The sequence below is a fragment of the Aquila chrysaetos genome, chromosome 4 (genome assembly GCF_900496995.4).
Source record: "Aquila chrysaetos chrysaetos chromosome 4, bAquChr1.4, whole genome shotgun sequence".
NCBI classification, from domain to species: Eukaryota; Metazoa; Chordata; class Aves; order Accipitriformes; family Accipitridae; genus Aquila; species Aquila chrysaetos.
In genome coordinates this window covers 46,052,947-47,206,379 of record NC_044007.1, presented here as the reverse complement: position 1 = coordinate 47,206,379, position 1,153,433 = coordinate 46,052,947, and the positions used below count along the sequence as shown (strand labels likewise).

Genomic DNA, 1,153,433 nt, shown 5'->3' with positions numbered 1-1,153,433 from the left:
AATTCGTTAAATGATCTATTAGATGTAAAATACGAGGTCAAAGATGTGCATTTTTAGTCAGTTCTCAGTCAGGCAAATCTCCAAATACTTCTAGGATGAGCATTTGCTGGAGAAGTTATTTCAGAGCAAAGCAGGAGCAAGCAGACCGAAATATCCCACAACTAGCAGAAAGATATTTATTTCAGGAAGGTTTCCCATGAGCGTTGGTGGGAAGAGCATGGGGACAGCTGCTCAGGCTTCCCCCTGGTCCTTGCCCCGACAGGGGTCACAGCAGGTACTCGGGGAGGGACACCAGCAAGGGGCAAACACAGCGGGAGCCTGTCTGCTCCCTTAGGGACTGGCTATCTGAGGCCTCCAGAAAAAAGGCATCTGTAGGCAACCTATATGTGACTGTTAGTCTTACTGGTGCTACAGGAAAACGGCTTGGGGTTTTTTGCCCACACCTAATTCGGTATAATGACTACTCTCGTTGAGGCGCTGGCCGCCTGCTTGTGCCAGCCCGTGCCGTAGCCCAGCTCCTCGGGGCTTTGTCCCAACAACAGGCTTGAGCACATGCTTTGCTAGTCACGGTGGTGATGGTAGATAAATGCTGAGGGCCTGAAAACTTGGGTCTTAAGGCATTGCCCACCAGCCAAGCCAGTCACAGGGGAAGTGGGAGAATTGTGTGTTTCCCATCTGGGTAAGGCTATTTGTAAGAATGAGCAGAAATGGTGTTTTGAATATTTTACGGCCTGGGTATTTCACGCTTGGGAATCAACCCGCCTTCTTAAACTAGGGTAGTTTTTTAGCTCCTAGCTCCAAGATGTATTCCTTTTTGCTAGACACTCTTCGGGGAGGGTTAGCTGCTGGGTGCCCTGGCTGTGCGCCCCGGTGTGCAGGAGTGGGGCAGGAGCCCGCCTCGCCCAGGGAGGGTGCCCACGGTGTGAAGTAAAGCTGGCAGGGAGGCTGGGGGGTGCAGGGCCTGGAGCACCCAAAATGCGGTGCAGCAGGGCCAGGCAGCCACAGGCACGGCGAAAGCATGGAGAAGGCAGGGGAAACAGCGTCGGAGCAAGCATTCCCTTGGGACCCAGCTGCTTCCCCTCCTCCCCAACCAGCTGATTTTACAAATAATGTGGGAATGAGGATAATGGGGAGCTACAGATGCTGCCCAGCCTCAAACATCTCCTTTTCAGCCTGAGCAGCCTGCCATAATTCCACCGTGCATCCGGTCCCGTCTGTACCCACTGCCTCACCCATAGGCATGCACAAGAGATATGACATTGCACATATATTACGTGGGAGTACCTATTTTATATCTGCGTGCAAAATAGTTACGCCAATTCACAAGTAGGTGTGCTTGCTCCAAAATAAGAGCATCTACTCAGGAAATTAATTGAAGGTAGTTAATTGGGGATAACTCCCAGTGCAGCGAAGCGCATAGCATAGAAGTGGGAATGAAGCTAACTAACTGCTGTGTTACTGCTTCTGTCTCCTCTGCGGAGAGCATGAAAGAATTTGTCCTCGGGCTCCCAGGGAAGAGAAGATGCCAGCACATCACCGTAGCACATCTTGGGTTCGGCTACTTCTACAGAATTTAAGCTGTTGTTTAATCAAGGTGCTTAAAAAAATGGATATAGTTTGATAAAATGATGATTAATCTTCATTATATTCCTCTGTGATTATCACAGCAAAGAGCTGCACTTATGTGTCTGCTTATCATCTTCTCTGAAAATTTTACTGGTAAAGAAAGACTTGATTGGGGATTAGATTTTCATCATCAAATCCCATTTTTGTTCACATGCAGCAAAAAGGAAAGACTTGCTTTTGAGGGAAAAGGGAAGTAAAAGGAAAGCACATTTGCTGGGCAGTTATCTCTGACATTCATATAATGTAGTGTATGTCCTTACGTGACTTTTATGCGAGAGGAAAAGAAAGGCGTTGATGGAAAAAGGTTACAGGAGTTCTTCAGGCATGAAGTCATCTCCAGGCAGCAGTGTTGCTGCAGTTTATAAACAGGTTCTGCTCTCACCCATCTGTGTTCATGGACTTAGGGCACCATTTAACCCGTTTGCTTGCTGACACTTCTTTAATACCCAACTTTGATTTTCCTTTCTAACAATCGCATGAAACAAGAAAATTAGGCCAACTGCCGGGTTTAGGAAAGATGTTTGCAGCCACTGCTCTTGCCATCCTGTCTTCCATGGAGGAGAAGGGCACTGCACTGAGGAGGTGGGCACTGGCGTGGGGAAATTTGTCTCCTGTTCACTGGGAAAGCACGGCTGGCCCTCACGAGGTGCTGCCTTCTCTCATCCCTGGGCATGACTTTCTGCGAAACTGGGAAGTCAGACAGATGGGACGCAGGATGCAGACGCAGGCAGACATGGCAGGGTGAGGTCCACCACTTGAAGTCTGTTCCAGTTTTAACTCCATGAAGAAGAAAATCCAAAGCCTTCCTTTAAACAACCATTACATCATCTATTTCAGTAGCAGTCATTTTGCTTTCTGATTGTCTCTGGTTTCTAAGCACTGGGATTGACTCAGGGCATGTCTTCAGGTTCCTTTTATTTCTACAGGCATGGTACCTACAATATTATTTCCATTCAGCTCAGAGCACATCATCCTGCAAAAAGATGTGCAGACATCTTCACAATCCCTAGGTCTGGCAGATCTTGCACAGCCAAGGTTCCTGAGGATGGAAGTCCAGATACAGAAATATAACCAAAAAGCTGTGGAAGAACTGGCATTATATTGATAGGAAATTGCAGCAGATAGTTGGAGGCCTCTCTGGTTCCCTACCCTTGCAGTGCTGTCTAACTTGCCTGAGGTGGCCTGGGGCATCAGGCGGTCCCACTTCATGGCTTGCTGTGGAAAACAGCTATTTTTTAAAGAATGCAACACTCCTGAGCAAGGGTCGCCATGTAGCAGTGCTGGAGCTGCTCCTGCAGTTTCTGGGTGTTGACATGAACTTGCCAAGAGCACAAAAGGTCTGGGAGCAGAGCTGCCTCCTCTATTTACAGCCATAGTCTGCCCTGTAATACTTGCAGATGAAATTGTCTCTGTCAAAAGATATAAAAGATGCATGATAACACTAGCATCTTCCAGCATATTGAACTGATTATGAATCTAAAAGAAATGGTAACTGTGTAGACACAGACTGGATGCTTTTACATGGCACGTAGGCAATATAGAGACAACTTACTCCCCAGGGCAGGTAACAATGAAATGCAGTTGCTGTGGGTCCATGAAGTTGTCTAAGTTCAAACGATCATTAGCGTCTTTCACAATATTACTTTGCAGTGTGTGACGAGGCATTACTTGACCAGAGTGACCACTGTCCTGCCTGCATGCGTGGGAGCACTGCCAGCCATAACAGCTTCCCGTTCAGAGATAGTGTCTTCTGTGCAATTTTATTTTACTTACAATTTAGAACAAGAAGATCTTTATATCCCTCGCAGCTGAAAGGAAAATACTATGCCATGCATTGTGTAAAGCTGTGTTTAATTGGACTCACACAATATAGCATTTGCTACTGCAGACAGTAAGCACAGGTATTTGTTGCTGCATTGCTATTTGAACCCAGCCGTCCTCACATTTTTTATTGAAAAAATCTGCTTTCCTCTTGCAGGTGCTGTTTTCCCATGACCTTTCAAATGCATTCCTATTTCTCTTTTTGTCTTTCATTCCTGAATCGAGCGCATTACCTTCCGCTTGCTGAAACTAAAGATGTGTAACACTTCTCCTTCGCATACTCTGGACAGCCTACTCCTGTCATCTTTAATTCCAGGAATTCTTGGTTTTTAAAACGAAAACCCCCAGGTTCCAGGGAAATTCTTTGTGAAACTCGGGATTATGAGTAAGGGTGGCAGGACTGTGTCTAATGACTCACAGGTGCAAAAATGTACAGCCATTTAAGAGCTGCTTAAAAGCCACTTGTGCGTGTGTGAGAAAGTCTTTAAGCTAAACACGCGCCTGCCTCTGCAGTTAGGAAAACGCGGAGCTTTGCGAGTCTGCGGAGAGGTTGAACAAAACCTCCGGGGGATGTGGAGATACCTGCTCCCTCTCCTGGTAAAAAGGGCAAAGCACGGGCGGAGGGAATCCCTTCCCCTGCCCCCCCACGCTCCTCCCGCCGCGGTGCGGGGCTGGGGGGGGCCGCTTCTGCTCTCCTTCGTCCTCGTACGGGGCTTCGTGGTGAAAGCACGGTGAAAGAGAGGACTCGGGCGACGGCTCGACGGGCACCTCTCTGCAACGCTGCGGCGCTGAGCTGCCTTGGGCGGCGGGAGCGATGGCGATGAGGCAGCCCGGCGGCAGAAAGGGGTTTGCACCGTTGCTGTGATTCCACACTGAGGTAGTGGGGACCAAGGATTAACAGTTGGGATAGTCTCAGTGGTCTGATAAAGGACATTAATCAGAGTTAGTGGCGGAATGATATTTTCACCCTTAACATGCATAGATGGGTTTGCTGCCGGTGTCTCCCTCTTTATAAAGCTTCTGCCGGTTCCTCCCTCTTGATAAAGCTTTCTCCTTACGGGACTTTTGGAGGCTTGCCAGTCTGGGAACCCTTGCCGGTCTAGGTGTCTGCATACAGGCTCTCAGGTGTCTCAGGAGCTGACTGAAAGAATGTAATCGTCCTACATGCTATAAGCTCATGCTGCTGATCGCCGGGAGAACAATTCCATATATACGTAACCATCGCAAGTGTTAGATTCACAGTCATTTCTAGAACACCTACTGCTTTAGTATCTGAATTTGAGGAGGGAAACTAGCAACTAGGCAATGATTTATTACCACAAACACTCTAAGGAATAATTTAGATAAATTCCAAAAATTAATCAAAGCTGGGAAGACAGAAGTAACTGCAGGAACAGCAAGGAAGTGTTCAGTACTGTAGCTGTAACGCTGGAACAAAGATTCAAGTTAAATGAAAGAGAAACCATACACTAAACATAATAATTAAAACCAAACATTAAAAGGATGTATTTGGGGGAAGATATGTGGCTGTATAAAATGTCTGGTCAATGCCACAGCGGTCTTCAGGAGGTCTTGTGGTGCATAAGTGGGCCCCTGTGCTCCTCAGGCATGCTCGCGCCCTTGGGCATCCCACGTGTGACATTGCCTTCTCCACACATGGGCAAAACATCTGTCTGGAAGTCTGTGCACCCCATCTCTTCACTGGCTGCCTAACTCCTAGTTTGAGCTTCCTTGGAGATACAGAAGTGAAAGAGTTCTCAGGAAATAGGGGCATCGCACTTTTAATATAAAAATGGGTGTAGCTGATTTTCAGCTACAGATGACTCTTATTCATGAATTTCAGTACAGCAGGCTGACTTCTCTCTTGGTTGTAATGTGTTAAAGATTATATGACTGACTTGGTACCATAACAGTGTGTCAAAATACGTTATCATGACAAGAAATAGAAAACAGTTTCTTGTTGAGACCTATGTTCAGCAGTCTAGCTGCATTTGGCAAAGTACTTAAATGTTTGTTTAAAATTATATTTATGCCCCACTGATTTCAGTGGGACTGAAATAAACCCCAAATGCTTCACTTAGCTGAGAATTCAGGCTCAGTCTCATAAGCATCCCCCATCGCTACTGAATTCAGTGGAAGCTGAGGGAACTTGTCATCCAGTAGGAAAAACAGCATGTTACGAGGTATGATCTTAATGAAGCAAATGATGTATCTTTTCTGGCATGAGTGAAAGGGAGAAGCACAAGGCCATAATATGTTTAGTTGAATAAAAAAACAGCACACTGGAACACAGGAGTTATATTAGGAAAGCCTCCGAATTTTCTGTGTATCACCAGTATACAATGTTACTGTAAGATGCAGTTTCTGGAGGGTGGGAGCTGATCTAAGTTAAAAGAGGAAAATGAATAAATAGAGCAAAGAAAGCATGAATGTTGGTTTGGTATAATATATTTAGTACTAGTTGCATGTTACGCAGTACGTAAATTCAGAAACAATTCAGGAACAGTTATGTTTCTGAGAGCTAAGGGACTGGAAGTCCAATGCTCCTATTTGGTCACTGGCTTAGCAGGCTGCAGACAGCTGTTTAATGTGTATTTGCCTTACAGGTGACCTTCTTTTTTGAATGGGGTTAACCATCATGCTTGTTCAGCCCTGGTCATTTCCTCCACAGACCATGGTTCTGCTGGGTAGTTTTTGCACTCTGAACTAATGTCTGGAAGGAACTCGGCTGAAACCACAGCTTTTATTATACTGATGGCATCAGGCTGGACAGGAACTGTGACACCAGTGTTAGCCCTACAGCCATCCTGAGGCACTTACTTTCTATTTTGGACTGACCTGTTATGACTGTGCCTGTGCCCTTCCCAGTTTGGAAAGGAGAATTCATTGTGACAAGACATCAGGAAGATATTCTGGGTGTGATCCCACTGCTAAGCATTTCTTTTGCCTCGATTTGTATAATTTGTACTGTGGAGCTATGAGAAAGTGTGGACCGGAGACTTAAGTCACGTGTGAAAGATACATTATGAAACTGAGTAAATGATTGATTTGAGGAATAGTAACTGCTCACCTCTACAGATCACTAGGTAAAGGTAACCAACAGAAAAGCAAACAGCAAGAGTCTATTCAGTATTTTTCTGTTTTTTTACAATTTTCATGCATGGAAGTTATATGCCGGTGTATAGTTGGGGTACTGTCTTGTTTCTGTTCCTGTCTCTCTATAAAATTAATTAAAAACATCACCTGGATTGAGCATACCAGGTGAGCCTCAGACCACAAAATGAGTCTATGTTATGAGAAAGGGGAGTGAGGTTCAAGTGGTTGTGAGTTTATGGGAAAGGGGCTATCACCTACTCAGGTCCCTAGGACTGTAGATTTATATAGTGTAAAACTACCACTGAGAGTGGCCCTTAATGGCTAGCCTGATTTTGATAGTCAGATGAACTGGTGGAGATGTAAAGAAGGGAGTGTCATGAGTTACATTTCACATGGTGCTTTTACCTTAAACAATGGCAGAAAACCTTGGGATTGGCTCTGGTTTCGTGTATGAGTGCTTTGGGCAGGATGAGCTTCCCTGCAGTCACCCAGGACTCACCAGCCTAAAACCTGCAATGGGTCTGCTGATCCAGAGGAGGAGGGTGACCAAAGGGGGCTTTAGCCCATACATTAGCACCACCTGATACAGTATATCTCCTCTGGGGCAGGATGAGGAAGATGCCACAGACCGTGACCATCACAGCTGTATCCAGCTGTATCCAGCTGTATCCATCCAACAAACCCCAGTGAAGAGCAGGGCCACAGGGAAACACAAATCCTTCAACAACCTGAGCCACATGTTCTCTGTGTGCAGTCACTGAGCACTTCATTTCCCAATGCTATCGGTCACAAAAATTGCCATCCTGATTTCAAAAGCTGCTATCTATTGCTATATATAGGCTGTTCTGCATGCGGTTCAACACTGAGCTCTTCATACACATTAATATCTCATTGTGTCATGCAGGGAAGTGTTAGCATTACCCGCTGGTTACAGAATACAGCACACAACTTAGGGCCACAGCCCTGCAAACGGTGCTACACCCGCTTCGCTGTCTTAGAAAAACAGTCTCGCAAAATCAGTAGGACTTGTCGTGGTTATTACATCTCTGGGTGCTGCCGCGTCTGCAGGACTGCAGCGTGTGTGCTTTGCCAGGAGAGGAGCCGTCATCCTGCATGCAGGTAAAAACTGCAGTCGCCGACAGAGAGGAATTGCGTGAAGCTCAGATGTGGGTTTTGCGAATGAAGCTTACGTCCTGGTGACCCACCTCAAGCAGAGGGGTAAGAGAGGGAATGTTACTAAACATGCATTCCCAGAGGCAAACAGAGTGCAAACTCATCTTTCCCTACAGAACACACATGCGTAGAGTGGCCCGGAAAGCACCAGACGCTGCTTGTTAAAAATTGGCATCTCTTCAACACAGCTACCAGTGATTTTTCCATAAAACACATTAAGATTCAGTATAAATGCCTTTATGGATTTCACACCACATTAAAAGGAGTGAGTGATTGACTACATTCCCAGTAGCTTATTTTTCATCCTTTGACAGCTGTTAACCAGACAGAAGCATTATTAGTTCAATTTCTCATGCTGTAAAAATATTTGGATATAGGAATTCAGCCAAATTTTTCCTTCTTGCTTCTGGTTTCCTATCAGAGTTGGTTAGATTGTTTTGACAAGTCTAGAGTGTAACTAGCACAGCATCTTATCACGAATGCTGGTTTTAGAGCCAAGCCTCCAGGTTTCCTAAGCAGATCCAAAGCTTGAAGTAAAGAGACACAAGCTCTAATTACAGCACTCTAAGCAAAGTTTCAGGGTCGTCAGGGCTTGAATATGCTTTTGCTCTTCACAAAAATAAGAACTGCTTGTGGGTTGTGGGGTATCTGGTTCAAAGGTAGGGTCTCCCTGCCACGGACAATAGATGGCATATGAAAAATAGGTATTGAATGCTAATGCTGAGTCGAATCTGTTTTTTCCTTGTGTAGACTACAGACAGGAGAATACGCTTCCTGTTCCTCAGACTCTTCAGTCATTATTACTAATTGTCTGAGAAAATTTCAGCGCTATCTGTGTGTCTTCTGGAATTTGCAGTCTCTTAAAGCAAACTCCTTTGCAATCAAGTGTCCAAGTTCTTAAAGCGTAAAGTGTGGAAATAAAAGAATTTCCCAGATGCCTCGATACCACTGGCAGAGTTGATAGCGTCTGCTATGGCCCTTGGGGAATTTACACTATCCAGGCATTATTCATCGTTTCAAGCAAAACGATTGTGCAAAATCAGCAAGGTGACAGTTACACAGAACCAAGTTGTGCTCTCAGTCTGTCAGGGGCAATGCAAGGCAGCAGCACTGAAGTCAGTGAGTTGCTCTGCATTTAATTCAGAGGAGCCAACAGCAGGGCCTGAGCATTTCTGAGACGTTCAGGTGTTACAAACAGTGCCGCTTCCCTCCCGCGGGCTCTGGGCTCCGCCAACCCTGCAATGGGAAACTGAGGGACCTGGTAAATCCCAACTATGTCTGAAAGAATTTCTCCTGTTGTGGGAAGCAAACACCTGAACCCTTCTCAGTGTATTCAGCTGAATATGAATTATACAAGCTTGCAGAGCATACAGAGAGAGAAAGTTTTGGACCGAACATAGAAGCAATTTTAACACCTACTTTCCTGGAATATGGTTATTTTCAAATCAAGTCTGAGTTTTGAAATGTAAATGTTTCCGGTCATAGCTAAATTACAAAGTAAGTTCTGTTTTTCAAATGTTTAAATGCTTTTTTTTTTTTTTTTTTTTTTTTTAATAAGCACACTGGAAGTAGGCATATTGCAGGAGCACAAAGTGTTCACTGGTGAGCAGCATAAAATAGCCATTGTAACTATTAAGTTTGCAATATTAGCGTTCCTAAACAATACTAAGTACTCGTTTCTTGTTCCAACTAAATATTTATGATTTTATATGCAGATATATATAATGTTCTAAGCAAGCTACTGGCAGAGAAAATGTACATTTACCTTCCCCTCAGCTTAGAGCCAAGGTAAGCTTGTATGATTCAGGTGTTTGCTTTCCACACCATGGGAAGAATAGGAGTGTCAATAAGGAAGTTCTTCCTGTAGCTAAAAATCCTGGAGAGGCCTTGTAAAATGAGCAAACAAACAAAGAGAAAACAAAGCTGCCATGTCCATCTCAATCATAAAGAATATGTCAGCACTGCAGAGCTCTCACATTTCCATTTGCTGGATCAGAAAAGGGGTCCTGCTTGTCCAGGAGTTTCAAAAAAGCAACGTCTTGGACTCTGAGGCTCCCTGCTCATCCAAAGGCTTTCTGCCAGGCTCCAGCATGTGCGGGATATAGCTACGTCAGGCAGGGCAGGGCAGACGTCCCAAACAAACGATCACCTAATGAGCGAGCCCTGAGCAGAAAGCGAGGTACCAGCATTAGTGCACTAAGCCCAGCCTAGCCGACTTTTGCAAAACCAGTCTGAATCAACCCCAGAGCGGCACCGCACGAAGGGGACGACCCTGCGGCCAGGACCCGAGAGGGTACCTGCGCCCACCGCAGCACCGGTCGCTGTACGGCGCTTGCCGGGAGCCGGCTGCGGTGCCCCGCGCCACGCACGTGTCTCTGCTCCCTGCGTGACTTGGTTTCTTCTTTGCATCTGCCCTGACCAGCTAGGGCATGACGGAGTAGTGGACCAGGTCACACAGCAAAGTGACCACTGGCAAGCTCCGCGTGTGAGGCATTAGCCCCCATTACTCACATGAATTAAGACAGAAACCTACTTTTATTTTCCTAGGCTTATTCATATAATTAATTAATATCTCAATCAGCCAAGAACAGGCAAAGACATAACAGTATTTCAGTCCATTCCTTGGGGAAACACTACACGGAGACAGCACAATTAATTTAGACAAGATCCACTTAGATAGCAAGTTAATTTTAATGGATAGAAGCAGACAGGAGAACCATTTTTTCGGAAAACTATGATAAAGCCAAATTTCGTTTTCCCTTACCTGTTGTCTGCCTCCCTCGAACACACTTTTGTTTGAAGGCAAAGACGTGCAGAAAGCACAGTAAAACCTCTGCTGAATTTCTGCAGACTTCTGGGGCATTCAGGCCAGGTAACAGTGATGACTGAGCAACTCACTGGTGCTTTACTGGGTAAGGAAATTTGTCCCCCAGCTCATCTACACATTGAAACTGTATCAAAGCCTGAAATAACACAACAATGTCTGGCTTAACGACATTAAAATCAGTTTTCTTATGTCTCATCAGCATTAGAAATACAGCTTCCTAGAGCTAAGTCACTTAATTAATTAAATTTTTTTAGCATGCCTTGAAATGATCTGACTGAAGATGGAGGGAAAAAAAAGTGGCAAATAATCTTCATCCAATTTATAAGCAAACTAGGTTACTGTAAAGTTGTCCTTGTCACCGAGTGCCAAAGTGCAGTATGCAGTTCTCGCCTCCTTGTGGGTTGCCATCTGCCATTACATCTCCTTCTCCTTCCTCTGTCTCCCTGTTGGGGTAAAGTTGGAACATCAGGGGCTTTGGCAGGCAGCTGAAAAAAAAAAAAAACCAAACCCACTAAACCAACACTGTGAGCTTCCTACAGGCCAGTGCAGTCTGCTTCTAATATTGCTTCAGTCTCTGCCTGCAGGAAATTAAGTTAAACAGACCTTGTGCTGCCCTCGGGCTCAGTCCCCAAATCGCTGTAAAACAAGTGCACTGGAGAGCCTCTGTTCAGCCCACGAGATCACATTTTTGCAGTGAAATGTTCTGCGTTCTCACACAGCACTGCAACAGTCAGTGGCTATCCCACATTGTACTGAAGCAGGGCCTTTAAAGTTTGAATAATGCATCTTCAGGTGTTTAAAAATTGTTTCCAGTGTTTGTTTTCAACAACTCTGTCTCTTAACAGCTTGTGGGAGGCTTTTGTACAGTGTGAAATTCTGCCTCTGTTTGCACAGGTCATTGTACCCAAGCACCGATTAGGCTCCACTCAAGGAGAATTTCACTTGGAAATCATAAGGCAAAATGGGATCCTCTAATTACCATGCAACACCCAATGAATCAGATACGGAGAAAATATCTGCTTTCTGCCTCAACAGTCCGCTTGCATCCCAGGCTGCTTTTGCAGCACACAATAAAAGAAAGTCCCAAGTGTTACTGACCAAGATCATGCATTCTCTGAAATACAAAGCAGATTTTAATAACTGTTTTCTGCTATAGCTGGCCCCAGCTATGGGGTTTATACGAGAGGAAAATTCACCGACCACGAATAAAGAGCATGCCTCTGTTTGCCCAGGAAATCTCTCCTGTAGCTATTTCAAACCCTCTTTACATCCAGATGGGTATTTGCATTCCTGGCTTTTTAGGAAAAAGCAGCAGCACACAGTGTAAGCTTACTAGTTTATGAAGTGTTAGTTATGATTTATTTTTATGCTTATGCAAGACAGAGCTTGAACCTTTTGGGCAAGATCTGTTCTGTGAAGACCATGACATTCATGTCAAATGTAAGTAAGGCCTGAATGTTGGTCAAAGGGAATGTTCAAGAGAGGCTTTTTTATACACGTGGCTCCATGTCTGCCATCATTTCATTCTCACATCACATTACAAGACAGGGAAATGAAGTCTAACAATTTTTTAGGCAACTCTTGCTATAACCTATATTTTATTCTATTTTAAGTTTGTAAAAATGTAAGTTTAAATGAAATAGCCATGTCTGGCTCTTTGGAGTTAAGTAGGCAATTAATAGAAACCGGTGCGATCTAAGCACCCTGACTCACGTTCCCTGAGGCGAAGAGCTGCTGTGGCTTAGGATGCTCTATTTTGCAGATTAGTTCTCTCACAGCAGTGTCAGCAATAAAATGTTTGCACTTCAGCCACTGCAATGCCAGAGCAGACGTATCACTGTAAATTCATCTTTGTCAGAGGTTTAAACCAGTATGCCCACACCCAACCGTGAACAAATGTTTTCTTCTTCCAGCTCCTCTACAGAAGTGTTATTTCTAGGCACTGGGACAAGGTTGACATCTGGGGACGACAGGACTGGATTTGCCAAAGCTTCTCTGTAGGTGCTGTGCAGCCGGTGGGTGCAGGACTGGGTGTCATCCTCCGTGGCAGCTCGTTTCTCCAGGTACGTGCTCAGTATTTCTGCCAGAGCAGGGATTAGCAAAGGAAAAGCAGGTTTTTCTTTGAAGTCCACTGAATCACTGTCCATTTTTTCCACACAAAAGGCAGCACTTAACCCCATCAGTGCAGTGAAAGGGAATATTCTTGCATCAACCCTCCCACAAAAGTGGCTTATTTTATGTGAGATGTAGAAAGATTTCACACTAAGATGAATTAACAATTATTTGCCATGATGTGATGCAGCAGCATCTCCTTTCAGAGTCATTCATGCAGTTTTACACTAGGCAACATAGATAGATCTATCTGTCCTGTGGCCATAAGACTTCACACAAATCTGCTAGGCATTCAGCAATAATACCCTTCACATGAGGTTACTGGTTCAGCTTGTATCTATTGCTTAATCAATGAGAAATAAAACTCCAGTCGCTGCCAAACTGCTGCTTCAGCTAATAAAGGCTTGGTCTGCTTTGCCTGAGTATCCTTATTAATAATAATGAAATAATGTAAGCAGATCTGATACATTTGGAAGTTTGGGATTTTTTTTCTTTCACCAAAATGGGAACTCACTAATGCCTGGAGTTTTATTTGTCACTGAATTACTCTTTAATTGGAACTGATTGCCTGAGCTGCTATTTATAACTGCAGCTCTCCCTCTCCTCTGTTTAGGAGGAAACCTTTACCATCACCACCAACAGGGCTGCAATGTTTGCTGTGACAGACTGTGAGATGCTGAAATCCATCCCTGGGCAGAAACAGATTTAATATGCATGCTTTTGCCCTAGTGGCTTAGAAAAACTGACTGGTGGTGTCGCACCTTCTCTAGACTGAGAAAGATAATAGCGGCAGGCTTGGTTTGGGCCAGTAGCAGGCTGTAAAGGGACAGGTAGCAGCCTTATAAAATATCAGTAATTTGCCATGTATTTCTGTTCCCTGTACCTCTGCCCCACAGAGGGCACTGAGCTAAGCTGCTGCACACTACAGAAACCTCTGCCTGGGCTGTAGAAGATCCTTGGACCTTAGCACGCAATAATAAGATTAACAGAGACAATTTGGGGAATCTGCTCTGAAACAGCTAGATTCCTGTCTCCTGAGGGCCCAAAGATTAAACAGCTACTGAAGAGCCAGAAATGCTGGAGGTCTGTTGAGATAAGTAAGCATACTTCTGCCTGCCCTGCAAGTAGTGGTTTCTAAATGAGCTTCCAGAAGGGGTTAAATAGAAAGAGCTGTAGTGACACAGGTGTAAGGGCTCTTACAGAAACTGCTCAGTGGCCGAGGGGAACAGACTGATCTTCTGATGAACCAGTGGTGAAAGATCTTGCAATGCTTTATGTTTCTATGGTTTGAAAACATGCAAGAAGCTATAATGCCTTATGACAAAAACCAATTACCCAGAGTAACACCTTTGATGGTTATAGTGTAGGAAAGATGTTTGTGAGAATTTTCCTGCATTGGTACCTAGAGCATTTTTTCCTCCTGTCTTTTGGGGAAGAAATGTCTCTGCGGTGTGTAAAACATGCATCTCTTTTAAAAAGCCTGATAAGATCCTTTTTAATTGGTGGCTGAATTGTATCATTTGTAATGTGGTGTGCAAACGTTAGGACGCTTCTCATGTGATTTCCAGTCATGCTCGTTAGAAATACATCATTCAGGAATGCCTGTTTTGTCCTTTGCAGAGGTCTGCTGTTCTGTTGCCAACAGGGTAAACGGAGAAGTAGCTGCTGCTCTCTGGTTTGGGTGAGGCCAGGATCTCAGTGCAAGGTTTGCAGGAAATACCAAAGATGGAGTAGTTAGAAAAAGTGCACACATTGCATATACGCAGGTCAAAGATTATCTTTGTCCTGATTGTGTTATTCACAGAATCATAGAATAGTTTGATTTAGAAGGGACCTTTAAAGGTCATCTAGTCCAACCCTTCTGCAATGAGCAGGGACATCTTCAACTAGATCAGGTTGCTCAAAGCCCCATCCAACCTGACCTTGAATGTTACCAGGGATGGGGCATCTACCACCTCTCTGGGCAACCTGTTCCAGTGTTTCACTGCCCTCATCATAAAAATTTTCCTCCTTGTATCTCATCAGAATCTACCCTCTTTTCGTTTAAAACCATTACCCCTTCTCCTATCGCAACAGGCCCTGCTAAAAAATTTGTCCTCATCTTTCTCATAAGCCCTGTTTAGGTACTGGAAGGCTGCTATAAGGTCTCCCCGGAGCCCTCTCTTCTCCAGGCTGAACAACCCCAACTCTGTCAGCCTGCCTTCACAGGAGAGGTGCTCCAGCCCTCTGATAATTTTTGTGACTCTCCTCTGGACCTGTTCCAACAAGTCCATGTCTCTCCTGTGCTGAGGACTTCAGACTTGGTACTCCAGGTGGGGTGTCATGGTTTAACCCCAGCCAGCAACTAAGCACCACGCAGCCGCTCACTCACTTTCCCCCCACCTAGTGGGATGGGGGAGATAATAAAAAAAAAAAACCAGGTAAAACTCATGGGTTGAGACAAGAAGAGTTTAATAGGACAGAAAGGAAGAAAATAATAATGATAATAATGAAATGGCAATACTAATAAAAGGATTAGAATATACAAAACAAGTGATACACAATGCAATTGCTCACCACTCACTGACTGATGCCCAGTTAGTTCCCAAGCAGCAATCCACCCCACAGTGGCCAACTCCCCCAGTTTATATACTGGGCATGACGTCACATGGTATGGAATACCCCTTTGGCCACTTTGGGTCAGCTGCCCTGGCTGTGTCCCCTCCCAACTTCTTGTGCCCCTCCAGCTTTCTTGCTAGCTGGGCATGAGAAGCTGAAAAATCCTTGACTTAGTCTAAACACTACTTAGCAACAACTGAAAACATCAGTGTGTTATCAACATTCTTCTCATACTGAACCCAAAACATAACACTGTACCGGCTACTAGGAAGAAAATTAACTTCATCCCAGCTGAAACCAGAATATGGGGTCTAACCAGAGCAGAGCAGAGGGGCAGAAGCACCTCCCTTGACCTGCTGGCTTTTGATGCAGCTCAGTATATGGTTGGCTTTCTGAGCTGCAAGCACACATTGCAGGTTCACGTCCAGCTTTTCATCCACCAGTATCCCCAATTCCTTCTCCGCAGGGATGCTCTCAATTCCTTCATCCCCCAGCCTATATTGATACTGGGGGTTGTCCCGAACCAGCTGCAGGACCCTGCACTTGGACTGTTGAACCCCATGAGGTTCACATGGGCCCACTTCTCCAGCTTGTCCAGGTCCATCTGGATGGCATCCTGTCCCTCAGGGTGTGTCAGCTGTACCACTCAGCTTGATGTCATCTGCAAATTTTCTGAGGGTGCACTTGATCCCACTGTCTATGTCATTGATGAAGATATTAAACAGTACCGGTGCCAATACAGACCCCTGAGGGACACCACTTGTCACCGATCTCCATCTGGATATTGAGCCGTTGACCACTACCCTCTGGATGCAACCATCCAACCAATTCCTCATCCACTGAATAGTCCAGCCATCAGATCCCTATCTCTCCAATTTAGAGAGAAGGATATTGTAGGGGACTGTGTCAAAGGCCTTACAGAAGTCCAGATAGATGACATCCATAGCTCTTCCCTTGTCTGCTGATGTATTCACTCCATCATAGAAGGCTCCTAGGTTGGTCAGGCAGGACTTGCCCAAGGTGAAGCCATGCTGGCTGTCTCGAATCACCTCCCTGTCTTCCATGTGCCTTAGCATAGCTGCTAGGAGGATCTGTTCCATGATCTTCCAAGGCACAGAGGTGAGACTGACGGGTCGGTAGCTCCCAGGGTCCTCCTTTCTACCCTTTTTAAAAATGGGTGCAATGTTTCCCTTTTTCCAGTCTCTGGGGACTTCACCTGACAGCCATGACTTTTCAAATATCATGGAGAGTGGCCTGGCAACTACACCAGCCAATTCCCTCAGGACTCTGGGATGCGTCTCATCAGGTCCCTTAGACTTATGTATGTTCAGGTTCCTCAGGTGGTCACGAACCTGATCTTCTCTTGCAGTGGCAGGGACTTTGCTCCCTGGTCCTTGTCTTGTGGTCCATCCACTTGAGAGGTGTGGGAAGAGAGATTGCCCATGAAGACTGAGGCAAAAAAGTTGTTGACTACCTCAGCCTTCTCCTCATCTGTTGTTACCAGTTTGCCAGTCTTGTTCATCGGGGGAGGTACACTTTCTTTGACCTTCCTTTTCTGGCTGACATACCTATAGAAGCTCTTATTATTCTTTGCACCCCTTGCCACATTCAGCTCCATCCATGCCTTGGCCTTCCTGACTCCATCCCTACACAATCAGGCAGCGTCCTTATACTCTACTTGGGATACCTGTCCCTGATTCCACTGCCTGTGCATTTCCTTCTTGCCCTTTAGTTTGACCAGCAGGTCTTGACTCATCCGTGCCAGTGTCTTGCCTTCCTTGCCTGATTTCTTACACCTGGGGATGGAGAGCTCTTGCACTCTATGGAAAGCATCCTTAAAGATCTGCCAGCTCTGTTCTGCTCCCTTGTCCCTGAGGGCAGTTTCTCAGGGTGTCCTATTGACTAATTCCTTCAACAGCTGCAAGTTTGCTTTCCTAAAAGACTTTACTCTTTGCTTGTCCCACATCCCTCAGGCCTGCAAACTCCACCAGTGTGTGGAGCCCAGGCTGCCTCCAATCTCAATGTCACCCATTAGCTCACTTGTGTTGGTGACCAAGAGGTCCAGTATCGCATCCCCTTTGGTAGGGGTATCTATTACCTAACTTAAGAAGTTGTCCTCAACGCATGCCAGGAGTCTCCTGGATTGCCTACAGCTTGCCGTGCTACTTTTCCAGCAGATGCCAGGGTGGTTGAAGTCCCCCAGCGTGACGAGAGCCTGTGAGTGCAATGCCTCCTGTAGCTGGAGTAAAGGTTGCTTCACCAATAGGCTCCCCTTGATCGGGTGGCCTGTAGTAGACACGAACGACAAGGTTCCCTTTGTTGCCTTGGTCTCTAATTCTTACCCATAAGCTTTCAACCTGCTTGTGGCTATTCTTCAGAGATGGCTCTTCACAATCTATCCATTTCTTGATGTGGAGGGCAACCCCTTCACCTCTCCTTCCTCCCCTGTCCCTTCTGAACACCCTGTAGCCATTGATAGCTGCACTGCAGTCATGGGATTCGTCCCACCAAGTTTCACCAATGGCAACTAGGTTGTAGCTTTCTAGCAGCATGGTGGCCTCCAACTCCTCCTGTTTGTTGCCTATGCTGCGTGCATTGGTGTAGGGGCACTTCAGCTGGGCTGTTGGCCGTGTCGCCTTCCTAGAGGAACACCCCTTAATTCCTTTGAGGTATTTCACTGGTGTTTCCTTGTTGGCTTGTACTACCTCAGGAGCCCCTGACTCATCTCCGTAAGGCTTCAGGTGTGCTCTAGTGTAGCCAGTATACAGAATACAGTAGCAGAAAGAGTCTCAGCCATGCAGTCAAGCTCCCTCTCTATTTATTTCTTCTGCATATGAAACTCCGCTGAGTTATAGAAACTGCTGACAGTACTTTATTTGCTATTATTTTAGATTTTATTTTCCTCTCTCTGTTCTGCTAAAGGTTATGTAAGCTGCACAAACCAAACCAGCCTGATGTGTAGAAAGGGCTTTTGGCTGGAGGTTCACTGCTTGGGTATGGCCTGCTCAAACCAATGTTTCAAGCCTAAGTAGAGGAAGCAGGCACATAAAGAGCAGCCTGGAAAATCTCCCCAATATATGTTCCTGAGGGCTCAAACACGAATGAGTTCATATTGCCATTCTGAGCTCTCATGCATGACAAAACATGGCCAGCTCTAGTCAAAGGGAACTGTTGTTAGTAAACTAGTGATGGTAAAATACCTGCAAACCACAGGCTTTGGACCTGGTGTAGGTGCTACCAGGGGAGGTAGAAGGATGCTTGAGGCAGTAGCTACTGCCTGAGGAATAAAGGAAGAAGAGAGTATGGACCCAGAAGCTGCTCTGTCTTTCCCCCTACCCCATACACTGCATTTTGATTACAATCCTCCCTCCTTTTCTCTTTGAGGACGGTGCTAGCCAAGGCAGACTTGCCTCCCAGCCCTGAGGTGGTAAATTCAGCTTGGCCTGTTCTGCTGGGAAACCTTGAGTTTGCTCTGTAAGGAAGGATCCCATTCACCTGGTAACATTTGATGGAATCACCCCAAATTCCTCTAACTTTGCTTCTACATACTTTCCCTGCATTTTGTTTCCCTTCTTTTTTGTCTCTTCTGGCCACAGCACAGTTCAGTTCCCCTTTTTCCTCCTAATCAGCTAAGTAGCTTTAATATCAAGTCTTCTTTGGGGCTGGATTAGGACTTTCCTGAACAGTAAGAAACCAAATAAAATTTGCAGTGCAGCTCCATTACCACAAAGTTCAAAGGTATTCATGGTTATATATCAAAGGAGAGGATTATATGTAAATCTTGAGTTAAGATGATTATGCATGACTCAGGTAGCAGCCACACCTGGAATTATGAGCAGCTCCAATTCACACAGTGTAAAAATCTGTGCACCCACAAAAAGAACCAAAAAATATGGTCCGGGGCAACAAAAGTTATTTTAGGCCCGTGTGCTGGTTTTGGCTGGGATAGAGTTAATTTTCTTCATGGTAGCTAGCATGGGGCTATGTTTTGGATTTGTGCTGGAAACAGTGTTGATAACACAGGGATGTTTTCCTTCCTGCTGAGCAGTGCTGACACAGCGTCAAGGCCTTTTCTGCTTCTCACCCCACCCCACCAGCGAGGAGGCTGGGGGGGCACAAGGGGTTGGGAGGGGACACAGCTGGGACAGCTGACCCCAACTGACCAAAGGGGTATTCCAGACCGTATGACGTCATGCTCAGCATACAAAGCTGGGGGAAGAAGAAGGAAGGGGGGGACATTTGGAGTGATGGCGTTTGTCTTCCCAAGTCACCGTTAGGTGTGATGGAGCCCTGCTTTCCTGGAGATGGCTGAACACCTGCCTGCCCATGGGAAGTGGTGAATGAATTCCTTGGTTTGCTTTGCTTGTGTGCACGGCTTTTTCTTTAGTTATTAAACTGTCTTTATCTCAGCCCACGAGTTTTCTCACTTTTACCCTTCCGACTCTCTCCCCCATCCGTCTGCGGGGGAAGTGAGCAAGCGGCTGCGTGAGGCTTGGTTGCCAGCTGGGGTTAAAGCACGACAACCTGGAAAATAAGTTGTACTACATGGAGACAGTATAAGGCAAATTCTGTATTGTCTACTACAGTGCAAACTCAAGGGAGAAAAGAGCAGGGTTTATAAATACTATCGAGCCAACAGCATAAATGAAAGAAGGGAATTACTTAGTTCTCAGAAAATAGCAGGTCAAGAAGAAAGGCCCTCAAGCTAAGAACAAGAAAGCTTAGATTACAAAAAGCTCTTCATGGAGCCATTAGACCGTCATATATGTACCTAAAAAAAGTTGGGAAAGATGTGTTTCGATTTTTAAGAAGTTCCCACTAGAGTAACTGTGTCAGAGCAAAGCCCTATTGAAAATCAGCTGCACTAGCACAGAATAGGACTTGGTCTTGGTTCATTGAATTAATGAAGGCAGCTAATTGGGAAATATCTCTGGTGCCCACGTCACCCTGTACCGGCTATATTACATCTTTTGCAAAGTAGGCATAAAAATACTAATACACCATCAGAATAAAATGCCATTTTTCTGGCTGCACTGAGCTTCACACTTATTTTACTATGTTGTCAATTTCTGCATATGGCAATATCAAATCCAATTCTCTTGCTGTAGATATTTAAGTACAGTTTAAATAAATCAGAAAAATGATGTCTTTGTCAGAAGGCAAGACTGTCCTTTAAACGTGTGGGCAAGGACTGAGTGACCTCAGTTCTGACACTGTTATCTATTCTTTCAAGTACCTAATTGCTCTTCCCAGTAAAGTCAATAGGAATAAAGTTTTCCCCCTTCTATACTTTTTATGGATCATATGTCAAAAGCATGTGATGTGGTTTACTTTGAGTTTTTTCATGAATCTCTGCAATGTAATTAGTAAAGTCTACAGTACTCTGGAAATGGGGTATACAGTCTCATCTAAATATCTTTACTCATCATCGGAATAAAGAATTGGACTGGATTCCCATTTGTTAATTTGATTTCTACACATGGACAGTTCTTCTCTTTGCAACAGCACTTCAAATATCATGCATATAAATTGTTACTTTGTTAGAGCTTATTCTATTTTTCCGAGAAAAAGTAGTGGATGTTCTTTTTTTTAAAAAAAGAAAAAAGTTAAAATGTGATTTTATGATGAAAAACACATTTCTTGTCATAGCAAAAATGATTTAAGGCAGGTCAAGCTTTGAGTTCAAACTAATTGGTAATATTCCTTCAAATTAGTTATGGATTGTCACAGTCAAAATTTGTTTCTTTACATTAGCATGACATTTTCCATCCCTTAAGTTCTCATGGGAACATATGTAAATTTTGATGACAGAGTTTTTCAGAAAACCTGTAAAATACACATCTGAAATGTGGATATAGTCTTAAACTATTTTTCAGAACTGGAAAATAAAAAATGCAACATTAGGCCATTTCAAGTTAGCAATGCCAACTGCTCTAACTTGTCCCTTAAAATTCTCAGAACTGGGAGTGATAAGGATTGATGAACTTAATTGGCTCCAGAAAACTCCCAAAGGCTTTCACATGTTTCTCATGTGAAAGAAATAAAACTCACAACTATTCCTACTGTGCTACACTCGTGAAAGATATCTAGAGTTCCTTCTGCTCTGGAAATGTTTCTGGAGAGTGTATTCTACAGATGGAAACATAAAGTACCTGACTCTGCACTATACTCCAAGTTTATGCTGATGTAATTAAAATATGGATAATCTCCTCAGCATAAAGCCTGTCTAAATGAAACCCGGAGTAGAGCCTTAAGAAAGTCCTTCCTCCCATTTAACTTACTAGGACAATTTTCTATCAACTTTCAGTTTAGATTAGTCAGTGTATTGTTCTAATAAATAATTTCTTAATTGCACTCATTAAAAATTATCATGCCTTTCCAACATTATATGAAAGACTGAAAGTTGGTACATATTTCAGTCACATGGAGTTCAAAAGTAAGAACATCCTAGGGACAGCGTGGGCATCCATCAGATGAACGAAGAAAGATCAACAATGGCATGTAACATTATCCACTTAAGTGTCACGACCCCATCTGTAAACTAATGAGAATTCATTACAAAGATACTGGAGAAAAGCAGATTACCTTGGATTTATGGCAAGGTAAATCTGGTTTTGCTTATTGTCTGTTTGTTTGTTTTCAAAGTCCTTACAAATGAACAGCCGTTATCTTCTTTATTGTGCTTTTATAGTTTCCCCCTCTCTGTGAAGCTGAAAAGATTAGTATTAGAAACCTGATTCAGATCCAATCTAGTCTATCGATCTACTTTTTGAAACACCTGAGCTTGAAGCAGCAATGCTTCTTCATCTGCATCTTCACACAACCTTTAGCAAGCATCAACTGGTGACGTAGGAGAAGATTTTCAAGTGACCACTGATTATATATTTCCTTTAACATGGATGATTTTTCTGGAAGTGTTTAGGACTGACCTTCTAAAAATTATGGAGAAGGCCTGGAAGAGACTGTGGTAGGGGTCATGTACAACTGGGACAACCAGCAACAATAGTCTAGAGAAGGAGAGGAGGAGGAAAATGTATAGCATCTAGAGAAGAGGAGCAAACAGAGATGAGTTAAGAGTCCAGTGTGAGATGACATGCAGTACCAGCACTTCTCAGAGCATCCAATCCATGCACCAGCATTTCTCAGACCAGATGAAATAACAAGTAAGTGGTTTCACAGTGAAAATTCTAACTCTCCATTTGATCAGATATTGGAAAGTGCAAATAAACGTATAATTGAAGGATACAGGACAAAGTGTGGGAGTGAAGAGAGGAGGTGTAGGGAAAGGTATTCCCATCTTCTTCCTGCCCCATCTGGACTCACATCTTTACATTAATCATTATCATAAAATATGAGTTTCTTTTGAGAGAGACTTGCTGAACTTTGTGGATTGTTTTGGTGGCACAGGCCAGGAAGAGGAGTGTGATGCCCTCTGAGGCAGGTCACTGAATGTGTTTCTGTGGGAAACTGGGAGCCTACAAATGACTTCTGAAGTCAGAAAGCCTGACCGCTGCGCTGGTAAGGCATACGTAGGTCGTGTGTTCATACAAGAGCTCCCTGTTGGACAGGAGCTCCTTACTATTGTTAGCATTCTACCACCCAGATGCTGTAAGGTGTCCATCAAGGTCTATCAGAGTAAACCTCATTTCAGTAATCCCTGCTGATGCACAGTTAAGAACTTTAAAGCAATGCTGTAAGTTGCAGCAGTCTCGCAGCTGCTGTAAATTGTATCTAAGTTGGGCTCAATCTGTAAGATCCAAAGTCTCCTCATATTCTGGTCTTTCACACACCAGGAAAAGGCCCTACTACTTGTTATTATTCTCTGTCTTAAATAAAGATATCACGGCACAGAGAAATAGGACATTATCCCTTCCACGTAAAGCATGGAAACCCTTGCCTGCAGCATATTTATCCAGTCAGGTCTAAGCCTGTACACGTTTCCTGCTAGGTTATGACTGCAGTCAGTCCCCTCATCTCCACCCCATACTGAGGTGTCCTGTTAAGAAAGAGGACAGCTCAGCAGTTTAAGTCCTCACTGGTGAATAGAAATTTTGCTGTTCCCTGTTAAGGTTTGTTGTACATGAGGAATAAATTCTCTTGCCTGTAATATTCTGGCAATGAGTAGTTTTTGGAGATTGATTAAATGCTTCAGCTTTGCTCAGTCTATTAATCTCAGCAGCCATTTATTGCTTCATATACTACAGTGCATTGGGGATTATCCCTTAAGCACTGTGTGTAGAAAGCATGTAGCAGCGAGATACAAATCTTGTGTCTTGGAAATGCTTCTCTGGAAATGAAGAAAAGGAGCTGTCAGTAAAAGCCAAGATAGTTTATATTGGCACTGGATGCCTCAACCTTTTGTCATCAGTACTGCGAGCTCCTATTTCCTACATCAAATAAGTGATACTAACTCAGAATCTGTGGTGTAACCTAGTGTACCACTGCTGCTACACCCTTACTTGTCTGTTAATTCGTGGTGATACCTGAGCCAGTGGAAAGGGGACTTAAACCACTGCAAACTTCTTGGAACAGTATAAGCAATTGCTTTTGTATATTGGCTGGAACATTCAGCCTCTTACTCCAGTGAACTGTTACCGCTGCCTACAAACATTGCAGGTATTATTATTCTGCATATTCTGCATATACTTAAAGGTAATAGGTGCATCCTAGTGGACTCAGCAAACATGTATCAACTATGCTAGCACCGAGGCTACCAACATGAATAAACCATACCCTAAAAGGTCTCTTACTTTATCCTGAGTCTTTGACTACTTTTTTTTCTTTTGTCTTGCAAAAATTGATGCTTAGCTAACAACATTAGCTTCAGTGGAGCTATGCCAGTCTACAGCAGCAGAGGGATGGGCTCTTCGCTGCTCAGCCACTGTTACTGACTTTGAGAAATCGTCTCAGGACTGTCACTGTCTAAATCCTTTACTTGGTTGGTTGCTTAATACTGGATTGTCTTTCATTTCAATAATGTAAAAACAAATAGGCACATGCATCAGGATGAATTCCCTCTGCACTGAATTTACAGTATAGTTAACCAGGTTGTGTTTACCTTTCAAGTTATTTGAATGGGTTTGTATAGCACTTATTTTAGAGAGCTTGGTAGCCAATGAGCAATGAGATACATGCACAGAGAGAGAAAAGACAATGTGATCAGAGTGGTTTGATGCTCCTTGCTTTCTGGTTTCTCTGTTTATCCTGCTCTAACATGTTGTCATGGTTCAACCCCAGCCAGTAACTAAGCACCACGCAGCTGCTTGCTCATATCCCCCCACCCAGTGGGATGGGGGAGAGAATCAGAAAAAAAAAAGTTAAAACTCATGGGTTGAGATAAGAACAGTTGAATAGGACAGAAAGGAAAAAGCTAGTAATGATAATAATAACAATAATAAAATGACAATAATAATAATAATAATAAAAAAAGGATTGGAGTATACAAAACAAGTAATGCACAATGCCATTGCTCACCACTTGCCAACCGATGCCCAGTTAGTTCCCGAGCAGCGATCCCTCCAGGCCAACTCCCCCCAGTTTATATACTGGGCATGACATCACATGGTATGGAATATCCCTTTGGCCACTTTGGGTCAGCTGCCCTGGCTGTGCCCCCTCCCAACTTCTTGTGCCCCTCCAGCCTTCTTGCTGGCTGGGCATGAGAAGCTGAAAAATCCTTGACTTAGTCTAAACGCTACTTAGCAACAACTGAAAACATCAGTGTGTTATCAACATTCTTCTCATACTGAATCCAAAACATAACACTATACCAGCTACTAGGAAGAAAATTAACTCTATCCCAGCCAAACCAAGGACACATGTCAGCATTTAGATGTGTCTTTCTATTTATGCTCATCTGTTCTGTTCTCCCTTTGTGCACTCCTAAGTCCTTGAATCGTTGCCTTGCTAGCCCACTAGACTGTTTTGCCTACTCTACCTCTAGACCATGTTTCTGACAGGACTCGTGTTCCAGACTTGAATCCCTTGACTTACGGGAAAAGGTGCTGTAGAAGACTGAGAATAGTTTTGAAGCTAAACATTGCATGAGAACAATGATTTACAGGGCCATATGAAGCCATGGGACTTGAAGTCCTCTGGAAACAACACAGGCAAGACCAGCAATTCTCAGGGCACCTGGCCAGGCTACAGAGATAGTTTCCTGACACGCTACTCTGGCAGTGACATGGCAAGAGTTTAGGACATCAAGGAGACTGTGATGCCTTCCAAGAGCACATACAGGAATTCTGTGTCTCCCAGAATGGTGACCCGCTTTCCTCTCACACCAGCCTGGGCACTCAGCCCTGCACCTCTGCTGCCTGAGCATTCAGGTCACAACAGCCCAGCTGAGACGTTTGTTCGTCCCTGGCTCCTTTCCATCCTCATGTTACTGCTTCCCTCCGAGTCTTCAAAATGCGTCTTGACCACAGTCAAGAAAATCCCCTGCTTGCTCCTATTTCCCTGACCAAATAAGCCCCAAATCCATATCCCATCACGTATGTATTTACCACTTAGCTGGCTTTTCTTTTTCAACAGTGGAAGCTGTCCTTGACCTCAGTCCTCCATGCCACTTATTCTGGTCCTCATCATATCAAATTATTTTCTAGGTTCCTTAACTAAGATTTAAGTTTATCGAGAACAACCCATGTATGATTATCCCATGTGTGATTTGATGAAGTTGGTATTAATACCAAAAATTAGTGCTGGCTTCTTAAATCTTCATGTTAATTTTGAGTAATATTTTGCAAGCAATTTTACAGAAACAGAAATCAGTCTTACATTTTAGCATCATTCATTTTCTTTCTTTTGCACGCACTAGTTCAGTGATGACAAAGGGTCCAAGTTAAATGTTTTTTAGCAGCTTTCTTCCTTATACCAAATTTATTATTTTATTCGTTTTAAAATTCTTTCAATTGAGAACAGCCAAAATGGATTTTGCTTCCTTTTCCCTTCTTAGATGAGCAGGAGTCTTAAGTGGCTACTAGTGGTTTCTGCCTTCACCAGCGCATTTTAGAGTTTTGTGTGGTGGTCACATCCGAAATAGAAGCAAGCAATGCACTGCACAAGTGCAAAGCACAAACCTCCCATGATCATTCCCAAGTGCAAAACAGCCAGAGTGGCACACTGTCACGGTTTAACCCCAGCTGGCAACCAAGCACCATGCAGCTTCTCACTCACTCACCTCCCTCGCAGAGGGATGGGGGAGAAAATCAGAAGGGTAAAAGTGAGAAAACTCGTGGGTTGAGATGAAGACAGTTTAACAGGTAAAGCAAACCTCACGCACACAAGCAAAGCAAACCAAGGAATTCATTCACCACTTCCCATGGGCAGGCAGGTGTTCAGCCATCTCCAGGAAAGCAGGGCTCCATCACGTCTAACGGTGACTTGGGAAGACAAATGCCATCACTCCAAATGTCCCCCCCTTCCTTCTTCTTCCCCCAGCTTTATATGCTGAGCATGACGCCATATGGTCTGGAATATCCCTTTGGTCAGTTGGGGTCAGCTGTCCCAGCTGCGTCCCCTCCCAACCCCTTGTGCCCCCCCCAGCCTCCTCGCTGGTGGGGTGGGGTGAGAAGCAGAAAAGGCCTTGACCCTGTGTCAGCACTGCTCAGCAGGAACGAAAACATCCCTGAGTGATCAACACTGTTTTCAGCACAAATCCAAAACATAGCCCCATGCTAGCTACCATGAAGAAAATTAACTCTATCCCAGTCAAAACCAGCACACACACCAAAGAGCAGGTGCTGCAGTGAAGTTCCTCATGGTAAGGTAGGGTCATCTTTTCTCTGTTCCCATGCCAGTGACCCAGCATGAACCTCAGTAGTTTCATGGGTCAGAGAAGAGGATCTGTGTTAAGAAACCTCAGAGAGAATCTGGAGAAAGACATATCTCCAAAATTTTCCAAGATTTTGAGCAGCACCATAGGTCATTGAAAACTGTGGGATGGAAAAGCAAAAACAAAACCAAAAAAACCTAAACCAACAAAAAACCCCAAATCCAAAATCCATGAACCAACCTTTTTAGTTTTGCCAATTCAGCACCTGTAACATCCCTTAGAAGCATCAGGCTTAACCATGACGTCATTTTAAGTGAACTTAAAACTAAAAAGTGAAACAAAGTTCACGGATCTCATGGGAGTCTCCAGCTCTCTGATACACAGAGAGTTTCTCACACTAAAGAAAGTGAAGGACAAGTGGAAGTAAAAGGGGTAAGACCAAAGAAAGAAATGTATAGAAGTGCCAGAGAAATAAAGAGGGTTTCAATCTGACCTGGTAGCTGCCAGAAAACAGCCTCAAGGTAACAGAGCACAGTCTGGCCATAACAGGGAGGGCAACTAGTGGCTATGGAGATAGTGTGGCAGCACAGGGGCGTTATCAATAGGTCGTTATTACTACTGTAAAGAATAGTCACTCAAAGCTGCCATCCCTTTGCCTCCTCTTACCTGTGGCATCTCGAAACTGAGATATATCACAAAACTTTGCAAGCCCAGATCCTACCTGTCCCTAGTACTTATTCTACCAGGAAAAGGCATTCAGCACTTGGCTTACCCCGGCCACAACATAGGTCAGTCTGACAGAGACCAAACTGCTCCCAAAGATGCTATGAATCTGATACAGACCCTCAACATGTGGGTGATCCCCAGTAAGAAAGACTGTTCACCAAGACCATAAGCCTTCCCACAAAAAGTTCTTATATTAAATTTAACTCATCCTTAAATACAACACTGTATTCCTACCACTTAGCCCTTCATTTTCCTCTTTGCACAGTTCAAAATGGTCTCAAAAATCTGTGTACGCACCTTTGGTGATATTTGTTTTGATGCATGTCAAGGACAACAGAGTCTTATTTTATTTACTTAGTGAAGCCACACCTTGTTTACTGATTAAGCATCTTCTACTTTTTTCTCATCAGATGTTTCTAAAATTCACAACAAATCCATATAGATAATGAAGCTGCTAATTCTGAAAGGCAAAGCATTCATACCAAGTATGCAGCTTGAAATAAAAGAGTAAAATCTTACTGAGGGAAAAAATCTGGACGATGCACAGAAAACCTTTCTGGGCCTGTCAGTGAAGGCTTTCACGTAGATCATCCACTCTGTGTTACAGGTAAACAACGATCAACATTCATGAAAGCACACGCAGGCTGCAAAATGGTCCCTCCAATCCATGACGTTGAGCCCCTCCCACCTGGTGGGTTGGCGTGCATTCTTCCATTTTAACACTCACGTGGACATGCAGGGCTCACTAAAGGAATGCTTCACAACTTAAAATTTCCAAGCAGTATTTCAAAACCAATGTGTTCCCTCTTTGGAGCAGGTGCGCCAGGCATTTCAGATTGCGTGCTGCTGGCGGCTGTTGCTCAGGAGGGCATTCTGTGGGCTGTTCAACCTGTCCTGAAAGTCTTCCAACCTCTGTCAAGCAACCTTGAGCTCTAACCTTTGGTCTTAGTGTTATGCAGGGCATAGCACTTGATTATAATTCCTAAAGAGAAAACCTACCGTCATGCTGCAGATGCTTCATAAAGGTGACATAGGGTTATTTTTTTTTCTGTCCAAGGAAAGGTTTCCTTAGCCATGACTGTAGAGGGATAAGAAGACAAATGCTAAGTGTTCATCTTCAGACTAATAACCATGCTGGAAAAGTTTTTGAGTATGGGATTTTTTTTTTTATAGTTTTCATTAGGGATAATAGGTAACAGTTTATGAATATTCACTCACAGTCTTTCCCAAACAGATCCACATTGCTGTTGCTATCAGGCATAAGAGTTAGCAGGGAAATATTCCTTTTGTTTCTAAACTCAGTGGGCTGATATGGAGACGAACAGTATGTGCTGAAAACAGGGAACAGCATTTTTGCAGAGCTCTCTCTAACTTCGCGTGGCTGGACAACCCTTATGATAGGCAGAGAAGATACCTCTTCATGGCAGCATGCAATACAGCCATAGTGGTCCATTCAGTGTCAATCTCCTTGTAATTAATTAGAAGCAACTAGACATTGTGAGTTTCCCATGTGCTTATTTCCAGGAAAATATCCTTTGACAGTCTGAAATCATTCAGCCATCACTGGTCATCCCAATTCTGTTGCAAAATACCCTGCAACCGGTCTCCACTTCTGCCTGTACAAGGTAAGTTAGTAGAAAATAAGATAATGAATACATTTAACAGACATAAAGACAAAGTATGACACACTGGGAAGAGGTTGAGATGCTTATTATAAATGGAATTTTTGAGTTACCTGTTTATTAGGGTCTTTTTAAAAGTCAATGAGCATATAAATAAGAGTAATTTATTTGATATAGTATACTTTGATTGCCAAAGTTTCAACAAGCTTCTCAAAGAAGCTAAGCCTTTTGAGGAGAGAAGGTGTCCTAATAAACTGTCACACACACACCCCACTCCCCTAGTTAAAAGGTGGTAAATAAAAGACAGAAATAAATGGCCAGGTTTTGCAGCAAGGTTGGTTCCCAGATACTACTATGGAAATCTATGCTAGGGCTTGTGCTGTACCAGATGTTTACAAGTTACATAGCAAAAGGGTAGAGAGTGAAGTTGCAATGTCTGCAGATGGCACAGATGTTCAGAGTAAAGCTGACTGCAAAGATGTGCGAAAAGGATTCTTGCTGTATTTTATTGATTGGTGACAAAATAGCAGATGAAACTCAGTGCGAATACATACAATGTAATACACATGGGAAAAATAATATGAACTATACATACATAGTGATGGGACATAAATTAGCTATTACCACTCAGGAGAGTGGACTTGGAGCAATTTTTGGTGGTCAAAAAAAAAGTGAATTGCATATTAAGCATTGTTAGAAAAGGAGCAGGGGAAAATTACAGTAAAAATGATCATACTGCTGTAAAAAACTATCATGCATTCCCATCTTGAATACAGCAGATTGTGGTGGGTTGACCCTGGCTGGATGCCAGGTGCCCACCAAAAGCTGCTGTATCACTCCCCCTCCTCAAATGGAGAGGGAAGACAAAATACAACCAAAGGCTTGTGGGTTAAGATAAGGGCAGGGAGAGATGACTCAGCAATTACCATCATGGGCAAAACAGGCTCGACTTGGGGAAAATTAATTTAGTATATTACCAATCAAACCAGAGTAGGGTCATGAGAAATAAAAGTAATTCTTAAAACACTTTCTCCCCACCCCTCCCTCCTTCCTGGGCTCAACTCCACTCATGATTTTCTTCTACCTACTCCATCCCAGCAGCACAGGGCAACAGGGAATGGGTGTCGTGGTCAGTTCATCACACGTTGTCTCTGCCGCTCCTTCCTCCTCAGGGGCAGGACTCCTCACACTCTTCCCCTGCTCCACCATGGGGTCCCTCCCACGGGAGACAGTCCTCCACGAACTTCTCCAACTTGGGTCCTTCCCACAGGCTGCAGTTATTCATGAACTGCTCCAGTGTGGGTCCACTCCACAGGCTGCAGTCCTTCAAGCACAGACTGCTCCAGCGTGGGTCCCCCGTGGGGTCACAAGTCCTGCCAGAAGACCTGCTCCAGCGTGGGCTCCTCTCTCCACGGGTCCGCAGGTCCTGCCAGGAGCCTGCTCCAGCGTGGGCTTCCCACAGGGTCACAGCCTCCTTGGGGCATCCCCCTGCTCCAGCATGGGGTGCTCCCCAGGCTGCAGGTGGATATCTGCTCCACCGTGGACCTCCCTGGGCTGCAGGGGGACAGCCTGCCTCACCATGGTCTTCCCCATGGGCTGCAGGGGAATCTCTGCTCCGGCGCCTGGAGCACCTCCTCCCCCTCCTTCTTCACTGACCTTGGTGTCTGCAGGGCTGTTGCTCTCACATGTTCTCACTCCTTTCTCCAGCTGCAGTTTCTGTTGCACAGCAACTTTTTTTTCCTTCTTAAATCTGTTATCTCAGGGGCAATACTTACCACTATTGCTGATGGACTCGGCCTTGGCCAGCGGCAGGTCCGTCTTGGAGCCGGCTGGCATTGGCTCTGTCAGACACAGGGGAATTTTCCAGCAGCTTCTCACAGAAGCCATCCCTGTCGCCCCTGCTGCCCCCCCCCCCCCCCAAACGTTGCCACACGAACCCAATACAAGATACTTCTGATCACCCGCTTTCACAAAGAGCATGGGTAAGGAAGAAGAAAGATGTCAGAACAAGAAATGCATAGAGTGGCTCCCATATGATGGCAGACTAAATACTGTGGGAATCTTCAGCTTCCAAATGGTTTGTGAAAGGTGAGCAGGGAACAGTCTTTCAGTATTTTTCACAATTCAATAGTCAAAGGGCTTCAGGGATCTAATTTCAAATAAAGAAAATGAAAGGTTTTTTTCTGTTCAGAATTGAATGATGAACCTTAATGGCACAGGATATTGTGCAGGTTAAAAGCATAAACAGATTTAAAAAGGAATTACAAAGTTAATGCAAACTAGACCTATTGATGTTATTAAGCAAGACTGTCTGAATACAGTCTTCATCAGAGGAGAAATTCCTTATAAGGAATTTTTCAACATGTGTGTCCTATTTCAACATTTTAGATACACAGTATTGAGCTAGCCAGACCTTTGACCTGATCTGCCACAGAAGTGCTTCTCTTCTTGCATTCCCTGATCCTGGAAAAAGCCATACCCAATGTGAAGTTTTTCAGAGATAAGTGACACTTCTTAAGCTTTCTTACTCTGCTGCTATGGAGTTTTCCCCAGCGCAGGTCTCTAGAAGGCTTGAGTCAAGACTGAAATAGGACTGTTGAACCTGGGGTTAGGGGGATAGCTCGGACAAAATTTGAGGTCCCTTCCAGACCTTTGGTTTGGTAAGCTCCGCTGCATATAAGCTAGGAGATGCTGCTGCTGCATTCTGACTGCTCAGGAACAGGGTACCTTGGAGAAGTATGTCCTGTATCTACCCACATCAACCACTATTTTATCCTGAGCCACAAATGTGCAGTCAGACAGCAATGAACTCTTGTGGCAAAAGACAAATCATAGTATCTTTATACTTATGTAAGAGGATATGGAAAATGCAGATTTACAGTGACCAACAACAAAATATGCTGCTAATTCCAGTGGTACAGTTGCAAAATGCACTGTGTCCCCCATCAGCCCCAAGGAGCACGAAATTCTAGTTCACAGCACTGAGGGAATACTTTGAAGGAAATCACCACCACAAGGAAACAATGACTTACAGCAAGATAAAAGCCCACTGCTTCTTTATCTCTACTTATTCCAGAGCAGATAATGTGATAATGTGAAGCAGTTAAAGAGAAGCATCTCATTTCAGTGGAAATCCTCTCATGTGGAGAAGTTCTGAGCATGAAATTAACCTGTGGGGGTTTTTTAATTCCAAAATTTTCCCTTGTCAGATAGTCCCCCATGAAGCTTAAGGCCATCTAATTGCTTTTATTATCATCACACAGTTAGTATAATATTGTAGACGCAACTAGAGATCCCCATTAGAAAAGATATCCCCTATGTAGGTGCCAGGACTGTACAAAGCCAAGGTCTGTAGGTAGTAAACTTGTATGTTAGGAAGACATGAGGCAGAGGGTTTTATCCAGGATGGCAAATCTAGTTCAGTCTTCAGACAGATCATACTGCGGAAAAAGGGGACAGGCTACAAAACAGGCATAAAATTACTTTGGGGGAGTTTCTAAATATTCTTCTGTGTGAATGAAGTGATTAACGGTCTTGCTATTTCTCCTCCTATCTCAGTAGATCTTGTGGTTGATAATTACATTTTGTTCTTCATTAAAATGGCACCCCTTTGCTAAAATCTATGCTGGGCTAATGGGTCAGTCAACATTTGGTGGGATTAATCACTCCAGAATATTCAAAAGCATCTTCAGTATTGCCCAAGGAGGCTGTGTGGGGACAGAAAAGCAGGATACATGGAGGAAGAATTTGTGGAATTCAAGCTGGAGTTCATCCCTCTGCTGGCATTATCTGAACTGCTTTGTTATAAACCCAAAGTACATGGCTAAAGGTGCTTACCTCCATACTGTTGTGTTCACATCCCTCAGGTGACATGATCATATATACTTAGGCCAATAATGCCAGATCAGCAAACAAGCAGATGTTGCTGCCTGTAACTGAAAGCCCTAAACACCCTTTGTTTAGCCATGGGCTCAATTTTGCTGCCTTACATCCACAAGGCAATATAATAGCCTCTGCTTTACTGTAAACAAAACAGTTTAAAAGTGGTTAATCTGATGAATGTGGTACGAACCCAAATAACCTTTTGCCAGCTGTTTACTGCACTTACAGTTGTTTAAGGTAATAGCTGATAGGAAGGCTTGGATAGCTGAAGAACAGGAAACCAAAATTGATTTAAGTATGTATCTTTACACAGTAGATGAGTGCATACACACAGTGTCACTACCCTTAGGCTGAGAGCACTGACAGTAGCACTCTTCTGGCCCCAGCTTTGTCACCTGAAGATGTTACTGTGGCTCCCTACATGTAACTACCCACTGGCACGAAGGTCCCATCCAGCTCGTCACCAGGTGCAGTCAAATATGTGAGCGCTTCTCAATCTGCTTTGGTGTAAAATCACCAAGGTTAGCACAGTCCAGCCTCAAACCAGCTGCACGCAGACACCTTTGCATGGGTGAGTCTGAGGAGCCCCTCTGCTAGCTGCTAGCTTTGTTGTTAGGTAGAAACCTCCAGCACAGGAGTAGTGGTGTCTTGGTGAAGAGAGTCATCTGCAAAAAGTGTGGCTCAGCTCTGCCTCCAAATCCTGTGGCCTCCGAAAGACGCAGCAGTAGCGCACCATCTTCATTTAGGGAAGAAGGTGCACGCATGACCAAAGTGATGCATTGCCTTAATCGACAAATTGGACAAATCCCTGAAAAATTGTGTGTGCACAAGAAGAAGATTCTCACAGCTTTCTGTGAGGTCTGCCTTTTCTGTCAAGTCTGTTGCTCTTGGTCATTCATGATTTAAGTCAGCAGTGTTTATTCAATTATAAAAGCACTGGAGGGGGTGAGGAAGGGTATGCTTTGCATGAATGCTAAATGCAATCTACCTGTACTCAAGAATTAACATTCATATTTAAGCAGATCAGTCTTTAAATCAGTTTTATTAGTCTGTTTGAGTTCTGATGCTTTAAAAAGTGCCTTACTTGTGTTAGCATGCTGAAGACTCTGATAGTTATATTTTTTATAGAGACATCACTGAGCGATGTGACTTATACAATGTTCTGAAGTCTATGTTCCCACGTAGCTCAACTTAAGTAAGCCATGCTAAGGTTTTATCTTTGTGCTAATATGATTCTAATAAGTGGACTAATACTAGCTTAGGCCTAACATTATTAAAGCCTGTTATTTCTTTGCTTTTCCTATTACTTAATTTGTAACTCACACAGGGTAGTAACCAAAGTGCCTGCTGGGAGACTTTTTAAGTAGGTTTTCTTTGCAGCTCATTTGCTTTCTTATAATTGAACAAGGTGGGGTTGAATCTGCCAGTCAATTTTAAAAGGCTTTTTGTAAGAATGTTATGAGCCGACACCTCATGTTTAGAGCTGCGATTGCTTTTGAAAAGGACTCTTTTTTCAAAAGAGATCCCACTTTGTCAAACATTGGAAAAGTTTACTTGTTTTCTTGAAATACAATTATCCCTGGGGTTCTAAAAGTGGTAATGATGAAAAGGCTAAATGAAGCTGAAATCATTCATATCATTTATGTCAACTGATCAGCTGACACAAACAGTCACAGCCTTATTTTACCACATCAGAGTATTGAAACTACTGTGCCCAAATTCTGTTGTGATTTCTGGTGGGTTGTTATGCACTCATTTGTTAAGGTTACTCAATTTGTTTGCTGTCTGTAAGGCTCTGATTCTGTGTTATTAACATTGGACCACTAGAGCACTTGGGAAAAGAAAGCTGATCGGGATCAGGGAGGAAATTACACTTCTGCGCAGTTAGCTGGAGCACCCAAAACATGATTCACACTGACAACGCTTTATACTGCCTCTCTGAGTTATTCCTCATCCAGTACCAGTGCTAAGAGGACAGTAAATACCTGATCTGGCATACAGTCTGCGAAAACAAAGTTATCCCTTCAAAATGTCTATAATAAATCTGAAGCAGTCAGGTGAGTTGTACTACTTCAGTGCCTTTCATCATCCAGCTGCAGCACTTCAATTCCCCATTGCTAGGTACCTAAAGCCTTGCGTGATTTCTCTTGGAACCACAACTTAAGACAATTAGTCCCCAATTCTTTAAAATCCGTCTGCTTTACTATTAAATTGATAAACTGTGAAGTCTTGTCCTGTTGCGTATAATCTGTCTCCTTCAGAGCAGTTCAGCTGATGCACCAGGGAGGCTGCCCAGCAGCAGGTTGTCCACGCTCCGGCTATGAAATACAAGATGTGTGTCCTCCCTGACTCACTGCTGCCAGACCTGACCCTGACTGCCGTGGATGTGTGATTAACACAGGAGTTTGCAGATAAGCAGGGCTTTGTAAATAACATAAGGCCACTGCTGGTGGTGATAATGTTCTCCCAGTAGAAGCAAAACTGTGTACCACAGGTCTGGTATCTCAAGCACTATGTCTCTGTGAGACGTCAAAATATCAGGGGTTGTTTTGTAAGTTTTAGCAAACAGGTTTAAACATTAGCTAAAAAAAAATGGGTTTTACTTTCACATCATGACTGGGACTGGTAACAGCAGTTATCTCATTGGTGACATTGTTTTCTAGCTGACACACCAGACATCACAGCGTTGCTACAAAACTCCTTACCAGTCATGTTTGAACTGATGGCTTGGGGAACCAACATATCTGGAGATTGGGAACACATCTTGTATTAATATCTGAAGATATCTTTCTCCTGTTGCATGGTCTAAAGTGTCCATGGTGTCTTCTCCACACAAGAGGCAGTAGGCCCCATACAGCACAGCCTCACCTGTTTAATCTGTCCCAAAACTGATTAGGAAAATGAACCCCGATCCAGCTGGAAGGATGTCAGCACAGTTTACTCACAGCTACTTGCTCCCTTATCACTAAATGGGGTTCTCTCTTTACTTTTCTCCACTGTAAACAACGCACAGAATAACTATAGTTCTAATTTAGTGTCCTGTGAACACCTGAGGGCTGAAATTAAATGTATTCATTATTGTCTTAGAAATATGCACAGATTGGTGGACAATTTTTCATGTATATGTGTTTTTTCTTTCTACTGTTGCTATTTCCCGAGTTTTCTGTTGACATTTGCTGATTGTACTTTGGGGCCTGTTTTTAACACCATTATGTGGCCAGGACAGGTGCTAGGACAAGTCCAGGGAAGATTTTCCTGTAAGTGTTCTCACTGCTGCCCAAACACCCAGATGATATCATCTCAGCAGCACAGATGCCACAGTGTAAGACCTTTAACAATCTAGACACTATCGATGCTACACATAAATCTCTGACATCTACACATATGCTGCCAACTCTTCATCACCCAGGTACTGTGGGGTTAGGAAACTCCAGAAAATGGAAGAATCCAACCCCTATGTCTTTGGCTGATAACACTAGAGACAATACTGCTGCTTCCAAATCTAACCTTCACTATAGCAGGTCCAGCTCAGCTGTCTAGGCAACATCTCTCCGATTCCTCCTTTTCCTAGAGTAACATATTAGCTTCCATAGCAGGGCAAATGAATGAAGCCAACTCAGCTCTAGAACAAGGATAACCATCCTTGCACAGGCCTCCAGCAGAGCCAATGAGCCCCACAGCGGCCAGCAGTGCAAGGCACGAACACTTAAGTGGCTGCAGAAGATGCAGCTAGATTCTAGCAAAGTTTGTTGGCTTGGCCGCAGCACTGCATAAACATGGCTATTGTCATTCGAGAGAGAAGCTGGCTCTGGATGCAATCTAGTCGTGTGTATATTTATCCCTACTTTTCCACTAATGAACTCCACAAGAATAGCAAAGAAACAATAGAGGGGTCTTGGAACACAGGACTTGGAAAATTGGGTAGTCTAGCAAGGGAGTGTTGAGAGTTGGCAGTAAATGAAGAGCTTCAAGGTGCAACATTTCAAGGGGGGTTCACAGGGTGATAGTGAAAGTCCAAAATTTCAGGTGTGATTTCAGTGAGGAGAAAAATATCATTTGAAAGGAAAAGAAAGAAAAAAAAGTAATGGAAGTAGATATGTTGACCTGTAAAAAATACAAAGGGGAGAGTGTGAGAAGAGTACACACAGGCCTCTCTTCTCGTATCAGTCTTAGATCTTCTCTCTGCCTGTCAGAAGATATGAAAAGGTTAAAGTGCTGCTATCAAGGAAGAAACATTTTGTGCATTTCCTTCTCATCCTGCTCCCCTGCTATCAAATATCCTATTTGATTTGTTGTCACTAATTCCTTAAAGTGTAATTATTATTTTGTACTTTATTTTGTACTTTGTCATTTCAGTTCAATTCTCAGAAAAGTAGTCTATGATTGGCAGTTGAATGTTACACAGCTTTCTGGCCTAAATTATAATTTGACCAAAATCTGCCTTTGGGGAAAATTGTCCCCCATAGAATGAAAGAAAAAGAATGATATTCACCATAATTTGTCACTGGACTGATACAGAGTTCAACAAAAGAAATGCACTATATACTAAGTATTCGACCTAGTCGCTGGGTAATTCAAAACATGAGGATATTATAGGCATTTTTAAACAGAAGTCAAACATTCTTCAATTTAGTCAGCTTTCCAAATGTTTCTGTTCCACAAACTGAATAGCTGAACAGGAAAGAGAGTCTTGCAGATGGAAGGCATGGATACAGCTACAGAAGAGATCTAAAAAATTATTTATTTGATTCATAGTCTCTTCCTACTTCTTTGTCTTCTTGTAGCTTGAGAAATGCTTGGCTGAGTGAAGTTCTAGGATTCTTTATTTTGGTGAAATACTTATTTTGTTTTAATAAATCAGGGCTTTCCCATTTCCTCCATAAATCACGGAAGTGAAGCAATCCTATTACTTTTCTTCCATGTACAGCCAGATAATGGAGTCTCTACTTGTCTGAGTGTTACTACTAAAGTCAACAGTATTATCCATGAAAAAGTTGCTCTTTGAGATGAGCCCAAAGATGATTCTCTTCTGTAGCCAAGTAGGTGTGCGCCCAGTGTCACACAGCATAAAACAGGAGAGGCTGGGATCGCTGCTCTCAGCCAAAGCTGTAGAGGCCAGGGGGAGATACTCATTGGGTTAATAACAGTAACCAGCTCCTGTGTGATTAGGGGTTAACCTCTGTGCTTGTTGCTTCTGCTGCCAGATCTTAATGATACCTAGCCCCTGGAGCTCCATTTTTCTGTTTCTGTCTCTGTTTTCACAAGAGGAAATATAAAATGCTGTGCACTTCAGCTGACCTTAACTTTGCAAGATATTGAATGTATCCTTGTGCCGATGACCCTGTACTGTTGTAATCTTAATGCAATTTGTTAGAGAAAATAGAGCCTTCTTTCCACTACCTACCTGTACCGCGCACCTGGCACTGGCATTGGATGGGGAATACTCTAACCACGTCTCAGAGCAGATAAAACTATCCAGTTGTCCTGGTTCCAGATGGGATAGAGTTAATTTTCTTTCTGGTAGCTGGTATAGTGCTGTGTTTGGGATTTAGGATAACACACTGATGTTTTAGTTGTTGCTAAGCAGTGTTTACACTCAGTCAAGGCCTTTTCTGCTTCTCAGACCACCCCACCAGTGAGTAGGCTCAGGGGCACAAGAAGCTGGGAGGGGACACAGCCAAGACAGCAACCCCAACTGACCAAAGGGATATTCCAGACCATGTGATGTTATGCTCAGTATGGAAAGAAAAGCAGTGGGGGAAAGCTGGCCAGGGGCTGCTGCTCGGGAACTGGCTGGGCATCATTTTATGGGTGGTGAGCAATTGCATTGTGCATCACGTTTTATATATTCTATTATTGTTGTTGTTGTTGTTGTTATTATTTTCCTTTCCTTTTCTGTCCTATTAAACTGTCTTTATCTCAACCCACGAATTTTACATTTTTTTTTCTGATTCTCTCCCCAACTCACTGCAGGGGGGGGGGGGGGGAGTAAGCAAGTGGCTGTGCGGTGTTTAGCTGCCTGCCAGCTTAAACCACAACACCAGTCTTTCCCCCTGTGAACAGTTCTGTGTCTCCATCAAAAGCAATCTCTTCATAAAATTAAATCCACTTTGTTCAGTCACCGAGCCAACTCCTCTCCAAAGCCAAATAGATGTTGATACTAGACTCTGATGCCTTACTACTGTTCTCTTTCTTTTACAGTTTCAGAGTCGAAGTTGAGATGATGTTTCTCTTAAATACTATCTGATTGTAATAGACCTAAGGGTTAGTCAGAAGATTAGGTAAGTAGATCTACAGCAGCACTTACCACCTGCACTTAGCCAGACTTGGCTTTCAAGACTACAGGAAGCAAGAAGGTCAGGATGAAGGCAGGGAGGCAGAAGACTGAAGAGGCAGAGGCAGGGTTGAAGGCAGCCCCAAGGTACCACCTCCAGGCTGCAGAATGGGGTGGGGTGGAGGTTTGCTGTGGGGATATGAGAAGAGACATAAGAAGAAGAAGCTAAGATGAGATCTGGGCTCCAAAAGGGCCAGCATCTTGTCTGTCCTTTTCACTCATGTCCGCACAGCTCTCTGCCAGCCTCTGTTGTCAGGGTTAGAGAAAGGGTGCGGGGCAGAGCCCAGGCTTGGGCAGGACTTTGAGTAACCTGTGGAGCGAATGGCAGGCTTCTGCTCAGAAAGGACTGGTTGCTCCTCCTTTGCAGAGCCCCTGTGGCCACGTTACCCCAACCTCAACCCCCACTCTATGAGGCTAGGAGAAACTCAAGCCCAAGCTCTGGGCCCTTTCCAGCCACCCTGATATTACTACTTCTTCCCAGTCAGCTTTGTCCCAAGAAGCTGGGTTCATCCTCTCCTGAAGGCCAGCCCCAGCCCTCCCAGAGCACTCTAGGGTTAGGATTAGCCGTGCCCCAGGCAATACATTCCTCAGCAGAGAACTCTTTTTGCAGCCCTCAGCTTCCTTTGGTAGCTGCCTGCTGGCCCCACCTCAACTATCAGTCTGCTCCTCCTCTTCTTCTCTTACCCTAACCCAAACTCTAATCCTAACTGTCACAGCCCCTGCCCAGCTCCCCCCACAGCAGTAGGTAGCTCTGTGCTTTTCTATACCTGAACCTGGAACCTAAACCCCTAACCCTAGAGTGACACTTCAGCCAGGTGCCCAGCCATGGCCCAGACTACCTCAAAGGAGAATTGATTTTGCAGCTCTCAGTTTCTGTTCCTAAATTAAAGCCTTTCTCATTCCCTATACTTATCCTCAGGGAAACTTCCCAGCTCTTTCCCACCTGAAACTTCCTCAGGAGAGAAGAAAGGGTAAAAATTAAATTTAGGGTAAGAACACAGCTTCATATTGACCCAACAGTGCAGATCCTCTGGACTTCTCCCTAGCCCAGTACTCTGCATAATCGTCTGGAAATCTCAAATCTCTGCAGAGGTCTCCGGAGACCTCAAACGTCTCTTGGTACACTTACGTGGTCTCCAAAACAAAACAGCTGGTAACAGAAGAACAGTGAATGAAAAAGCAGCATCTCATTGCAGCTTGCTTGATATTACAGCATTTCTTTGTCATGGTTTAACTCCAGCCAGCAACTAAGCACCACGCAGCCGCTCGCTCACTTCCCCCGCACCCAGTGGGATGCGGAGAGAATCGGAAAAAAAGTAAAACTCATGGGTTGAGATAAAGACAGTTTAATAAGTAAAGAAAGGAAGAAAATAATAACAACAACAACAACAACAATAATAAAATAATTGGAATATACAAAACGAGTGATGCACAATGCAATTGCTTACCACCTGCCGACCGATGACCAGTTAGATCCCCAGCAGCGATCCCCCCCCCCCCACTCCCCCCAGTTTATACACTAGATGTGACGACACATGGTATAGAATATCCCTTTGGCCAGTTTTGGTCAGTTTTTCCCTGGCTGTGTCCCCTCCCAACTTCTTGCGCCCCTCCAGCCTTCTTGCTGGCTGGGCATCAGAAGCTGAAAAATCCTTGACTTTAGACTAAACACTACTTAGCAACAACTGAAAACATCAGTGTTATCAACATTCTTCTCATACCAAACTCAAAAACATAGCACTATATCAGCTACTAGGAATACAATTAACTCTATCCCAGCTGAAACCAGGACAGCTTCTACCCTAAAGTCAAGGATTCTGGGAATAGAAAGGAAGGAGGCAAAATGCTAGAACAGAGCGTACATGGCAAAAATAAATTGTGTCCTTTCATGATGCTATTATCAGAGCTGCAAAACAGTACTCTAGAGATGCTGCAGGCCAGACCCTCTGCTGCAACCTGAGCAAGTGCTGTACCCAGCAGAGCTGTGCAGACCGGGGTGAGCTGCCCACCCAGCCTGCCCTTCTCGCACGCAGTCGGCACAGTGCCGTTCTGCAAGGCAGCAGCCAGCGTGAATTACACAAGTGCAAAAGCAAGTGTTCGTAGTATTTCTTTTCACACATGGAATTGGATCAAGATTTAGTTTTAGACGGACTCAGTCCACAAATACCAGTGAAAAAAAGCCAATGACATATATCACCAGGTTGATAAATGTTTTTGCGCTGTGCACACCAGTAATACATAAAGAAGCCCAATCCTTCAATTTTATACAGACCTCAGTAGCTTTTTTTTTGCCTGAGTGAAGGTAACATAATTGTACAAAGGCATTTGTGAAGATTCTTAGGACTGAGCCCTTTAGTAGAAGAAACTGTGCCATAACAAAGTATTATGGTATATTAGCTTTTTGGTTCTGTACACCACTATCTCGGAAGAGCTCAGAATTAACTGACTGGTATTGACTACACACTTTAATACTGAAGTGCAGAATTAGATTATTAAGAACATTGTTATCTCTTGTGATTTAAGCTGTCAGACAAAAATCACGGATACATAAGGTTGGAAGAAACATAAAGCTCCTATCCCCTTTGAGAAAGAATCAACTCTGTGTACTTCCTGAAAGAAGTTTGTCTGTCTGCTAAAACTTTGATGATGGGAATTCTTTAAGAAACCTCTTCAAACGCTGAGATATACTGAGAAAATTATGTTCTAACATAAATCTCTCTTCCTGCAAATCAATTCTCATCTTACTTTTTGTTGGCATGGAGAAGACTTGATTTTCCCTGCAAGTCTTTTACACAGGTGAAGAATGCTACCAGGTCATCACTCAGTTTCCTTTTTTCCTACATTAAATAAATTTCATCACTCGTTTTCCTCTTCTCTAGTCATTCTTGCTTTATTATTTTCTTATAGTATTCCAAACTGAGCACACAACCCTAGTAATTAGTGCTGAGTAGCGCAGAGTAATTACCCTTATATTCACCAGAAATACATTTGTTCAGCTTATGGGGCAGTAAAGTCATTGCAGGTGTGAATGTTTTTTCAGCACCATTATACCGTTGACTCATCCTCAGTTCATGATTGACTGTAGGACCCAGAGCCTTGCCTCCAGTACCAGAATAGCCTAGCCAGCTATTCTCCACTTTGCACCTCTGCATTTGACTTCTCCCCCCTAAGAGGAGTCTTTTGCATTCTTTATTGAATTTGATCTTATTGATTTCAGAGCATTTCACTGGCATAGCAAGATTATTTTAAATTCTAATCCTGTTCACCAAAGTGCTCACAAACCCTTCCATCTTGACGTCATCCACAAATTTTACTCTCTATACAAATCATTACTCTCGTCCAAGTCATTAATGAAAGCATTGAGTAAAATTGATCCCAGACAGACCCTTGTCGGAGCTCACTTACAACGTTCCCCTGGTTTGACAGTGAATCATTGATAATTACTCCGGACAAGTGGTATTTCAACCACTTGTGCACCTACCAGACTGCAGAGTGATTTTAGCCTGGCCTCACTTTTTTTTAGTTCAGCATGTAACAACATCATGTGGGACTACATCAAATGCTTTTAAAAAGCCTTACTCGCATCTGATGCTTACCATATACCAGCTAGGTCAGGGATGCCCAATGTACGCAGCTTATGGACTGTATCCTCCAAGTTAGTTCATGTAGCCCACACCCAACTGCCAGGCACCTGCCTTACCTACACAGGCAGCAAATTACCTCGTTCTAACAACAGAGCAGCAGGGCTTCAGCTGACCACCTTTTCCCACAGACACAGTCGGAGGGTAGGGAGGGATTCACCTGTATGCAGGATCTTTGTAGCACTTGCCCAGTAAATCCAGCACCCACAGAAAGGGATGGACTCCTGCAGACATGAAGTGTTTCGTGGGTACAAGGTTTCTGTAACAGAAGGGGAAAGCAAGGCACCTCCTGCATGCCTCCCAGAGACACCATGTCACCAGCAGCAATAGGGGTAGGTGCCTATGGGACCACGCTGTTTGTCCTAAAGAAGAGATTAGATCCATTTAACAGGATTTGTTCTTCAAAGGTCTTTGTTGCCTGACTGTATTCTACAAGTTTAGGAACAATTCTATTTGTTTTAAAATGTTTCTCAGTGACAGTCCTAGCCTGACTCCCCTGAAAGTCCCTATTTTCTTCATTTTCTCCTTTTTAATGACAGGTACTATGTTTATCCACTGGGATTTTTCTTCTAGCAGCTGTCCAAGATTATTGTTAGCGCTTCTAAGACTGCTCCAGCGCTTTAAATTTGCCAGTGTAGGGCTCACCAGGCCTGGCTGATTTCAATGTATCTATATTTCTTAAATGTTTAAAATGTATTCTGTCCTTGATTTTGGACTTTTCTACACACCTGCTAAAATGAAACATGCTAAGTTTCTCGATACCAGCACCTTGTTTGTGACTAAAAACCATTGAATGTGTCAATCTTGGTGTCACCTGCTTTTATTCTCGTTCCCTGCTAAGCAGCAGGCCTTCCTTCAGCCTTCCCCCATTTCTAACATCCTTTCAAACTTGTCATTACAATTTTTCCCTTGTGACTCATTTTGCACCTTTCCGCATCCTTCCTATTCAACACCCTTTGTCCCTGTATCCCTTTCTATACAGTTGCTTTTGTGTGATCCCAGTGTTGTTTACTTTACAAGGTGAACCTGGCAGTGCAGTCGGGTATTTCTGTGGTGCCAGGGCTCATTGCAGTCACAAGGACAGAAGGGAGGCTGTGCAGTTACACAGTAGCTCCCCGTCACGCAAGGTGGTGTGTACACAACTGACAAAGCAGCTTTGGCTTCTTTAGTGCCAACAGTAGATTAATTCATGGACACGTTATCCTCTCAAGATCATACAGCTTCATATTCACGTCCTGCACGTGCCCATGTTTGAAGTGCTGGCCACTATTGTTTCAAGTGTCTGCTCCCATACGGAACTTCCCTTGTACCTATTTTAGATGGTGGGTATGGATACACCTAGTTACCATAAGGATAGCTCCCATTTTTCCTTTGCAGATCTTAAAGCACTGAGAAGGGACCCCACCCTCTCCTTGTGCAGGTGGAGGAACAGAAAGGAAAGGGCTGTGCCAAGGGCAACGCTCAGCTCAGGCTGGGTTAAGAAGTGAAACTGGGATGCCAAATCCTCATCCCACATTCTTGTACCAGCATCACACCATCTCCACAGATGAACCACGGACTTCCCTCAGTATGCGTAGAGGTCTTGGTGATACACGTTTAACTTCACTTTCCATTTTAAAATGCTGCATATTATCTAGCTGTTTGGTACAGACAGCAGCAATGTGCTAATGAATTAAAGTCTCTGCAAAGCCCTATATTGCTCTAAAGTATCATTACAATATCCAGCTTCCAAACGCTTTAAAGTTAAAGCTTTTGCATTTGCAAAATGTAGAGCACAACAGAACACTAATACACCATACACTACATTAACACAAATAACAGTCATAAATTTGCATATATCGTGTCGTGGTTTTGGCTGGGATAGAGTTAATTTTATTCCTAGTAGCTGATATAGTGCTATGTTTTGGGTTCAGTATGAGAAGAATGTTGATAACACACTGATGTTTTCAGTTGTTGCTAAGTAGTGTTTAGACTCAGTCAAGGATTTTTCAGCTTCTCATGCCCAGCCAGCGAGAAGGCTGGAGGGGCACAAGGAGTTGGGAGGGGACACAGCCAGGACAGCTGACCCAAAGTGGCCAAAGGGATATTCCATACCGTGTGATGTCATGCCCAGTATATCAACTCGGGGGAGTGAGGCTGAGGGTGCAGATAGCTGCTCGGGAACTAACTGGACATCGGTCAGCAAGTGGCGAGCATAGGCATTGTGCATCACTTGTTTTGTATATTCCAATTCTTTTATTATTATGTCATTTTAGTATTGTTATTACTATCATTATTATTTTCTTCCTTTCTGTCCTATTCAACTGTTCTTATCTCAACCCATGAGTTTTACCTTTTTTTTTCAATTCTCTCCCCCATCCCACTGGGTGGGGGGGAGTGACCGAGCAGCTGCGTGGTGCTTAGTTGCTGGCTGGGGTTAAACCATGACAGTTAAAGCTTTTGCATTTGCAAGATGTAGAGCACAACAGCACAGTAATACACCATACACTACATTAATGCAAATAACAGTCATAAACTTGCATACATCGGCTGACAATAACTATTTAGCACAATGTTTTTGCTCTCTCAAAAGATGACTGCCACTGCTAGAGTGTATTATTTATTGAAGATAAAAACTAAAATGGAATTAAATCTTTTACTGTTTTAACTGGTGACCTTTACAGTTTCATCCTCAGACAACGCAAAATCCGATTGTTTGAAAGAATATCATTTGGTGAAAAATCACTCTGCTTCATCACAGCCTCCCGCGGTATACATTTGTCCATCTTTCTCTCTAAAACAGTTGTGCTCCTCTCACATTCCCTTCAAGCCCATTATTTTCTCTGGTAGACACGCTGGACTTGGACAGCGAGGGTGGGAGGCCATTGGAGCTCGGCTGAGAAGCAGTCACACAATGGCAGCATTAAACCAAGGGAAGGCAGATGTCTCCTGGTTTCACCAGTTACGAGTAATGGCTAGTAACACTCACTGCTAAAAAGGTTTTAAACTCTTGGAGTAGAGTAAGCAATACTCTCAGAAGGTGCTTTAGAAGTGTTAGATGTGAAGAGTTCCCTCATTTTGCAAGGAAATAAACGTCTGTTGCAATGTATTTCTGGTATAGGGTGACCTCTCTGGGACTGTTATCATATTCTGAATAAAACTCATGCAGCTACCACAAAGGTACTAATTTAGTAACAGACTTAATCACAATTCTAACTTCCAGGTTGTTAAAAAAGCCCAGAGTTACACATCTAATCTGGTGCTAAACAGTTGACACTGTTTCCTTCTTCTGAGAAGTGAATAAATAAAATTATTAATGAAAAAATTACAGTAACACAGTGTACTAAGTCTTTTGTAGTTCTCTGCCAGCACACTACCCACTAAAATCTTTTACGTCTGTACAGCAGAAATCCTGTTTCTTTCTGTGACATCTCAGTGTTAAGTGCTGCATTTTTCCAGAGTGAAGTATGGACTTTATTCTCTGTCCTGTAATGAGTCAAGGAAACCACTAACATACAGTGTCAGTATTTTTACTATTATCTGTATTCTGGCATTTCCGACAAGTTAAAGATCATAGTAATGATCATGTACCCAGAAGTCCAGTTTGGATAATGTACCCAAATGGAACAAATTCAGTTTATTATTTGATTTCACAGGCACTTAATCATACAAAACGATGCCTAGTTGGCACAGTGATAGATGAACTAGGGAAAGATTAGATTTGTTAACGGTGACATTAAGATCAGCACTGTCTAGTGTGATTCCTGCTCTCCTCACACTCTCTTAGGAGGCGTGATCTTCTCTCATTCTTCAGCAACGGCGGGGATGTCAAATTAGGAACCCCAGAAACTGACACCAAATGGTGGGAGGGCTGCTTGGTCAAAATGTGTCATTATCATGTCTGTCATCTTCATTGTTAGAGAGCCATTTATGTTACCCAAGTGGAAATCGGCTATGCATGGAAAACTTGAGAGGACTGTTACAGGGCTCATAGTTTTTAATGTTATTAAATGTAAAGTATAGGAAAGCCAGTAAAGGGTTTGTCAACTGCTGGCTGGAAAGAAGAGCTGGTCAATGTGCTATAGGACAGCTTGCTTAGAAGGTGCGACAGAAAGAAGGGTCAGGAGTGCAGGAACTACCTTGAACTTCAAACAAAACCACAGCTGGCCACACCTGAGACACGTCCCTTGTGCTGGAAGGGAAGAAGCCAAGCCACACAGTATAGGTGCAAATTAGCCTCCTGGTTTTTTATGGATGAGACATCTTAAAAACTCAAGGTGAAAGATAATAGGGCAGCTAAGGAAGAAACTGTTGTTAAGTTTGCCCTAGAATTACATTTTAAGTTTAAATGACTCCCCATCATTCTCGTTTTCCAGCCTTGTAATTAGGAGCTTGACCTTACGCCTGGCTGGAATGAACCTTTAATTTGATTAATGTTTGCACTTGAGTAGTGTTGATGACGAGCCCAGGTGAAGCTAACAAACTTCAGAGTATTTTCTATCTTGTGAGATAATCCAAATGCATCTACATAAAGGGGCATGAAGAGGCAGCTTCTGGAGGAACTGCTCCCCAAGATATGTATAAAGGATCAGCCAATGGAGTGTGTTGCTTTGCAGGTACACGAATTAATGAGGGGACAAGAGTTTTCAGGTCTTTGATTGCAGAAAGAAGCCTGCTCTGGTAGACACAGGCCAATGCCCCTCCTGCAAGCTACAGATGTCTGAAATAAATCTCACAGTCACAGGCAACACTCAGACTGCCCCGTAACAATTCTGCAATTCTGCACTTGAATTTGTACCATCAGCATCTCCATGAGACTCACTGAAAAGCAGGATTTTCACTTAGCAGAGGCTTCCACTTTTGGTTTGGTTTTCATTTAGTTTTCATCCATTTTAAGCAAACCCAACACAGACATTGTTTTCCTGCAAACTGGACATTTGAGGAAAACTTCACTTAGAATACGCTGATGTATGCTGCACCCTAAACAAAATAACCTTCCTGATGTGGCAGCAGCTCTGTCAGGTGGGCACACTTGTCTGTCCCAAGACTGCTAACAACACCTAGAGCAGCATAAAGCCCTGACATCCTGTTCCTGCGGTGCTCTGGCAGGAATCAAAGCACTTTTCTATGGGAATTCTGCCTTCTATGTGACGACAGTTTGTTGAAAAGCAGCCTGCTAACTCTGGTCTCAGTCCCCCTTGAAAACATTACCTCTCCTGCCATGCAAAGACCATCACAGCCAGGTCTGTGACCCATAGACTGGGGAGTCCCTTGGCCACTTAGCCTTGGAAGGGCATGTTCTAGAGAATAAAAGATTAGGGTTTATCATGTCGAAACTGCCTATAAGTGCAAATAATTTAGTGCCGTGTTAAAACAGTGATGAATTTAGGCCATAATGTCAAGAAAGGAAGCAACACTCCCTGTCAAAGCCTCAGAAGCTATAATTTATAGCAGCCGTCCCCGTTAGCAGCCCAGAGAGCTATGAACATTCTCGGCCCCATTAACGTCCTAACTGGATCCCTACTTACCATCATCTCTTGGCATATTCTCTTGCAAGCTGGAAACAGATTTTAAGGACAGGTTCTGCTGTGGTCTGATGTCCTTTATGTTACTCTTCCCTTTCAGTACTGTTACTATCACTTAAATGTCCCTCTTTAAACGCAATCTTCCCTTACTTCATCATTGCAGTGACAGAATCCCTTGTTGCATGCTCACACATTTCCTCTGTGACGCTGCCTTTCCCCCATGTTTTTCTACTATACTCTGGTGATCATAATCAACTTCCATAACTGGTATCATCTGCAGACACACAGACTTCCCTGTCGGCTTCCCATCACCCACCTCACCTAATTTCAAGCTCCCATTTCAACCTCCCTGTCCCCCACAACTTCACACCTTACTTCAGGTGTTTTGTCACCTCTTACGCGCTCCATCCCTCCCCCGTTTCTGGTCCATCTTACCAAGCCAGAGGGTACCATCAGGCCACTCTCTGTGGTACCTACTATGCCTGAATCGCATTCTCATTCTCTTCTCACCTCTGTTTCCCACTGCTTCAGCAGGGCGAGGAGGCCAGTAACTGCAAAGTGGTGTAACAGGTCATCGGTGTGAGAATCCAGCCTTGTCTGTGCAATGCCTTTCTCCTGTGCTCAACCCCTCAGACTGCTTTTTCGATGAGGATTATTAGATTCAAAAATATTTGCATGCAGTTGGATAGTGTAATGCCCTAGCCATCTAACAAGGCACACTTGAGCCTCCAGCACGATCAAACCTCCCCGCTTTTCACTTTTCTGCTTCTTTTTCCCCAGTCGGAGCTGGGGTCTCCTCACGTTATTTTCAGATTAGTCAAAGCATCAGTCACGACACAGGACCGATGCAGCAGGACCCCAAAAGCCTTCAGCCCTCCTGACACCATGTGATGAGCAGGATCCGGACCCTTAAGTGTTATCCGAGCTCAAGGTTAAGTATTGTAGCTGAATGGTTACGCATACTGTTAACTGTTTTCATAAGTGGACGGGAAAATTCACGAAAGCTGAAGAGAAAAAAACCCACCCAACTTCCAAATTGTGTTGTTTGAAAGACTGTGCATTGCATTTCCAATGCAAAAAAAGGGTCTCCTTATTTTCAGGTAATACGTGATGGATGAAACAAAACATGAGGCTGCTTCTCCGAAACGTGCTGAATTTTCTTCTCGGGTACCTGCGCGTTAAGCCTACGTGGTTAATCCCCATGGTTTATCTGACCAGAGCTGGGAAAAAAGCGGGTCACAGAACTTTGGCACTAGAGACAATTCAATTCCTTCACCAGACCTAAACGTGCTAATTTTGAGAGCCGCAGGATCAGCAGAAGCTTTTGTTGTTCGTCCCTTTCCATAGCCGGGCTACCTCTTGCGCACGGAAGGCTGCCCCCCCCCCCCCCCCCCCGCTCACCTCTGCTCTTCAGCAGCGAGCCGTGTTACAGCCCAGCACGTACACAGCCCCTCACGCCCGCAGAATCCAAACCCCGAGGAAAGGCTTTAACGGTGGCATAAATAAAAACGTTCTTTCCCCAATACGTCACCGCGCCCTATGTGACGGTGCGAAAGTTGCGGTCACCTCTGCGCCCCGCCGCTTAGGCGCCGGGCTGGCGAGGACCGACCGTGGCGGGGGGGCTTCCTGCGCGTGCGGAACGCGGCTCGCCGGACCACCGCCCGCCTTTAGGACGCTTTCTCCCAGCCCGAGCGCACCCGCCGCGCCCCGCGGCTGCGGCACGGACGGAGCGATCGCCCCCCGCACCGGCCGCGGCACTCTCCCCCCCCTCCCCGTCCTCCCCCGGGAGAACCGCGTTTCCCAGCGTGCGCGTTTCTCAGCGCCAGAGCTTTCACACGTGTCGGTGCCCCCCGCCCGCCCCCGGGGAGACCCGCCGCCGCCCCGCCCCACTCCGGCAGAAGAGGATGACATCATCCCTCCCGCCCGCCGCTCCTCTGGCTCGCCCGCCACCCCGGGAGGGCGGGGGGGGGGGGGGGTCGCGCCCGCATCCCCCCCCCCCGGAGCCGCGCCCCACCGGGGGGCTCGGGGCGGGGCGGAGGGGGCTGCCGCCCCGCGGCCCCCGCCCGCCGCCTGGCCTCGCCCCTGCCTCACACCCCACTACGTCATCCCTCCCGCCGCCCCCCCGCCCCCGCGCGCGCGGCGGTGCTGGCGGGGAAGCGCCCCCCGAGGGGAGCGCCGGAGCCGGGCAACGGCTTCGCGGCGGCTTCAGCCACGGCAGGGCGCCGGCGCAGAAGCTTCGCGCCGGCGCGGTGGGGCGGACGCGCATGCGCAGCGAGGGGGGGGGGGGCGGGCGCGGCGGGCGGGCGGCGGGGCAGCTCCTGCGCTGACACCTGCAGCATGTGCCAGGAGCTGCAGCGGCAGCGGCCGCCTCTGCCTCTGCGCGGCGCGGCCGCCCCGCTCCGGCGCCGTGCGCGGCGGCGGCGGCGGTGGTGGCGGCGCCGGCGGAGGAGGAGGAGGAGGAGGAGGAACAACGACTCCCGCTCCCGGCGTCCCTCCTGCCTGGCACCGTGTGCCGGCGGGTGCACGGTGACCTTACGGAGCGTGCATTACCTCACAGGTAAATATCAGCTGATCCGCCCCGGCGGCGGGAGCAGGCGGCGGCGGCGGCGGGAGCTCACAGAGCCTTCCTGAGGTAGCGATCCCGGCCGGGGCAGCGGGTGCGTGGTGCCGGGCGGGGGGCGCCGCCTGTTGCCCTTTACCTGTGTGGGGCAGCGGGCGGGGGGCACCCGGGGTTCCCCCCCCCTTCAGCGCCGCGGGGGGAGCCTGTGTCTGGGGGGGTGGGGGGTCGGGGGGAAGGCGGGGGGGGGGGGAGCCGGGCCGGCGGCCGCCGGCCCGGCTCCCCCCCCCCCCCGCCTTCCCCCCGACCCCCCACCCGCCGTGGCCGCCCCCAGTGGGGTCGTACCGCGCTGCCGCTTGTCCTCAGGGCGGGTTCGCGCCGCCTGCTGAGGCACTCCGTGTCCTGGCAGGTGTGGGTGAGCGTGCACAGGCGTGTGACAGGGGCGGGCTATCTCCCAGCGACCCACCCAGCCGCTCCGTGCAGCAGGTCCGTGGGTCCCTCGGCACAAAGAAGGGGACTCGGTGGGTTCCCGGCCGTCCCTGCTCGGCTGCTGTCACGTCTTACAGGCGGCTGAGGGAAAAGGGACGAAAGGACGGCGCCCCGTAACGCAGCAGCGCCGCCTTTACCTGTGCGTTCGCCGACTCGTTGGCAAAGTTTGGTAATTGGCGGTGAAAATCTTAGTCATCGCAGCCAAACTAGCTTGTACTACACTCCCATGCTGAAGAGTAGCTACCACCTAAAATTAAATATTGCTGGCGACTGCGGTGGTCAGCTGAATCTGGTACTGATTCACTGGATCCGCTTCTTCCCAGCATGGGCGATGTTTTAGGTAGTACTTTAAACGTTGGTGGAAATCAGTGTTGTCTGATAATCCTCGACAGTAACTGGTAACCCAGAAGATGTCAAAATGAGAGGTTCCCCAAGGAAGAAGCAGTATTGCAAACTTGGTGCTTGTAGACACTCAATATATTGTGTCATGTTCAAAGTTTTGTAACTTAGTGTTCACTTCTGAACATTGTACCGCTGCTCTTCCCCTTGTTGTTGGGCTATAGAAGTAGTTTAATAACAATGGGGGGTAAAGGCACAGATTCTGTGGTTTAACCCTATCACAGCTATGGAGCTGTTTCCGTAAATTTTACCTGAACGTCAGGTTGTCTCTCACACCTGTGAATGCGCACACGACCGGACATCTATTGGCTAATAAAATGATGGCAACTAGAGAGTAGCGAGTGCTAGATTTTTAAGTCGTGCTGGTTTCTGATTGTCAAAGGGTAAGTGAGCATGAGAGATAAAAGCCAATGCCATGTCTATTTTAAGTTCATGTCTTTATATTGCTCCTCAAAAGAGAACGATCCTACTGACACATTTTTGGGTTTCACTCTCCTGTTGCAGTCACCAGTCAAATTCCTGTATTTATTCAAAGTCGGTATGTAATGCACTAGATGTCTTTGTGGTTTTATGTGGATTTTTTTTTCTTTATCACAAGACAAAGTTAAAATTCAAAGAACTGCATGCCTAAAAATAAATCTTTCCTTCCTATAAAAAGTCACACATAAAATATCAGCTTCTGACTTGACCTCTCCATGAGATATAACTGTAATCAGAATGACGTGCTGTAGTCTTGCAGTGGTAGTACTAATACAAAATTATATATGTGTGCACACTGTGATCGCAGGCAGGTGGATAATTAATGCATGTAATACTCAGTATACGTGGCTCCTCAATGGTGTGTAATCATTTCCACAAGCAGTTTTCAGTGTGTTACTGGTTGTGTGCACTGATGCCCAGGATGGCTAAACTGTGCAGGCTCAACCATGGCAGATTCAGCTCTCTCTGGGAAGTACCTCAGGACCCAACCCTGAAAACAAATGTGTGGTTGTGATCTCTGCATGCTAGGGTAACCTACTGATCCAACAATGAAAAACCAGAAAAAAACCCTGCAAAGTACATTATGGTAAGCTGCTGGATGGCAATCTATTAAGGTTTAGAGGAAGGTGAAGGATGGATTTTTTTTTTTTGTTTGGCTTTTGAAGATTTAGTCCTTTATTAATGATTTCCTTGATTTCTACAGTTGTATGCTGTCAGAGACTGTAGAATAGATTATCTCCTCCTATCCATTTTGCCCAGCGTAAGTCTATTCAGAATTGCCTATAAGGGTCAGCACTGATCTGTCTAACTTCCATGCCAGGCAAATCAGATGTAATTGCACTGAAATCAATGAATATGTACTGACATGAAACTGTGAGAAGAAAATCGGCCTCATGGTGTTTTATATTTATATAGCTGAAAGCCAAAAATAGCTGTCATAAACACAGCGTGTCCTTTGAGAAGGAATAGTCAATGCCTATCTTACAGTTGTCCAAAAAGTTTCTTTCTTCTCTTTCGGCAGCTTTGGGTTAGGAAAGTGAAGGCAGCAATCCTGGAATGAGAACTATTCTGGAGAAACTTTTTGTTCCAGTGACTAATCTCCTTCTCCTTAATTCTGTGCTGTTGATCTTAGCTTGCACGTATTCACACTGTTAACATTTGTCAAGGACTGTTTTCTTAAACAGGGCTCCTTAAGTGTGTTGCCAGGTGTCACAGGGTTAATTCTAATGACTGTGTTTTAAACTGCTGCTCTTTACATTAATTATATATGTTCCTATCTCTAGGCATAACAGCAAAATCCAAGTGGTATGGAATGTTACATTCCAATTAGTTTTGCCCTGCAAATGGGGATTATAGTTGATGGGTAAGTCTGATATGTACTGCATGACTTGTCATGTTTTTCCTGGAGAGAGGGGAGTCTTGGGACTGAGTCACCATGGAAGAACATGGAGCCCCGTAGGCACAAAACTGGTGCAATGGAGTGATGAGTCAGACCTCTTATCTTTAAATTTTGTATTATGTGGTATTCACCCACGGGGTGCATTGCACTCATTGTGCACCTAGGCAAGTAACTAGCAGGCAGAAAACTCACGTAATCAGTCCTCTGACTCTGGGATGTCTTTTCTTTGCAGAGTTGGTCCTGCTTCTATTGAAATGAAAGGCTGGTGGTTAGGATCACATGGCAAATCACAGTGTATTAACTTGCCGAGCAAATTGGGTCTGCCTGGCCATGCACGTTCATTTCTTGCATTGTTTCAAATCCAGTAGTAATATGACCTAATACTTACATTTTCACTTTCTGCGTTGTAGATTTGTACCAGCTTTTTCAGACTTCTGAAACTGGATAATGAGTAGAGTTGTAAAAGCAGCTTTGCATCTTCACAGGCCCCAATATTTGTCTACGCCAAATGACTTTTATGAGAGTTGCTGTGGAATGACAGTGTTGTTTCTGATTCCAGAGGAAGCTGATGTTACTGCTAAGCTAAGGAAAATAATTGAAATTTCTCAGAGGTGGTAGCCTCAGAAATATGTTAAACAGTGAGAATGAAGATGGCTCACTCAGCTGTTTTCAGAAACAAAACAAAGCCTTACATCAGAGATGTCTTCACTTAGACACTTAGGCTGAACTTCCTTGAATAGTGATCATTAATAACACCATCTTCTCAAGCTAACAGAGCATGAAAGTTCCTTGATTTATAATAATTTGGGAGCAGATGCTCGCAATTCTGTCCACTTACACAAACAGCACAAGAATGACACTTTTGCTGAAAACAAGGAGGGGTGCTGGGGGGCCAAATGTGTAGGGGGGCAATCGGAATAGCCTGGAAGAGTGTAATGCAATGGCTGTCTCTCCTACTGTATTACAAAATCTACCAGAGAGACTGTGTTTGGAAAAAAATGCATGAGGTTTTTATTTGAAATTTGTAGCAGAACATTATTGATCTGTATATTTTTACATCTCATGAACATATCCAGTCACCATTTTGTGATCACCACAGATGTTAGCACTGGTTTTGGGGTGTGGTGTGTGTGTGTTAGTGGTCTTGCAAAAAAAGCTTCTGTCTTCTCACGTAGCCTTAAGTTGGGAAACTGTTGCAATAAAGACATATCGGAAAACATGCAGGAAAGATGTGCCAATTTAGATCTAAATCATACCAATTCCAATTAAAGTGTAAATGCTTTATTTGTCTTTAAGATATCAGATATACCTATTGTACTCTTTAGCTGTATAGATATCTAGAATGTCACGTGCAGAAATCAACGCAGGGAGCAGAGGGTTTGGTAGTCTCAGCAACTGAGATGAAATGCAAAGCCACTTGCACAAACTTGGAAACTTCTGTGGCCTTTGTGTCCTGATGTGGAGATCAAAAAACGTGAGACTAGTTGCGCTGATGAAGAAAGTGATACCAGAACTGGAAATCTCCAGAGAAACCCATCTCAACTCTAGAGAGATAGAGATCTAAGAAAAGCTTTCAAATACCTCTTGTTTGGGTTTAGTTAGTGTAGAATTGGAACATCATGAAGTCTCAAGGTGCTATCATGCCCCCTGGAAATCAATAGCATTTTGCTGTTGACTTCAGCAGAGCCAGGGTTTTGCCCCACTACTTAAGATAGCCAGGACTGAAATGTATGGGTTAAATCCTTCTCTCATTTATAATGACATAAATCCAGCCCTGGTGTATTTTCTTCCTCACAGTGAAGAGAAAAAGATATTGCAACAGTACTGCCTATCCACGGCATAGCTACAACTCCTGCTAGGGAATATAATTATTTTATGTTGTTCCTGCGTGCTATTCAAAACTTTACCATTAACTGTGTGATGTCATCGTCTCCTCCTGTATCCACTATATTTATACTGATTATATGAGAAGTACCACTGACAGTTCACATACCTGTGTGTATGCCACAAGGACCCAGAGGGAAATCCTGTATCTTTTATTGTGCAGAGGCTGCATTTGTATAAGGATGCTCTGTGTAGCCAGAATAGCCTGTAAAGGGAAATACAGAGATTTTTATAATTGTTCAAAAGAGATTACAACTTAACAGAATTCCATCCTATAATGTACAAAGTGCAAAAATAAAGGCTCTTTTCAGTTAAATCCTCTACCAGATTGATGCCAAGAACCAATGCAGTATCTCAAATGATTTGGACTTTTTTAATCTTCTTAGCTAGAAGAGATGTCAGAAGAGCCAGGGGTGGAGAGCTACAAAAATGAAGTAGAAGATTCATGTGGAATTTCCTCATGTAGTGGTCTGGATGCCTCTGCTTATTTTGCTTAAAATGAAATTCAGACTTCAGAAGCATACTTCATTTTCTTTTCTCTTGGTGCTGACAAGCTCTGCCTGGGCTTTGTTGTCTAAAGAGGTAACAGCAATTAAAATGTGATGTGACAGCGACTTCTATAAACTGTTTTGTGATGTAAGAATCATAACGTAAGATTTTTCTGACACGATGAAAATTAACAGGGAACGGAAATCTTTCAGTGCTGTCAACGGCTTTTCAAAAGTTCAGCCGGAACTTATTCCTGGTCGCAGACTCCTCACAGGGCGGGTGTGAGCTGAGGCCTGTTTAACTGGTAAAACTCCTCCACAATGAAGTTTGACCACGTTGGTTTAAATAAAAGCCTGATATATTTTTGCCCTTTGGCTTTCCTGGGGAAGAGAGGAGCTGCTGATTTAGTGCCAAAATTTGCTTGTCATTCTTATGGGTGAATGGATCCATTGAACAGTGAGACCACGTTGAACTGTTCATCTTGGTTTGTGCAGGAAGGTGGGACTATGTTTGCACCACACTTGACACCAGGCAGGATGGGTGAGCTGGCTCCATGCAGGAGGAAGAGCCACATGAGTGGTCCCAAAGCAGCCTCCTAGTGGCTGGGTCCACAGGGGACTGGAGAAAAAGAAAAGTAGAAGATGACACAATGTTTTCTGAAATGTGACTATTACCTTTAAAAGATTAAAACTCAAAAGTAAACCACAACCCACCTCTGTCTTCAAGTGATGAAGGTGAAAGAGTGCAAGGAGAAGAGGACAGATCAGCTTTAATCAGAAATGTAAGAGAGAACAGTGTGAGCAACATGGTAGGACAATCTTTCTGGAAGGATCTGAGCTGAATTGACGACCTGATGCATGTTGTTCTGATCTTCACCCTGGTTCGTGGGCAAATACAGTTCCTCACCAAGTCTGTACATGAGTGAAAGGAGCTGCCTTTTGCAGGCCATTTGTATATGCCCTTATGCCTTGCAGCGTTGCCCTGTGTAGTGGCTATTTACATCTATTGAGTTTTCGCACAATTGTGCTGTTGTACTTGGTTGGTGCCAGAGTTAAAGTTAAATGATGGTTTGGCCTGTGCTTAGCCACAGAAGCATTGTCCACGGTAATCACCGCCACAAAGTAGGTCTTGATCACAGGCTGAAGTACCAGTCAGCTTTCCTCTTTTCTTTCCTCTTTGAAATCTTCTTTGCTTTGGCATGCCTGTCAATGAGCGTGGTCATGTGGTGTGCAACACAAACTTGAGTTGTGCTGGGAGGCTTGCCTCCCTGGAGAAAGAAGGGCTCTTGGCTGCCCACCAAAGCCCATCACGGCTTGACAGTTATGCTTTAGTGAAATGGACCGACCAACTTCTTGGTGGGCAGAGTGCCAGCCTAACAGATGGCCCTGAATGTGGGCAGCCAGCAAAGCATATACATACGTGTAGATGTAGATAATTGTATGTATGGGCATAATAAATAGGGATCTTTGCAATTTGAAAAAAGTTGCCAAAGCAAAAGGCTGAGTACTAAAGTGATGAGCCTGAAGAGAGACTTCTTTTGGGGAGGGGGCACGTCAGAGTGCTCAGAGGAAGGATCTGTTCTTTCCTTGTTGCTCTCTGCTTGCATTTTTGCAGATTATATAATAAACAAAGGAGGCTATTTAGTCTTTTGAATCCAGGCACTCTTGTTACTACAACTGGGAATGTGGAAAATGACACTTTACTGCAGTGAATACCCTTACAAACCGCTTGAAGCTTGCTACCAGCTCATATTCTACCAACACATTTACTAGTACAGCTTGAGATCAGTGGAAATCTGTGCATGCCACGCTTTTTGTTTTGAATTATGTTTTGAAGTATGAAATACTTCACTGAGCAAGAGTTGCATGGAAATCAGTTACCAGTACAGAACATAACAAAACTTTCTCTACGGGTTGTAACTTCCAAAATCTTTGTGTGTAGTTAGCTAGTGAGTAAACGCTAAACCCCTTCCATGGATGGCAGTCAGGTAGCATGCATGCAGGCCATATGATAATTGATAATTAAACTCTCGTAAGTCTTTTGAAGACCCAACATTAGTTGCATCTCTACAGAAGGAACATAGAAAAGCTAGGTGACTTGAACTTGTCTACAGAGGGATTTGATTGCAGAAGCCTATTTCCTTTGAGCCCATTTCCCTAATTTTATCAATATGGTGCTGGAGAATTGCCTGGCCTTGCTGTCTCAGGGCACACAGCTATCTTCATTGAAGGTCCAGCTCTCCTTACTAGGACAGAGTACTAGTAGATTGCAGGATGAATAGCATCGCATACCCAGCTGGAAATTGCCTCAGGCTCTTCTTAAAATTCTGGAAGGTCTGTGGTCACAGTTTTCCTTTACCTGATAGGGCAAACCAGGGATCTATGATTTTTGGAAAAATCTGTAATGAGCTCTGGGTACCCTCAGTATAAAAGTAGAGATTCAGCTTTGTGTCTCTAGGATCCTTAAGTTAGATTAGCAGGAATTATTGGGATAAGAAAAATCTTTTCTCAAATCCTGGACATAAATTATATTTACCAGATCTAATGTAATCCCTTTACGCTTTACCTGAAGATATGGCAGCTGTCTGTGTGACTCCCAAATCAAGTACTGCGGTTGCTGGCTTCTAAGTGCACACAGTGCACAAAGAAATTTTGCAGGCCAGCATGTTAAATGTGCTAGAAGGCCTAGGGAGTGTGTTTTGACTTAAAGGATGGGACCAGGCTTTTGGTGGGGGCTGACCTACCTGGCTAGGCATTCAAAATGAGTACGATGAAAGGACTGTTTTGAAGAGGGGGAATAATGAGGTAATTTCTTAGGACCCAGATTTCAAAAGATGATTAAAAACTCCTGTAGGTTTCAGAAGCAAGTATTTGCTCTCGTTATGGAAATGATAACGGTATTTCTGGTGCATTCCGAATGTCAAATGGAAGGATGTGTTTTGGTCTGAGTATAATGTCTGACGTGCACACACTTTCATTAACTTTTTATTCTTCTTTTAGTCTTTCAGATGTGTTTACCATGTGACTCTGCTCATTTTTTCCCTTCTTAAATAATAACCAGAACAAGCAGTTTAATGGTTGTGTGCACTAGTTAATGGGAACTACAGAAATTCAAATCCCCTGTGTGGGAATTGTGCAAGTTTTGACTCATTTAATCCCTGTTTCCTTAGCCCACATCTACCATTCCCCTTTGTGCAGGCTAGGGGGAACATAGCCCTTAAGTTTCAAGTGGTTTTTATCAGTTTTCTTATCATCTGCATTCAGCTGCTTCTGGCGGGACTATTAGAAAAACACAGGTGCAGTCCTCCAAAGGACTGGGAGAGGGCAAAGGGAAAGAAAACAGGATGGAGGAGGAGGGTTGTTAAAAGGGGAAAGTGGGATGGAGAAAAATGGTACGTGAAGGGAGAATGAAAACAATGCAAAAGGGAAGGGTAGAAAGAAAGAAGAAAGAAAAAAAGAACAGAAACCAGTAGAAAGGAAGGAGAGCAAGGAAAAGAGAAAAAACGATCCAGAGCATCAGGTGAAAAGGACTGTACTGTGTTAATGAAAATTAGTACATGCTCCAGCTAAGCTCCTTTTCTCTTAATATGACAGAGCAGGACTCCTCTTGCACTGGCTTCTTTGGGAAAAGGGTCTCATTTGACCTTATGGGACTACTTATGTGAGGAACTCACATGAGATGATCTTTACAGGGTGAAGACCAATGTTAGCAGTAGCAGGGTCAAGCTGTATCTGTTTATGCCAATGGACAGGACACTGATTTCCTTTTTATTACTGAGTCTGCTGAGGTTGGAATATGTTTGTCCTCAGTTAAGTCCTGGCACTGAAAAGAGGGAAGTAAGTCGCAGTATGTTTTAAGCCTGCAGACAGGCACATTGGAAGTTGAACTGCATCACGCCATGCTCTGTATAACCTTCTGCAGAGAAAGGTGATACATACTGTCAAATACTGTAATATTAGAGGTATTACTTTTGTAGTCCCTGTTCCTCTAGACAGACACAGAAGATTTAAAAGCAATCAGTGTTTGTGAACACTGTATCAGTCTACCCTAAGAGGCACTTAGCTAATTTTTCCTTCCTGACCCCTATTTAATCTAGTCATATTAAGACCGAAATTGTTATAGACAACTGCATGAAACTTTTTTGCACAGAAAAGATACACAATAACTGTTGTACAAGATTAGTAACTTAAAATGCACCTACTTAGTACATTTCTCTGCACCAAGGATTAGCCAGTCATCCTACTTAGGTAAAAGAATAGGTAGAATACCTTCATGTTTTGCTGAAGGGTATATTTCATTTGTCCCATTGCAATGCTCTTCTATATTTCCACAGGGAATGCTACATTTCTGATATGCTAGGAGCCTCATATTGTCATTACTATTTGCATTTACACTTAAATGTTACCTATCTTACTTTTAAAAACAAGCTAGCAGAAAGATAATTATTCCTGCACAATTTGTGGCTTTTATTTTTTTTTTCTTTCAACACATGAAAGTGTGTAGTAAGGCATTATAAAACTCTCTTGATTTGTTGTAGGCAGTCAGACTTTTGATGGTGTGCTTGACTATCAGAACAAACGACCACGACTTCTTTACCATAAGCTCTGTTCCAAATAATTAATGTAATGTTAGTGGGCTTAGTGAAGCAGCGGGCTATATTACAGTGACTGCAAAGCATGGAAACCTACTGTGTCTTTCTGTCATAAAAAGGCGCTGCCTATGCTGTAGATCCTATGAAGAATTTGTAGAGATACTTGAAAGGATAAAACACCGTATAAATTCCTAAAGTTCAAAGAGAAAATACCACTCAGGATAAAAAAGGGAGCTTAGCCCAGCAGCAGCTTAACCATATATGACAGATCTAGTGCTAAGTCCTGCACCATCAATGCAAATGCCTCTGGAGTTCACCAAGTAGCCAGATGGAAGGACTAGAAGAAAGGCTTTGAGGATACTGACCTTGGGGGGGCAGAGAGAAAAGGCACACAATTCCCTATAAATGACTCTGATTCTCTGGGCAGGATATGAACAGGGAAGGTTTAAGACGTGTACAGCTAGATCTGTCTTGCATTTCCTGTGAAAACTACTTTTAAAGGCATTAATATGTATTTGTCTGTATTTCTGTGCAAGTATTATGCCATAAATAAAATTGGGAACTATGCAAGTTGGCAACCGTGTTATTCTAACATAGGGATAGATTACACTAGGCCTGAACGATGCTTTTGAGAGCTGAGGCTTAGAAAAATCATTAGCTGTGTCCTCCTTCCTGTGCCGTATAATGGCATGAACATTGCATCAAAGTTGGTCACCTTCAGGCCATGAGGGTAATCAAAACTTCAGCAAAAAGGCTGGTTTAGAGGTGATACTTCCTTCTAGGTAGTTCTCTGTGACCTTCAGTCATGTCTATGTGTGTCCTGGACCCAACTGGTTTCTTGTCTTTTCAGCTTTTTATCCCATAGAATAGTCAGCCCAGCCCGTATGCTGGCCTCCCTCCCTCCCTCCCTCCCTCCCCAGCATGGGGCTGCTCTTGTGTGTGCTCTCCTCTACAAGCCCAAGCATCTCCTCTCCCCTTCTGCCAGTGGCACTTGGATTTAAGCAGCTCTGTCTTATCTCAGCCACTGCTGCACATTGACCATGGGTGGCATATGAGCATGCAAATTATCTCAGTAAATAATTTGCACTAGTTGTCACACAGAACAACACAAACCTTGGTGGCTGTGGCAGGCTGCTGTTGCCCTAGGAGATGTGCAGGGACAGCTTGTATGAGCGCCTGAGGAAAGGAATGACACAACAGCACTTTAGCAGCTGTATTGATACCGGATGCTGTTTCAGGCTTCTTACCCAGTGCTCACAGTCTTCATTTCAAGTACTGCGAATGTTTGGAAGGTAGGAAGTTATGCTGTATCTGGAAGACCTTAATGTTAAATAAAATTAATATGGACACATAGCAGTAAGTGCAGTCCAAGGAAAGTATGTCTGAGATTGCGGTCACTGCTAAGAGAGGTATACTTGCGGGAGGCCATATTGTGGCTTTTTGGCCCTTGCTGATCACCACAGGCATAGAAATGGTTCATATTGCTTTTGTTTATTTGTAGGAAAAGGAAGAAACATGGAGCTGCATCTCTGTTCTGAAGCTAAAGTATAGATTAAAGGTACTCTTTTCTTCCCCATGGTTTTGTTTTTTAGGAGACTGTAGCAATGTATTCTAAGCAGTCACAGGAGCTTTAACAACAGCTGTTTTGCTTGAAAGCCTGTATCTGTCAGTGTCTGTAACATGATTTGATGTAATCCTTTGGATTTCCTTGTGTTTAAAAAAGCTGCAGAGTCTTCTTTGCCTACCAAAACACATTTAACAGTTGAAATTTTAGCAGGGAATATTTCTAAAATCTGCCATTTTGCATATACTGTGTTTGATGATCCTACTGTTTATATATTTTTAATACATCTCTCACATTAGTCTGAACATCCAATTAAAGACATGGCTTAGGAAAATATGGGAGTTTGGGAAGAAAAAAAGAAACAGAAATAATATAACACTAGCTGAAACTTTAGTAGTCCCATATCCCTATGCCATTTGCTGCTCAAAACCGAGGAAAAATGTTTAAAAATTAAGTTGTCTTTCATGGCAGACTTTATGCCTATGAGTCAATCTCATCTTACTACTCAGCTGTTGAGAAGATTTGACCTTGAAACCCAAATTTCCCTTACATACACTGACATGTGTTTTGCAAGACCTTGAAATTACACAATGGAAGGAGAGCTGAAAACTGCTGCCAAATCTACTAGATGGTCACAGTTATCCGGAGCTGACCAGAAGCTTTAATTTCATGCACTATGGTACTGCAGATTGAAACCGCGGAGCCGTGGTGTGCAGGCAGGTAGTCAGCACCGCGCAGGTGGCTGCCCCTTTGGCCAGGTGGGGCAATGCATATTTACCACAGAGGGCAGGATGTGGGTGTATTGTTCCTTTGACATAAGCAGGTGGGCTGTTGGTTTCCTCCTGTTTTATTTGCCCCAAACACTTCACTTTTTCTCAAGCAATGATACTTGAGAGGTGTAAGTGTTGACTGGCGCAGTGGGTCCTGTGGCACACTGCCTCGTTCAGAATGCAAAGGAGGAGAGTGGGGATATAGGACCTGATTTTAGCACTCCTGAGTTAGCTATTCTGAAACCAACCAAGTCCAGGGCACTTGTATTTGATGCTGGTTTTTTCAGAGGACTCTATGGCCCTGCCTAACAGAGAGAAAAAAGTGACAGTCATTCCATTGGTATTACTATTTACATCCCAGTTTGTTGATACCAACACGCTTGTCTTTGCTAAGCTACAGACAGACAAACTTGTTTCATCAGATCCGGTTATCCAAAATTACTGGCATCCAGTTGGATGGCTCTCACAGGGCTTTGGGAGGTGGGGGAAAGGGTGTTTGGTTTTTCTTGGTGGTATTTTTCCTTCCCTTGCTTTTCTTTTTATCAACTTCTTTCCACTGAAATGACAGCAAAGCTTGCATGTTGTAGTTAGCTCTTCATGCATCTATTTTCACTTGAGGACTAGAAGATACTGGGCCAATCTACATTTTTCTGGTAGTCTTGAAATGCAGTAATTAAGAACAATTTATTGCTTTGTTCACAAAGCCCCAAACCAAAAGGAGAGGCGTTTCTTTTATTACTTCCTTCCTTGTCTTTGGCAGCCTCACAGCAGTGAAACTTCCTGGGCCTCTTGCTGTCTGCTTGGCCAAGTCTAATGAATCTTTTGTTAACAAGGGGTTAAAAATTCATTAAGAATATTTTTACTCTTTATGCTTTACCTTGTACTTCTGCTTGTGTTTTGGTAGAACATACCAGCGATTGGAACATAATTTATGAAATGTTATTAAATGTTGTTAACGCGTTTAAATTGAAGCTCCAGCATGCACTCATACACAGTCCTTGAGTATCAAAACATTTGTTAGCATATGTTTCGTGAGCAGTGAGGCTGGAAGCTCAGACTTTGAGAGGGCTTTTACTATTTTTTTCACAGCTTATTTTTCACAGTTTATTCCTTTTTTCCTTTTTTTTCGTTTTTAAATAAGCCAATCCTCACCTACCTTGCAGTAAGTGAGTGTTTAATGTGACTTTGTTTTGGAAAGTGGTAGCACCCACTTTCATACTATTTGAGAATCATCAATGTCATTATATATTAAGGTGTTTAGCTGGATTTTGGTATATAAGGCTCTGCTCCATGCTGTCTGTGCATCTGTATTAACTAGCTTCTTAACTGTTGTGTTTTTCTATTTGGCATATATTCTCAGCAGAAGCACATACAACAGTTGCTTCTAAAACTGCAGCATTTGTAACTTGTAACTGTACTGTTACCATTATTTTTTTTAAAATTCTATTTTTAAATCTCCCTTTTAAAAAGAAAATACATGGAACGGTTATCAAAAAATGCAACAAAAAACTACCCCAGTCCAGAAGGCTTTACAGCAAAATGGAAGGCAGTACAGCTAGCCTGTGCCTTCTCATACGAAAGGAATATGTAACACACAATTTAGGCAGTAGATTTTCAGCTCCACAAATTCACATAGCTCCACTGAACTCTCTTCTGAGAGGATCTGCTCTGACTCTGAGTGTGTTCCCTAAGAAGCTATTAAAGGTGAAGCACCCAGGACATGCACTGGGGCAGGATCAAACTGCACATACATCAGAGAAGGGAAATAAATGCCTGAATATATACATACATGCATGTCTGCAAAGGTGGGGTGACTGGATTTCTTAGCATATTGGGGTAGTGGAGACAATGATAACACAGAAAAAAAAAAAAGATACGGAATCAGCATCCTGGAGCCTTTTTTGAATTATTTATACAGTGTATCACAAAAACACAACAAAGAGAAGGTCAAAGTCCTAAGAACATGGATTGCAATGGTCAGAGGCCCTTTCAAATGGCATGGAGTCCATGTCTGCACTAATCCCAAAGTGACTTGTTTCGGTAAGAGGGAATATTTTGAACATCAAGAATTGTTCTTTTCTTCTCAGCGAGCTGACTGAGGATAAACGCGTTTCCCACTTGTAATTGGAGTAATAATAAGTCAGCCCATTTCTCACTGCAGGGCTTCAAATCCCAAACAGGTGGGAGTCTATCCATTATTTTATTTACCAGCGAAATGGATTTGTCTCCTTTGGTATTTAACTACTGCATCCCTGATTAACACTGGCCACTGCTAAAAGTAATGATTTGGTTTTGTCAGATTTAGATCTATGCTTCTTTTTTTGTCAATACACCTCCTTTGTAACTTCTTCAACATAAGTAGGAAAAAATGACATCATGAAAACTTTCAGAGCTGATACTAGAGCTGACTTGCCATGGCAATCTCTTGTGGGCAATTACAGGTGGTTTAGCATGATCCAAGTGCCAAGTTAGCCCCTCGTTGCAGAGGGAAGGCTTCTCAAGGCTGAATAAGAAGTTATGACCTTCCATGTTTTGTACACTTATTTCCTAGTTTATTTTCCTATCTGAGCATTTCAGATTATGAAAAATAACTGGCAAACATTTTTACTTGTTTGTTTTTAAGTAGTCTTTTGGACTGACAAGACGTGAAATCCTTAGACCAAAGGACAGTATTTTTCAGAAGGTTACAAATGTCTGAAAGTGGAGACGCTGAATATATTTACCTCAGCCATGATTTTACTGCCATAATAAGATTTTTTTGCTTTGCTGCATACACCAGGACTTTAAGATTATGTTAGCTTATGCTGAGCTAAATCCAGATACGGGATTTGGTTGTAAAATATACAAGGAGAGGTTTGTGGCTGCAGAAAGCCTCTACAATCCCCTTTCCATGAGAAGATATAGCAGGGTTGAAAGGAATCCGTTACTTTCATGCAATCCTAGCTAAAGTAATGGTGACCTTGCTGTTCACACCCCTGCAAGGCTCCTGAGGAGCCAGGGTGTAACTTCACCGGGCCTTTTCCAGATGGCAGTATCCTTCCCCTCTGGTTATTTTGGTTTTGATTGCTCTGCAGAAGCTTGTGTTGACCAAAAGTATATGAACTCCATGAGGGATGCTCACCTGTGCTTTGCACTCGTCCGCACAACGCTCTTAATGTGCAGTAACTGTAGAAGAGGCACCTCCTGAGTATGTAAAGCCCGTTCCAAATGTCACTCACCCATACAGTATGAGTGCCTAAGTAAACCCTTGTGCTCCCCCTTAGTAGGAGCATCCACAATGGCTGGAGCTTAACTACTATCATTTGATGATTCATTTGCAGTGCTTATTTTCTAAAAATTGCATAGCCTGTTCTCAAAAGCAAGGCAAAGAAAAAAGCAGCTGTTATGAAAAGAGAGGAAGAAAAACTCAAACATACAAAACACAGAGCTTTAAAGAACCAAACCCACATTGTCAGGGTAGGAAAAAAACAACAATTTGCCGTGTCTTATCTTTGAAAAAGATCAGAAATAGAGTTATATTTTTGAGGTACTATTCATATTTTAGACAATTAACAGTGACACTTGTGAGTCTAAGAACATACGGATTTGAATTCAGTCCTGACTTGCATTTCTTACTTTTGTGGGGTTTCACAGAGAATAAACCAGGGAATTTTTCCCTGTTTTAAAAAGACATGCTTTTATATTCAGTACTAGTGAATTTTAGGCATGTAATATTGATAGTGAAATAAACACATTGCTTTTTAAGTGTAAGAAGCATCAGAACTGACCAGTCCAATTTTTATTTACTCTGTCATATCATTGAACTTGAACATGGACTTCATTGTGCTTCTCTATTCTAGCATAGCTTATATAGAATTTGATTCAAAAAGCAGAAAATTGGCATGACTGAAAAAATGAAAAAATTAATTTTCAGTGCTGTGTAATGTTTTGCAAAAAGTATTTGTTTTCTGTGGAAACAACTGATCAACAAAAAACTGTAGCTGAAACTGAAAATTCCCATTCAGAAACTTCATAACATTTCATTGAAAAATTGATGATTGAAATGAAACATTTTGACATTTCCAAATTCATTGTTTTTCTTTCACCTCAGTCTGAATTCTAATTTTTTCTTCTTGAGCTACTGCAGCACTTCATCCCTTCCCTCATGTCTCCCAGTAAGTCAGGCTGTCCAGCCCAGAGATACATCTTTCATGGTCTGTCACCACTATGCAGCTTCTGTGCCCAGTGGGGAGGTTGTATTTACTGCTGAGATGATACTTTGTCCAAAAGCAGCCCCATAGTCCAGTCTACAAGGCACCCAATGTAGAAGTCCAGTGAGGTACTCCAGCAGCCCAGAGGCATGTAGCTTATCCCCAAACAAAAACACTCAGTCTGCTTTGAAAGTGATACTTTTTTTCTGTGTGAATTCAACTTGGCTTTTGATGAAGTACTTCATTTGGATTTTGCTGATGGAAGATTTCTGTTTTCAGCTCAAGTTAAAGCACTTCCCTGCTAAAACTCCCGCTGTTCGGTTTTGTTCTGCTGACCAGCTCTCTTCTGAGCTTCTCTTCTTTGTTTGCATGGGTTGTAACTGGGAAATATCCTTCTTGTGAAGGCTTTTCTTCTTCTGAGATGCATTCCCTGTTCCCACAAGTAGGTAACTATGGAACCAGTACTTTTTCTCGATGTGGAAGAAACATGTTAAGGTCAGATGATAAATCTTCTTGCAGACTGATACACACATTTATGTTGAAGGTCCTGACCAACTTGGAGCCCAGAGAAACAAAAATTCCTGTTTCTGTGTGTGTATTTAAGGGAATAACCCACAAATGAGTCACAAATGCAGCATTACTAATGACCCTACCCACACCACAGCTGCTGAACCTTTCTGCAAGGCAGAATGAGCTACAGACCTCCCCCAGATGCCAAGAACATCTCATTAGTACTCCCTGGAGCTGATGGTCTCTGACAGGCTTTCAAACCTGGCACCCACCTTCTAACTGAGGAGCCTATGCAGGCAGTCCCAGAAAAAATCTGTTCCCTGCCCCATGCGTGACGTGACCCACCCACATCCTTTCCATGGCGTCATGTCCTGTGTGATGAAATCTCCCAACCCCCAGTAATTGTTGTAGCACTGAATTTACCTTTAAGTCATGAAGCTGCAGCAAAGAATCATGCTGAATGAGTGAATGCATGCAAAGAAATGTAAACCATAGAGAACGTGGTAATTTCTGCAGTCTTAATATTCTGGCTATATGCCTATTAGCATTTTCTTTGATGGACTAGCTTTCCTTTGACGTAGGACATTGTATATATATTTTTAATGACCTTTGTAAAGGCAATTAATGAAAAAAAGGTAGAAATAGTGCAGTGTTGTTTTAGAATAGGCTAAAAATCCTTTTGTGGCTCTTCTTGTTAAGCAAGCACTGTTTCTTCCAGGGCAACACAAAATGTGAGTTGAAAGTGGGATGAGAGCAATTAAGATCCAAGAAAGGGCATGTAGAAAGCTAGGATTAAAGAAAGCTGAAAAGCAAAATTTCAGCTGAAGAAGAAAAGACTGATAAATATATTGAAAGCTTCTGATGGCTGCAAAATATATAGAAGGGCAGCTGATTTCATTTTGGCTTTTGCTTTTAACTGTCAGTTTACTACAACTGAGTTTTTGTTTTCATTCTAAAGAACATTTTGGGGAATGGCATTTCTTCTGCTCCTGACTGATCTGCAAAATAAATTTGAAAGATTTGTCACATGAATGTGAGTTGTCAGTGTTTTCATTAAATCTAGATTTAATGGATTTTTCTTTTTGAATTGAGATCTGTCATTCTTTTTTCTCCTTTGTATTTTGCTTTTCTGGTTTGCTACTGTTCTGTCTTCTGGGCCAGTGCAAGCCCATGTATTAAAAATAAGTGTTTTCATAAGAATACTTGCACTTCTCATTTGGAAACCTATTCATGAGTGCTGCTGTCTTTTTAAGCCCTGTGCTGTCTTGCAGTAGAGCCAGGGTAAGAGCTTGCCGTTTGATTGCTCCTACTCTCCCACTGCTACAAGCTACTCATCTTTCTGAATGGGAGGTATGTGAACCTTTCTGACAGTTGCCTTTCCACGGTTCTTCTTGTGGATTCTTGACCTGACAGATGCTTCTCAGAGTTGCTCATTCTGCTACTGCACATTCAGAAACGTGTTTGTTTTTTGACAAAACTCATTTGTTGTGTTTGCAGGCTTTAGCAAGCCTTTGTTACTTACAGTCATTCCTACCATCTTATGGTTTCTGTGAACCCAGGTGCTGTTGCTGGTCTTAAGCTGTAAGAAGAACGGTGATCCTGATTCCAACACAAGCGTTGCCAAGCAGTTGGGCTGCTTCTGTGCATGGCTGTGTTCCCCTTTTCATTCTCAGTGTCAACTGTAAGAAAACATACTGTTTTGTGTGCTTTGAAGAAGGACATTCAGTGGCTCTTGCTCCTAGAGTATCACCTCAGAGGAATGTTCAGAATGAGAGAGCAACCACACACCTCACTTGGTGTTCCTGGTGCCGGAGGCATATGAGTTGATGGTGAAGACTCTGTTCTCTTGAGTGGCCAGATCCAAAAGCCTTTGACCTTAAAATCAAGTAAAGAAAAAAGTGCTGGTATCAGTTCCCAGCCTGCTGAGATGTGGTTTGGGAGTGATTCTGGGGCTTTTCAGGGTCTAGGAAGACCAGCTGGGGTAAAATGGTCCTTCATTGTATTGCTGCCATGTAAATAAACAGTTTCTGTGAAAGTTTTAGTGGTGAATTGGGGGTATGAATTCAGAAACTTCAGGCTTTAGTCTCTTGCTGGCTTCTCCACAAGGGAGATGGAGTTCTCAGGCCCCATTGCAACACTACCAACCCTCAGAATACTGGACTTTTTTTTAACATACAGCTTCTAGATGGTACAAGATTTTCAACTAAAACAATGTTATCTTTTATAGTATTACAGAAAACCTTGGAAATAAAATGTATTTTAAAAAACATAAAAATTGAAAAACATAATTTTTGAGTCAGTACTATGATTTCAGGGTGATTTGTGTTGATATTCTCCATTTTGGTTTGAAAATAAAGTTCATATCGAACACATTTTTTATCTGGAATTAGATCAGGTGCCAAACAAGTATCTCATCTGGAGCATTTCAGTATTGCTATACCACAGACCTATTTGAAGTCTAGGGCTTAATAAAGTAACTTTTACCAGTTAGGAATAGCAGTTTGGATTAGAGTTGCATATGTAGCAGTATCCCTTAATCTGAATTAATGGATTCTAAGAAGTGAAAGTCAAGTGCACGCATCTACTTTATGAGTAAAGATAACGGATTTTCAGTTGGGGTGTAGGAGATATGAGCCAATTTACATCAGCATATGTGTATTGGTATTTTTCATACTTTTGAGGAAATTATTGCATGATTTTATTCCTTCCTCTTCTTCTAGTTTGTGTATCTGAAAATGGGAATCACATTGGTTTTCAAGGATCATTGGATGCTTACAAGCATCTAAACCCAAAAAGTAGTAATTATATTTTAGAAGGCAAGTGAAAATCACTGCTAAATCTTCCTTGTCAGTTGTGTTGTGAATAGGATGGTTTGCATTGCAGCGAATTATGATATAAGTAGCCTGTATGTTAGGGAGTGTTTTGATTGTCTAGAGCTTAATGATAGTGACGATAGGGTTGAGTGTTTATGGGTAGGAATCAGGGGGAAGGCCAACAAGGCAGATATCATGGTGGGAGTCTGGTACAGACCACCCAACCAGGATGAAGAGGCAGACAAAATATTCTATAAGCAGCTGGGAGAAGTCTCACAATCGCTAGCCCTTTTTCTCATGGGGGACTTACCAGATGTCTGCTGGAAATACAACACAGAGAAGAAGAAGCAGTGTAGGAGGTTCCTGGAGCGTGTGGAAGATAACTTCCTGACACAGTTGGTGAGTGAGCCAACTAGGGAAGGCACCCTGCTGGACATGTTTGCAAACACAGAAGGACTTGTGGGTGTTGTGATGGTTGGAGGATGTCTTGGGCATAGTGATCATGAAATGATAGAGTTTTTGATTCTTCAAGAAGTAAGGTCAGCAGAACCTTGGACTTCTGCAGGGCAGACTTTGGCCTGTTTAGGGGCCTGGTTGACAGAGTCCCTTGGGAGGCAGTCCTGAAGGTCAAAGGAGTCCAGGAAGGCTGGACATTCTTCAAGAAGGAAAGCTGAAAGGTGCAGGAGCAGGCTGTCCTCATGTGCCAAAAGACGAGCCAGCGGGGAAGAAGACCGGCCTGTCTGAACAGAGAGCTTTGTCTGGAACTCAGGGAAAAAAAGGAGAGTTTATGACCTTTGGAGAAAGGGCAGGCAACTCAGGACTACAAGGATGTCATGAGGTTACACAGGGAGAAAATTAGAAGGGCCAAAGCCTAGCTAGAACTTAATCTGGCTACTGCCGTAAAAGACAATAAAAAATGTTTCTATAAAAACATTAGCAACAAAAGGAGGGCTAAGGAGAATCACCATTCTTTATTGGATGTGGAGGGAAAAACAGTGGCAAAGGATGAGGAAAAGGCTGAGGTACTTAATGCCTTCTTTGCCTCAGTCTTTAATAGTAAGACCAGCTGTTCTCTGGGTACCCAGCCCCCTGAGCTGGAAGGCAGGGAAGGGGAGCAGAATGAAGTCCCTATAATCCAACGGGAAATGGTTAGCGACCTGCTACACCACGTAGTCACACGCAAGTCTATGGGGCTGGACGGGGTGCACCCAAGGGTACTGAAGGAGCTGGAGAAGTGCTCACCAAGCCACTTTCAATCATTTATCAGCAGTCCTGGCTAACCGGAGAGGTCCCAGTCAACTGCAAGTTAGCAAATGGATGCCCATCTACAAGAAGGGCTGGAACGAGGATCCAGGGAACTACAGGCCTGTCAGTCTGACCTCGGTGACGGGGAAGGTTATGGAGCAGAGCATCTTGAGTGCCATGACATAGCACGTACAGGACAACCAGGTGATCGGGCCTAGTCAGCATGGGTTTATGACAGGCAGGTCCTGCTTGACTAACCTGATCTCCTTCTAGGACAAGGTGACCTGCTTAGTGGATGAGGGAAAGGCTGTGGATGTTGCCTACCTAGACTTTAGTAAAGCCTTTGACACCGTTTCCCACAGCATTCTCCTGGAGAAAGTGGCTGCTCATGGCTTGGATGGGTGTACTCTTCAGTGGGTAAAAAACTGGCTGGATGGCCAGGCCGAAAGAGTTGTGGTGAATGGAGTTAAATCCAGTTGGCAGCCGGTCACAAGTGGTGTTCCCCAGGGCTCAGTACTGGGGCCAGTTCTGCTTAATATCTTTATCAATGATCTGGACAAGAGGATCAAGTGCACCCTCAGTAAGTCTGCAGATGACACCAAGATGGGTGGGAGTGTTGACCTGCTTGAGGGTAGGGAGGCTCTACAGAGGGATCTGGACAGGCTGGATCGATGGGCTGAGCCCAATTGTATGAGGTTCAACAAGGCCAAGTGCCGGGTCCTGCACTTGGGTCACAACAACCCCATGCAGCGCTACAGGCTTGGGGAAGAGTGGCTGGAAAGCTGCTGCCCGGTGGAAAAGGACCTTGGGGTGCTGGTCGACAGCCGGCTGAGTAGGAGCCAGCCGTGTGCCCAGGTGGCCAAGAAGGCCAACGGCATCCTGGCCTGTATCAGAAATAGTGTGGCCAGCAGGAGCAGGGGAGTGATCGTCCCCCTGTACTGGGCACTGGTGAGGCTGCACCTCGAGTACTGTGTTCAGTTTTGGGCCCCTCACTGCAGGAAAGACATTGAGGTGCTGGAGCGTGTCCAACGAATAGCAATGAAGCTGGTGAAGGGTCTAGAGAGCAAGTCTCGTGAGGAGTGGCTGAGGCAACTGGTGTTGTTTAGTCTGGAGAAAAGGAGGCTGAAGGGAGACCTTATCGCTCTCTACAGCTACCTGAAAGGAGGTTGGAGTGAGGTGGGTGCTGGTCTCTGTTCCCAGGTAACAAGAGATAGGACAAGAGGAAATGGCCTCAAGCTGTGCCGGGGGAGGTTTAGATTGGATACTAGGAAAAACTTCTTCACTGAAAGAGTTATCAAGCATTAGAGCAGGCTGCCCTTGGAAGTGGTTGAGTCCCCATCCCTGGAGGTATTTAAAAGCCGTGTGGATGTGGTACTTGGGGACATGGTTTAGTGGTGGACTTGGCAGTGCTAGGTTTATGGTTGGACTTGATGATCTTAAGGGTCATTTCCAACCTAAACAATTCTATGATTCTAAGTGTGTTTGGCAAATTTATTCAAGAAAGAAAAGCTGAAAACAGGCTCAGTCAACTGATGTCTGGGTTTCATTCTGCCTTTATCTTTAGCTCCCACAGCAGGAGGAAGAATATTTCTAATTAATTACATTCTTTCATATTTGAGAAAATATGAAACTACTATGGCTTCCAGACTTTGCTGAGGATTGATTAGGAGTCAGGGAACAGGGAGAGCTGCTGTGCATGGTCAGAGCGGTGTGGAAAAGTTTGCACTAAACTCGACCCATATCACTGCTACCAATCTGTCATTATTCACAAATGTGAGTTAAAAATATAACAGATAGATTGACAGGTATCCTAGCAGAGGCTTTCAATTTTTAAGAAAGTGTTTTTTAATTCCTTTTGGGAATACTTTTAAGAATTGGTAGTTATCATTGTCCTTTCAACTACAATTAATTATAAGAATTAGAATAGTAGAAATATATACTTGAAGAATAGATGCGAGTAGGACAAACAATCTATGGCAGCAATAACTTTATGCAAAGAGCCGTGCTATGCAAGCCAGTGGAGTTTCTTGCTGTGGGGAGGAGTTCAGTGCATGTGTGTATCCTCCCTGGCTCAGAGCCTGGGATAAACACCTTGATCTTCTTTTGGGGCAGATAAAGTGGAGCTGAGAAATTGTTTTTCTGAGACCTTTTAGGTGAACATCTAATACCAAATTGTTTCTGCTGTGCTTCATTAGAGGTGCTTGCAACTGGATTGCTATTGATTGCCTTTTAAATCTGATTCTGCATTTTAAAAAGTTGTAACAGAAAAATGACAGTGATATATGTGTACCTTAGTAGCCCTCTGTCAGACGTGAAGGAAACTGCAGTTTATCAATGACCTGTTAATGGCAGAGAAGCCATTGACTATTCACAACCCGAAGGCCCTTATCCTACAATCATTTAAGAGTTGTGTGTCCTTATTAATGTAAGTAACTGCACTGAACATCATGGGATTACTCATGTCAATAAAACGAAGTGAGTTTGAGTGATCCTGGAATCAGTACTTTGAAAGCTGTTCATGTAGGAAAAAGCTATGATCAGATAAAATCAGAAATGCAAGTATGAGAAAGGTACCAGTGCTCCTGACACTAGAAGTTTTCCTGTGCTTTCCAGCTCACAATAGCAAGATATGCAAGGTTAATAATGTAGAAGTAATACAATTTCTGGTGTTAATGATGAAAAATTGTTTTGCCCCTTTTGTGACCAGCTTATGTGGCTGGCTGAAGTCAGTGGGTTATGCCACTTAGGTCAGGCTGAGATTTCACTCATTTTCACCCATTCTGTACTTTCTCTTCGCTTTGCGCAGGCCCGATTTTTTTAAGCAGCATTGGTGATACATGTGTCATTTCCTTGTCATCTTTAGCATGGTAATGACATTAGACGCAGTACTAGGAAATGCTGAGGCATCTTTAGGTCCTGCTATGGCAAAGGAATTAATGGGGTGTTTAGATCTCGTAGAGGTACTCAGCATCTTGCATGGGTAAAGTTGTCCTGATATGCTTGTGTGTACAGCAGAAGTCCACCGCTCAACTGACGGTGGGCCTTTAAGGACTCCACCGGCTGGTGTGAGAGCCTCTAATGATCACACCTTCTCATCCTCACCCTCCTTTCACCCATCGTGCCTTCCTCCTCATTTCCCCTTCAGGACTACCCTAACAATTTGGTCACCAGCCCAGCGTCCCAAGGCCCCAGCTCCCTGTGCTGCAGGAAAACAACAAAACACTCTCTTCAGCAGTTACTGGCAGTCAGCCATAGTTTTTCTTCAGTGATGAAGGTTATTCGGAGAGTTTAGCAGTCCCTGCTTTGGGGGGATAGGACATTAAGAAATGAGTTTGGTTTTTTCAGTTTGTGTCTTTCCAGATTTTTTCCCTTTTGTTTTGCCTTCCATCTTCCTTTATTTTAACACTACCCCTTCTTCAGTCACAGTAGTTAAAAAGAGAAAGAACACAAATTGTGTTTTGAAGGCAAGTATTTTGAAAACTGGAAAAGATGGAACAATTCATACAGTTTCTGCTGCAAATAAAGTATTTTCAGACAGTAGTAATATTTATAGTTTCATTGACTGTGCTATGCACACACATTAAAAATGGTCCTTCAGCTGACTATCTCTGAAGGTAGGTAGTTGCATCAAACCTAAATTCTCTATGCCATGACTTTTTGTTGTAATTAAATGAAAGAACCAGATCCACTTTGGCCAGCGCCCTAATGTAAGTCATTGTGTTCTGGGACTGGAAGTGTTTGAATTATGAATCTAGGTCCATTGACCAAAATGGTTTGAAGGTCCTCTAATGGATTTTATTTCTAAATGTTAATAAACGTAAATTTTTTGAGACATATAAATACAGTCCCAAGACAGTGCTGTCCTAACTCTAATGATGTGTCTGTTCGCTGTTAATCTCAAATCAATAGCCATTCTATTTTCTTTTTGCTTTCCTGGTGGCAGTATGAATTGATTAAAAAAAAAAAGTATATAAAAAAAAGAGCCAGATGGGAGATCCAGATCAAGGTGAATTACTTTTTCAGACCTACCTGGCTGAACTACTATCCCCATTTGCATTGAGGTAGATTTCCACCAAAGTCTTAAGGAAAAAAATGTGGGTAAATACCCTTGGCGTAGTAGTGATGTTCGTGTTATTTCAGTTTTCTTGTGCTACTGTGGGAACATAAGAAGGAAAAGACTATTATTTATTTACTATATGCTGGTATGTGTTTTCCTGTGACAAAGAAAACCAAAATGTTGTGGTTTATCCTATATTGCATCCACAGCAATGTCTGTGTGTCACTATCTAGCTGAATTCAGTACCAGACTTGTATCATTTTCTGATCATGAAATTGTTTGAACAGTGACACCCAGATATAGCCAGTCAAGGTGGTTGAAAAATAATATCCCATAGAAAGCTTACACTCTGCGGGCAGAGACTTGAAAGACAAAACAACCTGCCTGCAAAGGAAACAGATTGTTTCTGAAGTGCAACAAGCAGCACTTGTTGCTCCTCTTCTCCTGAGTGTTAAGCTACTTTCTGTCAAGATACCATGTGTAATGGACCATCCTCAGCCTGCTCCAATGACAATATCTTTGAAGAAGAATGGAAATTTTTTTTTCATGAGCATACTTTTTCCAAAATTGGTGAAATGCAAGATTTAAAAGTATTTGAACAAATTGTTCTACTCTCCCTAATTCCTAGACAGTTTGAGGAAAATTACTACCTTTGTTCGTTGATATGTTGTTTGCAAATTTGTAGCTGGAGGTGATGATTTTATAAAAATGTAAAATATACACCACAGTAAGGTTCACTTTCTATGGTCCTTGACAAAAAGTTTTGGCCAATCTTGCTTTTCAACAAAATTAAGCCACATCATGTTCAGATTTATCCGAGATACCATCCTGTATATAGTTTAAACTATTACTTCTCCCCTCTTTTGATTTGCAAAGTACTGCTGTAGTGGTCAATGTTTAACCCCTGGTCTGTACTCTGAGCAGCATGTCGCTGGTAGGGCACAACTGTTGTAATGGCTGAATGTCACGTAGCTGCAAGGAAGTTCTTGGGTCAAACAGTTTGGCTTGGACAGATTAGTTCAAATAACACTTGCCTATCAACAGTATTAGAGAAAATACTGGAAAACAGAAGAATCAAATAAAAAGTCTGTGTTTCTTTCTTTCCCTCAACTCCTATGTGAAAATATTGAACTCCTACTCAAAAGATCAAATGTTTGTCTTAAATATGCCTTTGAATAGAGAATGAATTAAACTCAAGTAAAACATGGTGTAACCTGTGACCAAAAATTCTTACCTCTGGTTACACATAAAACACTCAGTTCATAAATTAGCTCCAATATATTCTCTCAGCTGAGGAAGTTCTGTCCCAACAAAACGAGTGTACATTCAGTAATGAAACCAGCATTGCTTTTATTGTTTGGGGGAGAGGGGATTGTAAATAAAGCATTGTTACTTGAAGTCTCTATAGAGTTTAGGCAGACTCTCTAATAATGTGTATTTATGGTTTACTGCATATGAAGAATTGCTTCTTCCAACAATTACTAGCTAGTACCATGTGAGAGCCCATGTGTCTGCATTACCATCCATGCATAGAAACCCCAGTGTCAAGCCACAACTGTGCCTGTATGATTCATAGCTATTAGCAAGAAAGACTTATTAGTCATCTACTTCATTGCCCTTCCTATATAGAATTATTCTATATTGTGCTGTACATTTACTACTTTTTTGTCAGTCTAATTTTAAATTATTGAAGTTATGGAGCTACCGCCACTTCCCTCGGGAAAATGTTCCAGAGCATAATAGATCTACTGTCAAGAAATATACTAATTTCCTGATATTCATTTTTCCTTTATTAACTTCATTTCATTGTGCCAACTACTGTCTTCTGTGCATTTTTCCATGATCTCACTTTGAAACTTAGGCTTTGCACCCTGCAAATGTGTCTTGTTTATTTTCAGCTACTATATGTATATATGAAGGGGTAAAAATTAGCCTCTACAGGTTGTAAATTTGGCCTGTGTTTAGTAGGAGTAAGGCAATAAAACTGCTAAAATTAATTGGTTCATTGTACAGCAACATGTCTTTGCAAGAGCTCCAGAAGTAATTACAAACAACAGCTAAAAACTTCATGTGAGCTGAAAGTTCATTTCCTAGGCCACTTTTTACAAAGGATGGTTGCGCTATCTGAATGTAAGCAGGCACTGTTAAGATAACCTTGTGTAGACACGGATTTTGATTTGAGTTTTCCAGTTTATCTAGAGGATTGGTAGGATACTTCAGACAGTTGAAGACCTTAGTTTCCTAATGGAGGTACACTCCTGCGTGAACTTCCCTAGGCTGTTTCAATGCAAACTTTACTTTAAGCCAAAGTCAGTGTTGGCTTGTGCTACCTGTTATTTCTGCCCTGAAATGGATGAAGAGCACTCACTTCTCATCGCAAATGCATGGTACAAGATGGAGGTTTAAGATATGCCTTTCTGCTTTGCTTTCAGATGATCTTTGTTACCTCCGATAACAGACAGTAGCTTAGCACAAGATATGTCAGAATTCATCAGACACTCACCTGACACACTTTAAACCTATTTTTAATGGGTATCAGTTGAATGGAAAAAAACCAATCCTTAAGTGGAAATAACTTGCATCAGGTTTGCCATAGCTGGATTCTGTGTGCAGGAATAAAATCTGACTTAAACTTCGCAACTTTACAATGTCTTGTTGTAAATAAGTATGTACTTAAGTGGCTCTACTCAACAGAACTCTGAGCAAGTCTCATTTCCCTCCTGCTTTGAAATTCGCCATCATGAATTTCCTTGCAAACTTTAGATCACGTGAACAACTTTCAGGTGGCTTGCATGCTTCTAGGATCCATCTGTTTTCTTTCTCTCCTGGTCTTAGACAAATCTGTCTTGTACTGACCTTGTCCTAACTGCCAGCCCTCTTTCTGCTGAATTTCCTTTATAATTCCAGCTCACAACACTCCACCTTCTGCTTTGGACAAAGATACAGCCATGATGTCTTACCCTGGATGCGGGTTAGAATAGAGACCTTGTTCTAAAAACTTCAGAGTTCATCGGTTTTATTAAGGATCTATCATTCTTTTCCCAGAAAGTGACTATGTTTTATATGATAGTATTTCCCTAGGAAATGCTTACAGTAGAACTCAAGGATTTTGAAAAGGAAATGTTTTCTAACTGAGGCTAAATGTGGGCAAGAGCATAAATAGAACTTGATTTTACAGAATACATTCTGTAGTTGTAGCATCTGCTTTGTGGAGAATGAAATAAATACCTGCAATGCAGAGAATAAGACAGCAAACATGACTTTGCCCTTTGCTCAACAGTATCTCTCACTTCTTGAAATATTTGAATCTTAAATGTCCAGCTTATCAGTCCTTGGAAGTCAATGACAAGACTGGTCCACTCTTGTTGACATCTCCTGTTGTTTCAGTGTATTCACTGTTCCTGTCTAATATCCAGGGAAGCCGTATGAGGGCAACAAGTCAAAAGAAGATCATAGGGATCATACAGTTAAGAAAAACTGGGCATCGTAACTTCTTTAGTCTTTGCCAGGTTACTTGCAAAAGCTGGGTAATAGGGAGACGCTGTCTTCTGACCTAAACAAATCTTAATGTACTTTCTTAGCTCTTTTTCAAAAGCCAGTGTGCCATTTTATTCTGTAAAATGGAATAAAATGAAAGTCAAAACTGAATCTGTCTTTTGGGGTTTGTACCAATATTTGCTCTAATTGGCATTGCTAAGGTTACTGTGAATATATTACAAGAACTACAATCAAATGTTGAGTGTTTGAACAGGCTTTTCCATAGCTTAGCTGCTCAGATTGTCTTTACCTAGAATATGATCTTATTGTCACTGAATGATCAGACTGTCACTTTTGTTAACTTGAACTGTTTTTTAAAAGGTAATTGTTCTTTTTAAATTTTAATTGGATTGTCAGACTTTATCTGATAAAGCTGACAGTGCAAAATGCATGGAACAGCATTAGGGTTATTTTATGTAGTATAACTGGCCATGCATAAAATTCATGTAGTAAATTAAACCCTGACAAATTAGTCTTTTGTCCCCTTTATTCTCATTGAAGTCTGGGTGTGCGGAACGTATGGAAATTCCATATATTTAACAGTCTTAAAAGATCCATGCCGAAACGGTAAAAATACTCATTGGGTGTTTCGTGAGTATTTAGTCCTACCTTGACATTGTCTCACTCAGATCTGTAGACTTGCCAAGAGATAGGTCCAGGTTAAATGCCTTTGAAAATACCAGATATGAAGTAGCTGCTCTGCATGGAAAGCAAAGATTAGTACAGAGAAAGTAAGTTTTCTAAGGCACTATAATAGATAGATTTGTTGAGATGAACCTCACTTTTGAAATTGTATCAACTGAGGCAAGAAGCAGGAATTGACTTTGCAAATCAAAAAGGAAGCCTTACAGTAAAAAGTAACCTAGCAGAGAGTTGGCTGGAATACTGCACTACTCAGTGTTTACATTCAACGTAAGTCCTACCATATACTACCACCTTTGTGGTATATTATGTATTTTGCTGTGCAGGTTTAATTTTTCTATATGAAGCCTTTATATGAATTTGTCTTTGAATGTATGCTCTGAAAATGGAGCCTTTTTTAGCAAAGGGAGAAATTAATTCTGTCACATAATAATGAAGTGTCACATTTTCAGATAGAAAAAACAATTTTGTTACCTACTCATCTGCCTTTTCTAAACTTCTATGAGTTTAAAAACTATTCTGAACTCTTACTAGCAAGTTAACATGAAAGTTCGTGATAGTTGTGTGGCAGTGTATAGACTACAGATACAGAGTTTGACAAGCTATTTTAGTTTGACCATTTGATTATTTTACGTGCAAATAGCCTATACAATTAAGAGTATGTGACTCCTTCTGCTGGTACTTCTGTCATGTCATAAATGCAGTGACCCTCATCAAAAGAGGTTAATGGCTTCCGTGTCCTGATGCCGTTTGTCCAACCAAGATGTAAAACAGGGCACTAAAGGGCTGGATTTGCAGTGTTCTTTGGCTTGTTCAAAATGTTTTTTTAATAAATGGCAGCTAAGAAGGTTTTAGGATGTAGGATACAGATAAATCTCTAATTGCCATCTTCATTATCTTTTGAGTGAAAAATTTGTGTGTTCTAGTGAAAAGGACCTGGTTTAATCATATAAAAAGTATTTTCAGAGTAATTTAAGGGTAAGTAAATATTTATTACTGGTGCAGAATTGTAGTAAGCCACAGCAGAATTTTATTAAGAAATGACCTTATACTTAATGATTATGTTATAAACTTAAACTGCAATAATCTACCTTCAAAATACAGGTCAGTGACTCTCATCACACTGTAGTAAAGGCTGTCATATAGGAAGATGCGGAGTAGGCTAAAGGGAATGTTCCTGGGACCTGGCAATTAACACATCCTGAGCACACAGCTTTCACAACAGTGCTTGCTCTGCATGTGACAGAAGCATTAGGAAAACTTTTATTGCTTCATGTTTTTTTCCATTAACAAAATTCACAGTTACTGAAGTTTAATTTATGTATGTATGAGGTGGAAAAGCTCTAGGCATTTGTGCATGTAACTATAGGAAGTATGTTAACTGCTTTTCCTAGCCTTAGCATGAAATTTTCAGAGAGGGTCACCACTCCTGTGTGACAAATGTGTGCATAATGAGACTGAGCAGATCACTGACCAAGGGCTAGAAGAGATTTAACACTTCAGGTTGGCTCTCCCACCACTGCTTTTCATGGTTGGGGTTGGCCGCTGTTGTGTGCATGCTGTGTGCTCAGGATCTGTGAACTGCTGGGTCCCATGGTCCTTTCCCCTAGCCTGCTCCTAAATCCTCCTACATGACAGCCTCTTTGCAGCTGGCAAACATCTCCTGAGTGCTGTGTGAAAGACTGCAGAGAAGTCCCCCTGGGTAGCTCCCCTGCCCTTGATCTTCCTTCACACATTCATTGTCTTCCAGGAAGCAAAGGGCCTTTGTGCCAAGCTTGTGAACCAAGGGTGAATCTCTCACTTCACCTATAAATCCAGTAACATTGATGGAAATAGCACACATACATTTCATGTAGGATTTACTGCCAGTCATATGAGTGTTCTGTAGAGAAACCCCTTAAATACCAGGGGCCAAGTATAATATTAAGTATAAAGTGTTCAAATTAAATAAGCCAAAACACCAAGTTCCTGTCCAGATTGTCACTGTCCCTTTTTTTTATCCCCAGTTGCCTGCACCTTAGATCTGACAGCAATATAACATATGCAGATAAGTATTTTTGTGCATTTTGAAAATCCAACAGTGAGCACAGGTTCATGCATCTTAGGGATCAACTGAGGAGTCTTATTAGCTGGGTATTACTTGCATACTGCAGACAAAATTTTTCCTTCTGCTAGTATTACTGCAATATTTGCTTAAAAGGAATTGTTGCACAGAGATGGTCGTATGTCATCTTTAGTCCCTGGGTTTTTTTAAGCTTGGATTAATGTTTGCAGTTTTGCAGGGACCTGATTCATGCCCATTGGTTTTGAAAAAATTTAGTTGTGTCAAATGGATGTCAGGAGTGCAAGTCATCTCCTGCGATTTTGCTAGTCCCTCAGTGTCCTGAGGTGCTGACTTGCAACGTCTTGTATGGTAGGAAAGGAGTGGGCAAACTGTGGATATTGGTACCACTGTCCACCCATGGGAGAGCCAAATTTAAAAAAAAGCCAACCTGTATTAGGTTTATGGTAAAGCTCCTATACATTGGAGAGCCTTCTTGAGAAAAGGGACCCTCATGATGCTTGGCTGGTAAGTGTTTCTAGAAGAGCATTACCATGGAAAAGGGCTGCCAGCAAGATGGAACAGCAAAGCAGATTATCAGCTCCTTCAACCAAATGGCCTGAGGACTGAGAGGACAGGCATGGGTTTTGGCACTTACCCCACAGTGACTTCCCTCTCAATAAACCTTTTCTTAGGGCAAAATTTGGTGGAAGGATCCCAAGCAGAGCTGCAGCCTGCCTCCCATTGCAGGATTTGCTATAGGAAGGAAGGAGCGAGCCTGCGGTCATTACAGTTCTGTTTTACTGCCCTGTTAAATGTGATGCCTTATTGCTATTTTTAATTTAATTCTTTTGTGAGAGTGGAGGTGGTAAAACAAATTGTTTCTATGCTTCATTCACATACCTAATGGGAGAACAGTGCAAGAGAGCTGCAAACTGTAATTTGCATGAGGTACAGCAACAAGAATTTCCAAATGTACATGCTTGGAGTATGCTGAAAAGCTGACATTTGCTAATGAACCCACCTTCATCCCCATTTCTGGTTGTATCTAATTATAATTTATAACAACAGTGCCTTACATTATGAACCTTAGGTTCATTTGTGCTATCCCGTGGTTTTCATTGTAAGTCAAAGAACACCTGACTCGGTATATATGTGACCTTGTAAAAGGCTTTTTGCTGTTTCAGCAGAGGTAGGAGAGACCACAGGTGAGAGCAAAGATTCTTATCATGGAGTACAAAAAGACACCAGGGGTTGGGCAAATTGTGGTGGGGATCTGCCCATAGTCATCTAGATAGAAATCTAAAAAGAGCGCTGCAAGTAGTGAACTAAGAGCTGGAGTTGCAGGGCCATGGGGAATGATGAACAGTGTGAGAGAGATTTAATAAGCCAAGTAGAGGATTTATGGATTTTATTTCCCTTCTGATTCTTGCATTGAGAGTAGGAGAAGGCAGCATGGGTAATGTGAGACTCTACTCCAAGAGAAGAAGGAGAATGCAAACTACCAAAAGGCATAAAGAGTGGACTATTGATGAACCTCCTGGTAAGCAGTGAAAGAAATTACGTGTGCTTGCTGTGGATGCCTAATACTCCAGATAGATTGTGTGCAAGTGATACCAGTGAGCCATGTGGGTGCATCCACCACTGTTCCAAGAGGGGAAACTAAGGCAAGAGATAGGTGATCTCTTGATGTAAATTGACCTTTCTACATATCATGTTTATGTTTGTTCATATAGCTTTGTAATTAGTTCTACGAGCTCTTGGTTTCCATATGTCTTAAGGAATGACAGTATATTCTCAGATTTACTTCTATTTATACTAATTAAATACTAGTAAACCTGTCCACCTAAAGGGCAAATTATAAATCATCTTTTACTCAGCTGTAAGTTGGACTTTTCTATATTCCTAACTATTAAAGCTGCTTTATTTTTCATGTTCTTCTGTCTTACAAACAGTAATGTAAGTTTATAGTCCTGCATAATTTAGCTGTGCACTTCTTACTTTGAACTCATCTAGAGGAAATCATTACAAATTATGTAGGAGGATTTCCAGTTATTCAAGGCCTGAAGTGATGAGATTATATAGAGATTTATATTTTTATTAAGCAAAATCATGGTGTCTCCAGAACATCTCCATTGCATATGAGCTTGAATATACATGAGAAAAATCATTATGAAGGTTATGTACCTGAATTTCTTTTAAAGAAAATGGTTGTACACTGTTGGAAAATAACATTTAGCATCATAGCTCTTAGGAGGGAGAAACGTACAGTAGCAAGGTAATTCCTGACAACGCGGAAGGTCCTCAAAGCAGACTCTATGTTGTCCACTGCCAGTGTAAAGAGAAAAGAAAAACATTTTTCAATGAAAGAAAACACCTGGGATATTATCCTTAACAATTTGGAGCAAGAGAATTTCTAGTTCTGAGGGATGGTTGTTATTTGTAAATGTGCTTAATGGCTGCAGGCTAGGCCTGGACCAGCTTCACCCCTTGTTCTTGCTGTACCACCCCTGTTCACCAGTTGACTTGTTTTATGATCGTCGTGGTTTAACCCCAGCCGGCAACTAAGCCCCACACAGCCGCTCACTCACTCACCTCCCTCACAGTGAGATGGGGGAGAGAATCGGAAGGGTAAAAGTGAGAAAACTCGTGGGCTGAGATAAAGACAGTTTAATAAGTAAAGCAAAAGCCGCACATGCAAGCAAAGCAAACCAAGGAATTCATTCACCACTTCCCATGGGCAGGCAGGTGTTCAGCCATCTCCAGGAAAGCAGGGCTCCATCACACCTAACGGTGACTTGGGAAGACAAACGCCATCACTCCAAATGTCCCCCCCTTCCTTCTTCTTCCCCCAGCTTTACATGCTGAGCATGACGTCCTATGGTCTGGAATACCCCTTTGGTCAGTTGGGGTCAGCTGTCCCAGCTGCGTCCCCTCCCAACCCCTTGTGCCCCCCCAGCCTCCTCGCTGGTGGGGTGGGGTGAGAAGCAGAAAAGGCCTTGACCCTGTGTCAGCACTGCTCAGCAGGAACGAAAACATCCCTGTGTTATCCACACCATTTTCAGCACAAATCCAAAGCCTAGCCCCATACTAGCTACCATGAAGAAAATTAACTCTATCCCAGCCAAAACCAGCACAATGATGAAGGCAAAAAGTGTATCAGGCCATGGATGGTGTCCAGATTTTGCAGTCAGCAGTGGTGTACATTGAACGACTGTCTTCCTCTCCCTTCCACACCTATGTACTGAATCAATTTTATAGTGTCCTGCCATTTCCACTGAGCAGGGAGAAGACTCCTTCCAGGGCTCCGTGGGCAAAGAGCTTGTGCAATGGAGCAGGGGTCTATCTATTACCTAGCTAGTGCAACTACAAATAGAGTTGTTTTTCTCATAAGTATACATATTAATCTAGGGAGGGCTCCTGCATGGTCAGCCATGCCACAGAAAGTCAGGGATAACACTAACAGAGAAAGGAGCCATCAGGTGCTGAGGTGATACAGGATTATGTGCCCATTTACCTTGTGCTCCAGTTTCCAGCTGGCTCTGGCAAGGAGAAAGTAGATTCATGCTCAGAAACATGTCTGAAGGAGGAACACAGAGCACGTTTTGTAGGTCTGGCCTGGTATGGTAGGTAGAATGTAAGAAGCAGTATTACCTGCTCAGTTATATCTCTGAAGCAATGATACAGTCATGGAAATTTGGCAGAGGGGATTGCCATGCCAAGTACCCTATGTCCTCATTGTCCTTCATGCTGAGGAATCCTCAGTCTCTTAGAAGAGAGTTATATCTTACCCTACAAAATTGTGTGAATGGTGCTGTAGAAATTAAGTATTTTTAACATACTGTAGCCACAAAGGGCTTGGCATTGTCACCAGTTAGTTTCAGTTACCTCACTATGCAAGGCAAGATGTCCCTACATGCCTTGGGGGCAGGGGGGGAGGGGGTGTGGAACAGGGGACTGGTTTTGCCCTGGATAGGCAAAAATCCAAAACAGAAATCTGAGTGAATGTCTTTCAACACAGGGTACATTTTTATACCCCCTGTTATCTTTAAAAGATCTTCACTTTTGCCTCCCTTATGCCTTTGTAGTCTTACTTCAGTCTCTCCTAGTAGCTCAGTTCCATTCCCAGAGGCCTGAAATTAATAAATCCAAACATGCTGTATTTAGACTTCTACCCCATGGCCAACACACCCGATACGGCATTTCAGAGACTGAGGGAAGTGAGCCACATTTGCTCATGGAAAAAAGAAAGAACTGCAGCAATACAATGACGTAAGGTTTATCCTGCAGGTTCACCTCAGGTTACAACCGGATCTAATTCAGCATGCTCTTGTCAGTACAGCTTAGTTCAGCTAAACCAAGAAAATACAGTTCAATTCTGCATACAGCTAACTCCCACATAAAGCATCAAAACCTTTCCAATCTAATTTTTTATTGCAGGCTATTTTTTTTATTTGAAGAGCTGTTGGGCCTGAATAATGTGGGCTTATATATCTGTCTGGTACCAACTGAAAGTAATTTTATGAATTTGATTACAAAAACATCTCAAAGTAAACAGGAGAATCACACATTTAAAGAAGATGTTGCCACACATCAGATGCTAATGAGGTCACCCAGGAGAACATTGCTGTTTGGGGCCTCTACTTGTCCCCAGGGTGCATTTTCTCACTGGGAAAAGGTCCTGCTATGCAGTCTTAATCTAGAGCATGTTTTGAAATAGCTCTTTCAGCTAGTGATGTGCTAAACTGCTTCTTTGTTTTCATCTTGGTAGGCTCCAAGAAATGAATTGCATAAATTTCACAGCAGTGAGATTTTTTTGATATCTGTAATAATTATACAATTTGACTCATATCACAGTGTAGCGCCAAGTTTCATCAGCCAGAAGACCCTGCAAATCCTAGAACTGCAAATACTCTTAATGCAGCAGCAGACTGGAAGTCAAATTTGCACTGAACATGTCAAGCGCCTCAAAGAAGTCAAATAATGTGTCTTGACCCAAATCTAGGCCAAAGTGTTTTTACACACCAAAGCAAGTAGAGCTGATATATGCTTGCTGCCTTCATCTTCAAGTGCTGCTAGCTACTGGCAGTTAGAGCAAAAAAGGGTTTAGAAAGCAAAGTTTTGTGGTACACTTCCAAGGCTGTAATCTTTTTTCTTAAACAAAAGTTTTAGAGATCTCTTGATTGCACTGTAGTGTTATCCAAACATTGGTGTGTTGGATCTGACCCAGTACATTGTTCCTGACAGTGCTCAGGAACTGGCCAGTGGACAGTTGCGGAATAATGTGACAAAAGGAATTTTCTTAATCCTTGGGGATTCCGCTTAAGGGGGATGTCTTAATCCTTGACATTTAATCATTGCTTGTGTCAGGAAGTATAAATGTTTGTCTTCTATTGCTTAAAAAAAGCAAGATTCATTAAGGATTATGCTCTTTTTTAAAACAAATGATTTTCTAATGGGAACATGCAGGAATTCATTAACAATCTAATGAATATTTTTTTTATAGTCCTTTTTGGTCCCAATTATATTATGCTGCAGACAGCTCCACAGGGTAAACTATGCTTTAAGTTTAAAAAGGTAGAACAGAATTTTCCTTAATCTCTTTTAAATTTGCTTGTCAGTTTTAAACTCCCTGTTTAACTTTTTTCCATATCTCCTTAATTTGTCTTTTGGCTGCAACGTATTCTTTTTCTTCCATTATGAGAAAATAAATAAGAATTTAATTTCCCTTCTTTTTACTATTTATAATTTTTATACAGCTATCCTACATTAATAATTTCTGTCCCCATTTGCCTCCTTTCCAAACAAAAATCGGTCTTACTTCATATCGCTATTTCCTGAGACTCCTGGTTTATGTTCCTGGGGTCTGAACCCTTTCTGTGGCTGCTCTTTTTGCAACCCTGTCTGCCTGTAGCATTCCTGATGCCAGATTTACAGTTCTTTCATTTTGTTTGCTTAGGTGGAGAGAGTTTGCGCACACCCCCTTGAATTCCGAGCTGTATGCTTGACATTGCCAGTGTCATCAGAAGTGGTACGAGCTGGAGTTCTAACAGGTGGTACCGTCGGGCTGCTGTCACAGGGGATGAGATCATACATTCATTCTGCCTCTGTGATGGATTTGTCTAACTCTCTCCAACTCGAGCTGACTTTGATCCCATATAATGAAAAGCCTTAAAATAGAAAGTGGAAGGGAACAGAGAGGAGCTTTAATTATTTACTGGCTGGGTCGAATCCATACCTTTTGTAAAGAGACTTCTTTTGTTGTTTTTTGGTCTATTCAGTTTTCATTAAGCCAAATTTAAATCTTTGTGCTCAGCATTGATTCAGATTCTGGGGCTGATTAAAGAGGCTTTTGAAGGAAGATGGTTTTTTCTTCTTTGACTTAGTTATTTTTGTCATTTACTAAATGGAATAAAAATGCTCCCTAAACAATTTTCGGTATTTTAGTCACAGTAGTGCTAGGAAGTCCCAGCTCAAAGTTTTAGTTGCTCTAAGCACCTAGAAACATGACACCCATCATAAAACCACTGAAGGCTAGGTAGACAAAACAGATAAAAAGTGGGAGGGAGGAAGTAAATTTGTAAATTCCCAAATTCACAAAACAAATCTGTGGCAGAGATGAGACCTGATCAGGTCTCCTACCACTGCTAGCGTGGTGTTTAACCGCGAGCCCACACTGCCCCTGCCGCATTCAGCCCTCTGGTAACACCTGAGCAGCATGGGCACGGTGTGGTGGTCTCCATGACACGAGTACCCCATGACTGCTTGCATTTCGGAGCAGTATTCTCAGTTACAAAAGTGGTCCCCGTCATCCTGAACATTTTGATAATGTGCCTTTGCCCTCCTCTGGAAACAGTAGAGATGTCATCTCCCCCGTTGTGCAGGAGGAGTTAATGCAGGGGGTGAGTACAGCTCCTTTGTGAGCATCTTGCCCTGGGAGGTTGTGCAGAAGGAGGCTGGGTGCCATCCCAAGCCCTTCCCCTTCTCTGGAGGCTGGATGGTGCCTCCCAAGTGCATGAGCTCCACGCAGGGGGAGAGAGGGCAGGGGAGACAGGCTTTTGGTGCACCGCTTCCTTGCATCATTATGCTTACAACCAGAAACAACCTTGCAGTTACCTCTGTAGTCTTAAGCAAAAAGCTTGCTTGATTTATTTTGGAAGCTAGTGTCTTCATCATGTGCATGGCTGTAAAATCTGCATGCTTGAGTTGAGGCTTGAGGAACCCCAGTGCCTATCAATATCACTACGTCCACAGCTCTTTCACAAAAATAGACAGTAATGTGAAAGATAGTGATGGTTCAGAGAAATGTCCTTGCTTTATCCTTACCCTCTTGTTGCCTGTGGATACGTTAACAGACTACTGTACATAGGGGAAAACATGCCTTTAGTAGTTCTGTCTCAGTTGCTGTTAATTTGATTTCCCTCAGGTAGTCAGTGTTCAGTCACAAAGTCCTGGAGCAGGGCTTTCTGTAGCAAGAAGTACAAATAATTTACACTGTAATGTCTGAGGCTCTTAGATAAAGCATATGCTACTCTGAACAAAGCAAAAAGATAATTTCTTTTATTTGGGGATAAACATGATGAATTCAGAGAGATGGGAGGAGGTGCTATAATAAGGAGCATGTTTATTCAAAGCATCTTTGTGGTATCTGACAGTGAGTAGATTATGTCCAGACCTGTGCTTGGTCTCTGTGCCATACACATTGTATATTTGCGGGCTGTTTGTCATGACACTTCGCAGGACAATGTCAAAATAATTTGTAATTATTACTGAATTACTACAGATAAAATATTTTTCAATCTCTCAGTTTTCCTGTGGAAGTTGTTAGTTTAGTTTATATTTTCAGCTCCATTCCAGCTTCTTCCCTGTAAACTGGGCAAGTGTGAATTAGGTACATTGTGTCAGTTCTGAGGTTAAACTGCATTTGTTTGCATTTATGTAAATCTGGAGTACTGCCTTTGAAAAGAATGGGCTGGATTCTGCCCCAAATTGCGATGTCTCATTCCTTTGCTGGAGCCACTCGTTTAGGGGTGGGATTTTTCAGCAGGACTCAATATTGCTGCAGCACTCATTCTAATACTACTGTAGTATTGCATGGCTCTTATAGCTTTGCAGAAACTAAAATTGAAGAATTTAGAGCAGAATTAGGTCATGACCAAGTGCATTTGAAAATGCCATGCTAATTATTCACAACTTTAAAATTACTGAATGAGTTTCTTCCAAATTTGCTCTGTTCCATAGATCCCATTGACATTTAAATGTAATTCACTTTATCACCATGTTATATCATAAAGTCTGGTTTCCAGTATTTTCATTAGCTGGTAGATGTTCTATAATATAAAAGGAAATAATACATGGGGCATGGAGAAAAAAGGGAACGCAGTTAATCTGTTAACATTGCCTCTCTGGAATTCACTGATTAGTTTTTTTAATCTCATATTGGTATTAGGAAGGTTTTTTTGTTTTGTTTCTTGTAAAAGTTGTGTAAAGTAAGTTCCTGAAATTCTCCAGAAGGTTTAAGAAGAATGTATGACTGGTCTTTCAAAAACCTAATGTTGCATTCCAGCCTCTCCGACTTTCATCACCTCTTTTATTATGGAAATTGTCCACTTTTCCTGAAGGTGCTGATTCTTCTCATCATTCCTCCCTATTCTGATGAGCGTGGACCTTCTCAGGGAAAAGTGCTTGAGAGGGATTTCTTCCTTTGAGATGGTTTCTACTCAGGTTTGGATTTCCATAAATCAGTCCTAAAAGGAAAGTGTGGAGTAACTGAAATACTGCTCTGAAGATAGCAAAGAGCACATTGTAATGTTTGAGCATTTGAAAATATGTATTTTTCTTGGGGTAGAAATTTTCCCTATGTTCAAATAAATGCTTTCATGGCAGCTGCAAATGTCTTTTATAGGTAGTATCCAGTGCTGCCAATTTTTCAGCCCTCAGAAATATGTGTACACGGTGGGATTATTGACAGGAGTTGTGTTCAGGTGGTTGCAGGTTAAAAAAACCCATTCTCTACAGCAATCAGATTGGTAATTCCCACATGATTAATTGACTCCATTTCCACAAGCCGTTTTTCCCCTTTCTGCTTTTTTTGCCTGTGCTTCACATTGTTTAAATTTGGTGTGGTACTGATGTGACTCCCAGGTGGGGTGTTTTCCCCCCTTTGCTGCCTGCGGTGCGCCAGGGCGCGGGAGGCATTTGCTGCCTGTGTTCCCGAACGGGGTGCTCGGCTGCTGCCGGCAGCCCTGCTAGGGGAGCTCCGTTGGCCTTCCTCTGTGGCTGACCCTGACACCCATCCGTCTCATAAGATGGGATCATTATCTAAATACGTGTAATAAAGTGAGAGGATTGTAGCCAAGGAGAGGCATTATTTTCCTGCGCTCTTCTAGAAGTGTAAGGATAACACCGGCAGGTAAAGAGCAAAAAAGATTTGATACGTTAAATGCGCAAAGGCATGTGTTGTGCCATCTCCTGAGTGTGGTGGTGGTTTCTTCCTCATCAGCCGTGACTTATCCCTTTCCCAAGTCTGTCTGGGTCTGTGCTACCTGCAGATCGCTCGCTGAAAGCTGCCATCCCTTATCCCAGCTTGTCGCTGAGACATTTGGGATTTCTCCACAGGATGGGTACAGCAGAGGGAGCAGTAGGACAAGCTTCTCCCAAGCTGTCTCACCCTGTGTGCTCCCGCCCCAGTCCAGACCCTCTGGCTGATCTAACCTCCCCTTCTGTCCGTATCCTCCCAGCAGCACTGAGACCCCCCAAGCCTGAGGGGTCTGTGCATGCCTTGGGACCAGGACAGAGAGGGAAAGAGAGGGCTGTGTGGCAGAGACGCCTCCCCCAGCCCCTGCAGAGCACTGATGCATTTGAGAGAGCAAGTCAGACGCTGCTTGCTTTTACATAACTGATCTGATGGGATTCGTGGTGTTGGCCTATATATTAATGCTCCAGCTCTCATTAGCAGTTTGAGACTTCCAGGCCTCCTCCTGTGTTCTTGCTATGTATTTTTTTCTTAAAGAAAAAAAAGTAATTTCCCCTTTTTCCCAAGCTTTTCGTCTGTAGGGTTGAATAAAGTGAGTTTTATTTTGGAGCAGGAGGGGTTTTTGGTGGTATGTGGTATGAATGAAAGGGGATTGTTCCTACCTTTGGCTCAGCTGAACAGAGAATCTGTTTCCCAGATTATCCTTTTCCAGTTCTGAAAAAAGTGTGTGTGTTACTCCATCCACATGCATGTCTGCCTGCACGCACACTTTAGGCACTGGCCAAATCTCCACGAAAGGCCTGTGGTTGTCTGTCTAGGCAAATATAAATACATAATGTTTGTGGCATTTTTATGAAATAACTTACTGGAAACCTTTTTCGGTGCAGAATATAGCGCTGCAATGAAACCAAGGTGCTGGAGTGAGATGAGATAACAGCCATTTCCGTGACAAAAATATTACATTTGTTTCATAATTTCAGGAATAAGGACATTAATTTCAGGAGAAAGTTAAGACAAATTTTGGTGTTGCAATCTTTACTTTCACAAACATTTCACTTACTCTTTTCAGGAACAGGCTGCAATGAGCTCTCTTAATTAGCAGTCTTTGCTACCTTTTGTATACTTGGTTGGAGCAGACCTGAAGCCTTCAAAGCAGTAGAGGGTTATTACCATCGAGGACAAAGAGCATCTTGTGCTGGAGCAAAGGCTGTGTCATGAGTCTTTGTAGCTGGCATGTGGGGTGTTTGTTTATTTTATCTTCCTTCTGAGTTTGGCTTTGTAAGGAACAATCATGCTATGTTTGTTTGTCTCACACTTCTGGCCACAGCCAGTAGTTTTGAACTCATTAGACATCTTCTGCTAAATTTAACACAGGGGAAGAAATCTCAGCTATACTGATTCTCCTTGACACTCGTGAAGTGGGGTTCAAGACAGCACCCCAGTAAGGACAGGACAGGCAACATTCGACTCTTGAAGCAGCTCCCCCATGTGCTGGCTGGTCAGTCTGAGCACACAGAGCTCTGAACCAGCTGCATGACCTGCTTGCTGCTTTTTCCCCAGGTAGGGAGAAGGTACACAAGGGCACGTGGAAGGGAGCGGGAGTACTGATTAGGGCAGCACCTGAAAGAAGGACAACCGTGGAGGCCTGGGGGAAATTAAAAGGATTATTGTGGAGATGGCAGCGCAGGTTAGTTGCATGGTACATTAAAAGAAGCTGAAAGTGCAGGTGAGCAACACTCATGTCCTGAGGGGTAGGAGTGGTCATGAGAGTTTAGAGGAGACAGGGATTGCTGTTGTTGGGAGCAGTGAATAACAAAGGATCATAAATCCTTAGGAAAACAATCTTCATTAGATGCACTGCTCACCAGGCAACTTTAATGAACTATAGCTGTCACTTCAAACCTTTCAAGTTCAGCCTATTTTCAGGTAGGGAACCAACAGTGGATGATACAGCCTTTTTATTTATCCATGAGCGCCATCAGGCCAGGAAAAACTTTTCTCCAGGGCTCAGCACTGTGTGGGATTAGGTTTACCTGTCTTTTTTTAAAATTAGTTTTAGAAAACTATTTTTCCTTTCAGTGTGGTAAAATTAAACCATTTACCTACAAACCTAATTTTTTTTAAGTTTTCTTTATTTTATTATACCTCAGATCTTAATTTGCTGATGAATTTGGGCATCTAACAAAGAGAGTAGTCTTTTTCCTGTATTTAGTGTTTGGATTAAAGATAAATGGAAGCAGAATTGTTCTAGTTCTCATCTTAGGTATTTTTCAAGTAAACTTGAAAATGCATCTGGTAAATAATGGTTTGATTTTGCAGAGAACAAGGCCAGTGCACAGAGTTTTTCATAAGTTGCTTAATTGTTCATAGTTAATGTTCATACTTTGTTTGCATGTAGAAAAATAAAGCCAGAGCCTTTACATCTTGGTTCTTGTAGATGTGCTTATATATGATGATAAAGACTGGTTTAAACTATGGGTTTGTCCAAAAAACTCTAGCAAACTATAAATACAAGACATAGGAAAAAGGAAAGAAATGTTTAAAAGTAAATCATGGGTTTTTTTCTTTATTCAGTAAAATAGATTGACTGAAAATATGATTTGTTTCTGAAGTTTAGATTTATGACCATGGACATTCTCCCTTCTTCCCACATAGCTTGAATCACAGAAACATGGAAGATAAAAGCAGCAAATCCAGCACAGAAAATCCTCTGTTGCTGCAAAACTGCTAACGGAGTATGTACCAAGTACATTCCCCACTGACTTTATTAATGCTTACCGAGAATTCAAGCAATTTGAATATGTTTTGCAAATAGTGGAGCCAACCCATCTGAACATTTTTAGTGACTGAGCTTCCTCCCATTATCTGGTGAGCCTCCCAAAAATGGCAGGAGGATTAGACTCGGTGAGGAGGGTGTTGGAATAAATTTCTTTGGAGCAGTCAGACTCGGTGTTGGGGGGCCAGGGCAGTGTTTTGCCCCCCGTGAGCCCATCTCAGTCCCCTGGCTTGCCTTCCAGAGCAAAGGTACCCCGCAGTGCCGGACACCACATCATGGGGATGGCAGGGCAGTGGGTGCTGGGGGGTGCTACCAAGAGCCCCCTGACCCCACCACCTTCAATAGCTGTTCCCCATCTGTCCCAGTAAAAAAGTGGTAAGTGGGAGAGAAGCAACTCATGGGTGAATGCTTGGCCAAACCCTGTGTGTTGCACCATGTTGGAGAGGGCTCACAGTGTAACCACATGGCTGAGTAGCCAAGGCTGAGGTAGACTGGGGGAGGACAGGTGTGTAGATTGAGTAATACAGAATAAAATCAGTGTGCTGGATCCACTGTGACAGGCGGGAACTGTGTTCCTGTCAGTGCAATGGTAGTCTCCCACTCAAAGATCTTACTCTCAAACCAACCCGTGCAGAAATCATCTGCAGAGGTTAATGAGATCATGCCTAAGAGCAGGAAGTACTCTGAGTAAGACCTAGAAGGACTAAGCCTGTAGGGTAGAAGACGTTCCTTGTCCCAGTAAGCCCAAATCTTAAGACTGTCAAGACAAATGAATTCAAGACACTGACAGACAAGGGAAGACAAAGAACAAATTCTGTGCGCATTAAAAATAGCTAAACGTGAAGGGACAGACCGTGCCTCTTGGGCACTGGGCTAAATTGGGAATGGGTAGGAAGTCACATGGCTCCAAACATGTTACCTATTTACACTTGTCACTGGTACCAAATTACTCTCAGCTGCCTGCCGCTCCCTTCTCCTCTCTACTCCCACGCCAGCTCCTGCTCCAGCTCCTGCTCCTCCACAAGAGCTTGCTATTGATATGTATTCATGTATCTCAGATCTAACACCACAGAGGTCCCTGATCTATTGCATTTGGTGATGGTTTTAAGCAACAGACCCTGCTGAGGGAGAAAGAATAGTATTCCCTCTCACAGCTTTGGTAAATCTCTCCCAGCTGTACACTTTGCATTGCACGTAAGACACTGGTATTATAGCACATCTCTTCACCTGAGGAAACTGGACACTTGTCTTCTCTTTTGGCTTATGTGATACAGTTTTTGCACGTATGACCTCTCACTGTCCCATTCATGGGAATGGGATCATGCTGCCCATGTTGACATCCAAAGTTCCCCAGTAATTTCCAGCATCCCATTTCCCAGAGCTCCACCCCCACATACTCTTAAGTTTATAAATAACCTCTTAAGAGACATGGAAAGCAAACACTTTTAAGTGTTCTTTTAGAGGATTCAAAACCCAATCTCTTTTTTCCCATATCTAGTAAGGGAAGTACAGAAGTTTAGATAAAAGTGTGGACATGCTTCTGTGGATTTCCCTGCATTTGTGTTTCCACACCATAGCACTCTCTAGAGGTACATTGGAGTCCTAGGCTTCACTTCTGAATCGCCACATTTGTCCATCACACCTTCTTCCACGGGAGCTTCTTTCTTCCTTCCTTGTTGCCCTAATTAAAAAGGAGCCCTCAGCCACAAAAGCATGACTTGTCTTTGTTCTTTCTCTTTTGTGCCTCTGAGCATCTGAAGCACTGCACTTTTTAAGACCTAAAGTTAACTAACACTTAGTCTCTGCTTCTAGTGATCATCTGCCCTTCCAGTCTGACATCCTTACAATTGAAAAAAAACCTGATTTGAGGTATGATATTCTCATTGCATTATATGAAGTTGCTCCATTTGAATGGGAGACACTGTGGCTCAGTGACTTTCTGTGCTCCGACAGATTTGTAAGCCGGCGGTGTTCGAGGTGGCTTCATTGGAAAGTGGTGCCAGGCAGCCTTCCCGAAATTCACTGCAGCTCCTAAAACTGAGTAATAGACACATTCCCTGAACCGTTGTATCAGCAATACAGAGTTTTAGGACCTGAGGCAAAGAAGTGAAGTGACTTCTTCCCTGTCTGGCAGGAAGTCCATGGCATGTTTTTCTCTTGCTGGAGTTTTTAAAGTGCTCTGCAAGGCAGGCATTAAACATACTGAGGTCTGGCATTGCTAATAGTAACAAAGGTTAGTGATTCCAAATAAATCTTTCAACTTTTCAGGAGTTGTCTTGTCAGGTAGTTTATTCTTTACTGTTTGTATGTTGCTGGCAACTTTTCCAGGCCCATGAACCCAAGCTGACTCCAGGTTAAGAGGAGCCCTCGCCTTCCTGCCTGTGGGACTGACCATGAAAACAGCTGTGGAGTTACTGTTTTATCAAACTATATAATGTTATATATATGTTATCAAACATACATATAAGTTATCAAACAGCATAATGAAGAGTAGCTGGCAGGAGATGAAGTGCAGGCTTACTTCATGCACACTAAGATACAGCCCTTTGGATAATTCTTTTACCCCCCTTTAGGCCTTTCCAATTTTGAGCCATTTCCTTTGTTAGCCTGAAGTAAGCGCATGATTACTTTTACTACTAAATCAGTCCAGCCTCTGAACACTGGTGCTCTGAAAAGTGTAATGCCTCATCAAATAGGGCATTGGCAAGGCATTTATAAACCATGTTTTTAGCTAAGTGATTCTGGACACAGCTTGACCTTGTCCCCTCCCGCCCCGGCCTGTGCTTGCTGCTTGCTTGGCTGCATCCTTGGGTACAAACCCGTCTTGGCAGCAGCTGAGACAAAGGCCAAAGACTGTAGACCAGAGACATTTACCATGTTAATCTGTTTGAATTGGTGTGACTGTCAATTGATATTTTCCAGTTTCAACTGAAAGTGTTCAATAATTCATATGTTTTACATGGAGTCTTGTGGCGTGTTCCATTGCCACCCGTGTCTGAGATGAGGCAGTCTTGATGGCAAGCAGTATTCAACTGAATGCACACTTACATATTAAAAATGGGCTGCTTCAGAAGACTGATATTAAGAGTCAGGGGGTTGTGTCAACACTAATGACTCCTGAAGTCTCTGGTAGAGAAACTGAGTTTCTGGGTTACGTGGAAGGGCTTTTTCCCCCCCACTTCAATCTCCTCAGATGCTGCCATTAATCAGTACCCTAGTTATTTCAGAGTCTGACTTCTGACCAACATTGCAATGCATAGTTACTGTAAGGAGCCACAGATTTACCACGAGTAGACGTTTAGAAGCCTTGTGTTTAAGATCTGGTAAAATCTTTTTTGGTGGTTTTTTGGTTGTTTTTTTTTTTTTAATACACCATTCCTCAGTAAAGCTCTCTGCTCAGACAGAAGTGCTGTAAACATCGAAATACGAGTCTCTGCAGAAGCTTCATACAACGGGGGGGTGAAACGCTTCCTTCCCCCAGCCCTCGCTCCCCTCAGGCTGGTTGGAGCCCCCTGCAGAACTCGAAAGGGCTTTCTCGCCACCCCGTTTCTGACTGCGATTCGGTCGGCGACTCCGGGATTCCAACCCAGAGACTTTGCCTAATTGGGCACAAGCCGTAATTTCAGGTACCGCCGCACCGAACGTCAGCAGGCCGTGCCGCAGCAGTTTTTGGAAAGCACCGTGCCGGGCTGCCGGCGGGGAGCGGAGGGCTCCCGGCAAGGCGGCGTGCAGCCTCTGCTGCCCGGCGGCGGGCTGGCGGGCCGGCTGCGGGCGGACGGGGTTGGAAGTCGGTGAAATCCCGGCTGCCAAACCCGCTGTGTGCGTGTGCGTCTGTGGCAGAGAGGAGAGGTGGGGATGGGGGAGATGGGGGTGGAGTGGCAGGCTTGGGGGAGAGGGAGGGAGGGAGGGAGGGAGGAAGGGATTGGGGGGGGGAGAGGAGGGGAGGGGGCCCGGGCGCCTGCGATTGGTAAAGCTCCGCAAAGGCATCTGCCAGCAGGACTTCAGAGGAATGTGAAACCAAATCATTTACAAGTTAAAGATAGACGCGGAATACACAGCATCTTGAGCCAGGGTTTAAATTCGCCACTCTCCGCCTGGCTTCTCGCAAAGCTCTGCTTGTCAGCTTGCCTCTGTCTCCTCTAACGACTCGAATATTCCCTTAAAAATAACGTCATTCTGGATTCTTTGGAATTACTAAGGTGGCAAAAGAGATCATGGTGCATACCGTAGGGTAAGTAGGAAGCTTGCCTTTGCATAGATTTGCTAGGGTGGTTCTGGGCTTTGCTTCTGCTTTCAGAGCACTCGGCAGTTCCTGTAGGATGAGGTAGATGTTTAAGTAATGCTTTCCCCGTGCGATTTATTCCCCCTTGTTTTCCCCATACAGATTATTTGAACTTTATTCCTCAGTGAAGTGTTAACTCACAAGGTTACTTGTCTTGGCGTACCTAGGGAGCCTTGGGCTTTAATAATCTTACCATTACAGTTGTGAGTGCTGTTTTCCTGTCAGCTGAATTTTGTTACATACCTTTGCTCTTCATTAGTGGGATATGCTGTTTGAAATGCTGCTTATTATTACAAAGTTGAAAAGTGAGTTGTTTTCCACTTGAGAGAGGGTGTAATCAATGTTTGCTTGCTTGTTTGGCCGTGGTTTCACTTACCTACTATTTCCTCATGCATGAATTTGATCACAACACAGCTTTAATTAAATTCAACCTTTTTGTTTGTTTGTTCCCAAATACTGCTTTTATTTGGTGTTTGGTTTTGTTTGTTGGGTTTTTTTTAACATTTTGGCCCTCTTGTGTTCTCTGAACAAAGTCCTTCTAGCAGTAATTAAAAAACGTGCACATTCCCCTGATAGTCCTTACTTAAATAGTGAGTTTGTGAGTAAAAAGAAGATTCAGGCTATCATGTTCTTTCTATAATTTATCAGAAGTAATTTCAGTATCTAGCAGATACATCACTTCACTGATCAATGTTTTTTTTCAGGCTATTTCTCAAATATTTCTGGTGAAGTTGTGGTGTTCCTGTGGCCAAAATGATTTTGAAATATCAGAAACTCAGTGAGAAGTTAGATGTAATATTTGTTATATAGGAAGAACTTGTATTCTGCGAGTTTCATCTGAATCTGTGCTTTGAATGAGAATCGCCTAAATGCCAGCATCATTTTTACCATTTATGCTGGGCACGCGTGTTTTACACTCGTAGTAGTGGAGCTCCTAACTTTGGATTTGGTGGCAGTTCACCCAAACATACTCGGAATTCCTGACATGTTAGTGCTGCCCGTAATAACTGTAGGAAGTAGGTGCTGTCTGCAGATAACTGAAACGCCTAACATTTTTGGTTAGAGATATCAGTGCCGAAGAAACTCACATAATGTCAGTCTGTGCCTTGTAAAATATGTGGAACTGGGTGAACTAAAATAGAAATGTTTCTTCTGTTTGAAGGAAAGATGATGCAGCTGGTATGTTTTATTACCTTTCTTCCCTTTGATCGAGTTCATCCCTATTGAACAGCTTACCTGAATTTTGCAAAACATCTAGTGAGCAAATCTGCTGTGAAGTGTTTTCTGCATGGTTAAATGTAGGGGATGGAGAAGAAGGAAATGTATAACCTTTAAGATAAATCTGGAAAAAAACAACTGCAGGGGTGAGAAATTACATTCAAGCCAATTCTCTTACAGTTTGTACTACTTGGGTGTTCTTTCAACTAGCTGAGACTAGCTCAAGACTTCAGTCCCATGCTGAATTTCCAGGCTAACCGTTACTTACATTAAGGTATCACTGTAATATTTGTTTGGTACTGAAGTGAAAGAGCTTTCAGACAAAATGTGTCAAGATGAGTAAAAACTTGCAGTGGGGCTTAGTAAAGCTGTGGTTAGTTTCTGGCTCTTGCGCAGGATCCTGTGCAGCTTTGTGCAAGTCGTGTAAGCTCCCAGACCCCCTGCAAACCTGAAGGCGATGGAAATACCTTTATTACTTTTCTGTATTAGGTATCTAGATAGCAGTTCCTCAGGCTAGGCATCACCTCTGATAAGGCTTGGCACAATAGGCTTCTGTTTTCAGATGCACCCTCCCCAGGGCTATGGCAAGAGGTGGGAGGGAAGAGGAATCCACAGATTTGGAAGTAGAGGTTCGCTGCACCTTTTATAAGCTTCCTAAACTGAAAGAGAAAAATAGACTGACATTCAGAGGTGAGCAGAAAATAGAATTAATGTTCCATGGGAAATTCCTGAGTCAGTTGAAAATTAAATTGCATTTCCCTACCACAGTGTATTGCTTTTCAGAAGTTATAGTTCAGGAGCATGATGTCCCCATTTCATTATCTGAGACCCTTCTCCCATAATTAAATGTCCAAGAGGCGCTGGAGAGCTTCATCACAAGGAAACCTGCTTTGTATTCTGGGAAGTCAAGCTGCCTAAAAAACCTCGTTCCTGGAGGGGAATGAGTATCTGACCCAGGAACAGGGAGTTCCCGGGGTAAAGAACTACAGTGGGCTATTGGATTGACTTTAAAAAATATATTCTGGTATATCTATTCCACCTGAAATAACATCTTCCAATTGTCCCAGCAGTAAATGAAAAATCTTCAATAAACTGATATTTTCCCATAGAAAATGTTGCTGTATTTGGTATAGTTTATATATTATTATAATGTTGGCTTATTTTCTGGAACAGAAAATCCTTGACTAGCTGTTCGGGTGAATTTTGCATAGTTAGGGTGAATATGGTACCGCATGTGCTCAGTGGTGATGGTACCACGCAGCCTGCTGAGGCTTTTGGGTAAGGGTGTGGTAGCTTTATCAGGGCAGGATGGAGGGGCTGGGACCTCTCTCCCCCCTCTCTCTCCTTCTCTTCTGTCCCCTTCTCCCCCACTAGCCCTATGCTCCTCAGGTGACTCAGATTTGCTGGGAAGCGGAGAGGGAGGAAGGAGAGGGAGGGAGGCATCTTTTTCTTAAAGGCTTTTGTACCAAGGTGTTGCTGGGGCTGGTGACACGCTCTTCTCCTTGATCTCCTGGACTTCTTGCCTCACTGCAGCCTTCCCTTCCCTCCCTCCCCTTTCCCAGGACCCCCACTAACCCCACACAGGGGGAGACGGAGAAATGCTGCTGGGACAGAGGGGATGGAAGGGTGAGAGGGCGCCTGCCCCCAGCCCCTGCCTCTTGTTACTGCAGAGAGAGGAGAGATCATGGAGACCCCGGTCTGCAGGGAGATCAAGCAAGGGACAGAGCATTGATGACAGGAGCACAGGCCTCCAGCTGAAGCATTGGTGCCTCCTGGTTTTGGGTACTGTGTGAGTGGTTGAGGTGCTACTCTGATGCTGGTACAGCGCTCATCACTAGCATGTGCCACGCTTTCTGGCTCCGAGGAGCTGACTGTTAGGTGTCACTTAGGGACAAGCCTTGCTTCATCACGGCTAGTAACATGTCTGTTTCTGGAGCAGGCAGGTCACGGTCCCTCCCTTCCCATTACCGTTAAATTGTAAGTGACTTTGTCATGAGAGTTCAGAAAAATCATGCTTTCTGAGGTGAAAATGGGTTTGCAACATTTTTTCCTTTAATAAAGCCTATGCTTCTTTCTTTGTAAACCCTGCTAAAACCAGTGGCAGGGATATGCTTATGGGTGTTAAAATCCTTCCTTGCTAGACTTTACAGTTATGTGTATGGTGCCCATTTTCTTTCTGTCATGATCTTTTTTGTCCTGTGTAAATATTTGTTTGTAGCCTCATCTTCAAGCTTTTTGCAGTGATCATTCTGCCATAAATAAGAAAATAGGAGTGTCATCAGGAACCGGTTGGTAAAGAGTTTAAGGACTGTTTCCCCAAGGTTGCCTGACAATGCGCTGGCATTTTTCCGAGCTCAAAAGTACCTAGAAGCAGCTCACAGTGATACAATTTCCTCTGGCTCCTAATGAATCTGCTCCCAGCAACAGCAGCTAATTTGTTTTGGCAGAGTATGACAGTCAGTGCTTTATACAATCCAGCGTGCTGTAGAAAGCCTCAATTCTGTAATTTTGTAATTCTGTAAAAAAAGAACTCCAAAAACTCCCACAACCAAAACTAATGCAATTATGATGTCCTGTGCAGCCACGTTATCACCTCTGAGTCTACAAGTGGAAACCCAGGGAAGTCTCCAGTCTGAGCAGTGTCAGACCTCCTGCATTTACTATTGATTCTGGCTCCTGGTGTATCAGGGAGTAGAGTACTTCCTGAGCTAATTATTACTGTATGAAGTGACTTTACCTGAAAACACAGCGATACTTCCCACTAATAGGATGCTTAAAAATGCATCTAATTGCAGCTGTGGTAGTTGAGAGACTGCCTAATACCTAATAGTCTCGAGAAAATCATCCTCCCTGGGAGGGGGGTATTAGAGAAAGCCAAGTTTTACTGTATCTTTCCTGTGTCTGAACCAATTGCATGGCCTCTTGCTGCATTTGACTGTAAAATCTGAATTGAGGGTTATACTCTGAGTAATAAAGAAGAGATAGGAAAGCAGTGGAAATATTTATTTATTAATTTATTTGTTGGCATGGTGGTAACTGTTTGCTGAACATAACCTTCCCTATGGCAATGGAGGGAACAAGTCGGCTTCTGTGCCTGTGATCTTTGACAAGTCATGTAGGGGGCTTGGCGTATCCTTTTCTGAGAGCGGTGATAGTAATACTTGCCCAGTTCTGTGAAGTGCTCTGAGATCAAGAGATGAAAAGTGGTACCTAAGTGCTGCATTCTTATTTTCTTTTATATCTTTTATAAGGATAAGACTACTCTGGTATGAAATACCTCCTTGTAAATTTGTAAGAACATTTGCACTCAGTGGAACCTAAAAGGAAAAAAAAGAGAGAAAAAAGAAGCAGACACAAAAGTCTGTGAGCAAGTAGACAATTTGTGACTAGTTCTTTTAAACACAGTGAAAGTAAGCACAGGCAAAGCACAGAAGAACATGCTTGGAGTTAAATTGTCCTGGAATACTCATTACCAAGTAGGAGCTGCAGATAGAATTAGTTAGTAATCTTAGGCTTTCCTGCTTCATTTTTTAAATGTACCGTTTAATGAGAGTATATGCTTTCTAGTAATTACTACCTTTTCAGTCCGTGTTCATTCTTCATAGGACATTGTCCTTGGAACAAGATCAGGAAAGGCTTTTGATTCTTTCCAGATTTATAAAGCAATGATAGTTTGGCTATCATGTGTTTCTGTCCCCCCCCCTTTTTTTTATACACAACTCATTTATATTGCATTAAGAGAACTACGGTATCATTTGTGTGATTAGGAAATATAATCCATTCCCTGGTTTTAGATCATTCTTTTTTTCCTATAAATTTACTTCAGAATGACTAACTTTACATCTAAAAAAAATGCATTAAATTACAAAGGCAACACATTGATTTAAACATTTTCTAACTTTTGAGTTGATAATTCTGAAATCTTATCACTCTTTTAACATGGAGTCCTAACTAATTTGTGTAACTGAAAGCTTCCTCGCCTACTTTAGAAATTAAATTCAATCTAGGAGAGCTGGCCAGTCTTTTGCAGACTAGAACCCATGAAAAAGGCCCATCATAGATCCAAGTTTGAAAGCATTTATCTTGGTATTTGATGTGTATTTTTAATTGCTATTACAATTATTCACTTTTCTTTGAATATACACAAACAAAATGTGTTTCCAAACAGATCAAACAAAATGCAAAGTTTTATGGTTTTATTTTTGTCCTTAGAAGTTTGATCAATTTGCATGTCTTGTTAAGGAAAATAAATCACATCGGTTTAATGCAGGTACAAATTGTATTATGCTGGTACAGGAATGCAAGGAGAACTTAACGGAGCTGAGAGTCAAGCCATGTACTCTGCCAGGCTATTCTGTAAACATGTCATGTTTTTCTTTAAAGAGAAACCACTTCCGATAATGCCATCTATCACGTTACATCCCTTACACCCTATTCTGTGTCCTGGCTTCCCACCTCTCTCTGCCACCTGCCAGGCCTTTGGGCCTTTGGTAATGCTCTTCATCCCAACCTCCGAAGTGGTCTTCCCTCTATTTCCAGCCATAGAGTTGGATGCATTTTTGACTGACCCATCAAACACAGTCACAGCAACCAGGGCAGGCCGGCAGCACATCCAGAAGTGGTAATTCAGCACGAGTCCTTGCTCCATCTCCTCCACTTGCCTACAGAGTCTCTCAGTTAGGAAGGAAGTTTCTGGAGGAGACACATTTTCCAATACAAGAAGTTGTGCGTGGCTTGCAAGAAGCCCCCTGAGCACTTGAACTGACCCATGTCAGTTCAAACAGAAGTCATCAGCAAGGTTCATACCTTCAGCTGGTAGAGCAATCTCTTGCACTCGTAAGCTCTAACACTCCCTGTGAACCATCACTGGAGGGGAATGAAATATGCCTTTTGTTAATAAGTTCAATGGCTGTTTGCTGATAGCAGCAGAAAGATAACAGTTGTACCTGCCTGCCAGATTTCAAGTTTTTGTGTGAAAGCGTGGACGAATGAATGCTTCTCAGCAAAAGAATGATAAAAGTTTTCTTTCTAGGTAAAACTATTTCTTTTCCATAACTTTAGCTTTGAAAACTGCTGAAAATGTATAAATAATACATTCAGCTTGACTCTAATATCTGGTATGTGAAATTTCAGGACAAGCATGAAATTTAGCAGAGCAACTGAAAAAAGTTTTATAGTAGGAAGTGGGTGTAAGCAGAGGAAACTTGCTAAAATGATGATGGCAAGAAGCAATTACGTGAGTCTAGGAGATAGTAAATACAATTTTCCGAAATCATAGAGCTAAATAAATAAAGCAGGTAGTAGATGGTTGAAAAGAATCCAAGCAAATGTAAGTTCTTCATCTACATTAAATCTGGTGATGTATTCCTAAACAGAATTCAAAGTGCTAGAGTTTAAAGCCTTTTTTTAAAAGTAGTTTCCAGGCTTAGGTGAACTCTTTGCAGGACGGTGCATTTTCACTGCAAGGTGAATATGTGTCTGCTGAGTCACACACAGTTACTCATAACTCGGTGGTAACTTGGGCTGAATGGGCCTAATCTTTGCAGTTACACCGTTTAATATCCACCCACATTGAAACAGTGTATTCTATTAAAAAAGCATAAAGTAAGTAGATAGACCGATAATTTTTCAGGCCACTCACTTTTCCTGAAAGTGGAAATAAATTCCTTGTGCACAAAGCCTCAGCTTTTGTAACTGTGCATGTAAAGTACTAAATAAGTCATCCATTGTGTTATGTCCAAGAGAAACCAAGCTTTGCCAGAAAGCAACCTCAGCCTAGCCATGTCTGGCCATACCTCTTTCACAGGTCATTAGTCCTATCCTTTTTCTGTTGTACACTATCGTAGATGCCTGCTTGGGCTTGTGTTAGTCATGACTACATGTACTGACAGATTCAATATAGAGCAAGGAAATAAAACTGGGTATCTCAGCCTTGGAAGAAATAGTCCTAATTGTTTTTCCACCCTGCCCCTGGTGGATAGAGCAGGCAAATAAAAAGAGGAGAAGGTTATGCAAATATTGGTCCAGTCCTTGCTGCATTTGCAGTATTTTTCACTGTGTGCTAATTAAGAACTATACACAACTCGGTGCATTTTGTGAGGCAGCATCGCAAGGGTGCACTTGGCTCACCAGGAGCACAGAGGCTGACAGTGGTGGTACGTAGCTCCAGAGGGTTCACTGAGCTGTATGCTGGTAGCTCTTGACACCAGTACAGACTGGGGAACAGCTGGTGAGACAGCAGCTCTTCAGGAAAGGATAGGGGTTACTGTGGATCTCCAGTTGAACGTGAATTGGCAATGTTGAGCTGTTGCATGATAGAAAGGAAAAAAAGAAAAGCACAATATTGGGATGCATATGGGAGTACAGCCTGCAGGGAGTAATCTCCATGTTGGTGAGTGCTCAGCTGGAGTCCCATGTTCAGTTTGGAGCACTGCTCTTCAGGAAAATGCCAGCCACTTTGGAAGTGGAGAGGAGGGCAGTAAAAATGACCAGAGATCCAGAGAACATTCTCCGGGGGAAAAACCTGAAACATTTATGTTTTCCATGCCTAAGGAAAAGCAGCCTGCCTGGGAGCAGGTAGGAGACAGGCAGTTTTTCAAGCATAGGTAGCCCAGAACAGGCTGTTGTAAAGAGGAGGCCAGTAGTCTCATTTCTGTGCCCATAGACAAAGAGAAATGGGTCTAAAGTGAAGTAAGAAAGAAGTATACCCTAGGAAAGTGTTATCCCTGAAATACACTGTCAGTGGAGGTTGTGGAGTCTCCCATCACTGGAGGTGTTAGGAATGGCTTTAATAAACATGAGTGAAGTGTATCTTTATCTCACAGTGGGAGGTGGATTACTTATCTTTTCTACCATCCTTATGATTTGGTGATACTGGTGATAATACTGCACATGGCATTATTTTCTTAATGAAAGACATGCTTTGTAAATTCTGGTTGGAAAGATGTCTCTGCAGAGTGGAATGTGTTTTGCTGAGATGCAGAGGCACTTAATCATCATATAATTTCCTCATTTTGAAATGTTCCTTAGGTAAGTGGTTAAGGCACAAACAGCTGGCTTTGCATCTCAGCTCAAATGTCGTTGTCCTGAAATACTTGGGGACATCACTCTGTCAGCTGGCACTTGACAATCCATCCTAAATTTGAAACACGTAATTGGATTCTTAGGATGAAATGCGAGTCCCCCTTTGAAGTCATGGGTTTTTATAGGGTAAAAATTTGATGCTGAGGACAGAGTGGTGTCCACTTGTATGTGCTTAGCTTTACTGTCCTAGGCAGGCCTGTTGTTTTCAGGATGAGGATGTAAGGAGTGGGTTGTAAGAGCGTGTAACCTTTGCTATGGCAAACATTTGGTTGCAGAAGGGGGCCTTCAGAGTGCTTGTGTGGGTGAGTGAGAGTTTACAACAGGCATTATGTGTGGTGAATTAATTACTTTTTCCTTCTTCCAGATAACTTCAACAAAACTAATTTACACCATCTGTTCTAAAATAGAGAGAGGCAGTCAGTAAAAAAGCAACACCTATTTTGGTTTTTAAAATTTCATTTGATAAGACTTTAGGCATTCTATGTTCTCTGTAGTGTAATGTGATTTTTTTCCTTTTTCTGTTTTTGGGGGGGAGGTTCTCCCCTAAAATGTATTTTTTATTGCCAGTGGCCTTTAATTTGCGTTTAGTATTCAGATAGCTATAAATGCAAGTTAAATATTTCTCCAGCTACTGGTTAATCACAACTGATGAAATGCATGTAGAGAAGTTTTGAGGTGCTATGAATTGCAGTAGTTCTACTGAAAATACTCTGGCTTTGTTTATGCCAGTATTAATTCAGAGCAAGTTCACTGTTCACAGTGTAGCTACTTTAGATATAGCGTAGATGATAGTCAGAATTTCATCCTCAAAAAGAGATCACATTGATGTAAAAGCTCAATGTGAATCTCAGAGCTGAGAGTTAAAATTTTGTGCCTCATAATGTATTGTTGCATTTCACATCCAGATTTCTTTGCAGGCTTTTCGTAACTGTGCAATGACGTGCCCTGTGTAGGAATTGCCTGCATATACCTCAGGCTAGAATAAGCCTGCAAGGAAGCACAAACCCCAGAGTTTAGGACCACCAATATATCAGTTGTTAATAACCTTGCAATGTTACTACAGCTAACACTAGAAACATAATTAAATCGGAATGATTTGAAACTGCCATTAGGGGGAAGAGGATGGAGGAAAACAGTTTCATCCTCACAACATCATGTTTTCATTGACCTACTTACAGTAGGGAGGAAAATGTGTCCCTTCCCGTTACAGCAGAACAGGTTTGTTCAGCAATTTTATAATGCAACTGCGCAAGAGAAGACTGTCTTTCCTAACCACTCTAGGAGGATTTGGAAAGGAGAGTAATGTTAATTCACACATTTAGTACTAAAACGTGTAAGTTCCTGTCCAAGCTATAATGTTATTAATCTAATCAATTTGGCAGAATGTGCTTTGACTGAAAAAAAAGGGGAAAAAAAAAAAAGACTTGTATTCAGAGGTCAGAGGGGAAGGGCTGTGCCTGGGCTGCAGCTGTGCAGAGGAACCTTTTATGGGCAATCATATTTTCTTCATCTTCCCCCATGTAAAGTCCCTGCCATCCCTGAGACCCCCCAGACCCCCTGCCTGGTGTCCCTTGGAGCCGAGCAGCCCTGCCTGTCGCACGCTGAAGGGAATGGCTGCAGCCTGCTTTCACTTCAGCAGGAGTTGCCTTGCGTGCCTCAGGTCAGGGAATTGCTGAAATGCATAAAGGCATAGGGCCTGGCCCTTTTTGGGCATGCAAACTTGCACTGACACTGAGCCTCTGAAACGGGGCGAGTGTGGGCATGTGGGACTGCGGGCTGGAAGTGGAGGAGTCCTGAACATCAGTGCATGGTACGGCACCGCCTCTGTACGTCCAGCACCCCTACCGAAGTCACCGAGCAGGGGTCCACGGCTGCAGAGCCCACAGCATCTAAAACAGCACTGGAGAGAAATCCCGGGTACTCTTGCTTCTCCATATCTGTCCCATGAGCAAACGGCGTGAGACACAAGTGTCCGTGTTACTCCGGCCACGGGGCATGGCAGTGCCCAAGGGGTAGGCAGCATGCGGAGCTTGGGATGCAGCCCTCCTCCTCAGGACTTGTTTGTGTGGTATTTAATGTTTGTTGTCTTATGCCTGGGTTAATAAACTACCCTTATCTGAAAATAAACACCTGCAGCTAGTCCTTTCCAGGCTGCTCAGGTCACATTCCTCCACAAGGTGTTCTTGGTAATTTAGTATTGTCAGAGGCATTAGTCACTGCCATAGTAGCTTAATAATGCGCGGTAGGAGCCAGCTGGTAATTAACAAATTAAGGATATCGTATACATTTTCCTCAAATATTTCATATGTAGCAAAAAATAATTAGAAGCAGAGCACTTTGAGTGCTTAAAGTTGTTAGGTATATTTAAAACATCTTGCTGTGTTAGGAAATTATTCATTCTTTTAAAGGTCATCTAGGCATAATTTTGCCGCTGTCCCAGGATTCATATATGTGTATGTAAGAGTTGTGAAGTAGGGAGAGAGCCACAGTCCTGTCTTTTTTTAACCCTTTAATTCTGCCTTGTTTAACACACTCATCCCAATGGCTGTCTTCTGTGCCTGTTTTTAGGAGTGGCACAACTTTGTATGTCTCAGCTGCTCTCTTTTGCACTTAACTTCCTTTCATGTTAGAAGTGTCTTGAATTGGAAGGTTATGTGCACGTGTGTGTGCAATGCAGTCTGTTGGAAAGATGAAATCAGCTTGTAATTGAAGCGAAGGAGAGACAAAGCTAACACAAATTGTATTAAACTGCTAAACTGGGAAAGACAGGACAGTATGAATGGAGGTGACGATGGGTTTCGTTATGTAGTGCAAGTAAAATATCCCAGTATGCGTAAGCTTTCTTTAACTCACTTGGTGTCTCCTTATTTTATCACCAGATGGTGACCAACAGTTTCGAATTAAGATGCTCTCAATTACCTGCACGTGATTGTTGAGCGATAATGCACTTTGATATGTCTCCCTTCCATGCTGCTTCAGCCCGGTACTCCTTGATCCTCCTGCAGCCTGACTCCAGGACTCGGCTCTGAGTATCCCAAGCCTTTGACTCTGCTTTTTCTCTGGGGCAGGATCTGATCTGAGCACTCTGAGGCAGAAGAAGCAGGGAACAGAGCAAGCAATCGGAGGAGCATCATTTCTACGGGTAGGGTGTGGTTAACTGTCTTTGTGGGGTGTGCTTGGGTACTGGCAGTGGCTTTGAGAAATAGGATTTATGTTTGAAAACTTTCTTCTTGGAGAGAAAAAAATACTGTTGAAAATGTGAATGGGTGCTTTTTGATACAGAGTGTAAAGTCTTTCTCAGACAGTGACAGAGTTTCTATTCAAGCTTTGAACTTGGTACAGATGTGAGCGGCTGTACAATGCAATGAAAGGCAGAGAAGAATCTGCCCCATAATGCCTTTGCTCTTTGCTACGTTTATTCACCTCCACATTGTTTGATGGAAGAGCACTGGGGATTTCAAAGAATGTATTTCTGAAGCTTATGAAAAAAAAAAAGGAATTCCATGTGCAATTTCTGTTAAGATTTTTAGCCTCTTAAGAGTCGGGCTCAGGCTTTCGGAGTGCTTCTTAAAAACCTTTTGGTACTACCAGAGGGTAAAGGTAGAAAAGGGCTGTTAAGGTATTCACACAATGCTGTTAACAGTGTAGATTTGTTTTGTGCACCCTGAATTCTCTTTGTTGTTGGGGATGGCTTTTGCTTGGGTTTTCTGGTAGTGCTTTTTACTGACTGTTGTCTCAGCAGAAAACCTTCACTGTTTTTACTGTATAACAGTAGAGCATGAAAGCCGAGGCAACACTGGAGTCACATAGCATGCAGACATGGTGAGAGTGATCCTGCTGACCACACTCGGGATGGGTGAGAGCAGACATCCGAGAGGGCAGGCAGAAATACAGGAACATTCTGCCCTTTATCTGCGATCCCACAGCAGTGGTGAGAACAGGACCCGCATCTCCCAGTCTGGGTGCAAGCAGCATGGCAGGTACTTTTTGCAGTGCTGCCAACAATCCTGGGCCCTCCACTGTCCAGACCGAGGAGCCTGTTGAATGCACCATGCTTCTTATCTTTTTGCTGGTGTTTCTGGATTTTCCCCCAGTGCAGCCCAAGGACAAGGTGTGGGGATGGTCCCACCAGGTTCTGCCCCCAGCACGCCATTGGGTGGCAGCTCGGCACACACACATAGGGACCTGGCAGGGCTCCCGGCATCCACAGCTGAGACGTAGCTGAAAGCCTCACCTGTGTATCTCTCCCAGTGTGAGAATACCATTTCCTAGCGTGGGAGCTGGTCCTGCAGGCAGGACCTTGCAGGACATCCAAGGGTTACAAGGCACATCGAATTTTACTACAGTCAGCATCAAAGAAAATCTTCCACATTTTCCATCCTCCTGAAGCCCTTCATATACACAAACAATTACACAGACTTCATAATGATTATGTCGTTTTAAACTGCTGTATTCAATATTGGTACTAGATTTTTTAAAATTATTTTTTAGCCTTTGAGTTAATTTAGTTCATGGCCTTCACACTATAGGTTTTAAAGTGCCATTACATCCCATAGAAGACTAGATTGCTGTTGAGGGGGATGAAAATAAATGCCATAGCAGGGGGAAAAGAAGAAGTTTTCTTTCTTCAATCTGATAGTTCATGTAATTGGGGAAGGTAGGGGATGTCTTTAATACCTGTCACTCCCTTGTACTGACGCTTTCGAAATATTTGGACACAAGTCATGGAGCTTTCTGTTCACCTGGGAATGAAGACAGACATTCAGGCTGAATCTCCTTAGTTGCTACTTTTATCACATTACATTGCAGGTTACTATTTCTGCAAAAAGGCTATACAGAAATCTCAGAGCAATTTAAGCCACAAAGATTTCTCTGTTCTCTAGTTTAGTTTGGCAAAATAAGATCCATATAGCTCTGTATTAAAGGAGCATTGTGATACTTGTATATTGCCTTCAAAGCATTGCATTTCAATACAATTACTCAAAAATAAACTTTGTATAGGTAAAATATGTTATTTTCTGCATTTCTTTTTTTCTGAACAAATTTATAATTTTTATTCTAGCTGTATAATTTTCTGGGAAAAAACCCTTTACTTCTGACATGTTTTGTTCTGTGCTCATTGCCTCAGTTGTTTAAGTCAGACTTAGGCTGTCCTCTTCAGTTTTTATTTTTATTTGATATTTTGGAAGCAGTAAGCTAACCTGTGTGTTCTGTAATCAGTCTCGATGACCGAGTAATTCCACAAAGACTGCTGCTCACTGGTTGATCACTGCACTTGCAATTTACTTTTACTAAGATAAATGCCAAAGCCCTGCAGCTGAACAATTTGGTTCCGAATGCAGATGGCTAAGCTGGAAACCCATTTATTTTGCAGTTTTTAGCTCTGACAGGTGAGATTCAGCATCCCTACCAGGGCTGCATGGGCAGTAGTAGAAGTGCTGCAGTCGCTATGAGGAATTTTGCATGAACTTGTGGGTGATCTGCTGTTAGAATTGTTCAGCGCTCTGCTTACCACATGTCTACAGAAGGTATTTCCTTTTAGTTCAAACAGCCAAGCAAAATTCATTCCCAGCCACTGCCTCAATGCCTTCCCTCACTAAAGTGAAACAACAGGTGGCCAGATCCTGATGTGCCATATCTGGCACATTTTGCATTGTTTCCTGCTTCTTGATAATGCTGGGATATGAACTTGAGGTCATTCCAGTTGCTCTGGCTGCCTCTCTGCTCACTGAAATAAAGACTGCCTGGTTAAGTCATTACTATTTGCTGAGGCAGCTTTTACATGTGCATTTACTCCGTTTATAGGATCCCAAACCCTATGTGTTAAGATCTGTGTTGGCATCTTGCAGTGAGAGTCTCCCTGCCAATGAGAACCCAGGCACGTATATGTATATATTTTTGAAACAAATGGTTGTGGTGATACGTGCGATCTTATCTGCACAGCCTGTTCAGTTGAATGTAGCCTTCCGCGATTAATTGCTAGGGTGAAAAATTCAGTCCATCCTGTTTAGAATTACATGTGTTTATTCAGTCCATTGTTAAAGTTGGTGCCGTTATTCATGCGCAATTTTTGCTTCCATGTAAATTTTATTATACTTTGATCTTCTCCTGTAGCACCCGACATACTTTTAAAACCCACTTCCCCAGAAACTGTTATTTCACTGTAATTATAAAAGAACATGCATATGAATCACAAATGAGAATATTACCCAACTAGATGTTCCTAGAAACAGGAGAGCACTTACGTGCAATACAATACATTAATCATTTATAAGGACTCAGCTATTAAAATGATTTTTTTAATACTGTACATTTCAGTACAAAGATGATGTGAAAAGCCTTTTCACTGAAGATGCTTGTGGGCTTTTGAAACTTTCTTAAGTTTCCATCATCACAGTCTTGTCACAGATTTGAAAAGGAAAAGCTGAAATATGCTAGTTTGGGTGACTCCAGGTGAAGGTACCTCTAGAGTGTGAGGGTATATGTATGCATGTGTATATACATATATGTACATGTATGTACAGATGCATATATGTGTATGTATCTGTACACATAGAGTGTATATTTTGGGCCCATTTCTACAAGCTTTTGTCTTTAAGGGAAGCCCAGAGTGAGCTTGGTGCTGCTTCATTTCAACGGGACTCCTCATGGGCAAGGACTTTGCCTGCTTAGACACTTTCCCAGTCAGGATCTGTGGTCACTGTAAGCAGATTTCTCAAATGAACAAAACTCTTGATAAATCTAGCTGTGCTATCATTTCTTCACAAGTCTTTATCCCCTGGGTTGGCTTCAGACTTACGTATTTCTAAATGTCACCAATAACGGAAAAAACAAAGGAGAGGGAAGAAAGGAATGAAGAAAGCTTCAAGCAATCTTGTTTTGATTTGCCTGCATGAAGGCATAGTATCCCTACTCCCCATTCGGATATAGGACATGTCTGTGCAGACGGCAACACGAGCTCCCGTCTGCCCCTTCCCCAGGCTAGTAGGATGTGCTCCAATGCCAGTCATGAGCTGCAGAGTTCACTTAGCACCCCACTGTGCCCAGTGATGATGCACAGCATTTTAGCAACTGCTGAAGCTGAAACCAACTTAGAGCTGCCTTGTACCTGGGCAGCTCAGGGAGGAAACAGAGAAGTTGGCGTCTGTCCATCATGGCCCATGGAGACATTCCCTGGGTGGTGCATGCTCATGGTGGAGGTGGTGGGGCAGGAGACCTTTCCAGCACAGGGTCTGGTCTGACTCCTGCTTTTGGAGCAGGATTATTATTATTATTATTATCATTAAGAGACCCGTCACCACTGGGCGGTGATGCAGAGCACTGTTCTGCTTCCTTGGGCACCTCTCCCTCAGCTCCCTTGCTTTGGAGTGAAAGCTGGGCAAGGGAGAGGACCAGCTGCAGAAGTGCAGTTGTTTTGAAGCACCTTTGGCCTGGGTCACTTTAAATTCCCTTGTTGATGTAGGCAACAAATCAGAAAGGTGAGATGGTTTGGGGAATTAATAGCCACACCTGATAACTTAGCTTTTAAATAAAGAGCAGGATTTTCCAAATATTGCAGGAAGTGGCAAAAGCAGCAGGAGAGAACAGATTTAGCACTTGTAAATTATCTTCTTTTTTAAGTGCTAAAGTTTGGGCAAAAGAGATTGCAGTTCTCCTAGGAAGAAAAGTCTGTGTCATGAGTAGTTGGTTCCCACCTAAATCCCCTCCACTCTTCATACTGGAAAACACAGCAGTTGTGATTCCTGTAGCAGTATTTAAAATGACAGGTATATTTAAATTTTAGTTTGTCTAGTGAAACTTTGCTAAAACTATCACACCAGCATGATGATACCATGAGAGCTTTACAATGTAAACCAAATCTTTTTTGGCTCTGATGCCATCCTGAGCCCCATCGTGGTGAAAAACCCAGGTGGTTCATGCTCTGTGCTTCCAGATCAATCTGTAGTGATTCTTCCGTTTCTCCCTTTCCTGTGACCCCTCTGTAGACCAAGGTGTTGCACATATATGCCCTTCACAGCCTCTCTGATTGTGAGGAGTGATGAGAGGAATGGCATTCCCTCTGTTTTCACCTGGCCAGTGGCAATCTTGAATAAACTGGATGCATGTGGTTGTGGGGCAGGGAGGGGAGATGGTCTGTGATGGAGACCAAAGTGAAGGTATCCCAAGAACACTTTGTGCTTTAGCCTTCCTTGTGGGGTCAAACCCCGAAGGAGACCAGACTGTCTGAGGGTTAGGAAAAGAAACCCCCACCTTTCTGACACCCTGCTGCCCTCTGCCCTAATGGCTTGTTGGAAAAGGGCATCCATTCATTCATAAATTCTTTCATTTTTCATTCATAAAATAACCCTGTTTCATGGTCTAGAAATATTGGTGGTGGAGGACAGTGCATTGTACACATACATTTTCCATAGCTTTAAATGCAATATTACCCTTTGTGTCTGATTTTCAGAGATGCTGAGCAGCTGTAAATCTGAATGAAGTCCATAGAAAGCGTGCATGGCAATCACACCATTAAAGTGTAGCTCTCTTTACCAAGTTTCTCCTGTTCTGCCTTCAACACCAGACCTTAGTACTCACAATTCAACTGTTTATTAAAGGTGAAATCCTGATCTTTTGTCTCCTATTTATCAAATGTTGTACTTGTAATTTATCCTTGTTTTATGCTGTCATATGCAATTCATGATCCAGAACAACAGTTCTTCTGACCCTATAGAAAATTGATGGGTAGAACTGCTTCGAAAATAATCTCCACTGGAAATCTTATTAAAAGTAAAATTCAACTAGTTACTACAAAATTGACAGTCTGATTCATTCACCTGTCCAGGGCAGAATGGAAGGTCAACTAAAATTTGAACACTTGGTAAAGAAGTGTCACTTCATATTAGTGTAACAGGCAGTCCAAAGATAGGATCACACATTACTAAAGGTGAGAGGTGCAAAAACCCACTTACAAATTTAAAAGCAACATCCTGTACGATTATTGAGTAGGACATTGGTATTATAATCTTCCAAATGACAGCTCTATCTGACTGTAATTCATCGTGAAGTGAAGAGTTTCTGGTGTGCCAGGAGTTTTCTTGACGTGATGCGAGAACTTTATAGCTTAACTTTATGACCCCAGGAAATTAAATACATTATTGCAATTCTAGATCTAGTCTTTCCCTGCCTGAAGATACTAAAATTTGTGTAATACCCACTGTTTATTACACAATGGACACTTAAAAATTCTAAAACTTTGCCTTTTCTTTATAGCTCACACACATACAACCGCACTGAAGTGGCTAAGAGCATGTTGCAGGCTACTTGTTTGTTGTTTTTAATTTTGGAGTTAGCAGAAAATAAAAAGTCAAGCTGTTAAACCTCCACCAGTTTTCACTTCATTGGAGTTGTTCTGAGAACTGCAAACCATATGTTCGGAGATTGGCTCCTAGGCATGATCTTTTGTGCCCTATGTGTGCCTTTGCAGAAACATCTTACATTTGTCCGGTGAATTAGGAAAGGAGACTTCAGCACTGAGAGTTTCTTGTAGATAGATCTGAGGTATGGTCCTGACCACACTGTTGTCACGTGGCTCTGGAAGTGCTCGTTTACTGGCTCGGAAGAAGGAATTGTTTTGCTCCTCTTTCTCTGAAGGTCGGTTTGTCTGAAACCTGCTCCAGCTTTCCTTTTGGCACACAAATAGAATTGCCTGTTGATTGTCGAGGTATCCCCTTTCTTCCACTAATCAGAGCACACATCTCAGGTTTCTTTTTCATCTGCTGAAATATGACTGTGATAATTTTATCTCGACAGCCTGCATGGCTCCACTCGCATTTAAGCAGCAGTCTGACTGGCTGTGGGTTTCAGGCACATGACCTTGGGAGAGGTACAGACTATTCATGTTGTGAAAGCCTTCTGTATCGGAGTGATGTGCATGTGTCTGATACAGCTTTGTAAGGCCATGGCAGACACAAGAAACTGTCCTTCGGTGTCTCTCACTGCCCAGACTGGCCACAGAACAGTTTTTCTGGGCTCGTCCAAGTTCAGCCAGCAGCTCTGCCTCCTTTCTGCTTCCCTCCTGTCTATTTTTCTGCTTATTTTCAGCTCACTGGAGCATAGTTGATAATGTAGACTGCGATAAACAAAACACATGAAGTCCTGACTATGTAATAGGTTGGTAGCACCGTCAATTAGGAAAGTTGCCCAGAAGTTCCCATTACAGTACCCTGGTTTTCAGGGTATTTGTGAAACTTCTAATGTTTGATCTGAAATTTTTCAGGCCAGCTATTTTCCTCAGCCTGAGTATTTTTTTAATATTGCAGCTGAAGAGATTCAATAAGACTGAGAACAAGGCTAGCATAAAAATAAGTTGTTTTCTTCACCTTCAAAGAAAACCTCAGTTATTTTCCTTGGTGTGCTTTAGTATTCTCATACTTTGGAGCAAGGATATTAAACTTCAGCAGAGCACATGACCTTTGTGTGAGGAGTACTTCTGTTATTTGTCCCTGTGCAAATGTGCCCACATTTGGCCTATACAATAGCACCTCTGCAGGTGCTGGAGAACCTCCATGCCTGCTCATGGCACCTGAGTTGTTCCTTAGTCCTTGAGCACCTGGCAAGCTTTCTGCTGGATTTGTCTTCACATGGCTTTGGAAGACACAGAGCTCTGGTGTCTGGTTTACAACAGAGTGGTGTGCTGAGTGAGGAAGTGGTTGTGAAAAGAAGTGTGTACTGAGGAGTGAGAGACTGTACCTGTAAGTCTTACACACAGTGAGGGCAATGCTGCAGTTTCATGGGCAGCCTGAACTTTGGCATCTCCTGTCTCTTAAATGGTGAGGCTGCTAAAGCAAACGAACACATAACATCCTTGTTTCCTAATTCCTCTGGAATAATTTTGCATATAACATGGCATTGCTTCTTGTTTTGTTGAATAAAGGTGACAGAATGTCCAGTGCTTTGTAGTAGTTACACTGCTTAGCATTCAAAACAACCTGGATCGAGGATCTAAAGTACTTTTAGGCTTCCACATATTACTCATGTGCGGTACCTGTAGGATACACACACACATACAAGCTCCTGGAGAGCAAGAGCCACTTCTGGCAGCTCTCTGGCAGGACAGGTGGGGAGGGGCAGAGGGACCCTTCTTGGGCAGCATGGTCTCAGGGGAAAGAAAATGGCTTACAATCAAAGCTCCTTTTCATTTGGTTTATGAAGAAGTGTTTTCCAAAACTTCTAGGTTTCTACCGTACCTCCAACCTCTAGCTAAACACATCTCAGAGGGAAAAAAAACAAACAGAAGGAAAATAAATACAGGAACATTTTGAAACCTTGGTTATGGAGCATTGGCCAGTATTGAGTAGAAAATAATCCTCCTGTCATCAGTGTGTCTGATGTTAGGATTACATCTTTGCTCTTGTCTGCTTTTTTTTGTTGCTGTTCTTCTTTAGCAGTCTCCCTTTTCTTCAGGAAGAGCCTTTTGATTTAATTTCTGTTTTGTTCATTGTGGGTAGATGAATGTTATTTCCCGCTTATTAAATGGCCCATGTTTACTGTATTTTATCTACATGAATAGTTTTGCTTGAGAACAATGTGAAAGTTGCATGATGGGGGGAGCAAAGAGTTAGTTTTTCTTCTGGGCTAGATAATACTTTTGGATAAATTTCTCTATTGATCCCACAATCCTTTTACACCTGCCTAAATAAATTCTTTATCATGGAAAATAACTTTGCAGTTTATAACGCTGTGAGATCACTTGCCCCTTAGATCTTATTTATATAGTCCTTTCTTGCTTTCAGACTCACTGCTACTGTTGCAGTTTCTTCTCTGTTAGTAACTGTTTAAGAATATATAATAGGCAAAGTTTGCAAGAAACTTGTACCTGTTGAAAACACTAACAAACTTCTGGCAAATGGGAGTCATGGTGCCTTAAAAGAGATACACAAATCAAAGAGCCCCCCCCCCCCCCAGTCATCTGTAGTAAAAAGGCTTGGGAATTTTCTCTGATCTCTTTCACAAGATTTTCTGTGCTTGCTTCTCCTGCCTTTCACCTCATGTTTCTTGACTGCTCAATGGGGAATATTCTGGCCCAGGCATAAAGAACATGGAGAGGGTATGACTGTGTCTCCATGAATCCACCTCTACAAACAGTTTCCAAAATTATAAAATAATCCATCAGCTGGACAACTGAAAAAAAAATCCATAGTTAAGTGGTTTATTAAAGGCATGGCCTTTTATTAATCCAAGGCAGATTTTCCCACTGTGGGGAAATACATATTTGGAAACAAATAAAAGAAGAAATCCCACGTCCCAGCAATTTACTCCAGACAAAGGTTGCCTTCCTGACTTCTTCAGGGAAACAGTCCATTTCATATACTGTAATTTGTGTGTTAAACCACAGGCCTTGGTATAGCAATGTATTAAGGGGTTCAGAAAGCTATACTGAACTTAGTCATTATTTAGATACACTCTGGGCTTTCCCACCTGAATAAATGGATTACCAGCTGCTCAGACAAAACTACTTTAATTAAGACAGGAGAGCAACTGGTAGGTTCCATGGACAAACGTATTTCCCAGGTTTTAGATAATGCAGGAAAATTGTGAACTTCATGTTACAAAAAGGAAGGATGCTGAACTGAACGAGCTGATGTGCAGATACAAGCAACTGTGAGTTTATATTGCTGTTGCAAGTGGTTTCGTGTGTACAGAAATAACTGCTGTGCAGGCCAGGCTGGGTGCCAAAGTCATCTTCTCTACGTGTATGGTTCTGAGGTTGCCAGTGCTTACTCCAAAACTGATGTAGCTGTTGGCATAAGCCTAGACTAGCAGTGATCACTTTAATGTCTGAAATATAATACAACATATAGGCAACTTCTTTACAGAAAGAGCAGCAGATATACAAATCCCTCTGTGTTCGTGATGAGAAGTAACAAATGGGCTAGGAAAGTGCCATGGTTGCTGGAGGCCGGTGAGGGGAGTGGGAGGGCACAGCGCAAGCGCAATTTTGCTGTTGCTGTCCTGCCACTTACCAGGTACTCTGACCAGAGCCCTACCACAGCATTTTGTTTGCAAACAAAATTCAGGTTTCTGTGGACAAATGGGGTTAGAAACAAAGGCTTAAAAGAAAGAAAAAAAAAAGTCCTAGATTCCAAAAAAGATTTAAAATCTTGGCTGCATAATTGCAAGTAAAAATCTGTGACAGTTACTCTCCAATCGTATGAATCAAGTGGCCTTTAAAAAACAAAACTGTTCGGATGATCCGCTGGGAAGTGGATTTAGGATGTCAGCTCAAGTGGGCTCACTCTACTGACGTTAAACATAGCTTTGGAGATGAAACTTTGCCTCCGGCTGTGTGCTAAAGGAAGTAAAACTCCCGCTCTCAGATAAAATATGTAGTTCACAGGATACGTGATACCATGAGATGTGCTGCTCATCCCAGGAATTCGCACCTTACACAGCAGAACAGAAAAAACATCGTAGGCACTGCACAAAGAAATAGATACGGCTCATTCACAAAAAGTGCCATTGCTAATGTCATTGGTTAATAGGCAGCACAACATATACCAAAACTACTACTTTGAAAAATACTGTGTTCTTTGAGGTTTTTCCTTCTAGCTAGAAGTGGTACTGTCAGTTCTTATACACTCAGGAACAGAAGCTAATATTTTTGAGCATCTTTGTTTTCATACTCTCCTAGGATTTTTCCTACCTTAGTACCACCTCCATTCATTTAATAACCTCTATCTGGAATTAAGGATCCTTGAACGTAAAATATTGGTTCTTAGAGAAACTATTAAAACTGAAGTACCTTTTATGAGGCACAGCAGCTTTTTATGGGTTCTGTTTATGCATTGTCTAGGCTTGCCTAAGAGTTTTGTTTGTACATATCCTAGAGCATGGCAATTTCTTGGGCAGGGATGGTTTCTGTCTTTATTTGTTTCTCCAAGCACATGGTCATTGCTAGACAAGAAGGCCAGAGTTTGCCCTGATCTGGTCAGATTCTGGCTGCTGAGAGCACCTTAGTGTACATCTCTTTTTAAAAAAAAATTAGCACAGAAACAGTGAGTACAAAGGATATGATCTTTATCAAAGTAGCTTTAGGTCTGAGCAACCTCTGTCCGGAATCTTGCTTATGGCTATGGAGGGCATGTACTTAAGACTGCAAGGAAAGTTGCAGTTCTTTCAGATAAATCAGCTGGTCTTACTACCATTATTATTATTATTATTATTATTATTTTAGAGGGAAAAGGCTGATTTTGAAACATGAGCTTCTCTAAGTAATGTGCCAGTTTTACATCATTTTGGAAAGAGCTCTGGCATCCAGATTCATGTATCTAGCCGAAGAGGTAGAGACCTCAACTTAATAAATAGCTAACTGACTGAGACACTGAGGCTACATCTATTCTAGTAAACATGCCACAGAGATGCCTCTGGCACTGAGACAAACTAGCATGGCACAGCACATGTCTGTACCATTGAACTCAGCCTCCAGAGTGGGGTGGCCACAAGCAGACAGCCTGCTGGAAATGTCTCTGGCCCCTGCAAACTCCCAAACTGTGCCCAGGAGCCCTTTGGAGGAAGGAGGGCTGTTTAGGGCCGAAAGTATGCCAGGGTCCGCTGTAATGCTGTAGCAGTGTAGGCAACAGCTCCAGCTCCCAGGAGCGTTCTCTTGCCCACTTTCACTTACTAATATAGACATACTCTTATCAGGGAGATGGAACCAAATAAAGAAGCAGTGGTTTGGTTGCCATCACTCGCCATCGTGTTGCAAGACATCGGTTATGAACCCCGTTGCACACTGTAATAGATTATTCAGTAACTCTGGGCAAGCTGCCTCCCTAACAGCTCCTGAGTTAAGTTGGAACAAATCTGCCCTGGGAAATGCCAGAGCCCAGCTTGACTGCTTGTCTTTTGCTGGGCAGGATCTTGCTATCAGCAGGGTTTTTCAAGAGACATTACATGTTTGCCTTCAAAAGCAATGAAAATATTTGTGGGGAAATCTTGCCATTGGATACAAAAAAGTTTCTCCCCTAGGCCCAGCACTATAGTCAGTGTGCTGCAGTACATCACTGATGGCCTAATTTCTAGCGTTAATTTTTTTCCAAATTCCTCTATATCTGACATTCTGTTTTCTCACTTTGCAAAGAAGTATTTGTATTGCTACCTTTTATTGGTACCTCAATGCACATAACGTGGTGATGTTACTATGGTTTAAATAGCAACATGTAGCTCTGCTGTCCTGGAGATGCCAGATATTACTGGTGTATGCGTGCAAATGGCTAAACAATCGGCATGGGAAAATTTGGTTTCAGAATGATACTGAGCTTCCAGGGGTTGTGAGCATCAGGCCAAATTGATCCAGATTGTGTTGGGTTGTGCTTGTATGTAGGTGTGAGAGGAATCACAGTCAGGTGAACTAAAGGGCTGGTACTGCACAGCTCCGATTCTTTTTCGGAGGAAAGTTTTCCTGAGTTATGGCTATAAGGGAAACATTTGTTCATGTGCACAATACTAAACAGACAATTCATTCCACACAAACTCTTAAAATTAAGTGCATAAAGTTTGTATTCATTTCTAACTGCTATGTGAAGATCTGTTTGCTGGTTGCCCAACTTGTTAAAGTAGCTGTATTCAAATACCATAATAATGGGCATCATGGGAAAGCTTAAATGTAGTAGAACTGCCCATTGTTCTGTTTCTACCTGATTCCCTGACGTTATCCACAATATCCAAAGGCATGAGGGAAAAAAAACCACTTCTGCGTAGGCCAGCTGAAACCGCCGAGCACTCTGCAGTTTAATAATAACAATAAACATAGTGACATTTTTAGGGAGGCAGATTTATTTCTTTTCTTAGAAATAAATTCTGTGCTAAGTAAGCAGGCTAGTTCTGTAGTTTCCTTAGTATAAATCAAAAATTTGATTTGACATATGTATTAGATTCATGCTTTAGGCTAAAGATTTTACTTTAATTTGCAATTTTTTTCATTTTCCTTAGGGACAAGAGTCCTTCCACTCATCCTCCTTGAGTCTTCTAATACTGGAGCTTTGTTTTCCAGTTCAGTGTTTGTAGTTTCATGCTTCTATAGCTAGTACTCCCATAGTGTGATCAAATGCATTTTAAGATAGAGGCAATTCTGCATGTAAATTGAAGTCTCAGGCAAAGCAGAACTGTTGAATCCAACTCTGGACTTGATCCACAGCCTAATATGGATGTAGAATGTCTCTGGCCTCAGCCTCTCCGAGCACGTTCGGAGCCTGCCAGGATCTCACTTTGGACCGTTTGCATGATGAATTCATCCTAAGCAGTAAACAAAATGTGGTTAATGCTCTAAATAGACTGCCTCGTTTCCTGGGTTCTCCATGGTTCAACTGTTATTTAACTTCCATAACAAGATTTTTTTCAAAACAAAGAACTCACATTTCAGCTTTTTTGTTGTGTCCATGTAGAGCCGTATAGCAGAACTGTGGCACTGTGAAATGGCTGGTTTACCTAAAAACTGAACTTTGAAGATCAGTTTAACCCTTTTTTAATGTTGCTATTTGTCCTAGCATTTACAAATTCCCTGCTTTTAAAGTTTACCCTGAGAATGATTTTGTAAATGTAGTACTATCATGCTAGAAAGAGCTGAGCAATTGCTGGGTAGGATATGTGTAGTCCTGGGCAAGCAGCTCTGGGTGGCCCTGCTTGAGCAGGGGGTTGGAGCAGATGATCTCCAGAGGTCCCTTCCCAACCCCAACCACTCTGTGAGTCTGTGGCACAGTTCGGTTGCTGTCTCAGTGAGGCAGCTCCCGTTCCTGGGAGAGCAGCCACCTGAACACGGAGGTTAACCACCAGAATTGGACTACTTCGTTTTTCCCTTGTTTATGGTTGCCAAGAAAGTTGATGAAAAACCAAAATCTCTCTTCAGTGCCACTCCAGACATGCATGGTGGCGTTGCCTCCTTAGGAAGCCTTAGATGTGCATTCTCTGACCATGGTGTGGGGCCATATGGCTTAGCTGGTAGTGGGAGATCTGGACATCACACAACAGCCCACCTCAGTGGTTTTAACAAGTAATACTATCTGTAGGAAAAGTCCTGTGGGTCCTAGGAAATAAAGCAGTGCTTTCTACTTTCTATAAAAATACAGTTCAGAAAGACAAAAAAAAGGCATTCCCTCTGGAATGTTATTTCTGGCCCTTGTTTGTTTGTTTTAAATGGAAGGTCTGGAGGGAAGAGTCTGGTTTCTCCGTTTCACCCGATGCCCTTTGATAGGAAGGATTCTCTTGCTAGGTTTTGTCTCTGACGAGCACAGCTAGTAACCAGCTCACCAGGTCTCCCCTGTTCTGCTTTAGCATATTGAACCTGAGAGTTACCAGGGAATTACACAAGCTGCTTTTTTCTGGAGGGCTGAATTACCTCCAGGGAATTGCCAGACCTTCCCAGATAGTAGGAAACTCTTCCATAGTTTCATGTGGGTGATCTCTGACCACCGTTAATCATGTGTTTAACCGCTGTAGTTGCTTTCCACTGTTATCCCATGTCATGGAATTATTGACCACCAAGCCCTGTTGGAGTCCTCAGCATTTTATTTGTAAGGGCATTGGGGTCATTGCCCAATCTGCCTAATTCCTAGTAAGGCCAAATGTGGGGGGACACACCCACCCCCTCACCCCCTCAGAGAGTAAGAGCTCAGACTGGAAAAATGTATGTACATTGTTATGATTGAGATAGAAATTGTGTTATTTCTGCTGCTATCCCCAACAGAATTAGCCAAGTTAATTGTTTTGGAGATGTGGGAATGTAGGGTTTTTTATATGAAACTTCATCTTCTTAAGAAAGTAGTTAATTAACTCTTGAAGACTAAATTATTTGTGGGAATGCACTGCATTTAGGATTTTTGTGAAACTTAATCGACCTTAGATAGAGCTAACTTAATCTTTGACTATTTCTCCCATCATTTCATTCCTTTCCTGGTGTACCTTTAGCCCCAGACTAGACACCACTGAACGTACTACTACATTGCTAGCAGATAAATACTTCGGAGAGGGAGCTAGTTTACAGTGAAGACTGTGAGACGCCCCTGAAAACTAGCAGAAAAAAACCCCCTAGGGGAACAAAAAAAAGTGGTGAAATGTGTTTGTCTATGTAGTCCGTGAAAATGGCAAGTTCTTCTGTAATGCCAGGGGTACCCATAGTGTTGTAGGTTAGTTTTTCATTTTTCTCTTGTTCTCACCAAGGGTCTTGTAAACACATAGGTGTGTGCTTTACTCTGTCCAGGTAATTAACTCTGCCTAGTAAAGAAGTGTTCAAATGCATTTCCTAAACATCATGTTTCCTCCTCAGATTCCTTGAGCTAGAGGATATTTGTTAGGTACCCTCATTCACTAATACCGTAGCGCATGATCCTTTATACATCTTGCAAGTTAACAAAGCAATTGATAAAAATACTCATCCATGGATCTCATTCTTCACTATGTTGCAACAGAAAGAATTGATGCACAAGGACTAAATATAAAAAAAAAAATGTTAGAACTATCATTCTCATTTAAGGGAAGTTATTAATGAGGAAATTTGGTAGAAAACTACTTTTATAGGTGATGAAATTCGTAGTTGTTCTGATGTACCAGAAAAAAAGCCAAAGGTTGGCTACAAAGTAATTACTGAGAAGACAGGAGAGGTGGATGTTCCCTACCTCCTGTTACAATTTTGACTCTTGGTACAGTTGTTTTCCACAATATTTGCAAGTAGCTTTCAAGATATGGCCAGTAAGCCCAAAGGTTTATTGTTGTGATTATGATTATGAATATTATTGTTGTTACTGTTAGGTGGTAAATCTTAGAATCAAGGTGTGTCCTCCCCCCCATTCTTAACCAATTGGAAGTGAAAATAATTTATTTGCTCATTTTTAACATCAACTTAAAGGATATTTTATAGGCTAGGGTTTGGGGCTCTAGCAGAGCCTTGGACACTCTTAAGTGGTCTTCGAGGTTAAACGGGCCAGGTTAGTTGCATATGCAGAGTGAAAAGCTGAATTAACCAGTCCCTCAAGTAATCTGACATCTTTGAAAAACACAGACAATGGGGTTTTGTAATTCGGCCTTTTCTCTTGCCAGCGTACTTTAAAAAGACAAAACCGGCGGTTAAGGAAAATCATCTCTGGCCGGTGTTCAGCCCCGGAAAGCTTCTTGCCGCCTTGCCCGAGCAGCCGGAGGGTACCGGGGCGCATCTCCTGGGAGCACAGGTCGGGCACCTCCGCCTCCTCGTAGCCCCGCTGCCCGGCGGGTCGGAGCCCCGGGCGGCCCCGGGAGCCGGACCCGCCCCGCGGGGGCTGGCGGGGCCGCGGGCGGCGCGGCCCTTCCTCCCTCACGCTGCCGGGCCTGGGCGCCGTCCTCCCCTCCCGCTCCGAGCGGCGGAGATCCCCTAGCCGAGATGTCGAAACGCTTCGACCACGGCCTGGTTCGTTCGGTTCCTTTCGGGCCGGATCCCGCTCGTTCGGCAGCAGTAAGCCAGGGCAACCCCGCAGCTGTCTCCAGCGCCCCGGGCCCGGCAGGCAGGCAGGCAGATGCTCCTTGAATCGACGCAAGCGACCGGGAGACTCCCGTGCAGCATGTCAGCACAAAGAATCCACCCTCGGCTACATCGCCGTGCTGGAAACAGCTTTAAAACACCATTTTGCATACAAAACACAAGAGTTCACCTGTACTGCGGTGCTGAGTAGCTGGGGCTGGCCGCGCTGGGCAGTGCCCAGCTCTGGCCACTGCAGAATGTATCGCGGGGACCTGCCCCCCCGCCTTTTGGGATGAGGGATGTGTTGGATCACGTAGCAAATCCTGTCCTGCATGTGCATGGAGAGCAGGGTGGGCACGGTGTGGAGGGAGGGAAGCCTTGCCTGTGTAAGAAGCTGGGGCGCCGGCAAAGTGTGCACCTGAGATTGGAAGGTAGGCATCCTTTCTGTGTCCAGTAATACAAGTGTAGCAAGAGTTATTTGTTGAGTTGAGAGGGATCGTATTTTCCATAGGGGACCAATAACTCAGGCCAGTCTTCTTCTGAACTTTCTGTAACAATTGCCAAGGACAGACAGAAAATAAATTGGAGGGAAGGATGGGTTGCAGCACGAACACTGTTTAAAGTAACTGTTTGAAGGCTTGTTTTAGCATCTTGAAAGGAAGCAGGAATTCAGGTGTTTTATTTTTAGCTTGCAAGGGAAGAGTTATTTCTTGTTGCTTTATATCTCATCTCTGAAAATGTTCTCACTGAGGCAAGATCTGCAGTCTTGGAGCTAGTTAACCCAAGACTTGCCTGCCTGTGAAAACTTATTTTTACAAAGGGGAATTACTGAAACTCGTTTTCCCCTATAAAATTTTAAGTAGAACTGATTCCAAACTCCAAAATCAGTAGAGTGTTAAAATACTTTCTGCTGCTGGCAGTGATTTGTGATTCACAGTATATAGTCGGGTACGTTTTGCTTTCAGGAAGTCATAAGCATTTTCAGATTTTTATTGTGGAGTTGCTTTTGTTGCCATTTGCTTTGATTTTGGCTCCCGTTAAATTATATGCAGTTCATTTACTTAAATTTTTCGGAAGGAATATTTTCATCCAGGATTTTAATAATATTGCTGTGGCTGGGCCTTAAATCTCTAAGCAGAGATGGGATGAGCTACTCATTTATAGTTAAAAAACCTCTTTCGCATTTCCGTCTCCCCTCCTCCCTGGTCTCTGAACTTCAGTACCATGGCTCGTGCTTTAGGTTCCTGAAAATCAATGAAATATTTATGATACTTCATTTTCCAGCAGTTGGGTAATGAATGGGGTTGCAAAATGTTGCTGGTCAATACTCGCACCTCTTGTCCAGCACTCTTGGGTCAACAAACATGTCCGATGCATCTTAACCTCCTTGTGAGACTGCTCTTATTTTCCTTGCTTTTCTTTCCTGTGAGGTAGCAGAACAGTGTCAGCAGCAATGAGATGAGAGCTATCATCTTCCCGAATGGGTAAGACAATCTACAAAGCATGTATTAAAAATGAAACAGGAAGTCAGTGATTATCAATTTTTAGCAAACACATTTCTACCGATCTTCAGACTGATGCCTAATGGTAACAAAAGGAGAAGCTCTGCATCTGGGCAATGTAATTTCTAGTCATTTGTAGTATCTTTTCCCCTCATTAAGGCATGGGCTGTTTTTATTTTAAGGCCTAAGACCTGTAAGAATAACAACAGAGGCCTAATGTTGCTTGTAAACAGTGCGTGTTGAACAGCGTGGCTGGAATAAATAGGTATCGGGTTAAAAAAAAAAGGAACGTCCTTCTTTTGTGCATTTACGGTTTGCTGAAGTAAAAGGCAGCATATGGCAACTCTAGCAAGGAAGAAGTCACGCCTCTCAGAGACTCTTCCCTAGCTTAAGCAGTTAGTAATTGCTTCCCACCCTCATAAAAGAAAATTACTGGCATCCCTGTGCAGAGTGGCGTGAGTGTGGGTGACGGGAAATAAGGCTTCCTCCAGACCTGGCCACCTGCTTGAGGAGCAGTGATGGCGGTGGGAGGGAAATCCACCCGCCAGCAAGCCGAGAGTGTTGATTGATGTCTGTTTTCACTGCCAGAGGGGAACCAACACTGCTCTGCTGCACGGCAAGCTTCTCCTTTGTGCATCTCTTTTCCCCTTGAGAAGAACCAGCAGTGTTTATTTGGACCCCGCTGTGGGGGAGAGGGAACAGCCTACACACCTGCCAGGAAAGGGAATCCTAAACAACTGCTCCTGCTCAGAAGAGATTGGGAGCTGGGCCAAACATTTCATACGTGGATGATTAAAATTAGACTCCTGCATCCATATGTACGTTCTCATTTTGAAAACACTGCCAGGCTTACTTCTTTTCTCTTCTGCCTTTTATGTAGTCCCCTAATGGGCGAATGCTCCCCCCTTTCCTGTAGCTCTGACAGTGGCTCTTGTACTCACTGAAAGTACATTTATCTTTCCTCTCTGTAATCATACCTGATCACAGGCACAGGAACACAGCTTCTGTCTTTTATTTTCCACTAATATTCCCTTGACAAGTATCTTTTTAAAAGGGAAAAAAAAGTGTTAATCTCTCCTTTGGAAAAACAGCCAAGTGTGGAAGCAGACTTGGCTTTCTGCCTCTCCTGTGCTTCTTCTGCCTAGGCAAACTGAGACCTTCCTGCAACCTGCACTCGCTGATCTGAAGAGGTCCAGGTCTCGCTGGAAAGGCATCCCGAGAAGGAAGGGGAGATGGTAGGCAGACTGGCACCGCACTCGGCTGTGATGTGCTTGTCTGCAACCTGTTCTGTTCGCAAGCACCAAAACCACCAAAGGATAAAGAATCAATAAGGCAGTGAGGGGCATGGCTGCATGACCTCCGGTTGTGAAGGATGGAGACTTGCAGTGAGCCACGCAAAACTGTTGGTGCAGGAGGACTTTGTGCCAAATTTCAGCTTTCCGGTGTCCTGTCAGTTGGATAAGCACACGGAGGTGCTTATCATCATTAGATAGTGATTTGTTCCCAAGAGCTCTGAAGCATTCAAAGACCCCAGTACTTCCAGAAAGAATTCCTTATGCTTCAAAAGACTTCGAGTATTTTTTGATATTCCCCTCTGAACAGCTCCTCTTAGGAAAACGAGGAGACTTCCTGGAATTAGCGGCTGCTAGGAAAGCCCTATTTATGCTGCTGTTTTATAAGCAGCCAGGTGTCTGCATCCTCCTGCTTCACACTGTGTACCCGCTGCAGAGTCTTAAGGGCCACAGTGGGGAGAGAGGAGGGGGGACCTGTGCTTCCCTGGGGGCTGATCATTTGGGTCACAATTCTGCTTCAAAGAGAGAAATCCTTCCTTGGGTAGACTCCTCTGGGCAAGGAGGCAGCACAGCCTCCACTGCGCCCTGTGTGCTTGGCTGGAGTGAGCTTGCTAGTTGCAGGGCTGTCCTGGTCCTGGCCCTTGCACGTGCACCACCGTACAGTGAGCAGCCACCCCTGTACCTTCCCTGGGGAAAAACCTGCTCACACAGAAATGCTGAATTACTTTCCCTGCAGGAGCACATCTTGGATGGTAAATCGAGGCTTGAGTCCTCCCCGCCTGGTCCCACCTGGGGCCTTGTGAGTGTGCATGGGAGCTCCCCGCGCTGGGTTTCCTTTCCTCTGGAAAAGCTACAAGCTACTGGGTACAGTCCAAGGCAGAGAGAGGAGGCAGCTGATGCACACCCTGTTCTTGCCCTAACATGGAGTGAAGACGCGGCTACAGGGCATACACAGACAGAAAAGCTTTTTTTTTTAATATCAAAACTAAGAACAAAGTACCTTGTATAGCAAAGCGAAGTTTATAGCTTGCTTCAGCCGGCAAAAAGGCTTTTCAGAGCAAATAGTGCTGGCATTGTCTCCTAACAACCCTGCAGTGTTTACTGGAGGTAGTTTATCTCAAGCTGCCTTTTCATTCCTGCGTATTTTAAATTGTCCTCTCAGACCCGCAAAATTAAACAAAAGCAGTGACTTCATAATGAAACATCCCAGTAAAAAAACTCCAGTGAAATTCATACATTTTTACAGAGCAGCTCCCAAAAGCCTGCAGTCATTGTAGTTTTAAGAGGACTTGCAATATATGCATAGTCTTTAAGCATCTTCCCCCATCAGTAAGAGTTTTCTGATGTTGTATGGAGTATAGGGATATATCCAAGGTATAGTAAATGACATTGTTAACATTACAGATGCAAATGTTCATTGTATACAAGCAAGAGGACAAGGTACGTGTAAAAGAGATTTCCAGAATTACTGAACTCCTATTACTGTCATAAAAACATTGGCAGCTGAGCAGAGGGGAGAAGCCAAAATATGTGCCCCAGAGAGCAAAGGGGAGCAGGACCGAGCAGTTACATGTTGTTGGCTGTGGGAGCTGAACCATCCGCACGTGCGTAGCCCCTGACAAGGCCCCGCACGTGCTGGCTCTTGCCTGGGAAGGCTGTTGCAGCCTGTCTCCCCGCAGCCGAGGGTGCAAGAGTCATTACATTAACAAGAGAGGAAGCTGGAAATGATATACAAAGGAAGGAAGTCTTTTGAGAATCAGGTTTCACTGTTTCAACTACTAAAGGAGAAACTTGTTTATAATAATATACTCTCTATAGGAGGTGTGTGTCTGTATAGGTGTGTGTATGTATGCAAGCGATGTGTATGAGGAGAAGGAATTTTCACTGTGGTCTGTCAGCCTTAAGCACATTGCTTCTATTTCTTCTTAAACGCCGTGACTTCATTTAAAAAAAAAAAAAGACATTAAGAAACTCCCAAGGTAGAGTGTGTGCGAGTGTGTGTGTGTGTGTGTGCGCGCGCGAGGCAGTATGAGTAACTTATCTTCACATTTAGCTGGAGCCTTGGTATTGTCAAAGCAGCTGAATCACTGCCTGTGAGCTGCCATCTTTGCCATGGTGATAATTTGACAGCGTGCCAACATTGCTGCCTACTGTCTCTGAAGAGCTGACCTTGTAACAACATCAATGCTCTTTCTTTGGCTTTTGCTGACATACTCTAGGCTCTGGAAACTGTTTTCAAAACAAATATATAATGAAGTATTGTGCTTGTAAAAGCAATTGTGTTTCCGTCTGTCAGATTATTTTAGGGTGTCTCGCCTGCCAAAGGGCAAAGCAAAGGAACAGGCAGGGAGTATGCAGCTCTTCAGATAAAGTGAGAGGCTCTCCATATACAGGAACGATGGGAATCAAAGTAACCTTCACAAAATCAGAAGTTAACGGTAAAGTGGCAACTTACTGACTCCTCGCACTGTTCCATTGTAACCACGTTGTTTCTCAAGGTCACAAACAAAGCAAGGACAAGCGAGCAGAGCTCTGCAAACAACACGAAGAATACACAAGGGCCAAAAGCAGGGAGCCTCTTCATGCTTGCTGCATACTGTTGTATGACTTTCTTCATGCAGACAGGAAAGAATCACCATCTAAAATACTGATTGAGACTTTCCATCTAGATATTTGTTAGGCAGAAATGATAGAGGCTTGGCTTAGCAGGTGGGGTAAAAGCACCTGAAATATACCAATCTTCTTCTTGGCCCTAGGTTTAGGCTACTCTGTACTGGGTGACCTGACACCTTCAGGCATTCCCCAGTCGTGGGGGATTACCTGAGCACTTTGTATTCCCACTGCCCACATATTTGTACCAAACTTCACATGCCCTCTGTGTGTCCAGTATGTTTGCCAGGGCCCAGCTTGCAAAGGAAGCAGAGCAAACCAGACACGGGACTCACCCCACAGTTGCTACTGCTTTGATCATGGGGACCAGTGGTAGTGAAATGCTGTTACTGATTTTTTTCTTCTTGCTGTCCTTACTAAACTAAATGAATATAGCAATTACTGGTGTCCTAAATGACATTTCATGAGAAGTTTTTACGATATCAGAGACCATAAAGTGGATGCATGACAGGCTTTCCTTAAAAACTGCCATGCAGTGCACAAAAACCATACATAAGGTTAGGTAACAGCAGTTTTAATTTTAGATATGGGATTGGAAAATGCAGTTAGATTAAACCTAGGACTCTGTAGGTTAAGACCAGAATGAAAGATGTAGCTAACAAAATTCTGGAGGCAACATCTTCATGAGACACCCCAGTTTTCACTCCCCCTCAGAGATCTATTTTCAGGTGTTGTCAGAAAGGAGAACACTATCATTTATAACAAGATGTTTCTCCTGGATCCTTCTTGAAGTGCAATCATTTAGATTTGTTGAAGTCAGGTGAATATTTTATATAGCTGAAGTTACACTTTTACTTCTGCATGTAGAAGTAAAAGTTACTCTTGATTTTGCATAGTCAAGGATAAAAATTGTACTGTTTGCCCACTTTCTAACTTATCTACTTAGAAAGCCTCCGACAGATAAAGCACTCTGACTTCAGCTCTGTCTGACACTTGGAGGAGCTTTAAGCATATATGGGATTTGGCTAGCAAGTATCAATGTATTACTCTGCCTTTATGTGTGGTTTATGTATGGCCAGCGAAACTTCAGCTACTGCAGAAAATCATATTTGAGAGAAACAGCAAGAAAATTATACTTGACTTTTCGTTGTTCCAGCTTGTTTCTTTTTGCAGTTCAGTGATGGATTTTAACCTGCCAAGTTTCTGTTTGGGCTGCATTTTCGGGGGGCGTCACCTTTCTCCCTGTGTTGCTAGCACTTGAATCATTGGGCCAAACCAATAAACAGGAAAAGACTGAAAATGGGATTTTCGATGTGAAATAACTTGCCACGGGACCTATTTTCAAACCTGTAGGCCCTTTGTAATGAGGAAGGCTGAGTCTGTTACTCTTCAGGACATCTGAATAATGTAGCATCTCAAACTGCAAAGAGGGGTGCTTGAAGTTGCTGGGCCTGTTGTATGTTGTCTAGATGGGATGTTCAAGTTGAGCTTTGAAAGGAGCATTTGTGCCTGAAAAAAAAGAGATTTGTTGCCTTAACCAGTGGCATAGCTAGGAATGGAAATCTAGATGGTCTCCAAGCTATGGTGGACAGGCAGTGACCAAATCTTTTTAAACGTGGTCACCGTACAGATTCAGATTTGGGAAGGCTTACAAGCTACTTGGGTGGGCCACGTCTAAAATGTTTGCCCAAACAACCAAGCTTATAACAGAATTTTGGTGCAAATTAGCCTCCTGAGATACTCCTGAAAGCTCAGTTGTCAGTGCAATGGAAATACGCATTTTTTCCTGACAGTGAGAAAATTCAGTCTTTTAGTGCCTGAAATCAGTTCACAAGCCACACAGTTCATAGTTCTCAGCTTTATACTAAAAGCAGGGACTAGGTTTTGGTGCATTATTTTCAAGTTAAATGTTAATCCCCTGTACAGCAGAAGCCTGCTTCTTACAGACTTGGCTGCTTCTGGGTGGATGGCAAGAAGGACTTTCAGAATGACATTCCAGGGGACTGTGAGCTTTTACTGGTAGTGTGTGATTTTGGCTAATGGATTTATTACCTTATGCTAGTTTTTTCCTGTTTGTGTGAGTGGCATCTCACAGCAGAGACCCTTCAGTGTGCAACTCTTAGTAATAGGTAAGGAAGATTTTTCTATCAATGGACAAATGAGAAATTGTTCCTTGTGAGAATGCTAATTTGAGACTATCCAAGGCAGACCTGCTAGGATGTCCACCAACTAGTGCCTAAAAAATGCAAATTACTTTTAAAAATTAATATTGCTTGAGAGTTTGAAACTAAGGGAGCTGTGCATTAGCTGCTCACTGAACAGAGTATGAAACTGGACCATAGAAGGAGGAGAATGCCATGGAAAATAAGGCTGTAGGCTGAGCCAGATTTTCTCCTGGTTTTGTGCATAAAAAGGTCTTGTTACAGCCATATCCTTTAGGCCCTGAGGAGACAAGATCCATTGCCAAGAAAGGCTTTTGCATCTCTGATCGCATGCTGCCTCCTCCACCAGCCTGTATTTTTCTAAAAATAATCCTGATTTCATACCTTAGCTGATGGACCTCCTAGCAGCCACAATAGACACAGCCTCCCTGGAAAACACGCAGTAATATGTAAAAGCATGGGCTCCACTCTCTAAGAGAGGTTGTACACAGCTTTTGAAGAGGCATCCTTTGTATTTTGAATTGTGCTAAAGCGTAGTAAGCTTATCCTGAGCCCTTTCTGCTTCCCCAGAACAAACAAGTCGCTGCTGAATACTAGGTATCTTATTCAGCAGAAGAACAAGAATTCCTTTTTTTCTTTAAAACAAAGAAGACAAGAAGTCACTTGGCAGGGGGGAAAGAAGGGATTTGTTTTTCTAGTCCATAGGGAAATTTGTCAGACTGCGCAGCCTGAAACGTCTGCTTGGGATGTGTGACGGTCGCTAACAGTCAAGGGAGCGTCCTGAGACTGGTGTCATATTCTCCTTTTGATAAGCAGGGAGAAAAGCTGCCCTGCACTGGCAGCACAGCTTTGGAGGCTGTGGGTCTGTGTTACTGCGCTGTCAGTGGCAGATCCCTTCTCCACCCCATGCTCCTCATCCCTCCTCTTCATGCTGGGGTCACCATCCTCACAGCTGTGTCAGCTCCTTTATCTGTTTGGCTGCTGTGAAGCTCCTACACCAGATCTGCTGCTGGAGGAGCAGTAATGTACAGCTGCGCCCTTTTTGGATGCAAGAGCTTGCAAACACCCCTGGGGTGTCGTATGTATATCCATCAGGGGCACCAGAGGTAGGGAAAATACACTGATGGTCATCCAAAATATTTTCCCAACACAGAGATGTCTGTGGCTTGAGGACTTCCTGAGCTAGAGGTGAGGTCTCTACGCTTAACAGCATTAGGGTATGGTCAGATGGTGGTATGAATGTCCCCAGGCTTTGTGCCCTGAGCCAGGTCTGCTGGTCTGTGTTGTAAGTGGCACTTTTGCTCTCCATTTTCTCTCCCCGGCAAAATGCAAAGACACTGCTGGAGTTTGATATCTACCTTGTACTTATGCTGCACCTAGGACTACCTAGGCCTGGCTGAGCAAAGTTGGACCTTAAAATGCATGTTGGATGTATCTGTACCCATAACGTTGCCCAGGCTATAGCCAGATGGCACCAGAGCAGGCTGCAGCCCTGCAAACATTGACATAGGAGGGAGCACCTCCATCACGGAGACTTGGCCTCTGCCATTTCCAGCGGTCGGGAAACAAGTAACCGAAAAGCCTCCTCCCATTACTGGCCACAGAACACATATCGGATCAAAAGTAAAAAGCAAGAAGCCACAGCTGTAAAGAAAGCAAGCAGCGTCAGCAGCATCCTTCTGCAGGTCGGCTGCCATCTCCTCAGCTGCTGTTTGACAGTACAGCACATCAGGCTCTCAGCTCCCAGAGCCAGCCTTGGGGCACCTAACACCTAGCACCAGGGAAGGAGATGACAAAACACCGATCCCTGCTCTGCAGGCTCAGAGCTGCTCAAAGAGCACTGACGGGGTAACCTCCTATGCACGGTGTCAAGCCAACATAAGCTGCGCGTTGTATGCTGAGGTGGATTTGACACCAATGTGCTTGTGTGACAGTCTTGGCTGTAGGTCAGGTTGTGCTTCTGAGTGACCTGTCAGTCACAGGCTGCTTTAATGGCATCCTATCTTCCACTCAGGAGTGGAGGGAGTGGTTTGATCACTGTGTGTACGCACAATGGGAGTATCAAATGGACTTCAGGGAAAAAAAAACACACCACGTGAAAGGCTTTCCCTTCATCTTGTGCTGGGTCTTACAACCAGCACAGAAATGCATGACCTCCATTTAAAGATTTTCTTGCTCTGATGTAAGAATCCTAATCTTCCGGATTACGCATAATTTCAGTGCATCTCAGTGCTGCCATCCTGATGGTACACCACTTTACAGTGTATCGGTGGTTTGTTCTTTCTCTCTCTCTCTCCATCCCTTTTATAAGGGGTTTCCCTCCAAAAGTTAATTGTCCGTTCTAATAAGCATAGACATTTTAAATCTGACTTTATCTTGAGAAAAAATTCACTTTGGAAGTTAGCAGCCAGTTGGCTCAGTTGTGCTGGTCCAGAAACACCCAGAAGCAAAATCAGTAAAATCACTGTGTTTACACTGCTGTGAGTAAAGAGCCAGGTTCACTTGCCTCTGGGTGTGCATTGGCTCAGTAGGTCCTGCAGCCAAGTGCCGTTTGAATTTTGGAGAAGAATCATAGTTTTGCTTTCACTCTGTGGCCAGAGATTAGTGTAATTTTAAAACCTTAGTGGAAATAACAAGAACATAATAATAGGTCTCTGAACAGTGTTTCTTTGAAACTCTGAGGGTTGGGGCAAGGGGAAGCCTGGTCTATAAAAACATCATTGAGTGCTATTTGCTGTACATTTGAAGTACTGAGGTATTCAGGAGCTAGTGAAAAATACAGCATCCACAAAGAACGAAATAAAACTATTGACAGTAAGCAAAGATTTTCCCAAGGGCTTTTGCAGCTGGTCAGTTTAGAAATTTAATCTGAAGGGCTCTGACGGTGAAACGGGCTGTCGATTCTTGTCTTACCATTTTGTTCTTGAGGTGGGTGAACTGGAAATTGTGATAAGGTGCTGGAAATTACTACAAAATCCTGTACTGTTTAGAGGTCCTATACAACAACGTCAGAGCTGTATTTATTGTTCTAGTAAGTAAATTTTTCAAGCTGTCAAAATAAACAAGAAAGAGGTTTCACACACACACACATTGTATCTGTAACTAGTGGTCGTAGCGCATACCTGGGTGAATTCCTTGGGAAATCCTTGCCTTTCTCAGAAGATGATACCTTTCATGTCACTTGGGTGAGGGTTAAGTGCTATTAACCAGAAGGATGAAAGCTGGTGCGGCTGCTTTAGGGAGCTGGAGGGATGTTTAGGCTTTTGGCTCACTTGATTTATTGCTCAATTATTAGACTGCACCCTAACAATGGTGTGTGAGAGGCAGGGAGAGCTATACATTTCTGCCTGATTTCTATTAACAGCCTCCCGAATAACAGCCTTTGTTAGCAGCTGCTTTTTCCTTTCATGTCTGGGGAAGAAATGTTTGAAAGCTTTTATACTGTCTGAGTGAGTTAGGGAGAGAAAGGAGGTGCCCTCGTCTCCAGCTCAGCCTTTATGTGCGGTCATTTATGTTTTCACAAAGAGCAGTGAAATCCAAGGCATGTTGTAATACTAGTTGCTATTTTCTTATCTCCTTTTTTATGTGGCAGTTTAGAGAGAGGCTAACAGAAATAGTAAGGGCTGAGTGTTCAGGACATCTGGTACCACATGAGTGATGGGTGAAAATCAACTGATCAATCAGTTTTCCTCACTTAATGCTCTTCACAGCTAATCTTTATGTTGATCCTGGTGGAGGACGTGATACCTTTGGTTAAGAAGGAAAGGTATTTGACACTGTGCAGCTACACTGCAGGGAGAGGTAGTGTGTGTGTTATGTGGGATAAGTTAATTGTCCTTTTGCATGTTTGCATGGAGTGAGAAATGTGAAGTACTCAGGCTGCTTGGAGCTGACGCTGCAGATGTTAAAAGACACAAGGAACATATGAACTGAAACTTCTGAGAAAACCTGCATTAAAACCTGAACCGACTCCAGCTGGGTTTCCTGAGCAGCTCCAGAAACTACTGATAGGTTCGTATAAGCATCAATTAATGATTGTTAATATGGTTACAATTCATAGGCAAGGCACCCACGCCTTGAGCAAAGAAGTTTCCTTTATAGCTGCTTACACCTTCCCCTCTCTATTTTCACTATCATCTGCCTCTGCTTTGTCCCCTCTCTCCTGCTCTGTTCCTGTCTTTCACCATGTCTTTACCTGTTACTCTGCCCTCTTCTTCCCTCCTCCTCCCCAGTGTCTTCTGTCTTCCCATGCCACCCTCCTCCCCAGGAGCCCCTCTTTCTCCTGACTGCCACTGTCTGCTCTGGCTCACTCTCCTCGCTGGTGTAACGAACACTGACCCAGGGCTCAGAGGGACGGACGGGTAGGTAGTCCTTCTCTTAATATCAGGCTGGTGCTGTGCCTGTTTGGTTATAGTCCAGAGAGTGCTAGCAGGAGTGGTCTGGCAAAGGTCTGTCTTGGATATTTCTAAGCTCCTTGTCTATGTGATCGTCTTATCACATCAGGCTCATAAATGTCTGTATCCCCAGAAAAATGCTGTGAGATAGGATGTGCTATTAATCCTCTTTTATACATGAGGGACTGAGATCAGACCGAATAGGGAATTAAGCCAGGGTCTTCTAAATTACAAATTGGTACGATATGCCATTTTTATGAATATGCTTTTTGTTTCAGTTTGCCTGGACATTTTTTTAGGCACAATGGCAAAAAAATGTGAAAAGTGGAGGGAACCAGAATAGTTATAAGTTATAGGTTTAGAGAGGGTGACTATAGCAGGAGAGAGGAAGGAGTTAGGGAATTACGTTGTTTTTAGAAGTGTACACAGTCTTGTCCTCTTCATGTTGAAATCTGTCAGTGTTGATAGTGGGTCTTCTTTTACATAGAATCATAGAATCATTTAGGTTGGAAAAGACCCTTAAGATCATCAAGTCCAACCGTAAACCTAACACTGCCAAGTCCACCATGAAACCATGTCCCTAAGCACCACGTCTACGTGGCTTTTAAATACCTCCAGGGATGGTGACTCAACCACTTCCTCCAAGGGCAGCCTGTTCCAGTGCTCAACAACCCTTTTGGTGAAGAAATTTTTCCTAATATCCAATCTAAGCCTCCCCCAGCGCAACTTGAGGTTGTGTCCTCTCGGCCTATCACTTGATACTTGCGAGAAGAGACCGACACCCACTTTGCTTCAACCTCCTTTCAGGTAGCTGTAGAGAGCGATAAGGTCTCCTCTCAGCCTCCTTTTCTCCAGACTAAACAACCCCAGTTCCCTCAGCTGCTCCTCATTAGACTTGCTCTCTAGACCCTTCACCAGCTTCGTTGCTCTTCTCTGGACACACTCCAGCACCTCAACGTCTTTCCTGTAGTGAGGGGCCCAAAACTGAACATAGTACTTGAGGTGCGGCCTCACCAGTGCCCAGTACAGGGGAACAATCACTTCCCTAGTCCTGCTGACCATGCTCTTTCTGGTACAAGCCAGGATGCTATTGGCCTTCTTGGCCACCTAGGCACACTGCTGCCTCATATTTTCATTAACCTTTGGTTTAAAGCTAAGTTATTTTCAAAATATCATACAGAGATGGGTTCCTAGACACATATATCGAAATAGCCCAGAAGTTAGGAGAATGGCTTTTCCTGGTGGTATGCCAGTTTCAAGCCTCCTGAGCTAAGGTGACAGAGCTAGGGACCCAAGCATCTGTCTTCTCAGTCATCACTGGATTGCTAACTACAGGATATGCATGGGCCTTTTTTGGCCTTGAATAATATTTCTACCTTAGACCTGAGAAACCTTTCCAATAAAACTTGTTAGCAAAACTAGAATATGCAGATGATGGGTGTTGTGTCTGATAAATCAGCATTTTCTTATTACAAATTCCTGTTGGAAAAAGTCCCAGGCAGCCTGGCTTTTCACACTGTATTATAAGAAATGTTCTCGTCTTTCATGTGCAAGTTTTGAACTTTGTTAGTAATGCTTGCTGCAGTGTCTGAGCAGATAAGCTGATTTCAATTATCTTTCATTTGATTGCTTTCTATTTGTTTTCAGCTCAGTGTCATTAAAAAAAAAAAAGACCAACAATTATTTAAGGTACCAGTACTGGATTTAGCTGTAGCAAAAGTAAGTGAAGTTAATCACTGCTGGGGAGAATAGAGCTCTAAACTCTGACCTCACAGGAAAATAAATCGGGAACTGAACAAAGATTTTGTGATGCTCTCAAGGGAAACAGAGGTTACAGTACTGAGCTCCAAATAGTGCCAGGAGTGGGCTGACTGCGCAATGGGGAGAGTAGTCCTAATTCCCCTTCCATCATTTGATTAATTCTTCCTCCCAACTATACTAAGCAAGAAACATGGACCAAACAGAAGAACTCCGTGGGCTTTGTGATGCACTATCTGTGAGGCATTTAATCTCTGCAGACTAAGTAAGGTATCCAGGTCCCTAGCATATTCTCTGAAACTTGCCCTTATTTTGTGTCTATGTGGTGAGAATCAGGAGGCTGGAAAGAAGTCTTAGGTGTACCTCCCCACTCATTCCTCCAGGCTCAAGAGAATTTGAGCCCAGGATCCCCCTGTTTATCTCACAAAATTGTAGGCCAGCACAAATAAAGAATGAAACCAGAACTGTAAAGTTCCCTCCACACTCAGTTACTAGTTTTAAGTATTTATTGCAAATACTGTTGAATACAAGTGATTTCTAATGTAAGTATCCTCTTGCAATTTTTTTTTCTAAAACAAATTTCCTGCTATAAGCCAAAAGTAATGTACCCAGTTATGAATTATGTTGCTTTTATTGTATTCCTTAAGACTTTACAGCTTGCCTCTCATCCCTCTCTGGAACAGTTTTTAAAATAAAATGTTTTCAGTGATATTAAAGTATAAATAGTAATTGGCTTTAATGTAAAAGCCACATTTCATTTTGAAGTATTTATGCAAAGGGTCCAGTATGTTTTACTATTAAAATAACTTCCTTACTGAGACCAACCTCATTGCTACTAAATTGAACATGAACAACAGGCTTGTGTCAGGTGGGGCAAGTTCAGGAAGAGAGTGTTCAAAAGAGAAAGTAAAAAAGAGAAATCCACAGCTTTTCCTGAACATCAGTAGCTTTGGTTTTTAACTAATTAGGTGAATATGGTATTTTCAAGATAAACGTGGACCCTGCTCACACACAGATCCTTTGAAAACTAATTTTAGATTATTGCATCTCTGAAAAGTTTGTCATAGTTTGTCATAGTAAGAACCCATCGTAGGCAAAGTAAACAGGTCTGTTGGACTGATGCTGCCTGAGGACAACCAGGATGGACATAGGTTGACATTACTTACACTGTGGGGTAAGAGCAACTTGGTGCCCTTTATATTTGTCCCTTCCTCTACAGTATAATGAGATAAATATATTGCTCTATGTGTCTGCATTTTGGGCATTGCTTCCCCCACCCCAGAAAGCTTTCGTTTTAAAATGCAGGAGTCTCAATCTGTTTCATTATGCATCATTTTACCACAGTTGAATGACCTGTCACACTCATGTTAGCTGTGGTTGCTTTATGATCTGCACACATTTCAGCAGGGCTGCCGCTTTTGTAGTCACTGCTGCCCTGGCTGCACAGGTAGGATGCCCAGGTGTGGTGGGTTGACCCTGGCTGGATGCCAGGTGCCCACCAAAGCCGCTCCATCACTGCCCTCAGCTGGACAGGGGAGAGAAAATATAATTAAAAGCTCATGGGTTGAGATAAGGGCAGAGAGAGATCACTCAGCTTACTGTCATGGGCAAAACAGGCTCAACTTGGGGAAAATTAATTTAATTTATTACGAATCAAATCAGAGTAGGGTCATGAGAAATAAAAACAATTCTTAAAACACCTTCCCCCCACCCCTCCATTCTTCCCAGGCACAATTCCACTCCCGATTTCTCTACCTCCCCCCCGCCCAGCAGCGCAGGGCAACAGGGAATGGGGGTTGGGGTCACTTCATCACACGTTGTCTCTGCCGCTCCTTCCTCCTCAGGGGCAGGACTCCTCACACTCTTCCCCTGCTCCACCATGGGGTCCCTCCCACGGGAGACAGTCCTCCACGAACTTCTCCAACTTGGGTCCTTCCCACGGGCTGCAGTTATTCATGAACTGCTCCCGTGTGGGTCCACTCCACAGGCTGCAGTCCTTCAAGCACAGACTGCTCCAGTGTGGGTCCCCTGCGGGGTCACAAGTCCTGCCAGAAGACCTGCTCCAGCGTGGGCTCCTCTCTCTACAGGTTCGCAGGTCCTGCCAGGAGCCTGCTCCAGCTTGGGCTTCCCACGGGGTCACAGCCTCCTTGGGGCACCCACCTGTTCTGGCGTGGGGTCCTCCCCGGGCTGCAGGTGGATATCTGCTCCACCGTGGACCTCCCTGGGCTGCAGGGGGACAGCCTGCCTCACCATGGTCTTCCCCACAGGCTGCAGGGGAATCTCTGCTCCGGCGCCTGGAGCACCTCCTCCCCCTCCTTCTTCACTGACCTTGGGGTCTGCAGGGCTGTTTCTCTCACATGTTCTCGCTCCTCTCTCCGGCTGCGGTTTCTGTGCCCCAGCAACTTTTTTTTCCCTTCTTAAATCTGTTATCCCAGAGGTGCTACCACCATCGCTGATAGGCTCGGCCTTGGCGAGCAGTGGGTCTGTCTTGGAGCCGGCCGGCATTGGCTCTGTTGGACATGGGGGAAGCTTCTAGCAGCTTCTCACAAGAGCTACCCCTGTAGCCCCCGGCCCGTTACCAAAACCTTGCCACGCAAACCCAATACACCAGGAGACCCAGGATGCCCAGGAGTCCCAGCTCTCAGTCTTACAGGCAAAGCAAATACTTCATTTGCATTCTTGTTCCCAAGTGCTGACTGACTCTCTTAGTACTAGTTAAATTAAAACTGTTTTAATCAGCTGCAGCTGTATTCAACTTGATTGCTTTGAATACAGATTCCTAGCTATCTTCCCTCAGCATTTATCGGTAGATATATTAATAATATCTGTAAAGATAGACAAGTATAATGTCCACATTATCCTTATTTACACAAGTGCTTCATTTGGAGGTCCACAGTGTAATTCATCAGTTATTTCTAATGTGCTTGAATTCCAAGAGGGCAGAGTCACCTCCATCTCCTGGGCCACAGTGCACTTAACTCATCAGATCTTAGAGGGTTTTCTACTTCAGTGCTCTTCGTGGAGAATCATCCCCGAGAATGGGTAGCTGCTAGTCACCTAAAGGCTTTGTCCTTTCCAGTTGCAGGTCAAAATACAACGGGATTCTTGTGCTTCATAAACATCCTCTCCCTGTTACACAAACATCCAGTGACGCAGGTTTTCTTTTGTCCAAAATTGCTGAAGAGGTGCTTTAGGGAGAAGAACGAGGTGCAGTTCCACAGTAGGATGAGGACAGACGCTGCTTTTAAGATGTTCAAAGCTGGCTAAGGAGAAGTGGATCCCGCAAAGCTTGGGATAAGTATGGGATTTAGAGGGTATTTTAGGGACACTTTAGAGCTTCCATTGCAGATGAGTAGTAGCAGAGAGAAATCCTTCCTGTCATGCTTGATGTTTTGTTGGTTTACATCTAGAAGAAAGGCGAGACTAGGGGTTCTTGCACAAACATGGGGAGGAATTTCAGAATGCAGCAATGCCCCATGGGCAGAAATGTCACCATGCCTTGTACATCTGCGTGCCAGGGAAGCAGGAGTCAAGCTGCTGGCTTTTATGGCACTAGGCTGGGGAGTGGAAGCTCCCCTGTCTTCAGAAAGGGCTGGATCTGGAAGGAAATAGTTCAACATGTCTTCAAGCTCCCATCCACATTCCGGGACTTTCAGTGTCTCTCAGGTGTGAGGAAGTGAGTACCAAGGTGCTGGCCTCTCTTCCCACACACAAGGTGCACATGAAATAAAGGATGGTTTCTCAGAGCAGAGGCAGAAGAGGAGAAGTTGCACGGGTTTTGGTAATGCATGCAATGTTGTGGAGTTTTTGTCTTTTCCGCAGGTTCACACTGGCATGCATCTTTTGGTAGAACTGGAGTGGGAAATTTGAGAATGCAGATGAAGTGAGACATGATTAGATACAGCTCATTTACTAGAGGATTGACAGTCAGTGAAAGAAAGCATAGTAGCATACAGTGATATGTTTTAGGACAGCTATAGGTGAAACGTGTCATGGCACCAGGAGATCTGACTTTCCAGATGTCTCTGCTCATCTCTCATAAGCAGTCAAATCAAACTATTTTATCATTTTTGTCCTGTTTCACCTTTGTACTATGAATGGTAGTCCTGTATATGGTTCTCAGCTCAAAATTTGAAGGCTGAGCTGACTCCCATTTGAATGCTGAGTTTTATCTTGGTTGGGCGGTCTTGGGGGAAGGGGTGAGGGGGATTGGTCAGTTATGTTTTGAACCTTATCCATAACTTAAGCCAGAAATTAATTTTCTATTCTTTTTGTTTTCAGGGAAAAGTATGGGCCTGAGTATTGCCATACGTGGCATTTTATAAATTGTCAAACGTTGTTTCTAGAACTATTTTGATAATATGCAGTTTCATTGGGTTCACAGTTACAGATAACTCCTTGTGGTGATTGTCTGGTACAAATACCAAGTATTGTTATTGAAAAGAAAACAGCTGTAGTTAAATTTAGGTAAAAATGAAAGAAAGAAAACATTGCCAAAGCAAAGATGATAAACTGATTTTAAGACAATACTTTTCAACTTTCCAGCTGATATTAAAAGTAGAGCTTAAATTAACAGCAGTGAAATAGCTAAAAATTATTTGAGCACATCCTTTAGAATTTAATGAAGGAATGTCCTTGTTCAGTGAAAATCAGTTAAAGCTACTGTTTCACTTAGCATGAATGCAGTTTGGGTTGATGCTATAGTTTTTAAATGACCAGGAACACAATCCAAAGGACTGTCAACTAAGAGTCACTTCTATCTGAACCACCAGGCAGTCTCAATATGGTGGTTGTAAGAATTGTGCAGGTCTCCTCAGGAAGGCAAAGACTGTTTTCCTTCTTTTCTAATCAACATCACTCCTTCCCTTTCCCTCATTGGCCTCTCCAGAGCAAAAGGCTGTTTATCTACTCAAATGGAGTGGGAACTTCTTTTTTGTGGAAAAGTACAGTGAGAAGATTGAATTTATTTTCATTTCCAATGTAAGTAGGAAATGAATCCAGCCTGCCAGAACTGGAAACCAATGTATTAACTCTTTACAGACTTTCCTGCCAGAACCCCTTATGCCAAAACTGCGTATGGGATGTTTTTAAGGGAAATCAGTTGGATAGATGTCAGGAGAAGGCAAACCAGACAGCTGGCTTCAGCACTACTTGTGTTCCCCACAGCCTTGGCTCCATCTGACAACCCCAAACGGATTCCCCAGTGACCCAGTTCAGGGGTGATACGTCTCCTGGATACTTCAGTTCCTACTCCCTCTCGTCCTCTTGCCCCTCTGTTTTGAAGCTGCTGTTATCTGGGGTTGACAGTCTTTCCATGCACTGACGAGGGGCAGCTGTGGGCATTGCCTCTTGCAGCCTTTCTGGGGACCTGCCTCCCCCGCGGAGCCACGCGCAGGGACAGAGGGTGGGCGCAGGAAAGGGTCTTCCAGGTATGCCCACTGCATACTGGTTGAAGAGACACATGTGAAACCACTTGCCCGTTTTAGATTTGGAAATAGGGTTGCTGCAGTAATTCTGAAGTCTGTTTCGGGCTTCGTGTCTGAAGATTGCAACAAACTGGTTGCCGAGGAAGCCGGGAGCCCATTCAACCATCTGAGCTAATTTTAGCCAGGATGCACTTCCATTTCCTGTGCAACATTTCACACATAAATGAGTCTAAGTGAGAGAAGGTGTGGATATTATGAATGAGGTCCCAACTCGCAAACTTGGAGCTCTTTGGACATTGGTATGTGTAGTAATTAAGAAGGGATTGAGATGTCCTGTTTCAGTGCCCTCAGTTGGAAACTGGAAAGGGCTTCCTCTTCTGTACCATGACGAAGTTCACCAAAACAAGATCGTTACTTTACAACAGTTAATGATTTCCGATCACCTGTGTCATTCTGTCTTCTTCCATCTTTCCTTTTGTTCCCTATATATATGTATTTTACTATACTCCCCAACAGGAAAGTCAGGCTTGGTTTGGTTAAAGTCATGTAAAAACCAGCACTGTGGTTTATCTACTGTTTGTAATCATGTTTTCCTTAAAGGTTTCTCTGGAAACGCTTTTACATCTATCACAGTGCTATTCCTCATACTTATCTTTCATGCTGATAGCAGAGAGATGCAGTTATACTTACACGTTATTGTAATTGTTGCTGATGGTGCCCTGTTTAGTTAATGTCACTTCTTTCTGAGTGGTGTTAGATTTGCTGAATCTGTCCATTTTTACTTTTGTTAAATTAAAAAAAAAAAAGACACATTAACATGCTTTCAGAGAGATTTAGGGAGAGGGAGACCTCTACATCCCAGTGCATGAATTAAAAAGAAAATGCAAATAGGCCCATAAATGAAAACCAAGAGTTGTTTTTATTTAATAGTTGCATCTCTGTCGATGCAAGATTTATTGGTTTCCAGTCCTCCCAAGGCTTATGAATGTACTTAATTGGACTAATTGGATTCAAAAGCAGGGTTTCTTCCACTCTGCAGAGCAAGGGTCCAGAAGCTGGCTAAGTTTCAGCATACCCTGTGAGTCTCACTTGTGTTACACATCACCAGCTTTGGTCTCCCCTGCATGGGGGCATGGTGACCTTCGGCAGTGTGTCTGTTCAGTGATACTCGCTTTGCTAGATGTGATGCAGGGCCTTTTAAAGAGGGAATTTGCATCTGATTTGCCTGCTTGAAGTCAACCAGGTGATAGAGGTGTACTCTACAAAATACAGTGGGTTAAATGGCAGAAGATTTAGGCTCGTACATGTGGCCTTACATGCACTTGGCTTGTCCGTGATGCAGGTGGAGACTGCCTTGGGCCAACATGAGCAGCAGGGTGGTGGACCGGGTAAGGCAAGGTCCAATTTGTGTTTCTCTAAAGTCCATGCCTGAGTGTGGGTCTGGATCCACTCCATAATGCTGTATCCTGTGAGCCCCACAGTCAGTGGGGCTCCTCTCCCTGTGTTAGGGCAAACATATAGGGAAACTGTTGGCTCTGCGAAAGCAGTGAGGAGATGGAAGTATCTCAGACATGTTACTGCCTCCTACTGATCTTCCAAACTTAGTAAGGCAACTAAGTTGCTAAAAAGGACAGAAGATGGCTGTTGGGAAAGCACTATAAGTAAAAGCATTTGGGGCAAGATAATAAAGCAATATGTAAAATTGCAGAAAAATCTTGCTCTTTTTCTCCCTTCAAAAATGTAGATGGGCCATGAAGTGTAATCAAATATTAAAGTAAGAGTTAAAAATAGTTTCACTTAGTGCACTTCCCTTAATCTCTTGGCCATGTTTTTATTTCAAGATTACTTTTATTCTGTTACTACTTTCCCTCTCCGCTATTATATTGAAAACTGCACAAACAGAAGTACAAAGTGCTGTTCAAACCATAAAGCAAAAAAAAGAAATGAAAAATAATTTATTTATAGAATTGTTTTATTTGAAATAATTTTAAGTATCACATAATAATAGCATATTTGAAAGTCAGAGAAGTTATTTTTTTAAAAAAAATTGATTGTATCTTTTAAGGACTGTTCATATAAATACTGTGGTTCTTTACAGTGAGAAGCGTAGTCAAACAAAACCCTGTGCAGATTACTGTTGCTTGAGGGCAAAATAACTTTCATAGCATTCAGGGAGGCATGCTGTCACAGCCCCATAGGAAAATACACATGGTGCCTGGCAGCATGGTAACACGGCAGTAAGCTTGAGAGGACATGTATAAAAGCAGATAGGTGGGAATTTGTTCTCGTTGCCATGGTGTTTGGACACTGTTTACTTCACTTATCAGCCAAGTCTGGTTCTTTCCCTCTCTTCTGGAAACTTGCAGCCCTAACCTGTAGCCAGGTTCCGGCCCAGATAGACAGTCAGGTCCCAGTAGCGTATTGACAAAAATTTTATTGTTTTTTTTTGTTTGGGGTTTTTTTTTTTTGTTTTTTTTAAATAAGGTTTCTGGCATTTGTGGCTGAGCAGGAAAACTCCAGACAGTGAAGTGTGCTTTATCTGTTCAGTGGTGCTCCAGGTAGCCCAAACCCCTCCTAAGCATACTGTCAGCTGGCCGCTGGGGCTTGCAGCCCCGCGTTAGCAGCAGGAGCCCCACAGAGATGGGTGCTGCTCCCTGCTCAGTGCTGAGCCACCAGGGAGGGTGGTGCCACTGCTGCTTCCTCTGTCCCCAGGGCTGGGGAGAGGCGGCGGAGCTGCTCCACCCCATAATGAGATTCTCAGCTCCTGCAGGTCGGTGGGAAGAGGGTTTGAGGGAGATCAGGGGTGGTCCTGGGCTTTCACCTAGCTGGTGGCCTCTTTGCCCCAGTCCCACTCTACCTGCCAGACCGCAGAATTGCTCTCAAATAGAGGTGCTTAACTGTTCTAAAATTTGTGGCAGCTTAATGATTATCTCAGATAAGGGGTGGGATGAGCTCTCCACATCAGTTTCCCTTGTAGTTTGTGCCAAGCTGTGAATATAAAATGCAGGTTCTGGTTATAAAAGCACTCTGTCTGATACATACAGCACACTTCCTTTGATATCCTTAAACTAACTGCAACAAAACGGACCAGACATGCATATCAATTTTAGCTTTTCAACCACTAATGTCATGGTACTATTTTCAGTGACTTTGGTTTTATAATGGTGCCATTACTGCCAGTGAACTCCTGTAGCTGAAAGGTTGTTGGCATATCCTTTGTAATTTTGAAAATAAAATATCCTTGTCTCCCTCTGACTGAGTGATTAAATCACACTACAGTGGCCCTACTTGATCATTTTCTCATGAAAGACTCAAATCCTAGGGTTAATTAAAGCATGGAATAAGTATCTAGGGAGGCATACATAAATGCTAACAGGATTCCTACCACATATGTACAGAGGCAAACATCACCATGTATAGTTTATGCTAAGCTGAGGACAGAAAATCCTTAGATCTCTTAAAAGGCAGAATTTTTATATTTTGTGACAGATGTAGCCAAAAAAACCCCAAACGATAACAAAACCACACAAAATTTGATAATGACGATACATAAATATAACCCTAATAATCACAGGGATTAAACATTCTGGGAGATTGTATAAAGCTTTGTATTTACAGGAATCTTAATATCCGTTCCTATCAGAGGAGCCTGGATCTAGGGTCAGAAAGCGAGGAAGACTGCTGTGTCCAACTGAAACTGCCAGGGAAACTGTAGCAACCACAATTACCTACTGATAGCATAATCTGGCCAGTGCTGCAGGCCAGGATGTTATGGAGAAGAACTGCATGATCCATAATGATAGGTGATCAGAAATACTGTTCGGCTTCTTGCCTAAAAGCCCCGGTTTTGAGAACATCCGCTGGGACTCACCATCCGCCCCTGGCGCCACTGCGGGCACTGACTCAGAGGGAAGGGTGCCACCTCCTGACTTCTGCCCTCCTCCTCGGGTGGCCCCCGTTTTCCGCCAAGGTTTATTTTTCTGTACTGGTTTTAACCTCTTTAGTTTATGCTGGTTAGCTGAGGTAAGGGGAAATAAATGGATGAAGTAACTTAGAGCTTTTGGCAGAAGCCCTCATCTGCCAGCAGCTGTTTGGACCACTCTGGAATAAGGGGATTCTGCAGAGGGTCTCTCCAGCCCCCAGATCGCCTGGATTTAGGTCTGCAGTCCTGTAACTGATTTTGTTAATTTTGAAAGAGGTTAGGGTTTGTCTTCTTGAAGCAGAGCCTTAGGAGATGTACTAGTACCATCTGCTTTAAGCATCCAACTTGGATGCAATTCAAAGGACAGCGTTAGGAGCAGCAATTCCCTGTAACTTCATTGTAGAGAGGCAGGTGTCTGTACGCAGGCAATTCAGGTCATTCATGTTAGATGCTTAAAATAGAAGATATGCAAATTCACATCATCTGCTCTCTTCACCTAGTCCATTGCTTACATCTATTTAAGTCTTAAATGTGATTTATCATCGAGTCGCTGAGAGAAACCTTGCACTCTTTCAAAATTGCCTGTCCCGTGTAAAAAAAAAAATGCATCTACATTAGATCATGACTGCATGCCCATTACAACATGTGTGCCCCCAGCACACGCACACACTTCATGCCTAAGTTGCCTGGGAGGTGGTACAGTAGGATTGCCGGGTAGCCGGTGGGGGGGGAGTGAGAGAGCAGGAGGCTGCTGGGCAGGACCGGCAGCAGCCACATTGCTTTCAGCCGAGTTGTGAGGGGCCGGTGGTTGGGCTGATTTAGCCCAGATGGTTTTTGAGGCGGTTTGAGCTATTGCCTTTGTAGAAACATGTTAAAATATAAATGAAGAAATGTGTTTCAAATAAAACTGTCTCTGCAGGAGTGTAGAAGTGACCGTAGTGATAGGGAACCTAATTGCTAATTTATTTGCAGATTGTTTTTAAATGTGTCCTTTTGAGAACCGTTAGAAAAAGGCCATTTCATCAAACCACTCCCTGGCCCTTTGTGCTTGCATGTTTGTTCCCTTGCTTTGGAAGTGCTCAAGCTGTCACTCTGCTGCATTGTCATGGTCTGGTCTTCAAACATTTGTTCTCCCCAGTGTTGTAGTGCTGCTTCACATGGCGATTGCTGGCCTTGTGTTCAGTGCCATAGTAACCATTCCCTGGAAGGGCAGCAGGACAAGGCGAAGAACATGTCGAGCACCCGAGAGAGAGAAAATGTGAAGCAAGACCTGACAAAGTCTTGGTATGGATGGCAACTACTTGACAACACTTTGTGGCAGCCGGTGGGTTGTCCTTAATGAAAGGAGAAGTAAATAAGCAATTCAGAATAGTAAGCAAAAAATTATGAGTGGCTCACCGGTATTTAAAAAGGGATTGCACAGATTGGTGCCAAGTGAGCGGTCCTGTGTGGAAAAGGATGCTTGTGGCAGCATGGGGAATACAGGTCAAACTTCCCAGCTCCTAGGTCATTCACAGCCAGCACATTCTCCTTGGGAAGAGGTAGGAATGATGGGAAAGAGACTGGAAGTGATATATATCTGTCTTGCTTGCTTTCTTCCTCTCTTTTTCTCTTCCCCTGCCCGCATATCTGGTTTCCCCCAGTCACTTAGCAAGCCTGTGCCAGCTGAGAAGCCGGCAGGCTTCCCACGGGCAGCTGTGGAGGTGTGTGCAGGCAGGGTCAATGTACTTGCTTTCTGCTACGGTACGGTTCCTCATTTGGCTTGGTGTGAGGGCGTACCTGGGTGGCACACCTGTCCTCCCGGCCACCCTGTGGGCTCATCGCTGGTAGGTGAAAAGCGAGGCTGAGCCTAGTCTTCAGACTGAAGAGTTTTTTCTTCATTCTGACCTGTTTCAGTTAGCGCTTTATTTTGCATTCAGAGTTTAATCGCAACCAGAGACACGCACCGAGCAAGAAATCCTGCTCATCAAATAATGGAAATCATTTTGGGGGGCACTGTGAGTTCTTGCACCTTAGGGCTTGCATGGGCTTTTGGCTGCCAGCAGTGTGCACTGCCAGCTATTGGATACTTAGATCCTCAGGGAGGACGGAGTAGGGGGAAGGAGGAGCTGGAAGGACTTCGGTTGTCACAACCCTTTTTCGGCTATTAGGAGATTAAGGCCACAGTTTTGTAACACAAACTCTCTGCCTGCCTGCCTCAGTGCAAGGTCTTCCCCTATGCCAAATGACAGCTGCTCGGTCCTGTCTCTGCACGCCGCCTCCCCAGCAGTGCTGGAACAAAATAGTTGCGGTGCTGTGAAGCAGCTCGGCCACGGAGATGTCTCTGCGTTGTCTTTCCACCTCTCTGGCCTGAAGCATTATTAATTTGAGAAGGGCACCTGAGTCAGCTTGAGTCCAGACGGGCTTGTTAGTGCCGGTGCAGGCGCAGCCGTGCCAGGCAGAGGCTGGGCTCTGCAGAGCCCTCTGGCTGTCTCTGCCCTCCTGTGCTGTGGCTTGCAGGGGGCTCACAGGCTCTCCGAAGCCATGCTGGACCCATGCTGTTGGGGCTTGCAGGACCCAGATCTCTGAGGAGCACCTGGTGGTGACGTCCAGGCGGCTGTATGAGGACTTGCCTGGGTCCAGCACGGCAGGCCAGGAGCCAGAGCTGGCACGGCATCTTGCCAACCCCCTCAGGAGCCAGCTGGGTGCCCCTGTGCCGTGCCCACCACCCCTGCCGAGACCCAGAGGCTGGTTCAGCCAGGATGCAGCTTGGGTCAATGGAGCTTAATAGTTCTGGCTCCTTGTGAAAGCAATTAAATGAGGAAAAAAGAGTGAATGCTGGCCTCTATATAAAGGAAAGCCTGAAACTGTGATCACCTGTGGCTCACAAATCTGACAGTGAACAGACCCAAGCACAGGTATTTGCTTTTAATATCTTGCAATCTCCTGGGGTCTGCAGCCCAGCCTTCAGCCGTTTGGGCAGCACTAGGGAGGCCTTTCCCACCCATCGACCCAAGCAGCTGCCTAGCGCACAGGGCAGGGGTGCTGCGAAGGCAGTGGGAAGGATGTCACACTGTCTGTCAGGCAGGTGGGGTCAGCGAGAGGAGATGTGATTCCCTGTGCTGGCTCCTGCTCAGCTTCGGAAGTGCCGGAGCAGTGCTGGAGCAGTGCTGGTACTCCAGTCCTTGTGCTCACACCATGTTTTAAAGGGAGAGTCAAGTCTTGATGGCTGCTGCAGGCCGAGTTCCTCCAGAGGGAGTCAGTTCTCATAGGAGCCAGGCTTTACCTTTGTTTTGTGTGGCTTGAGTATTTTGTGAGAGGATCGGTTATCCCACAGCAGTAGGAAGAGAGCCCTCTAGGAGGCTCAGTAGCATTTCTGATGAGAAAATACTTCGATGGAAGAGTGGCCATTTGTCTTGCAAGTCCAAATGTGCTTGATGCCATCTGGGTAAGGCAGCCCCTGGCCAACAGGTGTTTAAAGAAAGGCAGAGTAACCTTCCTTTGGGTACATTTGACATTGGCTCAATGTCCTGTTGCATTTCGCAGGTAGTGTATTAACTGACTCTGTTCCAGACCAGTAAGCACGTGACGATGCTTCAAGCCATGCCTGACCCTTTCCATACAAAAGTAAGTGCCACCTGCAAGCTGATTCTCACCTTCCTTAGGAGAAAGTTCCAGGTGCCTACTTGCATTAAAAAACCCTGAAGAGTTCAGGGCTATCCCCCATTACTGACGAGCACAATTTCTAAAACTGGCTTGCTTTTCCTGCAGGTCCCCTGAAGTTTGCTACAAACCCGTAGGAGTGAAGGAGAACTGGGTTTGGGGGGCGATACAGCAGAAGAGAGAAGGTCACTGAAAGCGTGAAATCATGAGTGACACAGGAGGCTGCTTTTAGCCTTGGGACACCAGAGCAGACATGAATTATTGAAATTATGGCTCTGTTAATCTTTGTGTTGTCAGCCCTTCTATAAACAGTGAGCAGGTGCTGTACTTCCACAAGTCCCTTTTAGTGGGAAAGCAGGAGTCAGGGAGCAGGGACGCTTTTGCTGGGTCTCCAGCCTGCAGCTTCAGCTTCAGCTGCATGACCTGGATCATTTGTTGGTTCAGACAGAGGGATATTGCTCTTCAAAAGCCTGTGTTCATTTCTTTTAAAACAGAGATGTCCTTTAATAGTCCATTAGGCTCCCTCAATAGGTTTTCTTTTTTCTTGTTTACTCTATATGCAATTAGAGTGAAGTCACTAAAAGTATACAAGACAGACAGTAACATTAATAGACGTGCATGGAAGGTTTGCTTGCTGTTCAGCTTTTGGGGTGTTTTGCAATTGTTTGCGTGTAAAGTACTTATGACAGAGTTTGCAAATGACTGTGTAACAACTGAAACTCAATCACATTTTACAACTTCAGGATGTGCTTTATGGCCTATCTGTTCTCCTGATAGTATTTGGAGAAGAAAATTCATTGTGTGGTAACAATTAAGAGGATACGCATTGAGTAATTGTAGAAATTGTTCTGAGGACAATCCTCTTGCACCGTGTTTTGTCCCAGTATCCAGAATGCCAGACAGAATTTTAAAAGTTAATACAAACAAATAAATAAATAAATAATGAAAAAATAAATAAATACCTACTTCAAGGCAAAGTAAGGTGACTCTTCCAGGAGCCTGCATTGCTGTTTTCCATCTTCAGAGGTCTCTTAGAACAGCTGCAGCTCTGAACATCTACAAAACTGGAGATCTGTGAACTCCAAAGCCAGCCTTTGCTGGCAGTTACAGCAAGATACAGATTCCACAAACAGCTTTGGCAGGACCTGTATGAAAATAGGGTAAAAATATTATGAATTAACTTGGACAGAAGTTGACTCTACTCATAAAGCAGTAAGAGAGAATGAATTAGTAGTTAACGATTTTCTTTTTATTTTTATTTTGGACTCTAACAGGGTGGGTTGAGATCCATGATAGTAGTGGCTGGTTTTTTTGCATCTTCCATCACACTCAGACAAATGGAGAACTGAACAGAAAAGTTGACCTTTTGATTATATAGTTGCAGGACTGAATTCTTACTTAAGATGCTCCTGGAGCAATAGTATCCTTCACACCTTGAGCAGACTTTTTATCTTGGAAACTAGAAGCAGTTGTTCAGACTCAAAATGCCTAGCAGGTTTTGGGGAAGGGTGGTTGCTGGGAAAACCCCATTAGGACCACTTCAGAAAAGCCTGGCACAGTTTATATGGCACATGTCAGGTTGCTGCTAGTTCAGTCCCTGCTCCTGTAGAAACTTCCTACAGGTGAAAGGCCTGGCTCCGTTGCACGTTCAGTCCTTTTATGTCTGCTGAAACTGCTGGAGGAAGACTATGGCCCTGCTTCACAGGAAAAATTTGTTCTCAAAGATGCAGTTGCAAGACTGGGACCTTAGAGGTGGTAATTCACATATTCTAGTACACTTCCCAGTGCAGACTTTGAATGGTATTACTAAGATGTCCCAGCAGTGCAAAAACTCATTTGAAGCTGTAAAGCATCAGTGTTTAACTCAAAAGGCTCTGCCTATGGTTAGTACTCATGTTTAATGCAGTAGGGCAGTGTTAATAATGATTATGTAGCATCTTCCAGAAAAATACAATTCTGTTCCACAAGCAAACAATTTTGTAAAAGTTTTTTTTCCAGGTCAAGAGAGTGGAAGTGCATAGCTGTTTTGTTTCTGAAGGTGTAAATCTGGTGTTTGTCACCTGTACTGGCTCTGCAGCTATACCATTGCATTTCTGTCTGCTGAGCATAATTATGTGATTACAATTCCTATGGAGATAGGGACCTAAATTTTGAAACCAGTGAATGGCTGAAACAGAAAAATAATGATCAGCTGTTTAAGGGATCAGTGATGATTTCATACTGTTAACTCATTTGTTTTCTTAAAAATAAACCGAAATCCCCCAAAGCAAAAGGTGTAGTTTATTTGTGTCTTCCTTCTTAGACTTTGCCACAACTTAGCTCTCACAGGTGGCATGAGTCTATCTGCATTAGATTTGCTGCACAAGAAAACAATCCTGACTTTTATCAGGTGGGTGGACAGGGAAAAAAAAAACCAACTTTTTGTCAGTCTTTTGTGTTGCAGCAGCTGGATTCATTGCTGCTATGGCAACACACCACATGATGAGGTGTATTAGATTGCTCTGCTCAGAGCACGAGGGGGAGAATGAACACAGCTCCTTGCTGAAGGTAAAGGTTACGCTGGAGTTTCTGCCGGAGAGCTGGGGAAGGTCAAATGCTCTAGTTCCCAGCACATGTTGTGCTCAGCAGAAAGGAGTAGGGGCACGTGGCGGTATTAAACTGCAGAACCAGGTAAGGTACAACTGCATCAATTAACCTAAGATCTTACCCTTCTCGGTGTGGCAGCACAACTTCCCAGAGAGTTTTCTCTTAATTTTTCCAAGTGTTTTTCTTTAAAGTTACTTTGCTAATGTGACAATGTGAATACATTGACAGTCGTTTAAACTGTTAGAGAGACTCTTTTACTGCAGAGAGACCAGTTTTACAGATTAGGAGGTGATTGCCCTCAAATAAATGCAAAAGTGTATGTAGATTTTTGCTGTTGTTTCAGCTTTACTTCAAGGTGTTGAGCAAGTTTTGGTTTTGTTACTATCTGCACAGTGGTTCAGAACATCTCTCTTGTCAGTCAGAATCCAGGGCTTTACCTACTTAGTGATTTTTATTATCAGTACTTTTTAATGATCTGCTGTCTTTAGCATTTATTAACATTTCTTCCTCCCTCCCTCCGGATCAGCTGCATCAGGGTGCCTGAGTCTTCTTGGAAATGAATTTTCATGTCATTTCCTCCTTCAGATTTTATGCTGCCTCCTTAAGTCTGACAGTTTCCTTAAAGCAGTTAACCAAACTTCAATGCACTTGTAAAGACATGGAAGTGGAGACAGTGTCACAGGGTATTATGGTTTTTACCCTGTTAACCATTCATCCACATACAGGTAAATAGAAATAATCAATGTCAGCATTGAATTTATGTTTATTCAGAACCACATCAAACTCAAAAAAACTATTTACTCTCCCATGTTCTCTATGCACCTTTTCTTTGCTTTTACACATCACTAGGTTAAATGTGATAGGCTTTCAGGTAGCATCCAGTAGGTGGAGGAAGACAACAGTACTTTAGAAAGGGAAAAACAGGGACCAAAACGGTAGTGGAGAGGGTGGAAAGCATGCCTGAAATTGAAGTTAGATGGTTCAGTACTTTTCCTGCTTCCCATGAGGCGTTTCCAACATTTTTAATACTTTCTATTATCTGCAACTTAGAACATAATTCTTCCTTACCACTGGGCTCCTGTTTATTTCACCAAATAGTTTCTTTTCTCTCCTGACAGTATAAGAGGTGGTTAAGAGCCTCAAACTTTTGCTCCACAGATGATTCTGCTTACACATATAACAAGAATCAGAGGCAGAAATCCAAGTGCTTTTCATGCCCGTTTAAGAACTTTGGTGAGGCTAAAGACTCACCCACTCCCTGGTTCTGTCAGAAAGCACAAGACGCACGGTATGGATGTGTGTGCGAAGCCAGTCCATGGAAAAGGCTCCAGTGTGTTTCATGGCAGACAGATAAAAAATATAAAGAAAAAGTGGCCTGGCCTACTGTGTTGACATAGGGCATAACAAGGGTGTGCAAATGTGCAGTCTTTCTCCATTGCTCTAAGTAAAAGATTTCAAGTGACCTTTCTGTTTCTCCAGATACGTTTATATCCCTAGTGATCCAGTGTTTAAAAGCTCTCATTGCTACTTTAGGCAAATTGGAAGCATTCCTGTAGAAACTGAGGACTGGTGTGAAGGTCAGGCTTCCCCTCACTCACCACTTCTAGTGGCAAGAAGCAACAGCTGGAGTTATGGTATAACTAAAACAAGTCTGAGTGGTAGGCAGTTTTGCCAAAAGCAGAGAGCAAGCTTGCTTTATGCGACGCTCTAGGGACTGCATGGTCAGAGCTCAGATTTCAACGAAGCTCCTCCAGCTGTAATAAGGCAACTTTAAGAGAGGTGAAAAAAGAAGCAGCCATCCCTTTCGTCAGCTCCCAGGAGAGAATTTGTGAAATAAAGAAGTATATAAACAAGCAGCCCTTTGATGATCCCAGAACAAGACAGGTTTGCAAAGAGTTGAGTCGGTATTCTTGAAAATGAGGATTCAGAAAGGGTAGAAATCTTTGAAGGTGAAGATTAGCTGTACAAGGAAAAACTCAAGCAAAATAGGACCGTGATTTAGCTCTGATTCCACCCATTCAAGCAGAGAAGGAAAATCCAGATCAAATTATCTAAGTAATCAAAGAAGCTTAATCTGTCTAGATTTAGGGACCTTGTTCAATTGGGTGAATGAGGAATCGAATTCAAACACCCAAGAGCTCTTTATCACTAATACAGCACATCCATTGTGGCCCAAAGTATAAGGCACTGGGGATGCAAGTGATTCATAGCATAGTATCACTAAAACACTATCTAACTGACTGTCACTGAGATGCACTAGGGGTGAATTTGTCCAGGGAATTAAAAAATTAAGGAATCTAGATAAAAGGAGACAAAGCACCCTCTAAGAAGTGCTTCCCTCTCCATGAGTTTCATTTGTCTTTGGAATCACAGCTGTGATAGTTTATCACAGGCAAGGGAGAAAAGGAAGTGAGAGCCTTAGTTAGGGGCTTCATTATTAAGCACCAACAGCAAAACAAGATAGACAAGAGTGTCTAGCTAGTCATCTTCGCTAGAGTAGCAACAAGGTGAGAGATAATGGAAATACGGGTATGGAGAATCATATTCTCAGTGAAGCCTGGTGAACAGAAGGAACATGAGCATTGTTGGCAAAAGGTAGTTTCCTTCACCAAAGGGTCTTCCTTTGCATGGTTTTTTCTAGGATCATATTGGATTCTACAAATGTTCTTAAAGATTACAATCCTGGTCATAATTTGATGAAGAATACTGTCTTTTCAAGTATCACATACTGTCCATTTTTATGATCTTCCCCTTTTGACTTTTGTTCCATTTACTTTCTACTGTCTCATTAATCCCCTTGAATCTTTTATAAAACCTTCAAAACAAGGGATAGTGTCTTTTATGTCTATAGACTGCACAATGTATTAATACCCAGTGCTAACTGAAACCTCTGAAAGGTACAGTAAAACAAATAATAATTCTTTATAACATATGGGTGCCTCTTGTACATGAACCAGCTGAGAAAGTCATGGAAGACTGCTAAAAGGTACTACTGTACCATCAGAATAATTTCACTGCATGATTTTCCTATTTAGATTTTACCCAGGATTAAAACTATAACTCACTAATAATGTCAACAAATCTATAAGAGAGATCTCATCTGCCCACTCCTGCAGATTAAAATCACACAATTTATTAATATAATATTCTTTTTACTAGTTTTGGATTCATGGAAAACAGTGGAAAAATGAAACTGACTGCACTGGAAAGACAAAAATTAATCCATTGGACTGACATGACTGTGTCAGCCTCTGAGAAGAAAGAAATCTGGGATCTTGATTACCAGGAATAAAAACAGACACAAAATTTTAAGGCTATGTAATATGATGTGTATATGCCTTGTATGCAAATAATAACGTAGGCAAATTTCCAATACAGAACAACTTGCAGTGACTAATTGATGTAGGGATATGTGCACCAGTAGGAGCAGGCTAGTCCCTCACTCAGCCGTCAGATGGCTGAGATACTTGTCTAGGGATAAATATGTACAAGGATGATTACAGTAGCAGATGCTAACTCTAGGAGCTTGGGCTCCACATCCAAATATTCATCTGGCTCAAATCAAAATGGGCAAAAGCATTTCCAAAGGGAGAGCTAACATCTCCAGAGCCACATCTCAGATCAAGAGTGGGTGTATTGACAGCAGTCCAGGGTGTCTTCTTCACATGCAGGAACTGTGCTCTCAGGGCCAGTTATTTCCAAAAGGTCCAGCCACTTAAAGCATTCAACATGGAGAATTAAAGAAATCTGTTCTCTTTGGAAGGAAGTCCGCTATGAAGTCATCCTGGCAGAAGTTGATTTGGTTCTTCATAGAGCACAAGAGCTTGTGGCATCAGGATGTTTATCTTGGATGTCTGTAGGGCTAGCTCCAATACCCATTTCAGCTTTAAGGGTGTGCTGAAACAGGAAATAGGAGCTTTAGTCTTTGATGTTCAGAGCCAGAGACTATCTCAGCACAGGTTTATTGGGGGACAAATCTGTAGGAAGAAGCTATGCTCCCTTTCCACTCAAAGACCTCAAACACACACAACATGCACAACAGCGCACTCAAATGCACATAGCAGCTTGTGGAAAATGAGGGTCTGGCTTCCGGACTGCTGTGGCCACTGAGCAAGGAAGGCAGGCTTGTATATGAATGCCTCAGGGAGAGATGTAAAGCGGCCACCTGGCCACATTTGCCTGTGGTCAAACTTCCTGTAATTCTTCCTCTGAGGAACTTGCCTTCAATATTGCCAAGTTCTGAGTGCTCACAGATCACGAGTCTGTGCTATAGAACAGTCACGAGATGTTAGAGCTACCCTACTTTCTGGCTCGTTGCATGTTCTTTTCTGCAGCCGTGAACCGTGGAGAACTTCTAAATTCACTGCAGAATAAGAGTCTGTTCAGCCTCCTGCTTCCAGTAGTATCATCTCTTAGGGAAAAAAAGCCAAATGCTGTGACACCCTGAGAAAAGATCCTCTTTTCCTGATGGAGCAGTAGAGGTAGAGCCAAAAGAAAAGCTCTCTGAGGTGGGGCAAGGTGGGCATATAGTGCAGAGACCCTAAAACTTAGACTCATTTGGGAATATGTGCAGATGATTACTTTCAGTGAGGAATTAACTTCCTGTGAAAGAAGGAGAAAACAGCTGCTTTAACCAACAGCTCAGGGCATCTGGTGGCTCTTGGAGATGTTAAGTCTTTGAGTGGAAAGGGAGCATAGCTTCTTCCTACAGATTTGTCCCCCAATAAACCTGTGCTGAGATAGTCTCTGGCTCTGAACATTAAAGACTAAAGCTCCTATCCAGATCCTGTGCTAAGGAAAAGCTTCTCTCTGTGATTCTACTACCTCCTCTGTCAGCTTCAGGCTATACTAATTAACTGATCTACAAGACTCCTCCCTCCCTGCCTGTCCCATGTAACCTAACCCTCATATACCTACATGCTTTTGTGTGTGCATATACACACAGACATGCATGCAGACACACTTAAAGTGAGTCTTGTATGTCATTAGATACAAATTATTGAGTTTGGGTTGAATTACTTTGGTTTTCATGATTTCCAAAAAGAAAAATGACCGAATAAAAGATTAAATGCCACAAGCTCTTTTATTAAAGGTCAGTGACCTAAGAAGTGCTATCACATTGGGTAAAGGAGAGTGAACAGGCACAAACTGCAAGTCTCCCCTTCCTTTTACTGAGCAGGTAGCCTGTTAGTTGTGCCCAGCTTTGTGCTCATCTTCTGCAGTGCTGAAGTAACTGGCTGCCTCTGAGGCCGACCATCCCACATGCATTGCGAGCTGCAGCCACACAGTGGACTGAAAGCAACTGAATTTGCAGGGCTGAGAGGCACAGTGCCACCTACCTACTAACTGTAATAAAGAATGTTATTTCTCACACGTTTATGTCACGAGGTGAAGACTAAAAGCCTGTTAGCTGTCTTCAGTTATGGGTATTTTTGTGTGGAGTGCTGCTTAGAATGAAAAGTGGCAGATTAGACTTTCAAGCACCCTTTGACAACGTCAGCGAAGCTGAGGGTGCACTGACGAATGCTAATACTGGAAAACTAAGAACATCTCGATTGTTAATTCTGCTGAAGTTAGCAGAGCAAAGCAGAAAAAAAGGGGTTTTTTTCCTTTTCATAACCCCTAGGCTTCATAAATGCATCACACTTCCTTATTGTCACTTTGCTTGGGAAATCACTGCTGACATCTCACCTGACAATTTATTATCATTCCAGTCAGGCTATATTTCACTTATATTGAAGATTTCTTGGATTTTTACCAGCTTTAAATTATATTGAAAGTAGGCAGATGAACATTTAAATTAAAAGGTTAATTGAAACTGAAATAGTGCACTGGCACAATTAATTTGTTTCAGTTAAAAAGTTTATTAGCTTAAATGAGTATTTGCAGAACCAAGGCAAAAAAAGTTGTGCATTTGTTTCCACACACATAAAAGTAAATGTAGTTGTATTCAAAAGGTGAATAGCCACTAATAACCCTTAAAACCAATAGTCTGTAAGAGTATATCTCCAAAACAAGGAACATTTTTCTGTAGCCAAAGGCCAATTTTTTTATGGTTTCCTATTAGTCACCAGTTTCTTTCATGATTCTTTAGGATTTATGAGCACACTGACGTCTTCAAAGGTGTCAAGAGGAAGAGCTTACGTTGTACAAATGCTTGGGCCAGCAAACACTAGTAAGGTCTTCTGCCTGGCAGAAGATGACCAAATATATGATTCTCTTGTCTTCTTTGTGGCCTTTTTGAGACTAACCAGCAAGATCCTTGTGAGGGCGAATTGTTAGAGAAATCTGTCTGCTTTTCCTTTTTCCTAATTGGAGAGGGGTCAGGCTCTGCTGGTGGCAGGAAAAGGAAACAGTGATTCATTCTGGCTTTCCTGAAAGAAACCAGATTTCAGTTAGTTGGCTTTTCTAGGGTGCCTAATTTAAGAGCACAGCCAAATGAAGATTTTTTTTCCTTTGAAAGAACTGTATTCCCAATCTAGGGGGCAAATTCAACAGCAATAGTAACACCAAAATTAAACTAATCAGATTAAGTCTGTATGAACACAAATGGTTTTTTAGACAGAGCAAGTGCTTGCAGTATGTTCCAAAATAAGGAGTAACACATGTTATTTGGAATATGTTTAAACATGAAAAATGTGCTTTAATTGGGTTATTTTAAAGAAGTTTATGTTTGAAAACATCTAAGCTTAATAAATATTATATTGTGTAATTTTCTATTCAAAGAAATGTTATGGCCCTAAATAGCAACACAAATGGATTTTTTTTTTCAATATCTAATAGATGGACTATTTTAAATTCTACTTCATCCCCTGTATTAGTTTTCTGACAGGGTTTCCATCATCAGGCTTTAGGGAATACACTTAAGCACTGAGGTCTTGAAACTATGGTAATTTTTAATCTTTAGCAAGTGACCAGTTAGACCTCATTGGCTTTATGGCATTCAAACCTCTCTTCAGATTTTACTAGGTATTTTGTCCATTATAGCATCTGCCTCAGTTATACAGATGGGTATGCTGGGACAGTATCATACCAAAACCACCAGTTTGTGAGAAGTGGGAAGGGCGCTTTTATCCCCCAGCATGATTTTTGTGAGTTTATGCATCTTCGTGGCACTGCAGGAGAGGAGACAGTAGGTGGTCTTGGGCAATGAGGTGGATGCAAAGGTCAGGATGCCTCCTGTTTCACTGGAAGTGTGGCCATAGCTCTCTTCGAAGAATATTATCCCACCCTATAACTAACTGTGTCAGTTCTGAGCAACTCAAATGTGCTACCTCGTGTGACTTGAGAAACAAAGCCTAGTCCTTTGGCCTCTAATCAAAAGCATTACTGTTTGATTTTGGTCATCTTTGACAGCCGTTCATTGTTTTCCTCACGCAGTGCACACACAGCTCACACATCAGCAGTCACCCAGCAGGTGCGAGGTGCCCAAATGCTTCTCTGGTGCACTGCTTCAAACTGACGTGCTGTTCATGAGTAGGCTGACCAAAAAGACCTGTTGTTTGGGTTTTATTCTGGTCTTTGTTCCATGTTAGAAACGTAACTGTCGACCTCTGAAAACTCTGTATGCAAAGGTACAATTCAGTGTCTTCAGCAGGCTTTGAAAATACTTCACCGTCTTAGTGTGAAGGGCACTGATAGGTACCCCTTAGCTTCCAGGCTGTACGTTCATTGTATTCCCTTCTCTGGTATTCTTACTGTCTTCCCTTGACTGCATTGCCGCTCCCTTCTCTCCCATCTGTCCTATTCCTCCTCCATCCTCACTGCATATATGCACTTTTTTGCCTCTGTTGTGCTATTCCTTGGAGCAGACTCGCATTTTCTAACGGCCAGATGCTCTGCCTTCAGATCCATCCTTTAACGTTTATGCAAGGAATCTCTTTTTCTAGCTCTCATCAACAATAATCCTTGCTCCTTTTCGTTGCCTTTAATTGTTTCCGTATGTCTTGTGTTCTGTTCGTCCTGTCTTTGGTGGCAAGTTTTTCCTGTGTTCATGAAGCACAAGTACGATTCTTGGTGAATGTTGTTATCAGCATTGTGGCTGCAATTAAGTTTACACTTCGTATAGGGCCAATTGCTGGTGTTATTCAGAGATATTAATTGGACTTAACCCACCCTCTTTCATATTGTTGCTTTATGCTCAATAAAACAACCTATTTGGTGTCCTATGTATCTGATTGAAATAAGGCATTGCCAGAGCCCAGCACTTGCTTGGTGTCTGTTAAAGTACTGAAACCGAGGAGCTTTCCTCTGGTAGACCTTTCCCATAATGAAGCCCATGTCACTCCTGAAGAGAAGCTGTTCTCAGGAGAGGCTGTGAGCCAAGCGTGCGCCTTGATCCACCTGCCTCTAGTTTACATGCTTGCCTAGTGTGCACCGCTGGGCTGCCTAGGGGTAACAGCTTCTCCAGGCGGCCACCAGGCACCAAGCGAGATTTGAGCTGTCGGCATCATTGGCCTTCCATCCTGATCTGGAAGGTGACCTTTGGAGGTGCTGGGCGCTGTGGCACCAGCTCTGGGCTCTTGTCTATAGCGCGGCCTCAGGAAGGCTGTCGAAGGGTGGTAGAGGCATACCCTAAAAATGCATAATACTTGTTTCTGAAGTACCCCTATGTGCTCGTGTACTCGAGACTTGGAAGGTCCTTCCCTAACTACTGAGATAATGTGAAATAGGGAAACAAGTGCGCTTTCTGCACGTTGAACGCTGAACAATGATCTTTGGAAAGGCAAATCTGTGGAAGAATGAGGGAAAGTGATTGGGGGGGATCATGAGCACAGAGACAGGGGACTACCTCCTTGTGAAAGAAGAAACCTCTTACAGCCACACTATGTGTAAGGGTATGAAACCAGCTTCTGCCATGTGTTCTTTTTCATGTTGTTGCTGCATCTCACTGCTGAGTCTCCTTTTCAGAGTGATTTTGTTAACAGTGATATATTAAATGCAGGAAAATAGAGTAATCCTGAGCCATGATTAGAAGCTGAAGAAGGAGGATGTTTTAAGCTAGCCATCAGGGTTTTTTTCTCCCAGTTGGCAATGTAAAAATCTGTAAATCACATAAATAACCTAAAAGACTAAAAGCAGAATGAAATAATTATTCATTTGGGGTCAGGTTTTGATTTTTGAGAGCCTAAGTGTAATTATTCTGGCACAAGGGACCTTCTAATGGTTTTAAAGCAAACAGAGCTGGCTGCAATGGGAAACCTGTGCCTTCAAACCAGCGAGCACGCTGGGCTGGGCAAAGCAGTGAGGCAGAGTCCCATGAGGCGGAGCATCACTAGCTTAGACTTGCGCTGAGTTTGGGTGGTTGCAGGCTTGGGGAAGTTTAACAGCCTTCCAGCTGTCAGGGGACAAAAAGATTATTCACCTCCATTTTCTTTAAGCACCTGGCTTTATGATAAATATACACTAAACCACCATGTTTTACAACAGAAATAAGAGTTCTAAGTCAAAAGCTTGAGGAGGGGGATCTTCCTTGCAGAAGTTGTGACTCAACACACTTGGACTGTGTATGGCCAACACTGAAGTATGTTCTTTACAGGACTTTTTTCCCAGCCTGCTCTCTGCTCCCTCTCAGTTAAACAAGGGCCATATTTCAGCACATTTAACTGAGCTGCATGGAGAGAGAGAAGTGATTTAAAAGTACTGAAATTGTAGGAGTCTTTTTTTGTAAGGCAGGGAATGTATCAGGTAGGTGCAGAAATAGATCTTGCAGTTCAGAAATAGGTTTTGAATAGCAGAACATCCCAGGCCTTTAAGTTTTGGGTGAAGTTCAAAGAAATCCTTCCAGAAAGCCAATGCAGAATTTAGCCAGGCCATTCTGTTCCCATTTGTCTCTCTAAAGCCTAGGAAATAAGAAGTTTAATCAGCAGTCCACCAGTGCAATTAGTATTAGCTTAGAAAATTTTCCTCCGTTTGGGGTGTGAGTTGGCAATGTAGAGAACAGCTACGGATCTGAAAATACTGAGACAAGGAGCAGAGAGTGCTTTTGCTCCCTTTTACTAAGCTCACACCTCTATATTTTGAATTCTGACTAAAACCCAGGATAATACAAAGTTGTAAATAGAATAAGGACAACATTGCAATGACCTCAACAGTTTGTAAAAAAAAAATAATTAAATTTTCTGTTTACCTGAAGTGTCCTGCCCTTGTCCATAAAACCAAAATTTCATGTGTAAATTGTAATTTCTAACAGAAATAAAATACTCTAAACCGTGTATTTTAAATCTAAGTGCTACCACATAAGAGAATATGTCTTCATAATGATAGTTCTGATCTTGAGTTAACTGTCAACCCAGGACATTAATATTGTGCAATTGTAACTGTTGGAAGGGGATAGTAAAAATCTGAAGCCCCATTCCAGTTTGTGAAACTGATGTTTTAGGGAAGTAATACCAGGGCTGTAAGCGCATTCTACCTGGGAAGATGCTAATCCATCTTCCCTTCTACTACAGCTGGTCAGATGTGAACAGAAAGGTCCTGCTAGTGTGCTGGAGGCAGAACAGACTGTGACTCTGCCATCTTCAACATATTCCATCTGGCTTTTGCAGCTCTTTGCAAAGGACAGGACCTCATGAGCTGCTGCTAATTAGCATCCTGTGCCTTTAAATTCCTATTGTATCAGATGAAAAATTGGTATGTGAAAACACCTGCAGGCCAGGAAGAAGAGTTTAAGTGGTTATGCCTGCATTTTAAAATAACTCCTCTCCCCCCCCCCCCCATGACTTATTGCATAAAAATAGCCAATATTTTAAACTTCTATCTTCGGGGAGTGTCCCATGCAATCTCTGTGCCTTTTCACGCTCTCTTTCCTATATTCACTGTTTGGTAGTTACACTTTTCCTATAAAAATTCTGGACAGCTAAGGGATAGATTACTTTCATTGGAATCAGTGACTGAAATTATTACATCAAGGTCATCAGGTTAACTTCCTATCTTTGTAAAACAGCATACAATTTTAAATCCAAAATTATCTAAAGTGGATAAAGATGTGGAAAAAATGAGCTGATATAATGATGCATAAAATCTCCCATCAGTGAATATTTCACATCTGCCACTTAAGGATGAACAAGATTGTGTCGTTTGTAACAAATGCCACCTTTTTCATTGAGAATCTTACAGTAATTAAAGAACAGAAGTGACTTGATCCACACGTTGTCGTCATTCATTGCTTATCAACTGTTATTTCTGATGTTGCTGTTCTGTTGTCTTGGCTCCCCCTTGATTGTGAATCTGTTCACATTGCAATTCAACCTTGCAGCATTCTAATTTTAACACTGCAACAGTACAAAATAGACAAACATACAGACTAGACTCTGTTTTGAAAAGATAATGTTTATTTTCATTGCCTAGCTTGATTTTTGGGGGGAGAATGAGAACTCTTCCTTTGTGAAAGGCAGATAGCTAATGGACATCTTACAATATATCCAGAAATAGAGGTATCCTAAATCACAGGTTATTTTTGAAAACACAAGCCATTATGGCTAAAATTAAACATAGGTAAAATCCTGGCAAAATTGACTTCATTGTCATTGAAGTCGATGAAAGCCTTTCCATTGGTTTAAGTGGAACTGTGATTAAACTCTGTATTTTATGTAGAAGATTAAGAGCTTTTACCTTTTTCACATGCAGACATATGCATCCTTTCTACTCCCTTTTCTGCTCTAAATGTACTGTGCGGGAAAAGAGCTACTTAAAAGTTCACAACCTTTAGGAAAGATGGCATGCCAGCAGTGGAGAAGCATTAATCGGTGCAGGACAAGCATGGCTGCGTATGTCAGTCAGTGCCTTTAGTTCCCAAACGAAAGGGTATTTCACTTGACAGGGCTGCAGCAAAAAACTCCAGGTAGATTTCAACGGGCTTCAACTCCCAGTGTTAAAAGGAGAAATTTTAGACATATTTACTGAGGCTTTCGAGTTCAGTGCAAGACATTTTCCATAAGGCAGTGTGCAGGCTGCATTTGTGAAAGTATATTGTTATAGCAACTTAAAACAATGTTCAGGATATCAACTCAAGGGAGTCAGTCTGCAGCAAGCTAAGCCATAGCAATACTCAGAGTAAATGGCTTCTGACTTTTAAAAGTGTTTATTTCCACGGACAGATGTTAGTTTTGCCCTTTCTTTGTGTGGCAAAAATCTGAGGAGCAGGGACCAGTGTCAGGTCTGTCTTGTTCCAGGTGCTGATCCTGAGGGAGATTGCCTGGGGGCCTGCAAGCAATGGGGCAAGTACTATTGCATTTTACAGTGGATGTCCTTAAGGAAGAAGTCAGGGTTGTACCAAGGTGCCATGTTTTCAAAATAAAATTTGCAGCATTTGTTCCAGCCAAGAGAAATTTGCCACAATATTTTGCTCCAGTACTCACGGTAACTCTGGCCAGGAGCCCTCAAACGCAAATCTCCCTAAGCATCTGCTCTTCATCACTCAGGCAAAAACTTTGGCCCAGCCCCTGAAAAAACCTAAATCCTTTATTTTAAAGGGCAAACATTTACTTTCCCACACAATTACCTGCCTGGAATACAAGAGAACTGTTTACTGAGAAAAAAGAAATAAATGACATTTTTCTTTTTTAAAGTCATCCTGTAAAAAGGATGAGAAGTGTAAGCTAAAGTGCCATTCTTTCCAAATCTGTATTTTTTCCCCATAAATACCAGCATAAACTGATGCATATACTGAAGTTTGCATTTGTTGCAGATAGATCCATGACTTCAAGAACAAGTAAAACACCTTTGTACCAGGACAGAGATGGTCCAGATGCTGTACCTTGCCTGGGAGGACAGGAAGTCTGCATATAAATCTTTTTTGTGGATATAGATATAGCAGAAAATATTCTGAGTAGCTGTTGCCCACAGCAAGCTTAAAAGGTTTAATCTTAGAAGGTTTTCTATCCCATATACATTCAGCTGTTACCTGTTTTACAGTCAGTGTTTGCAATACTGGGGAAACAAATATAAACAAACTCACTTTTATCCTGATGTAATCAAATGTGTGCAGATGTGATTTCTGTTTGTTTGGTGTTCATGAGGAGAATGGGAACACCTTTTCTTTGGACATTTGAGAGAGTACTGTATTTGTCTTTTTCCTAATCTTTTGCCATATCAAAAACTGAGCAGTCAAGACAAAGATTATGTGATGTGTCTTTTTGATCCTAGCAAATATATTATTCAAGTCTGGTAAGGTGTGCTTTTTTGAAAATGTTCGTACCTAGCTTTTCTGTTGAAATTTTAGAGATGAACTGAAATCATTCACATACAAAGCGTTGGATTTGGTGCTCAGTATTCTTTCCCTTCAGAGAAGCTCACATAAAACTGTTCTAGAATATGAGTTTTCAGCATTGTTCAAGAGTTCGGCTGATGCCATGAACTGTTGCTGGCAGATGCAGCAACTTCCAGGGGCTTTAAAATGTTGATTCTCCAACTTCGTCTTTTTTAAGTGTATTAATAATTTTTATGTGCATGTAGTTTCACAGTTTCATAAATTCACAATCTTACAAATTTTTAAAGCTTTTTAATGATTTCTAGTCTCCCCCTCAAGATAGTGACACTATTTCAGTCAGTACAATTTCAACAGATTATTCAGAAGAAAATTTAGCTATTTGTGTCTCAAGCTGGAGTATTTTCCTTATATAGCTAACATGATTTTCAAAAATACGTATTGGTTTTCTTCGTAATGTGAGATCTTAGATGAAAATAAAGTTTGAAGGGTTCCTGTTACAGTTTTTTTGCCCTCATTATTTTGACCTTATTAATGCTGCAGGTTATTTATAGCTCCATGACTGCTATGTTAAAACCTTTGCAGACTGACTCTATCAGAAACTGTGTATTTGGAAGACTTCCAAGGTTGCTGCTACTTCGGAGTAGGATCTGCTCCACACTGGCTTCTCATGGACCCTCTGGGGCTTCTGCTCTGGGAAGCCCTGCTGATGTAGCCAGCTCATACCACTGACATACAATTGCTTATCTTGAGAGGTGCTACTTCATAGTATCTTTCTACCTCACCCAAATCTCTGTGATGTTACACATTAGATGGTACAACCTTAAATAGCCTGTTGCTGATACAGTGAGGAATGACTGGCTCTTGATAGAAACAAATCTCCTGGCATTGGAGATGACTGCCTGCGGAAATCCTTTCAGTGCTTCTCCTCGGCTGCAGAAAAATGAGGTGTATGCAAGGAACACCACCAAAAGGCCTTTCTTTGCCAAATATTTCAACACTTTACAGCATGTAAGTCTGTTCCAAGCAAAGGTATTTGTCCTCCCTGGCTGCTATACAAATAGAATTGAGTGGCAAAATTGTAAATAAAATAAAATAAGTAAGTAAAATAAAATTGTAAGCAACTGGAGAAAAAGCCTTTCTGGCTCTTTCAAGTCCCCATTTCAACTAATTTGTGTTGTAAAACCACACTTCCACAGGCTTGCTTAGAACCAGGCCTGCAGCTAAATATTTACCCAATATATTTTGTTAAATCTGTTTTCACTGCCTCCGGAAATGAATTCACACCTCTAATTCCTAAGTACCCTTTGCCTCTGGGCATCTGTAGTGAAATGCAGGTATGAGAAGAGCTGAAATAGAGTTGAGAAACTGATAACCTGAGTCAATAAGCAATGGATTGAGAAGACAGAATGGTCCTTTGTCTCTCCAGGGTTTGGAAATGGAAATTTTTGAGCTGGAAAGCGGAGCTGGACTGGGGTATTTCAGGTCCTTCAGATGATGCTTGAGAAGGATTTTTAGTTGTGTTGTCAGGCTTCCTGTGCCCTCCACGTCAGCTCCGGCCCTTCCCAAGTTTGATCTCCTGGAGAGAAAGCAATGTGCATGGGGAGGTGCCGCCACCCCGTGCAACAGTGGGAGAGGTGAAGAGGAAAGGCAAGCTCTTCTGTGGGAAATCAGCAGCAGCACACGGTGGCAGCCCACACGGCTGGGCCTACAACTGGAGCATGAAGGACACTGTCTTCCTGGAAGTGCCTTGGTCAGGGGACAAGGAAAAGCCCTGGTCAGCTCAGATAGCCTCTCCAAGACCCGCAGCCCTGCAATGGGTTGTATTCAGTGTCCTTGGCAGAACAGTCCCCTGCAGGCCAGACGCAGGTCAGGAGGAGCTAAAGGTTGGCCACTCACCCCACCAGAAGGTATATCAGATAATCCCACCAGTTTTCTTGGCTGCTCAGTGTGTTATACTATGTTAATTCATCTCACCTCTTAGTCCTGCCCCTTAGAAAAGGGGCATAGTCCTGGTTCTCCTCTGCCAAAAAGTTTTTGCTCCTCTTGCTGACTTTGCTGCAGCTGTGTCTTGTTCTTGCCCTCTGCTACACAGGACGCACCTGGTTTTGTGGTGCAGAGCCCCACCTCTGTCCCTGTCTGCCCCTAGACCTGGGCTTGTTATAATCTTGCTTCTCATGAAGCTGAATGAGTGACTTGGCTACCTGGCTCTAATTTGGTCCCTAGCTCTTTGAAGCCAATACCTCATAGCAATGCCTTGTGACAGCAGAGCAAGGCTGACTGTTGTTTCTCCTTCCGTCACGTAGGTTTGCCTTTCCCCTTTGCACGTGGCAAAGGCCTTCATCAAAGGCCAAGGTGGGAGGGTGGGTGGCATTCTCTTGCAGACCACTGGGCAAATGTACCTCTGTCCAAGGGCAGGTTTATAATTTGAGAGGTGGAAGAATTTGTTCCAGGAAGTTCTGCTATGTTGTGGTACTGCATGTAGCTTGAGCACCTTGTAAAAAGTACCAGTTAATTTAGCCCAATCCAAAAAAATGACCTGCCAGAACTTCTTCTCGTAGAAGGTGAAGAACATCTGAGGAGGCACTTGTGCCAAAAGGCTTTATCTGCTCCCTTTTCTAAGGGAGGGGCAGCTTCTTCACAACACTAGCACTGCTCCTAGTCACCTTGTGTCTTTAATACACTTCACTGATTTTTAGGGTCCTGTGTTACTGTCATCTTTTTCACAGGTAAAAGAGGAGTCTTGCAATTCTTCCATCTTTTTTATGTTTCAGCTTTTGGCATCTGTTCAACACAAGGGAGAGATCTGAGCCCAGTGCCCAAAATCTAGCTGTGTGGTTTGCTCCCGTCCTTTGCTCTCTGATTACACTGGAGGCTAAGGCAAGAAAAAAAGTGGTTAGCTGTCACTGAGCAGTCAGCTGTAGGACATCACAACTCTATGATATAACACAGGGGAACTCTGAGAAACCAGAAGTTAGTAGAGGCAAATGGATGGTTTGGGAGAGAAGGGACAAAAGAAAGGTAATAGTGAAGGCAGAAAGAGCAACGGGGGAATAGGATGTGGCTTCTGAGCTAGTCTGTTTTGAAGTCTGTATGTTTAAGAAACTAAATTATGAAATATGTAAGAGGAGAAAAACATATATACAACTGGGGAATGAAAGATGAGCCTCTGCTGATAAAACTCTACTACATGCTATTTTATACCATAGAGAGTCTTGTCCAGAAACATTTCTGGAGTCTCCATTTCACCTCATTGAAAATACAGTGTTGGGCCTACAATATGTATTTCAAAGATTTATTGGGATAGTTTTAAAAGCCACAGACTGTAGGGCATTCACCACATCTCTTGAGAGACTGTCCACAGCCTCATATATCTTTCACTTCAGAGTTCTGTCAAAATCAGACATTTTCTGTGTGTATCATTCCTTTTATTCCTAATTAAATGCTGTGTATCACACCTAATAATTCTCTCCTCAACATGAACAGCAGATAGCTATTTTATTCCCAGCTCATCAGCATTTAACAAAACTGTATAGATTTGATGTTATTCTCTTCCCAGAAATCAGACCCTCTGGTCTCCACCCTCTGAGTATTTCCCCATCTTTCCTCCTGGCTCCTTCCACTCTATCAATGGCTTCCAGACAACTTGGTGCCTAAACCAGAATGTAATAGTTGAGTGTGGTTGAACTAGAGCCAAATGAAGGGAGAAGGTCTCTTGCTTCCTGCTCTGATGTGGTGCATTTGATAAGGCAGACCAAAAATACACCACTGCTTTTTTGCCAGAATACTCAGAATAATATTTGACATGGTCTCAGAATTAAGCAAATGACGCCTGAGGTGCGAATGCACTTATTCTTGTTTGCAAATATCTTTAAGCAGTTTAGCTCTAATCTGCTTATTACCAACTTAAACAACTTCAATTTAGATGCCTCTGGACCAATTTAAGGATCGACTCCATTTACCGGCAGGGTTCAAATTGGACATGGTTTTGTCAAGGCAGTGGTGTGGCACTTCTAACTAACAGAGACTTCTCCTCAGTTTCAGTACTGGTCACTGCTTTGAAAGCTGTCTTGTTCGGTGTGCGGCTGGAGCATCACGCTGGCGAGCTGGCTGCTGCTGGCTCAGCAGAGGGCTGGTTATACACGGTGCCTCTGAGGGTGGAAGTGGTCTGTAGCTACCTGCTGGTCATAATTACCCGGGTAAATGTGCTTCTCACCTGTGACAGTCAATTCAAGTACATTTTCTTGTCAAAATCCAAGCCTAGCAAGGTGCCTGCTCTCTGAGAGGATTTGTATAATTGTCTCGCTCTTGTGGCCCAATTTGCAGTGCCCCTGCGGTAGCCACGAATGCCATGGCAGCTCTGGCTGGGGTGCAGCCGCTGGGCTGCTGTGGTACATGGTTACAGGTGGTCAGTACCTGATACTGAAAGTATCCGTGCAGTGTTTTATCTGCTCAGAACCAAAGCATTTCACATAAAAATTAGCTTGTAACAGTTTGCATTGGTACTCTTTTCTCCCTCTGCTCTTTTCTGCATATCATGCCTTGCAAGCTGCTGGAGGCCTTAATGCTTTTCTGTAGGGTGTCTCTTTGTTTTCACACTGACCATCAGTTCCTCTTCTTCTGCCAGCTGTAAGGCTTTCTCGTTGATGGACGCTGACTTTTGGTGACCAGTCTCTGTGTAAGTGTGGTGGATCTTGGAAATGGCACCTTCACAGCTGGGAGTTCGGTGACTGGGTTGCTCCATGGGATGGTTTCTGAGGTGCTTCTCCTAGAACCTCTGTGGTGCGTGGGAAAAAACTCCTACTGAATGCAACCGTGACATAAGGACAGGAAAGTCCTTATTCATTCATTGAATAGCCTCACTGAAGTCCATAGCAGTTCTCCCAGGGTAAAAAACTACCCTGCACAGGTGAAAATGGTGGCTTGAAACTGTTAATTCTTCCCAGCAATGGGAGACATACAGCATGTAAAGCATTCATCTTCTGTTATGGCTTTATGTTTGCATTTAAATGTAAGTGGTTGTTTTGTACTAACTGTATGTAGAATAGTAGAAGGAAAATGAGATCTTTGCAAAGGAAGGAGATATTGAAAAATTAGTTTGGGAAATTTTAGTCTTTTGTGGAACATGACAGACACGTACAGACTTATAGTGCTATGTGACTGTGTCTTGATTGTTTTGGCACCTCTTGTAACCTGTCGTTAATTTTACAAAAGTCATTTTTCCACGAAAGTTGATGTGTTCCATGCATCCTAGAGCAATGCTTGAGTAGGAGCATGTCTTCTGACTTGATTACCCTTAGATGAGTGTTTCTAAGAAGCTATCTACTTCATTTTACATGAACAAAAATCTCTTTTAACAACCATTTGGGGATTTCAAAGTACATCAGGAATCTTTGCAACCCTAGCTGCCAGTTTGATTAGCTGTGCTGCTTCTGGGCTTTCCTGTGCTCCCCTTGGCTTTATTCACATTCCCTCCTCGCCATGGGAAAGGTAGGTTCAGGACACTGAAATTTCTCCAGATGAAAGTCTGCTTACAAGCATATTTCTACCAGCTGAAATGTTTATGCTGCATTGGAGGGATTTTTATAACCTAAATGTTCTTTTACAATATAATTAATACTGTTTTATTAAAAATGTTCCTCTCCAAGTATATTTTGCATATGAAACAGTAATTCTAGTTTAGCAGGGTCCAAACAGTGTTAGAGGTAATGTGCATATCTGAGAGGAAAGAACAGGATCAGTGAATCATATGTAGCAGCCTGTTTCTGCTGTGTCCATTTACAAGCATCACTAGCCATTATCTTTGCATTCAATGTTTCAAGCATTAGCTTTCTGTTCTGGCTTAGTGTATGAGACTATTTGGTACATAATTATATTGTATTTCATTTTCTTCTGTACGCTATTGTAATAATGATATTGCCTAATAAAATAATGTCAGATTTTAATTAGGTTAAAAGTAATTTGGTATATTAGGATTTTTATTTGAGAAAATAAACTAGCCGATAGTGCATATCAAGCTGTCCATTTTTTTTTGTTTGCATTTGCTTCATTTCCTGTCGTCCTTTACCTGTTGAAATAAGGATGTGTTTTTTCTTGAATTGTTTTAAGTTATTACAGCACTTCACAGCCTTCATCTAACATAGTGATGTTGTAGTGAAGACATAAGATGCCTGACTTACTATTTATTAAATTGTTAGTTTTGCAAAAATGCCTGCTCCTAATAAATAGCTGCACCTTATTAATCACTGAAATGAATTAACTAGACTAATGTGAAGGGGTATGGTAATATTGTATGAGGGTAGTCCAGCAACAGGAGGCCTAAATTTGCTGGGAGGCAAAGACAGAATACATTTGCATCAAAGACAGTTTTGTAACAGAAAAGCTTATGCTAACCTTCTGTGGTGGGATACTTTAGGAATAACCAGAGATGTATGAACTGATATAAAATGTAGTTCTCTTCGCAGTTCACTTTTATAAGAGTGTCCTGAATAGTACCTCAACATACATCCAAATAATGAAGAGGAGAAGAATGAAAGGGGGAAAGATTCTTGTGTTTCTTACACCCTTCTCTTTAATTCTTCAATTCCTTTTGCTTTCCAAGTGACCTCAGTACTCTGTAAACTTCCACAACACATGCAGAGGAGGTATGTTCTCTGTTAGATACATCTCTGCATGTGACTAAAGCTTATCTTGTGTTGGGAGATAGTCTGACTCCTCCTTGAAGTGCCATTTCCAAGTACATTCCCTTTTATATACACTGTTTGTAGGCTGTCCTTTTTGTTAGACATTTATTAAGGACTAAATAGAAAAACCTTTGAGCCTGGTTCAGCAGTCCATTCCTCTTCAGCTAAATACTTGGTCAGCACAATGGAATTCAAGCATATGCTTTGAGTTCAGTGTGTGTGTAAAGGCTTTGCAGAATAAGGAGAGATTAAAGAAAGCTTTTGTTGAACTGGAGCCCATCTGAGTTTGCCTCTCCTATGCATTCACCACTAGGAGACTCAGAAACGTTTGTATTGGCCTGTAATTTCTTGTAACTTAAATTTTTACAAATGTAGACATCTCATTGCTTAGATTTTTTCCTGCTGTTTCTTCTGTTATCACATGGTACTGCCAGCCTATCTGTTCTGTTTCTGTTGGATATAATGACTGTATTGCTGTACTGCTTGTGTGGTTATTCACGGGCATACAGGCAGGCAGTTATGGAATGAGAATATATAGACACTGATTTTAATCATTCTGACTTTGGGATGGTTGGTATCTTAATATCTTGAGGACTGAATTATTATAGCTAAAGCTGTCAAGTGAAATCATTTAAATGATGCACGTGGAACTTGTTTTCCCACCACGAACCTAGAGACTTAGAAGTGTGTCCTTCAATGTGATCTGGTACTTGAAAACAGAATTAAATGGAACAAGTTGGTGTCTGCTTTAAAAGAATTGTCAGCTGAATGCAGCCACCAAAATGATCGAGTTGTATCACTTTTACCCAAGTCAGCAGGCCACTCACAGAAGGGATACGGCCAGGTAAAAAAGAGAAAATCTCCCATTTCCTTATTCCCTGACAACAGCTAATTGCTAAAAATGCCTTCTTCAGATATTAATTAGATCAGCCTGTAGGCTGCTCTTACTTGCATTAAGGATCTGATTTCTCTCTGCATGAGATTCACACAGTCTCAGTAATCAAAGCTTCTTTTGTCTCAGAAGGTATACTTAACCCAAATATGCTCATAAATTCGTTAATTCCTATCCTAGTGCCATTATTCTGTCCTAGTGCCTGCTCTCACTGAACTTCAAGACAAATTAATAGCTACCACTATGAAAGAATATATGTGAACAATTTCATCAGTGCCTCATCATTCTTTCGTTTGTGATTTTTTTTCCACCTTTCCCCCAATTATATCTGGAGAGACTTGGATTTCCATGGGAATGTTTGTAAAGATTCTTTTTTTTAGCTGTGTTGTTTAGATATAATTCAGACTACTTTTTCATTAATCTATTTGTTATAATATTTCAGAAAATTAAAAAGTGAAAAAAGGCCAAAGGGGTCTATTTCAGGCATAAAGATGAAAAAGTTTAAATTCTTCTTGGTTGTCAGTTGAATAATGGAAAACTCTTCTTAGCTGATGAGGTTTTTTCAACTTCCCTGAATCAATGGCTGTTCGATTAATTGTGTGGATGCCAAAACTTTTGATCAGCTAAGGTGACAAAAGCCAGCAGCCTCTCTATTAACTAATTTGTTTGACTACCCAACAATACTTAATTTTAGTGAAAGATTTTCACAGTACACACAAAGGAGCTCAGTAATTTCAACTGCCTAGGAATGTATCTTCTCCCACAGCTACCATTTGGTTTATTTAGATGTTTTTATAATTCTAAGGAGATGAAAGTACCTACTGTCCTACAGCAAATAATCATCAAATCCCTATTTACAAAAACTGACAACTTGTATTATTAAAATTGGCAGAAGCCAGGAAATGCTTCCCAACACAATTCTATCACTGACAGCTTACTCAGATGAATTTGGGTTTAATTATGGCAGTACAAGAAGAACTGAAAGATCCCTTTGACTAAGTAGGAGTTTAATTATATGTGAAATCCTGCAACCTGCTTTGTGCCTCTACAGTGGCAAATAAAAAGACCTGAGAGAAGACCAGAGTATCAAAGTATCAAAGTATCAATTACATGCTTCCTGTGATAAAGTCTTTATAACTTTTTATCCCTTGAGTTTTATTACGGTTTTCCCTATGAATTATTCCTTGCTTAACCAACTGAAAGTAGTAGAATTGCAAATTTCAGTGTTTAAAGGTGATCAATACTTTATTGAACTTGGTTTTTAGAAAAAATAGTTTTAAAAAAAACATGTTGAAGGAAGAACTACAGTTTGGTGAAATCCAGCTCCATGATGAGGGCATGGCAAAACTCCATTAAAAGATTAACACATCAGACAAGCAGATTTGGCATTGTGTATCGTCAGCTTTTGTGTCTGAGTTTTGGGGTTTTCTTCTTTTTCTGGAATGTGTTTTGAGTGTAACAAAAAAGAAATTACTGTTAGCGGAGGTTATTTCTAACTACTCCTCAGGTGAACTAAGGCTCTGAAACATCATGCATGAGTGTAAAGGAAATCAGTATCTGCGTTATTTTTTTTTAAATATTTAATAAACTTAGATGAAATACAGTTTTAAAGTAGCATTTGAATAGAACTTTGAAGAGCTGTATTTAAATATATACCAGTTAGCTAAAATCAATCCCTACTGTTTATCAGAACTGTTTATCAGAAGTGATGGCAATGAAGCACTGGATAAAAGTTTTTTGGAGCTGACCAAAATTATTTTATTGGATAATTTTATACTCTCAAAGGGTGAAAACATATTTGAAGCACTGAACGTTAATTTTCTTTCCATGTTTCACCCAACAGAGTAGTTTCTTGTAGTGCCAGGAAGGCTGACTCTAAAAGACCATGCTTAGAAAAAGTCTATTTTGACTCTCATGTTTTCTGTCTTCAAACTGCCTTTTTTTCATTAGTGATGAACCTCTTCACAATTTCTTTTTTAGACCTCACAGATAAGATTTGCATAGCATTCAGACTTCTTGAAGGCTGAGTGTTACAAAAATGAGTTGCAGTGGGTGCCTTATTAGGCATTTCTGACAGTTTCCTACGAAGGATACAAAGCTCCTGAAAGGGGAACTGCTGAAAAATCTGTTGGAAAATTCTTTCTTAAAAACAAAAGACACATTTTGCTAAAGGAATAAATCAAGAGAGAATTACTTTTTTTTTTTAAATATTAAAATTGCAAAATATGACAAAAACAAGAAAAGGCAGACTTGCTGAGGCTGATGTTGGAGATGAACTTAGCAACAGCTTTTGTTTTCCTTCTTCACTGTAAAATGCTCATCTAGATAAAACACAAACAAGCATTGTAAGTGCAATGCAATTATACCTAGCCTCAGGAAAGAGCATTGACCAACTTTACTATAGTGCCAAAAATTAGTCCTGGAATGTAAAGCTCAGAGAGACCTATTAGGGACCTGCTTCATTAAAAGATGTGGAACAAGACATTCATACGGCACCAATAAATCCATTAAGGGGAAGAGGGCTCTGAAAAGGCCCTTCACAATTCTCATTATTAACTTCAAGGATTGCTGAGGTTGGTGACTTTACAAATATGGTTTTAGCTAGCACCCACTGTCCCTTTTAACCCTTTATTCTCCAATCCAAATTAACTTCAAAATAAGCAGCCATAATTCTGCTCTAGTTAGCTGAGCAGCATTCACCTACCAGGGCTGAATTTGGAGAAAATAGGAGAAGAGGAAAAAATCTATGGAAAATCTTCTCTCTCATATTGCTATGAATCCTGCATGAACAGCACTCCAAACCTAGCTGTTGACTACAGCTTTTAAGTTTCTCATAAAGTAACTGTAAGCTAGACCCTAGCAGGCTCTTTCATTTTCATAAATCTGGTGCTGGTAAATTCTGAAAAGGAATAGCAGTTTGTTTTGTATGGAGGGCATTTTGATAAAACTGTCCCAAGCAATGTCAGGCAAGAAGCCTGTGCTGCTGAAAAATGTTACTGTTGTCTGCTCAAAGCTGGGTTTAAATATTGACCAGCTGCATAGAAAATAGCGTCTGATTTGTCAACAGCATGAAAAATAGCCACTGAGAAACCAGCACATTTCTCTGCATCCTAATGCTTCCAATTCCCAGCGATACCAAAGCAAATATCTAACATTTGACATTTCATGGAAGAAAAAAAATAGCTGTTTATATCAGGAGTTGAAGATTTCCTCACTAGGGAAATACAGACTGCTCAGAATAAAGGATGCTTGAGCCTGGTTGATACTTTCTACCAAATGATGGGACTCTTTCCAAAAGTGATCTTGAGATACTCACTGTTGGTTTTACCAGTCTTCTGGAGCAAAACCTCCAGCTAGAAGTTGCATCCCAGAATGCTCCCAAGTGCTTCCAAGCCACAGCAAGCACGACTGGACAAGACTCAGGGAGAGACAAGTGTTCTTCTTTTTCCTCTGTGCCTGCTGTGACGGAAAAACCAACTTTTATCCAGCCTGAAAGACCATCAAGAATGTCACTGGTCAGGATTCGGAGCCTCTTTTGTCAAATACATGGCTGCGTCACAGCCATCACATGGTACTTGATAAATTTTTCATGCCACAATTAATCAATTTCAGCAGACGATTTTCCTCACTGGCGTGCTTCCCACCTCCCTGGAGCACTTCATCCGTCACGGATGAACAGGATGGAGATTTGTGGAAGTGTTAATGGGGTTGCTTTTCTCAGAGCCATCAAACTGTGTGTGCATGTGTGTGTCAGGTTGGGAATTTTTGACAGTCTCCTGGGAAGTGTATAGAACTCTTGAGAGGGGAGCTCCTTCTCCAGGTATACAGGCAATTACTTCTGTGGATGGTTTTTTGGACCTAATGATTTAATTGTGGCAGGCATTGCTTTTACCATGCATAGAGATAGCTCAGGAAATGGAAATACACTAATTACAAGAAGGATGACATAAAACGGGGGGGTAGAGATAGCGTGGAAATACACTAATTACAAGAAGGATGACATAAAACGGGGGTTAGTAAAATATGCTATTTACCTTATAAATACTAAAACAAGAAAAACACTTATGTGTGAGAGGGATTATTACAGTACTCATAAATCAAAGCAGCACAACAGCAAAGGAAAGAAAAATGGGGCATTTAGTTCTCACCTTACGTATATTATGTTATTCCCTCTCAGATTTTATAAACAAATAAAGTATATTAAAAACCAGACCAACTATGCTTCTGATACATGGTAAGCATGAAAGTGAAATTGTAATCAAAAATGTTCAAATCATACTAAGTTATTTCTTTATTTATTCTTTTCCTTCAAGCGCTACTAATGTCATAAGTTTTCAGCCTGAAATGCTGATAGAAATGTTACATTCATGGCATCTTTTTCAGAGGCTGGAAACCTTATGCTTGGAATGATTTCTGTTCTGGAATGTCTGTAATATATTGAAGCCTTAATACTTTGCTAATTGGTACCTTACTAATTAGCCTGTGACAAGAATTTTAATTAGATGCACAGGAGGTGTTCTCCCTACCTGCAGTGGAGGAGCTATTTCCTGGGGAGAAAAGTGAAGGGAAAAAGATAGTGGAAGGAATCAATAGAAGACAAATATAATCTAATCCCTACTATGGGAAGAGTGTACATTAATTAATATTTTTCAAAATTATGTCTCTGATAATTTATTCTGTTTTGTAAAGTACATTAAAGTTCACTTTGTGATTTGCTCTTTTCCCCTGTAGAACAAATTGTACTTTTTTCCTGTGACTTGACAAGTGTTATAAGTAAAGTGAGAAATATTGGAACATGACTGTAGTCAATTATGCTCACAGCCAGCCCCAGGGACTGAGCTGAGCGCATCACAGGCTCAAAGCATGAGTCTCTGTAATCTGAGTTAAAGAGCTGAGCTGTGTACGTGTGAGCTGGATCAAGGTGAACAAGACCGAAAAGGGAGATGCCCAACACCCATGACCAATGGCATTAGTTGAGCCTGGGCTGTAGCACATTCTGGAGTTAAAAATGCATACAAAAAGCTTCAAAGACACAGTTGAGTGAATTCCTATCAATGGTGACTCAAAAATAACAATATTGATGAGCATCATCTATAATTTTTTCTTCTATCAGGAAAAGATGCAAAGGAGGGATAGAAGATATCTATCTGAAAATACTGCCACTGCTGATGTTCTCATTAGCTTAATGGCATATATCCCATTGCAGAGGATTTTAGGATTGTCATTTGGGATGAAAGCTATTTTAAAATCTGCAACATATCTAGTGCAGTGAGAGTCTTAAAAATACAAATACAAAATTTCTTCTCTCTCCAAGGAAGCTTGAGTTGTGTGTGTATAAATATAAAGTTATTTGTTAGGCCTGGTAATCCCCATAAGCCCCAGCAGTGAAAAGGGTGATTCAGTTTCACTAGGTAATGGGACATTCTGAAAAATGATGATTAGGTCCAGGGAACATTTTATATAAGGAGATATAAACATCAATAAAAGTAAGGGGAGGATGAATTGCACAAAAGGGAAAATCAGTTAATGATTTTTACCCCACTGAAAGGGCACTTTAGGAGTGGGCTCTCTGAAGGAAGTGGAGAACTTGGTGTACAATTTGCATTATTTGAAAAATACTTTTTTTTACTTACTTTTGACTGGGAAAATTCTTCTGCGTGGTGAATAAGGTCACAGGTGAGCCACGTTCCAGTGGGTGCTCTGTAGATGTTTGAAAGTGATAGCTAAGGAATATTTTTATCCAAGAGGCAGTATGAGGGAAGGAAGAATAAAGTTGCACCCCTTTTGTTTTCAATAAAGTTTGCGGCAATCAACATGAGACCAGTGATTATTTCATGAATGTTAGAGAACGTTGGTGGAATGAAAACAGCAAATTAATAAATGGAAAAAATCTGTAAGATTTAAGTGTAAATTGTATCAAAACTGAAAGAAGATGATGTAATCCTTGTGCCAAAATCAAAAGAACCCAATCTCAGTCAATTAATATGAACAGTATATAGTCTAAAAACCAGTGGCACATTGTTTGTAGAGTAATTCTGAATATAGGAGAAGTCAGAGAAAATTATGATGGCCTGTGACTCACTCTACAAATAATAAAAGTTAATCTGAAATTGTATTTGCTCTGAAGTATTCACTCAACCGCCCTGCCTGCTGAAAGATGCTATCTTTTCCAAGAGCTTTATTAACCCACCTGTCCTACGAGATCTGGTCATTTATGGCAAATTTGTCTTCTACTGTAAGTTCAATTAGAAACAGAAAGGAGTGGGGAACTCAAGCTGGGGTTAGTGGGATTACATCATTTTTCATCTTTTACGGGCAGAGATTTAAAGCTGATCCACGTACAAAAGATATTACTACTTGCTGTCTAATTATGATGCAGGTTGGGTCTGGCGTATCTTGAGGCATATCTCGTTTTGCAGGTAGGTGTGAGTCTTCCCTGACCCCTCTAAGCTAGCAAGACACCAGCTACCTCCAGATCAGAGGCTGTGTGGCCACTTCTGTAAAGCAGTATACTGAAAGCTATTATCTCTGCAGAAAGGCAGGATATATTAGTTCAGACTTAATGCTATGCTGCACACATCTGTATCACTCCCGGCCAAATTAGAGCATAAGGGTGAACTTGAATATCCCTGCAAACAGGCTGCAGCCATACCCTTTGTCCACTTCTTAGTGGGACTGCTGCTCACATCACAAAATGTCCACCATAGATAGGACTTTAGCAGAGCCTTTATCAGCACTCTGAGAATTTAACAGGCTATTTGGAAAAGGCAGTTATAATGTACCACCACTTCATTTGAACAGTACATTTTGGAACGAAAAAAAACCCCACACAACAAAACACTTCTTATGTGATTGCCCTGCTTTTTCCAAGAAATAGAAGAAAACTGGTTTTCCCTCCTGAGTCCTTTGGTGATGGTAGACTTCAGCATCCAGTACTTTTATCCTTCCTGTTATATACATATGTGGGTTTGCTATGGGTTACGGTGGAATATTTTGGATTGCAGGCCTCTACAGAGCCTCTCCTTTACATCCCAGGTGGCCCAATGTTATTTTACACAGTCTAGTTGAGACAAGGATGTAGATTAAAATGCAGGTCAGAAGCCCTAACCAGGCTTGGCAGGGAGGAAACGATATTGGTTTGCTCGAGTAATTACCCATAGGAAGTGGTGATGCTGACACTGGTTTCATTTTTTGAGTGCTGCTAAAGATGTTTATCTTTACTCTGAAGGCTTTAGTCTTTTATGGTTTGGATTCTGGCTGTGAAGTAAGCTGCCTCTTTTCTCTGTGCTCTATCCAGCAGTAGCGCTCTTCAAAATATTCTGAAGATTTTTATATCTGAAAACTGAAGGAAAATATATTCTTGCTTCTGAGCCTTTTATTGGAACTCATTTAATCAGAGACGTACTGTCTTGAATTTGAATGAATATTTGGAGTGTATTTGCTTGAGTAAATAGAGGGTATTATGTTGTGGAGTAGAGATTTAGTTGTTGTTGTGTTATTTTTTTGTCTCCTCCACCCAGAATTGACTAGAAAGGCATTTTCTATACTATAAAGTAATATTCAAATCTTTTATGATTTCTTCTCTCTTACATAATTTAAACTGAAGATTCCTTATTTAAGAAAACCTAAAATGAATTTCAGAGCTTGTGTTATGTAAGTCAGTTAGTTACATCAAGCAGAAAAACTGAACATTGCCTTTGGGAGAGAGAGAAGAGAAAAACAAATGCTTGAAAGCAGAATCTAGGGAATGGAGGACAATTTGGGGACCAGCTTCTCCTCAAACTGTGCCACAGAGAGGCTGGCAAAAGGCATTGGGTACACGTGGAGCACCGGTCAACCTCAAAGGTTCTCCGGGATCAATTATGGATGCTTATGTACATATGTTCAGTCTGGGATAATGCTCAGTATTTTCACATGATTTTGTCTTCCAGAATGATTGAAGATTGTGGGAAAAGAGGAAATACCATGGCAGAAAGAAGGCAGCTGTTTGCAGAAATGCGTAAGTACTTCCAAGAAATGTTTCGCTGTGATAGACCAAGCCAGTTGTAATGCAGTGTCAGTAAAATCTATGCAAGCATTCCACCTCAGGTAACTTATATCTCCATTTCACAAATGGCTTAATGTCATGAGACCAAAACTACAGGAAAATGAGCTGATTTGACCAAATAGCAGGAGAGAAGGATTTTCTACATCAGATTTTGTGATTGTATTATTTTAATCAGTAGCTTCTTGAGACAAAAATACTGCAATACGCAGGTAGCAATGAAGAGAGATAAAGGTCCCCAAAAGACTACATCTTTTAGTGGGGCTATCTGTAGTGGGTTGACCCCAGCCAGCTGCTAAACACCCACACAACCACTTGCTTAATCCCCAACCAGCCCCCAGGGGGATGGGAGAGAATATAGGGAGAGCAAAGGCAAGAAAACTCATGGCTTGGGATGCAGTTAAGAGCTTGAAAGAGAGAAAAAAAAAGACAACAAAAAACCACAAGTGATGCAAAGGTGGTCACTCACCACCTCCCAAAAGAGACTGATGCCCAGCCAGTCTCCAAGCAATGTCTACCTTGGAAGACAAAATTCCCCACCCCCTTCATTCCCTACCCCAGTTTTATTGCTGAGCATGACATTTTAAGGTATGGAGTATCCTTTTGGCCAGGTGGTGTCATCTGTCCTGGCTGTGTCTCCTCTCAACCTCTTGCCCACCCCCAGCCGACTCTGGGAGGGGACAAAGTAGGAAACAAAAAGGCCTGGATGCTGTGCAAGCACTGTTCAGCAATAGCTGAACATTGGTGTGTTATCAACACTTTTTTAGCCACAAATCTAAAACACAGCACCATGCAGGCTGCTATAAAGAAAGTTAACTCCATCCCAGCCAGACACAGTACAGGGACTCATATACTACACACCCCGCTTCAGCACATTTTTTATAGTTTCTAGTGAAGCTTTGTGCTCCCTGCAGAATAGTGTGTCAGGGATGTACTATACTAACAATGTTCCTGCAGTTCCCTCAACAGTCGTCTATTTCTTTTACAAACAATCCACCATTTCTCAAGGAAATTCTATTACAGATGAAGTTGGAGACTGTCACCCTGTTACTAGATTTACCTAAGTTCTGTCTGTAATTACTAAGCTTCCTATTATTTGTCCCCTGCAACATACTGAAAAATGACAGAGCATCTCCCCCATCTTCTGGGGGAGACTAAGATGAGCATTGCTGGGACTTAAGCAGCTGTGCGCACTGAAAGGCTAGGTCTGTGCTGGTGAATTAAACGTGCTCGGGACTGTTCTCTGGGGGTGAGCCGAGGGGTGACCGAATGCCCTACATCTACGCTCCTGAGCTCTCCAAATTAAGGACTTCTCATTCACATGGCCTGCTGAGATCAGTCTTGGCCCGCTCCGCTGTGTCCACTAGCTCCATTGTGCCCTGTAATTATTTCAGTATCACACAAGGCTTGCTGTTGCAACTCGGATGGATATTTCTCTTGTCCCTTGTGTACAGCATCTTGGACCAGTGGAGGGAGGGGTTGTTCTTTGGCCAGAAGGAAAAAAAAAAAAAAAAAGAAAAAAAGAAAAACAAGAAAAAAGGATGATGCATTTGGATGATGCATTTTTCCATTATCAGAACATACTATACTCTAAATTAGAATTATAGAGAGGACTTGAGCTTGTATCAGCTAAAGTCAATAGCACAACTTCCATTAACTTCAGTTAGTTTGAAATATTCCTAAAATGGAAGATAATTGCTTAAGACTTTGCTGTGAGGATTTATGGTTTGTTCCCACAGTTTTGAAGGCTGTATTGCTATTGGGTTGTTTTGGAGGAGTTAAGGAGGTGTTGGGAAAGCTTACAATCAGCAGTTAGAGGTAGAGAAGAGACTATTTTCCCATACTGTACACAAATTGTTATTGTTTACTACTTTTTCTTTCACATTTTAGTATTTTGATGTATTTACTTGAGTCTGGTTTATCTCATGTGTGCTTCCCTTTTCTATTTGCCTGCCTCCCTTCCTCCTCTTGTTACGCATGCACACAGAGAACTGGGTTCCAACTAGGTAAAAAGAGGGGGAAATACTAAGTCTGTGTGAAAAACTAAATATGTTTTAGGCGAAGAAATGTCCATACTCATACAACACTGAATTATGCATTTTGAGAGTCCCTTTGATTCCTGTGTCTTTAAAGGGTGTGCTTCCCTGAAACAGAAGCTCATCCTGGCATTGCATTCAGGTGCCCTCAGCTGTGTGCAAGCCCACATGATCCACATTTAACAAAACCCATGTGCTCGACACACCCTACGTACTGTTGGCCATGCGAAGCTTCTTGACATTATAACAGATATAAGCTTATGGTAAAAAGTTAAACTCCACAACCTGCCGATGTTAGAGGAAGAAAATTCATAATACAGAGGACTTTTTGACAGTGGTTTAGGTTCTTGCAGTCATATCTGCATGTCAGTGATTAAAACCCCACAATACTTTTAGAGAGTGGGTCATGTTCCAGACTACACAAGACAGAAAAAAAATGCAACTTTTCCTGCCTTTTAAAGTAGGAAATTTGATCTGAATGAGGAATAGATGGATTTGACTCTTACTTTAGGTTTGGGCCACTATGTGATATTCCCTGTATTTAAAGAAGTTTAGTTTGACTTTTTTGTTTCCTTTCCTTCAGAAGAGGCGTCTTTCTAGTTCCGGATTACAAACCTTTGTGAATTAGTATCATAATCAAGATCATATTCTGTAGAATCCTGTGGTTAAAACTTAAATTGTGTCTTATATCTCAAAATGCACCATTGGATGTCAAATCACTAGGCTACCCTTAGTCTTACCTGACATGCTTAGGTATATCCAGACTGATGAAGGAAGTTCAAAATGTACATCACTGTTGTGCTGCCAGCAGGTATTATCCAGCAAGAAATCAGCAGCAAAAGCTTGCAACGTATCACTTCTTTGTTATTTTTGCAAACTGCAAACAGTGTTACATGAGATGAGCATATTCAAAGGAAACAGTGAAACACTGCCAGTGGGCAAAAGGAAGGAGCGGCCACTGGCAGTCCTGTAGGCAAGTTACAAATTCACAGTCTCTTTTGCCGTGCTCAGTCCCGCACATCTTTCCACTTGTTTTTCAGGACTCTCCATGTAAGTGAAGTCACTTTTCTACAGAAGTTATTTGAAAAATAGATCTCTGACTGCGGCAAAATGTGAATCATGGTAAAATTTAATTGTCTGTTCCAGGGATTTAACAGCAAAAACACCTACTCCCAAAATAATATTAAAATAATACCATCCACTGTGTGTGTAAATAGTAAAGAAAAAAAGCAACATTATTGCTTGCAAACTTGTTTATTTAGGATTAATACTGCAACCTAGGAAGCTCAATGAACCAGAGTCTCATTTTGCTTTGAATCTTTACATCTTGTTAAAAGGCTGAAGTTTTATAAAGGAGCACTGGAAGCTTTTATTAGTAGCTTTGACTAAAGTTAAGAGGGAAAAAGTTAAATTCATTTTACTCATTGGTCCTATTAAAAAAGGAAAGACTTAGGTGTTACAAGCATTATCCTCCCCTTTACCAGTTAAGAAGTTTTCCAAAAGCTGTCAGTGAGATACTAATGGAGAAGAGAAAAACCTGTGTAATTTAACAGTAAAGCATATGATGAAAAAAATAAAAAAGCTTTCCAGACCTGAAGGTAAGTAGTTAAAGGTAGGTTCTCCCAGGAGCAGATGGTGTTAAGACAGCCAGTGGGCAAAAGGGAGTAGCTGGGAGCCCTGGGAAGATTGTGTGGGAGAATTTGGTCAGGAAAAGAGCCGAGTCTGGGGAGAGGGGAGAGTATCATTCTCATTTTCATCTCGCAGGTCAGGGCACATTTGAAAAATTTGGGTCCAAAGGATGGCAGATTGTTTAAGAAAGTGTGGGTGAACTATGCCAACATGGCCGGCCGCATGTACAACAGGGCAACTGAGTGGCCAATCTAATAATGTCAAGAGGAATCTTAGAGAAAGCGTTCAGGAAGCATGTGTAAAAGCAGAATAGGGCCATATTCCACTCCACTTCTCTTGCAGCCTGACTGTACCTTGTTTGGATGTGTTTCATGCGGACAGTTCCTTAAGAAACTCTGTTTTTTGTAACTTGGTACCTTGCTCAACTGAATAGAACAGGTTTTACTCCTGTTACAGGGCCAACCACAGTGAAAAAGCAAATACCCAAAAATTTAATTGAATGTGTTTCCATTAAATGTGTGGTAAAATTAATAAGCAGTCTTGTATTTCATAGGCCTTATTGTAGCTGTGAGGCAACACTTCTTTATGTAAGACATACCAGCCACAAAGGAGAAAGGTTTAAATCACAATCTCCTCATCTACTTTTGGGGGGTTTGGGAAGTGTTATGAGTGGTACAAAGCAGCAGGAGGCCTAAAGACACTGTGCCAGGTTCTGCCCCCATCCTGGTCCCGCTCTGCTGCACTTGTATGTGAAGTAGCTACCAGTCAGTTTACACCCATCTCCTGGACAGCTGCTTTGGAAATGTTGCCAGATCTTTAAGTTGGAACAGCCAGGGTCAAGCTATGTGTGAAACAGAGAGCTGACCCTTTGAGGTCTCCATTGCAGAGAACATACCTCTGCAAAATGGAGAAAGGCCTCACACCCTTTGCATTATTTTTGCCCCCTTCTGCAGATTGCTATCAGTCTTTTTGTCATGGTATGGTATTTTTTCTTATTTGGTTTACTGGCAATACCTTGTTCTGACCGGACATGTCAGCCAAAGATATTTGTTATGAGCTTTATTGTTAAATATTAAAATTAAATGGAGGTTTTCCCTGCTGTTGGAGCCTGGCCAGTGTGTCTTTTAGCCTGCAGCTTGACCAGATTGTTCTTCAAAGTGACAGAGGCAGTGGGCTGACTGTTCCTTGCCTTTCTTTATAAAAGTCTTTTAATACCGTAGCTTCTGCCATTCCCCTTCTTTCTCCTCACCCCTCTCTACTCTCCCTGCAAAGGGGAGAGCCTTGAAAATTATTAAACAGAGTCAGCTCATGTGTCCTTTTTGTTCTCAGGCTTCCCTGCTAGCAAAGATACGCACAGGTCATATTCCATACAAATGTCGCTGTTACTCTCTTCCACTAGGGGCTCAAGATCTGGATCGCATTCGTTTGTCCACCTACAGAACAGCATGCAAGCTTAGATTTGTTCAGAAGAAATGCAACTGTAAGTATGTCAGCGCTTCCTTCATACACCATTGTTATTAGCTTTCCATTGCGCTCCCCAATCTGTCCTTCACATGAGTCACAAACGGGACTGTTTGATCTGGCATTGCAAAGGACACTAATCAGAGTGCCTGGGCAGATTTTAAATATTAACCTGTTTATATAAGGAATTTGTCTCAAACATGCCAGTGATTCAGGCATAGAAGGGTGGGTCATGATGCAGGCCACAGCTTTAATTAATAAGCATGTTAACTACATTCACCAGTTTTCTTGTAAAATAACACTTGTGGGTTCCAGCAAGATCCTGCAAATCAAATGCTTTTATAGCAACTCCATGAGAAGAAGTGGTGGTTCCAGTCCTCGTCTATTTGGGGTGCAGCAAAGTAAGTGCAATGTCAGTCAGCCCCCTTATTTCCAGAAGGACAGCTAGAGACATCTCTTCTAAGAGGGTGAACCTGCTTGTAATCTCTGCATGTCTGTCTTCCTTCGTCTAGGCTTTATTCTTGAGAAGTTTCTCACTTGATTAGTGACTTTTTAAATGTTTCTTCTGAGATTCAGTCTTTCTTCCTTTACAGCTGCAGTTGCTATTACTACAGTCATGTGCTGTGAACTTTAAAGGAGAAATACATATAAAATAATTTCTTCTCCATCCAAAAAAGTATGCCAATACTTACAATGGCGGCTTTTGGTTTATGCGTTTTACCAGACCTTTCCACACCGAATCAAAAAAAAAAATCCTAAGCAGGGTAACTCTTGTCAGCAGTAGCAGGAGGGAGAGGACTAATGCAGAGAAAACAAGTTTTTTCAGTCTTCATATCTAAACTAGAATGACAGCCTGGCTACACTTGTGCTACACACAGCGGTAAGTATGTTAAGAAATGCTCACTGCAAGTAAAGATTAACCGCCCTGGAGAGAGTTCCTAGTTTTGGGGTTACATCTACCTGTGTTACGGAAATGTTTAGCTTATGCTGTCCAAACATACTGGAGAGGCCAAATTGTGGTGGAAAAGACTTTGGAGAGTATTTATTGGGTTATTAGCTATGGAGCTGGTCATTCAATCACTTCTGTAGCACATTTCTCATGTTTTTAATATGTGTTTAGCTGAAGTATGAATTGAAGGATTAGTATCACATTATAAGCAGGCTACCAGACACAAAACCCAGGAGGGGTTTAGTACTTGCCCAGCGGCTGGCTTCTCCCATTCAGGAGGAAATGTGTTGAAAGACACTATGATGTTGCATTCAATTGTTTATTTTATTTTTTTAAATTTTATGTTTAAAAGGATGAATTTTTCACTTCATTTTTATGATAACAGAATACAATAGTCTGAGGTGACAAAAGTATCCAATTAAGTTGACAGTGATAGGAAAGTTGTGACAGTAATTGCTTTGATAACTGTATACAAAGCAAATGAAAACAACTAAGGGTGCAGTAGCCTTATTGTTGGGAGTGGCTGGCTGGCTAAAAATACTGGTTGTTAATCTTAACTTTGTCCCTCTTATTTATCAACTGTGATCTGCTTTTTTGGAACTATTGCTTCTCTTCATAGAGAACGGATACACATGCCCTTCAGTTTGCCAGCTTGTGCCAAGTCGCTCATGGACAGTGCTTGCCTTCTGGTTGCTGTTGATAACCTAGGAGAAGTGATTTGCTGGTCTTATATCAAGACTTATGCTGTATCAACCTCTGCTGAAGAGAAAAAAAAAAAAGGAAGAACTTAAAATGTCATCCTAAGAATTAGGTTCTGTGCAACTTAAGAAATAATGCCTGTTGCTCTGGAATGGGCTGGATTGCGTGCGTCTGTTCACCATCAAGTACAGTTTTCTTCTAGTTGTTTCTAGTAGACTGCTGCTCTCCCAAATGGCTTTCTCTTATTAGTGGGAAAAGAAGTCATTCATTCACCTGATGTGATTTCAAGCAATGGCTGTCCAAGACAGAGCTTCTAAACATAGAGCCACTGAACTGAGCACTGCCCTGAAATGGTTAATATCAGACCTCCAGCTCATGTCAGCTACTCTTTTGGGTTTTTTACCCTACAGAAATTGCCTTTATGCACCACCCAATAGTAAGCTCGGGGAAAAAAAAAAAGGGACATAGAAGAAAACCCATTTCTGCTGCATCTGAGCTGTTTCATTTAGGGAAGAATATAAAAAGAAAAAGCTCAAAGGCAGTTCTGCTCTGCTCCCAGTGCATAGCACCTCCTGTCACTCAAGCCATCCTTGTCTTCTTTCAGCTGTGCTCTCCTGCCCTGCCCTGGCACACTGGCCCAGACTTACTAGGAAAAAATTGCTTGGAAAGAGTGTATTTAAGGGATTCCTTTAAAGAGCTAATTTAATAAATTGCAGGGAGCTGCTCTTGGCTACAAGCTGAAGGTGTATGAGGATGGAAGCAGAGAGCTGCTTTGAGTGCCAGAAGTGGCTGTTCCAAGGAAAGCAGAGCAGAGGTTTTATTAACACCATCTTTTTTACCCGAAGGTGCCCATTAGCATAGACAGTCACAGAGTATCATTTAAGAGGCAGCTATGCTTATCACAAACAATACACTGTTTGTTTCTGCTGTCTTTAATGCAGACACAGCCACAGGTTCATCTCCTGCCCTCCTTTGTGAATTCTCTCAGTACAAAAGGGTGTTTTGCTGAAACCTTCAGCAGCAGGCTGGGTTTTACTGGTGAAGTAGGCAGTGTGCAATGAGAGCCATTCTCTCTTGCATTTCTCCTGAAACTAGTTAAACTATCTGGCCAAAGATTATAGAGGAGGTGAGAGTTTACCACCATTTACCAGAATACCGCTCACTACGTGTGTTGCACTTTGAGTACTAACACTGTTGATCAAATTAATTGCTCCATGGAATTATTTCATTTTCAGAAGAGGAAGACTACTTTAAAAATATTTAGCCAACAGTCTCGAAATTGCAAATATATGTCTTTCTGATAATTCTATAAAACTTTTGGAAAACTACTATGCATGTGAAAAGTATTTCTTTTATAAAAATCTCACTGAGCATTTAAACCAACAGGCAGTTTAAATAAAATCAGCAAAGTGAGAAAAATCGGTATCAGTCATTGCAACTATTTGTCAAACAGGATAGAACTGAATCCAGTCCAGCCTTATTCTTCAGAAAAGCGAGAAATTCTTCTTAAGAACTCAGAAAATGCTAAGTAGATAAATTTGAAAAGGCTCTGATGTTATCTTTCAAAGAAAAATTCCTGCAAACTTAAGCATTCCCCTGTGCCTATGTTAACGTTACAAATAACTAACAGTAACATTTTCAAATTATTGTTGACACACCTCTGAATCTGCTAAGTGCCCAAATGTGGGATGCAATATGTGACAAAAACCCCAAAAGTAAGAGACGCGCAAAATTCTACATGCAGAAATCCTAAAAGTTGGGAAGCTTTGTTAGTGCACCATGAATATAAACTCATTTTATGCTTCGCTATTTCTGCTGACAATTTCTAAAATTGGAATTAATTAAAAGAGGAACTGTAGGTATTGTAGGTACTTTTGAGGATGTGGTAGGTACAGAAAGAGATGGTTGCAGGCTACGTGCTTATTACTTTGCAGAACTCCAGTAGCAATAGACCTGTTGCAATAGCAATAGTCTTCTCTTAGTTATAAATACTAACACAAGATGTAGGTACGTCTTCCATAAAAAAAGAAAAAAATAAAAGAAATACTAAAGCAGTCTTGAGAAGATCTTGAGATTTGGGCATGAATAATCCTAAATGAATGCCAAGAGTCTTGGACAGACGGACCCCAGAGAAAACACTGCTGGTGGTTACGTCATCTTCAGATCTCAGAATGTAAAGCAGGAGTGTGTGAGCTGACTGTTGCTGCTCTGCTGGATCATAGTGTTGGATATAGTCTCGGAAATAGCAGCACCCTAACCATTTGAGGTTAAATTTCATTATTTGGGATAATAAAAGCAGATAGGAAGCAGGTGCAGAAACCTGATCAGACATGCTACATGTTTATTCCGGTCTGTACAAAATGAACAAAATGCGAATAGCTGACTTCATCATCAACTAAATTTTCTAAATGTGCTTTAAAGCTGGCCCTAAGTAGTGCATGCTGCAAGACTCAAGGAGGGAGATGGAAAAACTACAGGTGAGCACCATTAGGTCTGCAACAGTCGCAGAACTTGAAAACCCTGCGAACCAGTGTTGCTCTAACAAAGTCAAACATCAGGGTATTGTCCTTCACTTCACCTCCAGTGCATCGGAGCAGTTTTTGGAGCACACGATATACATTCTCACCATACAGACTCCTGCTCAGCTCCCCTTACTGCCAGGAAAATGGCATCTTAACAAGGTTGATATACAGCTCTTTATCCATAGCATTCAGACACAGAAGCATAATAGGCTTTTCTGAAAAAAGGCACAAAGGACCAATGACAGCAGTCGCAGGTATCTTTCAACATTCACCAGTATTCAGGAACCACCAAAAAGCACAATTTATAGTTATCCCCAGTGATCATTGTGCGGTTAGTTTATTTTAATATTTGGTTTTCAGTGAATTTATTAAACCCCAATTGTTTATACAGAAAAGCATGATGAAATATCGTGTTCACGTGCAAATTCCCTCTGGGCTATGGTGGCAGCAGGAGTAGAACATAGCAACATATCATAATCAAAACCATCATACAATTAAACATCACTCACTAATACAGAAATGCACAGCTGGAAAACTACTGCTGTCCTTGATGAACTTTCCTGAATGTGTTGTAACATTATTCTATGACTCTGGCTGCAAAAAGCAGATTTTGCTGATTTCCCTAGATTGGAATAAATCATTGGCAGTTGAAAGCTTGAATCTAAAGCCGTGCTGGTGATTGATAGTTATATGAGACTTAATTAATGCAGACAAAAAGGGAGCTTGTTTCTCTGGCAGTTTAATCCTAACACCTTAGGGTTTCCATGTCTTTGTTTCTCCCTTCAATATTCTTCTGCGTGAGTAATTTTTTTTTCATTGTTTTGTTGTATCCAAGTTGTAGTACAGCTGTTTCCACATAGGCAGTGCAGCTGCCATGACTGTGATGGAGACCTTGTGAATGTCCAAGACAGTGTCCTCCACCTCCACCCTGCTCTTCCTCCTGCCTCCTCTGAGCTTAAGTAGTCACAGCTAAGGCATGTAGGCATGTCAGCTTAATTTCCATACATGCACTTGGGTGCCTCTCTGATCTGATCTGCCTGCCTTTTTACATTTGTTTTAAGTTAGAATAATTTCTCACCCTCCTGAAATATAATAATTTCCCACTGAAAATGAATGACAGTTACTGTAAACACACTATTTTTAGATGCTTTTCTTAAAGCTTTTTTTCTGTCTGTACTCTTATACCTCTTGTAACGCTACAGGAAGCTGCTGAAACTGGTTTTGTCCTAGAAACTGACAATTTGGGTATCAAATGATACCAGCCTGTGTGAGCTACTGGCCCCCGTCAGGATGGCAAGCACTTTTTAAAAATTATTTGATTAAACCTAAATAAAATTACTAGAGTTTGGGTGGGTTTTTTTCTATACTGGGCTGACACTTAAAATATTTTATCCCATCCCATTCAACACGCCATTTACCACAAGATGAAAAGTCACAGTATCTGGTACTTGTAGTAAAAGGAAAGGATATGAAAGTCTTGATTCCACACTGGAAATGGTGCTGTGACCTCTGCGTTACCCAGTGGCTGAGGAAGTCAACAGGACATCCAGGTTCAACTTTCTCTTCTGCATGACAAAATATGCGCTGATCTTGCATATCCAAAAAAGTTCTCTAAACACAAAGCTAGAGGATATTCACAAGTGTGCCAGTCTGTTCTGTTGATATTTAACCACCAAATCTTTCATGTTTATGTGTTAATTGATTTAGGAACTGACAACTGCTCCTCTTTACTTAAACAAGACCTCTTACCACCATAGTATAAAGCCATTCTTTGACTCAGCGAGTATTTATTTTCTTTAAAATGAAACGGAGTGCACCAGAAATGCTCGATGGTGGTATCCTCGGTGTGCAAGAATCCCGTGAAGATCCCTGCCATGGCAGGAGGCATTCATTCTCAATATCCTGCCTTTTACTTCTCAAGAACTGTATAGCCCATGCAATTTTGTGATTGCCCCTCATTCTTTTTTTCTCAGGATCACCATCAGAAACAGAGCCACCAAATTACCATGATTACAGAATTGTTTAGATTAAATATCTTAATCCTTCATCACCATAGGTTTCCATGGTTAGTGCTCTGTTCTCATTGTTGGTTTTTATCATGTTTTTCATTCGATCTTGGAAGCAATAAAGCGCAAGATAGATTCAGGCTGGGCCACAGAGCAATCAAACTGAATGACAAGCAATGTTGCCTACTTGAGAAGTGCAAAAGGTCTGCTTGGCTGCAATTTGAAACAATCTGCCTCTTGAATTTGTGATCATGGCAGTCTCATATTCTTCTAAACCGTCAGTGATCAGTCTTCTATGAGATTAGCTTAAAAATCCTATAATCTGGAAAAAAACCCCACCATTTTGAGTTCTTATTTTTATTCTTCTCTGTTGACCATCTTGGATACTCTATGATCTGCTTATTATTATTACATAAAAATAGAGGCTGGAAATATTAGTTGTGTTTTTTGTTTTCTATTTTTACGGAAGCTGAGTCTTATAGTTCAGTTATATAGTGAATGATATTATTCACATGGCTCCAAGCGATATAGCTTTAAAAAAAGAAAAAGCACTCTATATTACAAAAGTCATGATACCATTGTGTAAGTTACTAATTCTGGTATCCTGCAGTATTTGAATAATGGAAAGAAAGATGAGTTAATGATTTTAAAAACTTTTTTATTCCTTTGTCTTTACCAGCGACTTAGAGACTAAATGCTCCTGGAACTGCTAGTACAGTTCCATATGGGTTTCCAGGCAACTATGGGGAAAGGATGCATATATTATACATTCTGCATTATGCATCAATTATTTAATCAAAAGTTCAAAAGGGCTTGATTTAGCATATTCCCTGCAGACAAATCCTTCATAAGGATTTTCGTCTGTAAGTGTTCACTCACAGCACAATATCCTGAAAATGGGTTCAGATTTTCTCTTCTTTTTCTTTTAACTGTGAAGTTTATTAATATGCTTGACAGATCATAATAGCTGTTAGAGAGCTGACATATAACCTGTATATTTGGCATATTCATTGAGGGACTACTATTCAGCCTTTTCTTCAATGTTAGCACGAAATGTACTGTTACTACATAAAGGGGTTGTGGTATCTCAAATGTCCCTGAGTATTTGCTCTTAAAGGCTACCACTGCAAGTGTGTCTCATACACGGTCAATACAAGAACTATCAGTGGATATTTGGAATTCATTTTAATGTCAAAAAGAGTGAACCAAACAAGGATATGTATCTTAAACTCTCACATTTCCATTTGCTTAGAGATTGATTTTTCAAACATACCCATGATGCCAGGCGGCTCCTGTTAAAAAATGAGTTGTAGAAGATTGTCAGATAATATTATTTTGTCCTTTACAGAGGAAAATGACTGAATTGGCTTCCTTTGAGTCAGAAGCCGACAGACACGTAGACTAGGCCACGTCCCAAGTATACCTACAGGCTGCCCCCTGCTACACAGGTTGCTCAGCCCTGCCTCGATGCAGACAGCTTTTGTAATTGGATCATAGCTGAAAATCTCTTCTTACTGACTTCCTGAACTCTGTGAAAACTGCTGTTCACTGTGCTATTTCTGATGGCTTTCCTGATGTAGGTGTAAGGTTGGACAGTCTGTTCAGTTCCCCACTGATGTCTCTGAACATCTGCTACGCGTAACAGGCATCAGTCACCTTTGTCTGGCAGGCTTTGGATTAGTTACCCAAAACGAGAAAGTTTCTGCATCTTATTTCACATTGATCCTCCTAATGAACAGTTCAAACAAAAGAAAAAAATTATTATTAGCTTAGTACTCTACTAGACAGTCTAAAAATCGCAAAATATATGCAGATACACAATCTCACAAACAAACATACCTTGGCGATCACTGTATCTTCTGAGGGATGCTGCTTCTTCACATGAGAGTTTTTTCTTCTTTCACCCTCTTGTTTTTCCCCTTAAAGTGTAACTGTGTTTTTAAGTCTCCTTCATCATTTCTCTGTCCCTTCTTCAGCTTCATGTCATTATCTGTGGCATTTGCTTGATCTCTGACTTCTCTGCAACCCTTATTCTCTTGGCTGTTCTCTCCTTTCCTGTTATCCTCTTGGCTTCAAGCACTTTCTTCAGGCAAACCTTCTCTTACTCTTGAGGCTTTGTTCCCTTTCCCTGGGCTGTTCTGGTCTGTCCTGTTTGGGAATTTGGCTGGGCCTGTCCTGATGTCAAGTGAGCACCTCCATAATGTGCTAAAGTGCATTAAGCAGTGTGACTTAGTGCCTGTCGTGTGTTGGTCATTCTCATATTTTTTTGCCATATGACAACATATGTATGTGAAAAAGGGGAAAAAAAGTAAGAAGTCATCCTTGGAGTAGATCTCAGTGAGTTTGGTGATCATGGTTCTTTGTTCCTAGGGAGCTTCAGTCCCTCATCTTGAACCAGCTCTGCCTCTCTATTCTGGACTTAAAGCAGTAAGTCTTGAGGAGTCATACACGAGCTCAGTCCATACATGTTTTCTGTAGAGAGTAAAGGACAGTTTTTATGTCCTTGCAGAAAATTGTTTTCCTGAGAAGATAAGCTGCAGCATTTTGCCCTATCTGTGTGTTGTAGCATTGCATTCTCCACTGCATCTGCTGAGTTTGGATTTTTGCTGACTTTTTTTTGCCCTGTCCTGGTTTTCACATTGTCACTCAGCTCTGGAGAATGAGTAGGCACTACACAGCTTTCCTCCACCTTAACCACACAGTCTGCACCATCTTCCTGCCTAAACAGTGATCTCCATCACAGCCTCACATAGACAGTCGTCTGATCTGTCTCTAGCCCTTCCTTGTTCCCTTTCAGCCTCCGTCTCCAGTAACTTTTACAAATAAACCGGCTGTGGAGCCAGCAGGGACACTGGCTGTCTGTGGTGAATGTTCTCGGCAATTATGGGCTTCTTCAGGTTGAAGACAGCAAATAGTCCACAGAAGGAAAATCAAGAGTGTGGGACCTGACATAATTTTTACTATAATTCTCTCCTTCTGTAATTCCCAAGGAGTCTTTTTTTCCATGTTCATTTGTTTTCAGAGTTACATCAAAAGTTAGTTTGTGCACCTCTAACAATATAAATCAACTTCATAACACCCAGAATATTCAAAGAGAAACTTTTGCTTAACCATTATCATATTTTTACCCACCAGCTGCACCTAGTATTATTTTCTGTAAGTCTTAGTGGAAGATTTCATACAACATATATCTGGTGTGCTAGGACAAATTGTGAGAACAGAAGATGTTGGCCATAAAAATAATTTCCTGCTTTTGTAAGTGTGAAGAGACTGCACAATATAATGTCCTCAGTGTGCGTTCTTATTAATACAGTCCTGGGACTCTACACAATGAACATTCAGCTTCCTGGCATTAATGTTTGTGATATACAATGGCTTTACAGAGGCAGTTTTCCTTGTGCTGAATTAAGGCATTCCTAGGCTGAATCCAGACTGAATTATACCTGTGATATTGTTGTTGGCCTCAATGTCTTTGGCCCTTTACTGAGCAAAGTGTGGGCTAATTCCAGAAGTTCTGTGTGTGCTCAGCCTTCTTTTCGGTCCATGTGGATGGATAGATGGATGTCTCCTTTCCTGACAGAAAGTAAATTGAAAGTAACTCTGTTGAACTCACTGACAGTACTATGGCACAAAGGAAGGAATGAATCAGTCTCTCGAAGTATATTGTTTGAGGAGGTTGAACTCAATTTCTGATAAATGAAGCCAACACTAGTATCATACTGCATCTCTTGTAAAGGTGCTGATCTTCCCCAAGTTTAATTTTCCACATTTCATTCATCTATATTTTGCCTTGAAACTCTTATTTTGTCTTGGATTTGTAGGATATCTTTAAAGACTGCATGTGTAAAATAAAGTATGACAGATAAGTGGCCATGTACATCGAGACTCTTACTCCATCTAGGGGCCCTGACAACATCATTAAAGAACTTCTGTCACACAGAGGAGGAAGGATAGATGTGTGGGACTTCACCCAAGTCCCATTTATCTGTCATTTCACATTCTGCAGTCTTATTTCCTTTCTCATTGTTGCTGATTGTCGAGCTATGTTTGTATCAACTGGAGCTTTTCTCTTTTTCTTGACCTGTTTTTCATACCTGTTTCCTTAAGAGATGTGAAGTTTTAGTGTGTGATATTACAAATTGCTGCAATGGGAGCCACTGCAGTTGCCTCCTGGTATGGGCATCGTGGTTACTGAGCAAATGAGCTGGGGAACTGGAGCACTGAGTGGTTCTTGCAGAAGACATTGCTTTGAATATGAATAATGGCAGGAGGGCAAATATGGAATGATTGTGTGAACACAAAGCCAGAGTTTAGTCAAATATTCTCTACAGTTTCTCTGAATGAGATATTGTCTACTCAAATGAATGTGATACCAAAAAAAAGGATCTCCCAGATACCAGGATCCATCTCTCCCTATCTCAAAGCTGATTATAGCTCAAATCCCAAAAGATTTTGGGGCAAATAAATCCTGTTGTTTTCAAATGTAATAGGTGTTTAAATACCTGTCAAAGCTTGAACCTATGGCAGTAATTAGCACCTCCATTATCAATCTCAGCAAAAAGTTAAATAATATTAGAGTCTGAACTGTCCTTATGACTTCAGGCATAAGATGCTTTTTCACCAGTCCTGCGTGTCACATGAATGCTGTACTTCATAGCAATGCTCTTGCTTTTAACAGCTGAGGTTGATATTGGGATTTTGTCCCAGAAACCCTCTGGATTGACCCACACTTTTCAGAAGAGATAAGTATATGCCATCACTCTTTAGTATGTTTCTTCTGTTTAGGGGGTGAAAAATGCAATTCTGGTATCAGGCAGTTTACCCAAGCATTAAGTTCAGCTTCAGTATTTCTCTAATTATTTTTAATAGATGAAAACATTATGGGCCAAATTCAGTCCACTTTACAGAAGAAATTATTTAAATTATAGAAGAAGGATTAGCTTAAGAATATGCATATCTGTAAAATATCACATCTTTTATATTCAAGGAAATGCACAATTCATGTTTCATCAGTATTCTGTACCTTGTGTTGCTGTTTACAGTCTTGCCAACCCTAAATGATTAAAAAAAAAATTAAAGAACACAAAATAACCATGGATCAAACTCTGAAAAACAGGAGATGGGCCAAGGAGGGGTTTTGTCTTCAAGCAGTTCTAAATGTATAATAGGTGCTCATTCTTTTTCACTGACCTTTGTGATATGACTGAACCTTAAAGGTTGACAATGTAATCTCAACTTGTTTTCTATAGCCATGAGGGAAGAAATTGTTATAAAGAAGTGTTAAATCGTGTATTCTCTTGTCATCACAAGCTATTTTTTAAAGAAAACAGCAGTTAATATGAGATTGGGATTAATACCCTGTATCCTTAGAGCTGGTAAGATATACTGCTTCAAAATTAATGAAAACTGTAAATAACCCAATTTGTTAACATTTACATTCACTTTACACTTGCTTTTTGCTGGTAACAGTGCCAAAGCAAGCTGTAGTCCTCTTGTGGCATGGGGAGTTTTTTAGGGGGGATAGAGGGAGCTGGCAGTGGTTGTATCAAAGGAAAAAAAATGAAGTTATTTAAGAGAGAAAGATGTAGTATTAGTCAGACTTGGCATTTGAAGAAACATACTTCTGGAAGAGATTTTATCACTGTAATGAGGACATTCAACATGAAGACATTCTGCCCTTTCCACCTCAGAGGTTTGGCATAGTTTGCCATGTGATCACCTGTATAGGACATCCACACTGCCAAATCTCCAAGCACATGTCTTGATTCAACTAAATACATAGACGAGGGCATTTTCTGGAGGCAGCGGTGGGGATGCACACAGCCTTTGATTTGTGTTAGCTCACTTGTCATTGTGCCAGTAGAGAGTTAAAATGTTACATAGCAAATGTGTGCTGCATTTACTAAAATATACCCAGTAGTGCCATCCTGTGGTCAGGACTGCAGCTACCAGAAGGCTGGTGCACCGTGTCCCGCTGGTTTTCTAAAAGCTGGTTTGTCTTGCGTTGTTACACACAATCTGAGTCGTGCCAGGCTCTAAAATGACGGTTTTCTTCTCATATGCACAGTCATTTCTGAACTTCTAGTTCCCGGGAGGGTTGGGATATGGCTTTTTCTTCTCTCTGGAAACATTTTTTGAAACTCTCCATAATTCAGTTTCTGTCACCAGATCTATAACAGAGAAAACTCTGAAAATCAACTCCAGATACAGTATCATCCAGCCCTGGAGATGTTTTTAGCCACCTTTTGGGAGCGCAGAACTTCTTCCTAATATATGGATTGCTGTAATATAGTGCAGAAGAGTTATATTTCATTAAAAATTTGAAATGCTGTAATTTTACTAATTGAAATACGAACTCAGATGTGAGGCAAATTGACCTTATTTTAAGACAGATGAGAAAGCTGTTGTGTATCATACTTATTTAGTAACCAAGTTTTGTTACCTCATATCCCCGTGAATTCTTTGGCTAATTTAAAGCTGACACTTGCAAAACCCATTTGAAGGAACTATTTCAGTCAGACTGAGGCCTGATCACACAATGCCTCAAATAAAGCCTTTCTCATTAAAATAGTATTATGCTGGGATAGCAAGAATAATAGAGGTGCATAATCTAGGATTACCATTGTCTGTTGTGGGGGAGGGATTTATAAAGTTTCTGGCTATGGAATACATGTAGCAACAGGTCTGTTATTTACACATTGGTCTTTAATTCATAAATATGATTAAGTCTTAAAACAAGAAAATTATGTATAATCAATGGATTTAAGCTATGTGACTTACTAGCAACAGTGCAGACTTTTGACTGAGTGGTCTTTCCTGGTTGTCATCAAAATATTAAGAAGCTTAGAGTTAGATTTTTTAAATTATTTTATTTTATAATGTCATACTTCATTTTCAGCATTTTGAATAAATGATTTCAAAGCATGTTTAAAAAAAAGGAAACACTTTCCCAGCATCTGGATGACAAGTAGATGACAACAGTTTCCTAGCCCAACACTCAGGGTGCCTCGCCCACTGTTCCCTTTTGCAGAATCGACTGTCATCAGTGCTGCTGCTTGGGGAGACTGATGGCCTCTTCTGCCACCCACAGAGAGCCCTTCAGGCTTCAATTAAATATAGGTGAGACAAAATAGGCAGGAACTGACAGCAGGGGGAGAAGGAACTTTTATTGTAAATTAAATTAATGTAAGAGAAGCATTTTACTGGAGATCTTTACATACTCTTACACCTTGGTGGATTTGTCAGGTACCATACTAAATGGAAAAAGACCGCATTTCAGTGTATTGTTGGCCTAATGGTTATTCCTCATTAGTGGCACTTGGCCAAGTTGACAGACACTTCCAACAGGCCATGTTTGTTTAATATGCTGTAGTGATCAGGATCTCAGAAAGTTTTAGAATAGCTCATTTTTCCTTCTGGGCAGAACAGTAGGTGAGGATACAACAATGCAAGCCCAGGTATGTGGACAGGAGAACCTTTAAAACTTTTCCCCAAAATTTTCAGTGTCTTGCTTGTACACATCATGTCCTGCAGATTTCCAGACACCCAGCAGCCACGTTTGGCAGCCACTCAGAAATGTCTCCTGTGCGTGCAGTGTGCAACTTGCTGGCATGTACACTGAGAAGCCAGCTCCTGGTGGTTGGGACATCACTTGTCCCATGTGGTATCACATGGACCGGTGATCTGCATGAATTCAGTGAGTCCAAACGCAGCTGACTTACTCCACGTGCACAGTAGTTCAGAAGAAAGAAGTTTCTGTTGGCTGGTCTGAATGTTTAGTTCCTTATCCAGGCACTCCTCCTCACTCTGGGTGTCCACCATTGGGGTGGGCAGGTAGAAGTGGGTAGCCTTAGTCCAGCTTGCCGCTGAGCCAGTGCGTACCGCACACCTGCGCACTATCACAGCAAAGGCAAAGAGGTAAGGAGGAGGAGGAATGCCTGCAGCTGACGGGACTAAATGAAACCGTTACCTCCCTCTGAGATCCCTTGGCATTCCAGGGAAAGCTTGAGGGACTGCCTGAGTATGCAGAGTGCCATGACGGCCCTCTGTACGCCTCACACAAAACCTCTTGAGGATGTGGAGGCCTCTTTCCCAAGCATTCAAGGGACCTCAAGGCAGGCTCTGTGTTTTTTTGTTTATTGCGTGTGTCAGAAAAGGGACTTGGAGCACAGCACACTTGAACAACAGCTTTAGAGAAAAATCAGTAAGGCAACACTGATTCCTCTCCAGTAAGAGTTATTATATGTTTTTGCAGTATAAGTTCATGATTAGACAAGGACATCACAGAACCACAGAATCGCTGAGGCTGGCAAGGACCTCTGGAGAGAGCAGGGTCAGCTAGAGCAGATTGCTTAGGGCTGTGTCCAGTTCAGGTTTGAATATCTTCAAGGATGGAGACTCCACAGCCTCTCTAGGCAACCTGTCACAGTGTTTGACACACCCTCACAGGGAAAATTTATTTCTTATGTTTAAATGCTTTCCTGTATTTTGATTTGTGTCCATTTCCTCCTGTCCTTTCACTATCCTTTCCCTGAGAACAGTCTGTCTCCATCTTCTTTACTCCCTTGCATCAGATGTTTATACACATTTATAAAGTCCCCCTGAACCTTCCCCCATGTAGGCTGAATAGTCCTAGCTCTCTCAGCCTCTCCCCATATGGCAGTTGCTTCAGTCCCTTCATCATCTTCATGGCCGCTTGCTGGACTTTGGACCCAGCACTCCAGCTGTGCCACCAGTGCTGAGTAGAGGAGAAGGATCACCTCCCTTGACCTGCTGGCAGCACGCTGCCTTTGCTGAAAAGGCGTATTGCTGGTCAGCAGCCAGCCTGTACTGGTACATGGGGTTATTCCTTTTCACGTTCAGGACTTTATATTTCCATTTGTTGCACTTCATGAAGCTCGTGTTTGCATATTTCTCCAGCCTGTTGAGGTGCCTCTGAGTGGTAGCCCAGCCCTCTGGTGTATCAGTCACTCTTCCCAGTTTTGTATCAGCTGCAAACTTGCTGAGAGTACACTCTGTCCCATCATCCAGGTCATTAATGAAGGTGTTAAACAGTTTTGGCCCCAGTATCAAGTCTGGGGGTATGCCACTAGTGACTGACCTCCAGCTAGATTTGGTGCCACTGATCACAAGATTTTCAGCTAACCTGTTCAACCAGTTTTCAGTCCACCTCACTGTCCACTTATGCAGCCCACACTAACTAGTTTGCCAGTAAGGATATCATGGGACACAGTGTTGAAAGCCTTGCTAAAGTCAGAATAAATAACATCCACTACTCTCCCTTGTTCCTTGAGCTAGTCATTTCATTGTGGAAGGCAAAGAGTTTGGTCAAGCATGTTTTTTCAGTCATAAATCCGTTCTGACTGTTTCCAATCACCTTCTTGTACTTAACATGCTTGGAAATAGCTTCCAGGAGGATTTGCTCTATCCCCTTTCCAGGGACTGAGGTGAGGGTTTAGTTCACTGGATCCTTCTTCTTGCTCTTCGTGGAAATAGGAGTGACAGTGGCTTTCTCACAGCCTTTTTTGCCACAACCTTTCAAAGACAATCGAGTGGCCTCACACTGACATCGGCCAGCTGCCTCAGCACTTGTGGATACATTCCCCATCAGGTCCTATGGACTTGATTATGTCAGTCTGTTTAAACATCCCCTGACTGGATCCTCCTCCACTGAGGTTGTGTTCCTTGCTCCAGACTGTCCCACTTGTTGCAGGGGCCTTCGTCTTGAAGATGAAGCTTACCAGTAAGCCTTGCCAAGTTCAATTCCAGGCAGGCAGTCTTTGAGAAGACTTTGATTTTTGCAAAGAAGTAAATGTTTTTAGTGGTTACTCTTGGTTATCAATAAATCATCCTCTTACAACTTTTCATACTATTGTATGGGTCTAATACACACATTCCTAAAAATTAAAGCATTTGGGGATCAGAATAACATGGCAGTAAATATTCTGAATATTTCATTAATTTCTTCTTTAAGCTTGCAGTATTTACTCACCAGTCACTGTATCTACAAAACCTAGAAATCAAATGAAATAGCAAGAAGATGCAGTGAAATACATTTTGACATTAACAAATTCAAATATGTGCTGACAACCTAGAAGTCCACCAGTCTTGCTTTCGGAAAACAGTGGTGACCAGCCCAAAACCTGCAGAGCATTCGGAAGTGGCCAAATGGACGCGAAGCTCGATGGATCGTCTGCCTAGCGGGTGCCCAGCTATGCTAGAAATCACTAGGCTGTATGAGCTGCGTCTGGCAAGGGAGGTAGACAAGGAGCCCAAGAGACATGGGAGCAGGAATAGGAAAGTACAGGACATTTCCAGCTACAGACTGAGCGCATGTTCAGATATTTGGGCAGCGAGTAACCTGGGTGTGCCAGGCCATGTAGGGTGACAGCTGTCACCAGACGTACCCAGCCAAAGAGTTGAGTACCTCATTTTAGCCCTGAGCAGAGGCAACACCCTGGTACATTTTCTTTTTCATGTAATTTGGCAGCCACAGAGCGTGAAAGACTGCAAGCCATCGTAGCTGGCACGTCGATCTGCGTAGCGGTGGGATGTGCAGATAAAGCTTTTGGTGATCATGCTACAGCCGACTGATTTGAGGGGCAGCTTGGCCACAAACGGGTGTAGTTTAGAGGGAAAACGTACCTCGCTCAGTCCTCCGTTACCCACCTGGCAGCAGGAGAGAGGGAGCCAAACAGAAAGCGTGAGTAACTTCCCAGGGCTTCATAGCAATGACAATGACAAATGGCTCCAATACCCTGATTTGTGATGGGTTCATAGATTCTAATCAAAAAAAGAAGAATTGTCTAACGTATTTTATAATATTTTTAGGATTGTTAGACAAGGAAGCATAAATCTGTCCCTTTTAATGAAATCCACCTGAAATACCTGACATACATTCAAGTGCCATTGATTTCAAATGACAGTACTAGTATGTTTAAACTCAAGCATGTCTGTAAGAGCTTTGCTGGACTAAAATCTTAATGAAATGTATACTAAAATTTTGGAAATAATATAAATTAATACTTCTTTAAATTTTTTTTGTGTATTCACCAACAAAGGAAAATCTATCAAGGAGGAATTCTGTATCAGTTGGGCATGTTTAACCTAGATTTAGTTAGACCTACTGTATGTTAAGTAAATTTGAATTGATTATGAAAGCCCTAATTTAGTCGCTTCCCTTGTTTGATTAAATGTAATCTCTTCTTCCTCGTCCATTTAGTAATAAATGGAAAGATAACATTGTAGAGTTCATGGTTCAGGTGGAATACAAAAAATGCAGTAGAACAGATGAGGATTTTTGTATAAGTAGATCCATTTAATGGTAAGAAAGCTTAAGCACACAGGCTGTTTTTAATATTTTTTTTTTTCACTACCTAGAAGATAAACTTCCACTACAGTTTTCTTTTTTATGTTTGCTTAGGGCAACATCATTTCTTGACAACTGATGTTTGAAGTAATCTGCCTCCTTTGAGATTAGTGATATATCCAAGATTATCTATATCTCACAGCCTTTCCATTCTAAATCAGCTGCGTGATAGAAAGAAGACTTCATTTTTTACTGCATAAATAAATTTTAATTTCTTTGCTTTGAGTTGAAAAAAAAATAGGTATAGTCCATCTCTTCTCTCACACTTTGACTATTAAGAGAGTTACCTACCAAACAGAAAATTACTAGTTGCAAGTAAATTAAAGTTACTAGTTACAATAAATTAAAAATACATTGGTTTCCTGCTAATGAAGAGACTAAAAAACACTTGAAGAAAAGAGGGAGGGTCAAGATCAATAAAATTGACATATGGATTTATAGTAAACAACAAAATTTTGTCCTAAATTCTCCTTTCTCCAAATGTATCCAGAATACACCTCTTCCACAAATTAACCTGTTGACAGAGTTGTAGGTGATGGAATTCTGCACTGTAACTACTAATTACTCTTTTTCATCATCAAAGTAGTAAAAGGCAATAGGAAAAGAGGTTCTGAACACAGGTAGAGACAGAAGGGCAGGATGTAAGACTTGAAGGGTGTCTGAAAACTTTTTAGTTTGAGGAAAATGTAAAAATCCTTTCAAACTGAACCAGCCATCTTTCATTCCCCCTTACATTCTGCAGAGAGGGTAACTGAGTTACAATGCGCTGGCAACAGGCAGTCTCCAAATGTTGTTTTAACAGCTGAAGGAGTCCACTGAAGGAAATAACATTTGTTATTTGGAGTGTATTTTCGTGCATTAATCTTAATTCTCTGCCGTTCAGCCGGGGTCTCCTCCAAGTATGCATTTTTTGGTAACAATTGCTATGGAGTGAGTGGCAGCCATCTGTAATGCTGCTCATCTGCGTTGTCCCACTTCTGTCCAGATACTGAACTTTATTTGCATTTGCTAATCACTATCTGTCACAGAATGTGCTCAAATATGAAACACTCTATGACAGTGTTTAAATATTACTTAATCTCATGAAAGTTAGATTAGCAGACAGTGTTTGCCGTAGAAGATCCAATAATGCAGATGTTTTTAGCTTAGCTGTGACTTTAGAAATCACTTAACAGAAAATCTAAAGGGAAATGTATAGTTTAGCAATTGCTTGTAGAAATAATTTACATTTTTTTCAGACATCAGGCAAATGAGGGAGATCTTCTACACCTGGATAGCTGTGCTGTTTACAGAGTGCGAGGCCTGTCTGAAGGGTCCACGAAGACTGGCTGGGCTGCATGATTTTGGATTGCCTTATACCACCCAGGTGCTAGATACAAGCAGCTTTTACTCCTACTGCCTAGTGATCATCTGCTGACACTGAAGAAACAACTGACAGATTTCTATAGTTTTACAGATCCATTTCAGAAAGGGCATCTTTCTCATGCTAAGGGATAGTTCCCTTTTCAGAGGGAAATGTGAGTAAGGCAACAAAATTAGCAACAGCAATGAGAAGTTAAAACCAAACTTGTGGTGTTTTACTTTGTTGAGGGAATTTAAGGCAGGTTTTAGGAGAGCGAAAGCTCTCCTGCATCTGTAAGCTAGTTTGTTACACTGCAAACTCTTCTTAGCATCACAGTAGTATGTAGAAGTCAGATTCAGGTTTTATTGGACTACATGTTGTGCAAACAAAGTAAGGAGATACTCCTTCTTCAGTGAGATTAAAACAATCATCTCAGGGATGGATAAATAAATAAATGGGCATAGCAGGTATTATAGAAAATGTGTAGCAGAGAGGATGAAAATTAAAATGAGAGGAATGTAAGGTTATGCAAAGTTTACAAGGTTGATATTCTGTTACTACATTGAAAAGACTACAGGTATCATATTAGCTGTAGGCATAAATTTCTAATAGTACAAATGAATAGCGTGGAGCTTGCAGAGGCCTATGTTTTACTCTGCCTTTTCCAGTGTTGATAGTTTGATTTGGCAGCATGATATAATAGATGACTCTGCTTACTAGGTGAGTAAATGTAAAAAGAACAGGATTTGAAGTGATCAGTGGGGCATTATACCCAGATGTAATCTGCGCGAGGTTAAGCGATGCAGTGTGAGAGGCTGTGACTATGACAGGATCTGGTAGTAGCTGATACAGATTAAAGTATTTATTATTCATATTTTATATAAAACCTGAATTATTCTATGCCATGTAGTAGTCAGAACAGAAAAGACATCTTTTCTTAATGTTTAAGGAGCAAGGTGCGGGATTCATCTCAGTTAACTTTACCAGCTCTGAGGTTACATGTCTCATGTAAACTTGTCGCTTTAGGCTTTGTCTGTAGTCAGTGAAGAACTATGGGCACCTTCAAAGCACTGTTCATCCCACCTGTCTCCAAACAGCTGCTTTAAGGTGCCTTTTTCTTTCCCTGACATTAGAGGGAGCCTTGATCACCAGCTGACAGTAGACATCTGATTTTTGACATTTAAATTTAGGTGGGTGAATTCTTGTCCATGACAAGTGGCTTGAGTAAAGGCCAGAGACTTCAGTCTTTTGTACAGCAGTCTAACAAACTCTCCTTGTGATTTTGAGTTAGATATTTCAGCAGATATTTTCAAAATTAGTAGATGTTGTTAAATGTCTGGCTCTTGTCCATCTTCTATTTCCTCCTCCACTTTCCAGACTCTGTAGAGAGATTTGAAATTCATGAATAAAATGCAAAATAAAATAGTGTGGTAGAATTGTTGTTTATTCAGCTTCAAGTGGAACAAAAGTGTTTCTGAAAAAAAAAAAAAGCCCAAGTAGAATTATTTATAGTACAAATGCACAGCAGTTCCTTGAGACTAATATTTTATGGTGGGTGGGGGGCTGTGTAATTTCCAATAAGTCATTTTCTCAGTCTTCTGCCCTACCTTTCTGGCATACCAGTGAATATCAGGGTAGCTTATGAGGCTTTCAGGTTAGAGTTAACACTGAAACCAATATCTTTTCTCTCAGATGTGTTAGTGTACTGATATTATTAGTCCCACGTCTGCTAGCCTCTGGATATTTCCCTTCCCAGGACCATCATCAAAACTAACTCTGGATATGACTATGTTATGAAAAATACAATATCGGTGGGAAAAGAAAAAAAACATGAAAATCTGACAGCCACATAGTATCAGTACTGGATCATGTGAAAAAAAAAGACACCAACCCCCATTGCAGCCTCATTCATTGGGCCAGCTGTTTTCCTCCATGCTCTCTCATTCAAGAGTTTTCCACTACTAGGCTATAGCAATTAAAGTTAAATTGCTGCATGGAATTCAGTTCTCACCGTTAGGGAGTCCGGATGTCTGGTTCATCCTCCGGGGATGTCCTTTTGTCAGTGCTGGGGAGACCATCGCAGTTCCCTGCGACTGTGGAAGTAAACTAGATACACTCATGGTCAAATTGCTGTGTTTGTTCCTCCGCTCTCATCAGGTGCAGGACTACTTGAGAGGTACCCCCAAGTAGCTCTGATGACATGATTTGTTACCCTTTATATTCCCCTTTTCCACCACCACGCTCATGCACTCCCAGATAAACAGCCTGTCCCTGTTTATTCTTTACCCACTAGCTCCAGTGTTGCTGATTTGACATCCTTATTCATATTTATGGTAGGGTTGCCCTAGTAATTTCTGCCTTGGTCAGCAGTGCTGTTAAGCTAGTAACCCTGTTTGTGCTGTTTCTTGGGTTGCTATCTTGTTAGTGTAGCTGCAAGTCAAGGTTAGCCATCCGCATATGCATTACTCCCTTTTTGCTGTTTGTTACGGCCTGGTAATTTCTCACGTTGTTACAGTTCAGGTTCGACAGTGTGCACACATACCCTCGCACCCAGAAGCCAGCCTGGTGCAACTGCTGGTGGAAACACCTTGTCCATCATTTACTTGGTCTGAATTACCAGAGACAGCCCTCATGGCCAGGAACAGCTAGACCTTGAGAGAAACATCACACTTAACCTTCTGCTTTCTGCCTGCCCTTCCCCTCTTAATAAGGCCACAAAATACTTGCACGTGTTGCTGCATCTTCTGGCATGTTGCTCTGTATTTCTTCCTTGGCTGCCTTACCGTGGTGACCCAAATGCTCATTAATCCTTCCGTCCTGGACCAGACGGTGCCCTGCTTTCTGGTGACTTCTTCCATTCTCTGCCTTGCCTGGCCTCTGAGCCATGTGGAGAAGCTGCCCAGAAAGGGTCAGGCCATCTTCCTGGAGATCATTCATCTCCCCTTTACCCAGATTACCTCTGTAGCAACTTGACAGTGAAAACTGGTTGAATAGGAATGGGAATGGCTGCATTAAAAGGATCAGAGACCTATGCCAGATTTTTTACGGGCAAGCTTCCCCCAGCTAGAAGACAAAAAGGAAGAGTTCAGAGAGGTTGTATGCTCCACCTACCTGGCTTAATTCAGAACGACACTCTGAAGACAACCTGCCAGCATACAAGGTCACCTGTAGAAGTTTCCTTTTAATACAACGGTCAAATACATATTTAGGTGTCAGGATGGAACTGCGTCTTTCAGTTTTTGCCAATTATTTGCTAGGGAACAGCAAGAAGAAGTGGAAAAGTGCCTTATTTAGTGCCTGAAATAGTTGCTGCTGCTGTTCCCGCTCACCTGTATGGTGTATCTTCCTCCTTGGGCTTTCACATGTGGTAGCAGGGCACTGGAGATTATTTTTTCCTGAGGTAGAAGAAAAGAAACCCAATCTTAGGGAAAAATTCTAGACTAAGTACAATGACAGCATATCTGGTTTCATTTATCTATCTAGTATCAGCTTACATTTCCCTGCCATCAGACCATCATGTCACACTGCAGTCTGAGACAACACCTGCAAACCAAGCAAGTAAAAATAAAATTTTGAGGATTAGAATTAAATTTCTCTATCCACAAAAAAATGCATGACCTTCCACATACAGATGGCTCTTGATATGTCATAAGACATATTGTCATGCTAAGTAATAAGAACTATGCATTTGTTTCCCTGGTAAAAAAAGAGAATTTGCACCCTGAACCTCATGATTTGTTCCTTATTGACAGTTTAGTAGGACAGTAGGTAATACTTAAGATAAAAAAAGGGATGATTCTTTGAGTTCAGGTTTGAACTAAATCCAAATTTTGAATGAGTGTAGGGTATTTTTATTTTTGGCATGGTCCACCGCTTCTGGAAATGCCAGTCCGCAGCAAGCCGATCATACTGCCACAGTAACAGGGGCAAACAAGATTTCTGTTTGGGTACGATATGAAGGGTGAGCAGTGATTGTCCTTTAAGCTGTCCTTGTAGGTAAAAACAACCCCCATGAAATTCAGCTTCGACGGGACTTTATCAAAGAGAGAGATTTAACAAATCGTTTGGCAAATATATTTAGAAGATACAAAATACGACTTTGGGATCACTTTATTAAGTGTTCTTTGTTTAAATGTAGCTCGTCTACCCTGACTCAATTACAATTCTGTAAAATATTTTGCTTTCCATACAAAATGCTGAAAAGGATTTTCAAAATGTCAGTACGTGTGAAGCACTTAATATTCGTAGGATCTTCTGAAAAGCCCATCTGCTATGCAAATTAATATCTAAGAGTAATTTCTGAATGGGGATTCTTAGAGGCATGGTTCAGAAAAACAATTAGCATATGTTTACCTTCCAGTGATTTCCGTATAGATTTTTACTTGAATACTTTATGCAATGAGGAATGATTTCCCAAGCTGAAGCTGTACACGTTACAACTAATAATATCGATATATTGTTTGCTTATTAATGTTCCTCCACCAAGTTCAATTCTCAGTGGTGGAAAATAGATTCATTCGTTTAATTATTCATGAAGCGTGTCCTATGTGATTGTGTTATCCCCCACCCTGTGGGATGAGGTGACTTTTTTTCTCAGTTGCTTTCAAGAGCACGTGTCCCCACTGACTCTTTCTGTCCTGTCCCCTAGTGCACCTTGTGGACATCTGGAATGTGATAGAAGCCTTGCGGGAAAACGCACTGAACAACCTGGATCCCAACATCGAACTGAATGTGGCTCGCCTGGAGGCTGTGATCTCAACTATCTTCTACCAGCTCAACAAACGGATGCCAACAACCCACCAGATCAACGTGGAGCAATCCATCAGCTTACTGCTCAACTTCTTGCTAGCAGCCTTTGATCCGTAAGTTTGCCTGCCTTAGCCATGTGTGGTTCCCTCCTCTCCTGACTGGTGAAAGGATTTTGCTTGCTCCAGAAATATCTTTGGAAAACAATTGAACAAGCTAAATTGTGACCCAAATAATGAGCATGTGAATAGTGCTAACTAGGGAGAGAACCTAAATTAAGGACCTCTGCTTTCCTTTCTGTCAAGCCAAATTCAGCACAACTGTGTTTTCATCCAGTTACTCAGACTTGTTCCAGTTTACATCAAAGAAGAATTATCTACAGAAACAAATTTACATCCACTTCTAATTTGCCTTGTTATTTATTGACACACCAGTGGCTGACACCACTGCAATGCCTCTGCAGCAGTGCCATGGGTTAATAGCTCATTATTTTGAAAGAGCTCATTTTCCTGCAAGTTCTTGCAGCTGTAAGCAATTTTTTTTTCTGGCTCATGCCAGTGCAGCATGATTTTGAGACCATGACAGAAATAGGATAAAGACCTGGAGGTGATGAAATTCCTGTTATTACTGCATAGGACCCATATTACAAAAAGGACAAGTTTGAGACAGAGTGAGCCACTTACCTTAACGAGTATACTGCGTATATGTGTTACAGTTTCTGAATACAGAAGTCATCAACCTGTACTGCAATATTTGCAATCCTCATAACCGAGTTTTTGGAGAACAGTGGTTAAGTCTGACAGATGTAGATGACCTATTGCCTCTTTATGGCTTATACTTTGAAAATTCAGCAGCTGAAAACACTGGCCATGACGCATTAAAATAAGGATGCTGCCGTTCTCCCCCTCCCTCTTTCCCGTCCTCTCGCTTGAGGGCCCCGGTGCCGGTGCTGGGTGTCATCGAGCACCTTGCAGAGCCAGACCAGCCGGTGGCTCAGTTGCCGTGGCAACGGGGAGAAAAAAGTAGATGTTCCACACGACGAGGCTGCACTCAGCTTCCCCTCCGGCCCCTCCAAGGGGAAGAAAAAGAAGCCAATCTGTTGTGAAACCATAGCCTTCAGGAATACTTTTTTCCCCTCAAGGGCAATAAAAGAAGGAACAGGCATTTTAATTTATACCATTGTGGCTGTGACAAGAACATTAAAGGACGATGAAAATGGCCAAACACATGCATTGCTGCATGCCACAAGCAAACTGCTTCCTGGCTGGTAAACACAGGGAAAGACCCAGGACTGCGTAAGCAAGATCTGCAATAATGTGCTTGTTTTGTAGCTCACTGTAAAGGGGTAAAGATCTCAGCTAGACGTCAAGGCAGCAAAGTGGAGGAGAGGAATTAACTCCCCTGTAGGGAAACAGAATGTCCTTAAAGGGGTAAGGTTTTGCTTTCCCTGAAAACATCCCATGCGCTGTGGGTCCTGACCTGTTTCTGGGCTCCCACCAGGCCGTCCCCGGGGTGAGGAGGCTGGGAGCCTCGCTCCATTCGCCACTCAGCAAGTCAGTCTGTCGTGCTGCCTCCGAGCAGGGGGTGCACAGGATGCGCTTCCCAGAAGGACGGAGACACCCAGGAAGAGGCTCCCGGCTCTGGGGTCTGAGATAGGAACTGGCTGCCTATCACCCCATTTTAAATGCACCAAACGTCTGGGATGAGGTTCAGGTGCAATATGAGATATCTAAGTTCAGGCTTCATGGAGATGTGTGTCAACTAGATCTCTCTTTACTGTAATGGGAGTTTGGACACCTATCACAGATAGAGACATCCAAGTTAAGCATCTGATTCTCAAGATGTATGTAGGTAGTGCAGATTATTGAAGTTTTGGGTCGGGTGTTGATTTAGCAACCACTGGTGGTCCAGATTTCCCTGTTTCTGGGAAATAGAGGGAGGGAGGTGGCTCTACATGTTACAGGGACGGTGTGAGAGCTGCTGGGGTCTAACCAGAGCTGATGTCTCTGCTTCCCCTGTTGCTCCCTTCCCTCCTGTCCCCTGCAGTGCAGCAGAAAGGTCCTTCTCTGCTGAAGGCTACAAGTTGGTAGAAGGAGGGGCAAGGTCTTTTCTTGTGGTCCCATGCTCAGAGGGAAGCAATGCATTGCATATAGGGGGAACAGGGGTGGAACTGTGAGACAGGATGAAGTCTTTTTCTCACTCTCCCCCAATTTATAGAAACTGGACAGTTAAACTAAATTGACTGCAGTCTTCTCTGACGGAAAAAAGGGGGGTTACTAGGTGCGTGAATCATACTGACATCATGACAGTCACCCCTTAAATAATCCTGTTATCTTTGATCTGGGTTCACTCCTCTATTTCTTAGCCTTGTGTTTTAGGAAACAGTTGGCCTGCAGAAACGCTATCCAAGTTTCTAGGTGGCTACTGAGGAATTATTTTTCATGTTTATTAATGACTATCAATATGATCACATTTGATTCTATGAATGCAGACAACAACGAAAAAAACCAAAACCCTAAAAAGCCCAGAACAGCTTTATGAGACCAAAACAGTAGTCCAAGACCAAATGGCTCTTCCGTATAAATGAGAAGGCTGTTCTAAGTGATCATGGATGTTTTTGGTGTTTGCAGCTATGCAGAGCGGTGTCTGCTCCTGCTGTACTGGGAACAGGTCCAGAAAAGCTTGTGCGATTTCTCATGTCCCGTTTGAAATGCAAAGAATGAGAGTGGAGAAATGGAGTCCACGGCTTAACATATATGAAAGGACCACAAGGGACAAGTTAATGTGTAATTTAAAATCTAATATGCCTACCACTGTCTCGTTTATTTCGTTCTAGTTAATATATACTGCCCCACGTGTACTGTGCTGGCTGAAGATCCTCCTCCAAGCTTTAAACAGAGCCGCTTCCTTCATTTATAGCCCACTGAAAACCTGGCAGGTTTCTCTGCCCTCTGGCAGGGAGTATTTCCGTAGGCCTGCAATACAGATGTCTTCTCAGGAGCTAGAACCTGACTAGCAAAACTTAAGAGGAACCACGGTGCACTGCTGTGGCGTGTGGGCCAGCTTGCCCACTGCCTGTGCTGAACTTTCATCCCAGTTTTTTTGTGATTTTTTCATGGCCTTGGGGATTCATTAGGCCTACAGATAATTGTATTTCCCTGCTGCTCAATCCTGAAGGGAGGAAAAAGTGGAGAAAAATTATAGTGTATAAGATTTCACGTGATGCTGAGTGTGATGCTCCGTCATGCTAAGCCAAAACTAAACTGCAACCTTATAAAACTGCAAATCAACAAAATCAAAATTCACAAACAGAAATGCTGCTCCAATTAATTTGCCATTAGACTGTGAAAGTCAGCATCTTGTGGTAGAAGACCCCAACAGACCAAAATCAGTGAGCAGAATGAGGCGGTCAGACTCTAAAAAATATGGACAAAAACATGCCTGATTTGTGTTTTTAACTGCACGTTAAAATTGGGCAATAGCTTTTGCTTCAAGGTCTAAGGTGATTAACTGGCTTTATGAAATAATAGCATACTTCCTTCGCTGGCACGCAAGTACTATATAAAAAGATGACAAGTTCAAACCCCTCTGAAAAATTCATCCCAGTCTGGCGTCAAAGCCTAGGCAGCTAGGTGGAATGTTAGCCTCATTCAATCGAGCTGTTCCCAAAAAGACTCTTTTTAAACAGACTGTAAAATATTCTGTGCTAATCATCTTCAGCACTGACTCAGTATTGCAATACAGCTACTCCTGCTGCAAAGTTTAAGTGACAAGAAAATAGCTGATTTTTCTCTGTCCCTTGACATACCTGTACTGTGAATGGAGCTGTGAGCTCTGGGCTATGAAACAGACCCAATCTGGCTGGAGGGGCTTGACTTCTACGAAGAAAAGAGGACATATTCGTGCCCTTGTTTAATAAAATGCAATTTGAATCATACTGAGTTTGATACATAAAGGTGTTCAGTGTCTGTTTTGGAAGTATCACTTCTTGCTCATCCATCTATTCAGAGCTGTAAAGTGTTTAATTCCCTCTCTTCTCCACCTTTGCTAATCACTGAAAACCATACAGGCCAGCTAGGTTTTATGAAGGAAGTCCAGCAAAAGAATGCATTTCAGAGATTTGGCCATTATGCATTTTGATCTCCTAAATGAAAGAATTTTGCTTGATTCCAATAAAATTTCCTCTCTGAAACCTGTTTGTGAAAATGGGAATTTGTAATTACAGCCTCTGACATTTCGGAATTGGCTGCCCTGTGGGCAGTAGGAGGCCCACAAGTAACTGAAGAAATTTCATTACTTTTGGAAAAGATAACTTATAGCATTGGGGGAGCACCACTTCATACCTAGTTAATGAGAAAAATTGTATTTTCTCGATGTCCATTTCATGGGACACATTTGCTGTTTCTAAAGATGTGATGTTATTTCTTTATAGCTTTCCCCACCATATGGCTGTCTCAGTAGGAGTATTGCTAGAGATCCTGACAAACATCAGTGTCATCCATTTGGTACCGCTCTCCTTGCTGACCTGAAAGGCAAATTCAGGCCCTGGAGCTAGACTTAGCCTTGCATGGTCTGTGGATTTTATCAGGCAGTCCGTGGGGCTTCCTTGCTCTGCGGAGATGCTGTCTCTCTCTGCAGCCACACATTTGAAGAGGAAACCTTCCGCTCTGCTCTGGTGTCTAAAAGCATGTATTATTTTTCACCCTTTTTTCTCCAAGCAACAGAAGATAACCTTAAGCCCTGGCCATCATTCTCTTCCCTAAGTACTCCATTCTGTGTTGTTGCTAAGTGCATATCAGCTTCAAGGTTTGCTGTTGCCACCATTTATGCATCTAGTGCTTTTCTATAGGGATCTGAAGAGTAACCTCAATAAGAGAGGTGCTATACAAAATCAAAATATTTTCTGTCCTCTCCTATTTCCACTAGTAAAATTTATATCTCTTTGCATTAACCAGCCTAAAGCTTCTTTCAGGGAGCACTGACTTCAACAGAGATCTTCAGGCTGCTGTGAGCTACTGCTTCAGCATTTGCTTTTACGCAGCAAACGCTGTGAGGCCCTAGTGCTGCCAGTCAAGGGCATCTGTAGTGCTTAGACATAGCTTAGGGCACTTCTGGATCCAAATGATATTGGCAAGTCTTAGGCCCCATTATCCTGTCGGTTCATCAGTTATATATATTTATATATGCATGTGTGTATATGTATGCACACACACACACATATATATTTGGGAGGCGAATTGAATTTACACTGGCTCTAGTGATGCTTTTATGAATACAAATGACTGATAGAAAATACAGCGTCAAAACTAATCAACTCAAATGGAGAGATTGAAGAGATAAATGAAATCTTTTCTTTTTCTGTTCCTCTGTTCCATAACCATTTGAGTATGGGAAAAGCTGATGGCTCTGGGGTGGAAAGCTGAAGGCGAGTTGATATGTGTCTGCCATTCAAGAATATAATCCTATTAATAAATGTAACTAAACCTACTGGGAATAATAATCTAAATCTGAAGCACTTCCACATAGGCTTTATTTTTTCCTCTAATTCTTCCACTGCTTCTTAATAACGCCATTGCTTCCACTTAGCATTTATTTTTCTTAACAACACGTTTAAAGGCAGGTGAAAACCTCATGATGAAACAGTGCAGAAAAACTCCCAAAGGTCTAAAGGGTAGCACGCACAAGAAGAATACAAAATGACCAAATCCTCAGCCATAGCAGTTAGGTGGTGGTTTACACAAATTAGAATCCAGTCAACAAAGGATTGGAATACAGAAGACTGGAAATTCCTATACTGTGATTTTAATCTTATGAAACCAGTCAAAGAGGACACAATGTAATGAAAAAAAAAAAAGTACACGAAAGCTAGCATTAAAGAACATAGTAAAGATTAATTTCTTAAATATTGAAGTAGCGAACTTATTTTTGTCTGTATCTCCAGTTGATTTTCTGCCAAAAAGCATAATTTTAAATGAGTGTAAAGAATATTTAGAATTAATATTTAGAATCATGTGTTATACTGATGTAGAACTAAATCCAATTCACTGAACTTTAAAGATTATTAGCTAGCCAAACTTAGGGAACTGACTCATTTTCTAAAGTCTGAGTGACTTAATAAACATAGCAGTGAAGCATGTAGCGTGCTTTAATGTACTGATACGAGTATACCATTCATGTCTACTATATATGTATACGTTATTGTATTAGTCTGGTTTGGGGTTAGCAGAGAGAGAGAGACAGTCACAGGCTCTGTGTCTTTCCAGAATCAGTTTATCTTTTAGTTCCGATCAGACACAATTTTCTTCATTACAATTATGAGTGACTATCAACAGAGTAATTTCAGAAATATTGATGAAGAGCTAAATTTCTATATATTGCTATTGCCAATGCAGTTTGACTATCTTATGTAAGACATAATTATATATATTTTAACAGGAAATCTCTTAAAACCTAATGTTCCATGATAGAGTAAAGAGTGAAGGTCACAGAAACTCCACTTCCAAAAAATGATACAAAACTTTATTATCTGGTCCCATCATTAGCCCTATCAGTAGAATTTAGAAGGAGACATGGGTGCCATTTTGCTAAGGTCACAAATATTGGCTGACTGTCTCTTTTTTAAAGCATGATGACAATGTGTTCTCACTGATGTCATTAAACAGGCATATGGGAAGCTATTAAGTAATGCTGAGGAGTTTGGATGACAGATAAAAGTTGCTCCAGTGCAGCTGTGGACTCACTGCCTTATAGTAAGACTCTGAGAATTCCAAGAAAAAACAAATTTCACCGTTTGGATGCCAAAAAAATGAACACTAAAAAGCAGATGAACTTATGAGAGCATGTTCACCTTCATCTTTGGAAAGCGACTGGACGTTACAGCATTTTTGTTCTGCCATTCCTGTCAACACTGGACTTAGTTTTGCCTAAACTGGGGGGATAGGTCTTTTAGGAGCTGAGTGCCTTGCAGTGTGTGAAGTCATGTATTACTCATGCAGCTCAAATATACAAGGTTTCTATAATGGCAGGTAATCACTGGGGACCACCACGACTAGAGGGAGAATGAGGATAGCAAGAGGAGCAATAAAGTTAAGCCGTTGCATGCTTCAAGGCGGTTGAAGGAAGAATTGGCAATGTGTTAAAGGTGAACACAGCATCCTGAGAGTGCAGTATATGATCTGATCCTTCCAGGGAGAAAAAAGAGTCTTTTATTTTTACCTGAAAGTGACTGGGTTTACAGAAAACACTGTCTTTTTGCCCCAAGGCATACTCCTATATGCATTTGGGGTTTAACAGCATTATGCATTTTAAGTTGAAAATAGAGAGCCAGGCATAGCCTCAACTTGAACAAACCAGGGACAAGACTCTTCTACATATCACAACAAATGTCCTTTGCTCATTCTGGATGCAGGTATATTCCCCACTTTTCAGCAAAGTCCCTCTTAATGGTTCATGGGTGTCAGGTGTATAATTTAAAAGGCAATTGTCAGGACTTGTTAACAGATACAATAGGCAGCTTGTGGAATCATGCAAGCCCTTTCTGCTTTTTCACTTTTGTTCCCAGTGTTGATTTTTGCACTTATTTGCAATCTTCTAGGGATGGAAGATACACAGTGCACTTAGGATAGGGAGACCATGAGTGTGGTAGGTGCCTTCCAGTGCTACTGTAGCATAAATAGCAGTCATAATCATCACCTTAGTGTATAATGAGATAAACAGTTTAACACTGAGCTTCATATACATAATAAATCTGTTCTGAGATCTTTACACAACAGTGTACTGATGTGTGTTCCCACAAAACAAACTTCAATTTTAAAGGTCTTATTTTTTGTATGTCAATCCACATATAGTGTGCATTACAGTATGTCATGTCAATGATACACGTTTTAAGTGGAAAGAGGTCCGTATTATAAAATGGACATATAAAATATGTCTTCTTTCTACTTTTGAACAGGGAAGGACATGGTAAAATTTCCGTTTTTGCTGTCAAAATGGCCTTGGCAACTCTTTGTGGAGGAAAGATCATGGACAAATTAAGATGTAAGTCTTTTGGGTGACATTTTTTTACCTGTTAATCATTGTTGTACTTGGAGAAATAACAGTACAGGTAGGAAAAGAGGGAATTAGGATAAGTTACAGTTTCATGGCTGGGTTTGGGCTTTGCACTATATATATCTCCAAGTAAATCCTGCTAAATGTTTGGCTGAACTTCGCACCGGACTTTATATTTTTGAAGCCAAATTGTATGTATTGAAGTTCTGATTGGTGGATTTTATTTTTTTTCTTTGGGATGACTGAATTCAAAGTACAGTTAAGTGCCTCAACTGTTCAACACCATGAAGCGTCATTTAACATTTTCTTCAGACTTTTTTTTTAATAACAGCTCTCTCATTTTACACTTAGAAGTACAATATATTTATGCACTATTTATATTTCTTCCATAGGGCACATACTAATTCCATCTGTTTTGGAGAACAGATTCTCATTTCACAGGATTTATTCCCAGTTCCCCAATAGCCAAGGCATAGTTTACTTGCAGCTGCAATGAAAGACTTCCTGGTTAGTGCTATGATGTCCATAGCTCAGATCCAGAACACCATTTTCCAGACTTTTTGACCAAAGGATTAATGTCAACCTTCAGTTTCCTCTGAGCCTTTTACCACAGCCAAAGAAAATTGAGTTTACAAATTGTTGTTGTTTAGAGTAGAGAGGTAGAAATCCCAGGTGCTAATTTAGTCTTCCAGATTTGATGCCATTTTTTAATATATTATTTCTATGTAGAAACTCAAATACAGACTGAACTTAGATTATAAATTGAACACTGTTTGTTCCTGAGGCTGCTTTAAGAATAGGAGCAGGGTCCATACAGCGGAAGGCTGGAGTATGATGCTGATTTTCCGGGTCAGTAGTCCCAGGGTCCTGTTGTCAAAATTTCCCTTCCAGGTTCCTGGAAATGAAGCAGCTGACATGACAGCCTGAAAAATTATAAATGTTCCTTAGTCTCTGATCCCATGCTAGCTTACGATAATTTTAAACAAGGGGAAAAGTAAAGGCTGAGAAATATGAATCTCTGCAGTAATAAAACTGCTGTATTTTTATACACGAACAAAAAAGAAAAAAAAATGGAGAAGAGTGAAAAGTAATGCATTTGAAAGACCTTCAGTGCTTTGTATGTCCAAAACAATAGTAACTGACTTAATGAACTCATTGTCAAGATTTAGATTTGACATGGTAAGCTGGCAGTAGGCAAAAAGCTGATGTTGCATATATTGTCAAATTAGATCCTTCTTATCTGATTAAATTACTGCCTCATGCCATGCATCAGACTTTGCTTTAAAAAATGACCACAAACAATAAAAAAAAGCAGGAATATTTTAATATCAAAATCAGCTACTTTTTAATACGTAAATCATTCACTGTGTTTTCTATTGAGAGGGGTTATAATTAAAGATGCAGTAACAGTGGAGGTTTCCATAAGCAGAACATGTATTTAGCACTTCTGTTTCAAATCAGATGATACTGAATTCAGAGCAAATCCACAGCTCTCACTGAAGTTGCTGTGTCCTTTTCTTGTCTTTTCCCCCTCAGATATTTTCTCAATGATTTCCGACTCCAGTGGAGTGATGGTTTATGGCAGATATGACATGTTTCTGCGGGAGGTTCTCAAGCTACCCACGGCTGTCTTCGAAGGGCCTTCATTTGGTTATACTGAGCAGTCAGCAAAATCCTGTTTCTCACAACAGGTAAATGAAGAGTGAGCATCCTGGACACAGGATCTCAATCATGCCTCTGAGCAGGGCAAGACTTTCTTCCTTTCTTACACATAAGTGCATATTCACCCAGGAAATGCATGGCTGGGTGGAAGGGAGGTCCACTTTGCTAATTTCTGGCATGTGGGTTAGGTGCCTTCAATAGGAAGCTAGTCTCTATAGGTTCCCCACATAACCACGGAGCAGGGAGGGGCTTAGTGAAAAAGTGATTCAGAGCAGGATCTTAACTTACATGTTCCTAAATTAGGGAGCCTGAGGAGACTAACTTCCTAATTTAAGCACCTAAGTTAGATACTTACATTTAGGTGATACAAATACCCCAAGACATGCAATCCTCCACTCCAGTTAGTTGTTGTTGCTATAAGCATATGAGAGACTTTAACATCTCCATACGAAGCTCAACTCCCACTGGAAAATCAAACTACGTGTTTTCCAAGGGGTGGTGTACATACATGAGAAGTTTATGAGTGAGAAGAAAATTGCCTTAAACCTTTATTGAAAATGGAAGTCAGTAGGTATTAGAAAATCCGTATTCTCTTACAGATGTCATGAAGGAAAGCAATGAATTTATCCTGGAGAAAATATGAGATTTTTCCACAGCTCACCAGACTATAGGTGCCCTGAGTACAGTACGTTGGCTGCAGCTAATACCTAGGACTTCAAAAGATCCCATAATTGGGGCTGGTTGTCCACTTCTCCAATGGAGAAAGAGAGGATTCCTCTGGCTCTTGCCACACATCACACTGTATAATTCCATAAATATAAAGTAAAAGAAGATGCTGAAACTGGGAAAATGTTAGAAATAAAGTGGTATTTTCCTTCTCTTTATCCTTCCATTCACTAACTGAATACTGTTGAACAAATAAGTTGAATGGAGCAGGAATAGTGTCATTTTCATGCAAAATAGAGTCTCATTTTTTGTTTTCCCTCAGTTTCATCACTAATCAATAGGCACTCCAGTCAACTGAAAAGCATTGTTGAAATTCATTTATTGAGTCATCTCGCAAATAATCTTAAATGGTTATGTTTGCATATGTGAAACTAGTCTTGTTTCACAGAGGAAGACTTAAGACAGCACTTCATCTTATGTTGAAGAATTTACATAGTGAAGTGACTTTTGGTAGTTTTGTGTTAAAATAATAAAAGAGTGCTCTTGCATGGCAACAGAGCATTCAAGCTGTGGATGTTGGACATGCTATTATTAAAGATGAAAAAAGCAATTTCTTTTCTTGAAAAAATGTCATTCAGGCCTCATTTTCTATCAAAGCAGCCATCAGAAATGGCACTTCCATTGACATTGCATCCAAATGAGTGGACCAGATATACCAAGGTACCTTAAGAAACAAAGTCTCCAAACAGGCATTAGATGGTTTAGTTCACAATCTCCACTGAAAGCTAACGAGAGTTAGGTCTCTGACTGATGTAGGTACACAGCAGATTTACAAAGCTGCTGTTTTAAATCTGTAGGCAGCCAAGTACTCTTGTAAACCTAGTCTAATATGTCACTTAAATTCACTTTATGTAATTCTCATTACATCCTCACTAGGGATGAACCAGAGTTTTGAAATGAGACTCAAAACAACTTATCCCTATGACACTATGATAAATTATATTTACAGTCTTAGTCACACCATAGGTCATTGTTTCACTCTCTCAAATTGCTCTTAGCATTATCAAAAGTTGATACCGTGGGATAAGTTTGGCACTCTGTTGTTCTCAGTATGGATCACTTTTGCTTACCAGAAGCCTTTCAGCCCCCTGATAAATAGATACCTCAATTTCAGGGAAAGAAAAAATTCTGGGAATGGTCTTCTGCTCACGGTGTCAAATCCATTTCAGTTTGCATTTGAAAGGATCTTTCCTGTTGCAGAAATGTTTTATTATTCCCCATTGTACTTGTTTACTTGATCAAACCGTGTATTTTCCTCCATCTGTGAACCACTGCTAGATTGAATGTCTATTGAAAATAGAAACAAGTGTTTCCTCATCAGCAAATTTATGGAACAGAAGTGCCAGAGCAAGTGACTTAATGTTTCAGAATACAAATCTCTGGCTCAAAAAGGAGTTTTATCGGCACCACTTTCCCCCTTAAGTAGAATTAATGTGATGTTACAGTGTATTTGTATTAAAAAGTGTTGTTATTATTATAAAACACACTTTTTATTTCTCTTTTTTTATCGCAAACTAAAAAGATAGACACTAACTTCATTTTCTTAGCACTTGGCTAAGTGTTATTCCACAAACCTAGACTCCATCTGCACGTAGCGTATATTTAGAAAACAGCTTTCAGTTTCAACTTTCCCAGCAGCTGAAAAAAAACTGCAGGAGAAAAATATGCCTTTTAAAATGTATGGAAATTGCTTTGTTGGTGTCCTTTTAAGGGACATTGCTCTCTCTAATCCATAAAATCAGTGACCACCAGAGGAGTTCGGCCGTAAAGCTGTCAGTGAAGCTAAGTTGCTTTATTTGGTGCAAATCGGCTTTTAAATTATAGCTGCATTCAAAGCCCACTGCATTGTGGAAGAGCTGTTCTTGTCTCCCCATCGACTTGCTTGTTTAGACCGGTTGCATGTTTGCTGCCAACTTACCTGCCTTCAGGAGCAGAGGGAAGTCTTAAGGCTACTCAGCTCCGCAGTATGGGGCACTGGAGGACCCTTCTTCTCCCAGACTTTGCTCTGCCTTTTCTTCCTCTGTTCTCAGTTCTGCTGCAGACAGCACAGACATTTGCTGACGGCATTGGTCAGCAAAGCCATGCCAAATATCCACAGCAGATCTCCAAAAGAAAGATCCTTTTCTGTGAGCTGATGCTGATAGCATAGGATGCTTATTTGGGAAGTGGCTATCCACTCTCCATGGGTGGGAAAGTCATTCATACAACAAGCAGGTGGTAGCTGTTTGATTGGACTTTCATACTGCAGGTATTGTGGGAAAAGATAGTATTTCAGGGAGATTTAGAGCTCATATTCTGGCTATTTCTGTTCATTAAAAATCAAGACCATTTTCATGACTAGCCTGAAGTATTTTCTCTTCTAGGAACAAATATCTTTATATATTTCCCAATATCTTTCAATATTTCAGCCCTGAGACTGTTACAGAGTGAGGTGATTTCCATCGATCACTCAGTGTAAAAGAGAAATAATGATTTTCTTTACATCTGGTGGCAATTGTATATAAATGCAGCACAGACACTCCATCTGGAAATCTCAGCTCTTAAAGCATTCCGTAACACACAGAGATGATACATGTCACTGCATAGCTGCTGTTTTGCTTCCTCATGGGGTAACCACAGTTCTTTAGCAAGTTAAAGCAGGAGCTTATGCTATCAGATATGAAAATTTAGCAATCCCTTTGGATATGGGGATGCTACTTAAATATGTATGCCTATAAATTATATCTGCACATTCTCAACAGGGCTCAATATTTTTGCATCTTAATTTTATTTTAAAGGAAGGCTCAGTTGCTGATTTCTTAAGGTTTCTCTCTCCTTGAGCACCCAGTAGTTGTGCACTTTAGTACACACTATGTGTAGCCAGTATACAATGTAGGAAAGAGCAAGTATTTATGGTGGAGATATCTCAGGTTGAAATATCACCTATATGTCTGAAAAAACAAATGAACTAAGATTTGTGGTGACTCTTTCCTGACACCTAAGAAACTTAAGGCCCTAGATTACGTTTTTAAAATCAACAGGTATATTTTAGAGTTTAAATCTCTTTGAAAGATAAAGGAGCATAGATCTTTAAGTGCTTACAGCTGTGGAGAGTTTAGGAACAGTTGCAGTCCCTGAGTGTATGCAAACACAACATCCCACACTCAGAGCTTACCCATAACTAGTCGCCATCACTCAACAGACAAGCATAGTTTCTTAAATTACAGTAACACAATTGCCTGTGATGGTCTGTCCTTACCTATATTTGTCTTGAAATTATACTCCCTTGTCATTATTTTCTTTCATTTTCTTTGTTGGAGTACCATCAGTCATTCTCTGCAGTGACTTTTCATGTGAAAATTGGTAATACATAGTGGTACCCTACATGCACTTGTACTCATTATGGGGTACTCAGAACACATGAAAACATGAAGTGTTGAATGCCAACCATATTCACAGAGCATCTTCAGGCAATGACTTTAGAAGAGAGTCTTGAAGTGAGTGGGAGCTATGTGTCTCCAACCCAGCCTTGTGAAAAGGACTGCTAGTCATCAGTAGTACACATTGTAACTACTAAAAATAGTCCAGAAAAGCTTTGCTAGTATCACTTGTTCTTTTCAGTAAACCAGGGCTACAAGCAAACAGTGTCTGAAACTTGTTCCCAAGTGTTTCTGTAAGGACAAGATAAAATTATTTTGATATGTCTAATTACTGATTCTTTGTGCATGTTTGTTTGCTTGTTTGAGCAGAAAAAAGTCACATTAAACACTTTCTTGGATACTCTCATGTCTGATCCCCCACCACAGTGTCTAGTGTGGTTACCACTTCTGCATCGACTGGCAAATGTTGAAAATGGTAAGTAAGAGCTGCTGCCAAAAAAACAGTTACAAGAGTAAACTTCTGTGTGATGATTTTCTCACTCTGTAGATGGTTTTGTAGGAGATACTGTACTGGGTTCATTGACTCCACGTGCTATTTTTACAGTCACTGGTAAAACATTTAGAGAATTCTGTTGGTCATTCAGCCAGGAACGTGGCTTAATTTTTGCTGTCCTCTCGTCCTGTGCTCTGGATAAGCAAAGAGCGATAGGACTTGATCCATTCACACACTTACATTTGGTAAACTATCAAGACCACAACTTTTATTAGCTATGACATACGGCAGTAGAGAAGGAACAGCTTGGCAGTTTCTGTTCATGCAATATTCTTGGCAGGGCATGTCCAGTGCAGTGCATAGTACCAGCCAAAAGGCCCTCTTACGAAGGATCTCCTCCGAAGCCTACACTGCCAGACAATATACTCCGAAAAGGAAGTTCCAGATTCATCCTTACCCTTTGCTTGTGTGAAAGATGACGATTTAACCGTGAGATGCCTCTTTCTTCTCAAGGGTTGTCTTTCCCCAAAATGAGTAGATCACAGATTTTAAGACAGAAAGGGACCGTGAAGATCAACTCATTAGATGCACAGTGCATGTCGCATGTCCCTGGACAGTAACATCTTCCTCAACCTTCCAACTTCTTGAGCACCTGGGGAAAAGTTCACAGACTCACAGATGTAGTCCTCCAGCCAAACTCTTCATATGTTGTTTCTGTAGAAGGTGCTGCCACGCTGAAAGTGCAGGGGCAGAGCTACAAGGCTTGTGCATCTCATCTCACTGTGTGCACCACCAAATTGCAGACCACAAACTCTGTACACTTCCTCGTGTAGTTCTGGAGGTGTTCCCCAGCTCCAATGCAGCCAACTTCTGCTGTTCAGAAGGACCAGTACTGACAATATTAAATAGAAAAAAAACCAAGAGACAAGAATTGCCTTTTTACTGTCTTATTTATCTTGGTGTACTTGTTCCTACTGTGGCATTTCTTGCTCATGATTATCAGGAGGCAATGATCCTGACAGTCATTATTCCAACACTTTAAATCTAGAAAAAGGAAGATTTAAAAATGGAGGAAGTTTATACAAAAAAATTAAAATATTAATTTAGCAAGATAAATAGATTTTTTGTAAACAATTTTCCAGCCCAATATTTTGCCTCAGAGTTTGTTGTGTAAGGGGCTTGTTGAATATTCCTGTGTTGTTGCTACCTTGAAAGTTTATCTCTAGCATAATGGAAGCTTTGGGATGCTGCAGGGAAAAAGAAGTGGCAGGGACAGGAGGAAGAAAACATCATATATACTCATCCTGTTAGGCAATAAAAGTATTTATACTGTTTTTCCAACAAGAAAGTGGGTCTGGTGGAAGGGGAGGTGTGCAGCCATTTTTTGCTGATGAAAGAAGGAGGAGGAGGAGGAGGTTGTACATGTTCTTGTACTAAATAAATCTCTCTTCCACTGAAAAGCACCGAGGTAGGTAAGGTGATGTTCCCAAGTCCTTCCTGGCTACAGAGCCACCCCACCTTCCTCAAACTCTTGTCATCCATCCCTGTCCCTCACCAGCTTCACACTGTTTCCCAGCCTAGAGAACTAACCCTTCCTGCTGCGAAATTCTGGCAAGGAATTCAAGCCCTGACACACTCAGCACTGATCTGAATCGTCCCAGACTGAACCTTATGACAGAAGAGCAGAAGGTGCCTGGGAACAAGGAGATGTTCAGTACCCCGTGGTAAATTGGGTACATGCTGTAGTGAGGAGAGAGAGGAACAGAAATAGCACTGTTGCCAGGAAGGGGCTTCAGAATGTCTTGATTGGTGCCTTAGTGTGCTCAGTGACTTGCATCCTCATTACTGTCTGCTTCTGAGTGGAATAGAGAACAGGACCACATGGGTCCCTTCAATAGCCGGCTTTCCAAATCTGGGCATCCAAAGCTAAGTGTTCAACTCCATATATAGGTACCTAAATGACACCAGTTGTACAGATGAGACAGCAGTAATTAAGAGACAATGACATGCCTAAGTACACTTTTGTGCTTCCAGTAATCAGACAGCTGAGTTTGACTTTTCCTCCGAGGCACATCACTTTAGCTCCTCACAGCACAGCAAAACATTCAGCTTCCCTGAGTAACGCAGCTGAAGGGTGCAGTGGATTTTCCCACATACGAATTTCCTCTATCATGTATTCTGTTAGACAGTGAACACATTTTTCGCTGCTGTGAGCAGGAGGTGCAGGCATCAGCTCAGAAGTGATGAAGGGTTTGGTGCCCAGCATAGGAAGCGTTGCCTGTGGCTCAGCACAGGTTGGTGGGCGGCTGCTCGAGTTTTCACGGGTCAAAGCTGTAGGCAGCATCCAACGCTGCAGATCACTAGAAACAAAGAAGGGACTCGCCCTTCAGCTCGGGGCTTTGTCTATAAACTTTTGCAGGGGGTGTTCTCTGCTTTGGTTTATGGCTCGGTGTTTCTCTCTCCTGCACAGTCTTCCACCCTGTTGAGTGTTCCTACTGCCACAGCGAGAGCATGATGGGGTTTCGCTACCGCTGCCAGCAGTGTCACAATTACCAGCTCTGTCAGGACTGCTTCTGGAGGGGCCATGCCAGCGGTTCCCACAGCAACCAGCACCAAATGAAAGAGTACACGTCATGGGTAAGGGAAGGCTCGCGCCTCGCTGCAGACTGCGTTGCCCTCCAGCCGGCGGAGAAACCCCTGGCCGCAGCTCCAGGCAGCCGTCCGGCACAGGGAGGCTGGGAGCCGGGCAGCCGGTTTGGATCGGTGACCCCATCAGGGAGGCTCCGGCCTTGGGAGCCCTCGGGAGAACGTGGAGGTGGGAATGGTCTTTTCTGGGTGAGGATCTGGGGCGCCTGTGACGGTGCGTGCCGCAGGGAGGGCAGCGCAGGAGGGGCTGGCAGCAGGGCACCAGGCTCACGGCAGCTTCTCCCATTCCCACAGGACTCACGGTAAAATCATCATTGGCTTGCTCTGTTTGGCTACGTGTAAATGAAATGATGAATACTTAACGCTCATTCATCAATATTTTCAGTCGAGTGGCTGCAGCATATGCGTAGCATTTGGGATGGTCCTGGCACTGTAGATTTGAGCGTGGTCACAGGCTTAGATCCACAGTAGTGTTTACTGTAGAGAAAAGCACACTTCAGTCTTTTTGTTGTTAAACAAAATAATTCAATGCTTTTTCTCAGCTGAAAGAGAAGTATCAACAGCTACGTTAACCTTCTCTGAAGGGCATCAGACCTGGGGGCTAAGCTCTCCATGGACTGGAGCAAAGTTCCAACAAGCCCGTGGTCATGGAGCATCCCAATCCTTCAGGGCTCAAATCCAGAGACCAGCAGAAAAATCCTAACTAATCTCAAATATTACAAAAGTATATTGTTACCAAAAAAAAGAAAATTATGCATGTAGCAACAACTCATGTTTTTATAGTACTTTGTATTTTGGGCAAAGTTCTGAAGCTTAACACTTTTTAAATGTCTGTTTTTCTGTTGATGGAGCCAGCAAGGGTTAAATTTGATGTGGTTTGCTCTGTATGCCAGTCACACGGGCCCTACGCTGCATCCCAGCAGATCTGGGTCTGTAATTGTTTTTGTGGATCCAATTGCTGCTTGTTGCATAGACACAAATGGCTTGAGTTCAGTCTCTGAATAGGAGAGTGCCCACTACGTAGCTGTGACTCCATTCCTAACAGCAATTTGCACTATAAAATCATTTTTTGCTGTAGCCAGGGAGCTGTAATTATAGGTACGAAGTAATTGGAAAACTTAAGATTTCTGCTCAGCAGAAGACAAAAACGTGATTACATGCCTAGTGGTTTCAAATGTTTCGTTGTCAGAAACAAATGTTTTGCTTCAAGTTTGAAATTGCCTTTCTGTAGCGTTCATTAGCATTTGTTCAAACCTGGTTAGCATTCTCCATAATGCATCCATATTGAGCTCCACATGCGGATTAAAGGTGTTCATGGGTGCAGTGGAACTCAACTGTTCTCAATTCAGAGTGAAATCACATTTATAATGAAAGAGAAAAAGCCTGAACTTTACATATTTAGGTTGGATTTCTGTAATAGAAATATTTCATTATTGTCTTGATTACAGTCATAAGTCGATGCAGGATGTGTGTGCACAAATACAACACCACTTCCATTAAGTTCCAAAAATATTTTAAAATTTCAGCCTGTAGAGCTGTGTTTTGGGGGGAGGAGACAGTGTAAGGATCACTACCCCTGTTTTACTGGCAGAGAAACTGAATCACAGAGAGGTGGGTTGGATTCCCTGAGAATCTCTCACACAGCCTAAAAGACACCCTAGATCTCCGAGCCCTTCCTTAGAAAAGTGTTCAACTGCAAAGAGCATCCAAACAAAACTAGAAAGCAGAAAATACTGGGGTTTTTTAGACTCACTGATGGGATTTCAGGGTGAAAAGCATGCTTCTGGTGCAGAGCCTCCCCATCTTTTGGTGACAGTGACAGTACATCTGCCTTTTCTGGCGTGCTGTCGCCATGGTGGGGCAAGTCCCACCATGCACATCTCAAATTTCCCGGTCCCCGGTGTGGCAGGGGCTGCGGTGGCCACGGGAGGTGGAAAAGGAGCTTTATAACAGTAGCGAAATAGTACAAGGTGCTGGAGCTGAGGAGGGAAATACTAGCAAGGGGAAAGAATATGGCAGCCTTGTGCCTGGCCCACAACTAGGAAGGAAAGGGTGTCCCGTACAGTGTATCTGTATGGACAGGCAGACACAGATGTGTTCTGCTTGCACGCCCAAGACGGTGAGGTACAAGCCGGCTCCAGTCTAGGCGACACTAACTTTGTGCTGTCCTTCATTCAATACTACCCGAGTGCAGCATTGCAAAGAAGCCATGGCAACTGCATCTGTCCACATAGATATACCCCCCAGCCTACTCTTAAAGGCCCCTGAAGGTAAGAGTAATCTTTCCTCCAAACTGAGCAGTCTTTGCCTTACCAGACTTTTGGGGTGGGAGGGGGGCAAGGGAGGTGTCAGTCGATAGGTATGTAAGCTGTAGAGCTGCCTGTTGTTTTGTGCTTCCTATAGCAGAAAGAGTATGCACCTTACTTGTCCAGATTACCTCTACCTTCCTTGTTCCTCCCAGAAATCACCTGCTAAGAAGCTAACTAATGCACTTAGCAAGTCTTTAAGCTGTGCTTCCAGCCGTGAACCTTTGCACCCAATGTTCCCTGACCAGCCTGAAAAACCTCTAAACCTGGCTCATATTGTGTAAGTATCGGTGTGCTGTAGAGAAAGTAAGCTTTGTTGTAGCAGTTGCTTACACTGAGTGTAGATACTATGGCTCTGAACAAAACGAGAGGCAGCTGTGGCGTATCAAGCTCAATGCATCACAAGTGCAAATTTGCTGATAGGGTTATTTAGTATAAAAAAGTTCTGGTGTGAGTTCCCTTGAAAAGTCAGTGGGATATGTACATGTAACCAAATATTGGGATGTGATGTTGGTATGTCCCCATTCTCCTCAAGAGCTATCTGTGCGATTCATTAGAGTTTCAGCACTTTGGGATGTATTAATGTTGAGAACGTTAGTTTTGTCATCTAGAGGCTCAACTTCAGTGTCTCACGGGTATGTCTTGACACAAGGCACCAGAGAAAAATGAAGTCTGACCAATTTTGTTGAAATCAGCATCAGACTTCTCGCTGGCTTTAGTGGAGCTGTGGCTTCACCCAGCCCTGAAGAGTTACATGAGTCTGCATGAGAAGTGTGTCTTTAATTGCCAAGTCAATTGGAAAGAGTCTATTATCTTTACATTTTTGTATTTTATATATAAAAATTATTACTTGGTGTAGAAGTTTGTGTCACTACTTTTTTTCTACAGGAGTCAAGAAACTCAAAGCAGGGAGAAAATGTATTTGTGCAGGGTGGGGAAATTATCACTTTGGATTTTTTTTTTCTAAAGTGTCTCCACCATGCATAGTGGCAGTTGCTCAGATTTTCTCATTTATCAGTTTGTTTTACCTTTGCTTCCTGGGTCCTTAAAAAAAAAAAGTTAAATTTTCCATAGAATTCAGGAAAAATCAAGACATTGGTTGGAAGAAAGTTACAAAGAAATTAACTTGGAAAAATTATTCCAAAAATACTGTCTTTAAAGTATTTCTCTTATTCTGATATATTTCTTAAGAAAATATCTTAACCATTTTCCCAGGGGCCCTGACTGAAGTATTTCAGGCAGCAGCCATTGAAATTGTATTTGCATGCTGCATATCTGTATTACTGGCTGCTGGAACTATTCTGGTCTGTAATTATTATACAGACTTATTTTTGTCAGTACTGAATGTTTGTGTGTAGCATCTTTAAGGGTGAGTGCATGCTGGCCAATGTGGGCCGTGTGACACCTGGAAAGTGTGTCTGACCTACCTGACATTTTAAGGGTAAATCATGCTGATGGTCCTCCTCATGTGGTTACAGCAGAACTTTTTCAAGGTGTAAAAGAGTGCTCTGCTCTTCAGACACAAGCTGTCTCTGACAGATACGTGTGCCAAATCCCTATTACACTTGACTATCAGTTAAAACCCCTGCACCTCTTTATGGAGGTGTGACAGGAGGATGTTGTTCTTTGGAAAAAATCATCCAGAATTGGATCTGCTGAGCTACCCCACTGCCATGCCTGGTATAAAAGCCTGGCTCTGCTGGCAAGTCAGTGATAATTTCACAGGGCAGATTTTGGCCATTCTTAAGAGAAATGGAAAGAGGCAAGGAGCATGAAACTGAAAGAGAAGCCTCTGTTCCCTGTTGGCTGGAGGCGCTTGAAGGCCTGGGGCTATGTCAGGAGATAACGGGTAGTGAAAACTGGGGTACTGCGAATGGAGTAAATGCATTTAGGCAAGGCAAGGGGAAGGTACCTTAATTGAGTAGGATCTGTTCCAAATCTTTGCTGTGAACTTAACACCTTCCCTTCTTCCTAACTATATAGACATAATTTAGAGTGATTGGATGTGAGAACAAACCACCATCTATTTTGTTTTATGATAGAGTTTCTCTTTATTCATAGATTGAAGGCAATATAACTTGGCAATATAATATTAGCTATAATGATACATGAGTGAAAAACCTGTAAGTTGTGGAGGTAGCATGATCTATAGCATAGTTCACATAAATTAACTGAGGGGAGAGATATGCTACAGTACCTCATTGAGAATATCTTCTCGCTGATGTGATTTTTATTTTTAAACATAATGGAAGTTGAGAGAAACAGCTCTGGGCAGGAATCCAGGCAAAAAGGGTTTTATATGTGCATTAAATGGAAGAATTTTGGCAACAAAACAATATCCTTTTCTTAGCTTCTAGCTTAAATGGGGACAAGTACTCTCTGCATTACTGTACAGCCTTTCCTTTTCATCAGTCTTGCACCTTTGAGTGGTACCAGACAGAAAGACTGCATGAAGTTTTTTGTTTTACTGGTGCCACACAAAATTTTCAGTTAAGCAAGAAACATATCTAAAGCTCATCTAGAGCAGTAGTTATCAAGGTGTCATTAACCTGATGGAGGAACTCCCCCCACCGACGGAGGGGTCATTTTTCCTTTCTGTACATAAGATTGGCAACAAAAAACAAACACCAGACTGCAGAGATGACAAATGGCATGGACAGTGCATCATGGAGGTATTTTTCAAATGCATTCTGCACTGGTCTGACTTCGTTTCCATCTAAGCCTGTGGGAGCATTGTTTTTTAGATCAGTGTGAAGAGGTTAGACCAGCATGGAGCACTTTTTGGAAAATTCCTCTTATTTAATTTGGTTTATTACTGTGGGTATGTGTTATGCCATAATGTGCATTTATTACGTAGCATATTTCAATAGTATTAAGAGTTTTCTGCCTCCTTGAGGAAAGTTGATTGAGTATCATCAGCTCACTTTTATCAGAAAGCTTAATCACGCACTTCCAGAAGTTTAGAAATAACCTCAGGAAGATATACATTTATAGTCAATAGCTGAGTTTTCCTTTGCTTTACCATAAGTCAGCTGTTCTTGTCTTACCACATCACACAACTGTATATGTATGTTTGAACATCCATTTGATATTCAAGCTGAACCAAAGGAATATGACAATGGGCTTCAGCCTTTAAGAAACTCGCCTTGGAAAAGCTCAGATTAGTTTAATATAGTTTCCTTCATAGGAGAATTGACAAACTAATGCTAGTCACAAAACTTAAGCAAAGCCTTGGAGTTTATAGACATTTGTACACAATAGTAACTCTGCGTATGTAAACAGATCAATGACCTTTCATGCATAGAGGCTGTCATGCTTTTTGCAGAATCAGGGTCGTAAGAAATGGAGTATGTCCAATGCACTACTTAGACCACATACCTATTAAACTGACAAGTTAATTAATGATCTCTTTTCCATTTCATTTTGGCTGCAAAAGAGATACTTGGTGAGTATTTTTCTTCTTTAGTACACTTATTGGAGGAAGAAGTTTGGGAAAAAATGCGATAATCTCATTATTATCAATCCTTAACTTTTTATCAGAGTCCAGAGCCAAATAAATAATTGTCTTTGAATACAGAGACAGTGAAAGGAAAGAGCTCTTTTGGGGCTTAGAAGCTTTCTCTTCCACCCCTATTTTGAGATAAAGCTTAGGCAAGACGTTAACCTGAAGTGTGTATGTGGTGAACTGCTGAAGTAAGAGGCTGCCACATACCCGCTTCCTACGGCGTCAGCAGAGGTAGACTGGGTGCAAGGCAAAAGCAGAGCCCAAACTCTGCCAAGGGAGTACTCCTCCTGCCTCCTCCTCTAGGACAGTGTTGAGAACCAGCCTCTCCTCTCTTCTCCTCCGCTGTTTAGGATTCCACAGCCCAGGGTTGGACCCATCTTTCAGAAACCCCAGCCTGTGCCCAATTAGTTTCGGAATGTGTTCGCTGCCCAGTGATTGCATTGAGAAAAGGAAAAATGCAGTAGTCACATGTAGTTGGTGTGAACTATTTCTTTTGTGTCAATTACCAGTTTACAACTCCCAGGCAACAAAATACCAGCTGCTTACCCATTAAATAAAATTAGTTTCTAAGTATTCTCTTGAAGTTTATTTTCAAATCTCTGTATTTCAAGACTCATAGCACAATCACCTTTCCAGTGGATTGGCTCTGATCATGGCCTCATCCAGGCTTTTCCTAGCTTTGATGGAGTCCATGAAAAATAATATTAAACACTTCTCCATAAGTACATATAGCACAAAGTGCTGCTTTTCAAATTCATGACTGACCAGAACTGGAGTTTTTCCCGTGGGTCTGAAGATGCAGGGTGAGGCTAAAACTGTATTTTCATATAAATAAATAACATGACAAATCCTACTCCTCTCTACTCCCAGTTTTAAACTACTTAAAATCGATGTGGTATTGTCAGGCTGAGAAATCCATTTGGACTTGTCAAAGACCACACATTTATGCTTGTCTTCTAACAGTTACAAAATAAGGAAGAAAACATATAGTAATAGTTCACTTCTGTGCAGAACCAGCTTTCTTAATTTCTTACAAATGGTTTGGATGATCAGTTGTCTTGCACAATTGGAGACCAGTGAATATTTTGCAGATGGCTACTATATTTTGATTTGCACATCTGCAGAATTCAGAAGGCAAGACAGATCTTTCACAGAGCTCAAAGGGGATATTAACCAACTTGAAATCTAGGCAATTTGAAGTGTTAATTATATGGCTTCAGGTTCTGCTCATATCTGATTGAAAACCCTGTGATTTTAATAACATTTTTTAGTTTTTCTAGAGTGTCTATGTCTTGTGCCCAATATTGCATAAGAAGTCCATTAAGAAGGGGAAATTTCTCCTTAATGGATACAGTAGAAAAAATTATACACAAAATATTTTTTAAGAGTAGACAATAAAAGAAAGCAGAGGAAATACTCCTTTTCATTTCATTTTTAGTAAGAGCAGGAAATAAAGAATGTAATAATAAAGCCATCATTATCAATGGGTCCTCTTAAACTAGATACTTATTTTAAATTTTGATTTGGGGGGTTGATACACCGGTTGAAAAGCTTTGCAGTTAAACCAGTTTAGTACTACATGTGGTTTATGGCATGCTGAGCGGTATGGGTACACTGCGGTCACTATGTGGATATGGTAGCATGGAGCGTAGGGCCAGGGATAACCTCATGAAAAGATGTGTAATTCATTGGCAATTACCCGCTGCAGACCTCCATGCTGCCACAGCAAACCTGCTACCAGTGCTCAGCCTATCTGGTTGAAAGCAGTGACTGCACTGTGGACTGCAGGCTCTGGAAAGAAAAAATGGCATAGCGGTTGTTTTGCCAAAGGAGGGAAAAAAATCAAGCAAGTTGCTTAAAACTCACCTCAGCCCACACAAAAGCATTATTTCTTTCCAGGCCTAAGTAACAGTGTGTTTTTATCAACTCCTGGTTAAAAACACAGCATCTTTAATTTGGAACTATTGCTACTTAAAGCAAAAGGTGCTAGTAGTCATGTTACTTTAACAAGAAGCTCGTTTAATTCTCTGTAAATACTGTTGCTGATGAGTTTTCTTTTGTGCAAAATTAACGCAACTGGGTATTTTGCCGCCTTCTAGGCCCCCCCGACCAGTAACCAGCATGAACGACACACTCTTCTCCCACTCTGTTCCCTCAGGAAGTCCTTTTGCAAACAGAAGGTGAGTTCTTATCCTAATTTCTGTTAAACCGTATGTGAGAGTGGTGGAGGTTTCAATTTTCAATTCCCCCCAGAAAAAAACAAACCCAAAATAAAATTAACACATGTGAGCAGAGAAATGTCTTGGTTATTTTGGACTGATACTGAGACATCTGGATGGAGAGCTGGAGTTAGGGCACCCCAAGCGCCTCACAACAGAGCACAGAACTTTGGTTCTCATTTGAACCATTACGTCCCGCTAAATGTGCTCACATGCAACCTAGGCATCCTCCCATGGGGGCTGAAAATGGGGTGTTGGTGAGAAGCCATTTCATAGCAGCGCTGTGGGAACAGGAACTGGGACATGCCATTGCCTACTGGGAATGCCTGCATCGTACTGCAAGATATGATACAAACAAAATGTTTTCATACTTGCAAGATATAGCAAGACATCCTTACTCCTGTTAAACCACTCAGACTTTCATTAAAGGCTACAAGAGAGAAAGAGTAGTCTTGGAATATGGTGACCCTTCAGCAAACAAACCAGAGAAGAGGTGTCAGAAACATTAATCCCAAAGAAAGGTGCTTGCAGCTGACTATATACAGTTTGGCTCAGTATTTTGGCTCATACAGGCAAAATATGCGTGTAGCATTTGCTAGCTGTCTCACCCAATCTATGTAAGCCTACCAATGCACATAGATGAGAAGGTGGCAGAAAAATAACTTCCTGCTGTACTGGGGAAGATGAGCAATATGTCTTTCTTGAGTGCATTTTATTGCTTGGTTCCTGCTGTATGTGTCAGTGCTTCAGCGTTCCCAAATAACCAAACGCAATCTCGGGGTTTGCATGGCTACACATTTTAACACCAAAACCAAACCCACAGTGTACCACACTGCAATCTCACAGTAAAGATGGTTTACTACTGCTTTGATTTATGAACTTGGTTACCAGGAGCTATGAACTGTAAACTCTCAGTGTTACCTTAGTGCAAGTAGCTGCTGTGATGGAGATGCTTTTTGCAAGCCAGTCCCAAAGCAGCCCCCAAGACCAGATCCGCTGCCTATGCAGACAGTGAGACTGCAACTGGAAATTCATTTCTGTTGTTGGAAAATATGGGATTTTATGTGCAAGGCAGGATAATCTATTTGTGGCCTCTCCAGGACGGGTCATTAAGAGCAATGCTCTTTAAGAGTGTAGCTGTTGCTTCTGTTTATCCCCAGGCAGTCCCTGTGCTCATTCAACAGCAGTATGCCTTGCCATTTAGGCCAGGAACCTGCAGTAATAATCACAGCACTATCTATTGTGCTGCTTGTTTTTCTTTACATATGAAAAATTCCTGATTATTTTACTTTTGTGTTCTTTAGTAATGCAACTGACTGTCTTTAACTATCAGGATTAAATGTACGTGATTCCTGAGCCATTAGAATTCCTTTTCTCCTAGAGGAAAAACTACTTGATGGAGAATCCCCTGAAGGCAGGAGACAATAAACCCACCCTAACCATAGGTACCCAGACTTCCTTATAAGTGGATAGTACAACATCCTTATACAGCAAAAAGTTTCCATGATGCAGCAGTCAGTTCTGGCTTTTTTTACAGTTAACAGTACCCTGATATGTAAAGCAATTACATTGCTTGTATATTAAAAGTTTTGTAAATTTTGTTTCATTGACGTAGCAGGATTTTAAGTGATTGACAGCTTATTCTCATTATTTTTATTTTCATCTCTTATAAATTTAATTTGCTTTTTTTTATTAGAAAGAAGAAACACCCTACAAACTGTTAAGTCAGTATCCTTGCTAAATGGTTGCAAATTGCATTTACTGTAATGAACCGACTCTGAACACACTGCTCTCTGTGTATACTTTTTGGGCTATTAACAAAGTTTCATTGTTTGAATCATTCAGGTTACTTGGGGGTATACATGCAGCCAGTCCTGTGGCTGATGAGCATTCTCTTATAAAGCTGTATGTAAATCAGCTTCACAACAATTCACGGTCAGTATGAGAGCACTAACCCACTAATCACCGTAGTTCTGTAGCTCATGCACTAAATCATTAGAGATTCTGCTAAACTACTAAAGATATTCTTTAAGGAAAGCTCTGGTGGGCTAGAGGGTTTCTGCGGCTCTAATTAGTCTTTTGAGTAGACTTCCTGCTGGCTGTGGGCTTTGCCAACTTCTCTTGCTTCTGCACAGCACAAATTCACCCTTTCACGTAGGATTAATATTAATGCATCCAGTGGAAGTTGGAAACATTGTTTTGGAAAACCAAAAAACCTACACCTTTATGGTTTCATCATCAGTGTATGACTTGCCTGTTGTGTTCTTGACCAAGGAACGAAAGAGGCTTGTACGAGAGCCTGGAAATGACTCCAGGTCTCACAGCCAGCCTCCTCTTCCTCTTCTGCGGCTCTCGCTGCTGGTGGTTACTGTTCTGCAGTAACAATTGCTGCTTGCCAATAACCTTCCCCAGACCCCTTTGCTTTCCTTTTCAAAATGGCCACAGAAAAGGCAGATCTAAATCCTACAAAAGCTAATGAAGACTTCCCATTTATGTAGCAAGCATTGGATTTGGACCGATGCCTCTGGCTGCTGCACCCTTTTCCAGCATTCCCTCTCATCTTAGTGACCTAAAGGAAGAGCCTATTTCATTCTGCATAAAAGAAATATGCAATTGGATAAAAATAGTTGCCTCTTTTTTTTTTTTTTTTACTGTGGAGTGTAATGACCTTTCTTGTTTTCTATTATGATTAATCCATGAGCATTAGCTATAATTCAGTAAGAAAGTACTGAGACCAAGGTACTTTTCTGCTAAATGCCAAGTTCTTCAATCACTATTAGACTAATAACAGTATCTTCATTCATTCTTTTAGGTTTTACTATTATTATTGCCCTGGGAAAATCAGGCCTCATTAGTGGAAGCTCATCCTCTCATACATCAGAGAAACAGACTGACAGCTCTGTTTGCAATTGTGCTGATTTTATATTAAATGCTCCGTGATTCATATTATAATAAAAATTGTACAAACTCAGGGTAAAATTTCTAGCTGAACGTAATCAATGCTAAAAGCTCTGCTGGCTGTGTTTTTATTGCAGATAACTTATGGTTACTTTAATTTGTGTCGCAATCTAGTCCAGAGGTTTCAGATTGTTTTAAAGAAAGTTTTTATATAATTGGAATGTTTGTGCAAGGGAGAATTGGCACAGACAGTCATTTGTAGCATTCCCATGGTATTTTTTTCAGTTAGTTGTGTCGACATAAGAACAGTACCATTTGCAACCAGTTTCTCCCTGTAGCAGGAAATGCTGAATTCAGCACACCGAGTCATTCTGCTGCTGGAAATGGATACAGTCTCATAAGTTCAGCACAATATCATCTTCATTTCTGGATTCATGGGTGAAAAGGGGAAATTAACTGGGAAGAAGAACGTTATTAGAGGAAAGATCTTCGATAACTAGTAAATAAAATGACAAATTATGGGGAACAGCTGAAAGGAGATTGAACATTATATGTTCTTTGCAGTTTAATTGCGTCTGAAGCACTGGTTGTGGATGGGTACACAATTATTCCAAAGCTCAAAGGAGGTCAGATTCAGGCTTTCCTTGAGGAGCTGCTTAGTTTCTTCAAGCCACTTCAGAATCAAAATCCCTTAAAATTTCCCTACTTGCTTTGCTTAGTTTGAGCCACCATGTCCGTAAGAGAGCTTTCATGAGGAGGTTGGCATAAAAATTACAAGCACCTTTTGTCTAAATATGTACAGCATGTTATCAACAATATGCTCTGTACAGCTCAAGAACAACTTTAAAGCACTTACATTAGAAAAGAAGAAACAAAAAAATCTGTGATCTTCTCCCAAATACCAAATCACAGTCATTTGCTGTCTTGACAGTTAATATGTGATTAAAACCACAAGTCCTGTAACTTTTTACTGTAGCTAATATTCTGGCTTTAATCTCTTTTTTTTTTTTTTTGTGATCTCAGATTACCTAGAGGGCAGCAGAATGAGGGAATATTGCTACAGAGTAGGTAATGCCCTTGCAAACCCAATGAATTGGCTATATTATGTCAAAACAGGTAAATTGAGCATTATAGAAACTTCTGTCCAGTCAAGAGGAATAATTCCATACCCTGAATTAATGTTTTCTGCCTTATTTGGGTTCTTTTGTTCCCCAGCTTCAGTCTGTTAGTGCTGCCTTAAAGTACATAGCTACCATAGTAATGGATACAATCTCCTTCTCTTTCTTAATAAATGTCTTCTTTAAGCTATCAAATTATAGGGCTAAGGTAGGATAAGATGAAACAGAATATTTTTCTTGCATTTTTCTCAGCCCCCCCCCTCATAGCTAATACATTTAGTTCTTCTAAAGGAGTAATAAACTGGAATAAATGGGGTGATGCAGCACAGTCTGCTGATCTTGAAATTACTTGGCAATTCTGCAGTAGATAGAAAGAATGCACTATGGTATCAATGCCCATAGCCAAAGAGAAATTGAGCCTTAATGCTGAGTCAGAGTAGCTAGTGCCTTTTTTGAACTCCACATAAAAGCTAAAAAGAATTGGATATTCTACCTGGGCATAGCACCAGATTAGGCCAAATTTCTGGACAACAGCTAACTTTGGAGCAAAACATACTGGTTGCTGCTGTTGTCCATGTTTCTATCTCTAAGGAGCATGGTAGGCTTGAACTGCATGTTGCCTTCGTATGTTGTTTTCAGAACAAGATGAGAATCTTCCTTATTTCATCAGCAATATTCTACCTGTTAAAGGAAAGGTTTATATATCTGATTGTTTAGTAGCCAGGTAGACACTAAAGAGGGTATAACATTTACACCAATATTATTAGGTCTACATCTTTGTAGACATCTGCTCAGAGTTGGAGGTTTTGTCTCTTAATTTGGATGGGGAAGCATTCCTTGGTGTCTTACTAAGTGTTCCATTTTAACAGGAATATATCTTTAAAATATATGTTCCAGTTGCTAGGACCCAGAGAAACTCACTGTGGCCAAAACCATCTCTGAAGTATTAGCTGTATTTTGGTGAATATGTGGAGGATGCAGGAAGATGTGGAAGAACAAGAAGGACAAATGTCAGCTCTTCCAAATGAAGGAAGGTTGAAGGCAGAAAAAGGGACAAAGATCAAAGCGATTATACAAGAGACAGCCTAACCTTGGTATCCAAAGATACTGAAATTATGAAAGAATTAGTAAGCACCTGGAGGATAATAAACCAATGAGAAATAACCAGCATGGATTTGTCAAGAGCAAATTATGTCAAACCAAACTAATTTATTTCATTGACAGGATAACTGGTCCAGTGGGTAAAAAAGAAGTAGCAGATATGATACAGGTTGACCTTAAAAGGACTTTTGACATAGTCCCAGATGACATGGAAGTACCCAGAGCAAGTATGGACTAGGGGAAATTAGTATAAGAGCAACACTGAAAATCAGTAATTACATTTTCAAAAGTTTGCTGTCATTCTAAGAGGAGGACTTACCACCTGGGATTCTTGAAGGCTATCCGAAGTCAGACACTATGCACTATTTCTTGTAATGACCTAGTGGGAGCAATAGAGTGAGTGTATGCAATTTGTAGGTGGTACAAAGGTTGAAATAGTTATGGGAAGGAGTGCTTGGAGAGCAATTTCTAAATTAAAAAACGAGCTCAGTTTCAATGGTAGTAATTGATGTCCAAATGATCTGAAATCAGTTAGAGGAAACTCAGTAATTATAAGTGAAAAGTGCTGTAGCAAGGAAGCAAATAATCAAATAAAAGATGGAGCATAATTGGATGGACAGAAATATTTTAACAGCAGACCTAGCAGTTGCAGCGAACCACAAACTAATTGAAGTCAGCAATACCATTATTAGATTGCATCTGACCCCGGGGCATCATGTGGAAAGCCATTAAAACTCATTCCCTAGAGGAGGAGACATCTGCCTGGAGGTTTGCACCCAGTGTAGGGCAACAACATGGGGACAAATATGCTACTCAGCATGAGAGAGTCCAGAGGAGACACCCAAACATCAGAAAAGCTTAGAAAATGTGACTCATAAGAAGAGGTTGGAAGATACAAGTTTGCTTAATCAACTAAGAAGGAAACAGACATTGATAGACATGATATCAATTGCTCAATGAGTAACATTTGCTTGCCTGTCCCTCCACCCCAACTATGTTGCTTCTTGAGCATAGGTGAGGAGAACTTACGGTTGGTAGAGGAGGCATCACACTGCACTGTTATAAAGCAAAGCACAAAATCTGGGGTCTTTGGTCTCCTGTTGCGGCAACATATTTATCTTTACTTTAAGAACCAAAAGCTGCATTTTTGGCTGAAATGGCACACCCTCTACCCCTTGAATGCATTTTCCTTCTGTAACTGGGAAGAAAACATGGTTGGAAAACATTTCCTTCTAGGTGGCATGGAGCATGTTAATCTACGTGGATATCACTTCAGTGGAAGTGCAACACACATAAGTAGCATGCTGATGGGCATAGAAATGTGAAGCAAGTATTTTTTCTTGCTGTGCAGTACAGCATTTCATTCAGCTATCTTCCAGATTTATTATAAATCAATAGGACGTAGGTTCTTAGGACACCCTTCAGTACCATCCTTTTGAAAACCCTGCTGCCAACCTTGACCTCCTGGAAGGAGTGGAATGGCACACACCTCATATTACTGAATTCCTTCTTTGTCCTAATATTAAAGGTTTTGATCTTCAGTCCATCAGAGCCACATCTGCTCAGATTTATCATGAATCACTTTTGTGCAACATCATCTGCCTATACACACATGCACCTGGATGCACAGGTGCATACATGCTCACACACCCATTTTTGATCAGACATTTACACTATCAGTAGCTAAACCAAAAAATAAAGGTGAATAATTTTTAAAAAGAAAGTAAAATATATTTTTGTTTTGCTTTGTTGTCTTTTAAACCAAAAATGCTGCAGCGCAAAAGAAAAACTAATGTGTCAATCTCTTCTGTTGTTAGCCAGTATTAGCTTAATAACATGGATATTTTAGCATTGGGAAAGATGCAGTTACTGCAATCTATTAAATACTGTAATTAGGGAAAAAAAGTGGGTTTGATGAACTGTGTATTTTTTTGAAACAACAGGAGAACAGTACTTCTGAAAATTAAACTGGTGTATCCCATCACTGGATCTAAATAAGCATATTTCCATAGATTATTGAAACAATCTTATGGCAAATGTGGAGAAAAGCAATTTAGCTATTATGGTGAAGCTTTCCCAGCTTGAAAGCTGTGTTTAAGATGATGTTTATCTTGGACTCCACCTGGAAACTACACAAGCCTTCAGCTCTCCATTTGTCAGAGAAGCGCATTCTGTTCCTCTTTTCTGTAGTGAAGGCTTTATAGTTTGCTTTTGGAGAACAGAGGGAAAACTCTAATTCATGACTTCGCATTTCTGAAGTTTTCTAAAAATTCTTTAAAGCTTCTACTGTTATTTTTATTCAGTCCAGGGCGCTTGAATGAGTTTCTCCGAACTCTGTTCTGTAATTCATTTCAGACATCACTGTTTACCCTCTTCTTAGTTTTCCTGTCTTATTAACTAGCTCTCCTTCCAAGAGTACTGAAGTAGAGCAGAGCAAACTGCTGGCTAGGGCTGCTCCAGCTTTTTTGAAAGGCAAAGGGTAAGTTAAAGAGAGATTATGTTTGTAGCTTCACTAACACAGCTAAACCAAAACCTTTTCCTCTATTCCTCCGACTTTTAATGTATTCTATAAACATCTTTCCTGAGAAAACTGTGATAACCAATTAACCCAGTGAGCTAAGTAGGGCATGTTTAAATATTTTTATGTACACCTGGATGTGTGAGGTCTTGATCAGACACTTCCAAGCAAATCCAACTTGTGATTTTAGTACGTTAATCATGTCTGTAACATATGTATATTTAATGTATATATGTAATACATAGTATATTAAAGCAAAGAGTGCCAACCTCACAATCTGCTGTATTTTCAAATTAAATGGTACTGTACGGCTCCAGTCCCTGGCCCGATCTGGCATCTCACTGATTTCTGAGGCTGGCACTGTAATCGAGTGGGATTCTACCCTCCTAAGCCATTAAATACTTAACATAGAAATTACAATAATAACAAAATAATTTCTGCGCTTGAGGTTTTTTTGTTTTGGTTTGGTTTTTTCCTAAGAACGCTTAAGTTTTCGTTCCTAAATTCCCATTTCACAATCTCACTTGCTCCTGCTTTCTCTGTTTATTTCCCTCTGTCTGTCCGGACTGCACCCTCTCTCCCCCCGACCCCGTTCCAGGTTACAGTACAGCCTCGATGTTGCAGACAGGCTGGCCGATGAACATGTACTCATCGGGTTGTATGTCAACATGCTGCAGAGCAACCCCGCACGGTTAGTGCAGGTTTGGCACCTTTGGGGAACCCAGGAAAGGGACGTTGGTCGGCCAAATGCTCTCACTGTTTCCTCCTGGCTACGAGCTGAAGCAGCTCTTTATGAGCACTAACCTAAAGGGAATGCATATGAATACGGGGTATGTCCTCCCAAAGTTGGTGGATTGTGGCAATTGCTGTTATTCTTTCTAGTGATGTTAAGTAGCAAGGCATTGCGAATAATTGCTTAGTTAAGAATGGCTACACAAATTGATTTGGGATAGCGTGCTCTAGTCAGTGCAGGACTTAGTGGTGGTACAGAAAGCTGCGTACAGTGATGACTAACAAGTCCACATTTTCAAGGTAGTAATTTCTGAGGTGATACATAATTTGTAGCTTCACCTTACCTTGAAAGTAAGAAATGGTAATAGTACGTAAATAATGATAATAGTAATAATAGGAATTTGTTATTAACCTAGTGAAGGAAGGAGTTCATTTCAATTTTTACACGTCAGGCATTGTTTTTAAATCTGCCTTATTTCTGCATTGTTTGAATCTTGTATATAAATTTGCCCTTATCTCATTCAGAGATATGACAGGTTTCTAAATGGCTCTCTTGATCATAGTTCATTGTTTCTGCTGGAGTGAATATGGAGCTTTGTCTACTAAACCCACCTGCTTTCCTAGCACTTACGGATGGTGGCATTGCAGCAGACCACCCCGGGAAGGGGAAACGCTGGCTTGCCTCTCCAAGTGCAACAAAACTCTAGACTTTGCAGCCCTGTACCAGCAAGGTGGTGAGCAGTGTAGTATATGGCCCTAGAAAGTGTCATGCTGAACAGAAGACTGTACAGTGTTTCTAACAAAACTATGCTCACAAGGTTTCTTTTGCTCATAACAAACCCTTTGGTTTCCTCTACTGCTGCTGCAGAATATTTCCCAGGTTAGGAGAACTCTCCATTTACTCTTATATGTAGAAGGCAACAGGCAACTTCATTTGGGAGGGTCAATGCAATGGTTCTTTGCAGTTTTACAAAATTCACTTCTGTGTGTAGCTCCAGCTGAAAATGGGGGTAATTTGCCATGCCCAGTGGAAAAAAAAGTCTGTCTTTGTTGTTCTGGATTGGCTTCTCCACTCTGTAGCCCACTGGAATGTGCCAGTGGGGAAAAAAAAAGGCAAACTAGTTTTCAGTAAGAAAAATGAAAACCATTTCTTCAAACCAAAAATATTTTGAAGGGGAATTTCATTCCTAGAGAAGCACTTCCAGAAGGGAGACTTATTGAGTAATATTTACACCGTGGCTGTGAGAACAAGCTTTTGGAGCATGTGTGTGGACCAGTCATTGCCCATCCGTGATCGAGGACAGGAGTACGCTACCACTCAGTCTGGTTTGACAGGGAGAAGGAAATGTGGCCCTGCCTACCACAAGTGACTCACTTGATATGGTTGTTCAAGAGGCAAGCAAAGAATGGACGTGGTTTAGAGTAATTTTTGGTGCTAGGCTGGTTTGCCAGGCATGGCATTTTGGATGCCATGTCTGCAATTGATTTAGCTTCAGTGAGGACCACCAGTTAGCTCCCCTTGTGAGTGCCTAGCTTCATCTTTACCATCTTCATCCTCTAAATTTTATCCGATATATTCCAACTCATTCCTTCAAGGTTTTGAGCCAACCTCACCAAGTCATCGTGCATTTGTGTCTAAATACACACGTACAAATTATGTGCCATAACATCCTTCAAATGTAATGTTTTTGAGGGATGAATGGAGAGTGACTGATAATGGCCTTAATTGTTTAAATAACCAATGCAAAGCATAGTACATAACATTTGATTACTGACATTAAATCACTGCAGTCACAACATCCTCAATGAGAAACAATCTCAGTTATTTATATAAGATACCAATTAAATTTTAACAGAAGCGTAACCGAGATGGACAGCGGTCTTAGTCATGCATCAAACCGAGCTGCATTGCCACTTTCTGCTTTGTTGCAAAGAGACTGCTAGTAGAGAAAGGGAAAAGTTAGATTTTGGCAAAGACAAGAACAAACAAGGTGTTGCCTTCCTGAAGCTCCTTCGTGAAGCCACTTTCCAGGAGAGGCAGATGAGGCTTCTGCAGGAGGCTCAGCTGCTGCATCTCATGCAGCCTGGGCTGGTATCTTCAGGCAAAGCTGAACTCCTCCTGCCCGTGCCCTGAAGTGGCTGGATACAGTTTGCTCAAAACCCACACAGCTGTGTTAGGATGGTGCTGAGTTCAAGTTATTTCAGCCTGCAGCTTAACGAGATTTGGTAACCTGAGTAAAGCATGTAGTTAACCATAATCAGGTAGCTTCTGATTTAGGGGAGGCTGCAGCTAGCCAGCTCAGCTGTTTTATCTGCCTGCAAAATACCACATGTACATATGCATCTGTGCCATCACAAATTTTCAAGTGCTACTGGCAGCCAAAGGTGAAAAGAGGAATGATTGTAGCTGGACCTTCATCTCCAAGAAAAGCCTACAGAAATACTTTATGAGCATAATACATAAAATTACGTTAAGAGCTATATGGAAGCATTTCAAAACAAAATGAGGTTGGTATTTTTAGATACTGAGTCGGGCTAATTTATAGCAGCTAATGATCGGTCTGGTGTAGCCCAGTGTACCTTTTTTCTGTTTTAAGTGTAGCTAGTATTTATATTTTGGGGTTTTTTTAATTCATTTAATTAATTTTCACTGCTTATCTTTATTTTTCATCTGCAGTTATTTGATACCACAACTAGAAGTACAAGTTTTCCTTTCCATCCCTCACAGGCTAATAAGCTGCTTGAGGGTTTTTTAGAAGCCAGCCCTCTAGGGCAAATTAAGATACAAGAGAAAGACTTAATTCATTATTTATAGTATCTGTATGGGGAGAAAAAGTATCCCTGAGCCACATGTTTTGATTAGATTAATGGTATAGTGTGTTTTAGGATGTAAAAACAATACTCAGTACTTAATTTAGTTCATCTTCAGTGTCTGATTCTAAAAAATAACTTTTAACAGCAAACAGTTTTCCTTTTTGTTCATATAAGTTAGAGAATTTACCTAGTTTTGAATGTTAATTCCACATATTTCAGTCTTTTTCTTTTCAGGTACAGAAGAAAATATGATAAAATATATTATAAGTAGGAGGTTATTTTTGTTCCATTGAAAGTTATTTTCTGATTTATGTTATACTCTGTAGTACTGTGATGAGTCATATGTCTGTACTGTAAAAGTGCCATGCTATTCTATGGTGGTTTTAAAATTGTTTATTAAGGAGGTGTGCACAACAACTAACTCTGGCTAGGAAGGCTGGTCTAATCTTCCGTTGAAAGAGGAAAAACATTCAGAGACCCACTGATTACAGAGGAAATGTATAGACATTTGGCTCCCTTGAACGGAGTTAGTTTGTATGATTATACCCACATACCTGAGTGTTACTAACATTTTGATGGTAAAATCTTGGTGATTGTAAAGCAAATGGCAAATTAACAATAGCAGAGGGCTCAGATGATGTGTCTCAGTTTAAAGTGCCTTAAAACCAGGAGAATTTTGAATTGCCACAGATAAACGATCCTCAGGATATATTTGGTGGGTTGCTGTTAAGACATTGTTCTTATAGCCCTGATGCTTAGAAACCTACCCTTTAATTTGTTGGTATTTTACTATAGTAAATTATTTATTAAGTGAAGGTTTGTAGAATAAGAGCATGTCATGAAGACCACGCTGATATCTCTATGGCAAAAATTTCACAAGACTGACATTTCTGAGACTTTTCTAACCAGTGGTTACATAATTTTAAGACCGTCAGGGGACATCCATATCCCCTATTGCAGGGTGCCTACTGCAGAACAGGCTGGTGTGACACATCTAAAGCCTGAGAAATAGCAAAGATCCTCCAACGTCACTCCTTTGTTCACAAGCTATCATATTTTTCATCCTTTGCCTGCAGTTTTGAGATGCCTTTTTTATGGATCTCCCTTAGACCATAGAATATTACACAGATCAACTAAAGCCTGAAAAAGAAGTCCTATTGTACAGGTGATAATGTTGGATATTCACTGTACATCCGAATGGTGATAATTCTGCCAAACCAATTATTGCTAATAATAATAAAGTCTTTAAAGAAATGGTCACTAATGGAGAAGCAGTGTTAAAAGTGTTGCTTAACTTTTTTAAAAGAAAAGGATCAGCAGCAAGATATTTGTATGCAAAATCTTCAGTTTCTTTCAAAAGGATGCTGGAATCATTCTCTTGAGGGTCCCAAATTCTGCACACATATTCATAATATTTTAAAGCTTGTATTTCACTGTATCATAGTCCATGAAGTTGCTGAAGTAAGACAGAAGTAAATTATGGCAAATCAGAACTCTTGAGACATAAAAGTCTTGGCAGTCAAGGCTGATGCTGCTGTGCGTACCTCTGTGCTTAATGGTCACATAGAATAGGTACATTCCAGAACTAAATATATCTCAGACATTGAAATTTAATTTACAAAGCTTTGTGGCCAGTGATTTGTGGCATTCATAGACCAAATTTGACATGCTGTTACATCTATTTTATGACATCCATCTACATATAAATATATATCAAAGACATTATATAGCAAGTAAGAATCAAAAAGCTGTGGTGGCTTGGTTCATTCAGTAAAGTTGTTGTCTCAGGGGTTAACTCGCATCTCAGCACTATGTTGCAGATTGTGTTATGCCAACAAGTGGAACCATAATCCATTATTTTTCCAGGATGGATAAGATGGTTGCACATTGCTCTAAAAAGGAGAATTGATGCTGAATGCTTGCATGGCCATCTGTTAGGATGTGATGTTTTAGTCCTTATGGAAAAATTAAAAATTAATTATACTGTCATGAAAGTAACCCTTATTACCTGGTTTGCATAATTTTATGTGTCTGCAAGAGTTTCTTGCCCCTTTTGTTCTCTGGATGACATATCAGGACAGTAAGCATGAGTATGTAAGAAGCAGAACTGTATAAATTTAGAAAAATACCTTTAGCTTGGGTCTTTTCAGAAAGTAAATCAGTTATCCCACAAAAATAGCATAGAAATAAGCTATATACGTAACAAAATAAATTAAACATAACCAAACCCAAAAAGTCAGTGTTCATCTACCACCAGAAGTCTTCTGTGCAGTCTGCAGCACAAGCTTAGCTTACACGGAACCCCTCTGGGTCTGACTTTTCATAGCTTTACTGTTTTTCTGAACTTCATGTTTGTGGTCTCACAGGTTATTGTCAGAATGAGAAAAAGATTATGTTTGTCTCTTTTCCCTTACCTCAGCAAGCCGTAACAAATCCACGTGACTTCCAGCTTCAGTTTAATGATCAATGAATATCAACCACTATTCATCTTTCGAACATAACTTCTAAATCCCAGTGGACTTAATCAAGCCAATGAAAAGATGCACATTGTAGTTCCCTGAGGTACCTGGGGATATGAACTCACTGAGAAATTTTGGAGAAATATTTCCTTTTCCTTTTAAAGATGCCGATCCTTCAAAAGCAGAACTTTTTGCACAAGTGCCGTTTTTATCTGGAAGGCTTTTAAAGTTCAAGACACAATTTCTGGCAAAAGTCAGAATCAGATGCCCATGCCCAAAATAACCCTTGTTTTGCACACTCTTTTGAAACATGAAGCTCATTCACCAGCAACTGGTTGCATGCCCTGAAGAGTCCATGGGTAGGGAGGTGTGTGCCTGTCTCCCTTCAGCCAAAACATCAGACAGTTGCCAAGGGCTAAGAAAAGAAGTCAGACTTACCTCTGTCTGGGATAGTCTGCAGGCTGTCTTTTATTCCACACAGCAAAGCATTCTTCTCACCGCTTCTTAGGGGCTTGATTTTTTTTCCTTTGTATATACTAAAAAAGTAATACAATATAGGATTCTAAATACCAGGATTATCCAGGGTCAGCTAAGTCATCTTCAGATTTCATTTTTTGTCAGTTTATTAGTTTTGATGGTTCTCTGCAAACTTCTAAATGTTTGGTTCTCACTATATTACCTTTTTCCTGCTCATCTGACTAAATAAGAGCCTCCATTTAAAATAGAAACAGCTGGCAAGGGATTAACCTGAGAGAAATATTTGCCTTTGATATTTTTTGGGGGGGGGGGAAGTAATAAGATGCAATATTTTAAAGGAATTCAGCATATTTGCTGTTTAGTTCTTACACTTTCTGAGTAATTTTTATGGAGATTCTGCGTACGTGACCAAAGCTCTTCATAGTTGGTGCTAGTAGACTCCTGCATCCTGGCAGCAGGAGTTGGCTCCTGTCGTGGTTTGACCCCAGCCAGCAACTAAGCACCACGCAGACACTCGCTCGCTTCCCCTCCACCCAGTGGGATGGGGAGAGAATCGGGAAAAAAAAGTAAAATTCGTGGGTTGAGATAAGAACAGTTTAATAGGACAGAAATGAAGAAAATAGTAATGATAATAATAACAATAAAAGAATTGGAATATACAGAACAAGTGATGCGCAATGCAATTGCTCACCACTCGCAGACCAATGCCCAGTTAGTTCCCGAGCAGCGATCCACTCCACTGCGGCCAACTCCCCCCCAGTTTATATACTAGACGTGATGTCACATGGTATGGAGTACTCCTTTGGCCAGTTTGGGTCAGCTGTCCTGGCTGTGCCCCTCCAGCCTTCTTGCTGGCTGGGCATGAGAAGCTGAAAAATCCTTGACTAAGTATAAACACTGCTTAGCAACAATGGAAAACATCAGTGTGTTATCAACATTCTTCTCATACTAAATCCAAAACATAGCACTATACCAGCTACTAGAAAGAAAATTAACTCTATCCCAGCCAAAACCAGGACAGCTCCAAGTTAAAGTGAGTCCAAGTCTGGGATCAGTGGTGATACACAAGTAATAAGTTGCAATATTTTAAAGGAATTCAGCATGTTTGCTGTTTAGTTCTTGCACTTTCTGATCACCATTATGTGATTCTCTGAAATCTTACTCCCAAATATCAAGAAGCCAAGAATAAACGAGAAAGTCTGATTATAAACTCCTGGATCAGTGGTTCCAAACTGTGGTCTGTGATGAGTGCCCTGCAAAACTTTCCTAAATATTGTTTTCTGTTGCAAATCTGACAAAGCTTCTAAAGTTTTTCTCAACAAACACTGAGGTTCCTGCTAATCCACTGTCCAAAAAGTAATCACTCTTTTAGGTGATATGACAAAGCTGAGAAGAAAAACAAATGCTGACTGGTGGTCCTAACCACCTCCCACCCCTCTTTGGACACAGCAGTCTACAAGTTGCATCTTGCACATCGCAGGGGTTCCAGACTGCTGCTGTTTCCCCCTAAGGGAAGGTGCTGCCTGGCCCCTACAGCTGATCCTTCCAGGGAAATTATGCTCCCACTTCTCCCCTTTGCTCAATTAACATCTGCTGTTGTTAATTTGGCAACATTTTGCTTCTAAATTCTGTAATGAGGGTGTGTGAGTGGACAGTGTGACAGAGCAATGGTCATTTTTACCATGTATTAACATGTCTTCCCTCCTTCCTCTCCAACCCTAAGCAGCGTGCTCGACAGCGCAAGTCGCCTGGATGAAGAACACAAGCTGATCGCCAGGTATGCAGCAAGGCTGGCAGCAGAAACTTCTTCATCAGTAAGTGTTTTAATTAAAGAAAGGTACTTTCCTTCTCTCATGTTCCAGGGGCTTGGCAAGATCAGGGAAATTACATCTGACAGTCTTAATGATTAATGGATTATTTTTCCCTATCCTTCTCATCAGACATTGTTATGCTTCAGTAATAACACTTTTATGCAGTCCATTTAAAACTAAGAGTCCACATACTAATGCATATAATCTATATACTAATGCAATGGTATTTAAACAATTACAGCAAAGGGAATCTGACATCTTGAACTCAGGAAAGACTAGAAAATCTTGTCTGGACTAGCTTTGGTTAAAGGTTAATGATTTACTGCAGTGGGAAAATGGGGTGGTGAATCCATTTTACTCTTTAGTTCAAATATCAAGGCCACTAGGGCCCTAAGTGCTGAGGATTTTAAAGAATGATCTTCAGCAGAGTGACTGTAATGACCCCCTGCATTAGCCCTGGCTCCCATTTTCATTTCAGAGCAATGATTATTCTGCTCTATGTATCCCAAGCTAGAAGGTGATGACAGGCTAAAACCTCACTAACTATATTCAGGAATAAGAGAGAATGAAGCAGGAACCTAATCGAAGTATATAAAATCTTAAGTGGTACAAATAAGGTCAGCCTAGTTACTTTTTTTCCATCTCAGCACATTTGATAGAACAAGGGACCATAAATGATCGTTAAGTGAAAATCATGTGTCATGGAAGATTTCACACTACCCGCAGCTGCGGGGGAAGAAAAGGGTGCAGGGGTGCTCCTGGTGTGCCAGCCCAGCCCAAATCAATCCCTTCCAGAGGCGTGACGCACAGTGTTTCAAATTTAAGGCAACCTGTAGGTGATGGTCCTGTTTCTGAAGGACGGTAATTCTTTATGGGAACAAGATTTCCCATTAATAATGTCTCTGGGTAGAAACTGGTAGAAATCAGTTGCATATAACATGTGCCCCTGATATGGGGGAAAGCTTAGGAAACAGTATTTAAGTAGCTTTTAAATAGAGCTGGTTTGAAGGAAAATGCTGAATTTCTCGTTGCCATCTATCTGTGCTCTTTGAACAAAAGAGACGGAAGGAAAAGAAAAGGTTTCTGTATACAGAGATCTCTCCGAGCACAGGAGTGGTACCACATTAGGAGCACAGTGGAAATTTTTAAAGCTTTGCTGACGGTCATTCTGTTTTTTAAGGAATGAAAGATATTAATAACACTGGGCATTCAGGATAAAGATCTTGGTTCCCCCTGTATCAGTCATGACATCCACCAGTGTGCATCAGTTCTTCTTTATGCACTGCTCTGCTTCCCTGTGGTTGGAGTGTTAATGGGAAAATGTACCCATAGCAGAAAAAATGGTTACAGGCATAACGTACTGTCCTTTCCTCACAGACAGTGCTAACAAAGGTTAGCACTGAGATTATCTTCGTCCTTTTTGAGGGTCTACCTCCTGGAGGAGAAGGTGCCTGGCATCACATAAAATTGGGCTCCAGACTTACACTTCACAGGGCTTTTACGGTGAGAAACACTCAGATCACAGCAGTAACTCAGCAGAGTATTTTTTAATGTCTGATCCTTTCAGGTTGGAGTTAGAAATAAATGGATATCTTTGATAGCTGTGAAACTTTAAATGTCTTGCTCTGCATTGTCATTGATACAAAACTGAAATACAGGAGTGTGAACAAGGAAAACAGTATTTGGTTATTGCTGATGAACATGAAAAAAGCATAGTCCAATGAAGCTGTAGTGAGCACTGCCTAGTTTGGTAAGAAATAGTGTAATTCCCACTTCATTTTATTGGGAAAAAAAGGTTCTGCTGTACCTGAAGGACTGGGGAAAGAGGTTTTCTTAAGTACCATCAGAGTTTATAGGAAAACTTGGCCAAATGGGCCACGCAGCCAGACTGAAAACTGAATACAGCTTTCAAACTGAAAGTAAAACCCTACTTTCAAGAGAACAAAGCATCACTGCACTGGAAACACATCCCCTTCTTTTTGGAGAGAGACACTGGTTTTTGCTTCAGTGTATTCCTCTTGTCTGTAGTATCAAAATTAAGAGCCATATTACAGCAACTGCCTGCAGCAGTGCCGTTGCCTTTTACAATCGGTTCAGAGGAAGCTCCTTGAAGAAGCAATGAATGACAGGATGGTAAACACTGAGTCTTATTTACTTTAGCACTTACCCTGCTTTTACTAGCAATGGCGCCATACTGGAATGAGCACAATATGAATGCTCTTTTTTTAGTGTAGGCAAGCTTGCTACTGCACTTTCTGTAAGCAGATTTCACAGAACAGATATGTGTTGAACTCATGGGTGCATGCTGGCTATTCCTCCTTCAATGCAGCCTTCTCTTTTTTACAACAGCAGCAGGGTCAGCAGAGAGGGGCATCAGATATCTCCTTCACCATTGATGCAAACAAGCAACAAAGGCAGCTGATTGCAGAGCTTGAAAATAAAAACCGGTAAGCATCCACAAAGTACCTGGTTTTGTTCAGTCCCATATATTGTGTATGTTTGTTTGTTTCCTGACATTTTTTACCACCTACTGCTGTGCAATGTGCTTATACATGCACATACACCTCCCCCTAGGAAAAGCACAGGGCACAAAAAGGTCCACAGAATACAACAAAGGCTTTGAAATCCATAGCTACCCTGTGTTTTAATGAGTGGACTGTTCAATGACGTGATACAATCATCGATACTTTACTGTTTGCAGCTGCTGTTTGTTAAGAGTTAAAAAAAAAAAAAAAAAGCCTGTCCTGTTTCAAACCCAGATTAACTTTGAGTTGGATCCTCTGGAGCACTATAACATGAAACGATAAAAGGATCAGTCACGCTGGTAATGTTATGCTCCCCTGCTTTTATTTGTGAAAAAGATGATTAAAGCTCTCCAGAACACAGTCTGCCTGGGAAAGGTTTGCAGAAAGGTTAGAAGCAAGTTAGGCTGCTGATCAAATGAGACACTAGGTACAGATGTGACCGAGACTGAGAGAGAGTGTCCAGGAGAAAAAGGCTAGCCGGCCCCAAAAAGGAGTGATGCCCGTTTGTTAGCAGCAGAGGATCTGGCCCTGGGTATCAGACTGCCTGGTGCCATGAAATATGGCAGCAGAGCTCTGCTTTTACTGCTGGACTGTAAAATAGAGGCCAGCCCAGACCAGATGGTTTCCTATTCCAAACTCTGCACTACCTTCTGTCACTGTGTGATGAGCCACCAGCTCCAGTCTTGATTTGTCTTTCATAGTTCGAGGCTGCCTCCTGACCGTCTGCTATCCAGCACGTTGTGAAGAAGAGACAAAATGCACGAAGGTTTCAACCTTCTGCTGCAAAGCTTTGTATTAGCCTTTTGACAGCGCTCCAGGGCTGGCAAGCCAGTCGTAACAAGTCCTATTAAAGTGCTTCTCCATGAATTGTTGACCGCTCTTACATCTCTACTTACACTAAAAGTATTTTTTTAAGTGCTAAATATTTTCTCTGATACTCAAGAAGGGCCAGATAGGTTATTTTAATTTTTGTTAAGCTCATGTGGTGCTTGAAATGTTCATGGGGAAGAATTAAAAGGGAGCAATTTAATTAAGCATAGAGCTATTTCATGTCTACCTCTGATTTTTGGGGGTCTTGAAGAAATATTTCCCTTTATGGTAAAATCCTAAAAGTTTGTTCAAAAGATATATCCAGAGGCCTCTCCCATTGCTGAGGGCTTCTTTTGTTGCTTGGAGCCCAGTCATTATATCTACGTTGATGAAGAGCTACGTACAATCATACTTTTTCTCCTCTTGCGACGTTCAGTGAGCTGGTTTTGTGGAAAATTACTGACTTGTACTCTTCTGCTTATTCTCCTCCCCAAGAGAAATCCTACAGGAGATCCAGAGGCTGCGACTTGAACATGAGCAGGCGTCTCAGCCCACACCGGAGAAGGCACAACAAAATCCCACTCTCCTTGCAGAGCTCCGGCTCCTGAGGTAAGTCCGCAGCAGTAAAACCTCTGGCCATGACTGGGGCCAGCCAGTCGTTCTCAATAAGAGAAGAAGTAAGAGATAAGCCCGGCTTATGGTTTGGGGGGCTTTTTAAAGTAAATAACACAATGTGTATTTTTTTTGTCCATTTTTGGTGCAGGCTGTAGTCCTAGAAGTAATTAAGCTTATGCTTTAAACAGCATGCATGAGGAATCTCACATATTACTCATTTACATTAAGTTAAGCATGTGCATTACTGTTTGCAGAGTTAGGCCCTTAGGTCATTTGGAATAGGTCCCCACAGCCCTGTCCAAATGCCATTAATTATATGGGGAAAAATGTTGTTCTGTCAGAACAACTGCTTCTACAAAGACTTCTTTTTTATGCTAAAGTAAATAGAGAACTACATGAAAATAAAGCCAGAATTAGACATTCATTTTTGGAAATTTCCCCCATGTGTTGGACTCTAAGGAGAGGACAGTTCTCTTCATGGTGCAAAACCAGGCTGCAGAATGATCCTCCTTTCACGTGGAAAGGGAGGAGTAATGTCATCTGCAGCAGCTGAAGATTTGGAGGATCGTTTCTCCAATTATCCCACCAAGCTAAAAACATTGATATGGATGTGTCTGAATGTTAATTAGGATGCTCTACATGGATTTACTAATTGCCATGTGTATCATATTGAAGAAGTACAATAGTCATTGGCCCAGATCTGTAGGCTCCCTGCAAGTCCTGACATGCATGTTGTGAGAGCCAGACAGAATCCAGTAAGAAGTATTCAAAACACTTCATGTGAATACAGAATAGAGTGTAAACACTTTCTTTCTAGTGAAACAATGCTAGATTAAATTTTATCCCCCTGCATAGAGCAGTTCTCTCATGAGAAGACTAAGGAACACTTAGCGCTCCTCACACAAGTAATATTTTAGTGGTCTGATTCATAACCAAGGGAAGTCACTGTAAGTAATTGCGCTAAATTTTTTTCTTTACAAATACTGTATAGTTTTATTATTGAGTTTTTCACACTAAAATATTCTTCTGTTTCACAAATCATTTCCTTTCCAATCTGAAGACAAATTAGCTTCTTCATTTCTACGAGTGATTTTAGTACGTAATTACTTCTAGATATCTACAGGCAAGTGACATTCTGTGAGACATATAAAACTGACTGTGAAGAAAGTGAGTACACCACATAAAATATACCAATAATGTAGCTCCTGTGCATCAAGCTTAAAGTCTATTTTAAGCAGGTTTAGGAGATCAGCTTTCTATGATGTAGTTGACAAATAACATTCATTATCCTTAAAAAAAAAATCAAATGATTGTGCAGTGTTAGCAGACTGACTACTTAATTTTTCCCTCTTTTCAATTTTGCTACACATATTAAAAGCATAATATCCTTATTTGAATTTCCTGACATGGGATGTCCCTAGGGCAGTGATGCTGAGTTCCTCAATTATGATATCTTTTCTGATTTAACATGCAGCGTCGGAGTCAGAAAATAACTTTTAATCTGTGGGTCTGTGCTGCTTTGCATACCTTCTAAAATGTTGACCATTTGAAAGGCAACAGATTGGCTTTTGATTTTCTGTGGAATTTCAACACCGCCTCAAATTCCTAGACACTTAAGATGTCATGAGGCTGTTCTTATCATGTGTAAAACAGAAGGACTCAGAACAGCAGCACTGATTTATGTCTGTTACCCCACAGATTTTGGGGGCTTGAAGCAACTAGGAGAGTAGGGCAGTTTAGTTCATATAATATTAAGAAATGCTGGAATCTGTAAATTATGTTGTGGGTACCTGTCCCAGCATCTTTCACTAGCTGCTGTAGTGTTGCACATTTGCCGAAATGAGATTCTGAACACAGCATTCCTTCGTATTACCAGGGCGGTCTTGGAGACAGGTTGGAAAGCCCATTGCTTCCGAGAACTTGCTCTGGAGTACAGCAGGAGAAAAAAGTCAGAGAAGCGGTCTGTACATTGCACGCTGCTTAGATCCTCTCTCCCCGTAGAATGAATCTAAAACCCAGCAGAGGTCTGTGCTAGGACCTGCCACTTCGAATTACATGGATAGGGTATCTTATTTTTATTAGCAGTTTCTTAAACTTAGTTGCCTTTGTACAGTTCATAGCATTTCCAACCATTACATGCCTGGAAAAGAAAAGCCAGCACAGGCAATTTGTAGCAGAAAATAGATTAATCCTCCAGAAGAGTAAATACAACCTGGCAGTTTTACTATACGATCCCATTATATAGGTGAGAGAGAGCACACATGAGCAATCCTGTAGAAATCAGTGTTGCTTATATCAGTAACTTCTCACTTACAGAGAAGGCTCAAAACCGGGGTTTCATATTTCCCAAAATATAGGAAATGTACTTAGTCTTGTAGGCTGTGGTGCTTTTCCATCTAGGATTAAATTGTCATATTTTGTAGGTAGTACAAGGCTAACGACATAGTGTTTTTATGTTATTAGCAACATAGTAGTGGATAAAATGCACCTAATATGTATATTTTTCAACAGTAATGTTGTTAATTATGTCATCGCTTCCAGGAGGCAACAATTTTATTTTGTATTTATGTGGGGAACTCTCATACAATTTAGTGATTGAACATGTGCAAGTGCTGAACCCCTATCCTATGCAGTGGAGCTGTGCAGAATCAGAGCTGCTCCCATTTATGGGGGCACAAACTGGCTGTCACTCGGAGTGGCTCAGTATTCACACTGTCACAGGAGCAGCACTGGACTCCGAGTCCAAAGAGCTGTTTTCAAGCAGTTATATCTCCACTATGTGATAGTCTTACTCCTGCTTTCAGAAAAAAAAACCCCAGAAACAAAAGCAGATCGCTGTGGTTTTCTGGCTGAATTTCTGAACTCTCTTAGCTTCTCTCATATCTCGATTTGTTCAGTGCCCCTGCTGTAATTTCGTGTCCTTCAGGGCATGGCTTTAATTTCTCGTGACAGCTAGTGAGGTTATTGACTAGAGAGATCCAAAGACAAAAATTGCAAGGCGTTCCCACAAGGGAATATAACACAAATTTGTTTGAACCTCTTTGGTACTTTGGAGAAAGGTCTGTGTCAGTGTCTGTCTTTTTCCTAATCACTAGATTCAGTCCCATGAATATTCTCAGTATGAGGGAACCTCCCTAGCTTTCATGTAGCCCCATTTCTAAGCACTATGCTGAATTCGTACAGTGTGTTGGCTTTCCTGCGATCTATAGGCATATACCTCATAGTCAGGCTGGGGAAACAATGCAGTTAAAAGCTGCTGATGCTGTGATGGGTAAGCTCTGATCAGATCTGCTTGTTTCTCAGGCAGCGGAAGGATGAGCTGGAACAGAGGATGTCTGCTCTCCAGGAAAGCCGGAGGGAGCTTATGGTTCAGTTAGAAGGCCTCATGAAACTGCTGAAGGTAAGGAGCTCCACCTAATACTACCAAGGAGAACAGGCAGAGTGAGGCAAGAGAGGAGAGGGAGGAGATATGACGACAGAACTCTGCAGAACTTGACTATTTTCACCCATAAAATTTGGCTTTGTTTCCTTCCTTTTCTATATTTTGCCTTGGTCTTTCAATTCAGGGGTTTCAAATGATGCTCAGATGATGTTGTTCCTGTAGTAAAACTACATCACCATTGTCACCTACTGCTACGTGGATGGAGCATCAGAGACAGGCTCTGAACTATTGAATAATTAATACAATCCTTTAAATAATACTGCAGCATGATGCAATACAGTCCTGTTTTGCTCTTTTGTAGAAGGATTTGGCTGCATCTCTAGATTTCAGGCTAGCAATCTCTGGATCGACCATTCGACATGTCCAAACACAAAATATTTTGTGGTCTGGTTTCAGGTGTTTTTAGAGTTTTCTCTGTTGAGGACATCAAATTAAAAAAATAAGAAAAGAAACAAACCGACACGTAAACCGAGTTAACTAGTAACTGTGAGAAAAACAACTCAGCGCTGTACACTATCACCTAGTCCAGCTGACAGTGCAGAATCGCTTTTGCTAGTTCCTTTAACTTTGCCCATTCAGTTGCTCATTCTGTCAGACATGCCATTTAACAGCCACATCTAACTCTCTGATCTTAGAGATGCTTCCCCAACAACACTTGGTCATTTTCATAAATAAAGAAACAAGCCCTTGTTAAACAAATGAAACATGCCTCAACAAAGGATCTCAGTTAAAAATGAAGATACCAAAAAGCATGTGCATTTTTAAGACAGACTAGGGTAAGATGGAAAATGTGTCTTTATTTGCAGAGGCCAGCCCTATTTTACCTGGTGTGCCTCAGGACAGATGATGCCAGAAATTCACATTGGAAGAAAGTGCTCTGAATGGCATAAAAGTCTGTTTCATTGTTGGCCATGCCAGATAAAATGAGTGCAGGAAAATTCAGTGCAACTTGGGTCAAATACGGCTCTGATAACAGCAGAAAGAATTTCACTGAAATCCATTTAGCAACGTGTATTTGCATCAAAGGATGAGTTTGACCCCTTATGTCGTTTGCACCTCCTCAAGCACAGGCTCCTGCAGCCACAATGCAGGAATTGGTGGCACCCGAGCAGCAGAGCCCACCAAGTAGCCAGCAGATTATTGGGAGCTGGAAGTAGACAGGATACTTTTCACTCTACCTATGAAATGCTGCAGTGCTACAACTAGCAGTCAGGGCTGCCTGCTGTCATTGCACTGCCTGGACAAAGAGAATCTGGGGTAGGAAATGGTAGTAGCTTTCTGCACACTTTGCACTGTTCTGGTGTTTCAAAGTGTGCAGAGGTGGGACCATGACCTGGTCACATACCTCGACTGTACCTTTAACCCTGTACTCCAAATTTGGCCTTGGTTTCTGTTCTTCACTTACATCCTGGCTAATCTCATGTGCTGATCCTCTTTTTCTTTAGGAAGAAGAATTGAAACAGGTAGTAAGTTACCTCCTTACTGGAGGCCTCACTAACTCCTAAATGTGATTGTTTTCCTGTGATTTATTTTACTTCCTTTGCTTGAAATGTGTGTGTGTTCTTTTGACCAAAATTAACACTTTGCAATTCTTTCACACGTTATTTTCAAGTATCCTGGAGCAATTTTCACAATTAAACATCTTAGCCCTCCAGAAAGTGAGTCATGGCTACAAGGAGTCTCGATCTTTTTCTCACTCCTCTAAATAAGAACATGTAAGATATGGAAACCACCACCCAAATGTAGTGAAACCAACCTAGAATATGAATTAAAGAACACTTCTACTATAGATAACATTTTGAAAAGGTAATGAGAATTTGGAACTTTAAGAAAAACATAACTAAGTTTAAATTAGACCAGGGCAATGAGTTTGAGGCCCCACTTTATCCAGAAAAAGTCAGGGCATTGTGTGCACATCTTTTAACATCGGTCCTGATGTTAACAGTCCTGTGAGTCTTCAGGAACATAATGTAGTTTCTAAATGGCTTCTGCAACCTGGACCAAAAAGGGCAAGTATTTATATTACTAATGGTAAATTTTAGAAGATTTAATTGTTTTGGAGCTTTTTATTATCAAAATGGATCTTGGAAAGATATTAGGCTAAAAAAAGCCTAACTTTTCAGACAGCAGTCTGATTTATGAGTCTGATAAAAATGTTTCATTTTAACAAAACACATTTCCTCTTGCGTTCATCAGCAGAACTACAGTCACAAGGCTGATGTGTTCTGTCTATGGTAGAGCATGCAGACTTTGTAGGTAATGCTCACCTTCATATAACTAATATTTTGGCTAATTTTTGTAGAGCATCAATCTGTTGCACACAAAAAAATAAATCTGACCAAACATCACCTCCTTGTAAGAGCTGTCTTTTTCGATTCTGCAGTATTGAAAGATCTTCCATTCACAAAAGAGAAGTTTCCAACGTGACGAGAGTTTCCCTATCATATAAAATGTTCACTGGACAGTACAAGTGAAAGCACATTTTCAGGCTGTTATGAGATATTATTTTTTTCTTCCAAGAGTAATAGCCTTGCTGAATACCAGGTGATGGTGCTAAGGAATCACTCTCACAATTTTCCATTAAATGATCCCCATTACGCTATGCCATTTCATGATCTGTTGAGAGAAACAGGATTAAATTAATTTCTGGAGGAATTCAGTTGGAATGAGCAGCCTGGCAATTCATCTAATGCTTATGAACTTTCTATTTCTCTCCTGCCCTTCCTTGAGAAAGGATAATGAGTTCTTCACATCCATGTCGTTTGATGAGGCTGTGTGACAGGCTTTCCCCATATGTCATCCCAGTTCAGTTCCGGCAGAGGGAGCAATGGGCTAAAGCTCCTGTAAAGCCAGTTTTTATTTCAGGCATTTTATCCTAAGCATGCATGACAGTTGATAGTGGGAAATCTTTTCCTGTCTAGCAAGGGTTAACTTAAAATCCATAGCAGGTTGACTAGAGATGGTGAATTAAATAAAATACATGGAAGCTTTCCTAAAAGGCATGAGAACATTGATAGATGCAACCAAGTACAACATAAAAGCTGAAGCCATTCACATATCCGTGGTAGCTCCCCTTTCAGCATGCCTTAGTCCTCAGCTGGTGGGGCTGCCGAGGTTTAGGAGCAATTCGGTGCTCAATTTCTCCGCTGAGATTACCAAGAAGTCACTACTGATTATTATAGCAGGTTTCAGGCCATTAGCTCTAGCCTGTGAAAAACACGTTTCACCTGATAACCACTAAGCAGGAATTCAATCCCATCCCGATAGCATTCCATTCCCACAAACTTGGGCTGAGGTGGATCTAGATGAGTAAAATATAACTGAAGTGTTCACTTCTCTGAAATTAGGCATTCCCTAATAACCTCCTGTTTCAACTTGCTGTTCATCAGTTCTGTCTGATACTGCCCAAATAGTATAAAAAGAGAGCAGTTTTTTACTGGACAGGGGACTCCAAATGCTTCATTTCCCTGTGCTTCCCAAACAGTTTGTTCCAACAAAAAAGCTACAGATAAGAGAGCACTGTTTATCATAAACACAAGATCTCAGTCATAGCTGCAAAGCAGACACAAGGGTAAGCACTGGTGTACAACAGCTTTTACATTTCTCTTGTGGGAAAATTCCAGTGAAGAAGTACTGGCAGGCATCTGTTATTTTTAGTAAATAAAATGCCTGTTCTGAAGTTCATTCCTTCAGTGTGACCTGACTATAGGAAGCAAATTTTGTCCATTTTTTTCTCATCTTCTCTGAAAGTTCCCACTGTTGTTGGTGTCCCCTAGAACCAAGACCAAAGGCAAAGGGGAGCTGAGGAAAAAGGGCAAGCAAAAGAGGTAGCTGGGAACCAGAAATTCTTTTGCAAATTTGTTTCACAGAGAATGAAACATGCCCTGTCAGGACATCAAAGGAGATAGCTGTAGATCCCAGATCCTCTCCCTGATGGGGACCTCCAAGGACCTTGGAACGTCTCCAGGTTGCTCAGTGCCCTGCCTCTGGAGGACTAGAGATCTGCATTTCTGCTGGAGTGGGTACAGATGATTCCAGAAACAGGAGAGCATCTGGCCTTTATGTATTCGACTTCCCTTTCATCCATCATTTAAATGTTTTAAAACCAATCATTAAAGAAATTTTAAGTGTTAAATCCTCCATTCTCCCATCAGTAATGTGCTTATTCCTCATAAACCTAATTTGCCCTTGATGTCTTTCTGGTGATAATGTCTCTTAGAAAGGGGTGATAGGAGAAAAGAACAAATAGCTTAGTATTCTGATGCATTATTTATGGTCCAGGGCAGGAATTTATAAAAATCTCAAGGGCAATGCTGCACTCCTCCTGCAATGGGCTGCTATTGTCTTTTTTAGAACATATTTGCCAAACCATATCAGGGCTGCAGTGGCAGTCACTACCAGAGTCAAAATAAATGCCATAGGAAGAGTTAAGAAATTCTCCTGAATTCTCAAAATAGAGCCAGGGTGAGGGAAACACCAGCCCTCAGGTTACTTTTCACTGTAAACAACCATGGGCATGTGTTGCACTCAAGCCAACTCCATCCTTGGCATCTACCAAACACAGGTTTTCAGTCAAAAGCCGTGTGCAGTTTGGTGTGGGCTCCAGCATTTGTTTTTCCTTATGTGGATACACGTTCCCAGGGGTTTTGAAACAGTGGATGAAAAGGGCACTGTGTCTCTTGGTATCCCTCACCCAGCTGCGTTTGTAAAAATGACTATTTTGTCAAGTCTGCTTGAATTTCAGCTAAGTGATACTAACTGTAAGGTGCTAACAGCATGACATTTTATATGACGGGTATTAAAACATTTTCACTTCCAGCAGCTAAACCCATAGCAGGAATTTATATTGCCCTATCCCCACAGTGTTTTGGGAGTGCCTGAGTATATCCTGTTGAGCGAACAATTTAATAGTATGATTTAATAGCGGCTTAAAATAGTTCTCTAGCTCCGAATAAAAAGCAGAAAGCTATATTATTTATTGCAACTGTCAGACTTTATGTGACTGAGAGGTTGCACATACTGTGAACTTCTCCTGCAGGGAGGCAGAGGGCATGGCTGTGATCAGCTCTCAAGGCAGCGCTCTGATGAAAGGGGCTGTTTCAGTCCCTTGACCAGGCTGAAAGCCACATCGGTGCCAGCATCTTTCCCCTTCTCACAGCCTGAAGGTGTTATGTTTTATCAAACATGCATGCCAACTAGGGGAGTGAGAGAGGGAAGAGGGCAGAGAGAAGGTCTATACTTCAGTGCATATGAACTTGGAATTTTTTTTAATTTAGCTGCCTGACATTTTCCCATGCTTAAAGGAAGTCACATCTTGACTCATATTTTCCTACTTAGTATTTTTCTACACGGAAGCCTTGCTGTCTGCTAAGAGCTGACTTCAGTATATTTCTTATAGCAAAATTAACATTACCCAACTGATTTACAAACAGCATGATGCCTTTTGGTAAGCTGAGGGATGGGTGACAAGGACAGCAGGCGAGGGCTCTTGCAAAGACCTGTTTAACCCCTTGTGATTGTTTTGCAGACCCAAGGGGCAGGCTCCCCACGTTCCTCACCCAGCCACACTATCAGTCGGCCAATTCCAATGCCCATCAGGTCTGCTTCTGCCTGCTCCACTCCAACCCACGCACCTCAGGACTCTCTGACTGGGGTGGGAGGAGATGTGCAGGAAGCCTTTGCACAAAGTAAGTCTCATTAATAGCTTGTCTGAGGTACTCAGAGACTGTTTGAAGAATCGTTATTTCTTGTGGCTAATGACTAAATGAACGTGAGCTTCTGAGTTGCATGCAATGAAACAAAACAAAACAGAACAATCTGCAACAACTGTGTTTTGCCATTGAAATCAACTTTGTCAGCCATCAGACTTTGCTGTCAAAGCAAGCAGGTAAGCAGAAACTGGATGATGATGACAAATAATGGATTTTGTGGTAAGAGGGAATTTTAATGCAAGATGGTCAGACCATTATCAGTGCTCTGTTAACCATAAGAAGAAAAATTGCCATTGAGTTCAGCAACACGTTGTCAGTGTGTTTGGTTTTAAATAAAGACTTTGCTAGGAATAGATGATACAATCATAGAATTAGTTCAGGTAGAAAGGGCTCTTGTAAGTCACCATGTCCTCCTGCTCCAAGAAAGAGGGCTTCAAAGTGAGATCAGACCGTTCAGGACCTTAACCATTTGAGTTCCCACTTGAGTTCTGGATGGCTCCTGGTATGCATTTTCCACAGCCTCTGTTTCCAGTGTTTGACCATGCTTACTGTGTAAATTTTTTGTCCTTGTATCTGACTGGAACATCCCTTGATGCAACTTGTGACTGTTGTCCCTTGTCCTTTTGCTTTGGGCCTCTGAGAAGGGTCCAGCTAGACTAGACAGGAATCAAGTCTGGAAGTCTAGATGAATGCGTTTCCAGAAAACTGCCATAGGCTGCACCATGTTTCTCACTCCTCTTTCCACATCTTTGTCAAGTAACAATAAATTTTAAACTGATTAAATTATTATGTTGACTACTAACGAAAATAGTCTATGTGATCTAAATGAAGAAATATTCCTTCTTTTTCTAATCTGCTCTGTCCTAAAATATTTACATCACTGCAATTCTTTTATTTGAATAAATTTTTTCCCCATTTCCCTAGTACAAAACAAATGTAAGTGGAGCTCTGGAGTTCCTCTGCTACAGTGGAAGCGTGTTTGTTCCCAGGAGCCCAGTTCAGCCCTCTCATGCACCCTTCCCCTTGGTTTTCATGGGAGTTGTGTCTGTGTGTATATCTTAGGACAAGGTTGAATCTGTAATGCAATCAAGAACTTTCTGCTAAAGTGCTTGTCAATTCATGTATTGAACATAGGCGTAATTCCCAGTCCCAACATAACAGGTTGCTGGATATCTCATTTTCTGTGGCAAAAGAAACAGGCAAGAAAAATTTTTCTTCTTTCTGCTGTGAAAAAAATCGAGACAAGCAAAAATATGGACCACTAACCCCTATGCTGTTATAGGACAGTTTCTTCCAGAGCTAAGAGTAAGAGAAATAATGTAGTGGCCACAATAAAATATCCATAAATAATACTAAGGCTGCCTCAGGCAAATGCTTTTTAAGTATATAAATGTGTTCTGTTCAAGATAAAAAGCAATATAAAAAGATTAGCGATCACATTTTAAAACTGCTGCATTTGATAAATATCTAGCTTTATGTCATTATTTACTATATTCTTTAGATGGGAAGGTCAAACCCAAAGAACTTGAAGCCGGCCGTTCTGTCACATCTTGACATATGACTTGGCGGGGGCGGGGCTGAGATTTTACAGCTCCGTTCTGTGCTGCACCAACAGAGATCTGCCAACATATACATAATGCAGACAAGCCACGGTTAAAGCATGGTTTGTCTTGGGGGGGGGGGGGGTTCTCTTTCATGATGTTTGCAATAGTTCAGAGATAGATACAAAGTTGAGGAGACTTTAGAGAGAGAGTGACTGTCTGAGTGTTTGTGTGTGTCTAAGAGAGAGATTAACTACTTTAATTTACATTCCAGTAACCATTTGCTAATTGATATATTTAAAAAACCTCTTTAAGATTTGGGGAACTTTTTAAAATGTATTGTTTTACATTCAGCCAGTTTTAAAGAATCTACAGCAGTCAAATCCTGCCAATTCCTGTTAATAATCCATTCGGTGAGATTAGAGATTCTGTGGGATATATTGATCATTCAGCTACAATAGGAGCTATGTTTGGGATTTGGGGGAGTTAAGCACGCGTTACCCATGGCCTGCTCCTAGGGAAGGAGTATTTCATGCAGCTCACAAGGATCTTTCTTGATTGATGATTAAGGGAATATTGCCAGGTTCAGCAGGGAAGCACTTCTAGATCCATTATTAGAAAGAGTTTAAAAGCAGCTTGGGGCTGTTTAGAGAGGCAATAGTGCTTCCTTTATTAAAAAAAGAGAGAGAGAGAAAGTAAATTATGGAATATACAAGAAAGTCCTTGAGCTACAGGAGAGGCTGAGAGGGAGCGGAGAAGAAAAATCCGTATCAGTCTTGATGAGGTCAAGTATGTTTCTTCAACATTTGCCATAATTATGTGGCAAATACCTGGCAATAATGGTGTCATTAAACAGAGCTGTGGGAACTTAGAGAAAACACTTCATTTCTTCCCTCCTCCCCCACAGACATTGTAAATGAGTTCACGCTGGATTTAATCTTCCAGGCCTGGTCCGCTGGTGTCACCACACAAATGCAAGCTTGATGGCAATGAATAATCTCCGCATATCTGGCATTGTGATTAAATGAAGCATGAGGGTAGGCTTCTGCTCTTGCATACAGCATAAGTAAATGAGGCCATTCTGCAGAGAACTCTTCTGCACGTGTCCCTCGTAAGGACTTTGATACCCTGAATTATCACAATGGCAGCTTTCAGCACGGTTAAAACTGCTTTCAACATGTCTTGTGAAGAATATTAACACTGTGTTTTGTCTGTCTCTTGCTTCAGGTGCAAGACGGAACTTAAGAAACGATTTGTTGGTGGCAGCAGATTCAATCACCAACACGATGTCGTCTTTGGTAAAAGAACTAAATTCTGGTGAGCGAGGCTAACGAGGGTGGATAGTCACCTCATTAATATTTCACACATATTTGAAAAAATGGGAGGTAGGAAAATATAAACCAACAAAAAAGCAGTGTAATGTAGCTTCAAAGCTTTTTATGCTGTTAGAAAAAAGTCCCTAAATAACAGCTTTGGGAGTACAGCAGTTCTGAAAGCCATGGCCGTAGAGGTGCAGCTGTGAAAACTTTGAGAAGTTTGTATGTGATTCCATGTGGAGTGGGAATTCACTCTTCAGAAATTTCATTCAGTATAGAACATATAGGACCTGTTATAAAATGCAGTCTGTGGTATTCTCATTAAAATATCCTACCTAATAAGCGAGATAAGCAAAAGCTTCACTATTCTGTCCCACCACAAGAAGAAAACTATTAGCTCTGCAGATATATGTAGAATAATACACTGTTATTTGCTATAAGGAGGTGGCATTCTAAGTCGGAAAGTCTGAGAAAGGCTTAGAGAAATAGGCAAGTATGCTTTCTCTTGTGAAAGTTAAATGGAACCATGTGTCGCCTTTCGTTTCACAGAAGTGGGCAGCGAGACAGAAAGCAATGTGGATTCTGAATTTGGACGGACTCATTTTGATGACCTTGTGCCATCCCCAACGTCTGAGAAGGCTTTCCTCGCGCAGATCCATGCCCGGAAGCCAGGGTACATCCACAGCGCTGCTGCCACCGGCTCCATCCGCAGTGACATGTGGGTACCTGCTCGATTCGCCGCCTTCATCTCATTCTTCTTCTGTTGAAAACAATATGCAGCATGTAATATTTTCTCTCCCTCTCAACTATTTGATTACCAAAAAAATGCCTAAATCCTGGTGAGGACAGCTTCATGGTTAGATAGTAGCGAGCTCTGTAAACAGTAAAGGCCAGAACTTAGGATGCCCTCAGGAGTGAGCTGTCCCGCATCCAGTCTGGTACACTCGGGCAGTGTGGAGACTGTGGGACAGCTGTGCTCCCTAGTATGTATGTCCTGCAGTTCTATTCCCTGCTTATCCAGGCTGAGGGGCCTGTTGGAGCCCACTGGAAAAAGAGAAGCTTGTAACTGGAAAAGACAGAATGCTTTTTATTGACCAACTCAATTGATCAACAAACTGATTTATTTTTAGAACCTCAATTTTCCTATCAAAGACAATAGGCATCTTTCCAGTTATTTTTAGTTCAACCTCTTTGTATCAAGTTATTGAGAAATTTTGTTACTCATTTCCCTAGGGCTGTATCCCCAAAATGCCTTCAGCAGAATATGGCCTTTGGTCTACTTCGTCAATACCAGACCACTGGAGGGGGGAAATAGCAGAAGTGTTTTCCACTGCCAGGAAAATGCTAACCAATGGCGCATGTGGTTAGACTAAAAGTATCCCGCTCTCCTCATAGCTTACAATAAAGGGAAGTTTTATTGACTCTGAATGTCATTCATCTCAGGAGGCTATTTATTAATAATTGTCTTTAGGGTTACAGAAGATGGAGACCCCTATGTCAGAGCAGATGATGAAAATTATGAGAATGACTCTGTCCGCCAGCTGGAGAACGAACTGAAGATGGAGGAGTACCTGAAGCAGAAGCTGCAGGATGAGGCATACCAGGTGGGAGAAGGACACCGTCTGCCCATATATCTCCATAAGTGAGAAAGAGTAATGCACCTTAGCTGCCCAGTGCCCTTCTTAACCTGTCCTGGGCCCTGAGGCATGATCTCTTCTCAGTTACTAGAGCAGCCACATTCCAAAAACTGCTGTTGTTCTCTTCCACAGACACACACGCATCTAGGCTTTGTGCATATCCAGGAAGACCACACTGCCTGAGGCACACAAGAGTAATCCTTAAGCTTACCAGGGTATCAGGTGGGACAGAATTGCCTCTGAGCTTGTTCTCTGCCAGTGCCTACCAAGTCACTTAGACCTCATTCCCCCCTACCACAGAGGCTGGTTGGTGGTGTCAAGCTGAGTTCTTGCTATATTTAGGTTATTTTTTTTCTCCAGTAGCAAAAAACATCCATAATGGTTTCTCCAGTGTGAACTGAAGCTCAAGTGCAGTCTGTATGTTATTGTCATTGTCAGAATCTGGAAGAAGAGGAAAGGGTATGAAATGAACTGTATCCCAGAGGACCAGGTATTCAACAAGCATCTAGTATAGAGAAGCCTGAGGATTTGGCATTAAACACTCCCTGAGGAAGTTTTCAAAGGTCGTTTGTTTAAGAGTCTGAGTAAAGCAAATTTGCCAGGGGGAGCTGGAATTCTGTAGGTATCCTGTCCTTTCTGCATAATGGTCTCCACTTCTACCTGGAGTAATGGACTATCACCAGTTTTTAAATTATTCTGACTTGGATCATCCTAATATAAAATTCATTACTTCTTATGATGTTGGTAGTAATGTCAGTAGGAGGGCACACCCAGTTCAGTTATTTGGGAGCAGAGCTAAAGCAAGCAAAAATAACTATATTCCCACATGGTGATCAATTAAAATGTGGAACTCAGCACTACAGAGTATAACAGAGACCAAAAGTATAAATGGGCAAAAAAAAGGATTAAGCAGGTACTGAGAGATCAGGTGTATGGAAATGAGGTTCAAAAGCACCTTCTGGGCAGGAATTCTTTTAAACTGCTGATTGCTGGGAGCTAACAAAATCTAGCCTTTTTTTCTGGTAGTTTTTCTCTAGTGTCCACTGCCAGGCACTTTGGAGACAAGAATCTGGGACTGACAGGCTCGTGATCTAATGAAGAATGGCGGCTCCTTTGGTCTTCTTTTCTGTAAAGCTGCTAGGATAAGTTAGTCTTGTAAAAGTTCATTGACTCATATCAAAATTGTAGGTAGTTCTGAGGTTGATGTGAGCATCTTGTTGTTGTTGTTGTTTACCTAGGTCTGCTACATGCCCATGGTAGCCTGCCAAAAGTAATTTTGTTGCAAAGGTCTTTAAGGACATGACGACAGCAGCAGAATTGTTATAGACTATCTACTAAGGAAACAGTGGGTGACATGGGGGTTTTTGTCACAATTTTTTAGCCAAGATAGGAAATGGCAAAAATGACAGCCTTTTAACTTCTGAACAGGATGAGCAGCTACTGCTGATGCAATGGAAAGTAATTGTCAGTTATAAAGAAGGAGTACCTCAGTGGTGACAGCTGTCAAGCATCAAATAATAAATGTTATTATTGCTGGTAAAAATTCCATTTTCTCCAGAAAGAACGGTAGACCGATTTGACTCTGATTACAGTATGGAAGTGCAATATATGGCAACAGCGTTACACGAGTTTCACAAGTTACAATGGAATTTTGTACACGCACAAAATTGAGTAAGCATGTGCACTGCAAAATAAGGGCATTCATTGTGCAGAAGAAGTTACACATGTCACTCAACAGAACTGGGTGTTACTCTTGCTTCAGTCAAAATAGAGTTTTTCTACTGTCTTCCAACAACACTCCCAGAAGAAGAGGAAGAAATCTTCTCCCTGTCGATGTCAGAATAAAACTCCTTTTGAATTTAGGTCAGCCAAAACTACATCCAGGTGAACTTTCTTCCCCATTGTTTTACATGATTTATTTCCACTGAGGGGAAAAAAAAGCAGAAAAAGAGAAAGGCTTTTTTCTTTCAAAAATCTGTTCACTGAGGGAACAGAAAGTCCTCATTCTAGACAAGTTCTGTTTAATAGCATTTTTCCAAAAGGAATTATTTCATGATGTACTTCACTGTCTTTGAGATTGTCAGCTCCTATCAGCCAATGATTTGACAGTAGTGACTTGTAAGTAGAAACTATTTTTAGTTGATAACCACAGACCCAAGGCATGCAACGCTTGAGAAGTCCTTCCCAGTATGGTTGATGCCCTTTCGATTAGGGAACAGGTTTAAAGGAAGCAAGAAAAAGTATTAAGTTAGTAGGGACCAGTAGGATAATTAGGAGTTGTTTGAATAGTGTCATGTGTGGATCCTGAGACGTGTGCTCGTTCTCTGCGCTTGGCAGTTAATTTGTGGTATTTTTCTATTCTATTCCTTTTTCTACCAGTATCACTGAGTAGTCTCTAAAGACGCAACTTTCTGCTTGCAAAAACAAAGGAAAATTGGGAAATTTCTGTTTAGGGTATCCTTTTGAACAGTGGCCAGGTCAACTATTCTCATTTTGCATCAAACCATTGGAATTTATTACAGACTATTTTACTATTTGTACTCACATGTACACTGCATTCATCTGGATAGCTAAAAAAAGGTGGTGGCTGTAGTTATCATAATGCAATTGTCAGCTGAAAAAATCTGTGAGGGGGAACTCCTACTAAGATTACAGATTGATAACCTCAGTAACAATATGGTAACCATTTTTATGTTATTAAATGTCTCACTTCGTGTAAAAGCAGCACCTTTAGAAAAACATGTAGATGTAGTGTAGCATGGAAGATGTTTGGTCAAAACCCACTCTTGTTATTTCGTGTCACCTTGTCTCCAAGCAAGATTTTCAAGCTAAACTCTAAATTAGTATTAAAGTACAAGCAAAAAACTCAAGACGCTTGAGGAAATCTGGGACAGGGAAACTCAAAGGAGGCTTCTTTCTTTCTCTTTTTTTTTGAAGCATGTTGTAAATAACAAGTATCTGTACCAGAAAAAAACACGTTTAGTGCACAAGTGTAAATGCTAACAGTGCTTACTCTCCCACATCTGCTACCAGTTGTGTTCTTGTCACAGTCTTGTGCTGAATGTGTTGTGCAAAACACTTTTCATTGGGTTTATCTTCTGGGTCCATAATTGCTCCCTTTATTTCTAGGCTTGTGCATGGCTTTCTTCAGAATAATACACTGCTTGGCTGCTCACTGGCTTAATTTGTCATCTTCTTGTTTTCTGTCCTTTGTTATCTACAGGTCAGTTTGCAAAGTTGAGTGCAATATCCTTCTCTCTCTCCTCTCAAGTAAGTATCATTATAATTTAGAAGAATGTTTGGAATTAATCCTCGTAATGTGTATTTCAGTTGCAACGCACCTTGTGCTGCCTGAGTGTATGTGACTATGGTGTTTCTTTCTTCTTTCAACCTGTGTTAGGATGCCTAGGAATCTCTCTAAATAATTTCTAATTTTTTTGAAATGTGGTCCTAGTCCTGCGGATTCGCGTTAAGCCACCACCCTTTATCTTCTTCCTTTGTTGACCATAAGAGTAAGAACATGGGCTTTTCATCCCTGGGGATGATGACAGATATATTAGCCAGTACGGAGAAACCTTATCCAGAAGATAAGGAATCAGATTAAATTTCAGGAGACCTGAGTTTAATTCCTTACAATGCTTTAGTCTTCCTAGGATAACTGAAATAAATAATTTCTGGTGAGACTGGAACATCACAAACGTTAAAGAAAGCAATCCACCAGCCACTTAATCATAGAAGTGTCCTCCAATGTTTTCTGGAAGTTTAAAATGCCCCGATCCAAAGTGCAAGGTACTCAGCTACTAGCTAGAGTCTGGCAATTTAGAGATAAGGCAAGAAGGTCTACAAATTCCCTGCTGGCCTATATTCAGGTCATGTTCTTTACACATGCCAACCTCACAGTTGCAGCACTGAGTTTAATGCCAAGTTCAGCAATTCTCTTTTTCTTCAGGAACACAAACAATGGCTATTTTTATGAAGTAGCCTGTTATTCTGAACATTTGCCCAGGAAATGGGAGACCACACATTTCCTTCTTGCTTCATCTGAATCTGCGGACTCTGCATTTCTGACTTGCTAGGAGAGTACAGTGCCCTGCTGCAAAAATGGCAGTGAGACGATGCTGTCCCTCCTACTGCGACACTGAACCATGGGGTAACAGGGCCAGAAAGGGAGGAGAAATCAAAATAGGGGTCTGACTCTGGTTTGAAAACTGAGTCTCTTCCTCAAAGTCAGAACTAAAGGCAACCAAAGGTCTACTATCAAAGGGACACTTCACATTGGGAGCAGGGTCATGTTCAGATAAGCAAAAACAGTGAACAGCCTGTGCCAACTTTAGCAGGAATTAGCGTTGCTAGATTTTGCATGCCATGTTTTATGCTAGACCTTATTTATATGGCAATTTTGACGGCAAAATTTGACCCTGATTCAAGGGGTTTGCAACTTCTGATGACAGTAGAATTTGGATGTCAAAGTGTGGACCTTGTGAAAGCAGTTGCCAGTCTTCAGTGTTAAAAGCTGTTAGGTATTTCTGAAGCATCTGTCTCAGTGTCTCTGGCAGCTAAAGCAGAATAAATGGATGTGAAAAGCAAATAAATGGCGATACCCAGAGTACTATAAACACCAAATAACTGCTCATAAAAATTCTCCTTACATTGCCCCTCGGGTTACATTCATTTTCTCAGTAGCCTTGTTAAAAGCATGAGACATGTAGAGTTTCCTAAACATTGACAGCCAGAAAAATAAGTTTTCTTCTTCTATTTTGTTGCAGTTGTCAGTTATAGATCAGGTCACATGAAAAGGAAAATAGATCTTTCAACAACAATGTATGTGTTTAACTATGTATATAGTGGAAATGGTATATATAACTGAATTTAATTACAATTATGAATAACTGACTTTAAAGGGTAGTAGCATTCAGACAAACTATTTGCAATATTAAATAGAAAAAAATCCTTTTCATTAGAATTATAAAGCTCGGGCAATCCCATTTAAGGTTTCCTTTTTTGTTAGGAAACAGGGTTAACATAGTGATGTGGGGAAACGCTTACTGCTGTACAGCCTAGCTTTCTTGAAAATATGTATCCTGTCTCAAATTAGCAGAGATCTGAGACTCAGCTACTATCTTATCTCCTGGATACTAATGAAACCTTTTGAAAGCCCGTCAAAAAGAAATTTTTTAAAGCACTGTGCTCTGGTTAATTCCATAGTGAAACTCTTTTTAGCTCCCCAGGGAGCCCTTCAGGCAGTATCGAGGACTGAAACATTCCCACCAGCTGTAAAATCCTGGCCCTATAGAAATTAGCAACAAAAACTGGTGAACTTGACAATTCACCTATAACCACAAGAACAAACTGTGTACATTGTGATAAATACATCTACACATGATAAGCGTGCCTTAGTCTTCTCAAGATTGACTCTCTTGTGAATGCGGAAGACTATCATATCTGGTCTATTTTATTTGGTACCAATATTTCAGAGCCTTGGAAAATTAAATCCAAAATAGTTCATACCAGTCTCAATGTCTAAAGTGCTTTTGCTGTTTATGTTGGGTTCTTGCTTGGAGCTTAGCAATTGCATCAAGGCTTTTACTTCTCAGATAATATTACTCAATCAATGATGATACAAATACAGTCAGTTGCCTATATGGCCATATGAGGTAGAAAGCCAACAGACTTTCTTGTCTTGCAACAGTATTACATTTGTGTTTATTTAAAAAAAGTTGGGAAAAATGAGATCAGTTTATTGTAGCTTCATATGATATTGCTGTTGATCGGCAGCCACAGAGTTATGTTCATTTCCTCATTCATCAGTCATGGACAAGTGGTGTTGATGTTATTTGATTAAGGCTTTTTGCATTCTATTTGCATTTGCATTTTTAAAAGAGCTATGTACAATTCTCTAGAATTGATTTTGAAATAACATCTACTATAACAAATTCCCAAGACAGCAAGTGGTTCCAGTAATATATAAAATATAATTTAATCATGTTTTCAGCTTACTTTTTACATTAAATGTACTTTAATACCACTTGTTTAATTTTTAATAGAGTAACAGAATGAATTTGAGCTTGTTTTCAGCAGGCTCTAGGCAGATCTTGAAATCAGGTGAACATGCAACTTTGACGTTATTTTGCCTTTATCCCCTGATAGCAGTTGGGCTTTTGCCCAGGATAGCCAATGGGAGCAGAAAGCCTCCATCTCTGTAAGTGGTTAAAAAGTTGTCATTTTCAATGAAGAGCTGTCGACTTGTGCAGTGGACATGTTCCCACGATACCTACAATTTCCTAGATTTTCTAAAGCAATGCTTTCTTTGTGCTGGCATAGCAACATTTTAGTTGGCCATGCCTAATTCATGTATATGCATTATTATAACAGAAAAGGAAGTGTGAAAATCTTATAAAAATCGGACTTAAAGCATCCACTGAGAGGGAGTACGGGGAAGAGTCTTTATTAGAGGTTTCATTCTCAATTTTTTACTGTGATCACATTTTCCGTATCTTGACAAAAACATGTAATAATTTCAATTAAAGACTCAGTTCCATTCCCACTCCAAAGCCTTTCACTCACTCGAAACCTTATCACATAAATAGTTGTGGGGTCTGGGGCTTTGAGTGGCTATGGGTGACATTTTCCATTGCAAAAGTGACTGAGTGGTTTGTATTGAAACAGGTGGTAATTTTTCAAACACAAAAACCCCAAATCACCTCAACTTCTTGATATGAATGCTCTGTTAAAAAAAATATTATTTATTCAACTTGACTGTTTTTCCAGGACAGAAGTCTTACTGAGTAACACTTTCATGTTTCTCTCACCTTTTCCCTTTTTCTCCAAACTCTGTTTTCATGTTTACCAGCAGAGATTAGGAATATTGCCAAATGTCAGGTGATAAAACCCATGGGCCAAGGGAGATGGTGCAGTCAGTCCAGTCTGCCCGGTGTGCCGCTGTCAGAAGGACTGTTCTTTAAGCCGAAGGGCACAGGTGATTCATTTAAGTGCTGCGAAGACAAAACTGCCCTGCATCTGTTTTTTCCTGGGAAGGAAATAAGATTTTAGAGCTAGTGTGCACTTCGCTGGCCATTGACTTTTTCAGCCCTTTGCTACACGGACCTGGCCGTTTACTGTTTGGGAAAGATGAGACACAGGATCCGTAGCCCAGGGTCCAAGTCAGGTTACTAGCCCACCGTTAATGGATGTGTAGGTTTCAGATTTGCTGTGCCCACTGCCTGAGGTCACATTTCCCAGCTGTGCCCTGGCCTCCCTTCGGCTGTAGAGCCCCAAACGCAGCTAGTCAGAGCTGACTGGCTGCATTTAAAGCTCATGCGCTGCGGTTCATTCCTCACACAGGCTTCATGCCAGGAGCTCAGGAAATCACAGAGGAGTAGGTGCAGTGGTTGGTTGGACCCTCGGGGGGATCGTTCGGTCCAGTGTCCTACCTGAGACAGGTCTAGCTCCAACACAAGACTGTGTCAGCCATGGCTTTCTCTAGCAAAGACTTTAAAACCTCCACAGATGGAAATTTCACCATCTCTCTGGGCATCCCCCTGCCCAGCACAGTGCCACCCTCCTCATGGTTTTTATTTTTTCCTAATGTCCAACCTGAACCTCCCAATGTGTGATTTGTCCTTTTTGTGTGCTTCAGCACTGCCAAGAAGATTTTGGCTTTGTTATCCTTGTAACTACCCCTCAAATAGCTGCTAACTGATCCTCCCTTGCCACCTCTGCCCCAGCCTCAGCAAGTCCAGTTTCTTCAGCCTCTTCCTCCTAAGTCAGTGATGCAGGGGTGAAGAAGCAGGATACAGGCACTAGATGAACTGCTCACATCCCTAAGTCATACCCTACTAGCACAGCCAAATGATTCAGCGTCTCTTTTCATTTTTTTCTGAACAAATACATAAAAAACAGCATTATGTGGACCATTCCATTTGAAAATAACAGCAGGCTGATAGCACAGTAATTTTCAAAAATGTCTGCTACATTCACTCAGCTATATTTTGGTTTTCCTCTTTATTTTTCTCCCTAAGTCCTCCTCCTCTTAGCATGTAGGCGTAAAAAAGCTGTAAAAGAACTGTGACTGAGTTAACTGGGAAGAAGCAGCTTTCGTTTTGCGAATTTATTTCTAAAATTACACAAGTGATAGGAATGGTTTTTGAAAATTGCTGAATGATAAGTAACAGAAAAGAACCTGTGGATTAAGTTACAAAAAAGGTCAAGAAACAGTTTTATAACATGCCAAATCATATGAGTCTTAACTTGGAATTAATTCTGGCATCTCCAAAACACTGCAATGAATTTAGAGCTCTGAGGTTCATTAGTACTCGCTATTTCTTGTATGAAAAACTCTCTATCCCAATGCTAGCTGTGGAACAGAGAGGAGCCTTGAGAGAATTTAGAATAACCCTCTCCACATTCCACCAAAGAGCAGTAATTTATCCAGAAAATTCGAAGCAAACCTATATACTTAGCAGTACTATCAATGCATCTTAATGCATCCAGTGTTTCACAAGCCACTCTTTATTTTGCTCTTGTGGTTTATAATGATACCATCAAGAAATATGAGATGTACCTGTATTTACATAACCCTGAAATTGATTCAATAAAAATCAGTCCCGGGCAGCTGAGAACTGACCTCTTCCATGCCTTTCATTTGCATTTTTTGGCTGACTTGTGAAGAGCAAGATTTTCTTTTTCTAAGATTTCCAAATTAATTTGCAGACTTAAGCAGTACAGATGCATGTCTGATTTTTAAAAAATACTCATTTAAAATGTACCACAGAAATATTTTATAAACCTCTCACTTGACTTGCAGTGCATTCTTTCCATTCATCAACAAAATATTAATGCTATGTCTTTTGTAACTGCCTGACACAAGGAGATACTAAATTAAGATCATCATACCATTTGGGATGCTTAGGTATTAAGGAATCAGATGGAAGCGTTTGTGCTTGAATAATTAATACAATCAAATGGTGTCAGGAAGGAGAATCAGCAAGCTTAACTACCTGACCTTTCTTCATTCATCAGCTTTAATTTAACTCTTTTTTGCTGAAGTAATTTGCATTTCATCTCTCATGTTGTAGACCAGCTTTATGCCTGAAATGAGTAGAAAAGATTTCGTGTCAGTAGGGTTTGGTCTTTTATGCTGTTATTTATCAGACCTCGGGCAATGCGAATTGGTTTTCTGTCTGAGGTAGTTCAAGAGAAAAAGGATGAGCTCCTTAACTCTGAAAGGTCAAGTGTGTAAACAGTGCCTTTACGATAAATATGCCAAAAGCAGAAGTTTGCAATATTACCTGACTGTAGATCCTGACGTAGTTACGAGGAAGAGCAGCAGTCGTCTGTCAAGCATTTCCCATTACCAGCTAAAACTTTGATGCCTCCAATATAGGAATTTAAGATACTTATTGATGCTTCAGGATGTGGAGGAGCACCAGGGAGAAATTGGTGCACCAGCAGATCGGGCTCTTTATGAGCTATAGCACCCAGAATCATCCTTTTAAGTAACTGTGTTTCTTTTTAGACATAGGGAAATACACCTGAGCATGTAAATTAAGGGTAAGACATTTACACATGGCGGGGAGCTCCTGATGGTGAAGGTGGCTGAGTGCTGTTGCACAAAGGGAATAATCTGTAGTTTCGTTACCAATAATCTATTTATAGAGAAACCTGGAAGGGTAAAACGGAAGGGAAAGTGGGAACATCCACAAATCTGTGTCAGTGTAGACCCCATTACCCCAGGGTGCCACAGCAGAGCAGGCAGCAGTCTTCTCACCCGTGGTAAGAAGAGTTTCCGACTTCCCAAGTGCCCTGTAAGTTTCTGTTTACAGCTGAAATACCTATGGTAGAATGGCTTTTTCGGTTTTTTAACTTTTTTGGGGATAAGCACAGGAATTGGCCAGCTGCTCCTTTTTTCTCTCGTTAAAGCAGCAGGCAAAGGCTTTACTTGCTCTGCCTGTGTGGGTGCAGCATCTTAAACCAGCACTCCTTTTAAAAGCCTTCCCTAAACATTTCTCAACAGGCAAGCTGCAGTCAGACAGACAACGAAAGCTATGTAAGAACTGATGATGAGGAGAGCTGCTTTCGGACAGACGATGAAGAAAACTCAGCTGCAAACTTCACAGAAGAGTGGAACCAAGAGGTGCAGCGTCTCTTGACAAAAAAATCACATAACTAAGTTCTGAGGACTGTAGCACAGTACTTTTGTTCTAAGAGTTGTAGTTTGTAGATGTGTGTTTTTGACAACAAGACTTTTGTTTAAAGCTAACTTATATTAGCTACATCTTCTGTAACATGGCTCATTACCGGTGAAGAAAACAGACTGATGTACGTACTGCTGTTACAAAGGATGGCGGTATTAATAACTCACGTAAACCCTTTGCACATGATATTGAACCTGTTCAGTTTACAATGACAATACTGTTTATAGATAGAAATTTGATTTCTGAATACTTTGAGATTTTAGTAGATTGGTTTACTATACACTGTACATTTTTTCCACAGAAGAAATAAAAAGCTACAATTATGCATTTAACACTGAATGATTATACTCCTGAGTGTATATATCTAGTAGCCCAAAAAGCAAAGTACCAGACTATATTTGCAATTTGTTTGCAAGTCTTTAAATTAAGACTTATACAAAATGTACTAAAATAATAATAGTAATATAATTAATAATATTAATAAAAAACCTCTCTAATTTAGGGCTAATGTGTAACTTAGGAATGTTTCTTTCAAAGTAATCTAACAAATCAGCCATAGAAGTTAGTGTAAATATTTTTTTTCCAAATAGATATCATATACAAAAGGTGACATTCAAATGATATAGAATCTAGTTTTTAAATCAGCACAGATCTTCTTAAAACTGTGAACTATGTTTTGAAATACTCGTTGCTAAAGCTGTTTATAAACCACAGGTGCCATAAGATCCCTGAACTGACTGATGTTACGTATAATCCTCCATGGTATTGTTTCATTGATGTTTTAGCTTTAGTAAGCATGTGTTCAACAAACCGGCTCTTTCCATCTCTCTGCCCCTCCTCCTTCCCTCCCCCCCAATTATGTTATTTTCGAGGCCTTCAGCTTTAAATGTACAGGCTTAAAGTGCGCTTGCAACTGTTTTCTTTTTATTTCCGAATGTGTATTGCCTTAGCCAGCCACCAGATGTTCTGCATGCACTCTTGGAAATGTGTAGTGAGACTCTTTCGGAGCTGGATGGAGAAATAGCTATCAGTGAAAAGCACAAGAAAAGCGATGGATTTTTTCGAAAGGACGGGCATACAGTTACAGAATTGGAGTTTTGTCCGGTTTAGTATGTTTCAAGTATAAAGGCATTTCAGGAGAAAGGGGGCTTACCTGGCCATTTGGGGTTAGGCAGTGAGATTGCTAACTAAAAAGTGTTGGCTCTGCTGTGACTAAAAACCTGCAGGTACTCCTGAGCAGGGATTGACACAAGCTAGCTGTAATGCCCTCCCCACAACATACTACTGCTTGGAAATAAAGATGACACCGGTATGGCACATAGGCACTGCCGTGCAGAGACATCGGAGCCAGGCCAGGAACAGCTAGACCAGCAGCCGGGCAGTAGCACAGTGCAGTGTTACGTGCTGGCCGCACAGCCCTCCTGAGAAGCGCACTGTGTTAGCTCGGGATGACCTCTGCGCTAATGTAATTTTACTGCCCTAATACAATATTACGGCTTCCAGTATCTGGCTGACCTGAAGTGACACTAACAGCCCTGAAAACAGTGGCGTTTCATACAGATATTTCACGCCAGCACAGTTTGCCTACAGCAAGTGATGAGATACTCATCTAAAGCAGGTTAACGTGGTTTGTCTGTCCTCGCTTTCATGGTGACGTGGATGTACGCTGCCATATTTACGTGAGATTGCTATGTAGCTCGACCCAGTAAGTCCACTTGTTTGCAGCACTCTCTAGGCTCGTGGCTGTTTCCCTGGGCACTGTGTGTTAGGGAATGAGTATCTGTATGAAAGAGCTGCTGCCATTTTTCACTTTCATATTGTATTATTGCGTATGCAGATCTCTTGTCCGCATCTTCTTGCGTATCTGGGCTTGGTCTCAGACATCCAAATGCATACTAAGGCATCCAGATATCTTCATGTAAGCTTTTCATTTTTGCAATCGCTGGTCTTTGCTCCTGGGGTATGTGCCGTCCTGGCAAGGCTGGCACCATATCCTCCGATGCCCCCTCCTCCAACCTCCTCTCAGGAATGGGTGAGCCTCCACTAGTGCCTAGCACTCCACATTTAAAGCTACTCCAGTGAAGCTGTAGATGTTGCTGTCAGCTCAGGATTCCAGGCAAGCATTTCCTGAACAGAGATAAAACAAGCTAGAACACAGCTACATGCAATGGCTGACTAATTCAACCCATGTCATGTTTAACTGTACCCAGAGTAATAGATCCCTCCCATCATCTTAATGTCTGCGTGCTCATTATCGCTATGCTTAAAATAGATGCAATAGAATAAATCCATTGCAAGGGCTTCCGGACTAGGAGTAAGGAAAAAAGTTGACGGATCAAGCGCCTTTCTCTCAGGCTGGTGTCAACAAGGTGGTCCCCAGCAGAGCTATGGGTCCCTTACGCCCTGGAGTTCTGAGATGAAGCACCTCTTACTTAGCTCTCCAAATATCTATTTTAAGCATTTTCCAACTGTTAAGCTGGCTGCGTTTTCGCCCAGCTGGTCTTTGTCTGCTTGCTGAATATTATTTTGGTTGTGGTTTGCGGTCATTAAAACAAACAGAGTTACAGAAGAGGTCCCTGGCGTGGGCCTTTTCTTAACTACCAATGGCCCACCACAGCAGTCAAAACTCCGGGTGGTTTTACTGTCACTGGAGGGAAACCAGTGGTTTGGAATCAGGAGACAGGGATGTGAAGATGTATAGGGTCCTTGAATGTCCAAAGCGAAGGTGGAGAATGGGTTGTCTGTAAGTAGTAATGTTAACTAAACTGCATAAAAAGGTGTGTGGCCTTTGTTGTGATATAATATGTATTTTCTTATATGCATGAGCCAAATTGTTGCATCATAATTTATCATAAGTGTGTCCGCCTTTACTTTCAGTCATCTTCTCCCATCCTTATTGGTTCTTGGCAATTACTGTAGATAGACCTTGTAAATATTGCAACCTCGGGTTGCTGTAATCACGTTGGTTCAATTCAGCAGACGGAGCTGTGAACAACAAGCACTCCACTGTGTCCTGAAGGCAAAAGGGCATTTTTACTTTTGAACCAAAAAAAAAAAAGTGTGAAGAGTTACATCTTGAGGCTACTAACTGTAAGACATTTTTAAAACTACTGTACTTGACACCACTTGAGACAGATACAGAGACACTAAAGATGTCACGATATTCATTGGTATTGTAACAGAACTGCTATTGTATGGGTTTTTTGTATTGCTGTTAAGTATTGTTTTGTGTGTGTGTGTTGGAACCTAATGGGGACATGTTATATTTTGAAGTGATTAAACTATTTAATTGTGTGTCTATATTTTGGAATGGAATTATTTCTTCATTAAAAAGATTTTTAAAAGTAATTTATGGACCATCACGTTTGTGGCTTATTTTGGTTTTGGAAGTCCTGTTCCATGGTGCCCAAGCAGCGGGTTTTTTTCAGTAGGGAAGGAAAACGTGTCCCCTTGGCACAGCAAGCAGTCTTTGCTTCACCCACACCATCTCCTCCACCTCGTGCAAGAGAACTCCTTCCACCACTTCCCCCAGGACTTTGAGCATGGTACCGAGCAGCGCCTGCTGTCAGTGGTCCAGGCAGTTTCTTCTTTCTTCCTTTCTTGATTCTCTATATCTTTAGCAGTTTCACAACCTGAAAACGCAGTTTTCCTGTCTGTAAAACATCTTCCCCTGCTTCCACTTAACAGCAACGAAAATCACTGTAAGCAGAGACATCAGGGGGCTGATGAGGTGCCTGGCACAGACCTATGAGGGGACCGTGGTCCTCAGCAACCTAAACTATCTGCAGTAGTGTAATTTTTCTTACCCACTGTGTTTCTCTCTCTCTCTGTCCTTAGAAGGACCAAAACCTTGGAAGAGGTGCATTTTAATGGCATTACCATACACAGTCACATGTTATCTTTAATTGCAGAAAGACATGAAGTCTTTGTTTTTCCAATTACGCTTTTAAGATGTCTTTCCATATCAGGTGTTGGTAATTACAACTAGTTGCTGACCTAAAAGAGCACAGACTTGCAAAGCAAGAGCTGTTACTTAAAGCAACAAGTTTGTGTCGTGATGAAGTATCTCCAAGCATGGCAAAGGCAGTCGGGAGGTGTCGTGGTTTAACCCCAGCCGGCAGCTAAGCCCCACGCAGCCGCTCACTCACCTCCCTCACAGTGGGATGGGGGAGAGAATCAGAAGGCAAAAAGTGAGAAAACTCGTGGGCTGATATAAAGACAGTTTAATAGGTAAATCAAAAGCCGCACACACAAGCAAAGCAAAGCAAGGATTTCGTTCACCACTTCCCATGGGCAGGCAGGTGTTCAGCCATCTCCAGGAAAGCAGGGCTCCATCACGCATAACAGTTACTTGGGAATTCAAAATGCCATCACTCTGAATGTCCCCCCTTCCTCCTTCTTCCCCCAGCTTTACATGCTGAGCATGACGTCCTATGGTCTGGAATACCCCTTTGGCCAGTTGGGGTCAGCTGTCCCAGCTGCGTCCCCTCCCAACCCCTTGTGCCCCCCCAGCCTCCTCGCTGGTGGGGTGGGGTGAGAAGCAGAAAAGGCCTTGATGCTGTGTCAGCACTGCTCAGCAGGAACGAAAACATCCCTGTGTTATCCACACCGTTTTCAACACAAATCCAAAACACAGCCCCATGCTAGCTACCGTGAAGAAAATTAACTCTATCCCAGCCAAAACAAGCACGAGAGGCAATGCCCAGCTGTGCTTTTTGTGCCCATGGTGCTGGCGGTCCTCCACAGGGCAGCTTGCTGAGGGTGTGCTGCTGACCCGCGTTGGCAGCCCCCTGCAGCAGATGCACCGCAGCCGCCATCGCAGAGCGTGTCCCTGGCAGCTCAGTGCAGCCGAAACGTCCCCGGCTGTACACATGACGTTGCTAACTGGCAGATTAATTACACCAGGTTGGGGTCTATTAGAAGGAAAGTGGTAGCAGCACACCAAAAATACCCTCTATCTACTTACCACATATCCCAGTATCTCGGGAAGCAGATAAAACCCAGTCTGCTGCCTCCTCCTTCAACATTGACTGCTGTGGTAACCTATAAATCACCAGGGGGGGTTTTGCCCTAATTCCCCTGTCTACGTGGTGACGTTCTTCAATAAAGACGATCATTTTACACTGTAAATTATTTGCCAGATCTGCTGAACTTTGCCTCCACAATCCCAGTCCAAATTCATATCCACGGGATTGTAATATATGATGACATGTCATCAGGTCATGATGATAACTCTGTTTTATCCATGCATAATCCCAAATTGCTGTATTTCTTCCTAACCCACAATCAGCCTATGGCCTTTGGGGAAAAAGGAGCCAGTGAAAACTAATTTATAGGCAAAGGCTGTTTTCCTCTTTGCCTCTTGGTTACTCTAGCTACTTTCTGCTCCCCACAAGGAAAACAGACTCGTATGGGAAGAAATACATTAATTTGCAAAAGGAAATAAAATTAAAACACTAAAATAAAAATAATAAGATTTTTTAAATAAAATAAAATAATAAAATAAAATAAATAAAAATAAGTGGTCTTTAGATCGGGGAAGTTGGCACCTTGGCTGCATCAGCGCTGAACTAGGTGACTGAAAGCATCTGGAACTTTCTAAAAGCACCTGGGAGTTTCATTCAGCAGCACATGGATCTGTGGCCACTCTTCCAAAGTTTGCTTGGGAGGCCTGTTGCTCAGCAGTTGCTTATTGCCTTGTGTATTCCCCGTATTCACAAACAGCCCTTAGTTCTGGGTGAAACCTTTTAAGAGAATATCACAGGAATACAAAGCTGAGCCTATCACAGAAATAGGTTAAGTGGGGTGGGAGAAGAAATCTCCTCTATTGTTCCACAATGAAAAAATGCATTGAAGAATTTCATATGCTTCAGGATCATCCTGTCTAATACCCCAGATAATCCGCAGATTAAGGATTCCCCTTCGCTTTCTCTTGAGTGATTGCCACCGGTTGAGTTGTCTGTGGATTAGGACAGCTATCCCACACTGCCAGCACAGCACCAACATGCCTTTGGCTGCAAAACACAAAGCAGCAGAATTAGGCTGCGCCTCTCACTGGCTTCCCGTTCCCCTGAGAGGGGTACCAACCAATGATGAACAGGTCCCAGACTGGAATAAGCCTTTCTGAGGGCCCACAAGTCTGGACCTTTCTAGAAAAAAGCTGTTTGGGGGACATCCACAGGGGAGCAGGGGAATCGTGCAGCTACATCATGCAAACTCTGAAATAAGATGGTTAATTCAGCTTGGAGATATAAAGACTAAAAAGATAAGAAATGTGAAAGAGTAGTTGCTTTTCTGTGTCTTGGAAGGAAATGGAGGAAGCCACAGCACATTTTGTCATTGGTATGCGACGCTGCAGAATGTAGTTTGCTATTTAATACAACATAATTTACCACTAGCAAATTAATTTCCTCGTGAATTACGTTTTTTACATAACACTCAGCAGTGGCCAGATGGCAGATGTGTTAGGCCTGCTGCTTGTTATGCTAATTGCCAGCCGTAAAGGCCTCCCGGTTAACATTTCTTCTACTCTGCTTGTTATAGCCCAGTGTTGTGTGCAGGACGTGCATGTTTTGAGTGGTTTTCTTATTACTGCCCGATACAGTTTTGGCCCCTCTTGGTACATTCCTGTCTAAAAAAATATGGGTCAAAGTGGTTTCCAGTCTGGGGATGTGAGCATGGGTACCTACATTTCTCAGTCTTTGGTCTTTGCATCCCCCAGGTCTCTGAAAGCCTCCCCTCACCCCAGCCTGGGGTGCAAAACCTCCCTGATCCTCCTCCCTCCACCACGTGCACCTCAGTATGATTGCAAGACAGGAGGCTGCTCCTCGCCTGCATGAACCTTTGTCCTTATATTTTTGCTGGCGTCCCAGTCTCACACCAGGGTGAAACAGGATTTGCCTGAAACCTCCCCAAAAGCTGTTGGGCACCGTGTCACAGAGGGACGGCTACTGCTTGCCTGGAAAGCACATTTCTCACCCTTGGTGAGCACCTCTCTGAGCCCTCCTGTCCCACTTCCCACAGGAGCTGCCGTGGGGCCCAGACTTGAGTTTCCCCTGGGTGAAATCCCTCACTCACATCAAAGAGTTTCTTTTGGACATCCAAAACTCTTCCGTGGTTTCAACAAAAATGTTTGTACCCCCCTGTCCCACAGACTTACCACTCCTGCACCCCTCACTGTTCCCTAGTCCAATTACACTCCATTTTTTTTCACTTTTGCTTTGTTGGTTTTTAAGGCCACTGACAGTAGCCTTAAATTGCCAGCGATCTTATGCATGTAACACTGCTACTATCAATAGGAACCAGGTGCTTAGCAAGCCTTGAAGATCTACACTTTTGTCTCTGCACTTCTTTTACGTCTGCCTTCATGTGAAAAAGCAAGAGCTTACAGGCTCTGTAAGAAGCAGCTTTCATCACCATGTCTATTACGTAGGTGCAACTAAACTCAGAAACCCCCCAACAGACCCCAGCTCTGAAAAGCCACCCTATTGTCCTCTCTACAAAGTAGTATTTTAGTATTTTTGAATGGCACTGCATGCTCTCCAGAGCTCGTTTTACATTTGCTACCTATAACTGCGCACTCGCTCTCAGTTCGTTTGCCCAGAGCCCCTCGCAGTCCTGAGTCCCCTGGCAGACCGAAGGGCTTGAGCCCTGTTTGTTTCGGCTGAAAGGCTGATATTGGAGCTGTTGCAGATGGTAATTAGTACTTGAGGGAGCGCTGCTTCCAGGAAATCCTCTCATCGCTCTCTCTGAGTCACACACTTATTGGAGGACACTTCACCAGAAACACATTTTCTGTTACGTTTTGGATCTAAGCTTTCACAAATTAATTGAGTTCATGTATAAACGCAAGAAGGAGGAATGCAGAACACTCTCCTAAGGTCGTGACTTGTGAGAAATGTATGCAGAAAGACATCTGTTCACCAATTAAAAACTGGGTTTATAGAGGTTACACAAAGTCTGCACACCTCTAGCTTTGGCTGTTTGTCTGGCAGAGTGATAATCAACAGAAAAACTAACTGGCTTTGGCTGCAAGTTGGGGTTGCCGAGGCTGATGCTGCTCGGCTAACGCTGCCGAGTGGCAGGTGGTTTTCCTGCCGCGAGGACGCAGCGGGCTCGCTCCTGCCATGGATGGGCCATTAGGTACAGCTGAGGTACAGCAGGCAGAAATTCACCCTAATAGCTCTCTCAAGTTGATAGCAGGACTGCATCTGGTCAACCCTTTAATAAAATGTGATGAAGAACCATGGATGTTTTCCCTGGAAGCTGAAACCTTTTCTAAGATGGGAATAATGTTCATGTCTTCAGCTGCCTAACAGATGAGACAGAAAAGCTAGTGGCCTTGTCCAGAAAGCATGAGCCAGCCTAATTCCCGGGTGAGGTTTCACACCAAGCTACGTGATAATTCAAAGAGCAAGAACCCTCGCATCAGGTCCTCCCCCTATCCTCTGCCATAGACAGTCTGTACAGTAATAATATTTATTGTCTCACCTCTTAATATAGAACTTGGCCAACACAAGTGAACACATTAAAAAAAAAACTGGGAAAGGCAAAGCTTGAGTTTTGTTGAGTATCTGCTTCATGCCCTGTTGCCTAGGTATCTACATTTAAAATTCAGGGGCTTGTTTCTAGGAGTTATGAGCCAGAGAAATAAACAAGCTCTTTTAAGGATGCAGAAGAGAAGAGGACTCAAATTTGGTTTGCTATATTCACTTTGTTCTGCTGATTTGGACATTCATTGTCTAACAATGGCCTAGAAATGTTGATATCCTGCAGAAGCATTTCCCTTACTCGCTTCAGCCAGCTTTATATGCTTAGTTCTGTATAATCCCTGGCATGGACAGACATATGCACACATACACCGATGAGTTTGTTCTTGTTATGTTAAATGAGAAGCGACATTCCAGACTCCACGAGGTGAGTCAGATGCGGTAAGAGGTTATTCTAGCCAGTTTGCATGGATCAGGTCCTCATTTTCACTGTACAAGAGGATGAACAGACCCCCACCAGGTAAAGGCGAGAGCTGCGCTACACATGCCAGCCCCCCAAGGCAATGCTGGCCGTACCCTGCCAGAGGCGGTACCCATCCATGCCTCAGGAATTGCCTTTCCTTGGCTCACAGCTCAGGCACCAGCTTTGCTTTTGTGAGATCCCATCGGTGCAAGGGCTCTGATTTTACTGCACGGCAGCCACCAGACCCTCTGGCCTTGGTTTTGTATCTTCAGAGCGTGCAGATGCTGCGGTGGAGGTCAGGAACCCACCACACCAAACACGGGCAGGTGTCTCCCCTCCTCCAGAGGTGGGATGCTCCAGACTAAGAGGAAAAACACGCAAAGAAAGTAAAAAAAGATGAGGTGACAGGGATGTTCACCTGCTAAAATGAAATATCAGTAGACATAACTGGTGGGCCTCAGGCCAATTTAATCTAAGATGTGAATAGACAGTAGCTATTTGGAGAGTCAGCAAGATGTGCTTGCCCATTAGCCTCATCTTATTGAAGCAGCACTAGTGCAGGTCCCCTGATCAGGAAAGAAATTTTCTTGAACGGCACAGTAGTAATGAAAATATTTGTTCTTTATGGCCTATGAATACATTTCATTATCATTTAGCAATACCAGAGCTGTAACTCCAGGAAAACCTATTTTCAATATACTGTATATCTACAGAGATATTCAAGCTTGCTCCAGAATTTCTGGGCTGAATTCTGGCAAGTTTAGCCTAACCCAGCACTTCCCTTCATCTAATTACCCACAGAAGCATGTGGACATGTCTTTAGCTGCATAAACCTAATTATGCTCCTGCAGCCCAAAACCTGACAACTAAATTACTGTTCCAGAATACTTGCAGAACAAAGCTTAACCAGAAGTGTTGCAGCTTGATTTGTTGGACCAGCAGTCTGAAAAGAAAGATTGTTATGTAAATTTAATTTGGAAATTATTAGCAAGAGCAATGCCGTAGAACAAAATCCTTTTATTTTTTAAAGGGAACCCACTTTATTATAACCACATTCTGTTTCTGGTTACATTACGTAAATAAATTGCAGGTATATGAAGTATTTTTGGTAGACAGGTTTTTGAAGATGAAGTCTTTCTCATACAATGCAGTCCTAAAAGAGGTCTTAAGTATTCTTAAAAATCCAGCATTGATTGAAAGAGTGATTTCTTTCCCCTGCAAAGCTGCAAAGTTGTTGTTCTGGAAGCACTTGTTTTCAGCAGAAAGTTGGCAGTGTTCATAAATGAAGTCACACTGTGAAAATTAAACATACCCATCCCAGACAGTCCTAGTCCATACCTTGCTCCCTCCAGTGCCTTTCCTTTTGTATTTGCTGCCTGAAGTCAAAGTCAGGCGAGGTCTGAAACCTCATAAAACCTACAATCAATGAAGATCTATTGCTGAATAGGGGTGATGATATAAAACAATCATGCAAGAAGTAATATCTGTCATAGCTGAGACTTCATTTGTATGCCTATCTTTCACAGATACAAGAACTGATATACCTTCAAACTATAGAAGGATAGATAAGTGTCTTGGAAACCAGGGCAAGGACCTGTTGGAGATGTAAGCCTTCTTTACATTAGTTGTTTTATCTATCAATAGGGGTTAAAGTTTCTATCTTAGTTGAAATTAAGACTATTTATACTCTACTGACATTATTTATACTTGTTTACATGTGACATATTAAGGCTTGGAAAAATAATACAAGTCCAGTCCTCGTAGAAGAATATTGGCCTGATCCATTATCCACTGATCTAAAAGATAAAGCTCTTATTTTTGGAAGCATGGGATCAAGGCCAGTATGATACTCTGTTGGGTCATAGGATATGGAGAAATTTTCAGCTTTTCGTTACATTTCTAAAGAATCTAAAAAGTAACATCCAACAGACATGAAACAGGAAAAAAAATAGTTGATATTTAAAAAGTACAAACCTGCAGCCATGGACGTTAGAGAGAGCAAATGCAAAACCCATTCAAATAGCTATAAAAAATGCAGAAAGATGGGAACATGTATGTATTTCTTTAGGGTAGTCATTGGCACATCTGTCTTCTAAAAAAAGTCTGCTGCGTTTCCACTAACAGCTATATCCTGGCTTTTTTCTTGTATTAAAGCAGAAATTAAGTAGCAAAGCTGTAAAACTAGAAGAGTTCAAGAAAAATAAATATGCAGTGAAGTAAACTCAAAAGGCTGGGGGTTATTTATTGCAGGTAAGGACTTCCCCATAGAAAATAATTATAGGAATGGAAAAGTTGTGTCACATTTTTCGTGACAAACAAAAAAACCAACAAGCACAGATTTTTGGCATGACATTAGGCTTGAGATTTTGAACAGCCCTTTTCACTGCATATAGAGATAATAATCCTGGTGTGATGTGAGCCAAGCCACTGGCATGCAGCACGATTTTCAGCCATCCTTTCCTTCCACCCTGCAGCCCCAGCTACTGTACGGCTTGGTGTGAAGTCTTGGTCCCATGATTTGCTCTGTGTCGCTTCAGGTCTTCGGTGGAAACAGGGGAACTAATGAGCAATGGTGAATGAGACCATGAAAGAATAAAAATCACTTTGGAATCGTTTTGAAATATTTCCCTGAGATTTTGTGGGCAGTGAAATAAGACATCAAGGATATTTAAAACATTGTCCTTAAGCATAAAGTCATACCTAAAACCCCACTGTTGGCTTACATTTTCAATTTATGGCCAAAAAGTATCACTCTTGCTGCCATTGCCACATCTCCTCTCCTTCATTCTCCTAACCTAATGACTTTTTCTTTTCCAAGGTCTCTAAGCGCAGGCCCAACCCTGCTCCATGGTGTCCTACTCCAGGCCCCAGTCAATCCACACAACCTGCATTTTGGCCTGGCTAGTCTCACTGGTGGGACGTGGTAGGATCAGAGCTGCCCCCTCACGCCCCAGAGACAGCAACCCCAGTCCTGTGTGGCCGATCCCATTTCTTCCCAGTAACCAGAAGGCTTGATGTGCTCATGTCCATGTGCTGCCTTCGGCTTGAGGCTAAATATCTGCCTGAAGCTCACCCGAATGAGCTCTCCAGGAGGACATTCTCCACCCTGGCTCTAGGAAACCCGGTCCTGAGTCACAACTTTGCTCCCTACAGGAGGGTCTACTGCCTTCTCCATCCCGCAGTTTAACTTAACGTTGGAGTTCAGCAAGACTCACAAGACATGGACTGTGACCCCTGAAAGAGAAAAGATGAATTGTTTTTTCCCATGCCTTTTGCTGTTTCTATGGTTCAGCGAAGGCCCTGGCTTCCATGGCTTTGAAGTTTTTCTTCCTCAAGAGTGTCTTTGTTTTCTGCATGAGACATTTACCTCTTGTCCAGCCTCGAAAATTTGGGTATCTGGAAAGCTGGAGAAATTACAACTTCAGAGGAGCCTCAAGACTAAACAATGAAGAAGGAGAGGAGCTTCCAGGCAGCCTGTAAATAATTGGGGCTCAGAATGTAAATTTGTCCAAGCTTACAGTCCCTTCCAGCACAAAACTGGTGAAAAAGAGCATAGGTGCAAATCTGAAAAAGCCCTTTGTTCATTTGTTTATTTTCTCAAACACCTGCTTTAATGCAGTGATAAATTAACGTTTTATGGTGCCTCTGTGTAAGTTTATAGACCACAGCACTTATTATCACCTGTGACAGCTGAGGTTCCCAGATGATCAGCACCTGCAAAAGCAGAGGAGAACAGATCTGGCTTCACCACTGTTCTGAGGTCACAGGGGAAAAAATTTGGAGTCAGTTTTTTCTTTTTCAAAAAATTCCATTTGAGCTTTTAAAATGCAGCAGAAGGAATGATTACAAAGAGCCACAACACCACTTTAAAATATTTGTCATGGATGGTCACCATTAAAATCCATTTGAATGACACATATACTAACTCTGTCCAATTTTGTACACAGTTTTAGTATGAAAAAATCATGGATTTTTAAAAAATTATTTATTTTACTTAATTATTGTATAGATTAAAAATGGATTCAGATGAAAAACAGTTGTAATAGAAGATTTCCTTTTCAGAGAGACATTGGCATAGTTAAAAGGGAAAAAACACACACAATGTTGAAGGAAGTAGCATTAACTCATTCTAAAGTGAGAGCTTTACAGTTGTTATATATTACATTTTTTTAATAAACTGTATTTGAATACATGCAATCAGTCCAAAACTCCACAGACATCAGACTCAGGCAGGGAAGGGGGAGAGGGTGCACGTGCACATGCGCACATGGCTGGGGGAACAACGGGGGGACACTCGTGCCTTCTGCGTTCCAGATTTATTTCAGCTTTAAAGAGAAAACTCTAATTAACTAAAATGAGTTGCTGTCAAATGTGTTCTTTTCTGCCGGTTTCTATTTATAATTACCACAGGACAAAAATGAAGCTGAAACACAAATTGCAGTATAGAACAGTCAGAATACATTAGTTCTAGCAGCTCTGGCTGCTCCACTGAAGAACCCGTGTGAGAAGGCAGGGCAGGTGCCTTCTCCCTCTGCACTTACATCCATCCTTCTCTTGGCTTTTGATTGCTTGGAAAGCAGGGTGTGGAGCTGTACATATGCTGTGCACCGCAACCTGGAGCAATGCTGTTGCAAAGATTTTCTAATTCCTGCGGGACTGTCAAAGTCAAGCAAATGCCAAACTGTTCAGTGTTGTTCTATGAATACGTTGCTGCTGGAGAGGGGGATTTCAGGAGACTGGGCAGTGCTGGAGGATGTTAACAGACATGAGGTAACATGCTGACAGCGTTATTCCAGTCTGTTAATAGCTGTATTAGCCCTGGTGAAGCTGTTGCAGTACACTTCCTAAACCTGCTTATTTTGTTTGGGCATCCATCAGGCCTTTCAAAGTTACTTTATCCACTGTTTTGGAATAACATGCCAATTGGTGAGTAAGCGAGTAAAATTTTAAGTTATGCATAAGTAAATGGTTTCATTTCTGTCACGGCTCCTCTACGCAGGAGGTAATGTGCTGCCGTCACACTTTGCAAAGCTCAGCCAAAGATCACAGTGCAACTCCCCAGCCAGCTATGCCATCCTCTGACTTACTCGGCAAAATTGCTTTCATACATCTGCTCTGGTCACATTTCTCCTCGCTTAGCTCATAAAGAAACCCCAATAAATCTCCCCTGAATCCAAATTCACAGTTTCCAGAAATTGGTTCAGTCAGCAATGCCTGTACTCTTCTCTGCTGAGGAGAACATGCCCAAATTATCCATGTGCCTCCTGCCTCTGCCTGTACAGTCAGAAGCCAGGATACTTCATAGCCCCAAACAGCTAAATCCCATTGCACTCTTCACTTAGTCCTTTGCCACAGACATTTCTCATCCCTTCCCCTGTGCAACATCCTTGCGCGATGTTTCCTAGCAGAAATAGCTGTAAAACGTGTTGATGATTAAGGACTGTGGCCCCAATACTTCCAGAAGGCAATAAAGAAGATTTTTAATAACAACAATTAATAACAACAAGCAAAACTTGATTAATGAGATGGGAAAGCAGTATTACGGAAATTTCTTGTTCATTAGTTCCAGGAACCATAGATCATACTGCTCTCACTGAGGCTTAGCCAAAGAATGAGACAAAGATGGTGACATCTCTACTACAAATAATTGATTTCTTTAGTAGTTAGATCATGCTTTGTACCAGTGATGGAAAATAATAAAATTGCTTAGTAATAGGTGTAAATGCATGGGGTATCCAGTGATACCAAAATTAGTAAGTGTTATCACCATACCATGAAACCAGACTTGTGCCCCACTTTGCATGGTCCTTTCCTGGTCGTGTCATGATTAAGTCTTTCATAATACACAAAATAAAGTAAGTTCATCCTTATTCTTTATCACAAAGATTAAGAGATTTTTCATTCATCTGTGGGGTCGAATGTTGCTGCCTTAATGTACCCGTAGCCAGGCATGAACCAGCCCTGCTGTGAGACCCCTCCCTTTGCCCCCACAGACCTGGGGCTCTCGGTGGATAAGGCAAGCAGAAAAGACTTCAGGTCTCACATAAAATTGAATTTAGCCAAACAGCCCCAAAGCCTGATGTTTCTGTCTTCTCTACAGTCTCTTGAGACATGCTCCCAGTGTATTCTTAGCAAGGGTAATGTGGTTGCCCTGCACCTACTAATAATTTGTCACCACCTCAGATCCTGTTTCCCCAGAATAAGGAGTAACAGGTGAAGCCGTTGCAGCAAAGGGCAGCTGATTGCTTTTGACTATTTTAAGGGTTAGACATTTTCTCAGCCAGCCTACAATTTTAACTATTCAAAGCAGCAATTTCTGTATTTCTTGCACAATTACAGTAGAAATGCTTTAGCCACTTGTATGCTTTGAACAGTGATTTTTGTTGGATGAGAGTACCGTGCCACACCATGCTGTATCAGCTGCTGCTACAACTATTTTAAGGCTTCATTCCCCCGAGTGCTCATGAGGGAGGCTGGTTGCCACCTGCACCCCATCATTACAGGTCCTAGGAGATGCCCTCGGCCCAAATCCCAGGCTCAGTGTGTACTCCAGCTTTGCTCTCTTGACACAGCTCCATTTATTTCGCCCTTTGCACTCAGTTGTCTCTCCACTGTGGTGACTTGAAGGCAGAAGGGTCAGGTTTGTATAACCAAAAGTAATTAATTAGATCAATCTCTTGAGGCCTATTTGTAAGGGGAAAACACCTCCTGGTATTAATTTGCTTCAGCAATGTAAATGATGTATTTCTGGCTCGTCTTCTCAGACACTGTTTCCACTATTTTCACACTTCTAAAAAGGGAGCCTACAGTGCAGCAAATGGTCCGGGTTTAGCCTATGAGCTCCTGCTACATCATTAACCTCGGGGCTACAGCTCAGATTTAAATTCCTATCCTTTCCTATCTGCACTAAATATCACTTCAATTTTTATATAGAAGTCCACTAATGCCAGGCAAAATTCCACATCATGGAGCCATTCAGGCTAATCTATCATAAAAATCCTGCCGTATCCACGCGTCTTTTTAGATCCTCCTTTTCTGTGGATCTTCTTTCTATAGCTGTTTGCGCTGCAGTGGGATAACCAGAGCAGCAACCGCAGCCCTGTTGCACGTCCTCCTCCAGGACACTTCTTCTGCCTTCAAAGCCATTGCACAGCTCCTGGCCCTGCCCCGTGCCAGCGTCCCAGAGAGCACGGGAGCTCCACTGTGCCCCCACCAGTGGGAAGGACCTCCCAGATGGGGGGGGCACCAGTGGGGAGCTTTGCAGAGGCTCTGGGTGAAGGCATTTTTGGAGGGATCACCCAGACACTCAGCTGCTGCCCCGTGCACCCTGCTGCAGCGAGCGCCAGCCCGGGCACCTCTCAGAGGAAGAACCGACGGACGCGGTTCCCTGCAACAGCACCTTATCGCGGCTCCACCACCTACCAGGCAAACTGAGTTTAAGGCCACAGGTATTTCACCTTGTGCAAACTTATTTCAGGACAAGACTCTTGTAGTAAAACCGAACTGGCAGGGAGAGAAAAAGGCAAGGTATGATTCCTGTAGAATACAGCCAGCGTTTAGACATCTGCCCGTTTCTGACATGAAGCAAATGGTGCCTTTTACATTCTGGGCATTCCCCTTCTTCTGCTTTCTGTCTTTTGGTCAGAAAATATGCTTAGCTTTGAACAGTCAATTTTCAAGCTAAACATGGTATAGAATAGTGCAAGAGCCAAGAGGTACTTTTTCTAGCTACTGATTCGCACCTAGCACATGCTCTAGGTTGTTTTTAATAACATTAGTACCTAAATGTAAAGACTAATGTAGTTTTAACTATAGGGAATAATTTCACTTAAAGGGAACACTTGGATTCTGGGAAAATGTTGGCTTTTTGCTGCTTGTTAGCTGCTCTGATCTATCAGTTCCATGTCTGCTGAGAGTATTGAATGGTAAACCCTTGCCTGTGATCTACTGTTCATCAAGTCCAAAGTCCTACAGAAGGTGTGATGTGCAATACTACATGGGAATTCTGCCATGCAGAGCTTTGGTGTCTGCCAATTACCAACGCACCAAAAAAACTCAAATGCAGTTTTATATCTAGGAGACAATTGTCAAAAAGCTACACTGCCACATAAACCCTGGTCTCTGGCTGACTGAGCCCCACAAAAAGTCTGTCTCCTGCATCAGCGAGAACAGAAGAGGTCAATATCGATACCTCAAGCAACTGTCAATTTATGGTAGGTGACATCCATCAGATAAAATGATTAAGAGATCAGCTTTCCAAACCATGACCCCAATTGGCCAACAAAGATGCAGAGTGCAAGCACTAGTATGACTGCATCTGTCAGGACGCATTAGCTCTGAGAAATCATTACCCACCCTAGGGAGGAAAATTAGCAAAGAAAACCATCCTCCCCCAGCATTAGTCTGAACTGTGTGTAAATGGGACTTTCAACAAGCAGGAGAGGGAACAGAGCAGAGCTTTTTCTTATTGCTGGGCAACCATTAACTTTCCACATCTATTCCTGTAGAAAAAAAGAGATCTGGGAGAATAAAGTTTGGGAATAGTGATTTTTTTAAGAGAGCTCCTTCTGGCCTTCCTAGCCTGCCTTTTGTGAAAGTGAGTTTGGCAAGACCTGGGAGTTACTTCTTCCTTTTGGTTTTGAGGTCAGGTTCCCTGTGCGCTAACAGCTTTACGTTCAAATGATACAACAAAACACTATTCATTCATAAACTAAGGGTTTTCCCTTTTTGGGGGTGGTATTTGTTGTTCTCATTGTTGTTTTCATTACTAGCTTAGTTTCCTAGTAAAAGCAATTCTCCCACCAGAGGCTGCCTCTGGGAAAGCTAGCATGTCTTTAAATGAAGGTTAGTCTTTAGGAATTTTTATATCTGAGCTAATCCTTGGCACTTGTTACTGCACAGTGTGCTCTACAGAGGTGGACCAGCAGCATTAGCTCTGTTTCACAGGTAAAGAAGCAGGGGTGCAAAACTTTCACTGATTCTAGACATCCAATTCAAGGAAATTGTGGCCCCAATTTTCAGAGAAGATATTATCTCACTGAACCTCAACTTCTCATTTTTACCCATTTCAGCTTAAATTACTTTTTGTTCACATTACTGTACCAGTTTTTAATATACAGTCCTAACTGTTGCATATGATGCACAGAACGAAGTCGCCTGTGGCAGGGAGGATGGCTTCATTGTGCATTTCTAGGTCTGGTAACAATCTGAGCTCGTAGGAGGTGTAAAGTTTTTGGTAAAAAAGATGGAATTTTTGGCACATGAAGTTGACAGACAAATATATATCTTCTTTTGAAAGATCTTGTTAATGTCATTCTCTTTTCCTGTATTTTTTTAAAAACAGTGTGCTGGTTTTGGAATGCTTCTTTTTTTTCAACTACATTAGAATATAAGCAGTAAGGAAAAATCTATCCAGGTCATACAGTACAAAGGAGTATTCCTTCTACTTGGTGACAGACAGCCACTGGTGTTGGAGATGATAGGTAAGGAGCGAAAAGTCTTTGAAGCTAAAACTTTACTTTTCTACCCTAGTTGTGTACCAGACTGAAGGCAGAAGAAACATATACCTGTGAAAGCAAAGCACTCAAGAAAAACCTTGAAAAAACATCCTGGGAAAAATCTTAGCTCTGCTAAAAGAGTTTTGCTATCGACTTGTACAAGATGAGGCGTTTGCCAGCTTGCCCCAAGCTTCACTACTGGTCCTGCTGCTGATTACAGGGTACCTGGGGACCTAACTGGTCAGGAGCAATGGCCCAGGACATAAAGGGCTGCATAAGTATTTATCTCTGCCTTGTCAAACATCTGCAAGTACATCTAGGCTCAAATGCTCAACACAAATATTAGCATAGGTAGTCTTCTGCTTACTCTCCCTTCTGCTACTAACTTAGACAAGATGCTCAAAGATATTTACACTTTTTAATAGTTTTCAGAATCTCAGCCATACTGATGGACTCTACAGCCCTGGCAGGGCCACTCCTGACCCACAGTCATATCCCCAGAGGACTGAAAAGATGTATTAAGCAAGTTAAAAGCATTTGAACAGTCAGGGTATTCACAGACAAGGGCTATTGCTACATTTGCTGCAGGTTTCCTGGGTGGCTACAGGTATGTCACAAAATCTCCATGTGCATCAACTGCCCATCACTGGGATGGAGCATTTCACTTTGTTTTCTCTTTCTACAATGTAATTCAAGTATAATTAATGCAATGTAGTATCTAAAGGGTCTCTGTTATCTTTCTTTTCCTCCTTTCTTCTTTTAATCTTGTTCCTTGTGCTTTTGTCAACTGCCCTACACTTTAGTCTTCGTGTCATGGTGCTCAAACTAGGTTTTAAAAACAAACTCAGAACCTACATGGTTTTTGCACATTACCACTGTGACCTCTGTTAGCACACTTTTAGGAGTGGTTCTGGGTTCTGCAACATAAACACAGCCACACAGGTCCAGCAGGGATTATCAGAGAAGACACTGAGATCAAAAACGGTGGGTAATACAGAAGATCCCCACATGCATACTTGCAAGGTAGACAGGTTCATCTAAGATTGAATGAAAATTGGGGTTAAGTCACAAGTGAATTTGGGGGATTTTGATGAGAAAGCCAGACTGTGCCCAGTTGCCCTCCACACCCCATTGGTGACAAAGGAGAGCATATCACTCTACTTTGAAAACAGCCATGTGCTAGGGTCTAACCTAGAGCATCTTTCCTTCAGAAACTGGGGATGGTTCTGCTCCTTTTATTTTTAGTTCATGTGAAATTCCCAGACACCAATAGTTCTGTAAGTGGAAGAGAATCAATGGCAGTGCTTTGAATAAAAGCAAATCAGAAAATAGGCCTGGCATCGCTTCCTTTGGCCTCGGAGCACTCTTCTAGTCATTCTTCCGAGAATGAGTAATGCTGGGCGTGGAAGATCCCATTTGTCAATGAGGCTGCATTGACTGTGAAAAATCAGAAGTGTAGGTTAATGTGAGGCATACAGCAAACTGAATAAACACAGCAGTGGCAGTAGATATCGTGAGAACATAAAGTGAAATTTCAAAGCAAGAGGGAAAAGTTCAAATTGAGGTGACTCAGTTGCTGAGTGTTTACCTTGGCCCAGCAAGCAAGTCTGTAAATAATACAGTATATTAATATACTGGCATACTTTCAGCCATTGCTGTTTCAGAAAAAAGCAATTACAACCTGCCAGACATCCATGTGTTTCCGAAGGCAAGATGCCGTGAGGTAATCTCAGCCCCGGTGTCTCTCTGGACATGGTTCATGGATGACTGAAGACAGAGGAGGGTCCTCCACTGGCTTCCACAAATGTTAGCTCAAGATCTATGGGCACATGAAACAGAAAACAACAAGCATCTGTCACTTCAAAAGCAGGGAGCGAACAGAAGCGTCAACCAGATTTCATTAGCTGTGTACAGGCAGGTGCTGCATTAACGCAAGTCTGTGCTTTGGATTAAAAATTACGCCTTTGGATGCTCCTGCAGCATCCTGGGACTGAAAATGTGCACAATTTTACACCTGGTTTTCAGTGGATTTCTTCCATTGCAGCATTTTTAGCTCTTTACTCTCTCCCACCAAATTGCATCTCAAGAGGAACTGCCATCTCACAGCCCAAAAGTGTAAATCACGGGGCGTCTAGTCTTCTTGCTGCAGAGTGTCTGCGAGATCACGCACGGGGCCATCCTAGCACAGGCACAGCTACGAGCAAGTTGTTGGCAGCCTTTTCTGTTCTTTAGAGAGAGGGAGGGACAAACACAACATGAAAATGAGGAGGCTAAGGCTGCCTTTTAGTCCTTTGGCTGCTAGCTGATTTTCGTTGGACGGGAACATGAAAACAAAGGGAAGGATCAGCCCAAGGCTGAGCTCTTTGGACCAAATTCACCCTGACACGAAGCGGGAGCAGCTCCCTCCTGGAGTTGTACCTGCCTACTCGTTGTGTGGAGCCTTCCCGTCCTGGAGGATTCGTTCACGTGTTTTGCCGTGTGCTGCTTTTCTGCTCTTCTGGCATCACTTTTGGGATCAGGGAACATGGAATCTTCTGACCTTCAGTACAAAGGAGCAAAATGAGCAAATGTATGCCTGCAAGTCACGGAAAGGGGTGAAAAGGGTATCGCCCCCCCCCCCGTTGCTGCATCTCCCCTGGCCAGCGTCTCTCACGCTCAGCAGCCTCCCGCGCCGAGGCTGGTGGGGCTGTGCGGCGGGCAGGGCCGCCGAGGAGCGCCCACGGCGCCAAGGGTGCACGGCCCCCGGCCGCAGCGGTGCAGCCGTGCCGCCGAGTCGACCGTGGCCGTGGCACAGAAAACCCCCGGCTGCTTCTCGGCGGCCTTAGCGTCTGATTTACGACTCTGCGGGGCACAGTTGCGGCTCAGGGACAACACAAAAATAGGCCGCGCAGACAGACTGGTTTTCTGCAGCAGCGGTAGCAGGTCTGTGGAGACGGGGCTTCCTACAGTTTATCATGCTGCTTTCAATTAGAAGTCTGTCAGAAAAATACAGTCATAGAAACCAATCGTAGCAAAAATCTGTAAGCATATGTAGGTGCTGATATAGGGAGCAGCATGGAAAATGGAAATCCCTGGAGATGGCTTAGCAGACCCAAAGGGAACAACAAATATTTTCCTTGTGAAATAATGAATACCTTGAGATATTTGCAATGAAAATTTTATTCTAAACCTTTAACCCCTTTTCTCTCCATGATTTCTCTGCAACTACTCAATTGTTTATGACTTCGCTTCTTAAAGTGGTCCATGAATGTTTTATATGAACACGTTTCAGTCTATGCATGCTCTTGAATAGTATATGGCTTTAGCCTTGAGTGTTTGCTTATCCTGATTTGCTCCATGTTCTCTCATTGCTCATCTAAACAACAGAAGTTATTTTTCTTCCGTACTATATGAGTGAGCCTGCACAGATGGAAAGATCATTTGTTATTACTTTGCTGAGAACATAGAAATGACCACGTAAGAGATCCATGTTTCAGATAAGAGGCAATGCATTTATTTCCCCAACATATTTTTATGCTGCTATAAACCTGTTGCCCAAGGAAATGAAAGCACTCCCTGTATTAAATTAATTCTCACAGAATTCTGGTGATTACTATCCACATTTTACAACTACAAAACATGGAAGAAAGAGGACCTCAGTGATGTGCCTTGGCTTAAACAGACAGAAGTTGAAGGAAAAACAAAGAACTGAAGATGTATTTTGCTGCAACAAGGTCTTCTTTAGCAGTGAAGCCACTCTTCATTTTTCCAAAATGCCATTTTCTGAAGCACAGTCATAAATTGGAGATTTAAATTTTTGCTTTTCTATTTCTATAGTTCAGTCTCTGTAGTGAGATTTAGAGGTAGGTGAAGCAACGAACTCTTTGTTTGGTGAATCCATCCAGTGCTTACCCCATCTGCTTTTCTGGAAGAAAAAATTATGCCTGTCTGTCTAACTGTCTGCTTGTGCTGGTATATGCTCTTAATTTTCACTTTCTTCAGAAGTAATTTCTTTGCTCATATTTCGCTAATCAAATATGTTCTATAGATCAATTTTCATTACATTGCATTTCTGCCTCACTGGTTATGAGGAATGAGCCATGAACTGTAGACCATATCTCATCCTGGCCAGGGGAGATAATCAAAGAGATGGTTAAATCTGCTTCCTATACAGTCTGATAATTTTGAGCAATAATCTCTTTTTTTTTTTCTGTCTCCCTTCTGACCCCTGTGAGTATGACTTATTAATCGGAGCTTCAAATGAAAGAGGAGGGGAAAAATAAAACTACATACAGTAGCATACTGGGGCTCAAATTAACAACTTCATTCAGTGATTCTCTCTTGGCTTCAGAACTGCAGTAGAACAAATCACATTCTTAATCTTTTAATTAGAATTTTTTCATTTGAGTCATGTGAAGTGACACTTGATAATATATAAACAAATGTGACACTTAGCAGAGGGAGGTCCTGTAAAAAACTGCCAAGGAGTTTCAGTTGATTCTTGGTATTTTTTAAGAAAAATATGTGTGGAGAAAGAACTACTGTTTTATAATGCTGCCAGAATCTTATCTGAAAATCAGAGATTGCACCAAAACAATGGTGCAGTCTATTGTACTTCAAGATTATCAGAAAACAGCTGTGAATATGTTTATTATCTATGCTCTGTTTTGGACTCTTTTGGCATATCAAAGTTCTGATTTACTATGCAATATAGCCCAGGTATTTGTGAATTCCAGATCACTCAAAAATCATTATATTGATTTGATACCTGTAAGATTTAAGTTCTTTTTACTGAACTCTGGGAACTGAACATAGAGGATTCAAAGTTTAGAAGTCCTGAGTACTAAAATGTCCCCCCTTTTTTCTCTTACTGGAAATTAATATGAGATCACAAGAACAGATACATTGGATCAGATTCAAGGTCCAGCTAGCTGAGGATCCTGTCTCTGGCAGTAACAAATATTCCCTACTATGGGAAGAATATAAAAATAGGCAGTAATGTAGTGACATTCTCTTAATATAGTTACCAGCCTTCTGTGACTGCAGCTCAGGGAATGCCTGCACCAGAGATGGCATCTTGGTGTTCAACAGCCCCTGAGGATTTTTTCTTCCGTTAATGTATTCAATCAATTTTAACCATTTTAGATCCGTAACATCCTGTGGCAATGAGATCCACAACTTAGATACCTGTTGTGCAAAGAACACATTTGGTTTTGCATTTCTTCTCAATCTGCCAGCTAGAACCTGTAAGTTTTCTCCCAAATTCCTTTGTTCTGGGAAAGAGCAAACGATTACTCCCAAATTACTTTTTCAGGTCCACTCAGGACTTAATAGAGGTCTCTGTCATACCCCCTCATTTGCCCTTTCTCCTGGCTGTAGAGTGTCTGTTTGTCACTCCTTGAATAGAAGTGGTGCCACATCTTTGGTCTGGCTGGTTGCTTTTCTATGTAGCTCTTCCTCTGCTATTATATTCTTTTAGAAGCAAGTGGGGGAGAAAAACCAGATGCAGATGCACCATGGATTTATATATATTATGGCATAATGAAAAATAGCATAATAATGTGAAACACAGTAAAATAGCAAGAGTTATCAACACGCATAGTGAAAGCAGCACTGCTGACCCATTAGCAATAGAGGACAACACACAAAATCTAGTTTAGATGGTGCTGTACCAGCATTATAATCACATTTGCAACTTCACTTCCATGAATTAAAAAAGATGCTGTTATTGAATCATTACATCTGTTTTAGAAATTTCAAGTCTTATGGAAATTATGAAAGTATTATAAACTCCACGCTGACATGTCAATCTTAGGTCAACCTGTACTCCTCGCCCAGCTAGGGTTTCAGGCTTAATTTTTGCTTTCAACTCCTCAAATTTTGGTAATATTTTCGAGCCTCTAAATGAAATATTTCTGGTTTTACCTTGGCATAGATCATTTCAATTAAAATGTAAGAACTAGGAAAAATGGAAAAATACAGATTCTTCTTTCTGTTTTTAATAACTTTTCAGCATATCTGTACAGTTGAAGTTCTTCCATGCGAAAAGCTAAAATTTATTGTGGAATAGCTCCAGTTACTGAAAAGGGCTTTGAATGTTTTGGTAGAACTGATTGGGTGATGATTTAAATCAACCTAGAGACCTATCACTGCACAGGAGTGTTCATTCTGTACAGGCGGTGGCAAAGTCAGGGCTAATTTAGCACCACGGAGAGGAACGCCTTGAAGCTACACAGAAGAGAGCCTTGCAGAAATCTTTGGTTGGGTGTCCACAGGTCAAATGCACGCAGGTGTTATCCAGAGCTGCTACCTGCTTTGTAACTCATGGCTGATGTGGGACACACGCTCCATGAGTTATGCTTCACATATCCAGGAGTAGCGATCGGTCCTCAGCTCACTATGCCAGAGGTGTTCCCCATGGAAAGCAAGCCCCAAACCCCTGAAATTGCACAGAAGGTTTCCTTCTTCTTCCTCATCACCTCATGATGGCATAGGTGCCAACTTCCCTTCGGCTGGTTTCCAGTTCTCCTGGGCATTGGTGGGACGGGTGGGAGAATGGCGTTGCACGCACCGAAAGAGAGAGACCCAGAGTTCGGTGTTGTGGAGAGTGATGTGCTGCAAGCTCACATTGCTCCCATATGTCCCCACTGGACCACAGAAGCAGCAAGCCGGGGCTCTGGCAGGGCTCGCAAGTGACCGTCCTTGGGACATGGGGCCATCTGAGCTGCAGAGGGGAGGACCCCAGCCCTGCAGTGAAATAGCAGCCCACTTTTGCCTTGGGGGTCTTGCTGCTGTGTCAGCGACACCTAATCACAAGGCGCACAGAGCAGCCCGATGATGACGGACATGTATGTGAGCTATACTTCTCTCTTGATTGTTGTTTATTTGAAAGACATAGAGGGCTGGAGGGCAAAGGGAGCATGACTGTGTGTGTGCAAAGGACAGATAGTCTGCTCCAGCCCAAACGCAGCGATTCGGGCCATGACAAATCTTATCTTCCTTGCAATATTTACTCTGCAACTCATGAAGCTGAAAGAAGCTTACTTTTGTGGACAGCTAATTTTTAAAACGTAACAGTGTTGGATGGGGAGGAGTATTTGGGAGGGTTTTATTTTGTCTTTTTGATATTTACTTCCTCCAAAGCACATGGAGCAGTAAAAAGCTATAGCTATCGTTATTGTGTATTTTTCCATGGACTCTTATTAGTATCAGGGCATCTGCAGTGCAAAGAATTGTGAGTACTGTTTGTTTAACTAAACCATTACAAGCAACCGCTTTCTGGACAATCTGTAACAAAAATATCTCAGTAGTTCTCTTCTTTCTTCCTCCTCACTGCTACTCCTGGCTTTGCTCCCAGACAACTCCCCTCTTCAATGCAGAAAATGTCCTTTATTACAAGTCAAAAGCAACGCATCCCAATAATTAAAAAAATTTTTGCTATGGTAATTTTTATTTGCTCCTGCCTAGTTTGAGTCTATGATGTATATTCTGTGTCTACTACAGCAATGCTTGCTCTTAAACTTCCAGCCCAACAAGCAATACCACAAAAGAGTTATATTTCTTTGCCTGCAAATAAGTAATTAAAACCAGAATGATGGTTCTAAGAGACAAGACTAATCTGACTTTCCTTATTATCATCATCAGAAATTGGAGGCTGTTTGAGAATACAGGCCAATGTATTTATGTGTGCCAAATATTAACAAAATTCTGGAGCTATTTAGGTGTCTCCTTTGATTTCAGGATGTTGGACAACTCATTATTTTTGAAGTAAGCTTAAGCAAGACTTTGGGAATTAAGTTCTTAGCTTGGAGGACTTAGTTCTTGTTGAAAGTCTGCAGGTGTGGGGCACGATGATTCTCCCCAGCTCATTTGAGAAGCACTGCTCATCTTTTGCTGTCAATAGCAGTTGGGAACTCCAGCCCCAGGCAGTAAAAGATGTGTTGACATGAAGGTTTTAGTTCACATCAGAAGTGTTTTTTTACAGGGACTCACCTGATTGTCCCCACTGGGCTTTGTTTCACACTGTGCGGCAGGTGCAGAAGCCACAAAATGGATTCATTTTGGAAGAAACCAAACCAGATGATGCAATGCATTTACAAATACAAATGCATTTAATGAACGTCAGGTGCTAAAGCCCTTCAGGCCCCAGGACCAGTCCGGGGCTTATCCACCGTAACCCCTCCCTAGCACACACGTAATGTGGCCCTCAGGTTCACCAGCACCTCCCTCTGCAAAGCCACTGCCTGCTCCTGTAAGCAGAGGCAAACCCATGCCAAGGCTAGTGCCCTTTGCTAAACTGCTGCCAAACTATTCAGCTCATTGCAAACTACAGTCCATGACAATTTAAATATGTTGTTGCCAGAGTTACTGAAGTGCTGTGCTACCCACAGCACTTACTCGTAGGGGAGTGCACGTGGTGTGCAGAAGAGAAAGGAGGCAACAGGGCAGGGCAAGGATACAGGATATGTTTTCTTATCATCACTCATGGGGAAGCTGCTCTTTTAGCATCAATGGGGTACTGCAAGGCCAGAACCGCTGAATTCTGCCCTTTGTAACTCTCCAGACTTGTGCTTTTCTGCATTTGTGACAGCATTTCAAAATAACTCCTTTACATCCCTTACATCCCTTATAAACCAAACTGCATTTACCATCTCATACTACTCCATCTTTATTCAGAAATCTTTACTACCTGTTTAAAAATTATCACTTCCTCACTGAAAATCACTTTAACTGCACTGGCATGTGTGTTGTCAGTACTTCTACACAAGTTTACATGCTATATAAACAGCATGCCTGGGTCTTCAATCAAACTCTGAAGCTGTAACTCTGATCAGCAGTCATGATACAGACCTCTATTTCACTTCTTTCTGGTGCTATTAGGATGATATGAATATTTATATTTTTATGTAAATGACAACCAGGGAGCTTTTTAAGTTCAACAACGACTGACTTTGCTCAGGAGTCTGGTATTTCTTCCTTATTTTCTATGAGTGTTCCTCACATGACATTTAACTTAAAAATTTACTGTCTTTGTGGGAGAGAAAGTGGCTTGTGGAGGTAGGCATTGCTTATGCAAATTGTTCAGTCCTCTGGGAAAAGGTTTAGTCACTTGTCATTAGTTTCCTTATTACCCACTGTAATAGATGAACAGTTACTGGTTTGAATATACATTTTCAAAAGTAATATTTAATAAAAACTCACCTTTTATACAGTGAAATCGTTTGTGAACCACTCATAGAAAATCTACAGCCTGACAGCAAAAATGTGTTAATTTCTGTTCTCTTACTGTTAGTCACTACTACGAGACAAAGCCAAATGTGCATACACGCGTAGTGCGCAGAATTAATTTCATCGAGAACAAAGAAACACATGGTGGCAGAGTGAACAATGTTAGGGGTTTTCAATGCTCTGCTGACTGGGATATTCAGTCCCCTAGACTCTTCCACCATTGTTAGTTTTATTCCTACAGATTCAATAAGACCTGATCCAGCTCTGTACACACAGTTCATTTACTTACATGGCTTGTTTCTATGGTAATACTAAAACAGGAGATTTCTGATTACTCATGCTTCCTTATTTAGAAAAAAACAATGTCAGATGCCATAAACTGAATCATGTTAACCCATGAAACCAGGTAAGTGAGTTACTTTGCATCAGGGTGTGGCAATACATCCTGCTGCTATGATTACCCAAAGTGACCTCGGCTTTACAGGAAGAAAAAAAATGGGTTTTTTTTCAGATGAGATCGTTCATCACTTTACCCCTCATTTCATTGCTTCCATTCCTGTCAGTCACAGGAAGAACGGCTTGGGTCTCTTCAGCATCTGTTACAGTGGGATGTGCACAATGTTTTCAAAGAAGAATTACCCTCCAAGTTGCAAAGGAAAACCACTGTAAAGGGAAAGTGTGTTCAACACGAGTTTCAGCTCAGCTTCCTAATTATTCCCTCAGGGAGCAGAATTTCTTCCAGTTGTAATCAGGATAAGTCTGGCCCTTCAAAGCTGTAGATTTCCTGAATTTTACATGGTTTGGGGGCCACCTGTAGAGGGTGAGGAGACTTTGTATAATGGCACAATGCCATTAGCAATCGTTTTGTCAGACCTTTGCTGCTTTCCCTGAGGCTATTCAGGAATGGCACTTCCCACGGTGCCACAGGGGTACGGGGACAAGCTTCACACTCGGTTACGTACTATCTGTCTCCTCTGCTAGGTGCCACAGACAGTGTCTGCTCAGCCATCTGCTTCTGTCCCACAGACATCACTACGATCCCACCTCCGAGGAGGTGAAATTTCCAGGGAAAGGAGATCTTCAGCCTCACTGCTCCTCACTTTCTCAGTGTATTTCCCCTGATTATCACCTGGCAGGTCCCAGCAGCTGCGGATTGTCCCCAGCCTCAGTGGGGCTACAGTCTCCTTTCACTAAAAAAGGAGACCTACCTCCCTTTTACACTATAACCACCTTCTAAACAACCGTCTGTTGCCAACCCATTTGGACTGCTGGCTAATATTTCTCTGCTGTTGGTGACAAAGATTAAATTAATCTTGAGGGGTTTGCGTCTTTCCCAACTTGTGCAATGACAACCCAATCCAGAAATCCCCTTGGCATCGCGAAAGCAGCCACAGGCCTCGCAAAGGGCTTTCACACTTCACAGACCCTGAAAGATTTAACATCACAATTTCAGCAGAAAAGCAACTTAATTGGCCAGGCTTTCACTGATGAAAACTTCTTCCATCTAATGAAAGAGAATATTCCCAAATCCTGAAACTTGAAGGTCAAAGGTGAATCAGAAGAGATTGCCTGAGATGGACTTGGGCATCCGTTTGGAAATTAGGGATTTGGCATACATTCAAGAAAGCATCCTAGTCAGGAAAGCATTTAGATGTGGGCCTGTTATGAGGCGCATGAATACTCACGAGCTTTCCTGAAAAGGACCTCAGTTAACTGGTACCTTTGCATAACCCCTGGTAAAGAACTTGAGAGTGGCATCTATCTTTTCAAATGTTGCCAATTCCCTTTAAATGAATACATTTCTCACCACTGTCTGAATATTTCAGAGTTAGAAAAACTCTCCCCCTGGAGAGAACCATTTTAAAAGGCCATACTTGGGTCTAACCTCATGATAGTACCCCTTAAATTAAATGCACTCTTAAAATTCATTCATTCATTCCAGTGATAGTGTATATCAGGGCCACAGCGAGGTTAGAGAAGAAGGATTGCTCTCCCGGGATGCTGGTAGAGTGGGCAAATATGTAAATACAGCTAAGAACCTAATTTTTAGTGCTGGGACTGGGCTGAGGCAATTACCACTTAACACAGTCCTTCCCTGAGGCAAGCAAGTTAGGTAAAATGAGTGAGGGGAGGACTGTGCCAAAAAATCTTTCTTTGGTTCTGCTAGAAATAATGTATTAGAACAACAACAGAAGCAAATTATCGTATCTTATATGAGTCCAGAACTGCTCTATTCAAGCCTGCCTTCGAGCAACAGAACATAGAAGGTGATGCCCTTGAGTAAGACTTTCCAGACTTACCCCCTGATGATTTATATACTTCATTATAAAATATTAAGAATGACAGTTGATATATCACTTCTGTTCCACACAGCATGTAAAATAGGCTGCGTGTATCCAACCGAACAATTTAATAACCCACTAATGAATTTGGGGTTTGTTTTCTCAAGGCTTCAGCAGGGAGAAAAACCTTCCATAAAAATACTGTACAACGTACCTATCAGATTGCTGTGTCGACACAACACAACCTACATCTTTCTCAAGCCTCCTTCCCTCCCCATGCTCTGCTGTGCTCACTGCAGCTACTGTAAGAGAGAGGTAGCAGAGGCACTGTGTACAAAAATGAGACCCCATGGTCTTCAATGTGCTGTGCCTTGTGGGACGCAGCGGTGTCTAAGGCTGCACGCTCGCAGAATGATGGTGGTGTATGTTAAGCTGGAGTTGGTAATTTACCTTATTACTGGGTTTCAGATTAATTTTTGTGGGTGCTGGGCATAGTCACCTCCTGTTGACTGCATAGTGCCTCCTGGGTAGGAAGGGGTCTGAGGCCAGAGCTCCAGGCACATTGGGGGCACTTGGGTTAAAAGTAAAAAATAAATAAACATACCAACAAATCAAGTAGAGAAATGAGTTATAGCAAGAGATGACAGTTTTCTGAGGATTTCCTCAGATGTTTCTGGATATCAAATTGTAAGGTTTGACCAAATGCAGTATTTTGTGGGAAGCTTCTGGTTTGGGAGGACAGTTGGTCAGGGAAGGAAAAAAAAAAGACTGAAAAGCTCTATTTCAGCTAAGATGGAAATTTTGCACAAGGGAAAAAAAACCTACTTTCTTCCAACAGGTTCTACAAAACAACAATTTAACCTGTCTGATTGTGACATTTAGGAAGTGCTATTACTTATTCTGAGACAAATTTCATTTTTATGTGTTCTGTAAACAAAGGTTGCTGCTATATATTATAATAGGGTCTGCTAATTTGAACTCTTCCCATTTGTTTAAATGGGAAATATATCGCACATTTTTGGCTACTGTAAAAAGAAGTCACTATTCAGGAATCCCTTCCTGTATAATTAATGAAGTAGTAAATGAAGAAATAGAGAGGCGTATGCAAGCAGGAATGCTAAGTTTTATGTTCAGATAGATGTATTTACACGGATGCTTTCCTGTATGTCATTTTGCTAGAAGACTCAGACACACACTTTGTTTTCACTGTGGGTTTGTGTAATGGCTAAGATCCAAATGCTGACAGACGAGCATCTAAACCAGTTCTGCATTAGAGAGATTGATGTCCCTTTTGTTCCTCCTTTAACTGCACTCACTGATGATGATGCAGATAATTAATTACAGCTATGAAGACTGAAAGTGAAGGGGCCATATTCCCTCCTCAGCCATGACTCTGCACTGGATTAACATCAGGGAGGTTGCAGGGTCAAAGGAGTTCAGGAAAAAGCCTTCGGTAATAAATTATACTGAGATTATGTCCTGTAACCTAACTGCAACTCTTCCATCAGGGACTAAGGATCAAGTGTAAAGAGCTCTTAAAAAACTAAAAGTCATCATTTGTCCCTGCAAGGAAAGTGTGGCTGAAGATGGACGCGTTTCCCTACAGCTCGCAGGGCAGATTATTCGGCAGCCTTTTCTGTACCAGGGCAGCCCTCACCCGGTCACAGCTGCATCTGTAGGTGCTTCTCTTACTGTGTTTGAAGGAGAGCTAGGACCCAAGTGTGTTGCTTTGCCCTTTCCTTTGTTAACTTGGAGTCATTTTCTGGGTTTTCACTTGCTGAACAGGAACCTATATGTGAGCTGCAGAGCCAGTATTGTTAAGAAATAACCAGCAAGCATCCAGTTTTAGAGATGAGACAAAAGTTCATTTTTAAAACAGCTGTGGTAGGTAAAGCCAGTTTGCCAGCCCACCCCACCGCCAGCTGCTACCTCCAGCACCATTGGTGGAACAGGGCAAATGAATTACACAAAACCAAACTGGCCACAAACATATTGTGAGCATAATCCAGGCATCCCGTGATGCTAGGGGAACGTGCATAAGCCCAACTCCTCTCCGCCAGGGGAAATAAAATCCGCTGCAGAGAGACTGTAGCAAAAAATGGCTGTTTCTGCAGCAATGGTCCTTACGCTGGTGCTGGTGTTGGTGTAGAACGGAAACACGGGAAGTGTCTGAGGGAAGGAAACACGTCAGGATGTCTATAGAGAAGACAGCCTCCCTGTTACTGTAGATGACTGATAAATCCCCAGCCCAGACCTTCCATGGACCTCAGCATGAGTGTGTCTAGTTTTAAAAGTTCTCATTTCTGGGCTTTCGGTACCTGAAGGGTCTGGGAGATGATATCAATCAGATTGGGCTGTTTTGGCTTAGGAAATCACAGGTGTGGAGGGCGCAAGGTGAGCCATGCTGCCCACCGTGACTGGCGGTCACAGACGTGGAAGCACCTGGCCATGACTGAGACGAAATACACCTCTCACCTATGATGCTGGGAGCCTCAAGCAGGAGAGAGGGACCCGCCAGCAGCGACCTGCAGCTAAATCTCCAGACCACAGGTCTCCTGAGTCAGCAGGTCTCCTTGTGGGCGTTTAGACTGGACGTGCTTGAAGATGAGGGGATGTTTTTTAACTCGACTGTCTCCCTGCTCTGTAGCCTCCCTTCTGCACAATGAAGATAACGATTCCTGTGTCACTCAGGCACACACTGATGACAAAATCATCCACCAAGACCACAAACACTGCTGTGCGGACTTCCAGAGAAGACCATACAAAAATAGCATATCTCTTGATCTCGGTTAAACGCAGCCTGCAGATGCAGTAAAATCCTCGAATTGTTCTCTGGGCACAAAAATAGGTTTCTTGTCACTATGACACAAAGCAACAGGATTAGGATGAAATTCAGGAGTTTTCAGACACTACCAAAAAAGCCAGAAAATACCTTTGGCTTTGAGTGGCAGGTTTTTGAAGGGTTGGCCTCTCTGCGTTACCTGAGAACGCTTATATTGGGGATTTTTCCTCCCTCGAAAGGTGTCTGTGACCTGTGGAAAGCAGCAGGGCTCATGAGCGTACTCGACCTCCAGGCCCAGTTTCACGGTTTCACAGTTTCAGCACCATCCCACCGGCGGTGCGGAGCTGTGCCAGCGGCGTGGCACTGTCATCTCTCTTCTACCATGAAACATCCAGCTGCCATGGGCCCTACCCTGCACCCTTCGGAGCAGATGGCCCCAACCCACTCGGTGGTGGTGAACCCCTCTGCGCCTCAGCTTTGGCCCTGACCTGCTCCTGAGGCAGGGGGTGGTCTCTTCCTAGCAATGGGAAGCGTTGGAGACCCTGTGGGTACCCTGTGGGTTGGAGACCCCATTGCCACTTCCAGGCCGCCCTTTCTGTCAGTTAATTGGGAGAGCAGTGCTGCTGTACTGGGTCTGTATGGGGTCTGTGCATCCCTAGGGACATGGGATCTCATAATCTACACAGCAGGAGACGTCCCTTAAACATTGGAGAAGAAGCTGGGCCTCGGCCCTGCTCCTCCACACAGAGCTTCTCAGAAGGGAACGGCACTATTTCCTCTAACATGCATCATGCTTTCCCATCTCTAAAATAAGGGGGTTAAAGCAAATTCAAGTTATTTATTTCATAGCTTTGGGGCTTCCCCCCCTTTTTAATTTTGTCTTCATTTAAACACGCCCTAACATAACACCCGGGGGAAATATCAGGTTGCATTAAAAGGGAGGGAAGGCTCTGCACCGCTTCTCTTTTTCTCCCAGCCCTAGCTGACAGTTACCATTACAAAAATAGGAAAAAACATCCTACACAGAGATCACCTCCCCCCAGCATTTATGGCTGCATGACACAGAGCTTAAAAACATAAAACACTAGACTCCACGTGGGCAGGACTTGACTAACAGTCCATCTGTGGAGCAAAGAACTAAAGATAGGACCCTGACAGCTTCCTCGGCTAGCTCAGTTTTCGAGAGCAGGTGGGACGATTTTGATGCCTGGGGCGATTTCTGAGAGCTTGTGGAAATCAGCATCTCCTTCTGCAGAGTGGGCTCATGCTCTGTGTCCCTCAGGCGGCTCCAGCAGGGCTGCGGAGCCGCAGCGCGGGGATTCAGGGAGGGAGCTGGCCAAGGGGGGCGATGCCGGAGCCCCTTCCCAGCCCCAGCGCCGTCCGACCGCCCGCGGGCGCCCGGGGACCGGCGGCTCGGGGGAAGCCCCGCGGGGGCTGTGTGCCCGCTGGGGACCGGGCCACCTGCGTTCCCTCGGGGTACGCCTGGGCCCGGGGCGGGGAAGGCAGGCGCGGAGCTTAACTTTACGCCAAAGGCGAAGGGAGAAAAAAGAAGGAGAAAAGGAAAAAGAAGGAGAAAGAGAAAAAGAAAAAGGAGAGAGAAAAAGAAGGAGAGAAAGAAAAATAAGGAGAAAAAGAAAGAGAAAAAGGAGGAGAAAAGAAAAAAGAAAAGAAAAGAAAAGAAAAGAAAAAAGAAAAAAGAAAAGAAAAGAAAAGAAAAGAAAAGAAAAGAAAAGAAAAGAAAAGAAAAGAAAAAGGAAAAGAAAGGAAAAGAAAGGAAAAGAAAAGAAAAAATAATAACAGAAAGAAAAATATAAAAAATAAAATAGAAAAATTTTTAAAATAACAACAATAATAATAATAATAATAAAAATAATAATAATGCAGTCAGGCGCGGGTTGGTGCACCGACTGCCCCGTGCGTGTGAAACCCGCCGGGCGGGATGCTCTCAGCGGGGCGGGGAAGGACGCTCGGGGGCGGGGGGGCCGGGCCGGTGCCGGTACCGGTGCCCGGAGCGGTTCACGTGGCGCCTCCCGCGTGGGGCGGAGCGGAGCGGGGCGGGCGGACAAAGCCGGGCTGTCAGCGGGGCGGGCGGGAGAAAGGAAAAGCGGCGGCGGCGGCGGGAGTCCCAGCAGGTGAGGAGAGCACCGCGGGGGGGTGGGGGAGAAATGTGCCACGCTGGCACCGGGAGTGACCGGGAGGTGGGGGGGAGGACCGGTCGTGCCACGCGTGGGTGGCCCTGCGGGGCGTGGACGGCTTTGTGCGCCTTGGGCGAACGGATCGGCCCGCGGGGGGGGGACGACGCACGACCCGTGTCGCCCCCCCGCGGGCCGATCCGTTCACCCGTGGGCAGCTCGGGGGGGTCGCAGCCGTGGGTCCGAAAGGACTTTGGGAAGGGAGCGAAGCAGTTAGTCAGTCACTCTTCGTAAAAAAAAAAAAAAAAGGAAGTGAAATTTTAGCGCTGTGACGGTGCTAAAACAATCTCGACTCCAGCTGAGTCCGCTATCCTGTGGCAATTAAGCCAGAAAAATCTCAGGAGCGTTACGATGAGTAGCATCGCTACAGAGTCATTAGTTTTTAGGGGGCTTCAGGACTGAGAAGCGTGTTTATGTGTTTGTTTTGTCAACGTGAATAGTTGAGAAACCAAAGAGTTGTTGGCTGGCTCTGCAATGCGTTGTGTCAAGAGCAAGAAGACGCTTACAACCGAACAAATTTCAAATCCTTCGATATATAACTGGTTTGCACCTCGCTGCTGAGTTGTGAGCATCCAAAACAGCTTGTGGTAACAGAGGTTTGAAAGGAGCTTTCCTTTGGCATGCTGTGTGGTAGGGAAGCTCCGTGGTGAATAAATCCCATTCCAGAGAATGCACCTAAAAGCCTGATGATTCAGCATGCTGCATTCACTGACCAAGAGTGGCAGCTCCTGCGAGGAAGTATGCAGCACTACGGGCAGATATTAATGCTACCTGAAGCTGCAAGCTTCCTATGCAGCAGTGGCACATGTGAGGTTGTAGGAGGAAAAAAAAAAAAATTACCGCCAGTTTTTCTTTTTAAACAGCTTCTTCTGATAATTCAAACAAACAACCCTCTGGTGCTTTCTACAGTGAGTGAGTTACGGTCCTTTTTGTACTTTCCTTGCTTCCCAAAGGGCTATTTGCTTTTTATCAGTGGCTCCAAACTGTGTAGCAAATGAATTGAGGCTAGTAATATAAGCTCATAATTTAACATAGCAAGAAATCTGAAGAGGTAAAGAAGGTGAAAACTTTTTACAAGAAATACTGTAGCAATTTTGCTATGTTTTAAGAGAAGATAAACACTGAGATAGAGATAACATTTTAGAAGTGGAAGAGCCGAACAATATTTCAAACAAAGCATCGTACAGCTTAAAGGTTATTTTGTAAGATGCACTTCCTCTTTCAAAAGATACTGTCTTTTGAAGTCAAATGAACTGTGTGAAAACTTCTACAGGAACACTATTGCAGGGTAAATCTTTTAGTCAGGGTTCTGATGGCTCCAGTGAAGAGCTAAGTATTTAGAAGTACCATCTCAAGGTCATGTTGAGATATTTATTATCCAACAGCTGTATGAGCAATTGTACACACTGTCACATCAGGCTGCCCAGGTCAGGGGCCGAATGCTCTCCAAATCCTTGGTGTATACACGCTTGCTCCATCTCCTTTGCCTGACATACAGGCACTTCACCCAAAGAGAGAGAGAAGATACAAAGAGCACAAAATGTCTTTGTCTCACACAGGGGTTGTCCGCAACCACTGCTGAGATTCAATGGCTGCTTGTTAGTAAAGTCCTTGCAGTGAAAATCACCCCCAAAGTGGAGGACAGGAGGGTTATGACCCCTTAACTCACCCACTGCCATATCCTGTGGGTGCGGTGTTTGAGTTACAGGAAGCTGTCTTCCTAAAACACTCAAGATTTATGGTATTGCTGCTGCAATAGCGAAGTTTCATACGATGCCTAGCAGAGAAAGCTGACTAAGGTGCTACATAATCTATTTAAATACAACCAAGGGCTTCAGAAATGACTAGCAGTTGGTAAATTTGGCTTTTCCTGAGGGCAAGTGTGGTTTCCTTCAGTGTGCCTCAAATTCAGCCTACAGAATCCATGAGCTACTTCAGCTTCATGAGGAGAAAAGGATCATCTTAGTAAGAGAGGGAAGGAGTCAGGGACAGCAGCATACGGGGCAGTTAACATCTTGGGGACTTGGTGTCTATGAGGTACTTACGCCTTCTGGAGATGGTTCAGAGACAGGAAAATATGGATATTTTTCTATGACCTCCCTTTGTGGGGTGTGCCATGGCAGGTTGGTATAATTTGGCCAATTGGCCTATCAGACTGTATCGGAACGCCTGGTGCTGAGTATGGTTTGGTCATTTGGGGTGTCTTCTGCTTATTTAAAACTTTTGGCAATTGGCCACTTACCAGGTACCTGTTTTCCAGGTTAAGTCTTCCTGTAGCGTGCTGCTTCCTCCGAGCAGCAACAGGGACTCTTGTGCCATCGCTTTTGCTCCTCAGGCAGGAAAGGTTCCTCTCCACAAAGGCAGTGGGGACAGCTTACTCAGGAGGACACAGAGTCTGTCTAAAATGCGTTGGAAATAACCTAGGCATTGACAATGCTGACTGGTAGTCTGGGGCTGGAATAGTTATTTCAGCCCTATGATTTCATTTGTCATCGCCTGATTTAGTTTTAGTCTGATATTCTAAATCCAAGGCCCCTCTCTGACAATAGAACTCTCAAATCAAGTTTCTTTCAGCTCTTCGAGTCCAAGCGTTCTCAACTGTTTATCACTGTCTCTTCTGGCTAATTGGCATTTTTCTATGTTATTTTTGACCATTCCTCCAAATGCCAGTGAAATATTTGGAGGAGTTAAAAAACAAATGACACCCCCTCCACGCACTCCAGCACACACACTCCCAAATGTATAATCACAAGATTTCATCCACAGTTAATCTTTGAAAAAAAAAAAATTGGGGGACCTTCAAAATTACTAAAACTTGCTAAAACATGTCATTCAAATTTACCTTAAAATAGCTTTTTATCCTGGCCCGTCTTCTCTTAAGCCTTGCAACATTGAAACCTTAATACAGTCAAATTTTTTTAAAAAATAGCTTAATTCCAGAAGAGGGAGAAACATTAGACTAACACAATTAGGTGAGTGGAATGCATTTTCCCCTCGGGCACCTCTGGAGAGTGATACAGTACCCTGTTAAACAGCGTAAGCTGTTGTCTCGGGCAGAGTTGGGCTGGGCCGGCGTTTGCAGGAGACGCGGGAGGGAGAACTGCAGCGGGTGCAGAAAGCCCAATGTCGATAGCATTGCTCTGACTCACTGGGGGCCCAAAGACCTACCGTTGCATGATGGCACACGTGGTGGTGTTGGGCGAGGTTTAAATGAGATCCTGAGCCTTTCAGCGCCCTTATATACATTATTTATTTATTTGTCTGCGTGTATATGTGTGTGTCTGTATGTATATAAAAGTCAGTGTTTTGGCTTAGCTCCTTTGAGGTTAGCTACAACTGCCAATGTGAAATTCTTGCAGCTTCAGTGGGGCTTGATTTCTCACTGACGAAAAAGTGAGGTGATTTGGGGAAATCCATGTACGGCTTTTGCGCCCTTTTTTTCATGGGGTGGCTGTGGATCCTCCCTGCTGACAGTCTGTACACTGCCCATCTCTAGAAGCAGTGACCTTAGAGACTGAATTCTGACAGAGCAATGGGTGCTCTAAGGGCAGCAAGAGAAACTACAGGGTTTAATCTGTCAGCAGGAAAGGCGGGTGGGGAAAGAGCCTCAAACAAGGTGTGTTTTTCAAGGGGTTTGAAAAGACACTTCATGGACTGTAAGGAAGAAGCAGTGACTCATCTTCTGCATTTGGGAAAGTCAGGTGAGGAAAAAGGGGACAGGCAGCAGGAGTCAAGAGAGGGGACAAGGGAACGCAAAATCTGAACTGCAGGGAAAGGATCCCAAAAGCAAAAATGCTCTAGGAAAGCTGTCAGGGCAAGCACTTATATTATTATTATTTTCTAATTGGATCTCAGAACAGTTTCATGTTGCAGTTGTCCCCGATGAGCTGGAGAGTAGCCACAGTGCGCAGTCGCAGGGCAGGCAGGATTAAGGTGCAAGCCTCTTCTGGGAGCGCTGCCCAGCGTCAGCAGCCAGCAGTGGGGCTGCCCTGCGCTATTTTTATTATGGCCATGTCCAAAAAGTGTTTTACAAAGGCTGAAGGAAAGTAACCCTCCTGTCTAACAGAGTCCCTATAGCAAGAGCAGGACTTCAGGTGGGGAAGTACACTCAAATCTGATCAGCAACTGCTGCCCTAAGGTGGGGACAATTCTTCACAGTGGTCTGGTAAAGATGCCTGATGGTGGTGAAGAGGAGGAGGAGGGGTGGTAGAAGATGAAAACATGGCAAAGTTTGTGGGGAGAGCCTTGATGATCCTGGTCAAACACCTCCTCCGTCCCAGAAACTCCTGCGTCTTGTACTGCAGAGTTTTGCAATCATCCAGCTTCACTCCACTGAACTTTGCATCACCCTAGATTTTAAATTTGTCCTATTTAAAGTTTAGGAACAGTTCTAATGCTTTACAGGAGCCTAATCTTTAACCTGGTCTCTTCTGAGAATGGCTCAGCATGTTACTTTCCCACCTTCTAGGAAGAAGCCAGTAGTATTTCTTCAGTACAACATTTACTCAAGTTTACTCTTTTTTCCTTAAGGGATAAAAATAGTAGGGTCCTAACAGTGGATAATCTGCCATACACATAAATGGCAAGCTTTCAGGTTGATCTAATTACCCATGCCAAACCACATAACAATAAGAAGTTGCCAGAAAATACAAATCCTGCATAGATTTGACAGGTGAGAAGGGAAGAAGGATGTAATGTGCAGGTCTATCTGCTATAAGCTTCAGAGACCTAAGTTGTTTTAATCTAGTAAATCTTGATAGAATTGTTAAAGTCAGTAGGGAAAAATCTGTCTCTCATTTCACCGCATGGTTTGGTTGTGCAATATCTAATGTGAAATGGCTGAATATCTTCTCAGGCTACTCCTTCCAGAGGAATTTTATTAAAATAAGCTTTGATCTGGTAACCATTTTATGTCTCAATTAATACTGGGTTGAATATGTAGTAGTAACAATCTCTTCAGACAGTTTGAATCACAGTGCAAGCGAAGCATGTCAAGTTTTATCAAAGGAAAACAATATGTTTTGCTTGGCTTTACAATATTCAGACTAAGTAGAAACGCTGTGAGTAAACTCAGTCTTGAAGCTTCATTGCAATATGGCACTTGAAACTAACCTTGGAACTCATGACTCATCTCTGCTGGGAACACAGCATCCCTTGACGAGCTAAGGATTCTGAATCCAAGAATATTTGCAAGCCAAAGGCAAAGATCTAGGCTAAGAAGCAAAACTGAAGCAATAGATGACTACCTTTCTTGATTTCCATCAGAGCCTTGAGTTCTTCATGTCTGATATTAGTTCAGAAGACATTGTCTTGCAGGAGTACCTGCAAATGCAAATATTGTTTGGCAACATTTTAGATCTTGTGGATTTAATGGCCAAATAAATACATTTCCAAACACCTGCAAATATTGTCTGTTTTGCTTTGTAAAATTGGAAATAGCTCATTGACAGATGGCATGAGCACATCATTAGTATTAATAGACCTGTACACACAAAAGGAGAACAGGTGACTTCTGTTTGTAATTAAGCTAATCACAGAGGCAGCAGGGAGCTCCTGTCTTATCAGGATTGCTGCTTAAACTCCAACTGGCAGACTGCACCAACAGAGCAAATACTTGCCTTGGCACCTGATGCTCCATTCAGCATCGTGTGCTTTGGGGTTTCCCTGGAGTGGTTAGTGGCCAGGGCAGGATGTCCCACTCATGCAGCTCTGTTCCACTTCAACAGATTAGTCTGCAAGTCTGCTGTAAAGCTAAATAATTTAGTTATTAGCAAACAATCAGATATTTAAAAACCCTCACATAAATAATCTGTGCAACATATACAGACTAAGCCTTAAGCTATTTTTTTTTTCTGCTAACTTTTACATCTTTTTCTTGCAGCTGAAGTTCTCAGCCATTAGTAATTGCACTGACTTTTTATGGTCAGTTCTATTCTACTTCTTTCAACTCCGTTAACCCTTTAACTCCCTCATTAGCTTTGGTGTCAATCATAATAATGAGAAATATTTACCAAAAAAGCAGGAAATTTAGAGGTACAAGAGAGTAGACATTGGCAATTGGTTGTGAACAACTTTACGCCTCGTTAGCAAGCCACAGGAAATTTGCTAGGAATATACGTTTCTGTAGGGGAAGCTCAGGTTGCAACGTGCAGCTGAAAAGAGTCTGGGCAATGTCAGGGAAAACTGCATTTGCTGACGTTTTGAACAGGAGCTGTAGGTTGACTGTCTCTTGGAAGACTTTTGAAGTGCAGATTAAATAATTCCAGATGATGGGAAAAAAACTCTGTTAAGAAAACAAAAGGTCTGGACTTTCAGCCACTTCAGGGTTGTTGTTTTTGTGCCTGGAAAGAATCCCGCACCCATTCACTACTGCAGCAACTGCTCCTCCCCTGTCTTTCTCCTACAATCCCTCTTACTGCATCCTGACTTCACCACAAAATTGGCAATAATTCTGTCACTTTTTTTTTCTCCTCCCGCCTTTGCCTCGGGGGTTGTCTAGCGTTCTCTTTTTACAGAGCCGTAGGACGGTTGGAGTTGGAAAGAAGGGTCACCTCGTTCCAATCCCCCCCACCGCAGGCGGGCAAAGGGGGGGGACACGTCCCTGGGTGGGCTCGAACCACCAACCTTTCGGTTAACAGCCGAACGCGCTAACCGATTGCGCCACAGAGACTGCCTGCGCGGCTGCCCGCGTCCCTCGCTGAGGTGGGGTCCCGCGCGTGGCCGGCCGCGGTGCTGTAACGCCGGGTCTTCAAACCCCTCCTTCACCAGGCAGAGCCTCGGCCCCTGTTTGACAACTGACTCGTGTTTTCCAGACTGGCCTTGGGTTCAGCAGGAAAGGCAAGGCACCGGGAAAGGGGTACAGCAGAGACTTTCAGGTTAGCCTTCTGCCAGCCATGCAGCGGAGCCAGAAAATGCTGTGCCTTACCCAGGGGAGCGAGAAGCAGTCTCTGCGTTCAGGGGTTGAACACGCTGCTTTATCGAACCAAGAGCTTTTGATCCAGGCGGCTGTGAAGAGGGAGGCGACTGTGGAGCAAAACGGGACTAAAACTCAGTCTAAGTTTTCCCCCGAACCTGAAGTGTCAGCAGGCAGGTTAATTCTGTACTTTAAACATCGATGCCTTGCTAAGCATGAGCAGATTACGAGGAGCTCTTGCCACCGCCCTTGCTCAGGAAAGCAAATTTTTTTTTAAGGCTTGCCTTTGCATGGTAGCAGCTGGCAAAAGCAAGATGACATCAATAGAGGTGGGTATGACTGAAGTGTGTCCTCAGTGAGGACTAACCTACCAGCCCCTTGCTTGCAGCTGTGTACTCACCTCTCCCAGTTTTGGCTGCTAAAATGCGATCTGGTCAACTAAGCTTTAGCAATTTCCTCTGGTTGTAATGGCAAAAAGCGTGATTGCTCTTACAGCTGCATACCGCTGTGTTTGCCATTAGGACAGTAATAAAGTAGTTCTGGCAGGCAGTGCAGGTGTGCCCTCATAGTTGTAAGAGGTGTTGCTGATATTCAGAAAATAAGACTTTTTTTTTTTCCCATGTGCGGGGCTTAATAGGAGCGAATTCCAGGCACTGAGCATTTTCTCTCCTGATTTTATTTGCTAGCTCCTACAGATAAGACTATACTCACTTTCACCTTTTCATGCTTTAGTATTGGGGTGTAGTTACTACTGGCTAAAACAGCAGATGCTTTAAAAGTTAAAGCATCATCTCTGGTATCTTCCCAGTCCTGTACTTCTAAACAGAGCATGGTTTCAAGCCCCAGCCTAGGAAAAGCATCAGTACAGAGCGCAACACACCAGCACTCATATCCTGATTTCTGGTCTTACCCATCTCCTGTGATATTCCTCCTCCTTTCACCCACACCTGTGGAATCCCCCACTATGCCTGGGGAGCATCAAATCAAAAGAAGTGAGAACTGAACCAAGGTTGTCAGAGCTGACTTGTTTTGTCGATCGTCACTGAAGCGGATAGAGAGGAAGCCTGGCCACAGTGTGCACCTCTGCTAAAGGACCTCACAGTGGTAGGAAAGAAAATGAGCTCGTCTCCATTTCTCCCAACTCTTCATTTACATAGAACTGCTTTCTTTACTCTGGCATGCTATGTTTAATTTGTGAACTCGCCAAGATGTTATCTTTTCCCCAGAATCATCGGACTTTCTTTAAAGGGTGAAATGGTTTTATTGCCCTTAGAGAACACTGCAGAATTTTTGCATTCACGTACGGTAGAGCATGAGATTACAGACTTTCAGCCACAGAAAGGGACATGGGTATCTGTCCTTTAAACATGGTTTTTAAAGTAGTAGATGCTTTATCTTGCCTGCAGAGGTACAGAAGCAACGAAAAATGAATGCTGTTTATTAAGCAAAATTTCTTGTTGCAATGAAGGTGGCTTTTTTCCTCCATCTGACACTCTGGGAGGTGGGGGAAGAAGAGCACAGGCAGTATTAAGCTTATATTCTGATTTTATAGTAAAAGTTCCACATGGATACATATATTTTAAAGACCAGTTAGCATTTTCAGACACTAATGGCCTGGTACTGTGCAAAGGGATGAATGTTCTTGTAATACTTTTTAAAGTTGAGATTTGGCCCTAATCACTAATTCTCAAGAAAATACCTCGGCTCTTCATATCAAGATGGAACAATCACTTCAGCTTAAATACAGGAAATGTTGGGCATAATAGCCATTACTTGCACAGATCTTGTTAACAAGAACATAATTTCCTAATCACTCCCTTGAAAGCAAACCCAGATGATAGAAGCATAGTTGAGCTCCTGCCAAACACCTCAAGAACTCCGATTTCACACCCAAGCTCCTGCAGGAGTGCCAGGATAACCTCAGCTATTCAGTGAAAAAAAAAAAAAAACATTAAGCACTATGCTTATAGTTACTTATACTTGTATTCTTAAATACAAAACTGTCAGTTGGGATAGTACAAAAACTTGAGTAAGAAACAAGAGTGCAGACATCTAGATGGGTTTGTATTACACATCAAGGCAATATATAACTCTGCAGGCAATATTACTTTAGTGGCAACATCCTAGTCCCTCTCCCCGTCCTCTTGAATTAGGCCTGGAGAAAAAAGAAAGTTGACTCTTTTTTTTAAGATGTAGAGTAGGTAGAAGACAAAAGAACAGATTCTGGATTTTATTGGTGGTGGTCCCTCCACAGCGAGGGCATGTGTGTGGTTTAATGAGGCATGCAAAGGGCTTTGATCTTGCATCATCTTCATGATGTAAGTAATGAAAACAGGAGCCTTCACTGGCGGTGGAGTCTCATCAAGAGGTGATGCAAGTGACAAGTGCTGCAAGTCCATAGATGTGTCAGGTTTCAATATAATGCATCTCTAATACAAATAAATACTAAAAGCTGTTAGATTTCCCTCAGGTTGTTACAGCAGTGCTTTTAAAAAGCAAACAACTGAGCAAGCTCACCCACTAACATGTAGACCATGTTGCAGGAACTGCAAATATTAGAGACAACTTTAATTTTATTTATCTACATTTTTACCATTAGCTTGTGAAACCAGCAACTAGTTATCTGCTTTTTTTTTTTTTAAACAGAGCACCTGACAAGTTGACAAAATTATTATCTTGCACGAGAGAAGTTTTTTATAGGCTCTCTGGGTTTCTAAATGGGATGAAGGGTGGAGCTAGTCATTTAGCCACACCCATGGTGAGGTTTATAAAAGGAAGTTTTCTTGGGGGGAAGCCCTTTTCTACCAGTCTATGATAACTGGCAGTTTTATTTAACAGGCTTTTGTCTTTAAAAAAAATTTTTTAAAACTTCTGCTATGTCAAGGCCTCATAAAGATTCCCATAGTGGGGATGCTCCTCTAAATGAATCTTTGAAACAGCAAGGTAAGGTAAGTCATGGAGTCTGCTTTACTACTTTAGTTCATTTTTACACATGATATTTCTGTGGCAGAGAGCTGAGTATTATTGTAATTTCAAAGGTCTGTATTTTCTCTGCCATTTGTAATTGGAGTGTTGCTCTCTATAGTTTTGTATTCCTGTAACACTAACTCAAATGGAGAAAAAACAACCTTAAAAAAACATCCCCAAACTTATTAGAGTTTGGAGAGGTTGCTATTTGTCATAGGATGGTCAGGCTTTCAAGACTGATGACTTTGAGGGCTAATTTGCACCACCTGTCCACAACACTAAGGTCAATGTGGCTGTTGTAATTGTGCTGCTGTTTGTAAGTCACACCAATATTAATTTCTCAAGCATAGAAATAAAAGATATGCTATGCTTTATTGCACAATTGCTGTGACTTAGTCATGACTTTCTGATACACCCAGGAATCCTGCCATAATTTTTTGTTTGTACTGTATCACAATTTCCTTATGTATACATGCACATGATTGCTTTTAAGTTATTCTGTTCAGCAGAGGTCTCGTGAGTTACTGTGGATGTTCCTCAGTGAGATTAGGTGCTATAGAGGTTTGTTTGCTATTGAACACAGATGTTCATGTTGGTACAAGAATTGTGTAGACAGGTCTGTATCAGTTTACAAGATGACTGGGTGAAATCTTTCAACTGAAGTCAAATGCATTGTATCAAAAAGTGATCACAACAATGTAGGGTGTGTAGCACAGATGCGTCAAGAATGCTGGTCAGCATTAAAAAAATGCCTATCTCATTAAACAAGTTACCTAGCTCTGGGCTTATTCTGGTGTGATAGTAAAGCAGAATTGTAAGGAATTGGAGAGAGGGGAATGAACCTTGAAAAAAACCTTTTAGGAGCTCCTTTCAGGCCTCTGGGAAAATGGAAGAAAGTCACGACTCCTTTGAAAACTTAATAAGCAACCAGAGACAAGTGTCTTAAAAGTTAACTTCTTCCTCCAATTGCTTTATCTGTACATAACTAGATCAGAGCAGAGTAATAAGTTTTCTCTTGTGAGCCTTCAATTTAGAAGAAGTCACTAATATTGTTGTTATTCATTGTGCCCAAAACAGGGGAAGTATTTGAGGGTCACTAGTTTTTCTCCAGAATATACTAGTATAACTACCACGTGCTACAAAAATAACCAAAGTAATGGTTTCCACAAGACTGGTGGTGTTGATGGGTTCTCTTTTTTAAGCTGTAAGCAAAACTGTGAATTAATGTAGCTGGCAAAAAGCTGACTGATGGCCTCTTGGGCAAAATAGTATGACGTAAGTTGGAGAGGCTGTCAGAGTATTTTGACTCTGTGTGATTAGTAGACATGAGAAAATAAATGCATCTTGCTTTTGAATAGACATGTTTTCCACCTTGATAATGCTGTGGGGTTTTTTGGAGCTTTTGCTGTCAATATTAAACTTGTAGGATGCTTAACTTGAGCAGTGTGGTCATTTCTGCTTTTTACCATGTGTTTTTACTGATATGTAACAAATTGTGTCTGTGCTGGATTGTGGTGAGAGGAGTCTTGTTTGACAGCATAGCCGCCTCCTGCAAGGGAGTTCCCTTGGCTTTATCCGCTGCCATTCTTCCGGGAGGTTGACGTGCTGCAGTTAGATTGCTCGTAGGTATTTTTAAATGCATTGTATTTATTTTAAGTGCCTGATGTAGACCAAACTGTTAAAAAATATTTGCTGTTATCTTTTGTTGTATTAGTACAGTGAATGGGTGAGATGAAAGAAGAGGAAGTACTGTCAAGACTGGCAGAGAATCTTGGATGTCTCTGCTCTTGGATACTTTTGGGTGGGTTTTCTGAATGGGGAAGAAAGCTTGAGTTTTTCAAGTGGGTAATGTAGAGTTACTTACTTTTTGACATTGCTGCATAGCTTAACGTGTGTTTGTAAATTTGGTCACTCCTCCAGCAGGGATTAAAGTGACTTCTGTCATTTTGTGACTTGAAAAGCAATATTTATGGAATAAAATACTTATCCAGGGTAATTCTGACACTAACCTGCTATGCAACACAAATGAGTCAAGGGACACTGACTGTCCTATGGCCGATTACTTATTATATTTGATAAATCTTCAAAAGGCTACTTTTGAGTAGCCAAACAACAAGTCTTAGGGTGCCATCCTCCTCTCCTGATTTGAATTTTGGAGCCAGGTATGTACTAAATACAGAAAGTCCACAAAGGTGACTTCTTGGTGGTGAGCTGAGTAAGAGGCAGATGGCCAATGACAACCTCTTAGTAACTTATTTTTCTGAGGTGGTGTATAAAGACTGACACTTACTCTGATGTGGTATTCTGTTAGTCCCTTCACATTTCAATACTTTTGCTATCAGAACATTCAAGCACAAAACTTCAGTTTATTTGGGTGGATGCTAACATTACGTCTTGCTCTGGGTTCTCCCTCCTTAATTCATGCATAGCAACACAAGTGTGTTCAGAGCCGAGCTGGGGGAGGGATGTGGGGCAGCTTGCAGGTTCGGCTGGGGTGGGTGCAGGGGTGGTCATGGAGAAGGGGCTGGTGTGGGTGGCCAGAGAGGGTCCAAGGGGAGGAGGTAGGTTCACAGGAGGATGGGGAGGGCAGAGTGGAAGGAGAGAGGCCCCATCACGACAGCAGCTTCTGAGTCTTGGCCCAGCCTTTAAACCTTGCTGGCCCTGCACAGTCTTCAGTGTCTCTCCTTGTTTCCCATCATCTCTTCCGCTACCATCAAGAAAGTGAGTTTTCTGACTGCTGGATGAGACAGAAATGCCTTTTTCTCTACATTCCCGGGTCTGCCAAAGTCAGTTTTACCTGTACTGCTGAGAAGACCCAAGCTGACCCTGCTTAGCTGGGTGCCTTACTGGTTTATGAATCAACACACCACTATGGATTCCCCTGTTCAGCTGTTGTTTATTTAGACAGTGGAATCCTGAAATCAGAAGGGTTTTACAGATCCTAAAATCACTGCAGTTTCTTTAACATGATGGGATTTCCTTAAATAATATTTCTTTCTCAGGGCAGTGCTGTCAGAGGAAAGAGTCAGCTGGCTTTTGCTGCCCTAGTTTAGTTCAAGTCTGGTAGACTTGAGTTTGTTCAATTTTTGTCCACCTGACAATCATGCATATAGGCAACACTTTCCATCACAAGAAAGAAGCCTGAAGTTCAGCTCTTTTGTGCAAGCTGGAAGGGGAGTAGCAAAGGATGTGGTATACAATGAAAACTTTCCTTAGATAAGAGATCTAAATAACAAACTGAGAAAGAAATATAACTGCCAGTCAGATGTCACTTGGCCTGATGCAACATTTTTGAGGTGCGTTTGTATGGTGCTTGAAGGCCACATCAGGTAAAGGACGCAATTGGCATCCTGCGTATGACTTTAGGATGATGTTTCATCTCTGCTGCAGCAATAATCCTTCATTGGGATGCAGGGACTACAGGCAACATGTGATCATGTTAGAAAACCAGATAGAGAAATCCTGCGATGGGCTTCTCAAATGACAGGGAACTTATTATGTAGCTGTGGAATGGACCAACAAGAAACGTTTGTCTGACTGATGGCAGTGATATCTCTTGTCTTCCTCTGAAAGGAACGCGTAGCTACTGGTACAGTTCTGTCCATTAAAACAATGTGGCACAGAGGAGTTGATGCTGCTTTGTTACAGAATTCACTGCAAGAAATTCAAAGTGTTGCCTTCTGCTCTTTGACCATGAAGATCTTATTCTGGGTTTTAGTGAATTCAGTGATATACCATAAGACATAAATACAATGTGTATGTTATGCAATAGCCTAAATGCATCCATTTAAATGCACTAAGATTGGTGGTACAGGGTATAGGGCCTCTGAGTTATTTCCTGTATATGTCCCACTGTGTGGTATGGTGTTTATCTATGTATTTTTTTCATCATGACCTGTTTACATTCGATAACTCACTTCTAAAACTTGAAATTGCCAGAAAAGGTTTGCTCAGAGTGATGTCTGAGGTAAAACTGAATGGTATTTCTGCCTTTCTCATAGCCCTAAGTGTACAGGCTGGTCCTAGAAGGTGCTGGTGAGCCTGCTCAGAAGTGATCGATGAGAGCTGGGTATCAGCCTGTGTGCTTGCAGAGTGCTGCAGTGGGGCCTGGAGCTGGCCTGAGCTTTAGGGGGGAACCACTCACTCTTTTCTATTATATGAGCATAAGTGAGTTGTTAGAGGCTTCCAACCCACAAAGCTGATTTTATTAGAACATAAAAATACATCTTAGAAGAAAAAGCACTTACCAGCAGGAGAGAGATCTGGTAGGTGAGGTTAAAGCTCTTCAATAATATATACCTTCCATGCCAATGTATCCTGTGCAGTAGGGTCCTTCCCTCCTATCTTTTCTAGCTCTCTAATTTTTTTGCTTCTGAAGTTGAAGAAATTCTGCACTGTCCCCAGGAAAGTTTATTTTCACTTCTTGCCAGGCTTGCCTTTTGGTTCAAGTCCCTGGCACCAGCCCAGTACTTTTCTTGGGCATCTCCTGTTGTCCGCTTGTGTGTCATGTTGACCACAGAGGGGTTTCACTCCCAACTCACCCTGTGGCATGCACCCACAGCTAAGCCCCACAACAGTCAAATAAACAGCTTTCTGTGTGTGTATAAACATAAAAACTCCCTTTGAGTTGGATTATCTTGCCGTGCTACCGGATGCCTTTCCATTGGTATCAAGCAGAGACAGGCCCATCTCTTCTGGATGTGGACTGCCAAAATGTGTGGCTTTATTCCAAATTAACAAATCGACTCTAAAAGAAGCAGCAACTTGTGTTTCTGAATTTATTGAGTTCTTAGTGTCAGAAAACTGTTACGCTGGCTTGCATGTCCTGTTTTCCTGTGTGGAACAGTAGAGGAAAGAACACAGCACTTCAAAGAAAAAAAGGTTGTAGGCATCTGTACTAAGGAGAGCAGTGTTTCTGGGATTAAAAATAGTGCACTTCCCAGTGTAACATCGTGTTACTTGGTTAAAGTTGAGACAGCTTCAGGTGTATTATTCTTTACACATCTTGTATGCCAAAATATATTATCTCGATCATTTTCCTATTCTGGAAATTAAACTTCAACACCAATCCGTCTTCGAAAAGGCGTAGGAAAGCTGAACCCTGACAGTCTTCTCTGGGATACAGCAGTTTTTCACAACTGACACATTACAGTGAGGGAGAACAGAAGTAAAATGATGTGCTTGTGCTCTCGACAGGCAAAAGGCATTTAGTTTGATAAGGTGCCAGTGTCATTTGAGAGCATTGCAAAGACTTCCAGCTGTCTTGTGTATGCTAACTAAATATCTAGGTGAATTAGAATTTGTCCCTGTGAATATTTGACCAGAAGTGACCTTGCCTGATCTGGTTAATTTAAGCTCAAGTGCAGCTTGTTGCAATCTCCTGATAATATTTTTGACCAAGACTGCATTTCTCTGAGCACCCTAGCCAATGCCGAAGTGAAGGACTGTGTTTGCAGAAGCATAGCAGGGCTCTCCTCTCGGCTGCTTCCCAGCTTGGTGCGAGAGATGCTGCCCTGCTCTGTTGACTCATGTGGAAGGTGTGGCGTGTTTTGACCAGGAATGGAAAGGCGTAAGAGAGCTGCGGCTGAGTGCAGGAGAGTCTGAGACAGGCCCTGCAGGGAAATCAATCTTATGGGAAAGCGTAGGTTGAATCTTGTATTTTTGCTATGTGAATTAACAAGCAAGCTGACTACCAAAAAGGGAGAAAAATTGGACTTATACCACGAGCATACATAAACTGCTCATTGGCTTGTGAGACAGGGACCTGCTTTCGGCTGATGCTGGATGCTTCAGCTGCGGATGCTATCCGGCTGCTCATTTGTTCCACAAGTTACTACCTTGATTCACCTTGGGCATGTTCAGTTCGGTAATATCTTGTTACAGGGACTTCCAACAGCTGACTAATCTTGCTGAAAGGAGAAGGGCTTTGTTAAATGAGTGCATGCTTAGGAAATAAGGATTTCATTCGCAGAAGTTTTATTTAGAGCTCCAAAATGCATGCTCAACTTTTGCACGTGTATTTTATATCTAGCACTGTTTACTAAAGTAGTTGTGCATGAAAATATCTGATAGTTGCCATCTTGGGAGCCCTGGATGCAAAGAGAGTGAGTTTATGCAAGATGGGAGATGTGCTGAGCACTCTTTCAGGCTCAGCTGAAGGACATGCTGGTCACACCAAAGAAAAACAGTTACTAGGAGGCTGCTGCTACAGAAAGTGCCACAGTTTCAAGAAAGCTCATCTAGCAACATTAATGGGGGCTAGGTTCTCTAGGGCAGACTGCGTGTGCCTGAGAAGAAATAGTAAGGCTTGTTCTTCTGCACAGGATTTGCTGTACTGGCAGGTTTATGAAAGAGGGCAACAAAACACACACACACACAAAAAAACCCAACAAAACAAAACACAAACAAAAAACCCACACACGAAAAACCAGACACCAAAACTGCCAGAGTTTTGCGTCCCAATCTAAGCTAAAAGGCTTTGTCTTCTAGATGTGAAAAATTGGCCAGTATAGAAGTTCAATCTATATGGGGAAATAGTGTGTAGGTAAATGGCAAATCAATCCAAAGAATCTGTTTCTCCAGTTAAGTGGTGACTTTTCTTGCTTAGTTTGGACAGCAAACAGAAAACATAAGTGTCTGGGAAAGGCAATGAGGGAAGTATCTACACTTAAATTGTGTATACTACTGAAATTAGTTTAGTGCTCCTCCAAATCAGTTCTTACAGGCAGTGTGCTGAAGGAAAAACTTTCTAGAGCAGAATGTGGAAGTTTAAATTCAATCTGATACTGTAGAATAACTTGGAAACTTCCCAATTAGCTTTTTTCCTAAAGAGCAGAAGTGATGCACGTGCCTTCAAGTTAGTGGACTTGTCCACTGTGTTCTGTGGCTCTTCTCTGCAGAAAAATGTAAAGAAACAGTAATTCCTGTGAGCTTTGCACTGCAGCCTCCTGGAGGAAATACTGTAGCTCAAAAATGCAGCCCAGAAACTTCCGATTTGGTAGACTTCAAATACAAACTATCCTTTCAGAACAAAGCAGCATTAATTTGAGGGGTTGAAGTTTGACAGCCAACCTTTTGACCCCCCTCCCATATGACTTGCTTTAATTGTGTAGTATCATGGAGTAGCTAAAAGAGATAACAAACTGTCACTCTTATCTCACAGACTGGAATGTTTTCCTTCAACTTGAAGTTCACAAGCTGTGATCAAGTGGCAATGTTATTGTAACTGAAGGAGTAAAAGGTATTTACGCAGCTTTCAAATACAGTCCAGCTCTGAAGAACCCCTCAGTGATACTCTTTGTTTCCCTTAATGTAAAGTAGAGACCCATTTCTTGTTTCCAGATCTATTAAACACTCAAGAGCCAAAAAGCTCAGCTGGCTCTGTGCTCCCTTTGTCAAATATACAGATTTTGCAATTTTAGCTCTAATTACTTGTGTGGGGTCATTACCACAATGCAAGTGTCCTCAAGGTTCAGTGCCTTTTTGCTTTCCCATTTTGCAGGCAGGATGCAAGGTTGCCCCCAGTTTCCAATAGACCTTTTATAAGTGCAGGCTTCTGATCCTTGTGGAGAATATAGGTAGCTATTATACTTGTCAATGAAGTTCTGTTTCTCTTAGTGATCTGAGCTACTGTTACTGGGTAGGGTAAACAAATCAGCACTCACTGTTTTGAAACATGATTAAATAACAAATAGCATTTCTCTGCCTACTACCCCAAGGGATCCAATCCTGTCGACATACCCAGATCAAGTTACCTGTGCCAAACACAGCAATTGCTGACTGCTTTCAGTCAAAATATATGCAGAAGAGTGTGAAGTGATGGTGTGCCATTCCTCCACCTTGTAGATGAGGGTGGTTGAAGGACTGACTCAAAACATGAGATACTAAAAGGGATCTGCCCCTCAGCAGCTTGGAGAAGGTTTAAAACATGCTTCTCCAGAGAGTTTCATGACCACCTGGCTGTGACTGTCATTGGGACCACCTGACTGCTTTTCTCCACTGATTAAGTAATGTAAAAGATTAACATAGTCCTTTCAGCAGAGATTGGCACCATGGGATGATTGTTGCACTGTGGATCTATGGAGAAGTGAGTCTTACATGTCACCTAGGAAAACTGGATGGTTGGGGTTGATAAAGTGAAAATGAGACAGGAAAACACTCAAACTTTTTTGGCTTTTGCTTTATGACTCGGAGCACGTGGTGATCTGTGCAGCACAAATGAGGTGATGCTACATCCTTCAGTGTGTCTTCAGCTGTCATGTGAGCACCTTATCTAATCAGAGGCTCACAGGACATTTCCACAAACTGTGGCCTTACAGCCTTCATAGGTTTGTATGTCTGTAATTGACTACAAGTAATCCATTCTGCTCGCACAAGAGAGGAGTCCAAGTACTCTTTATCAGCTTCACCAGTGCTGTAAAGAGCAAAACTTTGGGTTTTAGATTTAGATATTGGATATTATGTATTATATATTTAGATTCTTAAGGACCAAAATAAAAATCAAGATACAAGACTTTAGCTGTTTTTACCATTGCCACAGGTACTGGAATCTATCTTTACACCCTTGAGTTAATCCCATTTTCCTGTTCAGGAACTTGAGGCAGAGAAAGACGTGCCAGAACTGTTAAAAGGGCTGAGATGGAAGTCCAATACCCTAACTAGGGCTCTCTTTCCTGGGTAAGGCAAGCAGGCAAGGAGAAGTCTGCAGTTATGATACTTTTACATGGAATCATTGGATGATACAGGTTGAAAGAGATAATCTTTTCCAACCCCTGTTCAAAGCCATCCCAAACAGATCAGGTTGCTCAGGAACTTGTTGAGCTCTTAAAGACATTCAGACTTCCCAGCCTTACTGGACTCAATGTTCAACCAATCTTATGATGAAAACACTCTTCCTAACATGTAATCAGGATTTGCCCTGTTGAAACTTGCCTGTTGCCTCTTGCAATGTCAATGTGTGCATTTGAGAAGATCCTGGCTCCATCTTCTTTACACCCTCCCCTTAGGTAGCTGTGGGCTGTAATGATACATCCCCACACACCCTAAATCTTCTCTTCAGGCTGGACAAACTCAACTGTCTCAGCCTCTCCTGTAACATGTGCTCCAGCTCCTTACCATTACCATCCTGGTATAGTAGACTGGGCTCCAGTAAGTCTGTCACTGGTTTGTGGCATCCCAGTACACAGGCACTTCACTTTTGCAAGCCCTGAACACAGGGGAATAATTGCTGCCCTGGATCTGCAAACCCAGTGCAGTGTAGGGTTGTCCTTCTCTACTGGAAGGGCACACTGCTGAGTCTTTTCCAACTTGTTGTCCACCAAGACCCCCAGGTCTTTCTTCTCTGAAGTTGGTCTCCAGCTAGCTGGCACCCAGCAAGGTCATTCCCTCCCAGGGACAAGAATTTGCATACTTGCTTTCCAGGCCTGTCCTTGCCTCTTTCCTGGTCTTAAACAGGCATCAGTAGTGAATGTTGCACTGGTTTAGAGATTATTTTTACTTTTTAAAGAATGCTACTGAATTCTGTAGCTTAGCAAAAATCACCGGTCGAGAAGCTAGACAACTTGCAGGCATGGCCGTGTGCTCATAGCAGAGCAGTGTGTTAGAACAGGGGGTTGGTAGGAACACTTATCCCCCTCTATGTGGCTACCTAACTGATTTTTGCTGAATATTCTCTGATATGCTTAATTTTCTTCACTCACTGTAAAGAGAGATCTAAAAAACTAATCCCACAATAGAGGGGGATTCAGCCCATCTAATCTCAGGCACCGAACTGAGCTACCTGCATTTTTCTCAGGCATATCTAGAAGCATAAGGGTTACAGTGAAGGGTGCCATTTAAATTTAAGTTACTTCTTGAGTTTAAACAACTGTCTTTTAAAGCTCTTAAACCAACTCATTCTTCTAAATATTTTGCTGGTCCTGAAGCTGGTACGTTTTAGGTCCCTGAAGCAGTTCTGAGAGTCCTGCAGTTTGCTGTAGCTGCCTGTATAACACTTCTATGGAAGTTACCATTGGGCTCTTCTTACCATGCTTCTTGAGCAGGCTTGTTTTCAAAGAATGTCACCTGTGTAATACAATATACTATTATGCCATCAGGACTCCCTGTGTTAAACTTCAGGTTTTGCCATCTTAAAAGAACTTCAGAAAATATGTCTCAGGTCAAAACACAGAGACAGGTTTTTGGGTTTTAACATCTGAATGTATACCTTCATGATTTTTCCTTGAACCTTCTTTGTAATTATAAGTTGCTGATTAGCCTGTAAAAATTCAGCCACAAAATAAAGCCTGAAGCTGGGCACAGGAAATGACAAACATACTGGAAACTTGTGGTGGGTTGACCTGGACCAAAGCAGTTGCTGGTAGCTGGCCTCCACGTGTCTGTTATTCCTTTCATAATGAAGAGGGAAAAGCTGATATGTGTTCTCCCACAGCTCTGTGTACCCACCAATCAATCTCCAGGCCATATTTGAAAAGGAATTCATGTCTGCTTTTAAAGCTTAATATTTCAGCCCACTCAGTGGAGCTGTTCCCTGTACCTGTTTCTGGTCAGCCATACCAGCCAGCGAGTTCCTGCTCCCCCCCAGTTGTGCAAACCCAGTTGTTGACAGGGCCGTGATGTGTACTAAAACAGGGAAATGCCCCAGATTTAGTTGTTTTAATCTGAAAAAAAAAAAAAAGGTACCTTTCAAATTAGATCCCTTTCTGCATCTGTTTCAGAGTGGATTGGATTCAAAGTTGTTCAGAAAAACTGAGGGGCAGCCCGGAGATATAAATAGGGAGCAAACAGTTAAGGCTGGAATACCTTAAGGCAATATTATTGCCAAATTCTTCATAATGTGAAACCTTAGTCAGTGCTGGCTTTTCTTGCCTCACTATAAAATATATGCATCACTGCAGCATACCTTTATGTTTATAAAGAGGAAAGTATTAAAAAGAAATGTGTTAAGTTATTCTAGTGTATGAAACAAAGCAGACACCTGATCAACTCTAGTTATTCTTAAACCAAGTGCGTTCTGTAAGATGGTATAATGCCTACCAGAAAAACACATCAAAATGCATAACACATGAGTATGTACAGAAGTGTATCAGTAGTAAACTGCAGTCAAATGTGCAAACCACAGACAGGTGCCGAACAAAATTGGTGATTGTATTAGATATAGAAGCCAACAGCTGTAGGCACTGACAATACAAGTAGAACAGATTTTTAATGTGATAGAAATTGAAATGCGGACATCAACGACTCTGACCTAAAGTTTAAACAAAAGGATGCCTCAAATGATTGAAGGAAGATTGTTTTCTCAAAAAGGAGCAAAGAGAGAAATTTTTTTGGTTGAAATGGACCTAAGTGTAATGTGGCAGCCTGCTGCTAAATACAAAGAATGATAAATACACATTCTCATCTGTTCGTCCTATTAGGTCTGCCACCTACTGCTTGATATACTGGTTTGGCATTGCTTGTTATGCCAAAAAAAAAAAAAAGTTTGCCAAATCTGTCACACTAACTAAAATCACATGAACTAAGCTCTGTTACACCCTTTTCAAGTTGGAAGGTAATTACCGCATCTCAAAGTTACTGGGCAGGAAGGCAGGGAAGGTATTTGTTAATAGGAGGAGGGCAGGTAGGCTGCTGCAAAAAGGTAGGTGTCCCACTGCCATTGGCTGGAGCCTTGAACCCAGCATTGTCTCCAAGGTACTTGGATCTTGGAAACTCCAGTTTACAAAAGGTTGAGGAGGGACAGGAGAGGACAACAGAAATGGCAGAAGCTGGGTTACTGCTCTATGGGGAGAAAAGTCTAGTGGCTTCCCAAGCAGGTTTAGAAGAAGTCTTCCTGAGAAAGGATGCATGTTCTTTCCTACTAAGTTAAGTAGGACATGCTTGGATTTACTTTAAATGTAAATGACCAAAAAAGATTGGTTGCTTTGTAAATGAGAGGGAGGAACAGAGTTTTATAAGAAGTCTCTAGGATCTTTTTCATGCCAATAGATGACTTGAAATCAGAGCCCTGGCAGAGAAGCAGAACCACTGGGACAAAGCTGTGTTTGAAATGGCAAGAGCAAAAGAGGTGCGAAGCTCTGTTGTGTGCTCGGTAGCAACACCTCCCATCTTCTGGGACTGCCTTCCTTGTGAAGCACTCTGGGTCAAACTAGGGCATTTCTTATGGGTTTGGAGTTGGAGATAGTACTAAACTCAGCTCTGTTACTTGATTTCTTTGCTTTGAGTCTTCGTCTTTGTGCCTTCCGTATACTGCTGCAGAGCCCGGTCCTGAGTAGGTGAAGAGGACTTATCTAGGAACAGTGAGACAGCATAGGGTTGCGCTGTCAGTTAACAGCAAGTTGAGAAATCTGCCCAACTGTTAAGTGTATGGGGGTTTTTGTTTTGGTTTTTGTGATTCATGCACAGCTTATAAAAACAGCAGTTCTTTCCTTTGACGCTGGAAGCCTTAATCTTCCAGTACATCTTTTCAGCAAGAAAGCATATGTAAATAGTGATATACGCTGTTTTCTGATTTACGCTCCAATTTTGCCCATTTCTGTAATTTGTCAAGCTATTCTCCACTCAGTAAATGCCTGGATAGCAGCCACAAGGGGTTTGCTTGAATTCTTTCAGTTGCTAAAAATAAGTTGGTTTTGAAGTTGTTTTCTGTAACCGCTGAGGATATTTGAGGCAATAATAGGTGACTGTCAGCCTATATTATAAATTGTTTTCATTCAACATCACATTCCTAGCCCTTGGCAGAGTTGGGGTGGGGGGAGATCTGTGCAGTATGGAAGAAAGCATCCAGTGCACTGAGACACAGTAGCAGAAGACAGGGCTCTGTGTCCACGTGGGAAATACAGTTCCTGGAGACAAAGTTTTGAAATACATCATCAAATGTGCTAGAAGGCATTTGATTTAAGTCACCTTAATAACAGTCTGTCCTAACTTTTCCTCCTTGGTCCTTCAAACTAACAGCTATGGGTACTACTTTACATAGTATGCCTATATGATGTGCTTCTAGGTGCTGTTGTACCTTGTTTTCTGCAGATTGCCTCTGCTGCACTTTTTTGATTTAGTTGCTTTGCTTTCGGCTTGCTTTCTCATATCCCTCTTGCCGAATTCTTGTTTTGTTTGTTTATTTGTTTTTTCAGTCAGTATTCATTCAAAATTCAATTAATGTCTTATAGCATTTCAAGGGATATTGTCATAGAAGCCCCTTCTGTGTCAGTTTGTGTGAATGGGTTCAACAGGTAACTGAGTTTGTGGATGTAGCAATAGCTACCAGAAAACAAGTTCACAGGGAGGAAAAGTATGCACTGAGAGGGAGCAGGTGAAAACCTTCTGAGACCAGATAAGCAGTAGTCCTGTTGAATCCACTGGATATCCCAAGATCCCATAAACTCTGAACAGCAAGAGTCTGCCAAACCTGTCCGAGGCCGCCTCCAGCACAAACTAGTATCAACAGCAGGTTGTGTAACCCAACTGCATCTGAGAAAGTGGCAAACATAGGCTACAGGTCTGTACATACACCTGGTGAAACAAGGGACCCCCTGAGGGACTTTCTGAATGCCTCCCTGGAAGCCAGTGGCCCACCAGTCCGACCCCCCTGGCTGGGCTTGGCCTCCCAAATGTCACTGCAGCAGGATGACACGAGGGGTTGCAGGAGTGGCCTGTGGGAGGGAGAGAACTGGATGCACTATGTGAATAGTCATCGGCTATTAACAAAATCTGCTAAATTCTGTTCATAACAGCTTAACTCAAAACATTTTCTAATAAACATTGGTCTGTTTCCCCCAACATAATTGCCCCATCAGGGAAACGGATAGTGTAATACAGGGAACTTCCAGCTATGTGTAACTTTAAAACATGGAACGAATTATAAGTTTCTGTCCTGAAAAAATGCATAATCCTTTTTTCTTATCTGTTTCACTACATAGGATTTTCTGAGATTCCTCTTTAAATTGTTGTTAAAGAAATATTTTTTTTTCCTGTGTTCTAAAGTCTTTTCCTTTTTCCAGATCCTCTAGATCTTTATCCTCTTGTTTTTTACCTGTTGCCCTTTTTCCTATGTTTACCAGTGTGGAAGGAGTAATTTCTTTAGAAGTCTTGGTAATTGACTCTTTAGGAGATGGGAACCTATTTTAAAATCAGTGCAGCCTGTGTGTGTTGGAGTTTTGAGGAACTGAATTGTGCTTGCTGGTTTATGTAGAGCGGTGATACGATGCCAGTGTCTGCAGCTGAGAGCTGTGTATGGCCTGGCATGTAGTGGGAGGAAATGTGGCATCCTTTCCTCTCCCTTGTTTTCATTGCACACCTTTATCCCTCCACCCTTCCAAAGAAGACTCCAGCTCCCCATCGTTACCTTCCTCACACCCACTAACTAGGACCTCTACTGCATTCCTTTGTCCACCTAAATTAAATTCCACCTTAATGATCCGGTGTTTCCTACCACTCCCTTGCCTGGGTGCTGCTCCGGCATCTCAAGCTAGAAGTACAGGTCGAGGTGTTGGCATGGCTTACGGAGCAGGTGGAGACCTGGCAGTGCTACTGCGCACAGCAGCAAGCAAGTGCCAATTATCTCATCTGGCCATAGCCTTAGCACTGCTCCCTGTACCTCTGGTAAGGACCTGTATGCGGGCAAAAAGTCAGGAGCTGTTGCTGAGATGTACCTCTTTGGTTTGACCTGTACACCTGTCATCATCATCATCAGTTTCCAAGCTTTAGGAACCTCTGCTGTGAGGACTTCTCTTTTTTTTCTTTCAGACTGTATAAATGAAGTTCAGTGTGGCGGTGTTATTCAAATCCCTCTCAAACCAAGATCTACATACTGAAGACAAATAGTTATCTCTGTCTTCAGTATGCCATAAATATCACTCTCTTCAGAAAGTACAGTGTGGAAAATATTCCATGAGCAAATTAAGTCTCCCATTTCTAAGGGAATCACCATGTGTCTCCACTGCTGTTGCCTGTTAGAAGTTCTGATCAATGCCTTCTGATGCGAAATTACTTCTTCTAACCTTCATCTTAAGAGTGTCCCATGCTTACAAGTTATTGGAGTAGTGCTGTTAGATCCCAGCTTAAGTTCAGGGGGGGTCTGCTTGAGCAAAAGCCAACATACCATGATGGATTTGCTGTTCCTTTGCCAATAGGATGCCTGAGGTTTGTCAGCTGTGCTGGAATCACTTTCCACATTAAACAAATGGAGGAAAAAAAGAGTACATTGAAAAGCAAAGCTTAAGAGGCTTGGAGAGCTTCAAAGAAATGAAACAATAACACGTTTAATAGCTAATTCCCTTTCTGGTTTGGCTTTAAGGTAGCTTCAGCCTTCCAGTCTGCTAGCAGCCTTCCTAAGTTCTCTGCCAGGATGAGTCACAGCTCCTGGAGCTGGGATCCAGTCCTTTAGACAAGCCATCTTTAAAGGTCTGTTTACCTTTCCCAGATGATAATGAATTGTAGTGAGAATTGCTTTATGTTTTCCTCTTCTTAAAACAGGATTTATGATGAATATAAATTCACCTGTGGGACCTTCTTGCAACCCTCAGTCCTGATTCAATCCGAGCACCCCTGGGATCCTGTTTGCTGTAGTTTCATGCTGTTATGCAGAGATAGATGCCTTTGGAATACCCCTCCCTGCTGGGCTGTCTCAACTAGTTGACTAGGAATGCAAAACAAGCAATAACCAGAGCCCTGGTCTGACTGTAAACCATTATTTACCTGCTAGGAATGAAATTTCCTGCTGACTGAGAAGGCGAATTAAGAAACTTAGCCACGTAACCCCAGTATGTAATTCATGGCACAAAATGAAACCCATATATGGTTGCTCCTACTTATGTTTCTGTAGCCTGTAATGTAGCACTTGAGAGAAGGGATGCGAGGACAAATCTAGCAATTGTAGGCAATCACATCTAGGAGCACAGAAGGGAATGGGCCTTAATGTGGCTGCTACAAGTGGGCAGCATCATGACTTCATTGCTAAGTGAGACACTTCAAAGGATTGCCAGTGTTTTTGTGTTGCATTGGCAAAAACACAGGCTTTCCTGCGTATCAGTTCATGTGTTTCTCAATGGTAGATTTTTTTTTTTTCCTCTGAAAAGCTGTTCAGGCAAGTGCAGCAAGGCCCCAGTTGCATGACACAATGGTCATAACTGATTGCCTGTGCTCAGAAGAAGCCTGGTCAGATGAAGAAACAGCAATGTGCCTGGCAGTTATGAATAAACTCTGAATGTAGCACTGCATAAGGGAGCTCATAGATTTGCTACTATATTAGAGGGACATCTGATTGTTGTGCAGATGTGTTAGACACTGAACCATTGTGAACGCAGCTGAATTAGGGTATTGTAATGAAGGGCTTCTCCTCTTGTTTTATTTTTAGCATACAGCTATTGCATCACTGCCCAACCGATACAAAGACCATTCAGTGAGTCTTTTTTTTTTTTTTTTTCCTGTTTGCTTGTTGAACTAAAGGTTATCGTGTTTTCTTTCCAGTACCAAATTGCTGCAAGGAATAGTTCAAGCCGGCAACCAGGGAAAGTGTTTGGATGCTCAAAGTAAGTATGTTTGTGTGTTTGTATGTGTTTGTTACAGTGCTAGTGACTGAGAAAGTATCCAAGAACTTGTGTTTGATGCCTGTAAGGTGGTAGCTAGATAAGTCTGATATCAATAATAGAGTGATGTTCCTTTGCAACATCTTTGTGTAATTAATAGATTCAAGTAATCGGGAGTTATTCACTCATGAAACAGAACTGATAAAAGTTAAACTAGATGCCACAGACTTTTCGGAAATAATTTGGGTATTTGACTGGAGTTAAGAAGGAAATGCTGGCAGAAAGGAATAAAAAAAAAAAAACCAAAACAAATAAAAAAAAAAAAAAACCTGAAGATGGACAATGATTCTCCCTTTCTGTTTGGGAGTTTTGAGAAATTGTATTCTTGCTTTTGTTTTGTTAAATGTTGGCTTTTCTGCACATTACTAGTGCTGCCTTCATAATATTAGGTGGAAAAAGAGCAAACTACGTGAAACGCTGCTGTACAGGGTTAGTAATTATTGTCCAATAGAATTTGTAAGGTGCTGTCCCTTTTTTAATCCCCATCTATGGGAGTTTAAATTGCATCCCACCCGAGCTGGATGTTAACTTAAACTGTCCAGCCTCCAGCCTGGCACCTGTGAAATCTGCACAGGGAGTCAGTCACCTGCGGAGAGTGGAGAGATCAGTGATACCAGGAGATAGGAGGCCCACAAGGTGGCAATGTTTAGAAGGCCTTCGGAAGGGATGCGCCTGGAACAGATCTGGGCTTCCTGCCGTTGCCATCCCTTGCTGCCCTTGTGTCATTGCTGCTGCACCTGTGCTCTTGAACAAGAAGTTTTCACTGTTGCCAAAATGGGGCATAGGATACCCGGAAAACAAACAAACAAACAAAAAACCAAACACACACCCAAACCCTTTATTTGCACAGATTCACTATTGACAGTGCTCACCATACTGTGCTGGATACCATACGTGCCTTTTCCCTTGGCAAGGAACATGCTGCAGCATTAGTGGTTTGCAATACAGTGTGGGGTTTCTTTACTCATAGCGAGCGCTGAAAATATGCGTAGCACTGAAATGATTGTAGGGGTGTATAATGACGAACTTTCATTTTAAAACACACCACTGCATTTCTGGTAATTCTTGAAAAGCTGTTACAGTATATAAATGCTAACTTTGGATGTAGGGGGCATTTCAGTTTGCGGTGATACTTTCTGTTTTGTAGTTAAAAGTAAAAAGGTTTGAGCTATTTTAAAGACTTGTTTCACAGTGAAACTAGGGATTTGCTCCAAGTTATTTAATGCCCTGAAAAAAACCTTAAATATGTTTGCAAAAAATGTCTCCAGATACATGATAGACATGATGCAGGGTAAGTTCTATGGGAAATACAAGAATTGCCTGTGTTCACTGGCACAGGCACAGGTAAGGAAAAGAGACTGACACTGGGAGAGGGAGAGTTAAACAAGGAACCACAGAGTTCACATTCTTCAGGCTGTGAGAGAAGAGTTACTTTCACAGCAATTAGAAGATATGCAGGGCTCAAGTGTACCTGGAGATTCTCAGGAGGAGAACTGCCTATAATTTAGAGCTGAAAGAGGCTTGTATACCTCAAGGATGAAGCAATAGCTCTAGACTACAGGAGGCATCTGAGAGCACGAACTAGGAAAAAGTAACGTTCACAGGGTCCACGCTCCTTCGCAAAGGTGTTGCAGATGGAAGTGCGGCAGGGCAATGCCCTGTGCTGAGCCACGGTGGGTTTCATCTATTGCTTTCTACTTTTGCATGGAGTAGGTGCTGCTGCTTAAAGTCAAGCTTCATCACTGTGGTTATACTGGTGTTGTCACAAGTACTTTGAAACCACAGGAAATCTAAAGAAAACTGTGAGCTTTGAGATAGTGTGCAGCCACCAAATAGACATTTATAAAAGCAGACTGCATCCTACCTGTCTAATAGAAACTTTTCTGACATGTGCAGATTTCCTGCAATGAGTAACCCTCTCCATGAAGCAACAGGCAGCTTTCTAGTGTATTCCCCGCAGGTTGCTGCTTACTGTGTAGCCTTTCCTTTCCAAATCCCTTAGTCCTTATGGCCTATTATACGTCAAAATAAAGATCTAACTATCAGCCTTCTAATACTAGAGATTCATTATATTGCTGTAGAATTAGCTAAGCCATTACAATCGCAAAAGCCAAATCCATGAAACGTGCTATTATATACTAGCCTTCGCTCAGGAAACCTTCCAGTCGGGTTTCAGTGCCTTTGAGCCTGACAAATGGGTGTATTTTTTCATGGAGTTCGGTTATATGGACAACAACATGAGGGATAGATGTTGGAACATCCAAGGAATTTTACAGTTCTCACATCAGGCGCTCTCGTGTACGAGATGCAGATAAGGGGGCTTTTGGCAGTTATAATTCCTTGCCTGATGTATCCTTGCTTGATGTATTATCACTAAACCAATTACAATACACCCTAACATTAGAAAGCAAGTCTGGTTTCTACTGGAACATTAGCTTAGGAATTATCTGTTATATTTCAGTAATTTTGAGATGGGGGAAGAGAAAGCAAGTGTGTTAAAAATATGTATATATACATGTATATAAAGTGTGTTTGTATGATGAACTATTAACTCCTGAAGTGTTCAGGGGAGATCTGAACAAAAAGGCCTGTATGAGCTTTTCTCTCCCCTGCACAGAAACAAATGTTCCCTGGTCATTCATGCTAAAGGTGCGTTTCCTCTCACTTCTTTCTTCCTATCTCCCAGCACTGGTGCAGAATAAAATGCTACTTCTAGATAAGTGCACTTTGTTTCCTACTCAGTTCCCCACTGCTTGTTTCCCCAAACCAGTCCCCTTAATGTCCACCAAAGAAGACTTGACTTCCCTAAGGGCTGCATTATGCCTTCAGCCAAATGACTTAAATATGAAATAGGTGAACTTCTGGGCTGAGTGGTACTGCTTCGAAAGTATTTTCATTCCATGGAAACAACACAAGTTCGCCCAAAATGTAGTGGAGGACATCTGTTTCAGAGTCAGTCCTGCACAGGACACAGCTGCTTTATAGCTGGTTTTGATCCAACATGAGAAAACCGGAGACCTAAATCTTGAACCTAAGAGAGCAAAGTTAACTGAAGTGGAATGTTTGTTTATGGCTGCGTGCTCACCAGCCCCGTTCCTTTCTTAACTTAGGAATTGGGTAGCTTGAATAGCCTTTTATGGTGCTGTCTGAAAATATTCTGAACTTTGGGGTGATATTTATTTTTTCAGTGCCCAATACCAAAAATTATCCCACAGGAGCTCAGCAAAGTGGCTGACTCATCAGGAACGTAACTTTCCTTTTTAAAAAAGATAACGTGTGGTTTTGTTCAGAGTTAATAATGAGATCCTTTCCAATGCAGAAGCTGTCAACAGCACTGACATACATTCACAGTTACAAAAACACATAGCCTTGTGGTTGGGGGTTTTATTAAATAGAAACCTCATTTTCTACTGTAATAAGGAAAAGGCACTGTTTTCATACCACTAGTACCTTTTGTGCTCAAAATGCTACAGAAGCCTTTTTTCATTTTATACACAATACGATTGTTCAGAGGTTACAAAATGTTGCTACTTTGTGCCATGACTGTTGAAGCCATGACAATATACAATAATATAAAAAAAAGAATAATACCCTTATTTCTAGTCATCTTTTGTTGCCTTCTGCATTTTGCCTATCAGTGGTGCTTCGTTTAAAAGTTGGAGAATGTTTATTAAAGGATTATTCAAGTAATGATTTGAGTTCTGCTCCAGCAGCAAAAAAAATCTTTTTTTTTTTTAAGGACCTTAAAAAATATTAATCCTTGTTAGATATGTCAAGTATTTGTAGTGCATCCAGATGCTGTAAAAATAACTGTGTCATTTTTCAAAGCAGTTTCTAGATTTTATAAATATGATCTTGCAAATGTGAGCAGGACCTACCCTGATTCTATGCAGTCATCCTGAGTCTGCCGTCAGCCTGGAACCGTTAGGAAAACAGAGGATCTTTTTCTAGTAGTCTGTATCTTGCTAGTCTGTTTGCAATACTGACTGCAGGTGTGATCACTTGCTGATCACTTTAATGTCCAGAAGGTGCTAACAGCAAAGTGATAAGTAGCCCTAGACTTCATCTAAAGAAGGAAAAGCAAAGGCAGGAGAGATGGAGAAAGGAAGGCCGATGGAGGAGTGTAGAAGGAAGATGGGAAGAGAAGGCTGGGCTGGCACAGTGGTGACTGCACACAGTGGTGACCCCCAAGTGCTGCTGAGGAATATGACAAAGAACTGAGCTGAAACCAAAATGCTGTTGCGGATGAGGTGGGAGGCGTGTGGAGCTCAGAGTGCCATGGCTTCCATTCCCACCTGTACCTTCTTTTCTATGAAGTACACGTGTCCCTGTCCTGTGGCGTGGTAGGCGCTGCATAGCTTACCTGTCCTCCTCTCCGATGCTGCTGCTAAGGTCTGTACCTGCACATCAGGCGCTGGGATGCTGAGCTGCAATGCTTAGGGTCTCCAGCAGCAGAGTAAAATCCAGCGGGTGGACAGGCTCCCAGAAACCCACCGTGCCTGCTAAGAGCCCAAGAGTAAAGAAAGGCTTGATAGAGCTCATTCAAATATTGCACTTTATTTTAAGCAGGGGGGTGTGTTTGGTTGTTGCTGGCTTTTCTGAGTTTTACTCTTTGGGTTTTTTTTCTTAATCCAAGTATCAGCATTTTCCAATATTTCTCTGCAATCACTGGGGCTGGAAACTTTGGTTTTCATTAGCTGACTGCTGGGATTCTTATACAATTAAGTTGGTCCGTGATCTGCAGCTTCCAGAAAATCACCCTATATAATACTGAGTCACAGTAAAGCGTGAGTCGCTGGCAACACACAGCACGCTAGTGAGGTCAGGTGGAAGCAACACGCATTTAATTTTATAAATTGTCCTTACAGTAAAAATGTTGCTTGTAATAATGGCTTCTTCAGCCTTCTTAGAGACTTGTTTAGCCTTAGGTAGAGTGTGGGAAGGCCACTGTTGTGTGCACTGCTGTTGCATTACAATACAAGGTAGCAAAATTAGAGGTTTTCAGTGTCTTGGGACCTAGTAATTTGTTGTCCTTGATACGTTTCCTCTGTTGTTAATTTAGGGCTTGCACTCAAGCCCCAATGTTGTCATCATCTGTATCGTCTTGCATGTTTGCTCCTCCCTGAGCCCGGAGCAGGCACAGAAGCAGCCATGTGGTGGGAGGCGCTTGCACGTGGGCAAAGTGGACGGCAGCTGGCTGGAGCTTTAAACGCCTCAGCTGGAGATCTGCCACCAAAGTGTGCGCAGCTGCAGCCCCTGTTAAAAATCCTCTCTGAGTGGTGAGATAGGCCAGGTACGTGTCAGGGTTACCATTTAGCATGGGGAGTGCCAGTTTTACTTCACGAATACCCCCGCTCCTCATGGAAGGAAGCTGGCAGTGCCCCCACATTAAGATTTATGCAGTGGCTTCCATTAGAGCTTCATCCTCTTACACAAGGCCTGGATTTGGCTCGCCACTAATGACCTGAGCGGGCTGCACGGGATAAACGCCTTCTGAACGGCACTGTAGGAAACACCCTTACATTAAATTGTAGGTTTTAAAAAGAATAACTAGTTCTCATCTTGTGTTTGTATAAAAGAACAATACCGACTGCGCTCAAGTATGTTCAGCCTTGGTCTGATTTCATAGCTGGGATCTTTTTTTGTCTAATATAAGAGGCTTCGTGTAATCACTCTTTTAAATCTACGGCTTATGTTTGACAAGTGGGTCATTGGTTAATGGAAGCAAGTAAATCCAGCTGTTTATCTTTTCAGTAAGATCATGCACTTTCTGTATGTTCTTGTCTGCTGGGAATGGAGAGGGGTACATTTTTAATGGCCCTCCCTCTATTTCAGAGTAGGGGTGTGAGCTTTATATTACATTTCATCTGTTCCCTACATTTAAATAAAATAAAGTCACAGTAGTACTTCAGCTGGTATCACATTTGATCCACAAATTTATGTCAGCAGTTGTGGTACTATTAATTTCATTACTAGGTGTGATTTTTAAAAAGTTGTTAACTTGACTTTATAAGGAAAATTTACTGTTGTACATTTGCTTGCAAGTTTTGTTGCTTCCTCATTTCTTCTCCCTGAGCCCCAGTATTTGTGTGTGTTGCTGTTAGCAGATGCACCTTCCACTAAAGCAGGCCAGTAGTACCTTTCTCGCAACTAGCTTTGCCTCTTAACAACCAGGCAAGGACTTTTTTTTTACTAATTTGAAATTTCAGGATTTCAGAAAGTGCTTGATAAGCTTTCCATAGGGTGCTAGTATCTAAATAAAGCACTAGCTTAATAAAGGTCTCAAAGTATTCATGGAAACTTGGTCTAATATGTGAAGTTCCAAAAGTCCTCTTAGAGAATGCCTGTCAGCAAGAGAAGTTTCTTGACACAGTTTGCAATTTCTTTTTTTTTTTTTTTAATTCAGGGTACTAATATAAGTGTAACATTGTTGAAGCTGTCTCTGAAAATTATTTTTCGTCTTCATTTGAAGGCTGTTTTATTAATAAAGACTTAGGATAAACACTAAGATGATAATGAACCTTGATTTGCCATCGGAAAAAGTCTGTTTTCCATCAATAAATGAGGAAACTAAAACTTTAAGATTAGTGAGAGTATTGTGTAATGTAGCAATTAGATTGTACTTAAAAGAACAGTTTCTTGCTCCCAAATGCTCTAGCATTTGCAAATAGTAACTCTTACTTATAAGTGTGTTACAGGTCTAAATACTTAAGAGCAAGTTAAAAAGCATGTGTGTAAGAAATCATCAGAAAGTAAAAACCAGAATGCCCCAGATGGGTGCATTTGGCCTGTAAGGAGCCTGAAATAACTAAGAGCAAGTCTATTTGAATGGTAAGACAAGTTTCTGTTAAAAAATTGTGTGTGCAATATGTATGTTTGTTCTAGCCCAAAGAGGAAGCACTCCTTGATTTCTCTGTGAGCTAGTGATCACAAGCAAATCCTTGCAACCTAGTTTTTCAGAGGTGCTGAGGTGGCTCAGGGATTTCAGCTCTTTAGTATGCTAATGGCAGCAATGTGTCACAGGACGTGTGCGAATCGTGGGTGTTATGCAGCCCTTAAATACAGATGTCGCTTCTTGGGATGGCTGCGTGTGAATGTGCATGCACCTTAGCAGGCAAGTACTGTAGCACATTCCTCTCAGCCTGGATGAAATGAGGCATAATTAGCTAATGACAATATGTTAGCTGGACAATAGGTATGCTGGGGACTTTGTCCAAGGGAAGGGAACCGATTTGACCCAGGTTCTCAGCAGGTGGCCGATGAAGGAAAGTGGAAATTGCCCAAGTCCACAAGGATTACACCTGACAAAGGAAGGGTGGGAAAGAATGGGAGAAAGAACGATGGGGAAACCTCAGGTGTGGAAGAAATCCTGAGACAAAAGGGAGGAGAAGCTTGTCTAGTTGTACCAATGGAGAAAGGGGATAAGATTTGCTTAGCTGCAGAGGTGGAAGCACTGCATGGATCAGAAAGCAAACTGTGGAAGAAAGGATGGAGACCCACCATAGTGGTGCTGAGGATGAAGCTTGCACAGACATGGGACAGTAAGTGTTTTGAGGAAGCTGGTCATAGCAGCAGGGCCTGTTTCTGTGCTTGTAAAATGAGGAAAGCTGACAGAAATTAGTTTTTGTAAAATGCTATGAATGTCCCAGATGAAAAGCAGTTATCAAGAGAAGGGGCAGGTGGCATACAAACAAACAAAAAAGCACACCTTTTTCTGTGTAACTTCTTGGCATTTGCTAATTTGATGGGCATGTGACACATTCGCTTTGTAAGAGAATGATTTGTAGCACACTGTAAGGACCTGAGGAAACTGTGTAGAGTGTTTTGCAGCAAGGCACCGGATTCTTGGGTCAGGGTTTGCAATTGCAGAAAAACTCACACAAAACTGAATGACTTGGCAGTGCGATTTTGATCCCGGTCAGGCATGAATATGCTCTGTATTTCTTTCACATTAGCTAGAGTATGTAATAATGTTTATGTTGGCTTTTTGCTGGGTGTGGGAGGACAGACACTTAATTGACAGTTTCCTGGGACAAAGTAACCCCTTCAAATGTTGGTTTGTAATGATCTAGCCCTTTCTGTCAGCTGATTGAAGCATTTTTGATCCAGTAATAGGTATCCAAAAACTTGATTGACCATCTGCTGGCACCATTACTTTCTGGTGCCAGCCTTCTCCCTTCCTTTTTAGCAGTGGTGAGTGTCTTTGACAGGTTGGTAAATGTTGACAAATGTAATGTTCCTTATGATGGGTTATAAACCCTGTGCAAGCTTCACGTGTTCAGTATCTGTAATGCTGATATTAGACAAGGTGCAACACTGTATGCTGAACAGATCTTAGCCAATAATCATTCCAAACCATTTAAACTTCTCCTCCTTGTGTTACACGCAGGTATCAGATAGTCATATGGAGCATTAAGTTACTTGGATAACATGTGCAAATCAAATGGCTATCAGCTTCACAATGCTTCTTGTGCAATAGGAATGGAGAATCATTGATCCCAAGAACCATTAATAACTATTCTTGAATTCTTAGTACGTAATATCAATGCCAAGTCAAGTTTTCAGCAGAGTAATGTAACAAGTTATGTTGAAAGTCGTCATCTACCAATAAAGGTATCACTCTAGTGTGGGATACAGCCGTATCAGATTTTCACATTAGAAACTTCTGCCCTTGACAAAGTTTCTCCTTTGTCCTCCCCTATACCCCAGTGTTGCTTTTATGAAATATATCATTAGACTGAAATGCCTTCAAAGTATATTGCTGATATTTTCATTGTAGAAGAACAGTAAGAAGGAACATCAGAGAGGTAGATTGTCTACTCCTACATGACACTGTCATTTTTCTGCATTTTTCCAGGCACCCCTTTTTAGCCCCAAGCAAGCCAAAGATGCCTCAACAGCTGAAAATATATAGAGAAATGCTAGACTTTTCTTCTACTCTCTCACATTTCCAAACCCTTAAAGGCTTTTACCATTTATAACTTGTTTCATTGGTTTTGTTTAGGACATGAATGTCTGAAGCTCTGACTTTTTCCAATGGTAACATTCATAAACTGTACTGTATTGAAACTTGAAAATCCTAAATCCCTCTCTTCTAGAAGACTAATATCACCTTCATTTAATTAAAGTTTTGTCATTTTCTGAAAAAGTCTAGGAATCCAGATTACCTGAACATTTTGAATGTTTTTATCTTGGGTTTTCATAGTCTTTACATCCGAACTCTGACAAAACAAGCCTGGAAAACTAGTTAACACCTCGGTGCAAATGGAAGTGGTGATGGTAAATGTGGAACAGCTCTAGCCAAATAATTCCGTTTAAATGCACGTGAGTGAGCCATGAGTCAGCTTCCTGCCTCAATTCCTTTCAAGCAGTATTAAAGGCAGAGTGAGACAGAGGAGTCCAAGCACTTATTGATCACAGCTTCCATTTACAGGTTTTCAGATGAAAGCAGCCTCCCAAGGTGTGCCTGAAACTCTGCTATTGCCTGGTGGATGTCACCGAACACGAATGTAACAGACACTAAAGAATTCAAAATTTTGGTTTGGTCTGGAGTTAGTGGAAGTAAAAAACTTCTCTTTGGAGCCATCCTTCATGGAGTGTTTCCTGCTCTCACTGGAGCTTTTTGTTAAGTAGGAAGTGTTGACAAAAATGCTTTGGATATTCAGTGTGAACTTCTTATGTTTTAAGTACAGAATCCTTTGATGTATACTGAAGAGTGCTTCTTTCTAAATAGGAATTTGGGTTTTTTCTTTAAAGCAGCTGGATTTAGCTAAACCCTGAAAGGGTTGGATTTAATAAATGTCCACTAAACCTATTTATTAATTTTAATCTAACAATTAATATTAAAAGTATATAACAGTCTTAAAATATCTCTTTTATTCAAGGCTTTCTGAAATCCTGTTTCTGAACAAAAAAATCCTGGTTTTGTAGACAGTGTTTGAATCTTGAAATAATCCTCTGATTTCTATTTGATTTCTACAGTAAGTATAAAAGGTAACTGCTGCCTTTTTAAAGAAAAGTACCCACAGGCTGTGGCTCTTCAAGACCTCTCTCTTTAGTGAGGAATTCATACACTAATGGTCAGATTGGATTTGCAGCTTGTTAGGCCAAATTTTCAAGAATGCTTAGCTGACAAAGACCCCAAGTTTTATTTTATTCTTCTTCACAGGCACAGAACACTTCTTAAAATATTAAATGTGACCTCTGAAGTATAAATATGTCCGTATATTTAAAAATAGACTTGAATTACCTCATAGGGATGTGGTCCATGCACATTGTGTAATTGGGACAGCCCTCTCTTTCTTTCTCTTTATCTGTCTCTCTCCAGGGAAGGCAAATAATCAAGACTTTGCTTAAAGTGGCAACACTATAATCCCCAAGGGTGGGAAGCTCATTCTTTACCTACAGGATGTCTGGAGTGATAAGTAGCCATTTTATTAAAACTCATGCAGTGTTTCTTTGTCCTGACAAAATTATCATTTGCTGTTTGGTATAGTGAGTTTAAATGCAATGCGCCCTGAAAGTTAGGGCATAGAATGAAGTAACAGGATGGAGGTGGGACAATTTATTCAATGTTGTATAAACAAAGAAAGCCTATAAAATTATAGTTTTGAATTTTCACTTGAAGTGATTTTACGCCACAGTGGGAGCTTTCCTTTGGCCTGATTGGTGAGGTTGACAGTGTGTCAGTGAAACGGGAAATGTGAGTTGTTCTGCATAATCCAGATCAGCCTGAAACTTATCATACACCACATCATATCTGATATACATTCACCATGTTAGTAACATTGCTGTTGCTAATTCTTTTATGGATGTTTCTGTGTAACAATTTATCATTACAGGTTAGAACTGTGGGCTAATTTAGGCGGGCACAAGCCAGTACTCTCTAATAGACATGCAGATACCTCATTTGTACTTCCTGTAGATAACATGCAAATCTGGATCTCCTAAGTCTTCTGTTCTTAATTTACTAAATGAAATTTTTATTCATGGTGTATACTGTCAGAAATTAGGCTGATTCTGATGCAGCCTAATTAAGTACGCTCATGGTTATATCCATCTTACTGAATCTACTCGTGCTGGGAATAAAGTATGTCTATGTAGCTTAATGAACTGGGGCTTCCTTGAACAAGCAAGATGTGCCCAAGACCTAACAGAGTAACTTTTTTTTTAGCTCTTCCTGATTCCCTTTATTCACTCATTTGAAAATCTAAACACTGTTGGCCAGCTCCTTCAGGGAGAGCCTGTTTCTGCACAGGTTTCTGATAAACATGCACACTTGAGTGCTAGAAATAGCTTTGATTTTGCTTTACAGTGTGTAAATATGTTGCTTTGCAGAATTTTGTTAATCTTCCTCCTGATAAAGGAAGCAGACTACATTGATCAGACTGCTGCTTTACAAAAGCTGTTTCTACCTTGTAACTGTTTGTTTGCCTGAAATCTGGTTTTCTCATTCTCTTTCCCAGTGGAAAAACTGCATTTGTGACAAGAGTGTTCATGAAACCCATCTGAAGAGTGAAGTACATGGGCCAAAATTATTATACTTGCATGGTGTTTGCTACAGTGTGAAGTTGTAGCTGAGGTGTATTCTGAGAGCAGTGCAAGGAATATCACACAGATTCCTTTACAAACTTGAACAGAGATGTCAGAGATGAGGGATGCTCATTGGCCACTCTAGGGTTAAATGCATTTTTCTTGATCTCACTCCCTATCCCCCCTGCAAAGTTATCCAAGCACTGGGGACTTTCTGCAATCATTAATTGTATTTATGCTTTGGCTATGTCACATACAAAGCTCCCCAAAACTGTGTTTCTTTTTTTAATCTTCTGACAAATGCATCAGCAGAAGTCTCTAGTGTGGCCATCACCTCTGTTTTCAGAGGCTGTGCATTGGGTACTTCATATCAGCGTTAAAATACTCATAATTTATTTCCACATTAGCTGCCTAATATAAAATTCTGGCTCGAGCATGCCTGAGGTGTTTCTAACAACATATTTTGGGCTTTTAGGGGATTTCACTCTCGGGTGTTATAAATTATGCTGCATGGCCTTTTTACTGCAATAAGTGAGGCCTAGAGCAAGTAAGGAGAGAGGAACTGAAAACAAAAGCTCTGAAGAGGGAGGAGCAACCAGATTTTGGAGAACGACGTTTAGGCCTGTTGGAGTGCTCACTGGTGTTCGCTCTACCCGGTTCACCACAGCAGAAATCAAAGGACTGGAATGCATGTGCTGGGGTAGGGTGATGCCTTTTTCATCTTCGGCACATCTGGGACTTGCTGTATTCTCCAGGGGAGGCGTGGGATCACCTTGTAGCCAAAGTTGGGTGGCAGGCTAACGTGGCACGGGAGCGGGTTGCCCTGAGAGGATGTGACATCTCCATCCTTGGAGATATTTAAGATTTGGCTAGACTGTGATCATGTCACCAAACATGACCTGATCTTGTGCTGGTCATGATCCTGCTCCGAGCGAGAGATTGGACTGGACAACCTCCATAGGTCCCTTCCAGTCATAGCTTCTGGGGTTCTCAGTGCTTGAAGATCTATTACATCAGGTTTTGTAATTCAATCCTTCAGCATTAATTGCTTTCCTGGCTCTTTGCTTTGCTTAGTCTGCATATCACTTGTGAGTACTAGATTTCAGTACTTTCAATGTACCATAGGTGGGGCTTTTATATCAGCACCAGGCTGACCTTTTATTCTTCAAGCTGCTTTTCTATTTGTATGCGTACTGCGTGTAAAATCTATAAAGGCAGCACAAATACACAGGCAATAACAGCAACAGGTTCCTCTTGTTCTGTGTCCCTGGATCCACATCCAAGACCTCTTTGCTCAGAACGATGGAAGTGGGAAGAAGATGCTGGTGGCTTCCTGCACGTAAAGATAGAGTCATGTTTGTGGGCCATGCAGTGCTCAGAAACAGAGATGTAAGTGGAGGGAGTGCCATGCATGTGGAATCCGTATTGTGCACTGTGCCCCCCAGGCTGTGCTAGATCAATCGAAGAAGCGTGTGCTTTTTGAAAACCAGCACCAAGCTTCTCTTGCTGAGGCCTGGCTCAGCCTCTGTAAAGGTAAGGTACTGCGTTGAGGCAGCGTGTGTCTTCCGAACTTGAATCCTAATGCAGAGGCAAGAAGGGGTCTGAAGCGAGGCTGCTGTGCTGTCCTCACCTGCACTTCTCTCCCTGTAGCTTTGCCAGTACATGTTTCAAACAGTTTTGGAGACTTCAATAAAGAAGCTTCTGTTCTTTGCCACTGGTGAAGAAATAAAAATATTTTTACAAGTTAAGGTAGCAGAGTGTTTTACTGCTAGCTGCCTAGCAGAGCAGGTAGGGTTATGTCTGGCAGCTAAAGACCTGCTATAGATTATTTTTATATTCTGTCACCATGCAGTGTTTCTGGCTTCCCCATGCTCTTGAGCGTTACTAAGGCACTTACTGGCTTTTTTAGCAGAATGTATTTTGTTGCTTGTTTTGAAAAAGACAAAGGCAACTTTCTCCAGTGGGTTTACTGTTGCCAGATGACTGGAACATTTTTCAATAAAGCATGTCAACTGCAAATGTCCATAGGTTGCTTACTGCAAGCGAAACTTGAATATATTTGAAAACCTGGCAGAAAGAATAAATAAAATCTCCTGTCTTGGTGTTCAGAGGACCGTGGCAAATTGGCAGGCTAATTCGAGTTTTGTTAGAGATTGCTCTGTGTGTGTGTTGGTTTTAAATCGGATGTATACATTAAGTAGTGTCTCAGTGGTCCAAGTGCTCTGCAGTTGGTGTTTAGTTATTCACCTTACAAGTTCTCTGTGAATCCAGAGTCTGTATCATGAGCATAATCATGTAAACTAAGCTTTCAGGAAAGTGTCATTTCAGTCTGAAAGGTTAGATAAAGATTAGTTAAAAATTTGTAAAATCACTTTCTTCATGCAGAAAAAAATCTGAGGTATAAACCTGATCAAACTCATACTTCAGAACTTTTGAGTTTTAATAAAATATCAGCATGTGCCTCTGAGAACATATTGGAAATACTCATATTGCTTCCATTTGACCTGCCACCTTAAAACTCTTTTAAAAAAGGAGTTGGATTTGGGGGTGCTTTTTTTTAAGACAACAGTAGCCCAAAGATTTTTGCTCTTTTGCATCTAACAGCCTTGAGGTCATACAGAGCTGTTTAGAGACTGTGCCCATAGTCGCTCTTGCTGGTTTCTGTTTAGAGAAAACAGTTTGTGAACAATTGGATGGTTTGTTTTTCTAATGTGGTAAATGTGTGAGTTTTGATCCACTGTTGGGACATGAGGGTAGGTTTTACTGCGGTGAAATTCAGATCTGCTTCTGAGGATGACTGGCGTTGTTCTGTGGTTAATGTGAAGCTTTGAAGGATGTTGCTGTTTAGGCAAGGGGAGATACGCAGGGGGAAATGGACTGGGGGCAATAAGAAACCCTTTTAAATGAAGGGGAGGAAGAGATGGGTCGTGTGAATGGTGGTGCTAACAGACCTCACCGTGCCAGCAGTTCAGTGCTACTGCCTTGGCAGGGTTTTTCCCTTCTTGTTTCTGATCCAAGCAAGATTTTAAAGGACATGCCATTGAATGGTTCCTCTGCATAAGCCTGAGAGCAGGAGAAAGCTGGAAACGTGCAAGGCAGCTTGGCAGGTGTTTTACTGTGCTCTCCAGTGAAGCTGTAAGCAGGGATACAGAGCCCGGTAACTTGGACATCCTGGTGCTTGGGGATGGGAGGGGAGGAAATCCAGGTGGAGTAGTGGACACAGGAAAAAAAGAATAGCATCAATCAACTTAGACCTTCTTATGCTTTTTTACGATTAGGAGTCCATGATTTCTTGCATCCTGGTATTCTCATACCATTTAATATTTATGCACATTCTTGTTAGCACCGTGACTACCGTATTAAACACGAAACCCATTCTTGTGAGCTGCGGCCGGTGGAGCTGGCAGGCGAGGGCAAGCTTTGTGTGTGCAGTGGAGGTGGCCATTAATTACTCCAGGCACACCAAAAAGGAGGGAAGACGTTAAGGGGAGCCGGGCGGCGTTTCCCCGTTCGGGTTACCCCGCTGCCGTCTGGGCAGTGTAGCAGCGCAGCGTGCTGGGGGGGGTGTCGTTTATTGCTAATTGCAAAAGCTGGAGCCCGAAATATCTCCCTGGCGTCAGGGGGGAAAGGAGGGCGACGCTGAGGCGTCGGGCTTCGAGGTCTCGGTTGTTCTCCTGGAACCAGGGCGAAAGCGTTGCCGCCACCGGCAGAGGTGGGCAGAGGCGCGGCACGGCTTCCCCCCCCCCCCCCCGCCGCTGTTGGAGGGGAGAAGAAGGACGTCTTCCTGTGCCTCCCACGAGTGTGCAGGGACACGCGCGGAGGCGGCGGGACAGCGGCGGGGGGGGGGGGGGGGGGCTGCCCCTAGCGCTTTGTCTGCCGGCACCGAGAAGGGCCGCCTAACAGCTCGGGCCGTCCCCGCAGCCCCGGCACCCGCGGGGAACGGCGGATCCCCCCGCACCCACGGGGCGAGCGGCTCTTTGTGTGGGGGCGCGGGGCGGGGCGGGCTGGTCGCGGCCCGCCTACCCCCTCCCCTCCCCGGGCGCGGCGGGGCGGCCGCGGCGCGGAGGAAGGCGAGGCGCGGAGTCGGCCGGTTGCCATGGCGAGGGGCGGTCACGTGGGGCGGCGGCGGCCGCGGCGGCCGCGGCGGCGGGGCTGACGTGCGCGGCGGGGCGGAGCGGCGCGGGGCGGCGCGGGCGGGCGGGCGGCGAGAGCTGGGCTGCCGCCACCTTCCGCACACCAGCAGCGCGGGGCTCTGCGGAGCCGCGGGAGCGCCAATGCCCGGACCGACCCAAGCCCTGTCCCCAAATGGCGAGAACAATAACGACATCATCCAGGATAACGGGACCATCATCCCCTTCAGGAAGCACACGGTGCGGGGGGAGCGCTCCTACAGGTACTGCGGCGGCTAGCGGGGCGGCGGCGGCGGCCGCGGAGGAGGAGGAGGAGGGGGGGCGGCTGCAGAGCGGGGGGCGGTTGCATAAGGCGGGCGGGCTGCAGCACCCCCCGGTCCTCATCCCCCCCTCCCCGCCCCGGCGGGGGCGGACGGGGGCTGCGGCGTGCGGCGGAGCTCGCATTGTCCGGCTGGAAAGCGTTCGGGGAATAGGCGGGATGTCTGCAGGGGCTCGCCGCTCCCGGGCGGAAGAAAGGCGGTTAAAAAAAAAAAAATAATAATAGTAATAAACGCCCAACAAAAGGAAAAAAGGGGGGGGGGGGGGGGAAGGAACGAGCGAGCCCCGCGCAGGCGGCCAGCTCCCCCTGGAAAGAGCCGCAGCACCTCGCTGCGGATCTCGGAGGCGGCGCCGTGCGGGAGGCGGCGGCCGGGGATGGCGGGCGCGGGCAGCCCCTGCCCGGCCGCGGGACCGCACCGGGCGGGCGGCGGGCACCGCTCTGCCGGGGGGGGCCGGGCCACCCCCTCCCCCAGCACACCGGTCCGGGGGTGACAGCGACCCCCCGCTCGCCGGGCGGGGGTGACAGCCCCCCCCCCCCCCCGGTGCTTGCGGCGGGGGGTAGGGGGCGGCTCCATCCGCCCCAGCCCTCCCGCCGGCCGCAGCCCCATTTTGTATTTATTTATCGTTTTTCATCTGGGGGGGGGGGGGGGCGCGTCCTTTGTCGCAGTTGTAGGCATTTTTGATGAATCGTTTGGCATGCGTCGCTGGCAGCGCTTCTGCATTAACATCTCTGACAATATGTTCCGGCAGATAAGCTCATTAAAATTGTTTGCATTGTTTGATAAGGGTCGCGGCGCAGCCCGGAACGCAACTGGTTTTATGTGCTCCTTGCTGCCGACTTGAAGGGTGATAATACGGCCAGTAGCTCCCCTTATGTTAATATACAGTTATTTTAAATACTGCCTGCATGACAGCAAGCAATGCCTCTGCAGAGAACACGCCCCTTAAAGCTGGTTTTCAAACAGCAGGAAATGATGCTGCTTTCAAATATCTGACTAAAGTGGCGAGTTGTGCGCTCGATGAGATGAAAACAAATGTGGATGGCTTGGCTTGTTTGTCTAAAGAAAATCACAACATTTTTTCTTCTGCTGAGGAGTAACAGAGATGCTGCCGGCGCAGCTGACCATTAATAACCTTAACAGTGAATCTCATTGTTGATCACGCACTGATGGGTGATCGTGAAATGCGTCTGAGATCCAAGTATGTGGTTTGTTTGAATACCACAAAGTTTAGTCTGTTCCCCTCTCTGAATCCATTGATACTTTGTGTAATGAAGCCCCAATACGCACATTTAGTGCAAAGTAGCAAATTTGCTTTTGTAAAGACCTATTTCTACTTGCAGAAAGATTGGAGCTCTCACTTCCTGTATCTGAATTTCAGCTGAGCAGTACAAGATTCTGTTTTAAGAGGAAAGCCATATTTCCATCATGCATCTAAGCAGAAATATAAAATAGATTTGAAATGAATTATCATGCCGTCTATCTTTAGTTATTCTGACATGTGTCACAGGTGCTACTGATTGCTATCTCACTGCTTTCCTTCAGAAGGGTTCTTTGGAGAACCTCTGTTCAATGGGGTTCTCCAGTATCCTTTTGTAATAGGTTTGTATGTAATTTTCTGCAGCCATCAACAAGTCAGTTTTCTTGTCCTTCTGCCTGTCATATCATGGATTGAACTATATCTAGAAAAGACATTTTGCAAGGCTGCTGTGTTAAGCACATGGTGACAGAAATATCACTTGCCTGGTTTTCCAGAAACTGCGAAGTTATTCTGCATCTGAATAGCCTTTCATCCAGAGGAGTACTCCTTAGTCTTGTAGAGCTTTGCATCCATTTGTATCCCTATCTAGAGCAATATAAAGGAGCGTGGAACCACTGCTGCTAACATTTCATGTTATTTTGGGGCAGTAAATAAATAAACCAATTCAATATATTAAAAAATACACCTTTAATGCACAAATGAAAATTTCCACTGGGGAATCCTATTTAGGTTCTCCTTGCCTTGTGGAAATCTACCCTGATCTTACAGAGTCATGGCACCCCTATCTGTTGATTTCCTCTTTTCTCCGGGGGGAGAATGATACTTAATTTGTTTTCATCTGTAGCTCCAAGTACTTTATGAAGTAAACGTCAACCATAACAGAAAGGAAACCTTAAAGAAAATGTGTGAAAACTGTGGTGAAGCTGCTTCTTGATACCAGAAGAGAATGGGCTTTTAACTTCCATGAAAACCTTCAGGAGCTAGACTAGTTTGGTCCTTGCTAAGTTTGAGTTGCAGCAGAAGATCACTAAATAGAACAGATTAATACCATCAGTATTGTGCCGACTGCCACGCTGGACTGTTGGTGCCATGCTGACTTTGAAGCAGAGTTACGGAGCAGCCTGCACAACTTCACCATATGACACATCAGGTTGCTATGCCTCTGATTGTCGGGCTGGTTTGTTCCATCTGTACCTAGAAATATGGAATAAATATGTCATTAAACACAGCCTGGAGCATGACATCAGATCAGCAGTTGTACAGGTCTAGAAGTACGTACTTTGCTCGCAATACGCTTCTGCGTACTACAGCTTTGCTCTTAAGTTAAACTGCATCTGCTATATGCATAGAGGTTCAGTATTTGCCTTTTGCATTTCTGATGTTACAGGAGAGAGGCTTTCTCATTTTACTTCTTTTAACATGCTCTGTTACATAAATATTTTAAATCAGAAGTAGTGTTTGTTGATCAGAATAAATTTGTGTTTACCAGTTTAGATATTCTCAAACCTAAAAAAAAAAAAGAAGCTTTACTGTTTCAAATACCAGCTCCTACCAAAGATTTGATATCCAGCTTCTGAAGCAGATTTTAAGAGCTGAAGTTTATACAGTTTTACAGACTAGGAAGCTGACGTGGAAGGAGTTGCCCTAAGTTACCCACTGAGTTGAGGATGCAGAAGGGAATTGAACCTGTACCACATGAGTCCCAACCATGTGCTCTGTATGCAAAGCCACAAATAGTTTTCTGAAGTCTTCCAAAGGACATATTAAATTTTGCAGACTGGGACATACAGGCCCGCGGTGTTAAGTTTCTCATCCAGCCTTACTTAGCTGGTAAATGGAAACCAGGCACTTTGGTATAAAATTTAGTCACAGGGAGATGTTACCTTTCAGAGTAAATAACTGTAATCAGTCTGTATTTCTCTAGTGAAATGCTGTTTCAGGTGCTCCGGATCAGGAGACTGACTTTAAAATTTGGTTGGAACTGAGGTGTCATTTTGTTGGGCCAAAATAGATTTGGGCTCATTTCTGAGAACGGTGTTACATTTAATTATAGTTTTACTTGCATGTTCAAAGACGACTGAAAAAAATTCAATGAGAAACCAAATCAACAGCTGTGCAGAGAATTTTTTTTAAATGGGGCATGTCTGCAGTGCTTTTTTGCCAGACTCCAGGCATCTTATGTGGTTGATCAGCTCATATTTTTAAAAGCTAGCTAGCTGTACAAAGAGTTTGAATATTTCCAGGTTCGAATGGCATACCTAGCCTAAACCACTCCGGTCTAGAAGGGACAAACTGTTGTACCCTCCTTTGCAGGATACCACGCCTAACTTTTGGTTTATCTACGTGCTGCTGGAAAAATGGTTTTCTGGTCCTGCGTACACTGGCTATATTTAGTTTTACACCCAGAACTTCCACGAGGCTGGGGGAAGGAGACTGACCTCCTGATTATTTTTCTTCAAATCACTAAGCTAAAAGAAACTAAAACAAAAAACCTCTTTCCTATCTATGAGTATATACATTTCTAATGGTATCTCTTTTAAATATTTGGTTTTCCTGAGTGTCGTCTTCCTTTTAGAAATCATTGTTCAAGCCACTGCTGTGTGATGGTGCTGTGCATAATAATGAAAGCTGGAGGGAGGCGGTGATTTCCTCACCCACCGCTGAAATAAACTGTGGGGTGTTACTGTATCTGGCCGTCTTTTACTGCACCATGAGCTGATAACTTCCACGATGAAAGTCGAGATTTACGTTCTAGCAAAATCTGTTTTGGTCTTTGCCTTCCCAACTCGCGATGAATTGCCGGACGCAGGCTGGCCCCACGCAGCAGAGAGCATCCGTCCTTCTGCAGGACGCGTCCCTGCCACTGTCCCTGGCAACTCTGTGCCTTCCACACGTGTGCAGCTTTACTCAGGGTACGAAGGGAGACTTACCACTTCGCCCTGCTCTGGGCAGAAGGCATTTCTTGCTCTAAAATTAGATTGCATTGAATGTGGTAAGCAGGTAATTCCACTGAAGTACAAAAAAAAGACCATTTGTGTTGATAACATTAATATATGAAGGCGCAAGCTTGCTGAGAACTGGGAAGACGATACAGAGTAAAAACAGTGAGTTGTCTTCTCACTTCATAGAATAGACAGGCATGACTGTTTTCACCATCTGGAACAGTAAATGCTAGTGGAGGCAAATGCTACTAAATATATTAGTAACTGAAACATTATTTTCAGAGGCATTTGCTCTTGGCCTAACTGCTCCTATTGCAGATTATGAGAATTTTGTCCTAGATTTCACTGGAAGCAGGAGAAAGGCAATAATAAATGTTTGTTTAAAAAAACCCCATAAATCACACCCCATAAATTTGGCTTGAGCTTTTCTAAAAGTGGTATTTGTGATAACCCCCTTGTCTGTCAGGCATCTGGATTGCAACAAGGTAGTTACTAGCTATCCAAGAGAAGACCATCCTGATGACTTACAGCCAGCAGCTACTAGCCAGCGTAAGAGATACCACACAGAAATCTTTCCTTGGTTCCTCTGATCTTAGGTACACTCTATTTTCTCTTCTTTCACTTTCATAAAGCTGGCTTCCTGTCACTGCCACTGCTGCTGCTCTTTAATCTTGTTTTCTGATTAGGGAGTACTCTGCCTAGGGAGAGCTGTTTTGGTGAGTATCTTCTGCTGGGCAGGTCTAGCTCTCAAAAAGTACAGGGTGAAACTGTCTGAAGATAACTGGGAATCACATGTGAGTGCACGTAAATGGCTTGGAGGGTTACGAGGATGACTCTGCTCAATAGTGCATCAGTACTTTGAAGCCTAGATGGTCCGTGCCTGCATTATTGGGCTACCTCTCTTGACCTGGATTTAGATCTTCCTTGAAGGAAGTACCTTCACAATGTTTTGGGAGTTGAGGATATTTGTTAAAATCAGGGGCTGAGAGAGAGGTAGCTTGGGGGGAGGGCGGAGAGGGGGAAGGAAGAAAACAACACTTCACAGACAAACCAGTTTGTGTAAGGAAATGAAAGTAACGTAAGTAACATTCAGACAGCACCATCTTCTCAGCTTGCACCCAAGCGCTCTCACCAAAAAGGTCTGAGTACACCTAATTTGCACCCTGCCTCCGTGGGTTTTGGAAACATCCTGTAGGTGGGAGGCTGCGTTTTAGTTTTTGTCGCACGGTGTGTTTTTTTTAAACTACCTTGTTGAGCTGCATAGCAACAGCAGTGTGTTTCTGGCATATTAACAACAAAAGGAGCGAGTTTAGGATATGTGAGAACTGAACCTGATGCTGTCACTTTTAGAAATAGACATTTGGCTTCTGCCTAGTTTCTTCAATCTAGCCTCCCTGGAAAACAGGCAGTGAAAAATATGCTGGATTGTGAACGAAAGGTGATTTGGAGGTGGGGCTGTGGACCAAGAGAGCCTGATTAAAGCTATTTCTTTGAGTTTTTCCTTTGCTGCATGAATGGCTAGTTTGAGGGAGATGCAGCTACCTAATGACAAGCAGGCTGGACCACCAGAATGTTCTCCCAGGTGGCGTACCTGGACTAACCTTTTGAGATATAAAACTTGTTTTGGGACCCAGTAGCAAAAACTAAGTGTAGTAGGTCTACATTTCAAGCCTTGGCATTTGAACGAGCGACTTTTCAAAAATATCTTCAGAGGTTCTGTTTTGGGGGCTTGGGGGGAGGGGGTTAGTTTAATTTGACAGTCTTTTCTCCTTCCTCATGCCCAAAGCTAATTATAGCAAAGGCTCGGTAAGGAAGAAGATAAATCGTGTGCCAGCTTTTCATTTTGGAGATGCAACTTTCAGCCTTTGTTTGATAATTGAAAACGAGTGGTCTCACCACATCTGTTCTCAATCACGCAAACCACTGAGCGGGATGGCACGAAGGCTGCAGTGCGGAGTAAGCGCGATGGCGGTGGCAGGGAGACTCGCGCTGCACCGGGACAGCGTTCAGATACTTGCGTCCTCCTTGCTCCCTGAATCCTGACCTCCGGCTAGCAGCACTGATCGCTCACTTCCAGTATCCGTGCTAGGGAACGTAAATGGAAAACATCCGTGTTTCTTCTGTGAATGGTGTTAGCTGAGCACTGCGTAGCTGTTTGGATCTTGCTCAGATCTCTGCTGCCTGACTCACCGATAAAGCATCTTCTTCATATTGTTTCATTGTCATTAGGTGGGAGGGGAAGGGGGATATCAGCTGTAAAAGTTTACTGAGCATGCATTTAATTGTTGGGGTTTTAAAAGCAGCGGCTTTTTTATTTTTGACACAATTCTGTTGTCTTCATGCTATCCCATATTTAATTGAGAATGAAAGCCTTGCCTGTGATATTTTGACAGAAGCTTGTCTGGTTTTCTGGTGGTATACGAAGTTATTAAATATTTGATAGAGAAGGCTCTGTATACTGAAAGCACACCCATTAAATGGCTCAGCTTAACCACTCCAAAATAATTTCTTGTTTCCCATAGAGCCCACTGTTTAGTGAAGGGGTGCTTTTGTGTTAAATCTGTTTTTTTGCTATGCTATCCAAACAGGAAATGTAAACATTCATCAATGAGCTGAGACTTAAGGATGTAGCTTCCGTAGGAAATCCTACAACTGTGCCAAATTGTTCTGCCTGGAGAGGAGTATGCCGTGCAGGTCGTGGTCTTGATCTTCTGGCGTACGGCTGCCTTGCGTTGCTTACTCGTGTTGGCTGGGGGAGGGAACGGGTTTGAAATATGGGTGAGGTGATGGAAGATGGAGGCTGTGAATCTAGGTCCTGCATGGGTGGAGGGGCAAGGACAGAAACATTGGTGTGAGCTCGTGTGAATTTAAACAGAAACTTGGAGTGGTCCGGAACAATATTTAAACAAGCTATGCAAAATTCTCGGCTTGGAGTTTGGGATTTCTTCTGTGTAAAATGGGCCCTTCTCCAATGTGGCAGTTGACAGAGTAAAGGAATAGCTTATTTTGCTCTAATGGTATAGTGTAAAGCAATGCTGTATGTCCTGTTTTTCCATATGGTTGTGTGTATTGTTTCAGAGGTTTAATTTTCAATATTATGTTTCTTGGCAATTTGGAACCCTGAGAGCTAGTTAGCGAGATCCGTGGGCTTGAGTTTTATCTTTTAGGAGTCACTCAAGTGAATATCCCCCCTACAGCAGGGTTCCTTAGTACCGTACAGATTTCCTACCCAAGCAGCTGTAATTATTCAGAGATGCACATGAATGCAAATTCTTGCCTGTCACTCTGGAATGCAGTGTTGATGCTCAGAAGGGCTTGCTGGCAATAGGTATTAAACAATTTGGGGGGAATGATAATTCATTTTAGGCAAATTTTACATGGTTGTTATGCTTTGCTTCTTAAGGTTAATCTCTGTGGAGCTAGTCCAGTAATATCATGAGTAGGAAGCACTGAAATATTTGAAGTAGAGTATGCATTTGCTTTACTTATGGATTCAGTGGTATACAAATCACAGCTTATTAAAATAACTATAGAATCTGTGAGTAATTGTTTGTATGGAAGTGGAGTACGTAACCCAGTGATATGGAAGTCCCATGGGAGCTTTTGTATACAGAAAGACTATGGTGTGTAGGAATGCTGAGAACATGGAGGGAGCGAAATGATAATTGGTTGAGCAGAAGGTATACATTTTTCTAAAAGGACAGCATTCACATGTTAATAGCTGTTCTGCTGGAAACCTTGTTATGCAGAATGGCGTTAATTATATTTTACTGAATTATTGTTTGGGGTCCATATCCCTCCTTGCCTGTATTAATGTTTCAAAGTTATGCAAGATGTAGATCCTGAATCGGGATCTGAAAACACTGTTTTCAGTCAACACGTTCATGTTGTGCCAGTTGTCAGACTCAAGTAGGCCTAAGGAGTATTTTCTTTCTTTTCCTTTAATATATATTTCTGCCTGCAGAAGTTTGGCTCTCCAATGTACATTTTTAACCTGTGGTCCCCAAGCATGAAATGAGTTTCACAGCAACGGGGATGCTGTAGAACTGCCTTGTCTCTTAAGCAGCTCTATTTTTAATATGGTGAGGTGGCTTTTTCCACTACCACCTTAAGCAACCCCCCCCCCAAATTGTTCCTGAAGTGCTACACAATATGGACCTGGTGGTGCTGGTGAACAAGACGAACATGAGTCAGCAGTGCGCTCTTGCAGGGAAGGCGGCCAAGCCCATGCTGGGCTGTGTTAGCAGGCATGTAGCCAGCAGCTCCGGGGAAGTGATTATTCCCCTCTGGTGCTTCTGAGACCACATCTCGCATACTGTGTCTGAATTTGGCCTCTCCGATTTGAGAAAGACAGTGACATACTGAAGTGAGCGGGGCGGAGGGCCACCAGGATGGTCAGGGGGCCGGAGCATGTAAGCTGGGTTTGGTCAGCCTGCAGAAGAGATTGCTCGGGACAGGGGAAGATCTCATTGCAGTCTTTAGCTGTCTAATGGGGGGGTTGTAGAGGAGATGGAGCCAGGTTCTTCTCTGAGGTGCACAGGGAGAGGATGAGAGGCAATGGCAGTCAGCAGCTGAAATGGGAGAAATGTCTTTAGATACTGGGAGAAAAAAATATCACAGTGGGGACGGTCAAACACTGGAAGAGGTTACCCAGAGAGGCTGTGGAATATGTGTCCTTGGAGGGACTCGAAACTCAGCTAGATGGGACCATTGGCAGCCTTCTCTTGCTGGCTGCTGTGAAAGGGAGGTTGGAGCAGGTATCTCTGGAGTTCCCCGCCTACCTGAGTCGCTTTATGATCCTATTCTGTCACTCTAACAGGCATAAACAGCTCTTGAGTTCAAAATGCAGCACACAAAACAAAGTAATGAAATCAGGTGCTTTAAAAGTGAAAGGAATATCATACGGCAACAAATTTAGTACTGCCACCAAGGTGAAATCATCCTATCATCAAAGGTTTCAAATGGAAAAGAAAAATGGGTGTATGCAGTCTCAGTTTGACTGCATCATTTCAACTGTCTTCTAGCTTAATTCTTGCAAAAGCTATACTTCTGCTGCTGCAGTGTATGAATTACTTCATATTGCATTCTCTAAATCACAGGGAACAACTTCTGCAATTTAGTACCCAGGAATGACCAAAAGTTCGTAGACACACACTAGAGTAAAGGGATAGTTTTGCTATGTCATAAAATTAATTATGTACATTGCAATTAGATTATGTCTTGAAGTTAAAAGCTGAGAAATGACTCCTTCTGCTTTTAAGGAATTGTGTATTTTTTCATACAGAAAATATTAACATTATTGATAAGTTTAATCTGCAGAAAATGTTTAACTATGAGCACAGCTCAAACTGTGTCAGATGTGTGCTTAGTTTGACGTGCTTTTACAGGGAGTGGTGCAGAACTGTCTTGTCGCATGACCTACAGCAACACTGAGACGGTTGAGGAAACTAAATATTCACATTGCAACACAGGTTATTACCTTCTTAACTGCACTTATATGTAGTTGAAGGTAATTCAAGCAATAAACTTTTTTTTTTTTTTTTTTGCCTTGTTTATTGTGGGAGTTGAACTTGGTAATGTCATCGTTTGCCAGCTGGAAGCAATACGCTTTAGGAATTGACCTCAAGATATTCCACGAAAGGAGGCCAAATCCTATTAAACAGTACATCTATGCTTCTCTTAGCTTAAGGTACAAGGCTTTACTGGGACTCGTAGATAAAGACTGTTGTAACTGCCAGTAATTCTGTTCTTACAATCACAGTTGCATCAAAGCAGTAAGCACCATCTAAAGAACATAATTTGGGAAAACAAGGCTTTAGGCATTTCCCCCTTTAGATATGCAGGAGATGTTAAAAGCTAAAGTCTAAAAGAAAACACTGACTTCACAGACCTTCAAAGACCAACATGGTTGAAAAAATCAGTTTGGGGGAAGCTTTACTTGATGCTGGTAGTCTCAGCAATTGCGTTGGTAGTTCAACAATGGTAAAATAAGTTTGTGGTTACTGGCACACAGCAAGAATAATACATTACATAAATCACAGATGGTTGAGCTAGCGTGTTCCTAAAGGGCATTTTACTCCGTGAAGGATTAGTGAATTCTAGTCTTAGTTGCTCCAAAATTAATTTAGTAGTTAAGCAATTGCACTTAGTTCAGCCCTGTTCTAGATAGTCCTTGGTAGGATTAATTCTTAAGTGCAAGTAATTTACTGGTAATATCTTGCACCAGAATAATTTCAGAGTGTTTCCTTGTCTGTTATAGTATTAACTCATGAGAATGAGGGAAGAGGTCAAGTTACCTTGGTATCGAAACCCAAAATTAAGTGTCGTGGCTGGTAGTGTTAACACTTGAAATCTTTATAATATTAATAATGATTTGTAGGGAGTTTATACAAGCCAAAGAGAGGAGTATTTATTTGGGCCTATTTCGACAACACCGGAGATGTCAGAACTCTGAGATCTTTTTATTATTATTAGTCTAGCTTTCACCAGTGGTGCAGGGAGAAGTGGGGGAGAAGTTGAACAGAGAGCCTAGTAAAAAGCTATATAGCGTGTTGGCCCAGTGGTCTGCAGAGGCAGTGCTGGCAGGGGATTTACATGTGGTTCAGGCCACAGATGTCTGCTGGAGCTTGGTCCTAGACACCTGCCTGTCGAGTGCCCCGCATATCCAGCAGAAAGCCTGGCACTTCTCCTTTGAACCTCGAATGGCAGCAGAGCTGTGGGAGCAGTGGCAGCCCTGCACAACCATACTAGAGCTTAATATTTTATGTTACAAAAATACACAACCATGTCTTAGAGTGATGCACCAGTGAAAGCAGCCAGCACGGTTGCCTGTTGCTTCATCTGTTGTCACATGCTTGTTTACAACTGCAGGGTAAAGGTGGCTTAAAATAAATGTTGTCTTATACCACTGCTCAGTGTCATCACCTTCCTGCCACCATGACTCGTTCAGGGATGGAGCGAGGCTGGCTGGCTGCCTGGCAGCTCGGGGGCTCTGTTGTGCAGGCTGTGCTCCAGCACGTTTCCCCACAGGTCCTGGGATGGTTGCACTGGTTACATGGGTGGTCGCTCTGCTATTTCTTGTCCTTTCCTGGGTGTCACTCCAGGCGCCTTCGAAGTGCCTACTTAGAAGGCCACTTTCAAAGAGCCTTGTTCCCTGCGGAAACAGGGAGTTGGACTCAATGAACCTTGGTGGGTTTTTTCCAACTCAGGATATTCTGTGATTCTAACATACATGTATATTAAGGTTAGAATAAATGTTGCAGTGCATAAATTGGTGTGTATCTACGTTTGTTTTTAATGTAAAGGAGAGAAAAGTTGATGCATGGAAGTCCTTGTTCTCTGTATCATATTACATCATTTGTGAGTAGAAAAGGTGTATTGTAGTCCCTCTTCAGCTAGCACGAGACCTTTCCCATGAGAGTGCTCTCCGGGTTAACTTCGCATGCCTTGGACAACCAGGCTTTATTAAGTGTACTGCAGTCTCCCTTTAGGAAATGGCAGCTACGTGTTAGGAGAAAGGCATTGCGTTTCCCCTTGTTTAATCCTCCTGTTTTCCCTTCTTCGCAGACTTGTCCTCTTCTGAAACCTGTGGATGCTCAGTGCCCGTCTCCTGCTGAGTCACTGCCTCGCTCGCCTGGCCCTGTGCGGGGGCGTGAGGCGCTTGGAGGCTGCTCAGGCCGCCCATCAGGAGGGCTGTATAGTATTACAAAATCTCATTTGCCATTACGTTATGCTTGGAGTAAATCGGCGTGTTACTTTAGCCTTTCACCTCCGAATGTATACATGTCGGGGAGGAGGAGGAGGGTGGCAAAACCCCGGATAGGTCAAAACTAAATTCATTTGGTGACTTCATCTGACTCTAGTTGGATCTCATCCCTGCTGAAACTCCCAAGCCTGCCCACAGCGTTTTCTGGACTTAAAAGGCGGAACTGGCAGGAGTCAGGAGCAGTGGGCTGCCTGCCCTGCCAGAGCTGCTGCCGGGCTGCTGTGCCGGTGGTTTATGTCTCTGACATAGTGCCTCGGGTGCCCAGCAATTTGGGTGCCTGGCAGTGTTGGTCTTTCTTAATCAAGGTTTCTGATTATTTTTATCCCTTCCTAATCCAGGGCAGATGTTTCCCTGGTGTAGGTGCAGGTGGCTGCTCAGGTGCGTGGCTGTATCCGCATTGTTTTGCCTGGGAGTTCATGCGCTGCACTCATGTGGGGCACTGGGTTTGGAGATGAGCTCTCCTGAGCTGCTGTCTTCATTTTCCAGTAAATCTGCATTTGCTAAAGCACTTGTATTTCTTCAGACAGTAGCTCCTCAACTACTCATCCATCATCTAGTGGGAGCAAAATGTAGGAGGTTCCCCTGTTCCTTGCAGAACCCAGGCTAGGAACTGAAGCTTGCTAAACAAGTGCTGCTTCTCAAGGCATCCTTTCTCCACCATGATAAGTGTACTTAGCACTGGTCTTACCCTGCTTTAAGGCATGTTTTTAACCTCTTAGAAATCCTTTAGCGATGTCTGCATGTATGCTTAGTAATCTGTTAGTTTCCATAAGAGAAAAAAAATGAATAAAAGGAGATTAAAGCTCCCATGCGTGTCTTGGTGAATTGAGACTTCGTTTCACAGAAGATTAAATTTTGGTTTATTCATCAGCTTTTTCAAGGTTTTTCTAGTTGCAAAATGGTCATAGATCCTCTTCTGTTTTCTAAAATGTAGGTGTTTCTAATTGACTTGAGTTTACTCTATAACGTAAGTCTGAGAATTCTTTTTCTATTTTTCTCTGAATCAACCTTTTTTTTTTTTCCACAATCCCCTTGTCTCTTGTGAAGGGTAGACTAGTTGCCAGTGTCTATTGTGAAAATTTTACAGGTTGATTGTCTTCCTTCAGGGCATCAGAGCAGCAATTCAAGCTTAAGATCTTGGAGTTGAAAGCCTTTGGGGGGGGGAGTGGGTAATAACTGTAAGTAAAAGCAGTTTATTTTTTAGCATTGCAGCCTTGTCACGCTTACATTCCTCTCATTCAGCCCACTTCAAAGGTATTTGTGGTTCTTCATTAATAAAATGCCTTCTTAATTTGTAGTAACATTCATTTTATACTGAAATTTGTGCATCCTTTCTCCATGTTAACCAGTACCTGTCTATTCAGTGCCGAGCGTTGCTATTGCTTTGTTCGACTATTCTAAGGTGCAGTTTGAGGGTGCTGTGCATCGCTGTGGTTCATTTCTAACCAGTCAGAGTGAGTATACCTACCTGGAAATGGTGGTGGCCAAAGACTCTAAATTGCTTCCATTTTGTGTAAGCTATTGATGTCTGCCTTTCTTGAACCTCTACCCTTTGTCAAGAATGTATTTTTTAGTTAAGATTTGTTTACTCATAGAAATTGATAGTGAACCTTTCAGAGTATGCAAATACTTTCAGCCACAATTAAGATATCGTGTAGTTAAGTGTTAATATTGCATTGTACTTTTGGAGGCAAAGGTGAAGCCTGGAAAAAATAAAAGTGTTAGTATTGTAGAGACATGACATTATGTATTACATTGCTATGCAGTTTCAGTGGCAGCAGGAGTGAGAAGGTAGTAGGAGAAATAAAGAAATCTTACTTAAGCTATGCAAATATGACTGGCAGATAAAAAAAATTAACTTCAAGTGAGTCAGTGAATGTGGCTTGTCCTCCTCAGGTGCCCTAAAATCTTCCAAGCACTAAATAATTTTCTTGGAATTTGTAACTGTTTATTTTGGTGAGCTACCCCAATTTCATAACTGGTTAGTGAATAAACTTAAAACTATTTTGTAAAAACTATGCAGTAGACAGTGTAATGCATTGCTAGTTATTGGGCCATCTCAGAGGTTTTGGCTCAAATTGTGTATATTGTTTGAATACTTTTGATTGTGTTTTTCAGATTTGGGGGAACTGAATGTCTGAAAAAGAACCAGTATTTTTCTGCTTCTCAGATAAAATGTTTTGGGTTTTTTTTTTTTTTTTTTACTTCTAAAGCCATATGTACCACAAAACAGAATTACCACCAGTCTTTTATAAGAGTTACTCAGATTTGGGTCTAAACCAGTCCTTGAGACCTGTCATAAACATTTATGTAGGTCAGAACATCCCAGCATTGGCAGGCAGCCTTTAATTTAAAAGAAAAAAAACTTGAAAATGCCCTAATCCAATGAAAGTAAATCTCTCTTAGTCTAATCTCACTTGCATTTAAACAGGGAACTGTGATGAAAACAATAGAAAATATGCTGTTTGTTGTGTTAAATGGTAATCCTGCAACATTCAAGCAATCAAAATGTAGATGGATTGCCTCAGTCTTGTCTAGACTCTGTAGTATGCTTCACAAATCATTTTAGGTCTTCAAGTCAGATCCATGTTGTAAAGGTAAAATGGCATTCAGAAGTGAATGAGAAAAATGATTTTTAACATTTTAATGCTATTTAGTAACATGAGAACAGTGCATAAGAGATTTGACATTCAGCATTTTAAAAGGTGTGACTTTCTCCCAATATTACAACCACAGGATTATTTTCTCCTTTTCTTCTTTTTTTCCATGGCAATACCTCATTGTGATTAATCTTAACTGAGTTTCTGACTAGATGGAGCCTTTATGTTGCTTGTTACAAATACCACTTCAGTTGCAGCGCTCTGACGTGAGGGCTGTGGCCATGGCCATTGCATTTGCTGCAGGAGCACAGCATAAGTCAAAAGGGAGAGTAAGAACAGTGTTGTCAGCATTGCGCAGGAGCTTTTTGTGTTGTTTTTCTGTCCTCAGGACTCCTTTCAGTAAAGACAACCTCAAGCATAACTGGCCTCTAATGACTATGGCTAAGGCTGTATGCAGCGAATGTTAAAGCAGCAGGCAAGGTCCAGCTGCAAATGAGCTGCCATTTCAGGATGATATGAAAGGATGAATTTTCCTTCTACAGGGATGCAGCCATGGAGGCTGGCAGTTTTCTTCCTTCAGGAATTTTTGTTTTGCAGCAGCTTTAATCTAGAAAGCCTTTCCAACAGGAGCTACAGCAGTCTTACTCAGCTACATCTTAGCCTTTCTGCTGTATCTTCTGCTTCAGTAATCTTTGGTGTGAGATCTTTTGTTTTACTGGCAGTATCAATCCTGATGCTATCAGGTGCCGGCTTCCAGAACGCTCCTCTTTGTATTGTCACACAGGCTTTCTGCTGCGTTTTAAAACTTAACATCATACCGTGCCTAATAGTACGAAACAGGAAGGCTTTGCAGGTTCATGCATCATCAAGAGGTGATGGCGTGTGTGATGAGTTTTTGCGCTGCAGATAGCTTCATTGCTGTAATCCTTCCAGTCTTTTCGTTATTAGTGGTTTGTTGTAATACAGCTGCTGCTGGCAAAAACTGTTAGTTTCTCCCCAGAAAAATAAAGTAAATATGCCTCTTGCAAAACTGTCCTTAAACACAGCTGGATAGCACCTTGTAACAGCTGCAGTTATCTGTAGCAAAAGCAGTGGAAAATGCCCAATAGCTTGATGTTAAGTGCTGCATGTAATGCCTTAAAAAATTAATACTCCTTTGGGTGTAATGTTTACCATCGAACATGCTGAGCCAGTATATTTCTGACTGGGGAAACTGCTTAAGCATATGCCTGATTTTCAGCACCTAACTAATCCTCTGAACTCAGGTCTGTGGTGCTTAGTTGTGCGTGTGTGAAGTGTTTTTCTGAAATGGCCTGGACTAATATGTGAACAGTCTCCTATGGCTTGTTAGTATTTATTGGGGTTTTTAATTTCAGTTTCTTATGAGTAAAATAAGGGAGAGTCCTTTGCGGTTAGGCAGCACTGTAACAGCCAGAGGTTTTTAATCTCCACCTGTGTGCTCTGAAGTGGGGGATATGATGTGCTATCTTCAGTCTGCTTTTAGTTACTGTAGAATTGCCAGGGATCTCTATGAAAGTTGGAAGATCTCAGGTAGATTCTGGTTTTCAGACTTGTAATAACCCTCATACCAATCTTATGCTTGATAGCCTTCAGCCTAAACAAGGGAAAGCCTAACCAGTTGAAAATATAAATAATGTTATTGGGAAGAAATAGTGTATTAGGACATAGAATCAAGTTATTAGCTACTTGGCTGTTCACAGAGTACAGCCTGTGCATTTCCACCTGTCCAGCTGTTCTCTTGCATCACCTTACAGATGTTTATTAATATGTGTTTTGAATCTGGATCACATTTTTCGAAGCAGTTCAGCACATGGGGAACTGAGTCCTGGAGAAAACCTAGGCCCAGCTGTGGATGTCGTGCACAGGGGTTCTTGTTTGTCATCAAGCATGGCAGCTCTGCTACCTATGCCTGGTTGTTCTTTTTTTTCCTTCTCTTTTTTTTTTTCTTTTGTTGTTGTTGTTAGTTTTGGTTTTTTTTCTTTTTTTCCCCCCAAGGTCTGTCCGTGTGGCAAACAGGATATGTGTGTGTCTGAACACTGAATTAGAACATGCTTACAGTAAAGGAAACCTTTCCCAGCTGAGTTTATTTAAAACATAACCATTAGGAGGGTGGGGGACAGAAGAAGCAAAGACATGGTGAACTCTTCCAAGAGAAGAGACCATGGAAGGTTCAGACATATGTTAACAAGTCACTGACAATAAATGGCAATGGCATGTTACTGTATTTTTTAACAGAAATTCTGATTTGTTTTGCATAAGTTTGTTTAAAATTGTATTGATGCACCCTCGCACATACCTGCGTGTACAAAGGTGAAGCTATACTCTCTAACAAATAGCCTGAACTTTCGTTTGACCCATAGACCATAATAATTCATTTGCAGACACAGTGTAAGTTATATTACAGATATCCTTCAGGGTATCATTGTAAAACTCAAGGTTATTAATTTACTCACTGTTTCCTGAAGTAGAGTTCTCCATCCCATGCACTGCAGCAAAGGAGGTTGGTTGCTCTCCTGTCACTTGCAGGATAGGTATTTCTCTTTGCTGTTGCTTTTGGAAAAGGATGATGAGGAAATTTCTGCTTCCTTCCTGTGTGTAGATTTTCTTGATCTTTTTAACAGAGTAGACTTGCTGCTTTCACTACTGGTAGCTGATCATTGTTCTGAGTTCTGCCTGGCCTGGAGAGGACAATTAAACTTTGAAGTAGTGGCAATTACAAATCAGATTAGCTTTATTTCAGATGTTAGCATCTAAGTATCTTTAGCTTCTTTAGAAGCGAGTGGACTATTCCATACTGATCTCTTGGTTTAATATTAAAACTCACTATTCTGAATATTCAGTGAATATTAAAGTCATTATTAAGCTGTTTACTTGAGCTGATCTTACAAACAATACTGAACATGTTAGTTTAATAGTGACAGTGGTAGTATCTTTCTGTTAGTTTCTTATCTATATAAAAAGGCTAAAAATACTGAAGTAAAACCCATGCTAACAGCGGTGTTTTAAACCGCAGATGCCATTAGTAACAAAGGTGCTGTTTGCTTCCTCAGTCCCTTCCGTTCTGATGTTGAAGCTAACCTTCCATAGTTAGCCATTATGGTGTAGTTTTAAGAGTAAAAGGTCACTCCCTATTTCTTAAACTTTGTTCCTAGCACTCGGTTCAATCCAAGCACTTAGTGTGTGCCAAGAAAACGACCTTTGCTAACTGTTACAGTGAATACAGTGCTATGTTTGTACAATTAGCTGCACTGTCTGGGAGCCTGCAGGAAGAACTGAACAAGCTGAGGACAGGCTGATTTCTTCTGTGCTTCGGAGGTGTCCATAGAGAAGCAGGTAGAGGGGTGGGCAGCCTGGTTTTGCATGAATTGCTGGCAGTAGTAGCCTGACTACAAGAGCATGAATTTTTTTAAGCCTATTTTCCCTTTCTGGCCTGTCTTTTCTTTTTTAATTTTTTTCCTTCTCATCAGGCAAGTTTGGAGATTTTATGTTTTGGATCTTAATATCAGTAGATGGAGACAATTTGAACGATCTTCTGTGTTTGTGAAATTTGTTTTGTAGAAGGTGACCTATATTACGAACTTTTTCATCTTGTATTTTAAATACATTCCCTGCTGTACCTACTTACATACGTACATGTTACTCTGTCAACTTCCATGCTGGTGGGTTTTTTATACTTTTTATCTGGATTGCTCCAGCACCCCTAAGAAATGGATGGAGTTAACCTGCAGTCTTTGTGTTCTCTGCAGAATTGTCTGTCAAGCTTCAAACAGTTATATCTTGCAAATTGGCAATGGAAATAGTCCATGGAAACCTTGGATCCCACAGAGGAGATCCTGTCCTCTTTCACTGAGGGAGAAGGTTGAGGTCCAAGGCTGAGGTAGCAGGACTGGCACCACAGCTACCCAGTTAAGTGTTAGCTACAAGGTGTCACTAGAAACAAAGATGCGCAGTCCCCACGAAACCCTTTCTTTCCAACAACAATAGGGCAACTTTGTTGACTATTTGATAATTTCTGAGACACCTCCTACTCAGATTGTTACTAGTGGACTTCCTGAAGTCCACTAGTCTTGGGAACATTGCTGTCTTCATGAATGATCTTGGCTCTGCTCTTTGAAACTGTTGATGAGAGAAACTTGAATGTGCTCATTTTTTCTCTTAGCAATCTTGCAACAAAAAGATGTTACTAGTGTTGAATAACAGGGAATAAAATCCAATAGTATGCGTTTCCAGTCTATGTACTTGGGGACTGATGATAAAAGCTACTATGAACTACCTACTTGCAGGAAAGGACCTTAGCCAGCTAGAAGGATCTATTTAAGATATGTGGCTATGCAAATTTTCAGCACAAAGTACCATTTTCCAAGGTCTTGGTGAAACCTTATCTGAACACAGTCTGAAACTGTTTGGCTGTGTTCAAGGAGGACTGCTGGCATGACCAGTAACTGAAGGTTTGACTTGATAAGAGATTTGGAGGATTGATTGGTTTAATCTAGACTACCTGGGCGTTGGGACAGACTCTGAGTGCTGTCCCTAATGCAGTGTGAAATCAGCTCTGGGGAAGAAAAAGCCATTAGAGCTGGAGGATAATGTTTGCAGAAGAACAAATGGGTTTAAGCTGAGAGGAAATGTTCCTGACAATTTAGAGGAATCGGGCTCCGCAGCAGCTTTCCAACCAGACGGTTGGGGTGCAAGTCTCGGTTACTTTCAGGATAGAGGTTGGTAAATTGATAAAAAAGATTATCTGGTATTCACTCTGTGAGTGTTAGGAACTGAATCAATGATCCAAAAGGCCCCTGTTGCAGTAAAAAAAAATCAGTATTTGAGTAAGCAGAACAGCTACATCTTTAAGAAGTTATCTGAAAATTAAATACTGGTTTAGGCAGTCTGATCATCATGCAGTGGCAAAAAGCTGTCAGACAGATGTCAGATCACTATATTTGTGCAGCATTATGTGACGAAATCCCAGGTCTCTGATCCTGTCTGTGTATCTTTAGGCTATGTCTAATTCTTGTTTTCCTACCTTATTAGCATTAAGCAGAATACTGTAGGTTTGTATGTTCTTTAAGTTCACAATGACAGCCAGAGAAATGTTCATAGATTCCAAGAGGATGTTGAGGAGGTTATGTATTATCAAAGAATAAAAATTAAGCCTCCTTTCTCAATAAATAAGGGAAGGTTGCGCAGTGATGCAGCTTTTCCTTCTTTTTTTGAACAAGAAGTGTAAATTCACTGTATCCAGAAAAAAATTATCAAAATGTCAAAACAGTTTTTTGTCCTTTTTTTTCCTAGTTGGGGAATGGCGGTCAACGTGTACTCTACCTCTATAACCCAAGAGACTATGAGCAGACATGACATCATCGCATGGGTTAATGATATATTAGCTTTAAACTACACAAAAGTCGAACAACTCTGTTCAGGTAAGAAAGTATGGTATGCTCTACAAATGTTTATTTTAAAACCACTTTAAAAGTCTGATTTGTTGAAAATAGATAACTTTGACGTAAAGCAGTTACTCTGACAAAAGAGACTAATGTATGTGCAAAGGAAGCATTTTTTCATTCATGTTAATCATGGAAAGATAAGGTGCATTGAGAAAGTATAACAAATACAGAGGTGAATGGGATGAATGTAGCAGAAGGTACACAGAAGTAATAAAAAGGTTGACTAAGCAAGAAAAGAATACAGTGATAAAGTTTTGTGTTTTAAAGCTACTGGGGTGGTATCTTTTCAAATGGAGAGCAGACATAGCTGAAAAAGAGACAAATAGAGAACCGACACCCCAGATGAACAAAATTCTCCAGCACCTTTTCCTTCCTGGTGAGGGTCCTCAAATCCCTGCTGACGTTTGCAGGAAAAGACCACAAGTGTGACTGTGAAAAAAACCACGGATTTGAGGAAATGAGCCTTTAGCTGCTGTGAGGGCTTGAGAAGTTTGTCAAGAAAATCTGCCTGTTTCTCTTTAAATGTTAACTGAACTCTTGTTGTAGGTAAATTTGGTAATGAGCCCTGAAAAAAAGGGTAATGGTTTGAATACTTTGGACAGTTTGGTTAATCAGAGTGGCAGCTACAAGATAAGTGTTAAACAACAGGGTCTGTAACTAGATGATGCCTAGAAATGACACAGACAAAGGCTGATGTTTCACTGAGAATACAGATGCCCCTGGGGAGTGATTCTTTCTGATTTCCTACTGTGATTTTTAATTTTGAAGATGTTTGTGTTAGAGGAGATCTAACTTAAATCACTACTTCCAGACAACTGACATGCTGAGAATATCTTGCTTATGAAGACAATGCTCTAAGTACATAGAACTGAAACCACATTACCACATTTCAGCTATTTACTGGTCCAGCTGAAATGCATAAATGGGTCTTATATTCATATATTTGAATTTACCTACCATTCTGGGTAAATTCTCTGTTTCAGAGATGTTCCCTGAAAGGTACAGAAAATCTTCTGAGGATGATAGCTTCATAGCCTACTCTCCAAAATTTCAAAAACAAATCTCAGCTGCAGAAGCAGGCTTGCATGCTTGCAGGCTTGCACTATGACTATAAAGTTGAGATTGAAAAAGTGCAGATTAAAGTGCATGTAAGTAACTGATATAAACTAAATAACTGAAGACATAGAACATGGGAAATAACCTTTTTAACCATTATTAAACTTGAAATCGAAATGTTATGTTTATAACAACACCAAGCTGTTGTTATATTTACATGTCCGGAAGTTAGCCTAAGTATTTTCTTTTGGTGAATTATATATAAAGGAAGTATTTGCGTGGGGATGTGTGTGCATGTGTGTGTAAATATGGGTGTACCTATATATAGATAGGTACAGATATACACATGCACACACACTTATAAGGAGATAGAAAGATACAAGAAGATGGACATTTTCATCCCAAAATACCCAAGGTTTGCCATTGTTTGAAACAGGAAGCATCCTAGACAAGTTATTGACTTGTTCCTGCGTAGCTATTTATATGCTCATAAACAGTTGAAAGGAAGCTTTTGAAGTGAATTCTCCATCGAGTTAAATGTGTGTGGGCTTACCAAAAAAAAAAAAAAAAAAAAAAGACAAAAAAATCCCTCCAAAACCCTTTCCCGAAGTAGGGGAGAGGTGATCTAAGAAAATTTTGATTATCCAGAATACAATGAGTTAAAGGTATTTAAGATGACCAGATCGAGAGACTTCAGCTGGGTGGGGCAGGCAGGAGAAAAGCATGGAAATTGTCACAAACCCACTTTCCCATTTCATTACACAGCTGCTTATACAACTTTTTCTGTGACCTCCAGTGAGGATTTTGGGACGCACCACAAGGGAAAAACTGAAAAAAGGCTGTCTCATTTAGAGCTCTTACTCCATCCTGTATAAAATTAAATCTTTTCTTCCTTTAGAACTTCTTGGATTGTATTAATTGCTGTTGTTACCTGATGCTTTTACATTCATATATTAACGGGTCAAAGCTGTAAACTTGAATTTCCCCATTTGGTTTGATAGTCACATTCTTTCTTTTACATTAATGTTGATTACAATCCCAGAAGGGGCTTTAATAGTTCCTTATCTGAAGAAGCATTCTAGCGCAGTCCTTCCTGTGGTCTGGAGGACTTTACTCTCTCAACTGGTGAATCTAAACTCTGGTAGATTATTGCAGACACTAGAGCACAGTAGTCTTACGGACTAGGTCCCTTCCATTTGAGACTGCATAGTCTGTTTCTCATGTGCAAGACATGCACATGTAGTGATTGAAGTTAGATGGACAAGAAGCTTTGGGCATCTTTCTGTATTTAATATAGTTCACCATGTAAACTCCAAGTAGTTTATTTAGTGTACTTATAGTGTAGTTTACAGGATGGAAACTGGGGAACAGTAGCACAAATGACCAGCTAAGTAACAGGCAGAGCACCAGCAAGCATGGTATGGACCGTAGTTTGAGAACGGCCGATCTAACTCACTCATTCTGGTGTTCCTTTGGCTGATGTTCCTTGAAGCATTGGCCGCTTTCATGCAGCTTAACGTTAGTTTCCATAAAATATGAGCATTTCTCCAGGCCTTCAAAGAGAAGGAATACAGGGGAAACTCTTTACAACTATGAAGCATTTCACAGCATTAACAAGGAGCTGCAGAGCCACTGTAGCTGAATTTTTTATAACCTACTGTAAAATTGTATGGACATTTTCTTCTTTTTTAGAAAAAAGCATTAGGACTTGTCATGCTGTTATATGATTATTCAGTTCTTGTTCATTTTTGCTAATAAGGAGCAATCAAAAGGCCAGAAAAAGCTAAATACAAGGCCAAAAAAAGCCGAGGGGGGAAAGGGGCCGGGGGGGGGGGGGGGGGGGATATGCTAAGTCTGAATGAAAAGCTCAAAGGCGTTACTTTTAGGAGGCATGAGCTACCTAGATGTGGCATACACTCGTGTTCAGCACCTGGCCGTGAGACCTCACGGGTGCCCACGTTTTGCAGCCAACCTAGCAATAATTTTGGACATTCTGAGCTTAAGCGAGAAGGAATAATGTGACATTCTGCCTTTACTAAAGGCTTTATTCAGAGCATACCTAAAGCTTAACGTGACAGTTCATAATAAAGACAGAAAAGCAATCAAACCTTCTTTTTCTCATTGCTGTGGAGAAGCAGCTTTGATAATACACATGCTGTAGCAATACCAGCCTATTTCCCAATTGCCAGTTACAGGAAGAAAGCTGCTAGGATGAGGAGCAGCAAAGGAAGAGGCTGGCTTAGTCATAAAGCATTTGTATTCTTTGGGAGTCTTAGATGTGTTTTTGTCTCTGCTAAGTAGGCCGAGCAAAGTGCAATGTCCCCTGAGCTTTCTGAATGCCTTCTGTAGTAGTGATGTGCCAAAAAGGCCAGGTTATGGATGGATGCAGCGCTGGAGAGTCTAAATTTAGTCTGCAGCTCCTCTGGTAATTTAGTTTTGACAACTCAAGAGAGAAAATCTCCCTGAGCATCTCAAAGCAATACGATTCTCTTTGCTTTAGGTGAGTGTCATTTTGTCAGTTTGGGTCTCTGGGTTTGACTTCCTGCAAGGTTGTTAACCTGAATGTGAAATTTATAACCCATGGTTGTAACTGAAGGCATAGTGCATTGCCTTTGGATGGGCATTAGACTGGAGAGCATTTAATTTGATATGTGAATGAAAAATAATAGAGAACAACTGAGTGGATTTAACGTGGTAGGATCCCACATGCAAGACCCATAGGCTTGGGGAATAAGAGTTTCAAATGAATTACGACACTAGTTGTTTCTTAGGAGTCATGATAGTTTTGTAATGAATATACAGTGGCTTCTTAAAAAGAATTCTGACTAAACAGCTTATAGCTGAATTTTCTTTACTGAGGCTGTTTTTCATCTACAGGGAGTACCAAGTGAACGTGTTACAGGGCTTTTCATGAGTGTTTGGCTGCTACATGAGAGTATATTCAAAATAAGAGTCAGGCAGGAGACTACAGAGGGCTTGCATATGAATTAAAAAGAAAAAACACGAAGTGTACAAGCTACGTAAATTATGAGCAAGGAAGCTAGAAATGGTAAATGTATATAGAAAGGAAAATGCAGCCTGAAGTGAGGTCTAATTTCTGGCTTAGCTATACTTGTGTGATCCTTTGAGGTTAAGGAGGTACAGAATCTTTACCCCCCCCCCCCCGTTCCAGCATCTGAAAATTCTCAGTAGAATTACAAACTTGCAAATTGTCTGGCCTCCAGTGCGTAGAGACATTCTGTCTTTCAGGATTTATATGCAAGGATCAAGGATTAAATGCGGGGTGTTTTTTTTTTTTCCCTTGCTTTCAATAAATGACCATATTATAAAGAGGGCATGTGGTTTGGCATTTTCAAATTTTAGACCGTGATGCTTTCTCTGCAGATGCCCTGGGTGTTGCCACGGGGGATTTTTTCACGTGATGACTGCTGTAGCTAGTACCGTACCTCAGTTGGCGTTCCTCCTGCGAAAATACGTAGTCCCTTAATACACACGCTTTGTTGGTACTCCACCCCCCGACCTCCGAGGAAGGCAGGCAGCGCTGGCGATGGGGCAGATGTCGTTCTTTCTTTGACTTCGCGTTGCCTCTCCGCCTTGGGCTTTGGGGGAGAGCTCCGCCAGGGCCCACAGAGGCTGTGGCCCCTCGCGACCCGCGGCGTGCGGCGAGAGGAGGGTTGTTCCTGGCTTGCGGGGGGTGTCCGAGGTGTCCGGCCGGGGCTCTCCGCCGTGGGGCCGGGCACCAGCCCCTAGGCCTGGCAGCGTTTGTTTGGGAGGCGGCCGTCGTGCCCCCGTCACCACCCGGCCCCCGGCCCCTCGGTGGCGGCCGTGAGCGGCGTGCCAGGCACGCGGGCTCACGAGGAGCTGCTCCCCCAGAGCGGGCTCCTCGCTCCGGCTCGCGGCAAAGATCGTCCTGAGCAGGCCTGAGGTGACTGGAGAGGAAGGGTGCTGGCCAGACAGAGGGATGGTGAGAAGCGCTTTTTCTGCTGCGTGTCGTTTGTGTATATATACGTGCGAACAGGGTGTGTGTTCTGTGGCTTAGCTGCGTAGGGTCTGGCTTTTCACGTCTCGGAAGGTGTATTGTGCTCAGTGCCCATGTTAACCCGTAACGTCCTACGTGCGTACGATTAAAATCGTCGTTATAGGACCCTGTTGGAGCATTCTGTGTCGGCATGATTTCTGTGCAGCCCGGTGTGCTAGTGCCTGTGAAGCTGAAGCATGTTTCAACATCAGTGGTTTTGGTTTTTTTCCAGTTTGCAGCCTTGCAAAGGCTGGGTCTCTAGAGCAACTTGGAAACATGATTAAAACATGGCTTGATCCCATTTGCACTCTGTAACCACGCCGTGTTTCAGGGAACTGGCATGTTGTCCTGAGGTCGTGCAACACAGAGGATTCCTAGTGTCGATGACTCTCTAATGTTTTCCATATGATGTTTAGGATTAGAGGGATACAATGGATGTTAATGATTGGATTTAAGATAATTTCCAAAACTTTCTGAGGAAGCTTGCGAAGCGCTATTGTGAGGTTTTCAGCCAATTTTTTTTTTTTAAATGTCATTCATTAAGAATTCAGGAGGAACAGGACTTAAACAAGGTTTTTACTTTTTAAAATTATTCTTTAATTACTCATAGCACTCACTTGCAGTCAGTTGCTTGATCTCCCCCCCTTTGAAAGAGCCTGTTAGATTTTGCATGGTACTTTTTCTTTAGGCATGATGAGTTACGCAGCTATTTTAAGTTAAATGGGAACTGTGTTTTCTGAAATTGTTCTGATCTTCCCATTTAAAATTAATGAATTCCAAAATAAATTATTGCTAAAAATTAAGTATTAAAAACTATGCTGTGTATAATTTATGAGCAGCTTAACCATTTACATATTTAAGAAAAAGAGAATACAAGTTAACACAGGGGAAACCTCCCTCCCACATGCATTATTTAAAATGATCAGTGGATATTCTGGATTATGTCATACAAATGCCCCACCTGTGTGGAATAGGACTTTCTGAAGCAGATGTCAATTAGACGCATGTATCAATGACCACCTTACAATCTTAAGGTTGTAAGAGGTACACAGTTCTGTAGGCTGTTTTCTGGGGTGGGAGCATTGCTTTCAGGAGCTCCCACCTGTATGCAGGCAATCTCTCTGCCCTCGCTGAGGCAGCTGTGCTTATGGAACTATGTATGTGCAGGAGTGCAGGGCTGCACTCTAATCTGCATCAATTTTTTTTTTTTTTTTTTAAAGTCGCCTCCCAAGACTGTTGCTGGGAAGGGTGAAGCTCAGGCCAGAATGGCTTCATTGATGCACAGCCTCATGAATGCTTGCTTCTCTACAACTAAGCAGGCAGTAGATTGATGTGGGCTTGAATGTTCACCAGGAAATGGGCTGAAACCTCTTAAATCAGGTTGGTTTTTATTTTAGTTGGAGAAATAGAATTGTATTGACCTATATCCTAGGTCATATAGGTGCTGCTGGAAATGCAAATAGGAATTTGAAGACCGTGGTCTCCAATGGAGTGCTCAACATGAATCGTGCTGTTTCTTAAACATGTGGCTGTATGTAACGCAACTTTATGCTCACAGACATGCCCCATTTTTAAAAAAAAACCTAGGTGCATAACAGAACACCCGTATTTGAAATCTAAACGAAAATCTATACTCTGATATGCAAGTCAAAAACTACTGCTGTGTACTTACCTTAACATCACTCCCAAGGAAGCAATTCTAGGAAGCCCGAGGTAAAAGGCAAGCCCCAAGTGCTGCTGTACTGTAAACAACGATTGCTGGCATTTGTGTGTTTTTCCTCTTTCTTATCAAAACTATTAGGTCACACGTGCTTCTTGCAAGTTACTGCCTTTTTGTTGTTGTTGTCCCAGCAACAGAAATACCGGGTGTGTGCAGTTTCCCATCCATGTTAGCAACAACTGCTCTAGTGAAGTACTGATGACTAATACGCATACAAATCATCCCGTATTTTCCAAATGCATGGTCAGGTTCTTGCAGCTTTGGAGGGAATGAATAATTTGAAGGAATTTGTATCTAATGTGACTAGATATATGTTCTTAGATTATCTGAAAGATCTTTCCTTAAAGCAAACATACACACACAAAATTCTAATTACAGAAAAAGGTACGGTCAGACTTTTTCCCAAATGGGATTTTTAAAAAAACTGAGTCTGTGAAAATCAAACTGAGGCCTGGTTAAAAGGTTTAAGCCTGAATTGCATGCCATTTTAGAACAAAATTCTTACGAAGCATTTATAGCAAATTTCTAGTGTAGCCCTGAGCTCCTTTTGCTGTGGCTTGGATGTCAGAGTGAAAATAAAGCAGCCCTCCACACAGATAGTCCCTGTCTTTTCATGGGCCTTTTGTGTTCCCATGTTGGCTGGTGTGGTTTTATGTGACTTTCTGGGATCTTGCTCCCACGCATTGCAGGGATGAGCAGGGAGGGGCAGAGTCTTCTGACACTTGATGTAAAGGATTGACCTGACTTCTCTTATAGGGGACAAATATTAACTTCACAATACCTGAGCTTATATTACAGTATTTCTACTAAATATTTTATTAGTATACTAACTGTAGTATAGTTAAAGAAGTTAGTTTGCAAATAATATTTTCCTTTTCCTTTATAAATATATTAACATAAGTGCTAAAAAAAACAATTATCTAATCTTGCTCTCCAGCTGAAATCTAAGAGGTTTACTGAGCAGTAGAAACTTGTAGCAAACAGGATTCTCTTGTCTTTGTTATCTCCTTTAAATTCTTGTGCTTTAAATAATTGGAAGCAGAAGTATTTTTGATTACCAAGAAAATACTTGTTTGCATTTGTGGATTCATCAACCTCCAGATGGAAGAGGAGAAAGGAGAAAAACTGAAAATCTGTAATGATGCAGAGTGCATATGCTTCAGAGCAAACTAAGTCAGTATGGACAGTCTGGGAAGGTAACAGAAGCAGTGAAAGAAAAGTATAGGACAAAAACTAGAACAAGTTCAGCATTGTTTACTGCAAGGGGGACTAGTGAAAGATTATCTACAACTCTGAACATGCTGTAAAAGTATTCTGATTTTATAGATGTGGTAGAAATTTTCACCTTTACCACTGCGTGTGGCAAAACTCTTCAATTGTAATAGCTTTGAACAACCACCTTTTCAATTCTCAGTTTGTTCTTTTGTATCTTAATTCTGCCCTAGCATCCCTTCCCTGTTTCTGGCAGCTGCCTGCCTGCCCAGCCCCGTGGGTGCAGTCCCTTCACTGGTGTTTGCTGCCTGCTCTGCCCTGACCCTGGTGTGGGAGGCCCAGCAAACACCTGCAAACTCTGTGATGCTGCTGGGCTCTTTCCGCTCACTGATTAGGCCAAAAGTAGCAGCTGCTGGGGGTGTAATCAGGACAGCGTGTTTGCAGGTTGGTTTTGGAGTCTGGCCTGTGAATATCTTCTGTAACTAATGGCTGCATCAATATTCTAGATCAAAACACAAAAGGACTTTTAGCCAGTGATTCTGAATTGCTTGTTAGCTAATACAGGATAAGAGGTTTTTAACATTGATCCCTCTTCTGCAGTGCTACCAGCTATAGTTTTCATCTTTCATTTGAATGGATTTCAAATTATTTCTGTTTGTGTGTGTGTATGTGCATGTTTATGCATATAAAAGATCTTCGGTCATAGAGGGACCAATTTATTGTGAGAGCCATTCTAGACAGGTAGCATGTTTTCAACTCCTCTGTATAGATTTGTTAAGGTTTTGGTTTGGTTTGGTTTGGTTTTGGTTTTATTTTTTTTTTAATTCAGGTTTGGGTTTTTTTGTTTTTTGGTTTTTTTTCAGAAAATGTAGGGAAGTTTTTAAATCTTGAATAAAAAATAAGTGGCATAAAAATCCTTTTGTTCATGTAAATTATGCAAGAGGTATGTCACAAGCCATGATGTCATTATCTCTACTGCCATTTTCTTTATATTCTGTTAAAAATATTGCTTTCCCATGCACGTGCATTGAAGCATCAGTTGTATAGTAAATTGAATAGGCCTAAAGTGATGTCCGGTACGCAAAGGACCACATGTCTATATGCTATGGCTGTGAGATAAAGGCATCGCAATCTTGCATCACTTAAGTAGGGCTGCTCTTTCTGCTGCCTCCAGGAAATCTCAGCCATGGGCCGGGTAGAAAGTAGTGTCCCCATTCTGCTGCGCTGATGTTTAGCATTCGAATGCAATGTGACAGCTACAAACTTTAGGGATTAAAATTTTAAATTATAAATAAATACCTATATAATATTAAATGCTTACATAACTTCCATGTCCAAAATTGGGTAGTCCCAGTTGACTGTAATGATATTTTTACTTTCTCCTGTTGCTGTGGCAGGCAGGTCTCTGCCTTTTGGGAGTTGGGAAGAGTTTCCTCTCTTTGTTGTTTACAGCGTTTAGTTCACTCCATGTTTGTATGTTGCCTCTGTACTTCAGGAAGGAGCATTTTAATGAATTGGGTTTGCCAACATAATAAAATCCTCCTGTTGGGGAAACGGCCCGGCAGCCAGCTTTCAGCGTTGTATCAGAGACCAGGTTCATGCTGTCATGTGGATGTAGTCCAGTGTTTTCTGCCCTTGAGTGTTGTGCAGACCCAGGACCACCTCCTGGCTGGCAAATGCACAGAAACAACTGCCAGCATGATGGGAAGAAAACACAAGGAACTATCGTAGCTAGAGTCTTAAACCTAGTACGACTCTATCTAAAGGCATGCAGAAGGAATTTGCATTACCAGCAGAAGGAGAAAATCTCATGTGAACACTTTGGGCTTCTGGTTTTCTAAAAGGATCTAGATGAAAGGTTGCGCAGTGCATTTTCAAGGCCTTCAGGCAATTACTTAGATATCAGAGTAAAGCTTATAATTGGGGTATGGGGAGGATGAAAGGACAGAGTTAGGAACAAATTCAATTTATAACATGAAATGATTGCATAATAATCCTTTTGCATGAAACTAAATAGTAATAAATGTAGTCAAGCCATGCATTAGCTGTATATCCATGCTTTTAATTGTAATGTCATTTTTCTGTTGCCACATATTTACCAGTTCTCTTGCTAAGGATGAGTTTTGAATAACTAATTGTGTTTATATAGCTTTCTATACGAAGATGCAAATTTGTCATCTGATGTTTGTAACTTGCCAGAAGGCTCCTTCTCCTTTAGGGAATATTTTACTTTGATTCTTAATCATATCAAAACCATTGCAAAAAGCTAAGCACAAGGTGTCCTTGGAAAATCAGATTTTTCTTATAACAGTTGCCCCCTGCCCCCCAAAACTATGCAACGTAAAGAGAATTTTTTTTTAAATGGCAGTGGTTTTCAGCACTAAAGCTTGATCTTGCTAAGTCCATAGCAAAACTCATATCAGTATGTTGGGAAACTTTTTTTGGACTCCACTCTTCAACTCTGCTTCTCTTTTGGGGACAAGCTCTGTAACCCTTTGTATGATGGTTGAGTGGATACAGAGAATGAGAAGTACCTCATGCATAAAGTTGTTCCTGTCAAAACACATGCCTACCAATGGAGAAAAATGTCTTAAAGTTATTGTTGCCTCTCCTGTAAAACTGGGCAAGCCAGGTGTCTGCTTTGTTAATTTGGTTTCTGTATGAGCACTCAGCAGAATTATTTTTTGATAAAAATCATTGTCATTGATACTGGGCTGAAGCTGTTACATGAGATCTGGACACTTGTTTGTCAAAACTGATCTGCACTAAATGCACAAAACTCCTTTTTGTGGAAGTGAAATTGAACTTGTCAGGAGTAATTGGGCGATCACTTCCCTGCCCTGTATGCTGAAGCGCAGGGGCTGCACATTCTACAGCCCTCTGCTCCAGAAATGGACTTCACTGAATCTTTGCTAAATATAAAGCATTTTGTAGAAAACTCTCTTCTGAAGAACTGAAATTGGTTTTCCTCTGATTTCCTCAAACTTTTTCATCCTTAATTTCCAAACACTTCAGTGTGTCAACAGTAAAGACTTATTTTGCAAATGGCAGTGGCATGATGATGTTGTAGGAGGAAGCTCCCTGCATACAAGAAAAGGCTATCTCTATTAGCTGTACTCAGTACACCGTTTAGAAATTTTTCCATATACTTGCCGCTCTGTGCTGGATTAGTCACACACACACACGCACGCACGCACGCACGCACGCACGCACCCCACACACACCTAGTACTGCGTAAGTTCAGATAGCCCTCAAAGTTGAACTTAGAAAACTTACTGTTTTGAGTGAGAACTAAAGCTGGCAGCCTAGCTTCTGAAATCTATGGGTGGACTATGCTTAAATCTGCTTATTTAATGCTTTTCTCAGGAGATGAAAATCAGTAAGGATGTTTGTTTTAGAGGGGTGGGAACTGGCTAGTATGTTTCAACAAGCTGGAGATTTACAATCTTTTTTTTTTTTTAAGTCATGGTTTGATATAATCTTAAATTATTGCCTTGGACATGATTGGCATTTGGTTACAAGTGCCGGAAGAAAGATGATCTTGGCTTGGTTGAATTCAGGGGCTGTGAGGATTGAGGGAGCTTATAAAGAGATTTCCATTTTGACTGTGATCTTCTCACAGTATGGACAGTCCTAGTGTGTATAGGGACTCCAAGAACATCCTTTTTATATAGAAGTAAGATTTACTTTGCAGTAGTCATGGTGGTTCTTCAGATGGTACACAACAGTGCATCGTGCATCCAGACTGAATGGAAAAAAACCACATTTAATACGTCGCACTGCTCAATGTACGTAAGACCAGTAGATCTTGGGTGCGTAGTGTGAGGTTAAATTACAGCAGAGACGTATTCAGCATGGTTGCTTCTTCCTCATGCTTTCTGCTAATGACATTAAATGCCATTTGGTCTTATCTGGGTGCATCTGAATTAACATCAATGCATTCTTTTGTTATAGGAGCAGCTTACTGCCAGTTCATGGACATGTTGTTCCCAGGGTGCATTAGCTTGAAGAAAGTAAAGTTTCAAGCAAAGCTGGAGCATGAATACATTCACAACTTCAAACTTCTGCAGGCATCATTTAAAAGAATGAATGTGGATAAGGTAGGTACTCTGTATTTGTTTTTCAATCACTACAAGTTTCAAAAGTTGTATAAACTGGATAAAATGAATAAATAGGGGAAACAAACCTCAAAATACTTTAAGTCCACTTTTTCAACTCTTGGACTTGGAACTGGAGTTACAAGTTGTATGTGAAGCTGTTGTTCTTGACCTTTCATCATCTGAAAAGGGTATTTAGGCACGAAGGAAGAAATTTGGCATGCTTCGTTTAGGTACAAACTGAAAATTGAGTCCATGTGTCTGCTGTGGAGTTGTGCAGCATAACTTGTTATATCTTAATACCAGAGACCCTTTTGATAAAATACCATGTGTTGGAAATTCCTTACCATCAGTGAACCTTAATTTTAGATACAGTAAAATTACTGATAACCTGAATTTCCAACAAAGTAACTTGGAAATATGCTGTTCTTCTAAGTATTCCATGTTTCCTGTCCAAAACAGGGTTTAAGGAATTTAAATTATTCAAGAACTGAAATAATTTACCCAGTGATTCAATAGGTTGGACAGCACATGTGATCTTGTGAAGTTAAGAATGGAAATCTCTTAGAAAATGGCTTGTTCAACCATAAGGTATCAGTTTATACTTAAATGTGAGAGTTTGACGGACTCACCAATATAATAACTGTGTTGATAAAAATGAACAATGAAAGTTATGTTGTCATACTTTTAGTTCTACACAGATGAATTACCTGTATACCCTTCAAAGGTTCTGCTCTGGCTTTTAGTGTTGCCTTATTCTGAAATTTAAACAGTCTTACTAGAGTCCCATAAGACTTTCATAAAGCACTTGAAAACCTTCATTGTTTCCTGAGATGTTGCAGATGCTTCTATTTACAGTCTGATTTGCTAGTGAAACACTGGAAAGCCTAATAAAGTTGACATTGTCAATTTTTCTGTAGCAAGCAAACTTGCTATACCATCTCAGTGTAGAATTAAGATACAAATAGAACAACCTGAAAGGACATGCAAAATGCTACGTTAATCCTTGTAGGAGTATCATAGACTTATAAAATGCTGTACAGTTGGCTTAACCTTGAAGAAGAAATGAAAATTGCAGTGGTTTTAGGTACCCTTTTCCCAGCTGAAAATTAAATGCATTCAGGAGGCATTAAGATCCATCTAACTTGGCTCTTTAATCAGCTGTATGAATTAAGCAAGGCAGGGCAACCCTCCTTCTGCAGCTGTAGTCCCTGTCTACCCACAGTGTCTGGGAAGCTTGAGCACTGTAATATCAGCCCAGGACACCTTTTGGAGGTTTCATTTCTGTGAAAAATTTGCAGGATATGGATATGGAGACATCCTCATAGCCTTTCTTTTGTTTTGCTAAAACTTGATAGGCATTTTAGTCAACTTCTGCATGTCCACAAACTGTTCTATGTATAGCTATATATGGAATGGAAAAAAATTACAAGGTTAAAACCTCAGGGTTAGTTTGTATGATGAAAATGTACTACCAAAATGTAGGTTGGTTTGAACTTCAGCATGTCTTGGAAAAGCTGCTGGGTTTTTTGTAGTTCAAACAGTAGGACAGAGAGCAAGAAACTCCCATCTGGACCTTTTGAAGAATTGTTCGTTTTTAGTATGCCCAACTGTAGCATGTCCATTAAAAACAAAAATCCCTAGTTAGCTGAATATAGTGTTCCTCCCAGAACAGCTTCATTCATCATGGCTGTCACTGCAATAAGAAAGGAGTAACTCTGTGGAAGAGCAGTTACAAAGGCTGACATACACCCACTGTATAGCCACTTCAAAGGCTGGGTCTTTGTTTTGGTTTGGTTTTATTTCTTATTAAGAGCACTTGCAAATCCACCATTCTTTTAGAAAGGAAACAATGGCAGAAGAATATATGCTGATATAGTTGCTAGATTCTTTCAAATAAGTATGTATATGTAATTTTTATATTTAAAAATGGCAGTGGTATATTATTGGAACCTTTATTCTACCTTTCAGGTAATTCCCGTGGAAAAACTGGTCAAAGGGCGCTTCCAAGACAACTTAGATTTCATTCAATGGTTTAAGAAGTTCTTCGATGCTAACTATGATGGGAAGGAGTATGATCCTGTGGAAGCTCGACAAGGCCAAGATGCTCTTCCCCCACCGGATCCTGGTGAACAGATCTTCAACCTGCCCAAAAAGTCTCACCATGCAAACTCTCCAACTGCAGGTATTTTGCGTCTTAAAGAATTCCATTTCTGTCTCTGAAGACAACTATAAACTGTGATTGATTTTACATAAATACTATTTAAAAATTATTTCCTCATGTGGGTGGGCCATTCTTTTTGCCTTGTCTCATAGACTTAGCATCTGAGACGGCAGAAGTTAACTTCTTCTGGTGGGTTCTAGTTTGGCCCAGCCCTGTTGAGCATAGGGTCTCCTCCACTGAACCCTTGATGTAAATGATGTGGATTCTAGTGATGTCTGATGGTGGAGACAAAGGCATTTAACCTTCTTCTTGCTGAAAGTGGTATGTGTAAGTGTATTCAAGAACATTAAATGGAATGTGTTCCTTTCTCACACCTCCACCCTTATAGGAAATTGCTAGCACAGGCTGATTTCTTTTTTTATTTTTTATGGTGAGTGAAATGCTTCCAAATATTAAGGGCTGACCGGAAGGAAAAAATTAAATTATTTGTGTTTTTTGTATGTGCTTATTGTTCAGGTACGCTAGTCCTCTTAGGTGAACAACATACAAGTATTACTCTTTCTCAAAGAGCTCTGTCTTCTAACTTTTTATTTTGTGTTTGTACTTGGTTTTGCTAGGATAGAGTTAACTTTCTTCATAGGAGATTGTATGGGGCTACGTTTTGGATTTGTTACCAAAACAGTGTTGATAAGATGGGGATGTTTTAGTTATTGCTAATCAGTGCTTACACAGTGTCAAGGCCTTTTCTGTTAATCACATTGCCTTGCCAGCGAGGAGGCTGGGGGTGCACAAGAAATTTGGAGGGGACACAGCTGGGACAGCTGACCTCAACTGACCAAAGGGATATCCCAGACCATATGAAGTCATGCTCAGCAGTAAAAGCTAGGGAAAGAAGGAGAAGCGGGGGGACACGTTTGGAGTGATGGCGTTTGCCTTCCCAAGTCACCGTTATGCGTGATGGAGCCCTGCTTTCCTGGAGATGGCTGAACACCTGCCTGCCGATGGGAAGTGGTGAATGAATTCCTTGCTTTGCTTTGCTTGCGTGCGTGGCTTTTGCTTTACCTATTAAACTGTCTTTATCTTAACACACAAGTCTTCTCACTTTCACCCTTCCGATTCTCTCCCCCATCCTGCCATGGGGACAGTGAGTGAGCAGCTGTGGGGGGCTCAGCTGTCTACTGGGATTAAATCACAGCAGTGTTTCTGGAACAGGCCAAAGAACTAAGCCTGATCTTTGGTGTTTATCTAATATGGGCATGATGGGTCACTAAGCAGATGCCATTTTTTGATAACTGAAAGTCAAGTGAACAGGAGAACAGCTACCATTTAAAAAAAAAATGATCGCTAAACAAGTGTTACTGGGGTTGATTGCCTGTACGCATATAGGTCTGTGCATACAGAAACACACAGGCACACACACTTAATTCCTTTATTGGTTTGTCCTGGGTTTACCTTATTCATGCTAACCTATTCCTTAAATAAGGATTAATTTTCAGTTGGCTTAAATCTGTGACCTGTCTTCTCATGGGCTCAGATACACACTAATGCTGGCAAAGGGAAGGGGCAGGTATGAGACACACTCGGTTTTAGGCTGGCTTATGCTCTGGAATCATACCCAGATTTCAGTGTTCTGCTCTGATCACTTCTGACGTCAAAGTGGGGCATACTTGGCCAGCTGCCTTCAGCTCATTAGTGCTTCCAGGAAATTGAGCACCTAATAGCAGGCCAGTGCTACTCTGGGCTTCTAAAGCTTGTTTACATCTTTGTTTTGCACCGTCTTGTGTCTGAACTTCTGAATTTCAGGGCCTGGTACACTATAATTTCCCATGTGATGTCTTGCACTCCCTTTGAAAACAAAAAAACCCCGAGTGCTAATGTCACAATGTTGTCCAGTTGAGAAATTGGAGAAGACACTTTTATTAAATACAGACTTTACCATGCTTGTTAATTCTTCTTGCAGATGGTCTGTTTTTACCAAAGTCACAAATGTGTCATCCAAATTAAAGCAGTGAAGGTGACAATTCTAGAGAAATAGAATAGCTACTGGAGTGAAACCAGCCAGCTGATATGGAGGATAATGCAGTGATCTCATGTTGTGTTGCTGGTTGTGTGAAGAGCATGTCCGGTAGCTTCCCAGCCCTTGTATGGAATAGGACAACTGAGACACAGTGTGATGGGTTTTGGTAAGATCCTGTGGCTGAAAGAGTTAGCTTTTTTGTGGAAAGCTTCCTTCATTATTAATTCAAGTATTGTCCAGAAGTATGACAGGCAGGATGCTAGTTTAATTTCTGTTGAGCTGAGGAGGGGGCGTGTAGACATTACATGATGCTAGGTGAATTGAGAGTTCTAGCTTTTATTTCTGCTTGCATTTTAGAATAGGACTATTTCAATTAGGTGTCAGTCATTCATAGGTTTATTCAATTTCTGAGCGAGCACATTTTCATTTCACTGATGTATTGTACCTTTGTGCCTCGCCTCACCACATCATGTAGCCTGGTTGCTTGAAAGGATTTGAGCTCTTACTGGGTGCCTGTTGGTAGAGGACACTCTGGGAGGACTGTTGCATGCATCTGCAAGCTTGTGTGTGCCTCATCTGCTGTTCGGGAGTAAACCGGGATGATGTGGAAGCAAGTCCTGGGTAGTTGGGAAATTGCCATGAAAGATGTGCTTCTGTACCTCTGTCTTGTGCATACGCACACTTAGCTGCAAATGAAAGAGTATTCATAACGGTTGTTACAGCAGCCATAATATGCCCATGTGAACAAAACATGTTTAGCCATTTATATGAAAAGGGCAAAACAGAAGGTCTCATGAGTTCTTCTGAAGCAGGTTAAGAATTCCCCACCCCATCTGGAGCTTCATCTTCCTTGATGATATAAGCCCAAAGAGGGAATATACGCCCATGAGTAAATACAACATCAGGTGGCATAGTTTAAACTGCTATCTATGACTTTTATGTTGATTATTTTGTTATGCTGCTTTCCTGCATCTTCGGTGAAATGGCTGAGTTTTGAGCACAGCCGTACTTCCACTGACTTTGTTGTGGGAGCAGTAAACATTGTGGGCTGCTTGATGCCATAACCTCGTACACCAATGCAGCAAGCATTTGCCAGCGTCTGTAGCAGTTTGCCACAGTAGTTTGTCTCTTTTTTGTACATTTTTTTAATGTCATTTTTAATTTGTGTGATTTGCTCTACATTAACACTTAAGCTTTGAAATATTAGTACTGCCTTGTTTCAGTTCATTAACAAAACAGAAAGAAGCAATAGTGAGAGAAAATAACCAAGAAGATCATTCAACATAATCCAAAAGGTTTTAAACAGCATGCAGTGGACATACCTAAATGTATGCATCTATTGTTTAGTGTCAGGAGCAAGCAGATATATGGGTAGTCATTCATACTATATTTTTGGTTTTGAAAGACTTTTAAATCTGCCTAAATTGATCAAATATATACATTTCTAAATGAATAATTTATTTAGCTAATAGTAGTTTCATATGCATTTCAGATGATTCCTGTTGTTCTACAGAATAACTTTTCCAGTGCCCTTTGCCAGAGTTTTGAGTGATTTAGGAGGTGCTGATCTCTTTAATTATTCATAATTGCTTTATAACACTCTGTTAAAAACTGTATTTTCAGAGGTAGACTAAGGTATGTCTTTTCAGTTAACAAGAAAGTGGTCAAATCCTTAAGGACTGCTCTGAAAGCTACCCAAAAAGGTACTGGCATGAGTTAAGAATTATTTTTGGTATTTTAATCTGACGCTAAAGCTTGACAAGACCCATAGTATCAGGTAGTTCCTTTCTGTACCTATACGTGGGTATTTACCTATATCTCTGCAAATGCAGAGTTTGGTCTTTATTTCATTTTTTAAAAATGCTTTTAAAACTACCCAAAACTCAAGAAATCTGAAAATGCACTGGGTTTTGTGTTAATTGGGGAGCAGGCCAGCAGCCATGGCCCTACCCCTTCCAAAGGCAATCCAACTGAGGAGTCAGTGCAGGTCAAGGATAATGCAGCTCGGAAGTGGAAGCGTAAATAGGTCCCTACAACTAATCTGCTGTGCCACCCTCGCGTTGCCTTGCCCCTTCCTTGAGAGACAGATCCGATTTGTTGCCGAGCTGACTGCGGTACGGCAGGTTGATGGCTTTGGTAACACATGTAAAAGGCTGCTTCTAGAAAGAGAAGGAGCAGCAAGGATTTGCCAGGTAAATGCAGCTCCCTGCTGGGGGATCGAGTATGTTTTCATCCTTCGAGGAGTGGAGCCAGCAGCACAGACCACCACTGCAGGCTCCCTGCCAGCAGCACCACAGCTGCTTTTAGATATAATGCCATCTGCCAGCCCTGAGCTGGCTTTCGATCTCCTACAGCCTCTGCTCTTCTCTAATGCAGTGGTAAACAGACTACAGATGTAGAGTCAAAATCATGGTAAGGGATTAAAATATTAGGGCATTGTTGTTTGTGCCAGTTCTAATGCTCCCTGTGGAAAATAGCAGAAAAAGCTTCATCTGATCAAATTGAAAATGATGATCAGGTTGTCAGGATTTTAGCTTAGTGTCTTACGTAAGTATTCCTGTATGTCAGAACAAATCCATGGAGCGCTGCTTTGTGTATGGGTGTGGGGTGTCAAAAATACACGGGTAAAAGACAGCTTAATAAAATTAATTATTAACATGTAAGCTAAAAATGCAAGGGGTTCGTAGATCCGAAGGCTGTTATACATTTTAGTTTGAAATATTCAGTGAGAGCAGGATGACTAAAGCAGAGCTGGAAAATACTGGAGGATCACATGAGGGCTAAAAATACTCATGCTATGACAGGGAAAATAACCAGGGCAGAATGAACTGTTTGTGCACGAATGCTTTATATATAATGTGCATGGCATCGAAGAGCCAATTATGCAAGAAAAATACCTATTTTCTTTAGGGAAATGGTATATCCTACTGTGGCAGATATGCTGTAAATTAATTTTGAGGGATAAAAATACTCAACAAAACCAGTCTTTATTTTAGCAGCTAGTGATACGATTAGGACTCCTGGGGGACTAGAGAACTCCTTCTAATGCTTTTTTTTTTTTTGCTTTCCACCAAAACATGCCACCTTTTTCCCCAGGTGGCAGGCAGGTGGTATTGGTGATGGCAACCTCTGCTCGTGGTGGCACAGTGCTCCAGGACAATGTGGCAGAGCTGGACATGGGAAGAGCTGCGGGGCAACAAACTGAAAATGCTTTTGTGCCTAGTTCATACGAGGCCAAGGAATTGTACTAGCCGATGAGAACAGCATGTGCAGTGACAGTGCTGGCCTGGGAGGTAGAGAAGAAAGTGGCTCAGCCTTAATACAGACACATACCTCCTCTGCCAGCATGAGGAGAGTTTTAATTTTTAAACCCACTGAGCCCGAGAATTTAGACCACAAAGCAATGCTGCTTGTAGTGTGGGAGCCAGGGCCTTTTTTCTAGAAAGAAGATTGTGATTGAAAAACAGTGGTGAAAATTGCTGTCTTAATTTTCAGTGTACTGTGGGTGTGGTTTGAATGTCTGTGTTGCTCAAATTTTTGCATGATCTTTTGTATTTCAATATGAATTTCTTCGCATATTTTCTTTCAGATTTTCCTTTTGAGGCTGCTTTCTCCTTATAGCTAAGCAGACAGTTGAATTTTAGAAAATGCAGGTTTTTAAGAGCATTTCAAATTGTATTCTTCTGTTAAGCCTATGTGGAATGGTCTCATCCATTGAAGATGAATGCTTACAGGCTTGAAGATGTTTCTAGAGAAAATAGGGGTTTCAGTTGAGAACAATTACTAGTTGCCATTAAAATGTTGGTTGTTTTAAATCTAAAGAAGAGTCTTCATTTATGATGGAGAAGAGGCTGTGGTTAGTTCCCATTTATCAAATCTCCTTCTATTAAAAATAAACTGAGGGAGTCATACCATCAACAAAACTTTTTCATCTGACAAGTAGACTCCATTGTATGTTCTTGCTTGTATTGCTCTGTTGAAATTTGTAAAAGGTGTTTCAGTTTCAAGTATTTGTACACACTCCTCTTTGCCAGCTGTCCGGCAGTGATGATCAGAGTAGAGCGCATCAGACTGTACTGTAGCCAGCAGCAGTGGAGGTATGGAGAGCTGAGGGGACAGAGGAGTCCTGCCACCCAGGGGAAGTTAGTACCACAAAATAATTAGGCAGCTGCACCGCAGCATGTTGGGATGCTGAAAGTCAAGTCAGATTTTGTCTGAGGTCATTTCATTCCCACTAAGCATCATTTGTCATCACTTACGCCATTAAGCATCCCTAAATTGAGCAGTTTCTTGCATCCCAGTGTAGCTGCAACAATAAACGTGTGTGAATATTAATTCATCTACTGTGCTCACTCATTTGTTTTAAGTGGGTGGGGAATTTTTTCTTTAGCTCATGAAGAAATTGCTAGCTCTGGCCTCTTGGTTTGGTTTTTTTGTTTGTTTGGTTGGTTTTTTTTCCTGTGGTATGAGCCAGGAACATTCATTTTATGAAATCCTTTAATTTGACTGAAGATGGACTGCGAGTGATTCCCAAATTCCACTGAAGCAGTGGTTGTGAGGGCTCAGCCAAGTCTCATGCTTGCTCAGGGCTTCCATTGCTGTCATGCCATCCTCATGCATGTCCACACTGTATTCATGCACGTGTTTTCTTGGAATTTTACATTAATATTTAATGGCGTACTAATTACTCATATAGCTTCAAGGAAGATTTCTCTCTAAACATTAAATACGTCTCTTGTCTGCAAGACTGTGCTTGTGTTGTAGTGTGACCTGGAATTTGTAGCCTAGCTTTGTTGTACCCAAAACCTGCATAGTGCCAACATCCACTGTTTTAAATTGCAGAAGGGTACATCTGTTTGTAAAACTTACATCTTTAGCAAAAAGAACAGTGAAGCTGAAATTGGTCGGGACATATTTAATTATGATGGACTGACTAGTTATTGTTTCTGGAGCACCACAGACAGAAACCTGTAATGCATTTCAAAGCTGGTTCATCCAACTTATTTCGGTACAAGAACAAAATAATTTGTCTTTCAACTGTGAATTTATTTTTCCCATCTCTCCTAGTGTTATATGGGCAGGTACAAAAAGTTATCCAGGTGCTAACTGAAGCAGCTGCAATACTGTTCACAAAAAATTTTAATTGAACTCTGCACTGACCTAAAATCAGAGCTTGCTGTAACAGAAGTTCTCACAGAACAGTGGAGGTGGGAAGGCACTTCTGAGATCATCTAGTCCAAACCCTTTGCTCAAAGCAGGGTCACCTAGAGCCAGTTGCCCAGGACTATGTGCAGTTGAGGTTTAAGTGTCTCCAAGGATGGACACCCGCCCCCCCCCAACCTGTCTGGACAGCTCGTTCCAGTATTTCATCACCCTCAGAATGAAGAATTTTTTTCTTATGTTTAAATGTAATTTCTTGTATTCCAATTTGTGCCCTCTGCATCTTGTCCTTTGACTGGGGACCACTGAAAGGTGTATGGATAAGATCCCCCTGAAGCTTCTCTTCTCCGGGCTGAACAGTCCCAGATCTCTCAGCCTTTCCTCCTGTGTGAGGTGCTCCAGTCCCTTCGTCATCTTCATGGCCCTTTGTTGGACTCTTTCCAGTATGTCCATGTCTGTCTCATACTGGGGAGCCCTGAACTGGACCCAGCACTCCAGATGTGCCTCATCAGTGCCACGTAGAGGGGTAGAATCACCTCCCTCAGCCTGCTGGCAGTGTTCTTCCCAATGCAGCCCAGGAGGCTGTTTGGCCTTCCTTGCTGCAAGGGTGCACTGCTGGCTCAGGACCCCCAAGTCCTTTTGTGCCACACTCCTTTCCAGACTGTTGGCTGCCAGCATGTTCTGGGGCATGGGGCTGTTCCTCTCCAGGGACAGGGCTCTGCACTTCTTTTTGAACGTCAACAGTAAGCTTGAAAGGGAATGGGGAATGGGTAAGAATAGGTAACATTTATGGTGCTGATTACAATGCAGTGTTCTCAGTGGTCAATGAGAAGAGCTGGTTATCGGGTATTTTTTTTAATATAAAATACTTGTATAAAATTTTGTGCTTTCTCAGAATATGTAAATGGGTTATATATAAATATTTTCATAGAAGATATGATGTTGGACAGAATTTAAACTGCTTGGATTATATAGCCCCTCTGAGCAATGCATTAGGAGTTATTCCACACTTGCACTAATTGACTGCAAAGCCATTGTGGTGCTCAATAGCAAAGTCATTAAGTCTACCAAGATCTTTTGTCTCTGTTTAAATATCTGGCTGTCTCAAGTACTTTGTACTACTCTACCAGCCAGCATCCTTTAATTCTTTTATGAAATTAAGCTTCTGTTAGAATGGGGGGCTTACCTCTGAGCCGATTCTAAAACTGATGCTTGAGAATAAATGTGCAGTAAAGTTGTTTTTTTTTTCCCTGCAGGAAATTTTAAATTAGAAATCCCTAGGCATTCTCTGTTGCAATTAAGTTCTATCCAGCTGTTGCTGATACAGTCTGAAATGCTCAGGTTATTTAGCTGGTTTTTATCTGTGTTATTGAAATTGGAATATCTTGTTCATTTAAGAGCTGATCCTGAGCAGCAGAGCAAAAGTCGATTTCTTTTGATTTGTCTGGACATTTTATAAAGCTTAGTAACACTTTGCTGTAGAAATTCAAAAGGCTTCATTGTTTTCAAAGGAGGGCAGAATATAATGCAGTGTATTCGTGCTATCCAGCCCTCTCTGCAGACAGTGGTGATGTGGGCTTGCTCAGCGTGCTCTGGGAGGGTGCCTCAGCTGCAAATTGGAGAGAATACCTGGGGATTAAATGTTTGTGCCTGCTCTGTCCTTACCTCTCTCTGCAGGTTAAAAAGAGGTGTGTACTTAACGATTTGGCTTTCTGTGATCAGGACCCCAATCTACAGAGAAGTAGCTCACTTTGCAGGGCTACTGAGTGTGAAAGGGAGCAATATGCCGTGGCTGCACACCGTGCCTGGCTTAGGTCTTGTACCATGACCCCCGAGGAGAAATGGCAAAGAACTAATAGGCCGGGGATGCTGTCCTAGAAAAGCTGAGCAGCTTCTTGTACACTTGTGTGCAGGTGTTTGCTGCCTAGGTAAAGTCCAGTGCTGCCTTCAAGTAGAAGAAGGGTAATTGGTAGAGGGGGGAGATGCATTGACCAGTCAAGGATTCACATTTGAAGGTCCATACCTTGTTTTATAGCACTTAATTGTCAGTTGATATCCTGAACTGCTTCTTGCAGGTGTAGAATACAATAAGAAATAAACATTGATACCTTGGTTTAGTATACATCTCTATTATTTTCAATTTTGTATGGGTAACTTTTGCAGTTCCATGTGATACAAGTATTCATTAAATAACTTCAGGCCCAACTAGAATGCTATAGTCAAAGCAATTATTTCACGTGTGTTTATCTTGCGTATTTCAACACCAGTTTTCTTCTATTTATCTGCTAATCCAAATGAAAATTATTTTCCAGGCTTTGAGAGCACCTTAACAATCCTCCTCTTAAGCAGCTGATTTTTAGTCAGTCAAAATGTGGACTGAACCTGGAAAATGTGTAATGAAGGCAGGGTGCTAAAGTTTATGAAACTGCCTTAACAAAGAAATACCAGCAAAAGATCTTGGCATTTTTAATGTGTTTCCACAACTGATTTATTCTTTGCTGATCAAAGTATGGTGTGAAAAGAAGTTTAATTTCAGGGATGTATACACCATTGAATTTTCCCGACTTTAGCAAGTCTGTGTCCTGTATCTGAAATCTGCTAGAGGTGAGTTTGTGTATGTAATTGTAAGGATTTAGGCATGGAAGTTATTGGACTGGAGTGACCAATTTAAAAAAAAGTATTTTATTTTTTTCCTTATTTGTCTCATTTTCAGGAGCATAGAAAAGGAGAGTGGGTGTCTTGTACAGAAATGCTTACACAAGTCAACTGAATTATCAAGTTGTTTGTTTATGTTCTGTTGGCATTAGGTGACCCAGTTAACACAGAGTTATCCGTAGAGGCGGGAAGCTTCAGATGCTTGTTACAGAGGGGCCTGTGACTAAATCAGAAAAGCCTAAGCTAGCTTGATTAAATAACCCATTGCTGATCTCCTTTCCCATTGTTTTTTGGCTCCTCCAAGGGACCACTATACACAGTTCGAGGTCAGTGAGACTGTCGGAGCTCCAGGGTTTGGTCATATGGGCAGCCTCACAAGTCATCTTTCTCCCCCTCCTGCCCTTCTCTGCCTCCTTGTGATTTCTTCCTAGTAACGCCTTTGTAAAACACTGGTTTTACAATGAATTGCTTTAATAAAGTGTTGTCTGACATTGGGGATAAGTTGTGGAAATGACAACTTAGAACAATATGTAGTGTGCCATAAATCAAATCACCTTCTGGGAAGAGCAGCTGGCGAGGTGTGGGCTGGAAGGTGGTTGCTGAGAAAGCTGGGGCAAATCCTTCCGGGAGTGGTCACTGCAAGCTCGGAGCTCAGCTGGGTGCTTGCTGGATTCGGGCTTTCTCCCTCACGCTGCGTGGCCCAGGCTTCAGAGCCAACAGCATTTGGTGGAGGAGTGTGGCCATGGAGCCCATCAGCAGGTCCAGGCAACTGTGTTTTGCTCTTTGTAAGAAACAGCGATAAATGTGGGTGCTGCAAAGCAGGACTTCTGATTCACATGCCTGCTTAATAAATCCAATAAAATAGGTTGGAGAGAGGGCCGAGTTTCTGTCTTAACCCAAGCGATTTCTGTACCAGATGTGTGTCCACTGCATCTGAGGCTTAGTCCTAGCTGGTGGGAATAAGGAAAAGGCTGTAAGTCAGAGTACAGTGCCTGTGGCAGCCCAGGCAAGGTGGATGGCTGTGAGCGGGGCACTCATTCACGTACCAGGGCTGAGCGACTAAATCAAACCGCTGACAAGGAGAGGAAAGATGGAGAGGCAGAGCAAGGTGTGAGGAGCTGGCTGTGAGGTTCGTGTGAAGGCACCATGAACCCTTTCACATAAACATTCCTCTGCTCAGGCATTTACGTGCCACAGGCATTGTGAAAAAGAGTACCTGCGCGCACTTGTTACTTGCCTTTTTTGCCGGTAAAGACGTTGTTCCGTGTTCTGGCAGATTTGCAGTGCAAGTCATTAAAAACAAATAGCAAAACTGAAGCAGATCAAAACTCATCTCTTGGTCACTATGGCAACTGCGAGTTCACTGATGGATTTAATTCTGCGTGCTCTGTCTAAACTATCAATGCCCTTGTCTCAAGGATGGCTTACATTTGAAAACAAAGAAAGCACAGTTTAGCTGAGTTTTTCAAGTCTGTCTTTCTCCAGGGGAATTGAAGATAGATCTGTACACTAAATATTGGGCTGGGGGAATGGTCTGTTAATGGCATATTTTTTACAGCTGAAAGCTGCTGACAGCTAAGGGAACTTTATATTCTTAGTTCAATGTTTATTTATTTTAGTTTGAGTTACATCACTCTCAGTAGCAAACTCAAAGTAAAACTGCTAGGAAATGTGTTTTTTTCCTTTCCCAAGGTATAGCAGCACTGGAACTTCCTCCACTGTCACCCTGAAGTAACAGAGAGAACGGCTGGCTGTAAAATGAATACTTTTGTTTCAGTACCAGGTTAATAGGAATGTATTTATCATGGGGATACATCTTGATTGTTATTTATTGTACTTTTTCAGGTGCTGCTAAATCCAGTCCAGCTTCTAAACCAGGATCAACACCGTCTCGCCCATCTTCAGCAAAAAAAGCTGCACCAAGCAGCTCAGCATCCAAATCAGATAAAGATTTGGAAACTCAAGTCATACAGCTCAGTGAACAGGTAAATTTGCTTTAGGCATAAAATTAGATGCATTCATTGTCACAGGCAGGCATGAAATCTAATATTGCCCTCTGTTGAATAATGCTCTCCAGAATTACAAAGGGACAAAAGATTGAAATAGCTCAGCTGGGAAGAAAAAAAGTGATTTATTGTTAAAAATAACATCTGACAGAGATGACTGGTGTTTGCCAGTATTTTTAAAAGGTGATCTTAGGAATGACAGGTAAGTCTTGCTGAAGTATAATTTTATTAGATTTTGAAATGTATCTTTTATTTCACTTGGATAGGAAAAATCCCAATAGTGTCTTTGCTTTTGTGTATTACAAATTTGAAATAAATCATTTTAATGTGTCGTTGTGGAGAAAACAAGCCTGTTTGTAACACCAAGGTGTTAGAGATTTGCAGCTGAATCGAGAGTAGCTCATTGCACTCTGCTTTCTGGAAGGAAGGCATTAAGACAGTAATATGCCTTTTTCATTTAAAAATGTGATCTAGCTTTGTGACAATACTTAGTTATATTATAAATAATGTTGGGCAATATAATTAATAAAGTTTCAGAATTTCTTTAATGTTAGGAATATAAGGGCTTAATTTGCATTTATGCTATGGAGCTTTATGCCACTCTGTCATTCCTGGACATGCAAGAGTGTCTGCACTGGACATGAATAAATAGCTGCATCTGGCTCAAGACTGTGCTGTCAGAATGGTGTAAATGCCATGAGTATAAATGAGGCCTAATCCTTGTATTTGTCCTGGACAAGGGAAAACGGAAAGGAAAAACCTCGTATTTTAGAGCCTGAGCTGCCTGGCAGCTGCATTCAGGAAGAAGTCATTATTCTGGATCAAGTATAATTTTCCACAATTATGGGCATTTCGGTTTCAGACTTTCATTGACCTGAACAACAAAGATTTCAGTTTGTTGGGGCACTGTTTGTAAATTCTTGGTTATTGTTATGTACTTAAGGTGGTGGATGGATAGCCACATCTCAAACACAATGTCCTGCAGATTCAGTGTAGAATTCTGAGCAGCAGAGAGCGAAACAGGGTCCACCAGCCTTCCAAATGGGCTTTTGATTGTTGCTGTAACAGCAAAGTTTTTAAATGTTGCACAAGGAATGGATATTTTATTATTATTGTTATTTTTTATTTTTTAATCAGTGTAAGAGTGGAGTTCAAATGTCAGCTTAATGCAAGTTAAACCATGACATTTGTACTCAGAAGTCAGAATGTGTTTGCTTCAGCAGAAGAGTTGGTTGGGATCTGAGCAACATAAAAATGTTTGATCTTTAGTAAAATAGGCAGTCACTATCACATCCACCGCTAATGTATTCCTAGCACGTTCCATGTGTGAAAACCTTAAGCTTTATATACAAATAACCCTGAGGGAAAACTGATGATTTCCCTCATCACCAAAGAGGAGAAGAAATTTTGAGATTTGGAAAGTTGGTGTATTAATAGCTAGTTTTTAAGAGACCTCTTTTAGCTAGAACTGTCTGGAAGGCTTTTTTTTAATGCTGGCAGCATTTGGTATCTCATTTCCCACTAATGGTTACTTGTGGACCCTGGGCATATAACACAAGCCAAAAAAACTATGCTGCAAGCAGCTCTGAGCCAGGTTTTTCTGACCCCCAGTCTGAACATGCTGGAAGAGCCAAATTGCCTGTTTTTTTACCACTCTGCAGCAACCAGGGAGGTGAGGGAAGCAGCCACTTTTACCCCTTTGCTGTCTTGATTATGAGTAAGAAAAGTTGAATGGTGTCTGTGGATATCAAATTCCTATGTGGATGTAACAGATTTTTGGTTTTTTCCAGCCCTTTCATGAATGGCAGCTAAGGGAGATTGAAACATCTGAACTTCCGTGCAATTTGTAGTGGAAAAATTTAAGTAGTGGGGCTGTCCATACACTATATTTTACCACAGGGTTGCTTAATGAGCTATTTGCAATAATCGTAAGCCATCCATAACATTTGCTACTTTAATGGCTCCCAACAATCTTAAAGTTTCTCTTAAAATGGTCTTAGCTATTGCCTTGGTCTGTGCTAGTGTAAATTAAACACTTCCAAGGAATGTCACTATGCACTGGAACTTGATTACCCATAGCATTAAAATGCTAAAGTGGTCCCTGCTGTGTTTTTGGTCTGTGCCAGCTAGTACTCTCCCAAAGAGTTTGAGTGCAGTTGAGGAGACAACACAGACCAGGGACCATTACATATGGAGAAGGGACCCTTACATATGGTGAATGGTCCCAGGAACAGTTAACTGTATGCTAGTATACACACAGTTTCTGAAAACAGCACCATCTTGGCTGCATGTCTACAATATGTACTCAATCTTCAACCTGGCTCTGTAGTCCTGTGGGTATTCATGCTACCAGTAAGTGCCATCAGAGAAGAGACCAGTTAGTAAGAACTGCTGCCTTTGCACCCATTTAACTGGATTGCAGAGGGGTACTTCTGGTCCAGAAACAGAGCACAGGAGTTAACGTGCACTGTTCCTCATGCAGGATCAGCCTTTTGGCATGTTCATAGAAGGAAAATGTAGGATGTGGATGTGCTAAGTACCTGAAGAAAAACAAATTAGCGTGTCATGGACACATAGTTGATATGTAACTGAAGAAAAGCATATTTGGTTTGGTTACACCGTTTACTGTACACTGTAGTTAATTAACTATGTGCATATATGCATAGTTTAATGATTCTGTTTCTTGAAACGGAGTGAATGTGATAGAATGAACACAGGAGAATGCCTTCATAGTAAATCGGTCAGAAGGGGAGACTGTCTGAGCTATTAGCTGCCAATGTTTCAGCAGAAGTTCATTGTTTTCCCAAACTCTAGCAAGCACAGAGCAAGAGATCTAGAAGCAGTTATGTTCTTGTTCTGTCTGGATCCAGGTGTTCCTCTCAAGGAATATGCTGCTACAGATCCAGAAGACATGTCTTAAATGTGAGGTCTTCATCTATAGACCAAAATATTGTAAACTCTTGTTCCATTTTGCTATTCCTACTTTCATGAATAAATAGTTAATTTTAAGGTGACCAGTCATTGTATCAATCATAGATTCAAACTGTCAAGGGAAGACTTGAGTGTCACACTGGGGCTGCTGGTCAGGAATGGGTTAGCATGTGAATGAGATGCTCTGAGATCCTGCCCTGATAACAGGTCAGTTCTGCTGTCTGACACCTCTGAGAGTGCAATCAAAGGTCAGAAAAAGGCATCACTAGCTCAGCAGTTACAGAAAAATGAACTGATAGGATTTAGTAGGCTGTCAAAGCATTGTTTGAACTCTGGTATTTTTACTAGTAGAAGGAATAAATCAGCTTGCAGTAGAACTGGCAACATATAACTTTCTATTAAATTGTATCAGTTAACTGCAATGTATTCTGATGGGATTTAATTTATTTAGAAAACTCATTTGTATAATTGCAGGCCTTAAAATGTGGATGCTAATTTGGCTGTAATTTGGACGTGATTGGGGTCAGTGTGTTTACTGTAGGCAGTTTCATCCATGATTATTTCTATTGCTTGTTACACTGCTGTCCTCCGAATTTGAGAGTCTGATTGTGTATACCCTATTGGACAGTATTTTATCTGTTATGCTCCCACAAAATTGTTCTTTTTTAAATATATATTTATGTGTGTGTATATATATGTATGTATAAAAGTATATTGCAACATCTGTCATGATTTATCTGAAGCCTAATCATTAACAGCTATGTTGCCTGTAAATGATTTGCAGCAGTCCTGGTGGTGAAATTGAGACTGACAGTATAGCTTGAAGACTTGTGAACGAGGTTGCAAAGAGAAAGATGCTTGGCATTTGAGAGAATTTGTTGATAGAAACAGCACATTAATCAGAGCAGAAAGTCCATGGTGCAGCCGGTCACGGCATCAGAGTGCTGAAACATGGGTCTATAACAGTATGGTAAGTGGGGAGGCAGAAAAGGAGAGGTGAAAAAACAACACAGCAGTACTCACATTTGCAAGTGGAGGACGTTTTCATTTCCTGACTAGACTGTTTCCCTTTGTGAGCTTTTCTGCTAGATCTACGTATTTTTAGGCAAGGAGATACTGTAGGTTTCCCAACAACTACACATTAATCCAGGCAAAATAATGCAAGTACTGAGCTGAAAGTTTTATTAATTACCATTACATGATGCTTCTGGCAGCTTTGTTAGGAGTCAGATCTTAAGTAGCCCTGATTCCTGAACTGCTGCTTTGGGTTTCACTATAAAAGAGCACTGAGAAGATTGACCTTTAAGGATCAAGGTTAAGATGTATCCAAGAGGCATAAGGGGGGAGCCTGATTTACTATTCTCTCTTGTGTAAGGTCCAATCTAGCACTTCAGGAAAAAAAAAAGTGGACTTCATTTTAAGCTATAAAATTGAATATATGTTTAAGATTGTTTAGCATGCATAATTTTAGACTGAATTGTTTTGTCTGTAGTGCACCTCACAGCTGATGCATCACACCTTGGTTTATATGCAGGTACATTCATTAAAACTTGCACTTGAAGGCGTGGAGAAGGAAAGGGATTTCTACTTTGGCAAATTAAGGGAGATTGAACTTCTCTGCCAAGAACACGGGGGAGAGAATAATGACCTTGTCAATCGGCTAATGGAAGTCCTTTATGCTTCAGAAGAACATGTAAGTTCAAGTTTAATGTCTTTTATTTAGACAAAACAGCTTAATTTGGTAACAAATTTATTGGCACAGTATTGGGTCATGTCCTATATTTAGGTCAGCAGAACTGTAGCAGCTAGGATTTCCATGCCTCCTCCCCCGAAAAGGAAGTTTGCATTTGCAAACAGACTTCAGCTTGGGGAAGGGATTCAGGAGGCTGGTTGCTTTTCACTGCTTCAGTGTACGTTTTATATTCTAGGTTTGCTGAAGTTGATCTGAAAGGGGAGAGTGTGTGTCACAATATTAAATTGATTTCATATGGTTCTGAGCCTTAGTTTTGTTTTTTCGTCTTCTGCCCTTCTGCATAAAGCCTTTTGCTCATGTTCTTTAATGTGTTGAAAATCACAGAAATTCTGACAGAGGTGCTGTTCAATGTCTACAGCTGTGAACCTTCTCTAGCCCATGTGGTAGTGTTGTAATATGCGTGGTGCAGGTTGCCAAATACATAATTATATCTGCAGAGATAATGCTCTTTAGCATTTTTTTTATCCTGTAGCTATAGGCAAAATTCTTCCTTGTGCAAACCCAATAATCCTCTATTACCAAAGTTTCAGAAATGTATTGTCTGCAAGATTAAGCAAGAATCTCATTGCATCTTAGACTTAGTGCTGTAGACACTGAACAAAGCAAGAAGCTGCAAAGGGTGCTGGTTAAATTCCTCAGATACATTCAGGGATAATGATTCAGTGGAGATTTAGCTGAACTACTCCCATTCATGTTAGCTAAATCCCTGTATGCACTGTACTGACGACTGACCCTTCAGTCTCCAGCGGATGATGGCTTTGGCTCCAGAGTATATAAGCATCAACTTAATCTCTCGGCAGCACTGTGGTACCATAGACTGTTTTATATCTGTTCCCAGAAAGCTGTTCGAGCAGTAGTCAGCTGACTTAAAATTTTATATCAAAAGTAGTGCCGAAGGAACTACTAACTCACGTGCTTTTCTAAAAAACACTAGTAAAGCATAAATGAAAGTTAGGTGCAAGAGGGACATGAGCTTGCCGCTGACAGGGGCCACTGCTTAGATGAGAAGTGACAGGGGAAAAGAGGATTTGTTCAACAGTGCAGGGTGAGTGCTAGAGAGGAAAAGGAGGAGGAAACCATTATTTTCACAGGAATAAACAATAAGACAAATTTGCCAGGCACGTGATAACAGGCTAAAAGAGTTACATATATATAGCGGTCAGAGAAAATGTCTTCTGGATTCAAGAACAGTGATTTATTTATAAAGCAAAGCCAGAAAAATCCCTCTTCTCCCCATACCCCTACCACATCTGTCTGTCTGTTGGCTTAAATAGCAAGTGATTCTGTGCCAAGGAATGCATTTGTTGCTTTTCTTCCTGCACTTTTCCTTACTGGCAGAGCACATTACAAAATGTTCTACTTCAGTCCACATCCCAGTGTTTTATCTGCTTCCTCCCTCCAAGCCTTTCTCTGATGAAAGCATCATCCATGCCTGCGCATGCACTACATATGACGACCATGCCTTTATCTAAAATGTGTTTGCAGTTGGAGGCCGAGGATGTCACTTCAGCAGGAGAGCGCTACTCCCCCAGAGAAGAATACAGCGGCCATTCCCCATACAATTTTTTTTGTACCTTTTAGTGGGAGACTTGATCTCCTCATCATCTGGGGTGCATTTCTTCCTCAGCTTAGCAAATGGAATGTAAGTTGCTGAGGAAAGACCCCAACGCATTAGCATTAAACCAAAGACTGTAGTCCCCTTGCTGATGCAGATCCTGCCTACTTTTTGTTTTCAGACTTTGCTGTCTCATTGCCCTGCTTTGCCCTTCAGTTCTGTGTTTTCTCCCTCTGTACTGAATTTGTCCCAAGTTAAATTCTGTATTGCAGCATTTTGCAGGTTAATCCCTCAATAACAGCAGTTCAGCTTTCCCAATCCCCAGATGGGAAATAGCCACAATTCCCAAACCACAGGCAACTCCAGCATTCCAGGTTTCTTGCTAGTGAGTTCATCGGAAATCCAGCTTAGATTTTTTTAATCTCTGTTTCAGAGTGTCTCAAGTATCCAGAGACAAAGTGGAAAAAAAGGATTACATAATTTTCAGGATTTGTGACATTTACAAATGATACTGCGGCCATGAGGCTTTTCTTCAGGAAGGGGATGCACAGGAGTGCAGCTCACACATACTACTCAAGTGATCCCTGACCAAAGCCTTGTGCTTGAATATTGTGACTAACATAAATTTGTTTTCAGTTCATACTTCCAATAACTGCTTGACAGCAATTTCGAACTCTTCCTTCCTAGCTGTAATTTGACAGGCATCTACTGTATTCGACATGGCACAGAGATCATGTCCTATTTTTCATACCAACTGTTCTTACTCAGAAGGGACAAGTCTCCCTTTATACCTAATTTTCTGTTAAGCTCAATTTAATCCTCCTACAAGAAAAAAATAAGAAAAAAAATCTGGACAGCACTTTAAGTGGTCACATCTCCCAGTAGCTCGTAGGTCCCCTGTGAGCATTGTAGGCTGTCAGGTGAATTCTGTGTAGAATGATTCGGAATGCAAGTATAGCGTTTAGTCCCTATAAAAAGCATTCTCCAGAGGTTTGATTATTGTAGTATTGCACTGAAGAGATTTTTATCAGGTTCATGTCATGGGGCAGTGGCGGGGGGTGTATGTAATTATTTTTTCAGAATTCCAAGTCATAGTGTAGTTTCAGTCATGTCACTTCATAAGCTTCTGTTTTGTTTAATTCAATAAAGGCTAAATTTTTAACACTGATTAATTTTTTTATTACTATTTTTTTGGTCTTGATTTTGGTGAGTTTGAGTCTTACAGCACAAATATCAATCCATTTGGGTTCGTTGTCTTTAGAGGCTCCCTTTTCTTTTCGCTGTTATGGTTCTGTTTTAAACTTCATCATTATGTCTCTGCTTATGCAAAAGGGATGTTGTATCTGCTAGTGTCATTTAACATCTGGCTGATCAGTCTGTAATCCTTTGTAATTTTTAATTACAAATCGCTCATTTGTAATCCTACTTCTTCATCAAAAACATCAAAGTTGACAGAGAACGGTGTTAAAAAAGGATACACTTGGGCGGCGGGGAGATGTGGTCCCTACCACTCATGCTATGACTGCTATAGACTGCACTGGGAGCTCAGATAGTATGTAAAGTATTTGGTCATATGGTTTTACAGTAGGAGAGCTTTAGACTGAGGAACCAGAAGAGGCCATGTGTCTAGCTGTGAAACCCAGAGGCATGTAGGTCTTGGCATAAAGCAAAGATGTAGGAGAGCTTTTGCTTTCCTACATAGGCTGTTCTCGTTCAGTTCACGGAGAAGTTGGGTGAATTGCTGACCTTTCATCTATCAGTTGCTCAGCTCAAGTTTCCAAAGCAATTGCTCGAAATGCCATTGGTTTTGTATCTTTCTGCTCTAGCAGCTACTACATCTACTGCTGCTTTTGGAACAGGCACCCACCCCCCCAGCACCTGGTTTTTGTAAAGTCTAGCTCTTCAGTCTGCAGGCATACCTGAATAGTTTGAGGCAGATGGATTGAAGAGTCAAAGGAGAGGCCCTCTCGTCATGGGAGACGGAGATGACCATGGTCATGTGATCCAAGCCACAAATAAATGCTCTAAATAGATCTTCTACTACTTTCCTTATTAGGGGATGCTATTCAAGGAGATTCCACAGTCCCAAGGTAATTGGGCATAGTGACTCTTGTCTTTCCCATTTCATGTGTCTATACAAGCTGTACATACTGAGAAGCACGTGTCCAAGTCTCAGAACAACTTCTGAGGTAGTCACATAAGATTTACCATTTCCATCAAAGGTAAGCCTGGCAAGAGAGGAGCCACCACTCTTCTTCAAAGCTGCAGAGTAGGTTCCCAAGCCACTCCCTGTGGTTAGACGCTTTTCCTATTATATGCATGAAAAGATAGCATGTACATGACCTATAAAGTCTGCATGAGTGGGCTTTCTAATAGGTGTTCCCCATAAACTCTGCACAGAGAGAGCCTATGGAACAGGTGCATCCCAGAGCAGGTCACCTCAACACATGAGGAAAGTCAGGATAGATGGGGTTAAGGGAACATAGCTCACTGCAGCTAAACAAGCTTCAGTTTTCTCACCCTGTAAGGCAGGGTCACATTCTCACAGCTGTCAGATTCTCCTTGTGAAACCTGTTCTCTGCAAGTCTTGAACCCTTGCAGGCCATCACAGAAGTTGTGATTTTTAGATACTAGGCAAAAAGCTGTTTTGATATGAGGTACCTACTGTATGTAATAAGGGCATCGTTCCCCCCCAAGGGGCCATAAGGTGCTAAACAGCAGTTGTCCTGACTGACATGCGTGGCTTCTACCTGAGAATAGCATCTGAGTGATAGAAAGCTTACTTTCAATTGAAATTTGGCCGTTTCTGTATGTGGTAAACAGCTGAATATTTCCATTGTATCAGCAAATGTTAGGAAACTTATTCTCCTGTTCTTGCCCTTTAGAAATATGAATATTTTATTGCCAGAAGGGAATTTTCTCATTGCATAAGCTGCTCTGAACTATTCTGGGAAAACTCAAATTATGGCCTTCCTTTTCTTTTAATTTTTGCCTCAAATTTGAAAACTTGGCAGTATCAATTTGGTGAAGTTTGTTGTTCAAGCTGCTCGCTTCCAACAAAAGTTGCTGGGAGCCAGGTGAGTTCTGCAGAGGTACCGCATCAAGGATGCTACGTTTTGAATGGCAGCTCAGTGTCTTGGAAAAGTGTTTTCCTTCGGAGCTGCCTATAGCGGAGCGCTACTAATGCAGGGCAGAGAGTAGATGTGGGGGATCTTTTCAGTGAACCACACTCCGGAAAGATGGAAGCCACTTGAGAAGAAAGCTGTAAATGCAGCTGCGCTTAATGGCAATACAGAAGTAATGCTCTAAGAGTCAGCCAGGCGTTTTGAGCTCTGATAACATCCAGGTCAACTCAAGATACCAGGTCTGTTGTCTCTAAATTGGAAATTGTTTGAAACTGATGTCACCTGCAGTGAGGATCCAGCCTTCCCTTCAGTCAGGGATTCTTCTCCCAAGAGGGACGTATATTCAAAGAGACAGCTCTGGAAAATACTGTGCGTAATAACTGTGTGCAAAAGGGAAGTGTTTATTAACGATTAGTGCTTTTAACAGTAGCTCTATCAATCAGTGAATACTGAAATTTTTTTCAAAGCAAATGTGTTTGCAAGTCTTTAGTTGTTATTTCTGGATACTGCTAAAAATCACTGTTTTGGTAACCTTTGAACTCAGGTCTATGTTAGCATGGGTGTATTATTTTAGGAAAGTAGTATGTCTGACCTCAAAAAGGAGGCTGAGGTTAATTTTTAACACAGGTGATAGCAGAAGTGTCTTGTCCATTTAGCAATATAAACCTAGAGTGAAGATTGTGCGAAAACTGCAGCAGACAGGTTCAGAAATCCTTGGACAAACTGAAAATGGGAGGACATCAGGATGCTATGATACAGCATCTACCTGTTGAGCATCTCACTGTCTAGCTATTCAAAATGTTCCCTTACCGGAACAGTATACACTCAGTGATCTTGAAAACTGACGCTTTTTCTGGGGAAGAAGTACTGCATATGCATTGATTAAAAGCAAAGTAAATGCATTTTATTGTAATACTACAAGATGCTGCTTTTCTCAGGTAACAGCTCATTTTGTACTTATGTGCATGAAAATTAGAAGTTAAGCTTTAGGCTATGACAGGCGCTGTGGGGCAAGATTACATGAGGAATGCTTTCTGCTGAAAAATGTTTTGGGGCCTTTTTCTCCCTGCAGGAGAGCCACACAGAAGAGCATGAAGGTGAAGAGCAAGTCCATGAACAGCCCCAGCAGCAGGAGGAGTACTGACTCACCCAGCGTCTCTGACAATTTTCATTTTGTGTGAGAACTTTCTTCTGGAGAATGGAACATGTGCGGCCTCAAACTTGAAATCAGTTCACTCCCAGTCTGCCATTAACATTTATGTACCATAGTGAGTGCCAGCCAACCACTGCATTCTGTACCCATACTTTGCCAAGATGCATTTGCAGACGTCTTCTTTCAGTGTATCTTCCCAAGAGGTTGTAGGGCTACATCACCTACTGTACATCACTGCAACTTCACCACTTGGCTGCTTGAGATTTGTTCTGCTCTTTAAAAAAATATATATATTTATTTTTTTTTCCTTTTTCGTCTTAAGTATGATACACTTGTAACTTGTTCTAACATATTTATATTGGCATTTTGTGTGGCAAGAAGTACCGTACCACTAGCTGTGTCTCTCACTTTGTGGTGCTTTCGCGTTTTCTAGTACATCTGCCTTGGGGCATCAATTCGGTTGAACAATTGGAAGAAAGGGGTACAGTGGAAGTCATACTCAAGCCATAACGATGAGGTGTGTTGTGGAGGAAAATGCTCGTGTTGCTCACATTTATTCCTTTCCTGCCTTCACAAAATGGAAGGCAGAGCATCTGTTTCACTAGGAGAGATTTAAACCCCTGTTAGAAAGCTTGTTAGAAAGCTGCATGGTATGTTTTTTGGCTTATTTCTGGAGGAACAGACATCCACTTAAGTTTTTTGAAAACCCTCCCAGTTTCCTGGCTAGTCAATAGACATTTCCCAGCTTCTCTTCCTTCCTGAGGAATCCAGTCCCAGCCTCCAGCTGCAGCTCTGCCTCCGCAGAGCTCAGTGCTGATGGAGGAGAGAAATCTCTTTGACACAAGTGTAGCTGCAGGACACAATCTCTGCTGTCTTACTTGGTTTCCCACCCCTCAGAAGAGGACAAAGTAGGCCAGCCATTTCTTTTTGCTGTCCTTCCCCCCTCTGCTGCCCTGGCCATGCAAGTATGGAAGATGGAAAATTTCCACAGTAGTGCAAGGCATGGGAAAAAAACAGCAACAGCACTAGCCCTGAACCTCCCCGAACTCCCTTTCAGTGGGTGGTGGACACCTCACGGGTGTTGAGGCTGCTTCTGAAGCACGGAGAGGCAGTGAGGAGTCCTTCTGGAAAGGGAGCACATATCAGAGGGGGACCAGCTGACCGAGGGGCACAGAGCCGGTTCTGCACTTGGCTGACCTTCCTTTGGTGAGGCTGGTGTGGTGCAGAACCATGTCTGCCCTGGAGAAGTCTGCAGTGAGAGCGTTCCCTTCCCGTGTGGTCCCATTCCCCTGTTCTAAATGATGGTATTTTATAAACAGAGGTATCTTGAAGTATATAAAGCATTCCTTATTTTTCTTGTAAAACTGCGCATTGTAGTCTCTGAATATTTAATGCTTGGTATTCCTGGTCTCTCACTTGATTTTCTTAATTCTGGATTGTTACACTGATTAGCAGGTACGTGGAAGTCCCACCCCAATCGGCAGTCACTGAAAAACTCCAAAGCCTGTTGAACAGCTAAATCATCTTAGACCTTCGTAGGCTCCTAAAGCATAAATTCCCAGCTTATGCTTCCATAGAAAGGTTTTTTCAATTAATCAACCCCCAGCACACACACACATTCATGCGCAGTTTTCTGTTCCTAATCAATCTTTTGCAGCTAAGTGGCTCTTAGTTAAATGTGAGATCCCTGCTGTTGTGTTGCACCACAGACAATATATAAAATACTGTTAAGCACTAGAACAGGTATTTCCAGTTCCTTCATCGCTCCTGCTGCTCAGCAGAAGAGTTTCTGGACCCTGCGGGCTGAAGGTTTCCCAGCCCTGCCTCCAGCATTGACCTCACGTCCTACCTGGTGATGAAGTGAAAGTACTGCAACCTGCGGGCCAGCGCTTTCCCATTTTGATTGGTTATGAATAAGGTCTGGTTTATAAAAATGTGTATAGTCCAAAATGAGTATTTCCAAGAATCACCACAAATGGGGGAATTGTCACTTTCGTTGTATTTGTGTTTATTAGAACATATGTACTTATTACAATTGTCATTGTAATAAACGGTAGTTCTTCATAATACTGTTGAACCGAAGAGCAGTTACTAATTTTTTCCAGTCTCCAGAATGTCCTTTACGCCTGTATGGGATTTCTGATGGGGCAAGGAGTTTTGGGATCCAAGCTATAAACTTAATGTCATCAGCACCAGTCTCTGCTTACTGCAGTTCATCCTTCTGCCCATACTCGAGCAGATGCATGGAGAGCACTTCAAGAGAAAATGTTTTTCTAAAGGTGCAAGTGGTCGGGTTGCTGAGCTCCCCGGAGGGTTCATAGCCAGGCTGTTGTGCCTCTCTCCTTTCCTCTCTTTGAAGCACATTTAAAAAAAATTTTAAAAAGCTGAATTTCATTTCCTGAAAATTCCTTATATCCTATTTCTGGTCTGAGGACTGTAACCCTCTCACGGCTTGTATCAAGGGGGGGGTGACTGACCGAGGGAGCTGGGGCGGTAAAGTACCTTGTGGGCACTAGAAATTGGCTGTGCTGAGGGGAGAGCGATGCTCTGAAAGGGGAACGAGTTGTCCTTCTCCCCTTACCCCCTGTGAGTAACCCATTCTTCCGTTATGGTTTTAATATGCATTTGTAATTACCTTTACTAAATAGCACACCATAAAGCTTTGGTTATATATTAAATGTAAACTGAAAGGAATGTAAACATATGTATTGTTAATTATAAATAGATAAGTAATGACATAATAGATACAAAAAGTCTTATTCAGATGTATCAGTCATTTCACATTATCCACAGATTGTCGCATGGTAGAGTAGCTTTTTGTCTGAATATGTGAATAACTTGACTTGCGTTTATCTTTTTACATATTTAATAAAAAAATATATGTTAAAATCTGTCTAGCTCTAGAGACTATTCAAAGCATTCTAAAATAATACTTTTCTGGTTTAAATACATATTTTTGTTTCATTAGTGACTGCATATGGGAGCAGGAAGAAAAAGACAGCTGCTTTTAAAAAAAAAAAAAAAATTCACTGATTCTGTGTGTGCACGTAGTATCTGTTTCCCCAAGAGCTCAGCAACAGTACCCCCTTCTACAAATCAAAAACAAAAATGCATGTATGTATGTGCACGTAAACAGAACATTCTTCTTTATGGTAAATGCCTTCCAGTTTCAGAGTACTAAATCTCTTCTTGTATCTCAGTTTTGATGCAGCAAAAGCAAAACTCGCAGCAGCCAGGAGGTGAAGAGAGTATTATAGCAAGGACACTGAAGCTCCCAGTGGACTTTTCTTGCAATGGCCAAGTATGCAGGGATGAATCTTTAGTGCAGTGCTTAAAAGCCACCTACATTTTAGATTAAAATATTAATTTTTTTGAAGAAAAGGGGGAGACTTCATTGTAATTCTCACAGCTCTGATCTTTTGCAGCATTGAGCAATGTTGCTGCTAAATCTCCAGGGATTTGAGCCTTGGGTCAGGACCTCTTTCTGCCATGGGTTGAAGCTACCTGGTTGCGTGCCACCACCAGGAGGCCAGCCTGGGCCCCCCTGCTGCTTACAGATGACCCTGGGGCTGAGCCACTGCCCAGCCCCACTTAGGGAAGGTTTGTGGTAGAGGGGAGAAGGGTGAAGCAGGGACCGGAGGAGCCCATTTCCTACCCAGGCACTCAAACCTGGGAGAGCAGCGCTAGTTTAGTTCTTTTCATAAGACTAGGGGGGAGGCATGTCTTTGGGCTAGTGTTAATCGTCAACAGCATAAAAAAAAGACATTGTATCCTATGCAGTTCAAATAGTTGAAAACTTCCTGCCATAATGTTGTGACCAAAAAAAATTGTTGTTAGACTGTTAGGTCATCTACATACCGTTATCTGACTTCACAAAATAAATCTGTGACCATGCAGCCCTATGAACAAAGCATTTTTATTCTTGTTCATTGAACCAGTTACCATCTAAGATGGCTAACAATTCAATATATACACTGTGCAATACATGATCTGGTTTTATACTTGTCTTTATAGAGATTGTAGTGACAAGTTGCTTTAAAAAGGAAGAAGAAAGTTATTTGCCGTGTCTTCATAGAGAACGTGAAAAAGCTGGCTGGAGCTTAATTTCCTTTAAAAGTGATAGCGTATTTCTCCTTAGAAAGGTACAAGTGCAGGCAGGTTGTGGCAGTTCAAGTTTTAGAATTCATTTAATGAAATATTTCAAAATACTCCATTACAGTGCATCAAATTGTGCCGCTTCTGTGACCCTTATTTCCAACTGTTTCGTAAATAAGTGCAAGGTAGAGGGAAAAGGGAAGCCTGTCCACAGAGTTCCAGTACAACCACATTCAATCCAGGGGTATTTTTGTATATTGTATTCTAATTGTTATCTCGTCAGGACTTCAGATACTTTTGATGAACAGGTTAAATATAAGCTGCTGAAATAGGTGAGACTTTTGTGGCAGCGTATCTGGTATTGGATGCAGTATTTAACTTCATCAAACAGTGAGATTGCTGGGTGGATGCCTACATCAGAGTTGTCGTTCCCCTTCAAGCACAGTCAGAACTGCCTTTTTTAGCAACCCTCATTAAATAAGCAGCCGTCAGCCTTACTCTAAGAAAGAGAGTCCTCAGGCAGTTAGGGAGCACCTCTGTGGAGACCCTGTGTTCCCTGGGCATCATGCAGAGCAGGGGGACGGCCACCCTGCTGGTGGGGAGGAAGGCTGGAGAGATGCCTCTTGTTGCTCCAGCTGCAGCCTTGGAGCTGGACCGCAGCGGTGCCGGAGGGCGCAGGAGCCCTCCCTTCCCTCCCCGAGTCTGCAGGGCTCAGCAAAATCTCCAAACCAGCATTAACAGGGTGACCTGGGTCCTCTGCCTAACTCAAGCCTTAAGCTGCCTGAACTGTGATTGTAGTATGATGTTCATTTGGGGGGTGGGACCCCCAAAAATCAGCCTTACTGACGTTGTGGTAGGTCAACTATTGTAACAGGCAGTGCAAACTTAAATTGAAGCTGTTCACAAAGATATGACTAGTCGGTGCTCAGCTGAAAATAGAAGTTACTGATGTAAGGGTGTGTTAACTGGGGAAAAAATGATCAAGCCAGTGATAAAGCTGGAGAAATGGTCTAAGAACTGAAAAAAAGTGAACTGAAGGCTCAGCAGCTCAACAACTATGCTTCTGCTCTGCTTCTGGCAAGCAAGATAGTTCACTAGTTAATAAACATGCCAGTCCGTCAATCGCATCCCTCTGTGCAAGAAATGTAATCTAATGCTTACCTTGGGGAAAGTGGACAGATTGTTTCATTAGTGCTTCAAGGCCACAAAGTCCCTCTGGCTAGGGCAGTGTATGAAAAGAGATGAAACTCAAATTCCTACTCCTTCCTCCAAGGCATGCAGAAAACCTACATATATTATAGATGAAGTGAGCCGTTTACATCTGCATGCAAATGTGTAATGTTTTAAAAAAAAGCTTTTCTTGTCTCTTTTTCTTTTGTTTTGTCATTATCTAAAACCACGAGAATTTGTTTCAAGCACACAGGCAAACAATGATTTGCTTAGCATTCTGCACTTAGAGATGAGGTTTGACTAACTGGTTCGCAGTGAAATATGAGAATCCTCAAAGGTTTGTTGGCCAAATTTATTCTCAGCTGGTTACCTTTGTAGGGTTGTTTTGGGTTTGTGTGGTGGGGTTTTGGTAGCAGGGGAGGGGCTGCAGGGGTGGCTCCTGTGAGAAGCTGCTAGAACTTCCCCCGGCTCCAAGTCGGACCTGCCTCTGGCCAAGGCCGAGCCCATCAGTGACAGTGGTAGTGCCTCTGGGATAACAGATTTAAGAGGGGAAACCTGCAGTGAGTAGGGCGATTGGAATGTGAGAGCAACCCCTCTGCAGACACCGCGGTCAGTGAGGAAGGAGGGGGAGGAGGTGCGCCGGAGGAGGGGATGCCCCCGAAGATGGCCGTGACTCCATGGGAAAGCCCGCACTGGAGCAGTTCATGAAGGACTGTCTCCCGTGGGAGGGACCCCACGGTGGAGCAGGGGAAGAGTGAGGAGTCCTCGCCCTGAGGAGGAAGGAGCAGCAGAGACAATGTGTCATGAACTGACCGCAACCCCCATCCCGTCCCCCCGCACCACTGCGGGGCAGGGGGTAGAGAATTTGGGAGTGAAGTTGAGCCTGGGAAGGAGGGAGGGGTTGGGGGTAGGAGTTCTAAGGTTTGGTTTTACTTCTCAGTATCCTGTTTTGATTTGATTTGTAGTAAATGAAATTGATTTTGTTTCTTCCCCAAGTTGAGCCTGTCTTTTGCCGGTGACCATAAGTGGTGAGTGATCCCTCCCTGTCCTTGTCTCGACCCACAAGCTTTTCTTTATATTTTCTCCTCATCCCAACCGGGGCCGGGGGAGTGAGCGAGCGGCTTCGTGGCACTTTGTTACCAGCTGGGCTTAAATCACAAGGGTATATTGCTTGTTGCTACCAAAACATCAACGATGTGCTAGAAAATAAATATGAAGGCCAGCTACTGCTGTACAGAGCCTGCATTTCTGACAGATACAGGTCAGCTGAGACTCATCTTAATGCTGGGGAAAAAAAATCAGAAGTTTCAAAAACACTTTACCCATAGCTTTCTGAGCTCATTCTCTTTTCTTCACACATTCATTTGAGGTGAGGAAAACACTGAATGTGCATAAGCCCTTCAGGAGGTTGTGTGGAAGAAATGAGTTGTAAGAAAATTAAATATGGAAAATGAAGCAGGCACAGATGTCAGAGTGGGAAGGACATACAGGGAGGGTTTTCATTGCTGGGGTCCCACTGGTGACTAGGCTGGGCAAAACCAGTGCTGGTTATAAACCCTCAAGGATCTCATGTAACCTGGCATGGTGTATTGGGTCTGGCTGAGATGGAGTTAATAGTCCCCATAGCAGCCCTCATAGAACTGTGCTCTGCATTAGTAGCTAGAGAGGTGTTGATAACACACCAGTGTTTTGGCTACTGCTGAGCAGCACTGGCACAGCATCAAGGCTGGCTCCCCAACATTTTTGCCCCCTCCCTCAATGGCAGGCTGGGGCAGGGCAAGATCTTGGGAGGGGACATAACCAGGACAGCTGACCTAAACTAACCAAACAGATATTCCATACCATATGACGTCAGCCCAGATATAAAAGCTAAGTAAAGGGAGGCGGAAGGGAAGGCATTTTTTGTCTTCCGGAGCAACCACCACGCGTACTGAAGCCCTGCTTCCCAGGAAGTGGCCAGACATCGCCTGCTGATGGGAAGTAGAGAATAATATCATTTGTTTTCTTTGCTTTCGCGCGCGACCTTTGCTTTCATTTTATTAAACTGTCCTTATCTTGACCCACGAGCCTTTTGTTATATTTTCTCCCCCCTGTCCAGCTAAGAAGGGGGAGTGATAGAGCGGCTTTGGTGGACACCTGGCACCCAGCCAGGGTCAACCCACCACACATGGATTTATCCAGGACTTCGGACACAGTGAGTGAGGAGGAGGAAGACAAAAGCTTCAGATAGGGTAGTAACACAGCATTAGTGAAGAGAATAAATACTAGCAGCAGAACAACTTGGTAAACACTTCTCTGCTGGACGGGAATCTTCCTCTGAGATGAAGCATCTTGCTGCATAGCTCATTGTTGCAGTGGTTTGGATATCTGCACTATTCTATTCTTTGGTTACTTCAATCAGATTAATTCCAACTGTTTATTACACCAGAAGAGCTGTGAATCTCCACGTCAAGTGTTACAGTCTGATCATAGTGCAGGTGTTCACTCTTGGACACGTTTCTTCAGGGAAAAGATGTAAATGTTCAAGTGCTCACTCAGCTGTCTCCCCTAAAGAGAAATCATGGAGAGTAGCAACCAGTTTTGTACGTGCTTCACAATTCACCATCTCTCTTCTCCCGGTCAGAGAAAGGAGGACCCAGCCACAGTTCTTGTGTACTTGGGGACCTACGAGTACATCGGGACCTACAAGTATTCAAGCAAAAGAGCTGTGGTCTTTACATTCCTCTTGCAGCACAGTGATGGGAAGTTAAATCACTACAGACCAGATTCACAGATGACAACTGTGATAGAGCTGGGACCCCTCAGTCAATAGCGAATTTTGACCATTCTGACCTCCCCTGACTGGCCCGTATCAGTGCTGGGGTAAAATCTACTATGATGCCAATGTCTGCTGACAAAAGGCTTCTTTCAAAGAAAAATCCTTACGTCCCAATGGTGTATCTTAAATAAAAAAATGCTGACCAGTTCCCTGTGAAATGAGATCTTTGCCATGCAATGTGTTTTATCTAAAAGCAAACCCCCATTAAGACACTTTCCTAAGGATTATTTGACAATACTCTTTAGAAAACAGGGCATTAACTGAGGAAAAATTAATTTAAGCAGTAATTCAGATGACAATAAATGACAAAACAGATACCTAGCAGACACAAAAATGTGCTGATAAGACTGAATGAACTGGAAAACAATTCATGTCTCCAGCTTGGGATATGCTAATAGAGGGCCAAGAAAAGATTAGAAATTGGGATGCCTATTTTGCTTGTAGATTCAAAGCAAAGTTAACATTATCTTATGAATTCTATTTATTTCACTTTGCATTTTACCTTCTTATTTTTTTCAGTCAAGTAACCTTAGCAAGAAGAAAGGGGAAAGGGGTAGGAGGATTCATGCCGTGTGGGTCAACTGGTACATAAAACCAGTCCATAAATATTCTGATTGTGATGGGTTTAAAGCTGAAACCAGTCAGCTACATCAGAATAATTCAAGCCACTGAAGTTGCTGCATGTGCGAAAAGGCACTGCCTGCAGTAAACTGACTTTTTTTTTCTTTTTTTTTTTTTTTAATTTATACTGAATAAAACAATACACAGAAAGCAAGCCATAACTGAACATTCAGACTCCTGGACACTGCCCCAACTAGACAGCATAGAAACCATTCCCAGACCCTATCTTCCCCCCGCCCCAGTGCAGCTCTCCCGTGGCCCCTTTGAAGGCGCCCACTCACCACGCAGACCCCGTAGTGCACGTGGGCGGCCGTGACCAGCGCAGTGAACACAGCGAGCACTGCTTCTTCCATCCAGCCCAGCAGCCCGGAGATGGCTGCGTAGACCACCAGCGCCAGCGGGAAGAGGAACCAGTGGAAAAGCTCTGGCCGGGTGCTGCTCATCTGGCAGATGATCATCTTGCACTGTCGGAGCAAAAGGCGTCAGGTGAGAAGCGCTGGGTCAGCCCAGGGGTCTAAGCAAAAGTAAGTCCATTTTCTCTCCAGGTTGCTTTTGATGAGGGGAAAGCAAGGCTGGAGTTCAAAATGGAGCTTGTTTCTGATGAGAAAACTACTATAGATACACCTGTATGCCTCACTCTCTGTGAGTCTTAAAGGACTTTATTACAAGTAATTTAAAATACGCACTTCTTTTCTGGGGACAGTGTTTTGACACACTTCGCTTTATAAGCTGAAGCACATCTTCACAAAGGGGGAGTTTGTCTGACACCTCATGCTTTCACATGGGCTCATAAAGTTGTGATCCCAAATCAAATGTGCCACCACTTAATCACTGGGAGAGGAGCATAGTGGTATTTTAATCACATGGTGTGACAGAAATATATTCTGGTTCATTGTATAGAAGGGAGGGGAGGTAATATATGCCACTTTTAAATCCTGTTTTTCTTTTCTAGCACTGCTTCGTGTACTAAAACACTATTTTCTTGGCTTCATCATGGCAGTGGACTCCCTGGAGGTGTAGCTGGGGGCCCAGTGAAGGGGATCCCACTCAGAATGGCAGAAAAAAAATGAATATATGATGCATGGTTTAACTGAAAGCAATTAGCTTAATTTTACTGAGTTCTTGAAACATAATAAGATGAACTCACTTGAAGTTCAGATTTTTAAAACCAGTTAAGCACACCTAAGTGTTTTACCTGGTTTAGACTCCTTAAGAAATGTTTTTTATATACACCATGTCCTTTACAAAAAAAAGGGGCGTTAGGCACATCTGAAATATTTTATCAATTTAAGTTTCACTCAAAATCTAAATGTGGTTAAAAATAGATTTTATGTATCCTGAAAACAGTAGAAGAATGAAAAATTCATTCCCTGTGCAGTGCCTGAAATCCGATGACAGTAGCAGTAGGAGTCTGACCATAGGGAAAAAAATACCGGCTTTATTGTCTCTGCTGTGGAAACTGAAGAATGCAAAAATAAACCATGAAAAAATAATTAACTTTCAATAATGCAAGAAGTAAGCATTTGTACCTAATGTAAATATTTTTACTTAGAATACATTATCAGTATTGATTATGAATTTTTGAATAACACCAGTTTTATGAGTGCTTTGGGAATCATTCCAGAGGGTATCAGAAATTGCTAAAGCAACCTATATGCTATAATTTTTCTGGCTGAATAATTGCACCTGTCCAGACGTTGGATTTCACATAGTTTTAAACCATTATTACACCATGGTAAGTACGGTACTTGATTATTCATAGATTGCTTATAAATATTTGGAGCAATTCACCTTCAGCGTATCACAGGACTGCAAAACGGACTATGCTCTGCACTCCTCCCTCAATTCCTTATTCCCCCTGGTCCTGAAGCACTGACTCATGCTACAAGTGAGGCAAAAACAGCATTAGGAGGTGAAAGAGCTGGAGTCTGGAGAGGCAGACTGGAAAGAAAAGGTAAGGCTATGGGACTATGCCCTGTGCTTTTCCATCCCCCTCGCCTACACCTTGCAATGCTACCCTGGCCCTGCTGAATTTAAACCTCCAGCAGCTCTGGCTTGTGCCCGAGGGTAGGTCCTTAGCATCTTCTCTCTTACCGTCTCCCCTGGGAGGTTCCTCATGAAGCATCTCCTGAGTCTGAGCTGCCCCTGCTCATCAGCCGGCCGCTATATCAGCCACTGCGGTTGTGCTACGGTGATGGCTGAAGGTCCCCTCCAAGAGACTTACCCACTCCGTCCCTTCCTCCTGGACTCAAAACCCGTGCCTCTGAGGGCTTCCCAAGTGGGAGCTGTGACAGTTGTGCTCTGTGGTGATTTGCTCAGACCTGGATATTTCTGAGACTTGCCCTACAAGCAGATCTCAAAGCAAGGCCTGAGCTTCTCGGCAAGAGTGGTTGCCAACCCATAGGCAGTCCCGCTGCTGGCCGTGGGGACTGGGAAAAGAAGTCCTCCTCTCATGGATAAACAGCTTTCCTTTCTTAGGCCTCAGAGGCCTTTTTGCCTTAGTTTAGCCAAAAACGCTGGAAATGGCCTGTCTTTCTGCCCACTCCCAGGAGGCCGTCGCCTTCCCTACTTGTCCTGACATTGCACGGCTACGAGGCCAGGTCTGAGACCGAGCATTTAGCCCAGAGGATCTGCTGGGCAGCTAAATATGTTGTCAAAGGCGTAAGAAGTTAAGATACTGGCAGGTAGAGAGACATGGGCTGCAGTTTGTGGTCTACAGAACAGATAATGGAAACCCAATGTGTCAGACTATCATGGAGAAGAAAAGCATTGCCATGACAAGCCTTACTCTGATGCTGGAGGAAATGTGTGTTCAAGGGACTAGAGGAGGTGAAAGGAAATACAGGCTTGTTTTTCTTTTTTAAAATGTTATAAATTCCAACTAACACCCATACATTTTTAATGCTTGCTTTTAAAATGTTAAAAATTTCAACTAACACACATACATTTTTAATTCACGCGAGCCTCTAACACTGCAGTAGATATTTTAGTAAAAGAAAAAGCAAGGCCTGAACAAATGCATTGCACTCAATGTCTAATAAACTGCAGTCTACAAAGAAACTTCTGGTTTGCCTTACTATTTTTCTTCTGCAAGCATCCTGCCACAATTGCTCTCAGTTGGTTAAGATGTATGTGCAGAACCTGCCAGCTGCCGAACTCTGAAAGCACTTTCCCCACTGGTATGAAATAATTGTATTTCTCATTACGGAATCTACACTGTTCTCTTAAGAAAAAGGGGTAGATTAGGTAATGAAAAATGCATACAATAAAATTTATACATCTGAAAATAACCGAACTTTTGTGAGATTAAGCCCCTAAGATGGAACTGTTTGTGACCCTCAGAAACATACATTTATAGGATACATCTAACAAACATCACAATTATGATTTCTTTTCCATCCCTGAATACAAACTTCTAAAGGGGTTATGGTTTCTCTTTCAAAATCCCACATTTCTAAAGATATCTCTCATAATGCAAGGCATTTCAAGCCTTTCACTTTTTAAGTTGGATGTAGCATTGCTCAGTGACACAATTTTAGATGGCATTGGAGACTATTTTCCTCAAATGACACGAGTCACTATCCCTTAGGGTATCTTAGCATTAAATGGAGGAACACCTTTCTACTTGGCTGCAGCTCCCTTGCCTCTCTCCTGGCAAGAAGAGAGACAAAGGGCCTCCTCCAGAGAGGAAAGCCCTGGGTTAACTGCAGTGCTCAGCATTACTGTCTGGCTGCCCATGTTGTTACTTCAGCGAAGTTTATGTTGCCTCATAGGCATTAAAGGGGGGAAATCGGTCACAATGATATGGTATACGAGAACTGATCTGTGGGCAGAGAGCCATCGCAAGGCCCCTGCATCTCTTCACATCTTTCCCTAAAAAATGCTGTCAGTGGTTCAGCCTTATTCTGAACGGTGAAGGGAAAATGTGGGATCAACTGAACTGCAGGATACAGGAATACACGTACCACACTAATGGGCACAGCAGCAGGGCAAGACTACAACCCCCCTACTCGTGCTGGTAAATCTGTGCCTGTGTTGAGCTGTCTTTGCCTTAGACAAGTCTGCATTTCTGCCTATATGTGGGGGAATATCTGTTATATTTCTGGAAGTAAGGCCTCCCTAGGGTTTTTGTAAACCCTCAGAAAAAAAAGAACCCTCATAAAAATGTTATGCTGTGGTAGGGTAAGTATTGCAGTACCGTAAGTGTCCCTAGTCCAGACAACCGCTGTGGTGTATTTTTATAAGACAGAGCGTAACATAGAGGTAGAAGAGCTGTGTAATACTGCAGAGTTTTAGCTACAGTTTCTGTTCCCTTCTGTTTATTCACATAAAAATAGACAGCTATCTCTAAATAGTACCACCACCACAAACATACTTACAATAACATTTGAGAAAGCAACCCCAACCATCCATAAAAACAATCTTGGTTGCTTTGCTAGTATGTTGCCTGGAGATAAAACCACCCAGACTGTAAGAAGAATGAACAGCAACAGAGGTGACACAAGAGGTAGGAGTCCTTCATACAAAGAATCGTTCTTCAGTGTTTTCTTTAAATGTGCTCTGTAAATAAATACAATGATTTTATGGAGTAAGAAAATTTATCCATTCTATTTCTGCACAGTAACTTCATACTCTAGCCTAAACTCAGCCCAAGAATTCATCTTGCAACACAACTACCTGTGCAAATGCGCTAGATACCCAGACATTTTACGAGAAATTGTAGGATACCCAAGTAACATTTATTTCTCGGGTAAAATTATACTGGCTTATTCACATAGCTTCTGGTCAGCTTCACCCACTCATCATTGCCTGGCAATGGACCACTAAGCTTACACAAAGTGAGCTGCAGTACTCTGTTGTAGTTGTCATCCAAATGCACAGCATGCAGGCTTGCTGTGAACTCAAAATATATATTTTTTAGAGGACAAAACCTCTGACACGAGACATGAAATTACTTTAGCCAATATGCCCCATGTTTTCAGTGGCAACAGAGTCAAGCACATGGCTGGTAAGTGTTGCTATTGTTTAGGTCTAGAGGTGATGCTGCTAGAAAATTCTATACTATTGCCAAAGTACAGCCTAAAAGGGAGGCTTTCTTTGCTAATTAGAGTACAGGAAAATTAATGATGCATTGTGTTTTCTTGGATATTTTAAGCTGTCTTTTAAAGGTAGTACTATTAAAGGTAGTAAATGACTATTTTCTGTCAGCTAGGAAAAAGGTAACTGGAAGATCAATAGCTTGTGCATATATCTTGCATCTTTCTCATTCAGGCAAAACTCATTGAGAGGTTATAAAAGGAGTAGGAGGATTAATTTACTGAAGTTCACTATCATTAAACCATTCTTCATACCAATAGTTCAGAAGACCAGTTCTGTGTTTGATGTGTACTGGGAAATGTCCTGTTTAAAGTATCTGAACATCTGTATTTATAGAAACAGCTAGACAAAAATCCAATAAATATCTTTCTCATTCCAAAAAAGAATATTCTTCTGATAAAATAACAACTGAGAACAGGCAGCAGGATGAAGAAAGAGAGGAGATGATCGGAAAACTCAAATCCCTCATCACCAAATAGCTTGTGTATGCATCCTTCAAGCAAACCTGACTGGATGTTTAAAATTACTGTGCTCTCCTGTTCAGAGGAATGATAAACCCACCGGAAGACTTCAGAGGAACTATGCTGAATGATGACTTGAAAAGGAAAACACTAAACAAAAGTCCTGACATCAGAGGAAAGAAAGCAAAAACTAAAAGTTCATCAGCGTAAATGCTGCTACTGCCAGGGGCTGACATGCCCAAGCTGCTGTCCTCCCTCTCCCAGTCTTCCCTGAACCAAAGTCCCTTGCACCACTGGTCCCCAGCCCTCTCCCACTGCTGCTCCCAGCACCCTGCCCCAAAGCCCAGCCTTTCTGCAGGTTCTCAGCCTTTCCTGCCCCACATCTCCTGACCCTCCACTCCTCCTGCCCCAAACTCGGGGCTATTCATGCTTTTATTAAGTACACTGAGTACTGCAACATGAAAAGGGCTGTGTAGGAGTGAGGTGTTATTGTCTTATAGTCTCTCCAAAATCTGAATGTTAATATTAATTTCCACTAATTCCTCAAGACAGGCAGTGACAGTCCCTCCTCCAGGACACTTAGGACCTGAGAGACCTGATATGACAGATGAGTGAAATAAGCTAGCAAATACTAGTGGAAGGCAGGCAGCATTAATCAAAATAGGCCATCAGAGTATAAACTGGCCATGTATAAAATTCCTAGGTGCAGCAAGCCAGCTCTTAGATGTAATCACAGCTTGCCACCTGCCTAGCTTGTATCTGACAGCAATTATCTGCAGACTTCATACAGAGAAGAGTTTTACAGAAGAATCTGGAAGACAATAAAGTACTTCATGGAGTGCAGGCTGATAAGCTACAGAATTTTACCTAGGGCAGGTAGAACTTACAAATCACATTTGACTGCAAACAAAATGCAGTGTTTTTAACTACAGAGCCTTCATCAGTTTACTGTGCAGGACCAGTAAGTGCAGTGTGAGACTGTCTGGAGAATGGCAAGTGAAAGGAAAAGGAGAGGAGTTAGAAACATGGAAAAGAAACCAGTCAGATTCTAAAAACTGACCAGAAAAAAATTTTACTACATTGTCAGGTGGCTGAAAAAAGCTAGGCTACTTCAAGCATTACATTTATTTCTCAAGTGAGGAAACCACTAAATATGCAGAATTAAATGGGAAGGGATAGAACTTATTTAATTAATTAACTTACCTGTGAATGTTGTATAGTGTTTGTGGAAATGAAAGAAATAAACTGAAGCCTGGAAGAGAAAAAGATTAATATGTAATGATTTATGGTCCTGCTACACTGATGACCTCAGAGTTTTCTCATATGATAACAGAGCTAGAGTGCTATTTTAAGAATGACTCAGTATTACAGATACTCATTACAGGATACGAACTGAGTTTGGAGGCTTTAGGCAATAATAAAACCTTTCTCATTTTTCCAAAAGTTAGCTCCTAGAAATAGTTGCTGATACAGATTTTCTTGGGTAATGAGTGAGAAGACCGGGAAGATTTTTAAAAAGGATGATGTAGTCAGTAGGTAGGATCAGTTATTTGTCATACAGGTTCCTCTGCTGGATCCAAGAAAGATCACGGCCCCATTTTGCATGAGCTGCTCTCTGTTTATGTAGAAAAAACCCAAGTCTGACACCAAAAGTTTTGCAATGGAATATATAAAGACAATTAACCTCAAACAGTGCTACCAGGGAAATAACAGGGTTATAGTTCAATATACTAAGGTCCAGTTAATGATCTGCTTTGCTGATACAATGGCTGAAATGAATTCACTTTCATGATATGGCCATCATTTGAATGAGTGAGGTTTTTTTACTGTTTTTTTAATATAGCTGTGACCTTTCTGGAGCTCAGCTTTAACTCACAAAGGACAAGGAATTCACCTTTGGTGTGTCTGTCTGCACTGCTGCTGGTATTACCAACAGAGCAGCCAGCAGCCCTAGAGCTGCCTGAAGTCCCAGTTGTACCCCATCTAACACCCACACCCAAAATACGTTGGTCCACCCAAGGGTCAAAGACCTCCAGCAAGAAGTGGAAGTTCAAGGTTTAAACAAAAAAGCCACAGTATCAGTCAGCCTAACTGAGTGGAAATATATATAAGACTTTTTTAATGTCTTTGTTTCCCTGCAGAGCTTTTTGGTTTGGGTTTGGGTTTTTCCCCGCTTTCTGTCTATTGAGGGCTTTTCCCTGGTCTGTTTGTTGCTTGGAGATTGCTCTGCGTGGCTTTTATATTATAAGGCATGACAATTGGTTTTGGTGCACTAAATTAATACATAATTCCTATTTTGTTATGGGCAAGAAAAGCACTCTGATGTTGTAAACCTTCTGATTTTACCTTAAAAAAAATCTCATTTAAGAAACACAGTGTACTGTTTGTACTAGAAAAGTAGCAAACTTTAACCTCATTATTAGAAATAAGGAAAAAGAATGAATAGAGGAAAGAACTGATTTCAGATGACTTTGTACTGGGGCTAACATGGCATAGCAGAGTCTTGAGAAATGTCAGTGTTTACCATTCAGTCCTCATCAAAGACATACCCAAGTGTTTAGCATGCTCTGGCCACAGTGGCAACTCAAGAGAAGGAAAACTAAAAAAAGCAAGAATTGTGGAGATCAGGATTGTTGGAAAACAGAAGAAATAAAAAGGGATGCAATAGGTAATCTATTTCTCCAGTCTTTCTGGTTATCTTTTAAAGAGGAGGAAACAAAGAATTGGAAAAAAAGAATATCCAGCCTGTAAATAATTTCAGGTATTGCATTTTAACGTGTTTACTTCTTGGTTTTGCTTTTTAAAACAAGTAAGATAAAGAGCTCTGCTTCTTTACCATGGCAGAAACTCCATATCAAACAGCTGAAGGATGTGCAATTGAAGTAATATCGCAAGTATTTTGTAAATCTATTTCTAAAATTCACAAGCTTAGTGCCTTCAGAGTGATCTGTGTTTAATGTGCACTCCCGTTTTAGCTATGTTTTCTATTAGGCAGGGAGGGCTAGTTCAATAAAATCTTGAGTTACGTACAGCAGTTCCAACATCTGTATCACATTAGAGCAGACATGAGACAAAACATTGACTCTTGAGGTTAAATCTAAATTTCCTGCTGCAATCCTGAAGTTTGATTTGTTAGCAGCAAAGCAACCAAGAGGAACAGAAATAGAGACTAGAACTAGAAATAGAATTCAAAGAGCAATGGTTGCCAACAATTTGTTATTTTTATGAAGTGCCATTTTAGTTAGAAATAACACACTGACCACAAACAATCCCCCAGCTAGCTAAAAGCCACTTTCCGAATGGGGCAGTTACACCACTTACTCCTCTGTATTTTTATACGGCTTCACTTTTAGCAGAGCAAGAGCTGAGGATGCAGTATGGAAAGCAAAGGGTGTTCCCCTGTTTCTTATGGGATTTTCAAAATTCCATCATTTCCTACAACATGTTGCTTTCCCATCTTTTTTTAGCTAAGGAGGCCTGGCTTGGGGGCTGCTTTTGGTACTCATTAAGTCTGCTTTTTAATTGGCATTAAGGATCCCTTTGTGCCCAGGAGCTAAACTGCTGCTTCCGCATTGCTGCCATTCCCTGCTGGTCTGGAGAACAAAAGGTGCAGCCTGGAAAGCAAACCCACTGCTGTCTCTCTGGCGCTCAGCCACCCAGGCACTGCCCAAGTGATGATGATGGAGCTTTTTTTTTTTTTTTTTAAATGTCCTAAAAGCACATATTTTATTTTACAATTATTAAAAAAACAAGTTTAGTGCATTAGACATTTTTAACACATTACAGAAAATAGAACTACTCAAGTGTTATTAGAAGTATTACTGCTCTTCCAGTACTTTTTTTCTCCTTTAATGTTTCCCCCCATTTTCCAGCTGATTTAAATTCTGACCCAACTGTAAGCACACAGGCCTGTATTAAAGGCAGAAATACTGAAGCACAGATGGGTGGCACAGATACACACAGGGAATTCTTGTGTCACGCTAGGCTGAAGGTATCAAGCCCAAATCCTTGGATTTAGGTACAATCCTATGGTCAGTCCTCTGCTTTGCACTATCTTGGCTCCCTTTTCAGAGAAATAAGCATTTGCAAAGCTCTTTATCAGGAATTATTTTGTCCATATAAAAAAAGAAACAAAACCTAAAAACCAATGCATTCAGAAATTCAGGATTAGAGACATGTCAGAAATAAAGGCATTATTATCTTGTTTTCCAAATATATATATACATAAACACACAGATACATACACACACATGCACATATAGATATATATATATACACCTATGTAAAAGCATCAAAAAGATAATTCCCCTCAATTTTAGTGAGAACTTTAGATTTCATTTGGTACTTTCAAATTCAATTCCAAAACAGTAAGATGTTGTGTGATATTGCTGAGTGAATTAAAAAAAAAAAAAAAAAAAAAGCTAGCTTCTAATGGATAGCATGGTACATTTGTCCCCTATGTTAGTCTAGACTAACAGTGTTGTATTTATGCTTAGTTATATGAGGGCATCTTAAACCCTCACATAACTAAAGACTACTGAAGACCTGCAGACAGGTTGTTCCCGCGACACACTGCAGTTACTTTGTGTGGCTGCCATACCTGAGTTAATTTAGGCATTTCTGCAAAATACAGACTTGCTTGTTGCAGAGAAAGAGAGGGTACAGCCAGAAACAAACTGCTGATACTACTGTCGTTCTAGAAAACGCTATTTCAGTAGCCAACAGAAGAGCCCCACACTGGCGGTCTGACAAAGGTAGAAACCCTACCACAGGTAGCCAGCTTCCTGAATACAGCAAACTTCACAGACTGTAAACACCACTAAATAAAGAAGCAACTCCAAGTAGGTAGCCAAGACACCTAAACCACTATTTTTAAACAAATCATACTGCTTCAAAGGAAGGACGTTTATCTTAGCCGTTTATCTCCTCCACACCTTTGCGATTGTAAATCGCATTTGTTGGTAAGTTCCTGAGAAGTGAACCATCTTTACACTGTCCTAATAAAAGTACTGAAATATTATCTGTTAAGAATTGGCTTTTCCTGACAGTTAAAAGTTAAAAAAATGAGACAGTACAATACAGGGATGTAATTTTAGGTGAACACTGCACTGGAAACTGCGGGAATTCATTCAGGAAAGTACCCTTCCATCCCTTCTGTGCTCCCCCAAAAAAAGACTCCCCATAGCATTTCTCCCATTTGGGAGCAGTGAAGAGGTCTGTGCAGACCTTCTCCTGGGTGTATTGCAGAAGTTGAGCTCCATAAAAATCAACTCTTAAAGAGTAGACAGTTGTGGTTACCTTTCAGCCTACAAATGAAATACTATCACCCGCCTCTATTGTTCTTCAGTTGCCCACACCTGCACATGGCCTTCCTCAGTATACTGCTTGGCCTTTCTTTTCCCACACCTCATCATAGTCAATGCTTGCCTTAAAGAAATGGAATGTTATCATTTACCTTTTTTAGCCACCAGACAAAAAATAAAGATTAAAAATATTTAGGCCTCAATATTAGCTTGGAAAAATCTTTAAATACTTTTTCCATGTTTTTTCCAAATTTCATCCACATTTAGAGCAGCTAGACACATGAAAATATCTTAACACACTGAATGTTTAGCACACTGATCAGTGCCTGGAAGCAAGCTTCATCAAAAGTTGAACATTTAGAAGCACTTGTAACTAGAACAGCAGCTTTTTATGGAACAGTGTGATTTTCTCAGGCATGTCTTCAGAAGACAACTCTTTTAATTGTTTGTGCAAACAAATAATTGCATATTGAGCTGTCCCCTAACTATAAAATTATGTTTTATTATTATATAAAATGGCAAACTTAGAACCACTTAGTAAATGGGGGGGGGGGAAGCTTAGAAAATGAGTATATAATTTTCAGACTTAATTGAGCCTGTAAAGTCTGAAAACATTAAGCAATTTAAGGACAGATGAAAAATACACCCAAACAGATCTACACAGTATGAAATGATTTTACAGGGATTAAGAGCACAGTGTAAGCATGAGCACTGTCTTCAGGCACAAAGTTGATGTATGTTTAGCATCTAAGATACTTCTTGAGTACAAAGGTTGTAAAGAGATGCATTTATCATGCTTGTTGATTTTCTACTTATTTTCAGTGTCTAAGGAAGCACACAATGCATGTATCTCTCTTGAACTGAGCTGTAAGCTAACAATTAGTGTTTGGAGGGATTTAGTACAGACTGAGAAATTAGTTTATGGATGTAGACCCTTCTTTGATGTAGTTCTGTTCACACGTCATGTACACATCATTCTCTTTTTCTGGGCACAGCAAGAATCGAGCTCCAGAGAAACAGTGCCCTTATTTGAAAAGCCCAGGCTGGCTTCCAGAAGGACTGTGCCAGGTGAGCTCCCTTGATTGACTTTCTTCTGGAGCTCCCACCACCCATGAAATGACTCCTCACAGCTAACATCACTGAACCCACTCCCATTTGTAATTAGCATCCTGTGACACTGCTCTGCCTCCGGCCTTCAGCGCTCTGGTTTTCTGGGTTATTGTTCTGACTGGTTCGGATGAGTTATTCCAAACATGAACTCAACTGCTTTTTATATATATCTCAAGTGATAGGTGAGTATTTCACACCCTTTACTTCAACGAATTCTTATACAATCTGTCACAGCAATGCTTTAATAAATGTTAAATTGGTGACAGACACGTAGAAGCCAACTCATGTTAACCACGCATTTCAAGCAAGGCTAGTCAAAGCCTGTCGGAGCGATAACATTTTGAAAACATATCACTTAACATTTAATCATTCAACTATCCATCAGTAAGGCAGAACCATCAGCCACTTTGCAAAGGGAACTATAGGAAATCACTACAGAATGACTTATCCGTACGAGGCAGAAACAATTTATGATTTGACCGTGGACTCCTAAACATATCTGACACTGAAAAAAGGACAGGCTGCTGTATGATTACCCACTACACGGACTTCTGTGCCCTCCTTTGATACCTAGGATACAGGACACAGTGTAAGGACAAGGCACTGTTTTAGATGGATAACTGTGCTTTCCCGTTATGACAGAATACAAATATTTGGCATGTTTCAAATGTTGTGGCTTGGTCTCTTAATTAGTTTTTTGCTGCTATTATGTTTTGATTAATGTATTTACTCCTCATTTTATATACTTAAGTAGCTCAGAGAAGGAATGAACATCAAGGAACACACACTCTGCAAATCAGCACAGAACCCAATCCAATACAAATCATAGGAAAAAATTCTGAATGCTTTGGCCCCATCTCTAAAAGAAAGTTCAAGTTTCAGATCTCTGACAGATGTTAGCACTCCATTCACATTTCATGTTCAAACCTGTACTTTGAAAATTTGTCTCAGCTTTGCCACAGGCTTCAATAGCCAGATCTGGGCACTATTGACCACATAGCGTGGACTCAAATGTGCCACCATGTCTGGATTACAGAACTGTTTGCCCCATGTGCCACACACTGATGAAGTACAACATATCCACTCCATGCTTCAGTGGTCCTTTAACCACAAAGCCTATTCTTGTGGTTGCAATTAATATAGAGGAGGAGCAGGAATCTTTCTGTGCATCCAGGAGTCATTTTTCCAACCTGGCTTCCTAAGGCATAAAGCTGACGTGATAACACTTTGCTTGTTTGTGTGCATTCCACCATAACTTCTGAGAATTCTGGTCAATTCTGAACAAATTTAATAGATTGAAAGAGACTTCCAGTAAGTTGCATGGAAATGAACAGGCAAGTAGAGGACAACAGACCTATATATGTCTCCAGTGAGGAGAGGATTGCAGCCTGAACTCAAATTTTATTAGACATTATAAAATCTATCTCATAGAGAGCAAGTATGAATGTCCCAAGAATGGGAAATGCTTCAATCAGAACATGCACCTATTACAGGTCATTTAATTGTAATGTGAGACAGAAAGTATCATTAGTTAGTAACTCCGCTCCCTGAACTACTGATGTTTACTTGTCAGTGAAAATCTTCTTATGAAGTCTATATCATCATTTGTGGTACTAGACTTTATGTGGGGAATTGACTGTTTTAAAATGCTTATTGTAAATATCTTATATTGCTCTCAACCTGATAGCACAGTGACAGGGAAGGCTAGGCATTCGTGATACCCTGGAGGGGTGAAAATAAATGATAGCTCTCACCCCAGTGCTGCCCTTTGAAGGGACCTTAGTTAGCCAGATAATGCTATGGGACAATTGTGGTTAAATCCCAAGAGAGCTTTTGGAGTGTCATCCACAGGAGCCTTCCTGAGAGCAGAAGTAATTAGTTCCAGCTGAGCACACAGGCACATAACTTTAGAAAGGTCTGGCTGCTTTCATGCTAGGAAAGAAAAGGCATTTCTGTCTAGCAGTCAGGACAACACACTCTGGAAACAGGAGAACGGCCGCCTTCGTTTGTTTGGTATCCAGCTAGGTGTGTGTTTTGAGGCTTCGGGGTGGAATTGTGCTCACTGCCTGTGAAAATTACGGGTTTCTGTTTGCTGGGTAGCTGAAAAATTCCCATAAAATACTACGCAGAAGTTTCTGTGCTTCACAGAGGAGTCCTCCAAGGTCACTGTTCAGCAGCCCAAGACTTGGCCTTCCTACAGGTGTTCACAGCGTGCTAGACAGTTCCCAGGGACATATGTAAAGCTCTGTCTTGGGAGGCCTTCCTAAAACATCTAATCTAAACACCGGTATTGCTGCACTTTTATGTATATCTTTGTGTGTTCTGGCACTTGATAAAAATTCCATTATTTTCAGCGAGTGAGTGTCACCTGGAGATACCACAGATTCCTCTGAGGAGGTGCTTTTGCAGAGTTCATCCTTAGGTTATATGTGGCCTATTCTTTTTGTTTTTTTCCCCCAGAAACTCCAGGAAAGACATCTGAAAATCTCCACTCTTGTGCATCTCATCTGGATATCTTCCCACTACAGAAGGTACTAGCTAAAGCCCAGCTGTTCTCAGAGAAGTGATGGCTCAGCAGCTGAACTCCTGCTGTGTACAGAACAGTAAAAGCACGAAACAAATGCCAAGTATTGATGGAGCAGCTACAGGTTCATTGTTAGAAGGACCACTAGTGACTACTAAATGCCATCAGATGGTTAAGGACAGCCAGTTACAGTTTAATAGCTCCTCTCGGGGTCCTGGGAAACTAACTCGTAAAAAGCATCAGAGGCTCACTACATTGCTTCGGTTTTTAACTAGCCACAAAGGCATGTAACTGAGCATGCCAGAGAGTGGGCTCTGGCATGGATCTGGCTGAGCAAGACACACTTGCTGCAGCCTCTGTAAGGAAGAGAATAATTTCATCTTCTTGGCTGCTCAGCCCTTGGTGTAGGGTAGACCGATATTTTTGCTGCAGTCACAGTGGGGTCCTGCAATTTACTGCAAGCTTCTAAAAACTTCATATATCCAAATTCACTGCACACAGATTATCCAATGACAACCACCTTAATCACTACTGCTGAGCTGAGAGTCAAACCTGTGGTGAAATGGCAGTGCTTTCTGGATCAGCGTGATCCTCAGTGGAAGGATTCTACTTTTTTAATATTTAAATGTAGTGTCTGTTTTTAAGAGGTTGACTAAGCACTGTGCCAATTTTGTAACATGGAGTCAACCAAGATAATTTCTTGCACACTTTAAACCCATATTTAACTATATGCAAAAGTTGCCTTATTAATGGCATTGTGGATAGTGTGCGAAAGACAATGTTTTTAAAGAAATCTTTTGGCTCTTACTTATGCCTACTCTGCTTGGGACAATGATGGAAGAAATACTCGATTCTCTGCTCACGGATCCATTCTTCCAAGTGTACCACATGAGACAGAAGCAGTACTTCTTTCTAATGCTAATGGCATAGTCCATCAAACCTAGCTTTGCAAATGTTTTTGATAGACTATGAAAAAGGATGCTCGCTTCTGCAGATCTGATGACATTGACATGCTTCCCTACCACAAACCTTCCTAATATGTTGAACAGTTTGAATTAAACCTTCATCCATGGCTTCCCAAGCGCAAGGGAAGCCATCAATGTACTCACTGAACGGGCTGTCGTGTGCCTTAGTGACAGGAACAAAAGCAGCGATGTGCGCAGCACAGAACGAGCCTCTTCAATGCACCAGCCCGTGCTAGCACCTAATGCCAACGCAGGCCTAAGCTGCTGCTTCTGGGCGAGCCAGCACCCATCCCTTCTGGACCGGTGGTGCTCCTTCGAGAGCACAAATCAGACCCCACCCCTCAGTGCCCTGCCAGCCACCAGAGGGCATGTTATAGCTACATCTCTGGCAAGCTGAATAATTCGTTGACTACTGAAGAGGCAACCACTGTCTTTTTCTCCTTCCTTCCTTTCTTTTCCTCTGAGTGCCTAAAACAGGTCTGACAAGAAAAAGACTGTACAGTCTTGGTCACACACGGTCGGTTTTATACTCTGGGTAAAGCACAAAGGACTGTCAAAACCATGTCCTTGTACACGCTGCTCATTAGAAAGCACAGCCTGAACGCAGGGTCCTTTCCGATCTGGGAATTCAGGGAAGCACTGCTGAGGCTGGAGGCGGTACCTGCTGAAGACCTCACCATGGGGAAAGGGTGGTGAGAGCACATGTCAATGCAGTGGATTCAAAAGTCCCCCCTGAAATCCTCAGACGGCTCCTAGTTAGAATTGGTGCTGGGTAAGCACCTATATCCAAGTCCTCCGTTTGGCTCAAGGACTGAAGATGTTTCTAGACATAAGTCTAGACTGTCTGTGTCAAACAGGTTTTTTGGTGTCCTCTTCTCAGCACTTGTATGCTCATATAAAAATCCCTAAAATTTATATGCTAATTCCTTCACCTTCCAAGCAACACATCAAAGCCGTTTTGCATACACACATTTTTAGCTAAGACTACCATGTCTTTAACTCATTAAAATGTAACTGCTCTTGTTCTCAGTCTAGCTATAGCAGTTGAAAAATGTTCGATGCTTATTTCAAACTACACTGACAGTGTCAAATAATGAGCAAATAGGCTATTGCTGTGTATGAAAAATGCATCACTTCTGTTCGGAAAGTAATTCTAAAGAAGAGCTTAGAAACCACTTGGCTTTTTTTCAGATTTACAGTTGTGCCTCCTAAGATTATTTAAATAATACCTTTATTCCTTCTACCCATAATGTTTTGGAGCATGGTGTGCTGCAGGCCAAAACATTAAACTTTTATTACCTGTAAATGTGAGCAACATTTTACCCGAGTGATATGAGGAGTTCCTGAGACTTTGAGAGCCAGCCAGCCAGCCAGCACACAGCACTGAACTGCACGCGCAGATAAGGAACATTTTCTGTATTATTTGTGTACAACAGATAGCAATTTGGTAAGGAAAAATTTTTCCAAAATTAGCTACTTTTTAAAAGTTTTCCAGTATTAGGCCTTTTAAGCAGCTATTCATGTGGTTTTTTGGACTACCCAACACTTACAAAAGGAAAAAATATATGAAGGAAATATAAGAAATATCTAATCAAAATAATTAAAAAGCAGTGCAGTTTTGCATGGATCTGGACACTTACCTATAAGCAAGATTACTAATGCATCGGTAATGTAATAACCAAACAGGAAAGGCTTCTGCCAGACTTCCACACCAACAGCACCAGTAAGCAGATATGCTGCTATTAATACCTACAGAAAAAGGATAACATATTTTCAATCCTTTACTTCTAAAGGCACAGAATTTCACTTATCATCTTAATACAAATGCAAAAGTAAAAAACCCCTGTTATTTTCCTCCTCTCTCCACTTTACAGGACCTTATGCTGTCATCCCAAAACAATTACTTCTAAGCAGTGAAGCAATTTCCAGGGTCACCAACAAAATTATTTAAAACGTATTTCATACAATAAGCAAGTAACTTCCCTGCTAATGTGTGCACCTGTTTGAATGTGGTAAGTCTTACTGACTTACCTTTTCAAACCACCCAATTTCTAAATCCCTTCTTAATTGCAGGTCTCCCCACTGCACATGCACTTTCTTGTATTTGCATACAGACTACAGAATTAGCAATATGTGGTTAGTTTTGTAGCTCAGCCTCCTGAACTGATCATATCAGAACAACTGAGAGGGGGAAAAAAAAATCTAAGCTCACCTGAAATAATAAAAAATTCAATTGAATGTGACGAAATAAAAAGAAGGGGTGGGAGCTGAAGTCTTCCCCAATTTTTAATTTGTTTGACAGGTAACATTGTTACAGGACACAGAAAGAAACAAGCAGTCAAATGTCATTACCAGCAAAGGACTCAAACACAACACTCGTGAGTCATTTAACATGCCACCAGTTTCAGTAGTGATGTAGATGTAGTTTCTACTGTCTCGTCAGAGTTAATTTTGTGATGCAGCAGAGGTCAGAAATCTTAATGCAGGCAAAACCGTATAGCTCCTATTGCTGTAACCTTCACACCCATCATATTGCTTGCAGCAGCACTGCCTACTGACAGTTTATGGCACAAACTGTTGAAGCTTTACCATGTTAGGTGTGCAACGTGCAAGTGCAGTACTGAACGTGATACAGCGATTCCCAAACCCTTGCGCCCTTGACCCCACCTCCTCAAGGGACCCCCTCTCCTTTGAAACCCATTCCCCGGCTTAGCCCAGGCCACCCACTCCCTGCAGCCCCTTCCGCTGCTGGCACCCAGCTAGCAGGACTGCTGCCCTGCTCTTTCTCTAGGCTATTTTGTTTTCAGCGGTTTAGTTTTGCTATAGGACTCATAAGGAGCTGTGTGTTTCATTTTACATGTCTCAACCTCCTGAACTATTCTAGACTTGAATTAACAATGAATTGCAAACATTTACTTCAGCTCTAAATTATTAACTATGTTAATTATAATGCCATTTAGAAGACTGCATATTCATATATCTATTCCCAGGTAACATTCAGTAACTTTTATTTTTTCTGTTCAATACAGCTTCTCACTCTGGGATGACAGATATTTTACAGTTTTAATCGTACAATAGATCTTAATTTTTTTTTTTTCAGTTTTTTTAAATACTAATTTTTTACTATATTATAGTTTTTCTTCATTTTTAACTTTAACAAACACATTTCCAGTCTTCTAAATTAAATTAATTGCTTTAATTTAAAGGTACACTGAAGATCTTTTTTCTAGATAGCAGGTTGCTTAACATCACAGGTTAGTAGCAGAACACTGATGTCCATTAAACTCCCTATTACACTTAAATATTGCTATGTTTGACTTCACTTACTTCTCTGTATCTAAAGTCAAGATTCTTGCCCTATCAGTACATAACTTTTAAAAAGTTTTGCTTGAATGGGGCACTGCAGAACTGGATGGTTGAATTGCCTCTGCAAGAACAAGCAGCACAACAGATCTGCAATGGAGAAGAGCAGGTACTAGCATGAGAGTTACATCTTGGGCCATTGAAGACAGTGAGTCAAATTTTGGTCTAAATGAAGGACGTGTATAATGGGTTTTACAACTGACTACAACAGAGCTAACATTTGGCTTTCCGAAGAAGTTGCATTATGTTATCCGTAAGACATGACGGATGGACTCCTGGCCCCATCAAAGTTGATGGCAAAACTCCAACTGGCTTTGATGGAGGCTGAGTTTACCCTCACACGTTGAATTCTGAACAGACTTTTTTTGTCAAGTGATAAAAGAGGAACTTCAGTATCATCCGTTAATACAGTCAGTACTTTTGGCAGTGCAGTCATGAGTATCGCTGCCAGATGTCAGCACACCTCTAGGAAGAGGAGCGTCTGTGCAACGGGCTCTGTCAGGGGAATGCCCTGCCCTGGGATTTGGTGATGCAGCACTCAGAGGTTGAGATCGCCTCTTATTTAACAGATGTTATGTATGGAAAACACTCTTTGGCTTCAAATTTTTGGTGTGTTGTTTTTTAAGGACTCGTAACTGAGATCCTGCTATCACTGAAATCAATAAGAATAACCACTTCGACTTCACTGAGGCAGTCTCAAAGGCTTCCTTTAGAAAGCTGGAAGGACGAGAAAATGGCTGGGTCCCTTGGTCTAAGGTATATTAGCAAAAATTGAAGATTGCCAAAATCATTAGACAAAAGCTAAGTATGTTAATCAGCTGTATAAAATTGTGACTGTTTTTAAAGGCATTGCTGGTAAAAAAAAAAAAGAATTAAAATGTACAGCAGTCTTCCTAAGTGCAACTGAATAATTCTGCTTAAGAAAAGCCAGCTAAGTTTTTTATTCATCTCTCTGGCATCAATCAGTATTTTTCAGATATAAATCTAGTCTTTAGCAAGTAAAAATAATTACAACCTTCTGTAAAATGAGAAGTCCAAATTAAGTAACACAAGTAAGGATTGTATAGTAAGTTAGTGTCAGATATATACAATCTTGGATTCCAGCTCACTGCAGCATCTGACCAGGCAAATTTTTGGCTTGTCAAGGCCTTATCTATGAGGAGGCAATATTACTTAATGCAGACAAAAATCCAGCATGGTGTTAATTTGTAGGCGCTTTGATATGGCAGCCTATGGCTGAACAGCAGGACAGCTGGCTTCTGAGCAGTGGCTCCCTGTATTGTCACGGCTTTGTAAATCACAACAGTCACTCTTCTCACCCTGTGAAATCAGAATATTACTTCTTTAACATGGCATTGGGAGAATTCTATATAACCATAAGGCAGTACAACTCCTCAAAATCTCCTAGCTTCTAGTCTTTTAACTGTTCTCCAAAATACTTGACTTTTTAAAATCACCATCTCTTTCATCTCTTTCCACTACTGCAGGTATAAGTTTTGTGACTAAAATGTTCTAGACTGTGTGTGTATGTACATACATTTTTTTCCTCCCTAATGATTTACCCTTTCTGTTTTACAAATAGGCACATTGAGTATGCTGCATGATGTACTACACGGGTTCTCATCTTTTGTTAAAATATACTGGCTATGCTTTTAAATTCTTTATGATTCTATAAAAAATGGCATTCATTTTACTGTAATATTCAATTTCACTAGCATATTCCAATAGCATTAATTGTTCATGTGTTGAAATACTTTCCATTAACACAGTGCTCAAACTGAACATCTAGAAAGCAAAGTAATTTAAAATACAAGGTTACTTTTTTCCTCTGAAAATAAATACAATGCTTGCCTAAAAAAAGTAAAACCTGACAATTTCCTACAAGTCATTTCAATAGGAGTTAACTTTAGCATGATGTGTAATTTTTCCATTTTAATTTTTTCTTAGTATTTTTTCTTTCAATTAATAGTTAAAGGTGGCAAATTTAGCCTATAAAAATAGGGGGTTTATATGTTTTAGAAAGGTCATTTTGCATTTAGACATGTAGTATGTGATAGGTAAACAGCTAAAGCACCTGGAAGATTAATTAACCAAGAAAGGTTTGAGTAGAATCATAATTGAGTGGTTAAGAATGAAGCAATCTGATGCAGAAAGAGCCTGTACACCGCAGGTTCTTCTGTTTAAATTTCATATGGATACACTATGGGGTTTCCCTCCGATAACTGAGTACTGAGTTCGGTTTCCAGCTGTGTCAGGAGGCAGCTGGAAGCAGACACCATGGCCTGGCCAGCACTGCTTCCACACCACTATCGGTTCTTTTACTTCAACAATTCCAGTGTGCTCCTAGCTTTTGCACTGGATAATAGTCAATATTATTTCTTCACAAGAAAGGCTATGCTTTCCACAGACATTTCAAATTTTCTCAGAAAAACTCTGAAATTGAGTATTTTTTAACTAAAATAAAAATATTCTGAATCCTGATAATGTGACCAAAGAATGACACATTTGCATCTTCATTTTTCTTCTTAATAGAGACTTTTTTTTTTTTTCCTTCAGAGGAGCTAGAAGTTTTTTAAAGACATGATATGCACTTGCATTGCTTGGGATTTCTTTGCTGGTTCCTGAAAGACTGGCTGCCGCAGTACTTCCCAGGAAAAGGCCATACAAAACATATTTCAGCATAAGCTTTGTACACTGTTTCTCAAAAGAAAACCTGGTATATGACATCCAAAAAAACCTCTTCCCCTGTTTTGACTGAAAGGAAGGAGAAAAGTAAGTTCTACAATGTTTAAGTTGCTACCTGCATCATATACTTCATTTATTTGGAGTTTCAAGGCAAGCAGAGCGTTCTCCCCGAGAGCCTAGATGGGACCATCCAAAGCCATCAGGCAGAACAGGCTGGGAAAGCATCTCAGACCGAAAACCTGGGGCTTATGGTCCAAGCATCCATGCCTTCAGGCATGACTGTATATAGCATTTCTGATCCTCTTCTCCTTAAAGGGCTAGGGTAGGGCCAGAGAGAGCTGCCTGCTGCCTTTCACATTTGAAGCTTGTGCTTTTGTGCCTTTTTCGAGCTTGCCCTCTTGGCTGTGGAGAGTGAGAGGAAGGAGTGTGGAATCATCTGGGTCACTCCAGCTCTCACACAGCTCTTATTTTCACTTTTAAACTTTTATTTAAGAATACAAAGGGTACCTCCCTGTTACGCTTAAGGCAGCACCAATGTAAGCAGAGGTATCACTACATCACATTAAGGAAAAATTAGTATTTTGTTCCCTTACTATGAACTCAACTGCAGTGGCTTATGAAAAGCAACAGAAGGATTAGAGGAGTATTTCATTAGGAGAATATTACATTTTTCAGGAGGAAAATAGATTTTTTTAAAAAAATCAAGAGGATGTCTGTGAAAATTAACATATGGCAGGAAGTCTGAAGTTTTAATTTCTCAGGAAAGCTTTGTCTTTTTTTCTCCAAGAAACTTAATTTGCAGATACTAGCTTTCTTTAGTTGGGCTTGTAACAAAAAGAAAAGTGTTTGTTTTCACAAGATCTATCCAACTGAATTTCTCACAGAACATTGCAAAGGTTTCTTTTTTAGCCTTCTCTTCAGCCCATGACTTTTGGGGTTTCTAATAGGTGTGCTTACTCAAAAGTGTATGACAATTGTCTAGATGCTATGGTGTAAAGAGGCTCCTCTCCCTGCATCTTTTTCTGCCCACAGAGGAGTCAGCAGGAGATAGAGCCTTGTGCTGGAGGGAGGAGAGAGAGGAAGAATTTTCACTGCTGCAGACGCCTCCTCCTTGATTCTGGACCCACAGACATAACAGTCCTCTGACCAAGCATCTCTCAGACACATTACAGCCATTTTTCAAGTTTACAAACTACAGCTTCCTATAAATGGCTGTCTGCTGTAATCAAAACTAATTGGAGTGCCAATTACAGCCCAGCTAGTATAATTAGGTTACCAATTCTGACGAGCCATCAAGTCGCAGAAAAATGTGATCTGCATAAGTCCCACAAATTTCTCTATTTATAATGAGGTATTTTTTCACGAGGAACAGCAACTCTTTTTATACCATAATTAACACAGAGCCAGGGCTGTCTGTGTTTATATACAGCAGAGCTGACTCAGCAGCGGTGTCCTGGGAGCTACATACCAGTTAAGCTTTCATTAAGGTCAACAGTTATCTGTTTGCACACTTACATCAGTTACTGTATTTCCTGAGCTTTGTGGGGATAATGAAGTCCAAAGTTCCTGGCTACCATCTATTTTAAAAGCAGAAGCAGGGGACTAGACTACCTGAATGTCTGACATGCCAATGCAATAGCATCATGTTATCGGTGAAATTATTTAAGACAGAGCAAAGAGGTACATTCGTGTGGCAATCCAGCTAGGAACACCACAGAGGAAATAGTGAACTAAATGCCAGGAATCAGTCTGAAAGCAGCCTGCGAGTGCTTCCGCCCTCTCTGCCTCTGAATGTGACTGGGAATATCTGGCAGAGAACTGGTGGGAAAAAAACAGCAAGAACATCATCTTTCTTACTCATCATCAGCCATTTGTTAATGTCCTCAGTATCCTCTCCTCCAAGTAGCTGGAGATGAAGAGCTACCTTTAATAGTGCACACATCATACAAGTTTTGCTGAATGGGTTTACAAAACAAGAGCAAGGCAATGTTTGTAGGGGCATCAAGAGCTTTTACTAGACTAGTTAGTACAGCTGGAAAAAGTACGTTATGTACTTTCTGGTGTGTGTGAAATGTAGTTTGAACTAACGGAAAAATATTACCTTGATCTACAAATCCTGTCTTGTCTTTGTTCATAGGCAATCACAACTACAAAAGCTAATTTTTACAGATGGAAAAACTGACATACAGACATTTCAATAGTACAGTCTTCCACCACTGTTGATGATTGCACTATATAGCATCAAAAAATCCTTACATTTATATGCTTATCATTTTGAGTGTGGGCGAATCATCACAGAAGTTACTAGAAAGCAAGCATGCAGGACAGCAATTCAGCATCAGAGGGGAACAGGAAATAGCACTCATTAGCACCTTGCATCCAAGTTAATCAAAGCAGTTTACAAACTTTACTGAAATTCAGCCTCACCACAGATCTGTCAGGCAGGGAAATGTTATGACCATTATTTCCCAGATGGGAAAGCAGTGACAGAGGCATAGGTCACTGATAGGCACTGACAGAGTTAACAGTACTGCTCTGTTAGTTGATAACCACTCCCATATTTAACCACTACTACAGTTTGAGTGTTGTAGCAATCCAAAGGAGCTTTCTAAACATTCACATGTAGATCTACAGTGATCATCTGAGCAACAAGTGAAATTGGTTTGAACATAGCTATTCCTCTCCTGCTGGAAGAACATCACTAAGAAGCCTTGCACAGACATGGCTGAAACTTGCAGACCAGCTGGCTGCCTAATGTCTTAGTCCTGAGCCAACTCCTTCTCCCAGAACCTATTTTCTAAGGGATGAAACAGATGCACCACAGCTGGACCACCACCTCTGAGTTGTTCTCAAACCACTGGATTCTGATTATGTTTACAGCAACACATCTGCAGTCATTAATCCAAATACTATATTTCCATTAAAACACATATTTGAATATTTGTCAAACTTCTTTTCAATTATGTATATTTGGCTGTACCTTTCCTCTCATGCCTGTGACAGGAAGCTCAGAAGGACTGGGACTGTGCTCTTCAGGCTGCAAGAGCCTGGCTATCTAAGAAATAGATAAGCTAGCCCAGAAATCCCAGCGCTGGTCCCTTGGCAGTGCAATGAGCTTGTTACTGCTGCTACACATTTGTGCACTGAGGCCACCACTCACTGTGGTGCCTTGGGCGTGTTTCTGACAAGGTCCACCTCAAGGTAGGGCTGTAAGTCAGTCAAGAACTCAGCTGGGGACTGGCTGTGGGCTGATACATAATTCACGTTACTGAACGCCATTCCTGGAGAGGAAACCTCTAATGGTACGACTTTGACTTTTTTCCAAGGGTAAAACTCACTTGACAACAGTCAGTGCTCACTGTATAGGTACAATGCTATTTCCACTACCACATTTGATGTAAGAGGTGGTAGAATTGAGAAGGTCTCGTATTGTATAACTGTATAACTGTTAATAAATACTACTTGGACTAATTCACATCGTGCCTCAGAACCTAGTGTTGGTGGGAAAATTGCTTATGGCTTCAGATAGCATAATAATTTTTGTTAACACCACAAATCAAATGCAGCTAAATGACATTCTCATGGGCACTATCTGACTGCTAGGCTTGCTGCAAGCCTTTTTTTTCCTGCAAGGCAATGAATCTCTGATGCTGACAATTTGCTCGAAAGCGTCCCTTCTTTGCAAATGCAGGAAATATTTCTGAATTACTTTTAGGGTTATGCTATTTCACATTCAAAATCTGGGCCAAATATATTTGCTTTGAGCTCTATTTTTCTATTTCTGTAATATTATGAAAACACTAACATAGTTAAAAAATAAAACCAAAACAGGAATGATAAATACTTACCACTTGGCTTATATCATATCCCCAAGGAAGAAAAAGAACTCCTGTGTTATATTTCTCCCAGTGTGAACACATAAAGTTAAACAAGACAATGCTTAAATATATATACATTGTATATACAGAAACTCCAGTCTTCCCATTGTCACAGGAACAGACAGAAAAAAAAGAAAGTACAAAAATGGAGGTAGCCCAGCTATCCAGCCCATGGTCAAATAATTCTCCCAGAGGAGTACTGGACTGAGTCCTTCGAGCATGTTTCCCATCTATGGAGTCTAGAAGGATTGGGAAATGAAAAGAAATAAAGAATTAGAGCACAACAAAAGGAGTAACTTTCTTCACATACACTTCTCTACTGCCATATGTAACATATGGAAAAATACACTGACATGACAGCAAACTGAAGCACAACAGTCCCTTCAATACCAACATGTTAGGATTGCTTATACAATATTTGATTCAGTTATCAAGTAATTCTTCTGTCGTTACCTCAGCTCTTAAACTAAATGCCACCTTCCTTACAAGCTTTAAAAAGACATTAATAATTACCTGTCCCCAGTGGTCTTTAAACACTTTTATGTCAGTCCCTGCAATCACTTTCTCAAAGAAAGTGCTGAAAAATGTCCATAGGGCTTCTCACCCGTCCATTGGTGTTGTGGACCCTCTGACACTTCAGACCGCTTATGGGGTAGATTCACTAAGGCATTTAGGTTGCCTGATGTTAAATGCCTCAATGACTAACAGTTACATGGCAGACCCAAGGAGCAAATTTCACAAAATTTATTTGTGTGTATGCCTACATGAGGTATTTTAAAGAGTCTTTCAGCTGAAATCTTAGGATACAAGAGCCAGCAGTGTGCCCAGGTGGCCAAGAAGGCCAATGGCATCCTGGCCTGCATCAGAAATAGCATGGCCAGCAGGAGCAGGGAAGTGATTGTTCCCCTGTACTGGGCACTGGTGAGGCTGCACCTCGAATACTGTGTTCAGTTTTGGGCCCCTCACTGCAGGAAAGACATTGAGGTGCTGGAGCGTGTCCAACAAATAGCAATGAAGCTGGTGAAGGGTCTAGAGAGCAAGTCTCATGAGGAGTGGCTGAGGCAACGGGGGTTGTTTAGTCTGGAGAAAAGGAGGCTGAGGGGAGACCTTATCGCTCTCTACAACTACCTGAAAGGAGGCTGGAGTGAGGTGGGTGCTGGTCTCTTCTCCCAAGTAACAAGAGATAGTACGAGAGGAAATAGCCTCAAGTTGCAGCAGGGGAGGTTTAGATTGGATGTTAGAAAAAATTTCTTTACTGCAAGGGTTGTCAGGCATTAGAGCAGGCTGCCCAGGGAAGTGGTTGAGTCACCATCCCTGGAGGTATTTAAAAGACGTGTAGACTTGGTGCTTAGGGACATGGTTTAGTGGTGGACTTGGCAGTGTTAGGCTTATGGTTGGACTCGATGATCTTAAGGGTCTTTTCTAACTTAAATGATTCTATGATTCTACGATTCTAAGAATACCTTACTGTTAAGGTGAGGTATGTGTTGATCACTTTTAATACTTAAGTGCTTGAAAGATGCCCAAATACTGTACTGGATCTCACTCTGAGGATGCCTTTGGACAATATGGTTTGAGTCGAGCTGAGAGTTCACTGCTATTGAACAGGGGAGGACCTGCAGCCTGCTCAGCTGGTGGAAAGACAGTGAACATTAGGTTTTCTTCTGGGTAACTGAACAGAATTGGCACTGTGAATGGTACAAAAAGCAAAGGAGATGGCACAAGGGAGGGACAGTGAATGCAGGGAGAATGAGGAGGAAGGGAGTCTAGCAGCTAACCTTTCTTAGTTGTATTGTCAAACCATACCCTTAGTCTCTTCTCTGAGACTGTGCTGGTGCGAAATGGAAATATTTCCTTCTTAAAGTTAAGTGTAAATCCCCAGGACGAACCTCTTAGGAAAAAGTACACAGAACAAACCTTACAGATTACTTATTGTTGTCCTGAATCTCAAAATAACATGGAGAATTTTCTTCTTTTTAATGTTACCTGGAAGGTACTATAGCTAACAATTATTAGCTATTGATAGCATTAGTAACCCAAAACTGACTAGAGATACAACTCAGCAGAGTGAGACCAAAGACTCCACAGCTGCTATACATCATATGCTACTTACTTCTCCAGATTATTTGGCAGTACTCTGAGTTTTGTTTAATGTAAATATACTTCAGGGATCTAAACCAGGAAAACATGGGATTTCATTTTGTACAGATTTTAGACTATCTCCCTATTGTAATACCTAAACAGCTGTGAGATATCCTCTGCCCAAATACAAATCACTTGAGACATTTCTCACAACTCTAAAAATTAAAGATCTCATAGAGGATTTCAAATATGGCTTGCCCCCTTCTAGAGCCACATTTTCTCTCTGTTAAAATTACCATTGAATTGTCCACATCTTACTGAAATGTGCAGAAAGAAAACTGTATAAGCTTGAGGTTAGTTGAATACTGTTGCTATAAATTTAGAAATTCTTTAGTCTGTTAAAGGATGCTCCTGAAACATAACTAGCAAATAGGTATGCAAACATTCCTTAACAGTTTATGGTCTTTTATATTTCAAGAACATCTATCCAAAATCAGAGAGAATTCTGTCGTAGGGGTAATACCTTTTAAAAATGAGAATGATGGAAGATTTGTCTGTTCATAAATTATTTTAGGGTGTCACAAAAAAATATTCACATTAGATACTAAAATATGTACACCACAGTGAAAGAGTGGTTTTCATTTTGCAGGAACCTTCAGTTTTACTAAAAAGAGTTAGGCTTATAATGGTGTCATGAAATACAGTATGTCTAATTTTAATGGGCATGGAGAAAAATACAGGAATTGTATAACACATATGTAAAATTCAATTTTCACAAAACTTTCCCCACATTTTCCATGTGGTTTCACTAGCTTTTTAAGAGAGTGAAAGTATTTTCTGTTTTAGGTTTCAGTTTTAAATTATTCATGCCAACAAAGGTGTATGTTCAATAGTGGACATACACTGTCCCACACTTCATTGCTTTAGAATGCTTATGCTATGATTTTGTCTCATAAAGGTTCATAAATCTTCAGGTTTTTTAAAGTTTAGATAATTTTTAAATAGTGGAATATTGTGGTGGAATAAATAGTGCAAAATAACAGCAAAGAGCACTCCATTTTATGGAAAGGGAAAAGATACCAAACCACCTTAACAAAGGGAAAAAAAAAAAAGAGCAGCATGCTAGGGAATTTGGAGAGAGTAACTGTGTCATTAAAAAGAAGCTGAGAGAGATTAAAGCTGCATATTTGGTTAGTTATTATGGCTCTTTGCAGTCTTCCAAAGGGAAAACTTTGGCCATGCAGAATTAAATCTGAGACTAAATATTTCATGAAGTGGCTTGGACAGCAGACATAAAAATCTACATATACATCAGTTCATTATAGCTTTGACTGTCAACATCATATTCCTTGTCTTCCAAGTATTAGGAACTATAGGCCTCACTGGCAAATAACATCTACATTAAGAATCTCAGAAGCTGAATTTCCAATGAGCTTTCTAGGGTGTCATACACTAACAGCTCCAATATGTAATTCCTGTTTATGAAACAATAGCCACTTCATTAAATTCCATACAATTACATAAAGAATGGTTTTCACAAAAGAAACTGTTGCTTCTGCTAATGATTATAGAGAACTGTTAGGGAAATCTGACTGGTAGTCAGCTTCAAGGGACGGTTGTCCCAGTAATTTTTATGGTACAAACACAAAGAAATTCTGGACAAAATAATTTTGGCACAAATTCGCCACTTGAATAGAAATGTCAAGGCATTTATAATGCAGAGGGAGATGTCTGCACAAGAGGATATCCTCAGGTTAATCAAGATGGCTCTACATGCATAGGTCTGATACTAAAAGTGGCCAGCATCTCTGTACGACACCGCAGTGTACATCTAGAACACATTTATATCTAGCCGGGTATCTTAAGTATGGCACACAAATGTATGGCTACACTCTGCAGTGCAAGGCCTTATAAGAACTGGCTCCAAAGAGAGGGTACATTTACACAGCACAGTGCAGTCCATATAAATATACTACTGTGAGTCCCCCCCCAAATTAACTCTGTTGCACCACGTTGTGGAAAGATTAGTTTGGAATGAGTTAGCTTTGGAAGAGCAAGCAAAAAAGCCATGCTAGTGTGGATCTCACTCCCAGATATGCATCAGTTCAGGTCTATGTTTTCACACCACTGCACAGCAAGGTGCAATGTACCTAAAAATACAGTCATGGTATGATATAAAAAGTAAAAATAGAATACAAAACTGAAACTGAAGTACAGGTGTTATGGGAGAAAAACAGCAACAGGAAAGAAAAAGATAATACTTCATAAGAAGCTCAGGCCTGTCACCACATTCATACCATCTCTCCTGGCACATGCCATAAGCACTGAAGTGCCTAAGAGTTTAAAACACAATGCTACACTCATTTTCCTTTTTCTCGGCTTTGCCCTTTATTCTCCCTGTCTTTGAAAGCACCCTCTGCTAATGCTGGTGTCAGGGAGCTTCTCAGAATGTCATCATTGGGGGCCAAAGATTTTTACGAAACCCACCAGCACTGACTGCTGCTACGTAACGATTTCCATTGTTCCTCTAAAACAATTTGAACTTTCAATTGGGATAGAGCTACAGTCACAGAACCTCTAATTTATAATAAAAATGCTGTTATTTGGGTTTTTTTAAGTCTTATGAATGTTTTTGGTGTTTTTTTTTAATCTCAGAGAACTGTTTTAGAGAGAGATCAATAATTTGTCCATGATGCCTCTTCATCTCAGTATCAGCACTAGAGAACTAGTAGATAAAACTATATGAAGACATTAGACATGTAAATAATTTCATTGTACTTTACCTAAAGCATAAGCACAGAAGGTGGTAAAAGCACTGAACAGCCACACCCAGGTGGGAACAAGTCCAGGACTGGTACCTAAAATAAATCGGGTAGTGAGTCAGTGTAACAGTGGTTAACATCAAAGAAATCCACCGAGATATGCATATACGTTTGAACAAGCTGCCACTGATTAGCCCACTACACCAAACAGATTGAAATAGTTGTTTTTGATCTTAAGTCATCAGCGAGCTCTATCAAAGAAGCAGTGAGCAGGCTTGAATGCGCTTACACCATCAAGGAGAGAAGACAAAGTAGAGGTTTTTTGGTCTTGAAATGACTCTAGTATTGCACAAAACAATGACAGTAACTAGGCAAAAATTTTCGTAGGTCATAGGGAGACTATCCATCTACAAATCAGTTAATGTTTGTGTAATACCTAAAGACAAAAAAATGTAGTTTTCAAGCATGATCATTATTATTAGTGCCAACATGGGGTTAGTGTAGCACTTTTACCATACAGATCTGAACAGGAAATTTTTGTCTTTAGGCTAGGACAGATATTAGCACCCTTTTTTTTTTTTCCTTGAAAAAAAGGAGTAGAAAGCTGAATTGGACAGAACCCAGAATTCTGTTATTGCTCTACTGATAGCAATAACAGACAGTTATTGTTGCTCTTTTAAAGCAATTAAGCCTTTTTCCAAAGAGCGTTCTATTTAACTTAAACATAATCCAATAAGGACTACACGAGCACTAAACAACTGTATATGCAAAGCCCTCTCGGGTTTCTGGCACTCGGCACTGAACACAAGGAATACTTGGACTCAGAGGTGTGTCCTTGCTGAACGGGGAGATGCCAGTACCTCAAGCAGTGCCCTGACCACCTTTCTCTCAATGCCTCATCTTGCCACTCTGAAAGAAAAGATGGCAACTCCTGACTCCTAGCTGCAAATTTTCAAACTGTAGAATGAAAACCAGCTGTCCAGGAAATTAAGTCTTTTATTTCTGATCCTAGGTATGGGATTGATATATGATACTCAAAAGGCTCATTAGGTTGCATGAACGTTTTCAATCAATTGAGACATGATGGGCACTGTTCTCATGTGAAATCGAGAAGAGGCTTGCAAACTACACATCGAGGTTTCAACTTTAACAGACTTAATCAGCATTTCAAATGTCTTCGAGTTCAATGTGTATCTACTGGGAATGTGTCAAGATAAAATTATCCCATTGAAAGATCTGTGCTGGATGCTCTTTTATTACAGAACTTAGTAAATATCAGCTGCTTTGATAGAAAACCAAGTGTTTAAGGATGAGGCCAGATAACTACATAATATGCTGGTCCTGAAAACTTAATGCTCATACAGGATTATTTTTTAACCAAAACTGCTAACAAGTATCCCTGCCTCTAGAATTGTTGTGATAAATGTACAAACAGCTCACGCCAAAGGGTACCTCCTGAACCTAGCCACAGGCATAAGAAATTACAGGCAGCAAAAAAACTCAAACGTAATTGTTTCAGGAAATAAAAGTGTTAAGTCTTCACCAAATTGTCTAGTTTAAAGAAAAACAAAGATTTTTTTTTTTATGTTAATCACCTGGGAGATGCTTACTACTTTCTCTAGGCTCCAACGGCTGGTCTGAGAAGCCCAGAACTGAAGCTGCCCTGCGCTCAGGCACAATCACCTCCAAAAAGGTTTTGACTTGCTCTGCCATGAGGAGCAAATATGGACTTGGACTTTGAAAGTCATAATTTCAAGAGACATTTATTTAGAAACTATTTCTTCTTTGTCTACAAGCAGTCTTGAATGGGGGGAGGAGTAATGAAAGGGAAATTAACTTATTCAGGCATCGATTTAGGTATTAGGAAATGTGAAACCAATGAAAATTGTATGAAGAACATTAGGGTGGGTTTTGGCTGTGTATTTAAACACTGGAATACACTTTAAATAAAATGAGATATTATCAGAGACTTCAAGCAGCACATGCTGAAACCCATATTTAGGGATGAAATTAAATAAGATTTAAGATAAAATGATCTAAATTTATAAAGCCATGTGTGAGGTCAGATCCTCCTATATGCACATGGAACCTCATCAAGGGAATTAGTGCAAGATTCGAGTATCTCATACCTCCCTGTATCATTCAGAGTTATGACATAAGCAGTTCACTAATTCTGAAAAATTACAGCATGAGGATATTTACCTGAGGCAGTGTAGTCCCAGTCATAAAAAGATATTAAAAAATAATTAACTAAAATCATGACAAATCCAGAGAATGTTAACAGGTTGGGAGCAATCCACAAAGGCACTATCTGTTAAAAAAGAAAGGAAAAAATCTCAGAAAAATTATACTTCAAATTGTAAGTCCTATTTTAATTAAATACTTTGTATTTTTTATCAGGAAAGGAGAAGGCTGTATATGACATCAGCAACATCCAGATTTGTGCATATTTTCCCATTTTCAAAATAAAATACAACTTTCATTTCTGAAATTTATTTTCAAATGTAATACTTTTGCCTGATCTTTGTGACTGCAGTAAAAATGTCATTTTAAAATGTTGTATTTCCTGTGTTATACATTATCCTTATTTTCCCAGCCACCAAGGAAAGCTTCTCGCAATTGTGTGTATCAACTGAAAGAAGACTGCAGCACCCCAGTGTGGTAATTCAGCATCCATATGGCAGGTTTTTTTAAGCATTCTATTCCCATGCTATAACAAGGAACTTTCCTCTTCTAAAACATGTCAATAAGTTCCAACTCAAAATGTCAACGAAATCAGACACTGAGTGCATTACACTTTTAGATTCAGAAGATCTCCCTGTTACAAGCAACTCCCTACTTCTCTAGATAGTAACTTTCTGCAGGGTCTCCCTCTTTAGTCATAAATTATAAACACTCCATTAATTCATTTTACTTTGTAGAGTGCTGAAAAGGACCCTCTGTCTTCACCTAAGCCTTTAATTCTTTGTCCCATTAACTGTTCTCAGCTATTCATTCCCTGCGGCTTTAAGGTATTCCTTACACTGCGACAGGGATCCTTTTTGGTAACACTCTTTCCAAGTAACACGGTTTCTCCACAATATTTTCAGAAATAGCGTACACAGCTTTCTACATGATTTTTAGACAGAACATATTTGCAGAAATACTAAGTATCAACCACTAGCATCACTCAAACACAGTATCAATATATTCAAAATATAAAAATATTGGAGGCTTATAATCAAATTCTTTGGAGTGTCTAAGGACTGAAAATGTACATAAAGTACTTTGACACTATAAAATATTACGAAACAATATTAAAGAAAAAGAAGTTAAATAGTTTCAGATACTAATAATAGTTTTGAAATAAAATGTTTTGTTAATTTCTTTGGACTAGCTAGATGGACAGATTAATACATATTAATTTATATACATCTTTAAATTTCCTCTATCCTATTACTACATGAAAAATTTGCATATGAAATTTGAATGCTTGGACTGATTAATTATCCTGACTAGATCCTCTTTTTCTACTATAGAACAATTAATAATATTCAGGAGAAATTGTGCAACTGATGTTGTACAGTGTAAACATTCAAAAATCAGATGAAAATTCCTGAATATTTTTCAGTTATATTTCTTAGATGTTTTCTTTAATAACAATGGGAAAAAAATTAAATCTGATAGTTGCTTTCCTTATGACCAGGATTTTAACACTAATTTTTAAATACTATATGTCAGCTCTTACAGTATTTAAAATACATCACAGAATGCATACAGCTACAATAACATTTTTTAACGTATCTACCATTCTGAGTCTTCAAAAGCCCAATTCTAAATCCCTAAGAACAAGTGACAGCAAATGCTCCCTGAAGCTCCTTTAGAAGAACATCTAAGGAGGAACTCCTCACTGCATGGTCCCCTCTTCTTACATTGACAGCATGCTCAGCATGCAGCAACAGTGGCACATGTCCTAATTTTGCTACTTGGGGATGCAGAAACCTTGTAAGACAGAGGCTTGGTATGAATTGCCTGCTGTGGAATTCATCTGATGTCTATGACCTTACATGAAATAAGAACAGACGCTGAAGAAATTCTAGATTGGTCTCTTTTAATCTAAAACATAGATCAAAATAGTGCGTTAAGACAACTTGTGGATGAACAATTTACATGGATACACAGATGCCATCCAATGTATTGTTTTAAAATGACTGATTTCTCCCGTATGATTCATAGTAATTGTTGACTATTAAATAGTGGGGCGCCGTAAATGTCTGCTTTCTAATTAGGCTCATCATTCTAAATAGTCACAATGTCATTATTAAGTTATTACAGGAAATAATTTATGCTTACACAGTGCAAACATGAAGACATTATTTTTACCCACTTTCTTGCTAACATCATGTATTTTAAGAAGAAAACCATCAAAGGATGTTGTTAAACTTGCAATCCCTTTGGCTAGTAGACACACCCTGAAAAACAGTTACAGGAGATCTATCCTCAGGAAAACAGCCTCTCCTGCAGTTAAACCCCTAAGCATAGTCCTTTGATCCTTACGGAACCTAATCTCTCTAGGTATTTGGAAAGTATTCCACCTGAAAAGTCCCTTTTATTATATTTAATGCCCCTTATTCTTTTGGTTGGCATTACACTACCATCATCCTATTTCACAATTCAAAAAATACAGGGTGTTAAAGATTAACTGCTTACACATATTGGAAAAATACAGCCTGAATTTACTAGTATCCTATAGAAGGATACATTGCAATGTTTATTATCTCATTAACAGACAGTAGAAGTCTAATACATCAATGCGCTATGTGATTAATACAACTGGAGGTGCCACTGGGGAGAATCATGTCTGCTCTCTGGCAAAACCATTGCATGCTTGAACCTCTTAAAAAACTTTCAGTTCCACAAAATACTAAGAGATTTCTCTTATAATGGGTCTACAGCCATTCATGCTAAAAGCCTTAACAAAAACAGCAAATGTTTTAATATATCAACTGTCTATTTGGATAATAAATGGTAGAGTACACATATTTATGTAAAGCTTACACGTATTTACATAAAGCTCTGCTCAAACTCGAAATATGCCTTAACTAAGTCACTTGAGACCACTAAAATTCTACTCATACCCAATTCTAGTGATAAAATCAAAGTTCATAAGGCAACAGAGGGGAGGTTAATTGACTTCAGTGAACCTGGCGCACACCTGTGTATCCCAGTGGGACTTCCTCCTTTTCCTGTCATTGTCCTGCACAAATGTGATTTCTCATGAATAAAAATAGAGCAGGAATGTTCAGTTTGTGTAGTAGCTAAGTAATACTATCCGTTATCTGTCAGAGAGCACATGATTGTGCTTTATTATTACATACAAATCTTAATTAAAGGCAAAAAGATGGAGCACTGAATTAATTAAAGACAAAATACCTATAGTTGCATATTCAGAATAGTTTTAAATAACATGGAGAGAAAGTTAATCGTTACTCTGTAGTTTCATATAGGTGTTACTACAGTTTCATACAACATGGAAAAGCTGCCACAGACAGGAGTATCTCAGAGTACTTCAAGCCCAGTATGGAATCCAGGCATGAAATATTACCCTTCACTTTCTGCTTTAGCACCAGATTCAACACATTTCTGAAGCACATAAGCCAAAAATCACACTCAAACTGACACAGGCACATGATACAGTACAGAAGAAAGATGTCCTTGGAAGAGGAAAGATAGGAAGGTAATGCTCAGGATTTCCAGGTGAATTTCTAACTTAAATGCACGAATTCTTTCTTTCCTAGCATCCCCACCACAGGTAAATGAGCTGGGTTATGACAAAATGTTTTCAGTTCTTACGTATGTCAACCCAGCTCATAAATTCCCATATCTTCTCTAATGTCAGGGTCTTCTTAATTTCTCGTAACATAGGAAATACATCTTACAATGAATGATAATATCTCATAACATAGGAAACACATCTTCCAAAGAATTCTGTGTTACGGAATACAGAGAAACTTGTGTTGCAATTAGAACTAAATTGACATATGAAAGGCCAGACCCAAATCCCAAGCCTCTGTTCGCATAGATTTTTTTTTTTTTTTTCTTTTTGCTTGGCTCTGCTTGACTTCTCTAGAATCTGGTAAAAATAGTCCCTGCAGAATATTTATTTTCACCAGATTAGAAACTAAAAGATAATTGATTCATATCTGCAAATGGATGTATTAGGATGTCTGAACGAGGAGAAATTACTTCTCCCACTCATTAAAAAGCACACTTGTACTGCCCAATTTTGAATTAACATATTAGATGCAATGTTTCTTCTGCTTAAAAAATCATCCCAGCTTTACTATATCTCCATATTGCAATGCACTGTTTTATTTAAATAGAAATAAGATGATATATCGTAAAATGTAAATTCAATATTATATTCTATATCACAGAATATTATAGTCTAGACATGCTCATAGCCCAGTTGTAATATGCTCACACCAGGTACAAGCTACAAAAAATCAATCACAAGTAAATGCATTCAAAGCTTCTCCTTCTAAAAATAAAACTTGATCACATTTATTATGATACCACTGTTTTACTTACACTTCAAGAGAAAAAAAGTATTTTTTGGTGAACAGATGAGCAGAATTTTCTTGGACTGAGTTTGGGACAACAGTTATTGCCACACCTGGTTTCAGTATCAAGCCAGGAACAAAACCATTCTAGCAACTTCCGTTCCTACTAATATTTTACAAACAGTTAAATATTGGCCAAGAAGTTTGGTGCTCCCCTAGTTCTCACTTTTATCTCTAGGAGCAACCAAGATGACTCTACTGCAACCTGCATTACATACTGCTTTCCCCTCTGCAGCTGTGCATTCCCAGCTCCTCTGCAGGACTCTGATTTGACCTGGCAGTATCTTTTAACGTTAGAATGACTATTTCTACAAAACCTGAGAGCAATATAATTTCCCTTTAAATCCTTGTGATACACCACTGAGAATTATCCTGCAACGTGCTTGCAGCAGAAGGCAAAGCAGAACATTCATTGCTGTATCTATCTTCAGTGTTCAAACCAAACCAAATGCCAAAGTACAGACAGCACCCACTCTGGTCTTTGGTTCTGTACTCAGATCTCCCAGTTTTTGAAACAGGTTTTCAGTCCTGTGCTCTGGTTTGGGTTCTCCTCCAGCAAGAAGTGAACAAAATCATGCTCACCTAAAATTTGAGGTTTAAAAAAATCTAAAGAGGTCACATTTTTTATAGGATCTATCACCCTACGCTACATGGGGACAGTCAAGAATGTTCCTTTTCTTCTGGGAAAACCCTGCAACCATTAGAAGAACGTATCTCCAAAGGAAGTTTTTCGCTGATGATACACTCCCTTCAATCTGATAGCAGATGAATACCCATGGATCTCCTAAACCAAAGTGCAAGTGCACAGTAAAGCTTCTGCTCATCGACCATGCCGGACTCCAGAGCACTGGGGGGGCTTTTCTACCTCATTGTTTTCCTCAATATTATGATGGGAATGAAAACAGAGTCTCTGAACTGAATTATTGAATTCAGTTTGACATCTTTGAATTGCTTTTCTTAAGTTAGGTCATATAAACACTTCCATGAAATTACACTGAGGTTATGAATGAGAGATTATGATTTTCCTGCTATATCAAGCATAAGCAATACCTGAATTACAGAACCCCAAGATGGCAAATCCAACAGCACCCTAACCACATACACCCTTTTCTGTTTGTATAAAGGTTTGTTTTCAAGTCTGCTCCAATCTAAAGATTTCCTCTAAAGAGGCAGATGCAGAAGTCATTGCTTGCTTGCAGATCAATAAAGTTCATGTGTATTTGAGATACAGCCTTTTTTTTGCCAACAACAGCAAAACTAATTGTGAGCAGCTTTATTTTAAAAAACTGCAGATCATAATGCATTTAAGAGATGCCATCTTCCAATTGTTACGGTGATCATGGTAACCGCTCTCATTTTCAGCTTCTTAGAGAAATGCCTAGCTCCGTTGAGCAAGTACCCTTGGGAGAAAATGAGACAGCACTTGCATAAAATCATGTGCACAGCACAGAGATAAAGCCATGCTGCTGTTAGGCAGCATATGCTGCACAAAAATAATTTGTACTAAGTAAACCCTTCAATGTCAGCAAAGCAGTTTAATGAAAGATGTAATAATGGAAGATGTAAAAAAGAAACAGATGCTTTTTGTATAGCAATCAGAAAAAAAATACCACCTTGTTTTTCTAAAAAAAACCACCTCAAAATCCAAACATACTCATCTTAAATATAGCTATATATCCTGTAATGTTTGTTTTCTCTTATACAGATGTCTTAATTTCAGCTTTATTAATCAATATGTATTTTTAAATGAAAATACATGCTGTATTTAAAACAAAATCTTACATTATCATGTGATATCTCTATTAGTAAAATGCTTACCTTAATAATTTTGTTCCAGATGGGCTGCATAATATACACAGATAAAGGATTTGTATCCACAGCACTGTACTGTGAGGAAAAAAGCAAACATGTTAAACAAAGCACTGACAAAGCCTATTTTTCCATCACTGTATATCCTTCAGCATCTAAGAACAATCACTCTGAGTGTGACTGGTGTAAATTTATTTTATTCTGATGACCATTCATGCAGTTTAATTTAAAAGCACTGGCCTGGTTTACAATTACCTTGTTAGCAGCTCTATGTACTAACACAAAGGTTTAGGCTGGTGAAATGGCAAACAGTTCTGTAGTCACATTTTACTTTTAAATTCTTATTACTTTTACAAGTTATCCTGTAAGACTCTGCATTTCTACCATATTTTGGATTTAATACCTTTTTTTTGCACTACCAGTAATGCATAGTCTGAGCAGCAGTCCATTGCTAGTATGTGGAATAGATAGTGCCTATGGAATATGGTCATAAGTGGAATATTATCTCGCAGAGATACACAGCTTTTGATATAGTAACACAGTTGCATTTGCACTATGCTAATTAATGTAAGGCAATGTTATTATAAAAATAAGCTAAAAATAAGCTCTAAAATAGCACAGTTCACTACCACAATGAAATTTCCCTATTGGACAGACTTATAAAAATATCATATGTGTTTTAGAAATTCCAATAAGTACATATCTGTATCTTTTGCAAACAAAATATTTCAGAAATCTGAGCCTACCCTGAACTGCTATTGTCAACTTTCTCCTCAGAGGACAGCATCAACTTTTATCCTGCCTTTAGACTGCAGAACAGAGAACAATCTGCAGAAGAACGATCTTAACTGATAATACCACTCACAACCATGTTCTTGAGCCCTGGCGGGTCCACGGTGGAAGAAGAAGTCAGTCATCATTGGGATGGTACACATAATTCTTCCAGAAATATTTGGGCTTTGAAGGTGCATATATAGCTTATGTTGTTAGCATGATGCATATGAGTGACACAAAGATTCAGATATATCTATATACAGCATTGTCCAAACATCATGTCCGGGCAATGGGAATAAGATAGGGATGTGTGAGACCACAATTTGTCGAAGATGTTCACATGCAGAAGAGGTCATGACAGAGAGGCTTTCATTTCACCTAACTTCAGCTAACAGCTAGTTGTTCTCTCTATAGTTAATTTATCGACCTCTCTTAGCCATCTGAGATTCCACTCTGGAAGTACCTGTTTCAAGACATTAACTATCCAAGGAGCCTAGATACTTGTCTTAAACTTAGGCACCTTTTAGGTGACTGAAGTCTGGCAAGATTAATCTCAGTTTCAGTATCCCCATTCACCAAGCTTTTACGCACACGCTTAACCTGCACACATCTGAGCTAAGAGCTTTCTACTGGACAAGTGCAAGCAGGACAAAAGATTAATGCAGCATGCCTCAGGTTTTGAATGCACAGTCTATGACTTTTCATCTAATCTTTCTGAGGATATCAGGCTACAGAGAGCTTAAGAACTCTTCCACACATTTCCTTTCTCTATCTGCCTACAAAGGATATGTTTTAATTACTTTCTGGACAAAACAAAGCATTTGCTTAGTTATTTTGTAGTTTGTGGTTAAGTTTTAATCACAGATAATAAATGTAGTATACTTATAAAATTATTATAACACAACTACATGTTGTGAATACATATTGGCAAATATCCAAGAAAATACCTATCAGCTACTGGTCAGACCGGGCAGACTAACTTTCCACAGGGAATAAAATGTACAGTTTAGTGAAGTCTACATCACTGATTTTTTTTCTAAATATATTGGAAGTGTCACTTAAGTGTATCATTTTTCTCTGCTTCTGCCACCCATATTATTTAAAACATGAGACAATTCTGCCATCAACAGCTTTTCTGCCAGAATATTTATTAGAATTCTTAAATACATTACCTCAGAAAAAAATGAATTTGCAGGTAAAACTAAAGTTTTCACTATTCTGAACGTATCTGCAGCTCCAGATACTTTATTTTATACTGTATCTTTCAAACATTGATTATTACAACTGATTGATCTTTTGATGGTCAAGCTTGCGTGCAAATTAACCCAGTCTGAACAGTCCGTGGGCTTTGCTTATATTTATGCCAAAAATAACAATAATACCAAGCCATACAATACCTCTGCCAATCGAATGGTCAGCTAGTACTTAATTCTCATGAGAACTATGGAAATCCTCTGAAAATGAAGAAAATTCAAAGTATCCATTAGCACTATTGAGGTTCCAGGTAATCAGGAATCTGCCCAAAGGTTCTCTGTAGCTATTGTCCATTTCCTTACCCCAACTGGTATTCAAAGACTATGTGAGGTACATAATAATTTGCTGACCAGCAAATTCAGTGAATTCAGCCATACCTGGATAACAATGCGCAAAGCTCAAAAATATGTGACCTTCACTCCTGCTCCTGCTTTGGCTTTCTCCTTCTCCCCTCTACCCCAAGCCTTCAAAGTCATGAATAAAATAAAAAAATCCTAGTTAAATAACAACAGTAAAATGAGGCTTCCTACCCAAAGTACTCACTGGCTGTCCAGCACTATTACTTGCTCCCAGGAGAAAAAAAGTTAAAACAATCTCATTTCTTTAAAATTATTTTCTTATATAGAAAATATAAGAGATTATATAGGAATTATATCATTTCTGTATTTTCTTAAATGGAAAATATAAGAGATTAGGTAGTTTTCCAACATAGCTCTGCGTAATACACACGAATATAAGACACAGTCAGCTTTTTGTTTGCTTGACAGTTTCCAAAGTCAAGCACCAAAAATCAACAATCCTTATTAAAAAGAAGTAGAATTACAGCCAGTTTCTGTCACCTAAAGGCGTTTCAAGACCCATCACACTCCATCCTGTTCATTCCTATGTCTGTGGCTGAACCACAGTCCTCTGGACGGGGAAGGAACATTCAGCAGATGTGCAGAAGAATGGAAATTTGCTCTTCCCTCGTCAGTAATCTGTTTTAGCCAGACCAAAGGAAACACCCATGGAAAAAGCATTCTGCTAGTTTTCTGCCATGGCAAAAATGAAACTTGACAAATAAAATCTGCTATACAGTTTAACACCCTGCTCCCAAGAAGCTACTAACCTCAAGGCCGTGAAATCCTCAGGAGTTTAATGTTGATGGCTGCTCAGAAAAGCATATTACTGAGTAACATGCTCACATTATGATCAGTGAACATGAATGCAAGAGTGCACTGAACCTGATGTAAAAAAAGTACTGCCACTTTCTATTGCATAATTCTTTCCTTTTTAGGGCACTTTTACATTAAAAGACAGAAGTGGAGGATAAGCCTGTTAGAGGTTTTTAAGTGCAAGACGAGTGCTAATCAAACACTTTCAGCAGTAGAAAAGGGATCTTGGTTGTCTTTATGCAAAGAAGAAGGGCTTGGATTAATCAGAAAGCTTCAGTTAATTATTTTTAAAAGAAGTTTTAATAGTTGGGAGGGAACAGCACTAGTGAGGGAATAGGAAAAAATGGCATTAATTGACTCCATCTTACTTCCAAGCTCAAAAATCCTTCTGCTGTTCTTTTTAAATAGCTGATATCTCCTTGAAAGCCATCTGCTTTCCCCCTCTGTGTTAATAATGGCTTCTAGCAGAGCTAGAAACGAGAATACAGATAGCAGACACACGCGCACACATGGATGTTGACTCAGGTGGCACATGGAAGATGTGGTTTTACTCTGTGTTCCTGTGTCACAGAATAGAATCGTAGAATCATAGAATCGTTTAGGTTGGAAAAGACCTTTAAGATCATCAAGTCCAACCGTCAACGCAACACCACCATGCCCACTAAACCGTGTCCTGAAGTGCCACATCTATGTGTTTTTTGAACACCTCCAGGGATGAGGACTCAACCACTTCCCTGGGCACCCTGTGCCAATCAATGCCTGACAACCCTTGCAGTAAAAAAATTTTTTCTAACATCCAATCTAAACCTCCCCTACTGCAACTTGAGGCCATTTCCTCTCGTCCTATCCCTTGTTACTTGGGAGAAGAGACCAGCACCCACCTCACTCCAACCTCCTTTCAGGTAGTTGTAGAGAGCGATAAGGTCTCCCTTCAGCCTCCTTTTCTCCAGACTAAACAACACCAGTTGCCTCAGCCGCTCCTCATGAGACTTGCTCTCTAGACCCTTCACCAGCTTCATTGCTATTTGTTGGACACGCTCCAGCACCTCAATGTTTTTCCTGCAGTGAGGAGCCCAAAACTGAACACAGTACTCGAGGTGCAGCCTCACCAGTGCCAAGTACAGGGGAACAATCACTCCCCTGCTCCTGCTGGCCACGCTATTTCTGATGCAGGCCAGGATGCCGTTGGCCTTCTTGGCCACCTGGGCACACGGCTGGCTCCTACTCAGCCGGCTGTCGACCAGCACCCCCAGGTCCTTTTCCACCGGGCAGCTTTCCAGCCACTCTTCCCCAAGCCTGTAGCGCTGCATGGGGTTGTTGTGACCCAAGTGCAGGACCCAGCACTTGGCCTTGTTGAACCTCATACAATTGGGCTCGGCCCATCGATCAGCCTGTCCAGATCTCTCTGTAGAGCCTCTCTACCCTCAAGCAGATCAACCCTCTCTCCCAACTTGGTGTTGTCGGCAAACTTACTGAGGGTGCACTCACTCCCCTCATCCACATCACTGATAAAGATATTAAAGAGAACTGGCCCCAAAACTGAGCCCTCGGGAACACCACTTGTGACCAGCCGCCAACTGGATTTAACTCCATCCAGGGGATCCAGCACAGCATCAAGTCTGTACTGGTCAGCTGTGTTAGAGGGAAGAGGAAAGATGAGAGAATTAAAGTGGAGGGGGACAAAAGGTTAAACAGTAAGAAAAGTAAGAGTAACAAAAGAAAAGTAATTGAGAAAACAAAAGAGAGAAAAACGAGCCAAAGCAAAGGTTTGGCTACACAGAAGAAAGACAACTGTTCTGGAGTGGCAGAGCAGAGCCAACCCACTCATGGGTCAAAAGCTCATTCACAGTGACCAATGTCTGCACTGCTAAATACAAGACAAATGGTACCTTCTGGCTCACATCCACACAGCTTAGAAATACCTCCCCTTATTGCAAACTGGTCACATTCCCACTTCACAGCATCTGCTGGAGGGGTTTTTGGCCTCATTATCTGGCCTTTCACACCTAACACATTATTAGCATTGAGTATGTTTCAGTTCAAAGTATCTGAAGCAATCTGGAGACTACGTTGTAACCCAGTAACATGGCATTTTCAGAGCATGGAAGTGAGCATTGCGTGCTGTGCATGTTCAAAAATCCAAATGCCCTTGTTGGGAGAGTGCTGAAGGATGGCAAAAGCCAAAAAATGGTGTGTACTGCCTTCAGAGTGGTCTATTCCCAAAACAAAGCCTAGCTATTGTCTTAGAGAGACCTTCTCTGAAAGAAAAAAGAATGAGGAGTGAGCTAACTATCAACCAGAGGAAACAGCTGGATCTTCACTGGGCTCCCTGGCCCTCTCCAGCCTTGCACTGTGGAGGTATCCCAATTATAAAATTTTTGAATGACTACAATGAAGAGAAGAATACAAAGCATGTCTGCACAAATTCAGAGTCAGGAGAGAAAGCAAGTGGCAAGAAATGTAGTTGCATTAACTGCTGGGAGATAGTTCTTTCAACTCAAGCTGCTCCTTATGCTAACAGACTATTCCTTTCCTGTACTTAAATTATCTTATTCCAGGTAGCACCATACTGTGCCATACAGTCATATACATTCAGAGATACAGAGTAAAACTGTTGTGAATTATTTACATTTGAATTGTTGGCATCAAAATGCCTCCATAGGTTTTAATTTCATATTAGTAGCAACAAATTTGCAACACTTCACATTCCTGCCCAGAAATCAGGAAATTTTAATTTTTCATTAACTTCATGAATCAGCACATGATTTATTATCTCCATTGTACACACTGGAAGACTGAGGCACAGATGAGCTGTGATTCACCCTAAGAGTATATAGCAAAGGATACTGCCACAATATTGATAGTCATATTTATATACATAATTTAAGTATAAGCAATACCAGCGTATTCAAATAAAGTCTGCCCATATTAGCTCAACTTTATACTTGAGTGCACTTTTACAAAAGGAAATAAAGAAGTCTGTTAAAAATGTAAAGGCTGAAAAGCTTCTTTCCCAGACAAATGAATGATTAAAACAGCTATATATCAGATAGTAATCATGGTTTAGGTTGCAGTATATTGAGTATACGGTTCTACGATCCCTCGAATATTTCATGTGAAGTTAGATGCCTGTTATGGAAGAAGACACTAGCTGTTCCCACATGGAAAATATGAGAACCATCTAATGATATAAGGACTTGGTTGAAGAACATAAATATTGTGATACCTGCCCTTTTCCCGCAAGCAAACTCAGCCAGGTTGGGCATAGGTATGGAAGAGCCACAGGTGTACCTATGTGCTGATGTTCTAACAACTCAATGGTCCTGCAGGCTTGGGGAACTTCCTCTTAAGTCAAGCGTTCGTTGTATTTATGTTACCCATGCGAAAAAAATCTCCATCTTTTAGTAAGCAATACCTGGCAAAAGAGCAAATGATGGAAAAGGGTGAGAACATGTAAAGAAGTTACTACGAGATAACCAAGTGTTTGCCTCACAATGCACCACAGCAGATATACGTGTGCATGTTGTTACCTCATGATGAGTATCTGATGAACTGAGGTAACCTCTGCCTAAATGTAAAAGGATAAGGTACTTCATATTTTCTGTGGGGGAAGCACCAAAATGAGAGCAGCTGAAATCCAGTAAGTTTCCCCACACCTTATTCCACATAAATTATCATTCTGGAATTAGTTCAAACTGTTATCAAACTTTTAAAGTGCTATCAAAGTTTTAAATTACCTTTGAACCTGTAGTCATTTACATCTGTTCAAAATGAATGAAAAAGGGAGGGGGAAACAAATCATTTTCTCCTCCTCCTCCTAAATTAACTTTTCGTTAAGGTAATTGAAGACAGCCTAAACCAGCTGAGAATCAATACATCAAATTCAAAACAGGCAAAATTATGATCTTCAGACAAGTGATCTATTGAAAATAATAATTCTGCAAAGTGGTTTTCCACAATATTTGCATGATGGCATATTTCCACAATGCCACCTGGACATCTACTGATTGCTTCTCCAGCACATATAAATGTGAGCTTGTTGTCATTTGGCCTGTACTTATACACAGGGACCTACATCACAGACGGAAAATTTTGAGGGATCTGCTGATGGAAAAGGTTTGAAAAATTGATCTTCCACAGCGTATATTTGAAATAAAATAAGATTTAAGCAAGTGATGAGGTTTTACCGTCTACCACGTATGTCCCAGCTATCCCTCCCAGGGCCAGCACAGCACGGGTGGCCCCTTCCTTGGGCGCCCATGGGCAGAGGCTCCCAGGTGCTGAGGGCAGCAGCTGGGTCCCAGCCATGGTCCCTGGGAGCTTTCGGCCGAGCCTCTGCTGGTGGGACAGGACGGGCTGCCAGGCCCTGCCCTGCTGCCCCCAGCCGTCGTGGAACCCTGACAGCTACCAATACCTTCCTACGGCTTCTTTTACCACATTTCCTCTCCAATTATGCAATTTCACAGTACCTGTGTTTCGTAACTGACAGACAAGGGGCTAGGAGGAATGACGATGGATTGGGCAAGGGATATTCTCTTTTGCATTAGATGAGTTTTTTTGTTGTTTTGAAGGCTGCAGAATGACCCTCCCAATCCAGGGCATAAACAAGTCGCTATTCAAGAGAGCCCAGTGGGAACTCTCCCTTCTGGGCAAGTTACTTCATACTTATGCAACATGTACTTGCCTTCTGTGGTACCTTACACTTCTGGAACCACACAAAAATTAAAGAAAATACTGAAATACTGACAAATCTGGTAACAACTTTCCATTCACCTTTCAGATTCCTAAATACGTTAAATAAGTCGGGTTTAATTCTACTTTATATACTTTTTTACAGATTTGTAGATGTTATGGGACACAGTTTTGGGTTTTAACAAAAGCTTCACAAAGGGAAAGAAGAGAAGTACGCTATAAACAATAACAGACCTATACAACGTTGTGCATGCCAAATGAATTCCAAATGTTCAGCAGTTTGAAAGTGCTGATGTATTCCAAAACACAGTCCTGTTACTTCTAATAAAAAAATTACTTTACATTGTATCATCATTTAGTTAATTATTCATAATAATGGCTTGGATTTTCTATCTCCTATTGCTTAAATAGTTTGGACTACCCTGCCTTTCCCCCCATCCATATATATGTATATATATAATTTTTTATTAGGTCACCAATACCTAAGTCCAGGAGTTATAAGCGCCTAAGACACCCAAGGCTGAAGCATATAATGTATGAGTAGAAACTAAAGAACACGGTTTGTAATTTAGCCTGGAAAAGAGTAGGTGGTAGTGGGCATGTAACTGCATCCTCAGGTGCAAATGCTTGTCTCTTTGGGGGTCTGAGGCTGTGGACTCTATTACTCAACAACTGCGCTGTCTGTACTAGGGCTGGATGTAGCTGCACTGTGAGGGAAGAGGCTGCCTGAGTTGGGCTCCTGAGTGGTTCTCTCCCACCTGACTTTGCCCCCTTCAGTTCCATTAGCCTGTGCATACCTATAGCTAGGAAATATGGTTAAATTTTCCTTTCATCTTAAAGTATTCTTAGTAAAATATTCAAAACCCAATGTCATGGTTTGGGCAACTCAACCATTCTGGTTGGTATTACTAACTCATCGGGAAATTATCGTTACATAAACTGCTGTCCTGGGGATGCTTCTTTGTAAATGTATACTTACCACTCAGACCTCCCCATTTTCAGGAATCCTGACACACGCACTGGGCCACACACCACGTCCTGTCACTTAACGGAGTTATATACGAACCTAAGTCCATGAGGTCATGGGGCACATGGAGTTGTGGGTCAGGATAGGCTGCTCTTAGGGAGTCATGCCTGCTAGTGGAACATCCCCTTGCTTGCAGAGCAATGTCATCGCCTCAAGATCACAGAATCATGGGTTAGGATCACAGGGTAATTCAGGTCAGAAGGGACCTCAGCAGGTCTCTAGTCCTACCTCCTTCTCAAAGTAGGCTCAGCCAGGAGCTCAAACTAGGTACTTGGTGCTTTATCCAGCTGGGCCTTGAAAAGCTCCAAGGATGGTGACTGCACAACCTCCCTGGGCAGCCTGTGCCACTGTCTCACTGTGTTCTTGAGGAAAATTTTCTCCTTATATCCTTATAGCGTGAAGATGTCTTGTTTCAGCTTATGCCTGTGTCTGTTGTCTTCCCGCCATGCACCATTATAAAGAGCCTGGCTCCATCTTCTCAAGAACTTCCCCATAGGTGCTGGGGGGCTGCTGCTAGATGCCCCTGAAGATGTCTCATCTCCAGGCCTGTATTGGCTTTGTGTGGCAAGGTTTTGGTAGCAGGGGGGCTGCAGGGGTGGCTTCTGTGAGAAGCTGCTAGAAGCTTCCCCTGTGTCCGACAGAGCCAATGCCAGCTGGCTCCAAGACGGACCCGCTGCCAGCCAAGGCCGAGCCCATCAGTGATAGTGGTAGCGCCTCTATGATAACAGATTTAAGAAGGAAAAAAGTTGCTGGGACAAACAGAAACAGCAGCTGGAGAGAGGAGTGAGAACATGTGAGAGCAACCACCCTGCAGACACCCAGGTCAGTGAAGAAGGAGGGGGAGGAGGTGCTCCAGGCACTGGGGCAGATTCCCCTGCAGCCTGTGGGGAAGACCATGGTGAGGCAGTCTGTCCCCCTGCAGCCCAGGGAGGTCCACGGTGGAGCAGATATCCACCTGCAGCCCGTGGAGGACCCCACGCCGGAGCAGGTGGGTGCCCAAAGGAGGCTGTGACCCCGTGTGAAGCCCAAACTGGAGCAGGGCCCTGGCAGGACCTGCGGACCCATGGAGAGAGGAGCCCACGCTGGAGCAGGTCTTCTGGCAGGACTTGTGACTCTGTGGGGGACCCACGCTGGAGCAGTCTGTGCCTGAAGGACTCCACGCTGTGGAAGGGACCCACGTTGGAGAAGTTCATGCAGAACTGTCCCCCATTGAAGGGACCCCACGCTGGAGCAGGGGAAGAGTGTGAGGAGTCCTGCCCCTGAGGAGGATGAAGCAGCAGAAATAACATCTGATGAACTGACCGTAAACCCCATTCTCCATCCCCCTGCGCCACTGCGGGGGGGGGCAGGTAGAGAATCTGGGATTGAAGTTGTGCCCGGGAAGAAGGGAGGGGTGGAGGGAACGTGTTTTGAGATTTGGTTTTATTTCTCATTACCCTATTCTGGTTGATTGGTAATAAATTGAGTTAATTTTCCCCAAGTCAAGTCTGTTCTGCCCATGATGGTAATTGATGAGTGATCTCCTGTCCTTATCTCGACCCGTGAGCCCTTTGTTACATTTTCTCTCCCCTGTCCAGCTGAGGAGGGGCAGTGATAGAACGGCTTTGGTGGGCACCTGGCATCCAGCCAGGGTCAACCCACCACAAGGCCAAACAAGCCTCAGTCCCTCAGCCTCTCCTCACAGGAGAAGTGCTCCAGCCCCAACTACCCTGGTGGGCTCCACTGAACTTGCTCCAGTTTGTCAACGTCTTTCTTTTATTGGGGACCCAAAACTGGACACAGTATTCTAGATGTGGCCTAGTAAAGGGGGGATAATTACTCCACCCTTACTTAATGGGCTGTGCTACTGTTAGTACAACCCAGGATGCTGTTAACCTTCTTTGCTGCCAGGGCACACTGAGGGCCTGTGTTCAGCTTCCTGCCTACCTGTGCTGGTTTTGGCTGGGATAGAGTTAATTTTCTTCATAGTAGCTGGTGTGGGGCCGTGTTTTGGATTTGTGCTGAAAACAGTGTTGACTGATAAGATGGGGATGTTTTCATTCCTGCTGATAAGTGCTGACACAGGGTCAAGGCCTTTTCTGCTTCTCACCCCAACCCACCAGTGAGGAGGCACAAGGAGTTGGGAGGGGACGCAGCTGGGACAGCTGACCCCAACTGACCAAAGGGGTATTCCAGACCATAGGACGTCATGCTCAGCATATAAAGCTGGGGGAAGAAGAAGGAAGGGGGGGCATTCGGAGTGATGGCGTTTGTCTTCCCAAGTCACCGTTAGACGTGATGGAGCCCTGCTTTCCTGGAGATGGCTGAACACCTGCCTGCCCATGGGAAGTGGTGAATGAATTCCTTGTTTTGCTTTGCTTGCGTGTGTGACTTATGCTTTACTATTAAACTGTCTGTATCTCAGCCCATGAGTTTTCTCACTTTTACCCTTCCGATTCTCTCCCCCATCACACCATGGGGGAAGTGAGCGAGCGGCTGCGTGGGGCTTAGTTGCCAGCTGGGGTTAAACCACGACACTACCACAATCCCATTTGCCAGGAGTAAAGGGCTGATGGATCGCAGATCTGCTGACTAGCTATGCTTGTAATGTGGGATCTATGAGAGGTATCAGAGCAACAATACAACTGAGAGAGAAGCACATTTTGGGGCAAGAAGTCGTAATGCGCTGGCCCCAACAGTGACATTCTTGCTCACTATATGAGACTAGATAGATCTTACTCTTTACTGACAGGACTGTAAGAACCCAGACCAGGGAGAGGTGGAAAAGGGTTATCCACTGGAAGTCAGCAACCATTTTTCAATCAATGGTAGTTATATTAGGGATGCTGCCTAACTTGTCCTCAGGAAAAGGCTTTGTTTAGTGGGACACGTTCAAACACTTAACAACAAAGCCAAAATGATGGAAAAGAACACAGAAATACAATTAAATATCAAGCAAGGGATAACAGAAGGCAGATGCACATTTGCTGCTGTAAAGGGACAAAGGTAGAGAGGCTGGCCCAGATTGGCAAAAGTACAAATCCTGCTAAAAAACAAAACCTGCATACTCTCAAGGAACTGCACAAAGAGATCCTTAACCATCTCTATTCAAAGAAGCTCTAACATGGCAAGGAAGTTGATTTCTATGTATTTTTTGTTCATACTGCTCTTCTACAGTTGGTAAAAGGAAACAACAGCAGGATTCTGTGCTACAACTATTTGTGTGTGTGTACAAATGTGTTTTCAGAGGTGCCAGCAGCCCTTTAAAGATCAAACAGTAGACCAAATTCCCACGCAGCTGGAGCTCTGCCAGGGCGTGTACCTAAATATCTAGGGAAACCAAAGGAACCGCTCTAGGCCCAAAAGGGCAGACAGATTAAAAGTGGGTTGCAGTTTTCATGAGGGATGCTAAACAGGGGTTCTGTACCACATACACTAAACAGCTGTGTTATCTAGTATCCCAACGCACAAGAGATGAGCTATTTCTCAGAAAGATGCAAAAACCCAGCTCCTGCCTCTACAAAACAACCCTCATAAGAATGGTTCCCCTAGATTTATAACAAATAATCCACATTCAAATCACAGATACATCTTTGCAATTAGTCTTCTATTAAAACATAGATTAATAAACAAAAATAAATACATATGAATACATAAATGTGTATACATGCATATCCTACACATAAAAATCCAATAAGCATTTCAGAACACTAACATCTCTTGATAAAGCAATAAAATGAAATTGTGGTTGTTATTTGCACTTTTACGAGACTCAACAAGGCATACAACTACTTATATCCAGCGTATTTGTCCCTAAAGTGGTCTAATGAACCTTGGTAAATCCATGGGCGTAATGCTGCACATCATTGGGAAAAAAGTCCTTCAGCAATATCAAATGCAGCATCTCTGTGATGTGATTTCATTCTGTTGTTGGATCATTAGCATATGATATGTCGAAGGAAAATAATGATTACAGAGCTCTTGAAACGCTGTATTATGTCAGCTACCATTACAACAGGATGAGGAATAAGAAATGGTGTGTGCACGAAGGCTGTCTTTCAGAATTACGTAATTCAGTTGGCCCACAACCCTTCTACACATGAATACGCTGACAGAAAATGTAAGGGTAATAAATGATTTGTTTTATTTCACAGCTTTTAATTACAACACCAGTCTTCCAAGTACTATGAAGAAGACTGCAAGATTTTATTTGTAGAACAGTGGGCTGTTGTGTCACCAGTTTTAGGGAAGGTAGAAAATGTTAGTTTCCATTGCCTCAAATATTCAAGGGTTTTATTAAACTGAGGTGGTTTGAAAAAAACTAATTACAGCAGATAAAACTGATGATAACTGCTTTTAAGTAATACTTGGAATTAAAAATTAGGAAAAAAACCTAAAAATACTGTCTGCAAAAATACTATATAAGAAACATGTAATGTATGTACTCAACATATATAAAATTGTCCATGTGCAATCATGAACAGTATTAACTGTCTCCTAAGAAGTTCCAGATAAATATGTAAATGAAAGTCTCATCCTAAATTTTCAAAATCATGCAAAATCCTTGTGTTGCCAGAGTCAAAAGCAAAACTCACGTTCAGTCAATGTGAGCAGAACCCTTTATGTTTCTCAATCTCATAGTTACACAGGTAGCCTTGGAAACACATAAAGAGTTAACAGAAATCCAGTCTTCTATCTGGAATGCTCCTGAACTTCCAGAAAGTTATTCGCTAGATTATACTCAACACACTTTGCTCTTCTGGTATAAGTCCGTATGAGACAAACAATCAAGCCTTGAAACGTGATCATCATACATCTGATCTTGTTTCTCTAACGTACCAAAATGAGGGCTGGGATGTAACCTGAGAGGTCTTCTAGTCCAGCATGCTCACCTAATGGAGGATCACGTTTAGCAGACATTCAGGAAGCAGATCAAGTTACCGCGAGGTAATGAGCCAACTGCTTGCGATAAATGACGATGTCGGCAGATTAAAATAGAACACATTATCCAAAACTTTGCTAAAAAAGGTGTAAGCAACTGTTTATTAACACTCAACACTAGATTGTAGATCCTCCTTCAGAGAAATCGAATCATTTCTTAAGACTGGTAAAATGATTGCACAATCCCCCTTAGTACCTGTTCCACTGACCCTTCTCGATACAAGACTGACATAGCACCTGCCTTAAATTTCTCTTCGAGCAGGCGAAACTTACGTATTGTCTTTCTTTAAAAGGGCATGCATGAAGACTAACTGGCTGTTAGGTTCTTAATCCCACAGTACTCAGACTGTTTCTCACAGTTCATCTTTTCTAAGCCTTAATATTCCTAATGCCGTTCTGTGGATTGTAAACTGTGTGCCAAAGCAAGCACAACACGTTATTATACCTGATCAAGTACATCAGCTACAGGAGTATATGTAACCCTTTGACATATCTATGGCACTTCACACTTAAGAGCTTTTTTTATTACAAGAGCTACAACACTGCTGACACTCTGATCCCCAGGTATCTTTTTTGCAGTTTGTTGTCTCTTACTTTATGTTCAAAATGTTGATTTTCTTTCCCCTAAGCATTGTACTTTGTTTACTGAATTTCTTTGTATTGATTTCTGGCCACTATATCCCTTTTTCAAGAACATTTTAAATCATAAGCCTATTCTTCAAAGTGCTTTAGTATCACATGAAAATTTCACAAGACTAATCTCCCTTCTGTTAATCAATGAAAGTATTGAGCAGCAGCAGAGCTGGGACAAAGAGACAGCTCTGTTAGGTAGAATCCCATTTGATAGAACCTCCTACTAGGACAGAGAAATTAAAATTACTCTTTAGGGTAATGTGTTTCCATTTTACACCAATTTTGTCTTACTTACCTCTACCTACTTTACTTACGAGAATGTAGGACAATAGCAGAAGTCTCACTGAAATGAAACCACATATACCTCATTTACTGGCCTCCCTTCTCTGCACAAGGAGTTAGTTACCCTCTAAAAATGGCTGAGAGGATAGAAACAGTGTGGACATACCAAGATGAAAATGTGGAACCTTAGACCTTACTTTTTAATGTTATCTCTGATTTTTTAAATCATATTTTCCAAGGCCTATTCTTTGAGTCAAGCCTCTACAGTTTGTCCTTAGATCTCTTTTGTTCTGAGAGAGGACAAGCTGTCAGAGTTTTCTGGCTTCAAAAACCTCCATGCATATGTGCTGTAGAAAAGCTGATTCAAGGCAGATTTGCAAAGGAAATCCTAAGATCGCAGTGATGAGAAGAGGCAATGGCAACAAGAGCTCATCATTAACATTATTGCATTCTGGTGAGGAGGATAAAAATAAAGAACTGAATTCTGCTTTCATTTGTAGTCATCACCTAGCTGTCTCAGAACTGCTTGTTTCCAACAGAAACCCAAATAGGCGGAAAAAAGGCAGCTATGTAATTCCACGGGTGCTCCCCTAGAACTGCAAAAAGCTGATAACAGAAATATAAAAGTAGGAACGACAAGACCCAAGCCCTACAATTGCAGTCGGTTGCAGCTTTTCGGCTGTGTCACTCCAGATCCTAGGGAACAGCACAAAATCCAACTATCAGCTGCTTCTGCTCTACAGTTGCAGCAAATCAGCCAACCATACAACTGTCCTGAAATTAGCACCTGCCCACCTGCCCCACAGGCAAAAAGACAGCAGAATTACCACAGCAGCAATACCCAGGGTTGCGTCTGAACTGTCTCATTGTCGCATGTCCACCTGTTCTCAGTGCACTTTTGAGCAGAAAAAGGAAAACTGAATCTGAATCTCCATTAACATGCAGAACAAACGGGAATAGATTGGTAAAGTGCAATAGCTAAGCCCTAAGGATCCGATGTCCATGCTATAAGGATTTCAGAAGGTTTTGCACTGAACTGGTTCCAGTATGATACCATGGACTGAATGTATTGGGTGTTCTTGTGTGTTCCTAGTACATCTGGTTTAGGTTCATTCAAAGGGAATGCATTTTGTGTGCTCTGGAGCCACTCTGTGATGTAAATCAAAGTTTGGTAATTGGGGAAAACTTGCTTCAAAAGCATAATACACATGGACCTGACGATGCTAAAGGGTGCTGAAGTCTTTGCATTCATCAGGTCTGCCATTCCCTTTGCAAAGAACTGCACGGGTTTTGTTGCCAAGGCCCTCCTCCAACTGCGAACAGGAGACAGACAGTGCCTGAGACATACAATTGGGGCATTCATGGCAGAGAAATGAGTTCAGCTGTGTGAAAATTTTGAAAATTGAACAGTATTTTTTTCAGGCCAAACTTACCTTTATGAAAGGAGTTGATCACACAAATTATTCTTTTAAGCTGCATTATGATCAGCTCCAGATCAGCTCAGTGGATAAAGTGTGCAAAGTGTGGAGCATATTAAGCCACTGATACTAGCGCAAATATAATCCTGCAATGTCATGCACAATGGAGAGATGGATGCCCCTACCTAGTTTCCTTGGCACACTTCAGGTCTGGAAGCAATACATTGTTTTAGCTCAATATTGAACATGTGCTAATAAATCCTTTATGAGATTATCTAGCTCTTCACCCATGTATCCCTCCACTGTACTCTAGAGCTGGGTCCACCAGGAAACACACTACAGAGATAGATAGCCAGGTGGTTGTAAAAAGAGGTAACCTGTGTCTGCTGGGCACAGGAATCTGAATTTAGTGCCAGTCCTGTTGAGTAGGCAGCAAAGGCAGCAGCAACCTCCTCAGTGGGGCTGGGAAGCTGGAGAGGCAGGATGAGGTGAGGCCCTAGGCTGAAGGGGTGAATGGAGGAGATGGCAGCCAGAGGGCAATAAGAGGTTGAAGAGCATGTCTCAGGCCTGGGAGGTGGTGAGAACAAAGCTGTGGTTGTGGTAGCAGCCCTGGGCATGGGAGGGTGAGGCAGGTGAGGAGGCAGGGAGTCGATTATGGCAGCAATTAGCGTCTCCTTGCCCCTCCTTGCAGCACAACTTTTGCATTTTTGGAGGACTTTAACCCATTGTGAGCAGCACTTCAGGAATGGGCAGAGCTTCCATCACCTGCCACGTCCTCCAGCAACCTGGAGCACTGTGAAAATGGTGCAGACACCGCACCAGCTCCGCAGCACTGACCTCACGCAGCTGAATTTCTTTGGGTGTAACCCGAGTCATTTGGATTTATTTATTTATTTATTTCCAAGATGTCCCTGTCCCGAGTCACCTCGGATAATAAAGAACTGAAGATTTGATTTCACCTTTCTAAAACCTGTACTTACCATAGTTTTCCAGAACATAGCTGAACGGATACTTCTTAAGTGTATTGGCTGATTCCTGTAGTTAAGAAAACTATCCAACATATTTTCCGGCCTTTGCAATGCTCCCAAGAAACCAAAGTAATTTTAATACACTCATCTAAAATGTTTTAATGTGTGATTCTGCCTTTTGGTAATCATTTGCCATTCGTAAGTACTACACAATGATTACAAGTTTTAAAAAAAAAGTTATCTTGATTCTTCCCCATCCGCACTTGTTCGCAGCTACTTTCATTCAAGTGATAAGGAAGAATGTAATACAAGTGTTCCTTATATTTGTATGTCCTAGTTTCAGCTGGAATAGAGTTAACTGTCTTCCTAGTAGCTGGTACGGTGCTATGTTTTGAGTTCAGTATGAGAAGAATGTTGATAACACCGATGTTTTCAGTTGCTGCTAGTAGTGTTTAGACTAATGTCAAGGATTTTTCAGCTTTTCATGCCCAGCCAGCGAGAAAGCTGGAGGGGCACAAGAAGTTGGCACAGGACACAGCCAGAGCACCTGACCCAAACTGGCCAACAGGGTATTCCATACCATGTGACGTCCCATCCAGTATAGGAACTGGGAAGTGGGGGCGGGGAATCGCCGCTCGGGGACTAGCTGGGTGCCGGTCGGTGGGTGGTGAGCAATTACACTGCGCATCATTTGTACATTCCAATCCTTTCATTATTGCTGTTGTCATTTTATTAGTGTTATCATTATCATTATTCGTTTCTTCTTTTCTGTTCTATTAAACTGTTCTTATCTCAACCCGTGGATTTGCTTCTTTTCCCAATTTTCTCCCCCATCCCACTGGGGGGGGGGGAGTGAGTGAGCGGCTGCGTGGTGCTTAGTTGCTGGCTGGGGTTAAACCACGACATTGTACTACAAACTCAAATCTTTTAGAAAAGTTACTTAAATAATAATGTCTGTTTATGCTAAAAATAGCTTTTTATTTTCCTCTGGTGATCTCAGTCAAGGCTGTGGCTCCTCCGCTCAAGCACAGACCTGTGCAACTTTCGCCCAGTGGCCAGATGCAGCTTGCAACATGTTTTATCCCACTCAGGCTGGAGACACACAAACAGGTTGGTACATTTTAACAAGCTGCTGTGCATAGCAAGCTCCTAGCAACTGACCTGGAGAAGGCTCTTGAAACCACAGTTACTCCATCATCATTCACCCTGCAGTGAGCAGGCAGAACTGCCGGCCTGGGCAAGGGAAGGGCTGGGTAGGAGCCCAGAGAAACCGAGTCCCATGGTTGGAGGCCAGGGTGGGAGGGCACGTGGTAAAAGCAGTAAGGCAAGAAGCATGGGGAGCATGGGGTAGGGGCTGCTTTAGGAAACTGAACATCAAATAAAAGGTTGGGCGTTGTGCTGGTGGAAGCTGGCGTGCCTCCCATGCTTTCACCAGGGAGCAGGGTGAGGGGGTGTGAAGAGGGTGGCATGGCCCGATTCAGACACCTGCACCTCAACCAAAGCAAGTCTGGATAATCCCCTGCAACACATCTGCAACGTCCTGGGAACAAAACCCAGGTATCTCGTAAGTCTGCAACATACCATTGGTAAATCAAAATATCTAATGATCCACCCATTCATTTGAATTCTGCAGGCCTGTTATTTGCAAGCATGAGGTTTAGTTCAAATTACTTAAAGTAAGCTTTTTTCCCTGGCTTTCTTATTTATTCCTCAAAGCCAAAGCGTTCCTGTGTACGACGAATTTGCATAGAGCCAGACAAGCACCATCAGTGCCCACTTTCTTACAGAAATACTGAATTACTCCTAACCCGTGTTCCTTTAAAACGTGCAGGGTTTTTAAAAGTGTTGCTACTCACTTAAAACCCAGTCAACTTTGTTCCCACCGAGACCTGCCACTTCGTAAACACCCCGTTCCCATCCTCATGCTCACTTGATCTTGAGCAAGACCCCGGCCAGGCACAGGGCACCCTCCCTGCGGCTGGCCGCTGACCGAGCGGCCACAGGTGGGAGCCCGGCAGCCCCTCCAGCGGCGCAGGGATGGGATGGGATGGGACGGGATGGGATGGGATGGGATGGGACGGGACGGGATGGGATGGGATGGGCCGGCCGGGGCCGCACGCAGAGCGGGGCAGGGCGCTCAGCCGCCCCGGAGCGGAGCCAACTGCGCCCGCAAGCCCGGAGCCCTCCGGAGCCCCGACACGCCAAACCGGGAGGACCAGCCGCAGCAGGGGCGGCCGCACGCCGCTGCCCCCCGCACCGCCCCCCGGCCGTTACCTTGTACCGGCGGAAGCCGTCCAGCTGCCGGCCGCTGACATACCGCCACCGCCACATCGCCCCGCCGTGCTCCGCGCCGCGCCGGCAGGGGAGGGGAAGGGAGGGGAGGGGAGGGGAGGGAGGGGAGGGAGGCGGCGGGGCCGGGGCCGGGGCCGGGGGCGGGCGGAGGGCGGCTCCCCGGCCGCGCCCCTCGGGCTGGGGCCTGCCGCCCGCTGCCGGGCGTCCGCGGGGCCACCCGCGTCCCGGCGCGGCGGGGGTGCGCGGGGCCGGGGTGCCCCGCGGGGCCGGGTGCCCGCCGGCGGTGGCCTCTCCCCGGGCGGCTCCCGCCCCGCCGCGCCCGTGCGATCAGGCGTTTCCCCGCGGCCCCGGTACGCTCCTCTCCGGCCTCGGTGCCAGCCCGCCATTATCGTCTTTTATAAACCTTTCGTTTGCTCACGGTACCCGGTACCGGGGATAGTCTGCAGCAGCCTCCCGTGGTCACAGCGAGCCGTAACCCAAGTAACGTCGCAGCATCAGGCCCCGAAACTATTTTTCTGGCTAAAGGCGTATTAAAGATGCCCTGTTTATAGTACGCGCGAAGGTGTGCCTGTGGAGACAGTATACAAAACAATGTTATTTAAGTAATGTGTTCTAGAAACAGGTGACACTGAGGATCAAAGATTTTACTGGCATTCCTTTCCAGCAATCACCTGCCTCTTGCATCTCTTTATTAAAACACCTGCACCGGAGCCCTTATACCACATCAGTTTGCAGTACGTTCTGCACCTTCTGATTTCCAGGGAAGCGAGGCACTGGTGTAGGCAAAAGACTGGAAGACATCAAGAGTAATGTTTCAGCTGCAAATGCATTTAAGCATACGGCATGACAGCTTGTGTTACCTTCGCTGTACACTATTAGAGTTGAAATCAGATGCATCAGGGTCTGAGACCTTATTGACCAAATGGCATCTATCCAGAAAGGAAATCGATTAAAATCCACTAATCGCAACCCACGAGCTCTTCCAGGCACCTAATGCATTGTGAGAGCCAGTGTTATTTTACAAACTGTGCAGGTTTGATAGGAATTATATACAAGTTAAAATCGCTAAGTGCAAACTGTATACAATGGTTCTTGTTCTGTATTATTAGCTACACATTAATCACTTGAGATGTGCTTACACCTACATTCTGCTTCCAGCAGCAGCATCTAAACTTCTGCTCTTGAAAACAACCCAGAACTGTAGCACTCGGCTTCAGGTTACTGAGTTAAAGCTTGATTCCAGTTAGGAAAGCTAAAGTGTTTGGAGCTCATATTTTTCAGGAGCCAACTCTAATCTTAATTAGTGTTCATACCCTGGATTTTTATTTGGGATCCCCTTCACCTCTCATTGTTACTATCGTGTTTTTAAGTTGTATTATGCTATTGAATTAATCTACAAGGGAATCTAAGAAAAGACGCATGACTACTACTGTACTTACCGCAATTTTTTTATGCAAGTAAGTTACTAAAACTGACCAAACTATTCTATAGTTATCACTTTCATTTCTTAACTCCAACACTCATAAGCCTCAAACACAAAAGCAGAAATTTGGGTGAACAACTATTAGCAGTGTGATGGACAGTGGTAGAAAAGGTGCTTGCTTTTCTGAAAGCTAGAAGGTCGCAAAGTATTTTTTCTCTTTGCAGGCCTCTAAATTTTTGTTAAAAGAAGATGTGCTGTCACTAAGATATAGAATATATAGAGATATAGCAGATACAGAGCACAATTTTTATTTCCTGTTCTTCTCTCAAAACTGTATTGGTGATAAATGAAACACTTTTTGAAAAAACTGTCATAAATACTCCACTAAACAGAGAATGTAAAAGCCTGCATATATGTAAAAATGCAATTTCATGATTCATACCTCAGCATGTTCTGTGTCTGCTAAGGAGCATGTCAAAGGAGGCAGTGTTAGATAAGCCATACTGAAGAGAGGGAAACAGAGTGGTGACTGGGTATGGAACATCACAGAGCAAGCTATGACACAAGTAACGCAATGCTTGAGAATACTGTGGAAATTATATTGACATGTGTTAGCCTTTGAATTAAGAACCTTCCTTGATTTAGGCATCACGATTCATATGAATGGTTGGCCCTTAAGACCAAGCACGCAGGCTAGCGAAGCCCAGGTGCAAGCAAAACCCACAGCCACGTGGTTTACCGCTACACCCAATGTTCTCACTGTTTCCATGCGTACCCATGTATATGTTTAGAGGTTATTCTATGGTTATATTTTTCAATCTGAGATGTTTTAGAGTTCTTTTCCGGACAATTGTTTGAGCTGTGATCCAAGCTGTTCTACATGCAGGATTGTGGGAAGAGCAGTGAAAGCAGCCTTAGTGCTGTAGCACATTCTCTTGTGTCTTTTCTGAGTTGTAGCCTGAGTAAAGAGGAGCTCTAACTGGCACCAGCACATGAATATTATAACCTGAACAGACTGCCATTTCATGAGCTTGAATGTGGATGAGATGAGCATTAAGACAAAAGCCCAAATCAGAGAACAGTTAACTTTCATTATAGAAAAAGCTTAAGTTTTTTAACAACTGTGGCTGGGACATTTGTGACAGTTCAGACCTTACTAAGTAAACGTCCTGAACACAGCTTTCTGTAGCTCAGGGGGAAATAGCTCAAGGCCAGATTTTAATCCAGTGACATCAGCCAGGGAATTCTCAGGTCTTCAGTGCTGTTTACTAATTACGTGTAGTACTGAGAGGAAAGCAGTGATTTATTATTTTGAAAGAGCAGGCATATTCTACCACTGGTACATGCAAGAAAAAGTTAAAAAGAGCTGTTCCACAGATACAAATGGTATTTAAAAAAGAAAAAAAAGAAACCAAACATCAAGACAAGTTATATTTTCAATCCATCAAAATGGTAGGCAAAAAGATGAGGGCTTAGGATGGCTTAGAATAAATGCTTGGCTTTCAGTTTTCACTCTCTCTGTTACACGTTATATTAATAAAGTAATAATGACGGAGCTTCTTGCATAGGGGAAACTGCCTAGTATGGCAACTTTGGCTTTTAATAATTTATGACAGTGTCTTGTTTATTCCTCAACTTAAAGCTGCCTGCTATGCAATAGCCTTTATCTGGAAGGCATCTATTAGTACATTCCTGCCTACTTCAAGAAGTAAGAAAAAGCAGAGAAAAATCATGCAGAGAGCAAACCCAAAATGATCAGCTGCCAAAGCAGCCGAAGAAGGGACTAATGTACTGGGAGGAACAGGTAAAGAGGGAGCAGTGTGGGTCACCGCAGATTCCCCTCATGTGCGTTAACACATAGGACTCAGGCAGTGCTTCCCTCCCCATCACTGCATGGGCTAGCATAAATCTGTTAAAATCCAGGATGTCTATTCTGTAAAAGAAGAAAGTTTTTCTAAGGTGGCTAGAATCAGTTTAGAGGCTCAATTTAAGTTTCAGGCTCTCTGTAAGTTTATCTTGGTCTGTTAACCTGGTTTATAACTCATGGCTATTTAACCTAGTATTAGTACTGAATGCTGGAAAATGATCACGTCTATCCTCAAAAAATTGCTGTATCAGTTCCAAAGCCAGTTGTCCATTTGCAGTTTCAGTTTGCCAGTGGACAGGTAAGCTCCGTGAAGGTAGACTTCTACTGGGAGTTCACTAAAGGACCTTACAGATGACCTCCAATTTTGTTTGAATGAGAGCTACTTCTACTACATCAACAACAGTATTCAAAAACCAGTTTGTGAATTTCAGAATACGGCTAGAATATGGCTAATGGTTAGAAAACAAATGAAGCAACTTAAGTAGTGTAACCAGATTACGGCTTGTTAGCTATTACAGGGCTTGCAAGCAATGCAAATGCAGTGAGCCACTGCTGCATCCCACAGTCCTACCTCTGCCTTCGTTCTAGAGCACGCCTGGTGCGCTGGGCCTCGTGCAGGGGAAACGGCCACCACGTCAGTGGGCACTTGGCAGTGAGACATGTAGGATTCTGCAGATATGTGACATATGGCCTGGCCATAGTGGCAGGTCTGGTCCCCACGGCCTGTATTTAAGATACTCTTAAATATCTGTGATGCTGGAGTTAGATAAAAGCGATGGATATTACGGTGTGGAGGATCACACAGCTCAGGGACAAGGCGTGCCGAGTATCGTAGGGTACTCCTTGTGCTGGATGCATCTGGGTGCCACCCTACAGCAAGGGGACAGGTGATTCTGGGCAGGTACAGGCTCCTGTGTTCCCAGCAGATGCAGTCTGTATGGGGATTCTCACGATGACTTTCCTACCTGGAAAGGAAAAGTCATTTGTTCTGAAAAGTTATGTGTCAAAATAGAGTGAGCAGATGCTGTTGCCTTGTGCAACAGCAGTGTTTCTGCACTGATGCGTGGTAACTTGCTCCTTAGCAAGTCAGCTCTTCCCAGTTCTGGCCTGTTCATCGCACTGAACAGACTGTACAACCTTACTCTCAGAGCAAAGCAGGCACATAAAGGGAAAGGAAATTTTTAAAGATGGAAGGAGTAACAGGAAAAAAGTACGGTCTTGGTTTGGGGAAATGTAGGTAGTGGCAGGACTGTACTTCTTGGTTCTTAGCTGCTTTATGGCAAATTTTGGAATTTGGAGGTAGCCACTCCTGAGATTAACCCGTGGGACTCATCATCACAGAGGACCCTTTAAACAGACAGCTTAAGCCCTGTTTCCTGTGCTGCAGATCACAGCTCCTTAGAGGTTTGCTCTGTATTGTCACAGTGATGAAAGAAAAAGTCAAACAAAATATCACATAAGTGTCACTAGTCAATATACTATACTAATAAATAAAACAGGCTTGAATCCATTGTCGGGCTCTGAGGGCAAGTGGCATGGTACATCTTGTGACCATGTAATTAAACTCTTTTCCAAGTCAGGGCAGCCTTGTTCATACCACCTATGGAAAACAAGTCCTGGCTTGTCCTATCATCTCCTAAACAGTGCCAGGGGCTCTGCTTGGGAATACGCCAGCTGGGAGGACCTGATCGAGGCCAGGGAGCCTGCTGGCAACTCAGCAAGGGCAATCACAGGGCAGCACTCCAGCCTGTGCTCTGGCTCCCTCCAGTCTGCTAATGGGAAAGCCTGCTGAGCACTGGACCCAGCTCTCCACACCGCTTACATGTTTACCTTCTTCCCAGCTCTGCTTTGGATTATGCCAGCTCCCTTCAGGCTGCTGTGGAGCAGCTAGCCTCAAACAGTATGGATGCACACGAATCCATGCCAATCATCAGCCTTCTTCCCCTCACCAGTATAGATATGCTGGGCTTAAGTGATGCTTAAGATGAACTTTTCAAACTGAAAAGATCTTGACTGTAGACAGTCAGCAGACCCCATCCACTTTTCAACATACTCTTCCTTCTTGGGCATGGCATTGCTTCAGGTTTTTCAAGAACAGTCTTTGTCAAGTCTTCAACACAAGGGTACACCATAGTCATGATAAAACCAATTATGCTAAAGTAGTATTAATACTGGACCTAAAAGAGGAAATTCAGTTCCTGAAGTTACTAAAATGTATTAAGTGCAGTGTTATCAGTACCTCAGTAATCTCAAAATCTTGTTGAATTAAACTAACAGGAAGAACTTGGGTGGGAATAAACTGGTCTAATGACTGAAGTTTAAAAAGTGCCATTTTTTCCAGCTCTGAATATGTGCCTGCATTTTTTTTTTCACCAGTTAGAGCCAAAACAGAGTACAGTGATAATAGATATTCAGTTTCAGCTTGGAAAATCTTATTTTATTTGCGTTTATCTCATTAAACTAGAGAGACATATTATAAAAAGCAGGCAAATACGTTTCCCAAATGTTACTGTCTGCCAGAAAGTTACGTACTCCTATTTCTTTTATAGCATTGAACACAAAGACATAGCAGGAGAAGACATAAAAATGTCAGCGATCATAAGATGCCATAGGCAGCAGCTTGGTGGTGGGATGCTGAGACGACCGGGCTTGTGCTGAGCACACAGCCACCTTGTGTTGGTCGGCAGCCGGGAAGCCCCTGAGGCTCGAGCCCCTCGTGGCTTTATGGGCCAGGGGCAAGGGCTGGTAAAAAGATGCTTCCCAGGTATGTTGATTCATTTAAAACCTATTTTTGCTTTTGATTCTTAAATGATCTGCTATTAATTTTTAATTTGCATGAATGTAAGAACTTGACTCTGTTTACTTCACTAAAATCTGGCATCCCCTGAGGGTTTTGGTTTTTTTAAAATTTTTTTCCGCAAGTTTACAGCTTGCCTTGGCATAGCCATGCATTGTACCGTGAAATGGTACAATTTAATTTATAGTGGAACTGACACTGCAGCTTTGGGATTAAGAAGTCTGAAGTGTTTCATGTTGTTTCCTAGGAAACCTTAGAGAGCCTGGAATCATCAAACTGTAACACAGTCTGCAAAAGAAAATGTTATTTTGGATCTAGGCTGGGGATCTGCCTGTGATCTAGCCTAGGCCTTGGGATCACCTCTTGCCTGATAGATTCATAAAAATCCAGCTGACCCTGAAAGACAAACTCTAAAATACTTAACGAGTTTTTCCTCATCTGTCTCATCCCAGTTAAGTGGCTGGGATGTTTGTGACTTTTAAAACTTTACTACGGAAATGACTCAAACCAAAAACCTTTCTCTATGTTTGAATTTGACATTGTCCGTACCAGGCTTTATACACTGGAAAGCTTTTAAAGCTGTAACTGTAACTTAATGCTCGGCAAGAGGAAATGAGTCCATAAACCCATGTTAGAATGAAGGACAGGCACATTCAATGAAGATGAACAAGTTCTCCAAACTTTTTCAGTAATTTAAGCCTCCTTGTCTTTTGATTCATTTGCATAAAATACATTTTGTTTCTTTGAGGGAGAAGTTCCTTCTACACATGGATTGAGAAACATCGATGCGATCAACAGCACCCCCTACAAATAAATGCTCTTTTTTCCGGACTTCACTAAAGAAATCCAGTTTTATTGTTAACAGGAATTTTATATTTTTCAGTGATTTTCATGCAACAAAAATACAAGAAGTATAAAATTTCTTAATGTTCCCTGAGCAGCAGTAAATTTGATCTTGAGCACCCACATGGTCAATCAGTGTATCAGATAAAACAGTGAACTGAAACTACTATTTAAGCCTGTGAGAACACAGAGATGCTTGTGTTATGTAGATGAAAAAACAGTTCTTCAAAAATTAGAGAGCCAATTGCGTTAATTCTGACTTCCAAAAGTATAATGCACAGAAATTTTTAACAGACTTGAAGAATAATGTACTGGCATTATGAAACTTAAGCTTTTGTCAAGAAGCTCAGCATCTATTCTTTCTCCACAGAAACATTATTTTAAAAAACAATCACAGCTTTATTTTAATTCCTAATATACGGGGTGGTTTTCTGACCCATTTCCTCTATTTCCATGTCATTTCAGTACTTCTTTGTGAAGAACATGAGAACAAATAAAGGAAATCTATCGATTGGGTCACCTTCTTGGGATTCTACACAAGTAAGTTCCTCCCAGGTCTGAGCACCCTGGAGTCCTCAGAAGGAGATTATGTACAGAAAAAAATAATACAGACTCACTAAGCAGACCAGACTTCTGTGGTCCATGTACTTCTCTGTGGTTTAGCTCTAACACAGACTGTTTAACTGAATAGTGCAATAACATACTTATTCAAATACTAAAGAAAACCACTTTGACGATACATAATAGAATTCATTTGTCAGTCTGGTAATTTCGGAAGAAATGCTGCAAATTTTTGGAAGGATGAGAACACGGTGCTTTTAATTCTGTTTTGAACATAACAATCAAAGGCAGTATGGGGTTTGGATTATGATGTTTCTGGCTCTCCTCTCCTTGCAAAATCCACTTTAATTAGTGGCAGTTTCATAAAGGGAATGTGAGATTGGTATTGGCCACAGGGTGCCTTGGAAAAAATACAAACCATAAACTATAGACATAGATACATGTAATTAGGGTTTAATAATAAAAATGCAGTCCTACAGTACCTTCTATCAAAATATAAGTGCTTTATAAATTCTAATTAAGCTATGAGATACAATTATCTCATTTTACAAAGATTTATTATTCTTAACAGTTTAACAGCAGCACTGACAGCCTAAGTGACCTTCTTGAGAACACACAAAAAGCAGCAAAAAATAACCTGTCTATCCCTTTTCTGTTTCCACTGGTATCAGAAAAACATTTTCAAAGGTCATCAGCCTTTTCTTCCCTCAGTTAGCTGCAATTACCATTTTATGGAAGAGAAGCTCTATTCAACGCAGTTTCAATTCCAAGTCCCTACATCCTGGCACTGACATTACCCTTTTTTGCCTGTAAATTTATCAGCGAAGTGTCTTGTGTTCAGACATTACTTGGTCAGCTATCTCAGTACTTTATTTCCTTGTGGTGTTAAACAGCACCACTCTTCTGAGATTTATTTCTGAGTGAACTTGGCTATCATGAAGGATGCGGAGGCAGAACGCAGGTTGGAGAACTCCTTCCACCACAAATACAGGCCAGTCACCACTCTCCACACCGGCCCCTTGGAAGCCAGGGCTGCCAACTCAGCCAGCGCCCAGGGCAAAGGAACGGGCGACCTACGCCGCTGCCCCCCCAGCTCCGCGTTGAGGCCGCGGGGGCAGCTCGGCGGGGGAAGGGGCCGCAGGCCAAACCCGCCCAGCCCGGAGGGACGCGGTGCCAGCGATGGCGTTTCCCGCCGAGAAAGCCCCGAGGGCTCCCGCCGCCTGCCCGCCACTCCGCCGAGCCGAGCAGCGACCACCCCCCGCCGCCGCCGCCGCCGCCGGGGCTTCCGCGCCACGGCAGGGCCGGTGGGCGGGCGCGCGCGGAGCCCCTTAACGCCTCCCTCACAACCGCCGCGCCGTGAGGAGGGCCTGCCCGGCGCCGGCACCCCGCCCTCGGCACAGCCTGCGCCTCGGAGCCCCGCAGGGAAGGAGGGAGGGGAGCGGCCGAGACCCCGCACCACCGTGGCGGCGGCGGCAGCGGGGAAATGCGAGAGAAGTGGGCGGTAGCGCCCACTGCCTCACGGCCGCCAGCCTCGCCCCGCCCCCGACCGCCCTCGCCCCACACAGCGCATGCGCACACTGCACCCATCACCTCCTCGGGAAGCCTCTGCCTTCCCCGCGACGTCACCCGCGGTGCGCCACGTCCGCCCAATCAGGAGCCGCGGCTTCCGCGGCGCCAAAGCTGGAAAGGGCGGGGGAGTAGCCGCCGGCTCGGGGAGGGGAGCGTTCCGCCTTCCCGCGCGGGGAGCGGGCTGGGGGTTCCCCTTTGCCCCGCCCCGCCGGGGGCTCCCCCGCCACGTGACAGGGGACGTGGCTGCCTTGTCAGGGGCGATGCCCAGTAGGAAGGTACCTGCCTGCGCGCGGGAGGGGAGGGGGCTGCGGCGGGTCGGGCGCGGGCGGGCGCCCGCGGCGGGTCCCGGCCGCCCTGGCCTTCCCTCAGGGCCGAGCCGCGGCTCCCGCCGCCGGCTCCCCGGGAGGCGGCGTAGGAAGGAAAGGCAGCCGGCTCCCCGGGGGAGGGCGGTCCCGGCGGCGGGTGGCGGTGCGGCCGCGCGCGCCCCGAGCAGGCGGGCGGCGGCTGGGGCCGCCGAGCCCAGGCTGCCAGCCAGCGGCTGGCGGGGAGCGGGGCCGGCGCCTCGGGCCCCGCCGGCTGCCGGAGAGGGAGAGCTCGCTCCGGCTCGTTCCGAGGCAAGGCTTGCGTACTGGCAGCCCGCCGCGCTGGAGCGGGGGAGGGAAAAGGGGTCCTTCACCGCCTTCGTGGCGTTCTCGATGGCGCAACGTTGACCTTTAAGTCATCGTTGCACAGCGGAGGCGCAGCTGCGCTGAGGGGAAAGTGTAATTCAGCCTTTTTACGAGGTGATAGCCGGGGAAAAAGTGCAGGGCAAGTAAAAGCATGAGAGGAAAAGAGACTTGTCAAGATTGCCGGGCTTAATATTCTTTCAAGTCGCTTGGCTTCTTGGGGCAGCAGTGGGAGTAGAGGGAGGAGAAGCGCGCCGTGCGGGTTCTTTGTTTTTGGGGTTTTTTTTTGTCTCCTTACTTTGGTAGTTTGCTCGGTGCATTTGATGGTACCTGCAGCGTAGTAATTAGGATGCCGTCTCTGATAGGCGGTGCTTATGCTAATACTGAGGTACTGCTGAAAGGCAGGCTACAAGGGTCGTTGTTTGCTGTGTAAGTACAAATAGAGTTCCAATGGCAGATCTGGATTCTAAAGCGTTTCGTTTTCCATTTAGCGTATGGATAAAATGGTGTGAAATTTTAAATATAACCACACTTAAAATCAGTTTTTATGGAAGTAAATGTCAACAACAAGCTTAAAGCAACCTACTATGCTTCGTTTAAGTTACCTTCTAATACTGACACTACACATATTTTCTTCTAAAAAGTTTTGAAGTTCTTGACTAGTGAAAAGCTGCACACTTCAGCTGCCAAGGTTTAACCAACTCTTGTTGCAATGTGACAACAGCTTTTGATAATAGTCGTTTCTTTTGCAGACAAAGATAATGTTCCTCATTTTTACATCAATGAAAACTATACTGGCCAAGTGAAGAGAGAGCAGTCCTCTCCACTTGCTGACTATTAATTAAACTATTTAAAAAAACAAACCAACCTGATACAATAACAGCATCATACCTTTTTGTTATGTATCCTAAACATTTTGGATAATTTAATCTTGTGAAAGTTTTTCTAAACTAATTCTGTTTTAACCATTTTGATAGAGTGCAGATTTCTGTCTAACTGCTTGGCATCAGTTATTAATACAAAGTACATTTCAATAGTATTCTTATTCCATGAGGGTTTTTTTCCCTCAATGTAAGCACATAGTAATTTATATTCTTGCTTAAATAAGCATGTGTAGGTTAAAAAAATCCTGATGTTCAAATGGTAATTTTATGTTCATCTCTCTCTCTCTCAGTCAATAAGAATAGCCTTTCATCAAGAGTAGTAAAAATCATGAACACAAAGAAAGGTTTTAAATCAGTGTTTTAAAAATATCGGTCTCACACATCAATATCAACAGGAAAAGTATTTTGAGATTTTTTTTTTAATTTTTTTTTTTTCTTTCCCACATGCATGCTGACAGTGTGGAAGGAAGTATGTCAGGTCATTGTCATTGTGATCATACAGTTTAGATTTTTTCACAAATGATTATAACTTGATGAGGTCCTTTCTCAGGATCATATGTATTCTTGCGAATCGTCTTTGGAAAATATGCAAACTGGTTTTCATAGGAATAAAAAAAATAATCTTGCCTTGAAAAAAAAATGCAGACTATGGTTTTAATTCTGCAGCCTTTACTTAAATCCTCACTTGAGGGTTTAAAATGCAAGGATGTTTTAATATTAAATTAAAACTTCACTTTCTGTCTAGGCACTAAAAACAGTAATTGCGCTTTCAGGAGCTCAGTAGCACGAATACTGAGTTTTGCTGAAAATCAGATGCCCGTTGTCAAATTCAGTTTTATGCTGTCTTGAAATTGGGCTTTTGAAGCCCAAGACTCCTTTCCCTTAGTTTATGAGTACTTTTATGTGAAGCCTATGAGGACAAAGGTGAACGATGAGGATGGCTGTTGGTCAGTATTTGATATTTCTGTGTACTTTTATGTGATTGTTCCCTTCAAAAGTTTTTGGGTTTTTTAAACACAAAAAGTATCTGGAAACTAGAGCTGTGATTTTCAGCACTTTATTGTTTGTTCTGCTCTGTTAGGGAAGAATGCAATAATTGTATTTGAATACTTTTGAGTGATGCTGAAGTGACATAACTAGCTTCTGGATTTGCATGTCAGTAGCAGGAGGAGTTCATGTAGTAAAACATTTTATTGTTATTTTTTGTCCTTCAGCTTATGTTGCTTTTCGTGTTAGAGAAGGTGAAGTGTCAAAGGAATGCCACTTGCATGTGAGGTAGATAATATATTGGGTCATGTTTTTCTGGGGGTTCATTCTGTGGTTTTTGGAGCAGCCCCAAAAGAGTGGGATTGTCTGGAGTGTAAAGGGCTGTGTAGTGAGTAGTCTTCGAACATACGGTCCCAGTGACTTCATATAGGGTACTTCTGGGTAACAGGTATTTGGCATAAGTAACAATATAGATTGATTGAGTGGAAATGTTCTAGATAGGACCATCTATTTAAAAATCAAATCCAACCCCCTGGCCCCATACTTTTAGTAGTCTGTTGCATAATTGCTATGTATGTTTATTGAATTTTCAGAGTGTGTCTCCCTTTTCCTCACACCCGCACCCACGTAGGCTGATGTACCCTTATCTCACTGGAAATAACTAAAGAAGTAATGGGGGCGGCGGGGGGGTGGGCGTATTTGCTTGCTGTGCCTTTTATGTGGAGGGCTTTATCCTAATTCCACTGACACCAGCAAGAGTAATTTAATTCTTTTTTCACTCCTTTAGAAGGAACTGCTCCAGAGACAAAATGCAATGCTTTCGTGAACAGCAGTCAAGAGACAATTTCTACATGAGGTAGCCGTCCTAACCTCCCCTTTTTTAACTCAAAATTTCAGAGGTCATACTTTGTCTTCAGACACTCTACACAATTTACAAGATTCTTTGCCTGACTCTTGGTTTTGTAGGAAGTCTTGATTTTTGTGAGGTGCGCCAGGTCTACATGCTCTAGCTCTTTTGAGCCTTATTCAGTGATCTTTTTTTTTAATACCAATATCTTGTTTCTGTGCCCTTAATGCATAACATTAATAAATTACACAAGATATTTTTTGTGTGCCCCGTTCTTACACCAGAGGAAAAAGATGATGATTAACCTTGTGACTCAAGATTAAGAGAACTCGCTGTTGTCACTGCATTTCTTTGGGAATAGCATGGCCTTCAGATTAGCTTCATTATAAATATTTATTCCTGAGAAACAAGTTTCTTAAAATACTAGCTTCTCTGTTGCCTTGAAGCAGGCTGGAGCAGAAGCAAAGAGCCTTTAAAACTTTCCATTTCTGCATGCCAGCCAACATATTCCTGCGGCAAAGGTTCCTGGACACCAGAACTCTGTGCCAGGGTGTCGGGGAGCCGCAGCCCCGAAGGCTCTGCAGGGGAAGGGTGGTGGAGCCCTCCCCGGCACAGGCGCCGTCCCACTTCGCGCAAAGGTGGAGAGCTGAACAGAGGCCCTGCAAGGCCGCTCCCAGCTCGCTTGCACCCACTCCTGGCCCTGTGGCCGGCTGCCTCGCAGCTGGCCTCCCTGCTACGGTAGTGCATTTGTAATTTGAAGCGTAGCGACGCTAGCTGCATGTGAAAAGTGTGGTCACTGTGTATCCCTTCTATGGGTGGTAGTCTTCATCCAGAGGGAACCCTCTGGTGTTGTTTGTGTCCTTGAGAATTTTTCTTCTGAATAGCATGTCTCATAACTTCGTATCTACGTATATCTTTAACTCTTTTCTATTGCACACAGTGTTCATATTGCAAATTTTTAATAAAAATACAGTTGTGTGCTTTACATTTATATTTGCACATAAACATTACTTTATGCATGTTGAAATGATACAGTTTTTACATGGCATATTTTTCTTTAAAAAAAAAAAAGTTTGGGATGTGTATGTATGTGTATACATGCACCCATACATGCATACAAGCAGTGCTATGACAAACTCCCCCCTCAGTAACTGTGCACTGAAGCTGTAGGTCCAATTTCCAGAGTTCACATCAGGTATTTATATGTAGAGGTTTATATTGTCAAGGAGTTTGGGATGAGGGGAGTTGTCTTTAGTGTTGGTTCTTTCAATTATTTTTTTTAAGGTTGTGTAGGATGTGGGAAATGGTGGAAGGGTATCTGCATTAAAGGCATGGAGCTGTAAGTCATTGTTGTCAGTATCAACAATCATGAAGTCCTTTTCTTTCTCTTCCCTCCAAATGGTGTCTGCCAGAAGTTTGTAGTAGCTAAAGAACATCTTGTCTAGAGGGTGTATTTCTTTACTTTCTTGTTCTGGGACCTCAGGAACTGCTTTCAGTTTTTCTCAGTGACTGTAGTGGCTATACTTTTCTGTGTGGTGCTAGCAGAAACTCTCAGATTTTCCTGTATCTGGGGAGCAGGATGCGTGGTGAGACAAAGAGGTAATTAACCAGAGCTGTCAGCAGTACTGACAGTTCTTCAGGTTGTAATTAAGCTGACATGGTGTCAAGCAGCTGCTGGAGTGGTCCCACTGGTCCTTGCATACTTTCTTCCACCGCTGTGCCAGCTGTAGATAGCTAGTGCTTCTTCCCAAAGAAGTTTTCTGCTGGTTTGGTTCCTCATCACTGTGTCTGCACAGAGTCTGGTGAGTACCAAGTGCTCGGGAATAAGGGGGAGAGGGGACTCCAGTTGTTTCTGGTTTGTCATGAGACCACCTGCGCTGAGACATCCCTGTAGTGCTGCTCTAAAAACCTGAGCAGCCCTGCTTTTATCCAGGCTAGCGAAGTGGAGGATTAAATAACACTCTTCTGTCGTTAACACTCATTAACTATTAAAACTATCTTTTTGCCTGTCACAGCCATGCTTGTATAGTGCGTCTGAAGGAATATTCCCAGCTGTTTAAAAGCCATTCCCAGAGCCACTTCACATTGCACTCTCAATTTAAATACAAGCATAACCATCTATGCCATCTAAGCATAAACCCAGCTATATGTTCTACTCATATTAGCATTTTTTTAAATCTTGTCAACTGTAAGGATACCTTTTCTATATGCACCCTAACTCTTCTTACCTAGGGAGAGGGAGCTAACATGTAGCTTTTATCCTGCCCATTATTATATGGCATTCCCTTCCCAAATCTTGACAGATGGGCACCACTGGCTGTACCTCAGCTGCCACGTTCTGCTGTTCGTCCCCTGCATCTTATGCTGTGCTCTTTCTTTGCTCTGTTGGTATTGCACGGCATAGAGAAATAGAGGGATTCTGTCTCCAGGGTATAATGGTTTTAAGAATAACATGGATGAGAAATTTAACAGAGAGTAATTCTCTAGTTCTTTGTTTACTGGGCTTCCTAACAACAGAAATATGTTACGAAGCCTGTTTTATGTAACTCTTTGTGGATGCATTTATGTGGCTTTTTCACTTGTTTGCAACTGTTTCTACTTTTAATTGACCGTCAAAGCAGTGTATTGTAAACCTATGTACAAGTTGTAATGCTGTTATTGGCACAGATACACATTCTTCAAACTGGAGTGTCCCATTTAAGAAATAAGCTTAGATTAACTGCATCTTACACTGTAAGTTTTTGTCTGCAAAAATGTGTCTTGCAAAATCATCTTGAAGCTATGAAAACATTTGTATAAACAAGGCTTCCAGCACTGGCTAAGGTTTAAAAAAAACCAAACAAACCCCAAACCAAACCAAAAAAATCCCAAAATTGAAAAAGCCAACTAGAGCCATGGCATGATTTTGAGCCTTGGTGCACTACTGGTTATACTGTTAACTCTGAGCCTGGCAGAAGTCATCCATTCTGGGGGACATGGAGGTGAAGCGAACATCTCCAACTGGAGTGAGGCCTTGCTGTGACATTTTGCCACAGAACCAAAAAATGAGTCTTGACATGTTTCAGTTATTAGTATTTTCCCTGTCCATACTTTCCTCTGTGCAGAGGTAGGAGTACTTACCAAGAGGATAGCACAATCTGGAGGTTCGTGCCTAAGCTCTCTGGAAATGGAAGCTTGGGCCAGCATCTTCACTGGGAGGAAAGCAGGATTTAAATTCTCTTTGTGTAATAATGTTAACCCTTCTTGTTTAAACTGGCATAGCCTCCTTACTTGACATCATGTTCTTATTAAAGTACTTTTGATTCCTTATTTAATACCACATCAGATTCAAGGTTGTGTTTGTTTATATATCAGTGGGAGTAGTTATGGGGACAGTTTGACTTTGGTGATAATGACCTCTTGTAGTAGCTGCTTTGTGCTGTAAATACCCCCAGTGATTTTTAGAAGAGGCTCTTGGCAAGGTCAGCTGCCATCAGAGGGAACTGCAAAGCTCACTTGTTTTACTCTGCCTTCTCACCATGCAACAATGGGACCAGCTGACCAGAGGGAATGCTGCTCACTGTATGCTTTTGGAAGGTACTAGAACCAGTACTTGCGAGCACTCAAAAGATGTAGAGGAAACAAATACACATTATCAGTTACAAAATGGACAAAAGTTGCCAAAGACTTTTTTTTTTTTTTGCATATGTTTCTTCTTCTTTTAAAGCATATGTCACAGTCCTGATGGACCAGCCTGGCTGAAGATGTACATGCTGATTAACATAACTTTGGAGTAATTCTTAAATATAGGTAGGAACTGCAGTTGATTGAGAGAAAGTGTATCAAAAGAAGAAAGACTTATTCAGGCAGTATAGTCAACATTTTGTAAGATAAGTTTCAGTAGCAGAGTGTGCTAAGATGTTTATCGTGCTTAAGATCAATTTATATGTATAAACTGGTGCAGAATCTTAAAGATAACTTTGGATGTGATAGCAGGCAATTCTCTCAGCTTCAGCTGTTCTCGGATGTTAAAATCTGTTGCATGAAATTAGCACTGTATGCTAATCAGCATCCTGTTTCGTGACTTATCTAATAGTCCAAATGACTTCCAGCATCCCATGCAAGGGAATGCAACACTTTGTCTACCATTTTTGGGGAAATGGTTGTGAAAACAAATGTAATTCTTAAAGCTGAAAGAGTCTGGAGTTTTCTGGGTGGTTGGTTTTTAATGAAGAGCTGGATAATGATTATCTAGTTTGACCTCCTCTATAACACAGAATTCAATCAGATTAAATGCTAGTTTGAAGGAATTATTTAGTTAAAATGTATTTTATTGAGCTGTTCCTGTTCAGGATAATATTTTCAGCTTCACTGGGCAGCTAACAGTTACTACAAATGTAACTTAGATCAACAAAAAGTGGTGTACTTATTAGAAATTAAGTTTACCCATGACATTAGGGTTGTTGTTATATGGTGTTGCATAAAAAATGGTTGCAAATGTTCAAGACTTTTTTCCCCCAGCTCATTTAAAATTGGAATTTATATTTGTATTCAGAGTATTCAGAAAAAGGGGCGGTCTAGATTAAGTAAAGTTCCCTTGAAAAGAATTATGTGTACACAATGTTTTTAATGGGTTTGTTTTTCCTCGTAGCGGAAGCGATTTTGGAATGCAGAATGCACACCCTTCCCAGATGAGACAACCCTACAGCTGAAAAAATCAAATGTCAGGACATCAGTAGCTGCTACTTCGATTTCCGATGCGTGGCTTAGGTGTGGGGATGGTTTTCAGAGCACTTCAGTGCTGGAGGTAAAATGCTGGTTTACTTAACGGTGTAAGAAAGAGATGCAAACTGACAGTTAAACCAATTTCCATGCTTGACTGATTTATAAGATGTTGCCCTTTTTTGTGTTGTTTCCCGATTAACAGCATATTGTTGTAACTGTCACAGTAGACAAAAATGGAAAGCAAGGTTACATAAGGACATTGTCTGAACTTGTTAGTGTAATTTTCTGAGCATAATTTAATATGTTTTAGATAGTACTTATCACTTGGAAAATTTCAGTAATACACTGAGGGATACAAAAGTAATTTGACATTTGGGATAGAGTATTCCATTTCCTAAAAAATATGGAACAAAAAGACTCTAGTTTGCATCTGAAGATTTTTTGCTAGATCTAAAGAGTATGTTTGCAATAATGAATTCACTGTAGAAAATCCTGCTTTTTGATTACCCTGCAGATGTGGATCTTGGTGCAGATGCTCTTTTGGATGATACATGGAATTGTGCTTAATTTTCTTTGTGTTTGTTGGTCTTGCTGGTCATGAACAGAGATGTTCAGCCTGCTCTGAGTGAGAAGTGCTTTGTGCTGAAAATCATTTTCAGCCAAGTTGCTTTTCTGTTTCTTCTGGTACTGAGCAGTCACACTGTCGCATAGCTTGTGGGATTTAATAAAATCAGAGACAGGGCCACTGAGTGCCTCTTTCTGTAACCTTTGAATAGGGCACATGCTTTATCAAGCATGCTTTTCCTGCCCACTTTTGACATTTTAATGCTGAAAATACTGGCTCTTGTTCTTTGCAAGGTCGGATGTGATTCCTTTCATAGTCACAGTAAGTTTTTATTTTCCAAAACAATGAAAATTCAGCTTTTATGTTACTGTTCTCATGCTTTATTACCTCACTCACTATATCACAGTCTAGTAGAAGATAGAAAAACTGATTTGAAATTGCGCTGCTAAGTTGTGGTGGGTGAATAACAGTTTTGAGTGTATTACTACATGTTAAAATTGCCTTTAATGTCTTGGTGATTAAATCTCTCTGCCTCTTTTTAATATAGTCCCTGAGAGCTACTGATAAGAAGTCCAGGATTAAGAAGCATCTTGGACCACTGTTAACATCTGCTGAAAGTGCAGCAGGTATGTTATAACTATTTCATGTTAGTGTTGTCAGAAGATTGTCACTTTGCTTTGCCCTTTATCAAGGTAGAAGTTGGCTCAAAATACTGGTTGCTTTCTTCTTCTGTTACTGTAATCAGAAGCTAATCTTGATAAGAGACACAGTCGTGATGTTATTGTGATTGGGCTCCTCTATTCATCTAGAGTGCCAGAAATATATTCTGCAAAGCTGCAGGCACTTCAGCTATTGCTCTTGAACAAATGAAAGAAGCATCACTAATGGTGTATATAGTGCGTGTTCTAGCAGGGACAGTATATTGAAATTCTTCACATTTTTAAGAGGAGGGAATGAAAAACAACCCTTAGCTGTCTAGATAGAGGGTGAAATTATTCTCTCTTCTGCTAGGGACAGACAAGCAGGCATGAGAGAAAACATGTAAGTATGAGCAATAGATACAAAACCAGACCTTTGTCAACCTCCTGCTTTCAGAGTCTTCTATATGCATCTGAGTCTGTTTAATATTGTGATTAAAAAAAGAACTCTAGGCATAATAAAGAGGAGGAGGAGGACTTACTGACTCCTGCCAGTTCTTTCCCTTTTTGAGTCCAGAGGAAGGGAAGGGAAGGGAAGGAAAGAGGGGGTGGTGGCTTCTTCAGTCTTTGTATTTCTACTTGCTCCAGCAGCTGGGCTGCTTCTGTTGGAGTTAATTAGGTGACCTGCTAGACACCTTTTGTCTACCTTTTGGGTTTCAAAATCATGCTTCTCTAGATTTCTAAAAAGAACCTCTGTGTGTTGCAGGAGGCGGGAGATGTGGTTGTGTTTCTCTCCTCTGGGCCCTCCTGCCTAATTCTAAATCCCCAGTAATTGTCTAACTTCCCATTTACCTAAAAAGCTTTAGTAGTGGTAGAAAGTGGAAAGTTCTGCCTTCCTATGATTGCTAATTCTGTATGTTCTTTGCTAAGCATTAGCAAAGCATTTTCTCCTTGCTTTTGTTATTAAAAATGATGAAGAAATTTATTTTGAATTTAAATGTCTCACTTCAAAAACACAACAGCTATTCTTTGTTAGTCCTGAAAAGTTTAAAATTTTTTAATCTCAGGACAAAACTGGAGAGTAATCTCTACTGATGGAATACTTTTATTCATTTGTTATTCATTGTATAAAGTCAGAGAAATCCCAAACCCAGAATTCTAAGGACAGTCTTTATTTAAACCACTTATGATTTTAAAAGGTCACATGTGGAAGCATTCGGACTGTGTGTAGAGGACTATATGTCAGACAGTCATTACTTGTCCTCACTCTGCTGAAGGACAGAATGATAGCCTTGTATAAAATGAAGTGTTAGCATTCATTGTGGAGAACCAAAATGAAAATAATGCATACATGTATAAGAAATACATGTGAGTTAATGCTCCAGTATTAATCTCTGATACCTCATGACAGAATTGATAATTTTTTCCAGTTCAAAAATATTATATTTTAAATTTTAAGAATTTTAAATTAAACAAAATTACATTTCTGTAACAATCTAACACTTTACAATTCTTTTCATTAGGATTTGCTGCAGCTGAAAGCTCTAAGGAAGCTGAGGGCATAATATGGACCTCTAGTGGTAGTGATTTTTCAGATGATGAAAATAAGACATTGATTCCAAGGTTACACAGCAAAAGTCACGCTTCCAAAACAGAGGAATCACCTAGCAGACATGATTTATTGTTAGAGGACAGTAGTAGTGAAGGTAAGTTCAAACGCAAGCAGATTTGTCAAGAAACCTTCTGTCAACTTTGAGTGCTGTAATGAAAATCCTTTGAGGTCATTCTGACAAAACGACATGATCTAATCCTGTTTCAGTTAAATCAGCTGGTGTTTTTTTTCATCAATTTCATCCAAGTATGGAATAAGCTCTTAGTATAAATCAATGTACAAAAATTTTAAACCTTGGAGTAAAGGAGCATAGTTAGGCAGGTAAAGCATGTCAGTTCATTTCAGTATATTATAATTTATTTGTACCATTTCCTTCTCTGCGCTGTGGTACCGATACTGGGGTTGTGAACAGCTTTCTCTGCCCACTGTGTTCTACTGGTGATACTGTTGTCTGCATCTACTGACTAGATGTGGCAGACTTTGCAGCTTCAGGTAGCATCATGTTCTGTGGCGTGAGTTTTCATTTCAGTACACAGTATTCCTTCTTTCCCCTGTTAGCTGTATTGTGCGAACAACCATGAGTTTTGTTCTTAGGAATTGCTTTCTAATTCATGGAGCAGGGGATGACAGAGGGGAGAGAAACTGATTAAAAAGTGCGGCTGAAGACAAAAAAATCTTTACTTGTGTGCTCTACTATATAAGCGTTAATTAGGATAATGTATAATTTGCATTAGAACTTGTTAGAAAGTATTTTCAATGTGAAAAATAAATCAGGTTAGGTTTGTAATACATCAGCGAGATCTGAAGCATTACAGCTAGACTTCACATCCTAGATGTCTGGCAAAGTGTTCAAACACCACTGTGAGTTGAGCAAATGGATTGACTGATTTACTTTTTTTGTGTGTGACTCTGGTTAAACATGCTCCCTAGGTTTAAATAAAAAATTCAAAATCTTCCTCCTTTCATCCATACTTTTGTCATTGATTTAACAGTGTCATTGACATATCTGATGGTCATCTTTTGTAACTTCTAGTAATTTTCTTTCCTTCTTTTTGAAATGGAAGGACTGTCCATTTTCTAGACTGCAGTCTAATGCTCACTAGGAATCTTTCTAACCTGCCATTAATATCATTCTATTGCACTTGTCTCCTGCAAGTATATCCTGCAGGGTTTAATCTTTAATTATCTTTTTTTTTTTTTAAGAGACAATACACAGACTTGTTTTTACTCTTGTAAGATAGCAAAACTTGGTTTCTCTGTGTAAATGAAGAAACCCTGATGCATTATGTATCTGCCTGAAGGTACTGAGGAAATCCAATAATTTCCTGTTTTTCTTCTAAACCCCCAAATACACTGAAAGCAGTTATTGAAAGAAGCAGGGAGGGAAAGAACTGTAATTTCCATGCTTTTTCATGTAACCATCATATACACTAATTACAGTATTTTACACATGTATCTGTGTGTGTGCATATATAGGTACAGTTGTAAGTATGGTGACAATACCTGAAAAAGTATTTTTGAAAGTGACATGTCCTTTCATGTGAAGTTCACCTTCAGAGGCAAGAGTGTTAGTACTTGAGTGTGACAAGACAAAACTGATTGTCTTGTATTTTATTAAGGAATTTACACTGCTGTCACAAGTTGCATGCAGCTTGCGACGCAGCTTCAAGAGAGACCTTTTTGTGCTACCTGGTCACCAATGTCTGTGTTTAAAATTTCTGATGAAGCTTTCTCAGTTAGAAACAGAAATGCATTCATGTGTGTGAAAAAGCAGGCAACACTGGAGCTGTGTGTTTATTTGTCTGGGTGACTTAAAAGCTTGGAAGTTCCACGAAGAAACTAGTGATTTAGACGATAGTAGTACTGCCAATTCCAGAAGGTACTGTCACAGCTCCATGGATCTGTACAGATGCCTGGAGTGTTCTGCGGGTGCCTCCTTTCTCTGCTGCCTCTCCCTTATACATGATTCTTTTGGTGTTAGAAATGTGACATTTACAAAAGCAAAAAATGAAACCCCAAAAAGCCTTCATCCCTCCTCCGAATATGCTCATTTATACAAATACAATGAGATTCTTCCTCTCAGTACCTTGGGGCATTTGGACCTGAAGGGTGGTGAGGCTGCTACGGCAGCTCAGGCTTCCACTGGCTTCAGGAGATCCTCGGAGGTATGAGTGGACTTCTGGCGTTGCATTAAATACCACCTGGTCACGAGGATGGTGGAAGAACAGTTCTGCATCTCTATCTGCATGTCTTTGTTTATTGCCATTTTGTTGTGGTTTTTTTGACCAAAAAAAAAAAAAAAATTTTTTTTCTTGTGCCTGTTTCTATTAATTTATCCTAAACAAGCCTCTATTTCATGTGCTTAGAGGTTTGCTTGCAAACCTGTGTATTTAGCCATGGTCTTTTAGGACGTGACCATTTCAAGTAGCTTTTTCATTTCTCTGTGAGGGTTACCACTAATAGCAGATGTTAACCTACACCAAATTTTCAGCTGTTCCAGGTCACTGTCTGAGGTATTTGCTTAGAACAGTTTTTTCTGAACAAGCGCACTTGAAAATACAACATAACTGGGCAAAAAAAACCCCTAATTAAACCCTAGGAAAACTATCAATAACTAAACTAAAAAAACCCCTACCTACCTAAGCAGTTAAATATACTGCCTCTTTGCATTTGAAATGTTTTTGTTTTTTTTTTTTAATGTAATTTTTATACCTTTCTTTGCAGAAGATTGTCTGCTAGTAGGATTAACTTTTATGAGAGACAGGATTACAAAATAGTTAAACATAAAGATCAGTTGAACATGCATAAAAAATAATGTTGCATTTTTTTTTCCCAAGTTCAGGATAACTGTAGTATTACTCTGACTTCATGCTTATGAATAATATATGGCGATTAAGAAAAACTCTTTACAAATGTTTTATTTTAGATGAATCGGAGCTTATTGATTGGGAGAAGGGTAGCGATTCCACCGATAGGTGTGATGAATCAGAAAAAGATGACAGCTCACTGGAGATATCAGACTCAGACTCTTGCACAAATCTTAATTCTCTGCCTGTCAAAGAGGAGAATGATGAACTTTGTAAGGTAAGAAACTGTTTCAAGTTTAAGAAAAAAAAAGCTTTACTATAATTATGGAGTGTATTGATATTTGATTGCATTTAATTTGGAGGAATGTGAGGCTTTTGCTTACCTTATCTCTCCAGAAGAAATTCTGTACACAAGAATTTCAAGGCATTTTCTCTGATTGCCAAACTTCAAAACCAAGCAGTGCCCCACACGTAGAGCTTAGTAGCGTGGTCACTGAATCATGGGATGACTGAGGCAGGAAGGCACCTCTGGAGGTGGTCTTAGTCAAACCCCTCTGCTCAAAGCAGGGTCAGCTGGAGCTGGTTGCTCAGGGCTGTGTCCAGTTGGGGTTTGAGTATCTCCAAGGATGGAAACTCCACAACCTCTCTGGGCAACCTGTGCCAGTGCTTGGTCACCCTAGCATAAAGAAGCTTGTTCTTATGTTTAAGTGGAATTTCTTGTATTTCAACGCGTGTGCAGAAAGTGACCAAGTGGGTAGGTTTCTCACCAGAGATGGGATGATCTGGATTCTCTACAGCCCGGGGCTGCCTGTAGCCAGTTGATGTCTGAGTTTCCTGTAATGTGGTGGGTGAGACGGGTACCTATTTCTCTTAAGTACTTTGAGACCTTGACTATATAAAATGCAGGTATTGTGAATAGAGTGTGTTCTCAGAGCGATGATGAGGTAAGGGATAACTACAGGACTCCCTTTTCAGTGATGAGGGTTGCAGGGCTCAGCAAAGGGACAGCAGTAAATATTGAATCTTATCAGCTAAGATTTGGTGGTTGGGTTTGGTGTTTTGTTTTGGTTTGGTTTTTTTACTGTAGCAAATATAACTTTATTTATAAAGGAGGCATGCTGTATCAACTATAGAATAAATAGCAGAAATCTTTTAGTGTCTTACAGTGAAATGACTTGTATTAAAAGACTCCAGATTTGACACTATCCTAGGCGAAGTTAACGTTTAACCCATGGTGCTGGAGGCTGGCTGCATCTGCAAGCACCTCACCAGCGAGCCCCTGCGCCTGCAGTGCTCCCCAGGATGCGAAGGAGAGGCGACCAGCCGGGCTGCCCAGCCAGCCGGGGCTGGCACAGGCGGGCAGAGCGGAGGGACTGGGTTTGCCCGGCCTGAGGCGGGCTCTGACCCTTCTGAGAGGAGCCCAGCGAGGGGGCAAGGGGCAGCGGTCATCTGGCAGAGCTGGGGAAACTCGGCTGGTCGAGGGGAGGCTCCGGGGAGCCTCGCTCGAGCAGCCCCGGCGCAACGAGCCTGGCCTGCCGCCGCCCCCGCCGCCCGGGGCGCTGAGCCCGCGGAGGGCACACGCTCCCGCCCGCCTGCGGGCCGCCCCGCCCCGAGCCCGCTCCCTCGGGCGGCGCCGGCCTGCCGGGGCCGCGGCCAGGCGCTCCCGGCGAGGCTCCGGCAGAGGGCGCCGCAGGCCCGGGCTGCGCGGCGGCCCGGGCCCCGGCCGCCGATCCGGCCGCCGCCGCCCGCGGGCGCCCCCCTCCGGCGGCTGCTCTGTCGGCGGCGGGGAGAGCGCCGGGGCCGGCCCTGGCACGGAGGCTGAAGCCGTGCCACCGCCTGCCGACGAGGGAGGGAAGCGGGCCGGACTTCGGCCGGCGGTAGAGAGCGGGACGGGGAAGGCTGTTACCGAAGCGGATTAAAGCCTTACTAAACCCATTTAAGTTTGTGTATGGATTCTTTACCAAAATCACCGGGAGAGAATATGGGAGGGGTGCGACAGTGAGTTCCGCTGCCGGAGGAAGAGCTGTTCCCGGTCTCCCCGTGTATCAGTCCCGTGGCAGGGTCCTGCTGCCTTTCCGGGGACGCTGTCGTGGTGCGGCCGGAGGGTGAATAGAGCGGGTCTGGACGTAGCGCATGGCAGCGTGCCGGCTGCTGTGGTGACACATGTGAACCGGCTTTCGGCTCGCTCGCATGGGTGTCAGTGGCAGTTCAGCGTCTGTAGCTCGGAGTTCAGCAAGGGTTAGTCAAGTGCTTTTCAGGTTCGTGAAGAATTGATTTAAAATAGCTAGAGTCCTGGGCAGCGGTGTCAGAAGAGACTGCACGGTCCACATAAACCTGGGAAAACAGAACTGGGATTTATGCAAGCAGTAAAAGTTGTTCTGTTTTTATTATACCAGTGTGACTTAGCCCAATGTAGAAGGAGAGTTGGATAAATGTTGTGAGGCGTGTTCATATCAGTAAGTGGTGCTCACAAGAGGGCTTTTTTGGATGCAACCATACTGTAATAAAAAGTTTTTAACCCTAAGCAGAGTAGTTATGCTACTACAAAGGATGTGGGTACACTGGGAATCTGAGGATGCCTCTGCAGATTTCCCCTTCCCCCCTCCCAGTTGGAGTGCCATGCTGTGGGAATTTTCGTGGGTGGTCAGCCTCACCAGTAAACTTTCTTCTGGGAATTTGGTGTATGCAGGAGGGTAAATCCCCAGCAATCGCTGTGCCTGTTGCAGTCTTTGTTTTGCTTTACTTGGGATATGCTGTTTTCCTAGAAAAATTGCAGGCAAGCTGTTTGAGAGGTTTCCAAGAGAGAAGAGAAAAGCAGTGTTCACTATAGGAGGTCATTTGCTGTATGAGTATTCTTTAAAAAGGCCTGTTAATTTTGTGGCCTACTTCATGGTAGGGGAAGGAAAAAAAGCCAAATGTTGATATATCATCATTTTTTGCGGTATTTACTAAATCTCTGGAACCTAATGGAGTGTGTGGATAATCAAAAGACCATGAAATTTATTTTACCCCACTTCAAAATATGCCAAATACCAAGAGGTTCTGGAGGTTTAGGATTGCTGCCAAAATATCTTTATGGTAGTATTTACCCATGGTAGGAGTGTAGTAGGTTTCTAATGGGAAATCTCAAAAGATGAATAACTTAACGGCTTTTTTTCCCCCCCTTATTTAACAACAGATCTAACTTGAAAATTACTTTTATTCAGTGATAATTAACTATGTAGAAAGACTTCATGTATTGTTTTGGTATGAAGATAAAACTCTTGCTAATCTGTAGAGTGTAGAGCTACAGTCGGGATTCAGTTTATGTTCAAAGTCCCTGTGCTGTGTCTTTCCTATCAACTAGCCACCTCTGACGTGTAAAGCTGCTTGGTAGAGAATAATGAGGAAGGCAAGTTGAAGCTGGTCTTGTGGTGAGCAGCTGCTAGCTAATTTTTGGGTTCGGTTCAGTTCAGAATTTTTGAAGAAAACATGTGCAAGATATGACATGGTCATGCTTTACTTTGTATATTTTTAGGGGATGGGAGAGTTATTTTTTAATTGTTAACTTTCCTTTGACCTGTAACTGGTTGAATTTTTGCTTAAGGTGATGCAGGACAAAGATCTGGCAAGGCCTGATCCCAGGTGGTTTTATTCTGAGAGTTCCTCTGCTTTCAGTTGCCTGTGGTGGATGCCTAGTTGACCTTTTTCTTGCAGACTGTGGTGCTAAAATAAAGATTAACCATTAATGTCAATTTTGTAGCGTACGTGTTTTCCAGATAGAGCACCACGTAATCACCTCAAAATTGATCTAACATATTTTTATGCATTGGTAATGACTACTTTTTGCCTGACTTGTGCAGAGACCTTGTCTCATGAGCTGAAGTTCCATTGTTCATCTCCGAATTATTTTCAACTTCTAAATATTTTAATGCTAGCGATTAAATGAAATCTAGTGCTCTTGTAGGCGAATTCATGTCTCCTGCTACATTATCTCCTAAACTGGGAACTTTCTCTGGCCCTGTGCGCTGTGTGGCATCATCTTCCATACTAAGATCCCTCCTTAAAACACTTTCTGTAACTTAATCCCTTAAAGTAGGCCAGTGTTTTTATGGAGTACATAATTTTGGTATCTCAGAGTATGGTCTTTTCTTTTTGTCTTGTGTGTTAAATCTGCTTACCAGTTTCTGTTGAGTAGCCAGATTTGCTTGCTTTATAGGCAAGGCAAGTGAGACTTATCACAGAATGGTGTGAGGATAATTTTTTGCCCTTTATATTGCTAATGTGTAGGAATTAGATAGTCATCTGTACTTGCTATGCAGCATTAATAAAGCTTAACTTGTTATAGCAGACCCTCTTTATTGCAGAGCACACTAATAAGCTTGTCTGCTGATCTTAACTTCTAATTTGGCTGAAAATTCATCAAAAAGCCACCTGGTTAACAGCTTGTTTCCTTTAAATACATATAGAATGGTAATATCCCCAAAGTATCTTGCTGTATGATGATAGGCAACTGAAAAAGAGAATAGCCATATTTTATATGTTTCAAAACTCAGTTAAATGGATCACCACCGTGTTCTCAGCTCTCTGTTGTGCTGCAGTCTGTGTGCCCTGTCAGTGAGCGATCTGATGTGATGTTGTTGCATCTTGTGCAAAAATCATTGTAATATTGTGCAAAAGGTTAATTTGGGGGTTTTCTCTGAGTGAAGAACACATTATTTGAGAAGTCTTTCCTGCACAAGGATGTATGTAGGTGTATGTCTTTTACCTGAGGCCTTCTCATCTATCAAAATAAGGTTCACTCAGTTGCTTAGTTCATGGATTTATTACTGTCTTGTCTTTGCTTTTAAAAAAAACCCCAACTGAGTCCTTCTGTGGTACTCCATTGAGGGGGATTCAACATACCAAATGAAGTTCTGAAGAGATCACTTAAAAGATGAGTAGGCCAAGTTTTTGCTGTTATTTCTGGGTCTGCTTTTATGTTCTTGCTCTCTTGATCCATTATAATGGTAATTATAGCTATCATTGGCTTGGTAATTAGAATTGAATCTAGAACTATTGTTGTGTAACAGAATTTAAAATAGGTTATCTCAAGGTAGGGAATCACTATTATGGCAAATGGAATTTGTGTCATCCTGTCAGACTGATGACTTAACACTGATAAAGGGTGATGATACCACAATGTTATTGCAAGCACTTGTCGGTCCATTACCAAAGGAAGCTTATTAGAATATATACAAGAATATCCACAAGCTTACTTGTTTTCTAAATTCTATTTATTTCTAAATTGTGTAAAATTTTCTAAATGTGTACTTCATGCAATAGTTCAGGTTGGAAGAGACTTCAAAATGTCTCCAGTTCAACCTGCAGAAAGCAGGCTCAGGTGCAAGGTCAGACAAGGTTGCTGAGGGCTTTATCCAGTTGGATCTTGGAAAACTCTAAGGATGGAGACAGCATAACCAGTCTGGGCAACATCCTTCTTCCTTCCCTGCCTCTCTCCTCTCTGTCTCCCCAAAAACTGGAACCTTACTTTTCTGGGTAGAACTGGTCTCTTCTAGCAGGGCACTTCAGGTGGGCTTTTTAGGCAAGACCTATTAATCAAAAGACTGCAAGTCAATAGTGGTACAGAAACAGATGACTTTTGCGTTCATATCAGCAAGGTGGAATGATTTATACCTGAACTACTAGACAAAACTGAACTTGTGCACCAGCTGCTTTCTGCTGCATCCCATCTGCAGGGATGTCTCTGCATCTTCTGATCCAGAAATGAAGAGTTGAAGCTTTTTTACTTAATCACAGACAATAGTTCCCCTCTCAACTTTCTGTTTCCATGATTTGCTCAGATTATCAGAATAGGAAACAGCATGTTTCTGGGTGAACTGTGGCTGTCTGTATTAAAACTAGCTTCTCTTAAGTCTCCAGTTAAACAATGACCCCATAAAGTTTTAAATCAGGATCGAAGATACTAGTTCAGCTAATACCTAACTGGCTCAGATGTTCCTTGCTTTGATGGTTTAAAGTATCTTGGGAAGACTTTTCTTTATAATTCTGAGAGATAGGAGTTGAAATCTCAGTGTAGCTGAATTGGCTCATTATCCTCCTGAAGAATGATGCAGTCAGTCACATGAGTGTCTTGACACTCATTAGGTGTCTTTTCAGTGGTGTAAAAATGTTGAAAGTCCATGGTGGCTATTTTGAAGGAAGTTTCTTTGATCCCAGTAGTCATACTTCCAGGTGCTTGCATGTATGTGTGTATGCTCTTGTAGGTGATCCAGAGTGTCACAGCCGTAGCTGTACTTCTTTGTGCCTAGTTTGTGAAATTTGCTGGATGTCTTATTAGCTAAGTATAACAGAGACTCCTGCGTACCACTTTCTGGGTGTACAAAATCTGATGGATCACAGGAGCTACCACAGTGACATAAACAGACATTAGACCTTGCTGCCTTGTGCTGTCATTCCCAGACTGTATTTTTATATTGTTTGAAGCACGGGGCTGTTTGTGCACGCTAATCCAGCCCCTCTGCTTTGTTTAATTTAAGGCTTCAGCTGAGCCCCGTATTCTTTCTTGCACAGCTCTGGAGAGCAACAACTTTAAGTGCAGCTGACAGCATTGCTATCTCGGCATCTGCATATTGAATGCCCCCTCTTTGCTGTCTTCCCCCCCTTCTCCCCATGTTTGCCTGCTGTTTTTAACAAGATTCAAGTGGCCTGTGTTAGTTTTCTTGCGGCTGCATGCCGCAGGAGGCATCTGCATTTCCTCAGGCCTGGCACCTCTCGGCAGCATGGTTCTCTTCACAGCACTGCCGAGAGTCTTCAGGAGTACTAGGGAGAAGAAAAGTGATACATGTTTTCCCTGTCAGGGCCCTGACCTCCATCTCGAGAGGTGAAGCAAAGAAAGAGGGTCTTGTCTTGTCTCCTGTTGGTAGCCTGCCTGGTGCTACAGCAGAAGAGGCTCCAGGAAAGAGCAGAGCATGCACGTCTGGGAGTGCAGTGCTTTCCTCTGAGAGGAGAGAAATGATAAAGTCAGAGGAGTTAACAACATTAATAGGAAGTTGAAGGCTTTTGTCTTTCTTGTTTCCCTACCTCTGGTGAGGTGCTCTGTTGTTTGCCATTATGGATAATTTGCTAATAGTTTTGTACTCTGCAAAGAGCCGTGAGGACAGTGAGAAAGCTGCTGGGTTTTGATTTGTCTAACTTTGTCTTCCAAACTGTCTCGGGACTCCTCAGGCCAAATTGGAGGAGAGATTGGTTTGAATTTGTTTTAAATCCTTTTTGAAGAAAATGGTGGAGAAGTTTTAGTGGAATACATAGGACAAGTCTTAATCATTTCTTGTTCTGATAAATGTGCTTTCTAAATACTGTGTTCTGGAAGGAGATCTGAACAGAGTTAGATTGGCTAATGACTTGAATTCTCTAAAAGCCTTTGGTTCAATCTTTCTTGTGGGTTGTCACTTTGTTTTAAAAATAATTTTATGATCTTTTAGTGGCTGGTTCTGTCACCCATCATGCCAGTTTCTTGCGTCAGGTGAAGGACTGAACTTATCAGGGAAAGTAAAATGGTTTTTTACTACCAGGCATGTTTGTTGCATCCAGTGGTGAAGAAAACATTTCTTGTCCTTTTAAGGTACCTACTGCAGTTGCAGCTTGCATCTTTTCACAAGTGAACCTTACTAGTCTAGGGGTTTGTGGCAGCAATACAAGACAGAAATACACATGGCTCTCTGGAAAAAAACACATGTGTAATACTGCTTATAGAATGGCTATTAAGTGAAAGTAAGTTATTTGCATGTCCAAGGTCATCCAATTCCTGGTAGAACAAGTGAAGCATGAGGTGTACCAGAATCATCCAACTACCCATGTACTTAGGCTTCATCTTCTTAAGAGTTCATTGTTACTTTTCACTGAAACAGAACTGTTCCTTTGGTGGTAAGGTGTAGTGTATACCGGCTCTTTGTAGAATCTACTGAATTGTGAAGATCTGGAAATAAGTTTAGAATACCTTAGAAAACACAGGAAGACCAAAGTTTAGAAACTATTCTATACTAACCTCGAGGTTATTAAAAAACCCCAAGGTATTTCTAGTGTGCTTCTCCCTCTCTTTAATGGATGAAGCTCTTGCATATCTGTGCTTGTTTTTGTCTCGCGTGGAAGAAGGCAGCTATGTGGGGTTTTTTTTATTTTATTTTATTTTGTGGGGTTTTTTTAAAGTCATGCCACTGTATCTTTTGCTTGGAATGAATGCAGTTTGGTGGTATGGTATGGGGAGCAGGACATTAGTTCCTGGCTTCCATCAGAATGTGGAAGTGTGTTGGATAGATAAGAGAGGAGTAAATGGGGGTAGAACAAATGGAATAAAACTGAGAATGTTTATAATAAAACTTAAGAAATTTGGAGGTGGGAACTTTTTTGTTGGGCGGGGGGTTGGCTTTCCTGGGGACAATGAGATGGGACTGGGGTGGGGTGAAATCCCAATGTCTCTCATATCCAGTTTGGCAGGGTCTGTGTCATGTTCTGTTGGTCTTGCTTTGTGATAAACAGTTTCTATACAAATGTCTGAATCATCTGTAGATGACAATTCAGATTTACAGTTCTTTTGTTATTAGGACACTTACATTCCAGACTAATAACCCTGGTGACTCATTAACCCTTTCTGTGGAGATTGTCTGTAGTGATGGGCTAGAACTCCGTAACTGTAACATGATAAAGAGGATTTTGCCTGCTCTGCAGGAATCTGTTAGCACACTCTCATTGTATATGCCAGCTGCATACAACCCTGCTCCTGTGCCTTTTTTTTTTTTTTCTCTTTAGCATATTGCTCTTTGCCTTCAGACCAGGGCAGCAGCCTTGACTACTTGATGGTTTTGTCTTTGTCTGTCCTCGTTCTTTCTGGAAATATGCTCATAAATTGTTACTTCATATGATATCTCTCCCACTACTCACAACTTCAGCCCGGCTTTGCTATTCCCACTTCCTGGACACATGAAGAAGCTCTTGCACCTGGCTGTTGATTCACCGCTCAGTCCCAGCACAGTGGCATACTTTTTGACTCAGTCCCAGTCATTCTCCTCCCACTCTGTCTCCTCTTGCCAGCATGGTCGCTATTTCACTCAGTTGTCCCTGTTCACCCTCACCTGGTCGTTGCTCGGTCTCAGTTTACCAGTTCTCTCTTGCCTAATAAATTTAGTTCTGTGCCACCAAATAACTCTTATCTGGTTGCAACTCTTCAGAAATGGTGGCTGCGGCAGCTCCTCATATTAGGTGTCTCACCAGCGCAGTGCTGTTGTGGCAGCGTCCAGTGTTCTGCACACAACAGCTCTTGTTTCTCTATGTGTATTTTTCTTGTTGTTACACCAGTAGAGGAAAGCCTGCTTCTCCCTTTGTAGGAATCCCAGTGGGGCTGCTGGGAAGTTTGATGTTTCTGAGAGGAAATGACTTGTTAGTATTTTGTGGACACCTTGATACCTTCCTGTGCATGGGAAAAGGACCATTGAAGCTAAGTGAGAAAAGCAGACTGGAACTGTCTGCTTGCGAAGGCAAACACGATGGGCAGAGCAGCTTCATCCTGACATAAAGTAGTCGTGGACGAGAAGGGTTAGGTTTTTGTTGGTGTTTAAATACCCTGAAAAGCTGCTAAAAACACTGCAACTTTAAAAATCCATTAAGTTTTCACATCAACTGTACTTGTGGATAGTAGTTTTGGTCCTCCCATTCACAAAAAAAAGGTGCAGTGGAACTAGAAAAGCTTCAGAACAAGTTGGTAAGAGTGATCAGATGTATGGGATGTTTTCTGCATGAGAAAAATTCTGTAGAATAGAAGCCTTCAACCTCAAAAAGAGATTGCTTTGGGGAGGACGGGAAAGAAACCCATGAATCGCAAATAGGAAGAAGTAAATGAAATTACTAGGTACTGTACAGAGCTAGGAGACATCAAGTGAAACTAGCAGGTTGATTCAACATTAAAAAGGAGTTTATTCATCCCACCATATGAGCTGCAGAGCTCCTTGCCACAGGATGATATGGATGCTGAAAGGTTACATGGATTCAAAACTAATTGGACAAACTCATGGAAGACAAATCTGTTATGGATTAAATACAAAGATCTTGCCTCTAGTTGAAGCCACAAACTGAAATCAGGGAGACTGTTCTGTGGCAGCATTGTCACATGCTTGTCCTGTTTTAAACTCTTCCCTAAACATCTGACATTAATCATTGTTAGAGACAAAAGTAAGGGGCTAGAATTATTCTTGGTAGATTCCCCTACAGCTATTCCCATGTTTGTATGCTGTGGGCTTTTTCAGCGTGTATGAATTTTGTCCTCTTTCTGTTGCCACCCTCGGTGCTTTCTCTGCAGAGCAATTGAGAAGTCACATACCAAAAGCTGATGTTGCAAATGGCTCTCTACTTGGTGCAGTGCAGTGGATACCCTTTGTAGCTGTAGTTCTCTACCACCTGCTGCTCTCTCTGGCTTCTGCAGGGTTTTTTTTTCATGTAGTCTAGTTTATGCTTACCTCATGTTTTTAATAAAGCTTTCTGAACAGACATAGGGATGGAGAGGAGCCTTTGAGACAACATAGATTTTGTAGAGGGTGATGGCTGTAGCCAGACTTGCCTAGAGAAGCATTTAGCTTCCCTGGAGTGAGTTGGTGACAGGCTTCACAGACTAAGTTTCTTTAACTTGCTTGATTGGGTGAGGGAGAAGTACAAAGGTAAGATTGGTTTTTGTTTGGTTTTTTTTTTTAATTGAAATCTTTCATTTTTATGACTAATTGGTAAAGCTATATGGTTTTCTTTTTTTAAACATACGCATTTGTTGAAGTACATTTAAGCATCATGACATTAAAAAAAAAAAATTGGTGTTGCTGAGTTTCATTGTTAATCTGGTTTGTTCCAGTAATAAAGTGAGTTGTCTAGGATGTGAAGCATTTCAGGATCTTTTGGAATGGGAGAACAGTATAACTAGCAGTATAAAAAGAATAAATAGTATAAATCCACCATACTAAGCGGGGTAATTGCAGCTCCCTTTTGGAGCATGTATGTGAATGCATGAGTGTATAATGGTGTGGGCTGAAGTTGGAAATAGGTGCATAATGCTAAAGTAATAAATAATGTGTTATTCATAAACTGATGATACAGGATTATTATATTGAAGGTTCATCTAGCTCAGGTCCTAAATTATAATAGCATTGGGAGAAAAGTGTAAGACTACATTAAATGTTGTGCAGTGGAATATGGAGGATCTCTATTGCAGTTTAGGTGCTTTCTGAGCCAGAAGTTGCATTGAGATTATTAAGTGAGAGACATTTTGAGTTTTATCCTTCAGTAGGCAGCACGGCCGCTTTCTGAACCAATTTAAGTTCATGGTCTCCAGACATTTGGTGGGGGTAGATACCCCAGTCTAATAATGCATTATGTGTTTAAGACAGAATTAGAAAAAAGACCTTTTAGTTGTGGCAATTGTAGATAAAGCATCATATTTCCTTTCACTTTCATCTTTGCAGACAATGTACAGAGAAAAGAATTAACAATATTACAGACAGTAATGTAACAGTTTTACAGAGGTGCTTGTAAAACTAGATTATATAGCTGTATACCAGGAAACTTCATGAACAGTGAGTTTTGGCTAATGTGTTCCTACTTTACACGACTCAGCAGGATCATCCTTATAATGTAAGACACTTGTGTGTTGGGAGGATATAGGAGTTTTTGTATGGTGTTTACTTACTGATTTAGAAAGGAAGGGTCAAGGCAGCTCTTCGCACTAAGGAACTTTGTCATTAGCCTCAGCTTGTAGTTATTGGAGGAGGAGGTAAGGAGAGAAAGAGATGTATTGTTCTCTTACATAGTTTGTGGGGGAAGGTTGGATTAAAAAATACCAGGTTATGCAGACTTTTCAAAGAGTACAAATTTAGGATGAGGAAATAAAATGGGACATAATTTCCATGCTCATATACCTAAAAAACAATGAGCTGGGCAGCAGATAAGATCACCAGTTTAAACAAGAACAAAATCAATGTTTTTACAAGTCTGAAAAAAATACAGGAGGTTGATTTATTTCCATCTACTTTTTAACCTTTAGGTGCACTTCAGTCTCATTTTCCACATTTTTTTTTTGCCATGCAAACAGTAGAGCTAGATTTCTTGCATTATTTTTGACTTGTGACTTATATTACTTATAATTTAAAGATTCTGTGATTGCTTTTCTTTTCTGTAAGACCATTTCATTGTTAAAAACTTAGCACTAAGGGGGGGGGGAGTTCTGGGCATCAGAACAGGGCAGAGAATTCTTCTCTTACATGACTTTACAATTTTAGATAAATGGTTCCCATACATATGAATGGCTTAAATCTCATGAGCTCAGAGGAGAAACTAGGTCTGGGAAAATAACTGTTTTGGTTTCTTCAGTGTTTAAAAAAAAAAACAAACCCAACAAAACAAACAAAAAAAAGTGAATGCATCACTTTTGTTGATAATGAAGATGCTGAGTTGATTCATCACTTTCATATATGAGTCTAAGTGAAAAATATTCCACTTACCTCCTCGGTTACCGTAGTGGATGCTGAGTAAAAATATTTAAGTTAGTTAACATCATCATAGTTCATTGTGTTGGGAGATAAGTGGAAGAAATAATTGGGGAAGTGATGGAAAGGAAAATTAGAACATGATTTTATATAGTACTGGAAGGCAACATAACTTCTATGCCACACTTACAAGGTGCAAGTCATTTTTTGAAGACAAATTTAGGAGGGAGCGGGAAGTTGTACTATATTATTATAAAGTACTTCACATAATTTTTTGTTTTATGTATAACTTCATAACTACCTTTAGTGTTCTCAGGTTGGCATTTCTGCACATTTAATGCAGCAGTTGGTTGTGGATCATGGCTTTAAAAATTTGGTTGTGAAGAAGCAAAACTTTAAATTCTTTGCATGTGAATTGCATGGGTTTTTTTTAATGTTACTCAGCTGTTACTTAATTGCCATCAATTAATCTGTAAGCATTTTGGAAAGTGGTGGTGGAAGTTTTCTCTCTGCCTTGCATGCTCCAGACATGCTGAACAGTCAGAAGTAATAATGTAGACAATAATCATTTGGCTTTGACACAGTCATGATCCTTGTCGTCATCACAGAGCCGAAAAAGTAAGACTACTGGTGATATAATGTGTGGTGGTTTATTTTCACATTTTGAGCAGGGAGGGTTGATTTAAGAGACCACTGAATGCTAATTTCTGTTGCTTTGTTACCGTGCATATTTTAAATGGAAGAACAGCAAATGGGTTTAATTTATATGAGATTTGCAGCCAGTAGATCGTAAAAATTCTCCATCTGCTTGTTAGCAGCACTCTATGCTCCGCTTTTAAAAAGAAGAAAGAAGATGATAATGTAGATTATGTGTTTTCCTGAACTGGAATGAATGAATGAAATGTCCTGAAGGAGATCCCCAAGTGTTGGTAGTATTGTAGGATTTAATTGCAAGAAAAGTGTGTTTCAATGTATTTTTTTCCTCCAGCACTATGGCTTTTTTAAAATGCACTTCATTGCTCAGGCTTTTTAGCTGGCACAAAGTCATTGAACAGAGGTTGCCACTTTTTGCATTTTTTGGTACAGGTCTTAGCATAACACTCCTTAACTTTTCTGAGGCTTCTTTAGGTGTTGTAGCAATAATACACCACAAGGACTGGATCGGAAACCTATGCCTGGTGACCCACCTGTGGTCCCTTCCAATTACTTTCTTTGCTGACATTAAAAATATTAAGAAGTTGTACAATATTACCAGACTTCTGCAGAGTTTGGTTTAAAAGTGTTTGGACATTTTTTTTCTGGAGAAAATCCATTAAGCTAATAAGTCAAATGATGCTCCCTTGTGAAGTTCTGGAGTTGCAAATCACTTTACTGTGGAGGAGTATATCAGGGAAGAAGTATTCACTTGCTTTGTACTTCTTCTTTGCTTTATGCATCTCATATAGGCCACTGTCCCAGATAGGCCAGAGACCTGTTGAACTTGGCATCCTGACTTGTTCTTGCTGTTCTTACTTTATTTCCTTGATCTCCACAATTTCTTAATTGCTGCTTTATTGTGCATTTAAGTCCTTGGCTTCCAGAGTCTGGTTAACATGTTATCTTATGTGGCATTATGCCAATGTTTATGGGATTAAAGCAAAAGGAAGTTCTGGTTTGCTGTTTACATCTAAAATGCAGAATGAATCTGATAGGTTACTGCTGTTTAGCAAAACTGAAACTTCATACCTGGTGCTTCAATCTCTCTGGCAGGCATTAGTCCCACTACGTTCAGTTTCTAAAAAGAGTAATGCTTTAATTTTTGCTAGATAAAACCAGACTAATTGCATGCGTAGAAATATAAACAAACAATGCTGGAAAAAGTTAGAAAGGAATTCTTTTGTTTGATTTTATGACCTTAACTGTGTAGTGTTGTAAAGAGAATAAATTGTACTGTGCAAAATCAATACATGCTAAAACTCTTAAAAATCACACAGAGGTCAAACTAAGGCAAACTAGTGCATAATGAAACGGAAGCATAAAACTAAAGTGAAGGAAGTGATAGTTACAGATATAAAGGAATTAACAAAAAGAGAGAATAAAATTAAGACTGAAGAAACAGACTTGAAATTTTATTTAAATAAGATGTGAGTACAAATCTGTTTTAACATTGTGAAACTCTGTAGAATCCAGAAGCCTGATGGCTTGTATGACATTGTTACTGTGGTTAAAATGTGGTCAGTACTACAAGTTTGTGTGTTTGTTTTTAGAAAATACGTCAACCTGCACTAGCTTTTGAAAAAGAAAACACACGCACACACCCCCCAACCCTAAGCTGGCATTGGTAAAAATAAAAACAAGTATCTAGAAATATGTTCCCATATGTAGCTGGCAATAAACATCATCTCTTTCACTGCAAACAGTAATAACTGATATTTAATAAATTGAAAGGTCTTGAGTTTTGTATGCATAGTCAGATAGGTGCAATTTGTCTGCCTCTGTCTGCATTTATTGTAACCACAGATCACGTAAATCCGGTTGTGTTGCCCTATAGGTACCTAGACATTTTTTCCTTTCACCTATTTTCTGTGCTTTTCATCTGGTAATAAGTCATTTCCAGACCAAAGTGTTATGACGACTGACAGATCAGGTGTTATAAAACAGCAATAGAATTAAAATGCTTCACATTTGAATATTCCAGAAGCTCAAATGCAACCCTAACCTGATTCTGTCATTATCCTGGTTTTACTCACCTATGGATGTGATTGTCTCATGCACAATTGCACTTCCTGCTCCTCTGAAATCATGTTTTTATGTTGCTTCTGTGCTTACGACTCACTCTTGTTTTGGATCTGTCCTAGATTCTTTTCTCTGACCCTCTAAATGGATATTTTAACTATGTTTAAAAATGGGGGAGGAGAAAGTAGGCAAACCTGTTGGATTGTCAGGTTCTGCAACATTACTGACAGTAAGAGCTCTTTGCTTTATTAGCAAATGACCCAACTCTCAAATGAATAACTCAACATGTTAACAGAGCTACGAGGTATTGCTGTTCTTCAGTATCTGAGTCGTGGTTACTCTTGTTCTTAAGGAAGGTGACCCATCTGGTATAATCTTCCTTCTTTTAAATTGACAAACGGTGTTGTATTTAAGAAAATAAAAATATTCCTCTCACCTAGATCCCCCCCCCCCCCCCCCCCCCCCCCCCCCCATGTGGCATGTATGTAACTAGCTGTAGTTGTGTGCTGTTCTGGCTGCTTTCATACGTATGTAGTTGAAGATTGTTAGAGATGCATTCATGGCTCAGGATTCAAAAGTGCTTTGAAAATGGGGCTTTACCATTAAAATTGTTGGTGGGTTGGTGGGGTTTTCTTTTGTATGTTAAAGAAAAACATAACATGCTGCAATTGAAAGTTTTAATTCAAACAGTATGTAGTAAAGTCAGGGAATGTGTTACTCTGGTTTTGGTTCTGGTGCAGCTAATTGCATCCAATCACTTGAGATTCCCTAAACCACAGATGAAAATATTCCAGAAGTTAACAAACTGAAATACTTCCTGTTCCAGAGTGATGAGGTGGTTTAGGAGAAGGGCAATGCAGCACAGGCCTTGCTGGCTTTTGTGTTCGGCTACAAAATATGACGACTCGTTGCTTTATCTTTTAATTGTAAGATATCCTAACTCGTTTGTTTTTTTTTTTTTTTTTTTAAAGTCCCATTCACAGTCTTAAAGGTTGTAAGAACAAATGATCTTATTGAATACATACTTTTAACAATACAATAAAAAAATTAATCTCACCCTGTTTGAGCTAATAGTCCTGTGCATTTGCGTAGAGGCTGTAAGCCACGCTGTGTGTTAGGAAGACAAGTAGCTTGCATGATTGTGGTAAGTGTGTCACATCCAGCCCTCAACTTTGCCCTCCTTGGAGGCTCTGGCAGTCTCTCTGTGGTTTGCCTACTAGCCAGCTGGGAGTGGCTCGAGAAAACTTCTCTAACCTGTGGATCTGGTTCTCGAGCAAACTTTCAGACTTAACAGTATCTTGGTGCTCCTTGCCAAAGCCAATTAGCAGAGAGGCGAGGGTACTGGGGCAGGCTTTCAAAGTTTGGCAGAGAACTCATCTGTAATTTTGTGACAAATTTAATTGTGTGTGTTCAAAACATGTTGTATGGGGATCACTGTGGTTTTTTTTTTTTTTTTTCCTTGACAACCCAGTAAACTCCATTGTAAACATGAGACTACTGAAGAGCTTCCCTCTTCTGTGAAAATCTTCCCCCCATCTCTGCTGCAGGAGTAGTGTTTCTGGCTATGCTTGGAAGGGAACCTTGGCAGGAGTTACCTTGGCAGGTAACTGCTTTGACGTTAGATGCGTATGGTGTGAATGCCAGTGCATCTTTGTTAAATAAATATGAACTGCTCCTTCTATAGGGATTTTTAAAGATAACCTATCAAGTCAAGGCATGTTGTTGGAAATTTACGTGTCTTGATATGAATTCCCTGTCATCTGTGTCATCAGCAACCTGTGTATTTCTTATTTGAATGCCTTTTCTTCCTGTAACTCACCTAACTCTGAATTTGCTTTATGTCTGCTACTTATTTACGTGCCCTCTTTGATCTGGAGCCTGACCATAGAAAGACAAGATTAGAAATTATTATCTCCACTGTTATTTCTCTTGCTCTGTGAAAATTTTCACTTATACATGGTTGTGTCAAATGATCGTTAATTGTTTACAGAGAGCTTTTAAATTATTCATTCTTCAAGTAGTCCCGTTCTCTACTTTGTCCTGATCAACGTTTGTGGAGTTTTTTCCATATGTGAATGTGTCCTTGGTGTATCCTACAGAGAGGCAAAAGAAAATGGTGTAAGAATTGTATTTTTTGTTTATCCCTAGATTTTTTTTTTACCTTAGGATGCAGTTAATCAGAAAATGGCATTTTAAGCATCAAAAAAATATATCCACATATCATCAAACACGTGACTTCTTTCTCGTTATTTTTTTTTCATCCTTGGGGCATTGAAGCAGACTTATTTTCCCCACTGTTACAGTACTGGAGCTAATACTATTTTAATTTGAAAGGCATAAGCAGGGTTCTGGTTGGAAGAAAAGGACTTTTGGAAAGATTTTCTGTGATATTAAACAGGGACTACTAAATGGGCCTAATCGCTTCCTTTACAAGTTTTATTGTCTCTTTGGTTAGCAGATAGTTTATTTCTATAGTCATAATAGTAGCTTGCAGTGTGTAATAGTGAAAAATAATCAGTGCAACTTTCACATATAATACAGGCTCCTGATGTTGGAAGAACTGGCCAGAGATCATGGATCATCTCCCAGATGCATGTGTTCTGTGTCTCATTGGAGAATCTGTAACTAGGCAGAAATATTGTCATCTTTCGGCTGATGGATGAAGGGTGGTGGAACGCTGGATCAGCTGTTAACTGATGTAGCTTTTCAGGTGTGCACTGAAATGGTGGAAGCAGCTTCAGTGGGCTGTTCGGGTAGGGAGCACGTTTGCCTTACTGTCTCTTGTATATCCCTCTAACCGCATGGCCTGAGTGCTAGGCTGAGGATGTGTGTGCAGAAGGTAATGAGGATGAAACTGGATCCATCTTCCTGTTGTCGTGGCTGATGGCCTGGCTGGAAGGCGTTGCTGGAGGCTTGCACCGTCAGGACACTGGTGGGGTTGCAGGTGGCAGGTATGGGCCCTGAATAGGTGGCTGGGGAAAGCCCTCTCGGGAGGTACCTGTGAGGCGGTTTTGATCCTGCACCTACGGGTGTCAAATGTCTTGATCAGTCACTGAAGAAGAGGATAGGACATCAGAGAGAGAAGAGGTAACAGACGAGAGGAGGAAAAGGGACTTGACGCTAGGCTTTGGAGAGAAAGAGGGGGAGTCCTGGAGGGAGGAATTGCAGAAAGGGGAGATAATAGCCATATGGTATATGGAGGAAGTACAGCAAGTTCATGGTTCATTAAGTTTATTTTGCCTGTCCTCCTACTTGTTTGCTTTTCATCTCATGACAGAGCATTAGCATAATCCATTTGTGAATGACATAACTGTATAACCGATCATCCCCTATAGAAGTATTGCATGAGATGCCTGCCGTGTCGCCTCTGCGCGAGGGCTGGGCGAGGAAGTGAGTCAGGGGCAGCCCTGGTGCAGCAGCCGGTGTCTGCCCTTGCTGCCTGGCTGAGTGCTGCACTGGAATTTTCCAGGTAGGGCACGGATAGAGGTGAGAGGGAGAGCGCGTGGGATGGGATTTGGACAGGGAAGGGCTTGTCCTGGGGAGAACTGCCTATGCACCAAGCTTCTGGTACACAAGGGAGCACCAAATGGTATGAATAAATCGGGGAAAATGCAGCGGATGCATTTAAAAATATCTAATGCTGCCTTTGTGTTTTATTACCTTTTCATTACCATTTTCTTTTATTAATTTGAAACATACACTGACTTTTTTTTTTCTCTCTCTCTCTCCAGCATGGATTTCAACACATTTTTGTGTGGGTGCCAAGAACACTGTGTTCTGTTAAGTCACGGGGTGACGTAGGGTGCTGGCCGGCTGCCAACCTGGGTCAAGTTCATTCAAATAAGTTTCAGTGGCAGCTCTTGCTGCCTGAGCCCTGTCAGTCCTGCCTTCACATGGTAGGTGGCTCTGTTGCGTTAGTTTTCCAAAGAGCTTGGGATTTCAGGGCTTTAAATTTTACAGGCTTTTGAATTTTTTTTAATGTTTGCGAAGGGATTGAAAAAAAAAAAAAAAAAAGCCCGACCTCACATGAATCTGTGAGGAGAGAAAAGGAGATGTCCATGGATTTACTGAGCAGAACAAGGTCCACAAGTTGTAGTGTGTTTAAGTGCTTTCCTTTCTCTGCCCACTGATTTTTTTTTTTAAATATATATTTTTTTTGACCCCTCTCCTTGTGATGGCCTTTAATCACAGTGTATGCTTTGAGTCTTTAAAGCAGGAGCTACTTCTGAGGCTCCAGTGACAAAATCCCGCTCGTGACAAAAATAGATGAAATGGCACATAGTCTGTGAAAGCGGCAATGGCTGTGCTAGGTTAATCACTTCCTTTTCCTACAGGATTTTGTGTTTTGCTCTCTTAGTCCTGGAGCTTTGGACTGGTCTTAAAAATGTGTTAAGTAAAGAAATCTCTTCAGGGTGAGCTTCCCGCATACAGGATTATCCCGTGTCATGGTGTTGAAAAGTCAAACCAGTTTTCTTGGTCTCTTTATTTCAGCTTCCCTTTCAGGGGGACTGTGTTGTTGCTACTTTGCATAGTAGCATACTTTTCCTTCCTGTAACCCTACCAGAAATCACACTAGATCCCCTCCCCTTCAATTCCAGTAACTGCTCTGTGAGCAATAATTTTGGAACTACTGGCAAAATAAAAGTCTTTGACAAGCTCATAAAATCCTTACAACAGGATAGCAGTTATAATGCCAGAGACATCACTAAGTGGTCTCTAAGACAACTGTTGATATTTTAGTATTTGATGAGAAACCCATTCTTCCCGTTTGCTTCTGGGATATATATTTTTAATTAAGAATGAGATCTCTGGGAAAACTTGGTGTTTCTAGAGAGAGGTGATTAGTTTTAAAGAGAATGGAGAAGTGAATTTACAGGTCATGATTCAGATCTGTGTTAACCGTCTCTTGTTTGGACAGATTAGGCATTTTATTTTTATTCTTTTTAGCTGTGCACCAAGTTTCTAGGTCTTGGCTCACTTGATGTTTGGCTTTTAAGGGAGAGAAACATAGTAGTGTCAGGTTCCCATGATTCAACACCCACTCCTGAGTTACCTGTCAGTGCTTGCTGGCTTATCTTCTCTGTGTGGGAGAGTGGAGGATGATCAGATTTGTGTTCATCACTAGGTGTCACTCACTTGCAATTACTTAAAGTATGTTTCAGGGCAAAATTAAAAGAAACAAAAAACTCTCTTGCTTCCTACCTCACCCAAATTGGGTGTGTGTGGGGGGAGGAAATGGTATGAAATCTGGAAAAGAATTTTTTCCCATCCTTCTTTCCAATAAAACTATTGTATGTGGTGTTTTGTAGTTTTATTGCTTTATAGTGTATCTTGATCTGTATTTTTGTTATTCTTGTATAGTTCTGTTGATGCAAGATAAAATTTTCTTGTATATTTTCAATGATGTTTTCTTCACTCTGTTACCAACTGTGTAAAACCTTAAAGAATAGCAGATAGCATTGTAAAAGATATGGAAATTTAGCTCAAGGGAAGTGCAGCGATGGAACTACGGGATCACTTGAGAGAATGCTTGGAAAAAAAGGAGATGACAGGACTGATAAAGTTGTTCTTGGGACTTGACCACTGAGCTATGTTGGGCAAAGGATGGTGATTAAAAACTGTGCACGTATAAAGATGATTTATACTTCTGTTATCTAACAAATTACATGGAATATGTGGTGCCTCGGCTGGGTCCTGGTCGGCCTTCTTCCTCGTCAAGTGATTAGTATGGGGAATGTATGTTCAGTTGTTGAACTATAGAATTTTTCAAAATTCTAACACCAATGCTGAAAAAATAAAAGGGGGAGAGGAATAAGGTTAAGCAGTAAAACTCAGAGCTGTTGAATGCATACCAAATGCTCTAAATATTTAATTCCAGAAGGAGAGTTTCCAGAGAGTGTACAAGTGTCCATGCGGATAACTGGAAACTGTATTGGCAAGGATGACGATTTCCTTCTGCTGTATCTCCTGCCCTTCCCCTTTCTTTTTCCTTTGAAATGTGATGTGTCTTTTATCCAGCCTGGTTCTGTCATTACATTTGGGGGCTGGGACTGCTGTGGATCAAGATGTTGCGTAGACCCTGCCTCCCCTCCTTCAGGTTCAAATGAGCTAGGTCTGTGTAGTGTCTGAGTTTGTCTCTTCAGAAAACTGAACCTTCTGGAGGGCCGCTGGGAAAGATTCTCTGAATGGCTTCAGTGGTGTTAAACATGGACTTTGAGTGTCAGTAAAAAATTGGTGAAAAACTAAAGCTTGTCTATTGTGCATTTTCTTTTTCACCCGCTCTCCTGTGTAACCAGAAGCGTTAGTTTAAAAGGTATAGCTATATACAGAAATTACCTTCCCTCATCTTCTCTGTGGCTATTTGAGATCAACTACTTTTCTGTGAAAGGTGACCTAAGCCAAGGAAACCCCTCCTAGACAAAAATCATTATTCCTGTGGACCAGGAGTGATGATTTGCTGAAGGTAACAATAATGGAGCAAATCTGTTGCAGGGTTGAAAATACAATGAGAAGCAAAGGAAAAGATTTCTGTTTTGTGTGTGCTGAATAAGATTGTTAGCTCCAGCCTACCCCTCTGTGCAACATATATGTGGTTATCCATAGAAGTTATGCACTAACCTATAAACAAGTACGTCTCTTAAGCTCTGTGTCAGACCCTGTGTTTGCAGTGTCTTTGTTCATATTTAGGCCCTCATACCAGCATGAATTTCTTATGACAGCTGAGAAGAAAACATACAGCCTCCACTGATACCTGCACAGATATGACAGAACTCTTAATCATAAGATTTAGTTTCCCTTTGCAAAGATTATAGGTTGAAAGATTCATCTCCTTGTTCTATCTTGGATTACTAAGTGTTTGTGGCTGTGTGTCACTGTATTTATCTAGTCCACATGTTGTATTTGACTTTAACTGAGAGTGTGTTTGGATGAATAAAGTAGCTTAATTTCCTTCCCTTCCCTTCCCCTGAAGGAGAGGTGGGTTTCTTTTAAAGTATGGCAGCTATTATGACTAACTATATAATTACACCTTTAATCAGAGTAAAATATTTTAGATACACGGTAGCCCCATTTGGCCCCTCGGTGTTGAATTGAAAACCCTCTAAAGATGCATAGTATGGCCTGTAGTCATCATTGTCACCTTTAATCACTCAGCATATTAAAGCCACTGTGCAGGAGTGTACATGGTTGCATGATTTACTTTTGGGGGTGGTGGTGGTGTGAGGGCAGGGAAGACACATGTTACTGTAAATTCCGTTTTCTGCCTCTAAAGCTGCAAGGGCGCTATTGTGTGTCTCTTCTGACTGTCTCTGATCATCATTTTGCCAACAGTCAATGGCTTTCTTCTACTGTTGTCTTGTGTTTGAAGGTGGATGTGGCTCTGAAGATGTGGGGAGCAGTTTTTAGTTCATTCAGGCTACTGAAGGTATTGAGATGCTGATGGGTGTGGAAAGCAACTTGTTCAATGCATGGTTCAGAGGCACGGCCTCCAGAAAGCCTCTCTTCCTCTAAAAAATGAGCTAGGTGAACTTCTCACAGCTCCTCAAAGACCCAGTTCAGCTACTGTCTGTCCCATTTTATGCAAGCTAAATGCGGGTCTCTGATTTCTGGCATATTGGGATTCATCTTCAAAATAAGAAGAATGTACTGCTACAACAAACATATCAGTTCTGTAATTTACACACTCCACCCCGGTGTTAATCTTATAATTTTAATAAAGACTAGTAAGTGCTGTTTCTTGCAGACCTTAATTATGCTAGCAGCTATTTTTGAAAGAAATCTTTTGCTCTAGTTGAAATACAGTTACTTCCAATATTTACTTCTGCTCTGTTTCATGTTTTGCTTGATATGTTTATATTGCATCTTTTTTTGTGCAAGGAGGATGAATAGAGGAGGAAAGGAAGGGGCAGATGTCACATAGTGAGGAAGAAGGGACACCACCAGAATGGCAGCCCTGTCAAATAGACCCAGATGCATGGATTTCACAAGGTGGCACACAGGGTTCATTTTTGTTGTCATCTCTGAAACTAATGTAGGCTAGATTTGGGCTAAAAGGTTAAATGTTGTTGGGAGAAGAATTGAAAATGGCTGAGAATACTATTTGAGAAGGTTAGAAAGAGCTTAGGGTTGTGCCGTAGCAACTGATCTCACACTGAGAGGCCCAGAGTTCAGATGAGCAGATATGTGGTTCCAAGACACATGTGCCTGACAGAGTTTTCAGGCTCAGTTATGCATGGTCTATTTTACTCCATCAGGAGCAAAAAATTTTGAGCATCATATTTGCAAAACGATCATGACAAGGCTAGAGTTTGTTGCCTGTTACTGCATGTTTTTTTACAACTTACTGGGTATACAAACATGGCATAGGGATGTTGGTACAGCACTAAGATAAGGTCAGTAAATTAAAACAAACATAACAAATGGGAAAGCCTTTGTAAAAATGTGCAGACAACTGCATTCAGCACAACTGTTGATGGCTTGGCCTTGAGCTCAGTTGGTGGAGCTGCTGCTCCCTGACTGCTAAGATAATGTGTATGATGTAATCATGCCAAGCCCACACTATCATGGTATTATTACAGCAAAAGCTGTGTCTGTGAACTGGGTCCATTCCCATTTACATTCAGGTACAATAACAAGGTAATTGGGAAAGGTTTTGCCAATACTGTATATGTAGAGTTACAACTTGAAGTGAGTGTTCTGGGGCGTGAAAGGCAAAGTAAGTCTCTTTTGCTGGCCAGGTACTAGAGAGCATTGTATTAAATGACCGTACAAGCATGCACCTCTTCACCAGCTGCAGAAGAACATTTTCTGATGCGATGTAAGAATGGCTATATATGATAGACCAAAGATCTGTCTAGCCCATTGCCATTCTGTGCTTGTGGCCAGACACCCACAATTTGGACATTGGATATAAATGTAGGTTAAACTAAATGGATTCATTAGCCAGATCATAATACCAGTTGCTTTGCTGCTGGCTGAACATGCATTAAAATAATCCCTGATCTTCAGAGAAGATTAGATATTTGGATGCTAGAAAGTTGTGAGGGATAGGGGAAACTTCAGCAAAATATAGCAAGCGTTCTGGTTTTAAATACATTTGTTATGTATTACATAACTGAGAAGGTGCATAATATAAATGTCTTTGTATTAGCCAGTTTTAAGCATCTGCATCTAGCCAGTCCAATGGGTAAATAAATAGGTCTGAATGTGACAACTGCAAGGATATCTGTTATGTCCTTTCAGAAATATGTGCAACTTGATGGGAGATTTTTGTTTGCTTGTTTTGTTGTTCTTTGGTTGTGTGTTTGTGTTTTGTTTTGTTTTTTTTTTTAATCAGAGACATATTCTCTAGGACTATGTAAATATCTTAACTGAGCTTGTTTATGTGGTTGCATGCAGTTTCTTCATGCAACCTTCACAAACCCTTCCTGCTTTCTGAAGTTTTTGGAACAGTTAGTTAATTCTAACTCTCCATCTTCCTCTTTGACTGAAATTTGCAATTTCCTTTCAAGAAACAACTTCCTATTGAGTACTAACTTATCTGACTGCTTTGATGTATTTGAAATTTTCTTTTTTTTAAGTCCTGAATGCATTGCAAAATCCAGTGCTGTCTTCATAGCTTGAATTTCTGCACTGCCTGAATTGAGGAAGTATAGAAGTGGACAGGAACTCATCTAACTAACAAATGAAAATCCAATTAAATTGTGCTTGGTCATGCAGTGTCATTGTAAAATTCCAAACTGCAGTAATTGAAATCTGGTTAGGCAGCTAAAGAGGACTGAATTGTTGCATATTTGCTGTGATCAGTATTGACTTTGGGAGATCTGCCTTCTGGGAGTTGTGTGGATTTCCAAAAAATGCTGCAGCATATTTGGAGGCAGATACAGAAATGGGCTGATTTCTGCAGTGCAGCCGATCGTCATGCCAGAACTACAGGAATCTAAGTCCTGGCCTGCAAAATAGCCATTAAACTTATTTAGATGCCTGTGTTCTGTATACAATGAACAGATGAGCTTAAGTGCTAAACACCCAGATTCCCAGCTACTGTCTTTCTGACCAAGGAACGCTTAAGCTCCCTGGTGTTCCTGGATTTTATCTAATGCCTGTTTGATGTGGAGCAGGGACTGGAGCTCTTAAAGATCCTTTGAATCTTGTGGGTTTTATTCCCTGCAGTGGCCCAGCCTTTGAGGGAGAGGTAGAAATGACCTCCTCATTGCTTTGTTTGGCGAGTTGAGTGCTTTCCTGAGAGGGAAGGATTTAAAGTCTCTTAAGCCAATGATTGTCTTAGTAGAATTTGGGTTTCTTGCTGCTTAGGCTGAAATGTCTGGAGTGTTACAGAAGACTTATGTGTTTACTGTGGTGGATGTGCTTTTCAATGCAAGCAATGTGTACAGCATGCTGTGACTGGAAACCTCTGCAGAGCATAAACCCACACCTACCGAATCAAGGCTTAGGTACCAACTTTGTGCTCACAGGCTTAAATGCGACATAAACCACCAGCCTGCAGAATTGCATTGCATCTGAGTATGTCAAGAAGGAGTGCTTTAAGAAACTCTTGAAATACTAGGTACTCAAAAAGCTGGGTTGGTCAGGAGGCTTTGGGGACAGGAGTGGAAGATTTTGTGACTGACCTCTTGGACTTTGACATCTAAATGCCATCAAAGTGCCTCCCGGAGTCTGAATCTTAGCTTTTATAGCTGAAGATGACCTTATGTATTTACATGCATAGAACATTTTTAACAGTTTTTTCTTTTGCAGTCTCCCTGAAGTTATCAGTGATCAATAGTCTCGTGTTTTGAAGAGTTTAACAATTAAGTGCAGACTTTCAAAAGTCTTTTAAATTTGAGTGTCTGCTTATGCTGAATTCAAATGTAGATGCTTTGCAGTTCTGCTTTCCTCGCGTCTGGACGCTAAGCCTTAGTGGTGCTTAATGCTTTTACATGGGACGCTGTGTCTAGCACCTGTGCAAAATAAGCTTGAGAGCCAAGCTGCCAGATACAGTTGAGAGTCACTTAGGAAATTTTGTCTTAAACAGCATCTCCCCAGACCACAGACACTGCTGTTAGATCCAGTCTTAAATGTCAGGCTTTCTGACTCAGTCCTGTGCTTACACCATTAGATGACATTTTATTGTGAAGGTTCACGTGTTCAGGCAGTACTTCATAAACATCATGTGCTTTTTAAAGTAGATCCTTGGGTTCCTGTTACAGCTATGGTTTCCTCTTCTGTACCTGAAACAGGGAATTCCCCAGATTTCTCCCAAGAGCATTTTTTTGTTTTGTTTTGGTAAGTTCTGGGTTGTGCTCTGTCCCTAGAAATCTTCTAGTTCAATTTTACTTCATCAGTCACGAGCAAACTCTTGGTGGTGGTTGTCATCTACAGCAAATACTGTTCCTCTGCTTCCACTGAAGTGGTTTTATATATTGTCTGTCAAACTACTTTAGACATCTTCTGTGCTTCTTTCTGCCAGGGTTGTATTGCATAGAGAGGCTGCATTTGTGCACCCAGTCTTCACAGTCTTGGCCATGATATGTGGCAATATTATAATATCTAGAAAACCCATGCACATAAATCCAGTGGTATTGCTTTCATAGAAAATCTGATTTATATGCTTTCTGGATCCCTCCCTACACTGTGCTTTTTAAACGGTTGTCAAATGAAATAGAGGGGCTTTTCTGATTTGCCTCTGTTTTTTCCTGGACTTCCATACTTGCTGTTCAGGACACGAATAAGGCATTGATTTAATGTCGTCAAAGTCCTAGTTTGTCAGTATAGCATCACTTGAAACTATAGAACACCTTGGGATATTGGCCTTAAGTTTTGAGGTTTTAAGTATAAGAAAGCATTGCTGCTTTTGCTCCCTATTTTTGTGCAGTATGTTTCTGTAATCCTTCAGATGTAAAGTTAGCTGCCATGAAAGTCCTGCAAATATTTTTCTATTTGAAGCCAATTTGTAGAGTATGTATGCATGTGTAGTGGGTTGTGGAATGATGTGGGGTTCAGTTTTGGGGTAAGGAGGAGTGAATGTGGAGGTGCTTGCATCTGCTTTCTTTGTATGCTGTTCTTCCTTTTCTGTTCAGTAAAATTTATGTTGAATTATTAAAGCCTTACATAGAAGAAGTTAGTAGAGATAACTTCAGTTGCTATTCTGCAAAAAGCAGAGTGAATTCAAGAACTCCTTTAGAGCCAGAGTCCTCATAGTTTAGGCAGAACAAGCTAACAGGTTAACATTAGGTGTATAAAAATGCACAAAGACAAACCTAAAACTGGGGAGAAGGGCATGTGACGTTTCCTAAATAGAAAATGACAGGTTTGTTTAAATATAAACAAATAAATGTAAATGCTTGTGCCTAGGATATAGTGGGGTGTGTGCATATACACGTGCATTTTTTCACTGAGGTGTTTGAGAGTGTGGCTGACTTGTTAAACTGAATTTTCAATTTCTTGAGCGCTTTTTCCTGAAGAAGTGGTTGTCTCATCAGGTAGTCTGAATGTAATTGTACACTTCTGCTATTTTGCATAGGGTAGGCTTTGCATTCTTTCTATAAGTGCGTTCCAGGAACAGTAATACTTATATTTGGCTGTAGTGATGCAATTTTCCAGGAATTCTGTTAACATCAAAATGGGAAAAAAAAAAAAAAAAAAAAAAAATCACTTGTTTGATGGTACTTTTGCAGATTGACACAAATGGTCAACTTTTGATCTAGAAACTCAGCTCTTCTTCCTTCCTAAGTGATTAGTACATAACGGAATCTTTTTGCTTTTGGCAATTTGGGGGGAAAATGCATTTAAAATGTCTAAGATTTCCAAGTGTAAATTTGGCTGTAGTAGATGTCAATAAACATGTCAAAAGGATTTTTATCCTGAAATTTTGGTATGTGTTATATTAATGCTCTGAATCGCAGTAGCTCCAGTGGAAATCTTAAGTCAGCGTTTTGGAAACCAAGGGTTTAAATTATGCACTTGTGAGTGTATTTTTACATTATTTTGACAGAAGAGTTTAAAACTGAGAAACAATCTTTTCTACAAGAATTCAAGTTTTTGTCTGAATCCTGAAGTTATATTCTCCTTTATGCCTAGACTAAATCATCTTGCACCATTATATGACACAGCAGCATTTGTATTTATTCTGAATTTTCTTAACTGACTGAATTTTTTGCTTTATTTTAATAACATTTATAATTAGTGTGTAGTTTGCTTTTAATGAATTCATAACTCTAGGAAAAAACATGGTACCTACCATTCTGCCATTGTCTAAAAACTTCCTTTAACTTTGGCTCTCCTTATTTGAGAAGAGTTATCATACATTGATAGATCAGTGTAGTTACTGTCCTACGCACTGAACGGAAAATACTGTCTGAGTTGGAGTTTAAATCTGTAAAATAGCAATATAGATAAACTGATTGGCGTTTTGGCAAGTAGAAAGCAAGATCTTGCTCCACTGCACTCTGCCTTACATTGTATCCTGAAAAACGACCCTTGAAACATGTGAAATTCTTTGGATTTTAAAAAACTGGTTTTGAGGGTGTGTGTGTGTGTTTTTGGTGGTTGGGGGGGGGTGTATTTTTTTAAAAAAACAACTCTGCTGCAATGTTTTGCCTGTCTTTCTGACAAAAATGAAATTACTGTTGTTGTGAGCTGGAGAATGCAGATTATGCAGACAGCAGTTTAGGTTACTATATGCACAAGTATCTTTGGTGATTTGAAGCAGGGAATAGAAAATGTTGCAGTGTTTTAGATAGTTATAATAGACTCTGGGGTCCGTTCATTGCTACTGAAGTAATATGACTGCGTGCCACATTGCTGTCTAACCACTAAGAAAAAAAATTCTGATTAAAATAGTTGCTAGTAAGACAAGCACAAAATTGGTAAAGTGGATGCCAACATTCGCACTTCTACATTTAGGCAATAAAGCTGCCTGTATGAGACACTTCCTAAACCTGGTGCAGCCGGACGCCCAGAACTGGTTGAGCACTTTCTTCAAAGCCGCTGTTACAGTCCCTCTCCTTTCTCAATTTGGCTTTTTTCCTCTTCCCCCACCCCGACTTCTCAGTGCTGAGTTGAGAGTTAACTGCTGTTTAACAAAAAATATTTTTATTCCATTTAGTTTTAGAACAGGACCCAGGTTTGTGGCCCCAAACATTTCAGGAAATTGCAACTTGCACAGTATTTTTAGTTGCTTCATACATAACATGTAAGTTTTTTATCAGAATGCTAATAGGTCACTTACAAGTTCAAGAAAAAAAGATTTGCAACACTTTTTTAAAATCCTGCTAGCTGTAGAGTTCAGTGTGAAGGACAAATATCACATAACTATTTTTACTTTGGGAAGCGGAAAATAAGGAGAGAATGTTTAACAGTATCTTGAAGGATGCTTTATTTTTAAATGCTCTTCCTAGAAGCTGAATTAACTTGTATTATTTTAGCATTATCTTGTCAGCTTTGAGCTTCTCTTATTTTTTAAAAAAAGAAAAGGGGGGGACGGGACACCACCCTCTGAATCTTGCAGGGGTTGCATTTTCCATGTGTAAGTATACACTGACGTGTGCTAACCTAATAGAAAAGAAAATGACAGTTCTCCATTATTTTTCTCCCCCCCCTTCCTGAAGTAAAGCAAGCATTGATTTGAGAATGGAAGTGAAATTGAGCCATCACAATCTCTTGATCTGGTTTGAGATAGTGGAGGCATGAAGCCAAAAGATACTGGTGACTGCTGTGGAAACCAACTATTGCTTTTTAAAGTGTGTTAAAGTATTCAGTCATGCACTGAGGCTCTCTTTTTCTCTTTGCCTGTAATTGAGAAGCATTACCTTAATTCTTTTTAATCTTCCTACTTTATGCAAGCTTTATAATCCTTATAAGGAATTGCTTAGTACAAATTACTGATGTTTGTATTTCAGGTCTCTTTTCTTTGCAAGTTCTCTGTGCCAGTTGCTAACCAGTTCTTAAGAGACTTGCAGTCCATTGAGTTTAATTGTTTAAGGATTGTATTTGATTACTGCCTTACTGGGACATTTCAAGTGTGTTTTTCCTGGTATGTTTATGTGGTATGCTTATTTACTAATAAAAGTTTTAAATATCTGTGATTGTCTACATGTGTCCTGTAATGTATGTTATACCCATATTACGGCAATCATGTCACTGTATGTAATGTAACACACATGTATTAAACACATGTGTTTTTATTCTAATCTAGATCTCAAAGGAGCTTTAACTGGCTTTCACTTTGAAATCTTTTCATATACTGTGAACAATCAGCACAACTAAATGTGTCAAACTTAAGACAGTATTGCAGCAGTTAGCACCTCTGAATCTCTCTATAAAATGTGTATTTATAACAACATTACAATTTTCAATTACAGTGCCTTACCCAATTGATGGTTACTTTATTTTCCTTCTGCTCCTCCAAAGTTTAGGCACATGATCTAAAAGAAAATCTGTAAACTTAGTGTTAGGCTCCTTTTTCTTTGTTCTTTCTCCAAACAGAATTAATTTTAGCAGAGTACATTTAATGTATTTTTTTAAACTAGTTTTCTTGTTTGGTGTTCTTTGGCTTGCTTGGAAAAGCAATTAAATGAATCTTCTGTTTCTTCAGTCTGCATATAGGCACTCTCATCATCGTTAAAAATCAGCTTAGGTGAAGGTGGTGCTTTTGTATGCGTACACATGCTGTCATCACTAGGACAGTATTTCAGACATGGTAAGACATTTCCTGCCCTGAAATGTTTGCTGTTTAAAATAGTTTTAACAGTGCAAAAATGTGAAACAATGGTCTAGAAAAGGTAGGCTGTGGAAGGACTTCTGGAGAGGAGGGAAGGGGTCGGAAGAAGTTAGAAATGAAGAGGAGGGAAGAAACAAATAAAGTGACTATTTTAGGCTTTGGGGGCAGTACTGCAGGCGCTGTGAAGCAATAAATGGGGCAAAGGGGAGAACAGTCAAGTGAGAAGAATGTGGAGTGAGTGGGAGTAGAAGAAAATGAATGTAATGCGCTGCACTGCCCAGCAGCCTGGCGTCTCCTTAAGCTGCCAGTGCTGTAGCTGTGAACGCCAGCACTGCTGGAGCTGGAAGCACGGAGTCTGAATTTCAAGACAGGTCTGTGTACCTCTGTGGAAATTATGAAGAAAAAAATTTTCACTAAATGCTGAGCATCGTTGTAGAAATTATGCCTGTATTGCATTCGTGTGTTATATAACACTGTGCCAAGTTGTGTTTCCTCTCTCTCATTTTCTTTTTTTTTCCCCCCATTTTTGATAAGTGCTTTTCTGAGAGGTTTCACAGGAAACTGCAGGCAGATCAACCAAAGATGAGAAGTCAGTGTGCATAATTTGTACTTCACTGAATATCTGTGTGCAATCTCTCATTTAGTTAGTTATTCCGGCATTACTTCCTTTCATCTCAAAAATAACATGCTTGCAGTTATCACCTGCTTTTTCAAAGAGAATACGTAATATGACAATCTTTGACTGTTTCCTGTTCAGTCTAAACAGTGACATTATTGTGAGAGGTATTTTGTCATGGTTTCTTTTTTGGAAAGAATTTTTTAAAAAGCTTGCAGGATTGTTATTCATAACTGTATAGGCTAAAGATATGAGAAAAGCAATTTTATAAGGAAGGATTTTATTTAGTTAGACCAAATGACCTATTTGGAGTAAAAAAATTGGACAAACTCTTGGGACCTATAGAAGGGCTTAGTGCTGAAAGCTTGTCTCTTTTCCCACAGTTATATCTGTTTGTCTAGTAAAAGATACTACCTCTCATTACAAGTATTTGTTCTCTCTGAAGGCTTGGAACAAAACAAAAGAGTTGCTTGAAGATGGAAATGTATTTCCTCCCTTAACAGTTTCTACTGAATCCTGCAGGTGTTTAGTCTATGTGCTTTAGGATTTAGGCCATAAATAATAATTTGGCTTTTAATCATGCCTTTCAGTTGAGTCCTCTTGTTACATCTAAGCTGGATGATTACCATAGCATCACCTAAAATAGAGACAATAAAACTGAGGTTTCATGGCCTGAATCCACTAACTTTCATAAATGAAACTAAGTGGATAACTATAAACAAAGAATGTGAAAGTAGGTTATCAAACCATGTGATAACATCTGTTCCTTGGAAATATGAAAGTAACTATTTCTGTGTCAGGAACTAAACCCTGTTTAAGTGGTATTGCAGGCTGACTACAATTGTCTCGTGTGCCCAAACTTCAGTGCATAATGTTGAGGCTTCTGTGCGAAATGATGTAATTATCTGCGTGCCCTATCAGAGTCAGGTATTTATATTTGAAAACCTGTGTCTCTATCATCTGGTGGATTCTTATCAAGATGAGAGCTCAGCTGCGTGGGATAATATGCAGTTGCATGAGAGGAGACCTGGTTCTGTCCCTGAATAGTTTGCAAGATGCAACACGTGAAGTGGCGTCTCCCCCCTCCCCTCTCTTTTTAAGGAAGGAATGGAGAGCAAGGGTTACGGTAATTCACTTGAATGTAACGCTGGCTAACAGTATGCATAAATTGGTCCAAGTTGTCTTTAACAGCCAGTCATTTTCCCTGGGAGAAACTGAAGATGTTCTTGTATGATGGAAAAAAAAGATTAGACAAAGCAGAAAAAGCACTTGCAGGTTTTCTGTATTGACATTTTTCAGCATTGTTGGGTCTGTTAGAAGTTGGTTATTACTCCAGTCACAGACTGATAGAGAGATCAGTGGTAATGAAGAATATTAGGAAGTAGTAGATTGACTTCTTAATGCTAACGCTTCATTAAACTACTAAAATGATGCTTTTAAGAGGTGCAGTTGCAGTACAAATGCTACAGATGCCAAGATTGCAGCAAGGTTTTCCTTACACTCCATAAGGTACAAATCTGTATCCCTTAACTGCTGTTGGTTAAACTTCTGCTTTGTGCCCATTTTATACCTTAATAGCACACTGTCCCCTACTATTCTTCCCTGCCCTTGTGCGTAGCAGACAGCCATTTTGTTCCATCTTACCTTCAGAATGGCTATTTAATTCTACATATAAAGAGTACACTTAGAAATAAAGGCAGTGCTTCTTGCTTTACTGACTTATTTTGTATAAAAATGCACTTGGGCTGAGAAGAGAGCCTCACCTGTTTCGGTCGGCTGATCCATGCCTTAGAACAACCTGTTCTGGGAGAGGCAGGCTGGAACAGCTTGTGGATGTATCTCCAGAGGTATAGCCTGCTAAACCTGTTTGCCTTGTAAAAGCTGAGGTTTCTGCTCAGGATTAGAAGTTATGGCTTCGATTTCATCTTCCTTACCACTTGTGTATTCTTTACCTGGCTTTAAAAAACAAAACCAAAACAACAAAAACCAGTCGGTAAAATACCATCTTTTCATCGTGTCTATAAAAAGTCCATTTTGTTGTGATTTAAATCGCTCCTCTCCCAAAGTTTTTCTTTCAAAGATCAGATCTTCACGTTGGGTTTTTTTGTGTGTGTGTGCAAAATCTTATTCTAGTGTTATTTTTTTCAATTCTTGTTTTCTAAAACGATTAGTGCTGCGTGCAGGATACTGCCTGCCAATGATGTATGTGTACAGGATTATGTGTGAGACAGCTCAAACCAAACAAAAACATGCACCTCTCCCTTTACAGAAGAGAATGCACAGCCAAACATTCTGCATGTAATCCTAATCATCACCTCATTTTCCACTTCAAGGCAGAATGATCTTCATAAGATATGGGAGCTGATAAATGATGATACAAGTTATTTATTTCGTTAATTGTTATTTCATGTGTGATATAAAACACCATTTTGTGGGCTTGGGTACTGTACTTCAACTTCCTCACTCTCTGAAGTGTAAGAGGGAGTCTTCCTGTCCGTGTCGCCCTCCACACCTTTTCTTGGCTTCAGAAATCGTGCAGGAAGCCCAGCGTCAGAGAATAACTGGCAGTTGGACTCGACAGCAGCTGTATCATTCCATTAATTTCTACAGAGTTACATCAAAGCCCTTTCAAGTCCTTCAGTCCATGAAAGCATCTCTGAAACTGTCCCATTTGCTTTTTTCTTTTGATAACAGCTATTGGTATTTTTCCTTTGAATTGAATCATACTTGGGGTAACCTTTTAAGACAGTAGCTAATGCAGCTGTAATTTTTGACTGAGCTTGCAGAATAAATGGGGTCAAACATGGGTAAGACTTCCCCAGGAGCTCTCCAAAGGGAAGCCCAACAGTGTAAGTAAGCAGTGATGCTTAAGGTTTAGTAGCTGGCCTCCTTCCTCCAGAGATAATCATGAATCAATTTCCTTTACGATAGGCAGCACTGGGCTGCTGGATGCAATGAATCCTTTTAATTAGTCATAGAAGAGAAGTCCTAACCAGTTGTTTAAAGGTCTCAAAACACCATTAAGAGGAGATGAGGGTGTAGTCTGTGACCAAATTCTGCTTTGAATAATTACAGTGTTGCTGCCTACACTTCTCCATGTTCAAGTAGATATAGCATTCTTCCTTGCTACTTGGCATAAATGATTTTGTATGCTAATAACTACTGCATTCCAGCCTAGAGGTGGTGGCATGTAGGAGATGGCAAAAATTCATTTCCATGTCTGTGTGAAGGGGGATGTTGCTGGCGTTTAGCGATGGCCGAGCAGGGAGAAAGAAGCAAACCCTTTGTCAGCTCAGTGGTAATCGCTTTTGCAGAGTCCCAGAGAGATGCTCAAGGTGACCGTTCTCATGCCCTTGAAGAGTGTATGGCTCTGTTTCCTGTAATGGCAGCCACAAAATGCTAATGTGTGTGCAGCAGGACAAGTAATTTCCTAGTGTGCTGAACCAACGCCACTGGTAAATATTTAGGACAGATCAGATGGTCTGAGCGTATGTGCTGAGGAGGAATGCTGTACTTAGCTAGGTATTATCTGAGATCCATTTTAAATATATGCTGTCTCTGTGGTAACACTGGGTGGTTGTTCCAGATACAAAATTTCAGTTAATCTGCTGTGTCAGTTTGGGCTTGTAAGTTTAAAAATATCTTATTAGTGATTTATGTCTTTCATTGTTGTTCTTTTTTGTCATACGGTTATCTCTGCCCACGCACTGCTACCTAATCTTGTAAGTTTTGCGTTCTGTTCCTGTGGTTATTCCGTGAGCAGAAAGCTTGGTGTCGCCCACAGAGCGGCACACGCCTAGCTCTGCACTTGAACATTAAGTTTCTTGTGTGAAGGTATATCTGAATTTTATCTCTCTAGAGTGAAAGTAGCTTATATCTTTAATTATCTTTATAGAGCTGAATAATACCCTGTACTCTCTGTGCGCACAATGTTTGACTTAATTTTGTGTTGATTAATTAAGGAGAAACTTCTTTTCTTTTACCTTTACCCTATTCCCTATAATCCTGCAAGCCAGCTTCTGGTGGAGTTAGCTTCAAGCACTCATTAGCATAGCCTGGGCCTTTGACATACTGCAGTGGTGATTTATGCTTGTGAATATTCATTGTAGCAAATCCAGTGGCTTTTCTGCTCACTCTGTTTTTTGGAGAGTACCATGCAAGATACAGAATCTCCTTGCAACTTGCAACTAACTCCCTGGGGTAGGAGTTTGCTGTGTTTGAATCCCTTTGCGTTCGTGACAGCAGGGAGTACCAGTACTGCAAATGTAGCATTGCCTATCAGAAAGGAAGACTGTATAAAAGGAGAGGTGGTAGGATAGTCGCCTAAGTTCACTGTGTGTGTTTGTTAATACCAGTCAGCTTCCACCCATCTTGAGAGCTGTCATGAGAGGGCAGTTAGGAGAAATGCAAATTAATTCTGAAAAGAGTAAGGGAATCAGAAAAGAGAAAACGATAGTCCATGAGAGAACAGGCACGGGATAATGGAAAATGCTTCCAGAGTTAGAGGCAAAGATATGTGAAAGAACAAGTAGGAAAGGAGATGCCACGAGATTAATTTTCCTCTCTATGTACAGTGATCAAAGTCTGAAACTCTCAACTACTATTTCAATTTCTGACATAACTTGGCTCCGTGACCTTGAGAAAGCCTGCTTCCCTAGGGGTACCATCTGAGAAACCCTGTTAGTTCTTCTGCCATTTGAGCTAAGCTGTAGTAAGATAATAGGAGGGAAGAAATTTATTATTTTTAGGGAAGGAAATGACAGACTAATTGACCTCCATCTGCAAAAAGTTATTTCAGTGTCTATGTAAAATTTGGTGCCATTTTTTGTCCGTAAGAGGAGATCTGGACATACTGCAGCGTGCTGAAGCATCTTAGTTACAGCTGATGAACTTGTTCAGAATATCTGTGAGCTTTTATTGAGCATTGTATCTGCAAAGTATCTTCATATCAACTGGAAAAGATTTACAACATTTTCTGAATGTACAATGACTGAACAAGTGAAAGTGTTTGACCAATACAAAAGTAGGGTGTATATATTGACATTTTTCTGCAGAAAAGTTTCAGAGTGATGTGTCTTAGGAGGAGAGCCAAGGGGGATGAGAAACTCCCCCAACTGCTCATCTCCCTGCCTCTAATTAGCAATCACTGTATGAGAGCGCCTTTTTTAAAAAATACAGATTTATTATTTTTTTAATAGGATTGATATGTTAGCTTTCTTTTTGTACAGAAAGTTTTGTACAGTTCTGCTTTCTGTGCTGAAGCTGGAAACTTCAAATGGAATTTCAGCACTTCTCATATTAACTTACTGCTGTTTTATTGATAAGAAATATTGAGTTCTTATTAAAGCGATCAAATACAGATATTTCTTGCTTCCATTATTATTGAAGTGAAAAAGTAATTTATTCAGACCTTTTAGAGGCAAATGCTATGCAGATTGCAAAGGTACTCCCAAAGAACTCAAAAGGTGTTCTTCAAAGCGAAGCAACAGGCAGCTGAAGCAAATCTCTTGAGGGGGAGGGAGGGAGTACTTTGTCACAGAAGTAACAGCATGGTATCTTCTATGCTGCCTGCATGCAAAATCGACATGCTTATGGAATGCTGTCTTCATTTCACTGAATTCAAGAGTTTTGTCTTTGAACAATTTGGGCCAGGATTTTTCCATTTCTGTGGTTGCTTTTTGGTAATTTTTTTTTTTTTTTAATGAATTTAAATTGACACAGGTAATCATGTATTCTTTAGCAATCTTAACTGTTTAGCCAGGGGCAGATATTTGCTGTTCCTCATTCTGCTTTCTGTTTTTACATTTGTACCATCCTCTACATTAGCTAGTACTGGTGAGTGCTGTCAAAAATACATTATAAATTAATTTATCTTGAGAACTCTCTTTTGATACATTTTGGTTTAAAGATGCTTATCTTTAAAATACATGCTCAGCTACAGTACTCACTGACTTCTTTGTTCTCCTGTAGCCAAATCTTATCAGAAAAAATGGCAGTATTCTGTGCATTTATACTAAAGTCATTTTTCCTTAAAAGAAGGAGCCATAAAAGGGGAGCATTTAGAACCTTTCAAATGAAACCAATCACAGAGCAAATAAATTTATTCTACAAGTGAACAAAATGAGACATGTTTGTCGTTTTAGTGAGAGCGAGATTGATTGCATTTTTTTTCCACTCAGCCCTTGGACATGGAAAAATGATTGGCATGATATAAAAGAGGGTGTTGTGGCAAGGCCATTATTGGAAACGATAGGTAAATCTTAGTGAACAGTCTACTACCAAGTATTTGGAGTGATTGGGATGTATAGGAGACAGTCATGGAAAAACCCCAGGATGGAGATGATTAAATTGGGCTCAGGGGTTGGAGGAAGGGATTGAGGTGGGGAAACTGAGCCTGTGTGTGTTGGGGAGCATTGTACCTTCAGCCACCATAACCAAAAATGACTATATTTTGAAATAATAAGCAATGTGGAAAAGTCAACTACTTTTAACTTGACGCTTTTCTGTGCTTAGCAATGATGCTCTTCAGAAAATCTTAGTGATATTACTGGGGATATTTTTCTAAAAAAACCCTCCACCTCTTGAAAATTCAGCTTCATGATGTTTAAGATATTGATAGTCGATATACAATTTCTTCACTATTTATCAATGATTGTTTTAAAGTGAACCTAAGAAATTAAATGATTTTTTTTTTCCAGCTGTCTACCACCATATTGTTGGTGGACATGCCAGTTCATTTACTGGATACTTGAAAAATTATGCTTGTATGTTTTGAAAATATTTTTCTTTTCAGACTGTATTTCTGATGGTGGCTACGGTTAAATAATGTATGGCATTGGAAGGTTGAGGGTTTGTTCTTTGTTTTTCTTCTCCATTTTTATAGCTTCCTCTTTTAAGAAAAATTTCCAACTGACCAATTTAAAAAAAAAAGCAAACACAAAACAACAAACTTCTAACAAGCAAACAAACCAAAAACAAAAACCCCAAAGTATGGTTTCCTTGGGGACGTTAAGTCTAAACAAGTATACAATAATACAATAATAAATATTAGCAGAAGAATTAATCTTTTATTAGACAATCTTTACTTAGGAAAGCTTCTTAACACTTACAACAGTCAGTGGGATTAAAACATGTGCTTAACTTGAAGCACATCCCAAGGGCTTTCCTCATTTGCATTTTACTTGCTCAAAGAACTTCAGGTTTGCATTTTTTTTTTAGGTGCAGTGCATATTGTAGCAATTTGAGCGAAATTAAAGCATTCCTAAAGCAAAAGAGTGCATTGGAATGGTGTTTTAAGAATGAAGTGCTTGCTTACTGCTTTCGTACTGTTTGAAACCTTTTATTTCTGGCTCTTTCCCAATGTGGAAGGAGTTTGTTTTCAGAGAAATATTGTTGCCAAGGGACGAATGTTGACTGTGTTGTGTTTAAAAGAGGCTGATATTAATTACATTCTTTTAGCTATTCTCCTTCTCTGGATAACTTTAAAAGGTCCTGCCAATTTCCAGAATGCTTAGGTAAGCTCTTAGAACATGAACGCTGTGTCTCATCATTTACGTGAAGAATGTATTAAAGAACTGGCAAGAGCTGAACTCATTTTTGTGCACAGTCAAGAAATGTTGGTTTCAGATGATTACACTAATTAATAACATACAATGGCATTAGTGAATGCAGTGATTTCCCTCCCTTTCCTCTTTTATCTTTAAAGTCCTTATCTGAGCCAGTTGTCAGCCAACCTGTGTGGAGAGCTGCTTACTGCATTAGACCAGAACAGACTAATTTTTTTCAGGACCTATTCTGTGATCGGGGCAGCATGATCTCGAGCAAAGTCAGTCTTTGGGGTATTTCAGTTCCCCGTTGATAACGTGAACCTAATGTTTTGCATTGGATTTTGGTTCTTTCAAGGATCAGGCTGAGTTACTTAACTTGCCTCTTCTTACAGAACAGTTTTGTGCAAGCCTCCTTGAACTGGTGGTCCCAGTGATGGGACTGTTACAATGCTCATCCCACCAGAACTTGCACAGTGTGTTGGTTTTTTTTCCAACTAGCTCATGAAGACTGAGCCCAGCTCATGTTTCTTAGTCTTCTGCCTATTTCAGAGTTTTAGATCATTTTGTTCTGTACTAGGTAAGATGCCACTTTCCAAGTATTTTTGCTTAATACTCAGTACCTTAAGAAATACTGGGTTAAGAGAGCATAATGTACATTAACTGCAGAGCTTGCCTTAGGGTGCCAACCCAGCTGCCTTGCCGTGCTTGTGTGGGAGCCCTAGAGGAGAGTAAAACAAGCTGAGCCAAAGCAGGTGAATTTTCCCTGCCAGCCCTCTCCTCAGCCTTCCGTGTCTCTTGGCAGACTTGTTTTTGGGCCTTCTCATCCTCTCCTCTCATCCATCCTTCAGTGGGATGAGTTCAGCGTGTCCTGTGAATTTCTGGGAGAAGGGCTCCAACGAGGTTTTGTAAGTCTGAACTCCTTGTCCTCCTTGTCCGCCTCCAAGTCCTGCTTGCTCGCAGCCCTGGCTGCTGACCAGTGGTCAGTCCTCCCTGGAGCTACCCGGATGTAACCCGGCAGCTTATGCTCAACTTCTGAAATCTGCCTGGGAAGCTATAGGCCTGCTGGACATAAGTGAAGGCCAGCTTTAGTGGTCAAAATCTTGTTTTAACAAAAGGTTACATACTTTTTCCCAGCTATGAGTTCTCAACAGAGGCATGTGTTTCTTCCCTTCATTCAGACGACGGAAGCCAGCTTTCCTACTTACTTGAATCCCAACATGAAAGCTCCCTTTCTCTCAGCTTTTCTGCCAGTCACGATCCCTGTCACTCATTAGCCTCTTTCTACTTTCCTGAAAACTTGCTTTAATCCTGACACCTGTCTAGAAACTTCTTCTGATAGAGATAAGCATTGGCTTATTGTTTTGATAAATTCTTCAGATCTAGTTGTTTGAAAAAATAAATGTTACGCATCCCAGTTGTCCCTCAAGAGATGGTCCTTATATTCAGGAGTTCATGTTGACTTACAAAAGATTAATGTGCATTTACAGTGAAGTTGTCCAGGTTATATTAATCAATAAATTGGCAATCAATTAATGGATTACTAGCGAACATTTATGACTGCCTACATAAATCTATACTATCTCATTAGCATTCTGTTTAAATAACTCTATATTTTTATTTCTTTAGACAACTTCGACAGAAATTTCTGAGTATTCATCTGATAATGACAGTGTGGGAGAAGGAGCCATGGGCCTGGCGACCACTACTCCAGGATTCACTAAGAGATTACGGCCGAGGTCAGGAGTGGACACGGGGGAAGTTACAGTACGACCGGCCAGCGAGTGGCTGAGGTCTGCGCAGGCCCTTCTCCGCACCCCCGGGAAGCAGGCGGGCAAGGCCCCCCGAGCCCCCACTGAGTCCACAAAGAAGAGGAAGCTACTGAGGTAAATGCACTTTCCACCTTAAGGAAATTTTTTTTTTTTTTAAATTGTAAGTAAAAGAATACTTACAGAAGAGTAGGAACGCATTTCAAGGATAAACATTTTAGAGATGCAAATTCAAAAAAACTTAGAAGAATGTCATTTATCTGTAAACAAGCAAACAAGGCAAGAAAGAACTCAGTTCAGTTTTAAAATCTGTGGTGAAAGCTCTCGATCTTGAACTCCTGCGTACAAATCAGTATGGTTTTTGCACTTCTAATAACGCTTCTAACAACAGTGCCTTAGATGTGTGAGTGGATATACTTCTGTTTTAGCTTGTAATCATTTCATTGCTTTGTGCCTCTCCAGATAGTCTGCAAAAATGCTGTACCTCTGATTTTTTTTTTTTTTTTTTTTTTTTTTTTTTTTTTTTTTGGTCCTCTCCAGATTTGTCAGGGCAAAATTATCCAAAATACTGTAGGAAAGGGGTGGATGAGCAATTGTGCTGAATAGTGCAGGACAGAGTGATATTTAGGCAAAGGTGGGATGTATTTGTTAATCTGAAATTTAAAGCTCTGTAACTAAATTAAATACATTAGAAAGCTATCTAACTGCTGAAAGAAAACAGCCTGAGCAGTGGAAACCTGCTGTTCATGATTTGCTGCTTCTAGCTAATTACAGTGCAGAAATGGTCACTTCCTATATTGAATTAAGGTTTGCCTCAAGCTATGGAGACTACAATGACAATCTTCACTTTGGTTAAATAGTCATACCTTATTTTTCTCTTAAAATGTTCTTGGCTATTTGAAAATGCTTACAGATTTGAAAGTCCTACTTACGGAGGATCTTGTGCAAACAAGCTTTATTTCTTGTTAATTTAAAAACATAAAGACACAAGTGTACTAGGTCAAACCAAAGCTGTAACCCCCAAAAATGCCTGTTAGTGGACAAAACCAAGTATCTGTGAAGGTAACAAGAACAGGACAGCTTCATATGATGACCTCTACTATCAATAATCTTAGTGCAAAAATTTTATTTTACAGCAAAGATACTCTGAAACAAGCGTATAACAGAATAAATAGCTTTAAAAACAAACAAAACCAAGCCAACCACAACAATACAGAAAGTAATCTGTCCAGAGTGGCCAGAGGAGCAGAGCTTGCAGGGTTTTTCACTCCTCCATCCTGTGGTTCCACCTTGGGTTGCTTTGGGAACAGGGAAGCAGGCAGGAAATTCCTCAGTTATGAGTTTTGTTCATCTAGTTATTTTGCTTGTCCAGGTAATTGTCATCTTTTCACTCTTCCTGTTCAGGGCATTAATTCCATGTGTCTCTCTTTCCCATTCTTCCTTTTACTGTTGATGGAGAACATTTTCATTGGTGTGCTAACAGTGGATATAAGAGCCTGCATCCTCGATAGCAAAGCTCCAGTTTTCAGTGCTGTGGATTGAAGGCCAGTTTGGGGAAAGGTTTGTCACCTTCTCGACTGATGAAGTGACAACCCCGTCTTTCTGGTTATATAGCTAAAAGTTACATGGCAGTCGTTGGCTTGTCCTTTCTCCTTCCTTCCCACCTCTGCTGCAGATCGAGGTCAAGCAGAAAAAGCAGTGAGCAGGGGAAATCATCCTGCAATCTGGATCTGGCCCGCAGGCTCCCACTCGGACCATTTGGAACTTCGCAGTAGGTGGAAGAGAGCCGAAAGCCTCTGCTTAGCCGGGCTTTCTTTTTCCAGGCTGATGCCTAGGGAAGCATGGGTTCAGCAGAGATGGGGCAGGTGGTAGAGCTGCCATCTTCCTATGTGAATTCCTGTGAGAGAGGTTCTACTCCAAATCCAGACCGTATTAAGTATGGTTACTTCATGGAAGAGTGCTGATGTAGAATAGACCTCTTATGGGTTTTTTTCCACTTTTAAGAAAATAGAAATTATTTCTGTTTTCATCTCTCTTTGCTGTTTGAGATGAATAAAGTCCTCAAAAGTAGAGAGAATTTTTTACAAAAAATTTTAGCTTATATTTTCTGAAAAAATCTTATACCAGGTGTAACAGTCTCTTCCAAATTCTTTAAGCACGCTGCAATCTGCATTTATATTTGCATTACCTGATTGCAGCTATGCTTCTATTACCTCAGTGGCTACATTTTTCTATGCAACCTCACAGAAAACCTCCTATCATCCCCCCCAAACCCCAACCAAACCCAAACAAAAAACCAAAGAAAAGAGTTGTAACAGTCTGTGGAAAAATTCAAATAAGTTACTTTCTACTGTCCTCTCCTTCTGGAATCCTCCTGGGGCTAAAATAGAAGTGAGTAGTTGCCTGGATGGGAGGAAAGAGTATTGTTTGTTTGATCCTATTACAGATGTAGTTGTCATGCACTACAAAAATTAAGATGTAACCAGACCAACAGAAATCTTCAGAAGTAAGCTGATTATGGATGACTAAAATAAATTCTGCTGATCCTAGTGTTAGAAATTTCAGTGTCAATTCAACGCCTGTGAGTGGAAGTAAAATGAGAAATCTATCTATGTCCCCAGAAGAACATGCACAATATACAATGTTGCTTATGGTGAGTGAAATTTGAAGGGGCATCTTGCAATCCTTCTGTTAGGAGTTAAGTGGGGTTTTGGGAAGTGATTAGCATCTGCAGACAAGAAAGGGGTGGCAGAAGCAGTTCCTCCCCCACCATGCCTACTGACTGGTTATTCTGTGCCCTTTTGCCAAATTCTCATATGTCTTCATGTATCCCCTGTAATGTTAGGTTTTGTTTTCAAAATTGTTCTAAGATTGTTCTTTCTACCACAGTCCACAGGGGAGAGCAGGTAGTCTGTATGGTGCTGTTTGTCCTTCAGGGGTGTAGGTAGCCCTGGGCAGGTTCTGAAGCAACCTGAAGAGCAGTGCTGTAGGAGGTGCCAGTCTGTCATGCTAGTGGCAAAGTATCATCTCTTCATTTACAGCCATCAATACCACTGTTTCTGGACATCCTCACCTCAAACATCGGTTTTATATGCCACCTTGTGTAGCTGCCTTCCTTTATTTAAATAAAATTGTTGATGGTTGAAGTGGGAGTAGTATAATTTTCTCAGTTACGCTGAGAGATACATGTCATTGTACTGCACGCATGAGCTACTAAGAGAGTTGATAAGGAAGTGCTACTGGTGGTACTTGATACTGAGGTGAATTGCCTTGGTGATCAGGTCAAGAGGTGTTGGGTTAGATGTTCCTGCCCTTTAATTCCACCACAAAGTTTCAGTTTCCCAGCTTGAGTCAACACTGCATGGGAAAATAATGCAAGTGATTTGCAAACCTGAGGGAAGAGACTATATACTGCACTTAAGTTTTCAGGAAGCTCTTCTTTTTAGATTTGGAATTCATGTTAATGGTACAGGGTGAAATGTCTAAACTGCACTACTTCCAAGTCTCTCAAGGTTCCCTTGTGAAAGAAGGGAGAAATTAAGAGTATTTAAAGTCTCAGAGTTTGTTACATAGGTTAAACAGCTAACTGGGTTCATTCAGTATTTATAAAGAAGAAAACTCAAAATGCACGCACTCAGCTTTTCTTGTCTACAAGTAAACCTTTCTTAAAGGTTTTACAAATTGTTTGCTTTTTGTAGTAAGATTTTATTTCCATCAGGAAAAAAAAAAGTCTGGGTTTCAGTGCAGGAAATAGATAAGTTATATAATGTTAAACCTACTTTTAAATCTGTCACGTTGCAAGATATTTGAGTTGTGAAGAATAGCTGCTTTAGCTTTTTGTTTGTTTTTTTTAATATGAGTGGCTGGTTTTAGTTTAATAGTAAAAGAAAATTGTGGGAAACTGTTTAATTATCTTATATCTACTTGTATGCAGACCACTTACAGATCTGATCTGCTAAAATTAACTTTTGTTATCAAAAGAGGAGAAAACTACAGAATGTCCTGGTGCTATGTGCGGTAAAATGAAACCCAGTTGTCACATGAGGCCAACTGAGGTCCTGAAAATAAAGGAAATTGCCAAGGGAGGAAGGAGCTGGCACAAATGAAGCAGGCTTTTAATCTAAAATTGGGTCTGTTCTTTCTTACATCCATCCACAAGTAACATGAGGGTGTAACAGCAACAGACTAGCCCTTTTGACCGTCATGTTCTTATGGTGATTTAAACTATTGATTAAGTTTTCCTTGCTAGTGAATTTCTTGTTGGATTAGGAGAATATAACCGAAGAATATCATGGCTGCACTACAGATGTACCACTTGCAATCACTGGCAATGTACACGGGCAAATTATTTTGCGCTTATTGAAAGTTAAAATGTCTTTCTTTTTTTAGAAAGTGTGGATGGTTTCACTGGGTCAGATGTTTGGTGTTAAGAGGAAAAAAACAAAACACATTCAGTAAAAAAACGCCCACTTTCCTTAAAATGACAGATTTCTCCAATTTCATGTGTAATGTATTTTACTGATTGGAATGGTTTAGCAGGGTACAGTTGTTCCCCATCAGAGAGAAGTCATTTTGGTGCCACATTTAACCATGGATCTTGCTTTTCTATGCAAGATCTCTGCTCAGGCAAGCCAAAACCTTCAGAACTGAGGGGAAGGCTCTTCCCTTATCTTGTGGGGCATGGCTGTTCCCCCATCAAAACTGGTTCCTGCAGAGTCTTGCTCTTAACTTTGTTACTCTGCTCTATGACAAATTGTGCATGTGAGTCTGGCACTTGATTTTTCTAATTATTTTTTTTTTATATATATATATACTGGCCAAAACCCGGATAACTTATTTCTGGGAAGGCTTTCCATATTAAATCATCTAACTTCTGCTGAGAGTCTCTGCTGTAAGAGAGGTAGGACAATCTGAAATAATTTTTTTCTATTAAGGAGTCTGAAGAGCCAGAGAGCTGTGGTAAACTTTTGGGGTTTTTTTTCAGTGGCTGGTCAGAAGGGGTGATCAGTGTTTTGAAAACTGTGAAAGGAGCAGGCCCCAAAAGCTTACCTATTTCCAAAGATGTTCCTAAATTATATCAAATATTTTCTGTGAGATAACTTGGCTAAGCAGAGGCATGGGAAAATCAATCACCTATAAAGTTTTACTTAAAATCTTTCACTGGAGTGCACCCTCCGTAAGCTTGCAAATGGCACCAAGATGGGCGGGAGGGTTGATCTGCTTGAGGGTAGGGAGGCTCTACAGAGGGATCTGGACAGGCTGATCGATGGGCCGAGCCCAATTGTATGAGGTTCAACAAGGCCAAGTGCTGGGTCCTGCACTTGGGTCACAACAACCCCATGCAGTGCTACAGGCTTGGGGAAGAGTGGCTGGAAAGCTGCTGCCTGGTGGAAAAGGACCTTGGGGTGTTGGTCGACAGCCGGCTGAGTAGGAGCCAGCCGTGTGCCCAGGTGGCCAAGAAGGCCAACGGCATCCTGGCCTGCATCAGAAATAGCATGGCCAGCAGGAGCAGGGGAGTGATCGTCCCCCTGTACTGGGCACTGGTGAGGCTGCACCTCGAATACTGTGTTCAGTTTTGGGCCCCTCACTGCAGGAAAGACATTGAGGTGCTGGAGCGTGTCCAACGAATAGCAATGAAGCTGGTGAAGGGTCTAGAGAGCAAGTCTCATGAGGAGCGGCTGAGGCAACTGGGGTTGTTTAGTCTGGAGAAAAGGAGGCTGAGGGGAGACCTTATCGCTCTCTACAGCTACCTGAAAGGAGGTTGGAGTGAGGTGGGTGCTGGTCTCTGTTCCCAGGTAACAAGGGATAGGACAAGAGAAAATGGCCTCAAGCTGTGCCGGGGGAGGTTTAGATTGGATACTAGGAAAAACTTCTTCACTGAAAGAGTTATCAAGCATTGGAACAGGCTGCCCAGGGAAGTGGTTGAGTCCCCATCCCTGGAGGTATTTAAAAGACATGTAGATGTGGCACTTAGGGATATGGTTTAGTGGTGGACTTGGCAGTGCTAGGTTTATGGTTGGACTCAATCTTAAAGGTTTTTTCCTACCTGAATGATTCTATGATTCTGTATGGGATGTAGAAAGTGCTCACCCACCCTGTTGTCAGCAGTTACAACTATAATCTCTCTTACATCTCTTCCTCTGCACTGTCCGAGGCAACTAGGACCTGGAAACCAAATCTCACTACACAAGAATGATGAAGCTTTGGTGTCTGTGACAAAGAGCTATTTCTGATTTGCAGGAGTAGTTGTGGTATAGTGTCCAGACGCTACTTGGAAGTTTAATTGTTAAAGGTGGTATTGGGGATGTCTCTAGTACATGCTGGTTGGAATTTACAGCTGAATACTGTGAGTTCTCTAGATAGTCACTTCTGTCTAATGTGGTTGCTGAAATATACCTCTGGCTCTCGCTGTGCTATGGGGTCTCACAAAAATCATATCTTTGTTCCACATATGTTTTATGGAGATGACCTCCTTTGTGGAACGATTTAAAAAAGAGTGGTGAGAGACTACACAGACTCGAAAAGACTTTGGGCTTATTGAATTCTTTTAAGAGAGGCTCCAAATCCTTGAATCCTTAAGACTTTAGAACAGGCTTTCAGTATGTCTGCCTTGTTGATTTGGCTAGTGTAAAAGAAACCTCTCTGGATAGGTACAACAGCTTAGAGCGTTGAACTGTGAGCAACTGGTGTGCAAGAAAATCCAGCATCCCATGCAGTTTACTAAATCACTGCATTGCCTGTCTACTCGGTATTTTTTTCAAATAACTGTGGAAGGTCTTTTCTCTCTATTTTTTGTGTTGGCAGATGCAAATGGCCCTTGATAGCTGTGTGTTAGAAATTATCATTTGTGTTACAGTACAGATCTTCCGTTTTCCTTTCATTTTAGGTGTGTACCTCGGATGCCGTTGATTTGACATGGAAATTGTGGGTTGGGAGAAACACTGATTCCTTTCCAAGGGAAAGACCCCAGAACTTGTAGCAGAGTATAACTACTTGACTTAACATTATTGCTGTCTACTTTGGTCTGTGCTTGTTCTGTCACATAGGAAAAGAAATTGTGTTATGCTTTGACTCCAGAAAAGTAGCCCACATTTAACAAACAGAATAATGCCAGCTATCATGGTAGTGGTGGTTCATCCAAGGTAAAAGTTTATAAATCTAGTTGTTGAGTCAGAGCTTGAGTGGGACTGATCTGTAAAGCTAAAATTACTCTTTCTGATCCCTTCTTATTGCATGAAGTCAACAGCTTCTCTTCCGCGCTGGAGAGGAGGTAGGCCTCTGTAGAGGAGACTTTTGCTTGTGTGGCCAACGTTCTTCAATCACATCTTTCATATGTACCCATGCTATTTTGTACACTAAAGGAGTACTTGGTAGTGACTGTCATCATTCAGTGTTGTGTATTATTTTAGAAGTTGTAAACTAGCTGATAATAGCTGATGGGTTTGCAGTGTTGACAAATTAAATGCCAGCATACTTAGGGATTCTTTTTTCTTCTTTAGCAAGCACCCCATGGAGTGGAAATGGACAGCTGAGTGTTGCAGAAGTCAGTTTCTTTACCAGTTAATTTGGAAATATGAGAGGAGTTCTGTCCTTGCTTTGAAAAGAGAGAAGGAGAGAAATTGCCCAGTCCTGAGATGGGGGTATATATTTGTGTAACCTATAGTGTTTTGAAATACATGGAGACCTGAATATAGTGTATGTGAGGAAACAACTCAATAATGAGATGCTTATGTGTTCACTGTTCTTAAATTCAAATGAATTCTGGAAAGGAATAAAGTTGCATGAATGTTTGTTGCACTTACTTTTGGTAAGTGCCCTGCTGAATGAAAACCTTAATAAATAAACACAGATCTCCAGCACTTCAGAAAGAATGAAAATTACTTTTCAAAACACAAAAATTACTTTTCAAAACACAGCCTACTCACTAATGCTCTTTCTTTTTTCCCTTTTTTTTTTTTCTTTTTCCTATTAGCCTCATTAGAGTTGCAAGCTAGGGACCAGCAGCCTGAGAGTCACAGATCAGGCTCAGTGTTACCTTTTGGTGATACTTGTCACATGGTGGCACAAAACTCTTCAGTCTTGCTGTTGAAGTTTGTGGAAGGGGGGGGGAAGGGGGCAACCACCAGAAACTGAGCTTTTGTACTAGATGCTGAGCTTTCTTATGGTCATAAAAGCTGTCTTTCATGTGGATGTTGTTGGACATGGACAGTAATAGCAATGTATTGTTTTAAATACAGTATTTCAACAAGCTCAGATTTATTACGGAAATAGGACGTGGATTTTGTGCTTGTTAAATCTATCTGCCTTCAGGGATTTAAAGGAACAAAATGGTTGTACTGAAAGTTTTGTGATTAAAAATAAAAAGGTTGTGGGCAGTGGAGATTGTATCTGAGCAGTTTGGCTTCACTGAACAGTTTTTGCATTAACAACTTGCCAAATGTGTTCAATTTCCTCATATTAAAACATTTTGGGGGCAAGTTTGAAGTGCTGGTCAGTAAAGTATGCATCTCAAATTACAGTTTTTGTTATTTAAATACAGTTTGTCAGTTCCCTTGATTACAGAAATCGTACATTAGTAATCAAAATATATTTGCCAATTATATACACACACACACACACCAGATGTTGGGTTCATCACGGAGGACAATTAAATGCATCATAAGGGCTAGATCTGTGCAAAAGAGGGAACTGAATATCTTTTTCTAAACTTTTTGAAGCGGCTAGATGCATAAATAAATACAGACTGCAGATTAACCAAGACCTGGTACTGTAGAATCCAGTCTCCACCCTTGATGCCAACAAACCTCTCATACCTGGCAAAATTAAGCCAAACAGTTTCTGCAGCCTGTAAAGCTGAAAAGCCAGGAAAGCTAGGGTTTTTTTCAGAGGGATAATGTGTAGACAGTGAAAAGTGAATATTATTCATCTCTACCTTGTATTACCAAAATAAGCAAAAAGTTACTTCCATATGATAGAATCTATGCCAAAAAAATGACTGTTAGTCCCAGTAAACCCCGTTAACTACCAAAGACTGAATATAAAAGCTCATTAGGTATTTAACAAGACACAGATGTGCAATTGGGAATAAAATAATAGTAATTTTAACCATTTAGTTTTTTTCAGAACATGGAGTTGGTTCTTACACTGAAGCCAGCACCTGCTTAACACCATGCTCTGCTTTGTGTAAGCTTTGTGTAACTCTGTCTTAGTGCTCTCTGCACAGCCAGGAGTGACTCTGGCTGTATAGTTGACAGTATATCACAGCACATACACAAGTGTTTTCAGCAGTGTGGGCACCTGTACTGTATGAGGAGACATTAGTAGTTTTCAAATACCATTGTCATCAGATGTTAGAATATGTAACAGAAAGCAACTTTTTCTGTTTGTTTTATGTGTTTGAGCCTAAAAGGGAGTTGATCCTCCTGGATTTGGGGTTGTGTTTAAATTTTTTGTTTCTACTTTTTAAAAGAAACAAACCATAAACTACCAACTCTCTCTCTTGCCAAAGAAATTCCTTTTGTGCATGGCATGTCCTTGAATTGTATTTACAATTTCAAAATGTATGAAACAGACATTATAAAAAAAACCCCAACATTTCCAATGACCGGCTGAGAACCTCTCATAAATGCATTCTTGGTTATATTTTATATTCTGCAACCAAGCAGATGCAAAATGCTTTATGATGTTTTCTGTTTAAACTATTTTTAACTGCATTTGGAAAGTGAATGGAAAGATGATGATTAATAAATATCAGTGAATTTTATTAGCACAAAGGGCTGCTAAGGAAAGGCACAGTTTTACTTTTCATGGACCTTTGTGATAACTATTATCCTAATACAGACATGGTTAGTAAATTAGTAATGAAGTTGTGTCAGTGAGACCCTCCCTGGTAGGCATATCAGGCCTGAAACAGGAATGGGGTATTACTGTTGTGTGCAATAGCCACAAAACCAGGAACTTGCTTTCCTTCATGCTACAGGGTGTTTCTGCCATAGGTGAAACAGCAGTGGGCTGACAGAAGAGTAGAAACTGATTGACTGGACACAACCATAGCCTGTTCAGGGAAAGGGGGGGAAATCAGGCTGTGAGCCAGTAATAGCTGCTCTCTTGTGCAGGTACCTTAAGGCTTTCTAGCATTATTTGAACAAAGAAAATTTTGTTGTCTGTGGAGGGAATGGAGTACGGTTTTAGAACACTCCTGTTGAACAGTTTTCTTTCAGCAAAGCAAGTTTTTGAGCTACTAGCTGTGTTGTGTATGGCTATAGTCCAACCACGGAGTTCAGTTGCAGACTCATGCATGCAAGACTTAAGCAAGTGAACTGAAAATGCATTTAACTGCTGCTTTTCTAAGCCTAGCTGAGCTGGCATCTACCCGTTCCACCACGGCTTGTGTAGACCAGGCAGCCAAGCTGAATTACAACTGCATCTGAGAACGATTCCCTGGCAAGAAGAGAAACTGGGCAGACAGTATGTTGGAGTTTGTAGAACTGTCTTGCCCGCAAGTGTTGCAGGGCAGTAATGCTTGAGTACTCAAGTTTTGGGGGAAATGTGGCTGAGCAGAGTGTGATCAGCAAAATAACTTATCCTGTATGAAGTTCTGTGCTTGACCATGCTGCTTTTGGTACCAAAGTTTCCATTGCACTTCTCTGTATTAGTTGCCCTTGTGTCTTAAAGTTCATGTTGAAAGCAAGATTAAACAAGGTTGTTAAGCTTACCTGGAAGCTCACTGGAGCCCAAGATTTCCTAAATATTTCTGTTTGTTTTCCTCCTTAATATAGCGGTTTTTATAGCTTGTTAAGTATGGGTCCTTTATTCTGGGGGTTTGGGGATTTTTTCCTCCTCTGAAAGAGTCTGAGTTTCTTTCTTCCCTGCCTGAACCACACCAGCCGTACAAGAGATGCAGTAATGTAAACTACAAAACTTTTATAGATCATTCTAGGTCAAATGTGGCTCTTGTATTTCAGAGTGTTCATTCTGTGATCTTTACTACCAAGATGTTTAGCCATGCCATCTAATAATTCTTGTGATAGTTATGATTTTGCAAAGTATATAGTTGTTCATTAGAACTTCAGCTGAGACTGCCAACTGCTTTTCATATAACCTGTTGACTTGTCTGCAGGTGAAATTGCTTAGTAACTGCTAACCAAAGAGAGATTTTTACAGCCTACCTGAAGTGCTGCTTAGTCTTTTTAGCTCCTTCTTGGTTTCCACAGGTGTGAGTCTTCTCAGTTTCACATTTGCAGTGTGAGCTTTACCAAGCTATTTGGCTTTTTTTTCTAAACCAAAAAATTCTATTCATGTGCACAAATAACCATAAAGGTGGTTGTATATGCTGATTCCTAAACCAGTTTAACCCAAGAACACATTTCACCTTAGTAGAAATCTTTATTGATATACTTGATAGTACTTGTTGTGGAAAAACTTACGCTATAAGGAAAGAATGAAGTAGGTTTTTATGCATATAACTTCTTTGAAGCCAAGGAAAAATGCTGAAATACTCCCATAGTAGTCCAAAGCTCTTTGTAGTAGCCCAAAGACAGCTTCCAACACATTTGTCTTTTTGTTCTTGAAGTGAGAAATTATGTCTTCTTGCTTTGAATCCAGGGGTAGGAATTGCTTTAGTGTTACCTTAAATGTATTTGTGCTAGATGCCACTCCTCTGCTCCTCACCTTGGGAATGCTAAATTAATTTCATCTTGGAGAGTGTTCAGACCACTGAAACTGCACACTTGACCCAGCTTGTGAAATGAATCATAGGGTCAAGTATGGGTAAAAGAATATTTTTGTGATCACTCCTTGCCAACAGACAAACAAATCTGTGAGGAAAAAAAACCCCAACCTGTTATAACTGGTGGTTACACTGGTTTGTTTTGAATTCGCAATTGTCTGTAGTGTCTGTCAGGATACATGCATAAGTGCAAAGAAAAGTTGGGAACTTTTCGTTAAAATCCTTGTGTTGGAGACAGGACTGAAAACATGAAGGTTTTGGACATCCAGATAGTGAAAATGTTTTATTGTGTGTATTGACCCTAAGTGTATGTTTTATTGGGAGTATATCCATTGGAAAATCAAAATTAGGATAACTAATCAAAATGTAATTTTACTGTATGTTTCTGTCTCTAAGGGTCAAAGCATACATATTCCATCTGTCCTATGGCTTGTCACTTGGCAAAACTGAATGCTAATTCCTGGCAAAATTGAGCATTCTTTTATTCTCTGCAGGGGCGGGCTAGCTGAGAGGTTATATCGACTGCAGAACAGAGAAAGATCTGCCATTAGCTTTTGGAGGCATCAGTGTATTTCAGATGCTAAAACTGCATCAGGTAAGAAGCATTATATGTGTACTACTGTGTGAAAGTATACACTTACATGTGTGTATATATGGCCCACATAGGGGTACAACTGAAGTTTATATTCTTTGTGGGTTTTTTGCCTGACTTGGTTTTAATGCTCTCTTGATTGTCTGCTGAGCTAATATTGCATTTCAGCTGAATATGATGGTTTATAACTTCTCAGTCATCGAAGTGTTTAAATGTAAGGGGTAAAGACCTTGTTTTAAATAGCCTCCATCTAGACTCTTCACAACTTGATTTCCAGCATCACCTGGGGAATGGTGTTTCCAGCAGGTTGTAGGACAATTCAAGGTTTAATTTATGGGTGTGCAGATGGGTTTTTGGTTCTTGTTGTTTCTTTTTAACCACCTTTTCCTCTTTCCTTGTTCATTTTTCTTTGGTTTGAAGTCAGCCGTATTCATGGATAAGTGCTGAAATTGTGAATGACAGCAAATATGGACATATGGAACACAACCATGAAATGAGTGTGAAGCATAACTACAGTGGGCACTTCACTTAAAAAGGAACAGTGGGGGTTACGCAAATTAGTTAGAAGTGACTGATAGCACCACCTTTTAGCAGTATTTCTTGAGAGATAATGGATTCATAGAGTTTAAGTGTAAAGAAATGGTTAGGTTTTTTTATCAACTTGTGTGTGTGTGACTCTAGGCTACAAAATTTCAAGTATTTATTCTGTACTAAGCTGACTACTTGTTTCTGAGCACATATTAACTTCCATTTATTTTTCAGAAAGTCCTCTGGTCTTAATTTGAAAACATGCCCATGAGGGAATCTATCACTTGCCTTGAGAGTTTGTCCTTAATTCCACTCCCAAATTTCTAAAAGTGGGTTTTCTTCCAAATCTGAGTTTGTCTGGCTTCAGTTCCCCTCTTTTGTTTCTTGTAAAGCTTTTCTCCATTAGATTAAAGAGCTCTTCAGTATGTGGTGTTTTCCCTCTCTGGCACTTGCATAGCAAAATCATGCTGCGTCACAATTTTCATAAACTAAACAGACTGAGCTCTTTAAGGTTCTCTAAAGCATTTTTACCAGTCTTCAAGTGATTTGCGTGGCTTTTTACTGCACCCTCTCAAACTTTTCAGCATGGTCTTAAGGACAAGGACAGCTACTCTGTATGCATTCTTCTAGTTTTAGTATCATCAAAACCATTGGCCAGGTCCAGTTCATTACTCAGCTTCCTGTATGTTCAAGGCCTGTAATAAGTGTTTGAATCTGGTTTGGCTTTGGTCACAGCATGATGCTGGGAGTTCACGTTGAATTGATTGTCCAATATGATTTCATAACTTCTGTAGCTGTTGTTTTCTGAGATCCAGTTTCCCACTCTCCAGCTACCATTTGTGTTTCTTCTATCTAAACACAGGGAAGTATTTGTGCTCTATCCAGGTCTGCTTCATTTGAGTATGCCCAGCTAACCATGCAGTTCAGATCATTGTGTATGTCAAGCCTGTCCTCTTTTAGTCGCAAATTTGCCTGAATTTGTGGTATCCACACAGTTTCTTATATTATTTTTTTAACTTGTTTTTGTGTCATTGATGAAACCATTTAATAGCATGAGTGTTTACTTTCAAATCCTGCTGGAACTGCTCTTACTTAGTTTTTCTCCACTGATAAAAAGCTTTAACTGTAATTCACAAAGTTAGTTATCTGAAATACTTTTTTTTGCATTCCACTTAAAGGGTACACTACTGATAGTGAAAATGGTTGTTTTTTCATAAGAAGGTTGTATGATTTTAAGTTATACCCAAACTGTTGGCTAAAGCTAGTCTCACAGTTTCTCACTGGAGCTTTAGAGGGCTTATATCCCGTGGCCACTTGCATGCTATGTGTTCAATATGCCATCCATGTGGAATGGCACATTATATTTCTGACCTTAATTCCTTACTTATTTTTCCAGTCACTTTGCCTAGATCTGATGTCAAGCTAGCTGGTCTCCAGTTATTGTAGGTCACTTTGTTTGCCCTTTCTGAATACTAGCAAAATATCATCATCCTTTCAGACTTCTGGAATTTCCCCAGTATTTGAAGACTGACCAGAAAGTAACATCAGGGAACCAGAAATGTCTTCAGCCAACTCTTTTCAGAACTGCTGTGTTGAAAATTATACAGGCATGCTGACATAAAACCACTCAAGCCTTCTCCATGTTGTTGATCCTCCACCTGAGTTACTAATGGATAGGAGGTTACTTTGTCATTCTTATGGGTTACAAGGACATCCTCTTGTTTCTTCTGAAATATGGAACAGAAATGGATATTGAATAGGTCTGTCTTTTTAATAAAATGAAAATTTTTTAGTGTTCTCTATAGTAATGGATCTGCAACATTGCTAATACGCTAATATTCTTTTTGTCCTAGCTTCACATGTGTCATTACAAAAACCTTGTGTTTGCATGGTCACCATTTTGTTAGACTTTAACTCCTAGGCTGAAATATTCCATGCTAAACATCTGCCTCTGGCTGAATTCCTTTCTTTGATGATGCTTCTTTCTTTCAGAAAATGAGTCAGAATTCATTAGCATTTTATGAGAAAAAGGCAATGGGAAAATACCTTGCTCTATTCTGAAGTACATATAAAAAATTCTGATGAGTGTCTTCAAGACAATTTAGTTTTGGCAGAAGATGAGCCATTTCTGGGATATGCCTTTTGTCATCATGGTGGAAATCTACAAGAACTTGGGCAAGTTAGAAGTCTTTAGGACAAGCTACTGTTTCACTTACCCTGTGAGCATTTGCTAAAATTTCTGAAAGATGCTGAACATGCCATAATTTAGGAATACACTTCAACTTCACAGCCTGAATTTAATTTCCAATTCCCAATCCTTATTCCAAAGGATGAGGATGATAAAATAATCATTAAAATAGCTGTGATAATATTTGGAGGATATTTTTTCATTTAGGGCAAAATTTCTTTTTGATACTTTTGTTCTTAGAATGGCCATACTGTTTCATGTCACCAAAATAAAATTGGTGTTTGATTTGGAAAATGTTAGTCGGAATGGCTGAAATTTTAGTAATGTAACTAGATAACCTCGTAATTGCTTCCAGTGTGGAAATGTGAAGTGTCAGCACAGCAAATGCATACCACGTTCAGCTTTCATCTTTTTAGGTTCACACTAAGGGTGTCTCACTAATCTGAGATTCTTCTTGGATTTTGTTTCCCCTCTGTTTTGCCCAGTAATATTTCTAAACCACATTGTTTCCAGGACTGTTTCTGACTGCGGCAGCAGCGGTAGAAGAAAGAACTTCTCAAATGACAAACTCAAATGAGTTATCAAAGGAGCCTGAAGATTAATGCCGAGGATTGAAGTAACTTGCTGGGAGAGCTGTCATGTCATTTTGGACATCCCATAGACATGCAGACCAGAAGTTCATTGCTAAGGCAAAGGGGAGCAATTTCAAATGAGATCAGTTTGAAGTCCTCCTTCTATTTGAGATTTAAGGAAAAACATTTCCAGAAGTGTGGGCTGTTCCCCCCATTAGGCATTTCATGTTACAGAATTTTATGCCTTCGTTTTGCAGTTGTTTACTTTTATGTTGTATCAACGTCCACGTTATCCAAAAACCCTTTGTTTTGGCTTCATTTTTTAAAAATTCCTTTCTGTTTGCTCCCCTGACCCCTTTCTGTAAGTAACCATTGTGGTTTGGCTGCCTCTGGGTCACTGGGATGAATCACTACTCCAGAAAAGAGCGCCTCCTTTCAGCACGCACTTTCTGGTTTTTATACAGTGCGTGGGGGGTCTCACTTTTGGCTGACTCACTCTGCAGGGTAGAAGGTATCTTTGTGCTTTCTCCATTTTGACAATTTTGGGTCAAAATTGCGTTCGGTAGCTTGTCCCTGTGTTGGGATAGGCACTCACTAAGGATGTGCGTTTTTGCAAGGTGATTGGTATTTCCACTTCTGTAATCAAGCTAACCATATCAGACAGAGGCCTGAAAGGAGAGAAGACCAAAGCTTGCCCATGCTACACAGTGTTGGTTGGATGCTTGCTGTGGTTTAGTTCTAATGGAGACAGATGCCAGGCTCACTGCCACAAATCCAGGGGTTTTTTTTCTTCACAAGATGTAAAAGGGAGGCTGAGAGGTGTGCAGTCCCCACAACAGCAAGTCTCTGCTCAGTCAGGCTGATGGTTTGAGAGTACTATGTGCAAGGGCTTTTAGACCGCTTGCAAGCTTTTTCGTGTATGCAGTGCTGCAACTTCCCCGTGAAGTTTCCTGTTTGGGCAAAGAGGAGATGTGGACAGTTGAGAGAGAGAAAAAAAAAAAGAACAACCAAAAAAAAACCCAACAGAAAACCAAACCTTTTCCTGTCAACATCTGCTGGTTATATGGGGATTGCATGATGCAGAAAAAAATGTAGTGCTTTTCTGAGTTACATTCGGACAACTTTCCTGTCTATAGGAGAGGATGCTAAAAATATTTGAAGCAAACTCATGTAGATTCCTTCTGTAACTTCTGAAGTTTTACTTTCTATACATTTTATTTTCTGTTGTTTTTCTTTTCCTTGCAGTTATCATCAAAGCAGTTCTTTACCTGAAATGCAGAAGCATGTTATTCTTTAGCATTTGTAATCTGATACAAGATATTTGGTATTTGTTGGCCTGAGATTAAGATTTGGGATTGGATTACAATTGAGTTGGAGTAATAAACTGATAATAAACCCGAACCATTGATGTTTCCTTCCAAACTGCTCCTTCCTGTCAGAGGGAAGTGACCTTCAAGGGGCAGTAATTCTTCAGTTTGCTGAGGCAAGTGGAACACACACATGAGGGGAGGAGGGTGAAGCCCTGGAGATGAGGACAGGGTTTCACATGTAACACCACATTTTCAGGAAGGCTGAAAGGCTTACAGAAGAGGACATAAAGAATCGCTCCCTCCTTCCAGTTCAGTGACTAGTTAAGGTGATGGGAAGAAAGGATTTTAGCAGCTTGAATGCCATGAGACTTGCACAAAAGTTTCTCTCTGTGAATGAAGAAAACAAGGGTAGTACTTAACAGGGTTTCCTTTCACCATGCAAAATTCTTCTAAAAACACGAAAGTCTGAGCTTTGCTAGTTGTTGCTTATTTTCTTAGTTCTTGATAGTTTGTTTTATTACTTAAGAGTTAATACTATAAATTAGAGACATGGCAAGTGGCCAGATTTATGTTTGGTGTTTTTTTGGTTTTGTTTTTACTTTTGTTTTTTTTTGCTAGCCAACTGTCTGAAATTGTTACAGCATTGGGAAGGAAAAAATCAAATGTAAATTTGTCTTTTTCAAACAAGAATTCTTTGTATTGTTTTTGTTTTCTTATGAGAATCAATAATGGCATCCACAGTCAAGTAGTTTACATATGTTCCTACAAAGAATGTATAATGTTTAAAGCACAAATTCAGCAACCTTTTAAAAATGAATATAGATGTGGCAAGAAGCCATCATGCCTGCAAGACTTCGTGTGTTTTTGAGAAAAATCCTTTTGAATGACTTCAGAAGTTATCAGCCCAGGAAGAATAACAACATGTATAGATCAGAATAGCAACCAGATGGTTTTGTACAGGTTGTGAAAACATTGGAATCTTCACCTGGTTTTCAACATTGACTTTGGATTGCAAGGGTCTGCTTGGTATCTACCTGCTTCCCGAGTTTGTTATGCTGCACCTGCAATCTTTTACATGAGGGAGGAAGAAGAACAATAATGGGATGCCAAGCAAAAGCATGTTCTTCTTTTGATTTATGCCTGTAATTTGACATTTTATACCTTTTATACTTGAGAATGAAGGTAAAACTTTGTGGCCTGAACCAGAAAATGTAGGCTTGGCTATTCTTCCACTGCAGATAGTAAGTGCTGTCCCAGGAGGGTGTCTAGCAACTGCAGTTTTGGAATCCACATTAGACAATTAAAAGTTAAATGATGTTAGGATGAAATAATGCCTTTGAAAAAAATAACTGATGGAGGCTAACTTGGAAATGTGTTGCTAGTTTGCTTTATTAAACGAGGTGTAAAGTGGGGTTTTCTTTGTTTACTTTGTACTTCCATAATGTGTATCTGATCCATTCATCGGAACCAAATGCAGAAATTGACTTTCATTCTTAGTGCAGTAAGTACTATTCCTAACGTCAATTGCTCAAGATTCTTTGTACTTTCAGTGGGAAATGTTATTTTATAAAAGCTTTTAGCTAGGATTAGTAGAAGTTTGACTTGAGTGTAACACCTGTATTTCTTGTAGTTCATATTTGTAAAGAATTTGCCAGTTAAGTAAAAGTATAATTTAACTTTTCAGCCATGTTCTTTAGAAATGTCAACTAATTATGTCAGGTACAGTGCAAATTTGCTTCTAAACTGCAGTTCATATATATGATTTGTTCGATAGCTCTTTGAGCAAAAGTAACAATAATTTGTTTTTCTTAAAAGCATCTGTCCTTCTCCTGTATCATTCAGATATCATTAAGATCAAGAATTGTGCATTGTGACTGTTTAGCTGGTAAGAACAAATACAGGTTGTCCTGACTGCCTTTGCACAAAACAAATATTTGTTAGCAGTTTTGCAAAGATTAACGTGACTTCAAGCAATCTCATCTTCCTCCCAGTCCCTTGGGTTTTCTTATGAGTTTGTCTTGTTTTTTTCAGAAGGATTTACTTGCATGAGTATCATTTTTTTTTTTATTGATATAAAAGGAAGGTATTGAAGTACTCTTCCTTTTGCCTCTTGCCTTGCTTGTTTGGTTTCTTTCATCCATGTGACTTATGGGGTAAGTCTTGTGCCTGAGGAGTTTCTCTGTTATTTTGTCATTCTTGCTTTGCATGATAGTCCACATGTATATTTACTGGTAGATGTGTGTGTTCTCTATTACTAGAGACTTTTTACTATCACAATAATAATAATTTCCACTCTGCTCTTCTTCATGCTTGCATGTGAGTAGATTTTTTTTTTTTTCCCAGAATGCTCAGTGGAGCAGAGCTGTGCACTGCTTGGCATTTTATTAAACTCCAGTTTTCTTCTGTGTTTGTAAGATCTGTTCTGTGTGCTTGTAGTTCACTGTTTTCTGCATTGGTACTGTGGCCTTTATGAAAATTTATTTCTACCTTGTGTCATGTATGATTGTTACATTCAGATGGACATATCATGTCCTTCAGCCCTGTGGGTGAGATGCGTTCCTTCAACATTGCAAGATTTTTAAATTCTCATGAAAGAATAGAAAATTGAAGAATTCAGGAGTACCCACTGTCATAGTGTCAGCCTGCCTTTGGTTTGCTCTTGTTGATGTGGTGGTGGTGGTGTTACTGTTGTTACTTATGCTGAGCTGATCTGCATGGAGGTGCACTGGCTATCCCAGCTAACACATTCAAATCATGCAGAACATGGTAAGTTACCCTCTGCCCCAGCTTCCTCTTCAGGACCTGGGAGGTGTCGCATACTCCAGTTCCTTGTCGTGAAGCACTTTTCCTCACCCTGCAGGTCTCATAGGCACTGCTCTGCTGCTAGAGTCCTATCAACTGACTCTAAAGAGAGTTGTTCCCTTTCAGAGCTTTCTGTTCAAGGCTACAGGTGCTCTTTTGGAACACTTGAACAGTAACATTTTAGTAAAAGTCACTTGAGTGAGGTGAAACTGCATGTAGTCTTACTGATGTCAACATTTGATGGATTTCCGTATATCAAGTCCCATGGATCCTCTCCCTGCAGTGTGTTCAGCTTCCTGTCACTGTGTAGCAAGAGAAACATGAAATATGCAGTACCCAAGAGATTATAATTTCTATATTTTTCTCTTCATTTGTCTTCGTTATTGGTTGTTACGGAGTTACTAAAACAAACTTTAGAGTTGTATTTCAGGCACTGAAGCCAGAATGTCTGAACTTTTTTTTTTTGTTAATTGTGCTCCTTGATATTTTTCCTTTTCTTCTCTCCAAACTACTTTTTGGTAGTTAAGAGTCAAAGCAGACTGGCTTTCTTCTTAGCCTCCCTCCTGGGCTGCCCATGGCATGGCCAGTGCATCGTCTGTGACTACGTACATTCGGTGTTGGTGTGGCTTAAATATATGCATCTGCTGTGAAGCCACTTTGTTAGATCTGAAGATTAAGGCCTTCACTCTACCAGAGACTGTAGAGTCATGCTGAAGTTTTCAAAAGGCTCAAGATCTCAGGGTCCATGATCTCCAAAGGAATGGGGACTTTTTTTTTTTCTTTTTCTTTCTTTTTCTTCCAACTGTCCTGGAATTCACAGTAATGCAGAACATCTGCAAAGTACAGTGTCAAAACGTGGTATATGACATGGTGTATGACTGAAGGGCAGCATCACCGTATGTACTGAAATAAGAAAGAGAAATGAAAAGAACTAACCAGGGAAAATGATGCATTCAGCGTGGAGCGTGTTTGTTCATCTCCCATGCGCTTGAAATATCTTTGTGGATTGATTGAGCTACTTCATGTCTGGGTTGCAAATTGGAGTGAGAGACTGACATCCCAGAGGTCACCTGGAATTAAATAATTAACTATGGACGTAAGAGCAGATCTGGTAGGTGGTCATACCAAAAGTTCCTCTAGCTTACATTCCTGTTTCTGGCAGTGACAAGAGCTACCAAAATGCCTAGGAAAAATTATAACAGGGCTAACACTTTATGATATTTCCCCAAAGTATTCCCCTGACAATTTCCCAAAGATCTCTGACTCGGGGACTTTCTGAACCAGAACCAGTGTCTGTGTTCTTAGTAGTTCTAAATAATTTTTTTTTTCTTCTATCAAGTAGTTACTGGTTGTTTTTCTGAACCATGCATACAATATAGACCTGTTTTGATCGCACAATTGTGAAGCATCAGGCTTTTTTGGAAATCATGTCCAAGGTCTTTGCCAGGTTTATTCCATTACTGCTGTTACCAAAAAGACCTTTCCCTGTGATTTCAAAGGTTCTGCTAACAGTAGCAGTGAGAGGTTGATGTCCCATTTGCCTAGGTTTGGATCAAGATTTCTTCATCTGTCTCTGAGGAGCCTGAAGATGTGGCTCCTGTGTGTGCTGGTGGGGTGGTGCTGAATCTGCCTGTCCAGCCCCCTCACGGCAGGGCTGCTGGATGGCTTTTGTCAGAGCTTTCTGTTTCTTGGCAGGGAGGTGAGGGAGGTTCTTGTCAATCATAGAGAGGCTTCACCAGAGATACTTCCGTGCTTAAATGGCTTGTTCCTCCCACCAGTCAGTCTCTGCTGCTGGTTTCACTCATTGTAGACCACTTGTGAGGTCTGGAGCAATTAATTTGTTTGATCACGGTCCATCTAGCTATGATTTCTGTCTCTTGCCTTCCAGTGGGTGGCATTTACCACAGCCTTTCTACAAAGGGCTGATGTGACCTTTACGGGTGGAAACTAACCCAGCTCATCACTGGTACCTGATTTTTCTTGTACTCTGACCCTTCTGTGACCAACATTTTGAATCACTGGTAGCCAGCACGTTGCTGCATGTCTTTGTGAAGGTTTTTCTTATGGAAAATTCTGTTAGAAGTGAGGGAGCATTACAGGCCCTCGTGGCTGATTTCCCCTCCTTTTAAATGGTGCTTTTAGAGGAGGCACGTTGTACATCCCCAATACCTCTTCAAAATTCACGCTCAACCAGATTTATCAGTGCCTTTCTATCTCTCTTTGTGGCACCTCGAGCCTTGTGTATCAGGGATTGAACTTATACTTCATGCCCCTGGGATGAATAAGCTCTCTGTTTATACTCATGGAGCCAGATCTTTCAAATGATCCTTGAGCCTGTGTCAGTGGATGTTTTCTCTGACTTTCCAGCTGACTCTGTGTGAAGGCTATGGAGAGGTGCTGGAATGGGCAGTTGCCCATGCCAGGCTGCGTTCCGGGACCACCGAGCTGCAGCAGCCCTCTGTCATCAGGAGCTCAGAGCACCCAGGGCTTTGCTGAGAAATGCACCTATGTCTGACACTGATCAGGCAGCTCTCTGGGTTTCCATCGTTATCTCCCTCAAGCATTGCGCTGTTGCAGAGGCATCTGGCACCAAAGAAGAGCTTTGTTAAGCAGGCCTCAAACTGCTGCTTGAGCAGAAGATTTCTAAATGCATCCAGGCAGCTGTATGCTCACTTTGGAGTGAGTGTGCATGTGGACTTGTGTTTCAATGGGAGAAGAAATGTTACCTTCAAGTAAGTAAACTGAAGTTTTTTTTAAACAAGCATTCCATAGGTGCCTGCATTTCGTATTCTTTCTCTTTTTCTCAGGGTCCCTCCATTATATAGCGTTATGCCTGGAGTTGGTGGTTGAAAGATAACACTAGGTATGCTCTGACCCATGTTTTCATTACCATAGTGTGGTGTCTATCTATTGTGGACGCTGAGGCTCAAAAAAGATGACAGAGAGTCTGGCCAAGAGCTGTAGAACATATATACTCTTATTGTATCAAATGTGCCTGTGGACCACGCACCTTGAACAGCCAGTATCTCAGTTCAGTGACTTCATCTTGCCTGTCCTTCCTATGTGCTGAAGGAGCTTCTTGAGGACAGTCCAGCCTGGGCACCATAGGGGAAAAGAAGTAACTGGATAGTGTTTGAAACTGGCATAATCCAGCCTGGCTGGGCTGTCACCAAAAAGAACCATCCTCCCTCAGTCCCTTCCTGCCCCACCTCTCTCCATCACTTGTTCCTTCCTCTCCCTAGTATCTGCTTGTGTGCTTTGGTGGCTTTGCAGTTAGCTGGATTAGCTCATTGATTTTGTTAAAAACTAATGCTGAAGAAAGAAACTCATGAGAGCTCTAGACAGCAGAATGGGAAATGAAGGAATATGCAGTGTAGGAATGGGCAGGAATGCAGCACAGTTATTGCTTGCACCTTGTTTAATACATATTACTGTAAGGTATTCTTCCTTGTTTAAGATTACTAGGTATTGCCATGAAACCTGCACATCTGCAGGTTTGAATTTCTTGGGTTGTAATTCTGTTTTGCAAGTGAAATTAAGTGAATGAGGACTTCAGCAAGCAACTGAGAAATTCTGTGAGTTATCCAAGGGTGAAAGAGAACATTGCAAAACCTTGAAGTAAGCTTTTCACACGGATGAACAAACAAGTAAACTTCTTTGGAAACTGTAGAAATTGCAGTAATCCAGCCCATCTCCTCACCCACAAATTCTCCCTTCAACGTGCAGCCACATATGTTTGATTTATTTTTGATTGACATAACAATACAAGAGCCAAATGAATTAAAAATGAAGCTACATTCTGAACTTCGGTGTTTCATCACGTGCCAGGAATCCAAAGTGCTTTGCCATGTTGTTCGAGAGAGCATTCTATCATCAGCAGTAATAATAATTTCTGAGTAATTAAATTAAACTATCTCTGTGCATCTAAATAAACAAATAGATTGTGGTTCTGTAGAATGTGCATGTGTGCCAAGTGTGGGACTTCGCTAGTTGTTGAAATTGTGCTGCTTTTAATGTAGGAGCATTCGGCTTCACTTAGTATCAGCTCCCAGTGTTTCCACCAACTTTAAGCCTGGCTTGCAAGACACTCTAGTACCCTGGTAGGGTTTTTAGCACCAATATCTTTTAGAAGCTTTCATGTAGTTACAGTTCTTGATTTACCTAGTATTTTTAACTGTTTTATAGCCAGAGATATTTAAAAGAAAAATGTTATTAGGTTTTCATTCATTGTCTTCAACCTGCTTTATCAGCTGAGTAACATACTCTGCTGACCATTAAGAATTGTCATAAAATCCTGTACGTAAGAAATGCATAGTTCGGAAGTGATGAACAGTCTCTCTCGTGAGCTGTCTTAGTACTTTTTTTTTTTTTTAATAAACTGTTGGTGTGTTTCAAAATTGAAGTTGATTTTTTTCTGACTTGGTTTTTAAAGTGGTTGAAAATGCAAATGTGCAGTATGTCTAGAGGGGTGAGGTAAATGCTCAGTTACTTTGAAGGCTGAGAATTTTTGTGGTTGGGAGAATTTGTTTATGCGTGCCAGATGACTTGGGGTTGACAGAGGACTACAACTGTAGCTAGTCAGGCAAAACAGAATTCAAGTGTGAATATTCTAAGTCCTTGCCTTTAGGCACAGAAAACTAGTCCATGCTCACACTTAGCAGAAGTTTGCACGTAAGCAGACCTTAACAGAGTGCAGTGAGTATTTGGAGTGGCACTGTAATGTTACAGCTTTCCCTGAGAAAGTGACAGGGGCAAGGAGTAATAGCGGTGGTAACCATCTCTTTTCATGAGCCAGTCTCAAAGGATTTGGCAGAAAGGATTGGTTCTCCTACTCCTGCTTCTCAGATCTGGAAAAGGAGGTCGAGCTGTAATGGCTTGGACAGAAATGGCTTGTGTACATCATATGGGGAACTTTCTGGTGGAACCCTTTATCCTGTTGGAAAATACTGGTTCATGGGAAGCAGGATGCCTTGCAGAAGCATGTGCATGTGATGAAAATTGGGTTCACATAAAAGGGGTTTTGAGAACATTTCAGTTTTATATTTCAAAATTACTTTATTTCAGTTTCAGTATAAAATGTAATAAAGACTGGGGAGTACAAAACAGTGACAAAGTATTTTCTGGTTTTGTAGATTTTAACTTTATTTAATAAATCTGAAAGGATTTAGGGCCCAATTTCTTTGGTTTGGGCTTCTTGAGGGTTGGGTTAATTTTTTTTTTAAGTTTCTCATAAACTAAAACTAAAATATTTTGATTTATTTTCCAAGGGAAAGGCATTCACAATTGTGAAATGGGCCTTAAAATAAACAAACAAATAACTAGTACAGCTCTGCCGTTAAGTTCCAGTATCACGTTCACAGTTCCTCCCCTGCTTCTTTGCTGTGGGAAGACAATAATTTATATCAGCTGTTTTTCTTGGGATGCTGTGTTCTTCCCAACACAACTTGTGAATCAAAATGGGTAGAATTGGGGCTCTGTTGCCCCTGTCCTCTGGCACCCTGTCTTTTCCCACTAACTGCTTGTAGCATTTGGCAGGTAGATAATAAAAATTCTCCCCTTGGTGACCAGAGTGCAAATCTGAGCAGAGCTAGGTGAGAAAGAGAAGAAATCTTACATAATCTTACAGTACAGACCCAGGTCTGTCTGAGTAGCTGTTGCCCTGTGCAGACTACAAAGGGAGCTAGGAGTAATTTCATTTCAGTACAAAGTTGTTTCTTGTTCAGCATTGACAAAAGTGCTTAGAATTGAACTGTGGGGGTGCTGGTATCTGTTCATGTTGCTTTAAAACAGGAGAGCCTTCTGCATCCTGATTGCCTACTGATAAAATGGATGATCATTTCTGCAATAATTAATTTTAGGCAGTGCATCTATCTTACTCCTTCTTTCTCCACATTCGTCTCTACATGTGAGTCATCAGCTTTTAGATGCTCTGTACCTAACAAGTACTCTTCTAACTTGGTCCCTGACAATTGTTGCATTGAGAAAGTTCAAGGAGGGCAAACACAGCTTCACTTTTAACACAGTGTGATTATTCTGTTTTAAAAGAAATTTATTTTGTGCAGTATCTAATAAAAAAAGACTGAACAAAGTGAATGAGTTGCAAGATCAAAAAGTTCAAACATGGTGGGAGAGGACTTCTTGTAAGGAGTTTGTGAGTTCATTGGTGTTTGGAAGAAGTGCAGGTAGGCTTTTGTCTGCACAGTTAATAGTATCTATAAAGAAAAGAAAAATGACCAGAAAACCTTAACGTAAGTCTTTTGCTGGGGCAATGTATTCTACTCATAAGTGGATTTTTTGCAGTCAGACAGATCTGCAGAGAGCAGAGGGATACACATCTTCAGCGTGCCAGAATTTCTTTCTCCTTATCCAGACTTCGCATTTTTATTTTTCTCTTTAATTTACTTTCCAGATAAAACTGGTGTCTTAACTGTGAAGATCTTAGAAATGTTTGAGGAGTGTACAATACAAGTTGCCATCTGCCAGCAGCTGGAACAGTCTCCTGCTATGCTTTCATCTGAGGATGTTGTCATCAATGCAGGAGAACCAATACTCAAAGTCCTCTTTGCGAGAGAGACAGCAGCTCACCTGAAGAGCAGGCCACAGGATGTCATCCACATCTACCCTCCATGGTGAGTAGGGAGAACCAGCCATGCTTGCTGTAGCACTGTAGAACAATGTGGGGCTGGTAGAATGTTGGCTGCATTGTTGTAGGGAAGACCTTGGGGGCTAGGGGGAGAGCAGGGCTCTCTTGCGGTCATCTGTCTCTGGCAGCTGGAGAGACTTTGACAGATGCCTTAAAGATAGCTCAGATGACAACTAAATGTGTATCATAATGCCTCTAGTGTTGCTCAGGGCCTCAGTTTTGTTTTCGCTTAATATTTTCATGTTTAGAGGGATAGAAAGGCCTGAGCAATGTCTTATCAATGATAAGGCCAATAAAGTGCATACTTTCTGGTAGCAAAGTAGTTCAGGAATGCTCATCTGTTGCTGTGAGTATGGGTATAAAGTTTCAGTGGAAAAGTCTGTATTAACTGTATAGTATTCAGCAAAAACACCATGCAGCTAAAAAAAAGGGGAAGAAAACCCCAAGAAAAGAGAGATTCACACTATTCTTAATCAGTAGACACCTTTTTGGTAGTTCTGCATTGCTGCTGCTGCTGCTCTCACTGTCTTCAGTTCCCCAAATCCCTCTCCAGTGCAACACTTTCTGGAATTTTTTAAAATGTTTGGTCTACATTTGTAATTTTTTCTGAATTGGATTTCTTTCCTGATTTTAAGGGGTAGCATAAAGTGATGAGATTTCTAGTAAAGCAGCTAGTTGTTGGTGACTGTAGGTTGGAAGGTCTACTCTTCATAAAAATTAAAGAGAACTTTGAAGTGGGAGTATTACTCCTCTTTTCACTCTTCTCCACCCAAATTATAAAAGAGGAAATACTTTCTTCTTATGTATTTCAGCATTCATTACCTGAGTTTTAGCCTCCAGCTGCAGTAGAATCCTGCCTCTAGCGTTTGACCATATCCTTTTGCAAAATACTTTTTCGTGTTTTGCAAAGGTCCATATCTGGTTGTTATCTTCACTGATAGCTGCAAATCTTTTCAGGGTTCCCCAGTTTGTAATCTTTCGCTTCTAAAATGTTGTTTAACTCTTTCTGGAGGCAATTAAAAAATTAAGGGAGGATACTTAATTGTGCTTTATTGTGGCTACAGATACAACTATTGATAGTGTAGATGTAAATAGATGGGCAGCTAAGGGAAATACAGTTGAATATTAATTAAGTCCTAGTCTGATATGAAGTAAGTCACTGCTGTTTTTTTTTCTTCTTCTTCCCACCCTTAAGGTACTAATGTTTGTTCTTGTTTACGTTTTCCTTCAACAAGCTTCTTTTCATCCTTCACATTTGCTTTTGTTTCCCCCTGTTTTCTTCTTGTTTCTCTCTCCTACAAACTTCCATCTTAGTTCTGTTTTTCTCTTCAGGTTTCCTCTGTTGTTTTTAAACCACAAGGCATTGCATTTATGCTGCTGTATCTTTCTGTATAGACCCTAACCTACACAAAGATTTTTGTACCAGCAAAACTGTTTTAGTTAGGGTATGATTCAACTTTTTTTTTCTTATCCTGAATGGTTACTGTCAGTATGCTTAGCATGTGTAAGTCCCAGACTGCTCCAGCTTGTTCCATGTCTGCTCTGGGAAGATGTAACTCTGCACTGATATGATCCTTTCCAGACTACAAGCATCTGTAACTGTACTAGTGTAGTCTTCTCATTTGTTTAAATTCTAAGATGTTCTGGACATAAAACTCATTCCTATATATATGTAAACTGAGATCTCTTGAGAAAACTTCATAGCTATCTGTCTTCCCAGAAATATCACTTTTTATTTGCTTTTGTTTTTTATTTTAGTAGGATGCACTTTTCATGTAACCAAAAAGTTATTTCATAAAACCAGAATGTTTGGGCAGGGGATATGTCTGCGTTGTCAGAGTTGCTCTCCTTACCTATGTGTCTCTCAAGGCACTTTATAAAGACATTAGTCAATAGTGGCAAAATTGCATTATATCTCATCTCTAGTCCCATTTTCTATCATTTTGGAATTATCTTAATGTCATCGTCTCCTTGTTTACTCAACCAGAAGTCAAAAGAAGTTGGGCTAGATACTGTTAAACTAAACTTACTGGAGGCAGGGAGGGGGGAGGATGAGGGATGGTTTTGTTTTAGATTATTATTTGGCACTTTTAGTTTACATTAATTGGAAATTGGACTTGTACACTTAATGGAAGTTTCCTCTGTCGCATTTCCAAGCTTCTATTCTGTTAAACTCTTACTTGAGAGCTCTGAATGATGAAATGTAGTTTCTCTTACTCTCATTGAATTTGTACTTTTGTCTTTAAAAACGAATACTGTTTGTGATAAAATGCCTTCCTGTCAATTCAAATGTGTGACTAGCGTAAAAACAAATTAACTAAAACTAACCCTGACATGGTGAAATAAGCATATTTATGTATCTTACTGGTATCACCAGTCAGAAGCAAAAGGGAACAAAAAAAGAAGTAGATGCAAGGGGAGACAATCCTTGAATGACCCGTGTGTACTTGGGGGACACAGCACACTATGCATTGTTGTCCTGCATTTTGAGATACTGGTATGGTAAGGCAGAATGGGATGAGATGGAGTGATTTATAAGTGGACTGCTTCTGCTGCTGTAAAGTAACGTCCTGAGAATAGAATTTCTCAATATCTTTAACATAACACCTCAGAATTATGTTCTGACTTTGGTTTTTGCTTTCTGACCAGGCAGCTGAGTGAGTAGGTAAGATGCAGACAAACAGGCTGCTGGCTTCTGTATGTGACTATTAGTGAGCAAAATTTGAATGCATCATTTTGGAGCCTTCGTAAAATTAGACTTTGCTTTTGTAACTGTATTTGTATGTGTTGTGAACTCAGTGCACAGCTTGGTATGTGAAACGTCTCTGGCAGTAGACTTGCATAAATACTTTGGGAAACAGTATTTAGAGATTTGTTGATATATTTGTTGGTATTTGTTTGCATACAGAATCCCATGATACTTCAGCACTAAAGTACAGGCAATTTAATTAAAAAAATAAAACATTGACAGGAGGCCGGTTATAAGAATCTTATCAACCTGGGCATTGCTCATGAGAGTGGTCCCACCAACTTTCAGAGGAGCTTTGTGTCAGAGTAAGAATTTGCAAGACTGAGCCCTGATTTCTTTATAACTGGATATGGATTTCTTTGGGTCTAGTGTCTTAAGGTATATATTTACAGTCTTGAATGAAAGGGATTTCATGTGAGAACTGTCACTTGCTATAGCGAAAGGAACCCCGATAGGCTGATTAACATTTTCAAACCAGCATGTCTGGTGGAGGAAGGAGCTCAGCTGCCTGGCCTCTGAGCCATCTGATGGGAGCCTGCTCTGAGGCTATATAGAAGTATTATTGCAGTGTTGTATCTAAATAAAGCCTATTAACTTGGACACATCACATGAAAACGGTTGCGTATTTTGGGCTGGAGCTGGTTTGTGTCTGGCCAGCTGGGAACACAACAGGCAAAAGAACTCAGCCCTGCCTGCCCCTGCCTGCGTAGGCTTGCCTTTGGTTGTCTTTGCAGTACCTGAGCAATTTCTTGGATAAAGATTTTAAATGAACACCTCATAATTTTTACAAACTGAATCTGAATCATTAAGTGTTTTGAACAGCTGGAAAAGGAAAAGCTCATTACTGAGTGTAATTAAATTGATTACTAAGTCTTTATTCACTTTGCAGAAATACATATCCAGCAAAAAGTGAAGACTGCTTGATACTGCAAAGACATGAGAGAATGGGAACAAAGGCTTCCCAGTTCTACTGGTGGTGATTTTGTGGCTTCAACTTACCTGGGTTTTTCTTGTTTGTTTAATTGTAAAAATGATAGAAATAATTTATCATACCTAACAGAAAGTGATAAGAGTTGATATTTTTAGAGACTTCAGGATTCATTTTTCTGCTGACAGCAGGGCTTTGAGAATAGACAGTTTTCCTTCAGATACTCCTGCCTCCTGCTCGTAGTTATGCCTGCAGTTGAATATTCAAGATAAATTAACCTGAAGAAAATTATGCAGATTTGAATTCTTTTCCTTGCCATTAAATTTAACAACTTTTTTTTTTTTTTTTTATGTATTTCTGAAGTTAAACTACTAGAAGTATGTTGATACTAATACAGTTGTTGGTAATAGCAATATAAACCACAGGTCACATTTGATTTGGACAGGCTCAGAGATCAATCCCTACCTATTGAATGTGATGGTCTGGTATGAAACCTCTAGTTCAGGAGGTTCACATGCTGCTGATGACTTCAGGGCTGGGACGGTATGAAGGGGACTGAACCACTTTGTGTTCTGTTTTTACATTGCCTGTAAACATTGGCTGTTATGCCCTGCAGAAGACAGGATCCTTGGCTGGATAGCCACTATTTCCTATGCAACTTCTCTGTGCTTAAAAAAAAAAAAGAGTTTATTTTAGGAACTCAATATGGTAAGTATATAAAACACAACTCTGTGACTTCAACAAGCAACTTCAAAGTTGTTATTTAGTTTCCCTTAACCTATGAAACCACGGGGAATCATAATTACTCAGCTTGGAAAGTGTTCTAGTGCCTAGTGAAAGTGTTTAATGTGGACTTCCCATTTCTACTTGCATTATACTGGATTCGGTCTCTCCTTAATGAAAGAGGTTTAGAAAAGTTTGAATTATTTACTGCCAAGAAGAGCTCATACAAAACATTGCTGCAGATCAGCTGATATACAGTGATGAAACCTTGTATCTCAAGTCCTTTAAGGTGGGCCAGTGGTGGAAGTTGCTGTAGAAATATGCAAGAAAGCTCTGAACAAGTTTATGTACAGGAAGCAATCTAGCTTTGTGGACTTATGTATTCTTCTAGTTTAGAATTACCCTGGATATGCCGTAGTCTGTTTTGTTGGCTCAACAACAGGACTTAAAATAAATGGATATGTTACTGTGATTTTTGCATTGTCTTACTTAATACACTGTCTTACCTTGCATGGCCTTACATAATCTTGGTGAGCAATAAGAGTACCAACACAGGGAGCTAACATGAAATAGGTGTTCTGAACTAGTGTGACTGGTGTTAAAGAGGGTTTGCCTTCCATTTGATGAAGACAGAGACTTTTTATCACTGTTGCTCTCACCAGTCAAGGAAGGCATTTAAGAATGTTGTTACAGAATACCTCCCTACCACAAGAAAGATCATGTGAAAAAAGTAGGATCTTGGGCTTCATGTATTAATGAAATGCAGAAACGACCTATTGCTGCTCTGTAAGAAGGAAAGCATCTATATCCTTTAAAATTTTCTCATTCCATAAAGGTAAAATACAAATACGAATTCAAGACATGTATGGAACATCTTTCACATAAATTCAGTTTCTCTACTTACTCCACAGAGAGGCAGCTTCTTTGAATGCTTGATTGATCAGTTGGACAAAAATGATCTATGTTCACCATCTTCCTTTCATGAAATCCAAGCATTTATAAATAAATATATATATACATACGCATATGAATATTCAAACGGATGGAAGAGGGGGAAAAAAGATCACCAGTCAGACTGCTCCCCTTGGAAAGATGTTAGCTCTGCCTTTGCATTCTTTCTTTGAAGATGTTACAATAGCAGAGTGGGAAAACCCTGATAAGAAGGACGAGGCTCACTCAGGAGATAAAATTCTACAAAACTTAAGAGCTGTAAAGCCAGTGTGGGCACTATTTCTAAAGTACATACAGGAATGGCCTTGGAGCCAAAGATCAGATCATATCATCTGCTTCGAATTGTTTCTCAGAGATCATGCAGTTGTGAAAATTGAAGCTCCTTTCAGAAGAAGCTGAACCAGCTGCAGGTTTCTTGCAAGTGTTTATATTTTTTTTTGTTAGGATATACCTTTCTTAGTGCATTCACTTCAAAAGAGGTGAGTTGTCTATTGAAAATAGGAATACATATACTTTTTGTGAACTCAAAGTTTTCTCTAACAGCTTTTAATGTAATTTCTTCAATACTTCTGTTGCTTTATCCATTTTGACAGAGTAATCCTTAGGATTTTACTCATTTTTCTATTTTTAAAAATAAATTTGATTTTTTTGTCCATCCCCTCATGTAAAGGGAGAAGGTTGTATCTGTAGAGCTGCTCAGGTATATCCTTTTTATGTCTCCAGAACTAGAGAGATTAAGCCATTAGTATTATTTGTGTTTGTTCACCTTGCATGTAGAAAATTGAAATAATACCATTTCTTAGTAATCAAATAAATGAATAATTATGCTCCTTCATAGGTGGATGACATAACTGGAAAAATACAGAATTACAAACCTTTGATTCCAAGAGAAGAACAAGTCATTTATGCCATTTCTGTGATTTGTCAAAACCACCTGAAGCAAGAGATACCTGGTATTTCGGATATGGGCTATGTCTAATAAACATGGTAACATGATTACACTTCTACAGTGAGATAGACTTGTTTATTTTTATAACTATGGTATAGATGGATGTATTATGTGAATGTCATACATAATATATTAGTACCCTGAAAAACAAAGGTGAAAGAACTGCTCTCTGTGAAAGGGATTTTCCATGGAGAAAAGAATGGAAACACATTTGGGGAAGATGGGAGCCTCAAGATAGTAAATCCAGAGTTCTGTAGAAGATTAAAACTGGATTTTTAAACATGAATGTCTCTGGGCTAATAGCTGATGGTATCTCGACATGCTGAAAAAGGGGACTTTCCACTGTATTGTACCAATGAAGTGCTGGGTTTTGTTGATTGTTTGCTTTCAGCCAGATCAGAGGGGTCAGAAGTGAGTGGTGTGTTTGCGAAGCAGCAGCTTGGTTTTTAGATCAAGGTTGAAATGCATTGTTGTCGGCACAAAAACCTCCAGCAGGGGTAGAATACGTCTCTCTGTCCAGATGGATGTCTGAATTGGGTATATGCAGTCAGTTGTTATGCTCCTGGCTCACGCGAGCAGCGAGGGCTACCCAGGCAGCCTGCACAGAGCTCGCCTAGAAGCAGCATTTTGTGTTGTTCTTGGGAGGTAATTCTGTGTTCTGGAGGGTGCCTTCACCAGGATGACTTTCTTCAATATGGGCTGTTTCACTTTTAAGAATAAAGGAAGTGTAGAAAAGAGGCAGTGAATGTAAACAGCCTGGTTTATGCTGGGGGTGGTGGTTTTCTACATTTTTGTTAAATACTGGATACCATCCAACATTGATCCTACTGCAATTATTTTAGTGTCCAGTTAATGGGAAAAATCTTAATCACTGTGGTGCTTATGTGTCAAGGAATTAGCATACATTTTAGTCCATGGGTTTTAGGAACAGAAGAGGAAAATTATGTTTTTAAACATCTATTCCTTACAGTCAGTGATGCTTTTTACATTTGAATTCTTAAGTTACTGGAAAGAATATTCAGTGAGAATGAAAATGTCCTTTCCTAATAATCACAAAGTACTCTCATCCTGAAAATCTAATAATGTGTACTTTTTTTTTTTTTTTAATGAAAGGTCTGTACTTGAAACTTTCCAGCTTTTGTAAGTGAGGAAATTCCAAGCATTTTGTAGTGACAGATACTGTTAGTGGGTAGTTGTCCACTGACGTCAAAAACAGAGGATGGCGAACAGCTTTGTTCAAGTCAACGAAAAATGTACGGTCTTGGATAAACTCTGTGTTAGCAACGGAGCTATCAATGATATACGAGCAGCTTCACATGAGTTCCCATGTGCATTCAATCCAATGCTAAATTCCAGATCTTGTTTAATGAGCAACTGATGGAGCCAAGACCTGGCACTGCACAAAATCCTGCAGTCTGCTTTATCCAGTCATGAAGGAAAAACAAGCTAAATAAGTTCAGATGAACAAGTTCAGAATTACTGCAAGGTTATTAAAAAGTTGTGATTTGTATTCCTCTGCTAATGTTTATGACTAACACATTTGGGACGTGTAAAACAATACTTAATTTGTAAAAAGACTATGTGCCAAAATTCCTGCAGTAGTTTAACCACTAAAGAGCAAGTTCTGACTGTGTGAATGGGTTTGTTTAAATGTTTAAGATTATCAGTAATCAGCTAATATTTTTTAAAAATTTGCATTTTGAAAAATGATTTCTTCTTGTTGGATTGCTGTTCAGCACTCTCACTTTGTGAAATACAATGTATTTCCATAGCTCATGGTGGAGAAACAATTTTAAAGTCAAGTGCCATTCTCTTTAGCAGGTGTGATTTGCTACTGTAATGGTAGGTGTGTAGTTATGGTAAGATTTTTACATGCAGTTCTGTATGCAGTTATGTTGGGCTTTGAATATGCTGGATATTTTATACCACAGTGGGTTTTCATGCTAAGCATGCTTGTGTCCTTATGCAAATTTGTATGGGCGAAGAGATAAAGTGTGAGTTTACCAAATTGTCATGTCTGGTGATTCCCTTCAACATGAAGATATGCTTTCTCAGACTCCTCCTCCTGAATGTCATATTTAAGTGTAGGTAAGCAAACGTTAATTACTATACTCCTAGCAGAAATAATAATTAAAACCCCAAGTATTTCAAAAGGGGAATGTTGCTTTCAAATATTTGGAAAAATTTGGAATGTTGCTACCCAAAATGCAGTATTTAAAACATCTCTGCTATCCTGGGGGGGCAGGGGCATGGGGGGAAGGGGGAGAACAAATTTTGCTGTTACTTCTTCCAGGCAGATTGCTTTCCTTTCAGTAAAAGCTCATGGAAAAAATGCCCATGGTTTTATGTATTTTTGGCAGCAAGAACGTACTTTGGTATATAAAGCAGTTCAGCTGTGAAAGATTCAGTGCAGCCTTTTGTGTGTTTGATGAAGCTTCTCTTCCTACCAGTCTTCTGAGTCAACATTAACCACGCAGATTGCAATGTATTACTTCTCCCTGAGTGGTAGGCTCCTTTGACAGCTTCCTGAGATGTCTTGAAAAAGTATTCCTCTTGTTACTGTCCCAGTATGGCCTTCTGGCAGACCAAGTTTCTCCCAGCAGAAGTATCAGAACAGTATCCATGACATTAGAAGTGGTGTACAACCATTAATTTTACCTTTGAGGGATGCACTGTGTGTTTTGAAAGCCAGATCACTGATGTAGCTCCAAAAAAATCATACTTGGCAGTATGTAGGAAGGGGGTTTTCTGTGTACGTGTTTTTTTGTTTTGTTTTTCCTCTCTTTCACTTCTTTGGACTCCTGAAATGGTATCTGTTGTCTCTCTCCCTGATAGAGTTTAGAAGCCACTTTTCTGTGGATGTTTCTGGTTTTGATGGTTCTTTATCTCCCCCTTTTTTAAGTCTTGGATTTTTTTTTTATTTAATAAGTGGTACATGTTTGTTGTAGAGCAGATCATGATGATGGGCTTTGCATGATTGTCCACAGTCTCCATGGTCCTTGGCAGGTGTAAAAGAGACAACTGCATGTTTACCTTGAAGTGACTGCTGCTGTTCACAGTACATCTGTTAGTGCAAACCCAAGCCTGTCAGCATCTTCAGATAATACCTTGTAATTTGAACAGAGGCTGTGAAGAAATACCTCCTTTTGCCATCTCCAGAGTATTGCTGGGACAGACATTGTAGATCATAACTACTCCAAAGTAACCTGGCAGAATATCTACTAGAATGCTGCATGCTAGAACACACTGAAAGCACTGAACTTGAGAACACTTTAGATTCAGTATAAAACCATAAATTGCATTGATTGTATTTGTGTTTTCATTTGTCTTCCCAGCATGGCACAGCACGTCTGCCTTTTGTGTTTCCCGGAAACAAATTACTGCTCCAAGCTGAGGTTCATTTTTGAGAAACATGGGCAATGCAACTATGTGAGACTTGTACATTACATTTGTGCCTTAGCAAGTACTGCTTGTCTTCTGGTTCCCTGAGCTTGTCACAAATACTAATTTAACAGGGCTGGTACTATTTTATGCATTGTGAATGTACAGATTGAGGAAGAGATACATTTTATTGATATGGGCTGTTGCTGGAACTTACAGGGTTTGTCGGCTTAAAGGAGCCCAGATTTACAGTATATCTATATCATAGTTGGTCTTCAAATTATTTGAAAACTTTTTATATAGAATAGCATAGTTCTTTGTTATCTTCCCAGATATTTCTTACCTTCCATCTCTCACACAAAAATAAATAAGCTGCCCAGTATTTTGTCTTTTTGCAGCCTCCTTTGGCTGACACTCATGTCTTGCGGTTTGAGAAGTTGTGCATGAGGTGATTGTTTAATTTTGCTGGGAGGTATTTGACTCCAGGAGTTCACTTTCCAATCTTGCTGTATAGCAGGGAGCCATTTGCTAGCTATACTCAAAACCAAACCTATTTTAAAAACAAACATCAACATACCACATTATCAACTTCTAGAACAGTCCACCTAAGCCTTGAGAATTGCCTTTGGCTGCTGGTCTCTTCAGATATGGCTGTAATTTCCTGATTTTTGAGGACTACTGCTCAGAAGGAGTAGAATCCCTTAAGGTTTACTGGTTACCCGGAAATTGCCCTTAGCACCAGCTCAGCTTAGAGGAGAAAACAAGGGAGGGGAAATTATTTCCACAACCTAAATATAAATGACACCTTTTCGGGGGGGGGAAAAAAGGCAACTTTTAGATCTATTTATTTTTTAGATTAGACTACATATAAAAGTATTCTCTTCCTGTGTCTTCCAGTTGTTAATTCATCAGGATCCTTACCTGTGATCACAAATCTTTTTCTTAGGCAAACCCTACACATTGAAGATTGCCTTCATGGAAGAGGTCTGAGATTTGGAAATATATGTAATCTTACATGTAAAGTCCCTCTATGTCTACTTAGATTAAACTCTCAACACCCATTTTCTAAATTCATATAGGTATTACTTGGTTGTAGTGTTGATTTTTTGGAAGCTTTTCTTGAAAACTAATTTCCTATCCCACATTATTGGCTGGGTTGATGTACTTTGGCTATGTCTAGGTAGAGCCATTTTCCATCCAGAATGTGGACTAAATTTATTAGTTAATATATTAAATTTATTATTAGTTGTAGTTTTTTTATTTAACTGCTATCATAATACTACTGCTTTATTAACTATACATGTATTGTGGACAATTCGGAGGAAAATATTCCCTGCAAGCTAGCAAGACAAAATCCAGCCTTACTGTAGAATGCCATCAGATATTACAACTTATATGAAATGCACATATTGACATGCGAAGACCCAACTGAATAGGCATGGAGCTGGGCACGGGCGGGGGCTGAGCCTCGCAGGGCGGGAGTGTTTCAGGTAGCGTTGTGAACATTATGTAAAGACGTATATTTCTCCTTGAGAAATCCCTGCCAACAGGAATCACTTCACGCAGCGCAGTGGTGGGCAAACGCTTTTCTAAATAGCATTTCCGTAGTAATTCCCAGGTGCGGGGGAAGGCTGGCCGAGTCCCTGGGTGGCAGGACCCCAGTCGGGCTCGGTGCCTCTCGCCGCGCCCGCCGCCCTGCCCTTCCCGCCGGCTGCGGAAGGTGGCAATGTTGTCAGGAGAAGCCCAGGTAAAACTGGTCTCCGGTGACTGATGTCTCCAAGATAGCCTCAGCGCTTATTTGTCCAGAACTTTTTCTGGAGTCAAAGTTTCATGTCCACGAAGTAAGAGTCTGCAAAAGGGGGATTTGTTTAGGTTTGTGCGCTGTTACTTTTGCACAACTTTTAATAATTCGGTACATTATCAGTTCTGAATGTAGGGATGTGCATGAGACATTCATTGCACTGTTTACACGGCTTTGTCCTCCATAATGCTGAAGAAGGCTGCGCGCCGTTTAGTGTAATGCTCTTAAAGACTTCTGTGTACTGGTTGTCATTGACCTTGCATGCTGACGAGCCATCCTCCACCTGGAGAGTGAAACTGATCTCATTAACTGAAGTTTCATTTCTGCAAAACACTTGTAAGTGTCTCTGAAACCCACTGTAATTTTCTGCCCCCCTCTCCCAAGATGCTTACCAACTCTGCTTTGAAGTGAGCTTGCCGGGGAGAAACTGAGAACTTCCCTGGATGCCACGAGTTTTGTTAAGAGCCACCTCCTGGCTCTGACAGGCTTTTAACCTGTTGGAAGCCTAGCAGACCTGTTTGTGGGGATGTTTTCCCCTTCCCTTTCCCCTTCCCTTTCCCCTTCCCTTTCCCCTTCCCTTTCCCCTTCCCTTTCCCCTTCCCTTTCCCCTTCCCTTTCCCCTTCCCTTTCCCCTGAATCTTTTTAACTACTTCAAATTAGCCTCTCTAAAACTTTTGTGTCTTGTGATTTTTAATGTTTTATTCTGTCTAATGCTAATTCTCCACCCTCCAGGGAAAGTACACAAGTTCTTCGTTTATATTATCCCAGTCCTTTCCTCTTGACTCTTGTCTCTTGATTCTGCTGTAGTAAATCCATCATTGATTTTTAAATTATCATGGAACCTTTCAACATTTAATTACTGGGTTCACCTCTCACTCTGTGTTCCTTACCAAGCCTCTCTGACAAGACGTAATGGATTTCATCCATTTAGGAGGTCACATGGGACAAAAAATACAAATTCTTGATGTACTTTAAGGTAAGCAGAGAGCAAATAGGATGACATTACCTTGTAATCCCCCACCCTCCTACTTAACTTTATTTGCAACACAGATGACAATTTTTGTTGGATGTCTTATCTAGTTACTTGTTGTTTTTCATAAGGAAGGATGGCAGAGTTTAGGTGCCTAATGCTGTACAATTTCTAGGAGTTTAAATAATCAGTCTGTAAAGTTGTGTCCGTGTATGTCCATGTGTGTGTGTCCGTGTGTGTCCCTCCTGACTGGTGTATTTCTTGGGGATGTTACTCACTGCATTAAATATATGCTGAAGGCTTCTGGTATTGCTTTGGTCTCTGTTAAACAAAGATTGTTTTCTGGGTGGCAAAATCCACAGCTGTATGGATACTTTACCTTTCAGAAGCCAGCTGGGGTTTCGAGCAGTTTGTCTGGCAGAATCTGCTATATTCTGTCCCTCCAAATCAAATGACAAGCCAGTGAAAGCTTTCTTTGAGAAATCTGTTTTGCTGAGCTGTGTGGGAGACTTTTCCTTTTCAAAACTGAAACTGGAAAACCAATAATCTCCAACTCCAAAAAGTAAACAATTTAAGATACGGTGGGTTATTACCACCATAATTTTTGTAATTACTTCTTTTTGTAGTAATTGCAGTAGCAGTCTTCTTATTGCTTTCAGAATAAAGTGAATATGAAGAAGTACTTCATCTTGGGACTTTTCTTTCTTTAAACACTGCTTAAGTGATGTGGTCTCATACTGTTGTGACAATAATAATATGGCTGTCCAAGCAGTAAAGCTAAACAAATTGAGGCAAAAGCTTCGTGTTCATAAAATTTTCACATTAAAGGAAGTAGATGCTACGTGCAAATATAAAACGTGGATATAAACACATTTAGAATTTTTGTTTTCTCTTTCCAAACCAAAGGGAAAGAAGAGACTTCCCTGTGATTTCAGAGTATTGTTAACAAGCCCTCATAGCTATTAGGAGCCTGTAACAGTAAACAGCTTAGTAATGACATAATTATATCAATAAACCTAACATCAAAATAACTCCCAAAATTTATGTACAGATGGTTCCATTTTACATTACAAAAGAAGTTTTCTAAAGTCCATTTGCCTAAAACAAAGTTTTTAATAGAACAGCGTAATGATTTGACCTCAGATCTGTGTATCCTTTTTTTGAATGTAAATATGAATACCAAGGCAATTAACTCAGTAATTTACCCAGTCGGACCAAGTTGAAGTTCTGTAGGTAGGTATTGCTTTAAGCGCAGTTGGCATGCTGTCTGCTGCATGCTGATGGGCTCTTGCTCAAGCGTGTATCGGCCCTCAAAGTGTCTTAGTGCTAGGGATAGTTCACCCTCAGGAAGTTTTGTTTAGATAAGTATCTGAATTTTTTTGGGTACCGAAATCTGGAACGCAGCAGTGAAATCTGATGAGCACAGGCTCTCAGATCTGAGTCAGCAACAGGGCTGGACCCGCTCCTGTTGTTCAGCACTTCCACTGCCAGGTCCAGCCAGCAGCAGCAAACAGACTCATGAAAAGAAAAACCAGAGGGAGCGTACTACAAAAAAGTACGGAGGACAGACTTCAAAACAGAGTTTCTGTAGGTTGTGTGTGAAGATGAGGACCTGTGAAGAAATTGCTACCTTCTCCCAGTACAGCCTTCCAAAACCTCAGGGAGAGTTTGGTTCTCAGAGGGCTCTGCTCTTAGCCCTGTGTAAACAGGGCTGTGCATCATTAGCAGCTGGTGTCTGGGGGGCTGTTTTGCTTACCAGATGTAAAAGTGAACCTATGAAGTTAAGGGCTTTTTTTTTTTCCCTGCTTCTGATCCTTTGCAGTTAAAAGTATTTCAGGTGCTACAGGGCACACTGTTATCAACTGAAATTTTAGTCTTGGAGAAAAAGAGTTATCCACTCAAATGGCAGTGTAAGCAAGAAAGGTATGGAAAAGTAACCAGGAGAAGAGAGTTGATGTATTTTTCTTACTGATGTCTGGGTATTACTCAATTTTCTGATCTCTTTTTCTCTGCACTCAGTGTTTTCTAAACCTTGGTACTCATGACGGAATCCCTTTTCTGTAAGTTCAAGAAAAGAAGGATGCTTCTCCCTCTAGAACTCAAGTAAACTGCTGTGGTTCTGCCAACTGGTAGCAAACATATATCACTGTGTTACTCTGTGTTACTCTTTCGGTGAAAAAATAATCTTTTCATTAAAGTATCTGTAGTCTTTGGAGGCTGAATTTCCAATGTAGTGTACACTTCATCAGTGGAGATCAATGGATGGAGATCAAATCTCTTGCTAGGTTTTGCCAGGAGAAAGTTGGCCATGACTGAATGGCAGTGCGTTCTTGCTACAAGGCTTGTGAGTCACAGGTTCCTGAGGTGGCCTCCTGAAACACACCTGAAGCTTAATTCTGTGTACCATGCATAGAAGGAAGTTCTCACTGTGACTTCATTCATGCTTTTGGCATCCCAGTGTTATTGCTGGTGATAAAAGAATAATAGAATGAATAAGCAGCTAAAACACAGGAGAAGAGAATGAATTTAAGCTTCGGAGAATTTAAGAACACACCCCAGTTCTCAACACTTCTGTGTGCTGTGCCTGTTGTAATCCCCATCCAAACTTCAATACTAGGGATTAAATAGTCAAACATTTTAAAATGTTAATCTTTCAGAAATTCTAAAGTCTTCTTTTCAGAAGTGACCTACTATGATTTGCATGTATTTACATTTTGATAAGATAAAGTTTATTTAAAAAAAAAAAAATCATTTCTGAAGAAAAAATTGAGAACTTTTAAATCCCTAATACATAGCTGAAAAAACCCTGTGTATAACTATCTCTGTGTGTGGTGTAAAATGAAAAATAGAAAATGGAGAAAAATGTCAAGAACCAAGAAGTGTATAATATTCTTCAATGGCTGCAGGCCACCTTAGCTTGTGCTTAATTTTAGAAGGTACTGAGAACATATTTCACTTTGCCTTTTAGCTTAGAAAACCAACTACTTCTACTGAGCCACTACTTTTATTTTATTTAGGTGATAGAATATTTTTGTTATATTTCCTCCTACTTCTGTTTTTCAGTGATAGAAACTTCTTGCACTTTCCTTTTCTCTCATTTTGTTGCAAAACATGAAAAAAAGGTTCTATTTTTAATACTCCTGTATACTGATGGCTGTCTGTTGACATCAGTGAAATTCAGTTAAATTGATATATGTATATCTAAAAGCAGAGATCAGCTGTTTTTTTCAGTAGCCACTGGCTGCAATGGCTGCAGGAAGCTGACTAGTGCTTTTCCAGGTCCCCATCAAGTTTTATAAAATAAAATGAATGAATCTTCTTCTTGTCACGTTCTCCAACAATACTGATTTGTTTATATGATACATCATTTGAATATTAGTGACCTCTGGAGAAGAGGGCAAAAAAGGTGGTTTTGGGTTTTCTAGCTGGTCAGATGTGGCCGGCTGGTGTAACCAACACTTGCAGGCTTCTTACCAGGAAAGCAATGTGTTTACTTAGCATGCAGTTCTTCAGAGAGCAGGTTTCCTTAAAAAAGTTGTAGATGGCATGAGGCTCGTCAGAGGGTAGACATTTGTTTGACCTTTTAGTAACAAGTCCCTACATCAGGAGAAAACCCAAACATTTTTTATTTCTTAAATTGCGACGGATGGAGTGAGAAGCTAGGGAGCTGGGACTGACAGACGATCTGCAGGTTTTGAAGCCATCTGGATCTTGATGCGTAAGACTATAGCTGAACAGATAGAATAACCCTAAAAGCACATAGCTGATTAATTATGATTAATATTGAAAATGATGCAACTGTCTTGCTTAGTGTTTCCAGATCTTTATTTTTTCATTGTGGTAAGTCAACATTGAGAAATTTATATCTATTATGTAAATATTTTGGGGGAAAGTGATATATGCGAACACTTTACTACCACCAGTCATACTCCTTAGCTGTTCAAGATGAGTTTTGGCTTCCTTTGTATTCGCTGGAAAATAATGGTTAAACTAATATCCACACATTAGGGTTTTGTTGGTTTTGGAGTGATGAAATTATCTATTTTAAACTTTTTGTTATACGATTAGAGACACATGAAATGGAAAAGTGGTTCTTGAAGAGCTCTTTCTTCACATCCTCTAGAAATGAAGATTCTTCCATATTCTCTTTTTTTTTTTCATATTCCCTAACCTACCTTCCTGCTCCCTTGGTGTGGTAGAATTGGGGAACTCTCCTTTAGCTTCATCATGGATCTGGTAACCACTACTGTTTCTTCTTACTCTTCACTGTCTTTGATACAGTTGTTTATTAAAATATACGCAGCTTTTTTTTTTTTCCAGGCAGGATGTTTTATAGAATTTTAAAAATGTATGTCCCAAAAATATCAGACTAACTGGACTAAACATATTGAAAGGAGTAAACTCACTGTCTGCAACTCAACCAAGAATCTCTCTTGTTTAATTTTAGCTAACAGTTAGTTTAAGAGTAGAATAAAATAATGCCATGTATTGTTAATGTGTTCTGATAAATGAAATTAAAGAGATGTGCAGAGTTGAAATCCTACCCTACCTGTCTCATTTTATTATGCATTAGAAGGTAGATACTGTATAAGAAGAGAAAAAAACCTGAGAAGATCCATGTTCCAGAGCAGCGTCTGATGAAGGCTGCCTGCCTAGGTATCCTTATCACGTCACAATCTCTTGGGAATGTCTTAAAAAGTGAAAAAACAAACCACCCCGCAACAGTGCGTCACTGTTTTCCTTGGCAGGCTTCTGCAGCATGCCTTCGTGTGAAGAAGTGAGAAGTAAAATGAAAGAATCATAGAAGTCGGTGTCTAAGCAGATTTAAACCTACCAGGGACCTGAAGTTTATCCAAAGCAGAACCGCCTGTTCCAGGGCAAGACGAAGGGGTACGTGGAGCGGCTCTGGAGTGGCTTGAGCCCACGTAAGGACGCCTGGCTGGGGCCCCACCGCCCCTTCCCAGGTTTATTTAAGCTCTGTATTTGTGGGGAAAGCAAGTAAGCACCAGGAACGACATGCGATCTCTTAAATAAACGCCCGGTTTTGCAGGCCCGAAAGCTGGGTGGCTGCCGTTGCCGCCTCTTCACTTGAACGGCGAGGAGCTCGGGGGGTGACTCAGGGCAGGCCGCGGCTGCCGGCAGGGCCCCGGCGCGGGGCCGAGGCCTGGACTTTACGGGCCGGGCGGCGGCGGCGGCAGCGGGCCGCGGCGAGCGGGAGGAGGAGGAGGAGGAGGAGGAGAATGAGGAGGACGAATGCTGCCGCCCTGACGTCAGGAGCTGCTCCTGGGAATGTTTTGCATTCCTCTTCCTGGCAGTGGTCAGGTGGCTTCCAGCAAGAAGGAAGGAACAGCCGCTTCCAAAAAGAAAAAAGAAAAAACCCCCCGAATTAAAAAAAAAAAAAAAAGGGGGGGGGGAGAGTGCGCGAGGAGGAAAAGAACACTTTATAATAAAAGTATTGTGGGGGAGGCACTTTTATTAAAAGCCAGATTGGGAATTGGAACCAGATGTTCTGCATTCGAAAGCTGCACGAATGTTAAATGCGTTTATTAATGACTGTGATGGCTGAGGTATTTGGCTGTCTGCCTCACTTTAATCTCATTGCTCTGTATTTAAAAACAGTTGAGAAAAACATTTTTTTTTTTTTTTTTGTACCCAACTTTAGGCGGCTTCCTTTATACAAATGTTAATTTTAAAAAAAAGAGACAAGATTTTTCTGGGAGAATAGCCGCATATATGAAAGCAAGAAGCAAGTAGGAAAACAGTCTACATTTGTCTTGTTCTTCTATTAGTTTTAACGTGCACTTTGTGCTGAAAATTAGTGTCTTTAAATTCGGTTTCCATCTTGATTTGTGGTTGTTGGATAATGCATATGATGTAAGCTGGAGAGGTCAGAACATGCAATTACTCTTGTTCACAAAGTACTTCCTATTCCCTTAACACTCTCTCTTTAATGTCCCTGTCAGAGTGTGTGTTTAAAGCAAAACAAGAGTAGATGCTCAGTCTGAGGTGAGTAATGTAGGAACTGCATTCACCACAGACAGTACTTGTGAAATAACTGCTTTATATCTAAAGACAGACCCAAGTGCATGTTAAATCCCCGTTTCAAGAGCAGCGTCTCCACCTTGGTGGTTGTACGCATTTGGGAGTATTTGAGCACCGAGAGCTTCTGTGAGGACTTCTGCTTGGTGCCCCACTGGGGACAAGATACCTGACAACACCATAGCCTGTACAGACACAGGCAGATTTGGGGTGTCTCCCAGGCAGGCGTGCATCCTTCTCCCATCACGAGGCTCTGTTGTATGCAGGTTGTAAGATTTTCTGTGTAAAGCAAGGACTGCTGGAGGGAGAGAGGGAGCTGCGGTCATGTTTCCCTTCAACTCACAGGCATGGCAATGCTCTAAATCTGTGGCTGCTTCATAGTCTTGATTGGGGAAAGCAATCACTTTCTCCGTACCCCACTGGAGAACCCCCTCTTTACCTCGTGGGGCATGGCTCTGGTTTTCAAGAATTCAGACTTCCTCAGGCAGGGGACAGATCCTGCCCGGGGCTGGTGGAGCGGAGCTGCCTCAGGATTGGGCTAGGAGAGCCCATACGATTTAAATTGCACCATAGAGACTTGCCAGCATCCTCGTCTGATGTGATTTTTTTTTTTTAATTTTTAATAATCTTATGTGTTCCTATTCATTGGCACTGCATGAAGTTGTATTTGTCTGCCGACTGAGGAGTTAGCTGAGCTTATTCCCTGGGCAGTGTATTCGGGGGGGGGGGGGGGCACGGAGGGGAAGCTGGCGGAACGGGGAGCGTTTGGTAGTTTCTATGAAGTTTTCTTGAGCTGTGTCCCCAGCTCAGGTGAGGCCCGTGACCGCCTGCCTGTTTCCTGGTACCAGCTGAAGTGGGCAGGCGGCTTCCTGCTACAGGGTGGATGCTCTGCTGAGGAATTTCCAGAAATGCTGAGAAGTGCTGACTCACAGCTTACGGCCAGTCTGGGCTGAGGGGAGGTTTTCAAGTCCTTGGCTGAAGCCAGCAAAAAATGTTGCTGTAATGTACTGTTTTATTTTTAGCAAGGGGGGAGGCTGTGTTGCTTAGGATGAAATGCTTGCAAGTGGTTTCAAAATGACAGACACTTTTAATATTTTTTTTTATTTTCTATTTTTAGAACTTGGAAAACAGGTTGTTTTGCTAAAATACAGACACTTCTCTGTTTCCCCAGTAAATGGGTTGTTGTAAAGGAGCCTTAAGGAGTTCATGCATGAAGGCTTTTACCAGGACTGCAGTTCAAAATGCCCTTCAGGGTAGGAGATACTGAAGTATTTGAGACTGAAACTCACTTGGCACCTACTTGCATGTATTTCTCACTTCTGCTGAGGTGGGATTGCAGCTCCAATTGTTGGAGCTGAAATGTAGCCAGTTATTTGATTGCTGCTATTACAAGATCATTGGAAAAGCCTGGTGCTTGGGTTTCGTCCTCCCTTGTTTTTAGCAGTCACTTCACGAGTAATTGGCTGTGCATTTTCTTTCTGAACAGAAAATGCCCTATACTGTTTTCTGCTAACATTAGCCAGAAACTAGAGTGAGGGAGGAGTCATTTTGAACAGTACCACCTCTCAAAATATAATTTTGGTGGTTAGATTGCAGGGGCAAAGTTCAATATTTTTTTTTTTTTTACATTCAGTACATTTTTTTAACATATTCTTGTGTGTGCCTATTGTTTTTCTGTGGAACAAGCACTGAGGACTTTGGGATGATCTCCAATGTATGCACTGTCCCACAGTGTGTCATAAATGGAATATAAATTTGTGAAGATTCTTTTACACTTGCTTCTAATTTCTAAAATTTTATATTGGCTATTCTTCATTCACAGCTCTGTACCTCTGCGTATAGAGATGTTTAGAACCCTTTTTTACATCTTACTAGTGAACTATGTAACAGTGAATGATCTGCAGACTACTTCTAACCACAATGCCAATAATTTTTGAACCTGTAGTATAAACCAGCACATTTTGCACACAAAACACGAAACCCACACCTCTTATACCAAACCTACAGCATCTGGCTTGAGAATAACTGATGCGCAGCTTCCCTGAGGAATTATGTTTCCCTCATGTAGGTGGATCATGTTTAACTGTTCTTCTCAGTTTTTGCCCTGGGACTGAGTCATGTTACGTGTCCAGCAGGGTCCTCATCCGACAACAGCAAAGAGAAAAAGGATACTTCTGTGCAGGAAGTATAGGAACATAGGAGAAGGCTGTTTCCATGATGTGCAGTGAGCTCATTTATTAGCTCACCACTGTGAAAAAGTCCCAGTCTTCGTCATTTTAATGGAAATACAGTCCATGACAGCTGATGATGATTTTTGTGGACAGAAATAATTGTAGGCTGCACATATATCATAAAATTTCCCAATCAAATCCACTTTTACTAATGACTCTAACTTTGCCAGCTACCTGTCTCCAAGAGAAAGCTGTTCTACCTGTATCTGCCAGTTCCCTCCAAGATTTTATAGCAGCTGCATAATCTCTTTTAAGAGTTGCATAAGCATCTTTTCTTTGGTTGTGTCCTGGCACCCACCACTATACTGGGAAAAATGATATAGGCCTTACATTATTTCTAGCCACCTGTCAGTAAATTCAGGACAAGAGCCATGAACTAATAGCCTTGCTTGTGCCCACTTTAGATAGATGTGTCATCTGACCTGGGTGGACATGCCTCAACTGGATTGCCTGACTCCAGATAACCCCTTCTACAATCCGCTGCTGCTTGACCATTTTCTAGTTTGGATGAGGCACAGAATGTACCTTTTTGCGAAGATTCTGTCCCCAAACTTTAAAAAAACATAAATTATGCATGAATGTTGTCCAGCTTTCCAGGAAACATGTTGGTATGACATGTGTCAGCGTAGTAAGAACATCTCATTTTACGGTCAGCTTTTTGTAATTGAATCTGCCCTAGTAGAATCCAGGAGTCCTTTCTAGTAATATCATACTTCACAGACTGGTTCCTGTCTTTAATACAGACATGCCCTGCAAAGAGCTTTCTGCTTGTGGCAGTGTAAGCTTGTGCCTTCTCAGCTATCTTGGTCTCCTTGTGCTACCTGTTCTTGCATAGCTTTCTGATCTCTCCACTATTTGATATGTTTTGCTGCTAGTTGCACTACAGTCTTGGTAGCTGTGTGAAATCTCAGCGATTTGTGTCTATGCTTCAGTTGTCATGCTACTTTTTGTTATTGTGTCATTGTCTTAAATTTTGCTTTTGATCTTGAGGAATTTCCTGCACCCTTCTTGTACCTTCACTTAGGGTCATCATGACAACCTACTACTTTGTGATTATAGTGGGTGCCCAAAAAGAGCAAGAAAACCAGATTAATGGTAAACCTTGAGTAGCCAGCTGCTTTATCATTATCATCATTTACGTGATAGCATTATCATTAATTGTCTCTTGCTCAGTTTGTCCATAGTAGTCTCTGTTGGTGTTCAGAGCAACTCAGTTCACGAACCGTACTGCTTATTACTTCACTGTTTGCTAGGTAGGGTGGATCATACATTGATTTCTATGTAAAGATGAGATTACAGTGGTAAAAAATAAGACATTTTAAAAATTAGTCAGAATTTGAGTATCCTAAGTAGCACAATTAAGCCAATCCAATTGTTTTAGTAAAGATTAGAGGAACCCTTTGTGAGAAATTTTAAAGAATATGCACAGTGGACACATGTATGTGTGTGTCTCTCTATATAAATGATAAATTTCAAGAATGTAGATTGATAACTTGATGTACTGATACTGCAGTTTGAATCAGCAAATAGAAATCAGTCACATTTTGTTTGAACCAATAAATAATCCAGACAGACTGAGGACAGAAAGATGGAACAGGTGGTTAAGGAAAAAATAGCTTACCATTATTTCGTGAAGGTCTCCAGCTCTCTCAGCCTCATCTCAACTCCTAGTAAGTGTCTTCAGTTCTCCTGGTTCTAAGTCTTCTCTTTGAGTTTTAATCTTTTTCCCTTATTTTCTTTTGATTACCATCATGATTCCACGGTGTAATCAAAATTAGTAGCTGGGTCACAAACTTATCATTTAAAACTTAAACTAAATCAAGGTTTGCCTCTTCCAACGTAACAGTGAGTCAAATGTGATGTTAGTCTAGTTTGGGATTCCCATATGTCTGTTGTGGCCCCAGTAATCAATACGTCAAAAAATGAATACATGTTCAGCTGTCGAGAAGACTTGTGCCAACATTGCTGGTTGTAGGCTGGTAAGGGCTTCATTATTAACACATATTCACATTGAGAGCCTTGTGGAGTATGGAGCTTCAGTGCGTAGCAAAATCTGATCATGTCTGTGCCTAGCACCGCTGGGTACCGTGAACATCATAGTTTGGTGATTTCCTTCTTGTGCCATTGATTCCAGAGTCCATTTCAAAATGTCTGCGCTGCTGTATAGCTGGGAAAACTTGTCTGTCTTTCTGCCTTCTTGGCCTTCCACAGTAATACGTCCTTCTGTGATAATGAACCTATTAAAGGATGCAGGTGGGATCGTGTGTATAGAATACAAACTTGCCAAGGAACAGGAACATGGTTTTGACACAGTCATGTCTGTACTAGCAAGTAGTGTGATGTGGTAGGAGCAGCTCTGCGGAGTAGAAGTTGGTGTGGGAGATTTGGTCCTGCTATATGCATTGTGGGCTTTTACTCAAGATGGGCTGTAGGCTGGTCATGGTGGACCAAATGCCTTTTAGCAGTGGGACCACATCTTCAGGTTTAGTTTCATCCAAAAAGAATCGATTATGTGAGCTCAGAAGGCTGCTCCAAAATCCAAACCAAAGCACAGGGAAGATTGAGAGATTTGCCTCAAAAGCGCACCACTGATCTGAACTGCAGGGCTGGTGTGGACACACCCATGGATGACCAGACATCAGACCAATTCATCTTGCTCAGTTTGGCTTGCTCTGAGAATTCCTATTGTCATACATATACACAGATGCACAGCTGTAAACAGATAAAACCCAGACAATAAGCTGCTTTTTTAACACTAAGAAGGAGAAAAAAAAAGTGGATGTTCAACTTTGAAATACCGCTCAGTCTGGTGACGGTGACTGTGTAGCCATCGTTGCAGCTGATAAAGTTCTGGACCTTGTCCTGCTGCATCCTTTCTCTTCTGGGGTCTCTAAAACTGTGCTAAAATACTAACATTGTTCCCTTGTAGCTGGTATGTATTAACTTGAAAAGAGGTAAGTTTTCATTCCCATGGCTACTCTAGAAATCTCTGACAACTTGTGCTGTACCATGTACTTGATGGTACAGCAAACAGATACTTGGAATGATAAGTGGGGAAACCAGTCTTAAACACTGTAACTTTTTATAGAGGAACAAGTTCAGAGCTTACCACAACATGGACACCTAGAAGAAACTTGTATATGTTAGCTAAGGAATGTACGATGGCGGTCCTTTACTCTGTTAATGTAAAGAATTTCTGGTTCTTTCATGCTTAATTTTGGTGAAGTGATAGAATAGAGGTATTGCCTAGATAGAATAAAGTGCACACACCACAGCAATTGCAGACTCTTGATCTCCCCAGCATCCAGCTTAGGTGCTGAGGTTTACTTCCAGCAGAAGTAAGCAGGCTCGTGTGGACTTCTGCCTTGTTCCTCTACAGGGCCAGGTTAGAGCTGGGAAGTATAAGCAGGCCAGAGCAACGGGTCAGTCAGACCCAGTCCCATTTGGGCATCTTTTAGCACACTGTTACAGCTTGCTCTTCTGAATAGAAGCTGCAAATGGCCAACTTGCAAGTAGCAGGTTTTTACAAACATTTTTTGTATACAAGTGAAAAACTGAGCTGTCGATATGTACGTCAATATATAATTGCCTGGAGACAGGGTTGCAGTAAGCTTAGGTAATAAAAACTGGGCTGAGAAAACAATTGGTGTACCATACGGAATGGATGGTTCCTTTATGAATTTTTCCTTTTCCTGTTTTCCTCTTTCCATAGAGAATATGCATTGCGTTGAGGACAGAGAAACAGAAAGTCTTGGAGCTTCTAGTATGCCAGAGACTTTGTTCTGCTCAGTGAGGAGGGGTGCAGTTCCCAAGAAAGATGTCAAATACAGTAATTAATGTTCTTCCTTCATGTGATGGATACCGTCTGTATTTAGAAACATCTGAGCTTGCGCTTGAATACAAGTCACGTAGCATTTTTATTGGTATAGTGAAGAACTTGAGTGTTTTTATTCATGATACTTGAGGCTTTGCTCCCAGACATAGTTTAGAAATGCGTGACATTCCTTTTACGTTTCGAAGTGAAAAGTGAGCCAGGGTGAGCAGGAAGGACATTCCGTAGCTCAGTGAATCTTTTAGCAGTTTTTCATTGTGTCATATTTGTTTTTATAGAAGCAACTTCAAACTAGGGCAATACGAGCAGCAAATTAGTTTTTGCCTCATATAAAACCAAACATGATCAGAATCTGCTCATCTGTAAGGGGGTATTCATGGAGTCAATCATTGTCAGGATATACAACTTTCCTCTTTTGACAGCCTTACCTCAGACTGGTAAAAATATAGTACCTTCAAAACAAACAATGCTTTTATTTTTCCTTCCTTCTTAGCTTCCCCTATTTCCCTAACAGTGAAATGCTAGTAACCTCATTTCAAATAATCTCTGTGTTTGTATCCGTGTCTCTTACGGCTGGGATGTGGCTCCAGTAATTCTGCTTTGTAGCAAGTTACTTCCTATCTTAGTCATGTAATATATCTTCTCATGGTTTTATTTCCCTTTGTTTCATAATATAAACATCAGCAAATATTATCTCGATTAATCCTCTCCCTGTCCTCCATCTCCTCTTTCCCTCTCCCTGTTTTAAGGAAGAGCAATAAAATGCAAGTTTATTCTTTTCCAGCCAAGGACTACTAGCTTCTGTGAGGAAGAATGTCTCTTTTGTCTTAAACATACTTATTTTGTTTTGTTTTCTTTTGTTTTGACCTGCGTGGAAATAATTGTTATCTGAATTGATACACCTTTTCTGTAACCTCTCTGAATCGGTAAGAAAGAGTTCGTGGCCTGGAACAAAGATTTTGGGTGATAACATAAAATTTCTTAACAATATAATATTGCAAATGGACAATTCCATGGTCTAGCAAATATATGTAAAAAACCCCTGATTTGGGGGTCAAGAAAGGAGATGCCAGCTAGCCCAGATACCTAACTGTCACAGCATGGGGTCAGAGTTTTCTCTTTAGGCATACCTAAATTTAAGACGGTGCATGTAACCTCAACTCTGCCAAAGCACTCCTGGGTTCACAATTTGTCCAGAGACAGAGGAGGATCATATGCTGTGACCTCATACGCTACCACTGTGTCCTGCTATTCTATGTCATACAGCTGGATGTATGCCAGTCACATGGTGAAAATCTCACCCTCTTCTCTGCTGGCTCTTGACCTGACACACGCTTGAATGTCTTGCAATATAAGGAAGGAGCATAATCAAAGACTACTAGATGAGGAAAAACAGACTTTGTATTCAAAATACCCTTTACATTCCTTATTTCATCTGGTTTATGCCACAGGCCTCCCATAAAACCTCCAGCAAGTTATCTGTTGTGAGCCTTGATTTGGCATATAAAAAATGAAAATAACGGTGCTTCTCAGTTTCCCTGGATTATTAGTGAATAAAATTAATGTCAGTGAAACACTGGCCTACTGGGTCTGAGGGAAGACCAGAAAGGGAGGAAAAAAATGTCCCCTTTTCTTAGGGAGTTTGGATGAGCTGTGTCAGAGGCTGCTGTAGTTCCCAAGAGCAGGAACACACTGAGCAAGATGCTTCTGGCTACTTCTTTATGAGCTCTGAATCCTGTGCTTCTTCTCTCTAGAGGCATGTGCAGCCATGTCCTTAGGAGGTATTTTTGTTCATATGGAATGTGAGAATATAGAACACATCTAAATTTGTTTACTGCCAACTAGCCAGAGAATTTCTCTTTGGATTTAAGAGGAAAGAGGAGAACTTCAGCTCAGAGCAAGTAATTTGTGTTGTAAGCAGCTAAAGAGAGACTAATTAAGGAGAGGGTAGGTGGAACATAAAGCAAATTGGAATGTAGCATGTACGGTCTGTGTCAAATGGGATGGCACATGGTAAATAAGGAGATGGCTGAAGACAGCCAACATAGCTTCACTAAGGGCAAATCATGCCAGACAAATTTGGTGGCCTTCTACGACAGGGTTACAGCATTGGTGGATAAGGGAAGAGCAACTGACGTCACCTACCTGAACTTGTGCAAAGCATTTGACACTGCCCGGCACAACATCGTTGTCTCTAAATTGGAGAGACATGAATTTGATGGATGGACCACTTGGTGGATAAGGAGTTGGCTGGATGGTCACACTGAAAGAGTTGCGGTCAATGGCTCAATGTCCAAGTGGAGACCAGCGACAAGTGGTGTTCCTCAGGGGTTGGTACTGGGACCAGCACTGTTTAATATCTTTGCTGGCAACATGGACAGTGGGATCGAGTGCACCCTCAGCAAGTTTGCTGATGACACCAAGCTGTGTGGTGCAGTCAACACGCTGGAGGGAAGGGATGCCATCCAGAGGGACCTCGACAGGCTTGAGAGATGGGCCTGTGCGAACCTCAAGAAGTTCAATGAGGCCAAGCACAAGGTCCTGCACATGGGTCAGGGCAATCCCAAGCACAAATACAGGCTGGGTGATGAGTGGATTGAGATCAGTCCTGAGGAGAAGGACTTGGGTGTATTAGTGGCTGAAAAACTGAATATGAGCCAGCAATGTGTGCTCACAGCCCAGAAAGCCGACCATATCCTGGGCTGCATCAAAAGAAGTGTGGCTAGCAGGTCAAGGGAAGTGATTCTCCCCCTTTACTCTGCTCTCGTGAGACCGCACCTGGAGTACTGTGTTCAGCTCTGGGGCCCCCAGCATAAGAAGGACGTGGACCTGTTGGAGCAGGTCCACAGGAGGGCCACGAAGATGATCAGAGGGCTGGAAGACCTCTCCTATGAAGACAGGCTGAGAGAGTTGGGGTTGTTCAGCCTGGAGAAGAGAATGCTCTGGGGAGACCTTATAGCAGCCTTCCAGTACGTAAAGGGCACCTACAAGAAAGCTGGAGATGGACTTTCTGCAAGGGCATGTAGTGATAGGACAAGGGGTAATGGCTTTAAACTGAAAGAGGGGAGATTTAGATTAGATGCAAGGAAGAAGTTCTTCACTGTGACGGTGGTGAGACACTGGAACAGGTTGCCCAGAGAAGCTGTGGATGCCCCATCCCTGGAAGTGTTCCAGGCCAGGCTGGATGGGTCTTTAAGCAACCTGGTCTAGTGGAAGGTGTCCCTGCCCATGGCAGGGGGGTTGGAACGAAATTATCTTTAATGTCCCTTCCAACCCAAGCTGTTCTATGATTCTGTGATACGTTTTAAAGCAGAAAATAAATACACTGTGAACTTTGAGACATTTTCATGTATAAATATCTGTTTTACTGGCTAATGCTGCATTCATTTTCTTTCTCTAATATTTGCTGAGTATTTACCAATAACCATGTTTTTACCAAAATCTTCAATGTAAAAGCCAAATATTTAAGATAACATGTAATATTCAGAATATTGCTGCATGAAATCATCATAACAAACCAAACCAAATAGCTCTTAAGCAATTTTTGAAGCTTCTTCAACTGGAAAGCCTTTCTTGTGAGAGAACAGCTTTAATAGCCAGGTGTGAAAAGTACATGAGGGGATAGCCCACCCTTGTTTTTGAGCTAGGTTTCCTGTTAAAGCGGTGGTGGAAAGTGTTCTTCCCGGAGGAGGATGTATGCCGTTCTGCTACGTTTGCCTGAAAAAGCTGAATCCAGTCATTGTGTCTGTATTTTGGCTTCTTTCCCACTGTGAAAGTACAGAGCAAACTCCTGCCTGCTACTCCCTGTGAGCTCGATATCCTCATTAAAGATCGGGGAAAAGAAAGGGGAAAACCCAAGAAGGTGACCAAGTTCATTTACATACTGTGCCAGGGCCAGCACATGGTTCAACACGTGATACAGTAGTGAATCTTTTCGGTGAACTTGCTATAGCCATTGAGAGGCATTTCAAACTGCAGAGTTCCAAGACTGAAATTTCTTATTCACAAGCAAGAGTGAAAGTGCTTTATAACTTAATTACATAACATAAATAACATGTTTTGCATTTAGGAAAACAGAGAGCTGTGGCAATATTTGATTTTTATTGTTTTGTTCCTGTTCTTGTTATTGCTACTAATGCTTGAAGAGTTTGATACCACTCTTGTCTTAAAGTTCTGTGTTCCTGGGAGTCTTACGGTCTAGCTGATGACTTAGCTAGGTGGAAAGGGCACCGAGAAGCACCTAAAATGAGCTCAATAGATGTTCATCTTGTGCTGTGACATCTGCTTGGACACTTTTTTTTGCCTTTGAAACTGGATTCTTTTACAGTGCTGTTTAACTCCATTTCTGAGCAGAGAGCCCTGGCTACTACCTGGAGGTGGACTACATGCTCTTGCCATTTTGCCTGTGGTGCCTCCAGCACACATCACACCCTTCTGGGAGCAGTTTCCATTCACCAGCTGTGCACCCGTGTTTTCCTGGGTTGGTGAACTGACCCAGCTCACAGACAAGTGGGGAGCAGGTCAGGGGCCTCCCTCTCCTTTTTAGGGTTAACCAGCCCTTAGGTAGTCTTCATAGAATTATCTAGCCTTATGCTTTTGTCTACCCTAAGAATTTTTTTCTGGATGCAGAAAGGCTTTCAAGAAAACATTTGTATCTTCTTTTCTGAATTTACTCACATCCTTTTGACTGAAAGTTGACTAACCTGTTACAACTGGGTGACACACAGGTAGAGTACTAACCTCTTAACATGGCTTAACATCAACCAAGCCAAAAAAAAAAGGCCTTGTTATAAAATATGTTGCTTAGTAGTATAGCAGACTTACACTTATGAAGACTGTAGCTTATAGTGCACCCTGTTTAAGAATAAAATGCATTAGAATAATAAGCATACTTACACTGATATAACTATGTCTGTATAGTGAAATACAACATTGATAACTGAAGTGGTAAAGGCAAAGAAGTGCAAGTTCATGTTGACAGATAAGAGGTTGAAAGGCATGTATGAACACAGGCCCCTATACAAGCATATTGAGCCTCAATATAGGTATAGCAGTTGTTCATGCACCCAGATCTTACAAGGTCCATAGTGGGTTTGAGGGCCTTCTGGAGAAAGAGGTTAGTTTTGTTTGGGCTCAGGGAAGATGGAGCTGAGAGGAGAAAACCAGCAGTATGACACACGATGGAAAAAAGTTTCCATATGCAAGTTTGGTGAAGCAAGGTAGTTCCTAACTTTTCTGTCCTCATAATTTTTTACTTTCAAGGATACCTTCAGGGGACATACATCACTAAAATGATTGTTTCTGTGTAAGAAATCTCCCTAGTTTCCTGAAAAAAAATTAAATTCCAGGTCTTGCATGGCTGCACATAACTATTGTACTGTCCGGTCTACTCTACTCTCAGGCTGTTTTGCATGTTTTTGGTGTTTCTCCATATACATAGTTAATTTTCAGTATCAGTTCTTTTCTAATTTGGAGCATATATAAGAGGGGGGGAAGAGTGAAAATTCAAAGTAAATGAAGTCTGTTCTCCACATGTTTTTAGTTACTTTGAATGCTAATCGATTTTATACATCCTTTAAGAAACTGCATCTCCTGAGACTTTTCAAAGAGCTGTGAGACTTCCCTCTGCTTGGACTCAACTGAAAATATGAGACGTGTTTATTATGATCTCAGTTGTTCCTTAAAGGTCAGAGCACCAGTTTAATTTATGACTCAGCACTCTAGTTACTAGAGTCTAGGTAAAATGGAGACTGTAAATAATTTTCACCACCATTTCTTAATTTAGAAGCTATGCGTTCATTTTGCACACAAAAAATGCTTGTTTTCTGCACATGTGTTAAAATTTCAGTGAAGAAACTATAATTTTCTCCACTTTGTAACAACTAAGTAAAGAAGAAAGGAATTCAATCACTGCTTGTTTTTCTTTGTGGCCATATACTTTTAAATAAGTCATCTAGGAGGTTGTATTTCAACAGACGGATTTTGTTTCTGGTTGTTGGAAAGCTGAATTTTTATCTTCTTTTTGGGAAACTGTGTCTGAGTTTTAAGTAGAAATAAAACTGTATCACAAAGATCAAGACTTGGACGGAAAGGTTTAATCACAAAATGGTAAAATATAGTTAAAAAAAGAGTCTGCGTAGGCGGATCACAGAATCTCAGAATTTTTGTTTGTTTTACGGCTACCATTAAAGCAAAACATCATCACATTTCTGGGAATCTTGTGTGATCAAGGATTATAACACTGAGACCATGTTTATATTAATTTTTCACTGAAACTTTTAAAAGCGAATACTTATCTGTTATACGATTAAAGTTCCTGTTGCCTGCTACCAACCAAGCACATGCCTAGCAATTTTTGCTCTTGCTGGATTTTTTACCATTACCATGAAAGGAGCTCCCTTCCTTAATATCTTTGTTTTGAACGAAGAAGTTCAAAGCTGGTGACTGGATGACAGTGAAATGAAGAAATAGCTTTAAACCATTGTAGTTGACCCAATTCCAAGTTAAAGATAAACCTTTCCGATTTACAAAGTATTGCATTTCAGCTTGGTCTGCTTTTTCAGGAGTTTTGTCTGAAAAAATAAAATGTGAAGTATATGCTCAGCTTGGTTTTAAGTAGAAAAGCTCAGAAACAGCAGTTGTCAAAGCTCACTTTGGCTGTACATGGTTTTGGCCCGGGCAAATAAGCTTTCTGCTGAGGGGAAAAAAAAAGAAACTGAAATCCTTACCAGCTTTAGCAAGCCCCAATATGGGGCTAATATGTATCAACCTCAGCAGCATCAAGGGTGCTTGCTCAGAGAGAGGTGGGGGTTTGCCCAGTCCTGATGCTTCTGGCTGATGGTTTTGGGAAGCCAGGCTCTTCGTTTCCAGAACAGAAATCCCTCTTGCAACACAGCACTTTTCTACTCTCCCTTGAAAACTTGGACTCTGTAATAGAGGCGTGCTATGTTGCTTGTGAGGTATGCAATGCCATGGTTAGCTCCTTCACCTCAAAGGCGGCTTGAGAAAAATCTATCCCTGTATATTTTCTCCGAGGCTTAAAGTGTCTTTACATTTAGTAAGTCCTTCTGCTAGGAAGAAGCTGATGGAAAGGTTTGTGTAATAAACTGTCAATAGCCCAAACTGCAACATTTGCAATATGCAGCTACTTGAACAATTTCACTGTTCTGTCTTTTTTTTCCTCGTACTAGTGAGGGAGGGATTTTTTTTTTTTTTTTTCCCCTGACCCAAATGTTCTGGAGTTTTTTCAGCACATATTGAACACTTGGCTCCAAAAGGACACCAATCACTACTAGAGGTGTAAGATGGATTCCAATGATAACTATGTGCTCTCAGACCTTTAAAAAAATAAGGCATTTTTTTAATCCAAATATTTTGTAGGTGTCTCACTGCCTGATACTGGACCTTGAGGTATCATGTTATCATGAATTATCATGTTAAACCTTTGGGTTAAAGCTTAGAAGGATAAATGACCATACCTGTATGTTGGATAATTATCTTAGTGGAAATATACGTAAACACTATATATGGACTTAATGACAACAATGTAAGTTATACTATTGCAACTTTGAATATAAAGCAGCACTATTTGTCTTGCACCCTTTACTCCCCGTTTCCACTGGAGCTGACTGATTGATTGCTTTTTGCCTGCCCTCGATTGTTGGTTTGAGGAGCAGTCTGAAGCTTGCTTTGTTTTCCTTGCAACTTCTCCCTTGGGCTGCCGCATCCCTTTGTGCTTTATTTATTGCCAACTTGTTTGATTAGATTAAGGAAGGATTAAGGGATCCAGTACCCTTAACAAAAGGCAACCCATCGTTTATAAATGTGTAAACTTAATGTAATTACTTCTTAATTCCTTGTGTTAAATAAAAAAGGGGATTCTTCAGCAGATAAACCCTGACAGGTTTTTTGAAAATCAAATGAAGGTAATTTGCTGACTCAAAGATGTGTACGCCAAAGACGCGTATCCCCCACGAAGCTCAGGTTTTAGTTGATATGAAGAACTTCGGCTACTTTGATCTCCTTGCGATCCAGATAATACACCTTGTTAGTCAGTCTGCACTAATTTCTAACTATTTCTGACTTCCCGTAATGAAAGGAGGTTTTGTCTCTGCTTGGACAGCTTAGGATTTGCCATTAATTGATAGGTCAACTCTCTTTACATTGGCAGTGGTGAAGGATATAGTAAGGAGATTATTCAGCTTTTATTCAAAAAACTAATGTTTAAAAGCCCGAGCACCCATTTTGCCTCTATCTCTACCACTAGCAGAGCTGTACTAGTAGTAATTCTGGTAAAGAACGGTCATAAAAGCTTAGCAAAAAAAAAAAAAAGGTAACTTCCTGCCTGTAGGCTCAGTTGGCCTCCTTGCATTTGGGGTTTTTTGGTTTCACAAATTAAGGTAAAAACTTGTCAAAACAAAGGAGTAAATTCGATTCTGTTAGACATTGGGGTAACATACTGTGTGCATCTGTGTGCAGTCTATTCTGTAGGTGATTTAGGAGCATCTCAATGAGCAGAACCATTTCTGTGCAAGTCCTGTCAGTTTCAATTTTATAGTATTTTACTATTTGAAAGTTAGCATCTCGATTTCTAGATTTCTTGTAAGTGGTTTTTCCTGCCTCTCACGTGGAAGAGGAGTTGAGAAGCATTTCTCTGGACAGCACCATCCCCTTACAATTTAGTAATGCATTAGCAGTAGAACGTTTCACCTACTTTATTCTTTTGTGGTTTGGCATGCGTTATTTTTCTTCTTTCTTTCTCTGGCATTGTTGTCTATACTCCATATTGTGATTGGGACTGTTTATTTTTATGATACCTCACAGGTCTGTAACTGGCTAATTCTGAGCTGGCTACCTGCAAGAAGCTGTCTGTTAGAGCAAACAGCAGGGCTTTGCTTACACGTCTCTGCCAGGCTGGTGTCAAAACACTGGTATCAGAAACGACGCCAGTTCTGTGGCAAAGGTTTCTGTTGTCTTTCTTTTTTTTTAAACCAAAGACCGTGAACATGATCTGCTAAGAGGCCATCAAGCTCTTGCTATGATCACTCACATTTTACCATGGAATAAACATGTACAGCTTGTCTGTCATCCACAAGGTACTTTAAAGGAGTTGCTGAAAGGTTCGGAGCACTGCCTTGGGTGTAATGATGAGTTTCCTTATATCAAGTTCTATTTTAAAGAAGAGAGAGTGTAAATCCTTGCTGTAAGAAGACTGAAATTAACTCTGGATAAATTATGAATGACTTACACTGACTTGAGATTAGGCAGAACAGTTGGAGAAAAGTATTTAGATTGCAGTTTCAGTGTTTGTGCTACCTTACTTCTGTGACTTTTGCTAGCTTGGGATTGGGACTGTTCGGTGCTTCGGTTTTCACAGGAACTAGGTTACATTAGAAGAACAATGATGGAAGCAGCTATTGCATGCACGGGCAGCTCTTGGCTGTCTACCGCACCAGCAAAGGAACAAGTTGCAATTAGCATAAGCATTGAAGAGCACGTTTTCTTTGGAAGTTGGCTTTTGGATGTATTCATCGCTGTGGGGGTTTTTAAGGCAGTAAAGAGTATGAGATAGAGGACGATACATTAGAGGAGTTCACTGCTAGAGAGGCGCTCTGACACCCGAGGCCGAGGCCTGTGGTACACCCTTGCCTTGGCTGTTCCAGCCTTCTCCGACTGTTCCCGCTTGTTCCTGCTCCTGCACTATGGCACTTCTGCCAGCCTAACAATGACGGGGCTCTGCCATGACCTGGATCTGACCGGGGGACTGCTCTGCTCTGCCATGACCTGGATCTGACCGGGGGACTGCTCCAGCTATAAGATTTTCTCTTTTTTCTTTCTTTTTTTTTGAAGGCAGGGTTTTTCATTTACTTTGTTTTTCAAGTTGGATGAGTTCTTCATCTGGTTTGCAGCACAACCCACAGACACGTCAGCCTAAAATAGAGATGGGGGTGGACCACAGGGTGAGCGCAATTGTGAAGCCAGAGCTTCCTTTTCTGTGTTGCTTTAGACAAATTACCATCCTCTCTACCTTCATTTCTCATTTCATGAGATAAAGGGAGAAATACTTTAATTAAAGCAGGAGTTATGACACCTGTTTATTAAAACCGTTGTGTGAGCTTTTTAATTTTTGTGCAATATTCTAAAACCTTCAAGGAAAAGATACTATTAAAGAACTAGGTATTGCTTTCAGCTTGCTTAGCACCTGCATCTTTAGATGTTGATGCAGTAACAGTTTTAATTTTATAAAGTGCCTTTTTCAGTAGAGGAAACATCCTGCATTCTTGGACACAGAACTACCCATGCTGGGTTTCCAGTCGTCATGCCAGTAACTCATTCTTGTCTTGAGGACTGAAGCTACATGCTTAGAAAAATGTTCAAGTGGTTCAGCAAATCTATCTGTTTAGCAGGGGTTCAGAGAAGTCACTGATGTTCTCCTTTCTGTTTTGAATCTACACTAAGCATGACTGCCCTCTTAAGATCTGCAGGACTAGCTTAAAAAACCCTCTTGTTCCCTGATTTTCTGTGGCATATCAGCTACAGTGCAGCAGTAACACTGGTGAGCAAAAAAAAATATTGTTTAATAGCATGAGATACAAGGTTTTGGAGTTAAATTGCCCATTACCTTCTTAAAACATTGTTTCAAAGTGAATGGCTGCAATACAAGATTATTGCACTTTGGAAATGCAGTTCCTGAGCTGCACTGCAGCATTTTTTATTACAGTGAGTTAAGTGAAAGCATTGGAACTAATAAGTGTTTTCAGTCCTAAATGTGAAAGCCTTTATTTCAGTTTATCTTTACCTCAATTTCTTTATGCACTTTCTTTGTCTGGTAGAGGCCAATACACCCACGTATGTCTACAAACAATCAACAAAACGATGAACTGATGAAGGCGTTTCTCTTGAAGGCTGGGAAGGGAGGGACTGATATAACCAAGGCACACCGATACTAACAGGCTCATGGAGCCATATAAATGTGTAATTAGTGAAATGTGAAACTTTATGCTTAACATTTGGCAACTAATATCTCTAGTGTGCATTTCAGTAGACTTTTGTTGAAAATAGGCGTTTTAGATTTGTGTGGTTGGTTTCAGTGGGGAGGAAAGAGTTGGCAGAGTGTGGGCGATTAAGACTCTTGCTGTGTGAATAATACAGAGCAGAGGTAGTAGTTTGATAAGGGTGGAGTTAAAATTCTCCTTAAGCTGTGTACTGGGCTCTTAAATACTAAAATATGACTTATGTTATACTCATGGTAACTTTCCCTTTGATGTATCCAGCTGAAGACTTAGACTTAACCCTATCTTTGTGACTTATCTACTCGCTAAGTTGCGCGGGCTCAAGAGCAAACACTGTCAAGAGCCATGGGAAAAGCACTGTGTTTTGGTTTGTGCCTGCATATCTTTCTCAACATTTATTTCTGTGAAAGCTGCAATTTCAAAAATAAGATTGTCTGAACAAACACTGCCAATTGCTTTTCTTCTTTGTTGCATTGTAATGGCGTGAACCTAAATAATTTCCCCTCAGTTCAAGAATCAGCCACCCTTGTGTTGAACAGTCAGTGAGAATCTGGAGCCGACCCCTAAGTGAAACAGGCAGCTGTTATTTTCTTCACAACATTAAGTTTCAGTCATACAAATATAGTAGGATCAAAAATGAAGAGAAATTGCAGAAACAGTCATAATGCAAATCCTGAACTTCTGATTTTTGTCAGATGAAAAAGTAAAGAAATCTCTAGTTCATGGTATTCGCTAGCATTCCCAAAAGCAGATAAGGAAAGACCCTGTTCTAGGTAACTAAATGAAGGCACACATGTAATAAACCAAGCCCTCTTCTATTTTCCATCAGCCGGCACGGGGCTTATCTGTGTTAAAAATTTATGTTTCTTTTTTTGCATTGGAGCAGTGAAACTCTGATGCAGCCTCTCAGTTTGACTGCCCATGGTTGTAAAAAAGGCAGCATAGTGGTGGAACCTGGGGCTGAATTAAGGCAAAGCACCCTTACCTGCATTGTGTATAGCCATACTAGTATAAAAATCCCTAGGGATAGCTATGCCTCTAAGACTTAGATTTCATTGCATTATATTAATTTTGTTCTGTAAAGTAGTAATTTTGTGGCTGATTTACGTTTTGTTTATAAAGTAAAAATAAATTATTTTGATTTTGTTTCTTAGGCACCAAATAACTCAAATCTAAATCTTGCCAGCATAACTGATTAACATTGTAATAGCGTCTTTGGGATATTAATGTACGCACTACCTTATCTTGTGCTTTATCTGACCTTTATCTGTTGATTTTAATATCCTTTGTGGTTGCTAGTGACGTGTTTTTGTTGTAGACAGTGAGGGATTTTGGCTCCTGTTTATTTCTCTGGTTTATCCCCATTCACTCTGTTCTGTCCTCTCAAAGAAATAACTGCATTAAGCAGAAAAAAACCAAGATAAACCGTAGCCCAGAAGCACGATAGGAGATGTGTCTGCTTGAAGTGTTCAGAAAGCATGCTGCGAGTACAGTTACCACTCTAATGTGGATTGGCAGTGAAAAAATGAATTGCTTATCCTAAACAAATGCAGAAGAATCTTTTTTACCCCTTTCCAGCACAGTTTACATCTCTGACTTATGTAAAGTATTTGTATAGGGTAAAGTTTAGCTGTTGCATATGCTTGCAGCATTGTATCGTCTTGCAAGGCTTAGGTTCTTGTGATTCATATCACTAAACCAGTATAAAACTAATCAGAAAATAAATTTTTAAAAAGCTGGGGAGGGGGAAGAGTATGACTTTTTGTTGTTTTACTCATTAAATTGGCTCAGCAGGATCAAGTATATCCTAGAGCGGAAGGGAGGCAAAAGGCAGAAAGGAAGCGAGGCGACCGGTTTCAGTGGATCGTCACTCGCCGCTGCCTGCTCTGCGGGTGGCAGATCCCCGCTCATGCCTGCCGTCTTGCTGGAGATCATTGGCCCATGCCAGCAGATAGTGGAGATGAATGTGTGAAAGTCCTGCATGTATATTAGTGTGAAATCTGAGAGCTGAGGGGAATCTGATGATTTAAGGCAGTTCATGCTAACCTGGCTGGCTTTGCACTGAAAGGATTAGAGCTTGGCGATGGGGGTGGTAAAGTCCTGGCGGTACCTGGTGCTGAACAGCTGTGAGGGGCAGGTATCCAGTTCAGCCACTGCAGCTGGGTCTAGAAACAGCACACCGTATGCTCCTGGATGTATTACAGTTCTTGGCTGTATGGCCATGACTATAACCTCTCTATGTTTGCCATGCTGTTCACTTCTTCAGAGTCACTTGTCTGCATGGGGCTGTGGTGAGCACCAGCGTTATTCCCGTTTGTGCAACCGTTTGTCAGTTTAGCTCCCACAGTTTGGAGGTATGTAGGAGAACGTGGAGTGTAGTTCTTCTGCATGATACCATGCTAGTTTCTCAGTGCATGTTTTCACTGATATGTGTGACATCTGATTTGGCTTTCAGGGACATGGAAAAACCTGTGTGGTTTCTCTGTAAGTGATTTAGTTCAATTTTCATGCAGTTCTACTACAGTGTTCTCATGGTTGAAAAGTAAAAGACAGCAGAAATAGGAATGGAGATCTCTTCTCTTAGCTGTATCTCTCTATCCACAAAAGTAGGTGATGAGAAGACCTCCCTCTTCTCAGCATCAAGGAGACAGAGATGTGGAAGATCTCCCTCTTGGGCAAGAGGTACATTTAATTACAGGAGGCAGGGAGCAGTTTGTAGTAAGGTTTCATTATGATTTTTTACAACCCATTGAAACCTCCCGTGATGTGATGGAGCTTGCGATGCTGAGAGAACCTCTGCAGAAATGACCTCTGCAGAGCTCATCTCTCCTGCTTTGGCAAGGGGATCGCTGGGTTACAGATTGCCTCTATGCTCTGTGGGCCCTGCCTGAGCAGCATGGCAGGCAGCATACACCTCAAGGCTGTGCAAGTTTGGCCCCCAGTCCTTCTGTAGGAAATGGAGAAGGAAATTGGCATTTCTGGAGTGTATCTCCTCTCCTCTTAAGGACATCAAATGAACCCGTTCCTGAAGTGGTTTGTTTCTGCTTATCAACTGTAAAGAGAGTCTAGGGGACCGGTTGATAAAGTTAGCTAGATAAATCCCAGTCTTAAAATGTCTGATAAATGTTTTAGGCTTGGAACGTCTCCAGCTATTTACTGATATCTAAGTGTCTAATGTAATACTTTACATTTCTCTGCAGACTGTGTCACTCTACCCATCCATGTGACATAGTACATTTTAAACATTTAATTTTATGAGTATACTGTAGCTGAAGTGAGCAGCAAACATTCTTACCATATACCTAGTATACATGCTGTATTTTATTTTAGATACATGAATAAATTGCTATTTTTATAAGCAACCACTTTCTTTCTTGGTACAAATTACTTGGGTGAGCAAGGCTTCTAAGACTGCATTTGGAAAGACTGCTCCTTTGTTTATATTACCTCTTTCTGTTTACATATGCTCCCAGATTTAAGGTATTATAGCTATAGAGAAAGAAAGGGCTAATTGTAATGAAAAAACCTGATAGGACAACTGTCATTTGTACGGCTGGCATGTAGTAGATGTGCTGCAGATAGCTTTATCATGCGAATGTGATGTTAGCAAATTCTCCTTAGCACCCAGCCTGAAGAGTTGGCAAACTATAGAATAAACTTATTAACGTAAGCATTTTTTGTTTGGATGCAATGATTATAATTTGTTCTTTTGAAGAATTACATTCATGTTACATCCTGCTCTTAGCAGAGCTCATGGCAGTTGCAATTTGTCAAAATTTGCCTTCTTTATGAACTTTGGTTTTGCTGACAAATTAAATTCAAAATTAAAACAAGAAATTGAGTTTACACTCTTTTGCTGCCAGGATCCTTCCCCAAAGATGGTTAGCCTAAGCATAAAGTTCTCAGGAGAGACTCATATCCTCTTCTTTTATAAGAGGTGTTTTAATGAGCCACCTGAAGGCAGAGAGTAAGCAAAATTACTTCCTTTTTTCCATCAGGATTATCACTTAGGGCAAGCGTTTTCAAACAAACATTAGAAGGCCTTTGCTATGTTTACGGTTTGGGAGGAGGGCATCCGCAGGTACTGTTTTTTCCACATGTAACTTTTATATCCAGTTTCTGTGAAAAGCATAGAGATATTTCTGTGGCTTAAAACATACTCATATGTAAATGCCAGTAGACAGAATTGCTTTTATCAAATACTGTGAGCCCTGTAGCAACCTTAATCTGGCAGCAAGGAGCACTGGAAGTAAAACTAACTGAATTGATTTTCAAGGTAAACAGGTGAGGTTAAGGGACATAGCGAGGGAATTTATTTATTTATTTACTTATTTACTTATTGTAAATTATACTGATCTAAATGGTAGTCATTATTTCAAAAACCTATGTGAAGAATGCACCGGCCTCTGGAATATTTTCCGTATTGAGCATGAGAGACCGTGGTTACGCGTACCTGTGGTCCTTGTCCTGCTGGTCTGTCTGACCTGCATTTGCCATACACAGGTTCCCTGTGCATGTATCGGGATGAAGCTGAATTGTATCCTTTGACTGGGGAACCGGGCAGCGCTCATAGGTCTCAATGTCGAAAGCCTTTTTGTCATCCAAGGGTGGCTCTGTGTTCTGTTCTTTCTGGAAGTGCCATCCCTTTCCCTGGCTCAGAGGGGAAGAGTGTGAAGATTTCAATGCTCGGGGGGATCCCGAGTGGGACCATGAGCTTTCAGCTGCCGAGTCTGGTTTTGTGGCTGCGCCTGTTCAGCTGGCGCTTAATCATAACACTGTTAATCATAACTCTGCCTTTGAGATCCGGCACCACGGGGTGATGTTTGCTCATTGTTGGAATACTGAGAGACAGCAAAAGAGCTGGCAAGAGTCTTTCTGGGAAGAAAGAAAAAAAGCAAGAACAAAACAAAAAAAGAAGGCAGCATTCAATACTGAGTCTGTGTTTAGATAGGGGTTTTTTTTATTTGTCTTTTTTAAAAATCTTCTCACCTGCACTGTTCTCTATATGTCTGAGTCTGTTATGGTAGCGAAAGATATAATTACCCTTTCAGAACGTGCAGCACACTTGATGCTGTCCAAGCCTAGGTGCGATGGAAGCATGGTAGAGGTTCAGCCTCAGAGATGATACAAGTGAGCACAGAGGCAAAGTGTTTGCTTAAAATTTTACCAGCCATGCATTCTGCTGCATGAATTACTAATTTTCAATATTCTGTTGCTATGTTTTCTGGTCTAGCATAGCCTTTTCTCCTGTCTATGCATACTCAAATAGTTGCAACTATTTTTGCCCTTCAGGTGGACCTTGTTACCATTACAATGTTACTGAAACGCAACAACGATCTCTATGCATCTGTATTATCTAAATAGAAGTAAGCCAGCCTTGTGCATAAGCATATATTTTGTAATGGATATGCAATTTTACCACATTTTGAAAATTGTTTGATGGCTGTTAGGCCTGGGTTTTGGTGATTTAAAAACCTGAAGAAGGTAGCTTGGAAAAGTCTGTGTGGCTAAGCTGCCACAATTGTGTTTAGTGTGTGTCCTTAAGCCACATACCCTCTGACAGCATGGAAGAGAAACTCCCCGGATGACTTCAAGAGGCTTTCTAAACTAACGTGTGCTCTCCTGATCAGACATAGCCAGACATTCAGGGCGCCCTGTAAAGGCCACCTACCTTCTGAAGTGAAAGGGGGAGGGTTTGGGTTAGGAGGGTTTATGTTTATGGAGAGCTATTGTGGGTGGTATGTATTTCGGTGCTCTCTATTGGGCAGACACTCTTGGGTTTATTAGAGTGTTGAATTTTTTCAAAACTTTTTTTTTAACCTTTACAGAGTAGACTTAAGTAAAAATGGCAGTCCCAGATCAAGTTTAGAAGAAAATAAAGTGAAATCTGCTTGCATCTCAAGCCTTTCATGCATTCTGTGACAAGTTTAGAAAATTAAGGTATACTCATCTACATAGCCGTGCAAACATACATTTAGTACTGTCATTACGCAGTCAGTTCTTGCCATGGTCTGTGGCAGCAGAAGGTATTATACTGAACACTGTCATGAAGGGATGAGCTTGAGACATGCTAAAAATGCACATAGTGCTTAACTGCTTTTCACGATCTGCTTTTCTGTTAGGCTATGCCTTTATTGGCATGGAGGCAAAATGTGGTGGGTGTGATGAACAGACGAGCCCTATCAGATGAGATAGTAGTTCTGCCTATCTGGGTACCCTATCTCCAGGAGTGCATGTTGGTAGGAGAATAGAAGGATTGGGCAAACACAGACGGATTCTTCCCTGGATTAACCTGCCAGCTTTCAGCAAACTTTAGTTCAAGGACTTCCAAGGGCAGAGGTTGCATTTCTGCACTTGGCAACATTTCTTTTAAAATGCACTTAGGCAAGTTTTTATGGGAAGGACAGTAAGTTAGATTCACTTTAAAATGAGTGCTCCTGTAGTTGAATCAGGCTTTGAAATGAGATTCTGTAACGCTGTTTGGCTCTGTATAGCTGGTTGCCCAAACAATATCTGAACAACGAAGTTGTGTTTAAATAAGATTCTTTATAAGATTTTCAGCCCACATGTACGTGTAACCACAATGTAGAAAACAGATATGAATGTTTTGGCAGATACATAAAGAGGGTGGTGGTGTAGGAATTTGGAGGACAACAATGATAAGGAAGAAACGGAAAGACAAGTGATCAAGGGGTAAGATTCTCTGAAGAAAAAAATAATATTCTCCCCCCAAATTTAGGACACCGGTGGTTTTGCTGTGTACGTTCAGTATCACAGGTGTAAGGCTGTGGAAGGCGAGTCTCCCGTGCGTGCCATTCACCTTCTCAGCAGTTAGCCAGTGGGACTGCTGACAGCGTTAGCCAAAGGCCGAGGGATCTGAGCCTCTCCTCCGAGACGGCAGCTCTGTTCTCTGGCGGGCGTCCCAGGGGTGCTGGAAAGCAATGCGGTCTGCACAGTCTCTCTGCCTCTTGACCAGAGACGGTCAGGGTCATAGACGTGAATATTATCTTTGTGACGCTTCAAGCAAGCAAACAGATAATATTTTTTTTGACAGGAATGTTGCACGCAGTCAGTTGAATGTAAAAGCGCCGCGTCAGATCTTTCACGAGCTGTTCCCTTGAGGGGATGTTGCGCCAGCTCACCCACCCGCCCCGCCGCGGCAGGGGCAAGGCAGGGAGGGGAAGGGAGCGCACACGCATGTGCGTGCACTTTTGTGTGTGTGTGCACGCACATACTAGAGTCACGGAATGGCCTCTTTTCCCTTGATGAGTCCCTTGTGTCTTCCCTCTGATGGTAACGAAGCCAGGGAACTCCTCTTTTTTCCTGTATCGTAGTCCGGGAATTGTGCCCTGGACGTTTTTTCAGCTGAGCACATTTACATACAGGAAATCAGCCCAAAGGCTCCAAACAGTATTTGTACTAGACAGTTTTGCGCTGGTTTCAGGTGTACTTTTTTTTTTAAGCAACTGATAAAGTGGAAAATCCAGAACACAAGCAACTTTGCTTTAAAAACAGGTGTGTTAATACGTGTTAAAATACAACATCCTAAATATATTTACTTGCACAGCTTAAAGCAAGAATGCGCTAGTATTATTGCATTTATGTATGTTTTTTCCGTGTCCTGTTTAGTGATGCAGTTGAGCAAGAGAATCATTTTTATTTAGGTCCATCTTGAATTGCACATGAATACGAGCGTGAAGCTCTCTCCTCCCTTGCAGAGTGCCAGCACCAGGAGGAGCAGTGCAGGAAGGGCCTAGCAGGCTGGCTGCAGACCAGGGCGCGCTCCTTGGGAAAGGAGACTAAGAGAAGCTGGCCCTTGACCTGGCTGAACAAGAAGAGGACACTCTTTTAAATAAAAAGTAAATTAAATAAATAAATAAGCAAGCAGGGAGGGTCTTGCCACCAAAGTGGGAAAAAATGAAGAATTTCAGTGTATGTAGGGATGAGTATCAGCTGGCACAAACATGTTTCTGTGGAGTTAGAAGATGGTTTCTTACCAACAGTACTTCAGTTGTAGTCAGAATAGTGAGGAGGAAAGGCAGGTAGTTTTGCTGGAGCCTGATCGTTTTGTCAAAGATTTTTTTCTCCTGGTTTTACCTCTGATAGCATGTGACTCAACTCAAAAACAGGGGCTGGTTTGATCCTGTGTACATAGTGTGAAGGCCGGCATATTGTACAGTGATATTGTATTTGCTGTTATTTTAGTGAAGGTACATGTAGAGTGAAAAGTATAGAAAAGAAGAACAAAATGCATGATGATTCCTTTATAAGAACTCAGTCAGCAGTCCTTCTTTAGGGTCATATTTCTCAGGTTTTCAAATTTGGCTGAAAAATCCCTGCTTCTGAAATTTGGTATGCAGTTTCTAGGCCTGAGAATAGGGATGCCATCCTTTGTTAAACAATATGGGATATATTTAAGCCCCTGATTAGATTACGGTTGTTTGCTTGGGAAATGTGTGTGTAGGGGAGTTGGCTCACCCTTTATTGTATAAACATTTCTCTGTACTGGCTAATTTTGCTATTGTTCTTGGAACGTCATTCTCACTTTAAACTTCAGGGTTTTTTGCTTTGCCAGGGCCAAGATTTCCATGATGGCACACCTTCTCCCTTCTGTCTCTCTCACAGGTTTTTCTCCAAAATCTGTATGTTTTCACAGGTGTTTTCCCACAACTTCAAAGCCTTTGTTTCTGCTCTTTTCAGCAGGGGAGGGCTGGGTGCAGTAGTGAGAGATACCCATGCTCCAAAATGCTCCTTTCCCTTGGAAGTGTGTTGCTTCTGCAGAGCTCTTTAGCTGAAGTGGGTTTTCCAAGAACCAGCCCTTCATGTGTGACTGTGTGTCACAACCTCATTGCTGCCGGACTCTTCCCAGTTTTTAAAGATTATTGATGGCCCCTTGTTTTGGTGGGTGTGTTTGTATCGCACTTGTAGAAGTTTTACAATGTTTATGATACTGCTTCAAGCAATGACTCAGGTTGCAATTCTGTTTTCATAGGTCTTCTAGGAAAATACATATCTCATTCTTGTTCTGAAAAAGTTCTTCTTAGGTTTTATTTCTGTAATGATTTGTCTAGTATTTTCACCCTTCTTTCAACCTGGTTTACAATTAGTTTCAAGGAGCTGTATTCGTATGACTGTGCAACACACAGAACTGTGGTAGGTAAACTTGGCTTATTGGGTTGGTAGATGTTGAAGTATTTTAAAGAAACATAGAAGCAGAGCTGCGTGTACTTTTTTTTTTTTTTTTTAAATAGTAAGGGCTTTCATCTTTCCACTATACCTCTGTAATTTTCTTCTATCTGAAGCAGAAAAGACTGTTTTCTTCTAGAAATAAATATTCTTTGAGACGGAAAAGTAAACCTAGAACATGCAGAAGCTGTGTAGCCTCTGAAGGCTAATGGGATCACAAAAAAGCAATCCAGGCGTTCATCCATCTCATTGCATTATTGAGTCTGCTCTGCCAAGTCACCAGCCTTCTTACACAAATCCCAAAAAGAAATTCAGGCATGTAAGAATAGTGTGATACAGTACAAAAATTCTCCCAGACGTGATCTGGTGACTAATTGTCATTGCAACTGTTCAATGAAATAAAACAAACCAAAAATCAAGCAGTGATCTGGAGACCAGCAGCATAAGATTTCAATATTAGAATTAGAAGTTTTTACTTGTTCTGTACAGTTATGTCTTTAAAGTAATGCAGGAATATTAAGATTGCTCTTGATTCAAAAAAGAAAAAAAAGACAACGTTAAGGAGAATGTTGAATTTAAATGTTATTTCTCAGAGGATTTTCCCTTGTTCCAACTGTGAGAGAGCAATGCCATGGAATCCATCTATTGCAATTTAATGGAGAAGACATGTACCGTTAAATAGAAGCAAAATGCAGCTCTGGAAGTAATTCTTGTGAGTGATAACTTTGAAGTACTATTGACACTATTGACAGCTGTTTTGCACCCTGAAAAGAAGAAAGGTATTCTGTTTATCACAGAAGAGCAGTGTTTCCATGGCAGGATGAGCCACTGGGCTTCCCTTGCCCAGAAAGTTTCACTCGGGCTATGTCTACACCAGGATGTTTCAGTAAAAAAGTTCCCACTCTGGCCACTGGTGTTGCTGTCTTGTCACTGATGACTGTGGTGGGTGGGTTAGTGCAGGCAGGACTTTGCCTAAAACAGATTTCTGGAGTACCTGGCTTATCCACACCACCTTTACCTTTGTTACACATTTATCAATGGTAGCAGCAAATACAGTGAAAAAATTGATTTTTCTCAGCTCAGTAAAGCTGAAGTAGACCACAGAGCAGGTAAACTTGGTCTACAACCTGCCTAAGGACCTCTGGAGCTCTGCACGGTAGCTCTCTATGCCAGGGGTCCAGCCATTTCCCTTTGCTTGGTGCTGTTCATTGAGACCTCCAGGCTGCTGCCCACCTTCTGGCTGAAGCAGAGTTTGACCAGCTCAGAGAGAGTCTTCTGCTTTGCTGTTGCACTCTCTGGCACTGAGCAAGCTCTTGCTACCTTTTGTGATACCCTTTGTGTTACCAGAGAACCCAGAACTACTGCTACTTTCAGCTACTCTCCCTGTACTAATGTGCTGATAGCACTGGACTTGTCTGTATAAGAAGCGACCTCACCAGGCCAGACCAGAATTTGGTCTCGCTCCACGTCCTGGCCAAGAAACAATAGGTAATGCCCAGAGGTGAGTACAAGAGCAAGAGAGGAGTACAAGAAACAAGTCCGATGGGAGTTTTTTGGTTGTTTTGTTGTTGTGCTGTCATTTGTTTTGGTTTTTGTTTTTTTTTTTTAGTATTAGGTTTAGTAATAAAATACTTAAATAAAATCAAGCATATGCATATATTGAGCTGTCTTACTGAATACTGGAATTTGCTCAGGGACAGGTATTTGTTCTTGCTATTGTGAGCATGTATGCAAGCATGGACTCATAAAGAGTCTTTGCCAATAGCAAATGCCAAACCTCTATGGGAGTCAGGGCTAGTGTTCTTAATTAATAATCTCTACAAAACATTGAACAATGTGTTCTAAAATGGAATTTATTTGTTAAAGTTTCTCTGATAATCCTCCAAACTTGAACCAACCAACCAAGTACCCTGACTCTCTATACCTCGGTCAGAAATTCTGAGCTCAAGTTCTTGACTCTAACACATGGCCCTCAGCTGCATGGGTGGATATTGCAGAGCTCTTCTGGCCTGAGAAGCAGCTTCTCCTGACACCTCAGGAGTGGTGATGCTGTGTAACGGTGGCAGAGTGGCCACACTCCTTACCTTTCCACCACAGGCAGAGGAGTTGTTGGTATAACCTGTTGCTTCAAATCTCCATTGCATCATGGTGCCTACGAAGGAAATAAAGAATTGGACATGTTCTGTACAACAGAATACTATGCATGTTTCCTTCCTCTTCAATGGCACACTGTGGTCCTCACAATCCTGTGGACCCGGGAGTATGTTCATCCTCTCATAGAGTGATGTAGAACCAGGGCTGGAGGAAGGATTTGACCTCTCTTACTAGGAAATTGGAGGTAAATGCAAAGTGCACATATAAAATGATGGACTCGGGATTGTTAGTATATACGACTGTGTTTTTAGTGTTCTGATAGCTTCATTAATATGTCAGCTTAGTTTTCATCTAACAATCAGAAAAAATATATAGAATGGTAGGACTTACTAGAAATGGAGTCAGAAACATCATGATGTCACTGTAGAAATTCATGGTGCATTTTTAGGTTGGAATTTCAGTCTCCTGAATCAAAAATATGTACCAGAAGTGGAAAAATATCAGAGAAGAGTGACAACGAGAGGTACGGAGCAGCTTCCCTGTGAGAAATGACTAAGATGACTAGGGCTCTTCACCTTGACAAAGCAGTGGCTGGGGGAAGATGTTATAAAGGTCTGTATGAGGAAGTGCATTGAGAAGGATAATTGTTCGCTGCCTCTTAAAAGCAAGAAGTTGGGGGGCAGCAATGTAACCACTAGGTGATGGATCAAAACAAATAAAAGGAAGTGGTTTCTCACATGCATGTAATTAGACTGTAGAGCACTGTGGATGCTGCAGGATGTTGTGGATGCTGTAAACGTACAAATGGTCAAAAAGCAGGCACATAAGTTCCTGGAAAAAAAGTATGCCAAGGACTGTTAACTACAAAGGTATTACTTCTGCCTTAGAAAGTCCCTAAGCTGAAAGTTCTTAGAAGTTATTAGAGAGTGTTCTGGAGAACTTTCACTACGTGCTTGCTTTTATTTTCATAGTCTTCATCAAACATCTGCTGTTTGCTGCTGCACGCTAGAGTATGGGGCAGATGGGCCTCTTATTTCACACCAGTATGGCCATTTTTGTTATCTCTGACATTCACCACAAGTTTTAATATGATGTCAATTTGCAGGTTGCTTCCTTCCCTTTTTTCTCCTTTCAGAATCCCTCTGACATATCCCTGGACTTTCTGGTGGCTCCAGCCATCCTCCCTCAGCCACCTCAAACCCTACGTGCAGTTTAGCACTGTGAGCAGAGAGAAAAAGTCGTGTGACTAATGAGCTCGTGGCTAGTCAGACACAAGTTGATATATGGGGTAAACACACAGATTGGAATTCTTTCATAACATCTTGATTATGAAAAGATAACCATGTTATTTATATCTCCCTAGTCACTTGTAACACCCTCATACTGGGGGGTGGGGTGGTATGGTTTGGTTTTGTTTTGTTTTTAAAGCAACTTTCTCGTTTAATGCTTTATTGTGTGCAGGTTTTTTAATAATAGAACTTTACATCTTTTAAAAATTGTTTTGTGCCTGACGTGTTAGGTATTAAAAAAATCTCAGCATCACAGTTGGAGTAATTTTTAGGAGATTCTCTCGAAAGTAGAGATTCCCCAAACGAGCTCAAGAGATTGTTTTCATGCCAGTTTGTATGTAAGCGCAGCCTGTGAGTGGAATTTTATGTTTGGTGGTGCCAAAGGTCAAGCTTTGTCATGATAAATTGTGGTCCAGAATGCTAGAAGTTTCAGGTGCTTTCTTCGTAGCTGAAGCAAGTGGCTGGAGAGCTCTGAGAAACTTCCCTACTTTCCAGTCTTGGTAAAGCCTGGTATTACAGTAATTTCCTGGAGGTGGATGAGATCTGCTTTGATATCCATCGGTGCTTTTGTACATCAGAAGACCTGTACATCCTCTTCAGTTAACACACGGTGCACCTCCCTGCGGAGGTGAGAGCACTGGGTGTGTGATATAATAGTGCATAATGTTAACCACAAGCTTTTTATAGCAGAGCTCTTCTTAAATGTGAAAATTTCCATACAACTTTTTTTCATGCTACAGGGTGTCACATTTCAAAAGGCAGTACTATGGCAAGCCAGTGGTTAGTTCATATGATTACTTCGAAATTAGTAAAATGATACAGTGATAAAAATGTTGGCTTTGTGTACCATAATTTCTTGCTGGAGTGATTTCTTAGGTTTACAAGTAATTTTGTTGCAAAGTACAATATTATTTTGCAGAAAGAAGTTGTGCTGCAATAGAGAAGATTTTTTTTCATTACTTGTGTTGTTTTACTAATTCCCTTAGCGTCTGCTTTTTATTTATGGTTGAGTGACAAATGGTAACAGATTGGGTTATAACAATATGTACATTTAATAGGTGTGTTATAACAATATGTACATTTAATAGGTGTGTATTCTTTTCTTTGTGTCTTGTGTTCATGGAATAAGTCCTCAGACAAAATATTTTTCCAGCAAGGGAACAAAACAAATATCTAGCTATTCACAAATAAAATGCATCATATTCTAAAAGTAGACATTTTAGACACAGTTTGAGTAGCTTTTTATTGTTACATCTTCTGCAGACCTGCTATTCTGAGGTCCTGAAGCTACATTTCTTTGGAAACCTGACACAGTTTAGAATTGTGTATTTGACATATATGACTCTGGACATTGGTCTAGATGGTTAATATTATTTCTTCATGGAGAAAAGAGTACAATCAGCCTTGAGAACTTGTTCCACAATAAGCTGTTGCTTTGAATAAGATAATTTCAAAGAAAGAGATAACCAGCTGATTTTTGTTTTCTATCTTCGAGGTTGGGGCAGTGGAAGAAGTTTTGCATTATGAAAGTGTGAGCTTGCAAACACAGCATACATACAGATCGTTCAAGTGATGGTAAATGACGCTAATGGAGTCTCACGAGTGGTGAGATTACTCACTCATGGATGAAAATTCTGTGTTTGGGCAATCTCTAGGCATGGCAGAAGGTAGATCTGTTCCAAATGGCTTTTTGATTTGTGCTACATATTGGGGAGATAGTTATTGTCCTTGGGTGGTAGGTGGGCAGAGATCTGTCTGGACCTGGAAAATTTGTTGGGTTTTTTAAATTACTATCATTATTTAGGTGCTCAGGCATTTCTTGGACATGTTACAATTTTTCACAGGTAAAACATTGCATATGGGACTCAACCCCAAGCGAGAGGCAGCATGACCAACTTCCTCCATATTGGACAAAATAAGCAATTCCTAGGAAGTTAGGGATGGGCCCTGTATGGGGTTCCTATGGGGATGATTCGTTATGCTTCTGGGCAGCAGTGTAAGGCTCTGGCACGCTCTTATCCTGCATGTACTACTACTGTTCTACTTGGTGGGTGTTAAATCTTCTTTACACAGAAATCATTGTTCTGAGACTTGAAATTAGCCTGTTTCATAACTACAGTGCATGTTGTAGGTCATTGAAATGCTACGAGTGTTCAGTTAATGCAATGTACTCTTCAAAAAGATGCTCCAGGCATTTTACACTTTGTAAAAGAAAAGAAAAAAGTCCAATAAAATACCCAGGGATAGTAGACCAAAAAAATACATTCTCTAATTTAAAGTGATCCAGAGTCATCTCAAGTTCATGAACCAGCACCGCTGTCTGATGTCAGCAGAACTGAGCGGAAGCGTGTGGTTTGTGAGCTAGCTGCTGCCGTAGAGTCACAACTTCTCGCTGGCTGAGCCTGTGGATGGGCTGTGCGGGGCAGACCGCAGTGCAAACCTGCCGACTATTCGGCAGCAGGATTAAGACCCTGCCTCAAGTTGAAACTTCAGCTACTTGACACTGAGCCGTGCTGTAAGTTTCTGCAGTGTTTCGTATTGCGAATGGTGATAGACCACGATTAGCAGAGAAGTAGGCAAGGACATCTCCTGCTTCTACTCTGCCAGATAGCCATTTCATCACAGGAGGGAGGAAGAGAAAAAGCAAGCCACGTCCTTGGAGAGAGAAGCAAGCTGCTGCTAGAAAAGAAAAAAAAGAACATTATTGCCTCATGTTCCTGCAGCATGTGACCAGTTACAGCAATTGCTGATTGTCTACATACCAGGAAAAAAAATGCCCTGTAGTATAAAATGTTCACAGTCTCTACTTCAGGTCATTACAAATGACCTTTCCTCTAAAGGCAGTTATTAAGGAAGTCAACTACTAATCCAACATTTAAATATACTTTGCTGAGCAAGAAGAAAATCAGAGAGTACACGAGAGGTTCTTTTTTTTTTAAGTCTGTAGTGAACTTTATTTTCTTTCCATTGTCTCTGTGTGCTTTGCTGAATGAGGTGATGTTTCTCATTCTTTGAAAATAAGCGCTTAAATATAATGAAGCAGATAGGAAAGAAGAAATTTAAGAGATGTCACAGAAGACTTGAAATGCCCATTTAACACTTTCTCTGTTAAGAGGATGCTACAGAGTGTATTCCGTATTGTACAGAAGAAGTAGGGCTACTTCTGGCTGTAGAGAATCTGCAGCTGGTACAGATACAGGAGGTTGAGGTGGTCAGTTATGGTGTCTCAGGCACAGGGGCAACACATGCAGCTCAGGACCACAGGGATTGCTTGGGGAAATGATTTTTTTTCCCAAACTGTTCCAGCTTGATTGGCTTTCTTTGCCCTAGTGTGTATCTTTCAAGCAGACAAAAAGAATTAAGGCATGTGTGTGTGTTTCTAACATGGTTGCCTTTGTTGCAAAGAGAATTGTATGAGCAATATACAATGGCAATGCAGAGTTTTCTGCCATGCTCATGATCAAAGTTCCCATCCTGCAGAGCTTGTTTGAGCTAAGCAATACTAGGAAGAATTTCTGGAAAAGGATAGAGTTTTCATTCAATTAATTCATATTATATTAATAATTATATTATTTGTATTGAAGAATATATATATAAAAAACTTGTGAATAATATATATTATATATCTTTATTATGTATTATATATAGATAATATACATTATTTTATATATTATATATTTATATGTATATATAAATATAAAATAGTTACATTTAGCCACCCACCTGTACAAAAATAGTGAGCTTATTACAAATGTTTTTCTTACTTCTTTCATTTCAATTGGTTATTATTTCTATTGATTGCTGGTCCTTTTCATTTCCTATTGGGAGGAATCCATCCATTGAGAAATAGGGAAGATTTAAGTAGACTGCTGTGATTATTCCTCTGACCTAGCTGAAGAGTTACTGCTAAGTCTGTGGACACCTATGCAGGTCTAAAACAAATGATTCCTTAAGGAGAGTGTTTTTAGTGAACTCATTGCAGGTAAGAAATGGAGGGCTTCTCCTGAAAGTGTATATATGTCCCTTTTTTGCTTGGAAATGCCAAGTAGACATTAATTTATGCATTACCTGTGTAAAGATATGATGAAAACTGAGCCAAGAAAGCTCTTGGTGGTTAGAAAAGTACTCGAGGCATGTGGAATGCATAGGCATAGCAAACCCATGAAACACATAATTTGGGTATCAATAAAGCCTACCTGCCTTTAAAAAAAAAGAAGCTGATTACATATCTGCACAGGAAAATAAAAATAAAACCATAAACCTCAGAGTTCCTGCGAATGATTTGCTACTAACGTCAGTATTTTTTTAGAGAATGAGATGATTTAGATCAAGCAAACATTCTTCTGACATTAGTGACGTAACAGTCTCGTGTTCAGAGAGATTTCCTGTTTACTTTGGGTCTGAACATAGACGTCTGAAGAAAGTAGGTGCTAAAATTTTCATTCCACATCTGCATATAAAGACAGCCCGAACTGTTCTGAGATCTGCAGCAAACTTTTATATATATTTTTGTTCTTTAGAAAAAAGGGGGTAGTGACAGTTTAAAAATCTCATAAGAACAGAGATGTCTTGGTTTGCTGATGAAGCAAATTCCTCATTTTTAATCCTGTAATGCAGAAAATTATCAGGCAATGTCCATTTGGCAGCCTTGTGAGCTACTGTCATGCTCTTCTTAACTGGGACCTTTGTTAGCAAATTCACCTGGATTCAAGGGACTCGGTGTACCTTGGGGATGACTACTGCTCGCTTAGATCTGAAGAGCTCACAGATGGCAGTAAGGCATTGTAGTGAAGTTCAGTGCTTAGTTTTATGCTGTAACTTTTCATGAATTTTCTATTTCAAATCATAACTTCATGAGTGTTTGCAGATAGAATTAATACATCTTTTTTATAATTTAGTGTATGATTCATAGTTTTATTAAGTTGCAAGCTTAGTTTTGGATGTATACTTTTTTTCTAAATGGCAGAGATAATCTTCCCATTGCATTATTTTCCTAATTATAAAAAACGGGGATTATATTTAGTAACTTGCTGCAACTCTTCCTATGCCTTTGAAAATATGAATGCATTCATTTCCATTTAGCTATCCATTCCCTAGAGAATGAAGGAGTCTATTATAAAACAGACCATGGTCAAGATCTTGTATGGACTGATATCAGAAATAAGTATTTTTGAGTGGTTTGGTTTGTTTTGCTTTGCTTTTTAACTTTGCATGGTTGCATTTTGACAAACACTGTCATAGATTTGAAAACTTGCTTCATCTCCGTAATATGACTGTTGAGCAGTCTAGAGACTGAAGTCCTGAGGTTACTTCTGAACTCAGGTCAACTCAGCTTTGCTGCCAAGGCAGGAGGCCTTGTTTTACTCCCAAGCGATAAAAATCTAATAGTAGAAAAAACCAGCCTGCAATAAAGTCACTAAGTGAATTTTGTTTCTGTTTTGATGGTCTCTAGAAAATGAGATTACTGGTTGTTTTTGTTAGCTGACTTCATTAGATTTGTATCCCGTGAGCATAAAAAGCGTATTTTTAAATGTATGATCATGATACTAGCATATGAAAAAATCCCAACATCAAGACATGCTTTGGCATTAAATTATCATGTGTTTAGCAATTCTGCAACTGTTACCTTAACCTGCTAGGTGAGAAATTGCTGCATGTGAAGCTGTTTGGGAATTTACATTGGCACTAGAAACCAAAACTGGGTCTTGGAGAGCACATTTATGACAGCAGCAAACACACAGGCAGAATAATATACAGCATATCATAGGAAAAAGCATAAGACTTTGCTTTTAGAAAAAGAAAGGAGAAAGTGGAAGAATACTACTTGCTGCTGGCTGCAGTGAGAATGAATTCGGGTCGGTGGGAAGCACTCACCAGATGGCTGTCCTGGTCTGCAAGGGCCAGGCTGGGTCTAGCAGAGCCATCGCTCTGAATTAACACAGAGCAGGGTTAATAATCTTTCTTTCATGGCTTTTACCTCAGTAACTGTATGCAGGGGTTCCTGGTGCTCTTGGTTCTGCACTGACAACGCAGAGACACCAAGTAGCATTTGTGTGAAACCAGGTGGGGTTCATGGGGCTCATCAGCTCAGCAGGCTTCCAGGTGTAATTTGTCCCTGGATACAGTGGAGCTCCACTCACCCAGGGCTATGCCTGAGCTAACAGGGCTGATCCAAGCTGAATATATCTATGGGGTGGGTTATTTGCAATTTGGATAATACACCTTTTGAGTGTTTTAGTGGTAACTATAGAAAAAAGGGGAGAGAAATACAACACATGTTTTAAAATAGTGCTTATTGGTAGTTTAACTTGTAATGGATCTGATGCCACTTAAATTATTTTTTTCCAGGCAAAAACTGCTTCTCAGAAATGCAGATGTTCCTGTTATCATGCATACATATTTTAGTCAGAAGGTGCTACTCAGTGAGCATTCAGAAATGAGAGAGAAGACATACGGTCTTACAAAGATGCTTATTAGGAAGAATATTACATCTTTGGCACAGACATTCAGTCTAGATGACCTTGATGATGAGTTACACCAGGAATCTTCAGATAATCAGGTAAGGTCCATTTGGTTCACAGTTTAGCACTTGGTAAGAAGTTGGTGAGCAGATGTTCGGGAATCATAACCAAAAAAAAAAAATAATTCTAAATTACTGACCTGTTCAGTTTCCTCTTTCATTTAACCAAGGCTGAATTATATGCAGTGTTTATTTTAATAATATTTTCTTAGTGGAGGCTTTTGGCCCATCCAAATGCTGAACTGCTGTGAGGTTATTTTGCTGAAGTCTCACTACTGTGCTAAATAGTAATTGTAGCTTGTTTTTTCATTGTTTTTTCTCTTATTCTTTATAGCTGAATAGCTAAGCTGTATTTGAAAGAAAATCTGTTTTCTGCTAACTCACTCAACTTATTATTTCAAAGAAATATTCCCTTTTCCCACTCCTATTTCTTAACTCATTTCCTAATCGATCCTATGCTTTCTTTAAAGCATCAATTGGTAACACCACCCCCCTTTCCCGCCCCTTCAATTTGTTTTCTTTCCTATTTTGACTTTGTTTATATTAAAATGACAACTGACTGTGCATGTATCTAGCTGTTGTTGTACAAGCTGAGGTATTTTAAGGGATCTGGTTTTCTGATAGTCTGTGCCAGCACTTTCTGAAAGTAAGGCTCTTGTTAAGGCTTTATATTGGCCACCCAAAATCATTCTTAATATTTGAGAAGCTTGACCCTACAAGTTTGATGAACAACACTGAGTGTCAACAGTTGTATTTGTCTTATAAATAATTCCCATTATAGGTCTGGGAATGAAAAAGTTACATAAATCAAATGCTAATCTCCTTTCTTGCTTCAACTCTACCTTCTAAAAAGCTTCTACTGTGGTATTAAAAAACCAGAACAATTTACTTGTTCCCCTCATGGTTCCTAACAACAAAACCACTTCATTTAAATCTCAGTAGACAAGTTTTATTGCAACCGCTTTGTAGACAAAGGGTAGTGTCATACCACAATTTTCTTTTAAATACTGCAAATTCTCCTTTTCTACTGGTAGATAATGCTTATGGCACAGTCTGTAATACTCTGAAAACCTTTCTTGGCACCCAGCTTTTTATAAAAACAGGTTTCATTGTGAAAATAGAAATTTGGCTCATGCTGGGAAGGAGCCTATATATATAGACTATGTTAGTCTATACTTGCATGCAAGTTTTACTAAGAGAGGTTTATTTTAAAATCAAAATTAATGACATTAATTTACTTCTGGAGGAGGCTCCAGGGAGACCTTATAGCAGCCTTCTAGTACCTAAAGGGGCCTACAAGAAAGCTGGAGACAGACTTTTTACAAGGGCATGTAGTGATAGGACAAGGGGTAATGGCTTTAAACTGAAAGAGGGCAGATTTAGATTAGATGCAAGGAAGAAGTTCTTTACTGTGAGGGTGGTGAGGCATTGGAACAGGTTGCCCAGAGAAGTTGTGGATGCCCCATCCCTGGAATTGTTCCAGGCCAGGCTGGATGGGTCTTTGAGCAACCTGGTCTAGTGGAAGGTGTCCCTGCCCATGGCAGGGGTGTTGGAACGAAATTATCTTTAATGTCCCTTCCAACCCAAACCATTCTATGATTCTATGAAATTACTCATTTAGATTAAGGCAAAATGTAGCATAATTTTATTAATAAAATTTATTTCAAAAGTTTGGAAGATTTTATTCACAAAATATGTTTTGGAAGTAGCAAAAGAATAAATTAAGGTTTGTACTTCTGAAGTTTTATACTTTTCATTAATCATCTAATTCTTTTACACTGAAACATTTTACATTGAAATGTGTAAGTCTGAGGACTAACTTACTGTTCTATAAAACTAGACACCTGTTATTTTCAACTTAATCTGAAAGTCCAGAAGCATTCAAGATGGATTTTACCCCTTTTTTAGAAGAGGAAGGAACAGAACATCAAAGAACTAAAAATGAAACTCAGTTCAAGGGGAAGAATCATAAATACTAGTATCAGTTCTGTTTTCCTGCTGGTGTCACCCTCATCTCTCATGGATTGAGTTAGCTCAATCCAGAGCACCAGTTAAATACAGGAGAGCACTGTGTGCTTAATTCTCTTGAGTGTTCGTTAAAAATCCACAATAAATACTGGCTATTAGTCTGTAAGTTAGTTTAGGTGCAGTAAGTATTTTGAAACGGATTTTGCACTTTTTGCAGTGATTTTTCCTGCTGAAGTTTTACTCTCTAGCACTACATAGTTTCCAGGTCCCCTGAAATGTTTCTGTTAATGGGTTTTCCTTCACCAGGTTTCTTGTGCTCCGCAAATCCATAACAACTGTGATTCAAAACAGCATCCCTTAGCACGGAGTGCTGTTAATGATTCTCTGCTTGAAATGGTGGAAAGCCAGGGAGCAGTGGGATGGAGAGAAGCACAAGTACGAGTCATTATCCAAAGGGTGTACTGTTTGCCTGCAAGAGAAGGTTACAGAAGCCATGTTCAAGGAAACAAGCCTCTTTCTGCAATACCCATCATAAATTCAGATCCACCAAATGTTAGGTGAGTAATAGGATGCATGGGAATTTTCCTGTTGAGGTTGTGATATATGAGAAACCAAAGAGGAGGGAGTTTGGAAATGTCATTCTTAGTTGTCAGCTCGCAGGGAGTAAGCACGCTCAGCAAGGCGCTGGGCTCTTGATGGAAGTGGTGTAGTTTTTTAATAGGTATAGCGTGACACACAAGTAGTCCTGCCTAGAGGAGGGAAGGATCTGTCTATAGTTCATGTCATCAGCAGATGACAGGAAGATTTAAAACAAATTAATGGGAGGTTAATTTAAAACCAGTGATAATCATCAACATCTTATACTGTTCCTTGAGTTTCACAGAATAACTGTTACTTCCCACTTACCTATTTCAGTCTCCGGTATGCTCTGCTAGTAAGTTATGCTTATAGAGTGGTCTTTTGAAACAGAAGAGAAATACATAGAGACATGGAGAAACGAAAGGCTTTTCTAAAATGGGGATTTTGCACAGGTGCCATTAGAGAAACATAGGTGTACACATGCAAACTTCCATTATGAAGCCACTGGAAAAAGCTCCTGTTGACTTCTGGAAATCTGGAGGTCACAGCAGTTCAGCTCCTCTGCAGTAAAAGGTGATCTGGTGTCAAAACATTAACACCAATGTAGAAATCTTATACTCAAAACTGATGGAGCATACAGCTTTAGACCAGTGGTTTTAGCCTCTTCTGTTTTAGTCTTTGCATCCTAACACTGGTCTGGTTTTGGTGTAGGGAATCAATAATGGGACCTTGTTTTCTTAAGCACAAAAGATGTGCCAGACACAGTTTTCCCTTATGACCAGTACTGAACTGTTGAATCCTTTCCTTCTCCTTTTATGATCCCCAAGGTTTGAGACCAAAGACTGATTTCAAAGTCTTTCTCAGCAACTCTGGGTCTGAGATCACTGTGTCTATTATTCAGCTTACTTCCTTTGGTTTTGCACTAACTTTTGGTTCATGCTGGCTTAAAATTTTGAAAGGTAAGGTACATTCGATTTTGTTTTCACACAGGAAGATTATTAAAGTGAGTTACAGTGGCAGAGCTTATATAAAGCTTCTACGTTCAGCATTTCAGGACTTTAGGAGATCTCTCTTCCTACAGAGTTTAGGACCTGAATGGAGATGTGCAATTAGTTTAAAAGGTCCCATTGAGAACTCTCCAGATGTAATTTGCAGTAGGCTTTGAAGGGATTCTTCAAAGGTTTGAAGAATTTGAGTTCCTCTAAGCCACCCTGCTGGTTAGTAGTAGCATACTCACAGGTCCTTCTTCCTGAGATTTTGAAATACTGGAATTCTCCCAATTCTTGCTACCCTGTAAGCCACTGGATAATTTACAGCACTCATTGATCAATAAAATTCCTCCAGAAGGAATTTAGGAAGATTGTTCTTTCCAAAAATGCAAGCTCAGTTATCACCCACAGGAAAGTAATTATCAACAGCCTTGTTCCCAGTATTTTTTAAAAGCTTCTTTACATATAGTTATATTGACCTTAGATTGCATTATTTTTTAAAAAGTATTTGGTACATCTTGTTGTGTGAACTCATTGCTTTATATTTAATTCATTCTTGCTATAATACATATTTTTTTTAAAAAGTGAGAGAAAAAGTACTTTACCAGCCCCACATCAATATGTGATTTTGAGGACAGTATTCCTCCATGTAGATTTTCTTCCAGACGGCTACATTTTATCAAAAGTCAGGGCAGCTGACAGTCTATTATTCAAGCTGATTTTTAACAACATCAATTCTAGCAGAGTTCAAATGGTAATACCATCTCCATATTTCATTTCCAATTTTAACCAAAAGTATACTTAACTTGCAATCACACAATTTGAGGTAGTTAACCTGCGTGAGCCCACACCCTTCACAGGAATGGGGTGAAAGAAAACAGAAATCTCAGATTGCACTTCTTATGTCAAACTTGAAATAGAAATAAAATTAAAAAAATGAGAGTCTGTTGCTTCTGAGTACGTGCTGTAGCTGGGTATTCTCACGTGCAGTTGTTAAACTGGCCTCTTGGAAGTTCCTCAAATTTTATAGATGTCCCAGCTCAGAAAAGAGCTTGGTTGCTGTTGTTTGCAGCTATCGGACTGTCTTTTGGATCCTGAGGAGAAAAATCAACTCACTTTCTCTTTTGCAAAGAAGAGAAGGAACACTTCTTTTAAAGACTGAGGAATGGAAAACACTTCATACTGCTTTATCAGCTGCTATTTCCATGGCTGATAAGCATCCACATGAGACTTTTCTCCTCTATCAAAAATGTCTGTGTCTGTCACCTGATAGTGAGCAAAAGGGTCCAACGCCTTCTGGCAGTCCTTTGAACCAACTGATGGTTCATTCTTTTGTAATTAAAATACCCTCTTTTTTTCCTTGCAAACTTCTTTTTGTAAAGTAAAACTGCCATGAAAGTTTGTATTTTATAAGGCAAGATGAGTTAGATAATTCATTGTTTCATAAACAAAGGTTGCTAATTAGATATCAAGGTAGATGAATAGTTAATTGATTTGTATTTTAGATAGGCTGTTTTATTGTGTATCTTCTTTTGTAGCACTCCACAATAACCTAGATGTTGTTGCCACAGGGAAGCATAAAAAACACAGTAAGCTGAAAAGAGGCATGAAATTAAATGTGGAGCAGGGAAGTGATGCATTTTGTTCAAGGCATCCAGTTTCTAGGAGGAGACTGGCAAACTGTGGGAGAAACCTCTATTTTCATTGTAAGGAAATGGATTCGTTTAACTGGTTAGAACTAACACCAGTAAAGCATAGAAATTACACTAATGCCTATATGCATCTAGCTTTTATTGTTCATAAATACACACATATAGAATACGGCCTTTTACTGATAGACAAGTGGATATGTCTGATGGGTTTAAGTCTGTTTAGTATCTAAAGCATTTTCAGAGAACGCTGAGAAATCATTACAGAGACTGACAAGTTCTCCGGCTTCTGTCGTACTTAAATTGGTCCCACGTGCCCTGCATTATTGTTGAATTATTTGCCTTTCCCCCCCGTAATTAACTGCTCTCACAAATGGACTTTTCATGCTGAAGGAGTTTCATGGGGGAAAAAGAAAAAAGAAGAAAATATGACTCGCTGTGACTGTCTGCCCATTTCCAGCATTCCTGGCATACTTTTTCCTGCCTTTTCCCCTCTGATGAGAGAGATACTTTTGCTAATGACACAACACATGTTTGTCTAAACCCGATTATTTTGACTCTTTTTGACAAAGGCGTGGCTTATACATACGAGGATCCCAAAGAGACTCCTGTCAACCTGAGCTCACTGGCGCTGAGGTGTCTGACTCACTGCGTCGGCCTTGTACTTTGTGTTCCTGGGATAAAACAGTGTATAATTTGGATTTTGCTCTTGCCAGTATCTGTTTGTTTTGAGCGGGCCACGTGAGTTCAGTAAAAAATAGAGCTGGTCAGTTTTATGACTTAAAGGACAGGGCTGGCTGTGTGGTAGTTGGTGAAACTAAAATAGATGTATTTTTAGGATTATTAGGCAGTTAAACTGGTCAGACTGCTCAAAAGATCTGGGTGAGGAGGCTGGACTGAAAAGGGTGTTGTCTATTAAGGAGGAAAAGCTAACCACTGCTAATATAAAACAATGCCAGCTATAGCTGTGAATCCACATTTTAAAATCTTTGTGGGTGACTAGAGAAATTTTCCATTCGCTTCTCTTGGCATATATTTTGACCTACTTCCTACCTGAATGTTAGCACTCTAGCCTGCTGTAACTTCTATTCCAAGAACAAAAGAAAGACTGTACTTACTTTAAAAAAATAATGTGATCTGCCTCTATGCACTAGTCATCAATAGTTCTTTCGGTTTTGCTCTTTATTTTGTTTTCCATTTGCCAGATCTTAGAGCAGGGAAAGGCCTGCTACCATGCAAGCAGGACCCTTGGGGAGCAAAATATTTGTAAGAGCCGAGGATTTGTATGAGTGGCTGGAAGAAATAGAAGTGTGGGGAAAGTCACATTTCTCTTTCTGAGCAGGCCCCCAGAAACATGATAGTCAGTTGCTGGGATTCATTATGCTCTAGCAAGTTGTTGCAAGTTTCTGAGTAGTTTGTTCCTACGTGATTCTGTGTAAAACAGTTTTATTGGCAAGTGGTAATCCTGTAAAACTAATTCATTTCAAAGTTGGATTTCCTTTTCTCCTCTTTTTCTTCATCTAATGATCTTTGCTGTTTATCTTAACACAAATCTAGTCAATGGGTTAACCTGTCTGGCAGCATGCACAACTAAAAGTTGAGTGTCAGGTGCTGCAACTAGCATTCCAAGTAGGTGGACTAATATATTGAAAAGTCACCCTTCTGGTACGGAAAACCTAGGTTAAATTTTATAAAGCATATTGAAATAAACAACAACAACAAAAAAACCCTGGAGGTCATCTTATTTGAAAAGAGCCCAGATTGGAAAGGACTGTCATGAAAGATCCATGTTCACAGATGCTAACATCTGTCAGAATGCTTTTTGTGGCTGACTTAAATCTGTTTACAGCATTCCATTTGTTTTTTGTGTTTTTTTCAACAAAACATTTTAAATGGAATGGTCATAAATGCAAGTTTTTAAATATTACATTATGTTTCTGGGATGTGATTTTTCAAGTGGGAAATAAACAGGAAATAGGTAGCTGAAGTGCAGAAGAGAGTACTCCGTAAGCTAGAAGTTTTCTCCGATTTCCCCTTTTCAGATACTTCTCAGAAGTGAAGATACGTGCTTTTAATATTCTTGCAAAGTAGTCTAATTGCTACTCAACAGACTTGTAATAGTTCTCCTAACAGCTGTGGTTCAAGGTCTAGTAACCTGTTTCTGCTTTGAAGTCTCTCTTTTTTTGTTGTTCTTTTTTCTTCTTCGCAGTTAAGACTCCCTGACACTTGGATTATTCCTTTTTGCCTCCACCCTGCTCTATTTGTAATTCTCAAACTGGAGCCACCAAAACAGAGTGTAAGGACAAAAGGCTGTTGGAAAAACAGCTTTGGTATCACATTGTCCAGCTGAGATGTTAAATTTTATTATATATTTAACACTGTAGCTTCCCTATGCTGTTGCCCAGAGAGCCCTGAAAGTCTGTTTTCCTTGCTGCTGATGCTGCAGACGGATAGATGGAACTTGGGCTTCTTCCAGTGCCACTGTAGTACAACAATTTGTTCATTTGACATTACCGTTTATTTTTCAGTGCTAAATATTTACATTATCTTATTCTGTCCAAGGGCAAGGTGAAAGCACTGTTATCTGATATACTCTGTACAAAGAAAAAAAACGACCCCTCAACATACACCACCGTTTTTCAGCCCTGCACCAGGAATAGGTGATTAAACAATTTGCCATTGTTCTAAAATATGTCAGGGCAGTGGTAAAAGCTGCTGATATAGAAAAGAGTCTCAAGAAGACAGTAGCCAGCGTAGACCACAAGTATGACAGGGATGCAGTCTCTTTGGGAAGCAAATGGGCAGGAACAGAAACCAACTGTGAGGTGGCCAGCACTGTGTGTGCAGACTCCTGTATGCGTCTAGCAAAAAGGAGACACTGGTTGCTAGCTTGTATTTCCTCCATATACTCAAGTGCTTAGACTGATCAGTAAACTGCCCATATGTTCACAGAAGATAGTCACCCTCCCCACCCCCCACGCCCCCCAAGCCTGTTGTTGGTCAAGAAGGAGGAGTAGCTCTACTTACCAATGCATTCCCCATGATAGAGAAATTGCAGAGAAATGTAAATAACATAGAGAGACAGATAAATGGTATGGAAGCATCATTATGTAGAGTTGTGTATTCACCACCACTTACCTTGTAAGCATACCTTTTCACACCTCCCACATCTGATGATTGCATACAGGGCTTTAGAAAGCTGGGGAAGCTTTATTGCACCTGAAAACCTCATTTCCCACTGCCTTCTGTTTTATGGCTGTATCCACCCGACTGTTTTCAAGGGAATATGTAAATGGGGGGAATGGGAAGAGCAACATGGTCCCCGTATGTTATCTTATAGTGGAGACCAGTCTAGGGAGTAGAAAGTGAACAATTTGAAAAGGTAATTTTCCAGCCCTAGAGCCACAAGCAAGGTATGTGCTGTTGTACATTTTCTGGTGTAAACCAGGAATAGTAATTTTCCAGCACCTGTTATTTGTCAAGAAATATTCTAAGATGGCCTACGTAAAAGGTATGGAATCTTTCCCTTGGTTTCGACCTTTCTTCCCGTTGAATTTTTGTATCTCTGAAAGTTATGTGATTGACAGAACTGAAAGCAGAAATCCTCCATGTGTGTTTTACACCTCCACCTTTCACTGACTACATGACTTCAGTCCTGACCTGAAGGAAATATTAAAGTCATGCTGGAGCTCTCCGAAACTTTTATAAAAGCCAGATTGTGTCTCTGGGATTTGTTTTCCTGCTACTGTGGTACAGAAGGCAAGGACCATGAGCAGTGATAAATGTTATAAATGCCTAGATGGACATATGCTGAGCTAACTAACAGTTGGGAGAGATATTTAACCACCCAAATATTGCACATAATTTCTATGCAACTTGGGCAGGTAAACACTCTGTGTATGCATAGCCTTAAGTATCTGCATAGATCAGCAGATGTGCAAAGAAACATCAGCATAGATTTAATACAATAGCAGGTTTCCGAAAAGGAAGATTCTTAGAAATAACTTTTTGTCATCAGCTTTGTAAAAGCTTCTGTTTGGATATAACAAATCAATACTCCTTGGAAAGGTGTTACGAAGATACTCTTACTCTTTTGGGAAGAAGGAGGTCTTTTGTCCCAAAGAGTATAGAGTCAGGAATACACTGTCCTATGTGGTTTTAAAATTATGGGCACACTGAAATCCTCAAACTCACTTCAGTTAATGCCTCAACCCCCTCTTTGGCTAAAGAGGGCTTCACAAGCTTTGGAGAACATCATACTCCTCAAATGAGAAAAGTGATGAGGAAAGGCCTGGGATGAACTTACTGTGTATTACACTTCACACTATAAGGACTCGAGTGGAATGGTAGTTAAGAGAGATTAATTATTTCTGTAATTTTAGTCCTACAGTAAGAAAAAAGGAAATGATTCACCTGATACATACTGCCTGATATATGTTCAAAATGGTTTCGTAAGTCACTGAATTTAGATACTTGATTTGAGGCCACTGTTTGGCTGCAGTGTGAGCTCCTCTGGACAACTTGCTTTACAAGTGCTAAAGGCTAGGACTGAATGCAAAATATATTTCAGAGAGGTTTCACATTTAAATGGACCAAGAATGACGTCATGAAGTTGCAGAGTATAATTTTTGGTCATGTTTGTATTGTGGGCTGTGTTTCAATCAATATCCACGATAACAGGATTTTATATACATATTTTAAAAATTGTTTCCCTGTATCAGTGGTTTCCCAACTCTGGCACTCTTACTGTTGGTGATATGCCAGTCATTGAGAAGGATCTCACAGAAGCAGCTCCAGATCCTGCCCTTCTGGAGGTGCTAATCTGAGCCATCAGGCAGTTACCACCAGCCAACTGTAAATATCTCTGTGCAGCTGCTTACTCCAGCTCAGAGGCACTTACTGATCTGTGCAACTAGAGGTGCAAGGGCTACCTCTGAAAGCTGATTGCATATGGCCACCAGAGAGTGGGGTGAGGGTATTGACTACTCGAGTAGCCTTCCTTGTGTCTGCAGCAGTGGAAGGAAGGAGGCAAGATGGAAGTGAAAGCAGCAGGCAGGCTCTCCCTGGCTTTGTGCTGGGTCTGCTGCCCAGGAAATTGTTGTCCGCTGTCTTTCACGTACACGTGAATGTAGATAGCAGGTAGGAGCGAAGTCCCAGTGCAAGATGCAGTGAAGTCTCTACAGTGTTTCCACTTTCCATGCATTTGTGCTGCAATTTGACACTTGGAACTTGTGCTGTCACTGCATGATCTCATCTTGTCTTCTCTTGTACAGCATCATCATCCTGACCTTGGAAGATGGCTTTAAGGAAATTATTATAAAAGTATAAAATTATTCCATATTTCTCAGTAGTTTCCCAACTATTCTAGACCAAGGGCAGCCACATACGTAGGAGTGCCTGCCTGGCAGGTGGGGTGCGGTCCCTTCCACAGCTGTGCAGCCGTGGTCCCGATTCAGCACGTGCTGCAGGAGCTCCACCAGCAAGGAGACGTTCACTTCTGTTTCTGAGTGAGTAAACAGGGGAACTGCAAAGAACGCACCATTAGTGAGGTGGAATAACAGATTGCACTGGAGGCCCAGCTTCACAGAGGTGGGAAGTGTAGCTGGGATCATGGAAGTAGAGTCCCAGGTGTGGGAGTGTGTGGTACGTCGTGGGAGAAGGAAGTAATGTGTGGAGCTGAGGTCCTCATATGAGGAATATGTGAGCAGTCATAGCGTATTAAAATACCATTTTGTGCGAGTTACCTTTCTGTCTGCCCATTAATTTCCCTTGAGCCTATGTAGTTCCTGCTATGGATTTCCTCTCTGAGGCAGCAACTTTCCTCACTATTGAACTCAAATATGATCTAGTCATGATGGCTACAGATGTTCTTGTCTTTGTCCTATAATGATGGGATTATGCATTTTCCCCTGTCTCTGAACAAACGCCAAAATTTGTAAATTCTGTTTGACGTGAGGAAAAATGTGCAAGGAAATTAATTTGATTGGAACAAGTAGTTATGTCACATCTTCAGTATAGAGCTATAAATTCACTGACCATAGTAACTTAATGTAAATGGGAAGTGGAAGAGCTTGTTAGCAAAAACATTCAGTGCCTAATCTTTGCAAAAGTGTTTTTAATATCTTTATTTCTATTTAATTGTAAGTGCGTATTTCCTTTGCAAGGGAGCTGAAAACTGCCAAAACTTTCTTGCTGCAGCGTGGGCTGTTCAGTCACGTTTAAAAATATCTGTGATAGGAGCTCATCTATACCTTGGTGCTTCTGTGTATCTGAGCCATCATCCATATTTGGACTACCAGGGTTTGGGGGAGAATTGTAGCAATAACATCCTGAGAAAACAGGCATTTGAAGTAGATGCCTCAACAGTCAGGAAAATCAATGGCTCTCAGACTGTTTGCACTTCAACAGTGTAAGTGGGGAGGGACTCTGTTAAGGTTGTGGATTTGTAAGAAATTAGTTGGAAATCAGGTTATACACACTGAGGAGAAGGGGGAGAACTCAAAGGAAAAAGAGGTGCCATGTCTGATTTAGAGGTTGTCACTTCAGGATATCAACAAACTGCAATTGGATAATTTATTTTTAAATGCTTGCAAAAGGTTGCATCATGCTGGATAACATCTGTATGTTAGATTTAGGAAACTCCTGCATAGACAAATAGATTCTATTCTAACCTTCGTGTGATCCCCGTTAAATACGTAGAAGCTGGATTTGAGGGTGACCCACCTGGTTGCAGTTGCTGTTTGGGTAGTGCAAATCAGAGGAAATTTAAAAGTTGTGCATTGAACAAAATCATGAGAATGAAGAATCATGATATTTGGAAATAAGATAAGCTTTTTATAAATGTACTTTTGAGTGTTTCTAAGCTTTTCGGGTGAATAACCCAAAATTTCCTGTTCAGCCTCGTGTACAAATGGATTTCCATTATAAAAATGAAAAAGGAAAAAAGCTAGGTATGATTCTTACTTATTGGTTGGACTTCAGAAGCTGAGTTGTTAACACACACATCCAGTATTTTGAAATGGAAAATAAATCTGAAAACAGGCAGTACTGTTGTGAGAGTTCTTAGGAACCAGCAAACATGGGAATAGACGGAATTGCGATTAGCCTAGCGGAGTGGATAGCAAGGACAGCAAAGACCTGAAGGGTTTGTCTCTGTCTGAGGTCACCTGCTGAAATACATAGAAGCAAACAGTGACAAAGTAACTGCTTTCAGGATGAAACTGACTGTTTTAAAATAGCAGCTGAACAGTCCAATAGTTAAAGAATAATGAAGAATGTGTGTGTGAGCAGCACGGTTGAATAAAAATTGCTGAGTGTTGTAGCACTTCAGTATCCTGATGTTTTGGTCTGAATTTGCAACCCTGGACTTGCATGCATCCTTTTTTCCACTGAGTAGAAATAGCTGTTTTTTCCTTTTCTGTGTATGTGTTGGATAAATCTGAGTCTCTTTCTTTTTTCTGCAACTTTGTTTTATATTCGGCACAATAAAAATCTAAATCCTGGAGTAAGTTTTGAGAGCGCGCAGAACTCTGAAGTGTAAAGTGTCGTTTCTCTCTTCCGTGTATGTCGCTGCACGCGTTATTTATTTATTGCAACTGAACTCATAACAGCAGTAGGGCAAAGCAAAGTAATATTGCAGCAAAACACAGTAATACATTGCAAGAATCGGGCCGTGTTCAGCTTCAGTGCGGACTGACATTTTTACGCCCATAGGTCAGTCCCTTGGTTAAGAGATATTTCCTTCCTTTATCTGAGCCGTCACTAAAAGCCCAGAGCTCCGGGTTGTGGGAGGATTTTCTGGGCGAGCCGGGCGGCCACGTGGTTTGTCTCTCCCCCTGCGTCCCCCATGCTCAGTGTGTCTCTGCACACGCTGTTCGGTAAACAAACTTTGGAGAACCAGAGCAAGCTGGTTCAGAGCAGCAAGTTCATTCACACAGACCACTTGGAAAGTGATGCCTTTGCGCAGCCTTGACGTACGGGCTGAGGGAAGTGGAGAAGTTAGTATTTATGTTTTCATTAATGCTTTTTATAGCTGGGAGCCAGCTGTAGCTAGTTAGCATTAGCCTAGGACATCTATTAGCGTGCAGATCTCTTACGCAGGATAAAGGGCTTCTGATGGAAACAGAGTTGTTACTCATGGTACTCATGCCTGTGTGTTTACATGAAGGCTGTTTGTGCTGACATAGGATATATATTAGAACAGCATGCACCTTTTTAATGAACTAATTTTCCAGGATTCAAGAGCATTTTGTGTAAAAACTTTTAGTGTAGCAAATCATGAGATTTGCCTCTTTAAATGCCATATTGCTTGTTTAAAAGCTATTATTTTTAAATAATGCTTTGCAGCTACACAGATACAAAAAGTATTTTCTGTTTAGATTTTGGGATGAGTTGGGAATAAGCAGTATTCCTACAAGGCTTGAACACACCAGTTTGGACTGCTAAATTTTTTGCTATGAATGATGTAAGTGGCTGGCAGTAGCACAGGATGAATTGGACCTAAGGGTTTGGCCCAGAGGAATTGATGGCTCAGCTATCCTTCTCTGGTTTCTCCCAGTTCTTGCTTTTCCTTTTTTTTCCCTCCTCTTCTGGGAGATAGTTAGTCAGAACGGTATTTAAAAATAAATAACAAGAGCAACTGCAAAAGAGAGAATGAGGAAGGCAGAAGAAATGTGGGTTTTAGAGCTCAAGTATGACAAGCACCGTGGTCTCTGGTATTTGCCTCAATGCAACACTTTCCTTTCCTGGTCAGTCAGTGTTCCCCAAACAATTCTGACAGCTGCACTTGTCCAGGCAACAGCAGAGGTGCCTAAAGAAGTAGGAAATTTTGTCTTATCCTCTGCTTTGCATTTCTGTAGAAGGTGTGGAATGAGCTTATTGCTTTCTCATAGCTAATTTAGTCATTTTAATAGTTAAAGCTTTGGAATGGAAAGTTTCAGGACTGGCTTCCCTCTCAAGTTTTCTTCTCCTGAGGAAGGTAGATTGCACTGAAGACCATCATTGCTATTCCTCTTCTTCCCAGGTCTTTTGCCGCTACTTGCACTGTGTTTTACAGAGACTAGAGAAGATTCTTGAGCCATTGTAAAATGGTCTAAGCATGAATTCCCATTCCTCTTATCTTTGTCACAGTCCCACCGATTGTCAGTGATGAACTCTTCAAGTTGAGGGGAATTCAAGAAGTTCATTGTAAAAAGCTTTAGTTTGCCTTGTTAAGCCTAGCCTCCTCATGAAAACGTTGATTACATCAGCCATCATCATGTCAGAATTATACCTTTATGGTTCACAAAGAGAAGCTTTATAATGCTATTCTTTTTCATCTGCACAACCGTATCTGTATGTGAAACTGCTGAGTAGCCCCAGATGCCAGTGTCAACTCACATGGTTGAATTGCAGTCTTACCAAGACAAAAAGTCAGGTTATCTCCGAAAATTGAATCACTTCTACTAATCTCCAGTTCAGATAAATTTCCTCCACCCATCCATTTAGGTACACCACCCTTAATGATCCACTTGAAAAGAATGTGACAAGCTCTTGAAAGCCCTGTGAGACTGTGGAAGCACAGCTCATGAGTTATGCATGTTCAGTGCCTACAGCTGTACCCTCAAAATACAGGTGGGAAAACTTGTATCAGCAGTATCTAGACTTCCCCACAGAGTATGTTCTGTGATTTGGCTCCCTATTACCTTTACAAATGTGGGTCAAGGCTCAATTCATTCCAGTTTCAAAGTCAGCTAGTCTTTTGAAGGCCAGAAGAATAATTTCTTACTCAGGCAAAGTTAGCTAATCTTTTGAAGGCCAGAAGAATAATTTCTCACTCAGGCAAAGTCAAACTTCGATGTGCTCACATTCTTCCTTTTAATGCAAACCAGAAAAATTGTGCTGGAATGTTTTGCACCATTCGGTAAGTCTGCTGGAGACTTTTGTTCATTGTGATCTGATAGAAAACATTTTTGTTCATATTTACTATTCTCCTAATTTTTTATTATGTATGTGGAAATGACCTATGTGGTGTCATCACGTGCTGGCCCTTGGGCTTGTTTGAATTGACTGTTCTGCCATTCAGGGTCCTTTCTCATTTGTTCCTCATGCTCTTGTGACTGAAACTAAAACCTCTGTGCAAGAACGTAGCTGGAGGAATGTGGAGAATTGGGAAAAGCAGTTTTATCCAACAGAGTTTTCCCACAGAGATGGCTGGGACAATCAGCATCGGGCTGCTAGCTTTGGATATTGTGAGCATAGATCAGTGTATCAGACACTGTATTACAGGACCGTGTAGACTAAAAAGCAATGTCTTTCTCCTCCAAACATTTGGCAAAGGTGTTTTTAGTGTTTTCTCAAAGTCCATGCTTCTGTGACATCTAATTTAATACAGCCAAATTTAACATAGCCAGATCTTGACTGACCAATCCTTTCCCTGCGTCAGTTGTCTGTTCTCTTTAATTTATGTGTCTTGCTAGTTTTTCCAACACACAAAGAACATGTGTTTGGAGGTAAGGAGGCATTTTTGACCCTGACAGGGCACCTGGTTACAGCATGGATTTTCCCATTCCTCAAATGCTGCGATAGTGTAGGATAGTACCTAGTTATGCCCTGCAACCAAGCAATATCTTTTTGACCAAATCTGGCAGGAGTTTTTCCCTGATTTTTTTTGATGGCTTTTTCTGATGGCTTGAGGGTGGTCTTTTTCTTGTGTGTTCTGTCCATAGCATCCTAATGAGGCAAATGATGTGTGGGAGGCATGGATAGGAGAGAGATAAAGCTGCAATTTCTGTCATCAGGCAGTACTGGGTTGACAACTGCTAATTTTATCTAATCTATTCACCATATACCTTACTCCTTATGCTGAGTAATTGCCAGAAAACTCCCTTCTCTTGGCCCCTTTGCAAAAGAGCTTGATGCATCTTTTCTCTTTCTATATATGTATTATGTTAGTATATTTCAGATCTCAGAAATAATCATGTTGCCTGCTTAAAAAAAAGGAGATGGTTGTCTTGGCCTACAGATGTACAAATGAAATGGATGCTGAAGAAGAGGGAGCTTTAAAGAGATACTGGAATCGGAGACCTTGTTGGTGTGGTTGGGAAAGCCATCTATACACACTACAACTTTAATAAAGATAAGAGACAGCAGAAAAAATTAACACTGATTTCTGTAGATTATTTACGTGGCCTATTGTTCTCCCAGCCCCAATTTGTTTCATTCATCTGTTAAAATTTGCTAAAGCATGTGAGCAGTCTAAGCAAACTGCTGCATATCTCATGTGCCTAGTCTGATGGGACATGAAGCTGATGAAGGTTTCTAGACATTTTTGTGATAATTATCATGTGTACCTTATGGCAGAAGAGTGAAAAAAAATCTCTACTATTATTCATGTGGTGCCATTTACCAGTAACAGTTTTTCCTTTCTATTTCTATTTGGAAATGCTGAGCTGATTTCAGCTTCTAGACTGATCTGAATTGATGGTCTCTGCTAAAATGTAAGTTACAGTGTCTGTAAACCAATTGTCACTTCATGTTGAGCACTGAAAACTATCAAATGGAAACAGTCTTTATATACCAGTCTTTATATCTTTGACGATATCTTAATTACTCTTTTTTTTCTTCCCAGTTATCAGTGACCTTTAACTACCAGTTTTCTCCACCACTCTAAGTCCCATTTTCTCAGTCCCCCACATTTAAAATCTAAAAACTTAGATGTTTTGTTCTCAGCAGTACCTCTATCTAGCGTATTTGAGTGTGTTCTTGCAAATAGTCAAACTCACAGGTTTTCTTCATCCTCTTGTGAAGAAAGTGTTGGTTGACCAGGCTTTTCTAAGTGGGGAAGGAGAAGGGAAGGTAAGATTGGAGGAGTGTTTCCATACTGGGCACTTTAGGTCAAGGATGAATGTACAGAAAGGTGTTGAAATCTTGGGAGAAGCTGCAGGCAGTGAGAGTGATGGTCTTGTTGGGCAGCTTCCCATGGGAGTTGGCAGGATGGTGATATGTGGAAAGGTGGTAGGGTTAATTCTTTTAATGAGCAAGTGCTCCACTATGCTTCCAGTCACCAGCTCTTCTGGCTTGTGTCTGCTAAACTATCCAGTAGGGGAGTGGGAAAATAAAAAACAAATTCTAAAGCAAGCTCTTTTTATTATGAAATTATGACAATTTTGGTTTTCAACATGAGTTGCCCTGAAAATTCAGAGCCTTCAACCCATGTCCCCACTCCCTTCCTTCACTGCCCCAGCAATGCAGAAACATGCAGATAATCGTAGTTTCCCTCTTTGCTGAAGGCTTACCTATATGCAGAATTGACAGGGAGATGAATGCCAAATAGCTGGGGTGCACATTTAAACTCTGTTATTTTCCCACAGTAAAATTATTTTGTTATGCACATCTGAAGGGATTTTAGTCTAGCTAAGGGTTAGTGCCAGAAAGTTGTTCAGCGATAGCTTGTCCAGTATTTTTCCCACTAAATGCTTCTTGAGTCACCTTCCATCGGTGCTCTTGGTCTAGGGACTAAGAGTTCACTATTCATCTTCACAGCAGCAGCACTCAAACTGGGTATCACAGGCTTCCTGCCAAGCCCTCCGCTTCTGAGAGGCAGGAGAGAGGGAAGACCACCGGAGCGTGCTTGTGGAGGAGGCAGGGATGCCAGTGCCGTAGGGGAGTGGAATGGAGGGGACCTTTGGGCGGCAGGCCAGGGTGGCCATGGGGGAACATGACCCCATGGGAGACTGCTGCGCTCGCAGGGCTGGGCATACGCACAGGCAGAGAGCAGGAGCCCAGAAAACATGTGGCTCCTGCTGTTGCTGAATCCCATCCTGCCAAGTCTCCATGGAGGCCTCTAGTATGGGTTCAGTAGCTCCTGGCAGCCAAGGGCTCTCTGCATTGCTCATTTGTCCTTTGGCTAGAGCTTGTGAAGCACGGCTCCATCAACAGCTTATCACGTGCTCTGCTTGTCTCCATGAAGCTCTCCAGTAGCACATGCCCTTTCTCCTTTCCCCTACTTTGTGAACTGCTATTTCAGAACACCCTACAGTTTGCTCGGCTCCTTACCGTATGTAAGTGCATTCCCTTCGCAAAGAACTAAAAATCTATTATTTTTAAGACGTGACAATTAAGGTGATTACAAAATAGCTGGAGGGAGAATGAATTCATGTTACATCACTGGGACCATGCAATATCTCAGCAAAGACTAGTTCAGTCAAAATGAAATGTATTTGCAAGCATGTGTAGTGTTTGTGAGCTGGAAGCAACCCCTGCCTGTAGGTAGTCTGATATTTTCCATTATGAAAAATTCTTGTGACCTTTTATTTGCAAAGCTGTTTCAACTCCATTGTTTGCTATAGACTTTTGATGTTCAAAGGGGAATGCCCTCAAGGTAGGAAAATGCCTTGTTTTCTTTGGCAGCAGCTACAGCTGGCTCTACCATGGAAACAGTTGGGTTTGGAAAGGGAGAAGGGGGAGAGAAATAAGAGGTAGACTTTCCTTCTCCAGCCCAAGAGGTTCATGCCACCCGAGGCAGGAAATATTTCAAGATGAGAGACAGAGAGCTGAAGTAAAGCTCTTCTCAAACCATCCTCCACATTAGGGCGTAGACCACACTGGTCCAGCTGCCTCTGTAGGGGCATCACATGATATTTTCCATATGTGTGAAGCAGCTTGGGTGGCACTTACCTATAGTCAGACCCAAGGCTGACAGCTTTCCACTCTTACACAGCAGCGGGACTCAAATGTCCCCCACTTCAAAAGGTAACAGACTGTTCAAGCTACAGACCCTGCTAATACAAATAGATATTCTCTAACCATATGTTGAGAAGCACAGGTGCAAAATACTCAAAGGAGATGTAATACCAGATTTCCTACAGTGCAGAATATATATACTAAAAACTGAATGTGTCATCTGTTGATTTCAGAGTGCTTAACCTTGCCACCTTCAGATTCCTAATGCAGGAAGGTTTAGTAAGTTTTATTTATATTTGCCTTATGGATAAAAAAAAAAAGTACTTAGAATGTGTGGGTTTATACGTATGAATGATACGTATAAGCTGTGTGTTTATTCTTTCTAGACCCCTATTTTCTCCCAGAGCAGCACAGCCTCTAGCAGTTCTGATTTTTCGATCAGGCTGCTCTTTCCATTTTCTGCTGTTTTGTCAGCCATGGATTTCTGTCCTTGCAGCGCAAACCTGAGATTTCTATACTAGTTAAGTTTGCAGTCAGTATAGTATTTATCCATGGACTTTAAAGTCTTATCTTTCTCTCTGTCTCCCCAGTTCAGTATTATACAATAGAAAGAGATGAATATTGCTAAATAGTCACTATTTGTTTGCAGAATTGATGTGCCATGTAAAGCAAATAATTGCACATACAAATAGTCCTGGTGCTCACAGCTATTTCTCTTGCATACGCAAATAAAGGATTTACACACTTGTAAGGTCATATTTTGCTTACATAAATGATCTTATCTTCTTGCACCCTGTGTAGTGTGGTATTCCAAACATTGCAGGGAACATAAAAAATGTCAGCACTATATGCAAATCATTTAGGCATGCGGCATACAATATGTACCACTTACAGAGCATGTGGAATAGGGCAGTACAGTGATTAAAATTTTATTCAGGAATTTGTGTTTCTTTTGACTGTTTCATGTTTAAAGCAGTTTGTTCATTCAGGGTGAATAAAAGTTTTCTCTGAACAAATGAATGAGGCTGGGCTAAGGAGCTGCTTCTCTGAAAGGGGCTGAGAGATTAAAAAGAACCCCCAAAAGTAGCATTGGAGGAGTAGCAAGAGTCAAGGGATGTTGGGCAATGTGGGACCACTTTTTGAGGAGTTCTGCTGGAATTGAAATGCTGCAGCAGTCACTGACACTCTTCAAAAAGGTGAGAACAGAATACTCTGTGCAGAGGGTAGGCTTGAGATCAGCATCTCCTATTCACCCTGTATTGAAAAGGTATACAGGACTCTCTAGTTCTTGGGTCTGATACAGGAGAATAAATCCCAGAGTGTGTTAAACTGGGAGGAGTGGAAAAGGGAGGAGGGGAAGAAGAATGTGGGAAAAGAAGAGCAGATGAACATAATTTTTTTTTATTGTGGTTTGACAGGTGTGCCTAGGATTAATTGATGGGGATTGGGTTAAGTGGTAATTGAGTAACAATTTATTAATCAGATAATAATTAATTCTGACCAGATAATGAGGGATGGTAGGAGAAACTGTGTATTTAAACAGCATGTTTTTGGTTGAGAGCAACTATCTGTTACTTAAGGGGGCTGGAGAGAAGGGGCTACTGGACATTGCAGTTTTTCTTTGTTTGTCAAGAAATTCTTTGAACTCTGGTTTAGCCATTTTTCATGGTGGATTGACCTGAGATTTGACTTTGCTTCCTTTTTGTCCCCTCATCTACTCTTTCATGTACACACTGTTTCAATGTGTGTACCTTCATTGCTCATGTCTGTGGGTTGCTGGGATCTTCCCACTTTAAAAACACATCTCTTCATGTTACTCTCTTAAGTTGATACAAACCACTGGCCAAGAGTGAGTAATTCTTTATGAGTAACTGAAGAAACCCTCCTTTGAATAAAAGAACGTTTTTAAGCTTATATAGGTGTGTCATGAGAGGAGGGGAAGGAAAGGTAAAGTGACCCCTATGTGAAGATACTTTCCTCTTCTTAAAAAGAAAAACAAACCTTTCATCATGTAGGCCTTTTTAAGTCTTGATTATATTGTCAGGGTCTTTTTACTTTCTTCATCTTTCCACTGGTAACTCTGCTAACAGTTGTTGATGTTACTGATAGAGTGTCAAAATACAAGAATTGAGGCAATTGCATTAAGGGAATACTAAAAAAAATAAATCCTTACAATTCAGTTTTTCCTGCCATGAAGACGTATAGCTACCTTCTTGCTTTAATCTAACATAATGATAGTAATATTAAGCTTTTCTGATTGTATTTAAAACTGTCTGGTGAATGTTGTAAACAGGTTAAAAATTTCAGTTTGCCATTAGCTTGTTGGTATATTTAGCTTAGGTTGGCTATTTAAAAGAGAGGTTAGGGAAGAAACTGAGGAAGGATGTTGCTATTCGAATACTTGAAGTAATAATTCATTTCATGCTCTAAATAAATGAGGAATTTTTAACTAGTGTATGTTTATTTAGGTTCAGATTATCATTTATGAGTTGCTTGACATTCCAAAAACCAGGGGACAAAAGACTCCTTATACATAATTTTAAAAGGTGTGGCAATCAGGTAGGAATATCTGTTTCACTGTGTCATAATATCTTGATGTTTTGTTAGAGCATTTTACCCTTTTATTGTTTCCTAGAAGAAATACAGTAAGCCACATGTAAATAAGCTTTTAATTTTTTAAAAAAGACTTCATTTTGGCTATATTTTAGATATATTAGGAAATAGTTAACTGGGTTCTGGAATCTTCAATAAACTGAAGTGGAATGTAGCATTTTATCATTCATCAGTAAGAAGCTGCAATTATTGCACCAACTTTTTTGAACAAATATGATTAATGTTTGAAGTCACATGACTAATAATACCAGCTAATAAATACCCCCAGTTTCCCTGGGAAACAGGCGACGGTTTGACTAGTGCAACAGTCAAACAAGTATGGTACTTGAGTTTTTTTGGGAAGGCTCAGTCATTTAGCATAGCTCAGTTCCCAGAAAAAAGCAGTTTATTTTCCTCCTGTCAGTTCTGTTTTTGAATTATTTTGTGCTCTCCTCAAAGGCCAAGCTGTATGGTATCTTGATGCATAGCTGTGGTGGCACACAGTGCTGTGAAACTAATTCTGCCATATATTTCTTGTCTATTCTTTGGGAAGGTTAAATCTTTAGCATATTGTTCAATTGGACATCTGAGGAGCAAAATTTGCTTTATTGTTACTGACTTTCCTTTTCAGGTATGACACCATTATCCACAAAGAGAAATCTTCTAGATGTTTGCCTAACATTTCAGGAATACATATGCCCTAGGTTTTGCTATACTGATGGTGCCCCAGAATTATTTTTGAGCTACATTGGGGAGTTCATAGGAAATTGCATCAAATATTGGAAGTAGTAATAAAACTTTGGCCCTACCACAATCATGATAAAATTTGGAAAAGCTGCCTCGTCTTTGCAGCCTGACTGGAAGGAGCTATGGGGTTGCTTTCGGAGATTTGCCCATGTAGTGCAAACTCTTTTGACTTCAGTCTTGACAAGTAGAGAGGGATCAGGAGAGGAGCACCCTTTCTAAGGAGCCAGAGAAGAGCAGGTTTGGAAATTATTTGCTGCGGGGGAAAGCAATGTACTCTCTGGTGTATCCATGCGCTCTACATTCAGGAACTGCTCTTGGGTTAACTGCATGTTTGGAATAGGTCTGTTTCATGGGCATCTTACCCTACAGTTGTTGAAGTCAGGAGGTGTAAATGATGCAGGTTTAATCCTGGAATAATAATGTGAAAGCCATTAATTTAGTGATAATGCAATCCATCTGCATGCCTAGGAAAGCAGGACATGGCATTTGGTCTCTCTTAGCTCACAAGCCATTTGGCATGCATAATTTTGTAGATATAAGGAAGAAGAGGAGACGATCTTCTATTTTTGTAATAGTTCAAAATCACATAGGGTTTAAAGTGCAGCAGGGGTGGTGTATGTGTGTTTGGATTTTCTGTAGAGAAAGTTTGTATCTTTCTTTGGTCAGAGGAGGAAGAGAGGTTTGATAGCCCTGATCCACATACAGTCAGGCCAACATGTTCCTGCTTGTAGAGTTAGAGTAACGTTCTGTTCTCTGTACACACTGATCAAAACATATCTGATATATGTTCTTAGGTGTCCCTGTAGATTTCTCAAACTTAACTTAGACAAATGAGCTGTAGTGCCGAGGGCTAAAGCCAGGAGAAAAACCTGTATTCTGCCTTTTGCTACAACTGTGCATATTGTCCTCTTGAGCCTCAGACCCATCTGCAGGATGACTTCTTTCACCAGGGTGAATAAACTGTGTTTCGCATTTGTTTAAAATTCTGAAATCTTCTGCAGGCAGAACATATTTCATATTTAGAGAGAAAATCTTCAGATGGGCTTCGTCTTCCAAGAGTCTTTTGGAGTAAGAACATTTAAAACATTGTGTCATAAACTGAATTGCAACAAACAGCTCTCAAAGGCTACTGCAGTTCAGTGAGAGGTTTGGGAAGTGACCAGTAGTTATGTATTACATCAGGTGTTGTAATAAGTATCATTACCCTTGTAAGTATTTTCACTTCCTCTGTAGTGCTAAATCTAAGTGCAAGTGTACATAAGACCCGAATAATTGCTATTATCTCCATATGATGGAGCAGCCTATGTGGTATGCATATTCACATATGGATAATGCTGTCCCTATCGGAAAATAAACATAGTATGAGTTTGTGAAGGATAAACAGTGGAGGAAAGATTAGTCTCCCAATAATAAAAGCTCTGAGTGCCTGTAAAAAAGGAGCATAGATACCTCATTTGCCTTGCTGAATTTGATAGTTAAAGACCACCTTTAACATTCTGTAGAGGGGTTGTTTTTGTTTTTATTTTGCCTGCTACCTTTGTGAAAGGAAATATTTAATAATTTTTTCCCATAAATGTTTACCCGTAGCTCTCCCAAATTAAGAATGTCTCACTCTACAGGAATGTGAACTAAAAACCAAATAAAGCTTGTAGGCTTCACAACACAGTAATTCGTGCCAATGCTCTGGCCTATGCTTAGTGATGACCCAGAGTCTGACAATTTATATCCATTTAGTTCTTTAAAAACAGCAAACGGTATTTCTGTTCTTTTTTTTTCCCCTTTAAATCAGCAAGAGAGATGTTGCTGTTTTGTCACTACATCCTGATTGTAAAATGTTCAAATAGGTAGTATTTTGCTTATTATGAAAAAGTAAAATAAAAATTTAACTGTAATTCTTGCAAGTACAAAGTGATAAACTAAAGGAAATGGTGTTTACAACAGTCTTATTTACCAGCTGATCTGCCTCGGTCTGAGAAAAGGAAATGCTAAAGTTAATACCTTAATTTGAACACAATAATTTTTCACTCTAGCATGTTTCAGCAGTTGCAGATATCACTAGAGGATTTTTTAAACAAATTTTTTGTAAAATTTATTTAGAAATAAAATAGAAAGTCAGTAAAGCAGACCATTAAATAGCATCCACATTTGAAATTTTAGGTGAGTTGAACAAATTCAGTAAACTATATGGAAGATACATCAGAAGAAATATGAGTCAGAAGTATAGTGGCTGGCGCTTGAATACAAATTGAAATTTGAGTTTGAAAGCTTGGACTTCACATTTGAAGACTGTTTTAAATATTCAGTGTTAGTGAACTAATTCTGCTAGGGGAAATTAGGTTATGTGTTTGTGTGTTTTTGTAGAGTATAGCTGCAAATGCACATTGGCACACCGAAAAGACTAAATGTACTTTAAAATATGCAAAAAAATAGACTTTTTGTAGGATTTTTAACATGTTTTCCATTAGACTGGCTTTCAGTGTTTTTGAAGTGTTTCTGCTGTTCCTTTTAGGTAGCTTACATTTTTAAACTGGTCTGTCTTGTCTGCAGTTGTAAAATTAAAATGGGATATTGTTTCTAATGATACATTGTATGCTATAATTCATGTAAATATTCTGTGTAAAAATCATTCTTACAAGAGTTATTCTTACAAGGTGGGGGATTTAGACCAATGTTTCCATCAAAACCAAGCCAAAGGAGAAACACTTGAGGCAGAGGGGTAGTGATCGACCTTCAACCAGCGGCAGAAGGCCCATTTGGTTTTCTGCTTCATCTCGGGTATGACCAAAGCTATGATCTCTCGTTGAGGAAGTCCGTGGTAAATTATTCTCTCTCCCTCTAAACTGGCTTAAAATTAGTCTCACTCCACGTCCATCTCCCCACCTCTCTTCTCCCTGGCAAGCTGTCTTGTCACCACTACATGCCAAGTTGTCCATTCAGTTGAGCTGGAACAGCTGTTTGTGATGCTACATCAGCAAACTGATGCAAAAGAAAAATAGAATCATAGAATGGTTTGGGTTGAAAGGGACCTTTAAAGGTCATCTAGTCCAACCCTCCTGCAATGAGCAGGGACATCTTCAACTAGATCAGGTTTCTCAGAGCCCTGTCCAACCTGGCCTTGAATGTTTCCAGGGATGGGGCATCTACCACCTTTCTGGGCAACCTGTTCCAATGTTTCATCACCCTCATTGTAAAAAATTTCTTCCTTATATCTAGTCTGAATCTACTCTCCTTTAGTTTAAAACCATTACCCCTTATCCTACTGCAACAGGCCCTATTAAAAAGTCCATCCCCATCTTTCTTATAAGCCTCCTTTAGGTACTGGAAGGCTGCAATAAGGTCTCCCTGGAGCCTTCTCTTCTCTGGGCTGAACAACCCCAACTCTCTCAGCCTTTCTTCATAGGAGAGCTGTTCCATCCCTCTGATCATTTTCGTGGCCCTCCTCTGGACTGGCTCCAACAGGTCCATGTCTTTCCTGTACTGAGGACTGCAGAGCTGGATGTAGTACTCCAGGTAAATACCTTTATTTTTGCATCTGAGATTTGTTTGTTAAAGCTAGATCAGTTCCCTGATCTGATTTCTCATGCTGCCTCAACCTGTTTTGCCATCACAGTTATGAGGGAGGAGGGGGGACAGTGTACTACAGCTTAGGACTGGGGAATCAATTGTGTAGGGCAGATACACCTTGATCTTGTATCTCCACTGAATACTTCCTGACATGAAACTGGTTTTTAGTCTGTGGATGCTAGATTTGTGGTCTTTTTAGTTTGTGGGTGCTAAATGTTGTTACCTCCTGACAAATAGTATTTTCAGTCTGCAGGTTTGATATGGAGATATATATATGTGTGGATCTATATATCTACCTACATCTGCATATGGAAAAAATGTTTACTTTAAAATTTTGCAGTTCTTGCAGAGCATGAAAAATACAGAATTTTATGATTTGATAGAGAAATCCTTCAGTGGACATAATTTCAAGTCATAGTTAAGAAGACACACTACAGAAAACAAAAATTATCTTGAAATCTACAGAGCACTCAAATGCATGTCATGGGAAGCTGGACATTTTCCTTGCTGAATCTGGTCATTAAAAAGTTTAGTTTGTGGGGAAGTGTAGGTGGAGATGTTAATATTTCTTTCATTACTCAACCAGAAATTTGAAAACAATGTAAAAAGTTTGCTGTTTCCTGAGATTGCCTATGTTAAATTTCAATCCAGAACCACTCTTAATATCATAAATCTTACACAAAGCAAGTTGAACATGGAAGGTTATTTTGTCTGTTTCTAGGCAGACCAAGTATTCTGACCCGGAGCGCTGCAAATTCTGATTTCTGTTTTCTTTGAGCAGTTTTACTTAGATTAATATAGCCTTATGTCATCAGAGATAGTAAATGTCTTTATTTCTTTTCATATGGCATTCTTCTGTGTCTTACCCACATACTGCAAACTGGCCTCGTCACAGATTGTGGTATTTTGATTTGATTATATGGAGGTGTTGGAAAGGACTTGGAAAGACAATAGAAGGGTATTCCTTGCCTTCTCCTCCTGGCATGGTTGCATCTCGGGAAAACTTCTGGCTAAAACCTGGTGAAGTGCAAAGCTTGTGTGGAAGTTTCTTACTGTACGTTAAAATGCTGCTGCAGTGCTGCAAGATAATATTCTTGCTTTCTGGGACCATCACTTTGTGAGCAGCCGTGATAAGATTCTGAGTAATTTTGTGTGATGTGTAAATACATGGTACTTTATCACTGCCCAGTGTAGGCTTCAGATAAATTATTTTGAAATCTCCATCTACATGATGTAAGTTACATGAGAGTTGGAACTCTGAGAGGTATTTCTGTAGTGGAACCATCTCTTTACCTGTATACCAACATGCAAAGTAAGGAAAGCATGAAGCTTCTTGTGATGAATTCTGGAGAAATCACTGATGCTCTTCTGGCAACACACAGCTTTGTTGGCTACCCAGTAACCATCCTTGTATAATTTTTATAAACCACAATTTACCATTTCTGATTTTTCCAGCTAGGTTGTACACTTGTAAAACTATGTGATGAGATACTTTTAATATATGCCAAATCATTTCTAGCAGTTTTTACTTTGGGTATTTAAAGTATCAAAGGTAACCTTTAATGTCCTTGGAGATTTTATGGCCACTAAAGGAGAAGTAAATAGGTAAAGAACATATCTTAAGATTCTGATGTAAATACAGTCTATTTTAATATTAATTATTCCTCCCAAATTGTGTAGCCTGGTCCCTTTTTGCCCAGTGAACAGGACAAATGAAACATAGTCTACTGATGCTTTAATTGTTTTCCAATTTAATGTTAGTCAAGTCAACCTGCGGGTAAGAAAACTAGAAAGGACATAAAGTCCAGAGGATCCATTCCCCCTTGCTCCATTTCACCCATCATGATACTGAAATCATGCAACCCATTCCACAACTGCAAATACTCAAAGTTTGAACCACTTCATAACTCTTAACGCAGTGGTCAGGGTTAGGCAATCTTCTCTGGCAGCTTTAATAAACTGAGTCAGTACAAGATCAGTGTGGTAATTATCATAATTTAACAGTTGTAACAGTAGTTTCTATTTGTGTGTTTCTAAACCTGAAAAAATAACACCTTATAAGCACTGTTAAGTAGATGAATTGTCTCTGTTGTTCTTCAGGTAGGCAAAAATAGAGGTGGTAAGGACAGTGCTTTTCCCAAGTGCTTGTCCTTCCAGGCCAGCATCGGCACCCTCTATCTAGGTGTTGAAGTAGTTGTTCAGAAGTGATAAGCTGTTCCTACAATTTCATTTTGGAAAAACTGCAGACAGTGTTTCTCTCTGGCACCTGGCAGCTGCTTGCTTTCTTACCAAGGTTTATAAGCACTGACGCTATAGAAGTTAACCAGAGTCCCAAGATAAATCTGTATTGATGCTTTAAGATTTCTGTAACTCTGTTGCTGACTCATGCATGTAAAGCAGAAATAACTTCTGTTCACTTTCAAGTTCTTTTGCTACCCTGCTTACCATCATCTTTTGTTAACAGGTGTATTTTAGCTAGAGAACAATATTGCCCACTAGGGAAATATAATTGCCTTCTACAAAACATTCTTGCCACTTCATCAGTTGGATGTTGTTCATATACCTGTATTTGCCCCAGCTCCCTGTCACTTAATAATATTAACTAAATAATAATTAAAAATTATATTATAAAACATACAAAGAATACACTTTTTATGTAAGTCCCAACATTTAATCCAGTAGCATTAAAACTAGTGTCCACACTGTGGCGTGAAAAAATGAGGAATACCGGGAGTGTTTCATTGATAGCTAATATTGAAATTTGGTGTCAGTATGTGCAGCAGTGAAAAACACATGTAGTATGGCAGATTGGGGAGAAAGGGGAAATGGATGTGGGAAGACAGGGAGACTTACGAATTCGAATTAAACAACTGTAGGATGAAATTAAATGTTCTCTTGGTGCCTCATCCAAAATCAGATGATACCACATTTGTTTGCCCTACAAGAACATAAATCTTTGTCTGTGCTGTAGAGAAATAACTTTTTGGAGTATAAAAATGTAATTATTCAAAAAACATTGAATATGTGGTATATGATTTTCAGCATTAATTTGGCTGGCAACTGGGAAAGCATTAGCCTTTCTAAAGAAAGTCAGTTCTTCGTACTGCCTTGTTCTGCTACTTTTCAGTGCTTTCTCAATCTTCAAGCTTTTCCTTGGGCATCCTGTCTTGTCATATCAGGTCAAGCTAAGCTGGGAATGTACCCCTGAAGCAAAATGCTTTTTTGTGCTTTTGTGAGTACATATTTGGCTTAACACGATATGAAAAAAAAAGTGTATTTTTATACATGTATATTTGTTTACAACTAACTGTGCTTACAGAGATGTCTTTTGGTCAAGAAAGGAAAGTTTGTGGTGAATTAGACTTCCGTACAAATTTTAAAAAATCCAAAATCTACTTCTGTGTGTAGAACATTTTTATCATATTTTGTGGGACTGCCATTAAACGAACCTGTTTGGGTAACTGGCTTAAAAAGACCAGTGAAATACGGTTCATGCCTGCTGCCATTTCAGAGTTCATATTAGTGATAATGACACATCCAAATGGGGTACAGGTTGTAGTTACCACCTTTTCTCCAAGAAAATTCTCACGAGCGTTTCTCCCCCTTTTCATTGGAAATGCACGTAAACCACCTTTGAAATCCATAGGTGCAGTTACACTGTAAAATTCAAATCAGATCCTGCGGTTGCTGGTGGGAGTCAGCACTGCTTCGCGCCTGGCAGGGAGTCCAGGTAAGGTAAGGTAGGGCAGCAGAGGAGGCTGGAGTAAAGCCCCTTTTCTTAGCGAGGTTCAGGATCCTCACTGGGCTTCTCCACCGGCTGCCCCCAAATGCCCAGTCGCTTTCAGGCAGGCTGCTGTTCCCACGGCAGCCTCGTACCTTCCTTTCGGGTGCATCCGGAGGCCGCAGTCTCTCCTCGTGTTACCTTGTCCAGGGTCAGGGCCTGGACCCCAGCCGGTAGCCCCCCAGGAGGACAGCCATAGTCACGTTGGACCTCCAGGGATGGCGCTGGCAGTCTGAACCTCCAGGTTTTCTGTAGAGACCCAGGCTTTTTTATTTTTGCTTTCTAAATTTAAAAATTACCTTGTTTCCACTAGGTTTCCACTTTTCCTAAGCTTTAATAGGCTATCTTTAGCAACCAGGAAGAGATGTAAGCACAGAAATTCACTTCTGTTTTGTGTAAGTTCTGTAACTTAAAATTTGCGCGCAGGAGACGTTTTCTTATAGCTTTCCCTACAGTTTTGCTGCCGGTTAAAAAGAAGTTATACGTTCAAATATATTTCTTCAGCTATTGTGAGAGAAGGGGAAAAATATATATATTGCATTTCCATCTCTCATCGTCCAGCATTGCTTCTACTTACAGGCATACTGGATAATTACTCTTTGGTATGCTGGATAATTATGTTTTGTCAAAACAAAGCCTTGAAAATTAATGAATAGTTACTGCATTACAGTTTCAAAAAATATTTCTAGGAAAAATGGTTGGAAATTTTTCAAAGAAATAATTTTCTGTCAGATCATCTTGTAAAAAAACGAAAACTTCTCAGGAAAAGCTTGTACAAGCAATTGAAAAATTGTGACATTGCTGAAATGCTATGTTTTGAAACAATGCCATTTTCCTACTCTGAAACCACTTGTTTAGAAATTCTGTTTCAGTTATGATTTTTTAACTTAGTTTTTTAAAATTGGTAAAACAAAATGCTTAGATTGATCCAAGTGGGATTCACTTACTGTGTCTTCATTTATTTTATTTTTGTCGTCTTAATATTTTCACACTTCTTGCAGTGGTGTAAGTTAGGAAACATGTTTGAAAAATGGCTGGTCAGAAAGCACATTTGTTTAAAACGTAGGCATTTTGTCTCCTACTCTTGAGAATATCATTTGGAGGCTTTGTCTATTTTGTTTTAGCATATTCCCATGTTTTAAATTTAGGCTCTTTTTTATGCCTCACCTTAGGAGTACGTGAGTTGCATAGCGTCACATCATCCAAAATCAAGGGTGTCTGACATTACCTGGCAGTGGAGATAACACCAGGGACGTTGTGTCCCATGACATGCATGAAAATGTGGCCTATATTTGTGTGAAATATCATCATTTTTACATGCTGGTGGTTCTCTGCATCTTATATCACACGTCTAGTAGGAAGGAACCCCCTTGAAGCAACCTTCAAACCTCCTTCTGATGGTTCCTCAATGCTTCGTTCTGGGGATGGGGGTGAAGCCAGGCTGGAGGAGCAGCCTAGTAGCCTGGTTTGAGACCCTTTGATGCAAAGAGATCCTACTCGGTGGAGAGCCTGAGAGGGAAAAATGCAACTGCTGATGCTGACAGTACTCTGAAAATAGAAGTGCTAGCCCTGTTGCCTGTGGTTAAGAAGGATAAGCAGCAGCGACTGATGTTTAAATGGCTACGCCAAACCTTTGATCTGGTTTTGTGACACTGATGCTCCAGTGAGGATCAGGGCTTGTACCGTGGTGTATCAGATGCTCTACAGGCATGCAGAAGAAGTAATTCCTGTCCTAATGTTTCCTCAGTGCAGTACTGTGAAGTCTCAATTAGAGAAGGACTGTGTGACAGGAAAAAGAGGATGAGACAACAAGCGTGACAATACAGAATACTATCAACAGGAAACTGCATGTTTTAAAGACAAAAGGTATCTTGTTATCTTGGCTGTGATGTTGTATCTCCTGCTGGCCCGCAAAGGCTGACAGCTCAGGAAAATCCAAACGTTTAGCTGTGCCTCTCCCTTCAAGTCTGTGCTGAATCACATCAGAGGCTGTAACACCAGCATGGTGGTAGGAGAACAATGTGCTATTGTTGATATTCTTTTGGATAAAACACAAAACCAGAATCTTAACCACAGAATATTAAATCACCTCTTTTGGCATGAATAGATAGGTTTACTAAGGGCCCTAATCCAGTTCTAATTTACATGATTATCTTTTGTCTCTCTAAACTCTTCCTGTAGTTTTGTTTAGATTTGGTCCTCTTTTTTTCTTTCCCTTGGAATATAAACAATGAGAACAAACTATGCTGTACTTCTATTTGAACAGATTCTTACTTTCAGGACTGTTTTCTTTTTATAGGGGAAGGGAAAATCAGAATCAAGTATACCACACTTCTAGTTTCTCAGTATTTGACCAGGGTTATTTTATGAAATCCAGTGTAATGACTGATTATGTCATTATAATAAAATAGTATTCCACATGCATGAGATATAAAATAAAGACGATCATCTGTGCAGGGTTATGGTGATTAAGGTGCTGTAGTAGAGTTTTTTTCTTTTAGGACACTTCTCACTAGCAGACATCATATTTGAAATCTCCATATGCACCCAAAGATAACCAAAGTAATGAAAGAAGTGAGAGATTCTCTATGTAGGTTTTAAGATTACCCAACTAAAAGCAAAAAGGGGAAAAAAAATCAGAATATGGCAGATTTAAGATTCTTTTTTTATGTACTGTGTGCTGTGTTTCAAGTTCTGATCCTGCTAAAAATGATTCCTTGAAATTATGGGAAATGTTGAGTGTGATGTTTATAAAATTACTCCAGTGTTTGATCCTTGACCGGTGTTCAGTTTAGATAGTTTTAAAAGAGAAACATGGAATTTGCATGAATGGTTGAATGAAATCAAGGTGGAGGAGTGCTACTGATGCTGCCCAGGTGTTTCCTCTGCCTGCTCTATGGCATGAAAGGAAGATCATCGAAATCAATGGAAAGATGTTAATTTGAGTGAGGTTTGGGTAATGGCCCAAACCTACTGCTTATTTAAAAGTAATTTATAAAGCTTTGCTTGACTTATAATGGAAAATGGGATTTCTCATTTTGAAAAGTTCAAATGGAAGCTTAAAAGGGTAACAAAACTTTTTTTTTTTTTTTCAAATTGGAAAACTATTGCCACCTGCACTTCCCTTTCAGCAGCACTTGTTGTGTCCATAATTTCTGATATAAAAAATCCGAACGTGTCTGGGGAAAGCGCGCCATCAGTAATGCCTGTAGGCCATCCATGGGATTATACTAGTTTTGCCACAGGCTGGCATTTTTCCCCCTAATCTCTAACTACCAGAGATATGGAGAACAGCGAGGTGTAAGAAAGGAAATGGAAAAGAGGTAGTATCAGAGAACATTTCCTCCTGATCTTTGTTTTCTTCACCTTCCACGTTTTTCTCCTGCTGTTGCTTCATCTCTTAATGATCTCCAATCGATTCACCTCTCGTCTGCATTCCTCTTGGCTGATGCATTCCCTCCTGAAGTAGGGCGTGATGGTGGCCAGCCACCGTGGGGTCAAAACTTGGGGAGCCAAAAGGAGTCCTCTTTTGTACATGGATTATAACTGCACCCTAAACACTTTAGGTTTATTGCTTTCTTCTCCTACGCCCAGGAGCCTCTCCAACAAGCAGAGACCGTAGCACTGCCACATTCACCTCTGGCTTCCTGAGAGAGAGGTTTTACCAAAGTACATTGCTTCTCCCCTGCAGTCCTGCAGCTAATAGCCACTCTGCTCGGAGCCGCAGCACCTCGGCATAAGTTGGGTCCTTCATAGATAGCGCTGTGGACTGCCCATCAATTTGGGGACAAATTTGGCGGGCCAAACCCACGATCATAAGAGAGCAACCATGCTTTTCTTGTGCAGGTGCAGCACTGGGAGGGAGGGGGTTAAATGACAGGGTGCACTTGGAGCAAGATGAAGTGTTCAACAGCAGTCCTGTCCTGCCAATACTGGCTCTTCCAGTCTTGGGTGGAGGCATACTGGCTCTTCCAGTCTTGGCTGGAGGCCGTGGTGGGCGAAGTGGTGGACTGGGGGGGATAGTCCTGAGGCTGCTCCTCTGGGGTTCCGGCCCCAGCCTGCTGACAGCTGCCTCCCCAGCCCGGTTTCTGCAATGGGAAATAACGCTGCTTTGTCCTGTTCTGTCCCTTTAGAGCTCATGAGAGCAATGTAAATTCTGCAACTGCTGTAAAAGATTTGAAAATAAATGCAAAATAAATTAAGATCTCAAGGCAGAAAAAGCATAAAAAATATAAAAGTTTTACGTGTAAAATATTTTTTAAAGAATAAAACCTGAAAATCAGACTTTCATTCCCAGACCTGAATTTACATTTTTGCACTTGGTGACATCGGTTGCACAGCAAAACCCAGAATCTTAGAGCTTGCAAGATGAGTAAAAATAAAACAGGGAAATATTTTCCTTCTCCTCTTTCAGTTTTTCAAATCATGTATTTTTATGATTATAAATAGCTAAATCAACAAACTTTTACTGACTGGGCATGTTAAGCACACTTTCGTTGTTGACTTTCAGAACTATTTAAACTCCTGAGTGCTAAAAATTAGAATTCCCTTTGGAAAAGCTTGTAGCTTTCAGTGGACTCGGTTGGAGTCCCCAGTAAGAAGTAGTTAATAGGTAGACTGTGGTGACTCCAGCAAAACAAGATAATCAATTCCATCTGCTTTTCTAATTAATCAACCTTAATATTGAAAGTCAGAGACATCATGAATTTGCACAGTAAGCATATATTTTGGAAAGGAGGGTAACAGTTTGTTACCTCAGTTGCAATCGATTAGCCTGACTCCTCTCTTTTCACCTCCCGGAGAAAACCTGGGAACAGCCCCCCCTGCCCTGCTCAGTAGCTAATCTGTACTCCGCAGGCACCCTGCACTCCGGCTGCGAGGACACCACGCATCCTGATTTTTTTTGTTTTAACCAGTTTTGCTTGTTCTTGTCAGTAAAGGAAGAGTTAAAAGGGATGAATAGAACGCTCTGTTTGGGACTTCAGTTTTCCAAAATAAAATATGTAAGTGAGGGAAAGGTTTCATTCAGTTTTGGCATCGCTTTGTTAAGTCACTTTAAGCCAAGAAAGATTGTTATTCCACACTGTTTGCCGATAGTAGAAAGTTTACATATCGAATTTTTGTTTGTTTGTTTTCTTGAAGGAAGAGAAAATCAGTATGAATTTAAGGGACAGATCTCTTAGTTGCTTTGCAGAAGAGATTGTTCTGTTAACAACTCATCAAGAAAGAAGGAAAAAAAAAAGATAAACAGGATTAACTGTTTACTTTAAGTGAGCCGAAGTCTGGTTGTTTTTCCGAAGAAGAACACAATGTACTGTTGTATCTGGTTTCCAGAGTGGTGTTTATCATAATTCCTCGTGCGGTGGTTGGTAGAGTGCTGGGAAGGCTCTCCGCCCACTCGCAGCTCGCTCCCTTTCCCTCTCCCATTGAGGCCTCCGGCCAGGACTGCGAGATGGAGCGAGCTGTCCTGTGTGATCTTTACTGCCTGACATGAGCTGACATTGACCCAGAATAAAATAACAGGGGCCGTTTCCTAGAACTCTCGGTGGACTGCTGAGAACTGCTACCATAACTCTTGTAAACACGCGACGCGCACACACAAACACGCTCCCTCTCCCTCATTTAGAAACACACCTAGGAAAGGCAGCCACTAAAGCAAAGAAAAACAGCGTGAATGAAAAACAGAAACGGTGGACCCTGCTTTTCTTCTTTGCTCTTTGTTCTGCCCTTTATTTTGATGAATATTATATTTTTCTGCTAGTTCGGTGGGATGATGTGGCATTGAAACAGCAGAATGTCTTACTGAATACAGACACAGCTCTGTAAGAAATCCCGCAGTGTTATATTTCATTTACCTTTCACATGCACTGGGGAAGCACCTGTGCAATGCTATACTACCAAGAATGCGTTTTAGGATGTTCTGTGCTTTCTGAAATGGGCAGTTATTTTTTTAAATACTCACTTCATTTTGGTTTTTTTTAAAATAAAATCTTCTAGGATTCCATTCATGGTCTGTGTGGTTCAGAAGTAAATCTGGTGAATCCACAAATAATATGGTCTTGAAAGATAAGGGACCCCAGTACCATTGCTACAGTGTTCTTGCTTCATTCCAGATGCTGTAACTCTGTAAAGCCCTTGCTGTGGGTTTTGCAGGGGGAGCTGAGAGTTCTGTAAGCCCTGTAGCGCAGAAGAAATGGCTTGATACTGCAAGGAAGCCCTCTCTCTATATATACATATGTATATATAGCCTCCTCCCCCAACTCAGATGGGATCTAGCACATAGAATAGGCTTTGTGGACCTGCCCTCCTAGATACCACCATATTATTCAGCTATTGCTTTCAGATCACCCTTTGAAGACAGGACTTTTATTCTGATTTTTACGTATAAGGAACTGAGGCGTGGAGGAAACAGTGCGGCAAAGATGATGCGAAACGTTGGCAGAACCAGCAACTGAATGCTGATATTCTTGGAAAGGAGGGTGCTGAGCACCTTGCAAGAGAAAACCTTTTGGCAGCGCCTTGACGACTGTTAGAATTCTTGGATGCCAAAACAATAATTACGAAGTCTTAAGATTAAAAAAATAAACAAAGAACCCCTCCTCAGATTCATAGATAAGTACTTTAAATGGCTGGGTGGTAATTACACGTTATATTTGGAACATGATTTTTCTATTGGAGATCATCCATAAGAGACTTGCAGTTTTCAGCTGACCCTGTAAGTTTCTTAAATGTACAGTTTTACTCTTGAGTAGTAAATCATGACATACAGGAAAATAATATTTTCTCTGAATTGTATACAGAAATAACCAAGGGATTGTAATGGGATTCCATGCTGAAATAATGGTACACTGAGGAACCTGAGGAGTGTGTGCATTATTGTTTTTTTACCAACTACAGTTAACAGCATAGTGAGCCCAAAACAAGCTGGGATAATCTGATGTGCTTGCTTTTTTGTTACCACCCAAAAGTATTTTTATTTACGTAACAAGCTGTATGGAATGGATCTTAGCAGAAGGACCGTAAATTATGTGCAGTGTGGTGTGGAGATGCCTGGGGGATCTGGGGGGAGGAAGGCCTTACTGGTCTGTTGCAGCTAAACCTTTATACAAACTTTTAGGCAGTGCTTAGGAAGTTATTTTTCCTTAACTTTCTGTGTCTTCCAAGCCAACCACCACTATAAATTTTTACTTACATAGCATAATTACTTTGGATTTAAACTATTAATATAGAACAACTTCAATACTCATTTATGGATCTGAGATAAGTGACGCTATCGGATGATACTGAAAATATTTCTCAAATGCAACTCTGTAACTGTTTGAAATTATAGCTTAGGCTCCATATTGTGTTTGAGTGGATGTTAGGAATGTCTTTTTATGGTTTTAAATGTTTTGTTTACTTTTGAGTAAAATTCTGTGTACAAATAAAACACACACATCAGCAGTTTAATTTGAAAGTGCACTTAGAGACAGTGTCAGATGGGGAGTTTAAAAAGGTCATTTGGTGCCACGTGAAAACTTCATAGAAGAAATGGTTTATGCTGAAAAAATTGTCACGTGTGAAGCCATGGTTGTTATTGCAAGTATGAAAAGCTGTCTGGTTTTTGTGCTACACCCGTTCCGAGAAGTTGTAAGTAGTTCCCACCAGGCAGGTGGTGGTCCATGTTTTGAGTGGGAACATTTACAGTGCTGTGGAGCTCCATTCTCTACATGCATGTTCTGCATTAAAAAGGTAGCCCTGCTGATACGTTTGGCTCATATAGGTCTCTTCCTACGCACAAAAGCCATTTCTCACAGAAGTGCTGCTTCTTCAGGTCATAGACAGAAAATAGTAGGTGGAAGGATTAACCTGAATGAAGAAATGGAAAAAGCAGTCAGCAGGCGGGGATTCATGAAAGACCTTGTGGAAGTTGCATTTGATTTTCCAGTTTGTATTGAAGTAAGTGATTATTCAAGGAAGTGAATAAAAATAAGCAAGTTATTTTATAACCTTTCTCAGTCTTTTTCATTTTTTTAACATATGTATATAAATATAAGGAAAAACAAGGAAAATCCAAGATAATGGGCTTGGTATAGTTACTGTAGTGAGTTATTTGAAAAGTTCGTTACATAAATACTCTGTTACACACTTGCTAAGAAGTGCCAGCAAAAAAAAAAGATCCTTTTCCTGAGACCAGGGAGACCTCTGCTACATATTTTCTATTTGAGATGCTGAGATAAGACTTGCTCATTGCCCTGGTGATGCTCCTGTCACATGTGCAGTGTCCATCAATACTTCTGCAAGGACAGCCTGTCTCTTGCTGGAAGGAACTGGTGTGTCTGGTGTTAACTGTGTGCACTGCTCCTGCTCTCTCAGGTCCAGCACTCCAGAACTGCCTTCTCCTTTCTTTCCTTCTGGGTCCTTCCACAATTACTGAATAAAAATGTACATGATCATGAACTCCACTTTTCAGAAATTTTAAACCTCCAGTTTTCACAGAAAATGATTGCTATTTTGGTCACCTCAGTGCTTCAAACCAGAGCACAGCCCAGGTGCTAGAAACGTCTATAGTTGGAGTCATGACCAGAATTCTTTGAGCTTGACATTCCCCTTATAAACTGGAAGCAGCAGTGCTTGTGTTTTCCTGTGTACCTCTGCAACCTATGCATAGAAGGGGCTAGTCATCATCATCATTATTTTTTATTTGTATCATTCTATACATACTTATGCTCTGTAGAGCTTCACTCACTATTTAGTGACAGCAAATGGCATGGATTTTGAGCAGAAAATTCTGCATCTTGTGTCTCCCTAAAGAAGGCTACAGCGGGTACATACTTTTCAAAAGGGAAGGTGAAGCAGTGTGTGATCTGGTGAATACGGTGCTTTTAATAGGGAAATCCTGGTGGTGTTGCATGGGGGTGGGGGAGGTGGATGGTTGTCCCTGTGTGTTTAGACCTGTGCCCTGAACTTTGATTTTTTTGAGATAATATGGGTATGGTGAATGCAAGGAGCGCATAAGGTAGGGATAAATTAAATCCCGGTAGGGTGGTGTCCTGCAGGTTACAATTTGAATCTGAGCCATATTAGCAGGAGTTAATCAGCTCCACCTTGAGACTTGACCAGACAAGTTGCTGAATTGGAGTTGTGTAGGTAGTGTTGTGCCTCTGGTGATTAAGGGAGAGGGGGTTTTTGTTTATGTGTGTTTATGTACGTGTGCTTTATGCCTCTGCTAGGACCGCACCTCAAAGAGATAAGAAATCCTTCTGACAAACAAAGCAGCAGCAGCAGCTGTCTCTTGGATGGTTAAGATAAAGAATGAGCAAATATCAGAGCTAATACAATCCAATTAGTTTTCAGGCATTTCCCCATTCTCCCCTTTCCCTCCCTTCCAAAGAAAGAGTAAATAACGAAGTCCCTGCTGAGCACTGCCAAGGTGGTGGTGGCATTTGCCTGGCTGTCTTGGTCCTCATGCTGTACTGCACAGCTTAGCTATGCACGCAGAAGAGCTGCTGTGGGCCATGTGGTTGTCCTCCTACCCAAGGGTAAAACAATTATTTGTTAGTTAAGATCTGTTCATGACAAATTTCTGCTGCTTGTTTTCACAAGACTCAGTAAAGACAATCCCTGTGTCATCAGTCAGTTCTGGCCTCCGTGCGCTCTCATGTCCTCTGCAGGCAGATCTTCTTTTTCTTATTCTTTTCCACTAGCTGCTGAGGAGGCTGGAGGTGACCAAAGCTGAAGAGGGTTTTTGTCACCCTTACCTCTGCAGAAAGTCAGCTGCCGGTACAAGGCAGCAGTATGGAGAGATACGATTTTTCATGCATAAAAAAGTAATAGTAAAAGAAGGCTTTACCCTTTACCCATGAGGAGTGACTAACTAGGAGAAGGGCATGGCAGAGTAATCCTGTAATCCTCTCCAGATTTCTACTGGGAGACATTTTGTCCTAAAGATCAGCACAGTCATAGAAATAATGCACAGTAATCAGTCTCATCTTCCCCCAGCCCCCATCCTTGCTCCTGGCTATTAGCAAATTAACAAAATCTTCCCAAGCTTTTGCATGAGACTTACTATGTCATTACTTAAAAAAAAAAAAAAAAAAAAAAGAAAGAAAAAAAAAAAAGGCTAATCTCTGCCTCGCTTCTTATCATTCCCTATCTTCACCCCCTTTATTATTACCAATGAGTCATACTTCACCTTTTCCTTAGTCTACATCTCCCACATTCACTCTTCTACCGGCTTTCCTGCCAACCCTTGCTCCTGGAGTGAATTCTCTGCTCCTTTGCACGAGAAATTTCAGTTTCCAAAACCATATTTTAAATTCAGGTCTTACACAGGATTGCATCCTGTTGTCCCCAAAATAAACATGGCCCTTATTTCCTCCCTACATGAGCACTGCTGATAAAAATGGAGATGTTGCCCCTCTTTTTTTTAACAGTTCATTACTATGCATACTGACAAGGCATTGGTAAAGGTATGTTCAAGCTGATTAACTGATTCAGTACAAACACCACATTTTATAGAAAAAAAAGTATTTGTGATAGGTATGCACAAAACATGCTGAATTCCTGGGGGCAGATGCTAATTTTGGTTTTGCAGCTTGTCTCATAATTTAGATGTGGGTTTTTATCCTGGTAGTGAGCTTCAAAGGGGGAAAAATCATGGAACAAACTGTTGCTTTAATCACAGTTAGACTTGCTGCTAAAACTTAATTTGCAAGAACATTTGCTGCAGTGTGAGAGCAACACTGTAACATGGGAAAATAAAACAAATGCACTTTTCTGGGAATAAAGTGAAATCAAAGAAAAAAACAATGCTGGTGAGGAGGTAAAGGCCGTGAATCAACAGCCTCCAAAAGCAGCTGAACTACTGTTAGTAATGCTAACAGCGTCTGCAAAATCCATAGGAACAGAACCAGTTTCAGAGAACTTGAGAATAGTTCTCCAAATGCATCGCTGAGTCTGATGGGGGATTCAGCTGACTTCATGATAGTCATTAAGTAGGAAAATCAGTTGTCACTCATCATTAAATACCTATAGCATTACCTACTAAATTAGTGTGAGACAGATCAAATGACGTTGAGAATATTTCAAGTTTTTGTCACCATGCATTTGTGCTGTTTTAAAAGTGTGCTGAAGCAGGGAAGATGTGTTCGTGAAGTTCTCTTCATAGCATTAGTTTGGGATATTCCTCATCTTTTAGTCTGAAATTGGGCATTTGAAGGTTATTTGTGAAATTCTGTCTTCCAAGTCAGTGAATATATACCTTTCATTTTAAAGGCATGTTGCAGAGAAACTGTGACTACCTTTGGGATACTGTTAGAACAAGTGTAGTATAGTGGATGTCTGCTCACGTGTATGGTCCTAATAGAGCAAAAGTACTTGGAGTCTGATGCAATAAGTTCTGCTGCTCTGTGTTTCTTCATGATGCCAATAATCATGAATGCGTCACTAGTGCGAATGGGAACATTAGTGATTTAAGCCTCAAGTTACACAGTTCTTCCTTTACTTCTGTATATCAAGCTTGGTCATAAGATGACCATTCTCCCATCATATGACCTGGGATGTTGTGCTACATGCGCTAGACAGCTGGAGTGGGAGCTTCAGCCTCCTAATCCTGCCTGGAAAATACATTCTTGTCTAGAAGTAGTACTCCATGCAAATAGGAGTTTACTTCTACGGAGTTAATTTTCAAGGAGCTGATCTGATGATGATAATTATTTGGCCACAGTATGTTTTTGGTCAGATCGGTTTCCTGTCCTAGCCATTTATGCTGCCGCCACAAAGAGATGGAAATCTGTGGCCAAGGATGCGGGTAGTTGAGACTCCCATGTCTGACAGCAGCCATCTCTTTGCTTGGCTTAAAAGGACTGGGAAAATGCACTTTTAGTGGCTGATGTCTTCGGCACCAACCAAGCTAATTTTATTTGGGCAATTAATATGTCCCAGAGGACTTAATATGAGCCTGGTGCCAGCTAGTCTGAGACTCACTTGCGTTCACTTATGTCTCACTAAACATGTGAGAAATTCCAGTGATCAGTTAAGAGACTGCTGAACTGATCAGATCTGAGACACTAACTCAGTTGGCCCTTGCTTGCTCCAAGATACAGAGGCCTAATTTTTCACAATTAACCATTACTGAATGTTTTGTTCACATAGGCAAAACTGTTTGCTTTGTTTTTCCTGTTCCCCTCAATCTGATTTTCAGAAATGTCCAGAGCATATTAGCTCCGTTTTTCCAAACAAAACAATAGCATGAGGAGGTTCAGTCAAATCAGTTAAAACTCAGGGGAGATTTTTTAACTGATTGCAATGTCCTAACATGGAAAGTGGCAGGCAACCGTAGTATTTCTGCTTCTGGGCTGTCATGTTCATAGCACATCAGTCTTTGTTCTGTTGAGTTGGAGATGATCCTGTGATACAGATCTAGAAGGCATCTCACAGATTGTTTTACACAGAAAACGAAGAGAGTGATAGATCTGTTGAAGACACGGGTTTGTATTGTTAGGACAGTCACCCGCTTTCTAGGCTGGGAACACCACTCATCCCAGAGATGAGGGTACGTATCCTTCCAGCCTACAGATCACATCAGCATTTGGTTTCCTCCTATTTGTCATTACTCAGGGTAGAAGCAGTGTTTCACATCTCTAGAGGAATTCTTAACCTTGGCAGGCTGTGGAGGAATTGTACCTAAGCTTTCTCTACCTGTTTGTGTGGGACCCTTGTAGCTAAAGATACGGGGAAAATACGGGAGCCTTCATTTGTGTTCGGTCCTCCCATTCCCTGCTCCTCAAAACCAGCACCAGAATATGAAAAATGAGGACTCTCAGCTGGTGCTTGCACAGCTGCTGATGTCTGAAAAGCTTTGGGGTTGTATCCTGTGTTGAATACAGCCCCCTTAAGGGTGCAAGCCAAAGTTAGGCAGTTCATAATGAACAAGGAAACTGTGCTTAATGGTCTTCCATGTGCCTAAGCTTCCCTGCGAAGAAAATATATGGATTTCTTCCAGAGAAATATAGGACCTCATTTCATTTTAAATGTTTTATAAAGATATAATGACTACTGTTGAATGCTTTCAGGGTGCGTATGTTACATGATGTGCTTCAAAAGCAGTTGGAGTTGGCTTTCTGTGAACAATGGTGCAGCTCTGGAGAAGGTAGTTTTGGCATGTACCTTTGAAATGAAATGAATTCTGCTGCCTAGCGCACCCCTGAGTTTTATTATTTAGAAATAATGATGTATGCGCTACCCTCAAAGGTAATTTTTGTCTCCCTTTGAAAAGTTTCTGCACTTAACTGTCTCTTTCTGGGGCAATTAAGCCAATCTTGTAGACAGCAGCCTCCTTCTTCCAGCACTGTATGACTCATGCTATCATGGCTGCTCATCTCAGGTGCAGAATCTTGTGAAATGCATTTTTGACTATCTAAAGGTATGACATCCACTGATTTTGCCTTATCTGCTATGACAGTAATATCTTCTCAAAATGCCAGCAAGTTGGTTAAGCAATACTTCCCAGCCCTACAGCCCCTACTTCCATAGATTACTTTAATCAAATTGTTTGTTTAGCAGGTTCTTTAATTACCTCCTTAAAATAGTTCCTCTGGGCTTCTTCATACCCAATATCGAATATACTAATCTGCAGTTTCATGTTAGATTTTTTTTTAAAAGGAAAAATTGACATTTCACTCTTTTTTGTATCCTTAGGACTCTTTTAAAAAAGTTGTAGAAAATATAATGCTAGCTTTGCCAGTTTCAGTGTTGGTGATTATTACTTGTGAAATATGTTGCTTTGTTTACTTCTAAGCAGAATTTTTATATTTATACACACACACATAGATGTTTGCATCATTGCTCTGTCTGCATTGCAGAACTCACCTCAAGTAAGGCAAAAACTCAGTCTTTCTTTATAAGTACACAAACCACATAGTGCATAGCAGTTAATTGATCTCATCCCCAGCGCAAACCCCTTACGCTTTTTTTTAGTCATGCTTTTCTATTTCATGGCCCTGTTACCTCCTGAAAATACACATGAGAAAACCTTTGATGATGTTGGTTTTGTTTATTGATACATTATTTGGTAGGAATTCTCCAGATATTGTAGAGGATAAGCCCTGTCCTGAAGCTTGTAATATAGTTCTCAGAAATTTGCTAACTAGTTTGTTATGAACAGAAGCCAATGAGTAACGGAGGAATGTTTTGCAGGTTATGCCTCCTTGTCCAGGATGCCTATGGTATGTTCAGTGAAGTGCAGCTGCAGTCCCTGACTTTTGCAGATGACATTGAGCAGTATTGCAGGAGATGGGAAGGAAAATTCTGCTGCTTAGCTGGAATGAAAATTTTGCAAAGAACTACAAGAGGAAGGTGAGAACAATTCATGGGAGAATGTATTACATGCTGTGGCAGGCAGAGGTGATCTGCCTTTTTATTTATTTCTGTGATCAATATTCTCTGGAACAACTGAATCTGGCTTTGTTCAATTAAGTGTCCTCATTGCCATTTTGGGGGCATCCAATAGTACTTCAGCCAACCATATTCCAAAATAAGCATAAATAAGCTAACACACAAATACACACTTAGCAGAGAAAGGAATAGAGAAGAATTACCGTACGCAATATTTCATATAAAACACGAGTGTTTTCTTCCTCTTCAGTAGATTCAAAGACTTCAAAACATTAGTTCACCTCACTTTCATTGCAGAACTGTTTACTACAGTATGTTTTTCTACAGTGCTTCCCAGTATGGGTTGAAGTTTCAAGCACAGACTTTCCCTTAGTATATGAGAGCTTAATTCAGTTAAGTCTATATGGTTTTGGAAGCACAGTTTAAGTTTCTTTAAAAAAAAAAAAAAATCTTCCAAATCATAAAGCCATTCTTATTTTGGAATAAGAATGTCCACAGGTTTATAGAAAAATCCCCCCAGATAAGTAACAAATTGACTTACCGTACCTCTCAGATTTTGCTTATTTTGTGATTCCTTTTACATTCTTTGAATAAAATAAAATATCTTTAATGAAGACAAAAAAATTAAATAGATCAAGTATCTTACGGAGTATCTTTCTAAGGCAAGTGATACAGTGTTCACGTGGGGACCTATATAAATATGATTAGATTGGTTCAATTCTCAACATAATTTATTCCTACAAGTATCCGATCTAGATAAGCCTTCGCTGTTAGAATGGCTATGATATTTCTGCTGACACTTTTTTTTCCTGTTGAAAAATGCTGTTTCATCAAAACCAGAATGTTTCATGGAAACATTATCTATTTTGGAGAGAATTTGGTTGGGAAGATTTTTTCAGGTCCAGAGGGAGTGAATATTCTTTCTCTCATTCTTATTTCATGAAAACTTTCAGAAAGTCTCATTTTTGTTTCATATTGGAACAAAAACAAATTTCAAAGCCTTGAAATGTTTAGCAAAATGGAATTGTTGTTTTCCAGCCAGCCCTATTCAGTATGCTTTTCTTTTTATGTACTTGCAGTGTTAATTTTCAGATCCTTTAGATTTCAAGCCTACTTGCATTTTTATGGATCTTTAATAACAAACAAGTCTTCTTATTTAATTATTTTGTTGGCTTTTTTTTCAAGTTACATTTTTTCCAAACAAATTAAATAATAGCTTTGGAATTCTGGATACAAATGAAGTTTTACAACTGGCTGCTGGTGTTTCCAGTACTCTGCCTAGCTAATAAGAGACAGACTTTTTCTAATGTAAATTCTGTTTCAAAGCACCAGTAACTTACTTCTGGCTATTCTGAGGACGATTAGAAGACACACTACTGAAAATGCTAGTGGCTCAGCTGGAGCTGTGCTGGTGGTAACCCTGCTAGGAAACATTAAAAGAAAAAGGCTAGTGTAGCTTCAGGGACAGTGCAGTAGTTAAAACGTGATTTCATTGTACAAGATGGGTGGGTGGGGGAATTGTTCAGGGTTTTATTTTTTTCTTAATTGTTTTAGCCTAAGTTCTGCTTTATAACTTGTTATTACTTTTAAGTGTTGGGACACATTTTGTGTCATTCTAGGTGTGATGGAAACCACAGTAAAGCCATAGCTGAAACAAATATAAGGGAGTACTTATTCACACAGAGCATAATTAGACTGTAGAACTCATTGCCACTGGATAAATGGGTTTCCACAGCCAGGGGTATATCTGAGCACATGATGGGATATGCCTGTGAGTGCCCAACCTTGGCTTGCAGCACATGAGTGAATAAGAACTATGTGGTCTGCCCTGCAAGAAAGACTGCTGCCTTTTTTTTTTTTTGAGAACACCAATTACTTTTTGGAAGGAGGTGGCTTTTAAACTGTTTGTTTCCTGGAGTCTGACAGTGGCTTTTAAAATGGATAAAAGGGAATAAAATATAGGAAATATGAGGGAAAAGTCATGACTTTTTTTTTTTGTGCCTTTGAAGCACATGATCTGGAGAAAGCCAGGAATGGCTAATAAGATCCCATATGTCCATGTTGTCCCACAGTCGCATGGATTGTAATCTTTCTTATAGAGACAGAGTGCTCCCTCAGTATCTCCATGAGACAGAGGAGATTTTCATTTAACAGATGCAAGAGATTCTCAAGCTTTCTGCATCAATGGACCAATGTTACTGTTCAAAAAATTTTCCAGGCCATCATCCATACTCATCATCAAGTATTTAATTTAAAGTACTATTTAACATCGTTCCAGTAAATGAATGATGTAAGCTGAAGTTACATTTCAAGGACTAAAAACCTATAATAAAGAGTATTTTACATCCAAGCAAAAACGCGGCTGTAAACCTGACTTGATCTTTGGAATGGACCTGTACTGTAAGATGTGCTAAAGAAACTAAACCCATTTCTTCTCCTGGTAAGAAAACACTTGTGTTCCAAAAGAAAAGTGGGATGAGAACTTTCACAACCGTGTTCCATCTTGACGAAGATCAGCCCTGTGAAAAATTAGAATTATAGTAATTTTACACTGAGAGAAACACTGGTAATGTTGAATATTGTTTTTGAATACCCATGTGCTTTAACAAGTACTAGGGTCTCGTACTAGGTCATTTGAAGGTCTTTCATTGATTCAGGTGATTTTCAGAACAAGTCCCATACCCAACATGAAACATACTTCCCAAAACAATCCCTGCAAGAAATCCTTCCCTTTGTACTCCAGTAGAGGAAGTGGTGTTTCTCTCTGCAGTCCAGTAAGACAGGTGGGCATGGCCAAGTCACGGCAAAGTTGCCATGGCTTGTTCAGTGTCTTACTTCCAGCAGTTCTTCTAGTCTGTTCATGAGGCTGTTGAAGAAGGTAGGAACCAGTGTTGTAGCAGATGAATTAACAGCACAAATGTGGTTCAGTATCTGTTTCTTGACACCTTTTCTCTTCACCCTCTCATTCATACTTGTCTCCTAGCCTTTCCTAAAACTGTTCCCTGAACTGCACGCTTAGTATCAGCGAAAAAGAAAGACATGGTGGTTTAAAGAGAGAAGACTAAAAAATGTTCATTGATCTGCCACTGGTGGTGTTGGCTCCTTAGAGGTGTATGTTCTCTCCCTTGTCCTCCCACTACCTCAGATGTCAGTCTTACAAATTCAGCCCCTTGAGAAAGAGGAAGTGAGATTTTGACGGTGTACTACTGCTGGAGGCAGGAATATTGGTTGAGAATCTATATGCAGTACAACTAACACGTAACCCCCCTATTTTAATAGATCCCAGGCATGTTTCAGGTATGTCTGGTATAACCAGTAACTAGATGGATGCAATTAGATGCAGGGCCTGAGCACTCACTAAAATGCCTCAGGAATAACTTCTAAATTGTCATCGTCTGCTGCTTCCTACCAGAAATTAATTTCAGTGAGCTGGGATAAACTTTGTAGTTGGATATCTGTCTTTGTTGACAAGAATATTATGTTTTTAGCCCTGACTGGAGTTCTACACAGAATAATAATTTGGATTTTGACAATTTGTGTCTTTCACCTGATTTGCCAAGCACCGAGTTGTTTCACTGCTGAGTATAGCAGAGCGACCTGCCTCGCCTCTTTATGCTTTCTTATAAGGTAGAAATACGAAGAGTTTCTATTCAGCGGAACAGAAGGATGACACCAATTTAAAAATGGAGGGAGGAAGAGGAAATGCTCTAACGTAATACATAATTAACGCAGGGTGTCAGTATGAATTTTGACCCTAAATTGAAAAAATGCTTAACAAGTTTCAAAAGAAGATGCAACTGTTGCATGGACAGTGCTAAAATCCACACTTATGTTGGATAGGATAAAACACTTTGAAGGATACATCAACTCATAAGCTTTGGCACTTGACCCTACCTTTAATTCATGCCAGGCTGTACTATCTGTTGCATTTTCATCTAAACTAAGTAGATTCTGAATATTGAGTTCATCAACCAGTGTTATGTTTCCCTGAGAAATTTCTGTTTTCAAATAAAGTTGGTTCTGTCATTTGTCATTTTAAACTTTCAAATGTTAGGCACTGAAATTTGAAATCTCCCTGTATTTGTCTGTAGTGTTGGTCACTATTGTGCCTGAGGGTTTTCTTTCTTCTTTTTTTTTTCTACCTATTTAAGTCGCATACTTCTCTGGCCTCTATCTCTCTCCTTCTTCCTCTACTCTTCACTGTATACTTTCTCTTCTTTTTGCTTTACACTCAGAAAAGAGGATCACTGCTAACTGCTACACAAGAAAGTGTTTCAACTGCTGGACGTTGACAGGAAATGTAGTAGTAAGAACTCTCCGCCGAGCAAGGAAGTCATAACTTCCTTTGGTTTTCCCTCCTCCAAAAAGACTGCCATCTAAAAGAGCCACCCACGTCTCTGAGGTTTTGAGGTCCTGAAACACTTCAGTAATTGCTGTGGTTAAAAGTTGAGTTCTATTTAAAGCATAATTTCAGTAATCACATTGAAGTTTTGAATATTTGCATTACTTCTTTATTATTTTTGATGACTGCTTATGTATCAGAAATTAACTTTCCCTGAGTTTTGTTCTCTTTAACAAGCACGGACTGCTTCTTGTATCTTCAGTGCTTCTGTCATGAATCTGTTTAGTAACCAGCATTGGAGAATAACATAGGCGTATCCATATTGAATCAAAAGTACTTTTATATTATAATTTCAGTGTTTTAATGTAGTATGTGTAATTTGTAATGTACTATAGAAAATTGAGTTATTCAACTATGTAAATAAGTTATTCAACAAAATAATTTCATATATCCAAACAAAACTTAGGGGAAAAAAGCCAGCAACCCTTCCTCCCTGTTTGTATTTTGACTGAGATGCTGGTTTAGTAGGCTCAGATTTTTACTTTATGATTTTGTTACTTTTATTACTCAAGTCTGAGAAAATATGGTGTTGCATAGCTTGTGCACTGCAAGATCTTAATAGGTCAGTTAAAGGGAGAGCTAGCCTACAGTATCAGCTTTATATTTGGATTGCTTGTCTTTTGCTAGTTGAAGCTTATGTAGTCTAGGTGATTATTACTGAATTTCTTTTTAGTTTTGAGCAAGGAGATGTTTCACAGAGGACTAGGAATTGCTTTATTTTTGAGTTCTTCATAATTGAGACTGATACTGCCAAAAGAAAACTGTTTCAGTTTAGACTACAACTGGGAGAGTAGGAGAGGAGGAAACAGAAGTGCCAAGTCTTAAGTCCCCAAAGCAAAGCTGTGGAAGACATTGGAGGAGAATCCTAGCACCTTTCTTCTGTCTCCTACTGTAAACCTTACATAGTCTTTCTTCTTTTCCTAGTTGTGGGCATTGTTTTCCTTCTACTTTCTTTGATATTGCTGATATTTTCTCCCTGTAGTAATTTTCCCCTGAACCTGTGGTATGATTATTAAAATTTTTAAATCCCCCAAACTATAAGCTGTAATGTTAAAAGTTGAATCAGGCATGTCACACGCAAAGTTCTTGGTCCGGCACTGTAGGTGAAACTTCATGCTTGTGAGAGAAATAAACAAAATCTTCTTATTAAGTTATGAAATAAGTTGTCAGATCAGAGTCAGTGAAATACAGTTTTGAAGCATCAAAATTTGAAGTTTCTTGACTTCTGTAATGTGGCTTGTAGTATGAAATGAATGAAATTTCCACAGGATCAGAGTAAATGTGCTGATGCTGTAGATACTGGTTTATCACTGTACTGGGTGTCTAAATATAATTACAACAGCTTTTCTCTTTATTTGTATGTTTTTATCAAAAATCATAGAGCAAACGTGTGTGCATGTGTGCAGATATGAATGTATGCCATTTGACTGCAGTGAAGGGCAAAACAAGCCAGGAAGGTTAGAAGCAGAAGGTGACTTCTGTCTCCTGCTGAGCTCTGAAACTGAGAAGGAAGGTGGTTAGGTGAGCAAATGAAAGCAGGTTTTTCTGTACAGGGCAGCACAGTCATCAGCTCTGGCAAGAATTGTGGGGAGGGAAAAGTAAATGCTAGTTTATTAGTATCACTCGCTATCTTCCAGTAATTTTTCTACGGAGTAGTTTAAGATGATTTGTTAAATATGTCAGGATTAATTTCTGCATGTATATTTTGCATTTTCTTAGGCATGTATTTAGCCTGTTTAACGGTATTAAATCTTTAAAAGTCTCTGATTGCTGTCTGGGTACACAGCAGGCAGTTTGCATTTATGGATACAGAGAAAAGATGTACCAAAGTTCAGCAAGGAAAGTTTAAGTTGAGAGGGATTCCTTTTGAGCACATTGGATAATAATAATAACAATTAAGGACACTAAAAAGAATTATTTTGCATATTACATGTATATACATGCACACACACATATATATAAAAGTATCCTTATATAAGCAAAGCTTGAAGATGCAGATTTAGAGAAGAGTACCTCTATGTAGAGGACTGCCTGTCGTTAAGTCCATACTTCTATGGAAGTCTATACTGTAACACTCCATTGGAGTAACTGGTGGTCTTACTGTGGTGGTGATAAACAGTGGACATCTACATATTCAGTATGGGACAAAAAGTTTTTTACCAAACATAGATTTCAGTCTGGCACGGAAAGTAGGGGGTTGAGTCTGCCATTTAGAATCTGATAGATGATTTCTGTCCTTCTCCTGGTATGGATCCAGTCTTTTTTTCTTTTTTCAAAGAAAAATTGTAGAATATTACAATAGTGTCCTTGTCTCTGAAGTAAAAAAAAGGTTATTCAAAATACTTTACATGTTCTTTTTTTAGCCTTAAGCCTGTTTCTTCTCACTTTTTACTCTACTTTTCCTTTTTTAGAAGTCTGTCCTTTTATGATCAAATTTTTTTTTTTTTTAAGTGATAAGTAATTACACTCACAGAGCAAAATTTTAAAGTTTTTATTTTGTCTTCTGTAGCCAGAGAGGCTCTTTGTGCACATGAGAGCTAACCATGTCCCTTCACTGTAGCACAGAGCCAGCTGTTCATCTCTTGTCCTGACTCTATAACTGAAGGATACACATATTGGATAAAATAAACCCATTGTTCAAGTCGGATTGAAGTGGGATTTGAGTGTGGCTGGGGCAATAAAGAGAATGAACTTTATTCTTTCTGTGACGATAGTGATTTTCTACAGAGGAGGACACAATGTCTTGCTATTTCTCCACTGTCATTGCCCGCACCTCATTCCCCCTTCTGCTAAGTCGAAGTCCATAAGGGTAAAGAGAGCGTTAACTTTCTTGGAGGTGTAGAAATGGGTGGAGCAAGAGGGGAGCTCCTCACCGGGGACACTGACTGATACAGTGACAGCTCCAGGAGAGGACGTCCTGTTGGTAGACAAGTATCCAAATCCTTTGGGTGGCAGATGTCACTGCCCTTTGCCTGACTGGTGTCAAAGCAAAGGATGGGGCCAAGACGTTCAGGAGACGCTCTCTACACAATGCTGCTCCTCTGCCTGTTTGTAAACAAATACTGTCCTTTACTAATAATTAAGTGCTCCTAGTTCAAGCAGTAGATGTCCTTCTCCAAAAGGACACAAGTAATAGAAGAAAATGTCTTAGACATTCTGATGTGGGGTAGCAAGCTGGAATAGAGCTAAAGAAGAAGGGACAGCTTCCTGTCCCTTGTGCAAACTTAAAAATACAGATGAGGGATCAATGTAAGCTCTGTGTGGAGAGGTGTTTATATCTTCACTGCAACAACATAGCTTAGTTGCTCTAAGTTGATAAGTATGCGATCTCTGTGTACACACACACACAGAGTTTGCGGTACGTTCATACCCACGCTTTGTCCTTGCCCTCATGCTGCGTGTTGTGTGAGGAAGGCCACTTGTGTAACTGCCTGAGTTGTACGGGAGGCTATGCTCTCTTTTTGTAACTCTCCTTTTTCATGTCCCAATTAGCAAGACCAGTTTGTTCCTCTGGGCATTGGCCCTCCTGTGACTGTAGAGAGGATATAATTCTGTACGATACAAGACAGAAAATCTCGCCCCAGTCAAGGATTCAAGAAGTGGTCATTTGCTGTAAAGTCTCTTTAATACCTAAGAAGTGTTGCTTTGTATGTTGTAATGTTCTCACTGTTAGTTGTAATGTTCTCACTGTTAAAAACAAAACACGAACCAAAAAAGCCCAGCCTCTGAGCACAGCCTTCTCCTTTTACAGACTTGGCGATGATGCCATGTAAGTCAGGAAGTTCATTTCTGTAGAAGAGCAGCACATTTGTGTTTCTGGTCTGTTCATTAGCGTAGAGAACATGACTACAGGTAGCAACATCATTTTTTTAATCTGCCAGCTTGTTACCTGAATCGTGAACCACAAGCTTTATTCCACAAGAACCACTCTGAGATCTGTGTCCATAAAACTTCTTACAGTGCTGGTCCAAAGGTGTCACTATTAACACTGAATCATGGATGATACCTGGCGCTTTATGAAGAAACGTGGGAAGAAGTTCACTGCCTATAGACACCCAAAGTCTAAGCACTTCAGGATCTGGAGAAGGACTAGGGAAATAGAGAAATAAATAAGCAGAAGTGAGCTAAAAGCAGAACTTTAAAAGGAAAGTTTCTGTGACCCCTTGAAGAGAAGCAGCATATTGCAACGTGCTTCAGCCCTGTGCCAGAGTATGCTATTTCCTTCTAAACAGTTGAGTTCAGAAGCTAATATTACTTTTAGCAAGGTTTGGACTTCATTTTTTAGAGCTGTTTCAGAAATGGTGGCTTTCTTAATTGGAGGAACAGACAACTTGTTCTTGGAGGCAGTGTGGGGTTAAAATCCAGATCTCTGTGCTTCAACTACACAGAACAGAGAACTAGGACAAGATAACTGGGAGCTTTAACTCAAAAATGCATGCCTCCAAGTTGGTTATCTGTAGCTATTTCCCCTCCCTCAGCTGTTTTCTTGGCCTCTCCCTCAGATGTTCCTGCCTGTCCAGCAAGGATGCCATATCAGCTGACAAGGCAGCCACTGAACTGCTGCACATTACAGCTTTGCTTGCTAAATATGCTTTACCTTAATATGCTGGGCTGTTAATTTTATATTTATTCTAAATTAAAAGTGGGAAATGTGCAAAATAAATAAATACAAATCATAACTAAATGAGCAGCTGTGTAGGAAGGAGACCGTCCTCAGCACATGTTCTTAAGATAACAAAATCTTGTCTGTTTCTCCATATCTGATAATTGCTGACTTTCCTGAAAGCAGTTACAATCAGCTGTTAGAGAAAAGCAAGAAATAAAAACGTTACAAGCAAAACTTTTTTTTTTTTTAAATCTATCAGTTAAAATAGTTAAAAGCTATTTTTAAAAATAAGTTGTACTGGTATCTGTGTCCTTCCCAAGCTAGCATTTACCCCAGTTCCCCTGAATTTTATCATGTAGCAGGCTGTTCATGGTAAAGGATTAAATACGGCTTGCTTGTCACTGAATGTGATACATCCCTTCCCTCCCTCTCCACCCTGCAGCAGAAATGATGGAGATTTAATTAGACCAAATCAAAACCAGCTTCCAGAAAACAAATATGATTTAAAATTGTTTTCATAATCATGCAATGGTTTAAATTATATTTCTTAATGAATCTTTTTAATATAAAGTATAACACTGGAAAACATTTTAAACATGATTTTATTGGTCTTTTTGAAGGGCGTTAGGACTTTTTAGTTTGATAGACAGCCTGTGGCCTCCAGTAGTGCCTGTAAAAGTTGCTGGACAAAGTCAAGCCTCTGAAATGGTAAGTCTTGTTATTATGGAAATGTATTTTTTCACTCACAACTACTATTTTTGTTGGTAGTGAATCGTGTTTACTTTGGGAATCAGATTCTTTCCCTCTCTTTAGCTACTGAGTTTTGTTTTACTGGTTCTGGCAACCTCCTAGGCTAACCTGAAGCCCTCTGGATCAGCAGCATCTTTCCAAAATGATACAATTAGCCCCTTATTAATCCTCTAGAGCTAGAATGGTAGGATGTCCAGACAAATTACTCCTCTCCTCTCCTCTCCTTGCAGGAGGAAAGAGATATTAGATAGCATGGAGCCAGCTGAGAAATCTATATACAAGGATATTAACTCATTCTTTTGAAGTACTTTTCAGCCTTAGATTTGAAAGCACTTTTCTGAAGATTAACTTCTGTGAAGACAGACTGACTGCTGGAATTGGGTCTCTTACTAGTTAGGATGACTTTGACTGATACTTGTCGAAGGATGAACACAAAAATAATCTTCTAAAAAGTAATGAATGTTACTCTGATTTTAGGGGGTGGGGAGGTATTAAAATGGATTTAAAGTGTGTTACTATATATTTGCAAATCTAAAATTGCATCTTTAATTTTCCTTTATTAGCTTCTGTATTTGAAAAGGAGTTCTGTCATATCAAGTGTCATTTTGGTAATACAAGATCATTTGAGAAGCTTCTGGGTAGCCAAGTGCTTGTGCTGTCCTGCTGTTATTGTATAGGCTGTTCTTTGGGGAAGAAGTTTGTGGTATTAAAAATTTGTGTAAGAGCCTAAGGGAGTCAATCAGGATGCAAGTTCTAGAAAAGAAGAAAAAGCTGGAAATAAACAAGTTTCAAAGCCAGAGGGCATTAAAGGTGGATATTACTAGTTATTTCTAAAGTCTGAGAATCTTTTCTCTGCAATGTACAGTGTTCTTTGCATTTTGCCGGGGTTTATGTTGAAGAATAAAAAGTTCAGTCCTTGATTATATATAAAACCAAGACTGAAACTGAGTGAAATGGCTGTTCTCACCTTGACTTTCCCTTTCATCCAGACGTTTCGGAAGTCTGAGAGGAATGCATTGTTTTGTTCATTAAAATACTATGGACAACAGAATGAGGGTATCCACGGATGGAGCAAAGCTCCTAAATGTTGTTTAGCGTTGTTATGACTCTCATTTGTTCTTCATTTTCTCTATTTTATTAGCAATCTAAAAATGGAGGAAACTTTCCATAATCATGCACTTTACACTTCTGTCATGGGTTTGAAACACTAATTCATTCCATGGAGGATCACAACTTGCATTCTACTGCTGCAGGTTTTTGGCTGAGTGGAGTTTTTTCAGTTGAGATACATTTTTCTTGACACAAACTGTATAGTTTTATGCACAGTTTTATGGAAGCAGTTTTATACATAGGTACATAAATAATATTGCCAGCATGCTGATAACGTTGTTGGGAAGAGATCTGTGGAACTGATTTCTTTTGAGCCATATGTACATTCAAATACCTTCTTTAGTGCTGTCAGAGGCAAACAGAATTTGGGTATCAACTTCTTTTGCTTTTTTTTTTCCTTATGCAGATTTTTTTTTAATGGGTGGGCAGCTGTCTTTAATACATTCATATTTCTTTTATTAAATGAAATGCTTTATTAACAACAAACATCGCTAGAAGAATATTTTACCATATCCACAATAAAAATTATTTTCTAGCATTGTCTTTTTTTTCCTGAGAAGCCTTTCTAGCTTGGGACCTCTTTAAGTGGTGATTGATAAAGTTGTTACGTCACGGTACTTTATAAGGGGGAAAGAAAAATCTGGCATAACACAAAAAGAGCAGTTCTTGTAGCTGTTGCGTTCCTGTTCTTCATTATCTCCTTGTGCTGTCCTCAATTTAATTTGGCAGCTTTAAAAGTTCGGCAGCTGTTTACTATCACAAAAACCCACCCACATGCAAAAGTCCCCAAATTTCAGAAAGGTTACGGATGTTAAAATAAAAGAGTAATCAGGGCACTCCTACCATGTAATAAAAAAATGCAAAACCAACAACAAACACCTTGAAATAGTCGCAGTGTTTGCCAAGTGTGCCAAATCATGAGATGTTTTTGTGATGAGGGTCAATGTCAGATTATGGAAAGAATGATATTCACAAGCTGATTTCACTTATAACTTGTGAACGTCGGTTTATTAACTCAACTTCTACTTCAGAGAGTCGTTGGTATTAACCATATAATTTTGTTTCCCCATCCCTCTTAAAGTGTAAATAGTGTGGTTCATTTTGGCTATTACTATAAAACCCAACTGGCCAAATTAAAGTGCTTTTTTTAAGGTCACATATCTTTTCCTTACTTTTTAATAGATGACAACTAATCTTCCTCCTCCCAGCTTCTGTTATATTCTTACTGCTCAGTCTGGTGAGATACATGTGGAAGTGGATGAGGAAGAACAGATTTCTAATTTGTACCAGCCACCAGCTGTTCATGGTCTAAAGGAAATTCTTCAGGTAATCTGCTTTACAAGTCAGATAACCAATACTTTGTTCCACTGGATTTCTGGTATCATGTTTGTCTCATTCACTGTTTTTGTACTATTTTCAGATCAATGGTTGTAATGAACGTTGTAGCTTTTGGGCGCAAGTGCTGTATCTAAGGCTGCAGGTAATCTTTTCATTTAGCAATGAATTCAACATAAAATCAACATAATGTTTATGTGAAGAAGCCGGCATTTATCTTGTTTAGGGGAAAACCCAAAACCTTCCTGGATGATCTTCAAGAGTTGTATAAGCAGAATTATCACCAGGTCTAAAATGCTTCTGAAAGGATAAAATGAACTGCATCTCCAGTTTCAATTCCATCCAGTCTAGAAAGTGAATTATTTCTGGATAAATTGCTATCTAACCAGAGATAATATTGCACCCTGGTAAGGGAGCTTGCAGGAATTCCATTGAGACTTGATTTATAGCTAAATGCTATCCTTAGATACATAGTGAAAAGTTCCTAGTCAGTTGAGTGTCTGGAGATAGAATTTAACAGATGATGGTTATATAAAAATACAGTTTTGCTCTTTGCATGCGAGTGTGTGGACTATTTTTGTTGACTTCAGTAGAAGCCCCTCAGGCAAATTTGGCTTTTATGGTCCAGTTAGTAGAAAGGAGGAACTCTTAGGTAAATACATCTGCCATCCATACTATGTTGGAAAGCTTATAAATATGTTTCATTTATTTGTTTCTGAATGATGCTACAATTTTCTTTCAAAATGTTGCTAACTCCCTCAGTAGTTAAAGGAATTTTTTGTTGCTGATTTATTTATTTTTTCCTGGCGACTGGATCCTCAGTACAGCCAGCACTGAATTCTGGTGGAGAATAATTTGCAATTGTCCATCAGCTCCACAAGAAACAAAGTGTGAATCAAAGCATATGAACCAAAGACAAAGAAATTCCAGAACGGCCAGCAAAATAGCTGGAGATGCTTCCCACCAGTGTAAGACATAAATTTAATTTAGGTCTTGCCCTTCTGCTTCAAAAGCCAATGAGTTATGATTTGATTTTTAGGCAGGGAGTGCTTTTAACTCCCAAGATGAGGGGTATTGCTTGTGTTTTCTCCATGCTAAGTGAGAATTTAACAGAGTATCTGTAAACGTGAAATTAGGGCTAGCTTGAAGGGGTCTTTAGGGTGCTAACAGAAAGAAGGACACATACATGCCTAAACTTCTATTTCCGAGAAACCTGTTCTACTAAAAAATAAAATAAAATTACAGACTAGTGGTATCCTAGCCAAACATTTTTGTATTCAGGAATGTCAACATCTGAGATGCTGTTGGGCCATCAGTATTCTTGTGTAGAAGCACTTCATCACTAAATTAGAGAAAAGATGAAGCATGCAAGAACAGATGTGATTTTGAAGAATGGAAGTTTGTCTAGCAGAAACAAAGGTCTGTGATTTGTTCTTGCTACTAGGAGGTTTTTTAGCTGGTTTTTTAATGGCTGTTCACTTACTGAACTGTAAGCACTAAATTTTCGTAAGTGAACAACATGAGTGCTCATAAATTTTTTGAAAGTAATGTTGGAAAAGCAATAGAAGATATTCTTCTGCATAACTTCTGGATAACTGCTGGATAATGCTTCTGGATAACAGCTCTAGGAATGTAAAGGTATTTACCTGCTGTTAGTGTATTGCTTGCCTAATCCTGCCAGAAGGTGGTCACAAACAGCAGCTTGTTTACTACAGTTGCCTTTGCCAAGAGGACATATCCTTCACATGCAAAATCGTCAAGTCATACTAAGTGAGGAAGGGACTATGATTTGGTTTATTTTGCAGATTTATTATTATTAGATAATCTGCTAAGTGAGCTAATTCAAGTGTACTTTAAAAAATAGTATTTATTCTATGTAGCTACAGTATTCTGAGATACTTTATTTGTGTGAAGGAGGAATGGAAATATGCTTTTATTATTCCTCAGAATCTGTACTGTGGTACAGAAGGAATATGAGGAAATATATTCCATCTGTGGTTAAGGAGCTGTCCTTCCTTATAACTCAATCCTGCTGCTATTTGTCTGTTGTGTCCTCTCTGTTCAGAACAAATTGTCACACATAGCAAGATGATGATTTTATACTAACTTGTGATTTTTGCTGTTATTATTATTTACTTTTTGGATGATTCTTCTGAAAGCCAGCTTTTAATGTGTTAGTAATTCTCATGGGACAGCTGTAAAAATTCTTTCTTTGAAGCTGTCCTAATGCTATCTATGCAGAGGAGGTACTCAAACGTATGTAGTTACTAGGCAAAGAAATGTCATCAATGCAATAGGCAGCATATATTGTATTAAGGCATAACCATAATATCTGAATTATGAATTTTCCCAGTCATTATTTACAATTACTGCATTTCCTCTAAGAGCTGCTAGCATGAACAAAAAGCTAATTTTAGTGTGGTTAACAGTTTCAAGGTTTGAATGCAACCAAAGACAAAAAGTTGGGGTTCTCATTGCACTACCTTAGGCTAGAGATATGCAACTTTGAGAATAAAATACTTACATGATACGTGTCTCTCCAATCATTGTAGAATTTAATTTTCATTTAAATGTTTTAAGTATGAATTTTTAATCAGCAGACTAATTAAAAATAGTAACAAAAACTTTTTAAATTAAGAAAGTAATTTAATCTTAGTGAAATATTTTAAAATATTAGAATCTTAAAATTCACAAGTTGCTTGGACTGGTAAATGTGAAATATGCTTTATTATTAAACCCATTTTTTCTAAAGCCTGGGAAAATTCACATACACACAGAGATATTATAAAAGCTGTGTTTTTAAAAAAAAAAAAAGAAGAGCACCAATCGTCAAATTGTAATCCATCTGATTTTGTTAGAGACCCTGGAATAAGCACTGATGTGTATGTAATGTCTGTACTGTTCATCATCCCAGTGTCAAAAATTTAAAAACCACTACTGATTTTGTGATAATTATTTTCAGATATGAAGGCTGAGATGAAATGTAGGTATTTTGGTTGTGACTTTGGTAGTTGTGATATACCGTAACTTAGTCACACCTTTATACCTGTCTTAGGCAGAAAACTTACGTTGTCATTGCAGATTCCTATGTCTCTTAATTGCGAGTTGTCTACTTCCCTATTTCTATGCATCATTCAAATATTTAGAGATGTTTGTTCAACTGAAAGAAAAAACTCCAGCTTTGTAACACTCTACTTTGGAACTTGCAGTAGCTATTAACCAAGGACTGAATAGTAGCTATTAAACAAGGACTGGTGCTCTTGGGAATCAGATAACAGTACACGGAAAATTTGCTCACAGAGAAATAATATTAGTACTAGCAATAGCCTTTCTTTTTTTTTTAAGGCAAAAGTTATGTAAGTCTTTGCTCATAAAAACAGCCAATGAACTTTTTATATATATATATATATATCATATCTATGATATAAATATATAACATAGATTATATACAGTAGGTACTATATAGTATATAGTAATTTTTAAATAAAATATATTTTCAAATCCCTTGTACAGTTCAAGTGAATTTTGATAAAGTATGATAGTTGGTAGAGATAAAGCCAAGATTCCAGAGGATCAACATCAGAAAGTTAATTTAAGGTAGAGATGTTGGTGTCTGCAATAATGAATAATGAAAAATTCCAATAAAGCTTTGATTCATTATCCTGTACGAGCCCTAAATGTAATAATTTCTGTCAGTTTTATTAGTTATTTAAATATTAGAGTGTTATTTTAGTCTTTCCTTCTACTAAAAATTAACAACTCAATTCCAATTTTGTGGTTTGTTTTTTTTTTTTTTGAAATCGTAGACAAAACACAGTGTTCCTATAAATCAAAGAGAGATTTCGTTGTTTGTGACTGACTCTACATTGCAAAATGTGGTTCATATGATTCCAAAAGTTGTTGCTGTGTCAGTCGCTGCATCTTGTGTTCTTAGTACGGAAATCACAGAAGCTCTCAGTGTTGCCTCGCGACTCGTCTTCTTCAAGGATGTGCTGTGGGGAAACGGTAAGCTTTACGTGTGGTTTTAAAGCAGTTGAAATCAAACTGAAATAGCATCCTAATCTCTGACACTGCAATATGTGACCTACAGAGACTTTCATTCTCAGATGAAGGTGAGACATTCTAAGTTTGGGGAAGAAATTTGAAAGGGGTTGTAATTAGAGCTTTCCCATAATGTTTTTTTTTTTACATTTTTGGCTTAATCTCCAAAGTAAAGGAGAGATTCAGTGATCTTGCTGTATGTCCACCAATATTTCTGTCAGTCTTCCCTGATGGCTGTTGAATCTAATGACCAGTGTCAATCAAATTTACTTGCTGATAGAAGACTCAAAGACTCGCAGTTGGACTAGATGATCGTTGTAGGTCCCTTCCAATGGAAATAGTCTATTCTATTAAGCAACTTGGTTTCATTTGTTTTGATATTCTTGCAGAAACTTGTTTTATTGAATTTACTACCTCTAAAAGGAATAAGAGGGTGCATCTAGAGACTTGCATGTCCCTTGGTCACTTTCAAAATGTAAGTGGACTGCAAGCACGAACCTTTGTAAATGGCTGTGTGTCCTGAAGCAAAAATCTCTGCTTTGGAGAATGAAGCATTGCATGCACCTACTCTTTGTAATCTTTGAAACAAAGTAAGACCACCTGAAGGGGTGCCCAAGCTTATTACCAGGGAATAGACAGTAACAATGTGTTTGCAGGCAGTGTGGTGTGATGCGGTTAGAGTGGAATTGGACTCTCTTCTGCCATGTTCGAATTTTTAAAACATGTTTTTTGCCTGGGAGTTGCAAAGTGTAATGAGAGCATGATACATGTATCACTGAAAGCAAAGTATTTTGTCATTGAGAAAACCTGATGGAGTCTATCCATCTGTTTAGTAGCTGGCAGCTGTCGTTGTCTTTATTGGCCATGACAATTAACATGGTCACCTTTTTCCTTGTTACTGTACTGAGTTGAAATGTCTTTGTTGGCAGGTAGGATTATTTGTGTTGAACGTACTGTTCTCTTATTACAAAAGCCTCTTTTGTACTCGGCTGCCGGTGCTGACCTCAGTGAGCTGACTGGCCCTGTCAGACTCGATGAGCTGGATTCTACAACACAGGCCAACTCCATTTGTGCTGTAAAAGGTTTGTATAGCCTTTCCTGAAATGAAGGTGGTTAATTATTTCTGCCCACTTTAATCTTCTTGGTCTTTGTACTGATTTCTTGCACAAACAGCATGGAGGGATAAGAAAGCACAGTATTCCTGTGGGTCATTAGGATATTTAAGTTTTTATTAAGTTTTTATAGTTCTTTGTGGGCTCTGTTTGCCATTTGCTGGCCATGCTCTGCTCCCACTCACTCATACCTCAGAATAAATGTTTGATGCACAATCTGTTTTATTATATTCCTCCCTTCACCATCTTCTTTCAGGCAGGAGCCTTCTGTTCACATCAGGCTTGTTGAGTTGGTGACAGTAAGGTATACTAATATTTTTTAGGCAGATGGATAAGATACGTTAGCCAGATCCTGAATGGTAGGGGTTAGTGTCTGATTTCCCTGGAGCTTTCTGCAATGGGGCAATTTAATATTTCACCATAGTCATCTAGCGTAACTTGGCTAATATTTGCTCACCAGCCACTTTGGATCATTGCTTTGTCTAGTATTTCAGTCGAACCACTAACCGTGCAGAAACATTTCTTACAATGTATTTTCTAACATTTCCTAATCATGCAGAAACATTTCCTACTTGTGTATTTTCTAATGCTTTGTCCAGTCAGCTTCTTAAACCTCCCAGTTTTAGAGTGCCTATAGGGAAAAGTCCTTAAAAGCCCAATAACTCTTGGCTTTTAAAGACAATTTCCTTTCTTAATCTAACTCTTATGATTCTGGTAGCCCTTGCAGAAAATTCTTGATACTGTTTTACATTTACACCTTCAAGTATTCACTGGAGCACTTGAAATGAGCTTTAAAATAATAGCAAATAATGGTTACAAATGAATCCTTCCAGCTATAATGTGATGCGCTGAAAAGACAGTTTGAAACCACACAAAGCTGTTACTAAACATACCTTCTCTTATGGTAGAGCCACAGGTTAGCAGTGCCTCTGTGATTAATATATAAGCACCTTGCAGTGAACACTAACGCTGCATAATGAAAAACAAGCACAACTAGAGGCACTTCACTCAAAGCCTTGGTCGTTATGTACATCTCACATCAATATTGTGAGTTACTTGAAAGGTATTTCTGTCACTGGGTGTGAAATACTTTTTGGCTTTTTTTAAACCTCTCTAATACTTATGCTAAGCATTATCACTTCTCCATTCTTAATTTTATAACTAAGTACAAGAAGTGCCTGTCGCCTTTTGTCCCATTGATAGTGTATGTAGTAGGATAAAGCAAATATTTCTCTGTCCTTTCTTTTTCCAGTGGAGCAAAGAAAATACACTTTTGTGATCTATTGTGTAAACAAGTACTTACTTTACACACATGGGAGGTGTCACGCTTTCCCTCTTCTGTATTACAGATGGAAGAATGGCAAAAGGAGAAATTAATCTTGCAACCTTGTCTTGCTTCATCTGAAATTTGTCCAGGGTAGCTGTTATCAGTATGTTCCCACACATTTGTACCAATGTAGAATATAAAGTGTCATCTTTATACCTATGCTAATGCTTTATATAGATGACAACTCTCACTTTTATGTGTAACTAAAATTATTTAATAGCATTTAAGATATATATCCAGTGTTTTGGAATTTGGTTAGTTATTGCCTACATCTTTCTACTGAAGAACTGAAACTAATAGCATTAACCCTACTTTGTTAGTGGGAGAATATGTATTTGATAGAGTAGCCCATGAAGGAAAATTTATCATCCCTAAAATTCACTCACCGTCTCTGTCTCCTAACTGAGAGAGTTTTTAGTCTGGCTTGCGCGATGAGAAGCAGTATTACCTTGTTCATTCTTTTTCTTTGTGCCCTCCTTTCAATTCCTGTACTTCTGGTCACCTGCGTATGCTGTACGTGGGCCTCCTCTCACCTAACACTCAAAAAGGCTGCAAAGGCTTTACTCTACTCCTTCTTGAAGTAGTGCTCCTTCCTGCTCCTTTGCAGTCATGGCTGCTCCTCCTGGCTCAGGGATTCAGCAGGCTCAACCTTCCCTAGAAAAACTTCTTTTTAACCAGTGAAAAATGCAGGGGGTCGTTCAAGTCCCCATCCACAGATACAGCAATTGGTCACAGTGTCAGAGCCTCCAGGAGTGCCAGGACTGGGGAGGGACAAAGGCCATGCTGCCTGCTGGGTTTTAGGTAGATTGGTCATTTTTTGGAAGGTGTATAAATAGGATAAGTTAGGTTGGAAGGAACGTCTGAAGTTCCTCCAGTCCTAACTTCTGCTCAAGGCTGGGCCCTGAGCAACCTGGTACAGCTCTATAGCTGGCCCAGCTTTAAAAGGACAATGTGGCAATCCAAGCAGATCCACCAAGTTTGTCAGAAATCCTTGTTTCAGAGAGGTCCAGTCATACCAGCTCCAGGATGGAGTGTGTTGCTCTTCAACAGATGTGTGAACACCTGAGGTTGCTTTCTACTGGGAAGTTTATTCCTCTTCTAAAGATGAGTCTGTGGTTCTCACCTGTGAGCCCAGCTCACAGATTTATTTTCTTATGACTATGCATTGCAAAGTAATTTCTAACCTCTTTTTGGTGTACAGTAGCAGTCAGGATGACTTAAATGTTGGCAGTTCATACTGCACAGAACTGTTTTTCCTCTTAACCATGCTTATGAGCAAATCCTAGTTAGTCCAATATTACTTGATTAATGATATTTGCCTATTATATAACTCACCACCAGTGACTGAATTTTGACGTTGGCTATTTTCATACCCAACACCCTTACTCAGGGGTGGTTTTTTTCCCAGGTTCCCTCTTAACAGTATGAACAAGATGGGGTCAATCAGCTTACCTAGGTTTCTCTTTTTGATTGAACTTTTCCCCTTCCTGTCCATTAATCAGGGTAACTGATTGGAAAAAAACTATACACATTCGTTTTTTGAACGTTTCAACCAGAATGTTACTTTTAATGCACAGCCTTTCTTTGCATTCCTCATCAGAGGCCTCTTTTTCCAGGTGTCATCCTATTATCAGTCTCTTCTTAATGATGTCAGCCACAACCAATAAAAATAGACTAGAGGTAAAAATTGAATTTTGGCTATGTGCGTTTCCATTTAAAAGCAGGATCTTGGGAAAATATCCAAAAGGTTTGTGAACATCAAGCAAAATCCAGAGTCTTGACAAAGATGTTGTGGTGGGTTGGCCCTGGCTGGATGCCAGGTGCCCACCAAAGCTGCTCTATCAGTCCCCTCCTCAGCTGGACAGGGGAGAGAAAATATAACAAAAAGCTCGTGGGTCAAGATAAGGACAGGGAGAGATCACTCAGCAATTACCATCACGGGCAAAACAGACTTGACTTGGGGAAAATTAACTCAATTTATTACCAGTCAAACCAGAGTAGGGTCATGAGAAGTAAAACCAGATCTTAAAAACACCTTCCCCCCACGCATCCCTCCTTCCTGGGCTCAACTCCACTCCCGATTTTCTCTACCTCCTCCCCACCAGCAGTGCAGGGGGATGGGGAATGGGGGTTGGTGTCACTTCATCACACCTTGTCTCTGCCGCTCCTTCCTCCTGAGGGGCAGGACTCCTCACACTCTTCCCCTGCTCCACCATGGGGTCCCTCCCACGGGAGACAGTCCTCCACGAACTTCTCCAACTTGGGTCCTTCCCACGGGCTGCAGTTCTTCACGAACTGCTCCAACGTGGGTCCCTTCCACAGGGTGCAGTCCTTCAGGCACAGACTGCTCCAGCGTGGGTCCCCCGTGGGGTCACAAGTTCTGCCAGAAAACCTGTTCCAGCATGGGCTCCTCTCTCCACGGGTCCGCAGGTCCTGCCAGGAGCCTGCTCCAGTGTGGGCTTCCTGCAGGGTCACAGCCTCCTTGGGGCATCCCCCTGCTCCAGCGTGGGGTCCTCCCCGGGCTGCAGGTAGATATCTGCTCCACCGTGGACCTCCCTGGGCTGCAGGGGGACAGCCTGCCTCACCATGGTCTTCCCCACGGGCTGCAGGGGAATCTCTGCTCCGGCGCCTGGAGCACCTCCTCCCCCTCCTTCTTCACTGGCCTGGGTGTCTGCAGAGTTGTTGCTCTCACATGTTCTCACTCCTCTCTCTCTCCGGCTGCAATTGCTGTTGCGCAGTAACTTTTTTCCTCTTCTTAAATCTGTTATCCCAGAGGCACCACCACTATCGCTGATGGGCTCGGCCTTGGCCAGCAGCGGGTCCGTCTTGGAGCTGCCGGCATTGGCTCTGTCAGACATGGGAGAAGCTTCCAGCAGCTTCTCACAGAAGCCACCCCTGTAGCCCTCCTGCTACCAAAATTTTGCCACGCAAACCTAATACAGATGTGCTGCAATTTCAGCAGCTTAAACTTGAGAAATGACTTTGCATGCAGGATGCACAAGACTGTCACTAGATTATTACATCTGCTGCTGCCTTCACTTGTTTTTGTTCTGACTTCAGTGAACTCTGGTGGTTTTCTCGAGGGAACTCTATGTTGTCATCAAAATAAACCTCTCCACTAGACATAATCTCGTCAGTGTGATCCTGATTCATTTCCTTCACATGTACTTGTATTAGTTGCACACTGGCACCCTGCAGCTGCAATACAGCGCACAACTGGGGGAAAGTTAAAAGGCTTAGAGAGAAAGAGATCTGTCAGAAAAGGGGATTTTGTTTTGTTTTTAAAATGATTTTTTAACAAAAAAGGAAACATATTCAGCAAACTAATCGGTAGCTTTTCTTTTCCGTGAACAAGGGAAACATGCCCATGCTGTGGCAGAAAGCATCTTACCTTGTAGTAGCAAGTGCTGATGGAAACTCTCAATGTACAAAAACTGAAGAATCAAAGTTATTCCTGTAACAGTGCAAGGGGTTAAATGCACAGAATTGCTTATTCTGTCAGTGAAATCCATGTTGTTTCGTTACATGAATAGAATTTGGGTCATAAATGTTGTATTTGAGAAGTACGTCTCCCGACCCTCAGACTTGCTGTCCTTTGAATTCTGAAATAAAATTACAGTTTTGTTGTTTATGTGTAGTTCCCTTCTTCCTGTCAGTCCTTGTCCCAGGAGAACCGGGAAAGCAAGGGATTAACACACTGTCTTACAGACCAGACAGTGTAAATGCTCCCTAGTCTCCAAGGGTTTCTTTTATTGAATGTGGTATAAATAAAACTGTGAGATTCTTGCTCAATAGGAGCTGGAATTTTTAGTCTATACTTCTGTTGTACCGGTGAAGGTTTATTTTAGTGTAATTTCATTCTTCAAGGTGATCAACTTTGTATGCTTCAAAATACTTAGAAGTATTTTCTTCATAAATAATGCTTATAATTTCAGCATATCGTTATCATAACACACAATACATTCTTTATTGGCTTCTCATAAAACACTGAATATATTTTTTCTTGCCAAAACTAGCAAGGCCCTTTGTATTAGTCCAAAGTATCTTTGGCATTCCCTTCTTAGGCACACACTTAAATCTGTGGGCCAGATCTAATCTCTGTTAAATCAGTATAAATGAAGAATAACTCCATTGTTAATGGAATTTAACCTGCATCGTTGTTTTCGAAAGGGATTGGGTCTTCTCATTGGTTTGTGTTTCCTAAATGTTGGTATCATGCTGTCTGACCTGATGATTTTTATAGCTGTTTATTGCCAAGGAAACATCAGAGGAACAGAAAGAGAAGAAACAAACAAAAACAAATCAGAAAAACAATAAAACCCAAACCAAAAGAGCTGAACTTGTTTGGAAAGTTTATTATCAATTATCTACCTTCTGGTATTTTTAGAATGTAACACACTTTGCCATACTGTCATCCCTTGTTGGAGGCACAAAGGAGAAAGGGGGTGAGATTGTTGGAAGAGCTGATGCTTGCTCCAACAAGTCTTATTCTTAAGCTGAGAGTCAGAAAGGACCAAACCTGCTGTGAAGCCAGGAGTGACTGTGTTTGCTAGCTTACTGTTAGTATTTTGTAAGAATTTCATCTTCTGCAGGTACTGTTGTTGGAGTTAATGAGAGCACTGCTTTCTCCTGGCCTACATGCGACAGATGTGGCAATGGAAAGTTGGAACTGTGTCCCCAGGACAGGTGAGAGTCAGCATGCTCCGGAGCACTCCAGGTGTTTTGCAGATGTAGCCATAACAGCAATAGGTGATGCAATGATTCCTGCAGGCACAGGCTGCACTTTGTTCCTTCCTAGAACTAAGACGTAGTATTTTTATTGCTGATGAACTGATAAAACCAGCAAGGTTAGATTAATTTATTAAGAAAGATACAAGTAGATATGAAATGGTTTAAATTTGCAGTTATCACATTTTTTTTCAAACTAATCTTAAAGTATTGCTTACAAAGATTTCATAGCCCGCTGCATTATAATATTAGTTTTAATAAACATCCATGTAAATCACAGGTCTGATTTTAAGCTCCTTTAAAAGTAGCTTCTTGTGTTTGTCTATGCTACCTCGTTACCCTGTGTACCACCAATTCACCTCATTTTTATATTGAACTGTGATCTTTGCTGTAATTTACGGAAGTGTGAAAGAGTGGCGTTTCAGACCTATTTGATTTATAACCTTTCTAAAAAGGATGTTGAATAATTCTGGGAGTACAACTGTCCCAAATGTGAAGACTGATCCCACAGGACCTGTTACCACGTGAAATGCTAAACCTGCGTCACACTGGCATGTTCTTGGAAAACCTCCCCTTCAGCTGCTTAGCCAGCTTGCTCTTGCAGGGACTGAGATACCTGAGGGGATAAAAACACGAGAGGATAAGAGAATAGTCAGAGTGTAAAAAGAAGGAAAGTGGGGTTCTTCCTAGTGGAAAAGCTTACAAAAAGCATAAGGAGAAGTTGGGTGGGTTTGATCCCATTGAAATAGAGAACATTTTCCTAAATATGAGAAGCTTTATGGCTTATGCTTTGTTATGTATAGCCTCTGGGGGAAAAAGGCTGAAAATAAAAAAAAAGTTGTCCTATATTATACTGTCATGCAAAAATAAGGATGTGTGTACATTCACATAGTAATGTAGTTCGATTAAAAAAAATATCAACTGTGAAGGACACTTTTGCTTCATTTGAAGAACAATGTAGCATCAATATTTAAGACATTATTCCAACAAGCTCTTACAGCTGAGCTTAATTTTATGCATATGACTTAAGTATGTGCTGAAAATGTTGAATGTTTGCTGAACGAGGGCCTAAATCAGTAAGTCACTTGGGCCAAATCTATAGTACAAATTTTCTTGTACCATAACTTTTAGAAGGTTATAAGATTAATATTTGCTTAAGGGGAGTGACTATAAATAGCAACCTCCCCCCATGTTGCCAAAACTTATAAAAGGAAGATCCTTTTGCTAGAAGAGTTTAGGTGCTCCAAGAGAGTTATTTAGCTCTACCGACAGAAGAGTTCTATTTGTTATTATCAACTGAATCTCTGCCAGGGCTTTCCTACTAGAAGTCTACCGGCAAAATATTTTAGAGAATAAGCTAGCTGGTTTTTTGTGTGTTTTGATTTATGACTGATAGCTTTTCCATTTTTATATGTTTTTCCATCATTATTTGTGTGTTTCAGAGGATTGCTATATTGCAGCCAGTGCTCTGAAGTTGTCATTTCACCGGTTTTGAAAATGCAGCTGGAAGTCTTCTTGAGTTGTCCATCTCGATCTCAAAGTACAGTAAAAGTAAAGGTATGGCATGAAATAAGCTTCGGTGTATTGAGTATAGTGAGGCTAGATATGCAGACACACAGGTACTCTAAGCCACGCTTTTATAAACAGCTCTGTCAGAAGACAAATTAAAAGATGTAAGAGTACCCCATAATTTAATCTGATACTAAACTTGTGTTTCGTTGGACTAAGGACGCAGTTCCCAGATCTTACTCAAACAATACAGTCGTCGAGTTCACCCTGAGGTTTGCAAACTGTTTTATGGTCCAGCTGAAGGGCTTTGTTGGGCTGGGCCTTGGGAAACCTCAGTCTCCACAGCCTAAAAAGAACATGTATTTTTAGGCTCCCATTCTGAACATCTTTTGTGTCACCTCTCCTCTGTTTTCTTGGCCAGGGAAACAAAACCATTCTATATTAAAACGATAAATCTTTGTTCAATGTGACTGTTTTAACCTGTGAACAGAACATGTTTGCACACATAAGACTTTTGTCATGAACAAAACCTGTTTATTTTCTCATTCCAGCTATTACAAAGGACAATCTCTTCTCTCCTGATGTTCTCCGCCAATGAGGATGGGGTAGGTATAATGAATGTTGAGGAAAGAAAGTTAAACTACATAACTTAGTGTAGAGGCAGAGTACAGGAGACGTGAATCAGGTGGGAAGATACTCGAATCACAGAAATGAAAGGGTTTCCTGGAGGTCATCGTCCAACCTAGCGCTCACACTGGGCTATTGCCAATGCGCAGGCAGGTCAGCCGTGACTTTGGCTGGCAGGGTCTTGAAAACTTTGAAGGAGGGAGATTCTGCCTTTCCAGGCAGCTCATTTCAGAACTGCACTAGGAGCGGTAGGGGATTTCACTAGAAATAATGAATTTTTTTTTCATGTCCAGCCTGGGATTTGAGTGGGCTGGACCCTTTGGCAATCCCACCTTCCACCTGCTGACGCTTTGCTATCGCGTGACTATCATCAGGCTGACACCCCCTTTTTTAGAAGAGGGGTGCTACAGATGGGGTATGTAGACAGCTTTAGCTCAGCTGCAGATCTGCAGAGCTATCTGCAAATAGGACTATGTCCAGACATTCAGAGCTGCGACGGGCAGTGCTGGGCTTAACTCCATTTTCTGGCTGAGGATCCAAAGACAGCAAACACAGTTCAAGCATCCCACCTTTTGGGGCTGGTCTTCTAAGCCCTGTAAACCAAAACTACTCTCTAATAGCACAACCATGAAACTACTGGCAGGCGGTAATAGTAGAGGAATTTGCAAAATGCATGCAAAATAGTACTTTATAATTGCGTGAATGAAATACACGTAAGCCACGGGGATCCATGGGCTGAAGTACAGTTTATGTAATCGTGAAGTAGTTATTCCTTTAATCTGAGATATCAGAAGAACCTTGACATTTGGCACAGTGACCCAGATTTATCACAGGTGAGGGAGGCACCTGGGTAGGTGCCTGGCTGGCATTGGCTGCCGGATGGTCAGCAGTGAAGGAGCGGCACCTTCAGAGGGTGATTAAGTCCAATTAACATCCCAAGATCCCCCCGTCTCCATTGCACGTGGAAGGGAGCAAAGGTCAGCTCGTTGTCTTGTTTAATGATCCTAGTTAAATATCTTTGGTTAGGTGACACGTGTCGGGGTCATTTTGCTTTCTCTGCCTTGTATAATCTTCTAGCATTTTGCTATTATGTGCTCCATGGTTTTAATGGGATTTATGGATAATATTTAAAGTGGAATGCTGCTCTGAAATCGTAAATTATTTTTCTTATGCTGGAGGGTGTATATTTGATTTAAGCAAAGAGATACAAGAAATTTCCAAAATATGTTTGCTTTCTTAATAGCAGTTAAGTCTTGCTAAGTTTTACACAATGTGTCTGGTTTGGTTACAGACTGACAAAACGTAGTTCTTTTTTGAGTTAATAGAATTCAAACAACCTCTTTTTCATGTTTCAATTTTTATAATGCTAGTATTTAGAAATCTGGCAAGTTAGAAACAGGGGGTTTTTTCCCTAGCTGAAATGCAGGGATAATTTTTTCCTTTTTTTTCATAAGCATTTCTGTCTCTGAACCACTGCATTTTAAAAGCAGCACAACTCAGCGAAGATTAATCACAAGAAATACCACTTGAGGTGGCATTTTTTTGCCAATGCTGCTAAAGTTTCTAAGGGTGTAGCTTTGTAATCACTTCTTTTGGCAGGGAGGTTGGTTTTAGCCGCCACTGCCCCTGGCCACTTATTCCTTACCTTGTGACAACCCTTCTGTTACACCAGTATAGCTGTTTGTGCAGCTGCATGATGAATTGGACTGCAGAACTGGGCTGGAGTAAAAACAATCTGTGAAAAAAGAAGAAAAGGGTTGTTCATACCTTGAATCAGGCAATAGATGTGGGTATCACATACCTGTACAAACGCACAGCCCAGATGAAAGCAGGGTGCATGGTCAGAGGCTGGTCGCAGGCAAGTCCCACTGAGGAGAGAAATGGATGTAAACCTGCCGTCTGAGAGAGAGACTCTCTCGGGCAAGGTATCAGCTATCGGTGTTACCAGTTCTTCTGGTAACATGCTCTCTCGTCTTAGAGAAATCATCCCAGCCTCACATCCCTCTCCTCCACACAGAGTACAGTCTCTACAAATTCGCTCAGGCACAACTCCTGGGTAAACTGCCACTCGATCATTAGACAGAAGGGACTGTGTAGGCACCAGTGATCATGAACGACGCATGATACAACACAAAGTAAAAAGCGGGGGGGGGGGGGGGGGGGGGGGGTGTCGTAAAAAGAGTTACAAAATATTTTTTCCTTTACTGGATCTGTTAGCTAAGATAATTGATATATAGTATGTATATATACATTGCTAGCACATGTGAATTCCTACCAGTGTCAGAAAGCTAGATAAAGGGAGCACATGTAGCTTATGCTTCAGCAAAATTGAGTTTGAAGTCACAGTAGCTGTTTTTGGTTTTTTTTTTTAAACAGCTCATTTTTGAAAGCCTGGTAGGGAAGCAGCACTTTAAGCAGGAGTGAGATCTAATTATTGAAAATCTAACATATTCATTCTTTCCATCAGTTCTAACGCACCTTTCTTTTTGAGTCCTTAAAAAAAATTGTCTGTTGGAAGAGGACCTTGCAGCCGGCATCTTCCCAGTTGAATGCTGCTTAGAACAGAATGTCCAGGACTGTTTGTTTTAATCAACATGCTTTTATCACTGCAGAGTTATGAGGTGCAGAGCGTGCTGGGAAAGGAGGTGGGGTTATTGAACTGCTACGTCCACTCAGTCACCAGCCACCCCAACTGTGTTGCACTGGAGGAAATTGTTCTTCTGGAAGCAGCAGCAAGACACTGAGCTGAACTCTAGTCAGCTACTATAGTATCTGTGGACTTTGTGATGTGGTTATCTGTTAACTAGTGCCACAGATAACGTATAATGCAAGTGTGATAAGTATTAAGATAGTTTATTAAAACTGTGATTTACAAAGCACATTGTGCTAACGCTGAAAAAATATCTATATAAAAATTTCTGTTCAACCTTCTGAACTCTTCTTTTTCACATCAGTTCAGAATTTAAGAATACAGTTCTTTCTTTGGCATGTTTGCTGTTTATGTACGTAAAACATCTTGTTCTGGAAGTTTTGAATGGTTGTCAATTTTTTTTATAATATTGTATTTATTATGTGTCAATGGAAAATATTTTACTGATATTTTTGAAATAAATACTTTGCTATAGGCAGTGAATATTGGTCTAAGCTGAGTTTTATCAGTGGATTCCAGACTTACCACTGGCTGCAAAACACCGCGTTGTGTGCTAATTCTGAGTTGTAGCATTTGTTATCACCTTGCAATAAATGTTATAAAGACAGAGATTTGAACAAAGCTTATATTTTGAAGCGTCAAGCTTATATAAAGTTAATGTTTTACAGCTAACTGGTCTCTAAGCAGAGAAGTACTGTGTTATCTGTAGCTTCCCACAAAGCGGGTGTCTCATTATACAGTTTCTGTTACGGGTAACGAGCAAACTGCTTTGTAGGCCACGTAACTTTCCTCACCCCGACTGTACAGAGACATGGATTACAAATCAGATAATATCAAAATCTTCCTATGTGTGCATTGTTTGAGATGCAAGAATTAATGTTAAGCATTCAGTCAGAGATTAGGGCTTTTTTCCCCTTCCCCTTTCTCGGTATTTAAAAAACCCGTACAGGTCAGAGGAGGAGGAATGAATGGTTTTGCACAGGTCCAGCACATGACTACCCAGCAGAAGAGGAACAGCAAACTTGTTGCTACACTGATCGTTCCTGCGGCCGAGGCCGATAGTGGAAAGTCAGATACGTCATGATTACTAAAGGAATGACCCAGCTTTTGAATCCCCCTTTTCCCCCCTCCTCCAAGTCTTTCAGTCTCTGACCTGCCCCCCGTCATAAGGAAAAAGGGGATGTCGGCCAATTCCTGTGTAGAGGATACTGCCCTGTACGCGGCCAGGGTCACCCCTTTGAAACCAGCAAGACTTTTCTCTCTCGCAAAGCACTGGCTGTTGGAGATGCTTGTGGTACCAGGCCGCTTTTCTGCCAGCGCCCTACAGATGCTGTCATCTTTGTGCGTGCGCTATCAATATTCAGACAAGTTGCCTACCCTTCCGTAATACCGTCACTCAGTCAGGGATCAGCGTTGTTGTCTGCTCTTGCCGTCACTAGCGGTGACCAGTGAAAGCGGCCAGCTCCTGCCCGTCCATAGCCTACAGCGGGCTGAAGCGCGTGGCTGCAACAGCATCTCCTGTGGGACCGCAGCGGCTTCAAACTTAGGAGCGGGTTAGTGTAGGTGCAGCTTTGCATTGTCTGGAGTGGAAACTGCTTCGAGGGTTTTTTTTGGTTGTGGTTTTTTTTTTTTTTTAACCAGGAATTTTAACTAACGGTGTTCTTGTGTTCACGGATGATGCTTTTTTTTTTTTTTTTAATAAGGCTATGTTTCTGGAAGAGTCCTGGCCAAAGAGCAGCCCCTCCTGCAGTGCAACTGCTGCTCAGCCCCAAGTGAGCTCAGCAGCAACCGCTGACTCAGCATTCCGGCACGGCGATGCAACAGCTCCCCGGGGGGGGGAGCAAGACTTTGTAACCACCACGTGCAGGTCTCCCAGCGATTCCCACCGTTGCATCGCCCTTAGGCTGCTTTAGGGAAGAAAAAAAAAAAAAAAAAAAAGGTGCACCTCACCCCCCCCCAACCTCCCCGTTTCAGCTCCTGGAAGCCCCCCCGTACCCCCCCGGCGCTGCGAGCGGGCAGCAGCTCCCGGGAAGCGCAACTTCCCCCGCCGCCCCGCTGCTGTCAGGACACAGAGCAAACGAGAGCAGGGTTGATTTTAAATGCTTTTTTTTATTATTATTATTGTTGTTCTTAGAAACGCTGTAAAAATTGATATAAAAGGTCGAGCATGCTCAGTCTTTTTTTTCATCCTACTGTCTAAAATACATGGGGTTTTGAATCATTTTAACAGATGTACCATAGCTGCATCGGTATGAGTAAAATGTAGAAAAGACGAAAACTGCCATTACAAAAATAATTTAAGGGGAGAGAAGAAAACAAACAAACAAACAAAATATTTAGCTTTTTTTCCTTTTTTTTTTTGCAAGTTTCTCGGTGAAAGACGCAGGCATCGCCCCACGTCGCTACAACATCCAGGAAGCGGCCGCCGGCCGGCAGGTCCCACCGCGGCTCCGCGCCTCCTCCCCGCGCCCGGCCCGGCCCGGGGCGCCGCGGCCCGGCCCGGCCCGGCAAAGGCTCGGCCCGGCGAAGGCTCGGCCCGGCCCGGCCCCCTGAGGTATTTGTTATCCACGGTCTCCCGGAGTCCGTCTCTCCGTCCCCGCTCCCCCCCCCGCCCCGGTTACCGGCAGTCGGTGCCCGAGCCGGGCTGCAGGAAGGAGGCGCTGGGCAGCTGCTTGAAGAAGTGCCGGAGGCTGGTCAAGTCCCGGGTGAGCTGCTCGATCTTCTTGTGCAGCTTCTCGTTCTCGGCCGAGAGCTCCAGCAGCTTCTGCTGCATCTCCTGGTTGCGCCGCTTCGCCTTGTCGCGGCTCTTGCGCACGGCGATGTTGTTGCGCTCCCGGCGCTGCCGGTACTCGGGGCTAAACCTGTCCACGCACTTCTTGCCGCCGCGCTCCTTCCCGCCGGGGGCCGCCGGCGGCGGCGGCGGGACGCCCTGCGCCGACACGGACCCGGGGCCGGAGCCGGAGCCGGCGGCGGCGGCGGCGGGGCCCGGGGAGCGGGTGCTGCAGCTGGAGGGGGAGCTGCTGCCCGGCGGCTCGGGGGAGGTGGGCGGCGTGGGCTGGCCGCTCAGGTTCATGATGGTCTGGGCGCAGGTGGCGATCTGCGAGGGCAGCAGCGAGGAGGAGAGGTCGCTGTCGCTCCAGTCCGGCTCCTGCTTCAGGGCGCCGCGGGACGAGGAGGAGGAGGAAGAGGAGGAGGAGGAGGAGGAGGAAGAGGAGGAGGAGGCGGTGCGGGGCTCGGCGCCCAGCAGGGTGGTCATGGCAGCGCCGAGGTCCTTGGCGGGGTCGCGGCCGGCGCCGCCGCCCGGCGGCAAGTACTCGCCGTAGTCCCCGCCCCGCTCGGGCTTGTGGTTGCTGTTGAAGAGGTCGGCGAAGAGCTCGTCGTTGCAGAGCTCCAGGTTGGGCACGGCCGACATGGAGTCAATGTAGGAGCTGAAGTCGATGGCGCTCTCGTCCTCGTACATGGCCGGGGCGGCGGCGCTCAGCTCCGCCAGGTTGGTGCCGCTGCCCCCCAGGCCGCCCCCCGCCTCCTCGCCGCTCATCCCGCAGCCGCCGCGGCCCCCCGGCTTGCAGGCGGGACCCGGCCCGCCGCCGCCGCCGCTGCCCACCTTGGCGTCGTAGAAGTTGGCGGGCTCCAGGCACCAGCTCTTATAGCATGCCGGGAAGTCCAGGCTGTAGAGAGCGGCGGCGCTCATCGGCGAGCGGGACGCGGCGCCGCACGGCCGCGGCGCGGGGGCTCCGGGCCGCGGGCACCAGCCGCCGCTCCGCGACGATCGCAGCTCCAGCCTCCGCCGCGGGCAGGTGGGGAGCGGGGCCGCTGCGAGCGCTGCTGCCGCTCGTCCCGCCGCCCCCGCCGCTGCCGCTGCCGGTGCGGGTGCTCCTGCTGCCGTCCCGCCGTCGCCTCGCCTGCCCGAGGGGGCCGATCCGGCCTCGGGTCACGCCGCGCTCGGCGATGGGAGGCGGGGATGGGACAAGGGCGTCTCTGGACCTGGGAGCGAAACGCCCGCTCGGTCCCTTCTTATACGGCCCCGGCCCCGCCTCCTGCCCCAATGACGGGGAACGAGTGTTCCCGGCACCCCCGGGGACCCGGGGGCGGGAGCGGGTGGGGTGCGCGGCCGCGGAGGCTGGGCTCCCGCCGCGGAGAGCTGCCACCTCCCGGTGGAGGGTGGCCGCGGTCGGGGGCGTCCCCCCGGGAGGCTGCCCCGACGCCGGTACCGGCCCCCCCATCCCCCCTGCAACACCCCGGCTGAGCGCTAATTTTCCCTTTTCCTTGCTTAATTCCACACGGGCCAGCGGAAAAGGCTCATCTTTACACCCCTCTTCCCCGCCCCCCCCCAACACACTTCCCCGGCGGCGCCTTGGATGAAGCGATACGGGAAGGATGCTGCCTGCCCCACGCGTGTCTCTCTGTGTATCGCCCTAGCGCCCTCCCGAGGCTCCGCTCCTCCCGCTCTTCACCCGAGAGGGCTGTAAATTCCCCCCCCCCCCCCCCGCTCGTCCACCAGTGACAGGGTGGCAGCTTGGACCTCTTCTTGCAGGACGCTCTGGTGGGAAAGGGGTCTCTAAGGCATCTTGAGCTGCTTCACGATGCCTGCGTGACATTAAGCCTCTTTAAAAACTTACGGTAAGTAATTATGCACACACACCCCCCGCATCCAATAAAGTACTACTATTAAATTGGCAAGTATCAGAGAAATGAAAATATTTGCATTTCAAATACGTGAAATGTGTAAGTAAGTAAGTTGTCTCATTACAGAACAGTTTCTAAACCCTGGCTTTACCCCCAGGTGCTCCACTGACTGAATTATGAAAGAAACACACACACACACACACACAAAAAAAAACTTAAAAAATTCTCTTTTAAGATTTATCTACTTTTTTTTCCAGAAGACCAGGCTAGATTTATGACGCTTGGGTCAGACTAGCCCAGCCGCTGACTTTTCGGCCCAGCACTCGGATGACACTGCTGGCGTGACGCTGAGCCCCGCGGAGCGCTGTGCTGCTCGGAGGTGGCTTTCTGGGGACCGTGGGTACGTGCCGGTCATGCCGGGCCTGCTGCCTCGCTCCGGGCAGGGCTCCATCTGCCGCTACCGCAGCTGTTGCAGTAACGCAGCTGTTTATCAAAGGGGTGTGTATTTTAACATAAATAGTTGGGACAGGACTGGTACATGCTCTCCCTTTGGCCGTAAACTCCTCGTGGGAAGGCTTATGGGATGAGGATAAGTGCGCTCTGACTGGCAGGTGAGGTTTTGCATCCGGCAGGTAAGGTTTCACATGGAGGGGATTTGCTTTGCTTTTAACTCTAGTGCTGCAGTTAACCCTGCAGAGATGCTGTGTTTAAATAAACTTGATTTGATCTGCTCATCAGAGGCTTGATCGTGCAACTTTTATCTACATGAGCATTTAGCACTGAACTTGACAGTGACACAAGAAGTGTTGCTTTTTTTTTTTTTCTTTTTTTTAGTGCAAACGATATTCCTTTCCCACATCGTCAAAACCAATATTTCCCCAAAGCCGGTTCTGCGTGTTGTTACTTTCTGCCCTCCAGCACTGAGGTACGTTCACGTGGCATGACTCTGCGTCACCTGCCCCTGGCCTGGCTGTCCGGTGGCAGGGAACCGCGACCCTCGTGTGCTGCTCCTGGAGCTTTTTCCTCTGCATGAAGTGTAGAGAGGTGGGTGCATGAAGCGCGGGAAGGCCGTTCAGAAGTGCAAGGCAGTGACACCCACTCTCTCCTCCTTGCTCTGCCACGGGGTCTGCTGATTGCTGGAAGGCGATACGTCTCACCTGTTGTAGCCATAAAATTATGGTTTGTCTTGGAAAGCATCTCATTTAACTGTACGTGGAACTGTGTTATGCTTTCAGCTCACTGAAGTCCTTGTCCCGAAAGGGCAGCTGGTCATCAGACGGCGTTGGCGTGCAACTGCGCCAGCCTGAGCAGTCTCATTTAATGCCCATCATGTGTTACTCCAAAAAAGAGATGCAATTCCCAGCCAGGTCACCCGGCCCCCACTGGGCACCCTGCCCTATGGCAATTAGATTCTAAAAATCCCTCAGTAAATGGTGACCTGCTGGGCATGGAAACCCTGTGCAAGCCTCAGTGTCTGCCACCCATGTCACACCTAAGCCCCATCACAGCGGGTGCAGCTTTGCTTACAGTGTCTTCAGGACCTGGAGGCGTGTTCAGAGCTCGTGGTCAGACCTGTCGACACCTGACCCCCCCCAAAACCAAGCGGCGAGAGCTGTCCTCTGGAAGGCAAGTTAGTTGTGTTTGTTGCTGAGCCTGAGCTGTGTGACTTCAGGGGGTTCCCCCACGTGCTGTGCAGGGTGTGAAGCCCTGGGGTGGTAGGACACCCGCAGCGAAGCATCCGGGAGCACGTCAGTAAGTGATACTTGTCGCTTACCAAAGCGCTGGGCTGGAGGCAGGACTATGTCCATGCTCTACTGTTTCCTGGGGTGGGTTCGTCTGGCGTCTCGGCAGCTGAATCTGCTCCCATCTGCATCAGTAATTTCATGAGCAGTGAAGCAGAGACAAGCCCTTGATTCCCTCAGTCGTTCCTGCTGAGTACCTGACCCAATGAATCATGGCTTGTCTCTGGGATCCAGTAAGTTTAAACAGCAATAAAAAACATTTTGAGTATCTGAATTTCAGAGTAATTTCTTTAAAACCTGTTTGAGGTTCCTGCTCCAAATCAGGCGAAGAGGAGCATTTCAGCCCAGCAAGAAAGGACAAGAAATCTTTCTCTAAGGAGCCTTCACAGAGAAAAGACAAAACTCTGAATTACTCTGGAATGCCAGCTGTGAATCCCAGAGAAGCACCAGGACCCTGAGCCCTTCAGGGACAGGAATTACATCACACTGTATTTCTGACTAGTTTTTCCTCATAAATAGGGGACAGGCCACTCAGGGAAGTTGAGGGAACGGGGCAATACTTCAGCCTGGCTTTAATCCTCCCCGTCCTCCCCTCGGCGTGCTCACCTCTGGCAACCCAGCCAGATGTGCAGGACTTTTTGGGACAGCAGGGCTGACAGCCTGGCGAGGCTGGGCTGGTCCTGCGGAGCCTCCGGAGCCCTCCTCTGCTCTTGGGGTGCTGCGGCGCCGAGGCAGCGCCAGCGGGACGCCGGCTCCTGGGGGATTCGTGGGCTGGGGTAAGGCAGCCGTGGAGCAAGACTGCCGGGGGGACACCTCACGACATGGGGTCTCACAGGGAAAGGCTGGCTGGATAGTGACGAAGAGCCAACTGACAAGGGGGAAAAAGATGGAGGGGTCGTCTGCCTGGTTTTCTCCTCCTCCCCCCAAGAAGAAGCAGGAGTGCGATGATCGTTTCATTCAACAGCTAGAAGCCAGGAAGGGCACTTGCGGGCTGACCGGGGAACGGGACATGCAGATGAAGAGGTGCATGTTGTCTGGGGAGAGTCAAAAATCCTGCCAACACACTCCTAGGGAGGGACAGTACGTCCTCAAGGTTGGCGTTGGCTCTCATAAGCAGTGACTGCCGGACAGACCCACCTCTGCCAGGGCTCATGCCTCTCCCTTGTCTTGAATCGCTGGAACAATATTTTGCTCGTCACTTGAGCTCACTTGGGTCAGTTCATTGCACTGATCCAGCCTGCGGCCACCCCACTGTTAGCGGCCAAAGAACTTGCCGGTAAGTGAAAGGATTTTTCTTTTTAGCTCTTTTAAACTCTGGGCTCTGACTCCCTGCAGGCGTTTGAGCCCTGGCGGTGCCAGCCCGGGCTGGGTTGGTTCAGCTGCACCCGTGGCTGCTGAACTGCTGAATTAAGTCTTCCCGGGCTCCCAAAAGGCCATGTGCTGCAGCAGCGAGACGCCTCAGACCCTGCGCTCCTCGTTTTCTCAAGCTCTTTGGTGGGTGCTCTGAACTTTTTCCCAATACAGGTCTTGCATGAGTTTCCAGCAGGGATGAGATTTGTGAGATCAACTTCACAGCTACGTCTTCTGCCTAACCAAATGAAATCTTGCACAGTATCATTTACTGTGAGTTTAATGGACAGGTAGAATGAGCGTTACCCTCTCCTGTCCCATCAAAAAAGAAAAAAAAAAAGCCCAAGCAAATAAAAAAAGCAAACAACCGCCCCTGTAAATAATGTGGAGACTGTAACTGAATCTTTTTCAGTCCCTTATGGCCACTCCTTCCCAAAACTTTTTGCAGCAAAAAACCCCTGAACACCCTTCTCTGGACACTGTTGGTTTAACATGAGATGTAGCTTGCTCTTTGGTAGCTTTGCTATAAGAGTAGTGACACCATTCGGTGCTGTGGGTGGCTGCCAGGGTGTGACCTTTCTGCATAGGTGCCATTTCTTACAAGCAGCATAGCTTAAAAATGAAATTTTTAAAACCCAGGTCATTTCCGAATGAGGCACACCATGTTAAGTGACTCGGCAGACCCTCACACTTAGTATTTGGGGGGGGGGGGGAAGTTTTAAAGCAGCAGTAATAAATCCTTATTTTAACTCCTTGATTTTGAAAAACATGAAGTTTGGGGAGAAGTGCCTCTAAATGTAGATGCTTACTTACCTGACTTCAGGAAGCGGCTGGCCAAAGCCCTCAGCGTGAGGCCAGAAGAGCTGTAGGAAAACCCTTATTCCATGGCTGAAGATGAGCCTAATTCATTGTTCTTGTGGCGAGCTCGTAGGTTCCTTCCCGTGCCCAAGCACGTGCTGGTGCTGTGCTGCATCTCAGCCACAGACCCCTCAAGATAACATTTAAATCGGGGGGCGGTGATGGGGACTAAGGGAAAATCCTGAGCACGAGAAGCAGCATGCAGGAACTTCAGCTGGGGAAGGAGACTGCAGGCTGCAGCTGCAGAGCTTTCCTCCGTGTTCAGCAGTAGTAGTATTTTTGGTTAGAGGCAAATTGTAGGATTGACAGGGATGGTAAGGACTAGCTTAAACATTAATATTATTCTATACATTAAGAAAAACCTACTGAGAATATATGCTAATAGTTTACACAGCTTTTTAGATGCAGTTAATGAACTTCCAGATATAGTGCACATCTGGTTATTTAATCCGAGAAGGAAATAACTCTGCTGTGCTTGCGGATAGTTACTAAGTCTTGTTTTGTATCATGAGACCTGAAGCAGTCTCCGACTCTGAGCCGCGCATCATCTTATTCTTTTCTGGAAGCCTAACAAACCCATCCCGTAAAGCACTGAGCCCAGCGACTTGAGGTTTTCCTTGCGTCAGTACTCTCCTTGCTGCTTCATGGGCTGGCTTCAGCCTTTCCGTTTGACTGCCGTATTTTACTGAGAGCAGCACTCTTCAGTCAGGATCAGGGATAGCAGCTGTGATTTACATATGTCAGAGGTTATTTTCAGGCTCGCTCAGCTGCACAGGGAAGGCTCCATCAGGACAATTCCGCTTGCTTCGCAGGGGATGTCTTTCTGCTGATGAAAACCCAGCAGCTTCGTGCTTTGCTGCTTCGCCAACACCAGAGCTTGACGAATATGCCACTAGTAGGACTGATGTAGCTGTGGCTTCAAATTACAGCACTTATTTTATGGCCATAACTGAAATTTTAACTATTTTAAGCATCATGGACACGTTCTAAATTCTTTTGCACCATCAGGGCTACTTTCACCCATCTTGAAGGCTTTCATGCCTGGCCTGAGGGCCTTTCCCTATGGACTAAAGGGAGAGGAGGGCAGGGGACAGGGTTCACCACAGCCCCCTTCCCCTGGAAGGGCCCGGCTGCGCTCTCCGCTCCGGAGGCCAAGGAAGCCTCGGTTGGCGCTGGAGGGAAGCCTGCTGCGCGCACAAACATCTCCGGCTGCCGAAGGTATCAAAAGTCCTACGAGACGAGCCTCGTTAAACTATAAACCTAAACTTTGTCCTCAGCAGTACAGGTCAAAGTACCTCGTAAGTATCTGAGGTATGTGCCAAAAGTGCAATTAAACACCTCGTACGACTAGCCACTTGATTTCCAAATGTCCCCCTCACCTTTTTATGTAGCTTTTTATTGTGCATTAACTTTCTTCTATTTGTAGAGTTGACAACGTGAAAGCTGAGTGCCCCACCTAACTAATCTTCAGTCATAGTGCCGCCGTCTTTATTGATACCAGAGATTAAAAGAATGAAATGCACCAAGACATCTTACACAAGTGTATGTAAAAATAGACCATATCACACACACTTATGAAAAAACCGCTGTCCATTATCACCTGTATAAATGGGTAAATGTGGATGTTTTCTGTGATTAAAGTGCCCTAAATTAACTTCTGAAATGAGGTATACATCTGAAAGTTTATTTTTATTTTTAAATAGATGTTTCCTCTACAAAAATACAGCCAAACAATATTTTTAATTAATAAAATCTGATGAAAAGATTCTGAATTTCTTGATTCATAACACTATTGACATAGAGAATTGAGCACATTTAGTAAGAAGGAAGGTAACAAATAGTAATTGTTGCTGGAAAGTATATGAAACAAAAAAACTCCCTCCCTATTCATTAGGCCTTAGTGAGTAGTATTCCCCGTGCTGAGTTTTTCATGGAGCTGTACCCAGGAGGCAGATTCCTCTGCTCTCCAGCTGAAAGAATCTTTTGAGACTGGTGCCAGTGGCAGCCCTCAGCAAGACCAGGACTGCCCCATGGCCACGGAGGCAGGAGGGAAAGCGTGTAAGGCAGTGAAAGGGCAAAGACTCATTTTTATTACACCTTTTATGATAATTATTGAAGGCCTCAATGGAAACACTCTCCTACAAAGAATTCTGGGTAATAAACAACAGTAATATTTCAGAGAACTCTCTCTCCCCCTTGCTGTCTGTGCTGCACTGCAGTTGCCACCAAGGTTACCCGAAAACTGGCTGTCGGATAGGAAGAGCCACATCTGGCACAACTTCCCCAATGGTGCTGTGCCGCAGTTGCAGCAAAAAGCTTACAGTGCTCTGCTGTGGCTGCTTCTGGCTTTGGCCAAACAAATTAACACAACATGAGGAGTATAGGCTTCTGAAGGCCAGAGATAACAGAGTATAACCTTGAATTGTTAAAGAACAATCTGCTGGAACAAACTGGCATGGTCTCATCATTGCTTTCTCATTATCGAGTAATGAAATAACACCTGAAGTATCTGGATGGTTATCTAGAGCTATTTAATTTTACCATGTGCTCCACTGTTTCAACTGATACAAAAATCTTCTACTTTTAATTACAAAATAACATATATCTGCAGAACAGTTTCAGTTGATTATCATCAAGGTCTCTGTAAAAGACAAAAGCACAGACTTTCACTACAAGGATGCCTACAAGTTTGCAGAGTATGGAGTCGTGCTTTCCTCTGAGTGATCTCAGTGCCTTTCAAGTAAGTCTTTAAGCTCTATAGCCTCTCCAGTTCTTTCTACATTGATTTTAACACAAAGACAATAAAGCTACTTTGTTGCAGAACCATATATATATTAAAAAAAAACAAACATGACTGTTTGAATACAGCTTTAATAAAAAAAATTATTTTCCATATTAGTCAAGTTAACAGATGATTATAAAAGTGGTTAAGAGGGTTTTTTTTCCTTTTTGGCCTTAAAATTCTGATCTGGTTGCAGCTGTGTGTTAGGGGACGCTCCTCCTGGCAGACTGCACTTTAGAGAGCAGTCCCTCACATCCAGGGTTCCCATCCTTCCCAGACTCTGCCAAGAACATTGGGGTCTGTCGCTTGATCGATCAGGCATCTCACTTGGGTTTCTTCTGAAAGTCCATCCTCTGGCTCTTTGGCTCTGATATTATGATCAGTGCTACCACGAGCAACAGCTGCAAAATCATTATAGGAAGGGGACTTCTCATGGCCCAGGCGTAGTTCATCACTAAAATTGAGAATACCAAAATAAGCTCTTACTAAAAGAAACAAGCAAAAAATGTGAGATGGATTTTTAAATATGAAACAGTACTTGAACACGATTCATCCAGCTTTATTTTTCAAGATGTGGAGACTGTTCAATAGCTGTAGAAGGCTTGGCCAGTGAAGACCGGTGATTTCAGGTGTCCTTTACTAGTGAATACTTACCATGAATATTTCAATCTTGTCAAAGGTCTCTAACTGAAAGAAGGATGCAGCAGTTCACATCCAAGCTGTTATCTCCTTACCCACCCTGCTGATTTGTATCTGCAAGAAGTATTTTGCTGCCTTTTCCAGTTCAGCCTTGACCGCAAAAGGGACTCCTCCCAAGTTCTGCACTTTTCAGTATTTGTATGGTTTTAGAACAGGCTTGCTTTCTTTGCTTCCCCCCCCCCCCCCCCGCCCCGCTCCCCTTGATTAATCCAAAATGTCTTTTTAGAAGAGGATGGAAGGGATTAATTGTACTTTAACTGAACTTTAAAGACATTCTGGCTTGAGCCAGACTTGACTAGACGGGACATAAATAACCTCAGAATGCCATGAGATTTGAATTTGATGTTTTTGGGAAGCAGCTTACCTCCATGCCTCCCATACAGCTGGTTCAGGCTCCATTTCAAGCAACTGTCCAGCAGAAGCATATTGATTTACATACTACCCCTAGCCTAAAAGCTGTGGAGATGAACATAAAGAACAGCGGTCTGAGGAGTGAGAAGTTAAGCAGGCTTACAGGGTGGGGATGTGTGTGTTGCCAGGAACAGTGAAACTGCTCAGGAGGCCTGAGCTGGAGCAAGAACACTCACAGGGAGATATCTGGTGTTTTGGCTGGCAGAGTGATTCAGAGAGCTTGTATGTGGACCAAAACAATTCTGACAGGAGGTTTGTTGAAATTTTGCCCTGACTGCCTCTTCTCTTTTCCTAGCTGTCATTCTATCTGAAGAGAGCAAAACCTGACACAGGAGACTGCCAAAGCTCTTAGTGGAGTAGTTTAAAGCAAAAGGAGAGCATCTTACCAAGTGATTGTTCCTGGATTGGCACCTGTAAGCTTTCTTTTGACATAACTGACTTTTTGCAAAGGGTACCAGTTTACTTCAGATGTGTTTATTTCCTTAATCCACGTGCCTCCTTTTTTCAGCTGTCTTTGTTCAAAGTTCTAAAGAGGAAACAAATTTGCCCTGTTTATCATAAATCATATGCTTAAAAAGACCTTTAAGCTGCCAGATCATGGCAAGTCAAGCCAGTAACTCTTAACTGCAGATGCAATGGAGGGCAAAGTAATGAGATGATATCTAGCCTGCCTATGACTTAAAATGTAATTTACAACTGGAGTTACTGAAGTGCAACTAATTTCAGAATTTTTTCTCTGTAATCATTAGTTTGATACAAATGGTGGTGTTACGCAAATTTAAGAAGCTCAGTGCAAAAAGTTGAAAATATTTATGCTGCTGCCATAAGTGACATAACATGATCAAGAGATACCCACATTTTTAGGATTATCAAGCAGATAAAGAACAGTACGCTGATAACAGACATGTGCTACTATTTTTTGTCCATCAATATAGAATTCTGTCATTTAAAATCCTTTCAGTTCAGTTTCTCTGAGAGCTCAATATAAAAAGAAAGATAAAAGGAGCACTGAGAGCGAGCATCAAGAAATACTTCCTTTTTGATCAATTTTATCCTTATTGCAGTTTAAGAATTTTCACATGAAGAAAAAGGAGAGAGGAAAAATCCCACCTTCCAGTCCAAAGAAGGCTCTTTTACAAATACATCCATTGTGCTGATGAGGAGATCTGGATCTGCACGATAAGCCCTTAGGGCATGCACCATCACACTGTAAATGAGCCCCCACTCTTTCACAGGCATCATCAGGTTAACAAACTGGCGAGTCAGGCGAAAAGGCATCAACTCTGGCACACCCAAAAACTAGCCAAGGAGAAGGACAGTCAAAAGAAAACAAGAATTAAGAAGCTTTGGAACAGAAGGATTGGAAATAAATATTTTGTTCTCTTTAAGCTTTGAAACCCTCTTTGTCGCTTAACTGAAAATAACGTGCAACACGGTAGAACAGGACCAAGTTGTGACATCAAAGCTTTAGTCATGAATATTTAGTGATAGTAGTTGAAAGCATGGCTGAACTACACAAAACACCACCATATAGACTCTGTGAAACTCTATAGCTCCCTGCTTACCTGAGAATATTTGGAAACAGAGAATTTATTCTATTAACTAGAAATAACTTGTAAAGACTATTTTGCATCAGAGTGATGGCAAATGAGGAGCATCAAATTTAGTACTGAGAATACATGTGTAATTGCACACAATAAATGCAAAAGCTGTAACAAATTAATTAGAAAACAAATACCTGTGTAGCTGAGCCAAACGCACATCCAAAGTCTATTCCCACCATGCCACCTGTCTCCTTGTTAATCATGAAGTTGGACAGATGTCTGTCTCCAATACCAAGTATCCAGTGGCTGATGCACATCAGTGCATGAGAGCTGGCAAAATGGGACCGCAGAGACAGGAAGGCTTCAGGAGATGTACTCATTTTCAAAAAGGCTCGCCTTAACAAAACAGAAGTCACTTGTTGCATACAGATAAAACACTAACATTTGTTTCACAATGTGCAGTCATTAACAGCGCACTTACCGCAGCAGGTCTTCTGGAACACTGCTCTCCCTTCTTTTGAAAGACATAACTGTTTCTGTGCGGCTAGCATTTCTGCAAGTTAATGAAGGAATAATGTTAGCTATTGCAATAACAGCCCACTGGACGTTAAGTTAAGATGACCACATCAGCACATTGGTTACCCCAGTAAACAGTACAGCAAGCCACACAGAGTTTGCCCAAAATTTTTCATCTGATATTAAAAATAGCCCCTCATCTCTTTTTCTCCCAACAGTTACTTCCAAGAGTGACATTTCTTAATAGAAAACAGTACGTAGTTTTGTCTAGTTTCCCCCAAATTAAGTCGACGGGTTAAGCTTTAATACAGCAATACAACCGTGCTCTTTCTGGCTGGATAGTCTCTTCCAAGCAGAGAAACTAAGGCCCGTATTAAATCTCTCAGCAGCATGCAGAGGCTATATTGACACTAGAAAGTAGTGCAGCACAAGGGGAGGCAACAGAACTAAATAGCTGGTGCTGAGGACACCCATGCTGTAGACGTCTGGGGAGGAAGGGCAACTGCTCTGGCCTAGCCCATGTCTGGTCCTGGGAACCAAATGCTCGTGAGAACTGGAATGCGCTGGGTGCTCTCCTGCCAGTTTAGTTTTGTCTGAAAGGAGCAAAGCTGCGTACTAGGGGACAGCTCTGCAATGCAAGCCAACGTGAGGTTAGTGGGGGTAATTGGGAATTTACTTCAAAAGCACATTCTGGATCTGAATACAAGTATTAATGTAGACACATTCAGTTAAACGAGTCAAAGTTTTCCTTTAAAAAGCAAGATGCTTGCTTAAGCAGGTTATGAGCTCATCGGAAGTGCTCCACTGGAAACTTTACTTCCCCCCGCTACAGTGCTAGATCTAGGCAGGTGTGGAAATTCCTCTGAGAGGATGCTCAAGTCAGGACCCAAACCATCAAATATTCTTAAATTCTCAGTGAATCACAGTGATTTTCTCTGTCCAACTTCGAGAGGTGCTCTGGCTCTGAGGCAGCCTACCTAATTACATAATCAGGAAGAAGACACCTAGAAAATGAAGTTGAAGAGGAGCATCTACTTCTAGACACTTTCTTAAGGAAGTGAGCAAGCTTCTGGAAGCACTCCTCTGCTCTAGTGGGATTTTGGCAGTACTAAACTCCTCCTGCAGAGCACCTCCAGTAAGACAAAGCAGCAAAATGGGCAAAAATCAGATCTAGCCAGCATATTATAATGCAGATCATATTTTTCCTGGAATTTCTACAACTCTGTGTATGTGTGTGTACACTCTAGCTTCTGTATTTTACACGCAGTTCTCTTTTAAAACCTACCTGTACATAACATGGTATCGAGAGATGCCTTGTGCTCTCCCACCCATCTTGGACAGCCACTCAGAATAGGTAGCACGAGGTCCTTTTTTGCTAGGGACAAAAAAAAAAACCCAAACAAAAACCACTGATGATTTCTCTGTACTACCTTTCCACTCTGTACTCAAATATCCGCAGGTTGTGTGCTGCTATGACCCATGAGATTTTTATGCACAGGAGGAGTCAGGAAGCTACAGTCTACGTTAATTTTAGTCTTGCTATGGAAATGAAGTTTATACATTCAGTGCATATGCTGATCCATCCCATCTCCTTCCCCCCAGCTTTGAACACACTTCAGTCATACTTGACAGAACGCTAGACATCTCAAAGGTGTTAATTTGTCAATGGGTACTCTGAAAATTAGATGCTGCCTTGAGAAGAAAGACCCAAAATAATTTCTCCAGGGAGGGAAAGATATTTTTAACACAGTCTTGTATCCATTTGAGAAGCATTATGTAGCCTACCACAGTACGTGCTGCCATTTGTCCATCCAAACTGGTAGGGAATGCAGGAAGGCAGTCCATTCCTCAGTGTGTAGAACAGGGGAGGAATGGGGGCTTGGACTTAAGATGTTAATCCGTAAGAAGCGAGTCTTCATTAGTTGCACTGCTTATAGAATAATCTGATATCTTTCTCCCATCTTAACTAAATATACTAGGCATTAAACTTCTATTCCAGAGAAGCAGCAGCTTAGCAGAGCACCTGCCTTCTCTCTTCCTTCCAAAGCATGTTCTGAGATATAGAGATCCTTTCCATTTAAGAAGTGTTTATCACTGATAGACTGGGTAGCCCATTACTTCAGGATAAAGAAAAGGATTTCAAGACTTCAGAAACTTATTTCTCCCACCCCAACCAAAATATTGCCAGCAAGGATTTCATCATAATTTTCCTTTCTGAGTGCTGTCACTCAACCATGGCTCAATATAAAGTGTCTTAATTGACTTGACTGAAGAACATACAGGAAAGTCTGTCTACAACAATAAAATAAAGCAATTTTTTTGGATAAATCATTAACTGTCTTTAAAAAAAGACACTGACCTTCTACATTTAGTATATTAGAAATTTTCTCCCTTCATGAGGTGGTTCCATGTGAGTCCTCCTCCACTTTCCCAGTCAATGAATTGAGACCAACATAATACCGCTGCTGTTCACAAAAGTGAACCAGACAGCAGGAACACAGAAACTGTAGCAGTTCCTAAACTGCTCACAAATCAGTTAACTGCAGAAATAAAGACTCTCTGGAGTCCACCCTCCACACTGGAGGTTCCTCCAGCCTGCCCCATAAACAAGAGAACTAGTAAAAATAAAACACTTTGACAAACTCAGAGATTATGTACTAAGAACAATGTTGGTAAATAAAACTGCATTTCTAAACTGCAGGATAGAAACAGGCTGAAATGCTAGAATTAAATCAATTTTACAAATATTCATCCTCCAATTACAATCAAGAGAAAGAAAGCTAATTTATTCAAACCCAGCATTTGTATAAAGTCAGAGAGTGTTCTTTTACAGTTGTGTTTTGTGCATCTGCTGCCAATTTCCCCCATCACTGACTCACCCACTGCTGAAACCAGCTTCTGAATAGCTCCATCTCTGCTCCCCTCCCCTCCCCTCCGCTCCACTCCACTCCCCCCCTCGCTGACCTATGTCCATTTCCTGCCTGATCAAATCAAGAGATCAAAATCCTTTGCTTGTAAAATCAATCTGCTGATAAGGAAATGGTGATGATAATGACGTCACACATGATTATAAGCGTCTTGTTTAAACAAGCTGGGTGGAGGATATTCCAGGTACAATGGTACTCATTAAACAAACAGTTGCCAATTACTAATTTGGGTCAGGAAGTACAAACTGCCTCCTTGCTTATAGGTGCTTTTATTTCACTCTTTTAAAAAAATAAAAAGCTGCCACAGGATTGTCAGTATCAAAAAACCCTTTAGTATTGGTCTCTATTAGAGCAGACAGCTAAACCAAGCATCACCTGTTATAGTTGATGTCTTCCTCTTCAGACATGCTGTTCTTAAGGAATTCTTTTAAAGTACAAGTATTTTCCAGCCACTTGATGAGTCCCAGTCTGGAACAAAGGATGTCAGAGATGCGAACAAGTAGCTTAGAGTTGAACTTTACAGGAACACCACAAATAGGAAGCAATACATTTTAGTGTCTGCTAAAAGAAGGTTGAAAGCTACCAATTTAAATATACTCTGAAAAACAGTTTCCAGACAAAGCAATTTCAGTGTTGTTTAAAAGGAAAAGAAAAAAAAAAAAAAATTAAGCCGAGACAAAACACTCTGAACCAGAATCTGGCACATAGAAATCTCACTTTCCAACATCCCAACAGTAATAGATGTTAACATAAGGATTTCTGTCCCTTCAAGATAAAAGTCTACCTTGTTGTCATGGGGATGACCTGGTAAGTTTTTAACTGCATATTCCTTTGGCTACATGTCGCATCTTGGGAAAGGATAATGTTCATTACATCAAACAGCTGCTCAATACGTTGGTCTTGCCGCAGGTCTTCACCACCTTTGACAAGAAAAGGATACTCCTGCTCATCACTACCTCGGATTGTTATACGTTTTGGCTTCCTCAAAGATTCCATTACAATTATCTTGGAAAAAGACAGGAAAAAGCAAAATATTTGTGACAGAAGACTTGGCCTTACAGAATCATCACTGAAATTAAGCGTATCTGTCATTCTTAGATGGCATAATCAAGTTGTTCAGTTACTACTAGAAAAACAAATGCCCGCTGAAGACCTTCCTTTATGTGCTGCAAGATGCATACACAAGCCGCAACCTTGCTATTATCAAATTCTTCAAATGGAATATGGACACAAATTTATACCACACAGGATTTTGACTCAAAAACATACCCGTTCATCAAATCCAGAGATTTTTGCATGGTACTCTGGCAGTGGTTTCCCTCTTCCATCATACTGACCTGAAGTGGTAGTGGAAAAAATAGAAGAAAAAAAATTACAATCAGTCTATGTAACTTTTTTTTTTTTAAGGTGTGTTTAAGAACAGAACACACTTCCAAATAGTTTGTTAAATTGGTAGAATAATACCTATGAAGAAAATATTTTAAAATGTGTAAAAATTCATCATACACATCACATGATTTTATCTCTGAATTACTAATATTTCCTTGTTAGGCTGTTAGAATTGCAGCTCTTAATGGTTTCAGAGGACACATGCTTTTTGAACTAGATTTAAACATATATTAGATTTATATATCAGATTTCCTAGAGTCAGGCCTTTAAAAAAAGTACTAAAGTTCTTAGGCAAGAGATACAATTTTAGATACAATTTCAAAAGTCAGGACTACAGCTTAAGAACAGGTTTCAGAGATGATGAAAGAACAGAATTATTTCAGATAAAATCTACCTCTGCGTAAGGCCACACAGAGGGGCCATACAGCCAACATAAGAAGGAGAGCTCAAGAGCAGCAACTTCGGGACAGTTCACCATCAACACTGAAGGGGAACTTACCAGGAACCTCTAGTTCATTCCTCAAGAACTCAGCTTTGAATTCACTCATCCATGGTGAATATTCTTTCAGGTTTCCAGGTTCTTTGTGGGTTTTGTTCATTTTTGAGAGGAGAGAAGTTACAATCGCATCGAACACACTAGTCTTCATATCCAACAGTTCTGAACCGCCTTTGCCAAAATAATGGTCGAAGTCCTTCCCAAAAGCCTGAGGTTCATTTATAGAAGGGACTCCTGTTAACACAGTGCTAGGAACTTCCCCAAGAACACCAAAACGGTACCTTCCTATCTACACACACAGCTTCATCTGAGCTCCTAAAATACGTCAACTGTCCTTCCACTCCAGTTCTTTTTTTCTCCATTATTTCTAGTCTGTCAGAACCTTTTCATTGTCTGTTTCGTAGACCCACCAGCTATCATCAACAGAAATATCTGCATTTTACCAATTCAATGATATTAAAGATCTGTAGAATTAGATCATAAACTTTTTTGCCATGTCAAAACCAGAAGCTTATCCCTTTTTACCTCCTCCAGCTGCAGCTGGATTCTGGGTGAGCATATCAATAATGCTGCTCATTAAATTTAATATACATACCTCATCTGTTTACATAAATTTAAGATCAGCTAGTGAAATATTAATATAAAATACAAATATTTAAATTTGTACCTATTAAACAAATTCCATCATGAATCTAAATATAGGATTTAATTGATGCGCCAGTCTTTAGATTTTCTCACACTTTCAAACTGCTGCAACAAAAACCAAAAACCCCTCAAATGTTCAATTTACAAACGGTAAAATAAAATACAGATGGATAAGTCAGTTAATCTTTTTTCTCCCTCAAATATGAATATTCTGTGCTTTATGGAAGGTGTGTTTTTTTGTCAGATTTTGAGTTTGGTTTTTTGTGGGGGGTTTTTTTTGTTTTTTTTTTTTAAAAACTAGCAGTAACCATACTACATAGTGAGCAAACACAGGCTAGCTAATTCCATATATACCTTTTTTGCCCATCAAAAGATATATTATATGTATACATAAAGCATGTCATAGAGCTTCATGCATTAAGAGAATTTTTTTGTGTCATGCTAGAAAATATCCATTTCAATATTTTATGCACTATCACGTTTATTATTTGTGATTTGCTTTGAGATAATTTTGGGTACAAAATATATAAAACTGTATTTTTCAAGTATTTTAAATCTCCTGATAAAGGAAAAGTGCAAAGACATTTCATACTGAGCCATTTAATAAACAAAGTTAAGTATTATCTGCAAGTAGTTAACTGAGTTGACTTCTTGTGTTGATAATTCAAGGCTCTAGAAAAACCAAATGTCCGCTCTTGGACCTCGCTGGTATTAACGGCTTGGAAAGATATGTGAGCTCACTTGTTTTTTCAGTGCCTGATCATTTTTCTCCCAAGCTATGAAGGACACAGCTATTTCACTGAAGTAAATGAAAATACAGAAAATATTATCCTTCTGAAGAAGAGACTGCTACAGTCAACATATTTATCACTTTAAATCTATTTCCAGATGATCACTCAATTGCTTTCTCTGTTCTGTTCTTTGACTTCTTCTAAAATTGAAAGCATCAAATATTTAATAGCCTTAACACTGTATTTTAAATAATACAATCCATCAACAGTGTTTAATTTATACATCACTGGAATTTCATGTTAAAAATAAATGCAAGATTCTTATTGTTTAAGTTACAATTGAAATTCTATATAAATAATACATATTAAGATTACAAGCCTGAAGGACTCCGTGTATTAGAGCAATCTAATGTGTTAGTCTAGACATACAACTTTTTTTTTTCCAGCAAGGCCCCTAGAAACTATACAGTTATCCTCACAGTACACTTTGTTTCCTCGTGAATACTGCATCATGAAGGCAAAGAGCTCAGAGTCTGTGTACCAACACGCTGACCCTCTTCTCCTGCAGCTGCTAGTATGTGAAAGGAATACTGCTCTCCCTCTTCCCTTCAACAGAGGGGAACAACCCCACTACCCCTCTTCCAGCATCTCCCTTGCTCTTCTCTCCCTATTCGGTTAATTCAGTAACAATTGAAACTCCATCAGCACTACTTGCAGTATCATCTACCACTGCACGTTTCAGCTTTTTAAAGAGCCCTGGGTTTTTTTTGCGTAAGTGGGCCAAAGTGCACACAAATTATCCCAACAACCAAATGCAGACTGCCTTTGTCCTCATGCCTCCTAGGTCCCTTGCTGTGCTTGTACCTTGTATGGCTCAACCTACAGCTGCTCCCCTCCTTCTACCCCCACCCTGACAGCAGCACATCCTGCAAATTCTTATCCCTGTACTCTTAAGTTTAAAGTCATTATCATCAGAGACCCAGCTTATCTTGCAGCAACATATTCAAAGGGCTAGTATGCCCCTAACTCCTAATTGCCCTTTCTGCTGCTCTGTCACCTGACTTCTTCCCAACTCCACCTTGCGCTCATCTTCCACCCTCCCTGCTCATGGGGAAGGAATCTCCCTAGAGACACTTGGCTAAGTTTATCTAATACTAATGTGACATAAGAATGGCCACATGGGAGAGACCTGGATTCACCTAGCCCTGGCCACAGGGTTATGCGCATACAGTACAAGCATACAGCCAGATTCTACAGGAGTATCATTCTTCTGGACTCCAGCAATTTGTAGCTCAGGGATTTCAGGACCCAGAAGTGTGCATTTGCATGTAAAAGCTCTCAAAGCATTTTCCCCCTCCCAATGCTATTGTCTACTTGCTATTCGAACCCATGAAAGCATCCATAATAGCCTGAGCAGGAGTTCAGCACTTAAGTGTGTACTGAATGAGGGAACACTTCTCCCTGTTTGTTTTGAACATGCCACTTCCATAGAATATTTACTTCATGCTTGGCAATCCTGATGTTAAGAGCTTTATTGTTATCTGGCCTCATTGTATCTTTTCCAGTTGTAGGAATGCTGAAGTTGCTTCTTGTGCAGAGGTTACTCTGTACCTCTGATTATTCTTGCTGCTCTGAACCTCGTCCAGTTTCATTACACCTAAGTTGAGAACTGCGGACGAGGACTACACTGTTCAAGAAGCAAGAGTCAGAGAAGGCTGCTATGTCAACGTATAAATCCATGTTTTAGTCATTATTAAGAATAGAGAACAACAGCCAATTTTCTTTCTTGACTGCTCTTGAGAATTCACAGCTGATGTTTTCACAGAACTATCACAAATCAAGATTTTGTTCTTGAATTGCAATAGTTAGCTCAACCCCAAAGAATTTATATATAAACTAGGGTTTGGGGTTTTTTTTGCCACATGCATCACTTAATTTTTCTACACTGACTTTCACTATTTCAGATGTCAGTCAGTTTTGTAAAGTCCTTTCTCTAGTTCTTCATAGTTGTAACTCTTCTGAATAACTTACCCTAAATAACTTAGTATCAGCAGCAAATTTGAGTAGCATAATACAGCAAAACACTCTAAAGTGCTCATACATCCTTGGCAGCAGGGAAAAAAACAAGGCCAGATTCTTGTGCAGGTTCACGGATGGTCAGAGAGGCCCAGGCCCTGAGAACCTGGCAGCATGCAGGACAGGGGAGGCAGAAGCTGAGTAAGAGGGAACATTTAGTCCTGCAGAGCAGTCAGAAGTGGAAGTTGAACTATAATAAGTTCATAGCTTCTAGCAAAGAAATCCCAGTCCTGTATTCCTGACTTGATCTCTTGTCTCATCAAGTCCTGCAGCACCTGTAAAAGCTGTGATCTGGTCCCCTCTTTTTACGTTCTAGTGCTTTCTAGAAAAGCACACAATGCCAACATTACTCAGTAATCACACATACCTGAATAAACCTTTTCCTCAGCAATCCAAGGCCAGGAGTCTCTAAATTTCCCAAATTCTTGTACATACCTTCATACATTTCCTTAAGCTTATTTTTATTTCTCTGAGCTTTTACCAACTCGTTTCTGACATCCTCAACCCAATCCTGCAACAGAAAGAAACAGATGAGTACTGAGAAAAAGTGTACTGACCCTTGCTCTTCAGTGATCTGCTCAGATTGCATTTGGGTTACTGTATTCACTAATAAATAGTCAATTAACGTGTCTTTTGACAATCAAAAGAGCAATCAAAAGGCTATGGAAATATTTCCCTTCCATTGTGTCTCTCAATAAAATGTTTCTACTTTATTAAGATAATTATGTTTACTACCATAGGGTCTAGTGCAAACTAAGAAAGCCTCTACAGGGCCAGGAGTGGTACCAAACACAAGACGAGAATCCTTTGGACAATGGAGTCAGAATGTAGACAGGGAAGGCCAGCAGAAAGCAGGGAAAGGGCATAAGAACGCAAGTAGTCAGAAATTATAGAGATGGCCACAAATGATAATTCTGTAACGATTTCAGAACGATTAAGGAAGACTGACCATGGGGCAGGGCAGAGACCCTGAAAGAGAGGAAGCTGAAAAGGGCTAGTACAAAACAGACAGCTGGGATAAGGGAGGAAGACCATTGCCAGTGAAAGCTGCTGACAGCACCCGACACCATCACCAGTTGATTCTGGGTTGAACCGCTTCCTGCGGCTGTGGTGTCAGCCGAACTGCAGGAGGCTCCGCCCAGCACCCTCTTTCCTAAACAGAGGGTGAGGAATGAAGGGGAAGGGGGAATAAAAACCAAACAAACAAAACCCACTTTACCTTAAAAAGCATTATGGGATTAGAGAGCTGTTCCAGGGAGCGTACAAAATCTTGAACTACTCCTCCTCTGTCCAACTTATTCTTGATCCTTTAAAAGAAAAAAAAAAAGTGCATCACAACACAACAGGAACTACCATCGCCACCTAGCCTGCAGATAAGCAATGATACAGATTGTCTGCTATATTAAAAAATTTGGTAAAATAATCTAGGGTTAGGTAGGTAGGACCGCCTCAGAATTCTCTCTTGGGCTGTGTGACTGTTAATTTATTGACCGTCCTTGCCATGCAGCTCCCAGTTTTTTAATTAAGTATCCCACTACGAAAACAGGAGCTTGGTGAGGCAGTGGAAAGCATACTTGCAACAGAAATGGGCGTTAACCAGACTATACATTCTGTCACGACAGTTATTCAAGGGTGATACAGTTTGTGAAGCACAAGAAATCCAGCAAATGTATCAGAGATTTGAAAAGAATGCAAAAAGACACCTAAAATTGTATAGTGGTTCTACAGCACTGTGTGATAAAAGTTGACTTCTGCCTGGGGATTAACTGAGGTTTTACTGCATGGCAAAATGGGCAAGGGAGGGCTTGTAGAGGAAGGCGCATGCTGCACACTGAACAAGCAGAGAAGAACACAACCAAGGGCTGTCATTCCCCAAGATAACGTGCATCGATTTCACTGGCCCTCTCTGAAGTCTGGTAGGAGCATCTATTCTATTTAAACATATCTGCTTTTTCTTGGTATTGGAAAGATTGTAAGTGTTCAAGCAAGCCTCATCTTCATCTCTGATGGGTACTGACTCTTACTGCTGTGAAGTCAACTACAGTAAGAGCCTAATCATGCACCACATTTCCCTTCTACCTCAGCAGAGCAGGAGAAGGAAGAAGAAACTTTGACTACCACAGAATTATGAGGAGAAAGGGGTTGCCTCTTTGTGGTCTTTTTGTTTTATCTTGGAAACATTCTAACTTCCCACAACCTGGGGACTGTATGTAATCAACACTTTAGGCCACCAACCTGAGTATGTCTAATACTAAGAGAGCTTATGTATCTGTTTTCCCTGTGCCGTTAAATGAAAACACAGTGTGCATGAGATTACCCTCTAATGTTTCTCATGCCCCCTAAAGAAGGGTTTGTTGAGGAAAAATAAATAAATATCTCCACTGCTGAATAAAAAACATACAAAAGGGCTACTCTGATTGCAAATTCACCTTTCTACGAACTCTCTGTTCTTACAACCAGTTGCAGTATCTTTGAAACAGTAACTTTCACTGCTGATCATGAAAGGGTAGATGATTGCCTGGGGATAGGTATTTGCGATCTCTTCAACAGTATGTTGCACAGCTACTGCTTCATCCTTGTCAAGTAGTGCCATCATCTGGCTAATCCACCCAATGAACTGCCAACAGGGAACCGAAGAAAGCTGCAAAAGCACAGACACTGTTTCAATTTTGGTCCTCCTCAAAAATACCAAACATAGCAAACAAATAAAACTTCTCTGTGGCCCAGCCTGACCAACAGAAACACATGAAAAGGAAACAGAACATCAACTAGGTTGCATGAAACATCCCCCAATGAAGCAGAGATTTCATTATTATTATTAATACTACCACCACCGCCACCACCACCGCTGCTACTTAATAGGTTTTCCATTATAAAGATCTGCAGTTTGTTGATCAAGGTGAGGCTTTATACTCAAACTTGTGGCTTTTCTGTCTGGATGCAATATTATCATTTTTGATCACCACATGCAAACCACTCAAAAACCTAAAGGGATAGTTCAAATGCCATTTGTTTGAAATCTTGATATGAGTAAAAAAAGCCAGGAAGGGGAACACTGGAACTCCTGCCACAGTTTTGTCCTTCCTTCAACTTTAAACAGGTTTGGGTGTGTTGACAGATGTTAATTTCAGTAAAGCACTCCCCCCATATACTTCATGCTCACTTCTCTCCACAAACCATATAACTTTTGAAAGGAATACTACAATATATTTTCCTGTGATAGCCAGAGGCCAGACTCCAACTCCCTTCCTGCTGTCTCATCCCTTCCTACCTTTCTAATAGAGTTTAAGATCAGTTGTCAGTATTTATCTCAGAAAAACAGAGGAGAGGACAAAGAACTGCCTGGTGAACTCCTTTTCTGGGTGAGATTTGTCCACTGGACCAGGTGTCAGGTTCTATCTGAATCATCAGAGTTTCATGTGGCCACACCTTGTGCACCTGAGCCATTTATGCTACTTTCTCAGTTTCTTGGGATAACTAAGCCGTGCTTCTGTCTCTCTTGAGTTCTTCCTCCGACAGAGCCTGGGGCTCTGTGAGCACCAGCACAATGACACGGGCTTGAAAAGGCGGGCAGGCCAAGGCAGGAACAGGCATGAGTCAGAGAGGAGCTCTCAGCTTATCTGTCCCACCACAGCAGAGAAGGCAGCCTGGCTCACGGTATCCTGCTGTGGAATGGCAATAGAGGGACAGGTCGTGGAAGGGAGGAAGTTGTAAATACAAAGGAAGAAGCTGTAGTAATCTCTGAAGTGAATGAAGCAGAACAGGGAGAGGTGGGAGACATGGAAAGTGAGTCCTGGAAAAGCTGCTGGCTTCCTGCACACAGGAAACTCAGCCTACAGAAATAAGATACATTCCTCACCCTAATACTAACCACCTTTATCAGCCCACCTAGATTGTTCTGAAGGAAAAAAAAGCCCCACAACACAGTTTTTCTCCAGCAGCTCTCAAACTAACATTTGGAATCAGAAAAATGATAAAAAGTTAAACTTTTTTCTTAAAAGTTTCTGTCCATATGAATTAGACTCAGCAAGTTAGAGAAAAGACAAGGAACAATGATGGGATAAAATTTATCTGATTTACCTGAAGCAAAACTTACCAGTCTAACCTCTCTATCCATTCAACCTCCACCCCCACCCTTTAAATTCGATTTATAGCAACATTTGCTGCCAGGAAAATGGAAGCAACTAACCTCTCGTGTCACTAGACCCAACGTCTCTGCTGGGTATCTTTCAATTATTTGCAGCAGTCTAGGAAATCTCAGCCTGGCTTCTCTGGAGTTCAGTTTTAAAGCTTTTATCATTTTCTCCACCACAATAGCTGGGAATAGCTGCAGATCTGCAGTGTTAATTTCTGCCAAGAGACATTAAACAAGAATTATCAGAAACACCATCACTTGTTCCATGTCTTTGATCATCTGGAACATCCATCTTTACTATTCAGTATTTTTTTTTCAGCGTATTTTGTATTTTTACTTTGTTCTCCTTCCCATCTGTTTGAACTGCACACATCTGCAACACATGTACTTGGGGACTGTAAGGATTAGCTTTATCAGGAAGCTGCATCACTGCTGGTATCTTGCCTGTTTTAAATACAGCACTGCTGTGGTCTGGGAAGGAACAAGGGGAAGCATCTGCTGGATATGATGTATTTCTCATAAGTGAGAGGGAGACTACGAGTGATTCATTAATACCAAAGCTAGCAGTAATAGTGGGGGCAAAAAAGGGAATATAAATACTGTTGAACTGGAGGACAAACTGTTCCATTTAAATTCAAGCTGTGTTACTCAGGGAGATCTCTTGGGTATCACAAAAACTCACGTATCACAGATAAATCCACCACACATGCTTAGGAGAAATCCTGACTAACCAAGCAAGCCTTCTTCTTCCCTGCGCAGATGCTGGTCACAGAAACCGACCAAAGTCATATATGCATCAATAACTCCCATCAGATCTACATGTTCCATGGAGTGGGACTGCACCTCCTCTTCGGACTTCCTCGCAGCACTGCTGAAACATTGAAAAGCCTTCTTATTCAGACCTGCCAATACCTGAAATTCAACCGTAAGAGAAAAAAAAAAAAAAAAGACACGTTAGCAAGTAGCATTCAACAATTATTTCTGAAACTGGAGCTTGGTTGCAAATCTTGAGTAGATAAAACTGTATTAGATATTACAAAGCTGATAGAAAGGAAAAAAAAGGCATGTTATTTCTAGCAGTAACTTCCAGAATATTAATTTCCACAATTTTCAGTGGAAAATTTTAACTAATTTTAACTTACAATTAGTCTTTGGACATGTTATGTTGAATTTTTGTAACTGAAAAGAAGTTAATGTTACTAGAGTTTTTGCAGTTAACAGAAAACATTAAAAATGCTATTTTTTTCATATTGACTTATCTGCAACATCTTCATTACAGCTACACTTAAGAATTTGTGTTAAAAAAGCATGCATCAAACTATTCCAAATCTGATGTCATTATTGTCATATTGATCACACGTTTCTAATGCAGCTCATGCAATGAAGGACTTGACAAGATCCTTTACAACTGAATGTTGATAAATCAAGTACATATGTTCTCATATTGCCAACAAACTTACCAACCTTAGACATTTTAGCTATTGTAGTTATTAAACAATATACAAAATTGCTGCAGAACAAGTTGGAACAACTGACAAATGCTGTAACTGAAATCAAATAGTTTGAATTTCAGGTAGGTAGAGGGAAACTGCTAGGGTCACAGTACTGCTTAATACTAAGCTAAAATAAGGCTAAGGTCCTTAATCTTACAGAAATATCTGGTATCCCAGTCTGACTCATCTGACACAGAAGAGCTTTTATGCTCATCTTTTAGGTTTCCTTAAGAAGAATGCTCCTAATAATTAGCTAATAAATGAAGCTTAAGCTTTTGCTCAAGTTTCTACACACCTGAAAATTTAAAATCTTTTTTGCAGGAATCTCTTTTTTATCTGCTTTTCTTTAACAACCAAAAAACCACAAATTAGGAACAATTTTTTGCTGTTTTATACTGATATGGATCATATCTAAGGGTCTTCATGGTGGCTTTAGGAATTAATAGAAATGAGTTAGCAGTGGTACTTCAAATTCTTACTCAAAAAATTTGACAGACAAGAAGTTAGTGCCACAGAATCTGGGACAACTGACAGCATATACAATTTCAGATGCAGCACAGTCTGTCACTGTATTCTTTAAATGCACACCTCCCCAAAACAGGCAAAGATGACCTGCATATACTCTGTCTTAAAAACCCCTCTCCCCTCTATCACTAAAATTATTTAGATAAGTGTATCAGTATCATTACCAGTATTATAAAGATCTCTTTATGAAATAAGATAGTCTGACAGCATGAAGCTTAGAAATGCCCAGACAAAATAAAGGCATTCTTTGAGGATCATGTTCCCATGACTATGTCTTTCCCCTTCACACAAGAAGCAGAACAGAGAAACACAAGAACACTCTCCCAATTAAAAAGGCTACAGTGCTGCAGAACTCCAGGAGAGCAAAAACCAGACAAAACAGCAATCACAGTTTGTTTTTTTTAATTTATTTTTTCTTCTTCCCCTAGCTGGTGTTCCTGGACAAATCACTGCTAATAGCAGATGGGTTTCACATTCTCTTTATCTATCCGTATCCATCACTACCTATTGAAGTAGTGATCACAATACTGAAATACCTAAAAGCTTTTCCCCTCTTATTTACCTTTTCAGGACTCTCAAGACTTTCTCCTGATAGTACTGATATTTTTCCAGCCTTTTCTTCTTCGATTTGCTCAAGGCACCTTGGATCCTGACTAAGAGCATTAGCCATTATGTGGTACGTAGTACCCAGAAGAAGATTCTGGTTTCGGAAGGCCATTATGTTCTTGCTAAGATAGTCAGATTTGGTATCTTCTGTTGGAATTCAAAAACAAAGTTGGTAATGTGACAACAAAGCAGCTTTGTATAATAAACAATGTGAAGCAAAGAGAAGGCTGTTACCAAGCAGGCAGATGGCTTTTAACACTGAGAGCACGCGTTCAGGACAACTCTGGTTCCGGCTGCAACTATGCGTAAAGCGGCAATAGGCGTAATTCCACCTCACCAGCCAGTCTTCCCTCATTTTGGCTTCTTTGCGTAGGTTTTTCAGAAGCTTCTTGGCAACTGAGAAGCTGTTCTGTATTTAAATTAAGATAGAATGTTCAGATAATGTATCTGAAGAGGAAAGAAAACCTTTCTGCAACCAAATTAAGGGAGGAGGATTTAGGTAACACAAGTAAAGCTATAATAAAATGAAGAGGGGTCCACTGCTTGTTGGGTCTCATATTCAAAACCAGATTTGCACTAATGGAGAAATTTGAAAAAGGAAAAGAGAAGAACAGAGGTTTGACAAACTGAGGAAATTAAAAGCATTCTATCCACATGACTAAACAGGCATTAACTGTTCTGCACTACGAATACATATGGGGAATGTAACTTTGTTTATAATACCATTAAGCAAATCACTTACGTTTGTGTATTAATGCAAAGTTTTATATAAGTAACATTAAAGGAAAGCTTATTTTTCATTTACTCCTTTAAGTGTGTATAGTCAACACAGCACTAACATTATATCTGGTTATTACAGTGCTCAAAATAAACTCTTGTCACTGAGTGCAGATTTCTGCAGCATCTCAGAAAGATGAGGGAAACCTCGACTTGCGTATTATTCGTCTTGTCTCAAGCTTGAAACACCAAAGGCCCATCATCAAAGAAGGCTATGTTACAGCCATTTTAACTGCCAGATCCAAAACAAAATTTTTAAGTCACTTAGCTTTAGTTCTTTATGTAAGTGTTAACCTAAGAGCATTCATGAAAAACCATAACCCCCCCCAAATCATAAAATGTTTCATCATTGCTGATTGAAATAAATGATATTGATTCAATCTGAATTCGATTTGTTTTCTTGTACAGAAGAGATTATTTGTAAATGAGAAAGCATAATGTTGGTTGCAAGCACTCCTTCATTTAAAGACTGAAACACTTCAGGTACTTTATTTATCTGCCCTTTAGAGTGTCAGAAACCATCTGTGGATCAAAGGGGCATCCAGGCACATTTCCAGTAATGACAAATTATCATCAAATTTGTAATTAACGTTTATCCACTTGTTTTCTTTCACTGGGGAACTGCCTTTCTTGAGCTTTCAAAATGTCCTGGACAGCAGCGTCAGAAAGAGACAAGGTCCGCCCTGGGAAAAAGGTGCCCAAGACCACCTAAGAGGCTTTTCCAGCTGTACTTCGTATGTATTTTCTCACAAAATTGGAAGCTATCAGACAGTACAGTCACCTGTTTCCTGGCACTTTCTATCATCTTCATTTTCATGTTAAATTTGCAGCTTTTAATCATTGAGTAAATGTCTTCACCCTGCTGATCCACTTCCATTTGGTCATCAGCACTGTATTCATCCACCTCCATACTATCATTGGCCTGATCACAGAGAAGTTTCTCCTGCAGTTTGTCAAGAAAGAAACACCTGCACAATGACAACAGGAGTACAAATCACTCTGGTATGCATCCAATGGAATGAACATTCAGAAGTGTTGATCTGCCCGACAATAAACAAAGCTAAGAAAAAATGGCAAGCTATAGCAATCATCTTTAGCAAGGCTAAAGATAGCGCTCAGTCGGGAAAGTCATAACCAGGGACAGGTTGTCCCTGAGAGCATTCTAGAATCTTGAATTGATAAGATTAAGTATTAGAAAACGTCCGTAATAGAGTGGGATTTTTTGTTAGTTTGTTCTTTTAAAATCACAGCTACAACCTCCAAGTTCACCAAGCCATAACTTGCATTCCAACCTGACAGAAGTACGAACAAACAGGAGTCTCATTTATATAGTGTAGCTGCCAGGCTGTATTTTATGTCAACCTGCAATTCAAACATATATCACACGAAACACATGTAAACATTGAAATTTGTGTTGCAGAAAAGACCAGCAACCGTACTCAATTTTTGAAAGGGAACTGCCATGAATCAATGCTAAATCCTTTTCATTCTACAACTAGTCCTATCTAATTTAATAGCATCTCTTACTATGTCGACTGTTATTCAATGCACAGGATAGCACTGCAGTCTGGAGTGGAGCTTGGCACATCCTTTGTCACTAATTTAAGATGAGATAAAGGTTTTCTAAAAGCACATAGAAGTGTTTAAGACACTGACAACTCTTCATGTCATGAATGTTTTGAGACTTTGTAAAGGATTAAAACCATACCAGGTATTCTGCATAATATTTAACTGCAATAAGCTCTTCTGTAGCCATGCTTTCCTGACACCAAGAGGTAATAAAATAAGTTACAGAGCAGAGTGGGTATCAGCAGAGCTGTTGAAGAAGTTGTCCCCCAGGAAAGGTGAAAGAATTTGTAGATTTGCACTGGAAGAATGGATCGGGATGAAGATAGATACCATAGGGAGGACAGAAAACTTTCAAATTCAAAAAAGCATTCCAACTTCTTCGGAGCTAATCCAAAGGAGTCTCTGGAGAGCCTTTGTTCTTTCTAGCAACAGTTGCACAGCAGAAGTCTCTAATTACAGCACTGGTCATTAACTCTCCTATAAACACATGAAGCACTGACAGTGACAGGGCTGGGTTTATTTTGTACACTCCCTAACTTTGGAACTGCCTACAACGTTGGTAAGTATTTTCATTTGTAACAGACAGGCCTTTTGGGTGGTGTTTCACTGAGCTAAATGCAGCTAACCTACTCAATTACAAGTGGATGTCTTTAAGGGCTGCTGAAGTGGGCTAGCTTGCACAGTGCATGTAGTCACTAATGCAAGAAAATGCCTAAATTAACAGTTATGTTTCCCTATCAAAATACAGTTTATCCCCTGGCCATTGCTCAACCTCCTTTTGCTTCTCACCACAAGTTAGTCACACAAAAACTAGTTCTACTGATAGAGCTATTACAACTGTTAAAAAAAAAAAAGTGTCATACACCAGATCAACACTCCCCGCCCCCGCTATGAAAACAAGCAGCATTGGAAAAAGCACCTCTCAGAACTCAACAGACAGAACTAAAGCTAACCCAGGAATGTAATTTTACCGATTTGTAATGATATCATCCCAGATGTTCATAGGATCCATTTTAGCATCTGGATATCTGCTTGTCCAGATTCTGAGAAGTCTCTTAAGGGAAGCCTGTGAAGCTAAGTTACCTAGAAATCAATTAAGAATACTTTAAATGCATCTAAATCCAAACAGTGTGAAAAAGGCCTAAACCAAACATTGCAATTTTTCTGGTTTGAATGTTAAGACTATAAAACAACCCACTTGCATTTCTGGGCTTGCATTAAATACACTACTAGGTGATCATGCTGCTTTTGTTTATTGCTGAAGCACAGGAGATTCAATAAGGACATCAGTGTCAACTGTCACAGGATATCACCACTGGGTAGGTACCTTTCCATACAGGAATATGCTGGAATATAGTGGAACTGTTAACTAAATTTAATATATAATTTGGTTTATGCACATAAATTTGTATTTCATGCCTACCTCAGTAGCTATAAATTACATACCACATCCACCTTTTATCTCTGGTAACCATTATTTGCTACCAAAAGTGACACCAACAAAAATCTTAGTTTAAAACTATTACTTACACTTTTAAAAGAGATACTTAAGTCTTATTACAACAGCCAGGCTAATAAAACTGCAATAGAACACAGAATTATCTTCAAGCCTATCTTACGTAACTGCAGTAATTCTTACTGTCAGTAAGACAGTAAGAAGTAATTCCAGACCTATGCTCCTTCAAACAGGACTTCAGTACTCTAAGTGTGGAAAGAGAAATTCAAATTTCAGGAAACCATGATTATTTAACACAATGAAAGGAAAATCGCTTAAGAAAAAAAATCTTTACTTCTCTTGGTCATAAAATTGATGAAATCCTGTATTTCTGTCAAAGCTTGTACAGACTGCAGTTTGGTCATTCGACTTTGATATAACAAAGTATCAATACTGGAATAGCTCTGAAAAGAAAGGGAGAGATTTCATATACAGAATTTACAACATGGTTCTAGTCAGTGCTCTACAAACTGATGCTGCTATATATTATGCTCTACAGCCCAACCCTTTACAAGTAATTTAATAGCCTGTAATCTGAGAGCAACTCTGCTTTGGACAAGCATAGAGGCATATTCTAGCTGCAATTCCTATCCTAGGTTTTTGGATAGTCCTACAGTCCAATCAAAACTTGGTAATGGAAGGAACTTGTAACCTCTCAATGTAATACTCTCTTTTCAAGTTTGTTCTGGGGACAGGAGGCTTCTGAAAAGTTGAATGAAATAAAACTGCTATTAATCTGCACAAACAATTACTCTGAAAAATTTCTAATGGATGAAATCAGCAAAATAAAACAAATTAAAATGGGAGGATGCACTCCACTGGCTGGCTCACCTCCCATCACTGCAAGCAGTGAATTCAAGGGAAGTTTTGTCATATGATTGGAAATCACCTAGATTTCATTGTACTTGGGCAAGTGTTTCTCTCGAGAGTGTAATCTAGCAGCAGTAACAGCAACAAGAGTTTCATTGTTCATGAGTTTATACAGAAAAATCATATCAGAGATAGCAGAGATTTTTACCTGCATGAAGATCTGCATGCCATTGCTAATGTAGTATTTGGCTCTGTCAAAATCATCTTGCAGAATATAAAGGAGACTAAGCTCTTGGCTGTAATGCATTTCTATAATGGCTTTCTTCTGTTCTGTCTTCATTGCCTCATCAATAAAAGTTAGCAAACTCTGGTCATTTTCCCCGCTGAGCAGTAACTTCAACTTACTGCGTATTATATAGGGCAGATATGTCTCCTACAAGGTGAAAATATAGTCTTTATTTCTAGGAATGGCATATTAGATGATCAATTTTTTGTTGTTGGTGGCAGATCAAATAAATATATTTTGAATGGTCTTCTTAAATGTTTTCCCTTTAGACAAATTCCAGTTTGCTAAAAAAAAAAATCACAGCAGCTTGTTCTGATAGGCTCAAGAAGTTGTTAGCAAATCCTATCAGTTTGAAAACCAGTGGTTTGGTAACTCTTAAAACATGAAACAAATAAAAGTGATAAAAGCAACAAAAACACTGCAAGAACATGATGATGATGATAAAGCTGGTCCTGTATGATCAGCCATAGACTCAAGGTAAAAATTAAACATTGTAAAAACAGCAGAAGTAACTGCTTCAATTATTTTATATATCAGACTCTCTGCTTATTTCCATAATAAAGTAACCCAAATAACGCAATCGATTTCCACCCACAATCACATTAGCATAGGACATCCCTGCAGAGATAAAAACAGTGCAGTATCAATGAAGTGATTTCTAAAAACCTGAAAAAATGGATCATTCCATGTTTTGCTTAGGTCTGGAGGTTTTCCACTATCGATATTAACAGTAGCACAATACTCCAGAGACTTCCACTCTGTGAGGTGGTCATAGCATTCCAGAGATGCAAGTTCCCAGAAGTCCTTCTCCGCTTCTGTTGGCTCTTCGTCTTGCCAGTCTCCTTTAGAGAGTGCCTAGGGAATGAATTTGAGGGGGAGGAAGGTTCTCAGCTGGAATCTGACATTATTTTCAATTCTAAGTCACCAGGAACTTAATAATAATTCATTATCTCATAAAAATATCTATTAATTTACCAGAACACGACAGCAATATTAAATGCAGAAAATGCAAGCTAGTCAGTATTTACATATAAATTCATTTCAGGTAGCCGTCTTTGGTAAATCTGCATTTTTAAAGAGCAAAGACTTTAAAAGAAGGTTAAACAGATCCTTCTTCATTTTTACCCACTATAACTCAGATTTTCTTTGCTATGGACATGTGCAGTTTGCTCTCTTGAGATGGTAATGTGCCCATGGTGTTTTACTTGTCTGCCTAGGTGATCGTACATGTGAAGCTTTGTAACCAACAGTAAAAAGTATCACGCTTACTGCTCTCTTGTAACTGCTCATCTGTTCCCATGTCTTTACAGACTGAACTATCAATCAAACAAAACACAAGGACATTTTAAACAATATGCTGCTTCTCAAAATGTTTAATATTGGCTTATTAGTTTTAAGTCATAAGAGGTTTATCAAACAAAAAAATCTTGTTGTCATTTTACCTCATCATAATATTTAGCTGCTTCAGCATAATCACTCCTTGCTTCTGCCAACAACGCTTTCTGTGTAATTTCCTTAGTACCAATTTTACCACTGAAAATGCCACGAAGGACATCATAATCCCCAAGAGATCGGTAGAGCCTAGTAAAAAATGAAAAGGGAAATCTTTTAATTAGTTGAACAGAGGTATATCAATGCAAACATAAGTAATTTTAAAAAATAATAATTCAATAAGCAGTAATACTACTGGCTTGTAATAGTAAAAAATATTGATATTTCTTATATAAGATCATAAATACATATTTAACTAGATAAGCTTCATCTTGTAGGGTAATACCTGAACTATGAAAACTCCTCAGTTGAAAAATCTATGAAAAAGATGTTTTTCAGCAGTCTGATAGCACCATCAGGATGCACAGCTGTTAAGTCTAACTTGTCTAACTGAAAGATAGCAATCAACTGACAAGAAATTAAAAGCATATCTATTTCTAAAAGAAGGAAAGACTAAAAAAAGAAATCCCATAAGCCATAAGGGCAGAGTTCTTCACAAGGCAAACCTAAATGGGAGTAAATTGTCTCAAACAAGAATTTACTTAGCAAGTTCAATCCATCTGATCACATCTGGGGGAAGCTCTGCCCTCCCACGCATCCGCTTGCATGGGGGCTCCTCTGCAGGGGACAGAGCCATCAGGGCGTGCTCCAGAAGAAGGATGCCCACTGGTTGCTGTAAACTTGCAAGGCAGCTTGTGCTCACGTTAGCTGAATCCAGTTCTAGTAGTTCTCTGTGCCGGTAACTCATTTCCTATAAAATAAAAGAAAACAACAGGTGTCTACTTGGTCTAAAACTATACTGATAGTTATCTTTTACAGATCACCTATTTGGTATCCCTTTTCTTACAGTGCAAGCTTTGGAAATAAACTGTTAAATCTCCAGAAGTTCCTAACTCCGGGAAAACTGGAATCTTTTCCTTCTGTGCTGTTGCTCTTCCGACAGAGAACAGCAGAAAATAACCCCTCTACTTCGTCTGTCTCCAGGGCACAGGACAACTCTCTCGATAGAAACTCAGGGGAAGTGGGGGAGAGATAGATGGACACATTCACAGCCTCAATCTTTCCTTCTCTTTGTTGGCAGTGTGGTGCCTGCTACACAACATTTGCATTTCACTTAACCTACCGAGCGGTGCACTCCTGCCATAAGCCAAAGGCACAACTAACCACAGTTTCTTCTCTGAGCTGGAGGCTTTCTGTCCACACACTTACCCAGTTTTAGCATACCACAGCTTCCTGCTAGACTCATTTAGTACTGTACTCATCTAGTCCTGCCTGATTTGAAGACATGACAATATTTCTAGCAGATCTTTATTGTATTTAACATTAGTCCAACTACAGAATAACCTCTTTTTCAGGGATAAACATTCTTGTTTACCTGAAGGTTTTTTTAAATACTTAAATCATTATCCCGAATACAGGTAAAAATATCAAGAAAGTAGCAGGACGAGTTTATTAAAGCCAGGGGTTTTTTTTCACTTAAGAACCCACAGGAAAGTTGCAATAATATCTTAATCAAACAGAAAAAAAAATCTACAACATGGAAGAGAGGTAATATAACTTTCATTACAAGAAACAGTACTGAGTTTTAGAACAAACATTAAAATTTTATTCTTGCACCACAGTATGTTCAAGAACACTAAGTGAAAAAAAATTGCTATTTGGAAATTGCAGCAGGAGACTGTGAGAACAACCAAGCTACAGTCCTTTGATAAATGGCAACCACCACAAAAACTGCAGAATAGGCATCTGACATGAGCAAACTCATTACACTATTTGTATAGTTGAGACTCTCACACCAATAAATTTGTGCTCAATAAAAATCAGAAAAAGAACAGCTTGTTGTACCTTCCTGAGTTACAGACCAGAGGTATCCCAATGAGGAGTTAGCATATGCTTCACTTGCTATTCAGGCAATTTCAACCACCAGTTTCTATCAAAGCTGTACATGTGTCCCAGACACTCCCATGTACAGGCACACATTCCTTGACTGCCAACTTTTGGGGTTACACCAGGGGTTATGCCAGGGACGCAGTGCCCACTGCACAATCTAAAAACTTACGAATAGCTTTGCTAACATAAGACCAAAAGCCCTTTTTCAGGGATGCCTAGGAAAAAGTGTAAGAACTGTGCAAATATAAAGGTATGTCCAGAGAATTAATACCCTCCCAAACTCATAATTTACAGACATCATCCCACATCAAAGGAGGTATCTTTCTATTTAGTGCATTTTGGTGACTATTTGATCACTTATCTTCTGAAAGCAGAGGGAATATTCCCTGCTCCGTATGCACTGCATTCTGCCTTTACTTGCACCACATGTTCAAAGATTAGGACGAATGGCATCCAAGCTGGCCTAACAGCTAAAATACTCATAAGGCAATTATATGTTCTTCAGAGGCCAGGTATCTCTATGGAGTCTATGTAAACTTTTGTCATGGGGTTAATTTCTTTCTTAGTATTTCAGCTGGTTTTTAATCTGTCCTGAAAGCCAATCCCAGAGCCTCATAGTTAATTTTAAGATTATACCTGTAAACAAAACCAGTTCTTTTTATCACCAAGTTACTCTCCTGATAGGACTTGAACCTGTAGAAGACTAAAAAGTCAAACAGCCAGAAGGAAACAGCAGTGAAGTAGGAAGCTTTTCTGAAACAAGCCAATATTTATTATACTGTTGGTGTATAGGAAACAGAAGTTGTATTTCTAAATGGCCAAGCCATTAGGACAGCCTTTGTGAGCCAGATGATAGCCTCAGCACTGTATGCTCTCACTCACCCTCTCCCAGCTCCCTCTCTTGATCAATACGAACTCTATTCTCTGTCGGGGAAAAGACTTGCTCTCGCTGTTATGCAGGATGCTCAAATACACAGGCTGAGGCTTGCCTTCGTGCTGCTGTTCTTTTGTTATTGAATGGGAATGGCAATGAGATGCTCTTACCACTCTTACAAAGTCTGTATTTTTGACTAATTTTAACTTACCTATTTTTTGAGTCTTCATTTTACATCTATTCAGAAAGAAAGTAGCCTAACACAATGGTGTTATTACTAGGGTCTAGCAGACAGCATAATTCAACACAAAGAATAATATCAAGACAGAGAACCATCAAATGCAATGTCAAGAGGGAATATTAACAGATAGCTATTGTGAGATGCTGGCTCAAAAAATACCAAGACAGCCCAGAAAAATCCCCATAGCATTTGACCTTTTATGCAGCTGCACTGAAAAAAAGTAAACAAGAAATTACATTTTTTCAGATGCGTAAATACAAGTACTAAGAAGCAAAGTTTGTCACTGTTTAAAAAGCTAGTCCAAACTAGATGTCTCTCCTGTATTATGAATGACATCTACTGTCACAGAGTGTTTAAATTTCCATAACAGAAAAGAAGCCGCCATTACCTGCCACTCAAAAAAAGATTATTTTGAGAGCTACAAATCAGATGCAACATTAAGATTGAATGTTAAAATACAGTGACAAGTATGTAACAGGTGCTTGGACAAGTTTTTTTTATCTTCCTGAAAATTGGGGTAAAAGATTAAGTTCACAATCTATTCCAGGTCAGTATATTCTCATAGCAGAATGGCTTGCGTTTCCTTTCCAGTGGAACGGCTGTGGTGCACCCACTTACTCTTTGGTGGGACTGAGTCCTTCTCTCATTACTGAAAATCCCCAGACAACTACTTCAAGGGACTAATTTGAAAAAATAAGTGAGAGGCTAACAACAAATAGTCTGACAGCTACAGATACCCTCAAGACATCAAAGTATTCCTCAGTAAGTACTTTCCAGAAACAGGAAGATAAGCATATGACACCCATGTAACCCTTTCAGTTGTTGTTGTGGCTTTCATTTAAAATCAAGTCTCTTCTTGTTACTGATGCAATTAAAACATTATAAGGTGACTCAAACTCTACAGATCAGAAATTGCAGAAACCTTGAAAAATCAGTTCAGAGGCATGAATTACCTTGTTCACCTTAACAAGAGCCACTTGAAATATCCATTTGGTTAACAATTCTCTTTCCGTTTCCGTCTAAATTTCAGTAATGGTATTTAACCTTCACTACCACTGGGTTTATCACACAGACAAAGACATTATATTCAGTTACTTTCATGCCATAGAGCAGGATTTACCTGGATGCACGCAATGAATGGTGGAAAGTAAGACAGGCTCATACTCAGGAAATTATTGAAGTTGTTCAGCAGCTTCTGGATGATGGCTTTTTTCTCAGAAGGAGTTTTAGATTTTTCTACCTCATGAAAAATTCCACCAAACAAACTGCTGAAAAGCTGCTTGGCAAATGTTGGATCTTTCTGTAAATTACAACAAAAGCAGTAAGGCCACTGAATTTTGCTGTGACACAATAAATAAAATTAAGAAATACGACCCACCTTGTACCTAATCCCTATATGGACACTCTTTGGGAGTGGAATAATTAGTTTGGCATGCATCAGACCTATGCTGGGAATTACTGTACTACCTATTCAAATCCCATCTTAATTCTTCTACATAAAGAAACTCCAAGACAATGTAGATTTCAGGCCAGAGTGTTGGTGGAGAGCATGGAATTTACTATTTTCACATATTCACAATTCCCACTACAGGAACCAGACACCCAATATCATCTCCTGGACACCACTGCCAGTGAAGAGGGTTTCAGGAAAAAACAGAAGATGTCAATGTGTGAGGAGACCTGGACCTAACACTGAGGCAGCTAACACAGAGAAACAGACTGTACAGACAGACAGTTCCATCTGAGATTTAAAGGCATTTTTTCAACCCAGAAACACATCTGTATGTGTAACATAATCCTATGCATTCTGGTCTATCGTGGGACTGGAGTTTGGTCTAACTCTTGATCTGATGCTATTCAGATAACTCATGAAGGTGCTACTTCCTCCCCTTACAGAGAGATAAGGGACCCTCAAAAGAAAGTAAATACAAAGGTAATCAGGAACACTGTGACTTCCTAAACACTGTAAAATGGGACAGATTCAGCCTACAGTTTCTGCTGCTCTCAGGTAGGAAAAGGAACACTGGATCAGCTTTACTGAGTAGTCTGAGTCCAGTCTTAGTCACAGTAACTTTATTTGTATTTTTACAACTCCACTATAACCGTATTAAAGAATAAAAATGGCTGTTTTGTTGCTGTACAGTGAGATGTCCTTTGCAATAATGTCTGTAAAGACCACTACCATCTGTTTCTCAAGCAGAGGAACCCAGAGGCAATGGACAGCAGCTGATGTCTCAGGTCCTCCGTTTTCAACTCAACTGCTCACATGAGGCAAGCTACAAGGCATCTTCTCTCATCACTGCACCAGCCCAGGGGTAGGAGAAACACTCCCTCAAACCAGACTCTTTAAATGCATATCACAGTGGTTGACTTTGAAAGCAGTTGCCCAACTACATGTCATTTTCCCTACACAAACAGAAAACTTCACAAATGACCTTTGAGAAGCAGACAGACCTGGGCAAGGCCCTGCAGAGGGGCAATGAGACTGCAGTATTCAATCTGGATGTCAGGAAGGTCTCCTACTCGGTAACTTCTGTACAAAGTAACCTGGGCATCATACTTCATCTTCAGCTCAGATTTCATCTCCTGAAATGCATTGCTCATGTTAAAAAAAATAATACTACTTAGAAAGACCTATATCTAGATAAGACAAAATAAGCAAGAGCATTTCTGAAGTGTTTTATAAACTTTTGCCATGCTTGTTAAACAAATACCTTTTCTATAAAGCTGTAAAATGGTTAAACCCAAAATTATCTTAGTCAATTAAAAACTCCAAAGTCTTGTTCATAGACTTACTTCAGCAATTAACTTTTAATATTAATGCCTTGTAGTTCCTGCTTCCATACAGGTAGTATTTAAGTCATTTTTAAAGAGAATGATTATGACTGACAGCTAGTGAGCTGCTATGGTTTAATAAGTTACTGCCTGCCAGCTGAGCCACGGTAGTCCATAATATGATGGTTCTTAGCCTGGCCCGGGTGCAAAGTAAAATGAAATTCCTAAAGCTAGTGTGTTTTATTTCACACAGTGGGATCGGAAGGGGAAGGAAGAAGGATGAACCCAGTAGAACTGATTCCTAGTAAAATTTAAACCAAACCATAACAACACTGTTGTAAGCTGCAGTTGTTAAATAGCTGCCCTGCCTTTTGCTGAGGCTTAAAGGAATACATTTAAATTGAATAAGAGCTACTACCAGATATAGACAGAACTTATCTCTTCCTCTGTCTTTCTTCCTTTTCATAGCACTGATATGCTATAAGGAAATCAGCAGTAAATTTAGAGGTTGGGATTTTATTTTTAACTACTGCCATTACCAGTTAAACCAGCAGACAATGGGTGAATATATACATTGGTAGAATGGAAGAGGGAAACAGGAGAAAGCTTGAAGATTTTTTTTCTCTTCTGTAAATCCTTTGTAATTTTGCTGTTTGAGCCCATTTTTCCTCTGCACAAATTCAAAGGGATGATTTTCAAAAAACTTTCAAGAGAAATATGCTGGGAGAAATTAGGACTGTTAAAGCTATTTCCAAATACTTTCTTGCTCAGGACCTACTTTTTCCTGTTTTGCCCCATCAGGTATAGTATTAATGCAAGCCACCAAGTTCCATTTGTGTTTAAGTGCAACAAATCTCTTGAAAAGTTTAAGAGGTCCTGATAGCATTCATAGCCTCTTCTGGTCTTTTATTGTGGAATATCACAGGGGGTTTTGTTGGTGTATTTTGGACTGTCATACAGAACATGTTTACAGGTTCTCTCTTGCAGGGTGGGAGGAAATGGTAGCTTTAGCCTGCAAGTAAATATAAATTGGCTAAAATAGGTGTTTGTGTGGTTCTTCCAGACGTAAATTCTGTTTACACAGTTGTCTGCAGCTGCAAAGAATTATAAGAGTGTCTCAAACTGGTAGCTCTCAATCCTGGGTTCCTTTGCTTTTGGTCTAACTGCTATCATTTTTGGACGATAATCTATGTTATTTTTAGTAACATGAACCTCTGAAAAACTGTTACAGAGCTTAAAAATACTTAAACTTATTGTAAGTACATAACACAACACCAAGTTTCTGGCCTTGATAAACACTCAGCAAATTACTTTACTGATGTTCCTTCAGGTTAAAAGTACGCAACAGTTCTGGTTAGTCCATCAGCTGTATCGCATTTTTTAGTTCACCTTCAGACACTGGATAATGTTCTCCAACTACTTCTGCAGAGCACTGTAGCTTCAAGGTGCCTAGTTTCCAGGATGACAACTGTAAAGAGCTTCCCATTGCCACTGGGGACTCCATCACATAAAATCACTTCATACACATTAAGTGGTAGACTGGAAGCATTATCATCCAGCTCCTTTCTCACTCATGCTAAGTAACATCATTTAACTTTAAGCACATAAATAGCATGATTTCCAAATAAAACCTTCTAAAGCTCTTGAAGTAGCAACACGTATCTTACACCTACCTTTTCTTCACAGAATTACTTCTAGAGATGAAGCACAAGACTGCAAATGGCATTGGGATTTAAGGTTTTAAACTTATTTGAATTGACAAACCTTTTCTCTCTTCTGTTCAGCCACACCTTTTCTAGCATAAATCAGACTGAGTTTCTCTTGGTCTTTCAAGAAACGTCTCCGCAGTCTTAGAATTTCTACTCGTTCTTCTATACCTAGGGAACACACGATCATGTCCACAGCTTTTCCTTTCTCAAGCAAACTTCACATTTAAGGCAAGAGCATCATATAACAACAAACATCACCTTTTTATTTACTAGCTTATGAGCTAGTCTCTTAAGTTTCATATCCAACAACTCAAGGCAAGGCCTTTCAACAAGACAGCAAATTAGAACAAATGAAAGTGTTCTTAGGAGAAGAGGTAATAAGCATTTACATAAAAACTTTAAGCACATGGATGAGGTATAGGGGTCAAACTATTGTACTGGGAAAGGCAATAAAATTAATAAACAAATTTGTCCCATATGACAGATTTATTTCAAGCTCTCAAAGGCAAGTATGGCATTTGCACCATATTCCATAAAGTATATAGCTTCCTACATAGAAGAGGTGCTAAATATATTCAAAGATTGGGTAATAAAAATACAGTACTATATTTTTTAAGTCACTATTTCAGAGCTGTCACTGGATCAACTCCTGCTCAGGACAATCATGGAGAAAGGCGACTTTACAGATTGCTCACTTCAGTCCATTTCCTAGGAAAGAAGAATGAGCTAACTAAAACATACCACTATAACTGGTATTGTCCTGGTAGAAGATCAGGGACTGACTGGAAGGTAGACTGACCCCTCTGTTTCTGTACTTCAGCATGGTCCATTCAAAACTGCCCTGAAACACCTCTCAGGTATTGAAAAGGTCAATCTTTATAGCTCTCTGCCTGAACTCCTACTCTCATCCTTCCAGTCAAAATTTTAATGACAAAGTAGGCAAGGGTGAAATGGGGAGGAAATGGGGAGAAGGAGCCTAAGCCATTCCAGAACAGTACTGATATTTTTCAGTTATCGACTGGGTGGATGAAGGAGCAGTCTCAGAAAATAGCAGGTAGTTTAATGACAGATTGCAATATGTTGCAGATCATGTCAGCACAGCTGAAATTGTTTGGAAAAAGTATGTTTAAAGAGATCTCTTTTTTAAAGAGAAAAGCAGTTAAATTTAAAACAGAAGGGACAGAACTCTGACATTCATGCTACAATTATCTTAGGGAGAGGTAGGAATGCAAAGATTGCATCAGCTGGTTTCTTATCTAGTCAGTTCTTTTGTCTAGCAACAGTTTTGCAGTTCCTAGCACAATTCTAGCTTTTTGCCACACATTATGTATCACCACGCAGTTCTGAAAACAAAATCTCTCAAATTGAACCTCAATTAGAATATATCAAAGATCATGGACTGTCAGCCAAATAACTGACAAAGATTGTCTATAAAAATGTCGTATTTACACAGAAATCGCATCATAAAGCTTACAGACCTTTAGTTTTGCTGTCCACCTCATCGCCAGGCAAACCCAACCTTTTTTTCCCAAAATCCGGCCCCACTGGTTTAAAGGTTACTTGTTTAAATTTTTCACTCTGTTTGTTAACCAACAGCATGGACGAAGACAAGGATTCAGAAGATGAAGGAACTGTATACTCTGCTAACGTGTCAATGCTACTTCCAGTTAGCCAATTAAAAGAACTTCTACCACCTGTAAAAAAACATAAATTGTAAAAAAGCTGTGACATATCCACATAGAAATCAACTGAAAACATCTATGAAGCAGGTAATTTTCCTTCCCCAAAAATATAATTCCCCGTGTTTATGGGCAGAACAGATTTCAAGCTGTTAGGTAAGAAACAAAATTCTTTTACATTAGGCAGAACATAAAATACATATGAGACTAATAAAAACGTGACTGGATGTTTTTTCTCCTGATGTCAAAACAAAAAAAACCAGCCCTTGAAAACAAAATATTAAATGCATCTACACCTTCACATTAAAAATTCATAAGTGACAGAAATGAAGAGAATGAAATCATTCCCATAGCAAACAAGAAAATTTCAGAAGACACTGGTCTGGACTTACTGACATGCTGTGTAGGTGTAAATTCATATCGCTGTTGGGTAGCCCTCACTCGACCACTGACTGACCCAGAAGCCGAAAAGGATCTTTCTTGTGATAAATTCCTGTGGATCTGAGAAGCTTGAGTCTCCACGAACATAGGTGTGAGCACAGTGCTTTGATAACGCCAGCTGGAATTAATTACAACGTCCTATGAACACAGAAAGATTTTAACAAGAACAGTAAGAATGGAGGCTTTTTGCCTTCCTTCCTTGATACAGGATAGCAGAAATTAAAGTACAGAATTTAAAACTTCATCCCAGGTACAGGGGCAGAACTTGACTATAAAAAAAACCCCAAACACATAAAAGTTCTCCACAGTGAGCTTTTCTGCTGAGCTAATTTGGGCTGGTCAGCTGAGGACTGATTTACAGCTCTTGTACCAGTACTCCTTTTTCTTCACAATTTTTCTCCAGCTTATGGTGCTTCTCTTGACTACCCTCTTTTTTAGGTATTTCAGAACTCTATACATCAACCATACTTGGTATATATAATTATTTTAGTTAAATTATTTTTTGAAAAGAAAGCCAAATTATTGCCCCCAGAAAAATCAAACTTCTGATACTGTGCATAACCCATGACTGTTGTATCTGTTAACTATGGAGTACAAAACGCAGTTTCAAAAATGTCCTTCGCTACGCCACTCTTGTCCAAGTGGTAACTACATTAAGGAATAGAATTTGACACATGCTTACAGGCAGGATAACAAATTACAATTCACCTGAAATTTGCATTCAGACAGTGGATGCTCAAATATTTTTCTGGAATAATCCGGGCTCTTGCTAGTCATTTCAAGCAGAAAATTTGTGATTAGACTCAAGTACTGTGTTTCAATCTTGGTGGAATATAAAGAATTTAACAATGACAGCATGCGATCAAGAGTATTTGTGGGTAACCTTGTCTCATCACTCCAAAAATTCCTAATAATTAATCTGTAAAGGCAAGGAATAAAGTTATTCGTGGTTATCTGCTACCAGAAAACACAATGCTATCAAAAAAGTCAAGTTAAAAAAACCAAAACCACAGTAAGACTATAAAGCCTTCAACTAACTCTTTCATGCCATGGATCTTCCATTGAATTACACCAAATTCCTCATTCATCTATCATGCTCTAGGCCATTCAACTAATATTAAAGGTTTACTCTGAAATTATTTCTATTCGGTTGTTTTCCTCTTGAGAAGTGCTATGGCTGGAGAAGCACAGAGATCTCCTGTCTTTTGCTTCACCAAAAAATTAAAAAAATCCAACATCCTCCAACATGTAATCTATTTTTGTGTGTTTGTGTATAATGAGGGCCTTCTTGTTTTTCAAAAACACTAGAACATTAATGCAGACTTAGGTCTAACATACTGAAACAACTTCTCCATGGCTTAGAAGTTTGTTCAAAAGCTCTATGCTTCACTTAAATTTGGTGTAAAAGTATGGGACGCAATTTTATAAATTAACTTACTGGAAGAAAGGGAAATAATGTTATCTCACTGTTATGCTTTAATATTAAAATATTTTAAAAACCTCCAAGGATCAACTCTTCTGTTATAAACAAAGAAAGAGCAATTTAGGGATTCATTACTTCAGACAGTCCTGACAAGACTGTTTACTCACTGCAGTTCAGCATTCTCATCAATTAGTCCTCGAAGCAGCATTTCTTTTGCCAGTTTGAGTATTTCCTGAGAATCACCATCTGCTTGGCTTTCTGGATCACTGATGGTAGGAGAAAAATGTCTCTTAATGACTTCTCTCAAACAATCCATAGTAAAATAAGAGGATGAGGATGGTGGGAGAAAAGGAAGAACTTGCCCTTCTCAAAAATCTCAACTTGGCATGACAACACTGCATTTTTTTCACAACATGAGGTCTTAATTGCCAAAAATGTTTTGTCTCTCCACTACTTAGAAAAGAAAAAAATCAGAAATCTAAGTAATACATGTTAGGTATTTATTACAAAGGCCAAACAGAAGTAATTCTGAGTTTGCAAAGTTAAAACTGAGAAAAAGGCAGAGAATTAGCTTTTCCCAAGTGACGCTAGAGTAAGAATTGACTATACTTTTTCTTCACAATAATTATCCATTCAAATAGTTAAGTTATCTTGGGAAAAAGCACATAATAGAACCCAACTACGTTAGATGATTCAACACCAATCCGCTTGTCAAACTGAGTACATGCCTGTTCCCTACTCTAAGGGGTCAAACAGAAAGAAGGCCTTTATACTACCAGATTGAAGGGATCCAGATCATGCCAAAGTGCCTTAATACACCTTCTACTTACAAGCAAATTTCTCTAGGGTACAATTCTCACTAGTTACAAATTCCAGCAACAAGAAAAAGTGGAAGCATCAGAGCTAAGACCTCTTATGCCATTATGCTGTGGTGACGCAACACCCCAGTTCTGGGCTAAAGTTCAGGTCTAAGTATTTGTCCCTTAGTGGAAATGATAAAATTGCCACCAGAGGCCAGAGCTACTTAGGCAAACCACAGGCTCTATTCTTCTGAGAACTGGAAAAATCCCACACTGAGGGACATGAAGTTGGAAGACAGCGTTACAAGCACTTTCACTTTGCCTGTGAGAAACCACTGAAAGACAACATCTGCAGTGAATACACACCTGTAATTATCATAAATCCACATCAGAATATCATACATGCGCTGTCGACATAGTACAGAAGGGTGAGAAATGAACCCTGTCACTCCAGGAAGAAGCTCTTTAAGTTCTAGTGGTTTTAGTTTAGATAGCATCTTGTACACTATATCCAAACAAACCCTTTGCCTTTCATCATCCCTAAAAAGAGAGGGGAAAAAAACCGAAAGAATAGTTACATTGCTTTTCTCTTCACTGTTACACACAGAACCAGAAGATCAGTTTAGGTTTTAACAATAATATTTGGTTTTGCATAAAGGGCTTTAGGTAAATACTTTTGAGTTCAACCTAGGAGTAAGAATATAACTAAACTAATACATACTACAGAAATTCACATCCCAGTGGTGTTTCAGCTTAACGCTATTTAGGGTTTTTTGTTTGTTTTTCACAGTGAGCTAACCATCTTAATACTTAACTCCCAGATTCCATTAGCTCAAATTAGGAGAGCAGTGACCAAAAAGTGAACATGAATTATAAATGCTTCTGAATGTAAAATTGTTGTGGCCAGCACAGAAAATATTATCAAGAAATTTAGACTATGCAACCACATTTGTAGTCACATGACCACTCACCTATGATTCATGATCTGGATAAAGTCTTTACTCTTTAACTGCAAGTGGAGATCAGGTACTTCTTCTGCCCGGCACATTATTACTTCCAGACAGCAGGTTTTCATCACACCATGAAGTTTGGGTATCAAAAAGAACACTGCGTTCATAAACCTTAACATAACCAGAAGCCAACAAAGAAAAGCAAGTTATTTTCTATTATTCCTCTAGATCTGCAGTGAACATACATGTAAATCATGACATACCTGTCAGCAAGGGGTGGAAAATTCTTAACAACTTTATTCAAGCATTGAATAAACTTATCCTGTTGGGTGTTCTGATGATGTTTTAATTGTCTTATGACACAATCATAAACTGGATCTTCAAGTACCTGAAAATGAGAAAGACAGTAGGACAAGCATAGCCTTAATGACACATAGTTCTGCTGCTGTACTGTTTCACTCTAGTGCATTTTGCTAGGCAAGATCCACCGGCCTCGTCTTGACATTTACAGTGCTTCATGGCTGCTGTACAGCTGTGCCTGGCTGGAACACGTGATTACCTGCTTAAACAATACATTTGTGAGCTTCCTTTGATTGGTTTGGAACCAACAGCTTAATTTTGAAATACAAGTTCCTTAGTATGCTTATATAAATAGTAAGTAGCTTCTCATTCGGTATAGCAGACTTCCAAGTAATGAATATAAAACACCAGAAATTTTTAGTGAAAAGGTGAAAAATAATCAGCAACCTTCACTTAATGTCAAAGAAATAAGCTTTGTATAGGATAAATCATTTGCAACATCTTTGCTCTTTTATTCAAAATACTGCTTATAATGGAGCTTGGAAAACTGAAAGAGAAGACTGCAGGAATTCAATTTATGAAATATGCTCTACAAACTGTGAAAGAACAACCAGAATGCAATTAAGTGAGGAAAGAAGTAAGAATAGTAGCAAGAGAAGTAAGAATAACCTACAACATCAGACTAATAATCCACCTAGCCAATATCTTGGTATTTTTTTCTCCAACAGCAGCTGCAGAATGATATTTAGGGGGAGCACATGAGCCCAGCTGCACTTTGTCCTCCTCTTCTCTCATACAAGCCAACATGCATCCATCATTAGATTAAGGATCTGAGAGTGTACATTGTTGTCTATTGTTTTTAGAAACTGTTCATGGATTTATTTTTTTTTGTGTGTCAATTTGCCTAATTTCTCTTTGAACCTGCTGATGCTACTTACCGCTAGAACCTCTTCTGCCAATAAATTCCCCGAAGTTCACTAACTGTTGTGTAAGTACTTCTAGTATCTATCTCAAACTGATTTCTGTGATCATTAAGCACTATCCCTAGTTCTAATACTGTAGAATTTAGCGAGTAAGTTTTGCATTCACCTTATCCACTACCTAGAAAATAGCTGGATTCCAAGTTAAATGAAATACCTTTAAATTTTACATCAAAACTTGCAAGTTATTAAAAATCCTCAGATACAGATATTCAAAAGGTAGTTCCAAACCTACCAACTTGCATTTCCCCCCCCCCCCCTTTAAAAATCCCCCAACTTTAAATGTACCTTGCCAGTGTTGCTGGTTGGCAAAAGCTGAACAAAGCCTCAGAAAGAGACCATTCAGTGTTAGCTCCAAAACAGCAGGGCAAAAACTCTGCACTTAGCCTGCTCTCAAGTTCTTTTCCTCTTGAGTTAATAGTTTAAACCTTTAACTCGATCTGTTGGACAAAGACTGTTCAGTTTTAAATACATTCGTTTTTGGAGCTGAATTGAGTAGTCATATAGAAGATGTACACAGCATTAAGACAGGAATGGTCAAACCCACAAAACAGTTCACTTACATTTTCTCTCTCGGCAATGTATCGAAGAGCGAGTCCCAACACTTCTGCTGCAGCTGCATAAACTTCTTTAAACTTTAATAAGCCCATGTTGCTGGTCAAAGCCTGAAAATACCTAACACAAAAGGTAGACCTGCTGTAAGCCACTACTCCAGCATCCAATTTTAAACTGAAAGAAAAAATTCACCTGAGCTGCCTAGGGGAACAGTAACTGCTTTTAAAAGAGCTGAATGCAGCACAACATGGATTTTCCACCTGCAGTGTTTCAAATCCCTGCTTTAGCAATTCCCGACTTTGTTAATTCCCATGAAACTGCAACCCTGGGCCCCACTTTAAAAAGCTTACATCCTTCTCCATATTTTCCAAAATAAGTGTGGTTTGTAGTTTGCAGCTAGAAAAGCATTGCATCTGACAGACAATAGCAAAGGCATGATGGGACAAACGATTCCAACAAGCAATTCAGCTCCCATCCAGCTTCATGCTGACAAGTTAGACTTGCTCCCTTTGTCTTAAGCTTTTATCAAAATCATTCGCCAAAAAGTTGCATTTCTCACCTGACACGATCTATTTCACACGTTGGGTCAAAGGGAGGTAAATTGTTAGCAAGAACAATTCCCAGCAGCTGAATTCCCACTGAATTGTCCTTTGTATCAGGGCCTCCACAAGAAAACTTTTCAAATATTAAACTGTTGGATAAAAACATAAAAGTAATTATATACATGAAACCCCCAAAATATACACACCATAAATCACTCACTCTCTGTGTATATACAGACATATACACACATACAACCCCACCAAAACCAGTAGAAAGTATGTATATATGCATATACACTCCCACCAAAACCAGTAGAAAGCATATATTCAGAAAGAAGTATTTAGCTTCAACGAAGAAGTCTTTGCACAAAAAAACCCCAAAACCAAAAACCCCAAACCTAAAAAGAGATTGTAAGCCCACACAAATTCTCTGCAACAAGTTCAGGAGCACAGCAGATCACAGAAGTCTTAGTAAGAGTGCACCAATTTTCAGTGACAATACCCAAAATTTCAAATAAAACATAAGTCTTTGCAGATATTACTCCTGCTTTTGTTGTTGCAGTTGTAATCCTCTATATGGTTTTCCCTGTCTCTCTCCTCGTTTTACAAATTAAGTTAAAACCTTTGGAGAGTTCAGTTCTGAAGTTCTACTGTCAACTCTAGGGACAAAAAGTTTACTATTGCAGCTGAATTTACCTTTTCATCTCCCTTGATAACGTTCACTTATATTCTTGAAATATTGATAAAAGAAAGCAATTGTCTAAATGCTTACCTGTAAGGTATGGAGAGACAGTTCTTCCAACACTCTATAACTGTCTTTATGATTTCCAGATTGTGTCTGAACACAGCTCTTTTTGGGTGAAAGGCACTCCTCATCAAGAATTCAAGCAATCTGTTAGCTAAAATCTCATCCTTAATATTCCCCTACAATGAATAGGAGCAAAAATAAACATAGTGACTCCAACATGAAGACATATATTGTTTTATGAAACAAAGCAAGAAAATAAGCTATTTTTGAAGTTAATATCTAAAAGAAACAGTGGACTCATGTAGAAAATGATTATAAATGCATAATAAACTCACTCATTCCTTATCAAATATTCACAATAATAATAAAAATGAATTTCGCATTTCCTTACTTTGGGAGTGGTTACACTCGTCCAGGAAAGGATAGTAACTACTATTTCCACTACCATGTAATGAATCCCTTCTCCTCCATTATTCCCAGAAACAACAAGCTGCAGCAATGGACCAAGCCACTGCTTTGCATAAGGTCGGAATACCTAAGGAAAACAGAATAATCAGTGATCAAGTACAAATTATCCAACCATTCAATAATCTGTTATTCAATAATCATTACAGGTTAAGACTGCTAAATCAACTGCTTATCACTTTGCTTAACCTCTGAAGCAACAAGTACAAAAATTTTAAAATAACTTTAAAATAAAAAGTATCCATAACTACATTCCTCAATTCTGCTTAGAAACTTTTAACCAAATATTCACATAAATTATTTCACTTGGGCCCACATAATATGGCGCTCATGCAGAAAACCTGTCCCTAAAGGATTTGAAAGAGTATGCCATTCATCTACCCTTCCATTTCAGACAGCTTTACTAAGAAAGTAGTATTAAGAGGGTATAAAGCTTCTTGAATTAATTCTGAAATTCAGCCTTTTTGTATTTTGGATTTGGAATATTTCAGACAGAAACATTATACTTTAAAACGAAATAGGGAGAGAATGTTTTACACAAGAATGAGAGTTAGAAAACGTTTCTTCTCAGGCAAAGACACATTATGGTATCTTAATATCTTTCTGCAACCAGAACATCATTTAGCTCTAAGGGTTTCCATAAGACTCATTTGTGACCATTAAAAAAAACCATTATATTTGCTTCTGCAGAGATGACAAACATAATCAGCCATACCTCTTGCCCAGTATCAATGAATCACTTACTTATAGTTTACAGAAGACACATATTGTGGACACCCTCTACTTACAGAAATAGAGTTTGGGAGAAAAAGTACTTATATTACATTCAAAATAATGGCACTATCTGGAATTTTGGGCTATGAATGCACTCCCTTTTATCACGGCAAACTACTCAATTTGAATGCCCCAAATGTCTCAGCTGATGAAATATTTTACCCCACAAGAATTACGCAGTTGATATTGTAATACAACTTGTTATGTGAACAGAAAACATATGACAAAGAAATTACTCACATCCTCAGTATTAACAATAAGTTTTGCTATGAAGAGGCGAATATTTAGTGGTACTGATGGGTTTCCTAATTTGCCATGCAGAAATTTCATCCAAAGAGGAAGATCTACTGGAACTGTCCCCTGAAATTTAAGAGATTACCAAAATCAACTCACTTCTTGGAACACACAGGCTTACCAAACCAAAAAGCCTCCAGCTTGAGCCACACAGGTCTCATTATAACACAGCCAAGAAAATTAATAAATGAAGGGATTCAATCATGACTCCCTTTTTTGGTATAATTACTGAAAAAAATGCCAACTTTTTGGTTAATACTGGCCTCTTCCACTTTGGGTGTGATCTGGTTCCTCTGCATATGTTTAATCAGAGTGGTCATAGAAGCCATACATTCATGTTGGTTGAGTTCGTCCATTTCCAGTTCCATCTCATCATTTAAAACCATGTATTCTGTGGGCTCCTGAAAAAAAAGTGTTACTATGATTAACAACACTATTTTTAAAAAAATCTTGATAATGCCATGAGTCATTCTGATGTTATCTGTGTTTACAGATTTGACTATATGCTCAGTATGCACAACCGGGAATACATCAAATGTGTTGTTTAACTAGACACCTCCCAAATACATGTACCAGCTGTGCCCATCTTTTACTTTCTGTGCCGACAGATGTCAACCTCATGTTACTCTGACTTTACTACCTGCCAGGATAGGTGTGGCAACTGCTGGAAGCAAGAAGAGTTAGCTGAACCTCACAGAAATCATTTCATTTCATAGCTGAACGAACGTGTTAACACCTTTGACAGGGGGAAAGCCTTATTTTTATGGATGTGCTGTTTCATGCTGACTAGCAACCACAGCAGCTCTCTCTTTTGCTACACAGAGTAAATCACAAAAGAAAATTGTTCATAGTTAGAAATTACAACATTGCTACACAAAGCAGACAGGAAGTACATTTCTCCTTAGCTTCACTGCAGCTAAAATACCTCCTTGCTCCAAAACTTGGAAACAGTTTATCTTTTACCAATGTTAACAGTTATTTTGATAGATTTCATCTTCAGTGCCTATGACACTTTTACAAGCTTTCTTTCTGTTTTATAGCAGGTATCTATCCTATCAGTATTACTGTTGATGAGACACTTCTTGACTGCAGAAGGAACACAACTTCAAGTCTTGGAAAATATTAGATGCTGTTCTTCCAAGAGCAACAGTTACATACAAGGTGCCACAACAGAGATATAAAAATAACACCATGTCTGATCATTTATTCTATGCATTTGATACAACCAGCTTGGTCAAGTGCCTTCGAAGACCGAAAGAAGGAAATGAGGAATCCAGGTGCCTAACAGCAAAATACCATCACAGGATAACCCTGAGTGCACACAAAGTCACAAGCCACCTTCTTACACTCAGCCTGGACTTGACTCACTCAACGTTAGAAACCCAAGGTAGGGCATTGCTTTTCTCCTGCTGTAGACAGTGGAGACAGGGAAGAAGAAAAATGACAGACAGAACACAGCTCAAGTCCCCTCCCTCATCTTCTGGAGGAACCCATTCTCAGTCAAGTAGAACAAATATAAGAGACTAGAAATGTCTTTCTCAACCCCAACAGACATATGCAATTGCTAGAAAGCATAAAACTTTTCTTCCTCACAGCACATAAGTCACTAAATTACCTTTCTCCTGAAATGAGTGTTGCTAGCTGTAACATCTTGGGAGCTGTAAGAAAAACCTTGCACTCCAGTAGAAAAATCAAACTGACTCATTTCCTCACTCAAACTGCTATCCATCATGTATGATGCAGAAGCTAAATACCTGGGTTCATCTAAATAGGAAAAAGAATAGACCATTAATCAAGGTAATTACAAGAAACAAGGCTTTATTGGCCACTAAAACTTGAGGGTAGGTAGGAATTGGTTGTTAGATGAAGTACATTGAATGCTTTTATTTGTTCCTGCTACTGTAGAAGCCAATTAGCAACACATCAATGAACAATGTATGAAAGATGAGAAGGCATTTTTTTCAGTCATAAATGACTTTCATACCCTGATCACCATTCCCTGCATCTCTGGCCTCCTTTCTAATAGCAATGTACCGCTTCTTCCTTTCCAGAGGCACCTAAACAGCAAGAAATAAAGTTTGAAAATTAATTTAAGGTTTTTTATTTACTGTTTATTTACAATTATTTATTTACAGAACTGCCAAAAAATTATCAAACCCATTTAATATGAACAGAAATCCCATGTTGTAAATGACTATAATTAATGCTACAGAACAACAGCTAACTTACTTATTCCTACAGCTGTTCATTACCAGAGTAAGTGTGCTAAAAAGTATATTAAAGTCACATGCACTGCAGGTGTGTTCTAAATTTCAAGTCTGGATTTCTCTCAGAAAAATCTGTTTTAAAACATTTGAGGAATACTCCATTTTTTATTCACTATGGAATCCTTTTTCTCTCTATGTGAGAATTGACCTGGTCTAAAGTGACTACACTGTTAAAGCCCTACTCATTTTTTACTCAGGAACACTAAAGCCCAGAAATTCCACTCACCTCAATTTCTACAGGAAATGTATACTGACGCTTCAGGTCTATCAAATTTTCAAAAATCAGCAAGTTCTGCAAACGGAAGCATGTTTGGAAATACCAAAATTATAATGCTGCACACAACAACAATTCCTCTGAATGTATTTTACTTCTTCTTAAAAAACAACAGATCAGTGTACAATATAGAAAATACAGCACATTTTCTCTTCTAGATCAAAACTTTAAAGAAAATTTTGCTATTCAACTACTCAAGAATTGACAGCACAGACAATGTGCTCTGTAAAGAGGGTATCTCTTATTGAAGTATATTCCAAGCACTGGAGAACTTAAACAATAGGGGTTTTTTTTCTCGTATTTTAGAAAACTGATTGAGAGTGGAGGGAAAACAGGGTAAATATATCACTACTTCACCCATTCCCAAACAGATGGTAAAACCTTCATCAGCAATTCAAATTGCATGAAGGATGCAAGAAAGTCAGCTATGACTTCTTCTACTGCCTCACTGGGTAATTTGTTAATATAATTGCATATCATTCAGGTTTGATTCTTTGATTTATTGCAATCAGGTAAAGTCACCTGCATCTCATGCTCTGGAAGCCTTCTAACAGCAAGAACAGCTTCTCACCTTTTCTGATTTTTCTGTAAAAAGAAAGCCTTGATAAAATTTAATTTCAGTGAAGACACAACTGATAACAGCAATAGCACAATTATATGCTGCACAGTGATACTGTCTCCTCTTCTCCAACAGCTGACTCTCTCCTGCCATGTTTTCTGTAAATGCATCATAGCATGACCTTAAAATAAAAACAGGCAAGAAAACACCATCAGAAGTCTTTTTTTTTTAAGAAGCACAGGAAAGGCCCCAATCAGAGACCAGTGAATCAACAGAATTTCAAGAGATCTTTATTATTATAGCAGTATCAGCATTAAACCACCTCAGATTTGTTCAAGTTCTCCACAGGTGTATCATGCTAAAATGGAACCACTCAGCAATGACAAGTCAACTTCCCCAAGTATTTACGTAGCAGTCCTTAAATGTCAGGAACATGATGATAGGCCATTTTCAGATAAGATGGAGTTATGTTTCAACACATGCATAAATCTTTCTCATGGCCCTTTCCCAAGAAATTACGGACAGGCATGCTAAGCTATGCTATAGATTAGCCAGAGAAAAGCAGTTTAGATGCAATTTTTATAGGTCTTGTGCCCATAGCCATTTATAGATCTTCTGCAAATCATAGCCAACAAATTCTTTGAAATCCTCATAGGACACAGTATTGTAAAATAAAATTTAAACAAACAAACAAAAAAATTAACAGCAATTCAAGCATCTTATTTTTTTTCAGAATATTAAACAAACTAAAAATATTAAAGTAGCATATATATTATTAACCTTTTGTCCCCCTCTGCAGTGGTGATTAAACCAAATTGCACCTACTGGGTGTGCTGCTGTATTATGAAATTTAAATTAAATCCATCCCATCTTCTCATCAATCGTATAAATACCTATCTTACAGCACAGAACCATACTCCTAAAACTGTAAGTATACTGAAACTGAAATTGTGAAAACACAAATTAAAGGCCAAGAATCATATTGAAAAGCAAAAATAAAAGCACAAGCTTAACAAATAGAAAAAAAATGGCAAAAACAGGAGGCAAAAGTTATCGTGACATGGGATTGTAGTCTATGCTAGAGATCATTCTATCAATGCAAATTCAATATCGTGTATTCCATTTAAAAATCAAAAGCTACATCACAGATTGCATTTACCCTTGAACAAATCAATCTTCTGCTTTATATGGCATACTTAAAAAGTGTATCTGCCCAAAACCTCATTAGAAATTAAAAGGAAATAAAAGAAATAATAGTCTTACTTTATTAGTGTCTTGGTAAGTTCATTTCCTTCTACACTCATGGAGCCACAGTAGGCCTGGTTAATTTTTGAGTCCTTGGAGTAAACATCCTCTTTTGAAAGACGCACATACATCACTTCTAGCAGCTTGTAATACCCCATTTTCTTGGTGACTTGTGTATCAAAAGCATATTCATTGGACTGGAAACAAATAAGCAAAACCTCAGAAAGAGGTTTCCTGGATCCTTCCCTTCCTAAGTAGCTCCACAGTTACTCTAGTTTCTACTGAACAGCCTTCAGCTTACTTCTACCTTCTAAAACAGAGAAAAGAGCTGATGATAATAAGACTGACAGATTCTGAGTTCCTGTGTAATACAGTTATTAAAATTATGTTGACCTGCTCTTTATGAGGTGAGCTGTCTTAACTACAATTGGCCTAAATCATTATAGTGATATTGGAGTAAAATAAGTAGAATACCAAGTAAAAGCTCAGACTCATGACACCTGTAAGCAAAACATACATACCTGTCACCATACTGGATATCATTCATCAGTTTATTTATGAACCTCACTTTGGTGACAACATTTACAGCAACAGAAACATGTACGTAAGTCTTGGGTTTAGCTTTTTTTAATAACTATTACTAAATTTGGACGATTTCAGCATCTTGTTTGTCCTGCTGCCTTTAAAGAGCTGCATCAGCAAAACCATGGGAGTGAAGAACTACAGCAAGAGCAGAGACCTCCACTGACAACAAAATCATTGCATGTAACTATACTCTAAATTGGAGGATAGGCTGTAAACAGAGAAAGGAAGATCTGTGCTCTTAATCCCTTGCTGAAGGATCTTTGCAATGATTAGAAGATGCATTTCCTTCTCTAGAAGTAAGGCACCTAATTTAAGAGCTTTCATTACAGAGGTTGAATATCTCTCTCCTACAACGTAATAACAAGCTACAATTTTATACAGCTTTTATATTTCAAGTTAGAATGGGTTTTTGCTTTTGACAGAACTCCAGACCCCTTTAGACATATATAGGTAACTTTCCAACTTCAATTTTTATACACAGTAGATATGCAAACATAGATGAACTTCTGTCCTAGTTTCAGCTGGGATAGAGTTAACTGTCTTCCTAGTAGCTGGTACAGTGCTATGTTTTGAGTTCAGTATGAGAAGAATGTTGATAACACACTGATGTTTTCAGTTGTTGCTAAGTAGTGTTTAGACTAAAGTCAAGGATTTTTCAGCTTCTCATGCCCAGCCAGCGAGAAAGCTGGAGGGGCACAAGAAGTTGGCACAGGACACAGCCAGGGCAGCTGACCCAAACTGGCCGACGGTGTATTCCATACCATGGGACGTCACATCTAGTATAGGAACTGGGAAGTGGGGGTGGGGAATCGCTGCTCGGGCACTAGCTGGGTGTCGGTCGGCGGGTGGTGAGCAATTGCACTGCGCATCATTTGTACATTCCAATCCTTTCATTATTGCTGTTGTCATTTTATTAGTGTTATCATTATCATTATTAGTTTCTTCTTTTCTGTTCTATTAAACTGTTCTTATCTCAATCCGTGGGTTTTGCTTCTTTTTCCTGATTTTCTCCCCCATCCCACTGGGTAGGGGGGGAGTGAGTGAGCGGCTGCGTGGTGCTTAGTTGCTGGCTGGAGTTAAACCACGACAACTTCAAAGGAACAGTGTGTTGGGGAATAGAGAAAACTTTCTCAGTAATAATCAAACTATGTAATTGGCACAAACTTCTGCTTCAAGATACAGAAAACTGGAAAGCAAATGGTTTCAGTTAGTGTTTCACTCAAAGTTAAGCAAAATGTACACACCAATGCCAACACCAACATTTTATTAGACCTTCCTCAATCCTCAAAAAAAAAAAAAAAAAAAAAGAAAAAAAAGAGTAATTCATACCTTTGTAAACCTGGAATTAAGTGTATCCATAGCCTGTACTATAATCTTGCCAAAGAATTCTTTCAGTGCATCCACGCTGCAGTGCCACAAGAGAGTGAGGAGGGAGCGATCCATAAACGCTTGACGAGTAGTATTTGAAAGAAGGTCTTCACTCTGGAACATTTTGTGAACAGTGTCCAACAGTATCACTTGTTTGTCAGTGGTGCTCCTAAACAAGATGGAAATCTCAAGATGAAAACTCTTTTACCAGGCTCCATTTATGTCTCAAACTGCCGTGACATTTAAAATTTTTATTGTCTGCATTCAAACCCTCTTGGGTTATCATCCTACAAGACACACAAGATCAGGTTAAATCGCCACTTATTGTGGAGCTCTCCAAAGAAAATCTCAGCTTCTTACTCTGCAACAGATGGTAAACTTGTTTGTATATCTTTGTTAGTTTAATCCAAAAGCAATCATTACTTTTCTCAGTTCCTTTTCGCTGACCAACCTAAAAAAAAAATAAAATTTATCTGGTACACGTGAAGGATAGAGGCAAACAAGAAGGAAAAAAAAGGAGGCTTCACTATTATCAGGTCCTTCTGTGGCCTATCAAGTGTTCCACTACTAGATGAACTGTTGTTCTGAATAATTTTATAAAAGCTAAAATTTCAAAAATGGGATTTGGGCATAAGGTATATGACTTTGTCCAGGAAACTACATGCTCCAAAATAGTCACTACTTAATAGTCCGTCACGAACTGGAATGTTTGGTTTGGAAGAGACTGAAGACCTCTTCTGTGGACAGAGCATGGTTGTGTCTACAATTTACCACCCTTGAAACATTCAATTAAACAAACGTGGTGGTATATTTTCAAAAGGATTGAACAAAGTAATTCACTGTCAGTTTTAAGTGCTATTAACTTCAGTAATCATGTGGTTATACAGGGATAGCAAATACAGGTATGACAACCAATTACTATCTTCAACTAAATTCTGCCAGAACAAGCTAATTTACAGAAGGCTTTACAAAATTTGCCCAGGTATTGGAAGCGTCATGTAGAAGTTGGTGCCACTTGTTGACACTTCAAAAATATTTTGGAAATGTGAAGACAAAAGCAAAATCTGAATTAAAAATATTATGTAAAACTTTATGGTGTAAATCATCACTATTATAAGGACAACATAATAGAGGAAGCACATTTGCTTCAGCAAATATCAATGAGAACAAGAGCAAAATCCAATAGACTAAACTCACCTTCTAGAAATTCTTTTGAAGCTGGCTTGAAATGAGCCCTCCATGAAATGTCTATGGTCCCTACAGAGGGTTTCTGTCATCAACTGCAACAGCATTGGACTCTGAGACAATTCTAATGCATCTAAAAACTGAAAAAGAAGTAATGCATAATATAAAAAGCCACACTGGATCAAATCAATTCAATCTAATTAAGTAATTATTTTTCAATGCTGAACAGAAGCAGATGCACAGAAGGATATGTTTATTTAATGTGTATCTGTACATGAAACTTCTGGATAAAGACATAACTCAGAAACAGAAAAGTTGATTTCCTTACGTGAACTGAGTGTTCCCCTCTAATTCCAGATCCTGTGAAACATTGTTTCTAGATATAGTTCACTTAGGCTTCTAATTACCTATTTGTTAAAAATACTGACCTTCTTAATGCAGTCTACATAGTTATTGTGCTTCAAAGTTCCCTTGGGAAACTCATCAGAGCTCATGGGAAAATTGAAAGCTACAAGTTGATCAAGAGCGTTCTTAAGGTCATTAAGTTTTTCTCCAGTCAAATTAGTGAAGAATGGGAGAATTATCACTGCTTGGCCCTGAAGAAAAAAAAAAAAAAAAGCAGCATCACACTAAAAAATAAATTATTCTCTAACTATGAAGCAAACTGAATAGAACCACAAAAGAGCAGCAGTGACTGCGCTTACTGATCCAATAGCTCAGCATACTGATAAAGATACATTACGTAGCTGCTCATCTTTCAGGTGCTAGTTCAGAAAACAGCTTTGGTCACTGCTGAGTGAGAGTTAAAATCTAATTAATTTCTCATGGCTGACACGGCTATGAGTAAGACCTCATTGTTTTTTTAAGCAAGCGTCCATTCTCACACAAGTCACTGATTTAATGCACCACCTGGCAGCTAAAGCAAGATCCCAAGCTTTATTTATTTCAAATGTACACGAAAGTACAAAACTCTGTCTAGCTAAAGCTAGGCTGGCAGAGCAGCAACTATGCAAAATTTTTCACCTTCTAGTCCAAAGCTTATGCTCCAGCATCTTTTACAACTTCCCCTTTCAGTATGCAGTACTCTATCTCCCTCTCCTGACCAAGCCACATATAGCAGTTAATCCATTAGTACTGGTTGCATACTTGCAGAAACGGACATTAAAATCATGGCAGATGTTTGTAATTTGACCTGTAGGAAATGCCACTCCTTACTAAAAGCCTGATTAGTTGTCATTTCTCAAATGAACACTTTGGAGTTCTAAATAATTTGCAACCGACAGTAAATTTTTTCCTAAATATTACATGCCTTTCATCTGGGCAAGAAAAAGAGCACCTAAATCAAAACATGACACCTGTGATATTGCCTTCTTCCTGAAGAACAAAAAGGATGATTTACAATTTTTAGGATGTTGAACAGGAGAATAAAAACTGAAGTGGTGTCCATATTACCATACAAACTAAGGTAAAATTTAAGCCTAATAACAGGGAATTTCATAAACGACTAACATTCTCATCTGGGGAGGGTGGGGAAGCTGCTGTAGTGAGCAATTTACCTTAAGATTTAAGCCTAAATTCTGATCAGTAAGTAGACTGGTATAGGTATTAAAAACAGCCGTAAATGCTTCATGATTGGTATTGAAAGAAACTGAAGAGTCTATCTGGAATGACAGAAGAAATAAAAAAATTAGGATTTTTTTAAAATAATCAGAGATCATTGTATTAATGAACAATAACAAACCATGCGCTATAGAATTGTTTATTTCAAAAAATACACTAAATTAACAGAAAGCACATATGGAGTGATTTTGGTTTTAAAAGGACTATCAAAAAGAATTCTAGAAGCTCCTACACAGTACAAACAAAATCATAATGTTGGATATTTTCCAGTTCAAAACGATATTAAGCTCCCTCCCAAAGCCAGATTTCCTCCTGGTCACTTCACTGCCAGCTAATACAGCAATACAGCTCACATTCTGTGTCTAACACATACCTTTAAAACAATTCAAGTTTAAAATAATTAATTATAAAAAAAGAAAAAAAAATTCTCAATAAGTGATCTTTGTGTATATTTGCAAACAGCTACTTTTACAAGTTCCTAAAAAACCCCAGCAGGGTAAGTAGATACATTATGTTTTCAAAATAGAGAAAGAAAAAGAAGACCAAAACCCCAAAGTAACACAAATTAAAGGTCTTTGAAACAAAGATCTTTCTGCAGTCTGTTGATATGGGTAGAACTCCTCCATTGTGACTTGCTGGATGCCAACATAACAAAGAATGTTATCAGAGGCTGTTCAGTTTCAAAGCTTACTCTCTGCACTTGTACCCATTCTCCAGAAGGAAAAGAGGCAGCTAAAACATAAGAGCAGTTTAAAAAAAAAGGGATGGGGGAAGGGGGAACAGTCGGGAAGAAGAGCAAAATCTAGTAATTTCTGCCTGTCCAAGTATTTTTTGTAGTTAGCAATTAAAAAAAAAAAAAAAAAAAAAAATCACATTTAGATAGTCTCAATTTTTTTTTTCTTTTTTTTCCCCAAACATAAAACATTAGAATGAAATAGCATTTCTTTAAAACGAGATACAATTCCCACAGAATTGCAAAGCTACCTGGATTTTATGAAGCAACACATACCTGCAGAACTTTTGCCAGCAGGGTCAAGACTGCCATTTTGCTCTCGGGAGCGGAACCTTTGGCCCACCAGCTGTCAAGTTTCTCCCAGTTTCTTAGTACAGTTGTGACCAGTTTCACTCCTTGCTGCTTGCGTACAGTACGTTCCCTAAAACTCTGATCTAACATGCCATTCAAAATGCTACCAACCTGGAAGGAAAAGCGACAGGTAGATTCTTGCATCCCAAATGAAAGCATCATGCGATCTCTTCATTGGTATGAGCAATCTTAAAAAACCAAAAGCATCACATAGCAGTGCTAGATTTAAATCTCAAAAGGATACAGGAGAAGTCCCTCTGCAGGAAATTAAAAGCACACACTTTTTTTAAAAAGACTTCTATCCAATTTACTCTTGTTTCATTCAGAGTACAATGCAGCAATTCCCTCCCATACCTTTTTTATGAATATGGAGAAATAAATGATAATCCAGGATAACTAAAGATCAATACTTGAAAATTTTAGCTAGTGTGAAGCTGAGAAATAGGAGAAATAGCACATATACTAAATTATTTCCATACATTTTGAAAAGAACAATAAACTATGGCATACCAGACAGGAACTAAGTATGTTTCAATCTCTTTTCTTCAAAAACTAATGGTCATTGACTTCCAAACCCGAGTTCTACATTCTGGTCTCGAATAGTTGGCAACCACCTAACAAACTGGATGAATGTTATCAACCTTGTGATTTCACCAGATTTGGATGGGTACAGTAAAATAAGCCTTACTTTTTCTTCCTGTACGTTACAAATGCATAAAACTAAAAAGAATATATATATTCTCAAATGTAATCCGTAATATATTTTTTTAAGAAGTCAGACAAAGAAGAAAAGCAGACAGCAGACAACGGAAAAGTGTTTGTTTGACCCAATTTGGCTATTTACCTTAATTAAATTAATGACATGAAGACTTTTAACACTATTGCCACATGTAGCCAGTGTAAATTAGTAGCCTGTAATTTATCAGAGATACTTTTTGTCCTAGTTTCAGCTGGAATAGAGTTAACTGTCTTCCTAGTAGCTGGTACGGTGCTATGTTTTGAGTTCAGTATGTGAAGAATGTTGATAACACCGATGTTTTCAGTTGCTGCTAGTAGTGTTTAGACTAATGTCAAGGATTTTTCAGCTTCTCATGCCCAGCCAGCGAGAAAGCTGGAGGGGCACAAGAAGTTGGCACAGGACACAGCCGGGGCACCTGACCCAAACTGGCCAACAGGGTATTCCATACCATGTGACGTCCCATCCAGTATAGGAACTGGGAAGTGGGGGCGGGGAATCGCCGCTCGGGGACTAGCTGGGTGCCGGTAGGTGGGTGGTGAGCAATTACACTGTGTATCATTTGTACATTCCAATCCTTTCATTATTGCTGTTGTCATTTTATTAGTGTTATCATTATCATTATTCGTTTCTTCTTTTCTGTTCTATTAAACTGTTCTTATCTCAACCCGTGGATTTGCTTCTTTTCCCGATTTTCTCCCCCATCCCACTGGGTGGGGTAGGAGTGAGTGAGCGGCTGCGTGGTGCTTAGTTGCTGGGTGGGGTTAAACCACGACACTTTTAAATGTAAATCTATTGTGGCACACTCTGCACAGGAAACACTACAAAGTCATCACAAGAACCAGCCTTTTAAAACATATATACATCTTTCTACAATCAAATTGAACAATTTCTGGTATCACAAAAAATTATGCTCCCAGTGTTTTAAAACGTTACTTGGAAGTAACACCTTTAAGCATAACATCTTGGATTAAAAAAAGATCCAATTATTTTTAAAAGGACGACCTACTTTCCTGAACATCTTTTTAAGCAAAAGGGGAAGTGGACTTTTGATCTTTCTTTTTGACCCTTCTGTTGGTCAGAAGTACTGAAAGAAGGCTTCTCAATTATAACACATTTCCTTTGTGGACCTGAAGGTGAGCTCTACATTAGTAAGTAGTGTGGACCAACAGGAGAAAATCTCTTGAGCAAAACAAACAGTGCTGAGACTGAGTACATGACAACTACCCTATATTTATTTCAGGTCACGGCGGGTTGTGTGTGTGTATGTCTCTCTTTTTAATACTTTGACCTAGCACTGCTCAAGTCTTGAGGACTAAATGCCCATTAGTGGTTGGAGTTAATTTTCCAGTTTAGTTTTATCCAAACCAAATCCAGTCCACATGCTCTGGGACCACCCTGCAACCAAAATCAAAGCACAGTAAATGGGAACAATCAGACCTGCTTTGAAAGGACATTCTTGATCTGAAGTATTATGCAAAAAAATCCTGAAATTCATAGATTTCAGTATAGGTAATAGGTAAGCACTTTCCACTCGGTTTGACATGAGATGACATACAGCCTAAGATATGTCAGGTTGCCAGAAATCATGAAGGTAGCACCAGTAGGCCACGACAAAAACATAAAAAAAAAAAAAAAAAAAATCAGTGTAATTCTGTCCGAAGTGCAACTAAATGCACTTTTTCCCCACTATACACTCTGTAACAACAACAGAAAAAGTGTTACTTCTAACATTCCCATTTGACTTTGTCCTTTTTAAAGAAGTAGTCCAATACCATTTGGGGATTGCTGTCAGATGATTCCATAAGCTGAACTATGGTCACATCCAGGTTTTTCAGCAGCTGTTGATTGATGGTTTCTGAGAACAGGCTGTAGAAATATTGTCCATGAGAGAAATTGATCAGGTTCTCCTGGGATGTTCCCGATAGTGGCACAGATAACACTACTGTGTTCAACAGCAGACTTACTAGCTCCTCACACTGTGAAAATTAATGTATAAATACAAAGTTATCTCAAGCACATTAAATTTCACTAATTTCTTAGAAAAGTGCATGAGTTTTTTTAAAGCTCCCATCCCAAACTGTTTTATGTTACCAGAAAGAACAAAAAGCACAAACAGAATACTGAAATGCTTGTTATCTACAATTGTCACTCAATTAAGCCAGAGAATCATTATAGCTCCTCTGTAGGAGTATGAATAAACCAGCAACCTCTTCTACTCAAAATATAGGTAGAAGACTATTGATGATGAGTATTAAATGATGATTATTAAAACTAGAGAACCATATCCTACCTGGTCATCAATAGCAAAGGCTAGCTGCAGGAGTCTATCAGCTAATTGCTTACTGCTGACATCTAATGATGGAAGAGATATCCTTTCACCCCCAGGTGCAATGCCTTTATAAACAACTGAAAGAAGCTTAGAGCCAACTGAGAAATGAGGCCCTTCATCCTGTGGAAATAAACAAACAAGTGATAATTAATATAAGCTGAAAAAAATAACAAAAAGGTCTTCCAATCCATCCGTATAGCTAATGAAAACACTTGAACTCCAGGTCATTTTCTTATAAAGTGATGCAAATATACCATGACAAGACACCTTTCTAACTGAGGAACAAGATTTTTAACAAGACAACCCTGTTGCGTGCAAAGTTCAGAACAAACTAACAGTAATCTGAAAATCTTCAAAAGATTCTGATCCTCCCCCAGATTTTTTTCAGGTTATACCATTACTACAGAAACAGAATGAACAGCTTAGTCAAAATGGGTGGGACACAAAAGGTAAACCATGCAGCTCCTTGAATATCACCATCCTACAATCACAGCTCTAGCTTTTGTTTAGACATAGAGGATGGGTGGCAAACACCCCAGAGAAATTAATTATTTTGTTACTTGTTAAATATAGCCTTGCTTACCAGTAGACAAATTTTCTCAGTCCTTGTGGCTGTTGCATAGCCTGTTTTCCTTCAATTGCCCAAAGTAAAATAGAGATTAACTACTTAGTAGAAAGAAACTTAGTAAAAAGTTTCTAATATAGCGTAGATCTACTAATATAGCGTAGATCACCACCCCCCAACTGCTCTCTATACTGTTTTCCTGCAACTCAGACGCACTATATTGCTTCCAACCAGCCAGAAGGTATTCCTTTTCTAATTTCCTTCATCACTTTGAATGTTCTCTGTTTAAAAATTCTTGAAAAATGCCTGCTTTATAGGATAGTAAATCCTGATTTTTTGAGCTTTCAGTATTGTAAAGCTCACTAAAAGGAAGTTTTAGGTGGATTTTTGTTGCCTCCAGTCCCTGGAAATTGGAGAAAGACAGACATAATTATCAAGATCGTTCAAATCTCAGTATTGTGCTACTCAGATTTGTAGAATAAACATAAAACATTTATTTCTGATCCCATTCAACATCAGCTCTTCACTATTGATTTCATTTTACACAACTTCATCTGATCTGTTCTCTGTTTTCATACTGGCCTTTTACACAGGAAAAGCTCTACTGTATAAAAATATTCACCGTTATTTTCTGTATAAACAATTACCTGATTGTGAAGAACAGAATGAAGCAGGCCAGATTTCTGGAGTTGCTTGCAGGCAGAAAGGACAGCAGTAAACCTAACTTGATCAAAACGTGCATCTGAATTAAACAGATCAACAGAACAAAGGTCCTCAAGGCTAATGAGGAAAGAGAAGCAATAACATTACATTGGTGGGGAGCTCCATGTACAACCATACACAACATTATTTACTTCCCATTTTTCACGGTGAGTGGCATTTGTTCTGGATTCATGCTTACCAGAAAGCCCCTTCTTACCTCTGCAGTGTAATTCTTTTTTTTATGCACAGTTTGAAAGATTCCTTATAAGGAGATTTCATCAAAGCTTTCATGAGTCTCACTGAAATATCTGGGAGATTTTTCATGACTTGCACATCAGCTGTGTTAAAGCCTATGTGTGATGGATCACACACTGTCATCACCAGAAGCTCTATAAGGCTTGCATTAAGCAGTTCCTTCTCAAGCAGCTAGAAAGAATAAAACATTAAATAAAAGGTTTATTTAAAAATTCATTTAGATTCCCCTATCTTATTCTTCATAACTTATCACTAGTCCTTCTATCTAAAATGACACCAAACACGGAACAGTAACTATTCTCATTAAGCAATATTCTCTTTCTCTATGAAATGTCTGACTTCCAGTCAATCGTGCTAATACACAGAAATTAAGTATCTATAAAAATATACATAGGATATATGCTATCTCAAACTGCACGCAAGATCTTTTAAGTCCACACAGGCCTGTTTCAGTCTTGATTATACACGTGTAATCACCTTGAAATCCAGATGTACACCTCTGTGCACACTATTAGAAATTTACTGAAAACAGGAGACAGTCACAGTCTCAGAACTAAACTTGGCAGTGTAAATTTTGTAAGAGACTCATAAGTACTATACTTTATATAGTTAAATAGAGTTTATATTGCATATACTGAATTCAAGAAAGAATTGCCACAATCTACCCTTCTGCCTTTTAAGCAGCTATCACTTCCATATATTTAAGGCCATCAGGAGTCATACAGGAAAAACTCATTGCAAGTACTCCATACAGAACCACCACCTCAGTCAACATACAGGAATCTTATAGTCAATATACAACTAGAATATACAGGAAATATTGATTCCTCTAATCAAAACTACATCACGCACTAAAATTCAACTGTGCAATATAATTCTTTTCACTTACATGTGAAGACCACAACAGTTCGTGACACTTAGACATCAATTTCAATTAAAGCACCACTGAAGATGCTGTTCTCCATTGAACTAACCTCACAGTGAAACCACAAACCTTTAACTACATATAAAATTTGTACCTTTTATCCACTACAGATTTCAGTGCATACCTTCCAGAAATCCTGCTGGCACGTTTCCAGGATCATGGTGACAAACTCCATGGTTCGGACTATAATGGTACACTTGCTGTAATTATAGACATCTCTCTCTTGTGGACTGAACATGCTGCCTTTTGAACTGCAATCAAAGCATTGCTCTGCTGTGTGGATATCATGCAAAGCAATAGTTTCAAGGAAGAACTGCACAGCTTCCAAGAACGACGATCTTTCATTTACACCTAAGAAGAATCATACTAAGTTGAAATGATACAGCAGCTCTCAACTTCCAAATATATTGTGTTTGGAAGAAAGCATTCAAACTGAGATAAACAGAAAGCCACCATGTCTCACACTGGTGTTTTCTGAAAGTCCTATGCCAGTTCCAAATATTAACATTCTGGGCAGTGAAGGGTAGCTTTCTACTTAATGATCATTACAAGCACTTATTAATGATGATGATTTAGGTATGTGTAATAAAATGGATAAAAATTTTAAATCCCTAGTTTTGAATAATTTAGCCCCATGCTAACTGCATCCAACAATGACCTTGCAGTATTGTTTTAAACCAAGACAGAGATGACACTGCCAGACAGTCTACCTGGAACTTGTACAAGGCTTCGTATATGAAGTAACTATGCAACTGTACTACCAGTGATAAAGAGCATTTTGTTTAGACGTGCATGAATAATTAAAAGAAAAACTTTTTGAGAGATCCAATGGCTACACAAGGTATTACTATGCACCTGATCAAAATACAAATACAAGGCTTTCGGACCTGACGCAGTTGAAGCATCAGGAACTGAAGAAAGGTAACATGTACAGGGCTTGAAGTGAAAAAGGGGAGTCCTTTCACAGCTTTCTTATAGCTCCCTCCAGACTTTAATAAAGAGCAGGTAAACAGCTTTGGAAGGATGAAAAAAAAAAATAAAATATCTATCGCTCTCCTCAGCAGAGGGAAATCAGCTGTACAGAATAATTTTTGAAGATGAGATAGAGTAAAGCAAGTTGCTGGTGAGTGGATGACTGAGACACAGAAATATAAAGGTATATTTCTAAGACTAACTATTAACAAAGTACTTCTTCATCAAAAAACATCCAGTACAACTGTCATTGAAACCTTTGGGAGAGTCTGTAAAATTCATCAATTCTACATTTAAGAAAAAAGCTTTAAGTCCAAGTTAAGGAATTCATTTTGGATGGGCTTTGTGTAACAGATGTGAATAAGCCTAATGCAATAGTTAGTCACTCACACAGTATTTCATGAGGTTTGATCATTCGCAGCTCAAAGAATGTATTGTAGCAGTCCAGTGCTGCTAAGAACATATCCATCCACCGCATGACAGTCTGTAAACTGAAGGGCTCCTGCATACCACGAAGAGTTGGCTGAGAAAGGATCCCAGACAGACTTTTGGCATCGCTGCCACCTCCTTCAAATTTGTTAATGAGGAAAGAAACACCATGTTTTTTCAGAACATCAGCCAGCCAAGAAGATGGAGACTGGTTTCCTGATAGAAATAAAACCAGATATATAAATTCTCTAGGAAAAACATTTCAAATTAGCAAGTAATTAGAGAAAAATGGACTGACATGCCCAAACGTCGTGTTTTAAACTGGATCTTCTAGCGGAGAAGGTATTGGTTCTCTTCCCACAAGGAAGAGGCCAATTTGTGAGACACTTGCACTAGTTCCCAGTCAGCAGATACTGCCTTCATAGCTGGATACAATAGCAGTTCTGGGCCTGTAAGTTCTCCTTCCTGCCTGGAAGGAAGTTCATAACAAAACTCTCTTCTGTGCCCACAAACATCCCACAAGCCTTGAGGTTCTCACATTATTTGATTTCCAATGTGTGCAACTACTCAAGTTTCTATTTAACAGCACTAAGTGAACATTTACTTAAAAAATAATTTTTCTTGTAATTAATACTTTGCACAGAAAACATAGAGGGAATACTGTGCCCAGGATTTAGTAAACAAAGACAATAGTGCATTGTGACTTAAAATACCTGGTAATAAAGGAACAAATTCATAGAAGAGCTCCATGGCTTTATGTCGGCACTCTGTCTGAGGTCGTCCACACTGCACTAAGAGCCACATGACAACATCCAGAAGACACACTGACTTAGTAGCTGGAAATCCTCTGCACAAAAATATTAGGGATTAACAGTCCTCTTGACAACTGCCAAGAAGCCATAGTCTTCCAGTTGAAAAAAAAATATCAAAACGTTTCATGAACATTATGTATGTCTTTTTATGTATCTAAACACAACCCATCTGCACTACAAGGAAGAGCTCTTCTACAAGCACGTCTTGCACTGCCTTCCCTTCTCCTCACTCTACCTTGGATCCCCAGAGCATAGTCTTTGTGGCAACAATTTAAAAAACAGAATCGGGTCTCTTCGTAACACTCAGAGACAAAAATGGAGATTAAAGTTCAAATAAGCCTACACAGTTTTTCCCCATTCCTAATCATCCAGTCTCCTAACTTACCAAACGCCACACCAGTGAGCTAACTCTCTTGACTCCACTTGCCTGTTTCTTTAGGATTGCATGATAATTCGGGTAAAAAGGGACCTCAGGAGGTCTTTGGTCCAACCTCCTGCTCAAAACAGGGTCAGCTATGCAATCAGACCAGGTAACTCAGAGCTTCATCCAGCCTGATATTGAATCCATTCTTGCTTCTTCCACCTTTTTCACTACCTCTCTTTAACTGCTGATCATCCTATTGCAGCTTGTTCTACTTCTGCTAACACTTAACAGCAATAAGAAAGACTTCAGAATACTTTCCTCCAAGTGCTTTGTAGCACCAGTGCTAATGTTGTTATAAACACTGCTGTGAGGGAAATATGCTTTTCTTTTCTGCCTGTCCTTACCAAACTAAAGCAAGCTCAGCCTGCTGGAATAAAGAATGACCATCATGATCCTCTAGCATCACGTCCAGCACTTCCTACCAGTAGTTCAACGGATATATCAAGAGATTTGCATCAGCAACAGTCACAGGATGAATTCCTCATTCAGAATCCCAACTGTTTAATGGAACTACATACACTGTTAATTAAAATGCAGTATTAAAAAAGTAAAAAAATGGCAAACTGCTGACCGTGGTACTCGCCGTTTTCCCTCCTTGTTCAGAGAAGGTGCTTTATGCTTGATAATGCGCTTCAGGTGATTAATAGCATCACAACATTGTTGAGTGGTACCTATTAGAAAGAGAGAATTGACATCTATAAATAAATGCTAGTAACTTGGTTAAATGAATCAAGGTATTAGCACTATAGAAATGGTGCAAGAGGCTTACACACAGGATAATGTCTACCAGCTCCACTACTCTGTGCTTCTACAGTAAATTTTTCAAGGCCGCAGAACAAAATAATGAAAAAGCAGACAGGCCAACACGGCCTTAGCCAATCATGAGGCCTTTGCTATAAAACTGTATATTCTACTTTCTGTGATCATGCTTAGAGAAACTGTATAATTTTCCCATATGAGTATTTCTTCTGGGGCCACTTCTATCATATCCTGAACTGTTTCTCTGAAATAAATAAAGCTTTGTAACATCAGTTTTTGGTTTTATGTTCTAATTACTATTAATTGATGAAAGTCAGAGCATGAAAAAGAAAAAAAGAAAAAAAAAAAGAGAGAGAAAAGCAGGTTTACTGAAGAATCATTAGTACTGTGAAAGAGGTCATAGATTCTTCACACAGCTACATACTGTTGTAGAGAAGAATGACAAGGCAACCAGGAAAGGGTATTACAAAATGGTGGTAATCTTCCACAGAATATATAGAAATGTCACTTTTTGGAGCACTTTGTTGGTTGTAAGAGAGTAGACTTGAAGATTCTCATCAAGCTACATTTTTACACTGTGTAACGGCAAAACCGGGACTCAAATCAGAAGCACCACTAGCATTTCTATTGTTACTATAAAACTGTCAACCATCGTAATGTGAAAAGGTTCTTTCTCCTGGGCCCAAAATCTTCCACTTTTATATGTTGCAAGCAGTTGATTCAAAGTGTTCCTAACCAATAATGAAAAATAATCCTTCCTTTGTTGCAAAACTAAGCACATTCACTTCTCCTACAGTTATAGTAGTTTTTCTTTTTTAATCCAAGATTCAACAGGATGGCTTTTTTCTTCATTCCATAGTTAGTTAATTATAGCTCACCTAATGATTTCTCATCTTTATGGGTTAGGGCCAGGCTTTCCAGAAATACAACCAATGCTTCAAATACAAACTGCTCCACCAGAGAATTTTCTTCCCTTTAAAAATCAGGAATAAATTTCATGAGAAACATGAGTAGAAGAAGCACTAAGTGTGAAATTCTAATTAAAAAAAACAAATTAAACAAATTAAAATGCTGTAGAGACAAACTGCACAAGGTGTTTGCACAAAAAAATACATCCAAACCACTCTAAAAAATAGCATTGAAATTTGCTGACACCTTTAAAAGGCATAAATAACTTCCAATAAACTTGTGATAGAAATTTAAATTTATACGCTCCCCACCTGCAGAAAGCCCAAACTACAAAATTATAATTAAAAATTAATAAGCTGAGTAACTCAGTTTTACAGCTATCATATACGTTAATAGAATGAGTGTCAGTGGATGACTATTTTAGTTCTACACTTAATTCTTTTTATCTGCTTGAACCTTTAGTCCAAGCTAGTTACTATTTCAAGCTCTGTTTGCTCACCTAAATTCTCTATAGATGCTGTTAAAAGCAAGTGCTGCACCCAGTCTCTTGAAAGCACTGGGATGAAGAGCAAGACTATACAACCGTTTAAAAAGAGACTGGGTGTTTGCTGGGCTTTTCTCCTGCTGTCTTGGTGTTGTCTGCTTAATAGACCATTTCAAAAATTCTCGTATGCACTGACCACAGAAATCTCTCAAAGTGCTGTCAAATGGATCCACTATGCCAGTCTGAAATTACACAAGATTATTTCATTACAAGAATGAGAAAAGCCTCGCCATTGTCTCAGTGCAGTATTAGAGCAGCTTGTTTACACAGTATTATTTGTACGTTAAAAAAGTGTACTCACAGTTTCCCAGATATAACAAAGCTTCAAGATTACTACTGTCAAGGGAAGGGCAGCATTTCCAGCCCTCACAGCACTGGATTAGGCCTCAAAGATCTGGATTTGTAGTCCTGTCTCACCTACCAGTTTAGGAGTCTTGTCTAAGTCACTTCATTTTCTGATGAGCCTGTTTCCTCTGCTTTAGAAGTGGTGCAACAACAGAGTCTTATTTACAAAAAGCACAGCAAAACTTCCTGACCTACCTTGCCTCCAACTACTTCAGCTCAGTGCAAAAGCCAGTTTTAAATTTAAAGCTTCTGCACCTGGTGAAAGCAAAGAAACTTAGAGAAAAATTAAGCACACAAAGGCAACTTTCATTCAGGGGCAGTGTGTGTGAATGTATTTCAGTAGTTCCTTGTATACACTGATGATAAAAAGAGTGTTTCATTAATCGTGTAAAGATTCTAAAGATGCTACACCTTCATTTTGAGAATGCCAAAGAAATAGAGAAATCCATCACCAAAATATTGGTTAAGAAACATTAAATGGTCATTAAAAAAGAAATAAATTGATAAAACTGTTTTCCTTCTTTCAGACAAATAAGGAGCTATTATATCTGTTTGTGTGTTCCTGCCTCTTTCAGTAGAAAATGATGCTAGTTAAAAATAAAGTCACATGGCATAGAAAAAAGAAAAAAAAGACTTATGACCTACCAAGATAGCTTCCAGGAATGCCACTGTATCTTGACTCTCAAATTTTTTGTTGTTGGTAAACCAGTGAATGAGCTGCATGACTAAAGGCTCATACAACTGTCTTGTTACCTGAAAAGAGGAAACGTCAACTACATTTCTAAGATAAATACATTTCTATGCTATTTTGCTATTCAAAATACGTAAGAATAAAAAACAGTACTACTGTGAAAAAGGGTCTATAAAATAAATAGTCAGCTTCATATTACATTCCCATATCAAGGATTTAAAACTAAATAAATAAATAAATAAATCTGGTTAGCTGCTTTCTATTCAACTAGTCTCACAAGATCTCCAAGCTTACTTTCAATAAGATCCTCTGAGACAAAGAACATTACATGCCATGGACTGATATAGCAATAAACAGCCAGGGAAACATGGAAGTTTGTTTTTAAGCTGTATTTTGATCTATAATCTCTCTTCATCTTTACCATATACATTTTTTTAACTTTTTGGATTTCACCAATTCTAACTGTTAAGTCAACCTGATTGAATAATGTCATACTATAACATGAAGGGAAGAACCATTAAATATACTTATATATGCATACATACATACTTATAATACAGCGTGTATGCCTGTGTGCATTGGTTTGGACCAATCCAGACATTATTTACCTATGGTTTATGTTCAGCCATATGCCAGCAAAAGGGGTTTCACTTAAACTGGTAACACAGCTTCCTGTATATTTTAACAGAACACAAAGTCCCTTCGCTCTAAAAATAGGACCCAGATGCCAGGGTCCAAACAGCAGTCTGAAAAGGCACAAGACCTGTAATTTCAGTGGAGCTGAACCTATGTGTCTATTCTGTTTTGTGTAAAGGAGGAGAAATACCAAGTTCAGATGTCTGAATTAAATATATCATCCTTAGCTATCAATGAGTCAGCTACAAATTCTCTCCCAAATGCTTTTCTTGTGGGTTGTAGCTTTGCACTCATTCAATATTGAAATAATCAACTTCACCTCAAATTAACTTATTAAAGAAAAATATAGAAATTATATACAGCGACAAAGAGCAGCTACTACCACAAACTCTTTGAATGAAACTTGAAACCCTCGTGTATTTGTACACTCCTCAGTTACTCTGAATTACACTCCATTATTGAAGTCTTTAAAAAGGCTTCCACACCCTGCCCCTGAAATACTATTCCTAAAATAGAATTTCAGCTTACAAAATACATTACATTTGGCAGGGGAGGGGGAGGATAGAGGAAGGCGACGTGTCAGGATAACTTCTAAATAAAACTGTAAGTTAATTCCCACATTTACAGTTATTTGAAACAAGCTAAAATGCTTATAAATGAATCTGTTTACCTGGTCTACATCACAAGCAAGACGAAGCAGTACTGGAAATATTCGCTTATGTAACTGATACATGGGTGGGGGACCCTGAGCTCCTTCTGGCATCTGAGATGCTCTCCCCAACATATACGTGACTATGCCATGTAGCAACTCACATGCTGCAACCTGAAATTTAAAAATCCCTTTGGTTATGCACCTATTACTTTCACAGAGAAGACAACATTGTGGGCAGGAGGGAATAAGTCACAAGAAAGGATGTACTTGAGAAATCACTCCAATCTATGCTAAATTGCCATTCCAGGAATGGATCATGTTCATGGAAATAATTTACGCACATTCTAACTGGCCATTCTCCCCACGTTTTAGTCTCTATCATGGGCAGTTGCTTTTCAGCTGGAGAAAATTCACCACTGGATAAGCCACCCACCATGGTGTTTTCAAGGATACCACTGTTCTGGACAATCTTTAGGTATCAACATCCCAATCCAGCGAAGCAGCAAAATGTTTGCTTAAGTGCTCTGCTGGACTGGGCCCACAAGTTCATAAGCTAGGCATGAGAAGGAGGCCAAACAACACTGAAGACTAACTAGTTCAAAAATTTTCATTTCGATGTTAAGTCTAACTCTCAAAGCACAGTGCTGTCTGATAAGAGCTTTAAGCAACTTCTGCTCTTTAGGTTTTAAACACTCAGAATAATGTCATCATGAAAGAGCATCAAAGAAGCACATTGCTACCTATGAATTAATTAAAACAGGTCTTTCTTAACAAGGAAGACATTATTTTATGCAGTATTATCAGCCAACATAAAGAAAGATGGAGAAAAAACATCAATACTTTTGTTTGCCTGTCACTTGCAGAAAGAGCCAGCTCAGTCACATGAGGCAAGAATAAATCCAAGTAGATGACAGGCTTCATATCTGCAAATGGTACAGCAAAGCTCAGACGCTTCTCAGTGTCCCAGGATACACATTTCTTCATCATCTCTTCTGCAGAGGAAGCTAATGCATTTGAAAAAGATTAAAAAAGCAAAAAAAAAAGCAAAAAAAAAAGTTTTATATAATACACATAGACCAAGTACTTCTGTAGTTCAGTCAAAAAATCTGTAGCCTTCCAACTTCAGTTAGATTGCCATGCAATGTCAATGCTTTCTAAATTACTGGAAGGTACAAGTACCAGAAGTATGTTAGATGGCCAGTAAACAGATGTTTAGCCACCACATGGAAAAATAATTGCAGGCAACATTTCAGGAGACAGTTGCAGCAGCCTCCAGTTTCAATACAGGTAAGTTTGGAGACAATTATAAACCCAGAAGACATTGAATCACACTTGATTTAAAATACTTCTTTAAGACATCCAATATACTCCTTTTGTCTTCTTGTGTTATAAAAAAAACTCTTGAAGATCAGATCAGACAAGAAGACCCAACATACAGACTCCTCCAGTTGCACAGAAAATGACTACATTTATGGCTATGCCCTCCAAGGAAAACTGCCATACTTACTCCCTTCTCTCCCTGTATTCCCATTTTTGTTAATTGGTTTAACAAAGTCTGACCACACTTTGTATTTAATTTCCAGAGAACAATGCTACTTTCCCACAGTACTTCTGAATAAGCAACAAAGAAGCACTTGGCAGAAAGAAAATTGATTGTAAAGGCAGAAAAAACAACTGTAAGCACGAAAAGAAAAGAACACAACATCTATACAACTACATTAGTTTTTAGACTGAATTTTGCACCGAATTTATCCCTTGAATCCCACGGTCAGGTACTTACACTATACTTTCCCATTTTTGTTTTAATTAGATTTTACGGTATTTAATAATTAAATTATAAAGCTTATTCACAGACTGAACAGAGAAGAGCAGAAAACATTTTTTTTTTTTTTTGAGGAGGCACTCAAATGGATCTCTACTACCTGGACATACTAAAGGCATGGTGCACCTTAAACTCACAAGTGAAGAAGAAAGCTTGCCAAGACTTACACAATTCACGGGCTGCAGTTCTGAAAAACTGGATTAAGTGAGAATTGTAGTAAAAAGGTGGAAACAAGTACTTAAAAGAGTTACAAACTGGGGCGAAGTTTTAAAAAGGCTTTGCAGCCAGAGGGTGAAGGGGAGGAATAAATAAAACTATATACTTCGATACATATAATTTTTTTGCCTTCAGCTGAAGTTTTCTATACACTTTCTGCATTCCATAGTAAGTTAGTGAATACTTTGCTCTTCTGAACTCCAGAACTGAATAAAAGCAATTTTGTTTAAACAAGAGCAACACAAAATAGCTTTCGTTGAAAAGCTCATGCATTCTCATAAAGTGATGTTGAGATCTCACTCAAATCTACTTTGAAAGAAAGACAACAGAGGCATGTAAATATTTTTATTTACATTGACAGGACACTCACCTGTAATTAAGTTGTGGTTGATCTGCCCTCCCAAAGACCCAAGAAGGCGTGCCACTCTAGTCCTTACTGCTCCCAAAGAGGAACTGTCATCCTAAATAATTCAACAGATTTATATTAGTGAAGGAAGAGTTACTTCTATATAGAAGTAACTTGGTTTCCATAGTAAATGAAGGTTTTATGGCTCTTATTAACATATGGATGAAGAAGGTAAAATGAAGAACCTGTGGGGAGAAGAACCACATCAAACAAGAGAAGAATTTTGCTTCAATAAGCAAAAGAGGGCAAGACTGGAAAGCATTTTCATCACATTTTGTGGGCTTTCAACTGCCATTTCTCAAGTAAAGGTTAAAATTTTATCACCACAGATAACACATAGCTACAGAATGACATAATAGTCTAAAAAGTAAAAATTACTCTCCATTTGCTTTAAGCCCAGAACTTAAACTTTAGATCTTGTATCTATATGTAAGCAGCCAACCAAGTTTCATAAGCAGCCTGTATGGGATGTAAAATTTACTCATTCTGTTTAAAGACCACGAGATCAGAAACAGTTTTATATAAATAGGAGTAACTATTAGTTTCACACTGAAAAAAGGTTTATTCCAAGTTTGTGCACTGGAATATGCAAATAAAACTACTTAGTTTGAGCTGCTTGAGAAGACACTGGTCAAAAAGATATGTATGTTTGACTTCTAAGACTATGAACCTATCCACAAGACAATTAAAAAAAAGTTACATATTCACAAAATGGTATTTGTACACTCCACCACTGCTAAGCTGGCACATGATTTTAGGTGTAAGGGTTAAATTTTTGTTTCAATAATGCATCAGTCTAGCAGTGATGCTGACTTACAGGATTTCTTCAGTTCCCTTTCCCTGCTTCATTCCCATTCTCACTCTAGAATATGACATTTTTCCAGCTGCGCTGATCTAACAGCTTTTTGAGGCACGCTATAGAATGGGATTCATTGAACTGATCTAAGGTAGAAATAACCCTCAGAAAAAAAGTATGCATGCAAGAAAGGAAGTGAAACAGTGCAAAGTGATTAACTCACATTTAATTCTAAAAAGAAACAGTGTTCTTACCAATGAAAAAGTCTTTGCTTTTCTTATACGCTGTATCATAACTTTATTAAATCCCTTCTGGGCTGCTCGAGAAAGTTTCCTTACTTCCCAGTTATTCTGGGATTCAACTGATGAACAAAAAACCAGCATATTAATATTAGTTTATTGTACCAGCACCTCATGCGCCTACTCATAGTTTCTTTAAAAAAAATCCACCCTGGTTTTGTCTGGTTTTATTTTTAAGATGTCATAATTGTTCTTTCATTTAAAATCTTTATTAAGGAAAATAAGTGTCTATAAGTGAAAACTAAGCTGATTTAAGGATACAAAGGACAAATCACAGAGAAGTGGCATATAACATGGCTAGAATTAATGATTGTTCAGCAGTAGCAAATAAATCCTAGTTTAAGAAAAAGGTAAATTTTGGGGTGTAAGAGAAGTTATATTCCAACCACAGAAGCACACAATATAGACAAGAAGTATGTCACATCCATATCTTTAGGCTTAACTATGAAAAAATTATTTTCCTCTCCCTTAAGACTGACAATTTTTTGCCTGTATGTACCTGTAGATGTAGAGTTTTTCAAATAACCATCAAGAAGAGGTAGAACATCCTTGTAGTAAGGTTGCATTATATGCCTGGGGATGTGAGCTGACCAGTCTTCCAAGGCATCCAGTCCCAGATCAGCCATTGGGGTACAGCTAAGGCCCAGCTTAAATGCATTCTACATGTCAAATGTAAAACTATCAGTCTTTGATTTTTATTGACTACTATTATTTAAAGGTTAAAAAAAAAAAAAAATCTTTGAAAGCATTTAGCATACAATACATCCTCCTTCTTAATAACTTTTGTCTGCTTAACATCTCACTCAAGATCAGCACAGGAGATATATATTACATTGCAACACAGACACTAACAGAGTCAGCTTAGTAAAAAAGCAAATTCTGACAATTTAATTGTCTATCCAGAAAGTCAAGTCATTTGTATTCTATCTCGCTGAAGACAGTAAAAAACTTAATAGTTATCTTAATTGCTCAACAGGATACTAACTGCTCCAGAATTTTTTTGCGTGTTTTCGTAAAAAAAAGTATTAGCTGTACATCACTTCGACCCACCTGCAGTGCAGGAATATATGCTTTGATGTCAAGCATGATTATGTCATGTGGTAAAGAGAGCAAAAAATTCAGACAGGATGCCAACAACTCATCCTTATACTGTTTCATTTTTGCTGCAACCTAAAATTCAGATAAACAGATCAAGAACAATCATAAGCCTTTCAAGATCTTGATTTAGCTGTATCAATATCCATGTAAAATAAACAATTCAAAACCAATAGTGGAATTTCATTCACCTGCAGTCAGTTACTGAAAGTATTTAATGTACAATTATACAGTTATTTCTCAGTTGTACCTGAATAGGTGACCAATATTACCTCTTCTGACATTAAGTAAAAAACACAGAAAAAGGTCTTAAACCCCCACTTCGTTGCATAATTTAAAGAGATGGAACACTTCTATCATATATGTAAGATTTCTCAGAAGATACAATTTTGATTGAGTCATATATTTTTATATTCAGACTAGAAAAGTTAGCCAGCAAAATCATTTACCTCTTTTCCAAACTTTACAAACAGTGCAAAGCAAGACCTCTTCTCTGGGTCTTCAGGACATTTTCTGAGACTCCTTGGACTGACACCCTACCAAAGAGAAACCACAAGTCAACAGTATTAAAAAATATAGTACACAGTACAAATACAAAGCCCAAGTTCAACTCAGGATATACATCACCGTCCAACGTGAAACTGGCATCAGTGGCATCAGTGAAAACTTGAAATGTAGGTTTGTTCTCTCATAGCTTAGAAACTAACATTAATAAGGTGTGCTGAGGGTCAACTTTTTGGAATATACTTAATATTAACCCAAATAAGCAAGATACATATGACTGAAAAATAACTTTTCAATGGCTTAATTTCTTCCTTGTCCACCCATCTAACAAACCATAAAAGAAAAAAACGTCTTTAACAGTGGATGTCTAGGTGGCAAGTACGCTGGTGGAATAAGAAAAGGGCAATTCACAACAGCATCTACAATACAAGCATCTATGCCAATGAGTTCCCAAATTTGCTTCACTTGGTGCCACTACCAGCAGTGGCAGGGACAGTTCTGGGCTCTGTGGTGGGCTACACACATAATGGGATGAAGCACCATCAACTTTACAATAGCTTCCATACCGCAAATGGTGCATCCACCAATAGAGCATATTTCCTATGGAAATCAGTAAGTGGAATACAAGTATAGCCCAAAAGTTGAGTAATTAAGCCATACATGTCGCTGCTGTTCTGGCTAGATTGTTTCTGATATCCAAGCTATCTTCTGTACCACGTACACTGCAATGGTGTTTCCCATCCCTCTGTTCACCCAGCTCAGGATTTCGGAAAGAGCATTACACATGGATGGTGTCTCTTCAGAAAATGGGCTTCTAGTCTAAATTTTTACTTTCTATGTGCTTGTAACTATGGAGGCATAGGATGCTATAAACATTTGAAACAACGGGGTAACAGTTTCGATGAACTATTTTCCATAGTGCATAAAAGACTATATATAAGAACTGCACCATCATTAACACAACATGTTCCCCCTACATCAGGAAAAGAGATCTCACCTCAAAGTATTTTATTTTCCTGGCAATTTTCATTGTAACAGAAAGCAGCTTGTAGAATCCACTAATAAGAGGTAGTCTCGTTGAATGTATAATAAGCTCATAACCAAAGGAATATACCCAAGGGCTAAAGTATTCAACATGCTTCTCTGGAAGTATTTCTCTAAAACAGATGCATAGAAAACATCCCGGGGGACCAAAAAAAAAAAAAAAGAAAAGAGAAACTGAATAAAATATTTGTTTCATTTTTTTCAAACTTTCAAGCCAGTCAGTATGAGAAAGAGAAGTATTGCTATAACAGAGCATCTCCAAAAATAGTGAGGGAATAATTACATGCTGCCTTCTGAGGCAAGCATAGGAAGATTTTTATTTTGCTTACAGTGCAAAGCCATTTCTTCCTCATTATATTTCATTATTGAATTTATACAAACACACACACTCACATATCACATTTCATTACTGAGACTGCAGTATTGCTAGGGGAAATCAACTGGACCTTGACAGGCAAACAATGCTGTGCCTTTCACTTAATGGCCAACACTACTCTATGAAGACTGTATTTCTGGTCTCTGAATTATTTAGAATATATGGTCAGTATAATACTAAAAGTTACAACATATACTGAAAAACAATTACACCCAAATAATGAAAGTGAATGACTTGTCTCCTGTACTCTTTTAATAAAACTGAGCTGATGAGCTAGTATGTTTTTACCTATGACCCAGATGTCTGAAGCACACTTACTGTCTCCCTGCTAATCACCTTGTGCATTTTGAAATATGGTATATGGTCCTAAGTCAGAAAGAGACATCTTATATAAATCTCACTTCAAATTTCTTCCAACCACTTTGTAACTTCCAAATTACATAAAAACATATTAATACCTGCAGAATTCCACTAGATTTATAAAGGCAATAAAGTCTGTTGGCTTCATTGGCTGAAGGTTTGAAGTAGGGTCAGAAGTAGGCCAAACCAAAGCACTGTCAGTTTCATTTTCACCCTGAAAATAAATATTGAAGGAAGAACACTGGATCTGTGACAACATAGAAAGCATTTACACTTTTTTCCCAGATAAACAGCCTGTCTCTTCTTTTTCTAGATGCTACTAGCTAGTCTGACACAGACAAAGGACTAATAATTGACATGTCAATAATTCAAAGAAATAATAAGGGATGTTTGCTTCTAAGGAGAAAGCAAGTAGAAAAATGAAAACCACTAGATGCCAGAAAAGGGAGTCTAAAATAACAGATTCTGTGAACTTCTACCGATGCCAATGTTTCCATCTCCTAACACTGCAATGCGATATTCAGAAATATGAAGTAAAACATTTTGTCTAATATGAATGTTACTTTAAGGACACTATAAGGAGCTATCTAAGCATAATAAAAGCAAAACGGAATGTGATTTTGGTTCCCCCACAACAGCACAATTAACGGACAAGTCATCAGGTCTCACCTGTTCATTAACATCCAGTTTCTGAACAGTCAGGTCCAATTTCTCAATAATCTTCAAAATAGATTTTATAAGTTCATCATATAGCAAGCGATTCAGGGACTGCAGTGGTGAATTTGCAGTAAGAAAGTTTTCATCTTCAAAACCACATTCCTTTGCAGGAGAAAAAAGTTATGTTTCAAAACACCAATGAAAATTATTTCTTGAATTTACAAACCAAGATTTGAATGATCCAGAAAATCCAGCTTTACACATTTCTCAGCTATGGAAGCCTAAATTCATGCCTGTTTAATTCATTTATCAGCCACTAAATCCAAGTAAAACCAGGAAACAATTCTTCCATAGCATGACATTTGGAAAAAGTCTACAGTTAGAAAAGCAGTGATAAGACTCAGGACTATGTTTCCTTTTGTATTTCCATGTTAACTATGCTTTTACCTTCATTGTGTCACAGTTCAGTAGACTTCTAAAGAGAGACAGATAGTCCTTACATGTTGGTACTTTCCACCTCCCTGTCCCAACCTCTCCAGCTTCACGGGATTCTTCTGCTCCAGAAGCTTCTTTTCCCCCAAAATCCTGAAAGTAAAGTACACAATATTTTTCAGAAACACTGCTGTGGTGGGTTGACCTTGGCTGGATGCCAGATGCCCACCAAGCTGCTCTATCACTTGCCTCCTCAGCAGGATGGGCGAGTAAGGGAGAGGGGAGAAAATAAGATGGAAAAAAACTTGTGGGTCAAGATAAAGGCAGTTTAATAAAGCACAAGCAAAGGCCATGTGCAGAAGCAAAGGAAAACAAAAGATTGATTCTCTACTCCCCATCAGCACGTGATGTCCAGCCATGTACCAGGAAGCTGTACAGCTTCAGTACGCATAGCGGTTGCTCCGAAAGACAAACATTTTAATCCTCCTCCTTTCTCCCAGATTTTATTGCTGAGCAGATGTCACATGGTATGGAATATCCCTTTGGTCAGTTTGGGTCAGCTGTCCTGGCTGTGTCCCCTCCCAAGATCTTGCTCACCCTCCCAGCCTATTGGTGAGGGGGGAATGTTGGACAGACAGCCCTGATACTGTGTGAGCACTGCTCAGCAGTAGCCAAAACACTAGTGTGTTACCAACACCCTTCTAGCTACGGCTTTGTGAGAGCTGCTATGGGGAAGATTAACTCCACCTCAGCCAGACCCAATACAACTGCCTATGTAACTACCTGACCCAATCTAAAACACAACGTAAAATTACTTCTGCAGGTAAAAACACAAAATGTTTAGCTTAAGCAATCAATCTGAAAAGAGCACAAAACAACCAGCTCCTTTCAAAAAAACCTCTAAAGTTCTTTTCCTTCTAGTCATCAGTTATTTGAGAAACTCTGTAGTTATCCTGCTGCACAGGATTAAAAAGCTCCAAAATCCTCCCTTAACACAAACGTTCAGTAAAACTTTGAAAGTGTCCAAAATTTCTTAACCTGGAAGAAAGTTGGATGACTCTAATTACAACCTACTTGTCACAGACAACCTGAGCAAACAAGAACTGCAGAGAACAAAAGTCTATTTCCTGACATTTTTTTCACTCAGTACAAGAGGTACATCCTCATTATGCTGAGCAGATGTAGGGGCCAGAGACTAGTAACAACCGGGCCACAATTCAAACTGGACAGTACTATTTTTGTTTCTTTGGACTTTCCCCTGTTTCCTGGGCTAGATCTTCAAGAACTGGAATGCATACTTCAGGAACCTAGATGAAATAAGTATGTTTAAACAGTTATTTTACCTTTGAAAACGTGATCGGCTTGGAGAAGATTCTGATTAATCCCTGATGCACTGAAACAAACAAAAAAAAATTTGCCCAAACAGACTTAAAAAGGCACAGCATCCATATCACTCATGTTAGCAATGAATTAAATCAGTCTTCTATTTTCTATATTCTGTCAGGATGAGGAAGAGGCAAAAGAACACTGATTTTTTCTTAAGGACAAACATAACCAAAGCCAGAGCCATAACTCTAGGATGTTTCACAGGGAACCAGTTTTGAACTTGCTTCTTACTACTGTTTCTCAATACTGCTTTGACTTTTTCCTGACTGAATGCAGTGATGACCAAGGCATTGCCCATAATGCACATATTGAAAAAGGCAACAATTCCCAATGACTCTCACAGACATAGACTTAGGATCTCCCTTCCAGCATGGTGTTTGGGTGCACCACATCCCAAATCAAGAACACGAAAAACAATGAAAATGCCACAGCAATAGAGAAAAGCCACCATAAATAACAAAGAATTTAAAAATATTTTCTGAAAATCATTATAATTAATGAAATGTCAGCATGCTGGAGGCTACAAGAATTGTCAGCTACCAATGCTGACATATTCATTATTACATTCGCAGGACTGTATCTGACTAACCACATATTTGGAATTTTCATTTGTACTATGTACAAGTTCCAGAGCATAAAAAGATTGTATTTCTAATGGAGATGACACTCATCCTACTGTCTGTGATATTTTGTACAGGTAGCTGAAAGGGTATTTGTCCTGGTTTTGGCTGGGATAGAGTTAATTTGTCTTTCTAGTAGCTGGGATAGTGCTATGTTTTGGATTTAGTATGAGAAGAATGTTGATAACACTGATGTTTTCAGTTCTTGCTAAGTAGTGTTTAGACTAAGTCAAGGATTTTTCAGCTTCTCGTGCCCAGCCAGCAAGAAGGCTGGAGGGGCACAAGAAGTTGGCACAGGACACAGCCAGGGCAGCTGACCCAAACTGGCCAAAGGGATATTCCATACCATGTGACATCATGCCCAGTATATAAACTGGGGGGAGTTGGCCCAGGGTGGGGCGGGGCGGATCGCTGCTCTGGAACTAACTGGGAATCGGTCAGTGACTGTTGAGCAATTACATTGTGCATCACTTGTTTTGTATATCCCAATTCTTTTCTTTTTATTATTAATACCATCATTATTGTCTTCCTTTCTGTCTTATTAAACTGTTCTTATCTCAACCCACAAGTTTTACTTTTTTTTTTTTTCCCCTTGATTCTCTATCCCATCCCACTGGGTAGAGGGAGGGAAATGAGTGAGCAGCTGCATGGTCCTTAGTTACTGTCATGGTTTAACCTAGCCAGCATTGAACAGATTTTTGTACATTTTTTTCTGTGAAACCCCTTTCTCCCCACAATCCTTCAGAACAGGAACATCAGTCTTATGTCTAAACAGATTATCACAAAAATATATTCTCCTGCCCTTGATGATAGCCACTCTGTCATCCAAAACAGTTGTTAAATGTATTCCTTAAGTGATTTAACAATGGATATTGAAAAATAACACAATGAGAACCCTAAATCTCCATTATCAGAGGACAGAAGAAGCTTCATTTTTGACCCCAAATGGCTATGCCACATACCTCTCTTAGAACCAGTTGATCAATTTAGGGAAAAAAAAAATTATCTAAACCAAAAAACCACAACCCCCCAAAAAACCACAATGAAGTTAGTATCACAGACTCACCCACAGTGCTAATAAAACTCCAGAGAACTGGACCTTTTCCTGAGAGGGCTAGAAATACCTTTATTATAGATCTGCAGCACAAGAACTGCATTTTTTCACTGTATTGTGGAAAACTATTGATCTGCAGCACAACTAGATGTTCAAGAACTGGAGTGTATACTTCAGGAATCTAGAAGAAATAAAACCAAAACACCCATCATGCAAAGACAATGATTATAACTCAGTATCAATGTGAAGAATTATGCTAAATTATTTCAGCAAGATACTTTGTTACAAGAGTTTACATCATGACCTGCTCTGAAAACAATGAAAGACTTAGCAAGTGAATTCATCTTAGATATAAAAAAAAATAAAAACGAAACCAAAAACACGGAATAAGAAAGTTTCCTGGAACACATTATGGAAAGTAGCTACTGAATAGATTAGTGCTTCAGCAGAACCAGTCTTAAGTTTATTAGAAAAGTACCAATTTAATTAAACAATAACAACCCAGAAGTATAATCTGTTCACCCTTAAAAATCTGAATACAGAATGCAAGTGAGTCTCTTCCCTGCCCCAACCTTACTTCCCAGCTCCAGCTAGGATCCAGAAAGGCCTCATTAGAACACAGACAGCATAGCGTGAGAGGAAAATCAAAGTATCAGCCTCAAGAAACATGCTAAGTGTCAGTACCAAAAGAAAAAGCAGCAACAGAGTGATATAAACACATAAAGAGAAGGATAAGGGTAGGTCCAAATAAATAGCTTCGCCTAAAATAAATAAAAACCTATTCACATTTGGCTATGTTGGTTTTCACTATAATGCACTGTAGCATTTTCTTTATTCAAATAAAATCCAATAAAGTATTCTCATAATATTCTTCCCATCCCCTAGAAGCTAAATGTCATCGTATTTCAGATAAAGGAACACCTTCTATCGTAGGTAAGTTCACAGATACCACCTCCTTATACATACGTAGCCCCCCCCCCCCAAAAAAAAAAAAAAAAAAAAGACTGGTACTTTAAATACTCCACTTACTGTATCTATATGGAATATCACACTTGCAATGGACTGGAGGAAACTTGGTAGCTGATACAGATGGTCATCTATTGTTTCTGCTTCTGTGAGGTACATTTGCTTACAACGCTGAAGGAGCTCAACATACATGCCATCAACATCCTTAGAACGTATAGCTTTACAGGGCTTACAGAGAGAAAATAAAACACTGATTTAGCAGCTTTGTACAGCCAAGCAAACATATGCTGTAGCACTAAAACCCAGCCAAATCTTCACTGAACCATAATAAGAATAATCTTTTAAAATTTTCCAGGAACTCAATACATCTGAATACACTAACTTTAAGTATTCTACTTGCTACATGGATGAGAAACATGGTACCTGCAATGAACTAAAACAATGGTTCACTGATGCAGTGTAATTTACTATAAGAGTACTTGAACTTTCAGTGACATATGATATCAAATCCAGCCTGAAAAGCATGGAGTTTGGCTGTAAATATCTTAAATATAGCATTATGGATGCTAATATTCACTTATATTTTGACCTAGCTGCATTAAAGTAGTAAGTGGATTACCTTAATGGGGCGTAACCAATAATCATTCACAGGCTACTACTATTTAACATTTAACCCAGCAGCTCAAATTCTGAACTTTTATTGTGCTGGGATCTGTACAGAGGATAAAAACTACTCTTAAACTAATGAAAAAGCAGCAAGCATCCCAAACAGTACTAGAGGGTATGTAATAATGCTTACAGATTTCTATAGAATGATTTGTAAATCACAATATTTAGCATGAGCGAGGTCAAAAAGCAGTCTTTGTGGAAAAGGAACGAGGAATAAGGTCACAGGCAAGAACTGTCGTAGGGAACTAACCATGGAAAAAGAATGGACTGATTTAGGTAATGACAGAATACAACAGTTAGGCTAAAGGTTGAATCTAGTCTGTCTAAAAACATGCTCACAAAATTAAGACTACCCATTTATCATTTGTAGAACTGCAAGTATTACTTTAAAATTATTTTAGCGATTAGACAGCAAAATAAATATTCTGCCTTGAAACTGAATCAATCACTGAACTTGTGTTCAGGCTAAGGTCACTACTTGCAGTAGCAGCAAGACTCTACTTCCTTACAACCTAGCATCTGATGCTTGGCCAAGGTTTAGTCTAAACACGCTAACAACTATTAGTGTGTCTTAACATATTAAAGATTTATAGATATTGGAGCATTAAGATCCCTTTTTCCTGTTAAGATCTGCAGTATTATGTCCATATTTACATTATGCAGTTTTAATTAACTTGTGCTCTGTAACAGATATTTTTAAGAAGGTTCTTTCAATTCAGTAATTTGAAATACTTCATTTTTTCTGGAAACAATACCTTTAACTGATTTCCTTTCCAGCTCGTATCATAGAAGAGGAAGACTAGGTTTCAACAAAGCATGTTGAAAATTCTACAAAACAAATGTACTCCGCTCAAAAGGCAGCAAAGTGGAAAGGCTTCAGCTAGTAACCAGCTATTCCATCACATTTCCTAACCTTCTCTAAATAACCTTTGAGATTATTTAACCTAATCTTCTTTTTTTTTTTCCCTCCCCTCCCTCTCTCTAAAAACAAGTCTAGAATTTTGTTATATAAAAGCTGGGGTACCACCATCAAGCACATAGGTTGCAGATACATAAACGCCACCCTTTCTTTATAGAACCTTAACTTTATTGCTATATTGCCATTTTAATTGACTGCTGACAAAAATTGGAAGCTGGTTCTTAATAGTGCCTCCTGACAAACATACTTGCCCTTCACATATGTATATAAGCATGGTTTAGTTTTTTGTTTTTTTTTTTTTTAATTTGCAGTTGTTTCACAAATTACCTCCTAGTGTCCTGCAGTCAGCAGTGCATTTTGGATGTTCTGACAGATTCCTGCTCTGCAGGAAACATATCTGAACTGCTTCCAGAGCAGAGCTGGCCTGGATTCTACAATCTAAACGCAGACAGATCTAACAAGCTATTGTCTGTACTCAAGTGATTAAGCACATCCTCAAGTTTTGTGACAGCTGTATATGAAGGCTCTTTTCTTCCCCACTTCAAAACTAGTGCACAAGCAGTAGTAACTACAACTTTCAACGCTGCAAGTGGTCCCACTAAATACAGTATGCGTTTCAATAATTTTCAACCACAATGTATTTTACAGGATAGCTAAGTTCAACACTTAATCCAGAAACAGGAGCATTCCCTATATAACAAGCTGTATAAAATTGTAAAATGAATGGTATATGAATTCATTCATCCATTCAGTACGCTCCTTTATCAGAGTAAGTTTCCTGCACATACTGCTGCAAAAAGCCCATATCCGCGAATGGCAATGGACAACTCTTTGTTGCTCGAATCTGTTCTTCTGATGATTCCATAGAACTGCTCCATGAAGAACTGCAACTTGCTCTTGTGTAGCTCTGCATCCTTAGCTACCATTAAAGAAATCTGTAAAGCAGATACAAAACCAAAGAAAATAATTATTTATTAAACAGATTCACTTAACTTCCAAGCACCAAATATTCCCAATACTCAAGAAATTTGACTTTCTTTTAGCCTCAGAGATCCCGGTAAAGTTACAATACCTGCTTGAGGAATGATTCTAGTGCAGAATGACTGGCTTTCTTCAGCTCCTGATTTGTGTGGCCACACCATTTACACATTGCTTCAAAGAGGGTGACATAGTTGTCCAGGAGCAAGGCACCAAACTGAGCAGCATGCCAGCTGAACAACTGTAAACCAGCTGCAATTTAAAAACAATTCTCATTAAAACCCAAACTTATATTCCACTTTCCAAAAACAGACCAGACTATAAAAGTCCACATTAGGACTTTAGGTAGGTATACCTACCATGACTGGAGGGTATGAAATGTATTCTTCTAGCCATTACAGTATCAGTATCCAAACATTAAGAACTTAAGCACAAAAATAACCCTCCAAAATCCTCTTTTTTAACGTACACCATTATGGAAAGCACAGCTGTGTTCTGAAGTAATTTACTGTCCTGGTTTCAGCTGGGATAGAGTTAATTGTCTTCCTAGTACCTGGTACGGTGCTATGTTTTTGAGTTCAGTATGAGAAGAATGTTGGTAACGCCGATGTTTTCAGTTGTTGCTAAGTAGTGTTTAGACTAAAGTCAAGGATTTTTCAGCTTCTCATTCCCAGCCAGCAAGAAAGCTGGAGGGGCACAAGAAGTTGGCACAGGACACAGCCAGGGCACCTGACCCAAACTGGCCAACGGGGTATTCCATACCATGGGACGTCCCATCTAGTATAGGAACTGGGGAGTGGGGGCGGGGAATCGCCGCTCGGGCACTAGCTGGGTGTCAGTCGGCGGGTGGTGAGCAATTGCACTGCACATCATTTGTACATTCCAATCCTTTTATTATTGCTGTTGTCATTTTATTAGTGTTATCATTATCATTATTAGTTTCTTCTTTTCTGTTCTATTAAACCGTTCTTATCTCAACCCACAAGTTGTACTTCTTTTCCCGATTTTCTCCCCCATCCCACTGGGTGGGGAGGGAGGGAGTGAGTGGCTGCATGGTGCTTAGTTGCTGGCTGGGGTTAAACCACGACATTTACATTAACAGTGAAAAAGAAAGGGACTTTACTGGTTACAAAAAATAATACTCGATCACACAATTCACAAGGATTTGGTTTCTGTGGTCAGGACATATTGCTCAAGTCCCCTCCTCCACCAAACTGTGATGCAGACAAATAAAAAATTCAGAATGCAGGTAATTTCACAATCCCAAATATAAGCATAAATGAAATTTCAAGATCCTTAATAAATTCTTTTTTATTTTTGGCAGACTATCCTTAAAGAGTTGCCATGGGCCTAGTACCCAAACCTCGCATTTTTGCGATTTCTGCATAAGCCACTCACATTTCATAGACCAATTTCTCATTTTCTTCATGAACTTCATTTGTTCCAAATTTTTCCCCTTCTTCCAGTGAAATTCCCCTTCTCTTCCTATTTTTTTCCTTTAACCCAATCCACCGTCTTCTCTTTTCTCCTCATTTGCTACATTCCTCTTCTTTCTACTCCTACCACGATTCCCTTCTCATACCAGGGTTTTGTATTACTCCAGAGGGGCAAATGGCATACAGTGTAATGCTGCTGTTCATAAGCTGATTAGACCTTGCCTAGTTTAACCAAATACATGTTTAACTCCTTAGATTCCAACTTAAAGTACACCTGCTTTGCTCCCTGATCAGCTTAGAATACTGAAGACTAGAGCCATCTGAAGACAGCCAGTAGAGAATAAACAAATCCAGACAGAAGACACCACTGTATGTATGGTATCCACCTCAGCATGAATTGAAATAATTTACAATCTTACCTAGTTGTACTGCGTATCGCTTCTGATCAACCTGCAATATCAGAAAAGGTTTGTCATATGTGATTTTTTTCTTCATCAGGGCTAATTCGTTTATGCAGAACAATTAACATATGGCAGATTTACCTGTGGGCTGATTGCCTTCATTGCAAAATCAAAAATCTCCTTTGCAGTCTGCGGATCTGTGAAACAATCCAGTAATGAGTATTTCACTACTGACACACAAGAGGTAGACTGAAGACAAAGATATTTTTATCCAAAGCTTGGTATGAAGTAGTAATATGGAAAGCCTTACATATCTCATTTTAAGAGGCAGAGACACTTTTTCCTGAAATACTCTTAAATCTGAAAAAAATTGTACATCTATATTCATTGATTTTTCTGAATACCCATGTTTTAACAGACAAGTCTCTTGTAAGGGAAACACATCTCTGTATAAACCACATTCCAGCTTCAGTGTGGCTCTCTCAGCTGCCCAATCACTGGTAGAAAATAGCACTTCAAACATTTATGTACAGAAACACATTGATGAAGCCACTCCACACAAAGACAGACAAGGACCATGTAGCTGGATAGGCCTTGCTTTTGCATAAACCATCTACCAGTGGGGAAATTTTCATTCTGAGTGCACAGTGAGAAATGGTGCTGCTTGCTGGCTGTATAATGATTAAAATATATCCAACTGTATGACTGTCTTTCACAGAGAAAAAGCACATACCTTCGTCCACAGATTTGGTAAAGTTGTACATGAGTGCAACCAAACCCCTCAGACATCCTGCTACAATAGGCAGCTTGGGTCCCCTTGTAGCTGATGTCATCTAAAAAAAGTGGGAATTAAAAAAAATATTACCCTCAAGCTAATATAAATTTACACCGAGGTTTCCCAGTTCCTGTAAGTGTAGATAAAATAACACATTCCAACTTAATACAGTTATGTCAGCACTTGCAACTATGAACACAAGCCCACAGAAACATCTCCTACTCAGAAGTTTCCTATCATTTTGGGGGGGAGTTTAACTACAAAAGCATAATAAATCCTTTGAAAAGCATGAAGTATGTTCCACCAAGAACTTGCATAGCAGAACTTAGATAACACACACTAATGTCTTAAAAGTGCAGAATATAGGAAAGTACGGTTCAGCAGAACTGTGACATTTACCTGAAGTGCAAGGATTTTGCAGCTAGTAGAGACCAAATCAGAAACTACCAGTGCATGGCACTGTAACTTTTCTTGGGCACTACTGCAATGATCATCACATGCCATCTTTTCTCACAGTAAATTGGTTAATTCATTGTCACTGATGGCCTTGAATTTTTACTTTGAAAGGTTCTCAGAACCAGAGAACACAAACTTTAACAGTCTTTAAAGAAGCATTTATAATTGTCCAGTTAGATTCCCTACAAACTGTGCTAGTTACAATAGTATTCCAACATACAGTGCTACACACCTCAAAGGAAAAAAACCAAAGCAATGCAAGAGTTTGAAAAGAAATTCCAATCATACCTGTGTTTTAAGCTCTCCCAAATAAGCTCGGAATAGCTTTTCAGAATTGTTAATCATGTCACTAGGCTGGACCTCTCCCAAAACTCCCAAAAGCTCATAAATCTTCTCCAGTACTAGAAAATAATTTAATATTATTAAATATTAATTACTGAAATCATTACTTTCACATTTCCATTGCAATTCCTATGTAACTTGCAACCATGAGAAAACCATCCCTGATGGTTTAATTTTAATTGGTGATTAGCCTACAGGAAAAACAGCTCTTTACGATGTACATACATATATACACACACATGTATCTACATACTACGATGTGAGATGCATCCTCCTCTCACATTAATAAGTTAAACACATTTACTCTTTTTAAACGTGGCTTAGAAAACTGATTAATAAAGGCCATATCCACTGAGGAAGCATTTACTACTAATCCAAGTTTGCTACTGACCTTGAGGTTATGCTGGGTCTTTTAATTACCATCAGGGTCAGAATCACAGAATCATAGAATCATTTAGGTTGGAAAAGACCTTCAAGTTCATCGAGTCCAACCATCAACCATGCCCACTAAACCATGTTCTGGAGTACCCTGTCTACTCGCTTTTTTAATACCTCCAGGGATGGTGACTCAACCACTTCCCTGGGCAGCCTATTCCAATGCCTGACAACCCTCTCAGTAAAGAAATTTTTCCTAATATCTAACCTAAATCTCCCTTGCTGCAACCTGAGGCCATTTCCTCTCCTCCTGTCTCCAGCCACCTGACAGAAGAGACCAGCACCCTCCTCACTACAACCCTCTTCAGGTAGCTGTAGAGAGCGATAAGGTCTCCCCTCAGCCTCCTTTTCTCCAGACTAAACAGCCCCAGCTCCCTCAGCCGCTCCTCATAAGACTTGTGCTCCAGGCCCCTCACCAACTTGGTTGCCCTTCTCTGGACACGCTCCAGCACCTCAATGTCTTTCCTGTAGTGAGGGGCCCAAAACTGAACACAGTACTGGAGGTGCGGCCTCACCAGTGCCCAGTACGGGGGAACAAGGCTGGTTAAGGCCAACAGTTTCTAGGCTTGAGTTTAGACTAAAGGGTTCTACACAGGCACAGCAAGTTTTGTGAGGGCTAGTCCTGTCAAGTCAAGATTTCAGCTGTAACTAGCCAAGATGATCAAACTAGAGCTCATATTAGTATGTTTAACATCATAAGTAACACAATTCGGCAAGGCAGGAACTGATGAGCTCACATTAGGGGTGAGCAATGCAGGAACTATCACACTAAAACAGCAGCTCTTAGGACAAAACTGGCCAGGGTTAGAATAAGGTTACAAAGAGCTTTAGCAACCGAGTTGGGGTTTACATGAACTTTGACAGGGACAGGCAGCCTCTACTTTTGAAAATAGCACCCACTAGAAGGACCAGGACTACTCTTAAGGCTCAAAGTTACAGGGGTATAAAACAGGTATAAGAGTAACTTCAAAAGTTCAGCTACACCAGGTTTGCACTGAACCGGGGGGGGGGGGGGGGGGGGGGGGGGGGGGGGGCAGGAAATCTAAGAGCCTAGCAAAGTTAAGTTGGTTAACACAAGAAAGCTGGAATTACTTTCAGGATTTAGGCATTCAGGAACTAATAACAACAGATTAAACATACAAATACTCTTTTATGTCGGGAATCTTAAACCAGACCTATGCTTAAATTCAGTACAAACTGCCACTACTAAATCCAATCACATGATTTCTCCTGCATGTTAGCTCATAGATATATACAGGTCTGCTAAGAAGCAGCTAACTACATGATCATGATCAGAAGACCTAAACAAATTTTACTAGCTCTAAAACATGACAACTACCATTTTTAAACACACTTGCCATGGGAATAACAATTATACATTTCTATGGGGTATAATCCAACAAAACAGTGTAAATAAAACAAAGGACACTGACAGAAAAACTAAAGCCTACCTGTATCAGCAACTTTACTTTTTGTGGCAAGTTCCCCATAAAATTTATTAAATATCTCCCCAACTTTCATTTCTTCCATCAGACAGGAATGTCGTAAACTTTGGAGCAACTAAGATTAAAAAAAAAGAAAATTTAGGAAAATCATTAATATCACTACAACAATCCTACTTGGTCTGAATAAAAACACAGTTCAGATGTGTAACTTCAGCTTAAGTATGCTATTCAAAGAAAGAGATTTAAGGTGACCGGTCCAGGAAAAGAGTATTGGCATGAAATCTACTTGAACAACAAACTACCTTCCTATATATCTATAAACATAAAATTTATTATTTTTAATGTATATTATAGATCATCTACATGAAAATTATATGCAGTATAGTTCTATATATACATATATATATATCTATGTATATAAAAACCCCACAAGAGCATAGGCTTACCAAGTCTGCAGTAGCCTTTATCATATTGTATTTCTCTCCCTGCTGCTATAAAGCCAATCCAATTCACAGAACTGACTCAGAATAACTCAGAAGGGAGTTGTGTTTCTCATAAACAGAACTAAGTAGGTGCAAAAGCATTTGGAAAACAAAGGTCTAATGCATTCTAAGGAAGCATGTTATGAAATTACTGTCTCACATAGTAATAAAACTTCTGAAAAAAAGTCCTCCTCTTCCACACCTTTCACATACTGTGTCTAATATATTATAATATTATTTATTAATACATAGTATTTAAAAGTAAGAATACAATTGAACTGCAAAATTTCTCCTTAAAGAAACATAATAAAGAGGGTGAGAGAAGATCTGCAACTGCCCACAGAACAATCGAGTCTTACTCTAGCAGATGAAGGAATGACATGCTCACATTGAAGTAACCTACTGGAGGTATATCAAAGACAATCTGTTGTTAAAACATATCTATTACTAACATCTAAATATTATACTATCACTATTCTCTTGCTACTGCAGACTGCAGATTTTCTGCATGATATAGCACAACTATAGTAATACAGCAGGTTTTCTATTCTTTCTAGAAACAAGAGAGATTTATAAAATGCATTTTACCTTAATCAGAAGTTCCAGAGCTGGGATTTTACATTTGGCTGCTCTCTCTTTTGTATAAACACCAATACAAGTTTGCTAGATAGGAAAGAAAAGGGAGATTATAATACTCCTAAGTAGGGAAGCGAATTCAAAGATAACAATGTATTCATCTACCTCTTTAAAGTATCTGTTCCTAACAAGTTTAAGGTTTTTAAAAAAGACTAAAACAATAAAAATATTCAGTCCTGAAAGTCGCCTTGCTGACAACACTGCAGTACTGTCTGACATAATAACAAATCCCAGCTCAAGCAAAGAAAGTGCAGTTTCTGGAATAAGAGGCACATACAGCAAATTTTCTGCCTCTGTACTATCATTCCTTACAATACATAGCTACTAATTTGAGAACAGAAAGTGCAGTGGTGCAGTCAAGCATTTCTATGCAAAACAGTATTATTCAGCAATCTAGACCTAAGGAACCTCATTTTTAGAAGTAGTGTAGTTTCCACCAATTTCTGTATATATTACAAAAGTAACAACTTCGCAGGAGAAATTTTTTTTTTTAAATCGGTATTTAAAATTAACCATCACCTATAGAAACATTTAAAATACTATGCTTAAACTATGAATTTAGTCTGTATAAATTAAAAGTAATAACTATTATTTTCAGTATCAATAACTTATTTTCAAAATTAATACCTATTATGTTCTATAAAGAGGAGTTAATAAAATTAAGTCCATAGCTGAAGAAACAATTCCACACTTCTCTGCTGTATGAATTACACTTTAAGTCAATCAAGTTATTTCAGCTCTAACAAGAACACTAGAGAGGAGCAAGGCAGACTGGGAAGGTGAAGGATAGTTACAGTATGAGACCCACCAGAAACTATTCAACCACTTGGCAAAGACCTTTAGGAAATAATTTTCCTTTACCCACCTTAATATTACAGGCATAAGGATGAACTTTGTCACCAACTTTTTCCATAAAGACACAAAGAAACTTCAATGCTTCTTCCCTGCAATCTCGAAACTGAAGCGTTACCAAAAAAAAAAAAAAAAAAAAAAAATTTAGTTTTAACGTGCGTAGTGTAACATGCTGTTCATGTAACACTACCTCAACGTTTCTTTCAAAGTTTGCCAACTTACCTCCTCGATGCTGAGGGATCTGTGGATAAAGACAAGTAAGCCATGCTCTTGGGAAAACACCAGAGACAGGTGCAGCGCTGCAGGGAAGCAAAACAACCATCAGGCGGCTGGTTTCCTTTCTAGAGCAGGCAGGGCTGGACACCACTCAGCCTGTCACCTTGCACAGACGGACACCCGAACACCTGGGACAGGACTGATGCTTGTCAGCAGAAAAACCACAACTTAACGCGGGTGCCTCCGACCTCGCCACGGACTCGGGCCCAGGCCCCGCCCTGCCCCTGCCCCTGCCCCTGCTCAGGGCCGGGCGAAAGCCAACCTGGGGGCAGGTGGGGGCAGGCACCGCAGTATTTTTACCAAGGTAGATGGTTATCTGGGACAAGAGACCGTCCCTCCCCCGAAATCAACCCTTTATGTCAAGCCAGCAGCCCTCAAGTGTCGTGTTGAGCGAAGAACTGGGCGCGGACAGACACCCCCCCCCCCCCCCTTTCCCGCAGCACCACCGCTTTGGTATGTTCCCCCCCCCCCCCCCCCCCCCCCCCCCCCCCCCCCACTGACGAGCCCTCCCTAAGCTGAGCAGTTGCTGTTTTAAAGTCACCAGCGAGGCAACAGCCGCCCAGGCCTCGCTCAGAGCCCCTGAGACCCCCCAGCCCCTGCCCCTGCCGCCACCCGCCACGGCCGGGCCGGGCCCGAGGGCGCACCCTGCGCGCTGCTCGCCAGGCTGGTGAGGCAGGTCTCCCCCAAGCTGCGGAGCAGGCTGTAGCCGTGCAGGGCGGCGCTGGCGGCATCGCCGGGCTGCAGACAGCGGTGCAGCTGGTGCAGCCACTCCTGGACGCCGGCCATGCCGCCCCAAGCCAGCACCACAGGCAGCGGAACGGCGACAGGAGGAAGCGGGCGCGAAGGACCCGCCCCCGGCCGGATCCAACACAGCCAGCCGGGGGAGGGGGGGACGGACGGGACACGGGACAAGCTGTGACATCAGGACCTGTCAACTCGGGGGCCGGAGAAACGCGGGTAGACCTCGGCCAGACCGTTCCGAGGAGAGGGAGGCGCCACGGGCGGCACGATCGTCTAACAGGCCGTGGAAGGGAAGAGGATTTGAGGGCATTTTTATGTCTCTTGCCGCAGGATCGGCTCAGTACACGAACGTACAGTAGTAGCTTCCCCCCCTCGGAGAATGGGCTGCTCCTACCTCCCCATGCCTCCCTGCCAGACCGCAGGACTAGTTTTGCCGCGAAATTCGGTCAGGTGGGGGTGGTTCCATTCTGGGCTTGGGGTGGGGAGCGATTTGCCATTGCTGAAGACGGCCTCCGTCTCGTAGCACAAGGAGTACCCTGCAATGTACTCCTGTAACTATTGTAGCAGGTCGAGCAGGGCGCGACCCTCACCTCGGGGGCCCGGAGGGTTGACCTCCTTCCTCCTTTCCTTCTCCGTCCCGCATCCCCCCTTTCTCCCTCCGTTGGGCGCTGCCGTTGCGATCGCGCCTCCCCATTGGTCAGAAAGCCCGCGAGAGCGCGCGCTCGCGATTCGGTTGGCGCGGACTTTCCTGGGGTGGTTGGAGCTGCTGGGGGCTGCAGAGGTGGGTAGGCGCGCGCCCTGGCGCCGGGCGGGGGTCGCTGCCCCGATACCCCCCCGGGCAGCTCCGCGCTCGGCGTGTGTGAGGAGAAGGGGGAAGGAGGAAGGGAGGGAGGGAATCCCGCCGGCCGGGGCTCGGGGCTCGGGGCTCGGGGCTCGGGGCTCCGGGCTCGTGGCTCGCGTTCCTCTCGTCGACCCCCCGCAGGTAGGACCGCCGCGGGAGCTGGAGCAGCGCCATGTCGTCGCCCGTCTCCACGCCCAGCCGCCGCCGCGGCGGCAAGCGCGGCCGGGGCAGCAACCCCCCGACTCGTAAGTGTTTTGGTGGGAGGGAGCCAGCCCAGGGGCGGGGGGGTCGGCGGCCGGAGCCACAGCTGGAGCCAGCCCGCGGCTCTCGCCGGCGCCGGCGAGGTGGGGGCTGGGGGGGAGCGGGCGGGTGTCGGCTGCCTGGTGGGCTCTCGCCTCGTTGTCCACCCGCCGTGCCCGTACCGCGGTCCGCCTCCGGCGGCGTTGCGACGATTTCGACGCCGGCTGCGGGCCTGCTTGTGTCTTGCAGCGCAAGATGCTCGGTCTCCTCCTTCGCAGAAGCGTCGGACAGAGGAGTCCACCTCCACCGGAGACCTGCAGCCCATGCCCACCTCCCCGCCCGCCGACCTGCAGAGCCCCAGCGGCCCCGATGCTCTCTTCTCCAGCCCCCCGCAGTTCCGCCACGCCGGTACGCCGGGGCCTGGGCAGGCCACGCTACTCGGGTCACGCCTGCTGCGCTGTGGTGTAGTGAGCCGGCACAGAGAACGGATCCGGCTGAAGAATACTCTGGGAGAGAATGAGTTTTTGTCTCGAGTTTCTCACTCGAGCTTGGCGTAGCGAGCAGTATGGGAAGGGAGTTGGTGGCAGGGGCGCAGATCTGCTGGTGTAGCTGCAGGTCATCGTGGGAGTATGGATTGGGGAATCTGCATTACTCTTCTGTGTAATCCTTCTGTGTAATTCTGTTTATCCTTCTGGAAAGGATAAACTTATTAATGCAGAAAGAATTAGAGTGATTGCCATAAAAAGCCTTTCTTGCTTTTATAATTAGGATTGGTTTTAGTCATCATAGCTGGTAGGTGTCGTGTCACTTGTTTTACAGCCCCAAAAATACTTAAAAATGGGTTTCATCTAAAATGCTGCATTTTGACTTTTTATGCTTGAACACCAATGTAGTTTCAAAATGCAGGACCGCTTTAAAGTTTTTCTAGCAAAGCTTTACTAGAACTTGGGATCTTTCAGAAGAGATGTTAATGCAAAGAAAAGTTCCAGTTAGACTTGCAGTATCTTTATTGTTTCTGTTTTAACAAAACACTGGAATTGATTGGCACTACTCGTTTTATGACAGTAGAGTTGAAAGAATGATGAGATGAATGCACAGGCTGAATTTCAATCTGCTCTAAGCGTAAAATGTCTTGATAATCACACTAAAACATTTTTTTATAGCTATTCCTCTTGACTTCGATATCAGTTCACCTCTGACTTATGGCACACCCAGCTCCAGGGTAGAGGGTACTCCACGAAGTGGCGTACGAGGAACGCCGGTTAGGCAGAGGCCGGATCTCGGGTCTGCGCGTAAAGCCAGACAAGTCGATTTACACTCAGATGGGGTAGGTAGATTGGCCTTGGATTTTGAATCTGACTACTTCCTTCTAAACAGCTATGTATATTTACCTATGCTTAATTTGTTTCCATGCAGCTGGCTGAGGATGTAGTAGCAACTGAGCAATCTCTTGGACAAAAGCTTGTTATCTGGGGAACAGATGTTAATGTAGCCTCATGCAAAGAAAAATTCCAGGTAGGTTAACAACTTGTTTTTTCCCCTTTTTTAAATTAAAAGCTATTTTGATTTAAACAAATATTAGTTGAATATGATACAAAGTAGGCGTTTGTACTACTAAATTCTGCTCATCTTTCCTTTCTGTCTCCCTGTTACCTCTAAAATTCAGAAATTTCTTCAGCGCTTCATTGATCCACTAGCTAAAGAGGATGAAGACATTGGCTTGGATCTTAATGAGCCACGCTATATGCAACGACTTGAAGAGGTACTTGTAACACAGCGAAATCTATAACTTTTCTGTTTTAGTCTTGCATGCCATTGAGCTAAAGATTTCTTTTCAAATACCCTGCAGATTAATATGGTTGGAGAACCATTCCTGAATGTAAATTGTGACCATCTAAGATCATTTGATGAAAATCTTTACAGGCAACTGATCTGCTATCCTCAGGTGAAGTAGTGCACTTGTTTTCTGGCTTTCAAGTGGCTCTTTCACATTTCTGGCTTTTAACATGTTTGTTTAAATGCAATGTGTACTTTGTATGTTCAGTGTAATCTCTGTGGCTTCTTTATTTTACTTAAAATAAAATGTTTTGTTTCATAGTATTTAACTGCAGATATTACAGGGGGTACCTCATGCATGCAAAACTAGCTGGTAAGCTGCAGTGTCTGGAGTCTTGTACATTTTTTTTTTTTTTTTTTTTTTTTTTTTTTCCCCTTTGCAATACTCAAGTGACTAAATCCGACCTAAACAGCAAGTTTTCTGTTATGTAGGAAAATGCTTAGCTGGCATAACTTTTAGTCATTCCTGGTTGATCAGCAGCACATAAAATGCTTTATGCAAAAATGCTATATTCTATGTTTTTTATTTTTTTTTAACTTGTAAGCTTAACTGTTTCTAATAATTTTACACAGGAAGTTATCCCAACTTTTGACATGGCTGTCAATGAGATATTTTTTGATCGTTACCCTGATTCAATATTAGAACATCAAATTCAAGTAAGGCCTTATAATGCACTGAAGACTAGGAATATGAGAAGTCTAAATCCTGAAGGTAAAAATTTGATTACCACATTAGAAAAGAATCTTAAGGATTTTTATAAATTTACTGAATGTTAACATAGAATTACATGAAGACCATATAAAACTGTACTTGTGGTCCATCCAGACCAATGTCTTTTGTTTATGTAAGTCTGTTTCAGAAGCAAATGCTTTAGAGCCCAAATGCAGAATAATCTATTCATAAAGGAAATCTTTCCTGGCATCAGCTACTCATGTTCTTAGTACTGCAAGTACGAAGGATTCTTTCTTTTGTATAAATACTCATGTAATTTAGAATATTTGTACTATGCATTTATGATTCTTTTTGCTTTGTCTTAAACAAAATACTAGTACCTATCCAAATGTCTACCTCCCACCTGAAAACTAATGTAATGTGAAATTTTGAAGGTTATTTTAAATTTAAGAGTATGAAGTCATGACATGGGTCTGTATTTTGTAGATATTGATCAGCTTATCACCATCAGTGGTATGGTCATCAGAAGCTCCCAGTTAATTCCAGAGATGCAAGAAGCATTCTTTAAATGCCAGGTTTGCGCTTTCACCACCAGAGTAGAAATCGATCGTGGCAGGATTGCTGAACCATCAGTATGCAAGAACTGTAACACAACGCACAGTATGGCACTGATTCACAATCGATCCATGTTCTCTGACAAACAGATGGTATGTTGCACTTAGGTAGTGGCTAAAATGAAACAGATTATAGTTTTTGCTCCCCCACCCCCTTTATTAGCATCAATAGCATTAATGTATGTTATCTTGAGATTGAATGTTTTGAGAAGGGAAAAGTGTTTTGTAACGTGAAAATGAGTGAAACAACTTATCGAAAGGGTAAGTCTACTTTGGAGAAGAAATGCATTAAAAGGATGAAATGAAGTTATGTACACATCTTAAATGTTTCTGTATAGAAGCCCCTTTATATATAGTATGTCCACTTCTATCTGGACTAGATGAGCCTTGTCTGTAACAGCATTTTAGCCATACCAGTAGCAACTGACAGAATTCTCATTTTCATCGTATCTTTTTATTAGTAATCAGTTTTGCTGTTTGGGTGGGAGTTTTTTGTTCTTGAGCAATGTTCCTGATTCAAAATGATGCTGAAGATTGTGGTAATACAAGATTCTGTTGTATGCTCTGTGGAAAAGCTTTGCTTTTTTGAAACTAAGACTTAAGTGCTTTTTGCTAGATCAAACTGCAGGAGTCTCCTGAAGATATGCCAGCTGGACAGACCCCGCATACGGTTGCGCTGTTTGCTCACAATGACCTTGTTGATAAAGTTCAGCCGGGTGATAGAGTTAATGTCACAGGTAAAATGTGGTTTGAGTATTTGCATCCTACTTTTTCACTGATCTTAACTGTCTATAAAGGGACCTGATGGGATGCATGTGCAAGTCCTGAGGGAGCTGGCCACTGTCTTTGCAAGGCCATTCGGTTATCTTTGAAAAGTGATGGTGACTGGCTAAGATGTTGGAAGAAATCCATTGTCCCTCCTAGGACAAGGAGACCTGGGGAACTACAGGCCAGTCAACCTCATCTTGACCCTGGGAAGTGATAGAACCAGTAATCCTGGAAACCATTTCTAACCGTATGAAGGACAAGAAGGTGAATGGGTGTAGTCAGCAGGGATTTACAGTGGGTAACAACCTTCTACAACGAGGTGACTGGAGCAGTGGATGTTGTTTATCCTGACTTTAGAAAGGCTTTCATTGCTGTCTCCCATGACATCCTCATAGACAAACTGATGGTGTATGGGTTAGATTAGTGGACAGTGAGATGGATTTAACTGGCAGAACTGCTGGGCTCAAAGCATTATGATCAGTGGCACAAAGTCTAGCTGCAGGTTGGTCACCATGGGTGTACCCTCGGGGCCAATACTGGGGCCAAACACTGTTGGATATCTTTGCTAATGACCTGGATGATGGGACAGAGTGCACCCTCAGCAAACTGGCAGACAAAAGTAAAACTGGAAGGAAGCAGTGCTTGATAGACCAGATGACTGTGGTGCCAACAGCTTCCTGGGCTGCATTAGGAGGCGCATTGCCAGCAGGTCAAGGGAGGTGGTCCATCCCCTGTATTCAGCACTGGTGAGGCCACACCTGGAGTACTGGGTCCATTTCTGGGCTCTCCTAGTACAAGGGAGATGTGAACATACTGGAGTGAGTGAACATAGTGGAGTGAATTCAGCAAAGGGCCATGATGATAACTGGAACCTCCGTCATATACGGAAAGGCTGAGAAAGCTGGGACTGCTCAGTCTGGAGAAGAGAAAGCTCAGGGGGATCTTACGTCTTACCAGTGTGTTTATAAATACCTGATTTGGTGTTGGGGCAGGTGGTGGTGTCAAGACAGAGCCATGCTTTTCTCAGTGGTACCCAGTGGCAGACAGTGGGCACAAGTTGAAATACAGGAAATTGCAGGTAAACGTAAGAATTTTTTTACTGTTTGGGTGGTCAGGCCCTGGCACAGGTTGCCCAGAGAGGCTGTGTGGAGTCTCCATCCTTAGAGATGTTCAAAACCTGACTGGAAAAGGCCTTTAGCAACCTGTTCTAGTTGACTCCAGTTTGAGCCCGTGGTTAGACTAGATGCTCTCCCGATTGTCTGACCTTGGTTCAGTCATTCTGAGAATGTAGGTGAGGAAGAGGCAATATCTTAAATAGTGTCTGCTGCCAGGAGAGTCGTAACATAGAGTAAGTCTTGTGATATTGCAACCACATTTTTATAAACCACTTTGCTTTAAAACAACTGCTGTACTGCTAGTTGTTAGAGATGCATTAGAAATCTATTATTAAACTTGGCACTTATAAAAGGGGGAAATGCTGACTTCAGACATTAGAGCAGGACTTTCAAAAGCATCAAGCCTTAATTTTTTTCAAAAATGCTTAAGCATTTTCCTTGTTGAGAACACTTGTGATAGGAATGTTAAACATCGTACCTGCAAAAATAGGGTCTAGACTACTTAAGTGTGTTCCATTGACTTCTACATGACTTACTCATACTGGGAGATAAACTGACTAGAGTATTCAGGCTGTTTTGAAAAGCTTTTCAAGGGAAGATGTAAAATTTTCAGGTTTTGGAATTACATGTTTCTTCATATCTAATGCTGTGACTAAAAATTGTATTTAGGCATCTACAGGGCAGTCCCAATTCGAGTTAATCCAAGGATCAGCAACGTAAAATCTGTCTATAAGACCCACATTGATGTAATACACTACCGCAAGACGGATGCAAAACGCCTGCATGGTGTTGATGAGGAAACGGAGCAAAAAATGTTTGCAGAGGAACGTGTGGAAATGCTAAAAGAGCTTTCTAAAAAAGCAGACATATATGAGAGACTTTCTTCAGCATTGGCCCCAAGTATTTATGAGCATGAAGATATCAAAAAGGTGAATCAAATTCTGTATTTCTCTTGTAAGAAGTGCATTAATATGCAAGTACATTTGTAGTTACTGTTTGCTATAAGAATTTCTTGAGGCTTCCAAATTCAAAAAACTGTATCTTGAGCAGTCTTAAAACTCCATGGTCTTGTCAGGATAGAGTTGGTTCTAAGTGTATCATAATTCTTTTCATGTTATTAAGGAGTGTTAGAGGGAAGACAGTGAAAAGGTAGGAAAGCAGCAGAACTCAGAAAACTTAATTGCAGTATTCATCTTGGATGTCTCTTGAATGTTCAGATTACTAGTGATCAAAAAAAAGAAAAGTAGCTATAACATAGTGAGTGATTGCTGAAAAGAGGCATTCACAAGAGAACAGTAGCTTTAAAATGACATGTGGTTGACCCTGACTTAGGGATGTTAAAACAATTACTTAGATGTATCCAAGAAGTGACTGTTCCAATAAATGTTCAGCAGAGGTACAACTTTATCACTGCAAAAACTACAGTCAGTAGTGGGTGTCAAGGTAATGTCAGACACCAAACAATCCTCTTCAAGTATATTCCTTTGTTTTTACTTTATAGATTTATACATTATCACATTTCATTTCTGAAATGGCTAGAAGTTGAATTCAAAACCATACAATGATTTCCTGATGAAATGGAAATACAATAATGACAATTCCATTTGTCGTTACCTCCTCACCATACTAATAAGGCACATCAGGGTGTAGTGGGAGGAGTTGAGGAAAGCTAGGGGACCCTTCATCAAGGGAGATCTTCAGGTTCTGACAAAAATCTGTTCACAACAACATACAAAGTTTCTATCTTTAATACTTGAAAGTGCTTTAAACCCCCATGCATTGGAACACCAATACTCTATATTGGGGACCTCAAGGAAAATCAAATGGGGCAGGTCATACTTGTAACTACTGAACAGGTTTTACTGACCTCCACAAGTTGTTCTAAGTGAATGAGAACATAACTAATACAAATAGCTCACTCCATGCCTCTGCAAGGTTTGTGTGCTGTAAGAAATTGTGCATAGGCTTTACGTGAAGTAGTGTACAGGTTTCCTTGCTGTTTCCAGCTGTCATTGTCACTGACTTATCACTTCTTTTCATTGACTTTCTAGCATATATATGCTGCTAGATGAAAAAAAATACAAAAAGAAAACTGGGAAATGGTGAATTTTCAATCTAGTAAATTTGAAAAGGAAAAAAAATCCTCCCTGATCATTCTAGCTAACTGATAAAATTACAAGCATATGTTTGTACTAATAATTCTAGTACTTTCAAAATACTGGAAGTTAGTTACTTTTATTTCTTTACAAACACTGCAAGCATATGCTTTCTTTAGGAAATATAAAGGAGGAAGTGTTAGTAAATTCCAGTGAAATAAAAGACCTTAAACTTCATCTTTATGGGCAAGTAAAGAACTTTTAAGTAATGTTGTGTATGCAGTAAAGCAGTTTTCCTGAAAAGAAAATGATACCTGATTAATCTTGACTAAAAAGCTGATAAAAATGGCACTTTTTTCTAATGAAATGAAAGAGGTAATAGTACTTTGGTCCTAGATTAAACATAGCCTTAGGGAAAACAATAGTCTATTCTGGCTTTCCTATTGTCAGCAGAATTTGTTATCAAAATTTTCATTACATAAGTTTTGGAATAGATTTGAAATGAATCTCATTTGGAACGAATCTAATTTTAAACTTTAATTAGAATCCGAGTTCAGAGGACCTAGCAGTTTAACTATATGTTTGTAATTAACTGGAATTGAGGATATCTATAAAGGATGAACCCTTTTAAAGACTTCTAAAAATAGTGTCAAGTGTTTTCTTTCATGTCTGAGTTGTGTTACTTTTAGCAGTGTTTCAGTTCAACAGTTGGATTTGCTCTGTTGGCTATACAAGAGGTGATGTTTTGATTTTTAAAGAGAATGTTTTTATAGGGCATTCTGCTTCAACTTTTTGGGGGATCAAGAAAGGATTTTACTCGCACAGGAAGAGGCAATTTTCGTGCAGAGATCAACATTCTTCTCTGTGGTGATCCTGGTACTAGTAAATCACAGCTGCTCCAGTATGTGTATAACCTGGTTCCTCGAGGCCAGTATACATCTGGCAAAGGCTCAAGTGCAGTTGGTCTTACTGCATATGTGATGAAGGATCCAGAAACACGGCAACTGGTTCTTCAGACTGGTGCTCTAGTACTTAGTGACAATGGCATCTGCTGCATTGACGAGTTTGATAAAATGAACGAAAGCACAAGATCAGTACTACATGAAGTAATGGAACAGCAGACTCTCTCCATTGCAAAGGTAAGCACCTGTTTAATTCCAGGTTCTTTCCACTAAGCATGGTATATGCTAAGCAGTTGAAAGTGAAAAGTTACCAGAACAACAAAGGATTACACTTTGTTGTTGTCAGTGGATCAATCCTAGATTATGTAACAAGTAATTTACAAAACAATATGGCTTTTGTTGCAAACTGTAGTATTTCCAGATGCTTTTGTTCTTGCTTTACTCTAAAAGCATTTTGCAATGCAGTTTTTTACTACAGAACCCATTTAATAACACTGGTGATCTCATGAAGTTGGGGGAAAGAAGTCTTGGTAGCACATAGTTGCAGCTGGTTTCAGAAATGTTTTTCATTTTGACAGGCTGGAATTATTTGCCAACTGAACGCTCGTACATCTATCCTAGCAGCAGCTAACCCTATAGAATCACAGTGGAATCCGAAAAAGACTACTATTGAAAATATTCAGCTTCCTCATACACTGTTGTCAAGGTACAGAACTCCTGCTTGCATGGCTCATTTTTATGAGATGTTATACTTCCTCTTGTGAAAATGATTAAATATAGTAAAACAGAACAATTGTGTTCCTTGTAGTGTAATGGAAAACTTCAATAGCACTTATTTTTAAATGCTGTTCTTACAGCTTCTATGTGAGCAGAGAACTGCCTTTTTAGTATTTAGACATTGACCTTGAGCAGATGTAATGAGATCTATCTGTAGGATCTCTTCATTTACTTCTATGTCGTTGTTTTTCTGTTGTTTCATAATCATCTCCTAGAAAAGAGTTGTTTTGAAACTTACAGTATTGATAATGTCAACAAAAGCTCAGGATGTTTTTCTTAGCTCTATAAAACTTTTAAAGTGAAATGCTGATGATGAGGGAACTTGCACTGGAGGTGGTAGAATCTGAAGATCTGTGCCTGCTTCATGTTGTTCTGTAAAATTCAGTTGGGGAGGTGGCAGTGCTAGCCCTTTGGGCAATAGTTGTTACAGCAACATTTAGTGTCTGCTGATAGAAAATTAAACTATGTGCTGCAGTTGCATCTTGTGAGGAATTCCCACGCTAACTGGAAATTGGAAGTACGCTGATGGTATACTGGGTATTCCGAGAACACTTAGAGCTTTGATTTCAGTTAAGAGCTGCTTAATTTAGCTGCTTAGTGACAAATGCTACCTTAGTACAGGTGTACTGCATGAAACTAGGATTGAGCAGCATCTCAATTCCACCATTTATAGGATTTAAGCTTATGAAAATGCATGACTGGCTCACTAAAAATATATTATTCATGTCTGCCTATAGTTGAGTGTAGTTGAATATATTGTTTGTAAAATTGATAAACCATTTTCTTCAGGATTAAACTGCAAGTACTTTTTAAAATATATTTATTTATTTACTTACAGTTTTTATATGCCTAAAATAATTATATAGGTATGTGCCCTGTTTGCTGTTGCCTTTCACGGCAGTTTCTTTAGCAGCAAGTTCTGTGTATTTGGTGTTTGGGGGGTTTTTTTGTGTGTTTTTTTTGTTTGTTTGTTTAAGAAAACAAAAAACTGTCAGCCTTGAATAGGGGATCTGAATGTTGTAGAATACATCTCGCTTTCAAAGTTTCAAGGCCATAGGGTGAAAGCAAATCCACTATGCTCTTCTGTACTTTCAGAATTCTAGAAAATTTACTTTTCAGTTTAATAGTGTAATTCCTACTTAGAGTAGGAATTAATAATCAAATAATTCCTACCTGTACTTGTTAAGTCAAAACCCCTAAACCAGACTACTTTAAAAGGCAAAAAGGTACACACACTTACAGTGGATTCTTATCCCCTTCAGATTTGACTTGATCTTTTTAATGTTGGATCCACGTGATGAAGCTTATGACAGACGTCTTGCTCGCCATTTGGTTTCACTGTACTACCAAAGTGAAGAAAAGATGGAGGAGGAATACATGGATATGGCAGTATTGAGGGATTATATTGCATATGCTCGTAGTTACGTAAATCCCAGGTTAAGTGAAGAAGCAAGCCAAGCCCTTATTGAGGTAAAGGAGTTGCTGTTAATAATGTTCCAAGTCGTTACTGACTTGTCAAAAATGGCAAAATCCCCTCATGTGTATGCTTCCTATTTTTATATAATTTTTCTATAAGACTCTTCAAACAGCTCTAAAAATCACCAGCGATCAGTGTAAAAGTCATTCTGCGCTTTGATCGTTAGCTTTCAGATGTGTTGGGTTTGGTTCTATTACATTAATAAAAGCATAAAATTCTACTGAACTGAAATGTGTCAGTACAGACAGAAGCACTGTTATGTTAAGACTAGTGCTAAGTTTTTAAAGTGATTCAAAACTTGACTCATTATTGTGGCTTAATTGCTTTATAAGGGAATTGTGTACATGTGATGTGGTTATCCTTCATTGCAGAAGAATTGTGAAGGTATATGAGCAGAAATAGTGTTTGGAACAGCTTGCCAGAATTGCTTGTATCTGAAATAAGAGGTGGGGGATGAAGGTGTCCTGGTTTCAGCTGCAAATAATAGATATAACAGGATTTCCTGAAATAGTCAATGTTTCTTCTTTTCAGGCATATGTGGACATGAGGAAGATTGGTAGTGGCAGGGGAATGGTTTCTGCATATCCTCGACAGCTTGAGTCTCTAATCCGACTGGCAGAAGCGCATGCTAAAGTACGCTTTTCTGAGAAAGTTGAAACAATTGATGTAGAAGAAGCAAAACGCCTCCATAGGGAAGCACTGAAACAGTCTGCTACTGATCCAAGGACTGGAATTGTGGACATATCCATTCTCACTACAGGTTTGTGTTTTCATAGTGATAAGGCTGGGATGCTATTGGGCTTTTGTAATTTTTAAATGTAACTGTCCTCCTTAGTTTATTTCTAAAAGGTGTTTTCTTTCTTTTATAAGGAATGAGTGCAACAGCTCGTAAGCGGAAAGAGGAGTTGGCTCAAGCCTTGAGGAAGCTTATCCAGTCAAAGGGTAAAACACCAGCTTTGAAATACCAACAGCTTTTTGATGATCTCCGAGCACAGTCTGATACAGTAAGTTTCCTGCTTTGTTTTTACATTTTCGTTTATTTTAAAAGTATGACGTTTTTCCAAATCAACATTATCTTGTTCTCAAATCACATTATGGAGGGAAAGGGAGACACTAACTTTTTCAGCTGACGTGACCAGAAAGCCAATTCTACAGATAAACGAGCTGAATCTTTGCTGTATCTTCGTTTATTCTGGCTTCTGAAATAGCAAGCTCAGCTTCAGGGTTCTGGGCCAGATTCCAAATTACAAAAAGAACATACTAAAGCTTAAAAAACCTGATAAGGAAATTGGTAGGAAGTAAGGAAGTAAGGTATTTTTACAGTCTTTAAAGTATTCCCTCCCCCACTCCCCCATCTTTACTTGATTTACTTCTTTTTTTTTTTTTTTTTTTTAAGGCTGTCACTAAGGAAATGTTTGAAGAAGCACTTCGTGCCTTGGCTGATGATGACTTCTTGACTGTGACTGGAAAGACTGTTAGACTGCTGTAAGTTAGCCTTTCCTTGCAAGCTAGCTGTCACAGCTTTATGTTGCCTTGCCTTACTTAATAGTGTCAGTCTGCAAGATCTTTCAGATTTGGGACTATCATTTTGCTATGACAAGCATAGCTTTTCCTTGCAAGTCAGCTGTCATGGGTTTACTTTGCCTTACTTGCTGTATTGCCAGTCTGCAAGATTTTCAAGATTTGGGGCTATCGTTTGGTATGACAAGTGTAGTGGCGATTAAGTGGCACTTCTGTCAGCACAAGAGATTATCAAGAACCTAAAAAATCCTTAGCTGAATAATGCTATTTACATTTTAGCTAAATGTAATTACTAATATGTCAAGTGCCACATATGTTTACGAGGTTTTGTAGAACATGTTAACAATGTTGTATGTATTTCAAATTGAATTGTAAAAATTCATCTTAAATGACTTTTTAGTAGATGCAATTTGACTACTAGTATTGCTGTAATCCAAAATAAAATTATTGGACTTAAAAGGGCTCTTTAGCATTTATTTCTGGTGAAAATGAGCCTATCCTGTGCTGAGCATTTTTCAGTCTAGAATTGCAAATTCTAGGAAGCTTTCCGAGAATGTGAAAGGAGCTTTGCTTTTTTTCTTTTTTCTTCCCTCCTCCACCCCTTGAGCATAGTTTGGTAGTTTCCTCAATGTAAAAAAGGCAGATAGATTCTACTTGAAAACAAATTTTCTTACTACACATTTAAGCATGACTGGATAAATTCAGTTACCCATCTTCGGTGTAATCTCATGTAATCAGTCCTGAAATAACAAGGTCCAGTAGCACATGACTGGAGAATCTTCCCTCATTCTAGGCAGGGCAGATGCTCTCAGCCATTGCATGTCAATAGCTGCTATTGTTTTCACAGCTGAGCTAGCAGAAGAGTTCCCCCAATTCACTTCGGTGCAGACAGCACCAGGCTGATCTCAACTGCTCACTTAGGCCTTTTAAGCTGAAGTAAGTACTCCTGTATTCTGTGCCACTGCTTCTAACAGAAGGGAAGCAAATTTCCCCCATGTGAAAAGGAGCACTTTAAAACCTAGTTTTTCTTGCTACTGGTTCATTGTATGAGCAAGATAGTTTAACTGTAGTTGACTTTTCAGCGATTTGGTTTTTTGGTACAAGGGAGGAACTCTCCATCTGTCCTGGAGTTAAAAATACAATGTATGCCAGAAGCATCAGGTTAAGCCACATCCATTTCCCTTGTCTTGTGTACTAATAAACAAGTCACGATCATCTCATCTTCGTGGCTTTTATGGGCTGGAAGGACTTAGTTCATGTTGTGCTTTTCTGTAGAGGAAGTCTAGGTTCCCTAATGCAAGGCTTAAAAGTTAGATACAGGTAAGCTGAGATCTCAGGAGCTTGACACTTCTCAAAAGAAGAGTCTGTAAAATAAAATTCCAAACTCCCTTAAATACCAGAATAATAGATGCTCTAGTGGCACTTGTCTCACAGGATTATATTTTCTTCTTTGCCATGTTACTAGTTATTTTGCTTAGAAAACAACCATGTCGGGACCTCTTCTTTCCTTCCCCACTGTAATATACCTTTATTTCAGAGTTAGTATCTGCCTTTTATGCGAGACTGATACAGTTCTAAGCAATTACTTTTTACTTTTTGAAAGCATCACTTGCATACTTTTTTCCATTTACACTGCTTGGTCCTTGAAGTACTACCTCAGTTCACAAACCTTTCTCTCCTGTTTTTCCACTCTCATAGCTATAACAAGACTACCCTTCCTAACTACTTGGTACCTCCTCTTGTCAGACAAAACACCACCATGAAATTTTCTTAAATGTGTTTTTAAGTTTAAGAAAGTTGATTTAGTGTTTTGAAAAAATACATAATTCAAATAGTGATGCATCTGGCTATGCCAGCAAAATTCCTCAAATTAAAATTGCTTGTCAGTATGGAAGCTATTCCTGCAAAACAGAAATTGGGTTCTTCATCTGCTTGCAAATTCTAAATGTATATTGAATTGCATAGCCACAAAATCAAATGTTCTAGGAAACATAAGAAAGCTTTGTTTGTAAAAACAGATTTCAGCTCCCTTTCAATTTAAGATGACAATTCACCATCTTTTTTTAAAGTAAAACACTTACTAGGAATTACTCTATTTAGTGTTTACAGGGTTACTTGCAGAATCATCCCACTAGGTGGCTCTTAAAGCCTGTATGTAGTAGTTGATGATTTGTTTTCAGTCTGTAGTGTTTTTTTAAATAAGGACTGCAAGTGCCACTCTATAATTAGGTAGATAGAGAATGGAAATGCTTGTAAACAGTCTTTTGGTTAAAAAAAATATCTGATTAAAAGATCTTAACCATCCATATGCTAATTTGAAATGTACACAAAGCAAAAGGACGATGAAAGTAATTTACTTAGACTTTTCCTTACTCTATGCAATAGTCTCAAACTGTGTATCATAATTTACTGCTGTATTTACTCTATGCTGTTAGTAGTTACAATTAAGCTCATTTTAAAAACTCAAGTAATTTAAAGGGGAACCAGGGGAAAGCACTCCTGCCAGAAACTTGATATTCTTAACAGCAGAAACAACAAAGAAGAAAGGTATTAAAGTCCTCTGTACATTCTACAAGAGGCGTAATAAAAAGTTAAGCCTACTAGCAGCAATTATTTGTAGTAAGTCTCTTTGACAGACCATAGCTTAAGTGATCTGCTGTCTTGTCTAACACTATAAAAAGAAGCTGCTGGTGAAGTGAAATGGAATGGCACTCTTGTGTTTTTCTAGCACAGAATGCAATCACCAGTTACTTGGGGTGGGTGAGGACCCAGTACAAGACAGACTGAAAAATGTCATTTGCTACCACTGTTACTGGTTTCAAAGCTGGTATTTCATTTCCCTGCAAGCACAGATTTGATTGGAAAGTGATTTGATCCTAGTTATCCCCAGTTTTTTTAGGTGCTTCAGTAGGAACAGTTGTACACTCCTGAGAAACATGTGTCAAGATTATCCCCTGCCCATCATAACTGAGATGATATACTCACTCCCTAAGACTGTTATAGTTGGCCTCATCAAGCTTCAGTCTTATTTTTGGCAGTCACTCTGGAATTGCAGTTTTGTCTTCTTAGAAAGCCTTAGGACTTCCAGGATTATTTCAGGAAAAGAAGAAAGTGTACTGAAGACTGCATGTCAAATAGCTGGTCAGGGAAGTGATTCTATCCCACTTTTGCTCTGTGTTTATCTAATTTCATAATTAGAGCTGCTGTCTGGATACAGCAATATGGACTGAAGAAAGTAAGCATTCTGCATTTTTTTCTGATTTGGCAAGACCACCTGTAGTCTTGTAAAAATACGCGCATAGTTTACTTAAAAATCATGGGATTCATCATCTCTGAGGTAAAGTGATAGTCAATATGGAGGCTGTCATCCAATTTTCAGTTTGCATGGCTGCCTTACAATCACATTTACAGCCAGCCTGGCACCAGCTTGAATTATTTAATGCTCAAAACCAAAAAGCTAGTTAACTGTAGGTTGTAAGGTTTCTGACGTGTAGTTTGTCTATCCAATAAGCACAACCAGACTCCCCTTGTGACTGGCATCTTTTGGACTCCAAATTGATAAAACAAGAGAGTTGTATTTGCTGCTATGAAAAGTATTTTAGAAGAAATAATAAAATCTGAGCAGGAGACCTACTAATTATATAATTACTTTGTAGAGCCCTAAAGCATTCTCTCTGTGCCCTATATTTTGATTGCAGAGAAAACATTCCTTGGTTTGTTCAGTGACTCCTGATCATGTCCCACCTCTTAACTGGATAGGGTAGGAGTAGGTTTGGATTGCTTTTGCCTGAATTTGAATCCCTTTTCTAATGAAGCATAGAGTTTCCAATTACCGTATTTTGTGAGTGGAAATCTTACCAGGGAGCCACTGTAATGCCTGCATAATCTGTTTTGAAGATCTTGCTACATCTTCAGGGTACATGGTTTCTTTTATAAATGTGATTAAAAACCCCACATATTTTTGATGTGGTTTTGTAGTCCAACTATCTCTTAACTGTTAACCATACAATTTTTTTTTCTAGTATGAAGCAGGCTTTTACTAGTGCAACTTACTGACCAACTTGGATCAGATTTGCAATGCATCTAGTTAAGACTCCTTTGTTAGTCTTGACCAAACATCAAATACTTCAGACAGAATACAAGAAAATCATAAGAAGGTTTCCTCTAGTAATTAAAACCTTTCCTAGCTCTGAAGCAAGAGCAGTATAGTCCTTCTTAGCCTTGTTTATTGAAATCTACCAGGTACAATAATATATAGACTCTTAAAAAGACAAATAACTAGGTGTAGGAAAGCAACTAAACTTTCTTATGTGCAAGATTTATCAGAGAGTATCTCTGATGACCTCTAAAACAAATGTTAGGAAGTAGAGGAGCTTTTCACCCTTCCTCCATTTTAAGAGGTCAACTTTATTACAGTCCTTGTGCAAGTTTTTTTGTGACTTGTGAGCTGTTACCTGTCTAATTCTTAAAGATACTAAAAAGCTTAAAACAGTCATCAATAGTTCTGAACACCTCAGACACCAAAGAAAAGAAAAAAGGTGATAAACTGGCTGTTCCTAAAATTATTTTTTCTTGTCATAGTCTTTGATACTGCCCAATGCTGTAGTACTCAAGTGTCATTTCCTTCCTTCGTCCCCTAAAGAAGTAACCACAACAGACCCCTTGGAGTTTGGCACTTCTCACCCAATGAACAAATGGTTGGCACAAGCTTACTGAGTTGGGAGCCAGGGAAGATTTCCTTCCTGATTCTGGTTCTTAGTCATAAGCCAGGAGCACTTTCCAGTTGCCAATCTCTTCCAGCAGCACCAGATCCAGACTTGAACCAGGAGAACGCAAATACCATTCCAGAACATAACTGCACATTACTACATCCACAATTTCAAGCCGGAGAGAATTAAGAGACAATTGAGCCTATGTATCCAGGCACATCATGTCCATCCAGTGAGCTGAGCTTCCAACCTCCAACAATATAGGAAGGCTAGGCTGGCTACCTGCATTGGTATTTATGACCACATCTCAGTTTTAGTCACATAATATGTTATCTTTGCTTTTCAATACATGTACATGTGGGTGGGAAGATGAAGAAAGGGGAGGCACCTCCATAATCCAGCTAGTTCTTAGCCCATCTTTCAGTATGCAAAGAACAGTAATAAAGCTCTTAAGCTTGTACTCAGTAACGATGAAGCTCTAAGGCCATTATATAGGCAGATTTTTTTTTTTCATTAATTGGGCATCTCCTTACAGTATCTTTCTAAACAGTCTTGGCAACATCTGCTTGCTTGACAGTTCCACTCATGTTCCATCATTGTATAACGCCAACATACCAGGATCACACAGTTCTTGTCACTTTTAAAAAATAATTGTCTCCCTAACCCTTATTAGAAGAGTCTCTTATGGAATCTGCATGATACATAAACACTCCAACCAAACTGAAGTCAATATAAACAAATGAATACAAAGTAAACATAATTATGGGCCTGATCCAGCTTCTCAGCAATACAGGGGCTAGCTGTAGAAATCCATCTAAATACTTACTGTTCTCAGCTTCCTCTCAATAACTGAAAAGAGCAGCCCCAGGCTGATGAGGAAGCTAAAGCAGGCTTAACACTGTTTCAACTGCAAACCTGAGAATGACCACAATAGGTAAGCTATTTCCCCTGGGATTAACAATAATGCTCCCAAGTGTGGTGCTTTTTTTATAGAAAAATAAAATGCTATGTAGACCTTTCACAGCTGCTTTATATGGCCTGTTTTATTTAAGTGCAACAAGCAGGTTCGAGTCCTTGCATAACCCTTTGGGCAAAACTTCAAGATGGATGTAACTGAGAAATACTCCAAACTGCGTACTCTGCCTTCACTTCATGACAAGAAAGAAGGAAAAAAAAAAATCAATCTATTCACTTATTTGAAGAGATCTTGGAATACTCAGTGGTCATCCGAAAAGAAGAAAAGGTATTCTTTCTCTGAAAAGGCTCATCATTAGATATTCCTGAGAGACAGATGTGTAAGTTATCTTCATCCATGCTTCTTACAACAGTTGATAAGAAATCACATATCAAAGAGAATGATCAGGAATCATTTTTTATAAGGCAGCTTTACTAAAGGATGTTCGTGGGACAAGAACCCAGTGCCAACACAGTGTGTACTGAGAACAACCCTGCTGAAAATTAGTGTGTACGCAGTAGGTATAAGCATGTCCCAGACTGTTGTCAGAATGATGGCATTTGGTATGACCATTCTAGGCATCTTCTGACTACTAATCATATTGAAAGTAGTCTGGTACACTCTTTTTTAGGTGTGCCCATGAGTTCAAGGGAAAGGTTAAGTTTTCAGCCTCCAAAGTATAAGGAGACAGGCCAAGAAGTAGAATAACAAGTCTTTTGCTAGTTCCACATACATTTTCTTCCTCAGCCATGAACAGAGAGTTGTAAGGAAATGAGTAGGCCTTCTTGCACACTGTAAGGTGCTTTGTTAACGCTCAAGACACAACAGATTTAGCAGCACAGGTCACTAAGATCTAAAAAGCTGCACTTGCTGTGCAGCTGCTTCTAAAAGGGTCAGGGGGAAGTGCACCATAAAGAAACACACAACATCTGGAGAAGGACCAAAAGGAGAAACTAATAAGGTGTTAGGGGAAGTCAGTGAATCAGTTTGATGGCCGAGGTTATCTCTGAAGCTCTAAGACAAATGTGGCAGGCATTAGCCTCTTAAAAGCAGCTCTGCGAAAACAGAAGCAGGAGAGAATGGTAAGGAGCTCAATTATAACCTGCACACAGGCCATAGCTAAAAGACTTGGTTGCTGTAGTGTGCTTTGTAGGATACAGACTTGGGAAAGAGGTGACACCTTTTACCCTTAAACTTGAATTGACTGATCCAGCTCATACTACAGCTTCACAAAGATGCTAAATGAAAAGAAGATCCTATATTTCTGGACAGGCCACAATGGAGAGCTGGGGAAGAACAGGCATTCCTAAACTGCTATTTTCCACTGTCTGATCAAGAAGACATGCTGATTCAGGTCTCTAACCATCATTTGTCCGTTGTTTTTCATAAAGCCTACAAAAATGCCATATTGCAGTACTCTTTTTCTGCCAAATTTGACTTAAACTGGCCAGGAAGAGTCAACAGTTATGACAGAGGATTGACATATGCAGTTATATAAGCCTGATTTTAGTAGTAAAGCTCCCAGAGGAAGGAAGGGAGGAAGAGAGGAAGGAAAAAAATCAGTTTTACCCCACTTAAAACAAAATCAACATTTTACCAAAATAGTACATACTTTGTTTTGGTAGTTTCTACTTCTAGGTATAACAATTTTTATTTAACAAAACACTGGAGAATGCGGGCATCGATCCCGCTACCTCTCGCATGCTAAGCGAGCGCTCTACCATTTGAGCTAATTCCCCTCCCTCTTACTGTTGATAGGGACCACAAAACTGTGATCTTCAGGGTGTATTTAAAATTGCAGTTCCACATATAAAATAGTTTTCTCTCTTGCTCTGGTCTCTATTCACAAATGAAAACATTCAACTTCAATTCCAAAACAGGTGTCAAATAATGAATTTGTAGCATTTCATTTAGTATTTTCAAACAAAGTAGTAAGAAACGAGACAAACCAGAAAACCAGGTGTATAAAATAAAAGTTCATTACTTGCAATTCATTAGAGGAAGTACGTTCCAGCATTTGGTTTTCTCCCCACAAAAGTAAGTTTCTATTTTTTTTTAAATATTAGTTAATTATTTTAATTTATTCTAATCAAACATATGCCAGGATTTAAGAAATAAACCATGTACATCTAAAAAATAAGAACTTATTTTACTTTAAAATTCCAGTTCAATACATGAAAACATATTTTGTAGTTAACTGTTTTTTCTCCAACAACAAACAAAACATACCAGTGGAGAATGCGGGCATCGATCCCGCTACCTCTCGCATGCTAAGCGAGCGCTCTACCATTTGAGCTAATTCCCCCTCACAACACACTCACCGCAACCATGTATTTAATAGCCACAAACACAAACTGCCTTCCTTTTACTGACTCTGCTCCTTTATCATGGGTAGTAATGCCAGAGCAACCGTTCAGAACACTTAATACCATCTGACCTTGAGCTTGTCTAATTTTTTTGTCCAAGATGACAAACTCTGCAAGTACTGTGATAAGGCACTTCATGCTAACTTGCATGACAAACTCACGACCTGCGGCCTTTCAGTGCCACCCAACTCGCACTAGACTTCTTTGAAGAGGGCAGCTGCTGCTTCTATGTTGAGGGAAGTCACATCACAGACAATGCAGTGGAGCAGCTTGAAGAGAATACAAAACTCGCACTTGCCCCAATGTCCCCTAAGAAGACCATCTAGAAAGCAAAAGTCAAACCTGATTAAATTGGCTTCTATCAGTTTACATTAGTGTTGCCAAAGAGATGCATCAAAGTGATCTGTGTTAAAGTGTCCTCGTTTCAGCTGGGAAAGAGTTAATTGTCTTTCTAGTAGCTGGTACAGTGCTACGTTTTGAGTTCAGTATGTGAAGAATGTTGGTAACACGGATGTTTTCAGTTGTTGCTAAGTAGTGTTTAGACTAAAGTCAAGGATTTTTCAGCTTCTCATGCCCAGCCAGCGAGAAAGCTGGAGGGGCACAAGAAGTTGGCACAGGACACAGCCAGGGCACCTGACCCAAACTGGCCAACGGTGTATGCCATACCATGGGACGTCACATCTAGTATAGGAACTGGGAAGTGGGGGTGGGGGGAATCGCTGGCTTGGGGATTAATGGGGCATCGATTGGTGGGTGGTGAGCAATTGCACTGTGCATCATTTGTACATTCCAATCCTTTTATTATTACTGCTGTCATTTTATTAGTGTTATCATTATTAGTTTCTTCTTTTCTATTAAACTGTTCTTATCTCAACCCACAAGTTGTACTTCTTTTCCCAATCTTCTCCCCCATCCCACTGGGTGGGGAGGGAGTGAGTGAGTGGCTGCGTGGTGCTTAGTCGCTGGCTGGGGTTAAACCATGACATAAAGTATGTGGACACAAAGCCTTCACAGCTGAAATACCCTAAAGAAATGAGAAAATGTAATTAAGAAGGTCAGGTTATTTTCAGCCATGTAGTTAAGGAAGTTCTCCCAACCAAGTGGAGAAATTAGAAATTTTTACTCATCATCTTACATGAAAACTTACCAATCACAACAAATTCAAGAACACAAAACAATGGGCTGTCAATTACATGAAATACACATTTTAATCACTGAAAATAGTACTGTTGAAGACGTCCTTCCTCACCCTTATCTGACTTTGGCATCAAATTTTTTCGGTGAGCTGAATTGTCCGAGCTTTTAGGCCTTTTCAGTGGCAACAGAGTGAGATTTGGGGGTGAAAAATGGAGAAAGGTAATATTCCGTTTTCTTACTGACTCAGACTGCACTGGGTAGATAAAGGAAACTGTACAAAGAGCTGAACCTTGTGAAATATGATATGGGAAGGTTCCCAGCTGCAGACATGCAGTGGGCCATCACTGAGCCTAAGATGTGTGCCTGTGAGAAGGACTGAAACCACTTCTGCATATTTGTTTTCCCCTTAAGTCTACTCCAGTGAGGTAGATAAAGTCAGTTACAATGTACTGCGAGAAACAGTAAGAACAATTTTTTCTGTTTTGTTGTGCAGAGATTGAGGTAAGGCAAAAGAATATTTAAATTCTAGGAGAACGTTTGCAGTGACACTGTGGTTTTAGTTCCACATCTTGGCCTAGAATCTGGATTGTGATAGATTTGAAGTACTACCTTACTTTAGACAAGCTGTAAGCAGCTGATGCTAAATTTCATAATTTATTTTCTTTTGACTGGATGCTGCCATCCAGTAAGTTAAATCCATTAGGGAAAACCGCCAGCGCATGTACTGTTGGATTACTGCACACATTTTACTTCACTAGCAGAACTTACTTTTCTGCGTTTAAACAGAAAGTGAGAAATCTTTTATTATATCTTTTTCATTGCCTTTATTGTTTCAGAGTATGTCAGTGTAACCACTCTCACTGTAAACTACATTTTCCTTCTTTAAATCCAGAAAGCAATCCTTGATTTAATAACCTGGGAATAGAGCTTTGCCAATGTGCTTCTTACTGAAAGTCAGTTAGTGTAACTACACTTGAATTTTTAGATTTCTAAAATGTTTTTAGTAACCCCATATATTTAAGAGGCAATACTATTTTAACTGAATCATCCAAGTCAATACAGAACGGTAGAAATACCTAGAATATAACTTAGGAAGATATAAATGAATACTTTCTCTCCAGGAACTATGATAAACACGAACTTTTAAACCATTATATTTACCATTTACGTACAGCTAATTAGAAAATAAAGTTGGAAAAGAAAATAAAAAGACTTGGAAAACAAGAAGAAAAATCTCATTGCCCTTCAGTGACTTTTACCAGTACACTTTCTAGACTTACAAGTCTTTTGGTATCTGCATTGTAACAGAAGAAAAAAAGTAGTTCTCTCTCCTTCCTCAATAAACACTAGAGGAGGCTTTGTTCAGGAAAGTAAGTGTTGTTTTATCAAATTAACATAGCAGAAAATGCATCGGTATGCTTCTCATATGTCAAGTGAGTATTCTGACTTCTAAGCTAACAGGCTTTCCACATAAATACAGTGATGATTCAGTGTTATTAAATTAGCAGACTGACTCAACAAAGTAATTATATCTAAAGCAGCCAAGTTATGATTCAGCAGAAGTAAATCCACCCCTCATGTTATCAAGCAAGGGGAATTAGCTCAAATGGTAGAGCGCTCGCTTAGCATGCGAGAGGTAGCGGGATCGATGCCCGCATTCTCCAGTGTTTTGAGAGACTGAGAATCTACAGCAGTGTAAGATTTTCTTCCATAAATTGTTTGGGTTTGTAAAAGAAAATATATAGCTAGTAATATATATAATTTCATACAGCAAATAAAACAGGAAACAATCTCAATCAGCAGACTACACTTGTGAGCTCTGAAAAATTATTTCTTCACAAAACGACCTAATACTAATGTTATTCTGTAATACAGGAAATAAAATTCACTTCTGTCCCTTACAAGTGCATTTAATTTTAATGTGAGCATTTTGTTTGCTTTTAATTACATGAAAACTTAGTGAAATTCTCTATAAGAAGATGTAAAAGTATGTAGTTGTCTATATAATCATCAGCTCACCACAGAATTACTGTCTCTCCAGCTACCTTGCACCTGTTGTAGCTAGGATGGGCATGACACACTTGCTCCTAATCTGAGTTTCAAGCGACATTCAATCTCTCACAATTTCACTCAATTTCTTCCTCAAGCCATTATAAGAAAATAATTTGTACTTTAAAAAAAATGCTCATCTTTGATCAATATTAACAATTTAAATCATTCATATTGTGCATGTGCTTCTTAAAATTGACTAATCTTAATCCTTACAAAACTGCTACAGAAAAATGCATCTAAATTTAAAATAGCCCCACAAAGTAAGGTAGTATAAACAGTGAACTAATATTGCACCACAGCAAAAAAATCAGAAGAAACAGCGGTATCTGTCAGTGTGCTTGTATTCCATTCCTTAAAACCCATTAATAGGAATTTATTTCTTTTTTTGTGCAGGCAGTTACACTAATTTTAGACAAAATAGAAGTTTACAAGCCTCTCTTTTCCAAAACAGCAAAAAAATTACAACTGGTAACTGAAAAAAATGAAGTATTGGTCACAGTAGTGTTACTTAAAAGTGACACAGTTAAGTTGCAAATGGAGAATGCGGGCATCGATCCCGCTACCTCTCGCATGCTAAGCGAGCGCTCTACCATTTGAGCTAATTCCCCCCATGAACTACAGCCTCTGTTTACTGTCCCTTCCTACTTTCGTGTTTCTCACTGACAGAATAACCCACAAATTATACTAAAATTTGCTCTGCTCTCTCAAGTACAAACAAAACTTTCTCCCCCAAATCACATTGATCCTCCACCCAAAAATCACACTGGTAGCTGGGCAGTTAGAGCCCACCGCTGGAGTTCTAATTCCTTACCGAAGTTACCGGTAGGCAATAACAGAACACAACTTTCTAGTGAAATGCAGAAACAGTTAGGTCTTTCTTAAAGCACACTACTTTTGACAGCCTTAGAGGGAATTTTCCCTAACATGAAATCTGTACTCCTTGATGTAACAGCACATTTTATTCAGCTGAGCTGCATCTGGATAACAGAAGGTTTGTGTTTCCAAGCAATTGCAGATTTATGTTCAAACCAAACAATGATGACTGCTTAGAGAAATCAGGATATATTTAAAGATTATATTCTTCTAAAATAGATTTTTCCTATTGTAATCCCTAGGTGGACTAGAATCAGATAAATTACTTTACCCATTTCCACATTTTACAATATAATAGATGTGACTGAATAGGTAGAGTTCTTCCAGTTCTTTCTTTTGTGGCAATGGAGTCTGGGCCCAAGTTAAAAAAAGGAAAAAAAAAAAAAAAAAGCACTCGGGCAAATGGAACACTGGAAAACAAAGTAATAGTTCACATTATTTATTTCCACCTCTCAGGAATTCTTAAGGTGTGACTACATCACCAGATAAAGACTCACACATACTTGTAAAAATCAAGAATACATAATTAAAGTGTTAAAAAAAAAAATCACGGCTATAATGAAACAGCAGTGAAAATGCTGTTCAGTGGTTTTGTTTCAGCTCTGCAAGATCAGAGTCAGAAAACACAAAGAATTTAGGGTCTCCAATGTTTCCTGTTACTTGAAGTTATGTACTAAAGTCTCCTACCTTTGAAAGTGGCATTTAGAGAAAAAAGAAGTAACTGTTTATGATTTCACACTATCATAAAATAGAAATAAAGTAAGCAAAAGAGATCTACTTTGCTAGAACTGGAACACGCAGATTTGTTGATCTAATGTGACTGACACATCATGACCACCATGTATCAACACACTTCATGTGTTTCAGCTTCTTACTTCCTCAATCTCTATATATTGTCATTTAACTTGCAGGATTGAAGCCATATCCCGCATATTTAGATTTGCACAAATAGCTGCTGATTCAGAGTGCTGGGAATTATGGTCAACTAACTGTTCATTAGTCAGAAAATAACACTGAAATAGATAAAAAGAAGAAATAGCAGGCAGTAATCGAAAGACACACAACTGACCCTAAGAAAAGGAACCTTAGGGAATCCTTGTAAAAAGAGGAAGGGGAATTTGAGTGAACCCTTCAGAAATCTTGTAATGTCTGGGACTTTCTTTTGCTTTGATTCTAAAAAAAAAAAAAAGGCAAGAGAGAATTGTGAACTTTTAGGTAATACTGTAAATGTAGTACATCTTTGCCTTTCTGGAAAAAAGAGTATCTGAAATTAAATTTATTAAATAACTCTAGAAACAACTCTCTTGCAGTTTCTTTCTTGATTTGCCCAAGATCCTTTAAGACACATGAATCACACTGACATATCAAGATCTTTCAATTCTCTCCTCTCCAAGGACTTGGTGATCTCAGAAAGTACAATAACCAAACTCCAGTCTTTGCAGGACATCTAGGTTAATACCCGAATAACACATATTTGATTTTTTTAATAACTGGGATTATACTTGCGTCCATGAAATAAACCAGAGTATCAAATTTTAGAACATTTTACTGAGCCAAATATTTAAAGAGTACATCCTAAGTCATCCTCTGCATATACAGTTCTTGCCGTGCCATATATAATTCAACAATGTCTGTGGAAGTTCTCTGCAGTCAGCAACTCAGTACTTAGCCATAACCAAAAGTTACAGATTCAGAGACAGTGGAGGTTTATTAGACAGTATCAAATCCCTCAAAGTCAACCTGTATGTAATCATGCTTTAAAAATATTTGACCATCCTAACTCTAACACAGAAAACTTTTTGTGTGGCATTTCCTCCAGACTGTCACCTGTTCAACCCTGATTATTAAGCACCTTGCCATTGTGCTCTTCCAACTTAGATCAGACTTTCAAATGCATTACCCAAACTTTTTTTTTTTTCCTCCAGAAGATCCCAGACAGCATGGTATTGTGGCATTAGGACTACCAGAATCTCAGAAAGGGAGGAAAAAAGGTAGTAGCAGAAAAACATTTAAAGCAGAACATCTCAAGTTTACATTTGTACATGTATGAATGGTTTTACTACTGTAGAAAGTTCTAACTGTAGAAAGGATGGGGATACTCTGTGAAGATACCTCTGGCTTTCTAATGCAACACCACTCCCTCATTACTTTTCTTGCAATTCCATTCACAGCATAAGACAATTTCTGAATGACTGTGGTTTTTTTCTGAACCTTTGGCTTTCTTGTCTGAGCAACCTACATCATCCTTTAGCAATACAAGTCCCTTCTTCTTTTTCCTTTGCCCATTATGGTATCTGTAATTTCTGACACCATGAGCACAGAACTCTTAAATGTAGACAAAAGATTTCAGGAACCTCACAGCATGACGTGGCTCAGAATATGCAGTGCTTCAAAAGACAGCGCAGAAAACCTCTAAGCAGCTTAATTAGCGGAAGCCCAAGTAGGCCTGCAGTTGCAAATTCACTTTTAAGATAAAACAGCAGCAGCAGTTTAAGACAAATACAGCGCTTTTTTTAATCCAAAGGTACTCTGGGAATATTACTATTTTAGGAATGTAAACCAATTATCATAACAAAAGGAATAGAAAACAGAAGCTTCTAGAGAAGGCAGGAATACCAAAGAGGTGAAGAAGAAGCAGCAAGACACTAATTATCATTGACCAGAGAAAGAAGAGAGAGAATTCACAAGCTAGCACTCCCATTAGTTATAAATCACTAACACTAACCTCACTTTCTGAAATCGTCAAATGCTGCTGCAGCATCCAAGATGCCAACTCCCTCTTTCGTGCCAAGAGCTCTGAAACGTCCAGAAGTTCCTTTGCTTAGTCATATTTTAACTAGAAACACAGCACTTCTGGTTATGATGAAAACATTCCAGAACACCAGTGACTAAATCCCACTTTCAGAAGTGACTCAGAGTTATACCACAATTATGGCACTATACATTTCAGTACACTACAGAAACAAACTAGCTTTAAATGAGTTGGCTTGATTACTAAAAATTCCACTCAATATTTTACCCTGTTTTAGTGAGAATGCCTTCTGCTCTCTGTATGATTGACAAAAATAGGTGATATAAAATCACTCACAGACAAAAACCATGATTTTCCTCCAAACAGGAATACATAACTTTAAGGTTTGCACTTCAAAGCAACTAAAAAAACCACACCAACCTCCCCCCCCCCAAACCAACTCTAAGTAACCCTTACAGATTTTCATTTGTGGTTGGTTGGTTGTTTTTTTTTTCCCTAGTATTCCTTCAGAATAGAAATCACTGAAGTCTTAAAAACACCTATGTTGTAAACCAACCAACCAAACAGAACCCTTCTAATTGTGTTTGCATTAGGCTTGTATGAACACAGCCCAGGCAGGAACAAGGCTTCATCATGCCAGCTTTTGAATGGCAAAGCACATCTACATGGCTTAATTAAGGGAAGCACCAAGCAGGCTTACAACTGCACACAAACTGGCAAGTACTGCTGCCCATGAAACTTTTTAATTTGTTACTAATCAGTGGTACTCTTAAGGCTTTAACACAGCAAGTGGGGGAAAACTTACTTAAAATCAAACAAACCCCAGAACTAGCTATAAATTAAGCAGTGACAAAATAACCTAAGGACAGCTACAATATGTTCCATTCTTTTAGACAGCCTAACCTTCATGTGGATAAATTTATCATTAAAATGAAACAAATAATTATGTCTCCAGTTCTGTATTCAAATCTGTATTTAAAGCATTGAAGGAAATGTGTTCTGGACCTCAGAAATAATTTTAGAGAAAATTAGTATCAAAATATGGAATTAGGCAACAAAACCAACACCCTCCTTTGGGAAAAGCAAAGCAAAACAAAAAAACAGTACTGTGAATCACACAAAAAGCCACGCAGCAGGTCTTGAGTCAGAAGAAACCTCCTCCCAGAACTACTGCTGTTCTTTATGGCCACAATAAGAATAAAACTTGATTTGTTGATGAAGATTTTACTGATCTCTCACAAAATTTTACCTCTGTTTTACTGTCATTCGTTGTTTTATATCCAAACCACAGGACAAAAACACTCTAAAAAAAACCCCAAACAACTAACCAACCAAAAAAACCAGCAAAAAAAAACCCCTAACCTAGAAAGATTTGCTACTTTTAGTAATATTTGCCACTGCCATTACCCTGTTTGAGGAAAATCAGTGCAGTCCATCTGGGAGGTAATGTATCAGTACAGTACAATACTGCAATATCGATCAAGGAATCAATGCTGGAAACAGCTTAGCCAGGCAACCTAAGTAACTTCAGTCAGCATTAGCAGCCACAACAGAAGCCTGCAAGGGCCCAAATAATTCATGTTAAATATACTGCTTTTGTAAGAAGTACAAAACCATAATGTTCTTTGTGTGTATTTACCAGATTGGCATTTAAGTTAACCTAGCGCTAAGGAGGCAGTGAGCTGACATCTCAGCTCAGAGGGAGATCAGACTACCCTTTTATGCTACTCTGGAATCTCTATCTGACCACACAAAAATCACCATCGTGATTTCAACCCATAACAACCCAAACCTGAAAACTGAAGTACTGAGCAAGACATCCAAGTTATCATTCTCTTTCTCTAAAAGCATCAATGGTTTTTAAATTTCTGTCCAGATGATCATAAGGCTTCCATATTGGCGAAGATTTCATTATGTTTCCAGATGGGAAAACTGCAAGTCATATATTAATACAATTACGCATTTTGGTCTCTTTTTTAGGAAAATGGCTATATTCCCATCACCACTTCCTCCTCTGATTTTTTTGGAAGACCTGACATCTCTACCAACTTCATGAGGGTTTCAAAAGAGTTTCAACATCACAGGGCTCGTGTACAATGCCCTCCTTGAACTAAGATGGCAATATAGAAAAACTGTATTATTCATTTTACATACCATCCAGCTTCAGATACTCCTTCCAAACAGTTTAATAATAGCCAAAAAAGGCTGTTATAAAAGCAGTGGGATTGACTATGCCTGAATCCAAATGGATCTGCAACCTTTGTCTTCTAAAATCACCACTGTAACGATCCAAATTTTCTCCACATTCCCTGTTAACTCCAGAAAGGAGAGGATGTGTGGTGGTTACACCTAGAGCTCTGCACAGGCTGCCTGGCTAATCAGCTATCACTGAACAGCACATACAGCATTTTCCTCATGTTCCTTTAGAGGCTCTGCAGAGCCATTGATTTCCACAAAACACTGGACATTTATCTTTCAGATTTTTAACCATTTTTCACTTTTGGTGCAAAAGTTACCAGGGGTGGGAGTGACAAAGATTTCCCTCGTTTAGAAGAACATTGAAGAAGATTTAAGATTCCTAAATCCTGTGGATTTTACTAAGGAGCAGAACTATCTATTCACTAAATGAGAATTTCTCCAGAATAACACAGTAGTTTTAAGAACAATAACCTCATCCAAACAAACAAAGCAGAAAAAGACCTGAGGAGCTGGTTATATAGAATGAGCTGAAAAATATGTTTGGCTGCAATGTTCAAAGATTAGAGGTTTAAGGTACACACAACTCAATGAAATCCAGTGTATGTTTAGCATTTGATTACTTAGGTCCATATGAAAATCTGAGAGCTTGTCTTTTTTTAATTTATACACCATCACACTATACAGTCATTTCAGGATTAGAACAGAGAAACCAGACCTATCAGTAGAAAAGCTGCGTTCACTGATGAAACTACCTGCTTACAGTGTACTCAAAACACAGATATAGCACAGAACCATCACAACCAAGCTGAATTAAAACCAAAAAGTTTAAGTTAGCACCCACTTCGACAAGTTCTTCAACCCACGTCATCCTCCTCCGATTTGATTCTTCCACTTCTTCCTTGGGCTCAGTGATGCACTCCTGAGTGAACTCTGGCTGAATAGTATCAGAAAAGAAAGAAAACAACAGCTACTAAATTTTTACTAATAGAATGTAAGATTCGTGTTGTAGCAGGCGTTGGGAGCGATCAAAGGAGAGCTGGAGCCCGAGCCATGGTAGCGCAGTGCAGCTGTAGGAAGCGCCCCAGAAGAACCCACAAAACTACCCCCTCTGCTGCGGAACAGCACCAACCGCTGCACCTCCTCCTTCAAGCAAGCACCCCCATGACCTCAAAACGAGTTTTCGTGAGACCCGCTAAAGCAACCATCACGACCATAAAACCCCTGAGTAAAAGGCTGCAAACAAACCTCCTCCGCCGGCTTCGTCTTTCGACAGTCTCAGCCCGCACTCGCTCAGGTTGACAACAACCCCCGCGCAGCGAACCCGGCCCGCGGGTTCCCGCCTCCCCGCCCCCTCAGGGCCTGCCCTTCCCCTGCCCTTCCCGGGCACCGAGCGCCCCCGCCCAGTGCTAGAACCTTCTGCGGCGGCGCGTGCTTTCGGCACCCTTCTCCCCCCCCAGCGGCCACGCGCTCCCTCGGGCAACTGCCGTCCCGTGTCCCCCCCCCCCCCCCGCCGTTTGTGTTTTTGTTGTTGTTGTTTTCTTCTTTAAATATAAATGGCGCGGTGAGGAGGCTGTGCTGGGAGGTTTGGTGTTGTGTGAAGAGGGGGATGCTGTAGTTTGGTCCGTTTCCCAGTCCTTCAGGCTGTTGTTGGGATGGCGGGTGAGTCTTCAAAAGAAAAGCCTCGCCTGTGTGGTGAGCCTGCCTGGTGGCCAGCTCTGGTGTTCCCTCCTGAGCCACCCGGTGCTAAACTTACCTTCTGTATCAACGAAGGGAGAAGACAGTGTGGGAAAGAGTGGATCTTGTTCCACATTTCACAGATGCAATGGTTGTAAGTGACAGCTGAGTGGGTATGCCTTTAAGTCTAATTTTTTTTTGACTGTAAATTCATAATTAGGGTTGTACTCGTGCATTATCCTAGGCATGGCTTTGAGGGTGGAGGTTGGAAAAAGTAATTAAAAATATGTATATGGGTCTGTGTTTAAGGAGGGCAAAATTCTTACCTTAAAACCACATTCCTGGTAGTTTCTAGCACTTGAGAGCATGAGTTTCAAATAACTTATAAAACATAATATATATCTTCCTGTCATTCTTTTTTTCTTTAAGAGATTATAAAATTTAAGGCTCGTTTGCAACTGTAAAAGCTTTTCCTGTCTTACAAAAAGATCGTGGCCTCTGAACCTTTGACACCAAACATCAGGTTACCTGCTAACAAAAAAAGCAGTTTTATTAGAAGATGGGAAAACTCACCTTTGATTTATCCTGCTAGCGGGCTTGGTGAAATTCTGTAGGCTAAGCTGCTCCAGCTTGCACCCTTCTTCCTCAGTTCCTTGGAGTCTCTGAAGCTTTGGCAGTAACCCATCTTCTGTGCATTTGTAATCTTGTCATCTTTGCCTATTGCTAGATATTTTTCCTGAAAAAAAGTAGAAGGAAAACCATGAATTCAAAAATTCCTTTCAGCAACAGCTGAGCTACTTTCCTCATGGCAAAAGTCTTTCTGTAGCTCGAGTGCTCCTTTTGCTAAATGTTTTTAGTAAAATTACAGCTACATTTCTCAAATTAATAAAAGGTTATTGAAAAAAATGTTAATGGTATTGGACAACCTGAAACAAGATCAATGCAGACTTTGAATTGTTTATCAGTCATTTAAGACTATAGCAGCATTTGAATTGATAGTAGCCATCTCTGAAGAACTTTCTGTGAGGAAAACTTTATCTCTTCTGAAAATAAAGACAAAGTGGGTTTCGTTTTTTTAATCCTTTTATTTTAGAATAACAATGCTCAACCAGGAAGTTACTCAGGAATGCCTAGTCTAAATATGCTCTTTGTCACCACTGCTAAAAATGATTGACCTTTACCATGGAATAATTAGTGGTGTTCAGCTACCTCACTCTAAATTCCTACAGATGATCAAGTAAGCAGGTGCTCTTTAGGCCCAGATGAGAGTCCAAAGGTGATTGATTCTGCATAAATAAGATCACATAAAAAACCCCATGTGCCTTACTTCAGTTGCATTTTCTATCACATTTTCTAACACAAATTAAATGCTTGTGATAAGAAAGCTTCTGAAAGTGAGAAATAGAGTTGCAGCTTTTGTAGCTTTCTTTATAACTATCCAAAGACTTGACTTCTGGGTTGAATTTTTTTGTTGAAGTCTGGTTTGACAGTTAGGTGCAGCTGATGATGCCTTCCAAGGGTCTCCTTAAGCTGTTACCAGTAGTTGATCAATTGTTTTAATTAACTTTGAGAAAGAACTTGGAGTTCTTGAGACATGCAAAGTTAAAATGTTTTCTACCTAGTGTTTTCAACACAGAAAACATGCTGAAGCATCTATGCATGTTCTAGCAGCTGCCATGGAAAAATGAATTATTTATATGGCCTTGCTTCACAAGTTTTACAAATACATCAATTTCATGCTGTTTTTAATCTTTAAAACATTCTACAAACATTAAAAAAACACAACTATATACAATCATTCACACACACTACCATCCCCCCACCACCACCACCCAGATTTATTGTTTTTAACTCTGGCAGGACTAGCTTTAGTATTTAAAAAAAAAAAAAAAAAAAGCATCTGACAGCTTAAACTTACAGATGGCCATAAACTCACAGCAGCTTTATTTCTGATTATTACTCTCACTTGCACCATTCATGCTCTTAGAGCTGGCAACTATGTTTTTTTCTGAATACCATTATTCTTTCTTCCCCTTTCTATTTTCTTGTGGCTGGCACCGTCAGGAAGTCTATAGCAAATCAGTGCTGAAGCTTGTCAAGCACCGAGTCAATACTGCCATGCAGAGTAAAGACAGTGGGTTACCTTCAGTTATTCCTACTTTGTGTTGCCACCTGCCAAAGAATCCAGCTCCAGGAACAACTGAAGGGAGCTCCATCCAAGCTATCGGTCAAGTGTCAGGGCTAATGTACGTAAACCAGCAGATCCAGTGTCGCCAGAAGCCAGTAAGATGGTGTGAAAACAAGCCTGGCCACTTAGAAACCGGTCAGGTGGCAATCTTAACTCTACTCACACTCTGGTTTGATTTCCCCTTAGCCTGGCTTAGACTTGACAGATGAATAACACCTCCTATTCTGCTGTGGAGTGACTTACTTAGCAAAGACAATTTAGCAAAGAGTTGCTGTCTGGTGTAGTGCTGACAGCACAAGAAAAATCTAATATGTAAATTAAGATGTTTAAATAACAGTCAGACTGTCACCATGTGGAAGACTATAAGCTATATAATTTGGCTGTATGTGCAAGAGTATATATAGCTTATGGAGAAGAGCATGAATGCACACTACTATGTCAAATCAGGTGGAGTTTGTAAACTCTCCTCACCCTACAGAGAACCAGGGTGCCAGTGCTCTTGCTGGGTACGTTGCTTCATACGTGGTAGCAAGCTTATGTTTCAAAGAGATACCCGAGAGTCTTCCGCTGTTAAAATAACAAGCGGGGGAAAGATGTAAAGTGGAACTCAGCCTGGGTTTATCAACTACATGTATGTGCAAGTTGTTACGACCTCCTTCACACCATGGTTGAGCTCAAGTTTGAGGCTGGCTGTTGAGAGCTTGCTAGTTAGTCCCTGTCCTGACCCCCTGATCACACCCCTCCTTTCATCTATGCTTCGAGCTGTGTGCTGGGGTCAGGGAAGGAAGCGGCAGCAACGGGGCAGGGGGCGGGGAGGGATGGGAGAGGGGGGCGGGTGGCAGGGGGGTGCGGGAATACCGAGGGCAAGACTTTGGTGGAAGGGGAGAGGGCAGTTCGGAGGAAGGAGGGAAGCAAACGCAGCCGTAGAGCGGCAGAAGACGAGGCCCTGGGCCAGGTCCGTGGGGCAGCGCAGCTGGAGGAGCGATGGCCGAGGCCCGGGGGCGAGCGCCGGGCAGCGGGGGCGCGGAGAGACCGCCAGCCGGCCGAGGCCCCTCCGCTCCCCGGGCCGGCGGGAGGCGGGACGGCCTAGCCCTCGCTGCTCCGGGGGCGGGCGGGCAGCGCCGCTTGCTGGGGCGAGGGCGCTGCGCATGCGCCGGACCCCCGGCGGCTGGAGGCGGCCGGTGTGGCGGAGGTGGGCCTGCTGATTAAGCTGGTGTCATTTTTCCAACTTTCTGACAAATACCGGAAGGAGGACTTAAGCAGTCAGGAGCTTTTTCCAAGTATACCAGTTGATACTACGCTAGTAGTAGCAATCGATAACTGTCTCTCTAGATAGGCATTTTGAGTTAAATACTTGCTGTAGGCAAGTAAAGGTAAAAATTAAAATGTGAAAGGTGGCCTGTTACCATACATCGTTATGTTCCACGTCTATGATGTAGGCTTTATGCTCTGTGTCAAGTCATGCAAGCATTTGTCATGCTTGGGTGTGTTCATTTTTCAAAAAGTCAGTGTTTTAAGGCCGTTTAAAGTACTGCATTAATGATAGGAAAGTGTATTTGGTGAGGTAATAAATAAGAAAAATGCAGTAATAAATAAGGAAACTACAGATACATTTTAATTTCACTTGACTCTGTCACCCCAGGGAAGCCAGACTCCTTCCAAAAGGATGTGTGTGTGTGTATGTACACCCACAAATATATATACATATGTATAAGCTTTGATTATAAAACTCTGTTTCAATCAAGCATATAATATTTTTCACTTATTACAACATTTTCTGAGCCATTTTTTTCATGTGTATGCCTTGAAAACTGGAAAGAACATGGGTTTCCTTGTTGAATTTGGAAGTTGTTCAGTAATGGTTGGGGTTTTTTTCAGTAACACATCTGGTTTCTTGTAAATAACTCAATCTGTTGGAGAGCTTCTTGTATGAAAACAACTAAATAACAAAGATTGTGCTTTATCTAACAAAGATAAAAGAGATTAATAAGATTATTCTGGTAGTGTATATGCTGCAAGATGCATCACATGATTCCAGCTGTGAGTTGCAATCAGTTGTTGGTGAGTGGAAAGAATGACTCAGCAAGAAACAATGAATTTATGATCTAACAAAGTTGTATTGTAGTGCTTGGCAAGTCTAGAGTGTGTAAGTATAAGTTTCAAAGTTTTTTTTTTCAGGTGGGGAATTAGCTCAAATGGTAGAGCGCTCGCTTAGCATGCGAGAGGTAGCGGGATCGATGCCCGCATTCTCCAGTGTACGTTTTCAGCGTTTATTTCATTATAAACTAAACAGCAGCATTTAAAAATATTTCCTATTTACACTTAATTTTTCCTGTATAACGGTGTAAAGAAACCTGAGAGAATTGTAATCTAAAAAAAGTTAAAACATTGTTTTAAATGTTTTTTTTCAAAGTCATGTTTGTTCTTTTGCATACAGGGAGAAAAAAATATAGTCTTTGCATGAAGTAACAACACTTACTGACATTTTAATACAATAATAAACGACATGAACAATTTGTAGAGAAAATAAATGAGGGATTTTTTAATGTGCCCTTAAATCTTCGGTTTATGATTTCATTCAGTAGTTAAATTTATATTTTATATTATTGTTCAGTGTATAAGGAACAAAATTTTGTATTTCTGCTGTAATACTCATTATTTTTGTTCTATTTTTGTTATGTAGGCTATTTATTAGAAACAGTGGGCTAGAATATTCTATAACTCTTGTTAGTCCTGGTAGTAAGATTGTGTCCTTGGCTCATGAATTTTCACATCTGTGAGATACCATGGAAATTTTCTCTGTAAATCTATGCTTGCACATTTTAAGTCTTCATGAGACTTTTTAAAATTCTGATTTGATTTTCTTACTTGCTCATTCTGGTATTTAACTGCTTGTGCTTTCAGGTTGAGGCAGCATGAGGAAATGAGCAAAATGTACTTCCTATAAATACAGTGAATTTGTGCAAACAGGATCTCGGGAGTACACATATTAAAACAAATAGAAATCAGGAAACAAAAATTATGAATTGAGTTTCAAGTTAAGGAAGGAGGAGATACTGTGTGCATGGATGTGTGAGTAGCACCTGTGGAGAAAGTAAGGGAGCTTGGAGATTCTCCCGTAACATGTAAAGAAGGGAGTTAACCTCTGGATGGATGGGATAAAAATTGAATTTGCTCATTTCTCTCCTATCCTCCACAGACTGGAGAAAAAAGAGGTATTATGACTTTAAGACTGCTAGATGCTTGTTAAAATGAAGCCTATTGGAGAGAAAAGTGTTATGGTCTCCAGGAGTCCTACCTGGGCTCAGGTAATGATTTGAATGTCCATTTGCTTGGAATGAGATGCTATAGTAGTTTTCTATGTGATTATTATTGCTTCTGTGTTTTCTGTGTTTACGTTACTGCTTAATACCTGACACTTTCTATGCTTTTAAAGAGGATGAGTAATGTTGCTCTTCTCAGCTAACCAGATGCAAGTTGTGCACTGATGAAATGAGAGAATTCAGCAGGGCTCTGTACAGGTGCAGTCTGCAATCACGCACAGAACTACGGCTTCTGACTGTAAGCTCTCTAGACTAATGGCTGTTTGTTACATTTATGCCCAGCTTCCTATAGTGGGGCTCTTCTGTCTGTTAGGGCTTGTAAACGCACCATGATAGGAACAGAATTAAGAGATTTTTCTCACCCCATGTGGTGTTTTATGTCCTTACTTTTTAGGTAAACTAACTTGTGAAGAATTTACTGGATTGAGAGAAGCAAGGGTCCTAGCCCCCAGAAGCACTGCCTGTGGCAGGAAATTACCTGATGATGGGTAAGTGGTTTCCAGAGCCCCGTGTCAAAGGAGTGACTACTCTGGGTCTGTCTGTGCTTTTCTGAGTCAGAAGTTGCATAGAGATATCCTGTGTAAAGAACCATGAAGGAATTCAACTTTGTTTGACTTTTTTTTTATTGTTGCCATTCACACAGACTTATGTCCTCTGTAATACCGTGCTTAAATGAGTTACACAAGTTAGTTATTCATTCTGTGAAAAATTGCTTGTACTAAACTTGCTGGAAGATACTGTTATTCTGTGTCTGTTGTAGTCTGAGAAAGGGGAATAATTATTTCTTACTTGTCTTTAATCAATACTTTGTTCCAAATATTACTTAGAAAATCTTTCCGGGGTGGGATGGGGCTTGAGGACCATCATCTGGCAACTCTGGAGACAGTGTTTTACAGCAAGAGGGCCATTTGTAGAATCTGCAGCCAAAAATCTCAACTCTGTGACACGCTTCTGAATAAATTTATTCCACGACATGATTGTAGATTGTTTTTTGGAGCTGAGCAGACTGCAGTTTTAAGTTTTCTTACAAGGGATGCTGTGTGATATTTGACAACAAAGTTTATAAAAGGTTTTTGCTGTAGTGATTACCATCACCTTATTTTGAGCAAGTTGTAAGCAGAAGTTGTATTTCAAATAACTCTTTTCTTTTTGAATAGGCTGAAAGGTGACTTTGTTACCATGTGTAAGCACTTGATTGTTGGGAAGAAAAGGAATGTAGACCTTTGAATGCATTCGGCTTCTAGTTGTCAGGTATTTTTCCTCTCGAGTTCAACGTTGCAAAAAATTGCATTTTTTTCCCAGTACACTTACCACAGCATGGGAAGAGTGAAACAAAATAGCTGTTAGTTCCTCACCTAGGCCAGCGGCCTTGTGCTTTTTTTCCCTTTTGGGCCCAGTTTTATTTCCTGTGGTTGCAGTTAGTGTTGAAGTAATTTGTTGCTGCTAACCCTAAGGTGGGTCCTACACACAGCGGACGGGTGTAGACAGAGATGGACCGTGGAGTCCACTGCGTGCTTTCAGAGGCCGATGGAGCACAAGTCGGCTTCGGCTTGGTAAGCCTGCGGCCGTATTTGTATCGCGTCTCAGGGGAGACGCGGGTGCGCTGTTCGCCGCTAGCGCAGGATCACCTAGAAGAGAAGGACGCTTCCTTCTGAAAAAATCAGCGCACGGCCATCGTGCCCCTTTCCGGCCGCGGCGCCGGCCTGCGGGTGCGATTCCCGGGTAGGAGGCGCGAGGCGCTGCCGGTAGCGGGCGCCTTCGGCAGAGCTCGGCGCTGGCTCCCGGGGCCGGCCGGCCCGGCAGCTCCAGGCTTGGCGGGCCGCCGCAGCGGGGCGGCCGGAGCTGCCCGGGAAGGGGCCGGCGCCTCGGGGACGGGCGCCTCCGGCCCCGCCCCCTCCCCTGGGCCCCGCCCCCGCTGCTCGCGCGCCCTTCCGCGCTCCAGAGCTGCCGCTGCCCTGTGGGAAGTGACGCGCTGCGTCAAGCGGAAGTGACGCGCTTCGCGTGCAGGCCCGGACCGGTGGGGGGGGTTCGGACAAGATGGCTGGATCTACAGGTTTGTGAGGGGGGCTCGGTGGGCCTGGGGCTGGTGCGGGAAAGCGGGGCGTTGGGCTCGTGCTCGGGAGGCGCCCCCGCAAGGGCCGGAGGGGTCTCCTTTCTGGGGGGGGGGGGGGGGGGGGGGGGCGAGCTGTCTGTGACGGGAGCGGGGAGGAGTTACCTTCTGACAGGGGGAAGAGGGAAGCTACAGCGGCGCCGGGCCGGGTTATGCTCCAGGCACGATGCCTCCCGTCTGTAGGGCAGTGACACCCCTGTGAGAGCCTGGCCTAAGGGGTGAATGGTGGGAGAAAGGGCTCCGGTTTCCGTAATGAACGTAGTGGGGTGCTGAAGAAGAGAAGACTTTAGCTGCTGAGGGGGAGGAATGGATAGATGCGTGTGCATATAGGGAAGGGAGGAGATGTCACTAGCCTGGTAAAAATGCTGGAGGGAAGAGATTTGTACTAAAGATTTGTACCAGTGTACCATCTAGTGAGTACAGAAGTCGTGGTATAGTAGTACCTAAAATAAAGGATTGTCTCTTTCTCCTCTTGATGCAAGGAAAGAGGGGTCAGACCTGTGTTGTGCTTTAGGGCAAAGGTACTTCAGTTTGATGGTGACTGCAGCATGGTGGGGAAGAGGAGTGAAGCATCTTGCTGTCTTTCACTAGACAGCCATTGGAGCCAGAGGGGCTTTCTCGTAGGCAAGTGGAAGGGCAAAGAGCTGCAAGTCATCTCAGGAGCCCCGTATCAGTAACAAGTATAGCATGTGTTGAGCGTTTGCACGGCAGAATATTGTGGAGGGTGGAGGTAAAGAAAAGGACAAGAATGTTGCTTCAAGTACTAAATGCAGAAGTTTAAGCAGCACAATTATACTGTCTCAGTTTCATTTCATGAGAGCCTTGAAATACAAAAAGACCTTTCCCCAGTACAAAAAGGTGAAGCCTTCACGGCCTCATTTCCCCTCCTCTCACCCCTGAGACTTTATAAGTGGGATTGACAGAGCTCAGGACAGAGGAGTGAATTGACCTCAGTGGTCAGTCTAGGGTGAACGTTGGCCACTAATTTATACTTCTGCTCCCAATCCACTGGATCATTGAGCGATTGAGACTATAACAAAACAGAATAAACTTCTGTGTATTGAAACTGATCTTGGTACCTTACTGTTTATTTTGTGAAGAGCACTTGGGCAGATTTTTTGGAGTAGGAGAGTCCGTTCCATTTGGTAATGTGACTTCAGGGATGTGGGATTTACAAAGTGGAATTTGGTAAGGTTGCAACAAATTGGGGCATAGAGCAACTCTTGCAACTCTGTGAAAGAGCAGTCCAAAAAGATACATTATTGCCTATGATAAACTGAGCTAGACTAGATGTATTAGAGAAACTTAAGTATTTATTTGGTGTGGATTACTGCATTTTATTTTGTTAAAATTTATTGACTTGGTGTCTCAGTTTAAAAGGATTTTATTATTAGTTTTATTATGCAGCAAATCCCAAAGACTTCAGCTTATATCTGGGCTCTGGGCTGGGATTTCATATAATGCACAGGAAGTAAGGTTGGTTTAGGTCATGTGCATTGAGTACTGGCATTTGGCATCACAGTCCATTCAGTCTGGCTAGTGTAGAATATCAGTTACTAAAAATTTGTAAAAAAAGCTATTTTATTCCTGCAGAACATTCAACTCTATAAGAAGAAGTATTTTTTGACTAAACTTTCTTAGTTTTACTACTATAAATGCTCTTCACAGTCTTACATGTGATATTTTAAAATCTCCTGTATACACTTACTCAGTGTGGTTGTCTCAGAAATATAGCCACACCTAAAGTTCAAAAAAAGTGGGAGATGTAAAAAACTATTTATACATGTATCTGCTCCAAACAGTGTAAAGTGCTAGTACTGTATGTATGCATTGTTCAAGAAATGAAATCATTCTAGTAAAATGAAGCGAGCAGACAGAATCATCAACAGAACGGCTGGGAAAATTAGTCAGGGCTTCTAAAGCAAAATACTTATTCCTGTGGAGAAAATACTGTTGGCTTTTTATTGGTATATGCATAGATTTGGGCGGGGGAGGAGGGGTGTTTGTTTTGTTCTTTCCACATATTATGCAGAAATTTAGATTTTTAAGACTTCACCCAGAAGAACTGCTCTTGCCAGGAAGCTGTGATATACTCATTTGTGGAGGAGGGAAGGGAATGATTTGCTATAAACGTAAGATTTAACTCTACCTAGCTCTGTGAATTTAATCTGCTCTTGCTATAAAGTTCAACCTAATCCTTATTTATTTCAGAAAAAATGAATGTTTTGGTTGCATGAAGTCCAGGAATGAAATTCTAGCCCCAAGGAAGTCAACAGCAAAACTTTTACTAAGGTCAACTGTCTTAGTTTTATCCCAGAAATTCCTTTCCTGGGCTCATTAGTTCTTTGAACAATCACATAAAAAAGTTATATGCCTTTAACAACAGGTAATTTAGTTTGAAAATAGCTGGTCTTTAATGTGTGCAAAGGAAACTGTGTTAGTCAGCGTTGTGTTGTTGTCAAGTAACTATCTTACCTGCTTTCTAAAATCACCTTTATTGACTAATTTTACGTGTAGGTATTGCATGTCCTAGAAATGGACATTTGTAACCTGCAGTTTGATTGATCTTCTGATATTGCAACTCCTTCTGCTTGAAGTGGGAGCTAGGTTGTTTGTGTGGGTACTGCTGGAGGTCTGGGGAAAAACAAGTCAATTTTGTAAAGAGGAGAACAGCTGTTGTTGGTATAATCAGCCAATTTCATATTGGTTAGCTGGAGATTCATTCTATTAATCTCTTTGAAAATACAGAGCAGAAGATGTAATTAAACATAGTTTCAGGTTAAGAGAAATAGTTTACCAAAGCATGCCATTTAAAATCTCTTGTGTAACTTAAGAAGTAGGTCAATAACATCATTAAAAGGAGTTAATTCAGGAGTTAATTCAGGAGTTAATTTCTGCAGTTCCATAATTTGGGTTTTACTTAAAATTACCTTATGTGTATAGAGTATAGATATATCTATCTAAAATGTGGATGTTCCCTAAAAGCAGTGATCACTTCACTAAGTGATTAGAATTTATGAGTGAAAAGATGAGAATTAAAGCAGCTGTGTCTAATACTGTGCTCCAACCATGGGCTGCTAAAGCTTTTGTCTACTTCCTCTTCAATTGAGATCTTCAGTAGCTTGGGAGAGGGTGAATAGGCCTAAGTTAATGAAAATTCCCCTTGGTTTGCTGAAACTCTGCACTCAGGGAAAAAAATTGACTGATCTACAGTCAGCAATTATATGTGATATTCCTGATTTACTTTTAATATGTAGTCACAAGCAACCTTTTTTGAAAGTGTGCTTAATGTCTTTGAAGGAGCACAGCTAGATCCCAAACAAGTATTTTTTTTCTGTAAAATCCATACTTCTGATTTCTAGATATTCTAACCTTTAAGAATGAATTGGCTTCTTTGTGTGACTTACGTTGCCCATGCAAAAATATATTTCCCTTTGAATTTATATATGATCGATTCTTTGAAAAGAAATGGCACAATGCTCAATGTCAGTGCCTTGTTTTCTTAACTTTGGTTTTTACTTCTATTTGCAAACATTTAGTCGTGGTGAAAGCAGTTCTAAGTGTGCATGACTGCAGTTGTAAGGAAACTGGTATTAAAAATGAAGGGCTGGAAGTGGTCTTGAGTGCATTCAGTCTAAATCCCTAAGCTGTGAAGCAAGGACTGACTGTATCTTACCTGGTGATTGGGGTTTTTGTTGTTGCTTTTGTTTTGTCTTTAAAGCTTTTTTTTCCTAAAATCCTCCATTGAAAAAGATTCCATAATGTGAGATAGCGTTTTGTAATACTTTCCCTTAAATCCTTTGCAACTCTTACCCATTCCAAATCAAGCTGATGTCTCTCTGTTCTCTGCTTAGTGGGATAGAGATTGATGGATCACCATACCCTGTGTGGAGACTCCTAGATATTAAATGCCACTCAGGGGAGTACTAAAGGAATTTATTCATAAGTGGGAGGTAGAAGTAATTTTTTAAAGACTATTTTTTCCATACAGGAGATGGTATAATTTAAGCTTTGTATCTAGAAAACTTGTGTGTTAAACTCTGCACAGGTAGGTAGGGTTCTCTTTTCCTCTGACTTGTTTGATGCCTGTTTCTTCCCTCTTTTTTTTTTTTTTTTTTCCTTGTGGAGGAAATAGTTGTCTATTTTTTTATCTAGTATATTTTACCTTCAAGGATGTATTACTTCCACCCTTTTTCTCTATTATGCCTCCATCACATTGTTCACTTATCCAGAACCTGTCCAAGAAGGCAGTTTAAAAGCTGTTTAGAATTTTACAGTCCTCAAATTTTGTTCTTTGTATTTATAATGTTAGCTCTGTAAGCACAGACTTCTTGAAGCTGCAAGTAATCAGACAAAACAAAAGAAGTAAAATATTGTATTCTGCGAGGCAGCAAGCACTCTGTGTGGGGCATTTTTCCATCCTGTCCTAGGCACAAGGAATTGCAACTGTGATTGTTCTGCCTGCTTAAAAACATCTTGGCAAGCCGCAAATAATTCAGATGTGCTTCAGTTGGGTTGAGAACAATGTAGCTTACAAACGACTTTTAAACTATATATAGACCATCAGTTCTTTCCAACTTTGTGGCATATATAGGCAAGATACTCTATTTCTTCTCAGAGCTTTGCCCGTACCTTTTTCCTGTCTTTGTTGCTGGTATTTTACAACTCTGCCTTTAAATACAAGCCCCAACTTAACGTCTTTCTGCCACAGTAGCTGTGTAAGAGTATGCTCACAGGCTGAACATCTTCTAAGATAAAAAAGGGGCCTACTTCGTAATCTTCTATTTATTTAAGAGTTTGTTTGAAATTCAAGGATGTTATCAGGCATAGTATTAAAGCCCATTATCCAAACTATACTGTACAATCCTGGAAAATTTTAGCCAGGATGAAGATAAAACACACACAGTTTCAGGAAGATATGCCTTTCAGCAGTTGGAGGCAGATGGTCCATACTGTAAATCTAAGTACAGATGAGAAAGCTTCTCATGTGTGAGTATTAGATTTCCAAGTCTTATGAATACTTGGTGGAGTTGAATTACATGCATATTTGTTAGTGTTTGTGTTTTGCCTTATGGAAGATTTTTCCAAAGGCAGTGTTAAGTACATGCTGTGAAACTGTTCAGGCTCATTTTGTTGACAGACCCTTCCTCCTCTCTATGCCTACTCTTACATGTTTTTTCCTAGACTATAGCTTGTACTTCATCCTGACCAAAACTTTATGTAAAGTACTAGATCAATTTCAGCTACTCATGTCAGTTAGGTTTTGTTGCCTTGCTGTCTCAAACTAGCCTGTGGGAGCCTCAGCACAGATTGTGGAAAGACAAGAAGGTGCTATGGGGAAAGAGTTCAAAATAGTCTTGATTTAAGCTGTACTGAGAAGGATTTTGCTATATGCTATCCTGCCCAAAAGAGTGTTTTTCTTTGTATTTGTCATTTGGAAGACACTAATGAGATATAATTTGAACAATATTTTGAATAAAATCAGTACATCAGTGCAAAAACTTATGACTGTGAAGCTGTCAGACTGGTTCTGAATAACATGAGCTTCTGTTTTACAGCCTTTACAAAAATGCGTGGAGCTTTAAGTACATGACTCTAAATCATTTCTAGTTAGCATTTTGGAACAAATGAAAGCTTCATCACTTAGAATTTCAGAGCTCTAAATTAATTCTTTATTTCAGAAGGATGAGAAGCTTCAACTAGATTTAAAAAAAAATCATCAGAAAAATTACGTCTAACATCTAGATAGACTCAGTATCCCCTTTTAAAAAAATTGTTGCATTAGACATATTTAAACTGCACAAAGAAAAAAAAATCGCCTCCTTTCATTGCCCTTGTGACTATTTGTAACTGGATAGTTAAGTGCGTTTGCAATTTGCTTGAGTAAATCAAAACCATTTTTCCCAGTACATGTAAAAATAGTGTCCTTTACTGAGGATACCAATGTAGTCTTAGTAAAATGCCCAGTTTTTTTCATATAACTTAGAACTTTTTCAAGGAAGAAATTGTAAGCTTGCTTTCTTCTCACTGAAGTGGAATATGTAATCATGTAAATATTAAATAATTTGAACTTTTGAGTACCATGGCATAAAGAAAATAGCAGGCTGAAATATGACTGTCACAAAAATAATGTAGAAAAAATAATTCAATGGCAGTTCTTGTTACTAAATATGTGGTGGCGAGTACATTTGCTGATTATATGCGTTTGTGTATGCCTATGCGTATAACTGAAAGAATAACAATGGATAACATTATTTGTTTTACATAGATAAAAGATCTTTATGTTTTCGACTGTGGGTGGGTGCTGAGTCATGTTGGAAAGGACCTTCATAGGAGTCTTAGAACAACTGTTTGCTAATCAATGACTTGTAACCCGTTTTAGACAGCTTTACAGCTTTGCTAAACTAAATCCTTGATGCTACTCTTGTTATCTGGGTCACACATTGTATTCTTACTATTTATTAAAGTGGACCCTGTGAAAGCCATTTATTTCATGACGAGATATTGGGCTCTGATGGGTTTTTCTAGTGTCCCACTCCTCCCATCCCTTTATCTGAAATTTTTTTTAATGTCATCATACTTTAAAAGATAGCTTAAAAAGTATGTATTTTAAATGCTTTTTCCTCTCTGCCAGCACAGTCTCAGCTTTAAAACAAGACTTTTAAAAATTGAGCCTATATGCCATTATACCTTTCCTTTAGCCTTTTTTGCCTTTATATAGCTTTATGTTTTTAATAGTGGGGTTAATTTGTACTAAACAAGTTTGGAGTCTTTTTTTAGCTTCTGAGGAGAGAAATTGGAAAGATTTCTTTGTCTGATAAAATCTTGATTCCTTAAACTGTTACATCACAATATTGCTGGTGGTTTTTGAAGTGACGGGTATCTTTTCTAAACGCTCTGTACTGGCTTCCTGCCTTGCATTGTTTTGTACAAAATTGAAATAGTAATAAAATTCTCAATTTGCTAAGCATCATGACGTGTCATTTTTCATAATCTATCATTTCATGTACTAAAACATATGGGAAGATAGTTGAACCATTTAATCTCATCTGTGTTTCACTCAGTGGTTCCCTATAAAGAGTTAACCTTTAAATCGTAGTCAGCCTTCACCAAAACAGCTTGGGTGTCAATTGATGAGCTATTTACTGACTTAACTGTTTAATTCCTGTACAGTTTTTCTTATTGTTAGACACAACTGGACATTCAGTGTCTGACATAACTAAAGTCTGAGTTAACAGTGCTCTTGTTTATAACAAAAAACTTGCACTTAAATTTATCAGTCTATATTATATCTATGCCATTAATATTGGTGCAAATTTGTAAAATTAGTTTTAAGCAATTTACACCAATTTTCTTTTGGGACTGCAATCTAGGTTAGTGTTTTTTATACTATAGTTTTCTATTGGTGTGATAACTACTTTTTGAGTGTTTTTGGATGAGGTATTTTAATTACTTAAAACTTGTGTGGGAGCTTTTCAAGGTTTTGGGGTTTTTTTTGCTAAGAGCTTGCTTATGCCTTCACTGTTTTGTAGTCTAACAACTTTTGTATCTGTAGTGGAGCAAGCTTCTTCATTAGTGCAATTTATATGAGTACCATTAGTAATTCTGTGCCAGCAGCTGTACTCAAGATGATCGTATTTGCATGAAAATGCAAAGATGGAGTGAAACAAACTGCAACTGTTGTTGCATCCTTGCTAACAAAGTTGAGTCCAGTTGGAGTTTATCTCAGATCTGGACTATGTTCTGTGGGTATCCAGTCTTAAAGTACTCTGTGTGCTTCTGCTCACTGATGTAACTGACATACATATGACTGCTCTTACACTTTGTTACTGTTGTACCTTGTACAACTTTAGGATGTTTAGGGTATTGTTGCTACATAAAAAATGAGGAGAGTGAAGAGGGCATTTGGAAGTTGGACTGCAGGAGATGGGGAATGGACGTTTTCGGTGAGGCATGAACCTTGGTAAGATGGTGCAGAATGGGAAAAATTTGCTGGGATTTGTGGGAAATGGCTTGTCCATGGGATGCTGGTCAGAGGGTGGAGCAGCTCTCATGAATCAGATAATTAAAGGCAGCCACATATCCCTCTGCTGCTCTTCTGAGAAAGGTGAGTAAGGTGAATCGGGTGACAGTGGGGAGCAGGGAAGGAGGGGAGAGAGGAGTGGCCATGAGCGTGGTTAGAAGTGAATAAAAACTAAACAGATACAATATTTTCCTGGAGGATGTTGACCATCACAGAAAGAGTCCTGTCCACAAGGCTGCCTTCAGTACATAATCTGATGAATTATGGAACAGAGTTGGTAGAACTCAGAATTACTAGGAGCAGTTAGCTCACTTCTTTCTGGTTACCTAAGAGGCAGGATAAGAGAAAAGAAGGGAGAACTTAGGTGAAGATGCCTTAATAATGGAGCTATTTGTTCTGCTAGTAATTTCTCACACTTAAAAACATAATTAATAAAACCTAAAATTGCACAGACTTTTTTCTATGAAGTTATACATTTGGAATGCTCACTCTGCTGGAGAAGTCAAGTTCAAGGTCTTGTCATTCTTACAGTGAAACCAACAGCAACTGAAACACATTGAATAAACTGATGTCACTTTTTTTAGTCTTAGAGATCTCTCACTCCAGCATCAAGATTTGTGGTTTAAGCCATTTTAATGTATGTTTTTAAATCAGATATGTTTATGACATCCCAACTGCTAATGCCTAGATCTATAGAAATTAATTTCTTCCCTTCCCACCCCCCAAACTAAACAAATTTTAATGCTGTTCATATATTGAAAGCTTTATTGTGATTTTCTGGTGTCTAAATACACTTTTTTTTTTTTTTTTTTAAATTAAATGTAAACTGGGGCATTGTAAAGCAAACTGGTATTACCACCTCTCCTTCCTTGTGACGCTGTCCATCACCATATACTATGTTCTCTGTTTTGTGAGTGCAGCTGGTAAGATGTATGTGAAGGGTAAATGAGAGAATGGATACCACCAAATGCTTCTGAGGTGGGCTCAGCCTTGAAAGTGGGAGCTGACAGGTAGTGGACCATACTTGTTCTTACGGCCTTTCTTTTCCGAGTTAGTAGTCTGCCTGCCCCTAAATGTGCAAGTAAAAAGTAAGTTCGGTTTTCCTTTGAAGACCTGTTGTGCTGTATTTGGCAGGAACCCAAAGTATGAGATGGAGCAGCTTAAGTTGTATTAAATACAAATTTTACCACAGTGCAATTAGAACTACTGCTGAAAAAACAGGTCAATATGCAAGTATCATTCTGTTTAGATTTTATAATTTTTGAATATTATTGCTAGTAGATAACTGACAGTGTCTTAATGTTATGAATATGCATAATGAAATTGAAAGTAAGGGGGAAAAAAATCTGCTTCTGTAAAGCTATGTTCTGTCTTCAATAAAATTACTGTTTTTTTTAAACTCTAGTGTTTGTGCCCTACCTTAAAGATATAAATACCCCTGTACCCCTCCAGACCATTTCCCCTCAGCCAAAACAGGAATGCTGTATTGCAATAAATGACCAAGGCTTCTGCTGTATTAACATAGATTGTCATTAGCTGCCTTCTTAATATAAGCTATATGTAGTATGTTTATGACTGTGGGTAGACTCAAATATGAAGGAAATTCTTATGGAAGTTGTTTTCATGCAGCCTAACTTTAGTTCTGAACTGTGTCTGTTAAGATACCAACAAATGTAAGGTTTCACTTAAGTGAAATAAATAGAAATTATCACCAATGTAATTCTGAAAAGGAAAATTACTTTAGTTAGCTTTAACCAAAAGGTAGGTTTTATGCTGAAGGTTTGTAACTTTCACACTGCTGTGACTGTTCCTTGGCTTCTGCTGGGAAACGTTCCTCAGCAAGAGACATATCTTCATAAGAAAAAAACAAAACCCCAAAACTGATGAAATGCATAGTTTAACTTCAATGTAGTTCATAGAATTGCACCTCCTCCTTGAAGTCTTCCAACCTGTGTGCTTCCAAGTATTTTTTTTTAATTTTAAATACTCTAAAAGGCAAAAGAAGTTAACTAGTTACAGAGCTCCTACATAGTCAAATACATCATGTTTTATATAAATATATATATGTCTAATTTTAGTTCTGCAAAGAAGCAGAATAGCCCATTCAGTTCTTACCAGCTCTCCTGAGTACAGACAATTCCTTTAATTCTTGCGAGATAGGCCTTTTCTAATTTTTTAGGATTGTAGCAAAACTAGCTCTAAAATATGATAAAAATTGAACACATTGAATAAATGGCCATTTGCTCTATATGCATTCATTGATGTACATCTATTTACTTGAGCTGTGAAAACTTGCCTGCTACTCATCTCTTTCCTTATTAATTCCTAAAGTTAGTGATCTTGTTTTGTTTGATTGGTTTTTTGGGATGAATAATTTCATTTTGCATGGAAGTGGATTTTTACCTGATTATGTCAGACTTATTTTTCTGCTTGAACTCATTCCTAGAAATTTTCCACAGTTAAGCTTAGTTAGGTTAGTCTTCATGAGTCTGCAGATCTAAACTGCTGTTGCTTACAGCTTTGCCAGTTGCAGACAGTAATGACAAGGCACTGTTCAATTGATCTGACACAATGCATACTTTAGACACTAGCAAAATGGAGAAGAAAGCATTCAAGATCACTTTTGGTTTTGAGGGGTTGCCCATGATTGATTTTGGAAACACAGAGTGCTCTGGGGTCTCTGTTATCTGCTGTCATTTTATGTCATGTATCTGTACTGAATGGCTTTATTAAAGTCCTCCTGTATTCTGTTATCATTGACAGAAATGCATCTGTTTGGTTTTATGTGACGGAATCAGTGATGACTGGAATGTTCCTGTGGAAGATATACTTGCACGGTATGGATATTTCATCCATACCTGCTAGAATTGCTTAGTACCTTATTCACCAACCTGATCAATGTGTACGGGCAACATACTGCTGCGAAATACCTTCATTTCACCATTTAAGATAATATGGTACTTTCCCAGTTTAAACTCAAAACTGTTAATGCAGAATACTCTATTGCCCAAATTTCATTGCTTTGGGACATACTTGCCGAAGGAAAGTAGAGAAAAATAGTGTAGAGTAAATGTAGCTTTATGAATACTACTGATAGAATTATGAATTTGAATTTTACTGAAATATATCGAAACTTGGTTGGAAAGCAGTTCACAGAAGTCAAATATACCCATAATTCTAAGAAAGCAGAAGTTTCAGTTAACAAATATCAAGATGTATCAATCCCATTTAATGAAGGTACAGTTTTCTCAGCACAGGCTCACTGTCCATTCGGTAGTGCATCGTTGGGTTGATTCACAGATTGAGTTCCGCAGCAGCAACTGGATGCTTTCGTAGTTCATGGAAAAATATGTATTGCTTTTCACTGAAAATGTCTATTTGCCTTGAACAAGAATCATGTTGTTCTCTTGGTTATTGGGAACAGTGCTTTTACTATGTGTGTAGTAATGTTCTTGATTTAAAACAAACAAACAAAAAGTTCAGTATTGAATTGCTGCATTCCACTACTAATGGTGGTGATGGTGTTCTTTTGTAGACGAAACTCCCATGTCCAACTTCGTTAATAGGCAAGCTACTAGAAATACTTTTGGTTTTTGAAGCCAGGTTACTGTGATCAACGTCAGATAGTTATGATGTAATTACAGTAAATCTGGTACTGCATAACCTGATAGTAGATTCCTGATAGTAAGTCAACCATTTTTTGTGTGTGTTTTCACAGAATATTTTACTAGGCAAAAGAGTATGTGATGTGAGCAGGGTAACTGGCAAACAAAAATATAGATCATGTTTTTAAAAAAATAGGATTTTCAGAGAAGAGTGTCTTCCAAAAATTTAATTCCACAGGAATATTTTTTGCAGCCAGAATAGAATATGTTAGCATGTTATATGCCCTAGCCCTCTTTCCTCTCTTTTTTGTGTATTGCCCACTGTGGGTGTGTGGTGTGGTGGTGGTGTTAGTACAGTATTTCAGTTTCTTGCTTTATTTTCTCCAGGGCGAGATGACTTCTGAATTATTCAGGCTGAAAGGAGCCTATTATTTTCTATGTGTTTCTCTTTGGAATTTTTTATTACTTCCCCTCCCTACCCCAGGAGAAATTGTATTATGGCTTAGAATTTGCAAGGCTGACATCCCTCCCCCCTTCCCTGTCCTTAAAAAATACTTATTTTTCTGCCAGTCTGAAACTGTTAAATGGGGTTTGAGAGTTTTTGTTACCAAGCTATACATACTTTTTCAGTTTCCATTAGCTGGAAGTCAATGGGCAAAAGATAACTCATACATTCAAAATTGTTTATGCTACAGGCTTTTCCTGACATAGCTATCTCAATCACAAAACCCAGCATCCCTGACAGTATCCTAGAAAAAGACTTCTGGTATGGATGTAACTTTCAGGAATGATTGATGCCAAGAGCTAAGATTTTGAGAGAAACAATGCTGGTATGGATATTGTAATATACAATTATTATTAAAAAATAGTTGTGGATATGACAGAAAACCTCACGCTTTAGGCTCTGAGCCAATCTATGAAGAATTAGGGTTATGGCTCCCTTTTATAAATGGCAGGGAGACGAGTAGAGTGTAGGTTATCCCACTCTTGCCTGTTACATGGCAAAGAATCATTTGATGTGCAGGGAGCTTGGGACTCCCAGCTGTATTTGAAGGAGTGTGTCCATGTGAACTGTTTAAAAATGTGATTTAGTGTACCCCGTGTGCTCTGTCAAGTTTGACATAAGTGCAATTATGTATTCTGTCTTCATGCTGATTAAATCTCTGTACTAGTGGGTGATCTGGCATTACCAGCCGTGGAACTGTGTCTTGACATACTAGCAAGAGCAGGTCCATCCAGGCAATTCCCCTTTATTGCTCCAGTGAAAGTTGTTGGTCCTACTAAAGGATACTGAAGATTCCTTTTTTTTTTTTCCCCTGATTTTTTTTTCAGGTTACGCAGATTCTGGATAAAAGCATAGCTGTTACTTCTTTTCTAACTTGTCCTGTGGGATAGTATACTTCTTGCTTCTATTAATTTGGTGGTTTAGAATGTGATGACTGAGGTAGCTCCATATGTATGAAAGTAGACCCTCCTGCTTAATTTAAGTCTTTAGTTACTGATTCTGCTTTTATTCTTTTCTCATTGTTCCAAGGTTTTAAATTCACTGTTAATTTTACGGATTTCCAATAGATAACCAGTTTCTGTAGTCCAGTTTCATGATTAAACTTAAAAACTATTGATATATGTAAGCATGAGTGGGTGTTGTTTGTTTTGTTTGTTTGTTTAAGTGAAATATGTTTACCTCAATTCTTTGTGAAAACTTGGTAAATACTGTTTGACAGTTCCTGTGTACCATTTTGGGGGGTCAGGAGGTATTTGTCAGTAAAATCCCTAGCGAGGTAAGCTTTACAGATAAACTGAAAAGAGGTTGGGGGCTGGTTGCTTTTGTTTTGTTTTCTAATCTTGATGAACCCAGCTGTATTTTCACATGGAGAGCCTTAGTCCATCACTGCAAATAGCTGGATGCATTCCTGTACCTAGCCTTTAATCACAGCCTACTCAGTGGAGTGTACCACTCCTACAGCTCTGCCAGTGATAAAATCGCATGACTGCTTTAATCCCCTTCACTTGGGAGGGAGAGGTTTTAGCTGAGGATTGTCTGTTACAGGGAGTAAAAACAACCTGTCTGCACTTGTCTAAAGCCGGTTAGTGGTCCCATCAGCAAGTGGAGTTGGGGACAACAATATCTGGCAGGCCCATGGTGGTGAAAGGCTAGAGACATTTCTCTCTTCAATTGCCACTACTTGTTCCAGAAGGTACACCTGAGGTCTGGTAGTCAGCTGAAGAATGGGGGTGGTTTCTGTAATTTCCTGTTGCTGATGAGCTGCAAACTAGGACAGAAGGATGTTGTTTCATTGTCCAAATTCTGTAAATGGAATACTGATTCATACTCAGATTCTGTCAAGGAATATTTCAAAGTTTTTAGCAAATATTTGATGAATTGTATTGTCTGGATTAGAGACAAAACTGCAAGTTGCATATGCATCATTAACATACAATTGTGCCCTCTGGAATATGTGAAATAGTGAGAAAACCAAGAATTTTTTACTTTATACTAGGAGCAAACTTGATTTCCAAAAGATCCAGACCATCATTACCTGATATTCTAGATAGTAGTTCTTGCTGTTGTTTTACTGGAAAGAAGGCACCATCTGTACCAAGAAGGTACATGTGTTCTGTTCAAGCTAGGTAGATTTGTATTATGTAAAAGTTATAGCATGACCAAAGAAAACATGTAGAGTGCAATAGTGTGCGCAAATGCACGAGTGGATGCTCAGGACAGCATTAGCATTTAATTCCAGTTCATTTTGTTGGTAGTTTCTAAGACTGTAATTACAAAGGTAAGGTTTTGTGTTTTTTTTAACCCACTGTGTTAATTTTTAAAGTATTCCATGTCACTTTTCAGAAATCTGTCAACAATGGTTTTCTAATAAAACATTCAGTAGTGACTTCAATTGAAGTTTGAAGTATTGAGGATAAAACATTAATAATATATGCCAGGGATATAGAGGCAGTTTAGTAAGGGGGGGTTGTTGTTGTTTTTTAAGCTAGGAAATAGTGACCTGGTAATCCTTTGTTGTAAAAAGCTCTAGTAGACATTTCTAATTAAGATGTGCCCGGCTTGTTGCTCTGCCCCTCTGATGTCAGTTGACAAATCAGGGTGTCTCTTTGGAAATAGGGTGGGAGAGGTTGTTGTCCAAATCTTAAATATAGAATTGCATAAAAAGAAAGATCTTGTGCGTTTCCTATGAACTCATAAATAAAAGTATAGAATATGTTTGTGGAAGTGAACTAAATACCTTAAATATAGAAGTGCTCTTATGAAATAGTGGTTTTACCTTAATTTATACAATCATTTCTGGTGTCCCAAACCCAAATGTTTTAGGACTATGTAACCTTCTGAACCTGTTTGAATGTATCTTTGGTCCAGTTTTAGTTGAGAATGAACATTTTTTTTTCTGGGAGTTTTTTAATGGGTTGGAATCTCAGTAGGGTGGTGTGGGGGTTTTATTTGTTTGATTTTGTTTGTTTGTTTTCAAACACTAGGTGTTTTGATTCTTATTTTTAACTTCAGAGCAGTATTTTGCTACCTAGTTCTAGCACTGATACAAATGTTAGTGTAGGGAACCCGGCACTTTTCTGTCAGATGTTTTTGTCTCTTTCCAGAGCAGATCTAAATTATTTTCTGGAGATGTTCTGGAGATTTCCCAAGTCCTTCACTGCTCCCCTTGGACAGTTAGGGGAACTAGTGAGCACAGACAACGTAGTGGAAAAGATGTGATGAACATGGGACAATCAGTCATAAGGGGTTGTTATTTTCTAGTAACTGTTGTCTCCTACAGTTTTGTGTGTTGAGTACAATTTTATGATACAACTGAGCCAGTCCAATGGCTTTTTGCCACAAAAGGCTCCCTCATCCCCACACCCATGGTTTTGCAAAGGACAGCACTGAAAGACACAGCAGTCAGCTCTGGCATTTGTTGATCATTCTTCCTGAGTCAATTCAGTTGATTAACTGGTTGGATTTGATTTTTGCCTAGAGGAAAAACAGCTTTTTGCTAAATTAGTGTGCCAGTTTGACTAATAAGAGGAGCCTGGTTAGTGCAAGAGCAACAGAGTTTTGGGAGAAGGCATGGAATGTCTTCTGGCAATGAGCAGCTGAGTCAACTCAGCTGCACTGAAAGGTGATTGATCAGAAATAAACTTAAAGTCTGTTTGCTACCGTCTTTTATGTGCTTTTTACAGAGGTAAATTATAAATCAGAAGTTCTGCAGTCAGAGCAAGAATTCTGAGAAATGGTGGATTTAAGCCACTGGAGAAGTCTAAGATAATAATTGGATGCTAAAGTACATGGGTTTGGGGGGGGGGGGGGGTGTGTTTGAGGTTCCACGTACCACGCAGAAGCTAATCAGTCATGTAATGCAAACCAAGAAGTTTAGTAGAAGTTTATCTTCCTGGTTTAATCTTTTCAAATTTTTTTTTAAAGATTACTGTTAGCCTTTTACTGGCAGACTCCATTCCAGAGCATGTATGAATCTGGAACAAAAGTAAAAACGTTGTGCTCTGTAATGTGATAGAAGCATGATTGTCAGTTCCCATCCCTAGTCTGAATTAGATATGTAAATGTACGATCTAATGTTAATAACAAGTCAGGATGGGACGAGAGGAACGGGCAAATGAATTTCAATGAAGCTTTTTAAAAGGATCTGTGCTAAAGTATTGAGAAATGATCTGCTCCTTGATGCATTGTGCTAGTACTTTCAGGTAATCGTATGTGAACTCTTATCTGTGAAAATAAGCTTCCAGGGTAGTTTAACTCCATTAAAACATATTTTTACATCAAGGTTATCTGAGTTTTTGCTGCCATGGCTGCACTTTCATGCTAGTACTTGTCAGATCTCTGTGTGAGCTGGGCTGGTTTGTTAAGCTGTCAGGAGACTAACCAAAACGTATAATTTTCTGCTCAGTTAGCAAGCTGAAGTAGCTCATTATGGGCTCAGGTGAGTGGCAATACCAAAGCAGGAAGGAAGGTGAGGCCGTGCATGAGTGATTTAATTTCCTTGCACTGTCCTGATACTATGCTCTTAATGCTTTTCCCTGGGAATTTGGAGAACTTGGAGACAGTTGTTTCTGCAATTTTTAGGAGCCTCTCCCTACTCTGTGTTATTTAAAAAAAAAAAAAGTTTAAGAGAAACTGTAGTTATGCAAGATAAGCTATTGGAATAGTTGCTGAAGGGTATGTTTATCTATACTGGTCCATGTGCATATGTATTGACTAAATAATCATATTGTATGCTATTGGTCTTAATTTTTTGCATAGAGACCGCTTGGAATACAGACTAGGGTAATGTAAAACCTGAAATTCCAGTGACTAAACTGATATGAAAAACAGCTTTCATTGATCCCCATCTTTTTTAACTTGCATACTATGTATATTCCTTGCTAACAACTTTGTATGCACCCAGTCTTAGAGTTTTAGTTTTATAGAGTACCTGGATTCTTCCAGTACAAGAAAGGATCTCTACTAAAAATCATGAAAAACACTATAGCTGTAAGTAGCTATAAGAAAAAATATATAGCTATAAGCAGTTGTAAGAAAATTAGAAGTTTTATTGTATTGTAATATTGCTACTACATACATCATTCTGCATATTCTATTTTAAAATAAAAGCATACCATGATTGCATGCACAAGTGTTAATTTTAATTAGCTTTGTTCCCTGAGTATTTCATCAGTGCTGAAATACCATTTTAGCTTCTGTGATGTAAAGCAGTTAAGCATCCACTTGTTTAATACCTATCAATATCTGTCTGTTTTCGTGTATAATAATCAAAATCCAGTAATTATGGTTCAGTAAGTGAATATTACTTGACTCTCTTCAGAAGCAGTACATCTTCATATGCTGTTGTGAATATGTCATTATCTCTAACAACTTAATCAGTGTTTCTGTGCTTCTTATTTTTTTTTCTCTGTTAAGTGGGAATAATAATCGCTAGATTAAAAAAGACTTGATTTTTAATTTGTTTTCAGATATTAGAGTGGTTTTTTTAAATCAAATGAAATCAAGTGAAAATGTTTCAGTCTTACAGTTTACATTTATTGAGATAATTTGTGTTAAATGTTGCATTCTTTAATTATTTTTGGAAGGAATTTGCTATACCAATTTTATGTGTATTCTAGTTGAGTAGAACTTGACAGACAGTGAATTGATTTTGAAACATACTGGCTCTAAACAGTACTGTGCTTGGGAAAGACAGTCTGAATTAAGCCATCTCAAACTAAAGAGAGCTCTCATTTTCTCTTTTATAGTCTGTATTGATATCACTTGGTAGTAACTAGCTTCTAGTGATGTGGTTAGTTGCTTCAAAACAATGTGAGTGCTAAATAAATTCATGCAGGAAATACTTGTTTGGCTTTGAAAGTATATTCAGCAGTTGCTAGTGCATAACATATGACAGCAATGATATTGCTTACCTTTTCCTTAATGTGAGCAGTATTAATTACATTCTTTCCTTTTCTCTAGTTAAAGTACCTCGTAATTTTCGCTTGTTGGAAGAACTTGAAGAAGGACAGAAAGGAGTAGGTGATGGTACAGTAAGCTGGGGCCTTGAAGATGATGAAGATATGACACTCACCAGATGGACAGGAATGATTATTGGGCCACCGAGGGTAAGTGTGATGAATTCAAATGTTTTTCTTAAGTTTGTAGGCAATACAAAATGCAAAAAAAAATGTTACTTTTCTACATTGTAAAGGAATTAGTTAAAATTCAATGTACGAAGTTGTAGAAACACTGTATATTCCCGTTAGAATTCATCACTTCCTGGCACTTTAGTGTTTCCAGTCTGGCCTCCCCTATTACATGTTTCTTCAGCTGTCTGTATAAGCCAGTTGTGGTTTGAGACTTACTACTGAGTTGGGAATATATTCAGTCTGTATTTCCACCATTACTGCACATAAGTGTACAGTAATAGTACAGCAAACAGGGTAACTGTCTTTCTACAGTTTATCATATGTGCCTAGTAATTTCAATTCTGTAGTGGCAATATATTTTCAACTTCACAAGTTTTATCAAATACTCTTTCAGTATAGCAGTTTATGCATTTCAGTTGAATCATGCCTAAAGACCAAGCAGTTTTTAATTACCTCTAGTAAGATAAAATACTTACACAAAGTTCAAATCCTTCTGGCCTCTTAAGTTCTGTAGAATGTCATCTAGACTGATAAAACCTGCAAGACAAGTAATCATCTCTCATGTCTTGAGTATCAGCCTCATCAGATATGAATGGACACATCTTGACTTGTGCATGCTTTCTCATGAGTTAAATATGATACAAAAGATCACTGTGTAAATCAGAACTTTAAATGAGTATATGTCAAGTAGCGCTAAGTTAGCATGTGTCTTTCAGTGCTACCATGAGGTTACTATCGTGTGTGTCCTTCGGTGCTACAGGTCTTATTGGAAGAATTATCCAAGACAAGAAATGAGACCAGAACTTGGCCTCAGTGAAGATAATGTCTTCCAGAGTAACAGAATTGCAGAGTTAGATTCAGTGTAATTCAAGCTCCTTTTGGAAGTCAGTTTGTTGCAACTTGCAGCAGACTGTTTTGAACATCTGCATAATTGTGCTGAGCTCCTAAGATTTGGGTGCATTTGAGAGAGAATCAATTTAAAATATAAGTGTAATGATGGTATGCTTTGGATACTAGCTTTTGTGGAGTAACAGTGTTTGAATACATTTTGAAGAAAGTTTGTAGTCTTACATGTTTTGAAAAGAACTTGCAAATGTGAGCTAAATAAAGTAGTGTCTCCCTGACTCTCCAAGCAGCCTCCAGAACTGCCTGTGACTGGTTTCTGGTTCAACCTAAGGTAGATTCCGAACACATCTTTGAAGGGAGTGATTATTATGTAGGAGCCCTTATGTTATAATATAAAATAAAAATAAAAAACCAAACCAAAACCAAGCTGGGGTGCACTTTTAATTCTGGTCATTTTATATTGCTGTCATTTTATTTTCTTTATGAAGGAGTGCATGCAAGTAATATTTTGGGCCATTTCGGGGACATGCAGTCTTGCTGATAGAATGACTTGCAGTACATGGCAGTTGTAGAAAGTGAAAGCCAGTGGTGGCACCTTGAGAAGAATCGCATATCCAGTTTCAGGGTCTGTAGAAGATGGGTGTTTTTAGAATTGGCTGAGTTATGCAGACAGTATGCAATTAGGCAGAACACAGAGAAAGTTGCTAATACTGTCCACAGCATGAAGTTTTTCACATATGTGGCTTCTCTAGAGCTGTGCAAAAATTGCTTATCAGGTTTTTTTCTTGCTTCGTTTGAAAGGTAAACCAACATGGAGGGAGGAGGGGAAGATTTGTTTTGGATTAGAGGAAATATTTATCTGACCCCCCAAAAATGGAGTTTTAGGCTTTTTGGGGAGCTGGCCAGGGATGCTTGGCTTGCAGTGAAACAGTGACTTTTAAAACTGAGCAAAATTGAGAAGCCACCTGGATAGGAATAAGGGAATGAGAATGAGTGCCGTTCTTAGGATTTTTCAGAGTTGTGAGCAGTATATATATATATATATTTTGGCCTATTTCCACTATAACTGACAGCATCCCTTTCTGGGCAAGGAAATTGTTTTATCTGGGTGAATAATGATAATTTTTATTACTGTGTTTTCTTGTGATGGTAGCAGCTATGGTACCTGTAGCAGGACAAGATTACTTTTATTTGGCCTTTAGTTTTTAATGGGAAAGAATAATAGAAAACCTTTTTTCTAACAAAGGATGTCCTGCTTTGCCTTGTTTCTTTCTGACCCACTTGCTGCTCAGTCTCTGTGGCTTCTCAAAATTATGGGACATGGTTAGGGTGCTTCAGTAGTCCCATTTCCAATCTGCCTTTTAATTGACCACAGAGTGGACTGTCATTTGATAACTTGACTGTGTGGTTGATACTTTTACTTGGAGAGAATAACAGCTGGCTAATGGAGAACAGCTTAAAGATGTTCTTTTGGAAAGCTGAGAGGCATGTTACTGCTTTTGATTCATGTTAGCTGTATCTGTTACGCCAGTGGAAAGACAGGTGTAGAAACTGGGTTTATCTTCCTTTTGGAGCAGAGGCGTGTGCATCAGTGACCAGCAAAGCCACTGATACCTTTTATTGTGCGTGGCCCACTTGACAAGGTTAAAAAAAAAGAACCATATTCATTTTAATTGCACTTTCTCAAAATATATTTGCACTTAGAATGATCTGTTCCATGTCACTTTGGAGTGATGTTTTCTGCAAACTAGCTGTCACTTTACTGTCCAAAGTTCATAAATACTCTAATAAACCAAGCAATCCTCAGCTATGGAAGTTTTAGATATCTTCTGGAGTGTTAATTACTTCCAGAATATGTTTTTTGCAAATACTATTTTCATCTTGTTCTTGGTTGTGTCTTAACTGTTGGGTTATTGGCATCTTCGTCTTTCTCCATTTCCAGTTTTTTTGCAGTGTTAGATAATTTTTTACAGGGGAAAATGGTAATTTTCCTAAAGATTATTGATTTTCTCTCAGTTCCCTACTGTGCCAAAGTTGTTTTGGGAATGCAGGTGGGTAGGAAGGATAATAGAAAATGTGAAGTAAAAGAAGAATTGTATTCTGTTAAAACCTTTGTATGGTATAGTCAGTAAGTAGTGTAATTTATACATATTCATCAAGTAATCAATATAACCAAAACAGTGGAATATCAATCAGTAATCCAGGTACATTCAACTGGTACGTAATATTAACAGATTTATAATTATTTCATATTTCTTAATCTTTATTCCTCTTGCCTTTGCTTTGTTTTTTTTTTAATTTATTAATATTCAGCTTTCAGTAAGATGCATTAGTCTGTCTCTTTGCTTTCTAGACAAACTATGAAAACAGAATATACAGTCTGAAAGTAGAGTGTGGACCTAAATATCCAGAAGCACCTCCTACAGTTAGATTTGTAACTAAAATTAATATGAATGGAATAAATAATTCCAATGGAATGGTAAGTTGAAATGGTAAGATCAACCATGTTGTTAATCTGCTCTATAAATTATTTCTGTGAAAAAACCCGGTGAGGAATATGCATGTTGGACAGAGCTTTCATATTTAAATTTTACAATATAAGTACTTGGTTTAAATCAAATTTTGGTTGCCTACTACTTCAAATCTTTAGGTATTTACAATATGTTAGTGGCTCTTAGTGGCTTATCAATGAGATGAGCATTATTTATAGTATTGAAACAGTTGTTTCTTTTAAATGAAGCTGAAGATTTTAGTTTTGAACAGAAAAAAAATAAGTGTTTAAGCCATGTGTAGGTATTTCCCTTGTAATACTCTTGTAAAAGAGGATTAGATTGATATTGTAACAGGAGTATTACAAACTTCATCTGATGTTTCCATTAATTAAGGGAGGTTATTACTGATGAGTCTTGCTCTGGATGTAGTAACTTACCTGTAATGAACCAATGTATTTAAACTCTTATTTTCTTTGTACTGGGTTTATTCAAATCCAAGGTGATTCTGAGCTTCAGTCTTAAGATCTTTTGATATAGATGGTAATCACTTTCATTTTAAAGATCAATTTGCCGTAAGTTACTTTCACTGATCCTGCACTTAGAGTGGGATGAATTCATGTACATGAGCAATGACAGCAGCTCAAGGAAGCTTGTTACTCCATTATTCACTAGATACTTTAATCCTGTGACTAAGTCTGAGGTACCCTATTGCTCAGTGAAAAGAGGTGTGAGCCATCTTGTATTTACAATGGTATATGCATATATCAGCAGGAAATACAAAAATATATCGCGCTTGTGTGTGTGTACGTTTGTTTTTAGTGAATGCAAAGTAATCGGTTAAGGTAATACTTAAAGGTGAGTCAGAGCATCTTTGGATTTTAAATATTTTGCAAGATCTAAAAGAAAGATGGACTTGCATTTGTGTAATTAACAGTACTGAAATGTGAAGCTTTAGTATCTCAATGACTGTAGCTGCGGGAGAGGTTCTCAGGGGTTCATTTGAGCTGTTGTAGGTGGTAGGGTGGTATACTAGCCAGTCATGCAAAACCAGTGCACTAACACTTCAGAAATAATCTAAAATTAATTTGGAGGTACTTCTTGCATAGCTAATAATTTTACTCTACCTGAAGATCTTACTAAAATTGCTATCTAAAAACCAGCTGTTGCCCTCCATCACAACTGTGGCTTGTTGCCTAAGTATATGTGTTTATTAAGAGGTTGTGACTAGCAAAAGCTGCCAATCTGGAATGCAGCAGAGCTTTTGGTTTGTTTGTAATACTATTTTCAAACCTCTCCCTAGTAACATGTATTATTCTGAATCACTAAAGAAGTATGCTCTCATTGCTTCATCTGTGCATGCCTCAGAGTATAGGTGTTGGTTTCCAGAAGCAGAATCTCAGACCTGCAGAGCCTGAATGCTCATGTTTACCGGGCCATTTGGCTTGAACTTTTGTTTGGAGAACTCTACACTCCCTCAGCTTGCTGAAGAGCAGTGTGAATGCTGTACCAGGAAATATGCCTCGTCGTTTTAAAAGCAGTGTTAAAATCCCGTTATCACTACAGGAAAATTTGGGTTTAGTAAGTTTATAAGCTTGTACAGAACCTTCATTCAGTTTTTCCCCAACAGTTCTATAAACAAGTATATCTTATGAAGGATTTGCTATGCAAATGCATAACTTGTCTTTTTAATGGATTTAAATAGGACTAGATATTATTTTTAATGAAAACAGTTTTCGTAACTAATGAATTTAAAACACATTCATTATGTAATTTTTTATGTGTCCGTTGTCCTGATATCTTGCATTTTAGGTTATTTCATCATTGTGCTCACTAGAGTTGTGTTCACTACAATCTGTCAGATAAACCAGGGGGCATGTTCAGCATCCTGGAACAGTTCCCATTGCTGCTTCCTGTTTTAGTTCCTTCTTGTTTCTTTCAAGCCACTCTTCCAGTTTCTGATCCTCTTTCACTTAATAGATCATAAGCGGTTTGCCGTGTTCTTTGAATGAATGACAGGGTTTCATCTTCAGACAAGCTCTACTATCCATGCTTCTGTGTGCACCCTGTTTTTTGACATGTGGCCAGCTTGTCATCACATTGCTTGTAGATGTCATGAAAAAGTTGGTGACTTGCAGAAAAGAGACCTGAGATAAACAGCCACTGAAATTGCATGTCCTAGCAGTGTTATCATACTACTCAAAACATTTGTAACATTGTTAAGGTACACTTTACACAACATGTGTGCCAGTTCACACCTGAGGAAAAGTAAGGCCCCCAGCGTGAGTTCAGAGGGTGATAATTTCTCTTGAGTTGGACTGTGAATAGTAGAGAGGGGAGATGGATATGTGCTAGAGTTATCGGGGCTTTAAGGAAGCTAGTCTTGTACTGCCTTGTTGGCAGTGGTTCTCAGCCTTCTTGACTTACAAGTCCCTTTACGCTTTGCATGAAAAGTGCACGTGTGTCATGAATTTATTAATACTGACAGTTACAAGTTTACTGACTTTTTGTTTGATTTTTCTGAGAGAGGAGTTTTGCTTATATGTAACTTTTCCATCAGCAGCATATTCTCAGGGCTCCCAGAGATCGCCGTTCGATAAATTTAGTGCAAGAAAGGAGAGGACTACTTCAAGAGTATTTAATCTCAAAAGACTAAACTTACATGCTCTGAGTTACCCTGTTAAATTGCCTTTTCTTATCTGCAAGTTAGTTTTTGTGGTTTTCTGCTTTTCAATTTGCCTTTGGAGCTACTGCATTTCTATACAGAATTAGGGTACTAAGTTCAGAAAAGCTAGTCCAAGTACTTATGTAGGGCTGGACAAAATTAGCCTTTATGTGCTAATGGCATTACTGTTGTAAAACTGTACTGAAATTATCATTCTTAACGCTGCAGGGTCTTTTCTCTTGGAGACTTGTGTATCCTGTATTGGTAAAACACAGGTTGCATTCTGAAGTGCTGTTTATTTTGCCATGGTCTTTTGAGGATGTCTGATTTTGCATCTGTGAGAGTGCTCTTCAGCAGTCTATCTTCCAGGATTTGCAATCACTTCTGTTCGTCTAGATACCATTTACAGCTGGAAATACTTGTTTCCTTTAAACTTGCTTGGGACTTTGTCAGCTATAAACTTGTAAACTGTTGTCCAGTTACAGCTTTGAGTATGTTTATTGTAGACTAAGCAGTTTGCTACTTCTTAAAGTTAAGATATTGGGAACATTATAAACACTGAATACTTTGCAACATTGTGTAAAATTATTTGTTTTAATTTCAATTGTTTAGAAAAAATTATGCATTATACATATTGCTTCTCTTGCTGTTCTTTAAGGATTTACAGTGAGGTACCCCCAGAATAAAATAGTCTTCAGGTTGCAGTTTTCAGGTTTATTAGCTTTTATGTGACCTTGAAACTTCTCCCTCTGTGTCCCAGGATGTGTCCTTGAATATTATCTACTGCTTTTGTGTGATTTGAACATAGTTTGTGTCATTCTTCCGAATTTCTTACCATTGTTCTTCATAAAGTGAATTTATTGTGCACTAACTTGGAAATAAATTCTGCAACACAGAAAACAGAACCTGAGTCAAAATCTTTACTGCTGCGAGATGTCATGAAAAAAGTTGATGACTTGCCGAAAAGAGACTTGAGATAAACAGCAATGAAAATGTCATGTTGCAGCAGTCTTTACTCAGAAAACATTCATAATGTTATTAAAGCAGAGTCTACAGTCTGCGAGTTTGTTGTTACAAATTCCCAGCCAAGAAAGAAAAGCTGGAGGAGCTTACTTTTAAGTGATCAGGTTTCATATTCCAGTACAGCCAGTGTAGGTAGAATTGCGTTGTTTGAACAGCACTGGTGACTGACTGCTATGTGCTGTAACTGAGGCAGATCTCCAGGCTTGAGAGAGCCTACAAAGGCAAAGTTGAGGAGAAGGAAGATGATATGAAAGCAGAATTGCCAAGCTGAAGATAGACATTCATTTGAGGAGTCCCAGAGCAACTGCTTTTCCAGCCATTTTTTGCTTACCCAGTCTTTATCTGAACAGATAATTATTTTAGATTTTGGTAGGTTTGAGAAAGAAAACTAAACCTACCTTTTTCTTCTTATCCATGTTGCTTTACCAGTGGTCTTCTAAAACAGTTTACTATCATATGGGCTTCCACCCCTAAGTGCACATCTTTCCTGGTTGGGAAATCTTCTGTTTCAACCATTACCTTGTCCCAGATAGTCGTTTACTGTGGCTTCTTTCCCTCTTATTTTTCTCAGGGAGATTATTGATTTTTTTTTTTTTGGCAGGTCAGTGACATGTAATGTGATCTCTCCTCAGCCACTTTAGTAGAAAGTATTGTGATTCAGACTAAGATGGAAATTTTTTAACTACTGGTCTGCCAAAGGACTTAAATCAAAGCATTCAGGGAGTACTCTCACATTTTGTTCCATTTTGCTAAATTGAAGAGGATGTCAGGTTAGCTGCAGAGAAGTACTAACAAATGTTAGTAAGTGTGTCTGTGTGTGAGAGGGGGGAAGTAAGCTCTTAAACATCTGCAGCTATATGCTAAGTGAACATAAGATCTGAGCCCTCGTTCATTCTGTTACTTAACCCCCATGAAGTTTTTCTTCTTTCTGTAGGACCTCATGAGGAAAAATGGTGGTCTCATGCATTTCGCATAGCATTTTCTGTGTGGAGAACAATTTTGAGTAGTGTGATATTTACCATTCTAACTTTTGACATTAATTCATGTTGTTCCTAGTTTGCTGGGTCCAGCTCGTTGGATAGAAACTCTGGAGTGTCCTTCTTTAATCTTATCTAGAAGGATTGGAGAGGAAGAGATATCTATAAGAGCTTGGTACCTCAGAACAAAGATTCAGGCTAAATGATGCCTTACTTAAGCAGCTACTTGATAACACAGGTGATCTCAGAATTTCCGTTTTACTCACTGTTGGTTTTATCTAATAGTCTGCCTTTTAAGAAAACAGAACCTGTTTTCCAGTTGCAAGAATTATCCTGCTCTGATACTGGCTCTTACCTACCACATTAAACCAAATACCCCTTTAAAAAAGAAGTAGTAGTAGTCCAGGAATTACAGTGATGGTCTGACCAGTGTTACTTTCAAAACCTTTCTGGATTAGATCATACACTCACGCGTATTTTAAACTGGCATGATCTTGCTGCATAATGGACCTTTCCTTTTGATGCCCTTTTTCTTCCTAATTTATTAATGTTTGCAATAATAAGTAATCTGACCGTCTTTTATACTGTAGTTTGATGATATGCTGTCTTTGGCAGCTCTGCTGACTTAAAGGGGTTCCTGACTCAGAGCAGAACATTATTTGTGTGAAGAGAAATGCTTATAGTGCTGAACTGTGAATTGGATGAAGGATCCTGCTTAGGGACTTCCTTCCAGGGTGTTTTTTTAAACTGGATGGGTTCTGTCAATTCAAGTTGGAAAGTAGCTCCACATACATTTCATGGTTCACCTGAGCTGATAGGCAGTAGTACTGTTAAAGGAACAGGGCCTTGTGAGGGGGAGCAGAAGTTTTTTGGGTTAGTATTGCTGCCCAAGCCAGCATGTTGTTAAATCTTGGCCTCAGTTTCCTCCTGCAAAAAGGTTTAGTCTCATCTGGTGTTCTGAAAATAGACAGCCTCACTTCAAACAATCTAGAAATAAAACATCTGTCTTAACGTTCTTATTTCTGATTCCAGTGTTGTTTTTTCTTTCAGTTTGCCCAAATTAAGATGGGATAAGAAACTTCTTGATGTTTTATGCTGCCTAAATCATAAAGCAGTGGTTTCCAGCACTTCTATAGCCATGTGGGCTGCCTGTGCTACTCTGCCAATGGAATTCAGTAGCATGCAATAGCCCTATTCCTGCCCATGGGCCTGCTTTGCAGTTGCACATCTGTACGCCCCTCTGTCTTCTGAAGTTCCTCCTTGCAGGGGCTGGGTGGCCAGGACTTACCTGCTGCCAAAACAATTCCCAAGCTGACTTTCAATTGCTGACTTTCCTATGGAAACCTCCCTGTTATAATATAATTGTGTAAATTGTCCCACAGGTTTTATAAACGCATAGGAGAAGTCCCATGTCCTTTCCTTTCAGTTCATATTCAAATTGGTAAGTGATGTACAGTAATATTCACGGCTCCATAAGATGACTTACTGTAAGAAGGATGCAAAGAACTAAGAAATGTCCAAACATTATGAATCAGTTATTTCAATATTTCAAGCCATTTCTTAGTGTACGTAGTGACTCTTTATGTATCAGAAGCATCATGTAATATCGATGTGAAATAAATCACTAACAATACTTGTAGCAAGGGAAATTTTCCTTTAGAAAGTTATTCTACGGACTCTTGTGTGGCAGGTTCTTTTAAAGAACTGAGGAAAACCCAAGTGTACGTATTGGCATAATGAAGATGATTATTTTTTTCTTTTTGGGGGGTAATTTGAAACAAATTAATAAATTTTACAAGATACGGCTCCAGTTTTGCAGTGAATGGTTCGCTGATCTCCTCCTCCCCCACCCCCTTTTCCTTCTCACTAATACTAGTATCAGCACAGATGGAAGGGTCCACCTGCATGGATCTTATTGCAGAATCTGTATCTGTGTAAGTATATGATTGTTTTCCTTAAAATATTTTATGAACACAGGGACTTTATGCCACAGAGAAAGTGTCAGGGAATGCTTAGACCCTTTCTTAGAATAATTAGGTCAATAGCAGTTATCTACGTAGAGATTTTGTATTTCATCATAACTTATAACTCTCTCTTCTATTTCCAGGTGGATGCACGGAGCATACCAGTGTTAGCAAAATGGCAAAATTCTTATAGCATTAAAGTTGTACTTCAAGAGCTAAGACGTCTAATGATGTCCAAAGAAAATATGAAGCTTCCACAACCTCCAGAGGGACAAACTTACAACAATTAATTTTAGCTGATTCTCAAACTCCTGTCTTAAAACAACAACCTTCTACTCATGTTAATGTCTTGATTAAATCTCACAATGCAAACACCCACACATTAAAAGAATTTCAGCTGGTATACATGACCTGGACATTTGTAAGAATATATATAATATATGTATGCCCAATATGTTTTCAGGCACTATGGGAGAAAAAGGCAGCACAATTATTTTTTTTTCTCTTATCGAGGCACTGTCATTTAAGCATAAGCCTGAAATAGCCTAAAATTGGAATTCAGGTTTTACAAGATGAAAGCATGACAGAAAGTGTCAGATTGCTGTGGAATAATATATGTTTCTGAAAATAATCTCTTGAGAAGGCAAAATATAAATGGCATGCTTTATCCATCTTGCTTAGTAAAAGAGCTGCAGTTAAATTTGTTTTAAAGTAGCAGGTACAGTGAATACCGTTGCTCATCTTGTTTAATTTTGCAAGGGTGTGGGTGCCGACTACTAGTAGTGTCACAAAGTATGTTCAGGATTGTTTTGATACCTGTATTTATAAAATGGGGGGATTAATTTCTGTTAAGCAGCTCCTGTGTGTTACATGTATCGGACATGGCAAATATTTGTTTACAGTCTTTGTTCTAATAAACCATGCATTTAAGTTTTAGTGAAACAAAGGAAATGTATGGATATGTGATTGAGATTAAAGTTAGTCTTAAAATGTAAATAAAATGTGGAAAGTGTCTGAGGCTGTGCCATTTCTATAATAGTGATGTAATATATGTACAGTAACTTGCAGAAGTAGTGGAAAGCCAAACATAATACTGCTGCTGGTTTTACATGCACCTTTTATTCTTACCACTTTTGTATGCTTAGTTTACTTGAGAGGTCAAGGTATTCCATTTGTGGCAGGGGAGTAAGTTCTGTCATCTGTAGTACCACTTCTTTAGACAAGAAGTCTCTTGCACTGTATATATATCTATATCTATATCTATAAAATACCAACCCCAAAATAAAAACAAAAAACCTTGCCTACCCACCTCTCCATCACCTCCCCTCCAGATTCTTTTGAGAAATGAGCATAACTTCCACTTTGCTTACTTGACCTCTGAGCAGTTTTCAGACCACATTGCTGAAGTCTGTCCTACTTCTCAGTCCTTTGTGTTGCTTTTGCAGTTGCTGCCTTGATTCTTGCTTTCTTGCATCTTTTCCTCTTTTATGTTTCTTGCCTTTTTTTGTTGTCTGTTCCACTTTTGCCTTTTCTGAAACACACAAAAAAGAAGCTTCAGGAAGCTTTAATAAAAATTACACCTGTGTTACAGATCATCATATTTCCATCTGCGTTCTGTGTATCATATGCCATGACACCACTGTCTTCGTAGCTAGAATGCTTTCTGCCTCTCCTGCAATTGTTGGTCTGTTTTTTTCAATGTATTCTGTCTGGTGGGAGCTCTGGTTTTAGTTCTGTTACTGATTTCTCATAAGAAAGTAGTTAATGCTATCCTTTTGGAAATTATACCTTCTTTCCCCAACCCCATCTTGGAAAATGCAAGCCTTTGTTTATTTTGGTGAGAGCATGTAACATTGGGAGCAAGTCAGCTATTTGCATTCAAAATTTTATTTAGTGGTTCTTTTGAAAAAGTGAATATAAACAAAAGCCATCAACAGCCAGGTAACTTTCTTGGATATGCCTTTGCCTATTTCTGATGTAAAGAATGAACGTTTTAAAGCAATAAACTAGGTGTTCTTTTTTTTTTTAATGGAAAGGTTTAATTAGTATTTGTCAGTTTATGCTTTTTAGACAAATTGGACACTTCCAGAATTGGTGGATTTGTAGCTGCCAGCTACCTCGTGTCTGTATTTATATAACATATCGTTTGTGATGGTTTGGCTGAAGTGCATTGCAACATTTTCTTACTTGATTTGAATTATTTTGATGCCATTAAATCTTTTTTTCTTACACTAATACTGCTAATCTATATTTAATCAATTAAAATAATGGAACTGTACAGTTCTGAGATGTGAATTTTGGGGAAAATTTCAACATAAACTATTGAGAGAATGAGAAATACTCATAGACTATTACATATTTGGTAACCTAATTTAAGAGACTGACTTATTCATGGAGCATGAAAAAAGGCTGGTTGTTTGCTTGTTTGTATGTGATGCAAGTTGATCCTGCAACAGTTACCCCTCCTTGTCTGTAGTCTTAACCATTTGTATCTGTGAAAATCTGCATATCCAGTTGTAACCAGATAACATTTTGCAGAAGAAAAAAAAAGTGGAGGAGGGAGTTGACGTGATCTCTGACACCAGGGTATGTAATGTAAAGGATGACTGTAAAAATATTCCTGCAGTGATTTTAACTGTTGTTTTTCCATTTTGCTCACACTGGAACAAGTCTAAGTGTAATTAATTACAAAATTTTAAAATGTCTTTGACTACTGCATAAAGCCAAGAGCCTCCTCGAAACTCTTATTACCTGAAGAAGATTTTGAAGCACTGCTGCTTACTTTTCTCTAGAAGGGTTACGTTGTCTTACAGGTATCCCTGTCTGATCAGTGTTCACTTAGTAATATGTTTTCTCATGTTCTTGCAGTTTCTCTTAGGTAACCTACTTATATGCCAAAATTTTAATTTTCCTCTTGTAAGTGTTTAAATTGTATTATGTTCTTTTGGCAAGATTTGAATTTGCTATTGTTAGCAAGTGTGTATTTTTTTCTTCTCAAAACTGTATTTGTACATCTTGCAAAGTAAAGCACCATTTTAAGCCAGTTGTATGAGGGGCAAAGTGCAAAAGTTCTAAATATAATGTTTTTTTTCAAATTGCATTTGAAAATTTGTATCACGTTGGTGGTCATCAACTGTGATTTAAACTAGCGTTGTGCTCTGAAGCATTGCCAAGGTTCTTGTATTTTGGTTGTTCGAGGGAGGGATAAGTTTACTATAAAGCAAAGAAAAAACCCCAAAGATGGTATAATTTATGCTTCGTAAACCTTAAGATATAATGAGGAAGCCTACGGAAATATCCACGTTACAAATAATGTGCCTTACTCATTGATAATAAAGTACATGAAATGTTGCAAGGTGTGCACCTACCAACTGCCTTGATTGCACTTATCTTCCTGAAAGCAAATTGAGAATACTTGACACCCAGCGAGACAGAGTCAGGAATGAATCCCTCAACTATTATGAAATAAATGCATAATGCACATTCCTCCTAAATGTTTGTTATTGTATAGGGGATACCTAAAGGAAAATTTTAGTGCATCCTATGACAGTTGATCAACTATGATGATAATAATAAACTGTGTAATTTGGACAAGTATTTGTGTTTTACATGGTTACTTATATGGTGAGTTTGTGGAAATGTATTTCTTATTTAGTAGCTTTTGGGACAATAATTCAGGGCCTAAAAATATTTATTACACTTCTCTTATAATATTTTTTTGATGCAGAAGGCTCATTTAGCAGGCCACCTGGTAATCATCCTATGACAGAGGCAGGGTGTCTGACTACTACTTGGTTTTATTCTGACCTCTAGTTTTTGAAAACTCAGCCAGATTGCCCCAGGTGTGGCTAGTCTCAACTGCTAGAGAAGGAGAAATAAACTGATATTAAGCAAGTCTAACTATGTGTTACTGTAACAAAAAAAGACTGCTGTTGGTCTTCTTTCTTTTATGGAAGTAAAATTCCAGATAGAAGTGAAGCAGTGGGAAAAAATATGTTTCTCAGAAATTTTCCTCAATAATGTGTTCAGAACTCTTTCATGAAGCCTAGGAAGATTTCTGAGGTCGGGAGGTATTGGAGGAACATGATAAATGCCTGTGGTCTTTCTTTAATACTAATTTAAAAAAAAAAAAAAAAAAAAAAAAAAAAGCTTTAAAACTAATGCATCTTGTGTTAACTTTACATGAGGAAACAGTTGTGGGAGAGAGTTTTCTGAAAGAAATCATCTGTTCTGGTGGTTGTGTTATTCCCTGAAACAGTGTGTTACACCTTTTCTGTTGCAGACCCAGCGGATCATGGGCTAAAACCATATGAAGGATGTATTGCCTGTAATGCTGGAAGTATGAAAATAACTTACTGAGGCTGCTTTAAAAAAATACAAAAGAAAACACTTCACTAGCTGATCTCAGCTTTCACAGGAATGAGTACTCAATTCAGTGGTTAAAATACCAGCTTTCTACATTACCTTAGTGTTAATGTGGTTTGTAACTTTTTTTTAACTAAATGGATGTATACCTTCAGCTCAATTGATAAACAGTTTTAAATGAATGTACAGTGAATTGCATTCTATAAAATACGTGCCATATACCAACTCTCAAGTAGCATTCCCATATTCAAACAGTTCCATGAAGTTTTTCAGTCTTTACCATTTTAAAATAGTGAGAAATACAAAAAGCCTTTTTATTATTTATACTAGTACCAAACTATATAAATGGATAACTTAATGGATGATGTTGAGGTAATGTACAAATAACCGGTGCTTGGGATCTCTTGATATAATGCATGTTTTCTATACAAACTTACGACTCTTCACCATTTCTTAAAGGAAGCATCCCAACCTTCTGCTTTTAATATATGCAGTATGGATAAAATGTAAACATGGTTTTATAATGTATAAACTATGCAGCTTGGGTTTTAAAAAAATATACTGTATGTTGTTAACTCAAAAATACTAAAGGAATGGCTATGCAGACATAAACAAGGAAGGAAAGAAGGTTTTCATCAGCTGCTTTTTGCTTGTTCCCACTCTGCTCCCTGGTTATTATTACAGATGTGTAGGTATGCTGATTTAATGCATTGGCTGTTTTCATTTTGAATTATTATCACTCCTACTACTATATTGCTATTATATTACTATTATCTTTTTAAGCATGCAGGAATGAGAAAGGGAAGGGGGGAAAGGGTTTGATATCCCTTTGCAATTTCTGATTAAAAATTATAAAGAAAAGAAGAAACCTGGTAAACACAACTGTTACTGACTTGACTTGAGAATAGACCGTGAAAAATTGGCTATTTTTTTTCCAATTGTCACAGGAATAAAAGCTGTTACAATTAGGATGAGAGCAGCTCAAATGTTAGAGCTGTGAAGTTATCCTGAAGATGTGGAAGAGGGTATTTGTAGCAGGTCTTTCCAGTGTCATGAAAATTGGGTTAATACGGAAGAAAGGGTTGAGCCTCTCGGAATGACTTTGGGAGATGAACTAGCAATTGGAACTCCTTAAATTCAGCCTGACAGGACTTTAATCTCTTTCACTTTTTTTGAGATAGAATATTCCTGCATTTAAAATTGTTAAACACTGTGGTGAAGTACAGCAAGTTGAGATGAGACCCCCATTTCTTTTAGGTTTTGATATGCAAAATTTGCCACCTTGAGGAGCTGTGTAAATGAAAAGCACGGAAGTGTGTGATGCTGGAGGCTGGCTCTTTAGTTCCCAGGTTAATCTAAGTGATTGGTGATCAGCAGTTTTAAGTTTAAATGTATGTGTGTAGTTAATAGAGTCAATACTATCAATGAGAAAAGTCTACGCTAAAAGCTCTTTGCTTTTGGTGTGGTATCAGGTGAATTACCAGCAACCCTCACCCCCCACGTTTTCTGGCCGACAGTTTCTTCCACTGTTTGTTGTTTGCTGGACTGCAGCAGTTTCAGGAGAGAGCATTATTTCCCCTCTCTGGGTGGTGTGTCACGCTTTGAACTATGGGACCGTCCGCTTCTGAGAAATCTCTAAACTCCTTGCCACAACATCACAGTGTCAGGATTCGTGGAGACAGACATAGTCATCTTGGTTTGTGTTTTCTGAAGCCATTTCCTGACGTATGTACATTTTTTTAATGTATGAAGATTCGCAGATTACGTTTATGATCTCGTATGGTACTGCTAACCTGTAACAATATATTAGATTTGTTACAGCCTTATCAGAAAATGTTTCAAACATCTATGTCCTTACAGTCAGCATCAAATGTACGAGTCATTGCATTTATAGCAAAATTCTGATGCTGTTACTACTATGCTTCCATTTCTTAAATGCTGTAATTTTGAAGTACTGAAATATGTGAAATGAAATTTTATAGCCATGATGTTTCTAGTTAGCAGTGATTTTTATATCACTATTCAATCATAACGATAATTATTTGCTTCCTTGAGCTGTCATTCAGATTGCACATTAAACAGTCATTATTTAAAATCTTTGAGTGTCACCTCAGTTAGTAGTATGGTGGTTTTGATCTTCAGAGTGGGATGCTGTGAATAGAGTACTGCTTCGGAAGCTCTTCATTCTACCGCCCTGCTTTCAATCTGTTAAAAAAAAAAAAAAATCTGAACTGCTCGTGTTCCTTAGAGTAGTAACTATTTCTGGCATTTCAAATACTCTTTGCTTCTGCCTTCAGATATGTTTGGAATTGTGTTATTCATTCAGTGTAACAACGTTGACTCTCAATCTCTAATGCTTTACTGTATTTTTGTGATTTTATGACTATAATATCTGTATGATAATTAGTATTAAAACAGAAGCCAACAAAAATGGTGCACTGCTTTACTTGACAGATGCACAAATCACATACACTGCACTAACGAGCCTGTAGCTGAAGACAAGGGGGCAGTGGAGAGGGAAGGAATTAATATAAGTATATACAACTCCTGACACCATTCAAAAAATACGCTGTTATTTGTCTACATAAAACTGGGGCGCCAACTAAATATTTGCTTGATTCTTACATGCCTGCTACTACACAGCTGAAATTATGTTATATAGCCATCTAGATATATGGGTGACCGGTAATTTTGCCGAGGTAGGAGTGGTTTAGTACAACCATAGCAAGAATTAGAGTTCTGTTGTAGGTGCTTTTATGTGTAATAGCTGGAATCTGATTTATGTCTGTACTATTTAAAGACAAGTGGCAAAATGTTTTGGTATGAAATACAAGCTGAATTGCTAATGCTGTTTGGTGGGTAGTTCTTATTTGTTGCGGCTTGTAATTTAGGAATACTCATTTTGCATTTTCACAGTATTGGTCGGGTTTATTCCACCCTGGTCTTCTAAAGTATAAAGAACGCATGTATGTGCATGCATGCACATACTCTCACACTTACAGAACATTTAGTCAAATAAAATTGTGTTGTTCCTTCTCCCCAGTTATTTGGGAGGGGAGTTAGATGGGGTAGCTCAACACTTCGTGTTGGACTGGCCAGCTAGTGCTAATCATGTGGTAGCTGCATTTCTTCTGTTCACTGCACCTCACCTCTAATCCAGATCACCAAGTAGCAGTGGTCCGATCCTTTGCTGATCTTTCTAATTTCAAGGGAGCTACTTTCCAGGTCCTAACTGGAGGCAGCCTAGCTCAGCCTGCTTATGCTTACCAAAGAGGAGAGAGCTGTGCTGGTGTCTGCCCAGCCTCCTTACTCTGCCCTCGCCCTTGTGTGAGGAGTCCCGTGGTCTGCATGGAAGCTGCTTGGGAGTGGAACAAGGAGCTCCGTGGCTCGCAAACAGGGTCTTGGCAGCTTGAAAGCATGCTTTTTCCCTTCATTGATGTTTTATAACTCTCTCCCAACTAAGTGAAGTTCGATTTATAACTTGAATCTTTAAAGCATTTACTCAAACAAGTCTGTAGCTACTAGCTTTCTGTGGTGATAAGCACAGAATACAGACTCCTCCTTTCCCTCCTTGTCTCCAAAGCAGCAGTTCCCAGTTAGGCTGTGATCCCTGTGACGTTAAGAACACGTGTAAGTAAAGTAGCAAGCCTTGCAGGAGCAGGTATCAAAGCCAGAAATGAGTGGAAAGCTTGGAAACTGGTCACAGCCTGGGTTCTCTGCTCTCCTGGGTGGGAATCTTCCAGTACTGAGAAAGTTTTCTTTCATCATTGCCTATTCTTGCCTTTGTCCGTGGCTAAAACTGAGCTATGGAAGCTCTTGGATAAGCAGAGAGATCCTTGTGTGATGTTTGGAGATGAAAACTTATTGCAGAAAGCAGGCAATCCTTATGCACGCTTTACAGGACTGATAATACAGCCTCCAAAATACTTCGCAGAAGAAAGATTAAAACTCATGTTTGGCATTGGAATGTGTATGGGGGAGCATATTTAACAATGACAGCCAAAATGCATAGGTTTGGGGTCAAATTCTGATGGGGCAATTTAGCAGTATGTATTTCTAGCACAGGAATTTCTGGTACAGAATGCTTTTACCACCCCAATCTGCATTTGCCTTCTTCATCCAAGTATTCTGAAAATGACTGTTTTTCTATGTTAAGGAGGAATACCTCTTCTAGTTTTGTTGTAGAATAATGAATGCACTGTGAATGTGTGTGTGCGTGTTTTGCGAGGCCTTGTCTGTCCTCTGTAGTGTTCTCTCAGTGCCTGAATCTCTGGGATGCAGCTGTGCCCCCCTACAGTCTGAAATATCTCTGCTTTTTGCCTTCTAGCTTTTGGAACCTGGCTGTGCACTGCTTCTCAGAGGTTCATGAAATATATTTCAGATGAGTAAGCATACTGGTGGGCTTAAGTTAACTATAGAGGAGTCTGTGCAAAAAAATAATTATGGGTTAAAGTTTGAAAACTCGTTCTGTATTGTTTTTTAAAATTTGAGTACATGAGTGGGTGCCTCTGAGAATTTGCAGTACAGCTGAGCCACTGCTGCAGAGACTGGGTTGGATTCGTGTCTGATGGAAGAGGAGTTGTCAGCTTTGCTCTTCTGGCAACTAGGGACAGCCAAGACAAACGCTCAATGTGCTCTTATGGCTGGTGATGGTATTCCTGTTTGAGGAAAAACAGCTGTCCTGTTTACATAACAAATCGTCGTGACATGGAATGAGGTGTAACTGTGTTGTCTGTGAGCAGTGTGACTTAGCCTCATCCCTTTCCCCTAGAAAGGTAGCTTTAGTTTCAGGTTTCCCCCCCCCCTTTCTGTATTGTTCAGTGGATTTTGTAACTCCGTTTATGCTGCAATCTCTGTAATACCCAGATCTATTCATATATGCCAGTTTGATCTAACACAACTAGAAAATGACATCATACAAATTCCCATGTTCCAGAAATAAAGAAATGGGCTAAAGGGAGACCTTGCAGTAGCCAGACTGGGCATCCCTGAACAAAGCAGCAGCAGGGTCCTAAACTCTGCTCAGGTGCCTGCTTTTCTTATCTGAGCTCTGCTTTCCTTTGCTCCATTTTAAACTTGGACTAGTTAAACCCAACTTTTGTACAAGCACAAATTAGCAGTCTAATATCAAGACATTTTTGTGCTTAAACCCAAAACTAAGGTCTGAGCTACTGTGTTTAATAAAGCACTTACCGCTTTTTAGGTAAGACCAGTTCAAAATCAGAATCAGAACCTGGCTATTCCTCAATTCACCTTTGACTGGCGTGATTTAATTGATCGCACATCATGTGTTTGTTGTCAGATAACTTCTCTATGGGTGTAGTGGTGGCAAAGATAAATTTATTTCCTTACATCTGTAAGGCAAGTAACATTACCTTTTTTAATGCATTTACTGTTGCTCGTAGCCATTCACACAGATTCCAGCAACAATTATTTTCTAGTCTTTGGTTTCCACCTAGACCACTTTTCTTCTCCTCTTTAACTCTTTCTCTTTTTTCTCTGATGGAGAGTTGCCAGGTCTGGAATTTGCATACTACTTTTGGAATTTGTAGAATGAAATACCTGATTGAACTAGCAAAAAACCACAGTCGTGGTATAAGAAATTGGACTTTGGCCATTGCTATACCCTGATCTGGAGGTGCCCCCTGCCCCGGACAGTATTGCCTTGACGATGTGTTTTGTTACATTTGAGAAGTGCGAGTAATGGGCCACAAGGAAACTTCCAGTATTGCCAAAACCATAGGTCCAAAAGGCTTGGTTTCAGATAATTTGCATGTGGCTTGTATAAAGATCTTTTTTGCTCTCTTGCCATTTAGTACTCACTAACTGATAACCAAGAACTATTTATGTTTCTTCATTATTTGAAATGAGACCTTTCCAAATTGGTCCATGTGCCACAAAGTGGAGAGCAGCAGGAATTTTTCTCTACTCTGTCTCCAGTAAGCAAAAACATGCCTTGAAGGTGACAAACACACAGCATGTTACCAATTTTTCTTTACAGTAAATATTTGACATGCATCAAGTCTCCTGGTACTTTGAACTGCCAACTTGCAAACTACCTTGGGTAAAGTGTCCAAGCTGTAGTGAGTTTGGTAGTCTAGCAAATGGTTTTTATCCACCTAAAAAGAAATTTGACATGTAAATTCAAAGGAAACTGTATTAGAGAATAAGCTTTTTTAGGGTGCCTATATAATACTAAGAATTCAGGGTTTAACTAATGTCACTGCAACCTAGATTTTGTTTTATTTAATTAAATTGTGTGATTAGATTAGTGGATCAAGATCTTTGGACAGCCTAAAGCACAGCAAGCGATAATATCTTTAAACAGACAAAGCCTCTATGGTTTAAACATCCCTGTCCTCTGAACAGTCAGCAAGGAGCCGGTGTGATAATCTTGTACAGTGGTCAGCGTGTTCTTGGAGTGACTTCCTCACCAGAGAGCTCCAGCTCGGACGAGTTTTCGTTGCTTTGACTGTGCGGGTTCTATGCATACCCACAGCAAACCAAGGCCAAACACAAACTAGCCAAACTCTGTGCCATCCGTCCTCGCATGGTTTTCCACTCCTCTCTTTCAGTCTCAAGAAGACTGCTCTTGGGCTCACATCGTTCTTATAAACATCCCAAAGATTCTTGGAGGCGGCTGTAATGTCATCACTTTTTTCCCATAGGACACACATGGAAAATGGTGAAGAGGAGATGTTAATGGCAGAAGATCATGGGCCTGATTTGATTAATTCTCAGGATTTTAGGAGGCAATGTAGCATCATCAGAAGCAGCTTAGCATATTATCACTGCAAGGAGGAGGAGAGAGAACACCTGATAGCCCATGAGAGTTTGGATTATTTGCCTTCGCACAGTGAAGTTTATAAAAAGTGGCTACAAGAGAAAACATACAGGTAAACTTACCTTAAATACTGTTAAATTGCCTCTAAGCTATGGGTAATTTAGACAATCCAGGGACATGCCTGATAGCAGAAGGAATAAAGAAAACATTATTTATTGTTTCTGTATATAGGAAAATATTTTATTAGCATGTAGAGGGGGGCTAAGCGGCAAGCAACTTTGATTAAAAGCATTTTTTGAAAGTGCTTATGCCTTTGCTCTTGACAAATTATTAAATATGCAAAAAAATTAACTACTCAATGTATACAGCTTAAAAGGAAGAGACTTTGCATAGGTGTGGGGGAATGTTCTCTTACTGAGACTTTTCTTGAAATTCACTGCCTCTTAGTGTAATCTGCAGGAAACGTAGTGTTTGAATCTCCGTAGGGGTGCTCTAGTCCGAGGTGATACTAGAAATAAATCAGAAATTATTATTGGTGTACAATTATTATTGTAAGTATAAGTTTAGGAAAGACAGAAATTAGAGGTAAAGGTTTGCACATTTGTATGATAGGTGCTCAGTGCATTAGTTGCAGCAGAAGAAAACAGGAATTACTTTGAAATGAGTTCTGAGTGCTCTACTGAATGTTTGTTACTGAGTCATGTAACTGGATTTTGAGATGGCATCAAACAATCAGCATCTGAAAGCATATTGCACTGCTACTTATGTATTAAAAAACCAAAAGCAAAACTAAAAAATCCAACCATGTTCCTTACCCAAATGGAAATGGCTTTCACCTGAAGGTAGAGTTTTGTTGAATGTACACTTTTTAAAGAGATAGTGGCAAAACCACCCTCTTATTCGTGCAGTCATGGTTAATAATCAAAATGCTCTAAAAATGCATGTTTGTGAGAGGAAGCGTGGTAATTAGTCTTGTGCTATAGGCTGAGATGTAACTGTGTTTTCCTATTTCTAGAAAAGAGTGGGATCGCTGGCTGCTGATGGGGCTAATCGGAACAGCAGTTGGGATGCTCGCATTTTTGATTCATCAGATAATTGACTCTCTCATCAAATTGAAATGGGACCTGGTGGAAAATTACCTGCAGGTGAGCAAGAGAAAGTCAGAGTGACCTCTTCTGTGTTTGTTTGTTAGAAAACCCACATTGTAAAGTTTTAACTGACTACAGGTGCTGCCTGTCTAGGTGGGCGTGGACATGAGCCTGCGGTGTTTTATGTAGGCATGCTTTGGTGTCCTGTGCTACAACTTAGCCTGTAGTACAGTATAATATCTGATGGAGTTCTTGTCATAAGATTAATGAAGGCAGTCTTTAAAATATTGTGGCCTTCCTCTTCCTCCTTGTACATAAGGGGCATGTGCTGCTTTAGGTATTGTTGATGCCCAAGAGAAGGGATTAGGTTTCTCTTAAGGTACTTAGTGAATGTGGACCTGGTATCAGATATGTTATTTCTTTCTATGTCTGGGGCAGCTGTCTTTTGCTAATGCTGTAATAGATTATTGTGGAATGATTAATTTGTCCTTGATGGGTATCATCACCCCTGTAATAATTGGAATGGTGGTGGTAAAAATCACTGAATGGTTAAAATCAATGTAAATGTGTTGTGGGCTTATCCATGGCCACATGCTTTGAGGTGCTCCAGCATGACCTCATGCACAGCCACTGATGCTTCACGGGGTACCTACCGCAGCATGGACTTATCCACAGCCACAGATGCTTCGAGGTGTACATTCTCTAGCATGGACTTATCCATGGGCCACAATCCCTTCTGAGGCACACCTGCTAGCACAGACATAACCATGGCCACAGATGCTTCGAGATGTACCTGCTCCCACATGGACTCATCCACAGGTCACAGTCCCTTCCACTCGAGTTCACACTGGAGTTCCAGCCTGTCCAGTACAGCAGCACAGAAACGGCAGCAATGCCCTGGCCGTCTGCCAGCCCAGGCGCATCGCCATTGCTGTTATCAAAATGTTCCCAGGCACGGCAGAGTAAGACAATAAGTGGTGCAGCAGTACAGCAAGCGGTGAAAGCAAAAAGCAGCCACTTATGAGCACCAGACTCTAATATACAGTAAGACAAGCAAGCCCCATGGCAAGCACTGGAGCCTGCCATTTAATAGCTAAAAAGCCATAACAGCTATAAATTTGATCTAACACTTTCCAATAAAATCTGTCATTATCTCAAGCCCTTTGAGCCCCACATCGGGTGCCAAAAAAGATTGTCACAGTTTAACCCCAGCCAGCAACTAAGCCCCACACAGCCGCTCACTCACTCCCCCCTCAGTGAGATGGGGGAGAGAATTGGAAGGGTCAAAGCGACAAAGCTCGTGGGTTGAGATAAAGACAGTTTAATAGTAAAGCAAAAGCTGCGCACACAAGCAAAGCAAAGCATGGAATTCATTCACCACTTCCCATGGGCAGGCAGGTGTTCAGCCATCTCCAGGAAAGCAGGGCTCCGTCACGCCTAACGGTGACTTGGGAAGACAAACGCCATCACTCCGAATGCCCCCCCTTCCTTCTTCTTCCCCCAGCTTTATATGCTGAGCATGACGTCCTATGGTCTGGAATACGCCTTCAGTCAGTTGGGGTCAGCTGTCCCAGCTGCGTCCCCTCCCAACCCCTTGTGCCCCCCCAGCCTCCTCGCTGGTGGGGTGGGGTGAGAAGCAGAAAAGGCCTTGACCCTGTGTCAGCACTGCTCAGCAGGAAGGAAAACATCCCTGTGTTATCAACACTGTTTCCAGCACAAATCCAAAACATAGCCCCATAGTGGCTACTGTGAAGAAAATTAACTCTATCCCAGCCAAAACCAGCACAAAATGTTATGGCATCGCTGACCCTGACTGCTTGTTTTTCTCACCTGTAGAGAGAAGCAGGTGGTAAAATTTTCACCTGGTTTGTGATATCTGTGGTAGATAGTATGAATACTGAAGAGCTTCTTGTGAGAAAGAGGCTTTGAGCTTTTGTACCAGCTGAATCCTGACCAGGGAGGGCCAGGCATCCTGTCAGCCGGTGCTGGGGGGAGCCTGTATAACCATCAAGCGTGGCGTGCAGCCAGCAGATGCAGCAATTTGTGCAGAAGGGGGCCAGGGTCTGGGCTGACAGTGCTTTTGTGCTCAGCAATGGTGGCAAGGAGCTGCCGGAGATGGTCCCCAGCACCCAGGGGAGAAATTACCCTGACTCGGTAGAGGCCACAACCCAGAGCTAGCTCCTGAGGGAGGGTGCAGCTCTGCAGGTTTGGGGCTGCGGGCAGTGCCTGCGGCCTCTCTCTCAGGCTGGAGCGTGGCAGATGAGCTCCTTGTCTGCACAGGTACGGTGGGATAGCTGATACTGCTGGAGTGCTGCATTGGCTGGGTACAGGCTCTTTAGGAAGGACAGACTGGGATGGTTAGGAGGGGCAGTTGCTCTTTTTTGTGAGAATGCAGGGGGAATGGATGAAGCTCTGCCTTGGGACAGAGGAGAGTCAGCTGAGAGCTTGTGGATCAGGGTTAGAGGGCACAGCAACATGTGTGATGTTGTTGTGGGTGTCTGCTATAGAGCACCAGCTCATGAAGAATTAGGCAAAGCTGTCTTCAGACAATTGGAAGAAGTCTCATGGTCACTGGCCCAGATCCTCATGGGGGTCTTTAGCCAACCAGCCCAGTATCTGCTGGAAGGACAACATAGCAGGGCACAAGCAATCCATGAGGTTTCTGGAGTGTGTTGATAACAACTTCCTGATAGATGATCGAGAAGCCAATGAGGGGACCTGCTCTGCTGGACCTCATACTTATAGACAAGGAAAGACTGGTCAGGGATGTAAAGGTTGGGGGCAGCAGTGACCATGAGATGGTGGTGTGCAGGATCCTGAGATGAGAGGGAAAAAGCAAAAAGCAGGGTCACAATTCTGGACTTCAGGAGAGCACTTTGGTCTGTTCAGAGATCTTCTTGGAAGAATTCCAAAGGAGACCATCCTGGAGAGAATAGAAGTCCAAGAGGGCTGGTTGGTTTTCAGGTTTGTCTCCCCCATGGTGAAGAACAGTCCATTCCAATGAACAGAAAATCAAGCGAAAGGTGGCAGGAAGCTCCTCACAAAACTCAAACATAAAAAGGAAGCATACAAGAGGTGGAAGCAAGGACAGATGACCCAGGAGGAATACAGAGACACTGTCTGAGTGTGCAGGGATGGGGTTAGGAAAGCCAAAGTGAACCTGGAGTTGAATCTGATGAGGCAACAAGAAAGGAAGGAGGTGTCTACAGGTATATCAGCAGCAAAAGGAAGACTAGGAAAAACATGGGCTTGTTGTTGAACTTGGGTAGGGGACCTGGTGACAAAGGACTTGGAAAAGGCCAAGGTACTCAATGCCTTCTCTGAGGGAGCTGGCTGATGTCATTGTGAGGCCACTCTCAATTATCTTTGAAAGTTCAAGGCAATTGAGGAGAGGTTCCTGAGGACTGGAGGAAGCCAGTGTCACTCCTATTTTCAAGAAGGACAAGAAGAAGGATCCAGGGAACTACAGGCTAGTCAACCTCATCTTGACCCTGGGAAGGTGATAGAACCAATAATCCTGGAAACCATTTCTAACCGTATGAAGGACAAGAAGGTGATTGGGTGTAGTCAGCAGGGATTTACAGTGGGTAACAACCTTCTACAATGAGATGACTGGAGCGGTGGATGTTGTTTATCCTGACTTTAGAAAGGCTTTCATTGCTGTCTCCCATGACATCCTCATAGACAAACTGATGGTGTATGGGTTAGATTAGTGGACAGTGAGATGGATTTAACTGGCAGAACTGCTGGGCTCAAAGCATTATGATCAGTGGCACAAAGTCTAGCTGCAGGTTGGTCACCATGGGTGTACCCTCGGGGCCAATACTGGGGCCAAACACTGTTGGATATCTTTGCTAATGACTGGATGATGGGACAGAGTGCACCCTCAGCAAACTGGGAGACAAAAGACTGGAAGGAAGTAGTGCTTGATAGACTAGATGACTGTGGTGCCATTCAGCCAACAGCCTACTGGGCTGCATTAGGAGGACTGTTGCCAGCTGTTGTGGTTTAACCCCAACCAGCAACTAAGCACCATGCAGCTGCTCTATCAGTCTCTCTCCCCAACTGAACAGGGGAGAGAAAATATAACAAAAGGCTCGTGGGTTGAGATAAGGACAGGGAGAGATCACTCACCAGTTACCCTCACGGGCAGAACAGACTCAACTTGGGGAAAATTAACTCAATTTATTGCCAATCAAACCAGAGTAGGGTAATGAGAAATAAACCCAAATCTTACAACGCTCTTCCGCCCACCCCTCCCTTCTTCCCGGGCCCAACTCCACTCCTGATTTTCTCTACCTCCTCCCTGCCAGCAGCATGGGGATGCGGAATGGGGGTTGGGGTCAGTTCATCACATGTTGTCTCTGCTGCTCCTTCCTCCTCAGGGGGAGGACTCCTTACTCGTTCCCTGCTCCAGTGTGGGGTCCTTCTCATGGGAGACAGTTCTCCATGAACTTCTCCAACTTGGGTCCTTCCCATGGGCTGCAGTCCTTCACGAACTGCTCCAACGTGGGTCCCTTCCACAGGGTGCGGTCCTTCAGGCACAGACTGCTCCAGCGTGGGTCCCCCGTGTGGTCACAAGTCCTGCCAGAAAACCTGCTCCAGTGTGGGCTCCTTTCTCCACGGGTCTGCAGGTCCTGCCAGGAGCCTGCTCCAGTTTGGGCTTCCCACAGGGTCACAGCCTTCTTCGGGCATCCCCCTGCTCCAACGTAGGGTCCTCCATGGGCTGCAGGTGGATATCTGCTCCACCGTGGACCTCCCTGGGCTGCAGGGGGAGGGACAGCCTACGATCTCACCATGGTCTTCCCCATGAGCTGCAGGGGAATCTCGGCTCTAGTGCCTGGAACACCTCCTGCCCCTCCTTCTTCACTGACCTGGGTGTCTGCAGGGTTGTTTCTCTCACATGTTCTCACTCCTCTCTCTGGCTGCAGTTGCTGTGCTGCAGCAGCTTTTTTCCCCCCTTTTTAAATCTGTTATCTCAGAGGTGCTACCACCATCACTGATGGGCTCGGCCTTGGCCATCGGTGGGTCTGTCTTGGAGCCAGCTGGCATTGGTTCTGTCAGACACAGGGGAAGCTTCTAGCAGCTTCTCCCAGAAGCCACCCCTGTCACCCCCCCACTACCAAAATCGTGCCACGCAAACCCAATACACCAGCAGGTCAAGGGAGTTGATCCTTCCCTTCTGTTCAGCACTGGTGGGGCCACATCTGGAGTACTGTGTCCAGTTCTGGGCTCTCCAGTACAAGGGAGACATGGATGTGTCCTCCACTCTTCTATGAAATCAAGATAATGAAATAATCCTGCTGACTGCTGAAGGATAGATCTCAATCACTTCACAGAAATGCAAGGGAAGACTTATTCTGTGGAACAGATGGAGGCTGAATATATCAGAGGGAATATCCAAGAAATGAACAAGTTTAGGTTTTCCATGAGCAAAGCATATATAATTCTCTTGCAATATAATTTGCCTGGTGTTTCTTATATACAAACTATGCGTAAGTTTATAAAATATATAAACAGTGGATGAATACACATGCATATATGTATATATGCATTTGTGTGCATATACACACATGTGTGTATATATACACACTAAAGTATAAATAAAGAATATATAGAAAAAAACCACAGTTTGACTCCAGGGCATCACAACAACCGTTACATGCACTGTTGGTCCTGTTGTATTATAAAATTTGTCCTATTGTATTGAACTAATACAGAGGGACAGGAGGCAAGCTCTCACAGGCTCTGACATCAGTACACACGTGTAATTCCTGCCCTGGAAGACCTTCCCATCTATATATCTCCTTCAGCTGCAGACGAGCAATACTCATTTTCGTGCACTTTGCTTTGCCGTTTGGCTGCGCTGCACGAAGTGCTTACAAAAAGCCTTGATGGGACATGCTGCCAGGAAGGCTGCAGTGGCCGGCTGTAATGCTGTGACCTCAGAAATGCAAGGGATGTGTTTGACCTGCTCACACAATGAATCACAGCTGAGTGCTATGGAAGGCGGCAAAGTGTGTGGGAACTGAGGAGTTCTGGAGACGGCACGGCTGCGGTCAGCCCAAGCACAAAAAACCAAACTGAAAACCCAGTGAGACTGAAATGTGTTTTTTTAAATGTGAGAAGGCCTAGTATGAGAGATGTCCTTTTGGTTAAAATAAAGCAAGAAATAGCTTGCTTACATATATTCTGTCTACTTATAATAGCTGCAAATTCATAAAGGTAATTACTGATGTAAGACTTTGAAGCCTCCATCCAAGCAAAATGTCTCCTGAAGACACCATGTAGTGTTTTCTTGTGCATGTTCTTAAGGTCCTTTAACTCTGCTTCTGACCTGAAAAGGGCCTTGATGAGTAACAACATATCCTTTATAGTGTTTTTAGAGATGGGCAAGAAGTCCTGGAAAAAAAACCATGACTCTGAAAGTCATCATTCACCTTACTGTTACTCACTCCTGTCCTTCTAAGGAGCCTGCACTGCTTCTTTTGGTTTTTCCCTATGGTCCACCTTCTGCCTGCAGTAATCTGTGGGACAGAAGTTCATTGAAAAGCAGGACCTGGTCTATGGGTGCCGATGTAGTAATCTATTTGTCAACCGGACAGGATGGGAACATCCACATGACGTGGCTGTGTGCGCTTGGGTCTGGGCTGGCCATGGTGGTTCTCTCTTCAGGCTCAGTGCTGGTAAGTGTTACGTCCCCTACGCAACAAGCCTATAACGCTGTGATAAACCAATCTTTTGCTCTTCCAAATACTGGTTAATTCAGTATTTTATTTAAAAAAACCCCTCTATTATACAACCCAATTGGAGAGGTCTTTCCTGGCATTCAGCCTAAAGCTGGATTCCACCGCCCATAACTTGTATAAAAGTGTCTGGGGTGAAATCAGTGGTGGTGGCGATGCAATTTACACTTAGCATGTGGTGTTTATAAAATAAATACAAGTGGCAGCTGGCGTAACTTGTGAAAACTCAGTGTTTGGAAGGGGCCTAAGCCAAAGACCATCAGTCCATATAAAAGTTACTGTTGGTTTTAGATTGATCTTTTAGCTGTGCTATGTGGGTATTGCTTGTAGCCCAGATCAGTACTTTTACAAGGCGGCAAGGCTAAAACATTGAGCCTTTCTGTCATTTACTGTCCTGCTGTGTTCAATTTAATTGTAGACAGGCAATTAACAGCATAGGTGAGAGAAAAAGTGAATGTTTTACTGAACTTACCCCAAAATCCAGCAACAGGAGGAAAAGGGAGTTTGCTGTTATATGTATAATAACTGACCAGTTTTAAGCTATCTGAAGCCTGAACTGACTGGACAAATCATACAGGTTCACACGTACACCCTCCCCTGCAGAATGCCTGTGCAAAGACAAGAGGCTGGTTGGCTTCAGGCATCAGAGGGGATGGCAGGGAGCTGGGGCAGGGGCCCTCGTCAGTCATTTTCTTCTCTCATTACTCTCAGTACACATACAGCAACACTGTTGGGAGCTTGAATTTTTGTGTGTAGCTGGAAGTTATATGTGTATCTACGTTATCTGTCAATTCTGGGAAAGTTTGTTTGTGAACAGAGCAAGGTGAGGGCTGGACTTAAAATCCGTGTCCACAGATGCATCTAACACATGAACATCTAATGCTTGTTGACTCTCTCTTTTCTTTTTTTTCCTTTGCAGTTCTTTTGCCCAGCAGGTTCACCATCTGGCTTGCCAGAAATAATTGGGTATTTGAATGGCACTTCTATTCAACATCTTTTTAATATCAAGACCTTTTTAGGGACATTTGTCTCATGCGTGCTGGCTGTAGCCTCCGGGCTCTTCTGTGGGTCAGAAGGTCCCATGATCCATTTGGGGTAAGAAATAGCAGACAAAAGTTAAAGCTATCAGGCTGAGGGTATGGGTTTGCAATGTCTGTCTTGGTGGCAGTGCTGGCTTAGAAAATACCCTGCATTGGGAGCTCTTTTCACCTGTGCTGTCCCCTCCTTTGCATCAGCACAACTATTCGTGCCATGCAGTGAAGAAAAACATTTTTTCGCTGCGTGTTTTAAATACTGGCTTAGTTCCCTAGTATGTTTCCCTGTGAGGCTCGGCAAGCAGTTATCTGGGCAACGGCAGCCAGTTTTGTTTCTGAAGAGCAACCAGTCCCACAGCTATGGCCTGCCGGCTGCTTTGCATCCCTTATAACTGCTTTTATCTATGCAAAGTCTGTATGCAAATAAAGCCAGCCTCAAGCGGCTGCGCACGAAACGGGCAACAATTTTACAGCTACCTGCAGAAGTGCTGTAAGTGGCTGTGCAAGGTGCACAGTGATGGACAACCAGTCCCTTGGGGTCCGTGTTTCCAGCTTATAAACACGGCAGCTGCCAGTGCCAGCTAAGGGTGACCACAGAAACCAGGCGCTGCTTTGCAAGCTCTGCAGATGGCAGATTGCAAGTCAGGTTGGAGCTGCTTCTTGTTCATGCAGTAGCGTAATACTACATTTCTAGGTAGGGAAAAGTAGACTTCATAGTCTTTTTGAAGGATAATGTTTTTATCCCCCCTTGCTATATACAAAGAAAGAGAATCTCCACCACCCTATTGTGGTCTGGGGCCTTGTGAGAAGGGGAGAGGAGGGTTGCCCAGTGCGGCTCAGTAGGTCAGAGCGGTTCTTAAAATTTACTGTGCAGCAATACAGCCAAACTTAGTAACTGTGGGCCAGATTTTGGGCTTTTCTGTTTTGGTAAGTGACATGATTTCCTTTATTCACCGTTTACAGGAGAATCCTGCTGCACTTTATTACCATTATTATACAGTATCTTGAGTAGAGATGGTAAAATTGGTCTCTGCTAATATGATGTAGATCATTTGTTGGCTGGTTTACTGTTTTATTTTTGATTCTTTTTGGTTTTGGAAAGTATTCATCCTTGAGGTTTGTTCTCTTCCTCTTCACCGCCCTGACCAAACCTATCCTACTCCCCAGCACCCTCTCACATTTTCGGTTACTCCGTGGGTTTATATTTATTTATTTATTTGCACAGAGGTGCACTACCCTAGGGGATGACTCAGATGTTCAAAAATAGGAGCACGTGGTTAGTCAGAGGCAGCCACAAACCTTCCAGACAATGATTACCAAGGTTTAGCTCTCCCTTTAGGTTTCTTTTGTTTTCATTGCTTTCAGACATTTGTCTCCAGGAGCTCACAGACTGCAGCTGTGATTTTTTTTCCTTTGTGCTGGGTTGGTAACAGTGATGTATGAGCCAAAGAATTGAATCATATTTCCATGAAGAAAGTCAGCACGGTATTAACGTGATGCCTTTTCAAAACATAGGAATTAAGAGCTAGTTTAATTTAATTTAGCTGGAACCCTCCACCATTTTTATTAAACATAAACACACGTAAGTTGCTAAAAGCCTCTGAGAGATTCGTTAAGGCTTCTAATTTAAGTCTTGTAGAAAAGTCTTCCAAGATTATACAATGAATAGATTTTTCATTTCACTAAGGGTTTGGATTTTTTTTCCCCGCATTTAAATGTAGTTTGAAGTGCTGCCTGGGAACACACTGTAATAATTTAAATCATGACACATCTTCTGTTACAAGTGGGGCTGTTCTGGCTCCCATGGTCATTAACCTGGGAACAGATGACTGAAATGATGGGCTATAGTCTGACGTGTCACCACATTTGGGCAGACATTAAAATGCAGTTCTTCAAAAGGCATTTCACGGTCTATCATCATAACACTCCTTGCAAAAGAGACATTTAAGTCTCTGAGTCAAGAATCTGAAAGTCTTTAGTAGCCTCTTTGCTTAATGTCAATGGAACTTTGCATATTTAAAAGACGTGTTCAACATTTTCCATGTTTAAATCTGTTGAAACCAATCTAGCTTTGCTGCTGCATGCCAACTAAGGCTCTGTCCTCCCCTTCCTTTAACCATGGCTGATTTATGAATAATTTACCAAAGAGTGCTCTCAATTACACAATATCACTTTTAGTGCCCTCCTGGGTTGTGGCCTGAGCCAGCTGCAGTTGGATACCCTTGGCGTCCACCTCCCGATCTTCACCAGGTTTCGCAATTCAGCTGATAAGTAAGTGATGGGCAGATCTGTGGGGCTGGGGGGGGGGGGGGGGGGGGGGAGGGAGGGGGGGCTGCCCCACCACCCGCCCTTGGTGCCCCGGGGGTGTCTGGCAAGTCGTCAGTGAGCCCATTGCATCTGGAAGGGAAACAGAGATGCTGCTCCAGCAGTCTTTCAGCCTTCCTGCTGTTTGTCACTTTGGAATGGGGCAAAAGCCACCCACTCTAATTAAAAGAAAGTTAATTAAACAACTTTAAAGTTCTTTAATTAAAAGAAAGTTCACAAGTTGTTTTATTGGATGCTTGTGAAATAATACATTAATACTGAAGACCTTTTCCCATTGCCTTCTGGGTTGTATAAGGAGGGAGAAAAATGCAGGACTTTTACACGTGGACATTATCCTCAAATTAACGATGCTGGCCCAGGAAAAAAGAGGTGATGGGGATTGCACAATGTGCACAGGGGGCCCTTGCTTTATTTTTCTAGTTTTGAAAAAGTAAATTGTTTGTGACACTTTTTTAATCTGGCTCTTCTCTACTCATGCGTGTCTGTGAGATAACTCTGGTAAGCTCCCTCTTGTGAACAGTTCTACTGAAATTAATGAGATTAGTTTCCAGAAAAGAAATTACAAACCAGTTTATGTCTTCTGGATGGTATTTATTTTCCTATTGACATACAAAACCCTACACAACACTGTTTTTTTTCTAAATCAAGGAAAAAAAGAGAGACTTATGTTGATTTCCTAAAGAAATACAAAGGATTCAAATGAACAGCCACTGTGAACTATCTGTAGCTTAAAGAAAATCAAAAAGGACCAAAGGGAAGATGCAGGATCTCCTTTGCCTTTAGTGTTTTAAGATCAGTCATTTAAATACATCTGACACATGCTGGTTAAACATAATGTTAGTCATGGAAGAAATCAGCAATTGCGGTAAGAGAAGCAGCGAGAACTTTTGTTTTTCTCTGCAGAATCTGGTTATAGTATAATTAGGAAGAAGCGTTAGCTTGCAGTCAGGAACCATCCTGGAAGAGTCAGGTTGTGCGGAAGTCCCCTTCACATAGAGGGGTGTTGGTGAGCAGCAGAGACAAATTTCAGTTTAAGCAAGACCTCGCTTCTTTACAAAGACCGGGATGAAAGACTCCCACTCCCCTGGTATCTTTTGGAGTTAAGTAGGCTCAAGAGATGTACCCTCTCCAAGTACTGTCACAGGCAGAGCAGTAACTCAGCAAGTGTTAGGATGTTGAAGGATCTTAAGGCATCCCTCCATTGGGCGGCTGTAACAGATGTGTAGAAGGGGTCCAGTTTCGTTGTTGATACTACTGGTGGGACACGTAGCATGTACAACTGACTGGAGCAAGAAGTTGGAGATGTCCAAGCAAAGTTCGCCCAGGTTTTACTGTGGTGTGCAGTACCTTTTGAGTTCCCTGCTGCTGGAAACAATGTCACTGTGAAGATACATGTAAGTAAAAATGCATGCACAAGAGCGTCTAACTCAGCATTTGTGAGTTGGGAAATATCAGACATAAAGTTGCCTGTGTAGCTTTACTGGTGGGCTTTGTTAAGGGCTTTGAGATGAACTCTAATCTTTTCCCTTGTTTTCTGTCCATTATACTCATTGCCAGCCATCTTTGTACTGATAAAAATTGTGGACACCACAGAGAAGTCAAAAGGGCCCACTAATGTTTAAAGTTGACTCTGATCTGTTGGGGAGGGGGGTTCTGAGAACTTACCATTTCTTAATATTAAAAATACTCAAATGTTTTGTATACTTGTCGACTTCAGCTAGTACTGAATGCTCAGCATTTCTGCAAATTATCCCTGAGGTCTCAGGTCACCCATCCAGAGGATGCAAGTTTTATAAGCTGGTGAGCGCTAGTGATTAGTGCATTATATGTATCAGCATCACCCCAGTATCCCAAAGGCTGGACTTGAATCTAATTTTCCAAGGCAGAATTCAAGCATAATTTTATTTCTTCTTTCTATATCGTTCCCTCTGTTTTGCACACTGTGGCCTTCCTTAAAAATGTAACGTTTGTCTGATGCAGGATGTTGTTTTCATGTAATGAAATGGGTGCTTTGGAAAGAAAATTACGTTGTGTGGGGGAAAATAAATAATAATAAGTGTATAAAGGAAGACTGCCCATTAATGCCTTTCTTTACAACACTATAATTCTTTTTCTTTTTCTTTTTTTTTACTTCTTTTTTTTTCTTTACTGGAACTGGCTCACAGTGCAGATCTCTGCCATTTGAGCTCCTAGTGCAGCTTACCACAACAGAAGTTTGTTGCTCTTTGGGGTGTATGTGAGCTCCACGCCTTTACAGGGAGGGAGACAAGGCATATACATTCCCTGTGGATTTCTGAGACATTTATAGACGGAGGCGGCATGTTGAGCCTACAGGGTCCAGTGCTGTACTCTCATTGTCTAGTGAATCCCAAACTTTCTTACCTTTTTTCCCTGCAGTACTTCACCCCTGTGACTGCACTGCTTCCAGGGTGTGAAGTGGTATGTCTGCCTGGTGTTAGGCTGGTTGGCACCAGTTCAGCAGCTTGCTGGTGTGGCGCAGTGGTCCCCACGCAATATTATAGGATTGAGGGTTTTGTCAAGGCCAGAGGTCAAGATGGACAGATCTAATCTCAAATCCTAGAGGTGAAAATAACCCTAAAATAAACCCTCAACTCTATAATTCAGACCCCTAAACCCAGCTTTGACAAGAAACGATCTTTACGGAGGTTTTTCGTTTCTGTTTTTTTTCCTGTTACCCAAATTTTGACTCTTCTACCTGTTGCAGGCGCAGTTTCATTACGGCTGGCGCGGGAGCAGGCATAGCTTCGGTATTTCGTGCCCCCATTGGCGGGCTCTTGTTCACGTTAGAAGAAGTGTCTTCATTCTGGGACATCAGGCTGGCCTGGCAAACCTTCTTCTGCTGCTTGATGGCTACCTTCACCACGGATTTACTGTCCTCTTCTCTCTGTGGATTTGTTTACAGAGGTCATTTTGGATTTTTTGAAGCAGAGAAAAGAATTATATTTTGGGTATGTACTGTGTGGGGGTGGGAGGAAATAGCTGCAGGGTTTTAGGCTTGTCTCTTTCAGCATTGTTGCTGGGGGAGTAGTGGGGAAGAGGGACCGAGAAGGGGAAAGGATGGTATATGTACAATTGCCAGATCAGTGGATACAGAAGCATTCACACTTTTTATCTGGTAATCACTTAGATACAACACAGAGTTGTTCTGTTCTAAATTAAAGCAAACAAATAGACAAAGCATCTACTGTTTGCTTATTAGCTAATCATATAAGTTACCTTAATAACATTCTGTATTGGTGCTGGATAGGAGAGGGATAGTTCGAAGTAAAGGAGAAAGCAGAGAAGCTCTTAAATAGGGTGTCCTCTCCTTCTGTAGTTGGCTTGAGCTCTCTGTTGTTGCTGCAGGCATTGCTGTACTGTGCCCCTGTTCCTTAGTGCTTAGAGATTAAACATTTGAAAACATATAATCACTGTTTGTTCCTCATTGCACAACGGAGGTGACCTTCAGCCTCAGCTGCCTTTACTTTATTCCTTCCAACACAACACAATCTTTGAATTTTACCGTGTGTCCACCTAAAAATAGTTGCTTTTATTATCATGTCTTTTGCTCATTTTTATTGCAAGATGATTCAGTAGTGATGTGCAAGTATCATGATCTTCACTTCTTGCCTCAATGTCCTTCTTTGTGTTTGACTTGAAGATCAATTAGAGAGCTAGAAATAAAACCCTGGTCTTCTGAATCCCATTCCACTTTTTGCTACTAAGTAAATTTTCCTAAGGCAATTCCCTGATCAATTTCATTGATCTCTGAATTTCTTCTGGCCTGCGTCTCTCTAGCAATGCGTAAACCAGGGATTATGGTATTTTCCACATGCAGGCATACCTTGGTTGGGAAAATGGGCAAAATTTTTTTTGTGTGCACGCTGACTGATATAATGATTTTGCATATGCTATGCGAAAGTATTTTGGGTATATTTGCTTTACCACAAGTTTAGCTGGGGCAAGTGGAGAAGACGTTGGTTTTCAACCCAAATCCTTTTTGTGGACCAGCTCATAGTGCGGTCCCCCAAACAGTTGCAGTGACACAACCAAGAGGATAAAAATTTGTGGCAGAAAGGTGAGACTATATGGATAGGGAAGAAGTCAGGCCTTCTGAAGCCAGATTCATTGCTGAAGCCAAAGTATTGTGTAATGAACAGCTGCATGCACAATGGAGAGTAGACTCACTTCAATTGCTATTTTACAATAAGCATTGCTCTTTTAACACTCCTTTCAGGATGTTTTCTGAAAAGAGCAGTGGATTCTGTCTCCTTCTATCTTCAATTAGTGTCATTAGAGGGAAAAGCTAGCTAAAATTATTATCAACATGATTTCTGGCAGTGTTCAATAGTTTTTGGCTCCCAGTGTGGTACAGATAACAAGAAACATTTTCATTTCACTGAACACGGGGCTCAGGGAAAATTTTGCTTCTTTCATGTTTTGTGGCATTAACCAACACAGTTTACAGTGGATAAACTCTGAGTTTAAAGCTTGTGGGTTATGTTTCTCAAGAAAACTATTTGTTTTCTTTAGTTTCATTCTACCTAACATAATGTTAACAAGGGGAATTTATTGTACTCCAGAGCATGAGATTTTCAGGAAGCTCTACTTTATTTTTACATAGACCGCTGGATTATATGTAAACGTGAAACTTGCTCTGTAGGTAACAGATTTTTCTTGATGATTGGCCAGAGCCTGTGGTTGATACTACCAACAAAAACAAACAATGCACTGTGCCACCTTTCATTCCCAGTGAGTGGAACACGCGCTTGGTTTTACCTTTATTGCCACACACATGCAGTGTAATGTGCATCTATTACTTTAAAACGAACATCTCAGTATATCTTTCCCTCAGGTAAAATGGAGGTAGGGAGAGCAAACAATGAAACCATGTATGTCCATTTTTAGTTTTAATCAAGGATTGGAATTATGTAGAATATAATGCAAGATATTTGGATCCTGCAGTAAATAAAACTTCTTTTCTACTTCAAATTAAGCTACTTGTCTCTGAATTCTGGGATTCTCCCTCTTCCGGACCTGGTTTCCTAGTCTGCAGCACCTTATGGACCAATTCTTTAAGCTTGGCTATATTTTGACCCTGGCATTTCTCATCTCAGGGAATATCACCAGTGCTTAGTACAGCCACCTGGTGGATTTGTTAAAGTCTAGGCTTGTTGTAGCAGGAACAAGAATAAGATTAAAAGTCGAGAAGAAGAGGAGGAGGAAGAAAAAAGAGTTTAAACAGTAAGAGGGCCTGTGCACTTGCTCAAGCAATTTAAGGAAGGCTGACAGTTTATCCTATCAGCTACCCCCAAGATTATACTAGTTTAGGTTTCTGCAGGCATCCCTTGACATGTGCCCTTACTGCTTCTTGCCAGGTAGCTTTTCGAGCATTTCCTGATCTCTTACTCTGTCCAGATCCTAATCTTGACAAAAAACTGTGTAACTCTAAGCCTAGGCTAAGGAAATAGTATCCTCACAGCTTTTAATAGATTGCCACTGGTCTGTTGACCCCTTTTTGTTGACTGGAATATAAAATTAAAACACGATATTGCTCTCATCCTTGCTGCCTGTTGAGGAATCAAGCAGAAAATTCAATTACTATTCCAGCTGCCAGATTATATTCTGCATTTGTGATTTGTTATTCTGTAAGTTGTTCCAGATCAGCATCAATTTTCAGTTTTGCTTAAATAAATTTACTTATAAATGATCTCAATGCATATGGATGCAGGTTGACACAATAAATGAACTTTCCCAAATTATGTTGTAGATATAGACACAGTGAGCAAAGCTCTGGTTCAGCAGAACCTTCTGAAGTGTTCATTGAGGCCAATATGTCATTTTATTTGGATGTAACCTGAAGTGCTGAGTGCTTGTGGTAACTGCAGTGCATCACAGAGATTTCCGCTATGTGTGCCAACACCAGTGTCTACCTGCTAGTTCCACTCCTGTGAGGTGTGCAAGAAGACTACACCATCTCTCATGAGATCAGCTTTAAATTAATTAGCTGAGCTTGCTAAACTACAAGGAAAGATTTATTTCCTGTATGGGAATTACTTTGTAGTATCAGGTTTTGTAAGAGAGGGTGCAATATTTCATGTCACTGGCAGGATGCTCAGAACATATTTTCTCCTTTCTTTGACTCAGGTTAAGAACTTGCTGGACATGAACGTCTTGGCCTTTGTTCCAACCATCCTCCTTGGAATGCTTGGAGGTCTTCTGGGAGCTCTCTTTGTTTCCCTAAATATAAAGATTAATAAATTACGTATGCAGTTCTTTAATTCAATTCCAAAATTATCCCTTAGAAAAACAAGCAAGCTGTTGGAAACTGTGCTCATCCTTGTAAGTAAATAATATGGTTCTCTTGATTATATAATATTTACAGTGGCTAATGAGGGCAGGTCATAAACTGGCTGGATGGAAAAGTGAATCTGACCTGCTGGTACTCAATAATGTTCAACAGAGTACAGCAAACATATGGATTTCCAAAGTACATATAGGTATTTAATGTTGGTGGGTATATAAGAATGGAGAAGAGATGTTTTGTTTGGGGTTTTTGTTTTGGTTTTTAATGCTTGAAGTATTTTACCTGTATAGTTGCTCTCCCACTGCTGCTCTACTCCGATGATACTACATCAACTTAGTGACATGTCGCAGTTACATTGGTGTGCTTTCGCATTTGTTCACAACCTGTGGAGGGCTGTCACAAGTAGATTTCATCCATTTTTCTCCATTTTTCCTTGCTAGTGATTAATCCTCTCATTACCCCCCACAGCTTGCTCATGTAGCAGAACCAGGTGGACATCCTCTTCCACGCCTCTGCACCTGGGCGCTTTTTCAGCTGTTACATTGGAAAGAACAATCAGGAGACTATTACCATAACCATATGCATTTTTGCCTCAAGACAACAAAGGTGATCTTTGCCTGTTGTGAGGAGAATAGATGCATGAAGAATAAATGTTGTAGAGGTTTTAAAAGTTATGGATAGGTACAGAAAACTTTGTGGAGCGAACTGTGTATCTGGAGTTGGTTATCCCTAGTTGTTACTGATGGAGGTCAGCCTGGAGCCTCAGATGTTCTGATAAGGTGGGATGGGGCCATTTTACCTCTAGGCTTTGGAGTTTCCATTTGGCATTGTATGGCTTTGGGGAGGGTCATGCCATTGGAATGAAAAGGGTAGAGACAAAAGTTTTCCATATTTTGAACATTTTCATAATTTTCAATTTTATGTTTTGGTTATAACTTAAGTATGTTGTTAAATGTGGAGGAAGGAAACCTTCAGAGCTTTTGTACTGCACTTTTAGTCAATTGTGCAAATTTGGGTTTCCCTTCAAGTTTGTCTAGTGAATACCTGCTTGTCATAATTTTTCTTTTTTTCCACCATTTTTGAGGAAGTCTTCCTGAGGAGTTTTCACACCTTTTTAGATTGTTGAGATGAACTTTCTTTAGGGAGATCGGTGCACACCAAAGGCCCTTTCTTCTGCCCCTTCTTAGGCAGATTTGCCAGTATGTTTTATGTATGCTATATATATTTTTTATATATACACTATTGTATACTTTCTCTTCCTTCCCTCCTGGAGAGAGGGTCGCTCAGTTGTAGACCAATGGGTCACATAGATGCTCTTCTCCTATCAGCCCAGACATGCCTTCAGCAGCCTCTACTCCCAGCCAGCAAAAAGACATAAGCTTCAGGGGAAAGCAATCAGCTTGGCTTTCATCAGTGACCTGGATGATACTGGGAGGAAAACAATTAGTATTTTAAATATGAGAGGGGAAACTTTTGGAGCTGAAAGTGTGAATAACCATAGGTTGAGGCACATGGTTGAGTCTCTGCAGGTTCTCCACAGATTGTTACCGAGACGTGCACGTTTCCCATAGGTTGCGCTATTTTTCCTCTCCATGGGGTCAAAAAGAGTGCATTTCATTTAGTCCTTGGAAGCCGTGCGTGCTATGACAGTCCAGCTCCTTCTCCTCTGCCTGCTCCTGCTCGTTGCTCGGAGCAGCATCCTCCTTGTTGGGTTCTCTGTTGGCACATCAGAGGTGAAATCTGACCTCCGGCGGGAGGAAGAGGAGGGGGAGGGATCCCCGTGAACGGACTGCGCTGGAGCAGGCTTATGCCATCGATGACAAGTGGATTCCAGCTCCTCTTAGCGGCAGAATGTCGGCTTTTCAGTTTGCAGCCGTGTTTGTTCAGCACATCTCTGAGGGGAGACACCTTGAGGAAGATCACTTGAAGCTTTTTGCTTCCACGTTTGAAGGAATGGGTGAGGTAGGTAGGGAAAATGGGAGTTCTCAGCTCTAGGGAGAGCATTTCCACTGCCCAGCCTTCCTTCGTTGTGCTACAAGTTTGCTCCCAGGTCTTGCAAAGGATTCGGGACTTTGTGCTGTTGAGGACTGCAATGAGACATCCTAACAAAAAAAACAGTCTTCAAACCGTCGTGATGAGGAGTAGAGTCCCATGGGTGACTCCCATTAGTCCTGTGTAAACTCCACGGTTTCCAAAGGACCTCTGTTTGTGAGAGGTCAGGTTTGTAACGATTATTATTTTAACAATTTGGGGCCAGAGCTCTGTGTTCGACAGCCGCTTCCTCTACTATTGGGAAAGGTTTAGCTTTCTCATAGTACATTACAAAAACCTTGCATAAACTACTTAAACACATAAAACCCACACAGTTCCTTATCACTTTTCAGAAAAAAAGACAAAACAAGCCACAACATAAGCCAGCAAGACCCAGTATGTTAGAAGATACTGTAGGATTAAACTGAAGATCAGCTAGCAAAGATTTGATGTCAGATGTAAAGAAAATGTCTCCTAGGAGTTATTTTACGTTGTTTAGGAATGGTGTCTTACTGACTCCAAAAGTTCATGGAGAGGTTAGCACCTTGCCAGATCATACCTGAAACTGGGAGAACAGCATGTGTTTTGTAGGGCTGTAGTGCTTACAAGAGCTTTTCTGTTTATATATTTTTATCTTCATCCTGTAATTTAAAAAAAAAAATACTGTTTTTTTACATTAACTTTGTAGTATGAACTCTTATTCAGACTGTTTTTCCTTTTTATTAGCTCTAGAAGATCCTGCTTAGGTCACAGTCCTTATTTTATTACAACTTGGCAAAAAAACAGCAGGAAAGAAACTGTTTGATCTGAAAGAGAACCATACAATTCTCTCTTTTTTTTTTTTTTATAAACTCACATAATCAGGCAACTGAAAGAAACTGTGTCACAGTGACTTTAACCAAAAATAATCTTGTCTGCATTTAAACTTGGAAAGAACCCATCATGGCATCTTCCACACCCACAACATAACCCGGAGTACTATTCCTTTGACTGGAATTGAATATCTAATCTTCAGGCCATAGATTAAGCAAAGCTGTCTTCCTAAGTGACCTTCTGCCCCTTGGCCTGCGTTTGCTTCTCCTCAATTCATCACCTTTCTCTCTGTGAGGAAATCACAATGTAGATAATATTTTGCCAAGAATCTGGCAGAGCTATCTTTCTATTTTTTTAATCACGTTGACTAATGCTTCTGTTCCAAAAGCTCAGTGTTTCCATGGGCAGGGTGGACAATTTAAGGATATATGCATATATACTTATATATTAAGCTGTCAAAACTTTAAAAAGTTACTTGAGAGGATTTTTTTTTTTTTCTACCTAGCTGTGAAGATAGGCTACTGCTTTAAATATGTAGCCACTAGCTCCAAGCTAGCTGTCCTTCTAGCTCCCTTTGGACTTTGGGGCTTTGGCAAAAACTTGACCTGGGTTTGAACTGTCCCAGAGTTAAGTTTTCAGTCTTCACAAAGCTTAGGTCAGGTTTTGTTTCTGAACTACTCCCAGTTTCATCTATTTCTTGTAGATGCTCTCAGCCCATAAGCTTATAATCTTTGAGATACAGGGAAACAAAGGCTTGAGATATGATTGTCTGACAAATTGTCACAACTGCACACAGCTGAATCTCAGCTTGAGGGTTTCTATAAATGTGCTACCTGAGCTGTTTTATAACAATCCACAGAATGCATGAAACCTTGTGCTTGGAAAATATGTTATTATTATGGTTGTGTGTTACAGTTTTTTTCACCAGATGTCCACTGACATATTTTCTAATTTTTTTTTTTTTTTGGGGCGGGGGTGTATCTTCATTTATTTAGAAATGTAAATTGAACTCAACTAAGGTAAAAAGCATTAGTTTTGAATGAAATATAACTATGTTATATTGAACTATGTTATGTTGAAAAATATGCATAACTGAAATACAGTGATCTCATGTAAAAACTTCCTTTGCTTTTGATGAATGCAAAGCAGCCAGTGAAAACACCTTCTGCTGTGCTCTATTTCAAACATTTTTGGTTTTGTTCATGTTTACTTCAAAATGGGTATATGGAAAACTAGTAGAAGGACCTGATAAATTCTCTTTATCCATTTGGATTGCAATGTCTTTGTCTCGACTCTATAGTATGTAATCTTCTTTAGGCATTATAGCTGTCTAGTATTGCTAGGATGTCTAGGAACTTCTTTCTGTTGATTAACTGAGTATTAGTCCTTTCATAACATCCTCCTTATAAGAGAAGGGAAGCAATAAGTTTGTGAGTTAGAAACAAGTCCTTAGTTGTTCATACTGACTAGGGACTTCAAATTTGCATAAATCAGGAAGTAATTTAAATTGAAGCAGTGGATTGTTTTTGACACACAGCCTAATTTTAAGTACCAGCCTAAAAACTAGGTCCTTAATGAAAGACATGTAGATCCTGAGTCCTTGCTGTTCACAAGTTGCAGTCTCGGGTCAGCAGCCTGCAAGGAGCTCTGGCTGCCCGTGTCTCCGCCGCCTGCCATGGCGCGTGGTGGGGAGCCTGGGCAAGCGTAGAGCATCCCACGTGCTGCAAGTCTTTCTGGAGGTAGCAGTGGTCTCTGGTGGCTACAGAGTTGGAGGCCAATTACCTAGCTGCAACAGCTGAGACCCTGAAGTTAGACGAGATGAATGTGGGCCTTACTCATTGCTTATGAGCAAATGCTGATCTTCTGGGATACGTAGGCAAGACAAAAGGACTATTTCCTTGTGGTAACTGCTGGCGCTAGTGACTTTAGACACTTTTCTTTCTGTTTTTGTCTGTTTCTACATCTCACGATAGTCTGTTTACTTATTTTAATGCCTGCAGGTATGTACGACGACTGTTACGGTATATTTACCGTATTTCTTTCCTTGCACGCCAGCCATGAGTGTGAGAAACTACCAGCTGAGAAACAACTCGGAAACGTAAGTGGGGAGAGTCACCAGGAGCATCTCTATGTAAATACAATTATTAACCATTTCTCCCAGTTAGTTGTTACAAGGATTTGGGATGGAAAGATTCAAAGGTGCATCAGAGCTGAATGTTTAAAATGAATTCATGTAGAGACAAGAATCACACTTAATCTTTTAATCACTGAAATTTAATCACACTTAAACTTTTCCAGTGAGAGGCATTTGCCATCATGCCAAATTAAAGAGAAAAAAAAGAGAAAGAAAGAAACAGAAGGGAGTTAAAAAATGAAAAGAGCCTGAAACATGGCTGTATGTATCATGCAAGCAGTTTTTCAATCTAGAATCCTAATTTTGTTTTAAAAGGTGCATAGGCCTTATAGATAGGTATATAAGCCTATAAGCGACAGGCTGTTCTTTAACTGGAAAGCTGGAACTGGAAACTGATTAAAAACCTTTGTTATTCTCAGCTTCAGTCAGCTACTATTGGCTGAGGGACATGATTTGATCAGTCCTCTGTATAAGAACACCAATAGGTAATACATCAGAGGAGCATGCCACTACAGCACAAACTGTACTCTGGGGACTTAAAAAGACAAATATTGTATTAATAAACAGGCAGAGAATATGTGGCTGAATGGCTAGGGATTTTATGGGTGATACAGTTGAGGTCCTTGAATCTGATACAGGTTTTGCAGTCCAAGTATCTTTCTTGAGAAATACCTATAAGGAATCCAGAGGAAGTAGAAAAAGAATTGCTCAGATTGGGGTTAAATGATAGCTTGATTTCACGGTCATTGCAAATGGTCGCTACCAACTTGTAGTTTTACAAATTCATAAATTTGTAAAATTTATTGAGTCCTCCTTCCAAGTGGGAAGCATCATATATATTGCATAATATGAACTGTAAATACTGAATAACTTGCCATTGGTGACTGGACTCTGAACAGCTTATTGAAGTATATAGAAAGCAGACATACTTTCCCATTCTTGCCACCAATTCTAGACTGTCATTTGACTTCCAATACCGGGTTCAGTAGTGTTTGCTATAATATGTATTTACATATTCTTTACAAAAGCAAACTTTGTCACTTACTTAGTACCAGGACTTGGTGACTGCAGCTATTTGAATTGCTACAGGAAAAGCCTTTTTTCTCACCCCAACATCCTTTCTTATTTTAAGGACTAAATGCTTGCAAAATGTTATTTTTCAAAACAAAACTATTTTGCTCTAAAGGAAAACCATCCGAAACCACGATAATTTCATGGCTTTTTTTGTCTGTCTCTGAATCAAAAATAGTCAGGCTGATCTAAACTAGAGGCTAAATGGTCGTAGTGCCAATTTTTCATTTGGTGTGGCTACAAGTTATAAAGAGTACATCCTGTTGAAAATGGATAGATCTGAAGGGAATTAAGCACCAAATTGTCCTGGCAATGCCTTTGCAAGGCCATGCACATGCTGAAGGTAGTCGTGATGTTTCTAGTAAGCTTGTAATAAGGTACAAAAGTAAACATGGAAAAGAAGCTTGTTCACTGTTCTCCTGTTCTTAGAAATTAAAAAAGGGAATTATGATTGCAGTCGTGAGACTTTAGCTAGGATCATTTAGATGTGGCTCATCTCGGTGTAATCTGAGATTCTTATTCAGTGCTCCAGAGGCAGGTAAATATCATTAACCTTTGGAGATCCAACAGGTTAGTAATAGGCACCCTTGCTACTTTAAGATATCCAATAAGAACTATATAACAAAGGAATTGTAAGATGCTTAATTTTGCCTTTGTAGTGATCCAGCTCAGTGAAGTGTATGTTTTTTCTTCTAAACCATGACAGTGCAAGAGCTGCAGCTCCAGATGGGGCTGTATGTGGCTATGCCAGTATGACAGCGCTTCCTTCTAGCATAGTTTATCCTCATAAATTTACACCGAAACAGTACTTTCATTAGTGTTTTGTAGTGCTTCCAGCAGGCCTTGGTATTCCTAGGAGAAGGAGGAATAGGAGGTCGTGGGGAGGCAGGAGAAGAAGGTAAAGAAGTGATGAGCTTCTTCCATTAGCAGGTTTTGGTACAGCACACATATTCCTGCAGCATGCAGTGTGGCAGTGCGGTCCTCCCATTGGCACCAGGGAGAAATGTGTCTCTATTAAATATAATGATTTCAAATGGAAAGAGTTAGTGTACAAAAACCTGTGTGTAAACAAGTCCTACATCTCCATTCTCTGTGATTTGTTCTTTTTGCTCAACCATGTATTTTAATTGTAGAAGAACTTTCTTCTGTTGTTTCTCTCTGTTATTTTGGCATTGCTGCAAGCTTCAAATTGCCTCTCAGATGTGCTGTTATTTATATGTATGCACTCCTTTACTGGTAGTAAAGCCATTTGTATAGAATTTGAGGCTTTGCTATAAGTGGGTTACACAATTATATGATTTCTAAAGCAGGATGGAGTAAATAAGTTTTTTATTTTTTATTGACCAGTATGAATTTGGAATATATTCTTGTTTGAGTGGTTGGATTAATGTAAAAAGCAAATACAAGATTGGGAAGTATCTTGTGTTCCTTTGATTGCCAATCTGGGGTCTGGAAGAAATTTTCTTGCAGTAGGTGTTGGCTGCATTTTAAGTTTTTCTTGTAGTTCTGACTGGGGATCAGGTGGGTCAAATACCGCAGATCTCATGCTCTTTGTTCCAGAAACAAGTTCATATTGTTACCGTTTAGGTTGTGGTGATGTCCAAAACATGCTGGGTGCTTTCCAAGCTGGAAGAAGGAAGTTGTACCTGCTTGGAGAGTGCAATTGCTCCCGATGACAGAGATTGAGAAAGTGTCCAGGAATAGTAGTGCTGTACAGAAAGGCTGGTCATGGTCACCATGATAACCGGCAGTCTCAGTTGCAAGATGTTGAAATAGCTGGTGCCAGTATTTACCGAAGGAGAGCTTTAAGAATGTGTTGGACAAACATCATCTAGGTGCGGTTTGGGAATAGGCTGTGCTGCTGTGGAAGAGGAAACCTCTAAGTCCTTCCAGCTCTCCATGGCGCTCTCCTGTGCAAAGCTTTCTAACTGCAAATGCATCTGTCAGCTCTGGATGCTGTGCTTACCCACTGAGGTGTTCGTCAGGGGTGATAAATTTTTGGTCTGCTAATCCTGTTTTATAGAGTTACAATGATATGTGTGGACAAGGAGATCAAGGCAAGGCTGGGCATTTTAATCAGATTTTTTTTCCTGTTTTCTGGTTTTAGGCACTGTAATGTGATTCCTGGTTTTGGAAATTTGGGCTTTCAGCAGCAGGAGGTTTATGCAGAGGTATATGAGTATTAATAAACCAGATTTATGAGTTTAGTAGAATAATTAATAAACTGATCTAGTAAACTAGATTTATTAGTTAATAAAACAACTTAATTGAGAGATGTAAGGGAAAGTAGGCTTTTTGTGTAAAATTTCTACGTAATAGACACATTCAGTACAAGGACTAAGGTAAGTTATATTCATCCAATTAATAATTTTTGTTTGTTTGTTTTTAATATTTAAGCATAAATCAGTTCAAGAGGGAAATTTCAGAATACAGCTGTTCATCAAGCACATGGATTGGTCCAGATGGAGTCAGATATTCTAATCAAACCTTCAATCAAGGTAAGGGGAGCTAAGTGATTGCTACGTGGGAACAAATGGAATTTATGTAACTTGACGTGATATCCAAGTATATTTACTCATAATGTAGATTTTCTTCAAAGTAATGTAGTGCTCCCTTTTGAGGGATATATCAGAACTAAATTCCATATTTGAGCCAAATATGCTGGGAAGTTCCTGAGTTATTACCTCTGAAAGGAATGGGGAAAGAGTCCTGCTGAAGTAGTACGGTTGCCTTTCTTTGGCTTAAATGGCTGCAGTTTCTTCTTGTTTATACCAAGATTAACATCACACAGACCAGACTGGAAAAAACAAATGTTCCTTGTTTTCCTGAAAGTGCCCCACATGCTGAAGCTGTCATGTAAACTCCAATTAACTGATCTCTGTACTTTGCTGATTTTTTATCAGGTTTAGGCAAATAAGAACTACTACAAACTGTATTTTTGTAAAGGGTCCTTTTAATGTTTTGTATCTCTCCACATCTATTCCTCTGTGTTGCAGCTGCTGCTCTTCTAGTTGAAAATGGGAAGCAAGGGATCACATATCTTTTTAAACGTGGGACTCATGAAGAGTTTGGATACACATCCCTCTGCACTGCTTTGGCATTTTATTTCATCCTCAGCTGTTGGACGGCAGGTTCTGCTGTTGCCAGTGGCCTAGTTATTCCTATGCTGTAAGCTTTACCCATGTTGGTTTGAGCTTCCTGTACAAAAGGCCTGTGTTGAGTAGCAACAATCTGAATTGTAAGCTGAAAGCTTGGCATTAGCAAAGCTATAATTGCTTAGAGGAGGTTATATAGGTGGAACAGGATGGTTTGCCTGGAAAGAGATGCTAAAATTGTGGAAAAGAATGAAGAAAAATCATCTGAGAATAGCTGTGAAAGGCCCATAGCCAAAACCGTGTACTTTCCAAGTATAGATCATTTGAATCCTTTGGGGACCCAGAGAGAGTCTCGGCTGCTGGCTCCATCTCTGTAACTGTAGAAATACGGGTTCAGATCCAGACTTTTCATCTGTTTCTTATGCACATAATAGCCTGAATCTTAATCTTGGACATCAACACCCTAGACTTTGGAGAAAACTGCAGTTAGGTCTTTTGTTGTAGTTTTTAGAAAGCTGTGGTAGACTAGAGCAAAGTTCTTACAGTAATGTTGAGAGGTTTAATGTTCAGCAAGCAAGGAGTCATGGCTGGAGAGTGGGTATCCAGCCTAATGCAATTCAAATACTGAAAAAACTAAAAAGAAATAGTTGTGTGTACAACCTTCTGCCTTTGCCATACCCCTGAGTATTCACCTCCTACCCTCCCCAAACTGTTGTCTAAATCGATTTTTAATATGCAGTATTTGCTGAAACATGGCATACTCAGCTGGATAGATAGAGATAGTCAAGTCTGTCAGCCAGCACCAGTGTTTCTGACCCGATAACCTAATTTTTGTAACCATTCTAGAACTACCAGAACTGCATCCATCAATAAAATGAATCAATTGCATGAATAAATGGGAAAAAGTTGTGTAATGGTGCATGATGATGCTCCCCAAATCAGATAATATATATCATATATATGACTATTGTATAGATAATAATTATTCACCATTTCTGGAAGGGGAATGTCTGTACGAATCCAGTTCATTGGCTGATCTTTGAATCTGTATATTTAATTCCTTCCATATGGAATTAAATGCTGTGTATCACACCAGCAATTATATGCCCAACTAAATTTTGGTTTTGCTCTTCAGTGTAGCTTATGGTTGGTTTGAGGACTCCTGAGTTCTCTTCACAGCTTCATTCCTGGTTAGCTTTGGGCAGGTCATTAATATCTATTACTCCATTTTGCCCATTTGTTATATGGCTGTAATATTTTACTTGCCAGGTTTATGGGGCACAGGTAGACTTAATTTTAAGAAAATATATAAGGCTGGAGCTCTAGAAGTGCAGGCTTTTTATCTGAAATATCCCAGTGTGTGTATCTATGACCTATACTTTTGACTATATTCCTCTAAGGTTCATTCTCACTTGGCTTTGAAGGACATTAAGAAAGACATGCCGACAGTCCTTTTTCTTCAAAGTATGGTAAATCTGGCAGTTTCATGCTAGTGATTGGCACTAAGTAAATGCTCATACTAAGGAAGGATGCTAGAGCTTTTCTTGGGAAAGGAGTTGCTACAGAAATTGACAAAATTAATCTGGGATCAGCAGAATATTAGAAGCATTTCTAGAAAACACTGTCATTGGCAAGAGGACTGCTCTTTTTCTTCTTGCATACAGGTACACAGGAGCTTTGTATGGCAGGATAATTGGTTTGATTCTTGTTTCCATTTTTGGTGTTCAAACTAATGAATATGGAGCATGGATTGATCCAGGTCTCTTTGCTGCCATTGGAGCTGCCTCCTTTTTCAGTGGTGTGTCAAGACTAACCATCTCCCTCACTGTGATAATGGTAAGTATGTTAAGTTTTCAGGTATTTGTGTGGCCAAGATCGAGTTGAGCTTTTGCTGCTGCAGCTAAATGAACCACAGGTGGTGTCCCACGCACATTGAACCACAGAGAAATAAATTATTGGCCTGGCTATTTCTAGCTTGCCTGAAGAGGTTTTTTTTTCTGGGACCTTTTATTCGTGAAGTGTAAGTTTGGAAATAACACTTTGACTGAGAAATCTGACTATCTGTTTTCCTATTTTTTAAGTTTTTGGAGGTTACAGAAATGATAATGCCATCGGTGCTTTACAGACAAGAAAACAGAATATATATATTTTGTTTCTTCTGGATTACAAAAAAATAGTAGATCACACTGCTTGGCTTGTGAATTGACTTCTGTGGGGGCCGAGGGCCTTCTGCAATGCGCCTTTTTATGTTGGGGCTGAATATGGCCTTCTGGATGGAGTAAGTGAAGGTTTGCAGTAGTACAGTCAAGTGATGCAATGGGAAGCCTCCCAGGTCTCTCTGGTAAATTTATGCCTTATAGATTTCAAAATTTTGAGATTCACTTGGAACACATTTCATATTTCTGTTTCCTGCTCCTCTCCTTTTATAACAGAACATTTTGAGTCTGAACTGTAATACTTTCCAGGCAAACCTCTAAAAGCTAAAGGATTTGCAAATGATACTCTTATAATTAGATAGGTTGTTCTTTGCTTTTCCTGGTTGCAACACCTGGGGATGGTCAGTTGCAAGGCACAGCTGAAATTCAGCTTAGTCAATAGAGAAGTGATGTTGAGGTCACAAGGGGGAAGCTTTCACCCTTCCACGGCAGGACATTCAAGTCCTATGAGTGTTACTGTGTGTGGAAATTTCACCCATGACTAAACGCCGTCTTGGCTGCCTGGCTGGCTTTGCCCAAAAGGATCTCATTAAAATCTTTGCAGATGTCGGAATTCACCCGGAGTGACCAAGCCAGGATTTTCCCTCCTAGTACACTGTTGCGCAGTGTTTGATAAAGCAGCTGTTTATCAGCACTCGCTCCGAATTAGGTTCATTTTAGTGATAGGTTGTGTAAATGGTGTAGGAAGCATTTTTTTGATGTTTTAGCTTGAAAGGCATTGTATGTGCATAAAATCTTCTCTCTTGTGAAATAATAATTAGATTGATTATGGAAAAACTCCTCCTTCAGTGTCCTCTTGGTACTTTAGCACTTACTTATCCATTAAGTACAAATGCACTCTGGTATTTTTGCTTCTATTACTGCCATTATGCATCTTTTGGAAGTTACCGTATGATTTGTTGGCCAGCTACTAAGTCTGTAAGACTTGAAGGGGGGAAAGTTGGTGCCTGAACTCTAGGTGTAAGTTTTTTGAAAGCCCCAATTACCACTAAATGTATGTGTTTTCCAAAATAGACCTGAACTTTCTTGCAATGGCTCAATACATTTTAAATACCATTGCATTAAATATAATTTGTAAACCATTACTTTATGGTCTTGCTGCAGATAAAGTCCTTAGTGGCAAAAGCAGTTGATTGACATCTTCCTTAGCTTTGTGCTCATGAGGCTGTGCTTCATCGCAGGGAAGTGAGAGGTGATTATGTGCCAGAACACTTGCTGGTCTTGGATGACAAAACTGTGTTTCATTCGGCTCCAATAGAGAGAAAAAGCCTACATTTTATTTGCTTCAATTTCTCCCTGCCTTCCCCATTACCTGCACTTGTTCTTTTTTTTTTTCCCAAGTGCCTCCGTGAGCATGCATCTACGGCATATGCAAAACAATAGCTGGAAACTGTTAAGAGAACTGTAGGAAACTCAGTTGAAAAGGCACTAGAAAAATGAGGATTGCATTGCAATGTGTTCTGAATTCCCCTAGGTGTCATGTTATAACTCTTCTGCGCCTCTCTCTGCAGAGGCAGATTGTGTTTCAATTCATGTTCATCCAAGATAAATAGCTGCATTGCTTGAGGAAATATTAATTTTTGAGGAGAAAAAAGGTCTTGGACATGACAATGCAAAAACATAATTAAAAGGTTGTGCCCTCAAACCATAAAATGCACATATTTTTCCTATATTGTCTGATGGGTTCAAAAAGAATTGAGAATGTTTGCTTTGGCTTTTCACACAGCCTTCCATTTGGAAACAGTTATGAATGTGGGACTTACAGTGAACAGGTTTGTAAGATGCTTTTCTTTTTTTTTCTCATGGCAGACCCCACAGGCATCTCCCTACCTCTTCTTTCTTGGCTGCCTCTTCCTACCCCACATGCTGACACTTGACCCTCATCCTCAGCTCTTTGTGGCAAACGGTAGAAGTGGTGACATTTTCCTTGGCAAGTACAAGGACCAGCCTTATGACTTGCCTTCCTGCAGCCTTCTGTCTCCCACATCTTTTTAAATGTCATGTGTCCTGAGCTTGCTGGCCTCAGGGTGCTCTAGATTTGGGAAGAGGAATAACATCTTCCTGCAGTGTGTTTTGTCTCTGGGTTATTCTGTATTTTTATTGTTCCTTTTGTATTTTTACTTCTCAATAACACTGCCTCGCAAAGGTTAAAGAGGAAAGGTGGCACTGGGCTAGCCTAGGATTAGTGTTCTTGTCCAGTACTGGTGATACCCCTGTGTGCAAGCTGAGAGAAGCTTGATTTGCACCAATTTGGATCCTTTGTCCCCTGAGTTTTCTGTCTATTACACACGACAGAAAGTAGTCCTGACGCCCCTTCCTTGCCTCTTCTGTTCAAACAGAATTAAAGCAGTATATCAGTTTATTGGCCTAATTTTTTTCTCCAAGAAATCTCTTCTGATGGATATGGGGAATGCAATTAATTCCGAAAAGGTTAAGACTCAAACCCCTCCTCTGAGTGTGAAACACTGAAATATCAGGCTTTTGACAGATGTAGACTAAAGGAGAAAATAGAGTATTCCTTAGGATTTGGAAGGGGAAATGCAATGTTGTTATGTAAACCGAAGGGAAATCTCTGTAGGGGCTTAAATCGCCTAAGGTTTGTCCTTGAGTCTCTTGCTAATGGCGGGTGTGGCTGCTGTGAATGAGTTGCTTGTGCCTATGGGCATGATGTTGGTACTGAAATAAAATGACCATCCGATGGGGTTCAGAGCATTATGAAAAGTTGCTTGTTGATGTCTGTCTGAGTCTGCAATACAGCAGAAATAACAAGCCGTATTCATAAGACAGTACTGAAGACTCAGAGATGAGGTTTGTTTGTGCTTTCTGCTCTCTGATGCCTACATCAAGACAGGCACACTGGCAGAGCACTGTATATGATTAACTACACTGCTGTAAGTGACCACTGTCCTGTAGTTAGGAAATTCGGTATATTTGTTATACACATTCCATTAAGAAATGAAAATGAACATTTATTTTTTGCATAATTTGGATACCTCAGTTGTAGTGTATACTTCTGACATGCTTCACAGCAGTGTTACAGGTCATCTTGAATAAGTGCAATAAAATAGCTGTATCAGCAGGTAGTAGCAATTAAACCTTAACCTCTCCTCTCTCTCTCTATTTCTTCAGTACTTCTAATTTAGGCAAAATGTGCTTACCTCAAATTATAGGCAGGATGTATTGTTGCAAATGCTGTGGCTACCCTTCTCCCTGCCTCTGAGAGAGCCACTCTCAAGAAGCTTAAGTCCTTTCACAAGAAATTTAAGTAGAGCATCAGCTCTGGGCACTTATCGTAGATATGACAGACACATCTTGTTTTACAGATGTGATGTGAGAATACAGCACAGACAACCACCCAATCCAACTAACTAGAAGGAAGTTATAAGAAGAGCAGAATGGTGATATAAGATGTTAGAAGAATAAGCACCAGACTTCTAAAATACATGTAAAATCTGCCTGGTATCCAGTGCAAGTTTTTCACAAGAGCGCTGTGTTGCTCAGTGGTTGTAGGTTGCAAGATGCTGCATTTTGAACCATTTGCAGTAATGATGATGCAACCAGGAAGGATGGTTTTGAAAATGCTAAAACAAATATAAATTCTAAGTCTTTCCTTGTTGAGTGGAGGTGTCAGATAATATCTCATAACTGGTGCTTGAAGACCAAAGAGGGAGAACAATCCCAGCTGCTCACAGCATTGCTTGTCTGTGTTGCTGCTAAAGAGACCATCAGAGGGCCACAAATTCTCATTGATTTATATCAAATTTCTCTTGAGTGAGGCCTGTTCTAATGGATGACAGCTCTATTCTACAGGCAAAGATGGATAAACTGTACATGAACTGGGCAACAAAATTGTGATATGTATCGTGCTTGGATTAAATGTAATTGTTAATGGGTGTAAATTCTGGGATTTATTCTTGTCTAATGGTATGCCAGAAAAAGTCTGTATAGCTGTGCCTTTCAACATGCTGGGAGTAGTTGGATTGTGTTATTTTCCACTTCAGCTTCCTCCTCTGTGGTGCTGGAGACCCATGGACTGGATTGCCAGCAGCCGTGTTTGGGTCTTGGTTGGTCTGGTTATACCTTGTAGCATTTCTGTGAATTTCCCCTGCTCACCTCTGCAAATTATTAATACTGTGCTCTTTTGAGTGATTTTTGTGGGCATGTAATTAACTTACATGCTGCTTTTCTTCCTTTTTTTTTTTTTTTTTGGCAAGATCTTAAAAAGTTTAGAAGCAGATAGACTGTTTTTTAGTAGAAATGCTGGGTTGCCCAGTGAACTGCTTTTCCTGTGATGTTTTGCACGTCTGTCAGAACATGAACAACGTTTCCTGAGTTTTCAATTCCAGCCTTCCTGCTGCCCTCAGTTACCTATCGCTGTTTTACTTGGCTGCTGGCAGGGCACAGTCTCCCTGAAAAGGGAGGGAGGATGGCTCTGGCGGTGCCTGTGCTCCTCGTCATGCGAAGCAGTGTCCGTTTGCCTTGGGCAGCACCCACCTCCATTTGGGTGGGGGCTGTTTCTACCACCGGGACCTCCCGCTTTTCCCTCTTTCCTTCTGCTCCTTGAGCGGGAAAATAAGGACGGAAGCAGCTCACGGTATGAAATGTCTCGTATGGCCGCTCTCCGGGGTTTGTCCCCCTCTGGTATATGAGTGCCTGGAACTGTTGTGTAGGCAACAAGGAGAGCCTGCAAAGGGAGCTGGCTGTTACTCAAGGAGGTGGTCCTGCAGAGCTGGCAGGACTTAGAGGTGCAAAGGGTCTTCAGTGCAAACTGTGCCTTATGCGAGACTTGTTCATGTACTTGCGGTCTTCTTGGGTTTTGCTCTAGTAAGAGAAGGGAACAATAACAATACCCTTTAAACAGCTGGCTTTAAAACACCAACTACAGCCCAGGTGCCCTTCTGTAATGCATAGTTTCCATCTAGTTTGTCTTACTTTTTTTTGGTAAATTGTTAAATGCACAAAATGAATGCTGGCACATTCCAGTGTACTGGTGCCCTTATGTTCTTCTCGAACGGAGAAGCAGCTGACCCTGAAGTGACAGGGCTCAAGAGCTGTGGCACTGTCCTGCTGTGGGCTTCAGAAAATGGAGGCTATTGGTTTCGGTCCATGACAGCTCTTCAGGGCACTTCTTACAGCATGAGTAACTACAGGAAGCCGGATATTTTGCAAGATGTCAAATTGAATGATTTAATCGGTCCTTCTGGTCTTAAAAAGCAACCAGTCTTGTTTTCGGCACATAAAATGTGGTATAACATCTGACTAGTTGAAGAGAAGGGAGTTCCCCTCCAAGTTTGTAATGCCATCCAAAGCGCAATCCTTTCCTTGATAAGGATCATAATTTGCTGAGGTGTGAGGAGAAAACTTCTCTGAGTGCTGAGTACGCTTTTGGCGTACCAGAAAGCAGGAGAACAGGCTGATTTGAAATACATGAATTTCTTGTTCACATGAAAAATATTATGGTCAAATGAGATCAATATGAACTTATGGTCAAATACAGCAAGATGTTCTTCAGTGCCTAGCTTTGTGGTGGGAGTGGCTATAAACATGGAAGTCTGCAATAGCTTGTTTTTTCAGCACCACCCTGGTTAGAATGATTTCAAAAAAATCCCTTCTACTTTATTTTTGACTGAAAATGAGCCCTTCAGATTTGTTTTTAAAAAAAACCTTGGACATTTCATCAAAAAGCTGAACATATGAAAAACAGAAATAAAGAAAAAAATATTTAAAATGTCTTGCTATAAGCTTTGTTGTTCCATGTTAGCATTTTTCTGTAAGAAATGAAAATTTCACATGAAACACCAAAGAGACTTTCTTGGTATGTTCAAGGAAGGAGGGGGCAATACATGGTGCATGGTGGGAGACGTAGTTTAATCTGAGAGGCCAAGCTGAATCCAACTTTAAAAATCTCAAGAGACACCAAAATAGCATTCCAAATGAAAGCTGTTTGGGTTTTAACCTAAAAAATACTGCTCTATAGGGATGATAAACAATTTGTCAAGTCACTGGAACGTTCCATAAAAAATGTATGCTTGTAGGGAAAAATGAAAGAAAACCCTTTTTCTTTCTGGATGGTAGCCTTGTGAACCCGGCCCAAGAAAGTCAGAACAAGTCCCCTCTGATTCATTCATTCATCATCTGTAAAGAAGAACTGCAACTATGAGACAGTTGGTTAGTCTGTAGGTAATTCGCAAATTAGAAGAGAATCCAGCTTTATCTCTAATATAGCTGTTTCAGCTTTGGCACCAGGATGTTATCAGTAAAATAAACAGACATGACTGAATTGTACATGGATTCAATTGGCATTGAACTTTTAGAAAGTTCAGTTGTGCATCTGAAATACTGAAATTGAGACTGCATCTCTGTTTTAAATACACACATTGGAAATGAAGTTGTAATGTGAGAAGATAACATTTTTATATAGTCATTTTTCTGGCTCTAGCTTTCAGTAGCTTTAAAGGTATTTTATAAATAAAGCCATCTCGTGTATTACAACATACAATTGTACTTTTGGGACATGTAATACAAACCTTAATGAAAGTTCATGAGAATTTAATGTGCAGAAGTTATTTTTAATTTGCAGTATCTTATCTGTTTTTAATTTTTTTCAAATTACAAAATGCAATTGGGCTGTTTTATGTACTAATTCTTTGCCAAATTTAATTTGTTTCCAAATTAAAGATATTTTTCAGTTACATTGTCACGAAAAGCATCTGAAACCATTAAGTTTTGTTATATTTTTAACTTTAAAACCTTTAGAATGTTGCCAATAGTGTTTTTTCCAAATTTTGAGAAAATGATTTATCTCTGGGACAAAAGCTACCACAATAAGCCTATCTCTTTTTTTCCAGCCTGAGGCGTTTATTATCATCTTGAATTAAAAACCCCATGTAGCCGGCTTCTCTAATGAATGGGGGCTTGGGGCCAGAAATCCCTGTTTGATTATTGGACGCAGCTGAAACAGGAACAAGTGGTTGCACAACCCAGCAGCTGCTGGGCTGAACACCGTCTGTTGGTGGGAAGGAGGCTCCAACTGCAGGTCCTGAGAGACACAAATCCCCAAGGAGGAGCATGGCCTCCTTTCTGCTCAAGATGGGTAGAACAACATGTTCTGTTGTTGCAGTCTCAATGTTTTCCTTGGTGTTTTGGGAGAGGAATAAGACTGGGTCCAGGACACATGGTGGTGAACTCTGGTGAAAGGTGTGCTGCTGTCGTGAGCGAGACTGAATGGAGGTGGGCACCGAGGGGAAGCCGTGAAAGCATGTGGAAAAGTAGAAGCATTGCAGAAAAGAGGAGCATAAATGGTAGCCAGCTGGACCTGTCCTAGTGCCGGCTGTCCTCTCATTTTGAAATATGAAAGAGCGATGACAGAAAAACTCTTGATGGCTGTGTCTCAGGCAAGCTTGCAGAGCCAGACCTGAGCTGCTTTCTTGCATCTCTCAAAAACCCAGAACAACGCCCCAAACTGGCAGTGGCCACCCAGGTTGTTGTCCACTGGTGAGTTATGCAGCAGCAGGTGACTTCTGCAGTTGCTGGTGCAACTTGTGAAACAGCGGCGCCTGGCTTTAGAAAGGACGGAGTTGCACAGCTGTGGAGATAGCTGGAGTGGAGTTGTCTGGTGCTTTAGATCATACAGCATGAAGACTGACCTCAGGTTACTCTCGTTATACTGCTCCCATCTCACACTCTTCCTCAGCCTGACCCTTGTTCAAAGAAAAGAGAATTTATTTGGAAGGCTTGAGTCATACTTTTCCCTTTCTCCTCCTTGTTTAGCAGAGTGTATGCAATACTTGGGAGGGAACAAAGACAAGGGAAAGAACTGACTGTAAAAAATGAATACATCCTCATGGCACACTTTGGCAGCACAGCCCTTGGGAGACCTCTGATTGTGCCGTTCTCTGACTTGGTCGAGATGGAAGGGCGTGAAATTTTGGACATTGGGCTCCTGGGGCGAACACAGCCCGGTGCTCTGGAGACAAAATGATACGGAGCACACAGCTGCCTGTTGGGAGAGCCACTCCTGTGTGAGAGAGTATGAGAGGCTCATGACAGGTCATGTCAGCATCTGTCGTGCTACATTGGTGTAGATGACAGAAGATTTTGACCCTTGCTTTAGAATGAGTACACATATACGTGCTCTGGATCAGGGAGCATTTTTTGCGCTGCTGTTTAATAAGGCACGTACTATGGAGTCCTTACCAGAAAAGGCAGGAGGGCGTATGTGCCCACTCAACGGTCAGGTTCAAATTCTTGTCTCCTTAGATGCTTAAAAATAGTTCAGTATGGTTACTCCAGCAGGGTTACTCAATACTGAATTTAGCTTTGGTCAGGACTCTCTGCACGGCCACAGTCTTCATTTTAACTCCCCAGGAGAGAATGCCACATGGTTGATTTTCCACCTGATTTTGGTGGGGAAAGGAAAATCTTTCGCAGAAGCTGGGACAAATGTGTAGTATTCAAGATTTTTCACATAATGTTTCCTTCAAAGGAGGCAGAGGAAGTGCTTAATTATTTGGAAACTCATTTGGCAGGTTCTTCCCAGTGCTAGGCTGTTTAATGCATCAGCCCATCACACTTAAAATACTTTAGGGCTCACTTAACGGTTTTGATTATACCTGAGATGGTTCACAGAAGTTGTTTTGACAGGGCCTAATTTTCTGTTACTAAGCTGCCTGATTTTTTTCTAATGAAGAGTTTAAACCCTAGTCAAAACAATTTTTCAAAATCTCCAAGCCTACAGTTATTCTTAACAGAGTAAGCATTCGCTCTGCTTACACTGCCTGTCAGGAGGAGCCCGGTGTATTTGAATGGTATGTTTACTGTTATTTCAGAACATCATTGCAAGTGATATCACCTTTTTACAAAGAAGGGGAGATGCAGAGTAGTGTTGTACCAATCCTAGTCTTATTTAAGTTAATCCCAAAATAATTGGAGTAACAATGCATAATCAGCAAACTGTTAAATACATTAAGTCCTACTATTTTCTATTGAATTTGGTCCAACTAGGGGAAGAGCACCGTGTGTTTTTTGGCAGTAGCTTGTCTGGAAAATGAAATAAGTGAAACTGTACTCTCATGGAGAAGGGGACGGGGAACGGTTTCAGGACCTCAGATTTTGTAATGCACTTCTTTAAGAAACTGGAGGCTCAGTGAATGAATACCTGTGCTCATTTTGAAAGCAACAAGCTTTTGTAAGTTTTCTGTTCTGATATTTAATGTCTAATCTCCTACTGAAGTTAGAGCTGAAATGAAGTTTGCAGCCTGTGACATAGAGCGCTTATCAAATAGCCTCGGCAAATCCACTGTCCAGTCTGGAGCTGTTGTAGTAGCAGGGCTATTTCTTCTCCAGCCTTTTCTAGACCTTAGGAGCTGGGACCATTAGGATCATGGCATTCTGGAGATGTTGGTTTTAGCATTGCTTTAATACGACAGAGATTCATTGCAGTTGTCTATCTTGTTTAAAAAAATGCTCGTGAATCATAATTTAAAGAATTTTGCAATGCTGTGGGTTAAAAAAGTATAAGGTTGTTTAGCTGGGTTATTATACAGTACAGTGCTTGTTTTGAAAGGATTTAATACGTGAGCCTGCTGAATGTTTAGGCATACTCAGCAATGCACATACACAATGCTGCTATTTTTATTAATAGAAGGTTCACTTGACACAACATGCACCAGTATTACCTTCCTGAGACACAGATTTGGGCAGCTTTGAAACCTCCTTTCAGGGTTTGGTGTCTGTTATGTGCGTAAGATAAAGAGCCAGATTACAAAAAAAATTCACTGATAGATATCTTTCCAGGGGATCTTGGCAAAAGTTGCTGCTATCACCTATACTGTTTCCAGTATCACTTGCATCCATTGCCACAACCTGTCAAAACAGGTGTATTTATAGGCCTTGAGGGACTGAAACAAGAAATCAAACATTTGCATAGCGTCTTGCATCCAAGTTCCCAAGGACTGAGTCTCAAAGGATTTTGATATGTTTCCAGGGATTACTTAGCTGTGCTGGGTATTTCTACATTCTCTTTAGCAATCTCCTGCTGCTGTACGAGGTCTTGGAATTAGAAAAAATTGTTCTCTCTTTTAACAAGGAAATCATCAACAAAATGCTGGTTGGCTTCAGAAAAACTCACCCAAATATTTAAATTCACATGAGAGAAAACTGGGATGAGATCTCACTGAACATTACAAATTAAGGTAAATTAAGAAGCAGTGCACGAGTGTGATTAATTAGAACTACTTTGCTTAAAGAGAAAAAGTATGTGCCCTCTGCTAAGATATTTTTTTGTGCTCTGTCTTGGCAGTAATTAAGCTCTAGGGTGCTAGAGGCTGCCTACTCCTTGTAATGGCCTGGAATAGCTAATGGGGTTGAGCTCTGGAAGAGGAAGAATCCCACTAATTGTGCAATCCTCCTGGCACCGGGGTTTGGCAGGACGTCCTCACAGTGAACCTACGCGGGGTGTGCCGCCCTTTGTAGAGTGTGATGCACAGCTTCGTGTGCCTGAGGCTGCAAGAAATAATCATTTTCAGCAGTGTGAGGGAACTTGAATGCATAACTTTTCAGGGCTAGCATGACAATCGTGTCTTTTTAGGAGATTTATGTTTACTGTATTACAGCATCCCACTTTTCCAAAAAATTCCAGCAGTGATGGTGATGAGTGATAAGGAGATACAGTAAAGTGAATTAAGTTAATGGATGTAGTCCTAGGACTTTAAAGGATTTCTTTAAAGGTGAAGTGCACAGGAAAGGAATATTTTTCACTTAGTTTTAAAGGCAGAGATTAATGGAAGTTCAGGGAGGGAGGAGTATTCAGCTGGATCAATAAGTGAAGAAGGTTCCTCTTTTGGCGTAATCCCAGATGGTCATAACGGACCATGATAATGGCATTTCAATTCATAGTTTGTCAGGACATTATTAAGTGGGAAGTAAAGTGACTCAAATGTTCAATGCCCAGGTAGCTAAAGGCCATCAGATCATAATCCAGAGATTAAAGAACTTGAAATGCAGATCTCCAGTGTTTATGAAATGGCTGTGACAATGCAAATAACTTCATCCTGGGAGACGTTATCTCCATAAACTCCTATTCTCAAGAAAACTGCATGAACAGCTCTTTTACTGCTGTGAACAGGGAATTGTTCTCTTCTTCCCTTCTTTACGTCAAGTGTTCAGCTTGCAACCTTGTTGGCATTTGCTCGGAGAAAAAAATGATCAAAAGTTTTCTGCTGACTACAAGCCCTCCACCCTTTGGAAATGTTCCGTTGACTGTGAACAATTTTTTCTTGGTGTCTTTAATCAATAGTAGCAAAAATTTCAAATGACAGAAGTTCTGTTTGTATGTGAGAGAAATGAAATGTGCTTTCCTGGGGGAGCGTGTACTCTTCCACAAAATCTGGTGGCATGGAGACTGGGAAACTGTGCCCAGAGCTGGTGCTTTGTGCCAGCTGCAGCCTAAACTCCAAAACTATTGGATTGGGCTGGTAGTACCAAAACTTCATGTCCCTTGCCATCCACCCCCTTTTTAAACTTGCTTTCAGACATATTGTCTTGTACCTTTGTCCAGTAGCTGCTTGTTTTTTTCCCAAATATTTTCCAGATTCCAGGCCCTTCAGTTCAATGTGTGTAACCTTGTGAAGAATGACAAAAATATTTCTTTTGGAGAGCTTGCTTCTACCAAGGATGATAGTCTTTATATCATGGGAAGGAAGGAGATTTTGTCTTTTGTTTGTTCAGTTTGCCAGGCAGCCCTTCTATTTGAACAAATCTTGAAAAATGAATTTGACTACAAAATAAGTTTGGGTTTTTTTTTTTTTCTTTTTTTATAGGCCCTTTCTTCTGCATTTGTCATTGTAGGCTGCAAGTAGCAAGAAAGCTCTCTTGCTAAGTGGATTTTCAGTAAAAGAAAGAAAATTCATTTGCACTATATAGCTGGCTGATGATCTTTTCTTTTACATTATTGGAAATAACAAGGGTTCAGGGAACATTCACTGTATCAGCAGCCTTGCATCTAATGAGGTTGTTTGGACTCTGTTCTCTGAGCTGGAGTAAAACCTTTGAAACATGTTAACCACAATTTGATTGAAAAGTGGGGGAGGGTTTTTACCAGTGAGCTTTAAGTAAACTGCATCTTTTTGAATTTCCTGGGCAGCTGCCTTTCTCCCTTTGATGTACCGTGCCTGGTGATGCTGTTAATGAAATGCATAATTATGTGTTATATAATAAAACAGAGCTAACATGAAGGTGCCTAATAGATTATAATGATGTGGAGGCCTGAGAAACTCAGGACCGTGGGGGTTGTTGAAAAGTGCCTCCGGTGACAAAGAAGATATTTAAAGAGGTTTGAATAACTGTGCTAATAAATTAATTGTGGTCTGTGTGCGTGTGTGTGTAAAAGACATTTTTCAAGATTTTGTATATAGAGAGAATATTGAAAAAAAATAAGTGCAATTTACTAGGCTGCTGATGTATGAAGTGTCAGCGCCGAGTGCTTCCAGCGCCTATTAGTGCTGCTGGCTTTGCATAGACGGGTGCCCTAGGCAAAGACATTTTTGGCACAGCCTGCTGCACCCGTAGGATCAAAAGGAAAAAAAAAATCTGGCAATATGCACAGAGAGTAAATTGCATCCTAAAGAGCAGCCCCTAAAATGCAGGCTTGGAATGAATATCAATAAATGAAACATCACGTTTAATGGCTGAAGAGTTGTAGGCGTTTGGTGGCTGCCCCCAACTTCCCCCCTTCCTTTCTCTGCTTTTGTCACCTTTATTTTATCTCTCCCTCTGTAACACTCAGTATAATTTGTTCCTTTCTTAAATTCTTTAGGAACTGGTTTGAGCACATAGGTATTTTTAAAGGAGCAGCTGCATAACCTTCCAGCCCTGGACCACATGGGCTCCCAATGGTGCTGGGCTGTGGCTGGGCTTGCTTGGCTGCTGTTCTGGGCTTACAGGGGCCTGTCTGCTGGGAGGATTAGTATGCTGGGAGCTCCGGTGTGAATTTACAGCCTGCTAGTTACTTGGCACTAATTCCCTGGGTGGGTGCTTCTAGGACCTACCAAGAGTGCTTTTGTGCAGGTTAGCTTTAAGAGTGCTTTTGCACCAGTTAGGCGGGCTCCTTTTCGAAGGTGAAGTATGTTGTTTTTCAGTTCCCAAGCACAAGGGTACCCAAATGGGCAGTTAGTGCAGAGTAGCTAATATGCAGTAATTTCACACCCAAGCTCACTGAGCGCTAACTTCCTCGTGCAGCCAAGTCCCAAGGCTCTGCACTTTGTCTCTCTCAGCAGGGAGCAGATGGCCCTTCTCTAAACAGGGAATACTAATAAAGCCTTACGAAGAGCGCATACATGTGTGTGAGTAGGTTTGTGTGTGTCCGTATGTTTATATAAGATGACTTGAATCTCTCACAGTTCTTGGATTAACTTGTGCTTCCTGGATTTTTATCACGATACCCTAAGGAGAACTTTGCTTCTGCGTGGCCATCATCCTTGTCATTAATGGACTTAGGTTTTAGCTACAGGGTTTGGGCAGGTTTTGATGTATTCTTCCTTTTTCTTCAGCACTAAGAGCGGCATACTTTTTCTTATACGAGTGACTGCATCTTTTGTGTGTGAATCTGTCTTTGTTGCAATTCCCTTCACCAGCATTTCTTATTTGATCTCTGGAGTTTATTCTTGCATTTGATATGCCTTTATAGCTAATAAATGTTCTCCCACAACTCAAGAACCCCCAGTAAGAAGGAAGTAAGGTTTTCTCTAGCTCTCCTAATACTTGGATGTGAAATCAAGTCAATTTTTGAATAAAACTTGTGCTTTAGGCTGGGCTTCATAAATAACTTGATCTATAATTAGTATACAGCTTCACCTTATCTTAAGGTCACATAATGGGTTAAATTTTCGTGCAAAGTTTTCTTGAAATTTTATAAATTATTTTATCTGTTTTTCATGCTCATGCGTCAAATATATCACTGATTTCTAAGTCATCTGCAGATTTGCTTTACGTTTTTGCTCTAGTATTGCCTATTTCCAAGAAAATTTCATATCACAAATATTGCCTCTCCAGTTTCCATCTGTAGTGAGAGTTCAGGACAACTCTATCAGCTCTATTTTGGCCAAAGTTTAAATTTACTTACTTACAAAAGATATTGCTCAAAATGCTTTTAACATGTCTTTCTTTAATGACCTCAGCCATACTAGCCTGCCAAAGATAGACAGCATTTCTGCTCATCAGGCGTTAACTCTTGGAGGAAGTGAAGTCCGACGCTGAACCCAGAGGCACTTGCTCCGAGCGTTCAATGCGCTGTTGTAGAGAGGAGCCCCCCCCCCGCCCCAGATCCCAGCACTCAGGAGGGCTGCAGGGCTGGGGAAAATCAGCACAAGCCTCAGAGTTTCTCAATAGCAGATGTAAAACGCTGCTGAATGTTTGCGACAATGAAGGATGAGGGCCTGGGCCAGGCCAGCTTGAGTGTTCCCGCTAGAGGATGGGAGGGTAGGAGGAAGGGATAAAATGGGATGAAAAACAAGGAGGAGAGCCTGGAAAGCCAGGCTCTGGTTCTTGCTGGTTCTTGCTGTTCCAGAGATATTCTGTACAGGTTAGAGCAATCACTGGAGAGTGTTTTCTAGAGTTCGAGTTTCAAGTGTTTTTAAATTTAGAGTTTTAGTGCTTTTATAGCTTTTTAGAGTGTTTTTATATTAATTTTTAATGCTGGTTTTGTTCCAGAAGAGTTCCCCATAGCAAGATACTTTAAAAAAAAAACCCTTAAAAGGAATCCACAATAAAGGAGTCTCCATCTGTGTGAATGAGTTGCGGCAGATATGATTGAGCAATGCTTAAAATCCCACAGTTGCTGTTTTCCTTTCAACTGACATGTTCCTGGTGTTTTTAAATAAAACAGTTGAATACTAGGTTTAAAGAGATATTCAAAGAATGCTGTGGTGTTATTAGAAATCCCTGGCTATGTCCAAGCAGAAAGGACAGTTGCATGACCCTGTTGTACACGGCTGACCATGCCATATGAGTCCCTTGTTGGGATATACTGTAAATCATCCTGGATGTTATCTTTCCAAACCCAGAACAGAGACAGAAGGAGGGTGAAAGTATAAGCCTGGATAAATTTGCTACCACTTATCAGGCAGAAATGAGTTTATTGGCATTCTTTGAATGTAGGTTCTTGGAGTACTTAACAATCTCTAGCTAATGAGGTCTATTAAATAGCAATGTGCTGCCATTCACTTTGTCTGAATTGGAGAGAAGTTTCTGGGCAAAAGCCTCTTAGTGTTATGAGGAAAGTTTGCATATTTAATCCCAGGATAATTGCTAATGAATATCCCTTTTTAATAGGATGCAATGGTAGGGGAAATAGTGGGAAGTGAAAGGAGATAGCAGTTTTTACTAAAAAAGTCTTATTAAGGTAGCGTAAAGAGAATATTTCTGTGCAGTCATTTTCACCATGAAAAATATTTGACTTTTTTGTGAGTTGGGCATAAAGAGTATTAAGTGCATTCACATTACTCTTCACTGTGAGTCCTTTATTCAAAGGCAGTTGTATTGGTGTGCTTTGTTAAGTCACTGCCACCACAGCTGTTAGGCGTTTACAGTAGTAGGTCAAGTGAACTCAGTCTACCTTTGTGCTGCAGTGAGCTAACAGTACTGTTATGGTGGCTGTGTCCAACCATGGAGGTATAAACAAATAGCTGAAGGGGGATAAAGTATTAAAACATGCTACACACTTTGCCACTCATCTGACTATACCCTCACTACATAGGGAGAAAGTGCAAGTATACTTAGGAAAGATGTTTTAGGGGAGATACCGTAATTTGAGCATATGTTTCTCTATAACCAGCGCTGCAGTGCCACATTCATAGTTTTGTGATCATGGGGACAGGGATGCCTGCACCATGCCTTGTACTGCCGAATGTTGTTCAGCATGGTAACTGTGTGATGTTCCTGCTGCTTCATCTCCTGAGCTGGACTTCTGCTGAAAGCTTCTTCTTCCCTTTTCTGGCATCCTTCAAGACAATGTTTGTACAAGGAACTTGTTCTGTCAGGAAACAGCAGTATAGGAAAACAATTTCATATCTCCTGAGCTCAGCGAGCAAGAAAAAATATTTGGATTTGTTTGCATTTTTTAATATTTGTCACAATGCCAAGCTATTTTAAGCAATCTGGCTATTCCATCTCTACTTGCCCTCCTCTGATACTTCAAAATTATCACAAGCCACCTGAAATATGGGAATCAGATGTGAGTTTTAATGTAAGTGCAGTGCTTCAAGCTGATAGGAACGGGAGGGGGAGCTGTCACTGCATCAGCCAAGACTCTCTGGTGGAAGTTTTGATTGATTACCTATCCCTGGGAAAAGAGGGGGAGTGCCTTTCCACTTTTAGCAGACTGAATTGCTTCCCATTCCCTCGTGAAAGAAGTAGGTAGTCCTGTGCAACCGTTGCCATCGTCTCAAGATATATGAAATAAATGGAAATATTCTGTTTTCTCCTTAGGTAGAGATCACAAATGATGTCCAGTCCTTGCTATTGATAATGCTAGCTGTCATGGTGGCCAAGATGGTTGGTGACTTGTTCAACGCATCCCTGTACAGTTCCCTGCTGAGGCTGAAATGCATTCCCTACTTGGATGTGGAACCTTTTGTTCGTCACAGGAGAAAATGGTGAGGTCTCTTATGTTGCCGATCTGTAAGTTTTTTGTGTCGTGTTCTACACGGAGACTGTATGGGTTCTCCGAGACCTGGAACTTGGAGGCACAAAGGAGTAAAAGGAGACCCTGATCCTGAACAACATCCCCACAGTGTGATGTGCTGTACAAATAGAACAAGAGAGACTCCCTTTCTCTCCAAGTTTATGGTAGGATCTCAATTACCACTGTCACCAGAGTCCTGAGAGCAGTAAGTGCTCTATAATGCCCAGTTAGATGCTGTTTATTAGTGGTCCAATTGGTCCAATGGATAACCTAGTAGATGTTTTCACAGACAGTTGTGACTCTCTTGTGAGCAGACGCCATAGAGCGGAGGAACAACAAGAGAGTATGTAGAGTTCCTTATGGTGGAGTTTGCCTTACCCGACCTCTGGATGCTAGTCTGATCTTCCTGTGTGTTTGGTACTGTAAGATGTACATTGTCAGGCAGCAATTCCCGCCATCCAAGGATAAGCACTTTAAGGCAGGTAGGATGAATTGTCTTCTGGAAGTGCCTCCACTGACTAGACTAAATGAATAGCTTGGAAAAAAAGCTACGGTTTTTATTTTTTAACTTATGTTAATCCAACCTGTCCAGTGTGTGGACCAGTATCCAAAACTTCACTCTGTTCATGGGCATTTATAAAAAGTAGTAAGAACCATTTTCTCTCCTAAATGAGGGTGCTAGGTCTACATTTATCTGTAGCAAGTGAGAACTCTGTACTATTGTCTTCTATAAAATAATTAGCAGAAATGCTGACTCTTTAAGATATTCTCTAGGGCTGAATTAGGTAATGTAGTGAAGAAATAGAAGGAAAAATGAATTCTTTTATTTACCATAGACAGACTTTTTGTTTTTCTTAAGGCATATTTGGGTAGTACATATCCAAAACCAAAGCTATATGCAGGACACTTTAGCTGTCATTTCTCCCAGTATTGAGGTCTAGTGGACAATCTCTTAGTTTCAAATGACCTTTTAGAAGAATAAGATATTGGTGACTCATTCTCTCCACACTTTATAACTTTCTTCCAAATGTAGCCATATCTGAAATTTTTTAGCAGGCACAGTGAATGCTGGGTATAATCTAACTGTATTTGACATGAGAGGAAAAAGAGCCAGCAATGTGGTAGGAGGAAATAAAAACAATCTGTGACATTATGGATGACTTCTATATGTACCATGGCAGATAAAACAGAGGGGAAGAAGTCATAAAGTTTCCCATGGTATTCCAGTTAGATGACAAGTCCATGGAAAGAATTATAGCTGCTCTCCTGGTTCAGAGTGAGGTCCTATTCACTTGAAGTACAAATATATATATATATATATATAAAAAATTTAATTTCCCTCCCACTCTTTTCCCTTTCCTCTCCAGGAACATTAAAGAAAGTCTCTGGATAACTTGGTCACAGAGTATAATGATACTCTGAAGCAAAATACATAGTATCACAACTTGGTAAAGATTTTATAGCTAGACACTTTACATGCTGCCAAGTTTTAGTGTATATCCTCTTAGACATAGTCTGAATAGGCTGATACACATCTGAACTGGCAAATGTAGTTGCTAAGCCGGTCTCCATCATATTTGAAAAGCCTTGGCAGTCAGGTGAAGTCCTCAGTGACTGGAAAAAGCGAAACATCACACTCATTTTTAAAAAGGATAAAAAGGAGGACCCCAGGAACTACCAACCATTCAGCCTCACCTTTGTGCCTGGTGAGATCATGGAACAGATCCTGCTGGAAGCTATGTCAAGGCATTTGGGAGACAGAGAGGTGATTCAAGACAGCCAATGTGGCTTCACAAAAGGCAAATCATGCCTGACTAATCTAGTGGCTTTCTACGATAAAGTGACTGCATCAGTGGACAAGGGAAGACCTATGGATGTCATCTACTTGGACTTCTGTAAGGCCTTTGATACAGTCCCATACAAAATCCTTTTAGCTAAATTGGAGACACATGGGTTTGATGGATGGCATATTTAATGGGTAAGGAATTACCTGAGTGGCCACATCCGAAGAGTTGCAGTTAATGGTTCAATGTCCAAATGGAGATCAGTAACGAGTGGTGTCTCTCAGGAGTCCATATTGAGACAGGTACTGTGCAATATCTTTATTAATGACATACAGTGGGACTGTACCTTCAGCAAGTTTGCAGATGACACAAAGCTGAATAGTGCAGCTGATACACTTGAGGGAAAGGATGCCATCCAGAGGGACCTTGAGAGGCTTGAGGAGTGGGCCACTGTGAACCTTGTGAAGTTCAACAAGGTCCTGCACCTGCGTTGGGGCAATCACCAGTATCAGTACAGACAGGGTAATGAATGGATTGAGAGCAGCCCTGTGGACTTGGAGATATTGGTAGATGAAAAATTAGGTATGAGCTGGCAATGTGTAATTGCAGCCCAGAAAGCCAATTGTATCCTGGGCTGCAGGAAAAGAAGTATGGCCAGCAGGTCAAGGAAGGTGATTCTCTCTATTTACTCTGCTCTCATGAGAGCCCACCTGGAGTACTGCATCCAGCTCTGTGGTCCTCAGTACAAGAAAGACACGGACCTTTTATAGCAGATCCAGAGGAGGGCCACAAAAATGATCAGAGGGCTGGAACACCATCTCTCCTGTGAAGACAGGCTGAGAGAGTTTGGGTTGAACAGCCTGGAGAACAGAAGGCTCCAGGGACACCTTACAGCAGCCTTCCAGTACCTAAAGGGGGCCTACAAGAAACCTGGAGAGGGACTTTTTACAAGGGCATGTAGTGATAGGACAAGGGGCAACAGTTTTAAACTAAAAGAGGATAGGTTTAGATTGGACATAAGGAAGACATTTATCATGATAAGGGTGGTGAGATATAGGAACAAGCTGCCCAGAGAAGTTGTGGATGCCCCATCCCTGGAAGTGTTCCAGGCCAGGTTGGATGGGGCTTTGAGCAACCTGGTCTGGTGAAAGATGTCCCCACCTGTGGTGGGGGGTGGGGGGTGGAACTAGATGATTGTCAAAGGTTCCCTCCAACCCAAACCATTCTATGCTTCTATGATTCTATGGCAGCGGCCCATTTCTTGGTCTCTCCAGCATACTTCTTGTATGCTCTGTTACCTTGTTATCCCCTCAAACAAATGAAGGTTCACCATTCAGCCACCTTAGACCTCCAGGATCTGAACTGGTCCCTAGATCTGTCTTATACCTTTGGCATCCCAAACCCTGAATATTGACTCAAGGGAACTCTGGATTTATAATCTGCCTCTTAAAGTAAAATCAGTAATAACTGAAACAAATCATGAAGCCTAACACGCAGTCTTTGTAAGAATTCCAAAACCAAGATCCCATTACTTTACCTACCATGAGAAATACACAGATTAAGACAAGACAGTTAAAAAAAATCAGTCCCCGTACATGTTTCCTTATCTCTGTTTCCTCATTGCTTCTGAGCATCCTTGAAACTTGAGTCTACAGAAAGGAGAAGAAATTCTACAGAAAGGTGCCTGGCCGTGACTTTTCTTTCCATGTGTTTTCCCTGTGGACCAAGATTTCTCATTTGTTTTCTCTCTGACTGGTCCTGCAGCTAACAAGATGCTGTGGGAGCCTGCCTATCTGCTTTTCTAGTCTTTCTTTTATCTCAGAGTGACCACCCAGAGTATGTGAGGCTCTGCTGTTTTTAAGTTCCACTTTTTTGCTACACTTTAGGAGTATTTTTATCTTCAGATGCCTATACCCAGATGTAATTTTGTGCACGCTATCCTCTTCCTCTGGTTGTGTCAGCTTGGCTCAGGGTTTGCAACCATGTTATTGCTGCTCTGGGAAAGTGTAGGTGACACAGTTACGTGTGTGGCATGTTCTACATCCTCTTTGTTCAATATTAATTATTCTGTAAGATCACAAAATGTATAAACTGTGCATTGCTGGATTCCCCAAATCATAACAGGGACAGGGGTCTGCTGTGTAGGAACTAGTAGCTAGCATGTGTTTATAAACAGGTGATAAATTGTATTTGTGTATGCAGAGTGAAAAATTTGGATAACAGCTTGCTTAAATGCCATAGAAATGCCACATAAATTGGGATCATTCTCCAACTGAAGCTGAAAAGCCTTTGGAAAACAGTGCCTGGTTGGTGCAGGGAGGAAAAATGAGAAACTCAAGAGAACACATGTTTAGGTCCTCAGCACTCATACTGTTAGAGAGAAAGTGCAGAGCTTCTCTTTCCCAGTTCTTCATCGGTGTTAAGGATGAAAAGACCTTCTGTATTCAATCATTTTTTGATTCCTCTTACAGGGCTGGATAACATCCCCAGGCAGAAGATGTGTTAGACACTGAAGTGAGAAGAGAAAATAGCCTTTATATTAACAAGGTGGGGGGTGTCATTAAGGTCCAGATCCACAAAAGAATTTAACTCCAAACTGCTGCGGAAATCAGTGGGTACATGAGAAAGCTAAATTATATACATGCTCACTATGAAGACATCTCTGTAAATACTGTTATATATGAAACTGGTGGAAGTGAGACCTAGATCCTCAGTGGTATTTCACTACCTAATCCGTATTTAGGCACTGGCATCTCTGGATGCCTTTCTTCCTATGGAGCAGAGAGGCTTGAGATTTGTTTTCTTAATACTCATTATTTTTTTGGAACCTCATTGATCACATTGCCAGTTGTATTCTGTGCCCTGGGTGATAAGGCTCCAAACACAGCTGTATCTAGTACAGGGCTGCTACGGTGCACCATGATTTCCAGCTACATCGCACACCACTGTAAACACCCCCCTTATAAAATCTGGTTCACTGGAACACTCAAAGCTGCTGGCTGCCAGGGAATGTTCTTTAATGAGGGTAAGGAGTACTTGAACACATCTATGACTTGGCATCCCTTCCTGCTTTTTATAAGCTACTATACACTTCAGAGAGAAAATATCTTAGAGGCTACTTTTTAATGGGACAAGTTTACTTAAGAGCTGAGTGGAGCTGGTGCCAGTAGTTCTGTTTTGTTCTAGCTTAATATTAGCCTTGTCAAAGTTCTTATAGCGTCTCCTGGGTGTTTCTGTATTGCATACCATATTAAGCTGGTTTTGGGAGCCAACAATTTTGGCTGGAATATATATTATAGTGGTCTTATTATATTTTTTTAAAGTCTATCAGAGGTGGCCCTATATTAAAGATCCATGGGGCAAGGCTGATTTTTTTTCTGTCTCCCTTCTAGTTTTGCCTTAGCCCATACCACAGACACTGGATCCAGAATTTGAGCCAACCCAAGTTTGAGGGTTATTTGGGATCCAAGGTCCCGGTTTGGCCTGTTATTAAATTTGGGGTAATTATCGAACTTTTTAGATGAGGGCTTTGGATTTTGAAAATCACTGGACTTTGGGGGGGAGGGGGGTGCTTTAGGTTTGGGCCTAGACTAGCAACTACTACACTAAAAGGTTCCTTACCCATCTTGCTGACACAAGTGTTCATTCAAAGACGACTCACCAAGATGCACGTGGTGCATCCCGTCTCGCCTCTTTGAGAAGCCGGTGTGTTTCATGGCTGCTTGGCACTTTCATCCTGAGAGGCATCGTTAGGGGGTGGACTTGGCAATGTTTTCGCATCAGAGGGCATCCAGCCCATCTTTTGTAGAGTGTTTGCGGTGGAAGCTGGATCCTGTTCTGGCTGCACAAAGGAAAAAGGGAGGGGCTGTAACAAGGCCACGCTTTGTCTGGGGAGAACCCTGGCTGCTACAGAAAAGATGGAGGGAAGGTGTTGAGATGTGGGTGAGATTTATTAAAATTACATTTGGGCTTTAAGTTGCCTCTCTGTCAGGCTTAAGCAAACATGGCAAAGAACCGTTTTTAGTCCCTTTTTTTTGCCTACTCTCCCGTGCTGGGTTTTGAGTTTAGTGTAATTCCATTACCTGAGAAGCAACTATACAAGCCATAAATGGCGGTATTGACCCCCTGACAAAAATACTGTGGCAGAGCCAGATGTCACTTTATGTGTGCGGAACAACAGCAGCACGGCCTTGCTTTGTTTTCAACGTGGGGTTGGTGGTGCCTGTGTGGGATGGGTGAAAGGACTTATTGCTCCGCCCTGCCCCTGCACCGCAGATCTCTGTAGGAAAGTCTAGCCTGTCTCCTTTTGCAATCCTTTTAAACTGGCAAGAGGCTGATACTAGCTTGCTTCACTGTGCTCAAGCCTTCAGGCTGTGCTTGGCTCCAAATTATCCAGAACTGCTCCTAAAAAAAAAGGTGAAGACTTGGTGCACATGAATCTGTGTGAAGAAGGTTGTCTTAATCTGAACATGAATGGAAGGTGAACTTCCAGCTGGTCAGAGTTACTGCTGTATATTAACCCCAATACTTACATTATTGATGCATTTTTTGCTCTATGACAGGTGGTGGTAAACAAGGCTACTTAGCTTTGTAGTTTCCAGGAGATCTGATCATCTCTCTTTACAGGATTTTGGGGAAAAACGAGACTCAGTGACACTGAGTGATCTACAAAAATGACCTAATGGGCCCTTCCAGGCTTAAGCTTCAGTGACTGGAGACACTGTTTTGTCAGATTTTTTTTACTGTTAAATTTCACCCAAAATTTCAAAGTTAGCATGAAGTGATTTCACTGTCCAAATTTGAATAACGTCTGTTATGAAAAAGTCACATGCAAACAGTGTAATCGTATTAATATGAATATTCAGAGGGACAGGAAGAGGAAGGCTATATGGAGAGAAGCAGGAGACGAAGGAGGAGTGACTGTTCTCTTTTCGAGTCTGCCTCATTTCCTTATGTTACTTTGGCCAAACCAATTTATTTTTCAATCTTCTAATTTACAGAAGGAAAAATAGTGCCTATATACCTCTTGTGGCTTTCAGTGTCTGTTGTCTTTACCAAGTATTGTCAAATTCTTAAACAAAAGGCCTTATGTAAAAGACAAAATTTCTTGTGAACTCTAGAAGATGATTTTCGACGTGCTCTAACTTTGACTATTTAATGAAGCTACTACCTAAAGTTACTGCATGAATCAAAATGACTTTATTTATTTAGATTGGTAAAGCCATATAAAGATGCCCAAGATTCTGGTTGCATTACTGTTTATTTTTAGAGCAGAGTCTGAACAAATAAAACAAATTACTCTTCCCATGCCACAATAAATACCAGCAGATATAACCCTTCCTCCAACCTAAAATAAACCTTTCCTACCCTTAGCCGTTCCCTTTCCTAAAATGTCCGGTATGAGAGCTGGAGCTAGCGCTGTGCCCTCAAGGTTAGGAGCTGCAGGCTTACACAGAGCAGTGGATGTGGAGCAAGCATGGAGCTGGCCAAGAGGAGGGCTTGTGGAGACCCAGCCAGCAGCACCCTCCTTTGATAGAAAAGGCTGGAGGCTGAGTAATAGCTCACTGCTGACCTACTGCACTTCAAAATGTATTGGTAGTTACCGCAGTTCTCATACCCAAGTATGTACAATAGAAGCACGAATACAGAAAAATATAATGACAAGGATAGCGAAGATGAGCCAGCAATCTGTCTGAAATCCTTGGAGGACCTTGTAAATACTTTAATGTTTACACAGGGCCTGTATATTTGCACAATTACCTTTCCATGAGTCCAAAAAGTTTTACACTGGAATGTTTTCAGGCTCTAAGAAATTATATTTTCTGATATGTCTGAAAACTGCAGGCTCAGCTTCTCTATCGCCCCATTTTTTTCATAAACAATTAAAGCTGGATTCCCCCTGCCCCTGACTATGCAAAATGTAGATGGCAAGTTCTACCAAGATTATATACTGATTGTGATCATGGTATGCTAAGAAGAAAATGTTTTGAATTTACAAGTGAATGTTGTACTGTAAATTATTAGATGCAGCTACATGATCTGCTTTTATTATAATTCAGAAGTGGTGACAAAAATGGCTTTCCTGTAGCGAGCTTTTTAAGAGAAACAAACTTATAAGAAGTTTGAAAGACTGGTTTGGTGCAGTTGGTCACAACCTTAGGGAGAAAGTTTGGAGGCATGAACAGGCAGATCAAATAGTGAGTTTTGAAGCAGCTGTCCTGTTCCTCTTGTTTCTGTCACAAGGTGCTTCTCTTACCTGTCCAAAGCAAGGTTCCTGTTAGAGTGTGAATGGGACTGTCATCGGGTTGGCAAACTTGCTGCAACTATTGGGCATGCTGTGACAATGGATGGGAACTTAATATGAGCTTCTGGTTCTTGCTGTAAGGTCCATCATGAATCAGCTGTAAGGTCCATAGCAAGTGTAACACAGATCCCTTCAGCTCATGGAGAAGTCTTTCCACAGACACTAAGTTGCTGCTGCAGCCTGTCTGATGTTGAGGGAGGGATAACAAAGCCACACCGACTTTTGGTGTGTTTCCCATTTCTGGGGACTCCCATGAAACCGAAAGAGGTGACTTCTGCACACTCTCCGCAGAAGGAAAGGCGCTGAAGCAGCATCTGGAACTAATCACCTGTGTTTCACAGCTCACTGGTGGGCAGCGAGCGAGCCGCTCCGGCTCCTACAGGCCCTTACGTAAAACATGCACACAGCGACTTTCAGCTGTGGGAAACTTGAAACGGCTTCTGCTGGCCCAGCAAGGAGGAGACTGACTCCCTTTTGGCTCACCTGGGAGGACAGGCTGCCTGTATGGGTACCACCACAGCCTTCAGATGTGGTAGCACGCAGGTGGAGCTCACACATACACACACAGAGAAATCGCATCCAGCCATCGGATGGGGTTTTCCACTAATTAGTTAAGTCTGCTCTGGTGTCTGGCCACCATTTGGCAGGTACTGACAGTTTCCACTTAAAGCCAGCCAACCTCACCGGAAAGCCAGCTGTGCCGGCAGAGTGGCCGATCTCATGAAGATGTCATTGAACAACTGTTTGAACTCATTCAAGAAATGGTGGGTCTGACTCGAAGTGGGCTGAAATCCCCTGGGAGTCTTTGCTGGATAGGGCAATACAGACATCCTTTTATGTAAGAGTTATACCTCAGTGTTCCCGAGTAACATGTAAGGATATCATCTTCATTCTGGCACTGGGGACTGCTTCCAAGTTCACCTTAAGCTGAAATGGATTCTCTTTGCTGTTCACATATATGTCACTTTTTCTGTTCCTGTGAGTGTTGCTACATCCTCATAAATATTAGTAGTTTGTCACAGTGGTTGCCATGATGGAAAGAGTTATTTATTTACAAAGAGGAAACAGATGGCACAAAATACTTCAATGAATTTCAGCATGTTTGAGAAATGAAATACCCATTTTAGAAATAATATCAGTTTTGCGAAGCTGTTAAATGCTATTTCATGCAATCACAAGGGAGGCTTGTTCTTCAGCACACTGAGTGTACACAGAGCCACAGCAGAAGTAAGGCAAAAAAAAAAGGCACAGAATGGAGTAGTTTTATGGAAAGTCATAAAGCCATGAGCATAGTTTTATTAGCTGCTGCCATTCAATACGTGGAGTTGTGACAGTAGGTGAGTGGGAGATGAAAGCGTCAGCAGATGGAAAAAGCCTAAGGAAGCTGAGTCCTGGTGTTGGGGATAAGGAAGGAGAGAGAGAAAGCAAGTCAGACACACAAAATCCATTCCCAGAATTTTGGGTGCATATATTGACTGTGTTTCATTATAAATACACCGTCAGGTGCAGGGAGATCACTCATTTTCTGGAAGAGTAGATAAGTAATACTAGCATTCATGATCTTATTTTTAACTGGGATGTAAGTACGCGCATATTCTCCACTGGTAGTGGTGGGTCCTTGCCGTAAGTCATAACCGAGGAAATAACATGTGCTGCACGTGAATGGTACTTAGAGAGCAGGGGGGTTAGTTAAAGAAATGTTTTTTTAAAATGATGAATATACGTAGAAAGTTGTAGCTTACAGTATTTTTACGAAAAATTAATTATGGTTCCCAATGTGCTTGTGGTGTAAGAAGTGGGCTAGATTTGTTTTAGAAATGGGAATGCTGAAGTTTGAAGGCTTAAATGCCTTTCCCAAGGAAGTTGATTGTACAGCTGGAATGAGAAGCACTTTTGCTTGAAATCATGGTTTTAAGTGTCAAAACCTTCTATTTACTGAGCTGGGAACAGGGTATAATCTGTATCTCCAGATACCCAATGTTATGTTTTAATAACTTGACTACACTTTTCCACTAGAAAGTGCCTGATTCTTGGAGGGACCGAGCAATTTGAAATCTTTTTCATATTTTTTTCCCATCCGTTTTACTTAGTTTACTCATTTTGTAGTCTGTTAGACCTAAATCTCTGTACCTCATTTTGACTAAAAGGTCATCTGATAATCTGTGTCTGATTATTAAAACATATATTGCTGTCACTGTCCATTCCCAAAGATTTTAAAGCCAACATTTTTAATATATTAGTCGGTACTTTCTTGGACCAGGCAGAGTGGAAAATCTAAGGTGGCTGGTACAGTACATGAGGGTGGAGGCCCTGAATGAAGCTTTTATAAAAACTGTCTCATAGGAGCTTTCCTCTTTTCTTTCCAGTTTGGATTAGGTTTTTTGGCATACGTTTACAAGAAACTCATCATGTCATTGCATTCAAACTGCAAGAGCCAGCTTAGTATTTTGCGAATTTCCCTTGGAAATTGCTCTGCAGTGATCTATCCAGAGAACATGCATTTCCCTGTTTCTTTGGTTATAAGCAAGATCACAAGGTATTTATTTTAGTGCTCAATTTACTTGCTTCTCTCACTTTATTCCTGTGGAAGTTTGTTTGAAACATTACTTTCAATTTAAATAGCTTGTACTGGGGTCATTTTGAGAAATTACTTTCTTTGCCTCTGATTATAATGCCAGGGCAGATGGATTTAACACAAGCTTAACACTTTTACTTTTTTGGGGGGGGGGGGGGGGGGGGAAGATTCCTACAGGGTCAGATAATAATTTGAAAAATACAAGGATAGCTGAATCATTCCCATTCTGAATACAGTAATAATAAGTAGTACGTCCACCAGGGTTAAGGGTTAGCCCGTTAGACATCAAGATTGCTAATCCATCTTTGGATCTTTGTGTACATTTACACGCATTCATATGTGTTGTCTCTAGAACCAGCTAGGCGTTGCTTGCAGGGGTCCTCCTTTCCTGACCATTCAGCTGAGCAGCCTCGGTGGGAGGGTGTTTGCTCCCAGCCCCCTGAGGACCTGCGTGCTTCAGCATCCCCCGTGTCTTGGAGATCCCAGGTGAGGGTTCAGATCCCCCATGGCTGAGGTGAGAACCCATTTCAGAACTCTCACGTTTCCACCAAATGTAGTCTTCTATAGGTCACGTCTGTTGGATGCCGCTCTTCAATGGCCATGGTGCAGTGCCTTGTGTTGGACTCGCAGTGCTGTCGATATACGTGTAAGGGCTGAGAGCAGGTGCGTGCCAGACAGCTGCTTGTTTGGACTGAGACGTTTCCACACACACTACTAATCACGTGGGGAAATGCACAGTTCTGAATAGAAACGCCAAGTGTGTTCAGATGCCTTCAGGTTTAGGTGGAAGTAGTGAGCAGGCACTGTCAGTAGCTCTGAATATTTAGATGCCCGTACTCCCCTTCATACTGACCTGGCTAAAGTAGGCTGCTAGTTACAATCTGTAAATTCGTTTTTGGACTTGCACTGTGAAAACTAAGTCAAGAACCATGGCTTTTATGTTTTTATCTACGGTTTCGCGTGTGGTGCGCTGAGGCCGTAGTTTTTAAGCTGCTGTTTGAGTAATTCCAGCATGTGGATCCACTCACATGATCCTTTACCTGCTTATCCCAAGGTCTCATGCACAACCTAATTCATTTTTTTAAAGCTAAATGCCCTCGTATAAACAGCTACATCTATGCAAAGTGGGTAGGAGCTGCTATTTTTCTAACTTAGTAGTATTTTATGCTGACAGTGCTGGTGGGAAAAACTTCATAAGGGATAAAGGAACAGAAAAGCAAACTCTTGGCAGAAAAGCCCCAAACATTCAACCTTCTCCCCCCACTCCCCAATCCATCTCTTTTCCAAAACACAAAGGCTTTCTTGTCTGTTTCCTTTGTTTCTTTTTTGTTCTGCAATTTTTCAAGCATTAGAGAGAGACAGTTTCCCAGCAGATTATGAGACCTTGTGGAAATCCATTTGTCTTTAGCATACAGTAGTTGCTGAACATATATAACTTTCAAATCCTCGCTGGGAAATAAGTGACAGAGACATTCAGCTAACCCAAACAACACATTTCACAGTAAGTGCTGTACTATCAAAAGGCCTTTAGACTGAATAGCTAAATGTCCCCTCATTTAAGGATATTGAGGGAGCCAGGACCAGGGGATGCTGGGAAGCTTGTCCTCTTACAGTCAATGTAAATATTTGTAGATATACTGAACGGAGACTGAACTCTGCCAAACTTTTGGCTCCTGATTTAACTAGAAGAATTTCTCACTCAGTTTAGTGTTCAACTAAAATAGAGACAGCAAGGAGTCGTAGGCCTTGTCTGCCATGCAAAGTTCCACTGAAAACTGATTTTAAATAGATCTAATTAAACAAAAGCATATCACTAGCATGCCTGCACTTACATCAATGCACACAGTGATTTTATTGGTTTAATTAGCTTTAAATCAGTTTGAATGTGTCTATTTCAGGGGTTAGCACTGAGTGGAGCAAATTAATTTTAAAATTAATTTAATTTAAGTCATGTCCTTTTCCAGCATAAGGAGGTTTTATAGAGCTTTTTGTTTCCCTTTATTGATCTCAGTGGTATTTTGTGAACATACTTAAAGAACCATTTTTTCCACAGAATTCACTTGCAAAACTACTGAATTCAGTCATCTGCACATGATTAACATTTCTGTAGTACATATATACTCTTCTATTATATAGTGAGATCAATATTGGCATGTAACTTTTGGATAAGCTTTTTCATAGTTTGCTTTTACCAAACGTCTTGTTGAAAAGAAAATTGGTGGGCCTGTGACAAGTATGTAGAAATCTTTTTTTTAGAACTTTAAGAAAAAAAAAAAGAATTTGTATTTAAATGTAAGCAATTTCCTGCAATGTTGTGAGTTTATTCACAGTGGGATTTCTTTAAAGATGATAGAGCGAAAGAAAGCTAATATAAATAAACTGTATTTATAATGTAGTAGCAGCTACGGGTCCTCATAGCAGTGTGGCTCATTCTGTACTAGAATGAAAATTACAAAATAAATCTGTTCAGTTTTTCTGGCCAAATGAAGTGTATTTTAAAAAACCAGAATGCCCTAGTCTCAGAAGATGCGTGAATAGTAGAAACTAGAGCTGAATAGCTCTAATACTTGCCAATGTTTATAGCACAGGTAAGTAATTTTGATGACCTCCAACCTGATGATGTTCCCCTAAGCTAACCAGCCTGGCCTCTCAATTGTTTGGAGTCCTGGCTATGCTCAGACTAAAAATCACCACAAGCATTAAGCAAACCTCAAAACAACCTCCTGAGAACTACTTATACAAGATGCAGTGGCCAGTCAGGGCAATAAAACAATGGTTTACAAGAAGCCCAAATAAAACCTAGGGCTGTCCTGAGCTGGACGCCCTGTGGCGAGTCAATGGATAAACATTCTCAGTGCAGAAAGAGGAGGATGGGAGCGACAGCTAAAAAAGACGAGGGCACATGTGTGAATAAATCCAAGCAAGAAGCACTGCCTGTGTTCTCATGCACCTTGGTCCTTGGAGTGTGTTTGAGTTAGGATTATGCTTCTCTCCCCCCCCTTTAAGTCCTTTCAATAATTTGAAACTTGCATAAAATATAGAGTAAATCCTATTTGAAGTAAAGTTCTCTTGTACTGCGTGTTGCCTAAGGAAACCTCCATGTTATGATTAGATCTGTTATGGTTAGATCCTTAACAATTTATTTCAGTGGGAAAACTTCCATTGGATTTAATAGCAACAGGGCCCGAACTACATTTCCATGAATCATTTCGAGACAGTTTACCATTCAGGCATATTGGCTTCCTACCAAATGACTGTTTTATTTAGGTCATAAGGCAGATAGATTGTCTTCATGCCATGTTATATCCACTCTTATGCATGTGCTCTTGAAAGGAACCTGAAACTTGGATATCATAACTTTGGTGAAATAGCCTTAATACTGTAATACATTACGCTACTATAGTGAATTACATTTTTGGAGAAAATGTTCTCACATGTCCTATAAAAGAAAAATTTACGTGAGATCTATTTTAGTAGTGTGGCTACAGCTCTCTGTCTCTCCTTGAGGTAAGTCTAATCATGTAAGAAAAAATCTACTTGATAAAATCCAAATGTAAGTACCTCTTGTTATTCCGTATAAAAAGGCATTCTCAAAATGGTTAATGAAATGTCCTTGCTTGAAATTGCATTGTGAAACCGAGGGCTTTGTTGCGTAAACGCAAGCATGCAGCAGCAGTGGCACTCACCAGCTAAGCAAAGTGTTCTCGGGAGGCATCTGGGCAGGCTCGTAGTTGTGCAGGAGAAGGGACCCACCGACGGTAGGGACCCTGCCCGCAGGGGCTGATGCCTGGGCACGGCATACATTTGCTGTCTAACTGGCCCGTGGGCAGCACGACTACCTGGAGGGCTGCAAGCACGGCCTGGGCAGCTGGCATGGCTGTTGGAGGTCAGTGTGCATGTAGGTGCCTGGGATGGTTTTTAGGCTCCTGTTCACTGTTTGTACTCTCCTTCTGGCTCTTCTGTGAGTTTCCTTTGCCATCTTTGGATCTTGGCTGCTGCTCGGAAGGCTGATTTGGTAAAGGCATGTTAAGCACCCATTTAACAACAGCCTGAACTCCCAGCCACACAGAAGGAGAGGCACCAGGAGACCATGGTAGGTTGTGGGTGGCAAATGGAGACTGCCACGATGGGGAAGGCTAGGGACCTGGGATTCCTGGCAGTAAGAAAACGGCTCCTTCTCCACTTCCAGATCTGCAACTGCAGAACAGGTTTAGTGCTCTGGACACATGATTTAGTGACAGCAGCCATATGTAAGACACTCAATGCCTTGTCTGCTTCACTGTCTACCAACAAGGACTCCTAGATCTCTGAATTTAGTGTAAGGATTCAAGGAGAACTACTAGCAGTAGCTAAGGACTGATTGAGGGATTACTTGTGAAAACTTGAGCAATAGTAGTCTATGAGACCAGATAGGTTGCATCTAAGGATGCAGAGAGCACTGGCTGATGTCTTTGCAAGACTGCTGTCTTTCATCTTTAAAAGGTTGTGGAGACTGGGGGAGATCCCCAGTGATAGCAGAATGACAAGTATTGTGCCTGTGTTCAAAAAAGACCGAAAGTTCATCCTAGAAAGCTACAGGTCAGTCAGTCTCACTTCAGTCACTGGGAAAATCATGAAAGTGAGTCCTCTTGGAACAGATTTCTGGGCACATGAAAGAGAAGGTGGTTATCAGGAAGAGTCAGCATGGATTGACCAAAGGTAATCCATGCCTGACTGACCTGATTGCCTTCTATGCAGAAATGAATGGGTGTGTGGATGAGGGGAGAGCAGTAGATGTTATTTACCTTGACTTTAGCAAGGCTTTTGACACTGTCTTGCATCATGTTCTTGTATCCAAGGTAAGATGTTACAGTTTAGAGGCTGAACAACCAGATGGTGCAGTAAATGGTTGGGTGGTTGGCCTTAGAGGGTGGTGGTTAATGGATCATACACTGCCTGCAGGCCTAACAAGTGGAGCACTGCAGGGTCTGTCCCTCGACCTGGCCTGTTTAACTTTTCCATAAATGACTCAGAGGAGACAACGGAGTGTACTTTCAACAGAATTGCAGATGCTGCCAAACCGGGATGGTCAGGGCTGGGCCGCTTGCACTGTGAGGCTGCTGGACTGGGGCTTGTTCAGCCTGGAGATGAGGAGACTTTCAAGGCACCTAAGAGGGTGCCTCCCCTCCCCCTGTAACTGTTGGAGATCATTGAGAAGATGGAGCCATGGTCTTCACAATGGTGCATGGTGGACAAGAAACAACAGGCACAAGTTGAAACAAGAGATGTTTCAGAGGTTGAGATGGATATGAGGAAATACCTTTTCACCATGAGGACAGTGGGGTAGTGGCACAGGCTGCCCAGGGTGGTTGCGCAGCCTGGAGGTTTTTAGGACCTGACTGGAGAAAGGCCCAAGCGCATGGTTTGAGCTCGTGGCTGAGTCTACCTTCAGCAGGAGGTTGGACTAGAGAACTGCTGAGGTCCCTTCTGACCTGAATGATCCTTGATTCTTACAATCCTATAGCTGCAACTCCAGTTTGGCTTGTTTTTATTTTAATTTATTGGTAAAGGCTTTCTTTAGCCAATTCTATTTAAAGATGCCTTGGCCTTGTAACAGTCTTTTGCCTGCTTGTCTCCTCCACCGCCAAAGCAAGGTTATTCTTTAGAGCAACAGACAGAAGACTCATTGAAAGAAATGTCACTGACAATGAGCAGTGAATCAGTGCTACTCCTTAGTATGTTCTTACATCTGAAAAAGCTGGCCGATGATAATGAAAGGCATATAGTTGATGTAGACAATACAGACAAAGCCAAGATCACAGAAGTGTATAACGAGTTATCCCTTGCTTTTATACAAATGGCTGATTTGACAAAACCTAAGGATGTTTCATGGACTTCTGCAGTAATGTGTAACATTTGCTTTCTGTGCAACAGAGCAAAACTGTGAAGTTGTGACAACGGAAAACTTACGTACGGCTAAGAAATACGCTCTAGAAACTGCTGGAATGCAACAGTATTCACATTGCTCTTATTTAAAAAATCATTTGGGGTTTGCACATATTTCGTGTAATTCAGGAAGTAGCTATTATCATTAATCATGTTTTCACATTGTGTCCACTTTGCTAGGTACAGTACTTTTAATAGTAATACAGTGTATAATATTTCTTGACAAAGCTTAAGGCAGGCAAATACAGATTTTTATCTGGCCTATGGAGATGGAAAAAAGACAGAAGATGAACAGGAATCTACTCATTTAGGAAAAATAAAATTCCTCTGGTGGAGTTTTTTACGCAACAAACAGCCACAGCGGCACAGTTCTGACAGCAGCTCATCCTGAGCAGCATCTGTGGTTCCCACTGAGTTCCATCAGTTGTACTGCATCAACTGGTAGCACTCAGTGAGATTAAGAATGAAAAAATCCATCTCTTCGGGTTTTTTAGGTTCTGTTTTCAGTAGTTGATACTAAATTCTGCACTCAGCCATTTTGATTTGCAAGGTAAACTACCGCTCATTTTAACTCGGAAGCAAAATGTGGTTCAGACAGGTTCATTTTTCCGTAAGTTTGTGTTCTGGTCCCTTGAAACATGGATCTGTCATAAGATGGTGTTCCAAATTTTCATTGCCTACAGTCTGTTTCATATAACTGGGGGTGGGTATGACGTGATTCAACGCATATAAGACTGTTCTTTTTCAGGATTCATTTAAATCTATCCCAGTTTAGAAGAAGAATAAACTTGTTTCGCAGCTGTGTAGGTGCCATGTATGAAGTGCATTGTCTTCTCAGTTCAGTTACTCTTAGGCAGGTGGTCACATCACAAGCAGTCAGGGTAACTGATGAACAAAAATAACCTTGTGTCTCTCAGGAGGGAGGACAATAATTAACAGCATATGGAAAGAGTTGCTTTTACCACAGGGATGAAAGGTACATTGGTAAAACAGGATGTGGGCAAATTTATGCTTCAGTTGTCTCTGTCTGTGGTTTGTGTCAGCCTGTGTCTGAACAGGAGATTCTGGCTTATGGTGTGTCCAGATGATAGTCAGAATAATTAATGTATTTTTTGAAAATAGATAATATAAAACAAGCTCAAAACTAGAACAGTTCATTGGCTTCAGTTGTGAGAATCTGGCCTACTGTAATTCCATAGAAATTACTCCTGAATTTTGCAGAAAGTATCTTCATTTTTCATTTCACCCTACTGTCAGAAATAGTGGGTACACCTGTTTTTCAATTTTGTATGTTCATATTTCCTGCAACTTTGCCTAGAACCTGAAAAGTGTTAGAAAATACTGGAAAATCCATATATGATTTGTAAGCTATCTTTGAAGGGGCTATCTTTCTAGCTGCTACTGCTGCAAAAAACCCTATTGCAATGATAAGTGCAAGCCTGAATTTCTCCAAAGTGCTTAACTTTAAACTATTTGATATCAGCCAGAATTCCAGAGGATTTCAGCTCAGATTAAAAATATTTTTTTAATGTGAAAAGTCATGCAAATTGATAAATGAGTGTTATGATATCCTGTCTAGGATGACCATGTCATGCATATGGTTGAATTTATCATGTATCTCGCACAAAGAAAGGCAATGCTTGATAAGCAGTTTTATTGGGTAATTAATTTTTTTTTACATGTGCAAATAAAGCAGATTGATTTCCATCTTGAAGTAATTTACTAACACATTATAAACTTGTCAAACGCTAACATGGTACAGTATGCCTCATTTCCTGTTTACTAAATAATCTTTTGGCTGTCTGCTTTGTGTCTTTCAGGTTGAACCTGGAATTGTTCTCTGCCAGGGACGTCATGGAGCCTGGCGTCAGAGTCCTTCACCTGAAGGAAAACATTGCCTCCTTGGCTCGGCTTCTTGCAAGTACAAGCCATGGTGGATTCCCAGTGGTTTGCAGGCCCAAGCCAGACCATGCAGAGGTGTTCCAGGGAACTATTAAAAGGTAAAAATGCTATCAAATTGATGTCATGTGATGTTTCTGGCCATTTATCAGAATTTTTCTCTTTAAGCATCTGTTTGTAAAGATTATTTGGGATGGATATGGAACTTGTTCCTACTTTCTTTAGCATGAAGAGCAGGTGTCCTTTAAAGAAAGGACCTAGGTCCTTTCTAGTACAAGGTTATCTATTGCATCAGGGATTTATGGAAACAGCACCAATGAAACGATCTTACAGGAACTGCAGAAAAAGGGCATATTGCCCTTCAGAGCCTTAAAGGTTCACTGAAACAGTAATATAAAAGGATTTGAATCTAGTTACTCATGAAATGTCCCATGCCAATTCAAAGCTGGCCCGCTCTTTCTTCACAATTTTTTTCATTTTATTAGTGTATGCTTTTACAGGAAATGAGTTAACATAAATCATATCACAGACGAGATAAGCAACAAAGTCACTGGAAATAACATGCTAGGGTAAACAAGAATTAGACTAAAGGAATCCTTGCCATATGAGGGACTCTCAAAAGCATATAAAATCTCCTGATAAATGAAGTGCTTATGATACTGTATTTCATACGGCTACAAGACTGAATTCATCCCTTCAGGAAGGTCTCTTAAGCCTGTCCTTTGAGTGGTGGTTCAGCAGTGGCAGAGGCAGTGGCTTAATTTCCACCTGGAGTATCCTAGAGGAAAGGAGAAGATGCATATGCAACTCCTACTGCATAGGACTTCACACAGCAAAGCCCTTTGAATTATGCTTCCAATAACTGTAATACAAACACATGGCCAGTTTTGTATCGTAATATCATAATCTTTCATAATTTGTGTGGTGTCTTTTGAATGAATGACCATAGTATTCTACATCTTTTCTTGTAGAGAATTTTTTTTTATCCACTTCTGGTTTGACGCCTTAACTGTGTGGCATTTGGGAGCTATCTGTGAGCAAACGAGGATAAAAGCATGTTCTTCTGTTGATTTGGATGGGGAAAAATATTATCCGTCCACCATCAGTGGAAATTTGGTTAGGACTTGTCTGCTTGCCTGCTTTATAACAAATTTTCAAGGATGAACCACTGGCAACTGGATCACATGAACTTACCTCATAGCAATGTGGTCAGCTGCCCTTTTGGAGCATGAAGATGGCAAGGGTGTGAATATTTACTAAAATTGTGAATTTGCTTCATTGACAAGTGAAACAGTTTGTATGAAGCTTTTAGGAAGAGAAATATCTGCTTGGAATGAGAACTGTACAGTGGAAATTGTTTGGGTCACAGTGGCCTGCAGGAGTAATGACATCAATAAGTGCAGTATCATATACTTGCATACGATATGTATACTTGTTCCCTCATGGTGACGCTATCATAAACATTATTAATAAGAAATGTGCTAAGGCACTAAACCCCAAGTTTCTGAGTGATACTCTGCATTGTGCACCAATCTGAAGATATTATATAGCACAAACTGGTGTGCTTTTTTACTGCTCAGCTGTCTACAGCAATAAAACTAGAAAGCACACTAACAACTGATACAGCCGAAGTTCCTTTTAAATTCAATTTATAGTCTCATCATTTCCTTATTAATTCAACAAATCACCTTGCAGTGAGCATCCCAGGCTGCTGAGGAGTATGCTGACTTTATGTAAATACCCTTGTGCTTTGTAATGCAGAGCAAAGTGTTGTGGGAGCAAGCAAAAAGGGGGGATGGAAGGCTGATCACTAGCACATCCCAAAGAGAGGCACCTTTAGAGAAAAGCTGATGCTACCTGACAACTCTGGTAGGCTTGTGGTTTGCTTAATCCCCAGAGATCTTTTATGGTACATTTTGTTAGAGCCTTTTAAAAGGGATGAATGAAAAAGTTCGTTTCCCTGCCACTTTCAGCATAAATGAGCTGTTGTTAGACTGTTTTGAGTAAAACCAAGATAATGAATGTTTTAAATGGTTGACAAAGAAGTAGCAAATGGCTTTTTTGGCCAGTCAGTTGCTCACTCCACTGAAACCCATATAGAGATGTTGTCTGGGAGCAAGCATTGCATTCTGGAGTGCTCTGATGACACCCCTTCTTGCCCCAGTGCATGTCCAGTGGCCTGAGTATTTGTGTGATGAGTTCTGGGTGCCTTGTCCCCAGCGGGGACCACGGGTGACTTTGCTGTTCTGCTGTTCTCACCAACACCAGAAAGGGAATGCTCTGCAACCATCCTCTGAAACAAGCCTCCAAAAATGTGATGTGTCATGGAATTAGTGAATTCATAACCATAAGCAGTTAGGATTCGGGTTTTCCATGTTACTCATAAAATTACACTCTTGCAGCACGTAACTGTTAAGACCAAGATGAGAAATGCTGTGAACTTCTTAAAGGAGAAGGATGCTGTTCAATCTCCAACCTTATGAGATCCAATGTAATCCCATGTGGAGGTGACATGACCACAGGCAGAAGAATGATAAGTTATTTTTCCATCTAGTACATCAATAATGTTAAAGTGGAGGAAATGTGGCTTGCCTGGCATATTTTAAAAAAGGTGGCTTGGGGAAGATGCAAAAAGTAATTGCCATGGTGTTTTCCTTGAGAGTTGCCTTGACCATTATTATTGATTCTCAAACGTGGTTGTTTTGTTTTGTTTTGTTTTCTAGTACAAAAATGTTGTTATTAGGTTAAAAAGAAGGGGGCAACAGGCTAATGAAGGGAAAGAAGCAAACAATCTGCTAAGCTTGCATGAAGGCAGCAGCAGCTTATAATTTTTTAATACTGTTTCTCATTTATGTGTTTTTCTGTAACATTTCTTCTCATGAAATAAGCATGGATGAAACACTGTAAATTTGGACCAAATGTAAAAGTTATTCAGTACCTGCCCACACTTGGAAACTGTAGTGATGAGAGTTGCTGTACAAGGACAAAGTGTTGTTATGTTTTGTAATACATACGAGTGATTCTGACCCTTTGAAGAGAAAAGGTCAATGTCAGTTCTTACAAAAGCAAGAATTGTAGCCAAGCAATGTTGGCTGGAACTTGCATGGGCCTACAAATGCACCTCAGTGCTGGCCTGTAGCAAACACCCAGATATTCCAATTTTATTAAAAAACCACAAATAAACAACCCCCCCCAAATCTTCCAGATCTCCCTAGTGGGGCCAGATTTTTCTCCTACTCTTTGTGATCTGGATGGTTACCCACTGGGGATCAAGATGAGATCACCAAACACGTTTTTACATGGGTGACCTAAATCTGAAGCTGTTATCTTCCCCAGTTGAGTAAGCAGTAGAGACTAAAACCAAAAGCAACTACTAAAGAAAACTCCTTGGCTTTAAAATTGTTAAAGAGGAAGCAAACTGTAGCTGAGAAGCAAGTTTCCAAAACAAAGATCTCCTTGGAGTAATACTTTTGACACTTTGCCATAGGCAGAGCTCTGTGCATGCCTGGGAAACCCTTGCAGAATTCAGTTTGAGGAACGTGTGGCTGATGAACTTGATGAACAGCATTGATGGGGGTGATTGACTTACTGTGTGCAATGCAGAGGGTTGAGGCACTTGCTTCCCCCCTTCATTTCTCCCACAGTAATGATGATACTTGCACATCAGAATAAAACAAGCTATTCTTTTGCACTGCAGCTGAAATGCCACCGCTGTCTCCCCCAGCGACTGCAGGAAGGGAGCTGGGCTGTTATGAATGTGTTAGCCCAGAGTCTGCTGAGAGCTATAAATGTCATGCTCTAAATGGCATGCCCTCCTGGCTAGGTGGAATTCATTCTTCAGAGAGACCTGAGGATAGGACCACTGCCTTCCTTCCCAGGAAGTTTCTGCCAGACACTGCGTGAGGCTGTAAATGCATATTGAGGAGTTGTTGGGAGGTCCCCTGGCTCTCTCTTGCCTTGGCTGCTCTAGTCTGTGGCTCCAGATCCTCCTCCAGTGGGAAAAGATAGAGTTATGCTTCTGCCTAATTTCTGTGAGACCAAAACTGAAAAAAGAGCTATTTTTTCACATCCACATATGTTACGATGTACTGGTGTAGGGCCATTGTGGGGCAATGAAGTGGTTCTTTGACATGATGAAGAGATTAGACACATCATCACTTGTGTTTTGCTGCTCCATCTTCTTTGCCAGAGGTTACTTTATAATGTAAATGACAGTAGAAACAGAAGACATGGAGGATTTGAGGAGGAAAGCTGTAGGTAACGAATTTCTTTTCCCTGGCTGTGGACATGGCTGGGATAGAACATGGAGGGCAATGATACCTCATGGTCATCAGCAACGTCTTTGCTTCCGTGCTGTGCATCCTCCCATGGATGATCACTTCCCCCTACATGCATTGTAACGCTCATGTACTCTCTGATTTCTTCCACCAAAATGGATGACAATGTGCTCTCTACCTAGGTGCTTTTTTTTCTGAGATGCGGTTTATGCCTTATTATATGTAGGTTTCCTGCATATTTGTGACTGACGAATACCATGTTCCTTTCAGGAACTGTACTGATGTTGGTGGCTTTTCTTGCTTATACTTCACTTTGCCAAGGATAATGAAGGAGCAGGGTTTCCGTACTGCAGTTAAATCCTCCTGGTATTCACTGAAGAAAAGCAGGTGGATGCTGGTGTCTTGTTAGGCCAGGATCTGTCCCCTCCTTTTCCTTTGAGGAGAAGTGGGGCAGAGAGGCAGAAGCTGGAGTGCTGCCCAGCAATCTTAATTTCTGCCTTGAACACGGCTTTGAGGCAATTTTCCTGGAGAAACTACTGGGCTGATGAATACCACTGAGTAGCCTGTTTGGGAATTTTACCATAAAAAATAAGCCATTTTGTTCATGCCTGAACCTCTCAGATCTGTACCATACATAGCTCTCCTGTCGTAAGGCTGAAGGCTGGATTCCTTGTTTCTGCCTTTGCACTCTTACCTACACAGCTGTTAGCCATTTCTCTGCATTTTGTTTGTCTACCTTTTAGCTGAAGGAAAATTTTTTTTGCTTGATTTAATTTGATTGGGAGAAAGTAATTATGCAGAAACCACAGTATCTCTGACTGTAAGCAGACTGTACAGAATATATCTGTCTAAGCAGAAATGGGTAAAACTTGGTTTTCTGCTACTTCTGTGCAGGATGTGACATTTCTGGCATCGTGCCTGCATTTTTGTGTGTATTTTTTCACCTAAGAAACCCATCTCTTCCCACCCATCAAGTTTACCGAAACTTCAGCATTTGTGGTTGATGGAAATTGTTATTTTTGGGCCAAAAAGAAATTTCAATAAAAATATTGTAGGTAAGGTTGTCAAAAATCCTTGTAGTTTACCATGTTTGTTTGAATTGTTTTATTACACATTTTGATATGGTGTATGGGAGTGTATTGACTGTGTAATTGCCTTACTCAAACTAAGTTTGTTTGATACAAGTGAAGTGAAGTGTTCAGAGTGCCTAATTCCCGTTTTCAGAACAAAGTTGGGAATCTAAGATCCTTTCAAAAAATAGAACTTTGTGCTCTAAATCAGAAAAGAAATATATTCAAAAGCTGTAGTCTTTGTGTGGTTGAAAAGCTACCAAAGCTTGGACTTTCAGAAATGCCTAGTGACCGGAAGCATGGCTTCCCGTCTGAAGACATTTCACAAGGTCTAATATTCTGGAAAACCAATTTTATCCCTCTTAAAATAAAGCCTAATTACTTCTGAAGGTCTTGTTCCGAAAGGTGAGTTAGAGCCTGCTCCTCAGCGTCATCACACCAATAGCTCTAAGTTTTGTGAGCTTTCCATGCAAAGCCGCGCGGGCCCGCAGAGCGGACACCCCTGGCCAACCCAGCGGGACCCCATCGCTCGCACAGGGCTGGATGTGGAAACTTCCTTCCGTGAGGCTGGGAGCGCTGGCGAGGACGCTGAAGGTTACATCTGTCTGCCTCAGAAACTCAGGGGAGGTAGTAAACATCCGCTTGATCAGCAGCAAACTCCCTGCTCTAATTTCTCGCTCGAAGGATGTCAGGTCTAATGGAGCCGGACTGCCAGAGCTGCACCTGAGAGGAGGATTTGTGCCTCAGGTTAGTCCCTGGTCCGGAGCCAGAAGAACTGCCAGTGGAGGGAGCCAAACTACATTTCTCTTTGCAATACTTATTTTGCTGCTCTTCTTGCTGCACTGCATTTTCTGCTTCCTTCGTGGCAGGAGGAAGCCAGGTACGGAACAGTGTGTGCTCATAAACCTCCTACTCGATGGTCCTGCTTTAATTTCCCTGCTTGTAAACTGGTATGGGAAGGGAGATACTCTGCTTTCCACAATCAGAAGACATGGTAGAGCAGCTGTTCCCAGTAACAGTAATGACACTATTGCTGAGACAAACATTTTCACGATGATGCATGGGAACACTAAATCCAAACCACATTGTTTAGCTAATGCATGCTTTCACTCTGCTAAAGGGGAATGTCACATAACTGAAAGTAAATTGAAGAGATCAGGGTTTAGAAAATATGACAAAGTTGAAAACTTAAAGCTGTATTACACAGTAACATCCTTTAGCAGAGAAATCATTGATCCAAAGTGGTGTGTGTACGTGTATTTTATGGCAGTTTATTAGGTATGACTCGCCTCTGGTCAGTCCAGTGAACAGAAACTGTTGTGAGTCAGGAATGCTTTCTGCCAAGCACCTCAGTAAAACTCAGCATAGCGTATTGATATGTGCTGTGGGAAAGGAGACCTAGCATTGCAACATATCATAGATATGTCAGGCTGTAGGTACGGTTTCTGGTATTTTTCTTTAATCTGCCCTCCCAGTTGGGACTAATGAAACACTGCTCTCAAGGCGTGTGCGTGCGCATGTGTGCAGAGTCCACACACACTTGTTTAATAAGGCAATACCTTTATTTTTCTTAGCAAAAGGAGAAGTACTTGCCTTCAGTAAGCAATGCAGTGCAACAGCTTAGGGATAAATGGAAAGTTAAAGATGAATTGAGACCTGAAACATCTAATTCATAAATTAATTACTGAGCTTAGCAGTATCTACCTTACTATTGCGACAGCCTTGCTGCTGGCACTCTTGAAACAATTGATACAGATTTGAAAGCTTCTTGGAGAGCCTTTTCCTTCTGGCACTGTTGTGGAGAGGTTGCTAAGTTTAGATCACAGGAATGCAAAGTTACTCAATCAAACACAGAAGTCTGAAAAGTTCATGCAATAAATGGAGATAAAAATGAGGTTTTGTTTCTTACTAGAGGATCATGGACAGCTTTCCTCCTTCCTCCTCCTCGTGGCTTTGCTGTAAGTTTTGGGCAATGGTGATTCTACCAGGTCTAATCAAAGTTAGAAACACTGTTGGCGGTGGTTTGAAGGCTGCATTTAAACTCAGCCAGCAAAGAAGAAAAAAAGGGGAGGGGGAGCACGTTAGGGACTTGAAAACTATTTTTAGGTGTGCAGACTAGGGAGCTCACGGCAATATCAAAGTGCTTTTGTGATTACTTGGTTTTCATGTTAGAGGGTAGAGTCTGTCAGCACATTGTTTGTTTTTACTGTCTGGACTCCTGCTTTTGAAAAGCTGATCCAGTTAATTTCAGTGATACGCTATACAGTAATCTTGCCTATTAAAATAAATGGAATCCAGCACTTTCAACAAAAGCCCTTGACGTTATGATCCTCCCATGTATTGTCAGGGTCCTGGGGCACTGCAGCTCATGAATAACACAGATGGAGGAAGGTTTATAGAGTCTGTGGCAGTGGTTTTATTTCGTATCCAAAGTGCGAAAATTTTCTTCCAAAGAACAACATTATATGATACTTTTAAAATTAGTAGGCCTGTTTGGCCATACAAATAATTGTGCAGGTGCTGTAGGACTTTGTGACAGAGCCCTTTGGAGGGAAAACTGGAGTGTTGCAGAGGCTGTGTGCTAACTCAAAAAGCCAAATTAAAAACGTATGCAGCCTCGCTGCAGCATGTGGGTGGCTTTTAGGCAAGTGCAGAGTGTTGTTAAATGTTGAAATCAAATATAGGCATGGGGAAAACTGGTGCGTGAATGGAAAGACTGATCACATACTTGTCCTGTCATTTAAATGTGTGGTAGGTTCCTCTGAAATTGAAAATCTGCCTGGTAACAAGCCAGCTGGTAGGGAAATACAAATCTGATCCTAAGTCTTCATCCTTTTCTAAAATCTAGCCTTACTGTAGGTTTGAAATACTAAGTTTGCTTTTGCAATTTATTAACAGCTGCCTTTGCATTTTCATGTTGAGGCTGTGGACTTACTGTCTGCTCATTCACCCTGATGATGGTGCCCATAAAACCAGGCAGCTGGCAACTTAAGTAATGAATATTAACCTCAAAACATAGCTCTGAGGTAGAAGAAATCCCTGGTTTGTAGATCTGAAAACTGAGGTACAGAGATTAAATATTTATTCAGCATCCTTTGAAAGGCTGTGGCATGGACAGGATTTGATCTTTGCTCTGGAAAACCTCAGTCCAGTACTTGATAATAACCTTTTGATCATCTTGTAGGTAAAATGCCAAAAATTCATGCAAAACCCCTTCTTGGTTTGAAGAACAAAATATTAAGTAAACATTAATGATTTATGCTGCCTTACCTGAAACAACCCTGTAACCCTGTGATTTTGCTGTATAAGATGAAGATTTGGTGGATTTTAGAACAGTTCCTGGTATGTGATGATCTAGTCCTTATCCACTGTCTAGCTCACCACACGCAGAATACTCTTTTTTACCAGTTAAAACAAGGCACAATGCTATGTGAAGCCAGGAAAAATGCATTTAGTATAGTAGCGGCAATCTTACCAAGAACATAATGTAACAACTATTCTTAAATAGAATTTACATTTTACAGTCCATGTAAAAAGTTACTCCCGTTGTGCCCTTTTGCAAGAGTTGCATGCCTATGCTAGAACTTCTGCTGAGAGCAGAGCAGCGATCAAATCCTGCAAGATCCTCTAAGCACTCCTTTCATTTTGACTGCTGTGAAAGTTGAAGGTGCAAGACACTAAGTCTTAGCTGCAGCAAGTTTTCAGAGACTTGTTGATATTGTAAAATAATTTACACTAGCCAGGTATTAGGATGAGGAAGGACCATGAAGAGAGTTTCAGGGTGCATTATTTTAGTGTGCCATTTATTGTTACTTATTACTGTTCTTCTGTCATCATTTTTTCAAACTGACTGACATAAATCAAAATTTAGTAATTGATGTCACTGGGTTTTAAACATGTTTGAGAGAAGCCCTGAGACAGTAGGTTTTTAATACATGGAAGGGACATTTGTTTTATTCTGGTCAGAATATGTTAATCACTGGTCCTCACTGAGTTGGATATTGGCCAAAACATCAGATACAATCAACTCAAGAATGAAAACAATGCAGGTACCTTTGGTGGATTACTGCAGGAGAAATAAGCCTAAAGCTTTCTGAAGCAACCTAAAAATGATGGTTCAGGTTCTCTAATCCTCCCTCATCCCCCCACCCCACTGTGTAACTATTTTATCCGTTCAATTTGTGAGAGTCATGCCCTGAATGCTTTTGCCAGTGACATCACCTTTTAATCTTCCTTCTGTTCATTTGCAACTACTTTGGAGCTGCAGTTTCTTTTATGTCACTCCCCCAATATTTAGAATTTGTAGTTTCCTCAGATAATTGGCCATCTTGACAAGAAGAGTGACACAATCAGCTGTCAGATACTTTTCATTCCTGACTTCCATGCCAAATCTGACATGTGGATATTGGGATAATAATGTGTTATCTTAATTAGGTGTACCTTCATGATGAATGCTTTATAACAGATAGAGCATATGAAACTACTGCAATGCCTTGCCAGGGTATCTTTGAAATGAGATTCCCTACTTAAGGGTTTTCTTCCTTCTTAAATAAATAAAGAGTAAACGAACAATTGCAGAGTCCAAGTCTGAATCCTAGTACTTCCTGTTAAACCTCACAAAATAGTGCAAGAAACATGTTTGGTCTGCTTTCTAAGGCTTGATGATGTGATAGGAAGGATGTTGTATGTAACATCAAAGAGTGATGTTGTTATACCTCTGAAGCATGACTTCTGGAAGTCCAAGTGAAATAATGTATATTCATTTTTCTCCTGAATATGACAGTTTTTAATAGGCTTGGATTCTTATCAGAAATGTTCCAATGATTTCCTTCATTGTGTTTGCGTGTGCTTTTTTTTTTTGACTAGCCAAATTTCTCTCACACTTCCCAAAGCCCTGTTAAGTGACTCCCTGCTGGGTTTAGTTAAGAGTGGTGCCGAGCAAATTGCAAGCTGCCAAAACCGGCCAACAAACCGGTGATGAGCAAATGTTTCTGCTCTTTCAGCTCATGGTGAATGTTGCTGTTTTTTTAATTCCAGCCCATGATGTTCAAGTGGAAAATGGTGAAGTCTGGACTACGGACAGGCCTGAACAGTGTTTTGGACCTGAGCATACAGAGTCTGGCAAAGGATCAGGGTGGATCATAACTTTCGCACTTGACGTCTATATATTCATGTTAGGATTAAAGTCTTGAGAGTATTCCTGGCCCAGTGATCATCCCCGAAATCAACTTCTTGGAGCTGTACATGATGATCTCGGAACAGAATTTAGATCTGTGTATTTATATCTCACTTAGAACAATTACAGACCTGTTTGTGAAAGACCATAAAATGCGAACCTTTCGAGAGCCCTGCAGAACAAAGTGTGTAACGCACCAAAGGTAATTCATAGGGCATGACTGGATTAATTTCTTTTCTATGTCCTCTGCTGTAGTGAGTATATTATGAGTATATTGTGTTTTCCTCCTTTTCCTCCTCCAACTGTAGCCTGAGGGGAATAGATCTTGCCTGTTGTAACACGCCTGTACTGTTCTTTTTAGTGTGTTCTCTTCGTTGTCCTCAAACCCAAGTCCATTAATTGTTTATGTGACATGTCCATATGCTGGCATGCACATGGCAAGAGGCTTAGGGCAAGCCAGTGACTTTCCCAGCAGGGGAAACATGACCCCAGGGGGAAGTATTTCCTCAGTGGAGTTTTCTCAGCAGTTAGCTCTGCTGCAGTGTTGTGTTCTCCTTAGTAATCTGAAAGAGATTTTATGATAACCAAAGCCAGTCAGATATTAAATCGAAAAGTTTCAAAAGTTATGAAGCATACTGAATTCCTTGTTTGTCCTGTGAATGGGATGTGCTTTAAAGGTCAGAGCAGGTGACAGACTCCTAATGTTCCTGGCTGTGCCACTGATTTTCTTTAGAGGTGATGTTTTTCCACAAGTTATATTCACTCAGGTCTTCACCTGTAAAAGGATGATACCTATATCCCAGCCAGAGGCATACTTATTTATAAATCCCATTGAGAACCTTAGATCAGAGAACAAAGCCATGTCTGCATTAACAAAATGCAGATTTCAAGACTGGATCTACAGAGTGAAACAGCTGACTGTTTCAGGAGAAAGGGGACTGCTCTACAATGCTAACCAACTCATGGGAGGTGGAGGTGATAGGATAGGTTCCTTCAAATGTGTGTTCCAGATTTGAGATAAAATGAGGAAGTAGATGCTCCCGAAGTATCTTCAGCTGGAGAAAAAGTGGACTATATAAAAGACCCCAAACACATGAAACTGCAGTTTAATGTAATACATTGGAAACTAGTTTAAGGTTCCCTCTTCATGTGTGAGAGCTCGATGGTATTTCATAACAAGTTTACTGGGTTTTTTTGTACTCTTTACAGTTTTGATTCAGCTTCATCAAATGCAGGACGAAGAAGTACAGAATAGCGAAGGGGAGACTGTTTGGAAAAAAAATAATAGAACGACAAATAGCCTGCTGGTCAGGGCAGCCAGCAGGAATGGGGCGGGACCCTGTTGTACAGATCCCTGTTTATTCAGCATGGAACTCCTCCAACAGGAGAAATTAAGACAGGCCATACATAGTCACTAATGTGCTTGTTATGAAGGAGAGTATGGAGAAAGGGTTTGAACCTAGTTCTCCCATATCCTGTCCCTAGGGAGGGCACTAATCACCAGCTTTTGGATCTGGCAGGCACGTCATCTTAGTGCAAGTCCTCTGCTGTGGAGTGCTAATCCCACCTTAAAGCAGACTAATCTTTCCCAGGAGACATTATGTTAAACCTAGTATTTTTCTATAACAAGTTTTGGTTTGAACAAATCAATATTTTAGGATACAGAAATATTTATTTGAAAAATTCCCAGCTTATACTTGGTGTTCCGGTCACAGAAGCCACTTTGTACCTCATTTGTATTTCTCTGATCCCCTAATGAAGATTGTGTGTCTGCTCTCCTCTGGGTCCCTCAAGCACATTGTTTAGCAGTGTGTTGCACATCTTTGTACTACTGTAGTAGCTCCTAGTTGTAATCACAGATCAGGGCTAACATGATGTTAAGTATGTTGCAAAACAAAAAGCTTTGTGGTGGTCCCCAAGGTGTTTGTTATCTAAATAGAAGTTAAAAGGCTGGAAGTGGATAGTGTGGATGGAGTGTGTGTAGGGAGCAAGGAAACACTAAGATATAAATGATAATTTTAAATATATTGCTTGTCAAGGCTTTATATGTGTAGTGCAAAAGGGGAGAATAAAGAAAGGTTTGAAATGTTATAATAATTGATAAAGATATCAATTTTCACATGACTAATTCAGCAAGAATATTAAATATCATAATGAACTCTAGAGTGCAGTACTGTGAGAGAAGGTTTCACTGATGATTTAAAATATGACATGAATTTTTTGCAGATCTTGTGTTTTAATGTAGATGTTACTTAAGAAGGATGTGGGAAGGAACGACAGTCTATCTACTTATATTCAGATAATTGTATTTGCTTATTATTTGTATTGTCTTGTTGGGTGCAAACTAGACAGTGCATGAGCTGGTCCTGCCAAGCAGGTTGATCCGGGTCAAGAAGAACATGTAGGATAGGTGATGTCCTTTAATTAGCCAAACCTAAACCAGAGAACACCTGTATGATGCTGCTATTGCTGATGGAAATTTAGGAAGGGGAAATATGTGGTCAGCCCACTAATACTCTAGAATCATAGAATCATAGAATATCTCAAGTTGGAAGGGACCCCTAAGGATCATAAAGTTCAATTTCCTGTTCCTTGCAGGACTACCTAAAACTAAACCATATGACTAAGAGCATCATCCAGATGCTCCTTGAACTCTGACAGGCTTGGTGCCATGACCACTTCCCTGGGGAGCCTGTTCCAGTGACCGACCACCCTCTCAGTGAAGAACCTTTTCCTAATGTCCAATCTAAACTTCCCCTGATGCCGCTTCTTTCCTATCGCTGGTCACCAGAGAGAGATCAGCACCTCCCCCTCCGCTGCCCCCCTTGGGGAAGTTGTAGACTGTGATGAGGTCACCCCTCAGCCTTCTCTTCTCCAAGCTGAACAAATCAAGTGATGTCAGCCACTCCTCCTAAGTCTTGCCCTCAAGACCTTTCACCATCTTGGTCGCCCTCGTCTGGACACGCTCTAATAGTTTGATGTCCTTCTTATATTGAGACGCCCAAAACTGCAGACAGTACTTCAGATACCATCATATATCTGATGCTAAAGCATTGAGTGCTTGCTTTTTAAAATTTGCCCCTTATAATGAATGTAGTCCTCTTCTCTAACCTTAGGTTAGAGCTGTGCATGCTGCTGGAGAATGAGCACATCTTTGAACCAGAGACAAATGATGAGACTTTCTCCTCCTCTCATCCTCTCTCCTATGAGAAGGTAACCTCTTTTATTTCAGTTCTTTCCTTGTTTAATCAGCATGTGTATTGGGTGATTTAGGATGAGCTCTCCATGAACAAAGAATTGATGTAATATATGTGGTAGAGATAAAGAAGTGGTCAGGTACAATTTAAATTAAAGGGTGACCAGAGACCTCCCAGGGACAGCTGTCATCAACTATCGAGTCTGGAAGTTGTGCAAGACTGCTGGCAAAGAATTTCCTTGCTCAGATAGGGTGTTCCAATCTTCTCTCTCTCAACTTCTCTGTGGATAGCAGAATTATTATAATATTTAATTCTGTATGGGATAGCACCTCTCTGAATGATGAGTGTTTATAAAAGCTTTCAAACTTGAAAAGCATGTAGCATTCTTCCCTTTGATAGATGACTAAAGGATTTTTAGGAATAGTAAACATTAAGCGTGGTAGAAGAAAAGCATGTGTTACCAAGGCAGGACTGGTAATGTAGTTCTGAGCAATTTATACAGGCACAACTGGAAAGTTGTCATATATTACTGAAGCTTGGTCTGCACATGGGAATCTGCCTGGCAAAACAGTGTTGAGAAGGAGCAGGGCAATTATGTATGGGATGAGGTGCCAGGATGCAAACAGGTACTCCTATGCAAGAGGGCTGAAGCTCAGCTGATGGCTGATACCAGTTTTGTTGCATTTTTCTGCACTATGCTATCATGTAATTACCACTTAGTGTGTGAATTTTCACAGCGTGAAAAAGCTCACCCCTAAGCCAATATAACTTAAATTGTCTTAATAGAGATACAGTTACACTAAGGAAAAAAAATATCTTTCTGTAAGTAAAGAGTGTTTAATTTTAAATTGCTAATTTAAGCTTTATTGGCAAAAGAATGTATAAAGTTTGGACAAGCTCTGCCAGTGTAGCTCTGCTAGAAAACTTTTTCTGAAGAGTCCAAATGGAAAGCTTTTGAACCTTGGGTTCTAATGTGCAGCACTGAAGAAAAGAGAAATGGATTCTTGCCTATTCCAGATAACAGTGGAGAAGCTGCCCAATCTGTCGCGCCTAACCATGCTGCTGAATCGCTACACTACAGATCCCCGGTATCAGCAACTCTTCATCAATCTGGTAAGACTGAAGCCAACTCTAAAAACAAACATTTCCTCCATGAACAATGTGTTTGTTATATTTTCTCATTTGTTTATGATGGCTGTGTCAGCCGCACTGATTTACATAAACACTGCCAATCCTGGGATGTTACATTCTCAACAAAAGTAGCTGAGTACAAACAGCATTCCGAAGTTTTAATTCATATTGTATAAACATAACAGATGTTGATAAAATGAGCCAAAAAGAAAATACAACAAAGGAGACCATTTCAAGGGGGCTTTTGATTAAAATACATTCCAGATTGACAAAATGATACAATGTTAATGGAATAGATCATTTAAATGTCATTATTTGGCTCTTATAGTCCTATAAAGCAAATATAAAGCAACACTTTTGAGATTTTAGGCTCCATTACAGTACAGTGCCTATACATCAACTTATAAATAAAGCTATATTTCTTTCCCCTTTCCTTTTTTTTTTTTTTTAATCCCTGCTATGACATTGCCACATTTATTTCCTAAATACTGTACTAAAATACTGGTCCAAAAGCAATAATGTGTTTGGTATACTGAATAAGGCCTAAAATAAATATGTTATAAACAAAATAAATGTAGTTTCTGCCTTGGTGAGTTTCCAGTCTACAGCATTGAAACTGAGGTGGGGGGACACTGGGAAATGCAGGCCAGAGAGCCTAATTGAGATGGGTTTTATTTAAAAAGATACAAAACCTGCTCCTGTTTACTCATGTGTAAAGAAGATGGGACTGAATTTGAGATCCATCTAGTCCGAATTCCTTGCTTTGAGAATAGCTGGAAGGAGAGAAAAGTTACAAAGCCCACAATGCTCCTAATATCCATTATCTAGTTTGGTTTAAGAGTTTCCTTTTAATAGATGGAGAAACTGAGGTGGAGAGAGGACACAAGGCTTTCCAAAGTTCAAGAGGAGGTCATACATAGGAGTAGAAGCCAGTTCGGCTGAGACCCAGTCCAGTGCTTGCACCATTGGGACACACAACTTTTTTGTGATGGGAAACCTATTGCACTCAATTAGTTTTAACATCGATAGCTAACTTTTTAGTACCTTATGTGATCCCTGAAGCACAAAGTATAGTATCCCTTCCAACAACTTGTTATTATCACTCATGAATGCTCTGCTTTTGATATCCACAGAAATATCCATTGTGAGTTCTTGGGTGTAATGATATCCTGTGGCAATGAGTTCCACAGCAAAATTATATTTGGTATAGAAAGAGGAAACCTTTTTACCTTTAATTTTTTTCCTCCTTATGTCTTTGAATGTCTTGTCAGTCCTGTACATGAAAGAGGGATAAGACACGTGTCCCTCTATACTGTGCATTTATTTATATTATTTTATCATGTCTTTGTTTCATTTTTCCTCTGTCTGGGAAAGCATACACTTGGGAAGTGTAATACACCTTCTTTGACAGAACTGGCCAAGTCATGAGAAGGATACTGTAGAATTATGTGAAAAGTAAAAACTTAGTGAACACCTATATAACCTATAAAGACCAGCTTGGTTAACAATAAAATGATCTTTAGCTCTGTTCCTATCAAGAAACAGTTATAACCCTCATAGTTTTCAGTGACCAGAGTTAAGTACTTGCAGTCCCTCTTCTTCTCAGAGCCATATGATTGTTTTCTTTGTCCTCTTCCTCGCAGTCTATGTTTCTGTGTGAATTGACTTTTATAAGCATTTACTGCAAAATATTACAGGATGTCATAAATGGTTGTGTAATGAGATAGCAGCTATAAAAAAATCTTAAGACTTAATAAATATTGGGGTCACTGACTATTTCCAAGTAAAAACTCAGACCATATCAATGGAGCTCAATTTTGCTTTTCTAGCCTGTTAGATTTGGGTACATTCCAGTCATAATAGTTTATTTAGAGTGAACCTGATGGTTTACCAAAAAAGAAAGTGTTTTTTTACTATGGTATTTCCTGATGCTTTAGGTATAATTGGGAATGGGGAAGAGCGAGAGAAGAACTAATGTTCTTATTGGCTCCTGTCCCTCAAGCCCGCTACCTCTCTCTCCCCTGCCTCCTTCCTCTGCCTTGCCTTTCCACTCCCGTGGCAGGGGTGCACTCGTGCTTTTGTGTTCTCCCTCTGTCTTCTCTCTTTGCCTTACAGGACCCATACATAAACAAATCTGCAATGTCAGTCCAAGCTCATTTCTCGCTGCAACGCACCTACATCATCTTTCGCACCCTGGGGCTGCGCCACCTCACTGTTGTTGACCGGCAGAACCGAGTGGTTGGGGTGATCACCAGGAAGGACCTGATGCCTTTCCCACTGGAGGAGAGGCTGAGGCTCCAGCTGGCACCACGGAGCCCTGATGTGGGTGAGCAGCCCCTGGATTCAAGGCCATGGATGTGTTCTTAGACTTTGTCACTTCTTTTTGAGCCTATGTTCTTCTTCAGGAAAAAAATAATCAGAGCTTTTCCACTTGATCCCTCCTGGAGAAGAGATGCTTAAAAGCTGTTGTATCTAGACATGTGGGATTCTAGCCCGGAGCTATGTCTCTTCAGCTGTTTGGTAATTGCAAAATTCATTAATTTAAATGCTTGTGAGACAAAGTAAGAATTCATGTGTTTATGGAAGATGTACATAAAATCAGACATGAAGGATGGATATCAAGAATGCTTTTGTCACACTGTGTCTATGCCTCCCAGTGAAAAAATGTCATAACCATTAGCAGCAGTTATGTTGGCAAAGCCTTTCAGTGAGGACTAAATCTTCAACCTCTGAGTATCTGCCTGTTAAAAAGGAGAATGTTTCCATATCAGTGTTTTTAAGTTGAAATATGTATGTTTAATGAGAGGAAATATTGCCCTGAGAGAGGTGGGCAACTGAAAGGAACAAGGGATTGGCCTTTCTTATTGGCCTATGTGTATTAGCAATTGAAAGGGAGAATTGTATGTAAGAGAAAGATATTGACTGTGGGGCTCCTGCCAAATTCCCATCACACTTCTCAGTGAGAGAAACTTGACATGGTTTTCTGTTGCCTACATTTCTTTCAATTTCTTCAACTAGAATAGGCTCTCTTTCTCTCCTTCCACCTGATTTGATAACATTTTTAGTTAAGTTCATTTGCAGTGAGGTATGGGGCAAATTCTAATAAATGATAAATTGTGAAGTAGTTTTTGTGTATATAGCCGCATATTTACAAAGCACAGATTAAATAATTCTTCATGATTTTGGAGTCATACAATGTTTGACGCCTTGGAAAGTGTTGTTTGTTAATAAATTAATGTGAACAATTTTTTGGATAAAGACATTTTTAGATTTCCTTCTATGACTATGTAATTGATGTTTAACTTTGTTCTGTTAAATACCAGAGGGATTCCCACAGATTTGGATATTAAAATCAAACATGTACGAAGGAATCCACCACTATTAATGTTGTTATAACGAATACCAAGGAAAACTAGTAATAATTTACTGGTTACAAAAACTTGCCAAAATTCCTGAATGTTAATTTCTGGTATTTGAATCATGTAGCTTTGAGTCTCCTATGAATCAAAGTTTTGTTGGATTTTCTCCTGTTTTCCCTGCTGGATCTTGTCTTTATTATCAATAATGTTGCTTTTGTAGCACCACAGAGAATGCACAGCACTTTAAAACATAAGCGTCCAGTCAATGCAAACAGCTGGCAGCCCAGAAACTTAGGAAGGTACATGAGAAAGGCTCTTTAAATGGTCAGTTAAAATATGCCATATGCAGGGTGAGAAATGCTTTGCAAATCATCCATCCAAGAGACATGGAGGTGGATGTTTATTTAGATCCTGTTACACTTAGTAATCTTTTGTTCATTAGTACACTAGTAAGGTCATTGTCACTATTGATCTATGCCTTACCTACATGAAAAATGCAAAGTTTTTCTTGAAGGAATTAGGGTTTGTGTGCTAGCAGAACAAGAGATCTAATCTAGAAACGCCTAGTGATTTCCCCTTAAGGCAATAGGAATCTTTTCTCTTGATAACCGAATCTGAATAACCTTGCCATGATTTTGCATTTTTGGTTCAAAGCCCTTTGCTGATTTCCTTTTCCTTGATTTATTGAGTACACAAAGTATCACCCTTCTAAGACCTGAGTAATGTAATTTCTTTTTGCTTACAGTATCTGTGGCTAAATGACTCAGTACAAACGATAGTTGGGGTGTACTTTGCAGAGTATGAGGGCTGGAGAGAGCCAGGATATCTGTAACTCATTACACAACTTTGAACAGGTCACTTAAATGCTTGGCATATCATTTACTCTGCCTTTAAAGTTGGAACATTGATAAGGATCCACCATAGTTACTGTGAAGAATACGTGTGTGAAAGATACTATAGGAATATAAACTATTTATATTAATATTTTGTGCAGGCCAGTTGTAAAAAACAGTGTGGGTTTGGTTGCCCCCCCCATCCCCATCAGGAACAAGTGTAATTTCTAAGGAAAAGTACACACAATTTACATGGAACTTCTCGTAACCGTGTTGTGAGCTGGGTGGGGGACAGCATGCTGCATTTTCCATACGTTATTATCTAGTTCCATTGCTAGATGAGTTTTTTTGTAATATATGTGTGTTTGTGAAAACACACGAAACAGAATTCCTTCCAGGACTTCCTGAAACAAGTAGCTCCCTTATATTCTGGACTCCAGTGACAAATCCATCTCATCACAAACCATAATAGCATAATACATATAGTAAAGTGAAAACAGATGAAATTGGTAGGAAGCTTTTCATTAATATGTGATTCTCATGATCCTTATATAGAACAGGTCTCTAAGGAATGGCAGTAACAAGTAGTCATATGATTTGACTCTTTGGCACAAGATACTTTTGTTTTTCTCCTTGTCTGCTTATAGTGCATGATAAATGTTCTGTTATTTCTTCATATGATTTGAACTATAGATAAAGATACTATTTTTATATGAAATACAGTTTGTTTATGAATTTTCACAGTTTCTGAACACAAATCTCTGTGACAGAGATAAAGGGCTTCACAACAAATTTCAAGTCATTCGCATTATTTTTGGTTTGTGCTATATACATCTATACCTCTTTCATCTCACCCTCCTTTATGATGGTGTTTTCCTAACACTTCTCTCTTAAACTGAAATATGCCTTAAAACACAGGGAGACTGAACTTTAGATCTAGGTTTGAAGTACAGCCATGCAAAATTCCCACCATTCAATTAGAAAAAATGCTTTCACATTAGAAACATTAAACCATCTGTGCATTACATATCCCTATGAATGAACATAAACTATTGTTAGAAGGTTTTTGTGGTATACAGCTTTAATGTATAGCTTTACAGGTATCCTGTAATGTCTATGTGCTTATGCTAATGTATGTAACATTGGTGGTGCTTTTCCTGTCATGTGATACTTACATACTTTAGAATTAAGTACCTAGTGTTTTTGAAGTGTCTGCTTTACCGTGCTGTAGAACCTTTTAACATTTTCTTGTTTTCCAATTGATTCTTGCTTACATTTTTAAATGGGATGTTGTCCTTCAATTGCATTTATTTGCTGACCATGAACAGAAAAGCCTAAAGGAGGGAAGGGAGATGAAGAAATTCTTAGTATCTACTTTATATAAAAATGATGACTTTAAGGATGCAGAGACCAACATTGCTAAGGATACTAGTAATAAGATATGGTCTATCTTACCTCAAGGCTGAGATAGACTTGAGCCAAAAAGCTAAACGGGAATGGAAATGTAACTAGCTGTACTTTGCAAGAGCAGCGTCTGGAAAATCACTGATGAAGAAGTGCTGCAAAATGTTACTGTTGTCTCTGCTGCCCCTTTTCACACAGCTTTAGCTAACAGAGCTGTCAGTGTACCTCTGGTGATCATGAAATCACTTAATGAAATGAAGTGTAACCAGCTCTCTACTAAACTAGTGGTTAATTAAGTGTGACCATCAAGTGATGGGAACCATAGCAGTATACAAGGGAATGCTTGTTCATTCCTGAAAGGCCTATTAAAGTAAGAGGAAATATGTGATCAGCACAGTTGTCTGAATGTCTAACACGGTATGGCGTGGGAATGCCAGCATCAGAGTTCAAACACATGAGGAATTACTGCTGCTGACTTGAGGTACTGAACAAACCAGAATAACTTACACTATGTGATTGTAATCAATGCCTAGCACACTTCTGAGGGGCCAAAGCAATGAAATTGTTGACTAACTTGCAGTACCTCATTTAACTGGCGAATCTTGCTTGTCCGAGATCATAGATTGTGTGCAAAGACTCAGCGTTCTGCCACTGAGGCTACTCTTTACTCCATGCCAGCAGACAAACTGTGAAGAATTATCGGTTTCTTCATATTTTATTTTGAAGGGGTTACAGAAAAGAATTTATATTTTTGCGCAGTTTAGATTTGCAAAGAGCTCTTTAGATGTGAAGTCTTACAGCTTCTGCTGTGATGTTGCTATAATCACCCCTCTTGTGTATGATGGAGCTGAGATGTGGATATGAAGTAGCCTACTGAGGATTGGAAAGTGAGTCTGTGGCAAATCTAAGAGGAGAACTTCGGACTCCTGACTTTTTCCTTCTCAATATGAATCTCCTACTTGTAAAGTAGTCACAAAAGTTAGCACTAAGGGAAGGCATGGTAAGTTGGGTGACTCACATGTCCTCTCACATTTTGTTAGCTTTCGTATGCAGGAGACAAGTGTTTGTAGTGTGATAGGGCTGTCCCTGGTATACAGAGCAAAGCCACCCATGCAGCAGGGAGGGCTGTGAAGACTGCACCTGTGCAGGAGGCACTCTAGTCCTGTGTAAGTGCTCTCAGTGACAATGCAGCCTGGAAGCCTCCCTGACATACACTGGGTACAGCTGGTCAGCACAGCAAAGTATGGGACCACTGCTGAGTCACTGCCTTGCAAATGCAGAAGGTATGGGTTTCTGTGAAAGCATGAGATGGAAAACAATAAATGCACAAGACGTGACGTGTGTGGTGTGTGTGTATGTATAGACATGAACGTGTATGTGTGTGCTCATATGCAGGTCAGGATCCTAATCTTTTTGTAACTATCATTTGTAATTTAGAAGACAGGCTAAGCACTGGATGAGGATATACATTTCCTTTTAGGAAAAAAAAAGGGGGAAACAAACTATGTGTATCTTGAGCTTCATTACTCTACAGTCATACAGACTACTACCTGTAGAAGCCTTTTTAATCCTCAAGGGGTAAGCAATAGGGTAGGGATTAGTGTTGATGCAAGTTATGGGTTGAGAGCAGGGCACGGAGGTAAAGCAGACAGAAGGGATTTAAAATAGCTTGGTGAATCAAGTGCCCAAGGTAGCAGCGTCTTGCAGGACATAAAAATAAGGAGTAATATTTATCTGAAAAGCCAAGAACAGTATAAGACATAAACATTATTCACAAAAATGCCATGACATTTCTTTAATGAGTCTGGGTGGAGCAGATCTCTGACAGATTGTTCTACCACCTTGTATTTAAGGTGAAGAATATCTAAAAAATCAGCTCTTTGAACCTAGAAAGCTGAGTTTCACAGAATCATGGAAGAATTTAGGTTGGAAGGGTCCTCTGGAGGTTACCTAGTCCACCCCCCTGCTCAGAGGAGGTCTAACTAGATCAGGTAGCTCAGGGCCATGCCCAGTCAAACCCTTGACACCTCCAAAGATGGGAAGCCCACATCCTCTATTCCAGTATTTGACCACCCTCATGGTAAAATATTTTTCTTATATTTAATTAGAATTTCCCATGCTTCAGCTTGTGTCCATTGCCTATCATTGTGCACCTCCAAGAAAAGTCTGGCTCTGTCTTCTCTGTACCTTGAAGTCCGGTAGTTTCAGCAGTCGGGTCTCCTCTGAACCTCCTCTTCTCCCAGCTGAATGGACTCATCTCTCTAAGCCTTACCTCATATGCCTGTGCTCCAGCCCCCTGACCAGTCTGGTGGCCCGCTGCTAGACTTGCTCCAGTATGTCAATATTTTTCCTGTACTGTGGAGCCTTCCCACCACCCCCAAACCAACTTGTGCAGATGCCATGCTAATCTCTGTATCATTCAAATTTTAGTATATATGCTGCTAAAGAGAATATGATTTCATTAGAAGATAAGCTAGAACAATGAATTTTTTAAAAAGAAGAAACCTGGAGACATTGGAAATGAAAGGCTTTTAACCCATTTCTGCCTTCTCCCCCATTACCCAATGTGTCCTTATGTTCTGGTCTTTTTCTCAGCCCACAATATTCAGTGGCGTCCTGCACTGTAAGGATGTCCTTACAATCCCCTCTCAGCCTCCTGGTAGAGTTATTTACATCAGCTTGGGTCCTTGGTTGCGTATGTCTCCTCTGCCTCTCTCAGAGCTCTCTTGCCTCTGGTTGTGCGTTTCTCCACTCTGTCTGACTTGCTCTGCACTCCAGAAACTTTTTCCCTGAAAAGTTGCTCAATCGCTGTTGGAAAAGCACAATTTCCTCCTCCTTCTAGAAGATGCCCCCTGACCGAGTGCAGCCGCATTGTTCTCTGCTGTCTCTTGAAAGGAACATAATGCTTATTAGCACAGAGTAACTCCAAATGAAGAAATTAAAATTATACACTCAACATGTTAACAGAAACATCCGCAACATTGTTTTGAAAAATTATTTATTAGGGTCTGGCCATGATTTTGGAAATTATTCAGGGTGGTTTTGTAACAGTCAAAAAACGTAAGGTGCTGTGTGTGAGGCTTTGGGGTTTGGACATATTTTTCCACAACTCTTTACATTTGTCGGTGAGAACATACAGCTCTTTTGACAGTAGGACTTGGGTGGGCTGATGGTTGCTGGATGCTGTAATAGGAGGTTGGCAGCACACAGAATGATAAACTTACTTGTCAACAGCCTCTCTGGCTTTCTTAGGGTAGGCTGAGCTTTGTACCTCTGCATCTTGTTTCTCATGTAGTCCTTGGTAATTTCTCTGGTATGGGTTAATTGATTTTGCATTTGTTTGCTGTTGTTTATATGTCTGCCCAACATGGAAGCCTTCTCAGCCACAGACGCTCACTTTGTATCTATTATTCCCTTCTTCGTTATGTTGCTTTCCTCAGCAAGAAAGAATTCTCCTTAAATTGTTTGCATGTTGGTGGCAACGGAGATGGAAGACCAAAGAAAATAAAGAAGAGATCCACAGTAAATGTTGAAAATGGGGTGCTTCCAGTGTGGGGGATGGAAAATAAGGCTGCAAGCACTGCTAGGGAGATCTCCAGTGAGGTGACCTCAGCAATGAGAGCCAGAAGAAGAGTTTAGAGAGCACCTCAAGAGGAAGCAGACCTATGGCTGCATCTGCATACAGTAAGGCACTTTCCCTGAAAAGGAAGCTACTGGCATAGAGGGAGGCCAGGTCAAAGGGCTCTGTAGGGCCCTTTTGGCCTCTGCGCCTGCATTTCCTTCCTGTGAAACCAAATGATCGTGTAGGGTTGGTGCTCACTAAGGTTTCCTGTGGCATGGAGTCGGGATATTGAGCTAAAACTATGCTCGGGTACTGCAGGACAGATGCCTTAATGACCCATCGGTTCATAGTTCATTTATGGCCACTTACTCTTTGGTATTGTAAGCATTTTGCTGTTTTTCTCTCATGCAGCATCTTTTTGTCTCCTGTTAGTTGTGTATTAGTTGCAATGCAGTTGTATTAACAGCATTTTTCCTCAATGAATTTCACTGTGTTATTTTCTTTCCATATTTCTCCTTTCTTTTCTTTATGGTTTGTTGGGCATTATTTCTTCATCCTTGCTACTGATTGCCTCTTCCTCATTGCTTTGCATGAGAATCCTTTTGTTTGCAGAAATTCAGGAAATTTTGCTTGCTTTACTTCAGAGCCTGGATATTGGCATAGAAAATGAATCATTTTTGATCTCTCCTTGTTTTTCCTTACAAAGTTATTTTCCAGACTTGTGCCAGGTTTTGAGTGCTCCTGGTTTCACTTTTAAAACAGAGAGCTCTGAATTTCCCCTGCCTGGCACTGCAGGTGTGGCCAGAATGGCTGCTTTCCCTGCCCATTCGCTTGCTAAATACTACACAGGTCCAGCCCAAGTGGGCTCAGAACACACCTCCTTAAGGCTACCCGAGGCAAGGTCACAGGCCCACTTGGGTGAGATTTCACCTATTTCATTAGAGTTTTGTACACTTGAGTGAACTTGAGTAGAGAAGCATGAAAGGTCTCCAGAAATAAACACAGCAGATCAGGGGCTGTGTGCAGTTTACCCTAGTGTTTTAATTTATTTTAAGATTAGAGCTAGCATTTTGCGAAATGCTGTTTGAAGTTGTTAATTAGGTTTGCCTGAACAGACTAAAACAGAGCGAGCTAATTGGTTAAGATTATAGCTAAAAGATCGTGACCTCTCACTGTGAAATGTCTCGGTATATGTTCTTGTTTAGGTCTGTTCTTCCAGGTTTTTTTTGAGGAGGTAGATAAAGCATGCACCGTATCACTGAGATGGTGAGGAATATGTTTTTATAATTTGGGAGTAGCATCCCTATCTCATATCCTGTTGTTAATGGGAGTTTTTTTTTACTAAATACTTCTGCATTCATTCTGCTTGCATTTTTGACAGGAGGAACACTATCAGGTGAGTTTTCAACTTTTTGTGAATAAAACCTAATAGGAAGCCTTTTCATAGCATCAGAGCATCCATAGGTACAAACTAACTTAATCAACTCTCACAAACCACGCAGTTACTGGCAAACCTGATTCATTTTATGAATAATTTTACTTGGACCTTAGTGAGAAAAATGTTCATATGAACAGCATGAGCAACAACTTTCCAGACAAAAACATGGAGGAGGGAGAGTATGTATAGACACAGTCTGTGGGGGCCTGTGACTTCATCGCGCTTCACATGATAAAGAGGGTTCACTTCAGGAGCTGGTAACGGGACGGAGACTTGAAAGGCCAGGCTACAGGAAGCGGGGATGGTGAGTCAGGAAATGGCAGCCTTCCCTCCGAGTCATCCTTGAACCACTGCCCTGGTGTGCTCATAGTGGGAATCGGATTAGCAGAGATGCTGTTCCTTCAGAAGAGATTTCAAACTTGGGTCGTGACCATTTGATGTCGTTAAGCGTTACGTGCTGTTTCTTCTCGAGAGCACGGATTTCAGATCCCGCATCTGGTCTGATCTCCAGCGTGGCTGCCCGTGTTTTGCAACCGCCCCTCTCCGTGGCGTGCGCGGAGGCACCGTGCCTCCTTTCCGGCCCGGCTTTCCATCCCGGTGCCGCGAGCCCTGTGACGCACCCGCCTGGCTTCTCGACGAAGCCACCGCACGGCCGATGACCCAGAAGTTTCTTGCACGGTTGTTGAATAGCTGTAATTTCCTCTTACACGCACATTATTTTCTGTAACAGTTGATCGGCTTGCCAGGAAAAGAAATCTCTGTTGGGGGGGGCTGATAGCATGATTTGGTGATGGCGGGGGTGCTTATCAGGAGGGTACGTGGAGTGACCGGTCAGGCAGGCAGCAGCAAGCCTTAGGCCGCCGTTGAGATCACAGCCTGGAAAAGGCACCTGATGGGGGGGGGGGGGGGGGGGGCGTTCGTACCTGTGTCGCTTTTAATTAAAAGGACGAAGTGACGCTTTGTGGTGCATTATGACCCGAAAGGAGAGGGATCGCACCCGGGGCTGACACGCCGCCCGCGCCAGGCCGGGAGACCACCGAGCGACACCAGCCGGCGGGGCAGAAGGCCGCCACCTGCTCCCCCGCCGGCCGCCTCCCGGCGCCTCGGCCCCGTCCCCCCGCCGCGGCCCGGAGCTGCCGCCGGGCCCCCTGCCTGCGGGAGCGGCGGCGCTCGCAGCGGCCGCTAGATGCCGCCCTGCCCAACGGCTTGGCGGCGGCGGCGGCGGCGGCGGCGGCTCGGCGGGGCCGCGGCTGCCCGCTCGGCCCCTGCGCGGCCGCCCGGGGAGCGCCCTCCCCGCCGCTTGTGCCGAGCCTGGCGCTGGCGGTGCCGCCTTTCCGCCCCAGGGAGCAGCGCGGGGGGCTGCGTTGCCTCGCCGTGTTTTCCGGGGGAGGCAGCTTGTCCAGCGGGTTTGGGCCAGCGGCCGAGCCGTGGGGACGGGGCCAGCCCGCGGGTGGGGGCCAGCGGCCGAGCCGGTGAGGGGAGCCAGGGTCGGAGGCAGCCCGCGATGGCCAGGCGGAGGCCAGGCATGGGCCACCAGCCTCACGGGGTGATGGGGCCCACGGCCGGGCAGGGCAAGGCAGGGCTGTGGCGGGGCTGGAGACTCTGACAGGGACTAACGGCTTCGAGCTGTGGTGAAGTGGGGCTCCTGGGCCACGGGTAGGGTTGGGAGTGGGCCCTGGTGAGGCTGGGCAAGGCCACCGAATTCAAGCACTCGGGGCCCCGGCACTGGCAGGGATTCATCAGGCTTCTTCGGGGAGTTACCGGCACAGGGGTCATCTCATGGTGACAGAGGGGTAGGTGCCAGTGACGGAAACCGAGTGCTCTGTTCATTAGAGGGGTTCTCAAATGATCTTTCTTTAAGGCAAACTGACAACAAGCAGCCCTCAAATGGATTAGAGCAAGTAGTTTGGATGTTGAATTTCAGTAGCAATTGACTGCATTGCCCTTTTGAACCTTGCGTGTTTCAGTTTTCCCTCATTGAGTATTCTTAAAAGAACGGATGCATTGACTGCATGCATGGTTTTTGGGAGCAAAATCATCTGAAGAACACAGCCCCATGCTGTAACAGCCGGCTGGCTGTGTGCATTCATCGGGGAAAAAGTCAAGAGCAGTCCACACTTCAAGAATGGCTCTCAAGGAGGCCAAGGCCACTGAGATTTTGGGATTATTCATATTTCAAAGCCAGTTTACAGTATAAAATTGTTTAGGGGCTAAAGGAATATAAGCAATTGTCACGTGCAGTCGTTTTTTGGTTTTTTTTTTTTTTTTTTTTTTTTGAGAGAGGTTTGTATTACTTAAAAATTGCTTACAATTGCTAATTTAGCATCTGCATGAAATGCTGTATTGTCTGGACTCCTATATTTGCAAACAGAACAGATAGCAGAAGTGTAATCACTTCCTGCACAGCTTCTTGGCTGCGACCTGGACTGACCCCATGAACAGCAAGTGAGGGTGAGCAGTATCGGACTTGGATGCTTTTTCCGCTATCGCTGGTGTGTTAACCTAGGAAAACTGCTTGGCTTCTCTGCTGAGCTTGCCACGTAGTTCCATCTATAATGTAAACATTGGTCTACCAACTGCACTGAAACCACCATTTCATTTTGTGTAGGCTACCGAACAGCTGTCAGATGGGAATAACTTCGGTTATCGCATGTCTTAACCAATGTCCTAGATGCAAGAGGTTCTGAATGCCTTTATCCTTGCTTGACTTTCCTGGTTTTGGACTGGATCCTTCTCAGCTATATGTTTTGAGACTCTTACTAGGCTTTTAAATACACCCAAGAGTGTGCTGGATGTTATCCTCCTACAGAGCTCAAGTAGATTAGACAGGAGCATTGAGTTCATCGGATCACTTTGGATCCATTCAGTTCTTCTGTGCATCTCCTATCGGTTAGTGTCCCATCTCTTAAGAGATTTTGTGATATTAGTTTTGACAGGATGCATTATGCTGTACAAGGTTATGTCTTAAAATCATAGAACTATGAAAAGAGGATTCCCAGGACAGCATCACAAGCAACTGTAATGGCAGATGAGCTGATATCTGAGAATTTTTTCTGTCAGCATGGGCATGCGTGTTGCTTTCAAGGTGACAGTAGGTTATGAGTGAACATACCTGTGCAGCAAAATATACCATAGACTTGGAAATGTTTGGTTTGGAAAAAGAATGCTCTTCACGTAAGTGAGTATGCATTTGGCAAACAAAAGCTGTGTTGAGCACTCACCAGACTTTTTGAAGTCAAATGGGAATTTCAAACCACTTGATCCTGCAGAGCAGGCTGTCCATATATATGAAGGAGCCTTGTAACGTTCATTCTGAAGTTAGAGAAACAGCCTAATTGAAGAGATGCTCATACAGATGGTTAGGCTTCAAGGGATTTATTTGGCTGAATACCCCAGAAGTCATCTTTAAGTTCTCTGTGACTCATCCAGGCTGTCTGAACTTCTTAGGCTGAAGACAGGAAGCGATGAGCAGGTTCACTTATGACAGAGCTTCCTGTTTTGCCTTGAACAGAAGGTGCTTAGAAAGACCTTTTTCGTGATGTTCTGGTGATCCAAGTTGAGTTCAGTGACTGGGCAAAAACAGGAGAGAAAATGCTGGTTCTGGGGTGCCATTTTTGCCAAACCTTTTCAGTCTCCAAGGAAGGCTTATTTTGGCAAAATGTTAAGCGATGCTTTTTGGTTTTCTTTTCATTTGGGGAGGCTGATGGGAATGATGCTCCTCCACAGGCACTGAAGTATAAATATTTGACTTTTATACAACCAAAATGCCTCCGAGTAGACACAGAATAAGTGACGAAAAATGAGCTTTTACCAAACCTGTGGAATTCATTTGAACTTTGCCAGGTGTTTGGCTGTAAGACTGTGAGGTCCCATATTTAACAGCTCATATACTTTGCCAATAATATGTGAAGTGTTTCATTATCTTATACGCTGTAGTTGGCACACATCAGTTTGCAGGCAAAGAGCAATGGTTTATGATATTTGTGGATTCCATGTGCTGTTGTAGCCATGAAATGATGTGTGGTATATGATAAGACAAATATATAAGAATGAAAGAGCTCATATAGCAAATACAAGATACTTTCAAGTCTATGATAAGTAAAACCATAAATTATTAAGTAACATCAGTATTTTGATTTTTGTCTCCTTTTATAAATGCCAGGAGTGAAAAAACAAGTAAGAGGCTTGCCTTCAGCTCACCCAAGATGTTCAAGGAGTACTTGGGACAGATGAAGAGCTATTTTATTTTGAGGCTGCAAAATAACCAGGGCTTTTTAGGGTATTCATCCTAAAGGCCAAATTTTTCACAAATTAAAGCTTAACGGACCAACTGGGTACTCACACCAATTCCCAATATCCAGTGAAGTATTTCAATCGGTATTGAAATAATTACTGCAAGATTCTGGTTGGACGAAAAGGTCTTTGTGTGTATTTTTATGGATTTTTTTTTTTTCCTCTGGTGTTTTCTCTGTTTTCTGAGTTTTAATTTTGCCAGAAAGAAATTCAAATGCTTGAAACTTTAACCTACTTCTAAGTAAATCTCTGATTGAACAAGTCTTTAATGTGTTGCTTTGCAGCATAGCAATGTGTGTAAGCGTGCACTTCTTTCTTTATGTATAAATGTTTTGCTGAGGTAGGGTCTAAGGATGAAAACCAACTGACTATTTACACCAGCAGCTCCCCAGGCATGGGAATCTAGTGTGTTGCAAGAGTGGCAATGTTTGCTGTGGCAGTGGTTGCAGCAGCCTGTGTGGTCTGCCCTCCTGGCCTTAGCAGCCCGTCTGGAGAACTGGCAGGAGTGAGCTTCCCCGGGAGACCTCAGTTCCCCGGGTGAGCTCTCTAACAGCCCACCAAGGAGTCACAGGGCTGCTACCCAGCTGCAGTGAGCAAGGCAGCTCAGGGAGATCTGCTGTGCCTCACCGATTGTAATCCAGAAAAAACACAAGCCCCAGGTATCAAGAAGAGCGGGGAGGAGAAAGTTAGGCTATGGAAAGCAGAACAGGTAGCTTCTCGCTATCTTGTCTTCTGCAAGGACTTTGGCAGACTCGTGCGTTTGTGGTGGTTCTGCCCGTGCTTAGGATCTCTGTCAGATGCATTTTCTTTAGAGAGCTAGTGAACCTTTGCATACGAACAGGAAAGCATGCCATTTGTCTGATGCTGAATTTCAATATTTGTAGTATTTTTCCCCTTGAGGTGGTTTAGGAGTATAGAAGATGATTTAAATGAAATTTTTATTATTATTTCTAGTGCATTTTCTGTGCTGTAAACACTGAATGAAAAGCTGAAAGGTGGTCCCATGCCCTGGAGAGACTGGAGCTGTCTGACCAAGAAATGATTAGACTAGTCAGTGGGGAAGATAAGGTGATGGGAAGACGTGGTAAGAGTAACGTTGTGGATATGTATCTAAATTAGTAGATTGTAATACCTGGCTAGATGCAGGTCATCACTAGGAGAGTGTATTTGAAGTAGTCTGAATTCAATGGTTTCTTATTATCAGAGAAACAGGCAGTTCTAGGAGATGCATGTTTTTCTTCGTGTTTAAAAGAAGCAAAATCTAAGAAACTTCCAAAGAGCCCAAATCTTTTGAGGAAAATGATGAAAATAAAGCTTTTGACTGAATCTGACTTACTATGCTGACACTTTTGTGGTTAGTCTCACTTCTAGTGACTGCACAGATACCATTCATTCATATTCCTGACATGACAGTTGTGAAGCCATTTCTCTGGCACTGATGAGGTACTGGTAAGACCAGAGGATTCCTGTATCAGCTTTCTGCATTTGCTGCTTAACCTCCCTTTTGAAGAACCTACCATATTTGGAGGAAGTAGCATACACAGGTCCAGATTCAGCAGTGTTTTTTGGCTGATAGCAATTCAATATGGCATTGTGCAATTTTTATTCTCCCAGCTTCCACAGTGGAGTTCATTATTTTCTATTTTGTGTTGGTTGTCTGGATTCTCCATACACTGGATGGACAGAAACTTTCCACAGACATAAAAAATGATCAGCAGTTTGACTATGGAAATCTGTGTTTAAAACAGGCATAGATTTAGAGAGGACTTAAGGAGTGTCCTAACTATTAGTCTGTCATTTATTTTTGCTTGTTGGGCAGAAAATAATTCAGTATTGTCTAGCTTTTAGTGATAATATATCATGATTAGGGTGTTTATGTAGGATAAGGATAGCAGAAAAATTCTGAGAAGGCTTGCTGGTACATTTCTTAGTGGTCTAACCCCAAGTCTGGATCAGTTACTGATGCCCTCTGAACAAGGTGGGGAAACCAAACATACCTGTTTGGGCCATATGAAGTGACCTCTAAGTAGCCTTTGAAAACATGAGCAGAAGGTAAATTTTGGTTATTATTAATGAGCTGGTTTGATTTTGAACTACTGCTTAAATGAGGGAAACATCAGATTATTAGTGTCTATCAGTAATCACCTAAATGAAATTTCATTAAAATACTTGTGAATAATTAATAAAATGAAATCATTGATGTTTTATCAAGTCTCTGTCTAAGACCTTAAGATAAATCTTGTGGAAAATATGCAGTTTGCATGAATTGAAATAGAAAAGCCAGAATGCCATCTGCCTAAGACAAACCTGTACAATGCAGAGAAGGAAGTTACAGTTTAGGATGGCAGGAATTTGAGATATAATTTCAATATTCTTTCATCTTTGTTCTAAGACATCAGTTCATGTAGAAGTAATAAGGCACATCTGTATTTCAGTACACATCATTTTAGGTCTAGGAGTGCCGAGTGTGGAAATAAATTTTTCTTATGTTGCATTTTAATCAGGATAAAATGACGGTTTTAGAGTCACACAGTGCACATAACAAGATAAGCAGTGCTGCTTCAGCACAGCTTGCATGTACTGTCAGAAAGAGGTATACACTCAGAAAGCAAATGACAGCCCTGAAGTTATGGTGATACTGTAAGGCACTGGTATACAATGGTTATCTTCTATATCATTCTTACAACCTTGGCACACATGGTTTATGCTCAAGAATTTAATTTCCTTAGTTTTATATTTTTACAGTCCTTAAAATCTGCCATATATCCAAGAATGAATATAGGCAATTAAAGAATTTCATAAAACTTAGTATCTTGAGGGGGGGAATTATTAGAAAGCTGAACATTTGTATCAACATTTTATTTACAATACTGTCTGTTCTCTCAATATATGCTCACAGCTCTCCGTTGTTGTTGTTGGGAATTGCATATGCTGAAGTCAAGCAGTATTAAGGTTGCACGAGCAGATAATTAACAGATAAAGCAGATAAATGTAGCATCTCTGTGCTCTGTAAATTAGATGTTGGTCTTAAAGAGGTTTCTCAGAAGCCATAGTTATGGTTTTTTGCTTAGCTAAATTTCATATTCTTACATGTTATTTTTTTATCCAGTCTATAGTTTTTGAAAACATCAATATGCCTTATGGTGACTGATGATTTTTGTTTAAACTGCTTCTACACATTGCTATGAAATAATCTTCTATTTCAATGTAACTTGGAAATATGATCCATTTCTCTAGGTGTAGCTAATAATGCTCTGGACTCTTACTGTTGTAATGGTGTTAATTCTTCCCAGTCTCTGTTCTGCTTGTCTGGCTTGCGCAAAGAGTTTAAAAAGGGCAGGAACCTAAGACCACCGGCATTGCAGGGAAATAACATCTGAAAAGCTCCCAATCTTACAGTCTGCCCTCCTGCTGATGAAGAGCAATAACAGACTTGATTTGGGTTTATTTGTGGATGGCTATTTTCTAAAAAATAACAAATCAAAGAAATAAATCAGTGCAGATCTTATATGACATTTTATCTGCTTTGATTTGTTGGTTGCTGTAGCATGACCGATAGAAAAGGAAGTACACTTCCTATTTTGCTACTGGGAGCATGCTTAAGCTTGTTTCACTTATTGTGGTACCTTTCTGTCATTTTGCTTATACTTCCAAACACATTCTACCACTTTTTTTTTTTTTTACTTTTTTTTTCCCAAATCCACAGATTTTATATTCATCAGTTCCTTCTTAGTTTAACTTCTTTTTTTTTGCACCTTGGGTCAATCTTGCAGTTTCTATTTAGTCCTTACTTTGGAGAAAAGCCTTAGTGACTTCAACAGGTGGTCTCCTGGAATCAGCTCTTGGTTATGCTGTATTGAGTACATGATGTCTGCTAGAGAAGTGCAGCTGAAATCACTGTGCTTGTTTGTCTGGTTACAGTCTGAAATTTTACGCCAAAATCTATATCGCCAGTCAGGCCATCCAGAATTGCTCTTCAGATTTGCTTTATTACTGAAGTCTCATCGAGCTACTTGCATGATGGTCAGAGCAGTAAAGGGAGACTGCAAAGTCAGTACCCTCCTTTCAGAGCCCAAAGAAGGAGGCATAGGAGTATATTTGTGACTCTGTTGACAGACAGGTTCAAAAAAGTCTACTATTGATTGGCTTGTGTGCTGCTTCAGCAGCTGAAAGGTGCCTTCTTTATTCAAATGATGGACTGTGGAGTGGAGAAGTCCTGTTCACATGTATACATAATGCATGTGCTGTAGGATTGGGGGAAATGAGATCCTATGTTTGTTTTTATATCCAGAATCTGCTCTGTTACGTTGCCAGGTTCCTTACTAGTTTCCTTGAATGCAGAAGCATGTCTGTTTTGCAGGTGTTTTGCTAAAATTATGTTTCATTGTAAAGAACAGGTCTTATCCTGTTTGTTTTGCCTTTTTAAAAGCTACATTCACTTGTGGAATCATATAAGCAATTATTAATAGCCAAACAGTTAACAGTAAAACAAAGACGTCCATGTCTTTGATTTGGATTTAAGTCTTCGAATAATCTTTTGCTGAGCCGTGCAAAACACTTCTATTGTGTGATCGTTTGAATCATCGCTAATGAAGTTGACACACCCATATTGTTGGTTTTGGCTTTGATACCTGGAGGACTTACTGAAGTGGCTGGAGGGTTTGGTTGTGTTCCACATCTCACAGCATCATGGGACACTGGGACAGTAGTTGCCTCAGGGAAGCAAGAGAAAGTCAAAACTGGCATCATCACTGGTCCTCTTCACTCCCACTTTGATTCTGCTCTGGTTCCTTTTAGCTTCTCACTTCTTTTCCTCAATGCAACAGCAGGAGAGCATCATAACTCGGTCTGTGCAGAAAAAAAAGACTAAAGATGGCTTGATCTCCATTTTTTAAGTATGTATCTGAGCAAAAGTGGGTGATACTTCAGGGTTCTTTGGCAAAGAGCATTTACAAAATCTAAATACTGGACATTTAAAGCTAATCAGATTTAACCTGGGAATAAATTGAAAAATAAGTTAAGCAAGGGTAAGTATTGGAAAATTGCTAAGGTATATAGTGGACTATCCATAAGGAAGTCTTTAAAACAAGGTATCTTTCTAAAAGATATGTGCTGTAAATTAACCAGAAGTTATAGCCTGTGTGATCAGGAGGCTGTTCCAAATGCAGATCGTGGTTTCTGTTAAATTTCTAGGTCGTACCACAGAAAAGCAGTAAGGAAGAAGGGACTTGTTGCTCCTTTTTAAGTTACCAATACCTGTCAGCTTTTCTGTCAAACAGGTCTTATTAAAAATGGGTTGTATCTTGACAAGAATGATAAATGTTTAAACTCTATGGGGTTTTACTGTATTTCATTCTTAACTGAAAAGGTAGGCTCTCTTCAGGAAAAAGACAACCATGTTAATAACTTCTAATTGTTCAAAATTGTTAAAGTGTGCTAGTTTGCAGTTTTGAGAGACTTTGCTTAGGTTGTAGGGTACGAGAGGAAAGCTCTCTCCCTCTCTTTAAACTGTTCAGGTCCTGACCTCAGATTCGGGCGCATGCCTTGCTGTGCAGAAACCAAAGACTACATCCTTTCTCCTCTTGCAGTGTCAGTTCAGGAAGCAGGAATAATGGATCTCCTGAATGACAGCAGTGATGTTAGTATGGGATTTTGCTTGCAAAATTGTCTTCCCTTCCAGATGGGAAGGACCTGGCATCATCCTAGCTGGTGTCACTGTGATGGCTGCAGGACTATACCTGGCTTCTCCCACTTCTGTGGAATGTAGGCAGAGCTGACACACCAGCCCTCATCAGCCTCAAAGAAGTGCCCTAAATTTATTCAGCCCCTCTGGAAGCATCCTGTTTGTGTTTGGCATACTTAGAAGCTCAGAAATGATATTAATATAAGTATGCCAATAGGTAGAAGGAATGAAAGCAGCCATAATATTTGAATAGAAAACATACAGGAATAACAGAATAGCTTTGCTGGTGGAGAGGTGGCATGATATGTTAAAATTCAGGTTCAAACAAGCTAAATAACTGTATCACAGTATGCCTGTGGATTCCAGTTAGAAGGAATATTATAATGTTATGGTTACAATATTGATTACTTGGTTGGGCAACTAACAATGAACATGATATCCTAAGAGAGAGTAAAAAATCACAATAATAATGAAAAACTTTGTTTCTGTATAGATAGTGTAAACATCATATGGGCATATAAGACAAAGCCTCTTTTTTTTCTTTTTTTTTTTTTTTGACACCATGTATGACATTTCAGAGTAAATGGCCAAACAAGAGGAGAAACAGCTTGTGATTTAAGCCTAAGTTACTGTGCTGGACATGGTACAAAAGGTAACTACCAAAGAGTCAGTGCAGTAGTGATTGCCATGTACTGAAGCTCAATATTCTTGTGGGAGTGAAAGAGCCACAGAAGTGTTAGATAAAACTGAGGAAATCTCTCTGAAAGGAAATTAAAACAGTCAAAATTCTAAATTTCTTGAAGTGCCATGAAGTATCAGGGGTGGTTTTAGGGTCTTTTTGATAGGTAGTGTGCATTTTCTCTTGAAAATTAGTTTCTAAACAGACCAAAAAAGAATAAAAGAAATAAAAAGACATAATTGAATATGTGGAAGTCATTCCAAATAAGGAACATACAAAAGAGAATAAACTTTCACAAGGTTCATGTCAAACCATAGTAAGGTACGCCCCCCAAAATTTGAAGAAAATTGTGAAAGACATAAAAGTAAATAAATTAACTCTTCTATTTCAAACACATTTGAAGTTGAAACTCTGCTGATGTATCTCTAGAATCAGTATATGAAAGAAATGTGATAGCATTGTAGTGATATTCAGTATGGAGGAGCTTACAGCTGCTACAACTTTTTTTTTGCAGGAGGTACAGCAAAGAAATATATTCAAATTGAGGCAGAATAGTTTTAGGCTGAGTATAACAAAATTTTTATGAAATTCTGAGGACAGATGCTGCTTACCCAGGAGTTTAAATGACACAAATATGAAATTGCCAAATTGTTACCTGGAGTATGCATCCTAGCTGTTACTAGTAGAGGAATGGAAAGTGGCTGTTTGTGTTGCCAATCTAGAGTGTCTGACTTTGTAGCAGGCAAACTGTTAGAAGCTAAGTAATGAAGATTAGGTGAGGAGACACAGGGACATGTATCATGAAAGATTGCCATTGTGGTTTTGTAGCCCTGCTTCACTATTCTACCAATTTTTCTGAAGGAGTCAACATAGGGCAGTTGGATGCTATGAGCTGCCTCTCCAAGAAACATTATCCACCACCATCGCCATTCATCTTATAAAATTACTGTGTTGTTCAGTAAGTGGGAAAGTTCCCTTCTGAGAAGGATGTGAGAAGTAAAAAGTTAAGTTTGCAGATTAAAGGGATTTTTCCACTAGGGTCTTACTAGATTAGTCTGCGTACATGGGCCTATCAGTGTATTTATGAGAGGATGAAGGACAGGGTTGGCTTATTCAAGCAGGAAGGTCCTTTGCAGGGCAGTAGAAAAAGGTCATAATGCTTAATGACTGAATGATAAACTGGCAGATGAATTCTATGTTAATAAATGCAAAATAATCCATTTAGGGGGAAAACCAGCTGCGACTATGTTATTCAATGCTAGACTCCACATTAGCTCTTACTTTTCAGGGAAGAGACCTGAAATGGTTGCAGGCAGGTCTATGCAAATTTTAGCTCACAGCCGGTCAAAAATATAAATAAATTTTAGGAATGAATAGGAAGGGGACAGACAACTAAAGAGAAACCATCCCTGACTTTGCTTAAATACAGGATACATTTCTTTTTATTTGTAACAAGCCAAGTAAATAGATCTTCATTTACTTAAGTATTGACTGATTTCATAGGAAGCCAATCCAAATTTAAAAAAGCAGGCTCAAAGGGTGATTAAAGCATCAAAATGTCTAAACGAAACTTTTCCCCTCAAAAATTAAGTTTTTCGAAGTCACTTTGCAAATTGCTTCTCCAAGTCCTTGCAGCTGTGGGATTCACAGACTCCGTAAGTTGGCTATACTTAAAAAGTGTCGTGATTCATCTGTCATACCATAACTACCAAGAAACATCATGCTGTTAGGAAAACAGTCTAGTGAGCAGCCCACAACGCTTATGGAGCCATTTCAATATCTCTTAGCATGTAAAGTTGCCCGTGATCATTGAATGGGCAAACATCCTCAGGTTTTTTGACATGTAATGGTATGGGGTGATGTTTAATAATGTTTTATGTTAGAGGTTGCAAGATAACTCTAAAAATCAATTTGTAGCAAATGACACTTCATGTACAAATCATTAGTTTAAAGACAGAATACTTCAATGTTAATTTTTATTATGGGTCAAAGAGAAAGAAGATGCAAGGTGAAAAACAGAGGAAATTTTTCTTGTGAGAGGAACAGAGGTATATAGTCATGCAAATGTCATGCGTATTAGCCAGAATTTTGTTAAGAGTTACCTTAGATTTATTTTCTCATTCCCATGGTTTCTGGGACTTGAAGTGGGAGGGTCATGTCTCCCCCTCCTTCCTGTGCAATAAATAGTTAACAACATGGACATTTTCAATGTCCTGGGGCAGGCCTTTGAGTTAACAATTAACATAGGAGAGACACCCTGTCAGTTATTGTTTCAGCCTCTTTTTCTGCAGACTCACAAAAGTATTCTGGTTCATGTTTGGCAATTTCACACTCAGAAGGATTTCTGTTAGCCAAAAGGTCTAAGTTGTTGTTATTATTGCCTTAATGTCAGCATAGATTCTGTAGGCTCTGGCAGAAATGATGAGGACAATTAGCCTTCCCTGTGCTTGAGATCTGACTGTTACACAAATTTAATCCTTAACAGTATCCACCAGTTAAACTACATAAATATGTCTAATGTATCTATATATGCGTATAGATATAATGAAATCTGTATCGTTTCTTACTGCTGGACTACCAAAAGTTTTGGAAACCCACAATGATGTCTGTTGCCTTAGCAGAAGTTGCAGTAACTCTATTTATTTAGCATTATTTTTTTGGATGGGCATATTGACTGCTGTAAGTGACATCAAACTCAGGCTGAAAGTTTCCAAACTGAGACAAGCTCTGCCAAAACAGAAAGAATTCTGTTATTGTTGAGCTCTAGATGCCTAATGTGCAACTCTCAAACAGCAGTGCTGTGTTTTGGGAAATACTGATCAACTGGGACCCAGAAGCAGGCAACAAAAAGACATTGCTGGCTCCAAATGGCAAATTCCCTTCTCTGAAAGGGCAAAATGAAAGGAGGTAAGGGATATTTACAGAGAGTGCTTGTTATTCCTCCTTCTTTATGCACTTCTAAATATGCAGTTTCCTATTTGAAAGGATTTCTCAGCTAGGTAAGACTTCTATTTCTTGCAACTGATCAAACTAGAGGAAAATAAAGAGAGGAATAAGATCATCATGGCTAGTAAGAATGAGAGTGATTCTCGAGCATACCATCCAACTTTGATTATATTTTGCAATTTACTGTAAATACCCTTATGATACTTTCATATTTTTGGGGGAATTCTTCAAACTTTTGCTCAACTGACTTCCATGGGAATTTATATGAATAATGACCTCTGGATTCTTGATGTGGAAATAATTATCCTCCTACTGGATAATACCTTGTCAGCCTGTCTAGTACTACCACAGATTTCTGTGTGTGCTCAGCTAGGCCAAGCCTTGAGAAATGAAGCTGCATCACGCTGCTTTGCTTTTCTTCCATCCTAAGGACTGTATACTTCTAGAAAGGGCAAACTTCATTCCTAGGCCTGGGAATGACTGACCAAATCATTCACCTTTTTTTCTTCTTTTCTTTTTGCTCTTTTTTTTCTGGTTAACATCTTAGATGCTAATTCGTTGTTGTTCATTCATTCTTTTTAGTGTCTGTCTTGGAATAAAAATCTACGAAGAAAAAAACCTCCCCACTTGCATCAAAATTATAATATTTCCAATAAATGCTCATTTGCTTCCTTTGCTCACTTGTTTTATTTAAGGCATTACCAAGGTGTTGTAAAGGATAACTCATGACTGGGGAGTCTGGGGATGTATGTTGTGACATGATGACGCTGTCCACTCTGAGATACGAACAAGGTAGACTTTGCTGCTGGCGCTGTGCTGACTGGTAGGGCCACGCTTCTCGCAAGGCCGGCAAATGGAAGAGGACAGGTGCTGAGCACCACAGTTCTGGTAACGGCAGTGGCTGCAGGGCATGTGTGCTCCCAGTCTCGCCTTCAGGGGCATAAAAGCTCGCATGTAGCTAGTCAAGAAACAGACATGTATCAATAAAATAAAGCCAGGGTGTAATTAAACAATAAAACATGACAAACAGTGCATTTCTAGGGAATTACAACATGCCTTGGGTGGAGTTACAAGGCATGAGGCCAAAGGTTGGATGGCTTTAATCACCCAAGACACACAGAAAACCCCTAATGCCGACAGTGCTAGAGAAAGGAAGAGTGGGATGGTGTGGGCAGTCTTTCTGCATACAGTTTAGAAGCCAAGTTTTGATTTTGTCCTATTTGGGTACAGAACTGTCTGTATGTCCTGCATGTGTTTTGTTGTGTATGGCCTCAACTGGTTAACCTACAAGACTGCAGAATGACACTGGCATGTCCAACCAGTTAGTCACTTGTTCAGCACCCAAGTAGATCTAATGTGTGGAGCAGAAAGTTCTACCCTGGATTAAGGCAGTTTTTTCCAGCCTGTGTGCCTGGGCAGGGATTTCCATGAGTAGAGTTCAAGAGCAATGCGAGCAGCTGCTAGCTCTGGTATGGGGAACAAGGAACCGGGAGAATGAGAGGATCCCTGGGATGCTGGAAGCTGGACTGTTGAAGGGGGTCTGTGCTGAGGCTAAGGCTGGGGAGCCTTGAGATGACATATCTGGGGTAACAGACATCCTGTGACCATGGACTTGACCAGAGAGGCCCAGAGGATGAGCTGGAAGCCAGAGTTACATTGTCCAGTGAGGTGGGACAAATGCTTTTCAGTGTATATAATTAAAATATAATTGTGATACCACCAGGTGTCCTGATGGCTACTATTGTAATTCTGTACAGGGGGGCTGTGAGATTTCAAGAAGCTGTGAGTGGGATGGCCGGTTTCTTCTTCTTCATGCTGATCTGCTCCAAGTGACCTTTCTAAGGATCTGAAGTTCTACCCAAGAGGTAGGTATGAGGCGATGCTTGCAGGTGCAGTGTTTCTCTTACCCTGTGTTCTTCCTCTTTATTATCTTCTGGCATTTGGCTGGAGGGATAGAAGACTTCTGCAGAGACAGAAGACTTCTGCTGAGAACCACAGCTGGCAGCAGGATGTTGTCTCTCAGTGAGGGGCAGAAGCTAAATCCGGTGTGCTCGCTGCAGTGGCAGCTCCCAGGAGGGTGCGAGAGTAACAGGCTCTTGGAGAAGAGGTCTTGTGAGGTGGGAGTCTTTGTGTCATGCTGGTAGTAAAGTGTTCAAAGACAGAACATGCTGATTCACAGAAATTGAGACTGTTTGTGGGAAAAGGTTGGCTTTCACAAATATCTTGACTTGAAAACTATTGTGGAAATAAAGTTTTGGAACTGTCAGAATGTTTTGGTAGTTTGTAACTGAATGGCTTTCTCATTCAAAGTTACTTTTTGTTTTGAAAATTAAACTTAATAGCATATTTAAGAAGTTGCATTGAAAAGATATGTTTTGAAATTGTCAAAGCAAAAGGTTGTCCTTGAACTCCAGGTTTTTTTTCTTTGCTCTAGGTCTTTAGCTTTGAAAATTTTAATAATTTAAACCTTTCCTCTCACCTTGAAGTGTGGAAAAAAATACTGATATCTAGAAAACTCTTTACAAGGAAACCGTTTCTCTCTCAGCTTAACATAAAGTGCCACTTTAACATGGAGTAGGCCCATTTAAAAACAACAAGTTTCTAATAAATTCACTTAAAAAATAAATAAAACAATTCTATTGCTACATAAGCCACCTTTTACTGCCGCAATTAGTATCCCACAAGTACAACCAGGTTCTCTGATTTTAAGCTTAAAATGATTACTGATGATTGTAATGCACTCAAAAGAAACCAAACACAGATGGTTAAATTTGAACAATGTTTTTCTCACACAGTATTTAATGTTCAAGAAAGTCATAAAACAAAGAAGTCCCAATTCAGTACTGTGCAGCATGTCCTGCTGATGTGTTTATTTCTGTTGCCTGGATTTTAATCACTGGGATGTGCTCACTTCAAATGTGATGCTAAACATTGCCTGTTATTATAATGCATTTCCCAGGAAAGTGCATTCTGACTAGCATGCAAAGCGCAGGAGAAAAACATAGGAGGATTATTTTATTTTTTTTTTTAAACTTGGCCTTAAGAAAAACAATGGTTCATTCTTTCAAGCCCTGGATCCTCAGTCCTATTTATACCGTTACCAGTTTGGCAAAGGGAAAGGGCCTTCCAAGTGAGTGTGAATTACAGTTGTACCTACAGCCTCGCACTGCCAGCGGGCCATACTCTAAGCGTGAATTCAGCTCCTCACAACTCAGTGTCATACTTTCTGCCCCCACCGTGCCAGGAAGCTTCACGGTGTGGCTCACAGCCTTACCAATGTGCTTAGTCAAGCTTGCAGGGCAGAATCCCAGTCCCCATCTGCTCTGCACAGACGTTAAAGATACCGCTATGCTTTTTCCTAAGAGTAGTGGTTTGTTGCAGAGTTCTTGACTATAATTATGTCCAACAGTAACCGTTGTGCAGCAAGACATGAGTCAGTTGACTACTTCCAGTCCAGCAGTGTTTGCGTTTTGGTGGTGATGCAGATTTCTGGAGCAGTGAGTGTGTTATATAGTGAAGCCTCGTTACTGACGTTGTTAGGTTAGCTGCGCTCGCTGGTTAAGCTTGTGCAATAGAAGTGCTTCTCATCACGGTGATGTCGGGGTGCCATGGTGACATAAGATGTATAGAACAGATATGATTGCTTTTTTCTTTATTTGTAACATTATTGGTACCTTTATAGTACTATATATAGGTTCAATCTATTGCATTAAAATGGTGGTGGATGGTGAAGGTAGGTGGAAGGTAAAGCAGAATAGCTATGGAGAAAAGGTGGCAGCTTTCCAGTTAGCCCATATTACTGAAACTAAGACAAAATACTTTTTTTTCGCTAGGACTGGGTAGAACCTCATCATCAGCTCTGAATCAGTCAAGCACAAACCCAATTCATTCTGTGACTCTCCCCACTTCTACTGCCTTTCAAGTATTTTTTACCTGGGAAACTTTATGGCAGTAGTATCTTGCAATGTAAAACATTATTGTCCTACACTGTGTGCTCAGGACTTTATCATTACAGCAGAACACCAACAGCAGCAGGTTGGCAGATTTGCTGCTGAGCTGGTTGGGTGCCTCCATGTCATTAGTCCATGTTACATGTGTTACCGAAGCCCAGCATTCACTGCTTCGTGTGGAGGTACAGAGAAAGAAAGGAAGCGCTGTTGGCAGACATCATCAGCTAGTTCTTGTCTGCAATTTCATGACGTTTAAGGCACAGCAGAGCTTTTTTCTCATTAGTAAGAGTCAGTATGCAGAAAACAGAGCTCATGAAGTGCTGGTGTACTGTGTCACCCTGTTCCATCTTCATTTCAGCATCACCCACTTCTGCCTTGCCTGAAAAGTTACACACTCTGCAGGATGCCTTGGGAAGACGGATTGTTTTCATTTGCAGAGAGGTTTGCAGCAGAGCACTTTTAAAATGACATTGTAAGAAATTGCTACAGTGCAAGACCTGCTCTGACTTTTATTTATATAAAAAGAGATCAGGGTTAGGATTTCTAGTTGGAAGAAACCCATGATTTTACTAGGACAGGGGGGCTCATTCTTCTCTCTTGGCATACCATGCTCTCTGCAATCTATTTGAGAGGCAATAAAGGCGGTAATAAAGTGGCAATCAAAAACAACGCTTCAGTAGTCCTGATCCGCAGTTTGTGGGATTTCATTTGGAACTTATTTACCTAACCCCCTCCCACACAGCTATCTGTCTTAGGCACCTCCACGAATCTCCTCTTTGGAGTACTTGAGGCCGTCAGAATCTTGAATTTAGTTCTTTCTCACAGCAGCCTGGAAGGCTTTAGTGTTGCGAAGGGGAAATGTAGAGAGGTAAGGGTATATGGGCACTACAGGTATGGAGTACAGAGATGGCAGTAATGACTCTGGAGCCAGGAGCAATACATTTGTGTCAGTGCCACATTATACCAGGTTAACTGACCCTCCGAAGAAGAAACCTGTATTTCTCATGGATATGCTGGGGCTGGGGGACTGTCCTGCCACCAGATCTGAGTGAGAACTTCTCCATGTCTCTGCACCACACTGTGCTGCACTGCAGCCAAACGGTGCCCAGGGGGGTCAGAGCTGTCAGTGTTTGGGTGCTCTGAAGTGCAAAGTAGATATGTCTGAGTGACTTACCTCACAGCAGCTGAACGTACCTCCTGAGGTCCCTTCCAACCTGAATTACTGTATGATCCTGTGATCCCTCGTTTCACAAGTCTGGAGCTATTGCTGCAGCAACTAGGCAATCCTTTCCTTCGCCCCACAGCTGTGGTTAGCTGGCTACACTGACAGTAGGACAGTAGCTGACACTGACAGCAGTGCTTCTCACCTGGTAATACAGCTGAGCACATAGTTCAGAATGAAGTTGATGTATTATCTTTTATTGGCAGGCATATAATAAAAGCAAGATATGTATAAGCTGCTCATAATTTTCTCACATTCATTATTTTACATATTTTAGATAGCTCTCTTTCACAGATCTTTTCTCTGTGTGTTGATTATGAACCATTCTGTGAGCATCACCAGGCTTCTTGATTGCTACTTTGTAATTAGGTACCAGGACTTTGAAGATCTTGTTTCTGACCTAGCTGGGACAAGTTCACAGCATTGCTGGCATTCATAATCCTGAGTGGATAGGTTGGATGCTTTCTCTTATTCCTCAGGATGGCAAGATTGACATATACTTTCTGCAGGTTTTCATGCCAGTAGATACTGACCTGGATGTGACCAAGAAAGGCTGAAGAGAGGACTGAATGATCATAAATTCAAAATTACACACACAGAAGAGGCTTGTTTCTCAGTTTCCTCTGTTTTACATTACTGCTCTGGAAGTCCTTTTCCTTTCCCTCTCTATTTTTGCACATATCTTCTGTTGGGCAGGAGCATATTTAAAGGGAAGAGCTGAACAGCTAGTAATAGAAATACTGTATGTTTTTTGTATGCATAGGTAGTCTTCTGTCTCTGGAGGCTAATAGATTTAAGGTCCTAGGCTAATTGTTATATACACAACTGATGGAAAATTGGGACATAGTTGACCATGATTATGAACTTATGCAGAGCATTTCCTTCAGTTTTCACTCTTCGAGCATAAGTGTGGGATTCTGTGTTCCTTGCTCAAGCAAAGTCCTGCTGTGCAGCTGAGTCAAGGTAATGGGCTGTTGCCTGAATGAAGACTGCAGCATTTAGAAATATAGGGCAAAGCAGATTTTCTACTCTTTATTGACTTTCTTCCTCGCTGTGGGATTTGAGCACATCCCAATCTTTAATACATTTCTCTTTGTAACATACTTTGGGATGGAGGAAAATGTTATCTTCCCAAATCTGCCTGTAGGGAATTGACATGGGTAGAGGTGAAAAACTTTAAAACATTCAGGTTTCCAGTAGTACAGATGGGACCTTACTTGGGTGCCTCACTCTCAGAGCTAGTAGCTAGACATTTTTAAAAATGGCCCTAGAGATGTCTCTGAAAACCAGCAACGTGGCAGAGCAGGGACTTGAACCCACCCTGGTGTCCCGGATGCTTAGCTAGTGCTGCAAATGCTGGTTTATCCTTCCTGTCCTAACACTGTACTTAGTCTTGTCACTGCTGCCTTTGATTTAGAAGGGCTGCTCTGAATAGAAAGACTGTACTCAGGGTGAGTAATGGTGGTGAAATTGGTCTGTCTTTTTAGTAGCTGATTTTTAAGCCTGAAAAATCTGGCATCTTCACAAATTGTGAATCAGTGCATCCAGCTACAGATGTTATCCTCTGCAAATTGAGGATCCTGTACCCAGCCGTACTGCTGTTGAACTACAGAAATGCTATCTGAATGTGATTCCTATTTCTGTGGCATCCAGAAGATACTTTCTTTCTCTTTGTAGAAGCAAAAGATCAGAGAAGGTAAAAAGCAAACTAGACTAACACAAAGGAAGGGGAAAAAATGTGTTCAAAAGACCTCTGTCTCTCCCTGGCTTCCTGCTCCCTCCCCCTGCCCCCCGCCTCCTCTTCCTTCTGTCTCTAAGGGTTAAATATGCAAAGGGAAAAAATTGCTAGACTTTATGTCTGTGCTTGGTGGGAACTATTAAATTACGGCTGGATGTTTTTAATTATGCCACACATAAATGCCTGAACACAACAGTGTTTTAATCCAAATGTGAGCCTCATTTATGTGTGTTCTGTGTTTGCTCTGAAATGCACTGGCTGGCACTTGTTTGTGGTGGCCCCTTTGTGGCATTGTAACAGTGTAGGGTTTTCCCCCCCCCCCTCCTCTTTTTTTTTTCCCAAGTGCGAGGATGGGAGCTAGTGCTGGCGAGGGGGAAAGGAAATGGGTAATAAAACAGAGAGCTAAGCGGCTCACTGGAGCCAGCGATGCTGGGATCTGGTTAATTGCTCCGAAATGAAAAAGATTCGGGGGTTTTCATGAAATCCCATAGGTGCATTTGCCAAGCCTCAAATATTAGATTGAATTACAGTTCCTAATTCCTCCCCCCCTTTACCCACAGCCATGTGTCTTGTTTCTTCCTAAGGCTTGTCCACTTTTCAGAGCAATGAATATAAGAGGGAAGCTGAGTAAGGACTGCCTGCTTGCTTGTTTTACACCTTCCCCACCTACGTCTTTTCCTAATCCTACCTTTTATTAAAAAACAAGAAATCTGTCTCTCTCTCTCCTCCAGTGTATCCCGATCTGTTTGTGGATTTGAGGTTGAAATGTTGCCTACATATTCTGCCTCGCAAGGGGCTGCAGGGAGAGTGTACCGAGGAAGACTGTCTCTGTCCCTTGTTCTCTACACCCACGCACTAGCTAAGCATAATATAATCCTTTTCTGCATAGCCACCAAGACTTGTTTTTTTAAAGGGGCTTTGACCTGTCCCTCTCATTTTCAGGAATAATTTTACATTGGCAGTTAGTTGTGCCAGCATTTTTACTAGCCCACAAAGGGATTTTAGCACCTGATTTGTGGGTGTAAGGGGACTTCACTGGGAAATTACATCAGTGGCGTGGCTCAGAGGAATAACTGTCTCCGAGATCAAATCCTTAAATGGTAGGATTGGCACCCACAAAACTGAAGTTGGAGCTGCGACTCTCCTGTGTATAAATTATATCCACAAATCAAGATGCAAGCCCCTTTTCTGACAGTTATTGTGTTTTGTTAACCAGTGAACAATGTATATTTTCTCAGCCCGGACATTTCAAGATTACAAAAAGTGCACCTTGGTTATTCAGCTGGTATCTGATCCAAGTGTTGTTTCTCTTCTTGTGAGGAACTGGAGATCTTTCCTCTTTCTTCCACCCCGGAGCTGGGAAGGCCCTCTGAGTCATCTAGGTCTGTCCCAGCCTTGGAACAGACCTTTCTGCTGGAAATTTCTCTGGCATGTTTTTCTGAGCTGATTGCTCTGGTGTTCTCAGCATCCCCCCACAGGCAGGTAATTCTGATGCATTTCTTCAGGGACCTTTTTTTTTTTGCCTTTTGCTTTTGTTTCAACCTTCTTTTTGTGTTTTGGGTAAAGGTGTTCCTGCATGCCAGCCTCAGTTGGCTGGCCCAGTTCCTCCGTCCTCCTGGAAGTTGTTGTTTCCTACACGCCTGTGTTATTTCTCACCTTCCTCATACCATTTCTCGGTGGAAGCTCCCCTGGAAATGAGTGTGTGAAGTGTTCCTTCAAAATTTGCATGCACATTAGCGATTAAATGTAAGTTCCTACTTTCAGTCAGCTGTGATTATTTTAAATAATTAAAAATTAAGAGCCCCATTTCCCACTCAAAGGCAAGAAGGATTTGAGCCACTGTTTATCTGGCAATGTCTACCCAGCTCCTCATGCAGCCTCTGCTCTTAGGCGCTAGTCTGGGCTGCCTAGCTTAAGAGAGCAGAGCAACTAAGGGCATGCTCTAGTAAAGCATGCTTTGATACTTCTGCTGTTTCCTTGTACGTGATCTCATGATGCATTGCTGTGGGGAGATCTAACTGTTCTGCCAACTTGTTTTCAAGAACTGTTTTCAAAGAGAATGGTTTTAAATTGCTCACTTGGGGGGTCATTTATTGTCTATTTTTTTAGTGCTGGGTCCTCAGGCATTTGAGGGTGAAATCTCTATTGTTCACCCCACCTCCAAAATGATCAGAAATCACGGATTTTTATTTAGCCACCCACTGTCTTTTGACCTGAATACTTCAGTTTTTATTTCCCACCCAGTCCCTTCCTAATGTTAGCCACAGTCTTCCCATCTCGCTCTCACCCTGTAGGGTAAGGAAATGTGGTTTCATCCATGAATGACATTAATGCCATTGTGTGAATCATTAGTGGATCCAGCATCACAAGCCCTAGGGGATCAAATACTTGCAAACCACTAGAGAGAGATTCTAATATCAAATACGTGGCAGGAATCATCCTAGCTCGAAGAAAACAAAACAACCCTATTTAATACCCAGAGAAGGTCACGGTGCTTAGAGAGAGCAGAAGAGCTTGTGTAATGGCCTTGAGGGGCCCAGTGGCAACCATCCTGCTTCTCCCTTCTGTCCGCAGCCCCTCTCACCTCCCCTCCTCCCTTTCCAACCAACTAACCAGTTCCTTCCCACTTGTGGCATATAATGGCAGTATTTGAAGCCCTGACAAGGCAGTTGCCTTGTTCTTCCTCAAAACAAACAAAAAGTCAAGAGGAAGCATGATTAACTCCGAAAAAAATTAATAAAGACAAAACCTGAGCTTTTGTGGTGGGGTAGGAGAGGAAGAACTGAACACCTGCTGCACTGGTGCAGTGCCATCTCCATTGCCCCGGAGGCTGCTGTTAATTCTACCTTTGCTGGTCTTTGTGCGGGTGTTTCTGCTTTGCCTTAGCCCTAGGTAGAAGAGAGCACAGGGTTGTCTCGCAGCCCAAGGAAGAGCATAACATGTAACCTTGTGACTGCTTGCTGGCACCTCCGATGATCCCAGCACTTAACTATGTGTTCAAAAAATTTTTTTTTGTCTAATGGCGGGTGCTCACATTCGACAATTTTGGCCAAACATCTGCTGGGATGTAAACACACAGGGCATATTTGGCTGTTGGCTCCTGCAGTATGCATTACCTGTGTAAGAACAGGAATACTGTGCAAAAGCAGAGGAAAGCAGATGGGAGTGCTCTGTTATGCATAACAGGACACAGACTTCCCTTAATGACCTCATCCTGGTAACCTTGAAAAGAAAATTCAAAGGTATCACAAACTCCTTTTCTGTGGAAACAATTATTCACAAATATCAGGCATCAATACTTCACATTCACTGCAAAAATTAGGCGGTTAATAAATATGGGCAGTCTATCCAAGTAATTAACTGGCGTAGCTAGAGCCTGCTGTGGTGCAAGTGGCAAACCTAGAGATGTGTAAAACATCTTAAAATAGCTGTTGAAATATTTGTGTAAAATTTTATTTTTTTTCAAGAACCTACATTTCATTTCTTTTCCCTTGTGCACTATGAATTAAAATACTGGAATAGGGGAATCTCCAGTCCCAGAGGGTGGTTGTGGTGGCAGAACTGAATGGAGGGTTAGTTAATTTTATCAAGTATACAGAACAAGCTTGAAAGAATTTGAAATCAGCTAGGTTGGTTTTAACTATATTCATGTCTGAAACTCTTTGCAAAGTAAACCTGATCATTTGTATTGGAGTTCTTACACTCCATCTCCAGAGCTAACAGAGGTGACAAAGCAATGCGGAGTGGAAAAATTAAAGTCAGTATTCTGAGAAATATCAGGTAACACTCTGAATTTTCAAACTCTTCGATGCTGACATCTGTAAACAGACATTCTGTAAGTTTACTTTTTGAAGCTCATTGCCATAGTGAACTTGTTAGTTCTCTGGTAACTATGAAGGTTTTGCCAGCAGTGATGTCAGACTCAGAATTAAAAGTATGTGTGGAACAGATAAGATAAAAGGTGCCTTTTTTCTTCTTTGAACATTGAGAGTTTTCTGGTTGTAGTTTCTCAAACTTGTTGAAGTTAATACATGATAACACAAACTATTTTGGGACAGGGAAAGATAATCCTTCAGGCACAACAAAAAAAAAAAAAAAAAAAAAAGAGAAAGCACCTCCCACCCAGACCCTACGTATATGGAAGATTGATTTTCTGTGTGCATGATTAAACAAATATCTTAATTTATTAAGCAAAGACTTACGGAAAAAAAAGAAAAAATATAGAAATAATGTTTAATCCATGCATATGGCTACTACAGAGTCTTTTTGAATAATGGATCTTTTCCTGCACATCAGTGTTACTACAAAACTGGAAAAGCATCAGAGGAATCTTTCGCTTGCTGTATGAGCCTTGGGAAGTTAAGTACTGAGATGAAGGTAGGATATGTCTTCCCAAACTGTGAAACTTTGATAAAAATAGGGCTGAAAATGGCTGTATAAGGTAATAGATAGGTACAAGGCCTCACTGGTGAAATCTCTGATCAGGATCAGCAATGTTCCATTATTTATCAGGAACTTGGAAATGCTATGATGTTTTAAAAATTCAAGTAGATACTGTCCCTAACTGGATATCTCTCTACATATTGTATCTTTTGCTATTCCTACAGTAACTTATATGAACTATAGTATAAGTAGTGAAAATACAAACAGTAGCCAAGACATTTTTAAGTGATAACTTCTATTAATAAAGTACAACATAAACAGACTTCAAGGTCTATGAGCATTCCTTAACAAGCAGAAGCTTATGTGGTAACTGAATAGTTTCATGGTTTCTAAAAAGCTGTTTAAATCAGTGGACTTAAAGCAACTCCTGTCAAAGTCAGAGGGAATTTTACCAGTGGAAACAGAATTAAGCCCCAAAGAGATCATTTTTTTCAGCACCTTTGCAACTTTTCATCTGGCACCATTGAAGGCAATGGAAAGGTTTTAATTGACTTTGGTGCATAAAGGGATGTTAGCTGTGTAACCCAAGATATCTCATATGTGCCAAAGAATAAACGAAATTTAGAATGAGACCAGCTTTGCTGTAATGGTGATGATATAATACTCAAGAGCAAACAACTAATAACCTCTTCTTAAAACAAGAATCCATCATGAATGCTCTAAGACCAAAGGGAAAATTTGCCTCTGGCCTCTGGGATTCCCTGCTGGGCAATGAAAAGAGGAGCTATATCATGCAGAAAACTATGAGGAAAGAGGAAAAGCCCTCAGGGGTAAAAAGCCTCTTTCCTCCTTGCCCCCCCCCCCCCGCATAGCTATCTTTACTGCTTGTGCACAATTCCATTGAGAAAAAACAGTTCATGATTGAACAAACTGAGAAAGTGCTAGTTCAGGCGGCCTCTTCTTTCCTTTCATAGATTAATGGCAACTGAAAATGAAAGGATTATTTAAGGCCACTTGGGCAATATTAAGTACTGTGATTGTATGAGTCTAGGATCACATGTAGCCTGGAAACTAAAGGCAGCAAACCACATTAGGTTAGTGTAGGTGGACACCTAGGTTATGAAACAGGGAGTTCTTGGATTTGCTTGTCAGTAGTTCAAGAATTGCCTGTTTTGAAGATGGAAATGAAGTAAATGGTGGTTTGCAGTCAGCCTTTCTGTGCTGGGACAGGAGCTGCCTTTTGAGTATCTCACTTTGGCTTTTGCCTCTCTCTGTATCAGCAAAAGGTTCTACCTGCTCTGTATCTCCAATTCTGGACTGGTACAAGTGTGCCAGTGTCAATTCATCTTTGCTGTGAGAAAGCTGAATTGGAGAAGTGAGCTTTATATTAACTTGCTGACATGAGATACATGCTTATTCTGTTACCACATGGATGTGAGTTGCATAGATGGAAGCTTGCTGTCAGACCTCTCAATGTTCTTAGATTTATTATCTGACAATTTGGTTGTGCCCCCGGAGCTTTGCATTTATGGGCAATCGTGTCTGTAAGAAAGGGTAGGGGTATGAAAGTGCATATCTTTAATGTAAAGCAGTGTAGAAATCCCTGAACCACCATCAGATGAGCTAGCTTAGGATCTGAAAGCTTTGGTATAGCTCTACAGCTGAGATAATTAGTCCTCCTAGGGGTGGGGGAAGGACCCAGGGCTAGTTTGCTTTGGTGCCATACAGCACTAACATGACTACTGCTTGTAAAGTCTGAGCTGGTGATGGTGCATTATGCTGTGTCAGAATGAAGCTGGCAAAAATTTGCATGGAACTAGATCTGGAAATCTCTTTGCATTAGATTGTTGTATGAACTGACATTTGTTTGGATGAGTTAAGTGAAAGGATTTAATATAAGTCTGAGAACTTCCAATGGTATCTGGGAGTCCATTGGTCTTTCCAAGCATGTAGTACCCCTGCAGAGAAAGAAGCTTCACTGATACTGTCTGGAAAATGACTGGAGGAAAGTAAACAGAAATAAGCAGCGGAAGACCACTGCATTTTTTTTTTGTACTTGAGAAAGTATGTTGGTAGATGGTCTCCATCCCAAACTGTGCTAACTAATTCTGCAGTCTATGCACCCCTGTACTTCAGGAACCTGGTTGCCAGTGATCATATGTAAGAGCTTTCATTTGGGATGGGCATTACACAGTGCTGGTGTCATATGGGACTTGTGACTCTCTTCTTGCACAGACTAGGTATTCTTTACTTTGTGGAAGATAAAGGCCAAATCACAGATCGCTCCCAAATGTACTGGCCAAGTTACACTATGTGTTCTCCAGATACAACTCTGGGTTCTTGAGAGTTTAGAACTGACCTTGTAAAAGGTACACAGAAATGATTTAAACAAACAACGGGGAGTGGGAGGAACATACCTCTGCACAGAATACTTTGTCTGTGTCTTCCCACCCACTTCTTTGTCTCTAGTAAACCCTTACTGCTTCTTTCTTCCTTGTTTGTTACAGTTTTGGATGTCTCGCTGCATTGATATTTCCAATTCTGGATATTTTGAGTCTTACTAAGAACAGAAAAAATGGGTGAAATGAGAATTTCTATGATTTTCATGTACAGATGGTGGTGGTGTTCATGTTTAGCTGTTAGTTAATAAAAAAGCCCCTGAACCCCAGGCTAAGGTTTTTCAAATGGGCCCAGGCTCACTTTCCCCTTTTATCCAACCTTTATTCTTTCAGGCTAGGAGACATTCTTTCCTATGTGTGAAGAAGTGATTGGTTTCCTTCCCAGTCTGGATCTACAGCAGTCTCCTGAATTATTTTGTCTAAGGTCCTTGTAAAGAGAAGCAGGAATTTTTGTTCCCCCTCCCTCATGCAGAAGTGCAGGTCTTGTTCTTGCTGTCTCTGCTTTGAGCAGTGGGGAAGAGAAATCCCTTCCTGGCAGTTGAAAGGACAGACAATTCAGAAATATAAATATGTAAAGGAGGGTGTGTGGGGGTCATTCTTATATCACGCTGGTGTAAATCAGCAGTGGGGTCAGAGTAATATATGCTGCATCACTTGGTGGGATACCTACTTGCCCCCATGCCCATGTTTTCTCACAGGAGTTTGGCTCAGTTATGTCCCAAATTCTTGTTGGACTGCTCTTCTCATGCCAGAGTATTCTTTGGAAGGAAACCCAGGCCAAAATAAAGCAGAACCACACTTCAGCAGGTCCCACAAGCAGCAGGAGGCACAGAATGGAGACAAGTGCTGTGGAGAGTCCTACCCCAAGGTTTGGGCTTAGGGAGCACCAGACCCAAGGCTGTGGCGTCTTTAGAAATGAGTGTACTGGAAAAGGGATAGCCATTTCACTGGCTATGCTAAACATTACACAGCTAGTGCTAACTATAATACGCTCTGAAAACTCTAATAACAAGTTTTGGCTGGATTTATTAGTTGTAGGACAGGAGCCAAGTTAGCTCTTACTCAATCTTGATGTGTTTGGAGCAATCTCATCTTTATATGTCTGGAACTTTGTTTTTCTGACTTGGTTTCTTTGTATCTTCAATAGTTTTTATCAAACTGTAACAATGACATTCTTTCTCTAACTTGGCTTAGGGTCAGAAAAGGGGCTCTTAATCATACACATTTTGTTAATGGGCTTTTCTTTTAGTTTTCTTATTCAATTAACAAAAAATCTCTAGTCTTTAAAATTTGCAATTAGCCTTTTCCTGCCTACTCAGGAAGTGCTTGGCTTCCATTTTTCAGAGTAATTATAACTTTTCCATTAATTTGGTAGCTGTGATAGCACTTGCCTCCTCTGACGCATGCACTCACCCACCCACCCACCCACTCGCATACAATGATATCTTTAAGGGAGGACATAATGTGTCCATAGAGGTAAACCTGATAGCGACATGTACAACAGAGGCCGCCTAACCTCTGGTGTAAGTCACAGCTCTCAGTTTTTTGTAACTTTGCCCATTCCCCTTGCAGAAAACTTCTGTGTGTGTCAAGTTGACTTTTACACATGGAAGGTTTCAGTGAAGTTGGTTTAACCCTTATCAAGAAGGGAGCAAAGGGTAATAATAAGTAATTTTGGCCTATGACAGTATTATTTTCTCTCTCTGTTTCTTTCTGTCTCTGTTTTTCTGTCTCTGTCTCTCTCCCATTTCTTTTCCTGAGAGATCTTACATTTTCCTGTCCTGTAAAAGCCCACACAAATCTAACTGACTTACAAGCAAATTATCTTTATACCTGCTCCTTGGATCACATCAGATGTCTGCTGCTAAAGTTCCTGAATGTTCTTTGTACAGATCACGCAGCTGGCTACAGTTCAGTTAAAGTTTACAAAGTTAGCTAAGGATGATCTCCTATATTAAAGGCGCTGGTCTAAAATACTGTTAGAACTGTGATACATCTTTGGATCTACCACAGACTTTGTATCTGATAGATGTCAAAGTGACTCTGTGGAATATAGGGAAGTTTATGTATAATTTCTATAAATTTAAGCCTCACTAAAATATTGTTTCTAGGAGATGTGTGAATATTACTGCCACGGTTAAAGATGTTTTTGTTTGTAATTTTAGTTATTAGTAACTTCTTCACTAAAAGCAATGACTATGGCCTATCATAAGATTATAGACCCCTCCTCCATATTTTTATAGGGCATTTTCCTATCTGTTGGCTGAGATAAATTTAATGAGAATTTCTTAAAGATGCATGAGATTTTTGTACTTTCAATTATGAATTAAAGGCATAATTAAGGTTTAGATGCTCTGAAGATGTGTATCCTCACTGAAATTGTACCTTTTTGTATCATACTACTCATTATATTTTATAAGTAATTATAAGTAATTTGATTCAGGATGAGTGCTCATTTCTGAGTTTTGTTTTCTGGAGCGTATTTTATGCTAAGCAATGGTACATGCTTTCTACTGTAACACCTTATAACTGCAGTGGTATTTTTTGTGAATACATGCACCCGGAGCTGTATCTGTAGACAGTACATGTATATCCAACAAAAGCAAAGTGTGTGATGTAAATATGTATGTACATAGCACATGTATATGATATGCATTTGATTTATTGTAGCATCTAGCTGTATGTATTGTACCTGGGCAAGGAGGCGAAAGATCCTGGTAATTCCAGGGCCTGATTCACCACTGCACTGTGATTGCTTTGCAGTGCTTTGGTCGTGCAAAGTAATTGTAAACCTGGCTTTACTGGGCAGTTAAAGTGGGTTTACAGCTGTCTTGTGTCAGGAAGCTGAGCAAAGCAGGCAATGAATCCGGCACAGCACTCCTCCTATTTTGGTGTGGTGGAAGCCGCTCACCAGGCAGCCTTTCCACCAAGCTACCTCACCGAGAGCGGAGCAGGGTGATGGAGCAATTTCTGTTTCCACAGTACAATACAATGCGATCCTTTGAGACCTTCAGTGAACTTCAGCATGTCCAAATTTGATTGTAGGAGCAGTCCTGCTTGCTTACAAGTCTAATCCTACTCAGCGGGAGAGAGTACCGCCACCCTGTCTGCCTCCACTCTGCACAGAGCAGCGTGGGCTGTGGTGGGTTTCTGTGCTTCACTGCCAGGGTGGCTGCTTTGCCATGATACCTACCAAAGTATCTGCATCGTATCTGCAGTACAGCATGGGGCTGTGGACTCTGCAGGGGAGGGAGAACAAAGCGGGTAGAAATACCGCTGCCCACATTGCTTTTCAGCATTGGTTTCTGAACAGCAGTGGTTTTTCTTCCGAAGGGTAGCGCTGGAGGGCAATTGGTGCTTTTGCGCCTGATAACTCTTCCTTTGTCCTGCTCAGCTGTTCCTCCACCAGTGCTGCCAAATAAAGGCTGAGCTGTACTACAGCTCACCCCGGGGCGTCCAAGCTCTCAACTGCAGCGAGCTGCTGCAAAAAATTAAAAAAAAACAGAAATAAAATAGGAAAAAAATTACATAAAATATAATAAATGCAAAATAAAAATACACACACAAGACGCTCTGCACACAATAGCTGGAAAGCAGGAGTGCAGCGGTGTTTTCCTCTGTCAGTGGGTCAGTGTGTTCTGTAAGCACTTCCATCCTGTCGAGTCCCTGGTTGGTCTCCACCTGCTAGCCGGCTCACTCGAGAGGCAGCGCTGACCTGGCCGCTCCCTCATTTTGCTGGCGCCAGCGGCTTGATGGGCCTTGCACTTTGATTATTTGTGTTAACAGTTAATTTAGCACCACGGACACGTGTGCCAAAGCTGCCTCCACTTCCTGCAGCCTTCCAACAAATGGGACTTTTATGAGATGCCTTTCACGGCTCCCCCGCCTCCTCCAGCTCGACTCCTTTGCCTCTCTTCCCCCCCACCCCTCCCCTGCTTTCCCTCCCCACCCCGCCGTCTCAATCTCAGCTGTAATCTTTTCTACATCTTGCAGGAAAAGAGCTATTTCTGGCAGCTCTGTCTCTAACACTCGCCCCACTCAAACTGATTTAATGGAGATTTATAGACGCGAGGCTATGCAGCTCTGAGGCGCTTTCCTGAAAAGTTTTTCTGTGCCTGTGTTACGTATGGAATTTATTTATTTAATGTTTGGTGTTGCAGCTACACTGTCAACTGTTAGCGTGACATATTCCACGTACTTTTTTTTTTTTTCTGCACGAGGATTCCAGCGAAATCCTGTTACACAGCACATTTCTGGTCCAATTCATCCCAGCTGCTAACTTTACCAAGCTAAAATCTGACACCCAGGTCCAATTTCATTAAACCCCAGTCGGGATGGTTCTTTGTGATAATACTGACTCTTGTCTAAGGCAATATGTATTTTGGCTCACAGCTACAAATAAATCCTATCATAAGTACCTTCTTCCTAGTATGCAGCACACTGCAATAGTCCAAAAAAAAGCAGCTTCTGTAAGAAGTCGCGGAGAAGAGAGACTATTATAATTTATCATGATTTTCCAAGTAAGCTTTCTGCTATCTTAAGAAATTATGTTCTCTAAAAATAAATGAGAACTGTAGTTGTATATAACACCAAAACTGCTGTTTCTGCTGTTATTCCAGCTTTGATTGATGCAGAGAAACCCAGGCTGGTATGTAGGGGGCCGTATATTTACAGCCCAACACACATAACACGTTTATTCTGTTTTACCCCTTCCCAACTGCCCAAGTACTAAAATTAGCATTAAATATTCAGAACAGAGCCAGATAAACAAAAGGAAATGTATTGTTAAAACTCCCATTTCATCTCCATTATTGGAGGGTGGTTTGCGTAAGTGCTGAAGAGCGTATATGCTAGTGGTGGGACTCCTCCAGCAGGCCAACATCCCCGCCAGTCCCACATAACCCCCGAGTGAGACCTGGCTTTCGTGTGGACTCTCAGCCTGAGGGTTTGTCTCACTCGATCTCTTTCACTGTCCCTGGGCGGTGGCACACATGGACCATCCCCTGTCTGCTCACAGAGTCCCTCCCCATCCTGCCAAGCGCTCCAGGTGGCTGCATCTCTGCTGGCTTCGGGTGTGGGAGTCTCCTCATCTGAGCTGCTTTCAGGAGCTGGGGCATAAAGCTGTTTCTCAGCAGCTCCCCTGAGTGAAAACGCGTTTCTTTTGTAAATGAAACCGAATGAGCTAAGTGTAACCTGTGAAGAGGTCGAGCACAAATCCTGTACTCTCCTCGTCTTCAAAACAAACACTGTGCGAGCCAGGATCCTGCCTGCTCCGCTGCCTCCTGCTTGTATAACAAATGATATTTTGAAATAATGCCATGGTGTATTTTTAAATATCAAATTTTGCTGTGTTTTTAAATTGCAGGTTCCCTTTGGTCAAGAAGGTTTTATCCCTGTATTTAATGTTTTGTTATTATGGTCTCTTTTAAGCTCCAGGACAGCACATTTTGGAGGTTGCTGCTTAGGCTGAGGCAGGTACTTTCCTGCTGGATTTTTTGTGACACCAAGGAAAAAGTTAACAAGTTGGAAGAATACAGGTATTACCATACCAGATCAGACCAGTCGTGCCTTGAGACCAGTATCTTGCTGTGAGAGTAGCTAATCCTGGATGACAGTTTTTTTTTTACAAATTAAACATACTTTGAGAATTATTATCTTGGGTAAGGGTAGCAGCGCTGGAAATTAAACGGGTTTTCCATTCTGTGCTATTGTACAGCACATGGCTTTCGACTTTTGGGGAATTTACATTTGTTCTGGTCAGTTACGGGGTTTTACAAAAGACCTAGGAAGTGTTGAAATTGCAAGTTCGTGTTGGACCAAGTGTTGCAGTAACATGGTGTTTCAACACTGTGTACGTCATGAACCTGTAATTTCAACACTTTCTAAGAGTCACCAGAGTGTCTCAGGCTGAACTATAACATAACTAAGTGTTCCCCTCTGAACACTGAACTGTCTTTTTTTTTTTTTTTTTTCCTGGAAAATATAATTTGAAACACCATTTGGCTGACATTAAAGAGTTTAAAATTGTTTTAATAATAATGAAAGAAAGACAAAGTAAAGGATTACTGTAAATAGAGAAACTTGCTGACTCAAGTGGTAGCGGGGGTGAGTCCTCCTGCTGGATAAATACAATGGACTATAGTTGCAGTTTTAATTATGGATTCGCTTGTGAGGGACAAAGCTGATTTTTTACAAGCCGTCTGTGGTTATGCTTCTGCCTTATGTCATTGCACACTGGTTCTGATATCAAGTGTTAAACTCCTGCAAATGAATCTGCTATTACTTCTGCCTCTGGGCTGGATCTCCCGCAGGCTCAGCCAGAGCGGGGAAGAGAGATGCGGCATGGCTTTGAACAGGGTTTCAAGCAACCTGGCTGCCCTGTAAAGTCCACGGCAACAGTCCTGAGACTTGCGCGTTGCGGCGTGTGCTCTCTTTCAGTAGCTTCCCCCCCTCAAATCCTCCAGAAGAAACACCCAGGATGCAACCTCCCTTTTAAAGATACCTACTAGCACTAAAGAAGCCGGGGCTGCCACAGCCAGATGATCACAGCTGCAATAGTGAGAATGGGCAAGACCACCTTGCCTTGTAGACATCGTGGCTTTGCTTCCCCAACTGGCAGCCTGTGCGTTGAGTGACCAGATATTCCCATTCAGTGAAAAAAATGCCTTGGTCCTGCTAAGTATTTTGCAAAGGCTGAGCAACACCCCTTTATTAGCTTGAGAAAATGAGCTTGAGAAAATGAGGTGATTGCTGGAAGTCTCCGATTAGGGCAGCAGAGGACAGAGCCCCAGTAGCCAAATTCTTATTTAGTAGCCTAGTCACTGGGAGACACTGTCTCCATGGCACTCAGCTTCCCACCATTCTGTGATGCAGGGCGAGTAGGCGTAAGGTGAGTTGTTGATGCAAAAGCTATGTTTTGCATTTTTCCTTATGTGTTTGACCAACTTACTTCTACCTCACTTCAGTAACCTTTCAGAAGCATCCACCTCCCTCTCATATCCCTTGCTATTTCCCTCAAGATCTAAATGACCAACACTTTCTCTGAGTATAACATTTTTCTCTTTTTGTATTTATGAGATGAACTGGGAAACTTCCTGTACCATCCCTGGGAAACTGGACAACAAGCAGGACAGGAACTCCTGCATTAACATAGCTTGTATTAAACATGCACTGGTGTGATCGTATCTGAGGGTGGAGAGGGAGAACTACTGGGAATGGCCAGGATTGCTCCCTGTTGCAAGCAATGCTGCTGAGAAAGCACAAACCAGCCACAGTGGTGAAGTCATGCAAATGCAATGCTCCCAAAGGCCACAGGAATTGTGGAAAGATTTGTGTAAATATCTCATGCATTCTTGTGCTCTAAGGTTTATGGAAACAAAAACCACAGTCACAGAGCCAATGCCACATTTGCTCGTCCCTCCCCCCTTCTGTTTCTTCTCTACAGAAAGGTTGTAGAAGAGTTTATGAGCAGCCGAGAAACTGAATTTTTTTCTCTCTTTTTTTTACTAGTAATGTAAAAAAAAGTGGAAAAGATGGCAAGCATAAATAAGGTTAAGCAGGGTGCAAGGGAAAGGATGGCTGATTTGTGAGTACCATGTGAACATCTTTGCTGTAAGCATGCCTGGAAAAATACATGCCACACACACATATTCCCCAAGTCACTTCAGACTGTGCAATGTCTCTGTTGCCCACCAGCTGGACCCCTCCTTTCCCTGCGCCGGTTTATTCTGTAGATCGTCCATGCGATTTGCTTACCCTCACAAGGAAGATAGTGTATGTTTACCTTCCTGCTTCATTTTTGAGGTTTTATCGTGCTCTCTTGAAAGGCTTACAATACCTGAGCCTAGACAAAACCAGCCCTGTTTATTCACGTCCTGGCGTCATTCCTGTCTGTTACTGAATGCACCAGGGACACTCTCCCCTTCTGCAAATGCTTTGTATCATTTCAGATAGTGGTATCGTACTAGAGGGGGACAGTCTACATGAGGGCTGTTATGCTGGAAATAGCTCAGGGGAATAATGCACCTGCTGTCAGGAAATATGTGAGTCGGTCCTACTGCTGTTACTGGATGTGAGCTGCTAGGAGCTGGTGACTGACTATACAACACTAGCGGGAGTGGGGGGGGAACTCTATCAGATGCTCTTTTTTCTCAGGTCTTAGCTACTTGCAGTCCCATACTGACAAGGGAGAGGATGGGGAAAAGGCAAAAGGAGCTGGTTAAAAGATGTGTCCTTACTCTGTTGCAATTAACCGCGCCTTTTAAGTATGAGGGAGCTTTACCAGCATCTTTTTTCAATGGATCCACAGACCAGAGTGTGGGGAGGAGGGGAGTGAAGGACTCCAGCAGGGACTGGAAGCTGTGAAATTACTGAGAAAGAAAAAGAACAAGTTGTATTGTCTCAGGGCAATAACCAGCCCGGCTGCAGGCACAGAGACTGCTGTGACCCAAAGCTTTGCTGAAAGGCGAGCATCTTTCTCACGTCACAAAACCCAATCCCTTGCTGCCTTCCCACAGTGCCACAGCACCCTGTGCCTCCACCCCCGCGTCTGTCGAGGTGCATATTTTTTTTTTTTTCCAAGGGGAGATTTTTACACATAGGAAATTAGGCAGGACAAGCTGGTGCTAATATCAGGCTGGCTGCAACGGCCATGGAGCCAGGCCTTCCCCGGCCTCTCAGAGGGACGTCGGCTGCTGCCCTGAGCAGCCCTGGTGCCTCAGCAGGTGGCACTGTGAGTCCTGCTCACCCGCGGCGGGGCTTTTCTGCTCCAAAAGGTATTTTTCTTTTGGATAAGGAATAAAGCTGAGGTTCTGGCCACTTGCGGTCGTTCAAAACACCACGGTATTTTTCAAAATACAGGGGTGCTGGCCCAGGCATCCCAGCCAAATTGCAGCCTGGGTAGCGTCCCACCAGCCCAGAGCTCCACCGGTGATTCTGCTGGCATGTGATTTATTTCTTCACTTCCTGTCCTAAAGGAACACCCACAACGTTGTGAAAGTCGTGCACACAGGGTACGCTGGGATCTCTGGTGCAAAAGAGACGGCACTGATTCCTAGGTGTGGGTTAGCAATCGCTGGCAATTCTGGAGTGGATCTTCAGATCAGAAGCGAGCAGGAAAGCAATAGCTAAGCAGCTCCTAGTCAAGGCCACTTTTCTGGGTGTTGCTGATATAAACACAAATAAAAAAGGGGACAAAATACTTCAACATGTCAGCTGTGAAACATTTATTAAGTTAGCAAGTCTACATGGACCAATAACACCACCCTCAGTGTCTGTTCCTACAGCCACTTATGGGTGCAGGCTTTACTCTCGCTTTAGCTGAAGTGTAAGGAAATCGGTGCTAGTTATCCCACACTGGGCTTTTCCGATCGCCCAACTGGCGGAGCTCCGTAGCGGTGATTCATTTGCTTCTATCTGTTGCCTCAGCTATGGGCTCAAAAGGCAATTATTTGATAGTATTACATCATCAGGGTTTTGTTTGGATAGATGACTTTATGTTTTAGATTCTATTAGGGACCGTCATTGTCCTTTTTTTTTGTGAGGGAGTCTCTTGCCCACAGTGCAAGATTTGGAAAGCTATAGAGCACTTTCCTACCTGCTTCCAGATTCACTCCAGCTTTTCTGCCCTCCTCCCTGCCGTGAGTGCGGCATGCAGGGTGCAGGGCTCCTGACCCTTGCAGAGTGCTATTTGCTTATTTTATCTCTGAAAACAAAACAAATTTCTCTGCGTTTTGTTCTATTTCCTACATGATAGAATCTTTTGTTTTCACTTGCAACCTTTGCAGCTTCCAAGAATTTTTACTCCTTGTGGTTTGTCGAGACGCGCGGGGTTCAATAGTCTGCCACCAGGCCCTGTCCCAAGGTCGAGGATTCCCTCCTTTTCCTTCCCAGTATTGTCCTGCATCCTGCAAGGCCCTTCTCCTTACATTGCTGCGGCTGTCGTGACAAAGGGGACTGGCACCAGGCACACTCCTGCTGCCACGGTGACAGCTGCTGAGCGCTCGCCAAGCTCTAATGACAATAGCATGACCTCAGATACTTTATTAAGAAAGAAAAACTTGAAAGGGAGGGTACACTTAAAAGCAGAAAATAACACCTCGTCTCAGCGCAATGCATTGTTTTTGCAAGCCCAGGATGGAAAAGGTTTAATATAGTCTTGGCCTATTCTCTCTCAGCCTCCCTCCCCATTTTACACACAGGCTCACCCACATCCACGCTGGACTCAAGTTCGCAACAGTAGCTGTGAATCTAAATGTGTAAATAGATGTTACTGACTGTTGGACTCAATACGGGGCCAGGTGTCAGGAGTGGGAGTCTACTTTTAATGCTGCTGTGACACTCCCTAACTGGTTATTTCTCTATGCTTCAGTTCCTCTGGCTGTAAAATGGGGGTAATGGTACTTTGGTCACCATGACAAAGCCTCCTGAGCTACACAGGTCTGGATGGAGCTGTGCAATGGATGGAGAGGGAGGGAGGCTGAGAGCTGTGCTGTTGCATGGCGCTGCCTTCCCATGGGGATATGAAAGGGGAGGACACCCCGGTGGGTGAGTGCCTGTGTTCACCTGTGCCTGAAGACCCCTGAGCACAGGGGTCTGCAGCCGTGATGGTCCTGGCAGAAAACCTTCGCCTGGAGCCACACAGAAAGTTTGAGAATTAGTAAATAGGCTTGGCAGGAGGAAGTAGAGTTGGTCAGAAAAATTCTGACTAAACAAGTTTTCGTTGGAATTTACCGATTCATCAACATCAAAGCACTTTGTGGAGAGGGTCCAATTTTGACAAAGTTGCTTCCAAAACCATGCAGGGCTTGAAAACTGCCTGCCAGGCACATTTTAGAAACCTGGCTGGTTTTCTGCTGATTTACACTGTTGGTTCCTGAGCAGTTCACCAACTGGCTGTTAAGAAGTGTCTATTGCCAGGTGTAATGACTCTGAAGTGACTGTCTCCAAGTGAGGAACCCCATGGTGGTCAGTGTCTGTGACCCTGGCTTGGTCCACCAGGCAGAGTGCTGCAAGGGTTCATGCAGCTCGTAAAAGCTAGGGCTCAGGGAGATTGGCTCTGCATAGTGCTATCAACTTTTATCAGAGGCTCCTTCTTAAATAACAGAGAAATCGGCTGACCTAAGACTTGCTGCTTTTAATTCTGGGACCTTTTACTTTGAATCTGGAATCAAAATGTCTGAATTTTCTCTCCTTTATACATATGCTCAAATAACTCCATTGATTTAAATTTAATTACTACTCAGCTGAATTTGTGTAAATGGGAGAAGTTCAATGAATTGCTACATAACTTTTGAAACATAATGAAAGCCACAAAAATACCTAGTTATTTCTCCTCTCCAGTTGGAGTAAACAATTCTACTTTTGTTTCTTATGGATGATACTGGTGGTAAACCTTAAAAAAAAAGGGAGAGGAAGAAGAGGAATAAAAAAATACGTGCTGGACCTGGTTCTTCTCAATGTGCAGTTCCTCCTTTTTTATCCTTTGCAGCTGGGTTTGTGTGTGTGTGAGAGTGTGTGCGTTCATGTGCGTGAGAGAAAGGAAGGGCTATTTCACATTTCCCATGATACATTTTGTTTAGGGTTGTGATAGCTTGATTCATTGTGCATAATCTGCAAGCCTTTACAGGGCTTTTCTTGAGCTTCTTTTCATGGGAGGAAAAATAGCTGTTTTTTTTTTTTTTCACAGAGGACTTTTCTAGTGTCTAGTGTGAACATACAGTACTGGAGAAGCACAGAAATATGCCATTGCTTTCAGGCTTGCCCATGTCCAGATGTGCATCCCAAGATGTGCTAGCTTTGGGGAACATAAAGCAAACTGAAAGGAGCAGGATTTTACTGAAACAAACAGGATTCCACAAAAAGAAGCAGACCAGTAAAAACTGTACAGACAACATTTTCTTTCATAGTACCTACTGTTATGCAATTGTGCTAATGTACTGTACTTCACAGTAGGCCTGTCTTTTACAGCAGACTCTTCCTTTTAAATGTATGCTAGTATTTTTTTTTTCCAATTAGACACAAGATAATCTTTTAAGTAATGTGTTTATTTTAGCTTTGTTTTTCCCACTCCCCTAGCTCTGCTAGGATTTCTCTCCTATCTTTTTTATGTGCCAGTGACATTGGTTGTTATAAGGTCAGGATCAGAATTCATTGCGGGGGGTAACAGTGCTGTAAGGGCTTGACATGAGATCAGAAGTAATGCTGCAGTGAATTTAAAAAAAAAAAGAGCAAAAAAAAAGTAGCAAGGCTTATGGTGCCGAAAGCTCTGGGTTTCCCATCCAGACACCATCTGTGAAGCACTTGGGGACAGTGCCTAATGTCTGAGTCATCATGTTTGGCAGTCATTTACCCAGTGGTCTGTTTCCCTGGGGGGAGTATTCATTGGGGGAGAAGAGGAATGGTAGAAAGAAAGAAGATAAACTGCCCTTTAGCCCCATGATTTATATTTGGTCAGAGTACCCCTGTTCTATTTTCTTTTACTTGGAATGTATCTCGGACATGTTGTTTCAATATGAGACAATCAGCTGGGCTCTCAGAGGAATGTCCCTGGAGACTCGAAACAGCCTCCCAGTAGGGTAATATGTTCAGCAGAATTCTAAGATGTATTCTCCAACATCTGCAGTCTATTTGTGCCTCCAGAATATTTCCCATCAGCATTTGGGGAATCAAAAGGCGCTTTGAGAGATGGTCACCAATTCTCCACACTGCATGATAACTTGTAAAATGTTTACTTCTTTAAACTTCTACTGAGCTGGTGGTTTCTTTCTTTCTCTCTCTCTCTCTCTTTCTTTCTTTCTTTCTTTCTTTCTTTCTTTTTTAAAGAAACTAACAACAGAAGGACATGGAAATACACTTTAAATTATTCTTTCATATGAATGGGTTCTGAATGTAGTAGCAACCTCCTGGAAAACAAGAAGAGCTAGGAGGCATCACGGACAACACAGTGAATGTCTGTTCTGGGTGTGTGACAGAAAAAATGATTTATTAGACTGCACGTTAGAAGTGGGTAGACAATCACATGGGGAGTATTACATGTTGCATCTAAGATGCCATGTCCTCATTTTTATTATTGCATTTGGTTTTAGTAACCCCATCTAAAAAACCAGACGAGCACAGAACTAGAAACAAACTCCAGGCAGATAGTGAAAATATCAGAGAACTACAGAGAACATACTCCTTGTGGGAAGAAATTGACAAGATTGGGATTATTTACTCAGGAAAGTAAAAAGAACAAGAGAACATACAGCATGTGTCACACAAGAAATAATAGATAGTAGGCAGAAAGCTAACTTAAAACTCCTTTTCAACCTTCCCAGTGATACAGGAATTAGGAATGTTCAGACACAAAGCGAAATAATAATTGACACAATGTGTAATCAATCTGCAGGCATTGATTTTGCAGGAGACCATTTGTACAAGTAACAGAAAGTTGGCTGAAGACTGAGAAAAATATCGGGCACAAATATTAAATTAAAATGTCATCCAGGCAAGATAAAAATAAATCCATCTAGCTTTATGCAGCAGGGCATATAAAGGTAAGAAGAAAGATGAGCATATTACTGCGACTATGAGAGTACAAGGGATCATGTGTTCTTATGGCAGAGGGTTTCTAGGTCACCTGTCGGTATTCATGGGAAGCTGCTTCTTTGCATGACACTGATTTCTACTTGATTTCAGTGACTGGGAGCACTTAATTATTAAGAAATGGATTAAATTCTTTCCCATTGTTACTCTTGCTGACAAACAATTTCATAGCTGGTAATTGTAAGTTTTCATATGGATGAGAGCAGGCATTTGTCCGTGAAACGGTGACAGTGAGAAATTACGGGCAGCTCTGCTCTAGCACTGCTCTTATCGGCTGTGTGTGGAGAGAGACTATCAAACTCAGTAGACCAGAAATAGGTATATTATGGCATTCTTCTATCGCAAGGCAAAAGAAGCAAGCTGTGGCACAAGCACATTAACTCACACCAAACAATAAAGAAAACATCTAAGGTTTTGATTTCATTCATCTTTTTTTCTGAGATCCTTTTTCTGTTTCTGTTCTGTGAAAGCCAAATAAAAGCAACAAATAACAAAAAAATCCCTAAACAAACAGTTGGGACTTTGACTTGCGAAACTGTATTTGCATGTTTGTTCTGAGGAGGTTCCCATAGCCCGGCTCTGACTTTTATCTATCCCCACAGGATGTACTCCTACACTTTTTCTTCCAGGGTCCCATGCTTCCTGTGGGTGTTCCCACAGCTGCCAATTCAGACAGCTCAAGTCTGGAATAGGCTTTGCACAATCCTGAAGATGCTATTCTCTCACTAAGTCAAGTGATTCCACACAAAAATATGGCAGATGTTTAGCATCAGGAATCAAAACAGCTTTTTCGCACCACACAGCACATTCTTCTCTTCTTGATACCTTTCATTTCCTCTCTACAGGATATGGAGCAATTTTCCTCTTTTGCTGCTGTTCATGTGAACTCAGGAATCTGTGAATTATACCAGGACATTTGAATTCCCATGTAATCTTCTCTGAGAGGTAAAGGGGCTTGGTTCACTGATGTCTCATGCTTCATTTTTTCTTGCCTAAAAGATAAATATGGTGTTTGAAGAGAGGTAATAACACTAGATTACTTCTTGTCCTTGATTTTCAACTTCTGTGATTTTCAACACCTGAAAAACAAGAGCTTCTGAAGGCAATCTGTGCTTCAGAAAAAGAATAACCATGGGCCAGAAATGTCTAAATGGCTATTAAATGTTTCTGCAGAGGGGTCTGCAGGTCTTGGAGCTAGAGAAAGCCAGATTGACTGATGCTGGAGATGAATATTCCTAATGATGTCAATGGGTAGATTCAAACTGAGATTCCAGCCACTTGTGGCCTTGGATCATCCTGTGGCATTTTCTTAAGGTGATCTAGCATCCCTTTAGGTGGTCTGGTTGAGCTCTGCATGTAGCTCTCTTCACCAGACTTTTCAACTTCTCATACCTAGAGAAAGGTATGGTAGTGCTGTGCTGAGCCCAGCTCAAACCATTCCCCACCTTGTCTCTGGAGTCCTTCAGTACTGTCCAGTGCACGGATTGCTGAGATACTGTATTGCCCACCGGAAAATGTCCAAGTACACTTACGTGGTTCAGGGTGAAAAAAACTTGGGAAAAGCTGTGCCTACCAGTCCCGATTCCAAGGAGCAAAGAGGAATTAATTCATTTGCAGCCTGATTGTCTGTCACAGAGACCCTGGGTTTTCTGCACATCTTGGGTTTAGCAATGTGACACACTGTGTTAAAGCATTAGACATACAAAAAATGAACACATTGTGTAACAGAGGATAAAAGAACTGCATGGCTGTCACATAAATTCTTTAAGCCAGTGATTAAATTACTTTCTTTGCCCCCCATTCACTAAATTACTTCATCAAGAAATTACAAGCTCTTTCTCTTCTCATGATGGATCTGAGACCAAAATAAATATGAGGTACGTTACAAACTCATCACTGTGTGCAATGCTGTTACTAATCTTCATTTCTACTAAGAATCTACACTATGCTGCCTGTGTTAGGCAGATCTTTAAAGAAACCTATAACCATTTGGAAGAATTCATGCAGAATTGTCCTCTCTACTTTTTAGTATAGTTTAGTTATAAGGATTATCTGAAAGCTTTTAAACTCAGCATTTTTAATAATGTAACATTCTCCCAGAAAAATGCCTGCTTTCTCTGAAAATGTTCAGCTTTGGTTTAGAAGATTTAACATCTTCTGTAGACTATAGGATTTTAAAAGCTTTACAGAAATATTTGGACTTTTGCCCGTTTTTGAAAAGGGAGGGATGGGACATTTTCTGACAGCTATGCAAAATAAGCCCCGTTTACACCAAAACCTTAACGTAAACATACCAAGCACAAGCTTAGCAGCTGCATAGAATTCAGCAGAGACAGTGGAAAGGCTTTTGAATGTGTATTTCCAAATTGGACAGATCTGCAATGTTAGTATTGGTGGTGGATGAGGGATAGACAAGACCAAGCATACTTCAGAGGTTTGTAGCACTGTCTCGTACGGTTTCCCCTCCAACTTCTGGAGCTGGGAGAGAGGTGCTACACAAACTTGTATGGCAGATCTCCTACCAAAGGCTTCCCATACATGATGGGCAGCCTAAACGGCCTTTATGTTGCTTTGACCCTCCAGGAAGAACGACTACAGTTTTTATCAAGCAAACTAACAGAACGGCAGCACTGTTGCAGGAAGAAAAAGTTCAGTGCTTGGCCTGAATCTTGCAGAGATCCCTGCATATTTTACCAGACACTTGTTACATTCCTTCAGGCTTCTCAGGAATGTCTGTAGCAGCAATGCTGCGGGCAGTGTGTCATATAGTGTGAGCATCCTGGAGGAGAACGCAGGTCCTGTTCTGTACAGCTTCCTCCCCACAGCTCTCTTTTCTCTTCCAGCTTCCCAGGAAAGAAGTCTGTGAAAGCTGGCCTGAATTTTAAAAGCTGAACTGCTAAGGTCAAATCCCAACAGCAGCACCAGCACCCTGACTGACAATTATGTTTTTAGCACCTGAGATCCCATACAGGCTAGGGAAGTATGTGTATAAAGTTCTGTATAATTAGTCTGTGCTCCTCCTGGCATCTGGCTACTGCTGATACTCTCTGTAGTGTTTCAACATGTACACATGACTTCCAGACATAGCATTTCTTCATTTGTTATTTTCTTATTCTTTTATTCACCTGAAAATTATTGCATTTGCATTGATTTCACTATGTAATCAGTGACTATCCAATGATTGCTTTGCCGTGATAGGACTGATCTCTAATAGATAAAAGGACTCTCACACCAAGAGAAGGTTACCAAGGAGTGCAGAAATTCTGTAAAGTCCAGACTCTTTAGAAATATTTTAGAAAAGCATTTCTTTCTGTAAGCTTTTCCAAGATGATTGTTTCTTTACTTTTTCTTTTCAAGGTTAAAAGAAGAACTAAGGGTCAGTATTACACTTCATTCTATACATTTTTTTAGTCTGTAAGATTTCTAAGAAAGTTTTCACACTTTTGAAAAACCCATGCACTAGAGAGATAATAGCAGTTCTACTCTGGTTTATTGTATTCACACACTATGCTTCTGTATTTCAGATCCCTTATATGAGCCTGCTAGAGGCAGTAGGAGCCACAAAAGACCTTTTTCAGAAACAGAGATTGCAGATGACCCCATGCTGAGAAGAAAGGATGCAAACCAAAAACTTCTGAGGTACCCACATGGCACCATGTGAAGCTTTAGCAGGATTGTGATGCTTCTGTTCTGATTTGCAATATGGAAGGTGCATATTCCTGGTGTTCCCTGGAAAAATAAACATTGTATAGCATGTACTATTACAGACAGAATTCTGGATGCAGTAAAAATTAGGTGTGCATATTTCAAATCAGTTTTTCTTTCAGTACAAATTTTTGAGGATGTGAAGAAATACAAAATATATTCTTAAATTGTCATTATTCTCTACAAGATGATTTCTCAACAGTCACTAGGCAACATATTTTTCTCTTACTGAAAGTGTAGCCACTTAAGTTGATTAATTGATTCAACTCTTCTGCACAGTCATCCATTCTAATATATATGGTGAAAAAAATCATTCACATGCCATTCTCCCTTTGGGATTAGGATAAAAGTACCTTCAGTCTTCTTTCTGATGTAAATACTGCAGCTGGATCTTTTCTTCTCTTCTCTAAAGAAAATCTTTAACTTATTGATGAATATTGGCACTTTAGCTAGTGTTCTTGTGAGTGGGCATGAGGAAGAGAATAGAACTTTATCTGGCCTAGTCCGTATAGGAGTTACAATAATGTCTAGTTTTAGTAGATAATAATATTGTGAATAGGTCCTCAGCAATAAACTCAGCTGGTTATTTGGTCAACAGAAGTGCTATACTGGCTGCTAATTACAACCCTATGTTGGATATTGTGCCAAGTAAATGTTCTCAGTATTAGCCCAGAAGGCACTGGTTTTCAAAAGAGAAAAGCTCTTCCATAAAATTCAGTTGTGAGACTGGTGCCTGAGAATAAAGGCGCCAGACAACAGCTTTAAAAAGCTGTGGCACCTCCTCTTCCTTCCTAATCATTTGGATGTCTTTTTCCTTAGGGAGCATTAGGGGGTATTGACTAACATACTTGGAAGAAAGTATGTCAGAGAATACAGACTCTGTGAACTACTCTTTGAGTTTGAGTTGATCTACATGGGGATCAGCCACGAACTAGCAAGGCAATGGGGTCACACATTTTACAAGATGGGAAAAGAAGTAAATATTACTAAATAGCTATGATGCCATGGAAAGGGCAAAAGGTTATGAAAATGATTAGCTTGAGGGAAGAGTCATGTATACAGAGGGATGGAAACACTTGGCTAATAAGTGTGTGGCATTCCACGTCTGTGATATCAGAATTCCCAATACCAGCTGGCTTCCCTTTTCTGAACTCTTCAGAAACTGCCTAAATTTTCCATAAATAAAAATGAAAATAAAAAGGAAAAGATAATCCTCTGGGAAGTAGGAAAATTTTTTGTTCTGGAGCACAGCACTGCTATTCAGTTGCATGGACACAGCCTCATCAGTGCAGGTTAATATTCAAAGGCCCCAAAGAAGATCCCTGTTTTTTCTTTGAATGTTTGAATACATTTTTCTCTGGTATTTTGGCTGGACCAAGTAAGAAGCCCTATGCTGCTTTAAGATAAAGGAATGAAACCTCAGTGACTTAATTTCTGTCCTGTTTACTGCCAGCTATGATTTTTATTGTGTATTTTTAATCACCAAATTCCTTAATACTCTCTATTTTAAGGAAAAGATCTTGTGGCTTTATTTAGTAGATCTGCTCTGCCTGGATATGTGTCTGCTTGGATTAGTGGTGAGGCCTATTTCATACAGCGTATACTGTAAAATATGCTGCTGTCTCGATGTGGCTGCTCTGAATCCTGATGCACAACGCTAAGAGGAGACCTTGGACATTGCAGTTCCCTTTGTGTCTCCTGTCTCTTCTGAACTTCAGTCCTCTTGTAGGAGCCTTGTGGAGAACTGCCCTACTTACTAGATAGAAACGAGGGATTTTGCAAATTGTCTTTTTTGTTATAGCATGCTTGTTTGAAGGAATTTGCCTTGGATAGCATTGTCAGCTAGTGAAGGGTCTACAGAAAGTGGTCTACCTACTGTAAGCCTTCCATATAACGTGAAAAGGTTGTAGGTAGAATGGCTTCAGAGAGGTAGCCTTTGATGTCCCAACTGTCATCAGGTAAATTCATGCCTCTCCCCATTTAAGCTTGTAGAGAGAGAAGCATCTGAAAATGTTAAAATTTTTTTTTAATTTAGTGCATTTATGTGAATGGGAAGTGATGCTCCATTAGCATGGATGGACATGCTGTGGCTCTGTTTACTGTCTAAGAAGATGCTTTACCTTACGGTCATTAATTCTCTTTAATTAATGCCACTTCTCAATATCCCACTCACTCATTTTGGAATTTCTCAGGCATTGACTGTTCCACTGCAATGCCAGTGAGCCTTGTCAAAAGAAAAAAACACAAACCAGTCCCAGTTTTACAAAGCTTTATATCTGAAAACCATCAGTACTACCACGCAGCCACCTGCTGCCTGGTGTGGCACTGAGAACAGCTATCTAACCCCCAGCCCCTGTGGGTTGTTGGTTCAGACAGCTGCAGTGAGAATTCCTCTTCAGGCAGTCCGGCAGTGCAGACTGCCAAAATTAATCTCCTGTGTGCTAACCTACAGGGCCTCTGCGTGTGAGAAACATGAAAGTACGACCACTTTCCAATGAATGATCTAAGGAAAATTACATAAATGAAAATACAGCAAAGTCCGGTCATCTGTAGTTATAAATAACTTCTGTTGTTTGGTCAGCTGGAATCACACAAACATGCTATTGTTAGGACCCGCAAATGTATACATACAGATTTTGAAATGGGAATAATGCAGAAAGTGAAAGGAGTAATTAACCGGATAAATGCTTGGTTCCTATCTTATTCTGGCAATCTAATAGATAGGTGTATAAAGACCTACAGAGCTATCAAGATCTTGACCCCAGGCCTTCACAAGACTCCCAGCTTTGCCAGTGGGAAGTGCTGCTTTGATTGACTGACTTCCTACAGAAAAGCATCAAGCCAGGACTTCTGCAAAAGGCAGGCACAGTTCTTCCCCTCCCTTTAGGGGTAGGAGTTGGAGTAGAGTGGGGGAGTGGGGTGGGGAAGAGTGGGAACAGCAGAAACCATCCTTACAGGAGAAAGAGGAAACTAAAAGAGCTTTGCAGCTCAGGTCAGCTTTTCTCTATGCTTCCCCCACCCTTCTTGTGAACAATAAGTCAGTTTGCTATCTCCTTTTCCTTCCTTCCCTTTCCCTCCCTGCAATACTTGGCCTGGGAACAGGGTGAAGGGGGTTGTTTATAGTAGTACCCACCGCAAGCAAGAGGGTGGAGGTCCTTTGTAGCCTTGGCCAGGGAAGGGCTTGGAGGAGACTGCCTATAGCCACCAGTTTTCTAGTCTGGAAGGTATGGAGTGAGGAGTATCTCTGATATACTGCAAAACGGAAAAGTAGTTAAACAAGCATTGGAAAGCTAAGGGAGTGAGTTAGGGCTGTGTAGTTGGGCCAAGCTGATAACTGGGTGAGGGAATTCCTAGACCGAGTGATGGACAGGCCTGAGATGCAGGCTCTATAGTAATTGCTTATCTAGATTGGGATCAACTTTTCATCTGGGGGAATGTCAGCTAATGCAAGACATTGCAATAGTATGTTCAAGAATTCTCAGATGTGCTGCACTGTGTTATGCCACATGCTCTAATAAAACATGCTGCCTGTAACTCACCTTGATGCAGCCTTTTGTGCCTAAAGGCAAAGAAGACACTCCTCCTCTCTTCCTAAGAACTGAGAGAGACGGAGCTGGATGCCGAATAAAAGATAGCTGGGAAACTTAACAAGAACCTGAGGAGACATGAAGGCTGCCTTTTTGGAGAGAAGGGCAAGATAGAGAGAATAAGCAGATCTGGCCCCAGGCAATTTCTATTTGTTCCTCTTCCATTCTGCCTTGTGCAAATACCACTCTGCTCTCTTAATTTTTGGCCTTTCTGCCCTTGCCTTAGAGACCTGTGGAGTGGGAAGTTGAGCAGGCAGCCCAGAGACACCACAGCCAGAAGAGAAACAAGAGGAGGATGTGGAAATAATTGGAAATCCCGGGGTTCCAGAAAGTCAGCAGAGAACATGCCAGCACCCTTAAGCTAAGGAGGGACCTGGGAGAGGGTGCAGTTTGCATATTTGGAAGGAGAGAGGGAAGTGCACGTTAATAAGACAGTGTGAAGGTCTGTGAACTGCAGAAGAGGCATTCTAGGTGGGAACCACACCCTGTCTCTAATTCCCTCATCTAATGTGGCTGCAGCAGAAGCCCACACAGAAACTCTTTTTCAATCCCCTTTACTGTCAGCCAGCTCCACACTGCTTTTGGGCTCTGGAAATGGCGAAAATGCGAAGCACGGGTGGTTTGTGTGTGCTGTGTTTCAAGTGTCAGGTTATAAAGCTTTGAAGTTGAAAACCTGTTTTTAAAATGAAATTTCCTCATCATGTGAAGAACAAAGCAGCAAATTTGCTACCTGAAACAGCCCCTCTATCAGTTAAATTATCAAATGCAAATGGCTCATTGGAGTAATTCAGAGGGGAGAACTCCCCCCAGCTTCTTAAGAAACATGCTATACATTTAAAAGATTTATATTCTGCTCCCTTGAGAACAGTGCACAAGAAATACGGATGTTCCCAGCTCTGCTGGCTGCCATGCAGCCTGATGGCTTTTGTCAAGTGGCTTTTGGCAGTGGCGGAGAGATACGCTGTAGGCTGAACAGAAGAGTTTTAGCTTGCTCTGCAGGGCATGTGTTTGGAGCAGAGAAGCTCCTTCTCAGCCCAAGACTTCAACAGGTTATTTTATATGTCAGTTCAGCCAGTGCAGAGAGAGTGGAAATCACCCCCAAATGCCCCTTCCTGGAAAGTCCTCTGAAAGGGGGGACTTCCCAACTTTAGAGTACTGCCAAAACATCCTACTTCTGCAAATCCTTCCAGAAGAAATACACTGTAGGACTGTGCACAGTTCCTTGGGATACTCATCTGGGAAAAATTAGGATAATTTCTTTAACCAGGCATTGTGGCTGGGGCAGGGAGAATCAGGGAGCCACATGACCCCTTTTTCACATATTTGTCTCTCCTTTGTGGCTGTGTAGGATGGGGGAATCCGTCCTCTACTAATGTGCCACTGTAGGCTTAGACAGAGCCCAATGAACCATTCTGTTTGCCCTCAAACTCCTTCAACTCACTTGAAAGCAAGCAACAGAGCCACTCTATCTCCTGCATGGAAGCAGCTCAGCAGCAGAAACAGGGAAGAGGCAGCAGCTGCTTAGAGCTCTCCCCGTGTGCATTTGAGCTGCTCGCTGGCTCTGAGGTGCAGGGAGGGGGAAAGGGTGATGGGAGGCAGCTGGGGAATGTGATGCCCTCTACATCCTTCCTGTAGTGACAAGCCTTATTCAAACACTTCAGTTTAAAAAGCTCCAGGAGAATGCTTTCAATTCATAATCAAATATGGGGCAATAACAGATGGATAAAACAAACAAATGTGGGGGAGGATGAGGTACATACTCAAGCACTCTGGAGTGTGTTCTGGGAAGAAGACACCCACTTTCTGTGTGTTATTTCTCATTCAAGGAAATCTATGGGCAGGTGAACTTTGGGACCTTCTTCTCTGTGCTCAGAGAAGGCATTGCAGGAAGGAGCACCTCTGTTTTTTTTTTTATAGGAAACAGTTCTCATGTCCTTGCGTGCTTTGAAGCTCTTCCTATCCCTGCTGTATTACTCCTCTCCTTCTTACATGAGGAAACTGAGCAAGTAGCTTGGCTTTCTGACCAGCACTAATACTACCCTGTCACTTTGCCAGGAGATGCAGCCTGTTGAGTGGAGCACTGGCACAGCAACCCCAACGTGCATTAGCGCTCTGCAGGCCTCATTGTATTACACTCCTCACGATCACTGCTCTGCAAGCTCTGCATGGGGCTATTCTCTCTGCTTGTGCACTGTGTTACAACTGCGCCTGCAGCCAACTCCATTGTTTTGCTGGTGATGATAATACATAGGTTTTTCCAGCAAAGAAAGCCTCCAGGCAAGCTGGGAGGCTTCTCAAAGCACAAGGGGTTGGTTGCCAGACAAACAGCAGAACGCTTGAGGAGCCTGTAACAATTTATCGTCTTAATGTGCCTGGGTTTCTATTGCTCAGGACTGCATATGAGATTTAAAACCTGAAGCAGACACCGCCATGTTGGTAATGAATGAAGGACCTGAGGAAAATTTTTAAGGTGAACTTTCTCAGTTCAATCTTGTTAATCAGTACGGGGTTATTGAACAGAGTGGAAGGATCTCTGCAGTCGGTAGGCCTGTGCAATGGTAGCGATAAGTGAAGCACAACATCGTCTTGAAAATCATGTTTTAACTTCATGGGGAAATGGCACATATATTATAATAGGAGAATTTCCCCTCTACTGTCTGTGCAATCAGAGGTCTCGCCCTTTAAGTTGTTTTCAAAGGTGATCAGTTTCTGCCACCTGCCAGCAAGTCACAGATGCAATATCGTACCAGCAGTGAGGTAAAAGACAGAACAAAGTGTAGTCAGTTTGAGGAAATGGTAATATAGATTTCAAATCAACAGCAGTAGTTTAATTCTAGAAACCACGACAAAATGCTTTTTATTTTTTCCCCTGAGTTCAGTCTTGGAGCCTTGTTTTGAGAGCAGAACATTTTCTTGGCATGCCTCTACTGATTTCTTAAATGTGCCAGTGGAGGAAACATGCTTCTGTGTCTTCAGCTTCTTTGTAATAAGATCCAGTTAAACAACTAAAGACATTAAAAATTCATTAGAGCATTTCAATGTTGCAGTCAATGAGACCTGTTGTTTATCAAAGGATTTCCAGCCAGATAAAATGTCTTTTTTTGAAGTATATAGTGGAAGACATTTGTTCAGAATGCTTTGTGTAAAATCGATTTTATATTTATATGTAAATAATATATACACTTCTCTAATGCAGCAGGAGGCGACATTAGGTAACAGGGCAGATCTGTGAGAATACATCTCAGCTTCAACTGCCAAAGTTACCTTTAGGTCAAACAGCACAGGTGAAATACATCACTGGGGCAGTATTCAGCAATAAAATAAGTTAACTGCAAATGCTTCATTATTATCTTCATTGTGAAGAATTTTTAGGGTACCCAGAGGTCTACAAGTGAAAATACAGTGAGCCAAATTCTGCTCTGATTTTCTACTCGTGTCTCAGAAAGAAGAACTTGGGTGATCCATATAAATCATTACAGCAAAAATTATTCTGATACGTACTTCTGACACTACTAGAAACATAGGAACCTTTGGATAACTTGTGATTGTGTTGTCAAGGCAAATGTGCCACAAGAAAATAACATGTCAAGTCTCATTTTGAGTACACTGAATTGTCTTCTGTATGGATTTCTGGAGCAGAAGCAGGTTAACTGATACTTAATTCCTGTTCAGCTGAATGGAATGTGACTAAAACAAGTGCTGAAATAGCTGATGCAGTTTCTCATCACCCAGAAACTTGCACAAGTTTAACTTCAAAAGCTCCTATCATGGACATAGCTCTGTAGCTGTTCAGCGTGATTTCTGTTCTACCTCTGAGTGTGGTTACTGAGAATGCTAGCCAGGAATCTGCAGTTAACTACAATGTCCCGCTACAATAAGAGTTGAGCCACTGCATGAGATCTGTATGACCTTTCACAGGAATCTAGATTGGAGGTGACAGAAAACCTGACAATTGAGTTAAGACTCATGCTGGTGAAGAAAAATTGTATGAGGCTTGCTGCGATTCCCGTCAATCTAAATACAGTAGGGTCTGATATTCTTGTTTGAAGGATTATGTTATTTTTCTAAACCTACTTGAAAGGGAAGTGGGCATTTATACTTGGAAGACTGGAGACCCATTTGGATTTATGAGAATTCAGTATTTTAAGATTTAAATGAGGATTTAGAATGTATGCTTATCTTATGATATAAAATCTGTGGTTAAACTTAGAACATAATGTTTCTCCAGATGTTTACATACATGAGCCAAACTGAGAAGATGACTGTCAAATAATTTGATACCCAGCTTGGGAGAAAAACTTAGTTAAAATATTTCCTGAGCTGTGAATCTTTAAAAAGAGTGATCTTAAGTGTACATTATTTTTCAAGGGAAGTCTGAAAAGACTTTGTAGTCTTACAAGGACATACTTTATATACACATATTAAATATGTCCTCTTAAACTTCCTAAGAAAGATACATAAAGACAGAGTACTACTTTCAATAGTGTGATTTATCGTCAGCAGAACATGCTCAGTTCTCTACATTTTTTTTTCTTGCATTCAGAAAGTTATTCTTGTCAAAAGTACAGAAGCTTCCAAAGCTTCCTTTTCTTGCAAAGATGTGCCTGACCTTATCTTCTATAATAGGCTCTATTTTGGCTAACGCTTTATTTACATAGGAATGCAAGCATAATTAAATGCTGACAGCAAGAGGTCTATTTGGGCAGAATTTGAATGAACATCTTATAGCAATGTGGTTAACAAACCTTATAAAAACAAAAAAGAGAAGCTGTGCCCTCACACACTGGGCAGTGTTAGCAGAGGAGGGTTATGATGTCCTGGAGTGGAGGTATGTAAACAAAGAGGTGGCAGTGTTAGGTCTGTGGTGAGCTAGACTTGACAGCAACATAAACAGCATAAAGAAGCCTTCTAAACAAAATCTCCAGCTGATCAGTGGAGCTGACCCACCACAGGCCTTCAGAGCTGCTGAGAAGGCGAGATGCATTTCTAGAGGATGCCTGTGTGTTCCCAGCAGTAGGGAAGGCAGGGAAGATGTGTTGAGAGGTAATGTTCAGTCATGGGGCTGTGAACAGGTGTGACCCCCAGAGGCAGGATGGACCTGAAAGCTGTAGAAGGCTGGCACATCAAAGGGCTGTTAGCAGCGCTAGGTCTTTCGCTGCCCCAAATGTCAGAAAATGGAGAAGTGGCCCCATTCAGAAGTTAATTTAGCAAAACGTTAGACTTTCTCTATCAGGCAAAACCAGAGTGAATGAAATCCTGACCCCACTAAAATCCATAAGGATGTTACAGCTGACTTCAGAGAATGGTAAAATACTAGATTGTTGACTGCAAACTACCTATACTTTTTGCTAAGTCTCTCTAGCCCAAGCTGTTTGTGTGGTTTTTGAGGGCACAGAAAGGGATGGATACCTCTCTGTCCATCCTTCTGCTTTTCTAAATTCTCCCCATGCCTGTTCTGTTGGAGTCAAAAACCCATTTGAGTTCTTGAAGTCACACATGGATGCTTAAAAGCAGTTCTGCATAAAGGAAGTACTGATTTGTGCAGTGTTGTGTATCTTCCTAAGAAAGGAGAGTGGGCCCAGTTACCTTCTTTTTATGTCACAGGCCATGAAAAGTAGCGCTAAGAACTAAGTGTGATATAAACTGTCCTGAACACATGCAGCTGTTGCGTTTGATTGCGATGAGTGGTAGAAAAGCATGTCATATCTTCCCTTAAGAATGTGTTTATTGGTTGAAATGCTATATCCAAACCTAGCATTTTATACTGGTAAGCTTAAACAGAGAATATATATATTTATAGCAAATACTTAAATAGGTGGTTATTTTTGCTCTTGCGTTTGTTAATATACTTATTTATGGTTGCCAATGTTTTAAAATCTATCTATCTGTATAAAGTCGGGCATATTTCAACTTACAAAGAAGTGGTCTCATTTTCCAAAGTACTGAGAGACTAAGAGGCTTCTTGAAAAACAACTGTAGGAGCATCAAGTGAGGTGTTGACGTGATTGCATGTAGATAGATGTGATCTCCTCTGCTGCAAAAGGAGTCACCTCTATAGAAACCAGATCCATTCCAGACTCCATTCCAGAGACTGTATAGGTACATTGATGCAGTGTTGAGTTGAAGACATGATTTTTGCCTACACAGGTATCTTTATAGAAGTGTCTTCATGTAACATCTTCATATATCATCGAGATACCTGCATTGGAGAATCTAGCTTTGTCTCACATATTTAAAATTGTGAATCTCAGTCCTGAATTAAGTGTGGTGTCCAGAGAAACAAAATGCAGGCAAGCCTCCCAAGCACAGCTAAAACCTGATGTGCTGTGTCTCAGCAGCAATAGCTTGTTACTAAGTGACACCTGTGTCAAGAACAGAAGATGTAGAAACTGTTTCCAGAAAATTCTTAGGTTATGGTATTTAACGTTTCTTTCTAGCTGCAATTACACCTACTAAATATTTAGTGAAGTATTTAATAGCATATTTTATATTACTGCCTTTGTTTGGATTATAGTGCAGTGGATTAAATTTAGGAGACTATACAAGCTTGTCCTTTGTATTTGACTGATAGCAGTAATTTGTCACTGTTTCCATCACAGGCCACATGATTAAGATCAGAGTCAAGAACTCGACTGTGCAGATCTCAACCACTGGGACCATTGCTGTGCACTGAGATAACCAAAAAAGGTAGAGACTGAAGGAAGACAGTGTAATTTGAAATTAATCAAGATGTAACAACTCCCTTTTGTAGGCTGTGGTTGGGAATTCTCAGCTGAGCTGACTGTGCCAATGGCTGAATCACAGTTGCTGGCCTGTTCACTCTCTGACCTAACACTGTGCTCTTCTCACAGCTGCTGAGTTGCTGATAAATCCTCTGCAGCCTAAAACCTTGGGTTGCCTGAGGTTAATGGAGCACTGACAGTTTGCACCAGTTGAAGATCTGTCCCTGGGTGTCTGAACCCTACAGGGAGCGTTCTTTTCTAATGAGCAAAATGTTTGGGGGAACTGCAGGAACTGTGAACTGAGGATACTGGGGTGAAACAACAGCCAAGACCCAAAAGCTAGTTCCTTTGGTAGCAGCTAACACATTTCCTGACTGCCGTGTTGTCCATGTAACTTGAAAAGAATTTTGAATGAGTCTGTGGCAGAATAAACTAGTTAATGAGATCATGGGAGAGGGCTTTTTTTCCTTGATGATCAACTGTTGTCTTGTCTGGTGGTAATACATACACGACAGCCACAAGTAGTGAAATAGCTTATCATTGCCAGCATTTACTGAATCCCAGGCTGTCATCTCCATGGGCCAGTGAAGTGCAAAGGCCACACTGTAGTTCAGAGGAAGAACAGACAGGCTGAAAGGAAACCATTGTTTCTCCCTTCCCGCTTGGGCTTTTGCAGTGTTTCTGAAAACATCTTAAGCTCTCTGTGGAGTATTTCTGTTAATCCTTAGAGAGCAATAATAAAGCTCTAGGAAAAGTACGCAAAGGAAAAGATAGGACGTTTTCAGTCAGGATGGTTGTACTTGGTAGGAAGATCTGCTTCTGATTAACATGCCAAGAAAGTACTTAGGTTGAAAGAGAATTTTACTAGACACTTTTAAAGGAAACTGTTTAGAAAAATGTCATGTACTGACCTCTGAGAAAGATCTGCAGAATCAGTATTTCCTTCCAGTTCACCCCGAGGTTTCTACCTTTCTTCTCTGTCATGCACTCAATAGCAATAATAACAATAGCAATACTTTCAGTGCTGCAACACTCTGTACTTCAAAGCACTTCACAAACACTGGACTAGATTCAGTCTGGTCTTCTATGGATATAAACTTTGTGTGAAATCCTGGCTCCCTTATAGTGAATGGCAATTTTCCCACTGACTTCAGTGGGGTTGCAATTTCACTCACTCCTTGTCAAAGAATTTGGGCAAAGCAAACCTTCTGAAAGAGGTGAATGTGATAGCTGAAAGGAGACGAAACCTCTCTTCATTGCAGGGGAACACATAAATTCTCAAAATGGAGGACAGGCACATCCAGACTGTAGGGGAATGACAGAGGGAAGAAAGCCTAACCTATTAATCTCCCAGTGTGCTTCCCTTTCCTGTTTCTTTTCTCCTAGGTCAATTGTTAGGTCGATTCTCTGCTTTTGTTGTGCCCTCAAATTTATAAGTCTCTCACATTTATATAAATATGACTATGGAGAAATAGCTGCTTGACTCACTAGCTTGGTTGATTGGTTGATAACCTTAGTTTTCCAGTGCTTTTGCTTAGCATTGTCTTTTGCAGTTGTTCACATCAGAACAGTAAGGGTTTATGCCCCTTTACACAGGGGCAAACCAGTCAGGAGTCAGACCTTTGCTCATTTGCAGGATCAAATGTGTTTTACTTTTTAACACTTAAAACACTGCAAGTATCTTGAATATTTTTAGTCCTTTTATAACATCACTGAGTGAACACAGCATTTAAAGTCTTTTGGGGCCAAAAGAGATGTTGTATATTTCACTGAAGTATATTTAGAGATTGCAAAATGTTAAGTGTTTATTTTGTATGAATAAACACTGCTTTTAATGATTCATGATCCCAAAGAAATTACTAACCATATGCAAGGCTGAAGAGAAAGCATAGCACTAAATATCAAAACTCAACAATGAGGAAGATATTAAGAAATACAAATTGCTTTAAAAATGAGTTGAAACATTGAGCAATGTCACCCAAGCTATATTCACTCCTTCTGATCAGGGCTCTGTTCCTGAAATCCTTGTTCAAGGTAGGACTTGTATCATGTTGCCATCTGTCTTTGCTTTTGACTGATCCAACCTAGCCTTTCTACCCTCCTGGGTATGTAAACCCCATCTGTCCAACAGTGTCGGTTACCTGAGCTGCTCTCTTTTTCAGCTTTCAGTTGGTACCTCCTGAACATGCCAAAGAGCAGTCCTGACATCTTGGGCTTGTTTTTTTTCTGCTCTTCTGTGTGTATCTTATTACATGGAAGTACGCTGAGAGGTAGTTTGCTGTGTAAAAATGTGATGAAAATTGAAGAAGGACTTCAGGTTTTGGCCACAGTTCTTCTATCTTTTTGCTATGTATAAGGCTTTACGGCACAGCCAGAAAGGAATGTGGAAACAGCTGAAAAGTAAGCTGCTCTTCTCCTCCTTAGGTCTAAATTCATAATTTCTCTGCGTATTTTGGAAAAGCTGCTTTCCAAATTTGGGCTTCACACATGTTACTGTGGCCTTGTATTTGCATTCTGTGCCTCATCACTAGGAGCAGCTGAACTAGTTTAAATTCTCAACAGCGATGAGAAATTCACCAGAGACAATAAATCATAGACATCATGAACTTCTGACTAGTGTGAAGTCATTCAGAAATATATTTCCCAGCAGATCTCTGCAGTCTGTGGTATTCCCATCAGGTGATTAATCCTCTGTCAGGGTGCAAAATGTATTGTAATACAGAAAGCGAAGGAAATACAGCAGATAAGGAATACAACATTGCTTATGTTTCCAAAGTCTTTGGGTGATAGAAACAGACTCCAATCAGTTGCAATATCTTGCATTGCATGCCTTTTAAAAATTCTAAATTATGACTGAGGTGATAAAATACTCTGAAGTATAGATGTGTGAACACATGTAGGTGTCTTTAGGTGTAAAGAATAAAAATTAAAACCACTGCATAACTTTCCTGACTAGCTTAAAATACATATTTTTAGATAGTTCTAAGCTTTTTCAGTTTTGGGGGTTTGGTTTTTTCTTTTTTTTTTTCTTTTTCTTTAGGCTAGGAAAAGTGTCCCTGTTGTGTAAGAGGGAGGTATAATATTTGAAATTGTATGTTACAGTGATTACTGTCACTGTTGCACTCTAGGATCGCTTGCTCTCACAGGAAAACTTGGCAGCATTGGACATTACCAGATGCCCAAAGGTTATGAGTTTATGGATAAAAGTGGAGAGGAGCACAGGTGTATAAACCCAGGAGAAGAGAACAACTCAATGAACAGGAATTATGAATAAATGCAAGAAGAGTGCTTTGGTTGTGTTGTGGTTAAAGCAGCAGTTTTTCTATTGCAGAGCTTAAATAGATTTTGACTGAAATCAGGAATCTAAAAGAAAAGTGTGGATCCCCTTAAAGACCTTTCCCCTGAATAACTCTAAATGTTGTGGTAGACCTGACTGGCACTGTCTGAATGGGCGGGGGGGGAATCATGTTCAGAGATGCTGCTCAGGATACTGATCAAAATACTGTGTGCCACAAAGAAGCAAGGAATGGAAGGTGACCAGCTTTTGGCTTCAGTCCTTATCCCTTCTTGAATGGTTAAAAGGAAGAGAGTGCCATGCAATCAGAACTGAAATTTCATTAAAGACACTGAACAGATTGGGTGGCTCTCATTTACACCTGTGCAAATTTGGATTTGGTCCATGAAGTCTAACTGTACACCCGTGGAACTGAGCTTGGTGTCTCATGCGTGGTCACTGAGTCTGGCAGCAGTGGCAGACAAGCTGCTATCAGGAAATGGGGCATGTGTTTCTCTCCTCAGATCTGTATGCTAAGTGCTAGGCCTGGCCTGACAGATGTTAGAGTGCCTCTGAGTAAGCAGGGAAATTATATACAAAAGTTTCCTATTACGGCTGGAATAAACAATTTCTTAACTTTTGTGTATGCTTGTCTTTCAGGGAGGCACAGTGCTCTCACTCTAATACCACTGATTGATTGCCACAGTGTTATGGATCCCAGCTCCTCTGGAACCTGCGAGAAACTCCTTTTCATACTACTACACTGACTTCTCAAAAAAAGTTTAAGTGCTTAATAAGCATAAATTAATTCAGCCAAACAGTGTTTCTGTGATGTGGGAAAATCTGTGGTGCCTAGCTGACACCACTTACTTGACTTGCTTAATATTACAAACTGAATCAATGATGCACATAAGAACCCAACTCAGTATCTCTATTTCTGACCCCTTGCTTTGTACAGTAAATGCAGACAAGGCAAACTCCCAATACTCAACAGAACAAGTGACTGGATTGTGGCTAGTGCACCTTTGCATAGTAGTGCAAAAGCAATTCCTTTTATGAATTCCTCCTACCCCTTCAAAAACTAGCTTTAATGAGAGGGAAATGCTCTAAAAACTCACTTATAAATGTAGCACAGATGCTTTTCTGCTCTTAATTTTTTTTTTCTTCATAACAGTGAGTGGCTTTATTTAACAATCAGAATATGGATTCTGACTTAGGTGGCTAGGTTAGCTGACTAGTCTTTAGATTTGGTTCCCTCTGGAGTCAACAGACAGGTGTGGATCTAGGAGGTTCTCCCAGAGGATGATTCAGAGCAGAAGTCTAAGTCAGGTGCTCAGATTTGAGCTGACTGAGTGCCTAAAGCCTTGACAAACTCTGTTCCCTGATTGCAATAGGTGGAGCTGAGATTCATCTGACAATACAGTATAAAAGAAATGAAATACATGACAGAGAAAAAACCGAGAGGCGATTATCCCTATGATATGTTTGTACATCTGTGAGGGCTCTAAGCAGTAGGAATAAATGTATAATGGAGACATCTATGTTACAGGCACCCTTCTAGTTCAATTCCCTGCACTAAGCACAGTTCAGAAAGTATACATTAGTTTTTGAGGGCTGATTAAAATTGTCAGTTTTGCATTAATTATGGGGCAACCTGTTGCCATTTGCCCCCCCCCCCCCCCCCTTACATAAAAACTTCTGCCAGACAGTAAATTTGCCAGTCAGGGAGGCTAAATGCATGTGAACATTATCTGAGGTATCTTGAATATCTTTTCTAAAGACAAGACAATGACATTTCTCTGTACAAGTTCAAACACGACTCTTTCCCGTGTTGCAAAGAACTGTCAAATTGAATAACAGGTACAGTGAAAGCACTTCTTTCCCAAACTATTCAAATGAGCATCACCTTAAATAAACAGAACCTGGCTAAGGGTTACATGAAAGATTTGTCATAGCAAGAAGTAATATTTGAATGATAATATCTCTTAATTTATTCATTATTTAAAGTTACTCTTTTAAATAGACCTAGAGGTGTCTTTCCCAGGTAACCCCTGAGATAAAGTTATCAGACTCTGGCTCTCATCTTCACTGCATCCTACTGTAAATAATACCTTCGCACATGGTATCTCCTACCAGTCGTGATTGCAGTAACTCTTTGGATCCTAGCAGAAGTAGTTGGGGGTGTGGTAAAGCCAGGATGCAGCGAACATGATTCATACAAAAAACCTCAGACTTTGGACTGGTTGTAAGGGATTCCCACGTTTATTATGTGGGAAAGTGTTGAACATATTGTATAAATTATACAATGGAGCTGAAAGATTGGGATTTCCCTGTGTTAGTCAGTTGGTTACTACACGAGATTTAGACCACCATTAGAAAAAACCAAAAATCTTTCTTATTATAGACAGCAAGACATCATTCAGAACACTTTTTAATTAAGAGAATCCCAGAGAAATTAGAAAGTGATGCAGAAACTGGTGCAACAATTGATTTACTTTTGCAAATAACCACAACTTCTCCAATGAAAAGGCTTGATACTTTTTTTGTTTGGAAGTAGGGTCTCTAGCAATTCAGTTATATTGACAGAAGACATGACTTTCTTTTGTGGTATTCAGGGCATTTACGTTGTCTGGCTGATACTACTTTAGTCATCTGTTAAGGTGCTATTTGGAGGAACCCAGATTCCTTATACTGCCAGTGTAGAGAAGGCAGGCATGATTCAGAGAAGCTAAGCTAAACGCCTAAAGGAATTTGAAGGAGATGGTGTGAATACCACCTGTGTTTCTACTCTGAACCTCATTTTTCACTAATTTGTAGTTTTACTGTAAAATTTCTCTTGGAGCTCAAACTTTGACACACATGAAGTCAAAGAGACTTGTAACAGCCACCAATTTGTAACAGCTGAGGATCTGGCCCAGGATCTGTAATTTTGTTTTTAATAGCTATTTGGAAGAGATTATTTTACAACTTGTTTTAATATGTACATTCCCAGTAGACTGCTCAGGTAATTACTTGGGCTGCAGTTCAAATATTCCACAGTTTGAAATATACTTGCAGAAAAATCTATTTTTCTGTGTACAGAGGGTATAGAACAGTCACTTCTTTGGCATGTGTAGCTGTTGTTTTGCAAACAAATCCAAGGTTTTAGGTGTACAAATGTATGAACATGCAAATATTTTCAGTGTGTATTTAGGGATATGTTTGGAAATTTGTACCTTTACACAGCAAAAATTTGGTACGTGGCAACACACTAGATCATACAAAATAAAAAATGAAGAAGTGATCATGAAAAAGAAGTATAACATTGGAGAAAGGTCTTATATACCATCTTGAGTGCTGGTGATTTTCTCATTGGCATATATAAAAGACACTACTTTTCTACCTGTGACTTTCTCTTATGTTTACAGGTCAGTAGGGGTTAGTTTAAATTCCTATGCTACATTTATCTATATATTTATATTACGTGTCTCCATGATTAATAAAAAGTTAAAGATCTTTCAGCCACAACAAATTGAAGTGATATTTTAAACAAGGTGTTCAAGGCTGATAGTTTGGTGCTTTAAAGATTCTCCCCACATAAATGTGAAATTAATCTGAACTGGGCACAGTGGATGCATAGGACAGCTTCATAAGTAAATTTTCCCAGGTTAGACTCTTGACAAACTGCCTCCGTTTGTATTGTGAAATCTATTTGCTGGGTGTATGTCTCAGCCCTGCTCCTGATTTCCCATGGAACCCTGCCCTTTATATTAGAGGTGAATAATTAGATCACTAGGTTTAATGTTATTGTGCAGCTTGCCAAGGTTTGGTACGCTATCACTTGCTAGAAGGTGTTCTTGGTCACCCTAACGATCCTAAGGCAGGACCAAGTCTTCATTTTCCCTTGGGAATCAACCTCAGGGTGGCGTCACTCAGTCAATGCATGACTTTTCTTTCAGGGTTTAACAAGCCTCACCAAAGACTAAATGGTGTATTGTAAAACCAGACCTGCAAAGTCTCACACACCTAACAAATGAGTCCCACTCCTTTTTGCTTAAGGAAAAATTAAAACAAAGCAAAAAAAAAAAAAATTCTTGCCTAAAGGGATTTCTCAGTGCTATGAGGAAAACAATCAAGTCAAACAAATCATCTTTCTCATGCCTAGAGACTCAGTGACATTATCTTTTGCATGACACCATAACCGTGCTTTGGTGGTAGCGATTAAATGGGGTTCAGCAGGCTAAGCCGTGTCTGAGAAGTTCTGTGTTTAAGAGAAAGGACTTTGTGAAGGATGGGTTATTTGGCTTGCTAGCAGTTTCAAAGAACTGACTAAAAAGGTGTCAGACAAGATTTCAAGGAAGATTTTTGCTATTTGAGAAATAACTTCAAGAGAATTTCAAAATAAAGTTTTCTCTAATCCAGTGATCAAAATGCTTCACATTGAAACATTGTTAAGATGCTTAAATAGTTAAATAGTACTGATACTTAAAATGCTTTAAAATACCCTCATTTTCCCTCTACACAAAATAATCAGGTAAACTGACTGCACACTACATGGCATATTTCAACACCTCTATTCTGAAAAGGGACTGTAGCTGCAAATTTGGTCTAGCTGCAGTTAGAATGACCTGAATTTAATACTGTCTCAGAGAGCAAGTTGGGAATAGATTTTTTTGTACATTTTGTACTTTTACATGCTACAGGGCACATATGAGTGCTCTAGAGAGAAGATTAAACTGGCACTAAAGAAATTCACTGTGATATCAGGAGCATCTTTGAAGTGAATGGCTGCTGCAAGTTACAATATCAGTGCTTTGTCTTTATTCCACCTGCACACTCATTTATTCTAAATATACTATAATGAATATCCTCTTAACCTGAAATATTTAACCTCTAAGAACCCTTTGTAGATATAGCCTTACCTTTTCATTTCACACACATAAACTCCTCTCTAACTGGGTCATCCTCTCCCATACCCCCCCACAACCTGCATGGGGGCATACACTTTTAAATAATAAGATACATAATTAGCCATTAATACGCTGAGGGTTAATGAGTAGGTATAATCTTATTAGCCTAATGGAAGTTACAGGTGTAACTTGTAAGCAGCCCTAGGCTGCCAAAGAATGCAAAAGAGTTATTGCTATCTTTAAATAAAAGTTAAATAAACATGATTCATATCTCATTTTTCTTCATGTAACTTGGCATTCCAGAAAGTTTTATGATTTTGGCTGAGATTATTAGTTGCTGTGAGCAAAAGGCTAGGAGGTTTGTCCTGTCTGAAATTTCTACCAAAACTAATGCTGTTGATAGACTTTTCCTATGAGACCCATAGACAGTATGTTTTCCTTCAGATATTGTAACTTTTTGTTGATGTTTTCTAATAATTCCATTGGAAAATAAAATTTGGAAAAATTTCTATAAATTTCTAATTCAAGATCTTGGGGAAAATTCTTGCTGTGTTTTACTGCACTAGCAAATTTAGGCAAATGTGACTTTCTGTGAAATGTTGTATACGGTTGTTGCTATCATCATATATATTGTGTATAGTATTGTACTTAGTTGCTATGATCTCAGGGACCACTTGTCTGTACGCCAGTTTGGTTTGGAGACAGCACCTTCTCTGGCTTTACAATGCAAATATGAGTGTTAATGAAAAGCTGTTCATTTGTAATTGCAATGAACTAGTGAGCTTCTAAATGAGAGTGACCTCAGACACAAACACTACACATACAAGGTACTTAGTCTTCACATTTGAGGCATATTTTTTTTTATAGATAACTTTTCATGCTTTAGAAAAAAATTCTTTGCAGTTCCTTAAGTAATTTGATTGCATTCATTGACCAGAATATTTCCCTGTGATAGCCAAAGGCAAAGTATGTTTAAATGTTCATTAAGTTCCACTAATTAATTAAATAAATTTCATTACCATATTATTGAGTGAGGGGTTTGCATTATATTACAAAAGGATTCTCAGTCCTATATTTCTTTTCTTAGAATGCCTCAGAGCTTTTTTTTTAATTATTATTAAATGCTACTTCATTGGCAATTATAATTTTTATCACAAAAATGCTGTGCATTTACCAGATTTTTCAATAGCATCTCACTTTTTTTAAGAAGCAGTGCATAATGTAGCATGCTAGACCTTTGATGTTCTCTGGAAAATGAACAGTGACTGGAGGGCAACTCCATCTACCCATGGGTTACTCAGGTCTCGTGGGAGAAAAGTTAAGTCCTATTCTGTCTGCTACCAGCTGGGAACCTGCTGCTTCCCTCTGTCTGCCTTCTGAGTGTTTCACCTGCCCCCTTGCCAATCCCCGTCTCTTCAGACAGGCCGTGGAGCAGCAGATAGGAGGTGGAGCAGCGCAGCAGTGAGCAGAGCCGGTGGTTTGCTGGCAGGGCTCTCTGAATTGCTCTAAGCACTGAAGCTGGCAAGGGGTGAGGGTGAAGCAGGTGAAAGGGTGTAGTCACTTAAAAGAAAGAAAGGACGGGTGGAGAACAGGAGTGGGAAAAGGGGTGAAGAGAGTTAATTTTTCAGGGATGGTTAGAGAGATGGTATTCGCAAGTATATTCTTCTGCCTTCGAGCTTTGTTGCTTAATGATAAAGATACCTATCCTTGATTTCCTTAGAGCTGTCTGACAAACCCAGCTAAAGATTGCCAGAGATTTCTGTTCAGTCAATGACTGCTAGAACTGGCTCCGCTTTCTCAAACATCCTTTGCTATGTATTTTGTGTTCAGATATCACTGTGTCTAGGCACGGCAAAGTGACATGGCATTTTTCTGTCCCTATCACTGATTTTTTTGCAAATGTACATATAAGTCTATCACCTAGTGTAGTACTTAATTGGTGTACCTATTTCATGACTAAAGAAGCAGAAGAGTTAAAAGCTGTATTTTCAAATGTGACCTCAGTATCTGAAGACCTGGATTTCCAGTCAAATTCAGGACACATGGAGAGCTCTCAGGTACAATGATGTCAATGGGTGTTTTCCAATGAATACAGGAATATAAGACTGGGGGAGAGACCTCTAGGGCAACACTCCTCTGCTGTCACGGGCAACCACACAACAGATCATTTTCATGAACCAATCTAGCTCCATCTAAAAGTTATGTTAAAATTTTTGCTTTTCCTATTGAAAGATTGTACCAGAACTTTCCTCCTTCAATGTTTAGAAGCCTTCCTATAATTCTCACATCATATTGACTTCAGAGGGTTCATAGCTTTTCTTCTAGGTTATCATCTTCAGAGGGAATGTGCACCTGCAGCTTCCACTGAAGACATTTCCAATGGGTTGCTCCCAAAGCTAACAAAATCAAAAGCAAATCCCCCCATGTTCATTATCAATAGTTTGAACTAAACAGTGTTCAGATCAGGAATGAACCCATGTTAGAAATTGTATTGTATTACTGATGTTTCCTATGCCTTGATACAGATTAGGAACCCTTAAGATTATAGTCTTAAAATTGAGAGATATCATGCATATGTAATTTTGACCAGTAAGAACCTATGCTGTTAACATTATCATTCAGTAAAATGTGCTGACTTGAGGGAGATGAATGCATTGTGCAATGCATGAGAATTATCTCTTACTAATTAATCCCTCTTTGTAATCTCATGAGAAATATTTTTTCAAGTATGGCTGGAAGGAGCATATGGGTGCATCCTTAAGGCTGCCTTCATATTTTATCTAGTCTTTTTTGGTTTTAGTTTAAGGCCTTAAACCAAATTTTCCAGGTACATTTCTTTTTTGTCTGTAATCTTAAATCATTGTAACCTAAAACCTGGGTGAATATTAAACAGAAATCCCCTTCTAGCTAAAAATAGGGCTAATTAACTTCCATGGTTAGAAGCCTAGTTTGCCTCCTTTGGCTATCTTCCTCCATGGATGCAGTGAGTGCTGCTTTTGCAGTCTCAGCAGATTTATGTACTGCCTCAGGTTCAGCTTAGACTTTTTCTAACTTCATTTTTTATTGGGTTTGTTGTTTAATATTAACAGCTGTATAAATGAGCCATTATTGGGTTCTGATTCTGAAAATAACTTGATGCAGGTAAGTAATTTCTATGCATTATTTCTATGCATTGTTTGCAGAGTCAGATCTCTGCAACAATTAAACTCAGCTAGGACCATCAGGACAGAGATTACCCATTAATTTCTCTCAGTTAAAAGGCTTGATTCTCATTTTCCTTGAGGGCCATTTGCATATTCTTAGACAAGGTATAAAGGAAAATCAAATCTTTTTGTAATAAAGATTAAATTTAAAATTTATTCTTGTCTGCAAGCTTCAGTCAAAAGCAACTTGATCAACACTCCCTTTCTACAACAGCTTTTCCTAACCATCATAATGTTATTTTTTTTTTAAACCTAGCTCTGTCTTTGATAAATGATATGGTACAAGAGACAGGCAGGACTGTCTCTAAAAGCCATCTAACTGTATTTCCTGCTCAGAGGTTTTTCCCTGAAAAGTTTCCTCAAATTTAGGATTTGGTGTAGCAAGTTCCTTCTTATCTGATGGGAGCTGAGCATTCTCAGTCCTTTCGTGGAGACAGACAGCTCTTCAAGGAGCTGGACCGCCAGCAGAATAGTTGTCTCAGGAACTGGTATGTGATCACTTAGTTTTATTTTCTTGTCAAATGACCCAGTGAAAGTTAGCTGTAGTTTTCCCCACAAGAAAATCACTAGTTTTCTGCTCAGTCTTCATGAGATTTCATTACAGATGCAGAAGAGTATAGTGTCAAACAGCTGACTTTTTTTTAATTAGCAAAACTGACAGTAGTTAGGTGGGATGGAACTGATTAATAAAAAGAACTCTGGAAGAGATAATTTAGTTAAGAGCAATATGCAAAACAATAAAAAAAGTATTGAAACACCTTTTCAGTGGTTATAGATCTGCTTTGCTCTAAGGCTGTCAAAGCTGTTAATCTGAGTGTCTTTCAACATCTCTATGAGATATGAATTCATTTTTAGTATCATGATTACTGAAAGGGAAGCCAAGGTAGAGGGAAGCCAAGCCTCCTATTTTCAAAATGGCCTCTAATTTTGGTTCACACTATTTCGGTTCACTAGCTTCAGACGTATAAGGCTTGATTATCAGTACTACTGAATAAAGCCTGCATAAAATATGGGAAAGAAGAAGGGAAATTACAGAACTTTGCAACATATTTCTTTCTGTCCCTTGGTCCAAAAAATAAATCATTAAAATTGGCATGTGAAGTCCAATTTCTACTCTTTCCATCTCTCCAACAATATCAAAGCAGAATTTTAACGTGTTAAGATTAGTATAGTATGTTCAGTCTCCCTAATTTTTAATTTTTTCTGGTGGATATTTCTTACACTGATTTTGGGAAACTTGCCTATGGACCCTTTTTCCATCCAAAATAATCATTTGCAACAAACCTTTCTTCTAGTGTAATATGTATAGTATTTTGGGGAATGTTAGCAGTTTCTCTCTGAACAATAGGAAGACTGTGTCTTAGAAAGCTCTGGAAAGGATTTAGAGGTCAAAGAAGACAAGTCACTCAACATGAGTTCCCAGTGAGATGTTCTGGGAAAAGACTGATGTGGTCCTTTGATATATAAGAAGGGGAGTTGTGAGTAGCATAAGGAGGTGTTTTTACCTCTATCTGACACTGGGGAGATTAACACTGAAAATACTGCATACTGTTCCTGTCTCTTAGCAATGTTGTTGTAACTTCGGTGGTCTAAGGATACAAGGAAGATTTGTAGGAAGTGATGCATTTTTTTTTATTGGACCAGCTAACGTACTTGGAAAAATATGGAAAAAAGGTTGGGCATATGGGCCCTTCTTCACATCATGATGTCTGCATTAGGAAAAACTGGCAATAGTACAGAAAGGAGAAATAAAAACTATTCCAACCTGGGAAAAAAATACAATAGGGTAAGAAAAAGAAGTAACTCAAGGTGTTCATCATACTAAAAAGAATACTGAGTGCATTAACATCTTCAGTATAGAGCAAATTCCAAGTGCTAAGGGGCACTCTGATTCTGAGACGAAAGTCATACTGAGGAGGAAAAGAAAGACATAGTGAGGAAGAGAGCAACAAATGCAAATAAATAAGAAATAAGGCATAATTATTTAGAAAAAAAAAAGACACAAGTAACCATGTGTATGCGTGCATGCATGTACATGTATGGGTGCCTCCAATAACTTTTGAACTTGTTTCTCTGCAGCCACTCCTGGCAGGGGGGAGGTCTGAAAAGCAATTATGTTTCTACAGGTTTCATGAAAGTATGTGGTCAAGAATAGGTGAAACCTCTCAGAAGAATCCTGACAGAGATCTGTAATGATCTGAGGTACTGTCAGGCTTATAATGTGAGTTGTCACATTAGTAAGACACAGAGGATCCACAAGGAGTTGGGGAAAAGACCTTTAAAATGTTCCGTATATGGGAAGAAACTTTAATCACAGCTCACAGCTTGTTAGGCATCGAAGTCAGTCAACCATGAAACACGAATCCATAGGGGACTAAGCTTTATTAGTCCCAAGCCTATATTAGTTGTGTAATACTTAGGGTGATTAGCTGTTGGGATAAACTTCCAAGGGAGAAGTGGGTTTGCCATCTTTTGAAGTCTTTGGATGTCTTTTTTGGAAGACAGTGAAACACAAGTAATTGGGTTAACAACAGGAGTAAGTGAATGCAATTGTATGGCCTTTATAATAGAGAAGGGGAGGCCAGATGATCTAATGATTTCTTCTGGCCATAAAAATCTATGAATCCACGAATTATAAATGCAAAGCACCTCAGACGAGCCTTCTGAGGAATTGGCACGATGTGATCCAGCTAATTAACTATATAGCTACTGCCAAATGCTTGTGTAGGTCCAGGTGAAAGCACCCCAGCTTGGCTACCGCGTTAACGTGCTCTGCTCTAACATCTTTCATTGTTGTCAGTGGAATGTTAATAGATGATGGCAGCACAACAGGGGTGAGGACGGACAACTGGGAAAAGTTTAAGATAATGTCATCAGAACTGAGTGCTGTCACAGTATAATGGTCTCCTGCTGGTACCTAAATGCAGAGGAACTCACGGAAAATTAAACATCAAGGCATGTTCATTTGCAAAGCTGGAGATACGGATCCTATGGCAATCTCCTGTTACAATGGGCTTATTTCTGCTTTACTAAATGAACGTGGAAGCAGTGGACCAATATTTGTAATATGCGGCCAGAAGCCAGGTATACTTTATTTTGTACTTCATTTAGATGGAGGAGCATTTATCGACTAAATTAAAGATTAAAAAGTGTAGATTCAGGATGGATTCAGATTCTCTGTTAATCCTGCTCATGCTTATGATCTCCTCTAGCTCCTGCGTCATGGGCACTTTTGATGTCAGCTGCAGAATAGGCATTTTAATTCAAAAATACCTCACAGTTTGGACATGGTAGGATCACTCCCCCAGCCAGCTACTACCACTTACTTGATAGATAATAGCTTACTAAGATGTAGTATCTTAGTCTGTTTGGGTTGTGTGTCCTTACATAAGACATACTGCATTGCAGGCCGAGGTATTGTGCCAAAAGTTTAATGAAAATAAACCTGGAGTTTCTGTGTAGACTTTAAAGGAAGTAAGACAAGGCTCTGAATTTCCCCTTCTGTATAGAAAAGATGTAGAACTTTATTGTGAGAATTCATTAGGACATGCTAAAAGAACATAGAGAGAAAGGTGAGATTTGTATATGTTCATATGACTCCAGTAACTAGTACTTCAAGAAAAATACAGATTATAGTAAGAGCCGAGCACAGGACAACCATGAGAGTTGGCAAGGCTGCTTCACAATTAATAATGTATGACAGGTCTAGTAACTAGTAACAGCTACTTGTTATTCTTTTGTTAGCTATGAAACCATGCTACATTTGGATTTGGTTTCTATAAATAGCTAAGCTTGTGGGTATCTGGATCTAGGATTTTGGCTTGGATTCAATTATAATTTGGATGTTATCTGACTAGCTGAAGCCTTTTTAATCTATATCATTTAATACAGGGCAGCCACCTAGCATAAATACTGCTGTGTGACTGCTGGCATTTTGGTAAAGCATTTTTATTCCCTAAATATTTTTCAAGACCTGCCTATACTCATCCTTTAATAGGTTCACTTTAAGCCAGCAATTTCACCAAACTTTTTGAAGAGGTTTTCTGAGGAAAACATGTTTCTCTTTTAATAGGTTTTTAACTTCCTTTTAATCAACAATGAATGATTTAACAAAGTTGTCACATACTGGTCACCTCTGAGAGGTAATGCAGGATTAATTTACCTGCTGAATATTTCTTCAGTCTTTCCATAAATTTTAGCAGGTTCACTGCAGTGGTCAGAGTATAGGTTTACGGTTTCACATTTTCTAGGTGTGGTGTTCCCCCCCCCCCCCCCGGGTTTTCTGACATTATGTATTGCTGGAAGTGGAAAAGTTTGATGAAACAGTAGTCTTTCAGCATGATACATCATATGTAATCTTTCACTATTGTCCTTTGTCCTGCAACAGCTGACAAAGAGAGTACCTGCACAGCAGATGATGTTTTCCAGACACCAGTGAAAGCCTGATGTTATTTCTTAAGAATGCAGCAGCTACATTATAAACTGGAACTCTAAAACTAATTCTTCCATTGGTTTCCCACCTGCCTTGCTGCAGAAACAGTTGTCCTTGCTGACTGCAATGCAGATAGCTTTTAAACTGGCTACTAATAGCTGTAGCTTCTCCACTTGTATGAATGCTGAGAATAGAAAATGCAGTCCTCAGAATGCAGAGAGATCATTTAGGAAAATGCTAGGTTGATAGTACTAATTACATGTGCAGAAAGATCAGAGTGCTGGAGGTGAGCCTGACTCTGTGGAGGTATGCTCATTCATAAACATGAGAGCCACCTTTCGCATTGTGCATATAGTATTTCCTATTGAAGGCACCAGGAATCATTCTGTTATGTTATCCTGTCAGATCTAGCACACTGAACAGGATGGGACTGGCTTGGTATTAGAGCATGAGGGTTCCTGGAAAACACTTAAAATATTGCAAGAAGTGATTTCAGTACAAATCTCTCAGGTTGGAAAGGTGAATTTATCAGATTTCCTGTACTTCCTCCTTTTCTCCTATCCTAATAATATATACTACTGTCATGCTATATCAAGATACAGACATCACGTCTGTACCAGCCCTCCTGAGCTGGCATTACATGGATGACAGAGCTTAAAATGGTACCATTAGAGCTTCCAGATTCTGGATGAATATTGTACTGAGCTCTTGACAGAGTATTTCTTTAAGTACAGGGATATTAATCCTTTTTTCTTGGCAGAACTCCCCTCTCAATAATTGTATTTGCCCATCTAAAATCCCCCCTGTCATTCCATTTGAAAACAGAATCCCATTTAACCTTCTCCCCTGATACACTACATACTTCTTTGTTCCAATCCAGAAAAAAAATTACATTTTGGTGATGGTGGAATAATTCTAAGACATAAATACCTTTAAGCGGCAGTTGCAGGAAAGCACTTTGGGTATTTTGCGGTTTATTCTTATAAAAGCTCCCCTCCCCTATTTTGATTGTATGCTTAAGTACCTTTGACTTCAGGAGCATGTGGGCACATTTCTAAAGCTAAAACATATTAACTGCTCTCGTGAGTATTGATATGTTCCTAGTGCAGGACCTAAGCTTATATATTGCATTGGGATTCTCACAGATGAAAGAACTGTTGTTCATGTTTCATTGTGTCTTCTCCTTTAGGATAACAGCCACGTTAGTGAATAATAAGTAATAATAAAGAAATCCATTAATTTATGTGGGCATGTTAGGACATATGAGTTCCAACAAAACAAAAAGATCAATGAAAACTTGGAAATTATGTGGAAAACTTATCAGAGATGGGTTTGTATCATATATAGCTGGTCTGCCATATTGGGAAAATTGCATACATTTAGGAAGTGCTATTCCATGTATTTTCAAAAGGCTTATTTAAATCAACCTCTACAAGAAAAAAAAAAAAATCCTGAAATCCTTCAAGCAAAAGCTTCGAAATTGGACAAACCATTCTTACCGCCCCCATCAATAAAGCAATGTTCTGGCTCTGCTTTAAGCAGAAAAAGTGCAGGAAGTTTAGAGCGCGAGCTGTGAGCTAAGGCCCTGTGACATGGGGAGGTGTTGCAGCTGATGCGTATCAGGCACCGCAGCAAAGCCAGCGCCTTCATGTCCTGCGCCAGTGTCTCATTAGCCGGGTAGCGGGGCAAGCTGCAAACGGAGGCTCGTCCTTGTGCCGGGGAATTTTGGCTTCCTGTGGCCCTTAAGGCCACGGCCTCACCAGCGAAGAGACAGGGCAGTGTCCCGGCGCGGAGGAGCAGGCGGCGGCCGTGGGAGTGCGGCAGCAGAAGCCCCGCTGCACCACGGCATGGCAGCGGCTCCTGGGGCAGGCTGCGGCACTTCTGCCAAGCAAGTCATCGACGGAGAGCTGAAAGCGTTTAATAGCCCTGTGCTGGAGAGCAACATCATTACAGCAGGACTGCAAAAATAAATATGAGAACTTCACCCAAATTACCTCGTAAAATGGAAGAAAACAGAGCACTTGGTTTGCCCTGTTTGAAGTACTGGAGGATGCCTGAGGGCCTGGCTCTCCCCCCCCGCCCCCAGGGGCTGCTGGAGCCGGTGGTGTTAGGCCGATTTAAAGGTGATGTGAGACCAAACAGGGCTTTGAATGCAAGTGGACATGACTGGGTTAAATTAATCTCGGGTGCAGCCGTAGGGATTGAAAGGGGATTAGGCTCTGGATCACTTAGGCTGTGTGAGAGCCGGGACGCTGCGCTGCGGGGCTGAGCCCTGCAGGCAGCCCAGGGTGCATGGCCACCCGCGGCCGCGCTTGCCGGGCAGCCGGGTGGGCTGCGATGGCTTGCGCTGACCGGAGCTCGCCTGGCCATGCCGCGCCGCCTCAGCACAGTTGGGCTGGATCACGCCTGACACGGGGAGAGAGGGAGCAGCCGCGGCTCCAGCCTGTCGGGCCGCTCGGCAGGTTGATGGATGGGCTGGCCTGCGAGCGCTCGCCACCCCAGCCAGTCCAGCCCATCCACAGTGAGTTACAGTTTCCCGGTCTCCCTGCCGGCACCTCCTCCCCCTCTTCCTCCCCAGTGCTGCCCGCCGCTCGGCCTGCAAAGCCCTGTCCTCGCGTGGCGGTGCCCGCTGGGGCGGGCTGCCATCGCCCCGCCGCGGAGCCCCGCCGAGGCCCTGGGCGAGGGGAGAGCGCTAGGCCCCCCTTCTGCTTTCCCACCGGGAGACATTTTCCTCCCTGGTTGGAAGGGACTGAGGTTTAACCAGAGAGGGGACAGTGCACCCGCGTCACCAGGGGCCTGGCTGGGGAGCGGGGCCCCTTCCCAGCCCGCCTCTGGCCCCTCCGGCCCGCGGCGGCCTGGCCTCTCACCTCCTCCCGGGAGGCTGTCCGCAGGGGAGCCGTCTGCCCGCGGGGCGTCCCGAGGAAGTGCGCGGCATGGCCCTCTCCCAGGGAAAATGTGCTCCAGCCCTGCCGTGTTCCCACCAGCTTCTCTTTTCCTCTCCACGCATCTGTTTTCGTTTTCTTCACGTTTATACTTGAAAGATGATGTTCGCCCCTCCACATCCCTTCCCTCTCCTCTGCTCCCCCCCGCCCAGGAAGATGAATTTCATCTGCGCCTTGAAACAGGGCAAGAAACAATAAATATTTATGGGTACCAGGGGAAGGTTGAACTGTAAACCACCACTTACCCCTACGTCTCTTATGAAAGAAATTAGCCTTGCAAAATTTACATTAGGAAAAAAAAAAGAAGACGAGAGAGAAGCATTTCTATGATGTGAAAATGCTATGCCTCATACCCATTTAAACTGGAGCAAACTACCTCTTCACAGGGACAAATCTAGGGCATGGCCTTTTAACTGTAATGGACAAATTGAAACAAATGGCCAAAATTAAACACTCCAGCCCTCACTGAACATGAAAGTTCAATTGATGAGGAAATATGCATGTAGCAGATCGCTTTTCTACAGTTTTATTTGAATGAAGTCTTAGGGTGTTTTTCTGAAACAGTTTTAAGCGTATTCAGAGATACTGTACAGATAACGATACATAAGAACATAAAAATACCAATGCATGCAGCCAAGCACAAACAGCTTATATGCCTCTAAATCCAGAAGGGGCCATAATAACAGAGTGTTCGGTATGGGATGTTAGAAGCCCAGGCAAAGATAAAACTCCAATAAAAAGTACATTCTTTTATGTTCGGTGTTAAAGGAAAGGCAATGTAAAATGGGAATTTATGTTTGTGGGGGCAGGCAGAGGAATACAGGCCCTTTAATAACCTGGTGCTTAAGGAGAGGGAGCAAGCTCCAGAGAGGTTTCAAGAGCTCTCTCTGGCAGCGGAAAGGGCCTGAGGGAACCTGGCTCTTTTGGAGCAGGGCTGAAGGCTTGGAGCTGGGCAAGGAGTACAGTGATGCTTGGCAGATCGCCTGCTTCCTGGTAAATCTTGGTAGAGCACCTAGGCTTAAAGACCTCATTTTTTCATTATTCATCATCCTTGTCAAAGTAGATTTTGGAGTATGCTTCTGGTGAAATTTACACTCTGGCTTTTCTTTGAGCAAGGGTGATCCCAAAGGCCTCCACACCAAAATCAGGTTACTGTTGCCTTCAGTACAAGCAAGATAGATTGTGTTCTAAAATTGCCCATTCTGGTATTACTGTAGACCTACAATTGCTGGTTCAAGTGGTTGGAAGTACTTAGCTGGTGTAAGGAGAGTAAAAATGGCTTTGTCTTTTCCATGTTGGTGTCCCCAGTGGAGTAATACATAGCTGCGGGGGATGGAGCATTTGGTATTTTAGTGAACTTGGGCTGGTGGATCCTAACAGATAACTTAGACTGAAACTGGAGTTTTCTCTGGCTGAGGCTGAAAAGTCTCTTTCTCTGCTGCTTCCTCAGATGAGGTGGAATTGGAAGAAATCTCAGTTCCTCAGTAACTTTTGCCCTCTGTTTATTCATCATACTTATCCAAAATAAATTCTCTCAAAACCTTCTTACTACATTCCAGTTTTTATAAATGCATCTAGATACTGTTTTCTGGCTTCTGTGAAAGGCCAGCTGAACAGAAACAGACACCAAATAAGTCAAATTTCATTGTCTCAATATAAGATCGATAACATCATTTTCAGAGGAGAATGAGTCATGAGGAATTGCTGGCAAGGGTGTGGGGGTTGAATAACATAATCCTAAAAAACATCGTGTGACAAGGTTTCTTTGTTCCTCAACTTGTCTCCCAGAGACAATCAGACTTGTCATTTGTTCAATGGGATTACTAAATTGGTTTTCCTCCTGAGTAAGAAAACTGCTGGTAAAATATGCTCGTACACTGAGTCTCTGTAAATCGTTTGGAGGATGGAAGAGGAGAGGAGTTTTTTTTCTTCTGTCTTGACTCCAGCACTTTTATCCAAGTCATTTCTTGTGTACAATAGGCTTCAGCAAGCCTTATGAAGTGAAGCTTCTGGAAATTCAGTCCATGACAGGAAGCTGAAACTGATATGGTTGTTAATACAAATTATAAATGACAAGAAAACCTCGGAATAACTGTCCTACAAACCAGATTTTTGGAGTATTGTGAAGGCTGTAATCAAGCTTTTATAAGTAAAGGTTTGTTCTCAGAGCTCTTAGAAAGTTCCTGATTGTCTGCTAGTACATTTAATTGTAGTTTTCCTAAATTCAGGGCTGATGATAGGTGTTGGACAACCCTCTCACACGGTGGTGGTTGTTTTTTTTTTTCCTCAACAATACTCATATGAATTTTCAAGGGCTTCAGAGGAGCTTAGGAGACAATGTATGAGACGATTGTGTGAGAACATTAATTTTAGAGGTGATGTTTCTAAATTCAGCAGCAGAGGGAGAACAGGGTCTGACTAAAGCGGCATAGGTATGGTCTACGAACCTCCATCTGCCTAGTGATTTTATTTAAAAGCACAAGTGTCATAGGAGAGGTTTTCAGTGATTTGTGTGAGTGATGATAATCCATTACGTGACATATCTTGAAGTTCAAATGACTCCACTGAGCTCAGTCTACCAGTGAGTAGCCTGAGTAGCCTGCAAGTGAAATGGAGTGGATGCTTTGACATTGTACCAAGGTTGCTGCACTGTGCCTGGTGTCCACCTGAAACTTAGTGCTGTGACCCTGTCCTGCATTTCTATACAGCAGATGATGGTGAGATGTCCACAAAATGAAACAGATTTTATATGGCACATGGAAAGACTCTTCCCAATAGTCTTTTCTTTGGGGTAAGATGATTCTGGAGAAAGACAGTGTAAGGAATTGCCAGCTTTTTCTGGCTACATGGGACCATTTCTATGGATAATTTTTGGGTTGTCATTCCCAAGCTTAGGCTTTCCCAGACTTTGGACGTCAGCTGTGCGTAAAAATTCAGCTCTATCTCCAAATATTCTGATGCTACCTTGAAGACCGTAGAACAAAAGCAATAGAAGTCAATGAATTGATTCTCTCTTGGTTCAAAGAGCTTTGAATAAAGACCCGACAGACTTAGCTTGAAGTATCTAAGTAGTCTTGAGTTTGGGGTTGTTTAAAATTTTAGTACCAGGGCACATTTGTAAAGATATATTCATGTGATGTGGTATATGCTTAATAAAAATAATGAAATGGCATTTTTTCATTTATTTCTGATAAATATGTAGCAGTTTTAACTGGTATGTTTTGTATAAAACCAAGTAATTTCTGGTGCACAACTATATTTTAGAAAAATAAAAAGTATAAATGAAAAGGAATTTAAGATATAGTTTGCAATTTTAGGAAAAAACAGTAATCTCATTGCCTTAATGACAAATACTGGAAAACAAAATGGATTTAAAGTTTCAAATATTTTTATCAAGATTAGGGAAGGGCATGGAGATTAAGGGAAAATAATTAGTGAAAATGGATGTAGTTTACTTATGCAAGGTATAAATTATAATAGCAGCTTATAGTTATGGAGCCTGTTTGCAATTAAATTCCTCTGCTCATGTTTTGAGATATGTGGGGCTGTGGGAGAAAAAGTTCCCGGGCAGCTTGATATTGAGAAGAAAGAGGATCCTGTGAAGTGCCTTGTGCAAGAAGCTCTCCCTGCCTAGTGCTGTTCTGACATCTCGGCAGGGCTGGGGTAGTTCTTGCAGCCCTCAAGCGCTGCAGTCAGCAGTAGTTCCTCTGTAGGTGGCACATCCTCACCTGAGTCAGTAGTTGTGTCTCAATAGGACGTAGGGAACACTGCTGATGCTGGTAGTCTTTTTTGGAAAAGATATTAAAAAGCTTCTTCACAATTACTGGTCTTAAGTGTTCTGTAATCGTTTCTCTGGCAGTAGAATTAATTTACTTCAAGTTACCCTAATCCCAGTTCCACCTGGGATCCTTCTGTTTACCTAATTCCCTTTGAACTTGCAGGTTGGATGTGGTATTTTCCTTGCTTTCCTGCTCTAATCTGTTGGGTCATGTTGCTGCACACCATTACGCATATATTGCTATCCACTGCAAAGAGGTTGTGTTTCATGAGTTGAGTCTTAATTAGAGTTTACCAAAATGTTTTTTCAGTCTTGGAAAGCAAAGTGCTAAGTTATTACTATAATAATATTTACTATTTAATTATATGTCAGTAATGTCTATAATGTTTTGGGTATGTTTCAGATGCTCACTTTCTTGGGAATGAAATCCCTGTAGCTCTTAATGTGATTTGGATCCTTGGTAGGTTGATAGTTCTGGATGCAAGTCCCAGTCCTTTCCCCCTTGTTACACATTGATCCAACCCACCCTGTAAGTGTTTATTAAGCCACAGAATACCGTAGAGAAGTAGAGAACTCCCCTATATACATTAGATGAAAGGCTGAAATGAAGGCACAAGTTACATGATTTGTTCAAATTTGTCCAGCAATTCAGTGGCAGAGGTGGAAGCAGAACCCACGTGTTACAGCCTGGCTCTTATGGCATGCCTGCACAGAGAGGGCTGGAGTGTCCTAGAGCATCACAGAGGTTTTCAGCCTGGCATCTATGGGTGACTTTTAAGAGATTCACCACAGGTAACTAAAAAAAGCCAGTGTGGGCACACAAATGGAACAGGGAATGTGTGCCTGCCTTGACAATGATTAATGTTCACAAGGTTGGAGACTATTGGGAATAAATGAGTTGTTAAACTAGCTACCTTGGATACTGGTAGCACTGTATTCATCATGGCATGGAGCTTAATATGAAAAACTGACTGTGGCATACCTATGCCAGCCTGCTTCACTCCTGTGCCCACTCCAGAGCAGGCATAGCTCAGCTAACCCTAGAAAAGCAACTGCATAGCAAATATTAGGCAAAATTGTCACCATGCCATGCAGTGGCTTTCAATAAAGCAAGTTTTGAAAGCTGATTCCATGGATAAAAGAAAAATCTTTTCAAGTGTTTTTGATAAGAACCACAACATGAAATCTGGATGGAAGTTAGTCACATCCTCACCTGCTAAGGAAGTTTTCTTCAGAAATGAGTTGTGAAAGCCTGCTTGCAATTAGATGGAACAACTCCAGGTTCTACAAATACATTTTTGAGGACCTGATTTGTTGTTACCAGATTTGATCAACGCCCCTCCAAGCACAGCAGCCAGGTAGGGATTGGATCCAAGGCACATGCTGAGGGCTTTTAGCTCTGGATAGCGTCAGGAGGATTGGACTAAGATACTTCTGAGAAGGGGCTTGATATCCAGATAGGAGCGGTCATAAAAGCTATATGAAGGGAAAAAAGCCAGAGGATTGAGCTGGCTTGCAAGTGAGTTTCCAAGGTCAGGGCATTTTATTTAAAAAGCAATTACAAAACTTGCTACAAATGCTGAGGGACCTAGGATAGGATTAAGCAATCTTTCAGTTGTATGAACCCTCTTATGACAGCAAATCTACCCGTAAGCTAATAAGGCTTGTGAGACTGTAATATCTGAGCAGAGTGCAGAGTGACTCTTCCCCTGCAAACAATGATAGGAAAAATGCTGCTTGGCTTTGAAGAGAGGCCCATTGTGTTCAGTCAGATGCAAAGGCATCTTGTTTAGATTCTTGAAGGAAGAGTCTCAGGCTGGGAGGCTGGCCGGGAGTCTGGGCACAAAACAGTGGGGGAGGAGGCTGAGGATGCAGACTGGGGCAAAACATCATTAATGGTGAAAGCAGTAAAAGGAAGGTGGCAAGGGAGGAAAGGGACCTAAAGATAGTTATATTTTCAGGAATATATTCATGGATGTGTGTGTATGCCATGTGCATGCATGTGCTGTACTTGAACTGGAAAGTAGCATATTTCTGTTGTAATTACTCAAAGATAGGTATCTAAACTTTCTTATTTTCAAAAATCACAGCTACACATATATATCTTGTGTGCTTATACACATGATTAAATTTGTCTTTCCTCCCCTGTGTACATGGTTTTCCTTGGTAATAGGCCATGACACTACCATAATTTTTACTAAATCTCCCTTTTACAGTTGCTCGTCATGTTCCAAAACGCTATATTTGGTTTTAGTTTTTCTACAATTGATCTTGGCTAAAAAGAGATTATTTTAAAAACTTGCAAAGTACACCACAGGGCAGTATATGCATTTTGATCTCTACATACATCTTTTCATTGATCTACATGTTTATATTTCTTTCTTTATGGGGACAGAGAGCAGAATGGAGACAAATAAATAAAAAGAAACATGACATTGCTAATATAAATGACCAGGCCACTGCTTCAGTGTCAGAATGCAATTAGATCTGACCTGGGACTGGAATTCACTTCTCAGCAGGCCTGCTTAATGATTAGTTTTATTGTTTCTTCATCACCCCTACTGGGGGGTTCATTTTTACTGGTAATGGAAAAAGACTGTTGCCCCTGGATAAAAAGCTGGTCATGAAAGACAAAGGGCTGATTGAGGACTGCTAGGCTTTTCAGCCCGCATACCACCTCTTCTTTTGCTGTCCTGGCTGACAGCAGGAAAAACAGTGAAAGGGGTCAAATCTTAAAGGGCCTTCAGGGTAAGGAGCATCGTGCTGCACACAGAAATTAGCTGGAGAGGCTTTTGTAGCTTAGAGCAGTTCTGATCACTGTTGTAAGACAAAGTGAATGAGAATCTTTGCAGCAAGATATGCAGGTACCAGACATTGCTAGTATGATTAGTATTGAGTCTGAGACGGTAAGCATGGTTAGCAATATAACTGTGGTTTGCAAACACCTGCTCACACTCCCAATCCCAGCATGCAGGTACAAGTACACTTCTAGCAACAGCTAGAAATTTCCCAACAGCTGCAACAGGTAAAGACTAGTTTAAATCCTTGGCAAAAGTTGTGTGCCGGCTGCTACCTGTTCGGAAGTGTTTCCAAAGGGGTTTATTATAAGCCCTGGCATAAATAAGAAGAATACAAATAGTTCCTGTTTGTTTGCTTTAGTTCACTGGGTACATGAAACACATAGTGTGACTCACAAAGTTGTAGGATGAGTCTGAGGTAGAATTACAGACATTGTGCTATCTGATATTATGAGATGTAACAGGTGTCTGTGAAGGCAGTTTCCCCATCTGGAAACAGTGCTTCGGGGAATTTAGGCTGTTGGTGGAGGAAAGGCTGGTTGGTTTACACTGGTGATGATAGGTGAGCTACCAGAGGATTGGAATTGGTGGTTTCTTCAGCTGAGCATCTATAGGCTGAGGTGCATATTGAAACCACAGTAACTAAATGTCTGAGTTTGCAAAAACTTGACTGGAAGCTTCATGAGAACAGATACGAAGCTGAGAGAGTCTTACCAAAGAGCAATGACACTGCTCCCTCCTCACACCAGTTCAGCGAGACAGAAGTAAAAATAAAATAAAGCTTTTTAAAAATCTTGATACTATAAGTACAAGACTACCCACTGGTCTAAATTAGTGCTTATTCAAGGACTTCAGCACCGCTACACCGATCATATCAATTGTGGAACTGGCCTTTAATGTTTAATATTGTAGTAAATCACTTAATAATGAACATTCACTTTTTATAATAGAATCTACAACAGAGCAAGTTGAGAGTGAGTTAAAATTACACAGTATGCATGTAAAGAAAATGTGGTCAGCTGTGAACCTCAGACTTGCTCTCTCAAATGAACTGGAAATAACAATAGCCTTTAAATTTGACTAAATTCTGAAATGAATTGAAAGCATAGGACCTGAAATCCAAACAAGCCAGGGACACACCAGTATCCACAACACATGTATTCACCTGAGAGCTGGGTCCTCAGAAAAACATGCTCTCATGATCTATTCCAAGTGGCTGATTATGCCCCAAATGTTCCTAATTTGTATAAATATTCAGCTCTTATAAATAATTATCATGATGTCAGTTAGGGCCCAAACTATGCACACACTGGCACATCCACGTCACTTGGTGTCCCTACTCTGTGTGAAATTCACCTCTTCAGCCAGCCGACAAGTTTTGAACAATCAGATTTGGAGTGAAACAGCTGGGAGGGCTGGCAGGAGCTGGAGATCGGCGTTGAGCCTTGTGGCGAATTCCCCACAGCCCTTCTGCGGTTTCTTCTGTGTCCTGCAGGCAGCACCACAGCCACCGCGGTAGCCCCTCTGTGCAAGTTGTTGGAGCAAACAAGTCCCCACAAGGCAGAACAGAGCAGGGCATCCCTTTTTCCTTCCTCTCCTGTCAGGGGGTGGGCTTTAGGAGGACCTCTGCGCTATTCCTTCCAGGTCATCTGCCCAAGAGCCTGGACTGTCACTCCTTGCTTTTGATTTGGAGGTTGCCCAGGAAGAATGGAGAGCATGTGTCCTTCTTGAGTGAATTGTGCGAGACTTAGAGCTAAATGCTATTGGCACAGAGATTTGACAAGACATCTGTGCAGAGCCATGGCCAAAGAGTCTTCTCTTGATGTTGCCTATCTTTTGGTAGCTTAAGCTAAACTCCCTGTGAGCTACCTGTCTGCAAAGCAGGTCAGGGTGGGCTGGAAGGCTGTTTCCCTTGCCCAGTGCTTTGTGCGACTTCTAGAGGTCTTCACTCCCAATCCCCTGTGCATATGCACACATAATACTCCGAGGAAGTTCTCCATTGCTCTCCCTCTCCATCTGGGCTTTGCCATGTGCATGTGTGTTGGTGAGTCCTCCTCATCCCGTCTAGCTCTGTAGGCTCCCTACAGGGAGATGACATCCAAGCCTTTGAGAATACATTAAGGAAACAAGGTAAATACCTATAGGCCCTGCTTGTGTAACTGTCGTGGTTTAACCCCAGCCAGCAACCAAGCACCACGCAGCCGCTCACTCACTCCCCCCCCACCCAGTGGGATGGGGGAGAAAATCGGGAAAAAGAAGCAAAACCCACGGGTTGAGATAAGAACAGTTTAATAGAACAGAAAAGAAGAAACGAATAATGATAATGATAACACTAATAAAATGACAACAGCAATAATGAAAGGATTGGAATGTACAAATGATGCACAGTATAATTGCTCACCACCCGCCGACTGGCACCCAGCTAGTCCCCGAGCAGCCATTCCCCGCCCCCACTTCCCAGTTCCTATACTGGATGGGACGTCACATGGTATGGAGTACCCTGTTGGCCAGTTTGGGTCAGGTGCCCTGGCTGTGTCCTGTGCCAACTTCTTGTGCCCCTCCAGCTTTCTCGCTGGCTGGGCATGAGAAGCTGAAAAATCTTTGACATTAGTCTAAACACTACTGAGCAACAACTGAAAACATCCGTGTTATCAACATTCTTCACATACTGAACTCAAAACATAGCACCGTACCAGCTACTAGGAAGACAGTTAACTCTATCCCAGCTGAAACTAGGACAGTAACCCAGTGCAGGTCTTTGGGATAGGACAGCCCTTTTCCATGCAGACATTAAGGCACATGAATGTAAGGCACAGGTATTGCCTCCTCTCTCCTATATGAGCTGCCTGCTAAGCGTATCATTAGGCTGGGGTGGGATTCTGGGAGGTGATTGACCCACACTTTCCCTTGGCTAACAGTTTCCCTTTATGTTCCCTGGGTTCCCCTGTGCTATAGGGCTAGCAAACAGTGGTGTGAGTCACATAATGCTGTATGTTAGGGTTGCGAGATAGGCATGGTGCAGATGGGATGGGTATAGTACAAAGCACTAGGAAGGGATTATCCAGGATGTCACCAGGTTTTGTGGGACTGATGTCGTGCCTAAGGGTGCTGTAGGTGATTGTGCAGCGGTGCGCTCCACCATTGCTGGAGTGACTTAACAGGGCATGTTTTATACAGCTGAAGAAACTAAGGACAGTCTCCAAAGGTATTTCTACTTTCAACTCAAATAGAGTTCAGTGTATAAGTAGGAAATAGTGCTAAATATATTTTTCTGGCCAACCTCACAGAAAAAAATATCTGTGGAATAACTGAAGGTTAAGCTCTAGTCTTCAGCATCTTGAATGACTGAAGTCTCATCCTTCCTCTGTCTGCAACAGTTCATTTCCTGGGGTCCTGGTTTCCTGGGGATGAAGAGTGGTAGTAGCAGAAGGAGAACTATGGATGCCGCTGGAGTGGAAGGAAAAAGCTGTTGTTTTGCAGATCTCTAGGCTGGTGAATGCAGCTAGTCCTGGCCTTACACAAAAGGATGGAGACAGTGTATACAAGTGGTGCCTGTCTTCTCATTTGGCTGAATTACACACTAAAGTAATTTATAACAAAGGGGAAAAGGTGTATTGTTAGTAATTGTTATGTTAAGGAGCGAACCTAACTTGCTGATTTAGCATCCATTTCCTCTTATAAAAGAGACGAGAAAATGACAGTGGAGGGTGGGGAGACTTGGCAGGCAGCAGTGTAGATGGTAGGAGCATTTCAGAATAATTTCAGCCAGATTTCTGCTAGGTTTGGTGGCTGCATTATCTCATCTCCTTTTTTCTTAATTGGAGTGGCAGGCCCAGCACACCCAGCAGGGACACCATATTAATTCACCATGGAGCACACTGTCAAGCTCAGGGATGGAGAACAGTGAGGCCTCTACGGACTATTTGCTGAAAAGTGTGATGGGAGCTGAAGCAGAACTATAGAGGATATTAGGAAATATTCAAATACAAGATCAAAGTGGGTGACGTTAATTTCCTAAACTTGGTTAAATTAGTTGCTGCTTGGTCACTTAATCTTGCATTTTATGATTATTGATGGCTTGCCCTCTAGGGTCCCTTCCTCTGGTTCGTGCACAGGCTACACTGTCAGAATTTTTGAGCCTGGTCTGATGAAAATTACGTTCAGCTCTGCAACCCTGAAGATCACATGAAGGTAACTCTGCCGGAGTGGCAACTTCCTCCATGGCGCTGATGGCATTTCTGAGTTTATGGGCACACATGCTGGTTTTATGAGACCCTGCAAAAACCAGATGGGGTTGCTGGTGATTCAGAATGTCAGTGTCATGCTGGCCTGCCATGTAAATCTCTTGTTGACGCACATGAGGACCGTCATACTAATAAAACAGAGGATGCTAATAATGTGCTGTTCCAGTGCCTTTTCATCAGTAAGAGTCAGTCAGAAAGCAAGGCAAATGTGAAGGGGTGCTTACTGCTCCAGAACAGTTTGTCTGTAACTGTTGCATTGTTAATTAATGCTATGTCTGATGAGCTCAGCAATCTTCTCACCAGATGGGAAACCATCAGTCTGAGTACACTAGACTGTACACCAAAAAGTGGTGATTCATAAGGATGAGTCGGAAAACCCTCACACTGAATAGCCAGCTGTCTAGAGCGAGCCAGGAGGGATCACTGAACTTTAGCTAGGATGTGCCTGAAGTCATAGCCATCGCCAAACCTCAGTATGGTTTGCAGGAAGATTCCTCTATCTAGCTGTGATCCAGAGCCCAGCATCCTCTTTGAAGTGTGCAAAAGCAAGCAGGCAACTGCTCTTTCACAGTGTAACCAGGGGGAAAGCTTGCAGGTTAGAGTGCTTGTCTGGATAGGACAGACGTGGGCTCTGTCTTCTCCTTAGTCTGTATGGAGGGGGAAGGAAGAATCAAATCCTCTTCTTAGGTTGACCCCCTAAAAAGGTGGCCTTCTACCAGGTGTGAGACAGGATGACCTGAAGTAGTTTCTTGTTTGTGCTACTGTCAGCTGCTTGCAAGGGCCATGAGATTCATTGAACCAGAGTGAGCAAAAAGCAGTGTGACTCTGTTGCTTAGTGCTTAGGGCGCTCTGTTGGGAGGGAGGAATCCTGGTTCCAGACTCATGTCTGTATATTATTAACCTGGTGTTGAATGAGAAGCACAAAGATGTCAATGACACAAATTTCTCTTCCTGCTCCATTTAAACACAGTGTCCACAACTGGCTTTTTGTGGAGACGTCAGTTTATCAGAGTATGCTGAGCTTGTTCTGAAAGCACCTGTTGAATTTGTTTCCTTGAAGGATGCAAACTCAGAAACACCTTGTTTCTAAATCATCACTGTATTCAGGAGTAAAGGTGTTTATCAACCCAGATTCTGGCAATCTTGCACTTTTGTAGAAGTCAGCTCCTGCAACCTGGTCTACTTTGTGTCAAGTAAGAAGGGTTTCAGTGACTTTAGCCATCCTCAAGTTTAGGCAAGGGTTTTTGTCACATTTTGGATTTAGGTGCCCCATATCCACCTACCTCTGACTACAAGAGCCAGTGTCCTCAGGCATATTTTTACAGCCTTTTGCATAAATTGATTGCAGTATAGGAGTTCTTTGAGCGTTTTGTTGCTACTTAATATTTTTAGTGGTATTTTCTATATCCCATTACGAATCTGTGATTTCTTGGCTGTTTCTATTTGACTATATGAATCAAACTGAAAGAAGAAACACTTGTCCAAAGTGTAGTGTACTTATTTACTACAAAAAATTTTCAGTGGAAATGAATGAGGCTGTGAAGCATATGGATGTTTGAGTTAGCTACAAACCCAGAAATACTACAGAAACATCTCTCTCAATTGTTACCTGAACTTCTAACATCAGCTAAAATTAGCAATCAACTGTTTAAAATCCTGTATTTTGAATTTTAAGAAAAGTATGCTGTCAGTTTGGGGTTGTATAGTTAAGGTTGTATTTTTCTCAGAAGTCAAAAGAGCTTCCTGCCCTTACTTAGAATATGGACATAACCCTGTAAAAAATGGTCTTTTACTTTTTCCTGAAACTGGTAAGAACTTTTGTGTTCTTATTCCTTTTATATGCTTAGTTAAAATAAAAAAACAAAACCCCTAAACCGCCCACGAGGTTAAATGATCCGTACACAAAAATGTGAATAGAATGTTCTAAATTACTCTTATTTTCCAAAAATCATGTAATTCATTGACTGACTCATGTTTTATAGCAGCTTAGGCACTGCAGGCTGATGGCTGTCAGGTGTCAGCAAGCTGGCAGCTTAAAAGTTGCCTCTTTAAGTAGTCCCAATGAAATGAATTGCTCACTGTGAGCAAGGGTGGATTCTGGCCCTGTGTTTGCTGAGACACTCTTGGTTGAGGCTCTTACGATACTACTGGTGTCTGGCTCTGCCTCCTGTGGTACATTTTCCTCTGCCATGGGCTGGAAAAAGTGGTTAGAGGTAAGACTAAGAGGGGGTTCTAGAGAGCCAGTGAGTCTGAGGCCTTATCTAAACAAAAATTGTACCAATTTAACTGGACCTATTTAGAAACGGAGGTTGCTGAATTAATGCCACCCCCCTTTTTTTTTTCTAGAACGAAGTCTGGGGAGAAACATTATTCATGCCAGTACAATTTATGCTGTTTCTAATGGCTTTATTTTCCCCTTTGTACTGTCAACAGCACTTGTTTTGTAACTCTTCTGTGCATATTCCAGCATATTCCTGGACGGTAAACCAGAAACTGGGTCCCTTGCTGCTTTTGCTTCTTCATTTCTTCCTTCATACGTTATTTCCTAACCCTTCTAGTGATAGTTTGAATATTTAGCATGACTCTATTAGTGTTCACTCATAAAGACCAGTTAGCATATTCTCCAATAGGCTTGTTCAGAGAGCTGTTTCAAATAATTTCTCTTAATTTGTTGTGCAGTGTAGTGTATTAAGTGGGGAAAGGGAGAGACTTTGCAGCTGTAGAAGGATCCTACCAAACTTAAAATTTGCCACATCAAATGGCAAAATAGATGTTTTTCACACAGAATTTTCCCTCCTATCTAGATATTGACTCATGACTGACAGTAGGAAAAAGCTTGTCATATATTGCAGACAATTTGTGGCAATATATTCCACATAAACCAAGAGATATAAGGAGGGAGTCAAGTAGAAAAACACATCTTCAAGTTCATTTTTTTTGTTGCCAGAAGCATTCTTGGCACCTCCAGAAAGGCTTGGTGATAAGTGCTGGTAGAGATGTGCCCAAGCAGCATCCCTTGTGAGCAGGCTTGCATGTTAAACCACATGACTTCCAGGTCTCAAAGAAGGTGTGGCTTCAAAATGGAGAAATCACAGCAGCGAGCTGGAAGAATGACTTTTTCCCCCTTTGTAACAATAATGTCAGAGCTGTTATTACATTTGGCCTGGGGAGTGGATTGGAAGTGTTTCTCAGAAGGGAAGTGCTTCCAGCTCCATGTCTCTTTCAAGAGCTCCATTCCCATGTACTTGCTGGAAACCTTTCAGGAAACCACATTCCCTTTCCCGTCCCCATTCAGCAATGCGATCCTTTCCAGCCGGAGCGGCTCACAGACTGCCTCATCGGCCAGGCCTGGGAAAGGAATGTGACAATGAGGGGGCAAAAGTGCTGGCACTTCCAATCCTGTCCTATGCTGCCTTTTAGAAACCCCCCCCCCCCCCCCCCCCCCGCCTTATTAAAGGGTTTTCTACATCCATAAGCATGTTTAGAAAGATCTGCAGTCTCTAATTTTCCAGTGTGTGGTGAGGGAAGAATGTGATTTTAGCTGGAAACAGTCACATGGCCAGATCCTCAGCCTTGTGCGAATCTGCCCGATGCTCCTGAGGTCACATTGTGCTGTGCTGGTTTACACTGGCCCAGTATCTTGCTCCCCGAGTTGCCCCGATGGCCCTAAATGATAGCTGGTGTCTCACAATACCCACATGAGACTGAAACGCCACTGCTTTGCAGAGAAAATGCCCTGAAACCTTGCACTAGTGCCATTTTCCAGACAATCAACAATTCAAAAAGACAGTAGGTGAAGAAATGCTGTTTATATTACAAGTTTCAATAAATAAGATAAAAGGGGCACGAATAAGAGAAGGGATCAAGGAACTGTTAATGACTTAGAGGACAGAATCGTATTAGAGACAGAAATGTAAACTTGTTTTGCTATTGCTAAAAGCCCAGGAGATACACATTTCATTCTGCAGAGAAATATTCTGATCAGTACTTTTTTCTGTCATAGCAGCAGGCAATTGAGCTTGGATCCCAGCCAGCCTTTTTTATCCTCTCTTTAAACTAAACAATTAATTAAAAGAGAACACAAGGCAGGATAATTTAGCCAGCTCTGTTAGTTTAGACAGAATGGGTTATTGGGCAATGCCACTGCGGCACAGAACAACCACTCCTAGCTTCTGTGCCACAGGAACAGTTAAGCCTTCCAAGATGAATTTCCAGCCATTGCTGTTAGGATGATTGTGCTGTTTTCTTACTCTTTATTTTTATGCTTTTTTATTTGCTCGTCATTTTTACTGTTTGTATTGTGTGGTGCATGGGTGGTAATGATTAGATAGTGATTTTCAACACAACAGTTTCTCTTGAAGCAGACATTTACCCACCCTGAGACAATTGCTCTCCAAAACTGAAGGAAAAGAATATGGGAGGGAAATCTTACAGCCACTGAAGTCAAAGAAAAGTCTCTAATTGACCTCAGTGGGCAGGAAGACTGGTAGACAGATAGCTATTCTTTCCATGTTTTCAAAGACTCAAGAAGCTGAGGCTTGGAAAAATTAGGATAGGTAGGTGACCTTTGGAAACTATTTGGAAGCTGCAGGTGCACAGTAGCTCTAAAAATTACAATGCTTACTTAGGCATCAGAAATGGCTTCAGGGGACATGGTTTCAGTGGAGGAGCTTAATTTTTTTTTTTTTTTTTTTAATCTAAGTGGTTTAGACTGTGGACATTATGGTTAGTGGGCAAAGGTTGGGAAACTGAATTTTATTCCAGCTCCTGATGCTCATTTAATATGTTCCCTTGCAGTAGCTGTTAACCCTGTTGCACTTATAACTCATCTGTAAACTGGGAATAACAGTGTTGCCTGCTTAAGTTTTGAAGCCTGACTAAATAATGTTTGTAAGAAACTATGTGAGGCCAAAGTCATTCTGGGGCTAATCAGTTGCAGAGATGGAGCTAACACACAGGACTGTCTATAACTTGACACCATATACATTTCCTTTACAGAAGTGGTTCCCAACCTTCACTGGCCCATGGGAAGCCCGGTGAGCAAGTAACGTGCTGCATATAACATATGCTTTACTCTTTTTCAGGGGGTCTTCGTTTTAACTCTTTAATTTCTAGCAGACATCAGCAACAGAGAAGATTTTAGTAGCAGAATGGAGGACTGCTACCTCACCTGGATTTTAGAAGCATGAGTGTTATCCCACATTGTATGAATTCATGAAGTCATTAAATAGAAGTTAGGATTTTTGTGTGTGTGTGTGTGTGTGTTCTCCAGTGGGAATGAATTTTGCACCAGAGACTCTTTAGGGAAAAAATGAAGTATTTCTTTTTGTGTTTGTGTAAAACATATTGTTTAAAATATCTTATGACTTTCTGTATAAAAAAAAAAGTGTCATCACCTTCACTTCTTTCCATTAACTCAACTTGTTTTCAGCTTCAGCTGTGCAGTATTTATCACCCTCTATTGTCATATATTACACAGCTGCATAATGGCAAGGTTTTTTTTAAATACCAAAACAATAAAAGCCAAACCCAGTCCAGAAGTGAAGCTCCTGGTAGGTGGGAACAGTGTAATGAGTAAAATGTCATTAAGAAGAAAGCGTTTGCTGAAGGATTGTAATGTCAAAGTTACAAGTTTATTTACAAGATTTCAAAGATTAAAATCAGAGGAAAATGTTCAAAGTCTGAAGCTTTGGTAAAGTTTATTTCCCACTAGCAGTCATGAAGCTAAATTATGTAGTTGGTTTGTATTAAAGCAACAAAGTCAGAAGGCTTAAAGTGAATTGAAGAGCAGGGATTTTCTGCCCCTGAATTGTGGCGTGGTCCATCTGAAAGGTTGCTGAACTGTAAGATAAGAATCCTATAATCTTTTTGCTACTCTGCCATGCACACACTGTCTTCACTTAAGGTAACATGTTAAATATTTACAATGTCCTTCAATTTAAATCACTTGAAATTAGCAACCATCTCAGATAGTCTTGCTCATAACTGCTACCTTCCTTTTCACAAAACCATCACAATAATAATGTGTAGCAGTCAGCTTGGTAAAGTGATTTGAAACCTTCTAGAAAAAATACGTTGCACAGGTAGTCACAAGTAAGTAAGCAGAGCCATCAGCCACGCTGAGGCTGGTGGGTCTGCTCCGAAGCAGTGTCAGCAGTGTCAGCAGCCGCTGCTCTTCTCCCCATGCCAGGGGACTCCTACCAGGGGCACGACCTGCTGGCCAAAGGAAGGGGACCCCTACCTCCGACTGGCATGTGTTTTTGGCAATTTCTCAACTATGAGCATTTTGGCAGCCTGAAATATTCTGGGTCCGTGGGCCAAAGCCATTCAGCAAGACACTGGAAAGTTGGTGTCTTTTAGTCCTGTCCCATCCCATGTGTTCTTCTGAGGATGCAGAACCTCCTAGGATGGGAGGCTAATACCAAATCATGTGCAGCAGAGACCATAGGAGAGGAAATTGTCAAACAGTATTTGCCGTGAAAATGGATTCATATTCATCATTGTAAATGATTAAAATATACTTGTAGGAATAAGCTGCAAAGTCAATGCATCTGTCTCAGGAGTAAAGTGATATGCCACCCATACAGTGGTGAGACATAAATAATCATGCTACAAGTCATGTCTTCTATTAAAGAGCCTGATATCACCCATTTCAAGCTGAAGAGCAGTGATCTGTAAAAAACAGGATTGGTAGGCATCTGATGTAAAGTAAGACTGCTGCCTTGTATTCCTTTTACATCAACCAACTAGTTGATTCAACCACTTTCACAGAAACAGTGTTTAAAACACATTTGATTATGATTTGCAAACTTGCCTCTTGACTCAGTGTGTACAGAATCTGCATTGCCATGTGTTTGTTTTTAACATATATTGAATTATTTTTTTTCTCCACGTGATCCTTCCTGATTCTCTGACTCTTCCCTTAGTAGTCTGCATATGAGCAAAGACATGTTCATGTTTTAGTGTCAGCAGTTGCGTGTTGGATGTAACAGTCAAACAAGCCTGGCAATCCTGTACTTTAGAGGTGAGCCTCCAGATCCCTCCATCTCCCATTCTCATTAAACAAAATCCCTGAAATTTGTGCTCTGTTGCTGCCTTCTAGTATGAGGAAGTGGTGCGGTGGATGACATACGGACTGGCCTCCAGGGGAGCTGAGTACGATTCCCAGCTCTGTTATTTGCTGGGTAATATCCTGCAACTCATTTAGCATTTTTGTGTCTGTTTCTCAAACTGTGAAAATGAGGCTAGTGGGCCAGCATTTCTCACCAAAATCAATAATAGATTCCTACTGAGTTCAGTAGCACTTCAGTGCTTTGAGATCTGTAGGGAAAAAAAAGCTAATTGTTGCTTTTAATACATTCTCCTTGGTTGTCGTTCACTAGTTCTACCTCACATGAGCCTGATGCAGATTTATTCTTAGCCTCCTCCTTTACCAGCATGAAACATAACCTCTTATACAAAGGTTTATCAGCATTTTCAGAATCATCAGTTCTCTCAATCCTTTTCTAATGTTTTGTAAATATTTTTTCCCCTTAAATTTCTACAGTATAATGCAAACATACTTCCTTACTCCCATGTAATGTAATACAAATGGAAGGGACAAGACAGTATTATTCAAAAATTTTCAGCTTATGAAATAATATGTATTAGTTGACATGCCCCAGAGAGATATGACTGACCAGCTGCTCTGGGTGAAACAAATGAATAGAAAAATCCTTCATTAATGATGTACTCTGCAATAGATTGTTTCTGGGGAATTCTGTAGAAATGCAATCGTTCTCATCCCTTCTCTATAAATGAAATAAGGAGCAGACTGAGTTCCTAGAGGTTTGGTAGGCACATACACAGTGCACAAATACATAAGGAAGAGTCATATTGAGGGAGGATTTCAGCTTTGGTAACCACTGCATCTTGCATTTTCCTTGGCTTCCTTTAGTCAGCTAAAGACTGTGGGTGAGACTTCCCAAATATAGACAACCGAAATTCTGACCAAAAAATACACACATTCTCAGGAGTGGATTAAAGTAGGATTCATGGACCTGGGCCTTAGGCTTGGAGGGGGCCTGTATAACCACAATGTTTGGATTGAAGTATCTGGCAGCTTGGGCTCTAGTGTTAGATAGTGCTGTGGAGGTGGGAAGTAGAGCTGACAGGCTATGGAGGCGGTTGAGTCATGGGAATTTTTGCTGTAGTTTGGATGGATTTGGTTAGTTTATTGCACTGCTCTGGCTTGCTTGAGGCATGCTGGTTGGCTTGACTCCAGGTCTTCTTTAGTCTTACTCTGCCCCAGCAGTGGGTCACTTTGTCCCACAAATTGTAAACTCACAGAGAATGCACTTACTCTGTTTTTGATGTGAGGTGGAAGACAAGTTAGCCATGATAACAGATGAACTTTTGTGTACTAATATAATTTAGGTTGTGACGATGGTGGTGAGACCTTCTCCTTCAGCTCTCCCTTTTCCAGGCCAAACCAACACAGCTTGCTCAGCTGTCGTCTCAAGTCACGTACTCCAGCCCTTTGTCCGCCTTGGTGGCCCTCAGCTTTACTTGCTCCAGCTTGTCAGTGTCCCAGAATTGGATGCAGCACTCCAGATGTGGTCTCACAAGTGCTGAATAGAGGAGAATAATCACTTCCTTGACTTGCTGGTTATTTTCTTAATAAAACAGCCCAGTATGAGGTTGGCTTTTAATGCTGCAAAGGCGCACTGCTGATTCATGTTCAGTTTGTCCTCCAGGAGCCCCAGGTCCCTTTTGCAAAGCTGCTTTCTAATCAGTTGGCCTCTAGACTATCCTAGATGCAGGACTTAGTATTTGCCTTTGTTGAACATCATGAACTCATGTATAGCTTTAGGTACAGTTGCTCAGTTTGCACACAGAATGTGTAATTGCAAATACAATTACCTGCTTGTACATGTATCCACCAGGTTTATAGACACATTTTGCTAGCTTTTTGTTGACAGCCTCATTGTTTCCAGAGAGCAATAAAACAGCAAAATTCTTAAACTTCATATATATACAGGCAGATTTCTCTGGGTGTGTTTAGAACACTCCTAATGATAAACCTCTCTGTTATGTAGGGTTCTGTTTTGTTTTTCACTTGCTCTCCTTGACTTCTCCCATTCTTAGATAAGGGCAGTGAGAACTGCATGAAGTATATTGGCATAATCAGTAACACGGACTTGTCTGGACCTCAGGAGATAAGTCTGCACTGTATCAACAGACGGCACCTAAGAATGCTTTTCAAAGCAAAAAGTTTCCTCTATCTTTCAAAGGGAGCTTCCTTCTGTTGTCTTTATTGGAAGTCAGGTTGCTGATTGGCCTCCTCCAGAGTTGGAGAAATTCCTCTGAAGACCCCTTAAACTGCATTTCAATTATACAGGAGGCTGCACTGGCATGACCATTTTATTTCCACACCGCCCTGTGGCTTCTCAGAGGTGATGTGGTTTTGGAATCCCCATTGCAGGTAAAAAAGAAAACCCTCTTCTGGCAGCCTCCAGCAGAAAATGTGCCTCAAAAGGCATATCTAATTGATTTAGAGAGAATCAAGTGCTCTCTGTAAATAATGTTTGCACAGTGTAAATCTCTCACAAATTAGGCATCCAGAGGAATGTGTTCATCAGGAAGGAGTTACAGGGCAACGTCAATCTTTAGTGGCCAGTAACTACAAACGACAAAACATTCAGAGTAATTTGATTTTAGAGACTTAAAATGTTCACATTTTTACTTCACAATTTACAAGACAAAATAAGTATTCTGATTTTCAGGTGTGCTGGTGGATGCTAAGAATTTGAAAATCAGCTGATATAACAGTGGCCTAAGTAAGATCTTTGGAGCTTAATCCGCTTTAAAAAATAAAGCAGTTACTAAGATAGAATGAGATGGATTGAAAATACTCCAGGATTATTCAAATGCCAGACCCCAGTCTGGGTTTCGGCCGTGTGTAAATTTTGTTTTGTCTTTCCCAGGTCTATGAGACATGAAGTCCCTAGCATTCTTGTGGGAGACCCTGTATTTCATACTGTCTTGTCATTCTTTCAGAGATCTGGAGTTTGTCCACTATTTCCTGCAGAGAAAACCTTGGTAAAAATCACCCAGAGAATCCCAGTAAAGGGAACTGCATTTTGGCAAAAATTAATTGAGAAGCCTTGTTCCAGTGATTTAAAAAAGACAACAGGTTACATCTTTACTGATTCTGGCTTATTTCCTCTACATAAAATAAGATTTTTTGCTGCCTTTGATAATAAAACATTTAAGAGATTCTTACTTTTATTCTTGGTAGAAGCCCTTGCAGTGTATAACTGTTAGTACAAGAATGAAAAGTTCTGGGCAAAAAAATTGAGGGAAAAATCTGAGTGGAAGTTAACCTTTGTTAAGTGTAATTAATATATATGAAAACAGAAAATGTTTGTTTTTCAGTTTCCTATCACATTTTCCATCTGGTCTCTGCAAAGCTTTTAAACTTCCACTTCCTCTGTGCAGTTTTGCAATATTCCTATTCACAGGAAGTAAGAGGAAGAGCTTTATGAGGGATACATTACAAATGTAGGTGTTTGGACAAAATAGCTGGGCTCAAATCTGATCTGGTATAAACTGAAGACTCTTCAATGGAAGTGTGAAATTCAGCTTATTTGTGATCTGGTGCTTCATTCTGCAGCACTGGTTACTTTATGTACAAATTACTGTTATTTTTTGCTGGTGTTTTTCATCTGTGATCTCAAAGCACCTTATTAAGCAATAATGAAGGTCTTTACAGTTTTTAGACTTGATAACTGTAAATAAAATCCATGCCTAAGAAATGCTTCAAAGGCCAGGAGTTGGTAGCAGACTTCACTGATGTGCTGAGCCAAGTCCCTTCATTCCCAGTCCAACACACTATCAATATGCTGCTTCCCAGTGAAAATGAGCATTTCGTAAATAGAATGAATAACAGCAAGGCTCTCAACAGCTTGTGAAAATAAGAATAAAGTGATCAATTACAGCTTTGGGTCTTGACTGCAAAGAGATTAGTCATAGGACTCATGAATGTGACGAGAACATAAAGGCACTGGTGGATTGCATTGTTCTGCTCAGATTTCCCTCAACAGCAATAGGAACCCCAGATCCCAGTAAGGAGAGAGCCTATTACTCACGTAGTTTTGTAACAGCAACACCGAGGTTATTACAACGTACATGTTACATAGAAAGGCCGTAGAAGCCTACATAGAGCCATTTTTTCTCTTTTTTTCTTTTTTTTTTTCATTTTTTCTTTCATCACTGAAGCCAGCTAGAGCCTTCCAGTGTGAAATTTGAGAGGAGAGCCAAGCTTCCTCTCCTCTAAACATTCCAAAAGATTGATGAGCTCAAAATCTGCATTAGGATCAACATCCAAGTTTTGCAAATGGCATGTCTTACTAATTAGCTGATCCAAGCCTCCAGATCTCAAACTACAAATATAAATATTCTGTGACTTTAGTCTATCTCCAGTCCGGCTACAGGATACTTATTCTGTTACTCACTTGTTACAAATTTCACTTCTTATTAATTTTACTTTTCTGCAAAGTAAATTAATTGTCATAAAAGCAGAGTGGTTGAAGTTATTTCATTTTTTCCTGAAAGCTTAAAACCATCCATTCACAAAGCTTTCCTCCCTCTTATGCCTTCTCCTGCCTCCCCTTTCCCAGCCCACAGGTATAACAAAATAACCTTGCAAGATAAGCCTTACAAAGTCTATGAACACAAGCTTGTAAATCTGGCTCTTGAACAAGCTCTATTATTTTTAACTGCTTTTGTGTAAGACAAGAGGCTATGTAAAGAACAGGATGTTTTGAACATTGAACTCTGGTGCATTATGTAATACTGCTGCTACAGATTTGATGTAATTTCTCTGCAGGTGCCAAAGGCATCATAAAGAGCATGCTACTGGGATGTTAAACATTTGGCATATATAAGCCCAGTGGACTTAACGATAGTTCTTTTATGAACAGAAATGCCAAGTTTGCAGTTTGTGTTATAAACAATTTCAATTACAACACAGCCTATTCTTGCAGTCATTTTGGATTTTAGTTAACAAACTTTTGTTAATCTGCACTTTTTTAGGAGATGCATGAAGTGAGCCACCTTTGTCTTTCTCAGAACATGGGGCTGCTGCATCTTCCTTAAGTAGGGAAGGATAATTGCATCCCTATCTACTCTGCAGAATTGCTCTGCAGCCAGGTTTTCAGTTCCTCATCTTGTCTCAGTCCCTGGGGGAAATTCACTGATACGGAAAGTAATCCTTCCAAATAATGCAGGTGTCAGAGGTCTGTGTAAGAAGGAGGCTTGGCAGAATCTTTTGTGGAAATTTACACAACATCTGCCCACACAATGGCTGGACAGTACTGTCCTTCCTTCAGTTGTCAGGTGCATTGGAATGTCTATAGAAGAAAACCCAAAGAAAAGAGTAGATCCAGGATTCTAATGCATGATTAAAAGGTGGTTATCATTGGAAATACAAACCATCATTTCTTTTGCAGGCAATTTTTCTTAAGTCGTTAGTACCTGCTATATTGCAAGATGGCACATGATGTTAGTTGAGCCATCAAAGAGAGAAGATATTATCATATTTCAGTGACATTATCAGTTGATTTTGTCTTTTTTTGAACTTTTGTTAGGGAAATTGTCCTTTCTGACCATATGCATGACAAACCTGAGGTTAAGTGGCCACACTTAGGATACATGTGTGAACAAGGACTTGATTTTACATTGTAAAAACATGACTAAAACTAAAGTGGAAGAGCACCGTTGCTGTGAGTTAGGAGCATAATACTGAGAGGGCCTTCTCTGAATAGGGACTGTACTATTTGCTCTGCTGTTCCTATCTCTCTCACTGAATCATTTTCAACACCCTCTTCATGCTTCACTCATTTTGTGTCCTGGCTTCTAGATACATTCCTCCATGGTCACTTAGCATTGTCTGATATCATCTTACCATCATACATGGTTCTTTACAGACAACTATTATCAGCTTTACGCTCACTTATTCTCAAATTAGTGCCATTATTGTGGTGGATGAGCTAAGAACTGTGCTGCTCTTGGTGTCCTCTAAGTATCGCATTTCCCCTGGGCCACTCATTCAACATTGGGTGGGAAAAGTCGCATTCCTCTCTAAACTCGGCTACTGCCTAATGAGACCCGTCTGTGTTGCCTTTCTGCATGGAAATGCTGGCCGTTGAAAACACCTGTTCGATCACCCAGTTCGTATTTCTGTCAGTGTAAGGGAAGTCCCTGTTGTACTTTTATGAGTGCTTTCGCCAGCCTAATTTTAAGCAGTTTTTGAGGTAATTTTGATCCTAATCTTGCCATCCTGATTCGATACACTTGTTTTATGTCCATTTTGTCCCACTGTAAATGACTGTACAAGGCATAAAGCAATGGCGAGAACCCTCTTTTGGGGGCTAGCTGGGGCACAGGCTGGACACTGAGATGAGAGGAAGAAGTAGGAGGCAGCATGCCTCCTGGTCGACACAGAAAAGCTGGTAATGTGTCACATATTCTTTGTGCATGGACTTGTCCTCTTTGGCAGATGCATGCCTGCTTGCTTGCTGGGGGCTTGCTGAGCTTCTCTATTGCCCTGCATCTAAGGTAATGATCTCGGTGCCTCCAGTGTTTGAAAACCCAGTATGAAATTTATACATAAGAATAATCATGTTTACTTTACTTGTTTAATCTTACATGATTACATATGTTCTTTGCAGTCAGAATCAGAGCACCTTTACCTTGCAGGATTGATTTAACCTAGAGGGAAAAGAGCTTACTGCCCCATCCTGTCCATGGGGTGCTAAGAAAAATCAAGTCCCATATATAACTATTGTTGTATTGCCAAGTCTTATGGCTTTATTTCAAATCTAATGATATTTGATGTTTTTAAGCCTTCATTCTTTAAATCAAGGGATACTGCAAGAACCTGAGCATTCCTTTTAAAAAAGTAGCTTTCATACTGTTACAGTGTGTTGGGAAGGTTTGAAAACTCACAAATTAGGAGACAAGAAAGGATGTTGCATATAACCTTTGGAAAATCTTATGACTTTTATTCCTGCAGCCTCGTGATTTTTTTCAGCTTTGATTCACAATTTTTGAAAATTTGGAACAGCTGACAATATTTCTGTCCATTTAAGGTGCTGCCATTTAACCCAGATGGTACCCAGAGGATAGCCTCTCTGGCAAAGGACAGTCTTTAAAATGCATAGCTCATCTTTTACAGGGTATGGCACAATGGGACTGGGAGCCTTTGCTGAGATTTTCAGGCACAACCACAATAAAAATAGTAAATAAATGAGGCATCTCGTTCTACCCAGAGATGCTGTATAGAGCTGCTGTTAAAGTGCGCATTTGCAAATAAAAGCAGCCTAAATTTAACTATGACTCAATTACACTAAATCTGACCCATTTTTGTTCTGTGTTTCAATTTAACACTTATTTACATTCTTAGACTTGGCGCTGTTAGAAGAGAAGGGAAGGGGAGCAGGCATTTTCATCCTCAGAATTGCTATAAAAAATGGTGATTAGGAAAACACAGCTATAGTCAGCTTGAAGCTGGGTAGCTCATTTGAACCCACTATAAAAGAAAAGATCGTTTTCTCATCCTATTAAAACTCAGTTAGCAACGGCTGTGTAGGCGGCAGGAGATCAGAAATGAACGTCCAACTTGGAGTTTGTACAACTGGGGTCGGGTCCAAAGCAAACTGCCTGATTAGTGAAACAATTTGTATTTTACAATGACAGCAAATAGGTAAATCTTGTGAGCGTCAGGAAATCCTGGAGGATTCTGAATGGGAGCACTGACTGGTTTGCAGGTTGCACTTTGATTAGAAGGCGTCATTGCCTCCGCTTTTTTGTACTCATGTTGCAGGGACAAAAACAAGTGGGACTCAATTTGCTAAGGGTATTTATTTCTCTGTCTCTGTCTCTCTCTCTTGTTTTTACAATCTACATGTAATGACTAATTGGCTGTGTTTTCCCAGCTATTTTATGTTTCTCTTGCCCTGGTTACAAGTCGTACTAAACCAGTATATCCACAGGGACCTATAGACAGCCAACATTGCCAAATGATACGCAGCATTCCCCTTTCTCTCTAAGTGTAAAACATTTACAAGTAAATTTACAAATGCATTAAGAACATTTCCCCTGTTGGCTGTAAGTGTTTATTTCTTCCCCTTCTCCTCCCGGGAGCGGACACCTTCCAGCCCCTCACCTTTCACACACTGCTCTCCGGTTATTTGCCTCCTTCCCTCCCTGTCGCCCCTTTCCCTCCTCTCCCTCCTCCTCCTCCTCCTTTTCCAGTTCAGCAGCACAAATTTCTGTTTGTGCCAGTGGGGCGGCCTGGCGAGACCGCAATTGCTCTACCCCACAGATTGACGAGCCCTCAGATGCCGATTTACTGTACATGGCAGCCACGCTGGAGCCGAGGCACATCTGGAGTGGAGTAAGCTTACTCAGAAACAGGGGCCAGCTCCAGCCGGAGCCAGCGGAGCTGAGCACGGCGCTGAAAGGCAGCCCTCCTGCCTCCCCTTCCCTCCTCCCCGGGTACATTTCCTAATGTAAACAGAGGCCAGGGGGGAAGGACACAGTAACTCTTTGCTGCATGTTTGTCATTTCATGTTCTTTATCTGCTTGAGGTCAAACTGGAGCTCTGGAAAAACAGAAGCTTTGCTTTTATTCTAAATAGCTGAAAGCCAGCGCTGCTGAAGGGGAAAAAAAAGAAAGAGTTTGCTTTTGTGTTTATTTGTTCCACTTTATGGTAATTTGGGGGATAATTTCATTATCTGCAGCCAAATTGAAAACAAGCTGTTGTCTATGCTAATGATACCAGCGTATTATTTTATGTACAGTAGGCGTGGAGCTCTTTAAACCACAAGTGGACTGGATTTCTGCTTACAGCTGTACTGCTTTAACATTTTTTATAGTCGCAAAATGAGACTCTCCTTTTATTATCTGGAAACGAAAAAGATTATGGATGGCTGCTTTGTTTTACAAAATGGCGAATACCTTTCACGGCCCAGTGCCAGCCTGCTGTCCCACAAATGCATGTTAGCTACGTTACCGCAAAGAAAAAGCGTGCTCGTTTTGGGGCAGATACACCGATTTTATAGTTCAGTTCACTGGAGTGCTGAATTTTAGTCCCTGTAAAGAAGTGGGAGAGATTTTGGAGGCATTTACTGACTGTCAGCAATCTGGATGAGTACTCTGTGATTCTTTACAAGTTTTATATAGTTTTTATTTCTTCTTTCTAACAGCAAAATGATAGTTTGTAGGTTAGTTGTTCAAATGACGTTAAAATGATAAACATGCAATTTAAAATGGCTTTTCCCACTCAGTATTCCTTGCAACTCAATAGATTTTGCAGTGAATAAAGGAGAGAAAACAAACCTCAGAAGGCATTGCTGCTGATAACATACTGATGCATGATATGATGTTGATTTAGCTGTCTTTAAAGACCATAGTAAAATTCTCATTCAGGTGAAAGCAGTGGCTTACCCAGCATGGAGACTGCTGAACAATCTTGCTCAGTAACTCTGTGAATAAACCACTGCAGGTCAGCCCCCCAAACATTTTTGTCTATAGGAGTAGAATGCTTGGTATTTTAGCCTTTTGCTGGATTAAATTGTGACCTTCCAGATAAGTAGGTGATTCCCATGACTCTCGATGGAGGCTGGCCTATCTATCACGTAGGAAAATTTGGCCTGGGCAGCAAGTGCGGCTGGGCAGCTGCTCTTGTACCATGGTAGTGCAGTTTCAGCAGTGCATCCCCCCATGGGGCTCTTATGATTGCTGTGGTATGTTCTGTGTTGATACGCCATAATACTTATACAAGAGATAGCAATATAGGTTGCACACTTATGTATTACTGTTTTTAATGGATACTGTTTTAGTTGATTTTAGTAATTTCTTCACAATTATGTTTTCTTTTACTTTCCTGGCAATTCAGATCCCAGTAGGAAAGGGCCAAAATTCCTCATGAACCACCTTTGCCAGGTCTCAGCCTTGTCACCCAGAGAAGCACTGGGCATTACCTCCCTATGGCTGCTTAAAAACCACTCGAGGTGAAATTCAGTAAGGAGGGGACTGTCTGCGTGGCAGAGGTGTTGGTCAGCTTGGAAGGACTGAACTGCACGTCTCCAAGGTCTGTAATAACCTTTCTGTGCCTGAACCCTGAAGCAGCATCAAGAGTCCAGGGACAAATCCAGGGATGGTACACAATTTTGCATGATGTAGGTGAATACTGAGGTAGATAAAATGTTTTGTTTGGGGTGAAGTGATTTATTTGGAAAAAACAACATTTCTACGCAGAAAAGCTGATGGAACCAGTCTCAAAAGTAAAGCTGTTTGGCAAACTTCAGAGAGACCTTGGCAGTTGACTGAAATCTAAACTTTTGCAGGGACAGTTGGATTTTGGCTAAGTTCTTCTGGAAGCCTGCAGGGCTCTGGAGGAGTCCTGCCTGGCTGGCAGACCATTGCTCAACCCTCCGACTGCCAGGGTAGAGGATTGATGGCCTGTCATTGCAGGATGGCCCACCAAGTAGTCTACCTTTGAACTAGAGACCTCAGGGCTTCCAGGTTTCAAAACTGGGACAACACTTGTTTCGAAACTTTGTTGATATGTTTTGATATGCATTGGAAATATTTTGATTTCAATGAATTACCAAATCCTGACCCCAAAAAATGTTCCATAGGAGTTTTTTGAACAGCTCTATTCCAGTCTAAGTTTAATGACCCTGAGGGGGAAAAAAAAAGTTTCTCCAAAAATGGAGTAGAAATAAAACAGAATACAGTGAATGAGTCTGAAGCAGGATTTCTCTGACCCTGCTTACTGGGCAACCCTGCCTGTAGTCCCACTGGTGTCCTTGGACCTCCAATAGACTGGCCTGGGCTTCATTACACAGCTCTCATCTTAATTTTAAACATGATATCCTGATGGTAATTGTTTAACTGTTTTTTTCCCCCCTTTCCATTTAGTGCACATTTGAAATTGATTCAACTCCTTGTTTTTGCACTAGTGCCAAAAGTGTCCATGAAGTCCTGAAATGAAATCTTCTTGGTAGATGACTACGCATCCTGCTGGTTATGCTATTGTGATTATATTAATAGCATGTTCTCCAACTGAAGCAATGTGCAGGTGCAAAACTCTCATTCGGCAGTACATAACTCTTTCATCTGCCATTTCTTGCCAGTAGATTTCCTGCCCATGTGAATGTTTCTTGTGAAATTTCTGGAGAATAGCTGCTGGGGTTTTGCCAGTTGTAAGAAAACAAATACACAAACAACCCCCTTCCAAAACTCAACAACCTCCCCAGTTCTCTCTTTTGGAAACCATAGTAGATGTTCTACATCTAACAAAAAAGACCAGGTGTGAAAAAATAAACATTGTGGATTAATGTAGCAAAGATAAAAGTAAAAATTTACTAGAGCTGAGTGTTGCCAATAATGTCACCAGAGCCTGCCTGTGTATTGGTATGTCCCTTTGGCTCACGTGGGTGCCTCACTTTAAATATGTGCCCATGCCTATCCTTACTCAGTCACTCACTCTGTAACGCTTCTTTTGAATCCTTTCCAGTTATATTAGATTTAAAAGAGAATTGGCTGTGCCAAATAATAATTGATTTTTAAAGAGGCCTTAACTCAGTGGGTTTTTTTAAGCAAATGCAACTTTGGGGCCTACGTGCATGCTCAAGCAGCAGCGAAACCTGTGGAACTTGCCTTCACAAACTGTGTTTATTCCAGCAGGCTTCATGCTCTGTGACCATCATCCAGAAATGAAGACAGAAGAGCACTTTGAGAATCGGAGGAGATTTAAGGGTTTGAAAAGTGTATCAGTAGGTGTTAGTCTGCAAAAATATATGTGTGTGGGAAAAGGGCAGTTAAACTAACCCAGCTATTAATACTGTGCTTTAAAGGGCAATAGATCTCTTTAACATCTAAATAAACTGAGAAATCTGCCTAGAAGTAAAAAAGGAATTTCCAGTTTCAAGTGTGTTATTTCCTCTCAGTGTGATTATTTACAGTATATCTGTTCCATGTTTTTTGCAAAATATGTTATTGACATTTGAATGGTATTTCAGCATAAGATTATGGCAGATACAAAACAGTCAAACACCAGCATTTGCAATACTTTTGACCCCAGGATAAACTGTTGTACTTTAAAAAATTATCCTACTGTACTTCCTTTGCCTGCTTTCAGTGTTTTGTTTTGTTCAAGAAGTAGAGGATTCATTGAACTGGAGCCTGCCATTTGTTATTGGCATTTCTCAGAAGAATAAGAACAGTCATCAATTATATATTTCTCCAACAAAAACATATACTCAGTATATAAATGTTCAGATTATAATTCCACCCCAAATACACATGTATCCTAAAAATAAACCACAATAAATGTTAGACTAAGCAAAAATGAAGAACAGCAAAAGAATGAAGTAGAGGAAAAAAGGGGAAAACAAGTAGAAAGAAAACCACAAGAATAAAAATGCAGGCATTAAGTAATATAGTGGATGAAAGAGCTTAAGGATGAAGTTATGAGAGAGAGAAAGGAAACTATCCATCAAATTGTTGCAAAAGCACAATTTATTATTACCAGGCAGGTGAAATTCTGATCACAGTCATTGCAGTCAAGCCAGGTGTCCTGAAACACAACAAATAAAACCTAAGGGCTTTTAAATGCCCAAGATTAAAGAAAGGTTCCAACGAATTTCAGTGATCATCAAATGATGATTTAATAATTGTGTCAGGCCAGACTTTTTTCTATATAGAGTTTAAATTGAGTTATACAGTAAGAATTGCAATTTTCTAAAGAATTATCCCCTTCTCAGATATTTCTGAAGGAAGAAATGGGACTTGGAAGCTCTGTTTTTGTGAGGGAGAATCTAATTAGTTTGGGATCAGGTTTGTGTTTTGAACCTCTATAAAATGAAGATGCATTTTGGCTGGGGCTCGAAGCTGGACCCATCTCTAATTCTGTTGCCCACCAATTAAGAAAATATAATGGACCTCTTATGCAGAGCATGACTGAAATGTGTGAATCTAAATTATTCCTGTAAGTGAATTTGAACAAACTTGGTGCTTTTTAGTAGATTCAGTGCAACCACAGGACTCAGTTGTATCTTTAGGTAAGCATGTACGGCTCTCATTAATCACAAAGGATTGTACAAGTGCAACAGTGGGCAGAGCTGTACTTGCTATTTTTCATTAATTTTTTAAAGTAAAGCCCAGTCATAGTATGAGTATGTTCCTTGTTAGTAATAGCACTACTATATTACTTTTCCAACAAAACTTGCGAAATATTACATTACTTTTTCGTCCACTGAACTACTGAACTGCCAGTTCCTAACAGAAAAGAGCTGTAACTGAATCGCTAGTAAAAGGGGCAGGAAATTAGATAAAAGGGTAACACTAGTTTTACATGCCTAAATGAAAAGGTGTTAGTTTTAAATATATAGCCTTTCAATATATTTTCCAAATCTTCAAAAGTCCCTGACTTTCATTATTGAAATGCTGCACTAAATTAACTGACAGTGCTGCACCACTCTTACGTGTTGCAATGGCTTAGTGCATGCAATTAAAAAGTAAGGTGAAAATTCCTTATATGCTGATAGGCAACATGGTGTCTTTGAAAAATAGAAATCTTAGGGCTTGCATGATTGCAGTATGATTATTGGATAGACAAAGATTTCTTTTCTGATAATTACAAAACAAGACATTATTTGGAGGAAGCTAGCATTGTAACCAGATAAATATCCTTGCTCATGCTGCCTGGAAAATTGTGGTGGGAACAGCTTTTGAAACCCATATAACAAACGTTGTGGAGAGAAGAACCTTTGAACTTCTGGTAGGGAGGAGGACTTGTAAGAGCACAAGAACATGCAAAGTTGGATGGGAATCATGCCACCTAACTTTAGCCACCTGTGTTAAGAGTGTAGCTATTTTAGGTTTCCTTTACAATCAGCGGAGGATGAGAGATCTCCAGAAGGTGAGCCATATTTTGGTTCTTTGAATTGTCAGCTGCTGGAGCGTCCCTCTCCATTGACTGCAAAGGGCGTTTAGGGGTCCTACAGCCCATGGGTAGCTGCCTCTGTTCAGTGCCCATATTTAAGTAAGTGGGATGAAACTGGGACTTCCAGTATACACTATAAATGTAAGACGTGGAATTACAGAGCTGTGTAACGAATGGAGTTCTCAGTCCCATCTAGGAAACCCCAAGTTAAACTTCTCTAGGTTAACACCAAGTAAAACTCCACTGCTAGGAGGGGAGGAGAAAGAGGAAAGAGAATGCATCCTGGGTGAAGAAATAGAACGTTTTCTCAGATGCTTACTCAATAGTATTGTGCTTCAGGCTCAGGATGTTGCTTCATTGTCAAATGGCTGATCTTTCCTTGTCATGCTTTCCTATTGTTCTCCATTCCTTAAATAATCCTGGCTTTCAGCTGCATTTTTTTATCCATTTGATTCATTTTCAAACCCCCTAAAAAATAGAGATTAGTTTAGCAGATCAGGAATGAATTAGAAAAAAATGTTACATAATGGACCTATTTAAATTACACAGTTGCTACTTGCTTTTGCATAGTAATAAAGATACAGTTAATAGCTTCCACTCTATTTAGCTGCTAAATTCTACTTTGTTTCAGAGATCAACTCCACTGCAATAAGTACATTGTTCTTTACTCGTTAATCACTATTATTTGCTCTCATTTGAATTGTTGTGAAGTTTCAGAACATGGGCAATCCTCTGGCAGACAGATGAACATGTTGATCTATTAGAACTTTTAGGCTCTATGATTAGGTCAAAGTATTACTATTATAATGGTTTGCAGACATCAGCGGCTCATCTTAGGGTTTCATTGTGCAGCCCGTGATATCACAGCAGCTCTTAGGTAGAATTCTATTGATGTCAATTTGTTCTATGCAAAACGTACAAGAACAGCGTAGTGCTAGTTATTATACAGTCAGTATTTGTCAGTAGTTTCCAGACCACTATACTTGCAGTTAAATTAGAAAATAAGTAGGGGATTACAATTAACATCTGAGGTTCATTTTAATTTTTTTTTTAAATTTGCATTCATACCATATATGCCCTTATGACATTATATACTGCAGAATGTTGCCACAAACTTACTCCTTGAACTGGAGTCTTGTATCATTACAAGGTCTGGCAGTAGGACATATGCAAATAGTTGTAGACACACTATAGTGTTCCTCGGCAAAAGAGCAGTCCAGTGCAACAATTATACTAATACAGATGGAAGTCTTGGAGCAGATTATTCTATCATCTTAATATTTATAAAGGTATTACAATTTAGAGTGAACAAAGCACCACTTTTATTTTTTTTCCTCTTCACATATTTTTAACAAAAACTTGCAGTTAATATCTCATTAAACATGCAGAAAAAATCTCCCAGGCAAATCCTTTTGCTCAGAACTCATAATCAATAAATTCCTGTGGAGCAAAATCTTTATCTAAACTTCACCAGTTAGGTTCCCTGCAATCCACAGTTCACTATTACCTTTTTTACTAGGTGTACTTGCTACATCTAATGTTCAGTGGCCATAGTTATAATCTCTCTCCCTGTATGTCTTTAATCTGCTTTTTGCTATGATGGAGCAGCTCCTGCCATTACGTGCTTTTCATTTAAGATGCTCTCCACTTTGGTCAAGTGTATTTGCTGTGTTTGCTGTCCTATCTTTAGGGTGGCAAAGAACAGAAAAAACCAGCCTGAGGAGACTTGTTTGAGCTCCTGCATAGAAAACATAGCAGAAGAACGTCTGTTATTAATTAGTCCTGTATTCATTAGCAGGATTCCTCGCAATGAAATTGGCTATAGCTTTTATGCACCTTTCAAAACATACAAATTGTGGTAGGTGCCAGACTTATCTCCGGGACCTGCTGCACCTAATGGGTAGCTCTCAGACCACCTGGGAAGGACTGTGGTGTCCTGCTGAGACCGTGTTGTGGCTCTTTGCCCAGGGAGTTTGGACTCTGGCTGGCAGAAGTCCAGAAATCTGATAGTTTAATGCCCAAAGTTGGAGTCTGCTCTTCAGAGTAATGGCCGCTGGGCACTGTCAAGTGAAACTAACTTTCTCACCCAGTCCGGTTATCTCATCCTCTATGTGTTTATTTGAATTTGTAAGGTGCTTCCTGAAAAAAAGCTTTTATGAGGGGTCTGACTCTCTTTGAGAAACCTGGTCTCTGGGGGCTGATGAGGTCCATCTGTCAGAGAAGCGGAAGAGCATCTTCAGTCATAGGCTTGCAAAGCTGGTGAAGAGGGCTTTAAACTAAAGTTGCCAAGGGAGGGGAACCCAAATCCATCCCACTCCTACCAGTTTGATGCCAGTACCAGTTTGATGCCAGTGCCAACAATAGATGCCCAGAGCCTGGAGAAGGATAACAGGTCAGCAGGAGAGCACCTGAAGAGCAGCACAAAGGAATTTCAGCCCCTCCAGCCAGAAAGTCAGCTTCATTGGGGGCCCAACTTAAATGCCTCTATGCAAATGTACATAGCATGGGGAATAAACAAGAAGAGTTAGAGGCACGTGCATGCCTGCAGGGCTAAGATCTTATTGGCATCACAGAGATGTGGTGGGATGGGTCCTATGACTGGAGTGTTGGAATAGAAGGATACAGGCTCTTTAGGAAGGACAGGCAAGGGAAACGAGGAGGGGGTGTCACCCTCTACGTCAATGACCAACTGGAGTGCATGGAGCTCCGCCTGGGGATGGATGAGGAGCTGACCTAGACCTTATGGGTCAGGATTAAAAGGAAGGCAGGGACAGGTGACATTATAGTGGGGGTCTGCTACAGGCCACCTGACCAGGAGACAGAGTGGATGAGGCCCTCTATAGACAGATGGGAGAAGCCTCACGTTCACAAGCCCTGGTCCTCATGGGGGACTTCAGCCATCCGGATATCTGTTGGAGGGACAACATAGCAGGGCATAAGCAATCCAGGAGGTTCCTGGAATGCATTGATGATAACTTCCTTGTCCAAGCGATAGAGGAGCCAATGAGGAGAGGTGCTATGCTGGACTTTGTTCTCACCAATAAGGAGGGGCTGCTGGGGAATGTGAAGCTCAAGGGCAGCCTTGGCTGCAGTGACCATGGTGGAGTTCAAGATCCTTAGGGCAGTGAGGAGGGCACACAGCAAGCTCGCTACCCTGGACTTCAGGAGAGCTGACTTTGGCCTCTTCAGGAATCGGCTTTGTAGAGTACCATGGGATAAAGCCCTGGAGGGAAGAGGGGCCCAAGAAAGGTGGTTAATATTCAAGGATCACCTCCTCCAATCTCAGCAGCGACGCATCCCAACAAAGAGGAAGTCAGGCAAAAACGCCAGGAGGCCTGAGTGGATGAACAAGACGCTCCTAGAAAACTCGAACAAAAAAAGGAAGCCTACAGAGGGTAGAAGCAAGGACAGGTCACCTGGGAGGAATACAAAGAAATTGTCTGAACAGCCAGGGATCAGGTTAGGAAAGCTAAAGCCCTGAAATAATTAAATCTGGCCAGGGATGCCAAGGGCAACAAGAAAAGCTTCTGTAGGTACGTCAGTGACAAAAGGAAGACTAGGGAAAATGTGGGCCCTCTCCGGAAGGAAACGGGAGACCTGGTTACCTGGGATATGGAAAAGGCTGAGGTACACAATGACTTTTTTGCCTCAGTCTTCACCAGCAAGTGCTCCAACCACACCGCCCAAGTCACAGAAGACAAAGGCAGGGAGTGGGAGAATGAAGAACCACCCACTGTAGGATAAGGTCAGGTTTAAGACCATCTAAGGAACCTGAAGGTGCACAAGTCCATGGGACCTGATGAGGTGCATCCACAGGTCTTGAGGAAACTGGCGGATGAAGTGGCTAAGCCACTCTCCATCATATTTGAGAAGTCGTGGCAGTCCGGGGAAGTTCCCACTGACTGGAAAAGGGGAAAAATAACCCCCGATTTTAAAAAGGGGAAAAAAGAAAGACCTGGGGGAGTACAGGCCAGTCAGCCTCACCACTGTGTCTGGCAAGATCCTGGAGCAGATCCTCCTGGAAACTATGCTAGGGCACAGGAAAATGAGGAGGGGACTGGAGGTAGCCAACATGGCTTCACTAAGGGCAAATTGTGCCTGACAAATTTTGTGGCCTTCTGTGATGGGGTTACAGCATTGGTGGATAAGGGAAGAGCAACTGACGTCATCTACCTGGACTTGTGCAAAGCATTTGACACTGTCTGGCATGACATCCTTGTCCCTAAATTGGAGAGACATGGATTTGATGGATGGAGCAGTCGGTGGATAAGGAGTTGGCTGGATGATTGCACTCAAAGTATTGTGGTCAATGGCTCAATGCCCAAGTGGAGACCTGTGACAAGTGGTGTTCCTCAGGGGTTGGTATTGAGACCAGCGCTGTTTAACATCTTTGTCGGCGACATGGACAGTGGGATTGAGTGTGCCCTCAGCAAGGTTGCTGACGACACCAAGCTGTGTGGTGCGGTCAATGCCCTGGAGGGAAGGGATGCCATCCAGAGGGACCTTGACAGGCTTGAGAGGTGGGCCTGTGTGAACCTCGTGAAGTTCAACAAGGCCAAGTGCAAGGTCCTACGGGCAATCCCAATGCCCAAATACAGGCTGGGTGATGAGTGGATTGAGAGCAGCCCTGAGGAGAAGGACTTGGGGGTGTTGGTTGACGAGAAGCCCGACACGATCTGGCAACGTGCATTTGCAGCCCAAAAGCCAACCATATCCTGGGCTGTATCAAGAGAAGCGCAACCAGCAGGTCGAGGCAGGTGATTCTCCCCCTCTACTCTGCTCTCGTGAGACCCCACCTGGAGTACTGTGTTCAGCTCTGGGGCCCCCAGCATAAAAAAGACAGGGACCTGCTGGAGTGGGTCCAGAGGAGGGCCACGAAGATGATCAGAGGGCTGGAGCACCTCTCCGATGAAGACAGGCTGAGAGAGCCGGGGTTGTTCAGCCTGGAGAAGAGAAGGCTCCGGGGAGACCTTATAGCAGCCTTCCAGTACGTGAAGGGGACCTACAGGAATGAGTGGGAGGGACTCTTTAACAGGGCATGTAGTGATAAGACAAGGGGTAATGGCTTTAAACTGAAAGAGGGCAGGTTTAGATTAGATATTACAAAGAAATTCTTTACTGTGAGGGTGGTGAGGCACTGGAGCAGGTTGCCTAGAGAAGCTGTGGATGCCCCACCTCTAGGAGTGTTCAAGGCCAGGGTGGATGGGTCTTTGAGCAACCTGATCTAGTGAAAGATGTCCCTACCTATGTGTGTGTGTGGGGGGTGGTGGGGTGATCTTTAAGGTCCCTTCCGTTCTATGATTCTATGATTCTATATGTTGAACTGTTCAGAGGCCTTGCAGTGGTCCTCTTACCGGGTCATACTTTGCTGTCTCTGAACACTCAGAGGAGTGCACCCAATATTTGTGAGTGGACTCTCTAACTACGCAAACATAAGTTCCAATTTAATTAAAAATTTAGGGGAGCATTCATGAATGATATTTGCATGTTCTCCCATCTTCAGTCACAGCTCTGCCTGTATCATTGGTTTAGAGTAGCAGTTCAGACTAGCATAATAAATAATACACGGTCACTGAATATGGACTGTCACTGTGGACAGTTTACTTGGTTTTCTCAGCATTTAGAAATGGTATTTCTCACCTCCTCCACACAAGTCTTTTCACTACCCTGCCAACTTCAAAATAACTTCATTCTGGTTTGAGGTGTTTCAAAAGTTATGTGAAGAGAAGCTTAGCTGTTTTTTTTGCAGGAACATTAGCTCAGGTATGCACCTCAATTCTAAATAAGCTACATTTCAGGAAGCATTTATGTAGTCTCTGTACAGTGGGAATGTTCAGAAACATTCACATTTGAAAATGCTGTTGCACCAGTAGGTCTCAATAGCTATGTCTGTATGAAGAGCTTAATCTTTGGCAAAGTCCTAAAAGCTGTTGCCATGCTTGGAGTGGAATTTATTTTAGCATCTAAAAGAAGTTATGTGTCTAGCTATCTTAGTTTTCTGAAGTTCTTCTAAAGTCAACAGTGTGCAAGTGAGAGATCCTTCCACTGAAGATGCCTGTGGAGATGTCTGCTGATTATAGAACAAGCACCTGTAATCTAAGTATCTTCCAGTAGATGCTTAACTTTAAGACTTAGGAAATTAGGTGAGATTAATCCTTCTGCTTACATTTACATATAAAGCTTCTGCAATGTGGATTCCCAGAACTTGACCTTTCAAGCTTAACTTGATATCTGAGCCAGTAACTGAAGCCAGACTCCCTGGCATTTCCCACTGTGGTGCCTGGGCGTGAAAAGGCGCAAGAAATCACATCCAGAACAAGACCATCTACTTACCATGCTGTGTTCATGGGGACATCAACACTGCAAATCAGCATTATGCAAACAAACTCTTCTCCTTAAAAGAATCACTTATGCTAGTAATTCTTAGGCCTGCCTGTCTTCAGCTTTCCACCTTTTGACAGCTGTCTTCTCTGTTGTTTTAAAATACAAATGTCATTTGCCTTCTCTCCATAGAGAGGTCCACAAGTGATTCTAGTCATCACAGTCAACGATGAGCTGCTGAAAGAGAAACCAGGATTGCAGATAAGTAGCGATAGCTCAGTATCAGATCAATACCTTCACTACAGAAATTCAGAGTTGGGTGCACAGTCATCTCTTGAGTTTACTTATCCTGGATTTGATATGTCAGAGTTGGATAATTCCATTCCGCAGAAACACAGATATTGCAAAACATCTATGAACCAAGCAATGAACTGAATTCCTTTTTGAAAAACCTGGTACATAGATTTCTGTAGAACACAGGAGCAGCAACAGGAAAGGCACGGCCTAGTATGTCTGAGTTATACAAAACATAGTTCTGTGCCAAAAGCAGTAGTGTTAGTGGCATGTGAAAAATGATCAGTCTACAGTCCCAATAATGCTCCACATAAACTTTGTGCATGAGTAGAATTTTGGAAGTCATATGAACATAAGAATTACCATTTTTGATCAGACCCAAACCCTGCCTTGGCGAGCATCTTGTCTTCGGCACTTCCTATTCTCTTCTTTGTTATTCTACTTGCATCTCAGTTATGTCCAGAATTCCCAGTAAAATCAAGACTCTTCTGCCTAAGCATATGGACAAAGGCATTCTCTGCCCCGAAGAATTTACAGTCTGAAACTGGGAGCATCTCCAAACTGTTGGAGCTTACCCTATTGCCATAAAATGATCTATCTTAAAAGTTCGCTCTGGCAAAATATCGTAAGCATCTACTTAAGAGGTGCTGAGTGACCTCATTTAAACCAATCCTTAGGATTAGGCACAATGTTTGTTTAAAGTATTTTGAGATCCTGAGATATAAGAAGCTTTGGAAGTGCAAAGATTTTTTAACTGGCTTAATATGTTTTTATGTTTATTTGTAGATGTAAAACTTACCCAGTATAAAATTTGACAGCTAAGACTAGTCATGAAATTTCTCCAGGAAAATAAAAACCTGTTAACAATTTGCTGACATTCATGAAAACCCCTAAATGCTTCCAAATCTGCTTCCAGGTATTCATATGCAAGAATTTGAAGTCTTTTGCATTGCAAATATTAGCAAATGCTTTTTAAATGATGCTTGCTTTTCACACACCGTTTATATAAGAGCTTTCCGAGTAGCAGCAAATTGTAGTTCTATTAAATTTCAGTTCACCTTCACGCTGGCACTTGTGCCAAAAATGTTTTTTTGGGATATTTTATAGACACTCCAAGAGTACATGTCAACCATTAAGAATCTGAATATAAGGTTACAAATAAGAAAATATGCTATTAATAATGAACGGGGTAAATCCTGTCTGCTTTACCCATGTGAGCAATTCAGTCAGTTTACTAATCACTTTATTTGAACAGAGGAGACTGCATATGTCATTTCACTGCCATTTGAATTTCTCTATTTACGTGTGAGGAGTGCAGCAAATAGAAAGAAAATAAACAATTCACTCTGGAGTCTTGGATTAATTACCAACTTTGGATAACACTCTGTTTAAGGCAGCCATTGAATTTTTAAGGAATAATTTTTTTTAAGACAGCAGCTTTTAATTTTGCAATCCTAGTACTTCTCTATGGCTTTATTTCTAGGATATTCTTCCTAGTTTAAATTTAGCCATCTGGAGAGTGTAAGCACAAGTGGGAAATGGAGAGAAAATTTTACCCTTTTTTCTTTCTCTTGTGTATAGCAAGTTTGTCAAGCCTATCTTGGTGAGTCATGTCCAGCAGTTTTAATAATTTAGTCTCATTATTCATTTATTCACTTGAGATTATAATGTTTTTTGATCATTTGCAGTTTTTCTTCTTAATGGTTCTGCTGCCTAACCCTACGGAGTGCAGAACTGGGCCAGGCAGGGAAGTAGGAAGATTTGCAGTTCGGTAATATAAAATGAATGAATCTGGAAGACTGACTTTTTCTCCTTATTTCCTCTCATTAGTACCCCTTTCACTCCCTTTTCCCCATGTTCTCCTTCTGAAGTTGAGCTCCCACTCGTATGGATCCCTGGGAGATTCAGTGAGGAGGAGGAGCAGCCCCGCCATCCCGGTGTACAGCTGGAACTGCATCCAGCTCATGCATCCTGGTGGGATCTTTGGGGCCAGAGGAGGTGGCAGCCACAGCCACCAGAACCAAAATGCTCTGTTGCAAATTCCTCCTGATGGGTTATTGTTCACACCATCCTAAAAGTTTTACCACAGCTTGAAGCAGCCTGGGCATTTAAAGTTTAGCTTTACTCCTCTGACCCTGGCTCTTTCTCTCCCGTTTGCCTTCCTTTTTGGGAATTTCCAGGAGGAATATGATAGTAGGGGTTGCCTGTACTCAATGTATGCACATAAAGTGTGCCTTCATGTTACTGTAGGCCCATAATCAAGGCTGTTGTTTGCTTTAATTTATGCCTCTTTCTCCTTCAGCTGGAGTAAGGCTTCTCCTGAGTCTGAACCTGCTGCAGTTTTGTGTCATCTGTGGCGACCTTTTCATCTGCTCTAAACCCAGTTATCAGAGCAGTGCAGTTGTACCAAACAACTCTCCCAAATGCATTGGGGAGAGCAAGGAAATAGAAAGAAAAGCACCTTTGCTACTGCCTTGCAGAACCTCCTTTCCCTGCCCCCATCATTTCTATAAACATCTTTTGATGAGGAAAGTGGGAATTTGGTGTGGAGAGTGGGAAGAAAACATCAGCTTGGAGGAGGCGAGGGAGTCTGGGAAGGACAGGAGCCCGAGAGGTGGGGTAACAAAGTGGAGCCTGGGGGAGACTAGCTCTGTCTGGAAAAATAGAGTACAGATCTCCCTGTGACTGCGGATACGTTGTTGCTGCCAGTGGGCTTGGTGGCCCAGGCTGCCTTGCCAAAAACTGAGAGCACACAGTTGCCTAAGGAGTATTGTTAAATCAATCTTATAATTTTCTCTATTTGTTCAAGATATACCTTGTTTATTCTCTGTTATTTCATCTCCAAGGGTCTCTTCCATGAGGGCTTGAAGAACACTTTAATTAACAGCAGCAGTAACGGCTGGCAGAGAGGTAGCAGCATGTATCTCCTTTCCTGTCTTGCCATTTCTTCAGTCAAGGAAGTCACTTGCGCTTTCTTTCATTATTCCTCCTCCTCCTCTCTCCCTCCCCTGTGTCCTGACTCCCTGCCCTGATTCAAGAGCTTGAAGGTCTGCTGGTGGTAGCCGTGGTGGCTGCAGGGAGGAGGGAATGGGGGAAAAAGCAGAGGGAGTAAAATAAGTGTCAAGGAATTCATTGTCTGTTCTCCACCTGTTGTTATTCTGGTCCCAATCAACCTGCTAGCCAGGCTGGAGCCAGTGGCCATCTGGAAACACTGCTCTGTTTATAAACTTGGCATGAAGCAGCACTCCCGGGCCCTGACCTCCCACACAAATCTGGAAACAATTAGAGCAAGATGATAGGCAGGCGGGGAGAGGAGGGGAGAGAAAAAGAGCGCGTGAGAGAGGAGGCTGCAGAGAAAGGAAAAAACAGACAGAGAAGGGGAGCGTGGAGAAGGTGGCAAATGTTTCGGAGATGCAAATATTTATGCCCACCTCAAATGACCGCTGGCTCATTAATTATTGCCCTTGCCAAAACAGCTTTTTTTCCATGAAGGCTAAGGCATGCCTCTTTACCTCCCCCAGCAACACAGGTTTTCCAAATTATATTTTATGTTTTATGCTGCTGAAAGTTTGCCTTTACGACTCTTAGGAAATTAAGATGGGTCTGTTAGGTCCACACGCTCAGACCCATACACGTTATGTACTTGGTGGTGTTGAAAACTGGAGTCCAAATATTGCAGCTCCCGCCCATCTCTACTAGGAGTAATGTCTTTCTCTGCTACTTGCACACCCCGGCGTGCAGCTTTCCAGAAGGGACGGCTCCCAGTCTGCAGCTCCCTGGAGTGTGGGAGTCATTTGGGCTCAATTCTCTCAAGCCTTCTCTTGCCCCACCCTACCCACCCACTCTTATTGCAACTCATCATCATCTTTACTGAGAAGACTGTGCTTTTCCTGGTCAAACCAGACCTTCAGTCACCGGGTTACTCCCTAGATCCTCTTCAGATTTTGGACCCTTTCCCAGCCCTGCTCTTGCCGTGCAGGTAGGCAGCCTGCCCATCACCAACGTGCTCCAGTGGAGCCTTAAGGAGAGCAAGGAAGAGCCACAGCTCATCGCTAAACGAAACCATGCATTTCCCTTTCTGGATATGTGGTATGGGCAATTCTGTCCATGCTCTGCATGGTTTTAATGTAGCTAATACAGATGCCAGTGTGTTAATTCACTTCTCACAATGTGTCCTTTCAGTGTAAGAGCTGCAAGAGTGAGTCCTGGATGAGACAAGCCTGACATTCATTTCTGCTGGCCTGCCTAAGGGGAGGATCCCTTTTGGCTCACCTGACAAATCTGTTACTTACACATCCTGAGAATCCAAGCATTGTGTTTCAGGTGCAATAAAAGACGGCTCCTTCCTGGTGTGAGGAGCTGCTGGTGGTGACATTGATTTTTTTCTCAGAGTGCATCCAAACAGATCCCTGTGCTGGACCAGGTATGGCCCCAGACAGCCACGTTCAGAGCTGCTACTGGGGCAGCGGTACCCAAGAGGGTGTAGCTGAGCATGCGGTATAACCCACACCTTTTTGTTTCCGTGATTTTCTTCATCCACCAGCCTTAGACCTGGACTAGAGTGCCTTGCTCATGAGGTAGATTAAAGGTTTATCTGCCCTGTAATTTGGCCATAGAAAGCTATAGCTCAAAATGCCCAAGGTCATTTTTTTTTTCCTTGGCATAGGCTTCAACGCACTCGCCTCTGGTGCGTACATCAGGGCAGCCTTTGGCCCATCAGCTCTCACTAGAGTGAGTGGCTTGCCTCAGCTATTTTGTGCTGGCCACGGTACAGGCATGGCCCAAGTAAGACCAAGACAACTGATAATGCTTGTAATACCAGCAGCTGTGCAGAAAAGGAATGATCAACTGCAAGATGAGGGCTGTTTGGATTTTACAGCTCCTAACGAGCGATGTGTTATGCAGAGGTAGTTCTGGTTTGATGGGGAACCATTCTGCATGCTATGGGAGGCACACAGGATCCACTCTGTTTGTGTCATGCTGCATAACAGTATCTCCATTATCTAATGCTTATTTTCCCTCAAATGGTGAGCTATCACCATTGGATACACGCTTATAGTATCTGTGCTCTAGTTCTTTGGGGTGCTGGAAATCTTCTGAAAAGTGCTTAAAAGGACTTTTCCTCTCCAAGGGAGTTCAATGGTTCAGATTCTTTAATCTGAATGAAATATTGCTATCATAATTAGTGCTAATTGGCAGCTTTGTTTGCAGCCTCATCAGAGCCAGTGATTAGCTAAACAGAATGAGGAGGCTATAAATGCGTGTCTATTCTATAGATAAATAGAGGACCTTAAGGTCAATTACTGCTAAACCAGCACTTTTCAGAGCACTGTGTTCATGTACTGCCTCCTTCCCTTACCAGAAATCTGTGTTTCACAACAGCTGGTTACTTTTCTCAGATTTGCAGTAAGCATCAAGTTATTACGTTAATGTCTGGTGTGGCTATTCCTATGCTGACCCACTCAGGAATGCATTTTGTTTTGACATGACCTTGGAAACTTAAAGGAATACAAAATGCACAACATGTAGGCGTGTAAAAATAAATACAGGGAACCCACCAGACATGAATAGCAAGGAGGCTAGAAGCAATTCAGCCACAGGGCTAAGAAACAAATGGTTTCTTTATGTGGCTCTGGCTGTTCGGTAGCTGTACTTCAGAGCAATGTAATGGGTTTTAATGTTCATAAAAATGTTCAATCTGGTAAACCAATTTTTAGACTCTTACAGAGTCTTGTTGAAATTGGATTCATTTGAACTGTAATATAAAATATTATGTTTACTTAACCCTTGTAAACTGATCTCCTTTGTCTTCACGAACTTGCTGGGCAGTTAAGGACCTAACATTCCTTCCACAGTTAATAAAATTTTGCATTTTTCTCTCTATTCATAAACTTAATTACAGTCAGACCTGGTTAATCAACATCAAACTTTTTAAACACTCATTCTTTTAGATAGCTTTTGGTTGAAAAATAAATATGAAGGTCATGCATTGAGGCTTTGTACATTATTAAGGTTCCTAAAGTCTGCTTAGATTTTTTCTGTGTGCAGCCCTGCAGATAGTGCAGCATGCATCGACTGAGGTCTGATTGTACCTATGATGCAAGCTTTAAATCATGTCAGAGACTTTGCTCTTTACAAAAGGTGATAATCCATTTCTGTCCTCATTTTTGACTCAAAGTCCCGCTGATGTGAATGGCAGTTCAACATTCAAAGCTGCTTCTCTGTTCCCCTCTCTACCCATTTCCTGAATTTTCATCTGTCTCGCGCCAGGCCCCTGGAGATATTTCATACAGGCATTTCTATGTTACTTGCAAGTGGGCAAGAATAAACTACATTCCATATGGCCATTAGGTAGCCTTTTTGCCACATGTACATTGCGTTTCCCAAGGCACTCAGGATTTACAAAAATCCTTGAATGGTACTGTTGATGTTGATCAAAGAGTCCGTGATTCAAGAATTTATGAAGAAGGATTTTGAGGTTTTCTGTCTGAAATTTTGCAGGGAATACAGTGGCTGGAATAGAGTTTATAAATCCCAAAGCTTTTTCCTGAGGTAGCTGGTAGGTAGGAGTAAAATCCCTTTACAGCCTTAAAAGATGATATGATTTGGTGTGCATTTTTGTTAATTAATTTAACAATGAATGCCTGGCACTTGGTTAGCTATGCGTGGATTGTCGAGCTCCTGGGGACCATTTCAGCCCACTCTTGTTGTGGAATATTAAACAAAGTGCAAGATTAGAATTTTAACTAAAAATGAATAGTGAAAGGACATAGCATGTTGTAACTTCAGCTTTCACCTCAGAACTGATTAATGACCATGGAAGATAAATGTAAAAGGTCAAAGCTATCAATTTGAAAACAAGGAGCAATAACAGAGCTGCCATTTCTTAAGTTCAAGCTTCCTGCTACTTTAAGTCCTGCTTGCAATGGCTTACGCCACGTGTTCAGTAAGGCTTATGATGGCACTTTGCATAAAGCTGAATTTTATCAGGGCTACTTTTCAGCTGTGAATCAGACATGCCTTTGTGTATAAGTTCAATGTTCTGATACTACTAGGACAGATGTGAAGCTGTGCAGAATTTTAGCAGAGTAGCTACCAAAACAAGGCAAGAAAGTATGAGACCCTTTTGTGTGTATGCCTCTACATGTGTTATTTAAGGAAGATAGCTTCGTCTCTGACAAAGCATCTGTATTTCCTTGCGGTGCTCCTTTTTACCCAGTTTTATGACATGACTAATCGAAGCACTGGGAGATCAAGTACCTTGCTCAAGGTCACAGATTACTTCAGTGGCTCTGTCTCAAACCTAGATTTCAGCATGGCTCTGACTTTGCGATAACACAGCCTTTGTGGACTCCGAAACTAAAGGCAATACAAACAACCGCATATAGTATAAGCAGTGCAAAGATGTTTTTTGTTGTTTGACATTCTCTTTTAAAACAATATGTGGAGAGAGAGTACATGAAGACGGACTAGGAAGGGAGTAAGTAAAAGAAAACACTGTGTTCTGTGTTCACAAAACAGTAACAAGGACTTGTACTAGCTGCATTCATGCCCAGACTGTGAATACACAGCTTGCATGTTTCAAAGTCTTTTCCACAGAGTGCCTTGTAATCACTATCCTCAGCATCCTGTTTAAGAGAAGCTATTAACTACTTGCAGTACTTTCCTTCTATTTTTCGGTAAGATAATATGAGGCAAAGGCCAAGAGCTAACGTCAGGATCTGTCCAAAGCACCTTTTTTTTAAAGAGGTCTGTTAGTCGATATTTTTGAAGTGGCAGAAAGGAAGCACCGGGGCAGTGTCCTTCCTGGCTCTGCACAGCTTCCTGCGCGCTTCCCTGCCGGAGCGTTAGTCAGAGCCCTGCAACAATTCATGCTCAGCCTCCCACGCCATCGTCTGCCTGGCTTTGATTTTCTGAACTTGTACGATGGGCTGGCCGGTCTGTTCTCTGACTTAACGATGAGTGTACAGGTGGCAGAGCAAAGAGCCAGCAGAAACATCTCTGTGATTCAGAGATTGCAAATGATCTCTGCGTGCGCGTCTCTGAATACACCTGCCTTTTAATGCTGTAGTAGACAGGGTTGCGTAATGTACCCAGATTAAAGTCTACAGGGCTCTTGGATAAACCCGTTGTGGTTAAAAAAAAAAGAAAAATTAGAGGTGACTGATTGCTGACTAAACTGTTTTCACGCGCACATTTCTCATATCCCTTGTGATGAACTCTCTCCAAACTTCTTCCCACCTGTTTATGGCTTGGCTCTCTGGGCCAGGTACTGTTCCCATTGGCACAAGTGCAAATCCAGTTACCTGATGTAAATTAAAACCAGTTGGGCTACTTGGGCTTCACATCATTGTAGTCACTGTGGAGCCACGATTTGTGAATGGAGTGATGTCTAGCGCCGTAATTTCCTGCAAATGTTGAAGAAGACACTGACTTTGCCTGTAGCAACAGCTGCTGAGAAAGAGAAGAGAAAAACATTTGCAAGAGCAGGAGAAGATAACAAAGGCAGTGTGCAGGGAAGAGTCAGTCAAAGGACCATGATTATCTTTGGCTAAGTGTTTGTTCACTGAAAGAAACGAGGATTTGCAGGCTTTTGGGTTTTCAGCCTTTTGTGGGTGTGCCTTTTATCACATTTCCTTTTTTAAAATATAACCAGCCTTTTTCTATTCTGATAGTACAACTATTAGTAACTTCATCTTGAGAGCCAGTGTAGTAATGCAGTCCAACCTTTTTCTGTTCTCTCTCTTCACCTTTTAAAAGTCTTTGAGATAATTTTGTGTTAAAAACAAGCTGTCTTCTCAAAGAGAGCACTGCTGCTCTGATCCTGTTGTCACTGCAATGAGAAACTTGTTTTTACCTCCCCATGGCCTAATGCAACAAGGCAGGCTAATGGAGATCCTCTCAAGAAACTGGTAGGCTTTGACTTTTCTTTAAGAGGACGGAGGATAGCAGAGTTTGGGAAAGCTGTATACTCTGCAGTAATAGAGCTAACCTTACACGCTGCCTTACAGCTGCTGTCGTGAGGGATCATACTGCTCTGCACCCTTGGGACAGATTTCAAGGCAAATGTTTAGCAAGAAACCAGATATTGAAGCAAGAGAGATGAAATGTTATGAGGACAAAAGGATTCTGCTGTTATCAGAAACACCTGGGTCCTCGGATCGGGCAGGGTCAAAGAAACCACCTACGTTCTTCCTGCCACATATATATGAAATACAATTTGAATAAAAAGACTCAGCAGCTCATAAGAGATCAGAGCTTTTTGCACCTTCTCTGTTACCCTATTATTAGCTTCTCTTGCTGTTTGCAAGTCAGGCTGTATTTGTGCACTTCAGTGGGAATGGCTTTGTAACAGAGTTTTGTAGATGACTTGTAGTTTTGTGAGAATTAACCATTATGTGACAGAAAAACCTTAAGCGAGGAGTGGATGGGTTGATGTACTCAATGATTTTACATTATTAACATATTTACTGTGCAGCTGTTAAACCAGATTTGTTGCTTTTTTTTTTTTGTTGTTCCATTCCTTATTTTCTTGTTTTTATTCATCCAGAAAACTGCCCACATTGTTTTTGTACTAGGTATAGTTTATTGTGTGTTTAGTGTATTCCCAATGCAGGCTAAATGTTTGCATTATTATAGTAACTCTGACATGTTCCCAAATAATATTAGCTGGGATTTGATGAGTGACTACTGCTGATATAATGCAAACGTGACCTATGTTAAAAAAAAAGCTTCCAGCCCTCTCTGACGCTAAGACTTGTCTGATACATCAGCTTATTTTTGTATTCAGCAGCTGCTTTAACAGCATTTACACTAAGCCATGAAATGGAATATATCTCAGTAAAGTGAAGTGACTGTCCATTCTGATCTTCTTGAACTGGGCCTGAAGTTTCACATTATGTCCCCCAAATTTTTGCCAAGAGACCTCAGCTGCTCTATTTCTACTTCATCTATGAAAGTGCTTTGCTTTTTGCAGAATGTTGGAGACATATGACTCTGTCAAGTTACATTTGCTGTTAGTTTAGAGGAAATCTGTGAACTTTGTGAAAAACAATGAAAACTTGTGGCACATGGTATCCGTTTTACTGCTTTGTTCACAATTGTGTTATGTACCTTTAGATGGTGGATGGTAACTGTCAAGAAATCAAAGCTGGTTTTTTATTGTCATATATGTTCATTTTTCATTATTTCATGATAAAATTCTTCAGTACCCAAAGGTACTGACAGCGTATATAACTTTTAAAGTACACATTTGTCTTTTATATTACTATTTCATAATCCTAAAGATGTTAACACAAGGTTTCTTGGAATATTTATTAAAAAAATAGCCACTCTGCAATACGTACATGACTGCGTTTAGTGGGGGTAAAGAATTTCCCTGCATCCTAGTGAAGAAAAATGGTAGAAAAATAGATCTAGGAGGGAATTCATCTGCTTCAGCCCTCTGACCCAAGGCTTCTTATCTTGAGTATTTCTGACAGATGCCTGTGGAAGTCCTTGAGCTGTTTGGTTCCTCACAGTAGGACTTCCTGAATTTCGCAGTTTGCATTAGTTTAGAGAGACATCCCTGCTACCTTTTAGATTAAGCTGCACTCTGCTTGCAAAGGCCCTGGTGCAAAGGCTTGTTCTCAAGATTTATCACTGTTGCGAACTGCGGCTCAGCTATGCTGCAGCTGCAGTAAACCACTGTCTGCCATTACTGTTTTAAGCACCATGTTGATTAAAACTTCTTTGAGGCAGTCTGTGTTTTAGTGGCAGGACCTGTTAGTTTGTGTCATGGCACACAACAGTGTCAGTTCTACAGGAACTGAGCCGAGGTTGGCCATAGTAAGAAGGTCACTCAGACATAATGTGAGCACAGCACCTTCCTACAGCTTTTCAGAAACAGAAATGGGTATATAGGGCTTTGTTTTCCAACACACTCTTTAATTGACTTTGCTGTTGCAAGATAGCAAAACTTTGCTTTTTGTTCTTTGGTGTTTATAGGTTTCTGCAATGATGTAAAAGTGGTGTTTTTTACAAAAGGTAACAGTTGTTATGCTTGTAAATCAGAATAATAAATCATGAAGCTTTTTTTTTTTTTTTTTTTGGTGGACTATTTCTGCCTGAGAGTTGCATTCCCTGTGCACTAGAAAGAACATGTTTCCTGACCACTAAACACCTTTTCCGCTTCATGTAAGTTGACACTTGTGTTTGCAGCACCAGGAAAAGTGAAATCAACCAAAAGAAGTCAAGTTTTTTTTTTAAATGGTCTGTAGGGCACAGATAATTTATGCATCATCATCATCATCAGGTTACATAGGAGTTTTGTTTCTTTTAGCGCAAACCAATTTCTTGAATGCCGAAATAAAAACCCTATTTCCAGCAATACCCAAGTCTTTCCATTTTGCTTCTACTGCCTCAGGAGATCCTCCTTCATGGAAAACTGATTGCAGGAGACAGACATTTTCCATAAGTTTTCTGCTGCCTTGTACTGCTTTCATCCATGGTCCTTAAACATACATTCATTTATAGAAGGTTTTTTATTTATTTCTCAGGTGATAAAGATGTTACCATAGGTGAGGTTCTGCAGCAGGAATCTCAGATATGTAGAGGGTTGCATTTTATGACATTCTTTCACTCATTAAAATGAAAAGATTACAGTGCAGTTGTCTGAAGATTGAGAGTAAAAGTTATTCCCTTTCTGCTACCTGTTTTTCCATCCCTAGGGTGATTCAGCCTCAGCCCCCTCTTCCCAAGGCTGGAGCCTAAAGGCACTAAAAGGGTGGCCCGGGGATGTAATACTGGAAGTGGGCTGGAAGTGGGGAGAAGGAGCATTTCAGGAAAAAGAAATTACTTCACAAAACCTGTATTTGTCAGTTCTTAAACTATTTGTGTTCCGGTCAGAGCTTGCTCCTTCATGATCCAGATTCTCCCCTGGCTTAGTGCTGCAGTGAAATCATACTTCTGTGCTTCTGACATTGCAGGCTTTTGCCAGCAGAGAAATGATTGTGATAACACAAATCCACCAGGGATGGGCAAACTACTTCAATAAAAATAGCAACTGCCATGAACCTCAGCCCAAATTTTGAACTCTCTCCCCCACCTCTTTTTTTTTTTTTTTTTAAAGCTAACATGATTTCAATAAGTACCTCCCTGAAATTAATCATGTGGACTCTACAGTCTTGGCCGTCTTCGCTCATCCAGCTGCTGTCCTCAAATCTGACAATTTCCAATGCTTCCCTTGGGTTAGAGGGAGTGAGTACATTTTGGGGTATACCTTTGACCTGAGGAATGCATGGGATGGGAAGACATCAGCCAGCTGAGCCCAGAAGAAAATGTGCCAAAACTGAGACTCCCCTGATAAAATATAGCTTGGAGAGGGGAGCTCTTGGAAGCCAGAGGGAAGGAGCTGCTTTAGGTGCAGGGAGGGGGATGAGGAGGGGATGGAAAGACTCTGATTATGTTGGAAAGAATAAATTCAGAATAGAAGAAAGAGATTTCAGAAGATTTCCATCAGCCCTGGATCATCCAGGCCACACTGCCAGATTGTCTCAGCCTGAAGTGTGGGTCCTTAGGGTGAGCGTGAACAGAGCATTTCCCTATCACCTTGCACATTTTATGCAAAAGAGATGTCGGTTGCAGAGGTAATATTCCATTTACCCCCGTGGTGGGAAGTTGTCCCAGAGTATATAAGAATGAATGAATGAATATGGCACAACTGTTCCCTTGTGGGCTCCGGTGCAGGGGGCAGGCTGAGTGTCCTGTGGGAATGGACTTCGACACGCTGATGGAGCACACAGCCTAAGTGCCCCTTGTAGGTAGGGACCTTGAGAAATCCCCTCTGCTTCTGCTCAGGCCATATGTTAGGCATAAGAGATGTGAGCCTGTTTTGCTGTACCCTGGCATGGCCAGGTATGGCAGTGGCCACATGGCAGACTTGTCCTGGCCCAATCCTGGGCTTACAGAGCCATATGACTTTTGGGATGCAGAGGGCTCGTGCCTAGCTCAGTGGAGTAAAAGCAGAGAAGCAAGGGTCTGTCTCACTATGTAAATGTACCCTCATGGGTAAAATGCAACCCCTGTTCCTCTAGCTGTCTGTGAAAGCTCAGCTGAGGAGAGAAAGTGGGCTTGCAAGAGAAAGCAGCTTGGTTTTGGACACAACTAGTGTGGGTAATTAGCACCTCTGAGGAGACTAGGGAAGAGAAGCATGAGGAAGGCAATTTGCAGTTAATGCCAGTGTGCTGGTGAGCCTTCCAGAGCATGGAAGTTTCTCTTTAAGCCATGTACATGCTGCAGAGCAGGCGTGTGGGAAAGGTTACAGTGAATTTGCCCTCACATAAGAATCACTTTAGAGCAAATAACAGTCCCAACATGAGAAAATGATTTCAAGCCATGAGAAGCTGAAACATTGTTCAAGGACTTGTCAGATCTGTTTTCTGCATTTCTTTTTTTCATATGTTTAGCTTAGGTAATATTTACAGGTTTAGGCATTTGGTTTATTGGCCACGGTGTTCACTTTAATCAAACTATCACATGCTGTATGTGCCTTGCTGTGGTCTGTATTGCATGTAATTAGGGGGTAGCTATACAGTGCTCTCCCAGCATGAAATGTGCTGGCCTTTAGAAATTGTGCTTCTTCATGACTCTGGTGTTTAATTGCATGCCAAGTGTGAAAATGAATCTGTTCCGTATAAAAAATAATGGTATATATACAGTGCCATTGATCTTGCATTTCAAAATATGGTTACAAGCTATACTGAATAAATCCATAGCAAGTACTCCTGAATGTTTTTCCTGTGACTAATGGAGGGTTTGCTTGTGCCTGACAGCACAGAGGGGGCTGCCAAGATGGTGGGGGAGGAAGAAGGCAGGAGCTCAGGGCAGTTCCCATGGGTCTGGCGATAAAAGAAGCCTAAACCTCCTTTTTTTTTTTTTTTTTTTTTTCCCTGGCAGCCTCCTGCTCGGTGCCAGCACACTCTGTGCTGCTCAGGAAAACTTTGCCCCATCCATTTCAGCTCTCCCTGACTCTTTGCAACCGTCACAGCTTGCAGAGGGGTTTCACTATGACTGATGAGAGCGAGGAAGGGGCAGGGAAGGGAGGTGTCAATGGGGACAAGAGGGTGGATATTTTGTTAGCCGTGGAGCCACCATCCCATAGGGACTTCTGGGCTGCCTGCAGCCGATGCATCTGCTGGGCTTGGCTAGCTGATGCCAGCCATGTCTCCAGGGGTGCCTTGTCCCTCCCGGGTCCCTGCGGCAGCCCTGTCTCTGCAGTCAGAGCGTGCTGGGACTGCGGCTGTGCGAAAAGCTGGGAGCAATGGCTCTTCCCTTCTCCTCCCTCCTTACCGGCCACTGCCAAGACCAGCCATGGGGAGATGGTCACTGGACACAGGCAATTTTTGGAAAGCCTGGGCAGGTCTCACAGGCAGATGTAATGAGGACTTGTTAATGCATCTCTTTTTCCATTCTGAAAGATGTCTTTCTCTTAAATAGGTGTGTGCTCACAGAGCACTGTGAAGGCTCCCCAAACACTGAAAAAGAGAAATAATTTCTGACTGCGAAACTAAAGCCTCGCCTAGTTTTATCCACTTTTCTCTTTCTCCCTTCATGCCTTAATACTCTAAGTAAGGTTCAGGTGCTTGCTAACCATTTTTCAAGAGGTGGAGGGAGGCCAGCACGTTTCAGCACTCTTAACTGTGCGTGTGAAATTCGTGGATTCTAAACTCTTAGAAGTACACTGTGAGGCCAATCATTTGTACCTGCAGAGGAGGAGTTTGGCGTTTTAACCATAACTTAGCCATTACGTCAGGACCTTGGCCGTTAGACTGTTATTCTGCTTGGGGTAATTTCCGAGTTAGGTCACGGCGGGATCAATTCTGGACCTCCTTCCCACAAGCTGCTCTTTTCCATGTTCAAATACTATCTCAGTAAACCCATGTGGATGTTAACTGTGGTTGCACAAGTATGCCGTTATTGCAGATGTGTAAATTGGGGAAGCTACAGCTCAGGCATGCGCTCCCCTCCACAAGGTCTGCTCTGCAGGACTACTGTGATCAGAGGGATGGTAGAAGCAGCTGAAGCTGGTAACAACATTAGCCTCTTTGTGAGACGTGTCAAGGACCTGGCAGAGTAAATTCTTACCACTTTTTGAACTCCACTCCCCTGAGCATTTACCTGGGCACCCTGTATATTTCAACTAGTACTGTACTGAATTCAGTGTATTGTCCAGGAAACAACACATGCATTTATATATGAAGGATGAAATTGAGCACTGTGAATTATAATCCTACTGTATGCATATCACATGGTTTTTAATGCAGCACTGTGACAGAGAAATTAGGGGTAAACCATAATATACTAGGCTGATAAACTAGATCGCTCCCCATAAAACATTAATCTGGTCATGAACTCTGCCTGTTTTTTTACCTTTAAATATCACACAAAATTCTCCTTAATGCTTACTAATCTCCACTGAAATCTGCACTCATGCATGATCTGTAGGTGACAGACACTTCCAGTCCTGGGTGTGGAACTTGACTCTTCTGGGATGTCTGTATGACTACATCTCTCTCCTCTTTTCCAAAGGTCTGTAATTCATCTGAAAGGAGTTCAGTGCTCCATTACTTACTGTGTTTCTCATCTTGCTTTTGCTTTTTTCTTTTCTACTAGACTTTCTCTACTGCATTTTACTTATTTCAGAGACTAAGGGTGCAGATTTTGAAATAATTTTTTGTGTATTTCTTTTAGTGGTGTTGAAAGCTTGAGTGCATCAGCAAGATGACAAAATTGCTGAGTGGCTTTGGCACCTGAATCTCTTAACAAATCCTGTTAACAAAGACATTTCTCAGGGGTAGGGTGGAGGGACTTGGGAAGTAAGAGATACAAAGAAGATTGAATAAATGTGCACACCATGTCAGCTCCCAGGGTCTGGCTGATCTGCTCGTCATGCAGTTTGAAGGGGAGAGGGAAAAATTCACCTCTGAACTCTTCCAGGCCTAAGACTACTGTGTTGGGCTGGTCCCTTAGAGTATGGCTGCTGAACCTGTGCTGGTTACCAGTATGCTTGGGTAGCAAGGATGGTGGCCAGCTATGTAGGACACACTGCTACTCCCCTATTCCTTGCACAAATGATACCTCCTGCTGTGATGCTGAGAAATGCAATGTCACACCTCCTGACACCTCCGCTGCTGTGGCATTGTTGGCTGAATCTTTCTGAAGCAGTGCAGCAACATCTCCTGGGAAAACCGTCATGATGCAAAGATGCAATGCAGAAGCTGCCACTGGATGGGTTTCCTCCCTGATTTCAATAGAACTCCTTACACAGTTTGAATCAATGATATTGTGATACATAGAAAAGTGGATAAAGTTAGTTTACTGGTATGGTTTTCCATACTGGAAAATCCATATGGATTTCCATTGCTGGATTGTGTGATTTTCTATTGCCCAAATGAGAAGTAGGCCAACTACATTTGCCCAAGTTTCTCTCATTACACAGCTCACTGGACCCAATTTTTTTACTACCCAAGTATTATTCCATGAAGTGGCACTGTCTGAAGAGTAAATCACTATGGCACTACATCAATAAATTTGGTAAAACTCAGAGCAGAGTGAGACAAAGTATAGTGTGAACACTGTCAATGGAGTCTGGCTATCAATCCAACCCATGGCAACAATCTCCATTTTGAGCCTTCCCCATCTTTTCTCTCATTTACAAATGAGTCACCATTGCCAGCAATACTATACAAAAAATTGAATTTTGGTACAGTTATTTTACCTGTTTGTTACACCTTTTGTAAAAAATTACATCGGGCTCCTTCAGCCATACCATCCCCACTGGACATTTGAAAACTTGGTTAATATGACAACGTTTGATAATATAGTTGAAAATTAATAAAGTGGTAGGATGGACACTGCATGGTAGAGGTGTCCCTTCCTTGGTCAAAGCAAGTGACTCCAGCCTGACAGCCAGAGTCTAAGTCCAAAAGTTGACCTGAAACTAGGACTTGGACTTCAGCATGGCAAATTAAGGGTTCCCTGGGATGGAAAGTAGATGTCAGCCTATGGGTCTTTGTGAAACTATTTCTTGCTAGTAAATGTAATTCGGTCTCCCTATAACATTCTTTCTTCAACCCTGAATAAAGGTTAGTGGAATGAATAAATGTTAATGGAATATAGCTAGACTTGTGTAAGCTGTTTGACATAGGATCATATAGCATAGTGATTATTAATAAGATAGACTGATTCAAAACTAATGTGTCATGTGAAATAGATGAAGACTTCATTAAGTCATAGGGCTCAGATATAAATTGAAATGGGAAATCATCGCTGCATGACAAGTTCACATGGAAATTCATTAATGTGAACAATTTCATCAATGGTTTGCAAAGAGCCCTGTGAATTTGGTTCTTGTCTTGGTTTCAGCTGGGATAGCGTTAATTTTCATCTTAGTAGCTGGTGCAGTGTGTTTTGGATTTAGTGTGAGAATAATGTTGATAACACACTGATGTTTTAGTTGTTGCTAAGTAGTGCTTATTCTAAGTTAAGGATTTTTCCGTTTCCCATGCTTTGCCAGCAAGCAGGTGCACAAGAAGCTGGGAGGGAGCATGGCCAGGACAGCTGACCTGAGCTAGCCAAAGGGATATTCCATACCATAGAACGTCATGCTCAGTATATAAACTAGGGGGAGTTGGCTGGGAGGGGCGGATCGTTGTTTGGGCATCAGTCAGCAGGTGGTGAGCAATTGCATTGTGTATCACTTGTCTTTTCTTGGGTTTTATTTCTCTCCCTCTTTTTTTAAAAAAAATTCCTTTTCATTACTATTATTATTATTATTATATTTATTATTATTGTTATTATTTTATTTTACTTTAGTTATTAAACCATTCTTATCTCAACCCACGAGTTTTGCTTCTTTTTTTAAATTCTCCTCCCCATCCCACTGGGAGCAGGGAGGAGTGAGTGAGCGGCTGTGTGGTGCTTAGTTGCTGGCTGGGGTTAAACCATGACAGTACTAATAATAACTTGGTGACAAAAAAAGATGGGAATGATGAATTATAAACATAGGTGACATTTTTTTATTTCAACTGTGTTTAAGGTCATATATCAAGAAACATATGTCACTCTTGCAGAAAGGCAGAGTGGTCTATCTTGGGAAGACAGAAAATTATAAAAGAAGTTTAAGGTTTGTGGCCTTGGGTTCTCATTTTAATGTTTGGCTACAAGAGATAAAACAAAGTATGTGAATGGTGGTATATGAGTGAGAACTGAGAGGCTACATTTCTTCTGTGTTTGGTGGAGAAGCACTGCTACAGCAATGTTGCATCCAGTTCTAGTATTCACAACTCAAGAAGGCTGAAGATGAACTGGATGATTTCAGATGAAAACAACATTACAGAAGTAGTTTTATAGCAGAGGAAGTGCAGGGATTAATTTATTTCCAAAACAAAGGTTAGAGGGTTACTTGATTATACTCATAAGCAATAGAAATCATCAACAGTGGACTCTCCAGAGAAAGGTATAGCAATATCCAATGCCTTGAAGTTAAAGTCAAACACATATCAAGTAGAAATAAGGCCTGTGTTTTAATTGTGGATATCTGGTATTAGGGATGAATTACATTTTTGCATTCTCTGTCAGTAGACTATTGACTTGATTGACATGACTCAGATCACAACTATTTTTCTAAAGATACATGCTAGTCAAACAGCTGCTGGTCTTGAAGCACGAGCTTCCATTGCAAAACTTGTGGCCAGGGTTAGGGAAGAGATCCAATGCGAAAACATCTTTTCTAATCTTAAAACAGTATATTTGCATCCTTTGCATGTTTTCTATCCTTGGAGATTAAGAATGGGTGAAAGTACAAACCAAAGTGAACTGTTGCTTGGAACTATGCTGGAGATAGTTATTGACAATCTTTCAGATTATACTTGGTTGTACCTGCTTTTCACACAGATGAGGCAGGGCTGCAGCAAAGTACTACTATTTATTTGAAATCAACTCAGGTGAAAGAAATTTTGGCCTTTGGAGATGTAAAACAGATCTTGTGAAGTAGAATCATAGAATCATAGAATGGTTTGGGTTGGAAGGGACCTTAAAGATCACCTCATTCCAACGCCCCCCTGCCATGGGCAGGGACACCTACTAGATCAGGTTGCTCAAAGACCCATCCACCCTGGCCTTGAACACTCCTAGAGGTGGGGCATCCACAGCTTCTCTAGGCAACCTGCTCCAGTGCCTCACCACCCTCACAGTAAAGAATTTCTTTGTAATATCTAATCTAAACCTGCCCTCTTTCAGTTTAAAGCCATTACCCCTTGTCTTATCACTACATGCCCTGTTAAAGAGTCCCTCCCACTCATTCCTGTAGGTCCCCTTCACGTACTGGAAGGCTGCTATAAGGTCTCCCCGGAGCCTTCTCTTCTCCAGGCTGAACAACCCCGGCTCTCTCAGCCTGTCTTCATCGGAGAGGTGCTCCAGCCCTCTGATCATCTTCGTGGCCCTCCTCTGGACCCACTCCAGCAGGTCCCTGTCTTTTTTATGCTGGGGGCCCCAGAGCTGAACACAGTACTCCAGGTGGGGTCTCACGAGAGCAGAGTAGAGGGGGAGAATCACCTGCCTCGACCTGCTGGTTGCGCTTCTCTTGATACAGCCCAGGATATGGTTGGCTTTTGGGCTGCAAATGCACGTTGCCAGATCGTGTCGGGCTTCTCGTCAACCAACACCCCCAAGTCCTTCTCCTCAGGGCTGCTCTCAATCCACTCATCACCCAGCCTGTATTTGGGCATTGGGATTGCCCGTAGGACCTTGCACTTGGCCTTGTTGAACTTCACGAGGTTCACACAGGCCCACCTCTCAAGCCTGTCAAGGTCCCTCTGGATGGCATCCCTTCCCTCCAGGGCATTGACCGCACCACACAGCTTGGTGTCGTCAGCAACCTTGCTGAGGGCACACTCAATCCCACTGTCCATGTCGCCGACAAAGATGTTAAACAGCGCTGGTCTCAATACCAACCCCTGAGGAACACCACTTGTCACAGGTCTCCACTTGGGCATTGAGCCATTGACCACAATACTTTGAGTGCAATCATCCAGCCAACTCCTTATCCACCGACTGCTCCATCCATCAAATCCATGTCTCTCCAATTTAGGGACAAGGATGTCATGCCAGACAGTGTCAAATGCTTTGCACAAGTCCAGGTAGATGACGTCAGTTGCTCTTCCCTTATCCACCAATGCTGTAACCCCATCACAGAAGGCCACAAAATTTGTCAGGCACAATTTGCCCTTAGTGAAGCCATGTTGGCTACCTCCAGTCACCTCCTCATTTTCCTGTGCCCTAGCATAGTTTCCAGGAGGATCTGCTCCAGGATCTTGCCAGACACAGTGGTGAGGCTGACTGGCCTGTACTCCCCCAGGTCTTTCTTTTTTCCCCTTTTTAAAATCGGGGGTTATTTTTCCCCTTTTCCAGTCAGTGGGAACTTCCCCGGACTGCCACGACTTCTCAAATATGATGGAGAGTGGCTTAGCCACTTCATCCGCCAGTTTCCTCAAGACCTGTGGATGCACCTCATCAGGTCCCATGGACTTGTGCACCTTCAGGTTCCTTAGATGGTCTTAAACCTGACCTTATCCTACAGTGGGTGGTTCTTCATTCTCCCACTCCCTGCCTTTGTCTTCTGTGACTTGGGCGGTGTGGTTGGAGCATTTGCTGGTGAAGACTGGCTGTAGCTGGTCTGATTTTTGGTACAATGAAGTTCAGAGGAGTTTGGGTAAGACTTTCTGGTTTTTTAAGTGTTTTTTTTCAAACTGTGGCTTATGAAATAAACCTTTTCAATAAAATTGCGCCCTAAAAATGACAAAATATACTTTAAAAAAGCACTTACATTTACTCAGCTGACCTTACTAGAAGAGGGAGTAACATACTGTCACTATATCTGTTATTAGAAAGTTCAACAATGATAAATAGCAGAAAACAGAGCAAATCGTGGATTTTTCACACTTTTCAGAAGAGTAATAACTGACAAGAGTCAGAAGATTATCTAAGTGACTTTCTAACAACTAGGTTTACTCTCCATACATCTTCTTTTATGGAAAATGTTTATTGAATATTTAAATTCCTCCCCTATCCTAAAAATATCCTTTTCAGAGAAGTATAAAAATGTGTCTATATGATCATGAATTTCTATTTCCTGTGAAGCAAATTGTAGAAGTGTCTATGCTATTGTCTTCCTTATATCCTTTCTAATATTCCATGGCAATGACTTTTACAGAATATATAAATGGTAAAAGTATTTTTGCATTTTATGAATCTTAAAAATATCCTCAAGCTTCTTTGTGCATTTTAGCATCCAAAAAGTTGTGCAGTCTTTCAGCATCAGAAGATGACCTGATTCTGGCAGAGACGCCAGTGTAGTCAGGTTGAGGATGTGACCCACTACATGCATTTACTTTAAATTAAATAAACATTTTTTTCTACAAACACAGGATATACCAGCACGTGTGTAAAATATTTATACTGTCCCAGGCCTTCCCACTGGAATCAATAGAAGTTCTGTGTATGAATGTATGGGATCTTATTCTTCAGCCAATCTCCAGACTTGTCCATGTAGAAAAAGTTGTGTTTTGAATCATTCACAGTGGGTGTGAATCTTCACTGAGTTCCTTGACGTTTGCTGATGTACAGCAGCGAAAAATTTGGTCTCCTTATTAAGTTCTGCTATTTCAAAGGTGGTAGCAATGTTCAACATAATCATATGACGAAACAAGTGGTTCAGTGAACACACGAGTCTGCTTTTTAAGGCATTTGTACCTTGCTGCTGTTGACTTGAACAGAAGTATCCTAAGGCTGAAGCATAAATTTCTCCCTTATTAGAGACCAGAGAAACAAGATGGGAAAGAGATATATGAATTCCCTCAGCATGTGAAAATCTTGACCTAGAATCTGCGATGAAGCTCAATTGACCTAGATAGTGTGCTTAGCAATTTAAAAAATGCCACTAACTACTTCCTTCATTTATAAATTGCAGGGCATTTTGCTGTTTAAGTTATTAAAATAGAAGTCTTGTGTCAGCATTGTACCCAAGATAGTCTTGTATCAGCATGGTACCAAATCTAGTCCCCCCATAGAGAATGAAGGGAGATGGAGAGAGAGGGACAGACAGGTCCTGCTGGGCAGGGTGAATGTTGATGGCTTGACCAGGTCGTGCAGAGGGCTTGTAGTAGAGCAGGGAGTCCAATGGAGACTTCTGATCCCAGACTGCTAGGTGAGCCTTTCTTCCCAATGTTATGCCCACTTGGTGAGATGACAGCGCACATTCACTGTCATAGCAAGCATGCAAAATTTGTGCCAGCGTCCAGTGAATCATGCCTGATGAATTCTCCTATACTGTTGCATTGAGATCTCCCTTGGCTGTTTCCAAAAAGTAGTGACTTCTTGAATTGCCTCCCATTTGTAACTTGCCACGTGAGTGATCCTACTCTGCCCTAAAGCAAAGTCAAAGAGGAAAGCTTAAATTCCTGCTAGAAATGACCACATGATGTGGTCCCTGTGTGAGCTCCTATAGTCTCTTTTCTTGTGCTTGATGTTAGGATCAGGATGTGCAGGAGTCTTCCCTGTGTAGCTTTAATACAGGCTGGGGCAGGGGGACAGATCTGTAAATAAACAGCTTTAGTTTGTTCTCTAAAATAATTTGTAAATGTGTACACTGATTTACTATCTCAACATGTTTCACTAGCTGTTGCTACAGTTTAGAGTCACTATGCTGTAGACCAGAATTATATCTGGATCCTGGATCCTTTGGTTGTCAATGAAGAAATTAAAGGATATATCAAAGCAAAGCAACATTTCATTTATAACTATTAGAATTAGTCAGCTTGGAGCTTAAACCTGCATACTGTGCTATTACAACTGGAACTCAGTGGAAACGGGCCTGGGATCATTTATTTACTAATTAACCGTTGTCATGGAGTGTACCTTGCCAACTATACATTGCCACATCACCATTCTTGAAAGTCACACAGAAGGGAGCATGTGAAAGTGCTCTGTGTTAAGAAACACAACAACATTATTTCCAAACCTGCTAAACTGGCATTATATTCCTTACATTATTATATTTGGCTACTGTTTAGAGATGGAAGAATCAGGAACCTATAATTTAAAACCTTGTAGAATACCATGGTATAAAAACTTTTAGTGCATTTAAAGGTTTTATTCCATTTTGGAAAGTGTTAGACAAAGAGAGAATGTTTTTTCCTATAAGAACTATTTTTGGATAAAATGGTATTCAAAGTAAAATTTTTTATAGCTTCTGGGAACCCCCAAATTTCTTCAGTTTTCCCTTCCACCTTTATAAAGTCATCTGGTTTTCTACATAACAGAAACTAATCCCGTTGCAGAGGCCCCCCCCCCCCCTTAATGCTATGCAGAAATATGGCTTAGGTGGTGTATACGGGCTTTTGCAAGCTCAAGACTAAAATTCATCCTCCAACTAAAAATTATAGGAGCGCATTCAATGATTAGTAGTATCAGATATAAGAGCTGACATCAGCCTTTGGCCATCCCTGACTCAGGGATATTCATTGCAAATGACAGTTTGATTCTACATAATGTTGCTAACATGCATTTGAAGGCTCTGCTTTTCAAAAAGTACTGAATCTTCTAACATTGTTGTAAAAAAATGGAATTGAGCAAATACTAAGAGCTTTTGAAAATCTTACTGTGATTGTGCCAGCCTCACTCACCAAGATCCACACTTCGCTGTGAAATGAGTCAAATTAATTTTGGTGGGCCTATTTGAAACAATTCTTCCACTCTATCTTTCCTCTCCCAAGGCCTCAGCTGGAGAGTTGTGACCATTTTGGGTACTGTATGCCAAGAAAGACATAAAACAGTTCAGAAGGATCCAGACTAGGCTAGGAAATCCAAGATATGGGAAAGACTGGAAAAACTGAGTTTGTTTATCTCGAAAATGAGACTGAGGAGTACAATAGCAGTATTTAAACACATGAAAGGTATCAAGAAGGTGAAAAGAATAAACTGTACTCCAGAGTGATTTAAGTAATACATTCAGAATAACTTCCCGGTTGTAAAGATAACTGAGGTCTTAAATATAATATTGAGGAAGGCTGCAGAATTGCTATACTGGAGATGTTTAAGAATAGGTTGCCCACACATCCTATCAGGATTAGCTCAGATGAAAATGATTCCAGCCTGCGTTGAGTAGCAAAGTTTTGGGGTTTTTTGATATCCCTTCAAATAATCTTTTGACATCTCTTCCAACCTATTTCTTATCATGCTATAATTTTCTTTGTTGAAAGAAGAAAGCATGGCAGAACAGGTTCTTTTGTTTCACGTGAAGAACAATTTCCAGGAATAGTGTTCTTGCTGAATGTGGTATTTGGATAAAAGTTTGACCCTAATAAGCAAAGGAATTTGATATACTCTGTGCTTTCTAATAGCTCACAGTTGGCCTGTAGCTGCGTGCTATGGTGTTGTGCAGAGCTGGGCTGGGGAGTGACTGAGCTGGATGCCCCACTTCAGTCAAGGAGGCTGTGTGACAGGAACAAAGAAGGGGACAACCTGGAGTGAGTGGCTTCTCTGTCTCATTCAAACGGCAACAATGATGAGAGGGAGAGGGAACCAAGTCCAGAGAGGCTGAGAAAACGTTGCTAAAAGCATGAGATATCAGTGGGTGGAAAACTCCCTAGAGTCCAATGGAGAGTTGAGAAGAGCCTCCAAGGGGAGAGGTGAAGTTTAATAAAACGTAGGTATGTATTCTTCTGTGTGTGAGAACCTAATGGAATAGAAATTTGTGTTACATAAGCTTGTGTGGTCATCATCCACATCTCTCCTCTCCCAGCAAGACTGCCCTCACTGTTAAGTCACAAGTAATGCATTATCTTGCTTTTTCTTTCTCGCCAGCCCTTGTGTATTTTGTATGCTGGACTGTCCAGTGTCCCAGCTTCAAGAGGTGCGAAGAACATCATGCTCCAAGTTAGGATGTATCTTAGCACCCAGGAAGAGGGCCTGTTGCTCTGATTCTTGCAAATAAGATGGGCTGTGCTGATGTTTCAGCTGTGATTCAAAAGAAACCATAAGCCTGTTGTACACACACAGGCAGAAATCGTAGGTGCCTAGTGCAATAAATCAAAAACCAATTTCCCACAGGTGCCTAACTCAGTGCTTTTAGGTTAAGGAGAGAGGCAGGACTGCAGACATGCTCCCTCCTTCCTTAACCCATGTTGTCTCCATGGGTGTCCCTACTGCTGATCTGTGAGCCTTGCTCCATACTGCCCATTTTCCTGCTCGTGGTGGGAGGGACATAAAGCAGCTAATCCAGACTTGTCAATACAGTGGATTTAACACTGGCCCCAAAAATTAGCTATGGCAAAAGGAAAAGCCGCCATACCTAGACCCGTTTGTGGAGTTAGCCATAAATAGCCAGCTGACTTAACACTGCTCTGGTTATGCATGGGTTACTTTTTTGCTGAGTTAGTAAATTAACTATATGATATGGACATATTTACCTTTGCTTCCTTTACATGATTGGTCCTATTTGTGAATGATTACTCATATTCAAAAATTATTTTCTATCTTTTGTTGTTTTCAACTTTAATTAAATTTTAATAAATATATTCAGCTTTTTGAAAATGCAAACTAAGCAGCTAACTAGCTCAGCATTTTGATTCATGTAATTGTTCTTCATCTTAAATTCAGTGAAGTGCCCTAAATATTAATAGATAATTAAAATGAACATGGCTGAATTACTCCTTCTCTTCTCCTTTTGTTCATCTCAGGGATGTATTCTACATCCTAGTCTATCCTTTGACTCCCAAAGTAACAAATGACTAACTTGAAAGTAATATTACATTTTCATGGTAAAAGGAATTATTTTGGGTGGTCCAAGAGGGTATAAGTACTGCACTGGGGCAGAAACATTTCCTAACTGTGAGAGTTATTATTAGAATAATTAAACTTACTGACTCTGTAGAGGTAGATCAAAAAAACCAGCAGTATGTGTCATTGTGTGCCCTGAAATACACATCTAATAAGGGAATAAAATGCTCTAGAAATCAAATTGGGAACAACGATCATTTGACAATTTCAGTGAAAACTAACCCAAAAGTTAATGACTGATTTACTGAGAACCAGACACATTGTGAAACCTTCTCAACCCACATCCTGTTCAAGGTACTGTGTGAGATGAAACTTGGAATACACCAAAGCTATGTGCCTTTAAGAGGTCCCTGGTGTAGCAATATTAATAGGCTTTTTGTTGTGCTACTTCTGGTTTAATTTGTTCTGGACTTTATTAAACTCCTTTAAAACATAAGCTTTATTAATCTCCATTTATAACAGACACCTAAGCATATGCCAGGCTATTCCTGGAAGACTGAGAGGCAGGGTAAGTAGAAAAAGTAATTTATTAAACAAGAGGTAATCATGGGGGTTTTTTGTATGGTTAGCTCTGAAGGAATATCAAAATGAATTTTGTTTTAGAAAGATATATGTTAATGTCATTATTTGCGAGGATTTTAAGGTCATATGCCTTTAGTTATATAGTCTTGCTTCTTAAACACTGATTAAAAAAAGAACATTTTGCCCTTTACTAACTTCTTGTATTTTTAAACAAGGGATTTAGGTCCATCAAGAACCTTCAGGACTTTCTGAAGAAGCTGGAGGTAAGTAAGGAGACTTGGGACCTAATCCTGCTGTCTTTTACATTTGAGGTCCTGCATCCAAGGCCTCCATTTGCGGAGTAGTATCATTGCATTGATATATCAAAAGGTCTTCCATGACCTTGAGAATGACAAGGTTTCTGAGGTATTGAAAACAAACTATGGATTTTCAAGTCTCATGATGCCTATCACTTGCAGCATGTGGAAAAGCATCTGAAGTGGAAATTAAATCATGCTGTAATGAGATTACATTCTACCTCACCACTAATAATCTCACTGGGAAAGAGTGGGCCTAGTTGCTGTAAATTGAGTATTTTCTGCTTTTTTTAAAACATTGCTTTCTTCTGATAAACAGGCAGCATTAATATCCTAAAAGCCCACATAATGAAACTGTGCATAGTTTGGTTGCATTTTTATCTCCATCTGATTTAGACTGTGTACCATATGTGAGATTCAGAAAGAAAAATTCCCCTTTCTCCATGAGAAGCCCTGACATGTGGCACTCATTTAGACAAAGAATTCATGCAGAGACATGGAGAGGTCTTTTTGATTTTTCCTTTCTGTTATGAAATATGCCATTTTTGTTAAGCAATTTCATGCTCGGAGAATCTCCTTCTTATTTGTCTAACTTAGTCTTTTGCAAAGTGAAGACATCTTTCTCCAGCGTACGTGAAGAAAGGAGACATTCATGTCTGAATGAGGTGTAAGGAACACTGGACTAATGTATTTTACTCAGTGAAGAAATTAAAAAAAATCATATTCCATTCTGCAAAAATGACCCACCCTATCAGGTATTAAGTGTGAAATTATTTTTCCTCTATTCCATTTTCTTCGCCTCCACCCCCTGAAACTTCTAGTTCCAGACCATTAAAAGAACAGTTCATGCTTCACGGAAATCTAGAGGAAAAAAAGAAAAGGAAAAAAAGGAAATGTTAGGGAGGTCACCAACATAACCCTCTTACCCATATGAACGTGGTCACAAAAGGAAATTTCTGCTCTGTAACTGAGTCTTTTCTGTCACTCCTTCTTCAGAATGAGTTGTGATTTTTTTTTAAACTATTTTTTCTAAATTAAAGGAAGACTTTAAAGCAAATGCTTATTAGACTGGCATGGTTGTTCAGCTCATTAAGAGCTATACCAAAAATAACAGAGGACAACCTCATCACAGAGTAATGAAATCCAATTGAAACTGTTACTTTTGGCATTTTGCTTAATCTCTTATACATACATGTGATGTCAAAGTTTCTGGATTTGAGAAAAAATAGATTTGATTTTTTTTTTTTTTTTACCTTTTTGGGAACAGCCTCTATGTTCTAACATGCATGTTTGTGCATCGTGTCCTTAAGTCTTTCCGATGTAATTTTAGGAACAAGCACTGCATGTGGGTTACTAATCGCAAAAGCATGAAAGTAAATTTCGCAACATTATGTATTGGGGAAAAGACTATCCTGCAGATTAAAAATCTTCTGCCAGTTTTTCTTTTCTCAGCTGAAACCCTATGGTTTGGATCCTCTCTTGCTGGGTACCAATGGGTCTCCTGATGTGGGAGGAGAGTCGGGGACTGTTTGGGTGCCGGGGGGCAGCTGGAGCTAGGGCTGGGGCTGGGGCTGGGGCTGGGGCTGCACCACTGGGCTTTGCTCCCACCCAGTCCCCACAGGTGGTTTGAATTCGACTGACAGGTGTTATCTGCTTCCCAGCCAGTGGCTTCTCAGCCCTCACAGATGGCTGAACCCAAATATGACTTTTTAAGGCAGCGTTTCAAGGCGAGGAGGCTTGCTCCTGCCACATTTTCCCTATTCATTCCTGCTGTGTTCAAGCAGGAGCTGCCGTTGTGCAATGCAGGAAGTGCTCCCACAGCACCGTGCGCTGCCCCGGTGGGAAGAAGAGATGGGCTTTGACTTTTTGTTCCTCTGCTTCCTCTGTCTTCCAGACCTCAGTGTGAGGAGTTCAGTGTGCTGCTTGATTCTGTATAGAGTTATCTATTCATACTGCGAAAGCAATCCTGGAAACTAATGGTATGACAATCTTACCCCTTTTTAATTCCTTATAAAAAAGAAAAGAAGGACATAGCAGAAAAAAAAGACTGTACGCAGTTGTGCTTAAGTACTGACAGAGATGTGAAGTTGATAATGTTGTTAAATCCTGTATTAACCATCGTGGACAAGAGGCCATTCCCACAAAGGAAATCAGATGCCTGCTTCCACAGTAAATAGACGGGAGTTAGGCGCTGAGATCCCTGGCTTGGTCCAGAGTGAATAAAGTCTTGAGATCTTGCAAAAATGCCCTACGTGCATGGTTCTGTCTATGGCTGCTTATCCCCTCGAACTTCTCACAGTTGTCAGCAGTGCCAGGCCAGCTTTGCGCTGCACGTTTCTGGTGCTGGGGAAACAGGTTTGGCTGCAAACCCCAGGGACAGCTCTAGTCCCAGCAGCCTTGCACGCCTCTCACGCCAAAACAACTGAGATGCAAAGTGTTTGGCCTCTTTGCCTTCTGGATCATGTTAATAGACCTACAGATCACCATACTGGGATGTGTTGTAGACATGCATAAGTCCAAGTCTATGCTGTCCTTAGTCTGGGGTGTGTTTTTCTCTTTTGGCATTATAGCACCTTTTTTTTTTTGCTCTTTGTGTAAGGCAGAATGTGATCCTAAACTGAGAATAGACCTTTCAGTGATCAGGCCTAAGGACGTGTTAGTTTAGCTTTCTGCTATAATAATGAGTTGTCACAGACAAGCTTTATAAGAATGTAGGATTGTCTCAAGACTACTAAATGATTAGGTTTCATGAAGTTGGTTGTTTATGCATACCCAGAAAACACCACGTAATCTACAGATTCTTCTTAAAAGAAGAAGGTTATGGTTTTGAATATTACTTTGATCTCAACATTGCAGCTTCACTACCAAGTCTTAAATGAGCCACAGCATATAGTGATCTTCTGTGTAAAATATGTGATAAGGACTTGTCTTATTTTCTATCTTAAAGAGGATTATGTGAACCGGACCCTCTCCTGTAGTTTCTCATACAGACTTTAGAAATTGCGTAAGTGGTAGAAAAAGTCTTTATCTAGTATTTTGTTTTAAAATACCAGGCTATGTCTGAGACAAATAAAGATATAATCTTTCCAATTTTCTACCACTGAGCTACTTTCTAGAGCCATGTTTTTGAGAAGCTGGGAATTAGGCAACAAGAAAAATTCTGATAAACTGAAATAACACCTAAAAAATGCAATTTACCATCTCAGAGCAATGAGAACTTTAATTTAGACATGACCTTAATACAGAGGGAAATCAGCCCTGGTGTCTGCCAGTAACAACAGAATCTGAGCAAACATGGTAAAGAATTGCCATGAGGAATTGTTAATTACTTGTGTCAATCTGTACAAATGCAATCTATGCAAGTGCAGCCTGTACATGTGCTTGCTGAAGGTAGTACAAAGGCCCAAACTCTGCCCATATTTATGTTTGGGTAGGACTAGTCATGTGTAATTCCTTGGGAATTCTCACTTGCTTAGGTACTCGTAGGTTAAAGGGCTAATGTGAAATTCAGCATAATTTGAAGAGAATGGTGATCCCCTGCATTTACACTGCAGCATTAGTGGAAGATGACTTAGACCTGGATGATCCAACCCTGTAAGGATGGACTGAAGTTTTAGGATTTCTCTTTTGTATCTCCATCCCTTGCAACAGCCATAAAACACGTGTGCCATAGAAGGCTGCACTGGGGTGGGAGAGGGTTGAGGTGCAGGGGTGGAGGGATGCTGCCCAACCCAGGGGGGCTGCCAGCAGAGGAGAGGATTCGGATGCTGCTCTGAGCTCTTCCTTCATCCCATCCAGCTCTCTGGACCAGACTATCAGCTGGCACAGGGAGAGAAGCTTGTATGCTGGGTCAGTGTCTGCTGAAGGAGAAGCTGATCCCTGAGTCTCCTGGGTTGTGGGCCAGCTTTGGGCCAGGGCTCAGTGAAGCTACAAGCAGTAAAGCCCTGTTGATGTCTTCAGTCCTGTACAGATGCAGCTGAGCAGTCCCAGCACACGTGCACTTATAATTGGTAGAATATAGACCAAATGTCAAAATTAGGGGATTTGGCATGAGGGAGCTTTAAAGAGAAGGCACTACAGATATATTGGTGGTATGTCATAGGGCTGGTGAATGGATGATTTCTATCTGTTGCAATCATGATCCAGATCTGGCTTTGCAGGACCAAACAGTGAACCTGCGGCCTGACCGCCTATCACTTTCTTTCCCAGGTCCCTCAGAGATGGGGCTGGAGGACTAATTTTGCTCCCAAGACAGTATGCTCTTTGCTGGTGTTGTCCTTGCCATCTTTTAGCCTGTCTCCTTCAGGCGCATGTGACAGTGTGCATGTATGCAGGTTTGACCATGCACGTTCAGTCATGATCTCCTAAGACAGGTCTGCTTGCATCGAACTGCTTGTGTACCCAGCATATCACCTGGGCACATGCCAAGTGCATGTGATACCATATATCTGGATGTGTGCCTATCAAGTAGCAGGGAGAGCATGGCATGTTGACAGTAAAATACATGTGTTCCTCCCCCATACTAATTACTCCACAGCTCATATTGACTCTACATCACCCTTTTGCATGCACCAGGAACTGTAATTGCCCGGCTGGTTTGTCAAGGCCAAAAATTCAGAGCACCAATGGAAGCCGTGGCAGCTCTTCCAGGGGGTTTATCTGATAAACAGCATTTGCTCAGATATATGACCGTGACTGAACTGTCTGCACTCCCTGCCTTTGCAAAAACAGAGCAAAGCAATGCGAGAAGACTTTTTTTTTTTTTTAATTTCTCCTTCCAGTCCTGGACAGAAAGAGACAAAAATCTTTTTTTTTTTTTTTTTTTTTTTTGCTTTTTAAGGAAAACCACGGTCCATCTTTTTTCTTCTTCATAAAGACATAAAATTTAGGACTGGGTTTGTTTAGGCCTTTGGATCAAGATTTGTATTGTTGCTTAGTTTATTTGCCAGATCTTACTTTAGAAGCAGCAAACTGACACTGTAATTCTGGTGACCTATTCAGTAGGTATTCGCAGGAAAAATTCTATGTTTAAATAAAGTGAAGGTTGTGACACAGGCTGAAAAAGCCAGGAAATCCACACTTAAAGCTGACACTAATGCTCATGTGGAAAATAAAAGGCACAGTGACTCGAGTTCAGCAGGGAATGCCAACCATAACTCTGAATTTCCAGGCTTTGTGTCAGGTTCTGTCAATATAATGTTATTTAAATGGAGTTTTATGCCTGTGAATTCACTTGTGTTTTAATGGCAGGATTATTTTAAGAGAAATAATAATAGAAAAAAAATATCTTGTTAGGAAAGGTTGCTTGTAAAATGTCTGTACTTATACATGACAGGCAAAAATGGATAATCTTGTACTGAAGCCATACGTAGGCACCAAGCTAGAACTGGCTTCAGTTCCTGGCCTTGCCAGATGTTTCCTGGGTGATCTTAGTCATTTCATTCACCTGTGCCCCATTTTCCAAGTCTGCAAAATATAAAGGATAGTATTGACCTCCTTCCTAATGTGCTTCATAAACTGCTGAAGAAAAGTGCCGTATCCGACCTAGGTTTTAACAGAGCGGCACGGTCTGTGCGTGGGAGCACAGCATACCTCACACCTCTGGCGACATATATTTCATCCATCTCCTTTTGCCACGCGCATCTGCACCGCGCTCCTGCGGCTGCTGAAGGACCCCCCTGACTTGGGCAGGGCTCCCACCTGCAGGTCACCGGCCAGCGCCGGCTGCAGCATGTGATCCATCACTTGTGCCATCAGCCTGCAGGTCGCAGCGCACCAGCGGACCCAGCACCTGTGTGGGCTCCGAGGAGAGGGCTGGAGTCAGCCAGCACAGCCGCCCCGATGCAGTTGAAGGGTTTCTCTTTCTCCAGCTGTTCTTACAGAGGGCTTCCTCTCCTCCTTTCCTTTTCCTTTCCGTTTCGTGGTCTCCTATTTTACACTTCTGCTGAGTCTTGTGCCTTTCAGAAGCCATCTATGAGGCCTGGAGAAATTCACAATATTTCTGCCAATTTCAGGTGGAATGATGGAGATTGAAGTTTTCTCAGTGTGTAGTAGAAATCCCTGTGTATCCTGGTAAGTTCAACTTCTGTAAGGATATAGTGTGGAGGAATGAACTTATTTGATGATACCAGCTAAGAAATTACCCAAGTACTTTTGCTCAAGTTGGAGCACCACCACTCTTTTCTAATGCCAAGGAAATTCGATAGGGGAACAAGGTCACAGTGTGCTGATCTGACCGTAGTGATTTCTAAAAAATATCCACCACAACAGGCGACAGGAAATTAGGCACTTTTGAAAATAAATCCCTCTACGATACACTAGGAATTGAATGGAAAGACTCTTGTTACCAGTGAAAGAGAGATCAGAGAAGGCACCAGGCAGGGCAGGCAGAACAATCTTGACACCACAGCACAAGTGAAAGGAGAACGAAAATGATGCAGCGGAGCCGCTGATCCCTACTTTGCGTACTAGGGCTGCTATAAGGAAAACACCTGTAAGGATAACGTAACAATGACTCCCATAGGAAAAAAAGGGTGGTAAATACCATTTGTTAAGCTGTTGCTTTGGAGGTTTTCACAAGTATTTACAGAATAGTTATGAAAAAAACAGCCAAAATTCAAACATTTAGCAAAACTGACTTTTGTAACAGTGTGAAGCAGCTGTCCGTAATCAAGTAGTAACGCTCCTGCTCTTTATAGCTTGGCAAAGTTTCTACTCGTCAATAAGCTGAGCAAACAAACTCCTCTTTATGTACTTCATAGCTACATAAGGACTTTCCCCTAGGAATTTCTTTGGGGTGATTTTCTGCTCCTAAGCTTGCTAAAATTAAGAGGGAAGAGGATATAGGAAGGCAGAGGCCAACTGTGCAAACCAAGAGGAATCGGAGGAATTGGTGATACAGTTTATGAAGGGAATTAGATTTGGGAATAAGTAAACAATGGGAAAGGTAAATCTGGTTCCTCCATGCTGCTTGTCTGTTGCGTCGATGTGCATTCACCTGAAAGATATTTTTGCCTAAGCAACAATTTGCTTTCTCCCTTATGAAATGCACCTGGGAAACTCATGGTTCCTGGGGAGGGAGTGTAAAAATGAGTCATGGGCTCCTACTGAGACTTGAAATGGAGGAGGTCTCTGTGTTCAAGGACAATATAGGATAGGATAGGATATTGAGTAATGAGGTAGGGAAAGCTCTGTAATGAGACAGAGCTGTCAAGGAAGCACAGGACTCAAGGAAATCATTATATGAAGAGGGAGCAATCAGAAAGCTGTTGGACTGAGATGCTGTTACAGCTCTCACTAGAATTTCAAGCTTTGGGGAAATAAGACTATGTTAGGAGGGAGTGGTACTATGTCAAGTCAACAAGAATTATAGGGAGAGAAATATAAGTTATAGATTCCATCCTTTCAGCTATTAGATTCACGTGAATATGGTACTGAATCCTCTAAGCTCAACTAAATATAGGGGGATTTGGTTTATATTGAAGACCTGAGTTGGCTTTTGTTGGCATAAATCTTTGCTGGAGTAGCAAACATCTTGTTGAACCCTGCTATACATAAAAGTCTTTAATAAAACCTCACAGAGCTTTTCTGTTGCTTTTTTAAAATTGCTTTACCTGAACTACTGAATGGGAGACAGAGGCACCCCAAGAGACTAGTGACATGGTTAGTTCTCCAGAATTTCCATGCTTCAAGTCAGAACTCTGTGCCCCTTTTGTTAGGCTGCACAACTCCCACTGACTTTGATGAGAAATATATATATATATATACACATACACTCTAAGTGCATCTGGCTTCTGTGGACTAGATATGAAAAAATACTTTGCTTGTATTGCTTTGATAATATAGAAGTTTGAACTGATTAAAGCTGTGGACAGTAATTTTCCTGTTCCTTCCTTTGGCACATTGCAATAGTGGTTCTGAATTTTTTTTGCTAGATTAAAAGTTTTCTAAAATGTCAGAGTTGTTTTCTGGATTAACCCTATTACTAACTGTCTAAGATTGTAAGGCACCTCTGTGTCCTTTCCAGTCCTCCTTATGTGTTCCTCTATAGATCTATCAGTACCTATCTGAGTGTATCGGATAGATAGCTTCTCTAACACTGATGCCATCGAGATCCACATGGCCTAAAACAGTCTGTGCCTTTATATGTGACAATTTGGTTTAAGCATCTAAAACCTACCAGGTGGTTTTGCACTCGGAAGTCTGCAATCTTCAGCCTTTTCCTTGCTCTCTGGCCCCAGATGGGCTTAGCTCCTGGAGTATGCCAGAGCAAACTTAGTAACACATAAAGTGATGTGCCTCACGAGTCTCACTTAATTACATCAAAATGAAGTTTACATGGAGTGTGCTGTATATCCTGTCTATTGAGACTTTTTTTGTAGTCTGTAGGAAGGCATTTTCTCTCCCATGAGACAAACGTCCCCTGCCAGACAATGCAAAGCAGCCTCTCACCTTCCCCTCCCGTTGGAGAAAGGAAGCAGGACAGTTGCCAGCTAGAGTAGGGGAAGATAAACATACCACATTATTTTGACCTTAATGTTTCAAAAAAAAAATAGGAAAAAAAAAATTGTTGCAATATAGTTTGGGTTTGATCCCGTGGTTTTACAAGAAAGAGTTGATTTCATTGTCAACATATTGAATTCTAAATGCTCATTCAGTCTAAATGTCAGATATTTTGTCATTTTAACTGAAGTCCTAAATAAAAAATAAAAAGAATAGGACACCAGCAGCACAAATGCTTTTGTGATAACAAATTTCCTTACCTACTTTTAATCAGGGTGGAAGGGTTTTTTGAAAGGCTGGTACTCAGTCTTTATTCTGTATCTCTTGGTGCTATAGGGCTGTGGTAATTGTCAGCATTACTCTTCTTTCATTTGAGAGAATAATGCGGTGAAGTTAGTGTTGTCAAAAGAAATAGAACATGGATGAAGAGAGTTAAATTTCATATGCTTATGTTTGCATCCACTTTGTGCCATGTAGACTACAAGGATGTTCTATGTTTCATTGAAGAAGAAAAAGGGTTTATACTAATCCTTGAAATACTCTGTATTCTTGGATCTGGAGTTCGGCTTTTCCCATTCCATCATGTTATAGAGCTAGAAGCAAGATGGAGTATGAGTATGGAACTGGATCCAGACATCCTTCACATTTACTTTGGGCCAACAGTTAGATCTAAACTTCCTCCAGGTGCATCCTATCCCAAATTAATTTACTTCTTATTTTCCTGAAATAAATACATTTTTGCCCCAGGCTTTTGGAGTTAACAGGATTTTGTGACTCTTTATTAGCTGCAATTAGAGCATGCTTGTTTGATAGTTCATTATTCTGTCCCAGTAAAAATCTCTATTTCCCACAATAGTATATAAACCAGGCAATTTGTCCCTCTTAAAGTTCATATTGTGAGGCATTAAAAATATCAATGTAGCAGTAGAATGTGGTAGTGGTATCCGAAAATGGAAGTTTATAGCTCAATAATGCACGTGTATTGGGTGACCAGGTGATTTCTGGTGTTTCTTCATTTCCTCTCCAAACACAGTTGTTTTATTGTCATAATTAGTAGTATAAGGAAATGCTATTGTATTTTTTTGAAGAGTATTAACTCCATATTAGGAGTTAATCCATTTCTGCTCAGAACCAGAAAGAATGTTCAGTGAGTTATGTTTAATTGTCCTCAGACAGTTCAATTCAGTCTACTGCACTGCTGTTAATGGCCTTTTTTCTTTTGTCCTCAATATTGGGTCCTTAAATTGAACTCTTACAAGGGAAGCCCCGATGAAGAAAAGGTCAAGGAAGGTTAAAGGAAACCTCTGTGGTTAACCTTTAATAAAACTAGGATACTGAAAGGGTTAAAATATGAGTATGTGAACAAGGTACCCTGATCCAAGCAATGAGTATTTTATGTGGAATTTCTTGTAACTAATTGTAAGCAGGTGCATTTGAACCACTGGATGCCAACCTGCCAAGATGTGTCATGGCTTTAAAACTTAGCCAGATCCTAATGCGTGGTGAGATCTGTCTGGTGCTGGTGAGCTGGAGCCTTTCCGAGATATTGCTCAGAGTGTCTCCGTTGGACCAGGGTAGGTGTTACAGAGGCATCGGCAACTGCTGCTTGCCTATTGGGGCTTGCTGTGTTTTGGGCTGCAGCAGGAATATCCAGGAATTCTTTCCTCTTCTCTGAGTACAGCTGCAGTTTGATACCCATAAATACCAAAACGGTGTGAGAATTCATTCTCCATCAGCAGAAATGATTGTTTGCAGTGGTTTTATTCTGCATGTGACCTTCTGCTTCAGCAGCACTGCTGTAAAGCAGCTCCTGAAGTGCAGAACCAAAGCTGTGTAAGAAAATGCCTTGTCTTCAAGTTCTCTGAGTTAGCCTCACCATGCCACACAGACCTCTTCAGCGTATGAAAGACTGGCTGAAAAATCAACTGGACTACCTAAAAATACACAGTCATAACATTTGTTTTATTGGTAATAAGTACTTAAAAGCACAAAATGGTTTGTGAGTGCTGAACTTGCTTGGAGCTGTTGGATTGGCTGCCCTTGATGTCATAGCCCTGCCGATAATGTCCAGTAAATCTGTGGGGCTAACTGTTTCCTTACTGTGTATAAATTCCATTTCATGACAGCAATAATACGTTCCAGGCAGTGCATTTCAGGGTGATAATTATACATCTTGGGTGGTTAAAGTTACTCCACCTTAGTTGTGTGAAAAAAAAAAGAAAAAAAAAAAATTATACCGCCGTACTGCTGGCAAAAATGGGAGAATTTCCTGGTTTCCATGAGTTTAAAAAAAGAAAAAGGGTGGGGAAGTATTTTTTTTTTGCTATATTTCAGTGAGATTCTGGCTGAATAAAGGTGGGATGTAAAATGAGTTCAGACTTCGAGGTAGGGCCTGTGCCAGTATCTCCAAGCTTTTTCAGCTAACCGACCACTGCCAAACCTCAAATTTTTTTGTGGACCACTGTCTGCCCTTGCCATTAAACTTTTATTTGAGAACTGTACTACAGAGATGCACTGTTTTGTAGGGTTCTAGAGACAGTGACCTCAGAGCCAATCAGTTTTCTGTGGTCTGTGGTTTCATAAGATCACAGGAATAAAGAGGACTTCAAAATGGTGGACAAGGAAAGATAGTATCGTCCATATTCGTATCATGTCTTACACATATTTGATCACTTTTTAAAAATGTTTCATTATGAATTGTCCACAGTCTCCTCATGCATTTACTCCAGAGCTTCACTGTTCATACTGTTAGGAAACCTTTGCTAATGCCTAACCTGAATCTTTCCATTGATCTAGTCCTATACACCAAGTGCATAGAAAACACGTTCTTTCTCTTTGCAGCTTTCTTTTGCATATTTTAAGGCAATTACCATGTCCCCTCCATCCTCTTTTCAGTAACCAAACTCACATCTTTCAATCTTTCCTCTAAGGCATATTTTCTAGACTTTTAATCTGTAGTTCTCCTGTGGAGTCTTCAATGCTCAATATTTTTACACAGATACAGTAGCTGAGGCCTCGCAAGCTCTGAAAGGGGAAGAAGGAGAATTTTGTCTCTTGCAGACTGTGTATCTTCTTTTGCAGGCTACTCCAGTGCATCATTTGAATGACGGCATCATTCACCCTGTGATCCACTACATAACCCCTAGTTCTTTGCTACCTAAATACTTTTTAGGAACCTGTTCTCTATCTTGTTCATGCAGCAGTTTATTCCTGTACAGAAGTGATAAATAGTTCTCTCCCCTGTGGGCAGTGTCCTATGGTTTTCTGACTGTTAACACCAATGTAGGAGGATTATGGTATCTTTTCTGTCCTCTAGTGCATTAAGAGTTTTTCTTACTTGGTGTCATCTTAAAATCTGATGAATAAGTTGGTTTTGATAGTTGATAAATACTTTTTTTTTTCTTTCCTCAATCATTACCGAAAATACTGAGTAATACTTGATATAGGAAAGACCCTTTAACCATTGATTGGTCCCTCCTAAAAAGAGAAAATTGTATTTTCCTTTCACCTAGTCCACACTTCCATAAATTTCCCTGGAGCATATCACGTCGTACTGTCTGGTACATTTCTTAAAATGAGCTATGTAACAACTATGACTTCTTTATCTGCAAGTTCTATTATGTGGTTGTAGGAATTACTTTGGTTTTGCACAGTTTGTTCTGGCAAGTGTAAACTGGCTCATGCTTATCATGTTGTTTATTTTCTAGGTATTTACAGATGGTTTGTTGATTATTTGTTCTAGCATTTCTCTGGCAACTAGGAGCTGCAGTGTAAAAATTGTCCTTTTCCTCTTCTACCTCTTTTTTAAAGATGGACACTGTCATTGTCCTTTCCCGGTCTTCTTTTGTCTCACCTCAGAGACATCTTTCCAATAATATGTCAGTGGTTCCAAGATTTAATTAGTGAATTAGTGATGTATTTTAAAAGTTTTATGCATCTTACAATCTTACATGATCTAGCATCGGAGTGCATTAGACCCAACCATTTTAACATGGAAATGATCCAAACTTTTACTAACCTCTTCTTGTTTTATTTGAAGCTTATGCCTCATGTCTTTGTAGGAATCAGCAGTCTTGATTTTTCGGGGTGGGAGGCGCTGGGGAGGGGTTCACTTATAGCTATCTAGGTGAAATATTTGTATTTATAAGAAATATATTATATAAGAAATATATAAGAATATTTGTATTTATAAGAAAATAGGTGTTGCCATGCAACCATATTTCTATTAGATCTGACCTAGGAGAGAGAGTGTACTACAATGAAACAGCCTGGGTGCGAAGCGAAAATTAATACAGATTGGTCACCTTGTATTTTCTGATAGAATTGAAGTAAGAATCATATGTATTGGCTGTATTTAGATTTTATTTACTGTATGCCCTAAACATTGTTTGGAACATGAGGAAGCTAGAACATGAAACATTTTCTTTGCAAAGGTTTTAACAGAATACCTCCTAATCTGAGGTCTGTTTATCACTGGTATACTTCTGAGAAATCCTCTGAGATCTTGCTAATTGATTAAAAAGCACGCTTGGATTACAGCAAAATTCAGAATATGCAGTGGACATTGCAAACCTATGAAATGAAGAAACTGCTGATCTTGAGTCCACTTATGCCTTGTGGGATCTTTCTGTGTATATACACTGAGGGAGCTGTATGCTGGATCCAGGGCATCTCCATTCAGAAGAAATTCTACCTGATGTGACACCTCTTTAAAAACCAAATATATATTAAATAGAAGGAAGACACTCCCCCCACTGCCCGCCTTCAAGCTGAAAATAATACCAATGAGATGAAATTTCTGGTGCAACCAGAAGAAATGGGGTGGTGTTCTAATACGATATATTTTCCTATTCTCCAAATTATTAGGATTGTATCACAAATATTACTGTAATTGTTTAATTTTACCTTCTTTAAAATATTATATCTTACTCTAGTTTCAGAGGCTGCATACCTGCATATTGCAGACTCTGAAGAGATCTATTCCATATGATTCCTTAGGCTTAAAACTCTACATTATAGAATTATCTCCAAGTTAGTGGTATCTGAGAAATTATTTGGTGGTATTTGCTACTTCCAAGTCTTCTATTATTGTGGTTTCAGTTGTGAAAGGGCACAATTCTCTGAATCAAATTCAAGAGCTGTTTCAACTCAGGCCTCATGTCTAATCTTGTCCAGGGGTTGTGCCATTCCACAGGGTGGTAGTCTTTTTGGTGACAACAGTACTGATAAATCATTTCCAGAAAAGTTTGTATCAATTTATCTCATAACAGCTTCCTTCCAACATCAGTGTTTAAATGGAGTAAGTGGTCATAGTAGCTATAGTTAGAAATTTATCCTGAAGAGCTTTATTAGAATTCGGCATCTTCCCAAAAACAAGTTTTGTTTGCTAGGAATCTCATAATACCATTGCCAAAAATGTATTTTGTAATCTTTTAGAGCCAAACGGGGATTAAATAGCAGTCAGGGAATCATGCATCAAAACAGGAAGCTGGGTACAAGTTGACAAGGAGAGCGCTGCTCTGCTGATTTTAGACAGGCACATCCTATGAAGGTGTTTTCTCTGCTGCCTTCCCCATCATGTAGAACTGCTGAATGAAAGTGTGTCAGAAGCAGGAGCACAACCCTGTGGTGCTGCTGACTGCTAACTGGCCAGAGGCAATCCTACCTTTCCTCCAAGCACTGCCCTGGAGGCAAGGGTCGTATCCGCATCCAGGTGGTCCCATGCCTTCACCTAGGTCCCTGCTGCAGCCACACCTAGGTCCCTGTGGTGTAGGGACTTCTGAGAAGAAAAAAAAAAGCGATGAAGGAAGGTGGAAATCTGTCCTGAAACAAAATCCAAGGAAGGCAAGAGAAAGTAGTTGAAGAAAGGAAGTGGGACAGTCTGGAAAGAGGCCAGGGCGAGGAAGGCAACGTGGGCTGGAGCCAACAGCACATCATTCGACTCAAGGTTTAGTTGTGCTGCAGTGGCATCGCAGGATATAACAGTAAGGATGGAGAGGGAAGGGCTGTCACCTTCCCGGCTTCTGTAGCTTCCTCAGTAAGCATGTGTTGTTTGTGAAAGCAAGCAAACAAGTTGATCCTTGCATATCAGCAGCAGAACAAGCTCCATTAGCAGCAGTAAGTTAGTGGATACAAAAGTCCATAGTCTCATACCAGGATCCATGGCTGACTTGCAGCAGCTAGGAATCAGGCTCATCTGCTGAGGCTGTGGGACTCTAGCAGTTTTGTTTACAGGAGACTAAAGATTTTCAGAATCTATTTCTGTCCAGGCTGAGGCTATAATGAGGGACACGGCTGGTCCCACACTACGTGTCAACTAACCTCTCTATCTAGAAGCCGTTTGATTCTTAAATCAGTTCAATGTGCAAACCTGGTTGCATAGTTTTTTCTGTCACTCAGGGTCATAATCTGCCTTAAAATTCAAATTTTCCCTCATAAAAGAACAATGAGTGGGACAGGTTGTTTAAATTATAGTTTTCCTGTTCCTGGGAAAATGAAGGTTTAGAAATTATAGTGTGCAGGTGGAGCCTTTTTTTCTTTTTTTTTTTTTTTTACCTACAAGGCAGTAATTAGCACCTTTGCTTCATGTTAGCCTTCAGCATGTGGACCTTATTGCTTCATCAAGTGTCTGAGGGCCCAGCTGGTTTTCATCAGCTGAACAGCACTATTTGACAATGAGGGGGGAAAAAAGCAAGCTTTGCTAGCAGCAACAATCAGTTTTCCTTGCCCACATCTCTTTCCCCACTCGACTTCTCCAACAGCCATCTTCTCTTCCTCACCCTTCCCAAAGAAAATAACGTGGATGACTCTAACATGTATATAAATCACGAATGTTCTGGTGTCATAGGAGAATAATGAGAATAATATATATTGACAACAGAGATTACCTCAGCTTCTCCAACTGGATTTGTGACTATAGGTGAGAGACTCATTTTAGGAGAAGTAAGGGTACTGCTTGAAAAAGCAGTTTGTGAGCTCCTTATCTGACTTCTCTTCAAGCCTTCTGAAGTGATCCTATTCCCTAAGCATCTTCTTAATGCAGGAACTGTCTTAGGAGTTGGATTGTGTTTTTATCATTTGTTAAACAGAAACAGACTCTGAACAGCTAATATACAGCCACAGACACTGTGCTGGTCTGTGGAGTCTTCTTGTAAGGGACTTTGGGGCTTTTAGCAATTACCTACAAATGTCCTCTGCGTTCTTCTGGTAACACTCGTGCCAAAGGTATCAGGACTGTCTTCTCACAAGATCAGTGCTCCCCAGCAGCTGGATCAGGCCCATCGTATGTTCCATGTTTAAGAAAAGGGTTCGCAGCTGGTTTGAACAGGGTTATGACTTTTTTCTACCCTCCTCCCCTGCCCCCCCCCCCCATTTAGGCTGCAAAGTCAAACACTGAGTGTGATTAATGATGACAGAGATTACTGTGAGCATAAAGTTCAAGAGCTGAGCTGTTTATTTGTTTAAGAAAGTTGTTTTCTGAGTGTTTCTCTATATATCTAGCCACATGCTTAGACTGAAATACCCCAGCATAGTCACTGGTTTGTACAAATATTGTTTTGACAGCAAAGAATGCTTGTAAACATCCAGGACGGGGAGGGGAAACACTCAGTGTCTTAGGACTTGTTCCATTTTCATGTGGTCTGTTCTCATATCAGTGGTGTGGGAGGAAACGCCTGTCGAAAAATACTGAAGAGACACTGTCTGTGAAAGTACACCAGCTCAGGTGAGTAGTGCCAGAATATAGGCAGGAGTTTAGAGGCAACTTCTGTCTGTCATCTTCAGCAAATAAGAATTAAAGGCAGACCCAAATTCAAAACTTTCAGTTATGGGAGTCAAATTAGGTTCTTCCAGTCCAAAGCATAAAACAGAGGATGGCTGTATCCCTACATTGCCCAGGAACTCTGTCTAATGTCATCGTTGACAAGCCAAGTCATGGATTTACATAGCTCGCTGCATGTATCTGTCATCCTGTTTCCCAGAAAATTTGAGTTCAGGTTCTCAGGAGTGAGATTTTCTGGAACTTTGCTTCATCATCTAACACCTAGGACCGAAGTTATTCATTAGCTATGCACCTACAGTTCCCACTGATCTTTCAATTACAGGTGTATCTGAGGTCAAGATTTGACTCATGGACTGTAGAAGCAGAGCTTTTGATTATGTCCTGGGCACTGGGAAGGCAAAGCAAGCCTTCCTTCAATTCAGCATTCCCCCTGGCTGGCCACTGTAGTTTGGTTTACTAAGTTTGACTTAAGGATTTAGATCTGCTTATAACTGAAATACATTTTAGCTGTTAATGAAAATAAATTAACAAAAGGAGGGAAAACAAAACCTGCCCAAATCACTTTCAGGTGAATCTAACTGCTTTTCTAAACACCTCTGCACTTGATTATTCTGTTACAAATTTGCAGCAAAGGTTCTGGGAAAGGGAATGATGTTTAAGTTATTGCTTCCTTTTTAAAGTTATCCCCATGATGCACGCATCAATTTTTTATGAGAGCAGTTCCTTTGAAAATTATCTGCTTGTGTTTTCTTTCAAAATTTATTCTAACTGAGGATAAACTGATTTTTCATCATGACAGTCTTTTCTCCAGAGAATAGCATTGTTTTTCTTTTATTATTTTCTGGTTCAGTCCATTTAAGTCATGCTCCTCCTCCACTTCCTTACTGCTCTAAGCAGAGTCAGGGGTTAGTTAAGGAAAGTTGTGTCTGAGTTGTGTCCAACTTTAAGCTTCTGACTCAAAAAAAACCCACCCTCAGAAACCCACCCTTGATTTCTTGTTCTTCTCGTTCAATCTGGTTGATTGCCAGATTATTTCTTTAAAATTATAGCACTTGTTTCCTGTTTTCAAAGGCTAAAATCAGCCACTTAAGTATGACTGAAAAAAACCCAGGGTGCCTAAATTAGTCAGCTCTATCAGACTGCAGGTGTCACAATACCCCCACACACATAGAGAAAACTTAAAAACAGGAGGCAGTCTTACTGAACCCAAAGGAATCTTTTTTAGCAGAGTTCATGCTTCTTAGCTCATGAGGTCAGGCTATAGAAAAGCAGCTGACACTATGATATTGAAGGCTCCAGTGGTTTTCCTGCAGGAATAGATGGATGACCTGGTTGTTTTATATTGCTGACTTTGTCCATTAAAACAGCAGAGTAAAAACTGGTTTTCCTCATGTGGGTTTCTTCTTAATGAAATTTGTTCCTTGTCATCAAACCTATTTGTACATTTTTTTCCCCGCAGTCTCCTTTTTCTTAATAGTCTCTGAATTTCCTGACTTCCCGATTTTGCTTGTCAGGATACAGTTCATGCAAGGCTAAAGTGCTCTGACACAATCCATGCCAAAAATAAGGGGAAAATAAAACTATTTATTAGACTTTGTATCTATGCCTTATCATTTCAGTGAAGTGTTTAATTCCTATTTGAGTTCCCCAAATTCAGAAGAATCGGGAATGATCAGAAATATTTTCAGATAATAAAATTCAGGCCTACTACCAATGCCAGGCTTCAGATTTAGTGACTGAGTTCTGAGGTGTTTTGTGGGAGGTTCCACTTAGGTCAATCCTCAGAATTAATGCAAATATTTTGCAAGAGAAATCACATCTCATATATATTTACAGAGCAATTTTAATACAATTCCTCCTGCATATGGGTTATAGTTGGTCTTCCATAATGTTTTTTTTCCACAGGTAACTTTGTCTTCACGTGCTCAGAATTATCAGGATTAGAAACATTCATCCAACACTCCATCATTTTCTCACTGTTATGATCAGATCAGTCATTCAGACAACTCATCGTATAATTTAAGGATAGCTTGAGTCTACTATTTCCCCACTCTTTCTGCAGCCACATCACATATGTCATGTATGCATAGACAGAAGAGCTTAGTCATCAAAAACTAAATCCTTTATTTGAGAAAATGAAAGCTCAGAAAGTATAAAGTGCAACAGGAAAGAATATTTTCAGAGCGCTTTTGCTATGTGATAGTAACTTCTATGAAAAAGTTGTTTCACTTTTTTTATGACCTGTTTATGACTGCAGAAGAACTGTAGAAGAAAAATGCTGACCAGTACACTTTTGTCCCGATCTATCTCCTGATAAGAGAGACTGCATCAGCATCAGACAGACCAGAGAAGCTGTTTTCTACAAAATCCCATGCAGGAGTCATTCACCTGACTTATACAATTCCTGTATATATTGTGGTACTACTTTCTTACTTAATAGTCTTTTTTGCCCAAACACCTCCTTTTTACAGTCTATATACATACCATAATTCCAAGTAGTTTAATTTCTGAATTATCTAAGCATTCAAATAGATACAACAACCCAACTGAAATATTTCTTAGCCAGGATAAAAAGGCAGCTGCAGACTTAGCTGGCACTCCTGACTAGAATCAGGGTAAATATTCATATCTTTACATGTTCGATTGCCTATTGTTTTAGAATTGGAAGAGACCTATCTTAAATGCTGTTTGAAACGTGGCTAAAATCTTACAGGAAAGATGATTTCAGTAAAATTCTACTGTTTCAGATTTGAATCCTCTTTAATTTTGCTTTAAGCTCACTTGACGCCACTCAGACTGTTTCTCAGTTTGACTTTGATTTCCAAACCTGAAAACCTGATGCAAACCCAACCCAAAACCAACTAAGAACACCCTGGTCTGTGTTCACTAAAAGCTCTGGTGACTTTGAATCCAGCTAAAACCTTGTGCAGGTGAACCTATGTTGCTTTGGGTTAGCTACTTTCAAGCAGTTTCTCACCTGCAGGCCACGTTTGTCTAACTCATCAGCAGAAATGGGCATATCTGTGCCCAGAACCAAACTGCTTTGAGATGTTCATGGAAAAGCTAGGAAATCCCTGTCACTCCCTATTACTATTAGGCAATCACTTTCCCTGGGAACCTGCTATGGCTGGAGCAGACAAGCTTGTCAGCCCTGCAAGTGGTCTTTTTGTTTATGTATCCTTTCTGTTCCTCTGTTTACTTAAAGGGACAGAATTGTCAGCTCTTGTAAGGCTGGGCTGCATAACTGATGGCCTATCCACCTCAGACTTGCATTTTTTATTTTTACTTTTTTTTTTAAAAGACAACTCTTATCCAAACATGAGTGAAATGGGCAGATTTATGAAAGCAAAGAAGAGCAAAGTGGAAAAGGAAGTTTATGTTTTTTGTAGAGTCTCGCTGCTGTGTAAATGCACTGAAAGAATCTCTTGGCTGTTTAGGCTTTTGCATAACAGCTAGAGATGCAGAGCAATTAGATTTTCTAAGTATAAGCAAGAGAATCTGTTTTGTTTATACAGAAAAGTCCCCCAGAAGAGAGGCAGGAGCGGAGACATAAGTAATAAGCACATATGTTTGGAAAGAGTATAATGTACTTATAAATATTATAGTGGCGTCGCTATAGTTAAGGGTCTGGCAAGATTTCTGTTGTAAACCCTTCTTGTCAGAGGTTCAGGATGGAGCTGTAAAAATTCCAGGCTGCAGCTTGGCATGTGAGGGCTCAAGGCAGGAGCACAGGTTTCCCTCCTGCCCCCTCAATAAATTGGCACGAACCTTATGTCCGTAAGGAAGTGATATTAGGCAGAGACCTCGCCTTTCTCTCTGAAAAGCAGATGGTTTGTGTTCCTGTCTTGTCAGAAAAGCTAGGATACTGAAAATGCACTGGGACATCAGTTTACACTGCAGAAAGGAACGCCACTGTGTTGAGGTATGGTAGATAGAAACCAACTCTGCAAATGAGTGAATCCTTTCATGTTTGGATCCAGTGTACATGTCTCTAGATGTTTGGTTTCCCAAAGAGAAGATCATGCAACTTTTTAGGAAGTTGCCTTCATAAGCAAACGCTGCAAAGGGAATTAAAACCAATTAATGATTTTAGAACTGAACAGTTCTTGAGTCTATTTGTGGTTTACTGGTTGCATTTTGTTAGTAGTTGAACTTAATGACAAAAGGAAGCACCAGGATCTGTTCTTGATCCACAGACTGTAAGGCTGTGATGGTTTTGTGTATTAACTGGCAAATCTGGCACTGGTAACAAAGGCAAACTTAACTAGGAATAAAAAGGAATTCATCTGCAATAAATTTAGCCTATGCAAATAACCAGTGAGAAAAAGAATATTTTACATTTGGGCAGTGTATATACTCTTTGAATTAAACAAAAAAGTCATCCGAAAAAGTCCACTGTGTTCTGCTTAGCCAAACACCTTAGGATTCCTGCACATAGTATCTGAGCTTGGTCTTTACCAAAAAGGAGCTGCAAATCCATATGCAGAGGATCAAACTGAACACTGGAAGTTTTTATACGGGAGATGGTGGATACATATGCACTAAACGTATTGATAGCTGTAATTACACAGGGATTTAGGGACCTAGTTTTGGGGCTAACATTTCGTGTGAATGTCACCTGATCTGGTCTGCGTGGCTTATGTATATATTACTAACCATTAAATTATCATTGATATTGTTACCTTTTTGTAGTGGCTAAAGAGGAATGAATTCTACTCAGGTATCAGGTTGACAAGAGCAATGCCACAGGAGACATCTTGAACTGCTAAGGCAAAAGAAAAGATCATCAAGACAATAAATCAGTAAGCTATGCAAAATGTTTCAGCTGTGCCAAAAAAGATTGTAGACTACAAAACATGTGTTTTTACCATGATGGTTGCAGAGAGAATTTAAGCTGAAAAGTGGAATGCCATTCATTAATTTTACTATAAATGGCTAGGCAGGCAAAAACCTAATGTGCTAAAGGCGCTGTCCCTTCTGCTTCCTTGCCCTCTGTATAAGTTCAGCGCCTGTGCAACCCCACTCAGCTGAGTGATACAGGGTACAAGACAGCACTGGAATTGTCCCCTAGGATTCAATCTGGCTTCAAGTAAATGTCACCTGGAGAAGCTACGGTGTCTAATGAGGTAGTTTCTCTCATTTTGGAGTGAGGAAGTCAAGATAGGTTGCTGTTGGCCTAAATATCCCATTAAAGTGATATTGAGAATCTGACTTAAATGCAGAAAATTTGGAGCCAAGATTGACTGTCCAATCTACATCAAATCTATTTTGCAAAATAGTGGGACATGTGGAACTAAAGTGTGAAGGCGTAAAAAAACTGTTAATTTTAATATAGAACTTTATGGATTAGATGCCTTGTTTCTGCCTGTACAAGTAAAACGACTTAGGAAAAAAGTCTAATCTTTTCTGCTTCACAGTAATTCCACTCAGTATTTACTCCTTTCCAGTGTAACTGGAAAGGGGAAACCCTTGAGGCTAAGGTAAGACAGATGTTCCATTTTTTGGCCTTTTTAATTAAAGACTTAATCACTATCTGTAATTACTTACATGGATCAATGCTTTTTAATTCTGAAAGATAAAGGAAAAAGATAGAGATCTAGCTGCTGGAAGCTGAAGCTATAATAATACGGAGAGGAAATAAGGAATATCTTTTTAAAGGTGAAGGTAATTATCCATTGGAACAAATTACCATGGGGATTTGGTGGATTCTTCATCCCTTGAAATCTTTAAATCAAAACTGGACATCTTTATAAAACTTTGATCGAAGTAAACTTGGAGTTATGGGTTTGCAAGAATTACTGGGAGAAATACAAAGACTGGTGTTATGCAGGAGGTCAGACTAAAGGCTCATAACTGTCTGTCTTCTGGCCTTAATAATTCCTATTGCTAGAGGGAGAAGAGGTATTCATGTTCTTGATTTTGTACCAACAGCCAGAAGTGGCTACAGTCCCATGTCTGAATTTCAGAAATAGAAGATGAAGTTTTGGAATAGTAGCTGACTTCACTTTGAAATGCTTTTGTGTTGCTCCATATGTAACATCTTCATTCACATCACTGGAAAAAAATATCAGTGGCATTCAGCACATGTTTTCCAGGAGATAACAGAGAGAGATAAATAGATGGAATAATTTCATTTATTTTTTTTTTTAATCAAAGAGTCTCCTTGGAATTGCCTTTCTTTCCTTTATGCTTTAGTGACAATTATAGTTCCAGTGGTAACTACTCCTTCCTTTCACCTAGTTTGCTTTGGAGGAGACATTGACCATATGTAATATTTAAGTTGCAAATAGCTGTAGCCATATAGCTAAAACAGAAATTGCACTCTCAAAAGTATATATGAAGGTGTGGAAATTCGTTTTTCCCTCTGTAACTAAACTGCAGCCAGATCTTGTCTAACATTATCCTCATGGCTATGCAGGAGCACTTTGTGTGCGTGTGTGTACATTTGTATGCGTGCACGGATACGTGCATGTGAGTGATGTGTAATTTCAGTAAAATAAAGAGAGAGAGAGAAACCATGGAAAATCCGATCCAGTACTACTGAATTCCTGGACAGATAGTCCATGCATCAATCTCTCCTCGCTTCACATTCTCAGGACAGTTCAATGTGCCTGAGGCCTCAGAGGAATTTTTCTCATATGCCTCCAATGTTTTTATAAGACTGCCTTGGCAGGAAATACATATGTTCTTAATAATGATTAAAAAGAATAAATTCACCTTTCAAAATCAAAGTGCAAATGGCATAGCAGGTGTAATTGAGGCAAATGATTATGGTACTTATCTGTCTTTACAGAAAAAGCTCAAGGGAATTTACTATCTCCACAAGGATATAATATTTTTAGTAGATCTTGAGTATATGGTTTGCCAAGAATTCAAAGCTGAGTATAAAACACACCATTCGAACAATGAATATGAGCATTCAACTGGGGTGAAGAACAAGTTTTAAAAAAAGAAAAACAATAAACAGAGTTTGAAATAGCCCAGGTATAAACTCCACATGCAGAATCCAACAGGGCAACTGAAATGAAAAGGAACATTCAGCATGGGATCTCTGCACTGCAAATACAGGAAGAAAATGGATTTTATGATCAGATGGCTAGCCTAAGGTCCACCCGATGACATGCATTTTCACATGATTAAATAAAGAAGATAAGGAATACACATTTTGCATGCAAGTCTGAGTATCTTTGTGTAGCACGTAGGTAGTTCTTAGTGTAGTTTTTTGGGGTAAGGAACTGTATCTCTGTAAGCCTCATGCATATTTCTGTGATGTTCTGAGAAATCCTGGCTCCTAGCATTCTCCAAAAGTAGTTTTGAGATCAGACTCTCACCTTGCATCACCTTGACCCTTCCAGCTGGCAGTGTACATCAGAACAGTTATGAAGAAAATAAAAGAGGAACAGACAATTTTGGCCTCAAAGCAGCACATTTGACCAGCTCTTTCCTCCAAACTGGAATAAAGAGGATGGAAGGAGAAAATAACATGTTGTTCACAGATTTCACAACTTCAATTCATGGAATATTTGTTCTAATTATTTATTTTATTTGCCTATCACCATGGCAGCTGAGTCCTTCATGTATAAAATAAAAAATTAGAAACACATTGGGGCCACATTTCATGAGCTCTTGAATGTTACTTTCTGGTGTGTAATTGTTTCTCCTTCATTGACTAGTAATTAAGCTGCAATATGCCTAGGCTTGCAAATCCAGCAAACTTGGAAAATTCCTTTAATTTTTAAAGTTTGTTTGTTTGCCAGGTGGTTTTTTTCCTCCAAGCTTGTCCAACTTTGAAAATTACAACTTAAGTAAAACCAAAAACATAAGTGTCATGGATCGCTGAGGGATTACCTTACCATATTAATATTCAATAATGCCAGCTGCCCTTGTTCAGCACACGAGGGCCCTGATTCTGCTGGGTGCTGAAATGGGGCCTGAAAGTTTGGTGGAGAGAGAGCAGGCTCTTTCTCATGGAGCTGGTCAACATTTTCAAAGACAGATTTTTTTTTTTTTTTCCCCCAAGTACGCAGACTGCTTACAACAGTTTCTGGTAAGCAGAAGAGTTTGGTAATCTTTCCCCAAAATGATTTTAAAAGCTGAGAAAAAACCCCACCAACCTTCATAATTTTCAACCCTGTCCAATGGAAATGCTTAAAAAATTGTCTAACTTCTTTATTTTTTCTCTTTTCTGGCTTCTATGGACCAAACTGCCTTTCTGGTATGTATATACTATAAACTACCGAGGCATACAATGCATATGAAGGGGAGAGATAAGACTGTAAAGTGGGACACCTTACTATTATGTAAAAGCTTTTTTTAGGTCAGGCAGTATTTTGCAACATATACATTTGCCAAACCATGCTCTGATGATAGACCCTTGGCGTGTGATATTTTGCTTAGCCAAGAGGTTAAGGATGCTGAAGGTGAAAACGAATTTTGCTGGAGCCAGCACAAGAACTGCAACAAGCCAAGGAAACCAGTCATGCAGGTAGTTTCCTATGCACTCGGCGGTGAGGAAAATGAACTTCAGCTCAGAAGTCCTACGTTGCTTTAAGCCTAAAATTGTAGGGTATTCCTGTTAATACAGCAAAGTGCAAAAAGGTTGGTCGGCTGTTGGGGGAGGCAATGGAGGGTTGCTGAGTTTTTCTCTCCTGAAGCCTTCACTTGCTTTCCAGGCTGAATGCTTGTGATCTTGTTAGACTCACTTGATCGGAGGGATGGGGCCCTGTGTGACTCCTTGCAGAAGGAGCAGCGGGACTCAGGGCGAGGGCTGGCTTCAGGCGGAGAGTTTTCCAGTCTTCAGGAAATGAAGATTTAGCACCCTGGAACCGCGGGCAGGAGGAATGATCTGTTTTGCCAGGAGTGATGGGAGCCGGGACGCTGGCCTATCTGGCTGCGGGGGCCGGGAAACAGGCAGGCTGTGAGGAGGGAGCCGTGCTGGCGGCCTAGCCCTCGCCCCGTGGCTTCTAGTGCTCGGTACCTCGGTGCTCCCACGACGCAAAAGTGTTTCCAGATGAATGGATTGTGTCCAAGTGTTTGCCTTTTGGCCATTAGCACTGCGAGAGCAAACAAGTTTTCTCATGGCTAACTAACTTCCTTCGATTCCTTCCCCCCCAAGAAAGTCGCTTCTTGTTTGTCGTGCCATGACAACATCGCTGCGCTATCCAGAGCGAGTGTGTTAATCCAGGAAGGGACAAATCCGAGAGGCTTGACTGGCAATTTTTAAACTCCAGATGGCCATTCTCCAACTACCTGTCGGCTTGAATAGGAAATAAGTCTCCCGACAGGCTCACTTCCTTCCGTTTGCATTGTTTTCAGCAAAAATAGATTTTTAATAACTCCCATAATAACGTTCCTGCAAGGTGCGGCCTGCAAATGTTAGCCTGAAACAGGACAAACATATTGCAATGTCTGTTGACTTTTCACCTATCGGTGGCCCATAGCCAGTGAGCTGCAGCTGATTATTAACAATAAAATAGGAAGTAACCTTAGATTAAATATTGCTAAGAAGTGCTTAATATCCAAAATTTGGGAGCAGAACCTCAGCTGCTCCAAATTAGCTCAGAGTGTTTAGGGATGCTGGTGAAATTAATGAAATGAATTTTGTCACTGATCTTTTCTAATTCATCAGATCCTCTTTATATTGTGTTTCTTCTCAGACTTTTCAAACTATTTGCTGTGCATTAATGTATCACAGCTGAGAATGTGTGGAGCAGTAGTTGGCTTTGTTTAGTTTGCTTTTAAGATGACTGTAACTTTCTTTCAATGACTGCTCTGTTGTTCAGCACTTACATTTTCTCCCAGTATGCATATACTGTCTTACCTTATGCCAAACTTTAGCAGCATTTCTGAAGATTCCCATAGATGTGGCAGTGGTACTGGAATTCAAAATCTGCACTTCAAAGGGTACTTCAAAGCTTTTCCGATTTTTCATCCTGTCTCCCATACTTCCATCATTTGTGCCAAGAGTTTGATTAGAGCCAGTATGTGTAGCCACCTGTCCTAGAGCTTCTAGGAGTTGAGATTATTCTGTTCTGTTCTGTTCTAGCCTAGCCTAGCCTTTCCTATCCTATCCTATCCTATCCTATCCTATCCTATCCTATCCTATCCTATTCTTCAGTCATTGTTTTGCACGATGGCCAATAAAGCATATTTTAAATGACAACGATGTGACTGTATGTATTTACTAAACTTTTTGGTTGCAATAGGAATGATTTTTTAAGCAATGAGTTCATATAGAGACAAACCAAGTCAGATCTGATTCAGTACAGAAAACAGGAAATTCTGTTTTCAAGCTATCTGTCTCAGTATTCCTATACTTTGAATTTTGGTAACTTGACTTGCTAATTTAAACAGAAGCATTACCAAAATTGTGGTATTCCCTCCTCCTCCCAAAGATTCATCCACAACCATGGATCAAGTTCAGCACTTCTAATATTTTTGTCCTTTATGCCTTATATATATGTGTGTGTGTATATATATATATGTGTGTGTAATATTCCAAAAGTTTCAAAAGTTCCCTACACCAGAGGATAGTTTTCCATAAGACCAAATCAGATCCAGGCAGAACCTGGTAGAAATTGTTCCTTCAAGTTACAGTAGCCTTCCTATGAGTTAATTACACTTTTCCACAGCTAGTTGTTTCTTTCTAAAGTCTGTGAGGCATTCCATATGTTCTCACTAGCTCACACTGTAGCTGGAGATTTTATTTTAGTCTATATATAGCAAGTAAATAGTCCAGATATGCTCAGATTTGTTTTGAAAACTTTAGTCTGGCTCAAATGGAGGATATGACATTTAGAAGTAAATTTATGAAGCTAGGAACAACAGCAAGAAGCAGCTGGGAGGAGATTCAGGGACAGAAGTATTATCTCTTAACAGCCTCTACTTGTATGGAGTGCTGATTACTTCAGAAAAAAAAAACATGCCCAACTATCGCTTGAACTTGAAGCAAGAAGGATTGAAAAGAAGGAGCAATGGTAGGCTGAGAGCGTTGGTTCAAGTGCTAACCGTGGAGTGCATTGCTGGGGATCATTTCTATGAAACCATTCATTTAATTTACAAAATCACCAGCACAGCTACATGTCTGCAAGCACCCTCATGAAACTCACCCTGGGATTATATATGGTGTGCAACTACACACAGCTGCTGTGTAGTGGAAATCTTGTGGGACAGCTGGACAGAGAGCAGAGGGGACAATCTCAGGAGGGACACTGGCAGAGAAGTAGGCAGCAGGAGAAAGATAAAAGCAGCTGTGCATAGCAGGACTGTAGAAGTGGTGTAGGAAACCATACTGGTTTAGGCTGTGTCACTAGGAGAAAGACTGAGGACACAAGAGGGTGAATAGAGTGATTTTTTAGACATTTAATAAAACCAGTGAGGAGTGAGCAGGAGGGGGAACAAAAAGGGAAGCCCCAGGAGCAGATGATATGATGGGGTGGAAGTCCCATTTAGAGGCAGGCAAGTGAAGTTCCAGAAGGCAGGAAAGCAGCAATGAGTTTGTTTAGGGAAAGGTATGGCATGACCCAATGGAAGAGTCAGGACGTGTGAGATCAGGTCATTACTCCCCATTCTGCTCTATGTCCTGTCCTCCACAGGTGCCTGCACACCTATGTGTGTTTGTGCCCTGGTGTTAGGTAAAAGAGTTGGGGAAAAGGCCTGCCATAGCCCAACTGTCTTGTCATATGAAGACAGGAAGCCTACGAGGAACCAGCTGCACCTTCCACATTCCTCTCTTGGAGGAACCCCCATCTATGCCCCTCTATCCAACTGACAAGGCCCTCTGAGATTTTCAGATTTATCTTTGCAGACATGAAAGCCCCAAATCAAATCAATCAATAAATGTAGTATCGGTAGGAAGTATATGATGGGAAGAAGTTAATTAGAGAAACTTTAGCTGACATTTCATTTCGTAATTGGTAGCTCCAAAGTGCTTTTTGCTCTGTGAGGAGGGCTCAACTACAGGTAGTGCAAACTGAGTTTCTAGAACTTGGCCGTGACTACTGAAGTTTTCTTTTGCAGTTGTACTGAGTCTAAGGCAGGTTTTATATGGCACAGGATGAATTTGAAAAAATGCACTGCAATTGGAGCAAGTTTTATTCTTTAAAGCCAACCCAGCTGTGTACAAAGAGAACCCACACTGCTGTGATAGCACATCGTTGCTACTGTGTACATCAGGCTCATAACCTAGCTCCAGACCTGGGCATTCCTGTCTATGTGAGCCCTGAAACTCAATGCTATCTTCTCATATCTGCCTTATATAGCCTTCATATAACTATGAATCTTGTTTTACTCTGACTTCACCAACTTGTATGGAGTTTCTTCTGGTGCCTTTCAAAGATGCAGCTAGACTTAAGCATTGTTGTCTCTCTCCAGAGTCTTAAAAAGAATGTAAACGTTCAATAGGTGGCTCTGGAGCTTTTATAAAAGCATTTTAGTTCTTGTTTTGTGATACTTTTAAAATATATAAATGGTTGATATTGCAAAGTGTTACAATGATGTTTTAAATTTTCTTTGAATGGTAGGGTTGATAGTAATATTTTTTAAAAAGTGAATTTGTCATGTAATACTAACAGTGTTAGTTCAGCTACCAAAAAACCAAACCACTTTTAACAAAACTTCAACTGGGTTTTGATTTTGAACCTTCCATTTCAACTGGTATCTAGCCCTCTTCTTTTGCCCTCCTCACAGCTTTTGCACAAGCTTTTGTGGCATTTTTGGTGAGGGGGAAGACTGTGTTTCCAATAATTCACAACTGGACGGTGTCAGTCCAGAGCCTGATCATCTCTACACTTCTAAGTCCCCACAAAAATCTGAAAGTTTGCAGTAATTGTAAATGCTCATATGGACAGAAGACTAATTTACATTTTTGTAGCGCACTCAATGTCTCAGTGGCACATTGCTCTGGATTTAGTTGAATATAGCAACCAAGAAAAAAAGGATTGTACCAAAGTTATTATGTAACATTCACATTAGGTATAGCAAAGAAATGTAAGCAGACAGCCAAAAACCTCAGTTAAAAGCAACTTAATGTGACTGACAAAACACTCCACCCTTTTGAGCTGAAGTAGGTAAACCTTTTGGGCTATAGGCACAATGGGAAAAGACTAATTAAGGAAATGAGGTAAGATTTCTTAATATTAACTAGTGACATAAAACCTTGCTCCATGCCATCCCTTCCATATGAAACACTTCGTTTTCCTGGAGCTCCAAATGACTGTTAATTCACTTAGTTCACTTTTAACCATATACTATCTCTGTGCAGTCGTTCAAGCGGGCTCTGGCAAAGTGACTGCACATGTATATGTGTGGATATATATATATATATCTGTGCATGCATTAAGTGTCCATACGTGTGCATACATATGCATACATGCAGGGACAGAGGCTGAAGCAACAGGATCTTTTGGACTGTAAGGGCAGGGGAGGGCCATACAGCTGTGACCCCAACACATGATGCACAGTTAGGCTGAAGTGATCAGTGCTAAGGGGGAAGCCAAAGCCCTTGATAGATGTTCACACACTTAAATGCATGCACAGACTTCTTTCATATGATATCTTCCACTTGGTAAGTACTAATGTTAGGAAGAGTAAATAACTGGGCAAATGGAACTGTAGCAGAAGAGATTTTTGTGCTCTGAGTAAGGTTAAAATACTGTATGAAAATGAAAATATATTGTAAATTACCACCTTAAATTTTGCATTCATAGTTCTTATGGACAGAGAGAAAGAATATGCTCTTGTCTTTTCACTCTCTATGTGTCGCATTCCATTGATTTTCACCTACTAATTCCTACAGTCTACAACATAAATAAAATTGCAGCATCTCTATCTTTGGGGTTTAGTGGGGATGCTTAAGAGGGTTGTCTTTGCTTTGTGATGATTACTTTTGGTGTTGTCTTTGTCCTTTATTATAAAGTCTTATTTGTATTTCATTTCCTAGATAACAAAGACTATCATATAATTGAGGTCATTTGACTATAAGCAAGAATTCAAAAAAGGTGAGTGATGAGGAATGTGTGATTAATGTACAGAGCAGTCCTACTCTTTCCCTCTCTTATCAGCTTTTAATCCCTCTGACGTACTTAACTGGCTCCAACTGATGTCACTGGTAGTTTTATGTGGCCTGTGAATTTTTCAAGGAGCAGCTTCAAATTCCCTTGAGTTAGAGGGAGGGGCAAGAACAGAACTCCACTGCAGTAAAAGTGTTATCACAAGAATACTAACCGTAAAGAGTATATAATACCTAATGTTCTCAACAGTAGTATTTTATGCAGGCATAAGATCTGAGAGCCATGAGATGGGAAACAGATTTTCTTAAGAGGATAGCAGCAGATAAACCCATGGCATGATGCAACTAATTATGACTGTATGAAGCATAAATGGCTAAAGTACTACGACTTGGTGGAAGTTAGCAAAAGAGCTGGAGAGAGAACTAGCAAAAAAAAGATGGCATCTGTCACCTGATGTATAAGCAATATAATATCATCACTTCATACCTCCCTCCAAAGAATGAGTGGAAAAAAATGACCTCATAAGGTCTATATTATCCTTCTGAGGGATTTTCATGCATCTTGGGGAAAGTGCCAAGTACACTGGAAGTGGGGGAGTGTTAGTTGTCTCCAAAGCGCCAAAAGGAAATGGAGAAAAGGGATAAACTGGCCCAAACAAGCAGACAAAATTACAATTTTGTGGCAGGTCGCTCTAGGTCTCATTGACCTTGGCAGTAACACAGGGGTCATTTTTTATATGAGTGAACTGTCCTTGAATAATTTCTCCAACATCGACAAACAAGCCTTTCTTCCACATCAAACATGTTTGTCATGTTCTCCTTTCCAAAAAATGACAAATAAAAAGGATTTTTTTTTCTTTTATATGCTGGGAAAATCCAGCTTTTATCTATCATTTTTTTTACTTAGCCCTCCTTAAAAAAATTATCTAGGCACTAGCACATTAAGTATGTGCTTCTATTTTCTGTCTTGTGGAAAAAAGATACAGTTGTGGAGCAACAGACTGTGTTTGAACACTTTATGAAAGAAGTTTAGCTTCATAGGCAAGAGAGTGTGATATTTGAGACTAGAGTGAAGTAGGAACACTGCACATTTGGTACAAATACTGGATTAGGCCTTTCAAAAAAATATGAAGAACATCTAAGGAGATAGTCACCCCTTCTCATCCCTGCTTGCTTTCCACCTCAACTCCTGCTTTTTTCAGAGACCTGTCTTTTAGGTACCCTGAATTGCCTCCTGGAAGCCTTTCTCTCCTTTGACTGCACAGAAAGCTAATCTTCTAAATTAAACACCTACATTAGTGGCTGAAAATGGCAATACCTACTGATTTTCAAAGGGGGAAGTGGCACCCTAATTTCCTTTATTCCTTTGAAAATTTCCCTTTGAATAGACGTGTACATTCAGTAATGTGTGGAACGGGAGAGTTGTGTGATCCCTCCTGCTCCACCTAATATTTGTTGCCTTAATTTGGGGATTTTGTAGATACTGGCTACTGGCTGTTACACACTAAGCAGTATCCAGGACTAAAAGACCATATCTGTGATGACTTTCATCTCCCAACTTACAAGGACTGAGAACCACGTAATGATTGATGTGTGTGCTGAGTGGCAACACCACACCATATAAACAATTGTTGAGGTTCCCAGACTTCATGGCATGGGAAATGCTGAAGTACTCAACACATTTGTTGCCTCATCCTTCAAAGGCAGAGCCCTCCCGAGTCCTCTGTGCATACTGGTATAAATTGGAGTGGGAGGGGCAGCCAACAACAGGGGAGCAAAATGTTTGGGAGAAGCTGGTGGGATGCACCTGAAGGTGTTGAGGGTGCAGACATGATTACAAGATTGCTGTCTATCCTTGATGAAAAATCTTGGTGGCTGAGGAAGGTTTCTGACAGCTGGAAAAAGATTAACATTAAATTCATCTTTACAATGGCAAGAGGACAATCTGGGGAACTACTGGTCAGCTCTACTTCAGTGTCTGGAAAAGTCATGGGGTACATCCTCCTAGACACCAATTCCAAACACATGAAGGACAAGAATGTAATCAGGAGCAGTAGACATAGAAGTACCAAGGGCATCATGCTTCACCAACCTGATTGCCTTCTATGATGAAATGACTGTGGATGAAGGAAGAGAAGTGAATGCAATAAATCTTGAAAGGCTTTTGAGACCATCTCCCACAGCATTTTTAATAGTACTTTGAGGCAAAGTGGGATGGGTGGATTATTAGAAGAGTTGAAAATTAGTGGGATTGACAAGCTCCAAGGGTGGTAATTGATGGCTTGAGGTCAGCTTGGTAGCCAGCAAGAAGTACAGTAACCAAAGGGCTGATACTAGGACTACTTGTTTAATATCTTCATCAGTGACCTGGATGATTGGACAAAATGCACCTTCTGGAGATTTGGGGGTGGCAGTACGTCAGGGGGAGTGGTTGACACCCAGTGTGGCAGAACTGCAAGGGCCAAGAGAAACTTTAGATCTGGGCCAACAAAAGCTGCATGAAGTGCAAAGTTGTGCACCTGGGGCAGGGTAACCCTCTGCATCAGTGCAGGCTGGGAACTGACTGGATGAGATACAGCACTGTGGAAAAGGACCTGGGGGTTATGACAGGTGCCAAATTGCATGTAACCCAGCAATGTGCTCTCAGTGTAAATAAGGGAAACCACATACTATGTTAGGAGGAGCTTGGACAGCAGATTGAGGGAACTATCTCTACTTGGCATTGGTGAGGCTGCACCTGATATACTGTGCCAGATTTGGTTTCTCCAGTTAAAGAGAGATACTGAGAAACTGGATAAGGTCCAGTGGCAGGCTACAAAGATACTTAAGGATGTGGAGAACATGGCCTATTAGAGAAGGCTGAGGCATACGGGCTTGTTTCATTTGATAGAGTAAAAAAAAAGGATAATCAAATGTAGCTTACAATTTTGGAAAAGAAAATTATAAAGATATAAGAGCCAAACCCTTTTTGGACAATTAGTTGTTAGTTACTAGGAAACTAAGCTAGTTACATGAGCAAATAGTTAGACTTTCAAGGAAAGATAATTGCAAGTTGTGACTAGGGAGGTTCAGACCAAAATTTCGAAAAGTTTATTCATCAGCAGGTAGCGTGCTCTGGAACAGCATATCTGAAGAGCTGGTGGAATCTCCATCTGTGAAGGTTTTCAGGACTCATCTAGCAAAGCAACAGCTGACCTGACCCAGTGTTGGCCACAGTCTCTGGCTGCCTAGACAACCTGCAGAGGTTTTCCCTCCAACCAACACTTCTAAGATACTATGACAACACTCTCCACCAGCATACAAGGGAAGGGATGGTGGTTAGTATTTAATGGTTCCCTTTTGCAATCCTATAGAGTCAGCATTGCTCAAGAATATTTTGAACCTTCTCTGATTCAGGGCAGGGCAGGTTTTCTCACAGATGTGCAGGTAGCATAGTGGCAGAAAAAACATCATGAACACTTCCGATGCACAAATGAAAAACAGCTGGATGGGGTTGAAGAATGGCAAGCATGACCTCTCTTTTCGTGGGAGGCCCAGAATTATTTTGGGGGGGCTTCTTATCATCATGCTGGAAAGCAATTCTATGAAGTGGACTTGGTACAGCGGGTAGATGGCTCACAGAGATATCTTGCCTCCTGTGCCTTCTATCTTATACACCATAAGATATTATTTGCATTTTTACCTGTTCATCAGAACATATCACCTATCTTTGTATTTGCTTATGCTGTAAACTGGTCTTGTATTGCCCTTTTAATATCTGCATCGTGCTCAAAATCCTTCTAGATTTATTTTCCTCTTTCTCTCTTGCACATCTTATTGAATAATTACACCTTCCCCCACCCCTCCAAAACCCCCCAGTCCAACAATCTGGACCCATAGTGTTTGAGTGCATCACTCTTCTCTGTGGTTCTTCAAACCATTGTAACTGTCAGCAAGGCAGAAGGATGGTTCAGGTGTTTTTCTGGGACTTGGCAAAACCTTGTTCAGTTCTCTGGGCAAGCTGCTTATAGTCAGATCTGAAAGGGCACTCAGACCTCTGATTTTTACAGAAATATATAGGTATAGCACCCTAAAAAGGTTCAGTCCATATTCATTTTTAAAGGGAGATATCTTGTTTGTTTGTAATCTTCTTTGTCATATAAGACAGGTTTTGGCTAAAGACATTAAACTGTGGAATGGTCTGACATTATAATTTTAATATACATAAGAACAAATGATGTAAAAACAGAGGTAAGGATTTCTGCCATCCTGGGGTCCTAAATCAGAAGAAATGTAGTTCCCCTCTCCTCTCCTCTCCTCTCCTCTCCTCTTCTCTCCTCACCTCTCCTCTCCTCTCCTCTCCTCTCCTCTCCTCTCCTCTCCTCTCCTCTCCTCTCCTCTCCTCTCCTCTCCTCTCCTCTCCTCTCCTCTCCTCTCTTCTCCTCTCCTCTCCTCTCCTCTCCTCTCCTCTCCTCTCCTCTCCTCTCCTCTCCTCTCCTCTCCTCTCCTCTCCTCTCATCTCCTCCTTCCCAAATGTATTTTTCCTGAAATCCTTAAAAGGAGAATATTACTTTGTACTCAGTTGCGAATTTTAACTCCTCAATATTCAGCTGCTTTATTTTTTTTTTCTTTTGAAATACCAAAAGGGATTAAAGCATAAACTGGATTAACTACTCGTCAAATGCAATTTTGTTAAGTGGAACTGTATTTATGGGGATGGGATGGCTCAGTGGATTGATGATGAGATACCTTTCTAGGTCACTTGTTCAAAGTGATGTTAGTCAGTGACTGAAAATACATTGCTTACCATCTGGGAGCTTTCTAGCAATGAAGCCAGTAAGTAACTAGTTGCAGCCAGGTCCTGAAGGGATCTCCATATCCTAATATATGCCCCAAAATAGCTACTAACTGCCTCTCCTTTTCACAGGCCTAATGGAAAGATAAAGTGCTGAGAAGGGGTAGAGCGAGATCTGACACAATAGACAACAGTTTTAAAGCAACCTCTACAAATCATACTTGAGATACTTGGCAAGGCAATGTCAGGAAACTTGCTTCATAATCCAGACTTATTGGTCTAATATTTCCTTCAAATGCTTAGATGCTTTGCACAAAGTCTAAGAAAAGAGAATGAAATGCCTTTTGAGTTGAAAAGAGAGCATGCTTTTTAAGTCATCTGATTGTCAAGAAAAACATTTGAAAAGCAAGGCTGTTAGGCTGAGTAATTTCCAGAGAAAGGTGGTGGACATGCCCTTACTTGAATCATGTAAGAGAAAGATGAACTCCTCCCATCACTGTTATCTAATTACAAGGATGAGTAAATAGGTATGGGCAACATTTTCAAACCCGGGTTCTGAAAGTTTGACACAATATCCAAAGGAAGATATGAACAAGGCGGGGTGGTTTTCACACAGTCTGTCATTAAGAGTAGTGAAAGCTCAAGGTCTCAGCCCTGATTCTCAGAGAATGATTGAGATTAAGAATTAAAATTAAATTGCCTAAGAGTGCAGGCTAACCCCCCCCCTTATTCTTTACTGCATTGTAAAAATTTGTACTACACATAAAAACCTGCCAAATTATTATCAAAGCAAGAGAAAATGGAGTTATTACATGGTTGACTGAGAACATCCAATCTCTTTGTTGGAATTCCGGACTGGAGACATGGATTAAAGGACTGTTGGTAGCAAAGAAAAGGTCCGCAGTTGAACAAGTGACATTAGAAACATTGTCACCAAGAAGTCCCAGGAAAGGGAACAGAAGGGACTGCAGTGACTCTGCAGCTTCCGAAGGTGTGAACCAGAACCTAGAGCCACCCTCAATGCAAGTGAGTGGAAAGATGAGGAAGGGAAAGCGTTGATCCAGCCTTGAGCAATTTGACTTTTCTGAAAGGAGGGGAACGGAGTATCTTGGTTTCCAAAGCAGGTGCCAGAAATAAAGGCAAAAGGTCACAGCCAGGCCTTGTAAGGGTTCAAGTTTCCTCCCTGCTCCAGTCAGCCTCAGAGGAAGGAGTCCGGTGGAGTTTTGCCCATGGGCTATAGCAGCCTTCCTTAGGGGAAGACCATGCGGTGGCTTCCCACCATACTGGGGAAAGGGAAGTGGTGTTCAAGCACGTGGCCCAATTCTCCACTGCTTCACCTCAGCTTGCTTCTGCTGCCGTTACATTCGGTTAGAGAAATGGCTACAAGATTGTCCAAGCTTAATTAAGGGTATTACAGTCAAATGAGGAATTTTGATGCCCTCCTTGCTTAGAAGCTGTTTTCACATTTGGGCCCTCTTTCCCTGTCATCCAGTGTTGAAGAGCACAGCTTTGCTGAAATCAGAAGTGAACAGTGGTGGTGACTCTCACTCAGGTGCTGCCATTCACACACCAAGCTCCTCCGCCTCAAAGGCCTGGCCAGGCAATGCTGACAATAAACAAACCATAATAACTCACAACTGCGGCTGAACCCAGCCCTTAATGACATTGTTCAATACACCTTCAACACTGTGAAGAGCTTCATTGCTTCGTTCCCATGCTCCTAGGAGCATTTCCCGATTGGCTTTACCAAGGGTGATTCCAACAGCTTATTCTAATTGTTTTGCTTGTACAGTACAGGGAAGCTAACCTGCCGCGAAACCCGATGCTTTCTGCAGGAACAGGTTATTGCAGGGTAACAAGTGGCTTTTCTTTCCTCAGCCTCAACTGACAGTACAGTACCACAGGGGGGCACTCACATAAACATCTACACCTCCCCGAGCTGCACACCACCTTGCAGGTGTGCACAGCTGTGCAGCAGAGCTCAGAGAGGGCTTGCAAGGAGGCATGGGCTTGAAAACGTGGCTGAAGCCACCTTTCGTCGTCTGTGTCTGCATGCAGCAAACTGTTGGTTTGTATTTTGCTTTGCCTTTTGGGTAAAAACAAAGCAAAAGCTGAAAAAAGGTGAAACTGAAAAAAAAAGTGATGTCGCCTAGCGCCGTTTGGGTTTTGTGCATGTGCTAAATTGTTTTGACCCTGGGAAAAAGGTATCGAGAAAGTCTGAGAGAATAGTGGTGAAGGCATCATTTCTGATTTCCATCAATAAGAAAACGACTTACGGAAACTCCTCTCTGATCACACGGTGCGGCAAAGGAAAGTGTGCTGCAGACAGATATTGCTGGCAGGGCTTGAATAATCACTCTTTGAAAGGGTTTATCTGCCAGTGACTCTCAAAGTGTCTGAGAAAACTGGCTGATTCAAGACTGCTTTCTGGCAAATCTTTGCTATTTCAAAGCAAAGTCTGAACTTACAATCAAGTTGTTTCTCCTTGTTGCCGCAGATGGTTTGATCAAATGAAAGCATGCACCGCAATGCATGCATTACAGCCAGAGGAGTCAGAACTTTGATGCTTGCCTCAATATTTTAATTCTGTTTAAGAGGTGCTTTTGGATTATTAAGTGCTGCAGATAAAGGAAGTGAAAAATGCAGGATATTTATTTCCCAAATTTTTATGCTTCTCTGAAGCTCAAAGCCGATATCACAAGGGGTTGAGGGAAAATCACAGGGAGATGTTACCAGCTCCTCATATGTGATTCGTCGAAGGACAAGAACATGAACAGTCTGACTGAAACTCTGGCAGAGATCACCAGGCAAAATTTCTTGTTTTGGGTTGTTTTTTTTTTTTTTTTTTTCAGTCATCCCCTTACAGCCACACTACCAGCCTCAGTCTCTTTCTTGGAAGTCCACCTTTTCCCTGGAAGTCCACTCTTCTTCTGGGTGCATCACATTCTGTCAGAAACAGCCCAGTGCATATGGCAACTTGGGAATGAGTAGGCTTTGTCAAGATTTTGTAAACTACTTAGCTTCAGCTTCACACTGGTCCCACTGTGTAAGCAGTTTAGTCTAGTAGCCTCTTCTGAAAATTTTAGCTCTGGAGCCAAGCAGCACTAGATGGATAAATGAAAGGGGAGTGTGACAGTGATCAATATCTGTCTGGTCCAGACAGATAAATATCAGGCTAGCTTGAAGGTTTTCACCTCTTTGCTGCCAGGAGTTATATTTTTTTTTCATGGCAGAGCACTGTGGGCTAATTTCATAGCTGGTGTAAATCAGTATTGCACAATATACCTTGGTGGAATGATGCTGATTTATGCCAGCTAAGAATCTGGCTGGTGGTACTCCTACCAGTGCTGCATTGACTTATAAATCTTCCTTTTAAAAACCTGTGGATCTACCAGAGGAACTGTTGCTGAGAGCTGTGTGTTTCAAAATTGGCCTCAAGAAAATAAGAAAGCCCCAGTTTCAAACCAGGATAAAAAATGTAGACACTGAATTGGGCTTTTTCCCAGAGGTGCTAGTTTTACCTCTGTGGAAACCAGAATCCCCCAGCACCTGTGAAAACTGGGTTTGGAATCAGGAATTTAGCTGTTCAGATGTGCTCATCTTGTATTCCTTTTGAGTTTTGAAGTGATTCACCTTCTTCCCCATTAAACATATATTTTTTTTAAATTGTCCTATTGCTTAACCACTGCTCCTTCCTTCTTTACTTTCTTTCTTCTCTTTTTTTTTACGTACGTATGTATACCTGACTCCTTGGAGATCACTTTGTCTGTCTCTGTGATTGCTGGAGTCAGCCAGCAACACGACAGGACTTGCTTGTTTACATAGCTCTGAGGGTTATGACAACACATCAGAATGTACAGGTGCCATGTAGAGATGCAGCTTGCAATTAAGATCAGTAAAGCTGACTATTTAATAAAGAATTCCTTCATTTTATAACAATCTGATCTCATTATTATACACACAACAAATCAGCTCCATAAAGCTCTTTCTTTAAAAAATTTGTTCTCCCTTAGTATTAAATATTTGAGCTGAAGTTGAGAACTAACAATTGCAAAACAATTGCATTAATTGAACAGAAAATTAAACCCATAAAACATGGTTAAATGCAATTTTCTTGTAATTGCAGTAAATGTGCTGCCAAGATAATTACAAAACAATTTTTAATATATTTTTTAGTCCATTTGGTGGCATTTTACCCCTGCAATATAGCAGTCAAAGATGAGCAAATCAGGGGAGGACTCTTCAGATGCCAGTTTCATTTGGGCCTTTAGTTAAAGTGTGTCTTCAAGGCCTAACCAGTGTTAAGATTGCTCACTCAGCAGAGTGGAGAAGACTTCTTGCAAAAACCTTTCCTCAGATTTGAGCACTAAGCAGGGGAAATTTCAGGAGTAACTTACCCCTTTCAGTAATAAAAAGCTTGTCAGAGCATCTCTTCATAGAAAAATTCAGTCCTCTCAGGTTGCTTTTGAACAATAGCTTGAGAAAGTCTATTTTTCCTTTTAAATACAACTCAGGATACCTGCCACTTCCTACTGGCCCAGGATCTGGGTGATATCATGGATATCTGTAACTTAAAATGTGGAAATTTTTTCTTCATTATTTTTTCATGGAATTTCCTTCTCACCATGTAATAGGTGCTAGTGGCTGCTGCCTTTTTTTAAAAAAATAAGGCAGTTCTGGAATCAGGATTTCTGCTAAAAAATGCAATCAGATACTCTTTTTACCTATAGTCAGGTGGAATGTGTGGTCTCTGCAGTTACCAGTCCTTTGCTAGAGGATGGGAGACTCCTGGTGTGTGGTATGCCCTTTATCCCAGAGGAAAGCAACATGTTAACATGTCACATCTTTATCCCTCCATCTTAGGGAATTGCAAAGTACACTGGTGACACATCAGTTAGTTACACACTCCTCTTTTGGGTTTATTCTTTTGGAATCAGCTTTTCCTTTTCCCTTGAGTTTTTTACTTTCTACTGTTTGCCTGCGTTGCCTCTCCTACAGTGTAATTAGAATTATTTTCTCTGGAGCTGTTCCTTTCATATATCAGCCAATTCATCCACACTGGATGAATTTCCTATTCCCCGGAAAAGGGCTGAGCTTATTGACATAAAATAATCCTTGGCCCAAGTGACTGAGCGTGGACAGTCAGGCTGGGAATCTGGATGGAGATCCTGCTCTGAGAAGATCTTGGATCACACTGTAATTCTGAGTCCAGTATTTTCTCATGTCTCCTCTGCCAAGCTATCCTCCTTTGTGCTGGAAAAATCCCCTCCTATCAGCGAGGGTTCACATCTTCCTTACTTGGAGCAGGCCTCACTGACGTATCATCTTATTTACACTTATAGCATAAACTCTGTAGAGAGCTCTGTACAAAGGTGATAGGAGACCTTTAGAGTTATGGACACATTTGTCTCTTATCTGCCAAAAGGGCTTTCACTGATGTCCTGTTCTTAGCCAGTCTATTTCCATAATTTCTAAGTTCTGCCATTCCCACTAGTTTTCTTCCATGTCGTTACTTATTATGTATCTCTTTTGGTAGTTTATTACTGCTTTTTTCATACTGCTGATCAACTTCTGTGAAGACTGTAATGAATTTTTTAGGCATTTTCTTGTTTCAAATGCTTATCCCAATAAGGTTGGCCAAATAAAGTTGTATTCCCCTGGATTTGTGACCCTGTTTAAATTTGAATCTTAAAGTGTTGGAGTTTGAAACCCCACATCATAGACTGAAAGTTGTATCTACATGCCTTTAACAGCAGAGTCTTACATGAAGTAGATCTACAGCAATGCAGCTACTCCATTACCTCAAATAGACATGACTGTAGGCTGTACACTTTTATTCTCGTTTTACTTGCCCAAGCTCTTTCCATCCACCGGCTGCTCCTTGCACTATGCTGAAGCTCTGTTCTCACCTACAGCCCTTGGCTTATGACAGACGGCCCAAGTCCAAGCAGTCACCACAATTGCTTTCTAGCCGGCTGGTAGCTACAAGCTTTCAGGCTGTAGAGCTTTGCCAAAAGAAAAGTGGTATTTTTGATCTCTTTCTCCCTTGGCTCTATGGCTTATCTGGCTCACAGAGGGAGACTCTGATCGGTGAATTATTTCAAAACACACACCTGGAGCAGAGAGGAACTCGAGATGGGAAATGAGGGGAAAAGGATGACAGGGAGGTAGAAGTCAAGAAGCGTTTGGGTTTGATGTGGAAAGAACAAGTGTGCTGTGGCCTGCCTCGCGAGGAAAGGAGTGTGCCTGGAAGGCTGGTGAACGGCAGGCTAACAGGAAACCACTGCAATAACCGTGCCTCTCCCCTGCACACCAACTACCTGTAGGCACCAAAATTCCTCTCTCTGGGGAAGCAGTTGGTGATCCATTTTCTTTGGTGGCTGCCAGGGAGAGTGAGGAGCTGCTGGGACAGGAGGAGCTGCGTTACTGAAGCGCTCTCCTACACAAATCTGCTCCTGGCTGTGCGCATGAGGGAGGAAGGGAAGGGAGAGAGACAGGTGTGTGTTTGTGTGCGTGGGGATCAATCACACAAACAAACAAACAAAACTACATCCAGGAGGGAATTTTCTTCCTGGCTGAAGCGCTTCTGCCATCTGCTTTGTAAGGAAGTTTGCTAGATTGTACGGTCCTCGGTGAGAGGCAGCTGCTGATGAAAACAGCTCATTCAGGCACCTCTGTCCTTTGAGCCTGTGTTTTTCAAAGCTTCCTCTGTTTTCCTGTCTCTTACTCATATCATCAAGGGCTGGGACTGGAAAAATGCATGCAGGTCAGTGCCTGCTTCTGAGTCTTCCAGGTACTGCCGAGCTTGAGCAATAAGGTATAACATAAATTTGGCTGCTTCCATTTTTTTCCCCAATGATAGTGAGAAGTTGAACTTGTTTTTAAGTACCTTCAATTTCCAGTCCAAATTAGTAATTTCCTTTAAACTCGATCCCCACCACTTCTTGCTTTCAGTGGGAGTCTCTAACCATTTCAAAAGAAAGCAGCTGGCAAAAGAGGTATCAATGTGCTATCACACAGTGATAGGTTTGGCCGGACAAATTGGCATCTCTCGACTACTCTGATATCAAATGAGTTCCTTTGTCTGTTTCTGTGTTTTCTGGCAGCTTTGAGAGGTTCTTCACTCAATGGTTCATCAAATCTTAAGGATTTTGCTTTGCAAGAGCTTCCACTGCTTCCAGTGTGTCCTTTCACCCTCACTTTATAGGCACTGATCGGAACAAAAAATGCCCTCCTGGTGTTGGTTGTGGTCTCTGCCAAGTGCGTGTGAGGGCTGGGCTTGGCCAACTGGAGGGGGTGGGTGAATAGCATGGCACGTGGTGACACTTGGACCTGAACTTTGGGCCCTTTCTTTGGAAAGCCAAGGGGGTGAGAAGGTCCTGCTGGATGTGACAGGCCCTTGAGTTCCCACGAGGTCCTCACACCATGGGGACTGCGGTGGCTCCTAGGTCACACCTGTACCACAGGTAAGGGATGAACCCTGGCTTGCCGCGTGCTCTGGCTTCCCCAGACAAGGGGATTTACTTACCTCCTGGAAGGTGAGGAGGCCAGAAAGCTGGTGCAAACCAGGGCATGTTGTGAGATGGCAATATGGATACCCACTGAGAGAAATGGGGGCAAGTAAGTCACAAAAGCAGGAGGACCTGAACACCTAATAGCAAGGGGAAACCAAGGAAACCAAACACTCAGAGTTTTCAAGTGGCAGCTGAGGTGAAGTTGACATTTTTCCTTCAACCCATGAGCAGAGTCAGACAGACGTGAGTCAGCCTCAAATGTTGTCCTTTCTCTGGTTTACAGCAGACACATACTTTAAAGCTCTGCCATATCATCTTCGTCATGAAAAGAAATCTCCTGATTCAGAGGCTTCTCTAAACCACTCAAGATTTTTGTGTGTGCTCTCCCTCCCCAATTGCTTGGAGCCCTGAAAACCACAGCCTTTGCTGGCAGACAATAAAGATACGACCTAAAGTATTCAACAAGAAAAAAAAAAAAAAAAGAAAGAAAGGGAAAAAAAAAAGAGAATGGCTGTTGAGGAGGCTTAGAACATGTCCCAACACTTTCTGCAGGTTTTTTCCTTTCTCGAGGCAATCAGAGCACTGCCTAAGTTTTGCACCTGCCATGGGCAAGTGCCTCTGTCTTTTAGTGAAATAACTTTATGCATTTTTAGTGCAAGCCCTGGCCTGCTTCGTATCCTGCTTTACCTGAATGATTATATCTTCTTTACTTCGTTAACTTTTCAATAGGCTATGAAAACAAAAGCTGTCACTCTGATACCTGCCATTTGATATTCAACAATGCCTTCAGTACAAAAAGAGCCCCTCTGTCTCCCAGCCCCCACCTCCAAGCATCACTTGGCATGATCCTGCTTGTAGCTTTTCACTGTATCGATACATAAAACCTTTCCCTGTTCTTTCAGCAACAACCTGACTCTACATCTGCAAGTATAAGCTTCAAGTATAAGCTTTGCAACACTGATGTGAGTGAGTTTGATAGAGAAATAAAAATTTACTGTCCAGTGAAGTATCAGTTTGCTGTGATTGTTAGGGCATCTCAGGGAAGTTCTTGTTTGGACAGCCACAGCCACAAGGCCCAAGACACCTTCTCATTGCACACACAAACTAAAATGTTCTAATTTGGTATGGTTGGACTTAGGGACCCAAAGGATTCCCAGAACTATATTTCAGATTTGCAGAGATCATAAAAATTAGTTCAGGGGTTAGCTCATCTTCTGTGGCAAGAAAAGAAGTCTTCAAAAGTCTATTTTTGCAAGCTATCTGGGCTTTATTTGCCTGTATATCTAAACTATTAATTTGCAAACCTCTACAGCTAGTCATGTTAGTAAAGGAATCCCTCTAGACTTTTGCAGTCCAAAGACAAGCTCTTGGCTCTTGGTAAAGGCCAGTTCTCAGAGACAGATAGGGGGCTTAGGGTGGGTGGGCTATATCATCCTCATTTATTCAAATAGCCTTTACTTGAGAGATTCCTTAGATGAGGAAAATCTGCCTGGAAAACACAGAGACCACATAATAGAGCAGTGCACAGCTAAACAGGCAGGAGGGTAGGTAAAAATAAACAAAAGGATGTGTGTTTTGAGGGAGGAATATTTTTTTGGATGGATTCAAGCTGGTGGTGTAAGGGTACACAGAAAGCCACAAATTGCTAAGGACAGAGTGGTTTGCAGATCAAATGAAGCTAATGTTGCTTTGGGATGTAATGGCCCTGATGAAGTGATTTTCCAGCACCTTCTCCTGAGAAGAGACGGGTGAATGACTCTGAATGTGTTTCTGGTGGCCTCAGCTCTGGCAATTCAGGGAGCAGCTTCTTCAGTCACTGACTTGTTTTCTACTCTAGGTTCACACTTGAGTGCAGAGACTAGGGAACTGAAAGTCTGGGTTTTCAAACGAAATTAATGCTTCTGGGCATCCCAGTTTACAGTAAGCAGCTCTTACTCCAGACATTAAGAGAACTGGGGTTTGGGGGGGTGTTGAGCCTGTGTCCTCTGAACATGAGTCTTTCTGCGTTCTCTCAGGTTGGGCATTACAACAGAAGAACAGAAAGTGTTGATAACCTGTATTCTGGTGCCAAGGTAAGACAGTTATGGAAATGTAAATTCACATGTTTTTAGCATATCAAATTTTCAGTGATGTGAATGGGAACTAACAGGACCTTGAGTTCTCAGCACTTCTTAAAATCTGGCCATTTGTACTTACCCGTTTAACCATGGATTCTTGCTTCTCTGTTTCATATGCTTCTCTCTAAAATAATTTTTTTTCCATCTGTCAAAGAAGGTTGCAGACATAGTAACAGCAAACTTCACCTTAAAACAGAGGATAACCAAACTCATTATTCTAATGAAAAAAAATTCCCATCTTTTAGTTCCTTTTTGGGGGAGTTGGAGGGTCTCTCTGGAGAAACTTGACATTTCTTGGGGGATTCCAGCCTACCCAGCACCCCTTGAGGACCTTCTGGATAAGCGTTAGTGCACCTCTGTACAAATCAAGCACTATCCTGAGACTGGGAATGGTGATTTCATTTGGTTTAGGAAGTAACCTTTACAGCAACATGCTCTGGGAAGGCTGAAAAACTCTGAAGCAGGACTTTGCAAAGCTCATATTTGTTCCTTGAAAAAAAATACCTCTTAAAATATTAAAATTCTTGACCATCTTATTTCACTGGAGTTAGCACATTGTAAATGGTTCAGACATGAATAAAGCATCTCCCTTTCCCCTTGCCTTTGAAACTCTCTTCCTGAAATTTGACTGGGTCAGTATAACCAGTGCCATTAATTCCCAGTATAATTTTACGTAGTGCATTTTGTGCGAAGAACCTGGCAGTTTTACAGTGAATAATAATTCCAGGTCAAGAAATATGCTCTTAAATTATTTCATGATCTCAATGTCTTTAGGGAGGGCATTGAACTGGCCCTGGAGCAAGGAAATAAAATTTTTCTTTAATTCCAAAAAAACCCTGAATTAACTTCAGGGCTTTTGATAGATAGCAGCTACTCTCTTCTTTACGGTATCAAACCTGTGTTTCTTTGGCCAAATCTGAGCTGAAGCACACAAAGTAATCCAAAGAAATGCTTAATTTTCTAGAACAGTGTGGTCATCTAATAACTCTTCGTGTTAAAAATGGGGAAAGTAGGGCATATTTCAGGTGCTTCCGCTTGAGTTTGGAGGACCAGCTTGTGGCACGTGTTTTTGAAAGCGTGACTCTAGCATTTCAGGGGAATGTGATTCCAGTTTTCAAGCTCCACTGTTAGAACCTGTTGCAAGCTGGTGGTAAAACTCCTCTTTTGGCCTCCCAAATAGTGGCCCTACCTACAGTACAAAACATTCCTAGTTCTATCATCTTGGCATTAATTATCCTAATCTCTTTTCTAATGTTCAAGCTGTTAATTTAACCACGTTGTCTAAACTTGCATTGGAAGTGGGGCTGGATTTGTTTCCTTGCATGTGCAGACAGAAAAGCTGAAGGTAGCTTATCAAAATAAGTATAAGATAACAGAACTCTGGGTTGGCGGAAAAAAAAAAGAAGGAAAGGAAAAAGAAAGAAGACATTTGTAAGTTATTTTCTCAAATTGCAGGACTCTGTGTTTATCCAAAGCTGGCTTTAAAAACAGGTGGAGCTGCAAGAAATCTGCCTTCCTGAATATTTTCTCTAGTAAACGTGAGGGTAATTTCTTAGCTTCATTTGTGGGGAATTAAACACAGAGCACAGAGCTATGAACAGGAGTCATGAATGTCAGCTTTGCGCATCTTACACTACCTTTTATGGACCATGAAAAATCGTTCCTGTTCAAATTGAATTTTCATACAAATCTCAGTTTGCTCACAGATGTTTTGTAAGCATCACTGAGCTAATTTAATCTCCTAATTGGCTGGCTAAGGCTCCAGTGCAATGCAGACAGAGTAACTTAATCTACAAGAAACTGGTAAAACTCCATAAAAATCCTGGTGAACAGGTGGTTGTCACAAGACTCATTACAAGAAATGTTGTGGGCTACCTTAGTAGAGGTGGCGGTGACTGTGTGGGGTGTAGAGTGACCTATGCCCTCCCTTCAGAAGGTGACGTTACCTCTGACATAGCTGTCCTCCAGCTACATAAATGACTTCAGTTTTTAGTGCTGACAGTCCAACACCTTGCCCAAGCATTAATCTAAAAGACTGTTGGCTTTTGGGGACCAGGACTTCAGAGTTATAATGGGTGCAACTGAGGAAATTAGTGTGTGAGGGTGTGAGAGGTCAGACTGGATGGGTACAATGGTCCGTTCTGGCCTGAGATGGTGTAAACTGGGAGGAGAATGTGGTCTCCCCTCTGCTTGTTTGACAATAAAACAGTATGTATAGCTGTAGACCCATATAAATAATGGCTGGTTGTAATAATTATACATAAAATATATGGAATGTCCACCTGTACTACCATGTAAATAATGGCTTGTATCAGTAATTATACATAAAATATACATTCACATGGAACTGCCTGTTGTTATACAGAATATATTTTCTGCTAGCAATATTGACCAAGAATCCATGAGGATAGGAAGGAGCTTTTAATGTTAACCCTCCCCACCCCATATCATTCCCTTCCTTTCCCTTTCTTCTTCCTCCAGCCAAGAGCAAGGGCTCTGGATCTGCTGTAACGGTCCATGTCCTAGCAGGGCTTTTTGAATGCTGGTTTTCGCTCCTTCTGTGCACTCCTCACTTGGCTGCCGTTCCATCTGACTCCAAAAGAAGCGAGTACAAATTAAAGAAAGAATGCAGCCCTAACGCCTACACCCAGAAGCTTTCAAAACAGAAGGCTGCTACACCTGTGGGGATAGAACAAGTGTATCAGTGTCCTGGGCTCTGCCCCGGCTCGTCCGCCTTTGTTAGCTGGAATGTGCCGATGAAACAATCAGGTGCAGTAGGCGCGTGGCAGCCTGTTTAAAAACCGATTCTTTGGAGACAGGGAGTGGGCTGTGAATCATGCATCCACATAATCTGATGATAACAATTTTAAATGTGGTGATTAGTGTATAATGGAAAGTATTGTGCTATTTGGTATGATTTGTCTGCCACTGCAGTACCCAGCATTTAAAAGGTCCCATCTTCTATGCAAATCCTGATTCATTCTAGTAGCAAATGCATAA

General features: G+C 41.0%; 9 protein-coding genes, 3 long non-coding RNA genes and 6 other non-coding genes across 85 annotated transcripts; 8 read left to right on the top strand and 10 right to left on the bottom strand.

Annotated features, from left to right (window-relative positions):
- Positions 1 to 51,116: 51,116 nt before the first annotated feature.
- DTNA (dystrobrevin alpha) lies at positions 51,117 to 285,600 on the top strand. Of its 50 annotated transcripts, none has more exons than XM_030011174.1 (25): positions 51,117 to 51,292; positions 110,295 to 110,368; positions 184,699 to 184,766; positions 189,876 to 189,956; positions 213,472 to 213,685; positions 221,521 to 221,606; positions 223,155 to 223,309; positions 227,735 to 227,840; positions 230,329 to 230,495; positions 232,966 to 233,090; positions 236,247 to 236,255; positions 238,415 to 238,495; positions 246,053 to 246,130; positions 246,768 to 246,860; positions 254,375 to 254,465; positions 256,812 to 256,909; positions 258,293 to 258,406; positions 261,716 to 261,812; positions 263,300 to 263,317; positions 267,382 to 267,541; positions 270,334 to 270,423; positions 270,972 to 271,140; positions 271,894 to 272,026; positions 275,283 to 275,329; positions 282,072 to 285,600. In XM_030011174.1, exons 3-24 carry the CDS (start codon positions 184,700 to 184,702, stop codon positions 275,298 to 275,300), a joined length of 2,250 nt encoding a protein of 749 aa, XP_029867034.1. In that variant the 5' UTR covers positions 51,117 to 51,292; positions 110,295 to 110,368; position 184,699; the 3' UTR covers positions 275,301 to 275,329; positions 282,072 to 285,600. The 50 variants fall into 50 exon arrangements, 44 of the variants coding, with proteins under 44 accessions (XP_029867034.1, XP_029867037.1, XP_029867036.1 ...); XM_030011177.1 differs by lacking the exon at positions 110,295 to 110,368 and adding an exon at positions 62,525 to 62,581; XM_030011175.1 differs by lacking the exon at positions 51,117 to 51,292 and adding an exon at positions 98,659 to 98,874.
- A 38,160-nt stretch (positions 285,601 to 323,760) lies between these two features.
- Positions 323,761 to 323,834, bottom strand: TRNAN-GUU. The gene has a single exon. It is a non-coding gene; the product is annotated as a tRNA-Asn (tRNA).
- Positions 323,835 to 326,876: 3,042 nt separating this feature from the next.
- Positions 326,877 to 419,144, top strand: MAPRE2 (microtubule associated protein RP/EB family member 2). Of its 4 annotated transcripts, none has more exons than XM_030010866.2 (8): positions 326,877 to 327,025; positions 343,506 to 343,567; positions 379,482 to 379,609; positions 391,594 to 391,739; positions 393,708 to 393,921; positions 405,578 to 405,717; positions 410,204 to 410,362; positions 416,175 to 419,144. In XM_030010866.2, the coding sequence occupies exons 1-8, from the start codon at positions 326,954 to 326,956 to the stop codon at positions 416,244 to 416,246; spliced, it is 993 nt and encodes a 330-aa protein (XP_029866726.2). In that variant the 5' UTR covers positions 326,877 to 326,953; the 3' UTR covers positions 416,247 to 419,144. The 4 variants fall into 4 exon arrangements, with proteins under 4 accessions (XP_029866726.2, XP_040979156.1, XP_029866727.1 ...); XM_041123223.1 differs by lacking the exons at positions 326,877 to 327,025; positions 343,506 to 343,567 and adding exons at positions 371,401 to 371,404; positions 374,185 to 374,186; XM_041123222.1 differs by lacking the exons at positions 326,877 to 327,025; positions 343,506 to 343,567 and adding an exon at positions 354,439 to 356,689.
- A 3,049-nt stretch (positions 419,145 to 422,193) lies between these two features.
- Positions 422,194 to 483,093, bottom strand: LOC115340073 (ethanolaminephosphotransferase 1-like). The gene is made up of 11 exons (XM_030010865.1): positions 482,997 to 483,093; positions 463,610 to 463,678; positions 457,392 to 457,500; positions 455,211 to 455,285; positions 450,316 to 450,584; positions 442,060 to 442,168; positions 431,721 to 431,769; positions 429,339 to 429,519; positions 425,241 to 425,423; positions 423,683 to 424,067; positions 422,194 to 423,096 (listed from the first exon to the last, which is right to left on the bottom strand). The coding sequence occupies exons 1-10, from the start codon at positions 483,051 to 483,053 to the stop codon at positions 424,002 to 424,004; spliced, it is 1,167 nt and encodes a 388-aa protein (XP_029866725.1). The 5' UTR covers positions 483,054 to 483,093; the 3' UTR covers positions 422,194 to 423,096; positions 423,683 to 424,001.
- A 9,084-nt stretch (positions 483,094 to 492,177) lies between these two features.
- SPIDR (scaffold protein involved in DNA repair) lies at positions 492,178 to 700,371 on the top strand. Of its 5 annotated transcripts, XM_030011351.2 has the most exons (21): positions 495,487 to 497,259; positions 498,892 to 499,033; positions 500,088 to 500,243; positions 501,274 to 501,352; positions 502,888 to 503,070; positions 505,903 to 506,060; positions 546,503 to 546,759; positions 558,865 to 558,965; positions 572,772 to 572,991; positions 627,489 to 627,699; positions 629,935 to 630,185; positions 671,370 to 671,528; positions 681,196 to 681,283; positions 683,618 to 683,761; positions 683,856 to 683,915; positions 687,577 to 687,775; positions 688,741 to 688,893; positions 694,843 to 694,936; positions 696,421 to 696,535; positions 697,039 to 697,092; positions 699,727 to 700,371. In XM_030011351.2, exons 2-21 carry the CDS (start codon positions 499,007 to 499,009, stop codon positions 699,856 to 699,858), a joined length of 2,841 nt encoding a protein of 946 aa, XP_029867211.1. In that variant the 5' UTR covers positions 495,487 to 497,259; positions 498,892 to 499,006; the 3' UTR covers positions 699,859 to 700,371. The 5 variants fall into 5 exon arrangements, with proteins under 5 accessions (XP_029867213.1, XP_029867212.1, XP_029867211.1 ...); XM_030011353.2 differs by lacking the exons at positions 495,487 to 497,259; positions 498,892 to 499,033 and adding an exon at positions 492,178 to 492,349; XM_030011352.2 differs by lacking the exons at positions 495,487 to 497,259; positions 498,892 to 499,033 and adding an exon at positions 494,057 to 494,092.
- Positions 694,586 to 699,733, bottom strand: LOC115340190. The gene is made up of 3 exons (XR_003922962.2): positions 699,593 to 699,733; positions 698,760 to 698,849; positions 694,586 to 695,594 (listed from the first exon to the last, which is right to left on the bottom strand). It is a non-coding gene; the product is annotated as an uncharacterized LOC115340190 (long non-coding RNA).
- Positions 700,372 to 701,853: 1,482 nt separating the features above from the next.
- On the bottom strand, positions 701,854 to 703,678 carry CEBPD (CCAAT enhancer binding protein delta). Its single transcript, XM_030012738.1, has 2 exons — positions 703,611 to 703,678; positions 701,854 to 703,577 (listed from the first exon to the last, which is right to left on the bottom strand). The coding sequence occupies exon 2, from the start codon at positions 703,453 to 703,455 to the stop codon at positions 702,382 to 702,384; it is 1,074 nt and encodes a 357-aa protein (XP_029868598.1). The 5' UTR covers positions 703,456 to 703,577; positions 703,611 to 703,678; the 3' UTR covers positions 701,854 to 702,381.
- Positions 703,679 to 711,193: 7,515 nt separating this feature from the next.
- Positions 711,194 to 799,059, bottom strand: PRKDC (protein kinase, DNA-activated, catalytic subunit). Of its 4 annotated transcripts, none has more exons than XM_030010985.2 (86): positions 798,838 to 799,050; positions 798,140 to 798,216; positions 797,931 to 798,023; positions 797,018 to 797,092; positions 795,954 to 796,062; positions 794,014 to 794,126; positions 793,228 to 793,327; positions 792,636 to 792,691; positions 792,513 to 792,543; positions 790,752 to 790,909; positions 790,468 to 790,614; positions 788,155 to 788,319; positions 787,138 to 787,306; positions 785,409 to 785,458; positions 784,081 to 784,218; positions 783,646 to 783,795; positions 783,075 to 783,190; positions 782,194 to 782,353; positions 781,142 to 781,228; positions 780,648 to 780,767; positions 780,097 to 780,256; positions 779,553 to 779,659; positions 778,467 to 778,557; positions 776,899 to 777,062; positions 776,077 to 776,229; positions 774,725 to 774,832; positions 773,690 to 773,916; positions 773,160 to 773,254; positions 772,094 to 772,193; positions 771,000 to 771,133; positions 770,248 to 770,502; positions 769,010 to 769,236; positions 767,923 to 768,131; positions 767,651 to 767,783; positions 766,400 to 766,558; positions 765,882 to 766,085; positions 763,296 to 763,481; positions 762,223 to 762,327; positions 761,095 to 761,262; positions 760,679 to 760,806; positions 759,443 to 759,650; positions 757,547 to 757,725; positions 756,296 to 756,464; positions 755,677 to 755,742; positions 755,168 to 755,240; positions 754,799 to 754,947; positions 753,447 to 753,584; positions 753,130 to 753,249; positions 752,042 to 752,185; positions 751,675 to 751,826; positions 750,920 to 751,051; positions 750,369 to 750,480; positions 748,789 to 748,913; positions 748,547 to 748,696; positions 747,942 to 748,115; positions 746,943 to 747,041; positions 746,061 to 746,271; positions 745,304 to 745,490; positions 744,711 to 744,926; positions 743,288 to 743,400; positions 741,203 to 741,334; positions 739,869 to 740,048; positions 736,286 to 736,494; positions 735,695 to 735,833; positions 734,919 to 735,107; positions 734,175 to 734,399; positions 733,452 to 733,560; positions 732,633 to 732,744; positions 730,874 to 731,060; positions 729,550 to 729,724; positions 729,272 to 729,462; positions 727,423 to 727,603; positions 726,746 to 726,906; positions 724,986 to 725,197; positions 723,776 to 723,863; positions 722,924 to 723,067; positions 719,108 to 719,312; positions 718,489 to 718,556; positions 718,004 to 718,224; positions 717,595 to 717,687; positions 715,578 to 715,667; positions 714,258 to 714,329; positions 713,971 to 714,172; positions 713,343 to 713,531; positions 712,619 to 712,758; positions 711,194 to 711,576 (listed from the first exon to the last, which is right to left on the bottom strand). In XM_030010985.2, exons 1-86 carry the CDS (start codon positions 798,977 to 798,979, stop codon positions 711,372 to 711,374), a joined length of 12,405 nt encoding a protein of 4,134 aa, XP_029866845.1. In that variant the 5' UTR covers positions 798,980 to 799,050; the 3' UTR covers positions 711,194 to 711,371. The 4 variants fall into 4 exon arrangements, 3 of the variants coding, with proteins under 3 accessions (XP_029866845.1, XP_040978867.1, XP_040978868.1); XM_041122933.1 differs by having other exon boundaries at positions 769,010 to 769,239; positions 770,251 to 770,502; XM_041122934.1 differs by lacking the exons at positions 794,014 to 794,126; positions 798,140 to 798,216; positions 798,838 to 799,050 and having other exon boundaries at positions 797,931 to 798,025.
- Positions 799,060 to 799,097: 38 nt separating this feature from the next.
- Positions 799,098 to 812,242, top strand: MCM4 (minichromosome maintenance complex component 4). 2 transcript variants are annotated; one of them, XM_041122935.1, is made up of 17 exons: positions 799,098 to 799,292; positions 799,917 to 800,020; positions 800,265 to 800,423; positions 801,179 to 801,342; positions 801,432 to 801,530; positions 801,682 to 801,777; positions 801,865 to 801,960; positions 802,425 to 802,563; positions 803,011 to 803,231; positions 803,755 to 803,875; positions 805,691 to 805,950; positions 807,891 to 808,256; positions 808,598 to 808,725; positions 810,059 to 810,266; positions 810,805 to 811,033; positions 811,144 to 811,277; positions 811,670 to 812,242. In XM_041122935.1, exons 2-17 carry the CDS (start codon positions 799,948 to 799,950, stop codon positions 811,760 to 811,762), a joined length of 2,586 nt encoding a protein of 861 aa, XP_040978869.1. In that variant the 5' UTR covers positions 799,098 to 799,292; positions 799,917 to 799,947; the 3' UTR covers positions 811,763 to 812,242. The 2 variants fall into 2 exon arrangements, with proteins under 2 accessions (XP_040978869.1, XP_029866847.1); XM_030010987.2 differs by having other exon boundaries at positions 799,277 to 799,715.
- A 6,882-nt stretch (positions 812,243 to 819,124) lies between these two features.
- Positions 819,125 to 819,197, bottom strand: TRNAA-AGC. Its single transcript has one exon. It is a non-coding gene; the product is annotated as a tRNA-Ala (tRNA).
- Positions 819,198 to 819,690: 493 nt separating this feature from the next.
- TRNAA-AGC lies at positions 819,691 to 819,763 on the bottom strand. Its single transcript has one exon. It is a non-coding gene; the product is annotated as a tRNA-Ala (tRNA).
- A 2,789-nt stretch (positions 819,764 to 822,552) lies between these two features.
- Positions 822,553 to 822,625, top strand: TRNAA-AGC. The gene has a single exon. It is a non-coding gene; the product is annotated as a tRNA-Ala (tRNA).
- Positions 822,626 to 823,548: 923 nt separating this feature from the next.
- On the bottom strand, positions 823,549 to 823,621 carry TRNAA-AGC. Its single transcript has one exon. It is a non-coding gene; the product is annotated as a tRNA-Ala (tRNA).
- An 11,258-nt stretch (positions 823,622 to 834,879) lies between these two features.
- TRNAA-AGC lies at positions 834,880 to 834,952 on the top strand. Its single transcript has one exon. It is a non-coding gene; the product is annotated as a tRNA-Ala (tRNA).
- A 2,998-nt stretch (positions 834,953 to 837,950) lies between these two features.
- UBE2V2 (ubiquitin conjugating enzyme E2 V2) lies at positions 837,951 to 867,372 on the top strand. Of its 2 annotated transcripts, XM_030011554.1 has the most exons (5): positions 837,951 to 838,075; positions 856,227 to 856,372; positions 859,596 to 859,721; positions 866,273 to 866,330; positions 866,504 to 866,739. In XM_030011554.1, the coding sequence occupies exons 1-5, from the start codon at positions 838,060 to 838,062 to the stop codon at positions 866,551 to 866,553; spliced, it is 396 nt and encodes a 131-aa protein (XP_029867414.1). In that variant the 5' UTR covers positions 837,951 to 838,059; the 3' UTR covers positions 866,554 to 866,739. The 2 variants fall into 2 exon arrangements, with proteins under 2 accessions (XP_029867414.1, XP_029867413.1); XM_030011553.2 differs by lacking the exon at positions 866,273 to 866,330 and having other exon boundaries at positions 866,504 to 867,372.
- Positions 867,373 to 876,943: 9,571 nt separating this feature from the next.
- Positions 876,944 to 879,558, bottom strand: LOC115340739. The gene is made up of 4 exons (XR_003923153.2): positions 879,251 to 879,558; positions 877,925 to 878,017; positions 877,632 to 877,690; positions 876,944 to 877,516 (listed from the first exon to the last, which is right to left on the bottom strand). It is a non-coding gene; the product is annotated as an uncharacterized LOC115340739 (long non-coding RNA).
- LOC115340737 (chloride channel protein C-like) lies at positions 877,333 to 1,011,524 on the top strand. Of its 4 annotated transcripts, XM_030012720.2 has the most exons (20): positions 877,333 to 877,621; positions 878,525 to 878,654; positions 885,203 to 885,283; positions 886,263 to 886,438; positions 888,556 to 888,648; positions 891,428 to 891,671; positions 894,850 to 895,044; positions 899,854 to 899,951; positions 903,456 to 903,556; positions 904,055 to 904,226; positions 905,818 to 905,989; positions 922,852 to 923,018; positions 941,456 to 941,635; positions 955,174 to 955,270; positions 956,272 to 956,367; positions 958,501 to 958,711; positions 972,229 to 972,358; positions 982,340 to 982,447; positions 1,008,704 to 1,008,803; positions 1,011,383 to 1,011,524. In XM_030012720.2, exons 1-17 carry the CDS (start codon positions 877,371 to 877,373, stop codon positions 972,252 to 972,254), a joined length of 2,490 nt encoding a protein of 829 aa, XP_029868580.1. In that variant the 5' UTR covers positions 877,333 to 877,370; the 3' UTR covers positions 972,255 to 972,358; positions 982,340 to 982,447; positions 1,008,704 to 1,008,803; positions 1,011,383 to 1,011,524. The 4 variants fall into 4 exon arrangements, with proteins under 4 accessions (XP_029868580.1, XP_029868579.1, XP_029868581.2 ...); XM_030012719.2 differs by lacking the exons at positions 972,229 to 972,358; positions 982,340 to 982,447; positions 1,008,704 to 1,008,803; positions 1,011,383 to 1,011,524 and having other exon boundaries at positions 958,501 to 959,877; XM_030012721.2 differs by lacking the exons at positions 888,556 to 888,648; positions 972,229 to 972,358; positions 982,340 to 982,447; positions 1,008,704 to 1,008,803; positions 1,011,383 to 1,011,524 and having other exon boundaries at positions 958,501 to 959,877.
- LOC115340738 lies at positions 889,279 to 892,081 on the bottom strand. Of its 4 annotated transcripts, XR_003923149.1 has the most exons (4): positions 891,940 to 892,081; positions 891,419 to 891,607; positions 891,085 to 891,279; positions 889,279 to 890,064 (listed from the first exon to the last, which is right to left on the bottom strand). It is a non-coding gene; the product is annotated as an uncharacterized LOC115340738 (long non-coding RNA). The 4 variants fall into 4 exon arrangements; XR_003923150.1 differs by lacking the exon at positions 891,085 to 891,279 and having other exon boundaries at positions 889,279 to 890,082; XR_003923151.1 differs by lacking the exon at positions 891,085 to 891,279 and having other exon boundaries at positions 889,279 to 890,067.
- Positions 1,011,525 to 1,153,433: the final 141,909 nt, after the last annotated feature.

Coding starts and splice junctions, on each gene's coding strand:
- UBE2V2 (XM_030011553.2), top strand. Junction 856,373..859,595: donor TGATTATTGGGCCACCGAGG/GTAAGTGTGATG, acceptor TTTGCTTTCTAG/ACAAACTATGAAAACAGAAT. Junction 859,722..866,503: donor TAAATAATTCCAATGGAATG/GTAAGTTGAAAT, acceptor TTCTATTTCCAG/GTGGATGCACGGAGCATACC.
- LOC115340073 (XM_030010865.1), bottom strand. CDS start 483,053: ATGTGGCGGTGGCGGTATGTCAGCGGCCGGCAGCTGGACGGCTTCCGC. Junction 455,286..457,391: donor CTGGGACTACACTGCCTCAG/GTAAATATCCTC, acceptor GATTTATTTTAG/GTACCAGTCCTGGACTTGTT. Junction 424,068..425,240: donor TGCACTACGGGGTCTGCGTG/GTGAGTGGGCGC, acceptor ATTTCTCTTTAG/GGGAGACAGCTGAGTGAGCA.
- SPIDR (XM_030011349.2), top strand. CDS start 498,107: ATGCTGTTATTGGCACAGATACACATTCTTCAAACTGGAGTGTCCCAT. Junction 501,353..502,887: donor ATCTGCTGAAAGTGCAGCAG/GTATGTTATAAC, acceptor TCTTTTCATTAG/GATTTGCTGCAGCTGAAAGC. Junction 572,992..627,488: donor ATCCACATCTACCCTCCATG/GTGAGTAGGGAG, acceptor ATTTTTTTCCAG/GCAAAAACTGCTTCTCAGAA.
- MCM4 (XM_041122935.1), top strand. CDS start 799,948: ATGTCGTCGCCCGTCTCCACGCCCAGCCGCCGCCGCGGCGGCAAGCGC. Junction 801,531..801,681: donor CATGCAAAGAAAAATTCCAG/GTAGGTTAACAA, acceptor TCTAAAATTCAG/AAATTTCTTCAGCGCTTCAT. Junction 808,726..810,058: donor CCTCATACACTGTTGTCAAG/GTACAGAACTCC, acceptor TATCCCCTTCAG/ATTTGACTTGATCTTTTTAA.
- PRKDC (XM_030010985.2), bottom strand. CDS start 798,979: ATGGCCGGCGTCCAGGAGTGGCTGCACCAGCTGCACCGCTGTCTGCAG. Junction 747,042..747,941: donor TGGATTTATGATAATTACAG/GTGTGTATTCAC, acceptor TCCTACCATCAG/TGATCCAGAAAGCCAAGCAG. Junction 714,330..715,577: donor CGATACCATGTTATGTACAG/GTAGGTTTTAAA, acceptor ATTAACTTGCAG/AAATGCTAGCCGCACAGAAA.
- MAPRE2 (XM_030010866.2), top strand. CDS start 326,954: ATGTCAAGGCCTCATAAAGATTCCCATAGTGGGGATGCTCCTCTAAAT. Junction 343,568..379,481: donor AAAGTGTTTGGATGCTCAAA/GTAAGTATGTTT, acceptor TTTTTTTCCTAG/TTGGGGAATGGCGGTCAACG. Junction 379,610..391,593: donor AGTCGAACAACTCTGTTCAG/GTAAGAAAGTAT, acceptor CTTTTGTTATAG/GAGCAGCTTACTGCCAGTTC.
- LOC115340737 (XM_030012719.2), top strand. CDS start 877,371: ATGTCATCACTTTTTTCCCATAGGACACACATGGAAAATGGTGAAGAG. Junction 878,655..885,202: donor TGGTGGAAAATTACCTGCAG/GTGAGCAAGAGA, acceptor TCAACCGGACAG/GATGGGAACATCCACATGAC. Junction 885,284..886,262: donor TCTCTTCAGGCTCAGTGCTG/GTAAGTGTTACG, acceptor TTTCCTTTGCAG/TTCTTTTGCCCAGCAGGTTC.
- CEBPD (XM_030012738.1), bottom strand. CDS start 703,455: ATGAGCGCCGCCGCTCTCTACAGCCTGGACTTCCCGGCATGCTATAAG.
- DTNA (XM_030011195.1), top strand. CDS start 184,682: ATGATTTTGTCTTCCAGAATGATTGAAGATTGTGGGAAAAGAGGAAAT. Junction 238,496..240,379: donor AGTCCTTTTGCAAACAGAAG/GTGAGTTCTTAT, acceptor TGAATCATTCAG/GTTACTTGGGGGTATACATG. Junction 254,466..256,811: donor CAGCAGAAACTTCTTCATCA/GTAAGTGTTTTA, acceptor TTTTTACAACAG/CAGCAGGGTCAGCAGAGAGG.